At 44.3% G+C, this 1,153,433-nt stretch overlaps 1 protein-coding gene and 1 long non-coding RNA gene across 4 annotated transcripts; both read right to left on the reverse strand.

Annotated features, from left to right (window-relative positions):
- Positions 1–29,873: 29,873 nt before the first annotated feature.
- On the reverse strand, positions 29,874–839,819 carry OCA2 (OCA2 melanosomal transmembrane protein). Of its 3 annotated transcripts, XM_069757833.1 has the most exons (25): positions 839,671–839,819; positions 790,940–791,021; positions 674,553–674,842; positions 597,542–597,637; positions 467,068–467,241; positions 358,937–358,994; positions 339,939–340,011; positions 306,944–307,101; positions 306,510–306,592; positions 287,676–287,829; positions 279,034–279,105; positions 274,901–274,966; positions 255,628–255,684; positions 227,491–227,615; positions 219,130–219,268; positions 213,439–213,571; positions 208,534–208,681; positions 207,400–207,457; positions 207,118–207,226; positions 194,835–194,962; positions 194,262–194,321; positions 192,340–192,444; positions 122,569–122,662; positions 104,370–104,463; positions 29,874–30,904 (listed from the first exon to the last, which is right to left on the reverse strand). In XM_069757833.1, exons 3-25 carry the CDS (start codon positions 674,813–674,815, stop codon positions 30,817–30,819), a joined length of 2,535 nt encoding a protein of 844 aa, XP_069613934.1. In that variant the 5' UTR covers positions 674,816–674,842; positions 790,940–791,021; positions 839,671–839,819; the 3' UTR covers positions 29,874–30,816. The 3 variants fall into 3 exon arrangements, with proteins under 3 accessions (XP_069613934.1, XP_069613933.1, XP_069613935.1); XM_069757832.1 differs by lacking the exon at positions 790,940–791,021; XM_069757834.1 differs by lacking the exons at positions 29,874–30,904; positions 104,370–104,463; positions 122,569–122,662; positions 790,940–791,021 and adding an exon at positions 122,675–124,620.
- On the reverse strand, positions 92,443–94,243 carry LOC138672200 (uncharacterized). Its single transcript, XR_011319637.1, has 2 exons — positions 94,152–94,243; positions 92,443–92,545 (listed from the first exon to the last, which is right to left on the reverse strand). It is a non-coding gene; the product is annotated as an uncharacterized lncRNA (long non-coding RNA).
- Positions 839,820–1,153,433: the final 313,614 nt, after the last annotated feature.

Here is a 1,153,433-nt window from a genome sequence, read left to right on the forward strand (position 1 = left end):
AAGGCCACATTTAACTCAAAAATAATTAGGTTTAATATTGGTGTTCAGTCAGGAGCCTGTTATGATACGGTGGTCTAGGAGCAACATGGAACGAGCTCTGAAGGAAGTGGTAACTGTACTGACCGCAGTCCCTAAGCTCAACACAACACTAGAAGTAGCTGTGGAATGCTCCTAACTCTCCCTAGGCATCTCGTCACAGCCTAAGAGCTAACTCCCCCTAAGGAAAGAAGCAGGAAAGCTATCTTGCCTCAGAGAAAATCCCCAAAGGATAGATTAGCCCCCCACAAATAATAACTGTGAGTGGAGAGGGAAAAGACATACACAGAATGAAACCAGGATGAGCACAGGAGGCCAGTCTAGCTAAATAGATAGGACAGGATGGAATACTATGCGGTCAGTATAAAACACTACAAAAATCCACGCAGAGTTTACAAAAAATCTCCACACCTGACTAAAGGTGTGGAGGGCAAATCTGCCTCCCAGAGCTTCCAGCAAGACAGAATTAATTCACACTGATAAGCTGGACAAACATAGAAAGCACAGAATGGACAAGTCCACAATCTATGGACAGAAAAGAGCAAGCAAAAACTTAGCTTTGCTGAACTGGTCAGGATAACAGGGAACTCCAAAGAGATGTGAATCCAACCAGGAACCATTTACAAGTGGCACTGGCTGAAGAAAGAGCCAGGCATAAATAGCCGAGCAGAAGAGACGATCAGTGGAAGCAGCTGATGACAGCTCACTCCAAGGAGCAGCCATACCACTAGAAACCACAAGAGGGAGCCCAAGAGCAGAACACACAAAAGTGCCACTTACAACCACCGGAGGGAGCCCAAGAGCGGAATTCACAACAGATGCCCCAATTTGCTTAGCAAAAATAATTTTGCGATAAAATTGTGTTGCAGTGAGAAATCAGAAGGCCAAACTTCCTCTTAAAAATCGTTAGTATGCCTGAACAACACTGTTATACCTATCTAAGAAAATAAATAGTGATTGTTCATTTAATGACAGGTGACTGACGTGTGGACCTATGGCTGTGAAACAGTAGGTTACAAGAGGTGAAGAGTACATACAACATAAGTGGGGAAAATGCGAGGTCGTGGTGGAAGGGAATAAGCTTGGTGTTCGACATGTACGCGTGGGTTATGTGTTAATGAAAGCTCAACTGAACAAACACGGTCTTCTCCTATCCAAAGACCACTGACCACAACTGTTACAAGATGGATTACTTCACTCATTTTCTCTGGCAGACACACAGCAATGTGCTTTGTAGATGAGAGTCAGAAAGAACATGTTCTCCAGTGGATGGTAAGCACTGCACCAAGTGGTCTCTCTACCTCCACCTTAACATCACACACAGTACAATACTAAGAGTTGGCATCCCAATAACTGTTCTTTCATCCCACGTCACAAATTTCCAAATGGCCAGCTGACTGTGAGGAACCACATATGCGCCACTCTTCAGAGCTGGTCACACATTCTATTCCATGGACATCAGAGGTCTGCTCCAAATATTCACAGAATCCAGAGGAGGAAAGCATCTGCACCAATGCCCAAAATCTTTTTATGTTGGGCCGGACAAAGTAGGGTCCAAGTAGAATCCAGACCTTCATCACCAGATGTTAAACAGCAGGGGTGGAGGTGATCCTGTTGAGACTCCGATACTAGAGGCACCCATGGACTGTACTGTGGTGTCAGGGCAATAAGAGGAGGATAAGCACTCTCAGGGTGATTAGTGTGAGAACAGAGAGGATGACGGTGAGGTTGTAGATCCCACTTGGTGTGAACAAAGAGGTACACAGCTGAGTTGCTCAGCAGAGGAGGTGGAGGAAGATGAGGTCGGGCATCTAGGAAATAGCGACCACAATATTGTACAGTTTCACCTGTCTTTCACTAGGGGGACTTGTCAGGGAGTCACAAAAACACTGAACTTTAGGAAGGCAAAGTTTGACCAGCTTAGAGATGCCCTTAATCTGGTAGACTGGGACAATATCCTCAGAAATAAGAATACAGATAATAAATGGGAAATGTTTAAGAACATCCAAAATAGGCAGTGTAAGCGGTTTATACCTTGTGGGAATAAAAGGACTAGAAATAGGAAAAACCCAATGTGGCTAAACAAAGAAGTAAGACAGGCAATTAACAGTAAAAAGAAAGCATTTGCACTACTAAAGCAGGATGGCACCATTGAAGCTCTAAAAAACTATAGGGAGAAAAATACTTTATCTAAAAAACTAATTAAAGCTGCCAAATAGGAAACAGAGAAGCACATTGCTAAGGAGAGTAAAACTAATCCCAAACTGTTCTTCAACTATATCAATAGTAAAATAATAAAAACTGAAAATGTAGGCCCCTTAAAAAATAGTGAGGAAAGAATGGTTGTAGATGACGAGGAAAAAGCTAACATATTAAACACCTTCTTCTCCACGGTATTCACGGTGGAAAATGAAATGCTAGATGAAATCCCAAGAAACAATGAAAACCCTATATTAAGGGTCACCAATCTAACCCAAGAAGAGGTGCAAAACCGGCTAAATAAGATTAAAATAGATAAATCTCCGGGTCCGGATGGCATACACCCACGAGTACTAAGAGAACTAAGTAATGTAATAGATAAACCATTATTTCTTATTTTTAGTGACTCTATAGCGACAGGGTCTGTTCCGCAGGACTGGCGCATAGCAAATGTGGTGCCAATATTCAAAAAGGGCTCTAAAAGTGAACCTGGAAATTATAGGCCAGTAAGTCTAACCTCTATTGTTGGTAAAATATTTGAAGGGTTTCTGAGGGATGTTATTCTGGATTATCTCAATGAGAATAACTGTTTAACTCCATATCAGCATGGGTTTATGAGAAATCGCTCCTGTCAAACCAATCTAATCAGTTTTTATGAAGAGGTAAGCTATAGACTGGACCACGGTGAGTCATTGGACGTGGTATATCTCGATTTTTCCAAAGCGTTTGATACCGTGCCGCACAAGAGGTTGGTACACAAAATGAGAATGCTTGGTCTGGGGGAAAATGTGTGTAAATGGGTTAGTAACTGGCTTAGTGATAGAAAGCAGAGGGTGGTTATAAATGGTATAGTCTCTAACTGGGTCGCTGTGACCAGTGGGGTACCGCAGGGGTCAGTATTGGGACCTGTTCTCTTCAACATATTCATTAATGATCTGGTAGAAGGTTTACACAGTAAAATATCGATATTTGCAGATGATACAAAACTATGTAAAGCAGTTAATACAAGAGAAGATAGTATTCTGCTACAGATGGATCTGGATAAGTTGGAAACTTGGGCTGAAAGGTGGCAGATGAGGTTTAACAATGATAAATGTAAGGTTATACACATGGGAAGAGGGAATCAATATCACCATTGCACACTGAACGGAAAACCACTGGGTAAATCTGACAGGGAGAAGGACTTGGGGATCCTAGTTAATGATAAACTTACCTGGAGCAGCCAGTGCCAGGCAGCAGCTGCCAAGGCAAACAGGATCATGGGGTGCATTAAAAGAGGTCTGGATACACATGATGAGAGCATTATACTGCCTCTGTACAAATCCCTAGTTAGACCGCACATGGAGTACTGTGTCCAGTTTTGGGCACCGGTGCTCAGGAAGGATATAATGGAACTAGAGAGAGTACAAAGGAGGGCAACAAAATTAATAAAGGGGATGGGAGAACTACAATACCCAGATAGATTAGCGAAATTAGGATTATTTAGTCTAGAAAAAAGACGACTGAGGGGCGATCTAATAACCATGTATAAGTATATAAGGGGACAATACAAATATCTCGCTGAGGATCTGTTTATACCAAGGAAGGTGACGGGCACAAGGGGGCATTCTTTGCGTCTGGAGGAGAGAAGGTTTTTCCACCAACATAGAAGAGGATTCTTTACTGTTAGGGCAGTGAGAATCTGGAATTGCTTGCCTGAGGAGGTGGTGATGGCGAACTCAGTCGAGGGGTTCAAGAGAGGCCTGGATGTCTTCCTGGAGCAGAACAATATTGTATCATACAATTATTAGGTTCTGTAGAAGGACGTAGATCTGGGTATTTATTATGATGGAATATAGGCTGAACTGGATGGACAAATGTCTTTTTTCGGCCTTACTAACTATGTTACTATGTTACTATGTATGTAAAGCAGTTAATACAAGAGAAGATAGTATTCTGCTACAGATGGATCTGGATAAGTTGGAAACTTGGGCTGAAAGATGGCAGATGAGGTTTAACAATGATAAATGTAAGGTTATACACATGGGAAGAAGGAATCAATGTCACCATTACACACTGAATGGGAAACCACTGGGTAAATCTGACAGGGAGAAGGACTTGGGGATCCTAGTTAATGATAAACTTACCTGGAGCAGCCAGTGCCAGGCAGCAGCTGCCAAGGCAAACAGGATCATGGGGTGCATTAAAAGAGGTCTGGATACACATGATGAGAGCATTATACTGCCTCTGTACAAATCCCTAGTTAGACCGCACATGGAGTACTGTGTCCAGTTTTGGGCACCGGTGCTCAGGAAGGATATAATGGAACTAGAGAGAGTACAAAGGAGGGCAACAAAATTAATAAAGGGGATGGGAGAACTACAATACCCAGATAGATTAGCGAAATTAGGATTATTTAGTCTAGAAAAAAGACGACTGAGGGGCGATCTAATAACCATGTATAAGTATATAAGGGGACAATACAAATATCTCGCTGAGGATCTGTTTATACCAAGGAAGGTGACGGGCACAAGGGGGCATTCTTTGCATCTGGAGGAGAGAAGGTTTTTCCACCAACATAGAAGAGGATTCTTTACTGTTAGGGCAGTGAGAATCTGGAATTGCTTGCCTGAGGAGGTGGTGATGGCGAACTCAGTCGAGGGGTTCAAGAGAGGCCTGGATGTCTTCCTGGAGCAGAACAATATTGTATCATACAATTAGGTTCTGTAGAAGGACGTAGATCTGGGGATTTATTATGATGGAATATAGGCTGAACTGGATGGACAAATGTCTTTTTTCGGCCTTACTAACTATGTTACTATGTTACTATGTTACTAATTGCAGCTTCTTGCACAGACATGAAGTAATGGAATCAGGACAAGCACTACATTCTCAATCACAACTCTGGCTGTGGCCAGCACCGGCCAAGAATGTGCAGTTTGCAAGGGCTGCAAGAATTGCCTAGCCTGGGCCTTTTTTAGACCGCAAATGATGACCCAACTCATGTTATCTGCCAAATTTGAAAAAAAACAACTCATAAACCACCACATGCGTGATCAGCTTGCCTTAGTGCAAGATTAGTGAGCCTCACCAACCACCAGCTGTCCCATTAAGCACATCTGCTGCTTCTTCCTCCTCCATCACCATGACAAGTAGGTCTCCGGTTGCAGAAAATTCACTTGTTTACCCCCCCCCCCCCCACAGCCGGGGTGATTAAGAGTCCATCTGCTTTTATGGAAGTCCATCTGTGTTTTTGTGTCACCAACACCACACATTTTTCTCAATAAACCATAACATTTTCACCTGCACCTCACTCACAGTCCAGCAGTGTGTCTTGTTTACCCTACTCCACCCTCTTCCTGCACAACAGTCAGCCCTAGGTCCCGCAGTTGTGGTCACTTAAAAGAATAATATTTCCTCATACACATGACAAAGTTACTTCTCTAGGAAAGCTGTGCCTTTGCAACACCAGCATGTCACAGACAACATCACTATCTGAAAAAAATCTATGTCTGCCAGGGTGTATTTCACCACTGACATCTGGATGGGTAAACATGGGAAGGGGCATTACATTTCACTGAATGGGTATTGGGTAACGTTTGTGACTGTGGGGGCATGCGGGCAAGAGGCTGCGCCAAAAATCTTTGAATTCCCAAGAATTGCGGGTAAAACGTCTGCATCTAACATTTACTCCACTGCTTCTGGCTCCTCCACCTCCTCTAGGGCCTCCACCTGTGCCCTCAACTTCTCCCTTAATCAGACATGTACCAATAGAGCAGATAGAATCCCCCCACCTCTGTACTGTGCAGCCATGGCTCACTGCAATCAGACAGTGCTCAAATTAATATGCCTTGCAGGTTGCAGTTTCACACCTCAAAAGTTGTGGACAGCTATCCAGGCAAAGTTAGAGCATCGGCTGTCTCCAATGAATCTGGAGCCAGGAAAGGCCATGTGCGATAATGGTCCAAACCTGGTGGCGACCCTACACTGGGGAAATCTCACACACATGCCATGCATGGCTCACATCCTGAAACTGGTGGTACAGCAATTTCACTCCCAGTATCATTGCCTGGATGCGCTGCTGCAGAAAGAACGGTCACTGTGTGCTCACACCCATTCGTACCCCAGAGATCTTTGACTATCATTGCTATAGAGGTCTTTCGACCTTCTAATTAATTTATTGATTTGTAATGTTGCATGGTGGAATTCCACTCTGCACATGTTGCAGCAACTGTGGCAGCAGCGACAAGGTTCAGTATGTCCTTTTGTATTGCTGGGGCCAAAGCATTATGGACGTGGAGCAAATTACGCTATGGAGTGGGCCCAGATGAAGGACCTCTGCAAACCTCTGTGCAGTTTTGAAATGTCTACTTAGATGGTTAGTGTTGATGATGCAATCATCATCACTATTCCAGTCATCTACATGCTGGAGCACACTTTGAATAGTCTTCATAAGGAGATAGTGGTCCCAGAGGAAGAGGTGGAAGCAGAGGAGGAGACAGAAGGGATAACTATCTGTAAGTTCCGGACTGCCGTCCCACAGACGGGTGCCATGGGAGGGTGGATTACAGTAATTGAGGTGGCTCATTGTACCAGGCAAACTGTTAGTGGCGGTGCAGGAGTTGTGGAACAAATGAATGTAGGATGAGTAGGAAGAAGTGATGGACGAGCGCAGCAGTCAGGAGATGAGAAGGATAATGATCCCATCTTTGTTGTCCATGGTTTGCAGGAGGGATGGAGGAAGCAGCTTTGAATGTCACCCCACCAGCAACACACCATGGACACATGAACGCCTTCTTGCTGGGCTATCTTCAACATGATGTCCGTATTCTTAGGGTTAGAAATAGAGATGACTACTGGGTTTCCACTCTGTTAGATCCATGGTACAAGAGTAAATTTAGCCAGATCCTTCTTCCCCTGGAACAGGCACATGCTAGAGTATCAATACACCTTTGTAGACAATCTTACGAGTGAGACAGCAGTGAGGCTGTTTTTTTTAAAATGTGGAGACTCTAAGTTGGGTCTCCATCTGGACAGTTGTCTGTAGTGGAAAGGGGTGTCAGAGGGCCATTGTACTGTTTCAACTCTGTGAAAATTGATGACACTTTTGTGGTGACTGACTCCCAGACAGGCAGACCTGCACTTTCTTTCAGTCAACTACCTGTGTTACTTTCCTTACATTTTTCTACCACTCGTACTGTATGAAACTAATGTTTGTGCCATCTGAGTGTGGCTGGAAAAAAAATTGGAGGTGTTGCATTATGTATCAGGGCTCCCAGCTAAGGCTATGTTCACATTAGCGTTGCGCGCCGCTGCGTCGGCGACGCAACGCACGATGCACAAAAAAACGCGCGCAAACGCACGCAAAAACGCTGCGTTTTGCGACGCGTGCGTCGTTTTTTGACGAAAATCGGACGCACGAAAAATGCAACTTGTTGCATTTTCTTGCGTCCAACGCTAGCGTCGGAAACGACGCACGTGTCGGAAAACACAACAAAAAAAACGCACGCGTCCCCCATGTTAAACATAGGGGCGCGTCGCCGCTGCGTCGCCGACGCAACAGCGACGCACATTAGCAGAACGCTAATGTGAACGTAGCCTAAGAAGGCTTACACCACTCCCTTAACCACCAGGTCTTCATTGATTCTTCCATTCAAACTTGTAAATGCTGTGCCAGACCCTGATACCTCATAAATGAACCATGGTTGACTGCTTCTGTGCCATTATAGAGGTATGTGCACACGATGCAGATTTTCCTGTAGAATTTTCTGTTTGGATTCTTCCTCTCTTAGCAGAAAATGCAGGTGCAGTTTCGATGCGTTTTTTTTTCAAGCAGATGTGTATGCGTTTTTGAAAGCTAAATGAAGATCTATTATTGAAGAAAAAAAAAGAATTCTGATGTCATTTCCTGTCCAGCCTCGTCATTTACATACTCCACTGAAGAAAAATGTTTAAACACATAGCTAGATAGATGATAGATATATAGATAGATAAATAGGTAGGTAGGTAGATAGATAATAGATAGACAGATGATGGATAGATAGATAATAGATAGATGATAGATGGATAGATAGATGATAGAAAGATAGATAGATAGATAGATAGATAAATAGATAGATAACAGGTATATAGGTAAAAGGAAGATAGATAGATTATAGATAGATAATAGATACATAGATAGATAATAGCTAGATAATAGGTAGAGAGATAGATGTTAGATAGATAATAGATAGGTAGATAGATAATAGATAGTAGATAGAACGATAGATAGATAATAGATAGTAGATAGATAGATAATAGATAGATAGTTAGATATTAGGTAGTGATGAGCGAGTGTACTCGTTGCTCAGGTTTTCCCGAGCACACTTGTATGGTCTCCGAGTATTTGTAACTGCTCAGACATTTAGTTTTATTGACGCAGCTGCATGATTTACGGCTGCTAGCCAACCTGAGTTCATGTGGGGGTTGTCTGGTTGCTAGGGAATCCCCATATGTTTTCAAGCTGTCTATCAGCTGTAAATCATGCAGCTGAGGCAACGAAAACTAAATCTCCGAGCTCTTACAAATACTAGATCACCCTAGCGTGCTCAGCAAAAACCCCAGCAACGAGTACAGTAGCTCATCGCTAATAATAGATAGATAATAGATAGATAATAGATGATAGATAAATAGATAGATAGATCTACAGATAATAGATAGATAGATCTATAGATAGATAATGCCAAGCCCGATGTTTAGTAATAATCATTAACAAAATGTTATATAAAGAGTTAAATAAAGACACACACACACAATCTGTGTTGGCAGGGGTCACACTTGTGAAAAACTCGCACGAGTCTCAAACCCTAATACTCAGCACTGACGCTGACACTGGTACCGGAGCATTCAGATACATAGAAATACATGCAGCCGCACAATATGGTCCTGAGTGTCGGGTATTGATGCGAGAGACTCGTGCAAGTTTCTCGTAAGTGGGACCCCAGCCTTACGCAATATGTTTAATTTTTTTAAAAATTGAAAAAAAATGGTGTGAGCTCCTGTGCAATTTTCTGCCCCAGAGAGGGAGAAGCCAGTGACTAGGGGCCAATGTTTATAGCCTGGGAAAGGGTTAATACCCATGGATCTTCCCAGGCTATGAATATTAGCCTGCAGGTGCATATTTAGCCCTTACTGGCTATTAAAATAGGGGGACCTCCCCCCAAAAAAACGATGTGGGGTCCCCCTATAATTTATAGTCAGAAAAGGCTATGCAAACAGCTGCAGGCTGATATTCATAGCCAGGAAGGGACCATGGATATTGCCCCCCAGCTACAAACACCAGCACACAGCCGCCCCAGAAATGGCGCATCTGTAAGATGCACCAATTCTGGCACTTAGCCTCCCTCTTCTCACTGCCTTGTAGTGGTCGCATATGGGGTAATTAGGGGTTAATGTCACCTTTGATTGTAAGGTGACATTAAGCCGGCTTAGTAGTGGAGGGGTGTCAATAAGACACCTAACCATTACTAATCCAATAGTAATTAATGGGTTAAATAAACACTAACATACAGAATAAAGTATTTTAATTAAATAAAACACCACACAGTTTTGCCATCTTTATTGTACGCTCATTCCTGCAATGCCCTCGTTTTCCTGGAAAAAAATAAAAAAAAATAAACCAACAGAACTCCCCGGTCCGACGCAGTCCATTTAATAATGAGTGTCCCATGATGATCTCTCCCATAGAACTGTTACATCAGGAGATGTGACAACTCTATAGGCTTCCAGTGACAAACTGACAGGAGACAATGGCTCCTGCAGTGTTATCACGGAGGCTTCAATGGCCTCTCACTTTACACCACTGCTGCGTGAGAATTTTCCCATGCAGTGGTGCCGCTAGTGAAAATATGAAGTCTGCACTCTCAGCGGCTGAGGGATACAGTGCGGAAGGATACCTTCTGTCATTGCATCGCCGGAGCCCACGGAGAGCAGTTCCATCTGCCGATGTGACAGCTCTCCACGGGAGATCATCATGGGACACTCATTATTACATGGATTACTGCGGATCAGGGAGTATACTGTTGGTTTATTATTATTTATTCATTTATTTTACAGGTGATCGATGACTTCGGGGATTTGCTGTGGTGAGTAGATACTGTATGTTGTATGTACTGTATGTCTATATGTGTTTATGTGTTGTTTTTTTTTTTTCTAATAACCGTTGGACACAGTAATGTTTCTGCCTTGAAATGAGGTTTATTGTACTAACAGAAAATGTGCAATCTGCATTCAAACAAAATTTGACAGATGCATAAATATGGGCACCCTTATCAGTTTCTTGTTTTAAATACTCCTACCTACTTTTTACTGACTTACTAAAGCACTTTTTTGGTTTTCTAACCTCATTGAGCTTTAAACTTCATAGCCAGGTGTATGCAATCATGAGAAAAGCTACTTTTTTTTACCAATAGTACTGGATGTTTGGACCACCTAATTGTTCCTGGATAAAATAGGTAGAGCTGTTTAATGAGGTGTCGGGGCTCCCAGCAAAGAAGGCTTACACTGCTCCCTTAACCACCAAGTCTTCATTGAAACTTCACTTCAAAGCTTTAAATTCTGGCCCAAACCCAGAGACCTCACGCATGGCCCATGGCTCACTGCTGCCGTGGCATTTGAAAATTTATACTGTGGGTCTATGAATGCCACTTTTCATGCTGTCATGCTTTTTGTCACCACTTAAGTTGTTGTGTATACTTTTGGCTTGTTCTCCCATTGAATTTAATGGGGTTTTGGTACGTTCGTCAAACTTTTTGGCGAATGTCTAAATGTTCAGCAAATCAAACCTAACCGAACCCTAAAAGTTTTGCTCATCTCTTCTCAGTAAGCACAACATGACTGTTGAAACCAGGATAAGCAATCATTATGTGGCCCAGCAGTTTACTGCAATTTTTCCTCTACTAAGTTTCCTTCTTTCTCCTCCCTCACTTTTCTCATTTGACAGCTCTGATTTTACAAGAGCCAGAGATGAATTTGAAAAAAAAAGTATGTGGGAAGATGCAGTGAACTGCTCGGCCTGACCAAATGTGCATGGAGCACCTGTACTTACTTTAAACAGTCAATTCATGAGGACACAAAACTTAAGGCAGAGAGAGAGACAATACAAGTACACTTGTAGGACAAGGCAAAAATGGAACAGTTGCATTTTATTTAAAATTTCACTAAAGACTTACAACTAATATCAACATATTTGCTTCCCCATTTCTTCCTCCCTTCCAAAAAGCTCAACAGTTGTGCATGAAATTACCCTAAAGCTGGTATCATGCATGCATTTTTTGGGTAATTTTAACCAAATACAGTGGATCTCAAAAGAAGGGTAAATAGATGAGCAGACTGATCATGAGTGGTGGATGTGGTGAAGTGGGGTCCCAGGGTCGCTGCTGGAGGAAGCAGGAGTGGGGTGATGCTGCAGACCTCAGGCTGGGATGAGGGGGTGTCCGATTTGTGGCGCACGACTGCAGGGGTGTCCGGTAATGCTGCAGGGGTATCTGGCACTGCAGGTGACTCTGCCGACATTTTGCGAAAGGCCAGAGCCCCCACAGTTCCATGGTTTCCATCAGCGCTGAGATCTCACCTCCTGATCTCCATCTGCGCATACGCCACTGCCAGTTGCCATTTTCCCGGAGTCCACCGCACTGAAAACCATGGAACTGCGGGGCTCTGGCCTTTCATAAAGTGTGGGCAGAGCCCCCCGCAGCAGCACCGGACACCCCCGCAGGATTGATAAAAAAGCCTTTAGTCACTCTGTGACTGCAGAATGGTGACAGCTTGTGGTGTGAATGCTGTCAGAATTCCACAAAATTGTCTGTGCAAGTGAGCGGTCATGTGACCGAACATATGTGATTTCTATACCACTCTTGCCAACGAAGCATGCTTAACCTCTTTCTATAGAAGTCCATTGTGAGAAACCTGATAAGTCTAATGGGAGTGAGACCGTAGGTATGCAAATAGTATAAATGCAGTCACATGACCAATTGCTCACACTAGCAATACCAGGGAGTCCTGATTGCATGCACTCCACATGATGTCATGGTTCAGAAGTATGCAGTCACAATGTGAAAGAGTGACTGCAGACTTGCCTAAAGCCTGAACAACCCATTTAAGTTAGTGTAATCCTCTTAAAGCAAGTGAGATTCCATTCTGTGGCAAGTTATCAAGACCTGTGCATTGTGGGCCATAACAACATTTGCTACATCTGTACATTGAATGAGATCAATATGAGCACACCCTATATGTATTTCTTCCACGATACAAAATAAGACAGATCCATCAACAGGATGCACTTTGTGTTGATGAATCTGTCGTAGGGAAAATCAATGGTAGGTTGGACCTTTCTATGGTTTATAACACTTTTCTAAGAATAATGAATTTGTTAGAAAAACTGTGTGTCAATATAGTGTTTAGCCAGAAAAATAAATACATTGATAAATCTGCTCCATTGATTTAATGTTTTAGAATTATTACATTCATTCACACTGATTATTTACTTATTATTAGAACAATACATTATTGAATGGCGTATTTCCATAACCTTTTCCAATGGCTTCAAATTAATTGAGGGTAACTAATCACATAAAACTGTCTAATCACTTGGGCAGATATATGACCAATTTATTTCTCAACAAATGAGTTGGGGAGATTCATATACTAGATGTTTAGATACATGTATTCTTGGCTAAATTATTTCAGCTTCATCGGCATATCTTATTTTCCTATGACAATTCTGCTGAATGGGATTAAAATTACAATCTTGGCTTCAACAAAAAATGCCAAAACCTAAACAAAAGCCCAGAAAGAACAATAAATACCCGGCTATAAAATCCCTAATTGATCTAAAAGTAAATTTTGGGTCATCATCATCATGACATATTTCAATACCTCCAACAATTGCAGAGCTAGATTTTCACTTTGAAGAGGCTGACAAATTATAGAAGCTATTTAAAGAATGTGCTTTATGTTTCTGATAAGAAAAACATATTTTAGTTGCTCTATTACAAAATGCTCAAGAACAGGTAAAGGAACATTTAGTACAAATGCTATTGTTCATGGCATTAAAGTGAATGCCATAATATGTATTGTTTCTCAGCAATTATGCCCATCAGGTGTTTTTCTTTAAAGCACAAGTTAAAATACAGTTCATTTAGTTACCAGGGAGGTTTTATCTTGATATAATTCACTGAACAGAATTTAAACAAAAGATTCAAAGAAACGTCACAAAAAAGAATAAAACAAGCTCTACAATTTTAAAGGAAATGCGCTGAAAAGTATAATCATTTAGAGTCTTGGCAAGCATTCTATAAATGCTGATGAAGGAAATAATGTACTAGGAATTCCTTGCATTCTGGGTTTAATCCGGGCGGGGGGGGGGGGGGGGTGAAGAGTACATATGTTCCAAAATTTAAAAATTTTATTCTGAAATGTGAAGCAATTAACAAGGATTTGTTTGAATATTTTTGACAGTTTGCCTGCATTCATAAGTCATAATACAGCTATGTGCATATTAGGGACATAAGTTTGGCCCCCGCTGAAATTATTCAATAATATGGGATCCTTTGAAATCACTGTATAAATGTGAACCTAAGGCCAGGTTCACATTGCGTTAGGGCAGTCCATTTAGCGCAGTCCGTAGCGCTATGCGCTAATGCAATGTACCAAAAGGGATCGCGATTGCTGATACCGCTAGCGCAGATCCCCGATCTGCGCTAGTGAGGAACGGACCGCGAACGCTGCAAGCAGCATTCAAGGTCCGTCACTCAAATGACGGCACATCGCTAGTGGGCATGTGGGCATGCGCTAGCGATGCGTTCGCCATTACAAACAATGGCGGCGTTAACGGACTACGTATTCCGCAGTGTAACATAGTCCGTTAAACATACCGCCATAACGCAATGGGAACATAGCCTAACACTTTTTTCCCTTAAATGTATTATGTAATTTTTTCCCACCTTTTATGGCTAGTAAGCAGCAACACATTTATGAAATGCAAAACCCATTTTACCAGTTGCCACCAAGGAGGTGTACAGTTGCATCCTATTGCAGCTCCTGACTTAGATGCGGGCTCAAGTGGAACCTGACATCTTTCTCGGCAGATAATGGCGACAATAGCAGCTCTAACAATGGCTGTCAACCTGTTAAATTTCACTGTAAATCTCTGACAACAACATTTACCGTGTGCAGTGATGTAGGTGCACTGATTTAACAGACCATTGGTGGGCTGGGGGTCTGCTGAAGATTCTGGTTCCTGTCAATATACTACTCACATGAACACTAGTTTCTGGCTGCTAATCAAATAAAACAGTAATTTGAGCTATATACAGCAACACTGTAGAATTTCTGTGTATAGTTGAAATGATAGGTATGAGTGAGCACTAAAATGATTGGATGCTCCTTACTAGAACCAAGCAATTCCTAATGTTTGGATGCTCGTTTCGGATAACAAGTATAATGGGAGTCGATGGAAAATCCAACCATACAAGGAGGTGTGAGGGGCAGTGAAAATATTGAAATGTATGTAAAAAAAGGCTGATTGGAAAGAGAACAGCATGAGGAAGAACCCTGGAAGCATCACTGACTGCCAGATCGCTGCTGAGAACAATGGTGTCACACTTTTACTCTACTTTAAGGACTGACAATAAAACATTCCAAGCTGACGAGAAATTGCAGTTTCCAGGAAAAAAATGTTAAGAAAAATTATTTCCTGCATAATGACCTTCAAGGAAGGTAAAACTTTAAAACTATTTAAAAAAAAAAATAATTTAAGTCATCCAAAATTGAATTCTTAATAGTGATGAGCGAGCATGCCCGGAAGAGCCCTGCATATTTGGTGCTCATTAGAGGGCCAATCAATATGCAGGGATTGTCTGCCACACACTAATGCCGCAGCCATGTTGGTTGTGGCATTACAGTGATTGGCTGGCCACACAGCGTCATCAGGTCTATATCAGACCTGGAGCCGCCCTGCTCATCACAGTCAGCTCTGAACTTAGTGTAGGGATAGTTGCTGCAGAGATAGGGACAGATTTGGTGGTGTAGAAGTTAGTGTAGGTATACCATATTGAATACAGAAATCCAACAAAACCAATAGTCCTCCTTAGGACTAATTACGGTGTATACAAGCATCAGTACTAGGTAGGCAAAGCAGGCATTGTATGTGGCATACTTCATTGCATGCAGCAAGAGGGTCCATTCCATTACTTTCTGCTGCTGCTGCCTATTACAGATATTTACCATATATACATAGCCCCAAGTATCAGTGGCCAGGAATAATTTTTTTTGCATCTTAATCCTGATTGTTTTCTTCAAAAGTAATCCAGAGCACACTTTTTTTTTCTTTTTTTTTGTTTCATTTGCTTGTTGGCAGTGCATAATACAGCCAGATTCTTTTCATATAACAGTGTGAAAATCCAGCTATTTTAAACAGGGGTTTGGCCGACCCAGCCATCACATCTGAGTACACAGACAATTCTGTCATTTCTGGGCTACTGTAAAATATTTTTGGAGTGTCTTATACCAATTATTGACACCAGTTTGCAGAAAAAAAATAGTTACCAACAGGCCAGGTATTTTAAACAGTGGTTTGGCCATCATAGGGTTCACATCTGAGTTCGCACAAAATTAAGCCATTTCTGGGCTACTGTAAAATGTTGTTGGAATGTCTTATACCAATTATTGACACCAGTTTTCTGAAAAAAAAGGTACCTACAGGGCATTTATTTTAAACAGAGGGTTGGCCATCCCAGCCATCACATCAGAGTGTGGAGACAATGCTGCCATATCTGGGCTATGTAAAATTTTGTTGGAGTGTCTTTTGCCAATTATTGACACCAGTTTGCTGAAAAAAATAGTTACCTACAGGCCAGGTATTTTAAAGGGAACCCGTCACCCCCAAAATAGAATATGAGCTAAGCCCACCAGCATCAGTGGCTTATCTACAGCATTCTGGAATGCTGTAGATAAGCCCCTGATGTATCCTGAAAGATGAGAAAAAGAGGTTAGATTATACTCACCTGGGTGGGCGGTCTGATCCGATGGGCGTCGCGGTCCAATCCGGGGCCTCCTATCTTCATAGGATGACGTCCTCTTCTTGTCTTCACGCTGCGGCTCCGGCGTACTTTGTCTGCAGAGCAAAGTACTGCAGTGCGCAGGTGCCGGGCCTCTCTGACCTTTCCCGGCGCCCGCGCACTGCAGATAAAGTATGCCGGAGCCGCAGCATGAATACAAGAAGAGGACGCCATCGTAAGAAGATGGGAGGCCCCGGACCGGACCGCAACACCCATCGGACTGGACCGCAGCGGGATCGCCCCTGGATGAGTATAATCTAACCTCTTCTTCTCATCTTTCAGGATACATCGGGGGCTTATCTACAGCATTCCAGAATGCTGTAGATAAGCCCCTGATGCTGGTGGGCTTTGCTCATCTTCGATTTTGGGGGTGACAGGTTCCCTTTAAACCAGATGTGTCAAACTGCATTCCTCAAGGGCCTCAGACCATGCGTGTTTTCAAGATTTCCTTTGCATTACACAAGGTGCTGGAATCATTCTGTGCAGATGATTAAATTATCACCTGTGCAATACAAGGAAATCCTGAAAACATGACCTGTTTGCGGCCCTCGAGGAATGCAGTTTGACACCCCTGCTTTAAACAGAGTTTGTCCATCACAGGGTTCACATCTGAGTGTATAGATTTGGGCATCTTGCCCGGTCCACTTGAAGCGAGGCAAGAGGAGATGCCATGTAGTGATGCCATCCAGAGCAAAGAAAGCAGTACACAGGTGGAGGGAGGCATAGCACCCCAAAAAGCAAGAAGAAGCAGCGCGGTGGCCGCAGACAGAAGGTGGGCTACCGTTTCCCGTAACACCAACACAATGGAAGTTGCCAGTCCAACTGTTAGGTCTTCCCGAGTTTGGTTGATTTTGAAAGAGTCTGCCGATAACCCCAAAAATGCCATTTGCACTACCTGCCATGCCAGCATCAGCAGGGGTAGCAAAACTACCAGCCTGACCACCACCAGCATGATCAGGCACATGGCAGCAAAGAACCCAACTTTGTGGGCCAAACCTCAGGGTCCAGGAACAATGTCTGTGGGTGACACTACAGCTTCTTCTGCTGTTGTGAGTGAAAGCCAATCCCCTGTGAATGGTGCATGCGAAGATGCCTCCTGTCCTGCACCTGTCATTGCACACACTCAACTAGCACCATCATCAAGCACGTCCACATCTTTGTCCCAGTGCAGCGTTCAGTTGTACATACCCCATCATTGGAACGCAAGCACAAATACGCAGCCAACACACAACAATAAATTCACACATTTCTCATCTGCTTGCGCTCAAAATCTTGCCTTTTAGGCTCATGGAGACGGAAGCTTTCTGCAACCTGATGGTGGCAGCCAAACCTCGGTACTCAGTCCCCAGCCACCACTATTTCTCCAGTTGTGCCATCCCTGCATTACACAAGCACATGTCCCACAACATTAGCTGTGCCCTCAACAATGAAGTTACAGGGAAAGTCCACCTAACCATGGACATGTAGACAAGTGCTTGTTGGCAGGGACAGTTCATCTCGCTGTTGGCACACTGGGTTAACAAAGTGGAAGCCAGGACCTCTTTGGACCTTGGGAGGGAACACATCCTCCCGATGCCAAGGATTGTGTGCCCTACAGTATATCAATCAGGGTTGCCACCACAGTCTACATCTCCTGCACCTCCTCCTCTTCTTCAGCCTCCATCTCCAAAATAACCACATCAGACACAAGCTGGAAGCACTGCAGCACTGCCTCATCCAAGCGACAACAGGCTGTGCTGAAGCTAATATGCTTAGGTGACAAACCGCACAATGCTGAAGAGTTGTGAACAGCTCTGAAAGAGCAGACAGATCTGTGGCTGACGCCACTGAACCTACAGCCAGGCATGGTCGTTTGTGACAATGGCCGGAACCTGGTGGCAGCTTTAAGGCAAGGCGAGATCACACGTACCATGCCTGGATCATGTGCTTAACCTCTTTGTTCAGCGTTTTCTCAAAAGCTGCCCAGAGCTGCTGGATCTGCTTGTGAAAGTACGCTGCCTGTGTGTCCATTTTAGAAAGTAAGCTACAGCTTCCGCCGCCTTTGCCATGCTTCAGCAGCATTTGCAGCTTCTGGCTCATCAACTGGTGTGTGATGTCCCCATAAGTTCGAACTCTACACTGCAGATATTATAAAGGATTTGTGAGCAGAATAGGGCAGTTGTTGACTACCAGCATCAACAAGGCCATCGGTATTCAGTTCAGACTCCAAACATAAGACCTCATGAGTGGACATGGATGTCAGACATATGTACAATCCTCCAAAACTTTGAGGACTCTATTAAGATGGTGAGTGGTGATGATACCATAATTAGCATCACCATCCCGCTTTTGTGTGTTCTGAAATGCTCTCTGCTCACAATCAAAAAGGATGCATCGCAGGTGGAGTACGATGAGATGGAGCAAGGAACCATACAGGATAATTACACACAGCCCAGCCTCATCTCATCCCAATGTGGATTGGGTGACAATGAAGAGGAGGAAGAACAATAACTACTTCCATGCGCTATAGATGGTACTACATGCACAACTGTCATACCATCTGTTCATGGTTGGCCTGAGGACAGGGAGGAGGAGGAGGAGGAAAAGAGCATGTTCAGTCATCCTCTTGGTGAGGGCACCTAAGTCTTGCCTGTTAGCAGTCTGGCACGCATGGCTGAGTTTATGTTATGCTGCCTTTCCCGTGACACTTGCGTTCTCAAAATTTTGGGTGACAGTCATTACTGGTTGGTGACACTTCTCTTCTTCTCAAGGCGAACTGGTCTACTAAAATGTTGCAGTACCAGAGGGCCCTTGTTGCGGAATTATTAAAAAAATTCCCATATAAAAATGCTGGCGGCAGGGGTCACAGTGCGTTGGAAAGCCAAGGAGTACAGGTGAGAGAGACAACTCCAAGCCAGCAGAGGAACACTGGCAAAATTCAGGGAGACTTATCTCAGACCCTGCCATTGCACTGGCCCTGAGGCTTAGGGTACTTTCACAAGGAGTGCAAAGTTTTGGAAGATGCCGAGGGAGTACCTTGCTGACCATACCAACATCCTCCGTGATTCCTCTGTGCCTTATAATTATTGGGTATCTAAGCTGGACACGTGGCATGAACTGGCTCTCTATACCTTGGATGTCCTGTCACTTGCTTTTTTTCAGAACAGGTATTTAGTGCCGATGGCAGAATTCTAACTAATAAGTGCATTTGTCTGTCAACTGAAAATGCTGCCAGGCTGACTCTTAAAAATGAACAAGGGCTGGAATGGGCCAGACTTCTCAACACCACCGAATGATATCAGCGTAACAAACTCAAATCCAGTTTCTTTTTTTTTTGGGAGGTGTATTCCCATGCACCTCTTCAGACCCACACACGGGTATACGCTTCCTAAATTGGCCTATTTGCTGTTGTCCTCCTCATCCACTATATCACCAGGGTGACCATGGTCCGTGACACATCACCAACATTATTGTTTTAAATGGTGTTAATAAAGGCCGTAAACAAAAAATTTTGACAGTATGTTGATGTATACCCCCAGGGGGAAATTTTTGTCAGCCCATACACTGGCTGCATGGGCATTACAAGTATAGGAGACCCGCTCCTTTGTAATGGGGACAGATTTTTAGGAGGCCCTCCTCCATGTCTCTTCATGCACCACCACTATAGCACCAGGGTGACCGTGGTCCGCGATGCAACACCACGTACAGGATGGCCACCTGAAAGCAATGTTCCCATTATTAGTAATTTAGTACTCCCATACTGTTTGCCTGTGCAATGAATGCAAGGCCTGCCAAGAATGCCAAGAGTGTGCAAAGCAGTCATCAAAGCAAAAAGTGGCTACTTTGAAGAATCTAGAATATAAGACATAATTTCAGTTGTTTCACACTTTTTTGTTAAGTATGTAACTCCTTCAGTGTGAATGCACAATTTTCATAGTCATGAAAATACAGAAAAATCTTTAAATGTGAAAGTGTGTCCAAACTTTTGGTCTGTACTGTATATATGCACTTTGCTTTAATTAAAATTACTCTGTTATGGGAGATTGTATCCCGAGATATATTAGCACTTTGCACTTTATTGATTATAGGGAATGCCATCTCCTTTGATGCATTTTTTGTAATACTTGTCTGCCATTATTAGTAGTTTCCGCCAATGATAGTCAACACTCGGTTACGTTTTGAGAATATCCCTGTGTTTATATTTGAAATAATTTTTAATACTTCTCAATAAAATATTTTATTTTTTTGCCTATGCCTCTTTATCCCTTTTAGATTTTTTTAAGTAGGATTTTTTTACTATGACAAATATGAGGTTGGTTCAGAATCATAGATAGACCTTTGATGTTTATAAAGTTTTACTGCAATGCAGCAATAAACTGCAAAGCAGGCACAATGCCTGAAAAACAGCCTAATGTTCACACAATACAATTGTGTTATTTTTTTACAGCGATTTTCAAAATTATATTTAAAATCCTGTATTAGTCACAATTTTTTGAAAATATGGACAAAAGTAAAAAGTGTGGTTGCATTTTGTTTGCATATGTGCAGATCATCTGTTGACGTTAATTGCTTTGCAGAGGTAGTCTAGTGGCTGGGATGACAAAAGCAATTGATTTTCCTTGAAAAAAACCTCAAAACAAATAAAAGTAAAAGTGAAATATAATTTGAATCTTGCTCAATTGCCACTTTTCTATGGTGCAGCACTGCTTCCTCAAAATCACCCTCAGTGTGACAACAGACTTTGTTTAGAAAGTGAGGCTACATTCACGTCATGTTTCAGCCACACGTTTGTAGAATTTGGGGTTAATTCTGCAGCCCTATAAAACAGAGTTTGGGTGGAAACCCCAACAGAGCCATCCATTTTAATGAGCCTCTGTTCTGGCAGTATTAGGCTGCCGTCACACTAGCAGTATTTGGTCAGTATTTTACATTGGTATTTGTTAGCCAAAACCTGGAGTGGGTGATAAATGCAGAAGTGGTGCATATGTTTCTGTTATACTTTTCCTCTATTTGTTCCACTCCTGGTTTTGGCTACAAATACTGATGTAAAATACTGACCAAATACTGCTAGTGTGACGGCAGCCTTAGTCTTTTTAAGATGGGCACAAAAGCATAGTAGACTGTTGTGAATTCTGTTATCAAACTCCCTCCTGTGGTCATGAATGGTACTTCGGCGAGTATTGTCTATGGACTCCCTCTGGTGGCTGTGAGTGGAGCTGCTGCTTCTGAGGTTCCTTCCATAGGTGATTCAGTTTATTCTTTTGCTGGCTGCTCTATTTAACTCCACTCAGATCGTTACTCTATGCCAGCTGTCAATGTTCTTGTACTGGTTCAGTTCGGTCTTGGATCTTTCTGGTGACCTGTCTACTCCAGCAGAAGCTAAGTCCCTGCTAGTTTATTATTTGTTCATTGTTTTCTTGTCCAGCTTGCTATCATGATTTTGCCTTGCTAGCTGGAAGCTCTGGGATGCAGAGTGGCACCTCCGCACCGTGAGTCGGTGCGGAGGTCTTTTTGCACACTCTGCGTGGTCTTTTTGTAGTTTTTTGTGCTGACCGCAAAGATACCTTTCCTATCCTCAGTCTGTTTAGTAAGTCTGGCCTCCCTTTGCTGAAACCTGTTTCATTTCTGTGTTTGTGACTTTCATCTTAACTCACAGTCATTATATGTGGGGGGCTTCCTTTACCTTTGGGGAATTTCTCTGAGGCAAGGTAGGCTTTATTTTCTATCTCTAGGGCTAGTTAGCTCTTAGGTTGTGAAGAGGCGTCTAGGGAGTGTCAGGAACGCTCCACGGCTATTTCTAGTGTGTGTGATAGGATTAGGGGTTGCGGTTAGCAGAGCTCCCACTTCCCAGAGCTTGTCCTTTGTTAGTTTAACCATCAGGTCTTTTCGGGTGCTCCTAACCACCAGGTCCATAACAGTACAGCTGGCCCAAAGTATTAATGCATCTCAATAGAGGGATAAGAGAAGTTCTGAGACCATTTTTTTTCTCTGCAGCGTGTTTTGTCTTTCTTTTCCCCTTAACCTCTGGGTGGTTCAGGACAAAGGTGTAGATATGGACATTCAAGGTCTGTCCTCTTGTGTGGATCATCTCACTGCAAGGGTACAAAACATTCAAGATTTTGTGGTTCAGAATCCGATGTTAGAGCCTAGAATTCCTATTCCTGATTTGTTTTCTGGGGATAGATCTAGGTTCCTGAATTTCAAAAATAATTGTACACTGTTTCTTGCTTTGAAACCCCGCTCCTCTGGTGACCTCGTTCAACAAGTAAAAATCATTATTTCTTTGTTGCGTGGTGACCCTCAAGACTGGGCATTTTCCCTTGCACCAGGAGATCCAGCATTGCGTGATGTAGATGCGTTTTTTCTGGCGCTTGGACTGCTTTATGATGAACCAAATTCAGTGGATCAGGCAGAGAAAATCTTGCTGGCTTTGCGTCAGGGTCAGGATGAGGCGGAGGTATATTGTCAGAAGTTTAGAAAGTGGTCTGTGCTTACTCAGTGGAATGAGTGTGCCCTGGCGGCAATTTTCAGAAAGGGTCTTTCTGAAACCCTTAAGGATGTCATGGTGGGATTTCCCACGCCTGCTGGTCTGAATGAGTCTATGTCCTTGGCCATTCAGATCGATCGGCGCTTGCGGGAGCGCAAAGCTGTGCACCATTTGGCGGTATTCTCTGAGCATAGGCCTGAGCCTATGCAATGTGATAGGACTTTGACCAGAGCTGAACGGCAAGAACACAGACGTCGGAATGGGCTGTGTTTTTACTGTGGTGATTTCACTCATGCTATCTCCAATTGTCCTAAGCGCACTAAGCGGTTCGCTAGGTCTGCCACCATTGGTACGGTACAGTCTAAATTTCTTTTGTCCGTTACTCTGATTTGCTCTTTGTCATCCTATTCTGCTATGGCATTTGTGGATTCAGGCGCTGCCCTGAATTTGATGGACTTGGAGTTTGCCAGGCACTGTGGTTTTTTCTTGGAGCCTTTGCAGTATCCTATTCCATTGAGAGGAATTGATGCTACGCCTTTGGCCAAGAATAAGCCTCAGTATTGGACTCAATTGACCATGTGCATGGCTCCTGCACATCAGGAGGATATTTGCTTTTTGGTGTTGCGTAATCTGCATGATGTGGTCGTTTTGGGGTTGCCATGGCTACAGGTCCATAATCCAGTTTTGGATTGGAAATCTATGTCTGTGTCCAGCTGGGGTTGTCAAGGGGTACATGGTGATGTTCCATTGTTGTCAATTTCGCCTTCCACTCCTTCTGAAGTCCCTGAATTTTTGTCGGATTACCGGGATGTATTTGATGAGCCCAAATCCAGTGCTCTACCTCCCCATAGGGATTGCGATTGTGCTATTAATTTGATTCCTGGTAGTAAGTTTCCTAAGGGCCGACTGTTCAATTTATCTGTGCCAGAGCACGCCGCTATGCGGAGTTATAAAAAGGAATCCTTGGAGAAAGGTCACATTCGCCCGTCGTCATCACCGTTGGGAGCAGGGTTCTTTTTTGTGGCCAAGAAGGATGGTTCTTTGAGACCTTGTATTGATTACCGCCTTCTTAATAAGATCACAGTCAAATTTCAGTACCCTTTGCCGCTGCTGTCTGATTTGTTTGCTCGGATTAAGGGGGCTAGTTGGTTCACCAAGATAGATCTTCGAATGGCGTATAATCTTGTGCGAATTAAACAGGGCGATGAATGGAAAACAGCATTTAATACGCCCGAGGGCCATTTTGAGTACCTGGTTATGCCATTCAGGCTTTCTAATGCTCCATCTGTATTTCAGTCCTTTATGCATGACATCTTCCGAGAGTACCTGGATAGATTCATGACTGTATATTTGGATGATATTTTGGTATTTTCGGATGATTGGGAGTCTCATGTAAAGCAGGTCAGAATGGTGTTCCAGGTCCTTTGTGCGAATTCCTTGTTGGTGAAGGGGTCAAAGTGTCTCTTTGGAGTTCAGAAGGTTTCATTTTTGGGTTTCATTTTTTCCCCTTCTACTATCGAGATGGACCCTGTAAAGTTCAGGCCATTTATGATTGGACTCAGCCGACATCTGTGAAGAGCCTGCAGAAGTTCCTGGGCATTACTAATTTTTACCGTCGCGTCATCGCTAATTTTTCTAGTGTTGCTAAACCGTTGACTGATTTGACCAAGAAAGGTGCTGATGTGGTCAATTGGTCCTCTGCGGCTGTAGAGGCTTTTCAGGAGTTGAAGCGTCGTTTTTCTTCTGCCCCTGTGTTGTGTCAGCCAGATGTTTCGCTCCCGTTTCAGGTCGAGGTTGATGCTTCTGAGATTGGAGCAGGGGCTGTTTTGTCGCAAAGAAGTTCTGATGGCTCGGTGATGAAACCATGTGCCTTCTTTTCTAGAAAGTTCTTGCCTGCTGAGCGCAATTATGATATTGGCAATCGAGAGTTGTTGGCCATGAAGTGGGCATTCGAGGAGTGGCGACATTGGCTTGAAGGAGCCAAGCATCGCGTGGTGGTTTTGACGGATCACAAGAAATTGACTTGTCTCGAGTCTGCCAAACGGTTGAATCCTAGACAGGCTCGATGGTCGCTGTTTTTCTCCCGTTTAGATTTTGTGGTTTCGTACCTTCCGGGCTCTAAGAATGTGAAGGCTGATGCCCTGTCAAGGAGTTTTGTGCCTGACTCTCCAGGTGTTCCTGAGCCGGCGGGTATTCTCAAAGAGGATGTAATTTTGTCTGCCATTTTCCCTTGATTTGCGGCGGGCGTTGCAGAAGTTTCAGGCTGGTGGACCTGACCGTTGTCCAGCAGAGAAACTGTTTGTCCCTGATAGATGGACTAGTAGAGTTATCTCTGAGGTTCATTGTTCGGTGTTGGCTGGTAATCCTGGAATCTTTGGTACCAGAGATTTGGTGGCTAGATCCTTTTGGTGGCCTTCTTTGGAACGGGATGTGCGTTCTTTTGTGCAGTCCTGTGGGACTTGTGCTCGGGCTAAGCCCTGCTGTTCTCGTGCCAGTGGGTTGTTTTTGCCCTTGCCAGTTCCGAAGAGGCCCTGGACGCATATTTCCATGGATTTTATTTCAGATCTCCCTGTCTCTCAGAGGATGTCGGTCATTTGGATGGTTTGTGATCGCTTCTCTAAGATGGTCCATTTGGTACCCTTGTCTAAATTGCCTTCTTCCTCTGATTTGGTGCCATTGTTTTTCCAGCATGTGGTTCGTTTGCATGGCATTCCGGAGAACATCGTCTCGGACAGAGGTTCCCAGTTTGTTTCGAGGTTTTGGCGGTCCTTTTGTGCTAAGATGGGCATTGATTTGTCTTTTTCTTCGGCTTTCCATCCTCAGACAAATGGCCAAACCGAACGAACTAATCAGACTTTGGAAACATATCTGAGATGCTTTGATTCTGCTGATCAGGATGATTGGGTGTCCTTTTTTTCCTTGCCTTTGGCCGAGTTCGCCCTTAATAATCGGGCCAGCTCGGCTACTTTGGTTTCGCCGTTTTTCTGTAATTCTGGTTTTCATCCTCGTTTCTCTTCAGGGCAGGTTGAGCCTTTGGACTGTCCTGGTGTGGATACTGTGGTGGACAGGTTGCAGCAGATTTGGACTCATGTGGTGGACAATTTGACATTGTCCCAGGAGAAGGCTCAACGTTTCGCTAACCGCCGGCGCTGTGTTGGTCCCCGACTTCATGTTTGGGATTTGGTTTGGTTGTCGTCTCGTTATGTTCCTATGAAGGTTTCCTCTCCTTAGTTTAAGCCTCGTTTCATTGGTCCGTATAAGATTTCTGAAGTTCTCAATCCTGTGTCATTTCGTTTGACCCTTCCAGCTTCTTTTGCCATCCATAATGTGTTCCATAGGTCGTTGTTGCGGAGATACGTGGCGCCTATGGTTCCCTCCGTTGATCCTCCTGCCCCGGTGTTGGTCGAGGGGGAGTTGGAGAATGTGGTGGAGAAGATTTTGGATTCTCGTATTTCGAGACGGAAACTCCAGTACCTGGTCAAGTGGAAGGGTTATGGTCAGAAAGATAATTCCTGGGTTTTTGCCTCTGATGTTCATGCTGCCAATCTAGTTCGTGCCTTTCATTTGGCTCGTCCTAATCGACCTGGGGGTTCTGGTGAGGGTTCGGTGACCCCTCCTCAAGGGGGGGTACTGTTGTGAATTCTGTTATCGAACTCCCTCCTGTGGTCATGAATGGTACTTCGGCGAGTTCTGTCCATGGACTCCCTCTGGTGGCTGTGCGTGGAGCTGCTGCTTCTGAGGTTCCTTCCACAGGTGATTCAGTTTATTCTTTGGCTGGCTGCTCTATTTAACTCCACTCAGATCGTTACTCCATGCCAGCTGTCAATGTTCTTGTACTGGTTCAGTTCGGTCTTGGATCTTTCTGGTGACCTGTCTACTCCAGCAGAAGCCAAGTCCCTGCTAGTTTATTATTTGTTCATTGTTTTCTTGTCCAGCTTGCTATCATAATTTTGCCTTGCTAGCTGGAAGCTCTGGGATACAGAGTGGCACTCACGGTGCGGAGGTCTTTTTGCACACTCTGCGTGGTCTTTTTGTAGTTTTTTGTGCTGACCGCAAAGATACCTTTCCTATCCTCAGTCTGTTTAGTAAGTCTGGCCTCCCTTTGCTGAAACCTGTTTCATTTCTGTGTTTGTGACTTTCATCTTAACTCACAGTCATTATATGTGGGGGGCTTCCTTTACCTTTGGGGAATTTCTCTGAGGCAAGGTAGGCTTTATTTTCTATCTCTAGGGCTAGGTAGCTCTTAGGCTGTGAAGAGGCGTCTAGGGAGAGTCAGGAACGCTCCACGGCTATTTCTAGTGTGTGATAGGATTAGGGGTTGCGGTCAGCAGAGCTCCCACTTCCCAGAGCTTGTCCTTTGTTAGTTTAACCATCAGGTCTTTTCGGGTGCTCCTAACCACCAGGTCCATAACAGTAGACCACGCTTCTGTGACAACCGAAGTGGCCTGAATTATGTGAACCAAGTCTTCTAAAGAGTTAAACTTTCAAGGTGTTTTAAAAACAATCAACTTTGTAATTATTTTTCTTTGGAGCTTGGGACAGCAGCACCACACTGTTACTGCTTCTAAATAGCAAAAAAGAGCTTGCCGCTCCAAGCAATCAAAAAAGCCAGAAAACAAAAAAGCCAGAAAACAGGAAAACAGTGAGCTCCTGTCGAAAAATGTGAGTCAACCCTTTTGTAGTGTTCTTGCAGCATACACTGTACTCTTGCTTTTTCAGCATGCATATTAATTGCTGAGGTGCCCACCAGGGTTTTTAAAGCCACTATAATTAAACTGCACCTATTAAATTGTAAACGGCTGGATACATTTCCGGTGTCCCACTCAGCGATATTTCATACCCTTTGGATGAGCCTCAAGCAACATTCAGCCCCACAATCGCATATGTACTGTGCATGTAATACAATGGAGAATTAATTTTTTTCTTTTCTAGCAAGATGGGACAGCCGGCGCCTACGCAATAGCAGCCACTGGCGAACGCCGATAGCTGCTACTGCACAGGCAGTGCCAACTTGGAGGAGGAAATTTAATTTTTTCCTCTAGCAAGATAGTGCCTCTGGCACCCGCGCAGTAGCAGCTATTTACTACTACCCACATTTTCAAAAGTTAAGTAAATAGGGCAGCACACTGCAGCGCCAAAACATGCAAACTTGAAAACACGAAATTTGAACTGCATTACTGCACTAGAAATATGAAAAATGAGAGCTTTTAGCGCATAAAAATGGCCAATTTTATGTGTACCTCATAGCCACTTTACGGCATCTCTCTTATACGAGGTCCTACGCTTGACATACCTTCGCGCTGCAGAATAATCGCATGTGTACTGTTTGTGTAATAAAAAATGTTTGAGGTTATCCTGATGCTAAAAAAATAAATACTTTTGAAAATGTGTTTCAAAAACCTGACCTGCACATCCAAACATAGACTAAGTGTGAACAGGTGCTGAACCCAGAGTCGCCAACTCGTATATAGTTAAGTAAATAGGGCAGCACACTGCAGCGCCAAAACATGCAAACTTGAAAACACGAAATTTGAACTGCATTACTGCACTAGAAATATGAAAAATGAGAGCTTTTAGCGCATAAAAATGGCCAATTTTATGTGTACCTCGTAGCCACTTTACGGCATCTCTCTTATACGAGGTCCTACGCTTGACCTACCTCGCTGAGAATAAACGTCTCCATCTGAATGGGTACATGTGAAACATCTTCTTGGACTGAAATTCTCTCTCTCTGTGGAGGGGTATTGGACCTACTATAATTAAAACACCTGAAGCTAGGAGGCGGGGAGTGCACAAAATATAATAGAAATATGAAATATGAAAAAATAATTATAGTAGGTCCAATACCCCTCCACAGAGAGAGAGAATTTGAGTCCAAGAAGAGGTTTCACATGTACCCATTCAGATGGAGACGTTTATTCTCAGCGAGGTAGGTCAAGCGTAGGACCTCGTATAAGAGAGATGCCGTAAAGTGGCTACGAGGTACACATAAAATTGGCCATTTTTATGCGCTGAAAGCTCTCATTTTTCATATTTCTAGTGCAGTAATGCAGTTCAAATTTCGTGTTTTCAAGTTTGCATGTTTTGGCGCTGCAGTGTGCTGCCCTATTTACTTAACTATATACGAGTTGGCGACTCTGGGTTCAGCACCTGTTCACACTTAGTCTATGTTTGGATGTGCAGGTCAGGTTTTTGAAACACATTTTCAAAAGTATTTATTTTTTTAGCATCAGGATAACCTCAAACATTTTTTATTACACAAACAGTACACATGCGATTATTCTGCAGCGCAGGTGCTATGGCTGGCGTCTGCAGAAGTTTTTTTTGTCAATAGGTATCTATAATATTCATTATATAAACTAGGGAGCAGGACAGTGAGGGATCAGTGACCTGTCAGCAGTCTGCATTATGAATACCTAATCAGAGCACCACATGAAGCCCCCCACAGGCTGCCCCGAAGCATGAGCAGATCATTAACTCAAAACTGAAAATAAAGATTACACAACAACCACAAGACAGATTTCATTACCAGGTATCATTGTAATCAGTATAACGGCGCCGACCTGACACTGTCTGTCGGTTCCTCTGCACAATCCTGCTGACAGGTTCCCCTTAAGTTCATTTTTTATATAATTTTATAAGCACTTTTTCATATTTGACCACCTAAGATGCTGTGTGCACATACACTAAATGCTTGGAAGAAACTGCTGACAGATGTGCTCAGAAAATCCACAGTAAGGGCGCAGTCAGGTGCCCATATAAATCAGAATATGAGATCAGAACACAGTGCATGGATTGGCCGGCGACTCTCCCATACAGAGTATGACAGCTGAATAAAAAAATAAGACGCTGTCACGCTTGGGTCGGGAGAACTGCTAGCCTGTCCGTGCACTGCATTCCGATCTCTGTCCATTTTATACAGCCACCTAACGGCGTCCGAAGAATGAAATTATTCAGAAAAAAAAATTAATTTAGATCTTAATCAGGGCTGAATGCCAAGCAGCAAACTTATTGAGTAACAACAATACATGCAATGTGAAGAAATATTACTATTCATCAAATAAATGTAGTCCCATAAATTCACAAATACACTCATATGGGTCTAAATTTAAATTTATTACCAGTTAAGGTTTTTCATTAATCTTGAAAGCATCATATCTTGATTATTACAGTACATTTACATTACATGTGTATATTACACATTAAACTCACAATTGATGCTTTTAACAATACCAAAGTATGCAAAAATTCAATAGCCAACCACTTGATTTTTACTTGATTGTGTGTCCTGCAGCAAGTTATGGGATCAACCTAAAATTCATACAATTGGACAAAAACAAAATGAAAATACAACTGGATAGCAATTACATTTACGCAACTTTTTTTTTTTAATTATTAATTCTTCATAGTTAAAAGTGGGCTTTTAAAATAGTACATCTGTTTTTTCAATTTGCTAATGCAAGCATGACACTTGTTTCATGGACTCATTTCAATGACAAAAAAGGGGTTTTATTGAATTTTGCAAAAACGAGTAGAGGGCAGGAAATGTATTTCAGTACCAAATTAAGCATCCCACATCTACAGTATTGAATCCCTGGCTGATCCACTGTCACTGCTTTGGAGGTCCCACTAATCCTTTAGTGATGAAGCCACATTTATCATTCTCGTGACCCCTGAAATTAATTGCTGGCCTTAAATGGTGATGCTGACATGTGACCACTGAGGTCAGTGATTGACTGCAGCGGTAATATGAATGATGGATGTGCCATAATCATGCAAGACCAATTGTGACCACTGAAGAAGCAAGAGATTGAATAGGTCTATAATGTGACCACTGAAGAAGCAAGAGATTGAATAGGTCTATAATGCTTATCTTTCATTTCCTGCCCTTAGCTAATTAAAAAAATATCCAGAAAACTTCCTTTGCAATGACCCAAAATAGTTTGTTTCCTGCTACAGTACAGGAATAAAATAACTTCACCAGCCCTTTACATATAACTGTGGTAACAGTGGAACTGTTGTAATGGGAATTGTCTTTTCTCATGAATTCCATTTGAATACAACATGTGACACCAACAGATAACACATTCCAATTGTGGTGGAAACGATCATCATGGGGAATCCCAATCTGAAAAAGAAGAAAGTAGTGTTTCAGTATGAGTTTTCTATGATATGAATATTGTCATATTTGATTACATCACAGAACACAACTTAGGAGGTAGCCATGTATTTGAAATAGCACATATAATATTGTCTGGGGAATAGGACATATAATCAATGTCAGACTGAATTGCCATGGGCCCACCAGTAACATTGACTTTAGGGGTTCTCACTTTTCACCTGCATACAATTATTACACTACCCTTGTTCACAAATTTATCTTAATCTCTATATAATAAATAATAAACTGAGTAGTATGGTTAATGATGATGAGATGCTGCTTTTCTTCTGTACCGAGTGAATTATGCCAAGTACCGCCCATACTGTGAGGTTGGGGGCCCAGATCTGCACAGGAGCCCACTGGGGGATTACCATGTTTCCATATGGACCACTCTCAGCCAGCATATAATATTAAGCAGTACAATATACATGTTAGAAGTTTTCATGGAAGCACAGAGCACAAACAGGCTGCCTCATTACAAAAAGCTTAATTGTAGACTGAAATGTTGCAGGAAAAGACTATCTTTAAAAATGTGCCAGATAAGGCAGAAAAAAATCCTGAAAAGTGAGGATGAGTCAGTTCAATAGACCTCTCAGGCTTCCTCCTGACTTATTTGCTCATAAGGATATGCTAATTGCCTCTTCTGAGAAAAAGAGGACTTAAGGTACCGTCACATTTAGCGATGCTGCAGCGATCTAGACAACGATGCCGATCGCTGCAGCATCGCTGTGTGGTCGCTCGAGAGCTTTCAAACAGACAGCTCTCCAGCGACCAACTATGCGAAGTCCCCTGGTAACCAGGGTAAACATCGGGTTACTAAGCACAGGGCCGCGCTTAGTAACCCGATGTTTACCCTGGTTACCAGTGCTAATGTAAAAAAAAAAAAAAACACTACATACTTACATTCCGGTGTCTGTCCCCCAGCGCTGTGCTTTCCTGCACTGACTGAGCGCCGGCTGGCCGTAAAGCACAGCGGTGACGTCACCGCTGTAATCTGCTTTACGGCTGGCCGGCGTTGACAGTGTAGGGAAGCAGAATGCCGAGGGACGCAACAGACACCAGAATGTAAGTATGTAGTGTTTTTTTTTTTTTTTACATTTACACTGGTAACCAGGGTAAACATCGGGTTACTAAGCGCGGCCCTGCGCTTAGTAACCCGATGTTTACCCTGTTTACCAGTGAAGACATCGCTGAATCGGCGTCACACACGCCGATTCAGCGATGTCTGCGGGAGATCCAGCGACGAAATAAAGTTCTGGACTTTCTGCTCCGACCAACGATGTCAAAGCAGGATCCAGATCGCTGCTGCCTGTCAAACACAATGATATCACTATCCAGGACGCTGCAACGTCACGGATTGCTAGCGATATCGTTGTGAAGTTGGTCAGTGTGAAGGTACCTTTAAACTGTATAGCGCCACCTGTTGGAAGTAGCGATCCTACAAGTCACAATCAACCCTTTAACGAGTCGTGCAATATGACTTAGGATAAAAGCCAAATCAGTATCTCAATTCGCAGACACGGTGTTTCGGGCTGTTGGCCCTCGTCAGTGCGAAGCATGAGAACTGATTTGGCTAGGTGAGAGTCTCTGGACTGGGGTCTGATTTTAGAAGGTAGAAGCAATGTAAATTCTTCATTTTTGTGTTTATATGTCTTTGCTAAGTTAAAAATCTTAATAAAAATAGTTGTAAAAAAAACCAAAATATACTGTTTGGAATAAGCCATTGTCACACACTACAAATATATTTTTCTTTAATATAGATACACACACCCTGGAAAATGTAGCCCACTATATCCTAAAAATAATTAAAAGTGGTGGTCTGCAACCTAACATGTATTTTCTAAATATCTATCCTTACGCCATATTCATTTTTTGTAATGAGCTTTATTACAAAATACCCCACACTTTTTCCCATCTACCTAATCTCTATATACGGTATTTTTTTACTTTACTTCCTGTGATGTATCGTTTGACTTGACGTCACAGGAGGCTGGGGTTGCACTCACTACCTGCAGACTCCATCGCCCCTCTTAGAAAAGGACATCACAGGGGGCAGCGCTGCAGTTACTCACTAATTTGTTGTATCGCTGCCCCCTCTGATGAAGGTCTTAAATCCTGGATGATGGACGCTATGAAAGATGCAAGTGCAGCACCAGCTCTCTGCTTCAACTTAAGCAACACCTTCTGTGAAAGAAGACATCTTCAGGGAGTGTGGATAGAAGAGACAGAAGCAGTTAGTGATATTAGCATTTCCCCCTGATGTGAGGGTCGTGCTAGAAGCTATGGGGAGGCGCTCGTGTCCCTCACCGCTTCTATCTCCACCACATGATGACGTCTACTTTCACAGAAGCTTTGCTGTGGGTGATAGAAACAGAGTGCGGGCGCTGAACTCACATCTGCGCCAGCCTTCGGTGAAGTCACGTTTGAGACTATTCTCAAGCTAAAAGTCACAGGAAGTACAGTGAAAAAAGAAAAAGATATTTAGAGATTAGGTAGACAATGAAAGGTGTGGGGTAGTGTGTAATAAAGCAAATAACAAAAGTGGCTAGAGTGTATAGATAGTTAGAAAGTACATTTTAGGTGCCAGACCACCCATTATAATTTATTTATCAGTACTGAATGATTAATTAATTGTGTCACATTAATTGCTGCAATCCTTTCCTGGAGGTGCCAGTCTCAGATTGCTTTGTAAGTATTTCTTTTTATGCCAAACATTGACTGCATTAATATTAATTTTAAACTAGAATGTCCATAAAAAATTGTAATGAAGCAGAAAGTGCCTCAAATTACATATAATTTCATAGCCTTTAACATTCAGAAAGAGCAATTTATAGAATAAACTGCATACTTGTCACAGAAGATAGATGAAAGTTAAATCAGCAGAATACAGTTATACTGCAGGGGTATTTCATGCAATAAGTTAAAAAGTAGTACTGTACCCAACTAATTAATTGGCTGCATGCTTACACCAACTTATGAGTCATTACCTGCCATCTCTAAAATGGTATCGTCTACTGAGCATTTTTTCAATTTATTGAATTTCCTCTTTAGAACACAGTTTGCTGAAGTTTTGCTTCTGAAATGTAATGCCTGCAAGTATGGCCAGTGAACAAAATCGACAACAGAGGGGAATCTCCAGTATGAATTTGAATATAAAGCATTTAAACCATATCACCAACAGTCTTGTAGCACGATCTGTATGGTCATTATTTATTGAAAAATTGGCCCTTTAGTGACCACTAACTGGAGGATGGGGCACTGGGCAAGTAAAAATCAATACTGTATAGGGCCAGCGTCACCACCCAGCTAACTTGGGCAAGTACCAAGGTCCTGAGAAAGCAGGGGGGCCTAGTCACCATCGGGGACACCTCTACACTATGGGGCCCATGAGTTGGGGTCCAGTGCCAGCGCTTCCACAGGCCCCCCCACCAATAATGCTTTAAACTGTTTAAAATACTTACCTCTCAGGGTAGAGAGCATGATTATGCAGCACTGCAGGGTCCTGGTCATTGCAGTAATATTCTCCTCTAGGGGGGAATGGTGTTATGTTTGGAGGCAATAAAGAAGATCTCTTTGTCAGGTAACACAAACACACAACACACTTCACACTCCAGTCCACCAGGGGGAGCTAAGCTCCTATTTATTAGGGCACTCTTCACATATAGGTAAAACTGGTGGTCTGGATAGGAAGTTAGGCAGATACTAGCTGGGCTTTGACTCAGGCAGTTGCTATCTTAGCTCCGCTCAGGTAGTTGGTCCCTGACAGGGGTGGGATCCTGTCAGAGGCCTAGACAGAAGGCCATGGAGCTGCGCCTGCCCCACGTGCGGCAGCTTCCAGAAAGAGACACTGAAGGAGAACTGTATTGTAGAGAGTGAGAAGAAGTCATAGCAAAAGGAAAGGAAACCAGAAGGAGTTCTGCCCTACACAGGCTACCTCCTTCCGAGGTGCAGGATCCCGGTAGCCGGAACACAGAGGGAGCAACAGTTCTCTATGCCTTGCTCCAGAGACCGGCAGGACAGCTAATTCCATGTTACCTGCCCGCCCTATACCCCAGAGGCAAGGTGGCACCCACAAGAGGCTGGGGCATGATAGAGTCCCTGTAAAAAGCCTCACGCCACCGGTCATACGGGTTTGTCCTATCCATCCGGGGGACAGAGAGAGACACAACATCTTCAACAGTTGTGAGGACCTTATGTGAGGCTCAGCGGTAAGGTACTACAACACCCAGGCGCTAGAGGAAGGCTACTGATTTCCACCTGGATAAGGGGACTCTGGACTTGCCTCCAAACTGGCTGGACTCTGCCTGCCCTGTGATCTGTGCTCTGGACTGTGGATGCTGAAGCCTTCAGTAAAAAGGTAAAGAGCCTGCAACCTTGTGTCCTCGTTCTTCACTGCGCCTCACACCATCTACACACTGGGAAGCCCTGGGGATATACTTCACCTGTGGGAAGGTATACCATCTAGCTGCCATAGCATTACCCCAGCGGACCCCTAAGCAGCGTCAGTCACCCTGACCGAATACCACAGGTGGCATCACAAACATTTCCCCTTTAAAGACCTTTCCCTTTTACAACGGACCTCCCGAGGGCCACGGACCGGGTCAGCCCCGTGACATCCCCCTGAGAACCGAAGGACCCAGTACCAAGTACCCTTTGCCCACGGGGGCGATCCAACTTCATTACTATAATGCAGCAGTTCAGAGGGTAAGGAGATGTTGAGGAGATCAGAGCTGCTGCCAGCAAGGAATGAGGAGAGGTGAGTATTTGATTATTTTTTTCATGTATGGAGCATTAAACATTCTCTATGGGGGATAATATGAGATTCATCATTGTGTATGGACCTTTATATGGGGTCCATTAATCTGTATGGAGCATTATATGGGTCCATCATTCTGTATGGAACATTATGTGAGGTTCATCATCCTGTATGGAGCATTATATGGGGCCCATTATTCTGTATGGAGCGTTATATGGGGCCCATTCTATATGGAGCATTATATAGGGCCCATTCTATATGGAGCATTGTATGGGGCCCATTCTATATAGAGCACTATATGGGGTCCATTATTCTGTATGAAGCATTATATGGGGCCCATTATTCTGGTGAGGATTTGCCACTTTCTGAGCTATTGTAGAATTTACAATAAATATCACTCATGTAATGTAAGTAGTAAGTGAAATCTCTGGCATTGTACTAAAAAAAATTTATCTGCAGTATCTGTGTATCATAAATTGTGGTTGGTGATAAAGGGGCCCAAAAAAGCCTGGAGCTGGACCTGACCATCTTAAAAGGATTTTGTATAATCAGATAACAATTATAAACTCAACTCATTCCATTATGTGGCTAATAACTCTTTTAGCCCCTATCCTGTTTTCACCTTCCTGACCAGGCCAAATTTTACCATTCTGACCAATGTTACTTTATGTGGTAATAACTCTAGAATGCTTCAACATATCTCAATGACTCTGAGAATGTTTGTTTTGTGATATGTTGTACTTCATGTTACTGTTAAATTTTGGTCAATATTATTTGAACTTATTTATGAAAATATTGAATACCACAAAAAATAGAACTAGATTAAAAAATAGATCTACTTTACCTCAATTCTTTTTTTATGAAGTTAGAAGAGTTAAAGGCTTACGAGCAATTTTTTATGTTTCTAAGATAATTTACTAAAGCAATTTTTTTTTAAGAGGCTACATCACTTTTAAAGTGACTTTGAGGGACCTATAGGACAGAAAATACCCCAAGTACAACCCTCAAAGTGCGTAAAACCACATTCAAGAAGTTTATTAACCCTTTAGGTGTTTTACAGGAGTTAAAGCAATGTGGAAGGAAAAGATAAACTTTTTAATCTTTCCCACAAAAGTGTTCCTTTAGCCTCAATTTTTTTATTTTCAGAAGGTTAAAGGGAAGGTGCCACCAGTTTTCTTGCATTTTGTTTTTTTTGTGAAATTAAGCTTAAAATAGTAATTAAAATGTATTAATGCAATGTTTGCACTGTTTGCAAACATTTCTATATGAAAAATATTATATATTTTTCTACAAATATACATATTTACCACTAGGGGGAGCATTTTCCGTTTTAGACCTCAAGCAGCTATAGTAAGATTTAGCAGCTCTGCCCCAGGGATATTAGACCACCCAAAAGGGGAGGGAAATGGTGATGTCAGCAGTTACTGCCCCAACAGAATGAAGAGCAGCATCACAGGGCAGCACCATTTTGTGTGTGACTGCCCTGTGACCTGCTATCACCAGCACTTACTGCATCAGAGGCACAGCTTGTTTACAGAGGAGCAGAACACAGTGGACTCAGCAGCATTGTTTGTGAATAACATTCTTGCCATCCCCCTTCCCCCACCTTAATCCCTGTCCTGTCAGCTGCCCTGCTCTCTCTCTCCAGGTGTCACCTTCCTCTCTGCAGGCTGTGTGTGCAGCTTACCAGAGATCACAGGGACTGTGTGTGAGGGGGAGGGGTAGACACGGCAGGAGAAACACACAGGGCAGCTTGTGAGGAGCAGAGGATGTGTGCCTGCTTGGAGTACAGGGGAGCAGTGAGGGCTTCTTCTGTCCTGTGATAGAGAGCACAGGGCTATAATAAAATGGCAGCTAGTCACACCTACAGCAGTGAGTTGTGCAGCCCACAGAGGCGTGCCCAGCTCACTGCTAATGCTGCTGCAATGTTACAGATAGGGTCCGTGCTGGTCTATTATCTCCTATGTCCATGGGGTGCCGTAATCTGACACTGAGAGTGCCCTGCTACTGCTGCAAAACCAAGATGTCAGCCCCCAGTGCATTCTTTCTACTCATATAACACATGAAATCTGTTTCACATGCATTTCAAACTTGCTTATAGCAGCATGTTATGCTACATTACAGTGATTTATTAATGACCTACAAACGCGGTACCTTCCCTTTAACAGGAGAAAAAAAAAAGACAACAATTTTGAGTTCTCCAGAGTACCCAGATATCCAATATGTGGGCGCCATGTCACGTTTACAGAGCTCCTGACATTCTAAAACAGTAGAAACTCCAAAAATTGATGCCATTTTGGAAACTATACCTCTTGAGGATTTCAGTTAGGGGTGTAGTAAGCATTTTTAATGATAAGGCGATTCACAGAATTGAATAACATGGAGCTGAGTAAATGGAAACTTACCATTTTTTCCACTACAATGTTGATTTGGATGCAAGTTTTTATTTTTCAAAATGAATTACCGTATATACTCGAGTATAAGCCGACCCGAGTATAAGCCGACCCCCCTAATTTTGCCACAAAAAACTGGGAAAACTTATTGACTAGAGTATAAGCCTAGGGTGGAAATGCAGCATTTACCGGTGAATTTCAAAAATAAAAATAGATCATTATTTCCCCATAGCTGTGCCATATAGTGCTCTGCACCGTTCATTTTGCCCCATATCTGTGCCCCATACTGTGCTCTGCACCGTTCATTTTGTCCCATAGCTGTGCCATATAGTGCTCTGCACCGTTCATTGTGCCCCATATACAGTGCTCTGCACCGTTCATTGTGCCCCAGAGCTGTGCCCATATACGGTGCTCTGCACCGTTCATTGTGCCCCATAGCTGTGCCCATATACGGTGCTCTGCACCGTTCATTGTGCCCCAGAGCTGTGCCCATATACGATGCTCTGCACCGTTCATTGTGCCCCAGAGCTGTGCCCATATACGGTGCTCTGCACCGTTCATTGTGCCCCATAGCTGTGCCCATATACGGTGCTCTGCCCCGTTCATTGTGCCCCATAGCTGTGCCCATATACGGTGCTCTGCACCGTTCATTGTGCCCCAGAGCTGTGCCCATATACGGTGCTCTGCACAGTTCATTGTGCCCCATAGCTGTGCCCATATACGGTGCTCTGCACCGTTCATTGTGCCCCATAACTGTGCCCATATACGGTGCTCTGCACCGTTCATTGTGCCCCAGAGCTGTGCCCATATACGGTGCTCTGCACCATTCATTGTGCCCCATAGATGCTCCACATAAATCTCTGCCGCCGCTGCTGCCGCTGCAATAAAAAAAAAAACCACATACTCACCTCCCTTGATTGCAGCTCCCAGCGTCTCGTTCCGGCGCCTCCATCTTCCCGGCGTCTCTGCTCTGACTGATCAGGCAGAGGGCGCCGCGCACACTATATGCGTCATCGCTCCCTCTGACCTGAACAGTCAGAGCGCAGACGCCGGGAAGATGGAGGCGCCGGCCGGGAAGATGGAGCGACGCCCGGCGGCTGGAACGCGGACAGGTGAATATGCTATACTTACCTAGTCCTGGCGATCCTCGCGCTGTCCCTCTGCCTGGTCTTCGGTGCCGCAGCTTCTTTCTCTATCAGCGGTCACCGGCACCGCTGATTAGAGGAATGAATAGGCGGCTCCGCCCCTATGGGAGGTGGAGCCGCCTATTCATTTTTTTAATGAGCGGTCCCACGTGACTGCTGAAGAGGGGAAGACACTGCAGCACAGAAGCCCGTGGGACGGCAGGGACAGCGCGAGGATCGCTGGGACTAGGTAAGTATACCTCAGCGCCCTCACCCGCCGACCCTGCCACCCACCTTGACTCGAGTATAAGCCGAGAGGGGCACTTTCAGCCCAAAAATTTGGGCTGAAAATCTCGGCTTATACTCGAGTATATACGGTATATGAGAAAATGAATGGTACAATTTGTTACTCAATTTCTCCTTAGTACGCCAATACCCCATAAAAATCAGAATAGAAAGCAATCAAAAAATGTCATGAGCCCAAAAGTGGTACCAATAGAAACATCAACTTGTCCTGCAAAAAACAAACCCTCACATGACAGTCATCAGAAATATGAAAAAATCTTAGCTCTTAAAATCTAGTGATGTAAAAAACTAGTTTTTGAAAACAAAAAAAGCATCTTTTAGTGTGTGACCGCAGCTAAAAATAAAAGCCAGATATAAATCTGGTGTTGCTGTAAACTCACTAACCCAAATCACTTATACCGCACTAGAAGCTGGCCCGGTTCTAACGCATCGGGTATTCTAGAATATGTATAGTAGTGTACAGCACAGCCCACACAGTATATAACACAGCCAATGCAGTATATAACACAGCCCACGTAGTATATAACAGCCCACATAGTATATAACACAGCCACGTAGTATATTGCCCAGCCATGTTATATATTGCACAGCCACGTAGTATATAGCACAGCCCACATAGTATATAGCACAGAGACGTAGTATATAGCACAGCCCATGCAGTATATAACAGGTCATGCAGTATATAACACAGGCCACGTAGTATATAACACAGCCTGCGTAGTATATAACACAGCCTGTGTAAAATATAACACAGGCCATGTAGTATATAGCACAGAGACGTAGTATATAGCACGGCCCATGTAGTATATAACACAGCCACGTAGTACATTGCACAGCCACGTAGTATATAGCACAGCCCATGCAGTATATAACATAGGTCACGCAGTATATAACAAAGCCCACGCAGTATATAACACAGCCACGTAGTATATAACACAGCCCACGCAGTATATAACACAGCCCACATAGTATATAACACAGCCATGTAGTATATTGCAGAGCCACGTACAGTCATGGCCAAATGTATTGACACCCCTGCAATTCTGTCAGATAATACTCAGTTTCTTCCTGAAAATGATTGCAATCACAAATTCTTTGGTATTATTATCTTCATTTAATTTGTCTTAAATGGAAAAACACAAAAGAGAATGAAGAAAAAAGCAAAACATTGATCATTTCACACAAAACTCCAAAAATGGGCCAGACAAAAGTATTGGCACCCTCGGTCTAACACATGGTTGCACAACCTTTAGCCAAAATAACTGCGACCAACCGCTTCTGGGAACCATCAATGAGTTTCTTACAATGCTCTGCTGGAATTTTAGACCATTCTTCTTTGGCAAACTGCTCCAGGTCCCTGATATTTGAAGGGTGCCTTCTCCAAACTGCCATTTTTAGATCTCTCCACAGGTGTTCTATGGGATTCAGGTCTGGACTCATTGCTGGCCACCTTAGAAGTCTCCAGTGCTTTCTCTCAAACCATTTTCTAGTGCTTTTTGAAGTGTGTTTTGGGTCATTGTCCTGCTGGAAGACCCATGACCTCTGAGGGAGACCCAGCTTTCTCACACTGGGCCCTACAATATGCTGCAAAATTTGTTGGTAGTCTTCAGACTTCATAACGCCATGCACACGGTCAAGCAGTCCAGTGCCAGAGGCAGCAAAGCAACCCCAAAACATCAGGGAACCCCCGCCATGTTTGACTGTAGGGACCGTGTTCTTTTCTTTGAGTGCCTTTTTTGTTTCTCCTGTAAGCTCTATGTTGATGCCTTTGCCCAAAAAGCTCTACTTTTGTCTCATCTGACCAGAGAGCATTCTTCCAAAGCGTTTTAGGCTTTTTCAGGTAAGTTTTGGCAAACTCCAGCCTGGCTTTTTTATGTCTCGGGGTAAGAAGTGGGGTCTTCCTGGGTCTCCTACCATACAGTCCATTTTCATTCAGACGCCGACGGATAGTACGGGTTGACACCGTTGTACCCTCGGACTGCAGGGCAGCTTGAACTTGTATGGATGTTATTCTAGGTTCTTTATCCAACATCCGCACAGGTCTTTGGAGATGGACTTGTAGCCTTGAGATTGCTCATGCTTCCTCACAATTTGGTTTCTCAAGTCCTCAGACAGTTCTTTGGTCTTCTTTCTTTTCTCCATGCTCAATGTGGTACACACAAGGACACAGAACAGAGGTTGAGTCAACTGTAATCCATGTCAACTGGCTGCAAGTGTGATTTAGTTATTGCCAACACCTGTTAGGTGCCACAGGTAAGTTACAGGTGCTGTTAATTACACAAATTAAAGAAGCATCACATGATTTATCGAACGGTGCCAATACTTTTGTCCACCCCCTTTTTATATTTGGTGTGGAATTATATCCAGTTTGGCTTTAGGACAATTCTTTTTGTGTTTTTTTCATTTAAGACAAATTAAATGAAGATAATAATACCAAAGAATTTGTGATTGCAATCATTTTCAGGAAGAAACTGAGTATTTTCTGACAGAATTGCAAAGGTGTTAATACTTTTGACCATGACTGTAGCATATATCACATCCACGTAGTATATTGCCCCGCTATGAAGTATATTGCACAGCCACGTAGTATATAGCACAGCCCACGTAGTATATAGCACAGAGACGTAGTATATAACACAGGCCACGCAGTATATAACACAGGCCACGCAGTATATGACACAGCCCACGCAGTATATAGCACAGACCACGCAGTATATAACACAGGCGACATAGTATATAACAGGCCACGTAGTATATAACACAGCCACATAGTATATTGCACAGCCCACAGAGTATATAGCACACCCCATGTAGTATATAGCACAGCTATGTAGTATATAGCACACTAAACTAAATAGCAAAGCCACTAGAGACTCGCGCTTTACAAAAATTCAATTTTCAACAGCAGATAAAAAAAGGCAGCAACACTTACCTGCCCAGATCTTGGAACAAATGCACTGCAGGGTGCAGCCAGCCCATAAAGCAAGATGTTAGCAACACAGGTGCAAAATACCAGATCAACAGCCACTCTCCAAATACCCACTCCTGGAGGGGGTAACTGCCCAGTATACAATTGCACAATAAAGGCCCACATAGGGCATTGTTCACACAATGGTACTGCATAGTGTCTGGTTCACAGCCTATTAGTCACGCCCCTACTTTTCGATTAGGTGGGCTGGCCAGTACACTCTCAATGCATCCCAGTGCAAACACCCCTCATGCGAGACCGAACGTGTTTGGGCTTGGCCGCACCCCGAAAAATATAGTGCAAAAATATACAAAAATAGTGAGGTATTGGTTGATATTTTGGCCAATACGCAAGCTCGTAACCTACGCCAAGGGTCCCCACGCTTACGAGTCCTACACTAACCTAAATAGCAAAGCCACTAGAGACTCAAGGTCTACAAAAATTCAATTTTCAACAGCAGAAAAACAAAGGCATCAACAGTTACCTGCCCAGATCTTGGAACAAATGCACTGCACTGGGATGCATTGAGAGTGTACTGGCTAGCCCGCCAAATCGAAAAGTAGGGGCGTGACTAATAAAAAAAACACGACAATTCATTTTTGACGCCAAGAGATGCAGACACCTTGCAGAAATTTCAGCAAGCAAATACTCAACGTGTGCACATAGCTTAACTGTTTTTACACTGATCGCTGGTACAATGCATTAGTGTATCACCTTTTAGACCATACTGCTGACCTGGTCTAATTAGGCCATCATAGCTAGCATACCCAGAGGTCATCATGTGACCTCAGGTTGCCATAACGATGTGCAGACAGCGATGACATCACGCGAGTACCGATTGGACTGGATAGGGCAGTGCGACTGCTACTCTTGGCAGTGACAGCTCTCAGCTATCACTTAAGCCCACCTCACGGCAACAATCATGTGGGCATCGCTACTGTGCTCACACGAACGCCAGGACATACAAGTACATCTATTTGCAGAACCACACTGCAAAATATGATACTGATACTACCAATGTTGGGAAGGGGTTAAATAAAATCAGGAAGTGTACAAGTCTACTTTGCCAAAATTCTTAGAATATAAAATAATACCGTGTTGAGAGCAAAGATACAGAACACTATATGTCAGCACTTCACAGCACATATCACTTCATCTGTACAATATTTGAGTCTTTTAAATAAATCTTAAAAATAGTACTCAGAAAGCAAGACATTTTCTTATAGGTCACATTATAAATCCATGACTTCCAAGCTTCATTAGAACATCCATTTAGTTTTAATGTAGAATACATAGTGATTTATTTTCTTTATAGTGAAAAAATGCAAGAACAACCTTGTGGCAAATGTAAATTTCTTTGTGTTGAGAATACAAGACCGTTTTAGAACCTTGAAGCCATTTGTACTGTAGAATTTCAGGCATGACTTTTCTTTCTTTTGTAGTTTTTTTTTTCAATTTTGCTACTGAGATTAATGAAATGGCTGTATAGGTCCTACTACAACAATAAACATGATAAGTGTGCTGCATTAATTCTATGTGCCAGCATTGAGAAATTTGGTTTTGGCCTGTAAGTGCATTGGAAGCATTTCAATGTACTCATAGCGCATTGACACATACCCAGTGCAATCAGAGGCTCATGTGCCTGTGACTATACGGCTGAATTTTTGACAGGTTCTCTTGAAAGGGGATCTGTCAGTAGGTTCCACCCTCCTAAGCTATTTATAGGGGCACAAGAAGCTCAATAAAATGATACCTGCAAACTGATGTCTTGTTCCAGAGACATCCACATTTTTCTTAAATGAAAAGGAGTGGTTAATATCCATAGACTGGACACTGATCTACACGAGAATCTGCCTCCAGAGCTTATTTTAAATTAAAGGGGGAGGTTTCAGTGTGAAACAAATAATGACTGACTTTTTGTTCTCATAAAGAAACACCGCACTGCAGTAAGATCAGGACAAACACAGTACAGCAGATCTAACGGGGTAGAGAAAACACATTAAGGATAAGGAGAAAATGAATGCAGGATAGAAGCTGTGCTGATAAATAGCCAATTAAGCACTCTTCAACACTTTGAATACAGAGACCTCCCATCCAGCCTATATTACTTGGAAATATACTCCTATAAGAAAAATCTGAAATTTGCATCAAACTACATGCAGTTAGGTCCATATATATTTGGACAGAGACAACATTTTTCTAATTTTGGCTATAGACATTACCACAATGAATCTTAAACAAAACAATTCTGGTGCAGTTGAAGTTCAGACTTTCAGCTTTCATTTGAGGGTATCCACATTAAAATTGGATGAAGGGTGTAGGAGTTTCAGCTCCTTAACATGAGCCACCCTGTTTTAAAAGGGACCAAAAGTAATTGGACAGATTCAATAATTTTAAATAAAATATTCATTTTTAGTACTTGGTTGAATACCCTTTGTTGGCAATGACTGCCTGAAGTCTTGAACTCATGGACATCACCAGATGCTGTGTTTCCTCCTTTTTGATGCTCTGCCAGGCCTTCACTGCGGTGGTTTTAAGTTGCTGTTTGTTGTGAGCCTTTCTGTCTGAAGTTTAGTCTTTAACAAGTGAAATGCATGCTCAATTGGGTTGAGATCAGGTGACTGACTTGGCCATTCAAAAATATTCCACTTCTTTGCTTTAATAAACTCCTGAATTGCTTTGGCTTTATGTTTTGGGTCATTGTCCATCTGTAGTATGAAACAACGACCAATCAGTTTGGCTGCATTTGGCTGGATCTGAGCACACTGTATGGCTCTGAATACCTCAGAATTCATTTGGCTGCTTCTGTCCTGTGTCACATCATCAATAAACACTAGTGACCCAGTGCCACTGGCAGCCATGCATGCCCAAGCCATCACACTGCCTCCGCTGTGTTTTACAGATGATGTGGGATGCTTTGGATCATGAGCTGTACCACGCCTTCGCCATACTTTTCTCTTTCCATTATTCTGGTAGAGGTTGATCTTGGTTTCATCTGTCCAAAGAATGTTCTTCCAGAACTGTGCTGGCTTTTTTAGATGCTTTTTAGCAAAGTCCAGTCTAGCCTTTTTATTCTTGATGCTTATGAGTGGCTTGCACCGTGCAGTGAACCCTCTGTATTTACTTTCATGAAGTCTTCTCTTTATGGTAGATTTGGATATTGATACGCCGACCTCCTGGAGAATGTTGTTCGCTTGGTTGGTTGTTGTGAAGGGGTTTTTCTTCACCATGGAGATAATTCTGCGATCATCCACCACTGTTGTCTTCCATGGGCGCCCAGGTCTTTTTGCATTGATGAGTTCACCAGTGCTTTCTTTCTTTCTCAGGATGTACCAAACTGTAGATTTTGCCACTCCTAATATTGTAGCAATTTCTCGGAAGGTTTTTTTCTGTTTTCGCAGCGTAAGGATGACTTGTTTCACCTGCATGGAGAGCTCCTTTGACCGCATGTTTACTTCACAGCAAAACCTTCCAAATGCAAGCACCACACCTCAAACCAACTCCAGGCCTTTTATCTGCTTAATTGAGAATGACATAACGAAGGGATTTCCCACACCTGTCCATGAAATAGCCTTGGAGTCAATTGTCCAATTACTTTTGGTCCCTTTAAAAACAGGGTGGCACATGTTAAGGAGCTGAAACTCCTAAACCCTTCATCCAATTTTAATGTGGATACCCTCAAATGAAAGCTGAAAGTCGAAACTTCAACTGCATCTGAATTGTTTTGTTTAAAATTCATTGTGGTAATGTCTATAACCAAAATTAGAAAAATGTTGTCTCTGTCCAAATATATATGGACCTAACTGTATGTGGGTATCAGAAAATAAAGGAAGAATTCATAATGAAACTTCAAATTTTAAATGATATAGTAACCACTAACAAATTTAAAATTCATTTCTTCCATTTCAAAAGGTATCCACAGTCTGTAAAATAGTCTGTGGTTTACCAGAACAAGTGAAGGAGTAGTAATTTGCAATCTTCTCTGCCGCATTTTTTAACAGACCTAAAGAGATGCAGACCTCTTTTTCTCCTTTTATGCAGTCTGCTATCAAGATCGAGTCATCTAACACTTGACAGAATTTCCATATGGGCATTCTACCTCTTCTAATGAGTCTTAAAGGAAAAGAAACTGAAGCTAGGATATTTAACCCCTTCAAGACCCAGCCTATTTTGACCTTAAAGACCTTGCCGTTTTTTGCAATTCTGACCAGTGTCCCTTTATGAGGTAATAACTCAGGAACGCTTCAACGGATCCTAGCGGTTCTGAGATTGTTTTTTCGTGACATATTGGGCTTCATGTTAGTGGTAAATTTAGGTCAATAAATTCTGCATTTATTTGTGATAAACACGGAAATTTGGCGAAAATTTTGAAAATTTCGCAATTTTCACATTTTGAATTTTTATTCTGTTAAACCAGAGAGATATGTGACACAAAATAGTTAATAAATAACATTTCCCACATGTTTACTTTACATCGGCACAATTTTGGAAACAAAATTTTTTTTTGTTAGGAAGTTATAAGGGTTAAAATTCGACCAGCGATTTGTCATTTTTACAACGAAATTTACAAAACCATTTTTTTTAGGGACCACCTCACATTTGAAGTCAGTTTGAGGGGTCTATATGGCTGAAAATACCCAAAAGTGACACCATTCTAAAAACTGCACCCTTCAAGGTACTCAAAACCACATTCAAGAAGTTTATTAACCCTTCAGGTGCTTCACAGAAGCAGAAGCAACATGGAAGGAAAAAATGAACATTTAACTTTTTAGTCACAAAAATTATCTTTTAGCAACAATTTTTTTATTTTCCCAATGGTAAAAGGAGAAACTGAACCACGTACGTTGTTGTCCAATTTGTCCTGAGTACGCTGATACCTCATATGTGGGGGTAAACCACTGTTTTGGCGCACGGCAGGGCTTGGAAGGGAAGGAGCGCCATTTGACTTTTTGAATCAAAAATTGGCTCCACTCTTTAGCGGACACCATGTCACGTTTGGAGAGCCCCCGTGTGCCTAAAAATTGGAGCTCCCCCACAAGTGACCCCATTTTGGAAACTAGACGCCCCAAGGAACTTATCTAGATGCATAGTGAGCACTTTGAACCCCCAGGTGCTTCACAAATTGATCCGTAAAAATGAAAAAGTACTTTTTTTTCGCAAAAAAATTCTTTTAGCCTCAATTTTTTCATTTTCACATGGGCAACAGGATAAAATGGATCCTAAAATGTGTTGGGCAATTTCTCCTGAGTACACCAATACCTCACATGTGGAGGTAAACCACTGTTTGGGCACATGGTAAGGCTCGGAAGGGAAGGAGCGCCATTTGACTTTTTGAATGAAAAATTATTTCCATCGTTAGCGGACACCATGTCGCGTTTGGATAGCTCCTGTGTCCCTAAACATTGGCGCTCCCCCACAAGTGACCCCATTTTGGAAACTAGACCCCCCAAGGAACTAATTTAGATGCCTAGTGAGCACTTTAAACCCTCAGGTGCTTCACAAATTGATCTGTAAAAATGAAAAAGTAATTTTTTTTCACAAAAAAATTCTTTTCGCCTCAATTTTTTCATTTTCACATGGGCAGTAGGATAAAATGGATCATAAAATTTGTTGGGCAATTTCTCCCGAGTACGCCGATACCTCATATGTGGGGGTAAACCACTGTTTGGGCACTCGGCAGGGCTCGGAAGAGAAGGCGCGCCATTTGACTTTTTGAATGGAAAATTAGCTCCAATTGTTAGCGGACACCATGTCGCGTTTGGAGAGCCCCTGTGTGCCTAAACATTGGAGCTCCCCCACAAGTGACCCCATTTTGGAAACTAGACCCCCCAAGGAACTTATCTAGATGCATATTGAGCACTTTAAACCCCCAAGTGCTTCACAGAAGTTTATAACGCAGAGCCATGAAAATAAAAAATAATTTTTCTTTCCTCAAAAATGATTTTTTAGCCTGGAATTTCCTATTTTGCCAAGGATAATAGGAGAAATTGGACCCCAAATATTGTTGTCCAGTTTGTCCTGAGTACGCTGATACCCCATATGTGGGGGTAAACCACTGTTTGGGCGCACGGCAGGGCTCGGAAGGGATGGCACGCCATTTGGCTTTTTAAATGGAAAATTAGCTCCAATCATTAGCGGACACCATGTCACGTTTGGAGAGGCCCTGTGTGCCTAAACATTGGAGATCCCCCAGAAATGACACCATTTTAGAAACTAGACCCCCAAAGGAACTAATCTAGATGTGTGGTGAGGACTTTGAACCCCCAAGTGCTTCACAGAAGTTTATAACGCAGAGCCATGAAAATAAAAAAAAAATTATTTTCTCAAAAATGATCTTTTAGCCTGCAATTTTTTATTTTCCCAAGGGTAACAGGAGAAATTTAACCCCAAAAGTTGTTGTCCAGTTTCTCCTGAGTACGCTGATACCCCATATGTGGGGGTAAATCACTGTTTGGGCACATGCCGGGGCTCGGAAGTGAAGTAGTGACGTTTTGAAATGCAGACTTTGATGGAATGCTCTGTGGGCGTCACGTTGCGTTTGCAGAGCCCCTGATGTGGCTTAACAGTAGAAACCCCCCACAAGTGACCCCATTTTGGAAACTAGACCCCCAAAGGAACTTATCTAGATGTGTGGTGAGCACTTTGAACCCCCAAGTGCTTCATAGAAGTTTATAATGCAGAGCCGTGAAAATAATAAATACGTTTTCTTTCCTCAAAAATAATTATTTAGCCCAGAATTTTTTAATTTTCCCAAGGGTAACAGGAGAAATTTGACCCCAATATTTGTTGTCCAGTTTCTCCTGAGTACGGTGATACCCCATATGTGGGGGTAAACTACTGTTTGGGCACATGCCGGGGCTTGGAATTGAAGTAGTGACGTTTTGAAATGCAGACTTTGATGGAATGCTCTGAGGGCGTCACGTTGCGTTTGCAGAGCCCCTGATGTGCCTAAACAGTAGAAACCCCCCACAAGTGACCCCATTTTGGAAACTAGACCCTGAAAGGAACTTTTCTAGATGTGTGGTGAGCACTTTGAACCCCCAAGTGCTTCATAGAAGTTTATAATGCAGAGCCGTGAAAATAATAAATATGTTTTCTTTCCTCAAAAATAATTATTTAGCCCAGAATTTTTTATTTTCCCAAGGGTTACAGGAGAAATTGGACCCCAAAAGTTGTTGTCCAGTTTCTCCTGAGTACGCTGATACCCCATATGTGGGGGTAAACCACTGTTTGGGCACACGTCGGGGCTCAGAAGGGAAGTAGTGACTTTTGAAATGCAGACTTTGAAGGAATGGTCTGCGGGTGTCACGTTGCGTTTGCAGAGCCCCTGGTGTGCCTAAACAGTAGAAACCCCCCACAAGTGACCCCATTTTAGAAACTAGACCCCCCAAGGAACTTATCTAGATATGTGGTGAGCACTTTGAACCCCCAAGTGCTTCACAGACGTTTACAACGCAGAGCCGTGAAAATAAAAAATCATTTTTCTTTCCTCAAAAATTATGTTTTAGCAAGCATTTTTTCAGATTCACAAGGGTAACAGGAGAAATTGGACCCCAGTAATTGTTGCGCAGTTTGTCCTGAGTATGCTGGTACCCCATATGTGGGGGTAAACCACTGTTTGGGCACACGTCAGGGCTCGGAAGTGAGGGAGCACCATTTGACTTTTTGAATACGAGATTGGCTGGAATCAATGGTGGCGCCATGTTGCGTTTGGAGACCCCTGATGTGCCTAAACAGTGGAAACCCCTCAATTCTAACTCCAACACTAACCCCAACACACCCCTAACCCTAATCCCAACTGTAGCCATAATCCTAATCACAACCCTAACCCCAACACACCCCTAACCACAACACTAACCCCAACACACCCCTAACCCTAACCACAACCCTAATTCCAACCCTAACCCTAAGGCTATGTGCCCACGTTGCGGATTCGTGTGAGATATTTCCGCACCATTTTTGAAAAATCTGCGGGTAAAAGGCACTATGTTTTACCTGCGGATTTTCCGCGGATTTCCAGTGTTTTTTGTGCGGATTTCACCTGCGGATTCCTATTGAGGAACAGGTGTAAAACACTGCGGAATCCGCACAAAGAATTGACATGCTGCGGAAAATACAACGCAGCGTTTCCGCGCGGTATTTTCCGCACCATGGGCACAGCGGATTTGGTTTTTCATATGTTTACATGGTACTGTAAACCTGATGGAACACTGCTGCGAATCCGCAGCCAAATCCGCACCGTGTGCACATAGCCTAATTCTAAAGGTATGTGCACACGCTGCGGAAAACGCTGCGGATCCGCAGCAGTTTCCCATGAGTGTACAGTTCAATGTAAACCTATGGGAAACAAAAATCGCTGTGCCCATGCTGCGGAAAAACTGCACGGAAACGCAGCGGTTTACATTCCGCAGCATGTCACTTCTTTGTGCGGATTCCGCAGCGGTTTTACAACTGCTCCAATAGAAAATCGCAATTGTAAAACCGCAGTGAAATGCGCAGAAAAAACGCGGTAAATCCGCCATAAATCCGCAGCGGTTTAGCACTGCGGATTTATCAAATCCGCAGCGGAAAAATCCGCAGAGGACCAGAATACGTGTGCACATTCCTAGCCCTAACCCTAGCCCTAACCCTAGCCCTAACCCTACCCCTAACCCTAACCCTACCCCTAACCCTACCCCTACCCCTAACCTTAACCCTAACCCTAACCCTACCCCTAACCCTATTCTATCATTAGTGGAAAAAAAAAAAATTATTTATTTTTTTATTGTCCCTACCTATGGGGGTGACAAAGGGGGGGGTCATTTATTATTTTTTTTATTTTGATCACTGAGATAGATTATATCTCAGTGATCAAAATGCACTTTGGAACGAATCTGCCGGCCGGCAGATTCGGCGGGCGCACTGCGCATGCGCCCGCCATTTTGGAAGATGGCGGCGCCCGGGAGAAGACGGACGGGACCACGGCTGGATCGGTAAGTATGATAGGGTGGGGGGGGACCACGGGGGGGGATCGGAGCACGGGGGGGGGGAATCGGAGCGCGGGAGGGGTGGAACGGAGCGCGGGGGGCGTGGAACGGAGCGCGGGGGGGCTGGAACGGAGCACGGGGGGGTGGAACGGAGCACGGGGGGGTGGATCGGAGTGCAGGGGGGGTGATTGGAGCACGGGGGGGTGATTGGAGCACGGGGGGAGCGGACACGAGCACGGGGGGGAGCGGAGCACAGGGCGGAGGGGAGCCGGAGCAATGTACCGGCCAGATCGGGGGGGTGGGGGGGCGATCGGAGGGGTGGGGTGGGGGCACACTAGTATTTCCAGCCATGGCCGATGATATTTCAGCATCGGCCATGGCTGGATTGTAATATTTTACCCGTTATAATGGGTGAAATATTACAAATCGCTCTGATTGGCAGTTTCACTTTCAACAGCCAATCAGAGCGATCGTAGCCACGAGGGGGTGAAGCCACCCCCCCTGGGCTAAACTACCACTCCCCCTGTCCCTGCAGATCGGGTGAAATGGGAGTTAACCCTTTCACCCGATCTGCAGGGACGCGATCTTTCCATGACGCCGCATAGGCGTCATGGGTCGGAATGGCACCGACTTTCATGACGCCTACGTGGCGTCATGGGTCGGGAAGGGGTTAATTCAGATACTAGTCATTGTAATATACTTCAAAAACAGGGGATATATGTTCTGCTTCATCCCAATACTTCTGCACATACCGGCTTTTGCTTACTGTATATTTCCATTATTGCTTTTAAACAACAAAAATTATGGATTTTTTGCCCCCAAAAAAAAGAAGTGTCCAAACATTTAAAAAAATGATTGTTTTTCCGGAGAAGTACGACACCAAGATTTTCATTATTGCACTTGCAAACAGTTTTCTTGTTAAAGCATCTAGTCTTAGTAGATCTTCAAATTTCCCTTGTGACTTTGATTTGCTAAGCAGTAATTGATTTAAATGAGACATTTCTCAGCAGAAAACTATGATTAACATAATAATGAATAAAACAACATGTGCAAAACAAGAAAAAAATTTCTGTAGTAATACACTCAAAGTCGTTTATAAATGAGTCATTGCAATGACCATCAGCTTGGAATGGAATTAAATTCTGCTTAAATATTAAAAGATATGTATTCATCAAAAGGTGGATTTTTTTGTTATTTACTTCCACACGGATTCAGCAAAATTCTTATACTCATCTTACCCCTCAACTCTCCGGTCACTCCTTTCCTCACAGACACCCATACATTATTCATCGCATCTTCTTTTCACTGCCGCTAGTGCTAAATCCTCGAGCTTCTTCAAGCTCAGTTGGGAATTCCACCTCTGGTGAGGCACAGGATATTTTAACGCATGTCACTGAATATGCCATGACATCATGACTTTACGTGAGCATTGCGCAGAACTTCTTCAGAGCCAGAAGTCTCAGAAAAGTGTTAAGTGTCTTCAGTGCTTTTGGCAGTGATAAGAAGAAATGAGAAAGACCTTAGTGGCAATGGTGAGGAGCAGAGGAGTCAAAGATGAGTGGTAAGGCATTTTCATTATTTTTACATTTATTATACACAAGAGTCTGATAGACTCCATGGAATATGAAGGGACATTCAATCTGTACATAACTCCTTTGCAAATTGAAATTCATGGAACAATCCACACTAAACGGTGAATTTAAATTTTTCCTTTTTCTGCTCATCTATAAACTATTGCTAAAATAAAGCATCATTGAAAATAACCCATTAAAATGAAATGGCATGTGAATAGCACATAGTGCTTTATAAAATTCTTGCAAAATAGTGTACCTTCTGAGTTGCTTTGGGATCTTCTTGTAGGTCTATTATGCAAAATAGAGATATTTGCCATCTGAAATGATTTTAGAAGTTGGAGTGGTTGCTGAGAAATAGGCTGTTGTTGAGATCTTGAATAAATAAAAGAGAGAAGACCTTTTGTAGATACTTAAAGCAACCACCAAGACCTGAATCCAGGCTGCAGCCTTCACAGCTGGGGTTCTTGCAGACTGCGGATGGGAGAGCCAAGATCCATGAACTGATTAACAGACTATGGGTCTATGCTGGTCGGGAGAGACAAGGAAGCAAGCCAGGATCAGGGCTGGAGACATGCTAGTGGGACCGAAAGTTGGCATCTCAGGAGGAAGCAGTCACGTACAACCTGCATTAGAGATAGGGGTCCATAGAAGAGTTTGGGACCAGTCATCACATATTATTGAGCAAAAAAGGGGAGAAGCCAGCGCAGCCTAAGGTTAAGACGCAATACATAAAGTGCAAATGCACATATTAATTTCTAACTGTATTATCAAAATGAGACATTTAGCAAACAATTGATCAATTCTTTGAGCCACCCCGCCTCTTCACGGCAATCTCATATTGGGGCAGTCCTACACTACGTTTTTTATATTCGCTGTGCCATAAAGGCCTCCTAAATGAACTAAAAGCAAGACCACATTAAAAGCATGCTGTACCTGGAGCATTACTGAGTCACCCCCATGGCGCCAGAGTAGGCAAGCGAGGATAAAGGTTGACCAGGTCCAGACAGACATTTCGGATCCAACCTCCACACTGCCCATCCAGAGCCACAGATGAAGAGTGAGACAGGCTCTGTTATTGGTAAGTGGCTGACCACCACTGTTGCCGTGCGCCGCACCTGGTTATGTGCGCCATTCTTTCTGTGTCTCAGTGATTGATAGGCTGCTGTACACACACATAGCAGCCTGTTGTGAATTCTGTGGCAGAGCTCCCTCCTGTGGTCACAAGTGGTACTTCGGCTGATTCTCTCTGGGAGCTTCCGTTTGTGGAGGAAACTGGTACTGCTGCTTCTGAGTTTCCTCCCTCAGGTGATCTGGTGAGGTCGTTAGGTGCTTCTCTACTTAACCCCACCTAATGCTTTGATTCATGCTTCCTGTCAATGTTCCAGTGTTGGACTTGTGTTTCTCTGGATCATTCCTGTGGCCTGCTGCTCTGCATAGCTAAGTGCTTCTTTGCTATTTGTTGCTATTTTTTCTGTCCAGCTTGTCTATTTGTTTTGCTGGAAGCTCTGGGACGCAAAGGGTGTACCTCTGTGCCGTTAGTTCGGTACGGAGGGTCTTTTTGCCCCTTTGCGTGGTTTTCTTTAGGGTTTTGTGTAGACCGCAAAGTTATCTTTCCTATCCTCGTTCTGTCTAGAATATCGGGCCTCACTTTGCTGAATCTATTTCATCCCTACGTTTGTCTTTTCATCTTACTCACAGTCATTATATGTGGGGGGCTGCCTTTTCTTTTGGGGTATTTCTCTGAGGCAAGGTAGGCTTATTTTTTCTATCTTCAGGCTAGTTAGTTTCTCAGGCTGTGCCGAGTTGCATAGGTAGCGTTAGGCGCAATCCACGGCTGCCTCTAGTTGTGTTTGGAGAGGATCAGGGATTGCGGTCTGCAGAGTTCCCACGTCTCAGAGCTCGTTCTATTATTTTGGGTTATTGTCAGATCACTGTATGTGCGCTGACCTCCATGTCCATTGTGATACTGAATTGCCTTTCATAACAGTACAGGAAGCCAAAAGTACTAATGATTCTCAATAGAGGGAAAAAAGAAGTTCTGAGACCATTTTTTTTCTTGGCTTTGTGTTTTGTCTTTTTTTTCCCCTAGACATTTGGGTGGTTCAGTACACAGGTGTAGCGATGGACATTAGAAGTCTGTCTTCATTTGTGGATCAGCTCTCGGCAAGAATCCAAAAGATTCAAGACACTATTGATCAGAAATCTATGTTAGAACCAAGAATTCCTATTCCTGATTTGTTTTTTGGAGATAGAACTAAGTTTCTGAGTTTCAAAAATAATTGTAAGTTATTTCTGGCCTTGAAACCTCGTTCCTCTGGTGATCCAGTTCAATAGGTTTTGATTATTATTTCTTTTTTGCGCGGCGACCCTCAGGACTGGGCATTTTCTCTTGCGCCAGGAGATCCTGCATTAAGTAATATCAATGCGTTTTTCCTGGCGCTCGGATTGCTGTACGATGAGCCTAATTCAGTGGATCAGGCAGAAAAGAATTTGCTGGCTCTTTGTCAGGGTCAGGATGAGATAGAGGTATATTGTCAGAAATTTAGAAAATGGTCAGTGCTCACTCAATGGAATGAATCTGCGCTGGCAGCTATGTTCAGAAAGGGTCTCTCTGAAGCCCTTAAGGATGTCATGGTGGGATTTCCTATGCCTGCTGGTTTGAATGAGTCTATGTCTTTGGCTATTCAGATCGGTCGATGCTTGCGTGAGCGTAAATCTGTGCACCATTTGGCGGTATTACCTGAGCTTAAACCTGAGCCTATGCAGTGCGATAGGACTTTGACCAGAGTTGAACGGCAAGAACACAGACGTCTGAATGGGCTGTGTTTCTACTGTGGTGATTCCACTCATGCCATCTCTGATTGTCCTAAGCGGACTAAGCGGTTCGCTAGGTCTGCCACCATTGGTACGGTACAGTCAAAATTTCTTCTGTCCGTTACCTTGATCTGCTCTTTGTCATCATATTCTGTCATGGCGTTTGTGGATTCAGGCGCTGCCCTGAATTTGATGGACTTGGAATATGCTAAGCGTTGTGGGTTTTTCTTGGAGCCCTTGCAGTGTCCTATTCCATTGAGAGGTATTGATGCTACGCCTTTGGCCAAGAATAAGCCTCAATACTGGACCCAGCTGACCATGTGCATGGCTCCTGCACATCAGGAGAATATTCGCTTTCTGGTGTTGCATAATCTGCATGATGTGGTCGTGTTGGGGTTGCCATGGCTACAAGCCCATAATCCAGTATTGGATTGGAAATCCATGTCGGTGTCCAGCTGGGGTTGTCAGGGGGTACATGGTGATGTTCCATTTCTGTCAATTTCATCATCCACCCCTTCTGAGGTTCCAGAGTTCTTGTCTGATTACCGGGATGTATTTGATGAGCCCAAGTCCGATGACCTACCGCCGCATAGGGATTGTGATTGTGCTATCAATTTGATTCCTGGTGGTAAATTCCTAAAAGGTCGACTGTTTAATTTATCCGTGCCTGAGCACACCGCTATGCGCAGTTATGTGAAGGAATCCCTGGAGAAGGGGCATATTCGCCCGTCATCGTCGCCATTAGGAGCAGGGTTCTTTTTTGTAGCCAAAAAGGATGGTTCGCTGAGACCTTGTATAGATTATCGCCTTCTTAATAAGATCACTGTTAAATTTCAGTACCCCTTGCCTTTGTTATCTGATTTGTTTGCTCGGATTAAGGGGGCTAGTTGGTTCACCAAGATTGATCTTCGTGGTGCGTATAATCTGGTGCGAATCAGGCGAGGCGATGAATGGAAAACTGCATTTAATACGCCCGAGGGTCATTTTGAGTATCTAGTGATGCCATTCGGACTTGCCAATGCTCCATCAGTGTTTCAGTCCTTTATGCATGACATCTTCCGAGAGTACCTGGATAAATTCCTGATTGTGTACTTGGATGACATTTTGATCTTCTCAGATGATTGGGAGTCTCATGTGAAACAGGTCAGAACGGTTTTTCAGGTCCTGCGTGCTAATTCTTTGTTTGTGAAGGGATCAAAGTGTCTCTTTGGTGTGCAGAAGGTTTCATTTTTGGGGTTCATCTTTTCCCCTTCTACTATCGAGATAGATCCTGTTAAGGTCCAAGCCATCCATGATTGGACTCAGCCGACATCTCTGAAAAGTCTGCAAAAGTTCCTGGGCTTTGCTAATTTTTATCGTCGCTTCATCTGCAATTTTTCTAGTATTGCCAAACCATTGACCGATTTGACCAAGAAGGGTGCTGATTTGGTCAATTGGTCTTCTGCTGTTGTGGAAGCTTTTCAAGAGTTGAAGCGTCGTTTTTCTTCTGCCCCTGTGTTGTGTCAACCTGATGTTTCTCTTCCGTTCCAGGTTGAGGTTGATGCTTCTGAGATTGGAGCAGGGGCTGTTTTGTCGCAGAGAGGTTCTGATTGTTCAGTGATGAAACCATGCGCTTTTTTTTCCAGGAAGTTTTCGCCTGCTGAGCGGAATTATGATGTGGGCAACCGAGAGTTGCTGGCCATGAAGTGGGCATTCGAGGAGTGGCGTCATTGGCTTGAAGGAGCTAAGCATCGCGTGGTGGTATTGACTGATCATAAGAACCTGACTTATCTCGAGTCTGCTAAGCGTTTGAATCCTAGACAGGCTCGTTGGTCGCTGTTTTTTGCCCGTTTTGACTTTGTGATTTCGTACCTTCCGGGCTCTAAAAATGTGAAGGCGGATGCTCTGTCTAGGAGTTTTGTGCCCGACTCTCCGGGTTTATCTGAGCCGGCGGGTATCCTCAAGGAAGGAGTAATTGTGTCTGCCATCTCCCCTGATTTGCGGCAGGTGCTGCAAAAATTTCAGGCTAATAAACCTGATCGTTGTCCAGCGGAGAAACTGTTTGTCCCGGATAGGTGGACAAATAAAGTGATCTCTGAGGTTCATTGTTCGGTGTTGGCTGGTCATCCTGGAATCTTTGGTACCAGAGAGTTAGTGGCTAGATCCTTTTGTTGGCCATCTCTGTCGCGGGATGTGCGTTCTTTTGTGCAGTCCTGTGGGATTTGTGCTCGGGCTAAGCCCTGCTGTTCTCGTGCCAGTGGGTTGCTTTTGCCCTTGCCGGTCCCGAAGAGACCTTGGACACATATCTCTATGGATTTTATTTCAGATCTTCCCGTCTCTCAAAAGATGTCAGTCATTTGGGTGGTCTGTGATCGCTTTTCTAAGATGGTCCATCTGGTACCCTTGTCCAAGTTGCCTTCCTCCTCTGATTTGGTGCCATTGTTCTTCCAGCATGTGGTTAGTTTGCATGGCATTCCAGAGAATATCATTTCTGACAGAGGTTCCCAGTTTGTTTCGAGGTTTTGGCGAGCCTTTTGTGGTAGGATGGGCATTGACTTGTCTTTTTCCTCGGCTTTCCATCCTCAGACTAATGGCCAGACCGAACGAACCAATCAGACCTTGGAAACCTATCTGAGATGCTTTGTTTCTGCCGATCAGGATGACTGGGTGTCCTTTTTGCCTTTGGCTGAGTTCGCCCTTAATAATCGGGCCAGCTCGGCTACCTTGGTTTCGCCATTTTTCTGCAATTCTGGGTTCCATCCTCGTTTCTCTTCAGGACAGGTTGAGTCTTCGGACTGTCCTGGTGTGGATACTGTGGTGGACAGGTTGCAGCAGATTTGGACTCATGTAGTGGACAATTTGACCTTGTCCCAGGAGAGGGCTCAATGTTTTGCTAATCGCAGACGCTGTGCGGGCCCCCGACTTCGTGTTGGGGATCTGGTTTGGTTATCTTCTCGTCATATTCCTATGAAGGTTTCCTCTCCTAAGTTTAAACCTCATTTCATTGGTCCGTATAGGATTTCTGAGGTTCTTAATCCTGTGTATTTTCGTCTGACCCTCCCAGATTCTTTTTCCATACATAACGTATTCCATAGGTCATTGTTGCGGAGATACGTGGCACCTATGGTTCCATCTGTTGACCCTCCTGCCCCGGTTTTGGTGGAGGGGGAATTGGAGTATATTGTGGAGAAGATTTTGGATTCTCGTGTTTCAAGACGGAAACTCCAGTATCTGGTTAAATGGAAGGGTTATGCTCAGGAGGATAATTCCTGGGTTTTTGCCTCTGATGTCCATGCTCCCGATCTTGTTCGTGCCTTTCATGTGGCTCATCCTGGTCGGCCTGGGGGCTCTGGTGAGGGTTCGGTGACCCCTCCTCAAGGGGGGGGTACTGTTGTGAATTCTGTGGCAGAGCTCCCTCCTGTGGTCACAAGTGGTACTTCGGCTGATTCTCTCTGGGAGCTTCCGTTTGTGGAGGAAACTGGTACTGCTGCTTCTGAGTTTCCTCCCTCAGGTGATCTGGTGAAGTCGTTAGGTGCTTCTCTACTTAACCCCACCTAATGCTTTGATTCATGCTTCCTGTCAATGTTCCAGTGTTGGACTTGTGTTTCTCTGGATCATTCCTGTGGCCTGCTGCTCTGCATAGCTAAGTGCTTCTTTGCTATTTGTTGCTATTTTTTCTGTCCAGCTTGTCTATTTGTTTTGCTGGAAGCTCTGGGACGCAAAGGGTGTACCTCTGTGCCGTTAGTTCGGTACGGAGGGTCTTTTTGCCCCTTTGCGTGGTTTTCTTTAGGGTTTTGTGTAGACCGCAAAGTTATCTTTCCTATCCTCGTTCTGTCTAGAATATCGGGCCTCACTTTGCTGAATCTATTTCATCCCTACGTTTGTCTTTTCATCTTACTCACAGTCATTATATGTGGGGGGCTGCCTTTTCCTTTGTGGTATTTCTCTGAGGCAAGGTAGGCTTATTTTTTCTATCTTCAGGCTAGTTAGTTTCTCAGGCTGTGCCGAGTTGCATAGGTAGCGTTAGGCGCAATCCACGGCTGCCTCTAGTTGTGTTTGGAGAGGATCAGGGATTGCGGTCTGCAGAGTTCCCACGTCTCAGAGCTCGTTCTATTATTTTGGGTTATTGTCAGATCACTGTATGTGCTCTGACCTCCATGTCCATTGTGATACTGAATTGCCTTTCATAACAGCAGCCCTGCCCTGCCTCAGGGTTTGTTTAATTATGCACCTGTGCCTCAGCCTGTCTCACTCTTCATCTGTGGTACTGGATGGGCAGTGTGGAGGTTGGATCCGAAATGTCTGTCTGGACCTGGTCAACCTTTATCCTCGCTTGCCTACTCTGGCGCCATGGGGGTGACTCAGTAATGCTCCAGGTACAGCATGCTTTTAATGTGGTCTTGCTTTTAGTTCATTTAGGAGGCCTTTATGGCACAGCGAATATAAAAAACGTAGTGTAGGACTGCCCCAATATGAGATTGCCGTGAAGAGGCGGGGTGGCTCAAAGAATTGATCAATTGTTTGCTAAATGTCTCATTTTGAAAATACAGTTAGAAATTAATATGTGCATTTGCACTTTATGTATTGCGTCTTAACCTTGGGCTGCGCTGGCTTCTCCCCTTTTTTGCTCTATCACATATTATTCAACCAGTTGGAAATTGAGACAGAACACTTGCCTCGAAGGCTGCAAGAGCTGAAGGCTGGAGCCAGGGTAATGGAATGCCCTGGGCGCCCAAGTCTTGAAAAGGGTTTGAAGAAAGTTTGTATTCATGATGCTACCAGTGGTTCTCATCAGGGATGACCGACGCTGCTTAAAGGGGTCCACTGGGGTGATGTTATGGCAGCTAAGATGGTATGGCTTCCCGTAGGTGAAGCGGTGTCCCCAGGGCTCCGGGTGTAATAGATGAAGATGGTGATAGGTGGTATAGAAAGTCTCTTTACCTGGTTTACTGATGAATTCAAGCAGCCACAATCCAGGGTACCGGTTCACAGATGTCAATAGTCCGGCCGGCTTGGAAGTGAGTTGGGAGTCCCCCTTACCAGGTGTGGTTAGAAGCCTTCCTTCTAGCGCTGAGGTGTAGTCCCTTGTTGCCTTAAGCCTCTCAAAAGGTCCTCACGTGTTCTCTCTGTCCTCCAGGTTGGAAGGACACTACCCATACGACACTACCCATACGACAGGTAGTTAGAGTCTTTTTACACGGTTTCTATCACAACCCGGGCTTTATGTGCTACTGTGTCCTCAAGTGTAAGGGCAGATAGGTGACTTATAATCCATCTGTCCTGCCGATTTCTGCTGTGAGACATGGAGTCCCTCACAACCCCGATTTTCCGGCTACGGTGTCTGTGCTCTGTAGGGAGGTAGACCAGTTGCAGCTAGCTCCCCAGTTCTTCACTCTCCTGTGCTCCACTTCCTCTACACACTCACTACAATCTGTTCTTTCTCTTCTGTCTCTTGCCAGGAGCTGCAGCACCATCATGGCTGCCCCTCTAGTCCCTTCTCTGCCTGTCTGACAGACTGTCTGACTGAACTCACTTTCCCTCTAGACCAGAAAACATAGGGGAGCTACCCACAAGCTGGATCATAGCTCCCCCTTCTGGCCTGGAATATGAATATGTTGCATGCTTGTGATTACCTGATAAGAGAGATCCTTCCTCGCTTCCAAGCATGACATCGCTATCCCCGTGAGGAAAGCAATGCCACTGTAACAACCAGGAACCTGGGGTGTTACAGTAACAATCCTCAAAATGGAGGGGCAACATCGCTGGTATGTGGTGGGTGCGATCCAAGAAGAAAAGGAGCAGGATGAACCCCTTCTTGGAAAATGAATGAGCCTGGGAGAGGCTGTATTGGACTGTATGCTGTGTCAGCGCCCACTTCTTCAATTCAGTTAGATCTGCCACTGCTCTGACAATGCTGCAGCAGCGCATGTAAATGCCACCTCACTGACTAATTTGCGATGTCACTACACTCTGGAACTCCACACTGCACATACTGGCAAGGCTTTGTGAGCAACAGAGGCCAGTTGTGGAATATCATCAACACACTCGTCGTTATTCTGGTCAGCCTCCACACATAACTGAAGAGTGGGCATGGATGACTGACATTTGTGCAGTTCTCCAAGACTTTGAGGACTTCACCAAGATGATGAGTGGTGATGACGCCATCATCAGTGCATTGATCCCGCTTCAGTGCCTACTTAAACAGTCACTGCTGACAAAATGAAGCTTTGCATGCAGACAAGGTGGAGATGGAGCAAGACATGATATAGGGAGATAGTACCCAGGCCATTCTCATCTCATCTACTCAGATTGGGTAACAATGAGGATGTGGAGGAAAAGGAGCTGGCTGTTAGTGCAACAGAGGTTAGTACTCTGTTTGTACATTGTGTGATGTTAAGGTGGAGGAAGACGAGGAGAGGCCACTTGATGCAGTGCTTGCCATCCTCTCGAGCACATGCAATTTCTGAGCATCATCTACAAGGCGTACTACTGTGCAGCTGCCAAAGAAGGAGTACAGTAGACTGGCCAGTAACAGATGTCAGCGGTCTTTAAATAGGATGAGACGGTGGTTGTTCAAGTTGTGCTTTCATTGACAAACACCTAACCCACGTACATGTCGAATATCAAGCCTATTCCCCCTTCCACTACAACCTTGATTTTTTTCCCCACTCATGTTGTTAGTAGCCTTTTCCTCTTGTACCCTGCTGTTTCACAACCTTAGGCCCACAGATGTCAGTCATTTGTCACTAAATGAGCAGTCTCTATTTTCTTAGATAGTGTGCCTGAACAACAATGTTATGCATAACAATTATTAAGTAGAAATATAGCCTTCTGATTTCCAATGGACACACAGTTTTAGCACAAACTATTTGGAGTAGCTACTTGGGCCTCATGTCTGCCCCACTATAGAAGGCTTAATGATTTTTATGTGAAAATCTGGCCTTCTGATTTGTCACTGAAACACAATGTAGGGGGCAGAAACCGGACTGTGAAGGGTCTAGGAGGGAGTGAGTGGAGAGGTAAGAGGTAAAGCGGGAGTAGACCAGGCGCTCCAAGAGTTTAGAGATGAGGGGGAGATTGGAGAAAGGTCTGTAGTTATATGTGCAGGATAGGTCGAGGGTGGGTTTCTTTAGTAATGGAGTAATGATAGTGTGTTTGAAGGAGGAGGGGAAAATGCCAGAGGAGAGGGAGAGATTAAAGATTGGGATACAGTGGGGCAAAAAAGTATTTAGTCAGTCAGCAATAGTGCAAGTTCCACCACTTAAAAAGATGAGAGGCGTCTGTAATTTACATCATAGGTAGACCTCAACTATGGGAGACAAACTGAGAAAAAAAATCCAGAAAATCACATTGTCTGTTTTTTTTAACATTTTATTTGCATATTATGGTGGAAAATAAGTATTTGGTCAGAAACAAACAATCAAGATTTCTGGCTCTCACAGACCTGTAACTTCTTCTTTAAGAGTCTCCTCTTTCCTCCACTCATTACCTGTAGTAATGGCACCTGTTTAAACTTGTTATCAGTATAAAAAGACACCTGTGCACACCCTCAAACAGTCTGACTCCAAACTCCACTATGGTGAAGACCAAAGAGCTGTCAAAGGACACCAGAAACAAAATTGTAGCCCTGCACCAGGCTGGGAAGACTGAATCTGCAATAGCCAACCAGCTTGGAGTGAAGAAATCAACAGTGGGAGCAATAATTAGAAAATGGAAGACATACAAGACCACTGATAATCTCCCTCGATCTGGGGCTCCACGCAAAATCCCACCCCGTGGGGTCAGAATGATCACAAGAACGGTCAGCAAAAATCCCAGAACAACGCGGGGGGACCTAGTGAATGAACTGCAGAGAGCTGGGACCAATGTAACAAGGCCTACCATAAGTAACACACTACGCCACCATGGACTCAGATCCTGCAGTGCCAGACGTGTCCCACTGCTTAAGCCAGTACATGTCCGGGCCCGTCTGAAGTTTGCTAGAGAGCATTTGGATGATCCAGAGGAGTTTTGGGAGAATGTCCTATGGTCTGATGAAACCAAACTGGAACTGTTTGGTAGAAACACAACTTGTCGTGTTTGGAGGAAAAAGAATACTGAGTTGCATCCATCAAACACCATACCTACTGTAAAGCATGGTGGTGGAAACATCACACTTTGGGGCTGTTTCTCTGCAAAGGGGCCAGGACGACTGATCCGGGTACATGAAAGAATGAATGGGGCCATGTATCGTGAGATTTTGAGTGCAAACCTCCTTCCATCAGCAAGGGCATTGAAGATGAAACGTGGCTGGGTCTTTCAACATGACAATGATCCAAAGCACACCGCCAGGGCAACGAAGGAGTGGCTTCGTAAGAAGCATTTCAAGGTCCTGGAGTGGCCTAGCCAGTCTCCAGATCTCAACCCTATGGAAAACCTTTGGAGGGAGTTGAAAATCCGTGTTGCCAAGCGAAAAGCCAAAAACATCACTGCTCTTGATGAGATCTGCATGGAGGAATGGGCCAACATACCAACAACAGTGTGTGGCAACCTTGTGAAGACTTACAGAAAACGTTTGACCTCTGTCATTGCCAACAAAGGATATATTACAAAGTATTGAGATGAAATTTTGTTTCTGACCAAATACTTATTTTCCACCATAATATGCAAATAAAATGTTCAAAAAACAGACAATGTGATTTTCTGGATTTTTTTTTCTCAGTTTGTCTCCCATAGTTGAGGTCTACCTATGATGTAAATTACAGATGCCTCTAATCTTTTTAAGTGGTGGAACTTGCACTATTGCTGACTGACTAAATACTTTTTTGACCCACTGTATATTGACAAGGGCATGAACCTATTGTGGGTCAATGTATAGTTTTGTTTGCGTATTGCAATTTTAATTGTTTTTAACTTTTGCAGGGTTTGTAAAATTTATATGTATATTTTTTGTTATCTTAGTTTGGTGATCCCTGTTGTATGCATGCTACTTTTTCTTTGGTTTTGCTTGTATATTAATCTTTGGCATGTAACGGGAGATCCCTAGCAGTGGTGCCCGCCAACATTTGTTGGTTAAAACTAAATGGGAACAGCATGTAGAAAATGCCTGCATACCTTTCTGACTCACATATGGTATCTGGGAATAATGTCAGACTATTGCTCCGGTTTTAAGGATTTTTAAAAAGATCTACCAAACCCCCCAAAAAATGTTTAAAGTGAAAAATGCTAAACATTATTTCCTTCAAAATTATATATATATATATATATATATATATATAATGCAAAATAAAGAAAAATACATCCCCTTTAGCATATATTCACACGGATCATTTTGGCTTTATTTTTTACTTTAACATTTGTGAGGGCTCTTACTCCTACATTTGGGAGGACCCTAACTCATGCCAAATAGTTAGCAAGATAGTGGAATACATATTCCCCATCTCTCTACAATGTCATTTCAAACAAGTCCATTTGAATTTTGGGCATCGACCACCACCATTACCATGTCCACTTCCATGTCATTATGCGGCCCTCGCTGACAATTAGCAGAGTGCCAGGAGGTGCCAAGAAAACAGAGTTTGGTAAGGGCCCTCAGATGGTCCTGTATCATACATTTGGGAGAGCTCTCACTCCTAGTTAGCCAGATAGTGGAATACATATTCCCCATCACTTTACATTGCCAGCTAAAACATGCCCGCCACCACCACCATGACCACTACCACGTAATTATGCAGCCCTTACTGACAATTAGCAGAGGGCCAGCAGGTGCTCTGAAATCTGCGTTTTGTAAGCTCCATAGTTCATTTTTACTACCAGATCTCAATGGAACTGTCATAGCAGGTGAAGCCGCTGTAAGGCAAATATAATACAGGAGTTGGAAGTGCTGTATAATCAATGTCTGTAAATTGGATTCTACACCAAAAGCATTAGAATTAAATTCTGAATACAGTGTATGCAAGAGAGGGTCTGTATTGTGGTCAGTCTGTTAGGCCTGAAACCCATGTCATGAACAAACCTCATATTACTTGGAAGCAGCCTCCTCAACGGCAAGAGACAGGAGTGCCATTAACCAATCTGAACACGGCTACGCATTTTCTATTGGGTTAATAAATAGCGCATCTATCTAGCAGTTGTGCAATTGGCGCAAAGCCTGCATAGATACGCAAATGTGACTCTCTCTTATTTTCGGGAGTCTGCTGTTGCTATGTGTAATAAAGCTGATATATTTAAAAAATGCCACACATTGGTAGATATATTGAATTTGCACATACCACCTCAGTGAGGGCACTTGTGAAAAATAAGGCCAGGAATTTTTTTTTCATAAGCATAAAGCATTCAATATGAGAAAGGGTGACGTTAAGGAATGTAGATGTGGTGGTGCATGCCAAGGCCGTGTTACAGATCAGAAGTTGACTGGATCTCATTCTAGCTTGCTGTCAAAATATGGTCAGTGCCGTACACCACTGACGAACCCAGAAAATAGCCAGGATGTTTTGGGTTGGATGGCAGACAAAAGTTCCAGTGTGTTGTGTTGACAATCAGTACCACAAAGTCTTCCACATGGCCCTGTCTCAGTAACCAAGAGGCTGGGCCTCTGAGTCCTCAACTTGTTCCTCTTTCCTCCCACCATCAAGAGTCCTAGGAGACATTTGACCCCAACGCTGGCCACTCTGAGGGACTGTTTACACTCCCTTGTAATTTATCAGGCCCCTCAAAGTGCACCATAAAAGAGCATCATGAGGAGGTGGAGTGCAGTGATGCCCAAACATTTGAGCACCCATGGCCAGAAGAAAGCCACATTGGGAAAGGTCAATTAATGTCTGAAGACATAGAGCATAATCATGATGCACAGTTGCCATCAGGTCAGCCTAAAATCACAACTCAGAAAAAGGATCAGATTCAGGATTTGGAAGATGACTTGGTCGATGATGAGGCCACTGATCCAACCTAGCACGGTGGCACACCTAGCGAGCACAGCAGTGCAGACAGGAATTGGTCCGTAACACAGGCATATAGAGATAGTAGTTTGATCAAAGGGAGAACTCTTAACTGTTCCACAGAGCCCCCTACTCAGCAAGATAAAAGGCCTAGGGTGCATTGTTCCCTTGTATGACAGTTTTTTTCTGAAATTTCTTCAGACAAAACAACTGTAATTTGCATCATCTGACAATCCAAGTTAATTAGAGGTAAGAATACTGCCAACTTGACCACCACGAGCATGCAAAAGCATATAGCAGCCAATCACCCCAGTACGTGGGTGGAATGCCTGGATACAAAATCTGTGTCTGAGGGTGAAACCACTGCTCCTTCCCCTGTGTTACGGCCTTCCCAATCTGCTGTCCATGAAACATTTGCTGATGACTCCTGCCCACAACCTGCAGTTGCACAGACAACAGTCAGCAACCACGTCCAGTTTGTTGTCCTAGCGCAGCGTTCATTTGTCCCTGTCTCAGATGTTTAGCAGAAAGCATAAATATTGACCCACCCACAGGCCAAAATGCTAAACACCCATTGTAACAGGGTCTAACAAGCTGGGGTACCTCTTTCAGTACCACCCCGTGTTTCAGGAGGTCCACTCTGCTTTTGCTAGATTCTGAATGAAGGACGCTGGCTGGAATTCCTTGATTACGTGAGAGCATATAAAAGCTGACTGCTACCCCACGTATTTCCAGTCTAAAAGAACTCACTTTATTTATAGCACACAGAATATATAACACAGATACACAGGGCAGGCCAATAGAAAATCAGGCCAGACATACATTACAATAGCCGCAGGGGGCCGGAACCTGCTGATATTTACTGGGGGAATTACAAAGGTGGGGAGGACAGAAGGGAGATATCATGTCCTCTCTGCCCAGGGGCGCAGCCTGTGGACTGATGCATTTCACATGGAACCTATTATACATAATATATACTGCATAACATATTCTTGGTGCTGGGGGTTCTGTAACACGGCTCCCCTTTTCAGCGACGCGATCGGCATATACAGTCTGATCCTTAACGGATCGGTTTGGGGATGACCGAAGTTTATAGGGTTGGTACAAGTTCCGTTTGTCGACTTAGTCCATCGGCATTACCGTTTTATTTGCCGGGTTTGTAGTGGATGGTGCAGTCCAGAGGTTGTAGGGCTAAACTCCACGGCAGTAATCTGGCGTTTTCTCCGGAGACCCGATTAAGCCAGACTAGGGGATTATGGTCCGTTAGGAGGGAAAACTGTCGTCCATACAAATATGGTTGTAACTTTTTGAGTGCCCTTACTATTGCCAGGCACTCCTTCTCGATGGCAGCATAGCTCACGTCACGGGGCAGTAGTTTCCGACTCAGGTAAGCTACCGAGTGCTCTTGGCCGTCCGGCCCGACTTGGCTTAGTACTGCCCCAAATCCAAGCATAGAAGCGTCTGTGTGAACAATGAAACGTTTAGTTGGATCGGGTGCGGCCAATACAGGGTTATTGGTGAGGGCGTCCTTTAGCTGGCGGAAGGCTTCCTCACACTCTGGGGTCCAGGTTACCTGGCGGGGTTGGTTCTTACGGGTCAGATCAGTGAGGGGCTTGGCCACGGTGCTGTAATTGGGAACGAATTTCCTGTAATACCCCGCTGTCCCTAGAAACACCATGGCCTGGGTTTTAGTGCGTGGGGTGGGCCATTTGGCTATGGCATCAATCTTGGCTGGTTCTGGTCTCTGTTTCCCACTTCCCACCCAATGCCCTAAATACTGAACCTCTGCTTTGCCCACGTGACACTTGTTTGGTTTCAGGGTGATTCCGGCCTTGTGGATCCTGTCTAATACTGTCTCTAGGTGACTTAGATGCTCTTCCCATGTCGCGCTGTAGATGGCGATGTCATCCATGTAGGCACACGCATAGTCCTGGATACCATCCAGGAGCCGGTCAGCCAGCCTCTGGAAGGTCGCCGGGGCAGTCTTCATCCCGAATGGCATAACTCAAAACTGGAATAAGCTAAACGGGGTGACAAATGCCGACTTGGGAATAGCATCAGGACTAAGGGGAATCTGCCAGTAGCCTTTGCGTAGATCGATGGTGGTCAAATACTTTGCCCCTGCCAGCCTATCTAACAAGTTATCCACACGCGGCATGGGATACGCATCCGTCACTGTTTTCTCATTGAGCTTACGATAGTCTACACAAAACAGTGTACTCCCATCCTTCTTGGGCACTAACACTACGGGGGATGCCCAGGGGCTGACTCTTCAATGACCCCTAAACGCAACATCTCTTGTATCTCTTGTCGCATCCCTTCTCGTACAGACTCAGGGACGTGGAAGGGGGGTTGTCGCGGGGGGTCTGATCCTGGGTCTCAATCTTGTGTTGTGCCAGGTGAGTGTACCCGGGTTTCCCCGAAAACATCCTCTGTCGCTGCCTCAACAACTCCTCCGCCTGGTGTCTCTCCCAGGGGCCTGGGTCTTCACCCAAGTGTACCTAGTCCCATGTTTTAGACTGAGTCCTCTCCCCTAAGACATCAGGCAAGGGAAGTCTGGCTAAATCCTCTGCTTCAGGAGCATAGATGGCCACTACCTCTTCAGGGCGCTCCCGATAGGGCTTCAGCATATTCACGTGGAACATGCGGATAACCCTGGGGTCGTCACAATCGGCGACATTATAGGTGGTGTCGGCTATTTTCCCCACTACCTGGTAGGGCCCCTGCCATGCAGCTTGGAACTTGTTCTGCCTAGTGGGCTCTAACACCAGAACCTTCTGCCCTATTTCCAAGGTGCGCTCTCTGGCCCGCCGATCATACCATACGCGCTGGCGCCGCTTGGCCACCTGCATGTTCCCATGTACCGTCTGGGTCAGCTCCTGTAGGCGGTCCCGGAATTTCAGCACATAGGGTACAATAGGTACCCCTTCTATGATGCCCTCCCCTTCCCAGTGTTCTAGCACTAAGTCTAGGGGTCCCCTTACCCGTCTCCCGTACACCAGTTCGAATGGGGAGAACCCCGTGGATTCTTGGGGCACCTCTCGATAGGCAAACAGGAGGTGAGGCAAGAATTTCTCCTAGTCCCTGTAGGTCCTGATAAAAGTCCCAATGAGTTGTTTTAACATCCCGTTAAAGCGTTCACACAACCCATTGGTTTGGGGGTGGTACGGGGCGCTTCTAATGGACTTTACGCCACACAGCTTCCACAGTTGGTTGGCCACCTCTGCTGTAAACTGGGTACCCTGGTCTGAGATAATCTCCTGGGGAAATCCAACCCGTGAGAAAACCTAGATCAGGGCAGCCGCCACTGTCTCTGCCAGTATGTTAGGTAACGCAACCGCCTCTGGATACCATGTGGCATAATCTACCACTGTCAATATATACCTTTTCCCTGACGGACTGGGTTTGGCTAACGGCCATATCAGATCGACCGCTACTCGGCTAAACGGTTCCTCCACAATGGGGAGGGGGCGTAATTTGGCCTTGCATCGATCTCCCCTCTTGCCAATGCGCTGGCAACTGTCACAGGTCTGGCAGTATTGACGAACATCATAGGTTACCCCCGGCCAAAAGAAGTTTTGTGTCAGACGATGCCTGGTGCGACTGACGCCGAAGTGCCCGGCCAAAGGTATGTCATGAGAGATCCGCAGTAACTCATGCCTATACTTCTTGGGAACTACCAGCTGTCGTTTTATAGTGGGGCTCGTCCCTGTGTGGTGCTGCTCTGTGATCCGGTAGAGGAGTCCCTGCTTCCATATAAACTGTTCCCCTTCCAGTACCCCTCTCCCCTCCTGTGCCTTCCCACGATATCCCTCCAATGAAGGATCCTCAAGTAACTCCCTCTTAAATTCATCTGGGGTGGCCCAAGAAATGTGTCTGGCTATGGGAATACGTGTAGGGCTGGGATGTCTTACCTGGGCCTCCTCTGAGTGTGATTCCGCCTCCGCAGCTCGAGCTTGTCTCCGGGTGGTCACAGGATATGTCTCAGCCAGAGGGGCAACCGAGAAGGCAGACAACATGGGCCCCAAGTCATTTCCCAGCAATACGTCTGCAGGCAAATCCTCCATCAAGCCGACCTCAAGGCCATCCCCAACTCCCCAGTTCAGGTGAATCCTGGCAGTGGGCAGTCGATGTATGGCTCCCCCTGCTACACGGACTGCCACTGTCCGGTCCGTCTTCTCTTGGCCCCAGACGAGATGAGGCTTCACAAGGGTCAAACTTGCTCCGGAATCTCTTAGTCCCTGCATGCGTTTCCCATTAACCCTCACGAGCTGTCGATGCTGTTGTCGATTATCTGCCCGGGCTGCCTGCACGGGGTCAACTTCATGCAGCACGTCCTCCATGTCTTCCACCCCTTGGTTAGTTGTAGCCCCCAATGCTGGGTCAGCTTCGCCTTGGTAGCAGTGTACAGCGGCCCGGCAGACAGTAGCTGTTCCCGCCTTTGGTGGTATGATCCGGTGACTTCGGAGCTGCATGAGAACTTTCACTGGAGATGGTGGCCACTGTACTGACCGCAATCCTAAACTTAACACCGCAGCTAGAAGTAGCCGTGGAGTGTACCTAACACACCTAGACACCTCGTCACAGCCGGAGAACTAATTACCCCTAAAGATGGAAAGAGGAATACTATCCTGCCTCAGAGAAAATCCCCAAAGGATAGAGAGCCCCCCACAAATATTGGCGGTGAGTCGGAGAGGAAAAAACACACAGGCAGAAAACAGAATTTAGCACAGGAGGCCACACTAGCTAAATAGGACAGAATAGGACAGAGTTCTGTGCGGTAAGTAAAAAACCCTTCAAAAACATCCACTGCAGAAATAACAAAAATACTTACATCTAACTAATAGATGTAAGAGCGTAAATCTGCAACTCCAGTGAATCCTACAATCAGAGCAGGAATAAAACTGAATCCAGCACACAGCAGTGTGCCACAGATACAAAGAACCAAACACTTATCTTTGCAGAATTTGGCAGCAGGCAGGAGAAGCCAGAAAGTGAACCATCACTTCACAAGAAACATTGACAACTGGCAAGGGCTAATGAATCCTGCACACTTAAATATCCCAGTCCGAACAGCAATTAGCAGATACACCTGGCCAACACTGTGACTCAGAGACAACTGCATTCCCACCTACAACCACTGGAGGGAACAAAGAGCAGAATTCACAACAGTACCTTCCCCATTGAGTACCGAACCCTCACCAGGACCTCCAGGACGATCAGGATGAGCCAGATGAATGGCACGGACCAAATCAGTAGCATGAACATCTGAGGAAAAAACCCAAGAATTATCCTCCTGGCCATAACCCTTCCATTTGACAAGGTACTGAAGCTTCCGCCTCGAGAAACGGGAATCCAAAATCTTCTCAACAACATATTACAACTCCCCCTCAACCAACACAGGGGCCGGAGGATCAACAGAGGGAACAACGGGCTCCACATATTTCCGCAACAAAGATCTATGGAAGACATTATGGATAGCAAAAGAGGCCGGAAGCGCCAGTCGAAAATACACCGGATTAATAATCTCAGAAATCCTATAAGGACCAATAAACCAAGGCTGAAATTTAGGAGAAGAAACCTTCATAGGAACATGATGGGAAGACAACCAGACCAGATCCCCAACCCGAAGCCGGGAACCAACACACCGACGACGGTTAGCAAAACGCTGAGCCTCCTCCTGAGACAACACCAAATTGTCCACCACATGAGCCCAAATCTGCTGCAACCTGTCAACCACAGAATCCACACCAGGACAGTCAGAAGGCTCAACCTGCCCAGAAGAAAAACGAGGATGAAAACCAAAATTACAAAAGAAAGGCGAAACCTAAGTAGCCGAACTAGCCCGATTATTAAGAGCAAACTCGGCCAATGGCAAAAAAGCCACCCAATCATCCTGATCAGCAGACACAAAGCATCTCAAATAAGTCTCCAAAGTCTGATTAGTTCGCTCGGTCTGGCCGTTTGTCTGAGGATGAAATGCAGAGGAAAAAGACAAATCAATGCCCAGCCTGGCACAAAAGGCCCGCCAAAACCTAGAAACAAACTGGGAACCTCTGTCGGACACAATATTCTCCGGAATACCATGCAAACGAACCACATGCTGAAAAAACAACGGAACCAAATCTGAAGAGGAAGGCAATTTAGGCAAGGGCACCAAATGAACCATCTTAGAGAACCGGTCACAAACAACCCAGATAACAGACATCTTCTGGGAGACCGGAAGATCAGAAATAAAATCCATCGAAATATGCGTCCAGGGCCTCTCAGGAATAGGCAATGGCAAAAGCAACCCACTAGCACGGGAACAACAAGGCTTAGCCCGCGCACAAGTCCCACAGGACTGCACAAAAGAACGCACATCACGTGACAATGAAGGCCACCAAAAGGACCTACCAACCAAATCTCTGGTACCAAAAATGCCAGGTTGACCAGCCAACACGGAACAGTGAACCTCAGAAATCACGCTACTAGTCCACCTGTCAGTAACAAACAGTTTCCCCACAGGACAGCGGTCAGGTTTATCAGCTTGAAATTCCTGAAGAACCCGTCGTAAATCAGGGGAAATGGCAGAAAGGACCACCCCTTCTTTCAGAATACCGACCGGCTCCAAGACCTCAGGAGAATCAGGAAAAAAACTCCTAGAGAGGGCATCAGCCTTAATATTCTTAGAACCCGAAAGGTACGAGACCACGAAATCAAAACGGGAAACAAACAAGGACCATTGAGCCTGTCTAGGATTCAGCCGTCTAGCAGACTCGAGGTAAATCAAATTCTTATGATCGGTCAAGACCACAATACGGTGCTTAGCTCCTTCAAGCCAATGTCGCCACGCCTCAAACGCCCACTTCATAGCCAACAACTCCCGATTGCCAACATCATAATTGCGTTCAGCAAGCGAAAATTTACGGGAAAAGAAGGCAGACGGTTTCATTAAGGAACCAACAGGATCCCTCTGAGACAAAGCGGCCCCTGCCCCAATCTCAGAAGCGTCAACCTCAACCTGAAACGGAAGAGAAACATCCGGTTGGCGCAACACAGAAGCAGAAGTAAATCGACGTTTAAGCTCCTGAAAGGCAGAGACAGCAGCAGAGGACAAATTAGCCAGATCAGCACCTTTCTTCGTCAAATCTGTCAAGGGTTTAACCACGCTAGAAAAATTAGCAATGAAACGGTGATAAAAATTTGCAAAACCCAAAAATTTCTGAAGGCTCTTCACGGATGTGGGCTGAATCCAATCATGAATGGCCTGAACCTTAACCGGATCCATCTCTATAGACGAGGGAGAAAAAATGAAGTCCAAAAAAGAGACTTTCTGCACCCCAAAGAGACACTTAGACCCCTTCACAAACAGGGCATTGTCACGAAGGATCTGAAATACCATCCTGACCTGTTGCACATGAGACTCCCAGTCATCGGAAAAAATCAAAATATCGTCCAAATATACAATCAAGAATTTATCAAGATAAGTCCGAAAAATATCATGCATTAAGGACTGAAAAACAGGTGGAGCATTAGAGAGTCCGAATGGCATCACAAGGTATTCAAAATGGCCTTCGGGCATGTTAAACGCAGTTTTCCATTCATCATCCTGCTTAATACGAACAAGATTATATGCCCCTTGAAGGTCAATCTTAGTAAACCAACTAGCTCCCTTAATCCTAGCAAACAAATCGGAAAGCAAAGGTAAAGGGTATTGAAACTTGACCGTGATTTTATTCAAGAGGCGATAATCTATACAGGGTCTCAAGGAACCATCTTTTTTAGCAACAAAAAAGAACCCTGCTCCCAACGGTGAAGAAGATGGTCGAATATGCCCTTTCTCCAAAGACTCTTTAATATAGCTCCGCATGGCGATATGTTCAGGCACAGATAGGTTGAAAAGTCGACCCTTAGGAAACTTACAGCCTGGAATCAAGTCAATAGCACAATCACAATCCCTGAGCGGTGGAAGAAAACTGGACTTGGGCTCATCGAATACATCCTGAAAATCAGACAAAAACTCTGGAATCTCAGAAGGTGAAGAAGAGGAGATTGACATCAAAGGAACATCATTATGAATCCCCTGACAACCCCAACTAGTCACAGACATGGATTTCCAGTCCAACACAGGATTATGTACCTGCAACCACGGAAAACCCAGCACGACAACATCATGCAAGTTATGCAACACCAGAAATCGACAATCTTCCTGATGGGCTGGCGCCATGCGCATGGTTACCGGTGTCCAAAACTGGGGCTTATTTTTAGCCAAGGGTGTAGCATCAATGCCCCTTAAAGGAATAGGGTTCTGCAAAGGCTGCAAGGGTAAACCACAACGCTTGGCAAATTCAAAATCCATTAAATTCAAGGCGGCACCTGAATCCACAAACGCCATGACAGAAAATGATGACAATGAGCAGATCAAGGACACAGATAATAAAAATTTAGGTTGTACAGTACTGATGATAATTGAACTGGCGATCCTCTTAGTCCGCTTAGGGCAGACAGAAATGACATGAGAAGCATCGCCACAATAAAAACACAACCTATTTTGACGTCTGAAACCTTGTCGTTCCGTTCTAGACAGAAATCTATCACATTGCATAGGCTCAGGAATTTGCTCTGAAGAGAACGCCACAGCGCGCACAGTTCTGCGCTCCCGCAGGCGTCGGTCAATCTGAATGGCCAGACATAGATTCACTCACACCGGAAGGCGTGGGAAACCCCACCATAACATCTTTAACGGATTCAGAAAGCCCCCTTCTGAAAATTGCCGCTAAAGCGTCATTATTCCATTTAGTCAACACTGACCATTTTCTGAATTTCTGACAATACAATTCTGCCGCCTCTTGACCCTGAGACAGGGCCAACAAGGTCTTCTCAGCTTGATCCACAGAATTAGGCTCATCATATAATAGTCCTAAAGCCTGAAAAAAGGAATCAATATTAAGCAAAGCCGGATTTCCAGATTCCAGAGAAAACGCCCACTCCTGCGGATCGCCACGCAGCAGTGAAATAACGATTTTTACCTGCTGACTGGAATCACCAGAGGAACGAGGTCTCAGGGCAAAAAAAAGTTTACAGTTGTTTTTGAAACTCAAAAATTTAGACCTGTCACCAGAAAATAAATCAGGAGTAGGAATCTTTGGTTCTAAAGCAGGAGTCTGAAAAATATACTCACAAATACCTTGCACCTTAGCAGCATTCTGGTCTACACGAGAAGCTAAATCCTGAACATTCATGCTTGCACCAGGCTCCTCAGTCACCCAGATATTAAGAGGGAGGAGAACACAAAATAGACTGGAGAAAAAAAAATGGCTCAAGAGCTTCCTTCCCTTCTTCTGAGATGCATTTAACTCATTGTTGGCCAGTTGTACTGTTATGATCCGGTGACTTTGGAGCTGCATGAGAACTTTCACTGGAGATGGTGGCCACTGTACTGACCGCAATCCTAAACTTAACACTACTAGACGTAGCCGTGGAGTGTACCTAACACATCTAGACACCTCGTCACAGCCGGAGAACTAATTACCCCTAAAGATGGAAAGAGGAATACTATCTTGCCTCAGAGAAAATCCCCAAAGGATAGACAGCCCCCCACAAATATTGGCGGTGAGTCGGAGAGGAAAAAACACACACAGGCAGAAAACAGAATTTAGCACAGGAGGCCACACTAGCTAAATAGGACAGAATAGGACAGAGTTCTGTGCGGTAAGTAAAAAACCCTTCAAAAACATCCACTGCAGAAATAACAAAAATACCTACATCTAACTAATAGATGTAAGAGCGTAAATCTGCAACTCCAGTGAATCCTACAATCAGAGCAGGAATAAAACTGAAACCAGCACACAGCAGTGTGCCACAGATACAAAGAACCAAACACTTATCTTTGCAGAATTTGGCAGCAGGCAGGAGAAGCCAGAAAGTGAACCATCACTTCACAAGAAACATTGACAACTGGAAAGGGCTAATGAATCCTGCACACTTAAATATCCCAGTCCGAACAGCAATTAGCATATACAACTGGCCAAGACTGTGACTCAGACAACTGCATTCCCACCTACAACCACTGGAGGGCACCCAAGAGCAGAATTCACAACACTTTGGCCACTGGGTATGCTGAGTCCAGTTGGGACATTGTCTTTGCAGGTGGCCCAGCTGACGGCAGGTGTGGCATCGCGCCCCTGGGGAACTGTGGTAGGCCGGGTTTCTAGCTGGGCCCCCTACAATCTTCGGTGGCTTGGGGCCCTCCAGGTCCATGGGCGGACCACTAGTGACCATCTTTGATCCTGACAACTGAGGCCTTCTGGCGTCATGATGTTCATCGGCCACACGAGCGGCTTCCTCAAGAGTCATTGGCCGCCTGTCCCGAAGCCATTCCTGTGTCTCGGGGTTTAGTCCATTAAAGAATCGTTTTAACAAGAAGAGCTGGAGGACGTCCTCCTTAGTGGTTGCTTGGCTCCCTTGTACCCACTGTAGCAGTGACCGCTGTAATTTACAGGCCCATTCAGCGTGGGTATCGGTTACTCGTTTTATAAGTCCGCGGAACTTTTGGTGGTATGCCTCTGGTGTCAGCGCATATCGGGCCAAGATCACTTCTTTGATCCGCTCATAGTCCATACAGTCCTCATTAGGTACCGTGCGATAAGCGTCCGCTGCCCGGCCTGTCAGCTTGCTGGCCAGAATCTGAACCCGTTCCTCCGGCTTCACTTGATGAAGGGCACACTGCCGCTCAAAGTCCTGCAGAAAGCCATCAATGTTTTCCTCTGCCTCCCCCAACTGTCGGAAGGCATTATACTGGATCTTTTTGTGGCTTACTGTTGAAGGTACCTGGGCGGAAGCCAGAGCTCCCCCTGCTCACTGACTCTCCTCTCTCCGCTCTGCCATCTCCATCTTGGCCAGCTCCACTTTGGTCCGCTCTGCCATCTCCATCTTGGCTAGCTCTATCCTGGTCCGCTCGGCCATCTTTTCCTTCAGATCAGTACGCACATCAGCCATCACCTCTCGTATGATCTCTACTGCAGGGTTTGGGCCATAGAACGTCAGTCTGTTCTTTACCTCCCTCTGGAATTCAGTCTCCTCCACGTTCACATTGGGGGGCGCTGCACTGTCGTGTTCCATGATGGCTGCTATCAAATCTGCTTTTGTTTTGTTGCTGGCGATTAACCCTCAGGCTTCCACCAGATCTTTTAATGTAGTCCTCTTTAACTTCTGGTGGTTGTCTTCCATTCATTCCTTTCCTCCTGTAGAAGGGGTATCAGATCCCGCTGTCTGCCACCAGTGTAACGGGGTCTAACAAGCTGGGGTACCTCTTTCAGTACCAGCCCGTGTTTCAGGCGGTCCACTCTGCTTTTGCTGGATTCTAAATGAAGGACGCTGGCTGGAATTCCTTGATTATGTGAGAGCATATAAAAGCTGACTGCTACCCCACGTATTTCCAGTCTAAAAGAACTCACTTTATTTACAGCACACAGAATATATAACACAGATACACAGGGCAGGCCAATAGAAAAAGCAGGCCAGGCATACATTACAATAGCCGCAGGGGGCCGGAGCCTGCTGATATTTACTGGGGGAATTACAAAGGTGGGGGAGGACAGAAGGGGGATATCTTGTCCTCTCTGCCCAGGGGCGCAGCCTGTGGACTGATGCATTTCACATGGAACCTATTATACATAATATATACTGCATAACATTCTTGGTGCTGGGGGTTCTGTAACACCCATATTGCCAGATTGGTAGCCCTGGAAATGTTGTCTTTTCGACTTGTGGGAACTGAATCTTTCCGTGACCTCCAGATGCTGTGTCAGCCGCTTGGGACTCGATTACTATCTGACACTATTTTTCCCGGTGTGCTATCAATGCATTATATAAGCAGCTGAGCTACACAATATCAGCTGTGCTCTGGCCAATGCAGTCACAGGGAAGGTCTACCTTACCACAGACACGTGGACAAGTTCTTGTGGACAGGGACGCTACATTTCACTTATGGTACACTGGCTGAACCTGGTGGAGTTTGGGACAGAGTCAGAGGCTGGGACATCACACATCTTACCCACATGAAAAGTAGCGGGCCCAACTTCCATCAGTGTTTCAACTCTCCTTGTATTACAGTTTCTGTCTCCCCTCCTCACCGAAAGTAGCTTCCCCATCACTCCCTATCTCTGCTGAAGCTCATCTTTTTAGGTGATGAAGCGCACAACACACACGAGCTGTTGAAAATGATAAAAGAACAGACCAGTCAGTGGCTCTCCCAGCTGAACCTCCAACCAGGTCTGGTTGTGTGTCATAATGGGTGTAACTTGGTGGTCGCTTTAAAGCTCGGCAAGCGAATAAACACATTCCATGAATGACCCACGTGCTGAACTTAGTTATACAGTGTTTTTCAAAACACACCCGGACTTGCTGGACCTTCTTGCCAAGGTACGGCGTGTCAGCGTACATTTTCTTAAGTCATCTCAGGTTTTCGGCGGACTAGCTTTGTAATAACACTAATAATTTTTATTTCTATAGCGCCAATGTATTCCGCAGCACTTTACATTTTAGAGGGGGCTTGTACAGACAATAGACATTACAGAATAACAATCACAAAAACAGATACCAAGAGGAATGAAGGCCCTGCTCGCAAGCTTACAATCTATGAAGAAATAGGGAAGACACAAAAGGTGGATGGTAACAATTGCTTTCATTGTCCTGACCAGTCATAATGTAAGAAATCGGGTGTTCATGTAATGGTGCATGAACTGGTTACCAACCAGTTTGTGCAAAAGTACAGACACAGAGGGCTATTAAATACATAAAGTGTGTGAGAGCAAGATACAAGGATCCTGGTTATGAAGAAAACTTTAAACAGGCAGCACAGGGATAGTTAGATAAATGTGTTGAGGTGGTAGGCGGATTATATGTTGGCAAGGCTTAGTGAGCAGCAGAGAACAGTGTCTGAATTCCAACTTCTCAATGCACTTTGGAGTAACACTTAGCCCCCACACAACTGCCGAGTGGGTGTGGATTGATGACATTTCTGAGGCTCTTCAAAACAAGGAGACATTTGCTTCTCATGTTGGTGACAGACGTGCCATTTTCAGTGCATGTATGCCAGAGTGCTGTTGTGGAAGACTTGTTAAAACGATTACCCTCAGACAACACTGCTGGCAGAGGTACCGGCTTTTTTCACCCACAAGTATTACAGGGGAGGGCCATGCAGGTGCAACTCAGGAGGAGGGAAATGTCCAACAAATGACACATTTTTATGAGACCATCACATCAGCAAGGGCTATCTGTGGGAATAACTATGATGAGGAAGAAGAAGTTGACCAAGATGTTGAAGGACTACTTAAGTGACCATACCAGCATCCTTCCTTATTCTTCAGTGACCCCTAACTATTAGGTGTCCAAGCTCCACATTTGGCCCAATCTCTTCTCCTACACCTTGGAGGTGCTGCCATGCCCTGCTGCAAGTGTAGAACAGAAATCAAAACAAATATAACAAAATATCCAGGCTGAGAGGGACTATAGCCCTGCTCCCTGCGTGAATGCATGTTTGCGGCCAATTATGGTAATGGGTGTACTACTCCCAGAACATATGAAAAACTAGAGGACATGGAGTACAATGAACACCAAGAGATTGAAAAGATGAAACAATCATTTTATTAATGCACTTAAAAATCTATAGTACAAGCCCTATCACAGGGCAAAATGCAAAGAGGAAAAGATACAAGGAACCTGCTAGCACAGCAAGCTATCTGGACCAACAATGTAACGTATACACGGATAAGTATAGCAAATCCCGAAACGGGGGAGGGGGAGGGAAGGTATAATCCAAATAGATCTAACATCCAGGTTCTATGCATAGACTCCTATAGACACTGCCATAAACAATAGGATCCCCAGACCCCCTAAAAGTCCCAATGGGATGCCATCACTCACCCATAGTCAATAGTATTCAAGGTCCTCCTGCTGTGACCCCTGCTGCAAGTGTGTTGTCTGAGCAGGTTTTTAGCTTGGCTGGTGCAATCATAACGGATAGGTGCACATGCCTGTCTATGGAAAAAGCAGACAGGCTGACTCTTCTAAAATTGAACAAGGGCTGGATTTCCTCTGACTTTGTAAGCTCTATGGATGACAGCAACATGTTTTGCTTGAAAAGTTGTCTTAACATCCATCCCTTACCATCCAAACTCATTTTGTTCAAGATATCACCTCCTCCTCCTGCTTCTCCAACAAGTACTTAGTGGTCATGTATGTATACCCCACATGGCTAATGTTTTGTATATTGTGAAAGTTTGGCACATTGTGCAATGATTAAACTTGTATTGCCTGTTGCTGACACATTACAACAGTGGTGTAAAGAAGATTATTGACCATGCTAAATTGTCACTTTAGATTATTCGTACCCAGATTGCACCTGTCGCACAACTGCTAAATAAAGAAATGCTGTTTATTTAGAACAATAGAAAGTTATTTTTTTTTTAAATTGGCTTGCTGACACTCCAAATGTGGAGTAATGAAGATTATTGCTCCTGCTAAATTGTCACGTATGATTATCTCTACCCAGATTGCCAGTCACACAACTGCTAGACAAATGTAAGGGTTTTTTAAGTGGGAAAATAATCTTCCCAATCTTCAGCTCTTAAAAGAGCTTTTTGGAATAAATAACACTCACTATAACTTTCTATCACTGTCCCTATGCTCCTTTTACTGTCTCTACTCTTACACCACATTCTCGCTATGCTGTGTCCAGCTGCAATGTGCGCAAGATGGCACCGGCAGCGTTAGAATAGTCCTTATGATGCTGGAAGGCCAGCCAATCACAGTAATGCCACACCAAAAAAGGCATTGGGATTACTGTGATTGGCAGGCCAGCCCAGCATGTTCATTGGCTACAAATAAAGTGCTGAACATGCTGCATGGGTCACTCAAATATACCGAGGCAAATACCTAATTACTTGCCGAGTAACGAATAGCCCGAATACCGTACTATTCCTGAGAGTCACAAATAGTGCTGAATGTATTCGCTGATCACTACTAATTTTATGAAAACCTTTGGCTTTTCTGAGAAAATAAAACATGGCTACAATCACACAGAAATGCTAACTGTGGTTCAGGCCTCATTAATCTTATGAAAGGTTCCAATTAAGGATATATTTTAACATTTTTGGTTTAATGTGTGTAAATGCCAATAATAATCAAATACATAAATATCGTATAGCAAGAGGAGAGCAATATATAAACAGTATTACTGCAAATACATTTATCTCCAGTATACAATGGCAACTTTAATAGGTGCAGGGGTTGCAAATGCACATGGGCCCTGGAGACTAGAGGGCCCCATATGAAAAGATGATTACTATTAAAAACGTGTTCATTGCGGGCCCCATTGGACCTGTTGCATTGGAGCCCATTGTTTTTAAAGGTGCGCCACTGTAAGTACACCAGAACTGTAAAGAAACTTTGTGTTCTTTCTGGCTATAATACTGCTGGCTGCAACCAAAGCATCCCTGATCTACCTTGCATGTAGTATGACAAAATATTACTCAGATATGCTCCTTAGCTATGGGCAATGGATTCAGACAGCCTTCTTCCATAGGAGGAACTGATCATCAGAATAATAATGGCTGTGTTCTCTGCAACATTTCTAAAAAATTTACTTAGTCTATAGCATTTTCTTCATATTTCTGCAAAATAGTGATGACAAATGCAGTATATTTCCTGTTTCACTTTGTTATTAATTTCTTGGCTTATTTTCCTTTATTTATTAAATCAAACATTGCCGTTAAAACCTCTAAGAGTCTAAGGGATTGTTATCAATGTTTTACAGAAAGACAAGTTTAGGTAAAGTTTAGAGGAATTTCTTCATTTTTTCTAGGTAAATTTACACTCGTGGGATGATAAGTAAGTGCTATTAGCATGGTCCTACAAGATAGTGTTCATGCCTCATAAAAGTTTACTGCGGGAAGACAAAAGCTACTAAACTGAGCATCAATTGATGTCTTAAAATGAGCTTTGAGTGCAAAAGTAAGAGCAGGGATGTTTCATTTACTTTTACTTTAACAATATAAATATTTAAATAGAGCTAGCACAGGCAAGAATGTGGATACTGCAATTAAGACGTTTTTTGGTTTTCCGCTGCTAATGCATAAGTGACACTGACAAAAGGCATTGGAGTGTAACTAGCCCAATCGAGTCATCGCAGCTTGCAATTTCATTTTGTTACTTAAAGCTCTGCCAGTTCTGATTTAGCATTGTTAAAATAATTTGATGAACCACACTCCTGATTGCTTATCAAAGAGCACACAGCTGAATTCATGAAAATTCATAGGTAATGTTGAATAATGATAACAAATTGCATTTATGGGTTATTGAACTTTGGATGATCGCTAGGAGCACATTTATGTACAACTCAAATTTCGAATTGACAGTTTGCATTCCTGATACTAATATTCCATCCAGTGCTTTCCAAAAATGAATGTTTATTTCAATAGAAATCTATAGTTAGTATTAGGACATTACATCTGAATAGTTCTCCTCTTACAGAAGTGTAATTTTTACTGTATTTTAGCAGTAATACATTCGCTTAAGATATCTTAACCTGGCTAATCACTGTGGTTTAATGTATTTTCCTCTAAAGAAAACTAGATTTTGTTTCTACTATAAGGCTACATTCACATGACCATATAAAAAAAATAGTTCAGAAAAGTATGTCTTACAGGTTCTTCTCACAAAATTAGAATATCATCAAAAAGTTAATTTATTTCGGTTCTTCAATACAAAAAGTGAAACTCATTATATAAAGTCATTACAAACAGAGTGATCTATTTCAAGTGTTTACTTCTGTTAATGTTGATGATTATGGCTTATAGCCAATAAAAATTCAAAAGTCATTATCTCAGTAAATTAGAATAATTAACAAAAAACACCTGCAAAGGCTTCCTGTTATGGCTGGCAATCAGGCAACACAGCGTGCAGTAATCAGCGCACATACAGAGATCTGGCAATAACCAAAAACAATAGGACGAGCTCTGAGACGTGGAATCTCTGTAGACTGCAGAACCTGATCTATCCTCACACAACTATAAGCAGCAGTGGATTGCGCCTAACAACTACCTATGCAACTCGGCACTGCCTGAGGAGCTGACTAGCCTGAAGATAGAAATACAAGCCTGACTTACCTCAGAGAAATACCCCAAAGGAATAGGCAGCCCCCCACATATAATGACTGTTAGCAAGATGAAAAGACAAACGTAGGAATGAAATAGATTCAGCAAAGTGAGGCCCGATATTCTAGACAGAGCGAGGATAGCAAGAGAACTATGCAGTCTACAAAAAACCCTAAAACGAAAACCACGCAAAGGGGCAAAAAGACCCACCGTGCCGAACTAACAGCACGGCGGTGCACCCCTCTGCTTCTCAGAGCTTCCAGCAAAAGACAATAGCAAGCTGGACAGAAAAAAACAGAAAACAAACTAGAAGCACTTATCTAGCAGAGCAGCAGGCCCAAGGAAAGATGCAGTAGCTCAGATCCAACACTGGAACATTGACAAGGAGCAAGGAAGACAGACTCAGGTGGAGCTAAATAGCAAGGCAGCCAACGAGCTCACCAAAACACCTGAGGGAGGAAGCCCAGAGACTGCAATACCACTTGTGACCACAGAAGTGAACTCAGCCACAGAATTCACAACAGTACCCCCCCCCTTGAGGAGGGGTCACCGAACCCTCACCAGAACCCCCAGGCCGACCAGGATGAGCCACATGAAAGGCACGAACAAGATCTGGGGCATGGACATCAGAGGCAAAAACCCAGGAATTATCTTCCTGAGCATAACCCTTCCATTTGACCAGATACTGGAGTTTCCGTCTAGAGACACGAGAATCCAAAATCTTCTCCACAATATACTCCAATTCCCCCTCCACCAAAACAGGGGCAGGAGGCTCCACAGATGGAACCATAGGTGCCACGTATCTCCTCAACAACGACCTATGGAATACATTATGTATGGAAAAGGAGTCTGGGAGGGTCAGACGAAAAGACACCGGATTGAGAATCTCAGAAATCCTATACGGACCAATAAAACGAGGTTTAAATTTAGGAGAGGAAACCTTCATAGGAATATGACGAGAAGATAACCAAACCAAATCCCCAACACGAAGTCGGGGTCCCACACGGCGTCTGCGATTAGCGAAAAGCTGAGCCTTCTCCTGGGACAAGGTCAAATTGTCCACTACCTGAGTCCAGATCTGCTGCAACCTGTCCACCACAGAATCCACACCAGGACAGTCCGAAGACTCAACCTGTCCTGAAGAGAAACGAGGATGGAACCCAGAATTGCAGAAAAATGGAGAGACCAAGGTAGCCGAGCTGGCCCGATTATTAAGGGCGAACTCAGCCAACGGCAAAAATGACACCCAATCATCCTGGTCAGCGGAAACAAAACATCTCAGATATGTTTCCAAGGTCTGATTGGTTCGTTCGGTCTGGCCATTAGTCTGAGGATGGAAGGCCGAGGAGAAAGATAGGTCAATGCCCATCCTACCACAAAAGGCTCGCCAGAACCTCGAGACAAACTGGGAACCTCTGTCAGAAACAATATTCTCAGGAATGCCATGTAAACGAACCACATGCTGGAAGAACAAAGGCACCAAATCAGAGGAGGAAGGCAATTTAACCAAGGGCACCAGATGGACCATTTTAGAAAAGCGATCACAGACCACCCAAATGACCGACATTTTTTGAGAAACGGGAAGGTCAGAAATGAAATCCATCGAAATATGTGTCCAAGGCCTCTTCGGGACCGGCAAGGGCAAAAGCAACCCACTGGCACGTGAACAGCAGGGCTTAGCCCTAGCACAAATTCCACAGGACTGCACAAAAGCACGCACATCCCGTGACAGAGATGGCCACCAGAAGGATCTAGCAACCAACTCCCTGGTACCAAAGATTCCTGGATGACCGGCCAGCACCGAACAATGAAGTTCAGAGATAACTTTACTAGTCCACCTATCAGGGACGAACAGTTTCTCGGCCGGACAACGATCAGGTTTATTAGCCTGAAATTTCTGCAACACTCTCCGCAAATCAGGGGAGATGGCAGACACAATGACTCCTTCCTTGAGGATACTCGCCGGCTCAGATAACCCCGGAGAGTCGGGCACAAAACTCCTAGACAGAGCATCCGCCTTCACATTTTTAGAGCCCGGAAGGTATGAAATCACAAAATCAAAACGAGCAAAAAATAACGACCAACGGGCCTGTCTAGGATTCAAGCGCTTGGCAGACTCGAGATAAGTCAAGTTCTTATGATCAGTCAATACCACCACGCGATGCTTAGCACCCTCAAGCCAATGACGCCACTCCTCGAATGCCCACTTCATGGCCAGCAACTCTCGGTTGCCCACATCATAATTACGCTCAGCAGCAGAAAATTTCCTGGAAAAGAAAGCACATGGTTTGAACACTGAGCAACCAGAACCTCTCTGTGACAAAACCGCCCCTGCACCAATCTCAGAAGCATCAACCTCGACCTGGAACGGAAGAGAAACATCAGGTTGACACAACACAGGGGCACAGCAAAAACGACGCTTCAACTCCTGAAAAGCTTCCACGGCAGCAGAAGACCAATTAACCAAATCAGCACCCTTCTTGGTCAAATCGGTCAATGGTCTGGCAATGCTAGAAAAATTACAGATGAAGCGACGATAAAAATTAGCAAAGCCCAGGAATTTCTGCAGACTTTTTAGAGATGTCGGCTGAGTCCAATCCTGGATGGCCTGAACCTTAACCGGATCCATCTCGATAGTAGAAGGGGAAAAGATGAACCCCAAAAATGAAACTTTCTGCACACCGAAGAGACACTTTGATCCCTTCACGAACAAGGAATTAGCACGCAGTACCTGGAAAACCATTCTGACTTGCTTCACATGAGACTCCCAATCATCTGAGAAGATCAAAATGTCATCCAAGTAAACAATCAAGAATTTATCCAGATACTCACGGAAAATGTCATGCATAAAAGACTGAAAAACAGATGGAGCATTGGCAAGTCCGAACGGCATCACCAGATACTCAAAATGACCCTCGGGCGTATTAAATGCCGTTTTCCATTCATCTCCCTGCCTGATTCTCACCAGATTATACGCACCACGAAGATCAATCTTAGTAAACCAACTAGCCCCCTTAATCCGAGCAAACAAGTCAGAAATCAATGGCAAGGGATACTGAAACTTAACAGTGATCTTATTAAGAAGGCGGTAATCAATACACGGTCTTAGCGAACCATCCTTCTTGGCTACAAAAAAGAACCCTGCTCCCAATGGTGACGACGATGGGCGAATATGTCCCTTCTCCAGGGACTCCTTCACATAACTGCGCATAGCGGTGTGTTCAGGTACGGACAAATTAAATAAACGACCCTTAGGGAATTTACTACCAGGAATCAAATCGATAGCACAATCACAATTCCTATGCGGAGGTAGGGCATCAGACTTGGACTCTTCAAATACATCCTGAAAGTCCGACAAGAACTCTGGGATGTCAGAAGGAATGGATGACGAAATAGACAAAAATGGAACATCACCATGTACTCCCTGACAACCCCAGCTGGTTACCGACAGAGTTCCAATCCAATACTGGATTATGGGTTTGTAGCCATGGCAACCCCAACACGACCACATCATGCAAATTATGCAGTACCAGAAAGCGAATAACTTCCTGATGTGCAGGAGCCATGCACATGGTCAGCTGGGCCCAGTACTGAGGCTTATTCTTGGCCAAAGGTGTAGCATCAATTCCTCTCAACGGAATAGGACACCGCAAAGGCTCCAAGAAAAATCCACAACGTTTAGCATAATCCAAATCCATCAGATTCAGGGCAGCGCCTGAATCCACAAACGCCATGACAGAATACGATGACAAAGAGCACATTAAGGTAATGGACAAAAGGAATTTGGACTGTACAGTACCAATAACGGCAGAGCTATCGAACTGCCTAGTGCGTTTAGGACAATTAGAAATAGCATGAGTAGAATCACCACAATAGAAACACAGTCTGTTCAGACGTCTGTGTTCTTGCCGTTCTACTTTAGTCATAGTCCTGTCGCACTGCATAGGCTCAGGTTTACTCTCAGGCAGTACCGCCAGATGGTGCACAGATTTACGCTCGCGCAAGCGACGACCGATCTGAATGGCCAAGGACATAGACTCATTCAAACCAGCAGGCATAGGAAATGCCACCATTACATCCTTAAGAGCTTCAGAGAGACCCTTTCTGAACAAAGCCGCTAGTGCAGATTCATTCCACAGAGTGAGTACTGACCATTTCCTAAATTTCTGACAATATACTTCTACATCATCCTGACCCTGGCATAAAGCCAGCAGATTTTTCTCAGCCTGATCCACTGAATTAGGCTCATCGTAAAGCAATCCGAGCGCCAGGAAAAATGCATCAACATTACTCAATGCAGAATCTCCTGGTGCAAGAGAAAACGCCCAGTCCTGTGGGTCGCCGCGCAAAAAAGAAATAATAATCAAAACCTGTTGAATAGGATTACCAGAAGAATGAGGTTTCAAGGCCAATAATAGCTTACAATTATTTCTGAAGCTCAGGAACTTAGTTCTGTCACCAAAAAACAAATCAGGAATCGGAATTCTTGGTTCTAGCATCGATTTCTGATCAATAGTATCTTGAATCTTTTGTACATTTACAACGAGATTATCCATTGAGGAGCACAGAGCCTGAATATCCATGTCCACAGCTGTGTCCTGAAGCACTCTAATGTCTAGGGGAAAAAAAAGACTGAAGACAGAGCTAAGAAAAAAAAATGATGTCAGGATTTCTTTTTTCCCTCTATTGGGAATCATTGGTGTGGCTCCTTGTACTGTTATGGCTGGCAATCAGGCAACACAGCGTGCAGTAATCAGCGCACATACAGAGATCTGGCAATAACCAAAAACAATAGGACGAGCTCTGAGACGTGGAATCTCTGTAGACTGCAGAACCTGATCTATCCTCACACAACTATAAGCAGCAGTGGATTGCGCCTAACAACTTCCTATGCAACTCGGCACTGCCTGAGGAGCTGACTAGCCTGAAGATAGAAATACAAGCCTGACTTACCTCAGAGAAATACCCCAAAGGAATAGGCAGCCCCCCACATATAATGACTGTTAGCAAGATGAAAAGACAAACGTAGGAATGAAATAGATTCAGCAAAGTGAGGCCCGATATTCTAGACAGAGCGAGGATAGCAAGAGAACTATGCAGTCTACAAAAAACCCTAAAACGAAAACCACGCAAAGGGGCAAAAAGACCCACCGTGCCAAACTAACAGCACGGCGGTGCACCCCTCTGCTTCTCAGAGCTTCCAGCAAAAGACAATAGCAAGCTGGACAGAAAAAACAGAAAACAAACTAGAAGCACTTATCTAGCAGAGCAGCAGGCCCAAGGAAAGATGCAGTAGCTCAGATCCAACACTGGAACATTGACAAGGAGCAAGGAAGACAGACTCAGGTGGAGCTAAATAGCAAGGCAGCCAACGAGCTCACCAAAACACCTGAGGGAGGAAGCCCAGAGACTGCAATACCACTTGTGACCACAGAAGTGAACTCAGCCACAGAATTCACAACAGCTTCCTAAGCATTTAAAAATGGCCCTTAGTCTGTTTTAGTAGGATCCACAATCATGGGGAAGACTGCAGACTTGACAGATGTCCAAAAGGCAGTCATTGACACACTCCACAAGAAGGGTAAGCCAAAAAAGACCATAAAATTTCACTTTTATTTCTATTAATTAAAATAAATTATATACAAAGGGTATAAACCATTTTGTCCCTAATCTGTCTCAAAAGCCTGCAGTTATTTTATGCAGTATTCCTGCTAGTTTATGTTTATAAAGTGTATAGCTCCCGTTATGCTACTAAATATTGGCAGAATAGGACAACAAATATTTTTCACCAGTGTCCCCCTGGAGCTACCCCGTGGTGCTAATTTTTTATGTTTTTTTACATATAAAGTGGGGAAAATACGGTAAGTATTTGAAATGCTGCCAATTTTGCACGTTTTCCCAACAAAAGAGAATCAAGGTTTGTAATTTTTATTCTAGGTACACTTCAACTGTTAAAGATAGAATCTAAAATTAAAAACCAGAAATCACATTGTATGATTTTTAAAGTAATTGAATTCATTACCTGTATAAAAGACACCTGTTCACACACTCAACCCTCTCCACCATGGCCAAGAACAAAATTGTCTAAGGACACCAGGGACAAAACTCTAGACCTGCTGGGATGGGCTACAGGACAATAGGCAAGCAGCTTGGCGAGAAGGCAAAAACTGTAGGCGGAATTATTAGAAAATAGAAGAAACACGAGATGACTGTCAATCTTCCTTGGTCTGGGGTTCCATGCAAGATCTCTTCTCATGGGGTAAGGATGATTCTAAAAAAGGTCAAGAAATAGGTCAAGTACTACATGGGAATACTTTCATGGGTGTGTCAGAGGCTGCAGACCATTGCTTTGCATCTGACTGCAGAAGGTCTCAGCAGTTTGCTTTGCAGAATTCTTCTTGGTCCTTCTGACTCTAGAACCCAGTGGCAGCCTTCCCCATCTCTAGTTGACACACCTGGAGTGGGATGTTTATAAATCCCAGGTTGCTGCTGGGAGTTGCCAGTGATATTTCCATTTCCATGTTGAGGCTTGGAGCTTTAGAAGTCGGCTATCTTCCTCTTTGGTGTTTGGATGATGTCTGTGTCTCTCTCTGAGTCTACTCAAGCTAAGTGTTCCCCTTGTTTGTGTATCCCATCTGTCTTTAGTGGTGGTAGTTGGGATTGACTAGTGCACATCCTGTCCTTCCACTGATGAAGACAGATGCCGAAATGCGCATCGTTGTAGGGCGCATCCAGGGGATGTCTTTCACACAAGCAACAGGTAATTATCTTGCGGCCTCATGTGTGACTTATTATAAGTTGGCAGCACAGAATTGTATGTATGTCTGCACCAGCACTTTATTTACTGTACCTATGTATCTTTACATATAGATATACCTGTCACACCACCTTTTCATTGATTCTTATTCCCTCTGTGGCATTTATATATGAAAATAATTATTGGGCTATATGAATTTGCCTTTAATTAAATACTTCAATCAATCTATTTTCATGTGTTACCACAGTACATTGTAATCTTTTTTTGTCGTCCCCTGGTATAGTGCCCTTTTTTGGTATTTTGTTCCCCCCTACCCTATGTTGTTCTATATCCTCAATAAATACTACTGTTTAGCAAAGTATTGGGCATTACTTTGGTTCTTTTGTTCTCATTTCTTTGCTTGTAATAGCTGAGTTGTCCTTCACATTGTCCATTTGGTATACATAGGGCTGATGGTTGAGAATTTTTCCCTTTTTTGATTTTTTTTCTGATTTATTTATTTATATGTATACCTTGCCTTTAGATTTGTACTTTTTCTGTTCATCCCTATTCAGGGCTTACAGCCAGAATCAGGCAGGGGTTAGGTATCCTGCTCAGAGATAGGTGCAGAACCTATATTGAGATAATTAGGGAAGACACTTAGTCTTTATTACACTGCATGACAAGCACCTTGTCAATGACCTGAAGAAAGCCGAGACCACAATCTTAAAGGGAAGGTGCCATAAAAAAAAAAAAAATTTCAGAAATTGTAAAAATGTAAAGAATTAATGATTACATTTTCTTAAAAAATATTATCATTTGTTTATAATTTAGTAAAATATGAAAAATAATTTGAAAAGTTTTGGAATTTCCACTTTTCAACACTAGGGGGAGCAGCTGCTGAAATTTCAGAAAAACCTAGTGTACAAATAGCTCACATTACAGCACTGCAGTAATTATGGGCGGAGTCTGCTGACATGTGTGATGTCTCCTCCCCTTCTGGGTGTTTGCTAAGGGATTAGAGAGGATGAGATTCAGGGACCCAGTGAGCAGCCATTTTGTTGGTGACTGCAGAGTATGGCTGCCGTCACACTATCAGTATTTGGTCAGTATTTTACCTCAGTATTTGTAAGCCAAAACCAGGAGTGGAACAAATAGAGGAAAAGTATAATAGAAACATATGCACCACTTCTGCATTTATCACCCACTCCTGGATTTGGCTTACAAATACTGAGGTAAAATACTGACCAAATACTGAGCGTGGACGGCAAACCTTAGGCTACTTTCACACTAGCGATTTTGGCTGTACGGTGCAATGCGTCATTCAGGAGAAAAAACGCATCCTGCAAAGTTGTCTGCAGGATGCGTTTTTCCCCATAGACTAACATTACCGACGCATGTAACGTTTGTGCGTCGAGTCCACCATTTTCGACCGCGCATGCACGGCCGAAACTCCGCCCCCTCATGCCCAGACCTTACAATGGGGCAACGGAAGCGTCGCAAGACTGCTTCCGCTGCCCACGTCGGGCATTTCTTTCACAGCATGCGTCAGTACGACGCACTGTGAAAGGCCCGTACCGACGCTAGTGTGAAAGCAGCCTTATACTGACAAGTAGACAGTCACCATGGCAGGCAGCAAGGATTCTGGGAGATATGTGGTGGAGGGAGCAGGGTGACAGCAGCACAGAGTATTTCACGAGAGCAGTGTGCTGGTCTATACGGGCCCCCTGTTTGGTGCGCGGAGCAGCCAGGGATTATACATAGAGCGCTGTCTTATACACACCTGGATGGACTGTCTGCTCCACAGAAATCCAGGAAGCATTTCTGAGGATTGATGGCCTGTTCTGATCCAGACTTTGCATGCAGACCCCATTCCCCTCCTCAGATCCTGTCCTGGCGATGTGTGAAAGCAAGGCGACAGGCACAGTCGGGGTGACGCTGGGAAGGAAATGTAGCCATATAGTAACAATAAAAATGAGACCCCTCTCTTCAGCTGCCTCACCAGCCTTCCCCTGACTACACCTAACTGGAGGTCATGCTGTCCCCTCTATTTCCCCAGACCCGCGTGCAGGTGCTCAGCCAGAACCACCCTAGAATGGGTCCGCTTTCTGAATATAATACTGACATACAGATCACACATAATACCGCCATGTAGATCACACATAAAACCACCATATAATTCTCACATAATACTGCCACATAGATAGATCACACATAATCCCACAATACAGTTCTCATATAATCCCGTCATATAGTTCTTATATTATTGCGCCATACTGATCAAACATAATACAACCATACATATTACATATAATACTGTCATATAGATCACACATAATGCCATCATACAGGTCACACATAATAATTAGCGGCATCAAGTGTGGTCTATATGGCAGCATTATGTAAAAAATATACATTATATGGTGGCATCATGTTTGATCTATATGGCAGCAGTATGCAAAAAATATATATATGGCAACATTACGTTCCGTCCATATTACAGTATTATGTAATAGATATATCTGGCGGCATTATGTATGACCTATATGGCAGTATTATGTAATAAATATATATGGCGGTATATTTATGTAAAGGCAGGAAAGTTGTGAGCTATGCCCTTCTGTGACCCCCACAATTATTATTTTTTTTTTTTTTTGGGGGGGGGGGCAATTAGACCTTATGCTATGTCGCCCTATGATTTGTATGTACGCCCCTGGGGACGATCCTCACAGCTTGTCCTGAAAGACAGCAGGCTTGGGGTGTCGGTGAGATTGAGGTGGGTTTCAGGGAGCAGGAGATGGGTGTCAGGGGGCATGGGGTGGGTCAGTGAGCTTAGGGTGGGTGTCAGGGCTCAGTCTCAGTCTTTCCTCTTCTGCTCCCTGGATCACTAGTCTCAGACCACCTGCCCTCTGCTCTGCACTGTATAGTAGGACGATCAGGCAGGAGACCTGAGGAGCTGCAGGACTACAACACTTAGGAGCTCAGTCCTGGCATGCTGGGACTTGTAGTGACACAGCAGCTAGAGCTTGCTGAGTGTCATCACCCCCTGGGTCTGCTTCCTTGTGCCAACCATAGCCCAAATGTTAGAACACTATTACTGTGCCAACCATAGCCCACCTCTTTACACTGTGCAGACCTCCCACCTGATCCATAGGTGAAGCCCCCAGGCTGCTGCCTGCCTGCACACTGATCCCCCTGCACCATGCACAGCTGCAGGCAGGGAAGGGTTAACCATTACAGGCCAGCCTGGGTGCCGCCCCTTGTAACCAGGAGGGATCCCCTGCTGCAGAGAATCATGGGGCTTCAGACTCCAGGCTGCAATCTACAGGGACAGTCACTGTGTGGGGTGATGAAGTGTTGCCACAGATCAGTGCTGCACACATAACGCTCCATGTACAGGGGGACACACTGCTGCTGCTGGGGGATTTCCTGCCCCTGGACTGAGGGAGGAAGCTTTCAGCAACACAGGGCAGGTCGGCAGTGATCGCAGCCTGTACTGTAATAAGTACAGGCTGTGATCACTGCTAATGCTGCAGATACTTACCCCAAACCCTCGCTCCCAGCAGCTTCTCCTCAACATCTTCTGTCCTCGCAGCCCACAGCAAACAAAATGGCCGCGATCTCCTCTCACAGCTCCTCTCACAGCTGTGATGTAGCAGCCCAGTGGGCGTGTCCAGGTCACAGCTGAGAGGCAGGAGAAGCGGCCTCAATGTAAGAGATGCGGTCGGGTCCGACTGTTGGCTCCTATGTCCATGTGTGCCGTAAGTGAGGAGTGTAAGTGTCGTTCCCAGACACACACACCCCCACTAGTCAAAATGGCAGCCCCCAGTGGCACACACAAATGTCAATAAATAAAAAACTACTAAAGTAGTTAATTTAATTTTGTATTAAAAATAATTGATTGTATAATCAATAATTATTAATACAAAAATTAAAATCACGGCACCTTCCCTTTAAACATTAGCGAAAGTAACACACTATGCTGTCATGGATTAAAATCTTGCAGGGCATGCAAGGTTCTCCTATCCACGTCAGCAGATGTCAAGGCTCGTTTGAAGTTTGCCCTTGACTATCTGGATAATCCAGAGGAGGCATGAAAGAAGATCATGTAGTCAGATGAGACCAAAATAGAACTTTTTGGTAGCAACTCCACTCGCCATGTTTGGTGGAAGAATAAGGATGAGTGTAAGGTTCTCAGACTCTGACATATCTGCTGTTATTTTTAGTTGAAACTTAGTTTTCCCATTGGCCATTTTGCTTTCTGTCCTGTTGCATCTACCTTGCCTTCAATCAGTATGCTGTTCTCAGTTTCTAGGTTTACTCTCTGTTCTCTGCCACTTGCCCTTTTAAGCAGCATCAGCTATTTAATCAGTGCTTCTGAAGCAAGTCTGCAGTTAGTCTGTGACCTGGCTCCTGGAAGTCTTGGACTTATTATTCCATCCATCTCCTACTTTGGATCCTTGGAACACATGTGGACTCAGGAATCCCTCTGCTTGCCATCAACATTTGCAAGGGAAGAAAAAGAGACTTTTAACCTATTTCTGTGACATATGCTGAATTTAAGGGTTTATTCTCAATGCTGCCCAGTAACAGCCCCAAAACTTGAAAGATGTGGAGAAGATTTTTATGGAGGAGTGGACCAAAATCCCTCCTGCAGAACTACAAGAAATGATAACAGAACCAGGCAACATATTTGACACAGGAGGGAGATTAAAGCACTAAGTAGTGCAGAAAAAAAAACCACCAGAGCAAAGAACCAACTCCATAGAGACCATAGGGAAGGAGTACAAACGGAGCATATAGGTAATTAAACAATTAATATTTTATTGAATAGATTTTATAAAGCATAAGGTGCATGCAGTGTACAACTTTCAATATTAAATAAAGTGCTTAATAATGATTAAAAAGGGAAGCGGGTATCCCCCGGTGTAAGCTGCCCATGTGGCCAGTATGCACGGTTTCAGAGAGAAAGTGCTGCCAAAAGTAAATATACCACATACGCCAGTGAGTATAATAAACCCCACAGCACAAAATCAGCAAATGTAAGAAGCAGCGCTTACCAATACCGGACAGCAGGGCAGGGAACACCGGGAGGATCCACCAGCTCAGAACTAAACCTAGAACCTAAGAACTACAAGAAATGTCTGACCTCTGTAATTGCAAACAAAGGTTTCTGTACCACATATTAAGTTCTGTTTTTCTATTGTATTAAATACTTATTTCATGCAATAAAATGCAAATTAATTATGTAAATATACACTGATTTTCTGTTAATTTGGTTTGTTTATTTTTAAGATTCTGTCTCTCAGAGTTTAAGTGTAGCTATGATAAAACTACAGACTTCTACATTCTTTGTAGGTGGGAAAACGTGCAAAATTGGCAGTGTATCAAATACTTATTTTCTCCACTGTATGAAAAAAGGAAACATTAAATTCAACATGTCTTTCTTTTTCCTTTCAGTGCATCAAAAATATTGAGTTATTGCCTACCTTGGTCTAATTTGTGGACCAAAACTGGCAAAAAAAAATTAGGTAGGACACAGGAGCCATCTGTGTGCAGTTAGTTTTTCAAATCCAAATGGACAAAATGACACATACTAATGGATGACCAATAATAAAAAAAAAAATCAGTACATTGAAGAACAGTCCATTTTTTACAGACTTAAAAAAAATCGCCATGCCTTTGGCAAGAAGTGGACCCTAAAGCAAAGCCAGGTAGTACTGGGATAAATCCTAGGACTGCAAGAATACATTTTGATGCACCTGGCTAGCTTTGACTAAGAACTAGGAAATGGGTTCACCTTATGTCAATCTGCTGGATGTTGAGCAGAGTGGAGTGTGTTGAATTGGTGAGTTACCAGCAAAAATGTGAGCTGAAGCCTGTTCAGTAATAACTGTGCAAGGAGATGAACTCTTCTATTTGGCATTGGAAGCTGCTGGATCTCAGGCTGAAGGGAATACAGAGATTGATTGGATTGTACATCTTTGGTGTATAAAGTCTGCTCTGGGAGAAATGACTAGTTTGTTCAGGTGAGCCCACACTGACATATATGTGCCTGCTAAATTAACTATTTGCTGTTATACCTTTTTGCCCAAAATGGGCTGTTTTGATTATGAATCCCTTGTGATGTTTTATGAATGCATAAAACTGCATGTTTAGACCAAACTGCAGTGCCTGTGTGAATGCTACCTAATGCCTACCAGAGAGCGTGAATCCCTACAACCTCCATCACCTGCTGAACACATTTATGAAGTAGAGGGAAACCAGAATATAAAACCTGTCTCATTTATACAATTTATGTATTAAAAAAAAAAGAATAAATCATCTCTAATTTAGGGATTACAGCAACACTGCCCATTCAAGACTGAAGTGGGCTGAAGCCAGACTTTACAGTACCTCAATCTTTGCAACAGTAGTGTGAGACATTGCTTTGCTATTGGGAGAATCCATCGATTGGGGAAAGGAGAAGGAGTGTGCAGCATGGAAAAACCGGAGCAATCTGTGCACTTACCTCCCTGACACAATGCATAAGAATGGATTGTAGCAGCCTTCTTTATGCATTTTGGCTGTGACTGTTTTTGTACAGTATGTAGTGTGACTAAGATTAACCCTTTACAGATGGCTACAAATTGACCCTTTATACACAGTTATGTGCTCTTCTTGTTGCTGTGTTCAGTCAGTACCATTTTACAGCTTGTACCATCCTGAGAAAATAATTTCACCAGATTTTGAGTGGACTAGTAAAATTCAAGTAAATCCACTGTCCCTGCAATACTTAAGGAAATCATCTTCTCTGCTATCTATCTTATATTTTCATCTGCTTTCATTTTTATGCTTTTTTTTTCTCATGACGAGTAGAACCTTTGAATTGGATGTCATGCTCATTAAAAAAGTATTTCCCTCCATTCATTTTAAAAGGGGTTGTCCAAACTAAAACTACAAGTCTTCAGTCATTATGTGAATACAAAAGTGATCCTCACGTGATTCTCGGACTTGACACGGAGAGCAGCGGTCATGTGACTGCAAGAATGTGATATGCATATTCCCAGCCACATTCTGACTAGACAGGCATGACCTTGCTCAATGCAAGTGTATTAAGCGAGGCAAGAAAACAGTCTAGTTTGAATTTGACCGGGAGTATGCATATTGTATACTTGCGGTCATATCACTGCAGCTTTCGGTGCTGGAGAATCCTCACAGCATGCAGTGCACTCGAAGTTTTAGACTGCACACCCCTTAAAGAGTAGAGTTAAAGGGAAGTATAATTCTTCATCTTCCAAGTGCCCTCTTATTAGTATGTTGTAATAGTATACATATTTTCATAAATTTGTCTTTTTACAGTATGGGACAGAAAAGTCTTTGCTTAAAAGGGGCTGTCCAATTAAGTTATCACCCATCTATAAAATACAATCCCCCATCACAAAACAGGGCACATTTATCTCTGCTAAAATGGAGCAGCAGTACACATGTCCGATCTCCTCTTCTCCATTCATTCCCTACAGGTTGCCAAATGCAGCTCAGCTTTTTACAGCCGCCCCAAAAAGAATGAATGGAGTGGTGGTCACACGTTTGCACTGATGCTTCATTCTAAACAGAAATAAAAGTTCTTCATCCTGCCCATTGGCGAGGCTCACAACAGCCAAAGCCCCACCACTCTATGACTTATCTTGTGAATAGGTAATAACTTATCTTTACTGGACAATCCCTTTAATTTCTTAAACTATTAGCATAATAGAAAAGCAAAAAGTGATACCCAAATATTGCACTAAATGAGCTATATCTTACATATGCTACTGCCTTTGTGGTGCCCCAGGGACCTGGTTGTCACAGTAGCATTGCTTTCCTCATGGGGAGAGTGATGGTACGCTTGAAGGCAAGAAGGGATAATTGCAACCAGGTACCACAAACATGCAACACATTCACACTCCAGGCCACAAGGGGGAGCTTTTGATCCTACTTGCTAGGTGACTCCATATATATATATATATATATATATATATATATATATCTGGTAGTCTGTAGGGAGAGTTGAGTTCAGTCTTGCCAGGAAACAGACTGTATCAGTCTGAGGCAGAGGAAGGTTTTCTGGAGCTGTGCCGCTGCAGTGCAGCAGTTACTGGAAAGAGACATTTAGAAGGCCGAAATGATTGCAGTGAACTTGCAGGAGAGCAAAGCACAGGAGAAGATATTAGGGGGAGACCAGCCCCATGCAGGCTGCCTCCTTCTGAGGTGCAGAGACCGGTAGCCGGAACACCAAGGTTGTAAGGACCTCTATAACTTACATCAGAGACCGGCAAGACAGCCGAAGTTTAAGTTACCTGTCTGACCTAACACCCAGGAGGCACGGTGGCACCCCTCAGAGGCCGGGGCATGCTAGAGTCCCTATAAACAGCCTCAAGCCACCAGTCATACGGGTTATGTCCTATCCTATCTGGGGGACAGAGAAAGAGAGATAACATCTGTGAGGACCTTATATGAAGCTTTAAGCAGTAAGGGACTACACCACCAAGGCGCTAGAGGAAAGCTTTTGATTTCCATCTGCGTAAGGAGAGTCCTAACTTGCCTCCAAGCCAGCCAGACCCTGCCTGCCCTATGATCTGATGCTCTGGACTGTGGATGCTGAAGTCTTCAGTAAACCAAGGTAAAGAGACTACAACCTTGTGTCCTCGTTCTTTACTGCACTCCTCACCATCTTCCATCTACACTACAGGAGCCCTGGGGATACACTTCACCTGTGGGAAGTTATACCATCTAGCTGCCATAACATCACCCCAGAGGACCCCTTAAAGCAGCGTCGGTCCCCATTGACTGAACACCACGGGTGGCGTCACGAGCATAAACTTTATTCCCCTTTAAAGACCTTCCCCTTTAATGTTGATGCCCAGGGCCACGGACCGGGTAGCCATCCCCTTGTGAACCGCAGGACCCGGTACCGAGTACTCCACAGCCCTGTGGGAGCGTCAACTTCTTCCATGTTTTGCATAACCTTGTGCTAATCTTTGCAGAAAAATAAAATCAGAACTATGTTTAATCACATAGCATCAACTTGATAGTAAGACAATACTTAACTTACTCACATAAGCACACAAAATAATGTAAAGTCAAAGACGTTTAATCCAAATGTCCCCCCCAAGAAGCTTTGAGATATGCAGGGGAGTACATCAAACTTAAGGGACCCCATAAACTTTTAATTGGGCCCCTCCTGCAAAAAATAAATACACATTCAGTGGCATAGGCAGGATCAGATCTTTCAACTTTTATAAATAAGGATGTGTACTACAACACCTGCAATGTAATTATAGCCCTATTGAAGCCCCTATTCATGTTCGCACCAAAGAAACCCGTTTTATTGTTGTTATATAATTTGATTCTCTCAAAATGTCCCTACACAAAGTATACTATCCCGACACCTTTCAGTATAATGGGCCACCTCAGCATGATGCCCTCACAGCTATTATTCAGTATGAAACCCCATACAGTATCATTATGCCCACAATCCTCACACGCACTATAACGGCCCTTAAGTTTGATGCCCCCACAGTCCCCCACTCCACACAATATCATGGTCAACACAGCATCCTACACTGTCTGATGCTCCTACAAACCCCCCTCAGTATGATCATCCCCTCACTATGATACCGCAAAGTCCCCCAACTCACACAGTATCGTAGTCCCCACAGCACCTTCCACAGTATGATGGCCCCCAATGCCAGCTGCCACTCATTATATCCCCCAACATCCGTCCCACTCAACATGATAGCCCCACAACACTTCCATTAGCATGAGGATTCCCACAGTCCACCCCCAAATCATAATGATTGTCACAATGCCAGCCCCTCACTCAGTATGATGTTTTCATATGCCAGCCCCCACTCAGTATTACATTCCCTATAGCCCACCCCCTTTCAACCTGTCTCGGTATGGCCCCCAATGACAGCCCATCCCTCCGCTCAATATGATCAAATTGCAGGTCCCCACAGATGTGAACATAAAAAATAAAAACTCACTACTCACTTTTCCCGGGACATTCTGCTCCGGTCTGTGCAATGTGAATACCAAGGCTCCATATTGAAGGTGAGATGTAGTGACATCACTATACCTGCGGTGCACATAGTCTCAGACTCAGGCACCAGCTGAATGGTGAATTGTGTAGCCTGCAGCTCCCTGACCCAATATTCTATTCAACAGTTTCTGTGTCCTGAGGATGCAGATGCCCTTAAAATTGTGATGATGGGCGAGGGGAGGGGTAAGTGCCAAACAGTGTCACACCCTCTTCTCCCCTCTTGTCTTACGGGCCCCATAGCAACCATATGGTCTCTCGCTATAGTCAATATGCCTCTGATTCACAACATATATGGTGTATACATTTAACTCGTATGCTAAATGGGTCCATAGACCCCCTAAAAACTCAAAACCCACGTATTATTGTGTGTATTAGACAGACATACTTATAATATATATATATCACAATACATTTCAGCCAAATTCTTTTATTTGATCACAGTGCACATTCTTAATTGCCATTTCTAAAATGTAAGTTGAAACTAGCAGTTAACGACAAATTGTCTGAATTTCAGTAGTATTATAAATTTTCTATTAACATTATGCAAGAGTAAAATGTTAGATATCTTCAAGACAAGTGTTGGATTTCAGCGCTGCATACAATTTCAGTACAGAAATGTAATGAGCCATGAGAATTTTTTAGCAGCCAGGCTTAAAGTAGTCTACTGTGAACACAGCCATATATACTGGTCTCCAGTGAGAAAACAGCTGCAATGTTTGGAGATTGATTACTAGTAGCATAACATTTAATCTTATTTCTTACTGTGAAAGTCGTTTGCTAATATTTTGAAACTTAACAGTCTATGGCTTGTATTTAACATCAATCTTTTTTTTATGGCTGAGAGACTTGTATTTGTATTCCAAAGATGGAAAATCAATATAACCACAGTAAAAAGTGGTTCCGTAGCATCTTTCCTCCAATACAATCATTCATTTTACAGTTCTATCAGTGATGTTCATCTTTGCATCTCGGGGCTCCAAACTTCAAATGTTATCAGTCACTGAAAATGTTTTCTATCATACTGAACCCTGAATCGAGCGTGCATAAATACCGAATCTCTAGAGTAAAACCTCACAACAATCACTCGCCCAACTGCGTATGCACTTTAGTTTTTCTATTCTTTTTATTTGCTATTGTTTCCATGAAGTATATTTACACACACTAATGGAATGCCATTAAGAAAATCTGATTTTAAGCTATCTACTAAGAGGTTTGAATTCTCATGAGTAATATTTCACACGTCTTATGTATAGCATAAACTAAATCACATGATAAAACAACAGTTTGAAATTCCATTAATCCTGCTAACAAGTGGGATCGGAAGGTACAACTAAAAGCATTGCCTGCTTTATTGGTCACCATTAACAAAAAGGGATAAATTGAACTACCTACTGTGAATAATTTTGTTAAAAGTATCTAGCGTGGATTTTCAGAAGCTAAAACAATCTGTTTTCTGTGATAACGTGTACACTTTAAAAAAGCATATATTAATGCACCTTGAATTACTTATAAAGCATACTGATGGGAAACAAATTATAACTTTCAGAGAATGGTTTCTGTGAACATTTTGTTCTCTTTGAGCGTCAAAGCTTGTGGCATATTCCTTAACAAAAGACACCCAGCTGGTTGTGCCATTCCCTACAGATACAGTCAATGTTTCTTTATTTACCAGCATTTGCAGAATATAAAGGATTTCTGAACCTCAAATAGAATGTTTGTTCCAATCACTTTATATATTATTTAAATATATTTTATATTACATGTAGAAACATTGAATAAGCACAGTTTCCGTTCGATGCAATTGGAAATTCCATAAATTACTGCAATTACAAGGTTAATTCATTTGAAGTTTAAAAAATCATGAATGGACACATAACCACTCACCACCCCACCATCATCAAAACTCAAAAATGGGCATAACAAACAATATTTATTGCAAAATAAAACCACAAATTAGGGCTTATGTTTGGTGGTAACCGAGAAAATGGGACAGCCATAAATAGGGTAAGTGATACTCTATACTGCAAATGCTATTTTTTTACCTTAAAGGAGTTTTCCCATGTCCAAGATCCTATCCCAATATGTAGTAGGTGTAATAGTAATAATATTAGCAAATACCTCCAATTAGAAATGTAGTATAGTTTTTCTAATTCACTATGTCTCTTTCCTCATGCGCAGGCATTGCAGGACCTAAGGTATCCATGGTTACAACCACTGATATAGTAGTGATAGATAGTTGCAATTGGTCATAACCATGGAAACCTAAGGTTCTGCAATGCCTGCACATGAGAAAAGACATTGCGAATCAGAAAAACTACAAAACATTACTAATTGGAAATATTTGCTAATATTATTATTATTACACCTACTACATATTGGGATAGGATCTTGGAGACGGGAATACCCCTTTAACTGTACCTTAAGTCTAAAGTTGTTGAATAGGAGACAGCATATGGGAATGATGAGATTTATAGTAAAGAAATAAAGTCAGGAATTAGTGTTATTCTGTATAAATCTGTTCTGTGATACAAACACAGCTAGTGGCAACAGTGACAAGAAATTTGCTTAGGATCACACTTTCTTGCAGTAAACGCTTTAATAATGTGGCAAATCTTATTAAAAAATGGCCATTATAAAAATATAGATAAATTGTTAAAATAAATTATTTTGACTTGATCAATAATGATGTCACAAGTATAGTTTTGGGGGGCACATTTGGAAAATGACATTGCAGGGTTTTTTTTTGGTTTGTTTTGTTTTTTTACGGGCGCCATTGCTAGCCAACACTGACTCTCCAACTCGACTATAAGGATCATATGGATGGCAAAAAACATCAGAACCTCAGGAATGACTGTTTAAGCATCTAATCATTTGACTCAAAGGTTGTCCTGTTTCAAGCATCCCAGAAAGTGATAGTTTCATGAAATGCTGCAGCAAACACTGCAAACCCTAATATACAATTATTTGCTATTTCAAACCATAATTAAATTTAAAGAGTTTGTCACAAAATATTACAATCCAAGCTGCATGCATTGCTTAACAGATCTTATCTCTTATGATACTGGTGCACTTACTTTAATGGTCTATTAATGGAAAACAATAAAACCCCTTTTTCGCACCTAATTTTTTTAAATATGCCTTTTAAAATGTGCTGCAGCTCAAATGCTTACATTAATATCAAGATTATACAGCAATTCTCACACGAATTTGCAAAATAAGTGCATCAGGGCTACAAGATCTATTTAAAGGGAATCTATCAGCAGATATTTGCTGTGTAATCTGATAAAAGCACGATGTAGGGGCTGGGAACCTGATTTCAGTGAAGTGTCACTTACTAGGCTCTGCGTTATTTCAATGAAATCAGTATTGAAACCAGTGTTTATCAGTTAGAGACCATGAGTAAATGACTAGTTGTCTTGTGACACCTAGTCCTCATGCACTGAGAAACCGCGCTCCACCACGGATTAGCAGCTTTTTATCAATGTACAGAATATACAGAAAGCTGGAAAAGTTTTATAGAGCGCAGTATTCAGAGCACTGCTAGATCTGCAGTAGTGAAAATGGATTGTATCAAAATGACACAACGCAGACCAATAAATGACACTGGAATCAGGGACTCAACCCTAGGGTGCGTGTCCCTTGCCATTTACTATTCACAGGACATCAACAAAATAGATTTAAAATAAAACTGAAGCAAACCTGAAAAATTCCATAAAGGAAAATCCATATCCATGCTGTTCTGCAATCCCAGCACATACAACATTTGCTGATGCCCCAATTAGTGTTCCATTTCCTGCAAGTAGAGAACATGTTCAGTATATCAATATAAATGAGTGGTTCAAGCCAATTATGTAGAAAATGCCTAATTCCTTCCTACTCTTAGATTATTAGATAAAATCATCTCTCAAGCATGAATACTTTTTCTATTAATTTACTAATTTGACTTCTTGTAATGCAATTGAACACAATGAATAATTGCTAAAGAAAAAGATCTTTATCTCAAATTCTAGATTCAACCATTCTTGAGGCATCCTGTTTATATCAACCACATTGCACACCTGACCAGATACTGAAAATACATCCTTATGGATTCATTTTTTTCTGTTCTTTTACACAAACCATACAACCTAATATAGTTTGGCAAGTTAAAGATTTTCCTGTGCCCATGTGGATATCCTTTTAGCACTTGGAGACTGGGCTTTAAGGAGCAGTCAAAAGAGTGGAGGTACAGTGGTTCTCCTTATCCAAAAAAATTCAAGGTGCAAAGATGATGGCGTCTGTGTTCTCGAATAAGGAGGGCGTGCTGCTAGTGGACTACCTTCAAAAGGGTTCCACCATCAATGCAAGGTACTACACTGAACTTTTGGACCAATTGAGGACAGCTCTGAAGGCCAAAAGGCGCGGCAAGCTATCCAAGGAATTTTGTTCCTGCAAGATAACATCTCCGCTCACACTGCAAAAGCGACCAAGGCAAAACTGGTGGAGCTGGGCTTCCAGTTGGTTGACCACCCACATTATTCGCCAGATCTAGCTCCCTCCGACACAGCATGGGGTACCAAATATCACACCATTTCTGATGCCATAGGTGTTACGGATGCCTGGTTTGAGGCCCAGCCCAAATCCTTCTTTTTTCAAGGTTTACAGAACTTGGAATACTGATGTAAGAAGTGTGTTGACATCAGTGGAGAGTATGTGGAATAAATGTAAAGTTTCATCTACCTAGCTCGTATCTTTCTGGATAAAGCCATAGACTTATCAGCAGCCACTGGTATTGTCTGTGTCTGTGTGACAATATGGAAGATTGATGCAAAACTGTCTAAAAGATCCGTTATCTTTGTTGCCCATTACAACCAATACCAGAACAGCTTTCATTTAACCAAAGCAACTTTAGAAGTGAAGGCTGAACGCTGATTAGATTCTTTTTAGCAATTTAATAATTGAGGCCCATTATGTCTAGACAGTAATTTAGAATAAATAGAGGTTATAAATATAATCCTGTGGTGTAAGATTTTTTTTGAACCAGTAAAAACTAAAAATTTACATAAACCAAATAAAATATTTGGAAAACTTACAGAAAAATGTTGTGCTTCACAGATAATTGATATATATAGATTTTATTTTTGCCTTGGATTCTATGTTTTATGGCTGCCCAGCTGTACAGTCTACCTCAGGTAACAATATTGAGCAGCAACATCAATATGAATGTTTACACCAAAAAGCAAAAATGCTAGTACTGCTGTTTGCTAAAAATTTCCATAATTTTACTAAAGATTTTTGACCAACATCTACCTATTTTTGGACACATAACATTTTTTGATCGCTTTCTATTCTGATTTTTGGGAGGCAGAATGAAAAAAGAAAAAACAGCAATTCAAGAATTGTTTTTTTTTCCAGTATTTTTATGCCTTTCATCATATGGTAAAAGTGATAAAGCTGCTTTATTCTTGGGGTCAGTAGGATTACAGCGATACAACATTTATATTTTTTTTCTATGTTTTGCCGCTTTTACACAACACATTTATAAAAAAAAATAAAAAGAATTGTTTTTGCATCAGTATATTCTGAGAGCTGTAACATACAGCTGTAGGGTTGCTTAATTTTTCCAGGACAAGATGACATTTTTAGCGACACCATTTTTATTTCAATTTGTCTTTTTGATTGCATTTTAGTACAATTTTTTTTGGTGGTATGATGAAAAAATAAAAAAGCATAGTATTTTTGGCACTTTTTTAATTTTTGTGTTAAATAGTGTGACAGTTTTATATTCTGGACAGTTCCAGATGCAGTTATACCAAATGTGTATTTTTTTTAAAATGGGACTTTAACATTAATCAGCCTAATCGCTGGTATAATGCATAAACCAGACAGTGAGACACGGACAGAATTTTATTTGCAGGTTTAAACTGAATTTGTATTTGGACCATATTTTACTTCTAGATTTTGGCGTGCAGATGTAAAAGAAGCATTTATTTTGAAACAGATTAAACCGATTTCAAACAAAGTATATTTTATAAATGCTGCAAAGTTATAGAGACTGGATTTTTTGAAGCTTGGATTGAATCTTATTTAGGGCATTGCAGATAAAAAGATTAATATACAGAATGTCTTCTTTTTTGAAGCTGCAGTACATCAAATTACCAGTGACCCAGGTTTTCTATAGCCTGGAGGCATACTTTGTTCATGAGCATTAAAGCCAGTGTTCTGAATGTTATTATATTGGAAGTCCATTTTTTTAAAGTGTCAAATGCAAAATCAAGGATAATTTCTGCTGTCTTAAGAGCCGACTACTGCACCTACTATTAAATATTACTTTTTCTTAAGAGTAAAAGATGCAAGTTTTAAATGCACAGGAAAGTGCTCCTAAAACAAAGAAACATTTATTTAAGGCAAATGCTTTGTAATTCTAATACAAATTATATTCATGCAAAATAATAATCAAATAAAAATGTACTTTTCAATGCAGTAGATCATAAAATTAAGGATTTTCATTTACACTACAATGTATGTAAATCGTTAAGGGGAATTAGCATTATGCAATTAAATTATATACCGTATTTGGATTCCTTTCTTACTAAAGTAACTTTCACAATATAGTATATGCTATTCAAATACGGTAATTTCTTTATAAATCAAAATGAAGCATGTAAGCTGCACTACACACCTACTGTACATGCAGCTACGATCACAAGCCCTTGAAAAACATGGCTTTCCTTCTAGATTAAATACAATACTAAATATAGAAAGCAAAAAATAAAAAATAAAATGAGATACAAATTAAGCCAGTTTATACTGCATGACTTTTCTACTTTAACAACTTTGTTCCTTTACTATCAATTAAGGAGCAAGATTTTATAAAACCATACTAGTGCAAAGCCTTTGCCTGTACTTGCCTTTCTTCAATTTACCAATCTGAACCTTCTGGCAGGTAGCTTGTGGGTTAATTCCTAATATTGCATTTAATGACCTCCCTGCTTTGAGTCTTAGGGTAAGGGTACCGTCACACTATACGATTTACCTACGATCACGACCAGCGATACGACCTGGCCGTGATCGTAGGTAAATCGTAGTGTGGTCGCTGGGGAGCTGTCACACAGACAGCTCTCCAGCGACCAACGATGCCGAGGTCCCCGGGTAACCAGGGTAAACAGCGGGTTACTAAGCGCAGGACCGCGCTTAGTAACCCGATGTTTACCCTGGTTACAAGCGTAAAACTAAAAAAAAACAAACAGCACATACTTACATTCTGGTGTCCATCAGGTCCCTTGCCGTCTGCTTCCCGCACTCACTGACTGCCGGCCGTAAAGTGAAAGTGAAAGCACAGCCGCTGTGCTCTGCTTTCACTTTACGGCCGGCAGTCACAGTGCGGGAAGCAGATGGCAAGGGACCTGACAGACACCAGAATGTAAGTATGTGCTGTTTGTTTTTTTTTAGTTTTACGCTTGTAACCAGGGTAAACATCGGGTTACTAAGCGCGGCCCTGCGCTTAGTTACCCGATGTTTACCCTGGTTACAAGCGAACGCATCGCTGGATCGCATCGCTAGATCGGTGTCACACACACCGATCTAGCGATGACAGCGGGAGATCCAGCGATGAAACAAAGTTCCAAACGATCTGCTACGACGTACGATTCTCAGCAGGATCCCTGATCGCTGCTGCGTGTCAGACACAGCGATATCGAAACGATATCGCTGGAACGTCACGAATCGTACCGTCGTAGCGATCGAAATGGCAGTGTGTGATGGTACCCTAAGTCTTACATTGTTTAAACACCTCATTCTCGGTTTTCAGTGCCAGTTATAGGTTTAACCTGAACCTGGTTCAGTTCTAATTCTTAATCGTCTTTGATTCTACATGTGATAGCTAGTGATGGACGAGCACTAAAATGCTCGGGTCGAGCAAATTGGAATATTCGGGTACTCGACCTGTGCACCAAGCTCAATGTAAGTCTATGAGAAACCTGGGCCTATTTACCGCGATCCCCCGGGGGTCCTTTTAAGGTCTAAAAACGTCTGAAAATGATGGAAACACTGCTCAAATGACACAGGAACATCATGGGGATCGCCCCTGGAAGCATTTCTGACTCCTAAGTCACAGCTGTAAACAATGTTGTCAGAGTTTCACGCCATTTTTACAGGCGCACTAAAAAACATACAAAAACGAAAGGAAAATGGATTTTGCTGGGAAATATGTTAAGGAATATCTTTTCCAGGGTAATGAATTATATAAAGCAAAATAAGTAACCCCAACCAAAAATGTTCTTCCACCACAAGGGCTATGTTCACAATCAGCGTTTTTGATGCGTTTTTCAACTTTAACATTGCTTTTAACCAATACAAATGCATTCACTGGGAAATGTCATTGTAACATTTAACAACCCTAGCTGGCCATGTGTTGTGTGACACATAAGGAGAAACATCTGGTTTTATTTATGAAGGAGAGACTCAAAGTCACAGCCTATTTTTAGAGGGGCATCAGATGGCTTTAATGTTCATTAAACAGTGTGTCTCCTATACTGTTATTGCCTATGCAGTGAGTGGATGGGCTGCCAAAAATTATGACGCACTCCTATACCCCTTTCATGAGACGTACAGGAGGGCCTCCTGAAAAAATGTTGCAATGAATGCAAGGCCTGCCCTGCCCCAAAGTTACATGCACCCCAATAACAGTTTCTGCAGACGTACTTGAGGGCCTCATGTCAAAATTGTTCCCATTAGAAGAAAGTGTGTCTCCCATACTGTTTTCTTATGCATTGAATGCAAGGCCTGGCTTGTCCCAAAGTTACATGCACCCCAATAAGCCTTTCAGCAGACGTACTTTACCACCTCATGACAAAATTGTTCCCATTTGAAGAAAGTGTGTCTCCCATACTGTTTTCTTGTGCATTGAATGCAAGGCCTGGCAAATCCCAAACTTACATGTACCCCAATAAGCCTTTCAGCAGACTAACTTTACCGACTCATGACAAAATAGTTCCCATTAGAAGAAAGTATGTCTCCCATACTGTTCTCTTATGCATTGAATGCAAGGCCCGCCGTGCATCAATGTTACATGCACTCCAATAACCATTTGAAACCACGTACTGTATGGCCACATGAAACAGAAGTTCACATTATTTTTTTTTTTTTTTAATTACCATAAATTTTGTCCATGAAGTTAATGCAAGGCCTGGGTCTTATATAAAAAAAAAAACATTAAAAAGCAGCGCTTCACCTATACTTGGAATGCCCATACACTAAGAGTAGGAGCTAAGAAACACTTCCCCCTGGGGGGTACACTTTTCTTTTTAATATTATTTACGGGCATCATAACACCTTTTCCCAAAAATTGAGTGACTGTTGCAACGCGGAATAACGTCACCATAGTTCTAGTGGTGGTGCCTGAAGACACGTGGAGGATGTCCTCACATGTCTCTATTCCCAATTTAACCCCTACCCGACCCATGATGCCACGTAGGCGTCATGAAAGTCGGTGCCAATCCGACCCATGACGCCTATGTGGCGTCATGGAAAGATCGCGTCCCTGCAGATCGGGTGAAAGGGTTAACTCCAATTTCACCTGATCTGCAGGGACGGGGGAGTGGTAGTACAGCCCAGGGGGGATGGCTTCACCCCCCCCCGTGGCTATGATCGCTCTAATTGGCTGTTGAGAGTGAAACTGCCAATCAGAGCGATTTGTAATATTTCACCTATTAAAACTGGTGAAATATTACAATCCAGCCATGGCCGATGCTGCAATATCATCGGCCATGGCTGGAAACACTGGTTGCACCTTCCCGCCACCGATCTCCCCCCCAGTCCTCCGATCAGTCCTGTACACAGCTCCGCTCCCCTCCGTCCTCCTGTCCGCTCCCCTCATGCTCTTGTCCGCCCCCCCCGTGCTCCAATCCCACCCCGTGCTCCAATCCACCCCCCCTGCACTCCGATCCACCGCCCCGGTGCTCCAATCCACCCCCGTACTCTGATCCACCCCCCCCGCGCTCCGATCCACCCCCCCATGCTCCGATCCACCCCTGTGCTCCCCCCCACCCCATCATACTTACCTAACCTCCCGGGGTCCGTCCGTCTTCTTCATGGGTGCCGCCATCTTCCAAAATGGCGGGCGCATGCGCACTGCGCCCGCCGAATCTGCCAGCTGGCAGATTCGTTTCAAGTGCATTTTGATCACTGTGATATAACCTTTCACAGTGATCAAAATAAAAAAAATACTAAATGACCCCCCCCCCCCCTTGTCACCCCCATAGGTAGGGACAATAATAAAATAAAGAAATTTTTTTTTTCTTCCACTAAGGTTGGGGTAAGAATTAGGGTTAGGGTTAGGGTTAGGATTTCGGTATGTGCACACATATTCTGGTCCTCTGCGGATTTTTCCGCAGCGGATTTGATAAATCCGCAGTGCTAAAAAACTGCGGATTTACCGCAGTTTTTCTGCGCATTTTGCTGCGGTTTTACAACTGCAGTTTACTATTGGAGCAGTTGTAAAACCGCTGCGGAATCCACAGAAAGAAGTGACATGCTGCGGAATGTAAACCGCTGCGTTTCCGTGCATGTGTACAGCGATTTTTGTTTCCCATAGGTTTACATTGAACTGTAAACTCATGGGAAACTGCTGCGGATCCGCAGCGTTTTCCGCAGTGTGTGTACATACCTTTAGAATTAGGCTGTGTGCACACTGTGCGGATTGGCCGCTGCGGATCCGCAGCAGTGTTCCATCAGGTTTACAGTACCAAGTAAACTTATGGAAAACCAAATCCGTTGTGCCCATGGTGCGGAAAATACCGCGCGGAAACGCTGCATTGTATTTTCCGCAGCATGTCAATTCTTTGTGAGGATTCCGCAGCGTTTTACACCTGTTCCTCAATAGGACTCCGCAGGTGAAATCCGCCCAAAAAACGCTGGAAATCCGCAGGTAAAATGCAGTGCCTTTTACCCATGGATTTTTCAAAAATGGTGCTGAAAAATCTCACACGAATCCGCAACGTGGGCACATAGCCTTAGGGTTAGGGTTGGAATTAGGGTTGTGGTTAGGGTTGTGATTAGGGTTATGGCTACAGTTGGGATTAGGGTTAGGGGTGTGTTGGGGTTAGTGTTGGAGGTAGAATTGAGGGGTTTCCACTGTTTAGGCATATCAGGGGTCTCCAAACGCAACATGGCGCCACCATTGATTCCAGCCAATCTTGTATTCAAAAAGTCAAATGGTGCTCCCTCACTTCCGAGCCCTGACGTGTGCCCAAATAGTGGTTTACCCCCACATATGGGGTACCAGCATACTCAGGACAAACTGTGCAACAATTATTGGGGTCCAATTTCTCCAGTTACCTTTGTGAAAATAAAAAATTGTTGCTAAAACATCATTTTTGAGGAAAGAAAAATGATTTTTTATTTTCACGGCTCTGCTTTATAAACTTCTGTGAAGCACTTTGGGGTTCAAAGTGCTCACCACACATCTAGATAAGTTCCTTTGGGGGTCTAGTTTCCAGAATGGGGTCAATTGTGGGGAGTTTCTGCTGTTTAGGCACATCAGGGGCTCTGCAAATGCAACGTGACGCCCGCAGAGCATTCCATCCAAGTCTGCATTTCAAAACATCACTACTTCCCTTCCAAACCCCCGACGTGTGCCCAAACAGTGGTTTACCCCCACATATGGGGTATCAGCATACTCAGGAGAAACTGGACAACAACTTTTGGGGTCAAATTTCTCCTGTTACCCTTGGGAAAATAAAAAATTGCGGGCTAAAAAATCATTTTTGAGAAAAGAAAATTTTTTGTTTATTTTCATGGCTCTGCGTTGTAAACTTCTGTGAAGCACTTGGGGGTTCAAAGTGCTCACCACACATCTAGATTAGTTCCTTTGGGGGTCTAGCTTCCAAAATGGGGTCATTTGTGGGGGATCTGCAATGTTTAGGCACACAGGGGCTCTCCAAACGCGCCATGGTGTCCGCTAATGATTGGAGCTAATTTTCCATTTAAAAAGTCAAATAGCGTGCCTTCCCTTCCGAGCCCTGCCGTGCGCCCAAACAGTGGTTTACCCCCACATATGGGGTATCAGCATACTCAGGACAAACTGGACAACAACATTTGGGTCCAATTTCTCCTATTACCCTTGGCAAAATAGGAAATTCAAGGCTAAAAAATAATTTTTGAGGAAAGAAAAATTATTTTTTATTTTCATGGCTCTGCGTTATAAACTACTGTGAAGCACCTGGGGGTTTAAAGTACTTAATATGCATCTAGATAAGTTCCTTGGTGGGTCTAGTTTCCAAAATGGGGTCATTTGTGGGGGAGCTCCAATGTTTAGGCACACAGGGGCTCTCCAAAAGCGACATGGTGTCCGCTAACGATGGAATTTTTCATTCAAAAAGTCAAATGGCGCTCCTTCCCTTCCGAGCCTTACCATGTGCCCAAACAGTGGTTTACCCCCACATGTGAGGTATCGGTGTACTCAGGAGAAATTGCCCAACAAATTTTATTATCCATTTTATCCTGTTGCCCATGTGAAAATGAAAAAATTGAGGCGAAAAGAAATTGTTTGTGAAAAAAAAGTACTTTTTCATTTTTACGGATCAATTTGTGAAGCACCTGAGGGTTTAAAGTGCTCACTATGCATCTAGATAAGTTCCTTGGGGCGTCAAGTTTCCAAAATGGGGTCACTTGTGGGGGAGCTCCAATTTTTTAGGCACACGAGGGCTCTCCAAACGCGACATGGTGTCCGCTAAAGAGTGGAGCCAATATTTCATTCAAAAAGTCAAATGGCGCTCCTTCCCTTCCAAGCTCTGCCGTGCACCCAAACAGTGGTTTACCCCCACTTATGAGGTATCAGCGTACTCAGGACAAATTGAATAACTTTCTTGGTTCAGTTTCTCCTTTTACCATTGGGAAAATAAAAAAAGTTAAATGTTCATTTTTTCCTTCCATGTTGCTTCTGCTGCTGTGAAGCACCTGAAGGGTTAATAAACTTCTTGAATGTGGTTGAGGGGTGCAGTTTTTACAATGGTGTCACTTTTGGGTATTTTCAGCCATATAGACCCCTCAAACTGACTTCAAATGTGAGGTGGTCCCTAAAAAAATGGTTATGTAAATTTCGTTGTAAAAATGAGAAATCGCTGGTCAAATTTTAACCCTTATAACTTCCTAGCAAAAAAAAAAATTTATTTCCAAAATTGTGCTGATGTAAAGTAGACATGTGGGAAATGTTATTTATTAACTATTTTGTGTCACATAACTCTCTGGTTTAATAGAATAAAAATTCAAAATGTGAAAATTGCGAAATATTCAAAATTTTCGCCAAATTTCCATTTTTTTCACAAATAAACGCAGAATTTATTGACCTAAATTTACCACTATCATGAAGCCCAATATGTCACGAAAAAACAATCTCAGAACCGCTAGGATCCGTTGAAGCGTTCCTGAGTTATTACCTCATAAAGGGACACTGGTCAGAATTGCAAAAAACGGCCAGGTCATTAAGGTCAAAATAGGCTGGGTCATGAAGGGGTTAAAGGAGTGGGTCTCCTACACTTTGAATGCCCATACAATAAAGGCCCCTTCACACTAAGCGACGCTGCAGCGATATCGACAACGATCCGGATCGCTGCAGCGTCGCTGTTTGGTCGCTGGAGAGCTGTCACACAGACAGCTCTCCAGCGACCAACGATGCCGGTAACCAGGGTAAACATCGGGTAACTAAGCGCAGGGCCGCGCTTAGTAACCCGATGTTTACCCTGGATACCATGCTAAAAGTAAAAAAAAACAAACACTAGATACTTACCTACCGCTGTCTGTCCTCCAGCGCTGTGCTCTGCTTCTCTGCTCTCCTCCTGTACTGTCTGTGAGCCGGAAAGCAGAGCGGTGACGTCACCGCTCTGCTTTCCGGCTCACAGCCAGTACAGGAGGAGAGCAGAGCACAGCGCCGGGGACAGACAGCGGTAGGTAAGTATGTACTGTTTGTTTTTTTTTACTTTTAGCATGGTAACCAGGGTAAACATCGGGTTACTAAGCGCGGCCCTGCGCTTAGTTACCCGATGTTTACCCTGGTTACCAGTGAAGACATCGCTGGATCGGTGTCACACACGCCGATCCAGCGATGTCTGCGGGGAATCCAGCGACGAAATAAAGTTCTGGACTTTATTCAGCGACCAACGATCTCCCAGCAGGGGCCTGATCGTTGGTCGCTGTCATACATAACGATTTCATTAACGATATCGTTGCTACGTCACAAATAGCAACGATATCGTTAACAATATCGTTATGTGTGAAGGTACCTTAAGTGTATGGCTGATAAACATTTCCCCCTGGGGAGTAAAAATTTTTTGGTTTCAAATTAGTAATGGGCATTATAAAACAACCTTGCACAAGAATTGAGTGACTTTTGCTTCACAAAATATGTTCACCCTGGTGTTATAGTGGTTGTGGATGAAGAGGATGAGGATAAGGAGGAGGATAACAACAAATAGACAAAATCAGGAAGCATATACCCATGTGTGGTTGTGAAGAGGTGCATGAGAATAGTGGTGTACAGAAGTCTTGCCCAATCCAGCCCTTGTTCATTTTTATAAAAGTCAGCCTGTCAGCATTTTCAGTTGACAGACTGATACACTTATCAGTTATAATTCCGCCAGTGGCACTAAAAATCCGCTCTGACAGAACGCTAGCAGCAGGGCAGGCAAGTACCTCCAAGGTGCAGAGAGCCAGTTCATGCCACGTGTCCAGCTTGGATACCCAATAATTAAAAGGCACAGAAGAATCATGGAGGATGCTTGTACGATTAGCAAGGTACTCCCTCAGCATCTTCCCAAACATTGCACGTCTTGTGACAGCACCCCTTGCCTCTGTGCCAGCACGATGGGAGGGTCTGAGAAAACTGTCCCAGAACTTTGCCATTGCTCCCCTGCCTATGCTGGATTGTACTTCTGTCTCTCTCGCTTGGACTCCTTGGGACGTCTGCTGCCTGCGTTCTCATATGGGATTTTTCTTTTTCGTAATTCCGCTACAAGAGCTTTCTGGTACTGCAACATTTTAGTACACCTGTCTGCCTATGGAAGAAAAGATTGAAAGTTATCCTTTTACGTGGGTCTAGAAGTGTCACCAACCAGTAATGAGTGTCACCGAAAATTTTAATAATACGAAAGTTACGGGACAGTTAGCCATGCGTGCTAGACTGCTAACAGGCAAGACTTCTGAGTCATCACCAACAGGATGACTGACCATGCTGTCCTCCTCCTCCTTCCTGTCCTCAGGCCATCCACGCTGAACAGACGGTATGACAGTTGTGCTTGTAGCACCATCTATAGTGCATGAATGTAGCTCCTGTTCTTTCTCCTCCTCCTCATTGTCTACCAATCCATGTTGGGATGACATGAGGCTGGGCTGTGTGTAATCACCCTGAATGGTTCCTTGCTCCATGTCCTCGTGTTCCAACTGCAATGCATCCTCTTTAATTGTGAGCAGAGAGGTTTCAGAATGCAGAGAAGTGGGATGGCGATGCTAATTACGGCATCATCACCACTCACCATCTTGGTGCAGTCCTCAAAGTTTTGGAGGATGGTACTTATGTCTGACATCCATGTTCACTCCTGAGGTCTTGTGTGTGGAGTCTGAACTGAATAATGATGGCATTGTTGATACTGGTAGTCGTCAACTGCCCTCTTCTGCTCACAAATCCATTCCAACATATGCAGTGTAGACTTCCAACGTGTGGAGACAACACACACCAATCGGTGAGCCAGAAGCTGCAAACACTGCTGAAGCAAGGCAAGAGCGGCTGAAGCTGACTTTCTAAAATGGGCAGACAGGGGGCGTACTTTCACTAGCAGATCAGGCAGCTCCGGGTAGCTTTTCAGAAAACGTTGAAAGACTAGGTTAAGCACATGGGTCAGGCAAGATACGTGTGTGAGCTCACCTTGCCTCAGAGACGCCACCAAGTTCCGGCCATTTTCACAAATGACCATACCTGGCTATAGGTTCAGCGTTGTCAGCCAAAAATCTGACTGCTCTTTCAGCACTGTCCACAACTCTTTAGCATTGTGCAGTTTGTCACCTTTGTTTGGGCAACCCCGATTGACATAGGGCCCGCAATCCTCTGCGTCAGGAGGATGTGTTCCATCCCAAGGTCCAACTGGGTCCCGGTTTCCACTATGTTAACCCAGTGTGCCATCAGTGAGATGTTCCGTTCCTGCCCACAAGCACTTGTCCATGTGTCTGTGGTTTGGTGGATTTTCCCAGTATTACTATTGTTGAGGGCACGGGTTATGTGGTGGGACACGTGCTGGTGTAATGTTGGTACGGCACACTGGGAGAAATAGTGGTGACTAGGGACCGAGTACCTTGGTACGTCCGCCGCCATTAGGTTGCGGACAGCTTCCATCTCACCTAGCCTAATAGGCAACATCTTGAGAACAAGCAGAGGAGAAATGTAAGAATTTAGTACTGTGGTCTGTGGGGCATTGGCTGCGTATTTACGCTTGCGTTCCAAAGACTGGGGTATAGACAAATGAAGGCTGCGCTGGGACAAGGCTTGATGATGGTGCTAGTTGACTGTGGGCAACAACAGGTACAGGGCCCGAGGCATCTTCGCATGCACCATGGACTGGGGATTGGCTTGTACGCAAAACAGTGGAAGAGGCAGTGGTGTCACCTGCAGACAGTGTTCCTGGAGCCTGGGGTTCGGCCCACAAAGTCGGGTGCTTTGCTGCCATGTGCCTGATCATGCTGGTGGTGGTCAGGCTGGCAGTTTTGCTACCCCTACTGATGCTGGCATGGCAGGTGCTGGAAATGGCCTGTTTGGAGTTATCGTCAGAGTCTTTAAAAAATAACCAGATTCAGGAAGATGTTACAGTTGGAATGGCAACTTCTGTCATGTTGTTATGAGGAATGGATGCACGCCTTCTGTCTGCAGCCACCACACTGCTTCTTCTTGCCTGTTGGGTGCTATGCTTCCTTCCCCATATGTGCTGCTGTCCTCGCTCTGCATGTCCTCCTGCCAGGTTGGGTCAGTTACAATGTCAACCACCACCCCGTCTTCCACATCCGCACCCTGCTCATCCTCCTGACTTTCTGTCAATTGTGTCTCATCATCGTGCACCTCGTGACACTTTTCCACCATCGCCTTCATGTGACTGTGGCTGCTCAAATCCTTGGGCATCACTACTTGCGATCTCATCTTGCTCCTCTACAAGTTGACCGGCCATGAATCCGGAATCTTTAAAGGGAAAAGTGAACATCTCTTCAGGGTGTCAAAGTGTGGAAACAGCTGTCTCAAGGCACTTGTCATGGTGGGAGGAAGGAGGATCTTGGTGAGTAATATGTGGTCCAGACTCACGGCTACTCAGACTTGACCATGTGGAAGACGTGGTGGTAGAAAGTGACTGGAAGCATTATCCGCTATCCAACCAACAACCATTTCACACTGATCAGGCTTCAATAGTGGTGTGCTGCAGTCCCCTTGAAACTCGGACAGGAAGGTCAAGCGAGATGTGGGTCTTTGTTGTGGCCCACTTTCAGCTTGGCCACGGCCTCATCCTCTGCATGCACCATCACATCCACTTTCTGCCCCTTGCCCACTTTAAATGGACTACTGAAATATTTTAAAAGTACAAGACAAATGGATTAATTTTGAGAAAACTTATATGTGATCAGTGTGCCAAAAAACACACTTAATTAAATGGAATACTGGTAATTTTTTTATTTTGTTTTTAACAAATTTTATTAATAGCTAGGGTAAGGCACACCAAAACCAGTTCAAAGGAGCACACAAATGCAATAAGAGGCGTCTGACAGAGAAACCGCAAAGTTCAATATGTAGCCTTTTTTTAAAGAAAATTACTGTCTCGAAGTAGGCTAACATAATGCCAAAAGAGTGGAATGTATGCCTGAAAAGCAAGTATTTTGAGAACACAGATAGATTGGGCATCTGACTGAGATAACAGACTGTTTCAATATGTGGTCTGGAGTTTTTACAAAATTTTAATCCCAAATTACTGTACAGACCTAGAGTAGCAGACAGACAAAAAAGTGGAACATATGCCTGAAAAACAAGTATTTGGAGACCACAGACAGACAAGCATCTGACTGAGATAAGAGACTGTTTCAATATGTGGCCTGGAGTTTTTTTTTTTTAATTTTAACCCCAAAATACTATATAGACCTAGGGTAGCAGACAAACAAAAAAGTGGAATGCATGCCTGAAAAGCAAGTATTTGGAGACCACAGATAGACTGGGTGTCTGACGGAGATATCAGACTGATCAAAATGTGGCTTTTATTTTTTGGGGCCCACCAAAATTGTGTAAATAAGTAGGCTATGACAATAAAAAAAAAATGTTGGAGTACTAAAATTGTAAAATATTTACTGCAATGATATGCGACACTTGTGGCGTACAAATCACAGTGATAAATATAAGAACTGTAGCTAAATATTTTTGGGCCAGCTAAAGATTTTTTGGTCAGCAATATGGTGTCCAAAATGTTGTAAAACACTCCAAAAAATACAATGGTACCCAAAAAAAGGCCAGAATTTTCTGCGCACTCACATCTGATGCCTGGGACAAAAAAAAACATTTTAAATGGTTATATTTTCACGCTCTGGTATTAAAATGACCTGGCTGTAGTCTGCAGTGTGACCAAGCACCAATAAATGTAGAAAAAAGGGGGCTATGGATTGCTTTTGTAATAAAATTAGCAGGTATAAGGTGCAAAAAAAAAATCCTAGCCACGGATACGTGCAGCTAGGTATATATAAAATATGCAGCAGCAGACAGTAATGGAGCCTTTTGATGTATGCAGTGAGATCTATGTTCTTACATACAGTGCATGCATGCCTTGCACTGATGTAGATATGCGCACATAGACACCCCTGCCTACCTAGCACTGCAATCTATATACCCTGAATTAGCCCTAAAAAGGACTGTTGGTTTATCAGGATTTGTAAATTGAACAATAGTAGACCCACACTAACTAATAAAAATATGAATCTGGCCTTATCTCAGCAGCAGCTCTCCCTACACTAGCTGAGTCCGGAGCAGAATGCGCCGAGCAGGGCAACGCCAGGTCTCTTATAGACCTGATGACGCTGTGCGGGCAGCTAATCATTGTAATACCACAACAAAGATGGCTGCAATATTACAGTGCATGGCAGACAATCCCTGAATGTTCACTGCCACTCTAAAAAGTGCCAAAATTTAAAGGCGAAGACTCGAGCTCCAGCCGAATAATCCCGGAAATGCTCTGTGCTCGCAGAGTACACCGAGTACCATGATACTTGGGCGAGTACCGAGTAGTGGCGAGAATGCTCACTCATCACTAGTGATAACTCATCATTGACTTCACCTTATGTTTTTTTTTCAACTGACCCAGTTTTCTGACTATCCTCTGCCAGTCTGCTTTGTTAAGCCAACAGCTGCTCTGTGGTCTCAACCCAAGTTACTCTGCACATGTCCAGATTCTTGTATAGAGATTAAACGGTGAAGAACAAGTTTCCCCTGGAACATGCTAAACAATGTAACTGGTGCCAAGGCTTTTTGTGGAAACCATTTTAAATGCTGTCAGCTTTCCACTGACAGTGACTAGTTACAACTAGTAAGGAAAATGGCCTAAAAAAGGTAGAGATGAGCAGATAGAAAAATTTGGTGAAGCAACATTTCAACCAAAAGATATTTGATGTGCTATAGAGTAACATATTGATTTCAAAAAATGATCTCTATTTAGGATGACAAAAGCGGTTTGCGGTTTTGAATCAGAAATATTAGTGGCAGTGGGGAACGGGAAGCCAGATGGTAGAGAATTAAGGCTATGTGCACACGTATAATGGTCCACTGCGGATTTTTCCGCAGTGGATTTGATAAATCGGCAGGGCAAAAACACTGCATTTTTGCTGAAGATTTATTGCGGATTTACCCCGGTTTTTCTGCGGATTTCACTGCGGTTTTACAACTGCGTTTTTTTTATAGGAGCAGATGTAAAACTGCTGCGGAATCCACAGAAAGAAGTGACATGCTGCGGAATGTAAACTGCTGTGTTTCCGTGCGTTTTTTTCCGCAGCATGTGCACAGCGTTTTTTGTTTCCCATAGGTTTACATTGTAATGTAAACTCATGGGAAACTGCTGCTGATCCGCAGCGTTTTCCTCATCGTGTGCACATACCCTAAGACTCGGAGATGTGTGACCATGTAGGGCCAGTAACAGTACAATCTAGCACTGTGAAACGCAATGGTTAGCCAGGAGATGTGTTGCTGACATGTGTCTGCATGTGCTGTGGAAAAAGCTGCACAGTGGTGAATTTGGATGGAGCAGGTAAAGAGACTGTAGCAGTGTAAGGCCAGCAGCAGACATACAGTCTAGTACTGTAAAACAGTAGTAATCCAAGAGATATGATGGACAGAGTGTGGATGCCCAGCTGACTGTTGGCCATCAGCTGACATTAGACAGGCAGACAGATGTTATGGCCAATTGAATTATTGGCATCAGTAATAAGACACAAAAACTAGCACTAAACTATTTTAGTAAATGTTAGGTTTTCCACACTTGTGGAGGATAATCTGGTTGGTTTGGTTGTAGCAAAGCCATCAGCCACACTGAACACCTGCTCTGCTACCTATGTATTGTTATATTCTTGCCACTGGTTCAATCTGTTGACCCAAACGTCCATGAGATTGAGCAGCGACTCCTCAGCATCAGCACCACTATCAACACTAGAGGACTCGGATTAGCTAAACTGAGCACAAACAGGCCTGGATAATTGTTCTCTCCCCCCAATTAGCCCTAAGCTGTGCAATGGCATTAGTGAGCAGAGCACAGTGGTGCCAGTCCTTTTATAACCTCTGCCGGCTGGAAGGCAATCCACACATGCTTACTGGCTGTGTAACACACACCAAACATGCAGGACAGGGATTCTTGCTTCAAATTTGAGCACCAGGCAATGCTCATTGAGTGCTAAACACATCAGAGGACCCAGATACTTCAGTGATATCAGAGTAACACCGATTACGTTCGTTCATCCCTGATAAGCACCTAATCACTGGAGGCAAGGGGAGTTTAAATGACTAGTGATTATTTTATTTTTTAATATTGGCAACTGTTTTCTTCCTTTACAGAATTTCAATGAATTGGATAACCATTTTAATGTTTTGTTAGTTTTCATAATAAACAGGATGGGCGAACCCAAACTGTAAAGTTCGGGACCGTACTTATCACATAGTGTTCGGTCACAAGGTCCCGAACAGGGGTTTCCATTTGAAACCTGTGTTACATTTCGGGTCCAGGGCAGCTGTAAAAGAAAACATAAAATTAATAATAAACATTATTAATATTATACTTACCTGTTCAACAACACGTTCTCCCGTCCCGCTGTCTCCCGGACGCATCTGCTTCTGGGGCCTTCACAGCACGAACACTGCCGGAAAAAGCCGAAGACTGCCGAGTGCAGTGAATACTGTCAGAAGGTAGTGAGCAGCCCCGAAAGCAGATGTGGCCGGGAGACAGCGGGACAGAAGGACACGATGCTGGACAGGTAAGTATAATTATAATGTTTATGATTAATTTTAGGATTTCTTTTACAGCTCCCCCACCCCATCCCATATCTGTAAAGTCCAAGTTCAGGGTTCAGATGCAAGTTTGCATCATCTCCGGCCCTGAGCTCGAACTTTACAGGAAAACTCGGGCGAACCCGCCGATCCCAAACATTGGGGAGGTTCGCCCATCACTAAGAATAATTCACACAATGATTCAACTGTACATTTTATGAAATCTGTATAAGAAAATCTGAACCATGGAGAGATTAATTCTTGGCAGTATTATTTCAGCTCATAACTTGCGTGATAATGAAACATTAAGTAATAAATCAGGAAGTCGGGAATCATATAGCCAAAATACCTGTTATAGGAATGTTAAAATGTATGTTCTAATCTTACCTCCAAAACAAGCTCCAATGGCAAGGGCAAAAATAAGTGGCTGAATTGGAAGATCAACATCTGCATCCTGACTTAAATTTATCAACACTGGAATCTATGAAGAGAAAAAACAATGTGCAGTTTTGAATTACGGCTTCAAATATATAAAAGGTTAAAAAAATATCTGAATTAACCATGGTTAAAAAGTACAATTAACAAGCATGAATCCTGGGCAGTCTCATACTCTGATTACCTATAACTCCATGAATACTTATTACGGTTGATCGAATAGCTTCGGATAAGTGTTTATCCAAATAGCTATAGCGCTTACTGAGTAGCTGCGTTGGTAACCCAGATAACTGGAGCGCTCCCGATAATCAGGTGTCCGGCGCCACAGCTGCATGTGTAGCCGCTGTATGACCGTCACAACACATGCATGTCGAGAACCCAACAAACAGGCTCTCCCATGCATGTGTCGGGATCACACTCAGTCGGAGCAGCCTTTGGAAGTGGTGAATCACCAGAAATAATACACAAGACACGTCTTGTATAGTGTATCACTGGGAAGTCTCTGAAGCACGCCTGCCTTCAATGTGCTATCCCTTCTTTATATAGCTGTTTCAGTAGGTTTAGTGGTTATACAAGTTTTGCATGTTTAAACAAAGAGACAAAACAGGAAAGAAAGAAAAGAAAAGAAAACAGTTTCGTGGGCGGCAGTTTCACAACAAACAGTACAAAGGCAATTCCACAGACAAGAAAAACAGGATTTCATACTATAGCTAAAATGTCCTTGAATGGACAGGTCAATATTTATCACAAATTCTTTTTTTTTTTTTTTTTGTTCATTGAGGTAATCATTTTTGTTCTGCTCTTCACAATCCCCCCTTTGACATATTCCATTCAAAACGTTGTCGATCATTTTAGTCATTCTTTTTGTGATATTACAAAAAAAAAACTTTATATTCTCGCATCCATTACACAAAATTTATTTGTGCATACCGAGATACCCTTGAGTACAACCTTGAATAATACATATATAATTACAATAACCATAACTGTATGTATTAGGCTTTGCATAATCCCGGTAACCCACCCACCGATCCCTCTGAACCAATTGGCCGGGTTAAGAAAAGAAAAGGTATCTGACCACCAGCTATCCTTATTTTGGTCATTGTCTTTGTCATACTGATCCCTGAGTCGTTGTACGTCTTTTAATTTAAATCTCATACTCATAGTACTATTCGGGTCTATATAATGACAGCAGGTGGGTCCGATGATTTGACACATACCCCCTTGTGAGGCAGTTAGGTAATCCAATACCAGGGTATGTTGGTTAGTGACTATTATAAGCTGATTCTGTACAGCTATACTAGTATTTAATATGTCCAATATATCCCAAATCTGATCATCTAGATAATCCGTGGCTCTAACTAATTTATCCCACATTTGTGTTAACATAGAATAAATAAAAATGATACTAGCAATTTTGTTGGGAATTCCCATTTGTACTATATGCGGCCTCCCCGAGGGACGTGGTGAGTTATCTGCAGCTCTTTTATACAGTGTGTGCTTGGGCACGGCTTGCATATTCACTTGTTTATTTGAAATTATGAAAGTAGCCGGGGTTAGGCGTCCTAATGTACAAGTACCCTTTATACCTACGGGAAGCCATTTATATGCTCCTTCTCCGCATATCCAAAATGTACCCTCAGGCAGATCCCACAAAGCTGAGTGCTGCAATACCAATCTGTGAGCCAAATCCACAAAACTAGATACATTCTGAAGCATACACCAAGAGGGTTTTTGTCCCAAGGGGCTAGAGAATTCAGTCTTTCCCATGCCTCCGTTGAGGTTAACATTATTAACATCAATATCATGAGTCTTATACTGCTTTTTTGCAATGGCTTGCATGTATCCATGATGCCTTTCCTTCAAGCTTGACTGCTGTTGGAGTTGTTAACAGGACTTGGAAAGGTCCGTCAAATCTCGGTTCCAGAGTCTTTCTGGTGTGTCTTTTCACGTAGACTTGATCACCAGGTTCCAACTTGTGGCCTCCTTCGAGATTTTCTGGATCTGGAAGGGAAGCAAAAACTTGCGAATGCACTTTAGTTAAACGTTTTTGTAATTGTTGTACATAAGCAGTTAAAGTCTCAGTATTCAACATCAGTTGTTGTGGAAAATAACAACCCAAATTTGCTGCTCTACCAAAAAGAATCTCATGTGGTGACAGCTTAGCCTTCCCCCTTGGGGTGTTTCGGATGGAATACAGGGCAAGTGGTAGACACTCGGTCCAAGGCATTCCTGTTTCTGCCATGGCCTTCTGGATTTTTAATTTTATTGTCCCATTTAATCTTTCCACTTTACCTGAACTCTGTGGATGATATGGAGTGAGAAACTGGTTTTCTACTCCCAACATTTTCATAACATTCTGGAATATTTCCCCAGTAAAATGGGTACCCCTATCTGACTCGATCACCTCAGGCATGCCGTAACGGGGTATCAGTTCATGTGCTATTTTAATGGCAGTAGTTTTTGCTGAGGCTTTACGAACTGGATAAGCCTCTGGCCACCCTGAGAACATGTCCACACACACAAGCACATATTCGTATCCATTGTACCTAGGAAGTTGGATGTAGTCGATCTGGAGTCTTTGAAAGGGATACAGTGGTCTTACATGATGCTTGGTTGGGGTTTTAATGGCCTGACCTGGATTGTGTGCCAGGCATATAGCGCATGCAGCACACATGTTCCGAGCAAAATTACCAAAGCCTGGAGCCAACCACCTTTCTTTTACCTTGAGCGTCATACCATTTGCCGACACATGCGTGGGTAGGTGGAGGTCACTTGCCACTGCGGGGTACCAGGCTCTGGGTAAACACAACAAAGTTCCTTTTTTCCATAATCCTTGCTGATCTTCTGCCCCTTTTTTCTGCCACTGCCCTCGTTCTTCGTCGTCTACCTGTTTCTGAGCTTCCTTCAATCTTTCCTCATCATCTTCAGAGCTATCTAGTGTGTGGGCATGATGTAAGGGTTTACGTGCTGCCTGTTTTGCTGCCTTATCGGCTTTATCGTTACCCCTGGCTTCCTCGGTGTCGAGTCTCACATGTGCAGCTACCTTTATCACCGCTATTTCTTTAGTTTCTTGTGCTGCCTCCAGAATCTGTCTAATGAGGGAGGCATGTTTAACAGGTTGGCCTGAAGCAGTCATATAACCTCTGGCTCTCCATATTACGCCAAAATCGAAAATAATGCCATGTGCATATCTAGAATCAGTGTATATGTTTGCTGTCTGATCTTTGGCTATTTTTAGAGCTTCAACTAATGCCGTAAGTTCTGCTTCTTGTGCAGACTGATTAGCAGGGAGAGGTTCTGCTTTCAGCACTTCATGCTGAGTTACTACCGCATAACCTGTATGAAATTGTCCATTCATATCTGCATATCTACTGCCATCTATGAAAAGTTCAAATGTAGCATTACAGAGTGGCTTGTCACGTACATTACATAAGCCCTGAGTCTCTTGTTCCATTAATTGTACACAATCATGCATTGACTTTGATGGGTCAAAGGAGTTGGAGAGTGCAGTTTCAAAGGAGTTGGAGAGTGCAGTTTCCTCAGGTATGGTACCCCCCTCAGACTCTAAAGGGAGTAAAGACGCGAGATTAAAAGAGTCTGAATCCTGGCAAAGGAAATGTTGGGCGGCAGTAGTAGGGAACATTGGAGACGGAGGTGTCTGGCCATTGAAATATGTTTAGGTTGGACCTGGTTAAGAATGCCATGTACATCATGAGTGGTCTGAACTAGAAGTGGGTGATCAAGAACAATCTCAGAAGCTTTATCTAATAACAGTGAAATTGCGGCTACTACTCTTACACAAGAAGGTGCGGCTCTAGCTACAGGGTCCAGATGAGCTGATATGTATGCCACAGGTCTCTGTTTGTTTCCATGTTTTTGTGTGAGCACCCCTGTAGCATGTGAGGATATCTCAGCTGCCATCAATTGAAAAGGTTTAGTGTAGTCTGGGAGTCCCAAAGCCGGAGCTGATACCAGTGCTGTTTTCAAAGAGGAAAATGACTGTTTAGCCTCTTCACTGAGTGAATATGGTGTGTTGGCAATACAGTCATATAAAGGCTGCATGAGTTAACTTGCATGTATGATCCACTGTCTACAGTGTGAAACAATACCTAGGAAAGCACGCAGCTGTTTGTGATTCCTGGGTTCAAGCATGTTACGTATGGCTTCCGTACGTTGAGGTGTGAGGTGTCTGATGCCCTGTGATATGCAGTGACCTAAAAACACGACTGTTTGTTGACAAGCCTGGAGTTTCTGTCTATTTACTTTACAGCCTTCTTGCGCTGGGAAAATTAAGAAATTAACAGTTGAGGTAACTGCCGTCTGCTCATCAGGGCAACAAATAAGTAAGTCATCTACATACTGTAGAATGACTACTCCTGGTTCTGGGATGAAATTTTTTAGCACGGTCTGCATTGCTTCAGAGTACAAAGTTGGTGAGTGTACCATACCTTGTGGCAATCTTGTCCATGCTAATTGTTTACCCTTGAATGTAAAGGCAAACAAATGCCAACAGTTCTTATGTAGTGGCACAGAAAAAAATGCGTTTGATAAGTCAATTACCGTAAAATATGCAGCAGTGCTGGGAATTTGAGACAGTAAGGTATGAGGATTCGGTACCACAGGGGTGACCGGTGCCAAAACCTTATTGATTTCCCGTAAGTCGTGCACCATGCGATATTTCACCATAGTTTCTTTGGAGGACACTTTCTTTTTAACAGGATATAAGGGTGTATTGGCGGGTGACCTGATTTCTACCAAAACACCTTGTAACACATAATCCTGAATTTGTTGAGAAATCGCCTGTTCTTGCTGGGCGCTGATGGGGTATTGCCTAAGCTGAGGTAATATGGTTCCCGGGGCAGTTTCTAACAGTATAGGAGCTACTGATAAAAATCCTACATCAGTGTCTCCTTTTGCCCATAGGCTGTCAGGAACCCGAGACAAGTCAATTTTTGCTTGTTGAGTGTAAATTTCGGGAAAATCCTCCATTGCCTGTATTCTAACATATGGTTCCAGAGTTTCTGCATCTTCAGGGATGGTCAGCATAACTGTGCCATCTTCTCTAAAATGGATGTTTGCATGCATTTTACTTAAGACATCAGTACCCAACAAGCAGGTAGGTGCACCTTTAGCAAATAAAAATTTGGATACAAAAGTTTTAGGGCCAAAGCTCACATTTAAAGGTTTTGTAAAGGGCAACGCCTGAATTTTACCATCATACCCTTCTGTATATGTAACCTTTGAGGATATATTGTCAGGATATGGTAAAAAGTCCTGATTTAAAATGGAGGATGTTGCTCCCGTATCTATCAGAAAAGGTACATTTTTACCCTCAACTTCAACTTGTATTATTGGTCTTCTAGAAGGAAGAGAGACCTGCATAACTTTCAGTCATTCTGAGCTGTCTGTTTGATCAGGCACTGGGTTATTTATCCTATTTTTGGGTACAAAGGTTCCTGAATCTATATCTGTTTTTCTCTTCCTACATTCCCTTTGGAAATGTCCTGGCTTCTTACAGTAATGACAAGTAAACTTTTGATTAGCAGAGCCAGTATTAGCCTGTGCAATTCTTACTGGCTTAGAATTTTCTCTTAAGTCCATTTCTATCCCTACAGCTTTCTGTCTAGCCAGGTGTGGGTCTTCCAAGGTTCTCCAATCAGGGGTTGCGGCCTTAAGCTTTTCCTTCACTTTTGGAGACAATCCATCTATAAAGGTTTTTGTAACTAACCTCATCATTCCTGGAGCGGTTAGATCCATGCCTTCATCTCTGAAATTATTTTCTACACTTAGATAATATTCGTCTACTGATTGTCCAGATTTCTGAGCCACCACTCCCGTTGTTCCTCTCTGCCTCTGTCTCTCCCTCATGAAAACCATTAAGTGATCTACAAATTGTGTACCTGATTCTATCGTTTGTAAGGCACCATCTCCTGCTTGGGGCCTATGTACCTGTAGATTCGCTAATAGCTCCTGGAAGAGTCCAGGAGTCATTTTCATTCTACATAATCCTTCTCCATCTGCCCAAACTCCAGCGTGAGTCTGCATAATTTGCTGTATATATTGTGCAAATCTAACTGGACACTGGGTGTGATCTGGTGCGTTATGCAAGAGAGACATGCCTTCAGCGGGGGACCAAGGGAAATATTGTCGAGTTTGGTGATATCTAGTTCCCATTACTCCGTCAGCACCAGGTTCCCTAAAGGGTCTTGGTACTACCCTAACAGGGGCAAGTACAGCGCCATGTCTAGGTGTACCACAGGCTAGGCAATCATTTCTCCAGTCTGGATTTTGTTGTCCACAGTGCGGACATACCCATCCTTCTGGTCCGGCTAAACTTTGAGGTGGTGTTTGGAGAAAAGATGGGGCATGTGGGTTAAGGTATGGGGGTGGGGTATTTTTAGATTCCACATTTTGTTTTTCTCCACAGCCTGTGGGTCTAATACACCACTTTTTACTCTGTTGATTATATGTCCATCCCTAATTTTCTGCTACCCTAGAGACATCAATCAATGCTTGGATCTGATCTATCCATTTCTTGTCTCTGATTATGCCTTTTTTCCTTTCCTGAATTCCTTCCCAACTTACTAAAAATCTTTTTCAGCCCCTTAGTGGCATCTTCACCACTTCTCTCCTTCATGATAGTATAGATATCTAATTCTTCTGGTTCCGACTTTGTTTGCTTATTCCCCATTTTCTTATCCTGAGCTTTCTTGCCCTAGGTGGCGTTTGGGTATGAGAATACCTCGTTACCTTCTTCCTAAGGAGCTAGGATGTCTTTTTCTTGCCCTAGGTGGCGTTTGGGTATGAGAATACCTCGTTACCTTCTTCCTAAGGAGCTAGGATGTTTAAACTGTGTTGATGTAAGAAAATCCTGATTTCTACACCTATAGCAAACAACACAAATGCAACCAGACAGAAAAAGAACATACAACGTATCTTGTCCCAGGCTAATTTATCTGTCCTGGGCTTATACTATCACATACAACGTATTCTTGTCCCAGGCTAATTTATCTGTCCTGGGCTCATACTATCATACACTTATCCGTCACCAGGTTTTTGTCAAAGACAGGATCAGAGATTGAACATAGGCGCGGAGGTCTCCCCGAAAGGACGCAACCACGTTGCCCAGTGGGACAGTCACTTCTTCTGTTTCAACCCCCTGGGCGGCTTATAGGGCTATTCCCAACTTCCACACACCTTCTATTCACATTCATTCTCATTCAATGCCGTACTCCGTGAGGTGATCAATTCCTAAATAGTTCAAGAACCCGAGCTATAGGTATCCTCCTCTACTAGAACTACCCGCTAAAGAACACGACACAGAAAATCTTACGGACAGTGCAGGGCAGATATAAGAGATCTAACAGTGTCTCTTACCTGGCCAGGTTTTTGTTAATCTGCCGTCCATTATCCCAGATTCTCTTTTCGTTCGTATTCTGCCGGTGTTCTTGAAGGAATACACAGACCTCGGGTCCCTGTTCAGGCGCCAGGAAATGTCGGGATCACACTCAGTCGGAGCAGCCTTTGGAAGTGGTGAATCACCAGAAATAATACACAAGACACGTCTTGTATAGTGTATCACTGGGAAGTCTCTGAAGCACGCCTGCCTTCAATGTGCTATCCCTTCTTTATATAGCTGTTTCAGTAGGTTTAGTGGTTATACAAGTTTTGCATGTTTAAACAAAGAGACAAAACAGGAAAGAAAGAAAAGAAAAGAAAACAGTTTCGTGGGCGGCAGTTTCACAACAAACAGTACAAAGGCAATTCCACAGACAAGAAAAACAGGATTTCATACTATAGCTAAAATGTCCTTGAATGGACAGGTCAATATTTATCACAAATTCTTTTTTTTTTTTTTTTTGTTCATTGAGGTAATCATTTTTGTTCTGCTCTTCACACGTGTGATAACTGTCACACAGCTGTGACACATGCAGCTGTGGTGCTGAAAAGCTGATTATCGTGAACGCTCCAGGTATCAGGGTTACCAACGCAGCTATTTGGTATAGCTACTCGGATAAGCTCTTACCTGCAGCTATTGAATCAGCCATAATACTTTTTTAGGCTGGTATATACTCAAATCTTTGTCTATTCTCCAATATCTTTGCCCTTCTCCACATTTACTATTGTATGCATTACTATGAGAATTTTTAATATAGTATGATGTATATTGTGTAATACACAAAATATAGATAAAAGCCAGGCATGTGTCCCAACTCATGAATTTGTATGTAAGTAAAACAATGCTCAGATCTGCTGTAAAAAGTCAGCTCTGATTTTCTACATTGGTTTAATACTAAGCTATAAAAAAAAACAGATGGTGAAGATAATAGGAAGGGAGAACTTTGTGATACAGGGATTCTTCCTGTAGACAAATATGGTATAATCTAGTTTTAATCTTGGATCCTACAGGTATAAGTTGGAGTAGGCTTATGTCGGGAGAAGAGATGCAGAGACAGACAGCAGGAGGTTTATACTGTTTTTAAGTTAAATCCCCGTAGAATAGAGGAGCCAAGAGTAACAAGAAGGATCAGAGGTCATGTCACAAATCTATACAGAATTAATATTTTAGTTTATGTGTATTGTCATATGCTAAAGTTTATGATTCTGGACCGAGAGTCAGATTCATCATTTGAATTTATTGTTAAGTCATTTTTATTTTTTCTCTTTGTGTATTCGTTGAGTTTTGTTTGTCACAAATTCTTGAAAATGGCAAATTTGGTTCATGAAGTTTTTGCAAAATCAAAAATATTCTTTAATATTTTGTCTTGCCTTTTTACGGCAAAATTTAGCATGTTTTCTAAAAATACAATAATTAGAATAAAAAATAAAAAAGGCACATATACATAAAATCATGCCATGTGAGCAACAAGAAACATATGTGCAAATATGCAGCAATTTTGCAAAAAGTTGCATTTCATGAATCGGCTGAAAAAATACCTGCAAATTCCAAACTTTATGATGTGTTGGCGAACATATAAATTTCAAAAAAATAAAACAAAAAAGGAAAACACAAAATAGACAAAGTGCAAATTAAACGGCATACATGAAAAATAGGCAAAAATGCCAAAAATTAAACAAAAAAAAAACCACAAAAATAATATCAGGCCCATAATGTGTATTGCTTGCTGGACTTTGTGCAGGATAAATCCGGAGGTCTGAGCCAAACTGATCAAAGTCATGGCATATCCTAGAAATACAGTATCCCATCCCTCTAAAAAAAATGAATGCCACTTAAATTTAAGTGACTTAGTCTGAACACCATTATAATAATAATAATAATAATAATTTTATTTATATAGCGCCAACATATTCCGCAGTGCTTTACAAATTATAGAGGGGACTTGTACAGACAATAGACATTACAGCATAACAGAAATACAGTTCAAAACAGATACCAGGAGGAGTGAGGGCCCTGCTCGCAAGCTTACAAACCATTATTTCTTATATAATTATATTTTGTTCCAATCCAGCAAGCCTGGACTTTTGTGACTGATTTTGAAAAGTCACATTCATGCTATGTAAAAACAATATATAAATGACACATCTGGACAAGAACCAATTTTGAAAAAAATGAATTTATATTACATTTTCTGGTATGAATAAGTGTTTGAACAGAAGCCTTGCAATATATATTCAGTGTTCCCATCTGACAATGTAAAGAAGTCCTGATTCGTGTCTAAAAATAATAAGAAAATTTAATGCCTGTCAGCATATCCTCATTTATATAAAAAAAAAATGTTGTGCTCTTTGGAAGAACAAAAAATATAGAAGCAGACAAGACGATGATTGCAGTGTTGCCATTCATTAACCAATATCAGTAATGTTGAAACTTGTCTCAAGGATCCAGAAATAGATCAGACTTTAAAAATCTGCTGGAGCAAAGACAAGTCAACAAATCACAGCCAACACTGAAATACAACCTTTAAGCCAGCATTGAGTACATGCACCATTTCATTGTTTTTTTAAAACATTAGAAAGGTAACAGAATAGGGAAACATATAAATAAAGGGAATCTGTCACCAGGTTTTGCTATGGAATCTGACAGCAGAATGAGATAGGGACCGAGATGCTGATTCCAGTGATGTATTGTAAGTGGGTCATAAAAACGATCCTGTGCCCCAAACACGTCCCGGTTAACTGTTTGCATATTGTTGTATTTAAGATGCTGTATCTAGTGCTGCTATGTACATATATTTATATATTGTCTTGAGTACCTTAATTAGGACACTAGATGGAGCACTTTAGGATTAAATAATAGAAGGATAGGGATAGAAGCTTAATATAGTAAATAGTTAACGTAGGAGGTGCCAGCTGTGGATAAGATAGGAGAATTTCTGGCTTTTTAGTCAGAAAAGCCAGGGAGCTGAAACAGCTCAGTAGGGGCCAGAGAGCCCAGACAGTCCCGGAGGGCCCTAGGCCCTGGGAAGCACAGTGGGCCCCGCAATGTATTAAGGCAAGGAACCCAGCCATCCAGGGCCCAGTGGGTCAGAAGTACAGCCTAGCAGCAGCGTGACAGCAGTGGTGGAGCAGAGGCTACAGTGAAGGTCCAGGCAGTATGGTGGCGCAGGTGGCTTAGCATGTGGCAGCTCACCGCATGGACTTATGCCCTCAGATCCAGGCGAAACAGATGAAGGAACTCCTAGGTGCCGCAAATCTAACCAGGGAGGACGCTGCATTACCACAAGAGGTGGTAGGACCTGGGCACATACTGAAGGCCATAGGAAGAAGTGCAGGGAAAGTGGAGAATGAGGAGTGTTTGGAACACTATGCTGACATTGTATATAATAAGGATATGCTGCAAAGAGAACAAAGTAACGTTATTTGTTTAAAGTTGAACGTGAACTCTGTTTCAATTTGTGCAACACCACCAGCAGAAGGCCCCAACCGATCATATGAGACCCTGACCGTGCAGATGATGTGGCTGAAGGTACGCAAAACAGGGGACATTGTTTGCATGTGGTGGGAGGCCAGGGCGCATGTAAGCAGTTAGTCTCAGCCACGACTACGGCACTGGCTCTCCCTCACACTATCTTCTAGTTTAATTGGCACCGAAGTTGTGATAGAATCACAGTTTTCACTGCTGCAGTTCTAGCACAGTACACAATGTTGAGCTGTGTTACCCTGCACACACCACTGATTATCACATATTTACATTATACACAAAGCTGCTCATCTCCTGCTGATAAAACACAGACTTCATTGAAATGGCAAATCACAACCTAGTAAGTGGCACATCACTGGACTCAAGAGTCTCTGTTATTTTGTCATGCTGCTCTCAGATTACATAGCAAAAACCTGCTGACAGATTTCCTATAATTGGGATGTATGTATCATCAGAGTTAATTTCTACTAAATTTTAGCAAAAATCCACATCTGCCAAACTGTGGATTTTTTGTAATTTGCTTCAACGTGGACTGATCAAATAAGTGGATCTTTTTAAAAGATTAAAAACAAAAAGTGAGGTGAGCATTAAAGTGAGTATACATATCTTCTTTAGTATTTATATATTACATTTATTATGCTGTGGGTTTGGAGTGACTCCAGAGCATAATTAAAGACATTCAATTCATGAAAATAAAATTTTGCAGTGAATTTAATTTCCTCGAAAAATCTAACAATCTGGCAAACCCAAATTTTGGTAGAGCCACATGTCTCTAATAGTTATCAATAACAAACAAAATGATCTGAGCCTTTGCCTTCATGTGTTGCTGCACAGGCCTTGAGTGTCTTATATATGGAGCAAATTTGTAAGTACTTAGGCCCTGATTATGAAAAGCTTTCATGTAAGAAATGGTTATAAAAAAAACTTTTGAAAAGTCACAAATTATTTGCGCAATGTGACGCTGAACAAAAATTTTACAGGTTTTGCCATTTCCACAACATTTTTAGCCATCTCTGACAAAGTGATCAGAGCCGAGGAGAAGTTGGGCATGGCAACTTCAAACTCATAAAACTCATGACGGGCAGTGTGGTATCTCACGACACAAATCTTACTCCAGTCCTTGACTGGATTATAATCTGTGGTGAGGTGCACATCAGTTTTCACACTGCCTGATTCTTTAAAGGGGCCTTGCACACCACCTCAGCCACTAATCAAGATTGTCATGGAAAACACTGGTCATGATGAATTGGGGACTTAAAGGGACCTACCTCGCCTGAGAACAGCATGATGTAGACAAAGAGTAGCTGAATCCATCGATGTATCACTTCGTTTACACAAGCTCTGATATAATCAGAGCTTTTAGATTTAGAATGAAGCAGAGCTGAGAAAGCTAACCCCGCCCACACCAGGCTCTCTGTGTACAAAGTCCATAGACAGCAAGGTGCTTAGTTGCCAGACTAGTATGGTAATGTTAAACTCTTAAGGTACCGTCACACATAACAATTTATGTGTGTGTGACGCCGATCCAGCTATGAGTCCCCGTGTAACCAGGGTAAATATTGGGTTACTAAGCGCAGGGCCGCTTTCTGACCACTCCTTCAGTGCATAAATCGCTGGCTTCATTTCTCCTCTTCCTCTCACTATTGGGGTCCCTTAGGGCTCAGTCCTTGGCACTTTTCTCTCTCTACATGGCCCCAAATGGACAGACCATCAGCAAATTTCGATTTCAGTACCACCTCTATGCTGATGTCACACAACTATACCCCATCTCCTGACCTTACCCTCCTATGTATTACAGAACACCAGAGACTGTCTGCAGTTTCTAACATCAAGTCCACTATCTATCTGAAACTCAACCTTTCAAAAACTGAACTTCTGCTCCCGCCATGTACTAACCTCCCTAAAGCGGACCTCTCCCTCTCCATGTGTGGCACCCACAATAATGTCTCGGCAGCTGGCTCACTGTGTGTTATATTTGACACAAATCTTTCATTCTCCACCTACATACAATCTCTTGCCCACTCTTGTCGCCCCTTTCCCACCATAAAAACAAAAACACTCACCATTGCCCTGATCCAGTCCTGCACTGACTATTGTAAGTCTATATTAATTGTCCACACCCTCATTCAACTTTCCCCTCTCCAGTCTATCCTTAATGCAACAGCCAGGGTCATCTATCCGGCTAATCGGTATTTGAACGCATCCGCTCGGTGCCAGTCATTGCTCTGGATGCCCATACATTATAGGATCCAATTTAAACTGCTTATTATCACCCATTAAAGTTCTCTACAGTGCAGCACCCCCTACATCGCTGCCTTAATTTCTGTTTATTGGCCAACTCGTTCTCTATGTTCCTCAAATGACTTTCAACTATAATCCGTACTAATCCATACCTCTCATTCCCGGTTCCAAGACTTCTCCTGAGTTGCACCAATTCTCTGGAATGCTCTACCACAAGAAATTAGGACTACCCACAACTTATAGTTTTAGGCGTTCCCTAAAAACACATCTGGTTGGGGTGGCCTACCGCATTCCCAAAGTCCTTTTCTATAAAGCCCATTCACTATTTCTCTGAACATAATTCTACATCAAACTCCACCGCAGCAAAAAGCACTACAAATATTGGCTAGAGGACAAGCTCATGTAGCCTTTATCAACCCCCTATTCCCTTAAGATGTCTGGACCATCATTGATCATAGTCACCTGTACTTTGCGTCAATACCACTTCATTGTAGATTGTAAGCTCTTACAAGCAGGGTTGTTATTATTTTCGCTTTAATTGTATTATCTAACTATGTTACTTATGACTAGAGTTGAGCGACCTTGACCTTTTTAGAGTCGAGCCGGGTTTCGCGAAACCCGACTATCTCAAAAGTCGGGTCGAGTGAAATTGGCCGATTATGACGTAAAGTCGGGATCGACCGAAACACGAAACCCAATGCAAGTCAATGGGGCAGCATAGTCGGCAGTGAGTAGAGGCCAGGAAAACATGTACAGAGCCCATTGTATTGGCAAAAACATCCATTCTTGCTACTGAAGCTTGTCAAGCGTAATTTACCTTATAATAATTGGAAGGCATTTGAAATTGGGGGTCATTTGGCTAAAGTTGTGGTGAGTAGGGCTGGTTCAAGTAATTAGTGGGCCCAGGAAATCTGGACCATGTCACGGCAGTGGAGCAGGGAGAGGTAAGTATTTCAACTTTGCAAGTGCTGTGAACCTGAGCAAGCAGGGGGGGCCCACTCGTTGGCATTGGCACTGGCACAGGGCCCCTCAAAGTACAGCGGTGTGTTTGCACGGCGGGGGCGCCTCCCACCGGCAGCAACACTTTTGCGTACCATGAGAGGCCCTGTGACAGTGACGTCGCCAACTAGTATTCCTCCCCCCACCTGATGAAGGAACCTGCACTTTCATCTGCACCTTCTTGTTTGTCCCCGTGTAAGGTGGTATGGTATGCGGGAAGGGGGACCTGACTTTCAGCAGGGTCACAATCTTGCAGTGTAGCGTGCACGGGAAATGTTGCGTTATGGGTCAATGTACCAGCAGACTCATCTATCACTGGCTGGGCAATGGGCAGGATGAGGAGGAAACACAGATATAGGCCCAAAGAATAAAGTGGGCTAAATGCAGTTCAAAATTGGTAACACAGGACTAATCAGGGGGCATTGCAGTGGAGGACAACTGGAATGAGAGGCTGACACAGAGAGTAGGCAAAAATCAGTAAGTAGTCGAAATGCAGTTCAAAATTGGCAACAGTAGTAAACAGGCGGCACAGCTTTGTTCAGTGGAGGAGAACAGCAAGGAGTGGCAGACACCGATAGTAGGCCCCAACCCAACTAGTAGGCCAAATGCAGTCTAACATTAACAACTACTTAACGAGCGCCTGAAAACGGAATTTCAGGACAGGAAGCCAGGAGAACAGCAAGGAGCGGCAGACACCGATAGTAGGCCCCAAACCAACTAGTACGCCAAATGCAGTTGTTCCGTTTAACCACAATTTAATGAGAGCCTGAAGATAGAAGTTCAGGAAAGGCAACCTGGAGAACACCTTGGAGTGGAACACACCATCTCTCTACACCCCATACCCAATTTGTAGGCCTAATGCAGCGTAGTTTCCAACAACTACTAAACGAGAGCATGATGATCGAAGCATTGGCGAGGAAACCTGGGGAACACCTTGGAGTGGAACACACCATCTCTCTACAGTGGAACACACCATCTCTCTACACCCCATACCCAATTTGTAGGCCTAATGCAGCGTAGTTTCCAACAACTACTAAACGAGAGCCGGAAGATCGAAGCAATGGAGAGGAAACCTGGGGAACACCTTGGAGTGTAACACACCATCTCTCTACACCCCATACCCAATTTGTAGGCCTAATGCAGCGTAGTTTCCAACAACTACTAAACGAGAGCCGGAAGATCGAAGCTCAGGAAAGGCAACCTGGGGAACACCTTGGAGTGTAACACACCATCTCTCTACACCCCATACCCAATTTGTAGGCCTAATGCAGCGTAGTTTCCAACAACTACTAAATGAGAGCCGGAAGATCGAAGCAATGGAGAGGAAACCTGGGGAACACCTTGGAGTGGAACATACCATCTCTCTACACCCCATACCCAATTTGTAGGCCTAATGCAGCGTAGTTTCCAACAACTACTAAACGAGAGCCGGAAGATCGAAGCTCAGGAAAGGCAACCTGGGGAACACCTTGGAGTGGAACACACCATCTCTCTACACCCCATACCCAATTTGTAGGCCTAATGCAGCGTAGTTTCCAACAACTACTAAATGAGAGCCGGAAGATCGAAGCAATGGAGAGGAAACCTGGGGAACACCTTGGAGTGGAACATACCATCTCTCTACACCCCATACCCAATTTGTAGGCCTAATGCAGCGTAGTTTCCAACAACTACTAAACGAGAGCCGGAAGATCGAAGCTCAGGAAAGGCAACCTGGGGAACACCTTGGAGTGTAACAAACCCTCTCTCTACACCACGGAAGGGCTGATTCTTAGGAAGGAAGGCTGTCGGAAAGAAGCAGGGCGCGTCCGAGGGTGATTATATTCTTATTAGGTATATACTCACCCTCGGACGCGCCCTGCTTCTTTATTTGTAATGAATGTTTATTTGCAATGTGGTTTTGACTTACTCTATTTTTTTGGTAAATAATGATTTTATTATTTTCATTGTTTTGCATCTTCTTGGCAATAATATAAAGAAGACGCGACAGGACAACACTCGGTGGATGCCATATCTGTGTTTAAAATTGAAAAAACCTTTCAGTTAACTACTTGCAGGAGAAAGTTATTGTAGCTGGTGGCCATTTTTAGTACTGTACCAGATTTTTGTTGTATGTGTTTGTTTTTAATGTTAAAATGTCTGCATTTGATATCTCTCCAGTATTTTCTTTTTTATAAGCAAAATACTTATTTTTATATTTTCTGATGTTGGTTCCAGGGGTACACGGGCAGCAGTGGTGTGGTCAGTGGAGGCCTAGTGGAAGGAGTGACCGCAGACAGGCATCGAAGGCCTAAAATAATAACACATGGCTGTAGGCAATTTTAAATTGGTTCCAGGGGTACATGGGCAGCAGTGGTGTGGTCAGTGGAGGCCTAGTGGAAGGAGTGACCGCAGACAGGCATCGAAGGCCTAAAATAATAACACATGGCTGTAGGCAATTTTAAATTGGTTCCAGGGGTACACGGGCAGCAGTGGTGTGGTCAGTGGAGGCCTAGTGGAAGGAGTCACCGCAGACAGGCATCGAAGGCCTAAAATAATAACACATGGCTGTAGGCAATTTTAAATTGGTTCCAGGGGTACACGGGCAGCAGTGGTGTGGTCAGTGGAGGCCTAGTGGAAGGAGTCACCGCAGACAGGCATCGAAGGCCTGAAATAATAACACATGGCTGTAGGCAATTTTAAATTGGTTCCAGGGGTACACGGGCAGCAGTGGTGTGGTCAGTGGAGGCCTAGTGGAAGGAGTCACCGCAGACAGGCATCGAAGGCCTAAAATAATAAGACATGGCTGTAGGCAATTTTAAATTGGTTCCAGGGGTACACGGGCAGCAGTGGTGTGGTCAGTGGAGGCCTAGTGGAAGGAGTGACCGCAGACAGGCATCGAAGGCCTAAAATAATAACACATGGCTGTAGGCAATTTTAAATTGGTTCCAGGGGTACACGGGCAGCAGTGGTGTGGTCAGTGGAGGCCTAGTGGAAGGAGTCACCGCAGACAGGCATCGAAGGCCTAAAATAATAACACATGGCTGTAGGCAATTTTAAATTGGTTACAGGGGTACACGGGCAGCAGTGGTGTGGTCAGTGGAGGCCTAGTGGAAGGAGTGACCGCAGACAGGCATCGAAGGCCTAAAATAATAACACATGGCTGTAGGCAATTTTAAATTGGTTACAGGGGTACACGGGCAGCAGTGGTGTGGTCAGTGGAGGCCTAGTGGAAGGAGTGACCACAGACAGGCATCGAAGGCCTAACATAACAAAAATGTCAATACAATGGTATTGTCAGTGGCATGCATTGAAGGATGTCAGCGCATAGACTAAACATTGGTGGAGCTGTGAGATAATTTTGCAAGTGGTAGAGCACTGTTTGAGCTGGGGTGGGGGGAAACTGTCTTGTGGCCGGCGGTACAGGCCCAGGGCCCCTCATATTACAACGGTGTGTCTGACGTTGGGTGCGCACCACCACCGCCAGAGACACTTTATTGTACTAGGAGGGACCCAGTGGCAGTGCCGTCGACCAAAAGCGGGCTCACCCACCTCTTCAGACAAACTGCACTCTCACGGGTGCTGTCGCCAAGTGTCGATACCACGGCCCCGTGTGGGGAGTTTGGCCATTTAGTGAGGTGTAAACATGTCGTATGCTGGACAATCAGGTGCAGAAAATTACGAGATTGGAAAAGGCATTCAGAATAGTCCACAGGCAAGACCTTTTCATAGGAAAGCTAGGTGTCAGCCGGGCAAGGTGGGGCAAAAGATTTCGAAATCCAGTTGTGGTTCATTTTAATGAAGGTTAGATCATCTACATTTTGGGTAGCCAGACGAGTCCTTTTTTCTGTTAGTATTGAACCTGCAGCACTGAATACTCTTTCTGATAGGACACTAGCTGCCGGGCAAGCAAGCTCCTGCAATGCATATTCTGCCAATTCTGGCCAGGTGTCTAATTTTGATGCCCAGTAATCAAATAGGAATGACGGTTGAGGGAGAACATCGATAAGGGATGAAAAATAGTTTGTAACCATACTGGACAAATGTTGTCTCCTGTCACTTTGAATTGATGCTGCAGTACCTGTCCTGTCTGCGGTCATAGCAAAATCACTCCACAACCTGGTCAGAAAACCCCTCTGGCCAACGCAACTTCTGATTTCTGCCCCTCTAACTCCTCTGGTCTGCTGGCCCCTGCAGCTCGTGTGAGAACGATCACGGGCGCTGTGTGCAGGGAATGCCAGAAGCAAACGGTCAACAAGAGTTGATTGTTTGGTTGCTAATATTAGTTCCAAGTTCTCATGTGGCATTATATTTTGCAATTTGCCTTTATAGCGAGGATCAAGGAGGCAGGCCAACCAGTAATCGTCATCATTCATCATTTTAGTTATGCGTGTGTCCCTTTTGAGGATACGTAAGGCATAATCCGCCATGTGGGCCAAAGTTCCAGTTCTCAAATCTGCGGTTGTGCTTGGTTGAGGGGCAGTTTCAGGCAAATCCACGTCACTTGTGTCCCTCAAAAAACCAGAACCCGGCCTTGCCGCGCCACCAATTTCCAGTGGCCCCGGAAAAGCTTCCTCATTAAAAATATAATCATCCCCATCATCCTCCTCGTCCTCCTCCTCCTCTTCGCCCGCTACCTCGTCCTGTACACTGCCCTGGCCAGACAATGGCTGACTGTCATCAAGGCTTTCCTCTTCCTCAGCTGCAGACGCCTGATCCTTTATGTGCGTCAAACTTTGCATCAGCAGACGCATTAGGGGGATGCTCATGCTTATTATGGCGTTGTCTGCACTAACCAGCCGTGTGCATTCCTCAAAACACTGAAGGACTTGACACATGTCTTGAATCTTCGACCACTGCACACCTGACAACTCCATGTCTGCCATCCTACTGCCTGCCCGTGTATGTGTATCCTCCCACAAAAACATAACAGCCCGCCTCTGTTCACACAGTCTCTGAAGCATGTGCAGTGTTGAGTTCCACCTTGTTGCAACGTCTATGATTAGGCGATGCTGGGGAAGGTTCAAAGAACGCTGATAGGTCTGCATACGGCTGGAGTGTACGGGCGAACGGCGGATATGTGAGCAAAGTCCACGCACTTTGAGGAGCAGGTCGGATAACCCCGGATAACTTTTCAGGAAGCACTGCACCACCAGGTTTAAGGTGTGAGCCAGGCAAGGAATGTGTTTCAGTTGGGAAAGGGAGATGGCAGCCATGAAATTCCTTCCGTTATCACTCACTACCTTGCCTGCCTCAAGATCTACAGTGCCCAGCCACGACTGCGTTTCTTTCTGCAAGAACTCGGACAGAACTTCCGCGGTGTGTCTGTTGTCGCCCAAACACTTCATAGCCAATACAGCCTGCTGACGTTTGCCAGTAGCTGCCCCATAATGGGAGACCTGGTGTGCAACAGTGGCAGCTGCGGGTGGAGTGGTTGTGCGACTGCGGTCTGTGGACGAGCTCTCGCTTCTGCAGGAGGACGAAGAGGAGGAGGAGGGGGTGCGAACGGCTACAGCCAATTGTTTCCTAGACCGTGGGCTAGGCAGAACTGTCCCAAACTTGCTGTCCCCTGTGGACCCTGCATCCACCACATTTACCCAGTGTGCCGTGATGGACACGTAACGTCCCTGGCCATGCCTACTGGTCCATGCATCTGTTGTCAGGTGCACCTTTGTGCTCACAGATTGCCTGAGTGCATGGACGATGCGCTCTTTAACATGCTGGTGGAGGGCTGGGATGGCTTTTCTGGAAAAAAAGTGTCGACTGGGTAGCTCGTAGCGTGGTACAGCGTAGTCCATCAGGGCTTTGAAAGCTTCGCTTTCAACTAACCGGTAGGGCATCATCTCTAACGAGATTAGTCCAGCTATGTGTGCGTTCAAACCCTGTGTACGCGGATGCGAGGCTAAGTACTTCCTTTTTCTAACCATAGTCTCATGTAGGGTGAGCTGGACTGGAGAGCTGGAGATCGTGGAACTAGCGGGGGTGCCGGTGGACATGGCAGACTGAGAGACGGTGGGAGATGGTATTGTTGCCACCGGTGCCCTAGATGCAGTGTTTCCTACTACGAAACTGGTGATTCCCTGACCCTGACTGCTTTGGCCTGGCAAAGAAACCTGCACAGATACTGCAGGTGGTGCGGAAAATGGTGGCCCTACACTGCCGGAAGGGATGTTGCGTTGCTGACTAGCTTCATTGGCCGAGGGTGCTACAACCTTAAGGGACGTTTGGTAGTTAGTCCAGGCTTGCAAATGCATGGTGGTTAAATGTCTATGCATGCAACTTGTATTGAGACTTTTCAGATTCTGTCCTCTGCTTAAGGTAACAGGAACACATGGGCTACTTGCACAGTGAACAAGTCTGTATGATCATGTTCACACACCACCAAGAAACCTGAAGACACAAAAGAGAATAGTGAAACCAAAAACACTCAGTTTGAAAAAATGTTGCACTAATCCGCAAGTGCTAGTAAAAGATGTAAAAAACAGGGTATTTGGTTGATACGTTTTTTGCAAAAAATGTATACTAAGCTGCTCTACCAATCTTCACGGTATACCCTTATCAGAGCAGTCCTAACTAATGTATGCAATCCCTATCTTATGTATTTAAAAACCTGATCATCTGTATATAACCTGTGTGAACAGGGTTCAGAGAGGAAAAATCCATGTGTGCATACAGGGTAGAACAGCTTTTGTGCAGATAGCCCAAGAGGAGTGGTGGAACTCCCCAGTCTTGTAGACCCAAGAGAACAATGTTTTTAAATACATCAGATAGGGATTGCATACATTAGTTAGGACTGCTCTGATAAGGGTATACCGTGAAGATTGGTAGAGTAGCTTAGTATACATTTTTTGCAAAAAACGTATCAACCAAATACCCTGTTTTTTACATCTTTTACTAGCACTTGCGGATTACTGCAACATTTTTTCAAACTGAGTGTTTTTGGTTTCACTATTCTCTTTTGTGTCCTCTGCTTAAGGTAGTTGAACATTTTTGACAGATGACTTTGCGCTGATCAATTGGATGTTGTTTAAAAAAATGCCAGACTGCACTCTTTCTAGCATCGGATACCTTTTCAGGCATTGCAGACTGAGCTTTAACCGGATGGCCACGCTGTCCTCCAACAGGTTTTGGCTTTGCCACGCGTTTTGGGCAAGATACGGGCCCGGCAGATGGAACCTGTTGCGATGTTGATGCCTGCTGCGGCCCCTCCTCCTCCGCTTCAGAACTGCTGCCGCCTGCACCCTGTTCCCCCAATGGCTGCCAATCGGGGTCAAGAACTGGGTCATCTATTACCTCTTCTTGTAGCTCGTGTGCAACTTCGTCTGTGTCACCGTGTCGGTCGGTGGTATAGCGTTCGTGATGGGGCAACATAGTCTCATCAGGGTCTGATTCTTGATCAGCACCCTGCGAGGGCAATGTTGTGGTCTGAGTCAAAGGACCAGCATAGTAGTCTGGCTGTGGCTGTGCATCAGTGCACTCCATGTCAGATTCAACTTGTAATGGGCATGGACTGTTAACTGCTTCACTTTCTAAGCCAGGGACGGTATGTGTAAAGAGCTCCATGGAGTAACCCGTTGTGTCGCCTGCTGCATTCTTCTCTGTTGTTGTTTTTGCTGAAGAGGACAAGGAAGCGACTTGTCCCTGACCGTGAACATCCACTAACGACACGCTGCTTTGACATTTACCAGTTTCACGAGAGGAGGCAAAAGAGCTAGAGGCTGAGTCAGCAAGATAAGCCAAAACTTGCTCTTGCTGCTCCGGCTTTAAAAGCGGTTTTCCTACTCCCAGAAAAGGGAGCGTTCGAGGCCTTGTGTAGCCAGACGACGAACCTGGCTCCACAGCTCCAGACTTAGGTGCAATATTTTTTTTCCCACGACCAGCTGATGCTCCACCACTACCACTACCCTCATTACCAGCTGACAATGAACGCCCCCGGCCACGACCTCTTCCACCATACTTCCTCATTGTTTTAAAAACGTAAACAAACTAACGGTATTTGTTGCTGTCACACAAATTACACGGTGAGCTATAACTTCAGTATGATTTAGCTACCCCTTTACAGGTGAGTGAGACCACAATGAAAATCAGGCACAATGTTACACACTCTGTTGTTGGTGGCAACAAATGAGAGAGATGCCACACATGCAGGACTGTCACTAAAGCACAAATGTAAATATTAATCTCCCACTGATTTGATTTTTTTTTTTTTTTCAGGGAGACTTTAGGAAAAAAAAAAATAGAATAAAATGATTTTTTCAGGAAGAATTTAGAAACCAAATAAAATAAAATGATTTTTTCAGGGAGAATTTAGAAAACAAATAAAACAAAAAAAGGCTTTCTATGGCCCACTGAGTGAGAGATGACGCACAGAGGAGTCAGGAGTGGCACACAAGCCCAGAGGCCAATATTTATCTCCCACTTTTTTTTTTTTGTTCCAGGGAAAATTTATAAACCCAATAAAAAAAATAATAAATAGGCTTTCTATGGCCCACTATCTGAGAGACAGAGAGAGATGGCACGCTTAGGACTGGCACACAAGCCCAAAGGCCAATATTAATCTCCCTTTTTTTTTAAGGGAGAATTTATAAAACCAAAAAAAAATAAATAAATAGGCTTTCTATGGCCCACTATTTGCGAGAGAGATGGCACGCTCAGGACTGGCACACAAGCCCAGAGGCCAATATTAATCTCCCACTTTTTTTTTTTTTTTCCAGGGAAAATTTATAAACCCAATAAAAAAAAAAATAAATAAATAGGCTTTCTATGGCCCACTATCTGAGAGAGAGAGATGGCACGCTTAGGACTGGCACACAAGCCCAAAGGCCAATATTAATCTCCCACTGATTGATTTATTGATTTTTTCAGGTAGAATTTAGAACCCAAATAAAGCAAAAAAAAAAAATGGGCTTTCTATGGCCCACTGAGTGAGTGATGATGCACACAGGAGTCAGGAGTGGCACACAAGCCCTGAGGCCAATATTTTTCTCCCACTGATTGATGTAGTGATTTTTTCAGGTAGATTTTAGAACAAAATCAAGCAAAAAAATAAATAGGCTTTCTATGGCCCACTGAGTGAGAGATGACACAGACAGGGATGGCACTCTAGCAGAAATGTCAATCTTAATCTCCCACAAAAAAAAAAAAAAAAAACAAAACAGTGAGTGTCCTTCAATTACTATCTCCCTGCAGTAATCTCAGCCAGGTATGGCAGGCAGCAATAAGGAGTGGACTGATGCACAAATTAAATAAAAAGTGTGGACAAACAAACAAGATAGCTGTGCAGAAAGGAAGGAACAAGAGGATTTGTGCTTTGAAAAAAGCAGTTGGTTTGCACAGCGGCGTACACACAGCAATGCAGCTATCAGGGAGCCTTCTAGGGCAGCCCAATGAGCTACAGCGCTGAGGGGAAAAAAAAAAATGTAGCTTCCACTGTCCCTGCACACCGAAGGTGGTGTTGGGCAGTGGAAATCGCTACAGCACAAGCGGTTTGGTGGTTAATGGACCCTGCCTAACGCTATCCCTGCTTCTGACGAAGCGGCAGCAACCTCTCCCTAAGCTCAGATCAGCAGCAGTAACATGGCGGTCGGCGGGAACTCCCCTTTATAGCCCCTGTGACGCCGCAGACAGCAAGCCAATCACTGCAATGCCCTTCTCTAAGATGGTGGGGACCAGGACCTATGTCATCACGCTGCCCACACTCTGCGTTTACCTTCATTGGCTGAGAAATGGCGCTTTTCGCGTCATTGAAACGCGAATTTGGCGCGAAAGTCGCGTACCGCATGGCCGACCCCGCACAGGGGTCGGATCGGGTTTCATGAAACCCGACTTTGCCAAAAGTCGGCGACTTTTGAAAATGAACGACCCGTTTCGCTCAACCCTACTTATGACTGTTGTATATGAACCTCTAAATTGTAAAGCGCTGCAGAATATGTTGGCGCTACATAAATAAAGATTACTACTTGGATTACAACTTTTCCATACAATACAATTATAGCCTTGAAGTGATAATGGAGTGTGATAGTGGTTTATGAAACTCCCATTAATTATTGGTCATGTTGCATTCATGTTTGTACTCCTAAACCAGGAGGGAAATGGAAACCAGATGATTTCCATTTTCACATTTTGGCTTACAAATATTTTATACACAAAGTTTGCCAAATCAATGCTGTACAGTGGCTTGATATTTCCAACTATCTTGTGCACATGTTATTTTTACATGCCATTTTAGCAACACTTGCAAGAAGTTTCAAAACTTTGTTGTTCATTTTTTGATGAGGTAGTTAATTTGCTGCATGCCCACATATGAATAGTAAGACCATATACCACACAAGCACCAGCTTGACTGAACAGTCAGGTGTATGCAAAGCCTTTAAGAATAGATAAAAATGTTATCAATTATGTAATTCTATGCCTGACCCAATATGAATGTAAAAGAAGGTAGTAAGTGAACCGTTACTTCAATGACAGCAAGTGCCCCATCATCATTTTGTGCTTCGTTTTTCTGAAAATGCTGAACATCGTAAATATGGAAAGATGTGGGCACCAGAGTGTAAAAGCCTATGCTAGGAATATTTCACTTTAGGGTGTTCAGATTGCTCCGCTAATACTGAAAGCATATTGCTATAGTGCGGCTATTTATGCCGAATAAGTGAAAGTATTGATGAGCAAGTAACATGACAGCCTTCAAAGAAAATCTTAAAATAATGAGCAGTGTATTTATACTAGTACGCTAGTTATGTCAAAACTGCAGAAAAGCTTATCAAACATATATCATTGCGTGACAAAATATTTATAGTTTAATAATGACCCAATTTGTTTTATCTCAGCACTTTGACTCATGTTTGGGATAGAATAAAGCTTTAATTCTTTTTTTGCTCCTCTATTATTACATTATTGGTAAATGTGTTTATAAAGATAGCACTGAAACATGAATTAACACCCCAAAACAACGGTGTCAGTGCAGCTGCACCGGGGCCCAGAGATGGAAAGGGGCCCTTGCAGGGCAGCTAATAATGAGGGCAATCTGGCCTGTTTCTCAAAGCCAGAGGCTTTGGGGGGCCCATGGTCAGATTGCTGACATGTGCGGTGGGCCTACAAGAGAAAGTGGCACCAGAGCTGCAGGAAAATGTCCTCAGCTTCCTGCCCAGTGCTTTCTCAGTGATACCGGCATGCGCATGATGTCAGCATGCAGCACATGCCTGTGTCATTTAAAAAGTTGCCGGTGAAATAGCAAGAAGCGGTTCTGTGGGGGACAGAGAGGTTAGTGTTTTTTTGTCCAATACACTGGGGAGAAAGCAATGAGGGGTGGTGGGGGAGAACAATGATGGATGCCAGGGAGAATAATGATGGATGCAGGGAAGAATAATGATGGGAGGGGGGACAGAACAATAATGGGGGTTGGAGAACAATTATGGATGTGGGTGACAACAACGAAGGATGTGGGGGAGTACAATGATGGGAGTGGGTAGAAGACAATGGTGGGGTGGGGGAGAACGATGATGAATGTGAGGAGAACATTGATGGATGTGGGGTAGATGGCAGTGGTGGGAGTAAGGAGAGGATAATGATGGGATGTGTGAGAGGAACAATTATAGGCTGTGGATGAGAGGACTGAGAGGGTAGGGAAGAGGAAAATGAGGCGGAATGGGAGAGGACTATGAGGGGAAGGGGAGAGGACAATGAGAGGAGGGGGTAAGGTGCATAGGATACTTTATAATAAATTGTAAGGTGCTAAAAGGCGCTGTCAGTGACTTATAATGAATTAGTAGGTGGCGAAAGATGATAAGTACCTGATAATATCTTTTTCCACCCCAAATTCATTATGATGCCATCAAGGACTTATAATGGGGAAATGCATTGTTTTAACCCCTTCCCGACCTTTGACGCCACGTAGGCGTCATGAAAGTCGGTGCCAATCCGACCCATGACGCCTATGCGGCGTCATGGAAAGATCGCGTCCCTGCAGATCGGGTGAAAGGGTTAACTCCCATTTCACCCGATCTGCAGGGACAGGGGGAGTGGTAGTTTAGCCCAGGGGGGGTGGCTTCACCCCCTCGTGGCTACGATCGCTCTGATTGGCTGTTGAAAGTGAAACTGCCAATCAGAGCGATTTGTAATATTTCACCTATTATAACGGGTGAAATATTACAATCCAGCCATGGCCGATGCTGAAATATCATCGGCCATGGCTGGAAATACTAGTGTGCCCCCACCCCACCCCTCCGATCGCCCCCCCACCCCCCCGATCTGGCCGGTACACTGCTCCGGCTCCCCTCCGCCCTGTGCTCCGCTCCCCCCCGTGCTCGTGTCCGCTCCCCCCGTGCTCCAATCACCCCCCCGTGCTCCAATCACCCCCCCTGCACTCCGATCCACCCCCCCCCGTGCTCCGTTCCACCCCCCCGTGCTCCGTTCCAGCCCCCCCGTGCTCCGTTCCACGCCCCCCGCGCTCCGTTCCACCCCTCCCGCGCTCCGATTCCCCCCCCCGTGCTCCGATCCCCCCCCCCGTGCTCCGATCCCCCCCCCCGTGGTCCCCCCCCACCCTATCATACTTACCGATCCAGCCGTGGTCCCGTCCGTCTTCTCCCGGGCGCCGCCATCTTCCAAAATGGCGGGCGCATGTGCAGTGCGCCCGCCGAATCTGCCGGCCGGCAGATTCGTTCCAAAGTGCATTTTGATCACTGAGATATAATCTATCTCAGTGATCAAAATAAAAAAAATAATAAATGACCCCCCCCTTTGTCACCCCCATAGGTAGGGACAATAAAAAAATAAAGAAATTTTTTTTTTTCCACTAATGTTAGAATAGGGTTAGGGTTAGGGGTAGGGTTAGGGTTAGGGGTAGGGTTAGGGGTAGGGTTAGGGTTAGGGGTAGGGGTAGGGTTAGGGGTAGGGGTAGGGTTAGGGGTAGGGTTAGGGGTAGGGCTAGGGTTAGGGGTAGGGTTAGGGGTAGGGTTAGGGTTAGGAATGTGCACACGTATTCTGGTCCTCTGCGGATTTTTCCGCTGCGGATTTGATAAATCCGCAGTGCTAAACCGCTGCGGATTTATGGCGGATTTACCGCGTTTTTTTCTGCGCATTTCACTGCGGTTTTACAATTGCGATTTTCTATTGGAGCAGTTGTAAAACCGCTGCGGAATCCGCACAAAGAAGTGACATGCTGCGGAATGTAAACCGCTGCGTTTCCGTGCAGTTTTTCCGCAGCATGTGTACAGCGATTTTTGTTTCCCATAGGTTTACATTGAACTGTACACTCATGGGAAACTGCTGCGGATCCGCAGCGTTTTCCGCAGCGTGTGCACATACCTTTAGAATTAGGCTATGTGCACACGGTGCGGATTTGGCTGCGGATTCGCAGCAGTGTTCCATCAGGTTTACAGTACCATGTAAACATATGAAAAACCAAATCCGCTGTGCCCATGGTGCGGAAAATACCGCGCGGAAACGCTGCGTTGTATTTTCCGCAGCATGTGAATTCTTTGTGCGGATTCCGCAGCGTTTTACACCTGTTCCTCAATAGGAATCCGCAGGTGAAATCCGCACAAAAAACACTGGAAATCCGCGGAAAATCCGCAGGTAAAACACAGTGCCTTTTACCCGCAGATTTTTCAAAAATGGTGCGGAAATATCTCACACGAATCCGCAACGTGGGCACATAGCCTTAGGGTTAGGGTTGGAATTAGGGTTGTGGTTAGGGTTAGGGGTGTGTTGGGGTTAGTGTTGTGGTTAGGGGTGTGTTGGGGTTAGGGTTGTGATTAGGATTATGGCTACAGTTGGGATTAGGGTTAGGGGTGTGTTGGGGTTAGTGTTGGAGTTAGAATTGAGGGGTTACCACTGTTTAGGCACATCAGGGGTCTCCAAACGCAACATGGCGCCACCATTGATTCCAGCCAATCTCGTATTCAAAAAGTCAAATGGTGCTCCCTCACTTCCGAGCAAGACGTGTGCCCAAACAGTGGTTTACCCCCACATATGGGGTACCAGCATACTCAGGACAAACTGCGCAACAATTACTGGGGTCCAATTTCTCCTGTTACCCTTGTGAATCTAAAAAAATGCTTGCTAAAACATAATTTTTGAGGAAAGAAAAATGATTTTTTATTTTCACGGATCTGTGTTGTAAACGTCTGTGAAGCACTTGGGGGTTCAAAGTGCTCACCACATATCTAGATAAGTTCCTTGGGGGGTCTAGTTTCTAAAATGGGGTCACTTGTGGGGGGTTTCTACTGTTTAGGCACACCAGGGGCTCTGCAAACGCAACGTGACACCCGCAGACCATTCCATCAAAGTCTGCATTTCAAAAGTCACTACTTCCCTTCTGAGCCCCGACGTGTGCCCAAACAGTGGTTTACCCCCACATATGGGGTATCAGCGTACTCAGGAGAAACTGGACAACAACTTTTGGGGTCCAATTTCTCCTGTAACCCTTGGGAAAATAAAAAATTCTGGGCTAAATAATTATTTTTGAGGAAAGAAAACGTATTTATTATTTTCACGGCTCTGCATTATAAACTTCTATGAAGCACTTGGGGGTTCAAAGTGCTCACCACACATCTAGATAAGTTCCTTTCAGGGTCTAGTTTCCAAAATGGGGTCACTTGTGGGGGGTTTCTACTGTTTAGGCACATCAGGGGCTCTGCAAACGCAACGTGACGCCCGCAGAGCATTCCATCAAAGTCTGCATTTCAAAACGTCACTACTTCAATTCCAAGCCCCGGCATGTGCCCAAACAGTAGTTTACCCCCACATATGGGGTATCACCGTACTCAGGAGAAACTGGACAACAAATATTGGGGTCAAATTTCTCCTGTTACCCTTGGGAAAAATAAAAAACTCTGGGCTAAATAATTATTTTTGAGGAAAGAAAACGTATTTATTATTTTCACGGCTCTGCATTATAAACTTCTATGAAGCACTTGGGGGTTCAAAGTGCTCACCACACATCTAGATAAGTTCCTTTGGGGGTCTAGTTTCCAAAATGGGGTCACTTGTGGGGGGTTTCTACTGTTAAGCCACATCAGGGGCTCTGCAAACGCAACGTGACGCCCACAGAGCATTCCATCAAAGTCTGCATTTCAAAACGTCACTACTTCACTTCCGAGCCCCGGCATGTGCCCAAACAGTGATTTACCCCCACATATGGGGTATCAGCGTACTCAGGAGAAACTGGACAACAACTTTTGGGGTCAAATTTCTCCTGTTACCCTTGGGAAAATAAAAAATTGCAGGCTAAAAGATCATTTTTGAGAAAATAATTTTTTTTTTTTTTTTCATGGCTCTGCGTTATAAACTTCTGTGAAGCACTTGGGGGTTCAAAGTCCTCACCACACATCTAGATTAGTTCCTTTGGGGGTCTAGTTTCTAAAATGGTGTCATTTCTGGGGGATCTCCAATGTTTAGGCACACAGGGGCTCTCCAAACGTGACATGGTGTCCGCTAATGATTGGAGCTAATTTTCCATTTAAAAAGCCAAATGGCGTGCCATCCCTTCCGAGCCCTGCCGTGCGCCCAAACAGTGGTTTACCCCCACATATGGGGTATCAGCGTACTCAGGACAAACTGGACAACAATATTTGGGGTCCAATTTCTCCTATTATCCTTGGCAAAATAGGAAATTCCAGGCTAAAAAATCATTTTTGAGGAAAGAAAAATTATTTTTTATTTTCATGGCTCTGCGTTATAAACTTCTGTGAAGCACCTGGGGGTTTAAAGTGCTCAATATGCATCTAGATAAGTTCCTTGGGGGGTCTAGTTTCCAAAATGGGGTCACTTGTGCGGGAGCTCCAATGTTTAGGCACACAGGGGCTCTCCAAACGCGACATGGTGTCCGCTAACAATTGGAGCTAATTTTCCATTCAAAAAGTCAAATGGCGCGCCTTCTCTTCCGAGCCCTGCCGAGTGCCCAAACAGTGGTTTACCCCCACATATGAGGTATCGGCGTACTCGGGAGAAATTGCCCAACAAATTTTATGATCCATTTTATCCTACTGCCCATGTGAAAATGAAAAAATTGAGGCGAAAAGAATTTTTTTGTGAAAAAAAAGTACTTTTTCATTTTTACAGATCAATTTGTGAAGCACCTGAGGGTTTAAAGTGCTCACTAGGCATCTAAATTAGTTCCTTGGGGGGTCTAGTTTCCAAAATGGGGTCACTTGTGGGGGAGCGCCAATGTTTAGGCACACAGGAGCTATCCAAACGCGACATGGTGTCCGCTAACGATGGAAATAATTTTTCATTCAAAAAGTCAAATGGCGCTCCTTCCCTTCCGAGCCTTACCATGTGCCCAAACAGTGGTTTACCTCCACATGTGAGGTATTGGTGTACTCAGGAGAAATTGCCCAACACATTTTAGGATCCATTTTATCCTGTTGCCCATGTGAAAATGAAAAAATTGAGGCTAAAAGAATTTTTTTGTGAAAAAAAAGTACTTTTTCATTTTTACGGATCAATTTGTGAAGCACCTGGGGGTTCAAAGTGCTCACTATGCATCTAGATAAGTTCCTTGGGGCGTCTAGTTTCCAAAATGGGGTCACTTGTGGGGGAGCTCCAATTTTTAGGCACACGGGGGCTCTCCAAACGTGACATGGTGTCCGCTAAAGAGTGGAGCCAATTTTTGATTCAAAAAGTCAAATGGCGCTCCTTCCCTTCCAAGCCCTGCCGTGCGCCAAAACAGTGGTTTACCCCCACATATGAGGTATCAGCGTACTCAGGACAAATTGGACAACAACTTTCGTGGTTCAGTTTCTCCTTTTACCATTGGGAAAATAAAAAAATTGTTGCTAAAAGATAATTTTTGTGACTAAAAAGTTAAATGTTCATTTTTTCCTTCCATGTTGCTTCTGCTGCTGTGAAGCACCTGAAGGGTTAATAAACTTCTTGAATGTGGTTTTGAGTACCTTGAGGGGTGCAGTTTTTAGAATGGTGTCACTTTTGGGTATTTTCAGCCATATAGACCCCTCAAACTGACTTCAAATGTGAGGTGGTCCCTAAAAAAAATGGTTTTGTAAATTTCGTTGTAAAAATGACAAATCGCTGGTCGAATTTTAACCCTTATAACTTCCTAACAAAAAAAAATTTTGTTTCCAAAATTGTGCTGATGTAAAGTAAACATGTGGGAAATGTTATTTATTAACTATTTTGTGTCACATATCTCTCTGGTTTAACAGAATAAAAATTCAAAATGTGAAAATTGCGAAATTTTCAAAATTTTCGCCAAATTTCCGTGTTTATCACAAATAAATGCAGAATTTATTGACCTAAATTTACCACTAACATGAAGCCCAATATGTCACGAAAAAACAATCTCAGAACCGCTAGGATCCGTTGAAGCGTTCCTGAGTTATTACCTCATAAAGGGACACTGGTCAGAATTGCAAAAAACGGCAAGGTCTTTAAGGTCAAAATAGGCTGGGTCTTGAAGGGGTTAATAAAAACATTGTTTTTTAATAATTAAAACCCCTTCCCGACCTCCCCCATACTATTACAGCGGAGGTCGGGTCCCCTGCTTTGATGTGGGCTCTGGCGCTGAGGCCACCTCAAAGCAGGGACATGTCAGCTGGGTCAGCGATGCATCTGGATGGTAACCATAGAGATCCTTAAGACCTCTATGGTTACTGATGCTGGCCTGCTGTGAGCGCCACCCTGTGGTCGGCACTCATAGCAAGCCTGCAATTCAGCTACAAAGCAGCGATCTGATGATCGCTGCTATGTAGCACAGCCGATCCAGTTGTGCCAGCTTCTAGCCTCCCATGGAGGCTATTGAAACATGGCAAAAGTTAAAAAATTAAAAAAAAAAAACATGACAAAAATAAAAAAATATAAAAGTTTAAATCACCCCCCTTTCGCCCCATTCAAAATAAAAAACAAAAAACAAAAAAAAAAAACCCACACATATTTGGTATCGCCGAGTTCAGAATTGCCCGATCTATCAATAAAAAAAGATTAACCTGATCGCTAAACGGCGTAGAGACAGGAAAATTCAGAACAACAGAATTACTTTTTTTGGTCACAGCGAAATAGCATTAAAATGTAATAACGGGCGATCAAAAGAACGTATCTGCACCAAAATGGTATCATTAAAAACGCCAGCTCGGCACGCAAAAAATAAGCCCTCACCTGACCCCAGATAATGAAAAATGGAGACGCTACGGGTACAATTGTGCAATGTTTGGATGCATTTTCATGAGTGGGGGGCATACTCGTTGGCGATGTCACTGGCACAGGGCCCCTCATAGTACGCAGAAGTGTCTCTGGCCACCCGCCGTCAAACCCACTGCCGTACTATGAGGGGCCCTGTGCCAAGTGCTAACGAGTGGGCCCCCCTGCTTGCTCAGGATCACAGCACTTGCAAAGTTGAAATACTTACCTCTCCCTGCTCCACCGCCGTGACGTATTCCACGTTTCCTGGGCCCACGAAAATCTTGAGCCAGCCCTACCCCCCCCACAACTTTAGCCAAATGACCCCCAGTTTTCAATGCCTAACTATTAATATAAAGTAAATTAAGATTGACAAGCTTAAGAAATAAGAATTGATGTTTTTGGCATTCAAATGGGCACTATAGGTGTTTTCCAGTCCTCCACTCACTGACGACTTTGATTCCCCATTGACTTGCATTGAGTTTCGTGTTTCGGTCGGCCCCCGACTTTTCTAAATAATCGGCCGATTTCACCCGACCCGACTTTTGACAAAGTCAGGTTTCACAAAACCCGACTCGATCCTAAAAAAGTAAAAAAGTCACTCAACTCTAGTGAGCAGCACTGTATGGCCAACTTTATGTACTGTTGCCTTTCCTGTGACCCTCACGTTATATTTATCTTGGTAAAAAAAAAGTACTGGGTGGTTGCTCATCCTGCTATTTCCACGCTCACACTAGAAGCAGAACTATGCATTTCTTCTTTCTGAGGTAGAGAAGTCTTCTAAAATGGTGCTATACCAGAAGGCCATTGTGTAAAATATGTTAAAAAATTCCCAGACGCTAGTGGCAGGGAGAAACCAGGAAGACACAGTGGAGGCAGGGGTACACTGTCAAATGATGGGCCAATGTCATGACACCATCCCAGCTCCCAGGGTATGATGAATGGGTATTATTGACAATGAGGGAAAAGTTTTTCAAGATGGTCAAGCAATGGTTGGCCAATCAAATCAGCACATGCACTAATTCCTCTGGAACTTTCAACGATGGGGTCTCAAAGATGGACATCTAGCATAAACTGTCCCTCTGTGCTGTTGAAGTGTTGTGCTGCCCTGCAGCTAGCGTCTTGTCCAAACAGACTTCTATTGCCATTGAGGGGGGTTGGAACAGTCAACTGAGAATGGCAACAGGCTCACTCATAAAAATGAACAAAGCCTGGATTAGCCCACACTTTTCCACACCACCAGATGACGGCAGCGCATAAAGTGTTTTTAATATTCAATATTTGAATGAGGCCTGCCAATTGTTACCTTCCAGGGGTCTATGGATGACCCTCCTTATAATTTTTGCCTGGTTTTATACTTTCTACAAAGCTTTTAGGATGGTATAAGTACATTAACTACACTTTCAAAATATTTACGTTCTACTTTATTGTGGATTCAATGAGTCATCTATACATTTTAACACAATTATATTGCATTATAGTGGTATATAAAACAAAAAAATAGTTGAAAAATATTTCTGGATTAGATTACTCATGTATAGATTATTATGTGATTCATGTCACGTATTGGAGGTAAAGAACGGTACAAGAAAACCTTAAATTTGGCTAGGTTACATTTCTTACCCATACACTGTTCTGTGGTCTGTGTTACATTTCTTGAATTTGTAACACTCCAAAAAAGCATTTAAAAATTTAGCTGGATTACATTTCTTACTCATTCATTATTCTGTGGTATGTGGACTACATTTTTGCCATACATAACACTTGAAAAAAAGAGTTAAATTTTGATGGGTTCAATTTTGCAGCAACAGTATTATGTGGCCTTGAGTACATTTCTGTGACAAATAACATTCTCAAAAAGGGTTTAAAAATTTATGACATATAATACTCCAAAAAAGTGTTAATTTTTTACGGTGTTAAATTTGTCACCCATGCACTAATACACTATTACGTGTTTTAGGATACATTTCATTGATATATAACCCTCAAAAAACTTGTTTACAAATTTTTCGGTATTATATTGCCCATCCATACAGTATCACATGTTCTTGGGTTTATTTCGGTGCCATAAAGCCTCTAAAATTGTGGTAAAAAAATGTATTAGAATTATATTGCTCACCATCAGAGAATTCTGTGGTCTGGATTACATTTCATTGGTACAGAACCCCAAAAAACCTTGCTCAATATTTTATTGCTATTAAATTGCTCATCCACACAGTATAACATGTTCTTGGGTACTTTTCTTTGCTATATAAGCCTCAAAAAACTTGCTAAAAAATGTATCAGTATTCTATTGCTTATCCATAGAGGATTATGCAGCGCCCCAGAGATCTGGTCGTTGCAGTATGACGCTCTGCCACTAAGGGGAGTGATGGTACGTCTGATGGCACTGAAGGAATTCTCCTGACCAGTTATCACCAGAACACATTACACTTCACACTCCGGCCACTAGGGGGAGCAAAAGGCTTTATTTATTGGGCCACTCCTCACACTGGTGAAACTAGGGGTCGGGGAGGAAGTTAGTCAGAAGCTGACTGGGTTGGATTCAGGCAACATCCCTGTTATGAAAGGCAATTCAGTACCACAATGGACATAGCGGTCAGAGCACATACAGTGATCTGACAATAACACAAAATCATAGAACGAGCTCTGAGACGTGGGAACTCTGCAGACCGCAATCCCTAATCCTCTCCAAACAACACTAGAGGCAGCCGTGGATTGCGCTTAACTCTGCCTATGCAACTCGGCACACCTGAGAAACTAACTAGCCTGAAGATAGAAAACAAGCCTACCTTGCCTCAGAGAAATACCCCAAAGGAAAAGGCAGCCCACCACATATAATGACTGTGAGTTAAGATGAAAAGACAAACGTAGAGATGAAACAGATTCAGCAAAGTGAGGCCCGACCTTCCTAACAGAGCGAGGACAGAAAAGGCAACTCTGCGGTCTACACAAAACCCTAAAGAAAACTACGCAAAGGGGGCAAAAAGACCCTCCGTAACGAACTAACGGCACGGAGGTACACCCTCCGCGTCCCAGAGCTTCCAGCAAAAAATTAGACAAGCTGGACAGAAAAAATAGCAAACAAATAGCAAAGAAGAACTTAGCTATGCAGAGCAGCAGGCCACAGGAATGATCCAGGGAAAAGCAAGTCCAACACTGGAACATTGACAGGAAGCCAGGATCAAAGCATTAGGTGGAGTTAAGTAGAGAAGCACCTAACGACCTCACCAGATCACCTGAGGGAGGAAACTCAGAAGCCGCAGTACCACTTCCTTCCACCAACAGAAGCTCACAGAGAGAATCAGCCGAAGTACCACTTGTGACCACAGGAGGGAGCTCTGCCACAGAATTCACAACAGTACCCCCCCCTTGAGGAGGGGTCACCGAACCCTCACCAGAGCCCCCAGGCCGACCAGGATGAGCCACATGAAAGGCACGAACAAGATCGGGAGCATGGACATCAGAGGCAAAAACCCAGGAATTATCTTCCTGAGCATAACCCTTCCATTTAACCAGATACTGGAGTTTCCGTCTAGAAACACGAGAATCCAAAATCTTCTCCACAATATACTCCAATTCCCCCTCCACCAAAACCGGGGCAGGAGGATCAACAGATGGAACCATAGGTGCCACGTATCTCCGCAACAATGCCCTATGGAATATGTTATGTATGGAAAAAGAATCTGGAAGGGTCAGACGAAAAGACACAGGATTAAGAACCTCAGAAATCCTATATGGACCAATGAAACAAGGTTTAAACTTAGGAGAGGAAACCTTCATAGGAATATGACGAGAAGATAACCAAACCAGATCCCCAACACGAAGTCGGGGACCCACACGGCGTCTGCGATTAGCGAAACGTTGAGCCTTCTACTGGGACAAGGTCAAATTGTCCACTACATGAGTCCAAATCTGCTGCAACCTGTCCACCACAGTATCCACACCAGGACAGTCTGAAGACTCAACCTGTCCTGAAGAGAAACGAGGATGGAACCCAGAATTGCAGATAAATGGCGAAACCAAGGTAGCCGAGCTGGCCCGATTATTAAGGGCGAACTCAGCCAAAGGCAAAAAGGACACCCAGTCATCCTGATCGGCAGAAACAAAGCATCTCAGATATGTTTCCAAGGTCTGATTGGTTCGTTCGGTCTGGCCATTAGTCTGAGGATGGAAAGCCGAGGAAAAAGACAAGTCAATGCCCATCCTACCACAAAAGGCTCGCCAAAACCTTGAAACAAACTGGGAACCTCTGTCAGAAACGATATTCTCTGGAATGCCATGTAAACGAACCACATGCTGGAAGAACAATGGCACCAAATCAGAGGAGGAAGGCAATTTAGACAAGGGTACCAAATGGACCATCTTAGAAAAGCGATCACAGACCACCCAAATGACTGACATCTTTTGAGAAACGGGAAGATCTGAAATAAAATCCATAGAGATATGTGTCCAAGGCCTCTTCGGGACCGGCAAGGGCAAAAGAAACCCACTGGCACGAGAACAGCAGGGCTTAGCCCGAGCACAAATCCCACAGGACTGCACAAAAGTACGCACATCCCGCGACAGAGACGGCCACCAAAAGGATCTAGCCACTAACTCTCTGGTACCAAAGATTCCAGGATGACCAGCCAACACTGAACAATGAACCTCAGAGATAACTTTATTGGTCCACTTATCAGGGACAAACAGTCTCTCCGCTGGACAACGATCAGGTTTATTAGCCTGAAATTTTTGCAGCACCCGCCGCAAATCAGGGGAGATGGCAGACACAATTACTCCTTCCTTGAGGATACCCGCCGGCTCAGACAAACCCGGAGAGTCGGGCACAAAACTCCTAGACAGAGCATCCGCCTTCACATTTTTAGAGCCCGGAAGGTACGAAATCACAAAGTCAAAACGGGCAAAAAACAGCGACCAACGAGCCTGTCTAGGATTCAACCGCTTAGCAGACTCAAGATAAGTCAAGTTCTTATGATCAGTCAATACCACCACGCGATGCTTAGCTCCTTCAAGCCAATGACGCCACTCCTCGAATGCCCACTTCATGGCCAGCAACTCTCGGTTGCCCACATCATAATTTCGCTCAGCAGGCGAAAACTTCCTGGAAAAAAAAGCGCATGGTTTCATCACTGAGCAATCAGAACCTCTCTGCGACAAAACAGCCCCTGCTCCAATCTCAGAAGCATCAACCTCGACCTGGAACGGAAGAGAAACATCTGGTTGACACAACACAGGGCAGAAGAAAAACGACGCTTCAACTCTTGAAAAGCTTCCACAGCAGCAGAAGACCAATTGACCAAATCAGCACCCTTCTTGGTCAAATCGGTCAATGGTTTGGCAATACTAGAAATATTGCAGATGAAGCGACGATAAAAATTAGCAAAGCCCAGGAACTTTTGCAGACTTTTCAGAGATCTCGGCTGAGTCCAATCATAGATGGCTTGGACCTTAACAGGATCCATCTCGATAGTAGAAGGGGAAAAGATGAACCCCAAAAATGAAACCTTCTGCACACCAAAGAGACACTTTGATCCCTTCACAAACAAAGAATTAGCATGCAGGACCTGAAAAACTGTTCTGACCTGCTTCACATGAGACTCCCAATCATCCGAGAAGATCAAAATGTCATCCAAGTACACAATCAGGAATTTATCCAGGTACTCTCGGAAGATGTCATGCATAAAGGACTGAAACACTGATAGAGCATTGGCAAGTTCGAATGGCATCACTAGATACTCAAAATGACCCTCAGGCATATTAAATGCAGTTTTCCATTCATCTCATAGTAACATAGTAACATAGTAACATAGTTAGTAAGGCCGAAAAAAGACATTTGTCCATCCAGTTCAGCCTATATTCCATCATAATAAATACCCAGATCTACGTCCTTCTACAGAACCTAATAATTGTATGATACAATATTGTTCTGCTCCAGGAAGACATCCAGGCCTCTCTTGAACCCCTCGACTGAGTTCGCCATCACCACCTCCTCAGGCAAGCAATTCCAGATTCTCACTGCCCTAACAGTAAAGAATCCTCTTCTATGTTGGTGGAAAAACCTTCTCTCCTCCAGACGCAAAGAATGCCCCCTTGTGCCCATCACCTTCCTTGGTATAAACAGAGCCTCAGCGAGATATTTGTATTGTCCCCTTATATACTTATACATGGTTATTAGATCGCCCCTCAGTCGTCTTTTTTCTAGACTAAATAATCCTAATTTCGCTAATCTATCTGGGTATTGTAGTTCTCCCATCCCCTTTATTAATTTTGTTGCCCTCCTTTGTACTCTCTCTAGTTCCATTATATCCTTCCTGAGCACCGGTGCCCAAAACTGGACACAGTACTCCATGTGCGGTCTAACTAGGGATTTGTACAGAGGCAGTATAATGCTCTCATCATGTGTATCCAGACCTCTTTTAATGCACCCCATGATCCTGTTTGCCTTGGCAGCTGCTGCCTGGCACTGGCTGCTCCAGGTAAGTTTATCATTAACTAGGATCCCCAAGTCCTTCTCCCTGTCAGATTTACCCAGTGGTTTCCCGTTCAGTGTGTAATGGTGATATTGATTCCCTCTTCCCATGTGTATAACTTTACATTTATCATTGTTAAACCTCATCTGCCACCTTTCAGCCCAAGTTTCCAACTTATCCAGATCCATCTGTAGCAGAATACTATCTTCTCTTGTATTAACTGCTTTACATAGTTTTGTATCATCTGCAAATATCGATATTTTACTGTGTAAACCTTCTACCAGATCATTAATGAATATGTTGAAGAGAACAGGTCCCAATACTGACCCCTGCGGTACCCCACTGGTCACAGCGACCCAGTTAGAGACTATACCATTTATAACCACCCTCTGCTTTCTATCACTAAGCCAGTTACTAACCCATTTACACACATTTTCCCCCAGACCAAGCATTCTCATTTTGTGTACCAACCTCTTGTGCGGCACGGTATCAAACGCTTTGGAAAAATCGAGATATACCACGTCCAATGACTCACCGTGGTCCAGTCTATAGCTTACCTCTTCATAAAAACTGATTAGATTGGTTTGACAGGAGCGATTTCTCATAAACCCATGCTGATATGGAGTTAAACAGTTATTCTCATTGAGATAATCCAGAATAACATCCCTCAGAAACCCTTCAAATATTTTACCAACAATAGAGGTTAGACTTACTGGCCTATAATTTCCAGGTTCACTTTTAGAGCCCTTTTTGAATATTGGCACCACATTTGCTATGCGCCAATCCTGCGGAACAGACCCTGTCTCTATAGAGTCCCTAAAAATAAGAAATAATGGTTTATCTATTACATTACTTAGTTCTCTTAGTACTCGTGGGTGTATGCCATCCGGACCCGGAGATTTATCTATTTTAATCTTATCTAGCCGGTTTCGCACCTCTTCTTGGGTTAGATTGGTGACCCTTAATATAGGGTTTTCATTGTTTCTTGGGATTTCACCTAGCATTTCATTTTCCACCGTGAATACCGTGGAGAAGAAGGTGTTTAATAAGTTAGCTTTTTCCTCGTCATCTACAACCATTCTTTCCTCACTATTTTTTAAGGGGCCTACATTTTCAGTTTTTATTCTTTTACTATTGATATAGTTGAAGAACAGTTTGGGATTAGTTTTACTCTCCTTAGCAATGTGCTTCTCTGTTTCCTTTTTGGCAGCTTTAATTAGTTTTTTAGATAAAGTATTTTTCTCCCTATAGTTTTTTAGAGCTTCAATGGTGCCATCCTGCTTTAATAGTGCAAATGCTTTCTTTTTACTGTTAATTGCCTGTCTTACTTCTTTGTTTAGCCACATTGGGTTTTTCCTATTTCTAGTCCTTTTATTCCCACAAGGTATAAACCGCTTACACTGCCTATTTAGGATGTTCTTAAACATTTCCCATTTATTATCTGTATTCTCATTTCTGAGGATATTGTCCCAGTCTACCAGATTAAGGGCATCTCTAAGCTGTTCAAACTTTGCCTTCCTAAAGTTCAATGTTTTTGTGACTCCTTGACAAGTCCCCCTAGTGAAAGACAGGTGAAACTGCACAATATTGTGGTCGCTATTTCCTAAATGCCCAACCACCTGCAGATTTGTTATTCTGTCAGGTCTATTAGATAGTATTAGGTCTAAAAGTGCTGCTCCTCTGGTTGGATTCTGCACCAATTGTGAAAGATAATTTTTCTTGGTTATTAGCAGAAACCTGTTGCCTTTATGGGTTTCACAGGTTTCTGTTTCCCAGTTAATATCCGGGTAGTTAAAGTCCCCCATAACCAGGACCTCATTATGGGTTGCAGCTTCATCTATCTGCTTTAGAAGTAGACTTTCCATGCTTTCTGTTATATTTGGGGGTTTGTAACAGACCCCAATGAGAATTTTGTTACCATTTTTCCCTCCATGAATTTCAACCCATATGGACTCGACATCCTCATTCCCTTCGCTAATATCCTCCCTTAAAGTGGACTTTAGACAAGACTTTACATAGAGACAAACCCCTCCTCCTCTCCGATTTTTACGATCCTTTCTAAACAGACTGTAACCCTGTAAGTTAACTGCCCAGTCATAGCTTTCATCTAACCATGTCTCGGTTATTCCCACTATGTCAAAGTTACCTGTAGATATTTCTGCTTCTAGTTCTTCCATCTTGTTTGTCAGGCTTCTGGCGTTTGCGAGCATGCAGTTTAGAGGATTTTGTTTTGTTCCAATCTCCTCACTGTGGATTGTTTTAGAAATGTTCTTACCTCCCTTCTGAGTATGTTTTCCTGGGTCGTCTTTGTTCGAGTCTAATGTTTTTCTTCCCGTCCCCTCTTCTTCTAGTTTAACGCCCTCCTGATGAGTGTAGCGAGTCTTCTGGCGAATGTGTGTTTCCCAGGTTTGTTGAGGTGTAGTCCGTCTCTGGCGAGGAGTCCATCATACCAGTAATTCACACCGTGGTCCAGGAATCCAAATCCTTGTTGTCTGCACCATCGTCTTAGCCAGTTGTTTGCATCAAGGATCCTGTTCCATCTCCTGGTGCCATGCCCGTCTACTGGAAGGATAGAAGAAAAAACTACCTGTGCATCCAGTTCCTTTACTTTCTTCCCCAACTCTTCAAAGTCCTTGCAGATTGTCGGTAGGTCCTTCCTTGCCGTGTCATTGGTGCCAACATGTATCAGAAGAAATGGGTGGACATCCTTGGAGCTGAAGAGCTTTGGTATCCTATCGGTCACATCCTTGATCATCGCACCTGGAAGGCAGCATACTTCTCTTGCAGTTATGTCCGGTCTGCAGATGGCTGCTTCGGTGCCTCTCAGTAGTGAGTCTCCCACCACCACCACTCTTCGTTGCTTCTTGGCTGTACTTTTTGCTGTCACTTGTTGCTGTGTGCCCTTTTCTTTTTTGCTTGCTGGTATTGCTTCATTCTTAGGTGTGCCATCTTCATCCTCTACAAAGATTTGATATCGGTTCTTCAGTTGTGTGGTTGGTGATTTCTCCATGGTCTTCTTGCTTCTTTTGGTCACATGCTTCCACTCATCTGCTTTTGGAGGTTCTCTGACACTTTTTGCACCTTCTGTGACCAGTAGAGATGCTTCTGATGCTTCTCCTCGCCTGATTCGCACCAGATTATACGCACCACGAAGATCTATCTTGGTGAACCAACTAGCCCCCTTAATCCGAGCAAACAAATCAGATAACAATGGCAAGGGGTACTGAAATTTAACCGTGATCTTATTTAGAAGGCGGTAATCTATACAAGGTGTCAGCGAACCATCCTTCTTGGCTACAAAAAAGAACCCTGCTCCTAATGGTGACGATGACGGGCGAATATGCCCCTTCTCCAGGGATTCCTTCACATAACTGCGCATAGCGGCGTGCTCAGGCACGGATAAATAAAACAGTCGACCTTTTGGGAATTTACTACCAGGAATCAAATTGATAGCACAATCACAATCCCTATGCGGAGGTAGGGCATCGGACTTGGGCTCATCAAATACATCCCGGTAATCAGACAAGAACTCTGGAACCTCAGAAGGGGTGGATGATGAAATTGACAGAAATGGAACATCACCATGTACCCCCTGACAACCCCAGCTGGACACCGACATGGATTTCCAATCTAATACTGGATTATGGGCTTGTAGCCACGGCAACCCCAACACGACCACATCATGCAGATTATGCAACACCAGAAAGCGAATAACCTCCTGATGTGCAGGAGCCATGCACATGGTCAGCTGGGTCCAGTATTGAGGCTTATTCTTGGCCAAAGGCGTGGCATCAATTCCTCTCAATGGAATAGGACACTGCAAGGGCTCTAAGAGAAACCCACAACGCTTAGCAAACTCCAAGTCCATCAAATTCAGGGCAGCGCCTGAATCCACAAATGCCATGACAGAATACGATGACAAAGAGCAGATCAAGGTAACAGACAGAAGAAATTTTGACTGTACCGTACCAATGGTGGCAGACCTAGCGAACCGCTTAGTGCGCTTAGGACAATCAGAGATAGCATGAGTGGAATCACCACAGTAGAAACACAGCCCATTCAGACGTCTGTGTTCTTGCCGTTCAACTCTGGTCAAAGTCCTATCGCACTGCATAGGCTCAGGTTTAAGCTCAGGTAATACCGCCAAATGGTGCACAGATTTACGCTCACGCAAGCGTCGGCCGATTTGAATGGCCAGAGACAGACTAATTCAAACCAGCAGGCATAGGAAATCCCACCATGACATCCTTAAGGGCTTCAGAGAGACCCTTTCTGAACATAGCTGCCAGCGCAGATTCATTCCATTGAGTGAGCACGGACCACTTTCTAAATTTCTGACAATATACTTCTATCTCATCCTGACCCTGACAAAGAGCCAGCAAATTTTTCTCTGCCTGATCCACTGAATTAGGTTTATCATACAGCAATCCGAGCGCCAGGAAAAACGCATCGATATTACTCAATGCAGGATCTCCTGGCGCAAGAGAAAATGCCCAGTCCTGAGGGTCGCCGCGCAAAAAAGAAATAACGATCAAAACCTGTTGAACTGGATCACCAGAGGAGCGAGGTTTCAAGGCCAGAAATAATTTACAATTATTTTTGAAACTCAGAAACTTAGTTCTATCTCCAAAAAACAAATCAGGAATAGGAATTCTTGGTTCTAACATAGATTTCTGATCAATAGTGTCTTGAATTTTTTGTACTCTTGCCGAGAGCTGATCCACAGATGAAGACAGATTTCTAATGTCCATCGCTACACCTGTGTACTGAACCACCCAAATGTCTAGGGGAAAAAAAAAGGCAAAACACAGTGCAAAGAAAAAAAAAATGGTCTCAGAACTTCTTTTTTCCCTCTATTGAGAATCATTAGTACTTTGGGCTTCCTGTACTGTTATGAAAGGCAATTCAGTACCACAATGGACATAGCGGTCAGAGCACATACAGTGATCTGACAATAACCCAAAATCATAGAACGAGCTCTGAGACGTGGGAACTCTGCAGACCGCAATCCCTAATCCTCTCCAAACAACACTAGAGGCAGCCGTGGATTGCGCCTAACTCTGCCTATGCAACTCGGCACAGCCTGAGAAACTAACTAGCCTGAAGATAGAAAACAAGCCTACCTTGCCTCAGAGAAATACCCCAAAGGAAAAGGCAGCCCCCCACATATAATGACTGTGAGTTAAGATGAAAAGACAAACGTAGAGATGAAACAGATTCAGCAAAGTGAGGCCCGACCTTCCTAACAGAGCGAGGACAGAAAAGGCAACTCTGCGGTCTACACAAAACCCTAAAGAAAACCACGCAAAGGGGGCAAAAAGACCCTCCGTACCGAACTAACGGCACGGAGGTACACCCTCCGCGTCCCAGAGCTTCCAGCAAAAAATTAGACAAGCTGGACAGAAAAAATAGCAAACAAATAGCAAAGAAGAACTTAGCTATGCAGAGCAGCAGGCCACAGGAATGATCCAGGGAAAAGCAAGTCCAACACTGGAACATTGACAGGAAGCCAGGATCAAAGCATTAGGTGGAGTTAAGTAGAGAAGCACCTAACGACCTCACCAGATCACCTGAGGGAGGAAACTCAGAAGCCGCAGTACCACTTCCCTCCACCAACAGAAGCTCACAGAGAGAATCAGCCGAAGTACCACTTGTGACAACAGGAGGGAGCTCTGCCACAGAATTCACAACACATCCCGTGGCAGGGGGTGTTGCAGAGAGAAGACACAGGGGGTCCCTGTCAGGCATGGGAACCTGGCAGGTGCCTAGCGAACAGAACAGAACGTAACGGAACCGTGCCTGCAGACCCCGCGGCGGTATCCAAGAGAGAGACACGAAGTGAAGGATATTGTGGAACAGTGTAAACGAGATCAAGCACAAAGGAGAGCCAGTAGGAGTCGTGCCATGTAACTGAGGCAACATCTTACTGAGGCGCGTAGCCGGAACACTGCGGGAGTAACTGACTCTAGGCCTTACTTTGAACTCCGTAGGACAGTTAATTATAGGTTGGCTGTCTACCTTACAACACCTATGAAGACATAGGGGGCAACAGTGGGAGAGGGGCATCTCTAGGGTCCCGGAAGACCTCCAGGCCTTCCCGTCATACGGGTGGCATCCTAGCCATAACATACCTGGGGGACATTGAAACTAGTAACATCTGGAACCAAAGAAAGAGAGAGCTGTAGAGAATGGACGAACGAGAACAGCAGTTGTGAGGACTATTCCTAATGCTCAGCAGGGTAGGACTACAACACACAGGCACTAGTGGTAAGCAACTATTTCCATCTGTGAAGGAAACTCTGGATGTGCCCATCAGACCGGCCGGTCTCTGATAGCCCTGTTAAACGTGCTCTGGATTGAGGATCCTGAAGTCTACAGTAAAGAGGTAAAGAGACTGCAACCTTGTGTCTTCGTTATTGACTGCACCTTACACCATCACCATCTACCTTACTGAGAAGCCCTGGGGACATACTTCACCTGTGGGAAGTTATACCATCCAGCTGCCATTCCATCACCCCAGCGGACCCCACAGCAGCGTCGGTCACCCTGACCGAACACCACAGGTGGTGTCACGAACCCTTGACTGACTGTACCACCTTTATTGGACGCCCCTTAGCAGGGTCACGGACCGGGTCTAGCCACCGTGATAGCTTCAGAACCGAACCAAAGAGGCCCGTACCGAGAACTCGTGGCCCTGTGTCTGGGGGCGCTCCAACTTTGCGTCACGAACAGGATCGTACTTAAGCCTGAGAAGCAGGTCATGTGTGCCTTGGAACTGTGATTGAAATGTGTTGAACTGTGACTTATTGCAAAGAACTGTGTATTGCTGTTTGCCGCCAAAAGATTCCCGCCAAAACCGCCGCCATTGCCGCGCCATGAGGAGCGCAGGAGAAGAATGAGGGCGTGTTATGGGAGGAGACTATCAAAGTGGCGCCAGAAGTGCTGACCGCCCCCTCCGATTACTGTTGCGGGAGGACAATCTGCCCCAAAGCAGAGGAGAACCGCCCCCTGATTTGCAACGGTGGGAACCAAGACAAGCAGGAGCTCCACCCCCAGAAAATGGAGGAGCAGCATGTGAGTGTCATCGCAGATCCCGGAGTGGGAATGACGACCAGCGGGTGCCCGAACGACGAAGGAGTGATCCTGGCCTGTCCCCGTCAGCTGGAGGGGGACCCGGACTCGAATCTGCCGCGGGTGGAGGAGCCGGGTCAGCCTATCCCGAGCATGGAGCCAGCCGATATGAAGCAATGGAGGTCGGAGCCGTCACCGAGAGCCGCCTTGGGAGAGCCGCAGTCCAAGCCGCAGCCGACTCCAGTATCCTTATCAACGGAACCGATCGGCATCGGTGGAACCAAATCAGATGGAGGTATGGAAAACGCCCCTGCCCTCCTGACCGAACCAGTTCCCGTGACCGCTCCCCGTCCTGACGGTGACCGATTCCCGGCTCCCGAGCTGGTGGCTATCGTCCCCGGCACTATGGAGAAGCTGGTGCCTCCGCTACCAATGACTATGGGGACACCACTGTGTGTAAGCTCCGAGGGGGTGATCTTCCAATGGGATAACCCGAGGATTGAGCCGGACGGGACCAGACAGGAGGGCCTCAGCATCGCTGCACTCACTTGGGAACAATATAAACAATGCCTGATTTTACACGGCAAAGACCGAAAAGAGACAGAACAAAGTGACCCACCGAAAGTACAAGGACCAAAGACAGGATGCAGTAAAGGAAGTCCGGTAAAGCGGGGAACTGTGCTAGCCTTTCACCCGAAGCGAGGTTGGGGCTATATACAGGAACCGGGGCTACCGACGAAAATCTTCTTTACTAGCTACAACGTGAAGACCCCGCGCCGTGATAGATGGGATAATCAACTGCTGTATCAAGGGGACCAGGTGACATACACCCGCCATCGGAGTGCGCAAGGTTGGTGCGCTCGGAACGTCTACCGATGTGAGCTGGTAGTGGCGCCACCTGCTGTCCTGACTACAACTAACCCGGATTTGACAAATTCCACCCCTGTTACCACAGTGTGCATCATCGCTGCTACTGAACTTGCAACCAAAGCTGACATTAGGATCCAGACATCGGGTGACCTGGCCGCACCTGAGGGACGAACCCATGACACTGACACCGCATCAGGCGAGAACACAGAGCCAGAGCTTCCACGGCCGGGAAGTGTTAGTTACCGATGGATGCCTTGCAACCTACTATAAATATAAAACTCGAAGACCTTCAATGACTTTGAAGAGTTGGGGAAGAAAGTAAAGGAACTGGATGCACAGGTAGTTTTTTCTTCTATCCTTCCAGTAGATGGGCATGGCACCAGGAGATGGAACAGGATCCTTGATGCAAACAACTGGCTAAGACGATGGTGCAGACAACAAGGATTCGGATTCCTGGACCACGGTGTGAATTACTTGTACGATGGACTCCTCGCCAGAGACGGACTACACCTCAACAAACCTGGGAAACACACATTCGCCAGAAGACTCGCTACACTCATCAGGAGGGCGTTAAACTAGAAGAAGAGGGGACGGGAAGAAAAACATTAGACTCGAACAAAGACGACCCAGGAAAACATACTCAGAAGGGAGGTAAGAACATTTCTAAAACAATCCACAGTGAGGAGATTGGAACAAAACAAAATCCTCTAAACTGCATGCTCGCAAACGCCAGAAGCCTGACAAACAAGATGGAAGAACTAGAAGCAGAAATATCTACAGGTAACTTTGACATAGTGGGAATAACCGAGACATGGTTAGATGAAAGCTATGACTGGGCAGTTAACTTACAGGGTTACAGTCTGTTTAGAAAGGATCGTAAAAATCGGAGAGGAGGAGGGGTTTGTCTCTATGTAAAGTCTTGTCTAAAGTCCACTTTAAGGGAGGATATTAGCGAAGGGAATGAGGATGTCGAGTCCATATGGGTTGAAATTCATGGAGGGAAAAATGGTAACAAAATTCTCATTGGGGTCTGTTACAAACCCCCAAATATAACAGAAACCATGGAAAGTCTACTTCTAAAGCAGATAGATGAAGCTGCAACCCATAATGAGGTCCTGGTTATGGGGGACTTTAACTACCCGGATATTAACTGGGAAACAGAAACCTGTGAAACCCATAAAGGCAACAGGTTTCTGCTAATAACCAAGAAAAATTATCTTTCACAATTGGTGCAGAATCCAACCAGAGGAGCAGCACTTTTAGACCTAATACTATCTAATAGACCTGACAGAATAACAAATCTGCAGGTGGTTGGGCATTTAGGAAATAGCGACCACAATATTGTGCAGTTTCACCTGTCTTTCACTAGGGGGACTTGTCAGGGAGTCACAAAAACATTGAACTTTAGGAAGGCAAAGTTTGAACAGCTTAGAGATGCCCTTAATCTGGTAGACTGGGACAATATCCTCAGAAATGAGAATACAGATAATAAATGGGAAATGTTTAAGAACATCCTAAATAGGCAGTGTAAGCGGTTTATACCTTGTGGGAATAAAAGGACTAGAAATAGGAAAAACCCAATGTGGCTAAACAAAGAAGTAAGGCAGGCAATTAACAGTAAAAAGAAAGCATTTGCACTACTAAAGCAGGATGGCACCACTGAAGCTCTAAAAAACTATAGGGAGAAAAATACTTTATCTAAAAAACTAATTAAAGCTGCCAAAAAGGAAACAGAGAAGCACATTGCTAAGGAGAGTAAAACTAATCCCAAACTGTTCTTCAACTATATCAATAGTAAAAGAATAAAAACTGAAAATGTAGCCCCTTAAAAAATAGTGAGGAAAGAATGGTTGTAGATGACGAGGAAAAAGCTAACATATTAAACACCTTCTTCTCCACGGTATTCACGGTGGAAAATGAAATGCTAGGTGAAATCCCAAGAAACAATGAAAACCCTATATTAAGAGTCACCAATCTAACCCAAGAAGAGGTGCGAAACCGGCTAAATAAGATTAAAATAGATAAATCTCCAGGTCCGGATGGCATACACCCACGAGTACTAAGAGAACTAAGTAATGTAATAGATAAACCATTATTTCTTATTTTTAGTGACTCTATAGCGACAGGGTCTGTTCCGCAGGACTGGCGCATAGCAAATGTGGTGCCAATATTCAAAAAGGGCTCTAAAAGTGAACCTGGAAATTATAGGCCAGTAAGTCTAACCTCTATTGTTGGTAAAATATTTGAAGGGTTTCTGAGGGATGTTATTCTGGATTATCTCAATGAGAATAACTGTTTAACTCCATATCAGCATGGGTTTATGAGAAATCGCTCCTGTCAAACCAATCTAATCAGTTTTTATGAAGAGGTAAGCTATAGACTGGACCACGGTGAGTCATTGGACGTGGTATATCTCGATTTTTCCAAAGCGTTTGATACCGTGCCGCACAAGAGGTTGGTACACAAAATGAGAATGCTTGGTCTGGGGGAAAATGTGTGTAAATGGGTTAGTAACTGGCTTAGTGATAGAAAGCAGAGGGTGGTTATAAATGGTATAGTCTCTAACTGGGTCGCTGTGACCAGTGGGGTACCGCAGGGGTCAGTATTGGGACCTGTTCTCTTCAACATATTCATTAATGATCTGGTAGAAGGTTTACACAGTAAAATATTGATATTTGCAGATGATACAAAACTATGTAAAGCAGTTAATACAAGAGAAGATAGTATTCTGCTACAGATGGATCTGGATAAGTTGGAAACTTGGGCTGAAAGGTGGCAGATGAGGTTTAACAATGATAAATGTAAGGTTATACACATGGGAAGAGGGAATCAATATCACCATTACACACTGAACGGGAAACCACTGGGTAAATCTGACAGGGAGAAGGACTTGGGGATCCTAGTTAATGATAAACTTACCTGGAGCAGCCAGTGCCAGGCAGCAGCTGCCAAGGCAAACAGGATCATGGGGTGCATTAAAAGAGGTCTGGATACACATGATGAGAGCATTATACTGCCTCTGTACAAATCCCTAGTTAGACCGCACATGGAGTACTGTGTCCAGTTTTGGGCACCGGTGCTCAGGAAGGATATAATGGAACTAGAGAGAGTACAAAGGAGGGCAACAAAATTAATAAAGGGGATGGGAGAACTACAATACCCAGATAGATTAGCGAAATTAGGATTATTTAGTCTAGAAAAAAGACGACTGAGGGGCGATCTAATAACCATGTATAAGTATATAAGGGGACAATACAAATATCTCGCTGAGGATCTGTTTATACCAAGGAAGGTGACGGGCACAAGGGGGCATTCTTTGCGTCTGGAGGAGAGAAGGTTTTTCCACCAACATAGAAGAGGATTCTTTACTGTTAGGGCAGTGAGAATCTGGAATTGCTTGCCTGAGGAGGTGGTGATGGCGAACTCAGTCGAGGGGTTCAAGAGAGGCCTGGATGTCTTCCTGGAGCAGAACAATATTGTATCATACAATTATTAGGTTCTGTAGAAGGACGTAGATCTGGGGATTTATTATGATGGAATATAGGCTGAACTGGATGGACAAATGTCTTTTTTCGGCCTTACTAACTATGTTACTATGTATGTTACTATGTAACATGTAAATAGTTAAACTGTTTCCTGCTTTTGCTGCTGCTTTAAAAACCCAACCAGGGTTATTTCTTAAAGGGATCCCTTTGTTTACCCGGGATCCCTATTGTTTTCTATTTCTTTTTCTACTTTTGCACAAAGTTCATCATTGTTTCTAAAGACTGCCGGATCATGGACGGTGAATGATTCAAAACTGTTTTTGTATATAGTTTGCACCTTCTTAAAGGTGCTCCCTACTGGTTTTACAAGCGAAAGAAGACTTTGCGAAGATAATGCTTCTGGACATGACGCAGAAGGTCTTGCTTTCAGTGGACTTGCAGACAGAGAGAGAATCTGGACTACCTCCTAGAGACTTGGGTCCCTCTTAAAGGGAATGTTTGCATGATTGCTTTAATAAAAGTTGAAACGTTAATAATGTTGAAATTTAGAAAGGTTGATAATGTTGATAGAGACTGAGGACAGGAAAACTTGAAAGTGAACCCGTAGGGGTTAGAGAGAGAGTCCTCCTGAGAACTGTAGAAAGATCGTCGGCACAATGACAGGAGGCCCAGCCAAGGAGCTAGGCGGTCCTGCATTGGGGAAGTTAGAACGGAAAGAAAAGTTGAGTTATTTATATAGTATTTTATAGTAGGCCTTTAGTGGGTTCAGCTTATACGCCCTTAAAGGAAAAAGTTAAATTATTGTTCAAAGTTTGCACTTGGTAGAATACCCGGCTGGGTACTGAGAGTTATTTATAGTCAACATGTTATTTAAAAATATTTAATTTTGTTTGTAACGTTCAAGTGTCCTCACCTCCCATAAAGGGAAGCATTGTTCTATTTACTTGTTTTAGCATTTCAAAAATTTTGTATGTCTTTTGCTGCTATGTATTGTTGTTCTTCTTCCCAGTCCAGGAGTACTGGATTTAACTGGGGGGGGGGAGTGCAGCCCCTCAGAGATCTGGTCGTTGCAGTATGACGCTCTGCCACTAAGGGGAGTGATGGTACGTCTGATGGCACTGAAGGAATTCTCCTGACCAGGTATCACCAGAACACATTACACTTCACACTCTGGCCACTAGGGGGAGCAAAAGGCTGGGTTGGATTCAGGCAACATCCCGTGGCAGGGGGTGTTGCAGGGAGAAGACACAGGGGGGTCCCTGTCAGGCGTGGGAACCTGGCTGGTGCCTAGCGAACAGAACAGAACGTAACGGAACCGCACCTGCACACCCCGCGGCGGTATCCAAGAGAGAGACACGAAGTGAAGGATATTGTGGAACAGTGTAAACGAGATCAAGCACAAAGGAGAGCCAGTAGGAGTCGTGCCGTGTAACCGAGGCAACATCTTACTGAGGCGCGTAGCCGGTGGCAGGAACACCGCGGGAGTAACTGACTCTAGGCCTTACTTCAAACTCCGCAGGACAGTTAATTATAGGTTGGCTGTCTACCTTACTACACCTACGAAGACATAGGGGGCAACAGTGGGAGAGGGGCATCTCTAGGGTCCCGGAAGACCTCCAGGCCTTCCCGTCATACGGGTGGCGTCCTAGCCATAACATACCTGGGGGACGTTGAAACTAGTAACATCTGGAACCAAAGAACGAGAGAGCTGTAGAGAACGAATGAGAACAGCAGTTGTGAGGACTATTCCGAATGCTCAGCAGGGTAGGACTACAACACACAGGCGCTAATGGTAAGCAACTATTTCCATCTGCGAAGGAAACTCTGGATGTGCCCATCAGACCGGCCGGTCTCTGATAGCCCTGTTAAACGTGCTCTGGATTGAGGATCCTGAAGTCTACAGTAAAGAGGTAAAGAGACTGCAACCTTGTGTCCTCGTTATTGACTGCACCTTACACCATCACCATCTATCTTACTGGGAAGCCCTGGGTACATACTTCACCTGTGGGAAGTTATAACATCCTGTTGCCATTCCATCACCCCAGCGGACCCCACAGCAGCGTCGGTCACCCTGACCGAACACCACACGTGGCGTCATGAACCCTTGACAGACTGTACCACCTTTATTGGACGCCCCTTAGCAGGGTCACGGACCGGGTCTAGCCACCGTGACAGCCTCAGAACCGAACCAGAGAGGCCCAGTACCGAGAACTCTTGGCCCTGTGTCTGGGGGCGCTCCAATTACATCTTGAGCACAGTTCATCGCTATATAAGCCTCAAAAACTTGTTCAAAATTTTATGAGTATTATTTTTATCACCCATAGACTTTTCCGTGGTCTGGAGAATATTTCATTGGTATATATCCCCCAAAGGTGCATAGCCTTTATGAGTCTAGGAGTACCAATACATGACAATTTAAACAGTGTGTATGAGGCCCTCCTTTATGTCTAATACAGGGTACATCTAAAGTCTCTTGTTTTTGGTAATTCATGCTTCCTTCATAAATAACACACATTTTTTTTATATAAAAAAAATATATTTTTAGTTTACTAAAATTCAATTTTTTAAAATCCTTTTTAAATGTTACTATATATATGTCATTTTACAGGAAAAAAAAACTTTTATTCCTGGAAAACACAATTTCTTCTGAGATCATTTTTTTCATAACAATGTACTTCATGATAGTGGTAAAATTTCTTCAGTATGACTTGCATTTGTAAAAAAAAATGAAATTTTGCGAAACTTTTAAACATTTAGTAATTTTCCAACTTTGAATTTTCCTGCTCTTAAATCACAGAGAAATGTCACAGAAATCGTGATTAACTCATTTCCCACATGTCTACTTTATATCAGCATAATTTTGGAACCAAATTTTTTTTTGTTAGGAAGTTATATGGGTTAAAAGTTGACCAGTGATTTTTTTCATTTTTCCAACAAAATTTACAAAATCTTTTTTTTTTTTTTTTAGATACCACTTCACATTTGAAGTCACTTTGAGGAGTCTATATGATAGTAGATATTCAAAAGTGACACTATTCGAAAACCTGCCCCCATCAAGGTGCTTAAAACCACATTCAAGAGGTTTATAAACTCTTCAGGTGCTTTACAGGAATTTTTGGAATGTGGAAAAAAAAATGAACATTAACTTTTTTTCACAAAAAAATTATTACAGATGCATTAATTTTTTATTTTGACAAGGGTAACAGGAAAAAATGGACCACATCATTTGTTGTGTAATTTCTCCTGAGAATGCAGATACCTCACATGAGGGAGAAAACCACTGCTTATGTGGACAGCAGAGCTCGAAAGGGAAGGAGCACCATTTGACTTTTTCAATGCAAAATTTGCTGGAACAATTGGCAGATGCCATGTCATGTTTGGAGAATCTCTTATGTGCCTAAACAGTGAACATCTCTCACAAGTAACACAGTTTTGGAAACTAGACTCCTCAGGGAACTGATCTATTTGTGTGGTGAGCACATTGAACCCTCAGGTGCCTCACAGAAGTGTATAACGTTGAGCTGTAAAAATAAAAAAAATAAAAATCCAATTTTCCTCAAAAATATGTTTTAGCCCAAAATATTGCATTTTCATTTGGGAGAAAACTACTGTTTGGGTACACGGCATGACTCAGAAAGGAAGGAGCATCATTTGACTTTTTTAATGTAAAATTTCCTGGAATCATTAGCGGACGTCATGTCCCATTTGGAGAGCCCCTGATGTGCCTAAAAAATGGAAACCCCCCACAAGTGACCTCATTTTGGAAACTAGACCCCTCAAGGAATGTATTTAAATGTGTGGTGAGCACCTTAAAATCACAGGTGCTACACAGAAGTTTAGAACGTTGAGCCGTGAAAATAATACAATCACATATTCCTCCCAAAAATGTTATTTTAGCCCCAAATTTTGCATTTTAATAAGAGTAAAAAGAGAAATTGCACCATACAATTTCTCTTGAGTATGCCGATATCCTATATGTGGGGGAATACTTTTGTGGCATAATGCAAAGCTCAGAAGGGAAGAGGTGTCATATTGGAGTTCAGATTTTACTGAAATGGTTTGAGGGTGCCATGTCACATTGGCAGAACCCCTAAGATGCCAGAACAACAGAAACCCCCTATATGTGAACTCATTTTACAAACTACACTCCCCAATGAATTCATCTAGGGGTGCATTGATCGTATTGACACCACATGTGCCTTACAGAATTTTTACCATTGAGCAGTGAAGAAAGAATAAATATCATTTAGTTTTAGCCCCAGATTTTACATTTTATATTTTCACACAATGAGTGAGTAAAAATGGCACCATAATTTGTCCCACAATTTTTACTGAATGTGTCAATACCCCATGTGTGGCTGTACAGTAATACTTGGCCACATGGACAGACTCTGGAAGAACAGAGTGCTATTTGCCTCCTGGAGCAGAGATTTTCCTAGCACAGTTTGAGGACTCCATATAGAGAGCCCCTATTGCTAGAAGAGCAGAATAGTCTCCTCAAGTGATCCCATTTTGGAAATTATACCCCTTTGAAAATATATCTACAGGTGTAGTGGCGATTTTGATTCAATATGCATTTTCCAGAAGAAAGCAGCAATGAATGATGCCGAGTGAAAATTGCAAACTGCCGCTGTAGTGACCAACACATTGCAGTCACCAGTACGTTATTACCTGCTTGCGCTTCTGGAGACATGCACCCATTAGATAGGTGGGCTCTCATCGCTTCATAAATGCCAAACATGTGGACACTATATGTGGTTTAGGTACACTGTGGGGCTCAGAAGGGAGGGGGCATTTGGATTTGGGAGGGCAGAATTTGCTGAATTTCTTTTGGAGGGTTATGGAGCAATTTCGCTTTTACAGAGCCTTTATACTACCAGTGTTTTGTGGATTGAGTTGAAGCTTTTATTGGGAACATTTTACAAAATGTTTGATCACATTGATCCGGCGTTCTATGCTGACCACTTACTTTGGGGTTTCCATCTAAATCTGAATGACACGATTCAGATGAAACCCAAGGGATCCATTCACTAAAATAAGGCAACAGGCCATCTGGCTTTTGTTCAGCGGTGTCTTTTCAGAAGTGCACAAAAACTGTGGCTGACGGCAATTTCATGCAATCCTAAAAAGACTGACACCACCAGATCACAGGTCACACAGAGTCCACAGTGCCTCATTATAGGGAATCTTCTACCAAAGGTTCCATCTGAATCACGTATTTCAGAGATTTACATAGAAACCCCAGTGCAAGCACTCAGCCCAGAAGCACAGGACAAATGTGAGATGAGCCTTACTGGGATCTTTGGGAGGCATAATGAAAAAAAATCAACAGCAGGTGAAGAATTGGTTTTATTTTTTTACGCTGTTCCTCGAGCGGTTTAAGTGATTAGGCAACTTTATCCTTCGGGTCGGTGCAATTTCAGCGATACCAAATTTATATCAGGTTTTTATGTTTGGCTGCAATCATGCACTAAAAGACGCTTTTTATTGCAAAAAAATAGTTTTTCATCACCATATTTTGAGACACAGAATTTTTCCATATTTTGGCCCACAGAGTCATGTGAGGGCTTCTTTTTTGTTGACGTTTTTATTGGTACCATTTTCGGACACAGGACTTTTTTAATCGCTTTCTATTCTGATATATGAAAGGCAGAGGGAACAAAAACCATCAATACAGTTTTTTTTCTTTGAGGGTTGGGTCGGTTTAATCGGGTTTATGCTGATCAGTGTGTGGTAAAATTGAGAAGGCAGTTTCACTTTTCGAATCGGTACAATTACAGCAATACCTCATTTACTTTTTTTATGTCTTGGCAAATTTTACACAAAAACTATTTTATAGAAAAAATTATTATTTTTACATCGCTTTATTCTGAGAGCTATAATTTATTTTTCTTCTGATGGAGCTGTATAGTGGCTTGCTTTTCTGCATGACAAGATGATGTTTTCACTGGTACTTCAACGGTGTTTACCTAGATTCATCTTTTGATTACGTTTTGTTCGGCGGTATGATGATAAAGAATTGTGTATTGCCTTTTTTATTTGTTATGGTGTTCACTAAAGGGGTTAACTTGTGTGACAGTTTTATAGGTCGGGTAATTGCGGATGCGGCGATACCAAATATGTGTACTTTTATAGTTTAGATTTTTTTACATACAAATATTTATAGATACTATACGCTTTGATTTTTTTATTTATTTGATTTTTTTATTAAACAACTATTTTTTATTTTTTTTTAACTTTGTACCACTATGGGACTATCATTTTTTGCAGGCTAATCGCTTGAATGGTAAAGATGAAGCAGCATCCCCATACCATGCAAACTATCAACTCTGCGCTGAAAGAAAGTTGTTGATCATGCACTGCGCATGATCAAGCAACTTTCCTATCTCTGGTGACCTAGATGTCATCATGGTAGCAATCAGGACCCCATATCATGCGGCGGGGTCTCCGATCCAAAGGCAGAGAGGGCTGTCATCCCTCTGCCACCTCGTGGAATGCAGCATTTAGAGGGTTAAAATGCCGGGAGTAATTATTAAGGATGAGTGAATAGCTTTGGATAACTCCTTATCCGAATAGCTATAGCACTTACTGAATAGCCGCATTGGGAACCCAGATACCTGGAGCACTCCTGATAATCAGCTGTTCGGAACCACAGCTGAATGTGTCGCTGCGGTGTGACAGTCACAACACATGCATGGAGAGCCAAAAAACAAGCTCTCGATGCATGTGTTGTGACTGTCACACATGCAGCTGCGGTGCAGATCAGCTGATTATTGGGAGTGCTCCAGGTATCCGGGTTCCTGATGCAGCTATTTGGTAAGCGCTATAGCTATTGGGATAAAGAGTTATCTGAAGCTATTCGCTCATTCCTAGTAATAGTCCATCCCTGGTCAAATAGGCCCAGGGCACATTAACGGATAATTACGTCAGATGTCAGAAAGGAGTTAAAGCGGCTTAAAAGTGTGACATCATTGTTCTCAGCAGCGATCTGGGAGTCCGATGTTTCCAGTGGTCTTCCCTGTGCTGTTCTCCTTCCATTCAGCTCTTTTTACACCCATTTGAAAATTTTCTGCATCCTATTACACAACTAAGCTACAATCTGTCAAAATCCACTCAGTTAAATTAAGAGAAATGCAATTCCATGATTACTTTAAGATGTAAAAGTCAACCATTTCAATTGCTGGAACTTTTGAGGAATCCAGTATAATGAAAATTACTCGTGAGGACCACCCCAAGAAAGGATGACCAAGAATTAGCTCTGCTGTAGATGATACATTCAATAGTTACCAGCTTCAAAAAATGCAAATTGACATCACCTAAGAAAATAAAACCTCCAATGATGCACAAAGTAGTAGACACACCTCAACATCAGCAGGATAGCAGTAAAGAGGACATGCAACACAGCTTACAACATGTCATCAGACACCTTCTCAAGGCTCAGCTGGATATAATAAAATAAGCCACTTAATTATTTGGGGAGTGCCATGACTACATCTTTACACTCTGGATGTTGCAAAGTATCCATTAAAGCCAAGGAGAAGAGACTTGTTTTTGGGCAAGATACATTAGATCAGTGGTTCTGTACTACGGCCTGAGGAATTAAAATTTGAGATATTTGGTACCGACCATCAGATCTGAAAAATGGTGAACAGATTGTTAAAACACGTGTGGTACCCACCATGAAGCATGCAGTGGGAGGTGTGATGCTCCTCTGTTTGTGACTGATGGTGATCTATTCCAAATTTAAAGTATACTTTATAGTACACCAGAATGCCTGCTACAGCATTTTGCAATGTTAAGCAATCCCATATGGTCTCCATTTAGTGGGATCATGATTTATTCTGCAACTGGATGATGACCAAAAACACAACTCATAGCAAGGGCTATGTGGCTAAGATGGAGAAGGATGGAGTGCAGCATCATACGACATATCCTCCACAATTATCTGACCTCAACTCAAAAATGGTTCGGGATGAGTTAAACCGGACTAAAAACAAAGCAGTCAACAAGTGCTCAGCAGTACAACTCTGGGAACTCCTTTAAGACTCGAGGTTTTTGTCCTGATGAAGAGGTCATGTGAGACCGTGAAACGCGTTGGCCTGAAACCTTTGCAATAAAATACTAATGATTTCATCTTTCCATTGAGCTTCCTTCAGCAGCATATTGAATGACACCTGCTTCCTGTTCCAGGTATATATCTCACTTATAAACACACACATTTTATAGAACGTATTCCCTTCGTGGCCGGGATATTTTCTGTTTTCCTTTGTTCTTCCCAAGTCCCATAACTTTTATGATTTCAGTCCACGTAGCCGTATGAATGCCTGTTTTTTATGGAAAAAGTTGTACTTTTGAAAGACCCCATTCATTTTATCAGGTGATGCATTAACCCCTCCCCAACATTGGATGTTTCCATACAATGTCGTCGGCTGGTACTTACCGACCACTGACAGTCCCATAGTAAGACAAAGTAAAAAAAAAATTAAATCACAAAATAATTAAAAATATATATATTATACCTATAAATACTTTTTTGAAAAAATGTTGTATTGCCAAGTCCAGACCAACCCAACGTATAAAACTTCCCCACTAGTTAACCACCTTCATGAACAACACAAAAAATAAAAAGAAAACGTGATGCTTTGCCATCCTACTGACAAAGAAAAAGTGAAATAAAGTGCGATAAAAAAGATGAATGTAAATAAAAATGGCATAGCTGAAAATCTTGTACTGCAAAAAACAAGTCGCCATGCAGCTCCATTAGTGGAAAAATAGAAAGTTATAGCTCTGAGAATAAAGTAATGCAAAAAAAATTATTTTTCCTATAAAATCATTTTTACAGTGTAAAAGAGCCAAAACAAACAAACAAAAAAAGATATAAATGTGGTATTTCTGTAATAATACCCAAAGAAAAAAAAAATTGCCTTCACAATTTTACCACATTTGGAAAGACAAAAAGCAAAACAAAAAAACAATTACTGAATTGTTGGTTTTTGTTCATTCTGCCTCCAAAAAATAACAGTAGAAAGTGAAGTGATCGAAAAATTTTATGTGCCCAAAATTGGTACCAATAAAAAAAAAGTCAACTCGTTACACAAAAAACAAGCCATCACATGACTGTTGGTAGAAAAATGGAAACATTATAGCTCTCAAAATATGGTGATTAGTGATGAGCGAGCATGCTCGCCACTACTCGGTTCTTGCCCAGGCATCTCACTGCTCGAGAAACTCGGAGCTCGCCGGGTTTGCTCAGCGGGAGCGCATGGTCCCCACCCTGCATTTTTGGCGCACTTTAGAGAGCCAATGAACATGCAGGGATTGTCTGCCATACACCGTAATGCCGCAGTCATGTTGGTTGTGGCATTACAGTGATTGGTTGGCTGCACAGCATCATCAGGTCTATATCAGACCTGGAGCCCCCATGCTCGTCCCAGTCTGCTACGGAAACAGGCAGTGTAGGGAGAGGTACTATTTGAGATAGGGACAGATTTGCTTGGTTCTAACTTAGTGTGGGTATACCACATCCAATACAAATATCCATCTCAACTAACAGTCCTTCTGAGGACTAGTAAAGCTGCACAGCTATCAATGCTAGGCAGGCAGCCAGTGTGTGTGGCAGACTGCAGTGCAAATAGCAAGAGGGTCCATGCCAGTTCTGTCTGCGGCTGCTGCCTATCACAAATATTTCTAGATATAGTTTAACCAAAAACCAAGGAGTGGCTGTTACTTGCCCTTACGCTTGCCCAAATGCAATATGGTGGACATGGTACTGGTGCGCATTCCCTGCTCTTGGTGTGGGCGGACCTTGTCACGTGACCTGCCTGTGATGTCGTGGACGGTGCTGGTGCGCTTTTCTATGACGTGGCCGTGGGACATGTGCCGGGGACGCCGGCACCGTAGTAGCATGTGATGCGCCGCTTACAGTGCCATGATTGGCTCAGGATGTATATTGCTATTATATAAATGGCAGGCATTACCCCCTATGCATTACTCCCTGATGAAGCAACATGTGAAATGCGCGTTGGAGTGTGGGGTTGAGGCACAGAACACCAGCATGAGCACTGGTAAGGATCATTATATGCACTCTGCACCTTGTACTATTTAATATTGGCAGGGACCGCTATATGCACTTTGCACTTTGTATACTTGGAATATCTATAAGGGCTTATATATATCCACTTACCCTGTCTTCCTCATCGTTGCTTATGCATGTACTATTAATTTAACTAGAAGCAAGTGTATGACTATAATTATACATTAAATTATTACATTTGCCCCTGCATAGTGCTTCTGGAATTTGTATCATGTGCCTCCTCAACAGCACGTTTCCCACAACATTAGCCGTGCCCTCAACAATGTAGTTATGGGGAAAGTCCACCTAACCACAAACACGTGGACAAGTGCATGTAGGTACATCTCGCTGACAGCATACTGGGTTAACAGTGGAAGCCGGGACCCAGTCGGACCTTGAGATGAAACATGTCCTCTGGACACTGAGGAATGCAGGCCCTGCATCATTCAAGGTTGCATCCACAGTCTAAAGCTCCTGCACCTCATCCTCCTCTTCAGCCTCCAGCTCCAAAATGACCATTTCAGTCACAAGCTGGAAGCACTGCAGCACTGCTTCAGCCAAGCATCAACAGGCTGTGCTGAAGCTAATATGCTGACATGAAGAACTGAAAGAGCAGGCAGATCTGTGGCTGACACCGCTAAACCTACAGCCAGGCATGGTCACGTGTGACAATGGCCGGAACCTGGTGGTGGCTCTGAGGTGAGGCGAGGCAGGCTCATGCATGTACCATGCCTGGCCCATGTGCTTAAACTCATAGTCCAGCTGTTTCTCAAAATGTACCCAGAGCTTCCGAATTTGCTTGTCAAGGTACGCTGCCTGTATGCCCATTTTAGAAAGTCAGCTACAGCTTCCGCCGCCCTTGCCGTGCTTCAGCAGCGTTTGCAGCTTCCAGCTCATCAACTGATGTGTGATGTCCCCACACATTGGAACTCTGCACTGTTGATGTTGGAAAGGATTTGTGAGCAGAAGAGGGCAGTTGTTGACTACCAGCATCAACAAGGCCGTCGGTCTTCAGTTCAAACTCAACATATAAGACCGCAGGAGTTGACAGCTTTCAGACATATGTACCATCCTCCAAAACTAAGAGGACTCCACCAAGATGGTGAGCGGCGATGATGTTATAATTAGCATCACCATCCCACTTCTGTGTTCTGAAACACTCTCTGCTCACAATTAAAGAGGATACATTGCAGGCGGTTGCATGTGCTATAGATGGTACTACCTGCACAACTGTCATACCATCTGTTCAGCGTGGATTGCCTGAGGAGAGGTAGGGGGAGGAGAGCATGCTCAGTCATCATCTTGGTGAGAACACAGAAGTTTTGCCTGTTAGCAGTCTGGCACACATGGCTGAGTTTATGTTGCACTGCCTTTTCCGTGACCCTTGTATTCTCAAAATTTTGGGTGACAGTCATTACTGGTTGGTGACATTTCTAGACCAATACAACAAGGAAAACTTTATCTCTTATGCCCGAGGTGGACAGGTCTACTAAAATGGGGCAGTACCAGAGGCCCCTTGTTTTGGAATTATTAAAACAAATTCCCATCTTGTTTTTCCCATTTTGTTTTTGTTTGTTCTCTATTTAACATGTTCACTATACAGTAAAACTGACCTGGCAGAATGATTCTCCAGGCCAGTATGATTACTGAGAAACCAAACATGTATAGTTTTTGTTTTTTCAGGTGGTAAAAAAAAAATTGCAAATTTTGTAAAAAAAAAGGGGCATTTATTTCCAAGACCTGTAATGTTTTCAGTTTTCAGGATAAGGGGCTGTATGATGGCTTATTTTTTTGCATCTGTGCTAACATTTTGATTGGTATCATTATGGGGTAACTCCAATGCCTTGATCGCTTCTTATTTCCTATCTAACTTTTTTGGTGATTCTCATGAATTTAATTGCAAATTTTTCAAGTTTGCTGCATTCTGTAAATTTCAGGAAACTCCTCGATTTTTGACCATCTCTACTAATTAAAATCTTTTTTGCATATCTAGTTTTAAACTACCATGTTTTAAGCAAACCTCTCATTAGCTTGCTTTCAGTAAATGTCCAGTGCAGATTGAAGACAATGCAAGGATTTTCAATAATTTACATCCTGACTATTCTAAATTAATTGCAATTAAACCAAATTATAATTTGTTACATTATCTTTTATACTTTTCATGAATGAAAGTTCTCTATTGTTAAGCTATATCAGTGCTTTTTCTTGTGACAGTATAAGTATTTAAGCAGCAAATCTTTTTGCTATGGTTGCACCATGACCTTTTATTTAGTAGAAAGCTTTAAGACATTTCATTAACTTCTATAGTTTACTATAGATTAATAATTAACTAATAAATCATTTGGGACAGATGTGGCCTTTTCTGAAGCATCAAATGGACTTAAAATAAAATAAGGACCGTTATCCTCTCATTCTTTTTGTTCCAAACTAATGTGTTTTATAAGAGTTTTAGAATTAGATTTCAGCCTTGTATAGTCTCTTAAAAAAAAAGCTCTGCAGCTGTATTTTCAAACCAATAAATAATATGAAAACAAAATAAATGAAAACAGCAAGATAAATTAAAGTTTATGAGTGAATTACTGTGTAAAGCATTTGTATGAATCTTATCTTTTTAAAAATTATATCCGGGTGTAAATTATCTATATACAGTGGGGCAAAAAAGTATTTCGTCAGTCAGCAATAGTGCAAGTTCCACCACTTAAAAAGATGAGAGGCGTCTGTAATTTACATCATAGGTAGACCTCAACTATGGGAGACAAACTGAGAAAAAAAAATCCAGAAAATCACATTGTCTGTTTTTTTTAACATTTTATTTGCATATTATGGTGGAAAATAAGTATTTGGTCCGAAACAAAATTTCATCTCAATACTTTGTAATATATCCTTTGTTGGCAATGACAAAGGTCAAACGTTTTCTGTAAGTCTTCACAAGGTTGCCACACACTGTTGTTGGTATGTTGGCCCATTCCTCCATGCAGATCTCCTCTAGAGCAGTGATGTTTTTGGCTTTTCGCTTGGCAACACGGACTTTCAACTCCCTCCAAAGGTTTTCTATAGGGTTGAGATCTGGAGACTGGCTAGGCCACTCCAGGACCTTGAAATGCTTCTTACGAAGCCACTCCTTCGTTGCCCTGGCGGTGTGCTTTGGATCATTGTCATGTTGAAAGACCCATCCACGTTTCATCTTCAATGCTCTTGCTGATGGAAGGAGGTTTGCACTCAAAATCTCACGATACATGGCCCCATTCATTCTTTCATGTACCCGCATCAGTCGTCCTGGCCCCTTTGCAGAGAAACAGCCCCAAAGCATGATGTTTCCACCACCATGCTTTACAGTAGGTATGGTGTTTGATGGATGCAACTCATAGTAACATAGTAACATAGTTAGTAAGGCCGAAAAAAGACATTTGTCCATCCAGTTCAGCCTATATTCCATCATAATAAATCCCCAGATCTATGTCCTTCTACAGAACCTAATTGTATGATACAATATTGTTCTGCTCAAGGAAGACATCCAGGCCTTTCTTGAACCCCTCGACTGAGTTCGCCATCACCACCTCTTCAGGCAAGCAATTCCAGATTCTCACTGCCCTAACAGTAAAGAATCCTCTTCTATGTTGGTGGAAAAACCTTCTCTCCTCCAGACGCAAAGAATGCCCCCTTGTGCCCGTCACCTTCCTTGGTATAAACAGATCCTCAGCGAGATCTCAGTATTCTTTTTCCTCCAAACACGACAAGTTGTGTTTCTACCAAACAGTTCCAGTTTGGTTTCATCAGACCATAGGACATTCTCCCAAAACTCCTCTGGATCATCAAAATGCTCTCTAGCAAACTTCAGATGGGCCCGGACATGTACTGGCTTAAGCAGTGGGACACGTCTGGCACTGCAGGATCTGAGTCCATGGTGGCGTAGTGTGTTACTGATGGTAGGCCTTGTTACATTGGTCCCAGCTCTCTGCAGTTCATTCACTAGGACCCCCCGCATGGTTCTGGGATTTTTGCTCACCGTTCTTGTGATCATTCTGACCCCACGGGGTTGGATTTTGCGTGGAGCCCCAGATCGAGGGAGATTATCAGTGGTCTTGTATGTCTTCCATTTTCTAATTATTGCTCCCACTGTTGATTTCTTCACTCCAAGCTGGTTGGCTATTGCAGATTCAGTCTTTCCAGCCTGGTGCAGGGCTACAATTTTGTTTCTGGTGTCCTTTGACAGCTCTTTGGTCTTCACCATAGTGGAGTTTGGAGTCAGACTGTTTGAGGGTGTGCACAGGTGTCTTTTTATACTGATAACAAGTTTAAACAGGTACCATTTCTACAGGTAATGAGTGGAGGAAAGAGGAGACTCTTAAAGAAGAAGTTACAGGTCTGTGAGAGCCAGAAATCTTGATTGTTTGTTTCTGACCAAATACTTATTTTCCACCATAATATGCAAATAAAATGTTAAAAAAACAGACAATGTGATTTTCTGGATTTTTTTTTCTCAGTTTGTCTCCCATAGTTGAGGTCTACCTATGATGTAAATTACAGACGCCTCTCATCTTTTTAAGTGGTGGAACTTGCACTATTGCTGACTGACTAAATACTTTTTTGCCCCACTGTATATAATTGTCTAAGGGTTTTTCTGTCTGTCTGTCTGTCCTGGAAATCCCACATCTCTGATTGGTCGAGGCCGCCCAGCCTCGACCAATCAGCGACGGGCACAGCGACGATGATGTCATAAAGGACGTAAAAATCCCACGTTTCTGATTCAGCGACGGGCACAGTATCGACGTAGATGTCATAATGGTTGCCATGGCGATGATGAGGTCATAAAGGTTACCTCGACCAATCAGCGACGGGCACAGTCTGCCGCGAATTCTGGAATCATCATTGTCCATATACTACGGGGACATGCATATTCTAGAATACCCGATGCATTAGAATCGGGCCACAATCTAGTCTACTATATAATTGTCTAAGGGTCACTTCCGTCTTTTTCTCTGTCCTTCTGTCTTTCTATCACGGATATTCATTGGTCGCGGCCTCTGTGTCATGGAATCCAAGTCGCTCATTGGTCGTGGCAAAACGCCCATGACCATTGCCATGACCAATCAGCAACGGGTGCAGTCCGGCGGCAACATGGCCGCTCCTTCCTCCCCGCAGTCAGTGCCCGCTCCGTACTCCTCTCCAGTCAGCCCTCACACATGGTTAATGCCAGCATTACCGGAGCGCGGTGTAACGCACTCCGGTTACGCAGCTATTAACCCTGTGTGACCAACTTTTTACTATTGATGATGCGTATGCAGCATCAATAGTAAAAAGATCTACTGTTACAAATAATCATAATAAAAAAAACAAAACTTTATTCTCACCCTCCGACATGTCGTCCTGTCCTCGGCAGTGCAAGCGGCAAGTTCTGGTGCGAACGATGCTATCCGAGAAGGACCTGCCATGACGTCACTGTCATGTGACCACGACGTCATCACAGGTCCTGCGCTCATACCAAACCTGGGACCGGAAGCTGCCTCGTGCACCGCACACAGGCGAGAGGACTACAAGGGGCCCTTCAGAAGGTGAGTATGTTTATTTTATTTTTTTTAACCTGTTACATACGTGGCTGGGCAATATACTACATAGCTGGGCAATATACTATGTGACTGGCCAACATACTACGTGTCTGTGCTGTATACTAAGTGGCTCTGTGCTGTATACTATGTTGCTCTGTTCTGTATACTAAATGGCTCTGTGCTGTATACTACATCACTGGGCAATATACTATGTGGCTGGGCAATATACTACGTGGCTGGGCAGTATACTACGTGGCTGGGCAATATACTACGTGGCTGGGCAATATACTACGTTACTGGGCAATATACTACGTGACTGGGCAATATACTACGTGACTGGGCAATATACTACGTAGCTGGGCAATATACTACGTGGCTGGGCAATATACTACGTGGCTGGGCAATATACTATGTGACTGGGCAATATACTATGCGGCTGGGCAATGTACTACGTGGCTGGGCAATATACTGCGGGACTGGGCAATATACTATGCGGCTGGGCAATATACTATATACTATTGTTGTCTTGCTTGCTGGAAGCTCTGGGACGCAGAGGGAGCGCCTCCGCACCGTGAGTCGGTGCGGAGGGTCTTTTTTGCGCCCTCTGCGTGGTCTTTTTGTAGGTTTTTGTGCTGACCGCAAAGTAACCTTTCCTATCCTTGGTCTGTTCAGTAAGTCGGGCCTCACTTTGCTAAATCTATTTCATCTCTGTGTTTGTATTTTCATCTTTACTCACAGTCATTATATGTGGGGGGCTGCCTTTTCCTTTGGGGAATTTCTCTGAGGCTAGGTAGGCTTTATTTTTCTATCTTCAGGGCTAGCTAGTTCCTTAGGCTGTGCCGAGTTGCATAGGGAGCGTTAGGCGCAATCCACGGCTATTTCTAGTGTGTTTGATAGGATTAGGGATTACGGTCAGCAGAGTTCCCACGTCCCAGAGCTCGTCCTTTATTATCAGTAACTATCAGGTCATTCCGTGTGCTCTTAACCACCAGGTCCATTATTGTCCTGACCACCAGGTCATAACAAACATCTATTTATTTTTTGGGAGTACTAACTGTCAGACACTCCTTCCAATAGTCCTCCACTGACCACACCACTGCTGCCATTGTACCCCTGTAACCTATTTTAAAGTGCCTACAGCCTACTTTTGTTATGTTAGGCCTACAAAGCCTGTCTGCGGTCCCTCCTTCCAATAGTCCTCCACTGACCACACCACTGCTGCCCGTGTACCCCTGGAAGCTATTTTAAAGTGCCTACAGCCTACTTTTGTTATGTTAGGCCTACTAAGCCTGTCTGCGGTCCCTCCTTCCAATAGTCCTCCACTGACCACACCACTGCTGCCCGTGTACCCCTGGAAGCTATTTTAAAGTGCCTACAGCCTACTTTTGTTATGTTAGGCCTACTAAGCCTGTCTGCGGTCCCTCCTTCCAATAGTCCTCCACTGACCACACCACTGCTGCCCGTGTACCCCTGGAAGCTATTTTAAAGTGCCTACAGCCTACTTTTGTTATGTTAGGCCTACTAAGCCTGTGTGCGGTCCCTCCTTCCAATAGTCCTCCACTGACCAGACCAATGCTGTCCGTGCACCCCTGGAACCTATTTTAAATTGCATAGAGCATCCTTTTTTTAATTGTAGGCATACTAAGTCTGTCTGCGGTCCATAATTGAAATTGTCCTCCACTGACCAGAGCAATGCTGCCTGTGTACCCCTGTAACCTTTTTTAAACTGCATTGAGCCAAATTTTTTGTTTAAGGCCTTCTACCTGTGCCTGTCTGTGCCACTCAATACAGCTGTCCTCCTCTGAAAAAAACTGAGCGTCAATAGTCTGGTTTTCAGCCTGTAGGAATTTGAAAACTGCATTGGGGCTACTACTTCGGTAGGGCCTACTAACGGTGTCTGCCGCTCCAAGGTGTTCTCCAGGTTGCCTCTCCATAGCTTCTATCTTCTAGCTCTCGTTAAGTTGTTGAAACAACACTGCATTAGGCCTACAAGTTGGGTCTGGGTTGTAGAGATGGTGTCTGCCGCTCCAAGGTGTTCTCCAGGTTGCCTCTCCATAGCTTCGATCTTCTAGCTCTCGTTAAGTTGTTGAAACAACACTGCATTAGGCCTACAAGTTGGGTCTGGGTTGTAGAGACGGTGTCTTCCGCTCCAAGGTGTTCTCCAGGTTGCCTCTCCATAGCTTCGATTTTCTAGCTCTCGTTAAGTAGTTGTTGAAACAACACTGCATTAGGCCTACAAGTTGGGTCTGGGTTGTAGAGACGGTGTCTTCCGCTCCAAGGTGTTCTCCAGGTTGACTCTCCATAGCTTCTATCTTCTAGCTTTCGTTATGTAGTTGTTGAAACAACACTGCATTAGGCCTACAAGTTGGGTCTGGGTTGTAGAGACGGTGTCTTCCGCTCCAAGGTGTTCTCCAGGTTGCCTCTCCATAGCTTCTATCTTCTAGCTTTCGTTATGTAGTTGTTGAAACAACACTGCATTAGGCCTACAAGTTGGGTCTGGGTTGTAGAGACGGTGTCTTCCGCTCCAAGGTGTTCTCCAGGTTGCCTTTCCTGAGCTTCTATCTTCAGGCTCTTGTTAAATAGTTGTTAAATGGAACAACTGCATTTGGCCTACTAGTTGGGTTGGGGCCTACTAACAGTGTCTGCCGCTCCTTGCTGTTCTCCTGGTTTCCTGTCCTGAAATTCCATTTTCAGGCTCTCGTTAAGCAGTTGTTAATGTTAGACTGCATTTGGCCTACTAGTTGGGTTGGGGCCTACTATCGGTGTCTGCCGCTCCTTGCTGCTCTCCTCCACTGAACAAAGCTGTGCCGCCTGTTTACTACTGTTGCCAATTTTGAACTGCATTTAGACTACTTACTGATTTGGGCCTACTCTCTGTGTCAGCCTCTCATTACAGTTGTCCTCCACTGAACAAAGCAATGCCCCCTGGTTAGTCCTGTTACCAATTTTGAACTGCATTTAGCCCACTTTATTCTTTGGGCCTATATCTGTGTTTCCTCCTCATCCTGCCCATTGCCCAGCCAGTGATAGATGAGTCTGCTGGTACATTGACCCATAACGCAACATTCCCCGTGCACGCTACACAGCAAGATTGTGACCCTGCTGAAAGTCAGGTTCCTCTTCCCGCATACCGTACCACCTTACACGGGGACAAAGAGGAAGGTGCAGATGAAAGTGCAGGTTCCTTCATCAGGTGGGGGGAGGAATACTCGTTGGCGACGTCACTGGCACAGGGCCCCTCATAGTACGCAAAAGTGTCGCTGCCGGTGGGAGGCGCCCCCGCCGTGCAAACACACCGCCGTACTTTGAGGGGCCCTGTGCCAGTGAAAATGCCAACGAGTGGGCCCCCCCTGCTTGCTCAGGATCACAGCACTTGCAAAGTTGAAATACTTACCTCTCCCTGCTCCACTGCCGTGACGTGGTCCAGATTTCCTGGGCCCACTAAATACTTGAACCAGCCCTACCCCCCACAACTTTAGCCAAATGACCCCCAATTTCCAATGCCTTACTATTATTATAAGGTAAATTGAGATTGACAAGCTTCAGTAACAAGAATGTATGTTTTTGCCATTAAACTGGGCACTGTACATGTTTTCCTGGCCTCCACTCACTGCCGACTATTCTCCCCCATTGACTTGCATTGGGTTTCGTGTTTCGGTCGATCCCCGACTTTTCGCGATAATCGGCCGATTCCACTCGACTCGACTTTTGAGATAGTCGGGTTTTGCGAAACCCGACTCGACCCTAAAAAACTAAAAGTCGCTCAACCCTAATTGGCAGTTCTATTTTCTTATTAAAAATAAAATTTTACACTTGCTCACAGGAGATGGGTGCAGAATTAAAGTACTATTTAATCCAGGAACATTATGATGTCCCTATAGAATTTGTACCTACTGGTCGCTAGGCAACATCTGAAATTGAAAACTTTTCTTCTAATTTTTCGTTTTCAAATAAGTATCCTTTGACTTACCATTGCAGCGGTGAAAGGGATGTTGTCAATAAGAGATGAAGCTAAAGCGGAAACCCACACTACCAATATGATTGCAATCGCCAGTCTTTCATCCTCAGGAACGGCCTATTAAAGAATGTATTTTTTACAAAGAATCTTAGAAGTGTAATTCAAGAACAGTGTAATTGTGGGTACAAGAAAATTGCTGTTGCATGAAACACTACTATAATTTCCAAATGAATGTAAATCACTATAATGTAAGTAAATATGCATATAAAGGAAAACTAAACACATTAAAGTAATCAAAGCAATATTATAACTCTTATCTAGTAATTTTATATGTACTAGATCATTAAGGCATGCTTCTGATTTTACATCTGCCACATATTTATTTTATTTTTGTAGTACATTGGTCTAGTTTGCAGTCCTAAAAAGTGATGAGGTTTTCTAAAAGTATTGTGGCTGAGATTTGACATGTAACCCCCTGTTTAGATATCTTGTAAAGACCACACTGAAATCAAAACAATAGTCACCAACTTTTTTTTGCTTAAACCCTTTACCTCACCCCTCAAAAATTAAAACTGAGAAAAATTGAGATCATCAGATTTGATGACTCAACAACCTGTAACTGCTTCACAAACCTCGATTTCTACTCCTGGTCAGCTCGCTAAGTGTTGTCACTTCCAGAATTATCATCCATCACAAGCCATTCCCGTAATCCTATTCTATTTGACTTACTCCATCCCTACTTTTCCACTCAGGCCTAGAAGTGACATAGCTCTTTAAAAAAATCCTCTCTACAGGCATTTCAATTATGAACACCTTTAAGAACCCTTTGATATTTCTCTCTTGTGCAGACTACACCCTAGTTTTCATCTTTTATTCAAGATGCTCTATAGTAGCTTGATGGCATACAGCAGATTAATAATTCCTTAAATACAGTTTCTTCTTTAACCCTTCAGTCTGGCATTCCTGTTGCTCATTCTAAGCTTCATTCAGACATCAGTCTTACACGTACTTGTTCTTTGCTCATTTTTCAGGAATAGCGCACACACCTACTATAGTCTATGGGGTTGGTCACAAGGCTATGTGTTCATGCAAAAGTCATGGAGACAGGTCTATTTTTTAATGGCAGCAAGGATAAAAAGTACCAATACAAATATATGTATATAATTGACACACTGACCAAACGCAGATGACACTGACCAAACGCAGAAGACACAGTGACCAAACGCAGATGACACACAGGCCCAATGCAGATGACACACTGACCAAACAAAGATAACACACTCACCCAACACAGATGACACACTCACCCAACGCAGATGACACACTGACAACACAGATGACACACTGACCCAACACAGATGACACACTGACCCAACACAGATGACACACTGACCCAACACAGATGACACACTGACCCAACACAGATGACACACTGACCCAACACAGATCACACACTGACCCAACACAGATGACACACTGACCCAACACAGATGACACACTGACCATTTTTTCACATACTATATGTGTTTAAGCATGAACATCTGAAAGTGGCCTAAAACAGTACCAGCAAAAAAGTACATTGACTTTGATAAAAGTACGGCTTATAGCTCTATGCTTCATGACTATTTCCACAATTATTTTTGAATAGGTTGATGCTATACACGTTAATGATAATTTTCAAAAATCTATATCACTGCATGTTTATGAATTCACACAAGTAAATTCCAATCCTGTTCCAGTTAACAAGAACCAACAGTATTAATATTAATGCTGGGAGACTATGGTGATTAGTTCCAATTTTAATTAATTGGACTGAAGCACAACCCTCTCCTGGCAAACTATGGCTGCCAAGGTAACAGAACAATCCAGTGTCCATGGGTATAACACAATAGATATGCTTTAACATTAATTTTTTCTGAAGTTATTCAGCTCACCTTTATAAGTATTGCAGTCTGCTCCCCTATGTAATCTATTAAGTGCAGATTAGCCAAGGCCTAAAATAGTAATACAATATTGGAAAAACAGTTACAAAACCATTATTTCAACTACACCTTTATATTTTATTAATTCATTATGTCCACTTACAATCTGATTTAATAAGAGATAATTAAGAGTAAAAAAGCCTTACAGGATGCTATGAAAAAGTTGGTTATTTGCCAGAATGTGATGGTATCCTCGTAAAGCATTAAACGGCAGTAATTTCTTAAAGTTTTTACCGCACAACATAAGGCTTCTAATTAGTTTTAATTACAATTTAGTGTTTTTTAATCTTCCAGTATTTTCATTCATAGTTTTAATTTAACCTCTAGTTTAAGGTTCTAGTTTAAATGTTTAAAACGTGTACAGTTTTCATTCTGAGTTTTTAAGTAATCCTCCAGTTTGCCTAAATTAATTATTTCATATGGTAGCAATGTGTCGCATGTTTAAGTGTGTTCCTCGTATAACTTTTTTTGCTGTAATTGGATATGATTCAACTGTAAAGTAGAGAAAAACCGTTGCTGACATACCTCCATCAACACAAACAGTGCGGCAAAAAAGAGCAAAGTTGCCCATTCCACTCGATGCAGAATCATTTCAAAATCGTGAATGTCTGCAATAATAAGGAGCCACAGAGAACCCAAGATTGCAATCCATCCTGTAGTAGAGATAAAGAGATTAAAAGTTCTATACAGATGTAGCATTTCCACACATGACTCACACTATTTTGGGCAGTATGATAACCTGATGCAGAAACGTATAACTCAACAACTAAGGACAAAATTCACCCATCCATAAAACATGCACTGTGCTCAAGTCACAGCATCTGGCTTGACCTCTGAGAACCCTGACCAGACCCACCTGCCTCATATATGCCAATGAGGCAGTTACGTCAAATGTAAAGAGTCAACAGTTGAACCCATTATTCTGATCCAAGCATGGTCCAAATAAACAGATTTCTAAACAAAGCCTAACTTGACATGTAAATTAATAAATCGATGCACTGATATTATTTTAACAGGACTAACAGACTAATATCTAAAAAAGTCTTTATTAAATATTTAGACAAAAAACAAAAAGACGGCTTTAGGCCTGCAAAAAGCATGAATATAGTGCAATTGGAAAAACCTGTTATTTTGACCCCTATAAAACCCTAACTATACCCTCTTAAACCCTTCCTAACAGCGGAGGTTGGCACCCTAGTTTGTACGGAAAGTGGCGCCCCCGCTCACCGACGGCTGACCCTAGATGCACCCTAATGAATCCCTAAATAGGTGTAGGGTGCACTAGGTTAACAAATCAAACAATTCAACAGATAGCCAATGCCCTGGTGAAAGAGAAAAGGAACAAAAAGAGGGGAGGGGTGTAACCATAATGAGGTATTACACACACTTGTACACCTGCTCCTAATCAGGAATTCTATATATATAGCCAATAGCACACAAATCAGAAAATATAAGATAAAATAATCAACCGGATTTCAGAATGATTCAGGGCTAAGGGGTGTCACAATAAAGCCTCAATATAATCAGCCCTGCAATAACCCTGATCAGAACTGCCCCTACCTGACTGCAGAGGTTGGCACCCTAGAAACCAGTTATGCAAAATGGCGCCCCCCCTCCCGTCGACTTTCCCTTACTTTCCCTTTTCATTCACCCCCTCTGCTCTCTAATGCACGATAGTATAGGTGAGAGGGAGACACCATAAGGGTAGGGGAAACTCTAAATGAGTGATAAGGACAGGAAAATAAACCAAGACCCCACACTTAGATCATAGTGTATTAAGGGACAGTCCTTTGTTGTTGTCCACTCTATATGCAAAATGTGGCATAAATTATATTATTGAGCTCATACCAGATTAATGTAATGATAGATTATAGGTTAAACCATCCCCAGTTTCATGATCAAAATAACCCCACTGGGAGACCAACATCAGCCACAAAACTTAATATAGCGGCAGGGGTAGGATCATTCAGTTCCCTATACATCACTGGCAAACTCATATGCCCTATGGACAAACACAAAGATTCCCTCAGATACCTCATTAAACTGTCCCCAACACATAAAAAACTGATAATGGTGGAGTCTTATCTGAAATCCAGATGGTGTATGAATGCCTCAACGCGTTTCCCTTCCATCATAAAAGTTCATCAGGAGGTTCATGGTTGGGCCGATGCCAAAAGATTAAAAGACAACCAGCCTAAACCTGCAATGAGGATGGCTTAAGGGTACTATTGGGAGCAACGTGCACAGTCCGGCCGCAAAATGGCCTCTCCCTAATCCTCTGCAGTCAGTGCCCCCTCTATACTACCCCCCCAGTCAGTGCCCACCGCCCACATAGTGTTGTAGTAGTCCGTTAAACCGACTACATTACACCGTGGCATAACGCGGTGTAACGCAGTCTGTTAACGCTGCTATTAACCCTATGTGACAAACTTTACAATTGATGCTGCCTATGCAGCATCAATGGTAAAAAGATAAAATGTTAAAAATAATAATAAGAAAAAAAAAAAATTGGGATATTCTCACCTACCATTGCCTCCGCAGCAGCTTTTCCTGCAGCTCGCGATGCTCCGCACCCACCGCTTCGCTGATTGGTCGCGACCAATCAGTGACATTGCTGCCGGATTTAAATCCCACTTCGCTGATTGGTCGCGTCGGCTGGGCGCGACCAATCAGTGATATTGCCGCGGAATGCCGGCGCAACCAATCAGTGATATTGGCGTGGGATTTAAATCCCGCTTTGCTGATTGATTGGTCGCGCCAGCTGGTGCGACCAATCAGCAACATTGGCATGGGATCTAATGTTAAAAATAATTAAAAAGATAAAAAATTATATATTCTCCTTCCGGATCCAGCTCAGGCCTTTCCCTTTCCTTGCGACGCTCCGGTGACTGTTCCATGCATTGCGGTCTTGCGAGATGATGACGTAGCGGTCTCGTGACATCTTGGGACCGGAGCGTCGCGAGGAGCATTGGTAAATACCTCAGCTGGATCCGGTGGGCCGACGGAAGGTGAGTATATAACTATTTTTTATTTTAATTCTTTAACTTTTTTAACAGAGATATGGTGCCCACATTGCTATATACTACGTGGCCTGTGCTAGATACTGTGTGGGCTGTTATATACTACATCTCTGTGCTATATACTATGCTGCTGGGCAATATACTACGTGGCTGGACAATATACTACGTGGCTGGGCAATATACTACGTGGCTGTGCTATATACTACGTGGCTGGGTAATATACTACGTGGGCTCTGCTATGTACTACGTGGGATGTGATATATACTACCTTGGCTGTGATATATACTACGTGGCTGTGCTATATACTATATGGGCTGTGTTATACACTACGTGGCTTTGCTATATACTACATGGGCAGTGCTACATACTATATGGCCTGTGCTATATACTATGTGGCCTGTGCTATATACTACGTGGGCTGTTCTATATACTAGGTGGCTGTGCTATATACTATGTGGCTGTGCTATATACTGCATGGGCTGTGTTATATACTACGTGGCTGTGCTATATACTACATGGCTGTGCTATATACTCCGTGGCTGGGCAATATACTACGTGGGCTGTGCTATATACTATGTGGCTGGGCAGTATACTATGTGGCTGTTTTATATACTACGTGACTCTGCTATATACCATGTGGCTGTGTTCTATACTACATGGGCTGTGTTATATACTATGTGGCTGTGCTATATACTACATGGCTGTGCTATATAGTACGTGGCTGGGCGATATACTACGTGGGCTGTGCTATTTACTATGTGGGCTGTGCTATCTACTATGTGGCTGGGCAATATCCTATGTGGCTGTGTTATATACTACGTGGGCTGTGTTATAAACTAAGTGGCTGTGCTATATACTACATGGGCTGTGAATATATTACGTGGCTGGGCAATATACTACGTGTCTGTGCTATACACTGTGTGCAGAATTATTAGGCAAGTTGTATTTTGATCACATGATACTTTTATACATTTTGTCCTACTCCAAGCTGTTCAGGCTTGAGAGCCAACTACCAATTAAGCAAATCAGGTGATGTTCATCTCTGTAATGAGGAGAGGTGTTGTCTAATGACATCAAAACCCTATATAAGGTGTGCTTAATTATTAGGCAACTTCCTTTCCTTTGGCAAAATGGGTCAGAAGAGAGATTTGACGTGCTCTGAAAAGTCCAAAATTGTGAGATGTCTTGCAGAGGGATGCAGCAGTCTTGAAATTGCCAAACTTTTGAAGCGCAATCACCGAACAATCAAGCGATTCATGACAAATAGCTAACAGGGTCGCAAGAAGCGTGTTGGGTAAAAAAGGCGCAAAATAACTGCCCATGAATTGAGGAAAATCAAGTGTGAAGCTGCCAAGATGTCATTTGCCACCAGTTTTGCCATATTTCAAAGCTGCAACATTACTGGAGTAACTAAAAGCACAAGGTGTGCGATACTCAGGGACATGGCCAAGGTAAGGAAGGCTGAAAAATTACCACCTTTGAACAAGAAAGTCTTAGTTAATCATCACCGGTTAACGGTGTTTTTCAGAGTCCATGACAGCACCACGGAGAGAGGGGATCCACCCTTCAGGAACAGGAAACCTACAGATACATAAGAGCGGCACCTCTCCCATGCATCAGTTGGTTTACAGAGCACAAGAGGACCACCAAGGTTAATGACATAATTTATATATATAACAATATTACAACTTAACTATCCACCATGAGTGGACTATATAAAAAAAGGGAAGAGGTGTACACCCAGAACTTAAGAAGACGGGAGGGTATGTACGGGTGCTGTCATGGACTCCGAAAAACACCGTTAACCGATGAGTAAACTAAGACTTTATCGGTCATCCATGACAGCACCATGGAGAGAATTACAGAGAGTAACTATTTAGGGAGGGACTACAGCTTGCAGCACCCTTACACCAAAAGAGAGGTCCGAGGAACCACCCAGGTTCAATCTATAATGGTTATAGAAAGTGTTTGAAGAAGACCAAGTAGCAGCCTTCCATATTTGGTCAATCGACACCTCTAACCTCTCCGCCCACGAGGCAGCCATAGCTCTAGTGGAATGCGCTCTTAGACCTTCAGGCGCCGGCTTGCCCTTTGAGACGTATGCCAGCGAGGTAGCCTCCTTGATCCACCTAGATAGCGTAGATTTTGATACTCTATGACCTTTCCTGCTACCCTGATAGGACACGAATAAGGCTTTATCTATCTTCCAAGGATCAGTCACTGCTAGATACTCTAGGATACATCTTAGATCTAGAGTGTGTAAGTTCCTTTCTTTATCATTAGTAGGATTAGGGAGGAAAGATGGAAGAACTATCTCCTGTGTTCTATGGAATCTAGACACTACTTTAGGAAGATATGCTGGATCAGGGGAAAGTATCACTCTATCATCTCTAAGTTGCATGTAAGGGGAAAGCCTGGATAATGCCTGGATGTCGCCTACCCTACGAGCTGACGTTAGGGCCACAAGGAAGGCTACTTTAAGAGATAGGTTTTTAATAGAAGCCGAAGAAATTGGCTCAAATGGAGCTTCTGTCATGGCCGTGAGGACTAAGTTTAAGTCCCACGGCATGGCCTTATTCTTCACCATTGCACTAGACCGTTTTGTCGCTTTGATGAATCTGCTGACCCAGTAATTTTCAGAAATGTTGCAGCCAAAGAGGGCCCCTAAGGCTGACACCTGTACTTTAAGAGTATTTGGGGATAACCCCATATCCAACCCCTTTTGCAAGAACTCCAAAATCTGGTCTATTGGTGTTGATTGACCAGCTACTACCCCCGAGTTTTGAAGAAATCTTTTCCAGATCCTGACAAATTTTTGTGGTGATTATTTTTATGCTCTTCAGCAGAGTGTTAATCAGGCCCGGAGAAAAACCTCTATCTCTTAACAGCGACCGCTCAAAATCCACGCCGTCAGACGAAGGCCAACCGCCCGAGGATGGTAGACTGGGCCCTGGGATAGGAGATCTGGGATGTCTGGTAAGACCCATTGGTCGGATATTGACATGGTCCTGAGGCATGAACTATAAGGCAATTACTATAACTCTGACCTTGTCCTTCCTGATTTTCCTCACCACCAGAGAAAGTAGAGACAGGGGAGGAAAGGCGTAAGCTAGCCTGAATTTCCAGTCTATGAGGAGGATGTCTACTGACAGAGGATTTTCTCTGGGCTTCAGAGAGCAGAATTTTGTCACTTTTCTGTTTTCTTTTGTGGCAAAAAGATCTACCTCCGGTTGACCCCATCTTTCCACAATGAGATTGAAGATAGCGTTGTTTAGTGACCATTCTGGCTGCCTCAAGGTGTTGTGGCTTAAGAAATCTGCCGTAGTATTTTCTATTCCTCTTATGTGAAGAATAGTGTTGAGCATTCCGATACCGCAAGTATCGGGTATCGGCCGATACTTGCGGTATCGGAATTCCGATACCGAGTTCCGATACTTTTGTGGTATCGGGAATCGGTATCGGATCCATATTAATGTGTAAAATAAAGAATTAAAATAAAAAAAATTGATATGCTCACCTCTCCAGAGGCCCCTGGACATCACTGTTGGTAACCGGCAGCCTTCTTTGTTTAAAATGAGCGCGTTTAGGGACTTCCATGACGTCACGGCTTCTGATTGGTCGCGTGCCGCTCATGTGACCGCCACGCGACCAATCAGAAGCTGCGACGTCATTCTCAGGTCCTAAACTCCTCATTCTAGGAATTTAGGACCTGAGAATGACGTCGCGGCTTCTGATTGGTCGCGTGGCGGTCACATGAGCGGCACGCGACCAATCAGAAGCCGCGACGTCATTCTCAGGTCCTAAACGCGTTCATTTTAAGCAAAGAAGGCTGCCGGTTACCAGCGGTTATGTCCAGGGGCCTCCGGAGAGGTAATTATATCAATGTTTTTTATTTTAATTCTTTATTTTACACATTAATATGGATCCCAGGGCCTGAAGGAGAGTTTCCTCTCCTTCAAACCCTGGGAACCATCAGGATACCTTCTGATACTTGGTGTCCCATTGACTTGTATTGGTATCGGTATCGGCGATATCCGATACTTTTCGGGTATCGGCCGATACTATCCGATACCGATACTTTCAAGTATCGGACGGTATCGCTCAACACTAGTGAAGAGCTGTCAACGAGAGAAAGTGCTGCTCTGCTAGCTGGAATAGACGATTTGCCACTTTCATCAGAGATTTGGAATTGGTTCCGCCTTGATGATTGATATATGCCACGGTGACCCGATTGTCGGACAATATCCGCACGTGGTGGCCCTGTAGACAGACAAGGAGTTTTTTAACTGCCTGCTCCACCGCCATTAACTCCTTCAAATTTGACGACATTTCCGTTTGAAGCTGGTCCCAAAGTCCCTGGATTATAATCTCACCCATGTGAGGCCCCCAACCAGAAGGGCTAGCATCTGTGGTGATTATACGAGTTACGTTATATTCCCAGGGAACCCCCGTGGATAGATCATTTCGGTCTAGCCACCATTCGAGGGATACAATAGTGTTTTGGGACAAGGTCAGCTGGCTCTCTAGGTAACCCCCCCAAATTTTTTGTTGTAATAACACCTCACTCTGAAGTATCCTTGTATGATACTGGGTCCATCGGACCACTGGAATGCAGGAAGAGAGAACCTAACAGAGACATCGCTCTTCTAAGGGACATGGTGGGGTTTTTAGAGGCGTTTAGCACTTGAAGGTGCAGGCGATCTATTTTTTCATGAGGCAAACGGCATTCCTGATCCTGGGAATCCAAGGTCAGGCCTAAAAATTGCTGCACTTTCATGGGCTGTAGCCGGGACTTTTTGACATTTAGTAACCATCCCAGACGCTCCAGGGCAGACATTACTTTTTGTAGTTGTTCTAAACAGTGCTCCTCTGTTTTACCTACGATAAGGAGATCGTCCAGGAAGGGGATTACCAGAATGTCAGACTCACGTAGGTGGGCCATTAAATCAGACATGACCTTAGTAAATACACGGGGGTGACCGATATACCAAAGGGGAGAGCCCTATAATGGAAATGTCAGACCACCCCATCTAACCGGACCGCTACCCTCGGGAATCTTTGGTGTCCTGCATAAATTGGGATATGGTAATAGGCGTCCTTTAAATCCAACACCACTATAAAACAGTTTTTAAACAGTAGTTTTATTGCAGTGTTAACAGTCTCCATTTTAAATGGTTGTATGGTCAGAAAATTGTTAAGGGCCCTAAGGTTGATAATAGTTCTGAAGGAACCGTCTGGTTTACGTATCAGGAATAGAGGAGAGTAGAATCCTCTACCACGTTCTCCTTCCGGAACCTCTGATAGGACTTTCTTACAGAGCAGGTCGTGAATTTCCGTTTCCAGGGCCATCTGTTCTGCTGCAGAGGACCTGAGAGGGGTAACCCTGAAGAAATTGTGAGGGATAGAGGAGAACTCTAGCCGCAGACCCGTAGCTATTATTCCCAAAATCCAATTGGTACTGGAAATTTTGAACCAGGCTGGTTAGAAGGCTGATAGTCTACCTCCCACCGGGGCGACTAGTCATTGGGGTGGCTTTTGATCACATGGGATGGCTCCTGACGTCCCCCACCTCCAAACATGAATCCAGTACCTCTTTTCTTTTTATCGTCCCATCTGCCCTGGTCCCTGGCCGGCCTTCTGCGAAAGAATCTTTTCCCTGTGAAGGGACGCCTATAAGAAGTGGTCGGTAGACTGGGAAATTTCTATTTCTCGTCACCGGCCTTCTCCAGTAGTTCGTCTAGGACCGGACCAAACAGGTATTCTCCTTCGCACGAGATAGAGCAAAGACGGGACCTGGCCTGATTGTCGCCGGGCCAACACTTCAGCCATAGGACCCCATTCGATAACTCTGCAGCCCTAGCTGCCATCCTTGCAGAATCTGCGGATGCGTCTGCGAGAAAAGCAGCGGCATTTTGGATTGTCGGTAGGGATTTTAATATGGATTCCCTAGAGGGTACATCTTCTAGATGAGACCCTATTTGGTCCAGCCAGACCATCATTGATCTGGCTGCACAAGTTGCAGCTACTGCAGGTCTTAGAGCACCAGTCGACATCTCCCAAGTCCCTTTAAGAAATGAGTCTGCTTTCTTATCAAGAGTATCTTTTAAGGAAGCCATGTCATCGAAGGGAATAGAGGATTTCTTAGAAGATTTAGCCACCGCTGCGTCTAATTTTGGTGCTTTATACCACGTGTTCACCAAGGGGTCGTCAAAGGGATATCTCCGCTTAAAAGCCGGTGGTAGGGAGCCCTTTTTTTGGCTTTTTCCACTCCTTATTCTTTACTTTACCAGCGCACTTTTTCCCATAAGCAAAAAACATAGGGAAAGACTGCATCAGGGCACGTTCACGAAGATCTCTTACCCAGGCAGCAGCGGTAGGTACCGGATTACTGGGGGAACGAACCAGATCCTTCAGTCTAGAAGAAAGTCCTGCGACTGGGCTGATCACTGCGTCCACGGGTCTTCGGCTGGGAATTAGCATGGGACCTTTCCGAGGTTCTGTCCTGCTCCTGCTCCAGCAGACCGACGGGAGCTTCTGGCTCATCCATTGCTGCAGATGGGCCCTTTAGCAGCCCCGCAGCCTTCTGTGCGGCTATATGTAGCCCTTCCCCCGGATCCGGAATGTCAGCAGGTGTGTGGCCAGCGGTACCGCCCCCTCCTCGTGTGGCTGCCATTCCCCCTATAGCCTCCGACCACCCCCCACGCCGCCGCCATCACTGCACGTGGCTGGAGCACAGCAGCACCAGCCGCAGAAGCCGGCTGGCATCCGACTTCCGGTTTAGGCCCTGCCCCCCGCCGCCTCACTTCCGGTGCAGGAAAGAGCGCACAGGGACGCATATTGAGGTCGAGGCCCGACCCCAGGCGACTGAGTCCAGTGCCGCCGGCCAACCCCGCCGCACACCACCATGCCGAGCACAGCGAACCGGATGACAGACGGCCGCAGGATCTGCTGAGGCACCAGGCAGGCTGAACAGACCCCAGGGGGAGGAAAATACTCACCGATGCTGGTCTCTAGAGACGGACATCCCCCAGACTCCACTCCGCCTGCTCCACTCACTGTCGTGGAGCCCTACCCGGACCCACCGTGGCGCTTCCAGGGACCACACTACCCGAGGTAGGAGACCACCTCGCTACCTGTGTCGGACAGCAGGCCTGGGTATTCTCAGATGAAAAAATGTAGAAATCTGTAGGGCATCCTGTCATCCAGGAACAGGAAACGAATCGATGTTTGGGAGAGGTGCCTCCCTTATGTATCTGTAGGTTTCCTGTTCCTGAAGGGCGGATCCCCTCTCTCCATGGTGCGGTCATGGTCGACCGATAAACATAAGATTAAATGTCAAGACTGTGCCAAGAAATATCTTAAGACAGACTTTTCAAAGATTATATGGACTGATGAAATGAGAGTGACTCTTGATGAGCCAGAGGCTAGATCAGTAAAGGGTAGAGAACTCCACTCCAACTCAGACACCAGCAAGGTGGAGGTGGGGTACTGGTATGGGCTGGTATCATCAAAGATGAACTTATGGGACCTTTTCGGGTTGAGGATGGAGTGAAGACTTACTGCCGGTTTCTGGAAGACAACTTATTCAAGCAGTGGTGCAGGAAGAAGTCGGTATCGTTCAAGAAAAACATGATTTTCATGCAGGACAGTGCTCCATCACATGCCTCCAAGTACTTCACAGCGTGGCTGGCCAGTAAAGGTCTCAAAGAAGAAAAAACAATGACATGGCCCCCTTGTTCACCTGATCTGAACCCCATAGAGAACCTGTGGTCCCTCAAAATGTGAGACCTACAGGGACGGAAAACAGTACACCTCTCGGAACAGTGTTTTGGAGGCTGTTGTGGCTGCTGCACGCAATGTTGATCGTAAACAGATCAAGCAACTGAATCTATGGATAGAAGGCTGCTGAGTGTCGTCATAAAGAAAGATGGCTATATTGGCCACTAGTTTTTTGGGGGGGGTTGTTTTTGCATGTCAGAAATCTTTATTTCTAAATTTTGTGCAGTTATATTGGTTTACCTGGTGAAAATAAACAAGTGAGATGGGAATATATTTGTTTTTTATTAAGTTGCCTAATAATTCTGGACAGTAATAGTTACCTGCACAAACAGATATCCTCCTAAGACAGCCAAATCTAAAAAAAAAAGCACTCCAACTTCCAAAAACATTAAGCTTTGATATTTATGAGTCTTTTGGGTTCATTGAGAACATAGTTGTTGATCAATAATAAAAATAATCCTCTAAAATACAACTTGCCTCATAATTCTGCACACAGTGTATACTACGGGGCTGTGCTATATACTACATTGCTGGGTTATATACTACATGGGCTATGCCAGGGGTCACCAACTCCAGGCCTCGAGGGCCGCCAACAGTGCAGGTTTTCAGGATTTCTTTAGTATTGCATCGGTGGTAATGTGATCATCTGCACAGGTGATGATTCCAACCCCTGTGCAATACTAAGGAAATCCTGAAAACCTGCACTGTTGGCGGCCCTCGAGGCCTGGAGTTGGGGACCACTGGGCTATGCTATATACTACGTGGGCAGTGTTATATGCTACTTGGCTGTGCTATATTTCTCTGCTATATCTGTGCATCATGAATCATGGTATGTGTTAATGAGGGGGGCCCACTGGGGCCCTCAAAAACCTGGGGCCCTCAAAAACCTGGAGCCGGCCCTGGCTTCACTGATTGGTCATGCCCGATCGCGAACAATCAGTGACAGGCGCAGTCAGCCCGCAAATTGGCGCGGAATTTGAACCACGCTTTGCAAATTGGTCGCGGCCGGCCAGCCGAATCCTGGGTATAAATTGCATTATTCTGAAAACTTCATAAATAAACTACATACATATTCTAGAATACCCGATGCATTAGAATTGGGCCACCATCTGGTTGTTTTTATATTTTGAGAGATAGGACTATCCTGAATGCGGCAATACTCCTTTTTTGATCTTTTAATCTCTATTTTCAAAGGAGATTTGATCTGAACTGTTTTTTGTTTATTTTTTATTTTTTTTACTTTTTATTGTTCTTTTTAGCCGCTGCAGGTGCTCTAGGCAGGGATGTCAGAATCTCAGTCTTCTTTAAAACCCGACCTGATATTGTTAGAGGCAGGTTCTGGCTGTAATACTCAGCCATCACCTTCTGCTGGTTATTGGACAGGCTTGCTGCCGACCCTGCTCCATACACCCTTTCCAAGTTGCACCATATAAAAATGGCGCATATCATGAAGGGGTTAAAGGGAAAAAAAACTAGTTTTAATAAAATCACCATTTTATCAGAAAGAATTATTAGAGTTCTAGTAAACCTGCTACCAGGCAGACAGGCATATGCATTATCTCTTTATAACCCAGGTCCCCTCACTAATTTGCAGTTTTCTGACTATGCACTGTGTACGCAGAAAGCTGAGAAATCAGTGGTGTGGGCAGGGTTATACAAAGCTCAGCATTTAGAGAACTGGTAGATCTACAGCAGATAAAACCGTGATTATATCAAAATCACAGCAATCAGCCCAGTAAGTGATACATTACTGGATTCTGGTTCTGTGCCCCTATATTGTGCGGTTCTCAGATGGGGTAGCAAAAATCTGTTTCATTTCACGCGACTACTTATCTCGAACTAACAGCATAACCTCCATATGAAAACAGAAAGGAGTAATCTTCACTAATGGTGGAAAACCTAGTAATTCTTCAACTGGTTAACACTGCCTTATTTTATAAAATCAATTGTTCTTAAAAATATACTTTTAAATTACATTTATAAAATTAGTTTATAAGAATCACACTTACCAAGATCCAGGTGGATTGCTGGTACAAACGAATTGAGGAAGAACATAAAGATGACAAATCCCAAAACAGCCAAACATTTAATTAGAAGAATCTTGTCTGTAATCCTATGCTGTTTCCAAAGATTAAAACAAATGAATGAACATTAAAACAGGCTCGTTTTCATTGAACTTCCATCTGTGGCTAAGAAAAGTTCTGAATATATACATTACGTCATACTATTTAATCATTATTGGCGTACTGTAAGAAATGCTATAAAAATGTGATGTAATCAATAATACGTACTCTTTTCTGAAGTTCTTGAATGTTTGTTTCCCAGTTTTTGTCTTCTTGTGAGATTTGCCTAAGAACCAATGTATGAATTACAAATTAAAGCAGTTACTAGGTTAAAGTACACTGTGAACTTTTTACTTTAAAAAAAGCAACGCTTAAATGTGTTTTTCTCAATTCCTTTGAATGGGTGAGAAACACTGCATGAACGCTGATAATTGAAATCCTGCAAAGTTATAATGGCTCAATTCACAAGGAAAAAATAAGTAGCATATGTAGGAGACTTCAGAAATCTCACCCACTGTGCTGGTACTGTAAAGAGTCAGAATTTTGTGCCTTGGAAGGAACTCTCTGAAACAATCCTGCAAAAACACCATGTGTGGACATATCCTAAGGGTGAAATCCAACAGTGCAGATTTTGTTGTAGAAAAACTGTTCAGAAAACTTCATCTATTTCTCTGTATGGGCGATATTTTATTAATGGGACAATTGCAGACATTCCTGCAAGAATATCTGCAGCAAATGACTGCTCACACAGTGACAAAGTGACAAGTTTTGGTTTGGCAAATACCAGGAGAATGTTCTCTTCCAGACTACACTGGGACAGCTGTAAAATTATTATGGAGGAAAGATTTTGCTATGCGGCTTTTTTTTCTGCCGTTGGCTTAGGATTCTTTGTTCCAAGGAAGAAAATCATAATGCTTTAATATACTAGGGCATTTTGAACCATTGTATTCTTCCCATTCTGTAGGCACATTTTGGAGGAAGACTCTTTTCTGGCATAGAAGAACTTGACGGGTCATGGTACCCTGTCCTCAACCCTATTGAACATTCTTGGGCTTCTTTTTATTTTTCACGAAACAGAACAGTGTTCTTCTAGGAAGGACTTCTAAAAGATTTTGGATGCTGTATATGGGAATTTTTGCTCATTCATCCAGAAGGGTGGAATCTGTTTAAGCTGGATCGCGGTAAATTAATCCGTAATAATGCTTAGGGATTTAGAAGGGTAGGTCATAAAAGCTCTTGGTTGTGTAATGTGTAGGTGCCTCAATATTTGTATCCATGTAGTGTACAAGGTAAATAAACACAATTATATAATATCTGGAAGACATAACCCCATAATATTCTTAATCATATATGGAAACATACTTTTGAAAAGTTCTAAGCTTCTTCCTCAGCAAACACTCCAATGTCAAAACTTTTTGCATTAGGAGACATTTGACTGCAGTCTCTTCACGACTAGCAGGATTAATTCTCTGTGCAGTCAACTTCCAAACATGAATTTCATGTTTCATCTCTGCAATCACAAATACACAGTCATTTAGACCTGCCACATAAAAATATATTGTTCAACACAATGTTGAGTAACAATACAAGTCAGGAGTGTAAGCTAATAATTTTTGGGGATCCCAGTAGACCTTTCAGGATAAATAAAATGCCCTTACATGACTAGAAGTAATCAAAATAACCTATAAGCTCCTTAGGGCCTGTTCTTTGACTTCATTAGGTCATGTTCACTGTACCGGTAGTGTAAAAAAAATTAGGTGCAAAAGTTTGAGGCTTGACACATGAACAGTCATTAACGATGAAACACGTAAAGGGTTACTGTATCATCTCAGTACAATAACTTCCCTTTAGACGTCCGTTTAATCCAATTTCTTTAAAACAAATATAATACAATATACAGACATGAAATGCAACTAGATGATAACATTGTTCTTTTAGTCAACTCAGGTTCATTCTAATTCTTGCCTTGATTCCCAAAACATAAAATGTTGTGTCATGTACTTCACTGTAGCAATCTCCTTAAAATGGTTTTCTAGTTTTCAGTAAATAAAACCTAATCTTAGGCCTCTTGCACATGGCTGAGCTTTTGACAGTGGCTTGCGAAGTCCCCTGGAGCTTATCATTTCTGTTGTAGCATTCTCAATTGGGTGACATTGTGGGAACACAGAGGATTCTACTGGTGCATTGTATGAAGCGTGTCATGCCAAGAGTTTAAACTTTTGGATTTTAAAGAAATCCATCAGAAAGCAATGTTTATATAGATGAGAGGCACAGAGGTGCACAATGTAGATATCATAGAACAACGGCACTCAGATTGACATATTGACGAATAGGTTCCCAATTCTGTATACTATTGCAATAAGAAAAAATCAATCAATAATGAACAAATCCCATACTTTAAGTTTGATGGAAAAAATCTTCAAACTTTCTGCTGTTTGCAAAAAACAATAAAGCAAATAGCTCAATATTACAAGTAATGACAAGAGATGAGGGGATCTTTTGAAATTTTAATTTGCCGGCTTTGCCAAATTTTCCCTCAAAATTTGACTATGCAAATAAATTTGCACAAATCACAAATAAAATCAGCGAATTGCCTGGAAAATGTCTGTAGATCACCAAGTTCCTCTTGGAGTCAAAAGGACATATTTTGTGCTCTGTAATACAAACACAGGATTTTTTATCTTTAAATGACTATCAGACTAAATAAAACCATATGGCAATTGTATAAATGCCAATGAAATGCTTCCCCTGGACGAAGCATTTCATTGCAAAACGCGCGTCGGGTGTGGTGGGTCTCCAGGAGCGCTCCTTAGGTAATTATTATTACTTCATACACTTGTATTCACTTTGTCATTTATTTATTTGCATGTTTGTACATGGTCACTTGGCACAACTATATGTTATGTTTTGCATTATGATATAATTTGCCACTATATTTGGAGTCTGTCGCCTTGGATAGCCCACCTCTTCTACCTGTGCTGTGGTTTTTTACCTGTTACTGTTTACCATTTTTAAAACCATTATTAATAAAGTATATATGGATTTTATTGGCCCTGTGTGAAGGATGTTTTCTTCGGTGTTTGTAGCGGTTATTCCCTTCATGGTGTATATATAGGATACATAAAGGTGTTTTCTGATTTATAGGCCAGAAAGGTTGTAGTTTTGTTTCATTTAGCAGAAGTTTAAAATTGCTGTAGCTTATTTTACAGTATATTGGAGTACACTTCTCCTGGCTCAGTAGATGTGTACATCTTGGAGTTTGCATATTGGATTTAGTATGCGCCTTAATGTGCTAACCTCTGCTTGCTACAATCAAATCTTGCAGGTCTTTTGTGCCTTTTCAGGATTATGGAGCAGTTCTGTGTTTATTTGTCCATAAAGTGTAGCAAGTATCATTTAACTTTTGAATTTGCCACCTATGATTCCACCTTTAGCCATCAGTTCATTGCTTTGGCCATCTTTTTACATCCTTTTCCTTGTCTGTAAAAATCTCTTTGGGCCACTCTCACTCTTAACATTCAAATAATATTTCTGTACTCAAAGCCACTGCCTATTAGGAATGGGCTTCAAGCGCTGCACCTAGTATCTAGCTATGCATAATGTTTGCAAAAGATTATAATGACCTCAGCCTTTTTGATAAAAGGGGCTGCCGAGTCTAGACTAATACATTTGCTGTCACTCTGACTGTAGACTTCTGAATCCCCAAGTGCATGCACTATGTCGGGCGAGGATTTACCAGTTTCTGAGCTAGGAACGGTGGTGATGTAGGAGTTATGTATACTCCCAGCCAGAGTCCATCTAGCTAGCATGGTCTCGCTCCATATGGAGCAAGGCCGCGCCCACTATTCGGGCTCTGACCAGGAGTATGTATAATGCAGACATACCCTCCAGTCCTGGATTACAAACTGGCCAATCCCTGCAGCACACAGTGCATGCGTTTGGGGAAAATCAAGTCTTCAGGTATAAACAGTGACTGCAGACTTATCAATTTAGACAGGACAACCCCTTTAAGTATTAAAATCACTTAGCATTAAGGTGTTGAACAGTTTGTCAACTGCAGTATTCAATAAAAGCATCATGTGTTGAAATAGAATTAAACAAGTGTTATATTAGTCTGGGAGAGTAATTTCGATTGCTGTGTTCATTGGTTTATATTGCTCCTGCTTGATTTTTCCTTTTGCAAACAGCAAAAAATATGCAAATTTTGCTAATAAACCTAACCTTGCAATGGACATTCAATAATTTTGAGTGCAAATATACTGCACAACCAGTTGAATTTGCGCAGTGTTTTATTTATATGGCATGTCAGATTTTGTATGAACGTTTGGAATGTTGCAACAGGGTGTGATGACAAAGCTTGCAGAATGTAGAACTAGTGTGGAACAGGCACTGCGAATGGTGCTCTGACATTTTTTATTATATAGCCAAATACTGTGGTCTTCTACGTTCTGTGTCCTTAACTATCAAGAGCTTGATGAAAGACACAAAATCTAATATACAGTTTATGAACAAAAGAAAATTGGTTCAAATTCAAATGTAATTTTATTTTTGCTGGATGAAGAATAGCATGCAATATCTTAATGCTTATTGAAAGGATATTGCAACTTTTTACTATGAAAAGCCACCAAAACATGCAAAATGTTCACCCATATTGATTAATTTGGCTCATAATGAACCCTCTACCCCCAATCACAAATGATTTACTGGGGCCCAAGTGTAAAAATTGAGGGGTCAGTCCTGGATACTTTTCAGTTTTAACAAACCCTTTTGTAAAGAAATATACAATTGGCCTTGTAAAAAAAAAATACTCAAGGTTAAAACATTGAACCTAAAAATTCAGAAATCAGCAAATGTTAGAAAAGCAATTTGATTTTCCTGTAACTGATACAGCAGTTTTTGATTGCTAATCAGAAAATATCTAGCTGCAAATGTTTTTGTTGATTGAAGATGATTGTAGTTGCTTTGCCATACTTTTCAGCAATGAACACACCTGTTTTTCAGTAACCCTACTGTTCTGCATCTAAATGAAATATCTCCTTGTCTCAGATTATGGAAATTATTTAAGCTATACAGAAAAATATATAAAAGTCACTAAAACACTGTCAAGCAAAAAATGACACCTTAAGCTATACTCGAAACATTTTAAGACTTAAAGGACTAGCATTATATGCAGAAATAATTATCTTGTTGTTACAAAATAATTTTATTAGCTGGCTATACCAAAAACAAATAAGGCAGTATCAAAGGGCTTGACATTTTAAGTAATGCTGATGGCTACACTGTCAAATGTTTGTTTGTCTACCCCATCTGCACAAATTCTGTGCATTTCCACTGTAAATTTTGCTGCAATCATTGTTTTTATAAATGAACGTGCTGACGTGTCAATGAGCCCAAATTTATGAAGTAACCTATAAATATAGATTATAGCAGCAAGTGATTAGCCTTAAAGACTGTTTAATGGTTAAAGTGGTTCTCCACGAATGTAATGAAATGGTCCCAGTCAAGCAGCCCATCCTAGTCACATGGCTGGACAGGTTGCATCCTAAATAATTAATGGTCCCCAGACCTGTGTCTCAACTATCAGAAGACCATTATCGTAAGCACGCATACCAGAGCTAACAAAAAAGTGTGACAGAAGAAGAAATAAATCTTCTCGACTCATTGACTGCATATGGAAGACTGAGGCTGGAGACAAAAATTACTTTGACCTTAGTCAGTTGAGTAGAAGATTTATTCCTTCTGTTACACCCTTCCCCAAGTAGCTCTGGCACATATGACTGCAATAGTGGTCATGACACACAGGTCTCTGTAGCGGTGTTTCTGCAGACTGCAGTCCTTCCTCACACATGACTAAGGCGGCCTACCATTTGAATTACATGACGGGCCATTTTTTATATTCTTGGAGAAATCCTTTAACTTATAATAATATTTCTCATTTATCATTACATTTTGGGAACACCAGTGGAGCAATAAAACCCTAGTCACATGAAGGATTTACTTACTGCCTATGAGAATAGGTTTGCAAAGACAGTAATAGCTGAAACTGACTGATATCAATAAGTAACATTATTGCAGTTGACACTGGTCTTCAAACTTAAGACCATTTTTGACTGAAGAACTATCCTAGCTATATTATATAATAGACACCTTGGTTCTGCCATTAATTCGTACTCCATTAGTAGTTTTTTCTTTTGTGAATGTGCATAGAATCTAGTATGTAGTAGTGAACTGAATCGATTCAAAGCAAAAATCTACTCATTGGCTTACCAACAATTTCACTGGGCTCCTTATTGTAAAGTTTTTTGTTCCAATACAAGATTCTTAGAAATGGGAAAGATACAAGTAGAACCAGACTGATGCCTATGAACATATGTCCTGTGAATCCAGCAAAGTCCAATCCCTAGGCAAAATAAATCATTCATTAAAAATGTTTATTAAAGAAGTCTCCACATTGAACAAGAACAATATTAAACACATGAATAAAAAATTATGCCTGAAGATTACATTACTACTTGACATTTTCACCTGCAATTCGTAGTTTGTGAATACAGCCTAAGTCCTTATAGTGTATTAAGAAGAACTTATTACCCATCATCAGGATAGGTGATAACTTCTAGATTGGTAGTAATATCTCTGCTGAGACTCCCACTGATTACCAGAATAGGGCACTTTTGTTCCACATCTGAAGTGGCAGTGCACATGCTCTACTTCCGTGTCATCCAGTCTCCTTTGGGACAATTGTAGAAAGACTAACACGTTGCTCTGCTTTCTCCATCAGTCAAGTAGAGAATTAATGCAGGAGAGGTTGAGTATGTGCACCGCTGCTCCAGTCAGACGGAGGAAAAAAATGCCCCATTTTTATGATCAGTGGGCATCTTTTCAGTCTGAACCTAGAATTTGTCTTGTCCTATTGATAATTGATAGCTTCTTGCAACTGAAATACCACATTAAGCCTTGAATGTAGCTTTTTGTTACAGTAGAAAAACAAAAAAATACTGTATAATATAAAGATCTATACATCTTCAAAGCGCAAGTGTGGGTACGGTCTTAATAATCTGCATCCCAAATAAAAAACAAAATATATTGCAAAATCAAGTGTGTTATTTCATTATTTAGATCACACATGCCTTAAACAAGAATAAGGGGTAAGCCAAATCAGTTCTTATGCTTCGCACTGACGAAGGCCAACAGCCCGAAATACCGTGTCTGTGAATTGAGATACTGATTTGGGTATTTATCCTAAGTCATATCACAAGAGTCGTTAAACGCTTAAACTGTAAAGCGCTGCAGAATATGTTGGCGCTATATAAATAAAGATTATTATTATTATTATTGATTGTGACTTGTAGGATCGCTACTTCCAACAGGTGGCGCTATAGAGTTCAAGGCCTCTCTTTCTCTGAAGAGGCAATTTGCATATTAAACAAGAATAAAAATTTTAAATATTTATACAGGTTAATGTTGGTGATCGTTTGATTTGTTTCCCTTTTAACTGCTTAACACAATTCATAGGCTTTAATTATTAAACTAGATGGTGGCCTGATTCTAACGCATCAGGTATTCTAGAATATGCATGTCCACGTAATATATTGCACAGTCCACGTAGTATATTGACCAGTCACTTAGTATACTGCCCAGCCACGTAGTATATTGCCCAGCCACGTAGTATATTGCCCAGCCACGTAGTAAATTGCCCAGCTACATAGTATATTGCCTAGCTACGTAGTATATTGCCCAGCTACGTAGTATATTGCCCAGTGATGTAGTATACTGCCCAGTTACGTAGTATATTGAACAGTGACGTAGTATATTGCCCAGTTACGTAGTATAAAGCACAGAGCCACGTAGTATATTGCACAGCGACGTAGAATACAGCACAGAGCCACGTAGTATATTGGCCAGTCACGTAGTATATTGCCCAGTGACGTAGTATAAAGCACAGAGCCACGTAGTATATTGCACAGCGACGTATAATACAGCACAGAGCCACATAGTATATTGGCCAGCTACATAGTATATTGCCCAGCCAGGTTTGTCACAGGTTAAAAAATAAACATATACTCACCTTTCCGAGGGCCCCTTGTAGTCATCGGCAGCTTCCGGTCCCAGGCTTGGTATGAGCGCAGAACCTGTGATGACGTCATGGTCACATGACCGTGACGTCATGGCAGGTCCTACTCGCGCAGAGCCTGTGATGACGTCGCGGTCACATGACCGTGACGTCATGGCAGGTCCTTCTCCCATACCATCTTTGCCACCGGAACCTGCAATGGAAGATGGCGGCCGGCGCGAGCGACTACAGAGGGTGAGTATAGAAGGTTTTTTTTTATTATTATTTTTAACATTACATTTTTTACTATTGATGCCACATAGGCAGCATCAATAGTAAAAAGTTGGGGACACACAGGGTTAATAGCTGCGGTAACGGAGTGCGTTACCCGCAGCATAACACGGTCCATTACCGCCAGCATTAACCCTGTGTTAGCGGTGACCAGAGGGGAGTATGCGGGCGACAGGCACTGACTGCGGGGAGTAAGGAGCGGCCATTTTCTTACGGACTGAGCCCGTCGCTGATTGGTCGCGGCAGCCATGACAGGCAGCTGGTGAGTCCAATCAGTGAATGAATAACTGTGACAGAAGGACAGACAGACGGAAGTGACCCTTAGACAATTATATATAAGGTACCACCAGTAAGACTAAAAATTATGTACAGTAGACCAAAATAATAAGCAGAGACCCTCAATATTTATTTTCTACCTCAAAGCACTTAAAAATAGTGTATAAGAAAATGAAAAAAATAGCCTCATCGTGTAATGTTGGAAGGAACTACGGTACTCATCCTAGTGAGTGTCAACCCAAAAGCTGAAACCGTAAATACACACAAAAGAAGTTTGGATTGACAGGACATAAGTAAAATCTTCAACTTTATTCCGTTATATTAAAAAATATAGCCTTGATGGCTGTATAGAAGGTTCACTGTGATGCGTTTATGGCATTGCCGCCCTCAGTCATAGAATATTCAGCTGCCATCCTGGATATATTTTTTAATATAATGGAATTTAGTTGAAAATTTTACTTATGTCCTGTCAATCAGAACTTCTTTTGTATGTAAAAATGGTCTATTTTACATTTCAAATGCCATCTCCAGCATGGGATAGAGAGATTCAAAAATATCAGTGACACATGGTGGAGAGCACATGCACTATAGCACAGTAAAATAAATTATTCTAGTCTGGCAGGAAGGCATTTTACCTGTAAAACATAACTGGAAGGAAATTTAATAGGAATGATTATATAAAGCAGTTATGGTAATATTGTAATTTTTTCCCCTCAATTTTTCACAAAAAAGTCATATTTAAAAGGGAATCTGTCATCAAGATTAACTCCACTAAATGCATCAGTACCTTTACATCCACAATTTTTGCATTTCAGAAATGAAGAGTTAAGCCCTTATTCCTGCCCAGAGCACTTAAAACTCTGTCTTCTTGTTATTACCATTTTTAGTGCCTCTGTCTCTATGATAGCTATATCCCTTCACCACTGGGCAATTTTCATTTTGTTTTTCCTCCCCGTTTATATTTTCCCATGCATATAACCATATGAGGGCCTTTTTTTTGCGGGATGAGTTGTACTTTTGAATGGCATTCATTTTATCATGTGATGTACTGAAAAGCAGGAAAAAAAAATTCCAAGTGCAAAAAAAATGCAATTTTTCATTTTTTTTGGAAGGGGGGGGGGGGAGGATGGAGGGGGTGGTATTTATCATTCTCACTATATATTAAAACTGACCTGGCATTATGATTCTGCGGGCCAGTATCCTACACAAAACTCAAACATTTATAGTTTGGTTTGCTTTTTAATTATGAAATGCATTTTATGTTTTGATAGATTGGCCCAAACCTATATATTCTTTTGCTAGTTTTATTTTTAGCAAGGCAAAAAGGAAGAGATTTTGTTTTTTTTTTTAAAGTTTTTTACTGTATTTAATATAGTTCCCTTAGGGGGCTTGATGCTGACGAAAGTCACCCGATGGCTGAATAAATTAGTAATCATCTGCTGGGAAATATGTAGGCCTGGTTTGCGAGCCACCATCAAAGGCAGAGACTTGAAATATTACATATATGTATATTTATATATTCATATTGTGAAGGGGTGAATGAGTTTGTGAACTCAAGTACCAACCATGAAAACTAGCCCGTTTGCTAGTTTCATCACTTCTGCACTTCTGAGCACTAACCTGCTGAGGGTACTGCAATGGTCTATTAACACTAGAAGTCCCAGAAATTTCGAGCTCCAAAGGTTCCAAAAGGTAGAATATTAAATGACCCCTCTCTGGGACTTCTAGTGTTAAACATGCACCGCGAAGTCATAATGTACACCCGGAATAAGAGCAATGAGGATGCTCCAGGTGTACGGTAAGGCACATTGGGCGTGCGCTAGCGATATGCCATCATTTGAGTGACGGACCGCGAACACTGCTTGCAGCGTTCACGGTCTGTTCCTCGCTAGCGCAGATTGGGGATCTGCGCTAGTGGGATCGGCTAACGCGATCCCTTTTGGGACGTTGCGTTAGAGCAGTCCATAGTGCTATGCGCTAAACGGACTGCCCTAACGCAATGTGACCCTAGCCTAAGAAGCAAGCCTCATGCAACCAGGAACCCATAATCCTACAGCGCTGTCATATTCCAGATCTGCAATCTCAGAAGTACAATCAGATGTATGGCTAAGGTAAGGCAAATTGAAACCCTACCACCGCAGAACAAGACACAGAAGTTGAAACATTAATACTAGGCCAATAATTGTTTGGACAGGTTGTTCAAAGGTTTTATGAACTGAATAGGTGAGTGAACTGACGGACCAGATGGATGGACTCGTGGTTGGATCAATAACAGGCACAGACCTCCACTTCTACTCAGAGGTGGCGTACTGGTATGTGCTCGTATTCTAAAAGATAAGCTATTTGGACCTTTTTTTTTTTTTTTATTTAAAATGGACTAAAACCTAACTCCCAAAGTTACTGCTAGTTTTCAGAAGACACTTTCTTCAAGCAGTGGTACAGGAAAAAGTTTGAGTCTTAAAAACAAACAAAAAAAACACATTTTAGTACAGAACAATGCTTAAAGTATTCCACTGCTTGGCTAGCAAGTAAAAGCCTTAAAAATGTAAGCATAGTGACATTGCCACCCCCCATCCTCAACTGACCTATATCCTATTAAGAACTTGTGGGTCCTTCATCAATAGGAGATTTTAATGAGAATGAAAACTGTACACTTCACTGTACAGTGCCTGGGAGGTTTTAGTTGGCATTGCCCAAATAGTTGTTCATTAGGAAACAATCAAGTACTTGGGACAAGGAAGAAGCACTTGCTGGACGTGAAAGGTTTTTTGTACATATTTCTTAATATTCCATTGGCTACCACACTGTAATTTAGGCAACTTGTAATAAATTCTATGGAAATGTTTTATTTGGGCGAGTCTCTCAGTTTAATTTCTTTATTGCCTGTAAAAAAAAACATTAAAATACAGTACAATGTTTTATCATTGTAGAATTTGAAGGACTTGTCTCATCTCGGTATATTAGCAACTATCCACAGCTTAGGTGATCCAACTGTAGGTACCCATTGTGGTCCCTATAATGAATCATCAAATGTTCTATTAAAATCTCCCCCACCCATCCATTGTGTGTGTGACTACCAGAGATTATCACTTTATTCAGCTCTTTCTGACAGTCACACACACCATGAATGGAGGAGTGAAGCAGTGTGGACACTACTCCATTCTAACATGGGATTTTCTGGTCTTGAGTTGGGACACCCATTTAAAAGGTATAGACTTGTCCATTATTAAATACAGATATATTCTGTAATACAAGATGCAAGTTATATTAAGACAATACAAGTTAGTGTTGATTTTTGGACTTAAATACCTATGCGCAATATTTATTTTTTCACCACTTACCACCTTCCTCAGTTCTTGATTGGATACAATAATCACATTGGGTGGATCCCCAACAGCAGTAGCAGCTCCCCCTATGTTTGTGAAGATTACTTCAGCAATCAGAACATGTCGGGGATCAAGATTAAGTACTTCACATAACCTATAGGATGAAGTTAAAAAGGCAATATAATATAAATAATAATTTTCAGTTTCAAAATTAGATCGCTAATGACCTCAGGTTAGCATCCTCAATAATCAGAACCTCCCACTCCCGTCTCCAAGACTTTACACGTGCTGCGCCGATTCTTTGGAATGCACTACCTAGGTTAATACGATTAATCCCCAATCCCCACAGTTTTAAGCGTGCCCTAAAAACTCATTTGTTCAGACTGGCCTACCGCCTCAATGCATTAACCTAACGATCCCTGTGTGGCCTATTTATAATAAAAAAAAAAAAAAAAGGTTCCTCGCATCATGTTCTCATACACTTTATGCAGTATTAGCCCTCTGTGTCTGTACTGCTACATACTTAGGCAGGTAACTGGTTCATGCAGCTTTACATGAACACCTGAGCCTTACACTATGGCCGGTCCGAATAACTAAATCAATTGTTACCATCCACCTCTCGTGTCTCCCCTTTTCCCCATAGTTTGTAAGCTTGCGAGCAGGGCCCTCACTCCTCCTGGTATCTGTTTTGAACTGTAGTTCTGTTATGCTGTAATGTCTATTGTCTGTACAAGTCCCCTCTATAATTTGTAAAGCGCTGCGGAATATGTTGGCGCTATGTAAATAAAATTATTATTATTATTTATTATTATTGTAGTTTTATTATTACCGTCGTTCACATACTGGACAGTCATTCAAAACATGTTCATGTCATGGCAAAATGCAATCAACCCTTTCCTCATGTTTTTTGGTTACTTGTACATTAGAATTCACTGAATATCAGTGTGCAGCAGAAAGGAAACTAGGGAGCAAAAATAGCCCAACAGAGTTTTATCTGGTGGTAAACGAATAAGAGATGTAGAATTCTCCCTCACTTGGTGGGCATGTTATACACAACACTTTCTGAGCAACTAAACCAGCTTCTGCAAGCCACGGGACAAAACTACAAGATGATTCTTTCTTATAAAGGCTGTACAAGTGGTTTTTCTGCACTGCTGGTTAAGTTTCATGAATGAAGCCAGGACACACAGGGTGAAAAAAAATTGTGGTTTTAATATTTATGCATTTCAAAGGTATCCAATTTCTTCCTCAGGATAAGACCACTGACTTCGGTTGTATCCTGAGGAAGGAGTTGAATCATTTCGAAACGCGTGGATATTAAATACGTAAATTTTGTCATTCTGTATGGCCTGCTTTCATCAGTGGAACTTCACCAGTGGCGCAAAACAACGACTTCTACATCCTTTATGAAAGGCATTGTATAACTTCATGTATGCAGTTGAAATTAAAATGTCACCTCTGAAGCTTAAACTGCTTCTTTCACATGTAAAATACTATATAGACCAACATTCACAAATATAAATTTTATTTAGTAGGTAAAACTACTGCAATTATTTATGAACCTATTAGTGGTGTTTGGCACTTTCTGTATAAGCTTACATACAAAGTGCATGATTACATTCTTCCATTTCCCAAAGCTCTATGAATCAAATAATGTTCTAAAGACATTCACTCAATGCTTTAGCATTTGAAGCAGTGTTTTAAAATAAATGTTGTCCTTTTAAGTCTGACAGATGTAGACTAAAGTGAACAGAAGGTATCAAGGTGACAAAGTATACAACGTGACTACTGATAGCAGAAACTAAAAATTGTTTGATCTACTTATAAATGGTACTAATGAGCAGGTAAGATCGTTCAGAATAATTACTTACATGTATTATTACTTATTATGTATACCCCTCCTTACATGTAAAGTGCCATGGAATAAATGGCGCTATAACAATAAATAATAATAATTATGCATATAAGAAGACATCACTGTATTGTAGATACATAAAGCATTTACCAAAAACACACCAACTAGCTATATACACACATTAATTATATACACTGCTAAAAAAAATAAAGGGAACACTAAAATCCCACATCCTAGATATCACAATGAAATATTCCAGTTGTAAATCTGTATTGATTACATAGTGGAATGTGTTTAGAACAATAAAACCTAAAAATTATCAACGTTGATCACAACTAATATCTCACTGAGGTCTGGAGTTGGAATGATGCTCACAATCAAAGTGGAAAATGAATTTACAGGCTGATCCAACGTCAGGGAAAATGCCTCAAGACAAGGAAATGATGCTCAGTAGTGTGTGTGGCCTCCACGTGCCTGTATGACCTCCCTTTAATGCCTCAGCATGCTCCTGATGAGGCAGCAGATGGTCTCCTGAGGGATCTCCTCCCGGACCTGGACTAAAGCATCTGCCAACTTCTGGACAGTCTGTGGTGTAACGTGACATTGGTGGATGGTGCGAGACATGATGTCCCAGATGTGTTCAATCAGCCCTCCATGTGCTTGCCAGAGGTAGCCTGACTGCCATTAGGTACCGAGATGAGATCCTCAGACCCCTTGTGAGACCATATGCTGGTGCGATTGGCCCTGGGTTCCTCTTAGTGCAGGACAATGCCAGACTTCATGTGGCTGGAGTGTGTCAGCAGGTCTTGCAAGATGAAGGTATTGAAGCTATGGACTGGCCCGCCCATTCCCCAGACCTGAATCTGATTGAACACATCTGGGGCATCATGTCTCGCACCATCCACCAACGTCACATTGCACCAGAGACTGTTCAGGCGTTGGCAGATGCTTTAATCCAGGTCCGGTAGGAAATCCCTCTGGAGACCATCCGCCGCCTCATCAGGAGCATGCCCAGGCATTGTAGGGATCTTTTTCTTTATTTATTTTTTATTTGTCAAACAGGAACATTTAGGCAACACACTCACACCTAAACATCATTTCCTTGTCTTGAGGCACTTCCACTGAAGTTGGATCAGCCTGTAATTTGATTTTCCACTTTGATTTTGAGCATCATTCCAAATCCAGACCTCCATGGGATCTCCATTTTGATTTACATTGATCTTTTTAATGTCTTATTGTTTTCAACAAATTCCACTATGTAATGAATAAAGATTTGCAACTGAAATATTTCATTCAGTGATATCTAGGATGTGGTATTTTAGTGTTCCCTTTATTTTTTTTTAGATTAAATATATATATATATATATATATATATATATATATATATATATATATATATATACACACATATACAGTTAGGTCCATATATATTTGGACAGAGACAACATTTTTCTAATTTTGGTTATAGACATTACCACAATGAATTTTAAACAAAACAATTCAGATTCAGTTGAAGTTCAGACTTTCAGCTTTCATTTGAGGGTATCCACATTAAAATTGGATGAAGGGTTTAGGAGTTTCAGCTCCTTAACATGTGCCACCCTGTTTTTAAAGGGACAAAAAGTAATTGGACAATTGACTCCAAGGCTATTTCATGGACAGGTGTGGGCAATCCCTTCGTTATGTCATTCTCAATTAAGCAGATACAAGGCCTGGAATTGATTTGAGGTGTGGTGCTTGCATTTGGAAGGTTTTGCTGTGAAGTAAACACGTGGTCAAAGGAGCTCTCCATTCAGGTGAAACAAGCCATCCTTAAGCTGCGAAAACAGAAAAAACCCATCCGAGAAATTGCTACAATATTAGGAGTGGCAAAATCTACAGTTTGGTACATCCTGAGAAAGAAAGAAAGCACTGGTGAACTCATCAATGAAAAAAGACCTGGACGACCACGGAAGACAACAGTGGGGGATGATCGCAGAATAATCTACATGGTGAAGAGAAACCCCTTCACAACAGCCAACCAAGTGAACAAAACTCTCCAGGAGGTCGGCGTATCAATATCCAAATCTACCATAAAGAGAAGACTGCATGAAAGTAAATAGAGAGGGTTCACCTCACGGTGCAAGCCACTCATAAGCATCAAGAATAAAAAGGCTAGCCTGGACTTTGCTAAAAAACATCTAAAAAAGCCAGCACAGTTCTGGAAGAACATTCTTTGGACAGATGAAACCAACATCAACCTCTACAAGAATGATGGAAAGAGAAAAGTATGGCAAAGGCGTGGTACAGCTCATGATCGAAAGCATAGCACCTCATCTGTAAAACACGGCGGAGGCAGTGTGATGGCTTGGGCATGCATGGCTGCCAGTGGCACTGGGTCACTAGTGTTTATTGATGATGTGATACAGGACAGAAGCAGCGAAATGAATTCTGAGGTATTCAGAGACATACTGTGTGCTCAGATCCAGCCAAACTGATTTGTCATCGTTTCATACTACAGATGGACAATGACCCAAAACATAAAGCCAAAGCAACACAGGAGTTTATTAAAGCAAAGAAGTGGAATATTCTTGAATGGCCAAGTCAGTCACCTGATCTCAACCCAATTGAGCATGCATTTCACTTGTTAAAGACTAAACTTCAGACAGAAAGGCTCACGAACAAACAGCAACTGAAAACCACTGCAGTGAAGGCCTGGTAGAGCTTCAAAAAGGATGAAACACAGCATCTGGTGATATCCATGAGTTCAACACTTCAGGCAGTCATTGCCAACAAAGGGTTTTCAACCCAAGTACTAAAAATGAACATTTAATTTAAAATTATTGAATCTGTCCAATTACTTTTGGTCCCTTTAAAAACAGGGTGGAACATGTTAAGGAGCTGAAACTCCTAAACCCTTCATCCAATTTTAATGTGGATACTGTTGTGAATTCTGTGGCTGAATTCACTCCTGTGGTCACAAGTGGTACTGCAGCTTCTGAGCTTCCTCTCTCAGGTGTTCTGGTGAGCTCGTTGGCTGCTTTGTTATTTAACTCCACCTGATTCTGTCTTCCTTGCTCCTTGTCAATGTTCCAGTGTTGGATCTGAGCTTCTGGATCTTTCCTGTGGCCTGCTGCTCTGCTTAGATAAGTGCTTTTTGCTTTTGTTGCTACTTTTTCTGTCCAGCTTGTCCTTTCGTTTTGCTGGAAGCTCTGAGACGCAAAGGGTGTACCGCCGTGCCGTTAGTTCGGCACGGTGGGTCTTTTTGCCCCCTTTGCGTGGTTTTTTGCTTTAGGGTTTTTTGTAGACTGCAAAGTTCTCTTTGCTATCCTCGCTCTATCTAGAATATCGGGCCTCACTTTGCTGAATCTATTTCATCCCTACGTTTGTCTTTTCATCTTGCTAACAGTCATTATATGTGGGGGGCTGCCTTTTCCTTTGGGGTATTTCTCTGAGGCAAGTCAGGCTTGTTTTTCTAACTTCAGGCTAGTCAGCTCCTCAGGCTGTGCCGAGTTGCATAGGTAGTGTCAGGCGCAATCCACAGCTGCCTTTAGTTGTGTTTAGGTTAGGTTCAGGTATTGCGGTCTACAGAGATTCCACGTCTCAGAGCTCGTTCTATTGTTTTTGGGTTATTGTCAGATCACTGTATGTGCTCTGATTGCTGGCACACTGTGTCACTGGATTGCCTACATAACAGGATACCCTCAAATGAAAGCTGAAAGTCTGAACTTCAACTGCATCTGAATTGTTTTGATTAAAATTCATTGTGGTAGTGTCTGTAACCAAAATTAGAAAAATGTTGTCTCTGTCCAAATATATATGGACCTAAATATATATATATATATATATATACACACATATATATATATATATATATATACATATATATACACATACACACTCATACATGCATATACACATATAAACATACATATACCCATATATACATACATATACATACATACATACATATTTCCACTGAAAGTTACCCAGTTACTCCTTCAGACTTGTTTCATTCATTACAGTTTGTGATAAACTGGGTTTTCACCCTGTGGGACATGCTTTGCCTGTGTGCATACTACTTTCAAGAAAATGAAACAATCAACTTTTTCGAATATGGACAAAACGAAAATGTTTACTATCAGAGATAACATTTCCTGCAACTCAAAGGGGATAATCTATATCATACAGTGTTCGTGTAAAAAACTTTACATGGGCCGCACCAAACGGCATCTGAGTATACGCCTAAGGGAACATAGCAAAAATATTTTAAAGGGTTTTATGGGACACCCCCTCTCACGTCATTTTAAAGAAAAACACAAACAGTCTCTCAAAGACATCCGTTTTTGCGGTATTCAGCTAGTTCATCAGAATTGGAGGGGGGGTGATTTTATTAAACAGATGTCTAGGAGGGAATCTGAATGGATTTTTTTGTTGGACAGTTTGGCCCCCAAAGGCCTCAACCATAAACTAGAGTTATATGCTTTTTAGTGGTATTCAATAGTGTAGATCCCTGCCACGCACATCCAAATCTATGCCCATGGATGTGCGGATACAAATATAGGCATGTTGGGCTTTTATCCTACGCTTCCCTCCTTTTTATTTATTTATTTATTCATTCATTCTTTGTATTGTGTTATATATGTTATAGCAGTATTGTATTCTGCTTAATGTCAGCTCATTTAGGAATAACTGGTTTAGGTTTGTTTATTTATTAATCTCAATTTAATTTAGGTGAGCTTTTACGTATTTATATTTTTCCTTTCTTTTAACATCATTTTTAAAATTATTTAAATAAAAATTGTTTTTAAAAAAGTATTGAACAACATAAATGTGGTGTCCGTTACAATAAAGGCATCACACCTGTGATGCACGGTCATTGCTGGGCTTATGGGATCATTTGGTATGTAGAGGGTTAATGCATAGGGGCGGAGGTAGTTAGTCAAGCCGCTGGTGATATAAGTGGCTACACACAGAGGGGCCGTAACCCTGACGAAGAGGTGCGTTCCACCTCGAAACATGTTGGTTGTATCTGACTCCTTTGTGTCTCCGTAGTAAAGTGACGTCACTTTCAGGTCGAGCGGCTGAGTAGATCGGCCATCTTCCTACCTTCCTCGTGTAACCAGGGACGCTACTGGCCAGGGCGCTTCTGGCTCTGCACGTCGCGACACTCCCTCCCCTCTGCACACTCCAGTTCCAGAGCGGAACAGCGATTACACCAACTGGAGTCATTCACCCCAGGAAGCGCAGCGCATCTTGATGCAGCAACATTAAGGTATGCACATTAGACTATACATGCACTAGGCTGTCAACTAGTAAAACCTCCTACTATTGAACGCTTACAAGGAAGGTTTATATATCCTGCTATTTTCTGACTGCAGCCCCCTATATAGTGGATACCTACCAAACTTTTACTTGCAAATAGCGGCATCCTGTGGTCGCATGGCTTCTCTGTAGTGGAAGATATATGCATGCGTATATATGTTTGTTTGTTTTTTTATTTTTTTTTTTTAATATATATGCATATTCTATAGCGCGGTATTTTTAAAGCTGATTGTTTGTGATAATAGCTCACACTTGTAATGAATAGATTTACTAGCAATTACATTTGTACATTGGCATAAGGAAAGAAAATTATCAGCAATCACAGCAATTCTATCAATAACGGGTGCTGCGGAAAATTTGGTCTGACATTTGTTTATCGAAGAATGTATCACGAAGCAAAATAAAAGCATTCAATGTCTTCCCCGGAGCACTGGTTCTCAGACGTCGCTTATCACTGGTGTCTGAGTTTTTGAACTGATTGAAATTACCCAGCCAAAACAGAACAGTTTCCTCGTGTATGCAAAAAAAAAAAGCTTTAAGCTATAAACTCTGGTGACCATGTAGTAAAATTTATGTATTGTTTTATGAACTTCCAGAAAGAGATATAATCTAACTAAATAGAAAAGAACTAAATGTTTGTATACTGAATCTAAATGAAGTCGTCTCAAAACCAAAAATTAGAACTAGCAGATCATGTAAACTTTAGTTATCCCTGGTGGCAATGATTACACAGGAGTAGAAGGTCACTGATGTCTAGCAATACTTTCCCAGAGCATGGATGGCTTTTAACTATATTTTATATTACTTTTTAATTATAAAGGACTTTTATTTGAAGTTTAAAGAAAGGTTTGATGCAAGCAAATATGGTAGCTTTAAGGGAAATTACATTTGATAAAGCAATTTATTGAGAATGTTAGATCTTTTAAGGTTAGAATAACATACAGCACTATACACTGACTTTCTTGAGTATTTGTATAAAGAATTTCAACTAGGTCAAAATGGAAGGATTTGTAGGTTTTAGAGCTTTTGTTTTTATTTTGTATGCTTATTAGTAGCTTGATATATTTATCATGTGGTATATTTTTAGTGGAGAGAATTTGACTACAACGAAATAAAAAAAATAAACAGCCTCCAAATTTATACAGTATAAATATTCATAAAGACCATGAGCAAAACTGCATCACGTATATCATAGACCACGCCAATGAACTAGATACCTTATTGTCACTGGGGTGAAAAGCAGCATTGTGGTGACATTGTCCAAGAATGCAGAGAGAAGGGCCGCAATAAAACATAGAATTATTATCATTGGCCACACTCTTCCTCTAGATAGCTTGTAGGCCTGTTGAAAATAAATAATGTACAAATAAAATACAATTAACAAGATAAGCAAAAAAGCAAAGTTAGTATTTACATAATATGACTCCGAGCTGTAGCATAAATTTGTCAATTTATTGAAAAATGTGTATTAAAAAAAACAGCATGTCATTGAAAAGTAAAGATTTTGTTAATCTACATAGAAATTTAAAGCATTTTTGCCTGCTGTAAAGCACCTTGCACATAACCATTTGGAAAACCATTTTTCTTTTATAAATCAGAATCTTTCAGATGGGATTGAAATTTAAAAAAAAAAAAAAACATATTTGGCTTAATATACACAACATTTGTGCAGCATAATTTAACCCCTTCAAGACCCAGCCTATTTTGACCTTAAAGACCTTGCCGTTTTTTGCAATTCTGACCAGTGTCCCTTTATGAGGTAATAACTCAGGAACGCTTCACCGGATCCTAGCGGTTCTGAGATTGTTTTTTCGTGACATATTGGGCTTCATGTTAGTGGTAAATTTAGGTCAATAAATTCTGCATTTATTTGTGATAAACACGGAAATTTGGCGAAAATTTTGAAAATTTCGCAATTTTCACATTTTGAATTTTTATTCTGTTAAACCAGAGAGATATGTGACACAAAATAGTTAATAAATAACATTTCCCACATGTTTACTTTACATCAGCACAATTTTGGAAACAACATTTTTTTTTGTTAGGAAGTTATAAGGGTTAAAATTCGACCAGCGATTTGTCATTTTTACAACGAAATTTACAAAACCATTTTTCTTAGGGACCACCTCACATTTGAAGTCAGTTTGAGGGGTCTATATGGCTGAAAATACCCAAAAGTGACACCATTCTAAAAACTGCACCCCTCAAGGTACTCAAAACCACATTCAAGAAGTTTATTAACCCTTCAGGTGCTTCACAGCAGCAGAAGCAACATGGAAGGAAAAAATGAACATTTAACTTTTTAGTCACAAAAATTATCTTTTAGCAACAATTTTTTTATTTTCCCAATGGTAAAAGGAGAAACTGAACCACGAACGTTGTTGTCCAATTTGTCCTGAGTACGCTGATACCTCATATGTGGGGGTAAACCACTGTTTTGGCGCACGGCAGGGCTTGGAAGGGAAGGAGCGCCATTTGACTTTTTGAATCAAAAATTGGCTCCACTCTTTAGCGGACACCATGTCACGTTTGGAGAGCCCCCGTGTGCCTAAAAATTGGAGCTCCCCCACAAGTGACCCCATTTTGGAAACTAGACGCCCCAAGGAACTTATCTAGATGCATAGTGAGCACTTTGAACCCCCAGGTGCTTCACAAATTGATCCATAAAAATGAAAAAGTACTTTTTTTTCACAAAAAAATTCTTTTTGCCTCAATTTTTTCATTTTCACATGGGCAACAGGATAAAATGGATCCTAAAATGTGTTGGGCAATTTCTCCTGAGTACACCAATACCTCACATGTGGAGGTAAACCACTGTTTGGGCACATGGTAAGGCTCGGAAGGGAAGGAGCGCCATTTGACTTTTTGAATGAAAAATTATTTCCATCGTTAGCGGACACCATGTCGCGTTTGGATAGCTCCTGTGTGCCTAAACATTGGCGCTCCCCCACAAGTGACCCCATTTTGGAAACTAGACCCCCCAAGGAACTAATTTAGATGCCTAGTGAGCACTTTAAACCCTCAGGTGCTTCACAAATTGATCTGTAAAAATGAAAAAGTAATTTTTTTTCACAAAAAAATTCTTTTCGCCTCAATTTTCTCATTTTCACATGGGCAGTAGGATAAAATGGATCATAAAATTTGTTGGGCAATTTCTCCCGAGTACGCCGATACCTCATATGTGGGGGTAAACCACTGTTTGGGCACTCGGCAGGGCTCGGAAGAGAAGGCGTGCCATTTGACTTTTTGAATGGAAAATTAGCTCCAATTGTTAGCGGACACCATGTCGCGTTTGGAGAGCCCCTGTGTGCCTAAACATTGGAGCTCCCCCACAAGTGACCCCATTTTGGAAACTAGACCCCCCAAGGAACTTATCTAGATGCATATTGAGCACTTTAAACATCCAGGTGCTTCACAGAAGTTTATAACGCAGAGCCATGAAAATAAAAAATAATTTTTCTTTCCTCAAAAATGATTTTTTAGCCTGGAATTTCCTATTTTGCCAAGGATAATAGGAGAAATTGGACCCCAAATATTGTTGTCCAGTTTGTCCTGAGTACGCTGATACCCCATATGTGGGGGTAAACCACTGTTTGGGCGCACGGCAGGGCTCGGAAGGGATGGCACGCCATTTGGCTTTTTAAATGGAAAATTAGCTCCAATCATTAGCGGACACCATGTCACGTTTAGAGAGCCCCTGTGTGCCTAAACATTGGAGATCCCCCAGAAATGACACCATTTTAGAAACTAGACCCCCAAAGGAACTAATCTAGATGTGTGGTGAGGACTTTGAACCCCCAAGTGCTTCACAGAAGTTTATAACGCAGAGCCATGAAAATAAAAAAAAAAATTATTTTCTCAAAAATGATCTTTTAGCCTGCAATTTTTTATTTTCCCAAGGGCAACAGGAGAAATTTGACCCCAAAAGTTGTTGTCCAGTTTCTCCTGAGTACGCTGATACCCCATATGTGGGGGTAAATCACTGTTTGGGCACATGCCGGGGCTCGGAAGTGAAGTAGTGACGTTTTGAAATGCAGACTTTGATGGAATGCTCTGTGGGCGTCACGTTGCGTTTGCAGAGCCCCTGATGTGGCTTAACAGTAGAAACCCCCCACAAGTGACCCCATTTTGGAAACTAGACCCCCAAAGGAACTTATCTAGATGTGTGGTGAGCACTTTGAACCCCCAAGTGCTTCATAGAAGTTTATAATGCAGAGCCGTGAAAATAATAAATACGTTTTCTTTCCTCAAAAATAATTATTTAGCCCAGAATTTTTTAATTTTCCCAAGGGTAACAGGAGAAATTTGACCCCAATATTTGTTGTCCAGTTTCTCCTGAGTACGGTGATACCCCATATGTGGGGGTAAACTACTGTTTGGGCACATGCCGGGGCTTGGAATTGAAGTAGTGACGTTTTGAAATGCAGACTTTGATGGAATGCTCTGCGGGCGTCACGTTGCGTTTGCAGAGCCCCTGATGTGCCTAAACAGTAGAAACCCCCCACAAGTGACCCCATTTTGGAAACTAGACCCTGAAAGGAACTTATCTAGATGTGTGGTGAGCACTTTGAACCCCCAAGTGCTTCATAGAAGTTTATAATGCAGAGCCGTGAAAATAATAAATACGTTTTCTTTCCTCAAAAATAATTATTTAGCCCAGAATTTTTTATTTTCCCAAGGGTTACAGGAGAAATTGGACCCCAAAAGTTGTTGTCCAGATTCTCCTGAGTACGCTGATACCCCATATGTGGGGGTAAACCACTGTTTGGGCACACGTCGGGGCTCAGAAGGGAAGTAGTGACTTTTGAAATGCAGACTTTGATGGAATGGTCTGCGGGTGTCACGTTGCGTTTGCAGAGCCCCTGGTGTGCCTAAACAGTAGAAACCCCCCACAAGTGACCCCATTTTAGAAACTAGACCCCCCAAGGAACTTATCTAGATATGTGGTGAGCACTTTGAACCCCCAAGTGCTTCACAGACGTTTACAACGCAGAGCCGTGAAAATAAAAAATCATTTTTCTTTCCTCAAAAATTATGTTTTAGCAAGCATTTTTTTAGATTCACAAGGGTAACAGGAGAAATTGGACCCCAGTAATTGTTGCGCAGTTTGTCCTGAGTATGCTGGTACCCCATATGTGGGGGTAAACCACTGTTTGGGCACACGTCAGGGCTCGGAAGTGAGGGAGCACCATTTGACTTTTTGAATACGAGATTGGCTGGAATCAATGGTGGCGCCATGTTGCGTTTGGAGACCCCTGATGTGCCTAAACAGTGGTAACCCCTCAATTCTACCTCCAACACTAACCCCAACACACCCCTAACCCTAATCCCAACTGTAGCCATAATCCTAATCACAACCCTAACCCCAACACACCCCTAACCACAACACTAACCCCAACACACCCCTAACCCTAACCACAACCCTAATTCCAACCCTAACCCTAAGGCTATGTGCCCACGTTGCGGATTCGTGTGAGATATTTCCGCACCATTTTTGAAAAATCTGCGGGTAAAAGGCACTGTGTTTTACCTGCGGATTTTCCGCGGATTTCCAGTGTTTTTTGTGCGGATTTCACCTGCGGATTCCTATTGAGGAACAGGTGTAAAACGCTGCGGAATCCGCACAAAGAATTGACATGCTGCGGAAAATACAACGCAGCGTTCCCGCGCTGTATTTTCCGCACCATGGGCACAGCGGATTTGGTTTTTCATATGTTTACATGGTACTGTAAATCTGATGGAACACTGCTGCGAATCCGCAGCCAAATCCGCACCGTGTGCACATAGCCTAATTCTAAAGGTATGTGCACACGCTGCGGAAAACGCTGCGGATCCGCAGCAGTTTCCCATGAGTGTACAGTTCAATGTAAACCTATGGGAAACAAAAATCGCTGTACACATGCTGCGGAAAAACTGCACGGAAACGCAGCGGTTTACATTCCGCAGCATGTCACTTCTTTGTGCGGATTCCGCAGCGGTTTTACAACTGCTCCAATAGAAAATCGCAATTGTAAAACCGCAGTGAAATGCGCAGAAAAAAACGCGGTAAATCCGCCATAAATCCGCAGCGGTTTAGCACTGCGGATTTATCAAATCCGCAGCGGAAAAATCCGCAGAGGACCAGAATACGTGTGCACATTCCTAACCCTAACCCTAGCCCTAACCCTAACCCTACCCCTAACCCTACCCCTAACCCTACCCCTAACCCTACCCCTAACCCTAACCCTACCCCTAACCCTAACCCTATTCTAACAGTGGAAAAAAAAAATTTCTTTATTTTTTTATTGTCCCTACCTATGGGGGTGACAAAGGGGGGGGGGGGTCATTTATTATTTTTTTTATTTTGATCACTGAGATATAATCTATCTCAGTGATCAAAATGCACTTTGGAACGAATCTGCCGGCCGGCAGATTCGGCGGGCGCACTGCGCATGCGCCCGCCATTTTGGAAGATGGCGGCGCCCGGGAGAAGACGGACGGGACCACGGCTGGATCGGTAAGTATGATAGGGTGGGGGGGGACCACGGGGTGGGGGATCGGAGCACGGGGGGGGGAATCGGAGCGCGGGAGGGGTGGAACGGAGCGCGGGGGGCGTGGAACGGAGCACGGGGGGGCTGGAATGGAGCACGGGGGGGTGGAACGGAGCACGGGGGGGGGTGGATCGGAGTGCAGGGGGGGTGATTGGAGCACGGGGGGGTGATTGGAGCACGGGGGGAGCGGGCACGAGCACGGGGGGGAGCGGAGCACTGGACGGAGGGGAGCCGGAGCAGTGTACCGGCCAGATCGGGGGGGTGGGGGGGCGATCGGAGGAGTGGGGTGGGGGCACACTAGTATTTCCAGCCATGGCCGATGATATTTCAGCATCGGCCATGGCTGGATTGTAATATTTCACCCGTTATAATGGGTGAAATATTACAAATCGCTCTGATTGGCAGTTTCACTTTCAACAGCCAATCAGAGCGATCGTAGCCACGAGGGGGTGAAGCCACCCCCCCTGGGCTAAACTACCACTCCCCCTGTCCCTGCAGATTGGGTGAAATGGGAGTTAACCCTTTCACCCGATCTGCAGGGACGCGATCTTTCCATGACGCCGCATAGGCGTCATGGGTCGGAATGGCACCGACTTTCATGACGCCTACGTGGCGTCATGGGTCGGGAAGGGGTTAAAAGTATACTCTAGGATTTTTTATGTTGACTTTAAGCTTTTGCCTAAAGCACTCATTCATCAGATGGAGGTCGAAAGATTGTTCATTCAACTTATTGTCGGCACATGTATGCATTGCGAAAAATAAGTTACCGTTGTGGTATTTTTTTTTTTCATTAAGTCCTAGGGGTGGACAGTTGCCACTGCAGTCATCAATACGGTTGCCCATGTCAACTGGAACACAACAATAGGTATATCATCTGACCACAGATCAATAGCGATTCGTTTCCAACATGTGTTTAGAGCACAACATGCTCTCTTCAATCAACACATACAGTACAGACCAAAAGTTTGGACACACCTTCTCATTTAAAGATTTTTCTGTATTTTCAGGACTATGAAAATTGTAAATTCACACTGAAGGCATCAAGACTATAAATTAAAACATGTGGAATTATATACTTAACAAAAAGTGTGAAACAACTGAAAGTATATCTTATATTCTAGGTTCTTCAAAGTAGCCACCTTTTGCTTTGATGATGGCTTTGCACACTCTTTGCATTCTCTTGATGAGCTTCAAGAGGTAGTCACCGGAAATCGTTTTCACTTCACAGGTGTGCCCTGTCAGGTTTAATAAGTGAGATTTCTTGCCTTATAAATGGGGTTGGGACCATCAGTTGTGTTGAGCAGAAGTTTGGTGGATACACAGCTAATAGTCCTACTGAATAGACTGTTAGAATTTGTATTATGGCAAGAAAAAAGCAGTTAAGTAAAGAAAAACAAGTGGCCATCATTACTTTAAGAAATGAAGGTCTGTCAGCCGAAAAATTGGGAAAACTTTGAAAGTGTCCCCAAGAGCAGTTGCAAAAACCATCAAACACTACAAAGAAACTGGCTCACATGAGGACCGCCCCAGGAAAGGAAGACCAAGAATCGCCTATGCTTCTGAGGATAAGTTTATCCAAGTCACCAGCCTCAGATATCGCAGGGTAACAGCAGCTCTGATTAGAGACCAGGTCAATACCACACAGAGTTCTAGCAGCAGACACATCTCTACAACAACTGTTAAGAGGAGACTTTGTGCAGCAGGCCTTCATGATAAAATATCTGCTAGGAAACAACTGCTAAGGACAGGCAACAAGGAGAAGAGACTTGTTTGGGCTAAAGAACACAAGGAATGGACATTAGACCAGTGGAAATCTGTGCTTTGGTCTGATGAGTTAAAATTTGAGATCTTTGGTTCCAACCACCGCGTCTTTGTGCGACGCAGAAAAGGTGAACGGATGCACTATACATGCTTGGTTTCCACCATGAAGCATGGAGGCAGAGGTGTGATGGTGTGGGGGTGCTTTGCTGGTGACACTCTTGGGGATTTATTCAAAATGGAAGGCATACTGAACCAGCATGGCTACCACAGCATCTTGCAGCGGCATGCTATTCCATCCGGTTTGCGTTTAGTTGGAACATCATTTATTTTTCAACAGGACAATGACCCCAAACACACCTCCAGGCTGTGTAAGGGCTATTTGACCAAGAAGGAGAGTGAGGGGGTGCTACGCCAGATGACCTGGCCTCCACAGTCACCAGACCTGAACCCAATTGAGATGGTTTGGGGTGAGTTGGACCGCAGAGTGAAGGCAAAAGGGCCAACAAGTGCTAAGCATCTCTGGGAACTCCTTCAAGATTGTTGGAAGACCATTTCTGGTGACTACCTCTTGAAGCTCATCAAGAGAATGCCAAGAGTGTGCAAAACAGTCATCAAAGCAAAAGGTGGCTACTTTGAAGAACCTAGAATATACGACATAATTTCAGTTGTTTCACACTTTTTTGTTAAGTATATAATTGCACATGTGTTAATTCATAGATTTGATGCCTTCAGTGTGAATGTACAATTTTCATAATCATGAAAATACAGAAAAATCTTTAAATGAGAAGGTGTGTCCAAACTTTTGGTCTGTACTGTATAAAATCATCCACCGCACATCTTTAGGGATCATGACTATTATCCAAATTACAATTAGTAGTCAAAATTATATTGGAAAAATTACAGGAATTTGTAATTTATTTATTTTAATTTCATGTCTAATGTTTACCGAACTTTAGTATCACTAATTCACTGCTGCACTCTTCACTTATACCCTACAGAGTGTCTTGATGTATAGGACAGAAATGCTTCCGTGGTACAGAGGGTCTTTGTTTGTTGGACAGCAGTGCTTCAGTGATGCTAAAGTTGTAAAGTTGAATTTGGAATTAAATTAGGAACACAAAGTCTGTAATTTGATTAAGTGAGTAATTTGTTTAAAATATGCAATCCATAAAGCATACCCAAAAGGTGTACCAAAAATGCAATGTAATCTGAGAGCAGATGTAGTGCAAGAAAGCCCAAATCCAATGATTTCACTTACTGGGCTGCTAAGTGCAGTTTTGATAGTTTACCTGTTTAGACTGTTGTAAATGTAGCAGTAATCATACTAGTAAGCTGTGTATAAACCCACCCACACCACTGATAGCCAGCTTCCTGTGAACAGTACATTGCCATGAAACTTCCAATCAATGAAGGGGGTGGGGTTACACAGATTAGCTGGACTGCTGTGCACTTGAGACCTAGTCAGGCAGTGATAATAATTTCCTGATGTTATTACACCGATTGAATTGAAATGAACACACAGCCTAATAATTGACACATCCTTGAAATAAGGCTTGTATTTAGCTTAAGGTTGATATCCTACTAGGTTTGATGCAAAAACAGCTTTGGAACATGTTTACACAAAACCTAATAACTGCTTTTTTCTTTCTTTTTATCCAGAAATACAACAGCATTTAAAGTTAAAGCAATGTAGATGCGATTTCACAAACACTCATACCCAACTGCGTATTTAAAGATAATATTGAACTGTATATTAGGTGCATTTTATTTCCTTTAGGTTTCTATGGGAATCCGAAACACACATACATAATATAAATATAAATATATATATATATATATATATATATATATATATATATATATATATATATATATATATATATATATATATATCTGAAAGCAATTGTGAGGATATTCTAGGAAAGGAGATAAACAGAAGATGAACTTTTTTTGCACCGCTGAAGACACCAACAATGGTTTCCCACAAATGTTGATGGAAGAATAATTATTATTATTACATCTGCTACATATTGGCATGGTATCTTGTAGATGGAAATACCCCTTTAAATTTTTCTGTACAGTGAAACATGGCTTTCAAAACGTTAAAAGCGGCTAATATCTAAGTAAATTCTGCACACACCACTCGTGAGAGATTTTGTTTTTACCCGAGAATAATATAGACATAGAACGCTATCAGTGGGATATGCCATAACATTCACAATAGACAGCTGTCTGCTGAATAATGGTTTGGCTGATTGCTCAACCATCAACTCATTCTCCCAAAACGTCCATATATTGGAGTGCTAAGCAGAAGGAGTGTGCTTGGGTTCTTTATTAGTGATGATGGAGCACAAAAATGCTCAAGTGCTCAGTACTCTAATCATTCAGGTCAGACGCTCGGACAGGCTCAACAGAGTACAGAGTATAATGAAAGTCAATAGGGAAAGATGAGGATTTTTAAGGAAGACCTTACCAGGAGGGCTGGGGAAGACAGGAATATGGCTGAAATGCTGGGAACAATATTATCAGAGCATTACTCTACTTTTATGGACCGAAAATAAAACATACAAAACTGAATTTAAAAGGTATTTTTATAGGAAAAAATGTTCGGAATCATTTCTTCCTGTATAATGACTTGAATATAAGGCAAAATTTAAAAATAAAGAAAAAAACTCGCTTCCTCCACCTCTTAATAGCCAGACCATCTCTCACCATCGACTAGGACTACAGTAGATCACATAATAGAGGGGGAAGTAAAACTACACCAACTGGTAGTCACCGGTAAATGTAATTTTGACATTTTCCTAATTATCTGTGCGAGTGGTATGTGTAATATGGTTTAACACATTCTGTTTAATTTTTAAAGGAAAGACTAAAATTCACAAAGCCTATGCAGACAATGCAAGAGCTGCCAAAATTAGAAGGAAGGAGGACTCCGATACACCCTGTATTAGACATAAAGGAGGGCCTCAAACATGGGGTTAATATGGTTACTTAGTGGGACTCAGATTCATAAAGCCCATGTGCCAAGTCCAATGGCTGCCAAAAAATAGAAGACGGGACTGCAAAACACCCTGGAAGACACATACATCAGGGCGTCAGAAAACATTTTTCTTATTATTTTTAAGGAGTAGGACTCAGACTCATAAAGCCTATGCACCGACATATACAAGATGTAAGAGAATTGTAGAGGTAATCCCTATACACATCCTGTAAAAATTATGAAGTAGAGCATCATACACAACCTGGAAAAATTATGAGCGAGGGTTGCATGGTGAGCCGTTAAAAATTGTAAATGAGGGCTAAGTCTCATGGATGAGAGTGTTTGCTGTGAATGGAACATCACTAATCAAATGGTTAACTGGTAGGCCAAAATTCTTCTGTACCGATGCAAGTTGATTACCTGTGGGGCGCGATCATCGGAAGTGAGCACACAGTGACCGTGATTTCTGCAGTAGTACATCCAGGCTGGGATAGTGTCAGAGAAAATGCTGTACCACCAATGCACATGTGTGAGATTGCCATGGAGTAGGGCCACCCACCAGGTTTGCACTGTTATCGCACATGGTCTTCCTTTGCTCCAGGTTTAGTTGAGACAGCCATTTATCTAACTTGGCCTGTACATCTGTACACAACTCTAGAGCTGTGTGACTGCGATCTCTGTTATGAACTGGTGATTCAGAACCACAATGGACCTACTGGTTAAGAGCACACAAAGTGACCTGATAGTTACTAACATAGGACGAGCTCTGAGACGTGGGAACTCTGCTGACCGCAATCCCTAATCCTATCATACAACACTAGAGGTAGCCGTGGAGCGCTCCTGACCAGACCTAGGCGCCTCGGGCACAGCCTGAGAAACTAGCTAGCCCTGAAGATAGAAAAATAAGCCTACCTTGCCTCAGAGAAATTTCCCAAAGGAAAAGGCAGCCCCCCACATATAATGACTGTGAGTAAGATGAAAATACAAACACAGAGATTAAATAGATTTTAGCAAAGTGAGGCCCGACTTACTGAATAGACCGAGGATAGGAAAGATAGCTTTGCGGTCAGCACAAAAACCTACAAACAACCACGCAGAGGGGGCAAAAAGACCCTCCGCACCGACTAACGGTACGGAGGTGCTCCCTCTGCGTCTCAGAGCTTCCAGCAAGCAAGAAAAACCAATATAGCAAGCTGGACAGAAAATATAGCAAACAAAAGTACCACAAGCAAAACTTAGCTTATGCAGGGCAGACAGGCCACAAGAACGATCCAGGAGAGAGCAAGACCAATACTGGAACATTGACTGGAGGCCAGGAACAAAGAACTAGGTGGAGTTAAATAGAGCAGCACCTAACGACTTAACCTCGTCACCTGAGGAAGGAAACTCAGAAGCCGCAGCCCCACTCACATCCACAAGAGGAAGCTCATAGACAGAACCAGCCGAAGTACCACTCATGACCACAGGAGGGAGCTTTGACCACAGAATTCACAACAGAACCCCCCCTTGAGGAGGGGTCACCGAACCCTCACCAGAGCCCCCAGGCCGACCAGGATGAGCCAAATGAAAGGCATGAACCAGATCGGCAGCATGAACATCAGAGGCAAAGACCCAGGAATTATCTTCCTGACCATAACCCTTCCACTTAACCAGGTACTGGAGTTTCCGTCTCGAAATACGAGAATCCAAAATCTTCTCCACTATATACTCCAACTCCCCCTCAACCAAAACCGGGGCAGGAGGATCAACGGATGGAACCACAGGTGCCACGTATCTCCGCAACAATGACCTATGGAATACGTTATGGATGGAAAAAGAAGCTGGAAGGGTCAAACGAAAAGACACAGGATTAAGAACCTCAAAACTCCTATACGGACCAATGAAACGAGGCTTAAACTTAAGAGAGGAAACTTTCATAGGAATATAACGAGAAGACAACCAAACCAAATCCCCAACACGAAGTCGGGGACCCACACAGCGCCTGCGGTTAGCGAAACGTTGAGCCTTCTCCTGGGACAATGTCAAATTGTCCACCACATGAGTCCAAATCTGCTGCAACCTATCCACCACAGTATCCACACCAGGACAGTCTGAAGACTCAACCTGCCCTGAAGAGAAACGAGGATGGAAACCAGAATTGCAGAAAAACGGCGAAACCAAAGTAGCCGAGCTGGCCTGATTATTAAGGGCGAACTCAGCCAAAGGCAAAAAGGACACCCAATCATCCTGATCAGCAGAAACAAAACATCTCAGATATGTTTCCAAGGTCTGATTGGTTCGTTCAGTCTGGCCATTTGTCTGAGGATGGAAAGCCGAGGAAAAAGACAAATCAATGCCCATCCTAGCACAAAAGGCTCGCCAAAATTTGGAAACAAACTGGGAACCTCTGTCAGAAACGATGTTCTCCAGAATGCCATGTAAGCGAACCACATGCTGGAAGAACAATGGCACCAAATCAGAGGAGGAAGGCAATTTAGACAAGGGTACCAAATGGACCATCTTAGAGAAGCGATCACAAACCACCCAAATGACCGACATTTTTTGAGAGACGGGGAGATCCGAAATAAAATCCATAGAGATATGTGTCCAGGGCCTCTTCGGGACTGGCAAGGGCAAAAGCAACCCACTGGCACGAGAACAGCAGGGCTTAGCCCGAGCACAAATCCCACAGGACTGCACAAACGAACGCACATCCTGCGACAGAGACGGCCACCAAAAGGATCTAGCCACCAAATCTCTGGTACCAAAGATTCCAGGATGACCAGCCAACACCGAACAATGAACCTCAGAGATAACTCTACTCGTCCATTTATCAGGGACAAACAGTTTCTCCGCTGGGCAACGGTCAGGTCTATTAGCCTGAAATTTTTGCAGCACCCGCCGCAAATCAGGGGAGATGGCAGACAAAATTACCCCCTCTTTGAGAATACCCGCCGGCTCAGGCAAACACGGAGAGTCGGGCACAAAACTCCTAGACAGGGCATCCGCCTTCACATTTTTAGAGCCCGGAAGGTACGAAACCACAAAGTCAAAACGGGAGAAAAACAGCGACCAACGAGCCTGTCTAGGATTCAACCATTTGGCAGACTCGAGATAAGTCAAGTTCTTGTGATCAGTCAAGACCACCACGCGATGCTTAGCTCCTTCAAGCCAATGACGCCACTCCTCGAATGCCCACTTCATGGCCAGCAACTCTTGATTGCCAACATCATAATTACGCTCAGCAGGCGAAAACTTCCTGGAAAAGAAGGCGCATGGTTTCATCACCGAGCCATCAGAACTTCTTTGCGACAAAACAGCCCCTGCTCCAATCTCAGAAGCATCAACCTCGACCTGGAACGGGAGCGAAACATCTGGTTGGCACAACACAGGGGCAGAAGAAAAACGACGCTTCAACTCTTGAAAAGCTTTCACAGCAGCAGAAGACCAATTGACCACATCAGCACCCTTCTTGGTTAAATCAGTCAACGGTTTAGCAATACTAGAAAAATTATTGATGAAGCGACGATAAAAATTAGCAAAGCCCAGGAACTTTTGCAGACTCTTCAGAGATGTCGGTTGAGTCCAATCATAAATGGCCTGAACTTTAACAGGGTCCATCTCAATAGTAGAAGGGGAAAAATAGAAACCCAAAAATGAAACCTTCTGAACACCAAAGAGACACTTTGACCCCTTCACAAACAAAGAATTCGCACGCAGGACCTGGAACACCATTCTGACCTGCTTCACGTGAGACTCCCAATCATCCGAGAAGACCAAAATATCATCCAAATATACAATCAGGAATTTATCCAGGTACTCTCGGAAGATGTCATGCATAAAGGACTGAAACACTGATGGAGCATTAGAAAGCCCGAATGGCATAACCAGGTACTCAAAATGGCCCTCGAGCGTATTAAATGCTGTTTTCCATTCATTGCCCTGTTTAATACGCACAAGATTATACGCACCACGAAGATCTATCTTGGTGAACCAACTAGCCCCCTTAATCCGAGCAAACAAATCAGACAGCAGCGGCAAGGGGTACTGAAATTTGACCGTGATTTTATTTAGAAGGCGGTAATCAATACAAGGTCTCAGCGAACCATCCTTCTTGGCCACAAAAAAGAACCCTGCTCCCAATGGCGACAACGACGGGCGAATATGACCCTTCTCCAAGGATTCCTTTACGTAACTCCGCATAGCGGCGTGCTCAGGCACAGACAAATTAAACAGTCGACCTTTAGGAAACTTACTACCAGGAATGAACTCGATAGCACAATCACAATCCCTATGCGGAGGTAGGGCACTGGACTTGGGCTCATCAAATACATCTCGGTAATCCAACAAGAACTCTGGGACGTCAGAAGGGGTGGATGATGAAATAGACAGAAATGGAACATCACCATGTACGCCCTGACAACCCCAGCTGGACACAGACATTGATTTCCAATCCAATACTGGGTTATGGACTTGTAGCCATGGCAACCCCAACACGACCACATCATGCAGATTATGCAACACCAAAAAGCGAATATCCTCCTGATGTGCAGGAGCCATGCACATGGTCAGCTGGGTCCAGTACTGAGGCTTATTCTTGGCCAAAGGTGTAGCATCAATTCCTCTCAATGGAATAGGATACTGCAAGGGCTCCAAGAAAATCCCACAGCGCCTAGCATACTCCAAGTCCATCAAATTCAGGGCAGCGCCTGAATCCACAAATGCCATGACAGAATAGGATGACAAAGAGCAGATCAAAGTAACGGACAAAAGAAATTTCGACTGTACCGTACCAATGGTGGCAGACCTAGCGAACCGCTTAGTGCGCTTAGGACAATCGGAGATAGCATGAGTGGAATCACCACAGTAAAAACACAGCCCATTCTGACGTCTGTGTTCTTGCCATTCAGCTCTGGTCAAAGTCCTATCGCACTGCATAGGTTCAGGTCCATGCTCAGATAATACCGCCAAATGGTGCATAGTTTTACGCTCACGCAAGCGTCGACCGATCTGAATGGCCAAAGACATAGATTAATTCAGACCAGCAGGCATAGGAAATCCCACCATGACATCCTTAAGGGCTTCAGAGAGACCCTTTCTGAAAATTGCTGCCAGCGCACATTCATTCCATTGAGTGAGCACAGACCACTTCCTAAACTTCTGACAATATATCTCTACCTCATCCTGACCCTGACACAGAGCCAGCAAATTTTTCTCTGCCTGATCCACTGAATTAGGTTCATCATACAGCAATCCGAGCGCCAGAAAAAACGCATCAATATTACATAATGCAGGATCTCCTGGCGCAAGGGAAAATGCCCAGTCTTGAGGGTCACCACGTAATAAAGAAATAATGATCTTAACTTGTTGAACTGGGTCACCAGAGGAGCGGGGTTTCAAAGCCAGAAACAGTTTACAATTATTCTTAAAACTCAGAAACTTAGCTCTATCTCCAGAAAACAAATCAGGAATAGGAATTCTTGGTTCTAACATAGAATTCTGAACCACAAAGTCTTGAATATTTTGTACTCTTGCAGTGAGATGATCCACACAAGAAGACAGAACTTTAATGTCCATCACTACACCTGTGTCCTGAACCACCCAAATGTCTGGGGGAAAAGAAAGACAAAACACAGTACAGAGAAAAAAAAATGGTCTCAGAACTTCTCTTTTCCCTCTATTGAGAAGCATTAGTACTTTGGGCCTCCAGTACTCTTATGAACTGGTGATTCAGAACCACAATGGACCTAGTGGTTAAGAGTAGGGTTGAGCGAAACGGGTCGTTCATTTTCAAAAGTCGCCGACTTTTGGCAAAGTCGGGTTTCATGAAACCCGATCCGACCCCTGTGCGGGGTCGGCCATGCGGTACGCGACTTTCGCGCCAAAGTCGCGTTTCAATGACGCGAAAAGTGCCATTTCTCAGCCAATGAAGGTAAACGCAGAGTGTGGGCAGCGTGATGACATAGGTCCTGGTCCCCACCATCTTAGAGAAGGGCATTGCAGTGATTGGCTTGCTGTCCTCGGCGTCACAGGGGCTATAAAGGGGCGTTCCCGCCGACCGCCATGTTACTGCTGCTGATCTGAGCTTAGGGAGAGGTTGCTGCCGCTTCGTCAGAAGCAGGGATAGCGTTAGGCAGGGTCCATTAACCACCAAACCGCTTGTGCTGTAGCGATTTCCACAGCCCAACACCACCTTCGGTGTGCAGGGACAGTGGAAGCTACATTTTTTTTTTCCTCAGCGCTGTAGCTCATTGGGCTGCCCTAGAAGGCTCCCTGATAGCTGCATTGCTGTGTGTACGCCGCTGTGCAAACCAACTGCTTTTTTGAAAGCACAAATTCTCTTGTTCCTTCCTTTCTGCACAGCTATCTTGTTTGTTTGTCCACACTTTTTATTTAAATTGTGCATCAGTCCACTCCTTATTGCTGCCTGCCATACCTGGCTGAGATTACTGCAGGGAGATAGTATATGAAGGACAGTTCCTTTTTTTTTTTTTTTTTTTTTTGTGGGAGATTAAGATTGGCATTTCTGCTAGAGTGCCATCCCTGTCTGTGTCATCTCTCACTCAGTGGGCCATAGAAAGCCTATTTATTTTTTTGCTTGATTTGGGTTCCAAAATCTACCTGAAAAAATCACAACATCAATCAGTGGGAGAAAAATATTGGCCTCAGGGCTTGTGTGCCACTCCTGACTCCTGTGTGTGCCATCTCTCACTCAGTGGGCCATAGAAAGCCTATTAATTTTTTTGCTTGATTTGGGTTCTAAATTCTACCTGAAAAAAATCAATAAATCAATCAGTGGGAGATTAATATTGGCCTTTGGGCTTGTGTGCCAGTCCTAAGCGTGCCATCTCTCTCTCTCAGATAGTGGGCCATAGAAAGCCTATTTATTATTTTTTTTATTGGGTTTATAAATTTTCCCTGGAAAAAAAAAAAGTGGGAGATTAATATTGGCCTCTGGGCTTGTGTGCCAGTCCTGAGCGTGCCATCTCTCTCACAAATAGTGAGCCATAGAAAGCCTATTAATTTTTTTGCTTGATTTGGGTTCTAAATTCTACCTGAAAAAAATCAATAAATCAATCAGTGGGAGATTAATATTGGCCTTTGGGCTTGTGTGCCAGTCCTAAGCGTGCCATCTCTCTCTCTCAGATAGTGGGCCATAGAAAGCCTATTTATTATTTTTTTTATTGGGTTTATAAATTTTCCCTGGAAAAAAAAAAAAAAGTGGGAGATTAATATTGGCCTCTGGGCTTGTGTGCCACTCCTGACTCCTGTGTGCGTCATCTCTCACTCAGTGGGCCCTAGAAAGCCTATTTTTTGTTTTATTTGTTTTCTAAATTCTCCCTGAAAAAATCATTTTATTTTATTTGGTTTCTAAATTCTTCCTGAAAAATTCATTTTTTTGTATTTTTTTTTTCTAAAGTCTCCCTGAAAAAAAAAAAAATCAAATCAGTGGGAGATTAATATTGCCCTTTCTGCTTGTGTGCCAGTCTTGACTCCTGGGTGTGCCATCTCTCTCTCTCCAATTGTGGGCCATAGAAAGCCTATTAATTTTTTTGCTTGATTTGGGTTCCAAAATCTACCTGAAAAAATCACTAAATCAATCAGTGGGAGATAAATATTGGCCTCTGGGCTTGTGTGCCACTCCTGACTCCTGTGTGCGTCCTCTCTCACTCAGTGGGCCCTACAAAGCCTATTTTTTTTTATTTGTTTTCTAAATTCTCCCTGAAACAATCATTTTATTTTATTTGGTTTCTAAATTCTTCCTGAAAAATTCATTTTTTTGTATTTTTTTTTTCTAAAGTCTCCCTGAAAAAAAAAAAAAATCAAATCAGTGGGAGATTAATATTGCCCTTTCTGCTTGTGTGCCAGTCTTGACTCCTGGGTGTGCCATCTCTCTCTCTCCAATTGTGGGCCATAGAAAGCCTATTAATTTTTTTGCTTGATTTGGGTTCCAAAATCTACCTGAAAAAATCACTAAATCAATCAGTGGGAGATAAATATTGGCCTCTGGGCTTGTGTGCCACTCCTGACTCCTGTGTGCGTCCTCTCTCACTCAGTGGGCCATAGAAAGCCTATTTTTTTTTATTTGTTTTCTAAATTCTCCCTGAAACAATCATTTCATTTTATTTGGTTTATAAATTCTTCCTTAAAAAATCATTTTTTTTTATTATTTTTTTTTTCTAAAGTCTCCCTTTTAAAAAAAACAAAAACAAATCAGTGGGAGATTAATATTTACATTTGCGCTTCAGTGACAGTCCTGCGTGTGTGGCATCTCTCTCATTTGTTGCCACCAACAACAGAGTGTGTAACATTGTGCCTGATTTTCGTTGTGGTCTCACCCACCTGTAAAGGGGTAGCTAAATCATACTGAAGTTATAGCTCACCATGTAAGTTGTGTGACAGCAACAAATACCGTTAGTTTGGTAACGTTTTTAAAACAATGAGGAAGTCTGGTGGAAGAGGTCGTGGCCGGGGGCGTTCATTGCCAGCTGGTAATGAGGGTAGTGGTAGTGGTGGAGCATCAGGTGGTCGTGGGAAAAAAAATATTGCACCTAAGTCGGGAGCTGTGGAGCCAGGTTCGTCGTCTGGCTACACAAGGCCTCGAACGCTCCCTTTTCTGGGAGTAGGAAAACCGCTTTTAAAGCCGGAGCAGCAAGAGCAAGTTTTGGCTTATCTTGCTGACTCAGCCTCTAGCTCTTTTGCCTCCTCTCGTGAAACTGGTAAAAGTAAAAGCAGCGCGTCGTTAGTGGATGTTCACGGTCAGGGACAAGTCGCTTCCTTGTCCTCTTCAGCAAAAACAACAACAGAGAAGAATGCAGCAGGCGACACAACGGGTTACTCCATGGAGCTCTTTACACATACCGTCCCTGGCTTAGAAAGTGAAGCAGTTAACAGTCCATGCCCATTACAAGTTGAATCTGACATGGAGTGCACTGATGCACAGCCACAGCCAGACTACTATGCTGGTCCTTTGACTCAGACCACAACATTGCCCTCGCAGGGTGCTGATCAAGAATCAGACCCTGATGAGACTATGTTGCCCCATCACGAACGCTATACCACCGACCGACACGGTGACACAGACAAAGTTGCACACGAGCTACAAGAAGAGCTAATAGATGACCCAGTTCTTGACCCCGATTGGCAGCCATTGGGGGAACAGGGTGCAGGCGGCAGCAGTTCTGAAGCGGAGGAGGAGGGGCCGCAGCAGGCATCAACATCGCAACAGGTTCCATCTGCCGGGCCCGTATCTTGCCCAAAACGCGTGACAAAGTCAAAACCTGTTGGAGGACAGCGTGGCCATCCGGTTAAAGCTCAGTCTGCAATGCCTGAAAAGGTATCAGATGCTAGAAAGAGTGCAGTCTGGCATTTTTTTAAACAACATCCAATTGATCAGCGCAAAGTCATCTGTCAAAAATGTTCAACTACCTTAAGCAGAGGGCAGAATCTGAAAAGTCTCAATACAAGTTGCATGCATAGACATTTAACCACCATGCATTTGCAAGCTTGGACTAACTACCAAACGTCCCTTAAGGTTGTAGCACCCTCGGCCAATGAAGCTAGTCATCAACGCAACATCCCTTCCGGCAGTGTAGGGCCACCATTTTCTGCACCACCTGCAGTATCTGTGCAGGTTTCTTTGCCAGGCCAAAGCAGTCAGGGTCAGGGAATCACCAGTTTCGTAGTAGGAAACACTGCATCTAGGGCACCGGCGGCAACAATACCATCTCCCACCGTCTCTCAGTCTGCCATGTCCACCGGCACCCCCGCTAGTTCCACGATCTCCAGCTCTCCAGTCCAGCTCACCCTACATGAGACTATGGTTAGAAAAAGGAAGTACTTAGCCTCGCATCCGCATACACAGGGTTTGAACGCCCACATAGCTAGACTAATCTCGTTAGAGATGATGCCCTACCGGTTAGTTGAAAGCAAAGCTTTCAAAGCCCTGATGGACTACGCTGTACCACGCTACGAGCTACCCAGTCGACACTTTTTTTCCAGGAAAGCCATCCCAGCCCTCCACCAGCATGTTAAAGAGCGCATCGTCCATGCACTCAGGCAATCTGTGAGCACAAAGGTGCACCTGACAACAGATGCATGGACCAGTAGGCATGGCCAGGGACGTTACGTGTCCATCACGGCACACTGGGTAAATGTGGTGGATGCAGGGTCCACAGGGGACAGCAAGTTTGGGACAGTTCTGCCTAGCCCACGGTCTAGGAAACAGTTGGCTGTAGCCGTTCGCACCCCCTCCTCCTCCTCCTCGTCCTCCTGCAGAAGCGAGAGCTCGTCCACAGACCGCAGTGGCACAACCACTCCATCCGCAGCTGCCACTGTTGCACACCAGGTCTCCCATTATGGGGCAGCTACTGACAAACGTCAGCAGGCTGTATTGGCTATGAAGTGTTTGGGCGACAACAGACACACCGCTGAAGTTCTGTCCGAGTTCTTGCAGAAAGAAACGCAGTCGTGGCTGGGCACTGTAGATCTTGAGGCAGGCAAGGTAGTGAGTGATAACGGAAGGAATTTCATGGCTGCCATCTCCCTTTCCCAACTGAAACACATTCCTTGCCTGGCTCACACCTTAAACCTGGTGGTGCAGTGCTTCCTGAAAAGTTATCCGGGGTTATCCGACCTGCTCCTCAAAGTGCGTGGACTTTGCTCACATATCCGCCGTTCGCCCGTACACTCCAGCCGTATGCAGACCTATCAGCGTTCTTTGAACCTTCCCCAGCATCGCCTAATCATAGACGTTGCAACAAGGTGGAACTCAACACTGCACATGCTTCAGAGACTGTGTGAACAGAGGCGGGCTGTTATGTTTTTGTGGGAGGATACACATACACGGGCAGGCAGTAGGATGGCAGACATGGAGTTGTCAGGTGTGCAGTGGTCGAAGATTCAAGAAATGTGTCAAGTCCTTCAGTGTTTTGAGGAATGCACACGGCTGGTTAGTGCAGACAACGCCATAATAAGCATGAGCATCCCCCTAATGCGTCTGCTGATGCAAAGTTTGACGCACATAAAGGATCAGGCGTCTGCAGCTGAGGAAGAGGAAAGCCTTGATGACAGTCAGCCATTGTCTGGCCAGGGCAGTGTACAGGACGAGGTAGCGGGCGAACAGGAGGAGGAGGACGAGGAGGATGATGGGGATGATTATATTTTTAATGAGGAAGCTTTTCCGGGGCCAGTGGAAATTGTTGGCGCGGCAAGGCCGGGTTCTGGTTTTTGGAGGGACACAAGTGACGTGGATTTGCCTGAAACTGCCCCTCAACCAAGCACAACCACAGATTTGAGAACTGGAACTTTGGGCCACATGGCGGATTATGCCTTACGTATCCTCAAAAGGGACACACGCATAACAAAAATGATGAACGATGACGATTACTGGTTGGCCTGCCTCCTTGATCCTCGCTATAAAGGCAAATTGCAAAATATAATGCCACATGAGAACTTGGAACTAATATTAGCAACCAAACAATCAACTCTTATTGACCGTTTGCTTCTGGCATTCCCTGCACACAGCGCCCGTGATCGTTCTAACACGAGCTGCAGGGGCCAGCAGACCAGAGGAGTTAGAGGGGCAGAAATCAGAAGTGGCGTTGGCCAGAGGGGTTTTCTGACCAGGTTGTGGAGTGATTTTGCTATGACCGCAGACAGGACAGGTACTGCAGCATCAATTCAAAGTGACAGGAGACAACATTTGTCCAGTATGGTTACTAACTATTTTTCATCCCTTATCGACGTTCTCCCTCAACCGTCATTCCCATTTGATTACTGGGCATCAAAATTAGACACCTGGCCAGAATTGGCAGAATATGCATTCCAGGAGCTTGCTTGCCCGGCAGCTAGTGTCCTATCAGAAAGAGTATTCAGTGCTGCAGGTTCAATACTAACAGAAAAAAGGACTCGTCTGGCTACCCAAAATGTAGATGATCTAACCTTCATTAAAATGAACCACAACTGGATTTCGAAATCTTTTGCCCCACCTTGCCCGGCTGACACCTAGCTTTCCTATGTAAAGGTCTTGCCTGTGGACTATTCTGAATGACTTTTCCAATCTCGTAATTTGCAGCACCTGATTGTCCAGCATCCGACATGTTAACACCTCCCTAAATGGCCAAAGTCCCCACACGGGGCCGTGGTATCGCCACTTGGCGCCAGCACCCGTGAGAGTACTGTTTGTCTGAAGAGGTGGGTGTGCCCGCTTTTGGTCGACGGCACTGCCACTAGGTCCCTCATAGTACAATAAAGTGTCTGGCGGTGGTGGTGCGCACCCAACGTCAGACACACCGTTGTAATATGAGGGGCCCTGGGCCTGTACCGCCGGCCACAAGACAGTCCCCCCCCCAGGTCAAACAGTGCTCTACGACTTGCAAAATTTTCTCTCACAGCTCCACCAATGTTTAGTCTATGCGCTGACATCCTTCAATGCCTGGCACTGTCAATACCATTGTATTGACATTTTTCTTATGTTAGGCCTTCGAAGCCTGTCTGCGGTCACGCCTTCCACTAGGCCTCCACTGACCTGTCTACTGCTGCCCGTGTTCCCCTGGAACCAATTTTAAATTGCCTACAGCCAGCCCAATTTATTATGTTAGGGCTTCGAAGCCTGTCTGTGGTCCCTCTTTCCACTAGGCCTCCACTGACCTGTCTACTGCCGCCCGTGTTCCCCTGGAACCAATTTTAAATTGCCTACAGCCAGCCCAATTTATCATGTTAGGGCTTCGAAGCCTGTCTGCGGTCCCTCCTTCCACTAGGCCTCCACTGACCTGTCTACTGCTGCCCGTGTTCCCCTGGAACCAATTTTAAATTGCCTACAGCCAGCCCAATTTATTATGTTAGGGCTTCGAAGCCTGTCTGCGGTCCCTCCTTCCACTAGGCCTCCACTGACCTGTCTACTTCCGCCCGTGTTCCCCTGGAACCAATTTTAAATTGCCTACAGCCAGCCCAATTTATTATGTTAGGGCTTCGAAGCCTGTCTGCGGTCCCTCCTTCCACTAGGCCTCCACTGACCTGTCTACTGCTGTCCGTGTTCCCCTGGAACCAATTGTAAATTGCCTACATCCCAATTTTTGTTATGTTAGGCCTTCGAAGCCTGTCTGCGGCCCGTTCTTTCCACTACTACTACACTGACCAGGCCACTGCTGCCCGTGTTCCCCTGGAACCAATTTTAAATTGCATACAGCCAGCCCAATTTATTATGTTAGGCCTTCAAAGCCTGTCTGCGGTCCCTCCTTCCACTAGGCCTCCACTGACCTGTCTACTGCTGCCCGTGTACCTCTTGAACCAACATCAGAAAATATAAAAATAAGTATTTTGCTTATAAAAAAGAAAATACTGGAGAGATATCAAATGCAGACATTTTAACATTAAAAACAAACACATACAACAAAAATCTGGTACAGTACTAAAAATGGCCACCAGCTACAATAACTTTCTCCTGCAAGTAGTTAACTGAAAGTTTTTTTCAATTTAAAACACAGATATGGCATCCACCGAGTGTTGTCCTGTCGCGTCTTCTTTATATTATTGCCAAGAAGATGCAAAACAATGAAAATAATAAAATCATTATTTACCAAAAAAATAGATTAAGTCAAAACCACATTGCAAATAAACATTCATTACAAATAAAGAAGCAGGGCGCGTCCGAGGGTGAGTATATACCTAATAAGAATATAATCACCCTCGGACGCGCCCTGCTTCTTTCCGACAGCCTTCCTTCCTAAGAATCAGCCCTTCCGTGGTGTAGAGAGAGGGTGTGTTACACTTCAAGGTGTTCCCCAGGTTGCCTTTCCTGAGCTTCGATCTTCATGCTCTCGTTTAGTAGTTGTCGGAAAGTAGGCTGCATTAGGCCTACAAATTGGGTATGGGGTGGAGAGAGATGGTGTGTTACACTCCAAGGTGTTCCCCAGGTTTCCTTGCCATTGCTTCGGTCTTCCGACTCTCGTTTAGTAGTTGTAGAAAACTACACTGCATTAGGCCTACAAAATGGGTATCGGGTGGAGAGAGATGGTGTGTTACACTCCAAGGTGTTCCCCAGGTTTCCTTGCCATTGCTTCGGTCTTCCGACTCTCGTTTAGTAGTTGTAGAAAACTACACTGCATTAGGCCTACAAAATGGGTATCGGGTGGAGAGAGATGGTGTGTTCCACTCCAAGGTGTTCTCCAGGTTGCCTTTCCTGAGCTTCTATCTTCAGGCTCTCGTTAAATTGTGGTTAAATGGAACAACTGCATTTGGCGTACTAGTTGGTTTGGGGCCTACTAACAGTGTCTGCCGCTCCTTGCTGTTCTCCTGGTTTCCTGTCCTGAAATTCCGTTTTCAGGCGCTCGTTAAGTAGTTGTTAATGTTAGACTGCATTTGGCCTACTAGTTGGGTTGGGGCCTACTATCAGTGTCTGCCACTCCTTGCTGTTCTCCTCCACTGAACAAAGCTGTGCCGCCTGTTTACTACGGTTGCCAATTTTGAACTGCATTTCGACTACTTACTGATTTGGGCCTACTCTCTGTGTCAGCCTCTCATTCCAGTTGTCCTCCACTGCAATGCCCCCTGGTTATTTCTGTGTTACCAATTTTGAACTGCATTTAGCCAACTTTATTCTTTGGGCCTATATCTGTGTTTCCTCCTCATCCTGCCCATTGCCCAGCCAGTGATAGATGAGTCTGCTGGTACATTGACCCATAATTCAACATTCCCCGTGCACGCTACACAACAACATTGTGACCCTGCTGAAAGTCAGGTTGCTCTTCCCGCATACCATACCACCTTACACGGGGACAAAGAGGAAGGTGCAGATGAAAGTGCAGGTTCCTTCATCAGGTGGGGGGAGGAATACTAGTTGGCGACGTCACTGGCACAGGGCCTCTCATAGTACGCAAAAGTGTTGCTGCCGGTGGGAGGCGCCCCCGCCGTGCAAACACACCGCTGTACTTTGAGGGGCCCTGTGCCAGTGCCAATGCCAACGAGTGGGCCCCCCCTGCTTGCTCAGGTTCACAGCACTTGCAAAGTTGAAATACTTACCTCTCCCTGCTCCACTGCCGTGACGTGGTCCAGATTTCCTGGGCCCACTAATTACTTGAACCAGCCCTACCCACCACAACTTTAGCCAAATGACCCCCAATTTCAAATGCCTTCCAATTATTATAAGGTAAATTACGCTTGACAAGCTTCATTAAGAAGAATGGATGGTTTTGACATTTAAATGGGCACTCTAGGTGTTTTCCTGGCCCCCACTCACTGCCGACTATGCTGCCCCATTGACTTGCATTGGGTTTCGTGTTTCGGTCGATCCCGACTTTACGTCATAATCGGCTGATTTCACTTGACCCGACTTTTGAGATAGTCGGGTTTCGCGAAACCCGGCTCGACTCTAAAAAGGTCAAGGTCGCTCAACTCTAGTTAAGAGCACACAAAGTGACCTGATAGTTACTAACATAGGACGAGCTCTGAGACGTGGGAACTCTGCTGACCGCAATCCCTAATCCTATCATACAACACTAGAGGTAGCCGTGGAGCGCTCCTGACCAGACCTAGGCGCCTCGGGCACAGCCTGAGAAACTAGCTAGCCCTGAAAATAGAAAAATAAGCCTACCTTGCCTCAGAGAAATTTCCCAAAGGAAAAGGCAGCCCCCCACATATAATGACTGTGAGTAAGATGAAAATACAAACACAGAGATTAAATAGATTTTAGCAAAGTGAGGCCTGACTTACTGAATAGACCGAGGATAGGAAAGATAGCTTTGCGGTCAGTACAAAAACCTACAAACAACCACGCAGAGGGGGCAAAAAGACCCTCCGCACCGACTAACGGTACGGAGGTGCTCCCTCTGCGTCTCAGAGCCTCCAGCAAGCAAGAAAAACCAATATAGCAAGCTGGACAGAAAATATAGCAAACAAAAGTAACACAAGCAAAACTTAGCTTATGCAGGGCAGACAGGCCACAAGAACGATCCAGGAGTGAGCAAGACCAATACTGGAACATTGACTGGAGGCCAGGAACAAAGAACTAGGTGGAGTTAAATAGAGCAGCACCTAACGACTTAACCTCATCACCTGAGGAAGGAAACTCAGAAGCCGCAGCCCCACTCACATCCACAAGAGGAAGCTCATAGACAGAACCAGCCGAAGTACCACTCATGACCACAGGAGGGAGCTTGACCACAGAATTCACAACAGATCTCCAAAGAATAGTAATTTAAACACTGCCCAATTATGGTGAGCCATGGCTGTGCAGTACAGAGAAGAGGAAGATTCTATCTACACTGTTAGAACATGTATCTGATTAAGGGACATATTGAGAGTACAGTTGGAGGCCCTAGAGGAGATGGAGGAGGAAGAAGCAGTGGAGGAATGTTAGATACAGAAGTTTGCTCCAAAAGCCTTGGGGATGCAAAGACTTGTGAAGCAGCTCATTGACCGCCTGCCCTCATAGCCACCATGCTATGACAGTGCCCAGTCAGTGAGATGTAACGTCCCTTGCTCTGTTTGCTATCCAGGTGTCAGTGGTGAAATGAACCCTGGCAGACAGATTTTTCAGGGAACGGGTGTTGTCGACAACATCTGTTATAGGTGCAGCTTTCTTTGAGAAGTAATGGTGAATTGGCAATTGGTACTGGGGGACGAAGATGATTATCAACTTTCAGAAACCGTCTGTATCCACCAGGTGGAAAGGAAGCATTTCTGTGGCCAACAGATTGGAGATGGTTGAGTACAAGCTCTTAGCTTTGCCATGTGTAGGAGGAAACATTCTTTTACATGGGCACAACTGCAGGACAGAGAGATGGCTGCTGTGCAGAGAGACGGCGAAGTATGAAGAACAGGACAAACTGCTGAACTGTGAGTGAGGTGGAGGTGGAGATGTTATCGTGGATTGAGAAAGATGTTTTGTGCTAGGCAACACAAAAGCAGCAATCATATACTTCAGTAACAGCTCGCATTCACCCCGACTGTGGTGGGTAATTTCTGTGACCAGAGACCTGTGTGTGAACACTTGGATTGGTGATGTACGAGGAAGAAGCAGCAAATGGGGGTTGAAGGATTTACGGTGGTTGGTGAGGCCCGCTAGTCTGAATTTTAGCCCAGTGAGATTCCTACATGCACATTTGCTAGTTCATGCCAGTTTCTTTGCGGTCTCAAAGAACACCCAGGCTAGACAACCCATGCCCCCTCTGCGAACTTCACACTCGCGACCTGTGCCGGCCACAGTCAGAGTTGGGGTTGGGGATACAGTACTTGTCGTGGTTGCATCACTTCATGTCTGTGTAGGAAGCTGTAACATTACCTCCTCATCTTCCTCCTCTACTGAGGAGCCTCTTGTGACATTGAGCAAATGGTGCCAGCAAAACAAGATGTCCACTTTTAATATGGCCAAGAACATGTGACTTCAGCAACCAATCAGAAAAAATCTTGTGACATAAAATTGTGAATTGTTTCTGGTATCCGATTGGTTGCCGTAATCAGCACAAAGTGAAATGAAAAAAAAAGCATGTACCCTCTGCTCATTATTTAGCACAACTATAGTAGTCAAAGCAATACAAAAGAATTAGTAGAAAAGCGACGATTGACCAGTGACCGACTTTTGCTGACTTTGAGTTAAAATGCTCGTGAAAGTGAACACGAATCCAAATGTGCCACGTTCGCCCCGAATTTGAGATTGGCAAACATTTTCTGAACACATTCGCTCATCTTTAGTGGTCACTCTGTAAAAAGTGTACATACTGGACTTGCCAACACGTGATCGATGGAGGTGCCAGTTGCCGGACCACCTGCAATCTGATATTGATGACCGAAGATAGGTCATCAATACCAAAGACCTGTCAAAACTTTTAATAAGTATATCAGACTGCAATAGGATTCTTATTGCTACCATTGTGCGGTTTTATCACTATCCAATGGAGAAGTTGTCTTGTCCCTTCACGCAATATGCCCGAAATTAAATTTTATACTTAGTAGCCTCTTTAGTTATGGTCCCTACTATAATAACACCATGTTCTAGCGTTACTTAAACATTTGGTACCTACAATCATGTCAGTATTAGTTGACATACTCAGTACCCATTTTGTTGATATCTAAGAGATTAAAATATTGAAATTTGTAGTTACCTTCACTGCACAGTAGTCAAAGAATCCAGTTTCTGAGAATACTGCCACTAATATCATCTGAAATGAGAAAGATCAAATGCTTTATGAGCAAAGACATGATATTCATCTTTAAAGTATTCACATTTGTGTGCTAAAACAAAACTGTTTTGTCAACGATTCAGACAACTAATCTCCTTCATTTCTCATCAAATAGTGTGGTGACTTACATAAACTCACAAAACAAAAGTGATTGAGGTCACTAAGTGTCTGTTTTTGTCTTGCAGATATGGTCAATCATATACTGGATTATATTTACATAGCTGACATCTAAATTGTACATTTACTGTACTTCACTGCAGAGAAGTGTATGACTAGATGATTGGCAGTGATCATCAGCGTTTCTCAAGTGTGCGCTGTGGCAACGAGCTGATCACCGGGCTGTCTTCCATAGGACACAAAAGAATTTTAAACATTCATCAGTAACTACAGTATATTAAGAAGGATGTAAGATTTTACTTGACAAGTACCAACTGCCATGCCCATTTTTCTTTTTGTCTGGTCCTTAACCTTGTATGGATTCCTTGAACTGTTATTTTTATAGGTCATCTATTTTTCAATAAAGATTTTCATTTTTGCATTTGTCTCCATGATGCTTCTCATGTTAGAGTCTTTATGAAATTCTGAATGTGACCTTTTCTTATATATGGGACTAGATCGGTATTAAATGTTACAAAATAGCAGGCTGTTTCATCTCTGACATTTATGGAATATTTACAGGATCTGTCAAAAATGTCAGAGGCAGGTCCCAAGTATGCTTGTCAATTTTAGGATTCCAGTTAGCAAGGAAAAGAAAGACATCAGTGTCCAGCCATCTCTAATCTCAGTAGCCAATTACAAGCCTCCATTCTACAATACACTTGTGGTATTTCCTGAGGAAGAAGTCATGTGCACTCCGAAATGAGTAAAAAAAAAAAAAATCACTGTTCAATTGTACACTTTGTCGGATTTGGATTAGCTGGCAGTGCGGATCATAACCCACAAATCTTCCTATTCAGCGATTTAGCTACGGTCGCATGTCGACCGGGGGATCTGCGGCAACCGGCAATATATGCTTGTGAATATTTTGCATCAGGTGAGCAGTTATTTTACTGGTAAATCTTCTATTAATTGTGAGATAAGACACTATCTGCGCTTCTTCTTTCCTACACGCTATATTACTGTCTGTAAATAGAATGATCACTCATGGTATATCTTGTTAATATGCTATAAAATAGGTTTACCCCAATAATATTTAATGATTGTAGCAAACAATCCTTTACCTGTCCTAGCGTTCTATTTTAAAGTGCAGTTAAAATTGTATTAAGAATCATAAAGAACAAGACTAATGAAAGAAGGAATATTAAATAAAAAGACAATTACTATACACCTAACTTTCAACTGACCGTGACACTTCCATCTGGTACATTGTTGTTTTGTTATTAGGCTATTAATCATGTAGAATAAAAACGGATTTTTCTGATTGGAACTACAAAAATGTAATTAAACACAGACTGCTATACATATTAACCAATTCAATTCAGAGCCATTTTATCCAGTCCCTGGCCAAGGACATTTATAGGGTTTTCCATACATGCTCTTTTAGCAACACTCATTCAGCAATAAAAATAATACTGTATTTGTCCCCTTTTATCTTTTTTTTACAAGATACATAGGGCTTAATTTTTATGTATTTTCTAAAAAAATTATGCTTCTAACAGAGGAATATGTATAGAAAACACAGAGGCTTGCAAGAGTATTCACCCTCTTTAAGTTTGTATCTATTTTATTTTTATATTATGACCTGTGTTTAAATATTTCTTAATTCAACCACAAAAAGCCTTTGCTTACACACAAAAATTGTAAGGCTCATTTTGAGTTTGCCAAAAGACATGTGGGAGACTCCATAAATAATTGGAGGAAGGTGTTGTGGTCAGAAGAGAGCAAAATTAACTTTTTGGCCACCAAGGTAAATGTGATTTCTTGCGCCAAACCAGCACAGCTCATTACACCAAAAAAAAAAAGATCCCTACAGTGAAACATGGTGGTGGAAGCATCATGCTGTGGGTATGTTTCTCTGCAGCAGGGACAGGTAAATGGTCCTAGTCAAGTAAAAGATGGTTGGTGTGAAATACAGGGATATTCTTGAGCAAAACACGTTTCAGTCTATCAGGGATTTGAGACAACGATGGAGTTTCAACCTTCCAACAAAACAATGACCCAATGCATACTTCTAAAGCAACACTTGAGTGGTTTAAGGGGAAATATTTGCTAATAATGGTGAACCTAAAGTGTTTTACTATGTAGTTAAAATATAACTTAATTCACTATGCCTAAAATTATATTAGAAAGTGCAAAGTTCAGGACAAACAGACAGAATTTGTATGCACAAGGACTCAGTCCTACCAAGCAATCTCTCCAAAGTTGGTGTGAGAAGCTCTCTGACCACATTGATTGTGCTTACACTTCTACTTTACAGTTAACTCAAATCAGTGATGCCAGCTGCCTTTATTTGGACTATATATTAAGGCCCATCTCAAACCTGTCAGTGTAGGAAATGTTTGTTTATCAATTTCACAGCTAATAAACCATGGCTCATACCTTGAATGTCAAACAGAGATAAAGTGGCATATGAATCAAGACCTAGTTATGAGTACTTATGCAATGAGGCTGCAGACAGACAGATACAGTGGGGGGGGGGGGAAGTATTTAGTCAGCAATCAATTGTGCAAGTTCTCCACTTAAAAATATAAGAGAGGCCTGTAATGGACATCAACCATGAGAGTCAAAATTGAGAAAACAAATCCAGAAAATCACCTTGTCTGATTTGGCAAGATCTATTTAGCAAAATATGGTGGAAAATCAGTATTTAGCCACCTAAAAACATGCAAGATTTCAGGCTCTCACAGACCTGTAACATCTTTAAGAGGCTCCTCTGTCCACTCATTACCTGTAGTAAATGCACTTGTTTGAACTTGTTATCAGTATAAAAGACACCTGTCCACAACCTCAAACAGTCACACTCCAAACTCCACTATGGTGAAGACCAAAGAGCTTTTGAAGGACACCAGAATCAAAATTGTGGCCCTGCACCAGGCTGGGAAGACTGAATCTGCAATAGGCAAGCAGCTTAGTGTTATGAAATCAACTCTGGGAGCAATAGTAAGAAAATGGAAGACATACAAGACCACTGATAATCTCCCTCGATCTGGGGTTCCATGCAAGATCTCACTTCACGGGGTCAAAATGATCACAAGAAGAGTGGACAAAAATCCCAGAACCACACAAGGGGACCTAGTGAATGACCTGCATAATAATAATAATAATAATAATTATTATTATTTTTATTTATATAGCGCCAACATATTCCGCAGCACTTTACAATTAAGCGGGGACATGTACAGACAATAAATTCAGTATAAGTTAAGACAATTTAAACAGTGACATTAGGGGTGAGGTCCCTGCTCGCAAGCTTACAATCTACAAGGAAATGGGGGGACACAATAGGTGAAAAGTGCTTGTTATTTCAGGTCTGGCAATTATAATAAATAGGGATTTTCATATGAAGCTGCATAATCCGCTCATCAGCCCGTGTGTATAAGTGCAATAGTCAAGTATCAAGTGCAGTTATCGTGTGCATGGAGGGTGTGGAGACAGATGAATAGTAGGGTGCAGATTCACATGCAGATAATATTTGGAAGGAGGGAACAGGACAAAGTTAGTTTACTGAGTAGTTGATGTGGTAGGCTTGTTTGAAGAGATGGGTTTTTAAAGCGCGCTTGAATAGGTCAGGACTAGGTATCAGTCTGATCGTCTGGGGAAGTGCATTTCAGAGAGCTGGCGCAGCACGAGAGAAATCTTTGAGATGGAGGTGCGAGGTTCAGATTATGGGGGATGTTAGTCTTAGGTCATTTGTAGAACGGAGGGCATGTGTAGGGCAATAGACGGAGATAAGAGAGGAGATATAAGGCAGTGCAGAACTGCGAAGAGCTTTGTGGGTGAGAGAGATGAGTTTATACTGGACCCTGTAGCGAATGGGTAGCCAGTGTAATGACTGGCACAAGATGGAGGCATCGGTGAAGCGGTTGGAGAGAAATATGACCCTGGCTGCCGCATTCAAGATGGACTGGAGAGGAGAAAGTTTGGAAAGAGGGAGACCGATTAGAAGAGAGTTGCAGTAATCCAGACGAGAATGAATAAGAGTGACAGTAAGAGTCTTAGCAGTTTCAAAGGTGAGAAAAGGTCGGATTCTGGAGATGTTTTTAAGATGCAGGTGACAGGAGCGAGTGAGTGATCGGATATAGGGAGTAAAGGAAAGTTCGGTGTGGAATATGACCCCAAGACAGCGGGCATGCTGTTTGGGAGTTATGGTTGAACCCTCCAGGGTTATTTCGATGTTGGGTAGCGTGAGTTTAGTAGAAGGGAGAAACACAAGTAGTTCAGTTTTGGAGAGATTTAGTTTCAGATAGAGGGAGGACATGATGTTAGAGACAGCAAACAGACAATCCTTGGTATTTTGAATTAGGGTAGGGGTGATGTCGGGGGAAGAAGTGTATAATTGGGTGTCGTCAGCATAGAGATGGTACTGGAACCCAAATCTGCTGATTGTTTGTCCAATAGGGGCAGTGTATAGAGAGAAGAGGAGGGGGCCCAGGACTGAGCCCTGCGGAACCCCGATAGTAAGAGGACATGGAGAGGAAGAGGAGCCGGCAAAAGATACAGTGAAGGAGCGGTCAGAGAGGTAGGAGGAGAACCAGGAGAGGGCTGTGTCCTTGAGGCCTATGCAGCGGAGCATGGTGAGAAGGAGCTGGTGATCCACAGTATCAAATGCGGCAGATAGATCCAGGAGAATCAGCAGAGAGCAATGACCTTTGGATTTAGCTGTTATTAGGTCATTAGAGACTTTAGTGAGGGCAGTTTCAGTGGAGTGTAAAGAGCGGAAACCAGATTGTAAGGGGTCAAGAAGAGAGTTATCCGAGAGATAGCGGATTAGACGGGAGTGGACCAAGCGTTCCAGGAGTTTAGAGATGAAGGAAAGGTTAGAGACAGGTCTGTAGTTAGCCGTGCAGTTCTGGTCCAGGGATGGCTTTTTAAGTAAAGGGGTAATGATGGCATGTTTAAATGAGGATCTGCATAGATCTGGGACCACCATAGCAAAGGCTATCATGAATAACACACTATGGAATCAGATCCTCCAGTGCCAGATGTGTCCCCCTGCTTCAGCCAGCACATCTCTGGGCCCGTCTGAAGTTTGTTAGAGAGCTTTTGGATTATTCTGAAGAGTATTGGGAGAATGTCATATGGTCTGATTAAACCAAAGTAGAACTGTTTGGTAGAAACAAAACTTGCAGTGTTTGTAGGAGACAGAATGCTGAGTTGCATAAAAAGAACACCATACCTACTGTGAAGCATGGGGGTGGCAACATCATGCTTTGGGGCTGTTTCTCTGCAAACAGACCAGGATGACTGATCCCTGTACATGAAAGAATGAATGGGGCCATGTATCATGTGATTTTGAGTGCAAACCTCTTTCCATCAGCAGGGGCATTGAAGATGAAACGTGGATGGGTCTTTGAGCATGATAATTTTCCCAAGCACACTCCCAGGGCAACAAAGGAGTGGCTCTGTAGGAAGCATATGAAGGTCCTGGAGTGGCCTAGCCAGTCTCCAGATCTCAACCCCATAGAAAACCGTTGGAGGGAGTTTAAAGTGTTGCCCAGTGACAGGCCCAAAACATCCCTGCTCTAGAGGAGATCTGCATGGAGGTATGGGCAAACATACCACCAACAGTGTGTGCAAACCTTGTGAAGACTTACAGAAAACATTTGACCTCTGTCATTGCCAACAAAGGATATATAACAAAATATTGAGAAGAACTTTTGTTTATGACCAAATACTTTTTTCCACCATAATTTGCAAAATGAATCTTGCCAAAATCAGACTAGGTGATTTTCTGGATTTGTTTTCCCATTTTGACTCTCATAGTTGTGGTCTACATATGATGATAATTTCAGGCCTCTCTCATCTTTTTAAGTGGGAGAACTTGTGCAACTGGTGCCTGAATAAATACTTTTTCCCGACTGTATGTAATAGTATTACCTTAATGTGGATTCATAATCTCTGTATCTTTCTGTTTTAAGCTGTTTTAAACTGTAGCCTGAGAAATGACACGACAGAGACTATATTATGGGCTTAACCCACCTAGAGAACTTTGGATCACTTTTTATAAATAGACCATAATGATAGTCTTCAAATGCAGTTAGTATGCTACTAGGTCTCAGTGGCAGGGTAACCTTTTTTTCTTTTATTCTTTCAAATCCGCAATATAGTCATAACCAAACTAACTCGGCTATACATCTGTTGATCCCCAGAGCTATTGTGCAGACATACGGTATAAATGACAGATAAATAATGGAACAGTCTCAATCAGCTTCAGATGGTGGATTCCTTAGAAACTGTATCCTACCATGCAGGTAGCTGCCCCTCCCCCTCTCCGCCTCAATGTCTGAATGTTTTTCAGTGGTCAAGTCAAGGACAAAAAGATAGGGAAGATTCCAGCACATGATATATGATATATGTAAAAATGAAAAACAATATGAAACATCGTTTTTTCTATGGCACTTGTTGTGTCTTTTGAGATATGGCAATAACTATATAACAAAAGAAGGCTATGTCCATGCCCAAAATGTCCCCCTTTTTTGTCTCTATGCCTCATTGTTTTCATACGTTTAAGTCTTGTTTTTTGCATCCTCCAATCATGACCCCACAGCCATGTTCAGACATTGCCCATATGCTGATTAGTTTCTGCTATTTTAATGGTGTTAAACTGCAAATAAGCACATATGAAAACAGTGTTAAGACCAACCTGATTAGCATATTATACCAACATTTTCTATACCTCAACCCCATCTTCTTCTTGGTCACACTACTCATGTGTCGGTGCCACAAAACCATGCAATGGTGAATTTACCTAGAACTTAATATAGCCATAACACCGCTTCTTTAGAAATTATGTCAATGAGCTCCCCTCTTTATAACTGTGTTAGGGCAATGGTTTTTGCATTTTTGCCAATGTATATTCATGAAATTTCTTGTGCATTGTTTTTCCCCCTTTTTTTTTGTCAGGTTTTTCTTGAATATTGCCATCCACACAGGCCCATTTGACCTTTACCAATGATTGGCCCGTGTTATATTGCATCATGTTTCCCATTTGCCTTTTTCTTTTCCTGTTTGTTATATATACACACATCAGACTTGGACACACATTGTCAGTACTAAGTGGTTTTGAGCTTGAAATGCGTAGACCTGTGTTCCATCTTAATTTCCCCCCTTCTTTTCCCTCTCTAGTCCTCGTCCAATTTTTTCCCAGGTTTTTGTTGTTAATTTGTCACTATTAAAAGTCATGTTTTAATTTTTACATACCATGCTGGATGCCAGAACCCTGTCCCTCTTTTTTTCTTTGCTTGCTTCCCAGCTGCCAATCTAAAGCCCGTGCACCGCATGTCTCTGATGGAGGTTTTGAGTTTCCACACTTGGTGAGCTGAATACTCCTTTTTCCCTTTTTTGCTGGTCTAGTCAAAGCCTAGACTTTAATCCAATTGAGAATCTGTGGTCAGACTTGAAGATTGCTGATCACCAGAGGAAACATCTAACGTTAATGACTGTTGCAGTTGTGCCTCGAGGAATAAACAAAAATCCCAGTGGCCACATGTGGAAAGCTTATCCAAATTTAACATGCAGTTGTAATTGCCGCAAAAGGAGGCTTTTCAAAGTATTGACTTTAGGGAGGTGAACGCTGAGGTTTTCGGTTATTTCATCCTATTTGTGGTTTGCTTCACAATTAAAAGAAAAACAAATGTTCACAGTTGTAGGCATGTTCTTTACATGAACGGATACAAACCCTCAAAAAAAGCTGAAATTCCAAGTTGTATGTTTGAATACATTTCCAAATAACTCTACATGTCCTTTTTTCCACTTTGTGGTATATTTTAGTTAAAGACACAAAGAACTACAATAAACACATTTCAAATGGTGTTCCCTTTTTTGTAGAAATTTTTATATATCGGACATTTCTTTCAATGGGGTTCTAAACCGCAATTTGGATTAGCAACGACTATTTTTTAATTAAGTTTCATTCTTGGGATTTCGTTTTTCTTCCCATTTATTCGATCCACTTTGCCCCCCAATGGCCTTTTGAGAGCATGTAAACACATTACTACATTATTTTTCTCACTATTTGACTAACTGGGGCTGGTGTATTCGCTCCAGCTACAGTGGAAATTCAGCTTCCAGGTTGCATAATAGAGCTGACTATCGTTTAGAATCAAGCATCTTCTGTTTTCTTTACAGTATATACCCATGAATCACAGGATCACTGGGTCATAAGAATAAAGCCCTATGGTGCTTTTGAATCTATACATACAATATTTGTTTAGAGTTGTGCATATAACGATTAGGCATACAAAAATAATGCATCCCAGAAATGCACAGTTTCCTGCAAGCTGCTTAATATGCAGTGACATTTTAGAACATGACTGCAGAGTAAAGTGTAGACTTCTAAGGCTTGGTTCCCATTGCGTTATGGCGGTACATTTAACGGACTACGTTACACCGCGGCATAACGAGGTGTAACGTAGTCCGTTAACACCGCCATTGCTTGTAATGGCGAACGCATCGCTAGCGCACGCCCACATTGGGCGTGCGCTAGCGATGTGCTATCATTTGAGTGACTGACCGCGAACGCTGCTTGCAGAGTTCGCGGTCCGTTCCTCGCTAGCGCAGATTGGGGATCTGCGCTAGCGGGAACGGCTAACGCGATCCCTTTTGGGACATTGCATTAGAGCAGTCTGTAGTGTTCTGCGCAAGACGGACTGCCCTAACACAATGTGAACCTAGCCTAAGATGTTTAAAGTCTGTGGGCAGTACAAAGTAAAGGCAACACTATGCAAAACATAAGACTTAACATTACACAGTATATATATTGCATATATACTAGAGATGAGTAAAGCGACTTATGGTGAATCAAATTGGTGCCAAATTTCAAGAAATTTTGTGGACCTGATGAATTTGAATAATATATTATTCATGGCATGTGAATAGTCAAATAGCCTGCCACCATTTTACACAATGCAGAAGATTACACCAGCCAGAGAAGGGTCATCGCAGGGTGTCGCTGGGCTTCCTAATAGTTTTGCTGAAATATCTACCCATGTTTCATGTTCATCATCTAGGTAGATGGCATCAGATTTTTATCAAGAATGTCTCTGTACATTTGTCCATTCATTCTTCCTTCAGTTATATGAACTTTGTCAGTGCCGTATGCTGAAAAACACACCCTCACCATGATGTTTCCACGTCCAAACTTCACTGTTGTTATGGCGTTTGGGGATACATGGATACATGGTGTCTTTTGGCCTCCTAACATGGCGTGTATTACAGTATCCAAAGAGCTCAATTTTGGTCTCATCTGACCAGATTATATTCTCCCAGTATTTCACAGGCTTGTCTAAATGTTGTTGAGCAAACTTTAAACGCACTTTAACATGATTTTTGTTCAGGAATGGTGTCTTGCATGAATGTGCATACAGATCATGGAAGTTAAGTGCATTACTTATTGTTTTCTTTTAAACAATTGTACCTGCCAATACCTTCTCGTTCTGTTGCTTTCCACAGGTGGTCCTTGGCTCTTGGACAACTTGTCTGATAAATCTTTTCACTGATCTGTCTGAAATCTTGCAGGAAGCACCTGGTCGTGGTGCAATGATGGTGATATGTTCTTTCAACTTCAGGATTATTTAACTTAATCAATGCCATCTGATTTTGCAACGATAAGGTGCGAAAGTCCTGCGACATCTCACTGGTTTTATTGATCATGAGATGTTTCTTCTGTGCACCATGATAATGAGATACCTTTTTATAGGCCATCAGTTGAACCAGCTGATATTTTTGACAAAGTGTCAGGATTGCTTTCTAATTTTTGATAGATTTCAGGTGATGTCATGACTTTCTGTGGCTTTTTGCACCTCTTTTTCATAAGTTCAATACTTTTTTCCTGTGCGATATCTCATTATCACACAGTTTATGGACATCGATGATTTGATTTCTTTGCCTGTGTGAATTGGATCAGTTTTTACTGACGTGGTGAGAATTTCATATTAATAACACCTTTAGAAATATATTTACTCAGAAAATTGGTGACTTGTTCACTGCTTATTTCACCTACTGTATATATACTTTTTTGCGGAATTCTTTCCATTCCTGCCTAAAATTTTTATATGACAAATACACTCATACACATACGCATACAGTCATGTGCTCATGAAATATCTTGGTAATATATCATAAAATAGGATGACCATTATGAACAAAAACAGATTTTTTATCAAAACAATATTCGGTGTGACAACCCTTTGCCTTCACAACAGCATCAATTCTTCTTGGTGCCCCAAAAGAGTCAGCGATTTTGCAGACTTGTAGTCAGTAAGAGTAGATGATTATATCAAATAAGTTATAATGATCATGCTCTTCAAATGTAGGTTAAACACTGTGTTAAAGGTGCAAGGGATCAGCTTTCTGTGCTGCCTTGGTAGACACAATGGTCTGGTTTCTTGAGTTCAAATAAAGAAGCGGTTTATTAAATATCCATAAACCGATGAGGAAATCAAAAACAAAATTACCATTTTCCGCACTAAAAAAGGAAATAATCCATACAGTAGTGTGGTTTCACCCGCTTTGGTTACTGTCCAGTTCTCAGTCCTTGAATGGAGATAGAAAATGGAGGGGAGACAGACAAAGTGCAAATAGGGTCTTATCTGGGCAACAGTTTTAGAGGATATGCACAAATGCTCTTACTTGGCTTGGTTTTGTGCACACAACCACTGTTAAGGCTTAAGCCTGGCTGCTGCAGAGGAGATAACGGCATAAATTGGAAAACAAATGGGTTACTCTGTGCTGCCGTACAAGAAAAAAATGAAGAATGCAAAATCCAATTGTAGGCAATATATTCATCAACGTATTTTGAAGTATTCAACTTCTTCATCATGACAAACCACAATAAAGTTACAGCCAAGCAAGGCAGATTAAATAGACAAAGCATTTTTAAGAGAAGAGCGTGAAAAAGTGGGGTCAAGAAGATCATATGATGGTGTGACATTTCTCCCGAGGTCAGGAATTTCACATCAGATGTTGCAGCCTAAATGAACATTGCTGAGAATCATGATGATATGAAATATGTTGAAATGTTGTTAGCAAAATCAAACAAAAATATTGTTTTAAAAAGAACAAAATAAAAAATGAAATGTGGTTGAAGAATATACAAAATAAATGGAATCAAACCTAGCTTTGAGTGTTCTTTTGTGGCAAGAAAGTGTATTGCTTGTTCATATGAGCCACACTTTTGGTTGGAGTTTTTGTTTGTAGCATACTACTAGAGGAGGTGCAGATTTAAGTATATGTTGACAATAAAATTCCTATGTATATAGTCGGCAGAGATGATATGCATACATATGAGGAAATACACTAATAGGTGCTATATATAACAGGGATATTGTTGAAATAATTCCAAAGTACATTAAATTGCAACAAAAATATGTAGAGCTGGGAATTTCATATCAAATTTAATATAGTGGTGCAGTAGGAATCCTACCAGATACCCTGATTCTGTATGATTTAGCAACAAAAAAAATGTATAATAGGAGAACCTGCTTTCTTAGTATCAAACATAGGTAAATTATATAATGGTGTTAAAATAATAAAGGGTTTTCTAACGGTTAATGGTATCTGGAAGGATTGATACTGCACCACTATATTTCACAGCTCTATGTGTTTTTGTTGCATTTTAATATACTTTGGAATTATTTATCCATTACTGCCTATAGATATATATATATATATATATATATATAGATAGATAGATAGATAGATAGATAGATAGATAGATAGATAGATAGATAGATAGATAGATAGTGGTGCGGTGACCCACGTTACAGCCAGGGGGCGCTGTGTGTGCACTTCAAGATGCGCTTGGAGGCATAAATGTGATGAGACAAAGTCTGGCAGGAGTGTAAATGGCTGGTGTGTGTGTTGCAGAGGAAGACACTCTGCGCTGTCAGTCTGAAGTTTGGTTGGTGTTCTGGGACCTGTAGTTCCATAAGTAATTGTGTAGTTCTAATGGGAGATTGGCAGGGCTAGTTAAGAGAGATGGGAGGGTCAGACTAGCCACACACACCCACACTCCCACCCAGCGGAGTGGTTACAGCTATGTAATGTGACCAGGGTGTGGGTCACATGTTCCTGTGTATGGATCCGTTTGGCCCATGTGCAAGGTCCTGGACGGTCGGTGTTGGAGACTCCTGGTATTGGAGAAATCCTGCAAGCACCTGAGACCGTGGACCTGATGAATGGTCAGTGTTGGATTGTCCTGGTATGGGCTGGAGTCCTGCAAGCACCAGGTAAGAGTGTGAGCCCTGGATTGGTCAGAGTGTTGGATTGTCCGCCGATGGACTGGAGTCCTGTAAGCACTTGGTAAGATCATGGACTGATGGCCTGTGTGTTGGACGTGCCTGTGACTGGTCTTCCTGGAAGCGCATGGAAAAGGCTGCATCTACAGAGCCTGGGACGGTTTCTGTGTTGGGGAAGCTACAGTTTCTACTGTGGGTCTGGACTATCCGAGGTGCCCTGGTCACAAGGACAGTCATCCCAGTGAGGCAGTTTCCCTGTAAACCAGCACTGGCAGGAATCAGTGTGTGGAGTCGGAGCTCCTGTAAGATAACTCCAGGTAACGAGGGGTTACGGGCAGATACGGATCTGCCATTGGAACAGACTATCAGTGGTTAATGTGGTCCATTGATATAAATGATGAACTGTTTGTGCTATGGTTTATGACATTTAATAAACCGGAATAAACTGTTTTCGTGCCTGTATGCGTTATTCCCGTGCAAAGCGAGTGTCCCCCAAGACCCGAAGTAAGGGAAACGCTAATATATATATATAATATCTTTATTTTTATATAGCACTAACATATTCCGCAGCGCTTTACAGGTTGCACACATTATCATCACTGTCCCCGTTGGGGCTCACAATCTAGGTTCCCTATCAGTATGTCTTTGGAATGTGGGAGGAAACCGAGGTACCCGGAGGAAACCCATATATATGAATAAAAAAGGAAAACAGCACTCAAAAATTAGAAAAAAGTGGACTTTAATGCCTGAATGGCATGGCAATGTTTCGGATGTGATATCCTTTTCAAGATATATATATACAGTATATATATATATATATATATATATATATATATATATATATATATATATATATATATATGCAGTAGCTATTAATGTGGTTCCTCATTTTTACATATCTCTATATACATATGAATTTTAGTGTCAGCATATACCTAAATCTGCACCTCCTCTAGTAGTATACTACACACAGAAACTCCAACTAATAGTGTGGCTCATATGAGTAAGCATACACTTTCTTGCCACAAAAGAACACTCAAAGCCAGGTTAGATTCCATTTTTTTTGTTTATTCTTCCACCACGTTTACATTTCATTTTCTATTTTATTCTTCTTAAAACATTGACTTGTTTTTGACAACATTACTTCATCATATTCCATATCATTACTCTATCAACAATGTTAATTTAAGCTGCAACATTTGATATGTAATTCCTGACCTCGGGTGAAATGTCACATCGTGGTCATATGATCTTCTTGACACTATATTTGCTTGCTCCTTTTTATAATGCTTTGTCTATTTACAGTATATCTGCCTGTGCTGATTGCATCTTTATCGTGGTTTGTCCTGATGAAGAAGTTGTACACTTCAAATAATGAATAAACCACCTGCAATTGGATTTTGTATCCTTCATCTTTTCTTCTACTGCAGAACATACTAACCCATTCCAAAACCTGGTACGGGAGGGTAAGTGAGCAGCAGATCCCACCCAGCTCTTTCAGCGGACTGTAAAACCCTGAATCCAGGCCCATAGAAAAAAAACTTCTCGGCACTATACACACTGGAGGCTAATTTTCTGTGTCCCACATCAGTGAGGCTTGGTACCTCAGCTACACATCTCCCATCCAGTACCTGTCTAGCTGTTACCCAACTTCTTCTTTCTTTATTTTTTTCTTTTTTATAGCGCTAACATATTCCGCAGCGCTTTACAGTTTTACACACATTATCATCGCTGTCCCCGCTGGGGCTCACAATCTAAATTCCCTATCAATATGTCAGTAACAAAGGTTAGCAACAAATGGTAAGCAATGATTTGCTTCAGAATTTGCAGATGTATTTCATAATGTTAAAAATGAAAACTTGCTTGTCCATCTGCACAAAGTCCAATAAAAGTAGACCTTTCCATACAAGGGTTGTCTGGTCTAAAATTAAAAGTCTGCAGTCACTCTGTGTGACTGTAGACTTGTGAATCCTTCCAGCGCATGCACTCTGCGCTGCAAGAATTTGCCAGTGTATGCACCAATAACGGCAGTCTAATATTCGATATGCAAACTCATGGCCATATCCTGTCTATTTGGCATGGTCTCCCTCAATACATTTTAAGGGCAACCTCTAAATGCAGTCCAATTTTTTACACAGGTGGAATATGATAAGGAAGCTCAACCTTTAGATATCACAATCTGCCCATCCTTATCTAGCAGAAATGTGTTCTATTCAGCAGAACTCTACTTTCTCGCTTCTCTGGAAACAGATTTTTCTCTCTTCCTCAGGAAACTTCCCAGTTTCTAATTCCCTCTTCCGCCCCACATGGAGACTTAGATCAGCAGAACTAAAACCCCTAGTGTAGTACGTGAATGAGCATCCCACCCAGGTTCTACAGTCACTCAAATTTCAGATCCTTAAATTCACCTAAGTAACAGACTTGGCAACGAAATGTTTCTCAGTATATAAATTCTTCCAAGATTCATACCACGGAGAGCAGTAACCCACATCTGGAAATCTACTTGCCAACCACTTACAAACAGCTTTTCCTGTTTTAGATAATAATGATATGTAGGAGCCTAAAACTAGCTGAGGAACAGACAAACATGACTACGAAAGGTGAGGTTGTGGAAAACAGTTTCATGTCACATGGCATATCGTGGCAAGACAGCGCTCAGCAACAAAACACAAAGTAGTTACAATGCATCAGCAAGATCTCTGCTTTTCAAAGATTTCAAAGCAGACTGGGGTTTCAAGATGTGCTGTTGAAGCACAAAATGTTCAACATTGATGATCATAGATGCACTGGTCAGCCAAGGATGGTGAAGGTGAAGGTGAAGGTGAAGGTGAAAGACACATGATACTTACTTCCCTTCAAAATCAGAAGAGGTATAGAAGAACCATCAGCTCAGAACTAGCAGTAGCCAATGGGACAATAACAATCATCTACTGTTCAGGGAAGTCAAGCCAGGAGTGGTGTTCATGGAAGAATTGCAGAAAAAAACAATACCATTGACAGGAAAACAAGTTTAAATGATTCAACTTTGCACAAAAACTTAAGAACCAAAGTGCAGAAAAATGGCTGTGCTAGCTATGGACTGCAGTCAAAACATGAAATATTTATCTAGTTTCTGAAGAAGACAGGTACAATAAGGAGTGTTTGGTAAGTCTATGGCTGCATTTCAGTAATAGGAATGGAGGATTTGGTCTCCTCAATGATTAGAATTACAGGCGGACACATATCCATCATATAGTGCCATCAGGGAGCATTAGAATTTGCTTTAATATTTACTCTGCAGCAGACCTCACACCCCCCACAAAGCATATAGCCAATGTTAATAAGAGCTATCTTAAGTGTAGCCAAGAACAAGTAGTCCTGGGATTGATGACCTGTGATCTTAACATTGAGTCTGTCAGGAATTACTTAACTAGACAGAAGGATTTGCTTAAGATATCCAGTTAGTTCTTCAAGATGTTTTGAACAACATCCTCTTTGAGTTCCTTACAAAACTATGTACAAGTGTATCTAGAAGCATGGATGTGGTTTTAACGGCAAATCACTGGCCACACCAAATGCGGATTTGATTTAGATTTGACCTTTTGTTAATTGATAAAAACATACGTCTACAATGGTAAAACTGTTAATTAAAATAAAGAGGTGATTTTTATAAACTTTTAAGTAAAAATAACAAAAAAAATTCCATCACAAACAGTTTTACACAAACACTAACTCTTAGTTTTTTCTTGCACCATACTTAAGACCTCTTCGAGCAACCTTTGGTGGCTGATTTTGAAATAATTTAATTGGTTAGAAATGTTTTTTCATGGTACAGAAATAAAGAAAAGGATTTTCTTTCATACTTTTCTCAAGACTGTGCGCTAGTGTAATGCAGTTATGTTCCTGGGCTGATGGAGAAATTTAACATTGAGTACAGTGTGAGCAAGTGGAGACTCTTTATTGATTCATTAAAAAAAATCTGAAAGCTGTGCTACTGCACAATGGCAGCAAGTATACTTCAGCACCTGTAGGGCATTCTGTGGACTTGAAGGAAAGCTTTGAGAATATAGGCTTTAGTCTCAAAAACATTACCTACAAAGATCAAGGATAGTCAATATGTGGTGATCTGAAAGTTTACTCTTTGCTTCTTGGGCAGAAGTACCCATGCTTTTTGTGTGAATGGGACCTCCGGGATAGGACTCATCAATGGAGCCAAAAAGGTTGGCCAATAAGAATATCTTTGCAACCAGGATTCAAGAAAATAGTTGTGGAAAGATTAGCTGAAAACAATAAAATTCTCCTGCATCCACTCCACATTAAGCTTGGACTGATGAAGCAGTTTGAGAAAGCTCTACAGAATGAAGGAGAGACTTTTAAGTACCTGTGTATCAAGTTTCGAGGACTGTCTGATGCAAAACTGAATAAAGGCATTTTTGTTGGTCCGGATATTTGTAAGCTCTTGAAAAATGACAAATTTGAAACAAAAATGAAAATATTGAGCAAAAGGGCTTGGGATTCTTTTAAAAAAGTTGTGAAGAAATTTCAAGCTAACAAAGATCCAAAATTTAAGTCTATCGTGGAGAACGTGCCGAAATGTTTCAAAGCCTTGGGTTGTCTGATGAATTTGAAGTTACATTTTTTACATTACCATTTGGACTCAATTCCTGTAAACCTTGGTACAGTTAGCGAAGAGCAAGGAGAAATATTTCAGCAGGATATCAAGGAGATGGAACGACGATACCAAGGAAGATGGAACATGAGAAAAGGTATAAAGAGAAGCTTTGAGCAGAAAAGGAAAAGGCACGATAATTAAGTTGCAGAATGAATGTTCAATAAATGTTTCTATAGAACAATGTGTACATTTTTGGCAATAATAAAAGACTTGAACGTAACTTCACGCTTGTTTTGTGTAAAATCCATACATGGTTGTTAAAAATAAAAGTGTTTATGGAATCGGGGCGTAAGAAAACATATAAATCATTAATTGGAATTAAAAAAAAAAAATTATAAACCTAAATTATGAATACTTGTGTAATTAAATATTAACACTTCCACTTTTGAAAGCATTCTTACTTTGCAGCATTTTTACACACCTTCCTAAAACCTTTGTATATTGCTGTGCAGAGAGACACACAAAATGCACAATCACAAAATATGTATTAATATATCATTGCTATAAATATTGCATACAAAAGAAAACATATGCAAAAGGGATGACTCTAAGAGGGTTTTTTTTCATTTATATCTTCCATATACCTAGCAGAGGTATAAAACAACAAACTGAGCAGGCACTCATCCTTCCATATCCAGTGCAGCTCTTCAATAAGTGTTTATATGCTGCAGTGGTGAAGTCACTACAAGACTGCAGCAGTGGCTTTACCGTTGTACAGATGTAGCCATATTTACCTTAGGCTACTTTCACACTTCCGTTTTCTGGGGTCTGTCGTGGTGCAGCAAAATGGCGTATAGACGGACGTCATGAAAATAGGGAAAAATGTGTGCGACGGATCCAGTGTAATGACGGATCCGTCGTAGAGAAATTCCGGGAATTAAATGTTCGGGGACGAAAAAGAGAGAGAGAGAGAGAGAGCAGTGGGTGAGGGGCAGCTGCCGCAAATTTTCCTGTCCTATTAGTCTATAGCACAATCTCAGTGCTCGGTGGCTTTTAAAGTATAGTTTACTCTGAATCGCAGCAGCTTTTCTGTGCCGCTCTGAGAAAATCAAATAATTTTTAGGCATGGGCTACTGCTCCAGTTTGGGAAAATAGAGCAAGTTTTACATTTTGGCTGAAATTTTATTTATATAGGAATTTTAACACCGAAAAGTCAAATACCTTAGTACTAAACGCAGATAAAACTGTACAGGTGTCATAAATCACATGCTGCTCTTCCACTATATTTAAAGTGATATTTCCCACTGTTAAGTACAATTTTAGTTTTGGAAGCATCATTATAAAATCTTACCCTTTTCTGAAATATCACTAAACTTGTAAAATGTCATACTGCTTCAGAGTAATGACTTTAAATCTGCTATAATTTCACAAATTATACTTTGAATGCTTTTGTACAGAACTTTATGACCTTATACATTGTTTCATAATCCTACACAAAAAAAACAGGCAGTATATCTATGACCTTCAAAATGCTATACAAAGTATGAGATTTAAGCTAATGTAATTTTTCTAAGTTAGTCTTTAAGCTATAGTTTGTATAGCCTGTAATATACTATTAGGCCTTATGACCATGCAGCAGATTTGCTTAGTGTAAAGATTTTAGAAGAATATACAACTGAAAAATCTGGAAAAATAATACAAATCTCAGAACAATGCAGGTGAATGGTGTTTAACAAAATCTTCAAAATTCTCTCCATGTGCTTTCACTTGCTTTGCAATGCTTCAGATTCTATATATATACACTATTGTAAATGGCTCTAACCTAATGTCACAGTCACACAATTCAAGGAATGGCCATGGATCTACTGAGCATAACATAACCATATACAGTTTGAGGCTAAACGACTGGCCGTGGATCTACTGACCATAACATAACCATATACAGTATGAGGCTAAAGGACTGGCCGTGGGTCTACTGACCATAACATAAGAATATATGGGGCTGTCAAGTTCAAGTCAGGAAACCTACGGTCAGTTGGTGAATCATGTGCGAATATGGCAAAAGACTTAATTATGGCTATGTTGTAGTAATCAGGAAGCTCCCTTTTAGATACTATAGAGTTTATAGAAAGAAGCAGGAATATTACCAATCATTGAAAACAAGCTGCTTTCAACATCAGCTTTTTAAAAATTACAGATTAATAATTACCATTCCAAACAGAAGTGCAAGCGTTTCATAATCAATCCACTCCACTACCTTCACCAAGCTTGGTCTCTACAATTAGAGGACAAAATATATTAAATAAAACTGCTAATTACCCATATAATGATTAGCTGAACAAAATATACACTCCATTTAATAATCAACTATTTAAATATGCATTAAAGGAAATTAACATTTATATGAACATCATTTTCCTATGCAGTCTGTTCACGGACTGATATAACCTAATTATTTCATTTGTGACTTTCTTCCTCTAAATGCCTTCTCGTTAATCTTTTTAAAAAGAACCCTGTATTTTGTGCCACCGCCATATAACAAACATTGATTTTAATTTTGGAGGTTCAAAATGACCATTTCAACAATTGCCAAGAGACAGATGTGTACAGTATATCACTTGTACTGTAACTGCTAAGAAAGCTTCAAGCTAAATTTAAAAAGTTAAACAACCAGTACCTGAGAACCTTCACCTCTTGGCATCAAAAGACAGTGGGCGCTTCTCTGGGCTCGGGCAGACTACCGCATTTTCGGTCTAAGTGCGATACAACAAAACATCAGATCGCACTCGGACCAAGGTTATTATAAAGGGCCATGCACATGTCCGATTTTTGGACAGAGTCTGTCCAAGAAAAATAATAATAAAATTTAAAAAAAAAAGATATTGAAGTATGCACAGTTAGCATCCATAAATCAGATTGCACTCGGACATACAAGACAATAGGTCAGTCAAAAAAAAAATTGGATTGCAAATGGATGACATCTGAGTTTGATCCAATTTTCATGGACTGGCAGATGGAAAACTTTTTTCTCCATCTTTTCCGCAACCGAGAAAATCTGATCACATTACAATCACACTCTTACGAAACTCTGATCAGAGAGTAATCCGAGTGAAATTTGCATACTTAGACTGATTTTTTTGGATGAGAAAAAATACAGCCGTGTGACCCTCGCCTTAGGAAAATGAAAAAGCCAACACATTTTGGAGATAACTACCAAGAAAGGAAATATATGAACTGAAAGCATGACAGATTTTCACAGTGCAGCTCAAAAATGAAGAAACATTGAAGGCCTACAGTATGTGCCCCTATCAATAAGAAGCCAACAGTGATATGTACTCATTTTATAAGCTTGAGAAAACTTACACAATGTGGTGGTTAAGCAAAGTTTTCTTCTAGTGTCATTAAGAATCATCTTTCCAATAAAAAGTATAATACTTAAGCTGGACCTAATAATTGCGGTAAATTGCAGAACATCTGCTGCTTTTATTGCTCCTATGCAATAGGTCCTCAGATTGATGGATTAAAAGTGCCAAGCTATATAAATGTAGTTAAGGAAACATTAAAATGAATGTGTCGTGGGCTATATGCCAAAATGCAGCTTCCAAAGAATATTTATATAGAGAAATGATCCTGTCAATTTTACAATTTAAAAATGACATTAGAATAGGAAGTCTGATAAAATACTTCTTATTTAAGCTATAAATATATTCATTTAACTCCTTCGCCCTGCTCAGTTTTTCAATTTCATTTTTTGCAGTAACTTATTATTCCATCAATATGGCCATGTGTGGGCTTGATTTTTGTGGAACGAGTTGTACTTTTGAATGACACAATTGATTTTACCATATAGTGTACTGAAAAACATGTAAAAAAAATAGCAAGTGCGTTGAAATTGCAAAAAAAATGTGCAATTCCACCATTTTTTTCTAAATTAACCATGTTCACTGTATGGTAAAACTGACTTGGCAATATAATTCCTCAGGTCAGCATGAGTACACTGATACCAAACATGTATACGTATTTTTTTTTTTTTTAAGTGATGAAAATAAAATCTGAAATTGGTATGAAAGAAAAATATTTTTGAGTTTGTTGACATTTTCTGAGATCCATACGGTTTCCATTTTTCGGGGCTGGGTGAGAGCTTCTTTTGCAGGTTGATCTGAAATTGTTATTGATATCATTTTAGGGTGCATGCAATGGTTTGATTGCCTCACTGAATTTTCTTGCTGCGGCGGCCCAAAAAAATGTAATTCCTGAATTTTTATTTTCTTCTCTCACTAAGCCAATTACTGATCTGATTATTTTACTCTATATTTTGATAAATTGGACATTTCTGAATGCAGATACCAAGGTTGAATGTTACATTTTTTTAATGTTTTAAATGGGACAAAAGGGGACGATTTAAACTTTTTTTTTCTTTACTTTTTAACTTTGTTCAATAGTCCGATCGCCGATCAACCTGCAGCACTTGATGGCTGATTAAATCAAGAAATATGTGGACTGAGTGCCAAAGCCCATATCAACAGCAGGAACATGACCAATGACGTAAATATTAGTGATGAGCGAATATACTCATTACTCGAGATTTCTCGAGCATGCTCGGGGGTCCTCCGAGTATTTTTTAGTGCTCAGAGATTTAGCTTCTTTTGCTGCAGCTGAATGATTTACAGCTATTAGCCAACATAAGTACATGTGGGGGTTGCCTGGTTGCTAGTGAATCCCCACATGTACTTATGCTGGCTAACAAATGTAAATCATTCAGCTGCGGCAAGAAAAACAATCTCCGAGCACTAAAAAATACTCGGAGGTCACCCGAGCGTGATCGAGAAATCTCGAGTAACGAGTATATTCACTCATCACTACTAAATATACATCATTGGTCATGAAGGGGTTGAAGTGCACACATCACGTCCAGCTTTAGAGCTTACAGAGATTGACCAACCCCGATATACAATTTTTTTTTAAAGCTAATATGTACTGTATTGTAATATATAATTTTGTGTTTGTTTGTTTTTACCTTTCATTCTTCCTGACTTTTACTGCATTTCTGCACCCAGTTTATTTAGATCTCGCTCCAGGCAGCTTCCTGAGCTTTTTTTCCTGAGCTCACAGCTAGAGCTAGCCCCTGCCCCATCTCAGTGTCAGCCAGTGTTGGCTGTTGGTTACTGCCTCAGACCCGACCTATCATTCATTCCAGCACTGGGGCAATGACCACTCATTGACCCAGTGTCCTCTGATCTGTAGAAAGCAGCACCAATAATCTACCTCACATCACATCCACAGTGGTGACAGAGCCATGACATGTCCCCTACATTACCCAAGACATAGGAATACTGTGAAGGAATCTAGAGTAATGTGTGTAGGCTATCAAACATGGTTCTATGCTGCTGCTACATTGTAGCGTGATGCAGGCGAGTAAGGTCACTTTGCGACCCTTGCAGTGTTGTGTTAAGTTCGCCATTTTTTCAGTCTGTTAGTTGTGGTAATATAATGTAATGTTCATTTTATTTCTGCTGCTATGTACACATTACGCAATTGTATATTTGTGGTCTCTGCTGCATAAATGTATGCAGCCGCTCTCTGCATTTCTATTGAGAGAGAAGTATAGCATGTCTAGACGGTTCGTGACCACAAATATGCAAATTGCATGCATGCAGCCTCATCATCGCCAGTTCGCACTGGGGAACCCTGAAAATGTGCACAACTGCATGCTATCACAAGTAACCCGTCTATAGTCACATAGAATGGGTGCAGACTTATGTCAAGCATGGACAACTTCTTTAATGCTCGATATAAAGATGATAGATAAAAAGACAGATGATAAATACATAGATAAAGAGATACATGATCAATGGATACATACATGATAGATAGATGAATAAGTAATACATAGATATTAGATAATAGATGGGAACATAAATGATAGATACATAGAAAGATACATAGATGATAGATAATACATAGATGAAAGATAATAGATAAATACATAGATATTAGATAGATGGTAAATGGATACATAGATAATACATAGATCGATACCCTTACATTGTAAGTCTATGGAGCCTTGTTCTGATGCTCCATAGACTTACATTGCATAGGTCACTTCTGGGTTCTTGCAGAGTGTAGTGTGATCCAGAGAGTCTGCAGAGTGGTGACATCATTGAGAAGACAAGCAGAATAGCACCAGATCCTGAAGAAGACCACGATAGGCGATTATAATAACACAGTGACTACTTCAGCACTCAGACCACCGGCAATGAAAACTTCTGGAATGTTTAATGTTGCCATTATTAAAGTTATACATTTCGGTTTGCTGAAAATTAATTAAGTTTAACAACTTACATCACCAACTGCTGCCAAAGCTGCAAGTGCTGCCAAGGATCCCAACATAGCTGCAAGAGTTCTATGGACAATCTACAAAAAAAAGAAAGATAGTTTTAGTTGTAGATATGGTATTTCTTCTCAGCGAGAAATAAAGTGATTAATTTGATTGAAAAATTAAGTAGATAATGTGTAAAACCAGATAATCTGAGGCATGTGGTGCTGTTTTGGGTAGCCATGGGTGGGGTGGGGGATCCTGCCAGTATACCGCTGTGCCTCTGCTACAGTTTTGGATGAAAACTTTGGACAGAAAATGGAATCTTTGCCCTGGATGAAAGAAATTCATGCCAAAGCTCTGGCATTGGAGAACACATTTTAAAGAATATAAAGGAGTAACATTTTATCATAGGAAAACATGTCAGTAAGTTTATCCCCATCATCCCCCAAATCATTTATTTTTACTGCGCTACATATACTCACTGATCTCTTTACAATGGGAATTTTTGCCTGAATCTTCAAAAATCTGTGTTTTTAGCTGTAACATAATGAACAGTCTGCAGTAGACTGGAGAATGCACTTAATGAAACTCTGCTTATTAACATTCTTGGTATCTCCAGCGCTATATTGATAGATCATGTATATCTGACAACAGGTGGCGACCACTGGTCCCCTAACTGCTATGCTCTAACTTGTCCTCCTGAATAGTGATGAGCGAATTTGTTCGGAAAACGATAGCCAAAAAAATTCGGCATGAATATGGCACAACTGGATTCGTGATTGGAAACACAAGCAAAATTTTCTAAAATCAGTGCAAATAAGTAACAATTTGGTAATAAGTGCAGGAAAATATTTGTGCTGCAACAAAAGTATTTTCAGCACTTTTGCAATGATAATGGTGGTGTATCATGAGCATTTTGCATGTGTTTGATCATGGCAGAAGGTTTGCAGAGCTCACAGGTGCGGCGTTCTTGTAAACTTTTTTTTTTTAACTATATGTGCACATTGCGGCTAGTCAATCAGGGCGCATGAAACATCCACAATGTCCTGACAGCATAACTTGTGTCATTGGCTGCTTAAATCACATGTCCCTCTCCATATAAAGAGCGGATATCTTGTTTAGGGCCATTTCGACACTGTAACAACGCAGAGAGGCTGCTCTTGATGCTGGCACTATTAGCAGCAAGATTTTAGCTAGTTAGCTAGGCGGTTGTATATCAGTCAGATAGTGTAGCTAGCTAATGTCCAATGTGGCTGTTAAATTTACAAGTGTGTTGTGCACGGCTTCTATTGTGCTCCATGCACAAGTATAGCACTCTAAATAATATTTTTTAACTAGCTAAATGTGAAACAGCCTGCTGTATCCCACCTTGTCATTTACTGCTGTGGTGATATGAAACTGTCTGCAGACCTAATGCACATTAAAACAAATTATAATTTTTCAGTTGCAAAAAGTTAGACAACCTGTCGTATCACACTTTGTCATTTTGTTGGGTTGAAATTAAGCTTTCTGCAGATTTCACACACATAACTCAAATGTTTTTCTGCTGCTAAAAGTCATACAGCAGGGGACCTGGCTTTAAAATAGTTTGTAGCACTTAGTGTGTTATACAGGCCTGATCCAGAGGTCACAAAAAATTATTGTGTTCCTAATGTCATCTGATTTTCAAATTATTTGTAGCATATCTTCTTTGTCATACAGACATCAGCCACACTCAAACAATTCTTTGTTCTGTGGCTAACGTGATACAGCACGCTGTATTTCACTTTGAAATTTACTGCCGCTGAAATTCAGCTGTTTGCAGAGGTAGTACAAAGTTTAAAATCTAATAGTTGGTTGCAAATACTGTGCTCCTACCACACTATCTGAGCAACATGACTGGGAAAAAGTGAGGCCGTAGTGGAAGGGGAATTAGGCTTGGTGTTCAAAGTGTACGGTGGGGAGATGGTAAGGATAGTGAAAGCACTAGTGAACCAACAACATCACATGACAACTTCTGTTATTGGACGGGCTGCTCCATTATCTTTCTTTAGAAGATGCACAGCGGTACACCTTGTGGATGAGGCCCCGAAAGAGCATGTGCTTAAGTGGATGGCAAGTGCAGCTTCAAGTGACCTCTCCTCCTCTTCCTCCACCTCAACATCAACATCAACCAGTACAGTCCACAGAGGTGCCACCCAAATTCCCCTGCGTCTCAAATCTTTAACTGTGCAACTGACTGTACGGAATCACAGATAGGTGAGTCTAAAGAGCTGTTCACATATTCTATGCCATGGTCATCAGAAGTGTACTCAAAATCTTCACAGAGTCAAGAGGAGGAAATCTTCACTGATGCCCAAATATTTTTTAAGCTTGGATTTGGGGCAGGACAAGTAGGGTCCGAACAGCATCCTGACCTTTGTCATCAGACGTTAATCCCTGGTTGGGGGGTGATCCTGATGAGACTCATATCTGAGGCTCACGCATTCTGTTCTGTGCTGTCAGGGCAGGAAGAGGAGGAGGGCGATTCCAACGGCAAAGAATGTGATAACACAGAGGATGATGAAGATGATGAGATGTTAGATCCCAGTTGGCATGAACAGAGGCACACAGCTGAGTAGGCCATCTGAGGAGAAAGATGACGAGAATGAGCAATCCATCCTCAGCCACAACTGTGGCTGTGAGCACCACCGTCCGCGGGTCTGCAGCTTGCAGGGGTGGCAAGGGTTGCCTAGCCTGAGCCTTTTTTTTGACACTGCAAAGGATGAGTCAACTTACTTAATCTGCCATCTTTGCAAAAAAACTAAGTAGAGGTAAAAACTGCAATAATTTGACTACTACATGTTTCAACCTTCACATGTGCAATTAACATGCGTTACTCTAGGAATCAGACTGCACAAAAATGCAAACCAGTGTACCTCAAAAACCATCAGCCACCCATCAATCGCATCTGCTGCTTCTTCCTCCTCCTCTGTTACTGTGCCAACTTTTGTGATGCAGGTCTTCGACTGCAGAACCTCAGGTTATTTACCTGCTCCAGACATGCTGACTGCCTGCCATTTTTGATCGATCTCAGACAACAAGCACAACACAACTTTCTTAATCCACCGTAACATTTTTGCCTGCACCTCTCTCCTGGTCTAGCAGTTTGTTCGGTTCACCGTACTCCACCCTCTCTCAGCACTGCAGCCAACCCAGGGTTAAACAGTTGTGGTCACAAAAAAGATTGTTTCCTCCTAAGCATGACAAACGCAAAAGGTTGAACTCCTTCTCCAATCTGTTGGCCAAGGAAATGCTGCCTTTTTATGCCTGGTAGATACAGATGGTTTCCAAAAGCTGGTGGACGTCGCAGTCCCCCAGTGCCATCTGCCCAGTTGCCATTACTTTTCTAAGAAAGCTGTGCCTGCACTACACCAGCATGTCACAGACATCATCGGTTCCTTGACTAAATCTTTGTCTGCCAGGGCGCATTTCACTACTGACACTTGGATGAGTAAGCATGGCCTAGAGCATTACATCTCACTCACTGGGCACTGTGGGGGCAGGTGCTACTCCACAATTCTTGGAATTCCCAAGGCTTGCAGTACAAACCTCTACATTTAACACTTTCTCCATTGCTTCTGCCTCCTCCACTATCTCCTCTAGAGCCTCCACCTGCGTCCTCAACTTCTGCCTTATTGAGACACACATTCCATCAGTGCAGAGCAAATCCACACCACCTCCATACTGCACAGCCAGGGCTCATTGCAATCAGGCAGTGCAAAAATCGATTTGCCTTGGAGATCGCAGTCATGCAGCTGAAGAGTTGTGGATAGCTCTCCAGGCTGAGTTTGATCAATGGCTTCTCCATTGAATCTGCATCCATGGAAGGCAGTGTCAATTTGTCAATGCCAAAGTATTAGCAGCAGCAGTGGTGTAAGCGGAAGAAGCAATTTGAGTCTTTTGATACTTTTTTTTCTTATAATAGCTCATGCACCAGCACAACAGAGTCCAAGTCTTACATATGGTAAACAAATGGAGAAGATGGTGCAGGAGTATCTTGAAGAGAATATGAATACCCTCAGGAAGGGTTTGGACCCTTTCACATTTTATTCTTCCAAAATGAATGAGTGGCCTGAGCTCACCTCACATACCTAGGAAGGTTTTATCATGCCTGCCAGCCAACGTTCACTTAGAACATGTCTTCAGTCTGCTGGTGGCGTCCTGATGGATAAGCACAGCTGGCTGTCCCCTGAAAATGTAGACCGCCTAACTTTCATTAAGATGAACAAGTCATTGATCTCCTAGTACTTTTGCACCCCAATCACAGACTGTACAGACTAGGTGATATTGCATTTTTTAGTGTTATGCATAAAGGTCACATAATTGCACTCTGTGATATACTTTAGTGTGGTTTCTGTGCCTGCTGTGCTGATGTTAGCACAAATTTGTGGAAATATGAACAGTCATGGTTGGTCTACATCTGCTGGGTTAGCTGTAGTGGAAGATGTATCGGTCACAAATATACTATTTCTACTCTAATGAAATTTATGCCACTTCTGTGATGTAAGGCCCTCATTTGTTTAAATGTGAACACTCCTGGTTGGGTTTCCATCTGGAGGATCGTGCACAGTAGAAGACCTGTCGGTCCCTATTACACTATTTCTACTGTGGTGAAATTGATGCCACTTTGGTGGTGTCTGGCAATAATTTTTGGAAATATTAACACTCCTGGTTGGGTCTCCTTCATGCTTGTTGCCTGTAGTAGTAGGCCTCCGAGACCGTCAGGCCTCTACTTCCTTGGACTCAACTACCCGTGTTACTATCCTTAAATTTTTCTGACAATGGTAGTCTGCAAAACTGATTTGTGCCACCTAAATGTGTGGCTCAGCATGAAAGCAGGAAGAGGTGTTGCAATTGGCATCAGGGATCTCAGCACAGGAGGCCTTCACCGATCCCTCACCCACCTAGTCTTACTGTGACATTCAATTGAAAGCTATAAATGCTGTCCCAGACCCAGATACCTCATGCCTGGCTGGTTGCTGCAGTGCCATGCTACAATTTGTACTGTGAGTGAATTGAGGCCATTTTACTGGTGTCTGTCCCTCATTTGATGTGTTTTGGCAGCATTTGAGGACGTTATAAGGTGTTGTGCATGCGTTTGTTTTTGCCTCCCATTGACATGAATGCCGTTCGGTTATGTTTGGCGAATATTTTACAAATTATTCTGTGAAAATTGCTAATTTGGCAATTGTTAACCGAACCGAACATTGAAATATTCGCTCATCTCTACTCCTGATGGCAAGTACCTCAGCTTTCTGAGGTGCATGGGAAGCAGTAAATTGAACCTTTTGCCCTCATGGGCAAATTAGTGCACAAAAGCAAGAAGACTACTGATCTCAACCTATGTGCAATTCCCTGGAAATCACCCGACATCAAATGTACATCGATCAACAGGTAGGGAGGCACCAAGAATAATAATAACCTGAGGAGGGAGAGTTTAGTTAAGTGCATTCTGCATCCCACTGCACTTAACAGTTGCAGAACGCTAAAAAGGTTAATTTCAAAAGAATTAGGCAAAAGGTTGACAATAAAATGAAGGTACCAATGAGTTTATCTTTCACTGGCCTATATGCGAAAATAAACTCTATGGATGGGGTGCTTAAACTTTATGACAGATTGCTTTTTCAGCAACACTATTGGGGTAATGACTGGGCTCTGTTTTGGCTACTTTTTTGTCACTGCCATACTTAAAAAAAAAATAATAATAAATAATAATAATTCAGACATTTATAGCATATAACCAATCACAATCTGTCAAAAATATCACCCATTTCTCTCTAAAAAGGAATCGGTCACCATCAAAAATGCCATTTACCAGCATTATATACTGTAGTGGTAATCTGTAGGTACAGTTTAACCCTTAAATGACCGGGCCATTTTTTTTTTTTTTTTAATCTGACCAGTAGGGTTGAGCGACTTTTAGTTTTTTAGGGTCGAGTTGGGTTTCACGAAACCCGACTTTCTCAAAAGTCGGGTCGAGTGAAATCGGCCGATCCTATTGAAAAGTCGGGGTCGGGGATCGGCCGAAACTCAAAACCCAATGGAAGTCTATGGGTTTTTTTTCTTTTTTTTAATATTTCCTTCAGGGCGATATAGCAGGAAAGCTGATAATTCAATTACCGGCTTTTCATTTCTCCTGCCAAAACCCAACATGATATGAGACATGGTTTACATACAGTAAACCATGTCATATCCCCATTTTTTTGCATATTCCACACTACTAATGTTAGTAGTGTGTATATGCAAAATTTCGGCGCTCTAGCTCTTAAATTTAAGGGTTAAATCGCGGAAAAAATTGGCGTGGGCTCCCGTGCAATTTTCTCCACCAGAGTAGTAAAGCCAGTGACTGAGGGCAGATATTAATAGCCTGGAGAGGGTCCACGGTTATTGGCCCCCCCTGGCTAAAAACACCTGCCCCCAGCCACCCCAGAAAAGGCACATCTGCATTAGCAGAGCTCCTGGCTATAAAATATTTTAACCCCTTCAGATGGATTTACAACGTGGGATGTTACAGATCTACGGAAGGTATGTATATTGTTGGTTTATTATTTTTTATTTGTTACAGAGCAAGGGTCTTCAGGTGGATTGGCAGTACAATAAAATATTAAAACAACCTGTGTTTTTATTTCATTAAAATACTTTTTAATAATGTGTGTGTGTGTTTTTAACTATTTAATGCAAATGGATTAATAATGGATAGGTGTCAGAATTAACGCCTCTCCATTATTAATCTGGCTTAATGTCACCTTACAATAGCAAGGTGACATTAACCCTTCATTACCCCATATCCCACCGCTACACGGGAGTGGGAAGAGAGTGGCCAAGTGCCAGAATAGGCACATCTTCCAGATATGCCTTTTCTGGGGTGGCTGGGTGCAGGTGTTTTTAGCCAGGGGGGCCAATAACCGTGGACCCTCTCCAGGCTATTAATATCTGCCCTCAGTCACTGGCTTTACTACTCTGGCTGAGAAAATTGTGCGGGAGCGATTTAACCCTTAAATTGCCTTTAACCCTTAAATTTAATAGCTTTCAGCAATTTAATGGTTAAATCGCTGAAAAAATTGGCGTGGGCTCCCATGCAATTTTCTCCGCACAAAGGGCCAGCAAAGTGCCAGAATTGGCACATCTATATAGATGTACCTTTTCAGGGCAGCGGTGGGCTGCTATTTTTAGGCTGGAGGTTTAATATCCATGACCCCTTACCAGCCTGAAAATACCAGCCCCAGCTGTCTGCTTTAGCAAGGCTCATAGTCAAAATGTAAGGTACCCCACGCCTTTTTTTGAGAAAAAATATTTAAATATATATATATACACATATATATATATATATATATATGTATATATATATATATATATATATTCTTGATAAACCTGATCATGAGTAAGACTTCATAGTTGAAACGCGTTGATCGTCCTTACTTGTGTGCCAGGTGTTTGCTATGCAAAGATTTTTCTGAAGAACGCTATATTGTTTCAGTTGTCCAATAAAGTCTCACTAAATTTGAACTGCCTCCGCCTTCAGCTGGATCATTTCTCCTCTTGTCTCCATTTGGCGTGGGTGCTCACCCGAATCCGTGCTGGGTGTTGGCAGGTCTGGGGATTTCTCTGAAGACCGGTAAGCTGACTACATTTTTTTTCTCTAATAGTACCATCAGCCACCACCTGCTGTCGCTGTTATCAGTTGAATACAACTCTCAATCTACCCTGCTCCCACTGATCACTGGCAGAGCAGGGGAGAATGATGAGAGCATTCTTCAAAACCAAGCACCGGAGAACAGCACAAACTGTAGCGCTGCTTCTCAGGAGCCAGTACATGTCACACTGATGACATTCCCCTGTCATCCGTGTGCACGATGTTTTGTGGCCAGTGATGCTGTTAAAAAAACAGACTTGTCAGCTTATTATGCCCACGAACACAAGTCCCTGGAAACACACTAATGTGCAAAGACCCATTCATTTGAATGGGTCTACGTGTACAAGTGTCTCTGGTACTTGTCACCACACACACCAGACACACTGATGTGTGAAAGAAGCCTTATTCCAAAGCTCGAAATCCACTACATAACCAGTGAAATGATAAAATATGACTATTGCATACAAATTCTACGTTACCACTGTGTCATGACCCAGATTTCATACGGAGGTATTTTTTTTTTCTATTGCATGTCTTATTGCTCAATTCGTAAATTGAAGAACTTTTTTCTAGGGGTGGATAATGTACTGATATATCACTGTATGAATTACTATACATTTAGTGCCTACAGCTATATAGTACAGATCTGTAAAAACTCCCTGTGCCTGAGTACATCAACACAGTTCAGACTTGATAGTATCACATTTCTTCTCACTTAAGTTACAATCAAAAGTGGCACTATTCTACTTTTGTGCATCAATATCCCAGTCATGTTACAAAAAATAAATGACAAAGGTGATTTTGTGATATTGTGTGAATAAAGGAAACTATTGCCATATTTGTTCAATAAATCTTTGGTACAAAAGCCAAAAAAGGTCCAAAAACACAAAGTTAGATTGCAGTATACAAAATAAAAACGCTTATGTCTTGATTTAGGGTCTTCAAAATAAAATAAAAAAAATAAGTGATAACCAATACTAATATTCTGTTTGGTCTATTGATGGGTCTCACCTCAAATATGATTAAAACATAAACACCAGCTAAGATAATGGCTGCAATCGTTACTTGGGTCTCAATTCCCGCACTAAGATACTGATGAGTTACAGACAGTGGGACGAGTTGAGTCTCTTGAAGAAATGCTTGAATATTTATTGAAATTGTTTCACTGGGAATCAAAATACACAGGATTAGCCAGTAAGAATACATAATTAGTTTTAACAGTAAGATCATTTATTCATAGATTGCACACATTATAATTTTATTAACAAGGCATAATAATGAGGGAATTCGATAGATATTGATTATAATGTCTACAGCTTTTATACAAACCAATGTGTCTCCATGGTAACAGTACAAACTTTTACCATGTAGACATTGCGCAAGTCTGCATAGGAGTTGTACAACCCCTGGCAAAAACTGTAATCACCGGCCTTGGAGGATGTTCATTCAGTTGTTTAATTTTGTAAAAAAAAGCAGATCACAGACATGGCACAAAACTAACGTCATTTCAAATGGCAACTTTCTGGCTTTAAGAAACACTAAAAGAAATCAAGAACAAAAAATGTGGTAGTCAGTATTGGTTACTTTTTTTTAACCAAGCATAGGGTAAAAATTATTGTATCACCTTGTAAATCTTCATTACCAAAACTAACACCTGCATCAAATTTGATCTGATCGTTAGTCTGCATCTAAAAAGGAGTGATCACACCTTGGAGAACTGTTGCACCAAGTGGACTGACATGAATCATGGCTTCAACACGAGAGATGTCAATTGAAACAAAGGAGAGCATTATCAAACTCTTAAAAGAGGGTAAATCATCATGCAATGTTGCAAAAGATGTTGCTTGTTCACAGTCTAAAATGTGTCTAAAATCTGGACCAAATACAAACAACATGGGAAGGTTGTTAGAGGCAAACATACTGGAAGACCAAGGAAGATATCAAAGCGTCAAGACCGGAAACTTAAAGCAATATGTCTCAAAAACAGGAAATGCACAACAAAACAAATGAGGAACCAATGGGTGGAAACTGAAGTCAACGTCTGTGAACGAACTGTAAGAAACTGCCTAAAGGAAATGGGATTTACATACAGAAAAGTTAAATGAAAGCCATCATTAACACCTAAACCGAAATAACAAGGTTACAATGTGCTAAGGAAAAGCAATCGTGGACTGTGGATGACTGGATAAATGTCATATTCAGTGATGAATCACAAATCTGCATTGGGCAAGGTGATGATGCTGGAACTTTTGTTTGGTGCCGTTCCAATGAGATTTTTAGAGATGACTGCCTGAAGAGAACATGCAAATTTCCACAGTCATTGATGATATGGGGCTGCATGTCAGGTAAAGGCACTGGGGAGATGGCTGTCATTACATCTAATATATAAAGCTGAATGTGTGTGTATGTGTGTGTGTGTGTGTGTGTGTGTGTGTGTGTCCGGGATTGGCATCTGCACCGTCGCAGCTACAGCCACAAAATTTTGCACAGTCACACGTCTGGACCCTGAGAGCGTCATAGGCTATGTTGTGAGGCGAAATTTTAACCCCGCGCGTTCCAGTTCACCAAACAATTTTGCCCCTATCTACATAATGGGGAAAAAAGTGAAAGGAAAAGTGTTGGAGGCGTCGCAGCTACAGCCACAAAATTTTGCACAGTCACACGTCTGGACCCTGAGAGCGTCCAAGGCTATGTTGTGAGGTGAAATTTTAACCCCGTTCTTTCCAATTCACCAAACAATTTTGCCCCTATCTACATAATGGGGAAAAAGTGAAAGGAAAAGTGTTGGAGGCGTCACAGTTACAACCACAAAATTTTGCACAGTCACACGTCTGGACCCCGAGAGCGTCATAGGCTATGTTGTGAGGGGAAATTTTAACCCCGCGCTTTCCAATTCACCAAACAATTTTGCCCCTATCTACATAATGGGAAAAATGAAAGGAAAAGTGTAGGAGGCAAATTGACAGCTGCCAGATGTGAACAAGGGGGACTTAAAGAATGAGAGCGATGGCGCCAAAGAGTATATACCGTACAGTTGCTAAGGTGGGGCCCCGACATGGGATACTCACCACAAACGGGGATATGAACACACACACAAAAGGCGCCACACACTACCACGTGCTTGAACACATACAGTATTACCCTCAGCACACATTTCACCACAAATACACCAACCTCGCCACATAAAAGTCGAAACACAAAAGTCGCCGTTCAAAACTCGCCACGCGCAGAACTCGCCACATGCAAAAACTAGGCTCTTGCAAAACTCGCCACAAGTGCAAAACTCACCTCATGGAAAACTCGCCACACGCAAAACTTGCACACGCGGAAAAATTGCCACTTGCACAAAAGTTGCAACACATGCAAAAGTTGCCTCACACAAAACTTGCACATACTCAAAAGGCACCACACATAAAACTCGCCACGCGCAAAACTCGCCATGCGCAAAACTTGCTGCACACAACTTGCTACACTAACCTGTCACATGCAACTCGACACACAAAAAGTTTCTACACGCATGTTGCCACACAAAACTCATCTCACAAAAGTCGCTGCATGCATGTTGCCACACGCAACTCAACACACACAACTTGACAAACGAAACTCACCCTAAAACAAACACAAGTCTGGTATTATCCTTCAAAAATAAAAATCTGATTAATAAGCAGACAAACTACAACAAATGTACCATATAGGAAATACGGCAGCTGTCAGTCACATGACCTGTCTATTATGTGTATGTGTGAGCTAATATATACTGCCAGGGGGAGGGCTTCCTGTTGGCTGGGGATTTATCAGGCTGCCAATTTAGCTTACAAATACTGAGGTAAAAATACTGAGCAAATAACGTGTGAACGAGGTCTAATACAGGAGGAGATGACACAGGTATATACTATATACAGGAGAGATGACACACAGGTATATACTATATAGAGGAGGAGATGACATACAGGTACATATATATACAGGAGGAGATGACATACAGGTATATACTATATACAGGAGGAGATGACACACAGGTATATACTATATACAGGAGCAGATGACCTACAGGTATATACTATATACAGGAGGAGATGACATACAGGTATATGCTATATATAGATGACATGCAGGTATATACTATATACAGGAGGAGATGACACAGATATATACTATATACAGGGGAGATGACACACAGGTATATACTATATACAGGAGGAGATGACATACAGGTATATACTATATATAGAAGGAGATGACATTCAGGTATATACTATATATAGGGGAGATGACACAGCAGGTATATACTATATACAGGGGAGATGACATACAGGTATATACTATATACAGGAGATGACATACAGATGTATACTATATATAAGGGAGATGACAAACATGTATATACTGAGGTGATGAGGTGAAAATGAGAGGTGTGAGGTGAAAATGAAAAGGTGTGAGTGCAAAATGAGAGGAGTGAGGAAAAATAGTGGAGTGATCAGAAAATGACAGATGTGAGGTTGAAATGACAAGTGTTAGGGGGAATGAGAGGAGTGAGGGAGAAAGTGAGAGATGTGAGGGGGAAAATGAGAGGTGTGAGGGAGAAAATGAGAGGCGTAATGGGAAAATAAGAGAAGTGAGGTGCTATAACTAACCACAGATATTTACTATGCCCAGGCAATGCCGGGCTCTTTAGCTAGTCTTCAATAAATGCACAAGTTTACGTTGATATTTTGGACACTTTTCTTATCCTATCAATTGAAAGGATGTTTGGGGATGATTAAATCATTTTTCAAGATGATAATGCATCCTGCCATAGAGCAAAAACTGTGAAAACATTCCTTGAAAAAAGACACATAAGGTCAATGTCATGGCCTGCAAATAGTCCGGATCTCAATCCAATTGAAAATCTTTCATGGAAGTTGAAGAAAATGGTCCATGACAAGGCTCCAACCTGCAAAGCTGATCTGGCAACAGCAATCAGAGAAAGTTGGAGCCAGATTGATGAAAAGTACTATTTGACACTCATTAAGTCCATGCCTCAGAGACTGCAAGGTGTTATAAAAGCCAGAGGTGGTGCAACAAAATACTAGTGATGTGTTGGAGTGTTTTTTGCTTGTTTTTCATGATTCCATAATTTTTTCCCTATGCTTGTTTAAAAAAAGTAACCATTACTGACTAACATTTTTTGTTCATGATTTCTTTTAGTGTTTCTTAAAGCCAGAAAGTTGCCATTTGAAATTACTTTAGTTTTGTGCCATGTCTGTGATCTGCTTTTCTTCTACAAAATTAAACAACTGAATGAACATCCTCCAAGGCCGGAGATTACATATTTTTTTCCAGGGGTTGTAGATGCACTGTAATAGTTCCTTTTATCAGTAATAGGTAAAACACCAATTGTAAGCATAATGCCCAAGCCCATAACCCCTACTGGGGAGTGGGCAACACCTCATATAACAGTTATATCATATCAGGAACACAGATATTAAGCTGTGATCCAAGAAGTGCCACTGAAATACATTTTTTTATATAAAACCAAATCCTTTTATTTAACACTTAAAATACAAAACACACATATATATATAAACATAAACAAGATGCCTCAAAAAACAACCCATATTGCGGTCAGCAAACATAAGGATACTAGAGCCTGGTAAATATAATTTAAGTGTGGAAATTAATCATGTAATCAGTCTGTAAACCTCTGAAAGACTATGAATATGTTAGAGCCATCACTAAATAAAGGCCGTATGGGCCAAAACCACACTATGTATCACACTACTGGAGGCTAGAGCAATAATAACCGCTTCTATGTGCAACACCTCTGGTCTAAGCCGTATGGCTATAATGTAATAAGCGGTATGTCCCGTCTCCCATACATATTACCTGCTCCGTGCCTTCTCCTAAAATGCTCTGCGCAGTGGCGTGCTGTGTCCGCAAAACCCCGACGCGCGTTTCGCGTGATGCTTCTTCCTGGGGGTGTGTCTAAGGCGATGGGACTCACAGGTTATAAATGATCAGTGTCCAATCAAAAGTATAGTGGGCGGAGGTTTCTATTGTAAACACATTCGCATCCGCCCTTGAAACCTAACCATGTCCGCTCTCAACATCCCAAATTACCTACAATTTATAGCAATGGGGCAACGATGATCACAGACCATAACAAGATCTAATGCTTTGAAGGGAATTATAAAGAGATCACATCCCATATGTCGAGACCAATCGTGTTACTCAAGACAGAGGCGTGACTTCTCATACGTCACGTCCTCTCCGCCCCACCAGCCAATCACTCCGCTACCATGATGACCAAAGTACATACACGGAGGCAAAGTACAGACTCATTCAGTAAGTATACACCTGACAGAAGACAAGCAATGGTCAGACACTATAACCAAATCCAACCATTCTAATAATTACGCGATGGAACCAGATTAGGTATAACCAAATATATAGTATGTCGCCCAAGACAAAGGTGGAGCTACTCAGACGTCATAGTCACCGCCCCCTATTCACTCCAAACCGCTGCCATAGTAACTAGCACACATTCATACGGGACATAAACGGAGCTACTCATAATTTACATGATCACCGCCCCACAACCAACCAAAACGCTGCCATAGGCTATCATATATTAAACCCAGGCAGAGGCCCACAACCCAAACAAGTCGCTACCATAGTAACCAACACACATTCATGGAACAATCCCAAAATGTCAGATGTAGCGGGCAATGTGCCAGACTGGTACTCTGTCAGGTAAGTGGAAATGCTGCACACACATAATAACATTCATATCGGCTGTCTCACAATCTCAATAACCTAACATAACCAGGAGGGCACTAATAACCGAACTCTATATAGTCAGACATTAATATATCATACAGACGTTATACTAAAACACACAGCCTAGGGCCTAATTTCCTATACCACTAAGGCTAATAAAAAGCTATAAACTAACAGCCTGTCAGGAAGAGAAGAAAGAAATAGTAGTAATAAGACCACTAATATACCCAAATATTGAAACCACCACATCACAAGACTACAAACCTTATACACAAATAAGAACATCCAACCATTATTGAGAAAAGCACATATATTCATAATATATACCATACTAGATGGTGGCCAAAGATCTGGAGGAACTGTCTAAGGTGGGGTTTGGACAGTCTAACATATCCCATTCTGATAGAGAAGCCTTGGATATATTAAAGGGGTGGGATGATGTGGTCTTTAAACCCGCCGACAAAGGTGGAAACCTTGTCGTGTGGCCACATGAGCTCTATGAAAAGCAGGCATACAAATTATTGGACAATAAAGAATGTTATAAAAAAATGACCACAAATCCTATCAAAACATTCCAAGATGAATTATGTATGATCCTGGAAGAAGCTTTCAGAGATGGAATTATTCAAAAAAGGTTGGTAGAATGTTATTATGTGTGTGCAGCATTTCCACTTACCTGACAGAGTACCAGTCTGGCACATTGCCCGCTACATCTGACATTTTGGGATTGTTCCATGAATGTGTGTTGGTTACTATGGTAGCGACTTGTTTGGGTTGTGGGCCTCTGCCTGGGTTTAATATATGATAGCCTATGGCAGCGTTTTGGTTGGTTGTGGGGCGGTGATCATGTAAATTATGAGTAGCTCCGTTTATGTCCCGTATGAATGTGTGCTAGTTACTATGGCAGCGGTTTGGAGTGATTAGGGGGCGGTGACTATGACGTCTGAGTAGCTCCACCTTTGTCTTGGGCGACATACTATATATTTGGTTATACCTAATCTGGTTCCATCGCGTAATTATTAGAATGGTTGGATTTGGTTATAGTGTCTGACCATTGCTTGTCTTCTGTCAGGTGTATACTTACTGAATGAGTCTGTACTTTGCCACCGTGTATGTACTTTGGTCGTCATGGTAGCGGAGTGATTGGCTGGTGGGGCGGAGAGGACGTGACGTATGAGAAGTCACGCCTCTGTCTTGAGTAACACGATTGGTCTCGACATATGGGATGTGATCTCTTTATAATTCCCTTCAAAGCATTAGATCTTGTTATGGTCTGTGATCATCGTTGCCCCATTGCTATAAATTGTAGGTAATTTGGGATGTTGAGAGCGGACATGGTTAGGTTTCAAGGGCGGATACGAATATGTGTTTACAATAGAAACCTCCGCCCACTATACTTTTGATTGGACACTGATCATTTATAACCTGTGAGTCCCATCGCCTTAGACACACCCCCAGGAAGAAGCATCACGCGAAACGCGCGTCGGGGTTTTGCGGACACAGCACGCCACTGCGCAGAGCATTTTAGGAGAAGGCACGGAGCAGGTAATATGTATGGGAGACGGGACATACCGCTTATTACATTATAGCCATACGGCTTAGACCAGAGGTGTTGCACATAGAAGCGGTTATTATTGCTCTAGCCTCCAGTAGTGTGATACATAGTGTGGTTTTGGCCCATACGGCCTTTATTTAGTGATGGCTCTAACATATTCATAGTCTTTCAGAGGTTTACAGACTGATTACATGATTAATTTCCACACTTAAATTATATTTACCAGGCTCTAGTATCCTTATGTTTGCTGACCGCAATATGGGTTGTTTTTGAGGCATCTTGTTTATGTTTATATATATGTGTTTTGTATTTTAAGTGTTAAATAAAGGATTTGGTTTTATATAAAAAAATGTATTTCAGTGGCACTTCTTGGATCACAGCTTAATATCTGTGTTCCTGATATGATATAATAGGTAAAACACGTCAACATTTTTTAAAGCAGAGGTTAAAGAAAAAAAGTTATAATCTACATCAATTAGTTCTTAGCCCCTTTAAGTTACTGACTGGCTTGTAGTTACAGAATTGGTTTCCATTGATATCGAGCTATTAAAGGGAACCTGTCAGCAGGATTGTGCCCAGTGACCTACAGACAGTCTCAGGTCGGTTTTGCTGATTGAAATTATACCTTGGTTCATATGCAAATAGTCTCTTCAGAGAGGAAGGGGACTAGAACTCTAGTGCCACCTATTGGAGGTAGCAATCCTAACAGTTAATGTCGACCCTTTAACGAGCTTTTTCACATGACGTAGGATAAAAGCCAAACCAGAATCTCAATTTGCAGCCAGTGTTTTCGGGTACTGCCCCTCGTCAGTGCCAAGTGTGAGATTTGGTTTGGCTGTGTGAGAGGCGTCTGACCGTGACCCAAGTAGTAACGTTTCTCCTTGCGGAGAGTGACATGTCACTCTCCGCAAGGAGTAACGTTACATTGCTTGATGAAATCCGTCTTATGGTTGTTCTTTAATCTTTCGTTTCAATTTTTAGTTAATGATATGCTCATGTCCCAGGGTGGGCCTGGAGATGGGGTCTTTATGTAGTGCTCTGATTAGATATTCATAATGCAGACTACTGGCAGGTCACTGATCCCGCACTGACGTGACCCCTAGTTTGCATAATGAATATCTGTACATACTTAAAAAAAAAAAAAAAAAAAAAAACTTTCAGCAGGCAGGTGCCACCTGCTCTGCAGCATAATTGATGTTTTATGTGCCAATAATAACTGTTCATGTTATTCAGCTGGAAAAAAAAATCAATTTAAAAATGGTGCCTGCCGCGCCTGCGTAGTAGCAGCTATCTGTGTATATAGCTGTGATCAGATAGCTGCTACTCCGCATGTGCCTGCGGCACCATCTTACTGGAGAAGAGAAAGATCCTCCTCCAAGATTGCTCCGCTCACGCCTGCGCAGTACCAGTTCTCAAAGATAGCAGAGAGCTACTACTTTGCTGGCGGTGCCATCTTGGAGGAGGAATTTTGATATTGATAATATGTTCTATAGTCATTAAGAGGAAAAAAGAGACACTAAGAACACGCAATGCATTTCCCCAATATCAGGTTCCTCAGAGGTGAAGATAAGAGTGGTACTAATAAGAAAAGATTACTTAGCTCGAAAAGATACCGCTGTTGGGGCCGATTATAACACCACAGATGTCGAAGTATGAGGATCAATCCCTACGGATGCTATGCTAAATGATGCAATACATTATTATATTATCATATATCATATTTTCAAAATCATTTCCCTGACAAACTTGTGAGTAGTTGTATTGGGGTATAGTCAATGTATCTCCTCTCTGCTTGGATATAAATAGTGTTAGAAGACTTTTTTTACTGACTGCTAGTTACCAATTTTTTTGTCACAATGCAGTGCATGACATACCAGCAGGTTGCTGACTATGCCTATCCCCTGCAAATTGTTGACATGGGAAGGATAGATTCCCTTAAGTTTATCTTTAGACTCAGTAGGGATAGAAGGGACAGCCATCGCGGGGGTGCCATTTTGTGCAGGTCCTTAGGGCGCCAACCCCGCTGACAGGTAGGGCATATCAAGGGTATTCAGCCCCTCCCCAATTTTTTACAGCTATTTGTTCCTGCTAATACACCTTAAGTATAAATGCACTTTATAGACAACGAGCTGAAGAGCCCAGCGTTGCCTGGGCATAGTAAATATCTGTGGTTAGTTATAGCACATCACTTCTCTTATTTTCCCATCACGCCTCTCATTTAGCACCTCACATCTTTCATTTTCCCCCTCACATTTCTCATTTTCTCTCTTACACCTCTCATTTTCCCCCTCACTCCTCTCATTCCCCCCTAACACTTGTCATTTTGACCTCACATCTGTCATTTTCCGATCACTCCACTATTTTCCCTCACTCCTCTCATTTTGCACTCACACCTTTTCATTTTCACCTCACACCTCTCATTTTCACCTCAGTATATACGTTTGTCATCCCCCTTAAATATAGTATACACCTGTATGTCATCTCCTGTATATAGCATATACCTGTATGTCATCTCCCCTGTAAATAGTATATACCTACTGCATTTCATCTCCTTCTGTATATTATATATACCTATGTGTCATCTCCTCCCGTATATAGTATATACCTGTGTCATCTCCTCCTGTATATAGTATATGTCTGTATGTCATCTCTTCTGTATATAGTATTTACCTGTATGTCATCTCCTCCTATATATAGTATATACCTGTATGTCATCTCCGCTGACTGTAAATAGTATATACCTGCTGTATGTCATCTCCTCCTGTATATACCTAAGTGTCATCTCCTCTTTTATATAGTATATACCTGTATGTCACCTCATCCTGTATACAGTATATACCTGTGTGTCATGTCCTCCTGTATATAGTATATACTTGTATGTCATCTTGTATGCCTCCTATATATAGTATATAACTGTATGTCATCTCCTCCTGTATATAGTATATACCTGTAAGTCATCTCCTCCTGTATATACCTGTGCGTCATCTCCTCCTGTATATAGTATATACCTGTATGTCATCTCCTCCTATATATAGTATACCTGTATGTCATCTCCTCCTGTATATAGTATATACCTGTATGTCATCTCCTCCTGTATATAGTATATATCTGTGTGTCATCTCCTCCTGTATTAGACCTCGTTCACACGTTATTTGTTCAGTATTTTTACCTTAGTATTTGTAAGCTAAATTGGCAACCTGATAAATCCCCAGCCAACAGGAAGCCCTCCCCCCTGGCAGTATATATTAGCTCACACATACGTACACACATAATAGACAGGTCATGTGACTGACAGCTGCCATATTTCCTATATGGTACATTTGTTGCTCTTGGAGTTTGTCTGCTTATTAGTCAGATTTTTATTTTTGAAGGATAATACCAGACTTGTGTGTGTTTTAGGGCGAGTTTCACGTGTCAAGTTGTGTGTGTTGCGCTGCGTGTGGCGACATGCATGTAGCGACTTTTGTGAGATGAGATTTGTTTGGCGACATGCGTGTAGCAACTTTTTGTGTGTCCAGTTGCATGTGACAGGTTAGTGTAGCAAGTTGTATGCAGCAAGTTTTGCGCATGGCGAGTTTTCCGTGTGGGGAGTTTTATGGGTTGGGCATTTTGAGTATGTGCAAGTTTTGTATGAGGCAACTTTTGTATGTGTTGCAACTTTTGTGCATGTGGCAATTTTTCCACATGTGCAAGTTTTGTGTGTGGCGACTTTTCCATGAGGTGAGTTTTGCACGTGTGGCGAGTTTTCTGTGAGGTGAGTTTTGCACGTGTGGCAAGTTTTGCGTGAGCCTAGCTTTGCATGTGGCAAGTTTTGCATGTGGCGAATTTTGCAAGTGGTGAGTTTTGAGTGGCGACTTTTGTATTTTGGCTTTTATGTGGAGAGGTTGGTGTATGTGTGGTGAAATGTGTGCTGAGGGTGGTATATGTGTTCATGCACGTGGTAGTGTGTGGCGCATTTTGTGTGTGTGTTCATATCCCCGTGTGTGGTGAGTATCCTATGTTAGGGCCCAACCTTAGCAACTGTACGGTATATACTCTTTTTGAGTCATCGCTCTCATTCTTTAAGTGTTTAAATTCTTTAAAATTGTTTGGTGAATTGGAACGCGCAGGGTTAAAATTTCGCCTCACAACATAGCCTATGACACTCTTGGGGTCCAGATGTGTGACTGTGCAAACTTTTGCGGCTGTAGCTGCGACGGTGCAGATGCCAATCCCGGACATACACACATACATACACACACACATTCAGCTTTATATATTAGATTCGGTGCCATATTAACATCCGGCTGACAAGTAAGAGTCTTATTACTTTAACATATAAATTCAAGACCAAAAACTAGAGATATGCCTTATTATATATATATATATATATATATATATATATATATATATATATATATACTAGATTGTGGCCCGATTCGAACGCATCGGGTATTCTAGAATATGCATGTCCCTGTAATATATGGACAATGATGATTCCAGAATTCGCGGCAGACTGTGCCCGTCACTGATTGGTTGAGGCACCCTTTGTGACATTGTCGCCATGGCAACCATTATGACATCATCGTCGTTGTGCCCGTTGCTGATTGGTCGAGGCCTGGCGGCCTCGACCAATCAGACGCGGGATATCTACGTCCTTTATGACATCATCGTCGCTGTGCCCGTTGCTGATTGGTCGAGGCCTGGCGGCCTCGACCAATCAGAGACGCGGGATTTCTACGTCGATGCTGTGCCGGTCTCTGATTGGTCGAGGCCTGGCGGCCTTGACCAATCAGAGAGCAGGGATTTCCAGGACAGACAGACAGACGGAAAAACCCTTAGACAATTATATATATATATATATATATATATATATATATATATATACTAGCTATTGAACCCGTTCTACGCCCGGGTGGTGAGCATTTATATTGGTATATGGTCTCCATCCTGTCATGTGCTGCTCCATCCTGCGTCCCCATCCTGTCATGTGTTGCTCCATCCTGCGTCCCCATCCTGTCATGTGCTGCTCCATCCTGCTCCCATCCTACGCCCCCGTTCTGTCATGTGCTTCTCCCATCCTGTGCCCCCGTTCTGTCATGTGCTGCTCCCATCCTGCGCCCCCGTTCTGTCATGTGCTGCTCCCATCCTGCGCCCCCGTTCTGTCATGTGCTGCTCCCATCCTGTGCCCCCGTTCTGTCATGTGCTGCTCCCATCCTGCGCCCCTGTTCTGTCATGTGCTGCTCCCATCCTGACATGCCCCCGTTCTGTCATGTGCTGCTCCCATCCTGCGCCCCCATTCTGTCATGTGCTGCTCCCATCCTGACATGCCCCCGTTCTGTCATGTGCTGCTCCCATCCTGCGCCCCCGTTCTGTCATGTGCTGCTCCCATCCTGCTCCGTGTTCCGGCTCCTCTGGCTGTGACTGTTCAGTCAGAGGGCGGCGCGCATTAAGCGCATCATCGCGCCCTCTGAACTGTGAACATCACAGGCAGAGGACCCGGAACATGGAGCCGCACGCAGCGCTGGAACGGGACAGGTGTGTATACACATACACACACTATATAATTGTCTAAGGGCCATTTCTGTCTTTCTGTCTGTCCTCCTTTCTGTCACAGATATTCATTGGTCGCAGCCTCGGTCTGTCATGGAAATCCAAGTCGCTGATTGGTCGTGGCAAAACAGCCACGACCAATCAGCGACGTGCACAGTCCAGAAGAAAATGGCCGCTCCTTACTCCCCATAGTCCGTGCCCGGCGCATGAATACTCCCCTCCAGTCACCGCTCACACAGAGTTAATGCCGGTGGTAACGGACCACGTTATGCAGCGGGTAACGCACTAACCGTAACCGCTGCTATTAACCCTGCGTGTCCCCATGTTTTTACTATTGATGCTGCCTATGCGGCATCAGTAGTAAAAAAAACGTAATATTAAAAATAATAAAAAAAACAAAAAACCTGCGATTCTCACCCTCTGTAGTCCGCCGAGCCGCTCGCGCCTGCCTCCATCTTCCGTTCCAGGCAATGCATTGTGAAATTACCCAGAAGACTTAGTGGTCTCGCGAGACCGCTAAGTTATTTGGGTAATTTCGCAATGCATCCTGGGAACGGAAGATGGCGACAGATGCACGCGTATCGCCGGAGCTTCGGTGGATCCCAGGGAGTGAGTATATAACTAATTTTTATCTTATTTTTTAACAGGGATATGGTGCCCACACTGCTGTATACTACATGGGCTGTGTTAGATACCGCGAGGCTGCTATATACTACATGGGCAGTGTTATATACTATGTGAGCTGTGTGATATACTCCGTGGGCTGTGCAATATATTACGTGGCCACTGTTATATACTGTGTGGGCAGTGTTATACACTACATGGCTGCTATACAGTGGTGTATCCAGAGGGGGCACCCGGGGCATGTGCCATGGGCCCAGCCAACAGGGGGCGCCAGCGGGCCGCCTGATGATGTGGCGGTCCAAGGAGGTTCCTCGTCGGCGGCATTCTGCCACCCCCACACTGAGATAGTCCTGTTCTCAGAGTCGGCTGTCAAATTGACAGCTGACTCAGAGAAAGTGCTGTGCGTCAAATCCCAGCAGCGTAACTACGTCACAGCAGAGCCCCTCCACCGCAGAGAGCCGCACACCACAGCTGTTGCTGCCGCTGCTCTTTGCCCACAGGACCTGTGATGAGGTCACAAGAGGGGAGGAGTCAGGAGTCATGATGAAGGGCCTCCGTGTAGTGCAGGACTCTGCTGGCTGTCATGGTGCTGGAGGAGGGTAAGCTTTTGTGTGGGGTCAGGAGTTGTTTGTGTGGATGTAGCAGAGCCGTGTGTGTACGAGGAGTACAGAGCGGAAGCCATGTGTGCAAGGAGTATGGAGCAGAGCTGGGTGTGTAAAGAGCGGAGCCGTCTGTGTATGAGGTGTACAGAGCGGAACTAGGTGTGTGCAAGGTGTATTGAGCGGAACAGTGTGTGTATGAGGTGTACGGAGTGGAACTGGGTGTGTGCAAGGTGTATGGAGCGGAGCCTTGTGTGTATGAGGTGTACGGAGCGGAACTGGGTGTGTGCAAGGTGTATGGAGCAGAGCAGTGTGTACGAGGTGTACGGAGTGGAGCCGTGTGTGCAAGGTGTATGGAGCAGAGTTTTGTGTGTCTATGAGGTGTATGAAGCAGAGCCGCATGTGTACGAGGTGTACGGAGCAGAACCGCTTGTGTATGAGGTGTACAGAGCAGAGCCGCATGTGTACGAGGTGTACGGAGCAGAGCCGCATGTGTACGAGGTGTATGGAGTGGAGCCACATGTGTACGAGGTGTACGGAGCGGAGCCGTGTGTGCAAGGTGTACGGAGCTCAGCTGTGTGTGTAGGAGTAACTAGGTGTGCCTATTATACTGTACACAATATGTGTGTGTGTTTGTGCGTGCATGCATAGCGCTGCGGGTGAATGTGCAGAGACGTAAATGGTTTTTTGTGTACAGGGAGGAGAGGCGAGGGCAATGATGGGGCTGACAGGGAGAGTGCAATAATTGGGATGGAGGGGGGGGAGGAAATGATTTATGTGGAGGAATGGGCAATGATGGAGGTGGAATGGGCAATGATGGGGGTGGGTGCAGGCAATGATGGAGGTGGAAATTGGAATGGGCAATGATGGTGGTGGGGGAGAATGCAATGATGGTGGGGAGGAGGAAATCATGGCGGTGGTGGAAAGGGCAATACTGAAGGGGGAAGAAATGATGGAGGTGGTAGAATGGACAAGGATGGTGGTGGTGGAAAGCACACTGATGATATTGGAGGGGGAGAAAATGATGGAGGTGGTGGAATGGGCAAGTATGGTGATGGCAACGGAAAGGACTATGATGATGGTGGTGGAAAGGGCAATGATGGGGATGGTGGGGGAAGAGAAAATGATGGATGTGGTGGAAAAGGCAAAGGAGGAAATGATGGAGGTGGTGGAATGGGAAATATTGGGTGGTGGGGGAGAAAGCAATGATAGTGGTGGTGGAGAAGACAAAGATGGAGGTGATGAAGAGAGCAATGATTGGGTGGGGTAGAGGAAAATAATGGGCATATATGACTAAACAGTACAGGAGAATGGGGGCATATCTGACGAAACAGTATGGGGGATGGGTGCAGACAGTATGAGGAGCAAACGGGGGAATGTATGTGGACAGTATGAGTAGCGATGTGAAAAATGTATGTGGAGAGAGTACGGGGAGTGAGGGTGATTAGATGTGTGCAGACACAGTATGGGGAGTCAGGTGAGCAGGCAGTATAGAAAGTGAGGGGGTAAATATATGAGGAGACAGTATGGTGAACAGGAGGGATGTGAGAGGAGACAGTATGAGGAGGGAGGGGAAAAGTGTGAGGAGACAGTATGGGGGAGAAAAGTGAGTCGGCACAGAATAGAAACTGAATAGTGGGGGCGTAGCATGGGGGGGACAGTGTAAGGGCACAGCCTGGAGGGGACAGTATACCAAGGAGGGGGAGTGTGATGGGAGAGTATAGTATAAATACTGAGCCCTATGGGGGAAACAGTGTGAGAGGACAATGTGAAGAGGGGGTCGGTATGGAAAGGAGAGTTCAGTGTGAAGAGCATGTACCATAAGAGCGACAGTGTGGGGGTCATATTTTATGCAGACAATATAGTGAGCGGCAATTTTTTACTGAGGAGCATTATAATGACACTTGTATCTTTAAGGGCATCATATGGAGATTTTCTGCAAAAGAGCGGAGAAGATGGAAGTCTGCAGCGATGAGCTGTGGATGAGAAAACTCATCATGGGGTCTGGACAAGATGAAGAAAAGGAGAATGACTCCAGAGACGATGTCATCTATAAGGTACCTGGATGTAAATGTTATTTGTGATACTGACTAACTCTCATGTTTTTATTTATGTTAGGAGCGTCAAGCTTGTAATGAGTCTGCAGTCATTCTTTCTGACTGCAGACTTCTGACTTTTCACAATGCGCCCTGCACACTGTCAGGATTCTCTCGTGCTGGGTTGATCGACTTTTCTTTTTACAGGATCGGGTCGGGTTTCAAGAAACCTGACTTTCTCAAAAGTCGGGTCAAGTGAAATCGGCCGATCCTATAGAAAAGTCGGGGTCGGGGTCGGCCGAAACACGAAACCCAATGCAGTGCATTGGATTTCTAATGGTTCCCAGGGTCTGAAGGAGAGGAAACTCTCCTTCAGGCCCTGGGATCCATATTTAAGTGTAAAATAAAGAATCAAAACAAAAAAATATTGATATACTTACCCTCGGACGCGCCCTGGTTCTCACCGGCAGCCTTCCTTCCTAAGAATGAGTGCCTGAAGGACCTTCGATGACGTCGCAGCTTGTGATTGGTCGTGTGAGCGGTCACATGGGCAGTCACGCGACTAATCACAAGCCGCAACTTCATCTAAGGTCCTTCAGGCGCTGATTCTTAGGAAGGAAGGCTGCGGGTTAGAACCAGGGCGCGTCCGAGGGTGAGTATATACCTATTAGGAATATAGTCACGTGACCAATCACAAGCCGCAACGTCATCGAAGGCCCTTCAGGCGCTCATTCTTAGGAAGGAAGGCTGCCGGTGAGAACCAGGGCGCGTCCAACGGTGAGTATATCAATATTTTTTTATTTTTTTATTTTTTTATTTATTTTACACTTAAATATGAATTCTGATACCGATTCCCGATATCTTAAAGATATCGGAACTCGGTATCGGAATTCCGATTCCAGATCAGAAGATCGCCGACCTCATGGCCGACCCCACACAGGGGTCAGGTCGGGTTTCATGAAACCCAACTTTGCCAAAAGTCGGCGACTTCTGAAAATGGCCGACCCGTTTCGCTCAACCCTACTGACTAGATATGTGTGACCTCAGCCAATGAAAATGAACTGAGAGTCTAGTCAGAATGTGGTCAGAAGTATACAAATTACATACTTGTGCTGACATGACTGTCCACTGGCAAGGGAGAATCCTAAAAGTGTACAGTGAATTAGTTGTGAGAATTCAGAAGCTGCGATGTCAGGATTCAGCTCTGCAGGTTCCAGCAGACGTCACATGGACACTTCACTCATATGTGATTTTCACACTTGTGGTCCTGTGAAAATGAGCTTCTCTTCTGCTTTCACTGAAAATTGAGAGAATTAGGGAGAGCGGCTCTTGGGTACATGACTAAGTGTGCAAACCGCATATGTCCGGGTGGGGTGGGGGTGGTATGCCAAACTGAATTCTTGCCCCGGGTGCCAGAAACCCTAGATACGCCTCTACTGCTATATACTGCGTGGGCTGTGCTATATATTACGTGGCCAGTGTTATATACTGCGTGGCCTGTGTTATATACTATGTTGCCTGTGTTATATACTGCATGGCTGCTATATACTGCGTGGGCTGTGTTATATAGTACGTGGCTGTGTTATATACTGCATGGCCACTGTTATATATTGCTTGGCCTGTATTAACGCATCGGGTATTCTACAATATGTATGTATATAGCAGCCACATAGTATATAGAACAGGCCACGTAGTATTTGTCTGCTATATACTACATGGCTCCTATATACTACGTGGCCTGTGCTATATACTATGTGGCTGCTATATGCATACATAAATACATATTCTAGAATACCCGGTGCATTAGAATCGGGCCACCATCTAGTATATATATATATATATATATATATTAATTACACCACCTGAGTGTGTTGGGGGACAATTGCTTGGCATAGGATTCAAGCACTCAGGCATGGTACCTCACACAAATATATATATGTCATGTAGGGGTAGAAGGGACAGCCACCAAAGCAGTTAGGCAGGAAAAAGTTTAGCAACCGCATAGGATCAGGCACATTTCTGGTTCTCTTTTTACGGGTGATGGTGGTCCTTTTTCTGTTTGTGGTTTGTCATGTTGTTATTAAAAGATATGTTTTAAGCATTATCAAGTACATAGGTTAGTACGGTGATTTGTTCTTTGAGAAACATTCTACATGATCAGTGTAATATAATTAAATGCAATGCTACTTTTTTTTTCAGCAGTATTACTCTATGCTGATCCAGATTGGATGTCGTGGGTGTAATCTTACACAAAGCTTGAATGTTCCAGGCTCCTATGCAAAATTTAGTACACCCCTAATGCAGCATTTATAAACACTGGTTTTGTGGCCTTCTGCTACTAGGATCTGTATGCATGGAGGCTAATAGAGACACCTAAAATGCAGTTGCATCAAATTAGTGAAAAAATAACCTCTCTTTGCAATTATCTAGAAAATCTGTATCTTTGTTTATACTCCTTTTTGTTCATTATTGTGATTTGCTGAAAGCCCTGACTGTAGATGACTCGTAAATCACCTAGTTATCTCTATGGGAACATTTAAGCGCTTGTGGCATTGATTCAATGAGACCATTTACTGCTTCCCATGCAGATATGTCAAATATACATACGACTGTGCTGCAAAGTATCCTAGAAAATACACACAAATACACACACTTGAAAAGAATTGCAGGTCATCAGCTCAGTTTGTGGTTAACAAAAGCTTTAGGTTTCCCTTTCATAATATTAAATAATGACACTAACCTATTCAGTATTTCAAATGTCCTTTCTTTTACAATGTGTTCCTTACGTCTTGAATTCAGAGCCAGAGTCCAGTTGTGGATCACCTGCAAAATACTGAATGATTTATGCCAGGATAAAACTTGCGTGCAAAGAACAGAATATGATGTACATGAAAACTATTTTATGCCATTTTACTATATAAATCAATACCGGATAAGTATCATGGAAGAACCATATGCACAGAGCCTGGAAGGTAAAATATTGTGCCATGTGGGGGTACAGGCCCTTGGGTGTCCTCATATGAGGCCAGCATTCAACACCATAAAGTTACATGACTTTAGTTGGCAACCAATAAGAGCTTTCATTATACTTGCGTTTGGAAGACTATTTTAGTGTATTCTTTGTTAGACATGTGTATATTTTACCAAAACAGATGTCCACACAATATTACCAACCTGTGTAGGTCGACGTCTCCTTGAAAAAGGGTCATCAAGCTGCACAATTTGAATAAGGACATATTCATCATTACGTTGATCAATCAAATTTCCAGCAAACGGGCCATCAACTTCTAGCTTTAGAAGTGCAGAGTCACGAAAGTCTGTAAGATTTGCAGCTTGTAATGAATTGTTAAGGGCATTCCATTTATGGATACATACATTAATGCACAGACAATAGAAGTAATATACCTCAGGGGGGAAAAAATAATAAAAAGGAAAGAAAGCGCATTATGTTTTCTTCAAGCTTGTTTTTAGTCTTTTCAGTTTTGAAGGTCATTCGACAGTATGTCAGAACACAAACTGCATTACATTAGCAAAGTAAGTTCATAATCAAAAGGGAAAGATTGCAGAGATTTGGCTAAGATGCTGATGTAAAACTCGCCGAGTGAGCCAACATTGTAAATTCTGTAAAAAAAAAAAATGGTGGAAAGCATAGTACAGACTAAGATGCAAAAGATAATCAGGATAAAACAGTGCAGCCCAAATGGTTAGAAAGGTAAGAAAAAATTGTTTTTATTTGCAACATAGTGTAAAAACATGCTGGGCATTTGACACTAATCCAGCTCTTTTGTCAAACATATCAAATGATGGGAAGCAAAGCAAGATTTATGGTCTATGATTATTTTTAGAGGATCAATGATTCCATGGTGCTGTACATATGAAAATTAGTTACATACTAAATATAAATATAAATTACAGAGAAAAAACTAATGATAAGACTGGTGCAGAAAAGAGTGGGTTCTGCCCTTGTGGGCTTATAGTCTAGAACAGTGTTCCCCAACGCTGGTCCTCAAGAGCCACCAACATGTCATGTTTTCAGGATTTCCTTATTATTACACAGGTGTTGGGATTCTTGGTCATCTAGCTGATGCAAGTATCACCTGTGTAATACTAAGGAAATCCTGAAAACATGACCTGTTGGTGGCTCTTGAGGACCGAAGTTGGGGGAACACTGGTCTAGAAAAAAAATGTGAAAGGAGACAGTAGTTTGGGGGTGCAGTACCACCAGTGGTGCTAAGACATCTTGCTAGTTGCATTCTTATACAGATAGGTTTTCAAGTTCCAGCTGAAAGTTCCGAATTTGGTGGATAATTGGATGTGTTGGGGCATAGAATTGATAGGGTATACTTTGGAGAAGTCTTGTAGGTCAACTGGGTGAGAAACGTACAAGTGTGGGTGAGAGAGGAAGGAGGAGTGGAGATTATGTGTGGGAAGATATCGGGAGATTTGTTTGGGTATTTACGGAAGAGAGATTATGGAAGGCTTATTAGTATACTTATGCATTTTATGTAAATTCAGCATATAAAAATTCAAAAAGCATTTGGATAGGCAATTACATGTCTTAGGGAAAATAATAATTAAAAGAATAGACTCTCAGTTGGCTGGTTTTCATGTTTGACCAGAATCTTAGCTCTTGCTTCAATCTGCTCACTGGTGTGAACCATTATTCTAATTAATAGTGATGAGGGAGTATACTCGTTGCTTGGGTTTTCGCGAGCACGCTCGGGTGGTCTCCGAGTATTTGTGAGTGCTTGGAGATTTAGTTTCTTTTTATGCAGCTGCATGATTTGCGGCTGTTAGACAGGCTGAAAACATGTGAGGATTCCCTAGCAACCAGGCAACCCCCACATGTGCTGGCTAGCAGTTGTAAATCATGCAGCTGCGTCAACAAAAATTAGATCTCCGAGCACTCACAAATACTCGGAGACCACCGGAGCATGCTGAGGTAAACCCGAGCAACGAGTATACTCCCTCATCACTACTAATTAAATTTAGGTAATTGGAGAATAGTTTTCACTGGACTTCCATAGAAAAAATACTGCATATGACCAAAGATTCATAGCTCCAAAATTATATTATACAAACACAACCCTTGACAATAGCATCTGACCTTCCAAAAATAAAATATGTTATAAAAAAAAACACATTCCTTGGTGTGGTGATGTGGTGTGATGTGATTTATCACAACTGCAGGAATGTGTAAAACAGGCTTCATAAAACTTATCTGGCAAGAATTATTAGAAGCTGTCCCCTAGTTTTAATATTCTAGCAATTCAACATACTGCTTTTCCTAACTCTGAATCCCGCACAGGATGAGCAAGCCTGCAAGCATTCTAAATTTAGGACAACAGTCTTGTACCGAGATTCAAAACTTTTCTTAGGAGATGCTCTTATAATTTGGTTCAGAAATGGTTGTCATTGATTAACACGTGGGAATATGAACATGAAAAATACAACTGCGTGTGCAATTGTAACTTTCATATTACAGTAAAGGCAGGGGGAAACTGGGCACCCCAGGTAGTTGTTAATAAGGGAAAAAGATAAATATGTAGAATATATCACATGCATGTAAACTGGCTCTTCTGAAATATTTTTTTAGCACATAAAAGTATTTGCTATTGAGTTTTTATTCCAATAATTTAGATGTCATTCATCCTTGCTGTGCCCAATATTGGTTTCATTTTTGAACATACTGTATTTAAAGGAATATTTAAGCTTCTGTAACTGAAACTGTACAGCTCAAGCACACAAAGACACCCAGCAGCTCTATTGACTCATTCCTCCGGCTTTTAAAGAGAATGAGATTATATGCGATTGCTCGCTGCTTTGTGGAGCTCAGATGAAAAATCATCAATAAATAGATTTAAAATAGAAAACCTGGGAAGAAAGGACTGAATTATATATGATTAAAACAATCATCTCACCCTGAGACATACCATTAACTTGTTCTTCATCCAGAACAAAATATTCTTTTACAGAAAGGTTTGTGTCTATAATGTTCAATGTGTGACTATGTAACATACTACAGAACAAGAATGTGTAGATCGAAAATGATTTAAAGAAAACATCTAGAAAAATCTGAAAGTTAAAAAGTTGAATTATTGCAACTATGTAAGATGAAGGTGGATAGGCGACAATAACAAAGACTATTTTTTAAACAATGATTTACTTAGTTGAAAACAAAAAAATGCAGTAAACAGTCAGTAAGGGAAAAGCAAGTGTAAGATTAAAATCTCTTTAAGGCCTCTTTCACACTTCCGTTTTTTACAAGCAGTCACAACCCATCAAAATGTTGAAAAGAAGGATCCTGTGCAGATTGTAAAAATCGCATGCACTGGGTCTGTTTTTTTGACGGATCCATCGAGGCTATGTGCACACGTTGTGTATGCGTCTTCGCCACATTTTTATGCTGTGTAAATGAATGCACAACACAACCCAGATTAAAAATAAAAATAAAAAATTTGTTTAATTCTTACCTTCCGGCGTCCCCCGCAGCCTTCCCGATGCTCGTGATGCTGCCGGCAGCTCCCATTCCCAGTAATGCCTTGCGAGACAATAACCTGTGATGAAATAGCGGTCTCGCAAGACCGCTACGTCATCGGGTAATTTTGCAAGGCATTATTGGGAACGGAAGCTGCCGTCAGCATCATGAGCATCGGGAAGGCTGCGAGGGACGCCGGAAGGTAAGAATTAAACAAATTTTTTTTTATTATTTTTAACATACCTTTTTACTATTGATGCTGCATAGGCAGCATCAATAGTAAAAAGAGAGAGAACTAGAGAGAATTTCCCTGACAGGAAATTCCTCCGCGCATGCTCAGTTTCAAAAGATGGCATCCATCGCTGGATTCCTGCTTTTGACAGTCAGCGATGGATCCTGCATCCATAGGCTTCCATTATAGCCAACGACGGACAGCGCAGGATCTGTCACTGAATGATTTTCCGCTGTACAGGAAAAACGTTCCTCTGTGCGTGGTCTCCACCCGATGGACAGCAATTTTACGCTAATACAAGTCTATGAGAAAAAAACGGATCCAGCAGAAACATTTGCCAGATCAGTTTTTTTTTCACAAAATGACACATTGTGACGGAAAAAGAAAGACGGAAGTGTGAAAGAGGCCTAACTGGGTGGGTTCTGAATAAGGGTAACACAGGCCTCAATGGCAATAAGTAGTGATGAGCGAGAGTGCTCGTTACTCGAGATTTCCGAGCATGCTTGGGTGTTCTCAGAATATCTTGCACATCATTGTAGATTATGTTTGTGTCCCCGCAGCTGCATGATTTGTGGCTGTTAGACAACCTGAACACATGCAGGGTTTGCCTGTTTGTTAGGGAATCCACACATGTATTCAGGCTGTAACAGCCGCATATCATGCAGCTGCGACAACACAATCTACGAGCATATCCAAGATACACAGAGAACCCCCAAGCATACCCGGAAATCTCGAGTAACGAGCACACTCACTCATCACTAGCAATAACTCAATCACTCAATGAATACTTGAAAATTTTAAAAAACTGACAGTCACATCCAAACAGCCTAAGTGTGAACAGGTGCTGAACCTAAAGTTACCAACTCATATACAATTAAATAAACAAGGCCTGCTGTCTCTAATTACTGTGATTCTGACAGCTCCTCTTTCATGCTCTGTTTCCCAAAACACACACTTTGACCTGTGCATGTTATAAAATATCCCCTCACTAAATCCTTTCTTAAAGTTCCTGGGTTCTTTACTGGTCACTGCAGGTACATCTTTCTTGCATATTCGCCAGTCATCGGCAGATATGGCTGCATCCTTTTCATGTGTTCCATACAGGGCTGCTACCCAGAATTTAAGGGCCCCATACTGGTCAAATTTTCGGCACCCTTTGAGACTCTGCCCAGACTCCACCCCAGCTCTGGATTCAACCTTCCACAGTCCCATTACTCATAGAAAACTTTACTACTGCACCAAGTCCTCACCAATCACACATTAACAGTTCCTAACAAACACAATATCACATAGCCATCAGCATTGGTTTTGGCCAAAAGATTTCTTAAAATACCACCACAACAAGGTAAACTTTTTGGTCAGGCCCTACTGTACTCTATTGAACATTTCTTAAACTATCCAATTCTTTTTAGGTATATTTTTCTTTATATTTTGCTAATTTTTAAAATGAACAATACCACATACAAGGGACAAATACTATCACACCAAGGCCAGACTATATATTACCACCACAGTGACCGATTAATACCACATACAAGACACAAATACCGCCACAGCATAGCCAGATCTCGTATTACCACCCCATAGTGACAAAATAATACCACATACTAGGAACAAATACCACCACGCCATGACCAGACCGCATATTACTACCACATAGTCAATGAATAACTAGAATACTGATCATTAACTTTCGTCCGGCTGAGTAGGTACAATTGTAACTATTCCGTTTTAAAATTGCAACAATTTTTTTTCCAAAAAGCCGTAGAGGGCTGAAATTTCGTGACATCTCTGCAGTTTTGGACCAGAATATATTGGCCAAATTTCAATAAAATATATATGAAGGTACAATTGTACCTCTGCAGCCTGTTAACGTTGTAAAATTATGCAGCCTGACGAAGGTTAATAAAATAAACACAATACTAAAATTACCATAAGTGGCATTATTATTATTATTTATTTATATAGCACCATTGATTCCATGGTGCTTTACATGAGAAGGGGTTACATACAAGTTACAGATATCACTTACAGTAAACAAACTAACAATGACAGACTGACACAGAGGGGCGAGGACTTTCTAAAGGATTACTGGAAAGAGACAGTAGGTTGCAGGAGCTCCGGTGTTGGTGAGGCGGTAGCTTCGGTAGTGATGATGAGGCAGCGGGCTCAGTGCAGGCTGTAGGCTTTCCTGAAGAGATGGGTTTTCAGGTTCCGTCTGAAGGATCCGAATGTGGTTGATAATCGGATGTGTTGGGGCAATGAATTCCAGAGGATGGGGGATATTCGGGAGAAGTCTTGGAGGCGGTTGGAAGAGGAAGCGAATAAGTGTGGAGGAGAGAAGGAGGTCTTGGGAGGACCGGAGATCACGTGAGGGAAGATATCGGGAGATTAGTTCAGAGATATATGGAGGAGACAGGCTGTGGATGGCTTTGTAGGTCAGTATTAGTAATTTGAACTGGATACGCTGAGGGAATGGGAGCCAGTGAAGAGATTTGCAGAGGGGGGAATTGGAGGAGAAGCGAGGAGAGAGATGAATTAGTCGGGCAGCAGAGTTAAGGATGGACTGGGGAGGTGCAAGGGTGTTAACAGGGAGGCCGCAGAAAAGGATGTTGCAGTAGTCAAGGCGGGAGATGATGAGGGCGTGCACAAGCATTTTAGTAGATTGACGGTTGAGGAAAGGACGGATTCTGGAGATATTTTTGAGCTGGAGGCGACAGGAGGTGGAAAGAGCTTGGATGTGCGGTTTGAAGGACAGGGCATAGTCGAAGGTTACTCCGAGGCAGCAAACTTCCGGTACCGGGGAAAGCATGATGTCATTGATTGCGATAGATAGGTCAGGTAAGGAAGATCTATGGGATGGAGGAAAGATGATGAGTTCAGATTTGTCCACACTGAGTTTGAGGAAGCGAGAGGAGAAGAAGGATATGGCTGATAGGCACTCTGGGATTCTGGACAGCAGAGCGGTGACGTCTGGGCCAGAGAGGTAGATCTGAGTGTCATCAGAATAGAAGTGGTACTGGAATCCATGGGACTTTATGAGTTGTCCCAAGCCAAGTTTATAGATTGAGAAGAGTAGGGGTCCTAGAACAGAGCCTTGGGGGACTCCAACAGAGAGAGGGTGGGATGAGGAGGTAGTGTGGGAGTGGGAGATGCTGAATGTGCAGTTGGAAAGGTACGAGGAGATCCAGGATAGGGTGAGGTCTTTGATGCCAAAGGAGAAGAGGATCTGTAGTAAGAGGCAGTGGTCAACCGTGTCGAAAGCAGAGGACAGGTCTAGAAGGAGGAGTACAGAGTATTGTCCATTAGCTTTCGCGGTAAGAAGGTCGTTAGTGGTTTTGGTCAGGGCTGTCTCAGTTGAGTGATGGGGGCAGAAACCAGATTATAGATTGTCAAAGAGCAAGTTAGATGAGAGGTGGGAGGAAAGTTCAGAGTGGACGTGCTGCTCCAGGAGTTTGGAAGCGAATGGGAGCAGTGATATTAAGCGATAGCTGGACATAGCAGTTGGATTGAGGGTTGGCTTTTTAAAGATAGACGTGATTGTGGCATGTTTGAAAGCAGAAGGGAAGGTGCCAGAAGATAGTGATAGGTTGAAGAGGTGGGTTAGGGATGGGATAAGTGTGGTGGTGAGGTTGGGGAGAAGGTGGGATGGGGTCAAGCGCACAGGTGGTTAGGTGCGATTTGGAGAGGAGACAATTAAGCACCCCTTCAGTGATGTTGGATAGGGAGGTTATGGGGTTTGGGAATTGGTCTGGTATACAAAGGGGTTGTGGTGGTTGAACAATGAGGACTTACCTTGTCTGGTCGATCTTATTTTTAAAGTGTGTGGCAAAGTCCTCAGCAGAGATGAGAGAGGTTGGAGGGAGCAGTGGGGGGCGGAGTAAGGAGTTAAAGGTTTTGAATAACAGTTTGGGGTTGTAGAATAGGGAAGATACGAGGGTTGTGAATTAAACACATTAAACACAGGAGCTTTGTACATAGTACAGTGTATAGTGTCAGTGTACAGGTAATACAGTGATCACCAGTGACATTATACACAGGAGCTCTGTACAAAGTGTACAGTGTATATTGTCGGACCACATATCACAGTGATTGAATACTACAATACTGAACATTAATAAAAAGCACAAAACTAATATTAGCATAAGTGCCAGTAAACACAGGAGCTTTGTACATAGTATACAGTGCAGGGGTAATACAGGCATCTCCAGTGACTTTGTACAGAGTAGCACTGTATATACTGTCAGTTTACAAGTAATACAGCGATCATTGTTGACATTATACACAGGTAGTCTGTGTATAGGTAATACAGTTATTACCAATGACATTTTACACAGGTCCTCTGTATATAGTATATACTGTCAGTGTACAGGTAACACACTGACTTAACACTGGTGACATCTCTAGTTGAAGTCCTTCATCTCCATCCAGCAGAGACCGCCATCACTTCTTCCAGCCAGGACTCATTGCTGCAGAAAATAACACTGTAATCTAGAGCACATTGCCAAAATTTTTCCCAACTTCTACACCACACCAGATGAAGAAAAAAAGCGACAGTGTCACCCTGCCCAGAAATTCCCCATCCAACACTGAAAACAGTATCCTCAAAAATAAAATACATAACAGCAGTAATAATATCAGATGACTAGCTCCTACAGTAATGACCCACATTCTGCTCTCATATGTACTCCATTCTTGGCCCTACATGCTCTCTCATTTCCGGGCAGCACATGTTCTCTTATTTTCTCCTTACCTGGCCGAGGTCCAGTGGTGTCCTCTCCTTGATTCATCTAAGGTGCAGATGCGCTGGCATATAGCAGTGATGTCATAAGACGGTGACGTGCGCACTGACGTCAGCTGCAAGAGTTTGATTAACTGGCAGTTCTCAACTGTTGCCAGGCTGGAAGGCTTCCCACACGGCAATATAGATTTTAAATGAACCCGCAAAAACCTGCCGCTTGGGTCTGGTGAGAAGTAAAGAGGGTCTGGGCCAACTCTGCTCACCAGCCTCATAAGAAAGTAAGGGCAGTAATGCCCTGATGGCATCCCTAGTTACAAATATTGGTCTTCAAATAAAATAAATTACTGATTTTCACATTGAAGCAGGCTTTAAAGGGGACTTTTCACTAGAGATGGGGAACCTGAACGGTAAAGTTTGGGGTCTGTACCAAACACAGACACTGAACACTCCATGAAGTTTTTGTTACTGTTCAGGTTCGGCACCTTGAACAACGGATGGTTTCCATGCCATTATGTGCATGACACAGTGAGAATCACCGCTGGCTCTGATCACCACTAATATTACCACCACTGGTTAGAAAGCTACAGTTCATCGCTGTCAGATGATAACGTGAGCCAGCAGCTGTGATCGGTGGTCAAAAGTTTACTGCCCATCAGAGACGATGGCTGATGAGAAACTACTTGTCTCATTTCACCTGTTGGATGACCCGGGAGTAGGGGCTCCTTCCCTGTCCCTAACGATAGGGGGCACACTAGCTCATCCTATTCCCTGAAATACTTCTGAAGGTGAAGATGCCGGGGCCGCCACCCTTGCTTTATTTCCTGAATCTGCTCTCCATCTCTTCTCCTCCTCCTCCTAGGGAAGAGGGGTGCTACAGTACACCGCAGAACACCAACCCAACAAACAAGGCAACATGAACAAGGGTAACTCAAAATACCAGGCATACAAATATTCACTCACATATAACAGAATATTGCACCGGGGAGCGGAAGTGTGGGGAAAAACAGTGGGAAATATCACACTTACAAAGTGACACAATAGTCACAGATAACTCCTCATATAAACACCACTCCTTCAAACCATGCAGCATAAGCTAGCTCTGATACGAGTTTCAATCAGGACCCAGATTATAAAGGGTCTGGGAGTGGCTAAATGAGCTCATCTTGGAGATCAGACTCCCAGAGCTCCCAACATGGCCGATTAACCCCTGATTTGCCAAAAGAAATTACCACCATTTAAATAGAAGGTGACATGCTTCATTTCAGCACAGGAGTAGGAGCAATAAGAGGCTGCGGTCTTCAGGCTCCTCTCTGTTGTGTTAATCCGGTGACACTACAACTCCAGTCAGCCTATGCCTGCTGGCGTGGATAACAGCGAGAGCATGTGTCACTGATGGGTGTATTCATCAGCTGACACCTACGCTATAAAGAATACAAAAAAAATTAATGTGGTGTCTCTTTTGATAACCAGTGCAGGCAAAACTGATAGCTGCGGGCTGCAAACCTCAGCTGTCAGCTTTATCATGGCTGGTTATCAAGAATAGATGGGTCCCATGACATTTGTTTTTTATTATTTATTTAAATAAATAAATTTTTACAAAATGGCATGGGGTTCCCCCCCTTTTTCCCAACCTGTCAAGCTAAAACAGACAGCTGGGGCTATTCTCCAGCCTAAAATTAACAACATCTTGCTGCTGACCCAGAAAAGGCGCATCTATAATATGAGCCATTTCTGGCACTTTGCCTGACTCTTCCCACTTGCACTGGGGCAGTGGCAAGTGAGGTAAAATTTTGAGGTTGATGTCAGCTTTTTTATGGCAGTTGACATCAACCCCACAAGTTAGTAATGGAGAGGCATCTACAGTTGCTACCCTGTGCTCTGACACACATGTACCAGCATCTCCCACTTGTCCACCAACGCTGGCTCCTGCAGCTGCATCTCTCATATGCTCCTGGGTATCGCTGCACCTGTTTCCACAACTGCGCTATCGCCATTGGATTCGGCTCCCTAACCTACATTACAGCACCGTCCTGTTTTGTCTGAATTTGTTTTCAGACCCAATACGTGCCAGGATTCGCTAAATAGCAACTGGTGTCGGCATCTACTGCAACGCTATCCAGCTGTTCCCAAGACATATTCGAGTCTGTATACACAACTTTACCACTTACAGAAGATTTTGTCCATTCACACTTACTCCAACCATCCATACTGACATTTCGTGTTCTAACCTAGAGAAATTTCTCCAAGGGCGGCATTGTGATCAAGGCCATTAATTGGCCAAAACGTTAATTTTTCACTTGAAGCAAAATTCCTCAATTTGTACGAGTGCAGTGATTATATACAGTGGGGCAAAAAAGTATTTAGTCAGTCAGCAATAGTGCAAGTTCCACCAATTAAAAAGATGAGATGCGTCTGTAATTTACATCATAGGTAGACCTCAACTATGGGAGACAAACTGAGAAAAAAAAATCCAGAAAATCACATTGTCTGTTTTTTTAACAATTTATTTGCATATTATGGTGGAAAATAAGTATTTGGTCAGAAACAAAATTTCATCTCAATACTTTGTAATATATCCTTTGTTGGCAATGACAGAGGTCAAACGTTTTCTGTAAGTCTTCACAAGGTTGCCACACACTGTTGTTGGTATGTTGGCCCATTCCTCCATGCAGATCTCCTCTAGAGCAGTGATGTTTTTGGCTTTTCGCTTGGCAACACGGACTTTCAACTCCCTTCAAAGGTTTTCTATAGGGTTGAGATCTGGAGACTGGCTAGGCCACTCCAGGACCTTGAAATGCTTCTTACGAAGCCACTCCTTCGTTGCCCTGGCGGTGTGCTTTGGATCATTGTCATGTTGAAAGACCCAGCCACGTTTCATCTTCAATGCCCTTGCTGATGGAAGGAGGTTTGCACTCAAAATCTCACGATACATGGCCCCATTCATTCTTTCATGTACCCGGATCAGTCGTCCTGGCCCCTTTGCAGAGAAACAGCCCCAAAGCATGATGTTTCCACCACCATGCTTTACAGTAGGTATGGTGTTTGATGGATGCAACTCAGTATTCTTTTTCCTCCAAACACGACAAGTTGTGTTTCTACCAAACAGTTCCAGTTTGGTTTCATCAGACCATAGGACATTCTCCCAAAACTCCTCTGGATCATCCAAATGCTCTCTAGCAAACTTCAGACGGGCCCGGACATGTACTGGCTTAAGCAGTGGGACACGTCTGGCACTGCAGGATCTGAGTCCATGGTGGCGTAGTGTGTTACTTATGGTAGGCCTTGTTACATTGGTCCCAGCTCTCTGCAGTTCATTCACTAGGTCCCCCCGCGTGGTTCTGGGATTTTTGCTCACCGTTCTTGTGATCATTCTGACCCCACGGGGTGGGATTTTGCGTGGAGCCCCAGATCGAGGGAGAATATCAGTGGTCTTGTATGTCTTCCATTTTCTAATTATTGCTCCCACTGTTGATTTCTTCACTCCAAGCTGGTTGGCTATTGCAGATTCAGTCTTCCCAGCCTGGTGCAGGGCTACAATTTTGTTTCTGGTGTCCTTTGACAGCTCTTTGGTCTTCACCATAGTGGAGTTTGGAGTCAGACTGTTTGAGGGTGTGCACAGGTGTCTTTTTATACTGATAACAAGTTTAAACAGGTGCCATTACTACAGGTAATGAGTGGAGGAAAGAGGATACTCTTAAAGAAGAAGTTACAGGTCTGTGAGAGCCAGAAATCTTGATTGTTTGTTTCTGACCAAATACTTATTTTCCACCATAATATGCAAATAAATTGTTAAAAAAACAGACAATGTGATTTTCTGGATTTTTTTTTCTCAGTTTGTCTCCCATAGTTGAGGTCTACCTATGATGTAAATTACAGACGCCTCTCATCTTTTTAAGTGGTGGAACTTGCACTATTGCTGACTGACTAAATACTTTTTTGCCCCACTGTACTCAATAGCCATCAGGATAGACTGTTGACCGTGGCAACCGACAATTGCAATCTCCCTCCAAGGTAGCTTCGCAGCCTCCTTTTTGCCTTGAGCACCTCCTTTTGCAGTGTCCTAGTGTGAAACTGAGCCAACTGTAAAGCTGGTATACAAGACATCAGAAAACCCAGCTGGGACATTGCGTCTTTCAAGGAGAGATCCGGATTGTTCATTATTCTCTTGACTTCATAGAATCATAGAATGGTAGAGTTGGAAGGGAGTTCCTGGGTCATCTGGTTTAACCCCCTGTTCAAAGCAGGATTCACAATCATCCCAGACAGATGTCTGCCCAGCCTTTGTTTGAAAACTTCCATGGAAGTGCAGCGCCCCAGGGTCCTGGTTGTTGCAGTAATGTCATTCTTCCACCAGGGGGAGTAATGTTACTTCTGAAGGCAATAAAGGAGATCACTTTACCAGGTATCACATACCACACACCACACTTCACACTCCAGTCCACCAGGGGGAGCTACGCTCCTATTTATTAGGGCACTCTTAACAATTAGGTAAAACTGGTGGTCTGGATAGGAAGTTAGGCAGAAGCTGACTGGGTATTGACCCAGGCAGAAGTGAGCTGGGCTTCACCCAGTGAGCTGCTATCTGAGCTCCACTCAGGTAGTGGGTCCCTGACAGGGGTGGGATCCTGTCAGAAGCTTGGAAAGAAGGCCACAGAGCTGCGCCTGCCCCACATGCGGCAGCATCCTAAGAAAGAGACATTGAAGGAGAATTGTGTTGCAGAGAGTGAGAAACGAAATCATAGCAAAAGGAGAGGAAACCAGAAGGAGGTCTGCCCCGTAAAAGTCTGCCTCTTTCTTAGGCGCAATAGCCGGAACACCGAGGGAGTCATAGTCTCCAAGCCTGGCTCCAGAGACCGGCAGGACAGCTAGTTCCATACTAGTTGCCCGACCCTTACCCAGGAGGCATGGTGGCAACAATGGCAGGCCGGGGTATCTAAGAGCTCCTGTAAAAAGCCTCAAGCCACCGGTCATACGGGTTGTTCCTATCCATCTGGGAGACAGAGAGAAAGACATAACATCCACAACAGTTGTGAGGACCTTACCGAGACACAGAGCAGGGAGGTACTACAACACCTAGGCGCTAGAGGAAGGCTACTGATTTCCACCTGGATAGGGGGACTCTGCCTACCCTGTGATCTGGTGCTCTGGACTGTGGATGCTGAAGCATTTAGTAAAGGTAAAGAGACTGCAACCTTGTGTCCTCGTTCTTCACTGTGCCTTTCACCATCCACACACTGGGAAGCCCTGGGGACATACTTCACCTGTGGGAAGGTATACCATCTAGCTGCCATAACATCACCCCAGCAGACCCCTAAGCAGCATCAGTCACGCTGACTGAATACCACAGATGGCATCATGAACATTATCCCTTTAAAGACCTTTCCCCATTTATTAATGGACATCCCTAGGTCCACGGACCGGGTCAGCCACTGTGACATCCCCCTTGAGAACCGAAGGGCCCGGCTCCGAGTACCCCACTGCCCTACTGGGGGCGATCCATTTTGACGTCACGAACAGGATCTACTTAAGCCTGAAAATCAGGTCATGTGCACCTAAGAACTGTGCCAGAATCGTATTTGAACTGTGATTTATTGAAAGAACGGTGTATTGCCATTTACCACCAAAAATTCCCGCCAAAACTGCCGCCATTACAGCACGACGAGGAGTGCAAGAGAAGAAGGGTGTGGCGTTGTGGGCATAAACGAACTGAGAAGCGCGAAAAACAATGGCCGCCCAATCTAAATATCTCTGTACCTTGAGGACGTGTCTGTCAGCAGCCGAGATCGGCCTCCTGATCATCAATGGCGGGCGGAGACAAAGAAACAGAAACCGCCCACGGAGAAGAGAGCGGGAAAAGGACGAGGAAGGAGCCAGCCACGTGGATGATGCCATGGTCAGCCACCCGGAACCAGAGCATGGGGTCAGAGCAGAGGACTCCCCCAGCCACCAGGAGAGGCGCCGCCACCAGGCCTCCACTGCTGACGCTGACTTCCTGCAGACAGGAGTGAAAGAGCTGATTGACCAGCTCCTGCAGCTGCGGGTGAACACCAAGGCCACGTACCGGACACCGCCTGTGGAGGACCCACCGGCACCGCCACCAACACCGCTTCCTACACCGCTCCAGGAGCTGCCGCCAGCACCGCCACAGATGCTGCCGCCAGCTGAGCCAGCCGACGTCGAGGACACCGCTGCGGTCGGTAAGCCCGCCGACCCTGCCACAGTGATAGAGGGACTACTGATAGGCCCTGTAGAGGCGCCACCTCCTCGCGGTACCCACCGCCTGCAGCGTCTCAAACCTTGGGACCGAGCCACGGGGATGGAGCAGTTCAGGCAGGCCCCAATCGCGCCCACCACCCTGCCAGGTGAAGTATATGCAGAGCGGACTGTATACCGCTGGGGGAATCCCGGATCAGATTTTATGGGGTTCCCCGAGGAAGACAAACAGAAGGGAGAGACTGTGGAAGTTTTGAGTTGGGAGGACTATCAGGCCCAGCTTGCCCGCAAGTGGGAGGAGAAGGAGGAGAGACATCAGGCCCAACGCAAGGCTTTTGATAAGCGTGACCTAGCAGTCAAAGCACAGGCCCGCAAGGACCATGCCACTAGCCAGGCCCTGCGTAAGCAGGGTACAGTCGTAGCCTTTAAACTCCAAGGAGGATGGGGCTTTATCAAAGAGCCAGGATTATACGCCGAGATATTCGTCAATCACAGGGATGTAGAATCTCACCTTTGGGAGGGACATCCAGACAGAGACTTATACCCGGGAGACAGTGTCACCTACAACAGACATTTCGGTGAAAAAAGCTGATTTGCCTTAAATGTGCACAAGAAAAGAGACATTGTGACACACCATGCCAAAGCTCCAGCTATGCCGCCTCCTGTAACAACCACCACTACTACTACTACTACAACTGTCACGCCAACTTGTACCTTTACTAGGACCATGGTATGTACTGTCACAACTACCGAAACTGTTCTGGCCATTGAGCCAACTTCCCTGGTGACCTGTGCCAGGGTTACCCCTGAACGGAACACGGTGGGTACTCAGACCCCCATTTGGAGTGAGGGAGCCCCCTATGTAGCACCTGGCAGCTGCCAGCATCCAGCAGGGCTACCTCCACCAGTGCTACCTCCAGAATTACAATGAAACCTCGAAACACTGAAAATGACTGTAAATAGTTCTTAAAAACATTTCCTTTTCTACCTTTAAACCCGTCCAGGGTTAACTCTTAAAGGATACACTGTTTAAAGGGATCCTTTGTTTACAAAGTTGCTTTTTCCTTTTGCCTTAAGAAAATTTGAATCATGGACAGTGAATGATTCACAAACTGTCCACTGTAAATAGTTTGCACCTTCTTAAAGGTGCTTTCTACTGGTTTTACAAAGGAGGCTTTTACAGAGACTGCCTCTTAACAGAAACTGCTGTTAATCTTACTGTAAAAACTGCTTTGCTTTACAGACCTGAAGAAAAACCCGTTGGTGTGGCAGAATTCCGGGTCAGGATACACGTCTTGTAGCCCACCCAAGACCAACGTTGGGGGTTCGTCACGGGTCCCTCGCTTCACATCACCTTTAAATTGACTTGAATATTGATGATGTCATTAATGTTTTGCACTACCTCAGAAGAAGACTTGACTATTTCCAGGGGCCGCTGCTGGTGGGGGAATTACTAAAAATTGTTAACAGGAAGGAGTCTGGAGGGATACTCCGAAACTCCAATCTCAGTCCAGATGATATTATTCGGAGGATCCAGGAGCTGGATGTTATACTGACCCATTCATTATAAAAATATCTTAATCTACCACCCACTGGAAGATCAGGGCTAGTGAAATTTTCACCTACGCTTGGAAGATGAGGCACCTTTACACTTTGGTTCCACTGACTTCCAGTTTCGGTCTCTATATCTTCTCTGGAAAGACGACAGCTTCCTAAAGGTGTTCCTAAAAGTAGGGGTAAACCCTTTAGCGAACCCCTTCTTCCTGTCACTTGCCTTCATGAGGATTTCATCAAGCACGGGGCCAAACAAATACTCACCCCAGCACTGTATGGCACAATTTTGCTTTAGCATGCACATCCCCCTTTCAGCTCTTTATCAAGAGCACTCGGCGGACAGCATTTGACAGGCCAGCAGATCTGGTGGCTAACCGTAATGAATCCACTGAATCATCTTTCAGGTAAGCTGCCCCTCCACGGATTTGTGAGAAGGCGTCTAGCAACCTAGGCAACTCAGACCATATCTGATCCTCCAGCTGGTCCAGCCAGACCATTATGGATCTGGCGGTGTAAGTACTCACAATCGCTGGCTTGAATGCCCCAGCCGATGACTCCCATACCCGCTTCAGGAGCATGTCTGCTTTCTTATCAGATGGATCCTTTAGAAGACCTTTGTCCTCTAGGGGAAGGACTGACCTCTTTGAGGAGGCAACAGCTGCATCAACATGGGGAAATTTAACCCATTCCGCAAGTACGTCATCCTCAAATGGGTATTTCCATTTTGAGGTAAATGGCAGAAATCCTCGGTTATCCTGCTTATCCCAGTCCCTTTTTATGAGGTTTTTCACTATGTCATTGACCAGGAAGTACTTACGATTCCTCTGACACAAGCCAGCAAACATCAGGTCCTGAGCAGACCTGGGTTCCCTATTGTTTGTGATTCCCATTGTGACTTGCCTTAAGGGATCTTTTCCCTAATGAATGACCTCAGATCCCATGTACGCATAGGAGCCTCCTCCTCCAGGGTCTGGCATATGCAAGACTGGCACAGCCTTTTACCATAGTGGTCAGGCAGGGGTACTGTGCACAAAGCACACTGCATGTGCTTAGTTTAAGCTGACTTTTTTACCTGGGAACATAGAGCACAGAAGGGAGATTCAGCTTACCAGGTGACCATACATGCACTCACCATCTGAAGCTGTGCCTCAGCAGGGTACCGATGCAGGTGGGGATCCAGCGCAACATAGGGTACCTAGAAGACTTGAAGAAAAGAGAAATAAACCAGCTCATCCGTGATGCATTAGTTAAACTTCGGGAGCACAGACCCGCTGTGTTTAAACGTGTAAAGTCCAAAAAAAAAAAAAAAAAGAATGTCCAGCTCCACCGAATCCGTGAAGATAAAATTTCTTTATTCACAAACTTGTAGCATAGAGGATACAAACTTCAGCACAAACCATGTGGGTGTGAATCTCAACGCGTTTCTGCAGATTAAGCTCACTTAATCATGATTAAGGGAGCTTAAGTGTTATGATGCAGTGGTCTAGGAGCAACATGGAACGAGCTCTGAAGGAAGTGGTAACTGTACTGACCGCAGTCCCTAAGCTCAACACAACACTAGAAGCAGCCGTGGAATGCTCCTAACTCTCACTATGCATCTCGTCACAGCCTAAGAGCTAACTACCCCTAAAGATAGAAGCAGGAAAACTATCTTGCCTCAGAGAAATTCCCCAAAGGATAGATTAGCCCCCCACAAATAATGACTGAGTGGAGAGGGAAAACGATATACACAGAATTAAACCAGGATGAGCACAGGAGTAGGGTTGAGCGAAACGGGTCGAAAATATTCAAAAGTCGCCGACTTTTGGCAAAGTCGGGTTTCATGAAACCCGACCCGACCCCTGTGTGGGGTCGGCCATGAAGTCGGTGATCTTTTGAATCTAGAATCGGAATTCCGATACCGATTCCCGATATGTTTATATCGGGAATTTGTATCGGAATTCAGATTTAAGTGTAAAATAAAGAATTAAAATAAAAAATATCGCAATACTTACCCTCTGATGCGCCCTGGTACCAACCGGGAACCTTCCTTCCTTAGAAACAGCCTCCCAGGACCTTGCGGTGACGTTCGCGGTGACGTCGCGGCTTGTGATTGGCCGCGCGGCCGCCCATGTGACCGCTCGCGCGACCAATCACAAGCCGCGACGTCACCGAAGGTCCTGGAAGGGCTGATTCTTAGGAAGGAAGGCTGCCGGAAAGAAACAGGGCGCGTCCGAGGGTGAGTATATTCCTATTAGGTATATACTCACCCTCGGACGCGCCCTGCTTGTTTCCGGCAGCCTTCCTTCCTAAGAATCAGCCCTTCCAGGACCTTCGGTGACGTCGCGGTGACGTCGCGGCTTGTGATTGGTCGCGCGAGCGGTCACATGGGCGGCCGCGCGGCCAATCACAAGCCGCGACATCACCGCAAACGTCACCGCAAGGTCCTGGAAGGCTGTTTCTAAGGAAGGAAGGTTCCCGGTTGGTACCAGGGCGCGTCAGAGGTTAAGTATTGCGATATTTTTTATTTTAATTCTTTATTTTACACTAAAATATGGATCGCAGGGCCTGAAGGAGAGTTTCCGCTCCTTCAGACCCTGGGAACCATGGAAACCCAATGCACTGCATTGGGTTTCGGGTTTCGTCCGACCCCGACTTTTTTATAGGATCGGCCGATTTCACTCGACCCGACTTTTGAAAAAGTCGGGTTTCGTGAAACCCGACCCGATCCTATAAAAGTAAATGTCGCTCAACCCTACACAGGAGGCCAGTCTAGCTTGATAGATAGGACAGGATGGAATACTGTGCGGTCAGTATAAAACACTACAAAAATCCACGCAGAGTTTACTAAAAATCTCCACACCTGACTAAAGGTCTGGAGGGTAAATCTGCTTCTCAGAGCTTCCAGCAAGACAGAATTAATTCATACTGATAAGCTGGGCAAACATAGAAAGCGCTGAACGGATAAGTCCACAATCTGTGAACAGAACAGAGCAAGTAAGAACTTAGCTTTGCTGAACTGGTCAGGAAAACAGGGAAATCCAAAGAGATGTGAATCCAACCAGAAACCATTTACAAGTGGCACTAGCTGAAGGAACAGCCAGACCTAAATAGCCGAGCAGAAGAGAAGATAAGTGGAGGCAGCTGATGACAGCTAACTCCAAGGGGCAGCCATACCACTTGAAACCACAAGAGGGAGCCCAAGAGCAGAACTCACAAAAGTGCCACTTACAACCACCGGAGGGAGCCCAAGAGCGGAATTCACAACACTTAAGGTACCTTCACACTGAACGATATCGCTAGCGATCCGTGATGTTGCAGCGTCCTGGCTAGCAATATTGTTGAGTTTGACACGCAGCAGCGATCTGGATCCTGCTGTGCCATCGTTGAAAGTCCAGAACTTTATTTCGTCGCTGGACTCCCACAGACATCGCTGAATGGCCGTGTGTGACGCCGATTCAGCAATGTCTTCACTGGTAACCAGGGCCGCGCTTAGTAACCCGATGTTTACCCTGGTTACCAGTGTAAATGTAAAAAAAAAAAAAAAAAACACTACATACTTACATTCCGGTGTCTGTCGTGTCCCTCGGCGTTCTGCTTCCCTGCACTGTCAGTGCCGGCCGGCCGTAAAGCAGATTACAGCGGTGACGTCACTGCTGTGCATTACGGCCAGCCGGCGCTCTCAGTCAGTGCAGGAAAGCACAGCACCGGGGGACAGACACCGGAATGTAAGTATGTAGTTTGTTTTTTTTTTTTTTTTTTTTTTTTTTACATTAGCACTGGTAACCAGGGTAAACATCGGGTTACTAAGCGCGGCCCTGCGCTTAGCAACCCGATGTTTACCCTGGTTAACCGGGGACCGGCATCGTTGGTCACTGGAGAGCTGTCTGTGTGACAGCTCTCCAGCGACCACACTGCAACGCTGCAGCGATCGGCATAGTTGTCTAGATCGCTGCAGCGTCGCTAAATGTGACGGTACCCTAAGTCTCCAGAAATGCGTTGAGATTCACACCCACATGGTTTGTGCTGAAGTTTGTATCATCTATGCTACAAGTTTGTGAATAAAGAAATTTTATCTTCACGGATTCAGTGGAGCTGGACATACCTAGTAGGTTGCCCCAGTTCACTTTTGCCCTCAGCGGCATCGCTCCCTCTGGATCGACTGCTGCCACTGACTTTGCCTTTTTGCACTGCTCAAGTTACACCAGAACGGGTGGTAGGTGCTCGTCCATATCCCCCACAGAAGACATCTTCACACCACACCGCTGCTGCTGGCTTAAGAAGGTCCGGCCATGCCCCTTCCTGTGACACTTCTCCAATCCCTTTGGAAGTCCAACAGACTCACTTCCGGGTTACGGGCGCTTTACTGCCTCCACATGCCGACGCCAGAAAATGGCCATACGCGGTGCCGGCCTGCTGCTCCGGATGAACGCAGGGAGCCTCATCTTCTCCCGCATGACCCAGGGCGGCACTACCCAGTCCCTGGGATTGTGACATCTACATCAGATGAGGAGGGGGAGTCTGCAGAACACCCCAACGCTGCTTCTGGTGCCCCAGGCTCTGCCGCTCTCACAGACACCGTGCAGAGGCTGATTGGACCCAGGTAAGCTTGCTTCCCACAGGTTCCCATCAGGACAGGAACCCAACTGAGGAGGCAAAGAGGGACAGCCCCCCTTTTTAACCTGTAGGTTCCTGTCCTTATGGTGGGCGGATCCCCTCTCTCGGTGGGTGCTGTCGTGGCAATAGGAAAAAATATATTTGTAAGTTAAATTTGGTGACTAGTTCTCTTTAAAAGACAAATGACACCAATACTTGAGTGGACAAATTCACCAGAATCACTCATTTCAATATCTCTATATTCTCGTTTATAGACGGAGCTATATGTGATGAAATCCTTTTATGATGCCCATATAGTAAGAGGCAGTCTCTTCTAACTGAATTTGATGTCAAATTTATAGTTGAGGATATAATATTCATGCATATCCATGCTGAAGAACAATGTAAAATTTCACAATCAGTTATAAAATCCATGTGCTGTCAATATCACCAGGCTAGTGCAAAGAAGTCAATATCATGCTAAAGAAATGCTTATATAAATCCAATACTACTTCAGATCACTGACTAAAATGGGCTTTGCACATTTCTGAAAAGACTATACAATACTGTAGATTGCAACACCCGTGAATAATACCTTATTTGATGCCAAACTATACATCACATTCACAGAAGTGACTTAGCAGAAGATCAGATGATATTTAGCATTTTCAAGTGACTAAAGATTAACTTTTGAAAACTAGATAGAACATAAAAAAAATTGGGTTAGAAATTCAGCTACAAAAAAATTGAAAGGTGTTTGAGAGTCAAGAAGCAAGCAGTGATAAGGCTTTTGTTTAAAACTTTAATTGTGATAAATGCAATCGTGTCTTGTTAAGCGTAGCAGAGTTTCTAAGTTTAGAAGCAAATTAGCAAGTATGGGATGAGAAGGATGTCTACAGTTTTTTCAGCATAATGAAAGAGGAAAGAAATTCAAATTGCAGTCAGAGTGAATACTATTATTTGTACTTGTATATTATAATCCTGCCTTAATAAGGAAATGGCTAAGGGGAAGATCTAAGAATCCAGATGATTAGAATGTAAAGTATTGAAGTGTATCTAGGTATGGCTAGATAGACTGCAACAGGGAGTATTTTCTAGCAAGGAATGAGACTTTGGCTAAACAAGTTGCAAGAAATTAAATATTGGCACATATGATCATTTATATATAATTAGACTGTAAACAATAGAAATTCTTCCTACACCTTTAGCATGAAAGCAGAATGATGTAGAAGTGAATGGAGTAAATGCATCAGTAGTGTAAACACATGAATTTATTTTTGTCACAGCTCATTAGGCATGTCATCTTTGATTTCTGTATCCTAATGTATACATGTAACCCAAAAATGTAGGTTAAACCCGTTCCGGGGCATAACGATGGCGGCTGCAGAAGGTGCGACAGCAGCCGAGCCAGTGCGAAATGAGAACCCGCTGACACTGGCACATTTTTCAGTTGGATGTGTGTCCAAGAACGCATATTCAGCTGGAATGCACTGCGGCGCAGAGACCTGCTGCCTCCCTCTATAGCAATAAATGCCACTAGCCACTGAGGTCAGCATGCCAGTCACAGGTGACGCATTGCAGTGATGTCATGGGTCACCATAGCATCCACGGCAAAGTGAGCTGCCGGCTCTTGTTACAGAAGAGAATGCCATGTGGCATAGCAGTGGAGGAAGGTGAGAGCAATGTTGTTTTTTTTGTTATTTTATGGGCCAAGAAGCTGGGACATTATGCCAGGAAGGAGCCAGGATGGGAGACATCTATAACTTGATGGGGACAACACTATTGGTTGGGGAATGGGGATTTCACTACTGGTTGGGGAATGGGGACATCATTACTGGTTGGGAATGGGGACATCGTTACTGGTTGGGAATGGGGGACATTGTACCAGGATGGAGGACATTGTATTGCCCCCGGACAGGGGACCATTGTAACAGGATGGGGGAAATATATTGTTGGAAGGGACCAGAATGAGGTCTTTACACCAGGAATGGGGACATTATTACTGGATGGTGCTCAGAATGAGGGATATTATTACTGGATGGTGCCAGGATGGAGGACATCACTACTAGATGGTACCAGGATGGGGGAAATTATATCGGAAAGAGACCAAAAATGGGATATTATTACATGATGGGGTATTATACCAAGAAGGGACCCAGGATATTGGACATTATTACTGGAAAGGGCCCAGAATGGGGACATTTCTACTGAAAGTGACACAGAATGTTGGACATTATTATGGCAAGGAGCCCAGGATAGAGGATGTTATACTATAAATGGTCCCAGGATGAAGAATATCTTACCAGGAAGGAGCCAGAATGGAGAACATCATACAGTACTATGAAGTGTCCCAGGATGGGTGGCATTAGTACATTATGGCAACATTATATTATGAGGGGACACATTTCTTTGTAGGATTTAGAACACTACAAGGGCTAAAATATCTAACCAACATGCAGGTGGGGGAACAGGTCCAAATTTTGCACCCAGATCCATCGGACTGTAGCTGCGCGTTTGAACATGTTGCATATTTTTAATAAACGGTAGGTTATTTTGGTACTTCATTTTTAAATACCTTTTAGTTGATGTAAGCAGAAACAGCATCTCAAGGACATGTTTTCGGTGAGATTTTTCATAGTCTCTCCAATGCCTTCCATTTCATATGCATCTCAAGCTATCATTATAGCAACTGTTTGATCCGTTGTATATGAAAGTAGGATTTCTACTTTTTGTGCAAAACAATAAAAAGATAATATGCCTATAACAGAGGCATATCTAGGGCGGTAGACAGGGCATGTGACCAAGACACAGCCGGCGGGGGGTGCAGTTGGGAGAGCAGGAGAAATATGAAAACACAATATGAGGAAGGGGTGAGTGGGGACAGTATGAGGACTGAAAGGGAAATGTATGCGGACACAGTATGGGGAGTAAGAGGGATGTGTGCGAAGGCAGTATGGAAAGTGAGAGGGTAAATGTATGAGGGAGGGGGAAATGTGAGAGGAGACTATTGAGGGAAATGGGGCAAGGAGCCCGTATGGGGAAAGAAGACTGAGTAGTGTGGGGGGTAACATAGGGGAGCAGTGCAAGAGCACAGTATAGAAGGGGGGTGTGGTAAGGGTACATAATATAGAGACTGAGCCCTATAGGTGGGACCCAGTGTGAAGAGGGGGCAAAGTATGGAAAGGAGGGGGCAGTGTGGAGAGCATGTACCATAAGAGGGACAGTGTGAGGATTATATTTTGTGCAGGAAATATAGTGATTGGCAATTATTTATTCAGGGACTCAGCATAGGGCAGATATTTTTACTCAGCAGCATTATAATGACATTGCTATCTTTAAGGGCATCGCCTGGGGATGTGCTGCACACGACCGGAGAAGATGGAGGTCTGCAGAGAGGGGCTGTGGATGAGAAAAGTCATCATGGCATCTGGACAAGATGAAGAAGGAAAGAAAGATCGACTCCAGTGACAATGCCATCTATCAGGTACCTAGATGTAATTTGTTTTGTAATTCTGACCAATTCTCGTATTTTTATTTATGTTAGAAGCATTAAAGGAGTTGTCCAAGTTTGTGAAGAGTCTGCAGCCTTCTGAATTCTCACAGTGCGTACTGCATTCTCTCAGGATTCTCTCATGCCGGCGATTTTTGTATATGTGGTTACATGCCAACTAGACATTGAGTGATGCCGGAAACGTCTAGTCGAAATGTGCCCAGAAATAAACAACTCGCATACTTGTGCAAGGGAGATTCCTAAAACTGTGCCGTGTGTGTGCTGTGAGAATTTACAAGCCTGCAGCCACCTATAGTGACTGCAGACTTTCATCTCAAATATGAAAAAGCCCTTTAATTATAAAATGAAGCCCTGTAGCCAATCCTAACAGCATGTAATATACTCACTATCAAGATTCAGCTCAGCTTTCAGGTTCAAGCAGTCATCACATGGCTACTTCACCATATGTCATTTTCATATTTATGGTCATGTGACAATGAGCATTTCTTCCTGGTTCTCTCAGTAAACATTGAATTTGATAGAGTAGCTTGCAGGCATGTGACCAAGGCTGGAGTCACAATAAACGTATTAAAAAATTGGTCCCATTCTCATTGTCGAGAGTCGCACGAGTGTAATGCATTGTTTATGCGAGTACAATTCGATTTTTCACACCTAGCATCCGATTTACATCCAAATGCAGTGCGATTGCTATCCAATTGCAATGTGATTTTAACATGAGCTTTTATGTAGAGCAATTCTCTATGTCATTTACACAATTTTCAAAGGAAATATTTTTCAAAACACACACTATATATATTATATACGTATATATAATTAAGCAGCTGCATACAGTAAAATCACAACAGGACCCGACAGGATAGAATAGATGGATTACATACAGAATATAAGCATAGAATAGTTATACAGATGTCAGTGACATATTCAATTGGTACAGTGCGTGTGCAGCTTTTGGAACATGTATTTAATTATTAAAAGATTTTTCTGCAAAAACTGGTTTGCGCTCCAACATCATTTTCTTAACCAGCAGAGGGAAAGCCCAGGGCAGATGTTTATAGGCTTGGAAGAAGTTAATGCCCATGGAGCTTCCCTGGCTATTAATATCAGCTCATAGCTGTATACTTAGCCTTTACTGACTATTAAAATGGGGGACCCCCAAAAAAATTATGTAGGGTCCCCCTATAATTAATAACCAGATTAATAACCAGCAAAGGCTAGGCTGACAGCTGCAGGCTGATGCTAACAGCCTAGGAAGGGGTTATGGATACTGGCCACCACAGGCTAAAACCATCAGCTCTCAGCTGCCCCAGAAAAGGCCCATCTCTAATACATGTCAATTCTGGCACTTAGCCTCACTTTTCCCATTTGCCCCATAGCTGTGGCAAGTTGGGTGAAGGTTGCAGGGGTTGGTGTCACCTTTGTATTGTCATGTGGCATCAAGCCCTGGGGTTAGTAATGGAGAGGTGTCAAAAAAAAGCTCCCATTAGTAACCCCATAGTCAAATTGTAGGAAAAAACACACAGAATAAAGTCATTTGATAGAAAGAATGAAACAGACATCTATAATAAATCTTAATTAAACCATACTTACAACATCACCCATTCCAGAGACACCATTGTCTCCTGCAAAATAATTAAAATGAACAACAATATTACTCACCTGTCCGCAGAGATTATAATTAATTTGTCCCATGACTGTTCAAGATCTGCTACTACATTTAGATGGCAGGCTGTATGGTTGCATTTGTACAACGTTAGTAACTGAATATTTTTTTTTTTTGTGGGTGACGCCTGTATAACCTTGAAGATATGCTCCAAACTTTTTCCAAATCGGATTTTGACTGCTGTATCACAATTGTAAAACCAAATTTTTTTATTATGTGCAACAGCTCTGCACACACAATTTCACCGCCACAAAATTACTATGTGGGAGATGGCGGTTGTATCACGTTTAGCAACATAATTTTTTTTTTTTTATGTACGCTAAATCTGCAGACAGCTTCATATCACTGCCACATAATTACAATGTGGGATATAGTGGGCTGTATCACGTTTACCAACAGAAAAAGATTGCTTTTTTTCATGTGCATGAGCTATGTGGAACAATGTCACCACACCACAAAATGACAAGGTGGGTTATGGCATTGCTGTTTCACATTTACCTAGGGAAAAAATATGATTTAGAATGGTATACTTGTGCATGGAGCATAATGGAAGCAGTGCACAACACACTTATACGACAAATTGCCCTCGTCTTTTTCTGTGGACCTCCATAATGGCAAAAAAAAATATTGCTGGAAGGTCAGTTTCACAGCAACACAGGGCACTACCTAGCAATACTGTCTGACTAAGAAGCAACCGCCTAGCTAACTACCTAAAATCTAGCTGCAAATACTGCCAGTGTCAGGAGCAAACTCTCTTTGCTTTAACAGGGTCAAAAAGGCGTTAAAACAAGATGTCCACTCTTTATATGGAGAGGGACATGTGATTTCAGCAGCCAATGACAAGCCGTTATGTCAGGACATTGTGGATGTTTCCTGAGCCCTGTTTGGCTAGCCACAATGTGCGCACAAAGTTTAAAAAAATGACCGTTTACAAGCATGCCTCTGAGCTCTGAAAACCCCCTACCCTCATCAAACACGCGCCCCACACACTCATGATACACCACCATTATCAAAGTTTACTGTACTCAGCAGATGAATTGCCAGCTTTTCAAAGGACATCGGTGTGTAAAAAATCAGACAGCAGCAGAGTGCTGCATGAGTGTATCTCACCCATTGACTTGCATTGGCGAATCTCGGTGCCAAATGCAGCATGCTGCGATTTCACATGCACGCCGAATACGCCTGAGAGACAAAAATACGCTGATCTGAGCTGCCCCATAGAGTAACACTGGGCCGAGTGCTATGCAATGTTTTATTGCATAGCACTCGGCCATATTGTACGGTAGTGCGACTCCGGTCTATGTGTGCAAATCTCATTTGTGCTTGGGAGGGGAGGGGCATCAAACTGAATTCTTGCCACAGGTGCCAGAAAACCTTTCTACACCTCTGGCCTATGTAATGGAACTCATGAAGCATCGGGAGTGAAACTGGGCACTTATGGCTACAGTACATAAAGAGCATTATATGCATTGAACTATATGCAGTACTCAAACAATTAATTCCATATAGTGTTCTTGTTGTCTACATGTTTAGTCCAATAATTTTTTGCTTAAAGAAAAAGCTTGAAAAAAAATGAGGTGACGTTTATAACAAATAGAAAATGTATCCCATATGCACCTCACTGGAAATCATTGACTTTGTTAAAGAATTTCAATTTATGGCAGAAATATTATATATGAATTATCGTAAAATATGTTAAAATTAACCCGTTAAGTACATTTACATAGTTTGCAGCACAAACTTTTCACAGAATGGAGTACATTCAAACCATTGTGATTGCACGGAGCTGCAGCATTGGCCAAAATGAGAAATACCTGTGATCACGCCCTTTAACTACTAAATTGCAAATGAAATTAGCGCTCTGCCATCCATCAGCTGAGGGATGTCAGTAAATTGCTATGGCAGTTCGTGGCTTGACATTGACCCTATGGTGGCTAGGCTATAGAAAAAAAATAACTGTCAATCACAAAATATTTAAATTGTGTATTTATCACATTAGATGCCCTGATCCATCCCATAACATCTCTCTATTTCCTTCCACATTATTTCTGGTCAAGTTTTGATACAGCACAGTGTTCATGGTGTTAGCACTAGATTGCAGAAGTGCTTGAAGGCTGACTGCTGGTTCATTTCTCGACTTCCCCATTACCAATTGGAAACATTAAATATACCAGTTTTCAGCAATCACAGTGATTGCCATATAAAAGCAGCCAGAGTAACGCCACATTCATATGTTCAATATTTTACAACAGTATTTGTAAGCCAAAATCGGGAGTAGAACAAATAGGGGAAAGGTATAATAGAAACACGTCAGCACATCCATATTCATCACCCACTCTGGGAAGCGACTCAAGGCGAAGAATATAAATAAAAACAACAAACAAAAAAAATGTTTTAAAACAGCTTTGTCATTACAGCAATAAAAATAAATGATTTTATTAATATTTAAATATGGCTTTTGGAAGTTTTGGAAGTAGTAATTGTAAGGCTGCTGTTAATGGTGCAAATGAAAAACCGACTGAGTTTCATCCAGAAAGCTTGGCCATTTTTAAGCCATTGCCATCCTAGTGGCGTCTGTTTTCATACATCAAATTTTTAAAGTCTGCATGATTGAATACGGTTTCCAAGGTTGATAATGGCAATGTATCTTTAAGTATTGTATGCTACACAGATGATTTCTACAAAGTCACATTTATTTTTTTTATACACCCATTGACTTGTACAGTCTAGTAGCATCCAATATCCGGAAGTAGAGTGCTGCAAGTTTTGTTTTTCGTACACTGGGAAAAAAACTGTTATCTTATTGAATTACATTGGCAGCATGGTGTCCAATTTTCACTTGGATATCGCACATCTGTAATATACGCTTTTCAGAACGCGCGTCTCCAATACTAAACAGCATATACATTGAGATAGTCGGGTTTTGTTATTTCAGGAAGCTCGCGCAAACAAAGGGTCAGAACTTTGTGAAGGGAATATGACAGCAAAGAATGAATGTTCAAGAGCTTGGTGCACCCTTGTTATGGACAAACATTTAAGTGCATGTTTCCACTTATTTATTTTCCATCAATCAGCACCCTTATTTGGCTCTATAAATCCAGACCTGTCAATCAAAGAAAAGGGCATTGGGGGAAAGGTGGAGATAGATGGAGAACAATGTAGGAGGGTGCAACATGGTGTGGTCAAACACTTAAAAAAAGCAAGTGGATGGAAGGTGTGATTACCTCCACTTCGTCCTTCTGATATTGACAACTTTGCCTTTATAGAGCCAGACAAAGGAGATAGAGAGAAGACAAGCCTGTGGGAAGGTGTTTGGTCATGGCTTTGTGCACTGAGCACCTGTACTTCATTTGAACAGTCATTCTGTGCTGAGACTCCAATTAGCAGCAAAGCTTGATTGGCCATTGAAAGTATTCAGGTATTTCTACATCCAGTTGAATGTAACATCTTCAGCTTAAATTTAACAAATGATTATATTTAATTAAGGCATCTTATTGCCCTGTAGTAAACACCATAGGCCATCTGCATGCAGCCAGTTCTACTATGTACATTGAGCACTAGACCAAAAGGGTACTCCTTCATTTAGAATAGCAAATTCTAAGTATGCTTGAAATGCTGATCAGCTTACAAAAGCTACATAAGAGTATGTCCTCATGGGGTGAATAAACAGGTATCCCATTCCAGAGTTTCTTCTGAAAAATATGATTACTTTAGTATTAGTGTTCTGAATGAAATGTCATAAAATATCATTACTTACTATGGAAAAAAGCTCAAACTCAAATACAGCTGCCGATATTACAGAAAATTTTCATAAAAGGGTGAAATCATGGCCCCATACACAGAGGAACATCAGCTGAACCCACAGATAATGATGGGTTTGGCCGATAGTTAATAGGTATGGGGACCCCTGACAGATCATCAGTAGAAATAAGGCTCCAGCATGTCCTATTTTGTACTACATATCTTGTCCAGCAGGAAATCTTTCAGGCAGCACAGAAATACTTCAGAGTCAGCTCTTCTGTGTAATCTTATATATAATTGTCTAAGGGTCAATTCCGTCTGTCTGTCCTTCTGTCACAGTTATTCATTCACTGATTGGTCTCGCCAGCTGCCTGTCATGGCTGCCGCGACCAATCAGCGACGGGCACAGTCCGGAAGAAAATGGCCGCTCCTTACTCCCCGCAGTCAGTGCCTGTCGCCCGCATACTCCCCTCCGGTCACCGCTAACACAGGGTTAATGCCGGCGGTAACGGACTGCGTTATGCCGTGGGTAACGCACTCAGTTACCGCCGCTATTAACCCTGTGTGTCCCCAACTTTTTACTATTGATGCTGCCTATGCGGCATCAATAGTAAAAAATATAATGTTAAAAATAATTTTAAAAAAACCTGCTATACTCACCCTCCGTAGTCGCTCGTGCCGGCCGTCATCTTCCGTTGCAGGTTCCGGTGGCAAAGATGGTATGGGAGAAGGACCTGCCATGACGTCAAGGTCATGTGACTGCGACGTCATCACAGGTCCTGCGCGCCTGCGCTAGAAAGACCTACCATGACATCACGGTCATATGACCGCGATGTCATCACAGGTCCTGCGCTCATACCAACCCTGGGACCGGAAGCTGCCGTGGACTACAAGGTGCCCTCGGAAAGAATATGTTTATTTTTTTATTTTTTCACCTGTGACAAACCTGGCTGGGCAATATACTACGTAGCTGGGCAATATACTACGTGACTGGCCAATTTACTACGTGGCTCTGTGCTGTATACCACATCATTGGGCAATATACTACGTGACTGGCCAATATACTACGTGGCTCTGTGCTGTATACTACGTCGCTGTGCAATATACTACGAGGCTCTGTGCTATATACTACGTCACTGGGCAATATACTACGTAACTGGGCAATATACTACGTGGCTCTGTGCTATACACGACGTCACTGGGCAATATACTATGTCACAGGGCAATATACTACGTGGCTGCGCAATATACTACGTCACTAGGCAATGTACTATGTAACTGGGCAATATACTATGTTGCTGCGCAATATACTATGTCACTGGGCAATATACTATGTAACTGGCAATATACTACGTGGCTGGGCAATATACTACGTGGCTGGGCAATATACTACGTGGCTGGGCAATATACTACGTGGCTGGGCAATATACTACGTGGCTGGGCAATATACTACGAAGCTGGGCAATATACCATGTGGCTGGGCAATATACTATGTCGCTGGGCAATATACTACGTGGCTGGACAATATACTACGTGGCTGTGCAATGTATTACGTGGACATGCAGATTCTAGAATACCAGATGCATTAGAATCAAGCCACCATCTAGTAATAATAATAATCATCTTTATTTTTATATAGTGCTAACATATTCTGCAGTGCTTTACAGTTTACACACATTATGATCGCGGTCCTCATTGGGGCTCACAATCTAGATTTCCTATCAGTATGTCTTTGGAGTGTAGGAGGAGACCAGAGTACCCGGAGAACATTCAAACTCCTTGAAGATGTTGTCCTTGGTGTGATTTGAACCCAGGTCCCCAGCGCTGCAAGGCTGCAGTGATAACCACTGAGCCACCGTGCTGCCTGTATACGGGACAATTGGGCAAGATGGTTGATGGCCAAACTATAGTTTGGCTGACAGGAATTTGAAAGTGTATGTCAAATTCTTGTTCTTTTGACATACATGGCCTTAACCAGATCGCTGTATTTTCAGTTTGTGTGTCATCCATGTGGGCAACGAAGAGCATGCTGACCCTTTAATGATCTATTGTCATGTCTGTCAAATTAAGAATTACTTCACCTACATTGATACAGGATCATAAAAGGTATCCTAATCATACTGCAGAGATGTCAACAACGTGATCATGCCACTGCATGCCAGGGCGGGGAATCAAATGATGTTCCATTGACATTCGAATGCTTGAATCTTTATTTGCATTCATGTTTTAAAAAGACAAATACAAATGAATGCATGGAATTTCTAGCCTGCCTATCCCTGCACCTCCACAAAAACGCAAATTCTCACTGAGAGGAGAGGGGGGTGTCAAAGCGCATAGCCAGGAGGGTGGGTGGGGGTCAAACTGAACCCACCATGCTATTATCTTTTTGTCACAAACAGCACTCGGCTGCCCTCCATCGGCAGGACATTTACACAATTAATTGATGATTAATGGAGCAGGCCGGAAGTGGTTTCCACTAAGGCCAGTTCATGGAGAGTGCACGCCCCATTTTTCAGTTTTTGAATATCCACAAAAATTTAAAATAACCAATAAATTTCGTTCAACTTCACAATTGTGTTCCACTTGTTGATTCTTCAACAAAAATTTACATTTGCTCTCTTTATGTTTGAAGCATGATATGTGGGAAAAGGTTGAAAAGTTCCAGGGGACCGAATACTTTCGCAAGGCACTGTATTTATTTATTTGGTTACTGCAGACAGTCCCATCCTCAATAGGGGATTTTAATTAGCTTAGTCACTTCCCAGCCATACCCAATTATCCTCACTTTCCTATGTTAAACATGTGGTCCAACTTCAAGGAGGCTCTTAGATTACCAGCACTGTCTCCTTGAGAGATTCTTTTAAGAGAAGAGGTGGTGAATGCCCTTACTGAAGAAGTGTTGTGGATTTTAATGTTTTCTATGACTGGGGGGTGGGGGGATACATTTCTTTTCACCTTCTTGTTACTGACATTTCTTCCAACCTGTCACGTTAGGCATTGGATCTCTGGTGCCTAATAGCAAATACAGACCTGTGTGAAAGGTGATGCAAATCTTCACCTTTCCTACAATGAAATCCACTGTATTTATTGTTCCACTTCGTTTTTCCCCCACACTTGCAATGATTACGCTTATACTGGGATATATTGGAGCACACGCCAAAATAAGTGTCAAATTTTCTTTAAACTTTAGGTTATTGCAAGTTTGTGTGGTTTTAGAGAGAGAAGGAAAGGAAAAAAAATGTTCTGTTTTCATATATTTCAATACATAATAGCATTTGGATTTGATCCAGACGAGGAACAGTTTTTGTAAAATAATATTCCACTTTGAAATTAATTCTGCAGAGGGGGATCTGAGTGAGAAAATGAATATCTAAGTGTCACACTTTTAGCAGCTGTAGAGCCATTAAGTATCACCTTAAATTAAACTGCATGATGAGAGAAAATAGCAAGTGACAAAAGGATACTGTAGCTTTCCAGAGATGACAGGGCCAACATCTGCCAAGGGCTGCTTTTATCAGAGTAAGTGCTAAATAATATCTGCAGCAATATGAAAAACATGAAATTAACAAATTATTTATGCACAGAAAATTAATTTTCATCAGAGTAATCGCCACAGCATAATCATAAGCTCTACACTCATCAACATTGTAAATAGGCATTTCAAACTATGAAAACAAACAGTGTCCTATTCTAATGCATCATTGCTACTTAGCTTGTACATATAGGCACCTCGGCTGGCAACAGACACAAAAAAGAAACATTTTTCAGCTTAAATTGGTTGGACATAGCCTATTCTGTAGCTTAAATCAAGAGAATTCGCCGCACACTCTACTCGTAAGATGATGCAAAAAAAGGAAATTTATTTATGTGGTCACACACAACATTCGTAGAGCAGAGAAGAGAAAAACGTATACGAGCGACTCTATTCGACATTTCGACCGATCTCCGGTCTTATTCAATATGCCGCCTTATGCTGAGATCGCGGAGAATAAATTGGCGTGGGCTGCCGTGCAATTTTCTCCGCCAGAGTAGTAAAGCCAGTGACTGAGGGCAGATATTAATAGCCTGGAGAGGGTCCATGGTTATTGGCCCCCCCCCCCTGGCTAAAAACGTCTGCCCACAGCCACCCCAGAAATGGCACATCTGGAAGAATTTTTTCCGCGATTTAACCCTTTAATGTAACAGAGCTCCCAAATTTTGCACATACACACTGCTAACATTAGTAGTGTGGAATATGCAAAAAAAAAAGGGATATGAGACGGTTTACTGTATGTAAACCATGTCTCATATCATGTCGGGTTTGTGAAGGAGATAGGAAAAGCCGGTAATTGAATTACCGGCTTTTAAGCTATCTAGCGCTGTATAATAATATATATATATATATATATATATATATATATATATATATACACACATACAGTATATATGTTTTTACGATTATTTGAGCACATGGATCCATTGTATATCCGTATGTCGGTTTTGCAAGCCTGCGAGAAAATCTCGCAGTACGGATGCCATACGGATTACATACGGAGGATGCCATGCGCAAAATACGCTGACACACCCTGCCTACAGATGACATACGGATCACTATTTTGGGGACTTTTCTGCGTATTTCGGCCATAAATAACGGACCGTATTTTCATACGCTGAGTGTGACGCCGGCCGAATATTAACACCTTGAATCTAACTTGTATAACAAACACCTTAACTGATACACCCGTTCATACTTCACTCAACAATACACATATGGTTAAATAAAGAGATAAAGAAAACCCAATGAGACCAGTATTGGGAATCAAAAATATTTTTACTAACAGAAATAAAAAATGTACAATTTTTTATTTTAAAAAAGGAAAAATTATTAATTACTTTCAGATTCTGTGGGAGGGAGTAACATTGGGGACCAGGGGGGTGTCAGACTGTGATGGTAGGTTAGGAGTGGTTGGGGAAGTTGTTACAGGGGAAGTATAAGACAATTGGAGGATTGGGTCAGACACATTGGGGGTACACACATTGGGAGAAAAGGGCAGATTAGGAGTGGAAAACAAGTTGGAAGGGATTGACACATTGGAAGTAAATGAACGAAGTGAAGGTGTGGACAGACTAAAAAACAGACACATTAGGAGGTATGGGTTGAGGGGGTGCATGTAATACTTTTTTCCCGGTTTTTCTCCTCTGGGACTGGGTTTTTGCTGCTTTTTTCCCTGGTGCTGCGTTGGTGTAGGAGAAGTGTGGGCTGCTGCACTCAGCACAGTGATGGAACAGGACAGCTGGGCTGCTGCATTCGGCTATGTGGTGGTGGATGTGGGTGCCTGGGCTGCTGCACTCAGCTGCATGGTGAAGCTGGGTATTCTTGGCAATGTCATAATGTCCAGCGGTGGTGATGGTGGTAGACAAGTCCCTTGGCGAGTCGGTGCTGGTGGATTCTGCCACAGCTGCTGTCCTTTAGCTTGTTGCCCTGTAGGAAAACAACTTTTTGCCTGCTGCTGATATCCGGACCGCTGCATGGCCTCGGTATAAGCATCCAGACAGGCCTTCATCACAAATAGCTGGAGAGCAGGACTAAGGTTTCCCATTCATATAGTGGAAAAATAATGTTGCGCCGGTCTATTAACACTAGAAGTCCCAGAGAGGGGTCATTTAACGTTTCTACCTTTGGAACCCAGAGATGGGTCGAATGACATGAAGGATTTTAGCTAACATCTTCTAATCACAGTTTTTTGTGTTGGCCATTACTGTCGCACCACAGGAGGAGGTTGTTTCCATTGAGTTTAGCCATTTAGTTTCTAGTTCGTTCTATTCAGTTTATTGTATTTGATAATATAAAGACTATACATATTGTATTTAGTTTCGTTTTATTTGAACAAAAAAGCACTTAAACAATGAATTATTTTTTATATATATTTTAAATCGAGAACTAGAAATTTTAGAGCAAGGTACAACTGTGAGTAATGACCAGTTGCATGTGTCTAAGGCCTCAAGCACACTAGCGAAAAAAATCGCACGAAAATCACACAAGAGGACTGAAATTTCAGTGTGAAAAATATACAAAAGAACAACTGTTATTTGTTTCCATGCTTTTTATTTTTGTTATAAAAATAATTTAAAAAAATACAAGGAATAAAACAATTCCACACATATTTACAATAGGCTGCAGTGGGAGGCTGCGTGTGCGTGTGTGAGTGGCATGTCCTTCTTGTGTGACTAGTATTTCAGCATTCACTCAGCAGTCTGTCTGCACTGTCGGAACATACCTGGCACTGCCTGGGTATGTCCCTGGTACATTTGCCACACGTGTATTTGTAGCAGTCAACACATCTCTCAGTTGCACAATTGTTCGTGCATCGATGGTTGACCTGACACTTCACCCTTTTGCCAGGGCTGGGTGTGGAAGGTTGTTGCTGAAAGAGTTTCTCCTTGCGTGCCTTCTTTTCAGTCACATGAGAGCCACCTAACTCTTTTGCAAGCTCAACCAGGAAGTCCACCCGTCTCTCCTGCACCCCAGTGCATGCCTGATAAAGAACATGAGCATTCAGTGCTGCCATGTGAATCATGTTGTAGAAAACGGCGACTGGCCATATCCGTGTTCTTGCACGCATGCTGTACTCCCACACCATTTGGTCCATTACATCCACACCGCACTTTGTGTGGTTGTTTTGGGTGACCGTGTTTGGCTTCCTTTTGTTGGTATCCTCAGTCTCAACCACGCTGTGCATGCTGCTGAGAATGTAGATGGCCTTCTTTCGTTTGGGTGCATACACTGACAGTGTGGCACCAGTGGTTGAAAACACCTGAGTGGTGAATTCAGTGCAGTCAATCTGTCAAGCAGATTGAGGAATTTCCTGGCGACTCTTGTTGACTATGCCGAGGATAGTTGTTTTCCGGCTAAGCAGTCATTGTGCAAGTGACAATGATGTAAAGAAATTGTCTGTGGTTACAGTTCTGCCTTTTTCCCTGAATGGTTCCATCAGCCTCATCACTAAAAGTTTCAGTCTCTCCCCGCTGGGATTACTGGGGTCCTTGCCAAGATATGGGAGGACATTACAGATGTACTTTAATTTCAAGTCGCAAGCCACCCAAAACTTGATGCCAAACTTGTCTGGTTTTGCTGCAATGTATTGCAGAAAACAGCAGTGAGTCTTTGACGGGAAAAGCTGTTCATCAATAGTGATGTGTCGACCAGGGTTGTAGGATGCGATGCAGTTGGTGACAAACTATCTTCACACATCGAAGATTGCAGCAAACTTATCGGTCTCCACTCACTCACTGCGTGTGAACATTTCATCAAAGCATAGTTGTTGCATGATGTCTTGGATGTGGTTTCGGGTCATAGTTGCAATGATCCTTGGGTTTGCCAGGTTTGCTGACCAGCTGTCACGTAGTGATGGAACCTTTGTCACCCCTCACAAGATAATAACTGAAATAAATGCCATTAGTTCCGGGAGACCCATGAACCAATCCACCTCCTCTGTGTGACGTGCATGTTGAGTAGTCCATTCTTGAATGCTATGAAGCATGTCAAGAGTGATAAAACAGAGGAAGCTCTGAAAGCAACTCCGGACACTTCGTCTGGCCTTAGCACTTGGCTCTCCATCTGTAGGGAACGGTTCTATTGGGGTGAAATGGAGACGTTTCCCCACTTGTACTTGACGCCACACTGTACCATCTTTTGCAGTCTCTGTCGGGTCACTCGCCAACTGAGCTCTCTTTTTTGGTAGAGGAGGAGTCTCCTCATCTGCAAGATAAAAAATTTCAAATTAACATTATGTTTTGGTTCTAAATAAGGCTAGGTTCACATTTGAGAGAATTTCAGTTCCCAGTGAATCCAGTAGGGAACTTAGAAATTTTCTCAGCCTCCGCATGGTCCCCAAATGCGGGAGAGCGGGGAATGTGGTCCCTAGCAACCCGCTGTGTTTACTGGTTACCAGCTACACAGCAGGCTGCAGGAGTGCGATTCGCACCCCTGCATCCCCCCGCACAGAGAACTCCTCAAGATGCGTTCCCTGAGGAGGGGGGATGCAGGGGTGCGAATCACACTCCTCGCAGCCCGCTGTGTAGCTGGTAACCAGTAAGCACAGTGGGTTGCTAGGGACCACATTCCCTGCTCTCCCGCATTTGGGGAACATGCGGAGGCTGAGAAAATTTCTAAGTTACCTGCTGGATTCGCAGGGAACTGAAATTCTCTCAAATGTGAACCTAGCAAAAAGATAGTCAGGAAATAAAAACAGGTTATTTGAAAAATCTAACCTGAAGACAGCTCAGAGTCCGAATCTGGTTGAATGACTATGTCTTCTCCATCTGAGTCAGAAGGGTTGGTGTTGCCAGGATCAGTTCCAATGCCTGTTGAATGGTGTGCCTTCTCTGCATTTAGTTTCTTGTGAACAAAATAGGTGAATAGGTGAAGCAGTCACCTATTTATCCCCCACAGAACAAAAGGCTGCATGCAAATTTGTTAAGGTGGGGGCTGGGGGGTGTGATCAGACACACTCAGGAGCAGCTTACATTCTTTTGTTTACACTCTCTTACAAGACCTTTGTTGAGGTGGATCAATACAATTGCCCCCTGCAGATTCCTGGGGCAATGGCCACATTTACAAATGAAAGGATGCTAATTGGAGCCATCAGAGTTGTCAGTTTGGACCAAGGGTCATTTGACTCTCTTTCAGGACTTCAGGGGGGAGCTCGAAATTTCTGGGACTTCTAGTGTTAAGGTCGCCTTCCAGGCGGTCAAGGCATTTGTGGACTTCCTGGAACAGTGTGCTCACATGAGTGAACCCACTCTCCATCCTAGCCACAACCACCTTCATCCCAGCTTAAGTGAATAAACTCGGGCATGAATGACCTCTCCCAAGCCCTCTGCCACTGCCGAGCAGACCCAAGTAAAGCAGAGGCAGAGAGTGGGTGAATGGAAAACCAGAAGGATCGACTTCCTGTTACCCAGCCTGTGAAGCCTGCCTGGCTGCAGCATCACTGGTGGATGGATTGGGATTGTGCCGGTTCGTTGGCTGGTCGATGATGGGCCGCTCTAACAGAGGAAAATCCAGGTTCTACAGTGCTGCTCCAAGTTCTGTGTGGAAATGAAATTAAAAAAAGATTATAAAAAATAAAAAATTAAATAATAGTGAAAGACAACAAAAAAGATACTCATGTTTGCTGAGCAAGCGCTGGCATCAGAAAAGAAAGCTCTTTATGATGCTTGTATTTTCTTAGTTTTCGCGGAGCACCACTACGAACCTGAATCTCCTCTCTCATGTCCTTATTGAAGCGATCCTTCATCGAATGCCAACAAACTTGTTAAAAGACCGCAAAATTTACAAAAAAACAGAGGAGGTCAAAATAGCTATACTTACTAAAATCCTTTCTGACTTTTGGTGTCACATGGTCCCAATCATCCATCAGCGATCTGGCCACTTCTTCCCAGTGTTGTCGGATCAAGACAGAGTCAGAGTGATTCCGATCACGGGGGTCCCACAACGCTGCTTGCTCTTGCACAGCTTGAATCAGTAGGTCATTTTTTATGTCATGTTGTGGAACCTATAGATGAAATACAGAAAAATAATTTGTTAGTAAAAATGACAACAAATTCAATAACTCTGGTAAAGGATACTTACACCCTGTCTTTCCTCCTCAGCAACTTGAGGCTGACGACCCTGGGAAGAATCATTTCCACTTGACTGCTTCTGCTCTTCTTCAGTGTCAGGTACCTGTAAAGAAAATACATGATTTAACACATGTCTAGTATTGACAGTCAATACATACCAATCAGTAAATCAAATGTGATTACATAATCAGTGTTATGGGAACTTTCAGAACACCTTCAGTGGAAGACATGTTGAGCAGGCAGCAGTCAAGTGAAACACTAGAGAAAAAAAAGACAAATGTATCTTGTTAAAAGCAAAACACAATTTAGCAAAAAAAATAAATAATATATATATATATATATATATATATATATGGACACCAGTACTTACATTACAGGTAGTAGTCCAAGCACACAGCAGACAGGCACCACACAACAGGAACTGCAGCACAGCACCCGGACAGACTGAAGAACAGCACCGGAACCAATACAGCAGCACTGGGACCAAGACAGCAGCACTGGGACCAAGACAGCAGAACCTAATCTACAAGGAATGGAAAAAATTCTGTGCAGAGTAAAGAGTTCAAAGACAGAAAGACATTTTCACATCTTCAATACTTACATATAGACGGCGGCACTGAGACCGAGACGGAAGCACTGGGACCAAGACGGAGGCACTGGGACAAAGACAGCGGCACCGGGATGGCAGCAACAAACAGTCTAGAAGCAACAGAAAAAAAACATAAGTACAGAGTACAGAATGCTGTGAGACAGACAGACCTTTTCAAAGTCTCTATTCTTACATCCAGAGTCTTGTGCCTTCTTCCAATGTCCTGTGGCCGCATCAAGAGTCTTGAGAGTAATGGACTTCCTGTCTCCTGGCCCCATTTTATACAGCTGGCAATTTTCAGGTAGTTACATCATTGCCAAGGCAAAATTATTCAGAAATACGCATGCGTATCGAACGCAAGCGTACGCATGTCCTTTCCATTCCCAAAGACCGTAATGCATTTTTTTGGTGCAATCATCCGCAATTGTATGCATGCGGACGATTAAGCAATATTTGCTGACTCAAAACATGCAACATGCATCTCCAAATGATGCATGTGTACACATCCACAAGCGAATGCATGCAAAAACATGTCACTGCATACACAACAGTTAAAGATATGTACGCATGACGCATGCGGATCGTATCCTGCGCACACAGATGCAAATGTGAACCCGGCCTTAGCCATTAATTGAAAATAACAGTTGTCCACCTCTGTTCAAGTAGACTTTTTTCTTCTTATGAATTCCAGAAATTTGGAGGCAACAAGCTTTTTGCTTCAGCAATCTATAAATAAGGAGGATGGACCCTCAAACCAATAGGCATGTTTAGAAGCCCCAGTCTCTGTTTAACCAACAAGTAAAGTAGCACTTTGTAGTAGAGATGAATGAAAATTTCAAGGTTCTGTTTTGATCGGCGAACATCCTAATATTAGCACATCATGTACGCTGAACGGTTCAACAAACAAATCCGAACCACATTGACTTCAGTGGGAGGCAAAACCAACTGCATAGACAACATCTTTAGTGGGGCCAAAAAGCAGCCAAAACGGCTAAAATTAAGGGCAGACACCAGAAAATTGGCATCAAATGATTCATCAATTGCACTATAAATAATAAAAAACATGGATGTGAGGTGGCCAGGGTGGTAGTCATGGCAAGGGGCTACTGTTAATTCACACCCTTGCTCTCCCGGGCTCTGCAGTCCCAATACTTCTGTGCCCACTTTCCTGTTCTGGTTCTTCATTGGGAGATGAAAAAGGTTCCAGTGTCCAAACCTGATCTTATCTGTAGGCCCCGGATTCTCCAAAGGATACCGTTGACAGTAGTGGTGGCCAACCGCATTTTGCTTTTCCCAAACGTCTTTTGCTTTTCCGTATTGTGTGGCCCTCTGGCCTATTCTGCCTCCTTCTAAATCACTCTCCAGCAATAACTTGATGTTGCAACTATAATACACTGCTTTCTACAGCTAAGACTAACTGACTGAAAATCAAGAAGTCTTCGCTTTAAAAACTTACCCACTTCTCCCACACTCAAATTGTTCATAGAATAGTTGAACAGTTTCATAACCGCGCTACACATTTTCTCTCTCTATTGTGTCCCCAACTATACTGCCCGGAATCCTAATCTATACCAAATGCTAATCATACATCTTTCTTTATGTTAGATTCAACAAAGATTATGCATTTACATCAATAAGGAACTTTGGTACCTATAAAGTTTCATACAACACAAAAGGAATGTTATTTTCATAAGCCCAGATTATAAACAGTTTATCTTAAAACAAGGGAGAAGCGCGTGACCATTCAGGTCACCCTCTTACTTAGGTTCCCCTTTATGTTTGATAACCAGCCAGGCAAAACAGACAGCTGCGGGCTACAACCCTCAGCTGTCAGCGTTAGCATGGCTGGTTATCAAGAATAGAAGGGTTCTCTAGCTTTATTACAGTAAAAAAAAGGCATGGAGTCTCCCCATTTTTGACAACCAGCCAAGCTAAAGCTGACAGCTGAGGGCTGGTATTCTCAAGCTGGTAAGGAGCCATGGATTAATTTAGATTCATTAAAGGACACAGTGTAATTCTTTCAATGAAAGGACTTCATACTTGCTGTGTGCTTATTTTCAATAAAACTATAGTATTAGTAATGGTTAGGCATCTTCTAAACTCCTCTCCATTACTAAGCCATGGTCTTGATGTCACCAGACATCAACCCCACTTGCCACCACCGAGCAAGTAGGAAGAGCCGGGCAAAGTTCCTATTAGGCCTATTTAATAGCTGCAAATTTTCTTGGGAGGCTGTGGTCTGCTATTTTTAGGCACGGAGAGGCCAATATCCATGGCCCCTTACCAGCCTGAAAATACCAGCCCTCAGCTGTATGCTTTAGGGGGGACATCATGCCAGTTTTTTTCAATTACTTATTTAAATAATTATAAAACATGATGTGGGGGCTCTCTCTCTCTTCTTGATGCCTTGCTGAAGCTGACAGCTGAGGGTTGCAGTCTGCAGCTGTCAGCTTTGCCTGGCTGGTTATCAAAAAAGCAAGAAGGAACACCATGAATTTTTTTTAATTATTTATATTGCAGGCGGCGGCTGATGAATACTCCCATTAGCCGCTGCCTGCTTTTGCTGTTAACGGTTGAATAGAACTTGTAACATTCTCCCCTGCTAGCACTGACTGCAGTACATGCAGTGTACAGTGATGAGAGCTTTCTTCAGTACCTGGCAAGCAATACCGCTGATTCCCAGGTGCCGATACATGTCACACTGATGACACAGGGATGTCATCAGTGTGCATGTGTGGATCATTCTGCCGCCTGTGATGCAACTGGAAACACTGATGTCTGAAAAAGCCCTTAGTGAACTCAATGATTTACCAAACTTTGGTGGACTTTGTGCAACGTTTGTGACAAACTTTAGATTGGGGAACATTTTATTAATAATAATAATAATAATAATAATCTTTATTTATATAGCGCCAACATATTCCGCAGCGCTTTATAGTTTAACAGTTTCAAACACAACAGTCATAGGTAACAATGTTAACAATACAGTAATAAAGCAAAATAAGACAAAATAAGACGACCCTGCTCGTGAGAGCTTACAATCTACAATGAGGTGGGGGAGATACAAAGCACAGGCGTGTATTTACAATGATGTATTTACAATGATGGTCCAGCCATCTTCATGGAGTGGGGGGTAGATGGAGATACTGAATGGGCTACACACACACACAAACATAAAATGACTTTGATTAGGGAACATGATAGGCCGCTCTGAACAGATGAGTTTTGAGCGAGCGCCTAAAACTATGCAGGTTGTGGATGGTCCTAATATCTTGGGGTAGAGCATTCCAGAGGATTGGCACAGCACGGGAGAAGTCTTGGAGTCGGGAGTGGGAGGTACGGATTAGCGCAGAGGTTAGTCGAAAGTCCTTTGCAGAGCGCAGAGGTCGGTTAGGCCGATAGACAGAAATGAGGGAGGAGATGTAAGGGGGTGCCGCACTGTGGAGAGCTTTGTGGGTGAGATATCTTTATTGTATCTTTCTGTGTTTAACAGTAGATACTGGTTTTAGGTTGTATGTGGTATGAGTTTTTTCATTATAAAGTTAATTATTAAATGTTAAGTTTTATTGAGTATTGTATTTCTATTCTGTATATGGTGTTCCTTTGCTGTGAATTTGTTTCTTCCGTTGGCACCTTTACTGTCTGTTCTGTGATATAATACGTTTTTTGTATGGCGGGTTTTCTGTCTGGGACTATAGATAGGGATCAATGGGCTGCTGATGCCCTAGATGCCTTCTCTGAACTAGAAGAGGAGGGTGTTTCAAAAAATACGGATTTGCGTAGTCTCTTTAATAATCTGACTGTATGTTATAAGGACAATATTCGCTCTTGGTGGGAAACACAATCATTAGAAAATTATATAAAGAATAAGATAGTACCTAAAGGCCTGAGAATCTCCATTACACCAGCACGTAGAGTTAGATCTGTTGACCTACTTAATAAGTGGGAAGCTGAATTAACGGAGAGTTCTCTTAGGTTTATGACTATACTTTTGGAGGAGGAGAAAAAAACTCTAGAGAGTACCTCTAAGAAATTGTCAGATTTGGTGGAGGAGGTACTGAAATTCAAGAGTCACACTGATTTCTCTAGGAGGGAGGCTTCCCTCCAAACAACTGTGGAACAATTCCATAACGAGATAAAAACAAGGAAGCATAAACAGTTTACTCGGGATATACACGAGTTTAAGGAGAAAAAAGTTTACACCTTTTTGCAGGAAGAAAGAAGAACTCAGGTTACTACTGATATATCGTCCTCAGATATAGACTCGTCGGATACGGACAGGGGGGTAGGAGAACAGTTTGGAGGAAGAGGGATTTTTGGAGGGGCAAGGAGGAGGAATTATAGACAGAAATGGGAAAGACAGGAGCGCAGGGGCTACATGATGACAAGAAACAGTTACAGGAAACAGTCCCCAGAGGTATTTCCCCCAGGACCCTCTTCATCATCATCCTCCTCTTTATCTTTTTTAGAGAAAAGGGTGGTGGGTACAGACCCCCCAAAAGAGAAAGAGGTCATCAAACCCAAGAAATGATTGAGGAAAATAGAATTATCAATCTCTCCTCCTGTGCACTAACATCAATGGAGAGATTGGTTTTATCCAGAGGTCTCTCATTTGTCCCTACGAATCGGTTTGATGAATTTGGTTGGGTGAAAGATATCAACCTTTTTGTTAGAAAGATGAGGTGGAAAAAGTTTTTTAACAATCATGATAAGGCGGATTGTGAAGCCTTAGGTGTGATGGAAGAAGATCTACCGAGTGTTAGAATTCTCACCGATCTTTTAAGGGACAATGAGAGACCCATTGATTTGGGCCCTTTCACGGATTTGAAGTCTAAGAGTAGGAGGATGCCCCCTCAGGAAGGTCACGATAGCACTGAGATATTCCTACGTCTGGTGGTGGAAGAATTGGAGAGGATAGGTACTATGGGAGGTAGATATTATTCAAACTTATCGAGAGGTGAAAGAGCAGCACTTGATGGATTGGCTGATAAAAAGGATTGTATCTTTAAACCCTCCGATAAGGGGGGGAACCTGGTGGTGTTGGACAGGGGTCAATATCAGTCTATGTGTGAAAATATCCTTAATGATGTAATGACGTACAAACTTTTGAAAGGGGATCCAACGGAGGAGTTTTTGAATACCCTTAAAGTGCTATTGACTGAGGCCAACACCACAGGTCTAATATCGAAGAGTGAGTTTGATTTTATGTACCCTAAGTTTCCAGTTCTAGCAGTGTTTTATTCACTGCCTAAAGTACATAAGGGTCTCAATCCCCTAAAGGGTCGTCCGATAGTGGCGGGGATTGATTCCATCACCCAGAATTCAAGCGTGTATATCGATAAGGTGTTGCGTCCCTTTGTTACCTCACTACCTTCGTATATCAGAGACTCCTCGGACCTCCTCCTCAAGCTGGAGGGTATTACACTCAGTGATGATGTTCATCTTGCCTCCATTGACGTGGAATCACTATATAGTAACATACCTCATGATAAAGGGGTACAGGCCACAAAATTCTTCCTTAGGTCAAGAGGTGTACATTTGTCTCGACATAGTCAATTTGTTGTTGAGCTACTTGAATTTGTTCTCAAACACAATTTTTTTACTTTCTGTGGCAGGTTCTTCCACCAGCTCAGGGGTACTGCGATGGGGAGCCCTTGTGCCCCCACGTATGCAAATCTTTTCCTGGGCTGGTGGGAGGACCAGTCGGTGTTTGGAGAGGAGGAGACATTTTGGTGGAAACCCCATATATTATTTTGGGGTAGATACATCGACGATGTGCTGATTTTTTGGTCTGGTGATGTAGTCTCCTTTTCTAATTTTGTGGATGAGCTTAACAATAACGAGATAGGCCTAAGGTTAACGTATGAATTTCAATGGGAGTCCATTAACTTTCTGGATCTTAAGATCTCTCGTAATGAGAGTGGTCAGGTTGTTACTGAAACCTTTTATAAACCCACCGCCACGAATAATTTGTTACGTTGGGAAAGCCATCATCCATACAGGTTGAGAAGGGGGATACCGAGGGGTCAATACCTACGGGTTAGAAGGAACTGCTCAACGGACTCAAGTTTCTACCGCCAGGCTAGGGATCTCAGGGACAAGTTTATAGATAAAGGATACCCGGCTGGGGTTCTCAGTGAGGCATTTAAATCCTCCAATGAGAAAGAAAGAAACTCACTGTTGGTAAATAATAAGAAGGAGGACGATGACAATCACTTAAGGATCATAGGTACGTTTGATGATAAGTCCGGGGAAGTGAGGAAGGCTATTGTAAAACATTGGGGAATCCTGAAAATGGATCCTGACATATGTGATATCATCCCGGATGCCCCCTTGATTACATATAGGAGAGGGAGGTCGATTCGTGATCAACTAGTACATAGTGCCTTTTCTCCTTTAAGAAAAACCCCTACCTGGTTGGATAATAGACAAACTGGCACTTTTAAGTGTGGGAGGTGTAAATTTTGTAAGTATGTTTCTAGATCCAACTCTTTTGCTAGCTCCCACACAAAAATTAGGTATGACATGAGGCATTTCGCCAACTGTAAGACTGAGGGGGTGGTTTACTTGTTTCAGTGTAACTGCCCTAAAGATTATGTGGGTAAGACTAAGAGGGAGCTACGCAGAAGAGTTGGTGAACATGTGGGGGACATACTTAATAAACGGGATAGATCTATTTCTAATCATGTGAGGGAAGTACATGGAGGTGACCTGAGTTGTTTTTGCTTTTCTGTGATAGAAGTGGTTAAACCATCAGAGCGAGGGGGGGATTGGGATCGTCTAATCCTTCAGAAGGAGACTAAATGGATATTTTGGATGAAAAGCATTAAACCAATGGGTTTGAATGATCAGCTACAGTTTGGATGCTTTATATAAAAGGTGTTGGGACCCTTGCCCCTATCTAAATCCCAGATTTGATGTGATTCCCATGATCCATTGCCCCAAATGGGGTTTGATCACTATCTTTATGTAGATCTTATCGTTGTATATCTCTCCTTATATAAGCTTGGCTGGGTAGTCCGGAGGATTTCTTTTTTCTTTTTCTTTTTATTATTCTTTCTTGTTAGTTACTCCTCATCCTTATAGGCAGCCATATATATGTATACAATAAGTTCCTCTGCGGCTGTGCTGTCGTACTTATTAGCCCTCTATACATTGTCCATGAGAGTACATAAGTACTATGGAGGTTTTGGTTTGTCGTTCTGCATAAAATAAAATTATTCCAAGACATTATACATTTATCATACTGACATCATATACCTGCTTGGTCATCCTTTGCTTTGGAGGATACACTTTGTTAGTGTGAGACTGCGCATCATGGAACGCAGGGATGAGGCGCATGAGGAGTGGTGTATAAAACTGAAGTCACAGGCACACTGTGCTTCAATGCGACTGCGCACTGTGGAACGCAGTGAATCGCATGAGGAGTTGGGTATACGAGCGGAAGTGAGGTCACAGGTATGCTGTGCCTCAGTGCGATTGCGCACTGTGGAACGCAGCGAACCGCATATATATTAGCTCGTAACCCCGGAAGTGTTTTATCAGTTTACTGTTCTGTGCTTGTTAGGTATACTGTGAACTAAATCGGGTAAGACCTTACTATTAGCGCATTATCGCTTTACACATCTTTGATATCAGAATGTTGTAATATTTGTAGGCGCGTTAGGGTCCATCATAGTATTTAGTCACATGATGTGGCTGGGCTAAACCATGAACCCGGAAGTAACTTTCACGCCGGAACTAACGGGGATACCAGGACTAACAAGAAGGTACATGTGCTATATAAGCTGGTTATATTGCCGGCAACATAGGGCTGATCTAGGTCTGTGGTACTGGTTGGACATTGTTCCCCACCGCATGCAAATGACATTATCCTCCCGAATCGTCACTCAGATAAGTTCTCTTAATTGTTCATAAGTATGTCTCCTGATGAACTGATTTCAGGGAAACGCGTCGAGATCTTCATACTTTAAAGAGTACTTTGATTAATGTATGTTCTAGTCTAACACTGTTTGGAATACTGTTTTGGGTTTTGTATTATATATTTTTTTCTTTTTTCTTTTTTGCGGTTGCCCCTTATTGTACATCCTGTATAGTACTCTGCCATCCCCCTACAAATAGCCTAGGGTGTTACTAGGGGTAGACTACGTGGAGTGGGGGCGCCATCTGCGCAGGATTCTAGGGCGCCAACCCCCACTGACAGGTAGGGTGAACTAGGGTGCCGTTATAGGTTTCCCCTTTTTTCTGTTGCTTGTTATTTTTTGCAACATCCAAACGAGTGTTAGGGTTTGCACTTTAGTATCTGGGCAAGTGCAATATGTTTATCTTTATCAACTATTAGCTTATGAGTGTATGCTCTGCTGTTTGATATATTTTTGTCTATTTTCTTGCACGTGAGGGTCTATTAGGGCGATTTAGGGTTAGTCTACGTTGAGCGGGGGCGCCATTGCGCAGGATATATAGGGTGCCAACCTCCGCGGCAAGGTAGGGGACAGATAGTCGGGACCCTAGGGTCGGAGAGCACCCTGTATCTTTATTGTATCTTTCTGTGTTTAACAGTAGATACTGGTTTTAGGTTGTATGTGGTATGAGTTTTTTCATTATAAAGTTAATTATTAAATGTTAAGTTTTATTGAGTATTGTATTTCTATTCTGTATATGGTGTTCCTTTGCTGTGAATTTGTGAGAACAAGTACTTTGAATTGTATCCTATGATGAATTTTCCAAACAGATTCGCTCATCTCTTCTCAGTAGCGCTAAAATATGCAAATTTTAAATATATGAAATATGAATTGCATTGCTGGGCTTCTCAGACCTTTCCCGGCACCTGCACACTGCAGTACTTTGCTCTGCCCTCAACAGGGCAGATAAAGTACGCCTGTGCATGAGACATGTAGTCTTGGGCGAACTGAAGACCGCGCTCACGAGGTAGATTTTAGGTTTTTTATTGAAGCCTACGCGTTTCAAGAGCTTTCTTACTCTCTTCTTCAGGGCATATAATACATAGCACAGTACAGGGTGTATTTATACATAAGACAAAAGGAAGGGGAGGGGCACCAAGGCACTTATACTATAATACAAAAGGCAAGATTTAAAACATATATATGGTACATAAAATCTTGGCAAATAACTTTTTATAAATTAATAACATTAATTCTTAATTGACATTTACTATTTAAATAAAATAAAAAAAAAAATAAAAATAAATAAAAAAAAAAAAAAAAAACAAGTCAAAGAATATCTGACATTACATTTAGCCCTTCAGGCTCAAGGGAATTCAAAGTGTATATCCAAAAAAGCTCTTTCTTATTAAGTGATTGTATGCGATTAAAAACATGTGCAGGAACGTGATCAATGGGGTGAACTCGAAATAGTGAAGGATTGCAATTATGTGAAATACTGAAGTGTTTGGAAAGACCATGTTTAAGGTAACCTATTTTGATATTATGTCGATGAGAATTCATGCGGAGGTGAAGTGGTTGTATTGTCCTACCAACATATATCTTGTTGCATGGACAAGTGATAATATAAATAACATAAGAAGTGGTGCAAGTGAAATGGTAGCTGATTGGAAAAGGGTGAGGAAAGGAAGAATGTTTAAATGCTGTACTAGTATGTGCTATATTGCCACAGCACAAACATTTTTTGTGAAAACATTTGAAAATCCCTGGTTTTTGTGAAGCAGATAATTTTTTGCATTCATCAAAAAGTCTGCTGGGTGCTAGTTTATTTTTCAAACTGGGTGCTCTCCTAAAAATAATTTTGGGATGTTGCGGCACCAACTTTCGCAGTATATTATCCTCTCTCACTATGTACCACAACTCATTAATAGATTTTTTAATGAATTTGTGGTCTGTGCTGAATGTGGTTAAAAAACTACAGGTAAATTCTTCTGAACTAGCTGCAATATCAGCTTTTTCTTTTTTTAGTAACATTTCTTGATTAAAATTCTTAAAAACATGCTCCAATGCTCTATTCACCAAATCCTTGGGGTATTTTTGTGCTATAAACTTATTTTTTAAAAACTCGGATTGAACCTTAAAATCACTATCAGAAGAACAATTTTTCCTAATACGCATAAACTGACTTTTTGGAATGTTACAAAGCCATTTATCAAGATGGCTGCTGTTATAATGCACATAGCTGTTACTGTCTACTTTTTAAAAAAAAATTTTTGTATGAATTTCTCCATCAACAATAAAAAATGTCACATCTAGATAGTTAATAGCGGTTTTGTTAAAAACAAAAGTAAAATCAAGACCCCAGGGGTTATTTTTGAGCTCTGACATTAAAAATTCTGGAGGTTTAAAAGTTGTATCCCAAATAAAAACCAGATCATCAATATAACGACCATAAAACACCATGCAATCAGTAAAAGCACTTTTATAGATAAAAGAATTCTCAAAGTGACCAATAAATAAATTAGCATATGTAGGTGCTACCCGTGATCCCATTGCCGCACCGCGTGTCTGGCGGTACAGTTCACCCAAAAAAGTAAAATAATTATTTTTTAAAATAAACTCCATTCCAGACATTAAAAACTGTTTCTGTTTGTCCAATAGTCTCGGATCTGTATCCATAAATAATTTCATACTTTCAAGTCCAATTTCATGTTTGATATTTGTATATAGGGAGCATACATCAACTGTAACAAATACGTAACTATCTTTCCACTTAATATTTCTGATAAGTTTGATCACATGTGCAGAATCCTTAATGTAGCTCCTCAATTGGGTGACATGTAACTGCATAATGCCATCTATGTAGCTGGATAGATTTGAAGTTAGGGAACCAATACCCGAAATAATGGGGCGACCAGGGGGATTTGTAAGACTCTTGTGAATTTTGGGAATATGATACATAAAAGGTACGCTTGGATTTTTTATAGAGAGATACTTACTCTCAAATGTTTGTGCTGTGGCAATATAGCACATACTAGTACAGCATTTAAACATTCTTCCTTTCCTCACCCTTTTCCAATCAGCTACCATTTCACTTGCACCACTTCTTATGTTATTTATATTATCACTTGTCCATGCAACAAGATATATGTTGGTAGGACAATACAACCACTTCACCTCCGCATGAATTCTCATCGACATAATATCAAAATAGGTTACCTTAAACATGGTCTTTCCAAACACTTCAGTATTTCACATAATTGCAATCCTTCACTATTTCGAGTTCACCCCATTGATCACGCTCCTGCACATGTTTTTAATCACATACAATCACTTAATAAGAAAGAGCTTTTTTGGATATACACTTTGAATTCCCTTGAGCCTGAAGGGCTAAATGTAATGTCAGATATTCTTTGACTTGTTTTTTTTTTTTATTTATTTTTATTTTTTTTTTTTTTTTATTTAAATAGTAAATGTCAATTAAGAATTAATGTTATTAATTTATAAAAAGTTATTTGCCAATATTTTATGTACCATATATATGTTTTAAATCTTGCCTTTTGTATTATAGTATAAGTGCCTTGGTGCCCCTCCCCTTCCTTTTGTCTTATGTGTAAATACACCCTGTACTGTGCTATGTATTATATGCCCTGAAGAAGAGAGTAAGAAAGCTCTTGAAACGCGTAGGCTTCAATAAAAAACCTAAAATCTACCTCGTGAGCGCGGTCTTCAGTTCGCCCAAGACTACTACCCTCAATATCCTTTTGGATTTTTGTGGAGACCTGCTGCTACGGTTATGCCTCCATGGGAGTTGTGACCTTTGGTTCACAACTGAAATAGGTGAGCACATTTCCCGCAAAGGATTGTATTCTTTCAAATATAGTGAGACACATTGGGGGCGCCTTGTGTTTTTTTTCTTTATGTGCATGAGACATAGCACATGTAACAAAGCAGCTCTGTTTCTAGAAGAAAAAAAACCTGACTGTTGAGAAGTGAAGCGTATGCCCATCAGTTGTTTTCCAAATTGGTGCACAGAGATTAGGAAAATGCTGCAAAATAATACTAAGCATTCACCATTAATTATTTTGCTTTGATTTTATTGAAAGTCTTTCTAGAAAGTAAGGTTTGCAGTAAATAAAAGACCTTTGAGAATGGCGTTCATTTAAATGACTTTCAAGAAAATGCAAAATTGGAATGTTAGGACAGATGCCTAAAACCTCACAGGAAACATTTAAGAGTAAAGCAATCCAGTACCATTACACCAGGAGACTAGGGCAGATGAACTGTCAGCTGTAATTTCAAATCCACAGTCTCAAACTGCACAGAGGTGCTTTAGGCCATGAGTAATGTTTGTAGATGAGATACTCACCGAGCAGGCAACTACAATGATGAAGAGTCCAGTAATCTTTAGATTTTTCAAGAAACACCTTAGAGAGGACAGTAAATAAACAGTATGGAAATTGTCAGTAATTAGAGAGCAAATAGTGATGACACCAATACTTGTATTTTTACAAACAAAAAAGAATATAGGCCAATATTTTCCACCAAATAAAGCAATAGCTTAATCAAAGCATTTAGCCACACATCTAGGATTATTCACCCTACATGAAAACATATTAAACATACATAGGCCAACATTAATCATGATATATAGGGATTCAATAAGACTAACAGGAGAAAATCCCCATTTAAGAAATATTGCAATCATTAAATACTTTAATCCCTAGCCTTTTTCAACCTTCATGACCAGGCCAAATTTTACAATTCTGAACAGCGTCCCTTAATGAGGTAATAACTCTGGAATGATTCAACAGATCCTCCTGATTCTGAGTTTGTTTTGTGTGACATATTGCACTTCATGATAGGACTTGAGTTTGTGAAAAAAAATTAAAAATTTGGCAAAAATTTCGAAAATTGAGCACATTTTCACACTTCATTTTTATGCCCTTAAATCAGATATAGGTCACACACAATAGTTAATAAATAACATTTCTCACATGTCTACTTTACATCAGAATTTAACCCCTTTCTGGCTGACAGCCCCTCTGCCTTTGGATCGGAGACCCTATGGCATGACGCGGGGTCCCGATCGCTGTCCTGGAGAGCCAATGTAGTCATGACGACATCTGGGTCTCCAGAGCTTAGAGACTTCCTGACAAAATGGGTGTCCCAGAATAGGACAAAGTGTAAAAGTAAGAATGAATTTAAAAAAATTGTTTTAATAATAATTGTAAAAATTTTGAAAAAAAAAAATCAATATTTATTCCATCAATAAATATTTGAATAAAAAAAAATCTAAACAATAAAAGTACACATTTAGCATCGCCATGTCCGTAACGACCCGACCTATAAAACGGTCCCACTAGTTAACCCCTTCAGTGAACACCATTAAAAAAAGCGAAAAAAAAGCAAAACAACAATGCTTCATCATCATACCGCCGAACAAAAAGTGGAAAAACACGTGATCAAAAAGACGGATATAAACAAGCATGGTACCGCTGAAAACGTCATCTTGTCCTACAAAAAACAAGCCGCCATATAGCTCCATCATCGGAAAAATAAAAAAGTTATAGCTCCCAGAATACAGCAATGCAAAAATAATTATTTTTTATCTAAAATAGTTTTTATTGTATAAAAGAGCCAAAACACAAAAAAAATGATATAAATGAGGTATCACTATTATCGTAAGAACCCTAAGAATAAAACTGCTTAATCAATTTTATCACACGCAAAACGGTATAAATGCACCCCCAAAAGAAATTAATGAATTGCTGTTTTTTGTTCATTCTGCCTCTCAAAAATCAGAATAAAAAGCTATCAAAAAATGTCATGTGCCCGAAAATACCAATAAAAACCTCAACTCACCCGCAAAAAAACAAGACCTCATATGACTGTGGGCCAAAATATGAAAAAATTATAGCTCTCAAAATGTGGTGATGCAAAAACAATTTTTTGAAATAAAAAGCGTCTTTAAGCGTGTGACAGCTGCCAAACATGAAAACCCACTATTAAAACCTGCTATAAATAGAAAATCAAACTCTCCTTTATCACCTCCTCCTTGGTTACGGAAAAATAATAAAATAAAATAAATGTATTTATTTCCATTTTCCCATTAGTGTTAGAGCTAATATTAGGGTTAGGGTTGGGGCGAAAGGTAGAGTTAGGGTTGGGGCTAAAGGTAGAGTTAGGGTTGGGGCTAAAGGCAGAGTTAGGGTTGGGGCTAAAGGCAGAGTTAGGGTTGGGGCTAAAGGCAGAGTTAGGGTTGGGGCTAAAGGCAGAGTTAGGGTTGGGGCTAAAGGTAGAGTTCGGGTTGGGGCCAAAGTGAGGGTTAGGGTTGGGGGCAAAGTGAGGGTTGGGGCCAAACTTAGGGTGAGGGACAAACTTAGGGTGGGGGACAAACTTAGGGTGGGGGACAAACTTAGGGTGGGGGACAACCTTAGGGTTAGGGTTGGCGCTAAACTTAGGGTTGGGGTTGAGGCTAAACTTTGGATTAGGGCTGGAGCTAAGCTTTGGGTTAGGGATGGGGCTAAACTTTGGGTTAGGGATGGGGCTAAACTTTGGGTTAGGGCTGGGGCTAAACTTTGGGTTAGGGCCAAAGTTAAGGATAGGGCTAAGTTTAGGATTATGATTATGGTTGGAATTAGAGTTAGGGTTGGGATTATGGTTATGATTGGGGCTGTGTTAGGGTTAGGTTTGTGGTTATGGTTAGGGTTTGGATCAGGGTTAGGGGTGAGTTATGGTTAGGGTTATAATTGGGGGGTTTCCATTGTTTAGGCAAATCAGGGGCTCTCTAAATGCGACATGGTGTCTGATCTCAATTCCAGCCAATTATGCATTAAAAAAGTCAAATGCTGCTCCTTCCCTTGTGAGCTCTGCCATGCGCCAAAACAGTGATTTACCCCCACATATGGGGTATCACATACTCAGAACAAATTGCCCAACAACATTTGGGGTTCAATTTCTTCTGTTACCCTTGGGAAAATAAAAAAAATTGGGGACTAAAAGATCATGTTTGTGGGAAAAATGTGATTATTTTATTTTCACGCATGGGGTTTCAAAGTTCTCACCATACATCTATATAAGTTCCTTGGGGGGTGCAGTTTCCAAAATGGGGTCACTTGTAGGGGGTTTTCCCTTTTTAGGCACATCAGGGGCTCTCCAAACGCGACATGATGACCGCAGACCATTCCATCAAGATCTGAATTCCAAAACGTCACTGCTTCGCTTCTGAACCCTGACGTGTGCCCATGCAGTAGTTTCCTCCCACATTTGAGTTATCCGCATACTCTGAACAAATTGGACAACAACTTCTGCTGCCCAATTTCTCCTATTACCCTTGGCAAAGTAAAAAATTGAAGACTAAAAGATCATGTTTGTGGAAAAACATGATTTTTTTAATTTTCACACCCGAGCGCTATAAATTTTAGTGAAATACCTGGGGGATCAAAGTTCTCACCACACACCAAGATAAGTTCCTTGGGGGAAGTATTTTCCAAAATGAGTTCACATGTGGGGGGCTTCCACTGTTTAGGCACATCAGGGGGGTCTCCAAACGACACATGATGCCCGCAGACCATTCTATCAAAGTATGCATTCCAAAATGTCACTACTTCCCTTCCGAGCCCTGAAGTATGCCCATACAGTAGTTTTCTCCCACATATGGGGTATCAGCGTGCTCAGGACAAATTGCACAATAACTTTTGTGGTCTGCTACACTTGGGAAAATTAAAATTGGGGGTGAAAAGATCATTTTTGTGGAAAAAAAATGATTTTTTTAAATTTTATGGCTCTACATTATAAACTTCTCTGAAGCCCTTAGGGGTTCAAAGTTCTCACCACACATCTAGATAAGTTCCTTGGGGTCTAGTTTCCAAAATGTTTTCACTTCTTGGGGGTTTCCCCTGTTTAAGCACATCAGGGGCTCTCCAAACGCGACATGGCGTCCAATCTCAATTCCAGCCAATTTTGAATTGAAAAAGTCAAACTGCGCTTGTTCCCTACCAAGCTCTGCCACGCACCCAAACAGTGGTTCCCCCCACATATAGGGTATCAGCGTACTCAGGAAAAAATGCACAGTAACTTTTGGGGTCCAATTTCTCCTGTTACCCTTGGTAAAATAAAAAAAATGTGGCTCTGAAGTAATTTTTTCGTGAAAAAAAGTTAAATGTTCATTTTATTTAAAAAGAATTCCAAAAATTTCTGTGATGCACCAGAAGGGTTAATAAACTTCTTGAATGTGGTTTTGTGCACCTTTAGAAGTGCAGTTTTTAGCAAGGTGTGAGTTTTAGGTATTTTATATCATATAGACCCCTCAAAGTAACTTCAAATGTGATGTGGTCCCTAAAAAAATGGTGTAAAAATGAGAATTCGCTGGTCAACTTTTAAACCTTATAACTCCCTAACAAAAAAAAATTGGTTCCAAAATTATGAGAATGTAAATTAGAGATGTGAGAAATGTGAAAAATGTTACTTATTAAGTATTTTGTGCGACATATCTGTGTGATTTAAGGGCAATAAAATTCAAAGTTGGAAAATTGTGAAATTTTCAAAATTTTCTCCAAATTTCCATTTCTTTTACAAATAAATGCAGATAATATCAAAGAAATTTTACCATAATCATGAAGTACAATATGTCTTAAGAAAAGACTGTCAGAATCACCGCGATCAGTTGAAGCATTCCAGAGTTATAACCTCATAAAGGGACAGTGGTCAGAATTGTAAAAATTGGCCTGGTCGTTAACATGCAAGCCAGCCTTGGGGGTAAAGGGGCTAATGAAAAATCACTAAACAGTTTCCCTTCTTTATTGTACAGCTAACCCATGCAACACCCTCAATCTCCTGTAATAAAAATAAAATAATAAACCAACACAAATGCTCCCTGTTCCAACGTAATCCATTGAACAACAAGTGTCCCATGATGATCTCCCCTATAGAGCTGTCACATCAAGAGATGTGACCGTTCTACAGGGCCTCCAGTGACACATTGACAGGAGACAATGGCTCCTGCAGAGTTATCAATGAGGGCTCACTGGAGTTCGTGCTCTCACTTTATGGCATTGCTGCATGAGAATTTTCACATGCAGTGGTGCTACAAATGACAGCTTTAACTCCATAATTAAGTAAATAAGGCAGCACACTGCAGCGCTAAAACATGTAAACTTGAAAACACGAAATTTGAACTGCATTACTGCACTAGAAATATGAAAAATCTCTCTTATACCAGGTCCTAAACTTGCCTTACCTTTTTGAGGTAAGGCAAGTTTAGGACCTGATATAAGAGAGATGCCGTAAAGGGGCTACCAGGTACACATAAAATTGGCCATTTTTATGCGCTAAAAGCTCTCATTTTTCATATTTCTAGTGCAGTAATGCAGTTCAAATTTCGTGTTTTCAAGTTTACATGTTTTAGCGCTGCAGTGTGCTGCCTTATTTACTTAACTATATACGAGTTGGCAACTCTAGGTTCAGCACCTGTTCACACTTAGTCTATGTTTGGATGTGCCGGTCAGGTTTTTGAAATGTAAGCTTTAACTCCAGTGACCTCTGATGGCGGAGTGATCCACTGCAGGAGGATACTTGCCACCATTGTATCACTGGAGGCCCCTGGAGAACGGTCACATCTGCCGATTTTAAATGGATAATTTAATGGATCCGTTATTAAATGGATTATGTCAGAACAGGTAGTATACTGCTATGTATATATATATTTTACAGGTGATTGAGGGCATTACCTTTAGTTTTGTTTTCTTTTTCACTTGAACAAACTAGCCGGATGATGGGACTATACTGTCCCATCATCGGCTAGCTGTCACTGTAGCAGGCATAGCCGGATTGGACTAGTATTTCAATTGGACCATGACTGCCTACATACAGACCCCCGCACACAGACACGCACATCCCGGCACACACAGTCTCCGCCCGCACAATCTTCCTCCTCCTGATCTGAAGCATTTCTCACACGGAATTCCGCAGCAAAACCGCATATCTTTTTACACCTGTGGGTTTGCTGCGGATTTGCCTGACTCAATGGAAGTCAATGGGTGCAGAAATGCTGCAGATCCACAAAAAGAATTGACATGCTGTGGAAAACTATACTTCAATTCCGTGCGTATTTTTCGCAGCATGTGCACAGCAATTCTGAAATTCCCATTGACTAACATTGCTTGTGCACTACACTGGATTTGATTCAATTCCGCGCATGTCAAAACGCTGTGAAAATGCATCAAAATCCACAATATTTGCACATAGCCTTAGAGGTGGTGAAATTCCTATTTCTGCAGTACTGTTGTACAGTAAAAAAAAATTTTTGAAGTCGTGGTGGAAGGGGACATAGGTTTGCTGTTCAAGGTATACATGGTGTAGGTGGTAATGTTAGTGAAAGCACCAGTGAACCAACTACGTCACATCCTATACAAACACAACTGACAACTTCTGTTACTCGATGGGCTGCTCCACTACCTTTCTTTGACAGCTGCACAGCAGTACAACTTGCTGATGAGACCTAGAAGGAGTGGATCGCCCCCATGGGGCTGTGGGATACTCCGTACTGGGTCCTTCGGTTCACAGGGGGATGTCACGGTTGCTGACCTGGTCCGTGACCCTTGGACGTCCATATAAAAGGGAAAGGTCTTTAAAGGGAAATGTTTGTGTTCGTGACCCACCTGTGGTATTTGGTCAGGGTGGCCAACGCTGCTTTAAGGGGTCCGCTTGGGTGATGTTATGGCAGCTAGATGGTATACCTTCCCACAGGTGAAGTAAGCCCCCAGGGCTTCCTGGTGTGTAGATGGTGGTATGGTGAAAGGCGCAGAGAAGAACGAGGACACAAGGTTGCAGTCTCTTTACCTTTACTGAAGACTTCAGCATCCACAGTCAGGGGCACCAGATCACAGGGCAGGCAGAGTCCAGCCGGTTTGGAGGCAAGTCTAGAGTCCCCTTTGTCCAGGTGGAAATCAATAGCCTTCCCTTGCGCTGTAGTGGTGTAGTCCCTTACTGCCTATGGCTTCACATAAGGGTCTCACAGATGTGCTTTTTCTCTCTCTGTCCCCCCATAGTCGGATAGGACAATACCTGTATGACTGGTGGCTTGAGGCTGTTTATAGGTTCTCTAGCATGCCCGGACCTCTGAGGGGTGCCACCGTGCCTCCTGGGTGTAGCTGCGGACAGGTAACTTGCAAGTAGCTGTCCTGACAGTCTCTGAAGTAAAGCATAAAGGTCCTTAATCCCTCAGTGTTTCGGCTACCGGGATAGTACCTGTATAAGCAGGGTTCAGAGAGAAAAATATACATGTGGACATGCAGGATGGAACAGCTACAATGCAAATACAGGTACTATACAGATGATCAGGTTATTAAATACATCAGATAGGGATTATGTACATTAGATAGGACTGCTCTATTATGGGTATACCATGGCGATTGGTGGAGCAGCTTAACATACATTTTTTTGCAAAAACACGTATTAAATAAATACCCTGTATTTTTTCATTTTTTGACTAGCACTTGCTTATTTACTGTGACTTTTTTACAACAGAGTATTTTTAACCTCTCTGTGCGTTTTTGTGTCTACCATGACTCTGGAGTAGTAATCCACGATTGTCAGAGCGTAGACATAGCCTTACCGGCTTGGTGTTAACTTCACGCGGTCTAAGGCTGTTTGGTTACTATGGGCTGTAGGGGAGCCCTCTGGCTTTTACGATCCTTTCTGCGCAGGCTACATGGGCCACACTCTTGGCCACACTTCGATGGCTTGTCTCATGCCAACCCAGTAGAACCTTCCACGAAGTAGACTCTCCAACTTCTTCCATCCGAAGTGTCCTGCTCCATCGTGGTACACTTCCAGAACCATTGGCGCATCTTGTCTTTGGACCACTATCTACTAAACTAACTCATGAGTGCGTGGGTCAATGTTTCTCTGGCACAGCTTACCATCATAGATAAATAGTTTGCCTTTCTCCTTCCACAGTTGTTGCGTCTCTTGTGGATCATCTGGACCAGGATGTGAACCTGCCTGCGTCAAGAGTTCTTTCACCAGATGGACCGCGGGGTCACTGTCCTGGGTCTCTACCTATCCATGGTGGGGCAGGGGATTCAACAAGGCTTCTGCCTTGTTTCAGTGCCAGTTCCTCATATGATGAGAATACCGAGTTGCCCTGGGGCGATGGAATCCTGGCGATTCTATTTCTTCGAGTGTTTCTGAATCTTCTCCCATCTCTGGCAAGTTTGGCATTCTGGACAATGCATTGGCATTCTTGTGCCCTGCGCGGTACTTGATGGTGAAATCATAATTGGACAACCAGGCCATCCACAGTTGCTCAAAGGCACCAAGTTTTGCTGTATCCCAGTGTGTCAGTGGATTGTTATCCGTGAAGACTGTGAATCTTGCCGAAGCCAGGTAGTGTTTGAATCTCTCCATCACTGCCCAGATGATGGCGAGGAACTCCAGCTTAAAGGAACTGTAGTTTTCAGGGTTCCTTTCAGTGGAGCGAAGTTTCCTGCTGGCGTAGGCGATTACCCTTTCTTTGACTTTCTGGACCTGGGACAACACGGCTCCTAGTCCCATGTTGCTGGCGTCCGTGTACAGCACAAACAGTTGGTCATATTCAGGGTAAGCCAGTACCTCATCTCCCGTCAGAGCCAACTTCAAACCAGTGAAAGATCTCTCCAGTCAGTTGACACAGTCAAATGGGGTATTCTTAACCTTGGTTTTCTTGGATTGGCCCACTAACAGGTCTAGTAGTGGCGTGGCTTTCTTGGTGAAGTCTTTGATAAATCTTCTGTAGCCTACCAACCCGAGGAACTGCCGGACTTCATGGAGGTTGCTGGGCTTTGGCCAGTCTCTGATCACAGTGACCTTGTCAGGGTCAGGGGTCACTCCTTCAGCGCTCACCACATGGCCCAGGTACTGCACTTTGGGCTTTAACAGATGGCATTCGGATGGCTTTTCCTTCAGACCAAAGCTAGACAGAGCTTCGAACACCTCGGCCAGGTGCTCCAGATGGTCCTCATAAGTCTTGGAGAAGACGATGACATCGTCCAGATACAGCAAGATGGTTTCAAAATTCTTGTGTCCAAGACATGACTCCATCATCCTCTGAAACGTTTCTGGGGCATTGCACAGTCCGAATGGCATGTAGTTGAATTCACAGAGACCAATCGGTGTGGTGAAGGCTGTCTTTTCCTTGTCTGCCTGTGCTACAGGAACCTGCCAGTACCCACTGGTGAGATCCATTGTAGAGAAGTAGTTAGCAGATTTTAAAGCAGCTAATGACTCTTTTATTCTGGGCAGTGGGTATGCATCTTTGTGTGTAATGCGGTTTATCTGCCTATAATCTACACACATTCTCATCGTGCCATCTTTTTTTCTGACGAGGTCTAATGGAGCTGCCCATGGGCTACAACTATCTCCGATTACCCCAGCCTCCTTCATCTCTCGTAACATGTCTTTGGCACACTGATAATGAGCTGGAGGTACGAGACGGTATCTTTTTTTAATGGGTGTATGATTTCCCGTGGGGATATGATGTTGAATCCCTTTTACCTGCCCAAAATCGAGGGGGTCCTTGCTGAATACCAGCTTATACTCATGGAAGACGCTGTAAGCCCCTTGCTTCTGATGTGACTGTGTAGAATCAGTGCCCATGTGTAGTTTCTGACACCATAACATAACATAGTTAGTAAGGCCGAAAAAAGACATTTGTCCATCCAGTTCAGCCTATATTCCATCATAATAAATCCCCAGATTTACGTCCTTCTACAGAACCTAATAATTGTATGATACAATATTGTTCTGCTCCAGGAAGACATCCAGGCCTCTCTTGAACCCCTCGACTGAGTTCGCCATCACCACCTCCTCAGGCAAGCAATTCCAGATTCTCACTGCCCTAACAGTAAAGAATCCTCTTCTATGTTGGTGGAAAAACCTTTTCTCCTCCAGACGCAAAGAATGCCCCCTTGTGCCCGTCACCTTCCTTGGTATAAACAAATCCTCAGCGAGATATTTGTATTGTCCCCTTATATACTTATACATGGTTATTAGATCGCCCCTCAGTCGTCTTTTTTCTAGACTAAATAATCCTAATTTCGCTAATCTATCTAGGTATTGTAGTTCTCCCATCCCCTTTATTAATTTTGTTGCCCTCCTTTGTACTCTCTTTTGTTCCGTTATATCCTTCCTGAGCACTGGTGCCCAAAACTGGACACAGTACTCCACGTGCGGTCTAACTAGGGATTTGTACAGAGGCAGTATAATGCTCTCATCATGTGTATCCAGACCTCTTTTAATGCACCCCATGATCCTGTTTGCCTTGGCAGCTGCTGCCTGGCACTGGCTGCTCCAGGTAAGTTTATCATTAACTAGGATCCCCAAGTCCTTCTCCCTGTCAGATTTACCCAGTGGTTTCCCGTTCAGTGTGTAATGGTGACATTGATTCCTTCTTCCCATGTGTATAACCTTACATTTATCATTGTTAAACCTCATCTGCCACCAATCTTCCATTTGTTCTGCAGAGCCATTGTCGTCCGCCTGATTGGACGGGACCAAGGGTTCTGTTGCCTGTATCACTTTATTATCAACAGTAAACAGTTTGGCAAGTGTGGCATATTTGGTTAGGTGGACCTCTTTCTCACCACAGTTAAGGACACGTACTGGCACCCCCCCTTGCGGACTTCAACCACCCCTCGGCTGTCAGGATTGTGGGCCTACTATCCCAATACACAGGTTCTACCAGAGCCTGGTAGTCTTTACCTCTGAGGCCTATTGCTGCCTGACACCATATTAACATTTCACTCATGGGGGGTATTGCGATGGGGATTGAATCACTCACTGTGGCATGGCCAATTTCTCCACCAGATAGTTCTATCTGCTGTCTCTGTACCAGAGCTCTGATTTCTTTCTGCAAAACACATTGCTCACTGGAACCAGCAGTTTCGGCCACCTGTTGTAATAAGACAGTAACCTCTGCAAGTCAATTTTCTATGACATTAGTACCAATGGTCATCATGGGGTTACGTTCACGTCGGTCAATATCAACAATCACCATTCCTTGTGCTTTCAATGCTACCCAGTCCACCTTAATGGTCACCTCTTTGTATCCCATAATGGCTGACCGTTACTGGCTACTATGGTGAAATTATCATCAGGGCAACGAGTAATGTCTGTGTCAGCCCAATAACATTTATATAGAATGTAAGGCATAGTTGTCACCTGAGAACCAGTGTCCAACAAAGTGTTCATGGGGATGCCGTTGATCACAATGGGGAGAACAGGTCGTCCTTCCACGTATTTGGCTCATCAGTTGTTTGGGCCTGGTCGTCCTACTCCTGGGGATTGGCCCTCTGCCCCAGGGGTTGCTCGTTTAAATTACAGTACCTTGCAATGTGGCCTGCCTGATTGCAATGGCGGCAGATGGGTCGTCCGTCCTGATGATAGCGATCGTCGTCTCTTCCTCTGGTCGGCGGGATCCTCTTCTGTCATCGCCAGGGAACATCCTCTGGTCTGGAAGCCAGCTTGATCTTCACCTTGGGGGCCTCCTGTAGGGACTGCACGGTCTGGGCTAATGCAGCAAAGTTCTTGGTCAGCTCCTGCATCTGGAGGCGTAGTCCTGCGGGAGAATCATCATCATCGAGGACCTGGGCATTGGCCTCAGCAGGGACTTGAGGGTATGGCGCCACCTCCAGGTGGTACGTGAGGGCTGGACGCCACGGAGGTATTGCACGGCTGTTGGAGATTCGTGCAACACCCGGATGGCATTGTCCTTAAATTGCGCAAAGTCTAGGTTAGGGTCCTGCAAAGCCAGGATATGTAATTGCGCCCTGTGAGTGGGGGACAGGAGCCCCTCAATGAACTGCTCTTTCAAAAGTTTATCTGCATCCTGTACGCTGTTAGGGTCTACTTCATTAACAGCCCGGAGTGCTTCTTGCAAATTAAGAGCATAAACCCGTATACTGTCTTGGGCTTCTTGTTTACACCCGAAGAACTTCATTTTCATCTCTGCAGCGGTGCGGGTGTCAAAAGTAACTTTAAGCTTAGCAAAGATCTGTTGCACAGTCCCTTTATCCATCGCTGGCCAGGATTTCACCTCCCTCAGGGCCGCTCCGGACAGTTGGCCAGTTAAAATGTAAACCTTCTGATGTTCTGTCAAGGGATAAACTTTAAACAGGCTACAGAGTCTTTCTTTAAAGTCATCTAATGTATGCGATTCTCCAGAATATTGCAGGAGCCAGGCTGCTCCAGGTATGTATGGCATGGACAGGGGCATGATGGCTGCTGTAGCTGTGGTGGTGTCTGGCCTGTCTGTGGGAGCTGCGGCCTCGACTGATGGTAAGGGGGCTGCGGCTGTGTTCTCTGCGGGGCATCACTGGGCCTGTGGGCAAGTACGCTGTGAGGCCGGGGGGTGCTATTAGGTCTGCGGCTGCGACCGCTGCCAACTCCCCTCCCGGATTAGGCATGGCTCTTTTTCCTCGCTAACCTGATAGAAGTTAGCGTCTCCGCTGTACGATGTCGTCACTTCTGGCGTTCCAGGCAGCACGGCGCTCTTTATTCTTCTCTGCGCTTTTTCTGGCTGGTTCCGCCTACTAAGGTACGTCTCCTCCCTCTCGCGCTCCACGCGGTGTGGCAATGGCGGATTTCGGCGGCAATTTATGTGATACACAATCTTTCAATAAATCACAGTTCAGGCACAATTCTAGCACAGTCTTTAAGCGCACATGACCCGATTTATGGGGTTTAGTAGATCCTGTTCATGATGTCAAAGTTGGATCGCCCCCATGGGGTCACGGGGTACTTGATACCGGGTCCTTCAGTTCACAGGGTGATGTCACGGTGGCTGACCCGGTCCGTGGCCCTGGGACGTCCATATCAAAGGGAATGGTCTTTACGGGAAATGTTTGTGTTCGTGACGCCACCTGTAGTATTCGGTCAGGGTGACCGACGCTGCTTTAACGGGTCTGCTGGGGTGATGTTATGGCAGCTAGATGGTATACCTTCCCACAGGTGAAGCATGTCCCCAGGGCTTCCCGGTGTGTAGACGGTGGTATGGTGAGAGGCGCAGAGAAGAACAAGGACAAAAGGTTGCAGTCTCTTCACCTTTACTGAAGACTTCAGCATCTACAGTCCAGGGCATCAGATCACAGGGCAGGCAGAGTCCGGCCGGTTTGGAGACAAGTCCAGAGTCCCCTTTGTCCAGGTGGAAATCAATAGGCTTCCCCTGCACTGTAGTGGTGTTTATAAGGACTCTAGCACGCCCCGGCCTTTGAGGGTTGCCACCGTGCCTCCTGGGTGTAGGTGCAGACAGGTAACTTGCAATTAGCTGTCCTGACGGTCTCTGAAGTAAAGCATAAAGGTCCTTACTCCCTCGATGTTCCAGCTACCGGGATTCTGCGCCTCTGCACCTCAGAAGGAGGCAGTCTGTGCAGGGCTGGTCCCCTTCTGGTATCCTCTAATTTGCTCTGCTTTCATTGCACACTCACTGCAATATAGTTATGCCTTCTGAATGTCTCTTCCCAGGAGCTGCAGCACTTCAGGCTACACGGCTACACCGCTTCCTTTCCTTTTTCCCTCTGTCTCCCTGACAGGGACTGACTCCCTCCAGATCAGGATGTTCTTATAGGGGAGTTCACCTAAAACAGGCTTAGAGCTCCCCCTTCTGGTCTGGAGTGTGAACATGTTGCATGTTTGTGATACCTGGATGCAGTTATCCTTTCTTGCCTCCAAACGTAGCATCACTCTCCCCGAGAGAAAAGCAATACCACTGCGATGACCAGGGCCCTGGGGCGCCGCAGGAGCGTGTGCACAAAAGGATAGCAGCTTCGAATGGCCTCTCCTCTTCTTCCTTCACTTCAACATCACATACAGTACAGTCCAGTCTCTGATGTTCGTGGTTGGTGGGAGGGGACAGAGAAAACAAGCATCAATGTTACCCAGCCATCAAAACAGCATGAGCTTGGACCTTATGGAAGAGACCGACATATGAGTGAATCCCTGCTGCACTATCTGCAACATGATCCCTATACTGTATAATTATGATTTGACATACTACTGACTGCTGGACTGCCATTCTGTTAGATCCATGTTATAAGACAAAATTTTGCCAGATGCATCCATCCCTGGAAAGGGACCCGGGAATGCTGGAGTATATTCACTCATATTATATATTACAAATATATTTAAAAAAAAAAAATATATATATATATATATATATATATATATATATATATATATATATATATATATATATATATATATATATTAGACAAAAGAAGGCAGCACTCCAAGTCCTTTTCAAGGTGAAAAAAGTGTGAAGTTTAATCAAACCCACATCTCTGTGCGACGTTTCGGCTCACACTGAGCCTTTCTCAAGCCTCAAGGCACAGAGATGTGTGTTTGAATAAACTTCACACTTTTTTCACCTTGAAAAGGACTTGGAGTGCTGCCTTCTTTTGTCTATTTTGTATACATGTTGGGTAGATGAGTGGACCATTCTACCCAGGAGGCCAGGCACCCACCGGTGAGCATTGTGTTGTTCCATTTTCCCTCTCTCTATATATATATATATATATATATATATATATATATATATATATATATATATATATATATATATATATATATATATATATATATACACACACACACACATACACATTAATATATATATTTGTATATTTATTTAATTCATATTAAAGGCAGCCAGCATCCAGTAATTAAACGAGCAAAAAAACTGATCACATCCTAATGTGAATACGTGCAAGCTGCGAAAACATATATATATAAAAAAAAGTTGACATTTTTGAGAAGCTTTACCCCTTTCTGACATATGACGTACTATCCCGTCGAGGTGGGGTGGGCCCGTATGCCCACCGACGGGATAGTACGTCATACGCGATTGGCCACGCTCACGGGGGGAGCGCCGCCGATCGCAGCCGGGTGTCAGCTGCCTTTCGCAGCTGACATCCGGCACTATGTGCCAGGAGTGGTCACAGACCGCCCCCGGCACATTAACCCCCGGCACACCACAATCAAACATGATCGCGTTGTGCCGGTGGTATAGGGAAGCATCGCGCAGGGAGGGGGCTCCCTGCGGGCTTCCCTGAGACCCCCGCAGCAACACGATGTGATCCCGTTGCTGCGAGGGTCTCCTACCTTCCTCCCTGCAGCAGGCCCGGATCCAAAATGGCCACGGCATCCGGGTCCTGCATGGAGGGAGGTGGCTTACCAAGTGCCTGCTCAGAGCAGGCGCTTTGTAAGCCTGCAGTGCTCTAAGTCAGATCGCTGATCTGACAGAGTGCTGTGCAAACTGTCAGATCAGCGATCTGTGATGTCCCCCCCTGGGACAAAGTAAAAAAAAAATTTTCAACGTGTAAAAAAAAAAACCCTAAATAATGAAAAAAAAATATTATTCCCATAAATACATTTCTTTATCTAAATAAAAAAAACAATAAAAGTACACATATTTAGTATCGCCGCGTCCGTATCAACCCAACCTATAAAACTGTCCCACTAAATAACCCCTTCAGTAAACACCTTAAGAAAAAAAAAAACGAGGCAAAAAACAACGCTTTACTATCATACTGCCGAACAAAAAGTGGAATAACACACGATAAAAAAGACAGATATAAATAACCATGGTACCGCTGAAAATGTCATCTTGTCCCTCAAAAAACGAGCCGCCATACAGCATCATCAGCAAAAAAATAAAAAAGTTATAGTCCTCAGAATAAAGCGATGCAAAAATAATTCTTTTTTCTATAAAATAGTTTTTATCGTATAAAAGCGCCAAAACATAAACAAATGATATAAATGAGGTATCGCTGTAATCGTACTGACCCGAAGAATAAACCTGCTTTATCAATTTTACCAAACGCGGAACGGTGTAAATGCCTCCCCCAAAAGAAATTCATGGTTTTTGGTCATTCTGCCTCACAAAAATCGGAATAAAAAGCGATCAAAAAATGTCACGTGCCAGAAAAGGTTTCCAATAAAAATGTCAACTCGTCCTGTAAAAAACAAGACCCACATGACTCTGTGGACCAAAATATGGAAAAATTATAGCTCTCAAAATGTGGTAACGCAAAAAATAGTTTTTGCAGTAAAAAGCGTCTTTCAGTGTGTGACGGCTACCAATCATAAAAATCCGCTAAAAAACCCGTTATAAAAGTAAATCAAACCCCCCTTCATCACCCCCTTAGTTAGGGAAAAATTTTAAAAATGTATTTATTTTCATTTTCCCATTAGGGCTAGGGCTAGGGTTAGGGCTAAGGTTAGGGTTACGGCTAGGGCTAGGGTTAGGGCTAGGATTAGGGTTAGGGCTAGGGTTAGGGCTAGGGCTAGGGTTAGGGCTAGGGTTAGGGTTGGGGTTAGGGTTAAGGCTACAGTTAGGGTTGGGGCTAAAGTTAAGGTTAGGGTTTAGATTACATTTACAGTTGGGAATAGGGTTGGGATTTTTCTGGGAGACTAGTGAATAAATCTGGCCCACTGTTTTACAGTATATTTTCTGTGGCAGAAAATGACAGACATATACCACAGACAGGACTGGCACAGATGCAGATTTGCCAATATTAATCTCCCCCTTTTTTATTTTTTATGGAAGACTAGTGAATATATCAGGCCCACTGTATTACAGTATATTTTCTGTGGCAGAAAATGAGTGACAGATACCACAGACAGGACTGTTAGAGATGCAGATTTGCCAATATTAATCTCCCCCTCTTTTTTTTATATGGGAGACCAGTGAATAAATCAGGCCCACTGTATTGCAGTATAGTTTCTGTGGCAGAAAGTGGCTTGAAGATTATACACGGGTATTACATACCTGGTAATGTGTTTTTTCATGAGACATGACGGCACCACGAGAGAGGGGATCCGCCCATCAAGGACAGGAAACCTTCAAGATAAAAGGGGCGGCTCCTCTCTCCACATCAGTTGTTTTACAGAGTACGAGAGGAACTCCGCTGGTTAGTGTACACATAAATAATACATCCTATACGGTTCTATTCACCGATACCCCAGGGAGTGTATAATACAAATAATGCTAATAATGCACCCAACTAATAACGTGATCAAAAGGGTGCGAATATAAGGGTGCCGTCATGTCTCATGAAAAAACACATTACCAGGTATGTAATACCCGTGTTTTTCCATCATACATGACGGCACCACGAGAGAGTTACAGAGATTTGTATTCTCTTTTAGGGAGGGATCACTGCTTGTAACACTCTTCTCCCAAAAGTGAGATCAGAGGTAGCAGATAGGTCTAGTCTATAATGTTTAAAAAATGTAGACGGAGAGGACCAAGTGGCCGCCTTACAGATTTGGTCGATGGTAGCATCTGCTCTCTCCGCCCACGACGTCGCCATGGCCCTCGTGGAGTGGGCTTTCAGACCCTGTGGAACAACCCTGCCTGCACTACTATATGCTAGAATAATGGCCTCTCTCACCCATCTAGCTATAGTCTGTTTTGAGGCTTTAAGGCCCTTCCTTGACCCCTGGAACGAAACAAATAAAGCCCTCAGTTTCCTCCAGGATTTAGTCACCTCTAGATACTGTAGGATACATCTTCTAACGTCTAGGCAATGGAGTCTCTCCTCTTTTTTGTTACTGGGATTGGGACAGAAAGAGGGTAGGGTTATATCCTGAGCTCTATGGAATCTCGATACCACTTTGGGGAGATATGTCGGATCTAATTTTAATACAACCCTATCGTCCATAATTTGTGTGTAAGGGGGGTCAGCTGACAACGCGTGTAAATCCCCAACCCTACGGGCCGACGTAAGTGCCACTAACAAAGCTGTTTTTAATGTTAGTATTTTATCAGAAGTTGTATTTAACGGCTCAAAGGGGCTTTCCGTCAGGGCAGTTAACACTAGATTTAGATCCCATGGTGGAGGAGTAGGAGATGGGACAGAGTCAGCTCTACTACAGGCTCGGATAAACCTCACCACCCACCTATTGCTTGCCAGGTCACAGTTGAATAGGGCTGCTAAGGCTGAAATGTGTACTTTGAGGGTACTAACAGCTAACCCCAGATCTAAGCCCTTCTGCAGGAACTCCAGTATTGCCACTATCGGGACCTCCCCTTCCCGTATTGGCCCTGAGTTGGACAGGAATTTCTTCCATATCCTCCCATAGATCTTGGTCGTTACTGGTTTTCTGCTGCTGAGCAAGGTGGATATTAACCCAGCTGAGAACCCTTCTTTCTCTAGTAACGACCGCTCAAATGCCAGGCTGTCAAATGAAGCCCGGAGTTCTGCGGGTGGTTGAAGGGACCCTGAGTTAGAAGGTCCTGGTCTTCCGGGAGAACCCACGGGTCCGTCACTGACATCACTCTCAGCCAGTAAAACCACGGTCTTTTCGGCCAGAAGGGCGCTATCACAATCACTCTGGCCTTGTCTTCCCTGATCTTCCTCAGAACCACTGGGATTAGACATATCGGTGGGAAGGCATACAGGAGTCCAGATGTCCATTTTATGCTGAAGGCGTCTACTGCCAACAGCCTGTCTGTAGGGTTCAGGGAGCAGAATTTTGGACTTTCTTGTTGACTTTTGAGGCAAAGAGGTCCACCCTGGGTTTTCCCCACATGTGCACTATCCGTTGAAAAACGGACTATTTTAGGGACCATTCCCCTTGCCTCAAGTGGTTCCTGCTTAGAAAGTCTGCCTTTATGTTGTCCACACCTCGGATATGCAGGGCCGATAATGACAGGAAGTGCTTTTCGGCTAGAGACATGAGTCTTGTGGTTATGTGCATCAGTGCCCGAGAGCGGGTGCCTCCCTGGTGGTTCACGTATGCGACCGCTGTTCGGTTGTCCGATAGGACTCTCACATGATGCCCTGCCAAGTGTGGAAGTAATCTCTCTAGCGCCCTTTCTATTGCTAGGAGCTCCCACTCGTTTGAGGATAGATCTTTCTCCTCTTGAGCCCAGGGGTCTTGGACCCATAGTGTGTCTGAGTGAGCTCCCCATCCCCATGGACTGGCGTCCGTTGTGATTACCATGGAGGCTGTGAATGTCCAGGGAACTCCTCTGGGGGATGACTATCTGTAACCACCATCTGAGAGATTGGAGCACAGAGAGTGGGAGAGTGAGCTTCTGCTCTAACTGTCCCTGAAGTTCTCGGTCGTTCTGCAGCACACACCATTGCAGTTCTCTTGCATGGAACTGGGCCCATTTTACTGCCGGTATGCAGGAGGTTAGGGACCCCAACACCGACATGGCCCTTCTTAAGGTCATTTCCGGCTTTTTTAATGTGGCCATAATCATCTGTTTGATTTTTTCTTCTTTTTCTTCTGGGAGGCGGCACTCCTGTGCCACGGAGTCCACCGTTATCCCCAGGAAATTCTGGACCATTGCCGGCTCTAACTTGGACTTCTTGAGATTTAGTTGCCATCCCAGTGTCTGAAGAGTGTCCATCACTATCCTGACCTGCTCCTGACAGTGAGAAAAGTTCTTTCCCACTATCAGGAAGTCGTCCAAGTAGGGAATTATTAGAGTGTCCTTTTCCCTGAGATGTGCTGTGACCTCTGCAATCAGCTTCGTAAATACGCGTGGGGCGGTTGCTATCCCAAAGGGCAGAGCCCTGTACTGGAAGTGACGCAGCTGGGACCCCATCTGAACTGCCACTCTGAGGAACTGACGATCTTGTTGTCTGATTGGGACGTGATAATAAGCGTCCTTGAGGTCGAGGACGGACATGTAGCACTGGGGATAGAGAAGTTTCACCGCCGATTTTATGGTTTCCATCTTGAATGATGGTACTACAAGAAATTTGTTGAGGCCTTTTAGATTTATAATTGTCCTCCAAGAATTGTCTAGTTTTTTTATGAGAAAAAGAGGGGAATAAAATCTCTCCCTCCTTTCCTCTATAAGAACGTCTTCCAAGACGTGCTTGTCTAGGAGTGAGGTTACTTCCCCCTCCAGACTGTCTTGTTTCTCTTGAGAGGACTGTACCGGGGTCTGCATATACCTTCTTGGAGGCCAGTGGTGAAACTTTATTCTTAGGCCTGATCCTACGATCTGCTGGATCCATATGCTGGAGGAGATCCTCTCCCAGGCTGGAAGAAAGTGAGAGAGCCTCCCACCTGAGAAGGACCGTCACTGTGAGGGTTTTTTGGTGTCTCTGGGGGACTTGCCGAAATAGAAGCCCTTTCCTCCCCTGGGTCGCTTGTCCAGGTTGCTTCTGTCTCGGTCCCTGTACTGCTGTCTTCGGAATCTTTGGCCTCTCCGAAAGGAGCGAAGAAAGGGCTGAAACGGCTGTCTTGGAAAGTTCTTCTTTTTATCCCCAGCCTTCTCCAGTACCTCATCTAATGCTGGTCCGAACAGGAAGTTTCCCTCACAAGGCAAAGAACAAAGCTTCATTTTGGCCTGAGTGTCCCCTGGCCAGCATTTAAGCCATACGGCACGGCGTCCAGCGTTAGCTAACGCTGCTGATTTTGCTGCCAGCCTAGCAGAGTCTGCTGATGCTTCAGCCAGAAACATAGCCGCTGCCCTCATAGTTGGAAGTGACTCTAAAATAGCTTCCCTGGGAGCTTTTTGCTCCACCTGTTCCTCCAGGTTGTCTATCCAGATCTTAAGGGATCTGGCGACACAAGTGGCCGCGATAGCTGGCCTTAGTGCTCCCGCTGAGGCTTCCCAAGCTGTCTTCAGGGAACTGTCCCCCTTCCTGTCCAGAGGTTCTTTTAGAGAACCTAGGTCCTCGAACGGCAGGGAGGATTTCCTGGCCACTTTTGAGACCGCCACATCGATTTTTGGGGCTCTGTCCAAAGATGAGGATGCTTCCTCTTCAAAGGGATACCTTCTTTTTAGGGAGGTAGTTATCTGGGACCTTTTTTCTGGCTTTTGCCATTCCCTTTTGATCAGTTCTTGTATTTGATCGCTAACAGGGAATGATCTCCGTTTCTTCTTTTGTAGGCCACTGAACATGAGTTCTTGGGCTGTCTTTTTGGCCTTCTCCTCTACCAGCCCCATGGTAGAGCGAACAGCTTTAATAAGTTTATCTGTAGCCTCTGCTGGAAAGGTGTCTTCCTCCTCAGAGCTACTATCAGAAGAGCGGGCCATATCAGAATCGTGCTCTGACCCCGAGGAATCCCTTTGGGATGCTATAGAGGGGCTGGATCTGTCCCTAGATCTGGCATCTGTGTCAGGTGTCTGTAATGCTCTTATGGACTTAGAGATTTCGGACTGAATCAGAGATCTTAGGCTGTCCGTAAAGGAGGGTGTTTCCTCCGCCACAGTCTGGTTAATACAGTCCTGACACAGTCTTTTACCCCAAGATGACATTAAAGGCTTTTTACATAAGGGACATTCTCTATTTTTCGTCTTCGCCTTATACTTTTTGGGGACCTCCTATACTCCACCCCGCAATGTATGTAAGAAAAGAGGGGAGAGACGGAGATAAGAGAAGAGAAAAGAACAGACATTAGCGTGCTGGACTTTCTCGTAGTTCACTCACCACTCGGACGTTTTCAAAGTACGGGCACCGGATCCGGAGGTTGGCTGGTTTTCTCCGTGTCTCCCAATGAGACTAGGGACCCCTCCTTGTTACGCCGATCCGTCCGTATACTGTCCGAGCGGCTTTTGCTGCTGACATGGCGGGTCTGGCTCTTTTCGCTTGAGCGAGACCGCCTCTCCTGCACCTCCTGCTGTGGCATCAAATGCTCTGGCGAGAAACTCTCCATTATACACACCAGCACACAAAAAGAGTAGTCACCTTCAACCTGACCTGGTTTTAGTGACACAGGGCAGCACTTCTAGCTCGTTTAAATAGATTCACTTTTTTTTTTTTTTTTTTTAATGAATCACCTGGTTGATCCTGCCTTTATTGGCTGCTCAGCACCAGGTGTATTTAATCCAATTAACTACCTGGCTGATCGTGCCTGCACCACCTCCGTGCATGTAATCAATCAAACACCTGGTTGATCCTGCATCTGCCACCGCTAGCGCAATGCTGCTGTATAAACAAAGCGTGCCCCTGGCACCACTTCCGGGGCGCGCTCTTAAACATTCACCTGGTTGATCCTGCCTCTGACCCAAGTGCCACCGCTGGGTTCTGCGCGCGCACCCTGCACTTACTTCCGGTGCACGCTGCTCTGTCGCCCTCCAGCGTCCATGCACTCACCTTCCAGGCGCGCATCCGGCCCTTACTTCCGGTGCGCGCCGAAGATTCCTGCCCTCCTGCCCCAGTACCCTGCACAAACGTTCCGAGCGCTGCTGCCCAGCGATGTGCGCACGCGCGGCCGCCTCCTGGAATCATGGCGCCGGCCAGGCAGGAAACTCTGCAGTGTCCCCTCCGTCCGACACGCCACGCTCACCTCCAGATCCATGCTGTCAAATACCACTCCACACCTCTCCGCTTGTCTCAGGTACCGATCCAGGAAGGAAGGAGAGGGGGGAAGGGGAGGGGGTGGGCTGGGGGGACCATCTGCAGTGCTCAACAGGGATGGCATAAAACCTCCAACGAGCCTTACCTAGCCTGGGCACCGATGTGTCTCACAGGCTGCATGGCCACCATAGTCAACAGGGAGGGAGCACCTTTGTGACCTCCGAGGACAATTGGCAGGTGGATTTTTTTTTTTTTTGATAAAAGGGAAGGCCTCCGAGGCTCCAACTTCACCCGGGCATTCGCCTCGCGGGCTGTGGCCATGCTTCGCTCAGGGGGGGCATGGTATACATTGACCCCCGAGGCGACTACGGGTACCTGGTGATGGGTGCAGCAGACAGCGCCTGCCCAAATCCACCCGACCCAGATCCCGGCATCCTCTTCAATCTTCATCAGATGTCTTCCATCTTGAGGGTTCCCCGTCAAGGACAGGAAACCAACTGATGTGGAGAGAGGAGCCGCCCCTTTTATCTTGAAGGTTTCCGGTCCTTGATGGGCGGATCCCCTCTCTCGTGGTGCCGTCATGTATGATGGAAAAATATATATATATATATATATATATATATATATATATATATATATATATATGGGACTGTACTACAATTACTATCTCCCTAAAGTAATCTCAGAAAAGTATGGCAGGCAGCAATAAAAAAACAAGATAGCTGTGCAGAAAGGAAGGAGCAACAGGATTTGTGCTTTTAAAAAAGCGGTTGGTTTGCACAGTGGCGTACAAACAGCAATGCAGCTATCAGGGAGCCTTCTAGGGCAGCCCAATAAGCTACAGAGCTGAGGAAGCCTCCACTGTCCCTGCAAAGAAAAGGTGGTGTTGGAGAGTGGAAATCGCTACAGCACAAGCGGTTTGGGGGTTAATGTACCCTGCCTAATGCTATCCCTGCTTCTGACGAAGCGGCAGCAACCTCTCCCTAAGCTCAGCTTGGCAGCAGTAAGATGGCGGTCGGCGGGAACGCCCCTTTATAGCCCCTGTGATGCCGCAGAAAGCAAGCCAATCACTGTAATGCCCTTCTCTAAGATGGTGGGGACTGAGACCTATGTCATCACGCAGCCCACACTCTGCCTCCACCTTCATTGGCTGAGAAATGGCGCTGAACGCGCCATATGAAACGCGACTTTGGCACGAAGGTCGCGTACCGCATGGCCGATCCCACACTGGGATCGGGTCAGGTTTCATGAAACCCGACTTAGCCAAAAGTCGGCGACTTATGAAAATGACCAATCTGTTTCGCTCAACCCTACTGCTAAGGACAGGCAACAAGCAGGAGACTTGTTTGGGCTAAAAACACAAGGAATGGACATTAGACCAGTGGAAATCTGCTTTGGTCTGATGAGTCCAAATTTGAGATCTTTGGTTCCAACCACCGTGTCTTTCTGCGACGCAGAAAAGGTTAACGGATGGACTCCACATGCCTGGTTCCCACTGTGAAGCATGGAGGAGGAGGTGTGATGGTGTGCGGGTGCTTTGCTGGTGACACTGTTGGTGATTTATTCAAAATTGAAGGCATACTGAACCAGCATGGCCACCACAGCATCTTGCAGCGGCATGCTATTCTATCCGGTTTGTGTTTAGTTGGACCATCATTATTTTTTCTACAGGACGATAACTCCAAACACACCCCCAGGCTGTGTAAGGGCTATTTGACCAAGAAGGAGAGTGATGGGGTGCTACGCCAGATGACCTGGCCTCCACAGTCACCAGCTCTAAACCCAATCGAGATGGTTTATGATGAGTTGGACCGCAGAGTGAAGGCAAAAGGGCCAAAAAGTGCTAAGCATCTCTGGGAACTCCTTCAAGATTGTTGGAAGACCATTCCCGGTGACTACCTCTTGAAGCTCATCAAGAGAATGCCAAGAGTGTGCAAAGCAGTCATCAAAGCAAAAGGTGGCTACTTTCAATAACCTAGAATATAAGACATAATTTCAGTAGTTTCACACTTTTTGTTAACTATACAATTCCACATGTGTTAATTCAAAGTTTTGATGCCTTCAGTGTGAATGTATAATTTTCATAGTCATGAAAATACAGAAAAATCTTTAAATGAGAAGATGTGTCCAAACTTTTTGTCTGTACTATCTATCTATCTATCTATCTATCTATCTATCTATCTAGATAGATAGATATATATCTATATCTATATCTATATATATATACATACATACATACACTAGCTGAAGAGCCCGGCGTTGCTTGGGCATAGTAAATATCTGTGGTTAGTTATAGCACCTCACTTCTCTTATTTTGCCATCACGCCTCTCATTTTCCCCATCACATCTTTTATTTTCCCTCTCACAGCTCTCATTTTCTCCCTCACTCCTCTCATTCCCCCCTAACACTTGTCATTTTGACCTCACATCGGTCATTTTCCGATCACTCCACTATTTTCCCTCACTCCTCTCATTTTGCACTCACACCTCTCATTTTCACCTCAGTATATACATGTTTGTCATCTCCCTTATATATGGTATATACCTGTATGTTATCTCCCCTGTATATAGTATATACCTGCTGCGTGTCATCTGTTATGATCAGGTGATCTTGGATGTTATGAAAGGTAATTCAGCACCACAATGGACATAGAGGTCAGCGCACATACAGTGACCTGGCAATAACCCAAAAAACAAGAACGAGCTCTGAGACGTGGGAACTCTGTTGACCGCAATCCCTAATCCTCTCCAACCACACTAAAGGCAGCCGTGGATTGCGCCTAACGCTCCCTATGCAACTCGGCACGGCCTGAGAAACTAGCTAGCCTGAAGATAGAAAATAAGCCTACCTTGCCTCAGAGAAATACACCAAAGGAAAAGGCAGCCCCCACATATAATGACTGTGAGTTAAGATGAAAAGACAAACGTAGAGATGAAATAGATTTAGCAAAGTGAGGCTCAACTTTCTGAACAGAGCGAGGATAGGAAAGGTAACTTTGCGGTCAACACAAAACCCTACAAAAACCACGCAAAGGGGGCAAAAAGACCCTCCGTACCGAACTAACTGCACGGAGGTACACCCTCTGCGTCCCAGAGCTTCAAGCAAGCAGAAAAAACAAATTGACAAGCTGGACAGAAAAAAACAGCAAACAAATAGCAAAGAGGAACTTAGCTATGCAGAGCAGCAGGCCACAGGAACGATCCAGGAGGAAACAGGTCCAATACTAGAACATTGACTGGAGGCCAGGATCAAAGCACTAGGTGGAGTTAAATAGAGCAGCACCTAAGGACTTCACCACATCACCTGAGGAAGGAAACTCAGAAGCCGCAGTACCACTTTCCTCCACCAACGGAAGCTCACAGAGAGAACCAGCCGAAGTACCACTTGTGACCACAGGAGTGAGCTCTGCCACAGAATTCACAACACTTGAAGCAGCATGAAAACTTTCACTGGAGTAGGTGGTAACTATACTGACCGCAAACCCTGATCTTAACATCGCAACTAGAAGTAGCCGTGGGGTGTGCCTAACAAAACCTAGACACCTCGACACAGCCGGAGGACTGAATACCCCTAGAGATGGAAATAGGAATTGCTACCTTGCCTCAGAGCAGAACCCCAAAGGATATGCAGCCCCCCACAAATATTGACTGTGAGTAGTAGAGGAAAAGACACACGCAGGCAGGAAACAGGATTTAGCAAACGAGGCACACACTAGCTAAATAGGAAAGGATAGGACAGGATACTAAGCAGTAGAGTTGAGCGACCTTGACCTTTTTAGAGTCGAGCCGGGTTTCGCGAAACCCGACTATCTCAAAAGTCGGGTCGAGTGAAATCGGCCGATTATGACGTAAAGTCGGGATCGACCGAAACACGAAACCCAATGCAAGTCAATGGGGCAGCATAGTCGGCAGTGAGTGGGGGCCAGGAAAACACCTAGAGTGCCCATTTTAATGTCAAAACCATCCATTCTTCTTAATGAAGCTTGTCAAGCGTAATTTACCTTATAATAATTGGAAGGCATTTGAAATTGGGGGTCATTTGGCTAAAGTTGTGGTGGGTAGGGCTGGTTCAAGTAATTAGTGGGCCCAGGAAATCTGGACCACGTCACGGCAGTGGAGCAGGGAGAGGTAAGTATTTCAACTTTGCAAGTGCTGTGAACCTGAGCAAGCAGGGGGGGCCCACTCGTTGGCATTGGCACTGGCACAGGGCCCCTCAAAGTACAGCGGTGTGTTTGCACGGCGGGGGCGCCTCCCACCGGCAGCAACACTTTTGCGTACCATGAGAGGCCCTGTGCCAGTGACGTCGCCAACTAGTATTCCTCCCCCCACCTGATGAAGGAACCTGCACTTTCATCTGCACCTTCCTGTTTGTCCCCGTGTAAGGTGGTATGGTATGCGGGAAGGGGGACCTGACTTTCAGCAGGGTCACAATCTTGCAGTGTAGCGTGCACGGGAAATGTTGCGTTATGGGTCAATGTACCAGCAGACTCATCTATCACTGGCTGGGCAATGGGCAGGATGAGGAAGAAACACAGATATAGGCCCAAAGAATAAAGTGGGCTAAATGCAGTTCAAAATTGGTAACACAGGACTAATCAGGGGGCATTGCAGTGGAGGACAACTGGAATGAGAGGCTGACACAGAGAGTAGGCCCAAATCAGTAAGTAGTCGAAATGCAGTTCAAAATTGGCAACAGTAGTAAACAGGCGGCACAGCTTTGTTCAGTGGAGGAGAACAGCAAGGAGTGGCAGACACCGATAGTAGGCCCCAACCCAACTAGTAGGCCAAATGCAGTCTAACATTAACAACTACTTAATGAGCGCCTGAAAACGGAATTTCAGGACAGGAAACCAGGAGAACAGCAAGGAGCGGCAGACACCGATAGTAGGCCCCAAACCAACTAGTATGCCAAATGCAGTTGTTCCGTTTAACCACAATTTAATGAGAGCCTGAAGATAGAAGTTCAGGAAAGGCAACCTGGAGAACACCTTGGAGTGGAACACACCATCTCTCTACACCCCATACCCAATTTGTAGGTCTAATGCAGCGTAGTTTCCAACAACTACTAAACGAGAGCATGATGATCGAAGCATTGGCGAGGAAACCTGGGGAACACCTTGGAGTGGAACACACCATCTCTCTACACCCCATACCCAATTTGTAGGCCTAATGCAGCGTAGTTTCCAACAACTACTAAACGAGAGCATGATGATCGAAGCATTGGCGAGGAAACCTGGGGAACACCTTGGAGTGGAACACACCATCTCTCTACAGTGGAACACACCATCTCTCTACACCCCATACCCAATTTGTAGGCCTAATGCAGCGTAGTTTCCAACAACTACTAAACGAGAGCCGGAAGATCGAAGCTCAGGAAAGGCAACCTGGAGAACACCTTGGAGTGGAACACACCATCTCTCTACACCCCATACCCAATTTGTAGGCCCAATGCAGCGTAGTTTCCAACAACTACTAAACGAGAGCCGGAAGATCGAAGCAATGGAGAGGAAACCTGGGGAACACCTTGGAGTGTAACACACCATCTCTCTACACCCCATACCCAATTTGTAGGCCTAATGCAGCGTAGTTTCCAACAACTACTAAACGAGAGCCGGAAGATCGAAGCAATGGAGAGGAAACCTGGGGAACACCTTGGAGTGTAACACACCATCTCTCTACACCCCATACCCAATTTGTAGGCCTAATGCAGCGTAGTTTCCAACAACTACTAAACGAGAGCCGGAAGATCGAAGCAATGGAGAGGAAACCTGGGGAACACCTTGGAGTGTAACACACCATCTCTCTACACCCCATACCCAATTTGTAGGCCTAATGCAGCGTAGTTTCCAACAACTACTAAACGAGAGCATGAAGATCGAAGCAATGGAGTGGAAAACTGGGGAACACCTTGGAGTGGAACACACCATCTCTCTACACCCCATACCCAATTTGTAGGCCTAATGCAGCGTAGTTTCCAACAACTACTAAACGAGAGCATGATGATCGAAGCATTGGCGAGGAAACCTGGGGAACACCTTGGAGTGGAACACACCATCTCTCTACAGTGGAACACACCATCTCTCTACACCCCATACCCAATTTGTAGGCCTAATGCAGCGTAGTTTCCAACAACTACTAAACGAGAGCCGGAAGATCGAAGCTCAGGAAAGGCAACCTGGGGAACACCTTGGAGTGGAACACACCATCTCTCTACACCCCATACCCAATTTGTAGGCCTAATGCAGCGTAGTTTCCAACAACTACTAAACGAGAGCCGGAAGATCGAAGCAATGGAGAGGAAACCTGGGGAACACCTTGGAGTGTAACACACCATCTCTCTACACCCCATACCCAATTTGCAGGCCTAATGCAGCGTAGTTTCCAACAACTACTAAACGAGAGCCGGAAGATCGAAGCAATGGAGAGGAAACCTGGGGAACACCTTGGAGTGTAACACACCATCTCTCTACACCCCATACCCAATTTGTAGGCCTAATGCAGCGTAGTTTCCAACAACTACTAAACGAGAGCATGAAGATCGAAGCAATGGAGAGGAAACCTGGGGAACACCTTGGAGTGGAACACACCATCTCTCTACACCCCATACCCAATTTGTAGGCCTAATGCAGAGTAGTTTCCAACAACTACTAAACGAGAGCATGATGATCGAAGCATTGGCGAGGAAACCTGGGGAACACCTTGGAGTGGAACACACCATCTCTCTACAGTGGAACACACCATCTCTCTACACCCCATACCCAATTTGTAGGCCTAATGCAGCGTAGTTTCCAACAACTACTAAACGAGAGCCGGAAGATCGGAGCTCAGGAAAGGCAACCTGGGGAACACCTTGGAGTGGAACACACCATCTCTCTACACCCCATACCCAATTTGTAGGCCCAATGCAGCGTAGTTTCCAACAACTACTAAACGAGAGCCGGAAGATCGAAGCTCAGGAAAGGCAACCTGGGGAACACCTTGGAGTGTAACAAACCCTCTCTCTACACCACGGAAGGGCTGATTCTTAGGAAGGAAGGCTGTCGGAAAGAAGCAGGGCGCGTCCGAGGGTGATTATATTCTTATTAGGTATATACTCACCCTCGGACGCGCCCTACTTCTTTATTTGTAATGAATGTTTATTTGCAATGTGGTTTTGACTTACTCTATTTTTTTGGTAAATAATGATTTTATTATTTTCTTTGTTTTGCATCTTCTTGGCAATAATATAAAGAAGACGCGACAGGACAACACTCGGTGGATGCCATATCTGTGTTTAAAATTGAAAAAACCTTTCAGTTAACTACTTGCAGGAGAAAGTTATTGTAGCTGGTGGCCATTTTTAGTACTGTACCAGATTTTTGTTGTATGTGTTTGTTTTTAATGTTAAAATGTCTGCATTTGATATCTCTCCAGTATTTTCTTTTTTATAAGCAAAATACTTATTTTTATATTTTCTGATGTTGGTTCCAGGGGTACACGGGCAGCAGTGGTGTGGTCAGTGGAGGCCTAGTGGAAGGAGTGACCGCAGACAGGCATCGAAGGCCTAAAATAATAACACATGGCTGTAGGCAATTTTAAATTGGTTCCAGGGGTACACGGGCAGCAGTGGTGTGGTCAGTGGAGGCCTAGTGGAAGGAGTGACCGCAGACAGGCATCGAAGGCCTAAAATAATAACACATGGCTGTAGGCAATTTTAAATTGGTTCCAGGGGTACACGGGCAGCAGTGGTGTGGTCAGTGGAGGCCTAGTGGAAGGAGTGACCGCAGACAGGCATCGAAGGCCTAAAATAATAACACATGGCTGTAGGCAATTTTAAATTGGTTCCAGGGGTACACGGGCAGCAGTGGTGTGGTCAGTGGAGGCCTAGTGGAAGGAGTGACCGCAGACAGGCATCGAAGGCCTAAAATAATAACACATGGCTGTAGGCAATTTTAAATTGGTTCCAGGGGTACACGGGCAGCAGTGGTGTGGTCAGTGGAGGCCTAGTGGAAGGAGTGACCGCAGACAGGCATCGAAGGCCTAAAATAATAACACATGGCTGTAGGCAATTTTAAATTGGTTCCAGGGGTACACGGGCAGCAGTGGTGTGGTCAGTGGAGGCCTAGTGGAAGGAGTGACCGCAGACAGGCATCGAAGGCCTAAAATAATAACACATGGCTGTAGGCAATTTTAAATTGGTTCCAGGGGTACACGGGCAGCAGTGGTGTGGTCAGTGGAGGCCTAGTGGAAGGAGTGACCGCAGACAGGCATCGAAGGCCTAAAATAATAACACATGGCTGTAGGCAATTTTAAATTGGTTCCAGGGGTACACGGGCAGCAGTGGTGTGGACAGTGGAGGCCTAGTGGAAGGAGTGACCGCAGACAGGCATCGAAGGCCTAAAATAATAACACATGGCTGTAGGCAATTTTAAATTGGTTACAGGGGTACACGGGCAGCAGTGGTGTGGTCAGTGGAGGCCTAGTGGAAGGAGTCACCGCAGACAGGCATCGAAGGCCTAAAATAATAACACATGGCTGTAGGCAATTTTAAATTGGTTACAGGGGTACTGTTATGGCTGGCAATCAGGCAACACAGCGTGCAGTAATCAGCGCACATACAGAGATCTGGCAATAACCAAAAACAATAGGACGAGCTCTGAGACGTGGAATCTCTGTAGACTGCAGTACCTGATCTATCCTCACACAACTATAAGCAGCAGTGGATTGCGCCTATCACTACCTATGCAACTCGGCACTGCCTGAGGAGCTGACTAGCCTGAAGATAGAAATACAAGCCTGACTTACCTCAGAGAAATACCCCAAAGGAATAGGCAGCCCCCCACATATAATGACTGTTAGCAAGATGAAAAGACAAACGTAGGAATGAAATAGATTCAGCAAAGTGAGGCCCGATATTCTAGACAGAGCGAGGATAGCAAAGAGAACTATGCAGTCTACAAAAAACCCTAAAACGAAAACCACGCAAAGGGGCAAAAAGACCCACCGTGCCGAACTAACAGCACGGCGGTGCACCCCTTTGCTTCTCAGAGCTTCCAGCAAAAGTTAATAGCAAGCTGGACAGAAAAAACAGAAAACAAACTAGAAGCACTTATCTAGCAGAGCAGCAGGCCCAAGGAAAGATGCAGTAGCTCAGATCCAACACTGGAACATTGACAAGGAGCAAGGAAGACAGACTCAGGTGGAGCTAAATAGCAAGGCAGCCAACGAGCTCACCAAAACACCTGAGGGAGGAAGCCCAGAGACTGCAATACCACTTGTGACCACAGAAGTGAACTCAGCCACAGAATTCACAACAGTACCCCCCCCTTGAGGAGGGGTCACCGAACCCTCACCAGAACCCCCAGGCCGACCAGGATGAGCCACATGAAAGGCACGAACAAGATCTGGGGCATGGACATCAGAGGCAAAAACCCAGGAATTATCTTCCTGAGCATAACCCTTCCATTTGACCAGATACTGGAGTTTCCGTCTAGAGACACGAGAATCCAAAATCTTCTCCACAATATACTCCAATTCCTCCTCCACCAAAACAGGGGCAGGAGGCTCCACAGATGGAACCATAGGTGCCACGTATCTCCTCAACAACGACCTATGGAATACATTATGTATGGAAAAGGAGTCTGGGAGGGTCAGACGAAAAGACACCGGATTGAGAATCTCAGAAATCCTATACGGACCAATAAAACGAGGTTTAAATTTAGGAGAGGAAACCTTCATAGGAATATGACGAGAAGATAACCAAACCAGATCCCCAACACGAAGTCGGGGTCCCACACGGCGTCTGCGATTAGCGAAAAGCTGAGCCTTCTCCTGGGACAAGGTCAAATTGTCCACTACCTGAGTCCAGATCTGCTGCAACCTGTCCACCACAGAATCCACACCAGGACAGTCCGAAGACTCAACCTGTCCTGAAGAGAAACGAGGATGGAACCCAGAATTGCAGAAAAATGGAGAGACCAAGGTAGCCGAGCTGGCCCGATTATTAAGGGCGAACTCAGCCAACGGCAAAAATGACACCCAATCATCCTGGTCAGCGGAAACAAAACATCTCAGATATGTTTCCAAGGTCTGATTGGTTCGTTCGGTCTGGCCATTAGTCTGAGGATGGAAGGCCGAGGAGAAAGATAGGTCAATGCCCATCCTACCACAAAAGGCTCGCCAGAACCTCGAGACAAACTGGGAACCTCTGTCAGAAACAATATTCTCAGGAATGCCATGTAAACGAACCACATGCTGGAAGAACAAAGGCACCAAATCAGAGGAGGAAGGCAATTTAACCAAGGGCACCAGATGGACCATTTTAGAAAAGCGATCACAGACCACCCAAATGACCGACATTTTTTGAGAAACGGGAAGGTCAGAAATGAAATCCATCGAAATATGTGTCCAAGGCCTCTTCGGGACCGGCAAGGGCAAAAGCAACCCACTGGCACGTGAACAGCAGGGCTTAGCCCTAGCACAAATTCCACAGGACTGCACAAAAGCACGCACATCCCGTGACAGAGATGGCCACCAGAAGGATCTAGCAACCAACTCCCTGGTACCAAAGATTCCTGGATGACCGGCCAGCACCGAACAATGAAGTTCAGAGATAACTTTACTAGTCCACCTATCAGGGACGAACAGTTTCTCGGCCGGACAACGATCAGTTTTATTAGCCTGAAATTTCTGCAACACTCTCCGCAAATCAGGGGAGATGGCAGACACAATGACTCCTTCCTTGAGGATACTCGCCGGCTCAGATAACCCCGGAGAGTCGGGCACAAAACTCCTAGACAGAGCATCCGCCTTCACATTTTTAGAGCCCGGAAGGTATGAAATCACAAAATCAAAACGAGCAAAAAATAACGACCAACGGGCCTGTCTAGGATTCAAGCGCTTGGCAGACTCAAGATAAGTAAGGTTCTTATGATCAGTCAATACCACCACGCGATGCTTAGCACCCTCAAGCCAATGACGCCACTCCTCGAATGCCCACTTCATGGCCAGCAACTCTCGGTTGCCCACATCATAATTACGCTCAGCAGCAGAAAATTTCCTGGAAAAGAAAGCACATGGTTTGAACACTGAGCAACCAGAACCTCTCTGTGACAAAACCGCCCCTGCACCAATCTCAGAAGCATCAACCTCGACCTGGAACGGAAGAGAAACATCAGGTTGACACAACACAGGGGCACAGCAAAAACGACGCTTCAACTCCTGAAAAGCTTCCACGGCAGCAGAAGACCAATTAACCAAATCAGCACCCTTCTTGGTCAAATCGGTCAATGGTCTGGCAATGCTAGAAAAATTACAGATGAAGCGACGATAAAAATTAGCAAAGCCCAGGAATTTCTGCAGACTTTTTAGAGATGTCGGCTGAGTCCAATCCTGGATGGCCTGAACCTTAACCGGATCCATCTCGATAGTAGAAGGGGAAAAGATGAACCCCAAAAATGAAACTTTCTGCACACCGAAGAGACACTTTGATCCCTTCACGAACAAGGAATTAGCACGCAGTACCTGGAAAACCATTCTGACTTGCTTCACATGAGACTCCCAATCATCTGAGAAGATCAAAATGTCATCCAAGTAAACAATCAAGAATTTATCCAGATACTCACGGAAAATGTCATGCATAAAAGACTGAAAAACAGATGGAGCATTGGCAAGTCCGAACGGCATCACCAGATACTCAAAATGACCCTCGGGCGTATTAAATGCCGTTTTCCATTCATCTCCCTGCCTGATTCTCACCAGATTATACGCACCACAAAGATCAATCTTAGTAAACCAACTAGCCCCCTTAATCCGAGCAAACAAGTCAGAAATCAATGGCAAGGGATACTGAAACTTAACAGTGATCTTATTAAGAAGGCGGTAATCAATACACGGTCTTAGCGAACCATCCTTCTTGGCTACAAAAAAGAACCCTGCTCCCAATGGTGACGACGATGGGCGAATATGTCCCTTCTCCAGGGACTCCTTCACATAACTGCGCATAGCGGTGTGTTCAGGTACGGACAAATTAAATAAACGACCCTTAGGGAATTTACTACCAGGAATCAAATCGATAGCACAATCACAATTCCTATGCGGAGGTAGGGCATCAGACTTGGACTCTTCAAATACATCCTGAAAGTCCGACAAGAACTCTGGGATGTCAGAAGGAATGGATGACGAAATAGACAAAAATGGAACATCACCATGTACTCCCCGACAACCCCAGCTGGTTACCGACATAGAGTTCCAATCCAATACTGGATTATGGGTTTGTAGCCATGGCAACCCCAACACGACCACATCATGCAAATTATGCAGTACCAGAAAGCGAATAACTTCCTGATGTGCAGGAGCCATGCACATGGTCAGCTGGGCCCAGTACTGAGGCTTATTCTTGGCCAAAGGTGTAGCATCAATTCCTCTCAACGGAATAGGACACCGCAAAGGCTCCAAGAAAAATCCACAACGTTTAGCATAATCCAAATCCATCAGATTCAGGGCAGCGCCTGAATCCACAAACGCCATGACAGAATACGATGACAAAGAGCACATTAAGGTAATCGACAAAAGGAATTTGGACTGTACAGTACCAATAACGGCAGAGCTATCGAACCGCCTAGTGCGTTTAGGACAATTAGAAATAGCATGAGTAGAATCACCACAATAGAAACACAGTCTGTTCAGACGTCTGTGTTCTTGCCGTTCTACTTTAGTCATAGTCCTGTCGCACTGCATAGGCTCAGGTTTACTCTCAGACAATACCGCCAGATGGTGCACAGATTTACGCTCGCGCAAGCGACGACCGATCTGAATGGCCAAGGACATAGACTCATTCAAACCAGCAGACATAGGAAATCCCACCATTACATCCTTAAGAGCTTCAGAGAGACCCTTTCTGAACAAAGCCGCTAGTGCAGATTCATTCCACAGAGTGAGTACTGACCACTTCCTAAATTTCTGACAATATACTTCTACATCATCCTGACCCTGGCATAAAGCCAGCAGATTTTTCTCAGCCTGATCCACTGAATTAGGCTCATCGTAAAGCAATCCCAGCGCCTGGAAAAATGCATCAACATTACTCAATGCAGAATCTCCTGGTGCAAGAGAAAACGCCCAGTCCTGTGGGTCGCCGCGCAAAAAAGAAATAATAATCAAAACCTGTTGAATAGGATTACCAGAAGAATGAGGTTTCAAGGCCAAAAATAGCTTACAATTATTTCTGAAGCTCAGGAACTTAGTTCTATCACCAAAAAACAAATCAGGAATCGGAATTCTTGGTTCTAGCATCGATTTCTGATCAATAGTATCTTGAATCTTTTGTACATTTACAACGAGATTATCCATTGAGGAGCACAGAGCCTGAATATCCATGTCCACAGCTGTGTCCTGAAGCACTCTAATGTCTAGGGGAAAAAAAAGACTGAAGACAGAGCTAAGAAAAAAAAATGATGTCAGGATTTCTTTTTTCCCTCTATTGGGAATCATTGGTATGGCTCCTTGTACTGTTATGGCTGGCAATCAGGCAACACAGCGTGCAGTAATCAGCGCACATACAGAGATCTGGCAATAACCAAAAACAATAGGACGAGCTCTGAGACGTGGAATCTCTGTAGACTGCAGTACCTGATCTATCCTCACACAACTATAAGCAGCAGTGGATTGCGCCTATCACTACCTATGCAACTCGGCACTGCCTGAGGAGCTGACTAGCCTGAAGATAGAAATACAAGCCTGACTTACCTCAGAGAAATACCCCAAAGGAATAGGCAGCCCCCCACATATAATGACTGTTAGCAAGATGAAAAGACAAACGTAGGAATGAAATAGATTCAGCAAAGTGAGGCCCGATATTCTAGACAGAGCGAGGATAGCAAAGAGAACTATGCAGTCTACAAAAAACCCTAAAACGAAAACCACGCAAAGGGGCAAAAAGACCCACCGTGCCGAACTAACAGCACGGCGGTGCACCCCTTTGCTTCTCAGAGCTTCCAGCAAAAGTTAATAGCAAGCTGGACAGAAAAAACAGAAAACAAACTAGAAGCACTTATCTAGCAGAGCAGCAGGCCCAAGGAAAGATGCAGTAGCTCAGATCCAACACTGGAACATTGACAAGGAGCAAGGAAGACAGACTCAGGTGGAGCTAAATAGCAAGGCAGCCAACGAGCTCACCAAAACACCTGAGGGAGGAAGCCCAGAGACTGCAATACCACTTGTGACCACAGAAGTGAACTCAGCCACAGAATTCACAACAGGGTACACGGGCAGCAGTGGTGTGGTCAGTGGAGGCCTAGTGGAAGGAGTGACCACAGACAGGCATCGAAGGCCTAACATAACAAAAATGTCAATACAATGGTATTGTCAGTTGCAGGCATTGAAGGATGTCAGCGCATAGACTAAACATTGGTGGAGCTGTGAGATAATTTTGCAAGTGGTAGAGCACTGTTTGAGCTGGGGTGGGGGGAAACTGTCTTGTGGCCGGCGGTACAGGCCCAGGGCCCCTCATATTACAACGGTGTGTCTGACGTTGGGTGCGCACCACCACCGCCAGAGACACTTTATTGTACTAGGAGGGACCCAGTGGCAGTGCCGTCGACCAAAAGCGGGCTCACCCACCTCTTCAGACAAACTGCACTCTCACGGGTGCTGTCGCCAAGTGTCGATACCACGGCCCCGTGTGGGGAGTTTGGCCATTTAGTGAGGTGTAAACATGTCGTATGCTGGACAATCAGGTGCAGAAAATTACGAGATTGGAAAAGGCATTCAGAATAGTCCACAGGCAAGACCTTTTCATAGGAAAGCTAGGTGTCAGCCGGGCAAGGTGGGGCAAAAGATTTCGAAATCCAGTTGTGGTTCATTTTAATGAAGGTTAGATCATCTACATTTTGGGTAGCCAGACGAGTCCTTTTTTCTGTTAGTATTGAACCTGCAGCACTGAATACTCTTTCTGATAGGACACTAGCTGCCGGGCAAGCAAGCTCCTGCAATGCATATTCTGCCAATTCTGGCCAGGTGTCTAATTTTGATGCCCAGTAATCAAATGGGAATGACGGTTGAGGGAGAACATCGGTAAGGGATGAAAAATAGTTTGTAACCATACTGGACAAATGTTGTCTCCTGTCACTTTGAATTGATGCTGCAGTACCTGTCCTGTCTGCGGTCATAGCAAAATCACTCCACAACCTGGTCAGAAAACCCCTCTGGCCAACGCCACTTCTGATTTCTGCCCCTCTAACTCCTCTGGTCTGCTGGCCCCTGCAGCTCGTGTGAGAACGATCACGGGCGCTGTGTGCAGGGAATGCCAGAAGCAAACGGTCAACAAGAGTTGATTGTTTGGTTGCTAATATTAGTTCCAAGTTCTCATGTGGCATTATATTTTGCAATTTGCCTTTATAGCGAGGATCAAGGAGGCAGGCCAACCAGTAATCGTCATCATTCATCATTTTAGTTATGCGTGTGTCCCTTTTGAGGATACGTAAGGCATAATCCGCCATGTGGGCCAAAGTTCCAGTTCTCAAATCTGCGGTTGTGCTTGGTTGAGGGGCAGTTTCAGGCAAATCCACATCACTTGTGTCCCTCAAAAAACCAGAACCCGGCCTTGCCGCGCCACCAATTTCCAGTGGCCCCGGAAAAGCTTCCTCATTAAAAATATAATCATCCCCATCATCCTCCTCGTCCTCCTCCTCTTCGCCCGCTACCTCGTCCTGTACACTGCCCTGGCCAGACAATGGCTGACTGTCATCAAGGCTTTCCTCTTCCTCAGCTGCAGACGCCTGATCCTTTATGTGCGTCAAACTTTGCATCAGCAGACGGATTAGGGGGATGCTCATGCTTATTATGGCGTTGTCTGCACTAACCAGCCGTGTGCATTCCTCAAAACACTGAAGGACTTGACACATGTCTTGAATCTTCGACCACTGCACACCTGACAACTCCATGTCTGCCATCCTACTGCCTGCCCGTGTATGTGTATCCTCCCACAAAAACATAACAGCCCGCCTCTGTTCACACAGTCTCTGAAGCATGTGCAGTGTTGAGTTCCACCTTGTTGCAACGTCTATGATTAGGCGATGCTGGGGAAGGTTCAAAGAACGCTGATAGGTCTGCATACGGCTGGAGTGTACGGGCGAACGGCGGATATGTGAGCAAAGTCCACGCACTTTGAGGAGCAGGTCGGATAACCCCGGATAACTTTTCAGGAAGCACTGCACCACCAGGTTTAAGGTGTGAGCCAGGCAAGGAATGTGTTTCAGTTGGGAAAGGGAGATGGCAGCCATGAAATTCCTTCCGTTATCACTCACTACCTTGCCTGCCTCAAGATCTACAGTGCCCAGCCACGACTGCGTTTCTTTCTGCAAGAACTCGGACAGAACATCCGCGGTGTGTCTGTTGTCGCCCAAACACTTCATAGCCAATACAGCCTGCTGACGTTTGCCAGTAGCTGCCCCATAATGGGAGACCTGGTGTGCAACAGTGGCAGCTGCGGATGGAGTGGTTGTGCGACTGCGGTCTGTGGACGAGCTCTCGCTTCTGCAGGAGGACGAAGAGGAGGAGGAGGGGGTGCGAACGGCTACAGCCAATTGTTTCCTAGACCGTGGGCTAGGCAGAACTGTCCCAAACTTGCTGTCCCCTGTGGACCCTGCATCCACCACATTTACCCAGTGTGCCGTGATGGACACGTAACGTCCCTGGCCATGCCTACTGGTCCATGCATCTGTTGTCAGGTGCACCTTTGTGCTCACAGATTGCCTGAGTGCATGGACGATGCGCTCTTTAACATGCTGGTGGAGGGCTGGGATGGCTTTTCTGGAAAAAAAGTGTCGACTGGGTAGCTCGTAGCGTGGTACAGCGTAGTCCATCAGGGCTTTGAAAGCTTCGCTTTCAACTAACCGGTAGGGCATCATCTCTAACGAGATTAGTCTAGCTATGTGTGCGTTCAAACCCTGTGTACGCGGATGCGAGGCTAAGTACTTCCTTTTTCTAACCATAGTCTCATGTAGGGTGAGCTGGACTGGAGAGCTGGAGATCGTGGAACTAGCGGGGGTGCCGGTGGACATGGCAGACTGAGAGACGGTGGGAGATGGTATTGTTGCCACCGGTGCCCTAGATGCAGTGTTTCCTACTACGAAACTGGTGATTCCCTGACCCTGACTGCTTTGGCCTGGCAAAGAAACCTGCACAGATACTGCAGGTGGTGCGGAAAATGGTGGCCCTACACTGCCGGAAGGGATGTTGCGTTGCTGACTAGCTTCATTGGCCGAGGGTGCTACAACCTTAAGGGACGTTTGGTAGTTAGTCCAGGCTTGCAAATGCATGGTGGTTAAATGTCTATGCATGCAACTTGTATTGAGACTTTTCAGATTCTGTCCTCTGCTTAAGGTAGTTGAACATTTTTGACAGATGACTTTGCGCTGATCAATTGGATGTTGTTTAAAAAAATGCCAGACTGCACTCTTTCTAGCATCGGATACCTTTTCAGGCATTGCAGACTGAGCTTTAACCGGATGGCCACGCTGTCCTCCAACAGGTTTTGGCTTTGCCACGCGTTTTGGGCAAGATACGGGCCCGGCAGATGGAACCTGTTGCGATGTTGATGCCTGCTGCGGCCCCTCCTCCTCCGCTTCAGAACTGCTGCCGCCTGCACCCTGTTCCCCCAATGGCTGCCAATCGGGGTCAAGAACTGGGTCATCTATTACCTCTTCTTGTAGCTCGTGTGCAACTTCGTCTGTGTCACCGTGTCGGTCGGTGGTATAGCGTTCGTGATGGGGCAACATAGTCTCATCAGGGTCTGATTCTTGATCAGCACCCTGCGAGGGCAATGTTGTGGTCTGAGTCAAAGGACCAGCATAGTAGTCTGGCTGTGGCTGTGCATCAGTGCACTCCATGTCAGATTCAACTTGTAATGGGCATGGACTGTTAACTGCTTCACTTTCTAAGCCAGGGACGGTATGTGTAAAGAGCTCCATGGAGTAACCCGTTGTGTCGCCTGCTGCATTCTTCTCTGTTGTTGTTTTTGCTGAAGAGGACAAGGAAGCGACTTGTCCCTGACCGTGAACATCCACTAACGACGCGCTGCTTTGACATTTACCAGTTTCACGAGAGGAGGCAAAAGAGCTAGAGGCTGAGTCAGCAAGATAAGCCAAAACTTGCTCTTGCTGCTCCGGCTTTAAAAGCGGTTTTCCTACTCCCAGAAAAGGGAGCGTTCGAGGCCTTGTGTAGCCAGACGACGAACCTGGCTCCACAGCTCCAGACTTAGGTGCAATATTTTTTTTCCCACGACCAGCTGATGCTCCACCACTACCACTACCCTCATTACCAGCTGACAATGAACGCCCCCGGCCACGACCTCTTCCACCATACTTCCTCATTGTTTTAAAAACGTAAACAAACTAACGGTATTTGTTGCTGTCACACAAATTACACGGTGAGCTATAACTTCAGTATGATTTAGCTACCCCTTTACAGGTGAGTGAGACCACAACGAAAATCAGGCACAATGTTACATACTCTGTTGTTGGTGGCAACAAATGAGAGAGATGCCACACACGCAGGACTGTCACTGAAGCACAAATGTAAATATTAATCTCCCACTGATTTGATTTTTTTTTTTTTTTTAAGGGAGACTTTAGGAAAAAAAAATAATAGAATAAAGTGATTTTTTCAGGAAGAATTTAGAAACCAAATAAAATAAAATGATTTTTTCAGGGAGAATTTAGAAAACAAATAAAACAAAAAAAGGCTTTCTATGGCCCACTGAGTGAGAGATGACGCACACAGGAGTCAGGAGTGGCACACAAGCCCAGAGGCCAATATTTATCTCCCACTGATTGATGTAGTGATTTTTTCAGGTAGATTTTGGAACCCAAATCAAGCTAAAAAAAATAATAGGCTTTCTATGGCCCACAATTGGAGAGAGAGAGAGAGATGGCACACCCAGGAGTCAAGACTGGCACACAAGCAGAAAGGGCAATAATAATCTCCCACTGATTTGTTTTTTTTGTTTTGTTTTTTCAGGGAGACTTTAAGAAAAAAAAAAAATAGAATAAAATGATTTTTTCAGGAAGAATTTAGAAACCAAAGAAAATAAAATGATTTTTTCAGGGAGAATTTAGAAAACAAATAAAACAAAAAAAGGCTTTCTATGGCCCACTGAGTGAGAGATGACGCACACAGGAGTCAGGAGTGGCACACAAGCCCAGAGGCCAATATTTATCTCCCACTGATTGATGTAGTGATTTTTTCAGGTAGATTTTGGAACCCAAATCAAGCTAAAAAAATAATAGGCTTTCTATGGCCCACAATTGGAGAGAGAGAGAGAGATGGCACACCCAGGAGTCAAGACTGGCACACAAGCAGAAAGGGCAATATTAATCTCCCACTGATTTGTTTTTGTTTGTTTTTTTTTTCAGGGAGACTTTAGGAAAAAAAAAAAAAAAATAATAAAATGATTTTTTCAGGAAGAATTTAGAAACCAAAGAAAATAAAATGATTTTTTCAGGGAGAATTTAGAAAACAAATAAAACAAAAAAAGGCTTTCTATGGCCCACTGAGTGAGAGATGACGCACACAGGAGTCAGGAGTGGCACACAAGCCCAGAGGCCAATATTTATCTCCCACTTTTTTTTTTTTGTTCCAGGGAAAATTTATAAACCCAATAAAAAAATAATAAATAGGCTTTCTATGGCCCACTATCTGAGAGACAGAGAGAGATGGCACGCTTAGGACTGGCACACAAGCCCATAGGCCAATATTAATCTCCCTTTTTTTTTTAAGGGAGAATTTATAAAACCAAAAAAAAATAAATAAATAGGCTTTCTATGGCCCACTATTTGTGAGAGAGATGGCACGCTCAGGACTGGCACACAAGCCCAGAGGCCAATATTAATCTCCCACTTTTTTTTTTTTCTTTCCAGGGAAAATTTATAAACCCAATAAAAAAATAAATAAATAAATAGGCTTTCTATGGCCCACTGTCTGAGAGAGAGAGATGGCACGCTTAGGACTGGCACACAAGCCCAAAGGCCAATATTAATCTCCCACTGATTGATTTATTGATTTTTTCAGGTAGAATTTAGAACCCAAATAAAGCAAAAAAAAAAAAAAATGGGCTTTCTATGGCCCACTGAGTGAGTGATGATGCACACAGGAGTCAGGAGTGGCACACAAGCCCTGAGGCCAATATTTTTCTCCCACTGATTGATGTAGTGATTTTTTCAGGTAGATTTTAGAACCAAAATCAAGCAAAAAAATAAATAGGCTTTCTATGGCCCACTGAGTGAGAGATGACACAGACAGGGATGGCACTCTAGCAGAAATGTCAATCTTAATCTCCCACAAAAAAAAAAAAAAAACAGGGAGTGTCCTTCAATTACTATCTCCCTGCAGTAATCTCAGCCAGGTATGGCAGGCAGCAATAAGGAGTGGACTGATGCACAAATTAAATAAAAAGTGTGTACAAACCAAAAAGATAGCTGTGCAGAAAGGAAGGAACAAGAGGATTTGTGCTTTGAAAAAAGCAGTTGGTTTGCACAGCGGCGTACACACAGCAATGCAGCTATCAGGGAGCCTTCTAGGGCAGCCCAATGAGCTACAGCGCTGAGGGGGAAAAAAAAAAAATGTAGCTTCCACTGTCCCTGCACACCGAAGGTGGTGTTGGGCAGTGGAAATCGCTACAGCACAAGCGGTTTGGTGGTTAATGGACCCTGCCTAACGCTATCCCTGCTTCTGACGAAGCGGCAGCAACCTCTCCCTAAGCTCAGATCAGCAGCAGTAACATGGCGGTCGGCGGGAACTCCCCTTTATAGCCCCTGTGACACCGCAGACAGCAAGCCAATCACTGCAATGCCCTTCTCTAAGATGGTGGGGACCAGGACCTATGTAATCACGCTGCCCACACTCTGCGTTTACCTTCATTGGCTGAGAAATGGCGCTTTTCGCGTCATTGAAACGCGACTTTGGCGCGAAAGTCGCGTACCGCATGGCCGACCCCACACAGGGGTCGGATCGGGTTTCATGAAACCCGACTTTGCCAAAAGTCGGCGACTTTTGAAAATGAACGACCCGTTTCGCTCAACCCTACTAAGCAGTATTAAAAATCCTTCCAAAAATATCCACAGCAGAAAATACAAATACTCCACCATCTAACTAAAGATGTGGAGCGTATATCTGCAACTCCAGAGAATCCAACAAGACTGAGAAAACACTGACACAGTCTAAGCTGGACAAGAGAAAAACAAATGAATAGCACAGAATATAAGCACACTGCATGTGTGCCACAGAAACAAAAACCAGACACTTATCTTTGCTGAATTGGCAGCAAGGCAGGAGAAACAGACAAAGATCCAAAACCTCCCAGAACCATGGACAACTGGAAAGGACTAATGAATCCTGCACACCTAAATATCCCAGTCAGAACTGCAATCAGCAGATACACCTGGCCAGGACTGCGACTCAGAGACAACTGCATTCCCACCTACAACCACTGGAGGGAACCCAAGAGCAGAATTCACAACAGTCATCTCCTCCTGTCCTGTATATAGTATATACCTGTGTGTCATGTCCCCTGTATATAGTATATATCTGTGTGTCATCTTCTCCTGTAGATAGTATATACCTGTATGTCATCTCCTCCTATATATATATAGCATATACCTGTATGTCATCTCCTCCTGTATATTGTATATGCCTGTAGGTCATCTGCTCCTGTATATAGTATATACCTGTATGTCATCTCCTCCTACATATAGTATATACCTGTGTGTCATGTCTCCTGTATATAGTATATACTTGTGTCTTATCTCCCCTGTACATAGTATATATCTGTATGTCATTTCCTCCTGTATTAGACCTCGTTCACACGTTATTTGGTCAGTATTTTTACCTCAGTATTTGTAAGCTAAATTGGCAGCCTGATAAATCCCCAGCCAACAGGAATCTCTCCCCCCTGGCAGTATATATTAGCTCACTAGGGTTGAGCGACTTTTCTTTTTATAGGATCGGGTCGGGTTTCACGAAACCCCGACTTTTTCAAAAGTCGGGTCGAGTGAAATCGGCCGATCCTATAGAAAAGTCGGGGTCGACCGAAACATGAAACCCAATGCAGTGCATTGGGTTTCTAATGGTTCCCAGGGTCTGAAGGAGAGGAAACTCTCCTTTAGGCCCTGGGATCCATATTTAAGTGTAAAATAAAGAATCAAAATAAAAAATATTGATATACTTACCCTCGGACGCGCCCTGGTTCTCACCCGCAGCCTTCCTTCCTAAGAATGAGCGCCTGAAGGACCTTCGATGATGTCGCGGCTTGTGATTGGTCGCGTGAGCGGTCACATGGGCGTCACGCTACCAATCACAAGCCGCGACGTCATCTAAGGTCCTTCAGGCGCTGATTCTTAGGAAGGAAGGAAGCGAGTTAGAACCAGGGCGCGTCCGAGGGTGAGTATATACCTATTAGGAATATACTCACCCTCGGACACGCCCTCGGACGCTTCCTTCCTAAGAATTAGCGCCTGAAGGACCTTAGATGATGCCGCGGCTTGTGATTGGTCGCGTGACCGCCCATGTGACCGCTCACGCGACCAATCACAAGCCGCGACGTCATTGAAGGCCCTTCAGGCACTCATTCTTAGGAAGGAAGGCTGCCGGTGAGAACCAGGGCGCGTCCGAGGATGAGTATATCAATATTTTTTTATTTTTATTCTTTATTTTACACTTAAATATGAATTCCGATACCGATTCCCGATATCTTAAACATATCGGAACTCGGTATCGGAATTCCGATTCCAGATCAGAAGATCGCCGACCTCATGGCCGACCCCACACAGGGGTCGGGTCGGGTTTCATGAAACCCGACTTTGCCAAAAGTCGGCGACTTCTGAATCTGGCCGACCCGTTTTGCTCAACCCTATAGCTCACACATACACATAATAGACAGGTCATGTGACTGACAGCTGCCGGATTTCCTATATGGTACATTTGTTGCTCTTGTAGTTTGTCTGCTTATTAATCAGATTTTTATTTTTGAAGGATAATACCAGACTTATGTGTGTTTTAGGGCGAGTTTCGTGTGTCAAGTTGTGTGTGTTGAGTTGCGTGTGGCGACATGCATGTAGTGACTTTTGTGAGATGAGTTTTGTGTGGCGACATGCGTGTAGCAACTTTTTGTGTGTCGAGTTGCATGTGACAGGTTAGTGTAGCAAGTTGTGTGCAGCAAGTTTTGCGCGTGACGACTTTTATGTGTGGTGCCTTTTGAGTATGTGCAAGTTTTGTGTGAGGCAACTTTTGCATGTGTTGCAACTTTTGTGCATGTGGCAATTTTTCCGCGGGTGCAAGTTTTGCGTGTGGTGAGTGTTCCCATGAGGTGAATTTTGCAAGTGTGGCGAGTTTTGCATGAGCCTAGTTTTAAATGTGGCGAGTTTTACGCGTGGCGATTTTTGAGCGGCGACTTTTGTGTTTCGACTTTTATGTGGCGAGGTTGGTGTATGTGAGGTGAAATGTGTGCTGAGGGTAATATGTGTTCAAGCACGTGGTAGTGTGTGGCGCATTTTGTGTGTGTTCATATCCCAGTGTGTGGTGAGTATCCCATGTCGGGGCCCCACCTTAGCAACTGTATGGTATATACTCTTTGGCACCATCGCTCTCATTCTTTAAGTCCCCCTTGTTCACATCTGGCAGCTGTCAATTTGCCTCCAACAGTTTTCCTTTCACTTTTTCCCCATTATGTAGATAGGGGCAAAATTGTTTGGTGAATTGGAAAGCGCGGGGTTAAAATTTTCACCTCACAACATAGCCTATGACGCTCTCGGGGTCCAGTCGTGTGACTGTGGCTGTAGCTGCGACTGTGCAGATGCCAATCTCGGACATACACACACACACACACACACATTCAGATATATCTATATATACATATAGATATATATGTATATTTACACACTGTATATACCCGAGTATAAGCCGACCCGAGTATAAGCCGACCCCCTTAATTTTGCAACAAAAGACTGGGAAAACTTATTGACTCGAGTATAAGCCTAGGGGGGAAAATGCAGCAGCTACAGGTAAATGCCAAAAATAAAAATAGGTACCAATAGGAAAAAATTAATTGAGACATCAGTAGGTTAAGTGTTTTTGAATATCCATATTGAATCAGGAGCCCCATATAATGCTCCATACAGTTCATTATGGCCCCACAAGATGCTCCATATAATGCTCCATACAGTTCTTTATGGCCCCATAGATGCCCCATATAATGCTCCATGCAGTTCATTATGGCCCCATAGATGCCCAAGATAATGCTCCATGCAGTTCTTTATGGCCCCATAGATGCCCCATATAATGTTCCATACCGTTCATTATTGCTCCATAGATGCGCCATATAAAACTGTGCCACATGTAATGCTCCATGCCATTCATTATTGCCCCATAGATGCTTCATATAAAACTGTGCCACCTATAATGCTCCATACCGTTAATTATTGCCCCATAGATGCTCCAAGTAAAGCTGTGCCACATATAAAGCTCCATACCGTTCACTATTGCCCCATAGATGCTTCATATAAAGCTGTGCCACAGATAATGCCGCAATAAAAAAAAATTACATGCTTACCTCACATCGCTGCCCGCTGCTCCTCAGCGTCCCGTCTCTCCGCAGTGAATGTTCAGGCAGAGGGTGGCGAGCACACTAATACATCATCGCGCCCTCTGACCTGAACAGTCACAGCAAGAGGACGGGAAGATGGAGCGGCGCCCGGCGGGTGGAACGTGGACAGGTAAATATGAAATACTCACCTGGTCCAGCGTGGTCCCTGGGTCCTTCTCCCGGACAGATGGACTCCGGGCACTGCAGCTTCTTCCTCTGTCAGCGGTCACTGGTACCGCTCATTACCAGAATGAATATGCGGCTCCACCCTATGGGAGTGGAGTCCATTTTCATTACTTTAATAAGTGGTACCACGTGACCGCTGAACAGAGGAAGAGCTGCGGTACCTGAAGACCATGGGACTTGCAGGGACAGCGCTAGCAGCGGCAGGAGCAGGTGAGTATGCGACAGTCCTCTCCCCCCCTCACCCGCACACCATGACTCGAGTATAAGCCGAGAGGGGCACTTTCAGCCCAAAAATTTGGGCTGGAAATCTCGGCTTATACTCAAGTATATATATATATATATAGATAGATATAGATAGATATATATATATATATATATATATATATATATATATATCTATATCTATCTATATATATATATATATATAGATATATATATATATATCTATATATATATATATATATATATATATAGCCATGTATATGGATGCACCTAAATTAAAATGGAATGGCTGGTGACATCTACTTCCTGTTTGTGGCACATTAGTATATGGGGGAGGAAAGCTTTTCAAGATGGGTGTTGACCATGGCGCCATTTTAAGGTCAGCCATTTTGGATACAACTTTATTTTTTTTTAATGGGAAGAGGGTCATGTGAGAATTTATTGAGAATTTCACAAGAAAAACAATGGTGTGCTTGGGTTTAAGAATAACTGTATTCTTTCATGGGTTATGTACGAGTTTCTCTTGTTTACAGCCATTGACATGTCGCAGAGATTAACACGTGAGGAGCCGATAGAAATTGTGTTGATGTCTGGTGAACACAGTACCCAGGTCATTGCAGCAGATTTCAATGCAAGACACCCTATAAAAGAAAACTGTCAACATTTCCATGTTATTTAGGTGTATCCATATAAATGGGCCACCCAAAAAAGTTTGCCTCATCACTGAACATAATGTTCTGTTTAAACTATGGGTCCTGTTACAATTTTTGTTTTGCCCATTCTGCAAATTCAGCATGCCGATCTGGGTCATCCTCATTGAGATGCTGCAGCAGCTGCATTTTGTAAGGGTGCCATTTGTGAGTAGCTAATATCCACTAAAGAGATGTTCGACTGATGCCAGATCGGCGCGCTAACACTACCAACTACCCCATGTACACCTTGAACACTAAGCCTAATTCCCCTTCCACCATGACCTCAAAATTTTTTTTTTACTGTGCAACTGCACTGCAGAAAAAAGGATTTCACCACCACTATAGCTATATGCACACACTTCGGATTTTGATGCATTTCCACGGCATTTTGGATGCACTGAATTGAATCAAATCCACAGTGTAGTGCACAAGCAATGTTCGTCAATGGGAATTACAGAATTGCTGCGCACATGCTGCGGAAAAATGCGAGCTCCAATCTGGCACCCCTCTTAAGAGGTTTGACCCCTTGTGAAACTTTGGTAAGGCATAAATAATAGTAACTGTGGGGTTAACTGGTATCATGAAATCAAACTAATGTTTGGAGATAAGCCTCTTATCTAGTCCCTCAACCAAGAGGTCTGTCAATAGATCCGCAAAAGGGCCCATCTGGTCCCCATCCATTACCCTGCATGTATCACTCACCCCCAGCAAGGTATAACTCATCGATCTGTAATTTGCATAATCAAAAATTAACCAAATTAACCCCCATGTCAGAGGGTTTGAGGATTATATTCCGATTCTTTCCCAAACAGTTTAGAGCAACCTTCTCATTTTCAGAAAGGTACAACCTCCTGTCACATCATGTATTACATTTCCCATCCACCACAATGATGAAAATATTGACACTTGTAAAATTAATTGAGAGAGGCTTTTTCTTGCTAGTTGCCATAAGATCCGTGAAAGAACCAAAGCCTCTCTATTGTTTCCCTCTATCAACAGGTCTGAAAAGATTTGTAGCCCCCTCAAGGTCTGCCATAAAAATGCCCTATTTTACACACTGCTCTTTACCATGGTTCTTCAACAACCAGTGCCACTTAAGTTATATCACAAATAAATGAATATCCTTCATTCAATTAAAGGTGACCATGGAGTCAAAGGAAAGCCCCTTCTGGAGTACAGATAGCATTTCACTCAGCAAGCTAAGGGCATAAAGGCTAATGATCTAACTAGTATTAAGACCATGTGTGGCTCCCCTGAAGGTCCAGATGCCACAGAGGTACTGCATCTCAGCCAGAGAAGTGGTATCCCAACTCTTTGGTAAGGAGGGAACATTGTACAGAACGATAACACTCACAACCAACAGACACCAGTTTATACAAGGCATCTGGGTGAACCCTTAGGGAGGATGGCCTCATCCCAGTCTAGATAGGAAAGCGTGTTGGGAAGTGGGTGGAGAAGGTAAGGAAAAGGGGAGGAACTAATCAGGTGGTAAGGAGTATGAAGAAGATAAAGAGAAATTGAGGGGAGCTGGACAGACATGCAGGTCTGCAGCTCCTGACAGAGAGAGAGCGCAGGAGAATTGAAAGGGAGGAGAAAGGGCTCCCTGAAAGAAGGGGTTCCAGGGACACTGGAAGTGCGGAGGCCACCAGTGGGACCCGTGTCCAGAAGTGGAGGGACCAGGCCGCAGTAGGGGATCAGCCCCTGAATTAGGGGGAGTACTTCAGGCTCCAGCTAACAATCCGGAGGCTCCTGTGATTTTAGGTGCAGCAGCCACATTTGCACCTACTCGCTGAAAAGGTGAACACAGACAGTCCAGGGGACAGAGTACGTCACCCGACAAAACCCGTGTTCACTGGCTTGGGATACTGGGTGGCAAGCGCAGGGCAGGAGAGGCAAAAGCCAGCGCAGAAAGATGGCCAGGAGAGGCACATACACAACAGGAGTTCTGGACAGGTGCCCAACTTGCCAGAGAGTTTCCAGGAGTTCATATCTTTGGGACACAGCACCCCGGCTGGGGAACCTGAACTGTAAGTAAAACCGTGAGAACTGCAACAAGCTGTGTCCTTCTATTTGTTTCCGACATCACCCACTCTGCACCTCCACCTGTCGCCAGTAACACTGCCACCCACATCACTAACTGCCCTGGGGACCAAGCTCTACCTGTGGAGAGCTATAACAACTCAGCTGCATTATCATCTACCCCAGAGGACTGCATCAGAGCGTCGGCTACGTTTATTGCAGAGTATCACAAGTGGCGTCATGAACATTACTACATTAAACTTTATTCCCATTTCCCTTTAAAAGCTTCCCCTTTAATTTGGACACCCAGGGCCAAGGACCGGGTCACCTCTGCCATGACAACCCCTTTAAGGACCACCAGACCCAGTTCCGTGTATCCCCAAGGGCCTGGCGGGCGCTCCACATGCCTCTTCATTACGTCAGTTTCCTGGTAGGCATGTGTTTGTCACCCCCTGTTCTAAAAAAAAAAAAAAAAAAAAGAAAAAAAAAAAGGAGGATGACAATAAGGGTCGTGAGGAGGGGAATGTGGTTTGGGGGATTTCTGTGCATCAGACTTTGCGATGATCTGCCACACTGACCCTGCATCTCGCTATACTGGAAAGTAGAGTTGAGCGACTTTTACATTTTTAGGATTGAGTCAGGTTTCGCGAAACCTGACTTTGTCAAAAGTCGGGTCGGATGAAATCTGCAGATTATTGCGAAAAGTCGTGGGCCGACCGAAACACGAAACCCAATGCAAGTCAATGGGGAATCAAAGTCGGCAGTGAGTGGAAAACACCTACAGTGCCCATTTTGATGCCAAAAACATCAATTCTTATTTCTTAAGCTTGTCAAACTTAATTTACTTTATAATAATAGTTAGGCATTGAAAACGGGGTCATTTGGCTAAAGTTGTGGGAGGCAGGGATGGCTCAAGATTTTCGTGGGCCCAGGAAACACGGAATACGTCATGGCAGTGGAGCAGGGAGAGGTAAGTATTTCAACTTTGCAAGTGCTGTGATCCTGAGCAAGCAGGGGGGGCCCACTCATTGGCACTGGCACCGGGCCCCTCATAGTACGGCGGTGTGTTTGACGGCGGGTGGCGCCTCCCACTGCCAGAGACACTTTTGCGTACTATGAGGGGCCCTGTGCCAGTGCCAATGAGTATTCCCCCCTCACCTGATGAAGGAACCTGCACTTTCATCTGCACCTTCCTCTTTGTCCCAGTGTAAGGTGGTATAGTATGCGGGAAGGGGAACCTGACTTTCAGCAGGGTCAGATTCTGGCTGTGTAGAGTACAAGGGGAATGTAGTGGTCTGGGTCAATGTACCAGCAGACTCATCTAGCAGTGGCTGGGCAATGGGCAGGATGAGGAGGAAACACAGATATAGGCCCAAAGAATAAAGTGAGCTAAATGCAGTTCAAAATTGGTAACAGGACTAACCAGGGGGCATTGCTTTGTTCAGTGGAGTACAACTGTAATGAGAGGCTGACACAGTGAGTAGGCCCAAATCAGTAAGTAGGCTAAATGCAGTTCAAAATTGTTAACAGAAGTAAACAGGCGGCACTGGTTTGTTCAGTGGAGGAGAACATCAAGGAGCGGCAGACACCGTTAGTAGGGCCAACAAAACAAGTAGGCCAAATGCAGTGTACCAGCAGACTCATCTAGCAGTGGCTTGCGTTAATGGGAAAGCGCTAACGGACAGCGTTGCACGGCGAAATTAACGCCGTGCAACGCGTCCGTTAGCGCGCCCATTCACGGCAATGGGAACGCGCAGCACTAGCGCGTGCAATGTTCGGCATGCGCTAGCGACGCGCCGGTGTTTCCTGGCGCGCCACGGACGCTGCGAGAGCAGGGACGTTACCGCGACCCCGGGACGCGGCCCCATTAAAAACATTGCTAGCGCTAAACGGGTTGCACTAACGCAATATGAACCTAGCCTAATAAAGTAGGCTAAATGCAGTTCAAAATTGGTAACAGGACTAAACAGGCGGCAATGCTTTGTTCTGTGGAGGAGGACAACTGTAATAAGTGGTGCAGACAGACTTAGTAGGCCAAAAATAAAACAGTAGGGTAAATGCAGTTCAAAATTGTTAACAGCAGTACACAGGCGGCATTGCTTTGTTCAGCGGAGGACAACTGTAAACAGAGGCTGACACAGTTAGTAGGCCCAAAAAAGTAAGTAGGCGAAATGCAGTTCAAAATTGCTAACAGGACTAAACTGGCGGCATTGTTTTGTTCAGCGGAGAACAACTGTAATGAGTGGCTGACACAGTTAGTAGGCCCAAATAATAAAGTGGGCTAAATGTCTGCCAAAAAATTGTTCATAAATAAACTGGTGGCATAGCTAGGTACAGGGGTGGGCTCCTCTGCTGAGTAGCAGACAATGGTAGGTCCACAATAAAAAAGTAGGCTAAATGCAGTTCAAAATTGGTATCAGGACTAAGCAGGCAGCATTGCTTTGTTCAGTGGAGGACAACTGTAATGAGTGGCGCAGACACAGTTAGTAGGCCCAAATACAAAAGTAGGCTAAAAGCAGTTCAAAATTGGTAACAGGACTAAACAGGTGGCATAGCTAGGTACTGGTGTGGGCTCTTTTGCGGAGTAGTAGACAGTGGTAGTTGGCGCAAAGTATTAACTGGTCTAAATGGAGGCCAGGGCCCCTGTATATTTTAACTATAATCTATCATTTCAACAAATTTGTATTGGCAGTGCAATTGAAGGATTTAACAGCACATACTACACAGTGGTGGAGCAGGGAGAGGTAAGTATTGCAAGTGGTAGAGCACTGTTCGAGCTGGGGGGGAACACTCACTCGTGGGTGGCGGTACTGGCACAGGGCCCCTCATATTATGACGGTGTGTCAGACGTTGGTTGTACACCACCACTGTCACTTCATTGTACTATGAGGGACCCTGTGCCAGTGCTGTCGCCCAAGAGAGGGCACACCCACCAGTCCAAGCAAACGGCACTCGCACGGGTGCTTGCGCCAAGTGGTAACCACGGCCCTGTTGGGGGAGTCAGCCCATTTAGGGAGGTATAAAAATGGCCTATGGTGGACATTCAGCAGCTGCAAATGGAGGAACTGGAGCAGTCAGTAAGAGGAGGCCAAAAGCAAGACATTTTTCAGGCAAGTTACGTGTCAGCAGGGAAAGGTGGGGCAAAATAATTTGAAATCCACGATTGGTTCATTTTAATGAAGGTTAGATCATTAGCATTTCGGGTAGCCAGACGTGTCTGTTTTTTGGTCAGTATTGAACCAGCAGCACTGAAGACTCTTTCTGATAGCACACCAGCAGCAGGGCAAGCGAGCTCCTGTAATGCTTATTCTACCAATTCAGGCCAGGTGTCTATTTTAGATGCCCAGTAATCAAAGGGGAATGACCTGTGAGGGAGAACATCGATAAGGGAGGAAAAATAGTTTGTAACCATACTGGACAAATGCTGTCTCCTGTCACTTTGAATCGATGCAGCAGTACCTGTCGTGTCAGCGGTCATTTCAAAATCACAACCTGGTCATAAAACCCCTCTGTCCAACGCCACTTCAGATTTGTGCACCTCTAACACCTCTGCCATGTTGCCCCATACTAGTCTTGAGCGATACCGTCCGATATTTGAAAGTATTGGTATCGGATGGTATCGGCCGATATCCGAAAAATATCGGATATCGCCGATACCGATATCCGATACCAATACAAGTCAATGGGACACAAATATCGGAAGGTATCCTCTATGGTTCCCAGGGTCTGAAGGAGAGGGAAACTCTCCTTCAGGCCCTGGGATCCATATTCATGTGTAAAATAAAGAATAAAAAAAAAAATATTGATATACTTACCCTCGGACACGCCCTGGTTGTCACCGCTGCAACCGCCATGCTTCCCATTCTAAGAATGAGCGCGTTAATGACCTTCGATGACGTCGCGGCTTGTGATTGGTCGCGTGAGCGGTCACATGACCTTAACGTGCTCATTCTTAGGAACGGAAGCATGGTGGTTGCAGCGGTGACAACCAGGGCACGTCCAAGGGTAAGTATATCAATATTTTAATTTTTATTCTTTATTTTACACATGAATCTTAATCCCGATACCGATTCCCGATATCACAAAAATATCGGAACTTGCGGTATTGGAATGCTCAACACTACCCCCTACAGCTCGTGTGAGAACCATCACCACCGCTGTGTGCTGGGAATGCCTGAACCAGACGATCTACAAGAGTTGCTTGTTTGGTAGCCAATATTTGCTCAAGGTTCTCATGTGGCATGATATTTTGTAATTTTCCTTTATATCGTGGATCCAGGAGGCAGGCCAACCAGTAATCGTCATCGGTCATCATTTTGATAATGCGGGGGTCCCATTTTAGGATATGCAATGCATACTCAGCTATGTGGGCCAATGTTCCACGTGTCAATTCACTGCTTGTGCTGGGTTGAGGAGCACTTTCTTGCAAATCAACATCACTTGTGTCCCGCAAAAACCCTGAACCTGACCTTGCAACGCCACCAGTTTCTATTGCCCCCTGAGAAGTATCCTCCTCCCATAAATATTCATCCCCATCATCCTCCTCAATATCTTCGTCCACCACTTTGTCCAGGAAAGTTCCCTGAGAAGACAATGGCTGACTGTCATCAAGGCTTCCCTCCTCCTCGGCTGCAGACGGCTGCTCCTTAAATGTGCGTCAAACTTTGCATCAGCAGACGCATGAGTGGGATGCTCATGCTTATGATGGTGTCGTCGGCACTTACCAGCCATATGCATTCCTCAAAACACTGAAGGACTTGACAGAGGTCTTGGAGCTTCGACCACTGCACACCAGACAACTCCATGTCTGCCATCCAACTGCCTGCCCGTGTATGTGTATCCTCCCACAAATACATAACAGCATGCCTCTGTTCGCACAGCCTCTGAAGCATGTGCTGTGTGGAGTTCCACCTTGGTGCAACGTCGATTATTAGGCGGTGCTGGGGAAGATTCAGCAATCGCTAATGGTTCAGCATACAGCTGGGGTGTATGGGTGACCGGCGGATGTGCGAGCAAAGTCTTCACACCTTCAGGAGCAGGGCTGGTAACCCCGGATAATTTTTCAGGAAGCACTGCAACACCAGGTTCAAGGTATGAGCTAGGCAAGGTATGTGTTTCAGTTCTGAAAGGGCTATGGCAGCCATAAAATTCCTCCCATTATCACTGACTACCTTGCCTGCCTTAAGATGTACACTGCCTAGCCATGACTGAGTTTCTTGCTGCAAGTACGTGGTGTGTCTGTTGTCACCCAAACACTTCATTTGTAGCACAGCCTGCTGACGCTTACCACTAGCTGTTCGATAATGGGACACCTCGTGTGCAACACTGGCAGCTGCGGATGGAGTGGTCGTGCGACTGCGCTCTGTGGACGAGCTTTCGCTTCTGGAGGAGGAGGAGGAGGAGAGGTGGCGAACGCCTACAGCCAACTGTTTCCTAGACCGTGGGCTAGGCAGAACTGTCCCATTATGGCTGTCCCCTGTGGACCCTGCATCCATCACATTAACCCAGTGTGCCGTGATGGACACACAATGTCCCTTTCCATGCCTACTGGTCCATGCATCTGTTGTGAGGTGCACCTTTCTACTGACTTATTGCCTCAGTGCGTGGACAATGCGGTCTTTGACATGCTGGTGAAGGGCTGGGATGGCTTTTCTCGCAAAGAAGTGTCGACTGGGTAGGTCATAGCGTGGTACTGCGTAGTCCATCAGGGCTTTGAAAGCTTCGCTTTCAACCAACCGGTAGGGCATCATCTCTAGCAAGATTAGTCTAGCAATGTGGGCATTCAAATCCTGTGTATGCAGATGACAGGATGAGTACTTTCTTTTCCTAACGAGAGTCTCTTGTAGGGTGAGCTGGACTGGAGAGCTGCATATGGTGGAACTAGCTGGGGTGGTGGTGGACACGGCAGATTGAGAGAGGGTTGGTGATGGTATTCTTGATGTTTACCTATATACAGTGTTTCCTACCAAGAACCTTGTGATTCCCTGACTGCTTTGGCTTTGCGACGATACCTCGACATATGCTGCTGGTGGTGTTTTAACCGATGGGCTTACAGTGAGGGAAGCAATTTAGCATTGCTGACTACCTTCATTCTGAGCAGGTGCACCAACAGTACGGGACATTTGGTAGTTAGTCCAGGCTTGCAAGTGCATGCTGGTTAAATGTCTAAGCATGCACATTGTATTTAAATTTTGGAGATTCTTCCCTCTGCTAAAGGTCTTTGAGCATTTCTTACAGATATCTTTTGACTGATCATTCGGATCTTGGTTACAAAATTCCCACACTGCACTCTTCCTACTATGGAATACCTTTTCAGGCATTGCTCGCTGTGCTACTTTCACTGGATGGCCACGGTGTCCTAAAACTGTTTTTGACAAACGTTTTTGGCCAAATATGGGCCTGCCAGATGAAAGCTGTTGCGATGTCTGCTGTGGATCATCCTCCTCCGCTTCAGAGCTACTGCCAGTGGCATCCTGTTCCCCCAATGGCTGCCTTTACTAGGCACTGCTCCTAATAGCCAGTTTCCTACTCCACACTGATGAGGGGCAAATACCCCGAAACAGCTGTCTGTGGATGGATACCATGTTTTGGCATAGGTGGTTTTCCTTTTTGGATGCTGCCCTTCCCGTGGTTGTTCCTTCCCAGTGAAAGACCTGGCTATTTATTGCTTGCGGTGAGAAACATGTGATGGTGTCTCCGTGGCTTTTCTACATGCATTTGCATATTTCCCATAAGGGATGGGAGCAGTGTTCTGGATCACTGCGTTGAGAAACATGTGATGGTGTCTCCGCGGTTTGGATGTTTTGATCTCCCGGAGGTCATTCATCCTTATATTTATAGAGCTAGAGGCTGAGTCAGCAAGGAAAGCCAAAACTTTTTCCTGCTGCTCCGGCTTTAAAAGCCGTTTTCCTACTCCCAGATAAGGGAGCCTTTGAGGCCTTGTGTAGCCAGACGATGACGCTGGCTCAACACCTCGAGCCTTAGGTGCGACTTTGCTTTTCCCTCTACCACCACATGCTCCACCACCACCACCATTACCAGCTGGCAACGACCGCCCATGGCCTCTTCCACCAGACTTCCTAATTTTTGGGAAAATCTAACCAAAATAACAACCGTTATATGGTACTTTAAAACAAGGTAGAAGGTGTATATAAACTTGTTGAGAATTTAAATCTCCCTTTTTTTTTGGGGGGGGGGGTGGAGACTGCAAGAAAACTCAGGCCCAGTGTATAACACTACACAATGTAAGTGGCAGAACGTGGCTGGCTGAAATACGTCAAACTAACAGAACTGACGTAGATCCACTTTGTGACAATTTAAATCTCCCTTTTTGGGGGGGGAAGAATACACCAAAACTCAGGCCCAGTGTATAACAATACACAATGTAAGTGGCAGAACGTGGCTGGAAGATATATGAAAAAATGCAAGGACTGTAATACTATTTCAATCTCCCTATAATGATCTTAGGACAAGTATGGCAGCAATAAAAAGGACTGCTGCACGCAAAAGTGTGGACAAATAAACAAGATAACTGTGCAGAAAGGAGCAACAGGATTTTTGCTTTTAAAAAAGCAGTTGGTTTGCACAGAGCCGTACAAACAGCAATGCAGCTATCAGAGAGCCTTATAAGGCAGCCTAATAAGCTACAGAGCTGATGCACAAAAATATAGCCTCCACTGTCCCTGCAAACAAATGGTGGTGTTGGACAGTGGAAATCGCTACAGCACAAGCAGTTTCGGGGCCTAATCTTCCCTCCCTAACTAGATCCCTTTTTCTGATGCAGCTACGGCAACCTCTCTCTATGCTATGATTGGCAGAAGTAAGATGGTGGTCGGCGTGCACGCCCCTTTATAGCCCCTGTGATGCCGCAAAAAGCAAGCCAATCACGGTCATGCACTTCTCTAAGATGGTGGGGACTGAGACTTATGTCATCACGCTGCCCACACTCTGCGTCCTCCTTCATTGGCTGAAAAATGGTGCTGAAAGTGTCATACGCGACTTTGGCGTGAAACGTGACTTTGGCGAGAAGATCGCCTACCTCGTGGCCGATCTCACACTAGGATCGGGTCGGGTTTCACGAAACCCGACTTTGCCGAAAGTCGGCGATTTTTGAATTTGTTTGATCCGTTTTGCTCAACCCTAGTGGAAAGTCTCCTAAAGCTCCCGCTGTGTCTCCTGTTATGACCTGGTGGTAAGGACAATAATGGACCTGGTGGTTAAGAGCACACAGAATGACCTGATAGTTGCTAATAATATAGGACGAGCTCTGAGACGTGGGAACTCTGCTGACCGCAATCCCTAATCCTATCACACACACTAGAAATAGCCGTGGATTGCTCCTAACGCTCCCTATGCAACTCGACACAGCCTAAGAAACTAGCTAGCCCTAGAGATAGAAAAATAAAGCCTACCTTGCCTCAGAGAAATTCCCCAAAGGAAAAGGCAGCCCCCCACATATAATGACTGTGAGTAAAGATGAAAATTACAAACACAGAGATGAAATAGATTTAGCAAAGTGAGGCCCGACTTACTGAACAGACCGAGGATAGGAAAGGTAACTTTGCGGTCAGCACAAAAAACTACAAAAAGACCACGCAGAGGGCACAAAAAGACCCTCCGCACCGACTCACGGTGCGGAGGTGCTCCCTCTGCGTCCCAGAGCTTCCAGCAAGCAAGACAAAAATCAAAATAGAAAGCTGGACAGAAAAATAGCAAACCAGAGAAAAACAAGCAGGAACTTAGCTTCTGCTGGGAAGACAGGTCACAAGAACGATCCAGGAGAGAACTAGACCAATACTGGAACATTGAGAGGTGGCATGGAGCAGTGATCTAAGTGGAGTTAAATAGAGCAGCCAGCCAATGAATCAACCTCGTCACCTGTGGAAGGAAACTCAGAAGGCGCAGCTCCACTCACAACCACCAGAGGAACCCATGGACAGAACTCGCCGAAGTACCATTCATGACCACAAGAGGGAGCTTGACAACAGAATTCACAACAGTACCCCCCCTTGAGGAGGGGTCACCGAACCCTCACCAGAGCCCCCAGGCCGACCAGGACGAGCCAAATGAAAGGCACGAACCAGATCGGCAGCATGAACATCGGAGGCAAAGACCCAGGAATTATCTTCCTGACCATAACCCTTCCACTTGACCAGGTACTGGAGTTTCCATCTCGAAATACGAGAATCCAAAATCTTCTCCACCACATACTCCAACTCCCCCTCAACCAACACCGGGGCAGGAGGATCAACGGATGGAACCACAGGCGCCACGTATCTCCGCAACAATGACCTATGGAATACATTATGGATGGCAAAAGAAGCTGGAAGGATCAAACGAAACGACACAGGATTGAGAACCTCAGAAATCTTATACGGACCAATGAAATGAGGCTTAAACTTAGGAGAGGAAACCTTCATAGGAACATAATGAGACAACAACCAAACCAAATCCCTATCACAAAGTCGGGGACCCACACATCGCCGGCGGTTAGCGAAACGTTGAGCCTTCTCCTGGGACAATGTCAAATTGTCCACCACATGAGTCCAAATCTGCTGCAACCTATCCACCACAGTATCTACACCAGGACAGTCCGAAGACAACCTGCCCTGAAGAGAAACGAGGATGGAAACCAGAATTGCAGAAAAACGGCGAAACCAAAGTAGCCGAGCTGGCCCGATTATTAAGGGCGAACTCAGCCAAAGGCAAAAAGGACACCCAATCATCCTGATCAGCAGAAACAAAGCATCTCAGATATGTTTCCAAAGTTTGATTAGTTCGTTCGGTTTGGCCATTTGTCTGAGGATGGAAAGCCGAGGAAAAAGACAAATCAATGCCCATCCTAGCACAAAAGGCTCGCCAAAACCTCGAAACAAACTGGGAACCTCTGTCAGAAACGATGTTCTCCGGAATGCCATGTAAACGAACCACATGCTGGAAAAACAATGGCACCAAATCAGAGGAGGAAGGCAATTTAGACAAGGGTACCAAATGGACCATCTTAGAGAAGCGATCACAAACCACCCAAATGACCGACATCTTTTGAGAGACAGGGAGATCCGAAATAAAATCCATAGAGATATGCGTCCAGGGCCTCTTCGGGACCGGCAAGGGCAAAAGCAACCCACTGGCACGAGAACAGCAGGGCTTAGCCTGAGCACAAGTCCCACAGGACTGCACAAAAGAACGCACATCACGCGACAAAGACGGCCACCAAAAGGATCTAGCCACCAAATCTCTGGTACCAAAGATTCCAGGATGACCAGCCAACACCGAACAATGAACCTCGGAGATAACTCTACTAGTCCATTTATCAGGGACAAACAGTTTCTCTGCTGGGCAACGGTCAGGTCTATCAGCCTGAAACTTTTGCAGCACCCGCCGCAAATCAGGGGAGATGGCAGACAAAATTATCCCCTCTTTGAGAATACCCACCGGCTCAGGAACACCCGGAGAGTCGGGCACAAAACTCCTTGACAGGGCATCAGCCTTCACATTCTTAGAGCCTGGAAAATACGAAACCACAAAATCAAAACGGGAGAAAAATAGCGACCAACGAGCCTGTCTAGGATTCAACCGTTTGGCAGACTCGAGATAAGTCAAATTCTTGTGATCCGTCAAGACCACCACGCGATGCTTGGCTCCTTCAAGCCAATGACGCCACTACTCAAATGCCCACTTCATGGCCAACAACTCTCGATTGCCAACATCATAATTGCGCTCAGCAGGCGAAAACTTTCTAGAAAAGAAGGCACATGGTTTCATCACGAGCCATCAGAACTTCTTTGCGACAAAACAGCCCCTGCTCCAATCTCAGAAGCATCAACCTCGACCTGAAACGGAAGTGAAACATCTGGCTGGCACAACACAGGGGCAGAAGAAAAACAACGCTTCAACTCCTGAAAAGCTTCCACAGCCGCAGAAGACCAATTGACCACATCAGCACCCTTCTTGGTCAAATCAGTCAACGGTTTAGCAACACTAGAAAAATTACTGAAGAAGCGATGATAAAAATTAGCAAAGCCCAGGAACTTTTGCAGACTCTTCACAGATGTCGGCTGAGTCCAATCATAAATGGCCTGGACTTTAACAGGGTCCATCTCGATAGTAGAAGGGGAAAAAATGAAACCCAAAAATGAAACCTTCTGAACTCCAAAGAGACACTTTGACCCCTTCACAAACAAAGAATTCGCACGAAGGACCTGGAACACCATTCTGACCTGCTTCACGTGAGACTCCCAATCATCCGAGAAGACGAAAATATCATCCAAATATACAATCAGGAATTTATCCAGGTACTCTCGGAAGATGTCATGCATAAAGGACTGAAATACTGATGGAGCATTGGAAAGCCCGAATGGCATAACCAGGTACTCAAAATGGCCCTCGGGCGTATTAAATGCTGTTTTCCATTCATCGCCCTGTTTAATACGCACAAGATTATACGCACCACGAAGATCTATCTTGGTGAACCAACTAGCCCCCTTAATCCGAGCAAATAAATCCGACAGCAGCGGCAAAGGGTACTGAAATTTGACTGTGATCTTATTAAGAAGGCAGTAATCAATACAAGGTCTCAAAGAACAATCCTTCTTGGCCACAAAAAAGAAACCTGCTCCCAATGGTGACGACGACGGGCGAATATGACCCTTCTCCAAGGATTCCTTTACATAACTCCGCATAGCGGCGTGCTCTGGCACAGATAAATTGAACAGTCGGCCCTTAGGAAACTTACTACCAGGAATCAAATTGATAGCACAATCGCAATCCCTATGAGGAGGTAGGGCACTGGATTTGGGCTCATCAAATACATCCCGGTAATCCGACAAAAACTCCGGGACTTCAGAAGGGGTGGATGACGAAATAGACAAAAATGGAACATCACCATGTACCCCCTGACAACCCCAGCTGGACACAGACATAGATTTCCAATCCAATACTGGATTATGGACCTGTAGCCATGGCAACCCCAAAACGACCACATCATGCAGATTATGCAACACCAAAAAGCGGATATCCTCCTGGTGTGCAGGAGCCATGCACATGGTCAATTGGGTCCAGTACTGAGGCTTATTCTTGGCCAAAGGCGTAGCATCAATTCCTCTCAATGGAATAGGATACTGCAAGGGCTCCAAGAAAAAACCACAGCGCCTAGCAAACTCCAAGTCCATCAAATTCAGGGCAGCACCTGAATCCATGTATGCCATAACAGAATAGGATGACAAAGAGCAAATCAGAGTAATAGACAAAAGAAATTTCGACTGTACCGTACCAATGGTAGCAGACCTAGCGAAACCCTTAGTGCGCTTAGGACAATCGGAGATAGCATGAGTGGAATCACCACAGAAAAAACACAGCCCATTCCGATGTCTGTGTTCTTGCCGTTCAGCTCTGGTCAAAGTCCTATCATATTGCATAGGCTCAGGTCTATGCTCAGATAATACCGCCAAATGGTGCACAGCTTTACGCTCACGCAAGCGTCGATCGATCTGAATGGCCAAAGACAGACTCATTCAGACCAGCAGGCATGGGAAATCCCACCATGACATCCTTAAGGGCTTCAGAGAGACCCTTTCTGAAAATTGCTGCCAGGGCACATTCATTCCACTGAGTGAGTACAGACCACTTCCTAAACTTCTGACAATATATTTCTACCTCATCCTGACCCTGACACAGAGCCAGCAAGATTTTCTCTGCCTGATCCACTGAATTAGGTTCATCATAAAGCAATCCGAGCGCCAGAAAAAACGCATCAACATCACGCAATGCCGGATTTCCTGGCGCAAGGGAAAATGCCCAGTCTTGAGGGTCGCCACATAACAAAGATATAATGATTTTCACTTGTTGAACAGGGTCACCTGAGGAGCGAGGTTTCAAAGCAAGAAAGAATTTACAATTATTTTTGAAATTCAGAAACTTAAATCTATCCCCAAAAAACAAATCAGGAATTGGAATCCTAGGCTCTAACATCGGATTCTGAACCACAAAATCTTGAATGTTTTGTACCCTTGCAGTGAGATTATCCATCCAAGAGGACAGACCTTGAATGTCCATATCTACACCTGTATCCTGAACCACCCAGAGGTAAAGGGGAAAAGAGAGACAAAACACACTGCAAAGAAAAAAAAATAATGGTCTCAGAACTTCTCTTATCCCTCTATTGAGATGCATTAATACTTTGGGCCACCTGTACTGTTATGACCTGGTGGTAAGGACAATAATGGACCTGGTGGTTAAGAGCACACAGAATGACCTGATAGTTACTAATAATATAGGACGAGCTCTGAGACGTGGGAACTCTGCTGACCGCAATCCCTAATCCTATCACACACCCTAGAAATAGCCGTGGATTGCTCCTAACGCTCCCTATGCAACTCGACACAGCCTAAGAAACTAGCTAGCCCTAGAGATAGAAAAATAAAGCCTACCTTGCCTCAGAGAAATTCCCCAAAGGAAAAGGCAGCCCCCCACATATAATGACTGTGAGTAAAGATGAAAATTACAAACACAGAGATGAAATAGATTTAGCAAAGTGAGGCCCGACTTGCTGAACAGACCGAGGATAGGAAAGGTAACTTTGCGGTCAGCACAAAAAGCTACAAAAAGACCACGCAGAGGGCGCAAAAAGACCCTCCGCACCGACTCACGGTGCGGAGGCGCTCCCTCTGCGTCCCAGAGCTTCCAGCAAGCAAGACAAAAATCAAAATAGCAAGCTGGACAGAAAAATAGCAAACCAGAGAAAAATAAGCAGGAACTTAGCTTCTGCTGGGAAGACAGGTCACAAGAATGATCCAGGAGAGAACTAGACCAATACTGGAACATTGAGAGGTGGCATGGAGCAATGATCTAAGTGGAGTTAAATAGAGCAGCCAGCCAACGAATCAACCTCGTTACCTGTGGAAGGAAACTCAGAAGCCGCAGCTCCACTCACAACCACCAGAGGAAGCCCATGGACAGAACCAGCCGAAGTACCATTCATGACCACAGGAGGGAGCTTGACAACAGAATTCACAACAGTCTCCGCTGTACTTTGTATTCCCCTTTCTCAGTATCCAAAGTGTACCTTTCAGAGGAAGAAATATGTCAAACTTTTGTTAGCATTTGCACTCCAAAATTGTAGGCTGATGGGGCCAGTCAAGGAAGAGCGGGGATACAATTTCTTTCTTGCCTAGTAAAGTGCAAACCTCTGTGGCAAGGAGGGCCAACATCAGAGCCATCTAGGGTTCTCCGCAGTGTTTTTTTCCCCCCTTGTTTACCCTGTTGACCATCCACATGTGGAAGTATATTAATATCACATATTATGGTTATAACATTTGTTTCTGTTTTTACACAAATCTTAATGCATACTCATAAAAGAATGTAATGATTTTAATATTTCTTATAGAGGGGATATTTGAGAGGAGATATCCATTTCACCCATTTAACCCCTTGACCCCCACGTTAATGACTGGGCCAATTTTTACAATTCTGACCACTGTCCCTTTATGAGGCTATAACTCTGGAACGCTTCAACGGATCCTGATGATTCTGACACGGTTTTCGTGTGACATTGTACTTCATGATAGTAGTAAAATTTATTTGATATTACCTGCATTTATTTGTGAAAAAAAACAGAAATTTGGGGAAAATTTTGAAAATTTTGCAATTTTCCAAATTTGAATTTTTATGCAATTAAAATCACAGAGATATATCACACAAAATACTTAATGAGTAACTTTTCCCACATGTCTACTTTACATCAGCACAATTTTGGAACCAACATTTTTTTTTAGTTAGGGAGTCATAAGGGTTAAAAGTTGACCAGCAATTTCTCATTTTTACAACACCATTTTTTTTGGGGGACCACATCTCATGTGAAGGCATTTTGAGGGATCTATATGATAGAAAATACCCAAGTGTGACACCATTCTAAAAACTGCACCCCTCAAGGTGCTCAAAACCACATTCAAGAAATTTATTAACCCTTCAGATATTTCACAGGAATTTTTGGAATGTTTAAATAAAAATGAACATTTAACTTTTTTTCACAAAAAATTTACTTCAGCTCCAATTTGTTTTATTTTACCAAGGGTAACAGGAGAAAATGGACCCCAAAATTTGTTGTACAATTTGTCCTGAGTACGCCGATACCCCATATGTAGGGGGAAAACCATTATTTGGGCACATGGCACAGCTCGGAAGGGAAGGAGCGCCATTTGACTTTTCAATGCAAAATTGACTGGAATTGAGATGGGACGCTATGTTGCGTTTGGAGAGCCCCTGATGTGCCTAAACATTGAAACCCCCACAAGTGACACCATTTTGGAAAGTAGACCCCCTAAGGAACTTATCTAGATGTGTGGTGAGCACTTTGACCCATTAAGTGATTCACAGAAGTTTATAATACAGAGCCGTAAAAATAAAACATCATTTTTTCACAAAAATGATCTTTTCGCCCCAATTTTTTATTTTACCAACGGTAAGAGAAGAAATTGGACCCCAAAAGTTGTTGTACAATTTGTCTTGAGTACAGTGATACCACATATGTGGGGGTAAACCACTGTTTGGGCACAAGGGAGAGCTCGGAAGGGAAGGAGTGCCGTTCGACTTTTCAATGCAAAATTGACAGGAATTGAGATGGTACGCCATGTTGCGTTTGGAGAGCCACGGATGTGCCTAAACATTGAACCCCCCCCCCACAAGTGACACCATTTTGGAAAGTAGACCCCCTAAGGAACTCATCTAGACTTGTTGTGAGAGCTTTGAACCCCAAAGTGTTTCATTACAGTTTATAACGCAGAGCCATGAAAACAAAAGAAAACATTTTTTCCACAAAAAACTTTTAGCCTCCAGTTTTGTATTTTCCCAAGGATAACAGTTGAAATTGAACCCCAAAAGTTGTTGTCCAATTTGTCCTGAGTACGCCGATACCCAATATGTGGGGGGAACCACTGTTTGGGCGCATGGCAGAGCTCAGAAGGGAAGGAGCGCCATTTGGAATGCAAACTTAGATGGATTGGTCTGCAGGCATCACATTGCATTTGCAGAGCCCCTAATGTACCTAAACAGTAGAAACCCCCCACAAGTGACCTCATATTGTAAACTAGACCCCCCAAGGAACTTATCTAGATGTGTTGTGAGAACTTTGAACCCCCAAGTGTTTCACTACAGTTTATAACACAGCCGTGAAAAGAAAAAAATCTTTTTTTTTCCACAAAAATTATATTTTAGCCCCCAGTTTTGTATTTTCCCAAGTGTAACAGGAGAAATTGCACCCCAAAAGATGTTGTCCAATGTGTCCTGAGTACGCTGATACCCCATATGTTGGGGTAAAACCCTGTTTGGGCACACGGGAGAGCTCAGAAGGGAAGGAGCACTGTTTTTCTATTTCAACGCAGAATTGGCTGGAATTGAGATCAGACGCCATGTCGCGTTTGGAGAGCCCTGATGTGCCTAAACAGTGGAAACCCCCAATTGTAAGTGAAACCCTAACCCAAACACACCCCTAACCCTAATCCCAACCACACCTATAACCCCAACCACACCCCTAACCCCAACACACCCCTAACCCTAATCCCAACCATAACCCTAGCCACACCCCTAACCCTGACACACCGCTAACCCTAATCCCAACCGTAAATGTAATCCAAACCCTAACTTTAGCCCCAACCCTAACTGTAGCCCTAACCCTAACTTTAGCCCCAACCCCAACTGTAGCCCTAACTTTAGCCTCAACCCCAACTGTAGCCCTAACCCTAGCCCCAACCTTTACCCCAACCCTAGCCCTAACCCGAGCCCTAAGCCTAGCCCTAACCATAGCCCTAACCCTAGCCCTAATCCTAGCCCTAGCCCTAACCCTTACCCTAACCCTAACGGGAAAATGAAATTATTTTTTTATTTTTTTCCCCTAACTAAGGGGGTCATGAAGGGGGGGTTGATTTACTTTTATGGCGGTTTTTTAGCGGATTTTTAAGATTGGCAGCTGTCACACGCTTAAAGATGCTTTTTATTGCAAAAAATAGTTTTTGCATCTGCACATTTTAAGAGCTATAATTTTTCCATATTTTGGTTCAGAGAGTCATGTGAGATCTTGTTTTGTGCGGGACGAGTTGATATTATTGGTAACATTTTAGGGCATGTGACATTTTTTTTAACGCTTTTTATTCCGATTTTTGTGAGGCAGAATGACCAAAAACCAGCTATTCATACATTTCTTTTGTGAGGGGCATTTATACCGTTCCATGTTTGGTAAAATTGATAAAGCAGTTTTATTCTTCTGGTCAGTACGATTACAGCGATACCTAATTTTTATCATTTTTTCATGTTTTGGCGCTTTTATATGATAAAAACTTTTATAGAAAAAAATATTGTTTTTGCATCGCTTTATACTGAGGACTAACTTATTTTTTCGCTGAAGATGCTGTATGGTGGCTCGTTTTTTGCGGGACAAGATGATGTTTTTAGTGGTACCATGGTTATTTAGATCCGTCTTTTTTATCGCGTTTTACTTCACTTTTTGTCCGGCGTTATGATAATAAAGTGTTGTTTTTTCCTCTTATTTTTACGGTGTTCACTGAAGGGGTTAACTAGTGGGACAGTTTTATAGGTCGGGTCGTTACGGATTCGGCGATACTAAATGTGTACTTTTATTGTTTTTTTATTTAGATAAAGAAATCAATTTATGGGAACAATATTCTTTTTCTCGTTATTTAGGACTTTTTTTTTTTTTACACGTCTAAATTTTTTTTTTTTACATTATCTCATTATCCCCGGGGGGACATCACTATATAGTGACAGATCGCTGATCTGACATTTTGCAGAGCACTGTGTCAGATCAGCGATCTGACGTGCACTGCTCTAGGCTTACAGGCGCCTGCTCTGAGTAGGAGCTTGTAAGCCACCTCCCTGCAGGACCCGTAAGTAACCCCGTGGACATTTTGGATCGGAGGCCTGCAGGGAGGAGACATCGCCTTGTACTGAGAGTCTCAGGGAAGCCCCCAGGGAGCCCCCTCCCTGTGCAAAACTTCCCTATGCCCCGGGAACGCTGCAATCATCTTTGATCGCAGTGTTCTGGGGGTTAATGTGCGAGAAGCTGTCCGTGATGTCAGCTGCGATAGTCAGATGACATCCAACCGCGATCGGCCGCTCTCCCCCCGTGAGCGCGGCCGATTGCAGATGATGTACTATTCCGTCACTGGAAATTAAGTCACAGGTCACCTCGATGGGATAGTACGTCATATGGGATTAAGGGGTTAATTAAATTATATGCAGCACTATTTTGCATTAAACTAAAAAAAAAACAGGCCACATATTTGGCAGTGTGGTAGTTCCGTGACAGGCCTCATATCTGTGTGCTCCAAGTTTGGGCATTGATAGCCGGTTTACCATTTTTTTTTTGCTGTTTGTTACTAATTATATACAGCACGATTTCATATTTTTTAAAAAAACAGGCCACATATTTGGCAGTGTGGTATTTTTGTGGCAGGCCTCATATATCTGCGTGCTCCAAGTTTGGGCATTGTAGGAATTTTGCCACTGTTTTTCTGTGTGTTACTCTACTTATATATAGCACTATTTAGCATACATTAAATTCATGAAAAAGCCCCCCAAAATTGAATACAGTCTGTTATGTCAGGCTGAGGCCTGCTTGGTGTTTGTGTTTGAAAAATCGTAGATTTGGAGGCATACTGATGAGATATTATTTTGCGCCTAATAAATACATTTGTGTTGAGTAGGGTTGAGCGAAACGGATTGGACAAATTCAAAAATCGCCGACTTTCAGAAATGTCGGGTTTCATGAAACCCGACCCGATCCTAGTGTGGGATTGGCCATGAGGTTGGCGATCTGCGCGCAAAAGTCGCGTTTCATATGATGCTTTCAGTGCCATTTTTCAGCCAATAAAGGAGGACGCAGAGTGTGGGCAGCGTGATGACATAGGTCTCGGTCCCCACCATCTTAGAGAAGGGCATGACAGTGATTGGCTTGCTTTCTGCAGCATCACAGGGGCTATAAAGGGGCGTGCACACCGGCCGCCATCTTACTTCTGCCGATCTTGGCATAGGGAGAGGTTGGTGCAGCTTCATCAGAAGAAGGGATATAGTTAGGGAGGGAAGATTAACCCCCAAACTGCTTGTGCTGTAGCGATTTCCACTGTCCAACACCACCATTTTTTTTTTGCAGGGACAGTGGAGGCTATATTTTTGTGCATCAGCTCTGTAGCTTATTAGGCTGCCTTATAAGGCTCCCTGATAGCTGCATTGCTGTTTGCACGCTGCTGTGCAAACCAACTGCTTTTTTAAAAGCAAAAATATTGTTGCTCCTTTCTGCACCATTATCTTGTTTATTTGTCCACACTCTTGTGTGCAGCAGTCCTTTTTATTGCTGCCATACTTGTCCTGAGATCATTGTAGGGAGATTGAAATTGTACTACAGTCCTTGTATTTTTTCATATATCTTCCAGCCACTTTCTGCCGCTTACATTGTGTTGTTTTATGCACTGGGTTTGAGTTTTGGTTCAGTCTCCCCCCAAAAAAGGGAGATGTAAATTCTCAACAAGTTTATATACACCTTCTACCTTGTTTTACAGTACCATATAACGGTTGTTATTTTGGTTAGATTTTCTAAAAAATGAGGAAGTCTGGTGGAAGAGCCCGTGGGTGGTGGTTGCCAGCTGGTACTGATGGTGGTGGTGCATCTGGTGGTAGTGGCAAAAGAACAATAGCACCTAAGGCTGGAGGTCAAATTATTTTGCCCCACCTTCCCCTGCTGACATGTAGTTTGCCTGAAAAACGTATTGCTTTTGGCCTCCTCTTACTGACTTCTCCAATTCCGCCATTTGCAGCTGCTGAATGTCCACCATAGGCCATTTTGAGACCTCCCTAAATGGGCTGCCTCCCCCAACAGGGCCGTGGTCACCACCTGGTGCAAGCACCCGTGCGAGTGCAGTTTGCCTGGACAGGTGGGTGGGCCCACTCTTGGGAGAGGGCACTGGCACAGGGTCCCTCATAGTACAATGAAGTGTCTCTGATGGTGGTGGTGTACAACCAACGTCAGACACCGTCGTAATATGAGGGGTCCTGTGCCAGTACCATCGCCCACGAGAGAGTGTTCCCCCCAGCTCGAACAGTGCTCTACCACTTGCAATACTTACCTCTCCCTGCTCCACCACTGTGTAGTCTGTGCTGTTAAATCCTTCAATGGCACTGCCAATACAAATTTGTTAAAATGATAGATGATAGTTAAAATATACAGGGGCCCTGGCCTCCATTTAGACCAGTTAATACTTTGTGCCAACTACCACTGTCTGCTACTCAGCAGGGGAGCCCACCCCTGTACCTAGCTATGCCACCTGTTTATTTATGAACAATTTTTTGGCAGACATTTAGCCCACTTTATTTTTTGGGCCTATTAACTGTTTCTGCCACTCATTACAGTTTTCCTCCACTGAACAAAGCAATGCCGCCTGTTTAGTCCTGTTACCAATTTTGAACTGCATTTAGCCTACTTTATTATTTGGGCCTATATCTGTGTTTCCTCCTCATCCTGCCCATTGCCCAGCCACTGCTAGATGAGTCTGCTGGTACATTGACCCAGACCACTACATTCCCCTTGCACTCTACACAGCCAGAATCTTACCCTGCTGAAAGTCAGGTTCCCCTTCCCGCATACTTTACCACCTTACACTGGGACAAAGAGGAAGGTGCAGATGAAAGTGCAGGTTCCTTCATCATGTGGGGGGCATACTAATTGGCGACATTACTGGCACAGGGCCCCTCATAGTATGCAAAAGTGTCTCTGCTAGTGGGAGGCGCCACCCGCCGTCAAACACACCACCATACTTTATGGGGCCTTGTGCCAGTGCCAACGAGTGGGCCCCCCCCTGCTTGCTCAGGATCACAGCACTTGCAAAGTTGAAATACTTACCTCTCCCTGCTCCACCGCCGTGACGTATTCCGCGTTTCCTGGGCCCACGAAAATCTTGAGCCAGCCCTACCCCCCCCCCACAACTTTAGCCAAATGACCCCCAGTTTTCAATGCCTAACTATTATAAAGTAAATTAAGATTGACAAGCTTAAGTAATAAGAATTGATGTTTTTGGCATTAAAATGGGCACTGTAGTTGATTTCCTGTCCTCCACTCACTGCCGACTTTGATTCCCCATTGACTTGCATTGGGTTTCGTGTTTCGATCAGCCCCCGATTTTTCGCAATAATCGGCCGATTTCACCTCACCCGACTTTTGACAAAGTCGGGTTTCGCGAATCCCGACTCGTTCCGAAAAAAGTAAAATACAAAAATAGGGAAAAAGGAAAAAATGGGAAGAAAATAAGTCAGCTCACCAATCCCTCAACAGTGCAATGATGTCCATGCACGGAGCCGCCTTGGTCAAGGGCGTAGTCCAGAGCCAGCAATGAAAAAGAAAAAATAATCTCCAGCATGGATCTTCTAAAAAGTCAATTTATTGAAAACACTTTAAAATGCAAACATTTGCAAAAAAGAGATGGGGGTCCCAGGTGGTCAACGCCGACGCGTTTCGACCATCAGGTCTTAGTCATGGCATGAAAATGGGACCACATATTAACATTTTATACAACACAGAACACTAAAACAACAAGTGCTTAGATTAAAATTCAGGTGGGCAATCAGAACATTCATTAGATTAACCCCCTGTGAACCGCAAAAGAGAAAGACATGTCTATGGAAAAAGAACCACAATGGTGTATCAAAAAATTACATTAGCCGGAGTAATAGAACCAATTCACAGTGTGTACAATATTAAATATCACCTTCTTATGGAGAGAAGAAAGAAAAAAAAAAAAAAAAAAAATTTTTATTAAAAAAAAAAAAAAAAAAAAAAATTGGATTATATGAAATAAATATATGAAATTATTACATTAATCTAACTGCAAAATGAGGTCAAGACGTTTGTTCAGCCCTAAGGGCACCCTTGACTGTAGAGAAAATATCCAAAAGGATTCACGATTTAATATCTTACGTCTATGATCACCGCCTCTAGGGGGTTTATGCACTTTTTCAATAGCAGTCACTTTAATCATGCTGGTATTACCTGCATGGATTGTTTTGCAGTGGTGAGAGACTGCAGAAATGTTATGTGATGTATTATTAAGTGCAGATTCTGAGATATGCTTACAAAACCTTCTTTTTAGAGGGCCCACTGTGCAGCCCACATATTGCAGTTTACATAAGTCGCATTCTATCAAGTAAATGACACCTTCTGAGTTGCAATTCATGTGCGTTCGAATCGGATAAGTAATGCCTGTCACACTAGAGGTGAAACTAGTAGTTTTTCTTACGAAATTACACGTTTTACACGGGTGGTGACCACATTTAAAAAAACCCTTATATGTTAACCAGGCACTATTTCCTGCAGTCAATTTACTATGGAGATAAAGACTCGGAGATAGGATGTCACGTAAGGAAGGTGCTTTTTTGGCAAGATATCGTATGTGAGTACGATCTAAAATATGTGCTAGCTTCACATCACTATATAAAATAGGAACATATTTTTTCACAATTTGAATTATTTCTGCATACTGCGGACTATAAACTGTGGAAAAATTTATCGTACTCAGAGAGTGAGAGGCAGGCTCTGTGTGTTTATTTTCATTAAGCCTTTTTCTTTTAATTTTTTTCATTTTATTATTATTCTTGTTGGGGTTCCTAGAAAGAGACCCTGAATCCTCATTATCACTCCATAATAAAGACTTCCTATCAATGTCTTTTGTCACTGATTTTGCTCTGTGTAGCATCCAATTAGGATAACCGCGATCTTTAAGTCTGAAAACTGCAGACTCAGTTTCCTGTGTGAATTGTGCAGCTGAACTACAATTTCTTTTAAGCCTGATAAATTCACCCACTGGTATATTCTTAATGACATGTTTTGGGTGACAAGAGTGTGCCTCCAAAATTGAGTTGCTGTCAGTAGATTTTCTATAAGGGGAAACAGCAACTAAATTAGTATTTTCATTTACTGATAAGGAAATATCCAAATAATTGATAGAAGTCTTGGAGGTATTAAAAGTAAAGGAGAGATTAAAATCGGTATTATTCACGTATTTTATGAAATCCGCAATCAGCATATCTTCCCCCTTCCAAATTATAATCAAATCATCGATATAGCGACCAAAAAATACAATGTTATTAGAAAAGGGATTATTCTCATTGAAAATATATTTCTCTTCCCAAACCGCTACTGTAATATTGGCTAATGAAGGGGAACATTTCCCTCCCATACTAACGCCCTTTTTTTGAATAAAAAACAACCTGTCAAATGAAAAATAATTATGGGTCAACAGAAAAGAAACTGAATCTATAATAAAAAATTGAATCTCCTGTTTGTATGTGCTGTACTTATTGAGAAAATATGACAGGCTGGTTAGAATGATATTATGTGGTATGGAAGGATATAAACCAACCACATCACAGGTGACCCATGTATAATGTGAAGACCACAAAAAGCCATCTAATGCGGCAATGACTGCTTTGGTATCTTTAATGTAACCCGGTAAATTGATCACTAAGGGTTGTAGAAAATGATCCACCCATTCTCCCAAATTTTCTGAGAGTGACCCTTCGCATTCTTAGTGATTGTTCTACTTACACCCAAATTCCATATGATCCCACAAAAGAATTTCAGATACATTTAGAGAAATTATTAATAGATGGCCTATCCACAGGTGCTATTACACAAAAAATATATGATTATTTAAATATCAAACATCCAGTTATCCCTATTTATCATGCGTTCCCTAAGATTCATAAAAATGTTTTTCCTCCTCCGTTTAGAGCCATCATCTCTGGTATAGGGTCACTCTCAGAAAATTTGGGAGAATGGGTGGATCATTTTCTACAACCCTTAGTGATCAATTTACCGGGTTACATTAAAGATACCAAAGCAGTCATTGCCGCATTAGATGGCTTTTTGTGGTCTTCACATTATACATGGGTCACCTGTGATGTGGTTGGTTTATATCCTTCCATACCACATAATATCATTCTAACCAGCCTGTCATATTTTCTCAATAAGTACAGCACATACAAACAGGAGATTCAATTTTTTATTATAGATTCAGTTTCTTTTCTGTTGACCCATAATTATTTTTCATTTGACAGGTTGTTTTTTATTCAAAAAAAGGGCGTTAGTATGGGAGGGAAATGTTCCCCTTCATTAGCCAATATTACAGTAGCGGTTTGGGAAGAGAAATATATTTTCAATGAGAATAATCCCTTTTCTAATAACATTGTATTTTTTGGTCGCTATATCGATGATTTGATTATAATTTGGAAGGGGGAAGATATGCTGATTGCGGATTTCATAAAATACGTGAATAATACCGATTTTAATCTCTCCTTTACTTTTAATACCTCCAAGACTTCTATCAATTATTTGGATATTTCCTTATCAGTAAATGAAAATACTAATTTAGTTGCTGTTTCCCCTTATAGAAAATCTACTGACAGCAACTCAATTTTGGAGGCACACTCTTGTCACCCAAAACATGTCATTAAGAATATACCAGTGGGTGAATTTATCAGGCTTAAAAGAAATTGTAGTTCAGCTGCACAATTCACACAGGAAACTGAGTCTGCAGTTTTCAGACTTAAAGATCGCGGTTATCCTAATTGGATGCTACACAGAGCAAAATCAGTGACAAAAGACATTGATAGGAAGTCTTTATTATGGAGTGATAATGAGGATTCAGGGTCTCTTTCTAGGAACCCCAACAAGAATAATAATAAAATGAAAAAAATTAAAAGAAAAAGGCTTAATGAAAATAAACACACAGAGCCTGCCTCTCACTCTCTGAGTACGATAAATTTTTCCACAGTTTATAGTCCGCAGTATGCAGAAATAATTCAAATTGTGAAAAAATATGTTCCTATTTTATATAGTGATGTGAAGCTAGCACATATTTTAGATCGTACTCACATACGATATCTTGCCAAAAAAGCACCTTCCTTACGTGACATCCTATCTCCGAGTCTTTATCTCCACAGTAAATTGACTGCAGGAAATAGTGCCTGGTTAACATATAAGGGTTTTTTTAAATGTGGTCACCACCCGTGTAAAACGTGTAATTTCGTAAGAAAAACTACTAGTTTCACCTCTAGTGTGACAGGCATTACTTATCCGATTCGAACGCACATGAATTGCAACTCAGAAGGTGTCATTTACTTGATAGAATGCGACTTATGTAAACTGCAATATGTGGGCTGCACAGTGGGCCCTCTAAAAAGAAGGTTTTGTAAGCATATCTCAGAATCTGCACTTAATAATACATCACATAACATTTCTGCAGTCTCTCACCACTGCAAAACAATCCATGCAGGTAATACCAGCATGATTAAAGTGACTGCTATTGAAAAAGTGCATAAACCCCCTAGAGGCGGTGATCATAGACGTAAGATATTAAATCGTGAATCCTTTTGGATATTTTCTCTACAGTCAAGGGTGCCCTTAGGGCTGAACAAACGTCTTGACCTCATTTTGCAGTTAGATTAATGTAATAATTTCATATATTTATTTCATATAATCCAATTTTTTTTTTTTTTTTTTTTTTAATAAAAATTTTTTTTTTTTTTTTTTTTTTCTTTCTTCTCTCCATAAGAAGGTGATATTTAATATTGTACACACTGTGAATTGGTTCTATTACTCCGGCTAATGTAATTTTTTGATACACCATTGTGGTTCTTTTTCCATAGACATGTCTTTCTCTTTTGCGGTTCACAGGGGGTTAATCTAATGAATGTTCTGATTGCCCACCTGAATTTTAATCTAAGCACTTGTTGTTTTAGTGTTCTGTGTTGTATAAAATGTTAATATGTGGTCCCATTTTCATGCCATGACTAAGACCTGATGGTCGAAACGCGTCGGCGTTGACCACCTGGGACCCCCATCTCTTTTTTGCAAATGTTTGCATTTTAAAGTGTTTTCAATAAATTGACTTTTTAGAAGATCCATGCTGGAGATTATTTTTTCTTTTTCATTGCTGGCTCTGGACTACGCCCTTGACCAAGGCGGCTCCGTGCATGGACATCATTGCACTGTTGAGGGATTGGTGAGCTGACTTATTTTCTTCCCATTTTTTCCTTTTTCCCTATTTTTGTATTTTGTGGACCAAGTCTTGCTTCCTCCCCTATTTAATTTTTTCTATACTTACCATTGGTTATGAACTGATTTGCCTGCTATGGATAATCACAGTGCAATATCTATGGATAGTGATAGAAAACGCATGAATAGGTTTGCGTCTATCTTTAATCAAACTAATGAAGATGTGTCTCGGAATAATGGGGTTTCCTCAGGCGAGTCTATTGAGGACCTTTTTAAAACACTGGAGAACCGTAAAAGTAAAGAGACGAGATTATGGTGGGACATGACCTCTCTTAAATCATATTTGTCTAAAAAACTTATACCAAGGGGTTTAAGAATCAATAAGAAACCCACCTTTTCTTATTCAGATGAGTTTAAAACGGAATGGGAATCAATACTTTCACAATGTTCATATAAGTTGATGGAACTAATCACCAAACATGAAGAAATTGAGATTAATCATATAAAAGATGACATTACAAAAATACAGACATCCCTGAATAAATATAACAATGTTGAGGATTTCAACATTTTAAACCAGAGAATGGAAAAAAACTTACTGAAACTAGAGGAACATGTTGCTGATATTAAACATGACAAATTCCAGAGAGATAAACGGGATTATGAATTGAACCAAGTTTACACCTGGAAAATCTCCCGTACCTGGAATAGAAGGAATAGACGCCCGCAACATGATCTCTTTGATTCCAATTATAAAGGGCGAAGGGTCAGCTTCACTGCTTCTCATGAGTCGATGGGTTCATCCAGCTCAAATCATAATACTTCAGAAGATTTTTCGGATGTATCGTTTGGATCCAACAGGCATAATGAGACATTTAATGAGAGATCAGGTGCCATCAGCAAAGCAAAAAACGCCGGAGGAGGGCGGGGAGGAAGCACAAACGTAAGAACTTACCCGCTCAGGAATCAGAGGAAGTATTGACACTTCCAGTCTGGAATCTTTCCAGCTATATTTTGTCTGAAGCTGAAATTTCTCTTTTGGGAAAAGGACTTGGTTTTTGTCCAATAAAAAAATTTGACGTATTTAGGACTTTATTGGATGTAAACAAATTTGCCAGAAACTTAACCTTGAAATGTCACTTTGAACAAGATTCTGCTTTTTCTGATACTGTGCAACCTCCTGGATATACCAATGCTGTTTCTCCACATGGTAATTTTTCCTTTCAGGAACTTTTGGATTATTCTATTTTACGAGATTTGCAATCCGATTCACTTGAGAAAGACTGTAATATGAATAAGGATTTTGGTACACCTAATGCTCTTTTCTATCCAGTACAATCCAGACCCACTGTCTTGGACACCTTCCAAGAACTGGTAGAGAGGGATTTAATGAAACTGGATAGTAACATAGATTTTGTGCATGATAATCTGACTGTTTTGGAAAGACAGGCTATAAGTAATTTACGCCATAATGAGGATTTATTGATCAGACAGGCTGACAAAGGAGGGGGGGTGGTAATTTTGAATGCTGGTTTATATTACGTGGAAAATCTTCGCATTCTTAGTGATTGTTCTACTTACACCCAAATTCCATATGATCCCACAAAAGAATTTCAGATACATTTAGAGAAATTATTAATAGATGGCCTATCCACAGGTGCTATTACACAAAAAATATATGATTATTTAAATATCAAACATCCAGTTATCCCTATTTATCATGCGTTCCCTAAGATTCATAAAAATGTTTTTCCTCCTCCGTTTAGAGCCATCATCTCTGGTATAGGGTCACTCTCAGAAAATTTGGGAGAATGGGTGGATCATTTTCTACAACCCTTAGTGATCAATTTACCGGGTTACATTAAAGATACCAAAGCAGTCATTGCCGCATTAGATGGCTTTTTGTGGTCTTCACATTATACATGGGTCACCTGTGATGTGGTTGGTTTATATCCTTCCATACCACATAATATCATTCTAACCAGCCTGTCATATTTTCTCAATAAGTACAGCACATACAAACAGGAGATTCAATTTTTTATTATAGATTCAGTTTCTTTTCTGTTGACCCATAATTATTTTTCATTTGACAGGTTGTTTTTTATTCAAAAAAAGGGCGTTAGTATGGGAGGGAAATGTTCCCCTTCATTAGCCAATATTACAGTAGCGGTTTGGGAAGAGAAATATATTTTCAATGAGAATAATCCCTTTTCTAATAACATTGTATTTTTTGGTCGCTATATCGATGATTTGATTATAATTTGGAAGGGGGAAGATATGCTGATTGCGGATTTCATAAAATACGTGAATAATACCGATTTTAATCTCTCCTTTACTTTTAATACCTCCAAGACTTCTATCAATTATTTGGATATTTCCTTATCAGTAAATGAAAATACTAATTTAGTTGCTGTTTCCCCTTATAGAAAATCTACTGACAGCAACTCAATTTTGGAGGCACACTCTTGTCACCCAAAACATGTCATTAAGAATATACCAGTGGGTGAATTTATCAGGCTTAAAAGAAATTGTAGTTCAGCTGCACAATTCACACAGGAAACTGAGTCTGCAGTTTTCAGACTTAAAGATCGCGGTTATCCTAATTGGATGCTACACAGAGCAAAATCAGTGACAAAAGACATTGATAGGAAGTCTTTATTATGGAGTGATAATGAGGATTCAGGGTCTCTTTCTAGGAACCCCAACAAGAATAATAATAAAATGAAAAAAATTAAAAGAAAAAGGCTTAATGAAAATAAACACACAGAGCCTGCCTCTCACTCTCTGAGTACGATAAATTTTTCCACAGTTTATAGTCCGCAGTATGCAGAAATAATTCAAATTGTGAAAAAATATGTTCCTATTTTATATAGTGATGTGAAGCTAGCACATATTTTAGATCGTACTCACATACGATATCTTGCCAAAAAAGCACCTTCCTTACGTGACATCCTATCTCCGAGTCTTTATCTCCATAGTAAATTGACTGCAGGAAATAGTGCCTGGTTAACATATAAGGGTTTTTTTAAATGTGGTCACCACCCGTGTAAAACGTGTAATTTCGTAAGAAAAACTACTAGTTTCACCTCTAGTGTGACAGGCATTACTTATCCGATTCGAACGCACATGAATTGCAACTCAGAAGGTGTCATTTACTTGATAGAATGCGACTTATGTAAACTGCAATATGTGGGCTGCACAGTGGGCCCTCTAAAAAGAAGGTTTTGTAAGCATATCTCAGAATCTGCACTTAATAATACATCACATAACATTTCTGCAGTCTCTCACCACTGCAAAACAATCCATGCAGGTAATACCAGCATGATTAAAGTGACTGCTATTGAAAAAGTGCATAAACCCCCTAGAGGCGGTGATCATAGACGTAAGATATTAAATCGTGAATCCTTTTGGATATTTTCTCTACAGTCAAGGGTGCCCTTAGGGCTGAACAAACGTCTTGACTAGTGTTGAGCATTCCGATACCGCAAGTATCGGGTATCGGCCGATATTTGCGGTATCGGAATTCCGATACTGAATTCCGATACTTCCCGCGTATCGGATACCGGAATCGGAAGTTCCCAGAATTCAAATTGAACGCAGCAGCCAATGAGGAATGAATGAAAGTGTGGGCACATCCTGTTTAGCATGGTGGGCATGTAAGTACTGGCAAGGCTTGGATTGGCTGCTGAAATGATGTCACTCTGCACTATAAAAAAGCGCTGCCGCCATTTTGCGCTCACTCTGCTGTGATTTCAGTTAGGGACAGGACGCTGTGTTCTAACTGAGGGCCAGTTGAGCTAGCTAATTGCTTTATTTTCCTTTCCAAAGGCTAATTTAGCAAAACGCTGTGTGTTCTTCACTGTTCACCTTGCTCTTGCCTTGCAGCGCTGTTTTAACAGCGTTCTGCAAGGTCTCTGTGTGTGTGTGTGTGCAGCTCACTCTGTAGTCTGTGTGCAGCCATATACCCGGTTGTATTCAGCTCAGGGGGGGTTCACACTGCCTCACACAGTTGTTCTTTTTTGCTCTTAGTGCAGCCTGCTGCACATTTTTTCTCAAATTTCCTATTAGTGTTTTTCCACCAGTCTCCAGCTCTATTGTGGAAAAACACTACATAGGATAACCTAGAGGGGGGTTTTTGGGCCTTGCAGCGCCGTTTACGGCTGTCTGCACGGTCTCCGTGTGAGCCCAGCTCGCCCTGTAGTCTGTGTGCAGCCATAGCCGGTTGGATTCAGCTCAGGGTTCGTTACTGGCTCATACCTTGAGAAAAATTTTCCTTTTTTTCAAATAGTGCAGCCTGTTTAAAATTTGAAAAAAAAAATTCCTATTAGTGTCTTTCCACTCGTATCCAGCTAAATAGTGGAAAAACACTATATAGGATAACCTAGAGGAGGGTTTTTTGGCCTTGCAGCGCCGTTTACGGCTGTCTGCACGGTCTCCGTGTGAGCCCAGCTCGCCCTGTAGTCTGTGTGCAGCCATAGCCGGTTGGATTCAGCTCAGGGTTCGTTACTGGCTCATACCTTGAGAAAAATTTTCCTTTTTTTCAAATAGTGCAGCCTGTTTAAAATTTGAAAAAAAAAATTCCTATTAGTGTCTTTCCACTCGTATCCAGCTAAATAGTGGAAAAACACTATATAGGATAACCTAGAGGAGGGTTTTTTGGCCTTGCAGCGCCGTTTACGGCTGTCTGCACGGTCTCCGTGTGAGCCCAGCTCGCCCTGTAGTCTGTGTGCAGCCATAGCCGGTTGGATTCAGCTCAGGGTTCGTTACTGGCTCATACCTTGAGAAAAATTTTCCTTTTTTTCAAATAGTGCAGCCTGTTTAAAATTTGAAAAAAAAAATTCCTATTAGTGTCTTTCCACTCGTATCCAGCTAAATAGTGGAAAAACACTATATAGGATAACCTAGAGGAGGGTTTTTTGGCCTTGCAGCGCCGTTTACGGCTGTCTGCACGGTCTCCGTGTGAGCCCAGCTCGCCCTGTAGTCTGTGTGCAGCCATAGCCGGTTGGATTCAGCTCAGGGTGCGTTACTGCCTCATACCTTGAAAAACAATTTCCTTTTTTTCAAATAGTGCAGCCAGTTTAAAATTTGAAAAAAAAAATTCCTATTAGTGTCTTTCCACTTGTATCCAGCTAAATAGTGGAAAAACACTATATAGGATAACCTAGAGGAGGGTTTCTTGGCCTTGCAGCGCCGTTTACGGCTGTCTGCACGGTCTCCGTGTGATTTAAACTAGCTCTGTAGCCCGATCTGCACCAAAAAAAAGGTTAAGTTCACCAAACACAACTTACACTTGTGTAGGCCACATTTGAAAAATAATAAAGTTTAGTCCACAATTTACAACATTAGTGTTTCTTACACCTGTTAGGAGGAGCATTACAGGAATAAGCACACTAAGGCCTTAGTACTTTTCTGCTTATCTTTATCTGTCAACCAAGATGAAGAGGGCAGGGAGTAAGGCACGTGGGCGTGGGCGCGGAGCAGGGAGAGGAGCAGGGAGAGGACGTGGTGATTCTGTGCCTGCTGCGGGCGCCGGTGACTCGTCGTCACTCAGTTTCAGCAGGGAACAGTCCTTCATGCGCAGCTTTGTCGGAGAGCGCCGTGCACCGCTGCTGCGTGAAGACCAAATTGAAGCCGTTGTCGGGTGGATGGCAGCTAACGCCTCGGCATCGACTTCAGTTAGTGCCACATCCTCTCAGGCACAGAGCACTGGAGAGCAGCCATCTGTCTCTTCACCACCTGCCAAATTGGCCAGGCAGTCAGAGAGCCCAGGACAGGAGCCGTCTCTACTTCTGTTCTCTGAATCTCTTGGCTTGGAAACAGGGGGCCAGCCAAGCAGCATTGGAGAAATGGAAGAAGAGGCAGTGTGCAGTGATGCCCAAAAGCTTTATCTCTCTGACTCTGAAGAGGCAGGTGGGCCAGTGCCTCCGGTGACCACAGCGCAGTACGCATCTGATGATGAAACTCAGGTGCCGCTTTCTCGTGCGTACTGTGCTGCTGAGACTACCCAGGAGGAGCAGTTGGTGGCAGAGGGTAGTGGAGATGATGAGGTCCTTGACCCATCGTGGCGTGAGGAACAGGAAGGTGGTGGGAGCAGCTCAGAGGAAGAGCTTCCTCTTACGGGCCAAAGAGGGAGAGGGAGGGGGAAGACTGCGGAGCCTGTAGCCTCCACTTTGGCACCCGTTAGGAGCCTGTCTCTTTCCAAAGCCAAAAAGGGCGCTCCCAAGACTTGCAGTGCCTGGTCCTTTTTTGACACAGTTGCAGATGACATTTGTTTTGTCAAATGCAAGCTGTGTCATCATAAAGTAAAAAGAGGGAAAAATGTCAGCAACCTCAATACCACAAATATGTGGAAACATGTGCGGACCAGGCACGCGGTGGAGTTACAGAAACACACTGAAGATGTAGGCCAACCAACAGCGGCAGCTACCACCTCTTCAGCTCGTGTTGCCTCTTCCTCCAGCTCACGCACAGCTGGTTTGGCTTCCTCCCAGAGACCTTGTGTAATTCCACCCACAGCACCACCTTCCCAGTCATCCTCACACTCCCAGTCTACTCTACAGCCATCGGTAGTACAGGCATGGGAGAAAAGGCGGGCATTCTCGGCCAACCACCCCCGAGCACAGGCTCTGAATGCAGGCATTGCCAAACTGTTGTCCCTGGAAATGCTCTCGTTCAGGCTGGTGGAGACTGACAGCTTCCGTGACTTGATGGCATTGGCAGTCCCACAGTACAAGGTGCCCAGCCGCTTTTACTTCAGCAGGCAGGCTGTCCCTGCCCTGCACAGGCATGTTGAGGCAAACATAAAACATGCGCTACTGAACGCCGTCAGTAGCAAGGTCCACCTCACCACCGATGCGTGGACCAGTCAGCATGGACAGGGGCGATATGTTTCCCTCACTGCCCATTGGGTTAATGTTGTTGAGCCAGGTACAGATCGTGCGAGTGGCGCAGGACGTGTCCTGCCCACTCCAAGGATTGCAGGAATCCAGTCTGTACGCATCGACTCCTCCTCTTACACCAGTTCCTCTGATTCCTCTCTGCAGGATCCGTCACAGTCCACCCCCACATGGACCCGTGAACGTTTACCTATGACCGACATGAGCACAGCCGTGGCCAAACGTCAGCAGGCCGTCTTGAAACTAGTTTCATTGGGGCATCGAAGCCACACAGCGCAGGAGCTCTGGAATGCCATAAAGCAGGAGAGCGATGTGTGGTTACTGCCAGCGAATCTCCAGCCAGGCATGGTAGTGTGTGACAATGGCCGAAATCTGGTGGCAGCTTTGGCCCTTGGCAACCTCACTCACATCCCATGTCTGGCACATGTGCTCAATTTGGTTGTGCAGAGTTTTCTGAGGGACTATCCGGATCTTGATGCCCTGCTGCACAAGGTCCGCCTAGAGTGTGCTCACTTGCGGCGTTCCAGCTTGGCCAGATCCCGCATTGCTGCTCTGCAGCGCCGATTCCGCCTTCCGGAACACCGCATCATATGTGACCTACCTACCCGGTGGAATTCCACGTTACATATGTTGGAGCGGTTGTGTGAGCAGCAGCAAGCAGTTATGGAGTACCAGCTGCATCAGGCGCAAAGAAGTCGCAGTCAGCGCCGATCAGACTTCACAACCACAGAGTGGGCCACTATGAAGGACGTCTGCCAGGTTTTGCGTCCTTTTGATTATTCCACGCGGATGGCAAGTGCAGATGATGCACTAGTCAGCATGACTGTCCCCCTTATCTGCCTGCTTCAGCAAACTTTGCAAGGGTTAAGGGATGATGTGGTGGAAGAGGTGGAGGATGAGGAGTCACCTTTTCCATCAGCTTCTGGAGAGTCAGCGCCACGTGGTTCCTCACAAAGGGGTACGCAGGGGCCAATTTGTGAGGAGGATGAGGAGGAGTCAATGGAGGAGGAAGAGCTCCGTCCAGAGGAGGGAGCGACACAATTGTCCAGTGGTCAGTGTGTACAGCGAGGGTGGGGTGATGACGAGCGGGCAGAGATCATGTCTCAAGCAGGGGACAGCGTTTCTGGGCCGGTTGGCACTCTGCAGCACATGGTGGATTTCATGCTGCAGTGCCTGAGAAACGACCGCCGCATCGACCACATTCTCAACATGCCTGATTATTGGGTGTTCACCCTCCTCGATCCTCGCTACCGGGACAACGTCCAAAACCTCATCCCTGCGTTGACCCGGGAGCGTAAATTGCGGGAGTACCACGACACACTGGTGAATTCCATCATCTTCTCCTGTCCAACTGAGAGGAGTGCTGCTAGTGCTTTACAAAGCAGCTCAGTGCGTCGAGGCAGTGGGGGAGGCTCTGCCCAAAGAGGGAGCAGAAGCAGTGCCTCTGCCCAAGGCAAGCCCAGTATGGCACAACTCTGGCACACTTTTGTGTGCCCGCCCCAAATGTCTACACCATCACCGGCGGCTCCAGTCAGCAGGAGGCAACGGTTCCGTCAGATGGTGACAGACTACATGGCTTGCCCTCTTACTGTACTCCCAGACGGCTCTTCCCCGTTCAAGTTTTGGGTCTCTAAGCTGGATACATGGCCAGAGCTAAGCCAGTATGCATTGGAGGTGCTGGCTTGCCCTGCGGCTAGTGTCTTATCGGAACGTGTCTTTAGTGCCGCAGGTGGTGTACTAACAGACCGTCGCATGCGACTATCCTCCGATAACGTTGACCGGCTTACTTTCCTGAAAATGAACCAGGCCTGGATCTCGCAGGAATTTGCCACTCCTCTGCCTGATTAAGTAATTGGGTGTCATCCAGGTCTCCTGCTGTGTTCATCTTTCTACCACCTGAACTGCTATTCCTGGGCTCCAACACCGCCAGTTGCGGCTCAGAAGTGCAGGCTGCACAGTAAAAACATACGACCCAGTGTTATTGGGTTTCAGTAACGTCAGCTGATCCCCAGCTGTGTAGCCGGCAATGTGTCCTGCGACCGCCACGCTGGCACAACAACCTAAATGTAAGGGAACCTGTCCCCCCCCCCCCCGTCGTTTGTTACTGAAAGAGCCATCTTGTGCAGCAGTAATGCTGCACAAGGAAAAGGTAGCTCTTTTTTTTTAGCTCTTTGCACACGCAGAACTTAACACTTATAAAATGTGTTCACTGATACCGTTATACCGTCCCGGAGCTGGGACTTTCCTTCGTAATGTGACGCAGCACAGCCGTCATTCCTACCCCCTTGGTGCCATGCGCTGCCTCCTCAGCGTTGTTTTAAGCTGTCACGGAGCCTGCGCTGTTCTGTTATCCCTTGGGCATGCCCTATTTGCGCTGCCTGTCTTCTGACATAATTTGGTGTCAGGCTGGCTGCGCCTGTGCGGCCGCGCTGCCCGAGATCCCGCCTCGCAGTGTCTTCTGATTGAGTCACACTGCGGGCCTGGGATCCATGGGCATGCGCAGTGCATATCTTCCCCTCGGGCTCTCGCTCATTTCCCTCCGCCTTCTTTAGACTGTGCGCCGTCAGCTGATCCCTAGCATGCCACGGCCGTGACACCGCACAGTCTGAAGAAGAGGGAAGGAGGGGAGTGAGAGTCGAGGTTATGCACTGTGCATGCCCATGGTTCCAAGGCCCGCAGTGGGATTACGTTAGATGAGACTGCGAGGTGGGATCTGGAGCAGCGTGGACGCACAGGCACTGACAGCCTGACACCAAATTATGTCAGAAGACAGGCAGCGCTAATTGGGCATGGCCAAGGGCTAACAGAACAGCGCAGGCTCCGTGGCAGCTTAAAACAACGCTGAGGAGGCAGCGCACGGCATCAAGGGGATAGGAATGACAGCTGTGCTGTGTCCCATTACGAAGGAAATTCGCACCTCCGGAACGGTTTAACGGTATAAAGGGACACATTTTTAGTGTTTACTTCGGTGTTTGCAAGGAGCATAATTAAAAGAGCAACCTTTTCCTTTTGCATCCTTAGTGCTGCACAACATGGCTCTTTCAGCTACAAACGTCTTGGGGGGGGGGGTTAAAGGTTTCCTTTCAACTTGCTCCAATCAGGCTTCGGCCTACACTCTGTTCCTCTGCTCCTCCTGCTGTCCCTGGGCTCTAACACCGCCAGTTGGTGCCTGGAAGTGCTGTGTGCACAGTCAACAGTCGCTCCTCTGTTATTGGGGTTCAGTAACGTCAGCTGATCCCCAGCTGTGTGTGCGGCAATACCTCCAATCTGCTCCTCCTGCTGTCCCTGGGCTCTAACACCGCCAGTTGGTGCCTGGAAGTGCTGTGTGCACAGTCAACAGTCGCTCCTCTGTTATTGGGGTTCAGTAACGTCAGCTGATCCCCAGCTGTGTATCCGGCAACGTGTCATGCGACCGCCACGCTGGCACAACTAAAATGTAAGGGGACCTGTCCCCCCCCCCCCCCTAGGCGTTTGTTACTGAAAGAGCCACCATGTGCAGCACTAATACTGCACAAGGGAAAGGTCGCTCTTGAAATTATGCTCCTTGCAAACGCTGAACTACACACTCATGTAATGTGTCCCCTCACACCGTCCAACCGTCCCGGAGGTGGGACTTTCCTTTGTAATGTGACACAGCACAGCCGTCATTGCTACCCCCTTGGCACCGTGCGCTGCCTCCTTAGCGTTGTTTGATTCCGTCATGGACCCTGCGCTGTTATGTTATCCCTTGGCCATGCACAGTTTGCGCTGCCCGTCCTCTGACATCATTTGTTGTCGTCCTGGCTGCGCCTGTGCGTCCACGCTGCCCGAAATCACACCTCGCAGTGTCGTCTAATGTGATCCCACAGTGGGCCTGGTATCCATGGCCATGCGCAGTGCATATACTAGCCTCTCACTCCCCTTCTTCACGCTTCTTCAGACTAGGCGGCGTCAGCTGATCCCTAATAGCATGCCACGGCCGTGACGCCGCACAGTCTGAAGAAGCAGGAAGGAGGTGAGTGAGAGGCGATGATATGCACTGCGCATGCCCATGGATCCCTGGCCCGCAGTGGGACTACATTAGATGACACTGCAAGGTTGGATCTCGGGCAGCTTGGACGCACAGGCACTGCCAGCCTGACACCTACATGATGTCAGAAGACGGGCACCGCTAACTGTGCATGGCCAAGGGATAACATTACAGTGCGGGCTCCGTGACAGAACCAAACAACGTTGAGGAGGTGGTGCCCGGCACCAAGGGGGTTGGAATGACGGCTGTGCTGTGTCACATTACAAAGGAAAGTCCCACTTCCGGGATGGTTTGACGGTGTGAGGGGACACATTATATGAGTGTGTACTTCAGCGTTTGCAAGGAGCATAATTTTCGGAGCCACCATTTTCCATGTGCAGTATTACTGCTGTACAAGATGGCTCTTTCAGCAACAAATGCCTGGGGGGGGGGGGTTAAAGGTTCCCTTTCAACTTGCTCCACTGCAGGCTTCGGCCTACACTCTGCTCCTCTTTGATTCCCTGGGTTTCAACACTGTCAGTTGCCACCTGGAAGTGTTGTCTACACAGAAAAAAACACTAGGTGATGTGTCAGTGGGGTTCAGCACCGCCAGCTGTTCCCCTGCTGTGTAGTCGGCAACGTGTCCAGCACAAGCCACGCTGGCACAACAGAACAAAAGCTGCCACCAGTGCAGGCTTCGGCCTACACTCTGCTCCTCTCCTCCTCCTGCTGACCCTGGGCTCAAACACCGCTAGTTTTTGCCCGGAAGTGCTAGCTGCACAGAGAAAAACACCAGCCAATGTGTTAGTGGGGTTCAGCAACGCCAGCTGTTCCCCTGCTGTGTAGCCGGCAACGTGACCTGCAAACGCCATGCAGGCACAGGAACTGAAATTAAAAGGGAACCTGGCCCCACCCCCCCAGGTGTTTCTATGTATAACAGCCACCTAGTACAGCAGTACTGCTGCATTTGTACAAGGTGGCTGACTTTTTCTCCTTGCCCACGTGGAACTCAACACGTACAAAATGTGTCTCATTGAGACCATTCCACTGTCCCTGAGGTGTGACTTTCCTTTGTAATGATACGCAGCACCCCCCTTGGTAGCGTTTCCCGTCTTTTGTCATCATGGTTAGCTGGCTGCGCCTGTGCATCCGCCCTGCTAGAAACAACGCCCCTCGTTGTCATATTTATTTTGTCAGCGAGGGTGTGGTTTATGGGCACGAGCAGTGCATATGTTCGCCTGTCTTAACTCATCTCCTTCCGCCTTCTTCAGACTGTGCGGCCTCCTGGCCGTGGTAGGCGATAAGGGATCAGCTGAGGCCGCCCAGTCTGGAGCAGGTGTAAGGACATGTGTAAGCGGCCAACCTATTTACTGCACAAGGCCACGAATCCCAGCCACGCAGTGTGATTTTTTGAAAACACACTGTGGGTCTGGGATTCATGTCCATCGCTAACCGCAACGGCCGACATGAAATGAGGTCAGAAGACAGGAAGCGCTCACAGCGCATGGCCAAGGGATCACAATAGCGCAGACTCCTGTACAGCAAATAACAACGCTCAGGAATCTGCGCCCAGTACCTAGGTGCAAATTTTGACACCTGTGCTGCGTCTCGTTAAAAAGACAAGTCACGCCTCCACAACTGTTTGACAGTATAATGGGCTAAATAGTGTACGTGTTTTAGTCAGCGTGTGCAAGGAGCAAAACAAATAGAGCAACCTTTTACTTGTGCAGCATTAATGCTGCACAAGGTGTGGCTCTTGTACCTTGCAACACCTGAGGGGGGGGTTAAAGGTAACCTTTGAAATTGGTTCAACTAGGCTTCAGCCTACACTCTGCTCCTCTACTCCTCCTGCTGACCCTGGGCTCAAACACCGCTAGTTTTTGCCCGGAAATGCTAGCTGCACAGAGAAAAACACCAGCCAATGTGTTAGTGGGGTTCAGCACCGCCAGCTGTTCCCCTGCTGTGTAGTCGGCAACGTGTCCAGCACAAGCCACGCTGGCACAACCGACCAAAAGCTGCCACCAGTGCAGGCTTCGGCCTACACTTTGCTCCTCTCCTCCTCCTGCTGACCCTGGGCTCAAACAACGCCAGTTTCTGCCCGGACATGCTAGCTGCACAGAGAAAAACACCAGCCAATGTGTTAGTGGGGTTCAGCACCGCCTGCTGTTCCCCCGCTGTGTAGCCGGCATCGTGTCCAGCACAAGCCACGCTGGCACAACCGACCAAAAGCTGCCACCAGTGCAGGCTTCGGCCTACACTTTGCTCCTCTCCTCCTCCTCCTGCTGACCCTGGGCTCTAACACCGCTAGTTTTTGCCCGGACATGCAATCTGCACAGAGAAAAACACCAGTCAATGTGTCAGTGGGGTTCAGCAACGCCAGCTGTTCCCCTGCTGTGTAGCTTGCAACGTGACCTGCAAACGCCACGCAGGCACATGAACTGAAATTGAAGGGAGCCTGCCCCCCACCCACAGGTGTTTCTATGTATATCAGCCACCTTGTACAGCAGTACTGCTGCATTTGTACGAGGTGGCTGACTGTTTCTCCTTGCCCACGTGGAACTCAACACGTACAAAATGTGTCTCATTAGAGACCATTACAATGTCCCTGAGGTGTGACTTTCCTTTGTAATGACACGCAGCACCACCCTTGTTAGCGCTGCCCGTCTTTTGACATCATTGGTTAGCTGGCTGCGCCTGTGCATCTCCCCTGCTCGAAACAACGGCCCTCGGTGTCTTATTTTTTTGGACAGCGAGGGTGTGATTGATGGGCATGTGCAGTGCATATGTTTGCCTGTGTTCACTCATCTCCTTCCGCCTTCTTCAGACTGGGTGTCCTCATGGCCGCGGCAGGCGATAAGGGATCAGATGAGGCCGCCCAGTCTGAAGCAGGTGTAAGGACATGTGTGAGCGGCAAACATATTTAGTGCACCAGGGCACGAATCCCAGCACCGCAGTGTGATTTTTTAAAAACACACTGTGGGTCTGGGATTCATGTCCATCGCTAACCGCAACGGCCGACATGAAATGAGGTCAGAAGACAGGAAGCGCTCACAGCGCATGGCCAAGGGATCACAATAGCGCAGACTCCTGTACAGCAAATAACAACGCTCAGGAATCTGCGCCCAGTACCTAGGTGCAAATTTTGACACCTGTGCTGCGTCTCGTTAAAAAGACAAGTCACGCCTCCACAACTGTTTGACAGTATAATGGGCTAAATAGTGTACGTGTTTTAGTCAGCGTGTGCAAGGAGCAAAACAAATAGAGCAACCTTTTACTTGTGCAGCATTAATGCTGCACAAGGTGTGGCTCTTGTACCTTGCAACACCTGAGGGGGGGGTTAAAGGTAACCTTTGAAATTGGTTCAACTAGGCTTCGGCCTACACTCTGCTCCTCTACTCCTCCTGCTGACCCTGGGCTCAAACACCGCTAGTTTTTGCCCGGAAATGCTAGCTGCACAGAGAAAAACACCAGCCAATGTGTTAGTGGGGTTCAGCACCGCCAGCTGTTCCCCTGCTGTGTAGTCGGCAACGTGTCCAGCACAAGCCACGCTGGCACAACCGACCAAAAGCTGCCACCAGTGCAGGCTTCGGCCTACACTTTGCTCCTCTCCTCCTCCTGCTGACCCTGGGCTCAAACAACGCCAGTTTCTGCCCGGACATGCTAGCTGCACAGAGAAAAACACCAGCCAATGTGTTAGTGGGGTTCAGCACCGCCGGCTGTTCCCCCGCTGTGTAGCCGGCATCGTGTCCAGCACAAGCCACGCTGGCACAACCGACCAAAAGCTGCCACCAGTGCAGGCTTCGGCCTACACTTTGCTCCTCTCCTCCTCCTGCTGACCCTGGGCTCAAACAACGCCAGTTTCTGCCCGGACATGCTAGCTGCACAGAGAAAAACACCAGCCAATGTGTTAGTGGGGTTCAGCAACGCCAGCTGTTCCCCTGCTGTGTAGCTTGCAACGTGACCTGCAAACGCCACGCAGGCACATGAACTGAAATTGAAGGGAGCCTGCCCCCCACCCACAGGTGTTTCTATGTATATCAGCCACCTTGTACAGCAGTACTGCTGCATTTGTACGAGGTGGCTGACTTTTTCTCCTTGCCCACGTGGAACTCAACACGTACAAAATGTGTCTCATTAGAGACCATTACAATGTCCCTGAGGTGTGACTTTCCTTTGTAATGACACGCAGCACCCCCATTGTTAGCGCTGCCCGTCTCCTGACATCATTGGTTGGCTGGCTGTGCCTGTGCGTCCCCCCTGCCCGACACAACGCCCCCCGTTGTCTCATATATTTTGACTGCGAGGGTGTGATTGATGGGCACGAGCAGTGCATATGTTCCCCTGTTTTCACTCCCCTCCTTCCGCCTTCTTCTGACTGTGCGGCCTCATGGCCGCGGCATGCGATAAGGGATCAGCTGAGGCCGCCCAGTCTGAAGCAGGTGTAAGGACATGTGTGAGCGGCGAACATATTTACTGCACAAGGCCACGAATCCCAGCACCGCAGTGTGACTTTAGGAAAAGCCACTGTGGGTCTGGGATTTATGGCCATCGTTAACCGCACCGGCCAACATGAAATGAGGTCATGAGACGGCCTGCACTAACAGGGTATTGCCAAGGGATAACACAAGAGCGCAGACTCCTGTACAGCAAATAACAACGCTCAGGAATCTGCGCCCAGTACCTAGGTGCAAATTTTGACACCTGTGCTGCGTCTCGTTAAAAAGACAAGTCACGCCTCCACAACTGTTTGACAGTATAATGGGCTAAATAGTGTACGTGTTTAATTCAGCGTGTGCAAGGAGCAAAATTAAATAGAGCAACCTTTGACTTGTGCATCATTAATGCTGTTCAAGGTGTGGCTCTTGTACCTTGCAACACCTGAGGGGGGGGTTAAAGGTAACCTTTGAAATTGGTTCAACTAGGCTTCGGCCTACACTCTGCTCCTCTACTCCTCCTGCTGACCCTGGGCTCAAACACCGCTAGTTTTTGCCCGGAAATGCTAGCTGCACAGAGAAAAACACCAGCCAATGTGTTAGTGGGGTTCAGCACCGCCAGCTGTTCCCCTGCTGTGTAGTCGGCAACGTGTCCAGCACAAGCCACGCTGGCACAACCGACCAAAAGCTGCCACCAGTGCAGGCTTCGGCCTACACTTTGCTCCTCTCCTCCTCCTGCTGACCCTGGGCTCAAACAACGCCAGTTTCTGCCCGGACATGCTAGCTGCACAGAGAAAAACACCAGCCAATGTGTTAGTGGGGTTCAGCACCGCCAGCTGTTCCCCTGCTGTGTAGTCGGCAACGTGTCCAGCACAAGCCACGCTGGCACAACCGACCAAAAGCTGCCACCAGTGCAGGCTTCGGCCTACACTTTGCTCCTCTCCTCCTCCTGCTGACCCTGGGCTCAAACAACGCCAGTTTCTGCCCGGACATGCTAGCTGCACAGAGAAAAACACCAGCCAATGTGTTAGTGGGGTTCAGCAACGCCAGCTGTTCCCCTGCTGTGTAGCTTGCAACGTGACCTGCAAACGCCACGCAGGCACATGAACTGAAATTGAAGGGAGCCTGCCCCCCACCCACAGGTGTTTCTATGTATATCAGCCACCTTGTACAGCAGTACTGCTGCATTTGTACGAGGTGGCTGACTTTTTCTCCTTGCCCACGTGGAACTCAACACGTACAAAATGTGTCTCATTAGAGACCATTACAATGTCCCTGAGGTGTGACTTTCCTTTGTAATGACACGCAGCACCCCCATTGTTAGCGCTGCCCGTCTCCTGACATCATTGGTTGGCTGGCTGTGCCTGTGCGTCCCCCCTGCCCGACACAACGCCCCCCGTTGTCTCATATATTTTGACTGCGAGGGTGTGATTGATGGGCACGAGCAGTGCATATGTTCCCCTGTTTTCACTCCCCTCCTTCCGCCTTCTTCTGACTGTGCGGCCTCATGGCCGCGGCATGCGATAAGGGATCAGCTGAGGCCGCCCAGTCTGAAGCAGGTGTAAGGACATGTGTGAGCGGCGAACATATTTACTGCACAAGGCCACGAATCCCAGCACCGCAGTGTGACTTTAGGAAAAGCCACTGTGGGTCTGGGATTTATGGCCATCGTTAACCGCACCGGCCAACATGAAATGAGGTCATGAGACGGCCTGCACTAACAGGGTATTGCCAAGGGATAACACAAGAGCGCAGACTCCTGTACAGCAAATAACAACGCTCAGGAATCTGCGCCCAGTACCTAGGTGCAAATTTTGACACCTGTGCTGCGTCTCGTTAAAAAGACAAGTCACGCCTCCACAACTGTTTGACAGTATAATGGGCTAAATAGTGTACGTGTTTAATTCAGCGTGTGCAAGGAGCAAAATTAAATAGAGCAACCTTTGACTTGTGCATCATTAATGCTGTTCAAGGTGTGGCTCTTGTACCTTGCAACACCTGAGGGGGGGGTTAAAGGTAACCTTTGAAATTGGTTCAACTAGGCTTCGGCCTACACTCTGCTCCTCTACTCCTCCTGCTGACCCTGGGCTCAAACAACGCCAGTTTCTGCCCGGAAATGCTAGCTGCACAGAGAAAAACACCAGCCAATGTGTTAGTGGGGTTCAGCACCGCCAGCTGTTCCCCTGCTGTGTAGTCGGCAACGTGTCCAGCACAAGCCACGCTGGCACAACAGAACAAAAGCTGCCACCAGTGCAGGCTGCGGCCTACACTTTGCTCCTCTCCTCCTCCTCCTGCTGACCCTGGGCTCTAACACCGCTAGTTTTTGCCCGGACATGCAATGTGCACAGAGAAAAACACCAGTCAATGTGTCAGTGGGGTTCAGCAACGCCAGCTGTTCCCCTGCTGTGTAGCTTGCAACGTGACCTGCAAACGCCACGCAGGCACATGAACTGAAATTGAAGGGAGCCTGCCCCCCACCCACAGGTGTTTCTATGTATAACAGCCACCTTGTACAGCAGTACTGCTGCATTTGTACAAGGTGGCTGACTTTTTCTCCTTGCACACGTGGAACTCAACAAGTACAAAATGTGTCTCATTACAGACCATTACAATGTCCCTGAGGTGTGACTTTCCTTTTTAATGACACGCAGCACCCCCATTGTTAGCGCTGCCCGTCTCCTGACATCATTGGTTGGCTGGCTGTGCCTGTGCGTCCCCCCTGTCCGACACAACGCCCCCCGTTGTCTCATATATTTTGACTGCGAGGGTGTGATTGATGGGCACGAGCAGTGCATATGTTCCCCTGTTTTCACTCCCCTCCTTCCGCCTTCTTCTGACTGTGCGGCCTCATGGCCGCGGCATGCGATTAGGGATCAGCTGAGGCCGCCCAGTCTGAAGCAGGTGTAAGGACATGTGTGAGCGGCGAACATATTTACTGCACAAGGCCACGAATCCCAGCACCGCAGTGTGACTTTAGGAAAAGCCACTATGGGTCTGGGATTTATGGCCATCGTTAACCGCACCGGCCAACATGAAATGAGGTCATGAGACGGCCTGCACTAACAGGGTATTGCCAAGGGATAACACAATAGCGCAGACTCCTGTACAGCAAATAACAACGCTCAGGAATCTGCGCCCAGTACCTAGGTGCAAATTTTGACACCTGTGCTGCGTCTCGTTAAAAAGACAAGTCACGCCTCCACAACTGTTTGACAGTATAATGGGCTAAATAGTGTACGTGTTTAATTCAGCGTGTGCAAGGAGCAAAATTAAATAGAGCAACCTTTGACTTGTGCATCATTAATGCTGTTCAAGGTGTGGCTCTTGTACCTTGCAACACCTGAGGGGGGGGGTTAAAGGTAACCTTTGAAATTGGTTCAACTAGGCTTCGGCCTACACTCTGCTCCTCTACTCCTCCTGCTGACCCTGGGCTCAAACACCGCTAGTTTTTGCCCGGAAATGCTAGCTGCACAGAGAAAAACACCAGCCAATGTGTTAGTGGGGTTCAGCACCGCCAGCTGTTCCCCCGCTGTGTAGCCGGCATCGTGTCCAGCACAAGCCACGCTGGCACAACCGACCAAAAGCTGCCACCAGTGCAGGCTTCGGCCTACACTTTGCTCCTCTCCTCCTCCTCCTGCTGACCCTGGGCTCTAACACCGCTAGTTTTTGCCCGGACATGCAATCTGCACAGAGAAAAACACCAGTCAATGTGTCAGTGGGGTTCAGCAACGCCAGCTGTTCCCCTGCTGTGTAGCTTGCAACGTGACCTGCAAACGCCACGCAGGCACATGAACTGAAATTGAAGGGAGCCTGCCCCCCACCCACAGGTGTTTCTATGTATAACAGCCACCTTGTACAGCAGTACTGCTGCATTTGTACGAGGTGGCTGACTTTTTCTCCTTGCCCACGTGGAACTCAACACGTACAAAATGTGTCTCATTAGAGACCATTACAATGTCCCTGAGGTGTGACTTTCCTTTGTAATGACACGCAGCACCACCCTTGTTAGCGCTGCCCGTCTTTTGACATCATTGGTTAGCTGGCTGCGCCTGTGCATCTCCCCTGCTCGAAACAACGGCCCTCGGTGTCTTATTTTTTTGGACAGCGAGGGTGTGATTGATGGGCATGTGCAGTGCATATGTTTGCCTGTGTTCACTCATCTCCTTCCGCCTTCTTCAGACTGGGTGTCCTCATGGCCTCGGCAGGCGATAAGGGATCAGATGAGGCCGTCCAGTCTGAAGCAGGTGTAAGGACATGTGTGAGCGGCAAACATATTTACTGCACCAGGGCACGAATCCCAGCACCGCAGTGTGATTTTTTAAAAACACACTGTGGGTCTGGGATTCATGTCCATCGCTAACCGCAACGGCCAACATGAAATGAGGTCATAAGACAGGAAGCGCTCACAGCGCATGGCCAAAGGATCACAAGAGCGCAGACTCCTGTACAGCAACTAACAACGCTCAGGAAGCTGCGCCCATGCAAAAAGGTGTTGTTTTCGACACCTGTGCTGCTTTTCTTTAAAAAGACAAGTCACGCCTCCACTACTGTTAAACAGTATAATGGGCTAAATAGTCTACGTGTTGCATTCAGCTTGTGCAAGTAGACAAATTAATAGAGCAACCTTTTACTTGTGCAGCATTAATGCTGCAGAAGGAGTGGCTCTTGTTCTTTGTAACACCTGAGGGGGGGTTAAAGGTAACCTTTGAAATTGGTTCAACTAGGCTTCGGCCTACACTCTGCTCCTCTCCTCCTCCTGCTGACCCTGGGCTCTAACAACGCTAGTTTTTGCCCGGAAATGCTAGCTGCACAGAGAAAAACACCAGCCAATGTGTTAGTGGGGTTCAGCAACGCCAGCTGTTCCCCCGCTGTGTAGCCGGCATCGTGTCCAGCACAAGCCACGCTGGCACAACCGACCAAAAGCTGCCACCAGTGCAGGCTTCGGCCTACACTTTGCTCCTCTCCTCCTCCTCCTGCTGACCCTGGGCTCAAACACCGCTAGTTTTTGCCCGGAAATGCTAGCTGCACAGAGAAAAACACCAGCCAATGTGTTAGTGGGGTTCAGCACCGCCAGCTGTTCCCCTGCTGTGCAGCTTGCAACGTGACCTGCAAACGCCACGCAGGCACATGAACTGAAATTGAAGGGAGCCTGGCCCCCACCCCCAGGTGTTTCTATGTATAACAGCCACCTTGTACAGCAGTACTGCTGCATTTGTACAAGGTGGCTGATGTTTTCTCCTTGCCCACGTGGAACTCAACACGTACAAAATGTGTCTCTTTGAGACCATTCCACTGTCCCTGAGGTGTGACTTTCCTTTCTAATGATACGCAGCACCCCCCTTGGTAGCGCTTCCCGTCTTCTGACATCATTGGTTGGCTACTTGCGCCTGTTCGTCCGCCCTGCCTGAATAAAATGCTCCTCGTTGTCTTAATTATTTTGACTGCGAGGGTGTGATTGATGGGCACGAGCAGTGCATATCTTCGCCTGTCTTAACTCATCTCCTTCAGCCTTCTTCAGACTGTGCAGCCTCATGGCCGCGGCATGCGAGAAGGGATCAGCAGAGGCCGCCCAGTCTGAAGCAGGTGTAAGGACGTGTGTGAGCGGCCAAAATATTTACTGCTCAAGGCCACGAATCCCAGCACCGCAGTGTGGCTTTATGAAAAGACACTGTGGGTCTGGGATTTATGGCCATCGTTAACCGCACCGGCCAACATGAAATGATGTCATAAGATGGGCAGCGCTAACAGGGCATTGCCAAGGGATAACACAAGAGCGCAGACTCCTGTACAGCAAATAACAACGCTCAGGAAGCTGCTCCAAGCACCAAGGCGTTATTTTGGACACCTGTGCTGCGTCTCATCAAAAAACCAAGTCACGCATCCACTACAGTTTGACTGTAGAATGGGGTAAATTGTGTATGTCTTTCATTCAGCGTGTGCAAGTAGACAAATTAATAGAGCAACCTTTCACTTGTGCAGCATTAATACTGCACAAGGTGTGTCTCTTGTACTTTGTAACACCTGAGGGGGGGGTTAAAGGTTTCCTTTGAAATTGGTTCAACTAAGCTTCGGCCTACACTCTGCTCCTCTCCTCCTCCTCCTGCTTCAACACGGGCTCTAACATCGCTAGTTTTTGCCCGCAAGTGCTAGCTGCACAGAGAAAAACACACGCCATTGTGTTAGTGGGGTTCAGCAACGCCAGCTGTTCCCCCAGTGTGTAGCCGGCAAAGTGTCCTGCAAACGCAACGCAGACACAAAGCTGCCTCCAGTGCAGGCTTCGGCCTACACTCATCTCCCCCTGCTTACCCTTTGCTCCAACACCGCTAGTTGGGGCTCTAGGAAGACAATCTTTAATAGGCAAGGCAACGCATCCGGGTTCCAGCACCGCCAGCTGGTTCTCGGCAGTGTTCTTGTCACAGGTACTCCCTCGTGCCAAGCCTGGTTTCAGCACCGTCAGCTGTTTCCGGGTTGTGTCAAGCTCACTGAGACACCTATGCTTGCCTCGTCGTGGTGCGGTCGGGTTAGCCAACTCCAGGGTGCCTCCAGTTTAGGAGCTTCCTATGTGGGCTGCGTGAACTGGTAGTCAAGGCTGGTTATGTAGTGCCAGTAGGCCCAGCTCCCCCTGTAGGACTGTTGGGGTTCGGTAACTGCGGCTGCCTCGCGGCCTAGCTGTTCTCTCCTCTCCTGTGGGCCTTGGGGTCCACCACCTGGTTCCAGCACCGTCAGCTGGTTCCGGGCCGAGCCTTTGGCTTAGGTGCCTCCTCCTGGGTATCCGAGTTCCGCCAACGCCAGGCGGTCCTTGGTAGTGCTTTTAAGCGCGGGCACCTACAGCTTAGTAACCGGGTTCCAGCACCGTCAGCTGGTCCTCGGTCGTGCCATTGGCTCTTGCACACTGGGGCAACGCATCCGGGTTCCAGCACCGCCAGCTGGTTCTCGGCAGTGTTTTTGTCACAGGTACTCCCTCGTGCCAAGCCTGGTTTCAGCACCGTCAGCTGTTTCCGGGTTGTGTCAAGCTCACTGAGACACCTATGCTTGCCTCGTCGTGGTGCGGTCGGGTTAGCCAACTCCAGGGTGCCTCCAGTTTAGGAGCTTCCTATGTGGGCTGCGTGAACTGGTAGTCAAGGCTGGTTCTGTAGTGCCAGTAGGCCCAGCTCCCCCTGTAGGACTGTTGGGGTTCGGTAACTGCGGCTGCCTCGCGGCCTAGCTGTTCTCTCCTCTCCTGTGGGCCTTGGGGTCCACCACCTGGTTCCAGCACCGTCAGCTGGTTCCGGGCCGAGCCTTTGGCTTAGGTGCCTCCTCCTGGGTATCCGAGTTCCGCCAACGCCAGGCGGTCCTTGGTAGTGCTTTTAAGCGCGGGCACCTACAGCTTAGTAACCGGGTTCCAGCACCGTCAGCTGGTCCTCGGTCGTGCCATTGGCTCTTGCACACTGGGGCAACGCATCCGGGTTCCAGCACCGCCAGCTGGTTCTCGGCAGTGTTTTTGTCACAGGTACTCCCTCGTGCCAAGCCTGGTTTCAGCACCGTCAGCTGTTTCCGGGTTGTGTCAAGCTCACTGAGACACCTATGCTTGCCTCGTCGTGGTGCGGTCGGGTTAGCCAACTCCAGGGTGCCTCCAGTTTAGGAGCTTCCTATGTGGGCTGCGTGAACTGGTAGTCAAGGCTGGTTCTGTAGTGCCAGTAGGCCCAGCTCCCCCTGTAGGACTGTTGGGGTTCGGTAACTGCGGCTGCCTCGCGGCCTAGCTGTTCTCTCCTCTCCTGTGGGCCTTGGGGTCCACCACCTGGTTCCAGCACCGTCAGCTGGTTCCGGGCCGAGCCTTTGGCTTAGGTGCCTCCTCCTGGGTATCCGAGTTCCGCCAACGCCAGGCGGTCCTTGGTAGTGCTTTTAAGCGCGGGCACCTACAGCTTAGTAACCGGGTTCCAGCACCGTCAGCTGGTCCTCGGTCGTGCCATTGGCTCTTGCACACTGGGGCAACGCATCCGGGTTCCAGCACCGCCAGCTGGTTCTCGGCAGTGTTTTTGTCACAGGTACTCCCTCGTGCCAAGCCTGGTTTCAGCACCGTCAGCTGTTTCCGGGTTGTGTCAAGCTCACTGAGACACCTATGCTTGCCTCGTCGTGGTGCGGTCGGGTTAGCCAACTCCAGGGTGCCTCCAGTTTAGGAGCTTCCTATGTGGGCTGCGTGAACTGGTAGTCAAGGCTGGTTCTGTAGTGCCAGTAGGCCCAGCTCCCCCTGTAGGACTGTTGGGGTTCGGTAACTGCGGCTGCCTCGCGGCCTAGCTGTTCTCTCCTCTCCTGTGGGCCTTGGGGTCCACCACCTGGTTCCAGCACCGTCAGCTGGTTCCGGGCCGAGCCTTTGGCTTAGGTGCCTCCTCCTGGGTATCCGAGTTCCGCCAACGCCAGGCGGTCCTTGGTAGTGCTTTTAAGCGCGGGCACCTACAGCTTAGTAACCGGGTTCCAGCACCGTCAGCTGGTCCTCGGTCGTGCCATTGGCTCTTGCACACTGGGGCAACGCATCCGGGTTCCAGCACCGCCAGCTGGTTCTCGGCAGTGTTTTTGTCACAGGTACTCCCTCGTGCCAAGCCTGGTTTCAGCACCGTCAGCTGTTTCCGGGTTGTGTCAAGCTCACTGAGACACCTATGCTTGCCTCGTCGTGGTGCGGTCGGGTTAGCCAACTCCAGGGTGCCTCCAGTTTAGGAGCTTCCTATGTGGGCTGCGTGAACTGGTAGTCAAGGCTGGTTCTGTAGTGCCAGTAGGCCCAGCTCCCCCTGTAGGACTGTTGGGGTTCGGTAACTGCGGCTGCCTCGCGGCCTAGCTGTTCTCTCCTCTCCTGTGGGCCTTGGGGTCCACCACCTGGTTCCAGCACCGTCAGCTGGTTCCGGGCCGAGCCTTTGGCTTAGGTGCCTCCTCCTGGGTATCCGAGTTCCGCCAACGCCAGGCGGTCCTTGGTAGTGCTTTTAAGCGCGGGCACCTACAGCTTAGTAACCGGGTTCCAGCACCGTCAGCTGGTCCTCGGTCGTGCCATTGGCTCTTGCACACTGGGGCAACGCATCCGGGTTCCAGCACCGCCAGCTGGTTCTCGGCAGTGTTTTTGTCACAGGTACTCCCTCGTGCCAAGCCTGGTTTCAGCACCGTCAGCTGTTTCCGGGTTGTGTCAAGCTCACTGAGACACCTATGCTTGCCTCGTCGTGGTGCGGTCGGGTTAGCCAACTCCAGGGTGCCTCCAGTTTAGGAGCTTCCTATGTGGGCTGCGTGAACTGGTAGTCAAGGCTGGTTCTGTAGTGCCAGTAGGCCCAGCTCCCCCTGTAGGACTGTTGGGGTTCGGTAACTGCGGCTGCCTCGCGGCCTAGCTGTTCTCTCCTCTCCTGTGGGCCTTGGGGTCCACCACCTGGTTCCAGCACCGTCAGCTGGTTCCGGGCCGAGCCTTTGGCTTAGGTGCCTCCTCCTGGGTATCCGAGTTCCGCCAACGCCAGGCGGTCCTTGGTAGTGCTTTTAAGCGCGGGCACCTACAGCTTAGTAACCGGGTTCCAGCACCGTCAGCTGGTCCTCGGTCGTGCCATTGGCTCTTGCACACTGGGGCAACGCATCCGGGTTCCAGCACCGCCAGCTGGTTCTCGGCAGTGTTTTTGTCACAGGTACTCCCTCGTGCCAAGCCTGGTTTCAGCACCGTCAGCTGTTTCCGGGTTGTGTCAAGCTCACTGAGACACCTATGCTTGCCTCGTCGTGGTGCGGTCGGGTTAGCCAACTCCAGGGTGCCTCCAGTTTAGGAGCTTCCTATGTGGGCTGCGTGAACTGGTAGTCAAGGCTGGTTCTGTAGTGCCAGTAGGCCCAGCTCCCCCTGTAGGACTGTTGGGGTTCGGTAACTGCGGCTGCCTCGCGGCCTAGCTGTTCTCTCCTCTCCTGTGGGCCTTGGGGTCCACCACCTGGTTCCAGCACCGTCAGCTGGTTCCGGGCCGAGCCTTTGGCTTAGGTGCCTCCTCCTGGGTATCCGAGTTCCGCCAACGCCAGGCGGTCCTTGGTAGTGCTTTTAAGCGCGGGCACCTACAGCTTAGTAACCGGGTTCCAGCACCGTCAGCTGGTCCTCGGTCGTGCCATTGGCTCTTGCACACTGGGGCAACGCATCCGGGTTCCAGCACCGCCAGCTGGTTCTCGGCAGTGTTTTTGTCACAGGTACTCCCTCGTGCCAAGCCTGGTTTCAGCACCGTCAGCTGTTTCCGGGTTGTGTCAAGCTCACTGAGACACCTATGCTTGCCTCGTCGTGGTGCGGTCGGGTTAGCCAACTCCAGGGTGCCTCCAGTTTAGGAGCTTCCTATGTGGGCTGCGTGAACTGGTAGTCAAGGCTGGTTATGTAGTGCCAGTAGGCCCAGCTCCCCCTGTAGGACTGTTGGGGTTCGGTAACTGCGGCTGCCTCGCGGCCTAGCTGTTCTCTCCTCTCCTGTGGGCCTTCGGGTCCACCACCTGGTTCCAGCACCGTCAGCTGGTTCTCGGCAGTGTCTTTTGCTCTTGTACCTTCTGCTCCCCATCCTGGTTCCAGTACCGTCAGCTGGTTCCGGGCAGAGCCTTTGGCTTAGGTGCCTCCTTCTGGGTATCCAAGTTCCACCAACGTCAGGTGGTCCTTGGTAGTGCTTTCAGGCACGGGTACCTCCTGCTTAGTAACCGGGTTCCAGTAACGTCAGCTGGTCCTCGGTAGTTCCATTGGCTCTTGGACCTTCGGCTACCCATCCGGGTTCCAGTACCGTCAGCTGGTTCTCGGCAGTGTCTTTTGCTCTTGTACCTTCTGCTCCCCATCCTGGTTCCAGTAACGTCAGCTGGTTCCGGGCAGAGCCTTTGGCTTAGGTGCCTCCTTCTGGGTATCCGAGTTCCGTCAACGTCAGGCGGTCCTTGGTAGTGCTTTTTAGCACGGGTACCTCCTGCTTAGTAACCGGGTTCCAGTAACGTCAGCTGGTCCTCGGTAGTTCCATAGGCTCTTGAACCTTCGGGTAGCCATCCGAGTTCCAGTTCCATCAGCTGGTTCTTGGCATTTTCTCAGCCTTCTTGTACCTTCTGCTACATTTCCAAGTTGAAGACCCTAACGTCGACGACCCGGAAGACCACCACGATGACGACGACACGGAAGACCACCCCGATGACGACGACGACGACGGCGGAGACGACGACGGCGGAGATGACGACACTGGAGACGACGACCCTGGAGACGACAACATGGAAGACCGAGAAGCAGAAGAACAAGAGGCTGCAGAACAAAGAGCAGAAGAACATTAAGCATAAGACTTAATATCAGAGCAAAAGATATTATCTAAATTATATGCAGAAGAAGACTAAGCAGTGTATGGGGGTGAGTCCGTTCCTCCTCGTGGTGCCCCTGGATAAAGCCTGATGCTGCAGGCCAAACTGAACGCGGACAAATGTAACTTTTGTGACTGGCAGAACGGAAGGTGTAATCTTCAAACTTTTATAGATAACAACTACGGGAATGCCTGTCACAAATGAGAATATGATGAAGAAGTAGAATAGGAAGAATAATAACAGTGGAATAAAAAGAATATGTAGAATAAGAAGAATAATAATAGTTGAATAAAATGAATATGAAGAATGTAATAAAAAAAAAAAAATAGGTAGAAGATGAAGAAGAAGATGAATAAGGTGAAGAAGTTGATGTCAAAGATGCTGATGATGATGAAGATGAAAGTGTGGGAAAAGAAAAAAAAAAAGAAAAAAAAGAAGGGGAAGGGCGTGGAATAGTGAAACATCAATATCTGACAAAATAAAAAAAAAATTTACATAGTCAATATCTTTGTCACTCCGAACGTCTTAAAAAAAAACAAAAAACATGCTATTCTATTTGATTGGGATAAACCTCTATGACTTTAATGTCTCCGCCACCTCCCCAAATACATCCGGCATTATTCTTAGTTGTTTTCCTTCATGTAGAATGAACCTACAAGGAAAGAAAGGGTTTATTTTAATTCCGATATTTTGGTCCCATTGACTTGCATTGGGATCGGGTATCGGTATCGGCGATATCCGATATTTTTTGAATATCGGCCGATCCAAACCGATACCGATACTTTCCGATATCGGAAGGTATCGCTCAACACTAGTCTTGACCTCATTTTGCAGTTAGATTAATGTAATAATTTCATATATTTATTTCATATAATCCAATTTTTTTTTTTTTTTTTTTTTAATAAAAATTTTTTTTTTTTTTTTTTTTTCTTTCTTCTCTCCATAAGAAGGTGATATTTAATATTGTACACACTGTGAATTGGTTCTATTACTCCGGCTAATGTAATTTTTTGATACACCATTGTGGTTCTTTTTCCATAGACATGTCTTTCTCTTTTGCGGTACACAGGGGGTTAATCTAATGAATGTTCTGATTGCCCACCTGAATTTTAATCTAAGCACTTGTTGTTTTAGTGTTCTGTGTTGTATAAAATGTTAATATGTGGTCCCATTTTCATGCCATGACTAAGACCTGATGGTCGAAACGCGTCGGCGTTGACCACCTGGGACCCCCATCTCTTTTTTGCAAATGTTTGCATTTTAAAGTGTTTTCAATAAATTGACTTTTTAGAAGATCCATGCTGGAGATTATTTTTTCTTTTTCATTGCTGAAAAAAGTAAAAGTCGCTCAACTCTAGTGTTGAGCTTTTGAAATAGTGCAGTAGTCCATTTAAAATGGGCAAGGCAAGGGGCAAGGGATGGGGAGTGGATGAGGCAGTGGCCAAGCTGAAAATGGGCCACAACAAAGACCCACATCTTCTCGCTCGACATTCCTGTCCCAGTTTCTAGGGGACCGCAGCACACCACTATTGAAGCCAGAGCAGTGTAAAACGGTTGTTGGTTGGATAGCAGATAATGTTTCCAGTAACTTAGCCTCCACCACCATGTTTTCCACACGGTCAAGTCTGAGTAGACGTGAGTGACACCCGGATATTCCTCACCCTGATCCTCCTTCCTCCCACCCTGCCGAGTGCCCTGAGATAACTGATCCCACACCTGGACACTCTGAAGAGCTGTTCAGCTTTCCATTTCAAGATTCCGGACTCTCAGCCGGTCAACTTGAAGTGGTGACAGCGGATGTCGCATGTAGAGATGCCCAAAGCTTTGACCAGCCCCGGTCACGCGAAGGCGATGGAGGGAAAGTTTCAGAAGAGGTGGACGATGATGAGCCACAATTGACAAAGTCAGGAGGAGGAGCAGGGGGCGGATGTGGAGGACGAGGTGGTGGATGACATAGTGACTGACCCAACCTGGCAGGAGGACATGCAGAGCGAGGGCAGCAGCACACATGGGGAAGGAGGCATATCACCCCAACAGGCAGGAAGAAGCAGTGTGGTGGCCACAGACAGAAGGTGTGCATCCGTTCCCCGTAACACTAACATGAGTGAAGTCGCCATTCCAACTGTTAAATCTTTCCAAGTCTGGTTATTTTTTTAAGACTCAGCTGATAACCCCAAAAAGGCCAATTGTAGTTAGTACCTGCCATGCCCGCATCAGCAGGGGTAACAAAACAACCAGCCTGACCACCACCAGCATGATCAGGTACATGGCTGCAAAGCACTCGACTTTGTGAGCCGAATCCCAGGCTCCAGGACCACGGTCTGTAGGTCAAACCACTGCTTCTTCCACTGTTTTGCGTAGAAGCCAATCCGCAGTACACCGTGCATGTGAAGATGCCTCTAGCCCTGCACCTGTTGTTGCCCACAGTCAAGCAGCACCATCATCAAAGCCTGTCCAAGTCCTTGTCCCAGCACAGCCTTCAGTTGTCTATACTCCAGTCTTTGAAACGGAAGTGGAAATACCCAGCCTAAGCCCCACAGGCCACAGTCTAAAATTCTAATATTTCTCTTCTGCTTGCACTAGAAATGCTGCCTTTTAGGCTTGCTGAGATGGAAGCTTTCCGCAACCTGATGGCGGCGGCTGTCCCAAGGTACTCAGTCCCCGGTCGCCACTATTTCTCCCGGTCTGCTATACTGGCATTACACCAGCATGAGTCCCACAACATTACCCATGCCCTCAACAATGCTGTTACCGGGAAAGTCCACCTAACCACGAACACGTGGACAAGTGCTTGTGGGCAGGGATGGTATATCTCACCGATGCCACACTGGGTTAACATAGTGGAAGCCGAGACACAGTCGGACCTTAGGATGGAACACATCCTCCTCATGTTGAAGATTGCGGCCCTACATCAATCAGGGTTGCCCATACAGTCTACAGCTCCTGCACCTCCTCCTCCTCTTCATCCTTCATCACTGAAATCAACACATCAGTCAGAAGCTGGAAGCACTGCAGCAGTGCCTCAGCCAAGCGGCAACAGGCTGTGCTGAAGCTAATCTGCATAGGTGACAAACCACACAATGCAGTAGAGTTGTGGACAGCGTAGAAAGAGCAGTCAGATGTTTGGATGACACTGCTGAACCTACAGCCCGGCATGGTCATGTGTGACAATGGCCGTAACCTGGTGGTTGCTCTGAGGCAAGGTGAGCTCACATGTACCTTGCTTGGCCCCTGTGCTTAACCTCGTGCTTCAACATTTTAGGAAAAGCTGCCGGATCTGCTAGTGAAAGTAAGCCGTCTGTGTGCCCATTTTAGAAAGTCAGCTACAGCCGCCCTTGCCGTGCTTCAGCTGCTTGTGGGCAGGGACGGTACATCTCACTGATGGCACACTGGGTTAACATAGTGGAAACCAGGACCCAGTTGGACCTTGGGATGGAACACATCCTCCCCATGCCGAGGATTGCTGGCCCTATGTCAATTGGGGTTGCCCCCACAGTCTACACCTCCTGCATTACCTCCTCGTCCTCCTCCTCCCCTTCATCCTCCATCTCTGAAATCAACACAGCAGTCAGAAGCTGGAAGCACTGCAGCACTGCCTCAGCCAAGCTACAACAGGCTGTGCTGAAGCTAATCTGCATTGGTGACAAACCACACAATGCAGAAGAAACGTGGACAGCGCTGAAAGAGCAGTCAGATGTTTGGATGACACAGCTGAACCTATAGCCAGACTTTTAGCAAGTCAACTACAGCTTCAGCCATCCTTGCTGTGCTTCAGCAGCGTTTGCAGCTTCCAGCACACCGACTGGTGTGTGATGTCCCTACGCGCTGGAACTCTACGCTGCATATGTTTTAAAGGATTTGTGAGCAGAAGAGGGCAGTTGTTGACTACCAACATCAACAAGGCCGTCGATATTCAGTTCAGACTCCACACAAGACCTCAGGAGTGGACATGGATGCACATATGTACCATCCCCCAAAACTTTGAGGACTGCACCAAGATGGTGAGCGGCGATGACGCCATAATTAGCATCACCATCTCGCTTCTCAGCATTCTGAAAACCTGTCTGCTCACAATTAAAGAGGATGCATTGCAGGCAGAGCATGAGGACATGGAGCAAGGAACCATACAGGGGGATTGCACTCAGCCCAGCCTCATGTCTTCTCAACATGGATTGGTAGGCAATGAGGAGGAGGGGGAGTAGAAAGAACAGAAGCAAGTTTCATGCGCTGTAGATGGTACTTCAAGCACAGCTGTCATACAGTCTGTTCAGCGAGGATGGCCTCAGGATAGGGAGGAGGACAGCATGGTCAGCTGTCCTGTTGGTGAGGTCACGGAAGTCTTGCCTGTTAGCAGTTTGGCACGCATGGCTGACTTTATGTTGCGCTGCATTTCACGTGACCCTCGCATTATAAAAATTTTGGGTGACACTCATTACTGGTTGGTGACCCTTCTAGACCCACGCTACAAGGAGAACTTGCAATCTCTTTTGCCAGATGCAGAGAGGTGTACTAAAATGTTGCAGTACCAGAGGGCCATTGTAGCGGAATTACTTGGAAAATTCCCAAGTGAGAACGCTGGCAGCAGACGTCAGAGTTTGTTGTACAACCAAGGAGTCCTAGCGAGAGAGACAGAAGTGCAATCCAGCTCAGGCAGGGGAACAATGGCAAAATTCTGGGACAGTTTTCTCAGACCCTCCCATTGTGACGGCACAGAGGCAACGGGTGCTGTTACAAGAAGTGCAATGTTTGTGAAGATGGTGAGGGAGTACCTTGCAGATCGTACAAACGCCCTCCGTGATTCCTCTGTGCCCTTTAATTATTGGGTATCCAAGCTGGACCCGTGGCATGAACTGGCTCTCTACGCCTTGGAGATCCTGGCCTGCTCTGCTGCTAGTGTTCTATCAGAGCGGGTTTTTAGTGTCGCTGGTGGAATTATTACAGATAAGCGAATCCGCCTGTCAACAGAAAATGCTGACTTGCTGACTCTTATAAAAATGAACAAGGGCTGGATTGGGAAAGACTTCTGTAAACCACCAAGTGAAAACAGCGAAACATAACCTCAAACACATTCTCTATTTTGGGGAGGTGTATTCTTATGCATCTCTTCACAACCACACATGGGTATACGCTTCCAGATTTGGTCTTGCCATTTGAGGACAACTCTTTTGAATACTATAGGTGGATTATTTATGCATGGTAAGCGTTGTGTTGAAAATCTTGTTTGACTATATGGAGGTACCTATATAGGTCCCTATGATGGTTTATTTATATAGCTATTTATTTTTCACCACTGCTCTCTTTTTCTATATTGGTTTCCCGCCTGCACTGAGAGGGATATTGCAGGGGAGAGAGGGTTAGCCTGCGGTGAGTGGGGGCACCAAAAAATCGTTCCTTAGGGTGCCAACCTCCACAGCCAGGCAGGTGTAAGCAGTAGGTATATCTAGGGCCATAATAGGTTTTTTGTATATTTTTGTGACTGATAATTTTCTCCTTTTATTGGGTCTGGGTTTTATATTTGATATTAATAAAAGTAAAAGTTTTAAGGGATTATATGTACGTACATTTACAGATGTGACAGACAATGCTCGTAGTGACACAATCTTGAGAAATGTTTGTTTATTCACTTCACAAACAGTTATAAGCCTCTATATGTTTGCCGTTTGTCATTGTAAAAGAGACACAAAAGAAAAAGAAAAAAATATTCCAGAGTCAGTGGAGCAGCACCAATCAGAGTAGGCAGTCGACGAAAAATAAGAAATCCAGTGAAATGTCCTATTTAAGAAAAAAAAGCTCAACTTTATCTGTTCATTACCTTAGCTTAGAAGAATTCAGTTTTTCTTGAATGTTGTCAAGGAGTTCATACTTCTCACATTTTTCAGAAGAGGCAGATCGAGAAAGGCTACCAACCTCACTACCAAGACGACACCTTTGTTCATACTCTGAGGAACTTGTCTCCCATGATTCAGTGCCTCCGATGAAATCTAATCTAATAAAGTAAAGTGTTGGGTTAACATGGAGGTTTAAAGGGGTCTTCTCAAGTTATTAAAATTGTTTAAACAGTTACATTGCACTAAAGTAAGCAAGTATGCAATTGATTTGCTTATTTGATCTGTTGTGATTCTGAAAGCTCTCATGCCCAATATTTGGTACAATGCCAAACAGGAACAGAACAGTAATTCCTAAAACCTCAGTCTGGCTTGAAATCTTTGCTTAAGAGACCTTGGTGATGCCGTATAGCTACCTTGTGTCTTGTTGCCATACTTATTCTTGCCATAGTATATGACACGTAACATGAAAGTCTGCAATTTCACCATTGTACTAGAGTTTGGCTATTCTTCATCATATTTTAAGCCTCCTAGCACCTTCTGTATATTGACTGTATTTCAACTTACAACTTAAATATAGAAATTTCCATCACCGAATTGGTATAATTGGTTACTCATTCAGCATACTTAAAAGAATTGATGCTGTTTTGAAAACAAAGGATCAAACAAATACTATTGGTTTGAATTTTTACTTGCTCATTCACTTTGCATTTTGTTGGTCAATGAACAAAGCAATTAACCCTTCTATTTTGATAGCAATTTTACTTTTCAGCATTTTTTCCATGGTACTGTATATGCGAAAGCATCAGTGATCATATGGTTCTGTTGTGTGCTGAGCATGTTGACTGTTTAGTAAAACACTTTGTACTTTATTTTTTTACAGTTACATGGTGAAAGGCCCATTTTTAATGCAGATGAGAGGGTGCTATTGATTTAGAAGTCTTAAAGGATTTTTTCCTTTTCATATTTTTATCCAAAATACACATATCCTTATTCAAAATAATAAAATTACATGTTAATCACCTTCTGTCTTCGGCAGCAGTTTACAGGCTGCAGAAGTGATATCCCATTAACAGTGCTGCAGCCAATCTCTGGGCTCGGTCAACCAAGAACCAGTGAACCCTGAAATTGTTTGAAGGCTGTAGTTATGATTTCACAACAGCACTGTAATAAGTAACCAAAGTAGACTTGGAGATTGAGTGCTGGACTTGGGCAGAGTGAGTAACAGTTGGTCTTTTTTTTGTTAACACAGGAATGAGAAAATGGATAAAAAAAAGTGCTGAAAGTGAAAAACCTAAGCTTTTTGATTCTTAAAAGTTTTCTCAAGAAGCATACTAATGACAGTCACTGAGAACTGCAAATGACAAGAAAAGCAACATATAATAAGTCATGACACTAACAGATGATGATGTATCGATGTATAGTAGGCACATGTAATGTCTGCAATAATTCAATAATGACATTCATATAATAAAAACAGAAGATATTAGAAAATTGAAGGTTATTTTAGAAAATTGTATTTTTTTTAATTAGCTGTAAGATAAAACATCTCATACATTAGATTTAGAAACTATAACATGTAATCCATTAAAGCATCCATTTAAATAAAAAAGTACCATCATTGTTGTATAAAGAAAACTCAGAAATAATGCCCTACAGTCTCGCAATATAGATGCAAAAGTGAATTGTTCTCTAGCATGCTATGTGCTAAGGTGCATCTAAAAATTGTGCACGCCAATGAATTAAATTACAATATGTAAGAGAGTTCAACTTCAAATGGAAAAGGCGGCACTCAATTCCATAAAAAAATCTTTAATTGCAGAATCATTAAAAAATGCATCATCCATCTCTTTTGCACCTGCATTCTCCTGCATCTATTTTTTAATTATTCTGCAATAAAAGATTTTTTTAGGGGACAGAGTGGCGCCTTTCCTTTCTTTGAAGTTTCACGAAAATCTTGTTATCCTTTCAAGTCATCAGAGTTATTTATATAGACTTTTTTCTCCTTTTTGTACATTGTAATGACAGATCAAATTGCCAAAATAACATTATCTACCGTATTTTCACAACTATAAGACACACTTTTCTCCCCCCCATAAAAGGGGGGAAAATGGGGGGTGCGTCTTATAGTTGGAATACAGGCTTACCGGCAGTGGTGTGTTGGCGGCAGAGGTGCGGTGGCAGAGGTGTATGGATGAGGAGGTGGTATGGCGTGAGCGGGGTCCCTTCCACAGATGAGGTGATGCAGCAGTCCGGTAAGAAGCAGAGCCGGGTGAATCATGGCGCTATCGGTGGTGGCGACTAGTGTTGAGCGATACCGTCCGATACTTGAAAGTATCGGTATCGGATAGTATCGGCCGATACCCGAAAAATATCGGATATCGCCGATACCGATATCCGATACCAATACAAGTCAATGGGACATCAAGTATCGGAAGGTATTCTCATGGATCCCAGGGTCTGAAGGAGAGGAAACTCTCCTTCAGGCCCTGGGATCCATATTAAAGTGTAAAATAAAGAATTAAAATAAAAAATATTGTTATATTCACCTCTCCGGCGGCCCCTGGACATCAGCGGGAGGATCCGGCGTCCGGCACGGCTTCTTTCTTCAAAATGCGCGCCTTCAGGACCTGTGGAATGACGTCCCGGCTTCTGATTGGTCGCGTGCCGCCCATGTGACCGCCACGCGACCAATCAGAAGCCGCGACGTCATTCCTCAGGTCCTAGAAGGCGCTCATTCTAGGACTTTAGCTGAGGAATGACGTCGCGGCTTCTGATTGGTCGCGTGGCGGTCACATGGGCGGCACGCGACCAATCAGAAGCCGGGACGTCATTCCACAGGTCCTGAAGGCGCGCATTTTGAAGAAAGAAGCCGTGCCGGACGCCGGATCCTCCCGCTGATGTCCAGGGGCCGCCGGAGAGGTGAATATAACAATATTTTTTATTTTAATTCTTTATTTTACACTTCCGATACCGATACCCGATATCACAAAAATATCGGATCTCGGTATCGGAATTCCGATACCGCAAGTATCGGCCGATACCCGATACTTGCGGTATCGGAATGCTCAACACTAGTGGCGACCTTCTTCCTGCGGCCACGCGTGTGCAGATGGAGTGCCCTGCTTCCCGGAACTTCAGGAAAATGGCGGTGGGAGGCCATGCGTGCGCAGATGGAGATCGCGGCTGCCATTTTCCTGAAGCATAGTTCGCAGATTTAGATCTCGGCTTCAGGAAAATGGCCGCCGTGATCTCCATCTGCGCACGCGCGGCATCCCGCGGCCATTTTCCTGAAGTCCCGGGAAGCAGAGCACTCCATCTGCGTACGAGCGGCCTCAGGAAGATGGCCGCCACCACCGATAAACCAGAAATTAACCTGGCTCTGCTGCTCACATTGGAATGGATACCAAGACACTGCGTCACCTCACCTGTGGAAGGTACCCTGCTCACGCCATACCGCTCATTATCCCCACACCTCTACCGTCGCCACACCACTGCTGCAACCCCCCCATGGGCACCAGGCCGTGGCGTCGCCCACCTAAGCAGGAAGGGACCCTGCTCAGGTGCACACCTGTTATGACCTGGTGGTTAAGAGGCCACACTGAAATGACCTGGTGGCTAAAACGCAACATGGAACAAGCTCTGAGAAGGTGGTATCTCTACTGACCGCAGTCCCTAATCCTAAAAACACAACTAGAAATAGCCGTGGAATGTTCCTGACACTCCCTAGACACCTCGTCACAGCCTCAGATATAACTATCCCTAAAGAAGGAAATAGAAATCTATCTTGCCTCAGAGAAACCCCCAAAAGGAAAGATAGCCCCCCACAAATATTGACTGTGAAAGGAGAGGGAAATGATGAACACAGAAATGAAATTCAAATTCAGCAAAGGGGAGGCTAATACTAAACTAGATAGACAGAGAGCAAAGGAAACTGTGCGGTCAGTATAAAAGACTACAAAATCCACGCAGAGTTTACAAAAATGAACACACCGACTCACAGTGTGGAGGGGCAAATCTGCTTTCCCAGAGCTTCCAGCTAGCCTAAATAAGACATAGTGACAAGCTGGACAAAAGAGACAAATGCAAAGCAATAGAGTCCAAACAAATGGACAAACAAACTAGCAAAACTTATCTTTTGCAGACAAGGACTGGCCATATGGAAATCCAAGGGAAGAATCAAATCGAACCAAGAACATTGACAGCAGGCAAAGACTAAAGCCCAGAGCAGGTTTAAATAACAAACCCAGGCAAGGCGATTAGTGAAGGCAGCTGCTACAGCCACCCAACGGAGCAGCAGTTCCACTTGAAACCACCAGAGGGAGCTCAAGGGCAGAACCCGCAAAATTACCATTAGCAACCACAGGAGGGAGCTCCAGAACGGAACTCACAACAGTACCCCCCCTTGAGAATGGGTCACCGAACCCTCACCAGAGCTCCCAGGCCGATCAGGACGAGCCAAATGGAAAGCATGAACCAAATCGGGAGCATGAACATCGGAGGCAACAACCCAAGAATTATCCTCCTGGCCATAACCCTTCCACTTGACCAGATACTGAAGCTTCCGCCTCGAAAAACGAGAATCCAAAATCTTCTCTACCACATATTCCAATTCCCCCTCAACCAACACCGGAGCAGGAGGATCAACGGAGGGAACCACAGGTACCACATATCTCCGCAACAAGGATCTATGGAACACATTATGAATGGAAAAGGAAGCTGGAAGGGCCAAACGAAAAGACACTGGATTAATAATTTCAGAAATCTTATAAGGCCCAATAAAGCGAGGCTTGAACTTAGGGGAAGAAACCTTCATAGGAACATGACGAGAAGATAACCAGACCAAATCCCCAACACGAAGCCAGGGACCAACACACCGACGACGGTTAGCAAAACGCTGAGCCTTCTCCTGAGACGTCAAATTGTCCACCACATGAGTCCAAATTTGCTGCAACCTGTCCACCACGGAATCCACACTAGGACAGTCAGAAGGCTCAAGCTGCCCTGAAGAAAAACGAGGATGAAAACCAAAGTTACAAAAAAAAGGCGAAACCAAGGTAGCCGAACTAGCCCGATTATTAAGGGCAAACTCGGCCAACGGCAAAAAGGTCACCCAATCATCCTGATCAGCAGGCACGAAGCATCTCAAATAGGTTTCCAAGGTCTGATTGGTTCGCTCCGTTTGGCCATTTGTCTGAGGATGGAATGCAGAGGAAAAAGACAAATCAATGCCCATTCTAGCACAAAAGGACCGCCAAAACCTAGAAACAAACTGGGAACCTCTGTCAGACACAATATTCTCCGGAATACCATGCAAACGAACCACTTGCTGAAAAAATAATGGAACCAAATCAGAAGAGGAAGGCAACTTAGGCAACGGCACCAAATGGACCATCTTAGAAAACCGGTCATAAACCACCCAGATGACAGACATCTTCTGAGAAACCGGAAGATCAGAAATAAAATCCATGGAAATATGCGTCCAGGGCCTCTCAGGAATAGGCAAAGGCAAAAGCAACCCGCTGGCATGGGAACAGCAAGGCTTAGCCCGAGCACAGGTCCCACAGGACTGCACAAACGAACACACATCCCGCGACAAGGAAGGCCACCAAAAGGACCTAGCAACCAAATCTCTGGTACCAAAAATCCCAGGGTGACCAGCCAACACCGAACAATGAACCTCAGAAATTACCTTACCAGTCCATCTATCAGGAACAAACAATTTCCCCACAGGACAGCGGTCAGGTTTATCAGCCTGAAACTCCTGAAGTACCCGCCATAAATCAGGGGAGATGGCAGAAAGAATCACCCCCGCCTTGAGGATCCCAGCCGGCTCAAGAACTCCCGGAGAATCAGGCAAAAAACTCATAGAAAGGGCATCAGCCTTCACATTCTTAGATCCAGGAATATACGAGCCCACAAAATCAAAACGTGAGAAAAACAAAGACCACCGAGCCTGTCTAGGATTCAACCGCTTAGCAGACTCGGGGTAAATCAGATTCTTGTGATCAGTCAAGACCACCACGCGATGCTTGGCTCCCTCAAGCCAATGTCGCCACTCCTCAAATGCCCACTTCATAGCCAACAACTCCCGATTGCCGACATCATAATTACGCTCAGAAGACGAAAATTTTCTGGAGAAGAAGGCACAAGGTTTCATCAAAGAGCCATCAGAATTTCTCTGAGACAAAACGGCCCCTGCCCCAATCTCAGAAGCATCGACCTCAACCTGAAAAGGGAGAGAAACATCTGGCGGACGCAACACAGGGGCAGAAGTAAAACGACGTTTAAGCTCCTGAAAGGCCTCAACAGCCGCAGAGGACCAGTTCACCACATCAGCGCCCTTCCTCGTCAAATCGGTCAGAGTCTTCACAACACTAGAAAAATTAGCAATAAAGCGACGATAAAAATTGGCAAAGCCCCAAAATTTCTGAAGGCTCTTTACAGATGTAGCTTCAGTCCAATCATGAATGGCCTGGACTTTAACAGGGTCCATTTCAATAGCCGAGGGGGAAAAAATGAAACCCAAAAAAGAAACCCTCTGAACTCCAAAGAGGCACTTAGACCCCTTCACAAAAAACGCATTAGTACGAAGGACCTGAAACACCATCCTAACCTGCTTCACATGAGACTCCCAATCATCGGAGAAAACCAAAATATCATCCAAATACACAATCATAAATTTATCCAGATAATTCCGGAAGATATCATGCATAAAGGACTGAAATACCGATGGAGCATTAGAGAGCCCGAATGGCATTGCAAGATATTCAAAATTGCCGTAGCATCAATCCCCCTTAAGGGAATAGGATTCTGCAAAGGTTCCAAGGAAAAACCGCAGTGCTTGGCAAATTCTAAGTCCATTAAGTTCAGGGCAGCGCCAGAATCCACAAATGCCATAACAGAGAAGGACGACAATGAGCAAATCAGGGTAACAGACAAGAGAAATTTAGGCTGCACAGTACTAATGGTAACAGACCTAGGGACCCTCCTAGTACGCTTAGGGCAATCAGAAATAGCATGAGCTGAATCACCACAGTAAAAACACAGGCCATTCTGACGTCTGAATTTCTGCCTTTCTGCTATAGTCAAAATCCTATCACATTGCATAGGCTCAGGACTTCGCTCAGAGGACACTGCCATATGGTGCACCGCCTTGCGCTCACGCAAGCGCCGATCAATCTGAATGGCTAGAGACATAGACTCGCTCAAACCGGTAGGCATAGGAAAGCCCACCATAACATCTTTAAGGGTTTCAGAAAGACCTTTCTGAAAATAGCAGCCAGCGCCTCTTCATTCCATTTAGTGAGCACAGACCATTTTCTAAATTTCTGGCAATATAACTCTGCCGCTTCCTGACCCTGACACAGGGCCAACAGTGTTTTCTCAGCATGCTCTACAGAGTTAGGTTCGTCATACAACAATCCGAGCGCCTGAAAAAATGCATCTACATTCAATAATGCCGGATTCCCTGTTTCAAGAGCAAATGCCCAGTCTTGAGGATCACCACGCAGTAAGGATATGATGATTTTCACTTGCTGAATGGGATCACCAGAAGAACGGGGTTTCAAAGCAAAAAACAATTTGCAGCTATTTTTAAAGTTCAAAAACTTGGATCTGTCCCCAAAAAACAAATCAGGAGTAGGAATTCTTGGCTTTAGAGCCAGAGTCTGAACAATATAATCTTGGATACTCTGGACTCTTGCAGCAAGTTGATCCACACGAGAAAACAAACCCTGAACCTCCATACCAGAGCATATATCCAGCGCCACCCAGATATCAAGAGGAAAAAAAAGGCAGAATAGAGCACAGAAAAAAAGTGGTTCAGAACTCTTTTTTTTTTCCTTCTTTTGAGACGCATTCAATTCATTCTTGGCCTGCTGTACTCTTATGACCTGGTGGTTAAGAGGCCACCTGAAATCACCTGGTGGCTAAAACGCAACATGGAACAAGCTCTGAGAAGGTGGTATCTCTACTGACCGTAGTCCCTAATCCTAACAACACAACTAGAAATAGCCGTGGGATGTTCCTGACACTCCCTAGACACCTCTTCACAGCCTCAGATATAACTACCCCTAAAGAAGGAAATAGAAAGCTATCTTGCCTCAGAGAAACCCCCAAAAGGAAAGATAGCCCCTCACAAATATTGACTGTGAAAGGAGAGGGAAATGACGAACACAGAAATGAAATTAGAATTCAGCAAAGGGGAGGCCAATACTAAACTAGATTGACAGAGAGCAAAGGAAACTGTGCGGTCAGTATAAAAGACTACAAAATCCACGCAGAGTTTACAAAAATGAACTCCACACCGACTCACGGTGTGGAGGGGCAAATCTGCTTTCCCAGAGCTTCCAGCTAGCCTAAATAAGACATAGTGACAAGCTGGACAAAAGAGACAAATGCAAAGCAATAGAGTCCAAACAAATGGACAAACAAACTAGCAAAACTTATCTTTTGCAGACAAGGACTGGCCATATGAGAAATCCAAGGGAAGAATCAAATCCAACCAAGAACATTGACAGAAGGCAAAGACTAAAGCCCAGAGCAGGTTTAAATAACAAACCCAGGCAAGGCGATTAGTGAAGGCAGCTGCTACAGCCACCCAACGGAGCAGCAGTTCCACTTGAAACCACCAGAGGGAGCCCAAGGGCAGAACCCGCAAAAATACCATTAGCAACCACAAGAGGGAGCTCCAGAACGGAACTCACAACACACGCCGTACCGCATCACCCCACCTCTGCCGACACCATGCCTCCTGTGACCCTGCTCTGCCACCGCCAGCCCTGTTATGAACAGGTAATTCAGAACCACAATGGACCTTGAAGTTCAGAGCATACAAAGTGACCTGACAATTACCAAAAACATAGGACGAGCTCTGAGACGTGGAAACTCTGCTGACCGCAATCCCTAATCCTATGCAACCACACTAAAGGTAGCCGTGGAGTGCTCCTGACCAGACCTATGCGCCTCGAGCACAGCCTGAGAAACTAGCTAGCCCTAAGAAAGAAAAATAAGCCTACCTTGCCTCAGAGAAATACCCCAAAGGAAAAGGCAGCCCCCCACATATGACTGTGAGTTAAGATGAAAATACAAACACAGAGATGAAATAGATTTAGCAAAGTGAGGACCGACTTACTGAATAGACCGAGGATAGGAAAGATAGCTTTGCGGTCAACACAAAACCCTACAAACAACCACGCAGAGGGGGCAAAAAGACCCTCCGCACCGACTAACGGTACGGAGGTGCTCACTCTGCGTCCCAGAGCTTCCAGCAAGCAAGAAAAACCAATATAGCAAGCTGGACAGAAAAAACAGCAAACAAAAATGACACAAACAAAACTTAGCTTATGCAGGATAGACAGGCCACAGGAACGATCCAGGAGGAAGCAAGACCAATACTAGAACATTGACTGGAGGCCAGGATCAAAGCACTAGGTGGAGTTAAATAGAGCAGCACCTAACGACTTAACCTCATCACCTGAGGAAGGAAACTCAGAAGCCGCAGTACGACTCTCATCAACCAAAGGAAGCTCATAGACAGAACCAGCCGAAGTACCACTCACGACCACAGGAGGGAGCTTGGCCACAGAATTCACAACACAGCCCTCAGGTAAGATGCTGTAAATTCGGACAATAAGACGGACCCCCATCTTATAAAAAATCTTTTTTTCTGCAATTTTCACCCCAAATTTGGGGTGCGTCTTATGGTCCGGTGCATCTTATAGTCCGAAAAATACAGTATATCTTGTCACTGGAAGATATCAGGTGGGAAACTAACTGGACTCAAAACAGTTTATTGGTTAAATGGCTATTCCAGTTTTGAGCTTTACTTTTGTGCATGAGGATGTTGAATGTAGCATGCAGGAAATGCTGTAATCCTAAAAGGGAACTGATCAGCAAGAAATTCGATAATACTATAAAGTAGGGCAGAGTAGGATAGGACAGTGGAAGGGAAATGCTAAACTGCCAGGATCAATAAAAAGATCGGATATGGACTGAAAAGATAGAAGGGACCATCAATCACACCCAAAAGGCGTAACTGCAGTTCCTAAGGTCAAACTAGTTTCTGTGAGTAACTCCACCATCTCCAATCTGTTGGCCACAGAAATGCTGCCTTTCCACCTGGTGTATACAGACAGTTTACGATAGCTGACGGCCGGTGGAGTCCCCCAGAACCAGATGCCTAGAAGCCATTACTTCTCTAAGAAAGATGTGCCTGCACTACACCAGCATTATTTCAGACATCACCTATTCCTTGAAAAAAATCTTTATCTGCCAGGGTGCATTTCACCATCGACACCTGGACGAATAAACATGGGCAGGGGCGTTACATCTCGCTGACTGGGAATTGGGTGACTCTGGTGGCAAGCGAGAAATGGGCTGCTCCACAAATCTTGGTATCCCCAAGATTTGCAGGGCGCTTGGAGATGGAGAACTAAACCACTACACACCAAGGGATGGTGAACCAAAACACTAGACACCAAGGTGTTTCTAGACAGCAAATCTTGGAATCCTCAAGGCTTGTGGGACAAACCTCTGTATTTAACAGTTCCTCCACTGTTTCTGCATCCTCCACCTGTGCCCTCAAACTCTCCCTTAATGAGATATGCTATCCAGCAGTGCAGAGAGAATCCCCCATCTCTGTACTGTGCAGCCAGGGGTCACCGCAGTTGGACAGTGTTTAAAATAATATGCCTTGGAGATTGCAGTCACACAGCTCAAGAGTTGTGGACAGCTATCCTGGCTGAGTTAGAACAATGGTGATTTCCACTCAAACTGGAGTCAGGGAAGGCTGTGTGCGATAACGGTGTAAACTTGGTGGCAGACCTACAGTGCTTCAGAGTAACCTCACACATGTGCTATTCATGGCTTACGTCCTCATCCTGGCCAACCAATTTTTCAAGGATTTCATCCAATTATCACAGGCCGGAAGTCAAGCAGAACTACTTACGGTGATCTTTGGAGCAAACAACTCTAAAATGCCCCCAATCATCCCTACAATTTCATGATTGACTAGCGATCAACCGAGGAGGCCGCAGACTGATCCCAATAATTAGTTTTTGGAAAACAGGGAGATTACGGCATATACACCTCCAGATTACAACACAAAGCATATGTATAAATACCACCATAAATACCACTATAAGATCACTGCTAACTCCACGATAGCCCCACAATACTTGTTGACACCAATTTTTTTTTTTTTTTTAAATAAATTAAGGCCGATTGGACACCATTCTTGTTCTGCGGTCCTTACCATCAGGCTCTTCCACCCCTTTTCCCCAGAATAACGGTCATATACTATCCCCCAGGTCACCCACCTACTTCCTTGACCACTTTTCTGCCAAGCTGCTGCACTTCATGTAGTCAGAATTGCCAACCCTCAGCCTGAAAAAGTTAGGAAACCAGATGATTAAAATATAGATGGTGGTGGTTTATTATCAGATTATTATTTTTTTTTTTTTAAACGTCTGAATGCCTAATTTAATCAGCAGTGCAGATTATATCCACAAAATTTCCAATTAGATCGTTCCTAGTTTGGGCACTTGCTGACCTGTGGATCTGCTGCAGCTGACTTGTCTGAATTTTCATGCCTCAATGAAGGAAGCACCAGGTGAGCATCATCTGAATTATTTATCTTGAATACCCACCGGATAAGACCCTATTTTGTGCCCTTTTTTTCCTCCAGTTTTTTTCATTGACAATCCTTAGCCTGGAAGACTTCAACAGCCTCATAAGCAGTCCCAAATCCGGGATTTGGATGTTTTGCCCCCAGCAGTTTGCCCCCAGCAGTTTGCCACCAGCAGTTCGCCCCTGGGTACATTTCGCGCCCGAACATTTCGTCCCCAGGATGTTTCGCCCCTGCACAGTTTGCCCCCAGCAGTTTGCCACCAGCAGTTCGCCCCTGGGTACATTTCGCGCCCGAACATTTCGTCCCCAGGATGTTTCGCCCCTGCACATTTTGCCCCCAGCAGTTCACCCCCAGCAGTTCGCCCCTGGGTACATTTCACCCCCTCACATTTCATCCCCAGCACTTGGCCCCAGGATGTTTCACCCCCGCACATTTCGGCCCCCTGCAGTTCGCCCCCAGCAGATCGCCCTTGGGTACATTTCGCCCCCGCATATTTCATCCCTAGCATTTGGCCCCCCGGATGTTTGTACCCTTGTGATTCATGAATTCCCATCCGTCATCAATGTTTCGCCCCCAGCAGTTCGCCCCGGTAGTTCGCCCCCAGATATTTGTACCCTTGTGGCTCATGAATTCCTGTCCATCATCAATCTTTCACCCCCGGATGTTTGTACACTTGTGGTTCTTGAATTCCTGTCCGTCATCAATGTTTCGCCCCTGGCAGTTCGCCCCTGAAAGATTGTACCCTTGTGATTCATGAATTCCTGTCTGTCATCAATGTTTTGCCCCCAGTAGTTCACCCCCGGATGTTTGTACCCTTGTGATTCATGAATTCCCGTCCATCATCAATGGTTTACCACCAGCAGTTTACCCCCTGCAGTTTGCCCCCGGATGTTTGTACCCTTGTGGTTCTTGAATTCCTGTCTGTCATCAATCCACATGCCACAAAAGTACTCTACAGAGTGTTGCACTTTTGTGACATGTTAAATCAACTGTTTCCATCTGTTAACCTCACAACTGATTGCATTATAGTGTCAGAGCATTTTGCCCGCAAACTTAACAAGACATTTTCCAAAACTTTTCTAAAATGTTTTTGTGTTAGAAAAACATAACTCGAAAAAAATAAACGGATTAAAAAAATGTAGTGTGAATGAGGCCTGATTTAGGTGGGGAATGTAAACCACTCTAAAATCAAAACATTTGTGAATTTTTACCTGACCCAGCACTGACCTGCTTGTTTGCAAGTTTTGTTGCAGATGTAACAATTTTCATGTCAGGTTTCCTCCTGCAAGTTACCTTAGACTAGCTTTTATTCCATCTTTACATCAGAATATAGCAGTGTCTAAAATATCTACAAAGAGAGAGGTGTACTAGCACAAAAAAAAAATCAGTCAGCTTCTACAGCAATTCACTTTCTACAAGTATGAATTGAGTTCTATCCAAATGTGGGAAGAAAAAGTTGGTCTACGAGAATCACATTTACGTATTTTTCAAACGAACGGCTGACGAATTCCATTCCATCTGGGTGTGTGAAAAACGGTCGACTTGCAAGGAACGTGTTTGGACCAATGAAGCGGTGAAAGTAAACAATCCCCACAACCACGCAGCACAAGCAGCAAGACCTGAAGCAATCTGACTTGTCAATGAGGCGGTCACCAGGGCAAGGACAACACAGGAGACACCACAACAGATTCTCACAGAAGTCATTTCAGGAGCCCATTCTATTGTTGTAGCACTTCTCCCAAAGAAAGCATCACTGAAGAGAACAATACAATTATCAAGGCAACTTGGCAATATTCTAAGGTTGCCCCAAACCCTTGATCAACATGTTATTCCCCAGGAGTTCCAGGGGATCATTATTGATGGCATCCAGCAGCAGTTCCTTCTGCATGACTCTGGTAAGCATTTAACATTTCCATTATGCAGAATTATTGCAAAGTTTATGTTGCACAAATGTGAAAATTTATATACTACAAAGAGCTGATATAGAATACTATGTGATTTTTTTGCCTTAAAGGGAAACTTTGAGGATAGTATAATGTAGGATGAGACCTACTGATTCCCACTATGCCTCACTTGTTTAGTCGCAGTTTAATTCTCTGCTCAGCTTCAAAGTAGAAGTCCTTCCTTTAAGATACAGTGGTCTGCCATGTTCATAAGCGGAGTGGTAACCTTGTCCACCAACCATGATTTGCAGGTATCAAGCCATTGTAAATCACAGCCAGAGGACAAGGTTGTCACATCAAACCCGCATCACTAGATGTTAATTTTAGTGTAGAATTTTCTGCTATAAATTAGCCGCAGATTGTTTGCTGCAACTACTTAGTGCATGTGAATGGACCTTAAAGGGAACATGTCACCCAATTTTTCCATATAATGAGAAGAAAAATGATGCAGCACTCACCCTTGCGCTTCTTCCAAGTGTGCTCTCTCCTCACTCCCGCTCCCTCACAGATCACTGCGTATGCCGGTTCATACTATGCATAGTATGTTTTGCTGAATAAAGAGCACACTTGGAAGAAGCGCAAGGGTGAGTGCTGCATCATTTTTCTTCTCATTATATGGTCTTGTACAAAACTCTGACGATTGCATAGCACCACCCGCAGCTCACAGCAAGGGAGACCTCATCTGTCCTTCTGAAACAGATCGTTTAAGCGAATCTCCAATTGCGCTATAGTGAAGCTCTGTGCCGATCATCTTTCTGTTTCTTGGTATAACGAAGTCACCCAATTTTTCACCTATAAGCTGTGGCCAGCGGCATCAGGGGCTTATCTACAGAATTCTGTAATGCATTCTGTAATGCTGTAGATAAGCCCCCGATGTATCCTGAAAGATGAGAAAAAGAGGTTACATTATACTCACCTAGGGGCGGTCCCAGTTCTGTTCTGGTTTGATGGGTGTCCGGTCCGGGGCCTCCCATCTTCTTATGATGACGTCCTCTTCTTGTCTTCACGCTGCGGCTTCGGCACAGGCGTACTTTTCTTGCCCTGTTGAGGGCAGAGCAAAGTACTGCAGTGCGCAGTGGAAAGGTCAGAGAGGCCCGGCGCCTGCGCACTGCAGTACAATCTTCATCTACTGGCCCAAAGTAAAGAGTGGTTTTCTGATGGCATTTTTTCCACTACACTATCCCTGTTCAAGCAACTTTATACAAATCATGTAGTCCACAGCGGCCTTTTTGTTCCTGTAGTGTACGCCTTACTGACGGACAAGAGCCGTTCAACATACCAGAGATTGCTACAAGAGCTGAAGAACATGCAACCTGGACTGCAGCCACACAACCTGATGTTGGATTTTGAACTAGTTGCAATCCAGGCATTTGAGAATTAACTCCTCAACCTCAAGAAGACCGGTTGCTTCTTCCACCTATCACAGTCAGTTTGGTGTAAAGTTCAAAATGAAGGACTCAAGGTGCAATATCAAGGTGACCATGAATTTGCTCGTTGGATATGCATGATACCTGCCCTTGCCTTTCTACCAACACAGAATGTTTTGCCTTCATTTGAAGAGTTAGTGGAAAATCCTGAATTTCCACAAGAAACCATACCCATTGCCAACTATTTTGAAGATACCTATATTGGTCAAATGACTTGCATAGGACGTCAGGCATCTTTGTTTCCAGTTGAACTTTGGAATATGTATGAAGGAACATTAAATGATCAACAGCGAACAACTAATAATGTTGAAGGATGGCACCGTAGCTTTCAAGAAACATGTGGTACTCTTTTCCCAAATAAATGCCGGTTCATTAACTGTCTGAAACATCAGCAAGAGCTCCACAGTTAAGAAATTATTCAGATAATAGCAGGAAATCCCACCGATACAAGAAACAAAAAATACGCTGCAATTTCAGCAAGGGTTAAACGTTTTGTGCAAGATTTCAGCAATAGAAGCATGATAGATTATATGACAGGTATCGCCTACAGCTTGGAATTTTAGTTGATGGTCATATATTTAGCTGTAAAATAATTCAAACATTAACACCTGCAATTTTTCTTTTCTTTCCTCTTTTTCTCTAACCCTTCCCCCTCTATACCATTTATGTTTCTTGTTTAACAGTTTTAATTTATACAATTACTAGATGGCAGCCCGATTCTAAAGAATCGGGAGTCTAGAATCCATATATACTTTATTTATTCAAATGTAAGAATAATACAATTAATAAATAATAGTAAGAAAGAACAAAAATTATAGGCAGTATATGGAGAAAACACCAAACAAAAGTTCAAAATTGGTGTGAAAATGTCACTGAACCACTTCACAACTAAATATATATAGTTTTGGTAAATGGTATTATCATTTTTTTGACGAAATTCGGCAGGAGCTTGAAGAGCAACGTCACTGGGCCAGCCTCCACGCAGTAGAAACTTGCTGTGAGGTAAAAATTCAAAAATCACACCAAAATGGCGGGCGGAGTGTGTCACAGTACGGCACGTTTCTGATTGGTCGCTCGCAGCAGGCGGCAACCAATCAGACACTGGACACTGTTGACGTCACTTATCTCCGGACATTAGCTCCGGACATTAGCTCTGGACATTATCTCCGGACATTAGCTCCGGACATTAGCTCCCGACATTAGCTCCGGACATTAGCTCCGGACAAAGCCACGGAAGTTGGCAGAAATTGCAGGAAGTAGTATTCTAGGCAATTAATCTCCGGACATTAGCTCCGGACATTAGCTCCGGACAAAGCCACGGAAGTTGGCACAAATTGCAGGAAGTAGTATTCTAGGCAATTATATATTAGATAGTGTAACTCTAAAAAAAAACAACAAGTTTTGCTATGTTATTGTACATGTGGCACTAATCTTCTTTTCCAAAGGAGAACCCCTTCCAGCAACTTCACTTCTGTGTGAAAAGTCCCATCTAAGTTTCAGCAGCAGCTCCGTGTGTTCTGCAGGATTTCAGTGGCTAATAAGGAGGTCGTTTCGCCTTAGTAGCAGAACTTGTGGATCGACTCTAGGGGGCATGGCTACACAAGACGTGCAACTGTCAGACCTCTTTCAGACTAGCGATTTTGCTGGCAATTATCGCAGCAGTTTCAAATGGCGGCGGTAGTCGCCAGCAAAACCACTACATAGCACTCAATTTGCCCTATGCAAGTCAATGGGCTCAAATCGCGGGAAAACTGTGCAGCAAAAGCCGATCGGTTTTCCTTTTTAAAACATGTTCTATCTTCCTGCTGATTACCACCACAGTTTTAAACTGCTGCAATAATCGCCAGGAAAATAGCAAGCCTGAAAGAAGCATCAACCTGCTCCCTATGATGTATACAGGGCTGCTGGTTCACAGCCCCCTTCAAAGCTCCCCAACGTCCCATGTGCTCAGTCCTTTACTGGCTTTACACAGGGGGAAGCCCTCCTCTTGTCCAGGACCCAGCACATGAGGGGAGGGGGAAGGGGAACTTTCCAGAGGGCTGTGATCGAACAGCCCTGAATGTATCACAGGAAGCCTGAATCCGCCCACAATTTCTGCTACCAAGGGGGCCCGACTTCCTTAGTAACCACTGAAATCCTGCAGCACATAGAACCTGCTGCTGTAACTCGGATGCGACTTTTCACACAAAACTAAATAAAATTTACAAAATATTATATTTAAAAAAATAACCTAAAGCTGCTGGAAGGGGTTCTCCATAGGAAAAGATCAGTGACCCAGGTACTATAATATATAAAAAGTTTTGGGGCTTTTTTTTTTTTTTTTTAGAGTTACGCTTTAAATATATTGTTCTGCAATGTTGGTTGGTTTGACCAATTATTAATATTTTTCGGTCTGTTTGTAAAGTTACTTATCTAGAAAACTCAAAGTTTTGGAATTAAAAAAAACTGTAACTTGATCACATTTATACATCTTAGACCAAAAATATGATTAGTGAGAAATGAACCTGCCAGATTCAGCACCCCCAAACTCTCATCTCCATTGAACTCACTGGGTATGGAGACTCAGAGGAGTGGAGGATCTGTCCACCACATCCTCATCACTAACCAGATAGTAAAAAGAAAATATATATATTGCTACTTACCCCTTTGCTGAGGTACCGGCAGACGCAGAGGGTCCTCTTCCATGCACTTCCACATTGTGTGAATAGGCCATCCTACCCGAGGGAATCCCTTTCAGGATTCCTAGCTAGGGATTGCCTTGGTCAAGAAGATTCCACACAGGTCGGGACCTCAGCAAAAGGGAGAAAATAAATTTTTATTTTCTGATGAGCAAACTCCGATCATTGCCTGTTTGGGGTTGGTGTGGTTGAACCCGAGCAGGTAATGTTCGATACAAACCCTTGAACTTTCCAGATCGGGTTTGCTCATCACTAGATACAGTATGATATGTAATGGATAACAAAAAGAAGCCATTAACTGTAACACTACTAGTACATGATAGTAAAATGATGGTCACTTGTCTTAGATCAGGAGTGTCAAACTCATATTCACCAAGGGCCACACCAATTTAATGGTTGTCCCCAAAGGGCCATTTGTTGCTAAAAGACCGAATGCACACAACCGAGTCCTGTCCAGAACATTCATTTCTCTGCACAGAGCAGTGCATGCCCCTGTATAAGACATGGCACGGTGGATCAACTCTTTGCCAGGCACGGTCACATCTTCCCTGGATCCCACTGAAATCATGGAGAGCTATGGCTGCAGCTTCCAGTCACTTGTCATTGTCGTTGGTGCTGAAAGTTGCTGATAAACAGCTGGTTCAATGCAGAATACAACTGGACCCTATTCTTGGCCTAATCTGGGGAATGGGTATCTATAGAAAAACAGATCCTGATATGAGAATACCACTTTTATTGTGTTCTGTGAAGGCTAATCCCAAAACCCCCCATCTGAAGACTTGATAAAGAGGTTCTGTAGAAGCTGGTTAACCACCACTTTAGTTCAGCAAAGCCAATATTTCAGTTCTGCAGAGATGGTTGGTGGGATTAACCCTGTAGTCAGTCAACAATCCCCCTGCTTTCATACATAGCCTGCATTAAAGGGGTATTCTCATGCTGAACAGCAAAATCAAAATAAGGCAGCATGCGTCAGCAATCATGTTGCAGTAAGCATGCTGCCGATCTTCCCCTCCTGGCACTTACCTAGAGGTCTTCTGCTCATCTTTGCCTAATCTTCTCCTGGCTGTGTGGGCAGGCGATGGCCATGCTGGATCCAGAGGCCACCATGAGTCTTGGTGACAGGAGATGGAAGAAAAAGCCGGTCCTAAGAGCGCAGAAAAAAGGACCACCTGAAGAAGACTGTGTATGCCATTGAAACGCGTTGTGGCTCAACTCAACCTGGTGTCAGAGTCCTTTTTTCTGAGCTCCTAGGACCGGCCTTTTCTTCTATAACCTGTTATTATATCCTCTATTGGGGTGCCCATTTGGGGGTGCTGCAGGAACTCTGCTGTCTACCTTCCCCTTACTGGGACTACTGCTAGCGCTCTACTTACAAACTACCAACTATTGATCTATATATGCAATTCCTTGGTGACAGGAGAGGCATCCTGCCCCCTGGATTGACTGATGAATGGGGCAGGAGTGACATCATGTCAGTGAGCGGCCTGGAGACATTCGGCCTCACTGCTGTGGCATTTATCATGCTTCATGGATCAGTGATCCAGGGAAGATGAAAAGACAGCCAGAAGCAGGAGCAGTCATCACTGGGAACTGCTAGACTGCACTCCGTGACCCAAGGAACTGCAGCTGCGACAGGTAAGTATGTCCATTTTTTTTGTTCTTGGGTGATACTACTCCTTTAAGGCCAGCCAGAAGAGACACTGGGTGAGCTGCTGAAAAGGCAGCCACAGAAATCCCCAGCAATTGGGGTCCTGTATATTTTACCCCCAGGTATGTTCAGCCCTAGATGTTTTGATACCTGCATGTTGACCCCAAAAGTTGAGGGTGAAACATCTGGGGTAAAAATGTTAGGTGCAAAACATCAGATGGCGACACATCCAGGGACAAAATGCTGTAGGAGAAACATTCGGGGGTGAAACATCTGGGGGCGAACTGCTGGGGGTGAAACATTGATGGACAGGAATTCATGAACCACAAGGGTACAAACATCCGGGGGCGAACTGCCAGGGGCAAACTGCTGGGGGCGAAACATTGATGACGGACGGGAATTCATAAACCACAAAGAGTACAAACATTTGGGGGCGAACTGGGGGGGGCAAACTTCTGGGGGCGAAACATTGATAATGGAAAGGAATTCATTAACCACAAGGGTATAAACATCTGGGAGCGAACTGCCGGGGGCGAACGGCAGGGGGCAAAATATTGATGATGGACCAGAATTCATGAACCACAAGGGTACAAACCTCCGGGGGCGAACTGCTGGGGCGAAACATCCAGGGGTGAACTGCCAGGGGCAAAATATCCAGGGGCCAAATGCTGGGGAAACATTGATGATGGACAGGAATTCATGAACCACAAGGATGCAAACATCTGAGGCGAACTGCCGGGGCGAAACATCCAGGGGTGAACTGCCAGGGGCAAAATATCCAGAGGCCAAATGCTGGGGATGAAATGTGCGGGGCGAAATGTACCCAGGGGCGGACTGCTGGGGGCGAACTGCTGGGGGTGAACTGCAGGGGCGAAATATTCGGGGGTGAAATGTGTGGGGTCAAAACATCCTGGGGGCCAAAAGCACGGGGCGAAATGTACTCAGGGGCAAACTGCTGGGGGCAAACTGCGTGGGGCAAACTGCTGGGGGTGAAACATCCTAGAACCCCCAAATACCCATCTGTATCTCAGCTTCTATCTCTAACCACTTCTCTTAGCCTTTCACAGATTTCAACCTCTGTGACACACAAAGACGCCAACACCTTATATCTGGTCTATGTCCGGCTCTATTCATTCTCCCATTTAGATAACTCACCTCTTTCCCTCTTTATCCCAAGAAATTAGGAATAACCACAACTTACAGTTTTAGGCGCTCCCTAAAAAACACATCTGTTTAGGGTGGCCTATCATGCTCCCTAATCAAAGTCCTTTCTATATACAACCCTTCATCTACTTCTCTGAACATAATTTGCCCTCAAACTCCACCACACCCAATAGCACTACAAATATTGGCTGATTAAAAGCTCATTCTTGAACATCATTGTAAATAAGCACCTGTACTTTGTCACCCACCTTATTGTAGATTGTAAGCTCTTACAAGCTGGGTTGTCATTATTTTAGCTATAATTATTGGATAATATTTAACGTTATTACTAGGGTTGAGCGACTTTTAGTTTTTTAGGGTCGAGTCGGGTTTCGCAAAACCCGACTATCTTAAAAGTCGAGTCGAGTGGAATCGGCCGATTATCGCGAAAAGTCGGGGATCGACCGAAACACGAAACCCAAGTCAATGGGGGAGCATAGTCGGCAGTGAGTGGAGGCCAGGAAAACATGTACAGTGCCCATTTTAATGGGAAAAAACATACATTCTTGTTACTGAAGCTTGTCAATCTAAATTTACCTTATAATAATAGTAAGGCATTGGAAATTAGGATTTTGGCTAAAGTTGTGGGGGGTAGGGCTGGTTCAAGTATTTAGTGGGCCCAGGAAATCTGGACCACGTCACGGCAGTGGAGCAGGGAGAGGTAAGTATTTCAACTTTGCAAGTGCTGTGATCCTGAGCAAGCGGGGGGGGGCCCACTCGTTGGCATTGGCACTGGCACAGGGCCCCTCAAAGTACGGCGGTGTGTTTGCACGGCGGGGGCGCCTCCCACCGGCAGCGACACTTTTGCGTACTACGAGGGGCCCTGTGCCAGTGACGCCGCCAACGAGTATTCCTCCCCCCACCTGATGAAGGAACCTGCACTTTCATCTGCACCTTCCTCTTTGTCCCCGTGTAAGGTGGTATGGTATGCGGGAAGGGGAACCTGACTTTCAGCAGGGTCACAATCTCGCTGTGTAGCGTGCACAGGGAATGTTGCGTTATGGGTCAGTGTACCAGCAGACTCATTTATCACTGGCTGGGCAATGGGCAGGATGAGGAGGAAACACCGATATAGGCCCAAAGAATAAAGTGGGCTAAATGCAGTTCAAAATTGGTAACAGTACTAACCAGGGGGCATTGCTTTGTCCAGTGGAGGACAACTGTAATGAGAGGCTGACACAGAGAGTAGGCCCAAATCATTAAGTAGTCTAAATGCAGTTCAAAATTGGCAACAGTAGTAAACAGGCGGCACAGCTTTGTTCAGTGGAGGAGAACAGCAAGGAGCGGCAGACACCGATAGTAGGCCCCAACCCAACTAGTAGGCCAAATGCAGTTGTTCCATTTAACAACTATTTAACAAGAGCCTGAAGATAGAAGCTCAGGAAAGGCAACCAGGAGAACACCTTGGAGCGGCAGACACTGTTAGTAGGCCCCAACCAAACTAGTAGGCCCACTGCAGTTTTAAAATTCCGATAGGCTGAAAACCTGATAATTGCAGGTCATTTTTTGTAAAGAGGACAGCTGTATTGAGTGGCGCAGCCAGACACTACAAGTAGGCCTTACACCACAAAGTTGGCTCGACGCAGGTTTAAAAAAGGTTACATGGATACACGGTCTGCATTGGTGTGCTCAGTGGAGGACAATTGGAAGGAGGGACCGCAGAAAGACTTAGTAGGCCTAAAATAACAAAATAGGCTCTATGCAGCTTCGATTATGTGGCAACCTGGAGAACACCTTGGAGCGGCAGACACCGTCTCTACGACCCAGACCCAACTTGTAGGCCTAATGCAGTGTTGTTTCAACAACTACTTAATGAGAGCATGAAGATTGAAGCTGTGGAGAGGCAACCTGCAGAACACCTTGGAGCGGCAGACACCGTCTCTACGACCCAGACCCAACTTGTAGGCCTAATGCAGTGTTGTTTCAACAACTACTTAATGAGAGCATGAAGATTGAAGCTGTGGAGAGGCAACCTGCAGAACACCTTGGAGCGGCAGACACCGTCTCTACGACCCAGACCCAACTTGTAGGCCTAATGCAGTGTTGTTTCAACAACTACTTAATGAGAGCATGAAGATTGAAGCTGTGGAGAGGCAACCTGCAGAACACCTTGGAGCGGCAGACACCGTCTCTACGACCCAGACCCAACTTGTAGGCCTAATGCAGTGTTGTTTCAACAACTACTTAATGAGAGCATGAAGATTGAAGCTGTGGAGAGGCAACCTGCAGAACACCTTGGAGCGGCAGACAATCTTAGTAGGCCCCAACAAAACTAGTAGCCCCACTGCAGTTGTTCGATTAAAAAACTATTTAAGACGAGCCTGAAGATTGAAGCTTAGGAAAGTAAACCAGAAGAACACCTTGGAGCGACAGACAATCTTAGTAGGCCCCAACCAAACTAGTAGCCCCACTGCAGTTGTTCGATTAAAAAACTATTTAAGACGAGCCTGAAGATTGAAGCTCAGGAAAGTAAACCAGGAGAACACCTTGGAGCGACAGACAATCTTAGTAGGCCCCAACCAAACTAGTAGCCCCACTGCAGTTGTTCGATTAAAAAACTATTTAAGACGAGCCTGAAGATTGAAGCTCAGGAAAGCAAACCTGTTATGAACTGGTGGTTTAGGAGCAACATGGGACGAGCTCTGAAGGAGGTGGTACCTGTACTGACCGCAGTCCCTAAGCTCAACACAACACTAGAAGTAGCCGTGGGATGCTCCTGTCACTCCCTAGGCACCTCCTCACAGCCTGAGAACTAACTACCCCTAAAGATAGAAACAGGAAAACTATCTTGCCTCAGAGAAAATCCCCAAAGGATAGATAGCCCCCCACAAGTAATGACTGTGAGTGGAGAGGGAAAAGACATACGTAGAATGAAACCAGGATGTAGCACAGGAGGCCAGTCTAGCTAAATAGATAGGACAGGATAGAATACTGTGCGGTCAGTATTAAAAACTACAAAAATCCACACAGCATTTACAAAAATCTCCACACCTGACTAAAGGTGTGGAGGGTAAATCTGCTTCGCAGAGCTTCCAGCTTAACTGAATTAATCCATACTGACAAGCTGGACAAAACATAGAATGCACAGAACGAATAAGTCCACAACATGTGGACAGGAAAGAGCAAAGCAAGGACTTAACTTTGCTGAACTGGTCAGGATATCAGGGAAATCCAAGAGAGATGTGAATCCAACCAGGAACCATTGACAAGTGGCCCTGGCTGAAGGGAAGAGCCAGGCATAAATAGCTGAGCAGAAAGACAATCAGTGGAAGCAGCTGCAGACTGCTAAATCCAAGGAGCAGCCATTCCACTTAAAACCACCGGAGGGAGCCCAAGAGCGGAATTCACAACAGTACCCCCCCTTGAGGAGGGGTCACCGAACCTTCACCAGAGCCCCCAGGCCGATCAGGACGAGCCAAGTGAAAAGCACGAACCAAATCGGCGGCAACAAGCCAAGAATTATCCTCCTGGCCATAACCCTTCCACTTGACAAGATACTGAAGCCTCCGCCTCGAAAAACGAGAATCCAAAATTTTCTCAACCTCATATTCCAACTCTCCCTCAACCAACACCGGGTCAGGAGGATCAACCGAGGGAACAATGGGCACCACATATCTCCGCAACAAAGATCTATGGAAAACATTATGAATGGCAAAAGAGGCTGGAAGAGCCAAACAAAAAGACACCGGATTGATAATTTCAGAAATCTTATAAGGACCAATAAACCGAGGCTTGAACTTAGGGGAAGAAACCTTCATAGGAACATGACGAGAAGACAACCAAACCAAATCCCCCACACGAAGCCGGGGACCAACACACCGACGGCGGTTAGCAAAACGTTGAGCCTTTTCCTGAGACAACGTCAAATTGTCCACCACATGAGTCCAAATCTGCTGCAGCCTGTCCACCACAGAATCCACACCAGGACAATCAGAAGGCTCAACCTGCCCCGAAGAAAAACGAGGATGAAAACCAAAATTACAAAAGAAAGGTGAAACCAAAGTAGCCGAACTAGCCCTATTATTAAGGGCAAACTCAGCCAACAGCAAGAAAGCCACCCAATCATCCTGATCAGCAGACACAAAGCATCTCAAATAGGTTTCCAAGGTCTGATTAGTTCGCTCAGTTTGGCCATTAGTCTGAGGATGAAACGCCGAAGAAAAAGACAAATCAATGCCCATCCTAGCACAAAAGGCCCGCCAAAACCTAGAGACAAACTGAGAACCTCTGTCAGACACAATATTCTCTGGAATGCCATGCAAACGAACCACATGCTGAAAATACAATGGAACCAAATCTGAGGAGGAAGGCAACTTAGGCAAAGGTACCAGATGGACCATTTTAGAGAACCGGTCACAAACAACCCAGATAACAGACATCTTCTGGGAAACAGGAAGATCCGAAATAAAATCCATGGAAATATGCATCCAGGGCCTCTCAGGGACCGGCAAAGGCAAAAGCAACCCACTAGCGCGGGAACAGCAAGGCTTGGCCCGGGCGCAAGTCCCACAGGACTGCACAAAAGCACGCACATCCTGCGACAAGGAAGGCCACCAAAAGGACCTAGCAACCAAATCTCTGGTACCAAAAATCCCAGGATGACCAGCCAACACTGAACAATGAACCTCAGAAATTACCTTACTTGTCCATCTATCAGGAACAAACAAGCTTCCCCACTGGACAGTGGTCAGGCTTATCAGCCTGAAATTCCCGAAGCACCCGCCGCAAATCAGGGGAGATGGCAGAAAGAATCACCCCTTCCTTAAGAATGCCAACCGGCTCAAGGACTCCAGGAGAATCAGGCAAAAAATTCCTAGAGAGGGCATCAGCCTTAACATTCTTAGATCCTGGAAGATACGAGACCACAAAATCAAAACGGGAGAAAAACAGAGACCATCGAGCCTGTCTAGGATTCAGCCGCTTGGCCAACTCGAGGTAAATCAGATTCTTATGATCAGTCAAGACTACAAGGCGGTGCTTAGCTCCCTCAAGCCAATGTCGCCACTCCTCAAAAGCCCACTTCATAGCCAACAACTCCCGATTGCCGACATCATAATTGCGTTCTGCAGGCGAAAACTTTCTGGAAAAAAAAGCACACGGTTTCATCAAAGAACCATCAGAATCCCTCTGAGACAAAACGGCCCCTGCCCCAATCTCAGAAGCGTCAACCTCAACCTGAAAAGGAAGAGACGCAACACAGGGGCAGAACTAAATCGGCGTTTAAGCTCCCGAAAGGCCTCAACAGCCGCAGAGGACCAATTTGTCACATCAGCGCCTTTCTTCGTCAAATCAGTAAGGGGCTTAACCACACTGGAAAAGTTGGCAATGAAACGGCGATAGAAATTAGCAAAGCCCAAAAATTTTTGAAGGCTCTTCACAGATGTGGGTTGAATCCAGTCATGAATAGCATGGACCTTAACAGGATCCATTTCCATAGACGAGGGAGAAAAAATAAAACCCAAAAAAGAGACCTTCTGATCTCCGAATAAGCACTTGGACCCCTTCACAAATAAAGCATTATCACGAAGGATCTGGAATACCATCCTGACCTGCTTCACATGAGACTCCCAATCATCGGAAAAAATCAAAATATCATCCAAATATACAACCATGAATTTATCAAGTTAATTGCGGAAAATATCATGCATGAAAGATTGGAACACAGATGGAGCATTAGAGAGCCCGAATGGCATCACAAGGTATTCAAAATGGCCTTCGGGCGTATTAAATGCAGTTTTCCATTCGTCACCCTGTTTAATACGAACAAGATTATGTGCCCCTCGAAGGTCAATCTTAGTAAACCAACTAGCCCCCTTAATCTGAGCAAACAAATCAGTAAGCAAAGGCAAGGGGTATTGGAATTTGACCGTGATCTTATTAAGAAAACGATAATCTATACAGGGTCTCAAGGAGCCATCCTTCTTAGCAACAAAAAAGAAACCCGCTCCCAATGGTGACGAAGACGGCCGAATATGCCCCTTCTCCAAAGATTCCTTAACATAACTCCGCATGGCGGCATGCTCTGGCACAGACAGATTGAAAAGTCGGCCCTTAGGGAACTTACAACCTGGAATCAAGTTAATAGCACAATCACAGTCCCTATGTGGAGGAAGGGAACTGGACTTGGGCTCATCAAATACATCCTGGAAATCCGACAAAAACTCAGGGACCTCAGAAGAGGGGGGAAGAGGAAATTGACATCAAAGGAACGTCACTATGTACCCCTTGACAACCCCAACTAGTCACAGACATAGTTTTCCAATCCAGCACCGGATTATGTTCCTGTAACCATGGAAAACCCAGTACAACATCATCATGCAGGTTATGCAACACCAGAAAACGGCAATCTTCCTGATGTGCTGGAGCCATGTACATGGTCATCTGCGTCCAGTACTGAGGTTTATCCTTGGCCAATGGTGTAGCATCAATGCCCCTCCAAGGAATAGGGCTCTGCAAAGGCTGCAAGGAAAACCCACAGCGCCTGGCGAATTCTAAGTCCATTAAGTTCAGGGCAGCGCCTGAATCCACAAATGCCATGACAGAAAAGGACGACAATGAGCAAATCAGGGTCACAGATAAAAGAAATTTAGGCTGTACAGTACTGATGGTAGCAGACCTAGCCACACTCCTAGTACGCTTAGGGCAATCGGAAATAACATGAGTAGAATCACCACAGTAAAAACACAGCCTATTCTGACGTCTGAATTCCTGCCGTTCTGTTCTAGTCAAAATCCTATCACATTGCATAGGCTCATGACTCTGCTCAGAGGACACTGCCATATGGTGCACAGCTTTGCACTCACGCAGATGCCGATCAATCTGAATGGCTAGAGACATAGATTCGCTCAAACCAGCAGGCGTAGGGAAGCCCACCATAACATCTTTAAGGGCTTCAGAAAGACCTTTTCTGAAAATAGCAGCCAGAGCATCCTCATTCCATTTAGTGAGCACAGACCATTTCCTAAATTTCTGGCAGTATAACTCTGCCGCTTCCTGACCTTGACACAGGGCCAACAGGGTGTTTTCTGCATGATCCACAGAATTAGGTTCGTCATACAATGATCCGAGCGCTTGAAAAAATGCGTCTACATTCAGCAATGTCGGATCCCCTGATTCAAGGGAAAATGCCCAGTCCTGAACTTGCTGAATGGGATCACCAGAAGAACGGGGTTTCAAAGCAAAAAACAATTTGCAGTTATTTTTAAAGTTCAAAAACTTGGATCTGTCCCCAAAAAACAAATCAGGAGTAGGAATTTTAGGCTCCAAAGCCAGAGTCTGGACAAAATAATCTTGGATACTCTGTACTCTTGCAGCAAGTTGATCCACACGAGAAAACAAATCCTGAACATCCATGCCAGAGCATAAATCCTGAACCACCCAGAGATCAAGAGGAAAAAAAGACAAAACAGAGCACAGAAAAAAAAATGGCTCAGAATTTTTTTTCCCTTCTTTTGAGATGCATTTAATTCATTTTGGGCCACTTGTACTGTTATGAACTGGTGGTTTAGGAGCAACATGGGACGAGCTCTGAAGGAGGTGGTACCTGTACTGACCGCAGTCCCTAAGCTCAACACAACACTAGAAGTAGCCGTGGGATGCTCCTGTCACTCCCTAGGCACCTCGTCACAGCCTGAGAACTAACTACCCCTAAAGATAGAAACAGGAAAACTATCTTGCCTCAGAAAAAGTCCCCAAAGGATAGATAGCCCCCCACAAGTAATGACTGAGTGGAGAGGGAAAAGACATACGTAGAATGAAACCAGGATGTAGCACAGGAGGCCAGTTTAGCTAGATAGATAGGACAGGATGGAATACTGTGCAGTCAGTATTAAAAACTACAAAAATCCACACAGAGTTTACAAAAATCTCCACACCTGACTAAAGGTGTGGAGGGTAAATCTGCTTCCCAGAGCTTCCAGCTTAACTGAATTAATCCATACTGACAAGCTGGACAAAACATAGAATGCACAGAACGAATAAGTCCAAAACATGTGGACAGGAAAGAGCAAAGCAAGGACTTAACTTTGCTGAACTGGTCAGGATTAGTGTTGAGCAACCTTTACTTTTACAGGATCGGGTCGGGTTTCACGAAACCCGACTTTTTCAAAAGTCGGGTCGAGTGAAATCGGCCGATCCTGTAAAAAAGTCGGGGTCGGCCGAAACTCAAAACCCAATGCAGTGCATAGGTTTCCAATGGTTCCCAGGGTCTGAAGGAGAGGAAACTCTCCTTCAGGCCCTGCGATCCATATCTAAGTGTAAAATAAAGAATTAAAATAAAAAATATCGTTATACTCACCCTCTGACGCGCCCTGGTAATAACCGGGAACCTTCCTTCCTTCTAATCAGCACTTCCAAGACCTGCGGTGACGTCGCGGTGACGTCGCGGTGACGTCGCGGCTTGCGACCGCCCATGTGACCGCTCGCGCGACCAATCAGAAGCCGTGACGTCACCGCGACATCACCGAAGGTCCTGGAAGCGCTGATTCTTAGGAAGGAAGGCTGCCGGAAAGAAGCAGGGCGCGTCTGAGGGTGAGTATATACCTAATAGGAATATACTCACCCTCGGACACGCACTGCTTCTTTCCAGCAGCCTTCCTTCCTTCCTTCGAATCAGCGCTTCCAGGACCTTCGGTGACGTCGCGGTGACGTCACGGCTTCTGATTGGTCGCGCGAGCGGTCACATGGGCGGTCGCACGACCAATCACAAGCCGCGACGTCACCGCAGGTCTTGGAAGCGCTGATTAGAAGGAAGGAAGGTTCCCGGTTAGTACCAGGGCGCGTCAGAGGGTAAGTATAGCGATATTTTTTATTTTAATTCTTTATTTTACACTTAAATCTGAATTCCGATACCAATTCCCGATATCTTAAACATATCGGGAATCGGTATCGGAATTCCGATTCCAGATTCAGAAGATCGCCGACCTCATGGCCGACCCCACACAGGGGTCGGGTTGGGTTTCATGAAACCCGACTTTGCCAAAAGTCGTCGACTTCTGAAAATTTTCGACCCGTTTCGCTCAACCCTAGTCAGGATATCAGGGAAATCCAAGAGAGATGTGAATCCAACCAGGAACCATTGACAAGTGGCACTGGCTGAAGCGAAGAGCCAGGCATAAATAGCCGAGCAGAAAGACAATCAGTGGAAGCAGCTGCAGACAGCTAAATCCAAGGAGCAGCCATTCCACTTAAAACCACCGGAGGGAGCCCAAGAGCAGAACTCACAAGAAGTTATTACTTATGACTTTTATATGAACTACTTGCTGATTTGTAAAGCGCTGAGAAATAGGTTTGCGCTATGTAGAGATTATTGTTAGATTGGAGATGGTTAAATTCAAGCTCTTAGCTTTGCCATGTGTAGTAAGAACCAATCTTTTACATGACCACAACTGTGCTAATGAGGGCTGGCTGTTGTGCTGACAGAAGATGGAGTAGGGTGAACATGACAAACTGCTGTACTGTGAGTAAGGAGCAGACATGTTATGGTGGATTGAGAAAGATGTGATTTGCTCAGTGCCTGAGATTGGTCAAAAACAGCAGGCATGTCCACTTCTGTAACAGCTGATGGGCTCTCACTCACCTCACCTGTAGCAGATAAACAAATGGAGGTTCTGTGGACAGAGACCTATGCGAGAATACTTGCCACAGTGACTGAGGAGAAAGAAGCAGCAAATGCGGTTTATGGGGCAGCCTGTAATTGGCGAGGCCCTCTATTCCGCATTTTAGCACAGTGAGATTCCCATACTAATGCATGTTTATGGTGCATGTGCAGGCTCATGCATGTAACAGTCAAATTGGATTTTTGCCTCTACTCAGTCATTCCTACAAAAGTTGTCAGATAATGCGAGTTGGGTCATCATTTGTGGTATCCAGAAAGGGCCAGGCTAGCCAACCCTTGTCACCCCTGTGAACTGTAGACCCATGACTGCTCCTTGCCACAGCCAGGAGTTGTGACTGAGAATGTGTGACACCCCAGGAGTCTGGTTGTCACAGTGGTATTGCCTTCCTCATGGGGAGGGTAATGTCATGCCTGGAGTGAGGAAGAATCCCTTTAACAGGTATCCAGTACATGCAACAGTGTTCTGCTCTAGGCCAGAAAGGGGAGCTTGAGACCCGGATTCAGGGGAACTCTATATATTCTGGCTGGAGGAGGAGTTAGTTGGTCAGTTTGTCAGAGGGACAGAGGAGAGATGAGTCAGACAGAGTCAGAGAGGAAAGCTGGGGCCGTGCAGACAAGTGATTCTGCAGGTCCTGAACGGAGCAAAGAGAAACAGAGAAGTCTGTAGGAGACTGATAGGGGAGGAGAAGCACAAGTGAAGTAAAGAGCTGGAGGGGAGCTGTGACTGAGCTCCCTCCACGCTGAAGCACAGAATACCGGAGTCCTGAATTCCAAGGTTGTGGGCATAACTGTATGCCCCATGGTAGAAACCGGCAGACAGGAGATTTCAAGTCGCCTGTCCACCATTAACACACAAAGGCACAGCAGCACATAGAGCCCCGAGTCATAATAAGAGACACCTGTAAAAAGGCTCGAGTTACCTGCCATGTGGGTAGTGTCCTACTTAAAAGGGACAGAGAGAAAGTGAGGACCTTATCTGAAGCCTAAGGCTGGTTTCACACATCAGTTTTTGCCATCAGTCACAATCCATCGAATGTTGAACAAAACGGATCCGTCGCAGATTGTGAAAAACTGATGCAACGGATCTGTTTTTTCGCCGGATCCGGCTAGCTGAACCAGCTAATTGGATCCTTAAAAAAAAAAAAAATCGGAGCATGCTCAGTTAAAAGAAAAACAGAATCTGTCTCCGATTCCATCATTTGATGGATCTGGTGCCATAGGCTTCCATTGTAGAAAATGACAGACGGTGACAAAGCCACCTCATCTCTCATATCATCCCTGTCTCACAACCCGAAACAGCAATTCAGTACTTTCAATTCTCTCCTCCGTCACCACTCATCTCATCTAAAGACTTTGCCATATTCTACAATAAGATGATTTTCTTCATCAGACAAAGCTTTTGCCTAAAGGTACCTTCACACTGAGCAACTTTACAATGAGAATGACAACGATCTGTGACGTTGCAGCGTCCTGGATAGCGATCTCATTGTGTTTGACACGCAGCAGCGATCAGGATCCTGCAGTGACATCGTTGGTCGTAGCTGAAAGTCCAGAACTTTATTTGGTCGTCAGGTCAGCGTGATTCGTCATGTTTGACAGCAAAAACAACGATGCCTGCAATGTTTTATCACAGAGCTAACAATCAGCGAGAACGATAAGTACGTCACTGGATTGCTTCTGCATCGTTCTGGAGTTGCTGTGTTTGGCATCTCTACAGCAACCTAAACAGCGACGCTCCAGCGATCTAGTTTAGGTCGGATCGTTGTCTATCGCTGGAGCGTCGCTAAATGTGACAGTACCTTAAAGTCCCCAGAGCCCCTTCTCATATCTACTTAACTGCTTCAAAACCAACTTCTCCATCATCATGGAAGATCAAGTTTCCTCTTTACTCTCCACATCACATCTCACCACCTGTGAACTTGACTCAATCCCATCCTATTTCATTCCAATCCTTACCACAGTCTCTATCCCAACCATAATCCACCTTTTCAGCCTATCATTTACAACTGGTGTTTTTCTTCTCATAATTCAGACATACCGCAATCACGCCCCTCCTCAAAAAACCCTTCCTTGACCCATCCTTTGTGTATAGCTATCACCCAAATCATTTCTCCCCTATTCCTCAAAACTAGTGTAACAACACATCCAGTTTGAACTGTCTTTCCACCTCTCCTCCTGCTTCCTCTTGACCGCTTGTAATTTGACTTTCAACAGCACCACTGAAACTGCCCTGACTAAAGTCAGAGACCTACTAACTACCAAATCCAAGAGACACTACTTTATCCTCTTCCTCGAGAACCTGTAATCTGCCTTTGACACAGTGGACCATTCCCTCTTACTACAGACTCCTCTCTTGGCATCACATAGTCAGACCCTTCTTGGATCTCCTCATACCGAACAGACGGGACACTCAGTGTCTCCCACTCACACACTACCATCCTTTATCTGTCGGTGTCCACCAAGGTTCAGTTCTAGGACTCTTACTCTTTTCCATCTACACCTTTGGCATGGGACAGCTCATAGAGTCCCATGGCTTTCAGTATCACCTCTGTGCTTATGACACACAGATCTACCTCTCTGGAGCGGATATCACTTCTTTGCTAGAGATGAGCAATGTTCGGTTAGGATTATGATTGCTGAATTTGCAACATTCACAGATTTATTCGCAGAATATTCGGCGAACAAAAACGAATGCCATTACAGTCAATGGGGAGGCAAAAACAAATGTATACACAACACTTTATAACAAGCACAAAAGCTGCCAAAACACATCAAATGAGGAGCGGACACTTGGAAAGTGGCCTCAATTCACCACAGTACAAATTGTAGCATGGCATGGCAGCAATCAGTCATGAATGAGGTATCGGGGTCTGGGCCAGAATTCACAGCTTTCAATTTAACATCAAAGTACACACGTGGTGAAAATTCTTGGTACCCAACATGACAGAAAATTCACAATGGTCACAAATAATTTGAATCTGACAAAAGCAATAATAAATAAAAGATCTATGGAAATGAACAAATTAAATTCAGACATAGCTTTTCAACCATGCTTCCACAGAATTTAAATATAAATAAAACTCATGAAATAGGCCTGGACAGAAATGATGGCACCCCTGAAAATAATGTGACAAAAGGTACAGGTTAAATCAAGGTGTGTCCACTTACTAGCATCACAGGTGTCTACAATCTTGGAATTAGTGAGTGGGCCTGTATATAGGGCTACAGATATTCACTGTGCTGTTTGGTGACATGGTGTGTATCACACTCAACATGGACCAGAGGAAGCAAAGGAAAGAGTTGTCTCAGGAGATTAGAAAGACAATTTTAGACAAACATGTTAAAAGGTAAAAAGTTATAAGACCTTCTCCAAGCAGCTTGATGTTCCTGTGACTACAGTTGCACATATTATTCAGAAATTTAAGATTCATGGGACTGTAACCAGCCTCCCTGGATGTGGCTGCAGGAGGAAAATTGATGACAAATCAAAGAGACTGATAATACAAATGGTAACAAAAGAGCCCAGAATAACTTCTAAACAGATTAAAGGTGAACTTCAAGCTCAAGGAACATCTGTGTCAAATCGCACCATCCGTCGTTGTATGAGCCAAAGTGGACATCATTGGAGACGACCAAGAAGGACAACATTGTTGAAAAAAATCATTAAAAAATCCAGACTGGAATTTGCCAAACTACATGTTGACAAGTCACAAAGCTTCTGTAAGAATGTCCTATGGACTGATGAGACAAAAACGGAACTTTTTGGCAAGGCACATCAGCTCTATTTTCACAGACGGAAAAATGAAGCATATAAAGAAAAGAACACTGTCCCTGCTCAGAGGCTGTTATGTTCTGGGGCTGCTTCGCTGCATCTGGCACAGGGTGTCTTGAATCTGTGCAAGGTACAATGAAATATCAAGACTATCAAGGGATTCTAGAGAGAAATATGCTGCCCAATGTCAGAAAGCTTGGTCTCAGTCGCAGGTCATGGGGTCTGGCAACAGAATAATGACCCAAAACACACAGCTAAAACACCCAAGAATGGCTGAGAGGAAAACAGTGGACTATTCTGAAGTGGCCTCCTATGATCCCTGATCTAAATCTTATTGAGCATCTTTGGAAAGAGCTGAAACATGCAGCCTGGAAAAGGCAACCTTCAAACACGAGACAACTGGACCAGTTTGCTCTTGGGGAGTGGGCCAAAATACATGTTGAGAGGTGCAGAAGTCTTACTGACAGTTACAGGAATCGTTTTATTGCAGTGATTGCCTCAAAAGGTTGTGCAACAAAGTTAAGGGTACCATAATTTCTGTCCACACCTATTTCATGAGTTTTATTTTTTTTTTTTTTAATTCTGTGGAAGCATGGTTGAAAGCAATGTCTGATTGTCATATGTTCACTTCCTTAGATCTTTAATTTATTAGTTTTGTCAGATTCAAGTTATTTCTCTGACCATTGTGGGTTTTCCTGTCATTAAACAAGGGGTGCCAACAATTTTGACCTCGTGTGTAAGATGAGGTGGGTGAGGAATCTGTGTAGGCCTGCTGTGCTGGGAGCCCTGATACCACATGCAACAGCCTCAACCTGCTTTCATGCTCAGCACACTTAGATTTTGCTGACAATAGTAGTCTATGAAACACATTTACAAAAATTAGTGGCACACACCAACAAAGTGGAATCAATTGCAAAAGAGTAGAACTAATATAAAAGGGATCGACACCTCTTCCACTACAGCCATCCCAGCAGATGGAGACTAACGGGCAGGGTGGTGGAACCACTGTGCCATATCCCTCAGAATGCCTGGAGAGGAGTAACTAGGTGGCCTACCAAATCCCAACTCAGATAAGGGGCAGCATGCAAAAACTGCGACCCAAGGAGGGACAAGGAGGTGGCACTAGGTGATACTCCAGGGCTGACCTTCAGAAGGTGGTTCCTGACCCCCTACAGTGGGTAGTCTGCTATGGTCCGAAGGAGGGATGAAGAATGCAGGCAGTCACAGTAGGGACACTGGAACCATGGGTGCAGATGGGACCGGCTGTGCAGAAAAGCACAGACAGGTATGAGCAGATAGGCACAGACAGGTACAGAGTAGACTAGCAGATTGGCAGACCTGGGGAACCTGACAACTAGCAAGCATGCAAGGCAAACTAACAAAGTAACTCAGGCACCTCCATATTGGAGAAGCCTTCAAGAGAAGGTGTCACCCAGCTATAGGCTGGGAATACTTTAGATTGACATGGGTGGTCCCTTCAACAGGGAGGGAGCGTAAGCATAGTGCACGGGCCTACAATTTGACCTTGTGATACACCGACACATAGGAGGAGAGATGAGGAGATGGTGTGTGAGTGGGAGACACTGAATGTCCTGTCTGTGAGGTATGAGGAGATCCAATAAAGGCCCAAGTCTGATGTCAACAGATCAGAAAGTCTGTAGTAAGAGGGTATGGTCCACTGTGTCAAAGGCAGATGCCAGGTCCAGGAGAAGGAGGAGGTCATTGATGACGTCAGTCAGGGCAGTTTCAGTTGAATGGTGCGGTCTGAAGCCAGATTGTAAGTGGTCAAAGAGGGAGCAAGAGGAGAGGTAGGAGGACAGTTCAAAATGGACATGTTGTTCCAATAGTTTGGAGGCATTGGGGAGAACGGATATGAGGCGATAGCTAGACACAGAGGATGGGGCAAGGTGGGCTTTTTGAGAAAGGGTGTAATCAAGGTATGTTTAAATCAGAAGGGAATACACCAGTTGTTAATGACACGTCAAAGAGGTGGGTTAGGCTTAGCATGAAGACTGTGGTAAGGTTTGGAATGAGATGGGAAGTTATTGGGTTAAGTTAATAGGTGATGAGTCAAAGTATTCAGCTGAGAGGAGAGGGAGGGGGAGATGGTGGATGGAGGAGAGAATAGAAAGTACTGAATAGCCGTTTAGGGTTGTGAGACAGGTATGATGAGAGTGATAAGAAGTTGGTTTGTTTTGCTGCAGTAAGCAATTGTGCAGCATTTTTATAACTCCTGTTACTGGACAGACTATTGCACTCCCTTTCTTTGGCCGCCATACAGTGGTAAAATGTGTAGATGAGGGCCAGAAAGAACATGTGTTCCATGCTTGAACTGACACATGCAGGATGAACATGTGTTAATCTGGGAATGTCACTGGGCTAAGATGCAGACTAGTGGGCCTCGCCAACCACCGTCCACCCCATCATCTGCATATTCTGATTCTTCCTCCTCCCTCACTGTGGCAAGTGTTGTCACACAGATCACCAGCCACAGAACCTCCACTTTTTTACCCCCTACAGTTGGGGTGACCGAGAGCCTGTCAGCTGATACGGAAGTTGACATGCCTTCTGTTTTTGACTGATTTTACATACAAAGCACACCCAATCTTTCTCAATCCACCGTATCAATTCTGCCTGCACCTCTCTCACATTCCAGCAGCCACCCCACATACACTAAGCCTAATCCCCCTTCCACCACAACCCATTTTTCCCCAGTCATGTTGCTCAGATTGTGTGCTAGGAGCGCACTATTAGCAACTAAGAATTAGATTGGTGAAATATGGCATGATGAATCACGTTACTCACAGAAGGAAGAATTGTCTCAGTGTGAATGAGGTCTGTATGACAATGAAGATCTGCTCAAAAAACTTTCAAAGTGAGATGTCCCCTACTGTATGATGCTAGTAACAGAAGAAAGAATTGTTTAAGGTTGGATGAAGGCTGGATGACAAAGAAGATATGCTCCAAAAATGTTTTTAATTAGATGTCCCCTACTGTATGATGTTTCTAACAGGCAAAATATTTTGGGGCCTGTCAATGAGGCCTGTATAACATTGAGTAGATGCTAAAAACAATTTCAAACTGAGAACTTCCCTTCTGCATCACGTTAGTAACATAAAAAAATATTTTTAGTGTGGATGAGGCATGTATAATCTAGAAGATTGTCCATGGTGTTCGAACACCCTCTTTTCCTACAGTTGCTGCTGGTAAGTTGCAGGTTTGTCGGACAAATATGGCGGACGCGTCGTTAGGTCAAGAAAAGGGGCATGACGACGGCGGGAATGGGAACCTAAACAGGATCAGTAACAGGGCGACTATGGGAGGTAAGAGATCCAGGATCCAATCAACAATTATTAGTTGTTTACCCAACACCAATTACCTGAGCGTTTGATGCTCATCAGAAGATAGGTGTAACAGATTCGCGTCTCAAGCTGGGCATAAAAGATGCCCATGAGAAATTGGTTGCCAAAGATGCACATAATCTAGAAGATAGGATCAAAACAATTTCAAACTCTGATCTTGGCTGCTGTATCACATTTGTAAAAAAAATTAAAAAAAATATAATACTTAATGTGCAATAGGTCTGCACACAGAACAGTTTCAACAGGTTGAAAATAACAGTTTGTATCACATTTGGCAACAGTAAAAAAAATACATTTTAATGCGCATGAGGTCTGCAGACAGCTTCATATCACCACCATAAAATTACAACCTGGGATATGGCGGGCTGTATCATGTTTTGCAACAGGAAAAAAAATTATATATATATATATATATATATATATATATATATATATATATATATATATATATATATATATATATATATATATATATATATATACAGTGGGGCAAAAAAGTATTTAGTCAGTCAGCAATAGTGCAAGTTCCACCACTTAAAAAGATGAGAGGCGTCTGTAATTTACATCATAGGTAGACCTCAACTATGGGAGACAAACTGAGAAAAAAAATCCAGAAAATCACATTGTCTGTTTTTTTTAACATTTTATTTGCATATTATGGTGGAAAATAAGTATTTGGTCAGAAACAAAATTTCATCTCAATACTTTGCAATATATCCTTTGTTACATAGTAACATAGTAACATAGTTAGTAAGGCCGAAAAAAGACATTTGTCCATCCAGTTCAGCCTATATTCCATCATAATAAATGATGGCAATCATTGTTGGCAATGACAGAGGTCAAACGTTTTCTGTAAGTCTTCACAAGGTTGCCACACACTGTTGTTGGTATGTTGGCCCATTCCTCCATGCAGATCTCCTCTAGAGCAGTGATGTTGTTGGCTTTTTGCTTGGCAACACGGACTTTCAACTCCCTCCAAAGGTTTTCTATAGGGTTGATATCTGGAGACTGGCTAGGCCACTCCAGGACCTTGAAATGCTTCTTACGAAGCCACTCCTTCGTTGCCCTGGCGGTGTGCTTTGGATCATTGTCATGTTGAAAGACCCAGCCACGTTTCATCTTCAATGCCCTTGCTGATGGAAGGAGGTTTGCACTCAAAATCTCACGATACATGGCCCCATTCATTCTTTCATGTACCCGGATCAGTCGTCCTGGCCCCTTTGCAGAGAAACAGCCCCAAAGCATGATGTTTCCACCACCATGCTTTACAGTAGGTATGGTGTTTGATGGATGCAACTCAGTATTCTTTTACCTCCAAACACGACAAGTTGTGTTTCTACCAAACAGTTCCAGTTTGGTTTCATCAGACCATAGGACATTCTCCCAATACTCCTCTGGATCATCCAAATGCTCTCTAGCAAACTTCAGACGGGCCCAGACATGTACTGGCTTAAGCAGTGGGACACGTCTGGCACTGCAGGATCTGAGTCCATGGTGGCGTAGTGTGTTACTTATGGTAGGCCTTGTTACATTGGTCCCAACTCTCTGCAGTTCATTCACTAGGTCCCCCCGTGTGGTTCTAGGTTTTTTGCTCACCGTTCTTGTGATCATTCTGACCCCACGGGGTGGGATTTTGCGTGGAGCCCCAGATCGAGGGAAATTATCAGTGGTCTTGTATGTCTTCCATTTTCTAATTATTGCTCCCACTGTTGATTTCTTCACTCCAAGCTGGTTGGCTATTGCAGATTCAGTCTTCCCAGCCTGGTGCAGGGCTACAATTTTGTTTCTGGTGTCCTTTGACAGCTCTTTGGTCTTCACCATAGTGGAGTTTGGAGTCAGACTGTTTGAGGGTGTGCACAGGTGTCTTTTTATACTGATAACAAGTTTAAACAGGTGCCATTACTACAGGTAATGAGTGGAGGAAAGAGGAGACTCTTAAAGAAGAAGTTACAGGTCTGTGAGAGCCAGAAATCTTGATTGTTTGTTTCTGACCAAATACTTATTTTCCACCATAATATGCAAATAAAATGTTAAAAAAACAGACAATGTGATTTTCTGGATTTTTTTTTTCTCAGTTTGTCTCCCATAGTTGAGGTCTACCTATGATGTAAATTACAGACGCCTCTCATCTTTTTAAGTGGTGGAGCCTGCACTATTGCTGACTGACTAAATACTTTTTTGCCCCACTGTATATATATATATATTTTTTTTTTATTTATGTGCATGATCTATGCACACTGTGGAATTAATCCACCACTAAATAAGGTGAGAAATGGCATAGTGAATCACGGTAGCAACTGCCCCCAAAAAATATTTCTTCAAATCACAAAACAATGTCACCACGCCACTTAATGACAAGGTGGTATATGGCATGTTGTTTCACATTTAGCTAGGGAAAAAATAAGATTTAGAATGCTATACTAGTGCATGGAGCACAGCAGAAGCAGTGCACAACACATTTGTATTACATGTGCCATCCTGTCTTTGTCTGTGGAACTCACTAAAGGCACAGAAAAAAAAAATTGCTAGAAGGTTGATTTTACAGCCACATAGGACACTACCTAGCTAAACTATCTGAGTAAGAAACAACCACCTAGATAATTAGCTAAAATCTTGCTGCTAACAGTGCCAGAGACACTTTTGCGCACTATAAGGGGCCCTGTGCCAGTGACGTCGCCAACGAGTATTCCCTGTTGTGAATTCTGTTGTCGAACTCCCTCCTGTGGTCGTCAATGGTACTTCAGCGAGTTCTGTCCATGGACTCCCTCTGGTGGCTGTGAGTGGAGCTGCTGCTTCTGAGGTTCCTTACACAGGTGATGTGGTTTGTCCTTTGGTTGGCTGCTCTATTTAACTCCACTCAGATCGTTACTCCATGCCAGCTGTCAATGTTCCTGCATTAGTTCAGTTCGCTCTTGGATCTTTCTGGTGACCTGTCTTCTCCAGCAGAAGCTAAGTTCCTGATAGTTATTATTTGTTCATTGTTTCCTTGTCCAGCTGGTTATCATGATTTTGTCTTGCTAGCTGGAAGCTCTGGGATGCAGAGTGGCATCTCCGCACCGTTAGTCAGTGCGGAGGTCTTTTTGCACACTCTGCGTGGTCTTTTGTAGTTTTTTGTGCTGACCGCAAAGATACCTTTCCTATCCTCTGTCTGTTTAGTAAGTTCGGCCTCCCTTTGCTGAAATCTGTTTCATTTCTATGTTTGTGACTTCGTCTTTACTCACAGTCAATATATGTGGGGGGCTTCCTTTACCTTTGGGGAATTTCTCTGATGCAAGGTAGGCTTTATTTTCTATCTCTAGGGCTAGCTAGCTCTTAGGCTGTGAAGAGGCGTCTAGGGAGAGTCAGGAACGCTCCACGGCTATTTCTAGTGTGTATGATAGGATTAGGGCCTGCGGTCAGCAGAGCTCCCACATTCCAGAGCTTGTCCTGTGTGAGTTTACCTATCAGGTCGTGCCGGGTGCAAATAACCACCAGGTCATAACAGTACAGCTGGCCCAAAGTATTAATGCATCTCAATAGAGGGATAAGAGAAGTTCTGAGACCCTTTTTTTTTCTTTGCACTGTGTTTTGTCTTTCTTTTCCCCTAAACCTTTGGGTGGTTCATGACACAGGTGTAGATATGGACATTCAAGGTTTGTCCTCTTGTGTGGATCATCTCACTGCAAGGGTACAAAACATTCAAGATTTTGTGGTTCAGAATCCTATGGTAGGATTCCTATTCCTGATTTATTTTCTGGCAATAGATCTAAGTTCCTGAATTTCAAAAAAAATTGTAAACTGTTTCTAGCTTTGAAACCCCGCTCCTCTGGTGACCCCGTTCAACAAGTTAAAATCGTTATTTCTTTGTTGCGTGGTGACCCTCAAGACTGGACATTTTCCCTTGCGCCAGGAGATCCTGCATTGCGTGATGTTGATGCGTTTTTTCTGGCACTTGGATTGCTTTATGATGAACCAAATTCAGTGGATCAGGCAGAGAAAATCTTGCTGGCTTTGTGTCAGGGTCAGGATGAAGCGGAGGTGTACTGTCAGAAGTTTAGAAAGTGGTCTGTGCTTACTCAGTGGAATGACTGTGCCCTGGCAGCAATTTTCAGAAAGGGTCTTTCTGAAGCCCTTAAGGATGTCATGGTGGGATTTCCCACGCCTGCTGGTCTGAATGAGTCTATGTCTTTGGTCATTCAGATCGATCGGCGCTTGCGTGAGCGCAAAGCTGTGCACCATTTGGCGGTATTCTCTGAGCATAGGCCTGAGCCTATGCAGTGTGATAGGACTTTGACCAGAGCTGAACGGCAAGAACACAGACGTCAGAATGGGCTGTGTTTTTACTGTGGTGAATCCACTCATGCTATCTCCGATTGTCCTAAGCGCACTAAGCGGTTCGCTAGGTCTGCCACCATTGGTACGGTACAGTCTAAATTTCTTTTGTCCGTTACTCTGATTTGTTCTCGGTCGTCCTATTCTGTTATGGCATTTGTGGATTCAGGCGCTGCCCTGAATTTGATGGACTTGGAGTTTGCCAGGCGCTGTGGTTTTTTCTTGGAGCCCTTGCAGTATCCTATTCCATTGAGAGGAATTGATGCTACGCCTTTGGCCAAGAATAAGCCTCAGTACTGGACTCAATTGACCATGTGCATGGCTCCTGCACATCAGGAGGATATTCGCTTTTTGGTGTTGAATAATCTGCATGATGTGGTCGTTTTGGGGTTGCCATGGCTACAGGTCCATAATCCAGTGCTGGATTGGAAATCTATGTCTGTGTCCGGCTGGGGTTGTCAGGGGGTACATGGTGATGTTCCATTGTTGTCAATTTCGCCTTCCACTCCTTCTGAAGTCCCTGAGTTTTTATCAGATTACCGGGATGTATTTGAAGAGCCCAAATCCGGTGCCCTACCTCCTCCTAGGGATTGCGATTGTGCTATTAATCTGATTCCTGGTAGTAAGTTTCCTAAGGGCCGTCTGTTTAATTTACCTGTGCCAGAGCACGCCGCTATGCGGAGCTATATAAAGGAATCCTTGGAGAAGGGTCATATTCGCCCGTCGTCATCACCATTGGGAGCAGGGTTATTTTTTGTGGCCAAGAAGGATGGCTCTTTGAGACCTTGTATTGATTACCGCCTTCTTAATAAGATCACGGTCAAATTTCAGTATCCTTTGCCGCTGCTGTCTGATTTGTTTGCTCGAATTAAGGGGGCTAGTTGGTTCACCAAGATAGATCTTCGAGGGGTGTATAATCTGGTACGAATTAAACAGGGCGACATTGGCTTGAAGGAGCTAAACATCGCGTGGTGGTCTTGACGGATCACAAGAATTTGACTTATCTCGAGTCTGTCAAACGGTTGAATCCTAGGCAGGCTCGATGGTCGCTCTTTTTCTCCCATTTTGATTTTGTGGTTTCATACCTTCCGGGATCTAAGAATGTGAAGGCTGATGCCCTGTCAAGGAGTTTTGTGCCTGACTCTCCGGGTATTCCGGAGCCGGCGGGTATTCTTAAAGAGGGGGTAATTTTGTCTGCCATCTCCCCTGATTTGCGGCGCGTGCTGCAGAAGTTTCAGGCTGATAGACCTGAACGTTGTCCTACGGAGAAACTGTTTGTCCCTGATAGATGGACTAGTAGAGTTATCTCTGAGGTTCATTGTTCGGTGTTGGCTGGTCATCCTGGAATCTTTGGTACCAGAGACTTGGTGGCTAAATCCTTTTGGTGGCCTTCTTTGTCACGGGATGTGCGTTCTTTTGTGCAGTCCTGTGGGACTTGTGCTCGGGCTAAGCCCTGCTGTTCTCGTGCCAGTGGGTTGCTTTTGCCCTTGCCGGTCCCGAAGAGGCCCTGGACGCATATTTCCATGGATATTATTTCTGATCTCCCTGTTTCTCAAAGGATGTCGGTCATTTGGGTGGTTTGTGATCGTTTCTCTAAGATGGTCCATTTGGTACCCTTGTCTAAATTGCCTTCCTCCTCTGATTTGGTGCCATTGTTTTTCCAGCATGTGGTTCGTTTGCATGGCATTCCAGAGAACATCGTCTCGGACAGAGGTTCCCAGTTTGTTTCGAGGTTTTGGCGGTCCTTTTGTGCTAAGATGGGCATTGATTTGTCTTTTTCTTCGGCTGTCCATCCTCAGACTAATGGCCAAACCGAACAAACTAATCAGACTTTGGAAACATATCTGAGATGCTTTGTTTCTGCTGATCAGGATGATTGGGTGTCCTTGCCTTTGGCTGAGTTCGCCCTTAATAATTGGGCCAGCTCGGCTACTTTAGTTTCTCCTTTTTTCTGTAATTCTGGTTTCCATCCACGTTTCTCTTCAGGGCAGGTTGAAGCCTTCGGACTGTCCTGGTGTGGATACGGTGGTGGACAGGTTGCAGCAGATTTGGACTCATGTGGTGGACAATTTGACATTGTCCCAGGAGAAGGCTCAACGTTTCGCTAACCGCCGGCGCTGTGTTGGTCCCCGACTTCGGGTTGGGGATTTGGTTTGGTTGTCATCTCGTCATGTTCCTATGAAGGTTTCCTCTCCTAAGTTTAAGCCTCGTTTCATTGGTCCATATAAGATTTCTGAAGTTCTTAATCCTGTGTCATTTCGTTTGGACCTTCCAGCTTCTTTTGCCATCCATAATGTGTTCCATAGGTCGTTGTTGCGGAGATACGTGGCACCTAAGGTTTCCTCCGCTGATCCTCCTGCCCCGGTGTTGGTCGAGGGGGAGTTGGAGTATGTGGTGGAGAAGATTTTGGATTCTCGTGTTTCGAGACGGAAACTCCAGTACCTGGTCAAGTGGAAGGGTTATGGTCAGGAAGATAATTCCTGGGTTTTTGCCTCTGATATTCATGCTGCCGATCTGGTTCGTGCCTTTCATTTGGCTCCTCCTGATAGGCCTGGGGGCTCTGGTGAGGGTTCGGTGACCCCTCCTCAAGGGGGGGGTACTGTTGTGAATTCATGCTGTGGTCGTGAATGGTACTTCGGCGAGTTCTGTCCATGGACTCCCTCTGGTGGCTGTGAGTGGAGCTGCTGCTTCTGAGGTTCCTTACAGAGGTGATGTGGTTTGTCCTTTGGTTGGCTGCTGTATTTAACTCCACTCAGATCGTTACTCAATGCCAGCTGTCAATGTTCCTGAATTAGTTCAGTTCGCTCTTGGATCTTTCTGGTGACCTGTCTTCTCCAGCAGAAGCTAAGTTCCTGATAGTTATTATTTGTTCATTGTTTCCTTGTCCAGCTGGTTATCATGATTTTGTCGTGCTAGCTGGAAGCTCTGAGATGCAGAGTGGCATCTCCACACCGTTAGTCGGTGCGGAGGTCTTTTTGCACACTCTGCGTGGTCTTTTGTAGTTTTTTGTGCTGACCGCAAAGATACCTTTCCTATCCTCTGTCTGTTTAGTAAGTCTGGCCTCCCTTTGCTGAAATCTGTTTCAATTCTATGTTTGTGACTTCATCTTTACTCACAGTCAATATATGTGGGGGGCTTCCTTTGCCTTTGGGGAATTTCTCTGAGGCAAGGTAGGCTTTATTTTCTATCTCTAGGGCTAGCTAGCTCTTAGGCTGTGAAGAGGCGTCTAAAGGAGAGTCAGGAATGCTCCACGGCTATTTCTAGTGTGTGTGATAGGATTAGGGCCTGCGGTCAGCAGAGCTCCCACATTCCAGAGCTTGTCCTGTGTGAGTTTACCTATCAGGTCGTGCCGGGTGCTCCTAACCACCAGGTCATAACAATGCCCCCCCACCTGATGAAGGAACCTGCACTTTCATCTGCACCTTCCTTATTGTCCCCATGTAAGGTGGCATAGTATGAGGGAAGGGGAACCTGACTTTCAGCAGGGTCAGATTCTGGCTGTGTAGAGTGCAAGGGGAATGTAGGGGTCTGGGTCAATGTACCAGCAGACTCATCCAGCAGTGGCTGGGCAATGGGCAGGATGAAGAAGAAACACAGATATAGGGCCAAATAAAAAAGTAGGCTAAATGCAGTTCAAAATTGGTAACAGGACTAAGCAGGCGGCATTGCTTTGTTCAGTGGAGGACAACTGTAATTAGTGGCGCAGACACAGTTAGCAGGCCCAAATACAAAAGTAGGCTAAAAGCAGTTAAAAATTGGTAACAGGACTAAACAGGTGGCATAGCTAGGTACTGGTGTGGGCTCCTCTGCTGAGTAGTAGACAGTTGTAGTAGGCGCAAAGTATTAACTGGTCTAAATGGAGGCCAGGGCCCCTGTATATTTTAACTATCATTTCAACAAATTTGTATTGGCAGTGCCATTAAAGGATTTAACAGCACAGACTACAGGTAGAGCACTGTTCGAACTGGGGGGGAACACTCTCTCATGGGTGGCGGTACTGGCACAGGGTCCCTCATATTACGACGGTGTGTCTGGCGTTGGTTGTGCACCACCACTGTCAGAGACACTTCATTGTACTATGAGGGACCCTGTGCCAGTGCCGTCGCCCAAGAGTGGGTGCACCCACCTGTCCAGGCAAATGGCACTCGCACGGGTGCTTGCGCCAAGTGGTGAACACGGCCCTGTGGGGGGAGTCGGCCCATTTAGGGAGGTATAAAAATTGCCTATGGTGGACATTCAGCAGCTGCAAATGGTGGAATTGGAGAAGTCAGTAAGAGGAGGCCAAAAGCAAGACATTTTTCAGGCAAGCTACGTGTAAGCAGTAGAAGGTGGGGCAAAATAATTTGAAATCCATGATTGGTTCATTTTAATGAAGGTTAGATCATCAACATTCTGGGTAGCCAGACATGTCCTTTTTTCGGTCAGTATTGAACCAGCAGCACTGATGACTCTTTCTGATAGCACACCAGCAGCAGGGCAAGCGAGCTCCTGTAATGCATATTCTGCCAATTCAGGCCAGGTGTCTATTTTAGATGCCCAGTAATCAAAGGGGAATGACCTGTGAGGGAGAACATTGATAAGGGAGGAAAAGTAGTTCGTAACCATACTGGACAAATGCTGTCTCCTGTCACTTTGAATCGATGCAGCACTACCTGTCATATCAGCGGTCATTGCGAAATCACTACGCAACCTGGTCATAAAACCTCTCTGTCCAACGCCACTTCAGATTTGTGCACCTCTAACACCTCTGCCATGTTACCCTCTACGGCTCGTGTGAGAACCATCACCGCCACTGTGTGCTGGGAATGCCTGAACCAAACGGTCTACAAGAGTTGCTTGTTCTGTAGCCAATGTTTGCTCAAGGTTCTCATGTGGCATGATATTTTGTAATTTTCCTTTGTATCGTGGATTCAGGAGGCAGGTCAACCAGTAATCGTCATCGGTCATCATTTTGATTATGTGAGGGACCCTTTTTAGGATACGCAATGCATACTCAACCATGTGGGCCAATATTTCAGGTGTCAATTCACTGCTTGTGCTGAGTTGAGGAACACTTTCTTGCAAATCAATATCACTTGTGTCCCGCAAAAACCCTGTACCTGACCTTGCAATGCCACCAGTTTCAATTGCCCCCTGTGAAGCATTCTCCTCCCATTTATATTCATCCCCATCATCCTCCTCCTCCTTCTCTTCGTCCAGGAGAGTTCCCTGAGCAGACAATGGATGACTGTCATCAAGGCTTCCCTCCTCCTCGGCTGCAGACGCCAGTTCCTTAATGTGCATCAAACATTGCATCAGCAGATACATTAGTGGGATGCTCATGCTTATGATGGCGTCGTCTGCACTTACCAGCCATGTGCATTCCTCAAAACACTGAAGGACTTGACAGAGGTCTTGGAGCTTCGACCACTGCACACCAGACAACTCCATGTCTGCCATCCAACTGCCTGCCCGTGTATGTGTATCCTCCCACAAATAAATTACAACACGCCTCTGTTCGCACAGCCTCTGAACCATGTGCAGTGTGGAGTTCCACCTTGCTGCAACGTTGATTATTAGGCGGTGCTGGGGAAGATTCACCGATCGCTGATGGTTCAGAATATGGCTGGAATGCACGGGCAACTGGTGGATGTGCGAGCAAAGTCTTCACACCTTCAGGAGCAGGGCTGGTAACTCCAGATAATTTTTGAGGAAGCACTGCACCACCAGGTTCAAGGTGTGAGCCAGGCAAGGTATGTGTTTCAGTTCTGAAAGGGCTATGGCAGCCATAAAATTCCTTCTGTTATCACTGACTACCTTGCCTGCCTCAAGATGTACACTGCCCAGCCATGACCGAGTTTGTTGCTGCAAGTACTCAGCCAGTACTTCCGCGGTGTGTCTGTTGTCACCCAAACACTTCATTTCTAACACAGCCTGCTGATGCTTACCACTAGCTGTTCGATAATGGGACACCTCGTGTGCAACACTGGCAGCTGCGCATGGAGTGGTCGTGCAACTGCACTCTGTGGACGAGCTTTCGCTTCTGGAGGAGGAGGAGGAGGAGGGGAGGCGAACACCTACAGCCAACTATTTCCTAGACCGTGGGCTAGGCAGAACTGTCCCACTATGGTTGTCCCCTGTGGACCCTGCATCCACCACATTAACCCAGTGTGCCATGATGGACACGTAACGTCCCAGGCCATTCCTACTGGTCCATGCATCTGTTGTGAGGTGCGCCTTTCTACTGACTGATTGCCTCAGTGCATGGACAATGCAGTCTTTGACATGCTGGTGGAGGGCTGAGATGGCTTTTCTTGCAAAGAAGTGTCGACTGGGTAGGTCAGAGCATGGTACTGCGTAGGCCATCAGGGCTTTAAAAGCTTCGCTTTCAACCAATCGGTAGGGCATCTTCTCTAACGAGATTAGTCTAGCAATGTGGGCGTTCAAACCCTGTGTACGCGGATGAGAGGATGAGTACTTTCTTTTCCTAACGAGAGTCTCTTATAGGGTGAGCTGGACTGGAGAGGTGCATATGGTAGAACTAGCAGTGGTGGTGGTGGTGGACATGGCAGATTGAGAGAGGGTCGGTGATGGTATTCCGATGTTGGCCTACATACAAAGTTTCCTATCAAGAACCTTGTGATTCCCTGACTTCTTTGACCTTGCGACGATACCTCCACATTTGCTGCTGGTGGTGTCCTAACTGGTGGGCTTACAGTGAGGGGAAGCAATGTAGCGTTGCTGACTACCTTCATTCTGAGCAGGTGCAAAAACGGTACGGGACGTTTGGTAGTTAGTCCAGGCTTGCAAGTGCATGCTGGTTAAATGTCTAAGCATGCACGTTGTATTTAAATTTTGAAGATTCTTCCCTCTGCTAAAGGTCTTTGAGCATTTCTTACAGATATCTTTTGACTGATCATTCGGATCTTGGTTAAAAAATTGCCACACTGCACTCTTCCTATTATGGAATACCTTTTCAGGCATTGCACGCTGTGCTACTTTCACTGGATGGCCACCCTGTCCTAAAACTGTTTTTGTTTTTGACAAACGTTTTTGGCCTGATACGGGCCTGCCAGATGACAGCTGTTGCGATGTAGATGGCTGCTGCAGATTATCCTCCTCTGCTTCTGAGCTACTGGCAGCGGCACCCTCTTCCCCCAATGGCTGCCAATCTGGGTCAACAACTGGGTCATCTATCACCTCCTCTTCAATGTCATGTGCACCTTCCTCTGTGTCACCGTATAAGGTGCTATAGCGTTCGGGACAGGGCACCATAGTCTCATCAGGGTCAGATTCTGGCTCAGTACACTGCGAGGGCAATGTAGTGATCTGAGTCAATGGAACAGCATTATAATCTGGCTGTGTGAACCACAACTTAGGCCCAGTGTATATAACAACACAATGTAAGTGGCAGAAAGTGGCTGGCTGATATACCACAAAATAACAGGACTGAAATATATCCACTTTGTGATCATTTGAATCTCACTTTTTTGGGGAGAGACTAAACCAAACCTCAGGCCCTGTACATAAAACAACACAATGTAAGTGGCAGAAAGTGTCTGGAAGATATGAAAAAATACAAGGACTGTAGTACAATTTCAATCTCCCTACAATGATCTCAGGACAAGTATGGCAGCAATAAAAAGGACTGCTGCACACAAAAGTGTGGACAAAGAAACAAGAGAACTGTGCAGAAAGGAGCAACAGGATTTTTGCTTTTAAAAAAGCAGTTGGTTTGCACAGCGGCGTGCAAACAGCAATGCAGCTATCAGGGAGTCTTATAAGGCAGCCTAATAATCTACAGAGCTGATGCACAAAAATATAGCCTCCACTGTCCCTGCAAACAAATGGTGGTGTTGGACAGTGGAAATTGCTACAGCACAAGCAGTTTCGGGGCTTAATCTTCCCTCCCTAACTATATCCCTTCCTCTGATGAAGCTGCGGCAACCTCTCTCTATGCTACGATCGGCAGAAGTAAGATGGCGGTCGGCGTGCACGCCCCTTTATATCCCCTGTGATGCCGAAGAAAGCAAGCCAATCACTGTCATGCCCTTCTCTAAGATGGTGGGGACCGAGACCTGTGTCATCACGCTGCCCACACTCTGCGTCCTCCTTCATTGGCTGAAAAATGGCATTGAAAGTGTCATACGAAACGCGACTTTTGCGCGAAGATTGACGACCTCATGGCCGATCCCACACTAGGATCGGGTCGGGTGAAACCCGACTTTGCCGAAAGTCGGCGATTTTTGAATTTGTCCAGTCTGTTTTGCTCAACCCTAGATATGGGTGAGTGCTGCATTTCTATGGATACTTTTTGAATTTATGCTATACTCTGAGCTGTGCACCACCCAGATATATCCTATAAGAAGATGCATATGGACAGCCATCCATACCAATATTTGCAGATCAAAAAGTTGGTGCCCCTTTACAAACTACTCCTCAATTAAGTCATCTATGGGTCCAGTGAGCACATTGACATTACAGATGTTTTTGCAAAACAAGTTTTTGCATTGCCATATTTGGGAGGTATAATTTTCCTATAAATCTTCTGACAGTCACGTGAGGGCTTGTTTTTTTGCAGGCCGAGTTGACGTTTTTATTGCTACCATTTTGAGGCACTTTTTTATTGCATTCTATTAAGATTATTGGGAGGCAGAATGAAAAATAAAACAGCATGGCAGGAATTTTTTTTGGGGGGGGGATTTTTTTTTTTAGACGGTTCCACATGTGGTAAATTTGATAAAACAGCTGTATTCTTCAGGTCAGTTCAATTACAGTGATAACACATTTATATAATTTTCTTCATGTCTTGTAGCTTTTACACAATCTTTTATAGAAAAAAAATATTTTTTGTATCTCTGTATTCTGGGAGCTATAGCTTTTTTTATTTTCCCACTGTGAGCTGAATGGCGGCTTGTTTTTTGTGGGACAAGATGGCGTTTTCAGAGATACCATTTTTACCTTTTTATCGCGTTTTATTCCACTGTTTGGAAAAGCCACTTTTTGCCTTCTTTAATGGTGTTTAATGAAGAGTTAAAGGGAACCTGTCACCTGAATTTGGCGGGACCGGTTTTTGGTCATATGGGCGGAGTTTTCGGGTGTTTGATTCACCCTTTCCTTACCCGCTGGCTGCATGCTGGCCGCAATATTGGATTGAAATTCATTCTCTGTCCTCCGTAGTACACGCCTGCGCAAGGCAAGATGTATACCATGAGTAAATGTGATCTTATACGGTCTCTAAACACCAGGAAGTGATAATTATATACATTATATGTTAGATGGGTCCTTGAGCAAATGCTAAAGCATAGCAATTAGTGAATCTGCACCTTTCATGTAACTTCAAAATTTAGATTTATTTTTTTTAAACATCTTATTGGGGTCTTGAATCACTATTCGGGTAAAAAAAGGACTTTGGTCAGCAGGAACTACGCAGTTAACATGTTGAAAATATCCCTTGATTTAAGCATCGAGAAGTTTCAAATAATGGATGCCTGTGAGATTTCTCACCATGGAGCCGAATCCGCCCGGGTTTCCTAGGAAACAGTTTTCCTGACACTTATGGTTTTTTGATGCACTCTTATCTGAGCAGCAATCCATGCATTTGACACAGACATTCATTTCACACTGCAAATGAGAACAAACTGTCTAGCATTATAAAGGCATCACCATTGTGAAGATAGATCTGTAGCCTTTAGAGCAAGATCATATGAATGTAAACACTATTGTTCTGTCTCCAGAAGAAAGTCGAGTTCTCGTTTAATCTGCAACTTTTTTGTGCCAGAAAGAAACTGTCTTTTAAAATCCTGCTCTGTGTGCGGAAAAGAGCGGAATCTGTTACCATACATAACAGACACTTTCCATCTCCATGGTATCTTCACAGTCGGTTAACAGACAATGTCTAAACATTGCATTTAAAAGTCATTGAATAAGGTTCCTTACTTTTTCTTTCCATTATGAGACCAAAGATTGAAAAAAAGTTCATGAAACAAAACTAGTTCTTACATTCCGCTTCATGCAGGATACATGCATAATGCTACGGGCACAACTCCCAATCTCATAGCACGGAACAGGTTTCCCAACCAGTCTCTTTCACTTCTGGCAAATAAGATCTGGACAACTTCGTTAATGTTTACCCCACATTGAGAAAGTACAGTGGGAAAAAGATTGGACGTGTCTAGAAGACTGAAAACGTCCAATTAAGTTGAGGGATATGCCACAAATCTGCTAGTACCTTTCACCACAAATGTTCTACCACCTCTCAGGAACTTTGCTCATAAAACATAACTGATATGTTAAGATCCCATGGGATTATCTTGAATTGGCTCATCCCATGTAGACTGTGACGAGACCGTGAAGCAAGACTAGAATGTTTATTCACTTGAAGCCACATTGTATCTCAACTACTTGTAGGGAATATGATAAAATTACTCTTACCCTGTAAATTGATACGATTCTCATATATAAATTCTACATAACAGAATTTACATTATATTGTGGAAACTTTAAAGGAGTTGTCCAGGATTGAAAAATGTGACTGCCTTCTTCCACATCTGTATGACATACCTGCCTCACCTTTCCACATCTGTACAATTTTGCAGTTCAACTTCATCGACTTGAATAGGATTCAGCAGCATTACTATACACAACCTGTGCACAGGAATGGCTCCATTTTAGGGAGAAATCAAGCAAGGTTTTTGTATATCTGGACAATTCGATAAAGTAGTAATGGAAAAAACACCCCAACGCATTTGGACAAATACCCCCCTGAAAAATCACTGACTAGGGTGGAATAACAATAAAATATAACTTTTAATTATACTAACTTAATAAAAATAATGATGATCAATCGACCATGCTTCTGTGCAGTCTATCCACTATACCTTGATAGTTACAGAACTAGGGTGTTCTAATGGACACTAATAAAAATAAAAATAGGACACCGGGATATCAAGGATAATATTTTCAATTATAGCACCCTGGTTCTGTTATCAGACTGCACACAAGCACAGCGGATTGACCATCATTATTTTTTATTAAGTTAATATCAATAAAAGTTATATTTTATTGTGTTATACCACCGCAGTCAGTGATTTTGCTTAATCGGTGGTACAGTTAATTTTAGTTTATTTTTTGTGATTTAAAACTTCAAATTTTAAGTGGCTTCTAAACAAAAGCCTCCCAACGAACGAACATGCAACTTCTTTTTACCACTTTCTGGCTTTCAGAGACTTAAGCTGTTATAACAAGTGACTTCAGATGGAACAGATGCACAGCAAGTTGGTTTTACAGTGCTGCATCTGTTCATTATTTATAGAGTTGAGCGACCTTGACCTTTTTAGAGTCGAGCCGGGTTTCGCGAAACCCGACTATCTCAAAAGTCGGGTCGAGTGAAATCGGCCGATTATGACGTAAAGTCGGGATCGACCGAAACACGAAACCCAATGCAAGTCAATGGGGCAGCATAGTCGGCAGTGAGTGGGGGCCAGGAAAACACCTAGAGTGCCCATTTTAATGTCAAAACCATCCATTCTTCTTAATGAAGCTTGTCAAGCGTAATTTACCTTATAATAATTGGAAGGCATTTGAAACTGGGGGTCATTTGGCTAAAGTTGTGGTGGGTAGGGCTGGTTCAAGTAATCAGTGGGCCCAGGAAATCTGGACCACGTCACGGCAGTGGAGCAGGGAGAGGTAAGCATTTCAACTTTGCAAGCGCTGTGAACCTGAGCAAGCGGGGGGGCCCACTCGTTGGCATTGGCACTGGCACAGGGCCCCTCAAAGTACAGCGGTGTGTTTGCACGGCGGGGGCGCCTCCCACCGGCAGCAACACTTTTGCGTACTATGAGAGGCCCTGTGCCAGTGACGTCGCCAACTAGTATTCCTCCCCCCACCTGATGAAGGAACCTGCACTTTCATCTGCACCTTCCTCTTTGTCCCCGTGTAAGGTGGTATGGTATGCGGGAAGAGCAACCTGACTTTCAGCAGGGTCACAATGTTGTTGTGTAGCGTGCACGGGGAATGTTGCGTTATGGGTCAATGTACCAGCAGACTCATCTATCACTGGTTGGGCAATGGGCAGGATGAGGAGGAAACACAGATATAGGCCCAAAGAATAAAGTTGGCTAAATGCAGTTCAAAATTGGTAACACAGGAATAACCAGGGGGCATTGCAGTGGAGGACAACTGGAATGAGAGGCTGACACAGAGAGTAGGCCCAAATCAGTAAGTAGTCGAAATGCAGTTCAAAATTGGCAACCGTAGTAAACAGGCGGCACAGCTTTGTTCAGTGGAGGAGAACAGCAAGGAGTGGCAGACACCGATAGTAGGCCCCAAACCAACTAGTACGCCAAATGCAGTTGTTCCGTTTAACCACAATTTAATGAGAGCCTGAAGATAGAAGTTCAGGAAAGGCAACCTGGAGAACACCTTGGAGTGGAACACACCATCTCTCCACACCCCATACCCAATTTGTAGGCCTAATGCAGTGTAGTTTCCAACAACTACTAAACGAGAGCCGGAAGATCGAAGCTCAGGAAAGGCAACCTGTAGAACACCTTGGAGTGGAACACACCATCTCTCTACACCCCATACCAAATTTGTAGGCCTAATGCAGCGTAGTTTCCAACAACTACTAAACGAGAGCATGAAGATCGAAGCATTGGCGAGGAAACCTGGGGAACACCTTGGAGTGGAACACACCATCTCTCTACACACCATACCCAATTTGTAGGCCTAATGCAGCGTAGTTTCCAACAACTACTAAACGAGAGCATGAAGATCGAAGCATTGGCGAGGAAACCTGGTGAACACCTTGGAGTGGAACACACCATCTCTCTACACCCCATACCCAATTTGTAGGCCTAATGCAGCGTAGTTTCCAACAACTACTAAACGAGAGCCGGAAGATCGAAGCTCAGGAAAGGCAACCTGGAGAACACCTTGGAGTGGAACACACCATCTCTCTACACCCCATACCCAATTTGTAGGCCTAATGCAGTGTAGTTTCCAAGAACTACTAAACGAGAGCCGGAAGATCGAAGCTCAGGAAAGGCAACCTGGAGAACACCTTGGAGTGGAACACACCATCTCTCTACACCCCATACCCAATTTGTAGGCCTAATGCAGCGTAGTTTCCAAGAACTACTAAACGAGAGCCGGAAGATCGAAGCTCAGGAAAGGCAACCTGGAGAACACCTTGGAGTGGAACACACCATCTCTCTACACCCCATACCCAATTTGTAGGCCTAATGCAGTGTAGTTTCCAAGAACTACTAAACGAGAGCCAGAAGATCGAAGCTCAGGAAAGGCAACCTGGAGAACACCTTGGAGTGGAACACACCATCTCTCTACACCCCATACCCAATTTGTAGGCCTAATGCAGTGTAGTTTCCAAGAACTACTAAACGAGAGCCGGAAGATCGAAGCTCAGGAAAGGCAACCTGGAGAACACCTTGGAGTGGAACACACCATCTCTCTACACCCCATACCCAATTTGTAGGCCTAATGCAGCGTAGTTTCCAACAACTACTAAATGAGAGCCGGAAGATCGAAGCTCAGGAAAGGCAACCTGGAGAACACCTTGGAGTGGAACACACCATCTCTCTACACCCCATACCCAATTTGTAGGCCTAATGCAGCGTAGTTTCCAACAACTACTAAACGAGAGCATGATGATCGAAGCATTGGCGAGGCAACCTGGAGAACACCTTGGAGTGGAACACACCATCTCTCTACACCCCATACCCAATTTGTAGGCCTAATGCAGTGTAGTTTCCAACAACTACTAAACGAGAGCCGAAGATCGAAGCTCAGGAAAGGCAACCTGGAGAACACCTTGGAGTGGAACACACCATCTCTCTACACCCCATACCCAATATGTAGGCCTAATGCCGCGTAGTTTCCAACAACTACTAAACGAGAGCATGATGATCGAAGCATTGGCGAGGAAACCTGGGGAACACATTGGAGTGGAACACACCATCTCTCTACACCCCATACCCAATTTGTAGGCCTAATGCAGCGTAGTTTCCAACAACTACAAAACGAGAGCCTGAAGATCGAAGCTCAGGAAAGGCAACCTGGAGAACACCTTGGAGTGGAACACACCATCTCTCTACACCCCATACCCAATTTGTAGGCCTAATGCAGTGTAGTTTCCAAGAACTACTAAACGAGAGCCGGAAGATCGAAGCTCAGGAAAGGCAACCTGGAGAACACCTTGGAGTGGAACACACCATCTCTCTACACCCCATACCCAATTTGTAGGCCTAATGCAGTGTAGTTTCCAACAACTACTAAACGAGAGCCGGAAGATTGAAGCTCAGGAAAGGCAACCTGGAGAACACCTTGGAGTGGAACACACCATCTCTCTACACCCCATACCCAATTTGTAGGCCGAATGCAGCGTAGTTTCCAACAACTACTAAACGAGAGCATGAAGATCGAAGCATTGGCGAGGAAACCTGGGGAACACCTTGGAGTGGAACACACCATCTCTCTACACCCCATACCCAATTTGTAGGCCTAATGCAGCGTAGTTTCCAACAACTACTAAACGAGAGCCGGAAGATCGAAGCTCAGGAAAGGCAACCTGGAGAACACCTTGGAGTGGAACACACCATCTCTCTACACCCCATACCCAATTTGTAGGCCTAATGCAGCGTAGTTTCCAACAACTACTAAACGAGAACATGATGATCGAAGCATTGGCGAGGAAACCTGGGGAACACCTTGGAGTGGAACACACCATCTCTCTACACCCCATACCCAATTTGTAGGCCTAATGCAGCGTAGCTTCCAACAACTACTAAACGAGAGCCGGAAGATCGAAGCTCAGGAAAGGCAACCTGGAGAACACCTTGGAGTGGAACACACCATCTCTCTACACCCCATACCCAATTTGTAGGCCTAATGCAGTTTAGTTTCCAAGAACTACTAAACGAGAGCCGGAAGATCGAAGTTCAGGAAAGGCAACCTGGAGAACACCTTGGAGTGGAACACACCATCTCTCTACACCCCATACCCAATTTGTAGGCCTAATGCAGCGTAGTTTCCAACAACTACTAAACGAGAGCATGATGATCGAAGCATTGGCGAGGAAACCTGGGGAACACCTTGGAGTGGAACACACCATCTCTCTACACCCCATACCCAATTTGTAGGCCTAATGCAGTGTAGTTTCCAAGAACTACTAAACGAGAGCCAGAAGATCGAAGCTCAGGAAAGGCAACCTGGAGAACACCTTGGAGTGGAACACACCATCTCTCTACACCTCATACCCAATTTGTAGGCCTAATGCAGTGTAGTTTCCAAGAACTACTAAACGAGAGCCAGAAGATCGAAGCTCAGGAAAGGCAACCTGGAGAACACCTTGGAGTGGAACACACCATCTCTCTACACCCCATAGCCAATTTGTAGGCCTAATGCAGCGTAGTTTCCAACAACTACTAAACGAGAGCATGAAGATCGAAGCATTGGCGAGGAAACCTGGGGAACACCTTGGAGTGGAACACACCATCTCTCTACACCCCATACCCAATTTGTAGGCCTAATGCAGCGTAGTTTCCAACAACTACTAAACGAGAGCCGGAAGATCGAAGCTCAGGAAAGGCAACCTGGAGAACACCTTGGAGTGGAACACACCATCTCTCTACACCCCATACCCAATTTGTAGGCCTAATGCAGTGTAGTTTCCAACAACTAGTAAACGAGAGCCGGAAGATCGAAGCTCAGGAAAGGCAACCTGGGGAACACCTTGGAGTGTAACACACCGTCTCTCTCCACCCGATACCCATTTTGTAGGCCTAATGCAGTGTAGTTTTCTACAACTACTAAACGAGAGTCGGAAGACCGAAGCAATGGCAAGGAAACCTGGGGAACACCTTGGAGTGTAACACACCATCTCTCTCCACCCCATACCCAATTTGTAGGCCTAATGCAGCCTACTTTCCAACAACTACTAAACGAGAGCATGAAGATCGAAGCTCAGGAAAGGCAACCTGGGGAACACCTTGGAGTGTAACAAACCCTCTCTCTACACCACGGAAGGGCTGATTCTTAGGAAGGAAGGCTGTCGGAAAGAAGCAGGGCGCGTCCGAGGGTGATTATATTCTTATTAGGTATATACTCACCCTCGGACGCGCCCTGCTTCTTTATTTGTAATGAATGTTTATTTGCAATGTGGTTTTGACTTACTCTATTTTTTTGGTAAATAATGATTTTATTATTTTCATTGTTTTGCATCTTCTTGGCAATAATATAAAGAAGACGCGACAGGACAACACTCGGTGGATGCCATATATGTGTTTAAAATTGAAAAAACCTTTCAGTTAACTACTTGCAGGAGAAAGTTATTGTAGCTGGTGGCCATTTTTAGTACTGTACCAGATTTTTGTTGTATGTGTTTGTTTTTAATGTTAAAATGTCTGCATTTGATATCTCTCCAGTATTTTCTTTTTTATAAGCAAAATACTTATTTTTATATTTTCTGATGTTGGTTCCAGGGGTACACGGGCAGCAGTGGTGTGGTCAGTGGAGGCCTAGTGGAAGGAGTGACCGCAGACAGGCATCGAAGGCCTAAAATAATAACACATGGCTGTAGGCAATTTTAAATTGGTTCCAGGGGTACACGGGCAGCAGTGGTGTGGTCAGTGGAGGCCTAGTGGAAGGAGTGACCGCAGACAGGCATCGAAGGCCTAAAGTAAAAAAATTGGGCTGGCTGTAGGCAATTTTAAATTGGTTCCAGGGGTACACGGGCAGCAGTGGTGTGGTCAGTGGAGGCCTAGTGGAAGGAGTGACCGCAGACAGGCATCGAAGGCCTAAAATAATAACACATGGCTGTAGGCAATTTTAAATTGGTTCCAGGGGTACACGGGCAGCAGTGGTGTGGTCAGTGGAGGCATATTGTAAGGAGTGACCGCAGACAGGCATCGAAGGCCTAAAATAATAACACATGGCTGTAGGCAATTTTAAATTGGTTCCAGGGGTACACGGGCAGCAGTGGTGTGGTCAGTGGAGGCCTAGTGGAAGGAGTGACCACAGACAGGCATCGAAGGCCTAAAATAATAACACATGGCTGTAGGCAATTTTAAATTGGTTCCAGGGGTACACGGGCAGCAGTGGTGTGGTCAGTGGAGGCCTAGTGGAAGGAGTGACCGCAGACAGGCATCGAAGGCCTAAAGTAAAAAAATTGGGCTGGCTGTAGGCAATTTTAAATTGGTTCCAGGGGTACACGGGCAGCAGTGGTGTGGTCAGTGGAGGCCTAGTGGAAGGAGTGACCGCAGACAGGCATCGAAGGCCTAAAATAATAACACATGGCTGTAGGCAATTTTAAATTGGTTCCAGGGGTACACGGGCAGCAGTGGTGTGGTCAGTGGAGGCCTAGTGGAAGGAGTGACCGCAGACAGGCATCGAAGGCCTAAAGTAAAAAAATTGGGCTGGCTGTAGGCAATTTTAAATTGGTTCCAGGGGTACACGGGCAGCAGTGGTGTGGTCAGTGGAGGCCTAGTGGAAGGAGTGACCGCAGACAGGCATCGAAGGCCTAAAATAATAACACATGGCTGTAGGCAATTTTAAATTGGTTCCAGGGGTACACGGGCAGCAGTGGTGTGGTCAGTGGAGGCATATTGTAAGGAGTGACCGCAGACAGGCATCGAAGGCCTAAAATAATAACACATGGCTGTAGGCAATTTTAAATTGGTTCCAGGGGTACACGGGCAGCAGTGGTGTGGTCAGTGGAGGCCTAGTGGAAGGAGTGACCGCAGACAGGCATCGAAGGCCTAAAATAATAACACATGGCTGTAGGCAATTTTAAATTGGTTCCAGGGGTACACGGGCAGCAGTGGTGTGATCAGTGGAGGCCTAGTGGAAGGAGTGACCGCAGACAGGCATCGAAGGCCTAAAATAATAACACATGGCTGTAGGCAATTTTAAATTGGTTCCAGGGGTACACGGGCAGCAGTGGTGTGGTCAGTGGAGGCATATTGTAAGGAGTGACCGCAGACAGGCATCGAAGGCCTAAAATAATAACACATGGCTGTAGGCAATTTTAAATTGGTTCCAGGGGTACACGGGCAGCAGTTTTGTGGTCAGTGGAGGCATAGTGGAAGGAGTGACCACAGACAGGCATCGAAGGCCTAAAATAATAACACATGGCTGTAGGCAATTTTAAATTGGTTCCAGGGGTACACGGGCAGCAGTGGTGTGGTCAGTGGAGGCATAGTGGAAGGAGTGACCGCAGACAGGCTTCGAAGGCCTAACATAACAAAAATGTCAATACATTGGTATTGTCAGTGGCAGGCATTGAAGGATGTCAGCGCATAGACTAAACATTGGTGGAGCTGTGAGATAATTTTGCAAGTGGTAGAGCACTGTTTGAGCTGAGGTGGGGGGAAACTGTCTTGTGGCTACAGCCAACTGTTTCCTAGACCGTGGGCTAGGCAGAACTGTCCCAAACTTGCTGTCCCCTGTGGACCCTGCATCCACCACATTTACCCAGTGTGCCGTGATGGACACGTAACGTCCCTGGCCATGCCTACTGGTCCATGCATCTGTTGTCAGGTGCACCTTTGTGCTCACAGATTGCCTTAGTGCATGGACGATGCGCTCTTTAACATGCTGGTGGAGGGCTGGGATGGCTTCTCTGGAAAAAAAGTGTCGACTGGGTAGCTCGTAGCGTGGTACAGCGTAGTCCATCAGGGCTTTGAAAGCTTCGCTTTCAACTAACCGGTAGGGCATCATCTCTAACGAGATTAGTCTAGCTATGTGTGCGTTCAAACCCTGTGTACGCGGATGCGAGGCTAAGTACTTCCTTTATCTAACCATAGTCTCATGTAGGGTGAGCTGGACTGGAGAGCTGGAGATCGTGGAACTAGCGGGGGTGCCAGTGGACATGGCAGACTGAGAGACGGTGGGAGATGGTATTGTTGCCGCCGGTGCCCTAGATGCAGTGTTTCCTACTACGAAACTGGTGATTCCCTGACCCTGACTGCTTTGGCCTGGCAAAGAAACCTGCACAGATACTGCAGGTGGTGCGGAAAATGGTGGCCCTACACTGCCGGAAGGGATGTTGCGTTGCTGACTAGCTTCATTGGCCGAGGGTGCTACAACCTTAAGGGACGTTTGGTAGTTAGTCCAGGCTTGCAAATGCATGGTGGTTAAATGTCTATGCATGCAACTTGTATTGAGACTTTTCAGATTCTGTCCTCTGCTTAAGGTAGTTGAACATTTTTGACAGATGACTTTGCGCTGATCAATTGGATGTTGTTTAAAAAAATGCCAGACTGCACTCTTTCTAGCATCGGATACCTTTTCAGGCATTGCAGACTGAGCTTTAACCGGATGGCCACGCTGTCCTCCAACAGGTTTTGGCTTTGCCACACATTTTGGGCAAGATACGGGCCCGGCAGATGGAACCTGTTGCGATGTTGATGCCTGCTGCGGCCCCTCCTCCTCTGCTTCAGAACTGCTGCCGCCTGCACCCTGTTCCCCCAATGGCTGCCAATCGGGGTCAAGAACTGGGTCATCTATTGCCTCTTCTTGTAGCTCGTGTGCAACTTCGTCTGTGTCACCGTGTCGGTCGGTGGTATAGCGTTCGTGATGGGGCAACATAGTCTCATCAGGGTCTGATTCTTGATCATTACCCTGCGAGGGCAATGTTGTGGTCTGAGTCAAGGACCAACATAGTAGTCTGGCTGTGGCTGTGCATCAGTGCACTCCATGTCAGATTCAACTTGTAATGGGCATGGACTGTTAACTGCTTCACTTTCTAAGCCAGGGACGGTATGTGTAAAGAGCTCCATGGAGTAACCCGTTGTGTCGCCTGCTGCATTCTTCTCTGTTGTTGTTTTTGCTGAAGAGGACAAGGAAGCGACTTGTCCCTGACCGTGAACATCCACTAACGACGCGCTGCTTTGACATATACCAGTTTCACGAGAGGAGGCAAAAGAGCTAGAGGCTGAGTCAGCAAGATAAGCCAAAACTTGCTCTTGCTGCTCCGGCTTTAAATGCGGTTTTCCTACTCCCAGAAAAGGGAGCGTTCGAGGCCTTGTGTAGCCAGACGACGAACCTGGCTCCACAGCTCCAGACTTAGGTGCAATATTTTTTTTTCCCACGATCAGCTGATGCTCCACCACTACCACTACCCTCATTACCAGCTGACAATGAACGCCCCCGGCCACGACCTCTTCCACCAGACTTCCTCATTGTTTTAAAAACGTAAACAAACTAACGGTATTTGTTGCTGTCACACAAATTACACGGTGAGCTATAACTTCAGTATGATTTAGCTACCCCTTTACAGGTGAGTGAGACCACAACGAAAATCAGGCACAATGTTACACACTCTGTTGTTGGTGGCAACAAATGAGAGAGATGCCACACACGCAGGACTGTCACTGAAGCACAAATGTAAATATTAATCTCCCACTGATTTGATTTTTTTTTTTTTTTTAGGGAGACTTTAGGGAAAAAAAATAATAGAATAAAATGATTTTTTCAGGAAGAATTTAGAAACCAAATAAAATAAAATGATTTTTTCAGGGAGAATTTAGAAAACAAATAAAACAAAAAAAGGCTTTCTATGGCCCACTGAGTGAGAGATGACGCACACAGGAGACAGGAGTGGCACACAAGCCCAGAGGCCAATATTTATCTCCCACTTTTTTTTTTTTGTTCCAGGGAAAATTTATAAACCCAATAAAAAAAAATAATAAATAGGCTTTCTATGGCCCACTATCTGAGAGAGAGAGAGAGAGAGAGATGGCACGCTTAGGACTGGCACACAAGCCCAAAGGCCAATATTAATCTCCCACTGATTGATTTATTGATTTTTTCAGGTAGAATTTAGAACCCAAATAAAGCAAAAAAAATGGGCTTTCTATGGCCCACTGAGTGAGTGATGATGCACACAGGAGTCAGGAGTGGCACACAAGCCCTGAGGCCAATATTTTTCTCCCACTGATTGATGTAGTGATTTTTTCAGGTACATTTTAGAACCCAAATCAAGCAAAAAAATAAATAGGCTTTCTATGGCCCACTGAGTGAGAGATGGCACACACAGGGATGGCACTCTAGCAGAAATGTCAATCTTAATCTCCCACAAAAAAAAAAAAACAGGGAGTGTCCTTCAATTACTATCTCCCTGCAGTAATCTCAGCCAGGTATGGCAGGCAGCAATAAGGAGTGGACTGATGCACAAATTAAATAAAAAGTGTGTACAAACAAAAAAGATAGCTGTGCAGAAAGGAAGGAACAAGAGGATTTGTGCTTTGAAAAAAGCAGTTGGTTTGCACAGCGGCGTACACACAGCAATGCAGCTATCAGGGAGCCTTCTAGGGCAGCCCAATGAGCTACAGCGCTGAGGGGAAAAAAAAAAAATGTAGCTTCCACTGTCCCTGCACACCGAAGGTGGTGTTGGGCAGCGGAAATCGCTACAGCACAAGCGGTTTGGTGGTTAATGGACCCTGCCTAACGCTATCCCTGCTTCTGACGAAGCGGCAGCAACCTCTCCCTAAGCTCAGATCAGCAGCAGTAACATGGCGGTCGGCGGGAACGCCCCTTTATAGCCCCTGTGACGCCGCAGACAGCAAGCCAATCACTGCAATGCCCTTCTCTAAGATGGTGGGGACCAGGACCTATGTCATCACGCTGCCCACACTCTGCGTTTACCTTCATTGGCTGAGAAATGGCTCTTTTCGCGTCATTGAAACGCGACTTTGGCGCGAAAGTCGCGTACCGCATGGCTGACCCCGCACAGGGGTCGGATCGGGTTTCATGAAACCCGACTTTGCCAAAAGTCGGCGACTTTTGAAAATGAACGACCCGTTTCGCTCAACCCTTATTATTTATAGTAATGTTATAGCGCTTTCTCAAGGTGAATCTACCAGAGAAAGACATAGCATGCACATAACTTTAGTTGTGAGTTTTACATTTTCTTATTGACTTACAGCTAAAGTGGTAGCAAACATTAAAATGACAATTAGTTACAACCACAATGCAGAAAACCATACAAGAACATTTTCAATGGCTTGTGCAACGTTAGTTTATGTCTAAATTAAAAACCTCTTCATAATATGCTTCATGCTGATTTCAAGAGGAAATGTATGATGCTTTTCATACAGTTGTTCTTGTTCAGCGGAAAAAAATTTAAAACCTTGTTGGAAAAAAAAATTGAAATGTCATGCAACTTCTTTGATTTTGGTTAACAACATGTAATCTGCTTCAAATTTGCAACAACAACAACAAAAAGCAAAAGATAAAAGGGCTTAACCCATAAACAGACTGTTTTAACCTTCCTGACCAGGCCAATTTTTTCAATTCTGACCAATGTCACTTTGTGAAATAATAAGTCTAGAATGTTTCAACATATCCTAGTGATACGGAGACTGTTTTTTTCGTGACAGATTGTACTTCATGTTGGTGGTAAATTTTGATTGATATAATTTGCGTTTATTTATGAATATATAAAAAATGTGAAAAATATATATATTTTTTAAAAAGTAGCAATTTTAAAATGTTCAATTTTTATGCCCTTAAACCAGATAGTTTAGACCACACATAAAAAAGTTAAGAAAAAAATGAAAATTGCTTACTCTTTTGGAAATGCTGTTTTTTTTCTAAGAAACAGGAGAAAAAGGACCATACAATTTGTTGTGCAGTTTCTACTGAAGTCACAGATACTCCATATGTGGTGAGGAAAACTACTGTACTGCGCACAGTAGGCCTCAGAAGGGAAGTAGCACCATTTGACTTTTGGAGCGCAAGTTGGCGGTAATAGATGGAGGACACCATATCGCATTTGCAGAACTCCTAATGTGCCTAAAAAGTGGAAACCTTCTCAAAAAGTGACCCCATATTGGAGCTATACCCATCAAAGAATGTATCTAAATGTGTGGTGGGCACCTGGAACCTACAGGTGCTTCACAGAATTTTATAACATTGAGCCATGAAAATAAAAAAATCCAATTTTTAGCCAAAATTTCTACCTTGAAAGGTAAACGGAGAAATGGATACCAAAATTTGTTGTGTGATTTCTGGTGAGTATGCAGAATGCCCCAGGTCATGAAAAACCAGATTACTTACCCGTAATGCTCTCTTATAGAGCCCACGACAGCACCCACTGAGAGACAGGATTCGTCCCTAGGAACAGGAAACCCACCGAGAGATAAAAGGGGCGGCCCCCCTCACTCCTCAGTTGTATTACAGAGAATAGGAAGAACCGCCACCAGATTTTAGTTAGTATGCTCCATAATAAAATATATACATATCTACAATTTTACGTTATGTACAGCCTACAATATACAATTGACCTTTCACCACGGAAGTACAACGTGCCACTATAATAAGGGCTCTATAAAACAGCATTACCGGTAAGTAATCCGTTTTTTCTCTTTGCCACAACAGCACCCACTGTGAGATTTTCAGAGACAATCACCTGGGTGGGACCACCGTGTCAAGAACGGATACTCCAAGAGCTAAATCAGATGAAGAAGACAGATCTAGCCTATAGTGTCTGTAAAAGGTAGAAGGCGACGACCAGGTTGTGGCCTTACATATAAGATCTATTGGAACGTCCGCCCTTTAGGCCCAGGAAGCAGATATGGCCCTTGCAGAGTGTGTCCCCACATTATCTGGTGGAACTCTTCCTCTGGCCTTATAAGCCAATATTATGGCATCTGTAATCCAGCGAGACAACGTACTTTTTGTGACCTTAGAACCCTTCTTATTTCCCTGAAATGGCACAAAGAGAGCCCTGCTCTGCCTCCAGGCCTTAGTCCTATCCAAGTAGGCCAGAACAGCCCTCTTTACGTCCAGGGTATGAAGTTTCTCTTCCTCAGATGTCCAAGGATTTTCATGAAATGTAGGCAGGAAGATTTCTTGCGACCTATGAAATTTAGTAGCCACTTTGGGAAGATCTGATGGGTCTATTTTTAAGACTATCCTGTCAGGAAATATGGTCAAAAAAGGAGCATCAATCGATAAAGCTTGAAGATCACTTACTCTCCTAGCAGAATATAGTTTTTAAGGAGACATGTTTCATTGAGGCTAAAGGAAGAGGCTCGAATGGGCTCTCTTAATGCATCCAGAACTAAATTTAAATCCCATGGTGGGACCTGTGGTACATGGACGGGGTCTGAACGCTGGCAAGCAGATATAAAACGAGATACCCATCTATTACCTGCAACATCATGATTATAAAGGGCCCCTAGAGCTGAAATTGTTTAGGGTGTTTACTGAAAGCCCTAAGTCACATCCTTTTTGCAGGAACTCTAATATAGGATATATAGGAATTTCAGAAGCTACATCTGAATTATAAAACTTTAAAAAAAAAATTCCATATTTTAGTGTAAATCTTTGTTGTGGATGGCTTTCTGCTTTTTAAGAGGATATTAATTAATCCATCGGAGAAACCTCTAAGTCTTAATAATTGCCTCTCAAATTCCATGCCGTCAGGTTCAGACCTTTGACCTGAGGGTGGAAGAAGGGGCCTTGTGAGAGTAGATCTCTGGTCTCTGGAAGAATCCAAGGGTCGGACACCAACATTGCTTTTAGCCACGAGAACCATGGCCTTTTGGGCCAAAAAGGAGCTATTAAAAGTACCCTTGCCCCTTCTCTTATCTTCCTGATGACTATTGGAAGAAGATTCCATGGGGGAAAGGCATAGGCCAGATTGAATGTCCATGGTATCTGCAGGGCATTGAATATGTCTGGATTGTCCCGCCTGTACAATGATGAGAATGTTTTGAGCTGCCTGTTTTCTCTTGTTGCAAACAAGTCTATTTGAGGTACTCCCATTTGGCAGTAAACATCCTGAAGATCAGTCTGCTGAGCAACCACTCCCCCTGGTGAAGGGTGTGGCGGCTGAGAAAATCTGCTCAGGTGTTATCTATGCCCCTGACGTGTACGACTGATAGAGAGAAGAGATGTTTCTCGGCTAGATCCATAATGTCTGCTGTAATGGTCATGAGGGTGTTTGATCATGTACCTCCTTGATGGTTTATGTAAGCTACTGAGGTCGTGTTGTCAGACTAAATTCTTGTATGAGAGCCTTGTAGCTGAGGAAGAAAGTTAAAAACGGCATAATGTATCGCCTTCAACTCCTTCACATTAGAAGAGGTACTAGTCTCTGCTCTAGACCACCGGCCCTGGACTATTTCGCCCCTAAAATGTGCGCCCCAGCCAAATGGACTAGCGTCTGTGGTGATTAAGTTTGAGGGAACCACCACCCAAGGCACCCCATCCGGGTTTAACCACCATCTAAGGGATTGGACCATACCTGATGGCAGGAATAATGAACAATCCAATTGTCCCTGTAGCCTGCTATCTTCCTGTAATATAAATTTCTGCAACTTCCTAGTATGCAGCTGAGCCCATTGTACTGCAGGAATACAAGAGGTTAATGAACCCAATAAAGACATGCCTTTCCTTAAAGACATAATACGATTACTAATTGCTTGGCCTACTTTATTAATTCTAGCTGACTTTTTTGCATCAGGAAGCAGACATTTCTGACTCACTGAGTCCAGATGAAGGCCTAGAAACATCTGGCAGGTGACAGGCCTTAGTCTAGATTTTTCCCAATTAATCAACCAGCCAAGCACCTGTAAGGAAGAAACTATATCCCCCAGTCTTTGTTCACATTGAAGGGAAGAATTGCATACTATTAAAAGGTCATCTAGGTATGGAATAATTAATGTATCTTTAACCCGTAAATAGGGCATTACCTCCAAAATTAATTTAGTAAACACGCAGTGTGCCATAGATAAACCAAAGGGCATAGCTTTGAACTGTAGATGACATATATGACCCCCCATTGTGACAGCTACCTGAAAAAACTGCTGATGCGATTTATGTATGGGCAGATGATAGTACACATCTTTAAGATCTAATACCGCCATATAACAACCAGGAAACAACACTTATGGCTGATTGTACAGATTCCATTTTAAAGGTATTAGGTCTTAGAAAGGTATTTCATTTTCTTAGATTAATTATGGTTCGGAATGAACCATCAGGTTTTCGAATTAGAAACAAGGGAGAGTAAAACCCTTTCCGTATTTGATGTGCCGGAACTTCAACTAAAACCTGTTTAGACAAAAGGTTTTTAATCTCCATCTCTAGTGCTTCCTGTTGCGTTTGGGATTTTAAAGAAGTCAATAGGAAGGAGTCCGGAGGCTTCTGGACAAAGGACAAAGTATAAAGGTACAGTCACACTAAGCGACGCTGCAGCGATACCGACAACGATGTCGATCGATGCAGTGTCGCTGTTTGGTCGCTGGAGAGCTGTCACACAGACAGCTCTCCAGCGACCAACGATCCTGAAGTCCCCGGGTAACCAGGGAAAACATCGGGTTACTAAGCGCAGGGCCGCGCTTAGTAACCCGATGTTTACCCTGGTTACCAGCGTAAAAGTAAAAAAAACAGTACATACTTACCTACCGCTGTCTGTCCCCGGCGCTCTGCTTCTCTGTACTCCTCTGCACTGACTGTGAGCACAGTGGCCGGAAAGCAGAGCGGTGATGTCACCGCTCTGCTTTCCGGCCGCTGTGCTCACAGCCAGTGCAGGAGGAGTGCAGAGAAGCACAGCGCAGGGGACAGACAGCGGTAGGTAAGTATGTACTGTTTTTTTTTTTTACTTTTACGCTGGTAACCAGGGTAAACATCGGGTTACTAAGCGCGGGCCTGCACTTAGTTACCCGATGTTTACCCTGGTTACCAGTGAAGACATCGCTGGATCGGTGTCACACACGCCGATCCAGCGATGTCAGCGGGAGATCCAGCGACGAAATAAAGTTCTGGACTTTCTTCAGCGACCAACGATCTCCCAGCAGGGGCCTGATCGTTGGTCGCTGTCACACATAACGATTTCCTTAACGATATCGTTGCTACGTCACAAAAAGCAACGATATCGTTAACGATATCGTTATGTGTGACGGTACCTTAAGGATAGGCCTGATGTTATGATGTTAATGGCCCAAGAGTTAACAGTTATTTTCCTCCATTGATGACCAAAATGAAGCAATATGCCTCCCACAGGAAAAGAGGAACTAGCGGAATCTATCTGCCAGCTTGAAGGGACGTCTGTTAAAGAGGTTTCCCTTCTGCCTGAAATCTTTATTGCTCCATCCATCCTTATAGTCCTTTTTTCTGCTAAATGTCAGCTTCCTGAATGCTCTTTTGTAGCAAGGAATGAACGGATTAGGAAACTTTTTTTCCTTTCTCGCGCTTTAGTCAGGATATCATCTAATACTTTTCCAAATAAGTACTCACCCTCACAGGGTATAGAGCAGAGTTTAGATCTGGATTGGGCATCACCCTTCCAATTCTTCAACCATAGAGCTCTGCGAGCGGTATTGGTTAAGCTCGCTGTTCTAGCTGCCAGACGAAGAGAGTCTATAGAAACGTCAGATAAAAATGCTGCTGCTCCTTTAATTATTGAAATGGAGGACCGTAACCTGTCCCTCGACATGCCATTTTGTAATATTTTGCTCCAGCTGGTCCAGCCAGACAAGCATAGATCTCCCTGTGCAAGTAGCTGAAATTGCTGGTTTGAACACAGCTATGCAAGATTCCCAAGATCTTTTTAACAGTGCATCTAATTTACGATTCATCGGATCAGATAGAGATCCAGCATCCTCTACCAGCAAGGACGATCGGCGTGAGGTGGAGGCCACAGTTACATCAACTTTGGGTACTTTAGCCCAGGAGGTTAGATCCTCAACATGAAATGGGTATCGTCTTTTTGATGTTTTGGGCACAAAACCTTTTTGACCCTGTTTGCCCAACTCTTTTTTCACCAGATTTTTAACCCATTATCTACCAATGTCCTTTCTGGGACGCCTAATCTTTAGCTTCTAGCAACTAAGATTTTATAACTTTTATAATTAGGTCCAATTTTTTGTGTTGTGTTTGTAAAATGAATGTTTTCAAAATAGGAAATCATGTCATTGTCATTTTTAATTGAATATTGGGACGCCCTTTTCTGAAAAATCCGTACTTGAAAAAAATTTAGCAAATTATGTTTCTGTTTCATTAGGACCCAAATGATTAAAAATCTGTAATTAAAAAAAAGAAAGAAAATTGCTAATTTGGCAAGTAATGGGTTAATTGTTTGTATTGCTGGGAAAACTCTTCGCTTCTTTTGAGAAAGACCCCCGAACATGACCTCTTGAGGAGTTTGGGGTTCTTTAGATTCAGACAGGCCCATCGTGTCTCTTACTGATCTAACTAAATTGTTGATAGCATCAGTAGGAAAACATAGATATTCCTCCTCCTCTGAGGATACGGACCCTTGTGAAATATCGGAGTCAATTTCACCACTTGCAGAAGAGGATTCTGCTCTGGGAAAGGCCATTTTCCTGCTAGATTTCCTCTCTATTTTACCACTCGAATGTCCTAAAGATTGTAGCTCTTCACTGATCATTAAGCGTATATCTTCCATCTTAATCGAACCCTCCTCCTAAAGGGTAGTACTGATACAAAATTGGCATAACTTTTTGATATAAGTATCTGGAAGAGGTTCAGAACACAAAGCACACTGTGTGCGCTTGGTTTTCCCACTTTTTTTAGCCTATGAATATATAAAACAAGAAAATAGGCAATTATTTAGCTTATAGAAATTTTATCAAACACTCACCCCGATGAAAGATCATAAAAGAATACCGGCAGTAGGGATGGCTGCCTGTATTGAGGTGTGGGACGGGCTGATTTTCTATCTTTCCCCATCTTATCTGTGGAAACACTCTGCTTAGCATGTCCACTATCACCTTTTTTGCTGCTGTCACGAGTAGGTGACTCTAGCTTATAAGAGGCAGCACCTGTACACACACCCCTTTTTTTTTTTTATATCCACTGTGAACTGGGAGGAGCGTAAGAGGCAATCACAATCCATCTGACATCCGGCTGCTGCACTTACCCCACGGCTACCACATCACTTCCCAACATGGGCAGGATTCACCGCGATGTCTATTGAGGAATAGCGGCAGCTACAGGACGCGTCACCGCCATCTTCATACTGCCCCCGGAAGTATCCAAACTACTTCCTGTGCGACCGCGCATGTGCATGACCACACAGCTACTCACCGCCGTGTCTCTCTCCCAGGCCGGCCGTCAATGCTGCTAGGCATTTGCAATGCATTAATACCACGCACACCCTACCTCAGTCTCTATGCCAAGATATCTCCACAATCAGAGATGCTGTTGCTTAAGTGTGCCTCCATAATACTCCATCCAAAAGGCCTTGATAAGGAATGACTCCTGTCATCCTATCCAGAGGAGGGGGGGAGCCATATAGGAACCTTCCCCCGACCCTGTCACCCGCACTGGAGCCCCTGCCACTCTTGCAAGAAACTGCACAGGTGGCTATCCAGGCAGGCATTCCTCTTCTTAGATTCCAAACATCAGAGAATACTCTCTGCAGGTTCCCATCTAGGAACAGGAAACCAACTGAGGAGTGAGGGGGGGCGCCCCTTTTATCTCTCTGTAGGTTTCCTGTTCCTAGGGGTGGATCCCCTCTCTCAGTGGGTGCTGTTGTGGCTTAGAGATAAAACTGCTTTTTGAGTGCACGACATGACTTGGAAGGGAAGGAGTGCAAATTTAAGTCTGAAGTGCAATTTTAGGTATAAATAGGTTGTGGATGCCATATCACTTATGAAGAGCCCGTGACAAGCCAAAACAGCAGAATTCCCCATAAGCGGCCCCACTTTGGAAACTACACCTCTTGAGAAATTCATAAAGGTGGGTAGTGACCATTTTCAATTTTCATTAGATTGACAGAAGTCTATGACATTTGGCTGAGTCAATGGAAAATTACCATTTTGGCAATTTTCAAAAATACCCTATATGTGATCAAAAACTACTTTGAAGCACAGTGCAAAATGCTGAAGAGAAGAAGAGCCCTACTGGAGTTAATATTTTGCTGGAATGGTTTGTGGGTGCCATAACCCACTGGAAGTGACCCTGAGGTGCCAGAACAGCAGAAACCCTCCATAAGTGACAGCATTTTACAAGTTACACTTCTAAATGAATTCATATAAGGGTGTAGTAATCATATTGACACCAAAACTGTCACAGAATTTAATACCATTGGGCAGAGAGCAAAAAATGCATTTTTACTACAAAAAAAATTGTTTTAACCCCAGATTTAACATTTTTACACAAGGAAATGGGTAAAAATGGTAACAAATTTTATCACACTATTTCTGCTGCGTGTGGATATACCCCATTATGTGACTGTAGTGTACTGCATAGCCACACGGCGAGACTCTAGAGAGACAGAGCGCCATGTGATTTTTTGAGAACCAATTATTGTAGAATAGTTTGCAGATTCCATATACAGAGATACTAAGTGCCAGAAGAAAAAAAAACACCCTCAAGTGACCACATTTCGGAAATTACCTTCCTCTGGAAATGTATTTACAGGTGTACTGATGATTTCGACCCCATGGTTTTCCAGAAACAAGCAGCAGTTGATGTCGCAGAGTGAAAATTGCAAATCTGCCATTATAGTGCCCAGTACGTTGTAATGCCCATACATTGTGCCAGGCTCATGCTTTTGGAGACATAGATCCCGTAAATTAAACAGCTCTCATGGCTACTGAAACATGTGGATGCTAAATGTGGTTTAGGCACACTGGGACTCAGAAGGGAGAGGCACATTTGGATTTGATAACACAGAATTTGCTGGATTTCTTTTGAGGTCGATTAGCTCTAGCACTTTTCCAGACCCTTTGTGCTACCAGTAATTTGGAAGCACCCTATATTTCCATCGACAGATGACGGACCTGAGTGGGGGACTAGATTTTTTTTGTGGCTTAGAGCTGAAGGTTTTATTGGGAACATATTACATAACATTTTGGAACATATTTATGCTGTGGTTTATGTTGAGCATTTCAATCGGGCTTTGCATATAAATCTCCAAATGATGATTCAGATGAATCCCGCCTGGTTGACTCTGGTGGCTGTGTGGCAGGCGGTCAAGGGTCTGCTCCACAAGTCTTTGAATCCCTAATGCTTGTAGGACAAACCTCTGTATAAACAGTTCCTCCACTGCTTCTCCCTCCTCCTCTGCCCTCAACATCTGCCTTAATGAGACATGCGTTCCAACAGTGCAGAGAGAATCCCCCCACCTCCGTACTGTGCAGGCAGGGTTCATCGCAATCAGGCAGTGTTAAAATTAATATGCCTTGGAGATTGCCATCACACTGCTAAAGATTGTGGATAGGTATCCAGGCATTGTCAGAGTAATGAAACCTATGAATTTATACTTCCAAATATATTAAAACTCCCAAAAACATCAATCGATGTACACACATTTTACCTATCACCACACAGTCCTAGATTTGCAACAACATAATAATGTTGCTTAGTGCATCCCGGACTATATAGATTGAAAAAGGAGGCCAAATAATGGTCTATACAATATAGTAAATTTTTTTATATGTATCAAAATAATGCATAAAAATCACATGGACAAGTCAAATACTGTGAGCAAGTACAAAGAGGGCAATCCAAGACAAAACAACAATATCCACCATAGTGGGACTAGCTGGGGGTGCCATTAAGTTAATGGTACTAGAGATGGAACACATGAAAAGACCTCAATAAGAGGAAACATAAATATACCTATGGTAAAGTATATAGATTGCGGAGACCGTGGATATCAAATTATATCTACACAAGTGGAGAAACTGTACCAATGTAACATCATTAATATAGCATAAGTCCCTTTCATAATGCACAGATAGTGGAGCTTGTATAAGCCTATACCTATGTACAGTCACCAACTTGTGAGAAAAATCACAACTGGTCAGCCATACTAACGCCCTTATTACATACCAGCTCCATATACACTCTAATAGACAGCACTATATAGGGAACTCACTTCCCTCATGTTAGCCTCGCCTCCTGACGAAGCCTTAGTGGTGAAACGCGCATCGAGGAGTCCACCAGCATGACAGCAGGGGAGATAGCATTAAGCTACTTACTGGTGGCGGCATTTTTCGGAGGCCCATGACAGCACTACGAGAGAGGATCCGCCCTTCAGGAACAGGAAACCTACAGATACAAAAGGGCGGCACCTCTCCCCATGCATCAGTTGTATTTCAGAGCTTGAGAGGACTACCGCGGTTAGTGGTACACAAATATACATTATATACAGTTTATATACAAAACAATCCATTGTATCAAACTAGATACCACTCGTGAGATCTATCATTATATACACTATAGGAAGTGCTACCCCCACGTGAATAGGGAGAGAACTAAGGGTGCTGTCATGGGCCTCCGAAAAATGCCACTACCAGTAAGTAGCTTAATGCTTTATTCGGACTCCCATGACAGCACTACGAGAGATTTACAGAGATGTAAGCTACCTTAGGGAGGGACTATAGTCTGTAGCACCCTTAACCCAAAGGAGAGATCAGAGGAGGACCCCAAATCCAACCGATAGTGCTTAAAGAAAGTGGAAGGAGATGACCAAGTGGCCGCCTTAAATATTTGCTCCACTGACACTCCAGATCTCTCTGCCCAGGATGACGCCATGGCCCGGGTGGAATGTGCCTTTAGATTCTGCGGAGCTGGCCCCCCACCTGCTGTGTAAGCTAGAGAGATAGTTTCCCTAATCCATTTGGCTAGTGAATATTTTGACACTCTAAATCCTTTCCTTGGACCTTGGAAGGAAAGAAACAGTGCTCCATCTTTCTTCCAATTATCAGTAGCTGAGATATACTGAAGGAGAGATCTCCTAACGTCTAACGTATGAAGCTCCTGCTCTTTAGGATTAGAGGGATTAGGAATAAAGGATGGCAAAACTATCTCCTGTGATCTATGGAAACGTGTCGCTACCTTCGGCAGATATGCCGGGTCTCGTCTAAGGACTACTCTGTCTGATAAGATTTCTGTGTATGGAGGAGCTCTGGAAAGCGCCTGGATGTCCCCTATCCTGCGAGCTGAGGTTATGGCAATCAGGAAGGCTGTCTTAAGTGTCAACATTTTGATCAAGGCCTCTTGCAGAGGTTCAAAGGGGGGTTTTGTTAGAGAGGACAGAACTAAATTTAAATCCCATGGAACTGTTCTATCCTTATATACCGGTCTAGATCTACTAACTGCCTTCATAAACCTCGCTATCCAATAATTGTTAGCTATATTGCATGAAAACAGGGCACCCAGAGCTGAGACCTGTACTCTAAGGGTACTAGTAGAGAGTTTTAACTCGAAACCCCTTCTGTAGGAACTCTAAGATTTGTTGTATTGGTACCCCGTCTCGGATGTCAAATCTTGAACAAGACAAGAACTTCCTCCAAGTTCTAGAGTAGATTTTTGTAGTTATTTGCTTTCTACTCTTTAGGAGCGTCTCGACTAAATTTGGAGAGAAGCCTTTCCCCACTAATAGTGACCGTTCAAACTCCACGCCGTGTTAGGACTGGCGGAACGCACCAAGAAAGATGCGTTCGCAGTCCGGGGTCCACCGTGCAGGAGAAACCCTGCTGCTAGTAAATAGCAGACTATATGGCGGTACACTATAGTATATACACGTGGGTTCAACCTCACCCAGCGTGAAGGGAGCAATCCTGCTGCGTCACAGGATCGCGGCACCGCACCTAAAGCGCGAGCGAGCAGTCAGCGTACTTAACCCCAACTGGGATTGAAGTCCGATTAGACCCTCGCTGGCACTACACCACAACTGGGTGTGTAAGGAAACTAAGAATAAATATATAAATGCACAGGAGTGCGAGCAATGCCGCACTGACGGACGCCACCAACCACACTGGCTTGGGTATGGAAAGCGCAAGGCAAGCGCACGGCGCCGTACAGGCGGACACAGCAAGAGGACGCTGCAATGTGTGTTTCGTGCTGTTGGACAAGTCGGGCGCTAGATAGCAAACATACACCTTCCGCGAACAGACATTCAATAGGGAGGGTATTTTAAAGAGCGACTTTCACTCACAACACACACACATATTTACAAGACAATACTAGCGCATGGCCGTGCGGTCATGCGCAGTTTATATAGTTGCAGCACAGGAAGTGGCCACAGGACTTTTGCCCTTCCAAGACCTGTCAAGAGGACCAATGGAATGTGCCGCAGAGCCTGAGCACATGACCCTCGATCTCCAACGGGAGATCTTACCCTGGGCATGCTCAGTATGCGCAGACAAGGACTTAGTCCCAGAGAAGTCCGCTCGCTGCTGACCAGTACTGGCTTTAATGGCAGAGACTGGAGAAACAGCAGTAACTCTCAGAACAGAGTGAGAATGAGCAAGACGCTGGGACCGACGTCTTTGCTGAGCAGACTCCACTGCGGCTGGACAAGAATGGGAGACCGCAGCGGAGATGGCTCGAGATTCCCCCTGTGCAGAAGCGGGAACTCGACCCCTAACATTACCCCCCCTCCTAGGGCCCCCCCCTCCTTGGGCCTCGCTACGTTCGAAGGCAGCAATGAGCTGCGGAGCCCGGATGTGCTCAGCAGGCTCCCAGGATCTATCCTCAGGACCGTAACCCCTCCAGTCCACCAAATAAAATTTTTTGCCACGAACCACCTTGAACCCCAAGATAGCGTTCACCTCGTAATCGTCCGTAGACGAACCCGACGTCCCAGTAGAAGACTCAGAAAACCGGGACATGTAGACGGGCTTAAGGAGGGACACATGAAAGGTGTCGGTGATACCAAGGCGTGGAGGAAGGGCCAGGCGGTAAACCACAGGATTAACCTGTTCGAGGACCTTAAAAGGACCTAAGTAGCGAGGTGCAAACTTGGTAGACTCAACTCGCAGCCTGATGTTACGGGCGGAGAGCCACACCAAATCGCCAGGAGCAAAGGTTGGAGCGGGGCGCCGATGTGCGTCGGCGGAGGACCTCATTCTCTCCTTGGAAGCCCGAATGGCATCCTGAGTGCGATCCCAAATGTCCCGTGCCTCCACAGCCCAGTCTGCCACCCTGGAATCGGCGGAAGACACGGGCATGGGCACAGGTACCCGCGGATGCTGACCATAGTTAAGGAGGAATGGGGTCTGTCCAGTGGAGTCAGCTACAGCATTGTTAAGAGCAAACTCCGCCCACGGTAGCAAAGATGCCCAGTCATCTTGCTTAGCAGAGACAAAATGTCGCAGATATGTGACTAAGGTCTGGTTGGCTCTCTCCACCAACCCATTTGTCTCGGGATGATATGCCGAAGAGAGATTTAACTCAATAGTGAGAAGATAACAAAGCTCTCTCCAGAACCGAGACGCAAACTGGGGACCCCGATCACTGACAATTTTGTCTGGCATACCGTGAAGACGGAAGATGTGTTTAATAAACAACGCTGCCAAGGCCCGTGCAGAAGGTAGCCGAGGAAGCGGCACCAAATGCACCATTTTAGAAAAATGGTCGGTGATTACCCAAATAATGGTACAGCCACGAGACTTGGGCAGACCCACCACAAAGTCCATCCCGACCATCTCCCAGGGCCTGTCTGCCACCGGCAGAGGGTATAACAACCCAGCTGGCCGTTGACGGAGAGACTTATTCTTGGCACAAGAGACACATGCCCGAACGTAGTCTCCGACGTCACGAACCATATGTGGCCACCAGTACATTCTCGCCAGCAACTCTGATGTCCTCTTTGCCCCAAAGTGTCCACCCACTCTGGACGAATGAGCCCAGGAGAGAACCTCCGGTCGCAAATTGATGGGAACAAAAGTCTTGCCCGGAGGCACAGACTCAAGCGAAACCGGAGCTACGGTTCTCAGACTCTCCGAAGGGACAATGAGCCGAGGCTCGTCCTCCTCCTCCTCAGTTGACACAAGGGAGCGAGAGAGAGCGTCAGCACGAATGTTCTTCTCTCCGGCGAGATAATGTAGAGTAAAGTGGAACCGGGAGAAAAACAAGGACCATCTGGCCTGACGAGAATTCAGCCGCTGGGCTGTCTGCAAATAGACCAAATTCTTGTGGTCCGTGAAGACTTGGAATGGGAACCGAGCACCCTCCAAGAGGTGTCTCCACTCCGAAAAGGCCAACTTCATTGCCAGCAACTCCCTATCCCCGATGGAGTAATTTCTCTCCGCTGGTGTGAAGGTCTTTGAGAAGAAGAAGCATGGGTGCTTCCGACCTTGAGCATCCTTTTGATAGAGGACTGCTCCAGCACCAACGGATGAGGCATCCACCTCCATAAGGAATGGCTTATCTACATCGGGACGATGTAAGATGGGAGCGCTAGCAAAATGGGACTTTATAGAAGCGAAGGCCTTGGAGACCCCTTCGGACCACAATTTGGGATTTGCTCCCTTCTTGGTGAGGGATACCAAGGGAGCTACCAAAGTTGAGAAGTGGGGGATGAACTGGCGATAGTAATTTATGAACCCCATAAAGCGCTGCACCGCTTTAAGAGAATGGGGTTCCTGCCAGTCCATCACTGCCTGTAGTTTGGCAGGATCCATAGCCAATCCCTGGGCCGAGATGATATAGCCCAGGAAAGGTAAGGACTCCTGCTCAAACACACACTTCTCCAACTTTGCATATAAGGAATTCGCCCGTAGGAGTTCGAAGACTCTGCCAACATCTCTCCGGTGGGAGTCAATATCTGGAGAGAAGATGAGAATATCATCCAGATAGACTACAACCGAGGTGGAAAGCATATCCCGGAAGATATCGTTGACAAAGTCCTGAAAAACGGCTGGGGCATTACAGAGCCCGAAGGGCATCACCAGGTACTCATAGTGCCCATCCCTGGTATTGAAAGCCGTTTTCCATTCGTCCCCCTCACGGATACGAATCAGATTATAGGCACCCCGCAGATCTAATTTGGTGAATATCTTAGCTCCCCTTAGCCTGTCAAAGAGCTCCGATATCAGGGGCAATGGGTATTTATTTTTAATGGTGATAGCATTGAGACCCCTGTAATCGATGCAAGGACGTAACTCCCCGTTCTTCTTCTGTACGAAGAAGAATCCCGCCCCTGCCGGAGACACCGACTTCCTTATAAACCCTCTTGCCAAATTCTCCTGAATGTATTGAGACATAGCCTCCGTCTCTGGGAGGGAGAGGGGATATACTCTTCCCCGAGGAGGTTCAGCTCCAGGCAAGAGGTCTATAGGACAGTCGTAGGGGCGATGAGGCGGTAGGGTCTCAGCAGCCTTCTTAGAGAATACATCTGCATAGCACCAATAGCACCTAGGAAGAGATGAAAGGTCTGCGGGTACCTCAGTAGTAGAAACCTGTAGACACTCACTCACACACCTGCCCATACAAGACTTACTCCAACCCAATATTCTCCCTGAGGACCACTCAATATGTGGAGAGTGGAAACGGAGCCAGGGTATTCCCAGCAAAATCTCATCCATTCCCTCGGGAAGAACAAGAAGGGAAATAATCTCCTGGTGGGAAGGGGACATGGACAGCGTGAACGGAACTGTCTGGTGTGTGATCTGCAGTGGAAGTGTCGCCCCATTCACAACTCTAACTGTAACTGGTTTGGCGAGCGTGACTAGTGGTATAGCATGGCGTAGAGCAAAAGCAGAGGACATGAAGTTTCCCTCTGCTCCTGAATCCACACAAAGCTCGACTGTTAGAGTGGAGGAGCCTAACAGGATTGTCCCTTTAAAGGACAGTTTGGAGGAAAATGCTGCTGTGTCTAGTGAACCTCCCCCAATGGTTACTAGACGCGATCGTCTTCCCGACCGCCGCGGACATTTATTGGCGTAATGTCCAAGTTGATGACAGATGTCTGACGCCAAGACAGGAGATTCAAGAGGTCTGGCGAAGGTAGGAGCCAGCCGAAACCTCTGCCTACACTGGGTCCGCTCCAACCTCCGCTCGTGAAAACGGAGGTCGATGCGGGTAGATACTGAGATAAGTTCCTCCAGTGTGGCGGGTATCTCCCTGGTGGCCAAGGCGTCCTTCACATGGTCTGCCAGTCCCCTCCAGAACACCGGAATAAGAACTTTGTCTGGCCACTCTAACTCAGAAGCTAGAGTCCGGAACTGGATGGCAAACTGGCTGACCACGGACGTGCCCTGAATAATAGTCAACAACTGGAGCGCGGTATCGTGGGTAACACGAGGTCCTAAAAAGACCTGCTTCAGAGTGTCCAAGAAGAGAGGAGCACTCTGTACCACACGATCATCTCGCTCCCAAAGTGGCGTTGCCCACTCCAACGCCCTGCCCGACAAGAGAGATAGAATAAATCCCACTCTCGCCCGTTCCGTAGGGAAGCGTGACGCCAGGAGCTCAAGATGTATGGAGCACTGGCTCACGAATCCGCGACATTGTTTACTGTCGCCAGCAAACTTGTCAGGAAGCGGGAGACGGGATAAAGTCGGAGCAGGGGTGGCAGCGGACAAACTGGCTGCGGCTACACTAGCAGCCTGAACAGCTACAGCAGTGACATCCACAGCTGAGGTTGTACGCTCAAGAGCTGCCAACCTTCCCTCCAGCTGCTGGATGTACCTCTGTAAACGCTGGTCGTCCGCCATTTACTAGCCAGACCCTGGCGCTAGTATCTGTTAGGACTGGCGGAACGCACCAAGAAAGATGCGTTCGCAGTCCGGGGTCCACCGTGCAGGAGAAACCCTGCTGCTAGTAAATAGCAGACTATATGGCGGTACACTATAGTATATACACGTGGGTTCAACCTCACCCAGCGTGAAGGGAGCAATCCTGCTGCGTCACAGGATCGCGGCACCGCACCTAAAGCGCGAGCGAGCAGTCAGCGTACTTAACCCCAACTGGGATTGAAGTCCGATTAGACCCTCGCTGGCACTACACCACAACTGGGTGTGTAAGGAAACTAAGAATAAATATATAAATGCACAGGAGTGCGAGCAATGCCGCACTGACGGACGCCACCAACCACACTGGCTTGGGTATGGAAAGCGCAAGGCAAGCGCACGGCGCCGTACAGGCGGACACAGCAAGAGGACGCTGCAATGTGTGTTTCGTGCTGTTGGACAAGTCGGGCGCTAGATAGCAAACATACACCTTCCGCGAACAGACATTCAATAGGGAGGGTATTTTAAAGAGCGACTTTCACTCACAACACACACACATATTTACAAGACAATACTAGCGCATGGCCGTGCGGTCATGCGCAGTTTATATAGTTGCAGCACAGGAAGTGGCCACAGGACTTTTGCCCTTCCAAGACCTGTCAAGAGGACCAATGGAATGTGCCGCAGAGCCTGAGCACATGACCCTCGATCTCCAACGGGAGATCTTACCCTGGGCATGCTCAGTATGCGCAGACAAGGACTTAGTCCCAGAGAAGTCCGCTCGCTGCTGACCAGTACTGGCTTTAATGGCAGAGACTGGAGAAACAGCAGTAACTCTCAGAACAGAGTGAGAATGAGCAAGACGCTGGGACCGACGTCTTTGCTGAGCAGACTCCACTGCGGCTGGACAAGAATGGGAGACCGCAGCGGAGATGGCTCGAGATTCCCCCTGTGCAGAAGCGGGAACTCGACCCCTAACACGCCGTTAAATGGAGCGCTGCCACTTGTGGATGGGAGATCGGTCCCTGAGAAAGCAGGTTCGGGATCTCTGGTAGCACCCAGGGAACTGATACAGACATTGTCTTGAGCCAGGCAAACCAGGTTCTTCTGGGCCAAAAGGGGGCGATAAGGATGCCTTTCGCTCGATCCTCCCTGATTTTCCTCACCACTAGAGGTATCAGGTTCAGTGGTGGGAAAGCATAGGCCAGTGGAAAATCCCATTTTATCAGAAACGCATCCACCGCCAAGGGATTCTCCCTGGGATTTAGCGAGCAAAAAAGTTTTACTTTTCTGTTGTTACTGGTGGCGAACAGGTCTACCACTGGTTGACCCCATCTGCAGACGATCAGATTGAAAATGTCTTCATTGAGAGACCACTCTCCTTGTCTTAACACGTTTCGGCTGAGGAAATCTGCTGCCACATTTTCCTTTCCTTTGATGTGGAGAGCCGTCAAAGATAGAAAATTGTGCTCTGCCACCTGGAACAATCGATCCGTGATTTGCATCAATGTCTCGGAACGAGTTCCCCCTTGCCGGTTTATGTAAGCGACTGCAACTCTGTTGTCCGACAGAATTCTGACGTGCTGGCCCTGCAGATATATGAGGAATTTTTTAACAGCCAATTCAACCGCCAACAACTCCCTTTGGTTGGATGAGAATGTTGTGAAGGGTTCCCATTGTCCCTGGACCACCATGTCCCCCATGTAGGCTCCCCACCCTGAAGAGCTAACATCTGTGGTTATCACCCGGGACACATTTACTATCCAGGGAACCCCCGCTGATAAATTCTTTTTATCTGACCACCACCTAAGGGAATCTAGCGTGGTTGGCCCTAACGTTATTTTCCCATTTAACGAACCTCCCAAGGCTCTGTCATGGAACAAGACTTCTCTCTGTAGGGATCTGGTGTGGAACTGAGACCACTTAACTGCTGGAATGCAAGATGTGAGTGACCCAAGTAGAGACATTGCTTGCCTAATTGTCATGGAAGGTGTATTGATTGTTTTTAACACATAAATTTGAATTAGATCTATTTTTTCTATAGGGAGGAGACACTGTTGTGTCACTGAATCCAACATTAGACCCAGGAACTTTTGAATATTTAGGGGCTGTAACTTTGATTTTTCAAAGTTTATGATCCAACCCAGGTGTTCTAGCTTGGCTTTAGTAACCTCCCATTGTGACAGACAGTGATCTACCGAGTTCCCTACAATGAGGAAATCATCCAAGTAGGGAATTATAAGGACATTTGATTCTCTTAAATGTGCCATGACTTTAGCGATTATTTTAGTGAACACTCTAGGAGCAGAAGTTATCCCGAAGGGGAGTGCCCTGAGCTGAAAATGTTGAATCCTACCCCCCATTAGTACTGCTACCCTTAGGTATTGTTGGAAATCAGCGTGAATGGGTACATGATAGTAGGCATCTTTCAAATCCACTACTACCATAAAACAATTGTTGAAAAGCATTTTTATTGTCGAATTGATGGACTCCATTTTGAAGGTATGTTTCACCAAAAACTTATTGAGACCCTTAAGGTTTATAATGGTCCTATAAGACATATCCGGCTTTTGAATTAGGAAAAGGGGAGAGTAGAACCCTTTCCCTGCCTGAGAATACGGCACTTCAATCAAAACATTTTTGGAGCAAAGAGTCCTCACTTCCTCTTCTAAGGCAAATTGTTCAGTGGGAGATGAGCGCCAGGGTGTTAACTGGAATTTGTCCCGTGGGGTATGGACAAACTCAAGTCTGAGACCATGGGAAACAGTGTCTTTTATCCAAACACTGTTTGTGATTTTTGACCACTCTGCCGAGAAATGCGACAGTCTCCCTCCCACCGGGATTGCCAGTCATTGGTCTTGTTTTTTGTTTTCCGTCGGGTTACGGCGAAACATGAGACCTGTACCTCTTTTTCGCTTATCATCCCATCTAGAACGATCCCTACCCGGTGAGAAGGTGTGCCTTCCTCCCCGATTGAACCTTCTTTTGTTGAAGGGACGGCGATATGGAGTGAAAACATTGGGAAACTTTTTCTTATCATCCCCTGCCTTCTCCAGGAGCTCATCCAGGGTAGGCCCAAATAGATACTCGCCTTTACAAGGGATAGCGCAGAGCTTTGCTTTCGCCTGCATATCCCCCGGCCAGCATTTCAACCATAGGGCTCTCCTTGCAGCATTAGCAAGTCCTGCTGCCCTAGCTGCCAACTTAACAGAGTCAATAGAGGCGTCCGATAAAAAAAGCCGCCCCCTCCTGGATTATTGGTAACGCTGAGAGTATGGAATCTCTAGAGGCCCCCTGTTTTAATTGGGTCTCCAACTGGTCCAGCCAGACCATCATTGACCTTGCCGTGCAGGTTGACGCCACCGCAGGTCTTAAGGAGCCGGCTGCCATTTCCCAGGTCCCCTTTAGGAAGGTATCCACTTTCCTATCCAGGGGGTCTTTAAGCGTCCCCATATCCTCAAACGGGAGAGAGGATCGCTTCGCTACCTTGGCAATTGCTGCATCCAGCTTTGGGGCCTTCTCCCAGCTACCCACTGCTGGGTCATCAAAAGGGTACCGACGTTTCTGCGCAGGTGGTAAGGCCTGTTGATAAGTTCCTGTATTTTCTCATTCAAAGGAAAGACTCTGCGCTTTTTCTGTTCTAACCCGCTGAACATCATTTGTTCTTTAGATAGTTGAGGCTTGGGTTCTGTTATACCCATTGTGCCTCTGACCGCCTTTATCAATTTGTCTATCCTCTCTATGGGTAGGCAAAACCGAGCAGCGTCTTCTTCCGAAGAGGAGGATGAAGCTGCTGAATCGTCCGATTCCTCGCTCCTGTCCTTATCCACAGACGAATCAGATGCCCACTGAGTTTTTTTGCTTAGAGCCTTCTGTCTGTGAAAGGTTCTTAATGGACTGCTTGACCTCCATTCTAACCATTTCCTTTAGACTGGCCGCAATAGAAGAGGACTCTTCTGCTACCTAAGGGGATAAGTAAGGTAGACTAGAATGTAAGATCTACATGCTATACCCCCTCCCCTCCTTCCAGGACCTCACCGTCTGCTGGATACAGGGGTCACATAGTTTTTTAGGGTGTGAGTCAGGCAAGGGGACCCCGCAGATGGCACACTCCCTATGCTTCGCCTTACTGACACTTTTCCTTCCCTGCACAAAACATATGAGGGGACACTAGTCACTAAGTGAACTTTCTCGAAGGTCACTTACCAGTGGCTGCTCACACCCAGAAGATACCGAAGTACGAGGAGGATCTTTTCTGGCTGACGCTCCAGACCCCTGTCTGGAGGAGCTTCTGCGGCCAGACCCATCGCTCTTTTTCTCACGATCCTTCTCCATGGATTTCTGAGGCACTTCATCCAGCAGCAGAGGCTGCTGATCCTGATCAGACTCCATCTTCAGTTTGGAGACCAGGAGCAAGGATCGCGCACCTGGAGCCGATATATAGCCCCTCCTTCGGCCAGCGTAATTATGCCGCGCTTGTAGCCACTTTCCACCCCCCCCCCGCAGCTGCAGGGGATCAGCCAACACCTGAGGGTGATCGGCGCACATTTACCGGTGGGCGCCACCATCTTGGAGCCCCTGCGCATGCGCAGAAGCTCCGCGACCCGGAAGTCACCGCCGGCTCCGCCTTCCGACGTCACCCCTAGTCCACAGCGCTTCCTTTCAGCGCTGTGAACAGCGTGGGACGCCGAGACCATGCCGGGAGACTCCGAGGGCGCCCCCACAATGCCGCCGACCCCCCAGAGCTCCCCCAGCGCCTCAAGGGAGGAGGACCTTTATACATACCACGCGCCGGCTTCCGGAGACAGGACACCCCCTGGCGACCGCTCCACACTGATCAGACACTGCCGTGCAGCCCTGCCAGAGCCACCGTGTCTGCTTCAGGTACCCCGCACCGGCCGAGGTAGGAGACCCCCTCGCTACCCGAATCGGTCCGGCCGGCCTGGAATCCCTGCTAGCAATCTTCTTGTAGGATCCAGTCCCTCCAGGAACAGGAAACCAACTGATGCATGGGGAGAGGTGCCGCCCTTTTGTATCTGTAGGTTTCCTGTTCCTGACGGGCGGATCCTCTCTCGTAGTGCTGTCATGGGAGTCCGAATAAATAACAGCTTTAGCTATGGTCACAGGTACTACATGAATATTTGTTGATGCTATGACCAGTTGTGATTTTTCTCACAAGTTGGTGACTGTACATAGGTATAGGCTCATACAAGCTTGATTTGGAATGTGCCGATATGGTGGAATTTCACTCTGCACATGTTGCAGCAGCAACATGCCCTGATGCAGTATGTCCCTTTGTATAGCCTGGGCCATGACAGTATGGATGTGGTGGAAATCATGCTTGAGGTGTGGGCACTGATGAAGTACCTTTGTACCCTTCTGCACAGTTTTGAAAATGGCTACTAAAATGGTTAGCGCTGATGATGTCATCGTCAACATCACTATTTCAGTCAGCAACATGCTGGAGCACATTGTGAGTAGACTGCGTGACTAGGTGGTAGTCCCAGAGGAAGAGATGTAAGTAGAGGATGATGCAAAAGGGATAACAATATCTCTAAGTTCCTGACTGTCGTCGCACAGGCGGGTGCCATGGGAGGGTGGATTACAATGATCCAGAGGGGCTCATGGTACCAGACAAACTGTTAGTGAAGGTGCAGAAGCCAAGGAACAAATTAAGGAGGATGAGGAGGAAGAGGTGATGGACGCGCAACAGTAAAGAGATGAATAAGATAAGGGTCCCCTCTCTGTTGCCGTGGTTGGCGGGCGGGGATGGAGGAAGCAACCTTGAGTGTTACCCAGCCAGCAACACACCATGGACATGGACTTTATGGAAGCGCTCGACATATGAGAGCCTTCTTGATACACTATCTTCAACATGATGCCTATATTCTTAGGGTTAGAAACAGTGCGGACTACGGAGTTTCCACTCTGTTAGATCCACGGTACAAGAGTAAAGTTTGTCAGATACTTCCCCCTAGAAAGGGATGCACGCATGCTGGAGTAACGAAACACTCTGGCAGACAATCTTAACAGTGGTTTTCCCCAAGACAGCAGTGAGGCACAATATGTGCATCTCAATTCTAGACTTGCAACCCTGGGAACGTCAAGGAGTCACCGCAAAAATATTAACAGCAGCAGTTTAAGTGGCATAAGCAATTTCTGCAAGTAATTTCACATTTTATAGACCAGCCCTTACGCCAGCAGAAAAAAGTCCAAGTCTGACACATCGTGAGGACTGGAGAGGATGGTGCAGGAGTATCTTCAGCTCAATATCAATGCCATCAGTGGGAATTTGGAACCTTTTGCATTTTAGTCTTCAAAAATGGAAGAGTGGACTGAGCTCACCTGTTACACCTTGGAGGTTGTGTCATGCCCGACAGTCAGCGTTCTCTCAGAACATGTCTTCAGCGCTGCTGGTGGTGTCCTGATGGATAAGTGCATCTGGCTGTCCCCTGAAAGTGTATACTGCCTAACTTTCATCAAAGTGAACAAGTCATAGATCACCATTGACTTTTGCTGCCCAATCGCAGACTGGGTATACTAGGTGATGGTGTTGTTTTTAGTGTCATTCATTGATCCCACGTTATTGGAGTCTGTGACACCTTTGTCGTGGCTTCTGTGCCTGTTGGTCCTGCAAACAATTTTTTGAAATGTGAAGACTCAGTTATTTCTCAATCTGGTAGGTTGCCTGTAGTGGAAGGTGTGTCAGAGGCCTATTATACTATTTCTTCTCTGTGGAAATGGATGCCACTTTAGTGGTGTGTGACAATTTTTTGAAATGTGGAGAATCTAATTTGGGGTTCCTTCATGTGTGTTGCCTTTAGCAGTAGGGCTTCCTGACAGGCAGGCCTGCACTTACTTTCACTCAAGTACCTGTGTTAATATCCTGTTTAATGAGGTAATGGGGGCTCCCACCAGGGAATGCTTGCACTGGTCCATTACCCAACTCATCTTCAATTCAAAGCTCTAAATGCTGACCCAGACCCAGATGCCTCATGCATGGCCCATGGCTGATTGATGCTGTGCTATTAGCAAATTTGTACTGTGGGTCAATTGATACCACTTTTTATAATGTCTGCTCCTAATTTGAGCTGTTTGGGGAGCTTTTTATCACCCATTACGGTGTTTTATATATGTCTGGTTTTGCCTCCCATTGAATTTAATGGGGTTCGGGTATGTTCGGTACACATTTTCGGCGAACATCGGGACATTCGGCGAGATGAACTGAACCTTGCAAGTGCAGTGCCTCAGGGTCCTGGTCATTGCAGTAATATCATTCTCCTCTAAGGGGGAGTGATGTTACATTTGGAAGCAATAAATAAGATCTCTTTACCAGGTACCACAAACATACAACATTTCACACTCCAGCCCACCAGGGGGAGCTATGCTCCTATTTATTAGGGCACTCTTCACACTTAGGTAAAACTGGTGACCTGGAGAGAAAGTGAGGCAGTTGCTGGCTGAGTTTTGCTCAGGTAGTTGGTCCCTGACAGGGGTGGGAGCCTGTCAGAGGCCTAGACAGAAGGTCACGGAGCTGCGCCTGCCCCACGTGCGGCAGTTCCTAAAAAAGGACATGAACAGAGAACTGTATTGTAGAGAGTGAGAGAGAAGTCATAGCAAAAGGAGTGGAAACCAGAAGGAGTTCTGCCCTGCACAGGCTGCCTCCTTCTGAGGCGCAGGATCCCGGTAGCTGGAACACCGAGGGAGCAATAGTCCTTTATGACTTGCTCCAGAGACCGGCAGGACAGCTAATTGCAAGTTACTGATCCACCCTATACCGAGGAGGCAAGGTGGCACCCATGAGAGGCCGGGGCATGATAGAGTCCCTGTAAAAAGCCTCACGCCACCGGTCATACGGGTTTGTCCTATCCATCAGGGAGACAGAGGGAGACATAACATCTACAACATCTGTGAGGACCTTATGAGAGGCTTAGCAGTAAGGTACTACAGCACCAAGGCACTAGGAAGGCTACTGATTTCCACCTGGATAAGGGAACTCTGGATTTGCCTCCAAACCGGCCAGACTCTGTCTGCCCTGTGATCTGTGCTCTGGACTGTGGATGCTGAAGCCTTCAGTAAAATGTAAAGAGACTGCAACCTTGTGTCCTCGTTCTTCACTGCGCCTCACACCATCCAACATCTACACACTGGGAAGCCCTGGGGACATACTTCACCCGGGAAGGTATACAATCTGGCTGCCATAACATCACCCCAGCGGACCCCTTAAAGCAACGTCGGTCACCCGGACCGAATACCACAGGTGGCATCACAAACATTTCACCTTTAAAGACCTTTCCCCTTTTACAATGGACGTCCCTAGGGCCACGGACTGGGTCAGCCACCGTGACATTCCCCTTGAGAACCGAAGGACCCGGTACCGAGTACCCCACTGCCCACGGGGGCGATCCACAAGGTTCGCTCATCTCTTCTTGTGATTATCTAATTCACAACAGTATGGATTTAATATTTGTAATCCTTTATTGATTTTGTCTTTTTCAAGCAAATATCAGGAGTTGATTCCAAAAGATGAAAAAGTGGGAGGAAATGAGGCGGAGATTTAATACGCTTATTTTTGCCAGAAAACTTGAGTAGTAAAATTGCAATCACTATAAATGAACATGACAAAAAAGCACAAACGTACTTCAGTCAATGTTTAGTGGACATTTTGGTATACAAAACAGAAGTTTTGATGAATTCTCCCCAAATCATGTAACCCTTTCCTTTACTTTGAGTTTATTTTTTTTCCTGTTCCCTGCTTTGGCCAAAAAAAGCTATGTTATATCAAGGACCAATAGGAATTTAAAGATCATTTCCCAATATGTAGAACAGTAGGTGTTATAACAATATTATCAAATATGTCCAATTAGAAATGTAGTTCTTTTGATTCACTAGGTTACTTACCCCATGTGTAGGACATTCCAGTAGTTGGGTATCTATGGTTGCGACCACTAAGGCTACTTTCACACTAGCGTTTTCTGCAATCCATCACAATGTGTCGTTTTGCAGAAAAAACGCATCCTGCAAAAGTGCTTGCAGGATGCGTTTTTTCCCCATAGACTTGCATTGACGACGCATTTGCGACGGATTGCTACACGTCGCAGCCGTCGAGCGACGGATGCGTCGTGCTTTGGCGGACCGTCGGGAGCCAAAAACGCTACATGTAACATTTTTTGCTCCTGACGGACCGCTTTTTCCGACCGCGCATGCGCGGCCAGAACTCTGCCCCCACCTCCCCGCACCTTACAATGGGGCAGCGGATGCGCCGGAGAAATGCATCCGCTGCCTCCATTGTGCAATGCGTTAAACGCTAGCGTCGGAATCTCTCCCCGACGCATTGCGACGGGGAGATTCCGACGCTAGTGTGAAAGAAGCCTTAGTTAGTTAGTTGTTCGTGGTCATAACCAAGGATAATTAAGCTACTGCAATGCCCTGCACATGGAGTAAGGGACATACCAAATCAGAAGAAACGTTCTACATTTCTAATTGGAGGCATTTTCTAATATTATTACACCTACTACATTTTGGGATAGGATCTTGGCGATAGGAATACCCCTTTAACTTAAGGTTATAGAATAATGTTTACCATGCTGGGCTGAAAAATTGTTGTGGACTAAGGCCAATTTGTAATTTTCTACATTCAATGGTCCAATGGTGGTTTTCTCAATTATATAGAAGTATATAGCTTTCAAACACAACAGATTCAAATAAAACCTACTAAAATATTCCAAAAACAAATTCCAGTTTCCAGAAAACTGATTAAAAGAGTGAAATTAGTAGCTTAAAATTCTAACACCAAAATATTAGTCATCAAATGCTCATCAAGAGAGGCAGTTTTCCATTTTATTTGGCTGGCTAACGTAGAATTTTCTGTCAGCTTCCATTAATCAAAATAAACGGCTTTGATAGCACAGCCAGCAAATCACATATCGTGTCTTACATTAATAATTATATGCTCCGGAGAGTTCTGAATGGAATTGGCCTAAAAATAGGATCCTAGGAATCCAAAGGCACATTTTAAAAAGCTTGGCTTTAAGGATACAAACAATGAACAATTTAACCAGAAAATAAAGTAAATGCACTTATAAGTATTCTGAAAACAAGCAGCAAATTATTTTTATACAAATCTTTCACCATTCAGCATTTATAAATGGGTTTTTTGGTCGTGAATTGCGCTGTTTAATAATTTTTCTTGACAATGCAACATTGATAATGAAGTCAAATTATTAGCGTTTTCTTACACTGCAAATTTTAGTTGCAAAAGGACAAGTTATTAACACATTATACAATAACAATCCCAGCGCTTTACAAATTGAAAGGAGGAAAAACAAAAAAATCAACATATCTGGACTGTAACATTAATTTTATGCATCTAAAATTCTCTTTCTGCACCCAATCACTTACCTATAATTAACCGGCCAAGACAGAAGCAGTAGACTAGTTTATTTAACAGCTAATATGGCAAAAAGCCAGACTCTTATGCTCTCATATAGTAGGTTTCATCAGGTCACAACAATATGATCAGACCAATGGAGCACCGTAGTCTATCACTACATTAGCGCCTCATATGCCATTGTAGTGTTTATTACACAGATTAGTCTCAAATACCAGATAGAGACGCATTAGTAAAAAAGGATGAAAAAAGGATGAATCAGCAGATTTACCATATGTGAAGCCGGGCATCCAGCACACGCAAGTAGATAAAATCAATGATTGTGTAATATACACTGATGACAATTTTGGAATAATGAGATACTGAGTCTAGAAGACATGAAAGCCTCTTATAAACATTTGCCTAATCTAGTTATGGATAAAGAGTTCTACAGATTTTGGAATAAACATTGCTTGTGCTCGATCCCCTACTATCTTGGAACTTTCTGAGTGGAAATTACTCTACCAATTGTTGAAGCGCACCACGTTTCCTGCCATTGCTGGTTGGTTGGAGGGTAACTAGAATCAGTTTTCTCATTTTTTTTTATGATTTGGAACCATATGTGCAACAGGAGTCTTGTGGACTAGAGAGACTCGCCGCCACTTTAACACTTTGTACCATGTATGCAACCTACTCATTGAAAAGCAAGACCCGAGTCACCATATAATATGAAATACAATGTTTATTTCATACAAAAATAAATTCTAGAATAAAAATACAGTAAATTAGCATTACAAAAGTTCTTACTTTGCATATGTGTGGATATGAAAAATAGTGATCCAAAAGATGTAGTTGCCCACAGTTTATAACATATATATATATATATATATATATATATATAGCGCCACATGGTAAAGAGATGGGATTAATCAAAAACAGGTTAAATGAATCAACCCTGATCAGTCCATGCTGCTAAAGTGCCCATACAATGAAAGTGGTATCAAAAGTCCAGTGTTCATTATATAGTGACATTAAAAGTTAAGGATCAAAAAAGGGGTGCAGTGACTCCTGTCTGAGCTGCGGCCATACCCCTGTATGCAACCTAGTAGAATGCACAGAGGAATTTTAATGCTTATTCAGTCAGGGCAATATATTATTTCATTACACCAACTGCTTTCACGTGACTGCTCTACACCCGTCTATATTAATTCCCATGAGGTTGCATTAAGCTAACAAAAAAAAAAAAAAGTACTAGCGTAAAGATATCCAACGTGTCAAGTGAAATAGATTATGAAACATTATAAAAATTGTAATTGTCACTTTTGGCAGCTTTATTGTTGAACTTAAGTATTCTTGCAAGTGGAGTAGAAGAGGTCGGTCTTTAGTTGACCATTTATTCAAAGATCACAGTTAGGATTTCAGGATAACCGTTTTGTAGTTTTGATATTTGAGGGAAGAAGGGTGCCCACTGGGGCACATGGGTAAGGTACTTTATCCTCTTACATGTACAATCTGCATTTACGATACATACTATTGCGGACTGTTTATACTATGCCTTTGCTTCTTGGATCCATATGATCTAAGTGCTTGAATATATACAATGATTTTCCTATGCATATTTGGGCTGCACCTCATGTGAATATTACACCTGCAACATTTTTTGACAGTTTGTCTGGTGTTAACTAGAGATAAGCAAATATTTCTATGCTCGGTTCGGATTATGATCACCGAATTTGCAAAATTCTCCAATTTATTTGAATATTTACCCGATATAACCGAATTCCATTCAAATCAATGGGGGTCCAAAACAAACGCATGCACAACAAATTCAAATGGGCCCAAAAGCTGCCAAAACACATCAAATTAGGTGGACACATTAGGAAAGTGGCATAAATTCACCCACAGTACAAATTGTAGCATGGCATGACAGCAATCAGTCATGCATGAGGTATCGGTGTCTGGGCCAGCATTTACAACTTTAAATTGAACTTCAAATTAAGATGAAGAGAGTGTGGGATCGGTGCAGGCCTGCTGTGTTGGGAGCTCTGATATCACATGCAACAGCTCAACCTGCTTTCATGCTCAGCCACACTCAGTGATAGCCTTCCAACCACAGAAACGTTCAGTTGTCAAAGCAAAAACATTAGCAGTAGAGTTGAGCGACTTTTACTTTTTTAGGATCGAGTCGGGTTTCGCGAAACCCGACTTTGTCAAAAGTCGGGTGGGGTGAAATCGGCCGATTATTGCGAAAAGCCGGTGGCCGACTGAAACACGAAACCTGATGCAAGTCAATGGGGAATCAAAGTCTGCAGTGAGTGGAGGACAGGAAAACACCTACAGTGCCCATTTTAATGGCAAAAACAACAATTCGTATTACTGAAGCTTGACAATCTTAATTTACTTTATAATAATAGTTAGGCATTGAAAACTGGGGGTCATTTGGCAAAGTTGTGGGGGGGGGTAGGGCTGGCTCAAGATTTTCGTGGGCCCAGGAAACGCGAAATACATCACAGCGGTGGAGCAGGGAGTATTTCAACTTTGAAAGTGCTGTAATCCTGAGCAAGCAGGGGGGCCCATTAGTTGGCACTGGCACAGGGCCCCTCATATTACAGTGGTGTGTTTGACGGCGGGCGGCGCCTCCCACTGCCAGAGACACTTTTGCATACTATGAGGGGCCCTGTGCCAGTGCCAACGAGTATGCCCCCCACCTGATGAAGGAACCTGCACTTTCATCTGCACCTTCCTCTTTGTCCCCGTGTAAGGTGGTATAGTATGCGGGAAGGGGAACCCGACTTTCAGCAGGGTCAGATTCTGCCTGTGTAGAGTGCAAGGGGAATGTAGTGGTCTGGGTCAATGTACCAGCAAACTCATCTATCACTGGCTGGGCAATGGGCAGGATGAGGAGGAAACACAGATATAGGCCCAAAGAATAAAGTGGGCTAAATGCAGTTCAAAATTGGTAACAGGACTAACCAGGGGGCATTGCTTTGTTCAGTGGAGTACAACTGTAATGAGAGGCTGACACAGTGAGTAGGCCCAAATCAGTAAGTAGGCTACATGCAGTTCAAAATCGTTAACAGAAGTAAACAGGCGGCACTGGTTTGTTCAGTGGAGGAGAACATCAAGGAGCGGCAGACACCGTTAGTAGGGCCAACAAAACAAGTAGGCCAAATGCAGTGTACCAGCAGACTCATCTAGCAGTGGCTGGCCAATGGGCAAAATGAGGAGGAAAAACAGATATAGGCCCAAATAAGAAAGTAGGCTAAATGCAGTTCAAAATTGCTAACAGGAGTACACAGGCGGCATAGCTTTTTTCAGCGGAGGAGTACAACTGTTATGAGAGGCTCACACAGACTTAGTAGGCCTAAAATAAAAAAGTAGGCTAAATGCAATTCAAAATTGGTAACAGGAGTACACAGGCGGCATTGCTTTATTCAGTGGAGGACAACTGTAATGAGCGGCTGACACAGTAAGTAGGCCAAAATAATAAAGTGGGCTAAATGTCTGCCAAAAAATTGTTTATAAATAAACAGGTGGCATAGCTAGGTACACAGGTGGGCTCCTCTGCTGAGTAGCAGACAGTGGTAGTTGGCGCAAAGTATTAACTGGTCTAAATGGAGGCCAGGGCCCCTGTATATTTTAACTATCTATCATTTCAACAAATTTGTATTGGCAGTGCTATTGAAGGATTTAACAGCACAGACTACACAGTGGTGGAGCAGGGAGAGGTAAGTTTTTCATGGGATGCTCATGCTTATGTTGGCATTGTCTGCACTTACCAGCTGTGTGCATTCCTCAAGACACTGAAGGACTTGACAGAGGTTTTGTAGCTTTGACCACTGCACACCAGACAACTCCATGCCTGCCATCCTACTGCCTGCCCGTGTATGTGTATCCTCCCACAAATACATTATTGCACGCCTCTGTTCGCACAGCCTCTGAAGCATGTGCAGTGTGGAGTTCCACCTTGTTGCAACGTCGATTATCAGGCGGTGCTTGGGAAGATTCAGCAATCGCTGATGGTTCAGCATACGGCTGGAGTGTACGGGCGATTGGCGGATGTGCGAGCAAAGTCTTTGCACCTTCAGGAGCAGGGCTGGTAACTCCGGATAATTTTTGAGGAAGCACTGCACCACCAGGTTCAAGTTGTGAGCCAGGCAAGGTATGTGTTTCAGTTCTGAAAGGGCTATGGCAGCCATAAAATTCCTTCCGTTATCACTGACTACCTTGCCTGCCTCAAGATGTACACTGCCCAGCCATGACGGAGTTTCTTGCTGCAAGTACTCGGCCAGTACTTCCGCGGTGTGTCTGTTGTCGCCCAAACACTTCATTTGTAGCACAGCCTGCTGACGCTTATCACTAGCTGTTCGATAATGGGACACCTCATGTGCAACACTGGCAGCTGCGGATGGAGTGGTCATGCGACTGCGCTCTGTGGACGAGCTTTTGCTTCTGGAGGAGGAGGAGGGGTGGCGAACACCTACAGCCAACTGTTTCTTAGACTGTGGGCTAGGCAGAACTGTCCCACTATGGCTGTCCCCTGTGGACCCTGCATCCAGCACATTAACCCAGTGCGCCGTGATGGACACAACGTCCCTTGCCATGCCTACTGGTCCATGCATCTGTTTTGAGGCGCACCTTTCTACTGACTCATAGCCTCAGTGCATGGACAATGCGGTCTTTGACATGCTGGTGAAGGGCTGGGATGGCTTTTCTCGCAAAGAAGTGTTGCCTGGGTAGGTCATAGCATGGTACTGCGTAGGCCATCAGGGCTTTGAAAGCTTCGCTTTCAACCAACCGGTAGGGCATCATCTCTAACGAGATTTGTCTAGCAATGTGGGCATTCAAACCCTGTGTACGCAGATGAGAGGATGAGTACTTTCTTTTCCTAACGAGAGTCTCTTGTAGGGCGAGCTGGACTGGAGAGCTGCATATAGTGGAACTAGCGGGGGTGGTGGTGGACATGGCAGATTGAGAGAGGGTTGGTGATTGTATTCTTGATGTTGGCCTACATACAGTGTTTCCTACCAAGAACCTTGTGATTCCCTGACTGCTTTGGCCTTGCGATGATAACTCCACATTTGCTGCCGGTGGTGTCCTAACCGATGGGTTTACAGTGAGGGAAGCAATATAGCTTTGCTGACTACCTTCATCTGAGCAGGTGCACCAACGGTAGGTGACGTTTGGTAGTTAGTCCAGGCTTGCAAGTGCATGCTGGTTAAATGTCTAAGCATGCACGTTGTGTTTAAATTTTGGAGGAGATTATTCCCTCTCCTAAGGTCTTTGAGCGTTTCGTACAGATAACTTTGCACTGATCATTCGGATCTTGGTTAAAAAAATCCCACACTGCACTCTTCCTACTATGGAATACCAGGCATTGCACGCTGTGCTTCTTTCACCGGATGGCCACGCTGTCCTAAAACTGTTTTTGGTTTTGACAAACGTTTTTGGCCAGATACGAGCCTGCCAGATGAAAGCTGTTGCGATATAGATGGCTGCAGCGGATCATCCTCCTCTGCTTCTGAGGTACTCGCAGCGGCACCCTCTTCCCTCAATGGCTGCCAATCTGGGTCAACAACTTGGTCATCTATCACCTCCTCTTCAATGTCATCTGCACCTTCCTCTGTGTCACCGTGTAATGTGCTATAGTGTTCAGGGAGGCGACATCATAGTCTCATCAGGGTCAGATTATGGCTCAGTACACTGCGAGGGCAATGTAGTGATCTGAGTCAATGGAACAGCATAATAATCTAGCTGTGGCTGTGCATCTGTGCACTCCATGTCCGATTCATCTTGTAATGGGCTTTTGACAATTTTCCTCTCTAACCCAGGCACGGTATGTGTAAAGAGCTCCATGGAGTAACCTGTAGTGTCGCCTGCCGCATCCTTTACTTTTGGTTTGGGTGAAGGACACAAGGAAGCGACTTGTTCCTGACTGGGAGCATCCACTGACGACTCGCTGCTTTTATATTTCGAACTTTCCGAAGAGGAGGCAAAAGAGCTAGAGGCTGAGTCAGCAAGGAAAGCCAAAACATTTTCCTGCTGCTCCGGCTTTAAAAGCTGTTTTCCTACTCCCAGATAAGGGAGCCTTCGAGGCCTTGTGTAGTCAGACGATGATGCTGGCTCAACACCTCGAGGCTTTGTTGCTATTTTGCTTTTCCACTAACACCAGATGCTCCACCACCACCATCAGTACCAGCTGGCAACAACAGCCCACGGCCTTTTCCACCAGACATCCTCAATTATGGAAAAATATAACCAAAATAACAACCGTTATATGGTACTGTAAAACAAGGTAGAAGGTGTATATAAACTTGTTGATAATTTAAATCTCCATTTTTTTGGGGGGGTGACTGAACCAAAACTCAGACCCAGTGTATTATACTACACAATGTAAGTGGCAGAACGTGGCTGGAAGATATACGACAAACTAACAGAACTGACATAGATCCACTTAGTGCCAATTTCAATCTCCCTACAATGATTTCAGGACAAGTATGGCAGCAAAAACAAGGACTGCTGCACACAAAAGTGTGGACAAATAAACAAGATTACTGCAGAAAGGAGCAACAGGATTGCAGTTGGTTTGCACAGCGGCATTGGTTTGCACACTGTTCCTGCAAAGAAAAGGTGGTGTTGGACAGTGGAAATCACTACAGCACAAGCAGTTTCAGGGCTTAATCTTCCCTCTTTAACTATATCCCTTCTTCTGATGCAGCTGCAGCAACCTCTCCCTACGCTACGATCAGCAGAAGTAAGATGGCGGTCAGCGTGCACACCCCTTTATAGCCCCTGTGATGTCGCAGAAAGCAAGCCAATCACTGTCATGCCCTTCTCTAAGATGGTGGGGACCGAGACCTATGTCATCACTCTGCCCACACTCTGTGTCCTCCTTCATTGGCTGAAAAATGGCGCTGAAAACGTCATACGAAACGCGACTTTGGCATGAAGATCGCCGACCTCATGGCCGATCCCACACTAGGATCGGGTCGGGTTTCACGAAACCCGACTTTGCCGAATGTCAGCGATTTTTGAATTTGTCCAATCCGTTTTGCTCAACCCTAATTAGCAGTCTTGCAGCGCTGTAGTCCTATGTTCCAACTCCACGAATGACAGCATCTGAAAAGAGTTTGTATGTTCTACCCGAGTTTGCGAGGGTTTACTCTAGTAATTATTTTTCTACCCACACTACAAAAGACATACCGATTATAAATTTAGATTCTGAGTCCCAAGTATGGCGAATGTTGAATTATTAGCGCTATATAAGTGATAAAACATAAAAATAAACTGAAATTGATGCAGTGTCACACTCAGGTGGCACACATGTTTTGTAGATTACTATTGTCAGAAAAATCTAAGGATAGTAACACAGGTAGTTGACTCAAAGTAGGTGAAGGCCTGATGGTCTCAGAGGCCTACTGCTACAGGTAACACGCATGAAGGAGACCCAACCAGGAATCTACACATTTACAAAAATGGCAGACACCAACAAAGTGGCATCAATTTCACATGAGTAGAACTAGTATAATAGGGATCGACATCTCTTCCACTACAGCCAACCCATTACATGGACACCCAACCAGGACTGTTAACATTTCCAAAAATTAGGGCCTGGCACCTCTGAAGTGGCATCAATTTCATCAGTGTAGAAATAGTATCATAGGCACCAACACATCCTCCACTACAGCCTACCCAGCAGACATAGACCCAATCAGGAGTCTTCAAATCTCAAAAAATGTGGGCCTGACACCACTGAAGTAGCAAATTTCACCAGAGTAGAAATAGTATAATGGGGACAGACAGGTCTTCCACTAAAACCAACCCAGCAGATGGAGACCAACCATGACTGTTCACATTTGCACAAAATTGTGTTCACATCTGCAGCAGCAGCAACAGCAGGAACAGAAGCCACACTAAAGATATCTCAGAGTGCAGTTATGAGAGATTAATGCAGCACACTAAAAAATGCAACATTGCCTAGTCTGTACAGTCTACGATTAGGGTGCAAAAGTCCTTGGAGATCCATGACTTGTTCATCTTGATGAAAGATAGGTAATCTACACTTTCAGGGAACAGCCAGCTGTGCTGAAGACACGTTCTTAGAGAGCACTTGCTGCCGCGCACAATAATAACTCCAAGGCGTGTGAGGCGAGCTCAGGCCAGTAATCCATTTTTGAAGACCAAAATATGAAAGGGTCTAAACTCTCCCTGATGGTATTTATATTTAAAATATATACAGTGAATCACTGCACAATACTGGGATCAAAAGAAGAAAAAATGGCTGAATACTCACTCGATGTTAGCTGCGGAGTGTATTCAGGAAGAAATGGTGAATTGCATCTGTGTGTGTATTTTGCTGATGAAATAAAGAGCAAACCATATAAATGCTACTGCAGAAGTGTGTTACTATATTGCTGGTGTGTAAACTAGGAATTAGAGATGCTTACTGGTTAGTTGGATCTGTGGAGGTCCCCTGGCAAAGATGATGGATATGGATATTACCACGGAGGCAGGGATCGGAATGTTGACTAACAGTGCGCCCCAGTAGCCAGACTGTGCTGGTAGGTGTAGCAGAACAATAGATGAATGTACACCTCAAGTTAAAATAAATGTGTCAGTTAATAGATGGCATATACGTACTGCGGATTAGGCAGATGCAGCCTGGGTGAGTTAGAAATGATGATGGTCCGATTAATAGACACACCGGTATAGATCACTATTGGGGTAATGTCGGTGGATAAAAACAGATTCCTCGTGTGACTGAGAAATATTAATCGTAAGCTTAATTGTGCAGCCGGGTGGGCGAGCCAAAAAATGTTGTTGGGCGATGGAGACGCTGGTAAGTATACAGCGTATGTGGATGAAGAGGGGAGCTACCCCTTGAAACGCATCGGTATTGTGCCCTGCTGCGCATCTGTCCCCACTTTCTAGTGACGTCACAGAAGCTCTGCCCCACTCCACAACCCGCAGCGCTGCTTCCAGCCGGAGCGCGCGAGGTGTCGGCGTTCAATGTATGCTGTCTGCTTACCAGCGTCTCCAACGCCCAGAAACGTTTTTCGGCTTGCCCACCCGGTTGCACATGTAAGCTTACGTTTAATATTTTTCAGTCAAACGAGGAATCTATTTTTAACCACCAACATTACCCCAGTAGTGATCAATACCGGTGTCTCTATTAATCAGACCATCATCATTTCTAACTCACCCAGGCTGCTTCCACCTAATCATTCATCTATTGTTCTGCTACACCTACCAGCACAGTCAGGCTACTGGGGCACACTGCTAGTCACCATTCCAATCCCTGCCTCCCTAGTAATATCCATATCCATCATCTTTGCCAGGGGACCTCCACAGGTCCAACTAACCGGTAAGTATCTCTAATTCCTAGTTTACAAACCAGCAACATACTAACACGCTTCTGTAGTAGCATTTATACGGTTTGTTTTTTATTTCCTCAGTAAAATCCACACACAGATGCAATTCACCTTTTCTTCCTGAATACACTCCGCATCTAACATCGAGTGATAATTCAGCCATTTTTTTTTCTTTTGATCCTAGTATTGCGCGGTCATTCACTGTATATATTTTTCTTAGCCTAGCATTTATCAGGAGTTGGCACAGAGCCTGTTGCAATCACCAGCTGCATCTGAGATCACTCTATATCTTTCCTTGTGATTGATCAGCGCCAGTGTGTATTTATTTAGGGTATTTATATTCAGTTCTAGATACTCCTACACCATCCTCTCCATTCGTTCACCAAGTGTCAGACATGGACTCTTGTGCTGGTGTATGAGCTTGTCTAGGAAAAAAAAAAAAAGGGGTCAATAGACTCACAGAAATTACTTCTTCCTCTTGCACTACTGCAGCTGCTGATGTTTTGAAGTTGACGAATTGACGTGCAGGAGGTTGGAAGCCTAGAGCTGCGATGCACACTGTGTGCCTCACTGTTGTCTTGGGAAACAACGCTCTTAAGGTTGTGTAAAAGCGGGTGCGATGCTCCAACATTCTCAGGTCCCTTTCCAGGGTAGTAAGCATCTGGCAAAATTTAGTCTTATAACATGAATCTAAGAGTGGCAACCCAGTAGTCAGCACTATTTCGAAATATAACTATATGGGGATCATGTTGCAGGTACTGCAGCAAGAAGGAACTCATATGTTGGGCTCTTCTATGAGGTCCAAGCCCATGCTGTATTGTTAGGTGTCTAATACTGATGCTGGTTTCCTCCATCCCCTCCCACCAACCACGAACAACAGAGAGGGGATGATTATCCTCTTCATCTCCAGACAGTTGATCGTACATCACCTCTTCCTCCTCTATTATTACCTTTGGAGCTTGCACCTTCACGAATAGTTTATTACCAGCCCACCTCGATCGCAGTAATCCACCCTTCCTGGGCACCCACCTGTGTGATGACAGGCTGGAACTTTGAGACAATGTTATCCTTTCCGTATCCTCCTCTGCTTCCTCCTTTTCCTCTTTGACCGCCAACTACTCCCACTGGCTATTCAAAGTCTGCTTTAGCATATAGATGACCAGAATAGTGATGCTGATGATGGCATTGTCAGCACTATCCATCTTAGTAGCCATTTTGAAACTGTGCAGAAGGGTGCAGGGGTCCTTAACCCCTTAATGACACGTGCCATACATGTACTGCGCATGTGTCCCTCTCTTTGATTTGGGCTCCAGCGCTGATTCAACATCTTTCCTGGAACATGTCAGCTGCTTTAACGGCTGACATGTTTCCCTAACAGCCATGAGTGGCGATCCACCCAAGGCTGTTAACCCATTAAATGCCGCTGACAATCTTGGACAGAGGCATTTAATGTGATCGTGCTGGAAGTGCGTCACTAATCCCGCCCATTGGTGCCCATGTCACATGACCGGTTGTCAGTGCCAGATTGCTATGAGCGCCATCCAGTGGTCAGCGCTCTTAGCAAGTGAGCATTTCTGCTACACACAGGCAATCTGATCATTGCCTCTGTGCAGCTTCTATTCTCCCATGAAAACTATTAAAGCAAGAAAAAAGTAAGAAAAAAATTATATTTATTTATATATATATATATATATATATATATATATATATATATATATATATATATATATATATATATATATATATATATTTTTTTTTTTCAAAATCATCCCCCATTCAAAATAAAAAAAAAATACCTTTGGTAGATTCACATACAGAATTGTCCGATCTATCAAGCTATAAAAAGAATCCAATCGGTAAACAGCAAAGAGAAAAAAAAAGTCAAAACGCCAGAATTACTTTTTTTTTTGGTAGCCGCAACATTGCATCAAACGTTTGTACCCACACCAAAATGGTATCATTAAAAATGTTAGCTCGGCAAGTAAAAAAATAAGCCCTCGCCCAGTCCAAGATCACAAAAAATGGAGATGCTACGGGCAATTTTTAATTTTTATTTTTTTAAACAAGTTGGATTTTTTTTCACCACCTAAATAAAAGACAAGCTAACATGTTTGGTATCTATGAACTTGCAATGACCTGAAGAATCATAATGGCAGATCAGTTTTAGCATTTTTTGAATATGGTAAAAAAATAAATTAAAAAAACAGTTGTGAAATTGCACTTTTTTTTGCAATTTCACCGCACTTGGAATTTTTTTCCAGTTTTCGTGTACTTGATATGGTAAAACCAATGAGGTCGTTCAAAAGTACAACTCATCCCGCAAAAACATGCCCTCACATGGCCATATTGACGGGAAAAAAAAGATATACCGTATATACTCGAGTATAAGCCAAGATTTTCAGCCCAAATTTTTGGGCTGAAAGTGCCCCTCTCGGCTTATACTCGAGTCACGGTAGCGGTGTGGTCGGCGGGTGAGGGGGAGAGGTCGCTGAGGTATACTTACCTAGTCCCAGCGATCCTCGCGCTGTCCCTGCCATCCCACGGGCTTCTGTGCTGCAGCTTCTTCCCCTCTTCAGCGGTCACGTGGTACCGCTCATTACAGAAATGAATAGGCGGCTCCACCTCCCATAGGGGTGGAGCCGCCTATTCATTTCTCTAATCAGCGATGCCAATGACAGCTGACAGGAAGAGGCTGCAGCACAGAAGACGGGGAGGAAGGCGGGGAGCGTCAGGATCGCTGGGACTAGGTAAGTATATCATACTTACCTGTCCCCGTTCCAGCCGCCGGGCGCCGCTCCATCTCCCCGGTGCCTCCATCTTCCCGGCGTCTGCGCTCTGACTGTTCAGGCAGAGGGAGTGATGACGCGTATAGTGTGCGCGGCACCCTCTGCCTGATCAGTCAGAGCAGAGACGCCGGGAAGATGGAGGCGCCGGGACCGGACGCTGGGAGCTGCAATCAAGAGAGGTGAGGATGTGTTTTTTTTTTTTATTGCAGCAGCAGCGGCCATGGCACAGATTTATGTGCAGCATCTATGGGGCAGTATGAACGGCACACAGCACTATATGGGGCATCTGTGCAGCATCTATGGGGCAGTATGAACGGCACACAGCACTATATGGGGCATCTGTGCAGCATCTATGGGGCAATATGAACGGTGCAGAGCACTATATGGGGCATCTGTGCAGCATCTATGGGGCAATATGAACGGTGCAGAGCACTGTATGGGGCATCTGTGCAGCATCTATGGGGCAATATGAACGGTGCAGAGCACTGTATGGGGCATCTGTGCAGCATCTATGGGGCAATATGAAGGGTGCAGAGCACTGTGGGGCATCTGTGCAGCATCTATGGGGCAATATGAACGGTGCAGAGCACTGTATGGGGCATCTGTGCAGCATCTATGGGGCAATATGAACGGTGCAGAGCACTATATGGCACAGCTATGGGGAAATAATGATCTATTTTTATTTTTGAAATTCACCGGTAAATGCTGCATTTCCACCCTAGGCTTATACTCGAGTCAAAAAGTTTTCCCAGTTTTTTGTGGCAAAATTAGGGGGGTCGGCTTATACTCGGTTCGGCTTATACTCGAGTATATACGGTACTCAGGGAAGAAGTGGAACGAAAAACAAAACAAAAGCGAAAAAGGGCAGCGACGTGAAGGGGTTAATCTGTGCCCACTCCGTAAACGTGATATGCGTCGTGTCCATACTGCATTGGCCCAGGCTATACAACATGACATACTGTGTCATACTCGTTGCTGCTGCCACAGTTGCTGCAACATGTGCAGAGTGGAATTCCACTGTGTCGGCACATTGCATATCAACCTGTTAACTGGCATGGACATAGACCTCTGTATCAATGCAAATCGATGAGCAGAGGGGTGTGAATGGCAGAAGTGAGCAAACAGCTTACATGCTTTCTGCAGCAGCTCACCTAGTCCAGGATAGTGGCGGAGAAAACATGAGACTAGTGGCGGAGAAAACATGAGACAAGAAAGGTACGTGTGTGAGTTTGCCTCGCCGTAGGGCTGACACCAGGCTCACACCGTTATTGGAGACTGCCATCCCAACAGCCATTGCTCAAACTTGGCCTCGAGAGCTGTCCACAACTCTTCAGCTGTATGACTGATCCCCAATTTATAATAATTTTAATTTTAACACTGCCCGATGGCTGTCTGTGCCATATGGAAGTGGTGGGGATTTGCTCTGCACTGTTGGAACGAGTGTCTAATTAAGGCAGGGGTTGAGGGTTCTGGTGGAGGCCCTAGAGGAGATGGAGGAGGCAGAAGCAGTGGATGAAGTGTGAAATGTAGAGGTTTGTCCTGCAATCCTAGATGATTCCAAGACTTGTGGAACAGTGCCTGCTGCCACAGCCACCAGAGTCACCCAGTGTCCAGTCAGCGAGATCTAATTCCCTTGGCCATGCTTACTCATCCAAGTGTCTGTGGTGAAATGCACCCTGGCAAACATAGATTTAGTCAAGGAACAGATGATGTTGTCTGAGACTTGCTGGTGTGGCGCAGGCACAGCTTTCTTAGAAAAGTTATGGTGACTGGGCAACTGGTACTGGGTGACTGACGGCCATCAACTTTCAGAAACAATCTGTATCTACCAGGAAGAAAGGCAGCATTTACATGGCCAACAGATTGGATATGATGGCGTTCAACATCTTAGCTTTCTCATGTATAGGAGGAAACAATCTTTTATGTGACCACAACTGCAGGACCATGGGCTGGCTGGCTGGAGTGCTGAGAGAGGGTGGAATGCAGTGAACAGTTCAAACTGTTAGACCATGCGGGAGGTGCAGGCGGAGATGTTACGGTGGATTGAGAAAGTTGTGGTGTGCTCATTCTCGGAGATCGGTTAAAAATAGCAAGCATGTCTGCTTCCGTTACAGCTGACTATCAGTCAGCATGACTGGAGCTGGTATCAGAGACCTGCATCACAATACTTGGCACAGCAATTGAGGAGGAAGAAACAACAGATGCGATTGACGGGGTGGCTGATGGTTGTTGAGGTTCCCTTGTCCGCATATTAGCACAGTGGGTTTCCCCAGAGTAACGCATGTTGATTTCGCATGTGAAGGTTCATACATGTAGTAGTCAAATTATTTCACTTTTTCCCTGTACTTCTTGAGTTAGCTCATCCTTTGTGGTGTCAAGAAAGGCCCAGGCTAGGCAACCCTTGCCACTCCTTTAAGTTTCAGACCCGCGAACGCTGCTGGTCACAGCTACAGTTGTGTCTGAGGATGCATTGCTCATCATGGCTGCATCTCTACGTGTCTGCGATGCATGGCGCAATGTAACCTCCTCGTCTTCCTCCTCAGATGACCTACTCAGCTGTTTGCCTCTGTGTTCACACCAACGGGGATCTACCACCTCATCATCCTCTGTGTTATCACAGTCCTCGCCCTTAGAATCCTTCCTGACATGAGCGTGGGGGTGTGGCCCCACTGTGCCACAAACCAGACTACCCTGGAAGGGGCATGACTAAGCAGCTACCTCAGTGTTCACTAGAGCTTCTGATGGTGAGGTCAGGCTTGTGCAGCAGGTAGCTGTCAGGTACCAATCCAGGGTGGTGTCTGGCTGTGGCTGCTGATCCCACTGGGGGACGGAACACTGGCAAGCAGTAGGGCACAGCTGAGATACTGGCAGGCAGGCCAGCATGGCTGAGACAGAAGGGATAGGAACTGACTCGGAAGGCACAGGAACACAGACAAGTGTGAGTGATATATGGGAACAGGTAGAGAACTGTTCAGCCTGTAGGAGCAGGGACTGATTAAGGGAGGACAAAGACCCGTGAGGTGTGGAACGAAAGCTGAGGAGAACCGCAAGGAGCAGGGCAGAACAGCAAAGAGTGGAGCAAAGCCGCAGGGTGCAGAGCAAAGCCGCAGGGTGTGGAGCAAAGAGCAAAGCAAGACCATAGAGTATGGAGCAAAGAGCAGAGCAAAGCTGCAGGGTGCAGAGCAAAGAGCAGAGCAGTGCCACAGAGCGAAAGCAGAGCGGAGCCACAGAGCGAAAGCAGAGCGGAGCCACAGAGCGAAAGCAGAGCGGAGCCACAGAGCGAAAGCAGAGCGGAGCCACAGAGCGAAAGCAGAGCGGAGCCACAGAGCGAAAGCAGAGCGGAGCCACAGAGCGAAAGCAGAGCGGAGCCACAGAGAGAAAGCAGAGCGGAGCCACAGAGAGAAAGCAGAGCCGAGCCACAGAGAGAAAGCAGAGCGGAGCAACAGAGAGAAAGCAGAGCGGAGCAACAGAGAGAAAGCAGAGCGGAGCAACAGAGAGAAAGCAGAGCGGAGCCACAGAGCGAAAGCAGAGCGTAGCCACAGAGAGAAAGCAGAGCGGAGCCACAGAGCGAAAGCAGAGCGGAGCCACAGAGCGAAAGCAGAGCGGAGCCACAGAGCGAAAGCAGAGCGGAGCCACAGAGCGAAAGCAGAGCGGAGCCACAGAGCAAAAGCAGAGCGGCAAGGTACGCAGCAGAGCAGAACAGGGCAGATCAGGAAGGAGTGAACACAAGGGAAAACACAGCAGAATAGGAAAGGCTACTGACAGGGATATGAACAAACACATGAGTGGCTGACACAAAAGTAATAGCAGGAAAAGAACTGGCACCTCAGAAGCAAAACATTGACTGAGGAAGCAAGTTGCTCAGGCATTCCCCTTGGGGTGGGAATGCCTTAAGTATTGAGGGCTCTTGGCAATTGGCTGGGGACACCTTAGGAAGGTGCACACTGACACTTCAAGAACCAGGAAGTGCCGGGCTGCCGCCCTACGCACACAGCCAGGAGGAAAGCAAAGAGCATGCAGGCGACATGAGGCACCCAGCAGGCATAAGAGAGAACTCACAGCATGGCCTGGAGTAGTGAGCAAGTTGGTGAGTAATGCAGGTGGGGGGATGGGAGGCTATACAGTGATGTCGGCAGAGTTGTTACAATAGTTCGTGTGAGCCTTAAATATCAGTCTCATCAGGAATACCTCCCCCCTCAGGGGTTGACATCTAATGATGAAGGTCAGGATGCTGTTCGGACCCTACTTCGACCTGCCTCAGATCTAAGGCTGGTTTCACATTTGCGTTTAAAAACGCAGCGTTTTAAACGCAAATGCATTTGGTGAAAAAACGCGTTTAAACGCTGCGTTTTTTAGGCACATGCGTTTTTGCATGTTTTAACACAAACGCGGCATTTTGACACGTTTACATGCGTTTTTCCTGCGTTTGCGTTTTTTAAACGCATGATGAGAAGTGTGTGACAGCTGCCAATCATCAAAATCAACTAGAAAACCCACTATAAACAGAAATACCTAGGGTTAGGATCCCTAGTAACCCTAGGGATCCTAACCCTAAAATACAAACTCTAACCCTAACCCTAAAACACAAACTCTAACCCAAACTCTAACCCTAACCCTAACGCTAGGGATCCTAACCCTAACCCTAGGGATCCTAACTGTTGTGAATTCCGTTCTGGAGCTCCCTCCTGTGGTTGCTAATGGTATTTTTGTGAGTTCTGCCCTTGGGCTCCCTCTGGTGGTTTCGAGTGGAACTGCTGCTCCTTTAGGTAGCTGTAGCAGCTGCCTTCACGAATCACTTTGCCTGAGTTTGTTATTTAAACCTGCTCTGGGCTTTAGTCCATGCCTGCTGTCAATGTTCTTGGTTGGATTTGGTTCTCTCCTTGGAATTTTCATATGGCCAGTCCTTGTCTGCAAAAGATAAGTTTTTGCTAGTTTTTGTTTGTCCATTTGATTAGACTCTATTGCTTTGCTAATATGTCTCTTTTTGTCCAGCTTGTCACTATGTCTTATTCAGGCTAGCTGGAAGCTCTGGGAAAGCAGATTTGCCCCTCCACACCGTGAGTCGGTGTGGAGTTCATTTTTGTAAACTCTGCGTGGATTTTGTAGTATTTTATACTGACCGCACAGTATCCTTTTCTCTCTGTCTATCTAGTTTAGTATTGGCCTCCTTTGCTGAATTCTGATTTAATTTCTGTGTACGTCTTTTCCCTCTCCATTCACAGTCAATATTTGTGGGGGGCTATCTTTCCTTTTGGGGGTTTTCTCAGAGGCAAGATAGCTTTCTATTTCCTTCTTTAGGGGTAGTTATTTCTTAGGCTGTCAAGAGGTGTCTAGGGAGAGTCAGGAACATCCCACAGCTATTTCTAGTGTTGTTGTTAGGATTAGGGACTGCGGTCAGTTGAGATACCACCTTCTCAGAGCTTGCTCCATGTTGCATTTTAGCCACCAGGTCATATCAGTGTGGCCTCTTAACCACCAGGTCATAACCGTACAGCAGGCCCGAAATGAATTAAATGCATCTCAAAAGAAGGAAAAGAAAGTTCTGAACCATTTTTTTTTCTGTGCTATGTTCTGTCTTTTTTTTCCTCTTGATATCTGGGTGGTGCTGGATATATGCTCTGGTATGGAGGTTCAGAGTTTGTTTTCTCGTGTGGATCAACTTGCTGCAAGAGTCCAGAGTATCCAAGATTATATTGTCCAGACTCCGGCTCTAGAGCCTAGAATTCCTACTCCTGATTTGTTCTTTGGGGACAGATCCAAGTTTTTTAACTTAAAAAATAGCTGCAAATTGTTTTTTGCTTTGAAACCCCGTTATTCTGGTGATCCCATTCAGCAAGTAAAAATCATCATATCCTTACTGCGTGGTGATCCTCAAGACTGGGCTTTTGCTCTTGAAACAGGGGATCCGGCATTGTTGAGTGTGGATGCATTTTTTCAAGCGCTCGGATTGTTGTATGATGAACCTAACTCAGTAGAGCATGCTGAGAAAACACTGTTGGCCCTGTGTCACTGACAAGAAGCGGCAGAGTTATACTGCCAGAAATTTAGAAAATGGTCTGTGCTCACTAAGTGGAATGAAGAGGCTCTGGCTGCTATTTTCAGAAAAGGTCTTTCTGAAACCCTTAAAGATGTTATGGTGGGCTTTCCTACGCCTACCGGTTTGAGCGAATCTATGTCTCTAGCCATTCAGATTGATCGGCGCTTGTGTGAGCGCAAGGTGGTGCACCATATGGCAGTGTCCTCTGAGCAAGGTCCTGACTCTATGCAATGTGATAGGATTTTGACTAGAGCAGAAAGACAAATTCAGACGTCAGAATGGCCTGTGTTTTTACTGTGGTGATTCTGCTCATGCTATTTCTGAGTGCCCTAAGCGTACTAGGAGGGTTCCTGGGTCTGTTACCATTAGTACTGTACAGCCTAAATTTCTCTTGTCTGTTACCCTGATTTGCTCATTGTCGTCCTTCTCTGTTATGGCATTTGTGGATTCTGGCGCTGCCCTGAACTTAATGGACTTAGAATTTGCCAAGCGCTGTGGTTTTTCCTTGGAGCCTTTGCAGAGTCCTATTCCCTTAAGGGGGATTGATGCTACGCCATTGGCCAAGAATAAACCTCAGTATTGGACTCAGTTAACCATGTACATGGCTCCAGCACATCAGGAAAATATTCGCTTTTTGGTGTTGCATAATTTGCATGATGTTGTTGTGCTGGGTTTTCCATGGTTACAGGTACATAACCCAGTGCTGGATTGGAGATCTATGTCTGTAACTGGTTGGGATTGTCAGGGGATACATAGTGATATTCCTTTGATGTCCATTTCCTCGTCACTTCTACTGAAGTTAGTGAGTTTTTGTCGGATTTCCAGGATGTATTTGATGAGCCCAAGTCCAGTTCTCTGCCTCCTCATAGGGACTGCGATTGTGCCATTAATTTGATTCCTGGCTGTAAGTTCCCTAAGGGCCGACTTTTCAATCTGTCTGCCAGAGCATGCCGCTATGCGGAGTTATGTAAAGGAGTCCTTGGAGAAGGGGCATATTCGCCCGTCTTCGTCACCGTTGGGAGCAGGATTTTTTTTTGTTGCCAAGAAGGATGGCTCCTTGAGACCCTGTATAGATTATCGCCTTCTCAATAAGATCACTGTCAAATTCCAGTACCCTTTACCTTTACTTTCTGATTTGTTTGCTCGGATTAAGGGTGCCAGTTGGTTTACTAAAATCGACCTTCGAGGGGCGTATAATCTCGTGCGTATTAAACAAGGTGATGAATGGAAAACAGCACTTAATACGCCCGAAGGCCATTTTGAATATCTTGTGATGCCATTCGGGCTCTCTAATGCTCCATCGGTATTTCAGTCCTTTATGCATGATATCTTCCGGAATTATCTGGATAAATTCATGATTGTGTATTTGGATGATATTTTGGTTTTCTCCGATGATTGGGAGTCTCATGTAAAGCAGGTTAGGATGGTATTTCAGGTCCTTCGTGCTAATGCGTTGTTTGTGAAGGGGTCTAAGTGCCTCTTTGGAGTTCAGAAGGTTTCTTTTTTGGGTTTCATTTTTTCCCCCTCGGCTATTGAAATGGACCCTGTTAAAGTCCAGGCCATTCATGATTGGACTCAACCTACATCTGTAAAGAGCCTTCAGAAATTTTTGGGCTTTGCCAATTTTTATCGCCGCTTTATTGCTAATTTTTCTAGTGTGGTGAAGCCTCTGACCGATTTGACGAGGAAGGGCGCTGATGTGGTGAATTGGTCCTCTGCGGCTGTTGAGGCCTTTCAGGAGCTTAAACGAGGCCTTTCAGGAGCTTAAACATCATTTTACTTCTGCCCCTGTGTTGCGTCAGCCAGATGTTTCTTTCCCTTTTCAGGTTGAGGTTGATGCTTCTGAGATTGAGGCAGGGGCCGTTTTATCTCAGAGAAATTCTGATGGCTCTTTGATGAAACCGTGTGCTTTCTTCTCCAGAAAGTTTTCGCCTGCTGAGCGTAATTATGATGTCGGCAATCGGGAGTTGTTGGCTATGAAGTGGGCATTTGAGGAGTGGCGACATTGGCTTGAGGGAGCCAAGCATCGCGTGGTGGTCTTGACTGATCACAAGAATCTGATTTACCTCGAGTCTGCTAAGCGGTTGAATCCTAGACAGGCTTGGTGGTCTCTATTTTTCTCACGTTTTGATTTTGTGGTCTCGTATATTCCAGGTTCTAAGAATGTGAAGGCTGATGCCCTTTCTAGGAGTTTTTTGCCTGATTCTCCAGGAGTTCTTGAGCCGCCTGGGATCCTCAAGGAGGGGGTGATTCTTTCTGCCATCTCCCCTGATTTACGGCGGGTACTTCAGGAGTTTCAGGCTGATAAACCTGACCGCTGTCCTGTGGAGAAATTGTTTGTTCCTGATAGATGGACTAGTAGGGTAATTTCTGAGGTTCATTGTTCGGTATTGGCTGGTCACCCTGGGATTTTCAGTACCAGAGATTTGGTGGCTAGGTCCTTTTGGTGGCCTTCCTTGTCACGGGATGTGCGTTCGTTTGTGCAGTCCTGTGGGACCTGTGCTCGGGCTAAGCCTTGCTGTTCCCGTGCCAGCGGGTTGCTTTTGCCTTTGCCTATTCCTAAGAGGCCCTGGACGCATATTTCCATGGATTTTATTTCTGATCTTCCTGTCTCTCAGAAAATGTCTGTCATCTGGGTGGTTTGTGACCGGTTTTCTAAGATGGTCCATTTGGTGCCGTTGCCTAAGTTGCCTTCCTCCTCTGATTTGGTTCCATTATTTTTTCAGCATGTGGTTCGTTTGCATGGTATTCCGGAGAATATTGTGTCTGACAGAGGTTCCCAGTTCGTTTCTAGGTTTTGGCGGTCCTTTTGTGCTAGAATGGGCATTGATTTGTCTTTTTCCTTCAGCATTCCATCCTCAGACAAATGGCCAAACGGAGCGAACGAATCAGACCTTGGAAACCTATTTGAGATGCTTAGTGTCTGCTGATCAGGATGATTGGGTGACCTTTTTGCCGTTGGCCGAGTTTGCCCTTAATAATCGGGCTAGTTCTGCTACCTTGGTTTCGCCTTTCTTTTGTAACTTTGGTTTTCATCCTCGTTTTTCTTCAGGGCAGCTTGAGCCTTCTGACTGTCCTGGTGTGGATTCCGTGGTGGACAGATTGCAGCAAATTTGGACTCATGTGGTGGACAATTTGACGTCTCAGGAAAAGGCTCAGCGTTTTGCTAACCGGCGTCGGTGTGTTGGTCCCCGGCTTCGTGTTGGTGATTTGGTCTGGTTGTCTTCTTGTCATGTTCCTATGAAGGTTTCTTCCCCTAAGTTCAAGCCTTGCTTTATTGGGCCTTATAAGATTTCTGAAATTATCAATCCAGTGTTTTTTTATTTGGCCCTTCCAGCTTCCTTTTTCCATTCATAATGTGTTCCATAGATCCTTGTTGCGGAGATATGTGGTACCTATGGTTCCCTCCGTTGATCCTCCTGCTCCGGTGTTGGTTGAGGGGGAATTGGAATATGTGGTGGAGAAGATTTTGGATTCTCATTTTTCGAGGCGGAAGCTTCAGTATCTGGTCAAGTGGAAGGGTTATGGCCAGGAGGATAATTCTTGGATTGTTGCCTCCAATGGTTATGCTGCCGATTTGGTTCGTGCTTTCCATTTGGCTTGTCCTGATCGGCCTGGGAGCTCTGGTGAGGGTTCGGTGACCCCTCCTCAAGGGGGGGGTACTGTTGTGAATTCCGTTCTGGAGCTCCCTCCTGTGGTTGCTAATGGTATTTTTGTGAGTTCTGCCCTTGGGCTCCCTCTGGTGGTTTCGAGTGGAACTGCTGCTCCTTTAGGTAGCTGTAGCAGCTGCCTTCACTAATCACTTTGCCTGAGTTTGTTATTTAAACCTGCTCTGGGCTTTAGTCCATGCCTGCTGTCAATGTTCTTGGTTGGATTTGGTTCTCTCCTTGGAATTTTCATATGGCCAGTCCTTGTCTGCAAAAGATAAGTTTTTGCTAGTTTTTGTTTGTCCATTTGTTTAGACTCTATTGCTTTGCTAATATGTCTCTTTTTGTCCAGCTTGTCACTATGTCTTATTCAGGCTAGCTGGAAGCTCTGGGAAAGCAGATTTGCCCCTCCACACCGTGAGTCGGTGTGGAGTTCATTTTTGTAAACTCTGCGTGGATTTTGTAGTTTTTTATACTGACCGCACAGTATCCTTTTCTCTCTGTCTATCTAGTTTAGTATTGGCCTCCTTTGCTGAATTCTGATTTCATTTCTGTGTACGTCTTTTCCCTCTCCATTCACAGTCAATATTTGTGGGGGGCTATCTTTCCTTTTGGGGGTTTTCTCTGAGGCAAAATAGCTTTCTGTTTCCTTCTTTAGGGGTAGTTATTTCTTAGGCTGTGAAGAGGTGTCTAGGGAGAGTCAGGAACATCCCACGGCTATTTCTAGTGTTGTTGTTAGGATTAGGGACTGCGGTCAGTTGAGATACCACCTTGTCAGAGCTCGCTCCATGTTGCGTTTTAGCCACCAGGTCATATCAATGTGGCTTCTTAACCACCAGGTCATAACACCTAACCCTAACCCTAGGGATCCTAACCCTAGAACATAAACTCTAACCCTAAAACATAAACTCTAACCCTAACCCAAACTCTAACCCAAACTCTAACCCTAACCCTAACACAAACTCTAACCCTAACCCTAGCCCTAACCCTAACCCTAACCCTAGGGATCCTAACCCTAACCCTAATCCTAGGAATCCTAACCCTTAGGGTTAGGGTAAGGATCCTGTTGTGAATTCTGTGGTCAAGCTCCCTCCTGTGGTCATGAGTGGTACTTCGGCTGGCTCTGTCTATGAGCTTCCTCTGGTGGATGTTAGTGGGGCTGCGGCTTCTGAGTTTCCTTCCTCAGGTGACGAGGTTAAGTCGTTAGGTGCTGCTCTATTTAACTCCACCTAGTTCTTTGTTCCTGGCCTCCAGTCAATGTTCCAGTATTGGCCTTGCTTTCTCCTGGATCGTTCTTGTGGCCTGTCTGCCCTGCATAAGCTAAGTTTTGCTTGTGTTACTTTTGTTTGCTATATTTTCTGTCCAGCTTGCTATATTGGTTTTTCTTGCTTGCTGGAAGCTCTGAGACGCAGAGGGAGTACCTCCGTACCATTAGTCGGTGCGGAGGGTCTTTTTGCCCCCTCTGCGTGGTTGTTTGTAGGTTTTTGTGCTGACCGCAAAGCTATCTTTCCTATCCTCGGTCTATTCAGTAAGTCGGGCCTCACTTTGCTTAAATCTATTTCATCTCTGTGTTTGTATTTTCATCTTAACTCACAGTCATTATATGTGGGGGGCTGCCTTTTCCTTTGGGAAATTTCTCTGAGGCAAGGTAGGCTTATTTTTCTATCTTCAGGGCTAGCTAGTTTCTCAGGCTGTGCCGAGTTGCATAGGGAGCATTAGGCGCAATCCACGGCTACCTCTAGTGTGGTATGATAGGATTAGGGATTGTGGTCAGCAGAGTTCCCACGTCTCAGAGCTCGTCCTATGTTAGTAACTATCAGGTCACTTTGTGTGCTCTTAACCACTAGGTTCATTGTGGTTCTGAATCACCTGTTCATAACAGGATCCCTTAGGGTTAGGGTTGGGGGGTGGCTTATCAGTGTGTATTCTTGTGTTTTTCTATAAAAACACATGCAAACGCATGTGCTTAAAAACGCATGCGTTTACATAGATATCAATATGTTTTTTTGCGGCAAAAAACGCTGCTAAAAATTACTACATGTTGCATTTCTGCAATACAACTCATGCAGAGAAAAAACGCATGCGTCATCAAAACGCATGCCAAAAAACGCATGCGTTTTTAATGTTAAGTATAGGAAAAAAAACGCATGCTTTTTTTTGCGCAAAAAAAAAAAAAAACGCAAATGTGAAACCAGCCTAAGCTAAACATATTTTGGGCATCAGTGCAGATTTCCTCCTCCTGACTCTGCGAAGCTTGAGTACACTTTTGATGACGATGGCATTGAATGTGTGAACAGCTCTTCAGACTCACCCATCTGTGGTTCCCTACATTCAATTGTACAGTCGGGACGCAAAGGGAAGCAACAGTAATTTGGGTGCCACCTCTGTGGACTGTACTGGGTGTGATATTGAGATGGAGGAAGAGGAGGAGAAAAAGCACTTGCCATCCACTCGAGCACATGCTCTTTCTAGGGCTCATCAACAAGGTGTACCTACCAAAGAAAGGTAGTGGAGTAGCCAATCCAATGACAGAAGTTGTCAGTTGTCTTTGTATAGGACGTGACACTGTTGGTTCACTAGTGCTTTCACAAACATTACCACCTACTCCACGGACGCCTTGAACACCAAGCCTATTCCCACTTACACCACGACCTTGCTTTTTCCCAGTCATGTTGCTCCGATAGTGTAGAAGGAGAACAGTATTAGCAACAAAAATTAGACAAGGTGAAATATGGTGTGTTGAATTTCATTAGTCACAAAAGAAAGAATTGTTTGAGTGTGGATGAGTCTTGATGATATGCTTCAAACAATTTTAAAATTAGATCTCTCTTAAAAGTATGACGTTAGTAACAGAATAATTTTTGGGGGGCCTGTAGATTAGGCCTTTATAACAGGCCCCCCAAACATTCTTCTGTTACTGATGCCTGTATAACATAGACTAGATGCTACAAGCAATTTCTAAGTGAGATGTCCAGTACTGTACAACATTAGAAACTGAACAATTTGTTTTGTGTGTGGGTGACGCCTGTATAACCTAGAAGATATGCTCCAAACAATTTCAAAATCTGACTTAGCCTGCTGCATCACGTTTGTAAAACCCCATTTTATTTGTTATGTGCAATAGCGCTGCACCGCCAGAAAATTACAACTTGGATTACGGTGGCCTCTATCACATTTACTAACAGAATTTTTTTTTTAAAGTGCATGAGCAATGCAGACTGTGGAACTTCACCGCCACTAACTAAGGTGTGATATGGCATAGTGAATCATGGTAGCAATTGCCCCCCCCCCCAAAAAAAAAAGCCATGGGCCACCAGAGGCTTCAAGAAAATGGCCGCCAGAGGTCACATGTGCGCAGATTAAGATCTCGGCAGCCATTTTCCTGAAGCCAAGTGCCGCCACGGCTTCAGGAAGATGTCCGCAAGGAAACTTGCGATTCACTCTGCTCTGCTCACCGTGGACACCAGGCCACCGCATTGCTACATTTCTGCCACCGGCATCCTGAAGAAGCGACTGCTGCATGCTCTGCCTCACCGCCTACACCGGACTCACAGCATCGCACCCCGGGACTGAAGCATTGCCCCACTTCTGCTACCACCGGCTTCCTGAGGAAGGGACTATGCCTTCCATGACCCCGCTACACCACTGCTGGACCTCAGGTAAGATACCTTAAATTTGGATAATAAGAGAGACCCCCATCTTATAAAAATATTTTTTTCTGCTATTTTCCACCCCAAAAAATGGGGTGCGTCTTATGGTCCGATGCATCTTTTAGTCCAAAAAATATGGTAGTTACGAACACTGCCAGTGTCAAGGACAGCTTCCCTGCATTGTTGCAGTGTTAAAATGGCACTAAAACAAGATTTCTGCTCTTTATATGGAGAGGGACATGCGATTTCAGAAGCCAATGACAAGCCACGGTGTCAAGACATTGTGGATGTTTCCTACCCCCTGAGTGTGTGCACATTGCGGCTAGCCAAAGTTACAAAAAAAAATACTGTTTACAAGTACGCCGCACCTCTGATATGCCACCATTATCGTAGCCAAATTCCTGAAAATACTTTAGAGGCAATGCAAATATTTTCTCTCACTATTTACCAAATGTTACCAATTTTATAAAATTTTGCTCATGTTTTCGATCATGAATCCGAACATGCCATATTGGTACTGAATTTATGTTTGGTGATCGTTTTTCAAATAAATTTGATCACTACAGTTAACCACACATTGATACTTTTTTTTGATAGCGATAAGATAGAGCAATTTATATAAATATTCATTCCATTTTGGCTTTTTGATATGAAATCTTAATTATTATTCTGTTTATACTCCATGTACCCATTTTTTGTACTTTCCTTGTCTTTTTTGAGCTTATCTTGTTAACTTCTATTGATCTTTACATATGGAGAACATTTTCCTTATATGCCAGTGCTATTGAGCATTGCGCCTTTTAACCCCTTTCTGACCTTTGACGTACTATCCCGTCGAGGTGACTGGGCCTATCTGACCCTCGAATGGATAGTACGTCATAGCGATCGGCCGCGCTCACGGGGGGAGCGCGGCCGGGTGTCAGCTGCTTATCGCAGCTGATATCCGGCACTATGTGCCAGGAGTGGTCACGGACTGCCCCCGGCACATTAACCCTCGGCACACCGCGATCAAACATGATCGCGGTGTGCCGGCGGTATAGGGAAGCATCGCACAGGGAGGGGGGGCTCCCTGCGGGCTTCCCTGAGACCCCCGCAGCAACGCGATGTGATCGCGTTGCTGTGAGGGTCTCTTGCCTCCTCCTCCTCTTTGCAGGCCCGGATCCAAGATGGCTGCGGCATCCGGGTCCTGCAGGGAGGGAGGTGGCTTACCAAGTGCCTGCTCAGAGCAGGCGCTTGGTAAGCCTGCACTGCTGTAAGTCAGATCGCTGATCTGACAGTGCTGTGCAAACTGTCAGATCAGCAATCTGTGATGTCCTCCTGGGACAAAGTAAACAAGTTTAAAAAAAAAATTCCACATGTTTAAAAAAAAAAAAAAAAAAAAATTCCTAAATAAAGAAAAAAATTATTCCCATAAATACATTTCTTTATCTAAATAAAAAAGCAAACAATAAAAGTACACATATTTAGTATCACCACGTCCGTAAAGATCCAACCTATAAAACTGTCCCACTAGTTAACCCCTTCAGTAAACACCGTAAGAAAAAAAAAAAAAACACGAGGCAAAAAACAACGCTTTATTATCATACCGCCGAATAAAAAGTGGAATAACACACGATCAAAAAGACAGATATAAATAACCATGGTACTGCTGAAAACGTCATCTTGTCCTGCAAAAAAGGAGCCACCATACAGCATCATCAGCAAAAAAATAAAAAAATGTTATAGTCCTCAGAATAAGCGATGCAAAAATAATTATTTTTTCTATAAAATAGTTTTTATCGTATAAAAGCGGCAAAACATAAAAAAATGATACAAATGAGGTATCGCTGTAAATGTACTGACCCGAAGAATAAAACTGCTTTATCAATTTTACCAAACGCGGAACGGTATAAACGCCTCCCCCAAAAGAAATTCATGAATAGCTGGTTTTTGGTCATTCTGCCTCACAAAAATCGGAATAAAAAGCGATCAAAAAATGCCACGTGCCCGAAAATGTTACCAATAAAAACGACAACTCGTCCCGCAAAAAACAAGACCTCACATGACTCTGTGGACTCAAATATGGAAAAAATATAGCTCTCAAAATGTGGTAACGCAAAAAATATTTTTTGCAATAAAAAGCGTCTTTCAGTGTGTGACAGCTGCCAATCATAAAAATCCGCTAAAAAACCTGCTATAAAAGTAAATCAAACCCCCTTCATCACCCCCTTAGTTAGGGAAAAATTAAAAAAATGTATTTATTTCCATTTTCCCATTAGGGTTAGGGCTAGGGTTAGGGTTATGGCTAGGGCTAGGGCTAGGGTTTGGGTTAGGGTTAAGGCTACAGTTAGGGTTGGGCTAAAGTTAGGGTTAGGGTTTGGATTACATTTACGCTTGGGAATAGGGTTGGGATTAGGGTTAGGGGTGTGTCTGGGTTAGAGGTGTGGTTAGGGTTACAGTTGGGATTAGGGTTAGGGGTGTGTTTGGATTAGGGTTTCAGTTATAATTGGGGGTTTCCACTGTTTAGGCACATCAGGGGCTCTCCAAACGCGACATGGCGTCCGATCTCAATTCCAGCCAATTCTGCGTTGAAAAAGTAAAACATTGCTCCTTCCCTTCCGAGCTCTCCCATGTGCCCAAACAGGGGTTTACCCAAACATTAGGGGTATCAGCGTACTCAGGACAAATAGAACAACTTTTGGGGTCCAATTTCTCCTGTTACCCTTGGGAAAATACAAAACTGGGGGCTAAAATATAATTTTTGTGAGAAAAAAAGATTTTCTATTTTCACGGCTCTGCATTATAAACTGTAATGAAACACTTGGGGGTTCAAAGTTCTCACAACACATCTAGATTAGTTCCTTGGGGGGGTCTAGTTTCCAAAATGGTGTCACTTGTGGGGGGTTTCTACTGTTTAGGTACATTAGGGGCTCTGCAAGCGCAATGTGACGCCTGCAGACCAATCCATCTAAGTCTGCATTCCAAATGATGCTCCTTCCCTTCCGAGCTCTGCCATGCGCTCAAACGGTGGTTCCCCCCCACATGTGGGGTATCAGCGTACTCAGGACAAATTGGACAACAACTTTTGGGGTCCACTTTCTCCTGTTACCCTCGGGAAAATACAAAACTGGGGGCTAAAAAATAATTTTTGTGGGAAAAAATTTTTTGTTTCATTTTTTACGGCTCTGCATTATAAACTTCTGTGAAGCCCTTGGTGGGTCAAAGTGCTCACCACACCTCTAGATAAGTTCCTTAGGGGGTCTACTTTCCAAAATGGTGTCACTTGTGGGGGGTTTCAATGTTTAGGCACATCAGTAGCTCTCCAAACGCAACATGGCGTCCCATCTCAATTCCTGTCAATTTTGCATTGAAAAGTCAAATTGCCCTCCTTCGCTTCCGAGCTCTGTCATGCGCCCAAACAGTGATTTACCCCCACATATGGGGTATCGGCGAACTCAGGACAAATTGTACAACAACTTTTGGGGTCCATTTTTTTCTTGTTTCCCTTGGTAAAGTAAAACAAATTGGAGCTGAAGTAAATTTTTTGTGGAAAAAAAGTTAAATGTTCATTTTTATTTAAACATTCCAAAAATTGCTGTGACACACCTGAAGGGTTAATAAACTTCTTGAATGTGGTTTTGAGCACCTTGAGGGGTGCAGTTTTTAGAATGGTGTCACACTTGGGTATTTTCTATCATATAGACCCCTCAAAATGACTTCAAATGAGATGTGGTCCCTAAAAAAAATGGTGTTGTAAAAATGAGAAATTGCTGGTCAACTTTTAACCCTTATAACTCCCTAACAAAAAAACATTTTGGTTCCAAAAGTGTGCTGATGTAAAGTAGACATGTGGGAAATGTTACTTATTAAGTATTTTGTGTGACATATCTCTGTGATTTAATTGCATAAAAATTCAAAGTTGGAAAATTGCAACATTTTCAAAATTTTCGCCAAATTTCCGTAAATTAAAGTAAAACGCAGGTAACATCAAATAAATTTTACCACTTTCATGAAGTACAATATGTCACAGGAAAACAGTGTCAGAATCACTGGGATCCGTTGAAGCGTTCCAGAGTTATAACCTCATAAATGGACAGTGGTCAGAATTGTAAAAATTGGCCTGGTCATTGACGTGCAAACCACCCTTGGGGGTAAAGGGGTTAATAGGGTTTGTGATTGTTTATGCAATAAAAATATAGTTTAATAGTTTTTTGGGAGATTTTTTTGACTCATTTGGTCTCTCGTAGGATTAATATACAGCTCTGGCAAAAATTAAGAGACCACTGCAAAATTTTCAGTTCGTCTGATTTTTCTCTTTATAGGTATATTTTTGAGTAAAATGTAAATTCTTTTATTCTATAAACTACTAACAACATGTCTCTGAAGTTCCAAGCAATAAATTTTGTATTTATTTTCTGAAAATGAGAAATGGTCAAAATAACAAAAAAAATCCTTTAGAAACAACAATACTAATGTTTCAACTCAGGAAGAGTTCAGAAATCAATATTTTGTGGAATAGCCATGATTTTTATTTGCAGCTTTCATGCGTCTTGGCATGCTTTCCACCAGTCTTTCATACTGCTTTTCGGTGCCCTTATGCCACTCCTGGTACACAAATTTAAGCAGTTCTTTGTTTGATGGCTTCTGACTATCCATCTTCCTCTTGATTACATTCCAGAGGTTTTCAATGGGGTTCAGGTCTGGAGATTGGGCTGGCCATGACAGGAATTTGATGTGGTGGTCCTTCATCCACACCTTGATTGACCTAGCTGTGTTTCATGGCGCATTGTCCTGCTGAACAAAACAGTCCTCAGAGTTAGGGAACATTACCTGAGCAGAAGGAATCAACTGTTTTCTAGGATAACTTTTTATGCGGCTTGATTCTTACATCCTTAGCAAATATTAACCTGCCCAATTCCAGCCTTGCTGAATCATCCCCAGATCATCACCGATCCTCCACCAAATTTTACAGTGGGTGCAAGACAATGTGGCTTGTACACCTCTCCAGGTCTCTGTCTAATCATGAGACGAACAGGTGTTGGGCAAAGCTGAAAATTAGACTCATCAGGTAATATTACCTTACTCCAGTCCTCTATGGTCCAATGCTTATGGTCTTTGGCAAACTTCAGCTTTGCTCTCCTTTGCTTCTCATGATGAAAGACTTCTTTGTAGCTTTACAAGACTTGAGTCCTGCCTCTAGGAGCCTGTTACGAACTGTTCTTGCCATTTACTTCACTCCAGCTGCCATTTGCCATTCCTTTTGTAGGTCACTTGATGTCATACTGCAGTTGCTGAGTGACATTCGAATAAGATGATTGTCATCCCGATCAGTGGAGAGTCATTTTCGCCCTATGCCGGTCTAAAGCTTTGTTGTCCCCAATGTCTGCTGCTTGACCTTGTTGTAATGGACTGCAGTCTTAGGCTAGTTTCACACTAGCGTTTTGAGGAGCTGTGGAGGGCTGCGGACTTCCTCCGTGAAGCCCCGCGGACTTCCTCCGTGAAGCCCCGCCCCCAGCTAAACCTCCGCTGCTAGCTCCGCCTACTTCTGCATGTGGCCTGCGTACCCATCTTTAACATTAGGTACGCAGGTCATGCGGCTGTATGCGGATGCTTCCGCATGCGTCGTTTTGGCGATGCAGAGAGAAAAAAAATTACTACAAGCTGCGTTCTACGCTGGTCGCCGCATCGTCAAAACGACGCATGCGGACGCATCCGCATACAGCCGCACGACCTGCATACCTAATGTTAAAGATAGGTATGCAGGCCGCATGCAGGAGTAGGCGGAGCTAGCGGTGGAAGTGCGGCCGAGGGCAAGGCTTCATGGAGGAAGTCCGCAGCCCTCCGCAGCTCCTCAAAACACTAGTGTGAAACTAGCCTTAGAAATTTTAAGGATGAAGGCAACATGACGCTTACTATGTCCCTCTGCTAGTAAAGATAGAATTGAGCCCTTCTTTTCCTCACTCAAAACTTTTCTTTTCAACTTCTTTGGCATGGTGAAGTTATTTTTTCATTCCTATTATTTTTGGGATATTACTAGCACTTGTTTTGCCATCCAGCTTGTCCTATTGCAAGAGGATTGTGAACACCACAGCAGTGTTTTTTATGCTTTCCTTCGTTAAATAAGATTTGGTTCAGGTGATCACCTAATCAGAAGCACATTAAGTAGAATGAGGTGTACTCTGGTTGGAATTCAACTGACACTGGAATGGAATGGCTGACATGTAGAGAAGCTGATTTTTATAAAAGTGTGCAGTGGTCTCTTATTTTTTGCCAGAGCTGTATTATGTTGAGTCTTCTCCAATTATGACATTTACAGTCGTGAAATCCTTTTTTTCTACACAGGAGTCTTGTAAACTAGACAGGCTCGCCACCACCGTAACACTTTCTGCAATCTACTAGGTTGCAAACAAGGTACAGAGGGATTTTAATGCTTCTTAAATCAGAGCAATATATTAGTTCTTTGCACTTGCTGCTTTCACAGTGACATGACCACTACACATGTCTATATAAATTCCCATGAGGTTGCACTAAGCAAAGATATCCAGCATGTCAATTTAAATAGATTATTAAACATGATAAAAATTGTAATTGTAACTTTTGGTCAGCTTTCGGCCATGTGCACATGTTGCGGATCCGCAGCATTTTTTTTTACTTTTCCGCCCTAGTCCTTTTAACAACGAGTGTCGCACGACGATCCCATGTGCAGAACAGTCACATTGGGAGATGTGACTGCTCTACCCAGCCTCCGATGATACACTACGGGAGGGATCACCTCCTGTCAGTGTATCACTGCGCAGCCGTGAGAGGTCACTCGAGTACATCAGCTGATCAGCTCCGGTTCTCAGTGGTGCCTTAAGTAAGAGCACAAACTCCGGTGAACTCTCAGTGATACACTGCAGGAGTGATTAGCTTCTGTCAGTGTATAACCGGAGGCCGGGTAGAGCGAACACATATCCCGATTCTACACGTGAGATCGCTGTGGGACACGCTGTAACTACATCGGACAGGGAGTATTTATGTTAGTTTATTATTTTATTTTTGTTGCAGGAGATGGAGAGATTCAGGATTTAGGTGATTAAGTGATGCAGTAAGTATGGTAAATTAAGATTCAATAATGAAGTCAGTGTGATTATTTCAATTAAAGGACTTTATTCTGGCATAGTCTTTATTTACCATATAACTAAAGGATTAGTAATGGATAGGTGTCTAATTGACGCTTCTCCATAACTAAGCCGTGGGTTTGATGTCACCGGACAATACAAAGGTGACATCAACCCCACAAATATTACCCCACTTGCCACTGCTACAGGGAGCGAGGCTAAGAGCCAGACTTGGCGCATCTATAAGATGCACCATTTATGGGGTGGCTGAGAAGTGATGTTTTTAGCCTGGGGGGTGCCAATACACATGGCCCCTTCACAGGCAATTAATATCAGCCTGCAGCTGTCTGCCTAGCCTTTCCTAGTTCGATTTTATAGGGGGACCCCATGTCAATTTTTTTCTGGGGATCCCCTGTACACAAGCTAGTAAAGGCTAAGCAAACATAGCTAATATTAATTGCGTGAGAACCTTTATGGCTATTGGTTCCTTCCCAGAATATTAACATCAGCCCTCAGCATTCCCTCTGCTGGTTATTTAAATTACATGGGAGTCCACGCAATTTAAAAAAATAAATACATTTTTTTAAATAAATAGATATTGCACAAAGTGTGTGTGTGTGTGTGTGTGTGTGTGAGAGTGTGAGAGAGAGAGAGTCTTCTATTTAACTCTTTATGTACTAATTTACACACACATACACACACACATATATATATATATATATACACACACACACACACATACACATATTTTATTATATATATTCTATATATACATATCTATATATCTATATCTACCTATCTATATATATATTTATAGATATATATTATATGTAAGAAATGTAAATAAAAATGGCATCACTGGAAAAAGTGATCTTGTCCCACAAAAAGCAAAATGCCATACAGCTTCATTAGCGGGAAAATAAAAATAAAAATTATAGCTGTCAGAATAAAGCGATGCAAAATAATTATTTTTTCTACAAAAGAGTTTTTATTGTGCAGAAGCACTAAAAGAAAGAAAAAATTGAAATAAATGTGGTATCGCTATAATCGTACTGACCCAAATAATAAATATGCCTTATCAATTTTACCACACGTGGAACAGAATAATAATAAAAAAAAAAAAAAAAAACACAATTCCTTAAAGGGAGTCTGTCGCCCCCTTTTTTTTCGATTTGAGATAAAAATATGGTTCAATTGTGCATGAGCTCATTACATAGGAAAACCGGTTACAAAGGTATTTTCTCAGCAAAGGTGGGGAATCGGGGGATATAAAAGGTACTGCTGTAATGCAGAGCTCATGCACAATTGAACTATATTTTTATCTCAGATTGAAAAAAAGGAGTGACAGATTCCCTTCAATTGCTGGTTTTTGTTCATTCTGCCTCTCAAAAATCAAAAAAAGATCATGTGCCTGAAAATTGTACCAATAAAAACATCCCACAAAAAACAAGCCCTCACAGCCATTTTTCCATATTTCGCAGACTAAGTAATCAAAATCTGGCGATGTGTTTCTGCAATAAAAGAAAGCTTTTAGTGTTTTATAGCTGCCAAACTTAAAATATTAATATAAATCACTGTAAATCGCACTGACCCAAAGAATAAAGTCATGTAATCACTTAAACAGTACCAAGAACGGCGTAAATAATGAAACCAATTTTTCACCTACTGTTGATTTTTTAAATTTTGCCTGCCAAACATCGCAATAAGGGTCGGCTCACATTCATCCGGAGTTCTCTGATGTGCGCGATACAAACAGAACCACCCCTGGAAGATTCAATATAATGAGGCAGATGGAAACACTATATGGTGTCCTGCCTGTGATCCGGCAGTGTCCATCTTTTTTAGGTGTGCATAAAAGCTTGGGCATTTCTACTTTCAGCAGAAATTATGGGACAAAGGTTGGTGCTGTTTGTACCCATTCCCCTTTGCGAAAATGTAAAATATGGGGCCAAAACAAAATTTTGGTGATAATTACACTCTTATTTATTTCACTACCCAATGATATAAAATTGTGTGACACACCTTTGGTGTCAATATGATCACTGCATTCCTAGTTGAATTCATTGAGAAATGTAGATTGTAAAATGGGGTCATTTATGAAGGGGGGGGGGAGGTGGGAGTTCTGCTGTTCTGGCAGCTCTGAGGCTCCCCTGCAGTAGATCATGGCACCCAGAAACAATAACAGTAAAATCTGCACTGTAGTATGGCACTCCTTCACTTCTGAGCTTTCTACAGTTTACACACCAAAAACATGGAGTAACAATCCTTTAAAGAATAACTATAATGTATAAAAATTTATTCAGAAAAATGCATGTAAAGACAGGTAAAAAAAAAATGGACATTACATATAAAGGGAAGGTAATATGAAGGGCTCAGTGGAAACAGGAAGACTAACCAATGCTAATCATAAAGTGCCAGTGCTTTAGCATTTCAAAATATCCCAATACACAACATGGTATTGCTGATAAAAATGTAATCATAGTTAATCAGACAATTGAATTAGAGTACACTGGGAGGACAAAATCCCAGACAGCATAGCAGTACATGTATGGAGAATACTGTACAATATATCACTTAGTCAATATCCTTAGCCATATTGTCCTATTAGGATGAGTCAGTCAGCAGCCCCAATCATAGGCCCTGTCTTTATATGTATTTTTCTGAATAAATTTTGTAATAATGTTTTAAAGGATTGTTGCTCCATGTTTTTGGTATTTAAATTGTAATTACGGAGTGTCCATGATACAACTGGACTATTTAAAGGCAGTAGGCCTCCAAGCAGATCGTTCATTCAACTATGGCATCTGTTCTAGTATTATTGTTGCTTTGCACTGTGCCTGAAAAGCATTTCCAAACTACATGTCGGGTATTGCCACACTCAGCAGAAATTTTCACAACAAAACAAGGTTCATTTTTTTCCTACTAGCTCTTAAAAAAATTTAAAAACTTGGGGCTAAAAACATTTTAGTGGTAAAAATGTACTTCATTCTTCACCACCCAAAGGTTTAAAATTCTGTGAGGCACATGGTGACCATATGATCATTGCACCCCAAAGTGAATTCATTGGGTGGTGTAGTTTGTAAAATGAGGTCATTTATATGGGGTTTCTGCTGTTCTGGCATCTCAGGGGCTCTGCGCATGTGACATGGCACCCTCAAATCAGCCCAATAAAATCTGAATTCCAATATTGTGCTTCTTCCCTTCTGAACTTTGCCTCAAAAGTACTTTTCTACTATATATAGGGCATCAATGTACTTAGGAAAAATTGTACAACAAATTTGGAGGTCCATTTTATCCTGCTATCCATGTGAAAATGAGAAAATTTGGGTCTAGAAACCTTTGTGTGAATTTTTTTCTTCATTTCCACAGATCAATATTGTAAAATTTTGTAAAGCACCTGTGGGTTAAAATATTGCACAACACATTTTGGGGTCCATTTTTTCCTTACACATTCAATTAATTCATATGAAGCACCTGAAGAGTTAATAAACTTCTTTAATCCAGTTATGAGCACCTTAAGAGGAGTTGGGGGTACAGTTTTTAGAATGGTGTCACTTTTGGGGATTTTCTGTTATAAAGGTCCCTCAAAGTCACATCAAATGTGAGGTCTCTAAAAAAAATAGTTTTGTAAATTATGTTGGAAAAATGAGAAATCACTTGTCAATTTTTAACTCTTATAATTGCGGAACCAAAAAAATTATGTTTCAAAAATTGTGCCGATGTTAAGTAGACATGTCGGAAATGTTATTTAACTATTTTGTGTGACAACTTGCTGGTTATAAAGGCATAAAAATTAAGTTTGAAAATTGCTAAATTTTCTCCAAATTTAAAATTTTTCACACAAAGTCATATCAAACAAATGTTATCACCATCTTGAAGTGCATTATGTCATGAATCAGTAAGATCCATTGAAGTGTTCAAGAGTTATTTTCAAATTGAGTGACACTGGTCAGAATTGTAAAATTTGGCATAGTCATGAAGATGAAAACAGGCTTGAGAGAGTAAAGGGGTTAATACATTTGCAGCAAATTTTCGTAGATCCATGACCTTTACATTATTAACAAGCTTTCCTTCCTCATGTAACCTGGCTCACTCTCTCTGACACAGCTTCTCCAGCTGCACTTTTGTATGGTGAATTCCACCTTTCCCACATCCCCTGGCCCAGAAGGAAGAATGCCGGAAGAGTTGGTTTTCTCCTGTCAGAAACTGTTCCTTCATCAAAATCCCATTGCCATATGTGCACATCTACTCCCCTTACTTACAACCTCCAACTAGTTGTCATTTACCAACCCCCAGGGCCATCCACCACCTTCTTTCACCACTTCACTACCTGGCTACTTCATTTCTTTTCCATTGATATCTCCACTATCATCATGGGGGACTTTAACATCCCCATTGACACTTCCTACTCAGCTGTCTCTAAGCTTCTCTCACTTCCTCCTTCAACCTCGCTCAATGGTCTTCCACAGCCACTCACAAAGATTGCCACACAATGGACAATATAATCAACTGCCTCCGTTTCCCATTTAACCTCTCTGACTCTCCTCTCTCTCTGACCACAATCTACTCAAATTCTCTTCCCTCTCCAAGTGCACAATCCCCACTCCACAAACTTGCACACCCTCACAGAAATCTTAACCTACACTCACTCTCTGAATTACGTGGCTTTCTTACACACCTAAGTTCCTTGTACAATGGAGATGCTGCTGCCTCTTTCTAAAATGCCACAACAGCTGCAGCTCTTGAATCAGTCGTCCCCTGACATACCAAAGGTCGCACAAAGCAACAGGCAACCCTGGCACACCAACTTGACTAAATAATTGAGGTGGGCTTCCAGAGTTGCTGAGCAGAGATGGAAAAGATCCCACTCTAATGAACACTTCATCACATTCAGTCTCACATTCAGTCTTTCAAGTCATCACTCACTGCAGCAAAACAAACAAGAAGCAGAAGACTGATAACATCAAAAAAAGCATTGGCATTCAGCCCCCCTCATAACTACTAAGCCCTTCTCATCTAAAACCAGTTTCCCCATCATTACAGAAGATCAAATTTCCTCTCCAAATCACATCTCATCACTGTGAACTTGACCCAATCCCGTCCCACCATATCCTAAACCTCATCCATCTCTTTAACAACTGGTGTCTGTACCTCATGTGTCAAACATGCCTCATTTACACCCAGTCTCAAAAAACCCTCCCTTGACCCATGATCTCTGTCTAGCTATCACCCCATATTACTTCCACCTTATGCCTCAAAACTAATGGAACAACTTGCCCATTTTGAACTGTCCTCCCATCTCTCCTCCTGCTCAGTCCTTGACCACTTACAATCTGGCTTCCGACCACATCATTCCACTGAAAATGCCCTGACTAAAGTCACCAGTGACCTACTAACTGCCAAATCCAAGTGACACTACTCTGTCCTCCTCCTCAACCTGTCATCTACCTTCAAAACAGTGGACCATTCCCCCTTACTACAGACTCATTTCTTGGCATCACAGACTTGGCCCCATCTTGGATTTCCTCATACCTAACAGACCAGACATTCAGCTTCTCCTACTCACACCACCCCCTCACCTCGCCCCTGTCTGTGTCCCCCACAGTTTAGTTCTAGGACCATTGCTTGTCTACATCTACACCTATAGCCTCGGACAGCTCAGTGTCTTACGGCTTTCTTTATCACCTCCATGCTGATGACACACAGATCTACCTCTCTGGACCAAAAATTATCTCCTTACTAACCAGAGTCCCACAAGGTCTGTCCACTATTCCATCTTTTTTCTCTGCTAGAATTCTAAAACTTAATATGGATGAAACAGAATTCATCATCTTTCCAACATCTCCATCAAACCCCCGGCTGAACTAGCCATCAAAGTCAATGGATGCTCACTCACTCCAGCGCCGCAAGCTCACTGTCTAAAGGCCCCTTCACATTAAGCGACGCTGCAGCGATACCGACAACAATCCGGATCGCTGCAGCGTCGCTGTTTGGTCGCTGGAGAGCTGTCACACAGACAGCTCTCCAGCGACCAACGATGCCGGTAACCAGGGTAAACATCGGGTAACTAAGCGCAGGGCCGCGCTTAGTAACCCGATGTTTACCCTGGTTACCATGCTAAAAGTAAAAAAAAACAAACACTAGATACTTACCTACAGCCGTCTGTCCTCGGCGCTGCGCTCTGCTTCTCTGCACTCCTCCTGTACTGGCTGGGAGCCGGAAAGCAGAGCGGTGACGTCACCGCTCTGCTTTCCGGCTCACAGCCAGTACAGGAGGAGTGCAGAGCACAGCGCAGGAGGACAGATGGCTGTAGGTAAGTATGTAGCGTTTGTTTTTTTAACTTTTAGGATGGTAACCAGGGTAAACATCGGGTTACTAAGCGCGGCCCTGTGCTTAGTTACCCGATGTTTACCCTGGTTACCAGTGAAGACATCGCTGGATCGGTGTCACACACGCCGATCCAGCAATGTCAGCAGGAGTCCAGCGACGAAATAAAGTTCTGGACTTTATTCAGCGACCAACGATCTCCCAGCAGGGGCCTGATCGTTGGTCGCTGTCACACAACGATTTCCTTAACGATATCGTTGCTACGTCACAAATAGCAACGATATCGTTAACAATATCGTTATGTGTGAAGGTACCTTAAGAGTAACCTTCAACTCTTATCTCTCCTTCAAATCACATATCTAAGCCTTTTCTACTTCCTACAGTCTCCAACTCAAAAGTATTTCCTGGATCCACATGTTCCTCAACCAAGCAGCTGCAAAAGCACTAGCGCATGTCCTCATCACCCCCGCCTTGACTACTGCAATCTCCTGCTTTTTGGCCTCCCCTCTAACACTTTTACACCACTCTGATCTCTCCTAAACTCTGCTGCCTGACTAATCTACCTATCCCCATCTATTCACCAGCCACTCCTCTCTGTCAATCCCTTCACTGGCTCCCCATTGCCCAGAGACTCCAGTTCAAAACCCAAAGCTTTTCATACAAAGTTATCCACAACCTGTATCCTCCTTACATCTGTGACCTAGACTCCCGGTACATACCTGCACGCAACCTCCACATCCTCACAAGATCCCCTTCTCTACTCCCCTTTAATGCCCTCTTCCCACAATGGCATACAACATGTTTCTGTGTATGACCCTACTTTGGAACGATCTACCCCCAATATATAACACTCTTGCCTACTGTGGAAATCTTCAAAAGGAACTTGAAGACCTACCTCTTCCGACAAGCCTACAACCTGCAGTAACCCTCATTCCACCAAATCGCTCCACGACCACCTCTACCATCACCTACTGTATCCTCCCCCATCACTTGTAGATTGATAGCCCATGTGGGCAGAATCCTCTCCTCCTGTACCAGTGGGTGACTAATTTTGATCAAGATAATGGTACTTTTTTTGCTATGTACACCCCTTTTCACATGAAAAGCGACATAGAATAAAATTAATAATTAATAATAATAATATGCACGTGTAGCTAAAAATTACCTTTTATTTTCCGTGTGAACTTTTAACAAAGGTGTCTTCTCTGTGTAAATATTGTCTTTCACTGGACTGAACAGTTTAGGCAGGTTAAAGGGATACCTACAAAATTAAGAAGGTACATGACAAAATAAGTATAGACAGAAGTGTAACAATCCCATAGTAAATAATGTATAATTTTGTTTTTAAAAAGTTTAATACTGTTATTGATAATGATATTGCCATTTAATCTGCAAATACCAAAAAAAAAAAAAATTTATGAGCCTTTTGATATATAATGCTTTTGGGGGAAAAGATCTTCTTCGTCTGAAATTCATGCTCTCTGCTTATAGGTTCAGTCGTTGCTGTCATTGACAGCATTTCCTATATGAGCAAAGGGCTGATTAATAAATAGGACCACCCACTAGACTCCTAAGGCCAAACAGAGCAGTGATGTTAATAAAACTACAGTTATACTAAATCATTTTGTACAAACCAATGATTATCAATTCAGCATCTCCTGCTCTACAAGATGCTGCTAGTAGATCAAATTGCACATATGGAGACTGCATATGTTTAAAATGTTTACCACTCCCTAAAAGGTTTTTCTGCATCATTTTAAGTTTAATTTAGCAATTTCTTAGATTTTAGTGTAGTCTTCATAAAGCCTTCCTCAAACGTCTTTTTGTTACACATGTGCTACCAGCATTTTTCACTGGCAGCATAAGTACACGTTCTTTCCTATGAAGCTATCGACATGGCAGTTTGCTGACCAATCTACTATATAATTGTCTAAGGGTCACTTCCGTCTTTCTGTCTGTCATTCTGTCACGGATATTCATTGGTCGCGGCCTCTGTCTATCATGGAAATCCAAGTCGCTGATTGGTCGCGGCAAAACAGCCACGACCAGGGGCGTAACAACTGCGGTCGCAGGGGTCGCGACTGCGACGGGGCCCGCAGCGCTTTCAGGGCCCGTGCAGTCCAGAAAACAAGTAGCAGGGGAAACAAAGGACTAGGAGACAAGTCACGCACGCATCCTGCTGGCCACGCCCACAGCTTCCCCAGACTTTCAGCAGTGTGGGGCGAGTGGGCGTGTCCGTGAAGGACATGTGACCTAGCAGAACGGCTGGGCTGTCACTGACTGAAGCTGGAGAGATGGAAGAAGGCAGCAGCTGGTGAGTGATGTGCTGCTTACACCTGACACACACACACACACACACACACCTACCTGTTCTATGTGCACAGGACCTATGATGAGGTCACTGGAGGGGAGGAGTCAGGGGTCACATGATCAGTGGCCTCAGTGTATGCACTATGCAGGACTCTGCTGTGCTTGATTGTCATGGTGCTGAATGAGGGGATGTTTATGTAACAGAGCCGTGTGTGTACAAGGTGTACAGAGCGGAGCTGTGTATGTGTGTAGTGGAGCAATGTGTACGAGGTGTACGGAGCGGAGTCAGGTGTGTACGAGATCTACAAAGCTGAGCCGAGGGTGAAAGAGGTGAGCGGATTCGTGTATGTATGGGGTGTATGGAGTGGTGCTGCGTGTTTAAGAGGTGTATAGAGCGGAGCCGCGTGTGGACGGGGTGGACGGAGCGGAGAAGCGTGTGTGTGAGGTGTATGGGGCAAAGCTGCGTGTGTACAAGGTGTAAGGAGCGGAGCTGCGTGTGTACAAGGTGTACGGAGCGGAGCCGCGTGTGTACAAGGTGTAAGGAGCGGAGCTGCGTGTGTACAAGGTGTACGGAGCAGAGCCGCGTATGTACAAGGTGTACGGAGCAGAGCCGCGTGTGTACAAGGTGTACGGAGCAGAGCCGCGTGTGTACAAGGTGTACGGAGCAGAGCCGTGTGTGTACAAGGTGTACGGAGCAGAGCCGCGTGTGTACAAGGTGTACGGAGCAGAGCCGCGTGTGTACAAGGTGTACGGAGCAGAGCCGCGTGTGTACAAGGTGTACGGAGCAGAGCCGTGTGTGTACAAGGTGTACGGAGCAGAGCCGCGTGTGTACAAGGTGTACGGAGCAGAGCCGCGTGTGTACAAGGTGTACGGAGCAGAGCCGTGTGTGTACTGGTTCTCGGAGCGAAGCCGTGTGTGTACGGGCTGTACACGGCTGTGGGCAGAGCCCAGCATGTGCACTGTGGGGGAGTATTGTGTGTACTCGCCAGCATCAGAATGTGCAGTGCGCATGCTCCGGAGCCGACCAGTACACCGAATACACCCCCACACTGCACAGGTCCGGAAATGACGCACTGCAGCGTCATACCAGGAAGAAACAGCACACAAATTTCAAATGGCGGGAGTGCGCTTGGAATTAGAGCGAGGGAGGACATATTACTATAGGGATATGTTAGTTATAAAATCATTTTTCTCAGCGAGTACAGGGCAGTATTAGGTCAGACTATACAACATTGCAACACAACTATAGTGTGCGAAATGAATAGGGAAAATGTGAATTTCGGTGGGAAATATTTTGGCGAAGGGGGGGGGCCCATTTGAAAGTTCGCATCGGGGCCCCTCACTTTGTAGTTACGCCACTGGCCACGACCAATCAGCGACGGGCACATTCCGGAGGGAACATGGCGGCTCCTTCCTCCCCGCAGTAAGTGCCCCCCCCATACTCCCCTCTGGTCACCGCTCACACAGGGTTAATGGCCGTGGTGTAACGCACTCGGTTAACGCTGCTATTAACCCTGTGTGACCAACGTTTTACTATTGATGCTGCCTATGCGGCATCAATAGTAAAAAGATCTAATGTTAAAATTAATTTAAATAAAAAAATCATTATATACTCACCGTCCGTCGGCCCCTCGGATCCACAACTGGCCTTTCCGGCTCACGATGCTTCGGTAACCGGTCCATGCTGCAATCTCAAGAGATGATAACATGGCGGTCTCGCGAGACCGCTACATCATCATCTCGCGAGACCGCAATGCACTCTTTAGACCGGAGCGCGCGAGGACTCAGCGTCGGTAACCGCTTTGCTTGGATCCGGGGGCTCCGGAAGGTGAGTATATAACTATTTTTTATTTGAATTCTTTTTTTTTTTTTAACAGGGATATGACGCCCACATTGCTATATACTATGTGGCTGGGCAATATACTACATGGGCTGTGCTTTATACTACGTGGGCTGTGCAATATACTATGTGGCTGGGCACTATACTACGTGGCTGGGCAATATACTACGTCGCTGGGCAATATACTATGTAGCTGGGCAATATACTACGTGGGCTGTGCAATATACTACGTGGGCTGTGCAATATACTACGTGGGCTGTGCAATATACAGGTCCTTCTCAAAAAATTAGCATATAGTGTTAAATTTCATTATTTACCATAATGTAATGATTACAATTAAACTTTCATATATTATAGATTCATTATCCACCAACTGAAATTTGTCAGGTCTTTTATTGTTTTAATACTGATGATTTTGGCATACAACTCCTGATAACCCAAAAAACCGGTCTCAATAAATTAGCATATCAAGAAAAGGTTCTCTAAACGACCTATTACCCTAATCTTCTGAATCAACTAATTAACTCTAAACACATGCAAAAGATACCTGAGGCTTTTATAAACTCCCTGCCTGGTTCATTACTCAAAACCCCCATCATGGGTAAGACTAGCGACCTGACAGATGTCAAGAAGGCCATCATTGACACCCTCAAGCAAGAGGGTAAGACCCAGAAAGAAATTTCTCAACAAATAGGCTGTTCCCAGAGTGCTGTATCAAGGCACCTCAATGATAAGTCTGTTGGAAGGAAACAATGTGGCAGAAAACGCTGTACAACGAGAAGAGGAGACCGGACCCTGAGGAAGATTGTGGAGAAGGACCGATTCCAGACCTTGGGGAACCTGAGGAAGCAGTGGACTGAGTCTGGTGTGGAAACATCCAGAGCCACCGTGCACAGGCGTGTGCAGGAAATGGGCTACAGGTGCCGCATTCCCCAGGTAAAGCCACTTTTGAACCATAAACAGCGGCAGAGGCGCCTGACCTGGGCTACAGAGAAGCAGCACTGGACTGTTGCTAAGTGGTCCCAAGTACTTTTTTCTGATGAAAGCAAATTTTGCATGTCATTCAGAAATCAAGGTGCCAGAGTCTGGAGGAAGACTGGGGAGAAGGAAATGCCAAAAAGCCTGAAGTCCAGTGTCAAGTACCCACAGTCAGTGATGGTGTGGGGTGCCATGTCAGCTGCTGGTGTTGGTCCACTGTGTTTCATCAAGGGCAGGGTCAATGCAGCTAGCTATCAGGAGATTTTGGAGCACTTCATGCTTTCATCGGCTGAAATGCTTTATGGAGATGAAGATTTCATTTTTCAGCACGACCTGGCACCTGCTCACAGTGCCAAAACCACTGGTAAATGGTTTACTGACCATGGTATTACTGTGCTCAATTGGCCTGCCAACTCTCCTGACCTGAACCCCATAGAGAATCTGTGGGATATTGTGAAGAGAAAGTTGAGAGACGCAAGACCCAACACTCTGGATGAGCTTAAGGCCGCTATTGAAGCATCCTGGGCCTCCATAACATCTCAGCAGTGTCACAGGCTGATTGCCTCCATGCCACGCCGCATTGAAGCAGTCATTTCTGCCAAAGGATTCCCGACCAAGTATTGAGTGCATAACTGAACATTATTATTTGTTGGTTTTTTTGTTTGTTATTAAAAAACACTTTTATTTGATTGGATGGGTGAAATATGCTAATTTATTGAGACAGGTTTTTTGGGTTATCAGGAGTTGTATGCCAAAATCATCAGTATTAAAACAATAAAAGACCTGACAAATTTCAGTTGGTGGATAATGAATCTATAATATATGAAAGTTTAATTGTAATCATTACATTATGGTAAATAATGAAATTTAACACTATATGCTAATTTTTTGAGAAGGACCTGTACTACGTGGGCTGTGCAATATACTACGTGGGCATGCATATTCTAGAATACCCGATGCGTTACAATCGGGCCACCATGTCGTAATACATATTGAATTAAAAAAAGCCACTTGTCCTACAAAAAAAAAAATTAAGGAGTACAATTATCAAAACAACTTGCAAAACCATTTGGCAATACAGACAAAAGACAGGTTTTTGAATAGAACATTGCCTATATAGCCTCAAATTTAATTTGGTAATGTGACATCAAGAAATATAGAGGCATAGACTGTAGAATACATTGTGCTTTTTTAGATCATCCTTTGTTAGATTGCAACATATGAGATGGAGGGCGCTTAAGAAGTCAGAATGACAAGCTCTTTGAGAGGCTGTGTAATTTACAGCATTCTTCCATTGCCCATCATTTTCATCTTAGACATAAGTAGTTTCTCTTCGTATAGAGAGCTAGTCTCCTGAAGAAATTGTTCCCTATAAAAATATTGTATAAAACAGAACAGCTTGTTGCAACATTTCTGATAATTCGACTCAGTGTCAATTTCAATTTATAGACATTTTTCCTAGTATTTTCCCATCATGATGCATTTTCTTTATTAAAATATCCATCCAGATTTGTAAACTTTACCTTGGGGAAGGAATTTAGCTCGTTGCCCAGTTTTGGCTGAACAGATTATTGAAAACACAAAGTTTGCCAAACCAGAGAGAAGACAAATTCAGAGTTGGTGCTCCTAATTAGGTGGGGGGTGATACATTTGTTTCCATATATGACCTCTTCACTAAATATATCAGATGACACCAGTCGGCTAGTGTAGCACAGAAGAGAAGCACACTAAGATGTCAGAATAATGAAGTTTCCTGTGGCAAGATGCAAATTTAAGGCAAAACATGACTGCATCCTCCTTCCTACAGCTCTGTAGTCTGTTTCTCCACTGTGCTTACCTAGGTCATGTCTAGAAAGGAGTTACTACTATGAGCGATGCTGTCACAGGACAGGGGCAAAGCCTTGTAGATTACACTTATGAGCAGGGTTGCCACCTTGATTTCTTACTTATTCTGGTCAACTTGCCAGAAAAACAAATTGACCAAATGATACTTTTATTGACACAATGGAAAACCATTAGAAATCATTATGATGTGAGATGGACGAATCCCTGGATATTCGGGTCCAGTGGATTAAGCCGAACAGTTAAAAATAAAATAAAAAAAAAAAGTTTGGTTCAGGTTCCAGAACCCTGAACTCATTCACTTGAATGAAGGGCCCAAACATCCAGTGTTTGCTATGCTGTAATGTGCAGGACAGCGCGGCAAACAAAACCTCTGATCGGTAAAAAGTTTAGCCTACGCCTGCTGCCGCTAATAACAGCGAGAGCAGGTGGTGCCTGATGGGAGTATTCATCAGCCAATACCTGCTCTCAAAATAAATAATTTTAAAAACAAAACCGACTTGAGTTTCCCTGTATTTTTGATAACCAGTTAGGAAAAACTGACATCTGTGGGCCGCAACCCTCAGCTGTCAGCATTAGCAAGGCTGGTTATTAAAAATAGAGGAGTCCCCATGCTGTGTTTAAATTTTTTTTAAATAATTATAAAAAACAGTGAAGGGGTCACCCCCATTTTTGACAACCAGCCAAGCTAAAGAAGACAGCTGGGGGTGGTATTTTCCGTCTGATAAGGGCTATGGATATTGGCAAACAGCCTAAAAATAGCCGCCCAGAAAAAGCACATCTATTAGATGTGCCAATTTTAGCATTTTTGCCTAACTCTTTCCACTTGCCCTGTGGCAGTGTTAAGTGGGGTTCATATTTGTGAGTTGTCACTTTTGTATTGTCCAGTCACATTAAGCCCACAGCTTAGTAATGGAGAGGCATCCATAAGACACCTACCCATTACTAATCCTATAGTTATATTGTAAATGAACACACAGCAAGACTAAAGTTCTTAATTTGAAATAAAAAAAACGTGTACTTTAATTAAAACTAATAAACACAGTTATACTTGCTTAACACCCATTCCACTGAAGCCAAAGTCTCCCATAAAAAATAAAAAACAACCATATCCCTCACCTGATCATTTTGTCCCTCGCCATAATCCATGTCCGGTGATACAGTTTTTAACTTGGACGGTGCCAAGAAGTGACTGTAAAGACTCAGAACCACTTGGGAATGAGTTGCTGCGAGCTCAGCCTCAGTGATTAGCGGTGACTTCATCGAGGTTATCCAGGCCACTGAGGCGGTGTTCCCAAGCTTTTACTGTGGTGAACTCTGGGATCACCGCTAGTACAGTGAGACATTTTTTCACTGTGCTGGCAGTGATCTCACTGAGGTCCCTACAGTTCAAAGGCCTGGCTGGGAATGCAGCCTCGGTGACCTGTCAAATAACAGCATGGGAACCTCGGCTCTCTGACCGGCAGTAATGATTTTAATGCCTATCAGAGGCAATGTTTGCTGTGCTGTCATGCATATGACAGTGTAGGAAACACCCCCATGATCAGACTGACAAATCCGAACAGTAACAAGGACTTCCTTTTAATCCGGATATGGATTTGAAGTTCTTTTTGTCAACAGGCCATATGAATAATTGAGCTTCATTCACTATAAAATTGGTAATTACAATCTAAATATTCTGAATACGTTTCTTGAGCTTCAAAAAAAAATCATGGACGCCTGTTTTTTGTTACTGACTGCGCAAAAAAGTTCCCTATTTTTCTTGACGGTCTTGGAACTTCGGGAAGGTTGTCAAATGGTAGCTCACTTTATGCTGGTAAACTGAGTGAAGTCAGGTATTGCAGAATGAGGCTGAGTGAATGGATGTTCTGCAGTATGGTGTTCTATTTAAAAGGACAGTGGAGTAATGAAGTGCAGGATAGGACAGTGCATCAGAGGAGTGGTGCAGGGCTTTTCCCAGTTCACCCTGGTTTGATTCAACTGTAGCAGTCTCTGTAAAACTGATACTAGTGATGATATCAGCAGGTTGGTGCTGCTAGGACATAGGAGCTGTAATTAGCTCTATTCTCTCTCCTATGTATAACATTTTCTAGTGATGCAGTGGTAGGAGGTGGTCAATAGCATCATGCTGCTGGCATTATGCCACCAGGGCCTGGAGTGCAGACACAAAAAGGACAAAAGCAAAGTCGAATGCTCCTTACTGGGCAATACGATTGAAAACTAAATAACAAAAAAAAGGAACTATGCAGAGAAGGGACATCGCGGAGAGGAAACAGTGGAGTGGGGTACATAGTGATGTGGGATAGCATCAAGGCCATTGTTCATAATGGAGGGTGGTGTGGAGGCAATATTTTACAGGAAAGGTTAGGATAGAGGTCATGTGTCATAGGGGACAGTGTCGTAGTCATTGTGTTCAGGATAAACAGTGATGGGAAATCATTTATTCAGTGCACAGCATGGGTGGATATTTTTATTCACGGGCACCATGAGGACATTGTATTATTTTCTTTTAAGGATGTGCTTCAGGAGAAGAAGAAAAGAAAGAAGAGAAAAGTCTGCAGAGACTAGTTATGACTTTAAAAAGTCTGCATAGTACTTGGATCAGATGGAGAAGAAAATAAACTCCATTCAGAAAATCTAGCATATATAAGTTTTTTTGTGATACTGACTACGTCAACTATGTACTTTGGTTCTTGTTTGGTCTGCAGTCTGATGATGGTTAATAAACAAGCATATCCTTACCATTGTTAAGTTCATACTGAAAGTTGCAGGTTCGCGAGATAGAAATGTTAATATACTGTATATATGATGGGGGTTGACTTGACATTGCTGTCAATCCCAGTACTAAGCTTGGAGCTGTATTCATGTACAGAATATGGTTCTGTTTGCTTTATTCCTTCTTTAGCTATATTCAAACACTAATGGTTCTTGTGCTATACAAAAGGTAGTAGTGATGAGCAAGCGTGTTCAGATAAGGTGTTCCCCGAGCACGCTCATGTGCGAATAAAGTATCTTCGGTGTGCTCGAATACTAATGTTCGAGTCACCGTGGTTGCATGTCTCACGGCTGTTCGACAGCCACAACACGTTCAGGTATTATCCGTTTGTTTGGCAATCCCAGTCAGTCTTTATGAAGAGCGCAATAAGAATTATAACCAAAACAGAAGATATAACATATGACCTGTAACTGGACCCAGTGCAGGGCAACAGGTGGGCACGCCAAACTATATTTTATAATGAATAACCAGAGCAAATATTCAAAAGATATTGTTTAAAAAATACCATTTTATTGAAATCTCAGAGAAACACTCACATGCATATAAGCACCAAGCAAAACAGTTACAGAGTTTCATAAGAAAAGAGTATGCTGCAGTAAGTTACACCAAATTCATTAAGAGTCGTATGCCTATTAAGTTTTGATACAGGAAATAAATATATCTTGGTACCGTGTTAGCCAGTAGATAGAAAAATATTTAGAATTGAGAGTCCTCAGTGGTTGTGTTCCATAAAGATCTAATAAGATAAGATCTGAGGACTCTCAATTCTAAATATTTTTCTATTAAGTTTTGTGAATTCCTACAACTGTTACGCGCAATATTACTACAATTACGGATTATATATATATATATATATATATATATATATATATATATATATATATATATATATATATATATATATATATATCTATATCAAAAAGGAGATCATGGAAGCAGATAGCCATAAGACTACAAATTTTTATTGGAACATTTGTAAAAACAATGAGTACAGTAAAAGATATAAAAAAGTGGGGATAGAATTATGCAGAAAAATATAACCACCACAGCACAGGGGTAATAGATTGCATTGTTGTCAATGGTAAATATATTTCATGCGCTAAAAATTTTATACTATAGAAAAAATATATAATTGGAAGAACCCAGAAGGGGGCTTCTTACTCTGTGGTCAGTGCCAAAAAGTGACAAAAGGTATGAGTTACAAAACGTAATGTACGCATGAAAAATATCCCAGAAAATGCATATGTCCTTTAAATAGTAATATCCATAAGGAATGGAGAGGTTCACAGTGAAGGAGGCGTTCTTAAATAAATAAAACAGGGATGAAAGAGAGTGACTCTTTATATTGAATGAATAAATAAAACCCAGTGGTTCGAATAAATATAATACCCTGAGTAGTTAGTACTTTTTCATGTGTGCACTATTTTGTATTTAGGCTACTTAGGACAGCATGAGGAGGAAAGCATATTGCGCTATTACCTGTGGGTGGTGGCGGCAACCCGGACTCGCGTTTCGCGTGTAGCTTCGTCTGCAGGGAAGTGTGTGATATCTGTGTGCCTATGTGTGTATAAGTGTGAATATCTTTTACTGTACTCATTGTTTTTACAAATGTTCCAATAAAATTTTGTAATTTTATGGCTATCTGCTTCCATGTTCTCGTTTTTGATATATCAATTGTTTTGAAGCTTTGCCATTGATCTAGGCAGTAACTCTTTCTTTTTTGATGCTCTAAATTACGGATTATAGTTAGTGAGCAACCAGGCAACCCCCCACATGCACTTATGCTAGCTATCAGATGCTGCGGCAAGAAAAACTAAATCTCTGAGCACAAAAAAATACTCGGAGGACCCCCGAGCATGCTCGAGAAATATTGAGTAACGAGTATATTCGCTTATCACTAATTATAGTACATTTCTGGTGTAATTTATGCCACATTAGTTGCATAAATTATGATGAATTAGTTGAAAATGCTAGGTTACAACTATTTTGACTCCAGCTCAAGCCACTTTTCTGAAAGTTGCCGGGTTGATGTAAACACACCAAAAATCTAAGACATTTTTTTTTACTTTGAGTTGCGTCAACAGTGACATGTCAATGTGTTTTAAGCCACAATTTTTGAAAAAAAAGAAAACACTTAAAGTTCCAGGCCTAAGGGTATGTGCACACGTCAGGATTTCTTGCAGAAATTTCCTGAAGAAAACCAGAAATTTTCTGCAAGAAATCCATATTTTTTTCCCAGTTTTCTTAGCATTTTGCAAGCGTAATTAGCTTGCAGAATGCTAAAGTTTTCCAAGCAATCTGTAGCATCGCTTGGAAAACTGACTGACAGGTTGGTCACACTTGTCAAACATAGTGTTTGACAAGTGTGACCAACTTTTTACTATAGATGCTGCCTATGCAGCATCAATAGTAAAGGATAGAATGATTAAAAATAATAAAATAAAATAAATGCTTATACTCACCCGCAGACAGCGGTGTCCGTTCCTATGGATGGTGTGTGTGTGCAGGACCTTCCATGATGTCGCGGTCACGTGAGTGGTCACGTGAGCGGTCGCGCGACCAATCACAAGACGGCGACGTCATCGCAGGTCCTTCACACACACCATCTATAGGAATGGAAGCTGCAGCGTGCACCGCTGAGAGGCAGGAAGACATCGAAGGTGAGTATATCACTTCTTTATTTTAATTCTTTTTTTTAACCAATTATATGGTGCCCAGTCCGTGGGGGAGAGTCTCCTCTCCTCCACCCTGGGTACCAACCGCACATAATCTGCTTACTTCCCGCATGGTGTGCACAGCCCCATGCGGAAAGTAAGCAGATCAGTGCATTCCTAGGTGTGCGGAGTCACCGCAATTCCGCAAATTTAATGAACATGTTGCTTTTTTTTTCCGCGATGCGATTTTTTCACGGAAAAAAAGGCAACATTTGCACAAGAAATGCGGAATACATTGTAAATAATAGGAGGCATATGTAAGCGTTTTTTTCGCGAAAAAAACGAGAAAAATACTGTACGTGTGCACATGGCCTAATGGGTGTTATATTTCACCCATTTCCAATATATGCAAAATCTGAAAGTGGCATTTAAGCGATGCACCAAATCAAACTGGCATGAAAAGTCATATTCCCAGGTAATTTTTACCATGCACTGAACACTGTAAAATGAAAAACAAAAATTTGAACAGGGTGAAGTACAATTTCCCATTTCATTTTATCACACGTGAATGACATCACAAATCCAAAAAACAAGCCCTATGTTGATATGGAAAAGTAATGGCTCTTACAAGGGAAACCAAAACTGGCCAAGTCAGAAAAGGTTTAAAAATGCTACATTAGTAAAACTTACGTTCATTTTGTTTTAACCCAAAAAGGTAACTATTGTAGTAGAGCATCAAGTGAAAATTTGAATCACAAGTACTGCTCTAGGAAATATAATCTGCGTATGATAAATTCACAAGAGTATCTGATGTATACACTCATACACTCCATATGTATATATATATTGTATGCAAGATTAATTTATATTGAACTTCATAAAATAAATATTCTTACATATTCCATTTCAGCAAATTATTTTTACTTAGCGGACGCTTGCCCAACATTAACCCCTTCATGACCCAGCCTATTTTGACCTTAAAGACCTTGCCGTTTTTTGCAATTCTGGCCAGTGTCCCTTTATGAGGTAATAACTCAGGAACGCTTCAACGGATCCTAGCGGTTCTGAGATTGTTTTTTCGTGACATATTGGGCTTCATGTTAGTGGTAAATTTAGGTCAATAAATTCTGCGTTTATTTGTGATAAAAACGGAAATTTGGCGAAAATTTTGAAAATTTCGCAATTTTCACATTTTGAATTTTTATTCTGTTAAACCAGAGAGATATGTGACACAAAATAGTTAATAAATAACATTTCCCACATGTTTACTTTACATCAGCACAATTTTGGAAACAAAATTTTTTTTTGTTAGGAAGTTATAAGGGTTAAAATTTGACCAGCGATTTGTCATTTTTACAACGAAATTTACAAAACCATTTTTTTTTAGAGACCACCTCACATTTGAAGTCAGTTTGAGGGGTCTATATGGCTGAAAATACCCAAAAGTGATACCATTCTAAAAACTGCACCCCTCAAGGTGCACAAAACCACATTCAAGAAGTTTATTAACCCTTCAGGTGCTTCACAGCAGCAGAAGCAACATGGAAGGAAAAAATGAACATTTAACTTTTTAGTCACAAAAATTATCTTTTAGCAACAATTTTTTTATTTTCCCAATGGTAAAAGGAGAAACTGAACCACGAAAGTTGTTGTCCAATTTGTCCTGAGTACGCTGATACCTCATATGTGGGGGTAAACCACTGTTTGGGCGCACGGCAGGGCTTGGAAGGGAAGGAGCGCCATTTGACTTTTTGAATCAAAAATTGGCTCCACTCTTTAGCGGACACCATGTCACGTTTGGAGAGCCCCCGTGTGCCTAAAAATTGGAGCTCCCCCACAAGTGACCCCATTTTGGAAACTAGACGCCCCAAGGAACTTATCTAGATGCATGAGCACTTTGAACCCCCAGGTGCTTCACAAATTGATCCGTAAAAATGAAAAAGTACTTTTTTTCTCACAAAAAAATTCTTTTTGCCTCAATTTTTTCATTTTCACATGGGCAACAGGATAAAATGGATCCTAAAATGTGTTGGGCAATTTCTCCTGAGTACACCAATACCTCACATGTGGGGGTAAACCACTGTTTGGGCACATGGTAAGGCTCGGAAGGGAAGGAGCGCCATTTGACTTTTTGAATGAAAAATTATTTCCATCGTTAGCGGACACCATGTCGCGTTTGGATAGCTCCTGCGTGCCTAAACATTGGCGCTCCCCCACAAGTGACCCCATTTTGGAAACTAGACCCCCCAAGGAACTTATTTAGATGCCTAGTGAGCACTTTAAACCCTCAGGTGCTTCACAAATTGATCTGTAAAAATGAAAAAGTACTTTTTTTTTTTCACAAAAAAATTCTTTTCGCCTCAATTTTTTCATTTTCACATGGGCAGTAGGATAAAATGGATCATAAAATTTGTTGGGCAATTTCTCCCGAGTACGTCGATACCTCATATGTGGGGGTAAACCACTGTTTGGGCACTCGGCAGGGCTCGGAAGGGAAGGCGCACCATTTGACTTTTTGAATGGAAAATTAGCTCCAATTGTTAGCGGACACCATGTCGAGTTTGGAGAGCCCCTGTGTGCCTAAACATTGGAGCAACCCCACAAGTGACCCCATTTTGGAAACTAGACCCCCAAGGAACTTATCTAGATACATATTGAGCACTTTAAACCCCCAGGTGCTTCACAGAAGTTTATAACGCAGAGCCATGAAAATAAAAAATAATTTTTCTTTCCTCAAAAATGATTTTTTAGCCTGGAATTTCCTATTTTGCCAAGGATAATAGGAGAAATTGGACCCCAAATATTGTTGTACAGTTTGTCCTGAGTACGCTGATACCCCATATGTGGGGGTAAACCACTGTTTGGGCGCACGGCAAGGCTCGGAAGGGATGGCACGCCATTTGGCTTTTTAAATGGAAAATTAGCTCCAATCATTAGCAGACACCATGTCACGTTTGGAGAGCCCCTGTGTGCCTAAACATTGGAGATCCCCCAGAAATGACACCATTTTGGAAACTAGACCCCCAAAGGAACTAATCTAGATGTGTGGTGAGGACTTTGAACCCCCAAGTGCTTCACAGAAGTTTATAACGCAGAGCCATGAAAAAAAAAAAAATTTATTTTCTCAAAAATGATCTTTTAGCCTGCAATTTTTTATTTTCCCAAGGGTAACAGGAGAAATTTGACCACAAAAGTTGTTGTCCAGTTTCTCCTGAGTACGCTGATACCCCATATGTGGGGGTAAATCACTGTTTGGGCACATGCCGGGGCTCGGAAGTGAAGTAGTGACGTTTTGAAATGCAGACTTTGATGGAATGCTCTGCGGGCGTCACGTTGCGTTTGCAGAGCTCCTGATGTGCCTAAACAGTAGAAACCCCCCACAAGTGACCCCATTTTGGAAACTAGACCCCGAAAGGAACTTATCTAGATGTGTGGTGAGCACTTTGAACCCCCAAGTGCTTCATAGAAGTTTATAATGCAGAGCCGTGAAAATAATAAATACGTTTTCTTTAATCAAAAATAATTATTTAGCCCAGAATTTTTTATTTTCCCAAGGGTTACAGGAGAAATTGGATCCCAAAAGTTGTTGTCCAGTTTCTCCTGAGTACGCTGATACCCCATGAGTGGGGGTAAACCACTGTTTGGGCACACGTCGGGGCTCAGAAGGAAAGTAGTGACTTTTGAAATGCAGACTTTGATGGAATGGTCTGCGGGTGTCACGTTGCGTTTGCAGAGCCCCTGATGTGCCTAAACAGTAGAAACCCCCACAAGTGACCCAATTTTAGAAACTAGACCCCCCAAGGAACTTATCTAGATATGTGGTGAGCACTTTGAACCCCCAAGTGCTTCACAGACGTTTACAACGCAGAGCCGTGAAAATAAAAAATCATTTTTCTTTCCTCAAAAATTATGTTTTAGCAAGCATTTTTTTAGATTCACAAGGGTAACAGGAGAAATTGGACCCCAGTAATTGTTGCGCAGTTTGTCCTGAGTATGCTGGTACCCCATATGTGGGGGTAAACCACTGTTTGGGCACACGTCAGGGCTCGGAAGTGAGGGAGCACCATTTGACTTTTTGAATACGAGATTGGCTGGAATCAATGGTGGCACCATATTGCGTTTGGAGACCCCTGATGCGCCTAAACAGTGGTAACCCCTCAATTCTAACTCCAACACTAACCCCCCCACACCCCTAACCCTAATCCCAACTGTAGCCACAACCCTAATTCCAACCCTAACCACAACCCTAATTCCAACCCTAACCCTAAGGCTATGTGCCCACGTTGCGGATTCGTGTGAGATATTTCCGCACCATTTTTGAAAAATCCGCGGGTAAAAGGCACTGCGTTTTACCTGCGGATTTTCCGCGGATTTCCAGTGTTTTTTGTGCGGATTTCACCTGCGGATTCCTATAGAGGAACAGGTGTAAAACGCTGCGGAATCCGCACAAGGAATTGACATGCTGCGGAAAATACAACGCAGCGTTTCCGCGCGGTATTTCCCGCACCATGGGCACAGCGGATTTGGTTTTTCATATGTTTACATGGTACTGTAAATCTGATGGAACACTGCTGCGAATCCGCAGCGGCCAATCCACTGCGGATCCGCAGCCAAATCCGCACCGTGTGCACATAGCCTAATTCTAAAGGTATGTGCACACGCTGCGGAAAACGCTGCGGATCCGCAGCAGTTTCCCATGAGTTTACAGTTCAATGTAAACCTACGGGAAACAAAAATCGCTGTACACATGCTGCGGAAAAACTGCACGGAAACGCAGCGGTTTACATTCCGCAGCATGTCACTTCTTTGTGCGGATTCCGCAGCAGTTTTACAACTGCTCCAATAGAAAATCGCAGTTGTAAAACCGCAGTGAAATGCGCAGAAAAAACGCGGTAAATCCGCCATAAATCCGCAGCGGTTTAGCACTGCGGATTTATCAAATCCGCAGCGGAAAAATCCGCAGAGGACCAGAATACGTGTGCACATACCGAAACCCTAACCCTAGCCCTAACCCTAACCCTAGCCCTAACCCTATTCTAACATTAGTGGAAAAAAAAAATTTCTTTATTTTTTTTATTGTCCCTACCTATGGGGGTGACAAAGGGGGGGGGTCATTTATTATTTTTTTTATTTTGATCACTGAGATATAATCTATCTCAGTGATCAAAATGCACTTTGGAACGAATCTGCCGGCCGGCATATTCGGCGGGCGCACTGCGCATGCGCCCGCCATTTTGGAAGATGGCGGCGCCCAGGGAGAAGACGGACGGGACCCCGGCTGGATCGGTAAGTATGATGGGGTGGGGGGGACCACGGGGGGGGGATCGGAGCACGGGGGGGGAATCGGAGCGCGGGAGGGGTGGAACGGAGCACGGGGGGCGTGGAACGGAGCACGGGGGGGCTGGAATGGAGCACGGGGGGTGGAACGGAGCACCGGGGGGGGTGGATCGGAGTGCAGGGGGGGTGATTGGAGCACGGGGGGGTGATTGGAGCACGGGGGGAGCGGACAAGAGCACGGGGGGGAGCGGAGCCCTGTACCGGAGCAGTGAACCGGCCAGATCGGGGGGCTGGGGGGTGATCGGAGGGGTGGGGTGGGGGCACATTAGTATTTCCAGCCATGGCCGATGATATTGCAGCATCGGCCATGGCTGGATTGTAATATTTCACCCGTTATAATAGGTGAAATATTACAAATCGCTCTGATTGGCAGTTTCACTTTCAACAGCCAATCAGAGCGATCGTAGCCACGAGGGGGTGAAGCCACCCCCCCTGGGCTAAACTACAACTCCCCCTGTCCCTGCAGATCGGGTGAAATGGGAGTTAACCCTTTCACCCGGCCTGCAGGGACGCGATCTTTCCATGACGCCACATAGGCGTCATGGGTCGGATTGGCACCGACTTTCATGATGCCTACGTGGCGTCATGGGTCGGGAAGGGGTTAAAGTATTTCAGCACCATACGAGGAGGAAAATACCTTAGATTGTTACATTTAGGGCGCCTGGATGCGATCAAGTGCAAATAAATATATATCTAGCATTGGTGCACAGCTAAAAGGGTCACAAAAGATTTTTTGCAATACAGTAAAATGAAAAAAAGTTAAATTATAATAAAATATCCAGCTATATATGCACACACCATCTTCAACACACTGAAATTGCAAAACCAAGAAGGAAAAGTAGTGAGTTTCTGAAAATTACAGCAGTTTAAAAATATGCAAATAAAAAAAAAATTGATTTATTCAGCACCATGTGAAGAAATAAAACATATGTACGTACTGTTGCAATCAGTGAGGTAGCTGCAAGCCTCTAGATTCTATTACAGTTACACCAATTGCTCGGCGTTACATTGATTTGGCGATTGAGACAGTGGTTATTTTGTTATTTTTTCCAAATTGTCCCAGAAGACATTTTTCAGCAGAACAATGTCAATCAGCAAGTTCAGGCTACTGTGACCTGCAACGTCTCTAGTCAAGCATATCTGGGACATCATTGGTCAAATATTTCAAGGGGAGCTGCCAGCGGAAGATTTTGATGATTTACGTTCCAAAGTGCATTCAGTGTGGCAGAACATTACTCAGATAACCACTAATAACCTCATTGCTAGCATACAAAGGCGTGTAAGTGCATGTATACTGAACAAATCAAGATGTTGTTAAAAGTTTTTCATTTTTTCCATTTTCATATCATTAACCTGGCTATCGATCCTGTGATTTTTATCACTCCAGAACTACTCCTTCTTGGTGTTCAATGTTGAGCAGCGTATAAATATTTTATATACACTCACAAATGCATAGCTTACTTTAGGCAGAAATGTAAACATGTCATTTCTCCAGGGGTTCACAGAAAAGGTTTCTCGGTGAAGCTGTATTAATGAAAAGGCTTCTGTACATGTATAAACATTACTTCCATATTGCTTTATTCCCATGTGTAGGTACAGTATTGCTAGGTCTAGAACTACATTGACACCGCTACCTAAAAATACTTTAAGAAGCAATATAACAAACTTCCACAAATATTTGCATAAATTATTAGTCACTTAAAGCCCTAATTTACATAAATGTATCTAAACCATATAGCGGTTAATCTCTATTTTTTTGGATAAAATGGGTTTAGTATAAATGATAAGGAACAGCAGCAAAAATACAAACTATCTGTAAGTGGATTCCTTCTTGCCAATTTATCCTTAAGTGTTCATACTGGTGCTATGTTTTATTCAGCAATACAAGACAGCATGTACATCTATCTACAGTGGGGGCCCAGGAGAAAGAACACATTTACAAAAACAGCAGAATCTTTCTAGAAAGTAATGCTAATACACAGTGGAAGGAGAATGGTCTTTCCCTGTCAAAAGAAAAATGAGACAATTGACACTTGGAACAGGAGAATGCAAGCCATTTTCAGAGAATTGGCAGTACAATACAATGTGCTTTCTACACAGCTTGCAATGTGTGAGCACCTATACAACGTCTCGAATGTAGATCTCATATCCTAGCACAGAAGAAAAGCCATTTCATTTTGTTACTGTTGTAGGCATTCGCATGACAAAAACATTTCTCAGCTTGAAAAAGTTATACATTATTCTTTAAAAAGCTGCATAGAATGTGATATTTATATTATAGATGATATAATACAAGTCATGATTGGTCTCGTATTTTTAGATTAAATAACATGAATTTATGAGGATTTTCTATACACACGATTAATAAGAAATCGTTACTGAACACTAAACTAAGGAACTTCTCATGCGGAAAATGATATCCAATTTATTGGAGCTGATCAGATTGACATTTTTTGAAGGAAAAGGGACAGTAAAACTTGCATTTATCCATTATGATCCCTGGTGTTTGTAGTCCAGAGAGCTGACCTAGTCAGTGATTTTCAGTCTCCCCTGTATGATGGTGCATGCAGAGACCGCTGTCAGTCTCTACATACTGGAGTCCAGTGGGCAGTCCTACTCAAACACCAAGGATTAATAAAATACAGGTTATGCTGATTTTTTTCCAACCAATCCATATATCGTTCAGCTTAGCTTCTGCATGCTTTATACCATGTGGTCCACTAAAGATGATCAAATCAATTGGACATTCTGGATTTCCTGTAGGTGCTGATGAATTTGAACAATGAGCGATGCTCAAAGTCATCTGTCTTCATTTATACAAGGTAATGGATTGTACCAGTTAGACTGAATGGGCTGAGCAGTGTGAGCACGATTTCTCTTCTCCCTCTTGTGTGATAAGCATCACTTACTTGCAAGAAGCGAAATTCCGCTTTGGTCTTGCTGCTAATCGCATGCCAATAAATGTGTAAGGTGGCTCAGAATGCCCAGAGCACAGACCACCGAACACCAACATCTTTTCTTACAATAAATAGCTTGTTTTTTCTCCTGTTGTCTACTTGATACATTTTATCAGGGCCAATTCCCACTTCTTGTTCCTTTTACAACCTTTTTCAAATTATATATTAAAAGCCTGTAGTGAACGGACAGAGGTCATATGTGGATATGGGGCAACATGACTGCCGCTGATTATCCTCAACAAGGGCTGTCCAGTCGCTCTCTCAGATTTCACTTCCAAAATTACTGAGACCCTTACACACATTAAAAGCAGCATACTCTGCTAGGCAAGCTCAGTCACATAATTTCAGGACAATTGGATAACTAGTGTCAACTATTGGAAGTAGCAATCGTAAAAGTCAATATCAACAGTTTAATGAGCCTTGCCATATGACTTAAGATAGAAGTCAAACCAGATACTTATGTGGAAAGGCTCATTAAAGTATCTGTATTGACTTTTTGATTTGAACTCTAGTGCCACCTATTAGAAGTAGCAAGTCCTCTTCCAATTTACCTATTTAATTTCCCAGAGGAACATTGCATGGCCTTTAAATCTCCTTATGCGTGCTTGGCAAACTCCACAATGAGCGATGTTAACTCTTAGGAACTCCTAGGACAATTAGACTAATTGCAATTTTGAAAAAATTGTCAATCCTGGTGAATTAAAATTTTAGCAGGTTCTATCATCATCACTATGGTCCACAGACTGTACATACAATACAAAGTGGCTAAATAAATAATGAGGTTCTCATTTAATACTTTGCATTCAGAAATGCCTGTTTTAATATTTAAGTATTAAATGCAGCATACAAAATTACTACTACTTAACCCCTTTCTGACATAAGATGTAATATTCCAACCATGTGATCTTGGTCTACTGTATCTGACCAGGGAAGGATTATTACACCTGCATGATCACCAACGCACAAGGGGAGTGTGCTGAGGATCGCCGCCAGGTGTCAGCTGATTATGATAGCTGACACCTGGCACTAAATGCCAGGAGCTGTCACACACCGCTCCCGGAAGTTTTACCCACAAAATCCTGTGACCGAATGAGATTGCAGCATTCCAGGAGCTGGCAGAGGGCTGTCAGCAGCTCTGCTTTTGGAACGGAGACCCCGCGGAATGTATTTGTCCCAATAATTTCCATGGTGACCCGATGTCATTATGACAACATCTGGGTCACCAGAGGTAGGAAACTTGCTGATCAAACGCAGTGCATGATCAGCAAGTTTCTCTGTTAGGCTAGGTTCAGATTGCGTTAGTGCAATCCGTTTAGCGGATTGTGCTAACGCAATGTGATATAAAGGGGTCGCGTTAAACGTCCCCGCTCTAGCAGATCTCACAAAACACCGGCACATCGCTAGCGCGTGCCGAAAATGGCACGCGCAAGTGATGCGCGTCCCCAAAATGGCACGCGCAAGTGATGCGCGTCCCCATTGCTGTTAATGGGCGCGTTAATTTCACCGTGCAACGCTGTCCGTTAGCGTGGTCCCATTAACGCAATGGGAACCTAGCCTTAGTGCAGAGCTGACAGTTTCTACAGAATGGGGATTCTGCTGCATCCCAATGCTGTACAAGCGATCAGACTGCAAAAAATCTAAACACTAAAAAAAAAAAATTAACCCCTTTCTGGCATTGGACGTAATATTCTGTCCATGTGACCTGGGGGTGTGCGGCCGATCGGGGCTGGGTGTTAGCTGATTGTCACAGCTGACACCCGGTACTAAGTGGCTGTAGTGGTCACGGACAGCTCCAAGCACTTTAACCCCCGGAACACTGTGATCAAACATGACTGCAGCGTTCCAGAGCTGGTACAGGGGCCGACAGCCCCTCTGCCTTTGCATCGGAGACCCCACGGAATGCCGTGGGGTTCCGATCACTGCCATGGAGACTCGATGTTGTCATGACGATATCCTGTCTACAGAGCTGAGAGACTTCCTATCATGTGCAGGGCATGTCAGGAAGCCTCTAAGGTTAGTGCACAGAAGCAGCAGTGCTGACAGCTTTTATAGCATGCAGATCTGCATGCTATAGAAGCGATCAGCCTGCAAAAAATGAGTGTCCCATAGTGAGACACAGAGTAAAACTATGAATGAATAAATAAAATAGTAAAAATATTTTAAAAAATATTTATTCTAATCAATAAATAAATGTGAGTGAAAAAAATATCTAAACAATAAAAGTACACATATTTGGTATCCTGGCCTCCGTAATGACTAGTGTTGAGCATTCCGATACCGCAAGTATCGGGTATCGGCCGATATTTGCGGTATCGGAATTCCGATACTGAATTCCGATACTTCCCGCGTATCGGATACCGGAATCGGAAGTTCCCAGAATTCAAACTGAACGCAGCAGCCAATGAGGAATGATTGGAAGTGTGGGCACATCCTGTTTAGCATGGTGGGCATGTAAGTACTGGCAAGGCTTGGATTGGCTGCTGAAATGATGTCACTCTGCACTATAAAAAACGCTGCCGCCATTTTGCGCTCACTCTGCTGTGATTTCAGTTAGGGACAGGACGCTGTGTTCTAACTGAGGGCCAGTTGAGCTAGCTAATTGCTTTATTTTCCTTTCCAAAGGCTAATTTAGCAAAACGCTGTGTGTTCTTCACTGTTCACCTTGCTCTTGCCTTGCAGCGCTGTTTTAACAGCGTTCTGCAAGGTCTCTGTGTGTGTGTGTGTGTGTGTGTGTGCAGCTCACTCTGTAGTCTGTGTGCAGCCATATACCCGGTTGTATTCAGCTCAGGGGGGGTTCACACTGCCTCACACAGTTGTCCTTTTTTGCTCTTAGTGCAGCCTGCTGCACATTTTTTCTCAAATTTCCTATTAGTGTTTTTCCACCAGTCTCCAGCTCTATTGTGGAAAAACACTACATAGGATAACCTAGAGGGGGGTTTTTGGTCCTTGCAGCGCCGTTTACGGCTGTCTGCACGGTCTCCGTGTGAGCCCAGCTCGCCCTGTAGTCTGTGTGCAGCCATAGCCGGTTGGATTCAGCTCTGGGTTCGTTACTGGCTCATACCTTGAGAAACAATTTCCTTTTTTTCAAATAGTGCAGCCTGTTTAAAATTTGAAAAAAAAAATTCCTATTAGTGTCTTTCCACTCGTATCCAGCTAAATAGTGGAAAAACACTATATAGGATAACCTAGAGGAGGTTTTTTTTGGCCTTGCAGCGCCGTTTACGGCTGTCTGCACGGTCTCCGTGTGAGCCCAGCTCGCCCTGTAGTCTGTGTGCAGCCATAGCCGGTTGGATTCAGCTCAGGGTTCGTTACTGCCTCATACCTTGAGAAACAATTTCCTTTTTTTCAAATAGTGCAGCCAGTTTAAAATTTGAAAAAAAAAATTCCTATTAGTGTCTTTCTACTCGTATCCAGCTAAATAGTGGAAAAACACTATATAGGATAACCGAGAGGAGGGTTTTTTGGCCTTGCAGCGCCGTTTACGGCTGTCTACACGGTCTCCGTGTGATTTAAACTAGCTCTGTAGCCCGATCTGCACCAAAAAAAAAGTTAAGTTCACCAAACACAACTTAACACTTGTGTAGGCCACATTTGAAAAATAATAAAGTTTAGTCCACAATTTACAACATTAGTGTTTCTTACACCTGTTAGGAGGAGCATTTCAGGAATAAGCACACTAAGGCCTTAGTACTTTTCTGCTTATCTTTATCTGTCAACCAAGATGAAGAGGGCAGGGAGTAAGGCACGTGGGCGTGGGCGCGGAGCAGGGAGAGGAGCAGGGAGAGGACGTGGCGATTCTGTGCCTGCTGCGGGCGCCGGTGACTCGTCGTCACTCAGTTTCAGCAGGGAACAGTCCTTCATGCGCAGCTTTGTCGGAGAGCGCCGTGCACCGCTGCTACGTGAAGACCAAATTGAAGCCGTTGTCGGGTGGATGGCAGCTAACGCCTCGGCATCGACTTCAGTTAGTGCCACATCCTCTCAGGCACAGAGCACTGGAGAGCAGCCATCTGTCTCTTCACCACCTGCCAAATTGGCCAGGCAGTCAGAGAGCCCAGGACAGGAGCCGTCTCTACTTCTGTTCTCTGAATCTCTTGGCTTGGAAACAGGGGGCCAGCCAAGCAGCATTGGAGAAATGGAAGAAGAGGCAGTGTGCAGTGATGCCCAAAAGCTTTATCTCTCTGACTCTGAAGAGGCAGGTGGGCCAGTGCCTCCGGTGACCACAGCGCAGTACGCATCTGATGATGAAACTCAGGTGCCGCTTTCTGATGCGTACTGTGCTACCGAGACTACCCAGGAGGAGCAGTTGGTGGCAGAGGGTAGTGGAGATGATGAGGTCCTTGACCCATCGTGGCGTGAGGAACAGGAAGGTGGTGGGAGCAGCTCTGAGGAAGAGCTTCCCCTTACGGGCCAAAGAGGGAGAGGGAGGGGGAAGACTGCGGAGCCTGTAGCCTCCACTTTGGCACCCGTTAGGAGCCTGTCTCTTTCCAAAGCCAAAAAGGGCGCTCCCAAGACTTGCAGTGCCTGGTCCTTTTTTGACACAGTTGCAGATGACATTTCTTTTGTCAAATGCAAGCTGTGTCATTAGAAAGTAAAAAGAGGTAAAAGTGTCAGCAACCTCAATACCACAAATATGTGGAAACATGTGCGGAACAGGCACGCGGTGGAGTTACAGAAACACAGTGAAGACGTAGGCCAACCAACAGCGGCAGCTACCACCTCTTCATCTCGTGTTGCCTCTTCCTCCACTGTTGTCCAGAGACCTAGTGTAATTCCACCCACAGCACCACCTTCCCAGTCATCCTCACACTCCCAGTCTACTCTACAGCCATCGGTAGTCCAGGCATGGGAGAAAAGGCGGGCATTCTCGGCCAACCACCCCCGAGCACAGGCTCTGAATGCAGGCATTGCCAAACTGTTGTCCCTGGAAATGCTCTCGTTCAGGCTGGTGGAGACTGACAGCTTCCGTGACTTGATGGCATTGGCAGTCCCACAGTACAAGGTGCCCAGCCGCTTTTACTTCAGCAGGCAGGCTGTCCCTGCCCTGCACAGGCATGTTGAGGCAAACATAAAACATGCGCTACTGAACGCCGTCAGTAGCAAGGTCCACCTCACCACCGATGCGTGGACCAGTCAGCATGGACAGGGGCGATATGTTTCCCTCACTGCCCATTGGGTTAATGTTGTTGAGCCAGGTACAGATCGTGCGAGTGGCGCAGGACGTGTCCTGCCCACTCCAAGGATTGCAGGAATCCAGTCTGTACGCATCGACTCCTCCTCTTACACCAGTTCCTCTGATTCCCCTCTGCAGGATCCGTCACAGTCCACCTCCACATGGACCCGTGAACGTTTACCTATGACCGACATGAGCACAGCCGTGGCCAAACGTCAGCAGGCCGTCTTGAAACTAGTTTCATTGGGGCATCGAAGCCACACAGCGCAGGAGCTCTGGAATGCCATCAAGCAGGAGAGCGATGTGTGGTTACTGCCAGCGAATCTCCAGCCAGGCATGGTAGTGTGTGACAATGGCCGAAATCTGGTGGCAGCTTTGGCCCTTGGCAACCTCACTCACATCCCATGTCTGGCACATGTGCTCAATTTGGTTGTGCAGAGTTTTCTGAGGGACTATCCGGATCTTGATGCCCTGCTGCACAAGGTCCGCCTAGAGTGTGCTCACTTGCGGCGTTCCAGCTTGGCCAGATCCCGCATTGCTGCTCTGCAGCGCCGATTCCGCCTTCCAGAACACCGCATCATATGTGACCTACCTACCCGGTGGAATTCCACGTTACATATGTTGGAGCGGTTGTGTGAGCAGCAGCAAGCAGTTATGGAGTACCAGCTGCATCAGGCGCAAAGAAGTCGCAGTCAGCGCCGATCAGACTTCACAACCACAGAGTGGGCCACTATGAAGGACGTCTGCCAGGTTTTGCGTCCTTTTGATTATTCCACGCGGATGGCAAGTGCAGATGATGCACTAGTCAGCATGACTGTCCCCCTTATCTGCCTGCTTCAGCAAACTTTGCAAGGGTTAAGGGATGATGTGGTGGAAGAGGTGGAGGATGAGGAGTCACCTTTTCCATCAGCTTCTGGAGAGTCAGCGCCAAGTGGTTCCTCACAAAGGGGTACGCAGGGGCCAATTTGTGAGGAGGATGAGGAGGAGTCAATGGAGGAGGAAGAGCTCCGTCCAGAGGAGGGAGCGACACAATTGTCCAGTGGTCAGTGTGTACAGCGAGGGTGGGGTGATGACGAGCGGGCAGAGATCATGTCTCAAGCAGGGGACAGTGTTTCTGGGCCAGTTGGCACTCTGCAGCACATGGTGGATTTCATGCTGCAGTGCCTGAGAAACGACCGCCGCATCGACCACATTCTCAACATGCCTGATTATTGGGTGTCCACCCTCCTCGATCCTCGCTACCGGGACAACGTCCAAAACCTCATCCCTGCGTTGACCCGGGAGCGTAAATTGCGGGAGTACCACGACACACTGGTGAATTCCATCATCTTCTCCTGTCCAACTGAGAGGAGTGCTGCTAGTGCTTTACAAAGCAGCTCAGTGCGTCGAGGCAGTGGGGGAGGCTCTGCCCAAAGAGTGAGCAGAAGCAGTGCCTCTGCCCAAGGCAAGCCCAGTATGGCACAACTCTGGCACACTTTTGTGTGCCCGCCCCAAATGTCTACACCATCACCGGCGGCTCCAGTCAGCAGGAGGCAACGGTTCCGTCAGATGGTGACAGACTACATGGCTTGCCCTCTTACTGTACTCCCAGACGGCTCTTCCCCGTTCAAGTTTTGGGTCTCTAAGCTGGATACATGGCCAGAGCTAAGCCAGTATGCATTGGAGGTGCTGGCTTGCCCTGCGGCTAGTGTCTTATCGGAACGTGTATTTAGTGCCGCAGGTGGTGTACTAACAGACCGTCGCATGCGACTATCCTCCGATAACGTTGACCGGCTTACTTTCCTGAAAATGAACCAGGCCTGGATCTCGCAGGAATTTGCCACTCCTCTGCCTGATTAAGTAATTGGGTGTCATCCAGGTCTCCTGCTGTGTTCATCTTTCTACCACCTGAACTGCTATTCCTGGGCTCCAACACCGCCAGTTGCGGCTCAGAAGTGCAGGCTGCACAGTAAAAACATACGACCCAGTGCTATTGGGTTTCAGTAACGTCAGCTGATCCCCAGCTGTGTAGCCGGCAATGTGTCCTGCGACCGCCACGCTGGCACAACAACCTAAATGTAAGGGAACCTGTCCCCCCCCCCCCCCCCGTCGTTTGTTACTGAAAGAGCCATCTTGTGCAGCAGTAATGCTGCACAAGGAAAAGGTAGCTCTTTTTTTTTAGCTCTTTGCACACGCAGAACTTAACACTTATAAAATGTGTTCACTGATACCGTTATACCGTCCCAGAGCTGGGACTTTCCTTCGTAATGTGACGCAGCACAGCCGTCATTCCTACCCCCTTGGTGCCATGCGCTGCCTCCTCAGCGTTGTTTTAAGCTGTCACGGAGCCTGCGCTGTTCTGTTATCCCTTGGGCATGCCCTATTTGCGCTGCCTGTCTACTGACATAATTTGGTGTCAGGCTGGCTGCGCCTGTGCGGCCGCGCTGCCCGAGATCCCGCCTCGCAGTGTCTTCTGATTGAGTCACACTGCGGGCCTGGGATCCATGGGCATGCGCAGTGCATATCTTCCCCTCGGGCTCTCGCTCATTTCCCTCCGCGTTCTTTAGACTGTGCGCCGTCAGCTGATCCCTAGCATGCCACGGCCATGACACCGCACAGTCTGAAGAAGAGGGAAGGAGGGGAGTGAGAGTCGAGGTTATGCACTGTGCATGCCCATGGTTCCAAGGCCCGCAGTGGGATTACGTTAGACGAGACTGCGAGGTGGGATCTAAAAGAGCAACCTTTTCCTTTTGCATCCTTAGTGCTGCACAAGATGGCTCTTTCAGCTACAAACGTCTTGGGGGGGGGGGGTTAAAGGTTTCCTTTCAACTTGCTCCAATCAGGCTTCGGCGTACACTCTGTTCGTCTGCTCCTCCTGCTGTCCCTGGGCTCTAACACCGCCAGTTGGTGCCTGGAAGTGCTGTGTGCACAGTCAACAGTCGCTCCTCTGTTATTGGGGTTCAGTAACGTCAGCTGATCCCCAGCTGTGTGTGCGGCAATACCTCCAATCTGCTCCTCCTGCTGTCCCTGGGCTCTAACACCGCCAGTTGGTGCCTGGAAGTGCTGTGTGCACAGTCAACAGTCGCTCCTCTGTTATTGGGGTTCAGTAACGTCAGCTGATCCCCAGCTGTGTATCCAGCAACGTGTCATGCGACCGCCACGCTGGCACAACTAAAATGTAAGGGGACCTGTCCCCCCCCCCCCCTAGGCATTTGTTACTGAAAGAGCCACCATGTGCAGCACTAATACTGCACAAGGGAAAGGTCGCTCTTGAAATTATGCTCCTTGCAAACGCTGAACTACACACTCATGTAATGTGTCCCCTCACACCGTCCAACCGTCCCGGAGGTGGGACTTTCCTTTGTAATGTGACGCAGCACAGCCGTCATTGCTACCCCCTTGGCACCGTGCGCTGCCTCCTTAGCGTTGTTTGATTCCGTCATGGACCCTGCGCTGTTATGTTATCCCTTGGCCATGCACAGTTTGCGCTGCCCGTCCTCTGACATCATTTGTTGTCGTCCTGGCTGCGCCTGTGCGTCCACGCTGCCCGAAATCACACCTCGCAGTGTCGTCTAATGTGATCCCACAGTGGGCCTGGTATCCATGGCCATGCGCAGTGCATATACTAGCCTCTCACTCCCCTTCTTCACGCTTCTTCAGACTAGGCGGCGTCAGCTGATCCCTAATAGCATGCCACGGCCGTGACGCCGCACAGTCTGAAGAAGCAGGAAGGAGGTGAGTGAGAGGCGATGATATGCACTGCGCATGCCCATGGATCCCTGGCCCGCAGTGGGACTACATTAGATGACACTGCAAGGTTGGATCTCGGGCAGCTTGGATGCACAGGCACTGCCAGCCTGACACCTACATGATGTCAGAAGACGGGCACCGCTAACTGTGCATGGCCAAGGGATAACATTACAGCGCGGGCTCCGTGACAGAACCAAACAACGTTGAGGAGGTGGCGCCCGGCACCAAGGGGGTTGGAATGACGGCTGTGCTGTGTCACATTACAAAGGAAAGTCCCACTTCCGGGATGGTTTGACGGTGTGAGGGGACACATTATATGAGTGTGTACTTCAGCGTTTGCAAGGAGCATAATTTTCGGAGCCACCATTTTCCATGTGCAGTATTACTGCTGTACAAGATGGCTCTTTGGAGGGGAGGGGGGGGGGGGGGTTAAAGGTTCCCTTTCAACTTGCTCCACTGCAGGCTTCGGCCTACACTCTGCTCCTCTTTGATTCCCTGGGTTTCAACACTGTCAGTTGCCACCTGGAAGTGTTGTCTACACAGAAAAAACACTAGGTGATGTGTCAGTGGGGTTCAGCACCGCCAGCTGTTCCCCTGCTGTGTAGTCGGCAACGTGTCCAGCACAAGCCACGCTGGCACAACAGAACAAAAGCTGCCACCAGTGCAGGCTTCGGCCTACACTCTGCTCCTCTCCTCCTCCTGCTGACCCTGGGCTCAAACACCGCTAGTTTTTGCCCGGAAGTGCTAGCTGCACAGAGAAAAACACCAGCCAGTGTGTTAGTGGGGTTCAGCAACGCCAGCTGTTCCCCTGCTGTGTAGCCGGCAACGTGACCTGCAAACGCCACGCAGGCACATGAACTGAAATTAAAGGGAACCTGGCCCCACCCCCCCAGGTGTTTCTATGTATAACAGCCACCTAGTACAGCAGTACTGCTGCATTTGTACAAGGTGGCTGACTTTTTCTCCTTGCCCACGTGGAACTCAACACGTACAAAATGTGTCTCATTGAGACCATTCCACTGTCCCTGAGGTGTGACTTTCCTTTCTAATGATACGCAGCACCCCCCTTGGTAGCGTTTCCCGTCTTTTGTCATCATGGTTAGCTGGCTGCGCCTGTGCATCCGCCCTGCTAGAAACAACGCCCCTCGTTGTCATATTTATTTTGTCAGCGAGGGTGTGGTTTATGGGCACGAGCAGTGCATAGGTTCGCCTGTCTTAACTCATCTCCTTCCGCCTTCTTCAGACTGTGCGGCCTCCTGGCCGTGGTAGGCGATAAGGGATCAGCTGAGGCCGCCCAGTCTGGAGCAGGTGTAAGGACATGTGTAAGCGGCAAACCTATTTACTGCACAAGGCCACGAATCCCAGCCACGCAGTGTGATTTTTTGAAAACACACTGTGGGTCTGGGATTCATGTCCATCGATAACCGCAACGGCCGACATGAAATGAGGTCAGAAGACAGGAAGCGCTCACAGCGCATGGCCAAGGGATCACAATAGTGCAGACTCCTGTACAGCAAATAACAACGCTCAGGAATCTGCGCCCAGTACCTAGGTGCAAATTTTGACACCTGTGCTGCGTCTCCTTAAAAAGACAAGTCACGCCTCCACAACTGTTTGACAGTATAATGGGCTAAATAGTGTACGTGTTTTAGTCAGCGTGTGCAAGGAGCAAAACAAATAGAGCAACCTTTTACTTGTGCAGCATTAATGCTGCACAAGGTGTGGCTCTTGTACCTTGCAACACCTGAGGGGGGTTAAAGGTAACCTTTGAAATTGGTTCAACTAGGCTTCGGCCTACACTCTGCTCCTCTACTCCTCCTGCTGACCCTGGGCTCAAACACCGCTAGTTTTTGCCCGGAACTGCTAGCTGCACAGAGAAAAACACCAGTCAATGTGTTAGTGGGGTTCAGCAACGCCAGCTGTTCCCCTGCTGTGTAGTCGGCAACGTGTCCAGCACAAGCCACGCTGGCACAACAGAACAAAAGCTGCCACCAGTGCAGGCTTCGGCCTACACTTTGCTCCTCTCCTCCTCCTGCTGACCCTGGGCTCAAACAACGCCAGTTTCTGCCCGGACATGCTAGCTGCACAGAGAAAAACACCAGCCAATGTGTTAGTGGGGTTCAGCACCGCCAGCTGTTCCCCTGCTGTGTAGTCGGCATCGTGTCCAGCACAAGCCACGCTGGCACAACTGACCAAAAGCTGCCACCAGTGCAGGCTTCGGCCTACACTTTGCTCCTCTCCTCCTCCTGCTGACCCTGGGCTCAAACAACGCCAGTTTCTGCCCGGACATGCTAGCTGCACAGAGAAAAACACCAGCCAATGTGTTAGTGGGGTTCAGCACCGCCAGCTGCTCCCCTGCTGTGTAGCTGGCAACGTGTCCTGCAAACGCCACGCAGGCACATGAACTGAAATTGAAGGGAGCCTGCCCCCCACCCCCAGGTGTTTCTATGTATAACAGCCACCTTGTACAGCAGTACTGCTGCATTTGTACAAGGTGGCTGACTTTTTGTCCTTGCCCACGTGGAACTCAAAACGTACAAAATGTGTCTCATTGAGACCATTCCACTGTCCCTGAGGTGTGACTTTCCTTTCTAATGATACGCAGCACCCCCCTTGGTAGCGCTTCCCGTCTTCTGACATCATTGGTTGGCTTGTTGCGCCTGTGCGTCCGCCCTGCCTGAAACAATGCTCCTCGTTGTCTTATTTTGACTGCGAGGGTGTGATTGATGGGCACGAGCAGTGCATATCTTCACCTGTCTTAACTCATCTCCTTTCGCCTTCTTCAGACTGTGCAGCCTCATGGCCGCGGCATGCGAGAAGGGATCAGCAGAGGCCGCCCAGTCTGAAGCAGGTGTAAGGACGTGTGTGAGCGGCCAAAATATTTACTGCTCAAGGCCACGAATCACAGCACCGCAGTGTGACTTTATGAAAAGGCACTGTGGGTCTGATATTTATGGCCATCGTTAACCGCACCGGCCAACATGAAATGAGGTCATAAGACGGGCAGCTCTAACAGGGCATTGCCAAGGGATAACACAAGAGCGCAGACTCCTGTACAGCAAATAACAACGCTCAGGAAGCTGCGCCAAGCACCAAGGCGTTATTTGGGACACCTGTGCTGCGTCTCCTTAAAAAGCCAAATCACGCATCCACTACAGTTTGACTGTAGAATGGGGTAAATTGTGTATGTCTTTCATTCAGCGTGTGCAAGTAGACAAATTAATAGAGCAACCTTTCACTTGTGCAGCATTAATAATGCAAAAGGTGTGTCTCTTGTACTTTGTAACACCTGAGGGGGGGTTAAAGGTTTCCTTTGAAATTGGTTCAAATAGGCTTCGGCCTACACTCTGCTCCTCTCCTCCTCCTCCTGCTTCAACACGGGCTCTAACATCGCTAGTTTTTGACCGCAAGTGCTAGCTGCACAGAGAAAAACACACGCCATTGTGTTAGTGGGGTTCAGCAACGCCAGCTGTTCCCCCACTGTGTAGCCGGCAAAGTGTCCTGCAAACGCAACGCAGACACAAAGCTGCCTCCAGTGCAGGCTTCGGCCTACACTCTGCTCCCCCTGCTTACCCTTAGCTCCAACACCGCTAGTTGGGGCTCTAGGAAGACAATCTTTAATAGGCAACGCATCTGGGTTCCAGCACCGCCAGCTGGTTCTCGGCAGTGTTCTTGTCACAGGTACTCCCTCGTGCCAAGCCTGGTTTCAGCACCGTCAGCTGTTTCCGGGTTGTGTCAAGCTCACTGAGACGCCTATGCTTGCCCCGTCGTGGTGCGGTCGGGTTAGCCAACTCCAGGGTGCCTCCAGTTTAGGAGCTTCCTATGTGGGCTGCGTGAACTGGTAGTCAAGGCTGGTTCTGTAGTGGCAGTAGGCCCAGCTCCCCCTGTAGGACTGTTGGGGTTCGGTAACTGCGGCTGCCTCGCGGCCTAGCTGTTCTCTCCTCTCCTGTGGGCCTTGGGGTCCACCACCTGGTTCCAGCACCGTCAGCTGGTTCCAGGCAGAGCCTTTGGCTTAGGTGCCTCCTCCTGGGTATCCGAGTTCCGCCAACGTCAGGCGGTCCTTGGTAGTGCTTTTAAGCGCGGGCACCTACAGCTTAGTAACCGGGTTCCAGCACCACCAGCTGGTCCTCGGTCGTGCCATTGGCTCTTGCACACTGGGGCAACGCATCTGGGTTCCAGCACCGCCAGCTGGTTCTCGGCAGTGTTCTTGTCACAGGTACTCCCTCGTGCCAAGCCTGGTTTCAGCACCGTCAGCCGTTTCCGGGTTGTGTCAAGCTCACTGAGACGCCTATGCTTGCCCTGTCGAGGTGCGGTCGGGTTAGCCAACTCCAGGGTGCCTCCAGTTTAGGAGCTTCCTATGTGGGCTGCGTGAACTGGTAGTCAAGGCTGGTTCTGTAGTGCCAGTAGGCCCAGCTCCCCCTGTAGGACTGTTGGGGTTCGGTAACTGCGGCTGCCTCGCGGCCTAGCTGTTCTCTCCTCTCCTGTGGGCCTTGGGGTCCACCACCTGGTTCCAGCACCGTCAGCTGGTTCCAGGCCGAGCCTTTGGCTTAGGTGCCTCCTCCTGGGTATCCGAGTTCCGCCAACGTCAGGCGGTCCTTGGTAGTGCTTTTAAGCGCGGGCACCTACAGCTTAGTAACCGGGTTCCAGCATCGCCAGCTGGTCCTCGGTCGTGCCATTGGCTCTTGCACACTGGGGCAACGCATCTGGGTTCCAGCACCGCCAGCTGGTTCTCGGCAGTGTTCTTGTCACAGGTACTCCCTCGTGCCAAGCCTGGTTTCAGCACCGTCAGCTGTTTCCGGGTTGTGTCAAGCTCACTGAGACGCCTATGCTTGCCCCGTCGTGGTGCGGTCGGGTTAGCCAACTCCAGGGTGCCTCCAGTTTAGGAGCTTCCTATGTGGGCTGCGTGAACTGGTAGTCAAGGCTGGTTCTGTAGTGCCAGTAGGCCCAGCTCCCCCTGTAGGACTGTTGGGGTTCGGTAACTGCGGCTGCCTCGCGGCCTAGCTGTTCTCTCCTCTCCTGTGGGCCTTGGGGTCCACCACCTGGTTCCAGCACCGTCAGCTGGTTCCAGGCCGAGCCTTTGGCTTAGGTGCCTCCTCCTGGGTATCCGAGTTCCGCCAACGTCAGGCGGTCCTTGGTAGTGCTTTTAAGCGCGGGCACCTACAGCTTAGTAACCGGGTTCCAGCACCGCCAGCTGGTCCTCGGTCGTGCCATTGGCTCTTGCACCCTGGGGCAACGCATCTGGGTTCCAGCACCGCCAGCTGGTTCTCGGCAGTGTTCTTGTCACAGGTACTCCCTCGTGCCAAGCCTGGTTTCAGCACCGTCAGCTGTTTCCGGGTTGTGTCAAGCTCACTGAGACGCCTATGCTTGCCCCGTCGTGGTGCGGTCGGGTTAGCCAACTCCAGGGTGCCTCCAGTTTAGGAGCTTCCTATGTGGGCTGCGTGAACTGGTAGTCAAGGCTGGTTCTGTAGTGCCAGTAGGCCCAGCTCCCCCTGTAGGACTGTTGGGGTTCGGTAACTGTGGCTGCCTCGCGGCCTAGCTGTTCTCTCCTCTCCTGTGGGCCTTGGGGTCCACCACCTGGTTCCAGCACCGTCAGCTGTTTCCAGGCCGAGCCTTTGGCTTAGGTGCCTCCTCCTGGGTATCCGAGTTCCGCCAACATCAGGCGGTCCTTGGTAGTGCTTTTAAGCGCGGGCACCTACAGCTTAGTAACCGGGTTCCAGCACCGCCAGCTGGTCCTCGGTCGTGCCATTGGCTCTTGCACACTGGGGCAACGCATCTGGGTTCCAGCACCGCCAGCTGGTTCTCGGCAGTGTTCTTGTCACAGGTACTCCCTCGTGCCAAGCCTGGTTTCAGCACCGTCAGCCGTTTCCGGGTTGTGTCAAGCTCACTGAGACGCCTATGCTTGCCCCGTCGTGGTGCGGTCGGGTTAGCCAACTCCAGGGTGCCTCCAGTTTAGGAGCTTCCTATGTGGGCTGCGTGAACTGGTAGTCATGGCTGGTTCTGTAGTGCCAGTAGGCCCAGCTCCCCCTGTAGGACTGTTGGGGTTCGGTAACTGCGGCTGCCTCGCGGCCTAGCTGTTCTCTCCTCTCCTGTGGGCCTTCGGGTCCACCACCTGGTTCCAGCACCGTCAGCTGGTTCTCGGCAGTGTCTTTTGCTCTTGTACCTTCTGCTCCCCATCCTGGTTCCAGTAACGTCAGCTGGTTCCGGGCAGAGCCTTTGGCTTAGGTGCCTCCTTCTGGGTATCCGAGTTCCGCCAACGCCAGGCGGTCCTTGGTAGTGCTTTTTAGCACGGGTACCTCCTGCTTAGTAACCGGGTTCCAGTAAAGTCAGCTGGTCCTCGGTAGTTCCATAGGCTCTTGAACCTTCGGGTAGCCATCCGAGTTCCAGTTCCATCAGCTGGTTCTTGGCATTTTCTCAGCCTTCTTGTACCTTCTGCTACATTTCCAAGTTTAAGACCCTAAAGTCGACGACCCGGAAGACCACCCCGATGACGACGACCCGGAAGACCACCCCGATGACGACGGCGGAGACGACGACGGCGGAGACGACAACGGCTGAGACGACGACGGCGGAGATGACGACACTGGAGACGACGACCCTGGAGACGACGACATGGAAGACCGAGAAGCAGAAGAACAAGAGGCTGCAGAACAAAGAGCAGAAGAACATTAAGCATAAGACTTAATATCAGAGCAAAAGATATTATCTAAATTATATGCAGAAGAAGACTAAGCAGTGTATGGGGGTGAGTCCGTTCCTCCTCGTGGTGCCCCTGGATAAAGCCTGATGCTGCAGGCCAAGCTGAACGCGGACAAATGTAACTTTTGTGACTGGCAGAACGGAAGGTGTAATCTTCCAACTTTTATAGATAACAACTACGGGAATGCCTGTCACAAATGAGAATATGATGAAGAAGTAGAATAGGAAGAATAATAACAGTGGAATAAAAAGAATATGTAGAATAGGAAGAATAATAATAGTTGAATAAAATGAATATGAAGAATTTAATAAAAAAAAAAAAATAGGTAGAAGATGAAGAAGAAGATGAATAAGGTGAAGAAGAAGTTGATGTCAAAGATGCGGTTGATGATGAAGATGAAAGTGTGGGAAAAGTAAAAAAAAAAAAGAAAAAAAAGAAGGGGAAGGGCGTGGAATAGTGAAACATCAATATCTGACAAAATAAAAAAAAATTTACATACTCAATATCTTTTTCACTCCGAACGTCTTTAAAAAAAAACAAAACATGCTATTCTATTTGATTGGGCTAAACCTCATTGCCTTTAATGTCTCCGCCACCTCCCACAATACATCCTACATTATTCTTAGTTGTTTTCCTTGATGTAGAATGAACCTACAAGGAAAGAAAGGGTTTATTTTAATTCCGATATTTTGGTCCCATTGACTTGCATTGGGATCGGGTATCGGTATCGGCGATATCCGATATTTTTTGAATATCGGCCGATCCCAACCGATACCGATACTTTCCGATATCGGAAGGTATCGCTCAACACTAGTAATGACCCATCCTATAAAATTGTCCACTAGTTAACCCCTTTAGTGAACACCATAAAAAAGGGCAAAAAAAGAATGCTTTATTGTCATATCGCCAAGCAAAAAGTAGAATAACACGCAATGAAAAAGACAGATATAAATAAACGTGGTACCGCTGAAAACATCATCTTGTCTTGCAAAAAAAACAGCCGCCATACAGATCCATTAGTGAAAATAAAGTTATAGCTCTCAAAATAAAGCAAAGCAAAAATAATTGTCTATAAAATAGTTTTTATTGTGTAAAAGTGCCAAACATAAAAAAAAACCTGTATAAATGAGGTATCGCTGTAATCATACTGACCCGAAGAATAAAACTTCCTTATCAATTTTACCACACACAAACCGCATAAACCAGTCCCCTGATAAAATAATTCCTTAATTGATAGTTTTTGTTCATGCTCCCTCCCAAAAACCAGAATAGAAAGAGATCAAGAAATGTCATGTGCTTGAAAAAGGTACCAATAAAAACGCCAACTCATCCCACAAAAACAAGCCCTCACATGACTGTGGGCCAAAATATGGAAGAATTATAGCTCTCAACATATGGTGATGCAAAAACTATTTTTTAAAAGGTGTCTCTTGGTGTGTGACAGCAGCCATACATAAAAACCCGATATAAACTTGGTATTTGTGTAATTGGACCAACCCGAAGATAAAGTCGCCTAATCACTTATACCACACGAGGAACGGCGTAAAAAATAAATAAAACCAATTCTTCATATGTTGTTAATTTTTTCATTCTGTCTCCCAAAGATCGCAGTAAGGTTCAGCACACATTTATCCTGCGCTCTGCGTCGGGGTTTCTGAGTAAATCTCTGATATACATAATTCAGATGACACCCTCTGCAGAAGATTCCTTATAATGTGGCAGATGGAGGAACTGTAGACGCAGTCTGACCTGTGATCCGGCGCAGTCGATCTTTTTAGGATTGCATAAAAGTGCTGTTTGCCACAGTTTTGTGCAGTTCTGAAAAGAAGCACACCACTGAACAGAGGCCAGATGGAGTCCAGAGTAATTCTGGTGCCTCATTAAAGGTAATGGATCCCTCGGGGAATTCATCTGAATCACGTCCCTCAGAGATTTAGTTACAAACCCCAAAATAAGTGGTCAGCGTAGAGCGCTGGATAACGGTGATTCCAAAAATTATGTAAAATGTTTTCAATAAAAGCTTTAACTCAATCCACGAAAAAAAAACAAATCCCCAGTCAGATCGATCATCTGTTAATGGAAATATAGGGGAAATCCATGTTACCAGTAGTACAAATGTTCTGGAAAAGTGAAATGGCTCCTCACTCGCCAAAAGAAATTTAGCCTATTCTCCGCTTTCAAATCCAAATGCTCCCTCTCTAATGAGCCCCAGTGTGTACCTATACTAAATATTACCTCCACATTTGGTATTTCTGAAGCTTTGAGAACCCACCTAACTTACGGGTGCATGCCTCCAGAAGCATGGGCTGGGCATAACATACTGATCACTACAGTGTACTGGTCACTACCATGGAAGCTTGCAATTTTCAGTCGGCAACATTAATTGCTGCTCTGGAAAATACCCATGGAGTCAAAGTGATCACTACACCTGCAGATAACATTAGTGATGAGCGAGCACTAAAATGCTCGGGTGCTCAAGGCTCAGGTCGAGCAGATTGGATTACTTGGGTACTTGACCCAAGCAACGAGCCCAATGTAAGTCTATGCGAGACCCGAGTATTTTTACCGCGATAACCCCCGGGGGTCCTTTTACGGTCTAAAAACATCTGAAAATGATGAAAACACTGCTCAAATGACACAGGAACATCATGGGGATCGCCCCTGGAAGCATTCCTAAATCCTAGTTCACAGCATTAAACAATTTTATGCGAGATTCATGCCATTTTTCCTGGTGCCACAAAAAACACACTAAAATGAAACCAAAAAGGATTTTGCTGGGAAATATGTTAGGCACATCCTTTGCAGGTTAATGACTTGCCTGTAAGGTCAAATAATTAATCCCAGACCAAAAATTTCCTCCCCCACTTAAGCTTAGTTCAGACGCAGCATTATGAAGCGTTTTTCAACTTTAACATTGCTTTCAACCACTACAAATGCATTCACTGGGAAATGTCATTGTAACATTTAACAACCCTAGCTGGCCATGTGGTGTGTGACACATAAGCAAACCCATCTTCTTTCATTTATGAAGGAGGGACTCAAAGTCACAGAGCCTATTTTTACTGGTGCATGAGGCAGCATTAATCTTCTTAAAAGGGAAATTATTAAACAATGGGTCTCCTAAACTGTTGTAGCCTACGCTGTGAGTGGATTGGCTGCCAAGAATTATAACACACCACAATAACCCTTTTATAAAATGTCCAGGAGGGCCTCCTGAAAAAATGTTGCATTGAATGCAAGGCCTGCCCTGCTACCAATTCATATGCACCCCAATAAGCCTTTGAACCCACATACTGGATGGGCCCATGCAAATCCACTTCACAATATGCATTTCATACTCCCGTACTCCTTTGTTTTACACATTAGCAGCAAGGCCATCCCTGCTGCATAGTCATATGCACCCCATTGTGCTTTTGAACCCACATACTGGATGGTCCCATGAAAATCCACTTGTATTTTTAATGGTATGATGGTTTCCTCTTTGCAGAATTATTTACAGGAGAATTTGGCAATTTTATTTGCCGTGTTTTTAACACGAAGGCTCAGACACGGCTTTAAAGAAGGCTAATACTTGCAATACAACGCAGTTTTATTGTAAAATACAAAATTCAAGGAATAGTATGATTGAATAGTATGAGTGCGTACACTTTTGTATATGCACTTAACATACAAAGATTAATAAGTACATATAAGGATTAAATACATATAAATGATTACGTATATATAAAAGATTAACTATATACAGTATACTTACATCAACAAGATGCTTTTAAACATCAGAGAAGCAACACCAAGACCGAGAACCCATGGGAGATTACCTACAGTGAATGGGCGTCCCCAATTGTGCAGGTATGAGCACACTGTAAATGTACAGGTACCCCAGTTTTGGCACCTGTGTTAGTCATGTTTCTCTGGTCTTATATAGTGATTTACACTTTGTAGTAACTCTAGTTTCACCCACACCTTCAAGTGGCCAGATTTCAAGGTTGTATGAAACGGAGATATCATGGAGTCATCAGACGAGGGGCCATAAAACCGCTAGAATATAAAAGCCAAAAGGATTTAGATCAAACCACCACAGGCAGAGTTTCAGTAAACCTTAATGTTTTACAATGACAAACAGCAAACATGTAGAGGTTTAGAACGGTTTGTGAAGTGAATAAAACATTTCTCAAGATTGTGTCACTATGAGCATTGTCTGTCACATCTGTAAATGTTTTACAAGAAATGCATCTATAATTGTGTGAATGCATTCGGTATACAGTATACTAATCTGGATTCCAAATTGCCATTTGTATATTCGCCATTTGTACATTTGATGCAGCCAAAGTTATGGCTCTCAAGGAGAGAAACTAATATAGTGGACAAAGTAATATTTTTAATGAACTACTGAGCCAAACTAACAGCATTGCTTTATCAAATTTATATGAAGTGTATTGTGACCAATGTGAGCAACCAGGCAACACAAAAAGGAGCTTTTCAAGTGAGCTTTTTAAAGTACACAAATGTTATGAAGTCTTTGCCAACAAGGATGTGGTTTCACCTATGGGGAGGTACCTTTTTTAAAAATAAACTATTGCCATCACAGCCCTCCTTGCTCAAAAGTCTGTGGCCTATAACAGTAAAGAACACGTTCACCCAGGTCATGTAGTCGGAGATAAGGAAGAGACATTGCAGGAAACGGAGTTAAGAAGTAGGCCAATGTAGGGGTGTGGTTCTCAGACTTGTAATGGAGTGCATGGCCTGACAAGCATTTGCTCCTAAGCGTAAATTTAAAAAAAATATTTCATGGGGATCATAGACACCCTTGCACAAAAATTGACTGTCTGTAGCAGCACGGAACACGTGAACCCTGGTGATCTAGTGGTGGAGAATGCGGAGACGTGGAGGAAGGCCTCATTAAAACCTATTCCCAATTTAAAGGGAGGGATCTTCTACACTTGTAATGCCCAAACACTAAGTGCATGGGCTGTCAAACATTTCCCCATGGGGGGCTAATTTTTTAAAAAACTTGTTAAACGGGCATCATAAACACCTCGCAAAACTGTAAAGTGGTTTCATACACAGTTGCTGCTGGGAAGGTGCAGGTTTTTACTAAAAATATTGTGGACGAATCGTTGGATGAAGTGATCAGGAAAAGGGGCATGGTGATGATAGGAATGGGAACGTACATGATTAATAACAGCGGTGTCTATGGGAAGTATGAGATACAGGATACAGCCTATAATGATTAGTCGTTTAGCCACCAACACTTACCAGAATGTGTTTCATTCCCGTCTGAAGATCTGTGTAACAGCTGCACATGTTAGTCTCGGCCTAAAAAACGCCTGTCCAAAATATGTTGCCAAAGACGCACGTGTCTGTCTAAAGGGCAAAGTGCAACATGCTCGAGAGATGCTGAATTAGTGAAAGCAGATCAGTGTTGTAGGAAAACCAAACAAAATGATGGATGCTTGTGAAAAACTGAGTTTAACCCCTTCATGACCGGGGGATTTTTCGTTTTTCCGTGTTCGTTTTTCGCTCCCCTCCTTCCCAGAGCCATAACTTTTTTATTTTTCCGTCAATTTGGCCATGTGAGGGCTTATTTTTTGCGGGATGAGTTGTACTTTTGAACGACATCATTGGTTTTAGCATGTCGTGTACTAGAAAACGGGGAAAAAATTCCAAGTGCGGTGAAATTGCAAAAAAAGTGCAATCCCACATTGGTTTTTTGTTTGGCTTTTTTGCTAGGTTCACTAAATGCTAAAAGTGACCTGCCATTATGATTCTCCAGGTCAGTATGAGTTCATAGACACCTAACATGACTAGGTTATTTTTTATCTAAGTGGTGAAAAAAAATTCCAAACTTTGCTAAAAAAAAAAAAAAAAAATTGCGCCATTTTCCGATGCTCGTAGCGTCTCCATTTTTCATGATCTGGGGTCGGTTGAGGGCTTATTTTTTGCGTGCCGAGATGACGTTTTTAATGATAGCATTTTGGTGCAGATACGTTCTTTTGATCGCCCGTTATTGCATTTTAATGCAATGTCGCGGCGACCAAAAAAACGTAATTCTGGCGATCAGGTAATACTTTTTTTTAATTGATAGATCGGGCGATTCTGAGCGCGGCGATACCAAATATGCGTAGATTTGATATTTTTTTTATTGATTTATTTTGATTGGGGCGAAAGGGGGGTGATTTAAACTTTTTTTTATTTTTTTCACATTTTTTTAAACTTTTTTTCTTAACTTTTGCCATGCTTCAATAGCCTCCATGGGAGGCTAGAAGCTGGCACAGCACGATCGGCTCTGCTACATAGCAGCGATCTGGGAGCTTTCTAGGAAAGTTCCCACGATCTATGAACATCCAGCAGAGGGCGCCTCACCGCAAATGAAGCTAAATATAGCTCATTGATCTATATTTAGACTCATTCCCCGGGGTTTTGCAGCAAGGAGCAGCCTGCATTAGCAAAGCTCCTTGCTGCAAAATGTTTTAACCCCTTCAGAAGGATTTACATCGTTGGACGTTACAGATCTGCGGAGGGTAAGTATATTGTTGGTTTATTATGTTTTTTCTTTCACAGAACGAGGGTCTTCAGTGACTGGATTGGGTGTAGAATAAAATACTCCAACAACCATTGTTTTTATTTCATTAAAATAATTTTTAATAATGTGTTTGTGTATTTTTTTAACCCTTTACTAGTATTGGATTAATAATGGATAGGTGTCATAATTGACGCCTCTCCATTATTTATCTGGCTTAATGTCACCTTACAATAGCAAGTTGGCATTAACCCTTCATTACCCCATATCCCACCGCTACACGGGAATGGGAAGAGAGTGGCCAAGTGCCAGAATAGGCGCATCTTCCAGATGTGCCTTTTCTGGGGTGGCTGGGGGCAGATATTTTTAGCCAGGGGGGGGCCAATAACCATGGACCCTCTCCAGGCTATTAATATCTGCCCTCAGTCACTGGCTTTACTACTCTGGCGGAGAAAATTGCGCGGGAGCCCACGCCAATTTTTTCCGCCATTTAACCCTTTATTTTAAGAGCTAGAACGGCCAAATTTTGCAGATACACACTACTGACATTAGTAGTGTGGAATCTGCAAAAAAAATGGAGAGAAGACATGGTTTACTGTATGTAAACCATGTCTCAAATCATGTCGGGTTTTAGGAAGGAGAAAGAAAAAGCCGGTAATTGAATTACCGGCTTTCAAGCTGTATAGCACTGGAATAAATATTAATATATATACCTATATGTGTCTCAATGACATAGAATAGGTATATATATATATACCTATTCTATGTGTACACATTTATTCTACCTATTCTACTGGAAGCTGTTAGTGTGATTTTACTGTACACCGCACTGAATTACCGGCTTTTCTCTCTAACAGCGCTGCGTATTTCTCGCAAGTCACACTGCTTGTCCGTGTGTAATCCGTATTTTTCACGCTTCCATAGACTTTCATTGGCGTATTTCTTGCGCAGTACGGTGACAAACGCAGCATGCTGCGATTTTGTACGGCCGTAGAAAGCCGTATAATACTGATCAGTAAAATACGGCAGATAGGAGCAGGGGCATAGAGAATAATTGTGCCGTATTTTTTGCGAGTTTTACGGACGTAGTTTCTGCGCTCTTACGTCCGTAAAACTCGCAAGTGTGAAGCCGGCCTTAATGGGAAGATGTGTGATTTTGGTCAGTAAGGAGGTGATGTCCGGTACAGATAGGTAGATCTGCCTGTCATCGGCGTACTGATATTACAAACCGTGCCATTACATCAGCTGGCCCAGGCCGAAGGTGTAGATGGAGAAGAGTAGGGGTCCTAGAACTGAGCCTTGGGGAACACCGAAAGACCGGGGTCGAGGTGAGGAGGTGGGGTGGGAGAGGGAGAAACTGAATGTCCCCGTAACAGCCTGGTTGTTTTTAAAGACTGCTAATAAACCCAAAAAAGGCCATTTGCACCACCGGCCATGCCAACATCAGCAGGGGTAGCAAAAATCCCATCCTAACCACCACAAGCATGATCAGGCACATGGCAGCAAAGCACCCGATTTTGTTGGTTGAACAGAAGGCTTCATGAACAATGTCTGCAGGTGATACCACTGCTTCTTCCGATGTTGTGCGTGCAAGCCAATCCCCTGTCCCTGCTGCATGCAAAGATGCCTTATGCCCTGCATTTGCAGTTGCAGACAAACTCAACTATCACGATCAAAAAGCACGTGCACGTCCTTGACCCAGCGCACCATTCAGTTGTCCATACCCCAGTCCTTGGAACGCAAGCGGAAATACGCAGCCAATGCCACAGTACTAAATTCACACATTTCTCGCCTGCTTGCTTTCGAAATGTTGCTTTTTTCAGCTGCTTGCGCTCGAAATGTTGCATTTTAGGCCTGTGTGAGATGTAAGCTTTCAGCAACATGATGGCAGTGACCATCACAAAGTACTCATTACCCAGCCGCCACAATTTTGCCCAGTCTGCCATCACGACGTTACACAAGCAAGGACATGTCCCACAACATTACCCGGGCCCTCAACAATGCTGTTACAGGGAAAGTGCACCTAACCACAGACACGTGGACAAGTGCTTGTGGGCAGGTATGGTGCATCTCGCTGACGGCACGCTGGGTTGGCATAGAGGAAGCCATTACCCAGTCGGACATTGGGACATTAGCCCTAAAAAGGACTGTTGGGTTCTGAGGAGTTGTGGAATTAACAGTTACAGACCTACACCAACTATTAAAACCATGATTCTAACCCTATCTCGGCAGCAGCTCTCCCTCCTCTCACTGAATCCAGAGCGGATTGCGGCGAGCAGGGCGGCGCCAGGTCTCTTATACTCGGGATGAAGCTGTGCGGCCAAGCCAATCACCGCACGACCACAACAAAGATGGCTGTGGTGTTTCATGGCCTGGCAGACAATCCCTGCAGCTTGATTGGGTCTCTAAAGTCCACCAAAAATGCTGGGTGGAGACACCAGTTACCGCCGAATAATCCCAGAAATGCTGGGTGCTCGCCAAGTACACTGATACTTGGGCGAGTAACAAGTAGTGGCGAGCATGTTTGCTCATCACTAGATAACATCTCCAAGGGGTATAGTTTCCAAAATGGTGTCACTTGAGGGAGGTGTCTGCTCTTCTAGCATTTAGGGGCTTTGTATATGGAGTCCACAAATGGTTTTAGGAAAATCTGCGATCCAGGAGGCAAATAGCCATGCCGAGAGACTCTGGAGGAATGGAGCACTAAATTGTACTGCACAGTCACATGTAGGGTATTGGCACGTTCACTAGATAATTGCAGGAAAATTTAGGTGCCATTTTACCCACTTCTTGTGTGAAAATGTAAAATCTGAGGCTAAAACAAAATTTTGGTGGTAAAAAAATGTAGATATTTTTTCTTCATTGTCTAGGGTATCAAATTCTGTGACAAACCCGTGGTGTCAATATGATCACTGCACCTCTAGATGAATTCATTGATAGGTGTGGTTTTTAAAATGGGGTCACTTAGGCCGGTTTCACACGTCAGTGGCTCCGGTACGTGAGGTGACAGTTCCTCACGTACCGGAGACACTGACTCACGTAGACACATTAAAATAAATGTGTCTCTGCACATGTCAGCGTGTTTTCACGGACCGTTTGTCCATTTGAAAAACACGGAGACATGTCAGCGTTCGTGGGAGCACACGTATCACACGGACCCATTAAAGTCAATGGGTCCGTGTAAACACGTACCGCACACTGATGCTGTCCGTGTGCCGACTGGGTACCACACGGACCGTGCAGGAGACAGCGCTAGAGTTAAGCGCTGTCCCCAGCATGTGGTGCTGAATCCAGAATTCATTCCTTCTCCCCAGCAGCGTTCGCTGGAGAGAAGGAATGAAAAATGAGGGGGGTTTTTTGTGTGTGTTTAAAATAAAGTTCCCGGTCAGCTCCCGCCTCCCTCCCCCTGTGTGCCCACCCGCTGGCATTAAAATACTTACCCAGCTCCCTCGATGTTTCCTCTCAGCGTCGCAGCTTGTCCTGTATGAGCGGTCACGTGGTGCCACACATTACAGTGATGAATATGCGGCTCCACCTCCCATAGGGAGCACACGGACATGGATAAATCCAGTACCGGAATTATCTGGATGTGTGAGACAGGCCTTATGGGGAGTTCTGCTCTTCTGGAACTTCATGGGCTCTCCCAGTCAGTCATGGCACCTGCAAACCATAACAGAAAAATCTGGCACTCCTTGCCTTCTGAGCTTTGCACTGTGCCTGAAAAATATTTCCTGATTACATGTTGGGTATTGGCACACTAAGTAAAAAATGGACCTCAGTTTGTGGCAAAATAAATCATATTAGCCCTTAGAAATATTAAAGACTTGGAGCTAAAACAATATATTAGTGGTAAAAATGAAATTTATTCTTTCTTCACCGCTCACTGGTGTAAAATCCTGTGAGGCACATGTGGTGTCAATATGATCACTGCACACCTAGATTAATTCAATGGAAAGTGTAATTTGAAAAATCAGTTCACATATAGAGAGTTTCTGTTGTTCTAGCACCTCAGGGGTTCTGCCAATGTGACATGGCACCCTCAAACCATTCCTGCAAATTCTGAACTCCAATATGTCACCTCTTCCCTTCTGAGCTTTGCACTGTGCCTCAAAAGTAGTATTCCCCCACATATGGGGTATTGTTGTACTCCTGAGAAATTGCACAACAAAGTGTGCATGGTGCAATTTCTCCTATTACCCTTTTAAAAATGCGAAATTTGTGCCAAAATATCATTTTTGTGAGGAAAATGTATTTTTTTTATGTTCAAGGCTCAATGTTATTAACTTCTGTGATGCACATGGGTGTTCAAGGTATTCAGCACACATCTATGTACATTCCTTGAGGGGTCTAGTTTCCAAAATGGGGTCACTTGTGGGTAATTTCCACTGTTAAGGCACATCAGGGGCTCTTCAAACAGGACATGACATCTGCTAATGATTCCAGGAAATTTTACATTCAAAACGTCAAATGACACTTCTTTCCTTTTGAGTCCTGCTGTGCACCCAAACAGTAGTTTTCTCCCTCACACCAGGTATTGACATAATCAGGAGAAATTGCACTACAAACTATATGGTGCAATTTCTCCTGTTACCTTTATGAAAATACAAAATTTGAGGCTAAAATATTTTTGTGAAAGTGTGATTTTTTTTATTTCTGTGACTCAACGTTATAAACTTCTGTGAAGCACCTCAGGGTTCAATGTGTTCACCACAAATCTAGATCAATTCCCTGAGGGGTCTAGTTTCCAAAATGGTGTCACGTGTGGGGGATTTTCATTGTTTATGCACATCAAGGGCTCTGCAAACGCGACATGGCATCCACCAATTGTTACAGCAAGTTTTGCAATCAAAAAGTCAAATAGCACACCTTCCCTTCCGAGCTATGGCGTGTGCCCAAACAGTGGTTTTCTCCCTCATATGGGGTATCAGCATGCTCAGGAGAAATTGCACAACAAATTTTGGGGTCCATTTTTTTCCTGTTACCCTTGTCAAAATAAAATTTGGACCTGAAGGAGATTTTTTGTGGAAAAAAAAAAAAAGGTAAATGTTAGTTTTATTTCATTTTTTCAAAAAATTCCTGTGAAGCACCTAAATTGTTAATAAACTTATTTGATGTGGTTTTGAGTACCTTGAGGGGTGCAGTTTTTAGAATGGTATCTCTTTTCGGTATCTTTCATATAAACCCCTCAAAGTGACTTCTAATGTAATGTGGTCCCTAAAAAATGGTTTTGTAAATTTTGCTGTAAAAATTAAAAATCTCTGGTCAACTTTTAACCCTTCTAACTTCCCAACAAAAAATAATTTATTCCAAAATTGTGCTGATGTAAAGAAGACAGGTCACAAATGTTGTTAACTATTTTGTGTGGTTTAAGGGATTTATATATATATTCTGGCTGGAGGAGGAGTTAGTGAGTTAAAGAGAGAGAGTGAGAGGGAGTCAAGAGGAGAGCTGGATCCGTGCAGACACGAGGTTCTACAGCTCCTGACCGGAGTGGAGGAGTCAGACAGAGTTGATTCTGTAGGAACGTGTGAGGGGAGGAAAAGCACAGGAGAAGTGAGGAGCTGGAGGGGAGCTGCGATTGAACTCCCTCGGCACTGAAGAGCAGGAACCGGACACCGGGAGTTCGAGGCTGTGTGGGACTGTATGCACAGCAGAAACCGGAGGGCAGGGGATTTCAAGTCGCCTGTCCACAACCACACCCGAAGGCACAGCAGCATATAGAGCCCGGAGTCGCCACAAGTAGAGACACCTGTAAAAAGGCTGGAGTTGCCCGCCATGTGGGTACTGTCCTACATATAGGACAGAGAGAGAGAGAGGACCTTGTGTGAAGAATCAGGCAGCAAGGGATTCACACTACAGCGCAGTAAGGAAGTCTTCCAACCCCACCTGGCTCAGGGGACTCCAAATCGCTTCCAGGCTGGCTGGACCTCACCATCATCTGTTACCAGTACCCTGGACTGTGGCTGCATACTACCAGTAAAAGGTAAAGAGACTGCCATTTTGTGTCCTCTAATTCTTTCTGGCACCACACCATCTATCATCTTTGCCTACTACATCGGGATCCATTGGAGACCAAGCTTCACCTGTGGGAAGCTACACCGTAATTGCTGCAATAACTTTATCCCCAGTGGACCCTTTTAAGCAACGTCGGTCATCCCTGACTGAATACCACAGGTGGAGTCATGAACATTCTTTATTCAAAACAACTCCTTTAAAGACCTTCCATTTAACTTGGACGCCCAGGGCCACGGACCGGGTCGCTGCCACCGTGACTACCATTTAACAACCACTGGACCCGGTACAGAGTATCCCCTAGGCCCTAGCAGGTGCTCCGAATGCAGCTTTTGAGCTACACAACGCTGCATGATGAGGCTATTAATCGGTATATGGCAACACTTGTACCTCCTCCCATTAGATGACATGTGAAAAGCCTAAATGTTCTTGTTACCGACCACAGAGACAAGGCACAACAGTTCTGCCAGCTCAAGCAATTCATCATCTTTAGATGCACAAAGCCTAGTCAAAATGATCAGTTCCTAGTCACAAAAAAGCAAAAAAAAAATATTATAAATAATATACAAGATACCTTTTAAATGACTTACAAAAATAAAATTAATGATGTTGCAAAGCAAGCTTTCTAGACTTCTTAGGTCCCTTCCTCAGGCATGGTATAACAAAGTATATGAAGAAACACATATGCCCAAACACACAAACCAAAAAAAAAAAATAATAATCAGAGGCATGGCATAATAAATGGACAATTAAATAAACAAACGGAGTTTGGAGAATGATTCCTTAATTGGATTAGATTAGTGGTGTAAAAGTTTTATGGTCCCAATATCCAAGTAAAATGGCATGCTGCCCTCACTGTTTCTGGAGCAGATTCCTCAAATTTTGTAGTAGGTCATAAATCCTCCTGACAGATTTAGTCCTGTGAAGAGGTAATCAAGGACTGTAATAAGTTTAAACCCTTTGATGTTTTTGTGATTTAAAGTTGCCTTTTAGTATGACAACTTTCATATTATTTAGTGTTCTAGACCAGGGGTCCCCAACTCCAGTCCTCAAGGCCCACCAACAGGTCATGTTTTCAGGATTTCCTTTGCATTGCACAGGTGATGCAATTATTACCTGGGCAAGACTAAGGAAATCCTGAAAACATGAAATGTTGGTGGGCCTTGAGGACTGGAGTTGGGGACCCCTGTTCTAGACCAAAAAATCTTGGCAACCATTTTTTTTTCTTTAAATCTGTAATTGTGTGGTGATGAGACTTCATCCGTGGTTTTAGTTTCTGTCCTGCTTCTCCCACAGAGACACTCAATAGGACATATAGTGCACAGAATTAGATACACCACATTGGAAGAGGAACATGTAAATGTCCCAGGAATCTCATAGACCTGCTGTGTGGTAGGAATCTGCTTTTGGCATCTACATGAGGGCAGGTTTTGCAGCTCTTCACATTGCAAGGATAAGTTCCTCTTGGTGTATCTGAGGGCATGGAATTTCAGACCATTAAGTTTCTTAAATTTAATGGTTGCCTGTAGCACAGCAAGGGAGGGTCTTTGAAAATTGTTTTTAGCTGGTCATGCTTGTGTAGGGTGTGGTGAAGTTTTTTTTTTAGCATTTTTCTTTTTACCTCAAGCTGTGGTTTGTAGGTCACCACCCTAGGTACACTATTTATCTTTCTCCATATTGAAGTAATTGACTTATAAACGTCCCTTGTGGGTCTAATGAACTGATCATCAATGGAGGAAGGGTGATACCCCATCTTAAAAAGACCTTTTTAAACCAAGGCTTAAGGTACCTTCACACATAACGATTTCGTTAACGATATCGTTGCAACGTCATGCTTTTTGTGATGTAGCAACGATATTGTTAACGATATGTGACAGCGACCAACGATCAGGCCCCTGCTGGGAGATCGTTGGTTGCTGGGGAATGATCAGGACCTTTTTTTGGTCGCTGATCACCCGCTGTCATCGCTGAATCGGCGTGTGTGACGCCGATCCAGTGATGTGTTCACTGGTAACCAGGGTAAATATCAGGTTACTAAGCGCAGGGCCGCACTTAGTAACCCGATATTTGCCCTGGTTACCATTGTAAAAGTTAAAAAAAAAAGAAAAAAAAAAAAACAGTACATACTCACATTCCGATGTCTGTCACGTCCCCCGGCGTCAGCTTCCCGCACTGACTGTCAGCGCCGGCCGGCCGTAAAGCAGAGCACAGCGGTGCTAAGTCGTTGGTAAGTCCTTTAGTGTAACGGTACCTTAAAGTGTTCATCCCTGTACGTTGGGCTGGAACAGATAGGATCATATTATCAAAGGGCCTAGCTATATATAATGGACTTTTTATTGTGTTTCAGGTGGCAGCTGTCCCACCTAAGGTAAGTGGGATGGTCAATTGTTTTCCTATCCACTAATTTGATTAAACCATTTAGAATTTTTATGGTAGCATACAGAAAGTGGATTTCTTTTTTTTGAGCGGTCCAGTGTTTAGTTTGTGGTGGGATGAAATGTATTGAATTTGTCATGGAAATTTAGAAGTTCTTGCTTAGACTCCGTCCAGATTATTAATAGGTCATCAATGTAATGGAGACAGGCCAAGGGTTTGATGACGCATGATGCTAAAAAGTCATTTTCCAGTTTAGTCATAAAAAAAATTGGCATACTGGGGTGCCATATTGCTGCCCATAACAATTCTGGTGAATTATGGACAAAGGGCCTTGTCAAAAGGAAAAAAGTTATGCACGAGGATAAATCTGGTGAGTCTTAACCCCTTTACCCCAAAGCCTGTTTTCACCTTCCGGATTTGACCAATTTCTTTTAATTCTGACCACTGTCACTTGATAAAATCATAACTCAAATGCTTCAATGGATCCCACTGATTCTGAGACTGTTCATACTTGATAGTAGTAAAATGGAAATTTGGCAAAAAATGTCGAAAATTTGACAATTTTCAAACTTAAGTTTTTAGGCTATTAAATCAGAGTGTCATGGCACACAAAATACTTAAACAAAATTTCCCACATGTCTACTTTACAGCACAATTTTTAAAAACATTTTTTGCTAGGAAGTTAAAAAGGGTTCAAAGCTGACCAGCGATCTCATTTTTTAGAACAAAATATACGCAACCAATTTTTTTTTCTTTTTAAAGGAACCACACCACATTGGAAGTGACTTTAAGGGGCCTATATGACAGATAATACCTAAAAGTGACATCATTCTAAAAACTGCACCCCTCAAGGTGCTCAAAACAACATTCAAGAAGTTTATTAACCCTTCGGGTGCTTCACAAGAACTGAAGCAATGTGGAAGGAAAAAGTTAACATTTACTTTTTTTTTTTTTCACAAAACTTTTCCTTTAAACCCAATTCTTTTTTTTTATTTTCACAAAGGTAACTGAAGAAAATAAACCCCAAAATTTGTTCTCCGGTGGGCCAGTTTCACCCTGCATGTGATGTCTCTGGCAGCCATTTTCCTGAAGCTCACCGCAGGGAAATCAATGGGAAGGGGACTCTGCTCACTGGCCAACATTTTATGAAAGCCCAGGGCCTTGCATGGCAGAGAAACACCCTCCTCCCAACACAGAACCTGTAACATTGCCCCATGTCAGCATTTTGCAGCCGCAACCCTGCCTCCTCCCCCATAATCTACCATATAATCACACGAAGATGCACCTTCATTTTATTTAATTGGGGTGCACTTTGTGGTCCAGTTCGTCCTATAGTCCGCAAAATAATGTAAAAAAAAAAAAAAAGGAAAAAACAACAACTCCTTCCTCCTCTACTATGTCTATTTAGACACATTTTGCATATGAATCACATCTCCACACAATTCATTATTCAGACTGAAATCGAGCCCCTGTCACTCTCTGCTTAAATACCTACAATAAAAATGACCAAACAGCCAGCAAGAAGATTTTTTTTTTGTTCAAAAACACAAAAAAGAATGTTGTTAACTGCCTACAATAGGCTTTGATGTTGAAGTACTTAAAAATTGCAGTCAGAGCACACCCCTGTAGTATAAGAATAACGTACAGTCTGAATAATATTTCTTGGATTTGCAGAATTAATTAAATACAATGGTTGCTTTGGCAGCAGTTGATACAAGAGTACAAGTCAGCTCTTTATGAGCAATTTCCATTTTCAAGCTGAACATTTAATGATCTTCATCCTCTGTTAGACTAACAAAGTGTGACTTTGAGAATCATCTAAGCATTTCAGACAGCCAATTAAAACAAATGTTTTATCAGGCCCCATTCATCAAAAAAAAAAAAAAAAAAAAAGAGACAGGATTTTATATTTAAAACTAGATGGCAGCCCGATTCTAAAGAATCGGGAGTCTAGAATCCATATATACTTTATTTATTCAAATGTAAGAATAATACAATTAATAAATAATAGTAAGAAAGAACAAAAAATGGCTGCACTCACCAGCTCTTGACAATTCTTGTTATTTAAGGTACAGTTACACAGGATCCATGTACATGCTTATGAGGGGAGGAATGAAAGACATCAGACGACAACTTTGCGTGTTGTGGCAAATGCCACAACAACGGTTCTTTGCTTAAGAACAATAATGTAAATAATAAATAATATGTATCAATAACTATGTATATTGGTATGTTCTATGACATTTTAAAATATTTCATTATTATGTGGAAAGGCTCTTAGTACCCATACTGGCGCATACTTGTGTGCCCATCAGGTATTAAATAGGCAGTTTATATTGCAGAGAAATTGCTGGGCAATAATGGACAATGTCCTTATGTGGCAAATAATAGAGCAATATACCCAATGTGGCAAAGAAGAGGTTAATAAACGGCAGTGTCTCAGTATAACAGTCAGTGAATAATAGGCAGTATATGGAGAAAACACCAAACAAAAGTTCAAAATTGGTGTGAAAATGTCACTGAACCACTTCACAACTAAATATATATAGTTTTGGTAAATGGTATTATCATTTTTTTGACGAAATTCGGCAGGAACTTGAAGAGCAACGTCACTGGGCCCGCCTCCACGCAGTAGAAACTTGCTGTGAGGTAAAAATTCAAAAATCACACCAAAATGGCGGGCGGAGTGTGTCACAGTACGGCACGTTTCTGATTGGTCGCTCGCAGCAGGCGGCAACCAATCAGACACTGGACACTGTTGACGTCACTTATCTCCGGACATTAGCTCCGGACATTAGCTCCGGACATTAGCTCCGGACAGGAAGTTGGCACAAATTGCAGGAAGTAGTATTCTAGGCAATTATATATTAGATGACAAAGATTAAAAAAATATTTGCTTAAAGTAAAACACTAATAGGGTACATTCACACAACAATGTTAAACTCAGGCAAACTCACCAAGGTTTTTCAAGCTAGACACACTTCAGGGAACTCTGCCGTGTTCTTTCCCCTGAACTATCTTGTCATTTCCTGGCCATTTTTCCAATAGTTTTTTTGAATGTTGGCAAAATTTTGGAAGGCTTTTCCCATGGGTTTTGTGAATTCTGTTTTTAGGCCACGTTCAGTATTTTACATCAGTATTTGTAAGCCAAAATGATGAGTGGGCGAAAAATGCAGAAGAAGTGGTGAAGTGTTTCTATTATACTTTTTCTCTAATACATTTCCTCACACATATACCTTTCTGAAAATTGCTCAATTTATTACTTTTTTTTATTTTTTAGAGAAGCTGTCACCATCATTTAAGTGGTGCTTTTAACTCTCACTGTGATCCTGCCCGGATTATTTGTTTGTTTATTTTTTTAACTGTTCCTTTTGCTCCCAAAGAACAGTATTGGTAGAGAAAAAAATGTTTTTTTTTCTACCAATAGCTTTCACTGAATCAATGACGAAGCAGGCAGGATTACAATGAGAGTTAAAAATACCACTTAATAAATCTCACCAAAAATACAAGTGTACAATTGAACAATTTTCCCACAAAAGACATTACCTATACGGATATCCTATTGCTGCATTTCGACATCTAGGACCCCACAGGCATTAAAACAGGGGTAACGCTGGTTTCACACTTGCGTTTCAAAACGCATGTGTTTTAAAAAAAAAAAATGCATGGTGAAAAAACGCATGTAAAAGCGTGCAAACGCTGCGTTTTTTTTACGCATGCGTTTTTGCATGTGGTGAAAAAAACGCGGCGTTTTGACGCGTTTACATGCGTTTTTTCATGCGTTTGCGTTTTTTAAATGCATGCTGAGAAATGTGTGACAGCTGCCAATCATCAAAATAAAGTAAAAAAACCACTATAAACAGAAATTGTTAGGGTTAGGGTTAGGGGTAGGGTTAGGGTTAAATAAGATTAAAATAGATAAATCTCCGGGTCCGGATGGCATACACCCACGAGTACTAAGAGAACTAAGTAACGTAATAGATAAACCATTATTTCTTATTTTTAGGGACTCTATAGCGACAGGGTCTGTTCCGCAGGATTGGCGCATAGCAAATGTGGTGCCAATGTTCAAAAAGGGCTCCAAAAGTGAACCTGGAAATTATAGGCCAGTAAGTCTAACCTCTATTGTTGGTAAAATATTTGAAGGGTTTCTGAGGGATGTTATTCTGGATTATCTCAATGAGAATAACTGTTTAACTCCATATCAGCATGGGTTTATGAGAAATCGCTCCTGTCAAACCAATCTAATCAGTTTTTATGAAGAGGTAAGCTATAGGCTGGACCACGGTGAGTCATTGGACGTGGTATATCTCGATTTTTCCAAAGCGTTTGATACCGTGCCGCACAAGAGGTTGGTACACAAAATGAGAATGCTTGGTCTGGGGGAAAATGTGTGTAAATGGGTTAGTAACTGGCTAAGTGATAGAAAGCAGAGGGTGGTTATAAATGGTATAGTCTCTAACTGGGTCGCTGTGACCAGTGGGGTACCGCAGGGGTCAGTATTGGGACCTGTTCTCTTCAACATATTCATTAATGATCTGGTAGAAGGTTTACACAGTAAAATATCGATATTTGCAGATGATACAAAACTATGTAAAGCAGTTAATACAAGAGAAGATAGTATTCTGCTACAGATGGATCTGGATAAGTTGGAAACTTGGGCTGAAAGGTGGCAGATGAGGTTTAACAATGATAAATGTAAGGTTATACACATGGGAAGAAGGAATCAATATCACCATTACACACTGAATGGGAAACCACTGGGTAAATCTGACAGGGAGAAGGACTTGGGGATCCTAGTTAATGATAAACTTACCTGGAGCAGCCAGTGCCAGGCAGCAGCTGCCAAGGCAAACAGGATCATGGGGTGCATTAAAAGAGGTCTGGATACACATGATGAGAGCATTATACTGCCTCTGTACAAATCCCTAGTTAGACCGCACATGGAGTACTGTGTCCAGTTTTGGGCACCGGTGCTCAGGAAGGATATAATGGAACTAGAGAGAGTACAAAGGAGGGCAACAAAATTAATAAAGGGGATGGGAGAACTACAATACCCAGATAGATTAGCGAAATTAGGATTATTTAGTCTAGAAAAAAGACGACTGAGGGGCGATCTAATAACCATGTATAAGTATATAAGGGGACAATACAAATATCTCGCTGAGGATCTGTTTATACCAAGGAAGGTGACGGGCACAAGGGGGCATTCTTTGCGTCTGGAGGAGAGAAGGTTTTTCGACCAACATAGAAGAGGATTCTTTACTGTTAGGGCAGTGAGAATCTGGAATTGCTTGCCTGAGGAGGTGGTGATGGCGAACTCAGTCGAGGGGTTCAAGAGAGGCCTGGATGTCTTCCTGGAGCAGAATAATATTGTATCATACAATTATTAGGTTCTGTAGAAGGACGTAGATCTGGGGATTTATTATGATGGAATATAGGCTGAACTGGATGGACAAATGTCTTTTTTCGGCCTTACTAACTATGTTACTATGTAGAGTTAGGGGTAGGGTTAGGGGTAGGGATCATAACCCTAACCCTAAAGGGATCCTAACCCTAAAGGGATCCTAACCCTAACCCGAACCCTAAAGGGATTAGTGTTATGATAAGGTAATTCAGTACCACAATGGACATAGAGGTCAGAGCACATACAGTGACCTGACAATAACCCAAAAACATAGAACGAGCTCTGAGACGTGGGAACTCTGCTGACCGCAATCCCTAATCCTCTCCAACAACACTAGAGGCAGCCATGGATTGCGCCTAACGCTCCCTATGCAACTCGGCACAGCCTGAGAAACTAGCTAGCCTGAAGATAGAAAATAAGCCTACCTTGCCTCAGAGAAATACCCCAAAGGAAAAGGCAGCCCCCACGTATAATGACTGTGAGTTAAGATGAAAAGACAAACGTAGAAATGAAATAGATTTAGCAAAGTGAGGCCCGACTTTCTGAACAGAGCGAGGATAGGAAAGGTAACTTTGCGGTCAACACAAAACCCTACAAAAACCACGCAAAGGGGGCAAAAAGACCCTCCGTACCGAACTAACGACACGGAGGTACACCCTCTGCGTCCCAGAGCTTCCAGCAAGCAGGAAAAAACAAATAGACAAGCTGGACAGAAAAAAACAGCAAACAAAATAGCAAAGCGGAACTTAGCTATGCAGAGCAGCAGGCCACAGGAACGATCCAGGAGGAAGCAGGTCCAATACTAGAACATTGACTGGAGGCCAGGATCAAAGCACTAGGTGGAGTTAAATAGAGCAGCACCTAACGACTTCACCACATCACCTGAGGAAGGAAACTCAGAAGCCGCAGTACCACTTTCCTCCACCAACGGAAGCTCACAGAGAGAACCAGCCGAAGTACCACTTGTGACCACAGGAGGGAGCTCTGCCACAGAATTCACAACAGATTAGGGTTAGGAGTATTGTTAGGGTTAGGGTTAGGATCTCTTTAGGTTTAGGGTTAGGGTTACGATCCCTTTAGGGTTAGGGGTAGGGTTAGGGTTAGCGTTAGGATCCCTTTAAGGTTAGGGTCCCTTTAGGGTTAGGATCCCTTTATCACCTTTATGGTGGGGGGTGGCATATCAGTGTGTTTTCTGTTTTTTTTAAATAAAAACGCATGCGTTTACATAGACATCAATAGGTTTTTTTTGCCGCGAAAAAACACATGCTTTTTTTGTGGCAAAAAAAAAACGCCGCAAAAATTACTACATGTTGCATTTCTGCAACACAACGCATGCAGAGAAAAAACGCATGCGTTGCAAAAATGCATCAAAACGCATGCAAAAAAAACGCATGCGTTTTTAATGTTAAATATAGGGGAAAAAACGCATTTTTTTTGCGTTTTTAACCGCAAAAATGCAAAAAAAACGCAAATGTGAAACCAGCCTAACTCCTGTTTTTCCTCACTTTTTCTGTGAATTGAGCACTATAGTTCTATGGATCAGTGATAAAAGGGTTTCCCCCCCCCCCCCAAAAAAAAACACATTTAAAAATAGAGGAAATGCAAGCATAAGCTATAGTCAATGATGTATGTGAGAATTTATTCACAAGTGGAAAATATAATCCATACATTTCTAAATAAAAATTAAATTTTAGAAATCTGAATGAGTGCTTTTTGCCAGAAGCACTTGAATCTTTGAAAGCCCAATTCAAATAAATAGAATGGTCACAGAACTTTCTGCAACAAATCTCTCACAAGGTTTTGTTCACACTGGATGTACTGGCAGCAGGTTTTCCCACGCAGGTTTTAGATTGTTAAAACCTTTGCATTTAACAGTAAAAGGACTCACTGGATTTTGTGAAAGAGGGGAAGGTGGTAAATCTGCAGAGTTTACATAGCAGAAACTGCAGTGATATCCACACAATTAACACCCGAATGGTACGTTCACACGTCTTTTAGACATGTGCAAACCTGGTGAAGTTTTCCTATAGGAAGACACTCCAGGATACGCTGGAGTTTTTTTGTCCTTTTGTCCGGAGAGTTCTTAATTGGAAGAATGTTTTTGGAAGCATGAAGAGGTTAAAATAAACTAAAACTGGGGGCGTGGCTTCGGTGCTGATGAAGAAGCACACGTGAAGAGGGAGCTCCTGGGGAGAAATCCCCAAAAAGCGACTTCCACCGCATATTAAGGAAACCCCCTGCCACATAAACCCCTTTCATCGACTCCTGACATACCTGGGAATCTTTCCAACCAGGATTTTGAGCTACTTTGCCTCATCTTGGGCTCCAAAGCAGCACCAATCTGACCTAACCTGGAGGCCCACTGACTCACCCACCGGAAGATTCATCCGTGCAGAGTACAGAAAGATTCCACCTCTCTGCCTCCCATCCCCAGGGACAAAGCTCAGGACAAGATCCCCCTTCCTAAGAAGATCGCTCAGCATCAAGCCGAAGACCCTCAGGCTAACCGCCTCAAACAGGAGGACACAGACTGCAGACACAAGCGGCTGTGACCAGAGCACCGGCCGTGGACCGTGGCGCAGGACTCCCTTCCCCCCAGCGCCGCCGGAGATCCACCCTCGGCGGCGGCCAAGCACGGATGGTGAGAGCGGAGCTGCAGCAGCGCCGTCAGCTACTCAGGTAACACCTCGGCTTCAAGCTCCCCAGGCGCTGCATCACTAGGTGCAGCGGGACCCGCTCCTTTACACCGGAGCTGCGGCGGCCGGCGGCTCTGCAGGAGAGCGGACACCGATCACTCTCAGTCCGGCCCTTCTCCCCACAGCAGTTCTGACCCTGGTGGGAAGAACCTGCGGCCTCCCACCGCAGGGTAATTGAGGATCATTGAATTGTACCGAGCCTCTGACCCCTCTCAGAGATCCCTGGAGGGATAAGGAAAATTGTCCCCCCCCAGTATCTGTGTTTAGACCGCGGGAATCGCGGCTGTAATCAAGGGGACTTTTTCAGCAATACCCTCACTAAAGCTGCCCCCCACTAACCAGGGGAAAGGAGCATCTACATTTATACTGCCATATAAAACAAAGCCTAAGCACTCACTATAAGGGTCTATGGGAAGTAGATCCGGCCACTCCAACCAGGTATCACTCCGCCGGCACTATCTTGTTGTTTTTCTCAAGGAGCTGACAACAGAAAGCAGAGGCAGAAAAATCGGGCAACTGCACTCAAAATAAAAGGCAATTTAATAGGATTCTCCCCATAATGCCATCATAATTAGCACCTAGGAAAAAGGAGGACAAAACCCACTATTTAAGGAAAAAACTCCAAGCGTCCATAATAAGTGCTTATGGGAAGTAGATCCGGCAGCTCTAAATAGGAACTACTACACCGGCTCCATCTTTTCTCTAACCCAAGAAACAGATAACAGAGGGTAGAGGACGAAACTCCGGATTATTGCACTAGATAATAGAGGCTAAAAATCCCGGGCCATTGCACTCAATATAAATAGTACCGGGCAACTAAATTATCGAAAAAATTAAATAACCCTGGTGTGCCGACCCATAACTCCTCACAAAAACTTTGTCCTGGAAAGGTATAAATCATAGACAAAGGTACTCTCTTCTAATCTCAGCTGCACACAACTTAACGGGGAAATTCATCCTCATTTGCTCACTAGTGCTCTATTATTTGCCACCATGAATAACACAAAACTTAAAGGGAAAGTAATCCCTACTTCCTCAATGAGATCTCAGTATAGTCAAAAACAAGAAAAAAACCAAGGTCGCAGAGACCAAGAAAGAACCAGACATAATACCCTCTCCTCTCCTAGACGCAGATCTAGGTCACCCAGGAGAGACCTACCGAACCTATTAGAATATGAGTCTTTTAACAAGTCCCCAACCAGTAAATCTTCTCCTACCAAAATGGACTCATCTTCCAGCTTAAAGAGACCAAACCCAGATGCAACAAGCGAAAAATACATCTCTACTGGAAACTACTCAGAAGTTGAGGAGGATGCTGATTCCAGTGACACCTCTCCTAATCCAACACCCTTGAAGAGCAAAACAAAATTTGATAGCCCAGTCCTTCATGTAGGCCCTAACCCGCCAGACTATGAAGACTTACTTAAACTAATGTCCAAAATGGACGAAAAACTAAATATTGTTGTCAAAACACTGAAAACGGAAATGGATTTCCAAAAATATTGTGACAAACTAGACAACATAGATAGACAATTATCAATTATCGTCATCAATCTCTTTCGACGAACTAGATCGAGTTAATATGGAGATGAAACATTTACGCTCCAAGATGGCCGACCTAGAGGACAGAAGCAGGAGGAACAACCTGAAAATTAGGGGAATCCCTGAGGATGTGCCCCAAGACCAGTTGTCACTACACATTAAAAACATTCAAAATCAGCCTTGCCCGACCTCTCGGACCTGGATTTGACAATCGATAGGGCCCACCGGCTGCCCAAACCCCCCAAAGTCCCCACAGATTTACCAAGGGACACTATACTTAAAGTTCATTTCTTTAAAACTAAGGAAGCCATACTTTCCTACCTGAGAGATAAGAAATCCTTCCCGGATCCTTACAAAAACGTAAAAGTCTTTCCTGACTTCTTTAAAGACACCCTGGAGGGTCGCAGAGAGTTTAGGCCAGTCACTTCAGCCCGCCGTGACAGAGGCATTAATTACAAATGGGGCTTCCCACTCAAACTTTTAATCTCCCATCGGGAAAAAACCATCCCGATTTTCTCGGTCGAAGAAGGCATGGACTTCATCAGATCGTTGGGCCGTTGAATAACTATGTATCCTATATATGGATAATTCTCTTTCTCTTTCATTTTCTTGATGTTAGGGGTCTCCTTTTTTCGTCTCATATCGGGATATATCCCCTATTCCCGTCCACTTGTATTAACCCCCCTTTTTTCTCTTCTAGGTGGCTCAGTCGACCTACTAGTTTAGTTTTTTCTCCCTAGGTACCCACCGAGACTCGGCTGACTCGAAGACTTCCTAGGGAAAAGTCATATTAAGATCCTTGAATCTTTGCTGTGATTACCTCCTCTTTTGTAATTGTTCTTCCTTAGGTTACAACAGCTTCAAGACCCTTGGTGTTTTAGTAGATTTGTTTCATTAAAATGTTGTTCAAAGTTTTATCCTATAAACGTTAGAGGGCTAAATAGTCCCCAAAAAAGACATGCATTATGGAGAGAATTGATTAAACTACAAGCAGATATTGCATGTATCCAAGAGTCAAAATTTCTGGCAGGAAACCACCCCTACTTTAACCACCGCAGCTTCCCTCATATTTTTGAGGCCTGCAACTCCAGCAAAAAAGCAGGGGTGATTACCCTGATCAGAAATACAGTCCCATTCGAGTTCCTTGAGGAACATGTTGATCCCAAAGGCAGATATCACATACTGGTTTGCAATATCAACAGCCAAGCTTTTACCTTGGTCAATACATACACCCCAAACAAAAACCAGGTTAGTTTCCTGTCTAAGCTTTTGAGGAAAATTAATAAGGTAAAGAAGGGTAACCTCATTTTCCTAGGAGATTTCAACGCCACTCCTGACAAATCACTAGACTCCTCTTCAGGCCTTAGACCAGCCTCAGAGGACCTGAATTGGTGGCTGGACAAGAATGAGCTCTACGACACCTTCAGATGTCTCAATTCCACATCTAGAGAATACACCCATTTTTCTTCAGTCCACCAATCAGCATCAAGGATTGATCTGATACTTTCGGATATCTTCTCTCTGGAGAAATTCAAGGGAGTGGATATCGGAGACAGGACATTGTCGGACCACTCCCCCATCACCGGAGAAATTCTCCGGAACATGGAAATGCAGCTCATTCATGACCTATTACACATCTTTTGGAACTGCCCCACTGTGGCCCTCTTTTCGTTGGAAATCTCCTCAATTACTTCTAAATTGATAGGATCCCCATTCACCCTCCCTCCACAATTAGCCCCTCTTTCCTTGGACACTAACCTCATTGACAGATCTTTATTACGCATAATCTTGCATCTTTGTATGGTAGCCAAAAAATCCATTGCCTACCACTGGAAAAAAACTACACTACCCAATGCAGCCTTTATTATCAAACTAATGATGCAAGACAGAGAACTCGAACTTAAGTTTGCCTTATTCAATAATGAGTTTGGTAAATTTTACCAAAAATGTCATAAATGGGAACAGCATTTTCCTCCTTGAACACTCAACAACCCAACCTACCCATCTCCTCCAAGCTCACTTTCTTACCCGATCTGTCTATGTCCCATCTGAACGACCCTGGTCGTATTGCTTTATTGCCTATTATGACACCTGCCCTCCCATAGGAGACTTACCATAGAGACTTAATTCCCAACTAGGTTTAAGGTAAAAATGTTCACTCTCTCATCCCTAGATGTAATCTGCTAGTAACCTAGTTTTCTACATCCACATTACCACTCTACTTTCCTTTCCATCTTGTCAAGATTTTCTCTCCCTACCTTTCTCATGTTAACCTCTGGTTTTGTAGTTGCTTATTATAAATAAGCTTTCCACAAGGGTCAAATCCCTTGCATTGTTAAGATACACTGTTGATGATTTGCATTCTGCCTGTGTGCCTTTCAAGGGCTGCGTCCCTTGCATCATTTCATTTTGAAATGTTATTATTCTTCTCAATGTTTTATGTGTTATGTGTTGTATTTCCCCTCCCCTATTTCCCATTACTTTTATCCTTCCCCCACCCCCTTCCTCCCCCCCCCCCCCCTACATACCCTCCCTGGTTGAAATACGAAAACCCAATAAAGTTCTTTGGGAAAAAAAAAATAAAAAATAAACTAAAACTGAACATATACATAGAAATTTGTTTTCACATTATCGTTTATTTAGTGCTTCTTCCGACAAGTAGCGGAGTGTACCTGGGAGGGGGGGGGTAAATCGACATGTGCACATGTATCAACAGTTCCATAAGCCCTGATTCCAGCAATGTGTCACTCGATGGGCTGCTTGTTGTTGTTTTCATAAAATCACTAATTTTACCAGCAGGAGAATATCATTAGAGAACTCAAACCTGCTGCAGGTAGTCAAACATATTCAAGACCTTTAGATAATCCCACCACTGATTGGTAGATTTCTGTGTACAATGTGTTACGCTCGCACTTGTACTTAAGTGGGAGCACAGATCGTCAACCCACTGTGCCACGGACCAAACTTACCCCAGAGGGGCAGGACTCAGCTACCTTGGTGTTCACGGGAACCTCTAGTGGTGAGCTCAGGCTTGCAGGAAGCTGTAATGACAGATGCTAGCAGGAAGGGCAGGGATAGTGGCGGGCATGGCAGATGTAGGTGGGTGCAGTAGGTATACTGACTGGCACAAACATTTGACAGGCAGGCAAGTGCCATTGGGCATGGCTGACACATAGGCAGGCAGGAATGGCCAACATAGGAACAGGTAAGACCCAGTTCATACTGGACGGACAGGAACGACTGGAATACAGGAATGGGTAGAACCCAGTTCAGACTGAAAAGCACAGGTGCGGATAAATAGGGGACCGCAGGTGCAGACAAAAAGGGGACAGCAGAGTCTCACAGGAGACACAGGACTCGGTTCACATGGAAAAGACAGGGTTAGGTTTACAAGGACAAATAGATACAGCAGAGAGGGGACAGGACCACACAAGACCAATACAAGGATAGGTACACACTGGTCAGACAGTATCACACAATGTACTTATAATGAAGTAGCAAGTGAACACACTAATCACTAATGTTGCACAGCGTCAACAGATTAGAGATAGGTACCGATTCAAACTCAGCTGGCAAAGAAAAAGTACAGGTTCTAAGAGCAGGTTTAAGGAAAGGTACAGAGTTGGACACAGCCGATTAGAAAAGGAAGCTGCTACAGCAGAAATAGGGTAGGGACTAATTCAGACAACAGGTGTGGAGGAAGGAACTGAATCAGACACATCAGGTGTTTAAACAGACATGTTCAGACACTGATACAGGAAAAGATACAGAATAGATACAAACAGGATAAGAGTCAGGTACTAATTCAGGCACAAGTTTAGGGTTCAGGCCTTGGCATGAAGACCCAGGAAAACTGCTTCGGGCAAGAAGTGGACCTGTCAACGGACTTAGCAGCTTACAGACAAGTTAGACACCAAAGTCACACAACATGATGTTTAATGGGCACCTCCCAATGGTTGAAGGTGCCTTAAGTACCAGATGCCTCCCAGGTATTGCCTGGGGACATCTTTGGAGCACACGCATTGTCTCTTTAAGAACCAGAATGTTCCCGCATGTGGACCCTAAGCAGGCTGCTGGTAAACGAGCACAGCAAGCAGAGAACACAGCTCACTGCACTGCAAGAGTGGGGAGTATGTCGGCATCCCTGCCAGGAGGAGGAGGCACACAGGGACACTGGCATTACACACTGTACATGGGAAAAAAGCTACCAATCATTGACGTGGGCAGGGTTATACAGAGTTCAATATTCAGAAAAATGGTAGATGTGGACCAACTGCACCACAGGCTGAGCTTACCCTGGAGGGGCATGACTAAGTGGCCACCTGGTCTTCACTAGAGCCTCTGATGGTGAGGATAATCCTGGGCCTTTAGGGTAGCCACCAGGTGCAACTCCAGGGCAATTCCCAGATCTGCAGCATCTGAAAAATGGGTCAAAGCAGGAATATGAAGAACAGAGGGGCACAGGCAGAGATGAAGTCAATTAGTCCAAGCTCAGGGCAGACATCACAGGGGTAGACACAATCGTCCCTTCCAGCCTCAGAATAATAAGGTACTACCAGCCGTATTAATCATATGCCGGTTACAGTGTTACCTCCTAAAGCCCAGGAAACACAACTATATGGACTCAAAAAAAGAATAAAGCGCTAGAAAACAATATCACTATACAGTACCAATAACCATAAACAGGTGTCCTGGATATACGAGTACATTTGTGTTTCCTGGGCTTTAGGAGGTAACACTGTAACCGGCATACGATTACTACAGCTGGTAGTACCTTATTACTCTGAGGCTGGAAGGGACGATTGTGTCCTTATACCATGAACATTGTAGCTTATAAGGCTCATCTTCTCTGGCTATAGGAGACTATTTATATTACGTTTAAACACTAACATTGTGGTATTTTCCATCTACTAATTTCTGTACCCTGGAAACTATATATGGTTCTATTTGGACAATATTAATTTCATTGCATCCTGTTCACCCGCTTTTTTTTTGTGGGGCATACTCTGTTTTGTTTACGGATGCCCAGTATATTATTGATTGTATTATTATTTTTTTCAATGCAACATCTGAGACATTTTTTTCTTCATTATATATCATTTTTTTTTCCCTTCTCTTTTATCTGTTGTGTTTTTTTTGGTGCCAGGGTATATTTGGGACATTTTTTCTATCTTTCTATCCCCATTGTAAGGACTTTTGAGGGACCCTAGGGTGCCTACCCCCACTGCCAGGTAGTTTTTTCCTATAGGGATTTTTTAGGTCTTATCAGGATTCCTGCATTGTAGGGAGTCGGACTTCTAGGGATTCTGAGGGCAAGTCGACGTGGAGTGGGGGCACCTACCGCATAAAATTAGGGTGCCTAGCCCCCACTGCTAGGCAGGGCGAAGTATAGCGACCTCCTAGGATCTAACAGGTACATAACTTGTTTTTATTGTTTATGAAAAGAGACCTTTTAAACTGTTTTTCAATAAAAGTTACATTTTACGGGTCCCAGGATACCAGTGATTCTACACTAGGACACACCGAGGAGCTCTTTACATATTCATTTCTTCATTGTGGCCTGTCACCCTTCATGCTCCAAGGGGGACAGAAGGACATGCTGTTTAGTAATGCACAAAACTTGATGCAGCTATGGTCACAATAAGATGATGTGGGGAACAGCAAATTTTGTCTGAGGGGGTAGATGATGATGAGACAATTGCCGATAAGTTAAGTTGTTAAGTCACCAAGTCAGGAGGACCAGGGTGTGGATGACCAAGTCACTGACTCAACCTGGGAAGACTCAGTGGGCCAAACGCCTTGGTCCACAACTAGTTCCAGTGGGTGACACCACTGCCTCTTCCCCTGTGCTAGGTGCTTCCCAATCCCTGTCCATGACACTTGTGCAGATGCCTACCACTCTGCACCTGTCCTTCCCCATTCTGAAACATCAGGTACTTTCAAATCCTTGTCCCAGCTCACCTTCCACTAACCCAGGCCTTGGAAGGAAAGACAGTTCTCAGCCACCCATGCACGGGCCCAAGTGCTAATTTGGATTATTTAGATGCTGCTTGTCATGTAAATGTTACCATTTAGTCTAGTAGACACAGAGGATTTCTGCCGACTCATAGCGACAGCCATCCCTTGGTACGCAAAACCCAGCCACCACCATTTCAACCGATGTAGTGCCCCTATCTTATACAAGTACATTCCCAGGATCACCACCTGGGCCTTTACCAACGCACTTACTGGGATTGTCCAGTTAACGACCGACACCTGGACAAGTACTTGTGGCCAGGGACGCCACATTTCCCCGACTGCACACTGGGTGGACATTTTGGAGGCAGAGTCCCACCCTGGCACTGCACATGTGCTACCGATGCAGAGAACTGCTAGTCCTAATTCTATAGGGCTTCCTCCAATAGTTCCTCCACCCCTTCTGCTCCTCCACATCCTCCATCTACGATTTGTTATCAAAGATCACTTTGTCCACATCAGCCGGAAGCTTGAAGCTCTGCAGCACTCTCTCAGTGAAGCTTAAACAGGCTCTGCTGAAGCCAATTTGTCTAGGAGACAAACTGCACACCACGGGAAAGTTATTAAAATGAATAACAAGCAAGAAAGATTTGTGGCTCTCACAGCTGAACCTCCAACCAAGCATGCTCGTGTATGATAATGGCAGTGACCTGGTGGCAACTGTGAAGCTTGGCAAACACACACATTCCATGATCGGCCAACATGCTCAATTTGATAGTTCAGTGGTTTCTGAAATGCTAACCAAGATTTCCCAGAGCTTCTGGTCAAGGTATGCCACATTAGAGCCCATTTCTGCATGTCAGCTACAGCTGCCGCCGCTCTGGAAGTACTATAGCAGTGCAAGCAAGTGTGAGCTCACCGACTGGTGGCAAGATTTTTTGAGCAGCAGAGGCTAGTTGTGGAATACCAGCTCCAATATGCCTGTCTGTATTGTGATGAACTTCTGCACATAACTGAAGAGTGGCCATGGACGTCTGACAATTGGGCGATTTTCCCAAGACTATGAGGACTCCACAAAGATAGTGTGCCGCAATGAAGCCATAATCAGCGCAACCAACCCACTTCTGTGCCTACTTAAATAGGCGCGGCTTACAATTAAACATGATGCTTTGCATGTGGACCAGGCAGAGATGGAGGAAGACATGAGAACGGGAGATACTACCAAACCCAGCCTCATCTCATATGCTCAGAGCAGATTAGACAACAATGAGGAGGTGGAGACTGAATAGCAGGAGGAGGAACAGGAGCACAACAGAGGCTAGTACCCAACACAAGCTTTGCCACATCTCTACTACATTGATGGGATGACGAGGAGAATGAGGAGGAAGAGAAGGGAATGAAGAGGAAGAGAATCATCATGATGGTGGAAACAAGAAAGTGATGGCTGTATTAACCTTGGCACTTAAAGAATGGCCGACTTTATTGTACGCTGCATTTCCTATAATCCTTGTGTTACATTAATCTTGACAAAAAAAAAACTACTGGTTGTTCACCCTGCTAGAACCATGCTACAAGGAGATCCTTGCATTTCTTCTTTCTGAGGTGCTATACCAGAAGGCCATTCTGGAAAGTATGTTGAAAAAATTCCCATCAGACAATGCTAGTGACAGTGGGCAAACTTCCTTGCCCAATCGAGGAGAGGCAAGGGAGACACACACCTGGTACAGCAGATGTACACTGTCAAAGGTCTGAGCCAATTTCATGACATCGTCCAGGCCCTGATGACTGGGTATTTTTGACAAGGAGGAAAACGTTTTTAAAAATAGTCAAGCATTACCTGCATTACAAAACCAGCAAACTTTCCAATTCATCTGCAAACTTCAACTATTAGGTCTCGATACTGGACACCTGGCAATGGTTGTCCCTATATTACTTGGAGGTGTTGTGCTGCCCTGAGCGGGTTTTTAGTGCCAAACCCGCAGGGGAGGGAGTCATAACAGGTGCTATCTTGTCAGCAGAAAAATTCTGACAGGCTCACTCTGATTAAAATTAAAGCCTAGATTAGCTCGACTTTTTCACACCACCAGATGACAGCAGTACATAAAGTATATTTAATCTACAATATTTGAATGAGGCACTCCAGTTGGTGCCTTCAAGGGTGTATGGATAGCCTTGCTTGTAATGTTTGAGGGCTTTGCACTTAGTGTATAGACTTTATGAGTCTAGGAGTACCACTACATGACAATTTGATGCCCTCTTTTAATATCTAATACAGGGTGTATCAGAGTCCCTCTTCCATCCAATTTTGGCAGTTCTTGCTTCCTTCATAAATTAAACAGAAATTTCCAATTTTGTAATAAAAATTTCAATTTTCTTTTTACTTAAATTATTTTATTTAAATCTTTCTTCTTCACTTTTGCCTTACATGCAATTCATTAAACAGGTAAAAAAAAGTTTCTTAACATTATTTTTCCTGTAAACTACACTCTTTCATTGATTTTGAATGTTTTATTGTCAATCCTTTATTGCAGTAAACTTGTGACACCATTGTGCTCAGCAGTGATCTGGAAGTCAGAGATGCTCCCAGGAGACTTCCCCATGATGTGCTCTTTCCATTTAGCACTTTTTCCATCTATTTCAAGATTTTCACTGCCCCCCCCAGACCTCCTTGTAGTGTCTGATGGAAAAATGCTCCGATTTCCCATGGACTCCCATTATTCTAGTTACTTGAAACGAGTATCCGAGCATTAGGAATTGCTCGGTTCGAGTAGTGATTCCTTTAATGTATTTATTTTAAAGAAAAGGTACAATATACAAAAAAACAAACAAACAAAAAAAAAAAAACACGATATACCCAAGCTTGCAGCTACCTTAAATTAGATATAAGCCACAGTACATCCTGATGACATGACATTGAGGTTAATGCTTAAAGCTCTAGCACAGCAGTTTCCCTGGCTCACTTTCCTTGGCATTGGGGTAGAATACATTGAAAACCATTAATGCAGGTGCTACCGCTGCTAACACCTCCCAAAGCAGAAATGCTTGTAGTAGCGACAATGATCCTTCAGGGTATTATAACTGATCTACAAATTACTCTCAAAGGCTCAGACTCTTCTCATTCTTGGCAATGGCTCAAACTGATCCAAAATGAATAATTCATGTTTCACCTCAGTAGAAAAATGCATTTAATCTTCACTTCTTGTTCCAACAAAAGATATTCGCTGATTGCTATTGACCGCTCACTTCACGTAGTGTATGACCTCCTTTGATTTAATTTTTCTTTAAGTATAGGAAAAAAAATGAGAACATGAAGAAATAAACATCTGCTACAGTACAATTTAGGTATTACGCCATATTATTTGCATTTTTGCGTGTACTAAATAATATTAATGGAGATGATCATTAGTGTTGAGCGATACCGTCCGATACTTGAAAGTATCGGTATCGGATAGTATCGGCCGATATCCGAAAAATATCGGATATCGCCGATACCGATATCCGATACCAATACAAGTCAATGGGACATCAAGTATCGGAAGGTATTCTCATGGTTCCCAGGGTCTGAAGGAGAGGAACCTCTCCTTCAGGCCCTGGGATCCATAGGGATGTGTAAAATAAAGAATTAAAATAAAAAATATTGATATATTTACCTCTCCGGCGGCCCCTGAACTCAGCGCGGGTAACCGGCAGGCTTCGTTGTTCAAAATCAGCGCTTTTAGGACCTGAGAATCACGTCCCGGCTTCTGATTGGTCGCGGGCCGCCCATGTGACCGCCACGCGACCAATCACAAGCCGCGACGTCACCGCAAGCTATTAACGCGCTCATTTTTAAAAATGAGCGCGTTAATGGCTTTCAAAGACGTAGCGACTTGTGATTGGTCGCTTTTTTAAAAATGAGCGCGTTAATGGCTTTCAAAGACGTAGCGGCTTGTGATTGGTCACGTGGCCGCGACCAATCACAAGCCGCTACGTCTTTGAAAGTCATTACCGCGCTCATTTTTAAAAATGAGCGCGTTAATAGCTTGCGGTGACGTCGCGGCTTGTGATTGGTCGCGTGGCGGTCACATGGGCGGCCCGCGACCAATCAGAAGCCGGGACGTGATTCTCAGGTCCTAAAAGCGCTGATTTTGAACAACGAAGCCTGCCGGTTACCCGCGCTGAGTCCAGGGGCCGCCGGAGAGGTAAATATATCAATATTTTTTATTTTAATTCTTTATTTTACACATCTCTATGTATCCGATACCGATACCTGATACCACAAAAGTATCGGATCTCGGTATCGGAATTCCGATACCGCAAGTATCGGCCGATACCCGATACTTGCGGTATCGGAATGCTCAACACTAATGATCATCAATAGTTCAGTTACATACCAAACAGATTTTTTTTAAATGTAAGAACACCACACTTGAATATAGCTTTTCACAGACTTGTTAGATTAATTCTTTCTGCACAGAATGACTGCAGCTGTGGTGTTGTCAAACATTTAAATACACCTTCCCACCTACTGGGTTCCCATCTATTTCTGCTCTTCTCTGGCTCTATCATGCAAGAGCTGTCAAAGACCAGCAGTGGGGTAGGAGATTGAGGGAAAACAACTATGTGAAAAGGTACATTACAGTGGCATGTAAACGTTTGAGCACCCCTGGTCAATATTACTGTTATTTTTAACAGTTAAGCAAGTTGAAGTTGAAATGATCTCTAAAAGGGCTAAAGATAAAAATGACAATTCCTTTGTATTTTTGGAAAAAACAGGCCTATATAAAAATTTGTTTGCTCAGATAACTTTGACCAAAGTTTCAGACCTTAATTAGCTTCTTAGGGTTACGGCTTCTTCACCATCATTAGGAAAGACCAGGTGATGCAAATTTCCCAGCTCTATAAAAACCCAGCCTCTAACATTGTGGAAAAAAAAAAAGCAGCCATGGGTTCTTGTAAGATGCTGCCTAGCACCCTTAACTAGAGATTGGCAAACGGTTTCCGAAAACATTTGCCTGTCTCAAATTTGGCACAAACGTAGCACATTCTGATTCGTGTTCGCTTTCACAAGCATTTTTACTCAAAGTCGACAAAATTCGGTATATCAGCACATTTCTACTTATGCTTTTGTTATTACCTTGTCTAGGATAGTGGTACTGTATGATGAGCGGGTGGGATGTGTTTCATGGGGGAGGGGATGTGGAGATTTTAGAGAAGCATGTGTAGAGATTACAGGAGTGGCACAGTTTTTTTTTCACTTCAGTTTGTGGGTGTTAATCCCGGCAACCAATTAGGGGGCAAAAACCATCCACAATGTCATGACACAAGGTCTTCCGTGATTGGCTGTTAAAGCCACTTGTCCCTGGCCATATAAAAAGTGGACATCTTGTTTTCCTGGTGCCATATGCTCAGCGTCACAGTGCAAAGAGGTCGCTCTTGCACTAGTGTTGAAAGTTAAACAGATAGGATCCTATCCTTTGTGAAATTGATCTTCCTGCATCGAAGTAGAGTGTACAAAAACTTTTTCAGTGGCAAGTCAGAAGGCCAGATTTCCACTTAAAAATAGTTTAGTTAGGCATAACAATATTGTTAAGGCAAACTAAGAAAATAAACAGTGATTGGTCATTTAGTGACAGGTGACCGACAGCTTTGGGCCTAAGGTTGTGAAACAGCAGGTTACAAGAGGGGAAGGCTACTTACAAAATGAGCAGGAAAAAGCAAGGTCATGGTGGAAGGCCAAATAGGCTTGGTGTGTTTGATGTGTACATGGGTTAGGTGTTAATGTGAATGAAAGCTCAACTGAACAAACATCGTCTCATCCTATCAAAAGACCAATGACAACATCTGTTACTGGCCAGGCTACTCTACTCCCTTTTTTTTGGCAGCCGCACAGGGCTTTGCCTTGCAGATGAGGCTCAGAAAGAGCATGTGCTACAGTTGATGGCAAGCACTGCATAAAGAGGCCTCTCATCCTTTTTCTCCACCTTAAAAATCACACACAATGCAATCCTCAGAGGTGGAACCCCAATCACCCTCGTTTCCTCCTTGTCAAAAATTTCCAAATGCCCAGCTGACTGTGAGGAATCACAGATGGGCCATTCTGAAGAGTTGTTCACACTTTCCAATCCATGTGCATCAGAATTCTTCTCCAGACAATCACAGAGGAAAGCATTTGCATCGATGCCCAAAAATTTCCCATGTTGGATCGAGGGCCAGACAAAGTAGGGTCCAAGCAGAACTCAGACCCTCGCCACCAGATGTTAACAACCAAGGGTGGAGATGATCCTGATGAGACTCAAATACCAAAGGCAAATGCGGACTGTACTGTGGTGTCAGGGCAGGAAGAGGAGGAGGACAACTCTCATGGTGAGAAGTGTGAGAAAAGAGATTAACGATGAGGTTGTAAATCCCACTTGGTGGTAACCCAGAGGAACACAGCTGAATGGCTCAGCAGAGAAATTGGAGAAGAAGGTTACGTTGTGGCTTCCCACACAGACAAGAAGTGATGAAACCACAACAAGCACTGCATCCTCAGCCCCAACTCCGGATGTGGCCAGCACGGGCCGCAAGTGTGCAGTTCACAGGGGCGACAAGGGTTACCTAGCCTGGGCATTTTTTCAGACCACAAAGGATGACCCACCCAACACACGTTTTCTGTCAAATAAAAAAAAAAAAAAAACACAACACCCTCCGAGGCAAAATCACAATTATTTGACAACTACATGCATGAATTGGCACATATGCGATCAGCATGCCTTAATGTGGGAATCTCCCTGTGCTAAAATGTTGACTAGCGGTCCTCACGGACTTGCTATCCCATCAACCCCATCTGCTGCTGCTTCCTCCATCACCATTTAAAGTCTTTTCACACAGATCTCCAGCCACAGAAACTACACTTGTTTATCCACTACAATTAGAGTGAGTGAGAGCCGGTCAGTTGTTACAGAAGTGGAGATGACTGCTGCTTTTGTGTCACCTAGCACAACACATCTTTCTCAATCCACCATAACATCTCCAACTGCATCTCGCTCACAGTCCAGCAATTTGTCCTGTTTTCCGTACTCTCCCCTCTCAGCGCAGCAGCCAGCTCTCTGTCCCGCAGTTGTGGTCATGCAAAAAGAATGTTTCCTCCTACACATGGCAAAGCCAAAAGCTTGAACTCCATCTCTAAAATGTTAGCCAAGGAAATACCCCATTTCCGCCTGTAGGATACAGATGGTTTCCGACAGTTGGTAGCCATCGCAGTCCCCTAGTACTAGTTGCCCAGCCAACATTACTTCCCTAAGTAAGCTTTGCCTGCACTACACCAGCATGTCACAGACATCACCCATTCCCTGAAAAAAATCTGTCTGCCAGGGTGCATTTCACCACTGACACCTGGACGAGCAAACATGGGCATGGGCATTACGTCTCGCTGACTAGGCACTGGGTGACTCTGGTGGCTGTGGGTGCAGGCAGAGGGCTGCTCCACAAGTCTTTGAATCCCCATGGCTTGCAGGACAAACCTCTGCTTGTAACACTTCCTTCACTGCTCCTGCCTCCTCTACCTCCTCTGGGGCCTCCTCCTGTGACCTCAACCTCTCCCTTAATCAGATGCACATTCTAACCATGCAGATAGAATCTCCCCCACCTCAGTGTTTCAATTATTATGCCTTGGAGATCGCAGTCACACAGCTCAAGAGTTGAGGACAGGTATCTAGGCCGAGTTAGAGCAATAGCTGTCTCCACTAAACCTGGAACCAGGCAAAGCCATGTGAGAATGGTGCAAACCTGGTGGGGGCCTTTGTTGTGAATTCCGCTCTTGGGCTCCCTCCGGTGGTTGTAAGTGGCACTTTTGTGAGTTCTGCTCTTGGGCTCCCTCTTGTGGTTTCAAGTGGTATGGCTGCTCCTTGGATTTAGCTGTCAGCAGCTGCTTCTACTGATTGTCTTTTCTGCTGGGCTATTTATGCCTGGCTCTTTCCTTCAGCCAGTGCCACTTGTAAATGGTTCCTGGTTGGATTCACATCTCTTTGGATTTCCCTGTTATCCTGACCAGTTCAGCAAAGCTAAGTTCTTGCTTGCTCTTTTCTGTCCACAGTTTGTGGACTTATCCGTTCTGTGCTTTCTAGGTTTGTCCAGCTTATCAGTATGAATTAACTCTGTGTTGCTGGAAGCTCTGGGAAGCAGATTTACCCTCCACACCTTTAGTCAGGTGTGGAGATTTTTGTAATCTCTGCATGGATTTTTGTAGTGTTTTATACTGACCGCACAGTATTCCATCCTGTCCTATCTATCTAGCTAGACTGGCCTCCTGTGCTCATCCTGGTTTCATTCTGTGTATGTCCTTTCCCTCTCCACTCACAGTCATTATTTGTGGGGGGCTAATCTATCCTTTGGGGATTTTCTCTGAGGCAAGATAGTTTTCCTGCTTCTATCTTTAGGGGTAGTTAGCTCTTAGGCTGTGACGAGATGCCTAGGGAGAGTTCGGAGCATCCCACGGCTACTTCTAGTGTTGTGATGAGCTTAGGGACTGCGGTCAGTACAGATACCACTTCTTTCAGAGCTCGTTCCATGTTGCTTCTAAACCACCAGATCATAACAGGCCTTATACCATGGCAACCTCACACACCTGCCTTGTATGGCTCATGTCCTTGGTTGTCCAGCAATTTCTCCACTACTATCCCAGCCTGCATGCGCTGCTGCAGAAAACATGGTCTTTGTGTGCTCACATCCAACGATCACATCTCACAGGTCATCAACAAGCATCGCTACAGTGTTCTTTCAGCCTACCAGTTAACCATTTGATTACCAATGTTTCGACATGGTGGAATTCCAGTCTGCACATGTTGTAGTGGCTATGGCAGCAGTGACAAGCCCTCTATCTTGTCTGTGGTTGGGAGGAGAAGGTGGAGGAATTAACTGAGTGTTGCCAACACAGCATGGACTTGGACCTCATGGAAAGACCCGACTCATGAGCGCCTTCTTGCTGCACTATCTTCAAAACAATGCCCATATTCTTATGGTTAGATATAGTGCTAACTATTGGGTTGCCACTCTGTTAGATCCACGGTACAAGAATAAATTTATCTGGATGCTTCCCCCAGAAAGGGATGCACGCTTGCTGGAGTATTGAGATATGCTTGTAGACAATTTTAAGAGTGTTTTTTTCCCCCCCAAGACAGCAGTGAGGCACACAGTGTGCATCCCAGTCATAGACGTACAACCCTGGGAGCGTCAAGGCATCATAGCCAAAACATTAGTAGCAGTAGTGTAAGTGGCATAAGCAATTTCTATGAGTCATTTCACAACTTTTTTTATCCATCAGAACAGAGTACAATCTGACACGTTGTGAACGACTGGAGAGGATGGTGCAGGAGTATCTGAAGTTCAATATCAATGCCATCAGGTGGGAGTTGGACCCTTTTACATTTTGATCTTCAAAAATGGAAGAGTGGCCTGAGCTTGTCTGTCATGCCTTGGAGGTTTTGTCATGCTCGGCAGCCAGTGTTCTCTCACGTGTCTTCAGTGCTGCTGATGGTGTCCTGACAGATAAGCGCATCCAGCTGTCCTCTGAAAGTGTAGACTGCCTAACTTATAACAATGAACAAGCCTTAGATCTCCGATGACTTTTGCACCCAAGCTGCAGGTTGGGCAGACAAGGCAATGATGTTGTATTTAGTGTCATGTATTGATCTCACGATATTGCAGTCTGTGCCATCTTTGTAGTGTCTTCTGTGACTGTTGTTGCTACAAACAATTTTTTTTAATCTTTAATGTGGAGACTGCAAGTTGGTTCTTCATCTGGTGGGTTGCCCGTGTAAGTAGGGCTCCCAGACAGGCAAGCCTGCACTTTCAATCAACTACCTGTGTTACTATTCTTCCATTTTTCTATCAACAGTAGTCTATGAAACTGATGTTTGTGCCATCTGAACGAGGCTGTAATTACAAAAAAAAAAAAAATTTGGAGGAGAAAAAAAAATGCCACCAAAATTTGTCACACAATTTCTGCTGAACGTGGCAACACCTCATATATGCGGCTGTGCAGTACTGTTTAACCACACGGCGAGACTCGGGAGTGACTGCATCATAGTTGTTTAAAAATAGGGGTGAGTAGCATTTGAAAGATTTAGTGTATAGAATCTATAGAATAGATTGCCACAACTCAGAGGAACAAAGTTTACGGCTGTGGTGCAGCAAACAAAATATTTTCCCATTTGGCAGATGCACCCATCACTCATAGGGAGTCTATGCTAAGACAATCACAACTATGAAACTAATGCCCGAATGTGGAGTAGTGAGATATACAGCAACTCTGACTTGGTCTTTAAAAAGTGTGCAAAATGTATACAATTGCTAAAGCAGCTCATTTCTATCAAGAAGTAACCAAAAGAGGGTCTAAAATCTGATCCAACAGCTTTGCTACATTTAGAGTGACACAGAGAATGTTGCAGAATGAAAGTGGCTGCGGAGATTGCCTGCAAACTGTTTAAAGTCTGTCACTGGCCTCAGCGCTTTATTGCAGCCATTGGCTGCAGTGAGCACCTTATAGACAGGGATATTACTGCAGCAAGGCAAGCAAAAATTGGCAGGGTCCTCCGGAAGAGCAGGAGATTTATCAGGCGATTATAGTTTACACTGATATTTTATGTAACTACAGTACCTCAATTTAGGCAATTTTTTTCAATGAATAAAATCCTTTATTATGAAATGGTGAAAGATTATATTTCAAGTACAGCAACTAAACTGCTAGAATTTCACATAGATATTGAATGACAAGCAACAAATATGTTGCATGAATTGTCATGGAATGATAGGGAATGATATGACATGGAATTGTGGTGAGTGCCTCTTCCACCATTGTCCTTACTATACTGTAACTGTGCTCTTGATTAATAGTTAAGCACTAGCGCTAAGCAAATGTGCTCGGATAAGGTGTTAGCTGGGCATGCCCGTGTGCCAACCGAGTCTTCAGTGTGCTTGAAGAATATGTTAGAGTCCCCGCAACTGCATGCATCATGGTTGTTCAACAACCACAACACATGCAGGGATTGCCTAACAAATGGGCAATCCCTGTATGTGTTGTGGCTGTTGAACAGCCATTACTGTAGACATGCAGGACTGAATATATTATTGTAGCACTTGAGACACTTGGTTAGCGCCTGAGCATGTTCGCTCATCACTATTAAGCACAACTGCAACCATAAACTACCCAGTCATTTCTAGAGTTATACAGCATATTTCCATTGGAGTAGTCTCATTTTTGGCTTGGTTGACTTGGAAATATATTACAGTTCAGTTGTTGCTTACATGACCAAAGTGGAACACTAAACCAGTTTACTAATAAAAGACAAATATAGAAATTTACATGTTTTTTCCATTATCTAAATTTTCCTAATTGTTCAAATGGAGCGCTCACTTACCTTCCCTGTATGGGAGTTGGGCCAAAGTCTTCTCCAAAGGCAACACAGCAATCCTGCCCATTCTGATAAGACTTGTCCCGCTCACTCTTAGTATCAGCCGCCCTGTTAAAGTTGTCTAGAAGTATGAGCTCATCGAATTCACTGGCGACGGCTGTTGTGCCCACTACTCCACTCAAGTTGGAATGATGTGTAGCATTTGTCTGTGTTCGCTCCATTTCCAGTTTTCTTAAACATGGGACATCATTATTGTTCTCAAGGTACATTTTACTGTTAAGGAGAACCTTTTTTAACTATAAAAGAAAAAAATATAAATTACTGTCATTGTTAAAGCATAATAGCATAAAGATATCTAGAAGATATGTCTTACTCAAACAGAACAGAAAAAAAAATAAAGATTTTCACTTTTTACATATTTTGGGCCAACTTCTACTGTACTATAATACATTTACAGTTACTGTAAGTATTAATGTTCCATGGTATAAAAAAAAAAGGAGCAAATTTGTGTGAGCAATAAATATATTATTATTATACATTTTATAGCGCCATTTATCCATTTATTCCCCTGGTGCTTTACATGTGAAAAGGGGGCAAATATAGACAAATGCAATTAAACATGAGCAAAAAGCAAGGCACACAGGTACATAAGGAGTGAGAACCCTGCCCGCGAGGGCTCACAGTCAGTGGTGTAACTACAAAGTTAGGGGCCCCGGTGCGAACTTCCAAATGGGGCCCCCCCCTGCAGCCCTGCCATACAACTCAATGTAACCCCCATAGAATAATGGCCACACATGATGCTCAATACTGTATAACGGCCACCACACATGATGCTCCATACTGTATAATGGCCACACATGATGCTGCATACTGTATAACGGCCACACATGATGCTCAATACTGTATAATGACCCCCCTCCTGTATGCATGGCTCATCTCCCTCCTATCCCATATACATAGCTCATATTACCCCTCCTGTATGCATGGCTCATATTCCCCCCTGCATGGCTCATATCCCCCCCTGCATGGCTCATATTCCCCCCTGCATGGCTCATATTCCCCCCTGCATGGCTCATATTCCCCCCTGCATGGCTCATATTCCCCCCTGCATGGCTCATATTCCCCCCTGCATGGCTCATATTCCCCCCTGCATGGCTCATATTCCCCCCTGCATGGCTCATATTCCCCCCTGTATGCAGGCTTAGCTCTCCGCTCCTGCTCGGCGCGCCGGCTTATGTCCTCCTTCATCCCCCCCCCCCGTCCCCCCGTCCCCCCGTCCCTCGTCCCTCATACTCACCTGTCTTCCCACTGCACGGCCATGCCGACATCCCTCGCGCTCTGTCGCCGACTCCAGACGGCGGCGCCGGCGCAGCACCTTCTTCCTGCTTGAGCGGTCATGTGACACCGTTCATTAAGATCATGAATATGCGCATATTCATGATCTTAATGAGCGGTGTCACGTGACCGCTCAAGCAGGAACGAGCTGCAGTGCAGACGCCGAGACCATCGCTGGAGCAGGGTGAGTATTCAAGGCAGCGGCGGCGGCGGGGAAGGGGTGGGGAGGCCCTGGAGCGGGGGGAGGCACTGCCAGTCCGAGCCTGCCTGCCGGGCCCGGGCCCCTGACCTGCCGGGCCCGGTCGCACTGGCGACCGCTGCGACCGCGGTAGTTACGCCACTGCTCACAGTCATCAGGGGATGGGTGAGGATACATTAGGAGATGGCAGAGCTGGTCGTGCGGCGGTTCAGTAGGTTGAGGATCACTGCAGGCTGTAGGCTTGTCGGAAGAGGTGAGTCTTCAGGTTTTCGATGAGAGTCTGATGTGTTGTGGGAGAGAGTTCCAGAGTATGGGGGAAGCACGGGAGAAGTCTTGGATGCGGTTGTGGGAAGAAGAGATGAGAGGGGAGTAGAGAAAGATCTTGAGAGGATCGGATGTTCGGTCTGTCAGATATGACGAGATCCAGGATAGGGCCAAGTCTGTGATGCCAAGAGATGAAAGGATCTGTAGCAGAAGGGAGTGGTCCAGTGTCAAAGGCAGAAGACAGGTCCAGGAGAAGGAGGACAGTAGTGTCGCATGCTCTTGGCAGTTAGTAACAGTTAGTAACTTGGTAACTTTAGTTAGAGCAGTTTCAGTTGAGTGATGGGGTTGGAAGCCAGATTGTAACCGGTCAAAGAGAGAGCAGGAGGAGAGGTGGGAGGACAGTTCAAGATGGACATGTTGTTCCAGTAATTTTGAGGCATAAGGGAGAAGAGATATCGGGCAATAGCTAGATACAGAGGATGGGTCAAGGGGGGTTTTTTGAGGATGGGTGTGATCTCGGCATGTTTGAAGGATGAGGGGAAGACACCTGTTGTGAGTAAGAGGTTGAAGAGGTGTGTTAGGGTTGGGATGAAGAGCTTGGCAAGGTTAGGGATGAGGTGGGACCGGAGCGGGTCAAATGTGCAAGTGGTAAGGTGTGATCTAGACAGGAGGGTGCAGAGCTGATCTTCTGCCATGGTGGAGAAGCTGGTATATTTAAAAAGGCAGCCGGACATCAGGGTAGCTTGAAATCTAGACACAAAGAGCCATGTTGTACTCCTCCAGCTTCTCATTACGTGGCTAGACTTGTTTGACACGTCTCTCCCTATACAGATATAGTGCGGGTCTTGTCAATCAAGAATATCCTGGTAGCAAATATCCACCCAGTGGAGACTTCTTAGGCTGTTACACTTCTCTATGCCTGACTTTAATTTTAAAATTATGGTTCTTATTAAAATACATTTTACTTTAAACTGTTATAATGAGAAATCTAGCTTAATTACACAAAGCTTTTCCCCTTAAAATTATTAATGGCAAGCCAGACTATTAATAATAATATTCTTTATTTTTATATTATTGTATTGACTATTGTATTATTGAGTATTGAACAACAGCCAGGCCATGTGAAGTTTATTTTCCTAAATAGATGAGAAAACCATCCCAGATTCTGGTAAAATAGTTAATAGAAACATCAGCACGGTGGCGCAGTGGTTAGCACAGCAGCCTTGCAGCGCTGGAGTCCTGGGTTCAAACCCCACCAAGGACAACATCTGCAAAGAGTTTGTATGTTCTCTCAGTGTTTGCGTGGGTTTCCTCCGGGTACTCCGGTTTCCTCCCACATTCCAAAGACATACTGATAGGGAATTTAGATTGTGAGCCCCAACGGGGACAGTGATGATAATGTATGCAACCTGTAAAGCGCTGCGTAATATGTTAGCGCTATATAAAAATAAAAAATAAAGATTATTATTATCATCAGTTTATGTAAAGTTAAAATTTATCAGGAAATGTTCACTGGTTTTCAATAGGAGAATATGAGAGAAAATTGGATCTCACAAATTAGAATTTTCCAATTTGGGCAGATTTTACTGGGAAATTTGAGTCAAATTCATTCCCCAAGAATTGAATGTCTGAACATGCTTTAAAGAGAACCCCTAGAGCATAATAAATATACTACTAAAAATATAAGCTTCACCACTCACCCAATTGCTTTCTGTCCCCCCTACGGTCTATGTCGCCTACTGCTTTCTACTGCTGCATACTGAAACCCTGGGGGCCTCAGGAGCATGAGCAGCAGAGGTGGCTGGAGGAGTGCGCATTAGGGTTTTTTTTTCTTTATAAAGATTTTGCTGGACCTATGTGATTAAAACAAAATGGCCATCACTTTGCTGAATTCGCACTGAGCGCATAAGAAATCCATATTCTGGAAAATACAGCTTTTAAAAAAAAAAAAATCCTAGTTTCAATCAAATTGTTTCACCCATCTCTATCCAGACCATTTTCAAAACACTAATTTACTTGCGGGCCCCAGTTTAAAACTACATTACTGAGAAGGCATGACTCCTAAGTGACCAAGCCAATTTCGAACTTAATGACCAAGCCAAATTTTACAATTCCGACCACTGTTATTTTACGTGTTAATAACTCTGGAACACTTCAACGCATCCCACTGATTCGGAGATTGTTTTTTCATGAGATATTGTACTTTATGATAGTGGTAAAATTTCTTCTATATGACTTGCATTTATGAAAAAAAATGGAAATTTGGCAAAAATGTTAAATATTTAGCAATTTTCAAACGTTTAATTTTTGTGCCCTTAAATCAGAGTTGTGTTACGAAATAGTTGATAAATAACATTTCCTGCGTGTCTACTTTACTTTAGCACAATTTTTTTTTTTTTTAATTTTTGTTGGGAAGCTAAAAAGGGTTAAACATTGAACAGCAATTTCTCATTTTTACAACTGCAAAGTTTATTTTTAGGGATCACACCACATTTGAAGTGACTGAAGGGCCTAAATGACAGAAAAATACCCAAAAGTGACACCATTCTAAAAGCTGCACCCCTCAAGATGTTCAAAACCACATTCAAAAAGTTTATTAACCCTTCAGGTGTTACACAAGAGCTTAAGCAATGTGGAAGGAAAAAAAATGAACATTTAACTTTTTATCACAAAACATTTAATTTTGATCCAGACTTAGAAATAAATTACAGGTACACTGGTGCTCCCAAAATGAACAGTGTGAGCTTAAGCTGCTGGTGCCTAGACAGCTTCTGTGCCTAATCTGTCACAATTTAAAGAATAAAAGAAAAAAGAGAACACACCGTGCTGTGGCTGTCACTGTAATGAACAAATAGAAATGCAGGGTTCCAGTGATCAAGCAGAGATGCCAAGCATCACGCAGTGAAAGATCACAGAGTGACTAGATGAACTAATCACATGCAATGTAAAAACACTGAATGCACTCAAAAAAGTTATAATAGTGTGCAGTGGTAACCAGGCAACTACATGATGTGGGGCACCCTCCCATAATTGGATAACAATTGCATACAATGCTGTTAGAAAAATAAAAGACTTACTTTTGGTTAGACGTGGCACACAAACATGTGTCCAAGTAATACAATAACCGATACCCGGGGAGTTACGTTGAGCACGTGATTGAAAGTGCCCTGTGAGTATGGTTGCCGGGATTAGGGCAGAGTATGGAGGATTAATGGCAATCCAGGGATCGTCTCCCCCAGGATAGATTACCTCCGCAACCTCCGCTAGTAAAAATGCCAGGACTGGCGGGGCGCTTTGGCAGCGAAGCGCCGCCGAGCAGTGGTGGTATTCAGAAGGGGCATGGTCTTGGTGACATCACCAGAATCTAAGGACGGGAGCTCAGAGAGGCCAATTTAAAGGCCACATGTTTTAGTGATATCATCACTGCAGCAAATTGAAAAATAGGCAAGGGCATCTGGAGTGACAGTAGAATGATCAGGCAAATATAGTTGTAATTCGCATGATGCAAATTCAGAAAAACGGTGGCAATTTTGCTTAGCCACATAGACCCTAGCAAAAGGTTAAAAAAAAAATGTTCATCTGTGCAGCCATTCCTACTGTTTTCTCTCCTGAGTTTGCTTACCTCCCTTCATTAGTGCGAATAGGTATCGTGGGCCATTTCTGATTTGCTATTGTGTTCCTGAGGACCATGGTTTCAGTGCAAGTAAGAGGTGCATAGAACATCAAGCTATGGAAGGGATTTGAATTTCAGATGAGTTTTATGGAGTTGACAGGCCTTGTTGACTCAAAACAATTTGCGATTTGAATTGCATGACTCGCCTAATAATGCCCGCACTTGCACATCACATGCTATAGCAGAGCCAATCAAGGAGAACTAAAAGAGCATGTACTAAATCCTATTCATTGAACTCTGCAGCAATTTTAGGGTGGTTTTAGGATAGTTAAATGACATAACTCATAGCTCAGCAACAGAGATAAGAAGATAAAACTAGGATGTTTGGAATTATATAGCTGGCTGCAATATGTGTGCGCACTTTCTAAAACCACTCATACTTATCTGTCCAGTGCTCTTCAATCTGTAGCAATTACTTGCAAACCATGAACTCCTTTGTCTGTTGGTTTAATCACCAATCTACCAGTGTCAGCAGGTAACAGTAATATTGGTGGTGATTGATAGATTCAGCAAGATGGCTCATTTTTTTGCGCTACATCCTTTTCCAAATGCCAAGACTTAGGCACAAATAAATATTAAAGAAATCATGAAATTACATGGGATGGCTACTGATTGTTTCCAACCTGTGGATTCAATTTATTTCAAGCTTTTGGAAAGCATTTTGTGCTCGCTTAGGGATTCATCTTTCATTTTCATCCACCTTTCATCCATATTATAATGGGCGAACTGAGCAAGTGAACCAGAATCTTGAGACATATCTTAGGTGCTTTGTCTCAGAGATTCAAGAGGAATGAGTTTCTTGTTTACATCTAGCTGTGAAAAAACATTGTTATGAATCTACTGACAAGTCCTCGTATTTTGGGGCATATGGTTTTCATCCTCAATTTTGCACCTTCAATAGGAATCATCTTTCAGGAATACCTGAGGAGAAATGCTTTATTTTGCATATTACATCAGTGTGGCAAGGTATTCAATTATTTGAGTTTGGTGTACAAATATAAGCATATGGCTGATAAGAAACACTTGGTTGCTTTGGACCTGTGTGTTGGTGATTTAGTGTGGTTGTCCTCAAAAAACATTAAATTGAAGGTTCCTTCTTGGAAACTGGAAACTTCATCGGCCTCTACAAGTTAGTCGCAGTCATCAATCCAGTAGCATTTCGCCTTGCTCCACCACCCACTTTCAAAGATGCGTAATGTGTTTCACAGATCACTTCTCAAAAAATATATTGCTTGCTCTAAATCCATCTCCATTACCTTCCCCAGTAATTGTGAATGGAAATCTGGAATTACAGACAGGTAAGATTATGGATTCTTACTTGGTACACCGGTCTCTTAAATATTTGGTACATTAGAAAGTTTACAGTCCTGAGGAGAGAATGCGGTACCAGTGTCTGATGTTCATATGATTAGGTTGATCCAGTCTTCTCATACCTCACATCCAGATAAACCTGGTTCTGAGGCCCAGAGGTACTCTAAGTAGAAGGGGTACTGTCACAGGGATACCACAACAAAGAGATATCAGAAGATCGTAGAGTCTGGTTATACAAACTCCTGCACGTACAACATCCGCTTCACCTTCCTTTCAGTAGTGAATGTCTTCAATAATTTGCTATTGCAAGGGTTTATCAGTTCAGATTATGTTCTGGAACTCTCTGTCCTGAATTGCCTCAGCTGTTTGGTGTTTGCCTCTTTCAAAGGGTCTAATGGATCGAGAAATTGAAGGAACTGTCAAGCTCGGTGGGGGAAGCCTGATAATGGGTTGTTTCACAGCCAAAGTCGTTGGATACTTCACCTGGATTAGTGGTGGTCTCAATGCTGAGCTATATGTGAGTATTCTACAAGATGAGTAACTTTGCACACTTGAGTACCATGGGTATATAAAGGACGACAGTGGTGAAGCAAACAATGACATGATGCATAGATCGTGATTGGCGAAGAAATGGTTCAATGATAATGAAGTAGAGGTGCTCGATTGGCCCTCACATTCCCCAGGCCTCAACCCAATCGAATACTTGTTGGTAGAGTTGAAGAAAAACTGTATACATACCCAAGTGAGTTAACCAGTATGCACAATCTTTGGGAACATGTAGAAGAGACCTGGGATCAGAATTCAGTCGAGACATATTTGAATCTGATCAAGAGTGTGCCCAAAAAGTTTTAGGCAGTGTTGAAAGTCAAAAGGTGAATTTACAAAATACTAACAAAATAATAACAATTTAGATTTTTTTTTTAGGAGCAAAACAGTAATAATGCAGTTACACGTCAACAATCTACATAACTAATATGATAAATAGTTGCAAGTCAAATTTATGCATGAGCTACCAAAGATGATTGTCTATAAAATTATGGTAGTCTCACATCAAAGCAGTAATGGATGGGGGATATGGAGTCTGAAAGTCAAAAGTGCAAAACATGGTTACCCTTCTGCTAGACACTTTAAGTAGTTTACTTTGGGAAAAGTTGGAAGGTAGCGAGGGGCTCCATACATATAACATTTTTGCTGAATGCTGGAGAGGCTTTTTAGATCTGCAGACCCAATGCCTGGATGGTAGGCAACATGTCTTCCATTCAGGTAGTTAAATATTAATTATTCTTATTCTCAATTCTGTACTGAACGCATTGCCTCCTGCTGACATTAGAAAAGCTATTTATGTATATATAGCTCAGAGTATAAGTTAACATATAGAGAGGACACGTGGTCTGTCACCTCCTGCCTTCACCATCATTCTCCATGGAACTCACACAAGGAATAAAACAGCTGGTAGCCATGATTCTACTCCATGAAAGAAAGATGACTTCTACTTCATCTCAGAAGCTATAAGGAACAAACACAGATAGGAACAAATGGACAATCTGTTCGTAACTATTTCATCTATTTTAGGTTTTGTTGCAATGTGGTTTTTCTGTGGACAATTCAATAAACCACTACATTTTTTTTGATACTCTTACAGAAAAAAATGTCATGATATCACACCTGGTAAAAAGTCCTGATTAAATAAATGTGCAAAATAAGCATATACACAGGTAGAGTAGGAAATGGTACCAATATTAAGAGTTATGGGTTTATGTTTATAGACACTATTGATAATGACTAAGTACACAACAGAGCCCTTATGTGTCATCATGAAGTTTATGATCCATCAAACATATGTTTAAATTGGAGCTATAATTTATAATGGAGCATTTCTAGAATGGAATACCTCTGTGCATATGGCTTCTGATTAAACATGCCAAAATTTGTCAGATTGACCTAGAATCTGACAGATAAGAACAGTGTATGATTTCAGAGACATAAGAATCAAAAGTAAAGGCACAGTGTCCTATTAGCACCCTGTACAAAAAAAATAAAATAGTCAGATTAGAAGTCATTAAAAAAAACATGTAGTATTTTTCCGACCATAAGACGCACTTTTTTTCCTCCAAATTTGGGAGGAAAGTGTGGGTGCGTCTTATGGTACGGATGTAGCATGTGGGGAGGGGGGCAGCAGTGAGTGGGATCGCACTGTTATCCCACTTCAGGATGTCCCCACTGCCCAGAATCACCGCTGGGGAAACCATGTGGTCCCGATGATTAGGTGCAGTGAATATTCATTAGCGGCTCCCCGCCCACCTATCAGCTGAGCAGTGAGTCGGGAGCAGCAAATGAATACTGCACTTAAGCAGGGACACACATGGCTTCTCCAGTGCTGATTCCTGCAGCAGCTGGGGAAGTCTGTGTGTCCGGAGGAGAGGAGGCAGCAGCAGCAGAGGCCAGAGGAGAGAGGAGATCGCTGCATACCTGCCTGCCATGCCTGGGCTGGACGCTGAGTGCTGTGCACAAACAGGACCTGTTTGATGTCAGGAGTGGGCGGGCTGGAGCATCACATGGCAGCTCAGAGCCCTCCCTCTTCTTGACATCATCACAGGTCCTTCAGGCTCTCCACTAGAATCTGCAGCTTCCTCATAACCTGTGCTGTGGAAAGGAAACGAGGGAAGGCTCTGTGTGCAGTCAGGGGATGCTTTTACCTCACCACAGTGTGGCTGGCTGCCACATTTAAGAGGTTAGTCTTTACAAAACACAATAAAGCACTCTGCCACTCCTTTGGTGAACTATAACTCCCAGCATGTCATAGGATCTGCAGGACATGCTGGGAGTTATAGTTCTCCCATGGGATTTTAAAGCAGCACTCCAATGTTATTTTGCAGTGCTGGAGTGGTGCTTTCAATATAAGCCCTGTGCCCCCATTCTTATACTCACCCTCCAGCGTCTTCATATAGTACTGTACAGACACCACACTGGTCCCGCAGCTTCCAACATAATAACATAATATTATATATAATAACACCACATATAATAGTATGTTATTTATGTTATTAAATATTTTACCACATTTTTTTGCTTCAAATATTTTTTTTCCCTATTTTCCACCTCTAAAACCTGGGTGTGCCTTATAGTCCGGTGCGTCTTATAGTCCGAAAAATACGGTAATTGTCCTTTGTGAACAGTAGACCATTAAATTGACCATTGGTGAATGTGAAAAAAAATTGTAACATGCACTATTATGGCCTTTTTCATGGAATTTAAAGGTGCATTAGAAGGCAACTTCTGCACCGATCTACAGTAAGAATGAGTACACAGAACCAGTTATGTCCACAAAATTTTGATATAGTCTCCTGAATCCAACCTTATAGGAATTTCATGGTATAATATTGATATAGCTAAACAGCATGAAAATAAGCAAGTTTCCTGCTAGGTAGTGCTGCAATTCTGAGTATGGAGTATGCATAGTACTACATTCCAGGCTAAGGAATTATCGCCTGAGCTGCCAGTCATCTTTGTAGGCTACTGATTTCCATACATCAGTTAGACAGATGATTATTATTATACATTTTTATAGCACCATTTATTCCATGGCGCTTTACCTGTGAATACGGGGCAAATATAGACAAATACATTAAACATGAGCACAAAACAAGGCACACAGGTACATAAGGAGGAAGGAAAGATGCTCACACCCCCCCCCCCCCCTCGTAAGCCCCTGACCAAGCTGCTGTTGTCAGTCTAGCAAAAATCTAAATTTCCCAGCATTCTCCAGGAAAAGTTCTCATTTACTGCTCAGTTGAACCCTATGTCTTTCGCCTGGCCATCTTTATAAACAAATATAGTGATAACAGTATAAACGTTAGAACAAGCACTGACAAGCCGTTCATATGTCACAGAAGCAAGCAGCAATTCAACAGGAAGAAGCTACTGAACCAGAACTGTTACTTAGGAGAAGTGCCTGCCCCTCCGTAATATGGAAGTTAAAGTCTGAAGCAGTGTTCTGCTAAAGAGAATTTGAGACAGCCATTTGCATGAGGCCCAACGCAGACCTCAATATACAGTGAGGGAAATAAGTATTTGATCCCTTGCTGATTTTGTAAGTCTGCCCACTGACAAAGACATGAACAGTCTATAATTTTAAGGGTAGGTTAACTTTAACATTGAGAGACAGAATATCAAAAATAAAATTGAGAAAATCACATTGAATAAAATTAGATAAATATATTTGAATTTTGTAGTATTTGATCCCCTACCAACCATTAAGAGTTCTGGCCAGACCAGTTAGATGCTCCTAATCAACTCGTTACCTGCATTAAAGACAGCTGTCTTACATAGTCACCTTTAAATATAAAAAAAAAAAAAAAGACTCCTGTCCACAGACTCAATTTATTCAGTCAGACTAACCTCTACAACATGGGAAAGACCAAGGAGCTTTCTAATGATGTCAGTGACAAGATCATAGACATGCACAAAGCTGGAATGGGCTACAAAACCATAAGTAAGACGCTGGGTGAGAAGGAGGAAACTGTTGGTGCAATAGTAAAAAAATGAAAGAAATACAAAATGACTGTCAATTGACATCGATCTGGGGCACCATGCAAAATCTCACCTCGTGGTGTATCCTTGATAATGAGGAAGGTGAGATCAGCCTTAAACTACAAGGGGGGAACTTGTTAATGATCTCAAGGCAGCTGGGACCAGAGTCACCAAGTAAACCATTGCTAACACATTACGCCATAAAGGTTTAAAATCCTGCAGTGCCCACAAGGTCCCCCTGCTCCAGAAGGCACATGTACAGGCCTGTCTGAACTTTGCTAATGAACACATGGATGATTCTGTGAGTGATTGGGAGAAGGAGCTGTGGTCAGACTAGACAAAAATTGAGGTCTTTGGTATTAACTCAATTTGCCGTGTTTGGAGGAAGAGAAATGCTGCCTATGACCCAAAGAACACCGTCCCCACTGTCAAGCATGGAGGTGGAATCATTATGTTTTGAGGGTGTTTCTCTGCTAAGGGCACATGACTGCATCAATGGGTGAATGGATGGAGCCATGTACCATAAAATCCTGAATGACAACCTCCTTCCCTCTGCCACAACATAAAAAATGGGTCATGGCTGGGTCTTCCAGAAAGACAATTACTCAAAACTTACAGCCAAGGTAACAAAGGAGTGGCTCAAAAAGAAGCATTGGCCTATCCAGTCGCCACACCTCAATCCCATGGAAAACTTATGGAGGGAGTTGAAGCTCTGAGTTGCCAAGTGACAGCAAAGAGGAGTGGACCAAACTTCCTCCTGACATGTGCACAAACCTCATCAACTACAAAAAACATCTGACTGCTGTGCTTGTCAACAAGGGTTTTTGCCACCAAGTATTAAGTCTTGTTTGCCAGAGGGATCAAACACTTACCTCTCACTGCAAAATGAAAATTAAATTTATATAATGTGATTTTCTGGATATTATGTTCTCTCTCAAATGTTAAAATTAACCTACTCTTCAAATAATAGACTGTTCAGCGGGCAAAATCAGCAAGGAATCAATTACTTTATTTCCCTCCCTGTAGTAGATTGTAATAATTATTTTACAGTTCACACACTGTGTTGATAACGTGGCCAATTTTAAGTTCTATTCATCAGGTAAACGTTTCATGTACTAATCACTGCATGTTGACCCTTGGTCAAAACATACATGCATTACAACTTAAACGTTTTTTCCATCAGAAAAGTTGAAGCCACAGTCAAACTGAATTAAACAAAATATTTTGGAAAATAACCAGTGTTCAAATCTGTGCATCAATTAATTTACACTCAGTTTCTAACAATCCATTGAAAGTCACAACTCATGAAGTAGGAAGTTTAAGGGTATGTGTCCACGTGCAGTAAACGCTGCGTGTTTGACGCTGCATAGGGACGCAGCATCAAACACGCAGCGTCCAGATGTTACAGCATAGTGGAGGAGATTTAATGAAATCCCGTCTCCACTATGCGTGGTAACATGCACGCGGCGGCCCTGCGACTCCGGACATGCTGCGCGTCTTTTCAGATCGCAGCATGTCCGTATATCTTGCGGCGACGCTGCGTCGCCGCAAGATATAGCACAGGGCCCTATGGTGGGGAGCGATGATCCCGGATGTGTGCTGTGAACACATCCGGCATCATCGCGTCCCAGAAAGGGGGCAGGGCTTACCGCAGAGCGGATAAGCCGCTCCGGCGATACCGCCGGCCATCCTGAAAGTGGACACATACCCTAAGGCTGTCACAGCGCAACATTACATGAGGCGACACAGGGTAGGTTTGTAAATGTAGGAGATGCTGCGTTTTGCTTTTTGTTCTGTAATAAATATTTTTTACTATATGATAACTTGTAAGTCTGCATACTTTGTGTAAATCTTCTATACATTGTGTAGTAGGGACAAATTACAGAAGCATGATGGCCACATGGTGTCCGATGTATTTTTTGCATGTAAAAAAATCTTTTCTGGTTTGACATTTTAAGCCAGTTCAAGAAGTTAAAACAGCTGATTAGTAGTTTTAGGACTCAAGATCAGCATATTGTACCAGAGTGCACCCTTCTGTTACATTTAAGATTTGCATGCTGTATATTAGAGACCAGTCACGCACCAGGGGATGAAAGAAATAAATCAATACTTGCATAATGATACATTCTCACTAGGACCTATATAGCATTCACTTTCTACAGGTCTTGTAAATTGAAATAAATGTCACTGAATTTTCACATCAGCAGTTTCATGAGTTTTAATGCAGACTGCCATAGAAAATCCAGCTAACCATATTAAAATTATTTCTCTTGGAACATAGGTCCCCTAAATCTCACTGAACCTGCTCATTGGAGCCTGATCCTACTCTATTAAAAAATAATCACTGAAACGTCAATATTCTGTTTGCCAGCCTTTGTGAAAGAGCAAGAACACTATTATCATATATTTAATACAGTTTTCCTGCACATTGCTTTCCATAAGGGGATCTTTTGACAATGGAAAACTTGACGGAACCCCGGTGGAACTCATTTTTAAGTCAATTGAGTCTTTGAGCACCAACTGTTGTATTGTGGATCCGACACTGAAATATAGCTTCCGATCTAAAGATTGCATATGCAACAGAAGAGGGAAAAAAATGCAGCATGTTCTATAGTATGGCAAAGTTTGTCAGGGCTTCTTTGTAACACTTTGCTTGCAAACAACTACTTTTTAGTTTACAAAATGCACAATGGTGTCGGGCTATGTTCCCACAGTGAGCTTTTGCTGAGAATTTCTGTATGTAATATATATATAAAATATTTTTTTTTCTTTTGTTTTGTCTTTTTAAACCAAGGTTTGGATTTTTTTTTCATCACTTAAATAAAAAAAAATGAACCTAGACATGAGACACGTGCCTATGAACTTGTAATAAACTGGAGAATCATAATGGCAGGTCGGTTTATGCATTTAGTGAACATGGTAATTAAAAAAAAAAAACCTGTGGATTGCACTTTTTTTTGCAATTTCACCATGCTTGGAATTTTTTTCCCCATTTTCCAGTACACGATATGTTAAAACCAATGGAGTTGTTGAAAAGTACAACTTGTCTCGCAAAAAAACAAGCCATCATGTGGTCATTTTGAGTAAAAAAAAAAAAGTTATGACTGGTAATAAGGAGAGCAAAAAACAAAAACGCGAAACAGAAAATGCCCCGTGATTAAGGGGTTAACGCTACAGTCCTGATCAGCGAGTGTCATCTACTTATATTGTGTTCACTTTCCACAACTGGAGCACTAAAACTTCTGCTTGGAACCTTTCACTAGTCTCACGTACTCAGTTCTGTTTAGGCCCAGTACCTTTCAGCATTACAAACCCGGAGTCATGTGGATCAGTGTATTCTCCTAGGACCTGACTCTGGAAGGCCATTGTCTCTGTCACTTTTCATTAGGATCTCGCTTTCACTTCTACTTTGGTGTCCTCCCATTTAGGGTTACCCTAGAATGTGGCACTGGCCACCCTGGACCTTGTGCTCCACTAATATAGCACTCTGGATCCTGTCTGTCTTTCTAGCAGGAAGCACCCACTTTCCCTATTTATCAGCCCCTCCCTATCTGGGCTAGTCCAAACATTAACCATTCCTACAGTCAAAACTATCCATACCTAACGCACAATACACAACACAGTTCACATTAAATATAATTAAACACTTATCACACAAAAAAAGAAAACTTTTTGTTGTATAAGAGGGAAACATGTGGGCAACATGTCCATATCTTTACAGGTCATGATCATTACCATCCATTTTTCCTAAGTCAGAGAGCGTGATTAATGTCTATGTGACCTTTGTTTGCATCAAAGAGCACCAATACATTTTTAGTAAATTTCAGAGTGTTAGACACCTTTTTTTAGGTGATGAGAATTTGCAGTTCACCGCAAATCAAATTTTTAAGGAAAATTCGGCTTAGCTGGCAAATTTGAATTTCAAGAGAGCCGCTCATGGCTACCCACTTTGAATAGCAATGACCAGAGGTCCCCAACTCCAGTCCTCAAGGCCCACCAACAGGTCATGTTTTCAGGATTTCCTTAGTCTTGCCCAGGTAATAATTGCATCACCTGTGCAATGCAAAGGAAATCCTGAAAACATGACCTGTTGGTGGGCCTTGAGGACTGGAGTTGGGGAACACTGGCAATGACAACAAGTGATAGGTGCACCAAAACTGTGAAGTTCGGGGGTCCATACCAGACACCTAGTGTGCACAGACTTCTCACAGAAGTCTGTGTTACTGTTCGGGTTTGGCAGCCCAAACAAAGTTTGTTAAAAGGCTGCAGTGCAGCCAATCAACAAGCCTTTCCTGTGTCGGCACTTCCAGCTTAATTACAGACATGTCAAGTATTAGCATGGATGTCATTGGCCGCGAGTCATGTTAAAATGAAGACATAGGTTCTCCCATATTCTTGATAACCAGTGCAGGTAAAGCGGACCGCTGCGGGCTGCAGCCCTCAGCTTTATCTTGGCTGGTATTCAAATCCACACCGTATTTAAATCATTTTAAAAAATGGCATGGTGTCCCCCCCAGCTAAAGCAGACAGCTGGGGGCTGATATTCATAGACTGGGAAGTTGCCATGAATATGGCCACTTCCTAGCCTAAAAATAACAGCCCGTAGCCACCCTAGAAAAGGCACATCCATTTAATGCGTCAATTCTGGTGCTTTGCCTGGCTCTTCTCACTTGCCCTGGTCAGACACCCCCTTTACTAACACCATTGTCAAATTTATTAAAAGACAAACATTCACAGAGCAAAGTACTATAATTGAAATAGGGAAAGTTTAACAGTTATATTCACCACTCCGCTGATAATCCATAATGCTCATATTATACAATGATCCCCAACTCAGCTACATCCTGATGGTGTGGTGAGCGATGATATCAGTGATGTGGCTGCTCACCTCACCAGCCAGAGCACACTGAGATGAGTGTGAGAACCATCCAGGCGGTAACGTGAATTACCTCCTCCTGTCACACGCAGCCGCATTTTCATGTTCACCGTATTCCGGCTGGCATGGTGAGCGGTAATATCACTGATTTCACTACTCACCACACTATATGGATGTAGCAGAGCAGGGGATCATCATGGGACATGAGCATTATAGATTATCAGTGGAATGGCGAGTATCCCTTTGATTTTTTTAAAAAACATTTTTGGCTAATGAATGATTAAAAGTCTCGGAGTGTTCATTTCAATTCAATGACGTGTATGCGCGCGTGTGTGTGCGCGCGTGTGTGTGTCTTTAATAAATGTCTGATAGGCACGTCTCCATTACTAAACCCTGGGCTTTGTGTCAGCAGACATACAACAGCTGACATCAACCCCACCTGCCACCACAGCAGGGAAAGTGGGAAGAGCGTTTTCGTTTTTTGCTCCAATTCTTCCTAGAGCTTTTTTTATTTTTTCATCAATATGGCCGTGAGAGGGCTTGTTTTTTGTGGTATGAGTTGTACTTGAATGACACCATTGGTTTTACCATATCAAGTGCGGTGAAATTGCAAAAAAAGTGCAGTCTCACACTTGTTTTTGGTTTGGCTTTTTTACTAGGTTCAGTAAATGCTAAAACTGACCTTTCATTATGATTCTCAGGTTATTGCGAGTTCATAAACACCAAACATGTCTAGGTTCTTTTTTTATATAAAACGGTGAAAAAAAAATTCCAAACTTTGTTAAAAAAAAATAAAAATTGTGCCATTTTTCCCGATACCCGTAGCGTCTCCATTTTTCGGGATCTCAGGTTAGGTGAAGGATTATTTTTTTTGTGTGCCGAGCTGATATTCTTAATGATACCATTTTGGTGCAGATATGATCTTTTGATCGCCCATTATTGCATTTTAACGCAATGTCGCGGCGACCAAAAAACGTAATTCTGGCACTTTTACTTTTTTTCCTCGCTATGCAGTTTAGCAATCAGGTTAATCCTTTTTTTATTATGGATAGATCAGGCGATTCTGAACACGTCAATACCAAATGTGTATGTTTGATTTTATTTTTATTTTCAATGGGGCAAAAGGGGGACGATTTGAACTTTTATATTTTTTAAATTTTCTTTATATTTTTAAAAACATTTTCTTTTGGCATGCTTCAATAGTCTCCATGGGAGACTAGAAGCTGCCATAAGCCAATTGGCTCTGCTACATTAGAGGCGATGATCAGAACCTCTATATAGCAGATTTACTCACTTCCTATGAGCGCCGACCACAGGGTGGCGCTCACTGCAAGCCAGCACTGACAACCATAGAGGTCTCCAGGAGACCTCCGGTTGTCATGCCAAAACACTAGTGACCCGCGATCACGTGATGGGGGTCTCCAATGTGCATATTTCCTGCGCGATTGCCGGAAGCGCTTATTACATGCCGCTGTCAGGCGCCTGGATGGCTATAAATAGGGACTGGTCATGGACATATATTCTAGCACGGACCTCCTCACATCTAAGGTATGGAATTTTTCTTGCCCTGGATTTTTAGGGTTATTACAAAAGGAGGGCAAAGTAATTTCCTGGCTTCTATGGAATTTAAGAACCACCTTGGGGAGATATGCCAGTTCCGGCCTTAGAACAATCTTGTCATCATACACGTATGTAGGGGGGGGGGGGGGACATATAGACAGGGCTTGTATGTCGCTTACCCTGTGGGTTGATGTTAGGGCCACTAGCAACACAGTTTTAAGTGTGAAAAATTTTGCAGATAAATGCCATAATTGCTCAAAATGGTTCCCTAGTTAGTGCCTCTAAAACTAGGTTCAGGTCCCATGGAGGAATATTTGGAACTATAACTGGCCTTGATCTACTACAGGATCTTATAAATTGGGACACCCATTTATTTGATGCTAGGTTGCAATTATACAAGGCACCCAGGGCCGACACCTGTACCTTGAAAGTATTAGTTGCTAACCCTAGTTGCAATCCTGACTGCATAAATTCCAGAATGGCTCCTACCCGGGCTTCATCCCCAAAGAGCTATTCTTAAAACTCCAGGAATCTTTTCCATTTTCTACCATAGATCCTTGATGTAATTGGCTTCCTACTTTTCAAACATTGTAGAGACTAACCCTGGCGAGAACCCCTGCTGACTCAGTAATGCCCTCTAATTTCATGCTGCTAGATGGAAGCCCTTCACTTGAGTGGCACACCAGTCCCTGGGTAAGAAGGTCCTGGATCTTGGTAGAATCCATGGGTCGGTAACGGACATTAGCCTTAGAATTGAGAACCACTGCCTCTTCGGCTAGAATGGAGCAATTAGAACCATCCTCGCTTGATCCTCTCTGTTTTTCCTCAGGACTGCTAGAATTATCGGTATTGGGGGAAATACATAGGCCATCCTGAACTTCCAAGGAATCTGAAGGGCATCTACTGCGAATGGATTCTCCCTTGGGTTCAGCAAACAGAAGTTTGCTTTTATGTTGTCTATTCCCCTTATGTGAAGTGCCGTAAGGGACAGAATGTGTTGCTCTGCTAGCTGGAGTAGGATACCCCCGGAAGAAGGCACATGGCCGAAACACGCGTTGGGGTGGGTGGCATCGTGGTCCCTCAGGCAATCTAAGTGTTAGTACTTTAACTGGTCTTGCTCTATCGTTATTTATATGTCATGTTTTGACACTTGTGATGTGGTTATATGGTGACTTTTACATCTTTTATATCTGGTATATATATTCTGTATATTCCTATGAATTATTTGCCCAATGCACTGGCACTTTTTGAGCTGACTATTTATTAAGTACTTGCTAATGTTTACCAATTGGGTACTGCCTTGCAACTTTTTTGTTGAGTTGTCATCTCCCTGTTATCTCTATTTTATTATTGTTTTGTCACTTTTGATTTAATAAAATTGTTACTTTTATATAAGTTTGGTTCTTTTGGTGCTCTTGTTCTACTTTGGTTGTTCTATACGTGTGCACTGAACCGTCTTGCTACATCTTTGCACCCTATGACTTGCTATTGGGGTGTTTGTGTGGTCTGGTTTATATGATTTAGCTGGAGTAGGATGTTGGGTGTGGGACATCGGTCCCCCCTGGTTGTTGATATAAGCCATAACTGCATGATTGTCCGACATGACTAAGACATGGCAACCCCGGAGGAAGGTGAGAAAGTGTCTCAAGGTTCTTTCCACAGCCCACAGCTCTTTTAAGTTCAAACCCTGATCCCTTTCTAAAGGAGACCAGGTCCCCTGTACTGAGTAAGACCTCAGATGTGCCCCCCATCTGGTATTGCTTGCATCCGTCGTGATTATGTCCTTCACTGGCCTTAACCAGGGGACCCCTGATGATAAATGCTCTCTTACTGTCCACCAAGACAGGCAATCTCTTATTGCCAAAGAAAGATGTAACTTTCCATCTAAATACCCTTTTAATGACCTCTGTGCTGACAGGAACTTCCAACTGTAGCTGCCTCAGATGAAATTAAGCCCATCTTACTGCTGGTATACACGATGTTAGAGATCCTAGCAAGGACATCGCTTTTCTTGGTGTCATTTTGGCTGAAGTATTGCTGACCATGCCCAGGCCATTATTTTGGCTACTTTGTCCTCTGGTAGGAGACAGATCTGGTGCTAGGAGTCCAGAACCAACCCAGGAAGAATTGTATCCTTTCCGGTTTTAGCCTTGATTAGAGGGTATTTACCATCCAGCCCAGCTCCTCCAGGAACACCGTCATCTCCCTCACCTGCTCTGCACAGTGATCTTCTGACCTTCCAACCATAAAGGAGGTCATCCAGGTATGGGGTCATAACGGTATTCTAAGAACAAAAGGTAGACCATCACCTCTGATATTACTCTGGTAAATACTCTCAGAGTAACTTACAGGCCGAATGGAAGGGCTGTATACTGGTAATGCCTGACACGTCCTTGGACATACAGAGCCACCCTCAGGAATTTCAAATGGTCCCGATGGATTGGGATGTGGTAATTGGCATTCTTTAAATCAATGACCGCCATGAAGAAGTCCTGGAATAAACAGCTTTATATCTGTGTTTACTGACTCAGTCTTCAAGGAATATTTCACAATCCATCAGTTGAGCTTCCTCAGGTTGATGATGGTTCTCTAAAGACAATCTGGCTTCTTTATCAAAAAGAGGGGGGGAATAAAATCCCCTTCTTATTTCTTCCACCGGGACTTCACGCAGAGCTCGATTTTGTAATAGTCCCAAGATCTCCGCCTTCAGGGCCACTGTTCCCCTGGTGACTTCCTGTGGGGTGTTAATATAAAGGACTGGCAGGGTGGATGGAGAAATTCTATCTTCAGACTGTCTTTGATGACACTAAAGATCCAGTGACTGGGGGAGTTGTTCACCCAGGCAGGGGGAAAAGAGTGAGAGCCTCCCCCTACCTCTGACCTGATGTCATTGGGGGGCTTTTTTGAAGATGTAGAGGGCCCTCTGAACATATATCCGGACCCCTTCCTATCCTTCATGTCCCAGCTCATCCTTTCTCCTGGAGGACATCCCCCATTAAACTTCCTTCTCCGAAAAGAAGGCTTACTGGCTTCCACCAAGAAACGAGGGAATTCCTTCTTTTTGGTGCCTGCCTTCTTCAAAATGTCTTCTAGCTTTTGCCCGAAGAGAAACTAGCCATCACATGGGATGGAGCAGAGTCTATTTTTTGAAGACAGGTCTCCTGGACACCCCTTCAGCCATAAGACCCATCTAGCCACATTAGATAGGCTTGCCGACCTAGCCGCTAATCTCACGGAGTATGCTAGAAAGGCCACTGCTCCCTGCAAGAGAGACATAATTAACAGGGAAGGTGCGCTTCCTCCTTTCCTCCAGGCCAATAAGCATAAGATATTCTAGGGATTTAGGTGCTCTTTCCTCCTTTTTGCCCATTGTTGACCTGACTGCCCAAACCAGTCTATCAGTGTCCTCGGCCCGAAAGCAAGGTTGGCCACCTACATCGCTGTCCGAGGAGGAGGATGGTATCCACTATGATATCTCCACCAGTTTGTGACGAGGCTTCTGACTCTGTGACAACCTCCCCAGCTCTTGTTTCCCTTTTTTAACACAATATTTAGGGAACCTTGCACCTCCTCACGATTATGTCCCTAAAGCTCATTGCGAAGTCGGGGGTCTCATCTCGTATCATTTTTAGTATGAAGTCACAGCAGAGATCTTTCGGTCAATGAACTGCCAGCGGGTCCTACAAAGGGCACTTTCTTTATTCTTCCTTTTGGCACTAGCCTTCCTAGGCCCCTAGTTATTCAAGCAGAACATGGCCACTAATAACATGGTGACATTCTCGTAGATCACTCTCCACCCGCTGTCATATCAAGAGTACCAGATTCGGAGGCTGATCGGGGGTACTTACAACATCCCTCCTGGATACCGAGGAGTCCTGCAACATCTGAACAGGATGGCTGCCACTCGAGCGGCTGCTCCTCTTAGTGTGCCCGAACTGGTGACCAGACACAGTTATAGGTGACTGTTGCTGCTGTAAGGGCTGCTGCTCTTGCGGTCCTCTAGGATCCTCCATGACATGGAGCTTTTGACACAAACACTTCTTCTGTGGTTATCCCTTTTTATGAGAGGGATCCACTGTGCTTCCTGCCTCCTCCAGTGCCCAACGATGCCCTTCCCCCTCCACCAATCCTACCAGAATGCCTCAAGTCTCTATGCATCCATGCTGGCTTTTTTGCCCAGGGCGCCACCATTTAGGCTCTGGTGCACCCCCACTGACAACATGCGGGCACTCTCATTCCCAGCGTGTGTTGTGCGCGACATCAGCGGAGCATGCCCCTGGAAGTCAGGCTCACTGCAGAGCTTGCAGCAGGTATGCAGAGAAGGGAGAGCGGCGCCACCCAGGCCTGCATGTACGCCAAGGTCCACTGGACCCATGGACGGCGCCTCCAACACCCAAAGGTCAGCATACAGGTGCTCGGCTTGTTTTTCCAGAGCCCGGAAAGAGAGTGGGTAAGTATGAAAAAAAACTCTTCTTCAAACCGCCCGGTTCTCAGCACGAGGGTTCCTGTCAGGACAGGAAACCCAACTGAAGCAGGGGAGAGATACCACCCTTTTCTTTCAGTAGGTTTCCGGTCCTGGCTGGGCGAATCCCTTTCTCAGGTGTGCTGTCATGGGTGAAGGAAAAAAAAAAACATTCCGATATCAGGACTGAAAAAACATACAAGTACCGTGCAAGTCTTATACGAGTACAATGCAATTTTTCTCACATAGCATCTATATGACATGCGATAGAACAGTGTTCTATGCCACAGAATGGTAAGGTATCTGTAAAAATGGACGGCATATGGCTGGTCCCAGTGTCGTGTGATTTGTTTTCTCACATCTATTGACTTGCATTGGGGAGTCTCATCCAAGACACATGGCAAATCGCAGCATCCTGAGATTTTTTTCTCACTCCGATTTCAGCCGAGTTAAAAAAAAAAAAGCAGATGAGATGTAACTCATTGAATAACATTGGTCAGAGTGCAATCCGATTTTTTATCTGAGTCCGCTTTTCTCACCAATGAGTTTGAGCCCTTAAAAGAAGTATTGTTTATTGGGAGATTGAACACAATTTTGGCTTTAGTTGTATAAGCAGTATATTTGTGTCCAGAGACATATTACTGACTATGCGGATTTTGAGGCTAAGTTCACACTTTGCGGATTCCACTGCGAATTTTTCCGCAGCAGAATTCCAAAATCCGCAGTGAAAACCTGTTGTGGTTTTTACTGCGGATTTATCGCGGTTTTTACTGCGGTTTCTTCTGCGGATTTTCATCTGCAGTTTCCTATTGGAGCAGGTGAAAATCTGCAGAAAAGAAGTGACATGCTGCGGAATGTAATCCGCTGCGTTTCTGCGCGGTTTTTTCCGCAGCATGTGCACAGCGTTTTTTGTTCCCCATAGGTTTACATTGTACTGTAAACTCATGGGAAACTGCTGCAGATCCGCAGCGGTCAAATCCTAATAGTCTTTTCCGTTAATAGTCTTATTAAAAGTTACATTTTATGGTCTTTAGTTAGGGATTATTTGCCTTTGGCAACGTGTTAAAAATTCTATAAATCCCATTTAGTTTGCTAGAACTGTAAGATGCTGTGATTTCTACAGCAAAAATATGCAGCATCAAAAAACTCACCACAATACTCAGTACACAGCCCAGCACTCCAGACTACTGTAGTATAGCAAATAATTGCACAATTATTTGATATTCATAGCACAATTTAAAAAAAATAGAGTAGAAAATATATAAAGTACTGTACTTCTGATTTATTTCTCCTCCAAGTTTGCCCTAAGGTTTGGTAGTTCTGCACGTGATACAGCTGATGCGTTCACATGCTTCTTACTAGACAGGATTCGTCCAATCCTTTTCACGTCAATAGCTCAGCATAATTCCGGGAGAAAAGTTCACACAACATTCCACTAAAACATGTGAGCAAGTGAGTTGTAAGGGCAGCAGAGCACTGAAAGGAATTAGTCATTTGAGGATTGAGTTTATAACACTGCTAACTTTTGTGATCACTGCAAGTATCTTACCAGATTTTTAGGGGGCAGCTGCAATGAAGCCAAAACTACAGTGTGGTTTTCAAAATAGATTCCAACTAAAAATAGTATGTTTGATCATAGCCATACGGTAAACTGCTGCATAAGCACAGATTTTGTTTAATTATCTAAATTCAGCTTTATAGCATCCACTATGTTTTTATTTTAAGCCATGTTGCCAGGATGGATCAAGACACCACAATAGTGTTTGCAGAAGAGAAAAAAAATCCATGCCAGACTGTATTAGTTTGTCAAAAGCTATTATTCTGCTTTTTAATTTCCTAAAAAAAAATTTTGTGGAAAGGAATAAAAAAAATTAAAATAAATGATAAAAACGCAACTTTTTTTTTTTTTTTTTTTTAATATCTGTTTTACATCTGTACATGTCTCACCAATACAGTACAATTACTTTCCTTTTGGTTGTATACCTGCCTACTAGAGATTAGTGGATCTGACAAGATATAAAGAGAATAGCAAGATCCAGGGATGGGGAAAAAATGCACATCTAAGGCCGGCGTCACACAACGCATTTAAAAAAAAAAGATTAAAAAAAGTCCGTTTTTTCAAGGTTGAGAATCGCAGAAATGTTCCCTGAACAGTGATCCATATGTCATTCGTGTGCAATGCGAGTATGCGATTTTCTCGCATCTAAGCATCCGTATGACATCCGTATGGACATATAATGGATCCCAGCCCTGGAAAATAGAATTAGTCACACCGGTAATTCGGTTTCTAGGAATCTTCCACGACAGCAGTATCGAGGATGTCTCCCCGCCCTAATACGGGACAGGAAACAAAGAGGTTAAATACCCCTCCCCTTCCTGCAACCACCAGTGTTTTTTCTGGACACAGTAGCATGTATAGTTACCACTTAAGTGCAGGAATCATCCAATAAGAATATCAGATAGGTAGGGAAATTAGTGCGGTCGTGGAAGGTTCCTAGAAACCAAATTACCGGCAGCAGTATCGGAGTAATGCCAACAGCTAATTTCTTAGGGAGGGACAACTGCCTGCAGAACGCGTCTGCCAAACGATATGTCCTTATTGAAATGTAGTTTGTAGTGCCTGGTGAATGTGTGGACTGGAGACCAGGTGGCGGCTCTGCATATCTGCTCAGACGACGCGTTCCCTCTCTATGCCCAGGAAGTCGAGACTGAACGGGTGGAGTGGGCCTTCAGCGATGTCGGAGGTGCAAGCTTCTGAGATGAATACACGAGACAAATGGCTTGTTTGATCCAGTTAGCGATTGTACTTTTAGCTGCCTTTTTGCCTTTATTCCGTCCTGTCAGCTGGACAAATAGGTTTTGGTCTATCCTCCAATTTTCAGTCTGTTGGAGGTAGAAAAGGACCTCCCTGTGGACATCCAGGGTGTGAAAGGCTTCTTCCTTCGGATTAGAGGGATTTGGACAGAATGGGGGTAAAACGATATCCTGACTTCTGTGGAAATCCGAGACCACCTTAGGCATAAAGGAAGGGTCTAGCTTAAAGATTATGCTATCCATGGTGATGGTTAAGTATGGCTCCTGTACTGACAAGGCCTGCAGCTCTCCTATACACCTAGTGGTAGTGATTGCTACTAGCAAGACGGTCTTAAGAATTAGGATTTTTAAGCTTATGGTTGATAAAGGTTCAAACAGGTTGCCGGTCAGACTATTCAGGACTAGGTTCAAATCCTAAGGAGGGGTCTGGACATGGAGCCTAAGGCGAATCCTAGTTGCAGATGTCATGAAACGTCTAACCCAGCAGTAGAAAAGATATTTTTTATTATCTGGTCTGGGGTGGAAGTGGAACCCGCATTCTCCCAAATGTCCTCCGAACCCGAGGTACAGATCTCGCCTGAGTCAGAGTCAGAATCCACAGGAGCCATCTTCCTTTTCTTAGGAGGAGGGGGCTGTGGTGTCAGGGCCTGGGAAAGGGCCGCCATAGAGGACTCAACCTCCTGTCTGATGAGGGTTCTGATGCTGTCCAGAAGAGAGGGCTGTTCATTACCCAGCACTTCATCCATGCATGGTTGGCAGAGCTTTTTCTTATAAGAGGAGGGAAGCTTGGATGCACATGCACCACACTTGCGGCTGGGCATCTTATCCTTTTTAGGGGCAGGGACTTTGCCTCTCTAAAGAGAGAGAGAGAAAGGTGAACTAAGTTACTTTATAATTATCTGGACAGCAAGGGACCTCATCCACTACTTACAGTAGGAGGGTGAACGCTGGGCTCTGCAGAAGCAGAGTGCAGGGGTTTGTCGCAGTCCATACGGTCAGTCAGTCACCAGTCACAGAGGGACATAGACAGATGGGCCTTACCTGGAGGCTTTTCCTCCCCGATCAGGAATATATATTATTGAGGTCGACAGCGTGATTAGTGCTCCTCCTCCTCCCTACGGTCCGTAGGGGGTGATGCAAGAAACGCCCGTCATGGCTGCTGCTGGAGCCGAACGCATAGGGACGAAACCAGAAGTTTAGAAGCGTCACTTCCGGTGCATGTGCAGCAGCGAGGAGGGAGGAGAAAGCCGGGGAGCTTACAGGAGGACCCCGTTGCACTTCACACCCCTGCTTTACTCCACAAGGAGGCACAGGAAGGGTGGGATAGAGGGTCCCAAGTCACGCAGTGGATGTGGAGATGGGAGCAGTCACCGGAGGAGGAGAGAGGAGCCCCTGACCTCGACTGCCCGGCACATGAAGGTAACAGTGCTCCCAATCGCTGGCCATGACAGCACCATCAGAAACCTCTCCAAGCCCCATAGGGGACAGGAAAAACACTGGTGGTTGCAGGAAGGGGAGGGGTATTTAACCTCTGCTTCCTGTCCGCTATTAGGGCGGGGAGACATCCTTCGCTACTGCTGTCGTGGAAGGTGACTGGAGAAATCATGAATAAATAATGTGTAAGCCTATTTATTGGCTCCATAAGTTCCATCCTAGAAGCGAAAAAAATTGCGTCGTCTCCCGCTCAATTTTCTTCACCAGAGAGGGAAAGCCGATGGCCGGGGCAGGGATTAATACCCATGGATCTTCCCAGGCTATGAATATCAGCCCGCAGCTGTAAATTAGCCTGGCTATTCTAATAGGGGGACCCCCAAAAAAATGACATGGGGTCCCCTATAATTAATAGCCAGAAAGGTTAGGCAGAGCGCTGTGGGCTGATATTCATAGCCTAGGAAGGGGCCATTGATATTGACCCCCCTGGCTCAAAATACCAGCACCCAGCCACCCCAGAAAAGACACATCTATAAGATGCGTCAATTCTAGCACTTAGCCTCGCTGCTATCCCACTACCATGTAGAAATAGCATATGGGGTAATAAGGGGTTAATGACACCTTGCTATTGTAAGGTGACATTAAGCCTGGTTAACAATGGAGAGGTGTCAATAAGAGAAATATATATATATATATATATATATATATATATATATATATATATATATATATAATGTTATTTAATACAGAGCTAGATGGCATAAAAGCCGGTTATTCAACTGCTGGCTTTTGCTAACTCCTTGCCAAACCCAACAGGATATGAGACATGGTTTACATACAGTAAACCATTTCATATCCATTATATTTTTACATATTCCTCACTAATAATGTTAGTAGTTTGTGTGTGCAAAATTTTGGAGCTCTAGGTGTTAAAATAAAGGGTTAAATCATGGAAAAAAACTGGTGTGGGCTCCCGCGCAATTTTCTCTGCCAGAGTGGGAAAGCCATTGACTGAGAGCAGATATTAAATAGTCTAGAGAGGGACTATGGCTATTGGTCCCCCCGGATAAAAACATCTGCTCCCAGCCACCCCAGGAAAGGCGCATCTGTAAGATGCGCCTATTCTGGCACTTAGCCACTCTCTTCCCACTTCGCTGTGGCGGTGGGATATGGGATAATAAGGGGTTAATGTCACCTTGCTATTGTAAGGTGACATTAAGCCTGGTTAATAATGGAGAGGTGTCAATAAGACACCTCTCTATTATTAATCCAATATTATGAAAGGGTTAAAAAATACACACATTAAGAATAAAGTACTTTAAATAGTTAAACACACAGGTTTTCCATGTTTATTACACTCCCAATCCAAGCGAAGCCTTCATTCTCCTGTAAAAAAATAAAAAAGCAACAATATCCCATACCTGTCCGCTGTACAGTCAAGTTCCACGCTGCAATCCATCTCAAGGGGTTAAATAGTTTACAACCGGGAGCGTTACTAATGCTACCACCCTGGCTGTAAAACACTGTGTAATGAATAAAAAGCTGCTGTGCAGCCTCCCTGCCTGACCAAACATGAACTTTGTAGCTTGGGAAAGTTTCTGAACTTTTACACATGCTGCCGAGTTCACCTCAAGTCAGGTTGTGAGTCTGCGCATGCTCAGTGATATCAGTGGTAGTCACTGAGGCTGCGCAGGGATCCCGCTTGACCTGAGGTGAACACGGCAATTTATCTCGCACGTATAAAGCTGCCGTCACACTAGCAGTATTTGGTCAGTATATTACATCAGTATTTGTAAGCCAAAACCAGGAGTGGGTGATAAATGTAGAAGTGGTGCATATGTTTCTATTATACTTTTCCTCTAATTGTTCCACTCCTGTTTTTGGCTTACAAATACTGATGTAAAATACTGACCAAATACTGCTAGTGTGACGGCAGCCTAATACAGCCGACAAAAGAACCAGATGATGGGAGCTGCTCCATAGATTTACATTGGTCCGAGTGCACACATAGCAGATTTTTCGTGTTTTTTTCGCTATAAAAATGCTATAAAACTGCGAAAAAAATGCTCACATTAAGCATCCCATTTAATAGAATGCAATCCGCATTTTTTGTGCACATGAGCGGATTCACATTCCAGAAAAAAACGCAGCATGTTCATTAAATTTGCGGAATCGCGGGGATTCCGCACACCTAGGAAAGCATTGATCTGCTTATTTCCCGCATGGGGCTATGCCCACCATACGGGAAGTAAGCAGATCATGTGCAGTTGGTACCCAGAGTGGAGGAGAGGAGACTCTCCTCTACCGCCTGGGCACCATATAATTGTTAAAAAAAAAGAATTAAAATAAAAAAAAAAATCATGATATACTCACCCTCTGATGGCCCCGGAGTCTTCCTGCCCCTCAGCGCTGCACGCGGCCGCTTCCGTTCCTGTAGATGGTGTGTGAAGGACCTGCGATGACGTCGCAGTCACATGACCGCGATGACGTCGCAGTCACGTGACCGCAACGTCATGGAAGGTCCTGCACACACACCATCTATAGGAACGGAAGCCGCTGAGGAGATCGGCTGTTTGCGGTAGGTAAGTAAAACCATTTTTTATTTTTTTTTAATTATTTTTAACATTCTATCTTTTACTATTGATGCGGCATAGGCTGCATCAATAATAAAAAGTTGGTCACACTTGTCAAACACTATGTTTGACAAGTGTGACCAACCTGTCAATCAGTTTTCCAAGCGATGCTACAGATCGCTTGGAAAATGCTAGCATTCTGCAAGCTAATTATGCTTGCAAAACGCTAGTTTTCTGCAGGAATATGCATGCCAATTCCGCATGCGATATTCCCGCGGCAGGAGGCACAGAATTGCCACGGAAATTTCCGCAGCAATTCTGCAACGTGTGCACTTAGCCTAATTGTGCATTTTTTTGCACACTTTTCTAGTCCAAATTGACAACTCTACATGCTGTACCTATACTGTAGCCTGCTGCCACTTTTTGGTTTCTGTTCATAAACCCACCTATGTAGCATTTCTTAACAAATTCTTAGCGTATTAGATGTAAAATTACATAAAATTGTCACTTTTCCATTTAGCATACATTCTACTTATTTGAGTGCATCATTTTTACATGTCTTTTTTAATAAAACGTTTGTATTTCTTTGATATATTTTAAGTAAAGATGCTTCATTATGCTACTTCTTGGTATTTGGCTTTGAAAAATGTTAATACAGTGATGTGCAGATTACATGCATGTTTATGCGTTTATGCTGTGAAACAGCACATGCATATTTTTTACTTGTGGTTTCTAATACAAATCTTTAGGGAACATCCACACAAAACTCACTGTAGAGAAATTAAAATATTTAGAATTGAGAGTCCTCAGTGGTTGATACCTTATATTGGCTAACTGAAAAGATGGTAACAAATTGCAAGCTTTTGAGACTACTCAGGCCTCTCCATCAGGCATTAAGGTCAGTCTCACACGTCCAGATAATTCCGGTACCGGAAAAATCGGTACCGGAATTATCAGTGTCCGTGTGCCGGTGCGTTTCTGTGGCACATCAGTGTGGCACACGTGTGCCGCCCGTGTGCCCACTGGGTACCACACGCACCGTGCAGGAGACAGTGCTAAAGTTTAGCGCTGTCCCCTGCATCTGGTGCTGAAGCCGCGATTCATATCTTCCCTGCAGCAGCGTTTGCTGTAGAGAAGATATGAATAATTGTGTTTAAAATAAAGATCCATGACCCCAAACCCCTCCCCGCTGTTATTAAAATACTTACCCGGCTCCCTCGCTGGCTGGCGCTGCTTCCTGTCCTGGCCGCACCTTCTACTGTATGCGGTCACGTGGGGCCGCTCATTTATAATAATGAATATGCGTCTCCACCCCTATGGGAGGTGGAGCTGCATATTCATGATTGTAATGGGCGGCCCCACGTGACCGCTCATACAGTAGAAGGTGCGGCCAGGACAGGAAGCAGCGCCAGCCAGCGAGGGAGCTGGGTGAGTATTTTAATAACAGCGGGGGGCGCACAGGGGGTGGGGTCATGGATCTTTATTTTAAACACGATTATTCATATCTTCTCTACAGCAAAAGCTGCTGCAGGGAAGATATGAATCGTGGCTTCAGCATCAGTGGGGGGGGGACAGCGCTTACAGTAGCGCTGTCTCCTGCACGGCACATGGACTGCACACGGACAACGTCCGTGTGTGGTACGTGTTTTGCACGGACCCATTGACTTTAATGGGTCCGTGTAATCTGTGCGCTCCCACGAACACCGACATGTCTCCGTGTTTCGCACACAGAGACACGGTCTGCAAAAAAATCAATGACATCAGCACAGATGCATTGATTTCACTGTGTCTACGTGTGTCAGTGGCTCCGGTACGTGAGGAAACTGTCACCTCATGTACCGGAGCCACTGACGTGTGAAACTGGCCTAAAAGAAATTCTGGAGAATCACATATTTATGCACAACACAGCACAGAGAAAAAAAAAAGACATGGATAAGACAGGTGACATGAAGCAGAATTGCCATAAGCGATAAACAGTTATGTCCATAAATATTGGACCAGTTCTTAGATAAGGAATGTTTTGTTGTCCTCCGATTGGGGTCTGGTTCTGTTGTGATGACCTCACATAGTCTGAAGGGCAAATTCTTTAGTTGATGTAAAAAGACATAAATTCCTGCACTAAGACTGTCAAAGGTCATCATCAGTTTATATTCCCATATTCTTGTGTAGAGAAATTGACACTTACGTAGAGTTAAAAAAAAAAAAAAAAGCAAAGTGGGCAGGAGAGTTCTATAAACCCCATTCTCACTTTGTTGAAACTATGAGGCCGGCGTCACACTTGCGAGTTTTACGGACGTTAATGCGCAGAAACTACGTCCGTAAAACTCGCAAAACATACGGCACAATTATTCTCTATGCCCCTGCTCCTATCTGCCGTATTAAACTGATCAGTATTATACGGCTTTCTACGGCCGTAGAAAATCGCAGCATGCTGCGTTTATCACCGTATTGCGCAAATAAAACGTCAATGAAAGTCTATGGAAGCCCCAAAAATACGGATTACACACGGACCAGCAGTGTGACTTGCGAGGAATACGCAGCGCTGTTAGAGAGAAAAGCCGGTAATTCAGTGCGGTGTACAGTAAAATCACACTGACAGCTTACAGTAGAATAGGTGGAATAAATGTGTACACATAGAATAGGTATATATATATATATATATATATATATATATATATATATATATATATATATATATATATATATATATATATCATTGAGACACATATATGTATATATATTATTATTTCATCCAGCGCGATATAGCAGAAAGCCGGTAATGCCACCTTGCTATTGTAAGGTGACATTAAGCCAAATTAATAATGGAGAGGCGTCAATTATGACACCTATGAGTGTGTGTGTTTTTTTTAACCCTTTCCTAGTATTGGATTAATAATGGATAGGTGTCATAATTGACGCCTCTCCATTATTAATTTGGCTTAATGTCACCTTACAATAGCAAGGTGGCATTAACCCTTCATTACCCCATATCCCACCGCTACACGGGAATGGGAAGAGAGTGGCCAAGTGCCAGAATAGGCGCATCTTCCAGATGTGCCTTTTCTGGGGTGGCTGGGGGCAGGTGTTTTTAGCCAGGGGGGGGGCAATAACTGTGGACCCTCTCCAGGCTATTAATATCTGCCCTCAGTCACTGGCTTTACTACTCTGGCGGAGAAAATTGTGCGGGAGCCCACGCCAATTTTTTCCGCCATTTAACCCTTTAATTTACTAGCTAGAAAGGCCAAATTTTGCATAGACACACTACTAACATTAGTAGTGTGGAATATGCAAAAAAAAAATGAGGATATGAGATGGTTTACTGTATGTAAACCAGGTCTCATATGTCGGGTTTAGGAAGGAGAAAGCAAAAGCCGGTAATTGAATTACCGGCTTTCTGCTATATCGCGCTGGATGAAATATTAATATATATATACATATATGTGTCTACTGACACATATATATATATATATATATATATATATACACATACACACACAGTATATATGTTTTTTTTTTTTGTTTTTTTGTTTTTTTTTTTTACACATGGATCCCTTGTATATCCGTATGTCGGTTTTGCAAGCCTGCGATAAAAACATGCAGTACGGATGACAGACGGATTACATACGGAGGATGCCATGCGCAAAAAAAGCTGACACACCCTGCCTATGGAGGAGCTACGGACCACTATTTTCGGGACTTTTCAGCGTATTACGGCCGTAATATACGGACCGTATTTTCATACGCTGAGTGTGAGGCCGGCCTGACAGTGAGATTGTGCAGTCAATAACTTTCCCAAAACTTATTGTGTGCACACAGCCTTAGACACAAAAAAATAAAAAATAAAAAATTGTAACGTCACATTTCTCTGTAAGTGTGATTTTTTTTTTCTTAAATGTATACATTTGTCCTGAGGATAAAACCTATTGTATGCTGCATTTAGAGGAAATGTTAGCGTTTTAAAGAAACCAGTGAAAAAACAAACAAACCCTGCTGTATATTACATATTTGTTTACTTTCAAAAATGACTGTAGCCAGAAATTGTCACGCGAAATACGCCACAAAATAAAAAAGTTGATAAAAAAAATGTAACTTGTGAACTCACTTAGCTGCTCTATTGCCCCTTCAGATCAAGGCTTACGTTTTGAAACGAGTACCCAAATCTAAATATTTTAGCACACGAGTCCTGCAAGATTACACCTTATTAAACTAAAAAGGGAAAAATGGATTCTGATTATTTTCCTACCTGAAATTCCATTCTTGAAAGTGTTCCACTGCTTGTAAAGCTGGCCAGGTATACAGCTACCTGGCTGAATCCTAGCAAAATTCACCTGGAAAAAGAATAGCTTATCCCAATGATAACAATGTCTTTTATGCAAATAACTAACTGGAAACTTGACTTTTTTGCTTAGACGAAATCAATAGCACAGGTTCCATTGCCTCTGACCAACCCCAACTCTAGTAAATCCACCAGTTTTGTTCTTCCCCACCCATCGTTTCACCACCTGTGAGCTGCTAACATCATAAGGTTACAACTAGCTATCCACAAGGTTGTGTTCACATGTTGCTGCAACTGAAACTAAATCAGGAATTTACACAGTAAAAAAAACCAAAAATCTGAATGATATGATATGACTGTGGTTCACCTATGAAGACCCTGTAAGTATACCTGAGACTTTACCCTTTGCTGGAAAAATTCACGTCATAAGTTGACAGAACAATTTCCAGTGCGGATTTTCTCTGCAACGTGTAATAACATCTCATCCACAATTCTGGTACTGTAATATCACCCATGTGAACAGACCTCAACCATTTCAATATATGGGTTATTCATAGATAACATTCATGACAATTTTCGAAAATTGTCATAAAACTGTGATATTACCAAGATCTGTAAATTCTTCATTTAGGCATCTGGGGATTTTAATTAAATTTTTTTTTTACTTATTTTCATTACTATTTTGGATCTTATTTTAGGTAATGTTGGTGCAAAAAAAAATGATGAAGGTTCCCTAGCTTTTCCTATCAAACGGTCAGCACTAGGATATCATAACGATCATAAGTGCAGGTGTTGAAATCATACCTGGGCCCTGGAGAATGAGGGGCCCAAAAGGTCCCCTTTTCCCATGTGAAAAGACTATCCACAACATGTCAATTTTTCTTGCTAGTGTGCTGAGTTTTATTTGCAGATTCTGCCTGTAGAATTGCAGTAGATGTGGAAAATCTGCAGGTAAAAACGCATTTATGTTTTTAGTACCACCATGGAGATGCACTAAAAACGTAAGTTATACAAACAGATAGCTACATCAATCAGCGTTTATCAAATCCAAAAACAAGTATCGTAAGCAAAGCAGCTTTATTTAGTTAACGAAAATCCAAAAAATGACAAAGTGCAACGTAAAAAAACCTGATAAAACGGCATGTAGAAAAACGTATACGAAAACACAATGCAATACATAAGTAACTAATGTATATTATAGGTGCAAATATGTAGCAGAAAATTTACAACATCAAAAACTCACAAAATATTTAGTTGGGCTTGGGTGTTTTTTTCTTTTTTAGTTTGTTTTTTAGCTTTTTTTAATTTGTTTTTCCGAAAAGGAGAGTGATCTCAACATAATTTTTAGTTTTTCTTATAGATTTTTAATAATTTTCCTTTATTTTGAATGTCACCCAAGGGAGCTTGTACCTCCATTTGCTGATTCCTTGCACAATACACAGCAATACTATAGTATTGCAGCCTGAAAATAATGAAGCTCAGCCACAGCCATATTGGAGTTTTGGCTTTTATTTGGTTTTTGATATTGCAGATTATCTAAAGCATTTCTGCATCAATTAGCTAAATTAGGTTACTTGCATTTTTTTTTCATTGCGTTTTGAGTACTCTTTTTTTTTTTTTTTTTTTTTCCATGCACTTTTAACTATTTTTTTTTTTCCTGCTGCCATTTTTGTCTCTTTCTGGTAAGTCATGATTTAAATATAACTGCTTTCTTTTGGAAATTTCCTGCTGCTTAGCTTTGATAAATCTTTGTCATACAGAATTGATAAAGTCATGTGCAGATTACATGCATTATTAGTGCTTTTCAGCTGTAGAGATGCACTAAAACATATACAGTTTGTGTGTTTTGGGGCTTGCTCGCCCTGGCGTATAGCACAGCCAAGTGTTATGCAATGTTTTATCTGATAGCACTCAGCCCAGCATGAGGCTACCGTCACACTATCAGTATTTGGTCAGTATTTTACATCAGTATTTGTAGCCAAAACCAGGAGTGGAACAAATAGAGGAAAAGTATAATAGAAACATATGCACAACTTCTGCATTTATCAGCCACTCCTGGTTTTAGCTTACAAATACTGATGTAAAATACTGACCAAATACTGCTAGTGTGACGGCAGCCTTATACTGTGGGGCAGCTCAGAATTGCGATTATTTTCTCATGCCAATTCAGCATGAGAAAACAGTTGTACTGTAGCATACTGCGTGTGGCTCTGATATTCGGATCACCCACAGCCATACAAGTCTATGGGTTCGTGTGAAACAATGGACTGCACTTGGCATCTGAGTGCAGTCCAATGTACGCGCACATAGACAATGGAGAAGACAAAGAAATTAAGTTCTCAATATTCTTCGCACCTGTGATGCGATTCTCTCATGCAAAATAATCGGATCACACTCGGATCAAACTCTGACATACCATAACAAGGGAGAATCGACGCCAGGGTGAGCGTACCCTTTCCTGTGGATTTTCCTCCTATTATTGAAGTCTATGTGGAAAATCCACCAATAATATGCACATTTACTGCAAAAGAAACTGACGTGTTTAGCGTTTTAAAAACACACCGCCTATCAAGTTGCACAGTATTACATAAAGAGGGCACAGTAAATCCCAGGCGTTTTGTTGGAATTGTAAAATGCTGTAGTTTTGCCGCAAACAAAATATACAGTGGAGAAAACGCACAAAATATTCATTGTGGGACTATGGCCCTAATTCACCTAACAGCCGGGGTCACATGAGCGAAAGTTCTCTTGCGCGAAAAAATCAGGCTGATTACGCTAATGACATTCGGATCAAACTCTGTCAGAGATTGATCCAAGTGTCACCTTAGTGAGATCCGAATGAGCAGTGTGGCAGGCTACTTTCACACTAGCATTTTTGGCTGTACGTCGCAATGGATGCGTTTTTTTCCCCATAGACTAACATTAGCGACGCATTGCGACACGTCGCAACCGTTGTGCAATGGTTGCATTGTGTTTTGGCGGACCGCCGGCACAAAAAAAGTTACATGTAACTTTTTTTGCGCGTCGTGTCCGCCATTTTCCGCCACGCATTCGCGGCCGGCACTCCGCCCCCCCTCCTCCCCGGACCTTACAATGGGGCAGCGGATGCATTGTAAAACTGCATCCGCTGCCCACGTCGGGCATTATTTTCACAACATGCGTAGGCACATCGGGGCGACGCATAGCGACTTCCCCGTGCCGAGGCTAGTGTGAAAGCAGCCGAAGATGGGGACATTGATTCATCCATCCTCTTCATTACCAATCAGACTGCACTCAGATGACATCCAAACACAGTTCGATATTTCACACGCACCCATAGAATTGAATGGGTGAGCGCGATACGATTCTCAGTTGCACTCACAGCATGCTAAGAATAATTTCGACTTGGCATGAGAAAATAATCACAGATCTGCATTGCCCCATAGAATGATAATGGGCCGAGTGCTATCCTGATTTATACATTCGTGTGAGCGAACCCAAATAGAGTATAGTCACAACACGCTGTGGAACTGCGCTTTTTTCTGGTGTGCTCCTTCTCTGCAAACTTGTATAGGAAAATTGAAAAATAACATGCCAAAAAAATGCAATGTGTCGAATCTACACCAAAAATCCGTTCCAATTGCTATGGTATATATTTATGTGGACTCCTGCAGAAGAATTGCAACAGAGGTAGCACGTTTTTTTTTTGCACATGGGAGCATGGCCTTCAAGGATACGGAATATCTCTATCTTTAAATGAATGGCACGTCAAAGCCACTAACCACTATCATTGTCTGCCATTTTTCCTATCAAGTAGTCAATCACTTCCTTGGTGTATGTGGAGTTCCACCAATATGGCGCACATTTGTTGCTCTTCATATTACAGTGATCATTGAAAAACATAACAATAGCTGTAACATCCATTTTATTTATGTGATGCTATTGTATGGAATAACATTACCTACTAAGCCTTTTCATATCTTAGTCTTACGGTAGCGGTGTGTACCCGAATGATGAAATATATGGAAATCATGTTTAATGTCAATAGGTTTTCATTTGTAATGTGTACAACGTGTTCCATAACCACCATTGGCTTAATCAGATATTTTATGTTTGATGAATGCCAACCCTTTCCAGCCCATGCCAATTTCCTTGTTAATGAGAAACCTATTTGGTACAAATAGCCTGTCTGCCTATGACTGTCCCCGGATGAAGAGTGTATTAGTGTGAGCCATTTCTCTTCCCCTAATGAATAGAGTAAAGCAGCTTGTTCTGACTGCCGCAGAAGCGAAAAATTACTTTTCATATAAAATTCATTTAAATGATGAGATGATTATATTAAAACATTATGGCCTTGTTCTAAAAAGTGCCGAATTCATTAAAATTCCTCTCTGAGAGCAGATAATGAAGGTCTGATTGAAAAAGCTCTCACTTTTATTCTTCCTTTATAAGGACACAAAGAGAAAAATAAATGAAAATTGCATGTTTCATATGTTTTTCATGCTTACTAAGAAATTACAATGAAAGATGTTTCACCCGCTCAACATAGTACAAAAACGTCTTTGACATAAGGTCAATACAATTGTATTTTTTTTTATCTATCATTAAAAAAAAAAATAATTCATTTTGAAGACTATTGGTTCAAATTACTAAGGATAAATCTGAGTTATGCCATTTTTACCAGCAGGGAAATGGAATAGAAGATATTAACACTTCTGTGCTTAAAGTATTAAGTTTGATCAAATGTTCAGCTAAATCAAAAGGCATCAGAAAGAGCATTTCTGGGAATATAAAATATCAGACAAAAGGTTAGGCTGGGATCCCACAGTGAGTATTTGCTGAGTTTCTGGTGTTGCAATTTTTCTGCACCTATTTGATACTGTATTTTTCGGACTACAGATGCACTTTTTCCCAAAAAAACCTCATAGTCCGAATGCAGGATTACCGGGTGGTTGCGGCAGTGGTGTAGCAGCGTTCCTTTCTCAGGGAACAGGCGGCAGAGGTGTGGTGATGCTGAAGCTCGGTATCAGCAGTGGGTGGTGTGGAGTGCATAGTTAGTGTTCCTGTGGCCATCTTCCTGAAGCCGTGGTCCGTCGAAGGTGGCCCGTGCATGGATTGAGATCTCAGCTGACCTCTCACTCTCCATTTTCCTGAGGCTGTGGGCTTGAGATCTCAGCGGCCCTTGGCTTCAGGAAAATGGCTGCCGGAGGCTGTGCATGGCAGATTGATAACTCAATTTGTACACGCACAACCTCGGTAAGATGGCAGCCGAGAAACCTGTGATGTATTTGGCCAGGCTTGCCTTGGACACCGGGTCGCGGCGTCTCCACATTTCTACTGCTGACATCCTGAGGAAGGGACTCACTGATGATACCAGACCCGCAGTCTTGCACTGCTGGGATACCTCAGGACTGTAGCATTGCCCCACTTCTGCCGCTGGCTTCCTGAGGAAGGAAGCATGCCTCCTGTGACCCCCACTCTACAACCGCCGGTCCTTAGGTAAGATACCTTAAATTCAGACAATAAGAAGGACCTTCATCTTATAAGAATCTTTTTTCTGCTATTTTCCACCTGGGGTGCGTCTTATGGTCTGGTGCTTCTTATAGCCCGAAAAATACAGTAATTGGGTTTCTTGTTTTTTTTTTTTGTTTTTTTTTTCTTTCATTGCACTCATTGTTTTTTTCCTTTACATGCATTTTTTTTCAGCTGAGGTTTTTGTCTTTTTGGTATGTCCTGTTGTAAATTTAAACTGGTTTGTTTTAGATAACTTCTGTTGCCGAGCTTTGATAAAACTTTAAAGTCATGTGTGGATTATTTGCATTTTTTGTGCATTTCCACACTAAACATATATGGTGCTTTTCTTCATCTGCAGATTTTTCTTATCTCATTCAAGTCTGTGGGAAAATGTATAATTAAAATGTAAGTTTACCCCAAGACAGATAGAAACGCACTATACAACAGTTTCAGCAGCTTAAGGGATCTTTCACACGTCCTGATATTTCCGGTAATGGAAAAACCAGTACCGGAAATATCAGTGTACGTGTGTGTAATACTTGTGGCAACCGTGTGCCACATGTACCGGCGCCTGGGAAGCAGCAGTACTGTTCTCAATGCTCCCCGGAGCCAGATGCTGAAGACAGCAATCAGCATTCTCCTCTGCTAGTGCTGATCGCAACACGATCAGGGGAGAATGATTAGTGCAATCTCCAGCACCGGGGAACAGCGCGAGCTGTACTGTTGCTTCCCAGGTGCCGGTACGTGACACAAAATGTCATCCGTATGTCATCAGTGTGCATGTGTGTGGGACATTTTGCGGCCCTCGCTGCTGTTAAAAAAGCGCACATGTCAGAAAGAATATTTTTCCCAGGGACACCAGGTCCATGGAAACACACTGACATGTGCACAGACCCATTTACATGAATAGGTCTAAGTGTGTAAATGTAAATGCTGCATGGCTGGAAGTTGTTAATGGTTATTATTGGAGAAGGCGTTTGGTGGATTTATCTGTGACTGTTGCTAGGTTTTGAATGTGTGATAATTCCCTTTTTTATCCTACTTTGGTTTAACCCCATCTCCACGGCCCACTGCATATCACAGGTCCTATGTCGTCCTCATGGTTTCCATTTGCCTCATTATAGGGAATCTTCTGCCGTGGATTCAGTCTGAATCACGTATTTCAGAAATTTACACAGAAACCCTCGTGTAAGCACTCAGCGCAGAGCACGGAATAAATGTGCGCCAAACTTTATTGTGATGTTTGGGAGGCAGAATGAAGAAATTAACAGCAGGTGAAGAATTGGTTTTGTTTATTTTTTATGCCGTTCCTTGTGAGGTATAAGTGATTAGACGACTTTATTCTTTGGGTTGTTGCACTTACAGCGTTACCAGATTTATATCGGGTTTTTATGTTTGGCTACTGTCACACACTAAAAGATGCTTTTTTATTGCAAAAAATAGTTTTGCATCACCATATTTTGAGAACTACAATTTTTCCATATTTAGGCCGACAGAGTCATGTTATGGCTTCTTTTTGGCAGGACGAGCTGACGTTTTTATTGGTACCATTTTTGGGCATATGACATTTTTTTGATCGCTTTCTATTCTGATTTTTGGGAGAAACAATGAACAAAAACCATCAATTCAGAAATTGCTTTTTGGCTTTTTTTTTTTTTAAACCGTTCCACTTGTAAAATTAGTAAGGCACCTTTATTCTTTGCGTCAGTACGATTACAGCGATACCCAGTTTATATTTTTTTTTTTATGTTTTGATGCTTTTACACAATATTTTTTTCTATAAAATAGTTTTTATTATTTTTGCATTGCTTTATTCTGAGAGCTACAACTTTATTTTTCTGCTTATGGAGCTGTATGGCGGCTTGTTTTTTGCGGGTTAAGGCCGGTTTCACACGTCAGTGGCTCCGGTACGTGAGGTGACAGTTTCCTCACGTACCGGAGACACTGACTCACGTAGACACATTGAAATCATTGTGTCTCTGCACATGTCAGCGTGTTTTCACGGACCGTGTGTCCGTGTGCAAAACACGGAGATATGTCAGTGTTCGTGGGACCGCACGGATTACACGGATCCATTAAAGTCAATGGGTCCGTGTAAAACACGTACCGCACACGGACGCTGTCCGTGTGCCGTGCAGGAGACAGCGCTATAGTAAGCGCTGTCCCCCCCATGTGGTGCTGAAGCCACCATTCATATCTTCTCTCCAGCAGCGTTCGCTGCAGAGAAGATATGAATAATCCTTTTTTTTTCTCGTGTTTAAAATAAAGATCCCTGTCCCCACCCCCTCCCACCCACTGTGCGCCCGCCCGCTGTTAATAAAATACTCACCCGGCTCCCTCACAGCTTCCTGTCCTCGCCGCAGCTTCTCTTGTATGAGCGGTCACATGGGGCTGCTGATTACAGTCATGAATATGCGGCTCCACCTCCCATAGGGACCGCTCATACAGGAGAAGGAGCGGCGAGGACAGCGCACAGGGGGTGGGAGGGGGGTGGGGACAGGGATCTTTATTTTAAACACGAGAAAAAAAAAGGATTATTCATATCTTCTCTGCAGTGAATGCTGCTGGAGAGAAGATATGAATGGTGGCTTCAGCACCAGATGCAGGGGACAGCGCTTATCTCTAGCGCTGTCTCCTACACGCTCCGTGTGGTACCTAGTCGGCACATGTATGTCGCACGTGTGCCACACTGATGTGCCACATAAACACACGGACACGGATAATTCCGGTACCGATTTTTCCGGTACCGGAATTATCTGGACGTGTGAGACTGCCCTAAGATGACGTTTTCAGAGGTAGCATTTTTATTTGTCTTTTTCATTGCATTTTATTGCACTTTTTATTCGACGGTATGATGAAAAAGCATTGTTTTTTGCATCGTTTTTATGGTGTCCACTCAAGGCTAACTAGTGGAACATTTTTATAGAGCGGGTCATTACGGACGCGGCGACACCAAATATATGTATTTTTATTGTTTATTTAAAAAAAATATTTTTACACTTTCTAATATTCTTTTTTCACATTGTCCCAGTATGGGAAATCACTGTTTTACATCAGATCGCTGATCTGAAGTTCTGCAATGCATCTGCACTGCAGAACGTTGGAGGAGTGACTTACAGGCAGGGAAGGGGCAGGCACTGAGATGTCACCTTTCCTGAAGGACCCTGTGGCCATCTTGCAGCCGGGGATCTCCATGGAGACCATCAGGACAATGCAATTGCATTGCGTTATCCTGATGGATGTGCACAGGAAGTGGGCTGAGCGGCATCACAGTTGTTAAATGCCTGCGATAGGTGCTCAAATAGAGCTGACACCCGCACCTCATTGCTGCGGTGTTCAGTGTGCCTGACACTGGGCATAATAGTATACCGATGTCAGACTCCTATTTGGTGCTGGCTCCGGCGCTGAGCCCGCACATTTACGGGCCCAGGACAGATGATCTATACAGCTGAAATGTGCTTGCAACAGCCACGGGTGGAATCACGATTTGAAGCAGACCTCTATGGTTGTCATTGCCGGATTCCTATGAACGCCGCCCCGCATTTCTGCTACACACAGGCGATCTAATCATCGAAGTACTGCAGCGTCTAATCTCCAATAGAGACTATTGAAGCATGCAAAAAGTAAAAAAAAAAGTTTTTAAAAATATTAAAAAATAAAAAATATATAAAAGTACAAATCACCCCCCTTTTCACCCCATTCAAAATAAAACAAAAAAATAAATGAAATGTACACATATTTGGTATAGCCGCATTCAGAATCACTGGATCTATCAATAAGACAAAAGAATTAACCCAATCGCTAAAACAGCATAGCGAGAAAAAAATTCAAATCCTCAGAATTGCGTTTTATTTGGTCGCCGCTACATTGCAATAAAATGCAAGGACAGGCAATCAAAAGATTGTGTCTAAACCAAAATAGTATCAATAAAAACATCAGCTTGGTGCGCAAAAAATATTCTCTCACCCAGCCCCAGATCATGAAATATGGAGACACTACAGGTCTTTGAAAATGGTGGCAGTGTTGTTTTTTTTTTTTACCAAATTTTGCCTTTTTTTTTCACCACTTAAATAAAAAAAGAAACTAGACATGTTTAGTGTCTTTGAATTTGTAATGACCTGGAGAATCATATGTCAGTTTTAGCATTTAGTAAACATGGCAAAAAATACCAAACTGTGGAATTGCACTTTTTTTGCAATTTCACTGCACTTGGGATTTTTTTTCACGTTTTCCACTACATGATATGTTAAAAACCAATGATTTCATTCAAAGGTACAACTTGCAAAAAACAAGTATTCACATGGCCATTTTGACGGAAAAATAAAAAAGTTATGGCTCTGGGAAGCAGGGGAGCAAAAAACGGAAATGTAAAAAATGAAATACCTCTGGTCTTTAAGAGGTTAACTACCTTTATTCTATATATACAATGTTCACATGGAATTTCTTGGCATCAGGGAAAAAAGTCAGCAAATAGCCAAAGACGCAACACAAAGTGACCTCAATAACTCACAAAATATGGGTCTCCAACAGGGCCCAAAACTATGGCAAGTCTTTAATAGTAATAAATAATCTTTTCATATAAGTTAAAGGAATCTTTTGAGTCCCCTAGACTCCAGGGCCCAGGTGCAATTGTAACCTTTGAGGCTATTATAGCCATTCCTCTGTCAAAGAGGTTTTTAAGCAATTTTTATGTCAATTTTGTATTGAACCCACTTCAAAATTCATGTAAAAAAAACTCTACATGAACAAACATTTAGGGCTTGCTCACACGAGCAATGATTCTCTCTTTTAGGGCCCCTTTCCACTAGTGTGAGAAAAAAACGGTCCGATTTACGGACCGAAAAAACTGATGTAACGTCTGCGAGTGCCATGCGAGTGTCATGCGATTTTTTTTTTTTTTTTTTTTTTTTTTATCGCAACATCCGTATGACATCCGTATTGCTGTCCGATTTTTAGCACCCGTGTTCTTAGAAAGGCCGGTAATTCAGCACAGAGTACAGTAAAATCACAGTGACAGGTTAGATTAGAGTAGATATATACACATAGAATAGGCATATATACATATATATATGTCAGGGAGACACCTATATTTATATTTAATACAGCGCTAGCTAGCTTTAAAGCTGGTAATTCAATTACCGACTTTTGCTTTCTCCTTCCTAAACCCGACATGATATGAGACCTGGTTTACATACAGTAAACCATCTCATATCACCATTTTTTTTGCATATTCCACACTATTAATGTCAGTAGTGTGTATATGCCAAATTTGGCCGTTCTAGCTATTATATTTAAGGGTTAAATGGCGGAAAAAATTGGCGTGGGCTCCCGCACAATTTTCTCCGCCAGAGTAGTAAAGCCAGTGACTGAGGGCAGATATTAATAGCCTGGAGAGGGTCCACGGTTATTGGCCCCCCCTGGCTAAAAACATCTGCCCCCAGCCACCCCAGAAAAGGCACATCTGGAAGATGCGCCTATTCTGGCACTTGGCCACTCTCTTCCCATTCCCGTGTAGCGGTGGGATATGGGGTAATGAAGGGTTAATGCCACCTTGCTATTGTAAGGTGACATTAAGCCAAATTAATAATGGAGAGGCGTCAATTATGACACCTATCCATTATTAATCCAATACTAGTAAAGGGTTAAAAAAATACACAAACACATTATTAAAAATTATTTTAATGAAATAAAAACAAAGGTTGTTGTAATTTTTTATTTAACGCCCAATCCACTCAGTGAAGACCCTCGTTCTGTAACAAAAAAAACATAATAAACCAACAATATCCTTTCCTTCCGCAGATCTGTAAAGTCCAACGATGTAAATCCTTCTGAAGGGGTTAAAACATTTTGCAGCCAGGAGTTCTGCTAATGCAACGCTACTCCTCGCTGCAAAACCCCAGGGAATGAAGGTAATGTAGGTCAATGACCTATATTTACCTGCATTTGCGGTGAGGCGCCCTCTGCTGGCTGTTCATAGATCGTGGGAACTTTCCTAGAGAGCTCCCAGGCTTTCAAGGAAAGCTCCCACGATCTATGAACAGCCAGCAGAGGGCGCCTCACCGCAAATGAAGCTAAATATAGATCATTGACCTATATTTAGCTTCATTCCCTGGGGTTTTGCAGCGAGGAGCAGCGTTGCATTAGCAGAACTCCTTGCTGCAAAATGTTTTAACCCCTTCAGAAGGATTTACATCGTTGGACTTTACAGATCTGCGGAAGGTAAGTATATTGTTGGTTTATTATTTTTTTTTGTCACAGAACGAGGGTCTTCACTGAGTGGATTGGGCGTTAAATAAAAAATTACAACAACCTTTGTTTTTATTTCATTAAAATAATTTTTAATAATGTGTTTGTGTATTTTTTTAACCCTTTACTAGTATTGGATTAATAATGGGTAGGTGTCATAATTGACGCCTCTCCATTATTAATTAGGCTTAATGTCACCTTACAACAGCAAGGTGGCATTAACCCTTCATTACCCCATATCCCACCGCTACACGGGAATGGGAAGAGAGTGGCCAAGTGCCAGAATAGGCGCATCTTCCAGATGTGCCTTTTCTGGGGAGGCTGGGGGCAGGTGTTTTTAGCCAGGAGGGGGCCAATAACTGTGGACCCTCTCCAGGCTATTAATATCTGCCCTCAGTCACTGGCTTTACTACTCTGGCGGAGAAAATTGCGCGGGAGCCCACGCCAATTTTTTCCGCCATTTAACCCTTAAATATAATAGCTAGAACGCCCAAATTTTGCATATACACACTACTGACATTAGTAGTGTGGAATATGCAAAAACAATGGTGATATGTGATGGTTTACTGTATGTAAACCAGGTCTCATATCATGTCGGGTTTGTGAAGGAGAAAGCAAAAGCCGGTAATTAAATTACCAGCTTTAAAGCTATCTCACGCTGCATTAAATATATATATATATATATATATATATATATATATATATATATATATATATATATATATATATATACAGTGGGGCAAAAAAGTATTTAGTCAGTCAGCAATAGTGCAAGTTCCACCACTTAACAAGATGAGAGGCGTCTGTAATTTACATCATAGGTAGACCTCAACTATGGGAGACAAACTGAGAAAAAAAAATCCAGAAAATCACATTGTCTGTTTTTTTAACATTTTATTTGCATATTATGGTGGAAAATAAGTATTTGGTCAGAAACAAACAATCAAGATTTCTGGCTCTCACAGACCTGTAACTTCTTCTTTAAGAGTCTCCTCTTTCCTCCACTCATTACCTGTAGTAATGGCACCTGTTTAAACTTGTTATCAGTATAAAAAGACACCTGTGCACAACCTCAAACAGTCTGACTCCAAACTCCACTATGGTGAAGACCAAAGAGCTGTCAAAGGACACCAGAAACAAAATTGTAGCCCTGCACCAGGCTGGGAAGACTGAATCTGCAATAGCCAACCAGCTTGGAGTGAAGAAATCAACAGTGGGAGCAATAATTAGAAAATGGAAGACATACAAGACCACTGATAATCTCCCTTGACCTGGGGCTCCACGCAAAATCCCACCCCGTGGGGTCAGAATGATCACAAGAACGGTGAGCAAAAATCCCAGAACCACGCGGGGGGACCTAGTGAATGAACTGCAGAGAGCTTGGACCAATGTAACAAGGCCTACCATAAGTAACACACTACGCCACCATGGACTCAGATCCTGCAGTGCCAGACGTGTCCCACTGCTTAAGCCAGTACATATCCGGGCCCGTCTGAAGTTTGCTAGAGAGCATTTGGATGATCCAGATGAGTTTTGGGAAAATGTCCTATGGTCTGATGAAACCAAACTGGAACTGTTTGGTAGAAACACAACTTGTCGTGTTTGGAGGAAAAAGAATACTGAGTTGCATCCATCAAACACCATACCTACTGTAAAGCATGGTGGTGGAAACATCATGCTTTGGCGCTGTTTCTCTGCAAAGGGGCCAGGACGACTGATCCGGGTACATGAAAGAATGAATGGGGCCATGTATCGTGAAATTTTGAGTGCAAACCTCCTTCCATCAGCAAGGGCATTGAAGATGAAACGTGGCTGGGTCTTTCAACATGACAATGATCCAAAGCACACCGCCAGGGCAACGAAGGAGTGGCTTCGTAAGAAGCATTTCAAGGTCCTGGAGTGGCCTAGCCAGTCTCCAGATCTCAACCCTATAGAAAACCTTTGGAGGGAGTTGAAAGTCCGTGTTGCCAAGCGAAAAGCCAAAAACATCACTGCTCTAGAGGAGATCTGCATGGAGGAATGGGCCAACATACCAACAACAGTGTGTGGCAACCTTGTGAAGACTTACAGAAAACGTTTGACCTCTGTCATTGCCAACAAAGGATATATTACAAAGTATTGAGATGAAATTTTGTTTCTGACCAAATACTTATTTTCCACCATAATATGCAAATAAAATGTTAAAAACACAGACAATGTGATTTTCTGGATTTTTCTTTCTCAGTTTGTCTCCCATAGTTGAGGTCTACCTATGATGTAAATTACAGACGCCTCTCATCTTTTTAAGCGGTGGAACTTGCACTATTGCTGACTGACTAAATACTTTTTTGCCCCACTGTATATATATATATATATATATAGGTGTCTCCCTGACATATATATATATATATATATATATATATATATATATATATATATATATATGTATATATACCTATTCTATGTGTATATATCTACTCTCATCTAACCTGTCAGTGTGATTTTACTGTACTCTGCGCTGAATTGCTGGCTTTTCTAAGGACACGGGTGCGTAAAAATCGGACAGCACTCGCATGGTGCGAGTGCTGTGCGTTTTTTTCTCGCACCCATTGACTTGCATTGGCGAGTCTCGTCCGAGAATCTCAGCAATACGCAGCATGCTGCGATTTTTTTTCTCAGCCGACACAGATTTTTCTCAGTCCGATTTCGGCTGGGGAAAAAATCGCAAATGGAATGTCACCTATTGAAAAACATTGGTCCGAGTGCAATCCGATTTTTTTATCGGATTGCACTCATCCGTTTTTCTCACAAGTGGAAAGGGGCCCTTAAAAGAATCTGATTATGATAATGACACCCAGCTCAAGCTCTGATCAGAGTTTTAGCTGAGTGTCAGTTGACTGTGATCCGATTCTCTCACCTTAAGGCTATGTGCACACGTTGCGGATTCTCTGCGGATCCGCAGCATTTTTTGAGGTGCAGAAACGCTGCAGATCCACAATTGATTTACAGTACAATGTAAATCAATGAGAAAAAAAAATGCTGTGCACACTTTGCGGAAAATCCGCTTCGGAAACGCTGCGGTTTAAAAAGTAGCATGTCACTTCTTTTTTGTGAATCTGCAGCGTTTTTGTACCCATTCCATTATAGAAAACTGCAGGGGTAAAAACTGCAGCAAATCCGCAAGAAAACCGCAGCAAAAATGCACAAAAAAACGCTGCGGAACCGCACAAAAAACGCTGCAGAACCGCAGGTGCATTTTCTGCCAGGAGAGACAAGTGTAATAAAAAAAATCATCACATAATTAAGGATGAAAATTGAACTGATTTTTTTTTTTTGTGTGACACAGGTCACAATTCGGGTTAAATTCTAGCACTACAGGTCCTGATTAGGTGCACCTAGTGTCTAGAACCAGGCCATGTGTTCACGTTCACTGAGCAGAGTGAATTGTGTTGGAGCTGGAGAGATACAAGCCAGAATCTGTTTGAGAAGAGACTACACAGGCCATGTGCTATGGGCGATAAATGTTTTGTGTGACCAAGCTGGGGATAGCTCAGGCTTGTGTGAAGAGCCAGCTTCTATTTCTCCAGTCACCTTCCACGACAGCAGTATCGGAGGATGTCTCCCCGCCCTAATAGGGGACAGGAAACAGAAAGAGGTTAAATACCCCTCCCCTTCCTGCAACCACCAGTGTTTTTCCTATCCCCTATGGGGCATGAAGAGGTTCATCAATAGTGCTGCCGTGGCTGGCAAACGGGAGTGCTGCTACCTGAGAGCCAGGCAGTCGCGGTCGGGAGCTCTGCTCTCCTCCTTCTCCAGACTGCTCCCATCTCCGCGTTCGTCACGTGACTTGGGACCTTCACCCGCTCTTCCTGCTCCACTTTCGGGTGGCAATGCAGAGCGGTGTAGTGCTCCGGGGTCCTCCTGCAGCTCCCCGGCTTTTTCTCTCCTCCACGCTGCTGCTGGGGTTGGTGCACGTGCACCGGAAGTGATGCTCACCCGAACTTCCGTTTTTTTGGCTGGAGCTCCGGCATGCGCCGGCTCTGGATGATCAGCGGATGATCAGCGGATGATCAGCGGTGGCTATGGCACTTTCGAGGGGGAGGAGCACCAAACTCGCTGGAGCCTCGATAAGTTTACTTATTCCTGACTGGGGAAGCCTCCAGGTAAGACATCTGTCTGTGACCCTCGCTGGACCACTGACGTTATGGACAGCGATAAACCCTTACTGCTTCTGCAGAGCCCAGCGCGCACCCCTCTACCATAGTGGGTTGATGTCCCTTGCTGTCCATTTTTTGTTTTAATTAAGCAACTTAGTCCACCTTCCTCTCTCGTTCCAGGGAGACAAGGTTTCTGACCCTAAGAAAGTCAAGATGCCCAGCCGCAATTGTGCTGCTTGTGCGTCCAAGCTTCCCTCGACCTATAAAAAGAAGCTCTGCCAACCATGCACAGACGAAGTGCTGCGTAGCGAACAGCCTTCACTGATGGACAGCATCAGAACCCTCATTAGACAGGAGGTTCAGTCCTCTATGGCGGCCTTCTCTCAGGCCCCGACTCCGCAGTCTCCCCCTCCTAAAAAAAGGAAGATGGATCCGGATGTCTCAGACTCTGACTCAGGCGAGATACATACCTCAGGTTCAGAGTATAGCTGGGAAAACGAGGGTTCTACTTCTACTTCTGCTCCCAAATCTGACAGTAAAAAATACCTCTTCTCCTCTGAGGATTTGGAGGAATTAATTTCCATGGTGAGAGGCACCATGGGGGTAGAAGAGGAGGCAAAGGGCCATTCCGTACAGGATGATATGTTTGGGGGTCTGAAACCTAAGTTGGTAAAGGATTTTCCCATACATGAAAACATTGAAAACCTTATCCTCCAAGAGTGGGGCCTGCCGGAAAAGGGGTTAAACGTCCCATCTGAGTTTAAAAATCTTTTCCCCCTGGAGGGAGACTGTTCTTTATTTGAAATGCCCAAAGTGGATGTGCAGGTGTCAAGGAAAACCAAGAAAACGGCTCTGACCTTTGAAGATTCCTCTCAGCTGAAAGATCCTATGGATCGTAAAACTGAGAGTTTATTGAGGAAATCTTGGGAGACCTCAACTAACTTATTGAGATCTAACGTAGCCTCAACATGTGTAGCCAGATCGTTGTTTCTCTGGCTTTGTACCTTGGAAAATCACCTCGTATAGGGTACTTCCAGGGAAGACATCCTTAATTCTCTCCTGCTGCTTCAAAAAGCAACTGGATTCCTTGCGGACGCCTCCGCGGAATCAGTTCGGGTAGCCGCTAGATCTGCTGTCCTCACAAATTCAGCTATGAGGGCCTTGTGGCTTAAGTCCTGGGGAGGAGATATTACCTCAAAGTCCAAACTTTGTGGTATTCCTTTCCAAGGTCATCACGTTTTTGGGCCAGCCTTGGATGACATCCTGGACAAGGCTTCAGACAAAAAGAAAGTTCTTCCGGAACAAAGGAACCCTAGGAAGCATTTTTTTCGTTCCCCTCATGACCAACCACCCCAACAGAATTTTAGGGGTAAGGGCAAATCGGGATGATGGAGCTACCCCAAAGGTGGGAAAGCCAGAAATATCCTGGTCTCCCAACCCCAGCAGTCCTCTGAGAAGCAATGACTGCTCCCCGGTCGGGGGTCGACTCTCGGATTTTTTCTCCTGGTGGCAAGAGATTACCAGGGATCGGTGGGTCCTGCGTACTATACAGGATGGCCTAAGGTTGAAATTCAAGAGTCATCCCCCTCACCGGCTAACGATCATTTCTTCACAATCTCCAAAACTTCAGGAAGCCCTGAGGTCGGATATTCTAAGCCTCCTTCAAGCAAAGGTAATTTCCCATGTTCCACGTCGGGAAAGAGGAGAAGGTCATTACTCCCATCTCTTTCTGCTGAAGAAACCCTCTGGGAAACACCGTATCATAGTAATCCTGAAACCTCTGAATCAGGTGATAAGATATCGGAGATTCAAGATGGAATCTATCAGATCAGCAATCCCGCTGATTGGGCAGAACTGGGTAATGGCCAAGTTGGACCTGAGGGACGCATACTACCATGTGCCAATACACCCGGACCACAGGAAGTTCCTCAGGTTCGCTATCTCCCACAACAAACGGATCAGCCATTACCAGTTCAATGCCCTTCCTTTCGGAGTATCATCGGCTCCATGTGTCTTCACCAAGATTATGTCAGAAGTGATAATCTTTATCTGACAACAGGGGGTCTGTGTCATTCCATACTTGGACAACTTCCTCCTCATTGCCCCATCAGCTTCACGCCTCAATCAGGACATGACGAAGGTTCTCAATATTTTAACATCTCTTGGGTGGATTCCGAATCTGACAAAATCAGATCTCCGGCCATCTCCACAGAAGAAATTCCTAGGAGTTCTTCTGGACTCAGAGAAGAGAATGTTCTTCCTACCCAAGGACCGTCAGATCGATCTTGTTCACAGGATCTCCAGGTTCAGAGGCCAAAAATCCCCAACTCTAAGAGACTTGATGTCAATCCTTGGTTCTCTAACATCTTGCATCCAGGCAGTCTCCTGGGCTCAGGCCCATGCGAGAATTCTTCAATCTCACGTTCTGTCATATTCAAGAGGACACCAGATGGCTTTATCCAGGAAGATCCCTCTTCCCACTCATGTAAGATCCTCCCTCTCGTGGTGGCTGAACTCTCGAAACCTACATCGGGGAGTCGGCTGGGATCAGACTCCTCTCAGAGTACTCACAACAGACGCAAGTCAGAGAGGTTGGGGTGCCGTGATCGGGAGTTCCCACTTTCAGGGGTTGTGGGCCCCAGATGTGAGACGCAGCTCCTCAAATCTGAGAGAATTAAAAGCAGTGGAGGAGGCACTGAAAGTCTCATCGGCCCTCATCCAAGGTCACCATGTACGAGTGATGTCCGACAATATGACCACTGTCGCCTATCTCCGGCACCAAGGGGGCACAAGACACTCAAGCCTAAAATTAACTGCTGGAAGGATTTTTTCCTGGGCAGAGAAACACCTCCTGTCCATCTTCGCAGTGCATATAAAGGGTTTGGACAATTCCCAGGCGGATTACCTCAACAGGAGGGACTTTCATCCATGAGAATGGTCCCTAAACCAGGAGGTATTCCTATCCTTGGTCCAGAGGTGGGGAACCCCCGAGGTGGACCTGTTTGCCAGCAGGCAAAATACAAAGTCAAACACCTTCTTCTCCCTAAGCACCTCAAAAGAAGCACAGGGGCTGGACGCATTCTCCCATCCTTGGGAATTCGCCCTAGCATATGCCTTTCTGCTAATCCCATTGCTATCCAGAACATTACAAAAGATCTGGATAGATCAGGTCACAATGATTCTGATAGCCCCATTGTGGCCAGGAAGAAGCTGGTTCAACGCGTTAACAGACGTGTCTAGAAGGTCCAATCCTGCTTCCCCAGAGACGCGACCTGTTTCAACAGGGTCCCCTATTTCATCCAGACCTGCACAAGCTGAAATTAGCAGCCTGGCTTCTGAAGCTGAGATCCTAAAAGCCAGGGGTCTCTCTCAAGACGTGATTGAAACCCTACAAAAAAGTAGGAAGCCGATAACTAATGCCATTTATGGCAAAATATGGAAAAAAATTTCTTCATGGTGTTTCCGGAACAAACCGGATCCATTCAACCCAGATATTGCTCAAATCCTTCAATTCCTCCAGAAGGGCTTGGAGCTGGGGCTCTCACATAGTACCCTAAAGGTTCAGGTGTCAGCTCTGGGGTCTTTCTTCGACCAAGATCTGGCAAATCACCGATGGATCAAACGGTTCATAACATCGGCAACGAGAATCCATCCGAGATGTCTTATCCACACTCCTCCATGGGATTTGAATCTTGTTCTAAAGAGTATGATCGGTGTCCCATTTGAACCCCTTTCAGCCTCCAACCTAAAAATCTTGACCCTTAAATCCGTCTTCCTGGTGGCTATCACTACCGCCAGGCGTATAGGGGAGATACAGGCTTTGTCAATCCAGGAGCCATTCCTGACCGTAACTATGGACAGCATAATCCTCAGATTAGATCCTTTCTTTATGCCTAAAGTAGTCTCAGCATTACATAGGAATCAGGAGATCATCTTGCCCTCATTCTGTCCAAATCCCTCTAATCCAAAAAAGGAGGTTTTTCATACCCTGGACGTCCGTAGAGTGGTCCTGTTCTATCTTCAGCAGACAGAAAGTTGGAGAGTGGATCAGAATCTGTTCGTCCAGTGGTCAGGACGAAATAAAGCCAGCTTCTCTAAAAGCTCACTCCACCCGTTCAGTCTCAACTTCCTGGGCAGAGAGGGGTAACGCTTCATCGGAGCAGATACGCAGAGCCGCCACCTGGTCGTCATTCCATACATTCACCAGACACTACAGGCTCAACTTCAATAGGGACCTATCGTTTGGCAGACGAGTTCTCCAAGCTGTTGTCCCTCCCTAAAGAAATTAGTGGTGGGTATCACTTTGACACTGCGGTCGTGGAAGGTGACTGGAGAAAATAGAAATTAGAACTTACCGGTAATTCTCTTTCTAGGAACCTTCCACGACAGCACTAATTTCCCTCCCTATCTGATATTCTTATTAGATGATTCCTGCACTTAAGTGGTAACTATACATGCTACTATGTCCAGAAAAAACACTGGTGGTTGCAGGAAGAGGAGGGGTATTTAACCTCTTTCTGTTTCCTGTCCCCTATTAGGGCGGGGAGACATCCTCCGATACTGCTGTCATGGAAGGTTCCTAGAAAGAGAATTACCGGTAAGTTCTAATTCTATTTTTGTTTAGTTGGTACCTGGACAAGTCTGTGGATTTTATGTTTGCAGTTCTGTTTCGATGCTGTACAGCCAGTGGAAATAAACACTATCATAGAAAAAACCCTGTGACTAAGTATTTTAAACTGCTACCTGGGAGAGTAAACCCCTGCAATACAGTAAATATATACATTGTGACAAAGTCACTGACAAAGTGATGGAGGGGAGATGTGTTTCACTGAGGCTATTGGCTTAAGCGATTTGAAACCAAGACGTTTACTCCAGCTCATTATTTATTGAGAAAGGTTAATCGACCATTTTAAGGGCTGGGTTTTTGTGGACAACCATAGAGCTAGTGGGAGGTTGTGCACCTTATCTTCATCTCAAGGTGTGGTCTGGAGGTTGAAATAGTCTGCCTCCTGAGGAATTCAGCGTTTAGGGTGTGTGGGGAGGCTAACTCCAGAGAAGTGTTTGTGATAACCTGGACCGTGTGTTTTTCTAACCCTGAGCAGGCAGAACCCAACCACTGCAAGGACTGTGTTTTGTGTTATCACTTTGTTTTGTTTTTCCTGTCTTTGCACCGTTTGTTTTTCCTTCACCATGGTTTATGCTGCATATATAATAAACCAGTGAAGATCTTAAGCCGCTTTCACACGTCAGTGGCTCCGATACGTGAGGTGACAGTTTCCTCACGTACTGGAGACGCTCCAATCTGAGTGCCGGTAGCAGCGCACCGGGTATTAACATGCAGGACTCATCCGAGTTTCTTGCAGGTGAGTATGAGCCCCAAGGTAAGGAAGCGCAGATATCAGTGGGCCAGCTCCACTATAAGGCTATATGCACACATTGTGAATTGGCGTGCGGATTTTTCCGCACTGTTTTTGCAAAATCCGCAGGTAAGCCGCACTGCGAATTACCCTCGGATTTACCATGTTTTTTCTGCGGATTCAACCTGCGGTTTTACACCTACAGATTCTTATTGAGGAGCAGGTGTAAACCGCAGCGGAATCTGCACAAAGAATTGACATGCTGTGGAAAAAACACTGCTGTGTTTCCGCGCATTTTTTTTCTGCAGCCTGTGCACTGCGTATTTTCTTTTCCATGGGTTTACATCGTACTTTACAACGCATGGAAAACAGCTGCAGATCCTCAGCTTCAAATCCACAACGTGTGCACATTGCCTTAAGGTACCGTCACATTAAGCGAGGCTGCAGCGATATAGACAACGATGCCGATCTCTGCAGCGTCGCTGTTTAGGTCGCTAGGAGACGTCAAACACGGCAACAGCAGAATGATGCAGGAGCGATCCAGTGACGTACTTATCGTTCTCGCTGGTTGTTCGTTCCATGGAAAAACATTGCAGGCATCATTGCTTTTGCTGTCAAACAGGACGAATCACACCGACCTGACGACCAAATACATTTCCGGACTTCTAGCTACGACCAGCGATGTCACAGCAGGATCCTGATCGCTGCTGCGTGTCAAACACAATGAGATCGCTATTCAGGATGCTGCAACGTCACGGATCGTTGTCGTTCTCATTGGTAAGTTGCTTAATGTGATGGTACCTTTAGGCCGGGGTCCTTGCACGAGTCTCTCGCATCAATACCCGACACTGCCACTGGCACTCGGGACCGGAGTGTGAGGCTGCATGTATTTCTGCACCTGAACGCTCTGGTGCCGAGTGCTGGGTATTGATGCGAGAGACTCGCTCGAGTTTCTCGCATCACACTCGCAATTGTGACCCCGGCCTAAGGGCTCATTCGGGCATCAAGGTTTTTTCACATAAAGAAAAAATGGTGAGATTTTGATCAGAGTCATCAGTTTGATCAGAGCGTCAGTTTTTACTATCCGAGGTTGGTCAGAGTTTCGTCAGTTTTTCTTGGATGAAAAAAAGAACTGATGGAGGTTTCTCAGTCTTCTCCTATTAAATAATCGGTGGAAAAATGACCGCACACAGATGACATCCGAGTGCTTTCCAGTCTATTCACATATCCATAGACCTGCATTGATGAGTCTGATCCAACACTCGGATAAATATCGGACAAGTGTCTGAGCTTTTGTGTGGACCACTCAGACTAAGTAAAAAAAAAAAATCAGCTGTGTGAACTACCCCATCATAAGCATCATGAGCATGAGTGCTATCCATGAGAAATACAGATAGCACTTGTACAAGGAAAACTGACATCTGAGGGAGCACATAGTAAGATTTGATTGCTTTAAGTGATGTAAATGGTGGTTTAACTGAAACGGATTTATGCCACAAACTGGGTTCTTGTGTGTGTATTAATTGAAAAATATTTACTTCTGGAAATAGAGGCCTGAAAGAAAAATGCAGATATAATATACTGACTAATTTGCCTACTGCTATTGCATTGCTTTGATCTGATTGTGCTAACGCATCTGAGCTATTTTTCTATTTGGCTCAGCTCAATAGGCATATATTTCTACACTTGTGATATTGTTAGTTTGGGCAAAAATTTGGGTCTGTAATAGAAGCACAAAGATATTTCTGTATTGCGCTGATCTAAAACCAGTCTTACAGCATTGATACATTGCAAAAAGACTAAAATGTCAAATGTATTCCTTGGTAGATCTCAACTATTCTCAGATTTTTCTTTTTTCACTTTTAGGAGAAATCATCATCACATAAAAAGGCAGTTAATCTCACACATCTCTGTTGACTGGTTTCATTTTATTAGAGCAGCATGTTCACATTCAGCTAAGATTTTACCATAATTAGTATGTGCCGTCCCGCTGAGGAGCCACTGATTTCTAAGAATCATCTTGCTCATTTTAATGAACAGAATCCCTTTGCAAATTTAATATAAACATATATTTAACAATTTTTACTGAAGCAACTTAATGGAAGATAAAATAATATAATATTATTTAGCGTACCCGTTGCTCTTTTATTGATGATGGATTACCAAAATTGTAAAGCGTTCCTTTTTTCTATAATTATTATGTTAATTACCTATCTATAAGCAGCAAGAACTTGATTATGACCTAGATTGGTAATGATTTGTAATTGGAAATGACTGAAGAAAGTTACAACATAGTAAACAAAATAAAATAATGGCTTAATGAAAATCAAAATTGGATAATAGATTGGGAAAATTACTTATAAGCAAGCCGGGGCTAATATACAATACACGTCGCATGGTTAAATTTTGCTATCGGCCTCTAAATTACAATATAGTGAAAGAGTTTGAGGCTGCATTGCGATCTCTAGGTTACCGCAATGAACAAGTTACAAAATATCAAACTGGGTTTGACTTTTGGCTGGTCGCAGTACCCAAGGGGTTGCAATGTGACTCCATTCACCTGCAGTATGTTGCATTTAGCAGCGGTATAATGTGATCTTTGGCCTCGTTATCAATGTCGCGGAACAAACTTGCAGTGTAGTCCCAGCCTTACTCTTGCTGAACACCGCCTTTTATTTGATCTGATGCTCCAGATGAGCACAGTACAAAAACTGCAAGATTAAGGCTGGAACTACATGGTAACCCAAAAACATTTGTGTATCTTGTCTTAGACTTGCAATCACGACACTCTTTTATTGCTTTAATTAGCTCTCAAACAAAAGCTGAATCACAGATAAGTTGCACAAAAATTGCTACTGCACGGGACTTAAATTGGAATATACATACTTCGAATTGGCAAAGTTAACCATGTTAACACCCAGCTTGTGGTCTAGGTGTCCTCCTAGCCTCATTTCTCTCTTTTTCCTATGTTTTTTTAAGTCTGTTAAGGTACCTTCACATTAAGCGACGCTGCAGCGATCCAGACAACGATCCCGATCGCTGCAGCGTCGCTGTTTGGTCGCTGGAGAGCTGTCACACAGACAGCTCTCCAGCGACCAACGATGCCGGTCCCCTGGTAACCAGGGTAAACATCGGGTTACTAAGCGCAGGGCCGTGCTTAGTAACCCGATGTTTATCCTGGTTACCAGCGTAAAAGTAAAAAACAAACAAACACTACATACTTACCTTCCGCTGTCTGTCCCCCGGCGTTCTGCTTCTCTGCACTGTGTAAGCACAGCGGCCGGAAAGCACAGCGGTGACGTCACCGCTGTGCTCTGCTTTCCGGCTGGCTGGCGCTCACAGTAAAGAGAAGCACAGCGGGGAACAGACAGCGGAAGGTAAGTATGTAGTGTTTTTTTTTTTTTTACGTTTACGCTGGTAACCAGGGTAAACATCGGGTTACTAAGCGTGGCCCTGCGCTTAGTAACCCGATGTTTACCCTGGTTACCAGTGAAGACATCGCTGAATCGGCGTCACACACGCCGATTCAGCGATGTCTGCAGGGAGTCCAGCGACGAAATAAAGTTCTGGACTTTCTGCAGCAACCAACGATGTCACAGCAGGATCCAGATCGCTGCTGCCTGTCAAACTGAACGATATCGCTATCCAGGACGCTGCAACGTCACGGATCGCTAGCGATATCGTTCAGTGTGAAGGTACCTTTACACAAAGATATTCCAGAGACCCCTTATCTGATCATGGACTCGATCTTGGAAGGAAAGAAATACATGTAGAAAGAAATTAAAATGAAGTCAGGATAGATGAATATAAATCCTGCTGTCACAAAATTTATGGCAAGCTAGCCGCATGTGACTTGCAACCAGAGGCAGAGAATCCAGCAGGTTTGAAATAGCTCCAACTGTGTCGCAGGTCACAATGTGACACCATAAAAAATATGCAGTGGGACAATTCGATCTCACATTGTTGTGCAGTCCAATCCAAAATTTACATTGAACAAATTACCCCGATGGGGCTCAGAATCTAAATTCCCTATCAGTATGTCTTTGGAATGTGGGAGGAAACCGGAGTACCCGTAGGAAACTCACGCAAACACGGAGAGAACATACAAACTCCTTGCAGATGTTGTCCTTGGTGGGATTTGAACCCAAGACCCCAGCACTGCAAGGCTGCAGTGCTAACCACTGAGCCACCGTGCTGCCCGTCACTGACGATACATAATATTCTTTAAGACTATTCACATGGCAGTTTTTGGGTGCTTTTTTTGCTTATGTAAGGTACGTATTAATAAATGGAAACGTCCTACTTTGGTTTGATTTGCATAAACATGCACATGGACAAAAGCAAGTCATTGTGGTACCTCTCATGTGCCTTTTTACACATGGATGGGTGCTCTGCATTTTACTTATTTATTTTGCTCACTTATATAGAGCCATAAATGCCTCAGCATTTTACAGACATGGTCTGCACTGTCTCCTTTGAGGCTCATAATCTAGATTTCATTATCATTATGTATTTCTAGAGTGTGGGAGGAAACCAGAGATCCTGGAGGAAACCTACGCAAACAGGAGGAAAGCAGACAAACTCCTTGCAAATGTTGCTTTTGGTGGGATTTGAACCCAGGACCCATGTGCTGCTTTGCTTGTGCTAGCCACTGAGCCACCGTGTTGCCCTTCATAAATAATGTACGTAACTCATCGCAGCATGCACTACATGGACAAGTCAATGAGTGAACAAAAAACACACAGGTTACAATCATGCATTTTTTTTCATGGATCCATTCTGATTTGAAATTTTTACCATAGGAAACTGAATTTGGCATTTTATTAAATATTACATTGTTCATGTAAAAAAAGGATGTTGTACGCATTTACAGATGGGACAAATGGATGGTATACATGTAAGAGACAGATATACTGATTAATCATCCAAGCTGGGGTCTAATGATTGTGTTCACAGAGAGTGCAACCGTGACTGGGTTTGAATAGAATGGGACCAGCCGACACCTGCAGTGATTTACATCGGATGTGTGACGGAGGAAGCATATTCAACTGAAATTTACTGCGGCACTGAGGATCGTTGGCTCCCTGCACTGTAATTCACACCGCTGGTCAATCAGAAACCTGCAATGGGCGTTGGTGTGCTTGTTATGGGTGGCGCATTGCAGTGGTGTCATGCGTTGCCTTTGCCAGTACACCAAAGTCTGCTTTCAGTTTAAGAAGAGTATTATTTTATGTTTTTAAAAATGTCTTGTCGATGAGGAGCAGAATCCACACCATTAATCCGTAATACCACCTCATTCCTTCTCAACACCGGAGCCTTCCTAGACAACATAAAAGCCATTAGCCCCATACCCTCTGAATCGTTTTTGGTTTCTTTCAACGTGAAGGACTTATACACGTCCATACCCCACTCCCATGGTATAGCCTCTACCCGTTGGCTCCTATCCAATTCCAACGTGGACCCTACCCTTATCGATTTTTGCTGCGATCTCCTCTCTATTGTCCTTACCAACAATTTTTTCTTTTTTGAGGACACCTTTTACCTACAAATTAAAGGTTCGGCCATGGGATCGAATGTGGCACCCCCTTACGCCAACGCATATATGGCCCATTTCAAAGACAATCTCATCTACACCTGTGATCTCTTCTGCACCTAGTGCGTGGTGTGGAAGAGATATATAGATGACATCTTCTGTGTCTGGAAGGGCAACCTTACCACCATGGAAACTTTCTTTCTCTTCCTGAAATCTTCCTGGCCAGGCCTAAATTTCACTATGACCCACCATCATCACGAAATCAGCTTTCTGGATACCCTGGTTATGAAGGACATATATGGCAACCTGAATAGAGATTTATATTCAAAGCAGACTGATCGCAATAGCTTACTAGATTATGACAGTTTTCACCCATGCAGAATGATCGATTCCATCCCTAAATCTCTGATCTATAGGGTCCATAAAATTGTCTCTGACCCCTCTCTCAAAGCACAGAGAACCACTGAGATGCAGTTCAAATTCCAAAACAAAGGTTATCACCCACAATTCCTCAATCTCACACAAAATACCAGGAGGAGGGAAAACCCTATTGGACCTCGCATTCCCTTTGTACACCAATATCATCCAGCAGGCTATAGAATTCATAGGTCCATTCGCCAACATTGGCCTATCCTAAGGACAGCCTATCCAACCATTGAGGAACTTAAAAATCCTTTTCTTCCTTGTTTTTGTCGAGCCCGTAACATCCGAGACACGTTAGTCCGTGCAGACATTGGCCCTTCCCGTTCACCCTCATCCCAACGTTTTCTCTGCAATCCGAAAAAGGCACCTTCCCCTGCCTAAACTGCAATCAGTGCAGCAATGTCCTAAAAGGCAACACCATTTATCATCCCTACACAGGGAAAAGGTACAATATCAATCATTTTTTCACTTGTAACTCAAATTTTGTAGTTTATTTGATCAAATGTCCTTGTGGTCTATTATACGCAGGGGCGGACTGGGCCGGGTGGCAGGAATGCATCTGCCCCCCGGGCCGGTGCCTGAGCAGGTACACAGGGCCACTGGAGGAGCAGCAGCGATTTTAATACATAGCGCACCGCATCCCTCCAGCCGGCCCTGTGTGCGCGCGTTGCCTGCTCTGACAAGTGCCGCGGCGGCCCGCACTAGTATGCGAGCACGGCCGCGGTCCTCGTTCCTGCGCGTGCTCCTCTGCTTCCCATGTCAGAGCGGGCAAGCAGGAGACCATGCGCGCGCGGCGGCCCGCACTAGTGTGCGAGCACGGCCGCGGTGCTCGTTCCTGCGTGTGCTCGTCTGCTGCCGCCTGCCCATGTCAGAGCGGGCAAGCAGGAGACCATGCGCGCACATGGTGATATTTGAAAAGTCGGCGCGCATAGCCTGACTGTGTCTGACGCTGGCCGGCCTGCACCAGCGTCAGAGAAGCCTGCTCACCAATGCCTGGGATCCTCTTCACCGCCGACGCTGGAAGGACCCGACCCACCTCAGTTCTTCATCCTCCCGACCTCCCCCCCAATCTCAGGGGCCTGGGTGAGTCCCAAGATGATTTTTTTATGTATATACAGCAGTATTGCCTATATAATGTGTATAGACTGCTATATATACATTATATAGGTGATACTACTGTATATAATCACTATACCACTATAATGCATGTATAGCAGTCTATATCTTATATAGGTGACACTGCTACTGATGCGTATATACCTTTTATAGGTGACACTGCGGTGTGTGTGTGTATGTATGTATATGTATGTATATATATATATACACACATATATGTTCATGTATACACAGCAGTATCACCTATATAAGGTATATACACATCAGTAGCAGTGTCACCTATATAGGATATAGACTGCTATACATACATTATATAGGTGGTATAGTGATTATAGTGATTATATACAGCAGTATCACCTATATAATGTGTATATATAGCAGTCTATACACATTATATAGGCAATACTGCTACTGATGTGTATATAGGTGATACTTCTGTGTATATATGTCATTATGTAGGTGATACTGGTGGGTGTGTGTGTGTGTGTGTGTATATATGTATATACACACACACGTACATATATACACAGCAGTAACACCTATACATAACGTATATACACATCAGTAGCAGTATTGCCTATATAATGAATATAGACTGCTGTATATATGATATATAGGTGATACTATCATTATATACAGCAGTAGCAGTATCACCTATATAACATGTATCCAACATTTGCAGTATCACCTGTATAATGTACAGACTAATGTATATATGTTATATAGGTGACACTGCTGTGTATAGTTGCACTATCTATCTGTGTCTAATCTATATATATATATAGTTGCCTAAGGGGTACTTCCGTCTTTCGGTCCTCAACTTCCGTAACAGAAATCCCGCGTCGCTGATTGGTCTCGCCAGCTGCCTGTCATGGCTGCCGCAACCAATCAGCGATGGGCACAGTCCGATTAGTCCCTCCCCTACTCCCCTGCAGTCACAGTGCCCGCCGCCCGCTCCATACTCCCCACAGTCAGTGTGCCCGGCGCCCGCTCCATACTCCCCGCAGTCGGTGTCCCCAGCGCTCCACTCCATACTCCCCGCAGTCAGTGTCCCCGGTGCCCGCTCCATACTCCCCGCAGTCAGTGTGCCTGGCGCCCGCTCCATACTCCCCGCAGTCAGTGTCCCCGGCGCTCGCTCCATACTCCCCGCTCCATGCTCCCCGCAGTCAGTGCCTGCTCCATAATCCCCTCCAGTCACCGTTCACATAGGGTTAATGCCAGCATTAACGGACTGCGTTATGGCGCGGGTAACGCACTCCGTTACTGCCGTTAACCCTGTGTGACCAAGTTTTTACTATTGATTCTGCCTATACAGCATCAATAGTAAAAAGATGTAATGTTAAAAATAATTAAAAAAAAAAACCTGCTATACTCACCTTCCGTCATTGGACGATGCGCTCCAGCCGGCCGCCATCTTCCGTTCCCAGAGATGTATTGCGAACTTACCCAGAAGGCTTGGCGGTCTCACGAGACTGCTAAGTCATCTGGGTAATTTCGCAATGCATCCTGGGAACGGAAGATGGCGGCCGCATCACACATCTTCGCTGGATCCCAGGGGTGATATATAACTATTTTTTATTTTAATTATTTTTTTTAACAGGGATATGGTGCACACACTGCTAAATACTGCGTGGGCAGTGTTATATACCTACGTGACTGGCCAATATACTACGTGACTGGGCAATATACTACGTGGCTGGGCAATATACTACGTGGCTGGGCAATATACTACGTTGCTGGGCAATATACTACGTGACTGGGCAATATACTACGTGACTGGGCAATATACTACTTGACTGGGCAATATACTACGTGGCTGGGCAATATACTACGTGGCTGGGCAATAAACTACGTTGCTGGGCAATATACTACGTTGCTGGGCAATATACTAAGTGACTGGCCCAATATACTACGTGACTGGGCAATATACTACGTGACTGGGCAATATACTACGTGGCTGGGCAATATACTACGTGACTGGGCAATATACTATGTGGACATGCATATTCTGGAATACCAAATGCATTAGAATCGGGCCACCATCTAATATATATATATATATATATATATATATATATATATATATATATATATATATATATATATATATATATATATATATATTATATATGTATATATATATATTAATCTGTTTCATCTATATAATGTGTGTACAGCAGTCACAGTATCACATACACTATGTAGGTGATACTACAACTATACACATCAGTCGCAGTATCGACTATGTATTGTATATACAGTAGTTTCAATGTGATATATGTTCAGCAGTCGCAGTGTCTCCTATGTGATGTATGCATCATAATATAGTATAATGCTGTCTTAATTACCGTATATTGTAGAGATGTTTATATAGTGTAGAGATGTTTATATAGTATGGCGCTATGTATATATTGTGGAATTCACACTATATATACACTGCTGCCACATCTCTACACTATATAATATATGCACCGCTCTATATTCCTTAACACGGTATATAATATGCCGCTGTGTATACAATATATTGTAGTATACCATATATACTCGTGTATAAGCCAAGTTTTTCAGCATATTTTTTTGTGCTGAAAACACCCCCTTGGCTTATACACAAATCATTGTCCCAGAAAGACGGAGAAGGAGCAGCGGGTGACAGAGGCAGGAGCCGGCGGCTGTGGCTAAAGCCTGTGCCGCTGCTAAAGAGAAATGAATATTCACTGCACTGGCAGTGAATATTCATTTCTCTTATAGCGTTGACAGCCACAGCCGCCGGCTTCCAGCACACATCCTACTTACCTTCCCTGCGCACCCTCGCTGCATCTCGTTTCGGCGCTAGCAGCTCTTCAGGACGACCGATCACGTGTCTTCCGCTCATTAAGGTAATGAGTATTCACCCCTCTCCACTCCCATAGGTGTGGGTAAATATTCATTACCTTAATGAGCGGGGGACATGTGATCGCCCGGCCACAGGAGCTGCTGGCACCGGAACGAGATGCTGCGAGGCCATGCAAGGAAGGTAAGTATTATGTGTTTTTTTATTTTTTTTTAGGAACCATGCATACATGAACAGGGATAAGGAGCCATGCATACAAGGACGGGGATAAGGAGCCATGCAGACAAAGATGGGGATAAGGAGCCATGCACACAAAGACGGGGATGAGGAGCCATGCAGACAAGGATGGGGATAAGGAGCCATGCATACAGGGACAGGGGAGCCATGCATACAAGGACAGGATGTGGGGACCATGCATACCCGGCTTTTACTCGACTCAATACGTTTTCACAGTTTTTTTGTGGCAAAATTAGGTGCCTCGTCATATACTTGGGTCGACTTATACTCAAGTATATACGGTATATTGTGGAGCTGTGTATACTTCTAATGTCCTGCAGAAATGGTGTAATTCTCAGTATCTATTCTTATGTATGTGTGTATCTGTCTATCTATCACTCCGATTAATTGTGAGAAAAGTAGCGGACCCTTTATTGGCCCATGTGGCAACGTTTCGGATCCATAACTGAACATTTCTCTGATATGGAAGTGAAATGTTGCCACATGGACTAATAAAGAGTATAAAAAGTGGTACAATCTTCTTCTCACTTGCTGTCCGTGTGCAGTCGTGTTTTTTTTTTCTCAGCAGATGTTGCAGTCTGATACACGGCGAGTCAGACCATTGAGGAGATGGAGAAATTAATTTCTCCGTCTCCTCCACACCTGTGCTGCGAGAGCATTGGAGCACGGACACTCTGATCACGCTCACAGCAGAGCATGAGCCGAGTATCATTGGCATATCACATCCGATGCCATATGCTAGTGTGATTCCACCCTAATGAGCACCGGTATTAAGCCCACGTTCACATGGTCAGTATTTGTTCAGTATTTTCATCAGTATTTGTAAGCCAAAAGCGGGAGTGGAACAATCCAGAGGAAAAGTATAATAGAAACACGTCACCACTTCTGTATTTATCATCCACTCCTGGTTTTGGCTACAAATACTGAGGTCAAATACTGACCAAATACTGCTAGTGTGAATGTGGCCTTATTCTGTATCTATACACTGCACAGTACCACTCCTCATTATAGAGTGGGGCTGTGTGTGTGTGTGTGTCATGATACAGTGGGGCTGTGCCTGTCATTATACAGTGGGACTGTGTGTGTCTATATATATATATATATATATATATATATATATATATATATATATATATATATATATATATATATCTCTATTGCATGCTTGCGGTCACCAGACCACCTGTTCCCGGCGCCAGAGAATCCTCATAGCGCACAGTGTGCACGATATGAGGATTCACACATAGTGACTGTAGACATGTGGCTTAAGATCCGACAACCCCTTTAAGGATGGGCCGCTACTCATGGGCCACTGCTTGTGCTTGCCCCCCAGGCTAAAATTTGCCAGTCAGCCCCTGATTATACGTGGGGGAGATCACTCAAGCCATTAAGGACAGAATATCAAAACATAAATCCACCATCAGATGCAAGAATTTACTTCTCCCCATACTGGATCACTTCAGTTCCAAAGGACACAGTATGTCACAACTTCGATTTCAGGTAATCGAGCAAGTCACCCCTCCCCGCCGTGGTGGTGACCATATTTCCATACTCAAACGCAGGGAAGCCTTTTGGATTCATGAACTTAACACCTTAAGCCCTAAGGGACTCAATAGAGACTATGATTTGCAATCCTCCATGTAGAATCGTCTGGCCTCATCATCTCCTTTGTACGTCTGCTCCTTCTGTTCAATTGTAATCTATAACGTGATAGCTGGACAATTCCCAGCACTATACCCTATATCATTATGTTTCTACATTCTAATGTTTTCATTCAGCCGGTGTCAAGCAGCATTTGTACATGGTCATCTGGGTTTGACCACATGCCATATTCTGCAGTATTTGCTTGCCTTCTATAGTATATAGATGTGGGTCCTCTGAAATTCTTTTAGTCCTTTTAATCCTCTTTCCTATATTCTCTCTACACTCTTATAACTGCATGCATGTTTACTAATTTTGTGTTTTGTCCACAGAGCCGTCCCTATTGAGATATATGTGACACCCCTTCGCTTGACCCCACCCTCCTCGGCAGTGATGTGCTGTAGCCACCCCTCCTGGCATGCATGAGTCACCACCTCCTCTCCTGTGGAACGCACACCATATCAGCATTCACTTCATGTGCACGTGCACGTCACTTCTGGTCCTCCCCTTCTGGTTTTCGGCCAGTTACAGTGCGTTCACAGGGCTTCATAAGCTCTGGCATTCAGGGACAATGTTCCGCTGCCATCCAGCTCCTGTGACCTGAGGTGGATACCGCGTCCATCTCCTCTCTCTACCGCCTCCCTTAAGGCTCGGTAAGTGCCGCATATGAGAGTGGTCATATGCCGCATGGACTCCCCACTATCATGTGGTATCCTAATAACATGCTACAATTTCCCTCATAGATCAGCTGGTCTAGAGCCCTCTATTCAGGATTTCCTGGTTATTCTATTATTTTTTGGTATGTCCATACAGCCCTTAGCCACTGTACCTGTATGTTTCCATGCATGCTAACCGTACATACAGAGATATATTTACCTTTTTCACTACAGATGCAATATTACTCCTAAGGGTCTATGCTTTATACCCTTTCCAGCACTCTATTGGTATGTACCCCTCGATCCATTTCATTACCCACCAACTCCACACTTTATAATCTAAGCCTTAGTCTTGCACCATACGTTTTGATGCATGCCAGCCTGTTGTGAATTCCGCTCTTGGGCTCCCTCCGGTGGTTTTAAGTGGCACTTCTGTGAGTTCTGCTCTTGGGCTCCCTCTTGTGGTTTCAAGTGGTATGGCTACTCCTTGGAGTTAGCTGTCATCAGCTGCCTGTAACAACTCTGCTGGCATCACAGCATGGCCTCACATCTCTCACACAATCTTACCCACTGCTCCAGGCCATGATGTGCTTTCTCTTTAATGCCAGCTCCATGTTCTGTGTTCTCTGCAGTGCCTCCCAATCCTGTGTTCCTGCCAGTCCTGCCGTTCCTGCCCTGCCTTCCAGTCCTGTGTTCCTGCTGTCCTAGCCAGTCCTGTTTCCTGCCGTGTCTCTGCCAGCCCAGAGTTCTCTGCCGTGTCTCTGCCAGCCCTGTCTCAGCCGTGCCAGCCTACTCGTCTGTGTTCCAGCCGTGCTCTTCTGCCAGTCCTGCCTAATGCCCGCACCAATCCAGGTGTTCCTGTCTCCCAAGTGGGATCAGCAGCCACAGCCAGACACCACCCTGGAATAGCACCTGGCAGCTGCCTGCTGCACAAGCCTGTCCTCACCATCAGAGGCTCCAGTGAAAACCCAGGCAGCTGTCATAGTCACGCCCCTTCCAGGGTAGTCTGGTTTGTGGCACAGTGGGGCCACAAACCCCCCGAACTCACGCCCACCAGTCAGGGCGTGAGCGTGACAGTTTGCACAGGCCATGGCCTCCGCTGTATCCCAAGTCTTACCGCTTGCAGAGCATGATGAACTTTCTCTCTACCGGTATGAGCAAGCTGAAGAATTTGCTCCGCCCTGTGTCGTTCCAATTGAGGAGACCTCGGGCCCAATCATAATTTGAAACGCTCTCTACGATCAACTCCGGGCCTATGAGGAGGAGCACGACCCAGCTGACCCACCTAGGTTCTATGGGAATCCAGGGGAATGCCAAAGCTTCCTGGAACAGTGCTTGCGCTACATCCTGCAGAATGCAGCTTGTTTTCCCTCTGACCGGATTAAGGTGGCCTACATCATGTCCTACCTAGCAGGAGATGCTTTATTATGGATTTGTCCCCTCTGGGAAGCAGGGGATCCTATCGTCATGAGTCTTGGGGCCTTTCTGGTGGCCTTCTGTAAAGTCTTTGACAAGCCTCGTCCTGCTGCTCCGGTGAAGTCTTTCCCATCTAGATCCGAGAGGCGCTCCAGACGGGCGAAACCTGTGAGAAAACCTCCACGTCAAGCCATTACCGTCTGTGATCCTCCAGTTCCTCTACCCGTTAAAGCAGCTACTCTAATAGAACCCAAAAAGACTGTCAAGAGTGGACTGGCAAAGCATCAGTCTAAGACCAGTCGTAAGAAGGGCTTACTATGTCGCTGCTGTTGTGAGGAACACCTGGAAGACCTCTGTCCGGGGATCTAAAGCTCCAAAACCTCGGGCCAGTAGTAGAGACTGTCCTTGGTGAGAATAACTCCCTTCCGCTAAAGTCTGAGTCTGTTCCAGTGCCTTGTGGGAGCTTCGGTCCTGCAGATGTGTTAAAGCTGCTAACCAGACGGAGTCTAAGTGTGATTCCTGTTCCACTGCTCCAGAATCCTGTGAAGGTGTTTGGTGATTGCCGAGTCCTACTTATGAACAGTCCAGTGTTGAAGGGACAACTACAGCTCCAAATCGGAGCATTGTATACGGAGAGATTTGTTTTCCACTTGTTGACCAGTCCGCCCGTCGGTCGTTCTGAACCGGATACTCTGCTGCCCGTTCATGTCCAAAGACCCAGCGTGGTTCTGCGTTTGGAACTATCAAGTCTCCAGAAGTTTCTTGTTCCTAAACTGCTAGGTCAACCTACAGTGTTGATATCTTCTCCACCCAATCAGCTGGCTATTGAGTCACAGTGTGCTGACCTCACTGAAGTAAAGGAGACAGTGGCGTCCTCTCCGCACACCTCCAGTGTCAATACCTGTAACTAGGGTTGAGCGACCTTCACTTTTATAGGATCGGGTCGGGTTTCACGAAACCCGACTTTTGGAAAAGTCGGGTCGAGTGAAATCGGCCGATCCTATAAAAAAGTCGGGGTCGGGGTCAGCCGAAACTCGAAACCCAATGCAGTGCATTGGGTTTCCATGGTTCCCAGGGTCTAAAGGAGCGGAAACTCTCCTTCAGGCCCTGGGATCCATATTTAAGTGTAAAATATAGAATTAAAATAAAAAATATCCTTATACTTACCCTCTGACGCGCCCTGGTACTAACCGGGAACCTTCCTTCCTTAAAATCAGCCTTCCAGGACCTTCGGTGACGTCGCGGGTGACGTCGCGGCTTGTGATTGGCCGCGCGGCCGCCCATGTGACCGCTCGCGCGGCCAATCACAAGCCGCGACGTCACCCGCGACGTCACCGAAGGTCCTGGAAGGGCTGATTCTTAGGAAGGAAGGTTGTCGGAAGGAAGCAGGGCGCTTCCGAGGGTGAGTATATTCATATTGGGTATATACTCACCCTCGGAAGCGCCCTGCTTCCTTCCGACAGCCTTCCTTCCTAAGAATCAGCCCTTCCAGGACCTTCGGTGACGTCGCGGCTTGTGATTGGCCGCGCGAGCGGTCACATGGGCGGCCGCGCGGCCAATCACAAGCCGCGACGTCACCGCGACGTGACGGCAAGGTCCTAGAAGCGCGGATTCGAAGGAGGAAGGCTGCCGGTTAGTACCAGGGCGCGTCAGAGGGTAAGTATTGCAATATTTTTTATTTTAATTCTATATTTTACACTTTAATCTGAATTCCGATACCAATTCCCGATATCTTAAACATATCGGGAATCGGGATCGGAATTCCGATTCCAGATTCAAAAGATCGCCGACTTCATGGCCGACCCCCCCACTGGGGTCGGGTCGGGTTTCATGAAACCCGACCTTGCCAAAAGTCGGCGACTTTTGAACAATTTCGACCCGTTTCGCTCAACCCTACCTGTAACCAGTTCCCAGGAACATCCCTGTCACTTAAAAAATTTTCTATGAACTTTGGGAAGAAGATGCTTCCTGTAATGATGCCTTCGGATTCCATGTGGCAGGTGGATGAAGAAATTGAAGCTGAAGCTCTTGCATCTCTGTTCTTCACCAATCCGGAGGAAGAAATGGTCCAGTCTTGTCAGAGCAACTGGCTGATGGGTCTTGCTAAATGTATGTCTTCTGCTTCCAAGTGGCTACTTGCTGATAATACTAAGACAGAGACTTACTCATCCTCTAATCTTGAAGAGGAGGTCCAGTTTTTTCAGGGTACCAGGTTGAAGATGTTTCCTATATGTATGCCACCAGTTTCCATCTGGCTATCGGGCGAAGATCCCAAGACTGAAGTGTTCTCATCTCTGCTTCCCACCGGTCTAAAGGAGGAGGTCCAATTTTCTTGTGATGATGGACTTAAGTTGGATCCAGTGAAGGTGTCTTCAGTGTCCAAAGAATCAGACTATGTTGTGGTCAAATCACAAGCTTCCAAGTCCCTGCTTTCTGTTGACCAGATGAAAGAAGTCCTGTCCCTTGTGTCTTCTGAGTGGGAGGCTGATCTTACTGGACTCAAAGAGACTGAGCATCCTGAGATCTTTAATGTCTCAAATACCTCATTCTACGAGAGGAATGTTGTGATGGCTATGACTATGTGTCCTCCTATCCTTCTTCTACAGGTTGTTCTGGCGGGCTTGAAGAGGAGGGGCCGTAAAGGGGGGGTACTGTAACAACTCTGCTGGCATCACAGCATGGCCTCACATCTCTCACACAATCTTACCCACTGCTCCAGGCCATGATGTGCTTTCTCTTTAATGCCAGCTCCATGTTCTGTGTCTCTGCTCTCTGCATGCCTCATGGCTATGTGTATAGGGGGCCGGCGCCTGAACTCTCGGGTTCTTATAGAAATCAGGTGCACCTGTCCAATCAGTTCCTGACCAATTACCAAGAGGCCTCCTGTATATAGTGCAGCTCCACCCTGTGGTCTGGGCCTGTGCAATGTGTTAGCTCAGTTAGGGTTTAGCTGCTGAGTTTGCCTGGCCTTGCTCTGAGTTTCTCCCTCTGAGCTTTTCTCTGTGCTATTGCCTTGATCTTGTAGTCCGCCCTCCAGGAGGCAGAATATCCTGGTCCCTGTGTCTTTGTCCCTGTGTCTTGTTCTATTGCCTTGTCTGTACTTTGTCTTTTCTCGGTCTCCTTGTCTGTGGCTATCTTCCCTGCTTTCTTTCCTTGTGTTTTCTGTCGGCTTTCACTCCGCACTCTTGCGGCTCTGCACTCAGACCTTGCTTCGCACTCTCTGGCTTTGCTCTGTGGCTCCGCTCTTTGCGGTTCCATCTGGCCCCACTCTTTGCGGTTTCTGCACTTGGCTCCGTCTCTGCTCTTGGCTCCGCCTCCAGCGCCTCCGCTCTTGGCGTTACCTCCAGCGTCTCCGCTCTTGGCTCCGCCTCCAGTGTCTCCGCTCTTGGCTCCGCCTCCAGTATCTCCGCTCTTGGCGTTACCTCCAGCGTCTCCGCTCTTGGCTCCGCCTCCAGCGTCTCCGCTCTTGGCTCCGCCTCCAGCATCTCCGCTCTTGGCTCCGCCTCCAGCATCTCCGCTCTTGGCTCCGCCTCCAGCATCTCTGCTCTTGGCTCCGCCTCCAGCGTCTCCGCTCTTGGCTCCGCCTCCAGCATCTCCGCTCTTGGCTCCGCCTCCAGCATCTCCACCCTTGGCTCCGCCTCTTGTGGCTCCGTCCTTGGCTCTGCCTTCTCCTTCTCTTCTCTTAGTTCCACCTTCTACTTGTTACTTGGTCCTCCTGTGTGAACAGGTCCCTACCTGTTCCTTCATTCTCCTTTCCTTCTGGCTTGTTTCCGTACCTGCATCTTCTGTGTGTACAGGTCCCTACCTGTTCCTTCATCACACTCACAATAGGACTGCACTCGGGTGTCATCAGAGTGCAGCCTGATTCATACACCACATCCACCCGTCCTGTGTATCCTGTGTTCCTGCCAGTCCTGCCGTTCCTGCCCTGCCTTCCAGTCCTGTGTTCTCTGCAGTGCCTCCCAATCCTGTGTTCCTACCAGTCCTGCCGTTCCTGCCCTGCCTTCCAGTCCTGTGTTAGTGCTGTCCTAGCCAGTCCTGTTTCCTGCCGTGTCTCTGCCAGCCCTGAGTTCTCTGCCGTGTCTCTGCCAGCCCTGTCTCAGCCGTGCCAGCCTACTCGTCTGTGTTCCAGCCAGGCTCTTCTGCCAGTCCTGCCTAATGCCCGCACCAATCCAGGTGTTCCTGTTTCCCAAGTGGGATCAGCAGCCACAGCCAGACACCACCCTGGAGTAGCACCTGGCAGCTGCCTGCTGCACAAGCCTGTCCTCACCATCAGAGGCTCCAGTGAAAACCCAGGCAGCTGTCATAGTCACGCCCCTTCCAGGGTAGTCTGGTTTGTGGCACAGTGGGGCCACAAACCCCCCGAGCTCACGCCCACCAGTCAGGGCGTGAGTGTGACACTGCCTCCACTTATCGTCTCTTCTGCTCTGCTATTTAGGCCTGGCTTTTTCTTTCAGCCAGTGCCACTTGTAAATGGTTCGTGGTTGGATTCACATCTCTTTGGATTTCCCTGTTATCCTGACCAGTTCAGCAAAGCTAAGTTTTTGCTTGCTCTTTTCTGTCCATAGATTGTGGACTTATCCGTTCTGTGCTTTCTTTGTTTGTCCAGCTTATCAGTATTAATTAATTCTGTCTTGCTGGAAGCTCTGAGCAGCAGATTTACCCTCCACTCCTTTAAGGTACCGTCACACTTAGCGACGCTGCAGCGATACCGACAACGATCCGGATCGCTGCAGCGTCGCTGTTTGGTCGCTGGAGAGCTGTCACACAGACAACTCTCCAGCGACCAACGATGCTGGTAACCAGGGTAAACATCGGGCAACTAAGCGCAGGGCCGCGCTTAGTAACCCGATGTTTACCCTGGTTACCATCCTAAAAGTAAAAAAAAACAAACGCTACATACTTACCTATCGCTGTCTGTCCTCCAGCGCTGTGCTCTGCACTCCTCCTGTACTGGCTGTGAGCACAGCGGCCGGAAAGCAGAGCGGTGACGTCACCGCTCTGCTTTCCGGCTGACCGACGCTCACAGCCAGTGCAGGAGGAGAGCAGAGCACAGCGCTGGAGGACAGACAGCGGTAGGTAAGTATGTAGTGTTTGTTTTTTTTTACTTTTAGGATGGTAACCAGGGTAAACATCAGGTTACTAAGCGCGGCCCTGCGCTTAGTTACCCGATGTTTACCCTGGTTACCAGTGAAGACATCGCTGAATCTGTGTCACACACGCCGATTCAGCGATGTCTGCGGGGAGTCCAGCGACGAAATAAAGTTCTGGACTTTCTTCCCCGACCAGCGACAGCACAGCAGGGGCCTGATCGCTGCTGCCTGTCACACTGGACGATATCGCTAGCGAGGACGCTGCAACGTCACGGATCGCTAGCGATATCGTCTAGTGTGACGGTACCTTTAGTCAGGTGTGGAGATTTTTGTAAACTCTGCGTGGATTTTTTGTAGTGTTTTATCTGACCTCACAGTATTCCATCCTGTCCTATCTATTTAGCTAGACTGGCCTCCTGTGCTCATCCTGGTTTAATTCTGTGTATGTCTTTTCCCTCTCCACTCACAGTCATTATTTGTGGGGGCTAATCTATCCTTTGGGGATTTTCTCTGAGGCAAGATAGCTTTCCTGCTTCTATCTTTAGGGGTAGTTAGCTCTTAGGCTGTGACGAGGTGCCTAGGGAGAGTTAGGAGCATTCCACGGCTACTTTTAGTGTTGTGTTGAGCTTAGGGACTGCGGTCAGTACAGTTACCACGTCCTTCAGAGCTCGTTCCATGTTGCTCCTAAACCACCAGATCATAACAGTACAAGTGGCCTGAAATGAATTAAATGCATCTCAAAAGAAGGAAAAGAAAGTTCTGAACCATTTTTTTTTCTGTGCTCAGGTTAGTCTTTTTTTTCCTCTTGATATCTGGGTGGTTCAGGATATATGCTTTGGCATGGATGTTCAGGGTTTGTTTTCTCGTGTGGATCAACTTGCTGCAAGAGTACAGAGTATCCAGGACTATGTTGTCCAGACTCTGGCTTTAGAGCCTAGAATTCCTACCCCTGATTTGTTTTTTGGGGACAGATCCAAGTTTTTGAACTTTAAAAATAACTGCAAATTGTTTTTTGCTTTGAAACCCCGTTCTTCTGGTGATCCCATTCAGCAAGTAACAATCATCATATCCTTGCTGCGTGGTGACCCTCAAGACTGGGCTTTTTCTCTTGAAACAGGGGATCCGGCATTATTGAATGTTGATGCATTTTTTCAAGCACTCAGATTATTGTATGACGAACCTAATTCTGTGGATCATGCAGAAAAAACCCTGTTGGCCTTGTGTCAAGGTCAGGAAGCGGCAGAGTTATACTGCCAGAAATTTAGAAAATGGTCTGTGCTCACTAAATGGAATGAAGAGGCTCTGGCTGCTATTTTCAGAAAAGGTCTTTCTGAAGCCCTTAAAGATAGAAGCAGGAAAGCTATCTTGCCTCAGAGAAAATCCTCAAAGGATAGATTAGCCCCCACAAATAATGACTGTGAGTGGAGAGGGAAAAGACATACACAGAATTAAACCAGGATGAGCACAGGAGGCCAGTCTAGCTAAATAGATAGGACAGGATGGAATACTGTGCGGTCAGTATAAAACACTACAAAAAATCCACGCAGAGTTTACAAAAATCTCCACACTTGACTAAAGGTGTGGAGGGTAAATCTGCTTCCCAGAGCTTCCAGCAAGACAGAATTAATTCATACTGATAAGCTGGACAAACAAAGAAAGCACAGAACGGATAAGTCCACAATCTATGGACAGAAAAGAGCAAGCAAAAACTTAGCTTTGCTGAACTGGTCAGGATAACAGGGAAATCCAAAGAGATGTGAATCCAACCAGGAACCATTTACAAGTGGCACTGGCTGAAGGAAAAAGCCAGGCCTAAATAGCAGAGCAGAAGAGACGATAAGTGGAGGCAGCTGATGACAGCTAACTCCAAGGAGCAGCCATACCACTTGAAACCACAAGAGGGAGCCCAAGAGCAGAACTCACAAAAGTGCCACTTACAACCACCGGAGGGAGCCCAAGAGCGGAATTCACAACACCAGCCGTACATAGCGATGTATCGCTTCTATTTCACTTCAGATGCAACATCACTCCTAAGGGTCTATGTATTATACCGTTCCGGTTCTCTATAGGTATGTACCTCTTTCCACTTTATGACCCACCTAATTCCACACTTTGCCATCTAGTTCTAAGCTCTTATGAGGCTCCCACGGATCCCATTTGCATTCGTACGACATATTTTGCATATAGACGGTGTATTTTGTTTGGAGTGTCTTTTATTGGTTTCAATCCCTCTATCATGTGTGACCAGATGTAGTTACCTGTATATACTTATTTTTTGTAATTTTTTTTGTCATTTTCATTATTTTGGTTCCGGATTATGTCTATGCATTTTGTTGTGTTTATTTGTAGAGCACACTGATGAAGGTCCTTGGTAGACCGACACGTTTGAATCGTGTAAATACTGTATGTATAAAATAAACACTTTTTGCATCAGACCCCTACGAGTGTGCCAAGTATATCCTAAACTATTCTTCATGAAGTGTCGGGTTCTACAGACATGCATCAGGTGATTTCCCCCCCCCTCTCTTATTTGAGTTGGATGGTGCCCGCTCAACCTATATTTTTTTGTGCTTGTTTGTTATAACAAATTGCACAAGCAAAGCATACATTGGACTCATCACACAAGGTCACAAATCACACAAGTTGAGCAAAAGCATCACACAAGCATAGCACGCACATCAGCACGCACTGATCAAATGTCCGCTACATCACATAAGCACAGCGCACACATCATATAAGCACACAGCAGATGTCAGACACATTGCACAGATAAAGTGCACACCTCACATAACCACAGCAAACCCATCAGAGGAGCACTATTCATGCATCTCCTAACCAAACAAATTACAGAAACAGAGCACAAGGATCACACAAACACTTTTAGAAAAATATTTAGAATTGAGAGTCCTCAGTGGTTGATACCTTTTAATGGCTAACTGAAAAGATGGTAACAAATTGCAAGCTTTCGAAACTACTCAGGTCTCTTCATCAGGCAAAGACTAAAAGAAATTCTGGAGAATCACATATTTACGCACAACATAGCACAGAAAAAAAAGAGGAAAAACCATGGATAAGACAAACACTTTTAGGCATGTCACACAAGCAGAGGGCACACTGGGCAAGCCACACACAGAGAGCACATGTCAGACATGTCTCAAAAAATCATCAAATGCATCATGCAAGCAAAATGCATGTTGTGTAAAAGCAGAGCGCGCACAGCAGAAATATTACACATTGTGTAAGAGGGTGAACTGTAGTCCCACTGAGAGGGCACTAGGACCCTGTGGTTTTTGCCTGTTGCAGCAGAGGACAGACCTCCCAGAGACAATGTGTGCTGCGGGGTGGGGTCTAGTGTCTCGAGTGTAAAGTGAAAGTAGGAAGTGAGAGCTGAGAGAAAAGGCGGGAAGAAAAGGAGAAGCTGCTGTGAGATCTTAAAAAGAGACTGTGTGGATTTACTGCAAGTGTTTTTGGAGGAAAAGAAGCTTTTGAGAGACTTTTTGTTGCTAACGTTCCCCTGGAGAAGAGCTAACCTTTTGTTTAACTCTGTGAGAGACTTGTGTTGCTAACGTTTCCTGGAGAAGAGCTAACCCTTTATCTAAGAAAAGACGGAGACTTTGCTAAGAACCCAGTACGAATTTGGAAGTCTGTGGATTCCCTGTGTATTGAGTGGAGGAACAAGTCTGGACAGACTGCTGATACAGAGACGGACGGATTGTCGTGGAACCATTCCTAGGAGCTACAGAAGCAGAGACTACATCGTGAGACCACTAACTAAGTCCCCGGTGTTTGGGCTCGGCATCGGCCGACAAGACAAGAGGAGCTTGCTGTAACTTATTGGCGCTGAAGATATGAACTGGCTACAGCCTCTGCGGATTCCTGCCTGAGAGGAAATCCATCTCAGGATATGGTACCATAGTTATAGATACCCGGGTATCTCTGCTCAGAGTGTTAAATTGTTACTTTAGAGGTGTATCTTATATTAGAGTTGTGTAAGTTATACTCAATGTGCCATTCCAGGGGCTCCCTTAATAACACTACATTCAATTTACACTTGTTCCTGTTTTTAGTTGCCTGTTAGGTAAATTTCTTACTAGTCTGTTGTAGTACACAGTTCTCAGGAGACCTTTGAGTGGCACAGTGATTTCAGCTGCTGCTGAATTAGTGTATCTTTGGGGTGCATCTGCCTTAATATTCTCCATATTACCTTGATTAATTTGCCTTTGAGTAAATACCGTTGGAGATTTCTGCCTTGGTCTTGGTTTGTGACTCACTGGATCTTATTCGGACCTCTGGTCATTACACATTGCACACCGAAAAACCACTGGACATGCACTGGACAGACACAATCATGAAAAAAACAACGCCCATTGGCCCCATTCATTATTTGCTGGTTTTTGTAAGTCACTTTCTTTTTTGTCTTGTGGTATTAGTTGCCATTTTTAAGTACCAATTTCATTAAAATTGTACACACGATATATGAATTTGGCACAAAGTCAAAAATGGTCTTTTTTCCTGTCTTGAATTGCTTTAGTGAAAAACTGGAGTGAAATTGCGCAAAATTTTGCAACTTTTTAAAAAGTTGCAATTGATGAATCATGAGAAAACCTCTCAAATTGCTCTGTCCCCAAAAAGCAGAAAAGAAACAAACAGGCAAGCACATATAAAATAGACTTCAAAAGAGGATCAAATACAATAATAAATTGGATGCAAACACAAAAAGGTGCAAAGCGCACAAAGCTGGACAAAATAATAGGTGCAAAGGCAATGGTGAATTTGGGTCATGGAGTTCTATGCTTTTACTTATCAGGGTAACGAAAAAGAAAATCCAGCTCACCATAGTAACAGTTCCACTCGGAGCACGGAAACGCTGTGTCAAGGCGTGGGGAATCCAAAAAGCAAAAAAAGAATATCATGATTAAGGGTGCTTTGCCACCTGAAACGCGTAGATAGAGAGTGTTTTCATCCTTATTGTGCTGATGTTTTTATCCTCTGCTTCTATATGAAGTGAATAAAGAACCAAGTTTTTACTTTTCACTGTCTCGTTGAGCTGGATATTCTTTTTTTGCTTTTTACTTATCAGGACAAGATCAAATCGATTCAACGTATATCAAATTCAAGTTGAGTTTCTTGAAATCCTCAGGTCCCAAATTTGACCACCCAATAATAGCCATCACCATTTTATATATTGTAATAGTTTGTAGCTGTCAGACTGTGGCATAGGTTTCCCCACCATACCTCCCAGTAGTATGGCAGCCTTCCTCTCTCCGCTCATTGAGGCCATGTTCACACGTTCCTGATTTCCCTGCTGTTTTTTCTGCACTAAAAACCGCAGCTCTTGGCAGAAAACGCAGGTGCGTTTTTTGGTGCGGATTTAAGTGCAGTTTTTTATGTAGTTTTCTCTGCAGAGTCTGTGTGTTTTCTAGGAAGTTTTTTTAGGGTTAAAATGGCTGAAAATACCCTAACCCTACCCCTAACCCTACCCCTAACCCTGACCCTAGTTCTAACTGTAGTGGGGGGGAAAAAAAAAATTCTCTATTTTATTATTGTTACTACCTAAGGGGGTGATAAAGGGGGGGGGGGGGCATTTACCTTTTTTTTAATTTTGATCACTGTGAGGTTATCGCAGTGATCAAAATGTGCCTGGAACGAATCTGCATCTGCCGGCCGGCAGATTCGGCGGGCGCACTGCGCATGCGCCCGCCATTTTGGAAGATGGCGGCGCCCAGGGAGAAGACGGCCGGACGGACACCGGGAGGCCCGGTAAGTATAAGGGGGGAGATTAGGGCACGGGGGGGCGTCGGGGCATGGGGGGTGGCATCGGAGCATGGGGGGGTGGGATTGGGGCATGGGGGGACAGCCACACTCCGCCCACGCACTTCCTGCTGCAGCGGTTCTGCACCACAAACCGCAGAAAACCCGCAGATATTTTTTTCGTCTGCAGGTTTTACTGCGGGTTTGACCTCACAATGGAGGTCAATGGGTGCAGAACTGCTGCAGTTCCGCAAAAAGAAGTGACATGGTACTTCTTTATTACCGCAGCTATTCAGCGCGGCTTCTTTCGGGATTTTCCGCAATGTGAGCACAGCAGTTCCTGTTTTCCATAGGGTACATTGTAATGCAGCGGCAAAATTGCGGCGGTTCCGCATTAAAAAAAGGATTGTGTGAACATGGCCTGAATTTTATCACACTCTCACATTTCCTCCTGCAAAACACCTACTAACAACTAGGTAATACTGCTCAAAACGCTAATCACACAATACCATCTCATTTCACCTCTTTAGCAATGTCTGATTTTTCCCACTTACCCTTTCTTTTTCAGTTAGTTTTAACTTGCAGTGGTTACGGAAAGTATTCAGACTCTTTACATTGTTCACTCTGTTTCATTGCAGCCATTTGGTAAATTCAAAAACAGTTCATTTTTTTCTCTGCAGGTGGTCTGGCATCTAGGAAATAGCGACCACAATATTGTACAGTTTCACCTGTCTTTCACTAGGGGGACTTGTCAGGGAGTCACAAAAACACTGAACTTTAGGAAGGCAAAGTTTGACCAGCTTACAGATGCCCTTAATCCGGTACACTGGGACAATATCCTCAGAAATAAGAATACAGATAATAAATGGAAAATGTTTAAGAACATCCTAAATAGGCACTGTAAGCGGTTTATACCTTGTGGGAATAAAAGGACTAGAAATAGGAAAAACCCAATGTGGCTAAACAAAGAAGTAAGAGGGGCAATTAACAGTAAAAAGAAAGCATTTGCACTACTAAAGCAGGATGGCACCATTGAAGCTCTAAAAAACTATAGGGAGAAAAATCCTTTATCTAAAAAACTAATTAAAGCTGCCAAAAAGGAAACAGAGAAGCACATTGCTAAGGAGAGTAAAACTAATCCCAAACTGTTCTTCAACTATATCAATAGTAAAAGAATAAAAACTGAAAATGTAGGCCCCTTAAAAAATAGTGAGGAAAGAATGGTTGTAGATGACGAGGAAAAAGCTAACATATTAAACACCTTCTTCTCCACAGTATTCACGGTGGAAAATGAAATGCTAGGTGAAATCCCAAGAAACCATGAAAACCCTATATTAGAGGTCACAAATCTAACCCAGGAAGAGGTGCGAAACCGACTAAATAAGATTAAAATAGATAAATCTCCTGGTCCGGATGGCATACACCCACAAGTACTAAGAGAACTAAGTAATGTAATAGATAAACCATTATTTCTTATTTTTAGAGACTCTATAGCGACGGGGTCTGTTCCGCAGGACTGGCGCATAGCAAATGTGGTGCCAATATTCAAAAAGGGCTCTAAAAGTGAACCTGGAAATTATAGGCCAGTAAGTCTAACCTCTATTGTTGGTAAAATATTTGAAGGGTTTCTGAAGGATGTTATTCTGGATTATCTCAATGAGAATAACTGTTTAACTCCATATCAGCATGGGTTTATGAGAAATCGCTCCTGTCAAACCAATCTAATCAGTTTTTATGAAGAGGTAAGCTATAGGCTGGACCACGGTGAGTCATTGGACGTGGTATATCTCGATTTTTCCAAAGCGTTTGATACCGTGCCGCACAAGAGGTTGGTACACAAAATGAGAATGCTTGGTCTGGGGGAAAATGTGTGTAAATGGGTTAGTAACTGGCTTAGTGATAGAAAGCAGAGGGTGGTTATAAATGGTATAGTCTCTAACTGGGTCGCTGTGACCAGTGGGGTACCGCAGGGGTCGGTATTGGGACCTGTTCTCTTCAACATATTCATTAATGATCTGGTAGAAGGTTTACACAGTAAAATATCGATATTTGCAGATCATACAAAACTATGTAAAGCAGTTAATACAAGAGAAGATAGTATTCTGCTACAGATGGATCTGGATAAGTTGGAAACTTGGGCTGAAAGGTGGCAGATGAGGTTTAACAATGATAAATGTAAGGTTATACACATGGGAAGAAGGAATCAATATCACCATTACACACTGAACGGGAAACCACTGGGTAAATCTGACAGGGAGAAGGACTTGGGGATCCTAGTTAATGATAAACTTACCTGGAGCAGCCAGTGCCAGGCAGCAGCTGCCAAGGCAAACAGGATCATGGGGTGCATTAAGAGCGGTCTGGATACACATGATGAGAGCATTATACTGCCTCTGTACAAATCCCTAGTTAGACCGCACATGGAGTACTGTGTCCAGTTTTGGGCACCGGTGCTCAGGAAGGATATAATGGAACTAGAGAGAGTACAAAGGAGGGCAACAAAATTAATAAAGGGGATGGGAGAACTACAATACCCAGATAGATTAGCAAAATTAGGATTATTTAGTCTAGAAAAAAGACGACTGAGGGGCGATCTAATAACCATGTATAAGTATATAAGGGGACAATACAAATATCTCGCTGAGGATCTGTTTATACCAAGGAAGGTGACGGGCACAAGAGGGCATTCTTTGCGTCTGGAGGAGAGAAGGTTTTTCCACCAACATAGAAGAGGATTCTTTAGTGTTAGGGCGGTAAGAATCTGGAATTGCTTGCCTGAGGAGGTGGTGATGGCGAACTCAGTCGAGGGGTTCAAGAGAGGCCTGGATGTCTTCCTGGAGCAGAACAATATTGTATCATACAATTATTAGGTTCTGTAGAAGGACGTAGATCTGGGGATTTATTATGATGGAATATAGGCTGAACTGGATGGACAAATGTCTTTTTTCGGCCTTACTAACTATGCTACTATGTTACTATGAATGTACACTCTGCACCCCATCTAGACTGAAAAAAAACAAATGTAGAAATTTTTGCTAATTTATTAAAAAAGAAAAACTGAAATCACATGGTCATAAGTATTCAGACCCTTTGCTCAGTTTTGAGTAGAAGCACCCTTTTAAGCTACTACAGCCATGAGTCTTCTTGGGAAAGATGCAGCAAGTTTTTCACACCTGGATTTGGGGATTCTCTGCCATTGTTCCTTGTAGATCCTCTCCTGTTCTGTCAGGTTGGATGGTGAACGTTGGTGGACAGCCATTTTCAGGTCTCTCCAGAGATGCTCAATTGGGTTTTAGTCAGGGCTCTGGCTGGACCTGTCAAGAATGGTCACAGAGATGTTCTGAAACCACTCCTTTATTTTAGCTGTGTGCTTAGGGTCATTGTCTTGTTGAAAGGTGAACCTTCATCCAAGTCTGAGGTCCAGAGCACTCTGGAAGAAGCTTTCATCCAGGATATCTTTGTACTTGGCCACCTTCATGTTTCTTTCAATGACAACCAGTCGTTCTGTCCCTGCAGCTGAAAAAACACCCCCATAGCATGATGCTGCTACCACCATGTTTCACTGTTGGGATTGTATTGGGCATGTGATGAGCAGTACCTGATGTTCTTCACACATACCACATAGAAATATCACCAAAAAGGTCTATCTTTGTCTCATCACCAGACCAGATAATCTTATTTTTCATAGTCTGGGAGTCCTTCATGTGTTTTTTTTGTTTTTTTAGCAAACTCTATGCGGGCTTTCATATGTCTTGCACTGAGGAAAGGCTTCCGTTGGGCCACTCTGCCATAAAGGCCAGACTGGTGGAGGGCTGCAATGATAGTTGACTTTCTGGAACTTTCTCCCATCTCCCTAATGCATCTCTGGAGCTCAGCCACAGTAATATTGGGGTTCTTCTTTACCTCTCTCACCAAGGCTCTTCTCCCACGATTGCTCAGTTTGGCTGGACAGCCTGGTCTAGGAAGACTTCTTCTGGTGGTCCCAAATTTCTTCCATTTAAGGATTATGGAGGCCACTGTGCTCTTAGGAACCTTGAGTACTGCAGAAATTCTGTTGTAACCTTGGTCAGATCTGTGCCTTGCCACAATTCTGTGTCTGAGCTCCTTGGCCAGTTCCTTTGAACTCCTGATTCTCATTTGGTCTGACATGCACTGTGAGGTCTTATGTAGACAGGTGTGTGCCTTTCCAAATCAAGTCTTAGCAGTGTAGTTAAACATAGCTGGAATCCAATGAAGAAGTAGAACCATCTCAAGGAGGATCACAAGGAAATGGACAGCATGTGACTTAGGCTGCTGTCACACTAGCAGTATTTGGTCACTATTTTACATCAGTACTCGTAAGCCAAAACCAGGAGTGGAACAATTAGAGGAAAAGTATAATTAGAAACATGTCACCACTTCTGCATTTATCACCCACTCCTGGTTTTGGCTTCCAAAAACTGATGTAAAGTACTGACCAAATACTGCTAGTGTGACGGCAGCCTAAGGCTGGGTTCACATTGTGTTAATGGCAATGTGCTGACGGCATCTGTTACATAGCGGCACTAACGCTATGTAATGGATGCGTTGGCACACCCATTGACTGCAATTATGTAGCGCATCACTAATGCATGTCATAATTGGCATGCGTTAGCGATGTGCCGTCATTCTGTGACGTACCCTCGGACACGGTCTGCAGCATTTCGGGGTCCGTCACTGCTAGCGCAGATGGAGCATCTGCCCTAGCACGATCGCATAATGCGATCTTTAATGGCGCTTGCGTTAATGCAGTCCGTTTAACACATGCATTGAACGGACTGCCCGAACTCAATATGAACCCTGCCTTAAATATGAGTGACTGAGCAAAGAGTCTGAATACTTATGACCATGTGATATTTCAGTTTTTCTTTTTTATTAAATTTGCAAAAATTTCTACATTTGTTTTTTTTCAGTCAACTTCGAGTGCAGAGTGTACATTAATGTAAAAAATGTTTGTTTTTTTCATTTACCAAATGGCTGCAGTGAAACAAAGAGTGAACAATTTAAGGGTATGTGCACACGTCAGGATTTCTTGCAGATATTTTCCTGACAAAAACCGGACATTTCTGGCAGAAATCTGCATGCGTTTTTACCACGATTTTACAGCGATTTTGAAGCGTTTTTGACGCGTTTTTTACGCGTTTTGGTGCGTTTTTTGTGCGTTTTTTCCAAAATGCATAGAATTGCGGGAAAAACGCAGAAAATCCGCAAAAATAATGAACATGCTCATTTTTTACCGCGATGCGTTTTTTTCGCGGAAAAAAACGCATCCATGTGCACATAATATGCAGAATGCATTCTAAATGATAGAATGCATAATGTATGCGTTTTTATAGCGTTTTTACCACAAAAAAACCTGAACGTGTGCACATAGCCTAAAGGAGTCTGAATACTTTCCGTACCGACTGTATGCAAAAGCCTACATTTTGCATAATGACTGTGACGAGCGGAAACAGGAGTCACATGACTATACAGCTTAGGCAAAAATTAAGAGACCACTGCCAAATTGTCAGATTGTCTGATTTTTCTCTTTATATGTATATTTTTGAGTAAAATGTAAATTCTTTTATTCTATAAACTACTGCCAACATGTCTCCGAAGTTCCAAGCAATACATTTTGTATTGCTGATATGTAAAATCATAGAATTCAAACAATTTTCAATGCAACTGTACATTAGACATGCACAAACTCACACAGCATGTATACAATTACCAATGAACAAACCACCAATGGTATTAGTACTCCCACTCCAGTGCTGATTTCCAGCAAGCTCAATACTACACAGACAACGATCCACCTATGATTTCTAAAGTCTTCTCAAAAATGGTGCCTCTGTGCAAATAGCCCTGTAAACCAGGTATATAGACAAATTAATGCACTTGGTGGAGCCCAGATATTCATACAAAAGTTTTTAGCCTTGAGCGCCCACTCCTGTTTGACCCCAGTGAGGAACAGGTTATATAACCACTGCTGAATACATTTTATGATGCCAATATGGATTTTTTACAAAAAAATGTATTTCTCGTGCCTACCAGAGGGCCAGCCGGCAGACACAAGATTCTTTACTTGTCACCAGTAGGAGGAGACCGGACAGTTATGTGCGCTTCTTTAAGGGATATCACACCCAAAGGCCTCAGGTGAGTAGGACTTTGAATGACCACTGGAGGATTCTAACTACAGACACACAAACATCCCAGGTTGTCAGTGCCCGGCCATTGACGACGGCCAGGAGGGTGGCTAATTTTAGGGATATAATTACCCAGAGTCACTATAGGAGACCCACACGGAGGCTTAATCGTGGAATACTTTTGAGAGGTTCATTTCCGTGTGGGGACTGCAATATGTGTCCATACATGCACCCCGTTCGTGATGTTTTTTGCAATCCTGTTGATCAGACGCAGCACAAGTTAAAGGCATATATTAATTGCAAAACCTCTCATGTCATTTATGCCTTGATCTGTCCGTGTTCTTGTATTTATGTAGGCCAGACTTCGCAAGAACTGCGTCGGAGAATGCAAGGTCACTTTTCTACTATTAATACAGCAGCTGCGGACAACCGGAAGGGTAAGACGCTCACTACAGTAGCCTCACATTTCCTACTTCATCATGGAGCAACTATGCCAATACCAGGATAGTTGGTTTGGAGCATGTTAGGAGCTCTGGCAAAGTTAGTTCCCTATATAAGCGGCTTCTACAAGTGGAGTCTCGGTGGATTTATATACTCCACTCTACAGCACCTCAGGGGATTAATGAGGATCTCCTCTTCACAGGCTTCCTGGGCTAAATCCTTCGCTTGTGGGTTCCATCTCTCCTTACCTGTGACGGATAACATTTGGGACAGGACTTCGCATATATACAGTTATTAATGAGAGGATTCACCTTCATGGCTGGATATATTGGATGTTCCATGCAGCACTTCCATCCGGGGAATTTGGACAAGATTTGGGAGACATGGACTTCCATTGACCTCTATGGATACCAAGAGCAATAAGAAGACTGTGAGACTGAATATGGAGAAGTTGGCGATTTTCACCTGGGATGGAAGGCTATGTTGTATGGGCCCCCTTCTTATCTTCCTCATTCTGTATTATGTGTTATAATTCTGTATAGACATATATATTTTTACTTAGGCTTTATTTGATATGTGTTATACTGTCTTATTTGTGTTAAACTTTGATTCCCTTTCTTTTCCTTTTTTGTTTTTTACCTTTTCCTTGTATTATTATATTTATATAATTATTTTTATGTGTGTTTTTATTATTGTTTATTTTGCTCTTTTTTTCTTTTTTTCATTATTATTTTGGCATATAATTAGTATACATTTGTTTTGTGTTATCTGCATTTTGTTCGTTATTTGTTACTTTTATCCAAGCATATGTCTTCCTTTCCAGCATTACTTCCCCTTTAAGGGGGGCTGTATCTCCAGGATCACTTTGACTGGCCACATTCTCCCTTTCCTCTACCTTTCCCCCTCCCCCCCCCTCCTTTGTGGATATGCATACTATGGCTATGTGTCACCTGCTGCCTGCCCCCCTCCTTTGTGGATATGCATACAATGGCTATGTGTCACCTGCTGCCCGCCTAGGTGATCTTTCTCTCTGACCTGTGGCTCCTTCTCTTGTGTTTCTATGCGGACCTCTGGCTCGATTATCGGCATGTGCGCATTGGAACAGTGTGGGCAGAGACGTCTGCCCACTTCCAGCGTCCTCTGCTCTCTGCGCAGGCGCTACTATCCTGGCGTTCCTGACCTCCTTCTACTGTTTACTTCCGGCCTCATTGTTTCCGGCCCAGGGCAGGACACACACCGGTGCTCACTTACGACCGTACTATTTGATATAAAAGGATGCTGCTTCTTGCGGTAAGCTACTTCCCCTGACAAAGCGGTCTTGGTAACCGCGATACGCGTTGGGTTCTTCCACCATCTGGTCCTGTTGTGTACATTGGTCGCTGGGTTACCCTCCTTATTGTAGGTGACTATTGGGTAACTTTTTGCACACTGCTGGGGTGGCGTTTTTAGCAGGGTCTCCTTGGCTGCGGTGTCGGCTATGGGCAGCGGTCGCTATATCCTTTCATCATGCATTGGGGCTGATGCTCTTTTATCTGGGACTTATGTCTGCACATTAGCAGTGGATTAGGGACCGGGTCCCTGCCTTTATTTCTTTATTAGGAGTGTGTACATCTTTCATATATAAACGTATTTATATTTGTACTATAAATATATATGCACTTTAGATTGTTCCCAGTAGTGTAATGCTTTATGATCTGCAATTGTGCCCAGCACTGTGTATGTTATTGATGCTATTTATGCAGAAATCACTTTTGAACAGGCCCCATGGGGGAGTTTGTCTGTGTATTGTTTTTAATTGCTTTTAACACTTCTGTTACCAATATAGTTGTTCCTTTTTTCCTATGTTTGATTGGCGGTGTGCAGATTGTTCAGTGGCTTCTCTTTTCTTCTTTTCTACGGATTTTTTACAATGGTCATTTATTTATTTTATGTTTTATAAGGCAGTCCAGGATGTTTAGTACTCTGCATTGCAATAAATTGGGTGAAATCTACCACCAAATTTACATCATTCGGCTTTTGCTCGCCTTTCTCAAATTTACATGCTTGGCTTACTCCAGAAGTTTCAAAGACAATGAATGGAGCAGAGGGAACGCATGTGAATTTTGGAATAACCGTTTAAAGAAGCCTTTCCATGAAGATTTTTTAAATAAATCTATGTATATGTGCATATATTAATATGCTCACCTACCGCCACCTTCTCCGAGATTCAGCACCGTTCTGCTTCTCTTCTCAGTGATGTCACTGCTCTTCAGACTTTCCAGCTCACTCTATGCATGAGTAGGAAGCCTATTTTACAATGTAGTCCAAAGGAGCCTTGTTCTGATGCTCCACAGACCTGCATTATTAAAGCCACTTCCAGGTCACACAGAGCGCAGCATGACCATAAGTGTCTGAAGAGGGGTGACTTCACTGAGAAGAGGAGCAGAACAGCTCCAGATACTGGAGAAGGTGGCATTAGGTGAACATATTAACACACACTACTTATTCACAAATTTATTAATAAAATCTTTATGTGAGTGCTTCTTTAAAATTTCATTCATCTGTAACATCCTTAAGATGCTTTGTAATTTCCTTGGAAGTCTCAGCTATACTGGGCAATGACGTCCATGGAGAAACGTCTGTTTACAGCTTTTGAAGTCCCAGATACTCTCAATTACCTTGAAGAAGTCACTTAGTTTGTCTTATGACTCACATATTCCATTCATTGATGTTACCTACTAAACAATAGATACAGTAGTTTATTCAAAGTTCTTAATTGAAAAACACATTTAGTTTAAGAGCTAACTTATGTCTTTTATTACTCATAATGTCTTCATAGAAAGAGTGCAATGCAGTGCCTTGTTCCATGTGGTCCAGTTGTCTTTATTTTCTAACGAGCCAATACAATATTTCAGTCCTATTTAGTGATATTTAACCATGTACTGAATACTGTGTGGTTATAAAATGCAAGCAGAAGATGTGATAGAAAATAATTAAGCATGTCAGATATTCTTTTCTTATCATAACATCATAGGATACCTGTCCTTATATCAGATTATCATTCATTCCTAGATTGTGTTCTCCTAACACAACCATTCTTACCTATATCTCCATGAAGCATTTTTCCAAATGCCATTGTTTAAAAATGGTTGACTATTTCATGTCAACGGCTCCCATGAAGACCTGTGCATCTCCATGTTATAGCAAAGGTAATGGTCAAATTGAAAGGCTCAGTACTGTAGGATCAGGTCATTGTTTGTAGTCTGATACTATGAAGATGTTATATATATATATATATATATATATATATATATATATATAATTTGAAACTGGTTGCTCCAGCCTCTCACTGGTCTCATTGGTGAAATGAGTCTGGTTTGCTCGGCGTTGGTCATCCAAGGATTGTCAGGACTAGGGTTGAGCAACTTTTGACTTTTTTAGGGTCGAGTCAGATTTTGCGAAACCCGACTATATCAAAAGTCGAGTCGAGTGAAATCGGCCGATTATCGCGAAAAGTCGGGGATCGACCGAAACACGAAACCCAATGCAAGTCAATGGGGAAGCATAGTCGGCAGTGAGTGGAGGCCAGGAAAACACCTACAGTGCCCATTTTAATGGAAAAAACATCGATTCTTGCTACTGAAGCTTGTCAATCTTAATTTACCTTATAATAATAGTTAGGCATTGGAAATTGGGGGTCATTTGGCTAAAGTTGTGGGGGGTATGGTTGGTTCAAGTATTTAGTAGGCCCAGGAAACGTGGACCACGTCACACCAGTGGAGCAGGGAGAGGTAAGTATTTCAACTTTGCAAGTGCTGTGATCCTGAGCAAGCAGGGGGGCCCACTCGTTCGCATTGGCACTGGCACAGGGCCCCTCAAAGTACGGCGATGTGTTTGCATGGCGGGGGCGCCTCCCACCGGCAGCGACACTTTAGCGTACTATGAGGGGCCCTGTGCCAGTGTCGTTGACAACGAATATCCCCCCCACCTGATGATGGAACCTGCACTTTCATCTGCACCTTCCTCTTTGTCCCCGTGTAAGGTGGTATAGTATGCTGGAAGGGGAACCTCACTTTCAGCAGGGTCAGAATCTGGCTGTGTAGCGTGCAAGGGGAATGTAGCGGTCTGGGTCAATGTACCAGCAGAGTCATCTAGCACTGGCTAGGCAATGGGCAGGATGAGGAGGAAACACAGATATAGTCCCAAATACAAAAGTAGGCTAAAAGCAGTTCAGGCAGCATTGGTGTGGTCAGTGGAGGACTATTGGAAGGAGGGACCGCAGACAGACTTACTAGGCCTAACATAAAAAAGTAGGCTCTATGCACTTTTAAATAGGTTCCAGGGGTACACAGGCAGCATTGGTGTGGTCAGTGGAGGACTATTGGAAGGAGGGACTGCAGACAGACTTAGTAGGCCTAACATAAAAAAGTAGGCTCTATGCACTTTTAAATAGGTTCCAGGGGTACACAGGCAGCATTGGTGTGGTCAGTGGATGACTATTGGAAGGAGGGACCGCAGACAGACTTAGTAGGCCTAACATAAAACAAAGTAGGCTCTATGCACTTTTAATTAGGTTCCAGGGGTACACAGGCAGCATTGGTGTGGTCAGTGGATGACTATTGGAAGGAGGGACCGCAGACAGACTTAGTAGGCCTAACATAAAACAAAGTAGGCTCTATGCACTTTTAATTAGGTTCCAGGAGTACACAGGCAGCATTGGTGTGGTCAGCGAAGGACAATTGGAAGGAGTGTCTGACACAGTTAGTACTCCAAAATAATACATAGATGTTAATGTCTCGCAAAAAAACAAAACAAACAAAAAAAGGGTGGCATACTTAGGTACAGGGGTGGGCGCCTCTGCTGACTTTCAGACATTGTTATTTGGCGCAAAGTATTTACTGGTGTAAATGTAGGACAGGGCCACTGAATATTTTAAGTAGCATCAAACATGTCAAAAAATTGGTATTGTCAGTGCCAGGCATTGAAGGATTTCACCGCATAGACTAAACAGCGGTGAAGCAGTGACAGATAATTTTGCAAGTGGTAGAGCACAGTTTGAGCTGGGGGGTGGGGGGCACTCTCTCGTGCCCGGCGGTACTGGCCCAAGGCCCCTCATGTTACAATGGTGTGTCTGACGTTGGGTGCGCGCCACCAACGCCAGAGACACTTCATTGTACTATGAGGGACCCGGTGCCAGTGCCGTCGACCAAAAATGGGCACACCCACCTATTCAGACAAACGGCACTCTCACGGGTGCTTCCGCCAAGTGGCGAGACCACGGCCACGTGGGGGGAGTCAGCCCATTTAGGGAGGTATAAACATGTCGTATGCTGGACCTACAGAAGCTGCAAATGGAGAAATTGGAACACTCAGTAAGACCAGTCCAAAAGCAAGACCTTTTTAAAGGAAAGCTAGGTGTCAGCCGCGAAAGGTGGGGCAAAATAATTAGAAATCCATGAGTGGTTCATTTTAATGAAGGTTAGATCATCAACATTTTGGGTAGCCAGACGAGTCCTTTTTTTGGTTAATATTGAACCTGCAGCACTGAATACTCTTTCTGATAGCACACTAGCTGCTGGGCAAGCGAGCTCCTGCAATGCATATTCGGACAAATCAGGCCAGGTGTCTATTTTGGATGCCCATGCCCAGTAATCAAATGGGAATGACGGGTGAGGGAGAACATCGATAGGGGAGGAAAAATAGTTAGTAACCATACTGGACAAATGCTGTCTCCTGTCACTTTGAATTGATGCTGCAGTACCTGTCCTGTCTGCGGTCATTGCCAAATCACTCCACAACCTGGTCAGAAAACCCCTCTGTCCAACGCCACTAATGATTTGTGCACGTCTAACACCTCTGCCCTGTTGCCCCCTGCAGCTCGTGTGAGAACCATCACCGGCGCTGTGTGCTGGGAATGCCTGAATCAAACGGTCAACAAGAGTTTCTTGTTTGGTTGCCAATATTTGTTCAAGGTTCTCATGTGGCATGATGTTTTGCAGTTTCCCCTTATAGCGTGGATCCAGGAGGCAGGCCAACCAGTAATCGTCATCGGTCATCATTTTTATAATGCGGGGGTCCCTTTTTAGGATACGCAAGGCATAATCTGCCATGTGGGCCAATGTTCCAGTTGGCAATTCACTGCTTGGGCTGGGTTGAGGAGCACTTTCGGGCAAATCAACGTCACTTGCCTCCCTCAAAAACCCTGTACCTGGCCTTGCAATGCCACCAGTTTCTATTGCCCCCTGAGAAGCTTCCTCATCCAAAAAATACTCATCCCCATCATCCTCCTCGTCCTACTCCTCTTCGCCCGCCACCTCTTCCAGTAGACTTTCCTGACCAGACAATGGCTGACTGTCATCACGGCTTCCCTCGTCCTCCGCTGCAGACGCCTGCTCCTTTATGTGCGTCAAACTTTGCATCAGCAGACGCATTAGGGGGATGCTCATGCTTATTATGGCGTTGTCTGCACTAACTAGCCGTGTGCATTCCTCAAAACACTGAAGGACTTGCCACATGTCTTGTATCTTCGACCATTGCACACCTGACAACTCCATGTCTGCCATCCAACTGCCTGCCCGTGTATGTGTATCCTCCCACAAATACATAACAGCACGCCTCTGTTCGCATAGTCTCTGAAGCATGTGCAGTGTGGAGTTCCACCTTGTTGCAATGTCGATGATTAGGCGATGCTGGGGAAAGTTCAAAGATCGCTGATGGTTCTGCATATGGCTGGAGTGTACGGGCGAACGGCGGATGTGCGAGCAAAGTCTGCGCACCTTCAGGAGCAGGTCAGGTAACCCCGGATAACTTTTCAGGAAGCATTGCACCACCAGGTTTAAGGTGTGAGCCAGGCAAAGAATGTGTTTCAGTTGTGAAAGGGCTATGGCAGCCATAAAATTCCTTCCGTTATCACTCACTACTTTGCCTGCCTCAAGATGTACACTGCCCAGCCATGACTGAGTTTCTTGCTGCAAGAACTCGGACAGAACTTCCACGGTGTGTCTGTTGTCGCCCAAACACTTCATTGCCAATACAGCCTGCTGACGCTTGCCACTAGCTGTTCCATAATGGGACACCTCGTGTGCAGCAGTGGCAGCTGCGGATGGAGTGGTCGTGCGACTGCTGTCTGTGGACCAGCTGTCGCTTCTGCTGGAGGACGAGGAGGAGGAGGAGGGGGTGCGAACGCCTACAGCCAACTGTTTCCTAGACCGTGGGCTAGGCAGAGCTGTCCCAATATTGCTGTCCCCTGTGGACCCGGCATCCACCACATTAACCCAGTGTGCCGTGATGGACACGTAACGCCCCTGGCCATGCCTACTGGTCCATGCATCTGTTGTCAGGTGCACCTTTCTACTCACAGATTGCCTCAGAGCATGGACAATGCGGTCTTTTATGTGCTGGTGGAGGGCTGGGATGGCTTTTCTCGAAAAGAAGTGTCGACTGGGTAGCTCGTAGCGTGGTACAGCATAGTCCATCAGGGCTTTGAAAGCTTTGCTTTCAACTAACCGTTAGGGCATCATCTCTAATGAGATTAGTCTAGCAATGTGGGCATTCAAACCCTGTGTACGCGGATGAGAGGATGAGTACTTCCTTTTCCTAACGAGAGTCTCATGTAGGGTGAGCTGGACTGGAGAGCTGCATATGGTGGTACTAGCGGGGGTGCCGGTGGACATGGCAGACAGAGAGGGTTGGTGATGGTATTCTTGCTGTTGGCCTACATACAGTGTTTCCTACCAAGAACCTGGTGATTCCCTGACTGCTTTGGCCTTGCGACGAAACCTCCACATTTGCTGCAGGTGGTGTGGTAAACGTTGGGCTTACAGTGAGGGAAGGGATGTAGCGTTGCTGACTAGCTTCATTGTGAGAGGGTGCAACAACGTTAAAGGACGTTTAGTAGTTAGTCCAGGCTTGCTAGTGCATGGTGTTTAAATGTCTACGCATGCAACTTGTATTTAGACTTTTAACATTCTGACCTCTGCTGAAGGTCCTTGAGCATTTCTTACAGATGACTTTGCACTGATCATTTGGATGTTGGTTAAAAAAATGCCAGACTGCACTCTTCCTACCATTGGATACCTTTTCAGGCATTGCACACTGAGCTACTTTAACCGGATGGCCACGCTGTCCTTCAACTGGTTTTGGTTTTGCCACACGTTTTTGGCCAGATACAGGCCTGCCAGATGGAACCTGTTGCAATTTTGATGCCTGCTGCGACTCCTCCTCCGTTTCAGAGCTACTGCCGGCTGCACCCTGTTCCCCCAATGGCTGCCAATTGGGATCAACAACTGGGTCATCTATGACCTCCTCTTCAATGTCCTGTACACCTTCCTCTGTGTCACTGTGTAAGCCGGTGCTATAGCGTTCGTGACGGGGCTCCATAGTCTCATCTGGGTCAGATTCTGGATCAGTACACTGCGAGGGCAATGTTGTGATCTGAGTCAAAGGAACAGCATAAGAATCTGGCTGTGGTTGTGCATCTGTGCACTCCATGTCCGATTCATCTTGTAATGGGCATGACCTGTTAACAATTTCCCTTTCTAACCCAGGAACGGTATGTGTATAGAGCTCCATGGAGTAACCCGTTGTGTCGCCTGACGCATCCTTCTCTGTTGTTCTGGGTGAAGAACGCAAGGAAGCGACTTGTCCCTGACTGGGAACATCTACTGACGATGCGCTGCTTTTACATTTTGCACTTTCCGAAGAGGAGGCAAAAGAGCTAGAGGCAGAGTCAGCAAGGAAAGCCAAAACTTGTTCCTGCTGCTCCGGCTTTAAAAGCGGTTTTCCTACTCCCAGAAAAGGGAGCGTTCGAGGCCTTGTGTAGCCAGACGATGACGGCTGAACAACTCGAGACTTATGTGCTATATTGCTTTTCCCACGACCACCTGATGCTCCACCACCACTACCATCATTACCAGCTGGCAATGACCGCCCACGGCCACGACCTCTTCCACCAGACTTCCTAATTCTTGGAAATATGTAACCAAACTAACAAACGTTATTTGGTAATGTAAAACCAGTTACATGGTGGACGCAAAATTGTTGTGAATTTAAATCTCCCTTAATAGGCGTGTGAGAGTGCAGGGAAAATCAGGCCCACTGTATTACAGTACACAGTTTCAGTGGCTGACAGATATCCCCACTAACAGGACTGACGCAGATGCACAGATTTGCCAATATTAATCTCCCCTTCTTTTTTGGGGGGATGGGAGACTAGTGAATCAATCTGGCCCACAGTTTTACAGTAGTGTTTCAGTGGCTGACAGATATGCCACGAACAGGACTGACGCAGATGCACAGATTTACCAATATTAATCTCCCCTTCTTTTTTTGGGGGGATGGGAGACTAGTGAATCAATGTGGCCCACAGTTTTACAGTAGTGTTTCACTGGCACAAAATGACAGACCGATACCACAGACTGGACTGGCACAGATGCACACATTTGCCAATATTAATCTCCCCTTTTTGTTTTTATATGGAAGACTAGTGTATAAATGTCGCCCACTGTTTTACAGTATTGTTTCTGTGGCACAAAATGACTGACAGATAGGGTTGAGCGAAACGGATCGTTCATTTTCAAAAGTCGCCGACTTTTGGCAAAGTCGGGTTTCATGAAACCCGACCCGATCCCTGTGTGGGGTCGGCCATGCGGTACGCGACTTTCGCGCCAAAGTCGCGTTTCAATGATGCGAAAAGCGCCATTTCTCAGCCAATGAAGGTGGACGCAGAGTGTGGGCAGCGTGATGACATAGGTCCTGGTCCCCACCATCTTAGAGAAGGGCATTGCAGTGATTGGCTTGCTGTCTGCGGCGTCACAGGGGCTATAAAGGGGCGTTCCCGCCGACTGCCATCTTACTGCTGCTGATCTGAGCCTAGGGAGAGGTTGCTGCCGCTTTGTCAGAAGCAGGGATAGCGTTAGGCAGGGTCCATTAACCACCAAACCGCTTGTGCTGTAGCGATTTCCACTGTCCAACACCACCTTTTGTTTGCAGGGACAGTGGAAGCTACATTTTTTTTTCCTCAGCACTGTAGCTCATTGGGCTGCCCTAGAAGGCTCCCTGATAGCTGCATTGCTGTGTGTACACCGCTGTGCAAACCAACTGCTTTTTTCAAAGCACAAATCCTGTTGTTCCTTCCTTTCTGCACAGCTATCTTGTTTGTTTGTCCACACTTTTTATTTAATTTGTGCATCAGTCCACTCCTTATTGCTGCCTGCCATACCTGGCTGAGATTACTGCAGGGAGATAGTAATTGTAGGACAGTCCCTGTTTTTTTTTTGTTTTTTTTTAATTCTCCCTAAAAAAATAAGTTGTGGGAGATTAAGATTGGCATTTCTGCTAGTGCCATCCCTGTGTGTGCCATCTCTCTCACATAGTGGGTCATAGAAAGCCTTTTTATTTTTCTGTTTTTTTTTGTGGGGTTTATAAATTCTCCCTGATAAAAAAAAAACAGTGGGAGATTAATATTGGCCTTTGGGCTTGTGTGCCAGTCCTGAGTGTGACATCTCTCTCTCAAATAGTGGGCCATAGAAAGCCTATTTATTTATTTTTTTTATTTGGTTTCTAAATTCTCCCTGAAAAAATAAAAAAAATCAGTGGGAGATTAATATTGGCCTTTCTGCTTGTGTGCCATTCCTGACTCCTGGGTGTGCCATCTCTGTCTCTCAAATAGTGGGCCATAGAAAGCCTATTTTTTTTTTTATTTGGTTTCTAAATTCTCCCTGAAAAAGTCATTTTTTTAATTTGGTTTCTAAAGTCTCCCTGTAAAAATAAAAAAAATCAGTGGGAGATGAATATTGGCCTTTCTGCTTGTGTGCCAGTCTTGACTCCTGGGTGTGCCATCTCTGTCTCTCAAATAGTGGGCCATAGAAAGCCTTTTTTTATTATTATTTGGTTTCTAAATTCTCCCTGAAAAAATTAAAAAAAATCAGTGGGAGATTAATATTGGCCTTTCTGCTTGTGTGCCATTCCTGACTCCTGGGTGTGCCATCTCTGTCTCTCAAATAGTGGGCCATAGAAAGCCTATTTTTTTTTTATTTGGTTTCTAAATTTTCCCTGAAAAAATAAAAAAAAATCAGTGGGAGATTAATATTGGCCTTTCTGCTTGTATGCCAGTCTTGACTCCTGGGTGTGCCATCTCTCTCTCTCAAATAGTCAGCCATAGAAAGCCTATTTTTTTTTATTTGGTTTCTAAATTCTCCCTGAAAAAAATCAATTGTTTTTATTTGGTTTCTAAATTCTCCCTGAAAAAGTTAAAAAAAAAAGTGGGAGATCAATATTGACATTTGTGCTTGAGTGACAGTCCTGCGTGTGTGGCATCTCTCTCATTTGGTGCCACCGAAAACAGATTGTGTAACATTGTGCCTGATTTTCCTTGCGGTCTCACCCACCTGTAAAGGGATATCTAAATCATACTGAAGTTATAGCTCACCGTGTAAGTTGTTTGACAGCAACAAATACCGTTACTTTGGTTACGTTTTTAAAACAATGAGGAAGTCTGGTGGAAGAGGTCGAGGCCGTGGGCGTTCATTGTCAGCTGGTAATGATGGTAGTGGTAGTGGAGCATCAGGTGGTCGTGGGAAAAAAAATATTGCACCTAAGTCTGGAGCTGTGGAGCCAGGTTCGTCGTCTGGCTACAGAAAGCCTCGAACGCTCCCTTTTCTGGGAGTAGGAAAACCGCTTTTAATGCCGGAGCAGCAAGAGCAAGTTTTGGCTTACCTTGCTGACTCAGCCTCTAGCTCTTATGCCTCCTCTTTTGAAACGGGTAAATGTAAAAGCAGCGCGTCGTTAGTGGATGTTCACGGTCAGGGACAAGTCGCTTCCTTGTCCTCTTCAGCAAAAACAACAACAGAGAAGGATGCAGCAGGCGACACAACGGGTTACTCCATGGAGCTCTTTACACATACCGTCACTGGCTTAGAAAGGCCATGCCCATTACAGGTTGAATCTGACATGGAGTGCACTGATGCACAGCCAGACTACTATGCTGGTCCTTTGACTCAGACCACAACATTGCCCTCGCAGGGTACTGATCCAGAATCAGACCCTGATGAGACTATGTTGCCCCGTCACGAACGCTCTACCACCGACTTACACGGTGACACAGACGAAGTTGCACACGAGATAGAAGAGGAGGTTATAGATGGCCCAGTTGTTGACCCCGATTGGCAGCCATTGGGGGAACAGGGTGCAGGCGGCAGTAGTTCTGAAGCGGAGGAGGAGGGGCCGCAGCAGGCATCAACATCACAGCAGGTTCCATCTGCCGGGCCCGTAGATGGGACAAAACGCGTGGCAAAGCCAAAACCTGTTGGAGGACAGTGTGGCCATCCGGTTAAAGCTCAGTCTGCAATGCCTGAAAAGGGATCCGAGGCTCGAAAGAGTGCAGTCTGGTATTTTTTTAAACAACATCCCAGTGATCAGCGCAAATTCATCTGTCAAAAGTGTTCAACTACCTTAAGCAGAGGTCAGAATCTGAAAAGTCTCAATACAAGTTGCATGCATAGACATTTAACCACCATGCATTTGCAAGCCTGGACTAACTACCAAACGTCCCTTAAGGTTGTAGCACCCTCGGCCAATGAAGCTAGTCAGCAACGCTACATCCCTGCCGTCACTGTAAGGCCACCATTTTCCGCACCACCTGCAGTATCTGAGCAGGTTTCTTTGCCAGGCCAAAGCAGTCAGGGTCAGGGAATCACCAGTTTCGTAGTAGGAAACACTGCATGTAGGGCACCGGCGGAAACAATACCGTCTCCAACCGTCTCTCATTCTGCCATGTCCACCGGCACACCCGCTAGTTCCACGATCGCCAGCTCTCCAATCCAGCTCACCCTACATGAGACTCTGGTTAGAAAAAGGAAGTACTTATCCTCGCATCCGCGTTCACAGGGTTTGAACGCCCACATAGCTAGACTAATCTCGTTAGAGATGATGCCCTACCGATTAGTTGAAAGCAAAGCTTTCAAAGCCCTGATGGACTACCCTGAACCACGCTACGAGCTACCCAGTCGACACTTCTTTTCGAGAAAAGCCATCCCAGCCCTCCACCAGCATGTTAAAGAGCGCATCGTCCATGCACTCAGGCAATCTGTGAGTACAAAGGTGCACCTGACAACAGATGCATGGACCAGTAGGCATGGCCAGGGACGTTACATGTCCATCACGGCACACTGGGTGAATGTGGTGGATGCAGGGTCCACAGGGGACATCAATTTCGGGACAGTTCTGCCTAGCCTATGGTCTAGGAAACAGTTGGCTGTAGGTGTTCGCACCCCCTCCTCCTCCTCCTCGTCCTTCTGCAGAAGCGAGAGCTCGTCCACAGACCGCAGTCGGCAAACCACTCCATCCGCAGCTGCCACTGTTGCACACCAGTTGTCCCATTATGGGCCAGCTACTGGCAAGCGTCAGCAGGCTGTATTGGCTATGAAGTGTTTGGGCGACAACAGACACACCGCGGAAGTTCTGTCCGAGTTCTTGCAGAGAGAAACGAAGTCGTGGCTGGGCACAGTAGATCTTGAGGCAGGCAAGGTAGTGAGTGATAACGGAAGGAATTTCATGGCTGCCATCTCCCTTTCCCAACTGAAACACATTCCTTGCCTGGCTCACACCTTAAACCTGGTGGTGCAGTGCTTCCTGAAAAGTTATCCGGGGTTATCCGACCTGCTCCTCAAAGTGTGCGGACTTTGCTCACATATCCGCCGTTCGCCCGTACACTCCAGCCGTATGCAGACCTATCAGCGGTCTTTGAACCTTCCCCAGCATCGCCTAATCATAGACGTTGCAACAAGGTGGAACTCAACACTGCACATGCTTCAGAGACTGTGCGAACAGAGGCGGGCTGTTATGTTTTTGTGGGAGAATACACATACACGGGCAGGCAGTAGGATGGCAGACATGGAGTTGTCAGGTGTGCAGTGGTCGAAGATACAAGACATGTGTCAAGTCCTTCAGTGTTTTGAGGAATGCACACGGCTGGTTAGTGCAGACAACGCCATAATAAGCATGAGCATCCCCCTAATGCGTCTGCTGATGCAAAGTTTGACGCACATAAAGGAGCAGGCATCTGCAGCCGAGGAAGAGGAAAGTCTTGATGACAGTCAGCCATTGTCTGGTCAGGCCAGTGTGCAGGACGAGGTAGCGGGCGAACAGGAGGAGGAGGACGAGGAGGATGATGATGGGGATGAGTATTTTTTTAATGAGGAAGCTTCTCCGGGGCTACTGCAAATTGGTGGCGTGGCAAGGCCGGGTTCTGGGTTTTTGAGGAACACAAGTGACGTAGATTTGCCTGAAACTGCCCCTCAACCAAGCACAACCACAGATTTGACAACTGGAACTTTGGCACACATGGCAGATTATGCCTTACGTATCCTCAAAAGGGACACACGCATTACGAAAATGATGAAGGATGACGATTACTGGTTGGCCTGCCTCCTTGATCCTCGCTATAAAGGCAAATTGCAAAATATTATGCCACATGAGAACTTGGAACTAATATTAGCAACCAAACAATCAACTCTTGTTGACCGTTTGCTTCAGGCATTCCCAGCACACAGCGCCCGTGATCGTTCTCACACGAGCTGCAGGGGGCAGCAGACCAGAGGTGTTAGAGGTGCAGAAATCAGAAGTGGCGTTGGACAGAGGGGTTTTCTGACCAGGTTGGGGAGTAATTTTGCTATGACCGCAGACAGGACAGGTACTGCTGCATCAATTCAAAGTGACAGGAGACAACATTTGTCCAGTATGGTTACTAACTATTTTTCATCCCTTATCGATGTTCTACCTCAACCGTCATTCCCATTTGATTACTGGGCATCCAAATTAGACACCTGGCCAGAATTGGCAGAATATGCATTGCAGGAGCTTGCTTGCCCGGCAGCTAGTGTCCTATCAGAAAGAGTATTCAGTGCTGCAGGTTCAATATTAACCGAAAAAAGGACTCGTCTGGCTACCCAAAATGTTGATGATCTAACCTTCATTAAAATGAACCACAACTGGATTTCGAATTCTTTTGCCCCACCTTGCCCGGCCGACACCTAGCTTTCCTATGAAAAGGTCTTGCCTGTGTACTACTCTGAATGACTTTTCCAATCTCGTAATTTGCAGCAGCTGATTGTCCAGCATACGACATGTTTACACCTCCCTAAATGGCCAAACTCCCCCCATGGGGCCGTGGTCTCGCCACTTGGCGCAAGCACCCGTGAGAGTGCTGTTTGTCTGAAGAGGTGGGTGTGCCCACTTTTGGTCGATGGCACTGCCACTGGGTCCCTCATAGTACAATAAAGTGTCTCTGGCGGTGGTGGTGTGCACCCAACGTCAGACACACTGTTGTAACATGAGGGGCCCTGGGCCTGTACCGCCGGCCACAAGAGAGTTCCCCCACCCCCAGCTCAAACATTGCTCTACCACTTGCACAATTATCTCTCACAGTTCCACCAATGTTTAGTCTATGCGCTGACATCCTTAAATTCCTGCCACTGACAATACCATTGTATTGACATGTATGATGGTACTTAACATAGTCAGGGGCAGTGTCCTATATTTACCCAAGTAAATACTTTGCGCCAAATTACTAGGTCTGAAACTACGCAGAGGAGTCCACCCCTGTACCTAATGATTGCACCCTTTTGTGGTTTCGTTTTGTTGTAATGCGAGACATTAGCATGTATTTATTGGTTGGGACTACTAACTGGCAGACACTCATTACAATCGGCCTCCGCTGACAACACCAATGGTGCCTGTGTACCCCTGCAAGAGAATTCAAAGTGCCTACAGCCCAATTTTATTATGTTAGGCCTTCGAAGCCTGTCTGCGGTCCCTCCTTCCACTAGTCCTCCACTGACCTGTCTACTGCTGCCCGTGTACCCCTGGAACCAATTTTAAAGTGCCTACAGCCCAATTTAATTATGTTAGGCCTTCGAAGCCTGTCTGCGGTCCCTCCTTTCACTAGTCCTCCACTGACCTGTCTACTGCTGCCCGTGTACCCCTGGAACCAATTTTAAAGTGCCTACAGCCCAATTTAATTATGTTAGGCCTTCGAAGCCTGTCTGCGGGCCCTCCTTTCACTAGTCCTCCACTGACCTGTCTACTGCTGCCCGTGTACCCCTGGAACCAATTTTAAAGTGCCTACAGCCCAATTTTATTATGTTAGGCCTTCGAAGCCTGTCTGCAGTCCCTCCTTCCACTAGGCCTCCACTGACCTGTCTACTGCTGCCCGTGTACCCCTGGAACCAATTTTAAAGTGCCTACAGCCCAATTTTATTATGTTAGGCCTTCGAAGCCTGTCTGCGGTCCCTCCTTCCACTAGTCCTCCACTGACCTGTCTACTGCTGCCCGTGTACCCCTGGAACCAATTTTAAAGTGCCTACAGCCCAATTTTATTATGTTAGGCCTTCGAAGCCTGTCTGCGGTCCCTCCTTCCACTAGTCCTCCACTGACCTGTCTACTGCTGCCCGTGTACCCCTGGAACCAATTTTAATGTGCCTACAGCCCAATTTTATTATGTTAGGCCTTCAAAGCCTGTCTGCGGTCCCTCCTTCCACTAGGCCTCCACTGACCTGTCTACTGCTGCCCGTGTAGCCCTGGAACCAATTTTAAAGTGCCTACAGCCCAATTTTATTATGTTAGGCCTTCGAAGCCTGTCTGCGGTCCCTCCTTCTAATAGTTCTCCACTGACCAGACCAATGCTGGCCGTGTACCCCTGGAACCCAGCTGAAAGTGCATGGAGCCTCCTTTTTTTCTTTGTTTTATATTTAGAAAGCCGAGATGAACTACGCTGTACCACAGTTCAAGCTACCCAGTCGACATTTCTTTTGCGAGAAAAGCCATCCCAGCCCTCCACCGGCATGAAAAAGTCTGCATTGTCATAGCACTCAGGCAATCAAACAGTAGAAAGGTGCACTTGACAAGAGACGCATGGACCAGTAGGCATGTCCACAAAAAGTTACGTGTCCATTACGGCGCACTGGGTTAATGTGTTGGATGCATGGTCCACAGGGGACAGCCTACAAAGTCTGTCTGCAGTCCCTAATTCAAATTGTCCTCCGCTGACCACACCACTGCTGCCCGTGTACCCCTGGAACCAATTTTAAAGTGCCTACAGCCTAATTTTGTTATGTTAGGCCTACTACGCCTGTCTGCGGTCCCTCCTTCCAACACTCCTCCACTGACCACACCACTGCTGCCCGTGGACCCCTGGAACCTATTTTTAATTGCATAGAGCATCCTTTTTTTAATAGTAGGCGTACAAAGTCTGTCTGCGGTCCACTATTGAAATTGTCCTCCACTGACCAGAGCAATGCTGCCTGTGTACCCCTGTAACCTTTTTTAAACTGCATTGAGCCACATTTTTGGTTTAAGGCCTACTACCTGTGTCTGTCTGCGTCACTCAATACAGCTGTCCTCTTTTGAAAAAAGCAAATCGTCAATAGTCTTGTTTTCAGCCTCTAGGAATTTGAAAACTGCATTGGGGCTACTACTTCGGTAGGGCCTACTAACGGTGTCTGCCGCTCCAAGGTGTTCCCCAGGTTTCCTCGCCATTGCTTCAATCTTCTGACTCTCGTTTAGTAGTTGTTGAAAACTACACTGCATTAGGCCTACAAATTGGGTATGGGGTGTAGAGACGGTGTGTTCCACTCCAAGGTGTTCCCCAGGTTTCCTCTCCATTGCTTCGGTCTTCCGACTCTCGTTTAGTAGTTGTTGAAAACTACACTGCATTAGACCTGCAAATTGGGTATGGGGTGTAGAGACGGTGTGTTCCACTCCAAGGTGTTCCCCAGGTTTCCTCTCCATTGCTTCGGTCTTCCGACTCTCGTTTAGTAGTTGTTGAAAACTACACTGCATTAGGCCTACTAGTTGGGTTGGGGCCTTCTATCTGTGTCTGCCGCTCTTTGCTGTTCTCCTCCAGTGAACAAAGCTGTGCCGCCGGTTTACTACTGTTGCCAATTTTGAACTGCATTTAGAATACTTACTGATTTGGGCCTACTCTCTGTGTCAGCCTCTCATTCCAGTTGTCCTCCACTGCAATGCCCCCTGATTAGTCCTGTGTTACCAATTTTGAACTGCATTTAGCCCACTTTATTCTTTGGGCCTATATCTGTGTTTCCTCCTCATCCTGCCCATTGCCCAGCCAGTGATAGATGAGTCTGCTGGTACATTGACCCATAATGCAACATTTCCCGTGCACGCTACACTGCAAGATTGTGACCCTGCTGAAAGTCAGGTCCCCCTTCCCGCATACCATACCACCTTACACGGGGACAAACAGGAAGGTGCAGATGAAAGTGCAGGTTCATTCATCAGGTGGGGGGAGGAATACTAGTTGGCGACGTCACTGGCACAGGGCCTCTCATGGTATGCAAAAGTGTTGCTGCCGGTGGGAGGCGCCCCCGCCGTGCAAACACACCGCTGTACTTTGAGGGGCCCTGTGCCAGTGCCAATGCCAACGAGTGGGCCCCCCCTGCTTGCTCAGGATCACAGCACTTGCAAAGTTGAAATACTTACCTCTCCCTGCTCCACTGCAGTGATGTGGTCCAGATTTACTGGGCACACTAATTACTTGAACCAGCCCTACCCCCCACAACTTTAGCCAAATGACCCCCAATTTCAAATGCCTTACAATTATTATAAGCTAAATTACGATTGACAAGCTTCAGTAGCAAGAATGGATGTTTTTGCCAATACAATGGGCTCTGTACATGTTTTCCTGGCCTCTACTCACTGCCGACTATGCTCCCCCATTGACTTGCATTGGGTTTCGTGTTTCGGTCGATCCCCGACTTTTCGCGATAATCGGCCGATTCCACCCGACTCGACGTTTGAGATAGTCGTGTTTCGCGAAACCCGGCTCGACTCTAAAAAGGTCAAGGTCGCTCAACTCTACTGACAGATACAACAGACTGGACTGGCACAGATGCACTGATTCGCAATATAAATCTCCCTTTTTAGGTGTGGGACAGTGCAGAAAAATACAGGCCCACTGTTTCACACTACACAGTTTCAGGAGCAGAAAGTGGCTTGAAGATATATTTTTTTTAAAAAAAGGACTGTACTACAATTACCGTATTTTTCGGACTATAAGACGCACCGGACCATAAGACGCACCCCAAATTTGGGGTGAAAATTGCAGAAAAAAAGATTTTTTATAACATGGGGGTCCGTCTTATTGTCCGAATTTACAGTATCTTATGGCGGTGGCAGAGCAGGGTCACAGGAGGCAAGGTGGGGTGATGCTGGGATGAGGAGGTGCTGGGATGAGAAGGTGCTGGGATCAGGAGGTGCTGGGATCAGGAGGTGCTGGGATCAGGAGGTGCTGGGATCAGGAGGTGCTGGGATCAGGAGGTGCTGGGATGAGAAGGTGCTGGGATCAGGAGGTGCTGGGATCAGGAGGTGCTGGGATCAGGAGGTGCAGTGAGAGGTATGGCGTGAGAGGGGTCCCTGGCGTACCATGCAGGCTTACCTAGGTGGCAGAGGTGCGGTGGCAGAGGTCCGGTGGCAGAGGTGCGGTGGCGGGGGTGTGGCAGCAGAGGAGGCGCAGGAAGCGGGGTCCCTTTCCCCGGTATGGTGATGCAGCAGGCCCGGTATGCAGCAGAGCCGGGTGAATCCTCTTGTTATCGGTGGGCGCGGCCATCTTCCTGAGGCCGCGCGTGTGCAGATGAAGCGCTCTGCTCCCGGGGCTTCAGGAAAATGGCCGTGGGAGGCCGCGCGTGCGCATATGGAGATCGCGGCGGCCATTTTCCTGAAGCCCCGGGAAGCAGAGCGCTCCATCTGCGCACGCGCGGCCTCCAGAAAATGGCCGCCACCACCGATAACAAGAGGATTCACCCGGCTCTGCTGCATACCGGGCCTGCTGCATCACCATACCGGGGAAAGGGACCCCGCTTACTGCGCCTCCTCTGCCGCCACACCCCCGCACCGGACCTCTGCCACCGCACCTCTGCCACCTAGGTAAGCCTGCATTGCGACTATTAGATGCACCCCCCATTTTCCCCCCTTTTTTGGGGGGGAAAAAGTGCGTCTTTTAGTCCGAAAAATACGGTACTATCTCCCTACAGTAATCTCAGAAAAGTATGGCAGGCAGCAATAAAAAGGACTGCTGCACACAAAAGTGTGGACAAACAAACAAGATAGCTGTGCAGAAAGGAAGGAACAACAGGATTTGTGCTTTGAAAAAAGCAGTTGGTTTGCAGAGCGGCGTACAAACAGCAATGCAGCTATCAGGGAGCCTTATAAGGCAGCCTAATAAGCTACAGAGCTGATGCACTGAAATCTAGCCTCCACTGTCCCTGCAAAGAAAGGGTGGTGTTGGACAGTGGAAATCGCTACAGAACAAGCGGTTTGGGGGTTTATATTCCCTGCCTAACGCTATCCCTGCTTCTGATGAAGCGGCAGCAACCTCTCCCTAGGCTCAGATCAGCAGCAGTAAGATGGCGATCGGCGTGCACACCGCTTTATAGCCCCTGTGACGCCGCAGAAAGCAAGCCAATCACTACCATGCCCTTCTCTAAGATGGTGGGGACCGAGAACTAGGTCATCACGCTGCCCACACTCTGCGTGCTCCTTCATTGGCTGAGAAATGGCGCTGAACGCGTCAAATGAAACGCGACTTTGGCGCGAAGGTCGCGTACCGCATGGCCGACCCCACACAGGGATCGGGTCGGGTTTCATGAAACCCGACTTTGCCAAAAGTCGGCGACTTATGAAAATGACCGATTCATTTCGCTCAACCCTAGTCAGGACAACACACTGTTCTTTGCTTGCAACCTTGATCACCAGACATCTGGAGCTTGCTGTTTACCCAGATAAGCAGAAATTCTTGCTATTCTAACACATTAACTGCTTTTTTTAGACAGTCCCTTTACTTTTTTGCAGCATTACAAGATATCTTAGATGGCAGAATATTAAGAAACAAGCATATACTTGCTACAATTAAGGAGTCAGGCACCAAGGATTTAATCCATATCCATGAAATTCCAATTAACCATGGATGATTGTGTTTGTGTTTTCTTTGAAATTGATTTAATGGTCTTAATGGTCAAAGTAGCCTCTTAAAGGACAAAACTCGAAATTATTAATTTCATGCTTCTAAGTTCATAACGTATTTAACCTACTATGCCATGGTACTTAGAAATGACTATTCCTAATTCTGTGCAAATTACTAATTAGTGTTATTAAGGAAATTAAACTATATGCAGTAAGCAGAGTAATGGACAGGAGTTTAGAAGATGCACTTACAAAACAGTGCAAATGTCGAATTTTCACAATTGCTTTCATTACCATATGTATCACAACTGTTTTTTCTTGGAATGATGAGTTTCTCTTTAATAGGCACTGATGTGCCACAATGAAACACCTAAAAGAGCTATTGTTTTTAGCTCCATTCAACAGCTGATTACAGAGTGTTCCGGATATTGGACCTCCCTCTGATCTGATATTGATGCATCATAAGAATAAGTAATTGATACTATATGCCTTTGCAACCCCTTTAACATCTACAATGTATACAGTGCCTTTAAAAAGTATTCATACCCTGTGAACTTGTCCACACTTGTTCACGTCACACCCACAAACATAAATGTATTTTATTGAGCTTTTATGTGATATACCAAGTAGAACAGGGGAAGAAGCACCCTGGACCTCTGGTATATACTCTGGACCATGGTATTCAGCCCAAGTAGTCAGGTGCTTTGCTTGCATGTGCCTGAGCATGCTGGTGGTGGTCAGGCTGGTTGTTGTGCTACCCGTCTGATGCTGGCATGGCAGATGTTGCAAAACTCCTTTTTGAGGTTAACTGGACTGTCTTTAAAAAAAGTGCTAGACTCGTAAACACCTAACCCTTGGCTTGGCAACGTCAACCGTGTTGGACCTCTAGGGAACATTTGGCCACCCCACTGCCTCTCGCTGCCTGTTGTAGTGCTGTGGATACCTCCCCCTGTGCACTGCTGTCCTTTCTCTATATCACCTTCCCAGGGTGGGTCAGTGACTTCATTGTCCACCACCTCATCTTCCATTAACGCACACTGGTCCTCTTCCTGACTTGCTGACTTAACAACATCACTTGTTGGCAATTGTGTTTCATCATCAGCCACCTCTTGTGACAGTAATTTCATTTTCCCACCATTGCCTTCTTGTGAGCAAGGCTGCACAAATATTTGGACATTGTTACATGCGATCTCCACATGTACAGCTTGAAACAGCAAGGTGAGAGGCCAGAATCTATAAATGGACACTCCAATGAGCTGTTAACATCTCCAAGTGTGGGATCACTTGTTCCTGGGCCCTCTGCATGGTGGGAGGAAGGAAGATCAGGGTGAGGATTATGTGGTCCGGAATCACGGCTACTGAGAGTGGACCATGTGGTAGACAGGGTGGTGCTGTCAAAGTGACTGGAAGCATTATGTGCTTTCCATCCAACAACCTTTTCCCACTGGTCTGGCTTCAAGAGTGGTGTTCCACGCCCCCCTACAAAGTAGGTAAGGAAGCTAGATCAACATAATGTGTGTGCTTGTTTTGCAAACAGTTTAACCTTTGCCTTTGCACTCACCATCAGCATCATGTCCACATCCCCATCTCTTACCACATGCCTTGCCCATTTTAAATTACATATTATATATTTAAAAAATGTTATACACTGTCGCATAATCCCCTGATAGGATAAGACGGGAGCCACAGGTGGTGACAACAGGTTCTGTGTAGGACCCTGTTAAAGGATTAACTGATAGATAATATTGTGAAACCACCGCACTAAACTGAGGCTAGAACGATCATAGATTAAAGATTAAAAATTACAATATCAACATTTGGTGATATTATGCAGTACTTACTCTTTTTGAAACTGTGTAAACTGATCATGCACTTACTCTTTTTGAAACTGTGTAAACTGATCATACACTTACTCTTTTTGACACTGTGTAAATTGATCATGATCAGTTTACACAGTTTCAAAAAGAGTAAGTGCATTTCACCAATACCCCTGGCAATTCATTCTGCGGGTCCAAATAATATAATATAATTTTTACACCTTGTACATTCTACCTTTTAGCAAACTGCTGCAGCCAGGGGCAAACTCCCTGCTCACAAAGGTCCCATAGGCATACACTACGAATGCAGCAACACTATAAGTAGGTACTGCACAATATCACCAAATGTTGATATTGTAATTTTTAATCTATGATTGTTCTAGCCTCAGTTTAGTGCGGTGGTTTCACAATATTATATATTAATATAGTGAAAATGTTGCAGTATTACCATCGCAGTAGAATTGGCCCACCTCATATAGACTTATGCTGCAGTATCAATATAGCGATGCTATTTCTTACAAAAGAAGTGTGCCTTTTTTGTTTTGATGCACAACTGTAGCATAACAAAGGCCGTATAATATTTGACTGCTGAAAAAAAACTTGCAGTATTACTATAGCTGGAAAATTTGCATGCACACCCCAGATGGACTGGTTACACTGCAGGAGTAATATACTGATGTTTTGAGATCCAACCAAGTCTTGCTGTATGCTTTTGACACACAACTGCAGCAGTAAAAATAGTGTACAATATTTCCCTACTCACAACAATTTGCAGGATTAAGGGCAAAAAGTAATATTATTAGCTCTGAGAATGGTTTCTGGTATGAGTTGCAGCAAAAAAAAGGAAGTGCAATTAATAGGGATGATCGAATTGTGAAATATTAGGATTCAGGAAAATTTGCATGAATAATTTCTAATATCAGTGTATTCGAACCGAATAACAAATTCAATGCAAGTCAATGGGAAAGCCAAATATTTTTCAGCTAGACCCAACAAGCAAGTCTGGGGGCATGGGAAAAAACTGAAATTGATTGGACAGGGCTAACACTAAATGGGAACAGCATGGGGAAGATGCCTGCATGCCCTTCTGCCTCACATATGGTATCTAGGAATAATGTTGTTAGAATATTGTGCCGCTTTTAAGGATTTTTAAAAAAAACTACCAAATCAAAACTTTTTTTAAAGGGAAAAATGCCGAGAACCATTTTTTTCTTCAGAATTACATGTATATAACATTAAACAAAAATAAATAAAACTATATATATATATATATATATATATATATATATATATATATATATATATATATATACTTCTCCTTTAGCATTGTTCTCTTGGAGTGTTTTGGCTTTAGTTTTTCATTTAACATTTGTGAGGGCTCTCACTCCAACATTTTGGAGATCCCTCCCTCATGCCAAATAGTTAACAAGATAGTGGAATACATAGTCCCCATCACTTTACAATGCCAGCTAAAACATGCCCATTTGAATTTTTGGCTTTGCCTGCCAGCACCACCATGTCCACCACCATGTCATTATGTGGCCCTCGCTAACAATTAGCAGAGTGTCAGCAGGTGCTGTGAAACCTGCGTTTTGCAGGCTCCACAGTTCATTTTTGCAAATGGCTCTCAATGGAACAACTGTCATAGCGGGTGAAGCCACTGTAAGGTGAATATAATACAGGAGTTGGGGGGGGGGAGGGCTGTATGATCATTGTCAGTAAATTGTATTCTACCAGACACCAAAAGCATTAGAATTAAATTCTGAATGCATTGTATGCAAGCAAAGGCCTGTATTGTGGTCAGTCTGTCAGGCCTGAAACCCATGTCATGAACATGTACAAGCCTCATTTTACTTGGAAGCAGCCTTCTGAAGTTAAAGACAGGAGTGCCATTGATCTGCACAAGCCTGCGCAGTTACAGATCAGAAGGTAGCTGGATCTCATTCTAGCTTCCTGTCAAAATGAGGTCAGCGCAGTACACCACTGACAAACCCAGACAATTGCCAGGATTTTGAGGGTTGGATGGCAGACAAAGGCTCCAGTGTGTTAACAAGCAGCACCATCAAGTCTTCCACATGGTCCAGTCTCCGTAGCCAAGAGGCTTGGCCTCTAAATCCTCAACCTGGTCCTCCTTCTTCCCACCAGCAAGAGTCCAAGGAGACGTATGACCCCAACGCTGGCCACTCCGAGGAACTGTTTACATTCCCTCGTAATTTGTCAGGCCTCTCAATGTGCACCATTAAAGAGGGTCAAGAGGAGGTGGAATGCTGTGATGCCCAAATATTGGAGCACCAGGCCAGGAGAAAGCTACGATGGGGAAGGTCAATTCATGTCTGAGGAGGTGGAGGATAATCATGACGCACAGTTGCCATCAGGTCAGCCTAAAATTGCTACTCAGAATTAGAATCAGATTGAGGAATTGGAAGATGACGTGGTCAATGATGATGCCAGTGATCCAACCTGGCACGGTGGCATGCCTAGCGAGCACAGCAGTGCAGACAGGGATTAGTCTGTAGCACAAAAACAGGAAAGAAGAGGTAGTGGTTTGACTGTCAACTATTATTATTATTATTATTCATTTATATAGCCCCATTGATTCCATGGTGCTATACAATAGATGGGGTAACATACAAATTACAGATATCACGTACAGTAAACAAACTAACACTGACAGACTGATATAGAGGGGAGACGACCCTGCCCTTGCAGGCTTGCATTCCACAGAACCCACTACAGGCCAAAGATGCATTGTTCCCCTGTACGGCAGTTTTTTTCTGAATTTCCTTCAGACAAAAAAAACTGTAATTTGTATAATCTGCCAAACTAAGCTAAGAAGAACCAAGAACACTGCCAAATTGAGCACCACCTGCATGAAAAAGCACATGGCAGCCAAACACCCCAGTAGATGGGCAGAATGCCTGGTGTGATGAATGAGAGCTGGAGGAATAAAGATATCCCACCGCCATCACCAGGAGCTTACACAGTCACAGCTCTCTGGCGCCCACTTACCCTCAGGTTAGTCAGGGAACTGCACCTAGGATAAGTCGCCAGAGAAGCTGCCCTGTTATGTACTGGTTATCAAGGCTCTCTGCAGTGAGGGCGGTGTACATATCACCAGTCCTAGGCCAGGAATATATATAAACCTCCGTCACTGCCAGGATCCACAGTAACCAGTATGCTGCCACCAGTTCCTCATTAGATATAATCTCGGTCTATTGACCAGCTTATATCAGGTCAGAAAGCAACCCCAGGTAGCGTATAAGTGCTTGCCAAACTCATGGATGTGGGAAATTGGGATTCAATGTAAAAGAGCAGCCCAAAATTAATTGATATATATATTGATTGATTGACATGTTGCGTTCCTGTGCGGTCGGCGGGCACATCAAAATGCAACCTGCGGATGCATTCACATACAACGCATGTCCCTGCATACTCAATGTTAAACATCAGTACGCAGGATGCATGCAGAAGTAGGCAGTGTAGGCGGAGCTTGAAGGAGGAAGTATGCAGCCATATGCAGACCAGCCAAACTCAAGTGTGAACCCAACCTAACACAGGAAATAGTGAGATAAATGTGTTGAGGCGGTAGGCTGTTCATATTTTGGCAAGGCTTAGCAAGCAGCAGAGAGCAGTGTCTGAATGACAGCTTCTCAATACCCATCAGAGCAACACCCAGCCCCCACACATAACTGCCGAGTAGGTGTGAATTGATGACATTTCTGAGGTTCTTCAAAACTTTGAGTACTGCACCATGATGTTCAGCGCAGATGACACTATTTTCAGCATATCCATCTCACTACTTTGTCTATAAAAACCTTTCACTGCAAAATCTCAAAGAGGAAGCTTTGAATGCAGAGCAAGTGTCTATGAAGCAAAATTTTACTTTGGATGATAACACAGCCCAGCCTCACACAGTATTCTCAAGCCACATTGGGTGATGATGAGAAACAGGAGGAGGCGGAACAAGAGTTTTTGGTCTGTGCTACAGAGGGGACTCCCAATCCCAGCTTCATGTCTGTCCAGCATGGATGACCTGAAGAGGAGAAGGAGGAGGCCATGGGTCATGAGGAGGAGAGGATGGTTAGTGTTCTTCCTGGTGAGGAGACTGAATGTATGACTCTTTGTAGTCTGCCACACATGGCAGATTTCATATCCTGATGCCTATCCCAAGACCCTTGCGTGAAACACATTTTGTCCATCATGAAATACCAGCTGTGCACCTTTCTTGACCCATGGTCCAAGGAGAAATTTGCTTCTCTCATGTTGGAGGCAAACGTGTCATTTTCAGTGCATGTTTGCCAGAGGGCTGTTGTGGAACACTTGCTAAAAAGATTACCCTCAGACAACGCTGCTGGCAGAGGTACTGGCTTTTTTCACACACAAGGATTACATGGGAGGGCCACGCACACCAGGTCCAACTCGGGGGAGGGAAATGTCCACCAACTGACACATTTTCATGAGACCATCACATCAGCAAAGGCTATCTGTGGGTGTAGCTTTGACGAGGATGGAGAAGTTGACCAAGATGGTGACGGACTACTTAAGTGACCATACCAGCATCCTTCCTTATTCTTCAGTGCCCGTTAACTATTGGTTGTCCAAGCTCCACATTTAACCCTGCTGAAAGTGTGTTGTCAGTGCAGGTTTTTAGTTTGTCTGGTGCAATCATAATGGAAAGGCGCACACACCAGTCAACAGAAAATGCAGACAGGCTGACCCTTCTAAAATTGAACAAGGACTGGATTTAGGGCAACTTTGTAAGCCCTATGGATAACAGCAACTTAATGTAAAAGCAAGCCTAATGTTTTTGTTGACAAGTTGTGTTAACATCCATCCCTTACCATCCAAACCCATTTTGTTAATGAAATCGCCTCCTCCTCCTGCTTCTGCAACAAGTACTTAGTAGTCATGCATGTATACCCCACGTGGCTAAAGCTTTGTACCTTGTGAAAACTTGGCACATTGTGCAATGGAAACTTGGACTCTCAATTGATTCCCTTGCTGACCCACTGCAAATGCAGAGTAATGAAGATTATTGCCCCTGCTAAATTGTCACGTACGATTGTGTACCCGTATTGCACCAGTCGTAAAACTGCTAGACAAATATTAGGTATTTTAAGTGGAAAACAGAAGAGAGCTACACCATGTAATTACAATGATCAGTACACCCAGATGCCTGCCTTTCACCCACTGACCCTCCTATTAAATCTCTCACTTTTAAGTTCCCACCTAACAAACAAAAACAAGTAATCTTGACAGTTTCCAGCTCTTAAAAGAGCTTTTTGGAATGAATAAACGCTCAGTATAAACTCCTATCACTCTCCCTACACTACTTTCACTTTCCCTGCACTCAAACTACTCTCTCCCTATGTTATTTCTGGCTGCAATGTGTGCAACATGGAGCCAGCAACCTTTAAATATCCCCCTATGATGCTGGAAGGCCAGCCAATCACAGTAATGCCACATCAAAGATAGCGCCAGCATTACTGTGATTGGCAAGCCAGCTGTTCATTGACTGCAAATAAAGCACCAAACATGCTGGGGGAGGTCACTCGAATATACCGAGGTGAATACCTAATTACTTGCTTAGTAATAAATAGCCCGAATGCCATACTATTCATGCAAGTAACGGATGTATTCGCTCATCACTAACAATTAGCACTATCCTGTCCCTTCATTACAATCTCTCCCTAAGTGCTGCTAACAGCAGTATTAATATTGATTTATTATTACTTCTAAGAAGGGCTGCTGTTGTAGTTGAAAGAAATAAAAAAAAATGTGGTCGTATCCCTGTCTAATATGCAGCTACAATTCTGTCCCCCTCTCCAGCACCTCTCCCTGCTCTGCCTGTTTCCGGGGTACTGTGTGACGAGCATAGTGTCACTGGTCTTAAATAGACCCAATGATGATATGCAGCCAGCCAAGTACGGTAATACCACAACCAAGATGGCTACGGCATTACTGTGACTGGCAGGATATCTCTGCATGTTTATTGGCTGTCTAAAAAGTGCCAAGAATGCGGGGTGGGGACTCGAGCTCCCATTCGAGAATTAAAATAAATACTCAACTAGTAACGATCATCATGAGCATATGAGCATATTGATACTCAAGCGAGTAACGAATAGGGATGAGCACACTCTCTAATCTCTAATGGTGACTTGATTTAATAAAAGAACTCATATAGTTTGCGCCTATACATACCATCTATACTAATAAAAAAAAACATTTTTAATAGATATGGCTAAAAAACACATAGATATATCAATCCCCTAAAAAGTGATTTATATAGATGTAACCTGAAGCTTGGAGTCCACTTAATCCAATGCAGATTTTTCTTAATCCAGCTATTCATGCACATCAATAAACTCTCTAGATGGAAATCCTAAATGGATTTGGTTCTAACAGCGCCTCGTATTCCTGCTGGTCACGTGACAACTGACGTCACTCAAGGTCCTGCCGGCTGAACGCGACACTACATACCTTGATTATGAGCCTGGTGAGCTCTTGCACCACTGGGAAGGAGGCTGAGGGAGCGTCTGTCACCAGCTGGGACAGTGCTCCTGAAGACGTCTAATTTTTGAGATGCTGCTTTGATTCCTATACTCCGACCATTATATAAACTAAGAGGGACGCAAGGAGGAATTACCCAACCCTATTGTGGACTCTAATATCGCCTTAAAAAAGAGGTAAAAAAAAACCGCAATATTTGCTATCTAGAGTTTATTGATGTGCACGAATAGCTGGATTAAGAAAAATCTGCATTGGATTAAGTGGACTCCAAGCTTCAGGTTACATCTATATGAATCACTTTTTAGGGATTGATATATCTATGCATTTTTTAGCCATATCTATTAAAAATGTTTTTTTTATTAGTATAGATGGTATATATAGGCACAAACTATATGATTTTTTTATATGTTTGATTTTTGACAACTTTGTGGTGTTGTCCTGTTTGCAGCCAAATGCATGAAATACCTTTTTTTGCACTCGCGACTACCTTTACATTTATATTTCATATTTTATATTGATTTGAAAAAAGACTGTTTTCTGTGTTTACAAAAATTGATGCCCTAAAATGCAAATCCTGTGCACGTTAAAGGGAAATTAATATTTCTGCACACCTACCAGTTTCATTTTTTTGGAAAATATCCACAAAATAGATTAATTCCTGTAGCCAAACTCTGAAAATCTGTATAATCATACTGGTGATCATAGTGGATTGGCTTACAGTATTACTAATGAAAACTTTGCATCAAATGATGAAAAACGTATAATTTAAGAAAGCCTTTCTCACTGATACTTCTGGAAATACTTATATCCTACAATTGCTTTGATATATAGACTCATGAAATTTTAATAAGATATGTACTGTACAAGAATCTTTTCTGAGCTGCTGTGTAAAACTTCCTACCATTAATGCTAAATTGAATACATTCATGTAAGCTGGTACATAATTATCTTCTCCTGTGTTTTGATTACCAAGGAGCTTCTGAAGAGTACTATCACAACCAAATTATTTGTAGCTTATGTAATCAACAGTGCCTGCCGTTTTTGCTTTACCTTGAGATTGCAGTAATAAAAGGAATTATCATCAATGATGAACCTTTATTTTGTAGCCACATTCCATTTGTCAGTACTGGCTGTCATAACATTAGTTGGAAATTTAGTAAATGAAGCAATTTCCTTGTGTTCAGATAGTAAAGTTTCAATCCATTACATTTTTATTTTACAGTGCAGAAGATATAAGCAGCTTTTTCAGAGTCTCTGCAGTAATTAGCAAAGCAGCAGAAAGCAAATACACTTACATTTTCTTGTAGTAGTTAAGCAGTATTGGAGAATTTGCCTTACAGAGGTTGGTGCCAAAAAATAAGTGTCACAGAGAGGAAGCTAAAAGAAAGCAAAAAATATCAATTAACACTATATTCAGTTCCTTTTTTCCCCTAGGGTTGGGGTATATGTCAAGATATCCCCACAATGTCCTTTTGACATATACAGTTTTTTACCGGTAAGAATCCGCAAAATGTTTTTTTTCCAGGTCATCACCTGACAGCACCATCTAGGCGTCCTTCTCATCCATAGTGGGACAGGAAACCACGAGAGTTTAAAAGGACCTTCCTCTTACCACCCTTCAGTGTTTTTTTCCTGTCCCACTGTGGATAGGAACGACGAGAGATCCATCCGTCCTGTGCAGAGAGTGAGGATCGAGGGGCTCGGCCTCTTCCTTCCCACCACAAGACTCTGCTTTGCTGACACCCAAGTAATAGGGTCCCTCAGCAGCACCAGTGCAATGCTGCTCCTGGCTTCAGGGTTGCTTCCTGGCTTCAGGGTTCCGAAGGAAATGACGCCATCCGGGTAGGGGGATGGCTGTTGAATTTCCTGGTAGAGTGGGAAAGGATTTCCACAAGCCCTTGGGTTCTCCAGGTTATTGCCCAATGATACAGAATAGAATTTGACTCCTTACCCCCAGAAAAAAATTTTGTGTCCAACGTCCATCTCTCTTCAACCTCTCCTATGTGGTTGGGCATTCAGGAACTCCTGCAGGTAGCAGCAATATCACCAGTACCTCCTCTGAAGGTAGGAAGAGGTCATTAATCAGGCCTCTTCTCTATAAAAAAAAAAGCCCTCAGGAGAATCCAGAACTATAATAAACCTCAGACCCTTAAACAGTTGGCTGGTATACAAGAGATTCAATATGGAATCCATAAAATCTACAATTCTCCTGCTGGGGAAAAATTTGGTAATGTGCACTTTAGACTTAAAAAGTGCATACTACCACGTTCCAATCTTTGCAGACCACCAAAAGTACCTCAGATTTGCGGTGGAAAAAGAAGGAAAGATTTACCATTACCAATTCCATTGCCTCCCATTTGGTTCAGCAACAGCGCCCAGAATTTTCACAAAACTTATGGTAGAAGTAGTGGCTTATTTGAGAAATCGAGACGTCACGATAGTACCCTATTTAGACGATTTCCTAATAGTGGCAGATTTGGTAAATCAGCTCAGAATCAACTGTCAACTGGTGGTCTCCACGCTGCAGAAATTAGGATGGGTAGTGAACTGGTGAAAGTCAGACCTGACACCCAAACCAAGAATAAAATTTTTAGGAGTCATCCTGGACTCAAGCATCAGGAAATAGCTTCTTCCAGAGGGGAAGCTGACCGATTTAATAAACCGGTTTCATCATTTTTCAAGAAGTCGGGTCTCCATCAGAGATGACAGCCTGTATTCCCTGTGTCAGTTGGAGCCAGTTTCATTCCCATCAGCTGCAGAGGGCAGTTCTCGCTTGCTGGGACAGAAGGCAGAGCTCGTTGGACAAAGAATTCCGTGTATCCCACCAGGTCAGATGATCTCTATATTGGTGGACCATTCCCAGAAATCTTCAGGTCGGTGATTCATGGATTCAGTCTCCAACAGTCATGATAACCACGGACGCAAGCAAACAAGGTTGGGGTGGTCAGGTCCTTGGAAGATACTACCAGGGGCAATGGAGTTCGGAAGACAGCAAGAATTCCTCGAGCCTCAGGGAACTACATGCAGTTTGGAAGGTCATTTATTTAGCACAGACCTTGCTGAAAAACAAACACCTAAAGATTCTATCAGACAACACAACGACGTTTGCTTTCCTGCAACATCAAGGAGGCCCGAGACATCCAAGATTACAGAATCTGGCGGATTGGATTTTCAGATGTGCAGAAAGATCTGTCCTTTCAATTTCAGCTGTGCATCTAAAGGGCACAGAGAACCAGGTTGCAGACTTTCTGAGCAGGGAAAAACTATCAGTGATGGAATGGGAGCTAAACAACGAGGTATTCAGCGAACTGTGCCACTGCAGGGAACACCAGAGGTAGACTTATTCGCAGTAAGATGGAATGCAAAAGTCAGAACCTTTTACTCTCTGAACCCTTGGGAAAACCCTGCGGGGGTAGATGCTCTCTCTGTCTTGGAGCAGGGGTCTGTTATATACTTTCCCTCCTCTCGCACTGATCCCAAGGATCCTCAGGAAAATATACGAGGACAGAGCTCAGGTCATTCTAGTAGTTCCTGTCTGGCCCAAGACCAGCTGGTTTCCCTTACTAAGGAAATTGTCAATAGAAGAACAATTCCTTCTGCCAAGAAGAAAAGATTAACTTCTTCAGGGTGCGGTCCTACACCAAAATCCAGAGAGCCTCCAATTAGCAGCTTGGATCCTGAATGCCAGATCCTGAAAGCAAGAGGGCTCTCAAAGGAAGTCATCTCCATTCTTCAAGCAAGTAGAAAGCCAGTGACTTTTGTGTTTTATTTAAAAGTATGGAGAAAATTCAGCAGTTTCTGTGGAGAAACAGCAGTTGATTCTGACCATCCTGACATTCCCAAAATACTTGATTTTTTTACAACGGGGATTAGAGAAATGTCTTAGACCTAGTACTCTGAGGGTCCAAGTAGCAGCCCTCAGTGTATTCTATGATTCTTCCCTTGGCTTCCCACCCATGGATAGTCCGATTTTCCAGAGCCGTTCAAAGGTTAAAACCCTTAATTAGGAAGACTGTCCCTCCCTGGGATCTTAACCTGGTCCTTAATGATTTGTGCAAGGGTCCGTTTGATCTAGCAGAAGATATAGAGATTAGTAATCTTTCTCTCAAAACTGCTTTTTTGGTAGCCATTACATCCGGCAAAAGATGTTGTAGCTGTTTGCGTTCTGACCCAATGTCAGACATGCCAGATGACCAATGAGGCCAAATCAGGAGGTTACGCCCTTCATTTACAAGCGCTTGGAGAAAAAAGGAAATCGCACACGTTATGTGAGCAAAGTCACTTTTATCTGGTATGCTGAAAAACAAGGCAATATTTTATACCATTTACAACAGATGAAACTTAATGTAGCTCATGTAGCCCCCACCATCACCCAGGGTCATACTTTATTTACCATGCATCCAGAACATGTTGTGGCTGACTATTGAGAACATAAATGATAAGAAGAGTAGTCTCCTTGAAGAGGAGACCATCAGACTACTGTGTCAACAGATTCTAAATGTTAGCATTGGCTAACACGGTACCAAGATATATATCTTTCCTGTATCAACAGGTTCTAGTAATTCTAGCAATTCTAGCAACTAAAGGCAAAATGCACTTAAAGGCAAACTATTAACCCTTCTATATCAAAGACTAGGAGAGCTTCAGGCTCTATCAACTCAGAATCCCTATTTGCAGGTTTTTGAAGATAAACTGGTCTTAAAACTTGATCCAGTTTTTCTTCCTAAATGTGGTCTCAGATTCAACTATAAATCAGAAGGTAGTGCTTCCTTTATTTTGCCAGCATCCTAAAAACCAGAAAGAGAGGTTTTTCCATAACTTGGATGTTAGGGAGACAGTACTTGAAGGCAACTAGGACCTGGAGACAGGATTGTAATTTGTTTGTCCTTTATAGGGGTCCAAATAAAGGGAAAAAAGCATCAAAATCACCATTGCGAGATGGATTAGGTCCACCATTAGCCTAGCTTATCAGGCTCAGGGAAAGAGTTCCCCACATAGTCTTAAAGCTCATTCATCCAGGGCTATGACTGCTTCATGAGCAGAGAAAGGAGGGGCTTTGGCAGAACAGATCTGCAGGGCTGCATCCTCCTCTAGTCTCAGTACCTTCTCTAAGCATTACAAACTAGATGTAGTGTCATCTCAATTAGCATTTGGCAGGAAGGTGCTTCAAGCTGTAGAGTCCCACTCTAGGACCAAAACCTCCTTTGGTACTTCTTCATGGTGCTGTCAGATGGTGACCTGGAAAATGGTAATTGGATCTACCAGCAATTGTATTTCTAGGAATCCATCCTGACAGCACTGTTAGTTCCCTCCCTATTCCAAGGACACTTCATACCTATGTGATGTAACATTTGTATACCAATTGTGTGTGTTCAAATAAAAAGTTTATTTTTGCATCCATCCAGAGGTGTTACTTTGAAAAATCACTGAAGGGTGGTAAGGGGAGGTTTCTTTTAAACTCTCATAGTTTCCGGTCCCACTATGGATAAGAAGGACGTCCTCCATGGTGCTGTCAGGATGGATTCCTGGAAATACAATTATTGGTAGGTCTAATTACCGTTTTTTCTTCTTTTTAACTTGATTGAGAAGCACAATGGATTACTGTTTATAATACAATAGAATCCCTCAAGAAGCAATACACAAAGTACATTTGTTTGGAGCTAATCAAAACATGTATACCAATTGTAAAGTAATGTGAACAACTAGTCTAATATGTGTGATATGAATTAAGACATTCAGTTAATGTATTAGAATTTGGTTTTAGAACAAATGAAATCCTAAATCAAAAATTAATAAACTTTGTAATATTAATGCCATACAAATTTTCCTTTGTTAACCTTCCCTCCAGCTTCAACTTATTCCTGCTGCTTTATGATTCAATTGAATTGTGATTAGATAGAATGCATTCTGATATGTGTGTCATATGGCGTGCCAAGATTTATTAAACTCTCAAACTAAAAGATACTTTCAGGTTAACTGATTTATAATAGTTTTTTTGTTTCTTTGTACCTGTTTTGGCCAGTGAAAGACTGCACACCTGTGAAAAATTGATGGCTGCTGTACATTTAAAAACAAAATGTTAATTACCTGTCCTGCCTCCAGCGTTGAGATCTGCATCCTCCTTCCCCGGTAGCCTGCTACTGCTGCCCCCATGGACTTCGAGTTAACCAGGCATGCACCTCTGATGTCACTTGCCTAGGACGGCTAAGCAGTGATACAGTACAATCTCCGATTTGACTGCAAAAATTCTCCTTTACCCGTTAGAAAAATAATCTGCAAATCCTAAATTCTGACATGCCAGTTGTCACGTACACACTTCGCCTGCAAGGATTAATTTATCTCCTCTCACTCAATCCAACACTCAACCTCTGTTCTACACTATAAAATGAGCATAAATCACACCCCAGCATTCCCCACAACCCATTTTTTTAATATGTATATATATAAATGCACTGCACCACTCAGTAAATACATGGAGTGATGAGTCCCGAAAATATGCTGCTGCCTGACAATCAAAAAGTTCACACACACTCTCTGAAAGGCTACACATTCTTTAGAGCATACAAAGATCAAACTTACCGTATATACTCCAGTATAAGCCGGGAAATCAGCCCACTTTTTGGGGCTGAAAGTAACCCTCTCGGCTTATACTCCAGTCATACCCAGGTGTCGGCAAGGGAGAGGGAGTCGAGCTGTGTAATAACTCACCTGCTCCTCGCGCGATCCCTGCACCTCTTTTCCCCGGCGCCGGCAGCTTCTTCCTGTAGTGAGCGGTCACATGGTACCGCTCATTACAGTAATGAATATGGACCCCACTCCCATAGGGGTGGAGCCGCATATTCATTACTGTAATGAGCGGTACCATGTGACTGCTCACTACAGGAAGAAGCTGCCGGTGCCAGGGAACAGACATGCAGCAAGGGCGCCAGGAGCAGGTGAGTATAACGGGGGCAGTGCATGATATTCACCTGCTCCTCGTTCCACCGTCGGTGCTGCTGCGTCTTCCATGTCCTCTGCAGTGACACTCCGGTCAGAGGGCGCGATGACACGATTAGTGCGCGCCGCCCTCTGCCTGAACGACGGTGCAGAGGATGAGAAGACACAGTGGCAGTCGGCGGTGGAACGCAGAGCAGGTGAATATAGCAAGTGCCGGGGGCCTGAGAGGTGAGTATGTGATTTTTTTAAATTTTTTTTAATTGCAGCAACAGCATATGGGGCAAATATCTGTATGGAGCATCATATGGGGCCATGTGCAGCATTATATGGGGCAAATATCTGTATGGGGCATCTTATGAGGCTATGTGCAGCATTATATGGGGCAAATATCTGTATGGAGCATATTATGGGGCAAATATATGGAGCATCTTATGGGGCCATGTGCAGCATTATATGGGGCCAATATCTCTATGGAGCATCTTATGGGGCCATAATCAGCATTTGAGCATCATTGTATGGGGCAAATGTCTGTATGGAGCATCTTATGGGGTCATAATCAACATTTGTGCAGCATTATATGGGGCATATTTAAATATGGAGCATCTTATAGAGCCAATCATAAACTTTATGGAGCATTATAAGGGGCGTATTTTGTATGGAGCATCTTATGGGGCCATCATGAACTGTATGGGTTAAGATCTGGCTCAGGGATAGGAAACAAAGGGTGGTTATTAATGGAGCACACTCGGGCTGGGTCGCGGTTAGCAGTGGGGGTACCACAGGGGTCAGTATTGGGCCCTCTTCATTTTAACATATTTATTAATGATCTTGTAGGGGGCATACAGAGGGGAATTTCAATATTTGCAGATGAGACTAAACTCTGCAGGTTAATCAATACAGAGGAGGACAATTTTATATCATAGGATGATTTATGTAAACTAGAAGCTTGGGCTGATAAATGGCAAATGAGCTTTAATGGGGATAAATGTAAGGTCATGCACTTGGGTAGAAGTAATAAGATGTATAACTATGTGCTTAATTCTAAAACTCTGGGCAAAACCATCAATGAAAAAGACCTGGGAGTATGGGTGGATGACAAACTCACATTTAGTGGCTAGTGTCAGGCAGCTGCTACAAAGGCAAATAAAATAATGGGATGCATTAAAAGAGGCATAGATGCTCATGAGGAGAACTTAATTTTATCTCTATACAAGTCACTACACTTAGAATACTGTGTACAGTTCTGGTCTCCGGTGTATAAGAAAGATATAGCTGAACTGGAGCGGGTGCAGAGAAGAGCGACCAAGGTTATTAGACGACTGGGGGTTTGAAATACCAAGATAGGTTATTACACTTGGGGCTATTTAGTTTGGAAAAACGAAGGATAAAGGGTGATCTTATGTTAATGTATAAATATATGAGGGGACAGTACAAAGACCTTTCTGATGATCTTTTTAATCAAAGACCTGAGACAGGGACAAGGGGACATCCTCTACGTCTGGAGGAAAGAAGGTTTAAGCATAATAACACGCGGATTCTTTACTGTAAGAGCAGTGAGACTATGGAACTCTCTGCCATATGATGTTGTAATGAGTGATTCATTACTTAAATTTAAGAGGGGGCTGGATGCCTTTCTTGAAAAGTATAATGTTACAGGGTATATTTACTAGATTCCTTGTTAGGGTGTTGATCCAGGGAACTAGTCTGATTCCCATATGTGGAGTCGGGAAGGAATTTTTTTCCCCAATGTGGAGCTTACTCTTTGCCACATGGGTTTTTTTTTTTGCCTTTGTCACGATTCCCTTGACCGCTGTCACCAATGGGTCAGGATTCACACCGTGACCGTCACCCCTACGTCACGGGTCGGGGTGACTTTAGGCCAACAGACGGCTATCACATGTGCAGGGGGGCTTATCTTAGTTATCCCTCCACTCCACGATGTGATGAAAAAACCACACACAAGGCTATTGACCTCTTAGCTTACAGCAGGGGCTTATTCTAGGTATCCCACTGCTTTCAATATACCACAAACTGCAGGGATTTATGTATATCCCGCTTACAGTTCCACTTAACACTTGCAGCTCTCTGGCGCCCCCTTACTCTCAGGTCAGATTAGGTACTGCACCCTGGGTAATTAGTCGCCAGAAAGGCTGCCTGCTATGTACTGGCTATTGGGCACGCTGCAGCGACGCGATAACTACTCCCACTCAGGCAGGAACAATAATTAGCAATGCCGCAGTCGCTTCAGCATAACCCCCAAAAGTCAGCACACTCTCGCTGCCACCAGCTTCGATTAAACGGGTCCGAAGCTAACCCAACACAACAGTAACAGTAGCGTATTTTCCCTTCAGAGACTTAGGGTACGGTTTAGAACAGGAGAACGGACTAATATATAATATTATATCCCATAGAAATTAATTAGGCAGTGCTTTATCAAAAATATTTTATAAAGAAGTTACAAATGAGACAATTGCAAATATGTACATGGGTAATTATAACATAAAGGGAATAAAAGAGAAAAGATAACACTCACATGTTAAAAGCATTGCAGGCAATCAGGCTAGGGCAGTTTCCATATATCCCAGTCCATGGGATGCTGCTGGCTTCAGGAGAAGACAAGAAGTCAGGAAGAAATCTAGCAGAGAGACAGCTGGGGATGTGTGCAGCCAGTTATACTTTCAAGGCTGTGACATCACAGAAAGGCTGGCTTATCCAGACCCTCCTCTCTCTACATTCTCAGTACTTCAATCTTAAATTTATCTACTTGCTATAACTTTGCTACAAAACATGACAGAGTCAGACCAAACCTGTTGTGAATTCTGTGGCTGAGTTCACTTCTGTGGTCACAAGTGGTATTGCAGTCTCTGGGCTTCCTCCCTCAGGTGTTTTGGTGAGCTCGTTGGCTGCCTTGCTATTTAGCTCCACCTGAGTCTGTCTTCCTTGCTCCTTGTCAATGTTCCAGTGTTGGATCTGAGCTACTGCATCTTTCCTTGGGCCTGCTGCTCTGCTAGACAAGTGCTTCTGGTTTGTTTTCTGTTTTTTTCTGTCCAGCTTGCTATTGTCTTTTGCTGGAAGCTCTGAGAAGCAGAGGGGTGCACCGCCGTGCTGTTAGTTCGGCACGGTGGGTCTTTTTGCCCCTTTGCGTGGTTTTCGTTTTAGGGTTTTTTGTAGACTGCATAGTTCTCTTTGCTATCCTCGCTCTGTCTAGAATATCGGGCCTCACTTTGCTGAATCTGTTTCATTCCTACGTTTGTCTTTTCATCTTGCTAACAGTCATTATATGTGGGGGGCTGCCTATTCCTTTGGGGTATTTCTCTGAGGTAAGTCAGGCTTGTATTTCTATCTTCAGGCTAGTCAGCTCCTCAGGCAGTGCCGAGTTGCATAGGTAGTTGTTAGGCGCAATCCACTGCTGCTTATAGTTGTGTGAGGATAGATCAGGTACTGCAGTCTACAGAGATTCCACGTCTCAGAGCTCGTCCTATTGTTTTTGGTTATTGCCAGATCTCTGTATGTGCGCTGATTACTGCACGCTGTGTTGCCTGATTGCCAGCCATAACAGTACAAGGAGCCACACCAATGATTCCCAATAGAGGGAAAAAAGAAATCCTGACATCATTTTTTTTTCTTAGCTCTGTCTTCAGTCTTTTTTTTCCCCTAGACATTAGAGTGCTTCAGGACACAGCTGTGGACATGGATATTCAGGCTCTGTGCTCCTCAATGGATAATCTCGTTGTAAATGTACAAAAGATTCAAGATACTATTGATCAGAAATCGATGCTAGAACCAAGAATTCCGATTCCTGATTTGTTTTTTGGTGACAGAACTAAATTCCTGAGCTTCAGAAATAATTGTAAGCTATTTTTGGCCTTGAAACCTCATTCTTCTGGTAATCCTATTCAACAGGTTTTGATTATTATTTCTTTTTTGCGCGGCGGCCCACAGGACTGGGCGTTTTCTCTTGCACCAGGAGATTCTGCATTGAGTAATGTTGATGCATTTTTCCTGGCGCTCGGATTGCTTTACGATGAGCCTAATTCAGTGGATCAGGCTGAGCAAAATCTGCTGGCTTTATGCCAGGGTCAGGATGATGTAGAAGTATATTGTCAGAAATTTAGGAAATGGTCAGTACTCACTCTGTGGAATGAATCTGCACTAGCGGCTTTGTTCAGAAAGGGTCTCTCTGAAGCTCTTAAGGATGTAATGGTGGGATTTCCTATGCCTGCTGGTTTGAATGAGTCTATGTCCTTGACCATTCAGATCGGTCGTCGCTTGCGCGAGCGTAAATCTGTGCACCATCTGGCGGTACTGCCTGAGAGTAAACCTGAGCCTATGCAGTGCGACAGGACTATGACTAAAGTAGAACGGCAAGAACACAGACGTCTGAACAGACTGTGTTTCTATTGTGGTGATTCTACTCATGCTATTTCTAATTGTCCTAAACGCACTAGGCGGTTCGATAGCTCTGCCGTTATTGGTACTGTACAGTCCAAATTCCTTTTGTCCATTACCTTAATGTGCTCTTTGTCATCGTATTCTGTCATGGCGTTTGTGGATTCAGGCGCTGCCCTGAATCTGATGAATTTGGATTATGCTAAACGTTGTGGATTTTTCTTGGAGCCTTTGCGGTGTCCTATTCCGTTGAGAGGAATTGATGCTACACCTTTGGCCAAGAATAAGCCTCAGTACTGGGCCCAGCTGACCATGTGCATGGCTCCTGCACATCAGGAAGTTATTCGCTTTCTGGTACTGCATAATTTGCATGATGTGGTCGTGTTGGGGTTGCCATGGCTACAAACCCATAATCCAGTATTGGATTGGAATTCTATGTCGGTAACCAGCTGGGGTTGTCAGGGAGTACATGGTGATGTTCCATTTTTGTCTATTTCGTCATCCATTCCTTCTGACATCCCAGAGTTCTTGTCGGACTTTCAGGATGTATTTGAAGAGTCCAAGTCTGATGCCCTACCTCCGCATAGGAATTGTGATTGTGCTATCGATTTGATTCCTGGTAGTAAATTCCCTAAGGGTCGTTTATTTAATTTGTCCGTACCTGAACACACCGCTATGCGCAGTTATGTGAAGGAGTCCCTGGAGAAGGGACATATTCGCCCATCGTCGTCACCATTGGGAGCAGGGTTCTTTTTTGTAGCCAAGAAGGATGGTTCGCTAAGACCGTGTATTGATTACCGCCTTCTTAATAAGATCACTGTTAAGTTTCAGTATCCCTTGCCATTGATTTCTGACTTGTTTGCTCGGATTAAGGGGGCTAGTTGGTTTACTAAGATTGATCTTCGTGGTGCGTATAATCTGGTGAGAATCAGGCAGGGAGATGAATGGAAAACGGCATTTAATACGCCCGAGGGTCATTTTGAGTATCTGGTGATGCCGTTCGGACTTGCCAATGCTCCATCTGTTTTTCAGTCTTTTATGCATGACATTTTCCGTGAGTATCTGGATAAATTCTTGATTGTTTACTTGGATGACATTTTGATCTTCTCAGATGATTGGGAGTCTCATGTGAAGCAAGTCAGAATGGTTTTCCAGGTACTGCGTGCTAATTCCTTGTTCGTGAAGGGATCAAAGTGTCTCTTCGGTGTGCAGAAAGTTTCATTTTTGGGGTTCATCTTTTCCCCTTCTACTATCGAGATGGATCCGGTTAAGGTTCAGGCCATTCAGGATTGGACTCAGCCGACATCTCTAAAAAGTCTGCAGAAATTCCTGGGCTTTGCTAATTTTTATCGTCGCTTCATCTGTAATTTTTCTAGCATTGCCAGACCATTGACCGATTTGACCAAGAAGGGTGCTGATTTGGTTAATTGGTCTTCTGCTGCCGTGGAAGCTTTTCAGGAGTTGAAGCGTCGTTTTTGCTGTGCCCCTGTGTTGTGTCAACCTGATGTTTCTCTTCCGTTCCAGGTCGAGGTTGATGCTTCTGAGATTGGTGCAGGGGCGGTTTTGTCACAGAGAGGTTCTGGTTGCTCAGTGTTCAAACCATGTGCTTTCTTTTCCAGGAAATTTTCTGCTGCTGAGCGTAATTATGATGTGGGCAACCGAGAGTTGCTGGCCATGAAGTGGGCATTCGAGGAGTGGCGTCATTGGCTTGAGGGTGCTAAGCATCGCGTGGTGGTATTGACTGATCATAAGAACTTGACTTATCTCGAGTCTGCCAAGCGCTTGAATCCTAGACAGGCCCGTTGGTCGTTATTTTTTGCTCGTTTTGATTTTGTGATTTCATACCTTCCGGGCTCTAAAAATGTGAAGGCGGATGCTCTGTCTAGGAGTTTTGTGCCCGACTCTCCGGGGTTATCTGAGCCGGCGAGTATCCTCAAGGAAGGAGTCATTGTGTCTGCCATCTCCCCTGATTTGCGGAGAGTGTTGCAGAAATTTCAGGCTAATAAACCTGATCGTTGTCCGGCCGAGAAACTGTTCGTCCCTGATAGGTGGACTAGTAAAGTTATCTCTGAACTTCATTGTTCGGTGCTGGCCGGTCATCCAGGAATCTTTGGTACCAGGGAGTTGGTTGCTAGATCCTTCTGGTGGCCATCTCTGTCACGGGATGTGCGTGCTTTTGTGCAGTCCTGTGGAATTTGTGCTAGGGCTAAGCCCTGCTGTTCACGTGCCAGTGGGTTGCTTTTGCCCTTGCCGGTCCCGAAGAGGCCTTGGACACATATTTCGATGGATTTCATTTCTGACCTTCCCGTTTCTCAAAAAATGTCGGTCATTTGGGTGGTCTGTGATCGCTTTTCTAAAATGGTCCATCTGGTGCCCTTGGTTAAATTGCCTTCCTCCTCTGATTTGGTGCCTTTGTTCTTCCAGCATGTGGTTCGTTTACATGGCATTCCTGAGAATATTGTTTCTGACAGAGGTTCCCAGTTTGTCTCGAGGTTCTGGCGAGCCTTTTGTGGTAGGATGGGCATTGACCTATCTTTCTCCTCGGCCTTCCATCCTCAGACTAATGGCCAGACCGAACGAACCAATCAGACCTTGGAAACATATCTGAGGATGTTTTGTTTCCGCTGACCAGGATGATTGGGTGTCATTTTTGCCGTTGGCTGAGTTCGCCCTTAATAATCGGGCCAGCTCGGCTACCTTGGTCTCTCCATTTTTCTGCAATTCTGGGTTCCATCCTCGTTTCTCTTCAGGACAGGTTGAGTCTTCGGACTGTCCTGGTGTGGATTCTGTGGTGGACAGGTTGCAGCAGATCTGGACTCAGGTAGTGGACAATTTGACCTTGTCCCAGGAGAAGGCTCAGCTTTTCGCTAATCGCAGACGCCGTGTGGGACCCCGACTTCGTGTTGGGGATTTGGTTTGGTTATCTTCTCGTCATATTCCTATGAAGGTTTCCTCTCCTAAATTTAAACCTCGTTTTATTGGTCCGTATAGGATTTCTGAGATTCTCAATCCGGTGTCTTTTCGTCTGACCCTCCCAGACTCCTTTTCCATACATAATGTATTCCATAGGTCGTTGTTGAGGAGATACGTGGCACCTATGGTTCCATCTGTGGAGCCTCCTGCCCCTGTTTTGGTGGAGGGGGAATTGGAGTATATTGTGGAGAAGATTTTGGATTCTCGTGTCTCTAGACGGAAACTCCAGTATCTGGTCAAATGGAAGGGTTATGCTCAGGAAGATAATTCCTGGGTTTTTGCCTCTGATGTCCATGCCCCAGATCTTGTTCGTGCCTTTCATGTGGCTCATCCTGGTCGGCCTGGGGGTTCTGGTGAGGGTTCGGTGACCCCTCCTCAAGGGGGGGGTACTGTTGTGAATTCTGTGGCTGAGTTCACTTCTGTGGTCACAAGTGGTATTGCAGTCTCTGGGCTTCCTCCCTCAGGTGTTTTGGTGAGCTCGTTGGCTGCCTTGCTATTTAGCTCCACCTGAGTCTGTCTTCCTTGCTCCTTGTCAATGTTCCAGTGTTGGATCTGAGCTACTGCATCTTTCCTTGGGCCTGCTGCTCTGCTAGATAAGTGCTTCTGGTTTGTTTTCTGTTTTTTTCTGTCCAGCTTGCTATTGTCTTTTGCTGGAAGCTCTGAGAAGCAGAGGGGTGCACCGCCGTGCTGTTAGTTCGGCACGGTGGGTCTTTTTGCCCCTTTGCGTGGTTTTCGTTTTAGGGTTTTTTGTAGACTGCATAGTTCTCTTTGCTATCCTTGCTCTGTCTAGAATATCGGGCCTCACTTTGCTGAATCTGTTTCATTCCTACGTTTGTCTTTTCATCTTGCTAACAGTCATTATATGTGGGGGGCTGCCTATTCCTTTGGGGTATTTCTCTGAGGTAAGTCAGGCTTGTATTTCTATCTTCAGGCTAGTCAGCTCCTCAGGCAGTGCCGAGTTGCATAGGTAGTTGTTAGGCGCAATCCACTGCTGCTTATAGTTGTGTGAGGATAGATCAGGTACTGCAGTCTACAGAGATTCCACGTCTCAGAGCTCGTCCTATTGTTTTTGGTTATTGCCAGATCTCTGTATGTGCGCTGATTACTGCACGCTGTGTTGCCTGATTGCCAGCCATAACACAAACCTATCATTCATCTCGGATTAACGTGAGCATTCTAATGAGATCAAATATGTCCTATCTGGGATACATATTTACAGAGAAATCCCTACTTCTTTACCAGATGGAGTTAGAAGCCCGAGTTTCATGGGATGTGTAGATACACCGAGTGAGACTAAGAATATATATTTTCGTATTTCTAGCTTAAATCGTTTGCCTAATATCTAACAAAAACTAAACAAAGAATCTTTCATGAATTTTTGGAGCCACTTTTCCTTATAGCTGAACAAGAGCTTACACAGGAAATGCCAGTCGTAAATTCCATTCGGCAATAAAACCTCTCTTCCCCCATACTCTCAGAGAAGGAAAGCCAGGAATTTGCAGCTACAAACTGTTACTCCAAGAATGGGGGCTTAGCCCACGCAGGCTAGCAAGAGAACTACTTATGATATTTCATACCATATCGTGACAGCCTTCCTCTGGATCAACATGTTAGGGCATGTTAGGTTAGGCTATGGTTGAACTAGATGGACTTAAAGTCTTCCTTCAACTTTAATAACTATGTTACTATGTTACTATGTTATATGGGGCTCCTGATTCAATATGGATATTCAAAAACACTTAAACTACTGATGTCTCAATTAATTTTACTTTTATTGGTATCTATTTTTATTTTTGAAATTTACCAGTAGCTGCAGCATTTTCCACACTAGGCTTATACTCTAGTCATTAAGTTTTTCCATTTTTTTGTGGCAAAATTAATGGCGTCGGCTTATACTCAGGTCCGCTTATACTCGAGTATATACGTTATTAAAGATTTTAAGCTTTAACCCCGTTATGCCAAAGAACGTACTATTCTGTCCATGTGGGGTGGGCCCTACTTCCCAAGGACGGAATAGTACGTCCAGAGTGATCGGCCGCGCTCGATCGTGGCCGGGTGTCAGCTGCCTATCGCAGCTGACATCCGGCACTATGTGCCAGGAGTGGTCACGGAGCGCCCCCAGCAAATTTACCCCCGGCACACCGCGATTAAATATGATCGCGCTGTGTCCCGGCGGTACAGGGAAGCATCGCGCAGGGAGGGGGCTCCCTGCGGGCTTCCCTGAGCCCCCCGCAGCAACGCGATGTGATTGCGTTGCTGCGAGGGTCTGCCCTACCTCCTTCCCTGCTCCAGACCCGGATCCAAGATAGCCACGGCATCTGGGTCCTGCAGGGAGGGAAGTGGCTTCACAGAGCCTGTTCAGAGCAGGCACTGTGAAGCCTGCAGTGCTGTAAATCAGATCGGTGCTGTGCACACTGTCAGATCACCGATCTGTGATGTCCCCACCTGGGACAAAGTAAAAAAGTTTAAAAAAAAATTTCCACACGTAAAAAAAAAAAAAAAATTACTAAATGATGAAAAAAAATATATATATCATTCCCATAAATTCATTTCTTTATCTAAATTAAAAAAACAATAAAAGTACACATATTTAGTATTGCCACGTTCGTAACGACCCCACTTATAAAACTGTATCACTAGTTAACCCCTTCAGTAAACACCGTAAGAAAAAAAAAAAAAAACGAGACAAAAAACAACGCCTTATTATCATACTGCCGAACAAAAAGTGGAATAACATGCGATCAAAAAGACAGATCTAAATAACCATGGTACCGCTGCAAGCGTTATCTTGTCCCGCAAAAAACGAGCTGCCATACAGCATCATCAGCAAAAAAATAAAAAAGTTATAGTCCTCAGAATAAAGCGATGCCAAAATAATTATTTTTTCTATAAAATAGTTTTTATCGTATAAAAGCGCCAAAACATAAAAAATGATATAAATGAGGTATCGCTGTAATCATACTGACCCAAAAAATATAACTGCTTTATCCATTTTACCAAACGAGGAACGGTATAAACGCCACCCCCAAAAGAAATTCATGAATAGCTGGTTTTTGGTCATTCTGCCTCACAAAAATCGGAATAAAAAGCGATCAAAAAATGTCACGTGCCCGAAAATGTTATCAATAAAAACGTCAACTCGTCCCGCAAAAAACAAGACCTCACATGACTCTGCGGACCAAAATATGGAAAAATTATAGCTCTCAAAAAGTGGTAACGCAAAAAATATTTTTTGCAATAAAAAGCGTCTTTTAGTGTGTGACTGCTGCCAATCATAAAAATCCGCTATAAAAGTAAATCAAACCCCCCTTCATCACCCCCTTAGTTAGGGAAAAATTAAAAAATTAAAAAAATGTATTTATTTCCATTCTCCCATTAGGGTTAGGGCTAGGGTAAGGGTTAGGGCTAGGGTTAGGGCTAGGGCTATGGTTAGGGCTAGGGTTAGGGCCAGGGTTAGGGCTGGGGTTAGGACTAGGGTTAGGGTTAGGGCTATGGTTAGGGCTAGGGTTAGGGCTAGGGTTAAGGCTACGGTTAGAGCTAGGGTTGGGGCTAGGGTTAGGGTTGGGGCTAGGGTTAGGGCTAGGGTTAAGGCTACAGTTAGGGTTGGGGCTAAAGTTAGGGTTAGGGTTTGGATTACATTTACGGTTGGGAATAGGGTTGGGATTAGGGTTAGGGGTGTGTCTGGGTTAGAAGTGTGGTTATGGTTACCGTTGGGATTAGGGTTAGGGGTGTGTTTGGATTAGGGTTTCAGTTATAATTGGGGGGTTTCCACTGTTTAGGCACATCAGGGGCTCTCCAAATGCGACATGGCGTCCGATCTCAATTCCAGCCAATTCTGCGTTGAAAAAGTAAAACAATGCTCCTTCCCTTCCGAGCCCTCCCATGCGCTCAAACAGGGGTTTATCCCAACATATGGGGTATCAGCGTACTCAGGACAAATTGGACAACAACTTTTGGGGTCCAATTTCTCTTGTTACCCTTGGGAAAATACAAAACTGGGGGCTAAAAAATAATTTTTGTGGGAAAAAAAAGGATTTTTTATTTTCACGGCTCTGCGATATAAACTGTAGTGAAACACTTGGGGGTTCAAAGTTCTCACAACACATCTAGATAAGTTCCTTGGGGGGTCTAGTTTCCAATATGGGGTCACTTGTGGGGGGTTTCTACTGTTTAGGTACATATGGGGCTCTGCAAACGCAATGTGACGCCTGCAGACCAATCCATCTAAGTCTGCATTCCAAATGATGCTCCTTCCCTTCCGAGCTCTGGCATGCGCTCAAACGGTGGTCCCCCCCCCCCACATATCGGGTATCAGCGTACTCAAGACAAATTGGACAACAATATTTAGGGTCCAATTTCTCCTGTTTCTCTTGGAAAAATACAAAACTGGGGGCTAAAAAGTAATTTTTGTGGTAAAAAAATATTTTTTATTTGCGTGGCTCTGCGTTATAAACTGTAGTGAAATACTTGGGGGTTCAAAGCTCTCACATCATATCTAGATGAGTTCCTTAGGGGGTCTACTTTCCAAAATGGTGTCACTTGTGGGGGGTTTCTACTGTTTAGGTATATTAGGGGCTCTGCAAACGCAATGTGACGCCTGCAGACCATTCCATCTAAGTCTGCATTCCAAATGGCGCTCCTCCCCTTCCGAGCCCTCCCATGTGCCCAAACGGCGGTTCCCCCCCACATATGGGGTGTCAGCGCACTCAGGACAAATTGGACAACAACTTTTGAGGTCCAATTTCTCCTGTTACCCTCGGGAAAATACAAAACTGGGGGCTAAAAAATAATTTTTGTGGGAAAAAATGTTTGTTTTATTTTTACGGCTCTGCATTATAAACTTCTGTGAAGCCCTTGGTGGGTCAAAGTGCTCACCACACATCTAGATAAGTTCCTTAGTGGGTCTACTTTCCAAAATGGTGTCACTTGTAGGGGGTTTCAATGTTTAGGCACATCAGTGGCTCTCCAAACGCAACATGGCGTCCCATCTCAATTCCTGTCGATTTTGCATTGAAAAGTCAAACGGCGCTCCTTCCCTTCCGTGCTCTCCCATGCGCCCAAACAGTGGTTTACCCCCACATGTGGGGTATCAGCGTACTCAGGACAAATTGTACAACAACTTTTGCAGTCCAATTTCTTCTCTTACCCTTGGGAAAATAAAAAATTGGGGGCGAAAAGATAATTTTTGTGAAAAAATATGATTTTTTATTTTTACGGTTCTGCATTATAAACTTCTGTGAAGCACTTGGTGGGTCAAAGTGCTCAGCACACCTCTAGATAAGTTCCTTAGGGGGTCTACTTTCCAAAATGGTGTCACTTGTGGGGGGTTTCAATGTTTAGGCACATCAGTGGCTCTCCAAACGCAACATGGCGTCCCATCTCAATTCCAGTCAATTTTGCATTGAAAAGTCAATTGGCGCTCCTTTGCTTCCGAGCTCTGTCATGCGCCCAAACATTGGTTTACCCCCACATGTCGGGTATCGGCGTACTCAGGACAAATTGTACAACAATGTTTGGGGTCCATTTTCTTCTGGTACCCTTGGTAAATTAAAACAAATTGGAGCTGAAGTAAATTTTTTGTGAAAAAAGTTAAATGTTCATTTTTATTTAAACATTCCAAAAATTCCTGTGAAACACCTGAAGGGTTAATAAACTTCTTGAATGTGGTTTTGAGCACCTTGAGGGGTGCAGTTTTTAGAATGGTGTCACACTTGGGTATTTTCTATCATATAGACCCCTCAAAATGACTTCAAATGAGATGTGGTCCCTAAAAAAAAAATGGTGTTGTAAAAATGAGAAATTGCTGGTCAACTTTTAGCCCTTATAACTCCCTAACAAAAAAAATTTTTGGTTCCAAAATTGTGCTGATGTAAAGTAGACATGTGGGAAATGTTACTTATTAAATATTTTTTGTGACATATCTCTGTGATTTAATTGCATAAAAATTCAAAATTGGAAAATTGTGAAATTTTCAAAATTTTCGCCAAATTTCTGTTTTTTCCACAAATAAATGCAGGTAATGTCAAAGAAATTTTACCACTATCATGAAGTACAATATGTCTCGAGAAAACAATGTCAGAGTCACCGGGATCTGTTGAAGCGTTCCAGAGTTATAACCTCATAAAGGGACAGTGGTCAGAGTTGTAAAAATTGGCCCGGTCCATAACGTGCAAACCACCCTTGGGGGTAAAGGGGTTAATATAAAAATATACAGTGCTTACAATGAAAGATATAAAAAGTTAAAAATAAAATGACACAAAAATATGCAAAACCGTTGTAAAATAAAAAGGGAGAAATAAAAGAAATAACTGTAGATGGAAACATTTAGAAATCTTCTGTTTCCTTGAGAGAAGGGAAAATGATGACCAGCATTCTAGGCAGCCCCCTTTATAGACCTAACCATAGACTCATTTTTCCAGTTTGACCAGGATTGGGCCATTTAAAAGTTGTTGTTTGTGACTGGATGATAGACTAACTTATGGTCTTGCATTTCAAATATCCTGTGTCTCCCCCAGTCCTCTCTATACAGTCAATAAAAATATTCTGCCTAGTACAGACAATTTGCTAACCCTTTTGATGCCCAGAGTCTAGGAGCTAAGGTGCCACATTTGACATCTACATCAAAAACCCCTTTGTGCTTACAATACTGGTATATCAAGCTTTACCCATTTGCCATCTAAACGTATCTCTACTACTGTTATACTTTTCCCTTATTGATTATATAAATCCTTCATACCCTTTTTACCAAATTAATTCTCTTTTTAAAGTACCAATTAGTGCAAAGATTTTTTTTTTAGTATATTCACTGGGCTGTTCTTAAATAAAATGCAGGCCTAATAAGAGCAGCTCGATCAGGAACAGAGGGTGAAGGAGCGTCTTATTTCTGTATGTAAATCAATGTGCTTTAGAGAGCTCACTGAGATCTTTGGAGTTAACTTCTCTCCTGGAATGCAACTACTGTGCACATTTGGCCAGTCTCTGGTGATCATTCTCTTTGGCAGCAAGCTGTACACTTTGTGTACTCTAACAGCAGGAGAACTTACTTCCAAACTCAGCAGACTCTTTCCAACAGTTATTTACCTGACCTGAATACTTAGGGTACCGTCACAAAGTGGCACTTTGATCGCTAGGACGGCATGATCCGTGATGTTCCAGCGATATCGTTACGATCTTCCTGTGTCTGACACGCTACTGCGATCATGGACCCCGCTGAGAATCGTACGTCGTAGCAGATCGTCTGAAACTTTATTTCGTCGCTGGATCTCCAGCTGACATCGCTGAATCTGCATGTGTGACGCCGATTCAGCGATGTCTTCACTGGTAACCAGGGTAAACATCGGGTTACTAAGCGCAGGGCCGCGCTTAGTAACCTGATGTTTACCCTGGTTACCAGCATAAACGTAAAAAAAAAACACTACATACTTACCTTCAGCTGTCTGTCCCCGGCGCTGTGCTTCTCTGCACTCCTCCTGCATCCTGTGTCAGCGCCGGCCAGCCAGAAAGCACAGCGGTGACGTCAATGCTCTGCTTTACGGCTGACCGGCGCTGACAGTGCAGAGGAAAGCACAGCACTGGAGGACAGACACGGAATGTAAGTATGTAGTGTTTGTTTTTTTTACGTTTACGCTGGTAACCAGGGTAAACATCGGGTTACTAAGCGCGGCCCTGCGCTTAGTAACCCGATGTTTACCCTGGTTACCAGGAGACTTCGGGATCGTTGGTCGCTGGAGAGCTGTCTGTGTGACAGCTCTCCAGCGACCAAGCAGCGACGCTGCAGCGATCGACATCATTGTCGTATCGCTGCAGCGTCGTTTCAGTGTGACGGTACCCTTAGACTGTCTCTGCACATCTCCTGTTTCCTGTTGCTAGCTCTCTTTGCCCTTGTGAGTATAAAATTACAAAGTTAACTACGTATACATTTTTATCTTGTTAGACCTTTTAAGGCCACTCAAGCAGGCTGCTTGCCATCTGATGCTTGAGTAAGGGTTAGCAATGAGCAAATTTGTTTGGAAAACGATTGCCAAACATTAATTTGGCATGAATATGGCGCATTCGGATTCGTGATTTGAAACCCAAGCAAAATTTTATGAAATCGGTAACATTCGGTAAAAGTGCGGGAAAATATTTGCATTGCCACAAAAATAATTTCCCCTGACGAAGCGGTCTCAGTAACCGCGATACGCTTTGGGTCCTCCTGCCTCTTGGTCCTGTTCCTTCCACTGGCCGCTCAGGTTATTTTCTCTTCACCTACTGGGCACTCCCAGGCTATTTTGTGCTGTGCCTCTGTGGATTCTCTAGGGGTTTCCACGGCTGTGGGACCCCTCCTGTCCATCCCTGTTATAGCTACAGTACACTACTCCTTATTGTGGCTGGGTGATTCCATTTATAAGGTAGCACGCACATTGAGTCAGTCCATCATATTCCTAGGGGACGTCTATCTTTTGTCTCTATATTTGCCGGAAGTATTCATATATAGGGACTTGCATTCTCATAATAGTTCGCAGGTTCTACCCAGCAGTATAGTATTGTATTATGCTGTGCCAGGTGGGTTATTTTGGCTATGTATGCATGTTGCATGTCGCATTATGAACAGGCCTATTGGGGGAGCTCTCTTTTTTGTATTGTTTTTAATTGTTTTTAGTCATTGTTACCAATAAAGTTTGTTCTTTTTTCATACATTGCATTGGTGGTGTGCGGATCATGTTCTGGCCTCTTTTTCTCTCTTTGATGGTCTTTCATTAGCCACTTCTCTGCACCCCCCTGAAGTTTATTAGTTACTATTTAGTGGTGCGCCGGCACTATTGTTCTATTGGCCACAAAATTAATTTCAGCACTTTAACAATGATAATGGTGGTGTATCATAAGCATTATGTTTTTGATGAGGGCTGGGAGTTTGCTGAGCTCAGATGCATGGCGTTCTTGTAAGCACAGCACAGCAGTCCTAATTTTCCCCCTAACTTTATGTGTGCACATTGCGGCTAGCCAATCAAGGCACAGGAAACACCCACAATGTCTTAACACTACAGCTTGTGTCATTAGCTGCAGAAATCACATGTCCCTCTCCATATAAATAGCAGACATCTTGTTTTAGCGCCATTTTGACACTGTAACAACGCATAGAGGCTACTCCTGATGCAGCCACCGTTAACAGCATGATTTTAGCTACTTAGTTAGGTGGTTGTATATCAGTCAGATAGTGCAGCTAGATAGTGTCCAGTGAGGCTGTAAAATTTACCTTAAGGAATATTTTTGGGGAGGGCCATTTTTGAGGTCCACAGACAAAGCCAGCAGGGCACATGTCCTAAAACTGTGTTGTTCACTGCTTCTGTAGTGCTCCATGCACGAGTACAGCATTCCAAATTAATGTTTTACTCTTTGCCACAACAGCACCCACATGAGAGAGGGATCCAACCATAGGAACATGAAACTTATAGAAATAAAAGGGGGCAGTCCGCCACTCCTCCTCAGTTGGTTTCCTGTTCCTATGGGAACGGAAGCACAAGAACTTACGGAGAAGAAAAGAAGACATACCTGGGCTATTGCATGACGCCTGTGCAGTATCCGTTGAGAAAGGTGAACATGAGGCACACCCTCCAGCGGTGGACTTACAGGGCAGTGGACGCTCCAGAGAAGGAGACTCCATGAAGAGGCGTTTGAGAGGTGGAACGTCGAACCCACCCAGGACTCGGACTGTATCTCGATCTCCAGAACCTGGACCGTATAAGTTTCACTGGGTGAGTGTGCGGAGCTCTAACTATTAAGCTAACTCCCCTTTCTTTCTATATACCTCCCTTTTTCAGACCAAGAAAACAAAAAAAATCTAAACATAAGGAGTGTGCACTGTGCAGGCAGTCCGTTCCTGACTTCTACCCCAAGAGACTATGTCAGGGTTGTGTTAGTGAGAAACTACAGGGGGAGGCTGCGGTAACATCACTGGACATTTGTATGTTAAGAGAGGAGCTTCAGGCCTTAGGCCAGACCAAAACACCCATGAGTCATATGAATAAAAGGAAAAATATCCCCCGATATGCAGTTCGGAGTCCTATAGTGACCAAGAACAGGCTTCTGACTCCTCGCAGTTGTCTTCATCCTCCCTTTCATCTGATATAGAGGGGCATTTGTGCTTTCCTATAGAAAGTATAGACAATTTAGTTAAGTCATTTAAGAACACTATGGGGTGCACAGATGCAAAAGATGCCACAACATCTCAGTCAGGACATAATGTTTGCAGGGCTTGCTCAGAGAAAGAGGAAAGCCTTCCCTGTTATTCTGGCAGTAAAGAACCTAGTAAAGAGGGAATGGGACAAACAAAACCAGAGGGGCTTCCTTCCCTCAGCTTCTAAGAGGAAATATTCATTTAGTGATGAGGAATTGTTAACCTGGGCCAAAGTCCCTAAAGTGGAAACAGCAGTAGCTGTAGTGTTATCTGACCTGCTTGATCGTAGAGTGGAGACGTTTCTTAAGAGGGCGTGTGAAGCCTCTACTGGGACATTTAAGCCAGCCATATCCAGAACATGTACGGCAAGATCAAGGCTGGTATGGATAGACAAGGTTGAACAACAGATTGAGCAGAAAGTGCTCCAGGAAAATTATTATCCACCATTCCATTAATAAGAGTAGTGGCTGCATTCATAGTGGATGCATCAGCTGATTCATTACACCTAGCCACCACATCAGCTGGGCTAGTTAATACCGCCAGACGTGCTTTGTGGCTTAAGAGCTGGAAAGGAGATATGCACTCAAAAATGAAACTCTGTGCAATCCTGTGTCAGGGTGAGTTACTCTTCAGAAGTGTACTAGATGAGATACTCACCAAAGCAAAAGAGAGAAAAAAGGGGATCCCTAATAAGTATCTTCCGTTTTATAGGAGAGTGTTTAAGAGACATCCATTTAGCAAAAGAAAAACTTCGGTAAGCCAAGACCATTGGGCAACAAAGGAGGTCAAACAAAAAGGGGCTATGTTCAAAGGACATTCTTCCCAGAAAGGTTGCAGGTTCCAATAGCCAAGACCCTCCAGTAGGAGGCAGACTAAAATTTTTCCACCAAAAATGGAAGGAAATAACAGCAAAGTGCCTTGGTCCTGAACCTGGTAAAGTTCGGATTGGAATTCTGTCAAATTCCTCACGAGTCATTCTTTTTAACATCTCTTAAATCACCGGAACAACAAATAGCTCTTGAATCAGAAATTCTGAACTTGATGTCCAAAAATGTCCTGGTAGAAGTTCCGGTGGGTCAGGAAGTTAAACTCATTTCTTTTCAATCGTAAATTCAAAATGGATTCAATTAGTTTTACTATTAAACTTTTATTTCCTAGATGTATGATGGCTGGATTGGATCTAAAAGATACATATTATCATCTTCCTATGCATGTCAAATACCAGCAGTATCTCATGGTGGCAGTGATCCTGGCAGGGAGAGTCTGCCATTTCCAGTTCTCAGCGATATCCTTTGGTCTCTCCATGGCACCTCAAGTATTCATGAAAGTAATATTGGAGGTGATGTCCTTTTTATGTCAGCAGGATACGTTGATTATACCACATTTAGATGATTTCCTGATAGTTGGAAACTCGACCTCCCAATGTAGTAACCGCCTTGCTCATACAGTTTCATCTCTGCAGGTGTTGGAATGGATTATCAATTTCGAGCAGTCCAGATTGGTGCCACAGACCCTTCCGACTTTCCTGGGCCTTCATCTGGATTCCACAAATCAAAAAGTCTGCTTCCAAAAGTAAAGAAATTAATGATCAAGGCGAAAGTTAGAGAGGCTATGTCACTTTTAGGGTCCCTTACCTCCTGCATTCAGGTGGTCCAATGGGCACAGTACTATACCCAGGGGTTGCAGCATGAGGTCCTCCGCAAAGGAATAAAGCTTGCGGGGTCATCTGGAGGGAGTAATAACCTTGTCCATTGTAGTGTTAACCTCTGTGACATGGTGTCTGAATGATACCCATCTTTGTAGAGGTGTCCCATGGATAAGACCATCCAGTATAATCACCACTGATGCTGGTCCAGAAGGTTGGGGTGCCCATATAGGGGACAGCCTGGCCCGGGGACAGTGGAACATAGAGATGCAGGGCTCCTCAAACTTGAAAGAGCTGAACGCGGTGAGTCATGCATTACATTATTTTCTTCCACAGCTTCGAGGTTCGCATGTAAGAGTCCTGTCAGACAACACTACGGTAGTTGCATATCTGAACAGACAAGGCGGAATGCGATAAAAAAAGCTGATGTCTTCAGCAGTAAAAATCTTCAGTTTAGCCAAGGCCCATCTACTTTCCCTCTCAGCTGTCCATATCAGGGGAAAGGACAACTCAAAAGCAGACTTCCTGAGCCGTCATTTGATACGTCAAGGAGAATGGTGTCTCAACCGCCATATATGTTCAGAAAGATTGTAGATTTATGGGGTCTTCCTCAAATAAACCTTGCAGAGATTCGCCTCCCTGAATACATCAGATCATCTTGAGATAGTGGATGCCCTTCAAGCTCCTTGGCAATTCAAACTGGCATATACCTTTCCACCGATAATGTTGCTACTTCTGGTTATCAGGAAAATCTGGGAAGAAAAAGCAAGGATAAACCTAGTCATCGCACCATTCTGGCCCAAGAGGCCTTAGTTTTCCTTGCTGTGGGCCATGTCCATGACCGACCCATGGATCCTCCCATCAATTCCGGATCTACTCTCTCAAGGTCCATGCCTTCATCCTCAAGTGGAGGGCCTCCACTTGACAGCATGGAACTTGAGAGGCAGTTATCAAAATTAAGGGGTTCTTGGAAGCCTTAATTAGCACACTCCTGCAGAGTAGGAAGGAATCTACAACAGAAATTTATAGTAAAGTATGGAGGAAATTCCTGGAATTCCATACAGATACCCTCTCTAGGGAAGTTCCGATTACACCTATCTTAGAATTCCTGCAGAAAGTAGAGAACTGGGTCTGTCCGTTAGTATGTTAAAGGTCCAGGTATCTGCCTTAGGGACCCTTTATGGTTATAATGTAGCAGGAGATAGGTGGGTTTCTCGGTTCATCTTAGCTTGTGAACACCATGACCCGATTCACATTCCTCGAGTTCCTCCCTGGGATCTAAAATTAGTTCTGGAGGCCCTAATGGGTTCCCCATTTCAGCCATTGGAGTCCATTCCCTTGAAATAGATATCTTGAAAAACAGCCCTTTTGGTAGCATTGACTTCAGCCAGAAGAGTTATCCACACCTTTTCCATAGATCCTCCCTTTTTGTTAGTATCTCAAGACAAAATTATACTCAAACCAGATCCGTTATACCTTCCTAAGGTGGCAGCAAAGTTTCACAGGTCACAGAAGATTATTCTTCCCTCCTTCTTTAGTAATCCTTCCACTCCAGAGGACTAGAAGTTTCATATAGGGTTGAGCGAAACGGGTCGGCCATTTTCAGAAGTCGCCGACTTTTGGCAAAGTCAGGTTTCATGAAACCCGACCCGACCCCTGTGTGGGGTCGGCCATGAAGTCGGCGATCTTCTGAATCTGATATCGGAATTCCGATCCCGAGTTCCGATATGTTTGCAATATCGGAAATCGGTATCGGAATCCATATTTAAGTGTAAAATAAAGAATTAAAATAAAAAATATCGCTATACTCACCCTCGGACGCGCCCTGGTACTAACCGGGAACCTTCCTTCCTTCGAATCAGCGCTTGCAGGACCTTGCGGTGACGTCACGGCTTGTGATTGGTCACGCGAGCGGTCACATGGGCGGTCGCGCGACCAATCACAAGCTGCGATGTTACCGCAAGGTGCTGCAAGCGCTGATTCGAAGGAAGGAAGGTTCCCGGTTAGTACCAGGGCGCGTCCGAGGGTGAGTATAGCGATATTTTTTATTTTAATTGTTTATTTTACACTTAAATATGGATCGCAGGGCCTGAAGGAGAGTTTCCTCTCCTTCAGACCCTGGGAACCATTGGAAACCCAATGCACTGCATTGGGTTTTGAGTTTCGGCCGACCCCGACCCCGACTTTTTTATAGGATCGGCCGATTTCACTCGACCCGACTTTTGAAAAAGTCGGGTTTCGTGAAACCTGACCCGATCCTATAAAAGTAGAAGTCGCTCAACCCTAGTTTCATACCCTGGATGTGAGGAGGGCTGCCCTAAACTATTTAGACACGTCTAGGGCCTGGAGACAAAGTAGGGCTCTGTTAGTATCCTTCCAGGGCCACAGAAAGGGGTATGGGATCACGAAGGGCACCTTATCCCATTGAATCAGGGATGCAATCTACCTGGCATACTCCGTGAAAGGCGAAAATTCTCTGGAGGGTATAAAGGCACATTCAGCAAGAGCAGTGGCATTCTCTTGGGCTGAGAGGGCGGACATTCCAATTGAACTTACATGTAAGGCCGCAACGTGGTCATCTTAATCCACCTTTTATTACTACAGGCTGGATCTTTCATTTTTTTTAGAGTTGGCCTTTGGGAGAGCTATCCTCAGCACGGTGTTCCCTCCCAGGTTCTCTGAAATTCTCTCATGTGGGTGCTGTTGTGGTGAAGAGTTAAAAAGCCAGATTACTTACCGTAATGCTCTTTTATTGAGTCCACAACAGCACCCACTCACTACCCTCCTCATGTTAGATATAAACAGGTCACATAATGGTGTTTGGATATAGGAAATTCTAGTTTTATATATATAAGTATATATTAAGTAAAGAAAAAAAAACTATGTCATATTTTGACCTAATACTCAGGTGGTTCCTCTGGTACTCTGACATCCAACTGAGGAGGAGTGGCGTACCGCCCCCCTTTATTTCTGTAGGTTTCCTGTTCCTATGGACGGATCCCTCTCTCATGTGGGTGCTGTTGTGATCTCCATAAAAGACCATTACCGGTAAGTAATCCAGCTTTTTTCAGTAGCTAAATGTGAAAAGTCTGCTGTATCCCGTATACCACATTTTAGCAAGTTAGATAGGTGGTTGTATAGCAATCAGATAGTGTAGCGAGCTACTGTCCAGTATGGCTGTTAAATTTACCTTCCAGCTTTTTTTTTTTTTGGACACTACTGAGCTACACAAAGAAAGCCAGCAGGGCACATATTGTGCACTGCTTCTATTGTGATCCATGCACGAATATAGCATTCTAATTGACATGTAGCTAGTGAAAAAATATTAAACAGCCTGCTGTATTCCACCTTGTCATTTAGTGGTTATAATGTTAAGTTAATGTTAAGTCATTTAAGTTATAATTATTTCTGTTGCTAAATGTGAAACAGCCTGCTGTATCCCATGTCATTTTGTGGCAGTGATATAAACCTGTCAGCAGACCTAAGACACATTAAAACATTTTTTAGAATTTTTCAGCTGCAAAAAGTTAGACAAACCACCATATCACACTTTGTCATTTGGTTGGGTTGAAATTAAGCTGTAGAGGCCTGATCCAGAGGCAGCAAAAATTCTTCTGTTATTAACGTCATACAGAAAGGGACGTGACTTTAAAAGAGTTTGCAGCATCTAGTGTGTTATAGAGGCCTAACACATAGGCCACAAAAAGTTCTTCTGTTATTAATGTCATACAGTAAAGGACCTGAATTTAAAATTGTTTGTAGCATAACTTCTTTATCATACAGGCTTCATCCACAATCAAACAATTCTTTTTTCTGTGACTAACATGATGCAGCACACCATATTTCAACTTTGTATTTACTGTAGCTGAAATTCAGCTGTTTCCAGAGGTGGTGCAGAGTTTAAAATCTAATTTTTTTGTTGCTAAAACTGTGCTCCTAGCACATTATCTGAGCAACATGACTGGGAAAAAATGAGGCCATGGTGGAAGGTGAATTGGGCTTGGTGCTCAAGGTGTATGTGGGGTAAGTGGTAATGTTTGTGAAAGCACTAGTGAAGCAATGTCATGTGCTATGCAAAGACAACTGACAACTTATGTTACTGGACAGGCAACACCACTACCTTTCTTTGGCAGACGCACAGTGGTGCACCTTATCGATGATGCCCAGAAAGAGCATGTACTCGAATGCATGGCAAGTGCAGCTTCAAGTGGCCTCTCCTCCTCTTACTCCACCTCAACATCACACCTAGTACAGTCCACAGGTGTGGCAACAAAATTCCCCTTGCTTTCCTCCACATCCCAACTATCCAACCGTTCAATTGACTGTATGGAACCACATATGGGCGAGTCTGAAGAGCTGTCGACTCATGTCAGAAGTGTACTCAAAAGCTTTGCAGAGTCAAGAGGAGGAAATCTGCACCGATGCCAACATTATTTTTAGCTTGTATTTGGGGCAGGAAGAAGTGCGGTCCAAACAGCATCCTGACCTTGTCATCGGGCATTAACCTTGGGGGGTGATCCTGATGAGACTCAAATATCTGAGGCTCACGATGACGGTACTGTGTTGTCAGGGCAAGAAGAGGAGGGTGACGCCAATGGCGAGGAATGTGATGACACAGAGAATGATGAAGATGAGGTGTTCGATCCCAGTTTGCGTGAACATAGAGGCACTCAGATAAGTATGTCATCAGAGGAGGAAGAGGAGGAGGTTACTTTGCACCATACGTCGCAGACACGTAGTGCTGCAGCCACGACGAGCAATGCATCCTCCACCACAACTGTGCCTCTGACCAGCAGCATCCATGAGTCTGCAGGTCACAGGGGTAGGATGGGTTGCTTAACCTAGGCCTTTTTGACACAGCAAATGATGAGCCAACTCATGTAATCTGCCAACTTTGCAAAAAAAACTGAGTCGAGATAAAAAAAAGTTCACTAATTTGACTACTACATGTATGAACCTTCACATGCGCAATCAACATGCTTAACAGTGGGAATCCCATTGCACAAAAATGCTGACCTCAACAACCATCAGCCACTCTATCAATCGCATCTGCTGCTTCATCCTCCTCCTCTGTTACCATGCCAACTACTGAGATGCAAGTCTTTGACTGCAGAATCTCGGATTCTTTACCTGCTCCAGTCACACTAACTGAGAGGATGCCTTCAGCTGTAATGGAAGCAGACATGCCTGCTCTTTTTGATCAATCTCAGAGAACGGTCACAATAGGAGTTTCTCAATCCACCGTAAAATCTCCACCTGCACCTCTCTCACGGTTCAGCAGTTTGTCCGGTTCACCGAACGCCACCCTCTTACAGCACTGCTGCCAGCCCATAGTTCCACAGTTGTTTTCATGGAAAAAATTGTTTTCTCCCCCACATGACAAAGCTAAGACTTTAGAGATGGTGGAGTTCAATCTGTTGGCCACAGAAATGCCTGCCTTTCCGCCTGATAGATACAGATGGTTTCCAAAACTGATGACCGTCGCAGTGCCCCAGTACCAATTATCCAGTTGCCATTACATTTCTAAGAAAGCTGTGCCTGCCTTACACCAGCATGTCGCAGACAACATCACCCATTCCTTGACAAAATCTCTGCCTATCAGGGTGCATTTCACCACAGACACTTGAACGAGTAAGAATGGCCAAGGGCATTACATCTCGCTGACTGGGCACTTGTTGACTCTGATGGCTGTGGGGGCGGGCGCTGCTCCACAAGCCTTGGAATCTCCAAGGCTTGCAGGACAAACCTCTACATTTCACACTTCCTCCACTGCTTCTGCCTCCTCTATCTCCTCTAGGGCCTCCACCTGCACCCTCAACCTCTGCCTCAATGACACACACGTTTCAACAATGTAGAGTGAACCTCCATTACCTCTGTACTGCGCAGCCAGGGCTCACCGCAATCAGGCAGTCTTAAAATTGATATGCCTTGGATATCTCAGTCATACAGCTGAAGAGTTCTGGACAGCTCTCCAAGCTGAGTTTGATCAATGGCTGTCTCCGCTGAACCTGCATCCAGGGGAGGCATTGTTTCCGATAACGGTGTGAACCTGGTGGCGTCCCTATGATGAGGCAAGCTCACACATATGCCTTGCATGGCTCACTTCCTCAACCTGGTGGTATAGCATTTTCTCAGCCACTATCCTGGCCTGGGTGAGCTGCTCCAGAAAGCACATAACCTGTGTGCTCATTTCCGCTGTTCTCACCCCTTTGCTCATCGACTTGCATCGATACAGAGGTCTTTGTCCATGACAGTTAACAGGTTGATATGCGCTGTGCTGACATGGTAGAATTCCACTCTGCACATGTTTCAGCAATTGTGGCACCAGTAATGAGCCCTGACGCAGTATGTCATGTTGTGTAGCCTGGGCCAACACAGTTCAGACATGGCGCATATCACGTTTACAGAGTTGGCACAGATTAAGGACCTCTGCATTCTTCTACACAGTTTTGAAATGGCTACTTAGATGGTTAGCGCTGATGACGCCATCATCAGCATCACTATTCCAGGCATCTATATGCTGGAGCAGACTTTGAATAGCCTGCAGGAGGAGATGGTGTTCCCAGAAGCAGAGGAGGATGCAGAAGGGATAAGATTGTCTCTAAGCCTGGTTTCACACTTGCGTTGCTGTACACTGCAGATGGCAGTGTACTTCCTCCTTGCTTCCTCCGTGAAGCTCCGCCTAGGCTCTGCCTACTACCGCCTGCATCCTGCGTTGCCCTGTGTACGTATCTTTAACATTGGGTACTCGGGGACATGCGTTGTATGCGGATGTGTCCGCATTCGAAAATTTGAGGTGTGCGGTGACACCTCAAATCGCCGCATGCAGACACATCCGCATACAATACATGTCCCTGCATACCCAATGTTAAAGATAGGTATGCAGGGCAACGCAGGATGCAGGCGGCAGTAAGGGGAGCCTGGGCGGAGCTTCACTGAGGAAGCAAGGAGGAAGTATGCTGCCATCCACAACGCACAGCAACGCAAGTGTGAAACCATCCAAAGTTCAAGACTGTCGTCACACAGGCGGGTGCAAAGTGAGGGTGGATTACTGTGATCGAGAGTGGCTGGTGATGATAACAAACTGTTATTGAAGGTGCAAGATCTGAGGAACAAATGGAGGAGGAAGAGGTGATGAGCGAGCAACTGTCTGATGAAGAGGATAATCCTCCCCTCTCTATTTTTCATAGGTGGTGGGAGGGGACAGTGGAAACGAGCCTCATTGTTAACCAGCCACCAACACAGCATGGGATTGGACCCTATGGTAGAGCCTGACATATGAATGCCTTCTTGCTGCACCATCTGCAACATGATCCCTGTATAGTTAGGATTAGGAATAATGCTGACTACTGGGATGCCAGTTTATTAGATCCACATTAAAAAAACACATTTTGCCAGATGATTCCCACTCTAGAAAGGGACCTGCGAATGCTGCTGTATCGAAACACTCTTTCACACAACCTTAAACAAGCTTTTCTCCAAGACTGCAGTGAAGCACACCGTTCGCATCGCAGCTGTAGACTTCCAACCTTCGGCATATCAATCTGTCAAAGCCAAAACACTATCAGCAGCAGCAGTTGTGGAAGTGGAAGAAGCAATTTCTGTAAGTTCTTTGACACTTTTTTTAGACCAACTCGTGCACCAGCACAACAGAGTCCAAGTCTTACACGTGAATGAATGGAGAGGATGGTGCAGGAATATCTAGAACTAAATATCAATACCATCAGGGAGAGTTTGGACCCTTTCATATTTTGGTTTTCCAAAATTGATTAGTGGCCTGAGCTCGCCTCACACACCTTGGAGGTTTTATTGTGCCCGGCAGCCAGTGTTCTCTCAGAACTCGTCTTCAGCACTGCTGGGGGTGTCCTGACGGATAAGCACAGCAATCATAGACTGTATGGATTAGGTGATGTTTTTTTTTTTAGTGTAATGCATTATTTTGACGTAACTGCACTCTGTGATATCTTTAGTGTTGCTTCTGTGCCTGCTATGGATGCTGCTACTGCTGATGATGATGTTAACACAAATTTGTGGACATGTGAACAGTCATGGTTGGTCTACATCTGCTGGGTTAGCTGTACTGGAAGACGTCTCAATTATACTATTTCTATTCTCATGACAGTTATTCCACTTTGGTGGTGTCAGGCACTCATTTTTTATAATGTGAGCATTCCTGGATGAGTGTCCATCTGCTGCATTGTGTAGTGAAAGAACTGTCGGTCCCTATTATACTATTTCTACTGTGGTCAAATTGATGCCACTTTGGTGGTGTCTGGCAATAATTTTTGGAAATGTGAACACTCCGGGTTGGGTGTCAATCTGCTGGATTGGGTGGGTTGGGTTCTCCTTCATGGGCGTTGCCTGTAACAGTAGGCCTTCGAGACCGTCAGGTCTCCACTTCCTTGGACTCAACTATCTGTGTTACTATCCTTAAATTTTTCTGACAATGATAGTCGACAAAACTGACATTTGTGCCCCCTGAGTGTGGCTCACCTTGAAAGCAGACAGAGGTGTTTCATGTGGTATCAGGACTCCCAGCACAGCTGGCCTACACTGATACCTCACCCACCTTGTCTTACTGTGACGTTCAATTGAAAGCTGTAAATACTGTCCCAGACCACGATACCCTGCCTGGCTGTTTGCTGCAGTGCCATGCTACAATTTGTACTTTGGGTGAATTGAGGCCACGTTCCAGGTGTCTGCCCCTAATTTCATGTGTTTTGGCAGCATTTGGGGCCGTTATAATGTGTTAATCAGCGAATATTGCAAATTAGTCTAATGTAATCTGAACTGAACATTGAAATATTCGCTCATCTCTAGTAAGGGACACCTGATACTTTCAGGTAAGTTCCTGGTGTTACCACAGTATTAACCCAGTTATAACTATGCTTTGTACTGCTAAAACTTGTTCAATGCGTGTCATTGGACAAACAACCTGTGCCACCACAAATGCCTATCTGCCAGTCTGGCTCTGCTGTTTCCATTTTTTGTCTACACATCAAGTACTGTGACAACCAGTTACCTGCTGCCTATTCGACTCGAATTGAAGGTCTCTGCCTTCCAACTGAGCTCTGCTGCTATTGGAGGCTGTCTGCACACTCAGTTCTGCTATTTCAAGGTGCATTTATAGCAACACATTTCTGTTGTTCCTTGTGTTTTCTACATATTTGACTCTGCTACTTGAAGTTGCCTGACTGCTGACTTAGCTCTATTTTTCCTGGTTCTGTATGCATACTAAGCTCTGTTTCCCCAAGAAGCAATACAAACTATTCATCTCTGCTGTTCATGCTGCTGTCTGCATACTCAGCTCTATATCATCATACCATCCAGAATGTCCAGCTCCAATTATCCATGTCCCACACAGCAAATCTAGCTTTCCTGGTCCCTGCTGTTCGATGTGCCTTTCAGCTTGTCCAACTCAACATTATCAATGCCTCCAGTCTGTACTGCTCATCCTGACCTATAGTTTAGCAAATTTATGACATCAAGTGAGCCTTTAACTCTTACCTTTCAAATCATCAAAAACCACCTGAAAACTCAACTCTGTAGAAACTTCTACAACCTACAATAACCCTACAATACTGCTATATGAGCAGATACCACACACTGTCTTCTTCTTACTGACCTTGTAGATTATAAACCGCCTGGGCAGATTTTCTCTGTCATAATTTCAATCTGTTACTCATGTAGTCATGTTTTCTACTTTGACGTTATACACTTATGTATTGTTATGTTAATTGTCCTTTAAACCTTGTTTCCTCTTTTTTCCATATATAGCATTGTGTAATTAAGAAAGCTTTAAAATGAAGAGTAATAACATCCTTATTACAGATTGACCTAAGATTTTCATTAGTGACATTCTCTAAATATTTATGAAAGAACAATGCAATCTACACACAAAGCAGACTGATAACTTCCTTGTCTTATTTCAAACTAAATGTTGTCAACCTAGACAACCTAGTACAGAATGATTTTTAAGTGCCCTTATGTTTATTTAAAAAGTTTGAACATAGTTTGTCATTTCATAAAGTGCCACTTTACCTTGTTTGCTTCTGAAAATACTTTAAAAGCCTACATGAGTCATGTTTAAAAATTCCATTAATTTAAGATATCTTGCTATGAGCTCATTACTTTCATTGTGATTTGTACTCGAAGCTTTAAAAAGCATACACTTTAATTGCCTATAATTATATCAAAATATAAATACATCTCAATATTTATTTCATGCTTTTGAAAGGCTATAATACTAGTACACCAGTAACTATACAGTATGCCCGTCACACTTCAATCAACAGTGAGGCCAATTTTCACATATGCATATTTCATTCAGTATTTCGCATCCGAATTTATAAACCAAAATCAGGAAAAAAAATCAGTGAAAAAAAATATATTGGAAAAATTTGTAACACTTGCTTGTCTTGGACCATTTCCAGCTTTATCCACACACATTGAATTACAAAATAGTGACCAAAACAATGTTGTGAGAAAATAGCTTAATAGGAATGTGTCTTGAGAAAATGACCAAATGTTTTATTAGGTTTTGTGTTATATGTATATGTTAAAAAAATGTTTTCAATCATTTTTCATATTACAACCTTTACTAAGGTAATTTTTCAATTTTCAAATTTGCCACTAGGTCTATTTTAAACTGGTTCAACCAGCAACTGGGTGACAGTCCCCCAAGCAACCTCAACAACATGATTGTTACACCTTGAGGGTGTCACGCTGTAAGCGGCAATAAAGGGGCAGGACGGCGTACTGGGACCCGCACCTGTCCCTACCACTATAATGGGGCCCTGTCTTTCCCTTATCTCAGGGGTACCTATGATGGTTAGGAGACCTGAGCCACCAGGGTATCCCTGTCTCCTGTGCAGGCCCTATCAGTGGCCCCCTCTCCCCCCAAAGGAGGTGGACTGCACCAGTATAATAATACAACAATAACAGGGTATACAGACAAGGTAACTAAAAGTCTCAAACTCACCAAATGCTCACACAACCACAGAGGGTACACATAGAAGGGAAGAGAAGTAGAAAACTAGGAAGGAAAACAGGTTTAACATGCAACCAAAACAGCAGACACCAATCTCTGTAAATAAACCTCCAACACCAACACTACGCTCCTTCAACCTCCAAGCCAGGCAGTAGAACTGATCACTGACAATAGCTGAAGTCAGGACTGGGTCTATATAGAGGATCAGATTACAAAATCCATTTCAGCTGAGAGAGACCCAGCTCTCAGCAACTCAGCAATAAGGTTAACTCCTGCACTGCTGGCACAAAGCAGCCAGGTCAGAATACAGGTGAAGAGCTTCTATTCACTGTGTGTGAACGAGGCCCAGAACGCTGCGGTTCTCTGGAACCTCTCTGTCGCGGTAGCCCCGTGACAGTGGGTATGTGCACACGCTGCGGATTTTGCTGCGGATCCGCAGCGTTTCCGCAGCTGCAGATCCACAGCTGTTTCCCATGAGTTTACAGTACCATGTTAACCTATGGGAAACGAAATCCGCAGTGCACATGCAGCGGAAAAAACTGCGTGGAAATGTAGCAGTTTACATTCCGCAGCACGTCAATTCTTTGTGCGGATTCCACTGCGGTTTTATACCTGCTCCAATAGAAAACTGCAGGTGTAAAGCCGCAGCATAATCCGCAGTAGAAACCGTGATAAATCCGCAGGAAAAACCGTAGCGGTTTTGCACTGTGGTTTTTCCAAATCCGCTGCGGAAAAATCTGCAGTCCTCCAGAATACATGTGCACATACCCTAAGGGCTTGTTAACACAGGCTGGATATCCTTGCCATCTGAAAAATCATAAGGGTGTTACTATTAGAGCATTTTGGATGGGATTTCATTAAATCTCATTGGCACTCCTCAGAGAAAATTTGCAGCATAAATTGACCTGCAGTGCAGATCAATTTATGCTGAGGATATAGACTGCAGATTATACTCTTTGTAATGCTAAAGGAAAAAGTCTGAATCAATCCACAGCATTTCTGTAGCACATTAATTTACTTAATGGAGCTGTGTAGGATTAACATATTGATGACCTGTCTATAGGATCAGCCAGCAAAATCAGTTCAGTAGGGATATCATACATGCCAACTGCTATCTATTTTGGCAGCATCTAGATACAGAAAAGGATGGAGCCAAAAAATGTGGTATTGTTTTTTGTATAGTGGCCTCTCCCAGGTAAAGAGCATCCAGTAAACAATGTACAGAATCTCACTGTTCCAAATCCATACATTGTTTACATCCAACTAACTCCTGAGCAGTTAACAGCTGATAGGTCAACATCCGCAACCCCACTTATCTATTGGATAGGTCATCAATATGTTAGCCCTGGACATTTAATTATATACAGTATACTCCAAAGCAAGGTTTGCCTTACGCTAAAAAATAAATAAATAAATATGATTTTTCAAATTTGATATCTCTTTACCCTTTCACAACCCATACAGCATAGAAGGGAAGGGGTTCCTGATATTTTACATATCGGTACATCATGGCGATCATGCATACACAGGAACTATGCCCACGCAATTCCAGCCAGGAGCCATGCCCGCAATGTAGGCAGAGATTTTGTCAAGGAACTGGTGATGTTGTCTGCGACATGCTGGTGTAGCAGGCACAGCTTTCTTAGAAATGAATGGCGACTGGGTAATTGGTACTGGGAGACTGCGACGGCCATCAGTTTTGGAAACCAACTGTTTCTATCAGGCGGAAAGGCAGCATTTCTGTGGCCAACAGATTAGAGATGGTGGAGTTCAACCTCTTAACTTTATCATGCGTAGGAGGAAACAATCTTTTCCATGACTACAACTGTGGAACTGTGGGCTGGCAGCAGTGTTGTAAGAGGGTGGAGTACGGTGAACCGGACAAACCTGACCGCTCACGTGACCGCGACGTCATCGAAGGTCCTTCACTCTCTGCATTCTCAGGAATGGAGGCGGACGCTTGCAGCAGTGACAGCCAGGGTTCGTCGGAGGGGTGAGTATATCCATATTTTTTATTCTTTATTTTTTACATGAATATGGATCCCAGGGCCTGAAGGAGAGTTTCCTCTCCTCCAGACCCTGGGAACCTTACGCACGCACACGCCGAAGATGACTGGGAAGACTTCCGATTCCGATTTCCGATATCACAAAAATATCGGAACTCAGTATCAGAATTCCGATACAGCAAATATCGGCTGATATCCGATACTTGCAGTATCGGAATGCTCAACACTAGCTGCCACAGATCCACGGTTCAAGGATTGATCATATCAGGAACCATATAAAGGATTTTTGTGGATATTGTCCTCGCTGCTGAACAAATGTCATCACTTGTTATGATATGTGTGTGGTATTTCCTGAGGAAGAAGTCATATACATACTTCGAAACGTGTTGATTAAAACCACCATTCCTTCTCATCAATATATCTGGATTTCCATTTGTTCAGCAGCGCGAACAATATCCACAAAAATCCTTGATATGGTTAGGGCTAATCTTGTGCTTTGTTGTTTCTATGCAATACATTCTGCATTTAGCCTTTGGACAGCTGGAGCAGGGAGAGTAGCTGAATGCAGCTTCTAGGCTGGATTAGAACTTTGCAGCCCATTGCTAAATATATAGCTGTTGCTGATGACCACATATTATATTAATTAATTAGCTTTGTGTAAAATTACAATGTATTAACATTTTTAAAAACCACTAGGTTTGCTACACTTCATAACATTTTTTGTTGCAAAAATTAACTATTCTCATCCAGCTTAACCTGCTTTGTGTGAAGTTACAGTGGTTTGTAATTTTTAAAAGCCACTTAGCCTGCTACAGGTGACCAAATGTATTTATATTTTTATTATAAAAAAAAAATTAGTTACAATTAATCAAGGAAATTTGGTTTCCAGAGACCTAGCAATTACAAAATATGTAAGGTGTACAGGAAGGGATGGGGAAGTGGAAGTTCTGATGATGGTACACGCAGATGGTAAGGATGTGAGGAAGGTACGACTGCACTTGTTGATGGATCACAAGCAACACACCCATCTATGACACATAGCTTCCTGTCCCAATTTGCAGGGAGGTAGATGAAACCACTTCTGAAGCTAGAGCAATGTGATCAGGTGGTCAGTTGGCTAGCAGATAACACTTCATGCATGCTTGCAAGCACCACTCAGTCGTCCACATGGTCCATTCTCAACATCCAAGAGTATGGATTACGTAATCATCACCCTGATCATCCTTCCATGTTGAGTCCCAGGAAACTAGTGATCCCACACTAGGACAATCCGAGGAGCTCGTTACATCATCATTTCTTGATTATGTCCTCTCACCCTTCATGTTCCAAGAGGAACAGGAGGACATTCGGTTTAGTGATGCAAAAAACTTAGAGCAGCCACAGTAAGAAGATGACGGTGGGGAACAGCAAATTTTGTCTAAGGACATAGATGATGAAACCCAGTTGCCAATAAGTCAGGTTGTTATTAAGTCACCAAGTCAGGAGGACCAGGGTGTGGCAGTGGAAAATGAGGTATTGGATGACGAAGTTACTGACCCAACCTCAGAAGTTGCATGCAAAGTGAGGCCAGCAGCGCTGACGAGGAGGGATCAGCAGCATTGAAACAGTCAGAAGTGGGGTGAGCAGAGGGAGAAGGCAGACTTTTGTTCTGTAGAGCACAGACACTTGTGAATGTCTCCGTCAAAGAGTTGCATGTTCCTCATTCTGGTCCTTTTTTAAAGAGGGTTCTAAGACCAAAAAAAATGTCATTTGCAACACGCAAAATGCCAAGATCAGCAGGGGCCTGGCCACTAAGAGCGTAACCACCACAAGCATAATCAGGTACATGTCATCTAAGCACCCGGCTCGGTGGGCCAAATGCCTGGGTCCACAATTTATGCCAGCAGTTGACACGGCTGCCTCATCCCCTGTGCTTCTCAATCCCCAATTCTACATATAAGCCAGCAGAATTGCTTTGCCCAGAAGCTGACATTATTGAGGAGTGCTCCTAATTGCTCCAACAGCGTGACGTTTTGGCAGCAAAATGAAGAGCAATAATGGAAAGAGGAGAGTTACCCAATGCAATATAGCAGTATCTTTCTAGATTTTATTATGTATTTACAGATACTGATTATACATTTTATAAAGCCAGAAATTAAACATTTTCTTCACTGACAAAGTTGCATAAAGTCCCATGTTCATTTTTTTTTTACCTTAAAACACACCATTTTTTAATTACCGTAACCAAACTTTATCCAAGTCAACTTCAACCACAAGAGTCTTGCATTAGATATAATCTTTTATGCTTTTCGATCATGTTTTCTAATTATATATTCAGGATGATGGGATTCCCAAAAACAAAACATAATTTCATTATTTGGTATTTCCATGTTATAAAAGAGAATCATCAAGTCCTTGGCAATCATCAGATTTTGGCAACTGTGAACACACTCCATTCCTCAAACTTTACCAAGAAAATGAGTAAGAAGCAGTAAAATGTCAAGGCTTTTACATATTCATATGTTGCTATTTGATCTGATCTTTTCTTTGTTGTTTTCTCACATTCAATTAAAACATTAGCTTTTCTTCATGATTAATACATTAACGCTAGGAACAGAAGACCCATAGTTATATTTTCGGGTTCTTACATTTAAAAAACAGTACAATGTTCCATGCTGTAACATAGGAAGATAATATAAGCCTTTGTCCTTGTGCATTGCTTGTCTCTTCATTAATCTCAACTTTGTCATGTTCCCTAAATTAGCACGCTGACTTCTTTTTACAATCTATCATTCTACCTATTGATGTGCTGTAATTACGGTACTTTCTATCCTTATAAGGGTGTCCATTTGCATTTTTACAACTCTATTTATATCAATTATTGTTTATTGAAAAAAAAAGTTGATATTAATGTCTTAAAGGGTTTGCCCTGTTTCACAAAATCCTGGGCATTTGGGAGTGAGAGATATGCTCGAAAAGGAGGGAAGAATTTGGACTATATAATACTGAGCAAATGTTTAAAGTGGATGTTTCACCCCTTCCCGACATGCGCTTTGTGGGAGCTGCGTTCCTGCAAACAATTATCACGCAGCCTCACACTGAGCGCCGCCGCAATTGAGTGCACGGGTCAGCTCTGTGTGAGAGCTGACACCCTGCAACAATGCCCACGATCAGTGTTAACTGAGAGCATGCCGCCTTCCCTGCCTGTGAAACGCTGATCTGATGCTCTGCAGTGCAGAAGCATTGCAGAGCATCAGGTCGGCAATCTGATACTGTACAGTAATGTCCCATCCTGGGACAATGTAAAAAAAAATTATTAAAAGGTGCAAAAATATTTTTTTTAAATCCCCAAATTAAACAGAAAAAGTACACATATTTTGCATCACAATGTGCGAAACAACCCGCTTTATAAAGCTTGTATAGAAAGGGAAAGGGGGATATGAGAGAGTCATCTCACCATTGGAGTCTCTTCAGGAAAGCAAATCCTCGCACAGAGCCACCCTGGTCCTGGGCGCATACGAAGGCAATATAGAAAAAAAGATTTCTCCAGCGGAGGTAAAAGTGAAACTTCACATTTTATTTATAACGCATTAAAAGGGTATATCAAAAGCACACTGAGGAATCATGAGGGACTATCGACCAACGCGTTTTGACTGTGAGGTCTTAATCATGGTCTGTGTTAGAAAGGAACCATGGGGATTAAATACACTGCTGTGATGAAATAGGTGTATCAGTACTTGTTTGGCAAATTGATTTTTTTTCTCTTGCCAATCAACAAGTACTGATACATCTGTTTCATCACAGCAATGTATTTAAACCCCATGGTTCCTTTCTAACACAGGCCATGATTAAGACCACACAGTCGAAACGCGTTGGTTGTTAGTTCCTTTTGATTTCTTAGTGTGCTTTAGATATACCGTTTTAATGCGTAATAAATACATGTGAAGTTATACTTTTACCTTGCTGGAGAAATGTTTTTCTATATTGCTTTATAAAACTGTCCCACTAGTTAACTCCTTCAGTGAATAAATAAAAAACGAGGAAAAAACAGGGTTGAACAAAAAGTGCAATAAAAGTTATAGCTCTCAGGATAAAGCGATGCAAAAATAATAATTTTTTTCTAAAAAATAGTTAATGAGTAAATGCGCCAAAACATAAAATATAAATGGGGTATCGCTGTAGTTATACGGACCCGAAGAATATAGCTGCCTTATTAATTTTATCACATGCAAAACGACATTAAAAAAATCTATAACATGACTCTGTCAACCAAAACATGAAAAAATTATAGCTCTCAAAATGTGGTGATGCAAAAATTAGTTTTTGCAATAAAAGGGATCTTTAGAGTGGCAGCAGCAAAACATAAAAACACGATGTAAATCTGGTATCATTGTAATCACACCAAACTAAAAATAAAGTTGCCTAATCACTTATACCGCATGAGGTGTGGCGTAAAAAATAAATAAAAGCAATTCTTCACCTGCTGTTGATTTGTTCATTCTGCATCCTAAAGATTGCAGTAAGGCTCGGCGCACATTTATCCTGCGCTCTGCACTGAGTGCTTACACCAGAGTTTCCATGTAAATCTCTAAAATTAGTGAGTCAAACGGAACCCTCGACGAAAGACTCCCTATAATGAGGCAGATGGAGGCATTGTGGACACCATAGGACCTGTGTCTGTATTTTTAGGATTGCATAAAAGTGCCACAGTTTTGTGCACTTCTGAAAAGTACAACACTGAACAGAGGCCATACTGAGTCTAGAGTAAAGGTATCATCACACTAGACGATATCGCTAGCGATCCGTGACGTTGCAGCGTCCTCGCTAGCGATATCGTCCAGTGTGACAGGCAGCAGCGATCAGGCCCCTGCTGTGCTGTCGCTGGTCGGGGAAGAAAGTCCAGAACTTTATTCGGTCGCTGGACTCCTCGCAGACATCGCTGAATCGGCGTGTGTGACACCGATTCAGCGATGTCTTCACTGGTAACCAGGGTAAACATCGGGTAACTAAGCGCAGGGCCGCGCTTAGTAACCCGATGTTTACCCTGGTTACCATCCTAAAAGTAAATAAAAACAAACACTACATACTTACCTACAGCCGTCTGTCCTCCAGCGCTGTGCTCTGCACTCCTCCTGCTCTGGCTGTGAGCGTCGGTCAGCCGGAAAGCAGAGCGGTGACGTCACCGCTCTGCTTTCCGGCCGCTGTGCTCACAGCCAGTACAGGAGGAGTGCAGAGCACAGCGCTGGAGGACAGACGGCTGTAGGTAAGTATGTAGTGTTTGGTTTTTTTTTACTTTTAGGATGGTAACCAGGGTAAACATCGGGTTACTAAGCGCGGCCCTGCGCTTAGTTACCCGATGTTTACCCTGGTTACCAGCATCGTTGGTCGCTGGAGAGCAGTCTGTGTGACAGCTCTCCAGCGACCAAACAGCGACGCTGCAGCGATCCGGATCGTTGTCGGTATCGCTGCAGCGTCGCTAAGTGTGACGGTACCTTAACTCTGGTGCCTCATTATAACGAATGTAACCCTCGCGGCTTCATCTGAATCACGTCATTCAGATTTAGATAGAAACCACAAAGTAAGTGCTCAGCGTATAGCGCTCGATAAATGTAATCCCAAATGCTAAGTAAAATGTTCACACTGAAAGGTTCAACTCAATCCCCAAAAAAGCAAGTCCCCTCTGAGATCTGTCATCTGTTAGCGGAAATAAAGGATGCTTCCATGTTATTGGTAGCACAAAAGCTCTGTAAAAGCGAAATGACTCCTCACTCTCCAAAAGAAATTCATCAAATTCTGTGCTCTCAAATCCAAATGTCCCTCCCTTCTGAGCCCCAGTGTGTCTAAACCACATATAGCGCCCACATGTTTGGCATTTCTGTGGTGATGAGAGCCCTAATTTATGGGTTCATATTTCCAGAAGCATGAGTGGGCATAATGTACTGGTCACTGCAATGTACGAGTCACTACAATGGCTATTTGCAATTTTCACTCCGCAACATCCACTACTTTCTGTCCTTTCCGAGTTTCTCTGTATGGCTAAGCAGTACTGTACAGCCACATATGGGGTATTACTACATTCAGCAGAAATTGTGGGACACATTTTGGTGCCATTTTACAATTTTCACAGTATGAAAATGTAAAATTTGGGGCTAACGCACAATTTTGGTTGTAAAAATTAAAATTATGTGTTCTTCACTGCCAAATATTATAGAATTCTGTGACACAACTATGGGGTCAATATGATCACTGCACCCCTAGTTGAATTCATTGAGAGGCTTAGTTTGTAAAATGGGGTCACTTATGGGGGTTCTGCTGTTTTAGCACCTCAGAGGCTCTGCCAATGTGACATGGCACCCTCAAACCAGTACAGCAAAATCTGCACTATAATTTGAAGCTACTTCTTTTCTGAGCTTTGCACTTTGCCTCAAAAGTAGTTTTAGACCACATATGTGCTATCGGTGAAGTCAGAAGAAATTGCTCAACAAGTTTTGGGGTCTATTTTATCCTGTTACTCTTGTGAAAATACAAAATTTGGGGCTAAAAAACATTTTTGTGGGAAAACAGAATTATTTTTATTTTCACGGCTCAATGTGATAAAATTCTGTGAAGCACCTGGGGGTTCAAGGTGCTCACCACATATCTAGATAAGTTCCCTGAGGGGCCTAGTTTCTAAAATGGTGTCATATGTGGGGGATTTTCACTGTTTAGGCACATCAAGGAGTCCACTAATTATTCCAGGAAATTTTTCATTCAAAAAGTAAAATGGCACGCCTTCCCTTCCAAGCCCTGTCATGCACCGAAACAGTGGTTTTTCCCTACATATGGGGTATCGGCATGATCAGTAGAAATAGCACAACAAATTGTATGGTGCAATTTCTCCAGTTAACCTTATGAAAATTACAATTGGATCTAAAGGAAAATGTTTGTGAAAAAAAGGTTATATGTTTATTTTTTCCTTCCACATTCTATAAATTCCTGTGAAGCACCTGAAGGGTTAATAAATGTATTGAATTTGATTTTGAGTCCCTTGAGGGGTTCAGTTTTTAGAATGGTGTTACTTTTGGGTATTTTCTGTCATATATGTCCCCAAAGTCACTTCAATCACTTCAATTGTGATGTGATCCCTAAAAAAATGGTTTTGTAAATTTTGTTGTAAAAATGAGAAATCGCTGGTCAATTTTTAACCCTTATAACTTCCTGGCAAAAAAAATTTCATAAAGTGCGCTGGTGTAAAGTAGGCATGTGGGAAATGCCGTTTATTAAATATTTTGTGTGACATGACTCTTTTATTTAAGGGCATAAAAATTAAAAGTTTAAAAATTGCTAAATTTTCGCCAAATTAACACATTTTTTTAAAATAAAAGCAAATCATATCAAATTTTACCACTATCATGAAGTACAATGTCACAAAAAACAATCTCAGAATTGGTGAAATCATTGAAACGTTCCATAATTATGACCTTATAAAGTGACAGTGGTCAGAATTGTAGAAATTGGCCTGGTCATGAAGGTGAAAACAGGTTTTGGAATAAAGGGGTTAAAAGATGCAAAAAAGTAAGAATGCTTTCAAAAATGGAAGTGTTGCTAGTTTACTTTTATCAATTAACAAGTTACAAAATGCAAATCAGTATTTGGTGGTGTGACCACCCTTTGTCTTCAAAGCAGCATCAACTATTTTAGGTATAATTGCACAACGTTTTTGAAGTAACACAGTAGAATGGTTGTGCCAAAGATCTTGAAAAACTAACCAATGATCTTCTATGGGTGCAAGATTGTGAAAATCCTTCTGGCACGTCATATAATCCCAGACAGAATTGATAATGTTGATATCATGGCTAAGTGGCATTTATATCATGACTTCCAGGATTCCTTGTTCCTTTTTATCCTGCATATAGTTCTTAAGAACATTTGTTGTATGTTTGGGGTAATTGTCTTGCTACAGGATTAATTTGGAGTTAATCAAACAACTCTATGAAGGTATTGTATGATGGATAAATATCTGCCTGCATTTCTCAGCATTAAGGACACAAAATCCCCAAATCTATTTGCTGAAATGCAGCCCCAAACTTGCAAAGAGCCTCTAATGCTGCCTGGAGACATTCATGATTGTACTTTTTTCCAGCGCTTGAGTGAACAATTTGACTTCTGTTACAGACAAATATTTTCAATTTTGACTCCTCAATACAGATCACCTGCTGACATTTTTCTGTACCAGACTTCCTTTAACTTTTTTCATAGTTGAGTTGCTTAGCCTTATTTCCCTGTCAAACCTAAATCTTTATGAACAACACTCTTCCATGAAAACTACTTCTGCCCAGATTATTCTGAACAATAAATGAGTAGCTGAGTCCCAGTGATTGCTGGCAGTTCTGACCTGAAGACGCTACTGGACATCTTCCAATTTGAAAGGAAAATAAGCATGTGTCATTCATCTGTTGTAACAAATTTCCTGGGCTTGCTACCGCATTTACCATCCCGAATATTGCCCATATCTTTCAAATCTAGTCTGCTTTGAAATCTTTACCTATAAGAGTCCTTGTGATGCAGTATTACTGTATATTATTTTCATAATAAGGTTTACAGCAACCTAGGCAGATGCCTACTTGCCTAAATGTTGTCTCCTATCGTATCGTTTCCTTGGCATTGTCCTTCTTTCTTATGAATGTTAATACCCTGCAAGGATCACTACCACTCATCTTGGATAACGAGAAAAGGAGAAATAGGAGCATATAGTCAAATTGTAGAAAAAACAATCTTTATTTATACAAAACCTTTAAAAGAGAGGTATAGGACATAAATATGCACAATAATGTAGCCATGACATAACATGAATAGGGGAAGGAAACATCCCGCATCCCACCCCCCCGAAAATAATAGACAGATGGCCGTAATATAACACCAGGAGAGCACCTAGGTAGGTGAACACATGGGCACACCAAATAGATGGAAGCAAGCAGCACACTGGCCAAAAAACCAGGGTCACCACATAATAATAACGCCTAACCAATAGGTGGTTGTAACTATATGGGGCTAGGTAAGATTGTCTATATTACCACTCATAGTCCTCGTCCCATCACACCATATATATGGGGATTAACAAAGTAATACTGTGTGACGGGAAACCACCACTACCAATAGCGTAAATAGAACGTACGCAGCCAGTGTGTGGAGACGGCCAAGAAAAACGCTGTTGCAAACATAAATAGTAGAACATACCCGGTGCTCACCTAGTGTCCATAGGGGGAGGGAAGGATGAGGGGGGTCCTGCCGGTGTAAACACAGCACCGGGTATGTTCTACTATTTATGTTTGCAACAGCGTTTTTCTTGGCCGTCTCCACACACTGGCTGCGTACGTTCTATTTACGCTATTGGTAGTGGTGGTTTCCCGTCACACAGTATTACTTTGTTAATCCCCATATATATGGTGTGATGGGACGAGGACTATGAGTGGTAATATAGACAATCTTACCTAGCCCCATATAGTTACAACCACCTATTGGTTAGGCGTTATTATTATGTGGTGACCCTGGTTTTTTGGCCAGTGTGCTGCTTGCTTCCATCTATTTGGTGTCCCCATGTGTTCACCTACCTAGGTGCTCTCCTGGTGTTATATTACGGCCATCTGTCTATTATTTTCGGGGGGGTGGGATGCGGGATGTTTCCTTCCCCTATTCATGTTATGTCATGGCTACATTATTGTGCATATTTATGTCCTATACCTCTCTTTTAAAGGTTTTGTATAAATAAAGATTGTTTTTTCTACAATTTGACTATATGCTCCTATTTCTCCTTTTCTCTATATCTGATATCTGGAGCGATTATATTGAATCTGGGGGATCATTATATATATATGTGCTCTCTTTCTTTTTCCAGATTCTCATTAATATGTATTTAGCATCTTGGTTGATACTCATCTTGGATAACGCAGCACACGGATATCGCAGACCATTGTAGAAACTTCTCAATTCATTTCATATTCAGGTATGTGATATTACTTTGCCTGAACAAAAAGGTTTCACTTCTGTGTGCTGCCATTTTTGGTTTACTGATCCTTTTTCTCACTGACTTCGACTTTACAGTTGTGCTTTACCTGTCTACTTTTATCCCAACCTTGTTTGAATACCACCAGCCCTGAACTAAGGTTTTGACTTTGCCTTTCTTGAATTGCATTGTGCCTGATCTCTGCTTTCATTGCACTTTTTATAAGCTACAAACTGTCTCAAATAAGAGGCTACTTCAAGACCTGGGAAGCTGGTTTAGAACTTGTAAAATTCTTTGAGACTCTCGGGCTTTTTCTATGCTCTCTTTAGCCAACAATTGGAAACAAGGAGGTATGACTTTTATAAGAAGCTATACTTGTTCTATGAATGAATCATAGTACTTTAAACAAACTTTTATAATAAGGTATTAATATATTTTTCATTCAATCAAATACTTTCTCCATATAACATGTAAATAAAAGAAACGAAAAAATTAGAACGAGAGAGAAAAGTTGAATGTACTTTGCATACATTAAACTTCTGTTATGTTATCTCTATTTTTTTTGGTTCCTTATTTACACAAGAGTTGGATAATGTATTTGAACGAAAAATATGTTAATGCCTTAGAATAAAAGTTATGGCTCAGATTTTATTGAATAAAAAGTATGACATTCTTCATGGAAGAATCTACAATATACAGAAGTTATACTAAGTACAATGTCTTTTTAGGATCCAAAAGATTTAATAGACAATAGTGCCTAATTAGAAAAGAAAAATAAAGAGGAAGGTGTTAAAAAGTAGCATAAATTCAACTAAAACTATACATTTGTGAAAATGTGAAGTAGTTTAGGTGATTATTCATTACGTTTTAGGAGACATTTGCAACTTATAAAATTTATAATATTTTATGACAAACATAACAATAAGATGAAGATGTAATCATATCAAACAAACTAGTAAATTACACTTACTTTATCTGTAGGTCCGGGCACGTAAAAATTTCCAACGTAGAAAGGAAGGGTCTGAAGTCGAAAAAAAAGTAAGGCAGGGAGAATTAAAAGAAGTTGAATTTAAGTAGGAAACATTCCCCAGTGCCTTTCAGCGATGTGAGCAGCAGGCTGGGTTATGTTTTCTGAATGAAGCTTTGATTTAGGAAAAGTGAATAGGTCATTGAATAATTGGGATCAGCCCCAAACAACTAATATCCCTGCAGCAAGAAAGAGTGACCATCACATTATACATGACTTAAAAACCACACTGAAGACAGGAATTCCTAGGTTTACTATCATGTGATACAGTTCCCAAGCTTCCATATACAATGTATTCCAATGAGGGAGAGAAAAGGGAATATTGTAGCATTTACTAGGGTGAGAAAAGTACACCTCTAAAAAGTAAACTGTTGGCTCACATAGAGTGTTAGAAGTCAACTGCAATGTTTGTACATAAAATACTAGAGCTACTCAAGTGAACTCAAAATGTTTTAACAATTTGTTCCATGTGTCTTAAATTTAACATTTAGACTTAACTTGCATTTTTTATTGTATTTTTTATATATTTTTTCTGTTACGTTTTCTGTCTCCTTTTGGTATGTCAGGTTTTTGTTGTTTTTTTAAACTGCTTTGGTTTAGAGACTTACTGTTACATCGGGTTTGATAAAACTTTATTGATAGTCATGTGTGTGTTATATGGATTTTCAGTATGGCAATGCATTAAAAATGTATGTGTTTTTTTCTTTGCAGATTCTTCTAATTTTCTTAAGTCTACAGGGAAAATAAAAAAATGCATATTTACCGCAAGAAAATTGGCATGTTGCAGATTTCAAAAACACACTATAGGTCAGTTTATGCTGTTTTTTTATGTTTTGTCTTGATAGGTTGAGCAATAAAATGTCTGAAGAAAATGAGACATAAAGCCACCAAAGAGTAAATACCTACTGTAAAACTATAGAATTCATTAACCTAACAGGTTGCAATAAAATATCAAGGGCCAGTATAATATTGGTACAATGTGATTGGCTATCAAAAATTAATGTTAACCCCTTTACCCCCAAGGGTGGTTTGCACGTTATGGACCGGGCCAATTTTTACAATTCTGACCACTGTCCCTTTATGAGGTTATAACTCTGGAACGCTTCAACGGATGCCGGTGATTCTGACATTGTTTTCTCGTGACATATAGTACTTCATGCCAGTGGTAAAATTAATTTGATATTACCTGCATTTATTTGTGAAAAAAAACTGGAAATTTGGCGAAAATTTTGAAAATTTCGCAATTTTCCAACTTTGAATTTTTATGCAATTAAATCACAGAGATATGTCACACAAAATACTTAATAAGTAACATTTCCCACATGTCTACTTTACATCAGCACAATTTTGGAACCAAAATTTTTTTTGTTAGGGAGTTATAAGGGTTAAAAGTTGACCAGCAATTTCTCATTTTTACAACACCATTTTCTTTTAGGGACCACATCTCATTTGAAGTCATTTTGAGGGGTCTATATGATAGAAAACACCCAAGTGTGACACCATTCTAAAAACTGCACCCATAAAGGTGCTCAAAACCACATTCATTAAGTTTATTAACACTTCAGGTGTTTCACAGGAATTTTTGGAATGTTTAAATAAAAATGAACATTTAACTTTTTTTCACAAAAAATTTACTTCAGCTCCAATTTGTTTTATTTTACCAAGGGTAACAGGAGAAAATGGACCCCAATCGTTGTTGTACAATTTGTCCTGAGTGCGCAGATACCCCACATGTGGGGGTAAACCACTGTTTGGGCGCATGACAAAGCTTGGAAGCGAAGGAGCGCCATTTGACTTTTCGATGCAAAATTGACTGAAATTGAGATTGGATGCCATGTTGCGTTTGGAGAGCCACTGATGTGCCTAAACATTGAAACCCCCACAAGTGACACCATTTTGGAAAGTAGACCCCCTAAGGAACTTATCTAGAGGTGTGGTGAGCACTTTGACCTACCAAGTGCTTCACAGAAGTTTATAATGCAGAACCGTAAAAATAAAAAATTGTTTTTTTCACAAAAATTATCTTTTCGCCCCCAATTTTTTATATTCCCAAGGGTAAGAGAAGAAATTGGACCCAAAAAGTTGTTGTACAATTTGTCCTGAGTACGCTGATACCCAATAGGTGGGAGTAAACCACTGTTTGGGCGCATGGGAGAACTCGGAAGGGAAGGAGCGCCGTTTGACTTTTCAATGCAAAATTGACAGGAATTGAGATGGGACACCATGTTGCATTTGGAGAGCCACTGATGTGCCTAAACATTGAAACCCCCCACAAGTGACCCCATATCGGAAACTAGACCCCACAAGGAACTTATCTAGATGTGTTGTGAGAACTTTGAACCCCCAAGTGTTTCACTACAGTTTATAACGCAGAGCCGTGCAAATAAAAAAAAAATTTTTTCCACACAAATTATTTTTTAGCCCCCAGTTTTGTATTTTCCCGAGGGTAACAGGAGAAATTGGACCCCGAAAGTTGTTGTACAATTTGTCCTGAGTACGCTGATACCACATATGTGGGGGGGGGAACCACCGTTTGGGTGCATGGGAGGGCTCGGAAGGGAAGGAGCGCCATTTGGAATGCAGACTTAGATGGAATGGTCTGCAGGCGTCACATTGCGTTTGCAGAGCCCCTAATGTACCTAAACAGTAGAAACCCCCCACAAGTGACCCCATATTGGAAACTAGACCCCACAAGGAACTTATCTAGGTATGTTGTGAGAACTTTGAACGCCCAAGTGTTTCACTACAGTTTATAACGCAGAGCCATGAAAATAAAAAATCCTTTTTTTCCCACAAAAATTATTTTTTAGCCCACAGTTTTGTATTCTCCCAAGGGTAACAGGAGAAATTGGATCCCAAAAGTTGTTGTCCAATTTGTCCTGAGTACGCTGATACCCCATATGCTGGGGTAAACCCCTGTTTTGGCACATGGGAGAGATTGGAAGGGAAGGAGCACTGTTTTACTTTTTCAACGCAGAATTGGCTGGAATTGAGATCGGACGCCATTTCGCGTTTGGAGAGCCCCTGATGTGCCTAAACAGTGGAAACCCCCCAATTATAACTGAAACCCTAAACAAACACACCCCTAACCCTAATCTCAACGGTAACCCTAACCACACCTCTAACCCAGACACACCCCTAACCCTAATCCCAGCCCTATTCCCAACCGTAAATGTAATCCAAACCCTAACTTTAGCCCCAACCCTAACCCTAACTTTAGCCCCAACCCTAACTGTAGTCTTAACCCTAGCCCCAACCCTAACCCTAAGCCTAGCCCTAGCCCTAACCCTAGCCCCAACCCTAACCCTAGCCCTAACCCTAACCCTAGCCCTAGCCCTAACCCTAACCCTAGCCCTAGCCCTAACCCTAGCCCTAACCCTTACCCTAGCCCTAACCCTAATGGGAAAATGGAATGAAATACATTTTTTTAATTTTTTAATTTTTCCCTAGCTAAGGGGGTGATGAAGGGGGGTTTGATTTACTTTTATAGCGGGTTTTTTAGTGATTGGCAGCCGTCACACACTAAAAGACGCTTTTTATTGCAAAAAATATTTTTTGCGTTACCACAGTTTGAGAGCTATAATTTTTCCATATTTTGGTCCACAAAGTCATATGAGGTCTTGTTTTTTGCGGGACGAGTTGACGTTTTTATAGGTAACATTTTCGGGCACGTGACATTTTTTGATCGCTTTTTATTCCAATTTTTGTGAGGCAGAATGACCAAAAACCAGCTATTCATGAATTTCTTTTGGGGGATGCGTTTATACCATTCCGCGTTTGGTAAAATTGATAAAGGAGTTTTATTCTTCGGGTCAGTACGATTACAGTGATACCTCATTTATATCATTTTTTTATGTTTTGGCACTTTTATACGATAAAAATTATTTTATATAAAAAATAATTATTTTTGCATTGCTTTATTCTGAGGACTATAACTTTTTTATTTTTTTGCTGATGATGCTGTATGGTGCTCGTTTTTTGCGGGACAAGATTACGCTTTCAGCGGTACCATGATTATTTATATCTGTCTTTTTGATCGCGTGTTATTCCACTTTTTGTTCGGCGGTATGATAATAAAGCGTTGTTTTTTGCCTCGTTTTTTTTTCTTACGGTGTTTACTGAAGGGGTTAACTAGTGGTGCAGTTTTATAGGTTGGGTCATTACGGACTCGTCAATACTAAATATGTGTACTTTTATTGTTTGTTTTTTTATTTAGATAAAGAAATGTATTTATGGGAATAATATTTTTTTTTCATTATTTAGGAATTTTTTTATTTTTTTTACACGTGTGGAAATTTTTTTTTTACTTTTTTACTTTGTCCCAGGGGGGACATCACAGATCGGTGATCTGACAGTTTGCACAGCACTCTGTCAGATCACCGATCTGACTTACAGCGCTGCAGGCTTACCAAGCGCCTGCTCTGAGCAGGCACTTGGTAAGCCACCTCCCTCCCTGCAGGACCCGGATGCCGTGGCCATTTTAGATCCGGGCCTGAAGCGATGCTTCCCTGTACCGCAGGCACATTGCGATCATGTTTGATCGCAGTGTGCTAGGGGTTAATGTGCCGGGGGCGGTCCGTGACCGCTCCTGGCACATAGCGCTGGATGTCAGCTGCGATAGGCAGCTGACACCCAGCCGCGATCGCGCTGGACGTACTATTCCGTCCTTGGGAAGTAGGGCCCACCCCACATGGACGGAATAGTACGTCCAATGGCAGAAAGGGGTTAATATTATGTATGGAAGAAGAAAACTTTGCACTGAAATTTCCCATTTTGAACAGCCAATCCACACATTACATTTCTGTAATTTTTGCATTTTTTTTAAACACTAATTGCCATGTAGAAAATTAAAGCTAATGAAAAAAAGCATGCATACAAGGCAATACAACCTCAAGAAAAGATTACATTTTGCTTTTTCCCTATGTGACAAGCAATGTTTGACAAAAGTCCTAAAAATTGCATTTTTAATATGTATTATTATTTATTTAACGGACTTTGACTCAGTCTTGAGCCATGTCGACTTGATGGATAAAAGCTCTATAAAAAGATCACTCTTGTGCAAGTCTAGATAAGCACACCGGGTTCTTCTCTGCCATTATCTTGATAGTCTCAAGCAATGGGTTGTTGGTTTTCCTTTTGCCTTGTTCTTTCTATTCCTCTGACCATGATGTCCTTCTCCAGTGATTGCTTACTTTGTATGATGCGTCCAAAGTAGGCAAGTTATAGCTTAATCATCCTTTCTACGAGTGACATATCTGACTTGATTTGTTCCAAAATTGATTTGTTTGTTCTTCTTTCCATTCATGACCTTGATAACATCCATCTCCTGCACCACGTTTCAAAATTGTTGATTCTTCTTTTGCCTTGTTTCCTTATCATTCAGGTTTTGCATCTGTATGTTACCACAGAAAAGACCCAATTATGTACGAGTCATGTCTTCGTCAGCAGTGAAATGTTCCTCAATTTGGAGACCTTGAGCAGTGACTTAATTGTAGATTTACCCATAGTTATTCTCGTATTGACTTCCGGCGTCAGCATTGCATATTTATTGAGCATCGATTCAAGTAGGTTGAAGTCCTTTACAACTTCCAGTTTGTTGTCAACCATCTCAAATGTGTCCTGATTGTATCGTATCTCCTTTGCACTGATTAGCAAATCCATGTTCGAGCTTTCCATCTTGACACTCCATTCTATCTACATGTGTTGCTATCAATGTTGTATATCATCTACATATTTAAATTTTTGATTGATTAGTTTGATTGATTTAACTTCTTTTTTATGCCAAGTCCAGCCTTCTAGAAAATAACTTTTGAAGAGAAATGGTGAGAGGGTGCAGACTTATGTGAAACCTCACTCTACTTTAAATCATGCCATGTCGCCATTGTAGTGCAGCGGGGTTGGTGCAGTGTGACAGTTAGGCAGGGACCACAGGAAAGTTCAAAGCAAATGTTTTTTAATTTCCAAAAAAAATCAAAAGAAACAGCATACAAAATTTTATGGATCGCAGCCAGGAGCCAAAATAGTCCTACTCCGAGACTGGTTGCTATGGACTACTCACCACGGTGTCACGCTGAAGGGTGCCAGGTCTTTGACTCTGCTTGGCTCTGTGTTACCTCATACAGGCTGAGTTTTGCAGAGCCACCTACTTTGCAAGTTTGGAAACCAAGACTGACACACCCAACCCTTTGCTGCAGGGTTTTTAAATTTGAATCTGTGGCCATGGGCCACTTGCTAGACCCAGTCCGGAGGGAGTGAACTACCTCACTGCCATCCTGTAGTTCACTCCAAAAACAAACACCCTTAATGGTTTTTTCCTGAACATTGCCTTGGCCAAATAGCTTGATCAGGTCCACACTTACTTTTATTTCGCCTTGTGACTCACAGGCATCCTGCTGTAAACACGAGGCACTCCAGCGTGTCTAATAGATATGTATCCTGAAGGATACATATCAACCCTTGCAGATAATCCCCCTCACTGCCTCACAGATTCCCCCCTCTGTTCAAACTTGTGGTGTTGAACACTTGTCACCATACAGAGGGCCTGGACAGGGTATCCACATTTCCCTGCGATTTCCACACCCAATAATCAACATGAAATTAAGATTTCAGGGCTAGAAACCATCTGGTGACCCGAAAATTCCTCTCCTTAGCATTCCTCATCCATAACAAGAGTGAATGATCTGTCACCAAGCAAAACAGTCGACCGAGTAAATAATAGCGTAGGGACTCCAAGGCCTACTTATTGGTGAGGTACTCCTTCTCCACTACGCTATAATTTTTCTCAGTCCAGGTAAGTTTCCTACTTAGGTAGGTGACAGGATGTTGCTCTCCGTTTATCTCCTGCAAAAGGAATGCTCCTAGGCCCATGTTGGAGGCATCTGTCTGTACGATGAAGCATTTCTGGAAGTTGGGGCTAATGAGGATGGGCTGTCAGCACAGCGCCACCTTCATGGATTGGTACACTTTCTCAGCCTGGGGGCTCCACTGAAGCATGACTGACTTCTTTCACTTGAGGATATCAGTTAGGGCTGCTCTTCTGCCTGAAAAATTAGGTATAAACCTCTGGTAATACCCAATGATTCAGAGAAATGCTCTCACTTGTTTGGTGATGACAGGTTGCGGCCAGTTCTGAATAGTCTTTTATTTATTTGTGGATTGATATCCCCACAGCCGATCACATATCCCAAGTACCAGGCTTCCTCAAGCCCTATCACACATTTCTTGGGATTCGCCATCAAGTCTGCGGCTCTGAGCAAATCTTCTACCGCTTGTACCCGGGACAAGTAGGTATGCCAGTCAGTACTAAAGATTATGATACCATTCAAGTACACTAATGCATATTTTCGATGGGGTTCTAGCACTATGGAATGTGGCTGGGGCCCCATGTAGTCTAAAGGCAGGACGACATACTGGTACAGACCATCAAGTGTTATGAAGGCGGTCTTTTCCTTTGACATCTCCGTAAGAGGAATCTGCCAATAACCCTTGGTCAGATCGAGCATGGTAAAGTACTGGGCTTGACTCAGTCACTCGACCAGCTCGTCCACCCGGGGCATTGGGCAAAGGTCTAACTTTAACACCTCATTTAATTTACGGAAGTCATTACAGAACCGTAATGATCCGTCTGGCTTTGGGATTAGCACAATATGGCTAGCCCAGTCACTCCAGGATTCCTCAATTACTCCCAGCTGGAGAATTTGTCTTACCTCATTCATGATGGCTTGTCTATGGGCCTCGGGCACACGGTACAGTTTCATTTATACCCTTACATGAGGCTCGCTGTCAATATCATGCTGGATGACAGAGGTATTTCTGGGTAGTCTGTTGTGAATTCCGCTCTTGGGCTCCCTCCAGTGGTTGTAAGTGGCACTTTTGTGAGTTCTGCTCTTGGGCTCCCTCTTGTGGTTTCAAGTGGTATGGCTGCTCCTTGGAGTTAGCTGTCATCAGCTGCCTCCACTTATCGTCTCTTCTGCTCGGCTTTTAGGCCTGGCTGTTCCTTCAGCCAGTGCCACTTGTAAATGGTTCCTGGTTGGATTCACATCTCTTTGGATTTCCCTGTTATCCTGACCAGTTCAGCAAAGCTAAGTTTTTTGCTTGCGCTTTTCTGTTCACAGATTGTGGACTTATCCGTTCAGTGCTTTCTGTTTGTCCAGCATTATCAGTATGAATTAATTCTGTCTTGCTGCAAGCTCTGGGAAGCAGATTTACCCTCCACACCTTTAGTCAGGTGTGGAGATTTTTTTGTAAACTCTGCGTGGATTTTTGTAGTGTTTTATACTGACCGTACAGTATTCCATCCTGTCATATCTATCAAGCTAGACTGGCCTCCTGTGCTCATCCTGGTTTCATTCTGTGTATGTCTTTTCCCTCTCCACTCACAGTCATTTTTTGTGGGGGGCTAATCTATCCTTTGGGGATTTTCTCTGAGGCAAGATAGTTTTCCTGCTTCGGTCTTTAGGGGTAGTTAGCTCTTAGGCTGTGATGAGATGCCTAGGGAGAGTTAGGAGCATCCCATGGCTACTTCTAGTGTTGTGTTGAGCTTAGGGACTGCGGTCAGTACAGTTACCACTTCCTTCTGAGCTCGTTCCATGTTGATCCTAGACCACCGCATCATAACAGTACAAGTGGCCGAAAATGAATTAAATGCATCTCAAAAGAAGGAAAAGAAAGTTCTGAACCATTTTTTTTTCTGTCCTCTGGTTTGTCTTTTTTTTCCTCTTGATATCTGGGTGGTTCAGGATATATGCTTTGGCATGGATGTTCAGGGTTTGTTTTCTCGTGTGGATCAACTTGCTGCAAGAGTACAGAGTATCCAGGACTATGTTGTCCAGACCCTGGCTTTAGAGCCTAGAATTCCTACTCCTGATTTGTTTTTTGGGGACAGATCCAAGTTTTTGAACTTTAAAAATAACTGCAGATTGTTTTTGGCTTTGAAACCCCGTTCTTCTGGTGATCCCATTCAGCAAGTAAAAATCATCATATCCTTGCTGCGTGGTGACCCTCAAGACTGGGCTTTTTCTCTTGAAACAGGAGATCCGGCATTATTGAATGTTGATGCATTTTTTCAAGCACTCGGATTATTGTATGACAAACCTAATTCTGTGGATCATGCAGAAAAAACCCTGTTGGCCTTGTGTCAAGGTCAGGAAGCGGCAGAGTTATACTGCCAGAAATTTAGAAAATGGTCTGTGCTCACTAAATGGAATGAAGAGGCTCTGGCTGCTATTTTCAGAAAAGGTCTTTCTGAAGCCCTTAAAGACGTTATGGTGGGCTTTCCTACGCCTGCCGGTTTGAGCGAATCTATGTCTCTAGCCTTCAGATCGATCGGTGTCTGCGCGAGCGCAAAGCTGTGCGCCATATGGCAGTATCCTCTGAGCAGAGTCCAGAACCTATGCAATGTGATAGGATTTTGACTAGAACAGAATGGCAGGAATTCAGACGTCAGAATAGGCTGTGTTTTTACTGTGGTGATTCTGCTCATGTTATCTCTGATTGCCCTAAGCGTACTAAGAGAGTCGCTAGGTCTGTTACCATTAGTACTATACAGCCTAAATTTCTCTTATCTGTGACCCTGATTTGCTCATTGTCGTCCTTTTCTGTCATGGCATTTGTGGATTCAGGCGCTGCCCTGAACATAATGGACTTAGAATTCGCCAGGCGCTGTGGTTTTTCCTTGCAGCCTTTGCAGAGCCCTATTCCTTTGAGGGGTATTGATGCTACACCCTTGGCCAAACCTCAATACTGGACACAGATGACTATGTACATGGCTCCAGCACATCAGGAAGATTGCCGTTTTCTGGTGTTGCATAACCTGCATGATGTTGTTGTACTGGGTTTTCCATGGTTACAGGAACATAATCCGGTGCTGGATTGGAAAACTATGTCGGTGACTAGTTGTGGTTGTCAAGGGGTACATAGTGACGTTCCTTTGATGTCAATTTCCTCTTCCCCCTCTTCTGAGGTCCCTGAGTTTTTGTCGGATTTCCAGGATGTATTTGATGAGCCCAAGTCCAGTTCCCTTCCACCGCACAGGGACTGTGATTGTGCTATTAACTTGATTCCTGGTTGTAAGTTCCCTAAGGGCCGACTTTTCAATCTGTCTGTGCCAGAGCATGCCGCCATGCGGAGTTATGTTAAGGAGTCTTTGCAGAAGGGGCATATTCGGCCCTCTTCGTCACCATTGGGAGCGGGTTTCTTTTTTGTTGCTAAGAAGGATGGCTCCTTGAAACCCTGTATTGATTATTGTCTTCTTAATAAGATCACGGTCAAATTCCAATACCCCTTGCCTTTGCTTACTGATTTGTTTGCTCAGATTAAGGGGGCTAGTTGGTTTACTAAGATTGACCTCCGTGGGGCATATAATCTTGTTCGTATTAAACAGGGTGACGAATGGAAAACTGCATTTAATACGCCCGAAGGCCATTTTGAATATCTTGTGATGCCATTTGGGCTCTCTAATGCTCCATCTGTGTTCCAGTCTTTCATGCATGATATTTTCCGCAATTATCTTGATAAATTCATGGTCGTATATTTGGATGATATTTTGATTTTTTCCGATGATTGGGAGTCTCATGTGAAGCAGGTCAGGATGGTGTTCCAGATCCTTCGTGATAATGCTTTGTTTGTGAAGGGGTCTAAGTGCCTATTCGGAGTTCAGAAGGTCTCTTTTTTGGGTTTTATTTTTTCTCCCTCGTCTATAGAAATGGATCCTGTTAAGGTTCAAGCTATTCATGACTGGATCCAACCCACGTCTGTGAAGGGCCTTCAAAAATTTTTGGGCTTTGCTAATTTCTATCGCCGTTTCATTGCCAACTTTTCCAGTGTGGTTAAGCCCCTTACTGATTTGACGAAGAAAGGCGCTGATGTGACGAATTGGTCCTCTGAGGCTGTTGAGGCCTTTCAGGAGCTTAAACGCCGATTTACTTCTGCCCTTTTGTTGCGTCAGCCGGATGTTTCTCTTCCTTTTCAGGTTGAGGTCGACGCTTCTGAGTTTGGGGCAGGGGCCGTTTTGTCTCAGAGGGAGTCTGATGGTTCTTTGATGAAACCGTGTGCTTTTTTTTCCAGAAAGTTTTCGCCTGCGGAACGCAATTATGATGTCGGCAATCGGGAGTTGTTGGCTATGAAGTGGGCGTTTGAGGAGTGGCGACATTGGCTTGAGGGAGCTAAACACCGCGTTGTGGTCCTGACCAATCATAAGAATCTGATTTACCTCGAGTCGGCCAAGCGGCTGAATCCTAGACAGGCTCGATGGTCCCTGTTTTTCTCCCGTTTTGATTTTGTGGTCTCGTATCTTCCGGGATCTAAGAATGTTAAGGCTGATGCCCTCTCTAGGAGTTTTTCGCTTGATTCTCCTGGAGTCCTTGAGCCGGTTGGCATTCTTAAGGAGGGGGTGTGTTATGGACCTGGTGGTTAGGAGCACCCGGAACGACCTGATGGTTAAACTCACACAGGACAAGCTCTGGAAAGTGGGAGCTCTGCCGACCGCAATCCCTAATCCTATCACACAACTAGAAATAGCCGTGGAGCGTACCTAACACGACCTAGACGCCTCTTCACAGCCTAAGAGCTAACTAGCCCTAAAGATAGAAAATAAAGCCTACCTTGCCTCAGAGAAATTCCCCAAAGGAAAAGGCAGCCCCCCACATATATTGACTGTGAGATAAGATGAAAGTCACAAACACAGAAATGAAACAGGTTTTAGCAAAGGGAGGCCAGACTTACTAAACAGACTGAGGATAGGAAAGGTATCTTTGCGGTCAGCACAAAACCCTACAAAAAGACCACGCAGAGTGTGCAAAAAGACCTCCGCACCGACTCACGGTGCGGAGGTGCCACTCTGCATCCCAGAGCTTCCAGCTAGCAGGGCAAGATCATGATAGCCAGCTGGACAAGGAAACAATGAACAAATAAATAACTAGCAGGGACTTAGCTTCTGCTGGAGTAGACAGGTCACCAGAAAGATCCAAGAGCGTACTGAACCAGTACAAGAACATTGACAGCTGGCATGGAGTAACGATCTGAGTGGAGTTAAATAGAGCAGCCAGCCAAAGAATAAACTAAATCACCTGTGGAAGGAACCTCAGAAGCAGCAGCTCCACTCACAGCCACCTGAGAGAGTCCATGGACAGAACTCGCCGAAGTACCATTCATGACCACAGGAGGGAGTTCGATAACAGAATTCACAACAGGGGTGATTCTTTCTGCTATCTCCCTTGATTTGCGGCGGGTGCTTCAGGAATTTCAGGCTGATAGGCCTGACCGCTGTCCAGTGGGGAAGCTGTTTGTTCCTGATAGATGGACAAGTAAGATTATTTCTGAGGTTCATTGTTCAGTGTTGGCTGGTCATCCTGGAATTTTTGGTACCAGAGATTTGGTTGCTAGGTCCTTTTGGTGGCCTTCCTTGTCGCGCGATGTGCGTGCTTTTGTGCAGTCCTGTGGGACTTGCGCCCGGGCCAAGCCTTGCTGTTCCTGCGCTAGTGGGTTGCTTTTGCCTTTGCCGGTCCCTGAGAGGCCCTGGATGCATATTTCCATGGATTTTATTTCGGATCTTCCTGTTTCCCAGAAGATGTCTGTTATCTGGGTTGTTTGTGATCGGTTCTCTAAAATGGTCCATCTGGTACCTTTGCCTAAGTTGCCTTCCTCCTCAGATCTGGTTCCATTATTTTTTCAGCATGTGGTTCGTTTGCATGGCATTCCGGAGAATATTGTCTCTGACAGAGGTTCTCAGTTTGTCTCTAGATTTTGTCGGGCCTTTTGTGCTAGGATGGGCATTGATTTGTCTTTTTCTTCGGCGTTTCATCCACAGACTAATGGCCAAACTGAGCAAACTAATCAGACCTTGGAGACCTATTTGAGATGCTTTGTGTCTGCTGATCAGGATGATTGGGTGTCTTTCTTGCCGTTGGCCGAGTTTGCCCTTAATAATCGGGCTAGTTCGGCTACTTTGGTTTCACCTTTCTTTTGTAATTTTGGTTTTCATCCTCGTTTTTCTTCTGGGCAGGTTGAGCCTTCTGATTGTCCTGGTGTTGATTCTGTGGTGGACAGGCTGCAGCAGATTTGGACTCATGTGGTGGACAATTTGACGTTGTCTCAGGAAAGGGCTCAACGTTTTGCTAACCGCCGTCGGTGTGTTGGTCCCCGGCTTCGTGTGGGGGATTTGGTTTGGTTGTCTTCTCGTCATGTTCCTATGAAGGTTTCTTCCCCTAAGTTTAAGCCTCGGTTTATTGGTCCTTATAAAATTTCTGAAATTATTAATCCGGTGTCTTTTCGTTTGGCTCTTCCAGCCTTTTTTGCCATTCATAATGTTTTCCATAGATCTTTGTTGCAGAGATATGTGGTGCCCGTTGTTCCCTCGGTTGACTCTCCTGCCCCGGTGTTGGTTGAGGTAGAGTTGGAATATGAGGTTGAGAAGATTTTGGATTCTCGTTTTTCGAGGCGGAGGCTTCAGTATCTCATCAAGTGGAAGGGTTATGGCCAGGAGGATAATTCTTGGGTTGTTGCCTCCGATGTCCATGCCACCGATTTGGTTCGTGCTTTTCATTTGGCTCGTCCTGATCTGCCTGGGGCCTCTGGTGAGGGTTCGGTGACCCCTACTCAAGGGGGGGGGTACTGTTGTGAATTCCGCTCTTGGGCTCCCTCCGGTGGTTGTAAGTGGCACTTTTGTGAGTTCTGCTCTTGGGCTCCCTCTTGTGGTTTCAAGTGGTATGGCTGCTCCTTGGAGTTAGCTGTCATCAGCTGCCTCCACTTATCGTCTCTTCTGCTCGGCTTTTAGGCCTGGCTGTTCCTTCAGCCAGTGCCACTTGTAAATGGTTCCTGGTTGGATTCACATCTCTTTGGATTTCCCTGTTATCCTGACCAGTTCAGCAAAGCTAAGTTTTTTGCTTGCGCTTTTCTGTTCAGAGATTGTGGACTTATCCGTTCAGTGCTTTCTATGTTTGTCCAGCATTATCAGTATGAATTAATTCTGTCTTGCTGGAAGCTCTGGGAAGCAGATTTACCCTCCACACCTTTAGTCAGGTGTGGAGATTTTTTTGTAAACTCTGCGTGGATTTTTGTAGTGTTTTATACTGACCGCACAGTATTCCATCCTGTCCTATCTATCAAGCTAGACTGGCCTCCTGTGCTCATCCTGGTTTCATTCTGTGTATGTCTTTTTCCTCTCCACTCACAGTCATTATTTGTGGGGAGCTAATCTATCCTTTGGGGATTTTTTCTGAGGCAAGATAGTTTTCCTGCTTCTGTCTTTAGGGGTAGTTGGCTCTTAGGCTGTGACGAGATGCCTAGGGAGAGTTAGGAGCATCCCACGGCTACTTCTAGTGTTGTGTTGAGCTTAGGGACTGCGGTCAGTACAGTTACCACTTCTTTCTGAGCTCGTTCCATGTTGCTCCTAGACCACCGCATCATAACAGTAGTCCCAAGAATACATCTGTAGTCTCTTGTACCAATTTCCGCACCTCTCACCACTGCTGTTTCGAGAGGCTGTCTCCTAACTTTACCTCTCTCTCGTCCTCCATCCAGGCCAATATTGGAGGTTCCCCAGATGATATGTCTGGAGTCGCATCCATAAGCATACACTCCTTACATGCTTTAAACAGATTGATGTGATACAACTGTTTGGGTTTTCTCGTCCCAGGCTGGTAAACTCAGTAGTTTACTTCCCTCACTTTTCCCAAACTTCATTTTACCCTTGCCACTTGGCCATAAGCTTGCTTTCGGTGGTGGGCACCAAAACCAGCACTTGATCTCCAGTTTTAAAGAAGCAGACCATAGCCTTTTTGTTAAATACGCGGCCCTGCGCTGCCTCACCATCCACCAAATGCTCTTTTACTATAGGCATGACCGCAGCAATTTGGTCCTACATATTGGCCATGTGCTCAATGACACTCTTATGTGGCGTAAGTTCCTGCTCCCATGTCTCTTTGGCTACGTCCAGCAGACCCCTAGGATGCCTGCCGTAGAGTAGCTCAAAGGGTGAAAATCCCATGGAAGCCAGCAGTACCTCACAAATGGCGAACATCAAGTAGGGCAAAAACATGTCCCAATCCCTTCCATCCTAGGAGACTACCTGCTTCAACTTGGATTTGAGGGTTTTGTTGGAGCGTTTGACTAGTCAATTGGTCTGAGGGTGATACCTCGATGTGTGCAACTGCTTTATTTTTATTTGCACAGTTCCTTCGTCACCTTGGATATGAAAGGAGTCCTCTGATCAGTTAGGATCTCCTTCGGTAGCCCAAGGTAACAGAACATGGTAACAACTTCCCGGCAATAAGCTTAGCTGAGGTGTGCCAAAGCGGAATGGCCCCTGGGTACTGGGGTGGCGTAGTCTATGACCACTAATATGTGTTGGGGGCCCCTGGCTAATTTTACTATCAGCCCCACCAGATCCATCGCAATTTGCTCAAAAGGTACCTCTATGATGGGCAGAGGTACCAATGGACTCCGGTAGTTCGCGGTGGGTGAAGTTAGTTGGCACTCATGTGTCACAGTACCTCTGGACCTCTGCATAGACCCCAGGCCAAAAAAAAAAATGCTGCGCCTGCATTATTTGGCCCCCCAAATGCCCACACAACCTGTGTGTGTGTGAGCCATTTCGATCATCGCCTGACAGTAGGATTGGGGCACTACCAGTCGTTCCACCACCTCAAGCCAGATTTTATCTACCCTGTATAACAAATCCTGATGGATAGCCATGCGAGGGAAAACTGCTTTGGCACCTGGTCACTAAGCTCCCTGATTCCAAGAGAGCCTCCATTTGATACACCTTAACAAGTTCCTGGCACAGTTAGGGTTCGCTGCCGGCAGTGCCTGTAGTTGCTGTGCAGACTGGCTGGGCATACGTAGACATACAGCAAGTATACCCACAGTCCATGGATTCAGCTGTCAAGGGGCAATTGGTAGCCACATGTCTGTGCCCTTGGAACCGCCAACAGTTAATAGCTGTGGCACAACTAGACCTCGGGGCTGATTTTTGGGAAACTGGCCTTTAGTCACCCTTACTTTTGGATACCCCCTCAGTACGGACTCGGTTCTGATTAGCCTCATCAGAGACTCATGGATTTTTCCCAATTCAAAGCAAATGTCTTTTAATGTCTCAAAATAATTCACAAAAGAAACCGCACCCGAATCACAGCCGAGCATCAAAACAGTCATACTCCGAGACCAGTTGCCATGGACTACTGCACCACCATGTCACGCTGAGGGGTGCCGGGCCTTTTGGCTCTGCTTGGCTCCGTGTTGTGACATACAGGCTGAGTTTTGCAGAGCCACCTACTCTGCAAGTTTTGTAGACTTAAGGTACCTTCACACATAACGATATCGTTAATGATATCGTTGCCACGTCACGCTTTTTGTGACGTAGCAACGATCCTGCTAACGATCTCGTTATGTGTGACAGCGACCAACGATCAGGCCCCTGCTGGGAGATCGTTGGTCGTGGGGAATGATCAGGACCTTTTTTTGGTCGCTGATCACCCGCTGTCATCGCTGGATCGGCATGTGTGACGCAGATCCAGCGATGTGTTCACTTGTAACCAGGGTAAATATCGGGTTACTAAGCGCAGGGTGTTGTGAATTCTGTGGCAGAGTTCCCTCCTGTGGTCACAAGTGGTACTTCGGCTGATTCTCTCTATGAGCTTCCGTTGGTGGAGGAGAGTGGTACTGCGGCTTCTGAGTTTCCTTCCTCAGGTGATGTGGTGAAGTCAGTAGGTGCTGCTCTATTTAACTCCACCTAGTGCTTTGATCCTGGCCTCCAGTCAATGTTCTAGTATAGGACTTGCTTCCTCCTGGATCGTTCCTGTGGCCTGCTGCTCTGCATAGCTAAGTTCCGCTTTTGTTATTTTTGTTTGCTGTTTTTTTCTGTCCAGCTTGCTTGGTTTGTTTTCTTGCTTGCTGGAAGCTCTGGGACGCAGAGGGTGTACCTCCGTGCCGTTAGTCGGTACGGAGGGTTTTTTGCCCCCTTTGCGTGGTTGTTTGTAGGGTTTTGTGTTGACCGCAAAGTTACCTTTCCTATCCTCGCTCTGTTCAGAAAGTCGGGCCTCACTTTGCTAAATCTATTTCATCTCTACGTTTGTCTTTTCATCTTACTCACAGTCATTATATGTGGGGGGCTGCCTTTTCCTTTGGGGTATTTCTCTGAGGCAAGGTAGGCTTATTTTCTATCTTCAGGCTAGCTAGTTTCTCAGGCTGTGCCGAGTTGCATAGGGAGCGTTAGGCGCAATCCACGGCTGCTTCTAGTGTGGTTGGAGAGGATTAGGGATTGCGGTCAGCAGAGTTCCCACGTCTCAGAGCTCGTTCTATGTTTTTGGGTTATTGTCAGGTCACTGTATGTGCTCTGACTTCTATGTCCATTGTGGTACTGAATTACCGAATCATAACAGTACTGGAGGCCCAAAGTACTAATGATTCTCAATAGAGGGAAAAAAGAAGTTCTGAGACCATTTTTTTTTCTCTGCACTGTGTTTTGCCTTTTTTTTCCCCTAGACATTTGGGTGGTTCAGGACACAGGTGTAGTGATGGACATTAAAGGTCTGTCTTCATGTGTGGATCATCTCACTGCAAGAGTACAAAATATTCAAGACTTTGTGGTTCAGAATTCTATGTTAGAACCTAGAATTCCTATTCCTGACTTGTTTTTTGGAGATAGAACTAAATTTCTGAGTTTCAAAAATAATTGTAAACTATTTCTGGCTTTGAAACCTCGCTCCTCTGGTGACCCAGTTCAACAAGTTAGGATCGTTATTTCTTTTTTACGTGGCGACCCTCAGGACTGGGTATTTTCTCTTGCGCCAGGAGATCCTGCATTAAGTAATATTGATGCGTTTTTCCTGGCGCTCGGATTGCTGTAGGATGAACCTAATTCAGTGGATCAGGCAGAGAAAAATTTGCTGGCTCTGTGTCAGGGTCAGGATGAGATAGAGGTATATTGTCAGAAATTTAGAAAGTGGTCTGTACTCACTCAATGGAATGAAGGTGCGCTCACAGCTATTTTCAGAAAGGGTCTCTCTGAAGCCCTTAAGGATGTCATGGTGGGATTTCCTATGCCTGCTGGTCTGAATGAGTCTATGTCTTTGGCCATTCAGATCGGTCGACGCTTGCGTGAGCGTAAATCTGTGCACCATTTGGCGGTATTATCTGAGCATAAATCTGAGCCTATGAAGTGCGATAGGACTTTGACCAGAGTTGAACGGCAAGAACACAGACGTCAGAATGGGCTGTGTTTCTACTGTGGTGATTCCACTCATGCTATCTCTGATTGTCCTAAGCGCACTAAGCGGTTCGCTAGGTCTGCCACCATTGGTACGGTACAGTCAAAATTTCTTTTGTCCGTAACCTTGATCTGCTCTTTGTCATCTTATTCTGTCATGGCATTTGTGGATTCAGGCGCTGTCCTGAATTTGATGGACTTGGAGTATGCTAGGCGTTGTGGGTTTTTCTTGGAGCCCTTGCAGTGTCCTATTCCATTGAGAGGAATTGATGCTACGCCTTTGGCCAAGAATAAGCCTCAGTACTGGACCCAGCTGACCATGTGCATGGCTCCTGCACATCATTAGGTTATTCGCTTTCTGGTGTTGCATAATCTGCATGATGTGGTCGTGTTGGGGTTGCCATGGCTACAAGTCCATAATCCAGTATTAGATTGGAAATCCATGTCTGTGTCCAGCTGGGGTTGTCAGGGGGTACATGGTGATGTCCCATTTCTGTCTATTTCGTCATCCACCCTTTCTGAGGTCCCAGAGTTCTTGTCTGATTACCGGGATGTATTTGATGAGCCCAAGTCCGATACCCTACCTCCGCATAGGGATTGTGATTGTGCTATCGATTTGATTCCTGGTAGTAAATTCCCAAAAGGTCGACTGTTTAATTTATCGGTGCCTGAGCATGCCGCTATGCGGAGTTACGTGAAGGAGTCCTTGGAGAAGGGGCATATTCGCCCGTCATCGTCGCCATTAGGAGCGGGGTTCTTTTTTGTGGCCAAGAAGGATGGTTCGCTGAGACCTTGTATAGATTACCGCCTTCTAAATAAGATCACGGTTAAATTTCAGTACCATTTGCCGCTGTTATCTGATTTGTTTGCTCGGATTAAGGGGGCTAGTTGGTTCACCAAGATAGATCTTTGTGGTGTGTATAATCTAGTGCGTATTAAGCGAGGCGATGAATGGAAAACTGCATTTAATACGCCCGAGGGCCATTTTGAGTACCTAGTAATGCCATTTGGACTTGCCAATGCTCCATCAGTGTTTCAGTCCTTTATGCATGACATCTTCCGAGAGTACCTGGATAAATTCCTGATTGTATACTTGGATGATATTTTGGTCTTCTCGGATGATTGGGAGTCGCATGTGAAGCAGGTCAGAACGGTGTTTCAGGTCCTGCGTGCTAATTCTTTGTTTGTGAAGGGATCAAAGTGTCTCTTTGGTGTTCAGAAGGTTTCATTTTTGGGGTTCATTTTTTCCCCTTCTACTATCGAGATGGACCCGGTTAAGGTCCAAGCCATCCATGATTGGACTCAGCCGACATCTCTGAAAAGTCTGCAAAAGTTCCTGGGCTTTGCTAATTTTTATCGTCGCTTCATCTGCAATTTTTCTAGTATTGCTAAACCATTGACCGATTTGACCAAGAAGGGTGCTGATGTGGTCAATTGGTCTTCTGCTGCTGTGGAAGCTTTTCAGGAGTTGAAGCGTCGTTTTACTTCTGCCCCTGTGTTGTGTCAACCAAATGTTTCGCTTCCATTCCAGGTCGAGGTTGATGCTTCTGAGATTGGAGCAGGGGCTGTTTTGTCGCAGAGAAGTTCTGGTTGCTCGGTGATGAAACCATGCGCCTTCTTTTCCAGGAAGTTTTCGCCTGCTGAGCGAAATTATGATGTTGGCAATCGAGAGTTGCTGGCCATGAAGTGGGCATTCGAGGAGTGGCGTCATTGGCTTGAAGGAGCTAAGCATCGCGTGGTGGTCTTGACTGATCATAAGAACTTGACTTATCTCGAGTCTGCCAAGCGGTTGAATCCTAGACAGGCTCGTTGGTCGCTGTTTTTTGCCCGTTTTGACTTTGTGGTTTCGTACCTTCCGGGCTCTAAAAATGTGAAGGCGGATGCCCTGTCTAGGAGTTTTGTGCCTGACTCTCCGGGTTTATCTGAGCCGGCGGGTATTCTCAAAGAGGGAGTAATTGTGTCTGCCATCTCCCCTGATTTGCGGCGGGTGCTGCAAAAATTTCAGGCTAATAAACCTGATCGTTGCCCAGCGGAGAAACTGTTTGTCCCTGATAGGTGGACGAATAAAGTTATCTCTGAGGTTCATTGTTCGGTGTTGGCTGGTCATCCTGGAATCTTTGGTACCAGAGAGTTAGTGGCTAGATCCTTTTGGTGGCCGTCTCTGTCGCGGGATGTGCGTTCTTTTGTGCAGTCCTGTGGGATTTGTGCTCGGGCTAAGCCCTGCTGTTCTCGTGCCAGTGGGTTGCTTTTGCCCTTGCCGGTCCCGAAGAGGCCTTGGACACATATCTCTATGGATTTTATTTCAAATCTTCCCGTCTCTCAAAAAATGTCAGTCATTTGGGTGGTTTGTGATCGCTTCTCTAAGATGGTCCATTTGGTACCCTTGTCTAAATTACCTTCCTCCTCTGATTTGGTGCCATTGTTCTTCCAGCATGTGGTTCGTTTACATGGCATTCCAGAGAATATTGTTTCTGACAGAGGTTCCCAGTTTGTTTCGAGGTTTTGGCGAGCCTTTTGTGCTAGAATGGGCATTGACTTGTCTTTTTCCTCGGCTTTCCATCCTCAGACTAATGGCCAGACCGAACGAACCAATCAGACCTTGGAAACATATCTGAGATGCTTTGTTTCTGCTGATCAGGATTACTGGGTGTCCTTTTTGCCTTTGGCTGAGTTCGCTCTTAATAATCGGGCCAGCTCAGCTACCTTGGTTTCGCCATTTTTCTGCAACTCTGGGTTCCATCCTCTTTTCTCTTCAGGGCAGGTTGAGTCTTCGGACTGTCCTGGTGTGGATACTGTGGTGGACAGGTTGCAGCAGATTTGGACTCATGTAGTGGACAATTTGACCTTGTCCCAGGAGAAGGCTCAACGTTTCGCTAATCGCAGACGCTGTGTGGGTCCCCGACTTCGTGTTGGGGATTTGGTTTGGTTGTCTTCTCGTCATATTCCTATGAAGATTTCCTCTCCTAAGTTTAAACCTCGCTTCATTGGTCCGTATAGGATTTCTTAGGTTCTTAATCCTGTGTCTTTTCGTTTGACCCTTCTTGATTCTTTCTCCATCCATAACGTATTCCATAGGTCATTGTTGCGGAGATACGTGGCACCTATGGTTCCATCTGTTGATCCTCCTGCCCCGGTTTTGGTGGAGGGGGAGTTGGAGTATATTGTGGAGAAGATTTTGGATTCTCGTGTTTCAAGTCGGAAACTCCAGTATCTGGTTAAATGGAAGGGTTATGCTCAGGAAGATAATTCCTGGGTCTTTGCCTCTGATGTCCATGCTCCCGATCTTGTTCGTGCCTTTCATATGGCTCATCCTGGTCATCCTGGGGACTCTGGTGAGGGTTCGGTGACCCCTCCTCAAGGGGGGGGTACTGTTGTGAATTCTGTGGCAGAGCTCCCTCCTGTGGTCACAAGTGGTACTTCGGCTGATTCTCTCTATGAGCTTCCGTTGGTGGAGGAGAGTGGTACTGCGGCTTCTGAGTTTCCTTTCTCAGGTGATGTGGTGAAGTCGTTAGGTGCTGCTCTATTTAACTCCACCTAGTGCTTTGATCCTGGCCTCCAGTCAATGGTCTAGTATTGGACTTGCTTCCTCCTGGATCGTTCCTGTGGCCTGCTGCTCTGCATAGCTAAGATCCGCTTTTGTTATTTTTGTTTGCTGTTTTTTTCTGTCCAGCTTGCTTGGTTTGTTTTCTTGCTTGCTGGAAGCTCTGGGACGCAGAGGGTGTACCTCCGTGCCGTTAGTCGGTACGGAGGGTCTTTTTGCCCCCTTTGCGTGGTTGTTTGTAGGGTTTTGTGTTGACCGCAAAGTTACCTTTCCTATCTTCGCTCTGTTCAGAAAGTCGGGACTCACTTTGCTAAATCTATTTCATCTCTACGTTTGTCTTTTCATCTTACTCACAGTCATTATATGTGGGGGGCTGCCTTTTCCTTTGGGGTATTTCTCTGAGGCAAGGTAGGCTTATTTTCTATCTTCAGGCTAGCTAGTTTCTCAGGCTGTGCCGAGTTGCATAGGGAGCGTTAGGTGCAATCCACGGCTGCTTCTAGTGTGGTTGGAGAGGATTAGGGATTGCGGTCAGCAGAGTTCCCACGTCTCAGAGCTCGTTCTATGTTTTTGGGTTATTGTCAGGTCACTGTATGTGCTCTGACTTCTATGTCCATTGTGGTACTGAATTACCGAATCATAACAGCAGGGCCACGCTTAGTAACCCGATATTTACCCTGGTTACCATTGTAAAAGTTAAAAAAAAAAACAGTACATACTCATATTCTGATGTCTGTCACGTCCCCCGGCGTCAGCTTCCCTGCACTGACTGTCAGCGCCGGCCAGAAAGCAGAGCACAGCGGCACTTGTGATACTTACCTCTCCCGTTTCCAGAGCTGCAGCGTCTTCCATTCTCTGACTGTGACGTTCAGGTCAGAGGGCGCGATGACATCACCAGTGCACGCCCTCTGTCTGAGCAGTCGCAGTACAGAGAGCCGGAAGACGCCGACGGTGAGGAGTCCAGAGCAGAGCAGCATCAAACAACAAGAGGTGAGTATTTCATTTTTTTTTTGTATTTGAAGCAATATATGGGGACCATTAGAAGGGGCCCATATATGGAGCATTATATGGGGCTAATTCTATATGGAGTATCTTATGGGGCCAATAATATAGGGAGCATCTTATGAAGCCAATTCTATAGGGAGCATTATATGGGGCCAATTTAACATGGAGCATCTTATGGGGCCAATTCAATATAGAGCAGTATATGGGGCCAATTACATATGGAGCAGTATATGGGGCCAATAATATATGAAGTATCTTATGGGACTAATTATATATGGAGCATTTTATATGGCCAATTATATATGGAGTATTATATGGGGCCCATTACACTTGGAGCATCTTATGGGGCCAATTGTTTTTGGAGCATTATATGGGACCCATTCTGTATGGAGCATCATATGGGGCCCATTATGTATGGAGCAATATATGGGACTCAGTATACTGTATGGGGTCAATCATATACTGTATGATTACTGTATATGAGGCCCATTATATATGGAGCAATAGATGGAGCCCATCATATACTGTATGTAGAATTATATGTGGCTCATTATGGTGTATGGAGCATTATATGGGGTCAATTCCGTATGGAGCAATATATGTGGCTCATTCTGTATGGAGCAGTATGTGGTGCCCATTATATTGTATGGAGCATTATATGAGGCTCACAATTCTGTATGGAGCATAATATTGGGCTCATTATTCAGTTTGGAGCAATATATGGGGCTCATTATTCTGTATAGAGGACTATGTGGTGCCAATTATATTGTAAGGAGCACTATATGGGGCCAATATACTGTATGGGGCAATATATGGGGCTCATTATTCTGTTTGGGGCAATATATGGGGCTCATTATTCTGTATAGAGGACTATACTGTCAGGTTTCTGAGCTAATGTAGAATGCACAATAGATATCACTCATGTAATGTAAGAAGTAAGTGCAATCTTTTGCATGGTATCCGTGCATTTTGAATTGTGGCATGTGTTAAAGGGGCCCACCGAGACTCTTTCGCCCAGGGTCCATGAAAACCTGGAGCCGGCCCTGCTGGTATGCATGGCTCGCTCATCCCTATCCTGGTATGATTGGCACCATCATGGTCCTGGTTTGATTGGGCACATCCATATTCTGGTATAATTGGCCCCATCCCATTCCTGATATGATTGGTCCTGTCCTTTTTTCTGGTCTAAATGGCCCCATTCTCTTCCTGGTATTATTGGTCCCATCTTTTTTCTGGTATAAATGGCCCCATCCTGCTCGTGGCATGATTGGTCCCATCCTTTTTCTGGTATAAATGGCCCCATCCTGTTCCTGGTATGATTGGTCTCATCCTTTTTCTTTTATAATTGGCCCCATCCCATTCTTGATATGCATGGCTAAATCAAGGAAGATTAAAAAAAAATTACACTTACCTTCCTCTGCTCCCTCGTAGTGCCAGCGTCCTGCTCCGGTGCCAGCAGCTACTTAATGCTTGTAAGCAGCGCATGGCAGGGATGTCATGTGCTGCTCACAAGCAGAGCACAGCTGCCAGAATACTCACGTACTCGGTACCATTCATCGCAGAGAGTTGTGAGTATCCATTCCTCTTCCGTAGCATGCAGTGTCAGCCAGCAGCTTCCTGCTGCTGTGGCGGTCACAAATGTCGATACTTAAGAGAAATGAATATTCTGAATATTCATGAGATATATATATATATATATATATATATATATATATATATTGTAGCATGGCTAAAGGGTTTGTGGTCGATGGGAGGTATGTGCCACATAAGTGCCTGATTGCTGTAATGTAGCCCGGAGTATTCCTTTCTTGCACATAATCTTGTATATGTGTTTCAGGACCTGTGGTAATGTCAGACCACATGGCTAATCATGTGATGGGTTACTGGGTGGGGTTAGCTCTTTATAAGACTGGCTAATCCTTTACACAGCAGATATGTGTGGAGGTGAAACCCTCCTGAGTGTGTTACGGCTTCAGGACTGAGCCGGATGAACTGGACACTTGCTTTTCTTTGCCTGAACCAAAGGCCCATTTTGTTTTCTGTTATTTGCCACATGGTTTATGAAGCAATAAACCCAGTGAACTTTAAAGGAACACGTCTCCTGAGTGTCAGCCGTCGCAGCTGAGTGAGTGAAATCCTTACAATTGGTGGTAGACGTGCGAGCAGCGTTCCCAGCGGAGACGTGAGTTTATTTTTGAATGTCCTGGGTCAAGGCTGTTGCAAGCCAGCAAGCATTGCCGGAGAAAATGGAGGACTTGCTGAAACACTTGGTCCAGCAGGAGCAAAGGCAGCAAGAGACCAACAGGCTGTTGATGCAGCAGATACAACAGAGCCAGCAGGAGCAACGGCAGAGTCAGCAGGAGCAACGGCAGAGTCAGCAGGAGCAACGGCAGCAGATGCAGCAGAGCCAGCAGGAGCATCAGCAGCAGATGCAGCTTCTGGCAACCGCCATCCAGGGCAAGGCGAGCGCCCCAACCCCAGGTTTGGCTGATGACACCCACGTCCGGAAGACGGTAAGACACGCATTGCAGAAAATGACTCCCGGGGATGATGTTGAGGCCTTCCTGACGGTGTTTGAGAGGGTCGCTGAGAGGGAAAAACTTCCGCCAGAGCAGTGGGCAGAGGTACTTGCGCCATACCTGACGGGAGAACCCCAGAAGGCGTACTATGATTTGACCTTGCAGGATGCCAAAGAGTATCACAAATTGAAAGCCGAGATTCTCGCACGTTTGGGGGTGACACTGACTGTCAGGGCACAGCGAGTTCACTCCTGGGGCTATCACCGGGACAAACCACCTCGTTCCCAAATGTTTGATCTGTTGCACCTGGTCCAGAAATGGCTGCAGCCAGAATCCTCTGCGCCTGCACAGATGGTAGAACGGGTGATGATGGATCGGTTTGTCCATTCCCTCCCGAGGCCTATACAGTCTTGGGTTGCCCAGGGTGATCCCCAGAATGCCGACGAGCTGATCGGACTGGTTGAGAGATACCAAGGGTTGGAAGGCTCCTTCGGGAGGCAGCCCATGCCGTACTGGGGGTCCCAGAAGGCAGCTGAGTCCCAAAAAGGGGTGGTGCGTCCAAGGTCACAAAGGGCGGGGGAGGTGGTGCCCAAGGTCCCCACGGGTGATATTATTTGTTGGAGGTGCCACAAGCCAGGACATATAGCTGCCCGTTGTTCCCAAACCACTGAGCAGATGGACTGCAGCATGGGACGCCGTTGTTCATGCTATGCGTATCCAGCCTGTAGTGTGAACTCTCCATCCAACGAGGGACCTCAAGCGTGTCCCGTAAAGGTGAACGGTCGAGCAGTAACGGCACTGTTAGACTCGGGGAGCCTAGTGACCCTGGTGAGGGCCACTTTTCCTCTCCACCTGCTCCCAGGAAAGAAGGTCGGAGTGCGGTGCATACATGGTGATGCAAAGGACTACCCTATGGCCAGGGTGGACATTGAAACGGCATGTGGCACTGAGTCCCACATAGTCGGCGTGGTTCAGGACTTGTTGCACCCTATAATTATTGGCCGGGATTTCTGTTTGTTTTGGGATTTGTGGGGAAATGGTTCTGAGCTCCCTGGCAGGGAACCAGTGAACCCTGGAAGGGTATCGCCACACCCAGAGGCAGACAGTTTTCCTTTTTGTGTTCTGGTTGGGGATGAGGAGGAAGTATCCCCTACATCTGACATTCTGGAGTTAGAAGTTACCGGTGAAAATTTTGGGACTGCCCAACATAGGGACCCCACTCTGAGGGAAGCCTTTAATAATGTCACAGTTATTGACGGGGTGGTACAGGAGCCGGGGGCAGACACAAGATTTCCCCATTTTCTGTTGAGGGGGGAGTTGTTGTACCGTGTCACGAAAATACGGGAGGAGTTGGTAGAGCAGTTGATAGTGCCGGGTCCGTATAGACGGAAAGTGTTGGACATGGCCCATTCACACATCTTGGGTGGACACCTGGGGGTGGAAAAAACGCAGGAACGGGTTGTGCAGAGGTTCTATTGGCCTGGGTGTCACCGGGAAATAGTGAACTATTGCAGGTCCTGCCCTACATGTCAGCTAACTGCTCCTACTCCTCATTTCCGGAACCCCCTTGTGCCACTGCCCATTATTGAGGTACCGTTCGAGAGAATTGCCATGGACTTGGTCGGTCCCTTAGTTAAATCAGCTCGGGGCCATCAGTATATATTAGTCATCCTGGACTATGCCACACGCTATCCTGAGGCCATTCCCTTGAGAAATTCTTCCTCAAAAAGCATAGCCCGCGAGTTGGTCCATGTCTTTTCCCGGACAGGTCTGCCAAAGGAGATCCTGACTGACCAGGGTACACCTTTCATGAGCAAGGTGATGAGGGAGTTATGCAAAGCCCTGAAGATCTCCCAGTTGAGGACCTCGGTGTACCATCCCCAGTCAGATGGCCTTGTTGAGAGGTTTAACAAGACCCTAAAGAGCATGCTGAGAAAAGCTATAGAGAAAGACGGTAGAGACTGGGATTGTCTCTTACCCTATCTGATGTTTTCCATTCGTGAAGTTCCACAGGCCTCCACAGGGTTCTCACCGTTTGAGCTTCTATATGGCCGACATCCACGAGGACTCCTGGATATAGCCAAGGAAACCTGGGAGGCCGAAGTCACACCCCACAGAAGCATCATTGAGCATGTGGCCCTGATGCAGCAGAGGATTGCAAAGGTGATTCCTATCGTGAAAGAACACCTTCTCCAAGCACAAGAAGCTCAAGCCAGGGTCTACAACCGGTCTGCAAGAGTGAGGCAGTTCAATCCGGGAGACCGAGTTCTTGTGTTAGTTCCAACGGTGGAAAGCAAGTTCTTGGCCAAATGGCAAGGGCCATATGAGGTTGTCGAGAAACTTGGTGAGGTAAATTATAAAATTCACCAACCAGGAAGACGGAAACCATTCCAAGTTTACCATGTCAACCTCATCAAGCCATGGCAAGATAGAGAGCCGACAGCAACTCCATCATTGTTAAGCAACCCAGAAGGTGAGGTTGGAGCGGTTACTATAGCAGAGACGCTATCAAAGACCCAGAAACAGCAGTGCCGGGAGTTACTCCAGAAAAACAGGGACCTGTTTTCAGAATTGCCAGGATACACGAAGGTCATAGAGCACGAGGTCCTAACAGAGCCACATGTGCGGGTGAATGTGAAACCTTATCGTATTCCTGAGGCTCGTCGAGAAGTTATCTCCAAGGAAGTGGAGCGTATGTTGAGGCTTGGGGTCATTGAGGAATCCAAGAGCGGTTGGTCGAGCCCAATTGTCCTGGTCCCAAAACCTGATGGAGAGTGGAGGTTTTGCAACGACTATCGGAAGTTGAATGAAGTCTCCAAGTTCGACCCTTATCCCATGCCCCGTATTGATGAGCTCATCGAAAGGCTTGGGCACGCCAGATATATATCCACCTTGGATTTGACAAAGGGGTATTGGCAGATCCCCATGGCACAGGAAGCCAAGGAGAAGACGGCCTTTTCGACACCTGATGGATGCTTCCAATATGCCCGGATGCCGTTTGGCCTACAGGGAGCTCCGGCGACCTTCCAGAGGGCTATGGATAGAGTCCTTGCACCCCATAAGGCCTACGCTGCTGCGTACCTAGATGATATCGTCATCTTTAGCCCGGACTGGGAGAGTCATCTGGAGAAAGTCCAAGCGGTGTTGGATGCTATAAGAGAGGCCGGATTTACTATAAACCCGAAGAAGTGCGCCTTGGGTAAAGAAGAAGCTAAGTACCTTGGATACATAGTGGGTCATGGAGAAATAAAACCCCAAATCAATAAAGTGGAGGCAATCCAAACATGGCCAAAACCAGTTTCCAAGAAACAAGTTAAAGCCTTCCTGGGAATCGTGGGATATTACAGGAGGTTCATCCCAAACTTCGCCACGATGGCTGCGCCTCTGACTGACCTGCTAAAAGGGACAAAATCAGTAATGGTTAAGTGGTCCGAAGAAACAGATTCAGCCTTCCAAGAAATGAAAAACGCTTTGTGTAAGCAACCCGTTCTGATGGCCCCAAACTTCAAGAAAGAGTTTATTCTTCAGACCGATGCCTCAGATGTTGGGGTGGGAGCAGTCCTTTCCCAAGAACTACATGGGGAGGAGCATCCTGTTCTCTATCTGAGTAGGAAGCTGTCCTCATCTGAAAAGAACTACTCAGTCGTTGAGAAGGAGTGCTTGGCCATAAAATGGGCAGTGGACACATTGCGGTACTATCTGCTGGGACGTAAATTTAGACTGGTATCTGACCATGCCCCGCTTAGGTGGATGAGAGAAACGAAAGGAAGAAATGCTAGAGTCACCCGTTGGTTCTTAGCCCTGCAGGACTTCAGTTTCCATGTGGAACATAGGGCCGGAAAGCTGCACGGTAATGCGGATGCCCTATCGAGAATCCCTTGTTTAGTGGGGGAAAGTGCCAAGCCCCACGGCTTTAGGCAGAGGGGGGAGGTATGTAGCATGGCTAAAGGGTTTGTGGTCGATGGGAGGTATGTGCCACATAAGTGCCTGATTGCTGTAATGTAGCCCGGAGTATTCCTTTCTTGCACATAATCTTGTATATGTGTTTCAGGACCTGTGGTAATGTCAGACCACATGGCTAATCATGTGATGGGTTACTGGGTGGGGTTAGCTCTTTATAAGACTGGCTAATCCTTTACACAGCAGATATGTGTGGAGGTGAAACCCTCCTGAGTGTGTTACGGCTTCAGGACTGAGCCGGATGAACTGGACACTTGCTTTTCTTTGCCTGAACCAAAGGCCCATTTTGCTTTCTGTTATTTGCCACATGGTTTATGAAGCAATAAACCCAGTGAACTTTAAAGGAACACGTCTCCTGAGTGTCAGCCGTCGCAGCTGAGTGAGTGAAATCCTTACAATATATATAAAGTATTGGCACACGTAACCGCTGGCAGCAGCAGGAAGGCTCTGGCTGACACTGCACGCTACTAAAGAGGAATGGATACTAACCTCTCTCTGCGATGAACGGTTCCGGTGAGTATTCCAGCAGCTGCTGGTACCGGAGCAGGACACTGCAAGGGAGTGGAGGAAGGTAATTGTAATATATATATTTTTTTAATCTTTTCTGATGGGACTAGTGATGAGCGAATATACTCATTACTCGAGATTTCCCGAGCACGCTCGGGTGTCCTCCGAGTTCATCACCTCAGCTGAATGATTTACATCTGTTAGCCATCATAAGTACATGTGAGGGTTGCCTGGTTGCTAAGGAATCCCCACATGTAATCAAACTGGCTAAGAGATGTGCTCAGGAAATCTGGAGTAACGAGTATATTCCCTCATCACTAGATGGGACCAATCATACGAGCAACAGGATGAGGCCAATCATACCAGGATGGCAAAAAGAATTGCATATTCATAGCGATCATGGGTGTGGAATGCAGTGCATATTCATTTCTCTTTAGCAGCGGGCACAGGAACTATGCCGGAGCCGCCGGCTCCAGTTTCCTGTGACCCGATGCTCCACTGAAACCGCTCCCCCACCTCCCCACCACAGCCAGAGCCCATACATCCGGACTATAAGATGCACCCCCCATTTTCCTCCACATTTTGGGAGGGAAAAAATGCGTCATATAGTCCAAAAAATACTGTACATTTACTCCAGCATCTCCTAATCTAATTATATAGAACAGTCAAAGTGTATCTTTTGTGATGTAAAACAGCTTAGTTAAGTATACAGTGTGGACCTGTGATATATTATATAATGGGCTCTATGTATATAGTGCAGATATGTGTATGTAATATGGTGCTGTGTGTAATGTGCATATAGTGTGGATCTTTAATATATTATATAATGGGCTGTCTGTATAAAGTGCAGATATGTGTATATAATATGGTGCTGTGTACATGGTGTGGACTCCACACAGCTTCACAGTACCACTCCGCACACACACTGCACAGTACCAATTCTCCTAATTTGCATACTGGATGTATTCCTTAGTATCTGTGCTATTCTTTGTTTATACAGTACACTGTACAGAACCACTTCTCCTGTCATGTATTTATACACTGACAATTACCATTTATCCTGTCCTGTATAAATACACTGCACAGTAACAATTCTCCTGTCCTATACTGTATATACACTGCACTGTACCAGTTCTTCTGACCCATGTATAGTGTGTAATTTTCAGTCTCTGTATTATTCTGTATATCACTGCACAGTCCTGTATCCTAGGTGCAATGCTCAGTCTCTGTATTATTCTGTATATATACAATGCACAGTATCACTTTTCCTGTCCTGTATACTGGGTCCAGTTCTCATTCTCTGTATTATTCAATATATACACACTGCACAGTACCGTTTCTCCTGTCTTGTTAACTGGGTGCAATTTTCTCATTCGCCTCATTGGGGGACACAGGACTGTGGGTGTATGCTTCTGCCGCCAGGAGGCTTACACTAATTAAACATAAAAAAAAGTTTAGCTCCTCCTCCATCGTATACATCCTGACACTGGCTACCATAGAATCCAGTTCTTGCTTAGTGTCTGAAGGAGGCACACCTCTGGGTCCCGGATCCTTTGGACCCTTTTTTCATCGCTACATTATATGGATTGAAGGGGCGACGGACCATTTTGAGGGTCCAATCTCCCCAAAACCAGCAACGGGCAAGCACGTGCGAGTATCTCCACCTATCCTTTCCCGCGACGTGGGATCATTCACTGGACTTGGCCCTGACCACCCTTAGGTATTTAGACCCTAGGCTGTACAGGTGCCCCTAGACGTCCATGTGGCCCCCTTATTTCTACACCTCTGCTCCGCTGTGGTGATAGATGGGGTGATGGACGGTCCCTCTCCTTGTCCTAGTGCAGGAAATGGAGCTAGGGTTCTTGCACCATCATTTGCTCTGCTCTCCCCTGCTGGATTCCTGCTATACGCTGGCCCTGTGTACTCAGCTTGCATAAGGGGGGAGGGGCAGAAAAGGGGGGCTCCTGACACAGGCGCAGTTTACCTTGAAGGCCTCCGGGCATCTCTGCGCCGATCTAGCATCGGGTAATGAGCGACGTTGCAGTCCCCAGAGCTCCGTCGGCGCTGCGGTTCTTTTGGCGCATCCCGGTGCCGTAGCGATACAGTGCAGCCAAGGCTTCAGGCCCCAGCCCAGCATCCAGCATGCACTTCCGGGTCAATCTGGCACGGCTTCCATCCAGCAAACCGCGCAGTGAGGCCCAGCCCCCTCCGGCACGTCTATTTCCGGTTCCGACCCCTCCTTTCCTCCTCCTTTTCTGGCCTAGGGAAAAATCGAGGCCCCGGCTTCAGGCCTACTACAGGCCACATCGCATCACGGCAGTTCCGTCTCCTGTGATCTGCTGGGGATAAAGGTAGCACATGGGCTCCGCATTGGGGGTTCGGTCCACACTGTACTCGTGGGGACACAGGACTGGGTTAAGTGCTTCTCCCTCCAGCCTGACAGCAGAAGCATTGTTTTTTTTCCCCAGCCTCAGGCCCTGGGTATCGCATTTACGGATTACCATGTCTAGAAGGGTCAAATCTCACACGGTCTTATATACCGTTTGTGTGGCTTGTCGTGCTGCATTGCCGCATGCCCAGAGTAATGGTCTCTGCGAGGCCTGCGACTCTGAATGCGCCCACGAGCCCCCCCTGCTAGCTCCCCAGCAATCTCTCCGGCTCCTGCCCCTCAAGCAGAGGCTGGGACAGTTCCATTGGAATGGGTCACGTCCTTGTTGCAATCCATGTCGTCCCTACCTGAAGCAATCAAATCCCTTCAGACCCCGGCAGTCAGGGCCAGCAGTCCATCTGTCTCAGAGAGGGCCTCGGGGTCTCTGGAGCCTTTGGACTGCAGGGGCCGCGCTCGCACTAGACAGACGCGTGGAAAGCGAATTCGCACAGCATCGTCCAGACCGTCAGGTGCTTCGGCATCCTGGAGCTCTGTACCACGTTCTCCTTCCTCAGCAGAGCACGGGGAAGTTGAGACAGCCTATGAGTCAGAAGAGTCCCTTAATTTTGAGACTCCTGGGTTTCAGGAATCTGTAGATAGCCTGATTGAGGCTGTCAATCAGTCCCTGGGGATAGAAGATGAACTCGCCTTATCCTCAGATCACAAAGTCTCATTTAAGCGGGCCAAACAGGCCCATAGAGTTTTTTCCTCTCACCCCGAGTTTGAGAACCTGATTTGGCGTAACCGGGAGCACCCAGACAACTGTTTTTTGGAGCAAAAAGCCTTGAAGGCTAGGTATCCCTTTGCTACTGAGCTATGTAGTAAATGGGCAGAAAATCCTTCTGTAGATCCTCCGGTGTCCTGTTTAGCCTCTAACACTTTGCTATCTCTTCCTAATGGCTCATCAATTAAGGATCCTACGGATCGTCTTATAGAGAGCTTGACTCGTTCCGGTATTGAGGCTTCAAGTTCTGCACTTTTTCCCTCTTTTGCAGCAACTTAGGTTGCTAAAGCTATGATGTCTTGGTCAAAGTCTTTAACAAAGGCTCTTCAAGAAAGGGATTTGCCAGCAGAGTTCGCGGAAATGTCCTCTCAGATAGCACTTGCTGGTAGCTATCTGATCAATGCATCCTTAGATGCTGCAGACTGTGCCTCATCTGCTGTGGCTAATGCAGGGGGGGTTGCTTATACGGAGAGAAACTGGATCAGCTGTTTTCTGACTCCACAGGACGGAAGAGCAAGTTTCTTCCACAGCAGAGGGTTAGACAGCCTTTTCGCCTCCAATTCCAGGCCCGATTCAGACCCTTTTGTAATGCTAGATGGGCTCCAGCATCGGGCTCTGCTGCACAGGTTCGACCCAATCAGGATTGAGACACTCCGGTCTCCTATACGGCCAACCAGGGGGGAAGAATGCGTTCCCAGTCAACTAGATCCAGAAGGTCTAGGACTCAAAGGTTTTCAGCCAAGTGACTGGAGGCCTCCTCAGAGTGTTTCCAACAGAGTAGGCGGACGTCTACTTTTGTTTCACCAGGTCTGGCTTCAAGTAGTCCAAGACTGGTGGGTGGGAGAGCTCATATCTTCATGTTACAAGATACAGCTGGTCTGTCAGCCTCCTCCCCGGTTCTTCCCATCCTGTCTTCCCAAGTCCGAGTCCCACCGACAAGACCTATACAATTCCATAGAGTCCCTTCGTCTCAGCGGAGTCATTTCTCCTGTTCCAAGGGAAGAAAGGTTTCAGGGTTTTATTTCAATCTTTTTGTAGTACCCAAAAAGGACGGAACAGTAAGACCTATTCTGGATCTGAAACGCTTAAACAGGTTTGTCCGCGTTCGTCACTTTCGGATGGAATCTCTCCGGTCAGTTATTGCCTCAATGGAAAAGGGAGAGTTATTGGCCTCAATAGACATTCAGGATGCCTACCTACATATTCCCATTTTTTCTCCTCAACAAAGATTTCTCCGGTTCGCGCTAAACAATCTACACTTCCAGTTCACGGCTTTACCCTTCGGGCTCCGCCCCCAGGGTTTTCACGAAAGTCCCGTCAACTGTGGTGTCCATTCTGCACTCCCAAGGCATTGTAGTCTTGCCATATCTAGATGATCTCCTGATCAAAGGGCCAACCTTTCAAGCTTGCAAGGAAAATGTCAGCATTGCCATAGACACACTTTCTCGTCTGGGTTGGCTAGTAAATTTGAGGAAGTCATCCCTGCAACCATCTCGGAGGATTTCTTTTTTAGGCATGATTTTCGACACCTCTCAAGTGCTATCAATCCTTCCCCAGGACAAGGTCCTAGCCCTTCGGCGGGAGGTGAGGAATCTCCAGCAACCATACCCTCATACGATCCGGGCCTGCACGAGGGTGTTAGGAAGGATGATTGCAGCAATAGAAGCAGTACTGTTTGCACAGTTTCATCTTCGACCTCTCAAACAGGCAATCTTAACAGTGTGGAACAGGATCCACTCTCCCTCAACCACAGATTTCAGTTGTCTCCCCAGGTCAGGGAGGCTCTTTCATGGTGGTTAAACAGTTCATCCCTACTCAGGGGGAAACCCTTTCCCCCAACCAGTTGGCTAGTGGTTACAACAGATACCAGTCGCCTGGGTTGGGGAGCAGTGTTTTTTCACCACACAGCTCAGGGGGCGCTTGTCTCCTTGGGAAACAGATCTCCCCATCAATCTCTTAGGCTGCTTTCATACATCAGGTTTTTTGCTTCAGGCTAAATCTGGCTCTCGAGAGAAAAACCGGAACCAGAAAAAATTAAAACCGAATCCGGTTTTTCATCCATTGACTTGTATTAGCGCCGGATGGCCTAGCGTTCCTTCCGGTTTGATGCCGTATCCGGCGTACACTCGATTCCGGCGTCTGGAAAAAATGTCTACTGTAACGTTTTTTGTCTCTGGCAAAAAAGCCTGAAGGGCCGGCGCTTCCGGCTGTTTGCTAGAATGAAAGCCTATGTGAGCCGGAAGGTGCCGGATGCAGAAAAAGGCGGATCCGGCGGCCTGATCCTGTTTATTAAACGGAGCATGCTCCAATTTTTTTTTATCCAATAATCTAGATAGGCTAGCCGGATCTGTAAAAAAAAACGGATCCGTCGCATCAGTTTTTCACAATCTGCGCCGGATCCAGTTTTTCCAACATTCGCCGGATTTAGCCTGAAACAAAAAACCTGATGTGTGAAAGTAGCCTTAGAGATTCCGGCAGTTCGACTAGCTTTGCAGTATTTCCACCATCTTCTGGCAGGTCGCCCTGTCCAAATTCAATCTGACAATGCCACAGCCGTGGCCTACATAAATCATCAGGGGGGCACCCGCAGCAAGGCAGCCATGCAGGAGGTAAAACAAATACTGTTCTGGGCCGAGAGGAATCACTCAGTGATTTCAGCAGTCCACATTCCAGGCGAAGAGAACTGGGTGTCAGATTTTCTCAGCCTTCAGGGTCTAGCATCTGGGGAATGGTCTCTCCATCCCAAGGTATTTCAGCAAATATGCCATCTATGGGGGACTCCGGATGTGGATCTAATGGCGTCCAGGAGGAATGCCAAGGTACCCAGATTTGTCTCCCGGTACCGAGATCCACAGGCAATCACTGTGGATACGCTAGTACGGACTTGGAACCAGTATCATCTCTCTTATTTGCTCCCTCCTCTGGCACTGCTCCCGAGGGTAATCAAGAGGATCAAGTCGGAAATAGGGTTGAGCGAAACGGATCGGACAAATTCAAAAGTCGCCGACTTTCGGAAAAGTCGGGTTTCGTGAAACCCGACCCTAGTGTGGGATCGGCCGTGAGGTCGGTGATCTTCGCGCCAAAGTCGCATTTCATATGACACTTTCAGCGCCATTTCTCATCCAATGAAGGAGGATGCAGAGTGTGGGCAGCGTGATGATATGGGTCTCCACCATCTTAGAGAAGGGCATTACAGTGATTGGCTTGCTTTCTGCGGCGTCACAGGGGCTATAAAGGGGCGTGCACGCTGACCACCATCTTACTTCTGCCGATCTTAGCATAGGGAGAGGTTGCTGCAGCTTCATCAGAAGAAGGGATATAGTTAGGGAGGGAAGATTAACCCCCAAACTGCTTGTGCTGTAGCGATTTCCACTGTCCAACACCACCTTTTCTTTGCAGGGACAGTGGATTTATTTTTTTGTGCATCAGATCTGTAGCTTATTAGGCTGCCCTATAAGGCTCCCTGATAGCTGCATTGCTGTTTGTACGCCGCTGTGCAAACCAACTGCTTTTTTAAAAGCAAAAATCCTGTTGCTCCTTTCTGCACAGTTCTCTTGTTTCTTTGTCCACACTTTTGTGTGCAGCAGTCCTTTTTATTGCTGCCATAATTGTCCTGAGATCATTGTAGGGAGATTGAAATTGTACTACAGTTCTTGTATTTTTTTATATATCTTCCAGCCACGTTCTGCCACTTACATTGTGTTGTGCAATACACTGGGCCTGATTTTTGTTGCAGTCTCCCCCAAATAAAAGGGAGATTTAAATTGGCACTAAGTGGATCTACTTCACAGTTCTGTTAGTTTGTCGTACATCTTCCAGCCACGTTCTGCCACTTACATTGTGTAGTGTAATACACTGGGCCTGAGATTTGTTGCAGTCTCCCCCCAAAAAAAGGGAGATTTAAATTTTCACTAAGTGGATCTACATCACAGTTCTGTTAGTTTGTCGTACATCTTCCAGCCACGTTCTGCCACTTACATTGTGCAGTGTAATACACTGGGCCTGAGTTTTGTTGCAGTCTCCCCCCCAAAAAAGGGAGATTGAAATTGGCACTAAGTGGATCTACGTCACAGTTCTGTTAGTTTGTCGTACATCTTCCAGCCACGTTCTGCCACTTACATTGTGTATTGTAATACACTACGCCTGAGTTTTGTTGCAGTCTCCCCCCCCCCCCCCCCAAAAAAGGAAGATTAAAATTCTCTACAAGTTTATATACACCTTCTACCTTGTTTCATAGTACCATATAATGGTTGTTATTTTGGTTAGATTTTTCCAAAACTGAGGAAGTCTGGTGGAAGAGGCCGTGGGCGGTCATTGCCAGCTGGTACGGTGTTGGTGATGGTGGAGCATCTGGTGGAAAAGCAAAATGGCACCAAAGGCCCGAGGTGTTGAGCCAGCATCATCGTCTGGCTACCCAAGGCCTCAAAGGCTCCCTTATCTGGGAGTAGGAAAACAGCTTTTTAAAGCCGGAGCAGCAGGAAAAAGTTTTGGCTTTCCTTGCTGACTCAGCATCTAGCTCTTACGCCTCCTCTTCAGAAGCTTCGAAATCTAAAAACAGCGAGTCGTCAGTGGATGCTCCCGGTCAGGAACAAGTCGCTTCATTGTGTCCTTCACCCAAACCAAAAGTGAAGGATGTGGCAGGCGACATTACAGTTTACTCCATGGAGCTCTTTACACATACCGTGCCTGGGTTAGAGAGGGAAATTGTTAAAAGCCCATTACAAGTTGAATCGGACATGGAGTGCACAGATGCACAGCCAGAGCTAGATTATTATGCTGTTCCATTGACTCAGATCAGTACATTGCCCTCGCTGTGTACTGAGCCAGAATCTGACCCTGATGAGACTATGGTGCCCCATCACGAACGCTATAGCACCTTACACGGTGACACAGAGGAAGGTGCACGTGAAATTGAAGAGGAGGTGATAGATGACCCAGTTGTTGACCCATAGTGGCAGCCATTGGGGGAAGAGGGTGCCGCTGCCAGTAGCTCAGAAGCGGAGGAGGATGATCCGCAGCAGCCATCTACATAGCAACAGCTTTCATCTGGCAGGCCCATATCTGTCCAAAAATGTTTGTCAAATCCAAAAACAGTTTTAGGACACAGTGGCCATCCGATGAAAGTAGCACAGCGTGCAATGCCTGAAAAGGTAATCCATAGTAGGAAGAGTGCAGTGTGGGCATTTTTTAACCAAGATCCGAATGATCAGTGCAAAGTTATCTGTGCTCAAAGACCTTTAGCAGAGGGAAGAATATCCAAAGTTTAAATACAACGTGCATGTGTAGACATTTACCCAGCATGCACTTGCAAGCCTAGACTAACTTCCAAACATCCAGTACTGTTGGTGCACCAGCTCAGAATGAAGGTAGTCAGCAACGCTACATTGCTTCCCTCACAGTAAGTCCACCGGTTAGGACACCACCAGCAGCAAATGTGGAGGTATCGTCGCAAGGCCAAAGCAGTCAGGGAATCACAAGGTTCTTGGTAGGAAACACTGTTGGTAGGCCAACATCAAGAATACCATCACTAACCCTCTCTCAATCTGCCATGTCCACCACCACCCCCGCTAGTTCCACCATATGCAGCTCTCCAGTCCAGCTCACCCTACAAGAGACTCTCGTTAGGAAAAGAAAGTACTCATCCTGTCATCTACGTACACAGGGATTGAATGCCCACATTGCTAGACTAATCTCGTTAGAGATGATGCCCTACCGTTTGGTTGAAAGCAAAGCTTTCAAAGCCCTGATGGCCTATGCGGTACCACGCTATGACCTACCCAGTCGCCACTTCTTTGCGAGAAAAGCCATCCCAGCCCTCCACCAGCATGTCAAAGACCGCATTGTCCATGCAGTGAGGCAATCAGTCAGTAGAAAGGTGCACCTCACAACAGATGCATGGACCAGTAGGCATGGCCAGGGACGTTACGTGTCCATCACGGCGCACTGGGTAATGTGGTGGATGCAGGGTCCACAGGGGACAGCCATAGTGGCACAGTTCTGCCTAGCCCACGGTCTAGGAAACAGTTGGCTGTAGGCGTTCGCCACCCCTCCTCCTCCTCCTCCTCCAGAAGTGAAAGCTTGTCCACAGAGCGCAGTTGCACGACGACTCCATCCGCAGCTGCCAGTGTTGCACATGATGTGTCCCATTATCGAACAGCTAGTGGTATGCGTCAGCAGGCTGTGTTAGAAATTAAGTGTTTGGGTGACAACAGACACACCGCGGAAGTACTGGCAGAGTACTTGCAGCAACAAACTCAGTCATGGCTGGGCAGTGTACATCTTGAGGCAGGCAAGGTAGTCAGTGATAACCGAAGAAATTTTATGGCTGCCATAGCCCTTAGAGAACTGAAACATTTACCTTGCCTGGCTCACTCCTTGAACCTGGTGGTGCAGTGCTTCCTCAAAAATTATCCAGAGTTACCATCCTTGCTACCGAAGGTGCGAAGACTTTGCTCGCACATCCGCCGGTCGCCCGTACACTCCAGCCATATGCTGCACCATCAATGATCGCTGAATCTTCCCCAGCACCGCCTAATAATTGACATTGCAACAAGGTGGAACTCCACACTGCACATGCTTCAGAGGTTGTGCGAACAGAGGCGTGCTGTAATTTGTGTGAGGATACACATACACGAGCAGGCAGTTGGATGGCAGACATAGAGTTGTCTGGTGTGCAGTGGTCGAAGCTCCAAGACCTCTGTCAAGTCCTTCAGTGTTTTGAAGAATGTACACAGCTGGTAAGTGCAGACGACGCCATCATAAGCATGAGCATCCCAATAATGCGTCTGCTGATGCAAAGTTTGACACACATTAAGGAGCTGGCGTCTGCAGCTGAGGAGGAGGGAAGCCTTGAAGACAGTCAGATGATGTCTGCTCAGGGAACTCTCCTGGACGAGGTGGCGGATGAAGAGGAGGAGGAGGAGGAGGATGATGGGGATGAATATTTATGGGAGGAGGATGCTTCTCAGCGGCAATAGAAACTGGTGGCATTGTAAGGTCAGGTACAGGGTTTTTGCAGGACACAAGTGATGTTGATTTGCAAGAAAGTGCTCCTCAACCCAGCACAAGCAGTGAATTGACACCAGGAACATTGGCCCACATGGCTGAGTATGCCTTGCGTATCCTAAAAAGGGACCCCCGCATTATCAAAATTATGACTGATGACGATTACTGGTTGGCCTGCCTCATGGATCCAAGATATAAAGGAAAATTACAAAATATCATGCCACATGAGAACCTTGAGCAAATATTGGCTACCAGACAAGCAACTCTTGTAGACCGTTTGGTTCAGGCATTCCCAGCACACAGCGGCGGTGATGGCTCTCACATGAGCCGTAGGGGGCAACATGGCAGAGGTGTTAGAGGTGCACAAATCAGAAGTGGCGTTAGACAGAGGGGTTTTATGACCAGGTTGTGGAGTGATTTCGCAATGACCGCTGACATGACAGGTACTGCTGCATCGATTCAAAGTGACAGGAGACAGCATTTGTCCAGTATGGTTACCAACTACTTTTCCTCCCTTATCGATGTTCTCCCTCACAGGTCATTCCCCTTTGATTACTGGGCATCTAAAATAGACACCTGGCCTGAATTGGCAGAATATGCATTACAGGAGCTCGCTTTCCCTGCTTATAGTGTGCTATCAGAAAGAGCTTGCTTGCCCAGCAGCTAGTGTGCTATCAGAAAGAGTCTTCAGTGCTGCTGGTTCAATACTGACCGAAAAAAGGACACGTCTGGCTACCCAGAATGTTGATGATCTAACTTTCATTAAAATGAACCAATCATGGATTTCAAATTATTTTGCCCCACCTTCTCCTGCTGACACGTAGCTTGCCTGAAAAATGTCTTGCTTTTGGCCTCCTCTTACTGACTTCTCCAATTGCGCCATTTGCAGCTGCTGAATGTCCACCATAGGCCATTTTTATACCTCCCTAAATGGGCTGGCTCCCCCCACAGGGCCGTGGTCACCACCTGGCACAAGCACCCATGCAAGTGCCATTTGCCTGGACAGGTGGGTGTGCCCACTCTTGGGCGACGGCACTGGCACAGGGTCCCTCATAGTACAATGAAGTGTCTCTCATGGTGGTGGTGCACAACCAACGTCAGACACACTATTGTAATATGAGGTTCCCTGTGCCAGTACCGCCGCCCACTAGAGAGTGTTCCCCCCAGCTCGAACAGTGCTCTACCACTTGCAATACTTATCTCTCCCTGCTCCACTGTGTAGTCTGTGCTGTTAAATCCTTCAATGGCACTGCCAATACAAATTTGTTGAAATGATAGATGATAGTTAAAATATACAGGGGCCCTGGCCTCCATTTAGACCAGTTAATACTTTGCGCCTACTACCACTGTCTGCTACTCAGCAGAGGAGCCCACCCCAGTACCTAGCTATGCCACCTGTTTAGTCCTGTTACCAATTTTGAACTGCTTTTAGCCTACTTTTGTATTTGGGCCTACTAACCGTGTCTGCTCCACTCATTACAGTTGTCCTCCACTGAACAAAGCTAGGCCACCTGTTTTGTCCTGTTACCAATTTTGAACTGAATTTAGCCTAATTTTTTATTTTGGGCCTACTACCTGTGTCTGCGCCACTCATTACAATTGTCCTCCACTGAACAAAGCAATGCTGCCTGTTTAGTCCTGTTACCAATTTTGAACTGCATTTAGCCTAAATTTTTATTTTGGGCCTATTACCTGTGTCTGCGCCACTCAGTTCAATTGTCCTTCACAGAACAAAGCTATGCCGCCTGTTTAGTCCTGTTACCGATTTTGAACTGTATTTAGCCTATTTTCTTACTTTGGGACTACTACCTACTACACGTTTCCTGGGTCCATGAAAATCTTGAGCCAGCCCTACCCCCCCACCCCCACAACTTTAGCCAAATGACCCCCTGTTTTCAATGCCTAACTATTATTATAAAGTAAATTAAGATTGACAAGCCTAAGAAATAAGAATTGATGTTTTTGGCTTTAAAATGGGCACTGTAGGTGTTTTCCTGTCCTCCACTCACTGCCGACTTTGATTCCCCATTGATTTGCATTGGGTTTCGTGTTTTGGTCGGCCACCGACTTTTTGCAATAATTGGCCGATTTCACCCGACCCGACTTTTGACAAAGTTGGGTTTTGCGAAACCCGACTCGATCCTTAAAAAGAAAATATAAATATATATATATACACTTATATGCAATATGTATTGGATCCGGGGTAAAGAACTGGATTTGTCTTATGGCCTTAACCCCTGTTTCAGGCTGAGTTCATGATTCTCAGCCTGGCCTCTGTGCAGTTAGGCCGCCAGTCTTTTGGTCCTCCTGCAAATCAGAAGCTGTCCTATATATATGCCCTATATTCATAACTACAACCAGGAAGAAAATGACAGGAAGAGGTAGTTTTGAGGCTGTCTCGCAGTCCCTTCCTTATGGCTGAAATCTGGCAGGAGATGTTGCAGCTCAGTGTCAAATGCAACAGGGATCTTCTGGAGTCTCACAGGGGTATCTGTGCAAAGGTCACATCTTCTCTATGGAGTGATAGGTGTTCTTTTTAATCTGCTACATCAATACTTAAAATAGGATTAAGGGTACAATATACTCGTGGGAGATCTCTGGTGCAGTTAATCAACATACAGTGTTTTATTTCAGCATTGGTTTGACCTTCGATTCACAGGCCACTTGGTAAACTAACAATGCTGTCAAAGTACCTAGTCGTTACTATCCTGGACAATCCCTAAGTTTATGCTTCCCTGTCCCATCAAACACTCATTCTATAACATATGATAAACATGAGTGTGGCAGTTCTTTCAGGGTGACCTCCCCCTGTGAACCTTTCCTGATGTGTCAAGTAACTTCCTATTACACAGCTAATGCCTTGACTCTCCTGGACCCAAAACATAAATGTTATTTCCTTTAGTCCTTTGCTTCTGTTTCCCATACAGAACACCCCCTCCAATCTTTCATAAGTAAAAGAGTAAAATTATACATTGCCTGCACTGCCGCACATCATCATTCCTGTAATCTGTGCTACTCATTTTCTTTTGAACTATATTGTAAAACTGGGGCTAAAATAAAAGTAAGACCTCATTCACTTCACAGAGGGTCTGATAGCATGCTGGCTGGTTTCTGTGTTTTCTATCAAGTCCTGATTCAAATGCACTCACATTTAACCTCAGATTAAACTTTTCTGCCCCTTGTCTGAGCCTCACAGGTCTGACAATATATTTAAATTGTAAATGAAAAAGAAATGTGGCGCCCCAGGGTCCTGGTCATCACAGTAGCATTGCTTTCCTCACGGGGAGAGTGATGTTACGTTTGGAAGCGATGAAGGATATCTTTTATCAGGTAACCACCATACACACAACATGTTCACACTCCAGGCCACAAGGGGGGCTTTTGATCCTATTCCCAGGTGACTCCCTGGATGCACCTGGATATACTTTAAATAGTAGTTTAAATCAAGGTCAAACTTACTCTTTCCTTCCTGGTTGTAATGGACCATTTTGACCCTTTTGCACATGGTGGAGTACATGAGACTGAGAGAAAATGCTATTCTGTCTGTGTAAATGACTATTTTCCATTACAACATTGCTAGACTCCTCACAATAACTTGTGCAATAGCAATTCCTTGCAATATGTCCAGAGGGACCACATTTAACAGACCAATATTTCCTTCACTCTTTTTGTACCTGACCATTTGCAGTACCTGGCAATATGAAGTGAGCCAGCACAGGCATAACATCTAACACATGTAATGCTTGATTTATGCCCCACAAAAGAGCATACTTCATTCTGTCTGTATCTTTTAAACTGTTCCATTACTTGTGATGCACTTTTAACAATCTTACTTTTGCATTTTTTTTATAAGTTAAGACAGCATATACTGGATTGGATCAAAATTTGAATGATTTGATCCATCACTTATTCAATTACTCCCCCCTTATTTCCCTGTACAGGGCACAATGGGTAGGGAATGTGGCCTTGGTCTCAGAGACAAAGAGAAGGTGGGCACCATTTTTGATAAATCATTGATGATCTTTTGCAAACTTTTTATTAGTTGGCACCTAGTGTGAATGTCCACACTCAACTGATTAATTATGTTATCACTAGCTGCTGCTTTGTTCTTAAAAGCTTTGATCTCAGTCCCAGACTGAGTCAGCTGTGAATCAATTTCAAGACAATGATTTTTCATCTCCACAGTTGCGATTCAAGCATAAAGGTACCTTCACACATAACGATTTTGTTAACGAAATCGTTGCAACGTCACGCTTTTTGTGACACAGCAATGATCCCGCTAACGATATCTTTATGTGTGACAGCGACCAACGATCAGGCCCCTGCTGGGAGATCGTTGGTCGTGGGGAATGATCAGGACCTTTTTTTGGTCGCTGATCACCCCTCTGTCATCGCTAGATCGACGTGTGTGACGCCGATCTAGCGATGTGTTCACCTGTAACCAGAGTAAACATCGGGTTACTAAGTGCAGGGCCGCGATTAGTAACCCGATATTTACCCTGGTTACCATTGTAAAAGTAAAAAAAAAAACACTACATACTTACATTCCGATGTCTGTCACATCCCCCGACGTTAGCTTCCCTGCACTGTGTCAGCGCCGTCCATAAAGCTGATGTCACCGCTCTGCTTTACGGCCGGCGCTTACACAGTGCAGGGAAGCTAACGCCGGGGGAAGTATGTGGTGTTTTTTTTTTTTTTTTACTTTTACAATGGTAACCAGGGTAAATATAGGGTTACTAAGCGTGGCCCTGCACTTAGTAACCCGATGTTTACCCTGGTTACCCGGGGACTTCGGCATCGTTGAAGACAGTTTCAACGATGCCGAAGTTGTTCCCCTGATCGTTGGTCGCTGGAGAGAGCTGTCTGTGTGACAGCTCCCCAGCGACCACACAACGACTCACCAACGATCACGGCCAGGTCATATTGCTGGTCGTGATCGTTGGTAAATCGTTTAGTGTAACGGTACCTTAAGAATCTGCTTATCTCTGTCAATATCGCATTGACCATTCTCTGCCAGTTGTGTCTATAAGGCAAAAACTGTAAATTAGTAACACAACACTGGCAGGGGAAATTTGGGGAATCTGTCTTACACAGCAATTCCTCATAAACACAAGTCAGTTTAGCAAGCAGGTGAAGCCGTTTGCTTAATATACTCAAGACTGACCATCTGTCTATACACATACTTTCATGATCACATGCTTGCTCCAATAGAGCAGACTACAGCAATTCTGCAGATTTGGGTGTAGTGGGGGTACTATGTTGAAAGCACTGTGTTTGCTAAGCATTTCAGGCTAGACAAACCAAAACTTACTCTTCCTGGAGCCATCTTGGTCAGTTCTGTCCTCCTTATCCATTCTGTGTTGCTTGAAAAAGGTCCTTTTACTTCCAAAACACCTTTTCCCAAAAAGCTAAACTTTTCCTGGAGAACAATTACTATGCTTCTGTGTGTAGATCAAACCAAACACCTAAAGATTAATGTCTTACAAAGCAAATAAAAAAGTATTAAACAAAAGATTGGGTTCTCTGTTACAGATTTTATCCCGTGAGTAGCTCATGTTGAAAGCTGTGTCACCCATCTAAACTATCAGAGCCCTGAATGTACAGAATAACACTACAATGAACCGTGTATCAATGTTATTTGCTCTGGCGTGATCAGTTCACAGAGGATGACAACAGATATTCACTGAGCAAAACATGAAAAACAAAATCTCAACGGTGGGCTTGACTCGCCATATGAAATAGGGGAAAATACCGCAAAAATGTTAGGGGGACTCTTACACCTTTGTTTAGGTCCAATATTAATTTTTAATGTCCACTTTGACTAGTAATTAATATACAACTTAGTGGTGCCTTAACGCTTTCTATTCCTTATGTTTTATATGTAAGAATGACGATTAACTGAGACAAAGAATATGTATTACACATCAAAAGTCTACAGTTATTATTCTACAGACAACGCATACATATATCTAAATATCCAACAACGGGTTACGGATATAAATATCTAAGAGGGTTAATGCAAGGGCTGTATGCAGGGCTCAGTAAGTAAGGGGTTACAGGGGAGGATTCTTAGCCAATGTGTTTGTCATGGTGCTGATGATCCCAAATAGAGAGGGAACATGTGTCTGTTTGGGATTTTAAGTCCAGCAGAAGAGCGGAAAATGTCCAGGCCCAGGTGTGGGAGATGATGTCATCAGCTTATTGTATTTTCTCCCACCCACTGGCTAAGGTTCATTGCTCATTCTCCCCATCCTGACTGAGCATAATTTTAGCAATTGCCTGGACACTTTTGTCTCTTCCTTTTGTCCATGGTCTACAACCATGTTGTAGTATATATGTTAAAAAGTAGTTTCCCCTTCTTGATTTTATATTCTTTTGCACGTTTGTCACACTGAAATGTTTCAGATCACCAATACATATATGCTAGCCACCTTAGGGAGAGACCCAAGTTGGGCTAAATGTAGCGGGACGAAAGAGACCGAAAAGCCCTCTACTTAAAGGAAATACATAGTGGATGCTTTCCTGAAACGGAAAGTACTTGCAAGCAGCATAATACAAAGAATAGCAGGTTTACCCAGAATCCTTTGCAGTAGGCGGAGCTATGCAAATCATCTCTTTCCACCCCAGTCTAATCCACAGCGCTTGGAACCGCCAAGCGTGCAATGCTGCGGATTAGTTTCTAAATTTACACAGCCAACCAATTCCTACCTGTGGACACGTGTTTCGGGCATTAGGCCCTCATCAGCACAGGGCTGGAATTGGTTGGCTGTATGGAGTGGGGCTCGGTGAGCAAGCGATACATATATGCTAGCCACCTTAGGGAGAGACCCAAGTTGGGCTAAATGTAGCGGGACGAAAGAGACCGAAAAGCCATCTACTTAAAGGAAATACATAGTGGATGCTTTCCTGAAACGGAAAGTACTTGCAAGCAGCATAATACAAAGAATAGCAGGTTTACCCAGAATCCTTTGCAGTAGGCGGAGTTATGCAAATCATCTCTTTCCACCCCAGTCTAATCCACAGCGCTTGGAACCGCCAAGCGTGCAATGCTGCGGATTAGTTTCTAAATTTACACAGCCAACCAATTCCTACCTGTGGACACGTGTTTCGGGCATTAGGCCCTCATCAGCACAGGGCTGGAATTGGTTGGCTGTAATGGAGTGGGGCTCGGTGAGCAAGCGATACATATATGCTAGCCACCTTAGGGAGAGACCCAAGTTGGGCTAAATGTAGCGGGTTGGCTGTGTAAATTTAGAAACTAATCCGCAGCATTGCACGCTTGGCGATTCCAAGCGCTGTGGATTAGACTGGGGTGGAAAGAGATGATTTGCATAGCTCCGTCTACTGCAAAGGATTCTGGGTAAACCTGCTATTCTTTGTATTATGCTGCTTGCAAGTACTTTCTGTTTCAGGAAAGCATCCACTATGTATTTCCTTTAAGTAGAGGGCTTTTCGGTCTCTTTCGTCCTGCTACATTTAGCCCAACTTGGGTCTCTCCCTAAGGTGGCTAGCATATATGTATCGCTTGCTCACCGAGCCCCACTCCATACAGCCAACCAATTCCAGCCCTGTGCTGATGAGGGCCTAAAGCCCGAAACACGTGTCCACAGGTAGGAATTGGTTGGCTGTGTAAATTTAGAAACTAATCCGCAGCATTGCACGCTTGGCGGTTCCAAGCGCTGTGGATTAGACTGGGGTGGAAAGATGATTTGCATAGCTCCGCCTACTGCAAAGGATTCTGGGTAAACCTGCTATTCTTTGTATTATGCTGCTTGCAAGTACTTTCCGTTTCAGGAAAGCATCCACTATGTATTTCCTTTAAGTAGAGGGCTTTTCGGTCTCTTTCGTCCCGCTACATTTAGCCCAACTTGGGTCTCTCCCTAAGGTGGCTAGCATATATGTATCGCTTGCTCACCGAGCCCCACTCCATACAGCCAACCAATTCCAGCCCTGTGCTGATGAGGGCCTAAAGCCCGAAACACGTGTCCACAGGTAGGAATTGGTTGGCTGTGTAAATTTAGAAACTAATCCGCAGCATTGCACGCTTGGCGGTTCCAAGCGCTGTGGATTAGACTGGGGTGGAAAGAGATGATTTGCATAGCTCCGCCTACTGCAAAGGATTCTGGGTAAACCTGCTATTCTTTGTATTATGCTGCTTGCAAGTACTTTCCGTTTCAGGAAAGCATCCACTATGTATTTCCTTTAAGTAGAGGGCTTTTCGGTCTCTTTCGTCCCGCTACATTTAGCCCAACTTGGGTCTCTCCCTAAGGTGGCTAGCATATATGTATCGCTTGCTCACCGAGCCCCACTCCATACAGCCAACCAATTCCAGCCCTGTGCTGATGAGGGCCTAAAGCCCGAAACACGTGTCCACAGGTAGGAATTGGTTGGCTGTGTAAATTTAGAAACTAATCCGCAGCATTGCACGCTTGGCGGTTCCAAGCGCTGTGGATTAGACTGGGGTGGAAAGAGATGATTTGCATAGCTCCGCCTACTGCAAAGGATTCTGGGTAAACCTGCTATTCTTTGTATTATGCTGCTTGCAAGTACTTTCCGTTTCAGGAAAACATCCACTATGTATTTCCTTTAAGTAGAGGGCTTTTCGGTCTCTTTCGTCCCGCTACATTTAGCCCAACTTGGGTCTCTCCCTAAGGTGGCTAGCATATATGTATCGCTTGCTCACCGAGCCCCACTCCATACAGCCAACCAATTCCAGCCCTGTGCTGATGAGGGCCTAAAGCCCGAAACACGTGTCCACAGGTAGGAATTGGTTGGCTGTGTAAATTTAGAAACTAATCCGCAGCATTGCATGCTTGGCGGTTCCAAGCGCTGTGGATTAGACTGGGGTGGAAAGAGATGATTTGCATAGCTCCGCCTACTGCAAAGGATTCTGGGTAAACCTGCTATTCTTTGTATTATGCTGCTTGCAAGTACTTTCCGTTTCAGGAAAGCATCCACTATGTATTTCCTTTTAAGTAGAGGGCTTTTCGGTCTCTTTCGTCCCGCTACATTTAGCCCAACTTGGGTCTCTCCCTAAGGTGGCTAGCATATATGTATCGCTTGCTCACCGAGCCCCACTCCATACAGCCAACCAATTCCAGCCCTGTGCTGATGAGGGCCTAAAGCCCGAAACACGTGTCCACAGGTAGGAATTGGTTGGCTGTGTAAATTTAGAAACTAATCCGCAGCATTGCACGCTTGGCGGTTCCAAGCGCTGTGGATTAGACTGGGGTGGAAAGAGATGATTTGCATAGCTCCGCCTACTGCAAAGGATTCTGGGTAAACCTGCTATTCTTTGTATTATGCTGCTTGCAAGTACTTTCCGTTTCAGGAAAGCATCCACTCAGATCACCAAACAACTTTTAAATATTAGACAAGGATGACACAAGATGCACAACACAAAATGCAGTTAAGGTCAGGACTTTGACTAGGCCACTCCAAAGTCTTAAATTTGTTTTTCTTTAGCCATTCAGAGGTGGACGTGCTGGTGTGTTTTGGATCACTGTTCTGCTGCATAACCCAAGTACAGGTGAGGTCACGAACAGACAGATAGCTGGACATTCTCCTTCCAAGATATTTTGGTAGACAGTAGAATTTATGGTTCCATTTACCAAAGCAAGTCTTCCAGGTTCTGAAGCAACAAAACAGCCCCATATCGTCATCACACTATGACCCCCATATTTTACTGTTCTCATGATGTTTGTTTCCTGAAATACTGTGCTACTTCCACACCAGATGTAATGGGACACACATCTTCCAAAAAGTTCAACTTTTGTCTAGTCAGTCCACAGATTATTCTTCCAAATGTCTTGGGAATTATTAAGATGTTTTCTGGCAAAACTGAGACAAGCCTTTATTTTCATATTGCTCAGCAGTGGTTTTCGTCTTGGAACGCTGCCAAATGCAGGGCATTTTTGCTCAGTCTCTTTCGTATGGTGGAGTCTTTAAAACTGACCTTTACAGGGGCAATTGAGGCCTGCAGTTCTTTGAATATTGCTGTGGGGTCTTTTGTGACCTCATGGATGAGTTGTCACTGCTCTCTTGGGCTAATTTTGGTCAACCGGTCAATACTGGGAAGGTTCACCTCTGTTCCATGTTTTCACCAATGGTTCTCACTGTGGTTTTCTGTCCCAAAAAGTTAGAAATGGCTTTATAACCTTTTCCAGACTGCTAGATCTCAACCACTTTGTTTCCCATTTGTTCCAAAATTTGGGGGGATAGCGGCATAATATCTAGCTTTTCAGCATCTTTTGGTCTACTTTACTTTGTCAGGCAGGTCCTATTTAAGTGATTTCTTGATTGAGAACAGGTGTGACAATAATCAGGCCTAGGTGTGGAGAGGGAATTTGAACTCCACTTCCCAAAGACATGATAAACGATAGTTAATTAATGTTTTAAGCTGGGGTAGAATTACTTTTTCCTATAGGGCCCTGTAGATTTGCATTTAATTTTCCCTTAATAATAAAACCCTTAATTTTAGAAAGCATTTTGTATTATCTTTGTTCAAAATTTAAATTTGTTTGTTGATCTGAAATATTAAGTGTGACAAACATGCACAAAAGAATAGAAAATCAGGAAGGGGCAAACACTTTCCCACACAAGTGTATATGTACATTTTGGGGAACTTCCCTCTACAAGGGCCATCAAAAGCTTAACAAAAATCCTTATAGCCCCCTTACTGTTCACCTCTCCAGACCCACCGCTACTCACCACTACATATCTAGTCTTTGCTGCATCTTCTGATTCCCCGCTGCTTGTGATTCCCCGTGCTAGCACAGAAAACTCCCAAGCCTCATGAAAGCTGGAAGTTCAACTGAGAATTAGAGGCCCGGGAATTCAAGAGCCAACAGGAGATGTTGCAAGAACTGGACTGGTAGTGGTTTTTCAGCACAGGGGCTGGGAAGGTGAGCGGTAAAGTGAGTACAAATATTTTTCCTTATTCTTTTTTACATGATATGTTTTGTTATTGTCTGTAGTATGGAAAAACTCTAGAGCAAAATAAGGGACATTAACTTTTTTATGTAACAAATTTTCCCAGGAAAGAAATGTTGCAAACAGAAAATTAAAATTTTGCTTGATCTGCTGATATCTAATTCAAAAATTAAAAAAATATGTCATGAATGAACCATTGGATACTCAAGGACTTATGGACAGATTTATAATATGCTTTATTGCTTTGTGCTTTACTTTCAAAACAACTTCATTAAGCACGCACTGGGTGACTTTTCAAAGTGACAGTACAAGTATGTATATCAATACTAGTATGTATATTATAACCACACAGAAAAAGAAGAAAGGAGTTAAATGGCATCTAGAAAATAGCGACCACAATATTGTACAGTTTCACCTGTCTTTCACTAGGGGGACTTGTCAGGGAGTCACAAAAACACTGAACTTTAGGAAGGCAAAGTTTGACCAGCTTAGAGATGCCCTTAATCTGGTAGACTGGGACAATATCCTCAGAAATAAGAATACAGATAATAAATGGAAAATGTTTAAGAACATCCTAAATAGGCACTGTAAGCGGTTTATACCTTGTGGGAATAAAAGGACTAGAAATAGGAAAAACCCAATGTGGCTAAACAAAGAAGTAAGACAGGCAATTAACAGTAAAAAGAAAGCATTTGCACTACTAAAGCAGGATGGCACCATTGAAGCTCTAAAAAACTATAGGGAGAAAAATACTTTATCTAAAAAACTAATTAAAGCTGCCAAAAAGGAAACAGAGAAGCACATTGCTAAGGAGAGTAAAACTAATCCCAAACTGTTCTTCAACTATATCAATAGTAAAAGAATAAAAACTGAAAATGTAGGCCCCTTAAAAAATAGTGAGGAAAGAATGGTTGTAGATGACGAGGAAAAAGCTAACATATTAAACACCTTCTTCTCCACGGTATTCGCGGTGGAAAATGAAATGCTAGGTGAAATCCCAAGAAACAATGAAAACCCTATATTAAGGGTCACAAATCTAACCCAAGAAGAGGTGCGAAACCGGCTAAATAAGATTAAAATAGATAAATCTCCGTGTCCGGATGGCATACACCCACGAGTACTAAGAGAACTAAGTAATGTAATAGATAAACCATTATTTCTTATTTTTAGGGACTCTATAGCGACGAGGTCTGTTCCGCAGGACTGGCGCATAGCAAACGTGGTGCCAATATTCAAAAAGGGCTCTAAAAGTGAACCTGGAAATTATAGGCCAGTAAGTCTAACCTCTATTGTTGGTAAAATATTTGAAGGGTTTCTGAAGGATGTTATTCTGGATTATCTCAATGAGAATAACTGTTTAACTCCATATCAGCATGGGTTTATGAGAAATCGCTCCTGTCAAACCAATCTGATCAGTTTTTATGAAGAGGTAAGCTATAGGCTGGACCACGGTGAGTCATTGGACGTGGTATATCTCGATTTATCCAAAGCGTTTGATACCGTGCCCCACAAGAGGTTGGTACACAAAATGAGAATGCTTGGTCTGGGGGAAAATGTGTGTAAATGGGTTAGTAACTGGCTTAGTGATAGAAAGCAGAGGGTGGTTATAAATGGTATAGTCTCTAACTGGGTTGCTGTGACCAGTGGGGTACTGCAGGGGTCGGTATTGGGACCTGTTCTCTTCAACATATTCATTAATGATCTGGTAGAAGGTTTACACAGTAAAATATCGATATTTGCAGATGATACAAAAGTATGTAAAGCAGTTAATACAAGAGAAGATAGTATTCTGCTACAGATGGATCTGGATAAGTTGGAAACTTGGGCTGAAAGGTGGCAGATGAGGTTTAACAATGATAAATGTAAGGTTATACACATGGGAAGAAGGAATCAATATCACCATTACACACTGAACGGGAAACCACTGGGTAAATCTGACAGGGAGAAGGACTTGGGGATCCTAGTTAATGATAAACTTACCTGGAGCAGCCAGTGCCAGGCAGCAGCTGCCAAGGCAAACAGCATCATGGGGTGCATTAAAAGAGGTCTGGATACACATGATGAGAGCATTATACTGCCTCTGTACAAATCCCTAGTTAGACCGCACATGGAGTACTGTGTCCAGTTTTGGTCACCGGTGCTCAGGAAGGATATAATGGAACTAGAGAGAGTACAAAGGAGGGCAACAAAATTAATAAAGGGGATGGGAGAACTACAATACCCAGATAGATTAGCGAAATTAGGATTATTTAGTCTAGAAAAAAGACGACTGAGGGGCGATCTAATAACCATGTATAAGTATATAAGGGGACAATACAAATATCTCGCTGAGGATTTGTTATACCAAGGAAGGTGACGGGCACAAGAGGGCATTCTTTGCGTCTGGAGGAGAGAAGGTTTTTTCACCAACATAGAAGAGGATTCTTTACTGTTAGGGCAGTGAGAATCTGGAATTGCTTGCCTGAGGAGGTGGTGATGGCGAACTCAGTCGAGGGGTTCAAGAGAGGCCTGGATGTCTTCCTGGAGCAGAACAATATTGTATCATACAATTATTAGGTTCTGTAGATGGACGTAGATCTGGGGATTTATTATGATGGAATATAGGCTGAACTGGATGGACAAATGTCTTTTTTCGGCCTTACTAACTATGTTACTATGTTACTATGCTAAAAACAGTAATTATTTTCTTAGAGTAGATATAAAATAAAAACATATAAATCTGAAGTTTATACGATGAAAGAAAACAGCACACTGGCTACCAGATAACAAAGGTGATCAGATTTTCCATTAATATCTAAAACTGTGCTAGGATCATTCTTTATATACTTCATTAATTTTTAAGAGACACGTCGCATCGCAAGCGCTGAAAACCATATTGACCCCGGAATTAGGTGTGAATGACACAAAAAATACAATAAGTAGCAAAGGATCCAAAGGGTGCATATTGTTAATGAATTAAAAGACCATATATAAATCAGAAAGACCATAAAGACAGATAAGCTACTCCACAATAGATATAACCACACAGAAAAAGAACAAAGGAGCTAAATGGCAATGGCAGATAACAAAGGTTATTATTAGTTGAGATGGGTAAATGGAGGTAAATTTCATGTATAATATAGCAAATAGCTATTGGGAATGAGACCAGACTCTCAATGTAAAAATGACTACAGATAAATTAAAGGAAAACCAACCCTTTCACAGAAACCCTTTGACTCTGGGTTGACAGTCTTATGTGAATGGGGGTCCCTGACAGATGATGTTGGAGAAGACATGGATGCAGCATTTCTGAATTCTGATTTTCTATGAGAGATAAAGATGTCGCCTGAGAGGTCTGGCAGCGGCTCTCTGATAGAGTACACAGGAGCACCTGGCAGAGTGAGTGCTCCTGTCTATGAGAGAGTCCAGCGAGATGGCTGCCAGACCGCATAATTGTGTAAAATATAATTCAGCCAACAGCAAACCTAAAGTGTATGCACCAATCGTTCAAAAGACCCCTTAGAATTATATAGCTCCGGAGACAGGAGCCTATAACTTTTTACTGCATCCATACACTGCTGTGTTTGCTCTCCTGTCTCCTGAGTTTCACAATTCTAAGAGGTCTTTTCAGTGATTGGTGTGGACCTCAGGACCTGTATCCCCACCAATATGCTCAGAATTAAAGGACCTAAAACATATTTAAAAAAAATCTTTTAAAAGCTTAGTTATTCTTTAAAATGTATTTCAAATAAATTATAATAGTTGATCTAAACAAGCTGCCAATCACCATATGCATGAGAAAAGCATTTGTTCATTGGGTGGAATTATTTTTGAGTTTGCGTATGGGGAATTTATCAGTAGGCCCACAGTTCTTAACAGCTAATTTACATATAAGAAAAACATGGTTTTCTCTGGAATAAAACATCAGATCGAATATATCAAGGTATAATTTTATTTAGCTTCATATCATCTACATGCCCATATGCTGTAAACAGCTTAGGAAGATTGATCCTACTGACAGATTCCCTTTGAATATCATAATCAGGACATGTGTTGCCATGAAGAATGCTATTCTATGTGCATATAGCCATCATGTTAATGATCATTCTGTGCACATTAAAGTGCAGTTGGCCTGTCTAAATGGGGTAGTAAACGAATGCCGATTGGTTTTATTTAGCCGGTCAGAGGCTGTTTAAAGGCTGTAATTGTCCAGAGCGAATGTAACCTTGGATCTAGGTACTTTAAAGGTGATGTATTTATTAAGGCTGGGTTTACATTACGTCCAAGCAGTCCATTAGACGGACTGCGTTACACTGCAGCAGAACGGGGTGTAATGCAGTCTGTTAACGCTGCCATTAATTTTGGGTGCATCGCTAGCGCACGCCCAAAATGCGTGTGCGCTAGAGATGTGCCGTCATTGAGTGACGGACCCTGGGACGCGGGCTGCAGCGTTTCTGGGTGCATCACCACTAGCGCAGATACAGCATCTGCTAGCTCTATCTGCGCTAGCGCGATGGCATGTCGGCACTTGCGTTAATGCAGCTCGTTTAATGCATGTGTTGAACGGGCTGCTGTTAACGCAATGTGAACCTAGCCTAAACGAAGTTGTCCTCATCCCTCTTTTCTTCATCTGGTCCTAATACCAGGATGACTTTTTACATCCATAGCTCACCTCTGCTGACTTCCCTCTTCTATGGTCTTCTGTAACACATTCTGACACAGTGCCTTTAAAAATGACATTGTCATTATAAAGCCCTCTAAATCATTATATCCATCCATGATTTGCCCTAGATAAGTCCTAAGCTGTGCAGCTAAATAAATAAGTGTTTATGATTAAAAAAATGCTTTCGAAGAATGCAATATAATGATAACACATATACCTCACTTGAAAATCGTGTGGAGAGAGTAGAGGGGAGGCCAGTAACACATACGTCACCCCAACATGCGTTTCAGCGATGCTTTCGAGAGCTCTCTCCATACAGTGTTAAAGTGAGGTATGTGTGTTATCATTATGGTGCATGCTTCGCATGCATTTTTTATCATAAACACTGTTGCGCTTTTTCTGCATACTTAGGATAGCTTATGACCACCAGATGATAGAGATACAAACTATAGAGTATATGGTCTGGCCTTTTTTTTACTAGATATGGCTATTTGCCAATTATAAATAAGATTTTTATTGACCTTTTGCCAAGCACCAGTAGCGCAGCTACTGGGGAGGGCAGAGAGGGCCATCACCCTGGACCCCACGCTCTGAGGGGGCCCACCTGGAGCTATTCTAATGTAACTGTATCAGCAAATGAACAACGCGCCAATACAGTTACATTCTGCGGCAGTGCAGGGATAATTGAACTCCTTGCTCTGCCGCCGGCCGCTATGGGGCCCCTGAGCAAGTGGGGGGGCCCAGTGCCAGCAGTGGGCTCCCTGCCTATGATTGCAGGGTCAGCTGTATCGGCATCTAGCCAATACAGCTGACTGCATTGATGAAAGAAGGAGCATTACGCTCCCATCATCCCCTGTCAGCATTTGACTCAGACAATGACAGCGGGCATGATGACGTCACTACCCGGCACCTGCCAGAGGAACCAGGAAGAAGAGGTGAGTATTTATTTTTATGAGGTCTGCCTTATACTACGATCTGTAGTATAAGGCAGACCCCCCATAGGCAGACTCTGTAGTATAAGGCAGACCCCCCATAGGCAGGGTCTGCCTTATACTACAGAGACTGCCTATGGGGATCTGCCTTATACTACAGAGTCTGCCTATGGGGGGTCTGTCTTATACTACAGAATCTGCCTATGGGGGTCTGCCTTATACTACAGAGTCTGCCTATGAGGGGTCTGCCTTGTACTACAGAGTCTGCCTGTGGGGGGAGTCTGCCTTATTACAGAGTCTGCCTATGTGGGGTCTGCCTTATACTCCAGAATCTGCCTATGGGGACTGCATATGGGGGTCTGCCTTATATTACAGAGTCTGCCTACGGGGGCTACCTTATACTGCAGAGTCTGCCTAAGGGGGCTTCCTTATACTTCCGAATCTGCCTATGGGTGCTGCTTTGTGCTATAGAGTCTGCCTATGGGGGCTGCCGTATGCTATAGAGTCTGCATATGGGGCTGCATTATGCAATATAGAGTAGGCCTATGGGGAGTGCATTATACTGTTGGGGTCGTCACGACAATACCCTTCATCCACCAGTCATTCCAAATCAGATTAAGAGCATGGTCTTACCGGATAAGAATGAGTCAGACACAATGCTGGTTCATACTCATTGCATGCTCGTGTGTCCACACGTAGTGGGAACGTCACAGCAACTGGACTTTATTTCCTGATACACAACATTATATGACCTATTGGGGGAAGGTGTGCAGAGGGCGGGGATAGGCAGAGTTTAAGCAATGTATCTAGTATTCAGTCCTTCTGGTTGGTCTGACGTCATATGATGGATCCTCCTTCCTCCACGTCACTTTAAGTTTCCATTTCTCCAGAAACGATACTTTAGCTTCAGAAACGAAAGTAGATTCTTGGCAAGAACAAAAACTAAGGCAAAGGTGAATACTGGCAGCCATCTTAAATACAATTACATATGCATTAGCAAGCAGGAAGGAAAAACTTATTGTTTCACAGCATAAGAATATATAAAAGTACAAAAGTGTATTAAGACATATATTTTCACCTTGACAATCCCCCCTAAACACTAAGTTTTTCCCTAAAAAGAAAGATCCTTCGAGACTGTCCATGTGATGGGGAAAGGGGAGGTGGATTTCTTCATCCAGACACCTCAGAAGCTCTCCCCTTGCGAGAGGCCTCCAGGCAGCTGAACCCTTCACTAGCTTCACATGGAGTTCTCCCGCTGTCCCTAAACTAAATCTCTTAGCATCATCTGAGAGTAAAGGGTATTGTCTATCTTCTTGAGGGGGACATGCTTAGGGATCTCCCCTGGATCAGTGCCATCGCACTCTAGTGGGTCTACTTCTTGGTTAAGGAAGGTGCCAGTCGGAGTTGCCTCAGTGATAACCTTTTTATACAGGGGAATAACACAACAGAGGATTATCGATCCAACTACAAGGAGAGCAATCAGTACTAGACAAGCTTGTTGAAAGAATCCTTTGAGCCCACCCAACCAGCCGGAAAAGAAAGATGTGTCTACTCCAGCATTAGTTTTTAATTCTGCTGCTAACCCATTTTTCTTTCTAAGGGCTATCATGGTCTTTCCATTTACCCCAGAGTTCTGAGGGATATAGGTACAACATTCCTCTCCCACCATCTCACAGACTCCTCCTTTCTCAGCTAAGATCATATCAAGGGCTAGTCGGTTTTGGAGGGTCATTCTAGTGTTAAGGTACCATCACACTAAGCGACGCTGCAGCGATACCGACAACGATCCGGATCGCTGCAGTGTCGCTGTTTGGTCGCTGGAGAGCTGTCACACAGACAGCTCTCCAGCGACCAACGATGCCGGTAACCAGGGTAAACATCGGGTTACTAAGCGCAGGGCCGCGCTTAGTAACCCGATGTTTACCCTGGTTACCATCGTTAAAGTAAAAAAAACAACCACTACATACTTACCTACCGCTGTCTGTCCTCGGCGCTCTGCTTCTCTGCTCTGGCTGTGAGCGCCGGGCAGCCGGAAAGCAGAGCGGTGACGTCACCGCTCTGCTTTCCGGCTGCTGTGCTCACAGCCAGAGCAGAGAAGCAGAGCGCCGAGGACAGACAGCGGTAGGTAAGTATGTAGTGGTTGTTTTTTTCACTTTAACGATGGTAACCAGGGTAAACATCGGGTTACTAAGCGTGGCCCTGCGCTTAGTAACCTGATGTTTACCCTGGTTACCAGCGAAGACATCGCTGAATCGGCGATCACACACGCCGATTCAGCGATGTCAGCGGGAGATCCAGCGACGAAACAAAGTTCTGGACTTTCTTCCCCGACCAGCGATATCACAGCAGGGGCCTGATCGCTGCTGCGTGTCACACTGGACGATATCGCTAGCCAGGACACTGCAACGTCACGGATCGCTAGCGATATCGTCTAGTGTGACAGTACCTTTAGGGCTCAATTCCTCAACTATACCTTGGAAGGCATCACAGATAAAATTGACAAACCTTTGTTCACTGTAATATATGTCATTGATCCCATCAACATTTTTATTAATCTGCACCTGTGGGATTATGGAAGCAAAGCCAGCATAGATCTGGTTCTGGGCTTTAAATTAATCAGGCACCCCCCTTGGCACTCCACTGCCATCGACATATACCAATGGATTTTCTTCATAACTCATGTGGAGCTGATCGAGACTTCTCCTCTTTCTCGTATATTCATCAGGTGTCTCTGGATCCCAAGGTAAAATCTTAAACTGCACAGCTAGTTTAACAAGTGTGCATTGACCTGTCCAGGCATTAGGCAACCTAGGGCGGAGCTTACCATCTCCACATAACCAATAAATGTCGTACATATACTGTGTACAATTAGCTAGCAAGTCAGTATCCAGGGAACTGTTCTCTTTACAGAAACCTGTCTCGAAGACCCCTACTGGTGTACCTGTAGTGTCGTGGGAATTATAGCAGGTATAATTTTCAGCTAATATGGTTATCCCTCCTGGGACCTTTAGTGTGGGTTCTTCATGAATTAGTGGGACATAATCTGAGCAATCAGTGGGATTTAAATCCTTCAACAGATTCATAACACAGGCAGTAGTATTAAGTATATCCAATATATCCCAAATTTGATCATCTGGATAATCTGTGGCCCTAACCAATTTATCCCACATTTGTATAACTGACAATTTTATTGGCTATACCCATCTGTACTACTAATCTTTCATGATATTGTACAAACTTATTATTCAAGAATATTGGGGAATTTAGACTGTCCCATGCGGTTACCAATATTATTATATGGAAATACGAAAAACCAAAACATCATGTCCCCTTATTTGCCACTAGTCTGTTTGACCAGCTTGCAGTGCGATACGTTGATCCACGTCGGCCTTCCTTCCAGCTTTACTGACATAGGAGTAATGAGGACTTGGTAGGGACCGTCATACAAGGGTTCTAGTCCGTGTTTTCTGACATAGTTTTTCACGACCACAAAACCACCAGGCTTCAAATTGTGACCAATATCGGTTTCTGCTGAATCTGGAAGGGAAGAAGAAACTAAAACATGGGTGTTAGCAACATTTTTACTAAGCTGAATAACATATTGAACAGCACGGTAAGTTTCTTCTGACAACTACTGAGACTGAAAATTTACAACTGAGAACCTAGCACCAAACAATATCTCATATGAGGACAGGCCATATTTTGCAATAGGGGTAGTACGAATATATAAGAGCCCTGGCCATGGAGCCGTAGTCTCCTGCATCATTTTGGTCAATTGTCCCTTCAGTGTGCCGTTCAGCCTCTTAACTTTCCCACTGGATTGTGGATGGTATGGAGGGATACAGTGGATCCAAACATTGTCAGAACCTCCTGATACACATGAGAAGAAAAGTCCGGGCCTTGGTCACTTTCAGCAACTTCTGGAACACCATATCTGCATATAACTTCCATCACCAGTTTCTTTGGTAACGGGGAATACTTCTGGCCAACTGGAGAACATATCGACAACCACCAGACAATATTCATACCTTCCAGACTTAGGCAACGTGATGTGGTCCACCTGGAGCTTTTGGAAAGGATAGTCGGGCTTTAGCAAGATACTTCGGGGGGTACACGTTGAAATTGACTGGGATTGCAGGTCTGACAGATAGCCCGATGTGTGGGCCCATGCGCCCACGTGGCAATAGCAGGATACATCCACTTAGGGAGACACACAAGTTGGTCCTTTTTCCAGAGACCATTGTCCATACATGCTCAATCAGCCTTCCACTGCTTCACTTCTTCCTTTGGAGACATTCTTTGCATCGTCATTAAGCGGTCTCGCGGGGTCCGGCAGAAAACCTCAGTCTGTCGTAGATCATCAGGTTCCTATAGAGTCAGTGTTTCTTGTAACTGTTTACGCTGAGAGCGTGTGGTCACCATAGCTGATATGGTCAGTTCAACGGGTAGGAAAGCAGCGGCTTTTGCTTGCATATCCGCAAAGGCGTTACCAACAGTCTGTGGTCTGTTCCATAGTACCGTGCTCCTTAACTTTGATAATGGCCACCTGAGTAGGTAATTCGATTGAGTCCATGAGGGCTTTAACAGCTTCAGCATTCTTCACTGAGTCCCGGCGGTAGTAACAAACCCTCGATTGGTCCATAGGGCTCCGAAATCATGAGCAATACCAAATGCATACTGTGAGTCCGTGTATTTATTAGCCCGCCTGTCTTTGGCCAGAACACATGCAGTAGACAGATCCTGACGTTCTGCTTCTTGTGCTGACAGGGAGGGAGGGAGTGCAGCTGCGTGCAATACAGTGTCTTCTGTAGTAACAGCGTATCCAGTGTGGAATCTGCCAAAATCATCACCATATCTTGAACAGTCATTCAAGGCATTGTAGAGAGGTTGCATTATGCGGGATGTGTCCGGTATCCACTGACAACAATAAGTACATAGTCCAAGAAAACGCTGGAGCTCAGTCTCATCTTTTGTAGCTGACGGCTATTTTCCTTTCTTCTGTGAGGTGTCTGGCACCCTGAAGGAGACAGTGACGCAAAAATATCACTTGACCAAGGCAGAACCGAAGTTTCGAGGCCGAAACCCGACAGTTCAGATCTGCCAGATACTTGCGAAAACTAACAGTGGCAACAATGGCTTCCTGCTCTGTCTGTGCACACAACAAAAAACAAAAAAATTACCCACATACTGAAGCAGCGTGACATAGGCATATTCTAACTGACAGGGTTAAACACACTATCCCCCTATTTTTTTTTTTTTTTTACAAACTGATTGGGAAAGGGCGTGTAAGATACACATCTCATTATACTCATCTACATAGGGGTTATATAACGTAAGGACCATCTGACCATCATCTTGGCTCACCAACTCTCTAGGTCTGCTCAGGTGCACTTATACGTCCATCATATTATCTTTGTCTGTATAATGGGAAAGGTTTGTTCTCAGGGTCAGCCAATTATTTTAGCGTAGCTAGCCAGTCAGAGGGCCTCCAGGGATAATACTCCTGTATCTGTCTTACACTACCTGATGTGGTTGGTTCTCTGGTGGTGGGGGTGACTAGATGACCGGTTGGGGGTGACATGACATGCTGGTCTACAGCTCCTTCCCAAAAGGATTACTGTCAGCCTACTCCCAAAAGTTAATGTCCCCACTACCCACAATCCTGTGTCAGCTTCTTATATCACTACATGTGATCTTATCTGGACAGGATTCAGCGTAATTCACTTAGGTTGGGTTGCAGCACAGATTATACAAGCATTTCTCCAGTCTGGGTTTGTCTGACCGCAATGTTTACAAATCCATCTGTCTTGTTTTGGTCTGAGAATTAACATGGCGAGAGAGATTTCCAGACACAGGGTTAAAATCAGTGGTCCCCAACTCCAGGCCTCGAGGGCCGCCAACAGTGCAGGTTTTCAGGATTTCCTTAGAATGGCACAGGGGTTGGAATCATCACCTGTGCAGATGATCACATTACCACCGATGCAATACTAAAGAAATCCTGAAAACATGCACTGTTGGCGGCCCTCGAGGCCTGGAGTTGGGGACCCCTGGTTAAAATGGATATTGGAGTATGAGACTGGATTTGTGTAGGGGAGGGGGGCTGGAGCTGGAGTCTAGTGGGCCACTGATAAGGAACTAGCTGTGTCCTTGAAGCTGCTGTTCCTGCTCCTTGAAGCTGCGGTGGAGGCTGCAGAGCGCAGCTGCTGATTTAGAATGGTTTAAGTTCTTCTGGAAGCTTTGTACTACTTTTAATACATCGTCCGGACACCATATTTCACTTTAAACTTACAATAATTCTTACTACACAAGGAGAGGACGCAGCGACTCGACCCCCTCCATACCAGAAACACGGAACAGATAAGAACATGACAGCATTCCTCAACACAAAGAAGAAAGGCACAGCGCAGCTGTTTGACCCCTCCCATCGGGTGTCTCGGAAAACCACACAGAGTAACGAAATAGAGCAGTTCTCATACTTAATTCATTTCTACAAAACCTTCACTCAACTCATAAGCCAGAACACCCTAGAAAAACTAATGATTGAGGTATTTTATAACCAAACACGGGCTCTGCATCCTTTCATCTTTCCTCTCCATCAACCTTTTTCCATTCCTCGTTCTTTAGCCTCGCGCAACTCGCAGATGAGCTTGCGCTTGTTCTAACAGTCCTTCATCTTTCAACATTCTTGACTGCCTTCTTGCCCTCCCGTGACTCTACTATTGTCTTGACTTCCACAGCATCCTCACTTAACTCGTGGGGCACGGACTTCTTCTGCTATAAGAGACGCAACATGACTCACAGAATACTACGCCCTTCTGCAGTAGGCCGCTGACAGCGATAACAACACTGTGTTCCCATCAAAAAACAACACGGAGCCTCGCGTTCGACGTGTTATGAATAAAGAGCCTCGCGCTCGATATCCTGTCCCTAACCCCTGAACACCAGTGATTAACAGTCTACCCTGTCACGATATTCTAAACGTTGGGAGGCGGTCTCCTAGTGAGAGCCCTCCCCGGAAATGTAGGTGGTCCCCACTCGGGACGTCTTAATTACCTATCTGGACAATATCACAGAGGCTGCGTCTCCTATCCCTTTCTCAAAGCCGCCCCCAATCCACAAACTTCCTCAATCTTTCACTCTATCACTACTAGGCAATAGTCACGGGTAGGGTGGTTGAATGGATTACAATGACCGGTGGAGGAGGTGTGGTGTACACGAGGACGCGCAGAGTGCGACGTCTCTCAGTTGCTGGCTCGAAGCGTGGCACGGGATCGCGCTCGGTCTCACCACTCGACCGGTCACTCCCCAGACCCAAGGAGACCACAGACTAACCAATAACGGCTGAAACACTAGCAAGTGTGACACATACATAGTATGTGATCTCCACTTACCGTGTTTAGAGGGTGATCAGTCCTCGAGGTCAGCCACTACGGGTGTCGTCCACGGACATCCAGGCATGGGTCCAGGGGGTCTCGGATCGCCGGCCACGCCCCACGTTGGTTGCGCCAAATTGTCGGGGTCGTCACGACAATACCCTTCATCCACCAGTCATTCCAAATCAGATTACCAGCATGTTGGTACCGGATAAGAATGAGTCAGACACAATGCTGGTTCAAACTCATTGCATGCTCGTGTGTCCACACGTAGTGGGAACGTCACAGCAACTGGACTTTATTTCCTGATACACAACATTATATGACCTATTGGGGTAAGGTGTGCAGAGGGCGGGGATAGGCAGGGTTTAAGCAATGTATCTAGTATTCAGTTCTTCTGGTTGGTCTGACGTCATATGATGGATCCTCCTTCCTCCACGTCACTTTAAGTTTCCATTTCTCCAGAAACGATACTTTAGCTTCAGAAACGAAAGTAGATTCTTGGCAAGAACAAAAACTAAGGCAAAGGTGAATACTGGCAGCCATCTTAAATACAATTACATATGCATTAGCAAGCATGAAGGAAAAACTTATTGTTTCACAGCATAAGAATATATAAAAGTACAAAAGTGTATAAAGACATATATTTTCACCTTGACAATACTATATGAAGGCCTATGGGGAGTATATTATACAATATTGAGGACTATCTAGGGGGCCATCATACAGTTACAGTGTTGGAGCTATCAAACAGTTTGGGGGCTGCTAAGGGATCAGTATACTGTGTGGGTGGTACTATACAGTGAGGGGGAATTATACTGTGTATAAGAGAGCATCATACTGTGTATAGGGGAGCTATACAAGGTGGAGACTCAGGACATTATTAAATGTAAAGTGAGCACTTGTTATAGCGGAACTCAGGTTGCTGTGACTATTAAAGGGGCTCACAGAGGGCATTATTACTTTCTAGGGGGCAAAATATGGGCACTGTTTTCTAGGGCACTTGCACCCAGCATTACTATATTATAGAGGGGTGCTTTAGAATTTAGAGGGCACAGAGAATCACACAGCAGGTGCAGTAATAGGGTCACATACGGCAGCAGCTCAGTATTGGGGCATCAGCAGGATGAGGAGTTTGTGCAGGTTGGGAATAGATGGTGATGGGGCTGGAATATGAGAAGTGAAATGTGTCTTTGTTGTATTCTCTGCAGTCGTGGCTGGAATAATTTGTCATGTCGGTCTAGGCCAGATGGAAAAGATGGGAAAAATGAATGATTCCATCAGAAAGAACATCTGCGGTAAGCAACTATCTGTAACTGTGCTGTGATCTTTTGTATGTTCTGTAGGACTGGTATCTACCACTGACCATATGGGGGTAATATCCATGTTGGTCTTTGTATAGCGATTATTTTCAGTAACCATGCAGCCATCTGCTGAGGTTCTCCTCCACTATTAGGGTGCGTCACCCATTTGTAATCAAGGTTATCTGGTTAGGGGCCCACTCAGAAGATTTGCCCCCTGAACCGAAGCCCTAGCTACTCCTCTGCCAAGCACACTTCGTCCTGTTATCTGTGCATTGTACATATGCTCTTTGTGGCTCCCCCCCACCGTTTCAATTTTTTGTTCCTCTTTTTCTGGTATTTATTAGCATTGACGATCAGTCCATTATATAGTCCTTTATTATGTATCATGAATTACAACATGACATCTTAGTATTACATATTATTTAAAATGGTACTATTTTCTATGTTGTTATGTTTTCATTTTTTCTCACACTGTATACATTTCCCAAGTCTGTACCCTCACTCTGTGTACTGCACCCCATACTATGCCTTCACACTATATCTTGCCCCATATTGTGTCTTCACACTATGTACTGACAACATACTGTGCCCTCCCATTATATACTGTCTTGCACTGAGCCCTAAAGCTATATACTGCCATTTATAATGGACATTCACACTATCCCTCACACTATATACTGCCCCCATATTATGCCCTCACAATATATCTTGTCCCTATACCGTGCCCTCACACTATACTGTATACCACCTTAAACTCTCCCACACATTATATACTGCATCCATACTTTCCACACACTATATAATTTCATTCTAAGGCAGGACTTGGCACCTATCCATATTGCCTAAAGTACAAACTCGCCTGACCTTAACCTCATAGAGAATCTATGGGATATTGTCAAGAGGAAGATGAGAAACCCAACCCCACAATGCAGACGAGCTGAATTCTACTATCAAAGCAACCTGGGCTTCCATAACACCTCAGCAGTGCCACAGGCTGATCGCCTCCATGCCACGACACATTGATGCAGTAATTGATGCAAAAGGAGCCCCGATCAAGTATTGAGTACATTTACTAAACACACATCTCAGTAGGCCAACATTTCGGATTTTAAAATCATTTTTCAAGCTGGTGTTATAAAGTATTCTAATTTACTGAGATAATGACTTTTGGGTTTTCATTGGCTGTAAGCCATAATCATCAACATTATCAGAAATAAACACTTGAAATCGATGACTCTGTTTGTAGTGACTCTATATAACATGAGTTTCACTTTCTGTATTGAAGAACTGAAATAAATTTACTTTTTGATGATATTCTAATTTAGTGAGAAGCTCTTGTATATAATGTCCTGCCCTATCTTTGTCCCTCACAGTAAATGTTACCCCAAATACTGAAACCTCACACTATATACTACCCTCCATATTTTGTCCTAACAGTATATACTGCCCCAAAACTGTGTACTCACACTAAATACTGCCCCCATAATGTCCCCTCAAACTATGTACTGCCCTCCAATAATGAGCCCTCTCACTGTATAAATCACCCTCATACTGTGCCCTCACAAAAAATTCTGTACCTATCCTCGTAATATGTACTGCCTCCCATACTGTGCCCTCACCCAGTGTCCGTTACTCTCTACTGAATCCATCTGCCATCATCTATCGTAAAGGTTCCTTGAATCTTCCCCTCTACCAAATTTTTTCCTTCTCCAGGTTCCCACATCTTAACTGCCTCTGCAGCTCTACAGCTCCTCTATGTCCTGATGTCCTGTCCTTCTCACACTGCAACATTGTCAGCAGTTTTATATTTGTGACTGCTCCGAAGAAGCCCGCAATGCGGATTGCGCGTCGGGGCAACGGTTGCGCACGGCCGGACACGCCACTCTCCCACATGGGTAAGAAAATAAAAAGTTCACCATCATTGATCTGCACTATTATTGGCACTTTTACATAGATGGTGCAGCCAGGAGACAACAGTTATTTAGGATATTTATCCATTTTCTGGCCACATACACAACTAGTGGTCTCTTTGGGCCTGATCAGGTTTAATTATAAATCATGCCAGATTTTTTGGTGCGCTTTTCTGAATGACGTATTTATCCTGCCGTGCACACCCTCTGTTTGGTTCCTTCCCCCATTTACACTCGTCCTTGATATTGTATTTAGGGTTTGTGTAACCCAATTATTTTATACATGTGTGAGTCAATAAAATTACCGTTTGATTATTCATAAAACGCTGTCTCACCGTATTTACTGTCTGAGTATTGAGCTCCATATTCTCTGTAGGTTTATATAGTTTTATATTTATGTATTTTATATTGCATATTATAGATGTGAATACAAATTAATGCACAGACCCTTCTTCCCGTCTGAGAAGATCAGATGCTTTTGTTACATAGTTTGGTGGAGGGAAAGGAAGATAGAAAAGTATTTTTTTTACCCTTCTGCTAGCGCCTCACTAGTCATCAGATCTCTGGTGCCTAATGTCAAACACAGCACCCTGGACATGAGGGTAGTTTATTAACGCATGTTCTTATGAGTGTAATAAAACCTAACACGTGTTGCCAGACATACTGTATCAGCAAAAGTGAAATATATTCCATGACAATAACTTCCTGCACAGTCAGGTCGGAGGTATTTTCCTGATTTACTTTTCAGCACACTATTCATTAAAAATGTGTAAAACATGGCAAGACAGAAAGTTTCCAGCACCAAAAGCGGCTTGTTCTTGTATAAATTACCCCATCTTCATTTGCATCTGTTCTTCTGAACTGCATGACTTGCCATTTATAGCTTACAGTGAGACTGCTGGCGTGAAAGTAATTAACATTGTATAAACCTGAAGAAGTGAACTATGCAATTTGCATCCTTTCATCTCTGATTCGCCTCCTGCTCCTCATGTTCCATACCTGAGCCTTTACCTACTTACCATTTATTGTTTTACAGCAGTAAATAGATCTCCATAAATAACCCGGTGTAACATTTTCAATCAAGGATTCACTTAAAAAAAAGAAACCCATTTCTCTGTTTTTGAGCATGTTATTTTAAAGAGGATGCAGATTTTAAAGGCATAAAGGTTAGGTTTCAGTATAATTAGCAAGCAGGAATATAAAATGTTTTATATTAGACGAATAAATGTGTAAATCAAAGTAAATTAACTTAATATCAAATTAGGCTAAGAGTCCACATTGTTAAAATTCTTGTGATGGTCACTTAATGGGGTATTACCGGACTCGAAAATTATCCAATATCCAAGAACTGGTCTCTTCAATCAGAAAAAAAACAGCACAGAAGAGGACAAATGCAATTTCTCTCTTCAAAGGGGTTTTCCATTACTCGGAAAACCTCTTAGTTTTGTCACTAATATGGCTGCTTTAGGCTTTACGTGGGATATTTGACATTTTTTTTAGTTCTGCTTTTGGGGTATACATAGATTATTTTGTATAATTTTTCTTTGCAATGCAAATATTGAACAATGTAATTCCTAGTTTAGTTTTTTTACTTTTCTGTCTCTATTTCATTTGAAATAACCTGTTGACTGCATTATCCTGGTTATTGCGGTCGAGTAGATTCCAAAAAAAAGCTTTTGGGGGTTTTAGTTTCATTGTTTTTTTGTTTGGTATATTTAATGTATTTTATATATTTTAAAAAATGTATATTTTAAAAATGTTTTAAGCAAATTTTTTTTTACTTAATTTTTCCCTGAAAGATTATTAAATATCTCTAGGTAATATATTTGGATTCTCTTAATGTTATTTTTCCCCCATTGTATCTGGGGCATCCAATAGCATTCCAGTTACAAGAGAAAACAACTGGCCCTCCCATAGAGAATAAATACAGCAGCTGATGGGAATGCGCCCTGCTGCATCATTCTAATGAGGATATAAGTGTCCCCATTCAGCCAATTAGAGTGATACCCTGAAGAAGGCTATTGCCAATAAGTGTGTCTGGGCCTGGTGTCATTCCAACAGGAGCAGTTGAATATAGGTTATTTGCATCTTTGTACCAAAGAGTCATATACGGCACTCTTGGGTCGGGGAAAGAGGCGCACAAGTAAGGTATGCAGCCCTTACGTAATGTTGTCAAAAAACTTGGCACTCAGAATTATGGTGGAAATAATGTTCTTTTTTATTTTGCATTCAATATGTTATGTTGAACGTTTTCGGTCTTAATTCAGACCTTCATCAGATCTGAATGCTGAGGAGGAGGGACCTGGATGGATTGCGCATGTAAGTGCGATCTTCATCGCTTATGTATGCACCTCCATTTTTTCTTCCCAGCTGATCCTTCCTTTACCAGGTGGACCTCTCCAATATACACACATGGACAAAATTGTTGGTACGCTCTGGTAAAGTAAGGGTGCTTTTACACTGTGTTTAGGCATTGATTCAGAGACTTCGTTATGGCTTAAGTCTAACCCCCAGCAAAACCAGATTTGGCTTATGCGCAGGCTGGGCCATATACTACAATGGTGTCTACAGAGAGAATGTGCGCTCTGTAGTGCATCATTTTCGGGAGTATACACCTACTGGAGATGGACACCCAGATGCATTCTACTACATCTGAGTGTCTGCCTCCAAAAATGATGCACGTCAGAGTGCATAATCGTTCTGTTGGAACCACTATAGTCTATGGCCTTTTTGGCGCACATGCCCAAATCACGCTTTGTGAGGGGGTTTGGACAGCACAATGGGAACATGGGATAGAACACAATGTAAATACAGTGGGGAATAGTAGAATGGCCACAATTGGGTAGAGCATGATGGGAATACTGGAAGAGAGGAGCATGGGAACACAGTGGGGGAGAGCATGATAGGAATACTGGAAGACAGGAGCATGGGAACACAGTGGGGGAGAGCATGATAGGAATACTGGAAGACAGGAGCATGGGAACACAGTGGGGGAGAGCATGATGGGAACAGAGTAAAGTAAGAACAAATGAAAAATCCACAATGGTCACTGAAATAACTTTAAACTGACAAAAGTAATTTCAAGTTAAGCTGAAAAAATACAAATTAACTTTTGAAACTGGTATGTAAAAAATTATGCTAAATATAGAATCATCCTTTCCCCAGACAAGATTTCTGAAACATTTCTTAGAGCTTTGGATTATGCTGTTCTACATTGTCAGACCATATAGGAAAAAGGACAGTGACTGGTAGGTTGTCCTTTTATTCTAGTATTTCCAGGAACAATAATTGAGAAACAGGGAATTAAAGAATCCTGGGGACACATGCTCTAAAGGGGTTATTTCATTTTACAAATGTTTAGTGAAACATGGGAGAGTTAAGGCTATGTGCAGACGTTCAGGATTTCTTGCAGAAATTTCCTGAGAAAAACCTGAAATTTTCTGCAAGAAATCTGCATGTGTGTTTTGCACTTTTTTTGCGCGTTTTTACCGCGTTTTTGGTGTTTTGCAAATTTTTCCGGACATTTCCCAATGCATTATATAGTGGGAAATTTGCAAAAAATCCGCAAAATTAATGAACATGCTGCGCTTTTTACCGTGATGCGTTTTTTTCGTGGAAAAAAAACGTATCATGTGCACAAAAATTGCGGAATTCATTCTAAATGATGGGATGCATAATGTATGAGGTTTTTTACAGTTTTATAGCGTTCTTATAGCAAAAAAAGTGAAAAAAATGCAAAAAAAAAATCAGCAACGTGTACACACAGCCTAATAGTTCATCTTTAAAAGTTGTAGTTTTTAATAAATATATCCAAAGTTTCTAGTATTGTACTTTAATAGACCAAAGCATAGTTACTAAAAACAAGTTTCTCATAATATCTTATAAGGTGGATGATGTTAGATTCCTGTTTTATCAGAAATAAAGGGGTATTGCTATGTCGTAAAATACACAATTTTTCTATAGACAGCATGTCCCTACCATGAGCTGTTTAGCAAACTGCAGCTGGTAGCATTTACTTGAATAGATCTTTCCCGCACAGCAGGTTGCCCCGTGCGCTGGGTTGGGAAAAACAATTAAAGTACTATAGAAGTACATTAGCACTGTGTCCTCTTTGAACTTCCAGTGATCACAAAGTGGTACATACTCTAGCAATACCTTATCATATGAGATAATAATGTTGGAGAAACAGCAACAGCTGCAACTATGGTGGAGGGACAGCAGATACAGCATTGTTAACTGTTATAGTTTGTTGATATGCATAGTAGTTCCTTTAGACTATATCTGAGCAAACTAAGGTCCAAAATCTGACGCCTTGGCTATTTCCGTTCAGCCTGTGGACCGGGACATCAAAAGGGCTGAAAACAATTGCCGTGGACTGCACTATGTGATGTAACCCAGCCCACTGTCTTTTTCATCCTCAAGATGCAGACATCAGTTAACATAATGGTGAAGGAAAGAGTCGTTGGCTCACTCTTCCAGCATTTAACCTATGCAGCTGAGACACGACACAGCATCCATGGTGTTGCTGCTAGATCATGCCTATTTGGAGCCTCAGTTTACATAGAGCAAAGACTGGAGTAGTGCATAGGGGCAATGGGGTCAAGGTGAGTAGTAGCTTTTTTTGTCATTGTCATTCACCTATGGGGAATATCTGAGAACTTCCTACTGTGAGGAGAGCTGTTGAGATCGCAGTATGTTGGGGAGCTGTGGGGTCATCACATTAAGGGGAGCTCTGAGAGATAATATATTTTATGGGAAGCTGTATAGACCATTTTACTATGTACAGAGTGTGGGGGCTGTAGGGGTTGTACTCGCTCAGGTGCGGCGAGTGACACTCAAGAGGCACATTCGAAGTTAAAAGTTCACAGGTTTATTGCTCCATAAACCACAAAGCAACATGAACAACAGGTAAACAGTCTTACGTCAGACAGATGAATCCTCAATGTCCATAGTAGAGCTCCGCTCTCTCTCAGACCTGTAGGCATACAGGCTGTGCTATGTCCAGCACGCAGGCTCTCCAGCCTAAATATGGTCTCTGTGTGCTGTTCAGGACGTCTGTCCCCACTTGGAACCGTCCAACACACAGGCCACTCTGCAGTGTCCAGCCAGGACACATGGAAGTGTGTGCACCCTGACAGACTCCAAAACACTCACACACTCTCTTTATGTGCTACACACACCTGCTTTACATAGGTGTAACCACACCCAGGTACCTGTCACATGGCCAGTCAGGTGAGTGTGACATCACCACAGGTCCTTCAACACAAAACCAACTTAGGTGTTCAAACATGCCTCTTTGGGTGGGTTTGTAGGTGACTGAACCCACCCATCTCTCCAATCACCTGGAAGCCTTCCCAATGTAAACAAATCCCTCAGCAGTAGATCTGCTTGAGCAAAACATACCGAGGCTTCCATCACAGGGCCACCCACCTCTGCGATACATACCGTCTATTAATCACATGACCAGTCGCTACGCCACAGGGCCTATACACTGTTTTGGAGGATTGTAAGGGGATCATACTGTGTTGGGAGGCTGTGTTGACCATCATGTCATGTGGACTGGTGTGGAGACATCATACCTTGTGCATTATCTCGCAACATCTAAGGCTAGGTTCACACTATGTTAGTGCAGTCCGTTCAACATATCCGTTAAACAGACTGCACTAAAGCAAGTGCCGGCGCTTGCACAGCGCTAGCGCAGATGGAGCTTCTGCTAGCTCCATCTGTGCTAGCAGTGACAGACCCAGAAACGCTGCAGCCCGCGTCTCGGGTCCGTCACTCAAATGACGGTACATCGCTAGCGCACACCCAGTGTGGGCGTGCGCTAGAGATGCGTCCGACATTGCAGTCTATGGCGGCGTTAACGGACTACGTTACACCGCGTTATGCCGCAGGGTAACGTAGTCCCTTAAACGTAGAGCCATAGCGCAATGTGAACCAAGCCTAAGTGCTCAATGATTCTGCTGAAAGCTGAAATCTCCAGCAAGAAATACCCCTTTTGTGTCTTGAAGAAATTTTCTGTTACATATCAGCTCAAACACCTTTAAAACTTAAAACATTATTCTCGCAAGTAATGCACAATATGTATATTTTATGTTAGTGCTTCGCATTCAGTCTTTTTCATATTTGTTCAGGGTGGATCTCCTGGGATTTGCACCCTCTCATTATTTTTTATTGGAGACATTTAAAAAAGATCAACTAATATTTACTTATCCTAAGCTTAAATGCCCCCTGAGTCTCTTATGAGATTTAATGAACATTTTTTCCGAGTTATAGCCAAGTATAATATAGTGTCAAAGACCATTACTCTAGAGAAATCACAAAGCAGCTATGAAAATCAAGTCATTGATTCTAATGCAGTGTAAGATAAGAATAATTACAGTTCATAACACTGACGAGTTAATGAAAACAGAGATATATTTTTACTTTATCTGCTTTACATAATATTAAGTGAAACATTTAGCTCAAAGCTGTGCTGAATTCGTAATAGATTCTTTGGATATATGGGACATCACAAGGGAATATAAGCACATTGTAGGAAAAGCCAGCCATGATTCCTTCAGGCAGTGGAGTAACATTGTTTCTCCAAGGACACTTACTGCTTCAACTGCGCAATGACATGCAAATACTGTTAACCTCCTATCAAAAGCAACAAAGTTATGGGCAGATATATACAGCTTAGGGCCTCAATTCAAGAACTGTTCGCATAACAGTTTTATGTCCTTCTTTCAATCCTGTAGTAATTGTGGATTATAGATTTTTTAATGCAGTCTCTTAATAGAATCAAAGTAATAGAAGGCAGACTGTCTCCCTCACAGCAGGTAGCAGTAATGAGTCCCTTTACATAAGCACTCGCATCAAAGTTTTTATCCTATTAATATATTGCAATGATCATATTATATAGCACTGGGTACTTACAATTGCTCATTTTGTCCTTCTACATAGTTCATTCTTATGTTTTCTGTTAGGTCTATGACATCATGGGATTAAAAACCGCCAAGCTGAATCCATCTTTTGCTCTATGTAGAAACGGGAGGTCAATTTTTCCTACACAAGTCATGAGTCACAGCAAAGGTGTAAAGCATGGGGCAGAGTGAAGCAGCTGGGTCAGGAGTTGAAGAGGGGGTTGATAAATGCAGAGATAAGCTACTTCCTGTTTCTACACAGAGCAGAGAAAAGAATTAGCTGGGTAGAAAGGCAAAATAAGCAATTGTAAATACACAATGCTATGTAATATGATGACTGCAATATACAGTATTAAAAGGATAAAAACTTTTCTGGGAGTGCATCTTAACCCCTTTCTGACATCAGACGTACTATCCCGTCGAGGTGGGGTGGGCCCCCATGACCATGGACGGGATAGTACGTCCAGCGCAATCGGCGGCGCTCACGGACCGCCCCCGGCACATTAAGCCCTGGCACACCGCGATCAAAGATGATCGCGATGTGCCGGCGGTGCAGGGAAGCATCGCGCAGGGAGGGGGCTCCCTGCGGGCTTCCCTGAGCCCCCCGCAGCAACGCGATGTGATCGCGTTGCTGCGAGGGTCTTACCTCCCTCCCTGCTTGCTTCAGGCCTGGATCCAAGATGGCCGCGGATCCGAGTCCTGCAGGGAGGGAGGTGGCTTCACAGAGCCTGCTCAGAGCAGGCACTGTGAAGCAGCCTGCAATGCTATCAGATCGGTGATTTGACAGAGTGCTGTGCAAACTGTCAGATCACCGATCTGTGATGTGCCCCCCTGGGACAAAGTAAAAAAGTAAAAAAAAAAAATTTTCAAATGTGTAAAAAAAAATTAAAAAAAATATTCCAAAATAATGAAAAAAAAAATATTATTCCCATAAATACATTTCTTTATCTAAATAAGAAAAAAAACAATAAAAGTACATATATTTAGTATCGCCGCGTCCGTAACGGCCCGACCTATAAAACTGGCCCACTAGTTAACCCCTTCAGTAAACACCGTAAGAAAAAAAAAAAAAAACGAGGCAAAAAACAATGCTTTATTATCATACCGCCGAACAAAAAGTGGAATAACACGCGATCAAAAAGACAGATATAAATAACCATGGTACCGCTGAAAACGTCATCTTGTCCCACAAAAAACGAGCTGCCATACAGCATCATCAGCAAAAAAGTAAAAAAGTTATAGTCCTGAGAATAAAGCGATGCAAAAATAATTATTTTTTCTATAAAATAGTTTTTATCGTATAAAAGCGCCAAAACATAAAAAAAGATATAAATGAGGTGCCGCTGTAATAGTACTGACCCAAAGAATAAAACTGCTTTATCAATTTTACCAAACGCGGAACGGTATAAACGCCTCCCCCAAAAGAAATTCATGAATAGCTGGTTTTTGGTCATTCTGCCTCACAAAAATCGGAATAAAAAGCGATCAAAAAATGTCACGTGCCCGAAAATGTTACCAATAAAAACGTCAACTCGTCCCGCAAAAAACAAGACCTCACATGACTCTGTGGACCAAAATATGGAAAAATTATAGCTCTCAAAATGTGGTAACGCAAAACATATTTTTTGCAATAAAAAGCGTCTTTCAGTGTGTGACGGCTGCCAATCATAAAAATCCGCTAAATAACCCGCTATAAAAGTAAATCAAACCCCCCTTCATCACCCCCTTAGTTAGGGAAAAATTAAAAAAATGTATTTATTTCCATTTTCCCATTAGGGTTAGGGCTAGGGTTAGGGCTAGGGTTAGGGCTAGGGCTAGGGTTAGGGCTAGGGTTAGGGCTAGGGTTAGGGTTAGGGTTAGGGCTAGGGTTAGGGTTAGGGCTAGGGTTAGGGCTACAGTTTGGGTTGGGGCTAAAGTTACAGTTAGGGTTTAGATTACATTTACAGTTGGGATTAGGGTTAGGGGTGTGTCAGGGTTAGAGGTGTGGTTAGGGTTACTGTTGGGATTAGGGTTAGGGGTGTGTTTGGATTAGGGTTTCAGTTATAATTGTGGGGTTTCCACTGTTTAGGCACATCAGGGGCTCTCCAAACGCGACATGGCGCCCGATCTCAATTCCAGCCAATTCTGCGTTGAAAAAGTAAAACAGTGCTCCTTCCCTTCCGAGCTCTCCCGTGTGCCCAAACAGGGGTTTACCCCAACATATTGGGTATCAGCGTACTCAGGACAAATAGGACAACAACTTTTGGGGTCCAATTTCTCCTGTTACCCTTGGGAAAATACAAAACTGGGGGCTAAAAAATAATTTTTGTGGGAAAAAAAAGGATTTTTTATTTTCACGGCTCTGCGTTATAAACTGTAGTGAAACACTTGGGGGTTCAAAGTTCTCACAACACATCTAGATTAGTTCCCTGGGAGGTCTAGTTTCCAATATGGGGTCACTTATGGGGGGTTTCTACTGTTTAGGTACATTAGGGGTTCTGCAAACGCAATGTGACGCCTGCAGACCATTCCATCTAAGTCTGCATTCCAAATGGCGCTCCTTCCCTTCCGAGCTCTGCCATGCGCTCAAACGGTGGTTCCCCCCAACATACGGGGTATCAGCGTACTCAGGACAAATTGGACAGCAACTTTTGGGGTCGAATTTCTCATCTTACCCTCGGGAAAATACAAAACTGGGGGCTAAAAAATAATTTTGGGGGGAAAGATTTTTTTTTATTATTTTCACGGCTCTGCGTTACAAACTGTAGTGAAACACTTGGGGGTTCAAAGCTATCACAACACATCTAGATAAGTTCCTTAGGGGGTCCAGTTTCCAAAATGGTGTCACTTGTGGGAGGTTTCTACTGTTTAGGTACATTAGGGGCTCTGCAAATGCAATGTGACACCTGCAGACCATTCCATCTAAGTCCTCATTCCAAATGGAGCTCCTTCCCTTCCGAGCCCTCCCATGCGCCCAAACAGTGGTTCCCCCCCACATATGGGGTATCAGTGCACTCAGGACAAATTGGACAACAAATTGTGCGGTCCAATTTTTCATCTTACCCTCGGGAAAATACAAAACTGGGGGCTAAAAAATAATTTTTGTGGGAAAACATTTTTGTTTTATTTTTACGGCTCTCCATTATAAACTTCTGTGAAGCCCTTGGTGCGTCAAAGCGCTCAGCACACATCTAGATAAGTTCCTAAAGGGGTCTACTTTCCAAAATGGTGTCACTTGTGGGGGGTTTCTACTGTTTAGGTACATTAGCAGCTCTGCAAACGCAATGTGACACCTGCAGACCATTCCATCTAAGTCTGCATTCAAATGGCACTCCTTCCCTTCCGAGCCCTCCCATGTGCCCAAACAGTGGTTCCCCCCACATATGGTGTATCATCGCACTCAGGACAAATTGGGCAACAAATTTTGGGGTCCAATTTCTCCTGTTACCCTCGGAAAAATACAAAACTGGGGGCTAAAAAAATAATTTTTGTGGGAAAAAAAATTTTGTTTTATTTTTACGGCTCTGCATTATAAACTTCTGTGAAGCACTTGGTGGGTCAAAGTGCTCACCACACCTCTAGATAAGTTCCTTAGGGGGTCTACTTTCCAAAATGGTGTCACTTGTGGGGGGTTTCAATGTTTAGGCACATCAATGGCTCTTCAAACACAACATGGCGTCCCATCTCAATTCCTGTCAATTTTGCATTGAAAAGTCAAACGGCACTCCTTCCCTTCCGAGCTCTCCCATCCGCCCAAACAGTGGTTTACCCCCACATATGGGCTATCAGCGTACTCAGGACAAATTGTACAACAACGTTTGAGGTCCGATTTGTTCTCTTACCCTTGGGAAAATAAAAAATTGGGGGCGAAAATATAATTTTTGTGAAAAAATATGATTTTTTATTTTTACGGTTCTACATTATAAGCTTCTGTGAAGCACTTGGTGGGTCAAAGTGCTCACCACACCTCTAGATAAGTTCCTTAGGGGGTCTACTTTCCAAAATGGTGTCACTTGTGGGGGGTTTCAATGTTTAGGCACATCAGGGGCTCTCCAAACGAAACATGGCGTCCCATCTCAATTCCAGTCAATTTTGCATTGAAAAGTCAAATGGCGCTCCTTCGCTTCCGAGCTCTGCCATGCGCCTAAACAGTGGTTTACCCCCACATGTGGGGTATTGACGTACTCAGGACAAATTGTAAAACAATGTTTGGGGTCCATTTTCTCCTGTTACCCTTGGTAAAATAAAACAAATTGGAGCTGAATTAAATTTTTTGTGAAAAAAAGTTAAATGTTCATTTTTATTTAAACATTCAAAAAATTCCTGTGAAGCACCAGAAGGGTTAATAAACTTCTTGAATATGGTTTTGAGCACCTTGAGGGGTGTAGTTTTTAGAATGGTGTCACACTTGGGTATTTTCTATCATATAGACCCCTCAAAATGACTTCAAATGAGATGTGGTCCCTAAAATAAAATGGTGTTGTAGAAATGAGAAATTGCTGGTCAACTTTTAACCCTTATAACTCCCTAACAAAAAAAAATTTTGGTTCCAAAATTGTGCTGATGTAAAGTAGACATGTGGGAAATGTTACATATTAAGTATTTTGTGTGACATATCTCTGTGATTAAATTGCATAAAAATTCAAATTTGGAAAATTGCAAAATTTTCATAATTTTCGCCAAATTTCTGTTTTTTTCACAAATAAACGCAGGTACTATCAAAGAATTTTTACCAATGTCATGAAGTACAATATGTCACGAGAAAACAATGTCAGAATCACTGGGATCCGTTGAAGCGTTCCAGAGTTATAACCTCATAAAGGGACAGTGGTCAGAATTGTAAAAATTGGCCCGGTCATTAACGTGCAAACCACCCTTGGGGGTAAAGGGGTTAAACTTCTGGCTGCATATCCTGAATGCTATATCGGATCATCTCCTAAACTACTTTGGTAACTAATGGACCGTTTACATGGACTGACCTGTGGTACATGTTTACCTATCTGGGATCATTTTGAAACCTGTTTATACAGGCTGATCGTGCTAAACAATGCACACTAAGCGATCCAGAACAGATCGTTCAATGTGCATAGGCTGCCTGTGTTCTTGGCAGAACAAGTACTTTTTAACAGGACCATTCACTACCAAGAAGAATGATTTTTAAGCCTACTATAGGGGTTCATACTCTGTTAGCCATTTGGAACACGAAGCCACAGGGTTTTGATATCAATTGTTTATTTCCATTGATTTACTATTTCATCAATTTAGACCCTGGATACTCAAACACGGCTGAGCAAGTCTCAGTTTGGTCAACCAAACAGCTATCATCCATAGCAACCGGTGATGCTTGCAGTTTAGTGCACACGGCCTGTGCAATCTCTTTTGAGAGAGATTTTGACTTGTCTCTCTTCATCTCTAACACAACCCACTCTACTCTACTTCCCCAGCTAACTGACTATTGAACACACAGCATGATTCTAGTCATAGCTATTCAAGTGCCTGTAATTGGGACCTTTAGTGCTTGGATATAACCCTAGCTTCCCTAACTTAACTCCCCCCCTCCACAGCTGTGCCCAACGTCAGGTACTGGGCACTGTTTGCCAACCCAAAGTGTCTACAGGGGGGCTATTTCTGACTGTTATGAGACCATCTCCTGGTGGGCCTCAGGAACCCTACAGGACTTTAAATTGACCCAAGTGTAAGGCCCATGCTTAATGACACAAGGGTAATCTAGTAACTTTGAGAACCTGTCTCTATTTTTGTTTACCATTTTCCAGTAGCGATGTTTTTGGGAACATGACAAATGTTCATTCCCTTGTGGTACCTGTAATGTTGTGTTATGACTTGGCCAACAAGCTAGGTGTTTCGAGCGGGTCCCTATCCTTCCAGGATTTTAGTAGGTTGCCATAATATATGGGGAAGGGCTTCCTTTTCATTGGTAGATGCATTTTATAGTTGACCTCGCCCACATTTTGCACCACCTCATAGGGTCCCTGAAACTTGGTAATAAACTTGCTCTCCACTGTGGACACCAGCACGAGCACCTGATCCCAAGGCCTAAATTGTTAAACTCGAGCCGACAGAATATACACGATGGATTTTGCCTCTTGAGCCTTGAGGAGGCACTCTTTCACCTGACCACTCTCTTTGGTCTCTTGAAACAATAGGTCATATGCCTGGCCAATTGTGGAAAACGATTATCGGCTCACAGTTCCTGGGGAATACAATTTAACACACTTACATTTTCCAGATAATTTTTTACCATTTAGTCCCTGAGCTGGGCAGACCTAAAGTTATCCTGGGACTCCTCATGGTCACAGATATTTGAGTCGCCCACCAGGCCCATGGGGTACTCAGTACTGGGTCTGGTACTTAATGGGATGTGTCATGGTGGCGGTGACCCGGTCCATGGCCCTGATCACTCATATAAAATGTAATGTCTTAAAAGGGGTTTGAAATAAAGTTTGTGTTCGTGATGCCACCTGTGGTATTAGGTCAGTGGGGACTGACGCTGCTTAAAGGAGTCCTCTGGGGTGATGTTATGGCAGCTAAGATGGTATATCTTACCACAGGTGAAGTAGGTCCCAGGCCTCCCAGTATGCAGATGAGGATGGTGTTGTGGTGCAGTAAGAACAGAGGACACAGGTTTGCAGTCTCTTTACCTGGTTTACTGGAGACTTCAGGAATCCACAGTCCAGGGCACCAGATAACAGGTACAGGCAGGGTCCAGTCGGCTTGGAAGCAAGTTCGGAGTCCCTTCTACCAGGTGGAGTTAGAAGCCTTCCTACCAGCGCTTTGGTGTAGTCCCTTGCTGCCTGTGACTTCTATCAAGGTCCTCACAGTTCTCTCTGTCCTCCATAAAGGTGGGACACAAACCCGTATGACAGGTGTCTCGAGCCTTTTTACAGGGTCTCTATCACTTCCCGGGCTCTATGTGCCACTGTGTCTCCTGGGTAGTAGGGCGGACAGGTTACATGTAGTCAAGCTGTCCTGCCGGTTTCTGTTGTGCCTACTAGAATCCGATACAACCTCCGTCTTCCAGCTACCGGAATCTGTGCTCTGTGGGGCGGTAGCCCAGCCGCAGCTATTCTCCCCAGTTGTCACTTGCCTGTGCGTCACTCTCCTGCACGCTCACTACAAATCTGTACTTCCTTCTGTATTTTCTCAATCCTGGAGCTGCAGCACCTCTGGTTGCACGGCCCCTCACATGTCTCTTTGCCTCAGACTGCTCCAGTCTTCTCTCTGACACTAACTAACTGTGCTCTGTCCCTCTGACAGACTAACTAACTATCCCTCCAAGCCAGAATATTTATATATACGAGAGCCACCCACAAGCTGGATCAGAGCTCCCCCTTCTGGCCTGGAGTGGGAACATGTTGTATGCTTGTGTTTCCTGATAGAAGAGATCTTCACTCCCTTCTAAGCATGACATCCCTTTCCCCGTGAGGAAAGCAATGCCACTATAACAACCAGGACCCTGGGGTGTTACATATTGGCTTCAGGTGATACTTCCTCATCCTTCTTTCTAGCCAGTAAAAGGAAAAGAAATTTACCTTTATATCATTTTACCTTGTTACCTTAGCTAACTCCTGGCGGCATACTGTACTACTAGTTGCTACAGCTGCAGCCCACAAGCCCCAAATTGGAAAGTCACGTCCAACAATTATAGCAGTCATTAACCACACCTACTGTACTTTGTGGGTCATAGAACCACAGTTTCTGCGTAAGTTGACCCAGGCCATGGGATAGTTTTTGGCATCTCAATGGCTATACCTTACCCTTAACTTCTTCCCATGGACTAGCATTTACGGAAGTGTGGACCTTACCATGGTCACCAAACTTCCTGAGTCCAGAAGTCCTGTCTCACCGTTCACAGTCACCTGGCACAGCTAAGGTCTCTCACCAGGGTGAGGTATGACACTGCACTCAGGATGTGCAAAAAATTAGAAGCATTGGCCTACGGAGCACTCCATCGGTTCTGAGATGAACGGACAGTGGGCTGATATATGCCTCGGGGCATGACACCTCCAACAGACAATGGTACAATATGTACCTCTTGAGCCTAGCTCTGACCCCTCCTGAGTCTTTGGGTGCCCTTCCGACACGGTCTTGGGCCCCTTGTTTTGACTATCACAGAAAGGTAAACTCAGGCATCCTTGATAGGTCAGGGAATTTTCAACAGTCAAGTTTCCATTCAAAAGGTCATCTGCATTCTGCATATCTCCTTAGGCAACTCAGCTTTGCATTGATTTAAGTAGTGAGAGGATAAATCCATCCACTATCACTCTTTCCATCATCTGTGCAAGAGATCAGGTCTCAGGCTGCAGCCGTTTTTGCACCAGGTGTTACAGGCCGAAGATCTGGGGTCGGGGAGGCTTGTTCCTTTGGTATCACCAGAGGAGCACCCATCGCATCAAAATGGCCAGGGCAATTCCCAAGTGGATCATAATCTACACCTTCAGCATGGCATAGTCCTTGGTATGCTGTAGAGAAAGGTTGTAGAATGCTTTCTGTGGTTCCTCAGTAAGTTATGGAGCTAGGACCTGGGCCCATTCCTCTGGGGGCAGTTTCTCCCTGCTTACCATCCTCTCAGAGACAGTCAGGAAAGCCTCGACAATGACCTCCAGAGTCATTATCTGCAGTGCCTCCTGTCCTGTGCTGTTTGCCTCATGAGGCAACTTTCACTTTGGCTTGCCAAAAGTGGGAACCTGACAGCTTCTGCCAAGAAAGCCATGGGCTGCTGATGCAGCTGCTGCTGTTACAACTGCTGCATAAACTGTTGCTGATGATGATGTAATTGCTTCTGCTGCACTAGGACCAATTACTTATCAAGCTCCTCCATGATTTTAGACTGTACTTGCAATGGTGTAGATGCCTTTACATAGGACATTCAGTCTTTAAATTGTAAACTCCTGTTGCTCTTATGCCCGCATCCAAATACCAATTGTAGGGGTTCATTCTCTTGGGTAGCCACTTGGAACACAAAGCCACAGGGTTTTTATATCACACATGGAATAGTGTTTATTTCCACTGGTTGAACAGTACCAAAAACAAAACTATTAACATAAAATCCCTAGCCTTTTCCAGGCACTAATTAAACAATGTAAAATATTGTGGTAATGTCAAACTTGTATAGATTTTTTTTATTTCAGTGGAGAAAAAAAATCAAGAATTTGTAAAAAGAAAAACAAAATTTATACAGGTGCTCCTCACAAAACTAGAATATCATCAAAAAATTAAGGCAGCGCATGTGCAGATTTAGATCTCGGCACGAGATCTAAATCTGCACTTGCGCCACTTCTGATGACCATTTACCTTAAGCCCAGCACCGGGAAATCAATGGGCTAAGTGGAGACTATGCTCCTGTCTCATTGATGACATAGTAACATAGTAACATAGTAACATAGTTAGTAAGGCCGAAAAAAGACATTTGTCCATCCAGTTCAGCCTATATTCCATCATAATAAATACCCAGATCTACGTCCTTCTACAGAACCTAATAATTGTATGATACAATATTGTTCTGCTCCAGGAAGACATCCAGGCCTCTCTTGAACCCCTCGACTGAGTTCGCCATCACCACCTCCTCAGGCAAGCAATTCCAGATTCTCACTGCCCTAACAGTAAAGAATCCTCTTCTATGTTGGTGGAAAAACCTTCTCTCCTCCAGACGCAAAGAATGCCCCCTTGTGCCCGTCACCTTCCTTGGTATAAACAGATCCTCAGCGAGATATTTGTATTGTCCCCTTATATACTTATACATGGTTATTAGATCGCCCCTCAGTCGTCTTTTTTCTAGACTAAATAATCCTAATTTCGCTAATCTATCTGGGTATTGTAGTTCTCCCATCCCCTTTATTAATTTTGTTGCCCTCCTTTGTACTCTCTCTAGTTCCATTATATCCTTCCTGAGCACCGGTGCCCAAAACTGGACACAGTACTCCATGTGCGGTCTAACTAGGGATTTGTACAGAGGCAGTATAATGCTCTCATCATGTGTATCCAGACCTCTTTTAATGCACCCCATGATCCTGTTTGCCTTGGCAGCTGCTGCCTGGCACTGGCTGCTCCAGGTAAGTTTATCATTAACTAGGATCCCCAAGTCCTTCTCCCTGTCAGATTTACCCAGTGGTTTCCCTTTCATCTTGTTGAATCTCAGGGCCATCAGCCTCGCACCACCGGAACACCCACTTCTCCGAGCCCAGGGCCCACCACATCGCCCCACTCCTGCCGCCTTCGGTTTCCAGCAGCTGCGACCCTGCCTTCTGTGACCCAGCTCCACTACCACCACCGCCCTGTAACCTACATTTGAGGTATAAGAGGTACCCCCCAGTTTACTGCCAAATTTCAGGGGAAAAACTGTGTGTTATATTCCAAAATATACTAAGTAAGTTGTCACCGGCTGGATTCTTGTACACTTGATCTCTGATAAATACTTTGATAAATCGGCTTTAGCAGATTATTTTATTTCAAAATTGTCTTCTTTTTATTGATTCCTTTGTTGTAAACCTCCTATGCCTCTTGCCAAGCCTAATCTGACTCTAGATGCAGAGACATCAAGAAGGATTACAGGAAATGGTACCAGCAGGTATTTTCCTCTTTAAGGTATCGTCACACTCAGCGACACTGCAGCGATATAGACAACGAGCCGATCGCTAGAGCGTCGCTGTTTAGGTAGCTGTAGAGACGTCAAACACAGCAACTCCGAACGATGCAGGAGCGATCCAGTGACGTAACGGCGACTCACTTCTCGTTCTCGCTGGTTGTTAGCTCCATGTCAAACAGCTGGAGTGTACCGATCCGACACACATCTAGGGGCCCTATGATCGTTGCTGGCGTCGTTGCTTTTGATGTCAAACATGATGATACATGCCGACCTGGCGACGAAATAAAGTTCTGGACTTCTAGCTCCGACCAGCGATGGCACAGTGGGATCCAGATTGCTGCTGCACGTCAAACACAACGAGATCGCTATCCAGGACGCTGCAACGTCACGGATTGTTGTCGTTCTCTTTGCAAAGTTGCTGAGTGTGACGGTACCTTTACTCCTCGTTAAAAAGCTTACATGAGAGATAGACTTGCATTTGAGGACAGTCAGGTCACATGAACAAGAGCAATGTATGCTGGGTAATGTGGAAAAAAAAGAGGGTTCCAGCACTACGAATACAAAAAGAGTGGATGACAAAGCACTTAGCAGGAAAATCGGGACAGTTCCTAGTTATATTGGCTGGGTATGTGCACTAGAACTTGTTATTGGTATAAAATACAAAGAGTTCGGTAATCCAGCTCCAGGAAAAAGGGAAAATTCTGATGTATTAAAATCCAATAAACTCTATTGAAACAAATCTATAAAATAGTCGATCCCAATAAGTGGCTAGGCATAGGATCACATATCAGCCCTCGCTGTACGCGTTTCGAACACAAACGTGTTCTTAGTCTTCGACTATTTTATGGATTTGTTTCAATAAAGTTTATTGGATTTTAATACATCAGAATTTTCCCTTTTACCTGGAGCTGGATTACCGAACTCTTTGTGCTTCTACCACGTCCTGGGCTGGACGTTTTTCCCTGCTCGGATGTTTGTATCGCTTGTGGATCCCTGTTGGGTGAGCTGAAAATATTTTTATTTTTTTTTATTGGTATAAAATGACAAAACCCCTGCTTTTTACATGATTTTAAGGAAGGATGTGTAGGCTTTAATTAATTAATTTAAAACCTTAATAGTGCATTTACCTTTTCATAATCAAAAATATCTCTATTAGCAGAGCCCGAAATCCAAAGAAAGCCAATAAAAATATTAACCCATTACTTGCCAAATTAAAATTTTTACAAGTACGGATTTTTCAGAAAAGGGCGTCCCAATATTCAATTAAAAATGACAATGACATGATTTTCTATTTTGAAAACATTCATTTTACAAACACAACACAAAAAATTGGACCTAATTATAAAAATTATAAAATCTTAGTTGCTAGAAGCTAAAGATTAGGCGTCCCAAAAAAAAGGACATTGATAGATAATGGGTTAAGAAAATAAGTTATTGTAATAATCATTGTTTTGCTGTTTTATGTAAATAAATCTTATAACACTAGAAGACCATTTTTGACTTGTCTTGTTGATTTCATTTTATTATGTTATTAAACAGTATAACAATGTAGAAGATTGCATTTACATGCTGGAAAAGCCTGCGCTTTGTAGGCATTATAAACATTTGATCTCTGACATATTTTACAAGATTCTATGAATTTTTATGTATCTTTCACAGATCATTGCCTCTAGAGAGATCTGAAGTCAATGGTCACAATACCTACTATAAATTAGCTGATACAGTGCCTTTAAATTATTGTCCTATACATGTGATGGAAGTGAATATATCAAGGACTGACTAAAGCTATCAGTAACAAATTTATGTGCCATTACTCAACATGTCTTCTTCCATTCATACTGAGGGATTAGCAATGCTAATGAAAAAAGAAGAAGAATGCAAATGGAAGAATATGACAACATGGAACAACAATGTATTTTTTAAGCATTTTCATTTTGAAAAATTTGTAAATCATAAAAAACTATATGAATTTTGCATGTTAAAAAATGTAATGACTCGAAGAAGAATAATAGTAATATATTAAATGCCTCTGAATAGTAAAGAATAGTAAAACCGTTAAAACTGTAGAACATAAAAAGTTCTGGAGTTTCAAGTGTCAAGATTTTAAACAAAATCAGAGTAAAGGGGTTGTCAACTACTCCCCGATAATATAAAAAAAGTTATAGTGTGAATACATTAGGCACTATTCGTTACTCGGCAAATAATTAGGTATCCACCTCGGTATATTCGAGTGACCCGCCCAGAATGTTTGCCACTTTATTTGCAGCCAATGAACATGCTGGGCTGGCTTGCTAATCACAGTAATGCCGGCGCCATTTTTGATGTGGCATTACTGTTTTTGGCTTGCTTTCATAGTCATAGGAACTATTTACAGGCTGCCGGAAAATCTTGCGCAAATTGCAGCCGGAAGCAGCGTAGGGGGAGCGTAGTTTCAGCATAGGGACAGTGATAGGAGGTTACAGTGAGCATTATTTATTTCAAAAAAGCTCTTTTAAGAGCTGAAGATTGTCTACATTAGTTGTTTGTTAGGTGGGATTTAGTATGGAGAGATTTAATAGGAGGGAGGGGTTTTGAAAGGCAGGCACCTGGATGTTTTCATCATTGCAAGTACATGCTGCAGCTATTTTCCTCCTAAAATACCTAATATTTGTCTAGCAATTGTGCAACTTGCGCAGTCTGGGTAGAGATAAACGTACGTGACAATTTAACAGGGGCAATAATCTTCAATACTCCACATTTGGAGTGTGTCAGCAAAAGCCAGAAAAAAAAGAACTTTTATGTGAAACTCAACAGTCTATTCTTGTTCTTAGAAATGAAAGCTATTCCATGCAAGAAATTGCCAAGAAACTGAAGATTTCCTATAATGGTGTGTACTACTCCTTTCAGAGGAGAGCACAAACAGGCTCAAACCAGAGTAAAAAGAGAAGTGGGAGGCCCCGCTACACAACTGAGCAACAAGACAAGTACATTAGAGTCTGCAGTTTGAAAAATCGACGCCTCACAGGTCCTCAACTGGCAGCTTCATTAAATAGTACACACAAATCGCCAGTGTCAACATCTACATTGAAGAGGTGACTCCGGGATGCTGGCCTTCAGTGCAGAGTGGCAAAGAAAAAGCCATATCTGAGACTGGCTAATTAAAGGAAAAGATTAATATGGGCAAAATAACACGGACATTGGACAGAGGAAGATTGGAAAACAAGTGTTATGGACAGATGAATCCAAGTTTGAGGTGTTTGGATCACACAGAAGAATATTTGTGAGACACAGAACTACTGAAAAGATGCTGGAAGACTGCCCGACGCCATCTGTCAAGCATGGTGGAGGTAATGTGATGGTCTTGGGATGCTTTGGTGCTGGTAAAGTGGGAGATTTGTACAAGGTAAAAGGGATTTAGAACAAGGAAAGCTAACACTCCATTTTGCAAGACCATGCCATATCATGTGTACAGCGCTTGATTGGAGCCAATTTCATCCTAGAACAAGACAATGACCCAAAGCACTCCTCCAAATTATGCAAGAACTATTTAGGGAAAAAGCAGGCAGCTGGTATTCTACCTGTAATGGAGTGGCCAGCGCAGTCACCAGATCTCAACCCCATTGAGCTGTTGTGGGAGCAGCTTGACCGTATGGTACACAAAAAGTGCCCATCAAGCCAAACCAACATGTGGAAGGGACTTCTGGAAGCATTGGGTGAAATTTCTCCAGATTACCTCAGCAAATTTACTGCTAGAATGCCAAAGGTCTGCAATGCTGTAATTGCTGCAAAGGGAGTATTCTTTGACAAAAGCAAAGTTTGAAGGAGAAAATTATTATTTCAAATAAAAAATCTTTTTTTCAAACCTTGTCAATGTCTGGACTAGATTTTCAATTCATTTGGCAACTCATTTGATTAATAAAAGTATGAGTTATCATGGAAAACACAAAATTCTATGGGTGACCCTAAACTTTGAACGGTAGTGTATATATTTTTTTTACTTTGCATTATGTACATGTAATTATGAAGGAAATAATGTTTCTTAGCATTTTTCCCTTTAAAACAATGTTTGGTTTGGTAGGTCTTTTGAAAAATCCTTAAAACTGGTGCAGTAGTCTGAAAACATTGTTCCCAGTTACCATATGTGAGTCAGAAAGGCAGGCAGGCATCTTCTCCATGCTGTTCCCATTTAGTTTTAGCTCTTTCCCATCCATTTCACCTTTTTTCTCATGCCTCCAGACCTGTTTGTTGGGTCCAGCAGAAAAATATTCAGCTTTCCCTTTGACTTGCATTGGATTTGTTACTCAGAACGAATACACAGATATTAGAAGTTATTTGTGCCAATTTTCCTTAATCCGAATATTTCACTATTCGATCATCACTACTCACCGTCTCCTTTCCAGCACTGTGAAGCAGTGAAATTGCAAGTGATGCCCGGCGACCAATCAGGATGTCACTGTCTCTGCCTTTGGTCAAACTGAACATGAAGCAGAAGTCCAGGCTGCAGCTGATACCTCTTCTTGTTAATTTCGACAGGCAGTGGGGACAGTGACATCAGCACTGATTGAGCGCCAGGCATTATGGGTCATTTTACTGCAATATAAGCCCTGGGACCATGTGTGCTGACACCACTGGAACGGAGCTGGTACAGGAGGTGAGTGTAGGTTAATTTATTTTATCGAGGCCAAACATTTCGTTCAAGAAGGGTTGTCCAAGTAGTGGACAACCCCTTTAAACTGTGATTAATTTGAAATTACATTCACTTATTCCCACCTTCTCAGCACATACATGTATTTGAATAGCCTATGAATCGGGGTTCCCATGCTTACAAAGGACAATTTTATTCCCTGTTCCATGTTCATAAAGGTAAATACAAGAGTGCTAATTATAATGCAATTATCACCAATCTTTCATTGTGACGGTGAAAGCAGCTGTGCAATGGATAGTGGGGTAATTTGGGTCTACTTTCATCACTGAACCTAGGACTTGGGCTCTCCACATTGGGAGGAATGCATTCACCGTGTATCTTTTAGGCCACTGAGGCTGAAACAAATGGGGAATTTTTGGCCACTATGTTTCTTTCATTATGCATTTATTATGGATTGAGTTGTATTTTGCAGTGTCTTTTACAAATATTTGTCAGGAGTAGTGTTGAGCATTCCGATACCGCAAGTATCGGGTATCGGCCGATACTTGCGGTATCGGAATTCCGATACCGAGATCCGATACTTTTGTGGTATCGGGTATCGGTATCGGATCAATAGGGATGTGTAAAATAAAGAATTAAAATAAAAAATATTGATATGCTCACCTCTCCGGCGGCCCCTGGACATCACGCTGGTAACCGGCCGGCTTCCTTGTTTAAAATGAGCGCCTTCAGGACCTGCGAATGACGTCGCGGGTTCTGATTGGTCGCGTGCCGCCCATGTGACCGGCACGCGACCAATCAGAAGCCGCGACGTCATTCTCATTCACTAAACTCCTAATTCTCGGAATTAAGGACCTGCGAATGACGTCGCGGCTTCTGATTGGTCGCGTGCCGGTCACATGGGCGGCACGCGACCAATCAGAACCCGCGACGTCATTCGCAGGTCCTGAAGGCGCTCATTTTAAACAAAGAAGCCGGCCGGTTACCAGCGTGATGTCAAGGGGCCGCCGGAGAGGTGAGCATATCAATATTTTTTATTTTAATTCTTTATTTTACACATCCCTATGGATCCCAGGGCCTGAAGGAGAGTTTCTTCTCCTTCAGACCCTGGGAACCATGAGAATACCTTCCGATACTTGATGTCCCATTGACTTGTATTGGTATCGGATATCGGTATCGGCGATATCCGATATTTTTCGGGTATCGGCCGATACTATCCGATACCGATACTTTCAAGTATCGGACGGTATCGCTCAACACTAGTCAGGAGTATTATCTGATGTATGTATATGTCATCCATCCAGGGATCCATGCAAAAAGTATTCCACACTGTTTAATTTTATTACATTTAACTATTGTCCATTATTATCCATTACAATTAGTGTTGAGCGATACCTTCCGATATCGGAAAGTATCGGTATCGGATTGGATCGGCCGATACTCAAAAAATATCGGATATCGCCGATACCGATACCCGATCCCAATGCAAGTCAGTGGGACCAAAATATCGGAATTAAAATAAACCCTTTCTTTCCTTGTAGGTTCATTCTACATGAAGGAAAACAACTAAGAATAATGCAGGATGTATTTGGGGAGGTGGCGGAGACATTAAAGGCATAGAGGATTAGCCCAATCAAATAGAATAGCAGGAATTTTATTTTTTTTAAAGACGGTCGTTGGTACAAAGATATTGACTATGTAAAGTTTTTTTTTATTTTGTTAGATATTGATGTTTCACTATTCCACGCCCTTCCCCTTCTTTTTTTTTACTTTTCCCACACTTTCATCTTCATCATCATCATCTTTGACATCAACTTCTTCTTCACCTTATTCATCTTCTTCTTCATCTTCTACATTTTCTGTTTATTACATTCTTCATATTCATTTTCTTCAACTATTATTATTCTTCCTATTCTACTTCTTCATCATATTCTCATTTGTGACAGGCATTCCCGTAGTTGTTATCTATAAAAGTTTGAAGATTACACCTTCCGTTCTGCCTGTCACAAAAGTTACATTTGTCCGCGTTCAGTTTGGCCTGCAACATCAGGCTTTATCCAGGGGCACCACGAGGAGGAACGGACTCACCCCCATACACTGCTTAAGGTACCGTCACACTTAGCGACGTTGCAGCGATACCAACAACGATCCGGATCGCTGCAGCGTCGCTGTTTGGTTGCTGGAGAGCTGTCACACAGACCGCTCTCCAGCGACCAACGATGCCGGTAACCAGGGTAAACATCGGGTAACTAAGCGCAGGGCCGCGCTTAGTAACCCGATGTTTACCCTGGTTACCATCCTAAAAGTAAAAAAAACAAACACTACATACTTACCTACAGCCGTCTGTCCTCCAGCGCTGTGCTCTGCACTCCTCCTGTACAGTCTGTGTGAGCACAGCGGCCGGAAAGCAGAGCGGTGACGTCACCGCTCTGCTTTCCGGCTGACCGACGCTCACAGCCAGTACAGGAGGAGTGCAGAGCACAGCGCTGGAGGACAGACGGCTGTAGGTAAGTATGTAGTGTTTGTTTTTTTTTACTTTTAGGATGGTAACCAGGGTAAACATCGGGTTACTAAGCGCGGCCCTGCGCTTAGTTACCCGATGTTTACCCTGGTTAGGAGTGAAGACATCGCTGGATCGGTGTCACACACGCCGATCCAGTGATGTCAGCAGGAGTCCAGCGACGAAATAAAGTTCTGGACTTTATTCAGAGACCAACGATCTCCCAGCAGGGGCCTGATCGTTGGTCGCTGTCACACATAACGATTTCATTAACGATATCGTTGCTACGTCACAAAAAGCAACGATATCGTTAACAATATCGTTATGTGTGAAGGTACCTTTAGTCTTCTTCTGCATATAATTTAGATAATATCTTTTGCTCTGATATTAAGTGTTATGCTTAATGTTCTTCTGCTCTTTGTTCTGCAGCCTCTTGTTCTTCTGCTTCTCGGTCTTCCATGTCGTCGTCTCCAGGGTCGTCGTCTCCGCCGTCGTCGTCATCATCGGGGTGGTCTTCAGGGTCGTCATCTCCAGGGTCGTCATCATCTCAGTGGTTGTCGTCTCTGGTGTCGTCGTCATCTTAGGGGTGGTCTTCCGGGTCGTCGTCTTTAGGGTCTTGAACTTGGAAATGTAGCAGAAGGTACAAGAAGGCTGAGAAAATGCCGAGAACCAGCTGATGGAACTGGAACTCGGATGGCTACCCGAAGGTCAAAGAGCCAATGGAACTACCGAGGACCAGCTGACGTTACTGGAACCCGGTTACTAAGCAGGAGGTACCCGTGCTAAAAAGCACTACCAAGGACCGCCTGACGTTGGCGGAACTCGGATACCCAGAAGAAGGCACCTAAGCCAAAGGCTCTGCCCGGAACCAGCTGACGTTACTGGAACCAGGATGGGGAGCAGAAGGTACAAGAGCAAAAGACACTGCCGAGAACCAGCTGACGGTACTGGAACCCGGATGGGTAGCCGAAGGTCCAAGAGCCAATGGAACTACCGAGGACCAGCTGATGTTACTGGAACCCGGTTACTAAGCAGGAGGTATCCGTGCCTGAAAGCACTACCAAGGACCACCTGACGTTGGTGGAACTCGGATACCCAGAAGGAGGCACCTAAGCCAAAGGCTCTGCCCAGAACCAGCTGATGGTACTGGAACCAGGATGGGGAGCAGAAGGTACAAGAGCAAAAGACACTGCCGAGAACCAGCTGACGGTACTGGAACCCGGATGCGTTGCCCAACTGTGCAAGAGCCAATGGCACGACCGAGGACCAGCTGACGGTGCTGGAACCCGGTTACAAAGCTGTAGGTACCCGTGCTTAAAAGCACTTCCAAGGACCGCCTGGCGTTGGCGGAACTCGGATGCCCAGAAGGAGGCACCTAAGCTAAAGGCTCTGCCCGGAACCAGCTGACGGTGCTGGAACCAGGATGTGGACCAGAAGGTCCACAGGAGTGGAGAGAACAGCTAGGCCGCGAGGCTGCCGCAGTTACCGAACACCAACAGTCCTACAGGGGGAGCTTGGCCTACTGGCACTACAGAACCAGCCTTGATTGCCAATTCCCGCAGCCCACATAGGAAGCTCCTAAACTGGAGGCACCATGGAGTTGGCTAACCCGACCGCAACACGACGGGGCAACGCATAGGCGTCTAAGTGACCTTGACACTACCTGGAACCAGCTGACGGTGCTGGAGCCAGGCTGGGCACGAGGGAGTACCCGTGACAAAGACACTGCCGAGAACCAGCTGACGGTACTGGAACTCGGATGCGTTGCCCAACTGTGCAAGAGCCAATGGCACGACCGAGGACCAGCTGACGGTGCTGGAACCCAGTTACTAAGCTTTAGGTACCGCGCTTAAAAGCACTACCAAGGACCGCCTGGCGTTGGCGGAACTCGGATACCCAGAAGGAGGCACCTAAGCCAAAGGCTCAGCCCGGAACCAGCTGACGGTGCTGGAACCAGGATGTGGACCAGAAGGTCCACAGGAGAGGAGAGAACAGCTAGGCCGCGAGGCTGCCACAGTTACCGAACACCAACAGTCCTACAAGGGGAGCTTGGCCTACTGGCACTACAGAACCAGCCTTGATTGCCAATTCCCGCAGCCCACATAGGACGCTCCTAAACTGGAGGCACCATGGAGTTGGCTAACCCGACCGCAACACGACGGGGCAACGCATAGGCGTCTAAGTGACCTTGACACTACCCGGAACCAGCTGATGGTGCTGGAGCCAGGCTGGGCACGAGGGAGTACCCGTGATAAAGACACTGCCGAGAACCAGCTGACGGTACTGGAACCCGGATGCGTTGCCCAAGTGTGCAAGAGCCAATGGCATGACCGAGGACGAGCTGATGGTGCTGGAACCCGGTTACTAACATGTAGGTACCTGCGCTTAAAAGCACTACCAAGGACCGCCTGGCGTTGGCGGAACTCAGATACCCAAAAGGAGGCACCGAAGCCAAAGGCTCTGCCCGGAACCAGCTGACGGTGCTGGAACCAGGATGTGGACCAGAAGGTCCACAGGAGAGGAGAGAACAGCTAGGCCGCGAGGCTGCCACAGTTACCGAACACCAACAGTCCTACAGGGGGAGCTTGGCCTACTGGCACTACAGAACCAGCCTTGATTGCCAATTCCCGCAGCCCACATAGGACGCTCCTAAACTGGAGGCACCATGGAGTTGGCTAACCTGACCGCAACACGACGGGGCAACGCATAGGCGTCTAAGTGACCTTGACACTACCCGGAACCAGCTGACGGTGCTGGAGCCAGGCAGGGCACGAGGGAGTACCCGTGACAAAGACACTGCCGAGAACCAGCTGACGGTACTGGAACCCGGATGCATTGCCCAAGTGTGCAAGAGCCAATGGCATGACCGAGGACCAGCTGATGGTGCTGGAACCCGGTTACTAAGCTGTAGGTACCCGCGCTTAAAAGCACTACCAAGGACCGCCTGGCGTTGGCGGAACTCAGATACCCAGAAGGAGGCACCGAAGCCAAAGGCTCTGCCCGGAACCAGCTGACGGTGCTGGAACCAGGATGTGGACCAGAAGGTCCACAGGAGAGGAGAGAACAGCTAGGCTGTGAGGCTGCCGCAGTTACCGAAACCAACAGTCCTACAGGGGGAGCTTGGCCTACTGGCACTACAGAACCAGCCTTGATTGCCAATTCCCGCAGCCCACATAGGAAGCTCCTAAACTGGAGGCACCATGGAGTTAGCTTACCCGACCGCAACACGACGGGGCAACGCATAGGCGTCTAAGTGACCTTGACACTACCCGGAACCAGCTGACGCTGCTGGAGCCAGGCTGGGCACGATGGAGTACCCGTGACAAAGACACTGCCGAAAACCAGCTGACGGTGCTGGAAACCGGATGCGTTGCCTATACAAGATTGTCTTCCTAGAGCCCCAACTAGTGGTGTTGGAGCAAAGGGTAAGCAGGGGGAGCAGAGTGTAGGCCGTAGCCTGCACTGGTGGCAGCTTTAGGTCTTTTGTGTCTGCGTGGCATTTGCAGGACACGTTGCCGGCTACACAGCAGGGGAACAGCTGGCGATGCTGAACCCCACTGACACAATGGCGGGTGTTTTTCTCTGTGCAGCCAGCACTTCCGGGACCCAACTGGCGTAGTTAGAGCCCAGGGTCTGCATGAGGAGCAGAGTGTAGGCCGAAGCCTAGTAGAACCAATTTCAAAGGTAACCTTTAACCCTCCCTCAGGTGTTAAAATGTAGAAGAGCCACACCTTGTGCAGCAGTAATGCTCCACAAGTGAAAGGTTGCTCTTTAAATTTTGCTCATTGCACACGCTGAATGCGCCTCCTGAAAAAGATCGGCGAAACGCGCGTTGAGGCGGCAGGCAGGGGTCCGGCTACCACACTTCCTAATAGGTAATCTATGCAAGCATACTATTTTGTAGTTAATCGCCTATTGGCACTACAGCGTCATCCCTAGACACAGCACTTGCTGATATTTGTCTGCACTATGCCACTTTATGTCGATGGATTTACGCTGACCTCATTAGGCTAATTGAGATTTCTCTACATCTGTGCTGCTTTAATGCCCTTGATTATATGATGGCATCTAGTGGAAAATGCTTTCTGACACTTTTTACTTAACCCCTTCATGACCAGGGGATTTTTTCGTTTTTCCGTGTTCGTTTTTCGCTTCCCTCCTTCCCAGAGCCATAACTTTTTTATTTTTCCGTCAATTTGGCCATGTGAGGGCTTATTTTTTGTGGGACGAGTTGTACTTTTGAACGACATCATTGGTTTTAGCATGTCGTGTACTAGAAAACGGGAAAAAAATTCCAAGTGCGGTGAAATTGCAAAAAAAGTGCAATCCCACATTGGTTTTTTGTTTGGCTTTTTTGCTAGGTTCACTAAATGCTAAAAATGACCTGCCATTATGATTCTCCAGGTCATTACGAGTTCATAGACACCAAACATGACTAGGTTATTTTTTATCTAAGTGGTGAAAAAAAATTCCAAACTTTGCTAAAAAAAAAAAAAAAAAAAAATTGCGCCATTTTCCGATACTCGTAGCGTCTCCATTTTTCGTGATCTGGGGTCGGTTGAGGGCTTATTTTTTGCATGCCGAGATGACGTTTTTAATGATAGAATTTCGGTGCAGATACGTTCTTTTGATCGCCCGTTATTGCATTTTAATGCAATGTCGCGGCGACCAAAAAAACGTAATTCTGGCGTTTCGAGTTTTTTTCCCGCTACGCTGTTTAGCGATCAGGTTAATACTTTTTTTTATTTGATAGATCGGGCAATTCTGAGCGCGGCGATACCAAATATGCGTAGATTTAATATTTTTTTTATTGATTTATTTTGATTGGGGCGAAAGGGGGGTGATTTAACATAGTAACATAGTAACATAGTAACATAGTTAGTAAGGCCGAAAAAAGACATTTGTCCATCCAGTTCAGCCTATATTCCATCATAATAAATACCCAGATCTACGTCCTTCTACAGAACCTAATAATTGTATGATACAATATTGTTCTGCTCCAGGAAGACATCCAGGCCTCTCTTGAACCCCTCGACTGAGTTCGCCATCACCACCTCCTCAGGCAAGCAATTCCAGATTCTCACTGCCCTAACAGTAAAGAATCCTCTTCTATGTTGGTGGAAAAACCTTCTCTCCTCCAGACGCAAAGAATGCCCCCTTGTGCCCGTCACCTTCCTTGGTATAAACAGATCCTCAGCGAGATATTTGTATTGTCCCCTTATATACTTATACATGGTTATTAGATCGCCCCTCAGTCGTCTTTTTTCTAGACTAAATAATCCTAATTTCGCTAATCTATCTGGGTATTGTAGTTCTCCCATCCCCTTTATTAATTTTGTTGCCCTCCTTTGTACTCTCTCTAGTTCCATTATATCCTTCCTGAGCACCGGTGCCCAAAACTGGACACAGTACTCCATGTGCGGTCTAACTAGGGATTTGTACAGAGGCAGTATAATGCTCTCATCATGTGTATCCAGACCTCTTTTAATGCACCCCATGATCCTGTTTGCCTTGGCAGCTGCTGCCTGGCACTGGCTGCTCCAGGTAAGTTTATCATTAACTAGGATCCCCAAGTCCTTCTCCCTGTCAGATTTACCCAGTGGTTTCCCGTTCAGTGTGTAATGGTGATATTGATTCCCTCTTCCCATGTGTATAACCTTACATTTATCATTGTTAAACCTCATCTGCCACCTTTCAGCCCAAGTTTCCAACTTATCCAGATCCATCTGTAGCAGAATACTATCTTCTCTTGTATTAACTGCTTTACATAGTTTTGTATCATCTGCAAATATCGATATTTTACTGTGTAAACCTTCTACCAGATCATTAATGAATATGTTGAAGAGAACAGGTCCCAATACTGACCCCTGCGGTACCCCACTGGTCACAGCGACCCAGTTAGAGACTATACCATTTATAACCACCCTCTGCTTTCTATCACTAAGCCAGTTACTAACCCATTTACACACATTTTCCCCCAGACCAAGCATTCTCATTTTGTGTACCAACCTCTTGTGCGGCACGGTATCAAACGCTTTGGAAAAATCGAGATATACCACGTCCAATGACTCACCGTGGTCCAGTCTATAGCTTACCTCTTCATAAAAACTGATTAGATTGGTTTGACAGGAGTGATTTCTCATAAACCCATGCTGATATGGAGTTAAACAGTTATTCTCATTGAGATAATCCAGAATAACATCCCTCAGAAACCCTTCAAATATTTTACCAACAATAGAGGTTAGACTTACTGGCCTATAATTTCCAGGTTCACTTTTAGAGCCCTTTTTGAATATTGGCACCACATTTGCTATGCGCCAATCCTGCGGAACAGACCCTGTCTCTATAGAGTCCCTAAAAATAAGAAATAATGGTTTATCTATTAAAACTATTTAAACTTTTATGTTTTTTTTATTTTTTTCACATTTTTTTAAACTTTTTTTTTTAACTTTTGCCATGCTTCAATAGCCTCCATGGGAGGCTAGAAGCAGGGACAGCACGATCGGCTCTGCTACATAGCAGCGATCTGCTGATCGCTGCTATGTAGCAGAATTGCACGTGTGCTGTGAGCGCCGACCACAGGGTGGCGCTCACAGCGACGGGCAATCAGTAACCATAGAGGTCTCAAGGACCTCTATGGCTACAATGGAGACGCATCGCCGACCCCCGGACATGTGACGGGGGTCGGCGATGACGTCATTTCCGGCCGCCCGGCCGGAAGCGGTAGTTAAATGCCGCTGTCTGCGTTTGACAGCGGCATTTAACTAGTTAATAGGTGCGGGCAGATCGCGATTCTGCCCGCGCCTATTACGGGCACATGTCAGCTGTTCAAAACAGCTGACATGTCCCGGCTTTGGTGCGGGCTCACCGCGGAGCCCTGCATCAAAGCAGGGGAGCCGGCATCGGACGGTATAGTACGTCCGATGCCGGTAAGGGGTTAAAATTGGTTATATATTGATTATATTGATACCACTGTGTAGTGCGGACTGCCATTCCCCCTATCCTGCAGGATTAGCTTTACCTTGTTATAATTTTGTACATTTTATGTCTAAATAAATTTGTATTTTTTGTATAAACACTCTTTTTTGGGTTTTGTTCTTAATTGAAACTCCCTTATGTGATATTTGTATTATTAGAGTGATCCACGTTGATGGACATTTGTTGGTGGAATTAGATGTTCTACGTACACAATTTTGTACATTATACAGTAAAACTGTATTGGAGGCGTGACTTGTCTTTTTAAGGAGACGCAGCACAGGTGTCCAAAATAACGCCTTGGTGCTGGGCGCAGCCTCCTGAGCGTTATTTGCTGTACAGGAGTCTGCGCTCTTGTTATCCCTTGGCCATGCGCTGTGAGCGCTGCCTGTCTTCTCACCTCATTTCATGTCGGCCGGTGCGGTTAGCGATGGCCAGGAATCCCAGACCCGCAGTGTCTTTTCATAAAGTCACACTGCAGGGCTGGGATTCATGGCCTTGTGCAGTAAATATGTTCGCCGCTCACACATGTCCTTACACCTGCTTCAGACTGGGCGGCCTCCGCTGATCCCTTATCGCATGCCGCGGCCATGAGGCCGTACAGTCTGAAGAAGGTGGAAGGAGATGAGTGAAGACAGGCGAACATATGCACTGCACATGCCCATCAATCCCACCCTCGCAGTCAAAATAAGTAAGACAACGAGGGGCGTTGTGTTGGGCAGGGCGGACCACAGGCACAGGCAGCCAACCAACAATGTCAGAAGACGGCCAGCGTTACCAAGGGGGGTGCTGCGTGTCATTAAAAAGGAAAGTCACACCTCAGGGACACTGTAATGGTCTCTAATGAGACACATTTTGTACGTGTTTGTTGAGTTCGACGTGGACAAGGAGGAAAAGTCAGCCACCTTGTACAAATGCAGCATTACTGCTGTACAAGGTGGCTGTTATACATAGAAACACCTGGGGGGGGCAGGGTCCCTTTAATTTCAGTTCAAGTGCCTGCGTGGCGTTTGCAGGACACGTTGCCGGCTACACAGCAGGGGAACAGCTGGCGGTGCTGAACCCCACTAACACATTGGCTGGTGCTTTTCTCTGTGCAGCTAGCACATCCGGGCAAAAACTGGCGGTGTTAGAGCCCAGGGTCAGCAGGAGGAGGAGAGGATCAGAGTGTAGACCGAAGCCTAATTGAACCAATTTCAAAGGAAACCTTTAACCCACCCTCAGGTGTTACAATGTAGAAGAGCCACACCTTGTGCAGCAGTAATGCTCCACAAGTGAAAGGTTGCTCTTTAAATTTTGCTCATTGCACACGCTGAATGAAAGACGTACACAATTTTGCCCATTATACAGTAAAACTGTATTGGAGGCGTGATTTGTCTTTTTAAGGAGACGCAGCACAGGTGTCCAAAAATAACGCCTTGGTGCTGGGCGCAGCCTTCTGAGCGTTGTTATTTGCTGTACAGGAGTCTGCGCTCTTGTTATCCCTTGGCCATGTCCTGTTAGCGCTGCCCGTCTTATGACCTCATTTCATGTTGGCCGGTGCGGTTAACGATGGCCATGAATCCCAGACCAGCAGTGTCTTTTCATAAAGTCACACTGCAGGGCTGGGATTCATGGCCTTGCGCAGTAAATATGTTTGCCGCTCACTCATGTCCTTACACCTGCTTCTGACTGGGCGGCCTCAGCTGATCCCTTATCGCATGCCGCGGCCATGAGGCCGCACAGTCTGAAGAAGGCGGAAGGAGATGAGTGAAGACAGGCGAACATATGCACTGCACATGCCCATCAATCACACCCTCGCAGTCAAAATATATCAGACTACGAGGGGTGATGTGTCGGGCAGGGCGGACGCACAGGCACAGCCAGCCAACCAATGATGTCAGAAGATGGGCAGTGCTACCAAGGGGGGTGCTGCGTGTCATTAAAAAGGAAAGTCACACCTCAGGGACACTGTAATGGTCTCTAATGAGACACATTTTGTACGTGTTTGTTGAGTTCGACGTGGGCAAGGAGAAAAAGTCAGCCACCTTGTCGAAATGCAGCATTACTAGTGTACAAGGTGGCTGTTATACATAGAAACACCTGGGGGGGCAGGTTCCAGTTAATTTCAGTTCAGGTGCCTGCATGGCATTTGCAGGACATGTTGCCGGCTACACAGCAGGGGAACAGCTGGCGGTGCTGAACCCCACTGACACATTGGCGGGTGTTTTTCTCTGTGCAGCTAGCACTTCCAGGCAAAAACTGGTGGTGTTAGAGCCCAGGGTCAGCAGGAGGAGGAGAGGTGCATAGTGTAGGCCGAAGCCTGCACTGGTGGCAGCTTTTGTTCTGTTGTGCCAGCGTGGCTTGTGCTGGACACCTTGCAGACTACACAGCAGGGGAACAGCTGGCGTTGCGGAACCCCCCTGACACATCAGCGAGTGTTTTTTCTGTGTAGAGAACACTTCCAGGTGACAACCGACAGTGTTGAAACCCAGGAAATTAAAGAGGAGCAGAGTGTAGGCCGAAGCCTGCACTGGTGGCAGCTTTTGGTCTGTTGTGCCAGCGTTGCTTGTGCTGGACACGTTGCCGGCTACACAGCAGGGGAACAGCTGGCGGTGCTGAACCCCACTGACACATTGGCGGGTGTTTTTCTCTGTGCAGCTAGCACTTCCGGGCAAAAACTGGTGGTGTTACAGCCCAGGGTCAGCAGGAGGAGGAGAGGAGCATAGTGTAGGCCGAAGCCTGCACTGGTGGCAGCTTTTGTTCTGTTGTGCCAGCGTGGCTTGTGCTGGACACGTTGCCGACTACACAGCAGGGGAACAGCTGGCGTTGCGGAACCCCACTGACACATCAGCGAGTGTTTTTTCTGTGTAGAGAACACTTCCAGGTGACAACCGACAGTGTTGAAACCCAGGAAATCAAAGAGGAGCAGAGTGTAGGCCGCAGCCTGCACTGGTGGCAGCTTTTGGTCTGTTGTGCCAGCGTGGCTTGTGCTGGACACGTTGCCGGCTACACAGCAGGGGAACAGCTGGCGTTGCTGAACCCAACTGACACAATGGCGGGTGTTTTTCTCTGTGCAGCCAGCACTTCCGGGCCCCAACTGGCGTAGTTAGAGCCCAGGGTCTGCAGGAGGAGCAGAGTGTAGGCCTAAGCCTAGTAGAACCAATTTCAAAGGTAACCTTTAACCACCCCCTCAGGTGTTGCAAAGTACAAGAGCCACACCTTGTGCAGCATTAATGCTGCACAAGTCAAAGGTTGCTCTATGACTTTTTCTACTTGCACACGCTGAATGAAACACGTACACAATTTTGCCCATTATACAGTCAAACTGTATTGGAGGCGTGACTGACTTGCCTTTTTAAGGAGACGCAGCAGAGGTGTCAAAGTTTACACCTAGGTGGTGGGCGCAGACTCATAAGCGTCGTTATTTGCTGTACAGGAGTCTGCGCTCTTGTGTTATCCCTTGGCAATGCCCTGTTAGCGCTGCCCGTCTTCTGACCTCATTTCATGTTGACCGTTGCGGTTAGCGATGCCCATGAATCCCAGACCCGCAGTGTCTTTTAAAAAACTCACACTGCGGGCCTTGGATTCATGGCCTTGTGCAGTAAATATGTTTGCAACTCGCACATGTCCTTACACCTGCTTCAGACTGGGCGGCCTCCACTGATCCCTTATCACATGCCGCGGCCATGAGGCCGCACAGTCTGAAGAAGGCGGAAGGAGATGAGTGAAGACAGGCGAACATATGCACTGCACATGCCCATCAATCACACCCTCGCAGTCAAAATATATCAGACAACGAGGGGCGTTGTGTCGGGCAGGGCGGACGCACAGGCACAGCCATCCAACCAATGATGTCAGAAGATGGGCAGCGCTACCAAGGGGGGTGCTGCGTGTCATTAAAAAGGAAAGTCACAGCTCAGGGACACTGTAATGGTCTCTAATGAGACACATTTTGTACGTGTTTGTTGACTTTGACGTGGGCAAGGAGAAAAAGTCAGCCACCTTGTACAAATGCAGCATTACTGCTGTACAAGGTGGCTGTTATACATAGAAACACCTGGGGGGGGGGCAGGTTCCCTTTAATTTCAGTTCAGGTGCCTGCATGGCGTTTGCAGGACACGTTGCCGGCTACACAGCAGGGGAACAGCTGGCATTGCTGAACCCCACTGACACATTGGCGGGTGTTTTTCTCTGTGCAGCTAGCAGTTCCAGGCAAGAACTGGCGGTGGTAGAGCCCAGGGTCAGCAGGATGAGGAGAGGAGCAGAGTGTAGGCCAAAGCCTGCACTGGTGGCAGCTTTAGGTCTGTTGTGCCTGCGTGGCATTTGCAGGACACGTTGCCGGCTACACAGCAGGGGAACAGCCGGCGGTGCTGAACCCCACTGACACATCAGCGAGTGTTTTTTCTGTGTAGACAACACTTCCAGGTGACAACTGACAGTGTTGAAACCCAGGGCATCAAAGAGGAGCAAAGTGTAGGCCGAAGCCTGCACTGGAGGCAGGAAAATGTCTGTTATTGTGCCAGCGTGGCTTGTGCTGGACACGTTGCCGGCTACACAGCAGATGAACAGCTGGCGTTGCTGAACCCCACTGACACATTGGCGGGTGTTTTTCTCTGTGCAGCTAGCACTTCCGGGCAACAACTGGCGGTGTTAGAGCCCAGGGTCTGCAGTAGGAGCAGAGTGTAAGCCGAAGCCTGCAGTGGAGCAAGTTGAAAGGGAACCTTTAACCCCCCCCAGGCATTTGTTGCTGAAAGAGCCATCTTGTACAGCAGTAATACTGCAAATGGAAAATGGTGGCTCTTTAAACTATGCTCCTTGCAAACGCTGAAGTACACACTCATATTATGTGTCCCCTCACACCGTTAAACCGTCCCTGAGGTGGGACTTTCCTTTGTAATGTGACACAGCACAGCCGTCATTCCAACCCCCTTGGTGCCGTGCGCCACCTCCTCAACGTTGTTTGATTCTGTCACAGAGCCTGCGCTGTAATGTTATCCCTTGGCCATGCACACTTAGCGGTGCCCGTCTTCTGACATCATTTAGGTGTCAGGCTGGCAGTGCCTGTGCGTCCAAGCTGCCCGAGATCCAACCTCGCAGTGTCATCTAATGTAATCCCACTGCAGGCCTGGGAACCATGGGCATGCGCAGTGCATATCATCGCCTCTCACTCAACTCCTTCCTGCTTCTTCAGACTGTGCGGCGTCACGGCCGTGACATGCTATTAGGGATCAGCTGACGCCGCCTAGTCTGAAGAAGCATGAAGAAGGGGAGTGAGAGGCTAGTATATGCACTGCGCATGGCCATGGATACCAGGCCCACTGTGGGATCACATTAGACGACACTGCGAGGTGGGATTTCGGGCAGTGTGGACTGTTATGATTAGGTAATTCAGAACCACAATGGACCTTGAAGTTCAGAGCACACAAAGTGACCTGACAATAACCAAAAGACATAGGACGAGCTCTGAGACGTGGGAACTCTGCTGACCGCAATTCCTAATCCTATCCAACCACACTAGAGGCAGCCGTGGATTGCGCCTAACGCTCCCTATGCAACTCGGCACAGCCTGAGAAACTAGCTAGGCCTAAGATAGAAAAACAAGCCTACCTTGCCTCAGAGAAATACCCCAAAGGAAAAGGCAGCCCCCCACATATAATGACTGTGAGTAGAGATGAAAATACAAATGCAGAGATGAAATAGATTTAGCAAAGTGAGGCCCAACTTACTGAACAGACCGAAGATAGGAAAGATAACTTTGCGGTCAACACAAAACCCTACAAACAACCACGCAGAGGGGCAAAAAGACCCTCCGCACCGACTAACGGTACGGAGGTGCTCCCTCTGCGTCCCAGAGCTTCCAGCAAGCAAGAAAAACCAATTAAGCAAGCTGGACAGAAAAAATAGCAAAACAAAAATAACACAAGCAAAACTTAGCTTATGCAGAGCAGACGGCCACAGGAACGATCCAGGAGGAAGCAAGACCAATACTAGAACATTGACTGGAGGCCAGGAGCAAAGCACTAGGTGGAGTTAAATAGAGCAGCACCTAACGACTTCACCACATCACCTGAGGAAGGAAACTCAGAAGCCGCAGTACCACTCGTGACCACAGGAGGGAGCTCTGCCACAGAATTCACAACAGTACCCCCCCTTGAGGAGGGGTCACCAAACCCTCACCAGAGCCCCCAGGCCGACCTGGATGAGCCATATGAAAGGCACGAACAAGATCGGCACCATGGACATCAGAGGCAAAGACCCAGGAATTATCTTCCTGACCATAACCCTTCCACTTAACCAGATACTGGAGTTTCCGTCTCGAAACACGAGAATCCAAAATCTTCTCCACAATATACTCCAATTCCCCCTCCACCAAAACCGGGGCAGGAGGATCAACAGATGGAACCATAGGTGCCACGTATCTCCGCAACAATGACCTATGGAATACGTTATGGATGGAAAAAGAATCTGGAAGGGTCAGATGAAAAGACACAGGATTAAGAACCTCAGAAATCCTATACGGACCAATGAAACGAGGCTTAAACTTAGGAGAGGAAACCTTCATAGTAATATGACGAGATGACAACCAAACCAAATCCCCAACACGAAGTCGGGGACCCACACAGCGTCTGCGATTAGCGAAACGTTGAGCCTTCTCCTGGGACAAGGTCAAATTGTCCACTACATGAGTCCAAATCTGCTGTAACCTGTCCACCACCGTATCCACACCAGGACAGTCCGAAGACTCAACCTGCCCTGAAGAGAAACGAGGATGGAACCCAGAGTTGCAGAAAAACGGCGAAACCAAGGTAGCCGAGCTGGCCCGATTATTAAGGGCGAACTCAGCCAAAGGCAAAAAGGACACCCAGTCATCCTGATCAGCAGAAACAAAGCATCTCAGATATGTTTCCAAGGTCTGATTGGTTCGTTCGGTCTGGCCATTAGTCTGAGGATGGAAAGCCGAGGAAAAAGACAAATCAATGCCCATCCTAGCACAAAAAGCTCGCCAAAACCTCTAAACAAACTGGGAACCTCTGTCAGAAACGATGTTCTCTGGAATGCCATGTAAACGAACCACATGCTGGAAGAACAATGGCACCAAATCAGAGGAGGAAGGTAATTTAGACAAGGGTACCAAATGGACCATCTTAGAGAAGCGATCACAAACCACCCAAATGACCGACATTTTTTGAGAGACGGGGAGATCCGAAATAAAATCCATAGAGACATGCGTCCAAGGCCTCTTCGGGACCGGCAAGGGCAAAAGCAACCCACTGGCACGAGAACAGCAGGGCTTAGCCCGAGCACAAATCCCACAGGACCGCACAAAAGAACGCACATCCCGCGACAGAGACGGCCACCAAAAGGATCTAGCCACTAAATCTCTGGTACCAAAGATTCCAGGATGACCAGCCAACACCGAACAATGAACCTCAGAGATAACTTTATTCGTCCACCTATCAGGGACAAACAGTTTCTCCGCTGGGCAACGATCAGGTTTATCAGCCTGAAATTTTTGCAGCACCCGCCGCAAATCAGGGGAGATGGCAGACAAAATCACTCCCTCTTTGAGAATACCCGCCGGCTCAGACAAACCCGGAGAGTCGGGCACAAAACTCCTAGACAGGGCATCCGCCTTCACATTTTTAGAGCCCGGAAGGTACGAAACCACAAAGTCAAAACGGGAGAAAAACAGCGACCAACGAGCCTGTCTAGGATTCAACCGTTTGGCAGACTCGAGATAAGTCAAGTTCTTGTGATCAGTCAAGACCACCACGCGATGCTTAGCTCCTTCAAGCCAATGACGCCACTCCTCGAATGCCCACTTCATGGCCAGCAACTCTCGATTGCCAACATCATAATTTCGCTCAGCAGGCGAAAACTTCCTGGAAAAGAAGGCGCATGGTTTCATCACCGAGCAATCAGAACTTCTCTGCGACAAAACAGCCCCCGCTCCAATTTCAGAAGCATCAACCTCGACCTGGAACGGAAGCGAAACATCTGGTTGACACAACACAGGGGCAGAAGAAAAACGACGCTTTAACTCTTGAAAAGCTTCCACAGCAGCAGAAGACCAATTGACCACATCAGCACCCTTCTTGGTCAAATCGGTCAATGGTTTAGCAATACTAGAAAAATTACAGATGAAGCGACGATAAAAATTAGCAAAGCCCAGGAACTTTTGCAGACTCTTCAGAGATCTCGGCTGAGTCCAATCATAGATGGCCTGGACCTTAACAGGGTCCATCTCGATAGTAGAAGGGGAAAAAATGAACCCCAAAAATGAAACCTTCTGAACACCAAAGAGACACTTTGATCCCTTCACAAACAAAGAATTAGCACGCAGGACCAGAAACACCGTTCTGACCTGCTTCACATGAGACTCCCAATCATCCGAGAAGACCAAAATATCATCCAAGTATACAATCAGGAATTTATCCAGGTACTCTCGGAAGATGTCATGCATAAAGGACTGAAACACCGATGGAGCATTGGCAAGTCCGAAAGGCATAACTAGGTACTCAAAATGGCCCTCGGGCGTATTAAATGCAGTTTTCCATTCATCGCCTCGCTTAATACGCACAAGATTATACGCACCACGAAGATCTATCTAGGTGAACCAACTAGCCCCCTTGATCCGAGCAAACAAATCAGATAGCAGCGGCAAGGGGTACTGAAATTTGACCGTGATTTTATTTAGAAGGCGGTAATCTATACAAGGTCTCAGCGAACCATCCTTCTTGGCCACAAAAAAGAACCCCGCTCCCAATGGCGACGATGACGGGCGAATATGACCTTTCTCCAAGGACTCCTTCACGTAACTCCGCATAGCGGCGTGCTCAGGTACAGATAAATTAAACAGTCGACCTTTAGGAAACTTACTACCAGGAATCAAATCGATAGCACAATCACAATCCCTATGCGGAGGTAGGGCATTGGACTTGGGCTCATCAAATACATCCCGGTAATCAGACAAGAACTCTGGGACCTCAGAAGGGGTGGATGACGAAATAGACAGAAATGGGACATCACCATGTACCCCCTGACAACCCCAGCTGGACACAGACATTGATTTCAAATCTAATACTGGGTTATGGACTTGTAGCCATGGCAACCCCAACACGACCACATCATGCAGATTATGCAACACCAGAAAGCGAATATCCTCCTGATGTGAAGGAGCCATGCACATGGTCAGCTGGGTCCAGTACTGAGGCTTATTCTTGGCCAAAGGCGTAGCATCAGTTCCTCTCAATGGAATAGGACACTGCAAGGGCTCCAAGAAAAACCCACAACGCCTAGCATACTCCAAGTCCATCAAATTCAGGGCAGCGCCTGAATCCACAAATGCCATGACAGAATAAGATGACAAAGAGCAGATCAAAGTAACGGACAAAAGAAATTTTGACTGTACCGTACCAATGGTGGCAGACCTAGCGAACCGCTTAGTGCGCTTAGGACAATCGGAGATAGCATGAGTGGAATCACCACAGTAGAAACACAGCCCATTCTGACGTCTGTGTTCTTGCCGTTCAACTCTGGTCAAAGTCCTATCGCACTGCATAGGCTCAGGTTTATGCTCGGATAATACCGCCAAATGGTGCACAGATTTACGCTCACGCAAGCGTCGACCGATCTGAATGGCCAAAGACATAGACTCATTCAGACCAGCAGGCATGGGAAATCCCACCATGACATCCTTAAGGGCTTCAGAGAGACCCTTTCTGAAAATAGCTGCCAGCGCACCTTCATTCCATTGAGTGAGCACGGACCACTTTCTAAACTTCTGACAATAAATCTCTATTTCATCCTGACCCTGACACAGAGCCAGCAAATTTTTCTCTGCCTGATCCACCGAATTAGGTTCATCGTACAGCAATCCGAGCGCCAGGAAAAACGCATCAATATTACATAATGCAAGATCTCCTGGCGCAAGGGAAAATGCCCAGTCTTGAGGGTCGCCACGTAATAAAGAAATAATGATCCTAACTTGTTGAACTGGGTCACCAGAGGAGCGAGGTTTCAAAGCCAGAAACAGTTTACAATTATTTTTGAAACTCAGAAATTTTGGTCTATCTCCAGAAAACAAATCAGGAATAGGAATTATTGGTTCTAACATAGAATTCTGAACCACAAAGTCTTGAATATTTTGTACTCTTGCAGTGAGATGATCCACACATGAAGACAGACCTTTAATGTCCATCACAACACCTGTGTCCTGAACCACCCAAATGTCTAGGGGGAAAAAAGGCAAAACACAGTGCAAAGAAAAAAAAATGGTCTCAGAACTTCTTTTTTCCCTCTATTGAGAAGCATTAGTACTTTGGGCCTCCAGTACTGTTATGATTAGGTAATTCAGAACCACAATGGACCTTGAAGTTCAGAGCACACAAAGTGACCTGACAATAACCAAAAGACATAGGATGAGCTCTGAGACGTGGGAACTCTGCTGACCGCAATTCCTAATCCTATCCAACCACACTAGAGGCAGCCGTGGATTGCGCCTAACGCTCCCTATGCAACTCGGCACAGCCTGAGAAACTAGCTAGGCCTAAGATAGAAAAACAAGCCTACCTTGCCTCAGAGAAATACCCCAAAGGAAAAGGCAGCCCCCCACATATAATGACTGTGAGTAGAGATGAAAATACAAACGCAGAGATGAAATAGATTTAGCAAAGTGAGGCCCAACTTACTGAACAGACCGAAGATAGGAAAGATAACTTTGCGGTCAACACAAAACCCTACAAACAACCACGCAGAGGGGCAAAAAGACCCTCCGCACCGACTAACGGTACGGAGGTGCTCCCTCTGCGTCCCAGAGCTTCCAGCAAGCAAGAAAAACCAATTAAGCAAGCTGGACAGAAAAAATAGCAAAACAAAAATAACACAAGCAAAACTTAGCTTATGCAGAGCAGACGGCCACAGGAACGATCCAGGAGGAAGCAAGACCAATACTAGAACATTGACTGGAGGCCAGGAGCAAAGCACTAGGTGGAGTTAAATAGAGCAGCACCTAACGACTTCACCACATCACCTGAGGAAGGAAACTCAGAAGCCGCAGTACCACTCGTGACCACAGGAGGGAGCTCTGCCACAGAATTCACAACAGTGGACGCACATGCGCAGCCAGGACGATAACAAATGATGTCAGAGGACGGGCAGCGCAACCTGTGCATGGCCAAGGGAGAACATAACAGCGCAGGGTCCGTGACAGAATCAAACAACGCCAAGGAGGCGGCGCACGTAGCCAAGGGGGTAGGAATGACGGCTGTGCTGCGTCACATTACAAAGGAAAGTCCCACCTCCGGGACGGTTTGACGGTGTGAGGGGACACATTACATGAGTGTGTAGTTCAGCATTTCCAAGAAGCATAATTTAAAGAGCGACCTTCTCCTTGTGCAGTATTAGTACTGCACAAGGTGGCTCTTTCAGTAACAAACGCCTGGGGGGAAGACAGGTTCCCTTACATTCTTGTTGTGCCAGCGTGGCGGTCGCATGACACGTTGCCGGATACACAGCTGGGGATCAGCTAACGTTACTGAACCCCAATAACAGAGGAGCGACTGTTGACTGTGCAGACAGCACTTCCAGGCACCAACTGGCAGTGTTAGAGCCCAGGGACAGCAGGGGGAGCAGATTGGAGGTATTGCCGCACACACAGCTGGGGATCAGCTGACGTTACTGAACCCCAATAACAGAGGAGCGACTGTTGACTGTGCAGACAGCATTTCCAGGCACCAACTGGCGGTGTTAGAGCCCAGGGACAGCAGGAGGAGCAGATTGGAGGTATTGCCGCACACACAGCTGGGGATCAGCTGACGTTACTGAACCCCAATAACAGAGGAGCGACTGTTGACTGTGCAGACAGCACTTCCAGGCACCAACTGGCGGTGTTAGAGCCCAGGGACAGCAGGAGGAGCAGATTGGAGGTATTGCCGCATACACAGCTGGGGATCAGCTGACGTTACTGCACCCCAATAACAGAGGAGCGACTGTTGACTGTGCGGACAGCACTTCCAGGCACCAAATGGCAGTGTTAGAGCCCAGGGACAGCACGAGTAGCAGAGGAACAGAGTGTAGGCCGAAGCCTGATTGGAGCAAGTTGAAAGGGAACCTTTACCCCCCCCCCCAAGACGTTTGTAGCTGAAAGAGCCATCTTGTGCAGCACTAAGGATGCAAAAGGAAAAGGTTGCTCTTTTAATTATGCTCCTTGAAACACAGAAGTAAACACTTAAAATGTGTCCCCTGATACCGTAAAACCGTCCCGGAGGTGGGAATTTCCTTCGTAATGGGACGCAGCACAGCTGTCATTCCTATCCCCTTGGTGCCGTGCGCTGCCTCATCAGCGTTGTTTTAAGCTGTCACGGAGCCTGCGCTGTTATGTTATCCCTTGGCCATGCACACTTAGCGGTGCCCTTCTTCTGACATCATTTAGGTGTCAGGCTGTCAGTGCCGGTGCGTCCACGCTGCACGAGATCCCACCTCGCAGTGTCGTCTAATGTAATCCCACTGCGGGCCTTGGATCCATGGGCATGCACAGTGCATATCCTCGACTCTCACTCCCCTCCTTCCCTCTTCTTCAGACTGTGCGGCGTCACGGCCGTGGCATGCTATTAGGGATCAGCTGACGGCGCACAGTCTGAAGAAGGCGGAGTGAGATGAGCGAGAGCCTGAGGGGAAGATATGCACTGTGCATGCCCATGGATCCCAGGCCCGCAGTGTGATTCAATCAGAAGACACTGCGAGGCGGGATCTCGGGCAGCGCGGCCGCACAGGCGCAGCCAGCCTGACACCAAATTATGTCAGAAGACAGGCAGCGCAAATTGGGCATGGCAAAGGGATAACAGAACAGCGCAGGGTCCGTGACAGCTTAAAACAATGCTGAGGAGGCAGCGCACGGCACCAAGGGGGTAGGAATGACGGCTGTGCTGCGTCACATTACGAAGGAAAGTCCCAGCTCCGGGACGGTATAACGGTATCAGTGAACACATTTTATAAGTGTTAAGTTCTGCGTGTGCAAGGAGCTAAACTAAAAGAGCTACCTTTTCCTTGTGCAGCATTACTGCTGCACAAGGTGGCTCTTTCAGTAACAAACGCCGGGGGGGGACAGGTTTAGGTTGTTGTGCCAGCGTGGCGGTCGCAGGACACATTGCCGGCTACACAGCTGGAGATCAGCTGACGTTACTGAAACCCAATAACACTGGGTCGTATGTTTTGACTGGCGGTGTTGGAGCCCAGGAATAGCAGTTCAGGTGGTAGAGAGATGAACACATCAGGAGACCTGGATGACACCCAATTACTTAATCAGGCAGAGGAGTGGCAAATTCCTGCGAGATCCAGGCCTGGTTCATTTTCAGAAAAGTAAGCCGGTCAACGTTATCGGAGGATAGTCGCATGCGACGGTCTGTTAGTACACCACCTGCGGCACTAAAGACACGTTCCGATAAGACACTAGCCGCAGGGCAAGCCAGCACCTCCAATGCATACTGGCTTAGCTCTGGCCATGTATGCAGCTTAGAGACCCAAAACTTGAACGGGGAAGAGCCGTCTGGGAGTACAGTAAGAGGGCAAGACATGTAGTCTGTCACCATCTGAAGGAACCGTTGCCTCCTGCTGACTGGAACTGCTGGTGATGGTGTAGACATTTGGGGCGGGCACACAAAAGTTTGCCACAGTTGTGCCATACTGGTCTTGCCTTGGGCAGAGGCACTGCTTCTGCTCCCTCTTTGTGCAGAGCCTCCTCCACTGCCTCGACGCACTGAGCTGCTTTGTAAAGCACTAGCAGCACTCCTCTCAGTTGGACTGGAGAAGATGATGGAATTCACCAGTGTGTCGTGGTACTCCCGCATTTTACGCTCCCGGGTCAACGCTGGGATGAGGTTTTTGACGTTGTCCCGGTAGCGAGGATCGAGGAGGGTGAACACCCTCAGGCATGTTGAGAATGTGGTCGATGCGGCGGTCGTTTCTCAGGCACTGCAGCATGAAATCAACCATGTGCTGCAGACTGCCAACTGGCCCAGAAACGCTGTCCCCTGCTTGAGACATGATCTCTGCCCGCTCGTCATCACCCCACCCTCGCTGTACACACTGACCACTGGACAATTGTGTAACTCCCTCCTCTGGATGGAGCTCTTCCTCCTCCATTGACTCCTCCTCATCCTCCTCACAAAGTGGCCCCTGCCTACCCCTTTGTGAGGAACCACGTGGCGCTGACTCTCCAGAAGCTGATGGAAAAGGTGACTCCTCATCCTCCACCTCTTCCACAACATCATCCCTTAACGCTTGCAGTGTTTGTTGAAGCAGGCAGATAAGGGGGACAGTCATGCTGACTAGTGCATCATCTGCACTTGCCATCCGCGTGGAATAATCGAAAGGACGCAAAACCTGGCAGACGTCCTTCATAGTGGTCCACTCTGTGGTTGTGAAGTCTGATCGGCGCTAACTGCGACTTCTTTGCGTCTGATGCAGCTGGTACTCCATTACTGCTTGCTGCTGCTCACACAACCGCTCCAACATATGTAACGTGGAATTCCACCTGGTAGGTAGGTCACATATGATGCGGTGTTCCGGAAGGCGGAATCGGCGCTGCAGAGCAGCAATGCGGGATCTTGCCAAGCTGGAACGCCGCAAGTGAGCACACTCTAGGCGGACCTTGTGCAGCAGTGGATCAAGATCCGGATAGTCCCTCAGAAAACTCTGCACAACCAAATTGAGCACATGTGCCAGACATGGGATGTGAGGGAGGTTGCTAATGGCCAAAGCTGCCACCAGATTTCGGCCATTGTCACACACTACCATGCCTGGCTGGAGATTCGCTGGCACAAACCACACATCGCTCTCCTGCTTGATGGCATTCCAGAGCTCCTGCGCTGTGTGGCTTCGATTCCCCAAAGAAACTAGTTTCAAGACGGCCTGTTGACGTTTGGCCACGGCTGTGCTCATGTCGGTCGTAACAGGTAAACGTTCACGGGTCCATGTGGAGGTGGACTGTGACGGCTCCTGCAGCGATGATTCTGAGGAACTTGTGTATGAGGAGGAGTAAATGCGTACAGACTGGATTCCTGCAATCCTTGGAGTGGGCAGGACACGTCCTGCGCCACTCGCACGATCTGTACCTGGCTCAACAACATTAACCCAATGGGCAGTGAGGGAAAGGTATCGCCCCTGTCCATGTTGACTGGTCCACGCATCGGTGGTGAGGTGGACCTTGCTACTGACGGCGTTCAGTAGCGCGTGTTTTATGTGTCCCTCCACATGCTTGTGCAGGGCAGGGACAGCTTGCCTGCTGAAGTAAAAGCGGCTGGGCACCTTGTACTGTGGGACTGCCAATGCCATCAAGTCACGGAAGCTGTCAGTCTCCACCAGCCTGAATGAGAGCATTTCCAGTGACAGAAGTTTGGCAATGCCTGCATTCAGAGCCTGTGCTCAGGGGTGGTTGGCCGAGAATGCCCGCCTTTTCTCCCATGCCTGTACTACCGATGGCTGTAGACTAGGCTGGGAGTGTGAGGATGACTGGGAACGTGGTGCTGTGGGTGGAATTACACTAGGTCTCTGGACAACAGTGCCAGAGGTTCTTCCATGGCGATCCTGGGAGGAAGCCGAACCAGCTGTGCGTGAGCTGGAGGAAGAGGCAACACGAGCTGAAGAGGTGGCAGCTGCCGCTGTTGGTTGGCCTAGGTCTTCAGTGTGTTTTTGTAACTCCACCGCGTGCCTGGTCCGCACATGTTTCCACATATTTGTGGTATTGAGGTTGCTGACACTTTTACCTCTTTTGACTTGCTGATGACACAGTTTGCATTTGACAAAACAAATGTCATCTGCAACTGTGTCAAAAAAGGACCAGGCACTGCAAGTCTTGGGAGCGCCCTTTTTGGCTTTTGGAAGAGACAGGCTCCTAACGGGTGCCAAAGTGGAGGCTACAGGCTCCGCAGTCTTCCCCCTCCCTCTCCCTCTTTGGCCCATTATGGGAATCTCTTCCTCAGAGCTGCTCCCACCACCTTCCTGTTCCTCACGCCACGATGGGTCAAGGACCTCATCATCTCCACTACCCTCTGCCACCAACTGCTCCTCCTGGGTAGTCTCGGCAGCACAGTACGCACCAGAAAGCGGCACCTGAGTTTCATCATCAGATGCGTACTGTGCTGTGGTCACCGCAGGCACTGGCCCACCCGCCTCTTCAGAGTCAGAGAGACAAAGCTGTTGGGCATCACTGCACACTGCCTCTTCTTCCATTTCTCCAATGCTGCTTGGCTGGCCCCCTGTTTCCAAGCCAAGAGATTCAGAGAACAGAAGTAGAGACGGCTCCTGTCCTGGGCTCTCTGACTGCCTGGCCAATTTGGCAGGTGGTGAAGAGACAGATGGCTGCTCTCCAGTGGTCTGTGCCTGAGAGGATGTGGCACTAATTGAAGTCGATGACGATGCGTTAGCTGCCATCCATCCGACAACGGCTTCAATTTGATCTTCACGCAGCAGCGGTGCACGGCGCTCTCCGACAAAGCTGCGCATGAAGGACTGTTCCCTGCTGAAACTGAGTGATGATGAGTCACCGGTGCCTGCAGCAGGCACAGAATCACCACGTCCTCTCCCTGCTCCTCTCCCTGCTCCGCGCCCACGTGCCTTACTCCCTGCCCTCTTCATCTTGGTTGACAGATAAAGATAAGCAGAAAAGTACTAAGGCCGTAGTGTGCTTATTCCTGAAATGCTCCTCCTAACAGGTGTAAGAAACACTAATTTTGTAAAGTGTGGACTAGACTTTATTATTGATAAAATGTGGCCTACACAAGTGTTAAGTGGTGTTTGGTGTGTGTTTGGTGAAGTTTACTTTTTTTTTTCTACAGATCGGGCTACAGAGCGACTTTAACTCACACGGGGACCGTGCAGACAGCCGTAAATGGCGCTGCAAGGCCCCAAAATACTCCTCTAGGTTATCCTATGTAGTGTTTTTCCACAATTTAGCTGGAGACGGGTGGAAAGACACTAATAGGAAATTTTAGAAAAATTTTGCAGCAGGCTGCACTATTTGCTAAAAAAGGACAAGTTATTTAACGGTATGAGGCAGTGACGCACCCTGAGCTGAATACAACCGACTGTGGCTGCACACAGACTACAGGGTGAGCTGCGCTCACACGGAGACCGTGCAGACAGCCGTAAACGGCGCTGCAAGGCCCAAAAACCCTCCTCTAGGTTATCCTATGTAGTGTTTTTCCACAATTTAGCTGGAGACGGGTGGAAAGACACTAATAGGAAATTTTAGAAAAAATTTGCAGTAGGCTGCACTATTTGCAAAAAAGGAAAAGTTATTTAACGGTATGAGGCAGTGACGCACCCTGAGCTGAATACAACCGGCTGTGGCTGCACACAGACTACAGGGCGAGCTGCGCTCACACGGAGACCGTGCAGACAGCTGTAAACGGCGCTGCAAGGCCCAAAAACCCTCCTATAGGTTATCCTATGTAGTGTTTTTCCACAATTTAGCTAGAGATGGGTGGAAAGACACTAATAGAAAATTTTAGAAAAAATGTGCAGAAGGCTGCACTATGAGCAAAAAAGGACAATGGATAGAACAGTATGAGGCAGTGTGAACCCCCCCTGAGCTGAATACAACCGGGTATATGGCTGCACACAGACTACAGAGTGAGCTGCACACACACACACACACACTGAGAGAGACCTTGCAGAACGCTGTTAAAACAGCGCTGCAAGGCAAGAGCAAGGTGAACACACAGCGTTTGCTAAATTAGCCTGGGAAAAGCGCAATGAAGCAATTCGCTATCTCAACTGGCCCTCAGTTAGAACACAGCGTCCTGTCCCTAACTGAAATCACAGCAGAGTGAGCGCAAAATGGGGGCAGCGTTTTTTATAGTGCATAGTGACATCATTTCAGCAGCCAATCACAGCCTTGCCAGTACTTACATGCCCACCATGCTAAACAGGATGTGCCCACACTTCCATTCATTCCTCATTGGCTGCTGCGTGCAGTTTTGAATTCTGGGAACTTCTGATTCCGGTATCCGATACGCAGGAAATATCGGAATTCGTTATCGGAATTCCGATACCGCAAATATCGGCCGATACCCAATACTTGCGGTATCGGAATGCTCAACACTAATTACAATGTAAAATTACTGTTTAGTGAAAAAGGGGTTGGCTAGTTTTCAGTGGCCATTTAAACAGAAAACATACTACATTGGGTAATCCACTTTGAATTTGCTAATTTTGAAGGATTCCTTAAAAACAAGTAGATTATATGGTGCCTTAACAGTGCTGGGACCCTCCAAATCAACAGTAATCTGCAGAAGGACCTGGCAAAAAGTGTTGTCCTTTAGCAATGTGAAGACACGGAGGGAGATCAGCGAGTGCCCTGGTCCACTAGTCAAAACTTCAATGACCAGGGAACATTCACCGAACACCCGCTCCCCTTTAACCATAGGCGTTACACTACTCAGATAACACAGGATCAGGGTAAAACAATGTAACACATAGAGCAGTCCCAGCAAAATACTCAAGATGGTGCACATTACAGTCACACTTCTGCTGACTTGCCGGGATAAGAGCAGCTTCAGAGCTTCCAGGGCCGACTACCCCACATATGGCATGCACAGAGAAAAGGTAACGACAAGCTTAGGAAGATGACAGTCCATTCAGGTACAAGGTGATTTGACCAGAGGGTCACAACCTGGCTTTTCCAAACATCTCCATGGAGCCAGGCCACCGACGGGTCCCATTTCTGGCTTTCACAAATGTATGCATGGATTCATGATGGTCAATGGAGCAGATCTGTATTCTTCCAGCCAGGTCCATCGTCCCCTAAGCTAGCATCCTGTAGAAATACAAATATGTGTCCCTAGTGATGGAGCCATGATATTTTGGCAAATGTAATGTAGAGAGTGTCTGAATGTTTAGACGTCTGGATGTCTTGACTGAATCCCTGGCATGTCATAAAGAGGCATGTAACCTCGTTTCATAGTTAACAAGTGTCCTTCATTCAGTATTTACAGTATAGGTAAAGTGGAAGAATGGTGACAAGATGAATTCACATTATTTGATTATTTAATCTATTTACAAAGTATTTCATCCTCTATTTTAAAAGTCAACAAACTAGCTGGCCTGGACAATGTGTAATCAACATATCAGCAAATATCATTGTTCTATGACCCTTTATCACTAGTCATCCAGGATAAGCGCACAATATGTTACAACAAATTGTCAAGTTACAAGTCAATATTACAGGCTTGCACAAGCAAAAGTCTGCTTTCTTGACAACCAGAAAGAAACACATAAATTCAATAGTCAACATATAGATAATAGCCTATTCTTCCTGGCTTGCTGAAAATAGCCGTCTGCTTAATTAAGATACAATGCTGTGTCCTCACAAGCACCATTACAGGGAAAAAGGAGCATTAGGCTGCTTTCACACATCAGTTTTTTGCCATGAGTCACAATCCGTTGAAAGTTGAAAAAATCGGATCCGTCGCAGATTGTGAAAACCTGATGTTATGGATCAGATTTTTCATCGGATCCAACTAGCAGATCCAGCTAATTGCATCCTAAAAAAAAAATTGAAGCATGCTCAGTTAATAAAAAAAAAGAAATCCATCTCCGGATTTCGTCATTTGATGGATCCGGCGCCATAGGCTTCCATTCTAGCAAACGAACGGCGACGGATCCATCGCTGTCCGTTTTTTTCGACGTACACAAAAAAAGTTACTATGTCCATTTTCACTGCCCGCCGGATAAACAATTTTCGATGGATCCAGTGAGCGACGGATGAAACGTGAAGCTAATACAAGACTATGAGAAAAAAAACGGATCCAGTGGCAACATTCGCTGGATCCATTTTTTTCAAAATTCGCCGGATTGTGACAGATGGTAAAAAACTGATGTGTGAAAGCAGCCTTAAATGGTGCCCACTTAAATCAATTAGACTTACCATGTTATTAATAGATATATTGGTTACGGTGTGCCTGTCGAGAAAGAGATGTGCTACATAAATGTTCTTCAACCTGGATCTTTATTACGTAATTTCTTGACATCTTCTTCAAAGTAGTTAACCCACCAGTAAAGATGATATTCATATATAAATAAACCATAAGATATTGAACAATTAATGACATATGCATGTGTGTGTCGAACGTCCGCTTCATGAGCAGAGTGCTGCTGCATATCCATGCTGAATCTCTCTTCCCATGACTAGCTCTGTGCTTGTCAACCCTTCTTGTTAACCACAGAGCAACTGACTTTTTGCCTTGATTCCTTATTTGGTTTCTAAGCACGTAGTTTGGATTTCACATAATATACTTTATACCTTTTCTGTTAACGGAACCCAATAAAAAGGGGCTATCTTGTCAGTTACCATTCCTGGAAGGCGCATGATTCAATTCAAAGTCCACCCTCAATGACCAAAGATTAGCATCAGCAAATGGAAGCAGAAAAAGACTATTTGCTACTTTTTTAGTTTGCTAGAAACACATTTCTAGACTTTTGATACAGAATTATTTATGGCTTAACGCCTTTAAGATGCTGAATAGTGCATTAAATGAGGAATAGTCCATGCGACAAATGAGTTTATTACGTTTCAGTAAAGATGTGTACATTACATTTTACAAACAATTGTTGCTCATTTTTGATTTTAGAATTTGATAAAACATCCTTGTAACTTTAAGACAGAGATTCTGTCTAGAAAGACTGAATTGTAATTTTCTGTGACTTCTGCAAGTGATGAAGTACTCATCCAATGTGATATATATTCCAGAAAATCTCATTATTGGAATCAGATCTTCCAGTTGTGAGAAGTGTAGCAAGAGATGATGCAGATGGTACTTCCTAGATCGAATGTGTCTGAGGCTTGATGTATGCCCGTTCATTCATTGGATATTCTCCTGGAAGGAATTGTCAATGATTTTTTTCAGGTCACCAAACACATTTTATCACAATGCTCTAGGTAAGCACTTTCTTTTTCTTCCTTGTTAAAAGCATTTCCTAAAATGTGAGATACCATACTCTCTATGTGTTTAGTGGTTTTGGGTAGATTAACGTACCTTTACTATGACATTTGTTTTACTGTTTGGATTTGATTTTACTTGCCATTGCAGGATTAGTTTAATTGATAACAGCTAATCACAACTAATTGAGTAGTAAAGATAGTTTTCTGCTATATTCTGTATTCTTATCCACAACTATAATTTGTTATTAGTTTAGATGTAGTTTTTTTGTTAATCAAAGCAAATATGAGACAGCTAAAAGTAGCAAAGTTAGGTTAATATGAAAATAGCAATTACTAACCTGTAATTTCCACCATAAACCATTTACCCCAAGGGTGGTTTGCATGTTAATGACCAAACTAATTTTTGTAATTCTGACCACTATCCATTTCTGGGATAATAACTCTGGAAAGATTCAATGGATCTTGGTAATTCTGAGATTGTGTTTTCCTGACATATTGCACTTCACGTTAGGGATAAAATTTCTTTGATATGACTTGTGTTTATTTGCGTAAAAAATGAAAATTTTGAAAATTTAGCAATTTTCAAAATTTGATTTTTTATGCCTTTAAAACGGAGAAATATGTCACACAAAATAGTTAATAAATAACATTTCCGACATCTCTACTTTACATCAGCACAATTTTGGAAACTATTTTTTTTGTTGTTAGGAAGTTAGAAGGGTTAAAAGTTAAACAGCGATTTCACATTTTTACAACACCATTTTTTTTTAGGGACCACCTCACATTTGAAGTCACTTTGAGGGATCTATATAATAGAATGGCGTCACTTTTGGGTATTGTCTAAAAACTGCACCCCTCAAGGTGCTCAAAACATCTTCAAGGTGTTTATTAACCCTTCAGGTGTTTCACAGGAATTTTTTGAATGTTTAAAAAAAAATGAACATTTAACTTTTTTTCACAAAAAAATTAATTCAGACCAAAATATTTTTTATTTTACCAAAGGTAACAGGAGAAATTGAACTACAAAAGTTGTTGTGCAATTTGTCCTGAGTACACTGATACCAAATATGTGCAGGTAAACTACTGTTTGGGCGCGTGGCAGAGCTTGGAAGGGAAGGTGTTATGATCTGGTGGTTTAGGAGCAACATGGGACGAGCTCTGAAGGAAGTGGTACCTGTACTGACCGCAGTCCCTAAGCTCAACACAACACTAGAAGTAGCAGTGGGATGCTCCTGACACTCCCTAGGCACCTCGTCACAGCCTGAGAACTAACTACCCCTAAAGATAGAAACAGGAAAACTATCTTGCCTCAGAGAAAATCCCCAAAGGATAGATAGCCCCCCACAAGTAATGACTGTGAGTGGAGAGGGAAAAGACATACACAGAATGAAACCAGGATGAGCACAGGAGGCCAGTCTAGCTAGATAGGACAGGATGGAATACTGTGCGGTCAGTATAAAACACTACAAAAAATCCACACAGAGTTTACAAAAATCTCCACACCTGACTAAAGGTGTGGAGGGTAAATCTGCTTCCCAGAGCTTCCAGCTACACAGAATTAATTCATACTGACAAGCTGGACAAACATAGAAAGCACAGAACGGATAAGTCCACAACCTGTGGACAGAAAAGAGCAAGCAAGGACTTAGCTTTGCTGAACTGGTCAGGATAACAGGGAAATCCAAAGAGATGTGAATCCAACCAGGAACCATTGACAAGTGGCACAAGCTGAAGGAAAGAGCCAGGCTAAATAGCCGAGCAGAATAGACAATCAGTGGAAGCAGCTGCTGACTGCTAAATCCAAGGAGCAGCCATTCCACTTAAAACCACCGGAGGGAGCCCAAGAGCAGAACTCACAAAAGTGCCACTTACAACCACCGGAGGGAGCCCAAGAGCAGAATTCACAACAGGAAGGAGCACCATTTAACTTTTCAATGCAAAATTGGCTGGAATTGAGATCAGACGTCATGTCGCGTTTGGAGAGCCCTGATGTGCCTAAACAACGGAAACCCCATCCAAAAAACACCACCATTTTGGAAACTAAAACGCCCAAGGAACTTATCTAGATGCGTGGTGAGCACTTTAAACTGCCAAGGGCTTCACAGAAGTTTATAACGTAGAGCCGTAAAATTGAAAAATCATATTTTTTCCACAAAAATTATCTTTTCACCCCAATTTTTATTTTCACAAGTTATTATGCAATTTTACCTGAGTATGCCGATTCCCCATATGTGGGGGTAAACCACTATTTAGACGCATCACAGAGCTCGGAAGGGAAGGAGCGCCTTTGACTTTTTCAACGCAAAATTGGCTGGAATTAAGATCGGACACCAGGTCGCATTTGGAGAGCCCCTGATGTGCCTAAGCAGTGGAAACCCCCGACAATTGACCCTTTTTGAAAACTAGACCCCCCCAAGGAACTTATCTAGATGTGTGGTGAGAATTTTAAACCCCAAGATGTTTCATTAAAGTTTATAATGCCCGTGCGTGAAAATAAAAAAATCATATTTTTTCCATAAACATGATTAGGGTTGAGCGACCTTGACCTTTTTGGAGTCGAGCCATGTTTCACGAAACCCGACTATCTTAAAAGTCGAGTCGAGTGGAATCGGCCAATTATCGCGAAAAGTCGGGTATCGACCGAAACACGAAACCCAATGCAAGTCAATTGGGGAGCATAGTCGGCAGTGAGTGGAGGCCAGGAAAACTCCTACACTGCCCATTTTAAAGGCAAAAACATCCATTCTTGTTACAGAAGCTTGTCAATCGTAATTTAGCTTATAATAATTGGAAGGCATTTGAAATTGGGGGTCATTTGGCTAAAGTTGTGGGGGGTAGGGCTGGTTAAAGTAATTAGTGGGCCCAGTAAATCTGGACCACGTCACGGCAGTGGAGCAGGGAGAGGTAAGTATTTCAACTTTGCAAGTGCTGTGATCCTGAGCAAGCAGGGGGGGCCCACTCGTTGGCATTGGCACTGGCACAGGGCCCCTCAAAGTACAGCGGTGTGTTTGCACGGCGGGGGCGCCTCCCACCGGCAGCAACACTTTTGCGTACTATGAGAGGCCCTGTGCCAGTGACGTCGCCAACTAGTATTCCTCCCCCCACCTGCTCTTTCATCTGCACCTTCCTCTTTGTCCCCATGTAAGGTGGTATGGTATGCGGGAAGGGGGACCTGACTTTCAGCAGGGTCACAATCTTGCTGTGTAGCGTGCACGGGGAATTTTGCGTTATGGGTCAATGTACCAGCAGACTCATCTATCACTGGCTGGGCAATGGGCAGGATGAGGAGGAAACACAGATATAGGCCCAAAGAATAAAGTGGGCTAAATGCAGTTCAAAATTGGTAACACAGGACTAATCAGGGGGCATTGCAGTGGAGGACAACTGAAATGAGAGGCTGACACAGAGAGTAGGCCCAAATCAGTAAGTAGTCGAAATGCAGTTCAAAATTGGCAACAGTAGTAAACAGGCGGCACAGCTTTGTTCAGTGGAGTAGAACAGCAAGGAGTGGCAGACACCGATAGTAGGCCCCAACCCAACTAGTAGGCCAAATGCAGTCTAACATTAACAACTATTTAACGAGAGCCTGAAAATGGAATTTCAGGACAGGAAACCAGGAGAACAGCAAGGAGCGGCAGACACTGTTAGTAGGCCCCAAACCAACTAGTACGCCAAATGCAGTTGTTCCATTTAAGCACTATTTAACAAGAGCCTGAAGTTAGAAGCTTAGGAAAGGCAACCTGGAGAACAACTTGGAGCGGAAGACACCGTCTCTACACCCCATACCCAATTTGTAGGCCTAATGCAGTGTAGTTTTCACCAACTACTAAACGAGAGTAGGAAGATCGAAGCAATGTGGACGAAACCTGAGGCACACCTTGGGGCGGCAGACACCATTAGTAGGCCCTACCAAAGTTGTAGCCCCAATGCAGTTTTAAAATTCCTAGAGGCTGAAAACAAGACTATTGACGCTCTGCTTTTTTCAAAGGAAGACAGCTGTATTGAGTGGCGCAGACAGACACAGGTAGTAGGCCTTAAACCAAAAATGTGGCTCACTGCAGTTTAAAAAAGGTTACAGGGGTACACAGACAGCATTGCTCTGGGCAGTGGAGGACAATTTCAATAGTGGACCGCAGACAGACTTTGTATACCTACTATTAAAAAAAGGATGCTCTATGCAATTAAAAATAGGTTCCAGGGGTACACGGGCAGCAGTGGTCTGGTCAGTGGAGGAGTAGTAGAAAGAACGGGCCGCAGACAGGCTTCTAAGGCCTAACATAATAAAATTGGGCTGTAGGCACTTTTAAATAGGTTCCAGGGGTACACGGGCAGCAGTGGTCTGGTCAGTGTAGGAGTAGTAGAAAGAACGGGCCGCAGACAGGCTTCGAAGGCCTAACATAATAACATATGGCTGTAGGCACTTTTAAATAGGTTCCAGGGGTACACCGGCAGCAGTGGTCTGGTCAGTGGAGGCCTAGTGGAAGGAGGGACCGCAGACAGGCTTCGAAGGCCTAACATAATAAAATTGGGCTGGCTGTAGGCAATTTAAAATTGGTTCCAGGGGTACACGGGCAGCAGTGGTCTGGTCAGCAGAGGCCGATTGTAATGAGTGTCTGCCAGTTAGTAGTCCAAAACAATAACTAAATGTGAATGTCTCGCATTAAAACAAAACGAAAACACTAAAGGGTGCAATCATTAGGTACCGGGGTGGGATCCTCTGCGTAGTTTCAGACCTACTAATTTGGCGCAAAGTATTTACTTTGGTAAATAGAGGACACTGCCCCTGACTATGTTAAGTACCATCATACATGTCAACACAATGGTATTGTCAGTGGCAGGAATGGAAGGATGTCAGCGCATAGACTAAACATTGGTGGAAGTGTGAGAGATAACTGTGGAAGTGGTAGAGCAATGTTTGACCTGGGGGTGGGTGAACTCTCTTGTGGCCGGCGGTACAGGCCCAGGGCCCCTCATGTTACAACAGTGTGTATGACGTTGGGTGCGCACCACCACCACCACCAGAGACACTTTATTGTACTATGAGGGACCCAGTGGCAGTGCTGTCGACCAAAAGCGGGCACACCCACCTCTTCAGACAAACAGCACTCTCACGGGTGCTTGCGCCAAGTCGCGATACCACAGCCCCGTGTGGGGAGTTTGGCCATTTAGGGAGGTGTAAACATGTCGTATGCTGGACAATCAGCTGCAGCAAATTAAGACATTAGAAAAGTAATTCACAGTAGTCCACAGGAAAGAGCTTTTCATAGGAAAGCTAGGTGTCGGCCGGGCAAGGTGGGGCAAAAGAATTCGAAATCCAGTTGTGGTTCATTTTAATGAATGTTAGATCATCAACATTTTGGGTAGCCAGACGAGTCCTTTTTTCGGTTAATATTGAACCTGCAGCACTGAATACTCTTTCTGATAGGACACTAGCTGCCGGGCAAGCAAGCTCCTGCAATGCATATTCTGCCAATTCTGGCCAGGTGTCTAATTTGGATGCCCAGTAATCAAATTGGAATGACGGTTGAGGGAGAACATCGATAAGGGATGAAAAATAGTTTGTAACCATACTGGACAAATGTTGTCTCCTGTCACTTTCAATTGATGCAGCAGTACCTGTCCTGTCTGCGGTCATAGCAAAATCACTCCACAACCTGGTCAGAAAACCCCTCTGTCCAACGCCACTTCTGATGTGTGCACCCCTAACACTCCAGGTCTGCTGCCCCCTGGAGCTCGTGTGAGAACGATCATGGGCGCTGTGTGCTGGGAATGCCTGAAGCAAACGGTCAACAAGAGTTGATTGTTTGGTTGCTAATATTAGTTCCAAGTTCTCATGTGGCATAATATTTTGCAATTTGCCTTTATAGCGAGGATCAAGGAGGCAGGCCAACCAGTAATCGTCATCGTTCATCATTTTACTAATGCGTGTGTCCCTTTTGAGGATACGTAAGGCATAATCCGCCATGTGGGCCAAAGTTCCAGTTGTCAAATCTGCGGTTGTGATTGGTTGAGGGGCAGTTTCAGGCAAATCTTCGTCACTTGTGTCCCTCAAAAAACCAGAACCCGGCCTTGCCACGCTACCAATTTCCAGTGCCCCTGGGAAAGCTTCCTCATTAAAAATATACTCATCCCCATCATCCTCCTCGTCCTCCACCTCCTCTTCGCCCGCTACCTCGTCCTGTACACTGCCCTGACCAGACAATGGCTGACTGTCATCAAGGCTTTCCTCTTCCTCTGGTGCAGACGCCTGATCCTTTATGTGCGTCAAACTTTGCATCAGCAGACACATTAGGGGGATGCTCATGCTTATTATGGCGTTGTCTGCACTAACCAGCCGTGTGCATTCCTCAAAACACTGAAGGACTTGACACATGTCTTGTATCTTCGACCACTGCACACCTGACAACTCCATGTCTGCCATCCTACTGCCTGCCCGTGTTTGTGTATCCTCCCACAAAAACATAACAGCCCACCTCTGTTCGCACAGTCTCTGAAGCATGTGCAGTGTTGAGTTCCACCTTGTTGCAACGTCTATGATTAGGCGATGCTGGGGAAGGTTCAAAGACCGCTGATAGGTCTGCATACGGCTGGAGTGTACAGGCGAACGGCGGATATGTGAGCAAAGTCCACGCACTTTGAGGAGCAGGTCGGAGAACCCAGGATAAGTTTTCAATAAGCACTGCACCACCAGATTTAAGGTGTGAGCCAGGCAAGGAATGTGTTTCAGTTGAGAAAGGGAGATGGCAGCCATGAAATTCCTTCCGTTATCACTCACTACCTTGCCTGCCTCAAGATCTACTGTGCCCAGCCACGACTGCGTTTCTTGCTGCAAGAATTCGGACAGAGCTTCCGCGGTGTGTCTGTTGTCGCCCAAACACTTCATAGCCAATACAGCCATCAGGGCTTTGAAAGCTTCGCTTTCAACTAACCGGTAGGGCATCATCTCTAACGAGATTAGTCTAGCTATGTGGGCGTTAAAACCCTGTGTACGCGGATGCGAGGATAAGTACTTCCTTTTTCTAACCAGAGTCTCATGTAGGGTGAGCTGGACTGGAGAGCTGGAGATCGTGGAACTAGCGGGTGTGCCGGTGGACATGGCAGACTGAGAGACGGTTGGAGACGGTATTGTTTCTGCCGGTGCCCTAGATGCAGTATTTCCTCCTACAAAACTGGTGATTCCCTGACCCTGACTGCTTTGGGCTGGCAAAGAAACCTGCACAGATACTGCCGGTGGTGCGGAAAATGGTGGCCTTACAGTGACGGAAGGGATGTTGCGTTGCTGACTAGCTTCATTGGCCGAGGGTGCTACAACCTTAAGGGACATTTGGTAGTTAGTCCAGGCTTGCAAATGCATGGTGGTTAAATGTCTATGCATGCAACTTGTATTGAGACTTTTCAGATTCTGACCTCTGCTTAAGCTAGTTGAACATTTTTGACAGATGACTTTGCGCTGATCAATTGGATGTTGTTTAAAAAAATGCCAGACTGCACTCTTCCTAGAATCGGATCCCTTTTCAGGAATTGCAGACTGAGCTTTAACCGGATGGCCACGCTGTCCTCCAACAGGTTTTGGCTTTGCCACGCGTTTTGGGCCAGATACGGGCCCGGCAGATGGAACCTGTTGCGATGTTGATGCCTGCTGCGGCCCCTCCTCCACCTCCGCTTCAGAACTACTGCCGCCTGCACCCTGTTCGCCCAATGGCTGCCAATCGGGCTCAACAACTGGGTCATCTATAACCTCCTCTTCTAGCTCGTGTGCAACTTCGTCTGTGTCACCGTGTCGGTCGGTGGTATAGCGTTCGTGATGGGGCAACATAGTCTCATCAGGGTCTGATTGTGGATCAGTACCCTGAGAGGGCAATGTTGTGGTCTGAGTCAAAGGACCAGCATAGTAGTCTGGCTGTGGCTGTGCATCAGTGCACTCCATGTCAGAATCTACTTGTAATGGGCACGGCCTGTTAACTGTTTCACTTTCTAAGCCAGGGACGGCATGTGTAAAGAGCTCCATGGAGTAACCCGTTGTGTCGCCTGCGGCATCCTTCTCTCTTGTTGTTGTTTTTGCTGAAGAGGACAAGGAAGCGACTTGTCCCTGACCGTGAACATCCACAAACGACGCGCTGCTTTTACATTTACCAGTTTCAGAAGAGGAGGCAAAAGAGCTAGAGGCTGAGTCAGCAAGGTAAGCCAAAACTTGCTGTTGCTGCTCCGGCTTTAAAAGCGGTTTTCCTACTCCCAGAAAAGAGAGCGTTCGAGGCCTTGTGTAGCCAGACGACGAACCTGGCTCCACAGCTCCAGACTTAGGTGGAATATTTTTTTTCCCACGACCACCTGATGCTCCACTACCACTACCATCATTACCAGCTGACAATGAACGCCCACGGCCACGACCTCTTCCAGCAGACTTCCTCATTGTTTTAAAAACTTAACCAAAGTAACTTTATTTATTGCTGTCAAACAACTTACACGGTGAGCTATAACTTCAGTATGATTTCGATATCCCTTTACAGGTTGGTGAGACCGCAAGGAAAATCAGGCACAATGTTACACACTCTGTTTTCTGTGGCACCAAATCAGAGAGATGCCACACACGCAGGACTGTCACTCAAGCAAAAATGTCAATATTAATCTCCCATTTTTTTTTTTTCAGGGAGAATTTAGAAACAAAATAAAATAAAATGATTTTTTCAGGGAGAATTTAGAAACCAAAAAAAAAAAAAATAGGGTTTCTATGGCCCACTGAGTGAGAGATGGCACACACAGGAGTCAGGAGTGGCACACAAGCCCAGAGGCCAATATTTATCTCCCACTGATTGATTTATTGATTTTTTCAGGTAGAATTTAGAAACCAAATCAACCAAAAAAATAAATAGGCTTTCTATGGCCCACTGAGTGAGAGATGGCACACACAGGAGTCAGGAGTGGCACACAAGCCCAGAGGCCAATATTTATCTCCCACTGATTGATTTATTGATTTTTTTAGGTAGAATTTAGAAACCAAATCAACCAAAAAAATAAATAGGCTTTCTATGGCCCACTGAGTGAGAGATGGCACACACAGGAGTCAGGAGTGGCACACAAGCCCAGAGGCCAATATTTATCTCCCACTGATTGATTTTTTGATTTTTTCAGGTAGAATTTAGAAACCAAATCAACCAAAAAAATAAATAGGCTTTCTATGGCCCACTGAGTGAGAGATGGCACACACAGGAGTCAGGAGTGGCACACAAGCCCAGAGGCCAATATTTATCTCCCACTGATTGATTTATTGATTTTTTCAGGTAGAATTTAGAAACCAAATCAACCAAAAAAATAAATAGGCTTTCTATGGCCCACTGAGTGAAAGATGGCACACAAAGGAGTCAGGAGTGGCACACAAGCCCAGAGGCCAATATTTATCTCCCACTGATTGATTTATTGATTTTTTCAGGTAGAATTTAGAAACCAAATCAACAAAAAAATAAATAGGCTTTCTATGGCCCACTATGTGAGAGATGGCACACACAGGGATGGCACTCTAGCAGAAATGCCAATCTTAATCTCCCACAAAAAAAACAAAAAAAACAGGGACTGTCCTACAATTACTATCTCCCTGCAGTAATCTCAGCCAGGTATGGCAGGCAGCCATAAGGAGTGGACTTGATGCACAAATGAAATAAAAAGTGTGGACAAACAAAAAAGATAGCTGTGCAGAAAGGAAGGAACAAGAGGATTTGTGCTTTGAAAAAAGCAGTTGGTTTGCACAGCGGTGTACACACAGCAATGCAGCTATCAGGGAGCCTTCTAGGGCAGCCCAATGAGCTACAGCGCTGGGAAAAAAAAAAAAAGGTAGCCTCCACTGTCCCTGCAAACTGAAGGTGGTGTTGGACAGTGGAAATCGCTACAGCACAAGCGGTTTGGTGGTTAATGGACCCTGCCTAACGCTATCCCTGCTTCTGACGAAGCGGCAGCAACCTCTCCCTAAGCTCAGATCAGCAGCAGTAAGATGGCGGTCGGCGGGAACGCCTCTTTATAGCCCCTGTGACGCCGCAGACAGCAAGCCAATCACTGCAATGCCCTTGTCTAAAATGGTGGGGACCAGGACCTATGTCATCACGCTGCCCACACTCTGCGTTCACCTTCATTGGCTGAGAAATGGCGCTTTTAGCGTCATTGAAACGCGACTTTGGCGCGAAAGTCACGTACCGCATGGCCGACCCCACACAGGGGTCGGATCGGGTTTCATGAAACCCGACTTTGCCAAAAGTCGGCGACTTTTGAAAATGAACGACCCGTTTCGCTCAACCCTAAACATGATCTTTTAGTCCCCATTTTTTTATTTTCTCAAGGATAACAGGAGAAATGGAACCCCAAAAGATGTTGTCCAATTTTTCCTGAGTACGCTGATATCCCATATGTGGGAGAAAACTACTGTATGAGCACACAAGCTTGGAAGGAAAGTAGTGAAATTTTGGAATGCAATCTTTGATGGAATGGTCTGCGGGCATTATGTTGCATTTGGAAAGTCCATGATGTGCTAAACAGATTTTTTAAAAAAACACCAGTGACCCCATTTTGGAAACTAGACCCCCGCAAGTAACTTATCTATATGTGCAGTGAGCAATTTGAACCCCCAAGTGCTTCACAGGAGTTTATAACGTAGAGCTGTAAAAATAAAAAATCATATTTTTTCCACAAAAATTATCTTTTCACCCCCAATTTATTATTTTCCCAAGGGTAACATAAAAAATTAGACCCCAAGAGTTATTGTGCAATTTGTCCTGAGTATGCTGATACCTGATATGTGGGGGTAAACCACTATTTGGGCACATGGCAGAGCTCAGAAGGGAAGGAGCGCCAGATTTTACTATTATTGTTTGCAGGTGCCATGACCCACTGGGGGAGCCCATGAGGTGCCAAAACAGCAGAACCCCCATAAGTGACCCCATTATGGGTGCAGTGATCATATTGACACCATTGGTGTGTCACAGAATTGTATACCATTGGGCAGCCATGTGGAGAGAATCGGGAGAAATGGAGCGCTATTTGCCTATTCAAGTGAATGGTTCTGTGCACATGTCAGTGTGCTTACATGGGTCGTGTGTCCATGGGAAAAACACACTGACATGTCCATTTTCTAATGTTGCATGGGCCACAAAACAACCAGCACATGTGCATACGCATAACACACATGGATGTCATCTATGTGACACACATCGGCAGCGGGGAAGAAGCGTTACAGTAAGCACTGTTCCCTGGTGCCGGGTGCTGAACACGGCTCTCATCATTCTCCCCTGCTCTGCCGGCGATCGGCACAAGCAGGGAAGAAAGACAAAAGAAAGGGAGAATCAATCACTGGCAGACCAGGGGAGAATGATGAAAACCATGTTCAGCACCCAGCACGGGGGAACAGCGCTTACTGTAACGCTTCTTTCTTGGCACCAATTCTTGGGGTACTGAGGCTGCACATGCATGCCACATGTGTGCCACAAGTATTACACACACGGACACTAACATCTCCGGTACTGGAAATATAGGACTTGTGAAAGCGGCGTGATAGCGGGTTTTTATGTTTGGCTGTTGTCAAACACTAAAAGACGCTTTTTATTGCAAAAAATAGTTTTTGCATCACCATATTTTGAGAGCTATAATTTTTCCATAGTTTGACCCACAGAGTCATCTGAGGTCTTGTTTTTTGCGAGACGAGTTGACTTTTTTGTTGGTACCAATTTCGGGCACATGACATTTTTTTACTTCTGATTTTTGGGAGACAAAATGAGCAAAAACCAGCAATTCATGAATTTATTTTGGGGAGGGTGTTTATACTGTTCTGCGTGTGGTAAAATTGATAAGGCAGTTTTATTCTTCGGGTTAGTACAATTACAGTGATACCTCATTTATATCTTTTTTTATGTTTTAGTGCTTTTATACAATAAAAACTATTTTATATAAAAAATAAATATTTTTGCATCGCTTTATTGTGACAGCTATAACTTTTTTATTTCTTCCCTGTTGACGCTGTATGGCAGCTTGTTTTTGTGGACACCGCGTCTCGTCACATCACAAGCCAGTGGTTACCGGTCACATTCCCGGTCTCTTCTCATAACAGGGAAAACATAGCCCTTCGCTCACAGGAGCGTACACTCACTGTAGACAACACTATCTATACGTAACAGATGAAGGTCAGATTAACGACCGAAGCGTTTTTTTGTTGCTGGTAAATAAAACCACTTTCACGTACAAGTTGAGTGCCAAGTTTCACTTCATGCAGAAATATAAGTAAGGCACAGCCAGACTCACTATAGAGAAGGCAAAGATGGTTTATTATCTTCTTTGTCTTCCCGAATGCTATATACAGGAAAAGGAAATGCTAATGATGCTTCCTCCTCTTGACCCAGTAATCAAGTGATTGCTAGGTGTGAGGAACTCCAAGTCTCTAGAAGACCAAGTCTGCAGGTTGTATTTTGCATGTCTAACATAATATACCCACACAACTGTAATATAACATGAGGGCAGCTCATCCTACTGCTGGACTGGCATGTAGGCGGATTGTCATCGTATCATTTACTTTATGCGACTTACATAGATGTCAGCAGTATATCTGCCATGTATATTTCTAACAAATATATAGTAAGTCGCATAAAATCTATTTGGCATGTGACTGTGACGAATATACCAGCCCCAGAGCCGAAGAACCGACCCACGGTCCCGCCCCCATGCATTGAAAGGTTATCACAACTAAACTTCAAATGAATATTAAAGATCAACCATTCTGTGAATTTTTTCAGTAAAAGTATCTATTGATTCTACATAGCAGATCCATTATGGCTATGCATTTATTTTAACATGCTATATCATGAGAAAAGTCCCTTTCTCCATCACTTCTCTTGGCATCAGTGTATATCTCTCAGCAGCAGAATACTGTCATAGGTTTACCACCACAGAGAGGAGCCAGAAGACCTCAGCGACTGATTTCCCTTCTCCTGCAATGATTAGAAGCATTTCATATTAAACGATCTAAATTTCTTTTAGCAGTGCATTGGTTAATCTGCTCAGTAGAGAGCTCCCGGAAGTTTTCCTGTGTTAAAGCTCTCAGCTGTGCAATGTTAGCGACTCCCATCTCCTATATAAACCAGGCCCTGACTAGCACGCATTGTCAAAGCAAGCTTATGCTGCATGGCTGGAGGTTGTTAGTGGTTGCCATTGGAGAAGATGTTTGGTGGATTTATCTGTGACTGTTGCTAGGTTTTGAGTGTGTGATAATTCCCTTACTTCTCCTACTTTGGTTTATCTCCATCCTCCACTCCCTGGTGTGTTACCTCTGATGTTTGTGTATATATTTGTATGATTGGTATTTTCCTTTATCACTGTTCGTATTACCTTGTTAGTCTGGTTAGTGTATTATGGTAAAATTCTACTCCCCTCTTTCCTGGGTGGGAGAAGTGTACAGACTGAGGGGGATTCAGGAGCTATAGCAAGATACGTGGCACTGAAATCTTCACCATCAGAAGTAATCCAGGGAACAGGGTGAGCTATGGCACCCCTAGCTTTAGGGACAGGGAAGGAGCCACTGGTCCTAGGATGGCTTCATCTGTACTACGCCTGCTTGACCTTTCTGTATTTTTGGTTGTGACGCAGCTTTGTGGTAAACTACTGAGCAACCTGAAAAAGCTGGTGTCTATGCAATTAATCTGTAGCAACATGTCAATTAACTTTGCACAGTTCAGAGGAAAGGCAGCTTGTTAATAGTTAAGTCTTGTGACCAGACATCTAAGCCTGCAAATTCAGGCAGAAAACCTTTAAAAAATTACATTATCTAAAAGAATTTAAACATCTAGTAGCACGCATCTATTAATAAATTAATATAGGTGAGGGGAGCCAGGCAGCGCTCCATGGGAATTTTACTCACTACACATACAGAACAAGCTTCAGCAGCCCTCAGAGGTGAAGTGATTCTTTCTTACACAGATATAGACAATTTATCATCTCACATAGCCTTCCTTCAATCAGAGGAATAGCGTACAAATTTAATTAATTCATGCAAAGACTCACTCCATCAAACCTATGTACACAATGGGATAAACCATTTTGATTACTATACAAACATTCTGCATTATGCTGTGTATCACATCACCAACCTTAATCCCATCAGAACCATTACAGTTGCAATGATTACTTCAAGAAACCAATCCAACATTAAATATTTTTAAATGTCATATTCATGCAAAATAGCACAAAAAGTAAATGGTCACATAGGCAAAAATAATTTACTTACTACTCACCTCTCTTTCTGTTTTTCACTATCACCTTTCCAGACCTCAACGTATCTTCAGATTCCATTGAAATCCCTGTGCACAAGGTGATGGCTCACATCGTAACCTCAGGATGCCATGACTTTTCATGTGTTTGTGCAGAACTCTCCTCATTAGAGTTGGAAGTACTTGCCTAGCATGAGCAACGGTGATCAGAAGATTCAGCAAGGACCGGACAGGTGACAGTAAGGAGTGGATAGGCCAGAGATGTGAGCGGTGATGAATGTAAGAATTTTTTTTTTTATTCTTTACATTTTACATTTATTATGCTTTGGGGTTTGGAGACACATTAAAAGTGACATTAAATTTACAGAGCATAACTTCTCTGCTGCAAATTGAATTTTCTGGGTACATCGGAGCAAACAGACAAATTCAAATTTTGCCTGATCCACTCAACTTAACATGTAGAATACAAGTAAAGATATTTTAATCTCTGTAGCCTTTAATCACTAGAAACCTTAGCAGTTTGTGTTCTCCTACCCCACAGCTTCTCCCTTCTTTATTGATTTCTATAGGCAGCAGGTGTAATTTGATGTCACACTGAAGATAGAATAACTAATGATACATGGGAAAAACAATGTTTTTCTCTAAAAATGTTTGAACATATTTTAAGAAGAAGAACCCAGCTAGGCGTGCTTCCTCTGTGATGGGTCCAGAACCGCTGATGCTGTCACCTATGTTGCAGAGCGCAAAGCTTAAAGGGAATCTGTCACCTCAAATTGGCGGGCTATGTAAATGCCCTGTGTCTGGTCCGATGGGTGGTGTTTCGTCTTCTTTTCTCCACCCCGTCCTTCCCCACTGTCTGCAATATTTTCGTGAATTTGAGTAGGTGTTCTCCATAGTTTGCGCGTGCGCAATGCAATCTTGCCTCGCACACGTGCAGTATGCTTTGCCCAACTGTGGGCAAAGCCGAAAAGCATTACTGCGCATGCTCCGGCGCACTATGTCCCGGAACACAGCGAAATACTTCCGGGATATAGCGCGCCGGCACATGCGCAGTAATGCTATGGAGGACACCTACTCAAATTCACAAAAATATTGTGGACAGCGGGGAAGGATGGGGTGGAGAAAATAAGACTAAATACCTCCCAACGGACGGGACACAGGGCATTTACATAGCCCGACAATTTGAGGTGACAGATTCCCTTTAAGGCTCTGGACCATTCCCAGCAGTTGAGAAAAGGGGGCGTGGCTAAGCTGAGGGAATTGCAGCGTGCGAGTAATCAGACAGTTACGGCGAGTACGTGCAGTGCGCAAGAGGTCAGTGTAGGTGCTCCTAACGTAGAGTATCATGAGAGAGCAGGCCTAAGACAAGAAGGCCAGAGGGCAATAAACGGAGACAGTCGTCAGAGCCTTGTATCAATATCACTGACACCGCTGACTGTGAGACAAAGGGCCCATGTACGGGACATAGCCTCGTGCCCACGAAAACCAGAGAGTCGTGCCACCCATTGTGAACTTTATCCTGTTAAGCTTCTAAACAGACCCCACATAGGGGAAACCGCTGTGCAGGACAGAGACATTGCCTTGTGTATTCCTTCTCCTTCCAGACTCAAAGCCGGCATCAGGACCATAAGGAAACATCGCTCACAACAGGACCAAAGAAGCCATCTTCTCCAGGACCCAGGACGCCATCCTCTCCAGAACAATGCCGAATTTCAACTGCGCCATTGCCTTGGCGCCACCGCTTGCACCCAGCGAATACACTGAGGACTGTGTCGGATTGATAAGTCTATTTCCTCTGAACATATTGTCTCAGTTACTTGTTTTACTACCGTGTTCCAAGTTACAGTAATTTGTAGTCAGAAAATTTCCCTCTACTTTTCCCTGCCTGGAGTATCCACTGTAGAATTAAATCCCCTGATAACCCTTGCTCTGACTACGTTCCGTTACTGCATCCTACATGCCTGCTGTCTCCTTACACTATAAATACAAGTTTAGTTGTTGTTTAATGCAATTTGTATGTAAAAGGCTACAAATTTTGCAGGTCTTAGAGAGAAACTTATTTTACTAAATATCATTACTTAATGGTTGAATATTTGCTATCTCTTATACAGCAGTAGCAAATGCAACAATTTAGATAAATTTTGATTCTTGAAATGTATTAAATAATCTATATATTTATATTTGTTCAAATATGACTTGAAAAAGGCACAGAATTATTTTACAAAAAATGTCTAATTCTGTAACATTGTGAATAACTATTTGTTTTGGTTCTCCTAGTAATATGTATGAAAGTGCTTCAGCCTCTCGTTGTTCCTTCCCAGGGTGACTTAAGAGTACATGTGCTCCTCATGTGCGCCCAGCACACAGGCGGCTCATTGTGCATTCTTTACAAGAGTTTCAGATTTAGAATGCTGAGATGAAAAACATTTATTTAACTGAAGCTTAATGTGGCTTAAATTATTGTGCATACTTAAGAAATGTAATGTGAAGAGTAAACTCACTTCAGAATTGGTAAAGTTTCACCACATTTAGTTATTATTTTATATACCGTACTTCAAAACAAACAGATGACAATAAAGGGAAATATTCACCATTAACCCCTTTATTCCCAAGGGTGGTTTGCACGTTAATGACCGGGTCAATTTTTACAATTCTGACCACTGTCCCTTTATGAGGTTATAACTCTGGAACGCTTCAACGGATCCCAGTGATTCTAACAGTGTTTTCTCATGACATATTGTACTTCATGATAGTGGTAAAAATTCTTTGATAGTACCTGCGTTTATTTGTGAAAAAAACGGAAATGTGGTGAAAATTATGAAAATTTTGCAATTTTCCAAATTTGAATTTTTATGCAATTAAATCACAAAGATATGTCGCACAAAATACTTAATAAGTAACATTTCCCACATGTCTACTTTACATCAGCACAATTTTGGAACCAAAATTTTTTTTTGCTAGGGAGTTATAAGGTTTAAAATTGACCAGCAATTTCTCATTTTTACAACACCATTTTTTTTAGGGACCACATCTCATTTGAAGTCATTTTGAGGGGTCTATATGATAGAAAATACCCAAGTGTGACACCATTCTAAAAACTGCACCCCTCGAGGTGCTCAAAACCATATTCAAAATGTAAGTAACCCTTCTGGTGCTTCACAGGAATTTTTGGAATGTTTAAATAAAAATGAACATTTAACTTTTTTTCACAAAAAATTTACTTCAGCTCCAATTTGTTTTATTTTACCAAGGGTAACAGGAGAAAATGGACCACAAAAGTTGTTGTACAATTTGTCCTGAGTACACCGATACCCCATATGTGGGGGTAAACCACTGTTTGGGCGCATGACAGAGCTCGGAAGCAAAGGAGAGCCATTTGACTTTTCAATGCAAAATTGACTGGAATCGAGATGGGACACCATGTTGCGTTTGGAGAGCCCCTGATGTGCCTAAACATTGAAACCCCCCACAAGTGACACCATTTTGGAAAGTAGACCCCCTAAGGAACTTATCTAGAGGTGTGGTGAGCACTTTGAGCCACCAAGTGCTTCACAGAAGTTTATAATGCAGAACCGTAAAAATAAAAAATCATATTTTTTCACAAAAATTATCTTTTTGCCCCCAATTTTTTATTTTCCCAAGGGTAAGAGAAGAAATTGGACCCCAAAAGTTGTTGTAAAATTTGTCCTGAGTACGATAGTACCCCATATGTGGGGGTAAACCACTGTTTGGGCGCATGGGAGAGCTCGGAAGGGAAGGAGCGCCGTTTGACTTTTCAATGCAAAATTGACAGGAATTGAGATAGGACGCCATGTTGCGTTTGGAGAGCCCCTGATGTGCCTAAACATTGAAACCCCCTACATGTGACACCATTTTGGATAGTAGACCCCCTAAGGAACTTATCTAGAGGTGTGGTGAGCACTTTGAGCCACCAAGTGCTTCACAGAAGTGTATAATGCAGAACCGTAAAGTAAAAAATCATATTTTTTCCCAAAAATTATTTTTTCGCCCCCAATTTTTTATTTTCCCAAGGGTAAGAGAAGAAATTGGACCCCAAAAGTTGTTGTAAAATTTGTCCTGAGTACGCTGATACCCCGTATGTGGGGGTAAACCACTGTTTGGGTGCATGGGAGAGCTCGGAAGGGAAGGAGCGCCGTTTGACTTTTCAATGCAAAATTGACAGAAATTGAAATGGGACGCCATGTTGCGTTTGGAGAGCCCCTGATGTGCCTAAACATTGAAACCCCCCACAAGTGACACCATTTTGGAAAGTAGACCCCCTAAGGAACTTATCTAGATGTGTTTTGAGCACTTTGACCCACCAAGGGCTTCACAGAAGTTTAAAATGCAGAGCCGTAAAAATAAAACAAAATTTTTTTCCCACAAAAATTATTTTTTTAGCCCCCAGTTTTGTATTTTCCCGAGGGTAACAGGAGAAATTAGACCCCAAAATTTGTTGCCCAATTTGTCCTGAGTGCGATGATACACCATATGTGGGGGGAACCACTGTTTGGGCGCATGGGAGGGCTCGGAAGGTAAGGAGCGCCATTTGGAATGCAGACTTAGATGGAATGGTCTGCAGGTGTCACATTGCGCTTGCAGAGCCCCTAATGTACCTAAACAGTAGAAACCCTCCACAAGTGACACCATTTTGGAAAGTAGACCCCCTAAGGAACTCATCTAGATGTGTTGTGAGAGCTTTGAACCCCCAAGTCTTTCACTACAGTTTAAAACGCAGAGCCGTGAAAATAAAAAATCTTTTTTTTCCCACAAAAATTATATTTTACCCCCCAGTTTTGTATTTTCCCAAGGGTAACAGGAGAAATTGGACCCCAAAAGTTGTTGTCCTATTTGTCCTGAGTGCGATGATACACCATATGTGGGGGGAACCACTGTTTGGGCGCATGGGAGGGCTCGGAAGGTAATGAGCGCCATTTGGAATGCAGACTTAGATGGAATGGTCTGCAGGTGTCACATTGCGTTTGCAGAGCCCCTAATGTACCTAAACAGTAGAAACCCCCCACAAGTGACACCATTTTGGAAAGTAGACCCCCTAAGGAACTCATCTAGATGTGTTGTGAGAGCTTTGAACCCCCAAGTCTTTCACTACAGTTTAAAACGCAGTGCCGTGAAAATAAAAAATCTTTTTTTTCCCACAAAAATTATATTTTAGCCCCCAGTTTTGTATTTTCCCAAGGGTAACAGGAGAAATTGGACCCCAAAAGTTGTTGTCCTATTTGTCCTGAGTACGCTGATACTGCATATGTTGGGGTAAACCTCTGTTTGGGCACACGGGAGAGCTCGGAAGGGAAGAAGCACTGTTTTAGTTTTTCAATGCAGAATTGGCTGGAATTGAGATCGGACGCCATGTCGCATTTGGAGAGCCCCTCATGTGCCTAAACAGTGGAAACCCCCCAATTATAACTGAAACCCTAATCCAAACACACCCCTAACCCTAATCCCAACAGTAACCCTAACCACACCTCTAACCCTGACACACCCCTAACCCTAATCCCAACCCTATTCTCAACTGTAAATGTAATCTAAACCCTAACCGTAACTTTAGCCCCAACCCTAACCCTAACTTTAGCCCCAACCCTAACTATAGCCTTAATCCTAGCCCCAACCCTAACCCTAGCCCTAACCCTAGCCCTAACCCTAACCCTAGCCCTAACCCTAGCCCTAACCCTAACCCTAGCCCTAACCCTAACCCTAGCCCTAACCCTAACCCTAACCCTAATGGGTAAATGGAAATAAATACATTTTTTTAATTTTTCCTTAACTAAGGGGGTGATGAAGGGGGGTTTGATTTACTTTTATAGCGGGTTTTTTAGCGGATTTTTATGATTGGCAGCCGTCACACACTGAAAGACGCTTTTTATTGCAAAAAATATTTTTTGCGTTACCACATTTTGAGAGCTATAATTTTTCCATATTTTGGTCCACAGAGTCATGTGAGGTCTTGTTTTTTGGTCCACAGAGTCATGTGAGGTCTTGTTTTTTGCGGGATGAGTTGACGTTTTTATTGGTAACATTTTCGGGCATGTGACATTTTTTGATCGCTTTTTATTCCGATTTTTGTGAGGCAGAATGACTAAAAACCAGCTGTTAATGAATTTCTTTTGGGGGAGGCGTTTATACCGTTTCTGCGTTTGGTAAAATTGATAAAGCAGTTTTATTCTTCGGGTCAGTACGATTACAGCGACACCTCATTTATATCATTTTTTATGTTTTGGCGCTTTTATACAATAAAAACTATTGTATAGAAAAAATAATTATTTTTGCATCGCTTTATTCTTCCGGGACAAGATGACGTTTTCAGCGGTATCATGGTTATTTATATCTGTCTTTTTGATCGCGTGTTATTCCACTTTTTGTTCGGCGGTATGATAATAAAGCGTTGTTTTTTGCCTCGTTTTAATTTTTTTTTCTTACGGTGTTTACTGAAGGGGTTAACTAGTGGGCCAGTTTTATAGGTCGGGCCGTTATGGACGTGGTGATACTAAATATGTGTACTTTTATTGTTTGTTTTTTTTATTTGGATAAAGAAATGTATTTATGGGAATAATATTTTTTTTCATTATTTAGGAATATTTTTTTTTATTTTTTTTTACACATTTGGAAAATTTTATTGTTACTTTTTTACTTTGCCCCAGGGAGGGACATCACAGATCGGTGATCTGACAGTTTGCACAGCACTCTGTCAGATCACCGATCTGACTTACAGCACTGCAGGCTTCACAGTGCCTGCTCTGAGCAGGCTCTGTGAAGCCACCTCCCTCCCTGCAGGACCCGGATGCCGTGGCCATCTTGGATCCGGGCCTGCTACAGGGAGGGAGGTAGGGAGACCCTCGCAGCAACACGATCACATCACGTTGCTGCGGGGGGCTCGGGGAAGCCCGCAGGGAGCCCCCTCCCTGCCCGATGCTTCCCTGTACCGCTGGCACATCGCGATCATGTTTGATCGCGATGTGCCGGGAGCGGTCCGTGACCGCTCCTGGCACATAGTGCCGGATGTCAGCTGCGATAGACAGCTGACACCCGACCGCGATCGGCCGCGCTCCCCCCGTGAGCGCGGCCGATCGCGTATGACGTACTATCCCGTCGGTGGTCATAGGGGGCCCCCCCACCTCGACGGGATAGTACGTCTAATGTCAGAAAGGGGTTAAAAAACAATTGGACATGTTGTCATTCTATTACACTGGTCTCCCCCAAAAAAAACTTCTGGCATAGACTTTAAGAACAGTTTTAGACTAATTTGTGGGTGCTGAATTCAAATCTGATTTTATAATTTCTCTATCACATCACATTTTTGCGCTATAAGTATATAGCCCATTTTCATGAATGCCATGATAAATATAAGCAATTAATTAAATCAAATAGCACAAAATAATCACATGGGTTGAGAGCATATTTTGATCTCCAGCTCTCCCCAACTCATACAATAATAATAATACCAATGTAGTACTCCAAAATTAATATAAATACAAGAAGAAGGAGTAAACAACAACCCTTGGGGGTTGCGAGGCGATCCTTTCTGGTCTGGATTCACTATGGGTAAGCACATTATCTAATATAGCGTCTTCTTTTGGGGCAGCTGTACATGGGTGTTTATTATGAAATGATATGTCTCTGGTTACTGAAATTACAATGTGGACGCTAGTCTGTACCTGAGTGCTGCTGCCTGTGCTTTGCCCATGTCATACTATTGATCGGTTGGATCGCCTCTGGGTACTGGCATTGTTTCCTCCTTATTTTATTTGTGATATTTTGTACTTAAAGGTTACACCTGTTTGTTTGTCAATTTATTTAATAAAATAATTTTCTTTTATTTCTTTTGGTAGTGTTGTTGTTTACTTCTTCCTTATGATAAATATAAGTAGTGTAGGAAAAGTGCAGGTTTATACGGTTCACTAAGGTAAATTTAGTTTTCATTTAGTCTCCCAATAAATGTGAGAATATCTTTGTTTTCTTTGAACATGCATAATTCCCATTTGTTATGACAGCACCCTTGTTTTCTGTGCTACTGGGACAGTAGAGCTACAGCAGAGCATTGGGTGAAAACTGAATGGCCTCAGCGACAGAGTTTTTAGGATTAGATAGAGGAGCTTTTTTTGGCCTTGCAGCGCCGTTCTCGGCTGTCTGCACGGTCTGTGTGTGAGTGCAGCTCGCTTTGTAGTCTGTCCGCAGCCACAGCTAGTTGTGGTCAGCTCAGGGTGCATCACTGCCTCATACAGCTGAATCCATTGTTCTAAAATGCACTTAGTGCTTTTATTTCAACAGGCAAGCCGTCCCTGCCCTGCAAAAGCATGTGGAGGGAAACATCAAACATGCGCTACTAAACGCCGTTAGTAACAAGGTCCACCTCACCACCGATGCGTGGACCAGTCACCATGGACAGGGACGATACCTTTCCCTCACTGCCCATTGGGTCAATGTTGTGGAGCCGGGTACAGACATGGCGAGTGGCGCTGTACATGTACTGCCAACGCCAAGGATTGCAGTAATCCAGTCTGTGCACATTGACTCCTCCTCATACTCCAGTTCCTCAGAATCATCGCTGCAGGAGCCGTCACGGTCCACCTCCACCTTGACCCATGAACGCTTACCTGTTACGACCGATATGAGCACAGCTGTGGCCAAACATCAACAGGCCGTACTTAAATTAATTTCTTTGGGGAATCGAAGCCACACAGCGCTGGAGCTCTGGAATGCCATCAATCAGGAGAGCGATGTGTGGTTTGTGCCAGCGAATCTCCAGCCAGGCATGGTAGTGTGTGCCAATGGCCGAAATCTGGTGGCAGCTCTGGGCCTTGGTAACCTCACTCACATCCCATGTCTGGCACATGTGCTCAACTTGGTTGTGCAGAGTTTTCTGAGGGACTATCCGGATCTTGATGCACTGCTGCATAAGGTCCGCCTTGGGTGTGCTCACTTGTGGCGTTCCAGCATGGCCAGATCGCGCATTGCAACTCTGCAGCGCCGATTCCGTCTTTCGGAACATCGTATCATATGTGACCTTCCCACTAGGTGGAATTCCATGTTACATATGTTGGAGCAGTTGTGTGAGCAGCAGCCAGCAGTAATGGAGTACCAGCTGCATCAGGCGCAAAAAAGTCGCAGTGCGCGCCGTTCAGACTTCACAACCACTGAGTGGGCCACTAAGGACATCTGCCAGGTGTTGCGGGCCTTCGATGAATCCACGCAGATGGCGAGTGCAGATGATGCACTAGTCAGCATGACTGTCCCCCTTATCTGCCTGCTTGAAAGAACAGTGCAAGCGCTAAGGGATGAGGTGGTGGAAGAGGTTGAGGATGAGGAGTCAGAAATGCCATCGGCTTCTGGACAGTCTGCGCAACATGGTTCCTCACAAAGGACTAGGCAGGGGACCTTTTGTGAGGAGGATGAGGAGGAGTCAATGGAGGAGAAAGACATCTTTCCAGAGGAGGGAGTTACACAAATCTCCAGTAGTCAGTATGTAGAGCGAGGGTGGGGTGATGCAGAGCAGGCAGACATCACGCCTCAAAGTAGGGGGCAGCGTTTCTTGGCCAGTTGGCAGTCTGCAGCACATGGTTGATTTCATGCTGCAGTGCCTAAGAAACGACCGCTGCATCGCCCACATTCTTACCACGGCTGATTATTGGGTGTACACCCTCCTTGATCCATGCTACAGGGACAATTTACAAACCCTCATACCACCGTTGCAGCAGGAGCGTAAAATGTGGCTTTACCAAGACACCCTGGTGCAGTCCATCATCTTCTCCAGTCCAATCGAGAGAGGTGCTGCGCCTGCTACTGCTAGTGCTTTACAAAGCAGCTCTGTGCTTAGAGGCAGTGGAGGAATCTCTGCACAAATAGGGAGCAGAAGCAGTGCCTCAGCACAAGTCAAGACCAGTCTGTTCCAGCAATGGCAACGTTTTGTGTGCCCGCCACAAATGTCTACACAATCACAGACGGATCCAGTCAGCAGGAGGCCACGTTTCCGTCAGATGGTGACAGACTACATGTCTTGCCCTCTCAGCGTACTCCCAGATGGCTCTTCCCCTTCAAGTTTTGGGTCTCTAAGCTGGATACATGGCCAGAGATTAGCCAGTATGCACTGGAGGTGCTGGCTTGCCCTGCTGCCAGTGTATTATCAGAACGCGTCTTTAGTGCCGCAGGTGCTGTACTAACAGACCGTCGCATGCGACTATCCTCCGATAACGTTGACCGGCTTACTTTCTTGAAAGTGAACAAGGCCTGGATCTCACAGGAATTTACCACTCCTCTTACCGATTAAATAATTGGCTGCCAACAGTATCCAGGTCTCCTGTTGTGTTCATGTTTCAACCACCTGAACTTTAATCCCTGGGCCCCAACACCGCCAGATGCTGCCCAGAAGTGCCGGCTGCACAGACAACACATGACCCAGTGTTATTGGGTTTCAGTAACGTCCGATGATCCCCTGCTGTGTATCCGGCAATGTGTCCAGCGACCATCACGCTGGCACTACAACAGCAATTAAAGGGAACCTGTCCCCCCAGGCATTTGTAACTGAAAGAGCCACCTTGTGTAGCACTAATGCTGCACAAGGAACAGGTGGCTCTTTTAGTTCTGCTTCTTGCACATGCTGCACTTAACACTTATAAAATACTAGCTATTGAACCCGTTCTACGCCTGGGTGGCGAGCATTTATATTGCTATATGGTCTCCATCCTGGTATGTGCTGCTCCCATCTTGCTCCCCCATCCTGTCCATGTGCTGATCCATCCTGCGTCCCCATCCTGTCATGTGCTGCCATCCTGCGCCCCCGTCTTGTCATGTGCTGCTCCCATCCTGCCCCCATCCTGTCATGTGGTGCTCCCATCGTGTGCAACCATTCGGTCATGTGCTGTTCTCATCCTGCGCAACCATTCTGTCATGTGCTGCTCCCATCCTATGCCCCCATCCTGTTGTAATGTGCTGCTCCCATTCTGCCTGTTCCTGTTTCCATTTTGCCATATGTTGCTCCCATCTTTCTCCGGCTATACTGCCCGAGTGAGGCTGTGCTGAGTGGGACTGTGCTGAGTGGGACTGTGCTGAGTGGGACTATGTGGAGTGGGACTGTGCTGAGCGCGGCTGTACTGCCTGAGTGCGGCTATACTGAGAGTGGTTGTACTGCCTGAATGCGGCTATACTGAGTGCAGCTGTACTGCCTGAGTGCGGCTGTACTGAGCGTGGCTGTACTGCCTTAGTGCAGCTATACTGAGTGCGGCCGTACTGCCTCAGTGCGGCTATACTGAGCGCGGCCATACTGCCTGAGTGCAGCTGAGTGTGGCTGTACTGCTTGAGTGTGGCTGTACTGCGTGAGTGTGGCTGTACTGCGTGAGTGCGGCTGAGTGTGGCTGTACTGCGTGAGTGCAGCTGTACTGTGTGAGTGCGGCTGCGTGTGGCTGTACTGCGTGAGTGTGGCTGAGTGTGGCTGTACTGCGTGAGTGTGGCTGTACTGTGTGAGTGCGGCTGAGTGTGGATGTACTGCGTGAGTTCGGCTGAGTGTGGCTCAACTGTGCGAGTGTGGCTGTACTGTGTGAGTGTGGCTGTACTGCGTGTGGTTGAACTGTGTGAGTGCGGCTGAGTGTGGCTGTATTGCGTGAATGCGGCTGAGTGTGGCTGTACTGCGTGAGTGTGGCTGTACTGTGTGAGTGCAGCTGATTGTGGCTGTACTGTGTGAGTGTGGCTGTACTGTGTGAGTGTGGCTGTACTGTGTGAGTGCGGCTGAGTGTGGCTGTACTGCGTGAGTGTGGCTGAGTGTGGCTCTACTGCTTGAGTGCGGCTGAGTGTGGCTCTACTGTGCGAGTGTGGCTCTACTGTGCGAGTGTGGCTGTACTGTGTGAGTGCGGCTGTACTGTGTGAGTGTGGCTGTACTTACTGCTTGAGTGTGGCGCTGGCTATAATGGATACAGCACCCCTGCAGCCAGCACAGCGAGTGCTGACTCCACCCACTCGCGTCACTGGTCACATGCTGGTGACATCATCGAAGGTCCTCTCATCGAAGCAGATGAGTGGAAGCATGTGACCAAAAGAAGCAAGAAGACCATGGAGAAATCACCAACCACACAACTGAAGAACCGATATCAAATCTTTGTAGAGGATGAAGATGGCACACCTAAGGATGAAGCAATACCAGCAAGCAAAAAAGAAAAGGGCACACAGCAACAAGTGACAGCAAAAAGTACAGCCAAGAAGCAACGAAGAGTGGTGGTGGTGGGAGACTCACTACTGAGAGGCACAGAAGCAGCCATCTGCAGACCGGACATAACTGCAAGAGAAGTATGCTGCCTTCCAGGTGCGATGATCAAGGATGTGACCGATAGGATACCAAAGCTGTTCAGCTCCAAGGACGTCCACCCAATTCTTCTGATACATGTTGGCACCAATGACACGGCAAGGAAAGACCTACCGGCAATCTGCAAAGACTTTGAAGAGTTGGGGAAGAAAGTAAAGGAACTGGATGCACAGGTAGTTTTTTCTTCTATCCTTCCAGTAGACGGGCATGGCACCAGGAGATGGAACAGGATCCTTGATGCAAACAACTGGCTAAGACGATGGTGCAGACAACAAGGATTCGGATTCCTGGACCACGGTGTGAATTACTGGTACGATGGACTCCTAGCCAGAGATGGACTACACCTCAACAAACCTGGGAAACACACATTTGCCAGAAGACTCGCTACACTCATCAGGAGGGCGTTAAACTAGAAGAAGAGGGGACGGGAAGAAAAACATTAGACTTGAACAAAGAAGACCCAGGAAAACATACTCTGAAGGGAGGTAAGAACATTTCTAAAACAATCCACAGCGAGGAGATTGGAACAAAACAAAATCCTCTAAACTGCATGCTCGCAAACGCCAGAAGCCTGACAAACAAGATGGAAGAACTAGAAGCAGAAATATCTACAGGTAACTTTGACATAGTGGGAATAACCGAGACATGGTTAGATGAAAGCTATGACTGGGCAGTTAACTTACAGGGTTACAGTCTGTTTAGAAAGGATCGTAAAAATCAGAGAGGAGGAGGGGTTTGTCTCTATGTAAAGTCTTGTCTAAAGTCCACTTTAAGGGAGGATATTAGCGAAGGAAATGAGGATGTCGAGTCCATATGGGTCGAAATTCATGGAGGGAAAAATGGTAACAAAATTCTCATTGGGGTCTGTTACAAACCCCCAAATATAACAGAAACCATGGAAAGTCTACTTCTAAAGCAGATAGATGAAGCTGCAACCCATAATGAGGTCCTGGTTATGGGGGACTTTAACTACCCGGATATTAACTGGGAAAGTGAAACCTGTGAAACCCATAAAGGCAACAGGTTTCTGCTAATAACCAAGAAAAATTATCTTTCACAATTGGTGCAGAATCCAACCAGAGGAGAAGCACTTTTAGACCTAATACTATCTAATAGACCTGACAGAATAACAAATCTGCAGGTGGTTGGGCATCTAGGAAATAGCGACCACAATATTGTACAGTTTCACCTGTCTTTCACTAGGGGGACTTGTCAGGGAGTCACAAAAACACTGAACTTTAGGAAAGCAAAGTTTGACCAGCTTAGAGATGCCCTTAATCTGGTAGACTGGGACAATATCCTCAGAAATAAGAATACAGATAATAAATGGGAAATGTTTAAGAACATCCTAAATAGGCAGTGTAAGCGGTTTATACCTTGTAGGAATAAAAGGACTAGAAATAGGAAAAACCCAATGTGGCTAAACAAAGAAGTAAGACAGGCAATTAACAGTAAAAAGAAAGCATTTGCACTACTAAAGCAGGATGGCACCATTGAAGCTCTAAAAAACTATAGGGAGAAAAATACTTTATCTAAAAAACTAATTAAAGCTGCCAAAAAGGAAACAGAGAAGCACATTGCTAAGGAGAGTAAAACTAATCCCAAGCTGTTCTTCAACTATATCAATAGTAAAAGAATAAAAACTGAAAATGTAGGCCCCTTAAAAAATAGTGAGGAAAGAATGGTTGTAGATGACGAGGAAAAAGCTAACATATTAAACACCTTCTTCTCCACGGTATTCACGGTGGAAAATGAAATGCTAGGTGAAATCCCAAGAAACAATGAAAACCCTATATTAAGGGTCACCAATCTAACCCAAGAAGAGGTGCGAAATCGGCTAAATAAGATTAAAATAGATAAATCTCCGGTTCCGGATGGCATACACCCACGAGTACTAAGGGAACTAAGTAATGTAATAGATAAACCATTATTTCTTATTTTTAGGGACTCTATAGCGACAGGATCTGTTCCGCAGGACTGGCGCATAGCAAATGTGGTGCCAATATTCAAAAAGGGCTCTAAAAGTGAACCTGGAAATTATAGGCCAGTAAGTCTAACCTCTATTGTTGGTAAAATATTTGAAGGGTTTCTGAGGGATGTTATTCTGGATTATCTCAATGAGAATAACTGTTTAACTCCATATCAGCATGGGTTTATGAGAAATCGCTCCTGTCAAACCAATCTAATCAGTTTTTATGAAGAGGTAAGCTATAGGCTGGACCACGGTGAGTCATTGGACGTGGTATACAGTGGGGCAAAAAAGTATTTAGTCAGTCAGCAATAGTGCAAGTTCCACCACTTAAAAAGATGAGAGGTGTCTGTAATTTACATCATAGGTAGACCTCAACTATGGGAGACAAACTGAGAAAAAAAAATCCAGAAAATCACAATGTCTGTTTTTTTAACATTTTATTTGCATATTATGGTGGAAAATAAGTATTTGGTCAGAAACAAACAATCAAGATTTCTGGCTCTCACAGACCTGTAACTTCTTCTTTACGAGTCTCCTCTTTCCTCCACTCATTACCTGTAGTAATGGCACCTGTTTAAACTTGTTATCAGTATAAAAAGACACCTGTGCACACCCTCATACAGTCTGACTCCAAACTCCACTATGGTGAAGACCAAAGAACTGTCAAAGGACACCAGAAACAAAATTGTAGCCCTGCACCAGGCTGGGAAGACTGAATCTGCAATAGCCAACCAGCTTGGAGTGAAGAAATCAACAGTGGGAGCAATAATTAGAAAATGGAAGACATACAAGACCACTGATAATCTCCCTCGATCTGGGTCTCCACGCAAAATCCCACACCATGGGGTCAGAATGATCACAAGAACGGTGAGCAAAAATCCCAGATCCACGCGGGGGGACCTAGTGAATGAACTGCAGAGGGCTGGGACCAATGTAACAAGGCCTACCATATGTAACACACTACGCCACCATGGACTCAGATCCTGCAGTGCCAGACGTGTCCCACTGCTTAAGCCAGTACATGTCCGGGCCCGTCTGAAGTTTGCTAGAGAGCATTTGGATGATCCAGAGGAGTTTTGGGAGAATGTCCTATGGTCTGATGAAACCAAACTGGAACTGTTTGGTAGAAACACAACTTGTCGTGTTTGGAGGAAAAAGAATACTGAGTTGCATCCATCAAACACCATACCTACTGTAAAGCATGGTGGTGGAAACATCATGCTTTGGGGCTGTTTCTCTGCAAAGGGGCCAGGACGAATGATCCGGGTACATGAAAGAATGAATGGGGCCATGTATCGTGAGAATTTGAGTGCAAACCTCCTTCCATCAGCAAGGGCATTGAAGATGAAACGTGGCTGGGTCTTTCAACATGACAATGATCCAAAGCACACCGCCAGGGCAACGAAGGAGTGGCTTCGTAAGAAGCATTTCAAGGTCCTGGAGTGGCCTAGCCAGTCTCCAGATCTCAACCCTATAGAAAACCTTTGGAGGGAGTTGAAAGTCCGTGTTGCCAAGCGAAAAGCCAAAAACATCACTGCTCTAGAGGAGATCTGCATGGAGGAATGGGCCAACATACCAACAACAGTGTGTGGCAACCTTGTGAAGACTTACAGAAAACGTTTGACCTCTGTCATTGCCAACAAAGGATATATTACAAAGTATTGAGATGAAATTTTGTTTCTGACCAAATACTTATTTTCCACCATAATATGCAAATAAAATGATAAAAAAACAGACAATGTAATTTTCTGGATTTTTTTTTCTCAGTTTGTCTCCCATAGTTGAGGTCTACCTATGATGTAAATTACAGACGCCTCTCATCTTTTTAAGTGGTGGAACTTGCACTATTGCTGACTGACTAAATACTTTTTTGCCCCACTGTATCTCGATTTTTCCAAAGCGTTTGATACCGTGCCGCACAAGAGGTTGGTACACAAAATGAGAATTCTTGGTCTGGGGGAAAATGTGTGTAAATGGGTTAGTAACTGGCTTAGTGATAGAAAGCAGAGGGTGGTTATAAATGGTATAGTCTCTAACTGGGTCGCTGTGACCAGTGGGGTACCGCAGGGGTCAGTATTGGGACCTGTTCTCTTCAACATATTCATTAATGATCTGGTAGAAGGTTTACACAGTAAAATATCGATATTTGCAGATGATACAAAACTATGTAAAGCAGTTAATACAAGAGAAGATAGTATTCTGCTACAGATGGATCTGGATAAGTTGGAAACTTGGGCTGAAAGGTGGCAGATGAGGTTTAACAATGATAAATGTAAGGTTATACACATGGGAAGAAGGAATCAATATCACCATTACACACTGAATGGGAAACCACTGGGTAATTCTGACAGGGAGAAGGACTTGGGGATCCTAGTTAATGATAAACTTACCTGGAGCAGCCAGTGCCAGGCAGCAGCTGCCAAGGCAAACAGGATCATGGAGTGCATTAAAAGAGGTCTGGATACACATGATGAGAGCATTATACTGCCTCTGTACAAATCCCTAGTTAGACCGCACATGGAGTACTGTGTCCAGTTTTGGGCACCGGTGCTCAAGAAGGATATAATGGAACTAGAGAGAGTACAAAGGAGGGCAACAAAATTAATAAAGGGGATGGGAGAACTACAATACCCAGATAGATTAGCGAAATTAGGATTATTTAGTCTAGAAAAAAGACTGAGGGGCGATCTAATAACCATGTATAAGTATATAAGGGGACAATACAAATATCTCGCTGAGGATCTGTTTATACCAAGGAAGGTGACGGGCACAAGGGGGCATTCTTTGCGTCTGGAGGAGAGAAGGTTTTTCCACCAACATAGAAGAGGATTCTTTACTGTTAGGGCAGTGAGAATCTGGAATTGCTTGCCTGAGGAGGTGGTGATGGCGAACTCAGTCGAGGGGTTCAAGAGAGGCCTGGATGTCTTCCTGGAGCAGAACAATATTGTATCATACAATTATTAGGTTCTGTAGAAGGACGTAGATCTGGGGATTTATTATGATGGAATATAGGCTGAACTGGATGGACAAATGTCTTTTTTCGGCCTTACTAACTATGTTACTATGTTACTATGTCCTGGAGCTCCGCTGGGCTCTACATCTACCCTGACTGAAGCTGCAGAGCGTGGAGCCCCCATGGCCGCTATATTATGGGGGATACACGGGTGTGTGGAGCCCCACGGTCGGTATATTGGGGGGGGATAAGTAAGTTCGGCTGCGTCACTCTGGTCCAGACTACGCAGGTGCGGTGCGTCGCGCTTGTGCAGTCTATAAAGGCTTCGGACAGAGTGACGCTCCCACCGTTATATTATAGATGTGTCCCCTCATACCGTGAAACCGTCCCATAGGTAGGACTTTCCTTTGCAATGAGACGCAGCACAGCCGGCATTCATACCCCCATGGTGCCGAGCCCCGCCTCCTCAGCATTGTTTGCATCTGTCCCGGAGCCTGCGCTGTTATGTTTAACCTTGAGCATGCGCAGTTAGCGCTGCCCATCTTCTGACATCATTTGATGTCATGCTGGCTGTGCCTGTGTGGCCGCGCTGCCAGAGATCACGCCACGCAGTGTCTTCTGATTTAGTCACACTGTGGGGCTGGGATTCCTGGGCATGTGCAGTGCATATCTTCGCCTCTCACTCTTCTCCCTCTGCCTTCTACACACAGTGTGGCGTCAGCTGATCCCAATTCACATGCCACGGCCGTGACGCCGCACACTCTGAAGAAGGCGGATGGAGAGTAGTGAGAGGCGAAGATATGCACTGCGCATATCCAGGAATCCCAGCCCCGCAGTGGGACTAAATCAGAAGACACTGCGAGGCGGGATCTCGGGCGGCGCGGCCGCACAGGCACAGTTAGCATGACACCAAATGATGTTAGGAGACAGGCAGCGCTAACTGCGCATGGCCAAAGTTTAACATAACAGTGCGGGCTCCGTGACAGATTCAAGCAACGCTGATGACGCGGCGCCGGACACCATGGGGGTATGAATGCCGGCTGTGCTTCGTCTCATGACGACGGAAAGTACCACCTCTGGGACGGTATCACGGTATCAGGGGACACATTTTATAAGTGTTTAGTTCAGCGTGTGCAAGGAGCAAAATAAAAGAACCACCTTTTCCTTGTGCAGCATTAGTGCTGCACAAGTTGGCTCTTTCAGTTGCTAACACATGGGGGGGTTAAAGGTTCACTTTCAACTTGATCCAATTAGGCCTCAGCCTACACTATGCTTCTCCTGCTGTCCCTGGGCTCTAACACCGCCAGTTGGTGCGCGGAAGTGCTGTCCGCACAGTCAACAGTCGCTTCTCTGTTATTGGGGTTCAGTAACGTCAGCTGTTCCCCTGCTGTGTGTGCGGCAGTACCTCATATCGGCTCCTTCTGCTGTCCCTGGGCTCTAACACTGCCAGTTGGTGCTTGGAAGTGCTGGCTGCACAGTCAACACTTGCTGCCGTGTTATTGGGTTTCAGTAACGTCAGCTGATTCCCAGCTGTGTATCTGGCAAAACCTCTAATCTGCTCCTCCTGCTGTCCCTGGGCTCTAACACCACCAGTTGGTGCCTGGAAGTGCTGTCCACACAGTCAACAGTCGCTCCTCTGTTATTGGGGTTCAGTAACGTCAGCTGTTCCCCTGCTGTGTGTGCGGCAATACCTCATATCTGCTCCTCCTGCTGTCCCTGGGCTCTAACACCGCCAGTTGGTGCCTGGAAGTGCTGGCTGCACAGTCAACACTTGCTGCTGTGTTATTGGGTTTCAGTAACGCCAGCTGATTCCCAGCTGTGTATCTGGCAAAACCTCTAATCTGCTCCTCCTGCTGTCCCTGGGCTCTAACACTGCCAGTTGGTGCCTGGAACTGCTGTCCGCACAGTCAACAGTCGCTCCTCTGTTATTGGGGTTCAGTAACGTCAGCTGTTCCCCTGCTGTGTGTGCAGCGGCAATACCCCATATCGGCTCCTCCTGCTGTCCTTGGGCTCTAACACCGCCAGTTGGTGCCTGGAAGTGCTGGCTGCACAGTCAACACTTGCTGCTGTGTTATTGGCTTTCAGTAACGTCAGCTGTTCCCCTGCTGTGTATCCGGCAACTAGGGTTGAGCGAAACGGATCGGTCATTTTCATAAGTCACCGACTTTTGGCAAAGTCGGGTTTCATGAAACCCGACCTGATCCCTGTGTGGGGTCAGCCACGCGATCGGCGACCTTCGCGCCAAAGTCGCGTTTCATATGACGCGTTCAGCGCCATTTCTCAGCCAATGAAGGTGGACGCACAGTGTGGGCAGCGTGATGACATAGGTCCTGGTCCCCACCATCTTAGAAAAGGGCATGGCAGTAATTGGCTTGCTTTCTGCGGCGTCACAGGGGCTATAAAGGATACATTTCAAAAACCTGACCGGCACATCCAAACATAGACTAAGTGTGAACAGGTGCTGAACCTAGAGTCGCCAACTCGTATATAGTTAAGTAAATAAGGCAGCACACTGCAGCGCTAAAACATGTAAACTTGAAAACACGAAATTTGAACTGCATTACTGCACTAGAAATATGAAAAATTAGAGCTTTTAGCGCATAAAAATGGCCAATTTTATGTGTACCTGGTAGCCCCTTTACGGCATCTCTCTTATACCAGGTCCTAAACTTGCCTTACCTCGCTGAGAATAAACGTCTCCATCTAAATGGGTGCATGTGAAACCTCTTCTTAGACTAAAATTCTCTCTCTCTGTGGAGGGGTATTGGACCTGCTGTAATTAAAACACCTGAAGCTAGGAGGCGGAGTGCACGATCAGAAGGCTAAAGAATACATTTCAAAAACCTGACCGGCACATCCAATACCCCTCTGGTGACCCCGTTCAACAAGTGAAAATCATTATTTCTTTGTTGCGTGGTGACCCTCAAGACTGGGCATTTTCCCTTGCGCCAGGAGATCCTGCATTGCGTGATGTTGATGCGTTTTTTCTGGCGCTTGGATTGCTTTATGATGAACCAAATTCAGTGGATCAGGCAGAGAAAATCTTGCTGGCTTTGTGTCAGGGTCAGTATGAAGCAGAGGTGTACTGTCAGAAGTTTAGAAAGTGGTCTGTGATTACTCAGTGGAATGAGTGTGCCATGGCGGCAATTTTCAGAAAGGGTCTTTCTGAAGCCCTTAAGGATGTCATGGTGGGATTTCCCACGCCTGCTGGTCTGAATGAGTCTATGTCCTTGGCCATTCAGATTGATCGGCGCTTGCGTGAGCGCAAAGCTGTGCACCATTTGGCGGTATTCTCTGAGCATAGGCCTGAGCCTATGCAATGTGATAGGACTTTGACCAGAGCTGAACGGCAAGAACACAGACGTCGGAATGGGCTGTGTTTTTACTGTGGTGAAACCACTCATGCTATCTCCAATTGTCCTAAGTGCACTAAGCGGTTCGCTAGGTCTGACACCATTGGTACGGTACAGTCTAAATTTCTTTTGTCCGTTACTCTGATTTGCTCTCTGTCGTCCTATTCTTTTATGGCATTTGTGGATTCAGGCGCTGCCCTGAATTTGATGGACTTGGAGTTTGCCAGGCGCTGTGGTTTTTTCTTGGAGCCCTTGCAGTATCCTATTCCATTGAGAGGAATTGATGCTACGCCTTTGGCCAAGAATAAGCCTCAGTACTGGATTCAATTGACCATGTGCATGGCTCTTGCACATCAGGAGGATATTCGCTTTTTGGTGTTGCATAATCTGCATGATGTGGTCGTTTTGGGGTTGCCATGGCTACAGGTCCATAATCCTGTGTTGGATTGGAAATCTATGTCTGTGTCCGGCTGGGGTTGTCAGGGGGTACATGGTGATGTTCCATTGTTGTCAATTTCGCCTTCCACTCCTTCTGAAGTCCCTGAGTTTTTGTCAGATTACCGGGATGTATTTGAAGAGCCCAAATCCAGTGCCCTACCTCCTCATAGGGATTGCGATTGTGCAATTAATTTGATTCCTGGTAGTAAGTTTCCTAAGGGCCGACTGTTTAATTTATCTGTGCCACAGCACGCTGCTATGTAGAGTTACATAAAGGAATCCTTGGAGAAGGGTCATATTCGCCCTTCGTCGTCACCATTGGGAGCAGGGTTCTTTTTTGTGGCCAAGAAGGATGGCTCTTTGAGACCTTGTATTGATTACCGCCTTCTTAATAAGATCACAGTCAAATTTCAGTACCCTTTGCCGCTGCTGTCTGATTTGTTTGCTCGGATTAAGGGGGCTAGTTGGTTCACCAAGATAGATCTTCGAGGGGCATATAATCTTGTGCGAATTAAACAGGGCGATGAATGGAAAACAGCATTTAATACGCCCGAGGGACATTTTGAGTACCTGGTTATGCCATTCGGGCTTTCTAATGCTCCATCTGTGTTTCAGTCCTTTATGCATGACATCTTCCGAGAGTGCCTGGATAGATTCATGATTGTATATTTGGATGACATTTTGGTCTTTTCGGATGATTGGGAGTCTCATGTGAAGCAGGTCAGAATGGTGTTCCAGGTCCTTCGTGCAAATTCCTTGTTTGTGAAGGGGTCAAAGTGTCTCTTTGGAGTTCAGAAGGTTTCATTTTTGGGTTTCATTTTTTCCCATTCTACTATCGAGATGGACCCTGTTAAAGTTCAGGCCATTTATGATTGGACTCAGCCGACATCTGTGAAGAGCCTGCAGAAGTTCCTGGGCTTTGCTAATTTTTACCGTCGCTTCATCGCTAATTTTTCTAGTATTGCTAAACCATTGACTGATTTGACCAAGAAAGGTGCTGATGTGGTCAATTGGTCCTCTGCGGCTGTAGAGGCTTTTCAGGAGTTGAAGCGTCGTTTTTCTTCTGCCCCTGTGTTGTGCCAGCCAGATGTTTCGTTCCCGTTTCAGGTCGAGGTTGATGCTTCTGAGATTGGAGCAGGGGCTGTTTTGTCGCAAAGAAGTTCTGATGGCTCGGTGATGAAACCATGTGCCTTCTTTTCTAGAAAATTCTCGCCTGCTGAGCGCAATTATGATGTTGGCAATCGAGAGTTGTTGGCCATGAAGTGGGCATTCGAGGAGTGGCGACATTGGCTTGAAGGAGCTAAACATCGCGTGGTGGTCTTGACGGATCACAAGAATTTGACTTATCTCGAGTCTGCCAAACGGTTGAATCCTAGACAGGCTCAATGGTCGCTCTTTTTCTCCCGTTTTGATTTTGTGGTTTCATACCTTCCGGGATCTAAGAATGTGAAGGCTGATGCCCTGTCAAGGAGTTTTGTGCCTGACTCTCCGGGTGTTCCGAAGCCGGCGGGTATTCTCAAAGAGGGGGTAATTTTGTCTGCCATCTCCCCTTATTTCCGGCGCGTGCTGCAGAAGTTTCAGGCTGATAGACCTGACCGTTGTCCTACGGAGAAACTGTTTGTCCCTGATAGATGGACTAGTAGAGTTATCTCTGAGGTTCATTGTTCAGTGTTGGCGGGTCATCTTGGAATCTTTGGTACCAGAGATTTGGTGGCTAGATCCTTTTGGTGGCCTTCTTTGTCACGGGATGTGCGTTCTTTTGTGCAGTCCTGTGGGACTTGTGCTCGGGCTAAGCCCTGCTGTTCTCGTGCCAGTGAGTTGCTTTTGCCCTTGCCGGTCCCGAAGAGGCCCTGGACGCATATTTCCATGGATTTTATTTCTGATCTCCCTGTTTCTCAAAGGATGTCGGTCATTTGGGTGGTTTGTGATCGCTTCTCTAAGATGGTCCATTTGGTACCCTTGTCTAAATTGCCTTCCTCCTCTGATTTGGTGCCATTGTTTTTCCAGCATGTGGTTCGTTTGCATGGCATTCCGGAGAACATCGTCTCGGACAGAGGTTCCCAGTTTGTTTCGAGGTTTTGGCGGTCTTTTTGTGCTAGGATGGGCATTGATTTGTCTTTTTCTTCGGCTTTCCATCCTCAGACTAATGGCCAAACCGAACGAACTAATCAGACTTTGGAAACATATCTGAGATGCTTTGTTTCTGCTGATCAGGATGATTGGGTGTCCTTCTTGCCTTTGGCTGAGATCACCCTTAATAATCGGGCCAGCTCGGCTACTTTGGTTTCGCCTTTTTTCTGTAATTCTGGTTTCCATCCTCGTTTCTCTTCAGGGCAGGTTGAGCCTTCGGACTGTCCTGGTGTGGATACTGTGGTGGACAGGTTGCAGCAGATTTGGACTCATGTGGTGGACAATTTGACATTGTCCCAGGAGAGGGCTCAACGTTTCGCTAACCGCCGGCATTGTGTTGGTCCCCGACTTCGTGTTGGGGATTTGGTTTGGTTGTCGTCTCGTTATGTTCCTATGAAGGTTTCCTCTCCTAAGTTTAAGCCTCGTTTCATTGGTCCGTATAAGATTTCTGAAGTTCTCAATCCTGTGTCATTTTGTTTGGCCCTTCCAGCTTCTTTTGCCATCCATAATGTGTTCCATAGGTCGTTGTTGCGGAGATACGTGGCGCCTATGGTTCCCTCCGTGGATCCTCCTGCCCCGGTGTTGGTCGAGGGGGAGTTGGAGTATGTGATGGAGAAGATTTTGAATTCTCGTGTTTCGAGACGGAAACTCCAGTACCTGGTCAAGTGGAAGGGTTATGGTCAGGAAGATAATTCCTGGGTTTTTGCCTCTGATGTTCATGCTGCCGATCTAGTTCGTGCCTTTCATTTGGCTCATCCTGATCGGCCTGGGGGCTCTAGTGAGGGTTCGGTGACCCCTACTCAAGGGGGGGGTACTGTTGTGAATTCTGTTGTCGAACTCTCTCCTGTGGTCGTGAGTGGTACTTCGGCGAGTTCTATCCATGGGCTCCCTCTGGTGGCTGTGAGTGGAGCTGCTGCTTCTGAGGTTCCTTACACAGGTGACGTGGTTTATCCTTTGCTTGGCTGCTCTATTTAACTCCACTCAGATCGTTACTCCATGCCAGCTGTCAATGTTCCTGCATTGGTTCAGTTCGCTCTTGGATCTTTCTGGTGACCGGTCTACTCCAGCAGAAGCTAAGTTCCTGCTAGTTATTATTTGTTCATTGTTTCCTTGTCCAGCTGGATATCATGATTTTGCCTTGCTAGCTGGAAGCTCTGGGATGCAGAGTGGCATCTCCGCACCGTTAGTCGGTGCGGAGGTCTTTTTGCACACTCTGCGTGGTCTTTTGTAGTTTTTTGTGCTGACCGCAAAGATACCTTTCCTATCCTCTGTCTGTTTAGTAAGTCTGGCCTCCCTTTGCTGAAACCTGTTTCATTTCTGCGTTTGTGACTTTCATCTTTACTCATAGTCAATATATGTTGGGGGCTGCCTTTTCCTTTGGGGAATTTCTCTGAGGCAAGGTAGGCTTTATTTTCTATCTCTAGGGCTAGCTAGCTCTTAGGCTGTGAAGAGGCGTCTAGGGAGTGTCAGGAACGCTCCACGGCTATTTCTAGTTGTTGTGATAGGATTAGGGGTTGCGGTCAGCAGAGCTCCCACATCCCAGAGCTTGTCCTGTGTGAGTTTAACTATCAGGTCGTGTCGGGTGCTCCTAACCACCAGGTCCATAACAGTTCTGTCTTTGGTATCTGTCACTCATTTTCTGCCACAGAAAATATACTGTAATACAGTGGGCCAGATTTATTCACTAGTCTCCCAGAAAAAATAAAAAAGGGGGAGATTAATATTAACAAATCTGCATCTGTGCCAGTCCGGTCTGTGGTATCTGTCTGTCCTTTTCTGCCACAGAAAATATACTGTAATACAGTGGGCCAGATTTATTCACTAGTGTCCCAGAAAAAAATAAAAAAGGCGCGATTAATATTGGCAAATCTGTGCATCTGTGCCAGTCCTGTCTGTGGTATCTATCACTCTTTTTCTGCCACAGAAACTATACTTTAATACAGTGGGCCTGATTTATTCACTGGTCTCCCATATAAAAAAGAGGGGGATATTAATATTGGCAAATCTGCATCTGTGCCAGTCCTGTCTGTGGTATCTGTCACCCATTTTCTGCCACAGAAACTATACTGTAATATAGTGGGCCTGATTTATTTACTGGTCTCCCATATAAAAAAAAGAGGGGGAGATTAATATTGGCAAATCTGCATCTGTGCCAGTCCTGTCTGTGGTATCTGTCACCCATTTTCTGCCACAGAAACTATACTGTAATATAGTGGGCCTGATTTATTTACTGGTCTCCCATATAAAAAAAAGAGGGGGAGATTAATATTGGCAAATCTGCATCTGTGCCAGTCCTGTCTGTGGTATCTGTCACTCATTTTCTGCCACAGAATCTATACTGTAATACAGTGGGCCTGATTTATTCACTAGTCTCCCATATAAACAAAAGGGGGAGATTTTTATTGCCAGTGTGTGCATCTGTGTCAGTCCTGTTAGTGGCATATCTGTCAGCCACTGTCTGCCACTGAAGCTGTGTACTGTTATACAGTGGGCCTGATTTTCCCTGCAGTCTCACACACCTATAAAGGGAGATTTAAATTCACCACGAGTTTGCGTACACCTTCTAACTGGTTTTACAGTGCCAAATACCGTTTGTTTGGTTACATTTTTCAAAGAATGAGGAAGTCTGGTGGAAGAGGTCGTGGCCATGGGTGGTCATTGCCAGCTGGTAATGATGGTAGTGGTGGTGGAGCATCAGGTGGTCATGGGAAAAGCAATATAGCACCTAAGTCTTGAGTTGTTGAGCCAGCGTCATCGTCTGGCTACACAAGGCCTCGAACGCTCCCTTTTCTGGGAGTAGGAAAACCGCTTTTAAAGCCGGAGCAGCAGGAACAAGTTTTGGCTTTACTTGCTGACTCTGCCTCTAGCTCTTTTGCCTCCTCTTCGGAAAGTGCAAAATGTAAAAGCAGCGCGTCGTCAGTGGTTGTTCCCGGTCAGGGACAAGTCGCTTCCTTGTGTTCTTCACCCAGAACAACAGAGAAGGATGTGTCAGGTGACACAACGGGTTACTACATGGAGCTCTTTACACATACCGTTCCTGGGTTAGAAAGGGAGATTGTTAACAGGCCATGCACATTACAAGATGAATCGGACATGGAGTGCACAGATGCACAGCCACAGCCAGATTATTATGCTGTTCCTTTGACTAAGATCACAACATTGCCCTCGCAGTGTACTGATCCAGAATCTGACCCAGATGAGACTATGGAGCCCCGTCACGAACGCTGTAACACCGGCTTACACGGTGACACAGAGGAAGGTGCACAGGACATAGAAGAGGAGGTCATAGATGACCCAGTTGTTGACCCCGATTGGCAGCTATTGGGGGAACAGGTTGCAGCCGGCAGTAGCTCTGAAGCGGAGGAGGAGGAGCCGCAGCAGGCATCAACATCACAACAGGTTCTATCTGGCAGGCCCGTATCTGGCCAAAAACGTGTGGCAAAACCAAAAACAGTTGTAGGATAGTGTGGCCATCCGGTTAAAGTAGCTCAGTGTGCAATGCCTGAAAAGGTATCTGATAGTAGGAAGAGTGCAGTCTGGCATTTTTTTAACCAAGATCCAAATTATCAGTGCAAAGTCATCTGTAAGAAATGCTCAAGGACCTTCAGCAGAGGTCAGAATGTTAAAAATCTAAATACAAGTTGCATGCGTAGGCATTTAACCACCATGCACTTGCAAGCCTGGACTAACTACCAAACGTCCCTTAACGTTGTTGCACCCTCGGCCAATGAAGCTAGTCAGCAACGCTACATCCCTTCCCTCACTGTAAGCCCACCGTTTACCACACCACCTTCAGTAAATGTGGAGGTTTCGTCGCAAGGCCAAAGAAGTTAGGGAATCTTCAGGTTCGTGGTAGGAAACACTGAATGTAGGGCAAAAGCAAGAATACCATCACCAACCCTCTCTGTCTGCCATGTCCACCGGCACCCCCGCTAGTTCCACCATATGCAGCTCTCCAGTCCAGCTCACCCTACATGAGACTCTCGTTAGGAAAAGGGAGTACTCATCCTCACATCCGCGTACACCCGGTTTGGACGCCCACATTGCTAAACTAATCTCGTTAGAGATGATGCCCTACCGGTTGGTTGAAAGCAAAGCTTTCAAAGCCCTGATGGACTACACTATACCACGCTACGAGCTACCCAGTCGACACTTCTTTTCGAGAAAAGCCATCCCAGCCCTCCACCAGCATGTCAAAGACCGCATTGTCCATTCACTCAGGCAATCTGTGAGTAGAAAGGCGCACCTGACAACAGATGCATGGACCAGTAGGCATGGCCAGGGGCGTTACGTCTCCATCACAGCACACTGGGTTAATGTGGTGGATGCAGGGGACAGCAATATTGGAAGAGTTCTGCCTAGCCCACGGTCTAGGAAACAGTTTGCTGTAGGCATTCGCCCCCCTCCTCCTCGTCCTCCAGCAGTAGAGAGAGCTCATCCACAGACTGCAGTCGCATGACCACTCCATCCGCAGCTGCCACTGTTGCACACGAGGTATCCCATTATGGGACAGCTAGTGCCAAGCGTCAGCAGGCTGTATTGGCAATGAAGTGTTTGGGCGACAACAGACACACCGCGGAAGTTCTGTCCGAGTTCTTGCAGCAAGAAACTCAGTCATGGCTGGGCACTGTACATCTTGAGGCAGGCAAGGTAGTGAGTGATAATGGAAGGAATTTTATGGCTGCCATAGCCCTTTCACAACTGAAACACATTCCTTGCCAGGCTCACACCTTAAACCTGGTGGCGCAGTGGTCCTGAAAAGTTATCCAGGGTTACCAGCCCTGCTCCTGAAGGTGCGCAGACTTTGCTTGCACATCCGCTGGTCGCCCGTACACTCCAGCCGTATGCTGAACCATCAGCGATCCCTGAAGCTTTCCCAGCACCGCCTAATAATTGACATTGCAACAAGGTGAAACTCCACACTGCACATGCTTCAGAGGCTGTGCGAACAGAGGTGTGCTGTAATGTATTTGTGGGAGGATACACATACATGGGCAGGCAGTTGGATGGCAGACATGGAGTTGTCAGGTGTGCAGTGGTCGAAGCTACAAGACCTGTGTCAACTCCTTCATTGTTTTGAGGAATGCACACTGCTGGTTAGTGCAGACAACGCCATAATAAGCATGAGCATCCCTCTAATGCGTCTGCTGATGCAAAGTTTGATGCACATAAAGGAGCAGGCGTCTGCAGCCGAGGACGAGGGAAGCCTTGATGACAGTCAGCCATTGTCTGGTCAGGGAAGTCTACTGGACAAGGTTGCAGGCGAAGAGGAGGAGGATGAGGAGGATGATGGGGATGAGTATTTTTTGGATGAGGAAGCTTCTCAGGGGGCAATAGAAACTGCTGGCGTTGCAAGGCCAGGTTCAGGGTTTTTGAGGGAGACAAGTGACGTTGATTTGCCTGAAAGTGCTCCTCAACCCAGCACAAGCAGTGATTTGACAACTGGAACATTGGCCCACATGGCAGATTATGCCTTGCGTATCCTCAAAAGGGACCCACACATTATAAAAATGATAACCGATGACGATTACTGGTTGGCCTGCCTCCTGGATCCACGCTATAAAGGGAAATTGCAAAATATCATGCCACATGAGAACCTTGAACAAACATTGGCAACCAAACAAGCAACTCTTGTTGACCGTTTGATTCAGGCATTCCCAGCACACAGCGCCGGTGATGGTTCTCACACGAGCTGCAGGGGCAACAGGGCAGGGGTGTTAGAGGTGCACAAATCAGAAGTGGCGTTGGACAGAGGGGTTTTCTGACCAGGTTGTGGAGTGATTTCCCAATGACCGCAGACAGGATAGGTACTGCAGCATCAATTCAAAGTGACAGGAGACATTTGTCCAGTATGGTTACTAACTATTTTTCCTCCCTTATCGATGTTCTCCCTCAACCGTCATTCCCATTTGGTTACTGGGCATCCAAAATAGACACCTGGCCTGAATTGGCCGAATATGCATTGCAGGAGCTTGCTTGCCCAGCAGCTAGTGTGCTATTAGAAAGAGTATTCAGTGCTGCTGGTTCAATACTGACCGAAAAAAGGACTCGTCTGGCTACCCAAAATGTTGATGATCTAACCTTCATTAAAATGAACCACTCATGGATTTCTAATTATTTTGCCCCACCTTTCCCGGCTGACACCTAGCTTTCCTGTAAAAAGGTCTTGCTTTTGGACTGGCCTTACTCACAGTTCCAATCTCTTATTTTGCAGCTGCTGTATGTCCAGCATACGACATGTTTACACCTCCCTAAATGGGCTGACTCCCCCCACGGGGCCGTGGTCGCCACTTGGCGCAAGCACCGGTGAGAGTGCCGTTTGTCTGAAGAGTTGGGTGTGCCCACTTTTGGGTGACGGCACTGGCACTGGGTCCCTCATAGTACAATGAAGTGTCTCTGGCGGTGGTGGCGCACACCCCACGTCAGACACACCGTTGTAACATGAGGGGCCCTGGGCCTGTACCGCTGGCCATGAGAGAGTATTCCCCCCAGCTCAAACAGTGCTCTACCACTTGCAAAATTATCTCTCACTGCTCCACCACTGTTTAGTCTATGCGGTGAAATCCTTCAATGCCTGGCACTGGCAATACCAAATTGTTGACATGTATGATGCTAGTTAAAATATTCAGGGGCCCTGTCCTATATTTACACCAGTAAATACTTTGCGCCAAATAACAATGTCTGAAAGTCAGCAGAGGAGCCCACCCCTGTACCAAACCCAAGTATGCCACGCTTTTTTTTTGTTTTTGTTTTTTGCGAGACATTAACATCTATTTATTATTTTGGAGTACTAACTGTGTCAGACACTGCTTCCAATTGTCCTCCGCTGACCACACCAATGCTGCCTGTGTACCCCTGCAACATAATCAAACCTGCATTGAGCCTATTTTTTTTTATTTTAGGCCTACTAAGTCTGTCTGCGGTCCATCCCTCCAATTGTCCTCCGCTAACCACACCAATGCTGCCTGTGTACCCCTGCAACATAATCAAACCTGCATTGAGCCTATTTTTTTTATTTTAGGCCTACTAAGTCTGTCTGCGGTCCATCCCTCCAATTGTCCTCTGCTAACCACACCAATGCTGCCTGTGTACCCCTGCAACATAATCGAACCTGCATTGAGCCAATTTTTTTTATTCTAGGCCTACTAAGTCTGTCTGCGGTCCATCCCTCCAATTGTCCTCCGCTGACCACACCAATGCTGCCTGTGCACCCCTGCAACATAATTGAACCTGCATTGAGCCTATTTTTTTATTTTAGGCCTACTAAATCTGTCTGCGGTCCATCCTTCCAATTGTCCTCCGCTGACCACACCAATGCTGCCTGTGTACCCCTGCAACATAATAAAACCTGCATTGAGCCTATTGTTTTATTTTTCGCCTAATAAGTCTGTCTGCAGTCCATCCTTCCAATTGTCCACCGCTGACCACACCAATGCTGCCTGTGCACCCCGCAACATAATTGAACCTGCATTGAGCCTATTTTTTTATTTTAGGCCTACTAAGTCTGTCTGCGGTCCATCCTTCCAATTGTCCTCCGCTGACCACACCAATGCTGCCCGTGTACCCATGTAACCTTTTTTAAACCTGCAGAGAGCCAACTTTGTGGTGTAAAGCCTATTAGCAGTGTCTGTCTGCGCCACTCAATACAGCTGTCCTCCTCTTAAAAAAACGGAGCTGCAATTGTCAGATTTTCAGCCTGTTGGAGTTTTAAAACTGCATTGGGGCCACAAGTTTGGTTGGGGTCGACAAACTGTGTCTGCAGCTCCAAGGTGTTCTCCAGGTTGCCTTTCCTTAGCTTCAATCTTCAGGCTCTCGTTATGTAGTTGTTAATATAACACTGCATTAGACCAACAAGTTTGGTTGGGTTCTAGAAACGGTGTCTGCCGCTCCAAGGTGTTCTCTTGGTTGCATTTCCTGAGCTTCTATCTTGAGGCTCTCGTTAAAGAGTTTTTTAATTGACCAACTGCAGTGGGGCTACTAGTTTGGTTGGGTTGGGTACTAGAAACGGTGTCTGCAACTCCAAGGTGTTCTCCTGGTTGCATTTCCTGAGCTTCAATCTTCAGGCTCTCGTTAAATTGTTTTTAATATAACACTGCATTTGGCCTACTTGTTTTGTTGGCCCTACTAACGGTGTCTGCCGCTCCTTGATGTTCTCCTACACTGAACAAACTAGTGCCGCCTGATTACTTCTGTTACCAATTTTGAACTGCATTTCGACTACTTACTGATTTCGGCCTACTCACTGTGTCAGCCTCTCATTACAGTTGTCCTCCACTGAACAAAGCAATGCCGCCTGGTTAGTCCTGTTACCAATTTTGAACTGCATTTAGCCCACTTTATTATTTGGGCCTATATCTGTGTTTCCTCCTTATCCTGCCCATTTCCCAGCCAGTGATAGATGAGTCTGCTGGTACATTGACCCAGAACGTTACATTCCCCGTGCACGCTACACAGCCAGAATGTGACCCTGCTGAAAGTCAGGTTCCCCTTCCCGCATACCATACCACCTTACACGGGGACAAAGAGGAAGGTGCAGATGAAAGTGCAGGTTCCTTCATCAGGTGGGGGGGAATACTCGTTGGCGACATCACTGGCACAGGGCCCCTCATAGTACGCAAAAGTGTTGCTGCCGGTGGGAAGCGCCCCCGCCGTGCAAACACACCGCCGTACTTTGAGGGGCCCTGTGCCAGTGCCAATGCAAACGAGTGGGCCCCCCCTGCTTGCTCAGGATCACAGCACTTGCAAAGTTGAAATACTTACATCTCCCTGCTCCACTGCCGTGACGTGGTCCACATTTCCTGGGCCCACTAAATACTTGAACCAGCCCTACCCCCCACAACTTTAGCCAAATGACCCCCAATTTCCAATGCCTAACTATTATTATAAGGTAAATTAAGATTGACAAGCTTCAGTAACAAGAATGGATGTTTTTGCCTTTAAAATGGGCACTGTAGGTGTTTTCCTGGCCCCCACTCACTGCCGACTATGCTTCCCCATTGACTTGGATTGGGTTTCGTGTTTCGGTCGATCCCCGACTTTTCGCGATAATCGGCCGATTTCACTCGACTCGACATTTGAGATAGTCGGGTTTCGCAAAACCCGACTCGACCCTAAAAAAGTAAAAGTCGCTCAACCCTACCGGCAACGTGTCTAGCAACCGCCACACTGGCACAATAACAGACAATAACCTGCCTCCAGTGCAGGCTTCGCCTACGCTCTGCTCCTCCTGGATTCCCTGGGCTTCAACACTGTCATTTGTTGCCCGGAAGTGCTGGCTGCACAGAGAAAAACACTCGCTCATGTGTCAGTGGGCTTCAGTAACGCCAGCTATTCCCCTGCTGTGTATCCGGGAACGTGTCCAGCAACCCCCACACTGGCACAATAACAGACATTAACCTGCCTCTGGTGCAGGCTTCGGCATACACTCTGCTCCTCCTGGATTCCCTGAGCTTCAACACTGTCAGTTGTTGCCCGGAAGTGCTGGCTGCACAGAGAAAAACTCTCGCTCATGTGTCAGTGGGGTTCAGTAACGCCAGCTGTTCCCCTGCTGTGTAGCCGGCAACGTGTCCAGCAACCGCCACGCTGGCACAATAACAGACATTAACCTGCCTCCAGTGCAGCCTTCGGCCTACACTCTGCTCCTCCTGGATTCCCTGGGCTTCAACACTGTCAGTTGTTGCCCGGAAGTGCTGGCTGCACAGAGAAAAACACTTGCTCATGTGTCAGTGGGGTTCAGTAACGCCAGTTGTTCCCCTGCTGTGTAGCCGGCAACGTGTCCAGCAAAAGCCATGCTGGCGCAATAACATTCAAATGCCTCCAGTGCAGGCTTCGGCCTACACATTGCTCCTCCTTGATTCCCTGGGCTCTGATACCGACAGTTGGTGCTCGGAAGTGCTGGCTGCACAGAAAAAAAACCCTCGCTCATGTGTCAGTGGGGTTCAGTAAGTTACAAGTGACTAGCACACTCCAGAAGTGTTGTGATGCAAAATGGGGGGTTTATTTAAATACAGTAATCACAAACATTTCAGTCGATACTGGACCTTCATCAGTGTGCTAATTTTACCAGTATGCTTGGTGAAGCCCCAAAGAGTTAAATTAGATTGCATCCATAATATAGGCCTGAATTATACGGGCCACAAGGCAGTGGAGACTGTCCGCCCACTGAGACAGGATACACGCGGTGTCCACCGCTAGCTACACTTGCGGTGGACACCGTGTGTATCCTGTCTCAGTGAGCGGACAGTCTCCACTGCATTGTGGCCCATATAATTCAGACCTATCTTATGGATGCAATCTAATTTAACTCTTTGGGGCTTCACCAAGCATACTGGTAAAATTAGCACACTGATGAAGGTCCAGTATCGACCGAAACGTTTGTGATTACTGTATGTAAATAAACCCCCCATTTTGCATCACAACACTTCTGGAGTGTGCTAGTCACTTGTAACTTACACATCAAGGTTTGGGAAGCTATGACTGTGCACCTCCCCTTTAGGCTGTGCTGAACATTTTCTATACAACAGTGGGGTTCAGTAACACCAGCTGTTCCCCTGCTGTGTAGCTGGCAACGTGTCCAGCAAAAGCCACGCTGGCACAATAACAGACATTCAAATGCCTCCAGTGCAGGCTTCGGCTTACACATTGCTCCTCCTGGATTCCCTGGGCTCCAATACCGACAGTTGGTGCTCGGAAGTGCTGGCTGCACAGAAAAAAACACTAGCTCAGGTGTCAGTGGGGTTTAGTAACGCCAGCTGTTCCCCTGCTGTGTAGCCGGCAACGTGTCCAGCAAAAGCCAGGCTGGCACAATAACAGACATTCAAATGCCTCCAGTGCAGGCTTCGGCCTACACTCTGCTCCTCCTGGATTCCCTGGGCTTCAACACTGTCAGTTGTTGCCCGGAAGTGCTGGCTGCACAGAGAAAAACACTTGCTCATGTGTCAGTGGGGTTCAGTAACGCCAGCTGTTCCCCTGCTGTGTAGCCGGCAACGTGTCCAGCAAAAGCCACACTGGCACAATAACAGACATTCAAATGCCTCCAGTGCAGGCTTCGGCCTACACATTGCTCCTCCTTGATTCCCTGGGCTCCAATACCGACAGTTGGTGCTCGGAAGTGCTGGCTGCACAGAAAAAAACACTAGCTCATGTGTCAGTGGGGTTCAGTGATGCCAGCTGTTCCACTGCTGTGTAGCCGGCAACGTGTCCAGCAAAAGCCACGCTGGCACAATAACAGACATTCAAATGCCTCCAGTGCAGGCACTGCCCTTCTTCTGACATCATTTGATGTCAGGCTGACAGCGCCTGTGCATACGCGCTGCACGAGATCCCGCCCCGCAGTGTCTTCTGATTTGGTCCCACTGCGGGCCTGAGATTCATGGGCATGCGCAGTGCATATCTTCACCTTCTACTCATTTGATTCCACCTTCCTCAGACTGTGCGGCGACACGGCTAGAGTTGAGCGACTTTTACTTTTATAGGATTGGGTCGGGTTTCACGAAACCCGACTTTTTCAAAAGTCGGGTCGAGTGAAATCGGCCGATCCTATAAAAAAGTTGGGGTCGGGGTCGGCCGAAACTCGAAACCCAATGCAGTGCATTGGGTTTCCAATGGTTCCCAGGGTCTGAAGGAGCGGAAACTCTCCTTCAGGCCCTGGGATCCATATCTAAGTGTAAAATAAAGAATTAAAATAAAAAATATTGCTATACTCACCCTCTGATGCGCCCTGGTACTAACCGGCAGCCTTGCTTCCTTAGAATCAGCGCGTGAATGACCTTAGATGACGTCGCGGCTTGTGATTGGTCGCGCGACCGCTCATGTGACCGCTCGCGCGACCAATCACAAGCCGCGACGTCACCGAAGGTCCTTCAAGCGCTGCTTCTTAGGAAGGAAGGCTGCTGGAAAGAAGCAGGGCGCGTCCGAGGGTGAGTATATTCCTATTAGGTATATATTCCTATTAGGTATATACTCACCCTCGTACGCGCCCTGCTTGAAGGACCTTCGGTGACGTCGCGGCGTGTCAGAGGGTGAGTATAGCAATATTTTTTATTTTAATTCTTTATTTTACACTTAAATATGGATTCCGATACCGATTTCCGATATTGCAAACATATCGGAACTCGGTATCGGAATTCCGATACCAGATTCAGAAGATTGCCGACCTCATGGCCGACCTCACACAGGGGTCGGGTCGGGTTTCATGAAACCCGACTTTGCCAAAAGTCGGCGACTTCTGAAAATGGCCGACCCGTTTCACTCAACCCTAGTCACGGCCATGGCATGTGATTATGGATCAGCTGATGCTGCACACTCAGAAGAGGGCAGATGGAGAGGAGTGAGAGGAAAAGATATGCACTGTGCATGGCCATGAATCCCAGGCCCACAGTGTGACAAAATCAGAAGACACTGCGGGCCGAGATCTCTGGCAGCGCGCCCGCACAGGCGCAGTCAGCCTGACACCAAATGATGTCAGAAGACGGGCAGCGCTAACAGCGCATGGCCAAGGTTTACCATAACAGTGCGACTCCGTGACAGATTCAAACAACGCTGAGGAGGCCGTGCCCGGCGCCAAGGGGCCCTGAATGCCGGCTGTGCTGCGTCTCATTACGAAGGAAAGTCCCACCTCCGGAATGGTTTCTTGGTATCAGGGGACACATTTTATAAGTGTTTAGTTCTGCGAGTGCAAGGAGCATAACTAAAAGAGCCACCTTTTTCTTGTGCAGTGTTAGGGCTGTACAAGGTGGCTTTTTAAGTTGCTAATGGCTGGGGGGTTAAAGGTTCCCTTTCAACTTGCTCCAATTAGGCCTCAGACTACACTCTGTCATGTAATGAAACCAGAACACATGAGCTGCGCGCACAGTGAACAAGCCCGTAGAGACATGTTCACACCACCAAGAGACTTGAAAACACAAAAAAGCACAGTAAAACCAAAAACACACTGTTGCAAAAAAATCACAGTGGACAGCAAGTGCTAGTAAAAAGATGGAAAAAACAGGGTATTTGGTTGATACGTTTTTTGCAAAAAATGTATATTAAGCCGCTCTACCAAACGTCAAGGTATACCCATATCAGAGCAGTCCTAACTAATGTATGTAATCCCTATCTGATGTATTTAAAACCTGGTCATATGTACAATACCTGTATGAGCAGGATTCAGAAAAGGAATGTCCATGTGGACACGCTGGACAGAACGGCTCCTGTGCGCACAGCTCAGTCATGTAATGCCTCGGCTCCAACACCGCCAGTTGCTGCTCAGAAGTGTCTTTGGCACGGGTACTCCCTCCTGCCCAGCCTGGTTCCAGCATGCCAGCTGTTTCCGGGTAGTGTCAAGGTCACTTAGACTCCAAAACGTTGTCCTATCGTGTTGCGGTCGGGTTAGCCGACTTCATGGTGCCTGCAGTTTAGGTGCTTCCTATGTGGGCTGCGGGAAGTGGCAATCAAGGCTGGTTCTTTAGTGCCAATAGGACAAGCTCCCCCTGTAGGGCTGTTGGTTTTCGGTAACTGTGGCTGGATCGCGGCCTACCTATTTTTTCTTTTACTGTGGACCTTCTGCCGCCTGAGTTCCAGCACCGTTAGCTGGTTCTTGGCAACACAATCTTGAGTAGGTCCCCCTGGCCCCAGCACCGTCAGCTGGTTCCGGGCAGAGCCTTTGGCTTAGGTGCCTCCTTCTGGGTATCAGAGTTCCACCAACGTCAGGTGGTCCTTGGTAGTGCTTTGTGGCACAGGTACCTCCTGCTCAGTAACCGGGTTCCAGCACCGTCAGCTGGTCCTCGGTCGTGCCATTGGCTCTTCTACCTTCAGGTAGCCATCCGGGTTCCAGTACCGTCAGCTGGTTCCGGGCAGAGCCTTTTGCTTAGGTGCCTCCTTCTGGGTATCCAAGTTCCACCAACGTCAGGCGATCCTTGGTAGTGCTTGTGGCACGGGTACCTCCTGCTTGGTAACTGGGTTCCAGTACCTTTCAAAAACCTGACCTGCACATCCAAACATAGACTAAGTGTGAACAGGTGCTGAACCTAGAGTCGCCAACTCGTATATAGTTAAGTAAACAAGGCAGCACACTGCAGCGCTAGAACATGCAAACTTGAAAACACAAAATTTGAACTGCATTACTGCACTAGAAATATGAAAAATGAGAGCGTTTAGCGCATAAAAATGGCCAATTTTATGTGTACCTGGTAGCCCCTTTACGGCATCTCTCTTATACCAGGTCCTAAACTTGCCTTACCTCGCTGAGAATAAACGTCTCCATCTGAACGGGTACATGTGAAACCTCTTCTTAGACTAAAATTCTCTCTCTCTGTGGAGGGGTATTGGACCTGCTGTAATTAAAACACCTGAAGCTAGGAGGCGGAGTGCACGATCAGAAGGCTAAAGAATACATTTCAAAAACCTGACCTGCACATCCAAACATAGACTAAGTGTGAACAGGTGCTTAACCTAGAGTCGCCAACTCGTATATAGTTAAGTAAACAAGGCAGCACACTGCAGCGCTAGAACATGCAAACTTGAAAACACAAAATTTGAACTGCATTACTGCACTAGAAATATGAAAAATGAGAGCGTTTAGCGCATAAAAATGGCCAATTTTATGTGTACCTGGTAGCCCCTTTACGGCATCTCTCTTATACCAGGTCCTAAACTTGCCTTACCTCGCTGAGAATAAAGGTGTGCTGCCTTGTTTACTTAACTATATACGAGTTGGGTTCCAGTACCGTCAGCTGGTCCTCGGTCGTGCCATTGGCTCTTGCACCTTGGGCAACGCATCTGGTTCCAGCACCGTCAGCTGGTTCTTGGCAGTGTCTTTGGCATGGGTACTCCCTCCTGCCCAGCCTGGTTCCAGCATGCCAGCTGTTTCTGGGTAGTGTCAAGGTCACTTAGACTCCAAATCGTTGTCATGTCGTGTTGCGGTCGGGTTAGCCGACTCCATGGTGCCTGCAGTTTAGGTGCTTCCTATGTGAACTGCGGGAAGTGGCAATCAAGGCTGGTTCAGTAGTGCCAATAGGACAAGCTCCCCCTGTAGGACTGTGTGTTTTCGGTAACTGCGGCCTGCTCGCGGCGTAGCTATTTTATCTTTTCCTATGGACCTTCTGCCGCCTATCTGAGTTCCAGCACCGTTAGCTGGTTCTTGGGAAGACAATCTTGACTAGGTCCCCCTGGTTCCAGTACCGTCAGCTGGTTCCAGGCAGAGCCTTTGGCTTAGGTGCCTCCTTCTGGCTATCCGAGTTCCACCAATGTCAGGTGGTCCTTGGTAGTGCTTTGTGGCACGGGTACCTCCTGCTTAGTAACCACGTTCCAGTACTGTCAGCTGGTCCTCGGTCGTGCCATCGGCTCTTGCACCTTCAGGTAGCCATCCGGGTTCCAGCACCGTCAGCTGGTTCTCTGCAGTTCCTCGGCCTTCTTGTACCTCCTGCTACAGTTCCAAGTTCAAGACCCTAAGCATGACGACCCTGAAGACCGAGAAGCAAAAGAACAAGAAGCTGCAGAACAAAAAGCAGAAGAACATTAAGCATAAGACTAAAAATCAGAGCAAAAGATATTATCTAAATTATAAGCAGAAGAAGACTAAGCAGTGTATGGGGGTGAGTCCGTTCCTCCTCGTGGTGCCCCTGGAAAAAACCTGCTGCTGCAGGCCAAACTGAACGCGGACAAATCCTGTTTTAAATCTTTTGTGACAGGCAGAACGGAAGGTGTAATCTTCAAACTTTGACAGATAGCAACTACAGGAATGCCTGTTTGTCACACATAAGATTTTGATGAAGGGGAGGAATATGAAGGAGATGATGAAGTTGAATATGAAGAAGAAGAGTTGAATGAGAAGCATATGAGGAATTTAAAAAAAAAGAATAATAGGAAGAAGGTGAAGAAGAAGATGAATAAGGTGAAGAAGAAGTTGATGAAAAAGATGCTGCTGCTGAGGATGATGAAGAAGAAAATGTGGTAGAAGTAAAAAAAAAGGTGCAGAGCATGGAAGTAGAGAAACATAAATATCTGACAAAATCTAAAAAATCTAAACATAGTCAAAATCTTTGTAACTCCGAATGTCTTAAAAATGTATAATTCCTGCTATTCCATTTGAATGGGCTAAACCTCTATGCCTTTAATGTCTCCTCCACCTCCTCTGTTACATTCTACGTTATTCTTAGTTGTTGTCCTTCATATGGAATTACCTACAAGGAAAGAAAGGGTTTATTTTAATTCCGATATTTTGGTCCCATTGACTTGCATTGGCGAGATCCGATATTTTTCCGATATCGGACGATCCAATCCAATACCGATACTTTCGAATATCGGAAGGTATCGCTCAACATTACTCTTTACATTACTGTCAATCTTGGGAACATCATTAGTATCAACTGGTACTATTTTTACACGGTCATTTTGGGATTTTTCTGACACAAACTTGTGAAATACGTTAACCATATGTAATATATTTTTAATTTGCTCTTTTTCTTTTTTCCTAGATATTAGCTTAGAATCTAACTTTAGATTTGCTATCTTGCATTCTGCAAATAAAGAAAGCCAAAATATTTCTAAGCTAGATTTGTACAAACTTACAAATTCCATCTGACTTGATTTAGCATATGAATTAATTAAATCCATTTTTCTTACCTTGAAATATCTCAGCTTGTAGTTCCTTTGCTGTACAACGCTGGGCTCTGATCATCAGCACGTCTAATGCTAGTGCTTATCAATCCTTCTGGCACCTGTTAAATTTCCTTACTCCTAGGTTCTCTGAGATCTTTGTGACTTGAAGTTTTGTAGTGGAATTCCTGAAAACTTGCACAACATCTAGCGAAGCTCTTCTCTCTTCCCCCGTGTGCAAGGTGAAGGAAATTCACGCAAAAATAGCACAAAAAATCAAAACTGGCTGGCTTGGCCAATGTTAAATAAGCTTATTTTGCACATTTATTTTATCAGGACTATTCACCAGGTGCTTACTCTTAAAGAAAAATGTCATGATATTCCCATAAAAAATAGTGGTTTATTGAATTGTCCACAGAAAAACCACATTGCAGCGAAACATAAAAATAGATGAAATCGTTACGAACAGATTGTCTATTTGTATATATCAGCGCTTGTTACTCATCTTTCCCAAAGTGCTGAATGGTAAAACCCATCTGTCTGTGTGAAGTCTGAAGTTATCAAGGCTACCAGCTGTTCCTTCCTTGTGTGACTTGTCTGATGTCCATTGAGAATGATGGTGAAGGCAGGAGGTGACAGATCCCACGTGACAAGGCCCTCCGCACCCTCCTAAGAAACGTAATTTATATGTTCCACAGATCACATGTTCCCTTTATATATGGTGTTGACTTATACTCTGAGATATATATATATATATATATATATATATACATATATATATATAGAAATAGCTTTTGTAACGTCAGCAAGAAGCAATGTGCTCAGTACAGAATAAGAAAAATTTAATTACCTAATAATTAATATTTAACACCAACCATGTGCCAAACAGCCTCCATTATAAAGGCTGTAACCACACCCAGAGGTGAGGTATGTGGGTAGCCAGACCCGGCCATCTCTCATAGCTATCCTCAACTGGGTCTCAGGTGCACCAAACGAGCCCCTTAGTGCTTGCGTGCACTAAAGAAAATACTCCGGGTTACATCACGGAGAGCAGCCATCTCTGTCACACATACCTCCCATCGACTATGCGGCTATTGGCCTCCTTACACCATAAATAAGTATTTCTATGCAAAAATAAACAAAAAAAAGTGCACATTTGGTATCGCATACATCCATAATGACCTGACCTATAAAACTGTCACACTAGTTAACCCCTTTAGTGAACACTTTTAAAAACTAAAAAACAGGCAAAATACTATGCTTTTTCATCTGTAAGGGGGTGACACGCTTAGCTGCTCCTCAAGGTAGACACAGGACCACTTTTGGATAAAGTTTCTGGATGGTTTATTGCATCATAAACCAAAAACCCAAACTGGTAACAGAAAAACACCCTGTCTGGCTCAAAAGAAAGTAAAAAGTTAATACACAGTCCTGCCCAGTACTTCTGAGTAGGGTTGAGCGACCTTGACCTTTTTAGAGTCGAGTCGTGTTTCGCGAAACCCGACTATCTTAGAAGTCGAGTCGAGTGGAATCGGCCGATTATGGCGAAAAGTCGGGTATCGCCCGAAACACGAAACCCAATGCAAGTCAATGGGGGAGCATAGTCGGCAGTGAGTGGAGGCCAGGAAAACACCTACACTGCCCATTTTAATGGCAAAAACATCCATCCTTGTTACAGAAGCTTGTCAATCGTAATTTAGCTTATAATAATTGGAAGGCATTTGAAATTGGGGGTCATTTGGCTAAAGTTGTGGGGGGTAGGGCTGGTTCAAGTAATTAGTGGGCCCAGTAAATCTGGACCACGTCACGGCAGTGGAGCAGGGAGAGGTAAGTATTTCAACTTTGCAAGTGCTGTGATCCTGAGCAAGCAGGGGGGGCCCACTCGTTGGCATTGGCACTGGCACAGGGCCCCTCAAAGTACAGCGGTGTGTTTGCACGGCGGGGGCGCCTCCCACCGGCAGCAACACTTTTGCGTACTATGAGAGGCCCTGTGCCAGTGACGTCGCCAACTAGTATTCCTCCCCCCACCTGATGAAGGAACCTGCACTTTCATCTGCACCTTCCTCTTTGTCCCCGTGTAAGGTGGTATGGTATGCGGGAAGAGGAACCTGACTTTCAGCAGGGTCACAATCTTGCTGTGTAGCGTGCACGGGGAATTTTGCGTTATGGGTCAATGTACCAGCAGACTCATCTATCACTGGCTGGGCAATGGGCAGGATGAGGAGGAAACACAGATATAGGCCCAAAGAATAAAGTTGGCTAAATGCAGTTCAAAATTGGTAACACAAGACTAACCAGGGGGCATTGCAGTGGAGGACAACTGGAATGAGAGGCTGACACAGAGAGTAGGCCCAAATCAGTAAGTAGTCGAAATGCAGTTCAAAATTGGCAACCGTAGTAAACAGGCGGCACAGCTTTGTTCAGTGGAGGAGAACAGCAAGGAGTGGCAGACACCGATAGTAGGCCCCAACCCAACTAGTAGGCCAAATGCAGTCTAACATTAACAACTACTTAACGAGAGCCTGAAAATGGAATTTCAGGACAGGAAACCAGGAGAACAGCAAGGAGTGGCAGACATCGATAGTAGGCCCCAAACCAACTAGTACGCCAAATGCAGTTGTTCCATTTAACCACAATTTAATGAGAGCCTGAAGATAGAAGTTCAGGAAAGGCAACCTGGAGAACACCTTGGAGTGTAACACACCATCTCTCTACACCCCATACCCAATTTGTAAGCCTAATGCAGTGTAGTTTTCAACAACTACTAAACGAGAGTCGGAAGATCGAAGCAATGTGGAGGAAACCTGGGGAACACCTTGGAGTGTAACACACCGTCTCTCTACACCCCATACCCAATTTGTAGGCCTAATGCAGTGTAGTTTTCTACAACTACTAAACGAGAGTCGGAAGACCGAAGCAATGTGGACGAAACCTGGGGAACACCTTGGAGTGGAACACACCATCTCTCTACACCCCATACCCAATTTGTAGGCCTAATGCAGTGTAGTTTCCAACAACTACTAAACGAGAGCATGAAGATCGAAGCAATGGAGAGGAAACCTGGGGAACACCTTGGAGTGGAACACACCATCTCTCTACACCCCATACCCAATTTGTAGGCCTAATGCAGCGTAGTTTCCAACAACTACTAAACGAGAGCCAGAAGATCGAAGCTCAGGAAAGGCAACCTGGAGAACACCTTGGAGTGGAACACACCATCTCTCTACACCCCATACCCAATTTGTAGGCCTAATGCAGCGTAGTTTCCAACAACTACTAAACGAGAGCCAGAAGATCGAAGCTCAGGAAAGGCAACCTGGAGAACACCTTGGAGTGGAACACACCATCTCTCTACACCCCATACCCAATTTGTAGGCCTAATGCAGCGTAGTTTCCAACAACTACTAAACGAGAGCCAGAAGATCGAAGCTCAGGAAAGGCAACCTGGAGAACACCTTGGAGTGGAACACACCATCTCTCTACACCCCATACCCAATTTGTAGGCCTAATGCAGCGTAGTTTCCAACAACTACTAAACGAGAGCCAGAAGATCGAAGCTCAGGAAAGGCAACCTGGAGAACACCTTGGAGTGGAACACACCATCTCTCTACACCCCATACCCAATTTGTAGGCCTAATGCAGCGTAGTTTCCAACAACTACTAAACGAGAGCATGAAGATCGAAGCAATGGAGAGGAAACCTGGGGAACACCTTGGAGTGTAACACACCATCTCTCTACACCCCATACCCAATTTGTAGGCCTAATGCAGTGTAGTTTCCAACAACTACTAAACGAGAGCCGGAAGATCGAAGCTCAGGAAAGGCAACCTGGAGAACACCTTGGAGTGGAACACACCATCTCTCTACACCCCATACCCAATTTGTAGGCCTAATGCAGTGTAGTTTCCAACAACTACTAAACGAGAGCATGAAGATTGAAGCATTGGCGAGGAAACCTGGGGAACACCTTGGAGTGGAACACACCATCTCTCTACACCCCATACCCAATTTGTAGGCCTAATGCAGTGTAGTTTCCAACAACTACTAAACAAGAGCATGAAGATCGAAGCAATGGAGAGGAAACCTGGGGAACACCTTGGAGTGGAACACACCATCTCTCTACACCCCATACCCAATTTGTAGGCCTAATGCAGTGTAGTTTCCAACAACTACTAAACGAGAGCATTAAGATCGAAGCAATGGCGAGGAAACCTGGGGCACACCTTGGGGAGGCAGACACCGTTAGTAGGCCCTACCAAAGTTGTACCCCCAATGCAGTTTTAAAATTCCTAGAGGCTGAAAACAAGACTATTGACGCTCAGCTTTTTTCAAAGGAACACAGCTGAATTGAGTGGCGCAGACAGACACAGGTAGTAGGACTTAAACCAAAAATGTGGCTCACTGCAGCTTAAAAAAGTTACAGGGGTACACAAGCAGCAGTGCTCTGGGGAGTGGAGGACAATTTCAATAGTGGACCGCAGACAGACTTTGTACGCCTACTATTAAAAAAAGGATGCTCTATGCAATTAAAAATAGGTTCCAGGGGTCCACGGGCAGCAGTGGTGTGGTCAGTGGACGAGTATTGAAAGGAGGGACCGCAGACAGGCGTAGTAGGCCTAACATAACAAAATTAGGCTGTAGACACTGTAAAATTGGTTCCAGGGGTACACGGGCAGCAGTGGTGTGGTCAGCGGAGGAAAATTGGAATTAGGGACTGCAGACAGACTTTGTAGGCTGTCACCTGTGGACCATGCATCCAACACATTAACCCAGTGCGCCGTAATGGACACGTAACTTTTTGTGGACATGCCTACTGGTCCATGCGTCTCTTGTCAGGTGCACCTTTCTACTGTTTGATTGCCTGAGTGCTATGACAATGCAGACTTTTTCATGCCGCTGGAGGGCTGGGATGGCTTTTCTCGCAAAAGAAATGTCGACTGGGTAGCTTGAACCGTTGCACAGCGTAGTTCATCTGGGCTTTCTAAATATAAAACAAAGAAAAAAAGGAGGCTACATGCACTTTCAGCTGGGTTCCAGGGGTACACGGCCAGCATTGGTCTGGTCAGTGGAGAACTATTGGAAGGAAGGACTGCAGACAGGCTTCGAAGGCCTAACATAATAACAGATGGCTGTAGGCAATTTTAAATTGGTTTCAGGGGTACACGGGCAGCAGTGGTGTGGTCAGTGGAGGCCTAGTGGAAGGAGTGACCGCAGACAGGCATCGAAAGCCTAACATAATACCAGATGGCTGTAGGCAATTTTAGATTGGTTCCATGGGTACACGGGCAGCAGTGGTGTGGTCAGTGGAGGCCTAGTGGAAAGAGTGACCGCAAACAGGCATCGAAGGCCTAACATAATAACAGATGGCTATAGGCAATTTTAAATTGGTTCCAGGGGAACACGGGCAGCAGTGGCCTGGTCAGTGTAGTAGTAGTAGAAAGAACGGACCGCAGACAGGCTTCGAAGGCCTAACATAGTAAAATTGGGCTGGCTGTAGGCAATTTTAAATTGGTTCCAGGGGTACACGGGCAGCAGTGGTGTGGTCAGTGGAGGCCTAGTGGAAGGAGTGACCGCAGACAGGCATCGAAGGCCTAACATAATAACACATGGCTGTAGGCAATTTTAAATTGGTTCCAGGGGAACACGGGCAGCAGTGGCCTGGTCAGTGTAGTAGTAGTAGAAAGAACGGACCGCAGACAGGCTTCGAAGGCCTAACATAATAAAATTGGGCTGGCTGTAGGCAATTTTAAATTGGTTCCAGGGGTACACGGGCAGCAGTGGTGTGGTCAGTGGAGGCCTAGTGGAAGGAGTGACCGCAGACAGGCATCGAAGGCCTAACATAATAACACATGGCTGTAGGCAATTTTAAATTGGTTCCAGGGGAACACGGGCAGCAGTGGCCTGGTCAGTGTAGTAGTAGTAGAAAGAACGGACCGCAGACAGGCTTCGAAGGCCTAACATAATAAAATTGGGCTGGCTGTCGGCAATTTTAAATTGGTTCCAGGGGTACACGGGCAGCAGTGGTGTGGTCAGTGGAGGCCTAGTGGAAGGAGGGACCGCAGACAGGCTTCGAAGGCCTAACATAAAAAATAGGGCTGTTGGCAATTTAAAATTGGTTCCAGTGGTACAAGGGCAGCAGTACAATGGTCAGTGGAGGCCTAGTGGAAGGAGGGACCGCAGACAGGCTTCGAAGACCTAACATAAAAAAATAGGGCTGTTGGCAATTTAAAATTGGTTCCAGGGGTACACGGGCAGCAGTACAATGGTCAGTGGAGGCCTAGTGGAAGGAGGGACCGCAGACAGGCTTCGAAGGCCTAACATAACAAAAATGTCAATACAATGGTATTGTCAGTGCCAGGCATTGAAGGATGTCAGCGCATAGACTAACCATTGGTGGAGCTGTGAGAGATAATTTTGCAAGTGGTAGAGCACTGTTTGAGCTGGGGGGGGGAACTGTCTTGTGGCCGGCGGTACAGTCCCAGGGCCCCTCATATTACAACGGTGTGTCTGACGTTGGGTGCGCACCACCACCGCCAGAGACACTTTATTGTACTATGAGGGACCCAGTGGCAGTGCCGTCGACCAAAAGCGGGCACACCCACCTCTTCAGACAAACAGCACTCTCACGGGTGCTGGCGCCAAGTGGCGATACCACGGCCCCGTGTGGGGAGTTTGGCCATTTAGTGAGGTGTAAACATGTCGTATGCTGGACAATCAGGTGCAGAAAATTACGAGATTGGAAAAGTCATTCAGAATAGTCCACAGGCAAGACCTTTTCATAGGAAAGCTAGGTGTCAGCCGGGCAAGGTGGGGCAAAAGATTTCGAAATCCAGTTGTGGTTCATTTTAATGAAGGTTAGATCATCTACATTTTGGGTAGCCAGACGAGTCCTTTTTTCTGTTAGTATTGAACCTGCAGCACTGAATACTCTTTCTGATAGGACACTAGCTGCCGGGCAAGCAAGCTCCTGCAATGCATATTCTGCCAATTCTGGCCAGGTGTCTAATTTGGATGCCCAGTAATCAAATGGGAATGACGGTTGAGGGAGAACGTCGATAAGGGATGAAAAATAGTTTGTAACAATACTGGACAAATGTTGTCTCCTGTCACTTTGAATTGATGCTGCAGTACCTGTCCTGTCTGCGGTCATAGCAAAATCACTCCACAACCTGGTCAGAAAACCCCTCTGGCCAACGCCACTTCTGATTTCTGCCCCTCTAACACCTCTGGTCTTCTGGCCCCTGCAGCTCGTGTGAGAACGATCACAGGCGCTGTGTGCAGGGAATGCCAGAAGCAAACGGTCAACAAGAGTTGATTGTTTGGTTGCTAATATTATTTCCAAGTTGTCATGTGGCATTATATTTTGCAATTTGCCTTTATAGCGAGGATCAAGGAGGCAGGCCAACCAGTAATCGTCATCGTTCATCATTTTAGTAATGCGTGTGTCCCTTTTGAGGATACGTAAGGCATAATCCGCCATGTGGGCCAAAGTTCCAGTTCTCAAATCTGCGGTTGTGCTTGGTTGAGGGGCAGTTTCAGGCAAATCCACGTCACTTGTGTCCCTCCAAAAACCAGAACTCGGCCTTGCCGCGCCAACAATTTCCAGTGGCCCCGGAAAAGCTTTCTCATTAAAAATATAATCATCCCCATCATCCTCCTCGTCCTCCTCCTCCTCTTCACCCGCTACCTCGTCCTGTACACTGCCCTGGCCAGACAATGGCTGACTGTCATCAAGGCTTTCCTCTTCCTCAGCTGCAGACGCCTGATCCTTTATGTGCGTCAAACTTTGCATCAGCAGACGCATTAGGGGGATGCTCATGCTTATTATGGCGTTGTCTGCACTAACCAGCCGTGTGCATTCCTCAAAACACTGAAGGACTTGACACATGTCTTGAATCTTCGACCACTGCACACCTGACAACTCCATGTCTGCCATCCTACTGCCTGCCCGTGTATGTGTATCCTCCCACAAAAACATAACAGCCCGCCTCTGTTCGCACAGTCTCTGAAGCATGTGCAGTGTTGAGTTCCACCTTGTTGCAACGTCTATGATTAGGCGATGCTGGGGAAGGTTCAAAGAACGCTGATAGGTCTGCATACGGCTGGAGTGTACGGGCGAACGGCGGATATGTGAGCAAAGTCCACGCACTTTGAGGAGCAGGTCGGATAACCCCGGATAACTTTTGAGGAAGCACTGCACCACCAGGTTTAAGGTGTGAGCCAGGCAAGGAACGTGTTTCAGTTGGGAAAGGGAGATGGCAGCCATGAAATTCCTTCCGTTATCACTCACTACCTTGCCTGCCTCAAGATCTACAGTGCCCAGCCACGACTTCGTTTCTTTCTGCAAGAACTCGGACAGAACTTCCGCGGTGTGTCTGTTGTCGCCCAAACACTTCATAGCCAATACAGCCTGCTGACGTTTGCCAGTAGCTGCCCCATAATGGGAGACCTGGTGTGCAACAGTGGCAGCTGCGGATGGAGTGGTTGTGCGACTGCGGTCTGTGGACGAGCTCTCGCTTCTGCAGGAGGACGAGGAGGAGGAGGAGGAGGGGGTGCGAACGGCTACAGCCAACTGTTTCCTAGACCGTGGGCTAGGCACAACTGTCCCAAACTTGCTGTCCCCTGTGGACCCTGCATCCACAACATTCACCCAGTGTGCCGTGATGGACACGTAACGTCCCTGGCCATGCCTACTGGTCCATGCATCTGTTGTCAGGTGCACCTTTGTGCTCACAGATTGCCTGAGTGCATGGACGATGCGCTCTTTAACATGCTGGTGGAGGGATGGGATGGCTTTTCTGGAAAAAAAGTGTTGACTGGGTAGCTCGTAGCGTGGTGCAGCGTAGTCCATCAGGGCTTTGAAAGCCTCGCTTTCAGCTAACCGGTAGGGCATCATCTCTAACGAGATTAGTCTAGCTATGTGGGCGTTCAAACCCTGTGTACGCGGATGCGAGGCTAAGTACTTCCTTTTTCTAACCATAGTCTCATGTAGGGTGAGCTGGACTGAAGAGCTGGAGATCGTGGAACTAGCGGGGGTGCCGGTGGACATGGCAGACTGAGAGACGGTGGGAGATGGTATTGTTGCCGCCGGTGCCCTAGATGCAGTGTTTCCTACTACGAAACTGGTGATTCCCTGACCCTGACTGCTTTGGCCTGGCAAAGAAACCTGCACAGATACTGCAGGTGGTGCGGAAAATGGTGGCCCTACACTGCCGGAAGGGATGTTGCGTTGATGACTAGCTTCATTGGCCGAGGGTGCTACAACCTTAAGGGACGTTTGGTAGTTAGTCCAAGCTTGCAAATGCATGGTGGTTAAATGTCTATGCATGCAACTTGTATTGAGACTTTTCAGATTCTGCCCTCTGCTTAAGGTAGTTGAACATTTTTGACAGATGACTTTGCGCTGATCAATTGGATGTTGTTTAAAAAAATGCCAGACTGCACTCTTTCTAGCATCGGATACCTTTTCAGGCATTGCAGACTGAGCTTTAACCGGATGGCCACGCTGTCCTCCAACAGGTTTTGGCTTTGCCACGCGTTTTGGGCAAGATACGGGCCCGGCAGATGGAACCTGTTGCGATGTTGATGCCTGCTGCGGCCCCTCCTCCTCCGCTTCAGAACTGCTGCCGCCTGCACCCTGTTCCCCCAATGGCTGCCAATCGGGGTCAAGAACTGGGTCATCTATTACCTCTTCTTGTAGCTCGTGTGCAACTTCGTCTGTGTCACCGTGTCGGTCGGTGGTATAGCGTTCGTGATGGGGCAACATAGTCTCATCAGGGTCTGATTCTTGATCAGCACCCTGCGAGGGCAATGTTGTGGTCTGAGTCAAAGGACCAGCATAGTAGTCTGGCTGTGGCTGTGCATCAGTGCACTCCATGTCAGATTCAACTTGTAATGGGCATGGACTGTTAACTGCTTCACTTTCTAAGCCAGGGACGGTATGTGTAAAGAGCTCCATGGAGTAACCCGTTGTGTCGCCTGCTGCATTCTTCTCTGTTGTTGTTTTTGCTGAAGAGGACAAGGAAGCGACTTGTCCCTGACCGTGAACAACCACTAACAACGCGCTGCTTTTACATTTACCAGTTTCACGAGAGGAGGCAAAAAGCTAGAGGCTGAGTCAGCAAGATAAGCCAAAACTTGCTCTTGCTGCTCCGGCTTTAAAAGCGGTTTTCCTACTCCCAGAAAAGGGAGCGTTCGAGGCCTTGTGTAGCCAGACGACGAACTTGGCTCCACAGCTCCAGACTTAGGTGCAATATTTTTTTTCCCACGACCACCTGATGCTCCACCACTACCACTACCCTCATTAACAGCTGACAATGAACGCCCCCGGCCACGACCTCTTCCACCAGACTTCCTCATTGTTTTAAAAACGTAACCAAACTAACGGTATTTGTTGCTGTCACACAACTTACACGGTGAGCTATAACTTCAGTATGATTTAGCTACCCCTTTACAGGTGGGTGAGACCACAACGAAAATCAGGCACAATGTTACACACTCTGTTTTTGGTGGCACCAAATGAGAGAGATGCCACACACGCAGGACTGTCACTGAAGCACAAATGTAAATATTAATCTCCCACTGTTTTTTTTTATTTTTTTATTTTTTTTTCAGGTAGACTTTAGAAACAAAATAAAATAAAATGATTTTTTCAGGAAGAATTCAGAAACCAAATAACATGAAATGATTTTTCCAATGACAATTTAGAAACCAAAGAAAAAAGAAAAAAAAAAGGCTTTCTATGCCCCACTGAGTGAGAGATGCCACACACAGGAGTCAGGAGTGGCACACAAGCCCAGAGGCCAATATTTTTCTCCCAATGATTGATGTAGTGATTTTTTCAGGTAGATTTTGGAACCCAAATCAAGCAAAAAAAATAATAGGCTTTCTATGACCCACAATTGGAGAGAGAGAGAGAGATGGCACACCCAGGAGTCAAGACTGGCACACAAGCAGAAAGGGCAATATTAATCTCCCACTGATTTGTTTTTTTTGTTTTTTTTCAGGGAGACTTCAGAAAAAAAAATTATAAAAAAAAATGATTTTTTCAGGAAGAATTTAGAAACCAAATAAAATAAAATGATTTTTTCAGGGAGAATTTAGAAAACAAATAAAACAAAACATAGGCTTTCTATGGCCCACTGAGTGAGAGATGACGCACACAGGAGTCAGGAGTGGCACACAAGCCCAGAGGCCAATATTGTTCTCCCAATGATTGATGTAGTGATTTTTTCAGGTAGATTTTGGAACCCAAATCAAGCTAAAAAAATAATAGGCTTTCTATGGCCCACAATTGGAGAGAGAGAGAGAGATGGCACACCCAGGAGTCAAGACTGGCACACAAGCAGAAAGGGCAATATTAATCTCCCACTGATATTTTTTTTTTTTTCAGGGAGACTTTAGAAAAAAAAAATAATAGAATAAAATGATTTTTTCAGGAAGAATTTAGAAACCAAATAAAATAAAATGATTTCTTCAGGGAGAATTTAGAAAACAAATAAAACAAAACATAGGCTTTCTATGGCCCACTGAGTGAGAGATGACGCACACAGGAGTCAGGAGTGGCACACAAGCCCAGAGGCCAATATTGTTCTCCCAATGATTGATGTAGTGATTTTTTCAGGTAGATTTTGGAACCCAAATCAAGCTAAAAAAATAATAGGCTTTCTATGGCCCACAATTGGAGAGAGAGAGAGATGGCACACCCAGGAGTCAAGACTGGCACACAAGCAGAAAGGGCAATATTAATCTCCCACTGATTTGATTTTTTTTTTCTTTTTCAGGGAGACTTTAGAAAAAAAAATAATAAAAAAAAATGATTTTTTCAGGAAGAATTTAGAAACCAAATAAAATAAAATGATTTTTTCAGGGAGAATTTAGAAAACAAATAAAACAAAAAATAGGCTTTCTATGGCCCACTGACTGAGAGATGGCACACACAGGAGTCAGGAGTGGCACACAAGCCCAGAGGCCAATATTAATCTCCCTTTTTTTTTTCAGGGAGAATTTATAAAACCAAAAAAAAATAAATAAATAGGCTTTCTATGGCCCACTATTTGTGAGAGAGATGGCACGCTCAGGACTGGCACACAAGCCCAGAGGCCAATATTAATCTCCCCCTTTTTTTTTTTTCAGGGAAAATTTATAAACCCAATAAAAAAAATAATAAATAGGCTTTCTATGGCCCACTATCTGAGAGAGAGATGGCACGCTTAGGACTGGCACACAAGCCCAAAGGCCAATATTAATCTTTTTTTTTTTTCAGGGAGAATTTATAAAACCAAAAAAAAATAAATAAATAGGCTTTCTATGGCCCACTATTTGTGAGAGAGATGGCACGCTTAGGACTGGCACACAAGCCCAAAGGCCAATATTAATCTCCCACTGATTGATTTATTGATTTTTTCAGGTAGAATTTAGAACCCAAATAAAGCAAAAAAAAAAATAGGCTTTCTATGGCCCACTGAGTGAGTGATGATGCACACAGGAGTCAGGAGTGGCACACAAGCCCTGAGGCCAATATTTTTCTCCCACTGATTGATGTAGTGATTTTTTCAGGTAGATTTTGGAACCCAAATCAAGCAAAAAAATAAATAGGCTTTCTATGGCCCACTGACTGAGAGATGGCACACACAGGAGTCAGGAGTGGCACACAAGCCCTGAGGCCAATATTTTTCTCCCACTGATTGATGTAGTGATTTTTTCAGGTAGATTTTAGAACCCAAATCAAGCAAAAAAATAAATAGGCTTTCTATGGCCCACTGAGTGAGAGATGGCACAGACAGGGATGGCACTCTAGCAGAATTGCCAATCTTAATCTCCCACAAAAAAAAAAAAAAAAAAAAAAAAAAAAAGGAACTGTCCTTCAATTACTATCTCCCTGCAGTAATCTCAGCCAGGTATGGCAGGCAGCAATAAGGAGTGGACTGATGCACAAATGAAATAAAAAGTGTGGACAAACAAACAAGATAGCTGTGCAGAAAGGAAGGAACAAGAGGATTTGTGCTTTGAAAAAAGCAGTTGGTTTGCACAGCGGCGTACACACAGCAATGCAGCTATCAGGGAGCCTTCTAGGGCAGCCCAATGAGCTACAGCGCTGAGGAAAAAAAAAATGTAGCTTCCACTGTCCCTGCACACCGAAGGTGGTGTTGGACAGTGCAAATCGCTACAGCACAAGCGGTTTGGTGGTTAATGGACCCTGCCTAACGCTATCCCTGCTTCTGACGAAGCGGCAGCAACCTCTCCCTAAGCTCAGATCAGCAGCAGTAACATGGCGGTCGGCGGGAACGCCCCTTTATAGCCCTTGTGACACCGCAGACAGCAAGCCAATCACTGCAATGCCCTTCTCTAAGATGGTGGGGACCAGGACCTATGTCATCACGCTGCCCACACTCTGCGTTTACCTTCATTGGCTGAGAAATGGAGCTTTTCGCGTCATTGAAACGCGACTTTGGCACGAAAGTCGCGTACCGCATGGCCGACCCCGCACAGGGGTCGGATCGGGTTTCATGAAACCCGACTTTGCCAAAAGTCGGCGACTTTTGAAAATGAACGACCCGTTTCGCTCAACCCTACTTCTGAGACCAAACCTATATCAGCTCTCTCACAGGAGCTTCAGTATGGAGGCCTCCTTCCCTCCACAGAACACAGAGAGAAAAAAAAAACTGGCTGGACATTTATCTTCCTCCAGCCACACCCTGGAGATGTAAATATGGTGAGTAGGCGTCCAGCAAATCTCTGACCTACTCACCATGAAAGCCAGGCTCATCTAGCAACTGGATTGCTCTCAGCACATATCATGCTAGAGAAAACACTTATCGCTTTCACATAACGCAGGAAAGCAATCTTTCTGACACATATCTCCCCTCATGTACAACAACAGTGACACTGCCACACATCATGCAGCTAAACAAAAAGTGGTTTAAAATGCGACCAAAAAGATGAATGTCAATTAAAATGGTATCACTGAAAACAAATGGGCACTACAATGTACAGGCACTGCAATAACAGATTTGCAATTTTCACTAGGTAACATTCACTGGTGCTTGTTTCTGGAAAACATCCATGAAGTAAAATCATCACTACTAGGGATGAGCTAATGTGGTCGGTGATTCTCGGATATCACTCAAGTATCAGGGTGCTCGGATGTGCTCAGCTCTCAGCAAGCACTAGACGGTGCTTGAATTTGAAACTCGAATCCCCATCCCGCATGTTTGGTGCCTGTTACCCAGTCAATAATCATGTGGGAATTGCCTGTGAGTCACTGTAATGCCATGATTTTTCTGTATTTTCATGACCATGAAAATTGTACATTCACACTGAAGGCATCAAAACTATGAATTAACACATGTGGAATTATATACTTAATTTTAGTTGTTTCACGCTTTTTTGTTATGTCTTATATTCTAGGTTCTTCAAAGTAGCCACCTTTTGCTTTGATGACTGCTTTGCACACTCTTGGCATTCTCTTGATGAGCTTAATTCATAGTTTTGATGCCTTCGGTGTGAATGTACAATCTTCATAGTCATGAAAATACAGAATAATCTTTAAATGAGAAGGTGTGTCCAAACTTTGGTCTGTACTGTGTATATATACACGTAGATAAGTAGTGCCATTTGTATAAGGCAAGTATGGGGCTTCAAGCGCAATGCAGATCGCTGGAGAGTCACATCTACCATAACTAGTGTTGAGCATTCCGATACCGCAAGTATCGGGTATCGGAATTCCGATACCGAGATCCGATACTTTTGTGGTATCGGGTATCGGATAGAGGTGTGTAAAATAAAGAATTAAAATAAAAAATATTGATATATTTACCTCTCCGGCGGCCCCTGGACTCAGCGCGGGTAACCGGCAGGCTTCGTTGTTCAAAATCAGCGCTTTTAGGACCTGAGAATCACGTCCCGGCTTCTGATTGGTCGCGGGCCGCCCATGTGACCGCCACGCGACCAATCACAAGCCGCGACGTCACCGCAAGCTATTAACGCGCTCATTTTTAAAAATGAGCGCGTTAATAGCTTGCGGTGACGTCGCGGCTTGTGATTGGTCGCGGCCACGTGACCAATCACAAGCCGCTACGTCTTTGAAAGCCATTAACGCGCTCATTTTTAAAAATGAGCGCGTTAATAGCTTGCGGTGACGTCGCGGCTTGTGATTGGTCGCGTGGCCGCGACCAATCACAAGCCGCTACGTCTTTGAAAGCCATTAATGCGCTCATTTTTAAAAATGAGCGCGTTAATAGCATGTGGTGACGTCGCGGCTTGTGATTGGTCGCGGCCACGCGACCAATCACAAGCCGCTACGTCTTTGAAAGCCATTAACGCGCTCATTTTTAAAAATGAGCACGTTAATAGCTTGCGGTGACGTCGCGGCTTGTGATTGGTCGCGGCCGCGACCAATCACAACCCGCTACGTCTTTGAAAGCCATTAACGCGCTCATTTTTAAAAATGAGCGCGTTAATAGCTTGCGGTGACGTCGCGGCTTGTGATTGGTCGCGTGGCGGTCACATGGGCGGCCCGCGACCAATCAGAAGCCGGGACGTGATTCTCAGGTCCTAAAAGCGCTGATTTTGAACAACGAAGCCTGCCGGTTACCCGCGCTGAGTTCAGGGGCCGCCGGAGAGGTAAATATATCAATATTTTTTATTTTAATTCTTTATTTTACACATCCCTATGGATCCCAGGGCCTGAAGGAGAGTTTCCTCTCCTTCAGACCCTGGGAACCATGAGAATACCTTCCGATACTTGATGTCCCATTGACTTGTATTGGTATCGGATATCGGTATCGGCGATATCCGATATTTTTCGGGTATCGGCCGATACTATCCGATACCGATACTTTCAAGTATCGGACGGTATCGCTCAACACTAACCATAACCAAAATGTTGCTGAGATGGGCTAATAAAAGTAGCTCCTGCTTTTTCCACTACTAATGGTGTGCTGCCTCCGTTTTTTGGATACATATATTTATATGGCACTACTTATTTATATTTATATGGCACTACTTATCTACGGTCTACTTCTGCTATTGAACATTATGAAACTGATGAAGGTCATCACAGACCGAAATGTTTTATTGTTCATACTACAATAAACCTTGCTGCAATATATACTTAAGTTGAGTGTTGGGTTTACTATCTTACATGCACATTTGTGGCCTGCTGGAGGTCATTTTGCAGGGCTCTGGTAGTGCTCCTCCTGTTCCTCCTTGCACAGAGGTAGCAGTCCTGCTGCTGGTTTGTTGACCTCCTAAGGCCCCCTGTTATGATCCGGTGACCTTGGAGCCGCATGAAACTTTCTCTGGAGTAGATAACTGTACTGACCGCAAATCCTAAACTAACACCGCAACTAGAAGTAGCTGTGGGGTGTGCCTAACAAACCCTAGACACCTCGACACAGCCGGAGGACTAAATACCCCTATAGATGGAAATAGGAATTCTACCTTGCCTCAGAGCAGAACCCCAAAGGATAGGCAGCCCCCCACGAATATTGACTGTGAGTAGGAGAGGAAAGACACACGCAGGCAGAAAACAGGATTTAGCAAAAGAGGCCACTCTAGCTAAATAGGAAAGGATAGGACAGAATACTAAGCGGTCAGTATTAAAACCCTTCCAAAAATATCCACAGCAGATAATACAAAAAATTCCACCATCTAACTAAAGACGTGGAACGTATATCTGCAACTCCTGAGAATCCAACTAGAATGAGTAAATACTGACACAATCTAAGCTGGACAAGAAAAAACAAATGAATAGCACTGAATTATCAAGCACACAGCATGTGTGCCACAGAAACAAAACCAGACACTTATCTTTGCTGATTTGGCAGCAAGGCAGGAGGAACTAGACACAGGTCCAACACCTCCCAACAACCATGGACAACTGGCAAGGACTAATGAATCCTGCACACCTAAATACCCCAGTCAGAACTGCAATCAGCAGATACACCTGACCAGGACTGCAACCCAGGGACAACTGCATTACCACCTACAACCACCGGAGGGAGCCCAAAAGCAGAATTCACAACAGCCCCCTCCACATCTCCTGGTGTACTGGCCTGTCTCCTGGTAGCGCCTTCAGCCTCTGGACACTACGCTGACAGACACAGCAAACCTTTTTGCCACAGCTCACATTCATGTGCCATCCTGAATGAGCTGCACTACCTGAGCCACTTGTGTGGGTTGTAGAGTCCATCTCATGCTACCATGACTGTGAAAGCACAACCAACATTCAAAGGTGACCAAAACATTAGCCAGAAAGTATTGGTACTGAGATGTGGTCTGTGGTCCCCACCTGCAGAACCACTCCTTTATTGAGTGTGTCTTGATAATTGCCAATAATTTCCATCTGATGTATTTTCCATGTGCACAACATCATGTGAAATTGATTGTCAAACAGTGTTCCTTCCTATGTGGACAGTTTGATTTCACAGAAGTTTGATTTACTTGGAGTTATATTTTGTTGTTTAAGTGGTGTTCCCTTTATTTTTTTGAGCAGTGTATATAAAACAAGGGTGCACAGTTGCAAGAGCAGGGAGAGTGGCAGAACACAGTATATAGGCAGTGCTCAGGGATTGAAGTCTGGTGCTAAATATATATCTGCTGCACATGACCACATTTCTTTTGGAGGGGGTATAAAGATTGACTATATTTTTATCCATAGAGTATTTTATGCTTTGTGGTACATTTCTATGGTATATAACACTCCAAAAAAGCGGTTACAAATTTTTATTAATTCAATTGCTCATCCATATCATCCATACAGTATTACGTTCTCTGTGGTACATTTCGGTGGTACAGTGTGGCAAAAAAGTATTTAGTCAGTCAGCAATGGTGCAAGTTCCACCACTTAAAAAGATGAGAGGCGTCTGTAATTTACATCATAGGTAGACCTCAACTATGGGAGACAAACTGAGAAAAAAAAATCCAGAAAATCACATTGTCTGTTTTTTATCATTTTTTTTGCATATTATGGTGGAAAATAAGTATTTGGTCAGAAACAAACAATCCAGATTTCTGGCTCTCACAGACCTGTAACTTCTTCTTTAAGAGTCTCCTCTTTCCTCCACTCATTACCTGTAGTAATGGCACCTGTTTAAACTTGTTATCAGTATAAAAAGACACCTGTGCACACCCTCAAACAGTCTGACTCCAAACTCCACTATGGTGAAGACCAAAGAGCTGTCAAAGGACACCAGAAACAAAATTGTAGCCCTGCACCAGGCTGGGAAGACTGAATCTGCAATAGCCAACCAGCTTGGAGTGAAGAAATCAACAGTGGGAGCAATAATTAGAAAATGGAAGACATACAAGACCACTGATAATCTCCCTCGATCTGGGGCTCCACGCAAAATCCCACCCCGTGGGGTCAGAATGATCACAAGAACGGTGAGCAAAAATCCCAGAACCACGCGGGGGGGACCTAGTGAATGAACTGCAGATAGCTGGGACCAATGTAACAAGGCCTACCATAAGTAACACTCTACGCCACCATGGACTCAGATCCTGCAGTGCCAGACATGTCCCACTGCTTAAGCCAGTACATGTCCGGGCCCGTCTGAAGTTTGCTAGAGAGCATTTGGATGATCCAGAGGAGTTTTGGGAGAATGTCCTATGGTCTGATGAAACCAAACTGGAACTGTTTGGTAGAAACACAACTTGTCGTGTTTGGAGGAAAAAGAATACTGAGTTGCATCCATCAAACACCATACCTACTGTAAAGCATGGTGGTGGAAACATCATGCTTTGGGGCTGTTTCTCTGCAAAGGGGCCAGGACGACTGATCCGGGTACATGAAAGAATGAATGGGGCCATGTATCGTGAGATTTTGAGTGCAAACCTCCTTCCATCAGCAAGGGCATTGAAGATGAAACGTGGCTGGGTCTTTCAACATGACAATGATCCAAAGCACACCGCCAGGGCAACGAAGGAGTGGCTTCGTAAGAAGCATTTCAAGGTCCTGGAGTTGCCTAGCCAGTCTCCTGATCTCAACCCTATAGAAAACCTTTGGAGGGAGTTGAAAGTCCGTGTTGCCAAGCGAAAAGCCAAAAACATCACTGCTCTAGAGGAGATCTGCATGGATGAAAGGGCCAACATACCAACAACAGTGTGTGGCAACCTTGTGAAGACTTACAGAAAACGTTTGACCTCTGTCATTGCCAACAAAGGATATATTACAAAGTATTGAGATGAAATTTTGTTTCTGACCAAATATTTATTTTCCACCATAATATGCAAATAAAATGTTAAAAAAACAGACAATGTGATTTTCTGGATTTTTTTTTCTCAGTTTGTCTCCCATAGTTGAGGTCTACCTATGATGTAAATTACAGACGCCTCTCATCTTTTTAAGTGGTGGAACTTGCACTATTGCTGACTGACTAAATACTTTTTTGCCCCACTGTATATAACACTGCAAAATGGTGTTGAAAATTTGTAATGGATTCAATTACTCATCCATAGAGTTTTACGTGCTTTATGGTACATTTCTGTGGTATATAACACTCCAAAAATAGTTAAAAAATGTTTCTTGCTTCAATTACTCATCCATAAAGTATTATGTGTAGTGATGCGTGAATATACTCGCTACTCGAGAATTCTCGAGCATGCTCGGGTGTCCTCCAAATATTTTTTAGTGCTCGGAAATTTAGTTTTCATCACCTCAGCTGAATGATTTACAGCTATCAGCCAGGCTAAGTACATGTGGGGGTTGCCTGGTTGCTAGGGAATCCCCACATGTAATCAAGCAGTCTAGTAGCTGTAAATCATCCAGCTGCGGTGAAGAAAACTAAATCTCCGAGCACTAAAAAATAGTGCTCGGGAAATCTCGAGTAACTAGTATATTCTCTCTTCACTAATTATGTGCTTTGTAGTACACTTCTGTGGTGTATAGCTCTCCCCAAAAGCATTGAAAAATTTGTCTACATTGAAGTACTCATCCATACAGTATTACAAGTTCTGTGGTACATTTCAATGGTAAATAACACTCCAATTTAGCGTTGAAATTATTTTCTTGATTCAATTACTCAACCGCACACTATTACTTGCTTTGTGCTACATTTCTGTGGTATATAACACTCAAAAAAATTCAATTACTTGATTTCTGCTACATAAACTTGGTTTCAAGAGACCTAGCAATTAGAAAATGCGTAAGGCATGGGGTAAAAGACAGGAAAGTGGAAGTGCTGTTGATGGTGCATAAAGACGCTGAGGACATGAGGCAGGCGTGACTACGCCTGTTACTGGAGAACAAGAAACATGCCCATCCAGAACACATAGCTTCCTGTCCCAATTTGCAGGGAAGCATGGTAAATCAATCCTGAAGCCAGATGAGTGCAAACAGGTGGTCGGTTGGATAGCAGATAATGCTTACAGCATACTTGGCAGCACCACCCAGTCTTACACACTGTCCAATCTCACCAGCCTAGAGCCTAGATCACTAATCATCACCCTGATCCTCCTTCCTCCCACCATGTTGAGTCCCAGGAGACTAGTGATCCCACACTAGGACACTCTGAGGAGCTCTTTACAACATCCCTTTTTGATTGTGACCTCTCACCTTGCGTATACCAAGAGGGACAGGAGGAGATGCTGTTTAATAATGGACAAAACATAGAGCAGCCACAGCCACAATAAGATGATGGTGGAGAACATCAAAGTTTGTCTAAGGAGGAAGATAATGGTAAGACGCAGTTGCCTATATCTCAGGTTGTTGTTAAGTTAAAAGGACTATGGTGCGGCAATGGAAGATTAGGAGATGGATGACAAAGTCCAACCTGGGAAGCTAGCATGCAGAGTGAAGCCAGCAGCGCTGAGGGGGAGAGATCAGCAGCACTAAAACAGGCAGGAACAGGCACTGGGGTGACCAGAGGGAGATGGCAGACATCTGTTCCACAGAGCACTGACATTCAGGAATTTTTCCGATCAAAAAGACGGATATAAATAAACATTGTACCGCTGAAAACATCATCTAGTCCCTCAAAAAACAAGCTGCCATACAGCATCATCAGCAAAAAAATAAAAAAGTTATAGCTGTCAGAATAAAGCAATGCAAAAACAATTATTTTTCCTATAAAACAGTTTTTACTATATAAAAGCGCCAAAACATAAAAAAAATATAAATAAGGTACCAATGTAATCATACTGACCCAAAGAATAAAACTGGCTTATCAATTTTACCACATGTGGAACGGTGTAAACATCCCCCCCTCTCCAAAGAAATTCATTAATTGCTGGTTTTTGCTCATTTTGTCTCCCAAAAATCTGAATAAAAAGCGATCAAAAAATGTCATGTTCCCAAAAATGGTACCAATAAAAATGTCAACTCGGCCCGCAAAAAAAAAGACCTCACATGACTCTCTGGGCTAAAATATGGAAAAATTATATCTCTCAAAATGTGGCAATGCAAAAAATAGTTTTTTAAATAAAAAGTGTCTTTTAGTGTATGACAGCTGCTAAACATAAAAACCCACTATAAATAGTAAATCAAAGCCCCCTTTATCACCCCCTTAGTTCGGGAAAAATAATACAATTAAAAAATGTATTTATTTCAATTTTCCCTTTAGGGTTAAGGTTACGGTTGGGGCTAAAGTTAGGGTTGGGGGTAGAGTTGGGGTTAGGTTTGGATTAGGGCTAGCATTTGGATTAGGATTAGGTTTGGCATTAGGGTTAGGGTTGGGATTAGGGTTAGGTTTGGGGTTAGGGTTATGGTTAGGGTTGGGATTAGGTTGTGTTTGGGTTAGGGTTGGAGATAGAATTGGGGGGTTTCCACTGTTTAGGCACATCAGGGGCTCTCCAAACGTGACATGGCATCTGATCTCAATTCCAGCAAATTCTGTGTTGAAAAGTCAAAAGGTGCTCCTTCCGTTCCGAGCTCTGCCATGCGCCCAAACAGTGGTTTACCCCCATATATGGGGTATCAGCGTACTCAGGACAAATTGCACAACAACTTTTGGGGTCTGATTTCTCCAGTTACCCTTGGCAAAATAAATAATTGGGGGCGAAAAGATCATTTTTGTGGAAAAAATGATTTTTTATTTTCACGGCTCCACGTTACAAACTTCTGTGAAGCACTTGGGGGATCCAAGTGCTCACCACACATCTAGATAAGTTTCTTAACGGGTCCAGTTTCCAAAATGGTGTCGTTTGTGGGGGGATTCCACTGTTTAGGCACATCAGGGGCTCTCCAAACGCGACATGACGTTCGATCTCAATTTCAGCCAATTTTGCATTGAAAAGTCAAACGGCACTCCTTCCCTCCTGAGCTCTGCCATGCGCCCAAACAGTGGTTTACCTGCAGATATGGGGTATCGGCATACTCAGGACAAATTGTACAACAACTTTTGGGGTCCAATTTCTCCTGTTACCATTGGTAAAATAAAACAAATTGGAGCTGAAGTAATTTTTTTGTGAAAAAAAGTGAAATGTACATTTTTTAAAACATTTTAAAAATTCCTGTGAAGCACATGAAGAGTTAATAAACTTCTTGAATGTGGTTTTGAGCACCTTGAGGGGTGCAGCTTTTAGAGTGGTGTCACTTTTGGGTATTTTCTATCATATAGACCCCTCAAAGTGACTTCAAATGTGATGTGGTACCTAAAAAATGGTGTTGCAAAAATGAGAAATAGCTGGTCAACTTTTAACCTTATAACTTCCTAACAAAAAAAATTTTGTTCCAAAATTGTGCTGATGTAAAGTAGACATGTGCGAAATGTTGCTTATTTAGTATTTTGTGCAACATATTTCTGTGTTAAGGGCATTAAAATTCAAAGCTGGAAAATTGTGAAATTTTCAAAATTTTCACCAAATTTCAGTTTTTTTTCCACAAATAAACACAAGTTATATCAAAGAAATTTTACACTACCATGAAGTACAATATGTCACGAGAAAACATTGTCAGAATCACCAGGATCCATGGAAGCATTCCAGAGTAATTACCTCATAAAGGGACAGTGGTCAGAATTGTAAAAATTGGACTGGTCATTAACATGCAAACCACCCTTGGGGTAAAGGGGTTAAATTATTATTTTTTTAAAGCCCTTTTTCAATTTTGCCTTATATGCAAGTCATTACACAGGAAAGAGTGTTTCTTAACATATTTTTTCTGTATACTCCAATTTCTCGTTGATTGTGAATGTTTTATTGTCAGTCCTTAAAGTGGAGTAAAAGTGTGACACCATTGTTCTCATCAGCGATCTTGGAGTCAGAGATGCTTCCAATGATCTTCCCCATGCTTTTGTCCTTCCATTTAGCACTTTTTCCATCCATTTCAGCATTTTCACTGCTCCCCACACTTAGGGTCTGCCGTAAAAATGCTCTGATTTCCTATTGACTTCAACTATACTCATCCATCCTCCTGCCCCTGCCTAGCTCCCTCGCACACCTGCATGATAGCGAACTTATGTCCAAACTAGTTGGAATAAAGGACTTTTAACCTAAAGAATTTGGTGAGTGCTATTTATGTTTTCTGTTATATGGAACATGCAAGTCTCAATTTTAAGCACCACCTCATTATATCCTTTAGAAATTGAATTTGTCAGTGATCATTCCACAAAGCGTTGGATTTTGGTGCCTAGTTTTCTCTAGCCAAGTGAAATTATTAGGTGTGGAGTTTTATTTTAGTTTTTTTAGTTTTTTGTTTTAGCGAATGCACTCCACTAGAGCACATTAATTATTTCCGCCAGTTTTTCAAGTTTCAGTGGTTGCACTCTTGACTGTAAATTTCAACAAAGTTCAACCGTAACTTTACTCACAATTGACATTAACATCAGTGGTGTCAGTAAACAGTGCAGATTTTAAATACTTACTCATTACGGTGACAAAATACACAATGACAAGTTACATGGTAGGTTTCTGTGGAATACTAATTTCATATTTAGTTTTGGATGGAATGACCCTTATCACTAAAAATATAAAAAATAAAACTGGATACGCTTCATGCTAATTATACTGACGAGAAGATCTATGTTACCAAGTCATTTTTATGAAACATTGAACATCGTAAAAACTAAAAACAATGTCAGAATTGTTTGATTATGACTGTTTTACAGCCTTTTAATTTTTTTTCCGTTTTCCACAAAATTGTATTTTAAAATGATGTGATTCACAACTACAGCACATTCTGCAAAAACCAAGTCCTCATATAGCTATGTCAACAGAATAAAAAAAATGTTATGGCTTTTAAAAACTAAAATGGCAGAGAAATAATTCCTGGGTTCTTGCGAGCTTAAAGAAGTATTCCCAACAAAAATTCTGTCTCCTAATTCCTTACCATTATACAGTGGGTACAGAAAGTATTCATACCCCTTTAAATTTTTCACTCTTTGTTTCATTGCAACCATTTGATAAATTCAAAAAAATCTTTTTTTCACATTAATGTACACTCTGCACCGCATCTTGACTGAAAAAACAGAAAAGTAGTAATTTTTGCAAATTTAATGAAAAAGAAACACTGAAATATCACAAGGTCATAAGTATTCAGACCCTTTGCTCAGACACTCATATTTAAGTCACATGCTGTCCATTTCCTTGTGATCCTCCTTGAGATGGTTCTACTCCTTCATTGGAGTCCAACTGTGTTTAATTAAACTGATAGGACTTGATTTGGAAAAGCACACACCTGTCTATATAAGAACTCAGAGCTCACAGTGCATGTCAGACCAAATGGGAGTCATGAGGTCAAAGCAACTGGCCAAGGATCTCAGAGACAGAATTGTGGCAAGGCACAGATCTGGCCAAGGTTGCAAAATAATTTCTGCAGTACTCAAGGTTCCGAAGAGCAAGGTGGCCTTCATTATCCTTAAATAAAAGAAGCTTGGGATCACCAGAAGTCTTCCTAGACCTGGCCGTCCAGCCAAACTAAGTAATCGTGGGAGAAGAGCCTTGGTGAGAGAGGAAAAGAAGAACTCCAAGATCACTGTGGCTGAGCTCCAGAAATGCAGTCATCTATCACTGCAGCCCTCCACCAGTCTTTAAGGCAGAGTGGTCTGACGGAAGCCTCTCCTCAGTGCAAGATGTATGAAAGCCCACATAGAGTATGCAAAAAAAACACATGAAGGACTCCCAGACTATGAGAAATAAGATTCTCTGGTCTGATGAGATGAAGATAGACCTTTTTGGGGATAATTCTAAGCAGTATGTGTGGAGAAAACCAGGCACTGCTCATCACCTGCCCGATAAAATCCCAACAGTGAAACGTGGTGGCAGCTTCATGCTATGGGGGTGTTTTTCAGCTGCAGGGTCAGGACGACTGTTTGTCATTGAAGGAAATATGAATGCGGCCAAGTACAGAGATATTCTGGATGGAAACCTCTTCCGGAGTGCTCTGGACCCCAGACTTGGCCAAAGGTTCACCTTCCAACAAGACAATGACCATAAGCACACAGCTAAAATAACAAAGGAGTGGCTTCAGAATAACTCTATGACCATTCTTGACTGGCCCAGCCAGAGCCCTGACCTAAACCCAATTGATTATCTCTGGAGAGACCTGAAAATGGCTGTTCACCAACGTTCACCATCCAACCTGACGGAACGGGAGAGGATCTCCAAGGAAGAATGGCAGAGGATCCCCAAATCCAGGTGTGAAAAACTTGTTGCATCATTCCCAAGAAGTCTCATAGCTGTACTAGCTCAAAAGGGTGCTTCTACTCAATACTGAGCAAAGGGTCTGAATACTTATGACCATGTGATATTTCAGTTTTTCCTTTTTATCAAATTTGCAAAAATTACTACATTTCTGTTCAAGATGGGGTGCAGAGTGTACAATAATGAGAAAAAAATGAACTTTTTAGAATTTACGAAATGGCTGCAATGAAACAAAGAGTGAAAAATATAAAGGATATATTTGCTTCCCATACCGACTGTATATGTAGTGTAGTGTGCATCCACATCTTCTCTGGTGTCCAGAGGTGTCCAATCCTGTTCTGAAGAACAAGATTGCAATTCAGACTATGTATTTTCGACGAATGTATATTCGTTTTTAGGTTTTTTACACTTACCGGCTTTTTTGCAGCCCGTTATTGTGGGCCTTTTTTGCAGGCCGTATTGCAGCAATTTTCATGTTCTGCCGCAATAACGGACCACAAACAACTTGCGGATCGCCATTTTTCGTGTTCCCAATGCTATAGCAAAAGTATTGGGGAAAAAACGGTGATCCACAAAACCAGAAGTCACGGTGCATCATCTGTTGTTTTTGCAGCCTGAATGATTTACAATGGGGGCCGTGTCCGTAAGCCGTGAAAAAGATCAAGCAGGCTTGATCTTTTTTCATGGCCATAAATACAGCCCTCACAGCCATACGGCGCATAGTGCACCGTGGAATTATTGCAGCCCCATAGAAATCTATTGGGGCCACAAAACAACAGTAATTGTAAACGAAGCCTTAGTGTGGAAGTTGCTTTCTCAACATTGGTTTATGAGAGCCTTGAAGTGTTTCAACTTCATATTGGAAAAAAAACTACCAGTCCTGGCTGGGCGCGACCAATCACCGAAGCGTTGTTTAAATCCCACGCCAATATCACTGATTGGTCGCCCCCAGCCGGGCGCGAATAATCAGCAAAGCAGGGTTTAAATTCCACAACAATATTGCTGATTGGTTCAAAATCAAACTACAATTCGCGGCCGGACTGCGCCTGTCGCTGATTGGTCGCGCCCGGCCGGCCACGACCAATCAATCAGTGAAGCAGTGTTTAAATTCTGCGCCAATACTGCTGATTGGTCGTGCCCGGTCGACCGTGAAAAATCAGCGAAGCTTGGTTCAAATCCCACGACAATTCGCGGCTGGACTGCGACTGTCGCTGATTGGTCACGGTCGGCCGCGCACGACCAATCACCTAAGAGGTGTTTAAATCCCACGCCAATATCGCTGACTGGTCGTGGATGGCCAGGCATGACCAATCAGCGCAGCGTGGTTCAAATCCCGCTCCAATTCGTGGCCGGACTGCGCCTGTCACAGATTGGTCACGACTAGTGTTGAGCACTCCGATACCGGAAGTATCGGGTATCGGCCGATACTTGCGGTATCGGAATTCCGATACCGAGATCCGATACTTTTGTGGTATCGGGTATCGGTATCGGATCAATAGGGATGTGTAAAATAAAGAATTAAAATAAAAAATATTGATATGCTCACCTCTCCGGCGGCCCCTGGACATCACGCTGGTAACCGGCCGGCTTCTTTGTTTAAAATGAGCGCGTTTAGGACCTGCGAATGACGTCACGGCTTCTGATTGGTCGCGTGCCGCTCATGTGACCACCACGCGACCAATCAGAAGTCGCGACGTCATTCGCAGGTCCTAAACGCGCTCATTTTAAACAAAGAAGCCGGACGGTTACTAGCGTGATGTCCAGGGGCCGCCGGAGAGGTGAGTATATCAATATTTTTTATTTTAATTCTTTATTTTACACCTCACTATGGATCCCAGGGCCTGAAGGAGAGTTTCCTCTCCTTCAGACCCTGGGAACCATCAGGATACATTCCGATACTTGATGTCCCATTGACTTGTATTGGTATCGGATATCGGTATCGGCGATATCCGATATTTTTCGGGTATCGGCCGATACTATCCGATACCGATACTTTCAAGTATCGGACGGTATCGCTCAACACTAGTCACGACCAATCAGCGACACGGGATTTTCGTTACAGACAGAATTAGACGATTATATAGCAGATTGCTTTTAGTTAGATTAATATTTCTGCCATCCCACACCTAGTTGCACATACATTACAATTAACATTTATGTACGGGGTGGGCAATGAAAATACACATGCCAACAAAGTTGCTACAATTTGGTGTTAAAGTGTAAAAAATGTAGAGTCAAATAATAAAAAGCACAAAACTCATATAGCGTTAACTCAAAGGGAACCCCTCCCCAGATTTTCCACATATAACCCACGGCCACCACCTTTCAGCCCAATGTGACAGCATTTTGATATGCTGTACATATGACTCCAATTCACCATGTAAGGAAAAAAAACACCTTTTATTATACTCACCTACAGGGTGGTCTGGTCCAATGGGCATTGCTGGTCTACATCCTGCTCCTCTTCTCTTCTTGCGATGCTGTCCTCCTTTACTTTGTGTGGTTGATACGTCCATTGTCATCCACACAGTGTTCCACTTTGCACTCCTGTGCAGGCGCACCATCTTTCTGCTTTGCAGAGAGCAGAGCAAAGTACTGTAATGTGCATGCACAGGAGCTCTTTGGCCTTTCCCCACGCATGTGCACAAAAGTATTTTGCTCTGCCCTCGGCAAGGCAGAGAGAAGGGTGCATGCGCAGGACCATGAAGAGGAACACTGTGTGGATGACATTGGATGCGTCATCCACACAAAGCAGAGGAGGATGACCGCAAGAAAAGAGGAGGCACAGAATGATGACCATTGGCCCAAACCACCCATTAGGTGAGTATAATAAAAGGGTTTTTTTGCCTTACAGTGCAAATTGGAGTCATATATACAGCATTTTAGAATAGTGTCACATGGGGCTGTAAAGTTGTGGCCGTAGGTTATATTGTTAAAACCTGGCAAAATGTTCCCTTTAAGAAATGTATTAAAATACAATAAATTTTATGCATAAAACACAAATTTAACAAAAGTGTCAAAGTTGGCTCTTTCCTTCTTGTACATGCTCCAGGAAAATTAAGGCTGAAGTCTGATTGATTTCTATCTTGTTTTTTTAAAGAAGGCATTTTATGCATATTAGGCTAGTAGCCCATGTTGGATACCCTTATGAATTGCAATATGCATAAATACTTTTTTTGAGTTGTATGTTTGATTGAAAGCAGGATTTTATAACCAACCAATGAAAATGGTGACTAATGACTAATAATGTTTGAAAGAACATTTTCACTGTTTTTAAATATCACTAACAATACGATTAGTATGTGTGCATTTCTAAAGTAATAACTCTCAAATTCTCTTAGAACGAATCTTAAAAGAGTTAACAAACCAATTAAACAGCGCCCATCTTTTTTGTTCTTTAAAGGAAGGAAATAATCCAATGCACGTTACGTACCACCAGCAGAATGTCCTAATTAACCTTCTCATTGTGTAGAGAGGGTCATAAGACTGTATCTGCCATTCTCATTATTTTAAGCCTGACAACATAATACACATGAGTACCTTAATGTATCCTTAGAGTTCATTAATGCTGATTCACTCCTGACTTAATAAACTACGTTTTGTCCATTGTGCCGCACACTTCAAGGTCATACTCCACTTGCTACTTTCTTTAAGCTTGATAATTATCATTTAGCCTTTCACTGCCTAATGTAGGATTAAAGCAGATTTTGGCATTCCAACCTTCAAATTTTCACTTCAAAAGCAATGGCGTAATGCAATGCCAGTACATCATTAACTATGAATGAAATAGAGGAGGAAAAAGCTACTTCAAATAAGTTTGTACCTAAAAGGTTTTATCTTTTTTTTTATTTAGCATTTTTCTTAAGTTTTGAAAGTATGCAGAAAATGTCTATAAGGTTATGTGACATCGTTTAATACTTAGAAAAGTTGAAAAAAATTCCTACAAGAAGTTTGTGTATTCTTGCTATGTTTGCATTGGTTTCCTCCAGGTTCTCCATTTTCCAACCACACTCCAAAGACATACTGATAGGGAATTTAGATTATGAATTCCAATAAGGATATCGATACTGATTTATGTAGTTCTGTGGAAAATTATTAGGGCTGTATAAGCATGTAAAGAAATGAAATACATGTACCATTGTGGAAGTTTTGGTTCACTTGTGGCCAAAACTGAATACAAATTTGTAATCTAGTAAATTGTATACCGGTAAAGTTATGTTATTGATCAGCCTTTTGTCTTGACAGCAGCTGCCTGGCATTGATTGCTATAGTTAAAGCTTCATAAAAGCTGATTTGGTTATTTTGACAACTTTGCACATGATAGGAACATGATAGTAAGAGTGCATATGGGATATCATACACAGTTTGGGGCACCAGTGCTTACTAAAGACATAATAAAGGCAAGCTCTTGCTGGTGTTCCATTCCTCTGATGACACTGCACATCCATCAAAACATGTCGGGATGATGACACTTGCAGCGAATAGTGGTTTTAATGAGCTACTCTCACTAATAGTACAGGAAGAATAGATCTGGACAGATATTCCTGTCACATTTATTAGCTGCTGTCAGCACTGTACTGTTCAGTAATAGGTGTACAAAGTATGCTACTGGCAGTAGCCAAGTTTTAATTCACCGTTCATCCATCCTTAATACACCGTACAATACAATTTGTGATCAGCAGAGTATTTTAACAGTAATGAAATATGGATTTAAATGTTTTAGATTATTGTTCGTAACGGTCTGTAATACTAGAAGAGCCTTGTGCATTTTTTTTTTATATGGAATCAGTTTCTGTCTCAAGTATCTAAGTTATTTTTGTTACACTACTAATTTATTTTCTATAACTTCCCCACGCCTCCTGTAATCATCGCTCCCGCTGAAAAACTTCTGACTAGGGTTGAGCGACTTTTAGTTTTTTAGGGTCGAGTCGGGTTTCGCGAAACCCGACTATCTCAAAAGTCGAGTCGAGTGGAATCGGCCGATTATCTCGAAAAGTCGGGGATCGACCGAAACACGGAACCCAATGCAAGTCAATGGGGGAGCATAGTCGGCAGTGAGTGGAGGCCAGGAAAACACCTATAGTGCCCATTTTAATGACAAAAACATCCATTCTTGTTACTGAAGCTTGTCAATCTTAATTTACCTTATAATAATAGTAAGGCATACTTGCGTACTATGAGGGGCCCTGTGCCAGTGACATCGCCAATGAATATTCCTCCCCCCACCTGATGAAGGAACCTGCACTTTCATCTGCACCTTCCTCTTTGTCCCCGTGTAAGGTGGTATGGTATGCGGGAAGGGGAACCTGACTTTCAGCAGGGTCACAATCTTGCTGTGTAGCGTGCACGGGGAATGTTGCGTTATGGGTCAATGTACCAGCAGACTCATCTATCACTGGCTGGGCAATGGGCAGGATGAGGAGGAAACACAGATATAGGCCCAAAGAATAAAGTGGGCTAAATGCAGTTCAAAATTGGTAACAGGACTAACCAGGGGGCATTGCTTTGTTCAGTGGAGTACAACTGTAATGAGAGGCTGACACAGTGAGTAGGCCCAAATCAGTAAGTAGGCTAAATGCAGTTCAAAATTGGTAACAGAAGTAAACAGGCAGCACTGGTTTGTTCAGTGGAGGAGAACATCAAGGAGCGGCAGACAGCGTTAGTAGGGCCAACAAAACAAGTAGTGCAGTGTTATATTAAAAACAATTTAACGAGAGCCTGAAGATAGAAGCTAGGGAAAGGCAACCTGGAGAACACCTTGGAGCGGAAGACACCATTTGTAGAACCCAGACCCAACTTGTAGGCCTTATGCAGTGTTGTTTCAACAACTACTTAATGAGAGCTTCAAAGATAGAAGCTAGGGAGAGGCAACCTGGAGAACACCTTGGAGCGGCAGACACCGTCCCTACAACCCAGACCCAATTTGTAGGCCAAATGCAGTGTTGTTTCAACAACTACTTAACAAGAGCTTGAAGATAGAAGCTAGGGAGAGGCACCCTGCAGAACACCTTGGAGCGGCAGACACCGTCTCTAGAATCCAGACCCAACTTGTAGGCCTAATGCAGTGTTGTTTCAACAACTACTTAACAAGAGCTTCAAGGTAGAAGCTAGGGAGAGGCAACCTGGAGAACACCTTGGAGCGGCAGACACCGTCTCTACAACCCAGACCCAACTTGTAGGGCTAATGCAGTGTTGTTTCAACAACTACTTAACGAGAGCCTGAAAATGGAATTTCAGGACAGGAAACCTGGAGAACAGCACGGAGCGACATACACCTTTAGTACGCCTCAACCAAACTAGTAGCCCCACTGCAGTTGTTCGATTAAAAAACTATTTAACAAGAGCCTGAAGATTGAAGCTCAGGAAAGGCAACCAGGAGAACACCTTGGAGTGGCAGACACTGTTAGTAGGCCCCAACCAAACTAGTAGCCCCACTGCAGTTGTTTGATTAAAAAACTATTTAACAAGAGCCTGAAGATTGAAGCTCAGGAAAGGCAACCAGGAGAACACCTTGGAGTGGCAGACACTGTTAGTAGGCCCCAACCAAACTAGTAGCCCCACTGCAGTTGTTCGATTAAAAAACTATTTAACAAGAACCTGAAGATTGAAACTCAGGAAAGGCAACCAGGAGAACACCTTGGTGCGGCATACACTGTTAGTAGGCCCCAACCAAACTAGAAGCCCCACTGCAGTTGTTTGATTAAAAAACTATTTAACAAGAGCCTGAAGATTGAAGCTCAGGAAAGGCAACCAGGAGAACACCTTGGAGCGGCAGACACCATCTCTACAACCCAGACCCAACTTGTAGGCCTAATGCAGTGTTGTTTCAAGAACTACTTAACAAGAGCTTCAAGATAGAAGCGAGGGAGAGGCAACAGAGAGAACACCTTGGAGCGGAAGGCTCAGTTTGTAGACCACAACGAAACTTGTGGCCCCAATGAAGTTTTATAATTCTGACAAGCTGAAAATCAGCCTTTTTTTTTTTTTTTTTTTTTAAGAGGAGGACAGCTGTATTAAGTGGCGCAGACAGACACTGCTAGTAGGCCTTACACCACAAGGTAGGCTCACTGCAGGATGAAAAAAAGTTACATGGGTACACGGTCGGCATTGGTGTGCTCAACGGAGGAAAAATGGAAGGAAGGACTGCAGATAGACTTAGTAGGCCTAAAACAAAAAAAATTAGGCTCAATGCAGTTTGAATTATCTTGCAGGGGTACACAGGCAGCATTGGTGTGGTCAGCGGAGGACGATTGGAAGGAGTGTCTGACACAGTTAGTACTCCCAAAAAATAAATAGATGTTAATGTCTCGCAAAACAACAAAACCAAAAAACAAAAGGGTGGCATACTTAGGTACAGGGTTGGGCTCCTCTGCTGAGTTTCAGACATAGTAATTTGGCGCTAAGTATTTACTGGTGTCAATATAGGACACTGACCCTGACTATTTTAACTAGCATCATACATGTCAACAAATTGGTATTGTCAGTGCCAGGCATTGAAGGATGTCAGCGCATAGACTAAACATTGGTGGAGCTGTGAGAGATAATTTTGCAAGTGGTAGAACAGTGTTTAAGCTGGGGGGGAACTCTCTTGTGGCCGGCGGTACAGGCCCAGGGCCCCTCATGTTACAATGGTGTGTCTGACGTTGGTTGCGCGCCACCACCACCAGAGACACTTTATTGTACTATGAGGGACCCAGTGGCAGTGCCGTCGACCAAAAATGGGCACACCCACCTCTTCAGACAAACGGGTGCTTGCACCAAGTGGCGAGACCACTGCCCCGTGGGGTGAGTTAGCCCATTTAGGGAGGAGTAAACATGTCGTATGCTGGACAAACAGCTGCTGCAATTTAAGAGATTGGAACAGTCAGTAAGACTAGTCCACAAGCAAGACCTTTTTATAGGAAAGCTAGGTGTCAGCCGGGAAAGGTGGGGCAAAATAATTAGAAATCTATGAGTGGTTCATTTTAATGAAGGTTAGATCATCAATATTTTGGGTAGCCAGATGAGTCCTGTTTTCAGTCAATATTGGGCAAGCAAGCTCCTGCAATGCATATTCTGCCAATTCAGGCCAGGTGTCTATTTTGGATGCCCAGTAATCAAATGAGAATGACGGTTGAGGGAGAACATCGATAAGGGATGAAAAATAGTTAGTAACCATACTGGACAAATGTTGTCTCCTGTCACTTTGAATTGATGCTGCAGTACCTGTCCTGTCTGCGGTCAATGCGAAATCACTCCACAACCTGGTCAGAAAACCCCTCTGTCCAACGCCACTTCTGATTTGTGCAACTCTAACACCTCTGCCCTGTTGCCCCCTGCAGCTCGTGTGAGAACCATCACCGGTGCTGTGTGCTGGGAATGCCTGAATCAAACGGTCTACAAGAGTTGCTTGTTTGGTTGCTAATATTTGTACGAGGTTCTCATGTGGCATGATATTTTGCAATTTGCCTTTATAGCGAGGATCAAGGAGGCAAGCCAACCAGTAATCGTCATCGTTCATCATTTTAATAATGCGTGGGTCCCTTTTGAGGATACGTAAGGCATAATCTGCCATGTGGGCCAAAGTTCCAGTTGTCAAATCTGCGGTTGTGCTGGGTTGAGGGGCAGTTTCAGGCAAATCTACGTCACTTGTCTCCCTCAAAAAACCTGAACCCGGCCTTGCAATGCCAGCAGTTTCTATTGGCCCCGGAGAAGCTTCCTCATTCAAAAAATACTCATCCCCATCATCCTCCTCGTCCTCCTCCTCTTCGCCTGCTACCTCGTCCTGTAGATTGCCCTGACCAGACAATGGCTGACTGTCATCAAGGCTATCCTCTTCCTCGGCTGCAGACGCCTGCTATTTTATGTGCGTCAAACTTTGCATCAGCAGACGCATTAGGGGGATGCTCATGCTTATTATGGCGTTGTCTGCACTAACCAGCCGTGTGCATTCCTCAAAACACTGAAGGACTTGACACAGATCTTGTACCTTCGACCACTGCACACCTGACAACTCCATGTCTGCCATCCAACTGCCTGCCCGTGTATCTGTATCCTCCCACAAATACATAACAGCACGCCTCTGTTCGCACAGTCTCTGAAGCATGTGCAGTGTGGAGTTCCACCTTGTTGCAACGTCGATGATTAGGCGATGATGGGGAAGGTTCAAAGACCGCTGATGGTTCTGCATACGGCTGGAGTGTATGGGCGAACGGCGGATATGCGTGCAAAGTCTGCGCACTTTGAGGGGCAGGTCGGGTAACCCCGGATAACTTTTCAAGAAGCACTGCACCACCAGGGTTAAGGTGTGAACCAGTCAAGGAATGTGTTTCAGTTGGGAAAGGGCTATGGCAGCCATAAAATTCCTTCCGTTATCACTCACTACCTTGCCTGCCTCAAGATGTACAGTGCCCAACCATGACTGAGTTTCTTGCTGCAAGAACTCGGACAGAACTTCCGCGGTGTGTCTGTTGTCGCCCAAACACTTCATTGCCAATACATCCTGCTGACGCTTGCCACTAGCTGCCCCATAATGGGACACCTCGTGTGCAACAATGGCAGCTGCGGATGGAGTGCTCGTGCGACTGCGGTCTGTGGACAAGCTCTCGCTTCTGCAGGAGGACAAGGAGGAGGAGGGGGCGAACGCCTACAGCCAACTGTTTCCTAGACCGTGGGCTAGGCAGAACTGTCCCAATATTGATGTCCCCTGTGGAGTCTGCATCCACCACATTAACCCAGTGCGCCGTGATGGACACGTAACGTCCCTGGCCATGCCTACTGGTCCATGCATCTGTTGTCAGGTGCACCTTTGTACTCACAGATTGCCTGAGTGGATGGACGATGCGGTCTTTTACATGCTGGTGGAGGGCTGGGATGGCTTTTCTCGAAAAGAAGTGTCGACTGGGTAGCTTGTAGCGTGGTTCAGCGTAGTCCATAAGGGCTTTGAAAGCTTCGCTTTCAACTAACCGGTAGGGCATCATCTCTAATGAGATTAGTCTAGCAATGTGGGCGTTCAAACCCTGAGTACGCGGATGCGAGGATGAGTACTTCCTTTTCCTAACGAGAGTCTCATGTAGGGTGAGCTGGACGGGAGAGCTGCAGATCGTGGAACTAGCAGGGATGCCGGTGGACATGGCAGACTGAGAGAGGGTTGGAGATGGTATTCTCGCTGGTGCCCTACATGCAGTGTTTCCTACTACGAAACTGGTGATTCCCTGACTGCTTTGGCCTGGCGACGAAACCTGCACATTTACTGCAGGTGGTGCGGGAAATGGTGGGCTTACAGTGAGGGAAGGGATGTAGCGTTGCTGACTAGCTTCATTGGCCGAGAGTGCTACAACCTTAAGGGACGTTTGGTAGTTAGTCCAGGCTTGCAAATGCATGGTGGTTAAATGTCTATGCATGCAACTTGTATTTAGACTTTTAAGATTCTGACCTCTGCTTAAGGTAGTTGAACATTTTTGACAGATGACTTTGTGCTGATCATTTGGATGTTGTTTAAAAAAAATGCCAGACTGCACTCTTTCTACTATCAGATACCTTTTCAGGCATTGCAGACTGAGCTTCTTTAACCGGATGTCCTACAACTGGTTTTGGTTTTGCCACGCGTTTTTGGCCAGATACGGGCCTGGCAGATGGAACCTGTTGTGTTGATGCCTTCTGCGCTCCTCCTCCTCCGCTTCAGAGCTACTGCTGCCTGCACCCTGTTCCCCCAATGGCTGCCAATCGGGGTCAACAACTGGGTCATCTATGACCTCCTCTTCTATCTCGTGTGCAACTTCGTCTGTGTCACCGTGTAAGCAGGTGGTATAGCGTTCTTGACGGGGCACCATAGTCTCATCAGGGTCTGATTCTGGATCAGTACACTGCGAGGGCAATGTTCTGGTCTGAGTCAAAGGAACAGCATAGTAATCTGGCTGTGGCTGTGCATCTGTGCACTCCATGTCCGATTCAACTTGTAATGGGCATGGCCTGTTAACTGTTTCACTTTCTAACCCAGGAACAATATGTGTAAAGAGCTCCATGGAGTAACCCGTTGTGTCGCCTGACGCATCCTTCTCTGTTGTTCTTGGTGAAGAACACAAGGAAGCGACTTGTCCCTGACCGTGAACATCCACTAACGAAGAGGAGGCGAAAGAGCTAGAGGCTGAGTCAGCAAGGAAAGCCAAAACTTGTTCTTGCTTCTCCAGCTTTAAAAGCGGTTTTCCTACTCCCAGAAAAGGGAGCGTTCGAGGCCTTGTGTAGCCAGACGACGAACCTGGCTCAACAACTCGAGACTTAGGTGCTATATTGCTTTTCCCATGACCACCTGATGCTCCACTACCACTACCATCATTACCAGCTGGCAATGACCGCCCACGGCCTCTTCCACCAGACTTCCTTATTGTTTGAAAAACGTAACCAAACTAACAGTATTTGTTACTGTAAAACCAGTTACAAGGTGAACTCAAACTTCTGTTGGATTTATATATCCCTTTATAGGCGGGTGAGACTGCAGGGAAAATCAGGCCCAATGTATAACAGTACACAGCTTCAGTGGCAGACAGATATGCCACTGACAGGGCTGACGCTGATGCAGACACTACCAATAAAAATCTCCCCCTTTTTATTTTTTCTGGGAGAATATTGAAGAAATGTGGCCCACTCTTATACAGTATATGTTCTGTGGCACAAAATTAGAGACAGATGCCACACACAGCACTGGCAACGAGGCAGAAATGCCAAGCTTAATCTCCCACTATTTTTTTTTCAGGGAGAATTTAAAAGAAATCTGGCCCAGTATTACACACTAGGTTTAATGTGGCACAAAATTTGAGACAGGTGGCACACACAGGAGTGGCACTGAAGCAGAAAGGCCAAGCTTAATCTCCCACTATTTTTTTTTTTCAGGGAGAATTTAAAAGAAATCTGGCCCAGTATTACACACTAGGTTTAATGTGGCACACAATTTGAGACAGGTGGCACACACAGGACTGGCACTGAAGCAGAAATGCCAATCTTAATCTCCCACTGTTTTTTTTTTCAGGGAGAATTTAAAAGAAATCTGGCCCAGTATTACACACTAGGTTTAATGTGGCACACAATTTGAGACAGGTGGCACACTCAGGACTGGCACTGAAGCAGAAATGCCAATCTTAATCTCCCACTATTTTTTTTTTTATTTATGGGAGAATTGGCAAGAAATCAGGCCCACTGTTAGACTGTATGTTTTCTGTGCCAGAAAATGAGACACAGATGCCACACACAGGAATGCCACTGATACAGATTTGCCAATTTTAATCTGCACCCTTTTTTTTTTTACTTCAGGGAGACTAGTGAATAAATCTGGGCCACTGTATTAGAGTATATTTTCTGTGGCAGAAAGTGGCTTGAAGAGATAAAACGAAACAAAAAAAAAAGGGACTGTCCTACAATTACTATCTCCCTGCAGTAATCTCAGCAAAGTATGGCAGGCAGCAATAACAAGGAGTGGACTGCTGCACAAAAAAGTCAAAAGTGTGGACAAACAAACAAGATAGCTGTGCAGAAAGGAAGGAGCAACAGGATTTGTGCTTTGAAAAAAGCAGTTGGTTTGCACAGCGGTGTACAAACAGCAATGCAGCTATCAGGGAGCCTTCTAGGGAAGCCCAATGAGCTACAGCGCTGAGAAAAAAAAATGTAGCCTCCACTGTCCCTGCAAACAAAAGGTGGTGTTGGACAGTGGAAATCGCTACAGCACAAGCGGTTTGGGGGTTAATGTACCCTGCCTAACGCTATCCCTGCTTCTGACGAAGCGGCAGCAACCTCTCCCTATGCTCAGATCAGCAGCAGTAAGATGGCGGTCGGCGGGAACGCCCCTTTATAGCCCCTGTGATGCTGCAGAAAGCAAGCCAATCACTGCAATGCCCTTCTCTAAGATGGTGGGCACTGAGACCTATGTCATCACGCTGCCCACACTCTGCGTCCACCTTCATTGGCTGAGAAATGGCGCTTTTTGCGTCATTGAAACGCGACTTTGGCGCGAAAGTCGCATACCGCATGGCCGACCCCACACAGGGATCGGGTCGGGTTTCATGAAACCCGACTTTGCCAAAAGTCGGCGACTTATGAGAATGACCCACCCGTTTTGCTCAACCTTACTTCTGACTGCTAAAAATACATCTTAACATGTAATACTGCCAGTTCACTGAGGGATCAGATTACAGGTGCTTATTTAAGACTATGTAACACCCGTACCTCTGCAGGGTCCCTGCTCCCAGTCTGTTCCGCACTGTTCTGCCTCGTCGCCTGGTCCTTCTCCTGTTCCTGCTTCCTTGCGCGCGGCCAGCAGATCTCCAGGTATGACGCTGAGGTTACACACGCGCATGCTCCTGGTCTCTTAAAGAGACAGCGCGCATTTTTCAAATATGCTCCAGATCAATGGTGTTATGGTGTGTACTTTTTCTGGCCCCTCTGCCATAGGTGCCGGAACAACAAGCGTTTATTGTTGCTAGTTTCTGGTTCAGTGTTCTGTTGTGTCAGTGTTCTGCTGTGCTCTGCTAGTGTCCTGCCAGTACTCAGCTAATACTGTTTGTCTTCTAGACTACCAGCAGCTCTCTACTCTGTACCCAGGACGATTCCAGTGCTGCCTGCGCAAGTGCCATCCTGCTCAGTCGTCCGCCACTTCGTTACCCAGGACAACATCAGTACTACCTGTGCCAGCTCCATCCCGTGCAGCCGCTTCCCATCTGTCAAATACAATGCTACCTGTTATCCCTGCCTGTTCACCTGTCCACTGGGCCAGCTTCCACATGTCTGGGGTCTAACTGGAGATAGCACCTGCGTCCCCTTGATATCCCAATCTGATCCTGTTCAAGGGGTCTTATTACGGGAGTCTGGGGCTTGCACAGTCTCGCCCCCTTCGGAGCCCCCTGGTCCGTGGTCCCGAGGTTCCACAAAAATAGCAATAAACGAATGTGCACTTCAACATCTGTGCCTCCGCTTCCATTCGTTACAGACTATAGAGGATTGCATAGGAGAGAGAGATGCAAAGAGACATTCAATAGCTGGATTCACAGGTACACAGCTTTACTTGTCTATAATGTCTTTTTAGATAAAGAAATATTTATTATTTTTACTCACTTATATAAACACTATTCATTATCAGTGCTTTACAGACATGATCATCAATGTCCACATTGGAGCTCATAATCTAGATTCCCTATCACTGTGCCTTTAGAGTGTGGGAGAAAAGCAAAGAACCTGGCAGAAATCCACGCAAACACGGGGAGAACACACAAACTCCATACATATGTTGTCCTTGTTAGGATTGAAACCCAGAAACTCTCAGCAATGCAATACTATAGTTCTAAACATGGAGATAGATAGATAGATAGATAGATAGATAGATAGATAGATAGATAGATAGATGTGGGATAGATAGATAGATAGATAGATAGATAGATAGATAGATAGATAGATAGATAGATAGAAAGAAAAAGAAAACACAGCAGCACTCTATAGGAGCCAAAATATATGCAAACGCTGAAAACATTGAATCTAAACTGTGTTTTTATTCAGTAAGATGAACTTACAAAAATGAAGGGTCTTAGCGCATAAATTAGCCAATTCATTTGTGCCCATCAACCGCAGCAACGTGACCTCCCTCTGATGGGTCCTATTCTACTGTACATACCTCTCTTGACCTATTAGCCTACAGTTAAATGGACAAAACTTGTCTTTCCCGGGCCATGAGCCTACAATTCAAATGGGTAAGTAGAACTGATATACTGTACATCACCTACTGGTCAATGGGAGGAGTGCAGAGTTAGGCTGGAGGCAGTCACACCTCCAATAGTAAAATATAAAGAAAAAACCTGACCAGCACCTCCTAGGTGTGAACAGGTGCCAGCTGTGATAGCTGCTATAAGGTTGCGCTTACTGCGTGTCTTGGGGGACACTCGTTTGGCACGGGATTCAAGCACTCAAGCACGGTTTCACTTAAGCAGGCAATCCAGTTTATTTAAATTCAGCATAAACCAGAGAGTACAGTCCGTTTCATTACATCCATGAAACATTATGGGACATCAGTCAGTTCATATAGCAGATACACCTCTCTGCCTTTCTTACAACCCCCTTGTCTGAGGTTACCTTCCAGGAGCTCCTGCTCCACACACCGACCTCCTGTCAGTCCTCTCTCCTGGAGAATTGCCTTATGGGGATCACTGTCCTTGTGACCAGGGCACTCCCGACAGTCCAGGGCCACCGAAGGCTCCCCAACACAGCGCCGTCACTGACTTTGCACACAGACCACTCTGTAGTGTCCAGTCTGGACACATAGAAGTCTGTCCACACTGGCAGACTCCCAAACACTCACATGTGCTAAACACTCCTCCATTAGGTAGCCTGTAACCACACCCACAGGTGAGGTAACATCACAAGCACTGGTCACATGATCATGACATTACTGCAGGTCCTCAAACTCTTGCAGGGAAAAGGGTACAGTGAGCACCCCCACTCAGAGGTGAGCTATATGGGTAGCCAGACCCTCCCATCTCTCATAGCTACCCGCAACCCAGACCCAGGTGCACTAAACGACATCTTTAGTGCTCACGTGCACTAAAGACAAAATACTCCGGGTTGCATCGCAGGGAGCATTCATCCCTGTGACACACCTCCCATTAACCACGCGACCACCAGTCACACCACACTGCATTATATAGAAAAAGAAAACACAGCAGCATTCTATAGAAGCCAAAATATATGCAAACACTGAAAACATTGAATCTAAACTGTTATTATTCAGAAGGTTGACTTACAAAAATTAAGGTTCTTAGGGCATAAATTGGCTAATTCATTTGTGCTCACCAACCACGGCAAGGTGACCTCCCTCTCATGGGTCCCTGTTCTACGGTACATACCTCTCTTGAGCTATTAGCCTACAGTTAAATGGACAAAACATGTATCTCCTGGGCCATGAGCCTACAATTCAAATGGGTAAGTAGAACTGATATAAATCACCTGCTGTTCAATTTTTCTTTATATTTTACTATTGGAGGCATGACTGTCTCCAGCCTGACCCTGCACTCCTCCAATTGACCAGCAGGTGAGGTATATTATTTCTACTTACCCATTAGAATCTTAGGCTCATGGCCCGGGAGAGACAAGTTATAAGACATAGCCACTTGCACCTGTTGCTATGTTCTGTTCAAAGCTGGTGGCAAGTTTTTTTTATTTTTGTAGTATTCTATTGCTGGAGTTGACTGTCTATTTTTTTGACTGAACACTCCTCCCATCAGCTTAAGACTATGTTTGTAATCCTTTGACAATCCTGGACATATCCATACGTCCTGGTTGGTAATGGCTTCCTGACCTTGGATATATGGAAACATCCTGGTCATCATGCTGGCACAGGAGCTCGGCACACGCAATCACCGCCAAGAGTTCAGCTGACTCTCACAGGGTCTCCGGGCTACAGAAAGCCTGTTAGACCATACTCAGAGCATGGTCTAAGTGGCTTGTGTCAGTGCAGCACTGACAGGTACAAAGTAAGAAAGTTAAAACAAATTTAAAAATATTTGTGAAAAGTAATAATAAAAACATATTTTTTACCCTATAAATACGTATTTTTATGTAAAAAAATGTCGTACTAGTTAAGCCCTTCAGTGAACACCATAAAAAAATATAAAAAAGGCAAAACCTATGCTATTTCATCATACTTCAGAACAAAAAGTGGAATAAAATGCAATAAACAAGACAAATATAAATAAAAATGGTATAACTGAAAACACCATCTTGTACTGCAAAAAACAAACCACCATATAGATTAAGCAGTGAAAAAATGGCTATAGCTCTCAGGCTAAAAAGATGCAAAAATAATTCTTTTTTTCTATAAAATAGTTTTTATTGTGTAAAAGCTGCAAAACATAAAAAAATTAAAGATGTAGTATTGCTGTAATCGCACTGACGCAATGAATAAAGCTGCCTTATCAATTTTATTATAAGCAGAACGGCATTCAAAAAAAAATTCCTGAATTGCTGTATTTTGTTCATTCTGCCTCGCAAAAATCAGAATAGGAAGTGATCAAAACATTTTTTGTGCCCAAAAATGGTGCCAATAAAAATGTCAACTCTTCTCACAAAAAGCAAGCACTCACATGACTCTATCATCAGAAATATGGAAAAATTATAGCTCTTAAAGTATGGAGATGCAAAATCTTGTTGCAAAAAAAGCGTCTTTTAGTGTGTGACAGCAAACATTAAAAAAATATAAATCTGGTATCGCTGTAATCGCACCGATCTGAAGAATAAAGTCGTCTAATCACTTATACCGCACAAGTAACAGCATACAAAATAAATAGAACCAATTTTTGACCTACTATTTATTTTTTCATTCATCCTTCCAAAGATAGCAGTAATAATCATTTCACATTTATCCTGCACTCTACGCTGAGCACTTACACCAAGGTTCCTGTGTAAATCTCTGAAATACGTGATTCAGATGGAATCTCAGGCAGAAGATTCCCTATAATGAGACAGATAACATATGATCAAGTTGTGTCCATCTTTTTAGGCGTGCATAAAAGCGTTGTCCACCACAAGCTTTGCGCAATCCTGACAAAACTAATTTTTTATGGCAAAAATGTAATTTGTTTATCATTTGGGTACAACTAGAAATGTTAGTAACATTGCCTGATAGGAGAACTTTAATCATTATTGAGGACTTAATTCATGGTCTGTGTTTAATTGCACATAGAGTCTCTTTGGCACCTCCTTTTTCCTTTTTCCCAAAAATCTTTTTGACTTGGACACACACATTGTCAGGACTAAGAGCCGTTGACCTCAAAACGCGTAGTCCTGTGTCATCCCCCTCCCCTCTTTTTACTTTTGTATTGTATATGTTCTTTGCTCTTATACATATTTTTTAAAGTCGCTATTGAAAGTCAAGTTTACTGGCCTATAATTTCCAAGTTCAGTTTTTGTTGAATATTGGCACCACATTTGCTATACGCCAGTCCTGTGGTACAGACCCTGTTATTGTGGAGTCTTTATAGATTAAAAATAATGGTCTCTCAATGACTGTACTTAATTCCTGCAGTACTCAGGGGTGTATCCCATCCGGGCCCGGAGATTTGTCAACTTTAGTGATTTTTAGATGCCGCCGTACTTCCTGCTGGGTTAAGCAGGTGACATTTAATACAGAATTTTATATCACAAATCATGTTGGCTGCTATGGAATTTTCTTGTGTAAATACTGATGAAAAAAAGTCTTTTAGCATATTGGCTTTTTCCTCATCCTCATCCACCATTTCACCCAGACTATTTTTAAGGGGGCCAACACTATCATTTTTTAGTTTCTTACTATTTATATAGTAGGGATTATTTTTACTCTCTCTGGCAATGAGTCTCTCTGTCTCAATCTTTGCTGCCTTGATTTGCTTTTTACAGATGTTATTTAATTTTTTGTATTTATTTAATGCCTCCTCACTACCTACTTCCTTTAATTCTCTAAATGCTTTCTTTTTGTCACTTATTGCGCCCCTTACAGCTCTATTTAGCCATATTGTTTCCTCCTATTTCTAGCATGTTCGCACTGTTCCACTTGCCATGTGATAAGTACTGCCCATTGGTTCATTGCCTTCAGTCCATGTGTTCTCTCTGACCTGCAGCTTAGTGAATTCATCTCACCAACTGCGCCCTAACATATCAGCTACAAGCTACATTAGCATATTTTGCTTCTACCTGTGATACACATTTTGTTACTAAATCTGAAGGGTGAGAAGGATCAGGCTAAATACACCTGCCAGTCTCAAATGCCCTGTCTGCACCAACATACACTGTGTATCTTTGTGTCTTTTGCACAAACCAACAGCCAAATAACTACTCATTAATTCACTCAAAACTCCACCCGAGGCCACTGGCTAAGCAACATCTTCATATGTACCAATCTCTCACCCAAAAACAACACATGTTCATGAAATCAGAGTATTCATATACAGTATAGGCAGGTCCGGCGGCGTTTGGGGCAGGCGCTCCAGCCCCCCTCTGGGCCCCCTCCAGACCCCCCCCCCTCTCTTTCTCCCTGCAGTCAGGTTAGAAGTTGAGGGGGAGGGGCCGATTACAGCACAGCAGACAGAGGTCAGAGCCAGCAGAGGAAGATGCCTGCAACCCTGTGTGTCTGTGGCATCTCATCCTGAGTCCTCATCATGGCTGCTCCTAGCACTGTCCTGGAAATGGATCTGTACAAGTGAAGCCACAGAACCTGGTAAGCATACATGTATATGTGTATCTGTGTGTGTGTGCATGTGCAGTATACAGTGTGTGTGTCTGTATATGTTTATATAGTATGTGTGTGCATATATACAGTACATAGTATGATTGTGTATATCTGTGGTGCATGTGAGTGTGTGTATGTATGTGTGTGTATATATATATATATATAGACACATGTGCATACAGTATATAGTATGTGTATGTATATTTTATTTGTACACAGCATGTGTGCAGTATATTGTGTAAACATATATAAACTGTATATGTATGTGAGTATACTGTATATAAACTGAATGTTACTGTGTGTATATACAGTTAGGGCCAGAAATATTTGGACAGTGACACAAGTTTTGTTATTTTAGCTGTTTACAAAAACATGTTCAGAAATACAATTATATATATAATATGGGCTGAAAGTGCACACTTCCAGCTGCAATATGATAGTTTCCACATCCAAATCGGAGAAAGGGTTTAGGAATCATAGCTCTGTAATGCATAGCGTCCTCTTTTTCAAGGGACCAAAAGTAATTGGACAATGGACTCTAAGGGCTGCAATTAACTCTGAAGGCGTCTCCCTCGTTAACCTGTAATCAATGAAGTAGTTAAAAGGTCAGGGGTGGATTCCAGGTGTGTGGTTTTGCATTTGGAAGCTGTTGCTGTGAGCAGACAACATGCGGTCAAAGGAACTCTCAATTGAGGTGAAGCAGAACATCCTGAGGCTGAAAAAAAAGAAAAAATCCATCAGAGAGATAGCAGACATGCTTGGAGTAGCAAAATCAACAGTTGGGTACATTCTGAGAAAAAAGGAATTGACTGGTGAGCTTGGGAACTCAAAAAGGCCTGGGCGTCCACGGATGACAACAGTGGTGGATGATCGCCGCATACTTAATTTGGTGAAGAAGAACCCGTTCACAACATCAACTGAAGTCCAGAACACTCTCAGTGAAGTAGGTGTATCTGTCTCTAAGTCAACAGTAAAGAGAAGACTCCATGACAGTAAATACAAAGGGTTCACATCTAGATGCAAACCATTCATCAATACCAAAAATAGACAGGCCAGAGTTAAATTTGCAGAAAAACACCTCAAGAAGCCAGCTCAGTTCTGGAAAAGTATTCTATGGACAGATGAGACAAAGATCAACCTGTACCAGAACGATGGGAAGAAAAAAGTTTGGAGAAGAAAGGGAACGGCACATGATCCAAGGCACACCACATCCTCTGTAAAACATGGTGGAGGCAACGTGATGGCATGGGCATGCATGGCTTTCAATGGCACTGGGTCACTTGTGTTTATTGATGACATAAGAGCAGACAAGAGTAGCCGGATGAATTCTGAAGTGTACGGGATATACTTTCAGCCCAGATTCAGCCAAATGCTGCAAAGTTGATTGGACGGCGCTTCATAGTACAGATGGACAATGACTCCAAGCATACAGCCAAAGCTACCCAGGAGTTCATGAGTGCCAAAAAGTGGAACATTCTGCAATGGCCAAGTCAATCTCCAGATCTAAACCCAATTGAGCATGCATTTCACTTGCTCAAATCCAGACTTAAGACGGAAAGACCCACAAACAAGGAAGACCTGAAGGCTGCGGCTGTAAAGGCCTGGCAAAGCATTAAGAAGGATGAAACCCAGCGTTTGGTGATGTCCATGGGTTCCAGACTTGAGGCAGTGATTGCCTCCAAAGGATTTGCAACAAAATATTGAAAATAAAAATATTTTGTTTGGGTTATGTTTATTTGTCCAATTACTTTTGACCTCCTAAAATGTGGAGTGTTTGTAAATAAATGTGTACAATTCCTACATTTTCTATCAGATATTGTTGTTCAACCCTTCAAATTAAACGTTACAATCTGCACTTGAATTCTGTTGTAGAGGTTTCATTTCAAATCCAATGTGGTGGCATGCAGAGCCCAAATCGCGAAAATTGTGTCACTGTCCAAATATTTCTGGCCCTAACTGTACTTAATATAGTGTGTTTCTATATTTCTAAAGTATATATAATGTATGTGTGTACATGTATAGTGTGTATCTTTGTATATGTGCTGCATATATAGTTCTATAATTGTAGTGTCACTATAATAGGAATCAGTAGTTTACCGTATTTTGCGGATTATAAAACGCTCTGGATTATAAAACGCACCACAAATTTTAAGAAGAAAAATAGGAAAAAAACTTTTTTAATAAAATGGTGGTGCTTCGTATAATCCATGTGTCTTATTGCTTACCGGGGGTTCGTGTTATGATCTGGTGGCCTAGGAGCAGCATGAGACGGACTCTGGAGAAGGTGGTCCCTGTACTGACCGCAAACCCTGAACCTAGCAGCGCAACTAGAAGTAGCTGTGGGAGGTACCTAACACTCCCTAGACCCCTCGACACAGCCTAAAAATTAACTTCTCCTAAAGACAGAAACAGGAAACCTATCTTGCCTCAGAAAATCCCCAAAGGATAGATAGCCCCCCACAAATATTGACTGTGAGAGGAGAGGGAAATAACATACGCAGACATGAAATCAGAATTTAGCATAGGAGGCCATACTAGCTAAAAAGAAAGAATAGAACAGAGTACTATGCGGTCAGCACTAAAACACTAGAAAATATCCACCACAGAAAATACAAATCACCACATCTGACTAAAGACATGGAGGGTATATCTGCATCTCCAGAGACACAGCTTGGCTGCAAAAAATCTTTCACAGACAAAGCTGGACAAGAAAAAACATGAAAAGGTCCACAGCAGGTGGACAGCAAAAACAAAGCCAGGACTTATCTTTGTAGAAAAGCACAGCAAACAGGATAGACCAGAAGGGAAGTGAATCCTCCAAAAACAATGGACAACTGGCACTGACTAAAGGATCAAGCAGGACTAAATAGCTGAGTCCATATTGTACACACCTGATGAATGCTGCGATCCACAGACAGCAGCACTACCACTCATAACCACCGGAGGGAGCCCAAGAGCAGAATTCACAACAGGTTGGTGGCTGTGGTGAAGCGGGTTCCGAGGGTCGCTGCTGTAGCGTTGCTGCAGGCCACAGGCTGGGATGAGGGAGTGTTCGGATATGTGGCCCGTCCGCTGCGGGTGTTCGGTGCTGTGCACTGCTGCTTCGGGTGTACAGTGCTGCGGGGGCTCTGCTGACATTTTGTGAAAGGCCAGAACCCCCGCAGTTTATTTATTTATTTTTACTCATTTATATAGCGCTACTAATTCCACAGAGCTTTACAGACATTAGTGGCACAGTCCCCAACGGGGCTCACAATCTAAATTCCCTATTTTTGGAATGTAGGAGGAAACCGGAGTACCCGGAAAAAACCCATGCAAACAAGAGGAGAACATACAAAATCCTTGCAGATTTTGTCCTTGGTGGAATTTGAACCCAGGACCCCAGCGCTGCAAGGCTGCAGTGCTAACCACTGAGCCACCGTGCCGCACCAGTTGGATAGCTTGGTTTCCTATTCGGTGGACTCCTGGGAAAATGGCTGCCGGGGGCGGCGCTTGTGCAGATGGAGATCTCGGCACCAAGATGTACAACGTGAGCACACGGATATCTCCGGTACCGATTTTTCCAGTATCGGAAATATCTGGACGCGTGAAACCGCCCTAAAGACGCTACATCTAAGGTCAGTGCCAAAATGGCAGAATAAAATTCTCACATCCAACCAATCCACCACTAGCAGTTCATAGGGACACAAAGCAAATGGACAAATTTACTTTAAATTAAGTTTTCATTTGCTGGAACGTTTCTGACCAATATCATAACCAGATCCTGGGCCCACTGGAAGATCATTTGGCACTGTGATGGGCAATACTTAAAGCAGTGTTCCCTAACTTCAGTCCTCAAGAACCACCAACAGGTCATGTTTTCAGTATTTCCTTAGTATTGCACAGGTGATAATTGCATCACCTGGACAGGCAAGCATTCAATCACCTGTGCAATACTAAGGAAATCCTGAAAACATGACCTGTTGGTGGCTCTTGAGGACCGGAGTTGGGGAACACTGTTCATTCTTTGTGCGGAATCGTGGGGATTCCGCACACATAAGAATGCATAGATCCGCCTACTTCCCGCATGGGGCTATGCCCACCATGCGGGAAGTAAGCGTATCATGTGCGGTTGGTACCCAGGGTGGAGGAGAGGAGACTCTCCTCCAAGCCCTGGGTACTGTTATGTTTGCTAATGACAGGTGTTATGAAGGCAATCCAGAAACACAGTGTGCTTAGCGATCAGAGCGCACACAGTGATCTGACAAATACCCAAAAATACAAGAACGAGCTCTGAGACGTAGAAACTCTGTAGACTGCACACCTGATCCTATCCTAAACACAACTAAAAGCGGCTGTGGATAGCGCCTAACAACTACCTAGGCAACTCGGCACAGCCTAAGAAACTAGCTAGCCTGAAGATAGAAAAATAGGCCTGACTTGCCCCAGAGAAATTCCCCAAAGGAAAAGGCAGCCCCCCACATATAATGACTGTGAGTAAGATGAAAAGACAAAACGTAGGGATGAAATAGATTCAGCAAAGTGGGGCCCGATATTCTAGGACAGAGCGAGGACAGTAAAGCGAACTTTGCAGTCTACAAAAAACCCTAAAGCAAAACCACGCAAAGGGGGCAAAAAAAAAACCCACCGTGCCGAACTAACGGCACGGCGGTACACCCTTTGCGTCTCAGAGCTTCCAGCAAAACAAAAGACAAGCTGGACAGAAAAAAAGCAACAAAAAAGCAAAACGCACTTAGCTATACAGAGCAGCAGGTCACAGGAACAATCAGGAGAAGCTCAGATCCAACACTGAAACATTGACAAGGAGCAAGGATAGCAGCATCAGGCGGAGTTAAGTAATGAAGCAGTTAACGAGCTCACCAGAACACCTGAGGGAGGAAGCTCAGAAGCTGCAGTACCACTTGTGACCACAGGAGTGAATTCAGCCACAGAATTCACAACAGTACCCCCCCTTGAGGAGGGGTCACCGAACCCTCACCAGAGCCCCCAGGCCGACCAGGATGAGCCGCATGAAAGGCACGAACAAGATCGGAAGCATGAACATCAGAGGCAAAAACCCAGGAATTATCTTCCTGAGCATAACCCTTCCATTTAACCAGATACTGGAGTTTCCGTCTAGAAACACGAGAATCCAAAATCTTCTCCACAATATACTCCAATTCCCCCTCCACCAAAACCGGGGCAGGAGGCTCAACAGATGGAACCATAGGTGCCACGTATCTCCGCAACAACGACCTATGGAATACATTATGTATGGAAAAGGAGTCTGGGAGGGTCAAACGAAAAGACACAGGATTGAGAACCTCAGAAATCCTATACGGACCAATAAAACGAGGTTTAAATTTAGGAGAGGAAACCTTCATAGGAATATGATGAGAAGATAACCAAACCAGATCCCCAACACGAAGTCGGGGACCCACACAGCGTCTGCGATTAGCGAAAAGTTGAGCTTTCTCCTGGGACAAGATCAAATTGTCCACTACCTGAGTCCAGATCTGCTGCAACCTATCCACCACAGAATCCACACCAGGACAGTCCGAAGACTCAACCTGTCCTGAAGAGAAACGAGGATGGAACCCAGAATTGCAAAAAAATGGAGAAACCAAGGTAGCCGAGCTGGCCCGATTATTAAGGGCGAACTCAGCCAACGGCAAAAAGGACACCCAATCATCCTGGTCTGCAGAAACAAAACATCTCAGATATGTTTCCAAGGTCTGATTGGTTCGTTCGGTCTGGCCATTAGTCTGAGGATGGAAAGCCGAGGAAAAGGATAGGTCAATGCCCATCCTACCACAAAAGGCTCGCCAAAACCTTGAAACAAACTGGGAACCTCTGTCAGAAACAATATTCTCAGGAATGCCATGCAACCGAACCACATGCTGAAAGAACAAAGGTACCAAATCAGAGGAGGAAGGCAATTTAGCCAAGGGCACCAGATGGACCATTTTAGAAAAGCGATCACAGACCACCCAAATGACTGACATCTTTTGAGAAACGGGAAGGTCAGAAATGAAATCCATCGAAATATGTGTCCAAGGCCTCTTTGGGACCGACAAGGGCAAAAGCAACCCACTGGCACGAGAACAGCAGGGCTTAGCCCTAGCACAAATCCCACAGGACTGCACAAAAGTACGTACATCCCGTGACAGAGATGGCCACCAGAAGGATCTAGCCACTAACTCTCTGGTACCAAAGATTCCAGGATGACCAGCCAACACCGAACAATGAAGTTCAGAGATAAGTTTATTAGTCCACCTATCAGGGACGAACAGTTTCTCTGCTGGACAACAATCAGGTTTATTCGCCTGAAATTTTTGCAGCACCCGCCGCAAATCAGGGGAGATGGCAGACACAATGACTCCTTCCTTGAGGATACCCGCTGGCTCAGATAAACCCGGAGAGTCGGGCACAAAACTCCTAGACAGAGCATCCGCCTTCACATTTTTAGAGCCCGGAAGGTACGAAATCACAAAGTCGAAGCGGGCAAAAAATAACGACCAACGGGCCTGTCTAGGATTCAAGCGCTTGGCAGACTCGAGATAAGTCAAGTTCTTATGATCAGTCAATACCACCACGCGATGCTTAGCTCCTTCAAGCCAATGACGCCACTCCTCGAATGCCCACTTCATGGCCAGCAACTCTCGATTGCCCACATCATAATTACGCTCAGCGGGCGAAAACTTCCTGGAAAAGAAAGCACATGGTTTCATCACTGAGCAATCAGAACCTCTCTGTGACAAAACCGCCCCTGCTCCAATCTCAGAAGCATCAACCTCGACCTGGAACGGAAGAGAAACATCTGGCTGACACAACACAGGGGCAGAACAAAAACGACGCTTCAACTCCTGAAAAGCTTCCACAGCAGCAGAAGACCAATTAACCAAATCAGCACCCTTCTTGGTCAAATCGGTCAATGGTTTGGCAATGCTAGAAAAACTACAGATGAAGCGACGATAAAAATTAGCAAAGCCCAGGAACTTTTGCAGGCTTTTCAGAGATGTCGGCTGAATCCAATCCTGGATGGCTTGGACCTTAACTGGATCCATCTCGATAGTAGAAGGGGTAAAGATGAACCCCAAAAATGAAACTTTCTGCACACCTAAGAGACACTTTGATCCCTTCACAAACAAAGAGTTAGCACGCAGGACCTGAAAAACCATTCTGACCTGCTTCACATGAGACTCCCAATCATCTGAGAAGATCAAAATGTCATCCAAGTAAACAATCAGGAATTTATCCAGATACTCACGGAAGATGTCATGCATAAAAGACTGAAACACAGATGGAGCATTGGCAAGTCCGAACGGCATCACTAGATACTCAAAATGACCCTCGGGCGTATTGAATGCAGTTTTCCATTCATCTCCTTGCCTGATTCTCACCAGATTATACGCACCACGAAGATCTATCTTAGTGAACCAACTAGCCCCCTTAATCCGAGCAAACAAGTCAGATAACAATGGCAAGGGATACTGAAATTTAACAGTGATCTTATTAAGAAGGCGGTAATCAATACACGGTCTCAGCGAACCATCCTTCTTGGCTACAAAGAAGAACCCTGCTCCCAGTGGTGATGACGATGGGCGAATATGTCCCTTCTCCAGGGATTCCTTCACATAACTGCGCATAGCGGCGTGTTCGAGCACGGATAAATTAAATAATCGACCTTTAGGGAATTTACTACCAGGAATCAAATTGATAGCACAATCACAATCCCTATGCGGAGGTAGAGCATCGGACTTGGGCTCTTCAAATACATCCTGATAATCAGACAAGAACTCTGGGACCTCAGAAGGGGTGGATGACGAAATCGACAAAAATGGAACATCACCATGTACCCCCTGACAACCCCAGCTGGATACCGACATGGAATTCCAATCCAATACTGGATTATGGGTTTGTAGCCATGGCAACCCCAACACGACCACATCATGCAGATTATGCAACACCAGAAAGCGAATAACTTCCTGATGTGCAGGAGCCATGCACATGGTCAGCTGGGCCCAGTATTGAGGTTTATTCTTGGCCAAAGGTCTAGCATCAATTCCTCTCAATGGAATAGGACACCGCAAAGGCTCCAAGAAAAACCCACAACGTTTAGCATAATCCAAATCCATCAGATTCAGGGCAGCGCCCGAATCCACAAACGCCATGACAGAAAACGACGACAAAGAGCATATCAAGGTAATGGACAGAAGGAATTTGGACTGTACAGTACCAATGACGGCAGACCTAGCGGACCGCTTAGTGCGCTTAGGACAATCAGAAATAGCATGAGTGGAATCACCACAGTAGAAACACAGACCATTCAGACGTCTGTATTCCTGCCGTTCAACTCTAGTCATAGTCCTATCGCACTGCATAGGCTCAGGTTTAACCTCAGGCAGTACCGCCAAATGGTGCACAGATTTACGCTCGCGCAAGCGTCGACCGATCTGAATGGCCAAAGACAAAGACTCATTCAAACCAGCAGGCATAGGAAATCCCACCATGACATCCTTAAGAGCCTCAGAGAGACCCTTTCTGAACAAAGCTGCCAGCGCAGATTCATTCCACTGAGTGAGTACTGACCATTTCCTAAATTTCTGACAATATACTTCTATATCATCCTGACCCTGGCACAAAGCCAGCAAATTTTTCTCAGCCTGATCCACTGAATTAGGATCATCGTACAGCAATCCGAGCGCCAGGAAAAACGCATCGACACTACTCAATGCAGGGTCTCCTGGCGCAAGAGAAAATGCCCAGTCTTGAGGGTCGCCGCGCAAAAAAGAAATAATAATCAAAACCTGTTGAATAGGATTACCAGAAGAATGAGGTTTCAAGGCCAGAAATAGCTTACAATTATTTTTGAAACTTAGAAACTTAATTCTATCTCCAAAAAACAAATCAGGAATAGGAATTCTTGGTTCTAACATAGATTTCTGATCAATAGTATCTTGAATTTTTTGTACATTTATGACGAGATTATCCATTGAAGAGCACAGACCCTGAATATCCATATCCACACCTGTGTCCAGAATCACCCAAATGTCTAGGGGAAAAAAAAAAGTGAACACAGAGCAGAAAAAAAAAAAAAAAAAATGATGTCAGAACTTTTTCTTTCCCTCTATTGAGAATCATTAGTTTGGCTCCTTGTACTGTTATGTTTGCTAATGACAGGTGTTATGAAGGCAATCCAGAAACACAGTGTGCTTAGCGATCAGAGCGCACACAGTGATCTGACAAATACCCAAAAATACAAGAACGAGCTCTGAGACGTAGAAACTCTGTAGACTGCACACCTGATCCTATCCTAAACACAACTAAAAGCGGCTGTGGATAGCGCCTAACAACTACCTAGGCAACTCGGCACAGTCTAAGAAACTAGCTAGCCTGAAGATAGAAAAATAGGCCTGACTTGCCCCAGAGAAATTCCCCAAAGGAAAAGGCAGCCCCCCACATATAATGACTGTGAGTAAGATGAAAAGACAAAACGTAGGGATGAAATAGATTCAGCAAAGTGGGGCCCGATATTCTAGGACAGAGCGAGGACAGTAAAGCGAACTTTGCAGTCTACAAAAAACCCTAAAGCAAAACCACGCAAAGGGGGCAAAAAAAAAAACCCACCGTGCCGAACTAACGGCACGGCGGTACACCCTTTGCGTCTCAGAGCTTCCAGCAAAACAAAAGACAAGCTGGACAGAAAAAAAGCAACAAAAAAGCAAAAAGCACTTAGCTATACAGAGCAGCAGGTCACAGGAACAATCAGGAGAAGCTCAGATCCAACACTGAAACATTGACAAGGAGCAAGGATAGCAGCATCAGGCGGAGTTAAGTAATGAAGCAGTTAACGAGCTCACCAGAACACCTGAGGGAGGAAGCTCAGAAGCTGCAGTACCACTTGTGACCACAGGAGTGAATTCAGCCACAGAATTCACAACAGGGTACCATATAAATTGTTAAAAAAAAAAAAGAATTAAAATAAAAAAATCATCATATTCTTACCTTCCGGGATCCCCCCGGCAGGCATCCCGCGGCAGGCTTCCTGCTCCTCGTGAAGTTCTGGTCCCAGTAATGCATTGCGAAAATGACCTGTGATGATGTATCGATCTTGAGAGACTGCTACATCATCTGGGGTCATGCCGCAAAGCATTACTGGGACTAAAGCATCACGTGGAGCTGGAAGCCTGCCGAGGACGCCGGAAGATGAGAATATCATGATTTTCTATTTTTTTTAATTATTTTTAACACTCTATCATTTACTATTGATGCTGCATAGGCAGCATCAATAGTAAAAAGTTGGTCAATCAGTTCTCAATCAGTTTTCCAAGCGATGCTACAGATCGCTAGGAAATTGCTAGCATCCTGCAAGCTAAATACGCTTGCAAAACACTATTGTTTAGCGGGAAAATGCATGCCAATTCCGCATGCAATATACCCGCGGCAGGAGTTACAGAATTGCCGCTGAAATTTCCACATCAATTCTGCAATGTGTGCACTTAGCCTTACTGTCCGAATATTTAAGACAATTTGCTCATAATATGCCACAGCTGTCTGCGTAGCCTTTACTGGCTATTAAAATAGGGGGACCCCCCCAAAAAAATGACGTGGGTCCCCCTATATTTTATAGCTAAAAAGGCTATGCAGACAGCTGCGGGCTAATATTCACAGCCAAGAGAGATATTTGCCCCCCCCCCGGCTACTAATACCAGCCCCCAGCCATCCCAGAAATGGCGCATCTGTAAGATGCGCCAATTCCGGCACTTAGCCCCTCTCTTCCCACTCCCCTGTAGCGGTGGGATATGGGATAGTAAGGGGTTAATGTCACCTTGCTAATGTGAGGTGACATTAAGCCCGGTTAATAATGGAGGGGTGTCAATAAGACACAGATCCATTACTAATTCTATAGTAGTAAAAGGGTTAAAAAAAAAGACACAGCCAGAAAAAGTATTTTAATATTCTTAATTTCACCATACTTACCATACTCTATCGCCTGCAAAAAATTTAAAGTAATAAACCAACCGTGTTCTCACTTTCCGCCATAGTCCAATTAATAACTAGTGTGTCACGACGATTTCCCTTATAGAACAGTGACATCGGGTGATGTCACTGCTCTATAGACCTTCAGTGACACACTGACAGGAGACAATGGCATCACTGAGGTTACCTGAGTTCAGGGTCTCACTTTATGGCAAAGCTGCGTGGGAATTTTCCTACACAGCAGTGCCACAAGTGAGAGTAGGGACTATTTCTCACAGCGGCGGAGGAATACAGTGTGGAAGGATACCTTCCATCATTGTATTGTCAGAGCCCCTGGAGAGCAGTCGCATCAGCTGATCTGGCTGCTCTCCACAGGAGATCGTCGTGGGACACTCATATTAATTGGATATCTGTGGACACAGGGAGTATATTGTTTGTTTATTATTTTAATATTTTTTACAGGTGAGCAAGGGCTATTGGGATCAAGGTGATTGTGAGTATGTACTCTATGTTATGTGTACTGTATGTCTATATGTATGTACTGTATGTCTATATGTATGTGTTGTATGTACTGTATGTTGTATGTGCTGTTGTATGTACTGTTGTATGTTGTATGTACTGTATGTCATATGTTCTATGTACTGTTGTATGTTGCATGTTACATGTTGTATGTTCTGTTGTATGTTGCATGTTGTATGTTCTGTATGTATTTTGTATGTACTGTTGTATGTACTGTATGTCATATGTTGTATGTACTGTTGTATGTTATATGTTGTATGTTCTGTTGTATGTTGTATGTTCTGTATGTATATTGTATGTACTGTATGTCATATGTTGTGTGTACTGTTGTATGTTCTGTATGTATGTTGTATGTACTGTATGTCATATGCTGTATGTTCTGAATGTATGTTGTATGTGCTGTTGTATGTTCTGTATGTACTGCATGTCATATGTTGTATACACTGTTGTATGTTGTATATACTGTTGTATGTTGTATATACTGTTGTATGTTGTATGTTATATGTTGTATGTTCTGTTGTAAGTTGTATATACTGTATGTATGTTGTATGTTCTGTATGTCATATGTTGTATGTACTGTGTGCTGTATGTTGTATGTACTGTATGTGTATGTGTTTTGGTTTTTTTTGCATTCAACACAGCCGGATAATGGGACTACTACTGTCCCATCATTGGCTAATGTGTCAATCACTGTCACTGTAGCAGACATAGCCCAATTGGACTTGTAGTCCCATCGGACGATGTCTGCACGTGCACACACACACACCCAAAGACCCCCCCGCACAGCCCTGCAGACCTCTTGGACAGCCCCGCACAGATCCCCAGCAGACTCCCGACAGCCCCACACAGACCCCCGACAGCCCTGCACAGACCACCAACAGCCCCGCAGGCCCCTGGCAACCCCACACAGACCCCGACAGCCCCGCATAGACCCCTGGCAGCCCTGCACAGACCCCCAACAGCCCAGGCAGACCCCCGACAGCCCCACACAGACCCACGACAGCCCCGCACAGACCCCCGACAGCCCCGGCAGACCCCCAACAGCCCCGAACAGACTCGTGACAGCCCCACACACCCCGCCCGCACACACGTACACACAGTCACTGCCCAAACTCCGCCCACACACTTCCCTCCTCCCGATCTGCAGCGTTTCACCCGCAGCTAAACCGCATATCTTTTTTACATCTGCGATTTGGTTGCAGATGTGCCCGACTCAATGCAAATCTATGGATGCAGAAACACTGCAGATCCGCACAAAGAATTGACATGCTTCGGAAAAAGCAATGCTGTTTTCCGCATTGGAAACTGCTGCAGATCTGCAGTGTCAAAAACGCTGTGGATCTGCGGTAAAATCCGCAACGTGTGCACATGGCCTATATCTAACCTTAAAACACTTACAATCTTTACTGCTGGCTAATTTGGAAATACATATGCCTAATATACAAGAGATTGAAATTATAGCACCTTACACTTTAGCAAATAACTTCAAGGAAAAAGAAAAAACTCAGAGAAAAAGCACATGAATGTCTGGAATAAATCTATAGCTGCATGTGACTTGTTCAGGAGGAGCGATCTCAGGGTACTCTTTCTTTCATCCTCACGGATGGATCAACTTTAAAGCTGTTATGAGACCCTCTGGGATAATCTTCGCCCTGGTCCATCTGTTCTGTTGGCACAATTATGTCCACAAGAGAGCTAGCACAGTGAAATATTTCCTCACTAGCTTATATTAAGACTGCAGTCATTCAGCAAGGAGTATGTTCAACTCAAAGATTGTCATACACTACCATACAAAAACAATAACTTTTCTTATCTATCTATCTATCTATCTATCTATCTATCTATCTATCTATCTATCTATCTATCTATCTATCTATCCATTGTAAGACTAACACCAAAAGATAATTCAGAAGAAAACCCCACATGCTTATATGTGCTTAACATGTTGCATATGGCTCTTTAGCTCTTCATGACATGGCAATTTTTTCCTGCCCTTCTTCCAAGAGTCATAACTTTTTTATTTTTCTGTCCACATAGACATTTATGGGTTTAGGTTTTCCAGAAAAAAATATACTTTTGAATGACACCATTCATTTTACCACATATTGTACTGGAAACAAGATTAAAATTCCATGTGTGTTGAAATTGCATAAAAAGTGCAAGTCCACAATTGTTTTTTGGGTTTTTATTTACCATGTTCACTATATAGTAAAAGTGACCTGGCATTATGATTCCCCAGGTCAGTATGAGTATGCAGATTACAAACATAATTTTTTAATTTTAACTGGTGAAACAAAATTCAGAAAGTGTTAAAAAGAAAAAAAAAACATTTATTTTATCGCCATTTTCCGAGACCCGTAACATTTTCATTTTTCAGGAAATGGGGCTGTGTGAGAGCTTATTTTTTGCGCTCTTAGGTTCCATTTTTATTGATACCATTTTGGGGTAGGTACACTGTTTTGATTGCCTCATATTGCATTTCATTGCAAAATTGTGACAGCCCAAAAAGTTTTGTGATTTTTGATTTTTTTTCTCTTTTTCTGCTTACCGATATTTTAATTAATCAGACTATTACAAATGCAACAATACCAAATATGCATATTTTCTAATTGTTTTATTTTTAATGGGGCTAAAAAAGGGAGAGTTGAATGTTTTTTTAATTTTTTAAAAACGTTCTTTTGTTTTACTTTTTGCAATATTTAACCCTTTAACCCCCAGAGCTTTTTTCGGTTTTGAGATTTTGTTTTTTGCTCCCGTTACTCTCAGAGCCATAACTTTTTTATTTTTCCATCAATATGACCATGTGAGGGCTTGCTTTTTGCAGGACGAATTGTACATTTGAATGACACTATTGGTTTTACCATGTTGTATACTAGAAAACGGGAAAAAATTCCAAGTGCAGTGAAATTGCAAAAAAAGGGGCAATCCCACACTTGTTTTTTGTTTGGCGTTTTTACTAGGTTCACTAAATGCTAAAAATGCTAAAACTGACCTGCCATTATGACTCTACAGGTCATTACGAGTTCATAGACACCAAACATGTTCTTTTCTATCTAAGTGGTTTCTATCGCCCCATTTCTTCGCTCCCATTTGCTTCTAAACTCCTTGAGCAGCACGTCCACGCTGAACTTTCCTCTCATCTTGCATCTAACTCGCTCTTCGATAACCTACAATCTGGCTTCTGTCCCCACCATTCCACTGAGACTGCCCTGACCAAACTTATGAATGACTTACAGCCAAAGCTAACAGACAATTCTGTATACTCCTCCTTCTAGACCTGTCCTCTGCCTTCGACACAGTTGACCTCTGCCTCCTACTACAGATCCTCTCTTCCTTTGGTCTCAAAGACCTCGCCCTATCCTGGATCTCCTCATACCTTACCAACCACACATTTAGCGTTTCCTACTCCCATACTACCTCTTCATCTCGCCCCCTCCCTTTTGGTGTCCATCAAGGCTCTGCCCTAGGACCCCTTTTCTCCTCAATCTATACCCTTGGCCTGGGACAATTTATAAAGTTTGATGGCTTCCAGTACCATCTATATGCTGATGACACTCAGATCTACCTCTCTGGCCCAGATGTCACCTCTCTGCTCTCCAGAATCCCAGAGTGTCTATCAGCCATATCATCCTTTTTCTTCTCTCGCTTCCTCAGACTCAATGTGGACAAATGAGAACTAATTATCTTTCCTCCATCTCGCACACCTTCCCTACCTGATCTATCTATCACAATAAATTAATTCACATTTTCCCCTGTCCCTGTAATCCGCTGCCTCGGAGTAACCCTTAACTCTGCCCTGTCCTTCAAACCGAACATCCAAGCTCTCGCCACATCCTGTCGCCTTCAGCTCAAAAATATTTCCAGAATATGTCCTTTCCTCAACCCTCAACTTGAAGTACCCAATCGCCTCCAAAACTTCTCCCGAATATCCCCCCATCATCTGGAATTCTGTGCCCCAACACGTCCGGTTATCCATCACATTTGGATCCTTCAAACGGAACCTGAAAACCCATCTCTTCAAAAAAGCTTAAAACCTTTAATGACCACATGGCCACCTCAACAGCTACTGCAACCCCAGACCTACTGTCACCTTCCCAATAATCCTGTAGAATGTAAGCCCACAAGGGCAGGGTTCTCTTCCCTCTATACCAGTCTACCATTGTTAGTTTTGTTTACTGTAAGTAATATTTGTATTTTGATGTAACCCCGTCTAATGTACAGCACCATGGAATTAATGATGCTATATAAATAATAATAATAATAATAATAATAATAATAATAATAACAAAAGATCCCAAAGTTTGTTTAAAAAAAAAATTGCTCCATTTTCTGATACCCGTAGCGTTTACATTTTTTGTGATCTTGGGTTGGTTGAGGGCTTATTTTCTGCATGCCAGAATAACATTTTTAAGGATACCAGTTTGGTGCAGATACAATCTTTTGATCTCCCGTTATTGTATTTTAATACAATGTCGTGGCGACTAAAAAAAAATGTAATTGTTGTGTTTTTACTTTTTTTCTCGCTATGCCGTTTAGCGATCAGGTTAATCCTTTTTTTTTATTGATGGATTAGGCGATTCTTAATGTGGTGATGCCAAATATGTGTATGTTTGATTTTATTTTTATTGCGTTATTTTGAATGGGGCGAAATTGAGGTGATTTGAACTTTTATATTTTTTAATTTTTTAAATATTTTTAGGAACATTTTTTTTAATTTTGGCATGCTTCAATAGTCTCCATGGGAGACAAGAAGCTGCCGCCCACAAACCTATCGGCTCTGCTATATAGAGGCGATGATCAGATCACCTCTATATAGCAGATTTACTCACTTGCTATGAGCACCGACCACTGGGTGGCGCTCACAGCAAGCCAGCACTGGCAACCATAGAGGTCTCCAGGAAACCTCTGGTTGTCATGCCAACACACGAGTGACCCGCGAATGCCTGATGAAGATCACCGGTGTGCGTATTTCTGGCGCGATTGCCGGAAGTGTTTATTAAATGCCGCTGTGAGCGTTTGACATTAAGGAGCATTTAAGGGGTTAATAGCCACGGGTGGATCGCGCACATGTCAGCTGTTCAAAACAGCTGATATGTGCTGGGAAAGATGTGGGCTCACTGCCGGAGCCCACATCAAAGGTACATCGGGGCACTATTACATACTATCACTGACATACACTGTATTGTATATATATGTATATATATATATATATATATATATATAAATATATACAGTTAGGTCCATATATATTTGGACAGCGACAACATTTTTCTAATTTTGGTTATAGACATTACCACAATGAATTTTGAACAAAATAATTCAGATGCAGTTGAAGTTCAGACTTTTAGCTTTCATTTGAGGGTATCCACATTAAAATTGGATGAAAGGTTTAGGAGTTTCAGCTCCTTAACATGTGCCACTCTGTTTTTAAAGGGACCAAAAGTAATTGGACAGATTCAATAATTTTAAATAAAATGTTCATTTTTTAGTACTTGGTTGAAAACCCTTTGTTGGCAATGACTGCCTGAAGTCTTGAACTCATGGACATCACCAGACGCTGTGTTTCCTCCTTTTTGATGCTCTGCCAGGCCTTCACTGCTGTGGTTTTCAGTTGCTGTTTGTTTGTGGGCCTTTCTGTCTGAAGTTTAGTCTTTAACAAGTGTAATGCATGCTCAATTGGGTTGAGATCAGGTGACTGACTTGGCCATTCAAGAATATTCCACTTCTTTGCTTTAATAAACTCCTGGGTTGCCTTTGCTTCATGCTTTGGGTCATTGTCCATCTGTAGTATGAAATGACGACCAATCAGTTTTGCTGCATTTGGCTGGATCTGAGCCCACAGTATGTCTCTGAATACCTCAGAATTCATTTGGCTGCTTCTGTCCGGTGTCACATCATCAATAAACACTAGTGACCCAGTGCCACTGGCAGCCATGCATGCCCAAGCCATCACACTGCCTCCGCCGTGTTTTACAGATGATGTGGTATGCTTTGGATCATGAGCTGTACCACCCCTTCGCCTTACTTTTCTCTTTCCATCATTCTGGTAGAGGTTGATCTTGGTTTCATCTGTCCAAAGAATGTTCTTCCTGAACTGTGCTGGCTTTTTTAGATGTTTTTTAGCAAAGTCCAGTCTTGCCTTTTTATTCTTGATGCTTATGAGTGGCTTGCACCGTGCAGTGAACCCTCTATATTTACTTTCATGCAGTCTTCTCTTTATGGTAGATTTGGATATTGATACGCCTACCTCCTGGAGAGTGTTGTTTACTTGGTTGGCTGTTGGGAAGGGGTTTCTCTTCACCATGGAGATTATTCTGGGATCATCCACCACTGTTGTCTTCCATGGGCGCCCAGGGCTTTCTGCATTGATGAGTTTACCAGTGCTTTCTTTCTTTCTCAGGATATACCAAACTGTAGATTTTGCCACTCTTAATATTGTAGCAATTTCTCAGATGGGTTTTTTCTGTTTTCGCAGCTTAAGGATGGCTTGTTTAACCTGCATGGAGAGCTCCTTTGACCGCATGCTTACTTCACAGCAAAACCTTCCAAATGCAAGCACCACACCTCAAATCAACTCCAGGCCTTTTATCTGCTTAATTGAGAATGACATAACGAAGGGATTGCCCACACCTGTCCATGAACTAGCCTTGGAGTCAATTGTCCAATTACGTTTGGTCCCTTTAAAAATAGGGTGGCACATGTTAAGGAGCTGAAACTCCTAAACCCTTCATCCAATTTTAATGTGGATACTCCCAAATGAAAGCTGAAAGTCTGAACTTCAACTGCATCTGAATTGTTTTGTTTAAAATTCATTGTGTTAATGTCTATAACCAAAATTAGAAAAATGTTGTCTTTGTCCAAATATATATGGACCTAACTGTATATATATATATATTTTCACGAATCTTTGAACCCATGAATCCATTATGTGCACATTTTGCTATCCGGCATGAAAATCTCACCATACGGATGACACATGGATACTTTTTTGAGAAAAAAAAATCACATCCTCGCATTTAATACAGATGACATACAGATCACTGTTCATAAACATTTCTGCGTATCTCGGTCGTAAAAAACAGACTACATTTTTATACGTTAGGTGTGACACCTGCCTAATAGGCATCTCCTGACATCTAGTGTATGAAGTTTCATCTACATATTGGCAGACCCCTGGATGTTCGGGTCTGGCGGGTTTGGCCAAACAGTTGCAAAAGGTTCGGGTACCAAAACAGTACCCAGACCGGAACCCGAACCCTGACCCCATTCACTTGAATGGGAGGCCCGAACATCCAGTGCTTGCCAAGCTGTCATGTGCATGACAGCGCTGCAAACACCGCCTCTGATCGGCGGTGAAACCATCGCCGATGGTCTGAGAGCCGTGGTTCCCACACTGTCAAAAGATAGCATGAGCGCTCAGCTGTGATCAGAGGTATACAGTTTACCTTTGATCACTAGTGTCAGTTGATGGGACTACTATCCCATCATCCATCACCTGCTGCCGCTAAAAGCAGTGAGAGCAGGAGCGGCAGATTGGGGTATTCATCTGCTGCTCCTGCGCTGTAAATAAATAATTAAAAAAACACCGGCTTGCGTTCCCATGTCTTAATGCTGTTTTTCTAATTATTTAAATAAATAATTTTAAAAAAATGGCACCCCCCCTCATTTTAATAAACAGCCTTGATTAATCAAACAGCTGGGGGCTGGTATTTTCCGGCTGGTAAGGGGCCAAGGATATTGGCCCCCCAGCCGAAACATAGCAGCCCGCTGCTGCCCAGAAAAGGCACATCTATTAGATGCCCCAATTCTGGCGCTATACCCGACTCTTCCCACTTGCCCTTTAGTGGTGGCAAGTGGGGTTCATATTTATGGGGTTGATATCACCTTTGTGTTGTCAGGTGACATCAAGCCCACGGATTACTAATGGAGAAGCGTCTATAAGACACTTATCCATCACTGATTCTATAGTGGTAGTATGGTAAATAAACACACAGCCAGAATAAAGTCCTTTTTTGGAAATAAAACAAAACACTTTTATTTAAAAATAACAAACACAGTTATACTCACCAAACACGTATTCCACCGAAGCCCTCGTTCTATTGTAATAAAACTAAAATAGAAAAACAGCAATATACCATACCTGTCTGTCGTTCTGTCCCACACCGTAATCCATGTCTGGGGAATAAATAGTTTTCAACCTGGACGGTGCACAGATGCGACCGTCCATGCTGAGAACCACTAGTGACTGAACTTCTGTGAAGGCAGCCTCAGAGACCGGTGGTGACATCATTGAGGTTATGTCTGGTCACTGAGGCTCCATTCCCTGCCGGGCTAAAATGTGGTAACCTTGGTGAGATCCCCACTAGCAGCGTGAGACACTCCTTATGTCTCCACTTTCCTGCGCACTTCTTTCCCTGTCAGGATGAGGAGAAATTAAGGGGAAGACTACATCACCGAGTGAACTTTAAAGAAGATCACTTACCAGTGTGCCAAATGAATAGGTACCGCATTACCAGGGGCCGCATCTCAGTCGATGGATCCTCCCTGGAGGCTGCTGACTTATCCCTCTGCTGGAGCTCCTATGGCTGGACCTCTCTGCAGAATCCAGACTCTTACTTGTATGGCTACTTCCCGCACTCTCATGGGGTCATCACCGGATGCACGGGGCTTCTGACCGAGCTGCTGATGTTGCTACTGCTGTGCAGGGTCTACCTGCTCCTGCTGCTCGCATGACTCCATCCTATGAATAAGGTTTAGGCCCAAAAGCAAGGAGGTCTGCACTGGTGCCCTTTTTAAACTTTATGCATGCCCCCATCTAGTACCCCCAGATATCTGGGTCAGCATGTGCCTGGTCCTTGGCACCATCTTCATCCCTTAGAGTTCATCTGCCATGCTCCTGGATGGGATGCGGCCACCCAAAGTGCCTTGCCTCCTTCACAGGCCTGTGACTGCCACCCGCATGCCACCAGTTACGGGCCCCAGGCCCTGCCCCAATGTGTAACCATGGTGTCCCCGACTGCATCACCATTATCCTCTGACCGCATCATCAAGGCCCGCCCAGAACACGTCACCAGAACAGTCCCTGGCCGGCATGGGGGATAGCCCAAGCCACATCATGCGGCGCACCCCCGGGCATCCCCAGACGTATCACCAGAGCCCCCATAGCCATCAGGACTGGATGCTCCATGGCGCGCCATGCCGGAGATCGCGCCAGCCAGCTCCACGGGTATACTTTCCCTCACGTACCTGCCCCCTAGTCTACATAATGAATATATGTAAATACTGCAAAAAATGAAACTAAAAACTTCTGCAGGCGGGTGCCAGCCACGCTACAGCATAATCGGATGTTTACTGAGTTGTTAATAAATATGGTTGAGGTTATCCTGAGAAGTATAAAAGAATAAATCCATTTTAAAATGGCGCCCACCACTCCTGCGCAGTAGCATCTATCAGTGTGTATAGAGGTGATCTGATAGCTGCTATTGGGCAGGCGCCGGCGGCTCTATCTTGCTAGAGAAGAAAAAAAAATGTCCTCCTCCAAGATGGCACCACCTGCGCTTGCACAGTAGCAGCTCTCGACTCCACCATTAAATCCATTATCATCAAATAGAAAGAACTTGATACCACAACAAACCTGCCAAAAGAGGGCCGCCTACAAAAACTCTCAACCTGGGCATGGATGGCTTTAATCTGAGAGGCAGCACAGAGACCAGAGGTGACGCTGAAACAGTTGCAGAGTTCCCAAGCAGAGACTGGAGTATCGGTCCATATGACCCCAATAAGCTGTACACTCCATAGAGATGGCCTTTATGGAAGAGTAGGAAGAAAAAAGCCATTACTTACACACAAAAATTGTAAAGCTTGTTTTGAGTTTGCCAAAACACATGTGGGAGCCTCCCCAAATGTATGGAGGAAGGTGATGTGGTTAGATGAGACCAGAATTGAACTTTTTGGCCACCAAGGAAAAAGCCATGTCTGGTGCCAAGCTATCACAGCCCATCGCCTCAATAACACGATCCCCACAGTGAAACATGGTGGTGGCAGCATCATGCTGTGTTGATGATTTCAGCAGCAGGGAAAGGGAAAATGGGCCCAGTTGAAGGGAAGATGGATAGTGTGAAATGCAGGGATATTGCTGAGCAAAACCTGTTTCAGTCTGACAGAGGTTCACCTTCCAACAAAACAACGACCGAAAGCATACTGCGAGAGCAACACTCGATTAGTTTAAGGGGAAATGTAAATGTTTTGGAGTGGCCTACTCAAAGGCCAGATTTTATCCAATTGAGAATCTGAGGTCAGACTTGAAGATTGCTGTTCACTAGCGGCAAATATATAACTTGAAGGACCTGGAACAGTTTTGACCTGTGAAATGGGCAAAAAATCCCAGTGGCGTGATGTGGAAAGCTCATAGAGACTTATTCAAAGCGACTTGCTGCTGTAATTGCCACGAAAGTAGGCTCTACACTGACTCTAGTACAGACTTTAGGGGTGAATAGTTATGCACACTGAAGTTTTCAGTTATTTTATCCTATTTATTGTTTGCTTCACAATAAAAAGAAACCAAATGTTCATGGTTGTAGGCATGTTCTTTACATAAATTGATGCCAAGCCTAAAAAAACTGAAATTCCAGGTTGTGAGGTAGCAAAACACGAAAAATACAAAGGGGGTGAATATTTTTGCAAAACACTGTATGTGCAATGATCATGCAATAAAGTGGACATTTCTTTGACAATGGCAAAATAAGTTTGCTGTTTCATAACAATTTACATTAAAGTATGATTTCTGTCAAGTACCCAGGTAGCAAAACTGATTGCAATTCTTAACTGATGAATAAGAAAATTGTACATTACCACTTCAGTTGATTTTGATTTACCGCGACCAGACATATTATACTCCTGAGCAAATGTTACTGTAGGGTGCCTGCATCTCTTTAAATAGCAGTAAAATACGCTCAACATAAAATAGCGTCCCAACAGCTGCCTCCTGGAAAGCAATTGCAGCCCCTGAGATAAGTGTTCCTCTGCGTATAACCCATCACCCATCTATCTTAAAAATGTTTATTCTCCATTATAAAATTATAACTATATGTCTAATAACTCACAAAGTATGTTGAAAGTCCTTTACTTCTGGGCTCCTCACCAATTTCTGCAGTAGCTGGCAGAAGAAAATCACAATACGTGGATGATGATGGCACTAAACATGAACAGATGCACAGTCAGTGAATAAGTCTAACCAGATTGAAATGATAAATACAAAACACCTGTCAGACTTAGGGAAGCAAAACTTTGCAATCAATATGCTCATCAATCAAGTGGACAAGTGCTGTTGTAGCAGACTTTAATGTTAGGAAATATGCAAAGTTTCCTTGTCATTCATATAAAGCACTTTTGACATGCTTAACCATATAATTTCTAAATCTATCTATCTACAAAAATGGAATCCACCAGCACACTGAAAGTGCTAAGATGTATGATAAACTTGAATATATGAAACTTGGTCTACGTTACTGCTGTAAAAATATATGAGCCATAGGAGAAGAAGCAAGTAATGAGTGCTAATGAGAAAAAGGTATCTACATTTTTTTATTAACCCCTTCACCCCAAAGCCTGTTTTCACCTAAGTGACAGGGCCAATTTTTACAATTCTGACCACTGTCACTTTATGAGGTCATAACTCGTAAACGCTTCAACGGATCCCGGTGATTCTGACACTGTTTTCTCGTGACATATTGTACTTCATGATAGTGGTAAAACTTCTTCGATATGACTTGCATTTATTTGTGAAAAAAACTAAAATTTGTCGGAAATTATGAAAATTTAGCAATTTTCAAACTCTTAGTTTTTATGCCCTTAAATTAGAGAGTTATATCACATAATATAGTTAATAAACAACATTTCCCACATGTCTGCTTTACATCAGCACAATTTTGGAAACATAATTTTTTTTTGTTAGGATGTTATAAGGGTTAAAAGTTGACCAGCGATTTCTCATTTTTGCAACAAAATTTGCAAAGCCATTTTTTTACGGACCACCTCACACTTGAAGTGACTTTGAGGGGTCTATATGACAGAAAATGCCCAAAAGTGACACCATTCTAAAAACTGCACCCCTCAAGGTACTCAAACCCACATTCAAAAAGTTTATTAACCCTTCAGGTGCTTCACAGGAATTTTTTGAATGTTTAAAAAAATTGAACATTTAACTTTTTTTTTACAAAATTTTTACTTCAGGTCCAATTTGTTTCATTTTACCAAGGGTAACAGGAGAAATTGGACCACAAAAGTCGTTGTACAATTTGTCCTGAGTACGCCGATACCCCATATGTGGGGGTAAACCACTGTTTGGGCACATGGCAGAGCTCGGAAGGGAAGGAGCGCCATTTGACTTTTCAATGCAAGATTTGCTGGAATTGAGATCGGAGCCCATGTCACGATTGGAGAGCCCCTGATGTGCCTAAACAGTGGAAACCCCCACAAGTGACACCATTTTGGAAAGTAGACCCCCTAAGGAACTAATCTAGATGTGTGGTGAGCACTTTGAAACTCCAAGTGATTCACAGAAGTTTATAATGTAGAGCCGTAAAAAAAAATTTATATTAATTTTCACAAAAAATGATATTTTTGCCCCAAATTTTTTATTTTCCCAAGGGTAACAGGATAAATTGGACCCCAAAAGTTGTTGTGCAATTTGTCCTGAGTACGCCGATACTTCATATATGGGGATAAACCACTGTTTGAGCGCATGGCAGAGCTTGGAAGGGAAGGAGTGCCATTTGACTTTTCAATGCAAAATTGGCTGGAATTGAGATCGGACGCCATGTCGCATTTGGAGAGCCCCTGACGTGCCTTAACAGTGGAAACCCCCCACAAGTGACCCCATTTTGGAAAGAAGACCCCCTAAGGAACTTATCTAGATGTGTGGTGAGAACTTTTAACCCCCAATTGTTTCACTAAAGTTTAGAATGTAGCATTGTGAAAATTAAAAAATCATTTTTTCTTTCCACAAAATGATGTTTTAGCCCGCAATTTTTTTTTCCCAAGGGTAACAGGAGAAATTGGACCACATATGTTATTGTCCAATTTGTCCTGAGTACGCTGATACCCCACATGTGGGGGGGAACCACCGTTTGAGTGCATGGCAGAGCTCGGAAGGGAAGGAGCACCGTTTGAAATGCAGACTTAGATGGAATGGACTGCAGGTGTCATGTTGCATTTGCAGAGCCCCTGATGTACCTAAACAGTAGAAACCCCCCACAAGTGACCCCATATTGGAAACTAGACCCCCCAAAGAACTTATCTAGATGTGTTGTGAGAGCTTTGAACCAACAAGTGTTTCACTACAGTTTATAACGCAGAGCCGTGAAAATAAAAAATATTTTTTTTCCACGAAAATGATATTTTAGCCCCCACGTTTTTATTTTCCCAAGGGTAACAGGACAAATTAGACCCCAAAAGTTGTTGTCCAACTTGTCCTGAGAACGCTGATACCCCATATGTTGGGGGGAACCACTGTTTGGGTGCACGGCAGAGCTCGGAAGGGAAGGAGCGCCATTTGAAATGCAGACTTAGATGGATTGGTCTGCAGGCGTCATGTTGCATTTGCAGAGCCCCTGATGTACCTAAACAGTAGAAACCCCCCACAAGTGACCCCATATTGGAAACTAGACCCCCACAGGAACTTATCTAGATGTGTTGTGAGAGCTTTGAACCAACAAGTGTTTCACTACAGTTTATAACGCAGAGCCGTGAAAATAAAAAAAATTTTTTTTCCACGAAAATGATATTTTATCCCCTATGTTTTTATTTTCCCAAGGGTAACAGGACAAATTGGACCCCAAAAGTTGTTGTCCAACTTGTCCTGAGAACGCTGATACCCCATATGTTGGGGGGAACCACTGTTTGGGCACACAGGAGAGCTCGGAAGGGAAGAAGCACTGTTTTACTTTTTCAAAGCAGAATTGGCTGGAATTGAGATCGGACGCCATGTCGCGTTTGGAGAGCCCCTGATGTGCCTAAACAGTGGAAACCCCCAATTATAACTGAAACCCTAACCCCAACCCTAACCCTAGCCCTAACCCTAGCCCTAATGGGAAAATGGAAATAAATACATTTTTTTACATTTTATTATTTTTCCCTAAGTAAGGGGGTGATGAAGGGGGGTTTGATTTACTTTTAATGCATTTTTTTGGCGGATTTTTATGATTGGCAGCTGTCACACACTAAAAGGTGCTTTTTATTGCAAAAAATAGTTTTTGCATCACCACATTTTGAGAGCTATAATTTATCCATATTTTGGCCCACAGAGTCATGTCAGATCTTGTTTTTTGCAGGACGAGTTGACGTTTTTATTGGTAACATTTTCGGGCAGATGACATTTTTTGATCGCTTTTTATTCCGATTTTTGGGAGGCGGAATGAACAAAAACCAGCAATTCCTGAATTTCTTTTAGTGGGGGCGTTTATACCGTTCCACGTGTGGTAAAATGGATAAAGCAGTTTTATTCTTCAGGTCAGTACGATTACAGCGATACCTCATTTATGTAATTTTTTTATGTTTTGGCGCTTTTACACAATAAAAACTATTTTATATAAAAAAATAATTGTTTTTGCATCGCTTTATTCTGAGAGCTATAACTTTTTTATTTTTCTGCTGATGATGCTGTATGGCGGCTTTTTTTTTGCGGGACAAGATGACGTTTTCAGCGGTACCATGGTTATTTATATCCGTCGTTTTGATCGCGTGTTATTCCACTTTTTGTACGCCTGTATGATAATAAAGCAATGTTTTTTGCCTTGTTTTTTATTTTATTTTTTTTGCGGTGTTCACTAAAGGGGCTAACTAGTGGGATAGTTTTATAGAGCGGGTCGTTACGGACGCGGCGATACCAAATATGTGTACATTTATTGTTTTTTTTTTATTTACATAAATAAATGGATTTATTGGGAAATTATTATTTTTTTTTTATTTGGGGATTTTTTTTAATTTTTTTTTACACATTCTATTTTTTTTTTTTTAACTTTCTAACATTGTCCCAGGGTGGGACATCTCTGTATTAGATCAGATCGTTGATCTGACACTGTGCTTAGCACACTGTCAGATCAACGATCTGACAGGCAGTTTAGCTGGCTTTCCAGCGCCTGCTCTCAGCAGGCGCCGGCTAGCCAGGTCATTTCATGACCCGGAAGGAGTCCGGCGGCCATCTTGGATCCGGGGACTCCTTCCGGGTCACCGGAGCAACGCGATCTCATTGCGTTGCTCCGGTGGGAGAGCGCAGGGAGCCCCCGTCCCTGCGCGATCCCCCTCTATGCCGCTGTCACTACTGACAGCGGCATCAGAGGGGTTAAATGCCCGCGATCGGCGATAGCGCCGATCGTGGGCATTGCTGCGGGGTGTCAGCTGTTATATACAGCTGACACCCGCACCCGATCACCGCGGCGCTCAGCGCGAGACCGCGGTGATCGGTGCGCCGTACTAGTACTGCTGCTGGCACAAATGCAGTGCCGGCAGCGCAGTACTAGTACGGCGCGTGGCGCGAAGGGGTTAAACATCAAAAAAGTTTAAAAATACAAAGTAATAGCCAAAACATAATGATAAAGGACACATGATGGTAACACAATGGGTGGGGATCACCCCTCCAAGGTAACAAGAGTAATTTGTCAGTACAATAATCTAATACGACTACTGTCCCGAAAGCCCTGCTCAAAGTAAAGAAAGACACAAATATCCAATGCAGCACAGTAACAACAATAGAACAAGGCTTACCGGACTAGTTGCAACAAATGGTAGGAGTGACCACCGTCAGGAAAAAAACACCCCGACGCGCATTTAGCTGACCAAAGCTCAGCTTTATCAAGGGGATAGTGGTACATGTCTTTGATGACCATAAAATAATCAAAATACATGATCACGTGATCCGCAATTAGCGGATCACATTGGCGCTTTCAGCGCATGCGCAGTGTGCGTCGCAGGTCCTGAAACATAGTGTGGACACCAAGTATCACTGCGCACGTGCAGGGAAAATTTCCCCCTGCGTGCACAAGAGACAAGGAGACTCCCGTCCATGGACAGAACAAGGAAACTACAGCGCGAATGTGCACCGCCAAGTTAGATCAGGAACAAGGGACACACAAACTGCAAAGTAAAAAAAAAACACCTGTCATACATTACAAATGCACATCACAGGGCACATATACTGAATCATTGCAACATTACAGATTACAATGCCGGTCGTATCACAAGCAAGAGGAAATACAGTAAATTATGGCATGTGTCAAAGATAAAAAGGCAATACATTCAATATGTCCACGGTTCATAAAACAGATTGTCAGAAAGGTTGTTATTCCATCAGGAAGAATGATCGGAGACAGTTCCCAATAGTGTCCAAGGGAGATGGAAAATCAAAGGCAAACCAATATGTAGGTAACTACAAAGTATAAAAAGAAGAATGCAGATAAAAAAATTTCTTTTATTTTTGAAACACAAATAAAAGGCTAAAAACATCCAACAAATGGTCAATCTAACCCATACAGGGCCACCTATAGGAAAGGAGAAAAACTCAGGGTCTCATTTAGACCTTTCGGGGTCATGGTGTCCAAAGTGATGATCCATCTTGTTTACATCTGGGCAAGTAGTTTTTTTTATTGCTGCCACCCCTAATGCCCAGAGGTAAAACATCAATACCCCTTATTCTGAGAGACCTAGGATCACAATCGTGGAACAGTCTAAAATGGCGGGGATAGTTTTTAGATCGGAAATATCGGACACTGTCCTGGCCGCGGAAATGTCCCGCACATGCTCCCACACACATTTACGAAGTTCCCTAGTGATGAGGACAACATACTGTATATCATGGGGCAGTCACAGGTGGCATAGTAAATAACATTATTGCTGCCACAGGGTATACGCTGGCGAATGTTGAAACTTCTGGAACCATCAGATGATGTAAATCTTGAGCAGTGCAGAACATTGGCGCAGGCAAGACAGTGCCTACAGGGAAAAAACCCTGGAGTAGGACCCCACATATTAAAAAAATTGCTAGTGGCAGGGGTATAATGGCTTCTAACCAAGATGTCACTAAGATTTTTAGACCTCCTGGAAGTCATAGAGGGAAAGTCACCAAGTGCCGCCCCCAGGGAAGGTTCAGCTCTAAGGATATCCCAATGTTTAGTCAAGATTTTCTGGATATTGAACCATTCATGATTATAAGTCGTAATAAATCTAATGGGTTCGTCATCAACCTTCCTATGTTCCTTCTCAGTGTGTAACAAACCACCTCGTGGAGTCCTCCTTGCTCTATCATAGCCTCGTTGAATAGATCTATTACTATAAATACAAGCGAAAAAGCGATCCTTAAGATCCGCTGCCTGGGCCTCAAACTTAGAGTCGGAGGAGCATATCTGTCTCATCCGGAGAAACTGGCCGACCGGGAGAGCCGCAATGGTGGCTTGATGATGTGCTGACTATGCATGAATAAGAGAATAACTGATGTAGGTTTTCTAAAAACGTCAGTCTGAATTCGACGCATAGGGTCAACCTCCAGAGTGACATCCAGAAAATCAATTTTAGTATGATGGAAAGTATAAATCAAACGAATATTGAGTGGATTGTCGTTAAGGCACATCATAAACTCCTGGAACATGGTTCCATCCCACAACATAAAAATATTATCAATATATCTGAGCCAGCACTGCACATGGGAGGCGGCCGGCATGCTCCCGTCACCAAAAACAGATCTCTCTCAGGATCCCAGGAAGAGATTGGCAAACGTAGGCACACAGGCCGTGCCCACGGCAGTACCGCACTTTACGGCAGTAAAATATGTCCTTGAAGACAAAGAAGTTGTGGGTAAGGACATAGTGCATGAGCTCAAGGAGTAATTCACACATGGGGCCTCCCAAGTCAGAAGCTCCCAGGAAGAGACAGACCACCCCCAGACCCTGTGAGTGGTCAATGCAAGTATACAAATACTCCACGTCAGCAGTTACTAAAAGGAGATTATTATCCACAAGCCAGGACGTCCGTCGTATTGCGGACATATGACGGTAATGTCTCAACAATAGGTTTTAAATAAAAATCAATAAATTTACACACAGGGTCAAATACTTATTTATTAATTACATCCTTCTCGCAAGAGAAAGATAGAATCCGTTGTAGTTCCAACAAGAAGGAAGACATGGTATTATAGGACAATTTATTATATGTATTTGAATCCAGGTGGACCTGGATCTAGAATAAGATCTAGATTTAGAGTATGCGGAGTTCATATAATATGGGCGGGAACGTTCAAAAGTATTACACCATCTATAAACACGAGATGATTGCTTATCCTGGATATCTCTTTTAAACTTCTTGGACTTGGTTGTCTGGATCTCATGCGCCCACTTCTCAAGCTCCACATCCATATTATCATTAAAGGGAACCTGTCACCCCGTTTTTTCAGATTGAGATAAAAATACTGTTAAATAGGGCCTGCGCTGTGCGTTACAATAGTGTATGTAGTGTACCCTGTGTAAGGATTCGGACAGAAATCCGAGAGTGGACCCTCTGGGTCGTGACTCTAGAGCCCCCGGGGTCGAGCGGACCAGATGGAACCACCCCCTATACAGGGAGTGTTAGGAGCAGGACCTCGGGGGAATGGAGACACAACAGCTAGAGCCAAAGGGACGACCCGAGAGAATGAAGGAGACCACAGAGCTATAGGAATGGCGGGGAACAATAGGAAAACAGGACTTAGCTGAATATGACAGGAACACGAGACGAAGCAGGACACGGCAGGAACTCAGGACTGGGCAGGACACGGCAGGAACACAGGACTTGGCAGGACACGGCAGGAACATGGAACTTGGCAGGACACGGCAGGAACACGAAACTTGGCAGAACACGGCAGGAACACGGAACTTGGCAGGACACAGCAGGAACACAGGACTTGGCAGGACACGGCAGGAACAGGGAACTAGGCAGGACACAGCAGGAACACGGGAACTGAGACAAAGAGAGAACCAAGCAGGGAAGAGATACTAATACTGGGGAGCCTAGGGCATAGGGACGCTGACGGAAGACAGTGCACCTACAAAGCAAAGGCGTCTTACCTGGAAAGACGCCGGGAAGAAATACCAGATGGGTGCCGCCATGTTGGGGCGGAGCCATCGGGTCGCGACCTCCCAGAGGGCTCAGCGACGGAGGAGACGCGACCACGCATGCGCAAAGAGACCGGACGCCGTGAGCCAGCGAAGGAGGAGGCAGAGCGGCGAGGGACAGGAACGAGAGTGCGCCGAGGGATGGAAGAAGCCAGGTAAGTATGTGCGGACGAGACAGCGGACGTGACAGTACCCCCCTCCTTAGTCCCCCTTTTTTTAAGGCTAGAAAGGAATCTTTTCATGATAAGAGGAGCATTGATGTTCTTTCGGGGCTCCCAGGACCTCTCCTCAGGACCAAATCCCTCCCAATCAATCAAAAAATAGGTCTTACCCCTAACTACCTTTTTGGCAAGAATATCTTTAACATTAAAGATTCCATCAGAAGTACAGAGCTGAGGAGAGAGAGAGGTAGCGGAGTGAAAATGATTAAACACTGCGGGCTTGAGAAGAGATACATGGAAGGCATTGGGAATGCGTAAAGAGGCAGGTAGCGTCAATTTGTAGGAAACATCATTAATGCGACCCAAGATAGGAAAAGGACCAATATAGCGAGTGAGGACCCAGTTTGTAAGAGGGGATTTTAAGCTTGATATAGCGAGAGGAGAGCCAAACTCTATCACCCGGAGAATATGGAGGAGCATCCAAACGCTTCTTATCAGCAAATCTTTTCATATTATGGCTAGCTTTCTCAAGAGCCTCTTTGGTCTCACTCCAAATCTTAGAGAATTCCCGGGACAAGAAATCCGCTGCCGGTACCCCCGAGGAGAGAGAAACAGGAAGAGGAATGCTCGGATGTTGACCATAGACTACAAAAAAGGGAGATTTGGAGGAAGACTCACTGGGAAGATTGTTATATGAGAACTCAGCCCAGGGGAGAAGGGAGACCAAGTCATCTTGATGTGCATTGGAAAAATGTCGCAAGTATGTAGTCAGGACCTGATTAACTCGCTCCACTTGACCGTTGGACTGAGGGTGATAAGCGGAAGAGAAGTCCAGGTTAATCTTCAATAGACTGCAGAGAGCTCTCCAAAAATATGAGGTAAATTGTACTCCAAGGTCTGAGACAATATGATGTGGAAAACCATGAAGACGGAAGACTTGGTGTAAAAAGATTTTTGCCAACTCAGGAGCGGAAGGCAGACTAGGCAACGCGATGAAGTGAGCCATCTTAGAGAAGCGATCCACAACAACTAGGATGACAGAGCAATTCGAGGAACAAGGTAGATCAGTGATGAAGTCCATAGCAATATGGCTCCAAGGGACGGAAGGCACAGGCAGAGGATGCAGGAGACCGGAAGGAAGCTGCCTAGGGACTTTATTTTTGGCACAAGAAGAACAAGAAGCAATGAATTCGGTGACGTCTTGTCGGAGAGATGGCCACCAGTAGTGCCGAGAGATAAGGGAAAGTGTCTTCTTGACTCCTACATGTCCCGCAATCTTGGAGGAATGACCCCAACGTAAAACTCTCTCCTTGTCTTGATTAGACACAAGAGTCTTGCCAGGAGGAGCTGAAATCACTCTTAGAGGAGCAAGAGTGACAATCTTCGCTGGATCAATGATGTGAGCCGGAGAGTCCTCAATGTCCTGAGGCTGAAAGGATCTTGAAAGAGCATCCGCTTTGACGTTCTTATTTCCGGGTCGGAAATGAAGTTCAAATTCAAATCGTCCAAAGAATAAAGACCATCTGGCTTGTCGTGGATTTAGTCTTTGAGCAGACTGAACATAGGCCAAATTCTTGTGGTCTGTGTAAATGGTGAATGGATGAAGAGACCCCTCAAGGAGCCTAGTTTGATAGCCAATAGTTCTTTATCTCCAATGGAGTAGTTTCGCTCTGGAGCAGAAAAGGCTTTAGAAAAAAAACCACAAGTCACCAAATGTCTGGACGAAGATCTTTGCAAAAGTACAGCTCCGGCTCCGACAGAAGATGCGTCGACTTCAAGGACAAACGGTCTATTTGCATCAGGACGGTGAAGCACAGGGGCTGTAGCGAAACTTTGTTTAAGGGACTGAAAGGCCTCTTCAGCCTCAGGGGTCCAAAGACTGGAGTTGACTCCTTTGTGAACTAGGGCAGAGATAGGCTTGGTAATGGAAGAAAAATGAGGAATAAATTGTCTATAGTAGTTGGCAAAGCCAAGAAAACGTTGGATTGCTTTTGTTCCAAGAGGACGAGGCCAATTCAGGACAGCAGAAACCTTCTCTGGATCCATCTCTAAGCCAGATTTTGAGACAATATATCCAAGGAAGGGAAGTGAGGATTGCTCAAAGACGCATTTCTCAATCTTAGCGAACAGATGATTCTCCCTTAGCCGTTGCAGAACACGGCGGACATCTCGTCTATGAGTGGAAAGATCCGGAGAAAAGATGAGAATGTCGTCAAGGTAGACTACGACAGAGGAGTAGAGAAGATCCCGAAATACATTGTTCACAAATTCCTGGAAAACCGCAGGAGCGTTGCAGAGACCAAACGGCATAACCAAGTACTCATAGTGACCATCACGAGTATTGAAGGCGGTCTTCCACTCATCTCCTGCACGAATTCGAACCAGATTGTATGCGCCACGCAAATCCAATTTGGTAAAAATTTGCGCTCCTCGGAGACGATCGAAGAGTTCCGGAATGAGTGGCAGAGGATATTTGTTCTTCACCGTGATGTTGTTTAGGCCTCGATAATCAATGCAGGGACGAAGTGAGCCATCTTTCTTCTTCACGAAAAAGAAGCCTGCTCCGGCAGGAGAAGAAGACTTGCGAATAAATCCCTTAGCAAGATTTTCTTGAATATACTCAGACATAGCTTGTGTCTCAGCAGGAGAGAGAGGGTAGATTCTTCCCCTAGGCGGGGTAGCACCAGGCACAAGATCTATGGGACAATCATAGAGACGGTGAGGAGGTAGACCCTCAGCCTCCTTGTTGAAGACATCAGAGAAAGAACTGTAGACACAGGGTAAGGCGGGAAAAGAAGAAGAAGAAGAAGAAGAACCACCCACAGGACGCACCGGCAGCAGACAACGTTCCCGACAAAGCTCTCCCCAGCGCAAGATATTGCCATTGCGCCAATCTAAAGTGGGCTCATGATTCCGTAACCAAGGAAGACCTAAAAGCATAGGATGAGACAGACCTGCTAAAACATAAAATGCAATTTTCTCCCTATGCAGAGCCCCAACTTGAAGTTCCACCTCAAGTGTTACTTGAGTAATGGTCTCCTGTAACGGTTTACCATCCACAGATGCAAGAATCACAGGAGCCTCTAAGGTTTTGACTGGAACGGAGAATTTCAAAACCTCTTCCAACCTGATAAAATTCCCTGCTGCGCCAGAATCCACATAAGCATCCAAAGAAATGCCCTTGACAGAAATATGCAAAAGGACAGACAAAGTGAGGGGTTGAGAGGAATCACACACACCTAGGGAGGCCTCTCTTACCTGACCTAGGCGGAGAAGTTTTCCGGACGTTCAGGGCAAGACCGCAATAGATGAGAAGCACTCCCGCAGTAGAAACATAAACCCTGAGTACGCCTCTCTTTACGTCGCTGTTCGGACATCTTTAGACGATCCACTTGCATAGGCTCAGGTGCGGACGCCAAAGAGGAAGTTCTAGGCTGTGGGCTGAGTGGCTTACGGGTGGCAGGGGAAGGACGAAGAGATCTCCGCTCCCGGGCGCGTTCTTGGAACCGAAGGTCAATACGGGTAGCTAAGGAAATTAAATCCTCCAAAACCGTAGGGGTGTCCCGTCCAGCCAACTCATCTTTTATGCGCCCAGAGAGGCCCCGCGAGAAAGCACCCACTAACGCCTCATTGTTCCAGCCTAAGTCGGAGGAGAGGGTGCGGAACTGAATAGCGTATTGGCCCACGGATAAAGATCCCTGATGGAGAGACAATAGAGCCTCAGTCGTAGAAGCCAGACGACCAGGTTCATCAAAAACAAGACGGAAGGTCTCCAAAAATTCAGACAACCCGGAGACTAGGGGATCGTCTCGCTTCCAGAGAGGATTTACCCATGCCAAGGCGTCACCCTCCAGATGGGAAATCAAAAAAGCAATCTTGGCTCGATCAGTTGGGTAATGCTGGGGCAGAAGCTCAAAGTGAAGACGGCATTGGTTTAAAAATCCTCGGCAGAATTTAGGATCCCCATTGTACCGAGGTGGTTTAGCCAAGCGGGGTGGAGGGTGGGAAGCAGAAGCAGAGGTAGAAGCGGCTGTCTGAATAGAAAGCAGCCGATCGTCTATCGAAGACATATAACTGAGGATATGAGCCTGGGTGTCACGCTGCTGAGCTAACTCTTGCTGTAAGCCAACGAGTAGAGCAGCGTTGCCAGGATCAGAGGGCTGGAGCGTAGAAAGGTGAGAATCCATAGCCTTCATAAAGGACATAATACGGGACTGATTCTCCCGCAAAAAGAGTAGCTCTTTTTGCGCAGCAGAGGCCCCAGCGGGGTCCATGGCCTTTGCTTACTGTAAGGATTCGGACAAAAATCCGAGAGTGGACCCTCTGGGTCGTGACTCTAGAGCCCCCGGGGTCGAGCGGACCAGATGGAACCACCCCCTATACAGGGAGTGTTAGGAGCAGGACCTCGGGGGAATGGAGACACAACAGCTAGAGCCAAAGGGACGACCCGAGAGAAAGAAGGAGACCACAGAGCTATAAGAATGGCGGGGAACAATAGGAAAACAGGACTTAGCTGAATACGACAGGAACACGAGACGAAGCAAGACACGGCAGGAACTCAGGACTGGGCAGAACACGGCAGGAACACAGGACTTGGCAGGACACGGCAGGAACACGGAACTTGGCAGGACACGGCAGGAACACGGAACTTGGCAGGACACAGCAGGAACACGGAACTTGGCAGGACACAGCAGGAACACAGGACTAGGCAGGACACAGCAGGAACACGGAACTTGGCAGGACACGGCAGGAACACGGAACTTGGCAGAACACGGCAGGAACACGGAACTTGGCAGGACACAGCAGGAACACAGGACTTGGCAGGACACGGCAGGAACAGGGAACTAGGCAGGACACAGCAGGAACACGGGAACTGAGACAAAGAGAGAACCAAGCAGGGAAGAGATACTAATACTGTGGAGCCTAGGGCATAGGGACGCTGACGGAAGACAGTGCACCTACAAAGCAAAGGCGTCTTACCTGGAAAGACGCGGGGAAGAAATACCAGATGGGCGCCGCCATGTTGGGGCGGAGCCATCGGGTCGCGACCTCCCAGAGGGCTCAGCGACGGAGGAGACGTGACTGCGCATGCGCAGAGACCGGACGCCGTGAGCCAGCGAAGGAGGAGGCAGAGCGGCGAGGGACAGGATCGAGAGTGCGCTGAGGGATAGAAGAATGCAGGTAAGTATGTGCGGACGAGACAGCGGACGTGACACCCTGATTCCCCACCTATGCTGCGAAATACATTACCAAAGTCGCCGTTTTCGCCTGTCAATCAGGCTGGTCAGGTCGGGTGGGCGTGGTCAAATCAGGCTGGTCAGGTTGGGTGGGCGTGGTCACAGCGCTGTTTGCATACTCAGCTTCAGGAAAATGGCCGCCGCAATCTCTTCTGCGCACGCGCGGCATCCCGCGGCCATTTTCCTGAAGCCCCGTGCAGCAGAGCACTCCATCTGCGCACGCGCGGCCCCAGGAAGATGACCGCTCCCACCGAAGACAGTAATAGTGCAGATCGCACGCTGTTTCTTCACGTGCGCGCAAGTGGATTCGGCACTGGGACATGCGCACACCACTACGCCACCAACGTAAAGCTGGGGAAGAAACAGCGCTGTGACCACGCCCACCCGACCTGACCAGCCTGATTTGACCACGCCCACCCGACCTGACCAGCCTGATTGACAGGCGAAAACGGCAACTTTGGTAATGTATTTCGCAGCATAGGTGGGGAATCAGGGTACACTACATACACTATTGTAACGCACAGCGCAGGCCCTATTTAACAGTATTTTTATCTCAATCTGAAAAAACGGGGTGACAGGTTCCCTTTAAATTTCTTGAGTGCATCACTCGTCATATTGTTATGTAAGGTTATTTGCAAGTTATCAATCTCGGCCTCAAGGGTTTGTAAAGTGTTATAGTTAATTTCTTTAAGAAGGATCATAAAACGCTTGGAACAGGTGTTAGTGAGATCATCCCATCTATTTTTAAAGTCATCATCTGATATAGGAAATGAAGGAAACACTTGGATTCGTAAACCTCTAGGGAACAAATCAGTCTGAATGTATTTGTTCAAGAACTCATGGTTCCAACATATTCGCATCCTTTTTTTTAGTAAATCTTTAAACTGTATAATGACCTCTTGTAGGTCCTTACCTTTCTCATCTGTACCAATGTCAGTACCATCCTGAAAAACCTCATTAATTTGTGCACGCCATGTACCGTCTTGTGCATGAAAGTCCATGAAGACATTGGAAGAAACTGTGAAAAACACAGAAAGGATTAATAGACACAAGTCCAGTTTCATAGTAATAAAAGTACCTTCACACTGAGCAACTTTCCAACGAGAACAACAGTGATCCGTGACGTTGCAGCATCCTGGATAGCAATCTCGTTGTGTTTGACAGGCAGCAGCAATCAGGATCCCGCTGTGACATCGCTGGTCGTAGCTAGAAGTCTGGAACTTTATTTGGTCGTCAGGTCGGCGTGATTTGTCATGTTTGACAGCAAAAGCAATGATGCCTGCAATGGTTTTTCATGGAGCGAACAAACAGCGAGAACGATAAATACGTCACTGGATCGCTCCTGCATCGTTCAGCTGTTGCCGGTGTTTGACGTCTCCTAGCGACCTAAACAGCGACGCTGCAGCGATCGGCTCGTTGTCTATATCGCTGCAGCATCGCTTAATGTGACGGTACCTTAACACTATGAGATGAATTGCCAAGTGGCAAACACACACCCCCTATTCAACTGCACTCACTCAATAATATATGAGCCATAGGAGAATAAGCAAGTAATGAGTGCTAATGAGAAAAAGGTATCTACATTTTTTTATTAAATATCAAAAAAGTTTAAAAATACAAAGTAATAACCAAAACATAACGATGTTTGACTATTTTAAGGTCCTCAAAGGTCCTCAAAGACATGTACCACTATCCCCTTGATAAAGCTGAGCTTTGGCCAGCGAAACGCGCATCGGGGTGTTTTATCCTGATGGAGGTCACTCCTACCATTTGTTGCAACTAGTCCGGTAAGCCTTGTACTATTGTTGTTACTCTGCTACATTGGATAGTTGTGTCTTTCTTTACTTTGAGCAGGGCTTCCAGGACAGTAGTCATATTAGATTATTGTACTGACAAACTACTCTTTTTACCTTGGAGGGGTGATCCCCACCCATTGTGTTACCATCCTGTGTCCTTTATCATTATGTTTTGGTTATTATTTTGCATTTTTAAACTTTTTTGATATTTAATAAAAACATTTAGATACCTTTTTCTCATTAGCACTCATTACTTGCTTCTTCTCTTATGGCTCATATATTATTGAGTGAGTGCAGTTGACTAGGGGGGGTGTGTTTGCCACTTGGCAATTCATCCCCTAGTATTTTTGCTATGAAACTGGATTTCTCTCTGTTAATCCTTTCTGTGTTTTTCACAGTTTCTTCCAGTGTCTTCATGTAGTTTCGTGCACAAGACGGTACATGGTGTGCACAAATTCATGAGGTTTTTCAGGATGGTACTGACATGGGTACAGATGGGCATAATAAGGACCTACAGGAGGCCATTATACAGTTTAACACTAGAAGTCCCAGAAATTTCGAGCTCCCCCCTGAAGTCCCGAAAGAGGGTAAAAAAAAAAGGACGCGAATATGGTGGAACCATGAGTTCTTGTAGAAATACTTCAGACTGAATGGATCCCTAGAGGGTTATGGATCCAAGTGTTTCCTTCATTTCCTATATCAGATGATGACTTTAAGAATAGATAGGAGGATATCATTAACACCTGTTCCAAGGGTTTTATGATCCTTCTTAAAGAAATTAACTATAACACTTTACAAACCCTTGAGTCTGAGATTGATAACTTGCAAATAACCTTACGTAACAATATGACGAGTGATGCACTCAAGAAATTTAATGATAATGTGGACGTGGAGCTTCAGAAGTGGGTGCGTGAGATCCAGACAACCAAGTCCAAAAAGTTTCAAAGAGACATCCCGGATAAGCAATCATCTCGTGTATATAGATGGCATAATACTTTTGAACGCCCCCACCCATATTATAGGAAGTCCGCTTACTCTACATCTAGATCTTATTCTAGATCCAGGTTCACCTCCACAAGATCCCACGGGCCTACGAGTGATGATATCCCTAATTCATCCTCTCAATCTAGTGCCTCTACATCCCATGGCATGTCTAACCCAAGAGTCGTAACTAGACAGTCAGTTAAAAATAAGACCTCTGGAGGGAAGTCAACCCAGGCCGGTCCCCAGGGCACTCTACAGGTATTGAACCTTTCTGATCATATACTCTCTGACATACAGCTAGAAGTCTTGAGTAAAGGCCTTACCTTTTTACCAACTAATGATTTCAATTATTTCACAGCCTTGAAAGACCTTCAGCTGTTCTCTCGGAAATTGGTACTTAAAAACTTCACAGTAAAAGCCAATCTGCTGAATCCATGAGCGACATTGAGAGGGAGACATTGAGGGATTTAGAGGATTTACTTGAGGAAAAAACAGCTTCACCTCAAAGTAGGTTCCCACAATCGATTTTGCCAAGATCTACAAGGTGTCCCCCCTTGTCCATTAGTCCTGCAGTGGATATTTTTACCAAATTGGTATTAGAGGATTTTAAGAAATTGTCATATAAATGTAAATTTGACAATTTAACATCAAAACAACAGTTGGCAATCACACAGTTACAATCATTCTCTGATGTGGTCTTGAAACCAGTGGACAAGGGTGAAAACATTGTGATCCGGCCTAACGTTATGTATGAGTGTGAAGCTTTTTGCCAACTTCAGGATTAAAATACATATACTAAATTGTCCTATAATCTCATGTCTTCCTTCTTGTTGGAACTACAACGGATTCTATACTACGTTTGCGAGAATGATGTAATTAATAAACAAGTCTTTGATGGCCTTGTCACCAGAACACCTAAGGTTCCAACCTTTTATCTTTTACCCAAAATCCACAAGGATGTCCTTGACCCTCCGGGGCGTCCGATCATGTCGGGCATTGGGGGATTATGCGACCCCTTGTGTAAATTGATTGATTTTTATTTAAAACCTATTGCTGATCCTGAGGTGATTCTCAAGATGAGAAGCATGTAACTTTTATGTGCCAGAGTCCTTGTTCAACTACACTTGTGCTGTGTTCTCAGAGGCGTAATGTATAGCTCTGGACATTGTGATGATTCTTTTTATTGTTTTTCCTGTTTAAAATTTGATTAAAATTTCAATAAATATATTTACTGAAAAAAAATAAAACCTATTGCTGAGACGTTACTGTCCTATGTCCACAACACGACGGACGACCGGGCAAGGGTTGATGGCATACTTGTGGATGATAATGTCCTTTTAGTAACCGCTGACATGGAGTCTGTTAGGTGTCGAGTTCCCGCCGCTGCACAGGGGGAATCTCAAACCACCTCTGCTGCGGTCTCCCAATCTTCTCCAGCCGCAGTGGAGTCTGCTCAGTGGAGACGTCGGTCCCAGCATCGGGCTCAGGCAGATACTCTGCGCTTGGTTGCTGCTGCTCTTCCAGGCTCTGCTGTTGTAGCCAGTACTGGTCAGAGGCAAGCAGACGCCTGTCACGCCGTTCTGTCTGTATCTGGTTTTCGGCGTGACAATGCATATGTATGCTATAACCCTTTACTCTTTTCCCCCTAATTTGAGCAGGGAAACTGTTGGCTGTTACCTTATTGGGGCCTTCTCTGTTCCCTGCTCAGTCATACATGGGTGTTTAGGTATTTGGCCTGCTGCATACCTTTCTCATGTGTGGTCCCTGGTTGCTGCTGTGAAGCTGTCCGCGGGTTGTGAGGTCATTTGCAGCTGGTGCATGACTTTCCATGTGGGTCAGTGCATGCAGTTTCAATCTGGTTCCCCTATGCCTCAGATCCTGCACTGTGTGTGCTGAAATGGTTTCTGTTTGTGCTTAGGGCGTGCGCGGCTACACCTCCCCTGCTTTTATCAGGGTTAGGGTGTGTACTTCAAATGCGGTCCCCAGCCAATTGCTGAGGGGCAGCTCATATATAAAGCTCCCCTGCCCTATGGGCGGGGCCTGAGCTACACTCACAAAGCTCCTGAACTTTGCTATGTGTGTTTGTGCTCCTGCACCTCTCCTTTCTCTGTTTTGGTACCAAAGTCCTTGCCTTGATTCCTGTTTTGTCCTGTTCTGGCGCCTGTCCTGGAGGTGGTATATCCAGGCCCGAATCCTTGATCCTGTACCTGTCCTGTACCTGAACCTGTCTGAACTGTGTCTGCTGTGATTATGTTCCTGGAATCCCTCTGCATCTGGAGCCTCACTCCCAGTGACTTTGAATCTCTTGAAACCAGTGTTTCTGCTGAGCATCTGGTACTCTGCTATGACTACCATGTGGTGTTAACCCCGTCTGGCTCATGTCACGCTTGAGTTCCTTCCTAGGTCCGATGCCCGGAGCCTGACGACCGCAGTCTGGAACCTGATGACTGCTGTCTGGAGCTTGGAGCCGGATGACTCTGGTGGTGCCTGTAGGTCATGTCGGATATCCGGAACCGAATGACTCCTGTCGGATGTCTGCCAATGACCCTGGGTCCAGATGTCCTGATGTCCTGTCTGTACCCTGATGTCCTGCCTGTGTCTTGATGACCTCATGGACCCTGATGTCCTGATATCCTGTCTGTTCCCTGATGTCCTCCCTGTGTCTCATATCCTGATGTACCTGATTTCCTGGGCTGCCACGCCAGTTTCCCAGCCGACGACCTGGGCTGCCACGTCAGTGTCCCAGATGTCTATCCGGTATTCCTGATGTCCTGATGTAACCTGATGACCTGGGCTGCCACGCCAGTGTCCCAGCTGATGACCTGGGCTGCCACGCCAGTGTCCCAGATGTCTATCCAGTATTCCTGTTTCCTGATGCCCTGCCTGTGTCCGGATGTCCTGAGGTCTTTCCTGAGTCCAGATGTCCTGATGTCCTGTTTGTATCCTGATGTCTTGCCTGCACCCCTATGTCCTTGTGTACCCAGATGTCCTGCCTGGGCCCTGATGTCCCGCCTATGTGTGCCTCGGTGATCCGTTGGTGCCTTGGGGTCCACTGGGTGGTACCCTTCTGAGGTGTGGAATCGGGAGCCTGACATCATCATGTTTTGTTTATGTACTGTGTGACTTTACTTTAGTAAACTTTACTTTCTCTATACCTAAAGTATAGGTGTAATCAAGTCCTACGTGTTTCTTTCTTTGTCCACATGCTCAGCTGACACAGAACCTCGGTCTCTGCCCTCCCCCTAGTTCGGGTAGGCCTGGGTCCCCCTTTGCAGTTTAAAGGGTCCGCATTGCATTCCCGGGGGATGCGCGCCCCATGCCTTCTGAGGTTGGTCGGCTTGGGGGCGTCTATGGGCTGGGCCGCATCTGCGGCTGCAGCTGATCATGACAACGCCTCCGGAACTGAGTCCTGCTTTTCACCTTCTGAGCATGCCTAGAGGAAGACTTCTCATTGGAGGTCGGGGGTCACACGCTCAGGTCCTGTTGCAACTCCCATTGGTCCTCTAGGAAGTTCCTTGTCTGCTGCGGCTATAAAAGGTTTTGCATGGCCGCACGGCCATGCGCTAGTATCAGCTTATGTTATGATCTTTGCTATTTGGTAGTCATGCCTGCTTGTGGTCAGGTTCGGCAGAAATAAGCCCCTAAAATACCAACACCTCTGGTGAGGAGTTTTGTGTGTTTGAATTCAGGGCAGGTGTATAGCCACAAGAATTTCGGCTCCTCCGGAGAGGAGTTGTTTGTGTGCTAAGCTGACTGCATGACCACCAATTGCTTTCTGCTCTGTTAGGTAGCTGTGATCCTCTGTGAGGTCAACAAGGCACAGCGTTTTCCTATCTAGGTGACTCTGTGAAGTAACAGAGTTCGCTTAAACCGCCATATATTCCTAGCAGAAGGTTTCTCTCCTGCACGGTGGACCCCGAGCTGGGAACGCACCTTTAATAACATATATATTTGGTGCGTTCTGCCAGCCCTAACATAATACTAGCGTCAGGGTCTGGCTAGCAATGATGGACAAACAGCAATCCTTGCGGTACATCCTGCAGCTGGAGGGTAGGTTCGCGGCTCTCGAGCGCACAACCTCAGGTGTGGATGTTACCGCAATAGCTGTTCAGGCTGCTAGCATGGCTGCAGCAACTTTGTCCACTGCCACTCCTGTTCCGACCCTATCTCGCCTCCTGCTGCCAGAAAAATTTTCTGGTGATAGCAAATCTTGTAGGGGTTTTGTGAGCCAGTGCTCTATACATCTCGAGCTCCTGGTCGCACATTTCCCCACAGTGCGGGCAAAGGTGGGATTCATTTTGGTTCTCCTGTCAGACAGGGCATTGGAATGGGCTACACCGCTGTGGGAGCTTGGCGATCATGTGGTGCACAGAGCACCTCTGTTCCTGAGCACTCTGAAACAGGTCTTTTTAGGACCTCGAGTCACCCATGATACGGCGCTCCAACTGTTGGCATTGACTCATTTTGCAGAAAGAAGTGACATGCTGCGGAATGTAAACGCTGCGTTTCCATGCAGTTTTTCTGCAGCATGTGTACAACGATTTTTGTTTCCCATAGGTTTACATTGAACTGTAAACTCATGAGAAACTGCTGCGGATCCGCAGCGTTTTCCGCAGCGTGTGCACATACCTTTAGAATTAGGCTATGTGCACACGGTGCGGATTTGGCTGCGGATCCGCAGCAGTGTTCCATCAGGTTTACAGTACCATGTAAACCTATGAAAAACCAAATCCGCTGTGCCCATGGTGCGGAAAATACCGTGCATGTCAATTCTTTGTGCGGATTCTGCAGCGTTTTACACCTGTTCCTCAATAGGAATCCGCAGGTGAAATCTGCACAAAAAACACTGGAAATCCGCGGTAAATCCACAGGTAAAACGCAGTGCCGTTTACCCGCAGATTTTTCAAAAATGGTGCTGAAAAATCTCACACAAATCCGCAACGTGGGCACATAGCCTTAGGGTTAGGGTTGGGTTGGAATTAGGGTTGTAGTTAGGGTTAGGGGTGTGTTGGGGTTAGGGCTGTGGTTAGGGGTGTGTTGGGATTAGGGTTGTGATTAGGGTTATGGCTACAGTTGGGATAAGGGTTAGGGGTGTGTTGGAGTTAGTGTTGGAGGTAGAATTGAGGGGTTTCCACTGTTTAGGCACATCAGGGGGTCTCCAAACGCAACATGGCGCCACCATTGATTCCAGCCAATCTTGTATTCAAAAAGTCAAATAGTGCTCCCTCACTTCCAAGCCCCGACATGTGCCCAAACAGTGGTTTACCCCCACATACGGGGTACCAGCATACTCAGGACAAACTGCGCAACAATTACTGGGGTCCAATTTCTCCTGTTACCCTTGAGAAAATAAAAAATTGCTTGCTAAAACATCATTTTTGAGGAAAGAAAAATTATTTTTTATTTTCACGGCTCTGCGTTGTTAACGCCTGTGAAGCACTTGGGGGTTCAAAGTGCTCACCACATATCTAGATAAGTTCCTTGGGGGGTCTAGTTTATAAAATGGGGTCACTTGTGGGGGGGTTTCTACTGTTTAGGCACACCAGGGGCTCTGCAAAAGCAACGTGACGTCCGCAGACCATTCCATCAAAGTCTGCATTTCAAAAGTCACTACTTCCCTTCTGAGCCCCGACGTGTGCCCAAACAGTGGTTTACCCCCATACATGGGGTATCAGCGTACTCAGGAGAAACTGGACAACAACTTTTGGGGTCCAATTTTTCCTGTAACCCTTGGGAAAATAAAAAATTCTGGGCTAAAAAATTATTTTTGAGGAAAGAAAACGTATTTATTATTTTCACGGCTCTGCGTTATAAACTTCTGTGAAGCACTTGGGGGTTCAAAGTGCTCACCACATATCTAGATAAGTTCCTTTCGGGGTCTAGTTTCCAAAATGGGGTCACTTGTGGGGGGTTTCTACTGTTTAGCCACATCAGGGGCTCTGCAAACGCAACGTGACGCCCGTAGAGCATTCCATCAAAGTCTGCATTTCAAAACGTCACTACTTCACTTCCGAGCCCCGGCATGTGCCCAAACAGTAGTTTACCCCCACATATGGGGTATGAGCGTACTCAGGAGAAACTGGACAACAAATATTGGGGTCAAATTTCTCCTGTTACCCTTGGGAAAATAAAAAAATTCTGGGCTAAAAAATTATTTTTGAGGAAAAAAACGTATTTATTATTTTCACGGCTCTGCGTTATAAACTTCTGTGAAGCATTTGGGGGTTCAAAGTGCTTACCTCACATCTAGATAAGTTCCTTTCAGGGTCTAGTTTCCAAAATGGGGTCACTTGTGGGGGTTTCTACTGTTTAGCCACATCAGGGGCTCTGCAAACGCAACGTGACGCCCGCAGAGCATTCCATCAAAGTCTGCATTTCTAAACATCACTACTTCTCTTCCGAGCCCCGGCATGTGCCCAAACAGTGGTTTACCCCCACATATGGGGTATCAGCGTACTCAAGAGAAACTGGACAACAACTTTTGGGGTCAAATTTCTCTTGTTACCCTTGGGAAAATAAAAAATTGCGGGCTTAAAAATCATTTTTGAGAAAAGAAATTTTTTATTTTATTTTCATGGCTCTGCGTTATAAACTTCTGTGAAGCACTTGAGGGTTCAAGGTGCTCACCACACATCTAGATTAGTTCCTTTGGGGGTCTAGTTTCCAAAATGGGGTCATTTGTGGGGGATCTCCAATTTTTAGGCACACAGGGGCTCTCCAAACGCAACATGGTGTCCGCTAATGATTGGAGCTAATTTTCCTTTTAAAAAGCCAAATGGCGTGGCTTCCCTTCCAAGCTCTGCCGTGCGCCCAAACAGTGGTTTACCCCCACATATGGGGTATCAGCATACTCAGGACAAACTGGACAACAGCATTTGTGGTCCAATTTCTCCTATTACCCTTGGCAAAATAGGAAATTCCAGGCTAAAAAGTCATTTTTGAGGAAAGAAAAATTATTTTTTATTTTCATGGCTCTGCATTATAAACTGTGAAGTACCTGGGGGTTTAAAGTGCTCATTATGCATCTAGATAAGTTCCTTGGGGGGTCTAGTTTCCAAAATGGGGTCACTTGTGGGGGAGCTCCAATGCTTAGGCACACAGGGGCTCTCCAAACGCGACATGGTGTCCGCTAACAATTGGAGCTAATTTTCCATTCAAAAAGTCAAAAGGCGCGCCTTCCCTTCCGAGCCCTGCCGTGTGCCCAAACAGTGATTTACCCCCACATATGAGGTATCGGCGTACTCGGGAGAAATTGCCCACCAAATTTTAGGATCTATTTTATCCTATTGCCCATGTGAAAATGAAAAAATTGAGGCGAAAATAAATTTTTTGTGAAAAAAAAGTACTTTTTCATTTTTACGGATGAATTTGTGAAGTACCTGAGGGTTTAAAGTGCTCCCTAGGCATCTAGATAAGTTGCTTGGGGGGTCCAGTTTCCAAAATGGGGTCACTTGTGGGGGAGCTCCAATGTTTAGGCACACTGGCTCTCTCCAAACGCGACATGGTGTCCGCTAACGATGGAGATAATTTTTCATTGAAAAAGTCAAATGGCGCTCTTTCCCTTCCGAGCCTTACCATGTGCCCAAACAGTGGTTTACCCCCACATGTGAGGTATCGGTGTACTCAGAAGAAATTGCCCAACAAATTTTAGGATCCATTTTATCCTGTTGCCCATGTGAAAATGAAAACATTGAGGTTAAAAAAATTTTTGTGAAAAAAAAGTACTTTTTCATTTTTACGGATCAATTTGTGAAGCACCTGGGGGTTTAAAGTGCTCACTATGCATCTAGGTAAGTTCCATGGGGCGTCTAGATTCCAAAATGGGGTCACTTGTGGGGGAGCTCCAATTTTTAGGCACACGGGGGCTCTCCAAACGTGACATGGTGTCCGCTAAAGAGTGCAGCCAATTTTTCATTCAAAAAGTCAAATGGCGCTCCTTCCCTTCCAAGCCCTGCCGTGCGCCCAAACAGTGGTTTACCCCCCACATATGGGGTATCGGCGTACTCAGGACAAATTGGACAACAACTTTCGTGATTCAGTTTCTCCTTTTACCATTGGGAAAATAAAAAAAATTGTTGCTAAAAGATAATTTTTGTGACTAAAAAGTTAAATGTTCATTTTTTCCTTCCATGTTGCTTCTGCTGCTGTGAAGCACCTGAAGGGTTAATAAACTTCTTGAATGTGGTTTTGTGCACCTTGAGGGGTGCAGTTTTTAGAATGGTGTCACTTTTGGGTATTTTCAGCCATATAGACTCCTCAAACTGACTTCAAATGTGAGGTGGTCCCTAAAAAAAATGGTTTTGTAAATTTCGTTGTAAAAATGAGAAATCGCTGGTCAAATTTTAACCCTTATAACTTCCTAGCAAAAAAAAATTTTGTTTCCAAAATTGTGCTGATGTAAAGTATACATGTGGGAAATGTTATTTATTAACTATTTTGTGTCACATAACTCTCTGGTTTAACAGAATAAAAATTCAAAATGTGAAAATTGCTAAATTTTCAAAATTTTCGCCAAATTTCCATTTTTATCACAAATAAACACAGAATTTATTGACCTAAATTTACCACTACCATGAAGCCCAATATGTCACGAAAAAAACAATCTCAGAACCGCTAGGATCCATTGAAGCGTTCCTGAGTTATTACCTCATAAAGGGACACTGGTCAGAATTGCAAAAAACGGCCAGGTCATTAAGGTCAAGTTTGTATGTTCTGGCGCTGCAGTGTGCTGCCTTATTTACTTAACTATATACGAGTTGGCGACTCTAGGTTCAGCACCTGTTCACACTGAGTCTATGTTTGGATGTGCCGGTCAGGTTTTTGAAATGTATTCTTTAGCCTTCTGATCGTGCACTCCTCCTCCTAGCTTCAGGTGTTTTAATTACAGCAGGTCCAATACCCCTCCACAGAGAGAGAGAATTTTAGTCTAGTAAGAGGTTTTTACATGTACCCATTCAGATGGAGACGTTTATTCTCAGCGAGGTAAGGCAAGTGTAGGACCTGGTATAGGAGAGATGCCGTGACGGGGCTACCAGGTACGCATAAAATTGGCCATTTTTATGCGCTAAAAGCTCTCATTTTTCGTATTTCTAGTGCAGTAATGCAGTTCAAATTTCGTTTTTCAAGTTTGTATGTTCTGGCGCTGCAGTGTGCTGCCTTATTTACTTAACTATATACGAGTTGGCGACTCTAGGTTCAGCACCTGTTCACACTGAGTCTATGTTTGGATGTGCCGGTCAGGTTTTTGAAATGTATTCTTTAGCCTTCTGATCGTGCACTCCGCCTCCTAGCTTCAGGTGTTTTAATTACAGCAGGTCCAATACCCCTCCACAGAGAGAGAGAATTTTAGTCTAGTAAGAGGTTTTCACATGTACCCATTCAGATGGAGACGTTTATTCTCAGCGAGGTAAGGCAAGTGTAGGACCTGGTATAGGAGAGATGCTGTGACGGGGCTACCAGGTACACATAAAATTGGCCATTTTTATGCGCTAAAAGCTCTCATTTTTCGTATTTCTAGTGCAGTAATGCAGTTCAAATTTCGTTTTTCAAGTTTGTATGTTCTGGCGCTGCAGTGTGCTGCCTTATTTACTTAACTATATACGAGTTGGCGACTCTAGGTTCAGCACCTGTTCACACTGAGTCTATGTTTGGATGTGCCGGTCAGGTTTTTGAAATGTATTCTTTAGCCTTCGGATCGTGCACTCCACCTCCTAGCTTCAGGTGTTTTAATTACAGCAGGTCCAATACCCCTCCACAGAGAGAGAGAATTTTAGTCTAGTAAGAGGTTTTCACATGTACCCATTCAGATGGAGACGTTTATTCTCAGCGACGTAAGGCAAGTGTAGGACCTGGTATAGGAGAGATGCTGTGACGGGGCTACCAGGTACACATAAAATTGGCCATTTTTATGCGCTAAAAGCTCTCATTTTTCGTATTTCTAGTGCAGTAATGCAGTTCAAATTTCGTTTTTCAAGTTTGTATGTTCTGGCGCTGCAGTGTGCTGCCTTATTTACTTACTTAAGGTCAAAATAGGCTGGGTCATGAAGGGGTTAAAGCAGTGCAGCGCTTTATGGGGTTCATTAACGACTATCGCCAGTTCATCCCTCATTTCTCAACTTTGGTAGCTTTCTTGGTAGCCCTCACCAAGAAGGGAGCAAATCCCAAATTGTGGTCTGAGGAGATCTCCAAGACCTTCACTTCTATTAAGTCTCATTTTGCTAGCGCTCCCATCCTACATCGCCCCGATGTTGATAAGCCATTTATAATGGAGGTGGATGCCTCATTGTCACGATCCATGTTTGGATCTGTGGCAGATCCGGTTTCCCTCAGATTTAAACCTTTTTTCCTTTCTGGTCATTGGGGGTTAATGCAGTTTTCCTCCCCCATTGGCCGCTGGTGTTATTGCATTGCATTGCTGCTGGGTCAGCTGATGTTTGTGACCACTCCCACCATCCTTTATAAGGTCACCTGGTGCTTCAGCTGACTGTTGGTTATACCGGTCCTTTGGATACCAACCTTGCTGGAATAGGAGCTTGCTGTGTGCTGTGGTTCCACAGCTGAATACTAATTTTAGGTGCCTTGCTCTGCTGTGCAGTGTATTGCAGCAGAGAAAGCTAAATGTGGTGTTATTGTTTCTTTGTAGTTTGTGCATTCACCTTTTGGTATCGTGTTCCCCTCACTCTCATATTGTTTATTTGCTTTGTGGTGCTGTTTACACTGTTCACCCCCTGGGGTGGGGGTTGGGGGTTTAGTTCAGGGTTTAACAGGAGACAGGGACAGGTCGGTGACTTGGGCCTCCCTACCTTCAAGGGTACCCCCAAGTTAAGGAAAGACAGGGCTTCCCCTAGCCTGAGGGGCAGTTCAGGGGCCCAGATTCCTCATCTTCTGTTTTCCTATTTCTGCTCCGTGACACTCATCCATTGGTGCTGGAGCAGTCCTCTTCCATAAGGATGCTCAAGGTCAGAAGCATCCTTGCTTCTTCTTTTCCAAGACCTTCACACCAGCAGTGAGGAATTATTCCATCCGGGACAGGGAGTTGCTAGCAATGAAGTTGGCTTTCTCAGAGTGGAGACATGTTTTGGAAGGGGCTCACTTTCCCTTCCAAGTTTTCACAGACCACAAAAATTTGGTCTATCTACAGACAGCCCAGCGGCTAAATTCTCGCCAGGCCAGATGGTCCCTGTTTTTCTCCCGGTTCCATTTCACCCTCCATTTCCTCTCCGGGGAGAAGAACATTCGTGCCGATGCTCTCTCTCGCTCCGTTTTATCATCTGAGGAGGAAGAGGAGCCTCGGCTTATTGTCCCTTCTGAGAGTCTAATAACTGTGGCTCCGATTTCGCTAGAGTCTGTGCCTCTGGGCAAGACTTTTGTACCATCAAATTTGCGTCCAAAGGTTCTCTCTTGGGCTCACTCGTCCAGGCTAGGTGGACATTTTGGGACCAAAAGGACATCAGAGCTGCTGACGAGGACATATTGGTGGCCGCATATGGCCCGTGACATCGGTAACTATGTTCGGGCGTGTGTTTCCTGTGCCAAGAACAAGTCCCCTCGACAACGGCCAGCTGGGTTGCTTTACCTCCTGCCGGTGGCGGTTGTATACCCCTTTTTTCGCCGTTTTATACTTTATCTGGATGCATCCCCTTTTGTGACTATGTCATCTCCATGACAACGGGGCACACGTCACTTCCTTTTTGCACTGGCGCTAGCGCTTTGAAACACAGCTGTGGGTTATTTGAATGGCCATCTATATTGTATAAAAAGGTACCTTTCCAACGTCTATCCACCCCTGGATGAAGCATTTCATTGCGAAACGCGCATCGGGTGTGGTGGACTCCTGGATCTCTTCTACTCTTTTTGGTAAATGAGTGTTGTATATTAGATGTGTCGACAAGATGGCTATACCTAGACGCTATGCTTGTTGTTATGTGTGGCACATTTAGCCCCATTCACTAATATATCACATAGATGTTGGGGATTTTTTGTATTGACTGTTGCACTAATTTATTTACAGGTTTACCTGTTATTAATATTTATCCTTTCTTATTAATTTAGAGACCATAGCACTGGCTAGTAATTACCAATCATTTAAACAGTACCATCTTGTGTCTCTCCTATTTTTTACCACTCTTCTGCCTTAGAGAGAGTTATTTATTTACACTGGTATTTAAACTATTATTATCCAGGTTGTCCATCTTTTTTCTGTGTCTGTTATTTCTTACCTGTGCCATTGTTCATTAAGCATATCTTTCGCCTACACGGTATGCCGAACACAATTGTCAGGGACCGAGGTCCCCAGTTTGTGTCTCAGTTCTGGAGAGAGCTTTGTCGTCTACTCAGCAGTGAGTTGAATCTCTCTTCAGCATATCATCCCGAGACAAATGGGCTGGTAGAGAGGGCCAACTAGACCCTGGTCACATATCTGCAACATTTTGTTTCTGCCAGGCAGGATGACTGGGCATCCTTGCTACCATGGGCAGAGTTTGCGCTTAACAACGCCGTAGCTGATTCCATCGGTCAGACTCCAAACCTCCTTAATTACGGCCAGCATCCGCGGGTTCCTGTGCCTATGCCTGTGTCTTCCGCCGATTCCAGGGTGGCAGACTGGGCTGTGGAGGCACAAGACATTTGGGACCGCACTCAGGATGCCATCCGGGCCTGAAAGGAGAGAATGAGGTCCACCGCCGATGCACATCTGTGCCCCGCTCCGACCTTTGCTCCTGGGGACTTAGTGTGGCTCTCCGCCCGTAACATCAGGCTGCGAGTTGAGTCCACTAAGTTTGCACCTCGGTACTTAGGTCCCTTCAAGGTCCTCGAACAGGTAAACCCTATGGTCTACCGTCTGGCCTTTCCTCCACGCCTAGGTATCACCGATACCTTTCATGTGTCCCTCTTAAAGCCCGTACACATGTCCCGGTTTTCCTAGTCATCTGCCGGGACATCGGGTTCGTCTACGGACCATTACAATGTGAACCCTATTTTGAGGTGCAAGGTTGTACGTGGCAAAAAATGTTATTTGGTGGACTGGAAGGGTTATGGTCCAGAGGACAGGTCCTGGGAGCCTGCTGAGCACATTCAAGCTCTGCAGCTCATTGCTGCCTTCGAGCATAGCGAGGTCCAAGGAGGGAGGGCCCTAGGAGAGGGGTAAAGTTAGGTGTCGATTTCCCGCCACTGCACAGGTGGAATCTCGAGCCACCTCTGCTGCAGTCTCCCATTCTTCTCCAGCCGCAGTGGAGTCTGCTCAGCGGAGACGTCGGTCCCAGCATCTGACTCAGGCAGATACTCTAAGCTTGGTTGCTGCTGCTCTTCCAGGCTCAGCTGTTGTACCCAATACTGATCAGCGGCGAGCAGACGACTCTGGGCCTGCTTTTCCCCTTCTGAGCATGCCCAAAGGAAGACTTCTCATTGGAGGTCGGGGTCACATGCTCAGGTCCTGTAGCAACCCCAATTGGTCCTCTAGGATGGTCCTTGTCTGCTGCAGCTATAAAAGGTTCATAAGTATCAGCTTAATGTTATGAGCTTTGCTATTTGGTGGTCATGTCTGCTTGTGGTCAGGTTCGGCTGAAATAAACCGCTAGAATACCGGCACCTCCGGTGAGGAGTTTTGTGTGTTTGAATTCAGGGCAGGCATATAGCCACTAGAATTCCAGCTCCACCGGAGAGGAGTTGTTTGTGTGCTAAGCTGACTGCATGACCACTAATTGCTTTCTGCTCTGTTAGGTAGCTGTGATCCTCTGTAAGGTTAACAACGCACAGCGTTTTCCTATCTAGGTGACTCTGTGAAGTAACAGAGTTCGCTTATACCGCCATATAGTGCCGCCAATTGCTAGCAGCAGGTTCCTCTCCTACACGGTGGACCTCGAGCTGTGAACGCACCTTTAATAACATATATATTTGGTGCGTTAACCCTAACAGAGTCTTTGTATACTTGCATTGACCACTCACAGGGTCTGGAGGCGGTTCGTCTCTTCCTGGTAGCTTCCGACTTGGGCGGCCCCATTTGTGAATTTCTCCTTGAGCTCATGCACTATGTCCTTACCCACAACTTTTTTGTCTTCAAGGACATATTTTACTTGCAGAAGCATGGTACTGCCATCGGCACGGCCTGTGCGCCTGCATTTGCCAAGCTCTTCCTGGGATCCTGGAAGAGATCTGTTTTTGGTGACGAGAGCTTGCCGGCTAGCTCCTATGTATAGTGCTGGCTCAGATATACTGATAATATTTTGATGTTGTGAGATGAAACCGTGCATGAGCTCCAGGAGTTTATGATGTGCCTTAACGACAATCCACTCAATATTCGTTTGACTTATACTTTCCATCATAGTAAAATTGATTTTTTTGGACATCACTCTGGAGGCTGACCCCATGCGTCGAATTCAGACTGACGTTTTTAAAAAACCTACATCAGTTAATTCTATTATTCATGCACAGTCAGCACATCATCCGGCCACATTTGCGGCTGTCCCAATTGGCCAGTTTCTTATGGATGAGACGGATATGCTCCTCCGACTCTAAGTTTGAGATTGGGCAGCGGATCTTAAGGATCGCTTTTTGGTTCGTGGTTATAGCAATAGATCTATTAGACGAGGCTATGATAGAGCAAGGAGGACTCCAAGAGGCGGTTTGTTACACAGTGGGAAGGGAAATAGAAAGGTTGGTGACTGACCCATTAGATTTATTACTACTTATAATTATGAAGGGTTCAATATCCAGAAAATCTTGATTAAATATTGGGACATCCTTAGAGCTGAACCTTCCCTTGGGGCGGCACTTGGTGATTCCCCTCTATGACTTCCAGGAGGTCTAAAAATCTTAGTGATATCTTGGTTAGAAGCCATTATACCCCTGCCCCTAGCAATTTTTTGAATATGCGGGGTCCTACAGGTTTTTTTCTCTGCAGGCACTGTCTTGCCTGCGCCAATAGTCTGCGCTGCTCCAGATTTACATCATCTGATGGTTCCAGATGTTTCATCATTCGCCAACATATATCCTGTGGCAGCAATAATGTTATTTACTATGCCACCTGTGACTGCCCCATGATATATGTTGGCCTCACCACTAGGAAACTTCCCAAACGTGTGTGGGAGCATGTGCGGGACATTGGCGCGGCCAGGACAGTGTCCGATATTTCCGATCTAAAAATTTTCTTTCAGAATAAGAGGTATTAATGTTTTACATCTGGCATTAGGAGTGGCAACAATAAAAAACTACTTGCCCAGATGGACAGAAGATGGATCGTCACTTTGGACACCATGACCCCATAGGGTCTAAATGAGACCCTGAGTTTTTCTCCTTTCCTGTGGGTGGCCCTATATGGGTTAGATTGCCCATTTGTTGGATGTTTTTAGACTTTTATTTGTGTTTCAAAAATAAAAGAATTTTTTTATCTGTTTTCATCTTTTTATACTTTGTAGTTACCTACATATTGGTTTGCCTTTGATTTTCCATCTCCCTTGGACACTATTGGGAACTGTCTCCGATCATTCTTCCTGATGGAATAACGACCTTCCTGATAATCTGTTTTATGAACTGTGGACATATTGAGTGTATTGCCTTTTTATTGCCATAATTTAATGTATTTCCTCTTGCTTGTGATACGACCATCATTGTTATCTGCAATGTTGCAATGATTCAGTATGTGTGCCCTGTGATGTGAATTTGTAATGTATGCCAGGTGTTTTTTATTGACATTGCAGTTTATGTGTCCCTTGTTTCTGATCTAACCTGGCGGTGCTCATCCGTGCTGTAGTGTCCTTGTTCTGTCCATGGACGGGTGTCTCCTTGCCTCCTGTGCATGCTGGGGGAAATTTTCCCTGCGCGTGCGCAGTGATACTTAACGTCCGCACTATGTTTCAGAACATGCAACGCACACTGCGCATGCGCTGAAAGCGTCAATGTGATTTGGTTATTGCAGATCACGTAAACATGTATTTTGACTATTTTAAGGTCCTCAAAGACTTGAACCACTATCCCCTTGATAAAGCTGAGCTTTGGCCAGCGAAACGCACGTCAGGGTGTTTTATCCTGATGGGGGTCACTCCTACCATTTGTTGCAACTAGTCTGTTAAGCCTTGTTCTATTGTTACTCTGCTATGTTGGATATTTGTGTCTTTCTTTACTTTGAGCAGGGCTTCCAGAACAGCAATGATATTAGATTATTGTACTGACAAACTACTCTTTTTACCTTGGAGGGGTGATCCCCACCCGTTGTGTTACCATCCTTTGTCCTTTATCATTATGTTTTGGTTATTACTTTGTATTTTTAAACTTTTTTGATATTTAATAGAAAAATTTAGATACCTTTTACTCAATTAGCACTCATTACTTGCTTCTTCTACTATGGCTCATATATTATTGAGCGAGTGCAGTTGACTAGGAAGTGTTTGTTTGCCACTTGGCAACTCATCCCCTAGTGTTATTACTATGAAACTGAATTTGTGTCTGCTATATAAATATATGTATAAAAATTAAGGTACTTAGCACAAAAAAGTGGCCAATTCATGTGAGCCTACCAGCCATGAGAAGACCACCTTTTTTTACCCTAAATCTAATATTTATCAAACATGCCTTTCCCAGGCTATAAACCTACACATTTTAAGAGCAGGTATGATCCAGCACTAATTTAACACCTTCCCCCCAGTCTGCTTTCACCTTCATGATCAGGCCAATTTTTTTCAATTCTGACCAGTGTCACTTTAGGACGCAATGCCTCTGGAACGCTTCAGTGGATTCCAGTGATTCTGAAAGTGTTTTTTTGTGGCATTGTACTTCACGATAGTGGTAAAAATTTGTTCAATATAACTTGCATGTATTTGAGAAAATAATGGAAATTTGGTGAAATTGTTGAAAAGTTTGTAATTTTCAAACTTTCAATTTTTATGCCCTTAAACCAGAGTTGTGTCACACAAAATAGTTAATAAGTAATATTTACCACAGGCCTGCTTTATATCTGCACCATTTTTAACAAATAATATTTTTATTAGCAAGTTAGAAGGATTAAAAGTTGATAAGCACGTTCTTATTTTTCCCAAAAAAATTATAAAACCATTTATTTAGGGACCTCATCACATTTGGAGTGACTTTGAAGTCTACATTACAGAAAATACCCAAAAGTGACACCATTCTAAAACCTGCGACAAGCGGAAAAAAATCCAGCATCTGCAGCAATTGGTAGAGATATTAAAGCTTTAACCTCTACTGTGGGTAAAATCCTGAAGGCTAAGAGATGCTATACTGGAGTATCTGAAGAGGAATAACTTCATGACCCAATATCAACATGGTTTTACTAGGGACCGTTCCTGTCAGACTAATCTGATTAGTTTCTATGAAGAGGTAAGTTCTGGACTGGACCAAGGAAACGCAGTGGACATGATGTATATGGACTTTTCAAAAGCTTTTGATACAGTGCCACACAAAAGGTTGATACATAAATTGAGAACAATAGGGATAGGGGAAAATATGTGTAAGTGGGTTAAGAGCTGGCTCAGGGATAGGAAACAAAGGGTGGTTGTTAATGGAGCACACTCGGATGGGTCGCGATTAGCAGTGGGGTTCCGCAGGGGTCGGTGTTGGGCCCTCTTCTTTTTAACATATTTATTAATGACCTTGTAAGGGTCATTTATAGAGAGGAGGACAATATAAAATTACAGGAAGATTTATGTAAACTAGAAGCTTGGGCTGATAAATTGCAAATAAATTTTAATGTGGATAAATGTAAGGTCATGCACTTGGGCAGAAGAAATAAGATGTGTAATTATGTGCTTAATGGTAAAACACTGGGCAAAACTGTCACTGAAAAAGACCTGGGTGTATGGCTGGACGACAAACTCACATTTAGTGTCAGGCAGCTGCTGCAAAGGCAAATAAAATAATGGGATGCATTAGAAGAGGTATAAATGCTCATGAGGAGAACATATTTTACCTTTATACAAGTCACCAGTGCGACCACACTTAGAATACTGTGTATAGTTCTGGTCTCTGGTGTATAAGAAAGACATAGCTGAACTGGAGCCAGTGCAGAGAAGAGTGACCAAGGTTGTTAGAGTACTGAGGGGTCTGCAATACCAAGACAGGTTATTACACACTCTTCCAGGAAGCAGGATACCCCAGCGCCACACCAAGAGGAGCCCCTTTTGGGACCTAATTTCAAACTTTCAAACAGTATCAGTTACTCAGTTTGAGAAAGACCCGGAACTGGGTCGAAACGTCACTTTTTTTCTTATCCTGCTGTATGTGTACATATATTTGAATGTCAAACACATGTGAATAAATACACCACTTTGCAAGCTATAACCCGAGAGAGTGCTGCTGTTTTCTCGCTTATTTGACTGGTATTGGGTTCTTCCCAAGTACAGCCTGCACCACCTGATTTGCTGAGTGTGCTCCATTCCCTTGAGCTATATTAAGGAGTCTTTGGAGAAAGGGCATATTCGGCCATCTTCTTCACCGTTGGGAGCGGGGTTCTTTTTTATTGCTAAAGAAGATGGTTCCTTGAGACCCTGTATAGATTATTGCCTCTTGAATAAAATCACGGTCAAGTTTCAATACCCGTTACCTTTGCTTTCCGATTTGTTTGCTAGGATTAAGGGAGCTAGTTGGCTTACCAAGATTAACCTTCGAGGGGCATATAATCTTGTTCGTATTAAGCAGGGTGATGAATGGAAAACTGCGTTTAACACGCCCGAAGGCCATTTTGAATACCTTGTGATGCCATTCGGACTCTCTAATGCTCCATCTGTTTTTCAGTCCTTCATGCATGATATCTTCTGGACTTATCTTGATAAATTCTTGATTGTATATTTGGACGATATTTGATTTTTTCCGATGATTGGGAGTCTCATGTGCAACAGGTCAGGATGGTATTTCAGATCCTTCGTGACAATGCCCTGTTTGTGAAAGGGTCTAAGTGTCTCTTTGGGGTGCAGAAAGTCTCTTCTTTGGGCTTCATTTTTTCTCCTTCGTCTATAGAGATGGATCCGGTTAAGGTTCAGGCCATTCATGATTGGATTCAGCCCACATCCGTGAAGAGCCTTCAGAAATTTTGGGGTTTTGCAAATTTTTATCGCCGTTTCATTGCTAATTTTTCCAGCGTGGTTAAACCCTTGACCGATTTGACGAAGAAGAAGGGCGCTGATGTGGCGAATTGGTCCTCTGCGGCTGTCTCTGCCTTTCAGGAGCTTAAACGTCAATTTACTTCTGCTCCAGTGTTGCGCCAACCGGATGTTTCTCTTCCGTTTCAGGTTGAGGTTGACGCTTCTGAGATTGGGGCAGGGGCCGTTTTGTCTCAGAGGGATCCTGTTGGTTCCTTAATGAAACCGTGTGCCTTCTTTTCCCATAAATTTTCGCCTGCTGAACGCAATTATGATGTCGGCAATCGGGAGTTGTTGGCTATGAAGTGGGTATTTGAGGAGTGGCGACATTGGCTTGAGGGAGCTAAGCACCGTATTGTGGTCTTGACGATCATAAGAATTTGATTTACCTCGAGTCTGCTAAACGGCTGAATCCTAGACAGGCTCGATGGTCCTTGTTTTTTTCCCGTTTTGATTTCGTGGTCTCGTACCTTCTGGGTTCTAAGAATATTAAGGCTGATGCCCTCTCTAGGAGTTTTTTGCCTGATACTCCTGAGGTCTTAGAGCCGGTTGGTATTCTGAAAGAGGGGGTGGTCCTTTCTGCCATTTCCCCTGATCTACGACGGGTTCTTCAGGAATTTCAGGTTGACAAACCTGACCGCTGTCCTGTGGGGAAATTGTTTGTTCCTGACAGATGGACTAGTAGAGTGATTTCTGAGGTTCACTGTTCCGAGTTGGCCGGTCATCCTGGCATTTTTGGTACCAGAGATTTGGTTGGTAGGTCCTTTTGGTGGCCTTCATTGTCACGTAATGTGCATTCTTTTGTGCAGTCCTGTGGGACTTGTGCGTGGGCCAAGCCTTGTTGCTCCCGTGCTAGTGGGTTGCTTTTGCCATTGCCAGTCCCTGAGAGGCCCTGGACGCATATTTTGATGGATTTTATTTCTGATCTTCCGGTCTCCCAGAAGATGTCTGTTATCTGGGTTGTTTGTGACCGGTTCTCTAAGATGGTTCATTTGGTGCCCTTACCTAAATTGCCTTCCTCTTCTGATTTGGTTCCGTTGTTCTTTCAGCATGTGGTTCGTTTGCATGGTATTCCGGAGAATATTGTTTCCGACAGAGGTTCCCAGTTTGTTTCTAGGTTTTGGCGGGCCTTTTGTGCTAGGCTGGGCATTGATTTGTCTTTTTCTTCTGCATTTCATCCTCAGACAAATGGCCAGACCGAGCGTACTAATCAGACCTTGGAGACTTATTTGAGATGCTTTGTGTCTGCTGATCAGGATGATTGGGTGGCCTTCTTGCCATTGGCCGAGTTTGCCCTTAATAATCGGGCTAGTTCTGCTACCTTGGTTTCGCCTTTCTTTTGTAATTTTGGTTTTCATCCTCGTTTTTCTTCTGGGCAGGTTGAGCCTTCTGACTGTCCTGGTGTGGATTCTGTGGTGGACAGGTTGCAGCAGATTTGGGCTCATGTGGTGGACAAGTTGGTGTTGTCTCAAGAGGAGGCTCAACGTTTTGCTTCGGGTTGGGGATCTGGTCTGGTTGTCTTCCCGTCATGTTCCTATGAAGGTTTCTTCTCCTAAGTTTAAACCTTGGTTTATTGGTCCTTATAGGATTTCTGAGATTATTAATCCTGTGTCTTTTCGACTGGCGCTTCCGGCCTCTTTTGCTATCCATAATATCTTCCATAGATCTTTGTTGCGGAAATATGTGGAGCCCGTTGTTCCCTCTGCTGATCCTCCGGCCCCTGTGTTAGTTGATGGGGAGTTGGAATATGTTGTTGAGAAGATTTTGGATTCCCGTTTTTCGAGGCGGAAGCTTCAGTACCTGGTCAAATGGAAGGGTTATGGCCAGGAGGATAATTCTTGGGTTTTTGCCTCTGATGTCCATGTTGCTGATTTGGTCCGTGCCTTTCATCTGGCTCGTCCTGATCATCCTGGGGGCCCTGGTGAGGGTTCGGTGACCCCTCCTCAAGGGGGGGTACTGTTGTGAATTCTGCTCTTGGGTTCCCTCCAGTGGTTGTTGGTGGGAATGCAGTTGTCTCTGACTCGCAGTCCTGGCCAGGTGTATCGGATAATTACAATTCTGACTGGGATATTTAGATGTGCAGGATCCTTTAGCCCTTGCCAGTTGTCAATGTTTCTCTGGAAGTGTTGGATCTCTGCCTGGCCTCTCCTGCTTATCTGCCAGTTCAGCAAAGATAAGTGTCTGTTTCTTTTCCTGTGGCACACATGCAGTGTGCTTATTTTCAGTACTGTTCGTTTGTTTTTCTTTTGTCCAGATTAGACTGTGTCTGTGTTTTCTCAGTCTGGTTTGTTTCACTGGAGTTGCAGATATACGCTCCTACATCTTTAGTTAGATGTAACAAAACAGTACACCCTCATAACAATTAGTGAGATCCCTTCATACACCAATATAGATAACCCAATAGAGAACTTATGAAGACACTGGATCAGTAGTATAAATATTAAAAACCAAAAGCTTTATTACAAAAAATATATAAAAAATACATATAAAATAATATAACAAACTGGTGAGATATAATATACCGTAAGTACAAGGTCATAGCAGAAGCACAAGACTGGTCGGACTCCCCTACATAATAACCTGTTTGGCGTAACTATCGTATATACGGGTACCATATAGAGTGAATGGCTCCTAGATACTACTGATAATGCAGCTAGCCTGCAGTGTATATATGAACAGGTCCACACCACATGGGCGTGGACCTCAATAACACAATCGTGTAAAGGTAACAAGTAGCGGTTAACAATCATATATACCTGTAGACATAATGGAGCCCAAAGGAGAGGAGTCGTACAGACTAGGCACACCTCGACGCGCGTTTCGCTGCGAAGGCAGCTTCGTCAGGAGGCACGATAACATGTCTGCTGAAGCCCTTATATATAATCCCCCTCATACATAGATATCCGACACCTGTGGCGCGGCGCACCGGCGCCATGTTGCGGCATCACCGAGGGGACAGCGCTCAGTGTGCACGTCATCCGGTCACGTGATCCGGTCATGTGACCGGGCACGTAACCAGGACGACAGTGCACCACAAAAGAGCACCTCCCCACAGCGGCGCCGCAGCGCATGCGCGCCGTGCGCACCCAAATGTCAGCAAAGGACGGTAAGTATATGGGCAAGATCTAACAAAGAAGAAAGAAATAAGGCCTAACGGTGCTCACATAATAAAACGTCCTAACCAGAGTGGTACGCCCATAACCCATCCCCGCACACACACATAGTAGATCTGACGGGCCATAGCGGCAAATAAGCTCAAAGGGGCCACAGTTAACCGTATAATACCCAAATGGGTCATATATAAACCTAAGCCCCCCCAGCACACCGGACCTAAGTACCGAACACAGTAGCACATAATATACAAAATCTAATAGTATACACAACTAATATAGAAATACAATGATAATATAACGGTAATGTAGATAGAAGGTGCTGGAGTCATGGATAATTTCTTTGTTTGCTACTTGGCATGCCACTGGTATTCCCCGGAAATCGCCATGTCCTCCGTGATTCCAAGAGAAGGTCCATAATGAAGATGGGCAATACATGAAGGTCAGGAGATGTTGGTCCTAACTAAAGCTGGAATGGGGACAGAAAGAGTGTAAACATATAGTGCATACCAACATCCTAAGCCCCCATCCGCAGTAGGACTACTTAATTTGCCATAAATGGGCCAAAAGGTAGAATAGGAGAAACATAAAAACAAGGGGGACAGAAAGGAACCTAAAACTATAAGCTATAAGAAACCATGACAATAAAAGCACAGACAACAACAAACAAAAAATGGATAAAATTCGCGCTAGTCCAAGAAAGATTTAAAGCTAATATATTCATTAAGCCCATTGGGGGCCATCGTGTCCAAATCTACCGTCCATCTTGTTTCTTTTTTAAGCAGTTCTTTCTTATAGTTACCACCTCTAATACCTAGTTGTACCCGATCAATCCCTCTTACTTTGAATGTTCTGGGGTTACTATTATGATGTTGCCTAAAATGCTTAGGTATAGTTTTTAAGGCATCTATGTCCACTGCCATGGCACCATTCCTGATGTCACGTACGTGCTCCAAAACCCGCACACGTAACTCCCGTGTGGTCATGCCAATATATATAAGATTACACTCACATTTGGCATAATATATCACATTATCTGTTCTGCAGTTAATGAAATGGGTAATGGAGAAGACTTTATTGCCACTACTATTTTCAAATGTGGAAGCTCTCTCCAAAAATCGACATGCAGAACAGCTACCACATTGGAACGATCCCCATCTAGGACCGGTTCTCTCAGTAAAAAATGTTCTTTGGGGTGCAACATAGTGACTCTTGGTCAGCATGTCTTTCAAATTTCTAGACCTGCGCCAGGTCACAGATGGATAATTAGAAATATATGGTGCCACATCTTCGTCTGCCAGAAGCACAGGCCAATATTTACGCAAGGTACCCGATATCTCCTTCCACTCGGAATTGAAAGAGGTAATAAAGCGAACTGATGGATTGTCTTTACGTTCCATTGGGGTCTTATGTCTGGATTGGGCCAAAAGTGCATCACGTGACGCAAACTTGGCCCTCCTATATCCTGCACGGATCACCTTACGGTTATATCCTCTTTGTTGCAAATTCCTCTTGAGGGTCATGGCCTGTTGTTCAAATGTGTGATCATCAGAACAAATACGTCTGATACGTAAGAACTGACTAATGGGTACTGATCTGAAGGTTTGAGGATGATGCGACGATGTAGCATGTAATAAAGCATTGGTGGCAGTGGACTTACGAAACACATCAGTGGAAATGAATCCCCTGCCATCCTTCACAAGAGCCACATCCAGGAATTCCACTTTCTCTTTACTATATTTCCACGTCAAATTGATGTTCAAATGATTGTCGTTCAACCTATTTAGGAAGGAGTCAAGAGAAACCTCAGAACCTTGCCAGATGAATAGTACATCATCTATATAGCGAGACCATGAGACCACGGCGTCGATACCCTCCGTATTTTGGACAACCTCACGTTCCCACAGCCCCAGGAAAAGATTAGCGTATGAGGGCGCACAAGTCGCCCCCATCGCGGTTCCCTGGAGCTGTAGGAAATAACGGTCTTTAAAAACGAAAAAGTTATGAGTGAGGGAAAAATAAAGCAAGTCCAAAATGAAATTACAGAGTCGTTCATCGGTATGGGCCATAGTAAGAAAAAATCTAGACGCCGCGATCCCATGGTCATGCCATATAGATGTGTAAAGTGACTCAACGTCACACGTCACTAAATACATGTTATCTTCAAGTTGTATACCATTAAGGCGATTAAGGATATCTGTTGTGTCTCCTATGAAGGATGGCAGGGTCTCCACACACTGTTGGAGGTAAAAATCAATATATCTACAGATCTTTTCGGTGAGGCTCCCTATGCCTGACACTATAGGTCGGCCGGGCGGATTGGTAGTGTTCTTGTGGACTTTAGGTGTAAGGTAAAATGTAGGGACTATGGGAAATTCCACCATAAGTCCCTCCATCATTTTGGTGGAAATGACACCAGTATCTCTAGCTGACCTAAGTGTGGATTCTAATTCCATTTTATAACATTCAAGTGGGTTATTAGTTAGCCGTCTGTAGCACTGGGCTACATTCAATTGTTTAAATGCTTCCCGTTCGTACATATCTGCTGGCCAGACCACAACATTACCCCCCTTATCAGCAGGCTTGATTACTATATCTTTCATATTTTTCAGTTCTTTAATAGCTCTGTTTTGCACTGCTGAAAGATTATAATATGTGGGTTTTGTTGGAATATTAGCTATGTCTCTTTTAACTAATTTAACAAAAATGTCGACATTAGGACATATCCCACTAGGGGGGAAATGTTGTGATCGGCCATGCAGGTACGTGGGAGCACTTACTTGACCCTGTGTCTCCTGTTCAGCTAGAAGATCCTCAAGATCAGACAGGGTTCTAGCCTCAGTGTCACTAGGGGAGATATTATTCATCTGATTAGCAAAAATTTTTTTAAAATTAAGCTTCCTAGCGAAAAGTTCTAGATCTTTAATCATAGTAAAAGAGTTGAACGGTGCCACTGGTGCAAATGTCAGCCCCCTTTCTAGAATCTGTGTTTGTGTGGGCGTGAGCACTCTATCCGAGAGGTTGATTACCTTTAATACCGAGGTTGTCGTCTCTCTCTCCTTGTTGAATTCCGCGTACTCATGGGACGGAATGGGGTGGCGGTATGTTGAGGTGGCTGATCTACCCGTCGTGCCTCTCCTACCCCACCCCGTTTGTCTAAAAAAGACTCTCCCCATGATTCCTCAGATTGCGTAGATATAATAGATGAGGATCTTGAATGTTGTCTTTGATCAGATTTTTTGTTGTTACTAAATTGCCACCTATAAACTCTTTTTTGTTCGTAGTCCTGCTGATCTCTACGGAACTTCTTTATCTTATGACTCTGTATATCCTGTTCCCACTTATTTAATTCAGCCTCAATCTCTTTATCAAATTTATTGCACTCCTCTGCCGTTAAGATGGTTTGTATCTTGGTCCTCAGAGAGTCAATTTCCCCTTCAATGTTATCAAGTTTCTTTTTATCTGACCCAATTAATAATTCCAACAATGTGCGTGAGCATCTAGACAACGTATCTTCCCACTTGCTCGTGAATGCTGAATCACAATCAGATGTAGGATAGATCTGAACTCTGAGCCCCCTAGGAATAATGTCTTTTTGGAGATAATTTTCTAATGATGCCTTATTCCACCACACCTTAGTACGTGTGTGGAGTAACCTCTTAATATTCGCCTTCAAATCTTTCACATCACCAGCTTCCGTATCTGACCCTGACTTCTCACCAAACAGGACCCCTAACTGGTTAATCCAGACTTTATCACGTTTGCGGAAGTCCATGTATGCATTAGTAGAGGTATCTGTAAACACAGACAAATAAAGATGTAACAAAACAGTACACCCTCATAACAATTAGTGAGATCCCTTCATACACCAATATAGATAACCCAATAGAGAACTTATGAAGACACTGGATCAGTAGTATAAATATTAAAAACCAAAAGCTTTATTACAAAAAATATATAAAAAATACATATAAAATAATATAACAAACTGGTGAGATATAATATACCGTAAGTACAAGGTCATAGCAGAAGCACAAGACTGGTCGGACTCCCCTACATAATAACCTGTTTGGCGTAACTATCGTATATACGGGTACCATATAGAGTGAATGGCTCCTAGATACTACTGATAATGCAGCTAGCCTGCAGTGTATATATGAACAGGTCCACACCACATGGGCGTGGACCTCAATAACACAATCGTGTAAAGGTAACAAGTAGCGGTTAACAATCATATATACCTGTAGACATAATGGAGCCCAAAGGAGAGGAGTCGTACAGACTAGGCACACCTCGACGCGCGTTTCGCTGCGAAGGCAGCTTCGTCAGGAGGCACGATAATATGTCTGCTGAAGCCCTTATATATAATCCCCCTCATACATAGATATCCGACACCTGTGGCGCGGCGCACCGGCGCCATGTTGCGGCATCACCGAGGGGACAGCGCTCAGTGTGCACGTCATCTGGTCACGTGATCCGGTCATGTGACCGGGCACGCAACCAGGACGACAGTGCACCACAAAAGAGCACCTCCCCACAGCGGCGCCGCAGCGCATGCGCGCCGTGCGCACCCAAATGTCAGCAAAGGACGGTAAGTATATGGGCAAGATCTAACAAAGAAGAAAGAAATAAGGCCTAACGGTGCTCACATAATAAAACGTCCTAACCAGAGTGGTACGCCCATAACCCATCCCCGCACACACACATAGTAGATCTGACGGGCCATAGCGGCAAATAAGCTCAAAGGGGCCACAGTTAACCGTATAATACCCAAATGGGTCATATATAAACCTAAGCCCCCCCAGCACACCGGACCTAAGTACCGAACACAGTAGCACATAATATACAAAATCTAATAGTATACACAACTAATATAGAAATACAATGATAATATAACGGTAATGTAGATAGAAGGTGCTGGAGTCATGGATAATTTCTTTGTTTGCTACTTGGCATGCCACTGGTATTCCCCGGAAATCGCCATGTCCTCCGTGATTCCAAGAGAAGGTCCATAATGAAGATGGGCAATACATGAAGGTCAGGAGATGTTGGTCCTAACTAAAGCTGGAATGGGGACAGAAAGAGTGTAAACATATAGTGCATACCAACATCCTAAGCCCCCATCCGCAGTAGGACTACTTAATTTGCCATAAATGGGCCAAAAGGTAGAATAGGAGAAACATAAAAACAAGGGGGACAGAAAGGAACCTAAAACTATAAGCTGTAAGAAACCATGACAATAAAAGCACAGACAACAACAAACAAAAAATGGATAAAATTCGCGCTAGTCCAAGAAAGATTTAAAGCTAATATATTCATTAAGCCCGTTGGGGGCCATCGTGTCCAAATCTACCGTCCATCTTGTTTCTTTTTTAAGCAGTTCTTTCTTATAGTTACCACCTCTAATACCTAGTTGTACCCGATCAATCCCTCTTACTTTGAATGTTCTGGGGTTACTATTATGATGTTGCCTAAAATGCTTAGGTATAGTTTTTAAGGCATCTATGTCCACTGCCATGGCACCATTCCTGATGTCACGTACGTGCTCCAAAACCCGCACACGTAACTCCCGTGTGGTCATGCCAATATATATAAGATTACACTCACATTTGGCATAATATATCACATTATCTGTTCTGCAGTTAATGAAATGGGTAATGGAGAAGACTTTAAACGGGAAGCATTTAAACAATTGAATGTAGCCCAGTGCTACAGACGGCTAACTAATAACCCACTTGAATGTTATAAAATGGAATTAGAATCCACACTTAGGTCAGCTAGAGATACTGGTGTCATTTCCACCAAAATGATGGAGGGACTTATGGTGGAATTTCCCATAGTCCCTACATTTTACCTTACACCTAAAGTCCACAAGAACACTACCAATCCGCCCGGCCGACCTATAGTGTCAGGCATAGGGAGCCTCACCGAAAAGATCTGTAGATATATTGATTTTTACCTCCAACAGTGTGTGGAGACCCTGCCATCCTTCATAGGAGACACAACAGATATCCTTAATCGCCTTAATGGTATACAACTTGAAGATAACATGTATTTAGTGACGTGTGACGTTGAGTCACTTTACACATCTATATGGCATGACCATGGGATCGCGGCGTCTAGATTTTTTCTTACTATGGCCCATACCGATGAACGACTCTGTAATTTCATTTTGGACTTGCTTTATTTTTCCCTCACTCATAACTTTTTCGTTTTTAAAGACCGTTATTTCCTACAGCTCCAGGGAACCGCGATGGGGGCGACTTGTGCGCCCTCATACGCTAATCTTTTCCTGGGGCTGTGGGAACGTGAGGTTGTCCAAAATACGGAGGGTATCGACGCCGTGGTCTCATGGTCTCGCTATATAGATGATGTACTATTCATCTGGCAAGGTTCTGAGGTTTCTCTTGACTCCTTCCTAAATAGGTTGAACGACAATCATTTGAACATCAATTTGACGTGGAAATATAGTAAAGAGAAAGTGGAATTCCTGGATGTGGCTCTTGTGAAGGATGGCAGGGGATTCATTTCCACTGATGTGTTTCGTAAGTCCACTGCCACCAATGCTTTATTACATGCTACATCTTCGCATCATCCTCAAACCTTCAGATCAGTACCCATTAGTCAGTTCTTACGTATCAGACGTATTTGTTCTGATGATCACACATTTGAACAACAGGCCATGACCCTCAAGAGGAATTTGCAACAAAGAGGATATAACCGTAAGGTGATCCGTGCAGGATATAGGAGGGCCAAGTTTGCGTCACGTGATGCACTTTTGGCCCAATCCAGACATAAGACCCCAATGGAACGTAAAGACAATCCATCAGTTCGCTTTATTACCTCTTTCAATTCCGAGTGGAAGGAGATATCGGGTACCTTGCGTAAATATTGGCCTGTGCTTCTGGCAGACGAAGATGTGGCACCATATATTTCTAATTATCCATCTGTGACCTGGCGCAGGTCTAGAAATTTGAAAGACATGCTGACCAAGAGTCACTATGTTGCACCCCAAAGAACATTTTTTACTGAGAGAACCGGTCCTAGATGGGGATCGTTCCAATGTGATAGCTGTTCTGCATGTCGATTTTTGGAGAGAGCTTCCACATTTGAAAATAGTAGTGGCAATAAAGTCTTCTCCATTACCCATTTCATTAACTGCAGAACAGATAATGTGATATATTATGCCAAATGTGAGTGTAATCTTATATATATTGGCATGACCACACGGGAGTTACGTGTGCGGGTTTTGGAGCACGTACGTGACATCAGGAATGGTGCCATGGCAGTGGACATAGATGCCTTAAAAACTATACCTAAGCATTTTAGGCAACATCATAATAGTAACCCCAGAACATTCAAAGTAAGAGGGATTGATCGGGTACAACTAGGTATTAGAGGTGGTAACTATAAGAAAGAACTGCTTAAAAAAGAAACAAGATGGACGGTAGATTTGGACACGATGGCCCCCAACGGGCTTAATGAATATATTAGCTTTAAATCTTTCTTGGACTAGCGCGAATTTTATCCATTTTTTGTTTGTTGTTGTCTGTGCTTTTATTGTCATGGTTTCTTATAGCTTATAGTTTTAGGTTCCTTTCTGTCCCCCTTGTTTTTATGTTTCTCCTATTCTACCTTTTGGCCCATTTATGGCAAATTAAGTAGTCCTACTGCGGATGGGGGCTTAGGATGTTGGTATGCACTATATATTTACACTCTTTCTGTCCCCATTCCAGCTTTAGTTAGGACCAACATCTCCTGACCTTCATGTATTGCCCATCTTCATTATGGACCTTCTCTTGGAATCACGGAGGACATGGCGATTTCCGGGGAATACCAGTGGCATGCCAAGTAGCAAACAAAGAAATTATCCATGACTCCAGCACCTTCTATCTACATTACCGTTATATTATCATTGTATTTCTATATTAGTTGTGTATACTATTAGATTTTGTATATTATGTGCTACTGTGTTCGGTACTTAGGTCCGGTGTGCTGGGGGGGCTTAGGTTTATATATGACCCATTTGGGTATTATACGGTTAACTGTGGCCCCTTTGAGCTTATTTGCCGCTATGGCCCGTCAGATCTACTATGTGTGTGTGCGGGGATGGGTTATGGGCGTACCACTCTGGTTAGGACGTTTTATTATGTGAGCACCGTTAGGCCTTATTTCTTTCTTCTTTGTTAGATCTTGCCCATATACTTACCGTCCTTTGCTGACATTTGGGTGCGCACGGCGCGCATGCGCTGCGGCGCCGCTGTGGGGAGGTGCTCTTTTGTGGTGCACTGTCGTCCTGGTTACGTGCCCGGTCACATGACCGGATCACGTGACCGGATGACGTGCACACTGAGCGCTGTCCCCTCGGTGATGCCGCAACATGGCGCCGGTGCGCCGCGCCACAGGTGTCGGATATCTATGTATGAGGGGGATTATATATAAGGGCTTCAGCAGACATGTTATCGTGCCTCCTGACGAAGCTGCCTTCGCAGCGAAACGCGCGTCGAGGTGTGCCTAGTCTGTACGACTCCTCTCCTTTGGGCTCCATTATGTCTACAGGTATATATGATTGTTAACCGCTACTTGTTACCTTTACACGATTGTGTTATTGAGGTCCACGCCCATGTGGTGTGGACCTGTTCATATATACACTGCAGGCTAGCTGCATTATCAGTAGTATCTAGGAGCCATTCACTCTATATGGTACCCGTATATACGATAGTTACGCCAAACAGGTTATTATGTAGGGGAGTCCGACCAGTCTTGTGCTTCTGCTATGACCTTGTACTTACGGTATATTATATCTCACCAGTTTGTTATATTATTTTATATGTATTTTTTATATATTTTTTGTAATAAAGCTTTTGGTTTTTAATATTTATACTACTGATCCAGTGTCTTCATAAGTTCTCTATTGGGTTATCTTTAGTTAGATGTAGGAAGTTTTTTGTATATTCTGCTGTGGATTTTTTGAAGGGTTTTAATACTGACCGCACAGAACTCTGTCCTATCCTGTCCTATCTAGCTAGAGTGACCTCCTGTGCTAAATCCTGTTTTTTCTGCCTGTGTATGTTTTTTCCTCTCCAACTCACCGCCAATATTTGTGGGGGGCTGTCTATCCTTTGGGGATTTTCTCTGAGGCAAGACAGTATTCCGATTTCCATCTTTAGGGGTATTTAGTCCTCTGGCTGTGACGAGGTGTCTAGGTGTGTTAGGTACACTCCACGGCTACTTCTAGTTGCGGTGTTAAGTTCAGGTTTGCGGTCAGTATAGTGGCCACCTTCTCCAGTGAAAGTTCTCATGCAGCTCCAAGGTCACCGGATCATAACACCCTCCCCAACGTCGGCAGCGCACTGAGGTAAATAAAAGTTCTGTTTTTAGTGATTTTTTTTTTGCCCTGTCTATCTATCTATCCCATATATATCTATCTGTCCCATAGCTATCTGTCCCATATCTATCTATTATATATATATATATATATATATATATATATTTTATTAATTAATGTATTTATCAATCTCTCATTTTTGTAGGAAGATGCAGCAGAAGAGGGGCTTCCAGAAGAAGACCGAAGGGGTGCAGAGAGACCTGGCATGGGATCGCAATTGGTAAGTGTCTTGCATGCATTGTGGAACCACAACCTCGCACTACACCCAACACATAAAAACAAAAGATCCTTACCAAAAGAGCACTGCACACAACACATACAAACTGATCATTATAGACATCACACTGCACACAACACATAAAATGTCAATACACAAGCACATCATTTTTTATTCTTATAGTCTTCTGAATCTGGTGCTCGATCCAGAGGTCCTCAGAGTGGCTCCCAGGGTCGTTGGCGTGAAAGTGCGGGCGGCCGTCATCGTGTAAGCATCTCTTTTTTTTTTTTTATTTGAACTTAATGTTGTTTTGAATGTAATGGGTTTTTTTTCTTCTTTTTTAGCAGGCTTCACAGCGTGCTCCTGAGTCGGACGGTGAGGAGGTCGGGCTAAATATTGACCTCCTCATCGATCTGATCCAAAAGTGGGATCCGCTGTGGAACATGGCTGACCGCCGCCACGCTGATGTCATTGTGACCTGTCGGCTCTGGGAGCAAGTCTGCGAACAGCTGGTAGACAACTGGGAGGACCTCGATGTTCGGGCCCAGAATCAAGCACGTAAGTATACACATTTCAGCTATGTTGATGTATTTAAAGTGTTGTATCCTAACTAATTTGTGTTTCTTCTTTTTTTACAGGGTGAGAGGATTGTCAAGCGGTGGTGGTCAATCAGGGATCACTTCAAGAAGGAGTTCAACAAAGAGATGCGGGCCTTGAGTGAATCTGGAGGACGCAGGAGCAGATATAAATATGCCCAAGCCCTGTCGTTCCTCAGGTCAACGATGGTGAGCCGAAGGTAAATATTACCCACCACGTTTAATAACCAATGTTTTACATGTCTAGCCCTCTTTTGCTGTTTCAGCCAGAGCCATGCAATATCAGTATATTAATTATATTTTCTTTTCTCTTTGCTCCACAGCACTGTCAGCAGCACTCGGGAGCCTGCAGCAGAGTTGAACCCTTCTGCAGCGATCCTTCAGGAGTCCGCCACTGTGGGACACTTTGACAGTCCTGGCTCCTCTGCACCTTCCCAGCCTTTCCTAACATCTGATTCCTCGGTCCCATCCACCAGCGCTGGAGCATCCTGGCCGGCAGCATTGCATGAATCTGCTGGTGAGGATATAGCTTTTCCTTTACCCCACCCCCTGATGCTGCCACCTCTACTACACCTGTGGCTTCGGGGTGGCAGCGCCAGAGGGGTCAGGTACAGAGCTATGCGCCCGAGTTCTTGCACCTGAATGCAGCCTTCCAGAACTGTCTCAAAGTTTTGTCCGAGCAAATGGCTGCAGGTTTCAATTTGGTAAATTAAAGCATTCTCGAGTTGCATACACTTCTGCTAAGGATGCATTCAGAAGCAAGTCAATCATCGAACCACACTTTTTTCCAGTCGGTACTCGAGCGCATGGATAAGCTATCTCCTGATCAGCAGATGCAAGTAATGCAATCGTGCCAGTCTACTCTAGCGCTTGTTACCTGTCAAGCCACCACACCTGCCCCCCCCTGCACCTGACCCCCCTCCAGCCACTGTCTCTCACTCCAGCCACTACCATCATCTTGACGTGTACCAGCATCCCGCCCGTACCAGCATCCTGCCCGTGCCCCGTCCCAGCATCCTGACCCGTACCAGCATCGTACCCAGTCCCAGCAGCCTGACCCGTACCAACATCCTGCTCGTGCTCAGTCCCAGCATCCTGACCCGTACCAACATCCCGCCCCATACCAGTTCCCAACATCTTCCATGCCTCCTCTCCTTGCCCACTACCACCAGTCTCCTTCACCCATCATGTCACTATCCCAACCCTCTTCTCCACCCATCACCTATTCTGCCTCCCAATCCATCAACTACACTCCTCCATCATTTGAAATTCCAAATCCAACTTCCAGTTTCCTGTCCACCCGTCCACTTTCTTTCTCCACCCCTTCATTGCTACCCATTGATCCTTCACCACCACATTCCTCTCTCAACACTCCCACTGTTGAAGTGTCCTAATCTGATAGCCCCTCCAGCAATATCTCCACCTGAAATTATGCCAACTTATAAAAGTTATTTTTGTTAAAAAATTTTGTTTAATAAAACTGTTTTGGTAAAACAAAATTTGTATTTTATTTATAAGGTACTAATACATTTAAGAATGTGGTTAGAGGTTAAATACTTCAAACAGGTACACAACTTTGGTAAAAGAAGGTAAAATACTTTGGGTACAACCCAAACAGGTACATAACTTGGGTAAAAGAAGGTAAAATACTTTGAGTACAACCCAAACAAGTACATAACTTGGGTAAAAGAAGGTAAAATACTTTGGGTACAACCCAAACAGGTACATAACTTGGGTAAAAGAAGGTAAAATACTTTGGGTACAACCCAAACAGGTACATAATTTGGGTTAAAGAAGGTAAAATACTTTGGGTACAACCCAAACAGGTACACAACTTTGGTAAAAGAAGGTAAAATACTTTGGGTACTACCCAAAGAGGTACACAACTTTGGTAAAAGAAGGTAAAGTACTTTTGGTACAACCTAAACAGGTACACAACTTTGGTAGTATAAGGTTATAGGTTAAATACTTTGGGGGCAACACAAACAGGTACACAACTTTGTTAATATAAGGTGAAAGGTTAAATACTTTGGGGGCAACACAAACGGGTACACAACTTTTTTAATATAAGGTTAAAGGTTAAATACTTTGGGGGCAACACAAACAGGTACACAACTTTGTTAATATAAGGTGAAAGGTTAAATACTTTGGGAGCAACACAAACAGGTACACAACTTTGTTAATATAAGATTAAAAATTAAATACTTTGGGGGCAACACAAACAGGTACACAACTTGGCTACAATAAGGTAAAATACGGTTTACAAGGTCCAAGAAAAATTTTTCAAACTCTCTCATCCTGCCAGTCTACTCTTCCTTCAGGTGAGATAAAGTATTCTGCAAATTGGTCCCTCAATCGGAAAACTGCCACAGAACTTCTATACGTAATGTTGTTATAATCAGCAAAGGTGGTTTCGTCAGAGTGGTCTTCAATGGAAATATGTTCGTTGCATATGAGATAATTGAGCAGGACAACACACGCTTTCACCACCTCGTCAACAGTGTCAGTCTTAAAGTTTATAGATGTCAATAGAAGTTAAACATTCTTTTAGGTTGCGTTAATCCACTACTGGAGTAGGGTTTCAGCAGGTATTCTGATAGTTGGAACGCTTCAGTCCCAACACAAGCAAAAGGCATTGGTGGCCCAGAGGTTTGAGGCAGTGGTTTTGGGGGGGGGGGGGGTGGAAATGGAAGGTGTTTCCATACAGATGATGCCCCATTGCAGACAGTTTGAAAACTTGGGAATCATTGGAGCGGCCATACGCCCCAATATCCACCGCTATAAATTTGTACTCCGCATCGGCGATGCCCATCAGCACAATGGAGAAGTATTTTTTATAGTTGAAATATTCCGAGCCAGAACCAGCCAGTTTCACGATGTGGATATGTTTCTCGTCCACTGCCCCCACGCAATTGGGAAACTGACACACTTGCTTGAATTTCTTGGCTACTTCCAACCAACTCTCCATTGTAGGATGTGGTATAAATTCACCTTGCAAAGAGTCCCACAGTGCACGGCAGGTGTGCTTGACAATTCCAGAGATGGTGGAAATCCCAAGTCTGAACTGGAAATGTAGTGACAAAAGGGATTCTCCAGTTGCAAGGAATCTGTGAATAAAAACAAGGCAAACATTATTACAAAATACCAGCAATAACATTATAGTTATAAGGCAGCATTAATCAGTAGGAGATAAGATAAAAAAGATCACTAAAAACTATTCTAAAACAAAATTACCAGCAACAACATTAAAGTGTGCTTTCCAGGATGTGATACAATAAAAATGGCTTACCGAAGAGTGACCATCAGACGCTCCACCGGAGAAATTGAGAATCGGCAATACGTATCACTCCTTCGGATTAGATGTCCAATTCGGTCCACCAATAGATCGAATTTCTCCGCTTTCATCCGCACATATGAGAAAAATTTCTCTGGGTCTCCTCGTAGCTCCATGTACAGTGTAGAAAACACCCCACGTGTCATTCTCTGTGCAGTGATGGGGTGGATCCACAAACGCCGTTGGCGCAAACGCATGATGTGTTGTCTCTCTCGCTCCTTCTCCAGAACAATTGTTTTCAAGCGATTCGCCTCCACAGTGAAATCCACGTTGATCTTCAGAATATTCTCAATAATGACATCCATCTTGCTCTCCAAACACTTGCTCCTCTACAATCTGTCACTGATGGGCTGTAGGAACACTGTATATATAGTTTTCATGGGGCCAATCACAGTTTGGAGCCTCCCAGGGGCATTTTTAAAAACTGGAACAGTCAAAAAACGGATGAAAAATGGAAGATATGGATGCCAACTGTATGGAACGGATCCGGTTTACCACCGGATCCAGGTTTCGGATCCATCAAAAAACCGGATCCGTTCCATACGGTTTTCACAAATTATGCCGGATCCGGCTCTGCGGCGCGACGTCGGAATCGGCAAGGCGCCAAAAAGCGTGATGTGTGAAAGTAGCCTTAGGGGTGATCTTATTACAATGTATAAATATATGAGGGGACAGTACAAAGACCTTTCTAGCGATCTTTTTAATCTAAGACCTGAGGACAAGGGGGCATCCTGTACATCTAGAGGAAAGAAGGTTTAATCATAATCACAGACACGTATTCTTTACTGTAAGAGCAGTGAGACTATGGAACTCTCTGCCGTAAGATGTTGTAATGAGTGATTCACTACTTAAATATAAGTAGGGACTGGATGCCTTTCTTGAAAAGTATAATGTTACAGGTTATATATACTAGATTCCTTGATAGGGCGTTGATCCATGGAAATAGTCTGATTTGCCATATGAGGAGTCGGGAAGGAAATTTTTTCCCCAATGTGGAGCTTAGTGTTTACCGCATGGGTTTTTTTGCCTTCCTCTGGATCAACAAGTTAGCCTATGGGTTGAACTAGAGGGACTTAAAGTGTTCCTTCAACCTTAAATACTATGAAACTATAATAATGTTAATCTTAGGTCATTAGTAGAATGCAGGGCACAGGTTGGGTGGTAGCCTGGGAAGAGGGAGGAGATGTAGTGTGGTACTGAAGCATGGAGCGCTTTGTGGATGAGAGTGATGACTTTATATTGAACTTTATATCCGAGTAACCTGTGCAATGGCTGGCACAGGATAGAGGCATCCGTATAGAGGTTGGCAAGGAATATGACCCTGGCTGCTTCATTCAAGACGGACTAAGGAAGGGAGAATTTAGTATGAAGAAGACCGATTAGTAGAGAGTTACAATAGTATAGACCAGAATGATTAGGAGCAACAGTAAGTGTTTTTGCAGAGTCAAAGGTAAGAAAAGGTTGAATTCTATAAATGTTTTCAAGGTGTAGATGACATGAGCGGGCCAGTGACCAGATGTGGAGATGAAGGAAAGATCTGAATCAAGTATGACCCCAAGACAGTGGACATGTTGCTGGGGAGTAATGGTAAAACTACACATGGAAATGGCAATGTCGGGCATAGGTAGGTTAGTGTAGGTAGGAAACATATTGTTGCATGTTGCTTGGGTGTAATGGTGGAACCACACACGGAGATGGCAATGTCAGGCAAAGGTAGGTTAGTAGAGGGAGAGAACACGAGGAGTTCAGTTTTTGACAGGTTCAGTTTCAGATAGAGGGAGGATATGATGCTAGAGACAGTGAAAAGTCAATCACGGGTGTTTTGTAATAATGCAGACGTGATGTCAGGAGTAGAGTTGTATAATCAGCTGTCATCGGCATAGAGATGGTACTGAAAACCAAATCTATTTCTGCCGTTAGTTCTATGCATTAGAAAATGATTGTGCCAGTCAGAATATGGTCAAATTGCTTAAAGGGACACTGTCACCTGAATTTGGAGGGAACAATCTTCAGCCATGGAGGCGGGGTTGTGGGGTGTTTGATTCACCCTTTCCTTACCCGCTGGCTGCATGCTGGCTGCAATATTGGATTGAAGTTCATTCTCTGTCCTCCATAGTACACGCCTGCGCAAGGCAAGATTGCCTTGTGCAGGCATGTACTACGGAGGACAGAGAATGAACTTCAATCCAATATTGCAGCTAGCATGCAGCCAGCGGGTAAGGAAAAGGTGAATCAAACACCCAAAAACCCCACCTCCATGGCTGAAGATTGTTCCCTCCAAATTCAGGTGACAGTGTCCCTTTAATCCATCACTACAAAGTTTTTGAGGGCATTATAAGAGATAATGTGCAGAAAAATATTGCAGAGAATTATATACAGTAATAACTGACAACCACCACAGATTCATGAAGGATAGGTTGAGTATAACCAACATGCTGGTTTTATGAGGCAAGCGCAAATCTGGATGTTGGTAATGTGGCTGATGTGATTTTATCTGTGACTTTGCAAAGGCATTTGATACTGTTCCACATAATAGCCTTATATTGAAGCTTCATAAGCAGGGACTGGGAGAAACTACTGTATATGCAGATGGGTTGGGAATTCGCTAAATTACATGAAACAAGGAGTCATCATAAATGGTAAGTTCTCTAAATGGGATATAATCTGCAGTAGGATACTGCAGGGATCTGTTCTGGACTGATTTATTTTTACCTCTTTATTAATGACCTTGTGGATGGGATTAAGAGTAAAAAGTCAGTCTTTGTTGATGACACCAAACTAGGTAGGATATTAAAATCTGACCTTCACATTACAATATTGCAAAACGATCTGAATAAGACTACTGAATGGGCAAACACTTGGCAAATGAGATTTAATGTAGATAAATGTAAAGTAATGCACCTAGGACGGAGTATTCCTATTGCTCCATATTAATTAAATGGTACCATACTTGGGACTGCAGAACAGTAGAAGGACTTGGGTATTCTCGTTACAAGTAAGGCTACTTTCACACTTCCGTCTCTTCAGATCCATCACAATCCGTCGATTTTTGAGAATGCAGGATCCTGCATTTTCCCATAGACTAGTATTAGCGACGGATTGTGACGGATGGCCATCTGTTTCATCCGTCGTGCACTGGATCCGTCGTCAAATAGAAGTCCGTCATGCAGAGAAAGCATTCATTGTAACGTTTTTTGTGCACGTCGGAAAATCGCTCAGTGACGCATCCTGAGCTGCCCGTCGTCGGCTACAATGGAAGCCTATGGACGCAGGATCCAACGCTGACCGTCACTCACTATAATCCAGCGATGGATCCAGTTTTTCCCTGCTGAGCATGCCCAGAAGGATTTTCTAGTCCGGGAAAAAGTCTCTCTCTCTCTCTTGTCCCCGAACATTAAATTCCTGGAATGTCTGTACGATGGATCCATCATTACACTGGATCTGTCGCACACGTTTTTACCTATTTTCATGACGTCCGTCGATACGTCATTTTGCTGCACCACGACGGACCCCAGAAAACGGAAGTGTGAAAGTAGCCTAAGCCAAGCAGCAGTACTCATTGTCAAGCAGCAGTCACAACAGCAAACAACATTTTAGGATGTATAAAAAGAGAGATGAAACCCCTATGTATTATTACCGTTTATAAATCACTTGTGAGGCCACATTTAGAATATGGGATCCAGTTTTGGGCTCCACATTTTAAAAAGGATATTCAGTTCAAAGTCGGGCAATTAGATTATTACAAGGGATGGAGGCCTCTCATATGATTAAAGGCTGGAAAAGTGGGGCTTGTTTAAATTAACTTAGAAAAAATACGCCTCAAAGGAAATCTTATTTACATATATAAATATATGTGTGGTCAGTACAAAACACTGGCACATGACTTATTCCTTCCAAAGACCATACTTGGTCTCAAGGACACCGTTCTCTCCTGGTTCTCCTCCTATCTCTCTGAATGCTCCTTCACTGTATCTTTTGCTGGTTCCTCCTCCTCTCACCTTCCCCTTACTGTTGGGGTTCCTCAAGGATCAGTCCTAGGCCCCCTCCTCTTCTCTTTGTATACTGCCCCTATTGGACAAACAATCAGTAGATTTGGTTTCCAGTACCATCTCTATGCTGACGACATCCAATTATACACTTCTTCTCCTGACATCATGCCTGCCTTTTTAGAAAACACCAGTGATTGTCTTACCGCTATCTCTAACCTCATGTCCTCCCTCTATCTGAAACTGAACCTGTCAAAAACTGAACTCCTCGTGTTCTCTCCCTCTACTAACCTACCTTTGCCTGACATTGCCATCTCCGTGTGTGGTTCCACCATTACACCCAAGCAACATGCCCACTGCCTTGGTGTCATCCTTGATTCTGAGCTTTCCTTCATCCCCCACATCCAATCATTGGCTCCCTCTTCTTATCTGCATCTCAAAAACATTTCTAGAATTCGCCCTTTTCTTACTTTCGACACTGCAAAAACTCTTACTGTTCCACTCATTCGTTCTCGTCTGGACTATTGTAACTCTCTCTTAAAGGGAACCTGTCACCCCCGTTTTTTGAGATTGAGCTATAAATACTGTTAAATAGGGCCTGCGCTGTGTGTTCCTATAGTGTATGTAGTGTACCCCGATTCCCCATGTATGCTGAGAAATAACTTACCAAAGTCGCCGTTTTCGCCTGTCAATCAGGCTGGTCAGGTCGGGAGGGCGTGGTGACATCGGTGGTTCTTCCTCAGCTTTACGTTGGTGGCGTAGTGGCGTAGTGGTGAAGACACAGCGCGCGATCTGCGCTGTAATCCCTTGCATCGGTGGGGGCGGCCATCTTCCTGGGGCCGCGCGTGCGCAGATCGAGTGCTCTGCTGCACGGGGCTTCAGGAAAATGGCCGCGGGATGCCGCGCGTGCGCATTAGAGATCGCGGCGGCCATTTTCCCAAAGCCGAGATGCAAACTCGGCTTTGGGAAAATGGCCGCCGCGATCTCTAATGCGCACGCGCGGCATCCCGCGGCCATTTTCCTGAAGCCCCGTGCAGCAGAGCACTCGATCTGCGCACGCGCGGCCCCAGGAAGATGGCCGCCCCCACCGATGCAAGGGATTACAGCGCAGATCGCGCGCTGTGTCTTCACCACTACGCCACTACGCCACCAACGTAAAGCTGAGGAAGAACCACCGATGTCACCACGCCCTCCCGACCTGACCAGCCTGATTGACAGGCGAAAACGGCGACTTTGGTAAGTTATTTCTCAGCATACATGGGGAATCGGGGTACACTACATACACTATAGGAACACACAGCGCAGGCCCTATTTAACAGTATTTATAGCTCAATCTCAAAAAACGGGGTGACAGGTTCCCTTTAATTGGCCTCCCTCTTACCAAACTCTCCCCACTCCAATCTGTCCTGAATGCTGCTGCCAGGATTATATTCCTCACCAACCATTACACCGATGCCTCTACCTTGTTCCAGTCATTACACTTGCTACCCATCCACTCAAGAATCCAGTACAAAACTATTACCCCCATCCACAAAGCACTCCATGGCTCAGCTCCACCCTACATCTCCTCCCTGGTCTCAGTCTACCACCCTACCTGTGCTCTCCGCTCTGCTAATGACCTGAGGTTAGCATCCTCAATAATCAGGACCTCCCACTCCCGTCTCCAAGACTTTTCACATGCTTTGCCAATTCTGTGGAATGCACTACCCAGGTTAATAAGATTAATCCCCAATCCCCATAGTTTTAAGCGTGCCCTAAAAACGCATTTGTTCAGACTGGCCTACCGCCTCAACGCATTAACCTAACTATCCCAGTGACCCATTCAAAAAAAAAAAAAAACCTTAATCAGGTTGCTCACATCATGTTCTCATACATTTCATGCAGTTAATAACCCTCTATGCCTGTGCTGTTACATACTTTGGCTGTTAACTGGTTCATGCAGTGATAAAGATCTGCAAAGATCGAAACGCGTTGCTCGTTTCCCGGTGTCCTCTGGAGAGCTTTACAGCCCTTGCTTTTATAATGGATTAATAAAGAATCAAGTTTTAATTTCAAGTGATTGGAGTTGGACCAAATTTTTCGTCTTTTTTCCTATGCATAACCACGTGGATCAGTGTGGAGTTCCGTGCACCTGCTGTGGCTGCCTGGTGAGCTGGCTTTTTCTTTGTTTCTGTGCTTTTTAATGATGACAGGAGGAAGGGCCAAGGATGTCAACAGGAATGAGTCAGTGAGCTGAAAAAAAAAGTCCATAGGCATATATACCTGAAGACACACGGGAAGCACCAAGAAACTGCCATGGTGGGCAGTACGTAAAGAAAGAGGGGTGGGCGGGGGAGCCCATGCGCATCGCTGTCTTAGGACAGCTTCATCAGGGGAAAAAAGAGTGCCCTGGGATCCAAAACATAGCATATATATATATATATATATATATATATATATATATATACACCAAAGGTTTATTTAGCAAGAATTGTCTACTGGTGTGGTAGGAAAATTCAATTGGTCACAGAGGTGAGTGCGGTCAGGGACCGTGGCAAGAACATATAAACTTGATGACAGCATGTGTTGTCAGCCCGGAAGACGCCGCAGTCTAGTACACGCATAGTAAGGTAAAGCCGATGTCGACATCAAGCCGCACATGGGGAATATTAGAAGACTAGATCCCTGCAGGAAACAGCATGGAAGGAGCCCACAACTTGGTGGAAACACTGAAGAAGAATATTGTAAGTACCCATGCAGTAGTAAAGAGGAAAAAGGAGAAATGAATCAATTGCAAATGGACCAATGTTGCTGAAAAGGTCAAAAATAATGAAAAAATGATGAATATAAAAAAATAAAATATGTACAAGGAAAATAGGAAAAATAATGATGGGAAAAAGTAATGAGGAAAAAGCACGGGGACCAGATGATTATGGATCTGAAAAATTATTCTTTATTTCACGAAACTATAGAGTAAGAAGTAATGGTGACACATACCATGCAATACGTGACACATACCATTCAGGAAGCTCCCAGGATTAAAGGTATAATGTTAGAAGTGACTGCTGATATGCACATACGGATAATTATCGACAAATGACGGGTATAGAGGCAACCCACATATAGCTAGGCGTGAGGGCATATACAGAGTTTGTCACGCAGGGGCCTTCCATAACCCTGTGTACTATCAAAAGGCCAGGTGAGATTTGGTGGCAACTCCCTATAGAAAGCAACATGTAGTATCAAATGATTAATACAATGGTGACTGACTCTATGCCCTGGGGGGTAAACAGTGTATCCTGCACCCCATGAACATAAAATGTTGTCCATACCAATCCACAATATTTGGGAAACAAATACATATCCAGTGATCAGTAAGTTGGTTCCAATATCCATAGACAGGCAGAACTCAACATAGAGACCATGATGCTATGGAACTAGTATGTCCGGATGTCAAGGCTTGTGAGACCTCCAGGGTATATGTCCAGAAATAGAGTACCAACGATCAGTTGTAGAAGATGATTAAACCAAGATGGTAATTCAAGGAGAGCCGATATACGCAGGATCAAATGATGGTATCCATGTTAGGTCAGAGTTGCCAATATCATAGGACTGAAATAGAGCAAGGAAATGTACTTAATGGGATTTGTAGAAGTCATCCCAATTCAACTCAGATGCACTCACTTTAACCCATTTACCCCCAAGGGTGGTTTGCATGTTAATGACCGGGCCAATTTTTACAATTCTGACCACTGTCCCTTTATGAGGTTATAACTCTGGAACGCTTCCATGTATCCCGGTGATTCTGACAATGTTTTCTCATGACATATTGTACTTCATGATAGTGGTAAAATTTCTTTGATATGACTTGCGTTTATTTGTGAAAGAAATGGAAATTTGGCGAAAATTTTGAAAATTTTGCAATTTTCATGCCCTTAAATCACACAGATATGTCACACAAAATACTTAATAAGTAACATTTCCCACATGTCTACTTTACATCAGCACAATTTTGGAACCAAATTTTTTTTGTTAAGGAGTTATAAGGGTTTAAAGTTGACCAGTGATTTCTCATTTGTACAGCACCATTTTTTTTAAGGAACCACATCACATTTCTAGTCACTTTCAGAGGTCTATATGATAGAAAATACCCCAAAGTGATACCATTCTAAAACTGCACCACTCAAGGTGCTCAAAACCACGTTCAATAAGTTTATTAACCCTTCAGGTGCTTCACAGGAATTATTGGAATGTTTAAAAAAATGAACATTTAACTTTTTCACACAAAAATTACTTTAGATACAATTTTTTTTATTTTCCCAAGGGTAACAGGAGAAATTGGACCCCAAAAGTTATTGTGCAATTTGTCCTGAATATGCTGATCCCTCATATGTTGGGGTAAACCACTGTTTGGGTGCACAGCAGAGCTTGAAAGGGAAGAAGCAATGTTTGACTTTTTCAACGCAGAATTGGCTGGACTTGAGATCGGACGCCAAGTCGCATTTGGAGAGCCCCTGATGTGCCTAAACAGTGGAAACCCCCAATTCTAACTTCAACCCTAATCCTAATTCCAACCCTAACCATAACCCTAACCACACCCCTAATCCGAACATACCCCTAACCTTAATCCCAACCCTAACCACAACCATAAGCCCAACACACCCCTAACCCCAAAACACCCCTAGCCCTAATCCCAACCCTAACCATAACCCTAACCACGCCCCTAACCCTGACATACCCCTAACACTAATCCCAACCGTAAGCATAATCCCAACCCTAACCCTAATCCAAACCCTAAACCTAACTTTAGCCCCAATCCTAACACAAACCCTATTGGGAAAATGGAAATAAATACTTTTTTATTCTATTATTTTTCCCTAACTAAGAGGGTGATAAGGGGGGTTTGATTTACTATTTATAGCGGGTTTTTATAGCAGGTCTTTATGATTGGCAGCTTTTATTTTTTATTGCAAAAAATAGTTTTTGCATCACCACATTTTGAGAGCTATAATTTTTCCATATTTTGGCCCACAGAGTCATCTGAGGTCTTGCTTTTTGCGGGACAAGTTGACGATTTATTGGTACCATATTCGGGCACATGACATTTTTTGATCGCTTTTTATTATGATTTTTGGGAGGCAGAATGAACAAAAATCAGCAATTCATGAATTTCTTTTGGGTGGGGCCTTTATACCATTCCATGTGTGGTAAAATTGATAAGGCAGTTTTATTCTTCAGGTCAGTACGATTACAGCAATACCTCATTTATATAATTTTTTTATGTTTTGGCGCTTTTATACAATAAAAACTATTTTATATAAAAAATAATTGTTTTTTCTTATTCTGAGAGCTATAACTTTTTTACTTTTTTGCTGATGGCACTGTTTGGTGGCTCATTTTTTTGCGGGACAAGATGACGTTTTCAGCGGTACCATGTTTATTTATATCCGTCTTTTTGATCGCGTGTTATTCAATTTTTTGTCCGGTGGTATGATGGACAATAAAGCAGTTTTTTGCCTTGTTTTTTTTTTTTTACCAACGCAGCAATACTAAATATGTGTACTTTTATTGTTTTATTTTTCTTTACATTAAGAAATGTATTTATTGGAACAATATTTATTCATTTCTTTTATTTAGGATTTTATTTTTTTTAATATTTTTATACAGTGTAATTTGTTTGTTTTTTTTACTTTTTTACATTGTCCCAGAGTGGGACATCACTATATAAATTTAGATCGCTGATCTGACACTTTGCATAGCACTGTGTCAGATCAGTGATCTGACAGGCAGTGTAGGAGGCTTCTCAGCGCCTGCTCTCAGCAGGCACTGAGAAAGCCACCTCCCTGCAGGAGACCCTCAGAACAACGCAATCACATTGCGTTGTTCTGAGGGTCTCAGGAAAGCACGCAGGGCGCCCCCTCCCTGCGCAATGCTTCTCTATGCCGCCGGAACGCTGTGATCTTGTTTGATTGCATAGTTCCAGGGGTTAAAGTGCCGGGTGGCTGAACGCATGTGACGTACTATTCTGTCCATGGGAATTAGGACCCAGGTCACATGGGCGGAATAGTATGTCGGATAGCTGAAAAGGGTTAAATGGACATTTCTGGCCTTTTTTTTTCCTGCCAGCAGTGGTGAACATTAAACTTGAATAGATTTTTTGATGTGCACACTTTTTTTGTTTTTTTGTGTTTTGTGACCTCCATACCATGCAATTCTAAACTCAGTTTACTGACATCTAACCCATTATTGTAGGGGACGACTAGGTCACATGGACATGAATAGGTCAGGTTTGATGTTTGAATAAATAGGGCAGCACACTGCAGCGCCAAAACATGCAAACTTGAAAAAACGAAATTTGAACTGCATTACTGCACTAGAAATATGAAAAATGAGAGCTTTTAGCGCACAAAAATGGCCAATTTTATGTGTACCTCGTAGCCACGTTAAGGCATCTCTCTTATACGAGGTCCTACGTTTGACCTACCTCACTGAGAATAAACGTCTCCATCTGAATGGGTACATGTAAAAACCTCTTCTTGGACTCAAATTCTCTCTCTATGTGGAGGGGTATTGGACCTACTATAATTAAAACACCTGAAGCTAGGAGGCGGGGAGTGCACGATCAGAAGGCTAGAGAATACATTTCAAAAACCTGACCTGCACATCCAAACATAGACTGAGTGTGAACAGGTGCTGAACCCAGAGTCGCCAACTCGTATATAGTTAAATAAATAGGGCAGCACACTGCAGCGCCAAAACATGCAAACTTGAAAAAACGAAATTTGAACTGCATTAATGCACTAGAAATATGAAAAATGAGAGCTTTTAGCGCACAAAAATGGCCAATTTTATGTGTACCTCGTAGCCACGTTAAGGCATCTCTCTTATACGAGGTCCTACGTTTGACCTACCTCACTGAGAATAAACGTCTCCATCTGAATGGGTACATGTAAAAACCTCTTCTTGGACTCAAATTCTCTCTCTATGTGGAGGGGTATTGGACCTACTATAATTAAAACACCTGAAGCTAGGAGGCGGGGAGTGCACGATCAGAAGGCTAGAGAATACATTTCAAAAACCTGACCTGCACATCCAAACATAGACTGAGTGTGAACAGGTGCTGAACCCAGAGTCGCCAACTCGTATATAGTTAAATAAATAGGGCAGCACACTGCAGCGCCAAAACATGCAAACTTGAAAAAACGAAATTTGAACTGCATTACTGCACTAGAAATATGAAAAATGAGAGCTTTTAGCGCACAAAAATGGCCAATTTTATGTGTACCTCGTAGCCACGTTAAGGCATCTCTCTTATACGAGGTCCTACGTTTGACCTACCTCACTGAGAATAAACGTCTCCATCTGAATGGGTACATGTAAAAACCTCTTCTTGGACTCAAATGCTCTCTCTATGTGGAGGGGTATTGGACCTACTATAATTAAAACACCTGAAGCTAGGAGGCGGGGAGTGCACGATCAGAAGGCTAGAGAATACATTTCAAAAACCTGACCTGCACATCCAAACATAGACTGAGTGTGAACAGGTGCTGAACCCAGAGTCGCCAACTCGTATATAGTTAAATAAATAGGGCAGCACACTGCAGCGCCAAAACATGCAAACTTGAAAAAACGAAATTTGAACTGCATTACTGCACTAGAAATATGAAAAATGAGAGCTTTTAGCGCACAAAAATGGCCAATTTTATGTGTACCTCGTAGCCACGTTAAGGCATCTCTCTTATACGAGGTCCTACGTTTGACCTACCTCACTGAGAATAAACGTCTCCATCTGAATGGGTACATGTAAAAACCTCTTCTTGGACTCAAATTCTCTCTCTATGTGGAGGGGTATTGGACCTACTATAATTAAAACACCTGAAGCTAGGAGGCGGGGAGTGCACGATCAGAAGGCTAGAGAATACATTTCAAAAACCTGACCTGCACATCCAAACATAGACTGAGTGTGAACAGGTGCTGAACCCAGAGTCGCCAACTCGTATATAGTTAAATAAATAGGGCAGCACACTGCAGCGCCAAAACATGCAAACTTGAAAAAACGAAATTTGAACTGCATTACTGCACTAGAAATATGAAAAATGAGAGCTTTTAGCGCACAAAAATGGCCAATTTTATGTGTACCTCGTAGCCACGTTAAGGCATCTCTCTTATACGAGGTCCTACGTTTGACCTACCTCACTGAGAATAAACGTCTCCATCTGAATGGGTACATGTAAAAACCTCTTCTTGGACTCAAATTCTCTCTCTATGTGGAGGGGTATTGGACCTACTATAATTAAAACACCTGAAGCTAGGAGGCGGGGAGTGCACGATCAGAAGGCTAGAGAATACATTTCAAAAACCTGACCTGCACATCCAAACATAGACTGAGTGTGAACAGGTGCTGAACCCAGAGTCGCCAACTCGTATATAGTTAAATAAATAGGGCAGCACACTGCAGCGCCAAAACATGCAAACTTGAAAAAACGAAATTTGAACTGCATTACTGCACTAGAAATATGAAAAATGAGAGCTTGGTGCTGGGGCGAAACGGATGAGGGATCCCCAGGATGCTGTGAACCCATATGATGAGGATGCCAGGAAAACATACAGGATGGTACGACTTGAGCTCGAGTCATATGTTAGGAAGAGAAGAGAAGGGAAAGATGCAGTAATGTACAATGTGAAAGTTGTCGCCGATGATGGAACGTATCTGGATGTGCTGCTAAGTTCTGAAAGTAAAGTTTTGCACTTTGAGTTATACTTGGACTGTGTCTCTGTTCCTTCAAGTAAGGCCAAAGGCGACCCCAAGAAAAGGAGGGTAGGCCCCATGGGAACCAGGAATGAAGAGGCAAGTAGAGTACAAAAGAAATACGAGTTTTCTGTAAGGGGAAGCCAGAGAAACCTAGCCATGATTACTGCCCTGGCTGACCTTTACACATGTGTGGGCAAATTGTTTGGGGGAATTTACTGTATGGTGGGGGGAGACTTTGGGGGCATAGTACTGTATGGGACCATTGAACGGTATTTAACTGGGTGAGAACCTAATATTCTGCATCACTGTGATGTATTGTGGCATGGGCACTATTTCTATGCATGTGCAGCAATACATTTCAACCTCCCAGTTTTTTAAAGTTAGGAGATATGCCCTTCTGTGACTGCACCTATGGATCTTGACAAGCCTACTCAACCAAATACCTATGGCAGGGGGTTATGGGCCTAATAAGAACTCTTGCAATGGGGCCCAATAATTTCTATGTACACTCCTGCTCTGCTACCAGCCTGGAATACCGCTGCTTTTGGGCCAGTGGTGTGACCGTACCACTTGTCTAAAATGTCAAGCTTCAGGAGCATCTCTGAACAAGTTAGTAAAATAACATCATCTAGTAAAAAGGAAAAAGTATACCAGTTGATTATGCTTATATAGTGCTTTTGAACTTTTACTCTGCTTCAATTATTAATATCCCAATACATTATGCAAATTATCAATATATAATATGATTACTGGCCATATGTCTCTCACTGGATTACTTATGTGGTCATGCCCTACTGTGTGTGTATATATATATATATATATTATATATATATATATATATATATATATATACACTATATAATTGTCTATGGGTCACTTCCGTCTGTCTGTCTGTCCCGGATATTCATTGGTCGCGGCCTCTATCTGTGATGGAAATCCAAGTCACTGATTGGTCTCGCCAGCTGCCTGTCATGGCTGCTGCAACCAATCAGCGATGGCCACAGTCCAATTAGTCCCTCCCTACTCCCCGCAGTCAGTGCCCGGCTCCCGCTCCATACTCCCCGCAGTCAGTGCCCGGCGCCTGCTCCATACTCCCCACAGTCAGTGCCCAGCGTCCGCTCCATACTCCCCACAGTCAGTGCCTGGCACCCGCTCCATACTCCCCTCCAGTCACCGCTCACACAGGGTTAATGCCAGCGGTAACGGACCGCGCTATTAACCCTGTGTGACCAAGTTTTTACTATTGATGCTACCTATGCAGCATCAATAGTAAAAAGATCTAATGTTAAAAATAATAAAAAAAAAAAAAAAACTGCTATTCTCACCTTCTGTAGTACGACGATGCGCCCCCGCCTGCCGCCAGCTTCCCGTTCCAGAGATGCATTGCGAAATTACCCAGAAGACTTAGCGGTCTCACGAGACCGCTAAGTGATCTGGGTAATTTCGCAATGCATCCTGGGAACGCAAGATGGCGGCAACCGTGCGCATCGCCAGAGGTTCGCTGGATCTACGCTGGATCCCGCCGGGATCTGGTGCCCACACTGCTAAATACTGCGTGGGCTGTGTTAGATACTGTATGGCTGCTATATACTACCTGGCCAGTGTTAGATACTATGTGGGCTGTGTTCTATACTGAGTGGGCTGTGCTATATATTACATGGCCAGTGTTATATACTGCGTGGGCTGCATTATATACTACATGGCTGCTATATACTACGTGGGCAGTGTTATATACTACGTGGCTGTATTCTATACTGCGTGCTATATACTACATGGCCACTGTTAGATACTATGTGGGCTGTGCTATATATTACATGGGCTGTGTTATATATTACGTGGCCAGTGTTACTACGTGGGCTGTGTTATATACTGCATGGCTGCTATATACTGTGTGGCTGCTATATACTGTGTGGGCTGTGTTATATACTATGTGGGCTGTGTTATTTACTGCGTGGCCTACATTAACGCATTGGGTATTCTACAACATGTATGTATATAGCAGCCACATGGTATATACCACAGGCCACGTAGTACTCCTATATAGTACGTGGCCTGTGCTATATACTATGTGGCTGCTATATACATACATATTCTAGAATACCCGATGCGTTAGAATCGGGCCAATCTAGTATATATATATATATATATATATATATATATATATATATATATATATATTAGGGTGCCAAGAAAATGCATGGTAAAAATTAAGTAGCAAGTTTTTGAAGGTCTGACCTCCTAATTTTGTTCCTTTTTGGTCATAGATATTTTATAATTTTCTTTCTTTGAGATTAGTTATCATTTACTGGTTTCTCCATGGCCCATCATATTGCAGTTTTAAATGTTTGTTTAGTATTTATCATCATGCATATCCCGTGTTATGTATGGTATGTTATGCCGTTTACCGATCAGATTAATTATATTTGTGCGAAAAACTGAACTGACTGCTACGCTGCTACTAAGTAATGATACATGTACAATGTACATAATTGTGGAATGCATATTTTACTGTAATAGAATGCTTACTGCCAGCGTCGGACTGGAGTACCTTGGGCCCACCAGAGAAAAATCATTCTTGGGGCCCACCATACAGTTTAAAAATACCACACAGGATAGATCCTATATACCACACCACACACGAGAGCTGACAGATCCTCTATATACTACACCACACACGAGAGCTGACAGATCCTCTATATACTACACCACACAGGAGAACTGACAGATCCTCCATATACTACACCACATAGGAGAGCTGACAGATCCTCTATATACTACACCACACGGGAGAGCTGACAGATCCTCTATATACTACACCACACGGGAGAGCTGACAGATCCTCTATATACTACACCACACAGGAGAGCTGACAGATCCTCTATATACTACACCACACAGGAGAGCAGACAGATCCTCTATATACTACACCACACAGGAGAGCTGACAGATCCTCTATATACTACACCACACGGGAGAGCTGACAGATCCTCTATATACTACACCACACGGGAGAGCTGACAGATCCTCTATATACTACACCACACGGGAGAGCTGACAGATCCTCTATATACTACACCACACAGGAGAGCTGACAGATCCTCTATATACTACACCACACAGGACAGCTGACAGATCCTCTATATACTACACCACACAGGAGAGCTGACAGATCCTCTATATACTACACCACACAGGACAGCTGACAGATCCTCTATATACTACACCACACAGGAGAGCTGACAGATCCTCTATATACTACACCACACAGGAGAGCTGACAGATCCTCTATATACTACCCCACATGGGAGAGCTGACAGATCCTCTATATACTACACCACACAGGAGAGCTGACAGATCCTCTATATACTACACCACACAGGAGAGCTGACAGATCCTCTATATACTACACCACACAGGAGAGCTGACAGATCCTCTATATACTACACCACACAGGAGAGCAGTAATGTAAGTCCAGTGTGTGTAGTAAAATACTTACCGGTGGCCATATTCCACTGCAATGAAGACACAAGCAACGACACAGCGGCAGAAGACGGCGACTGCTGCGTATTTTATTACACACAGGGAAGCTTTCTGTTGGGGGCGAGGCATTGTTTTTATTAGTACGATTTTGGGATAGATGTAAGGTTTTCATCATTTGTTATAGCTTTTTTTGTGGAATTGTAGCGAACAGAAAAAAGGACATTTGGCATTTGTTTCTTTTTACGGTGTTTTCTGATCAAGTTAATTGTTTTTATAGTTTGATCGATCGGACTTTTCTGAACCTAGCAATACCAAATATTTGTTGTTTTTTATTTTTCAAATATATTTATTTTCAATGGGATAAAAAGGGTGATTTGAACTTTTAGGAGTTTTTTTATTTTCTTTTTACCTTTCACTGGTACAGTTAGCCCCCTTAGGCTATGTGCACACGTTGCGGATTCTCTGCGGATCCGCAGCGTTTTTTGCGGTGCAGAAACGCTGCAGATCCGCAATTGATATACAGTACAATGTAAATCAATGAGAAAAAAAATACTGTGCACACTTTGTGGAAAATCCGCTGCGGAAACGCTGCGGTTTAAAAGAAGTAGCATGTCACTTCTTTTTTTGTGAAACTGCAGCGTTTTTGTACCCATTCCATTATAGAAAACGGCAGGGGTAAAAAGCGCAGCAAATCCGCAAGAAAACCGCAGCAAAAACGCACAAAAAACGCTGCGGAATTGCACAAAAAAAATGTGACAAATTTGCAGGTGCGTTTTCTGCCAGGAGAGGCTGAATCCGCACCAGAAATTCCTAAGCCTAATCCGCAACATGTGCACATAGCCTTCGAGGACATGAAGATGCGATTATCCGATCACATGTGCTATTATATACAGTGATGCCACAGCATCCCTGCATATAGAAGAAATTATGGTCTCCTTTAAAGCTCGGCTACAGGAAGAAGACCCCTGGCTGTCATTACAACCCATCGGCGACCCACGATTACCTCATGGGCACCAATAGGTGAGAGAATGATACGCACGCATGCTGGCACGTGTTATATGCTGCAGTCAAAGATTGACACTGGCATTTAACACACGCCATACATGTAAGGCAGATGTCGTAATGGTGTTAATCACCTGAGGACCCCCGTCACCACTGTGTCACCCAGTATCCTATGAGCCCCCTCCCCCACTGTTTCACCTCTAATTTCCTATGGGCCCCCTCCCCCACTGTGTCACCCAATATCCTATGGGTCCCCTCCCCCACTGTCACCCAATATCCTATGGGCCCCCTCCCCCACTGTGTCACCCAATATCCTATGGGCCCCCTCCCCCACTGTGTCACCCAATATCCTATGGGCCCCCTCCCCCACTGTGTCACCCAATATCCTCCTCCCCCACTATTTCACCTCTATTTTCCTGTGGGCCTGCTCAGAGAGTGAAAGGGAAGCCACAGTAAGGGTATGTGCACACGATGCGGATTTTGCTGCAGATCCGCAGTATTTCTGCAGCTGCAGATCCGCAGCAGTTTCCCATGAGTTTACAGTACCATGTAAACCTATGGGAAAAAGAAAACGCTGTGCCCATGCTGTGGAAAAATCCGCGTAGAAACGCAGCGGTTTACATTCCGCAGCATGTCACTTCTTTCTGCGTTTTCCGCAGCGGTTTTACAACTGCCCTTACAGAAAACCGCAGTTGTAAAACCGCAGTGGAAAATGCAGAAAAACCGCAGTAAACCCGCAGCGGTTTTCCACTGCGGATTTAACAAATCCGCTGCAGAAAAATCCGCAGTGGACCCAGAATACGTGTGCACATAGCCTAAAATAGAGGTAGGGGAGGGGGCCCAGAAGAAAATTAGAATATCACTGTGGGGCCCCCCCCCCCCCTGTGTCACCTATAGGATGCATGGGGCCCCCTCCCCTAACTGCCTCTGTGGCCGGAGATCTACTCAGGGTGCCGGCATCATAGAGTTATTACTTACAGTCACACTGACTGCAGCCATCAGACTCCCTCTGCTCCACTGCCATGCTGTATGCTGCTTGCTTGGGTAGGACTTCTGACCAATCACAGCACAGCTCCTTGCCTGAGCTGTGCTGTGAGCTCACACAAAGAAAACTAACGCTGATTGGCTGAATTGCAGCCAATCAGCGTTTACACTGCTGCCCAGGGCATTTTTGAAGAGGAGCAGAGCCGTGGAGCACAGGAAACAGGTGACTGCGGGTGAGCTGTGTGCTGTCCGCTCTCAGCCTCACAGTCAGCTGTTCCTCTGACTGCTGGCTGTATTGAGGGTCGGCACTCTGCACACACCGCTCTCCTGGCAGAGGAATGGCAGCGGCAGCAGATGATGTGAAGGAGCTGCTCCTGCACTTCCCATCACCTGTGCAGTCTGCCAGACGCTGCGGTGCCGGCTGGGTTTACACTATGAGCATGATGCAGGGGCCGGGCAGGCACAAATGAGGGAGGCAGGGGCTGGGGGCGGGGCCCACCGGAGGATTGTCCGGTGTCCCGGTGCCCCAGTCCGACCCTGCTTACTGCCATTCTATGTTTTTTGAATTATAAATAGTATATTCCGTTAAAAATATGATGACAAACTGAGTGGTTATTGTGTGTACAATATTGTGGAAAATGAGAAACATGGAATAATTCACATGCCTTGACCAAGTGGTAAATCTAAATTTAATGTCAACATATTTTACGTGGTGAATCCTTATGCCAAAAGGAACAAACCTGAGGGGTAAGACTCACCAATCTGCAAAGTTCATTTTTCCAAATCTATATGTATGTATATATATATATATATATATATATATATATATATATATATATATATATCGTATTATATTTACTATGTGCTTTATTATAGTTAGTCATATAAACCACAACCATGAAAAATTCTTGGTCAGCAGTGATAGCTCAAACTAATGTGCCGCTTCATGCAATTTCAATGTTATTAGTTGTCAAAATATATTTCCATGATACAGTATTGTGGTTCACTAATGCATGGCATATATCACTATAAAATCAGCGTAATGATTCAGACTCACATACTGTATAACAGTCATGTGGCTAAAATGTGATATGGGATCAGGGTCTGCATCAGACTTCTCCATATTATACTCACCTGCCGCAGACTACAGATATAAAGGAGCACAATAAATGGAGGGAGAGAGAATGAAATGAAATCTGCTCTATAAATACAGCATTGAAATTCTCAAACTCTACAGCCATTAATAATAAAAGCCATCTTCTAAGAAGAATTTATTCAGGAGTGAAGGGTATCAATTTTTATTTGATGTCTGCATAAAGTACTAATAAGATTTTTTTTAAATGTACAACTTCTCCCTCTGCCACTGACATTTCCTCTAGTTGTTGGGAAAATAAAATGTCGAAAAAAGGTTCTGAAAATATACTGAGGGATAGTTGTATGTCAAGCACTAAAAGCAGATATGGAAAGAGAAGAAAGGCCAAAGCAATAAGAGGTAGACAGAAGGATTCTTATATGCATTTGTCATCTCATAAAGTAATGACATACTGTATCATTAGAATATACCTTTCCTTTCCGATCTCGAAGATGAAAGGGCTTGATTAGCACTTCTTTCCTTTTTTGAGATTTTCCAACACTGTGAAACTCCACCAGACTGTGTAGGGTGCTGCAAAGCTGCCCCACTGACAGTGAAAACAGGACCCCGTTAAACATTCATGTCTAAGAGCTTTGATTTGTAAGAGTCAGAAACCAGCCTGGCATATGAATAATGGGAGTTGTTAACCCCTTCATGACCTTGGGATTTTTCGTTTTTCCGTGTTCGTTTTTCACTCCCCTCCTTCCCAGAGCCATAACTTTTTTATTTTTCCGTCAATTTGGGCATGTGAGGGCTTATTTTTTGCAGGACAAGTTGTACTTTTCAACGACATCATTGGTTTTAGCATGTCGTGTACTAGAAAACGGGAAAAAAATTCCAAGTGCGGTGAAATTGCAAAAAAAGTGCAATCCCACACTTGTTTTTTGTTTGGCTTTTTTGCTAGGTTCACTAAATGCTAAAACTGACCTGCCATTATAATTCTCCAGGTTAGTATGAGTTCATAGACACCTAACATGACTAGGTTATTTTTTACCTAAGTGGTGAAAAAAAATTCCAAACTTTGCTAAAGTAAAAAAAATAAAAATTGCGCCATTTTCCGATACCCGTAGCGTCTCCATTTTTCGTGATCTGGGATCGGTTGAGGGCTTATTTTTTGCGTGCCGAGATGACGTTTTTAATGATAGCATTTCGGTGCAGATACGTTCTTTTGATCGCCCGTTATTGCATTTTAATGCAATGTCGCGGCGACCAAAAAAACTTAATTCTGGCGTTTTGAATTTTTTTCCCGCTACGCTGTTTAGCGATCAGGTTAATGCTTTTTTTTAGTTGATAGATCGGGCGATTCTGAGCGCGGCGATACCAAATATGCGTAGATTTTATATTTTTTTATTGATTTATTTTGATTGGGGCGAAAGGGGGTGATTTAAACTTTTATATTTTTTTTATTTTTTTAACATTTTTTTCAACTATTTTTTTTACTGTTGCCATGCTTCAATAGCCTCCATGGGAGGCTAGAAGCAGGTACAACTCGATCGCCTCTGCTACATAGCAGCGATCTGCTGTTCGCTGCTATGTAGCAGAAATGGAGGTGTGCTGTGAGCGCCGACCACAGGGTGGCGCTCACAGCCACCGGCGATCAGTAACCATAGAGGTCTCAAGGAC

The sequence above is a fragment of the Ranitomeya imitator genome, chromosome 3, assembly GCF_032444005.1.
Source record: "Ranitomeya imitator isolate aRanImi1 chromosome 3, aRanImi1.pri, whole genome shotgun sequence".
Taxonomy (NCBI): domain Eukaryota; kingdom Metazoa; phylum Chordata; class Amphibia; order Anura; family Dendrobatidae; genus Ranitomeya; species Ranitomeya imitator.

Bases quoted from the DNA above. Each gene is read 5' to 3' on its own strand.
- OCA2 (XM_069757832.1), bottom strand. From the start codon at position 674,815: ATGTACCTTGAGAACAATAATGATGTCCCATGTTTAAGAAAACTGGAA. The intron at 255,685-274,900 runs GTAATTATTAAT...TTCTCATTTCAG, and splicing joins TTGCACTTCTGTTTGGAATG to ATGATATTAGTGGCAGTATT. The intron at 30,905-104,369 runs GTTTGCTTCAGT...CTTCTTTTTCAG, and splicing joins TCCTTTATGGAATTTTTCAG to ATTGGGATTCCCCATGATGA.